At 39.1% G+C, this 1,153,433-nt stretch overlaps 10 protein-coding genes and 1 long non-coding RNA gene across 30 annotated transcripts; 4 read left to right on the forward strand and 7 right to left on the reverse strand.

The window, feature by feature from the left end:
- Positions 1-40,447: 40,447 nt before the first annotated feature.
- Positions 40,448-61,863, reverse strand: LOC141919544 (protein-lysine methyltransferase METTL21E-like). Of its 6 annotated transcripts, none has more exons than XM_074815339.1 (6): positions 61,687-61,863; positions 59,929-60,013; positions 55,733-55,824; positions 47,287-47,444; positions 44,668-44,785; positions 40,448-43,732 (listed from the first exon to the last, which is right to left on the reverse strand). In XM_074815339.1, exons 3-6 carry the CDS (start codon positions 55,749-55,751, stop codon positions 43,308-43,310), a joined length of 720 nt encoding a protein of 239 aa, XP_074671440.1. In that variant the 5' UTR covers positions 55,752-55,824; positions 59,929-60,013; positions 61,687-61,863; the 3' UTR covers positions 40,448-43,307. The 6 variants fall into 6 exon arrangements, with proteins under 6 accessions (XP_074671440.1, XP_074671438.1, XP_074671439.1 ...); XM_074815337.1 differs by lacking the exon at positions 55,733-55,824 and adding an exon at positions 60,899-61,007; XM_074815338.1 differs by lacking the exon at positions 55,733-55,824 and adding an exon at positions 60,873-61,007.
- Positions 61,864-63,631: 1,768 nt separating this feature from the next.
- Positions 63,632-77,941, reverse strand: ERCC5 (ERCC excision repair 5, endonuclease). The gene is made up of 16 exons (XM_074815342.1): positions 77,834-77,941; positions 77,274-77,389; positions 76,491-76,666; positions 75,861-75,976; positions 75,653-75,745; positions 74,764-74,824; positions 73,683-73,826; positions 72,541-72,748; positions 71,314-72,264; positions 70,680-70,912; positions 70,182-70,301; positions 69,532-69,745; positions 67,741-67,885; positions 66,736-66,938; positions 65,603-65,685; positions 63,632-64,288 (listed from the first exon to the last, which is right to left on the reverse strand). The coding sequence occupies exons 2-16, from the start codon at positions 77,359-77,361 to the stop codon at positions 63,743-63,745; spliced, it is 3,381 nt and encodes a 1,126-aa protein (XP_074671443.1). The 5' UTR covers positions 77,362-77,389; positions 77,834-77,941; the 3' UTR covers positions 63,632-63,742.
- A 989-nt stretch (positions 77,942-78,930) lies between these two features.
- On the reverse strand, positions 78,931-94,767 carry BIVM (basic, immunoglobulin-like variable motif containing). Of its 4 annotated transcripts, none has more exons than XM_074815346.1 (11): positions 94,750-94,767; positions 92,752-93,351; positions 91,167-91,293; positions 90,157-90,252; positions 89,946-90,050; positions 87,998-88,092; positions 86,608-86,740; positions 84,325-84,396; positions 83,371-83,454; positions 81,355-81,451; positions 78,931-80,436 (listed from the first exon to the last, which is right to left on the reverse strand). In XM_074815346.1, the coding sequence occupies exons 2-11, from the start codon at positions 93,239-93,241 to the stop codon at positions 80,146-80,148; spliced, it is 1,590 nt and encodes a 529-aa protein (XP_074671447.1). In that variant the 5' UTR covers positions 93,242-93,351; positions 94,750-94,767; the 3' UTR covers positions 78,931-80,145. The 4 variants fall into 4 exon arrangements, with proteins under 4 accessions (XP_074671447.1, XP_074671445.1, XP_074671446.1 ...); XM_074815344.1 differs by lacking the exon at positions 94,750-94,767 and adding an exon at positions 94,639-94,749; XM_074815345.1 differs by lacking the exon at positions 94,750-94,767 and adding an exon at positions 94,175-94,439.
- A 3,249-nt stretch (positions 94,768-98,016) lies between these two features.
- On the forward strand, positions 98,017-109,740 carry POGLUT2 (protein O-glucosyltransferase 2). 3 transcript variants are annotated; one of them, XM_074815350.1, is made up of 11 exons: positions 98,289-98,385; positions 99,177-99,351; positions 100,549-100,754; positions 101,160-101,365; positions 102,116-102,193; positions 105,988-106,160; positions 107,147-107,384; positions 107,970-108,179; positions 108,540-108,629; positions 109,168-109,272; positions 109,491-109,740. In XM_074815350.1, the coding sequence occupies exons 3-11, from the start codon at positions 100,673-100,675 to the stop codon at positions 109,506-109,508; spliced, it is 1,200 nt and encodes a 399-aa protein (XP_074671451.1). In that variant the 5' UTR covers positions 98,289-98,385; positions 99,177-99,351; positions 100,549-100,672; the 3' UTR covers positions 109,509-109,740. The 3 variants fall into 3 exon arrangements, with proteins under 3 accessions (XP_074671449.1, XP_074671450.1, XP_074671451.1); XM_074815348.1 differs by lacking the exon at positions 99,177-99,351 and having other exon boundaries at positions 98,017-98,385; XM_074815349.1 differs by lacking the exon at positions 99,177-99,351 and having other exon boundaries at positions 98,017-98,385; positions 100,583-100,754.
- A 2,002-nt stretch (positions 109,741-111,742) lies between these two features.
- TEX30 (testis expressed 30) lies at positions 111,743-118,573 on the reverse strand. Of its 2 annotated transcripts, none has more exons than XM_074815352.1 (5): positions 118,520-118,573; positions 116,463-116,693; positions 114,997-115,048; positions 113,307-113,512; positions 111,743-112,121 (listed from the first exon to the last, which is right to left on the reverse strand). In XM_074815352.1, exons 1-5 carry the CDS (start codon positions 118,535-118,537, stop codon positions 111,948-111,950), a joined length of 681 nt encoding a protein of 226 aa, XP_074671453.1. In that variant the 5' UTR covers positions 118,538-118,573; the 3' UTR covers positions 111,743-111,947. The 2 variants fall into 2 exon arrangements, with proteins under 2 accessions (XP_074671453.1, XP_074671452.1); XM_074815351.1 differs by lacking the exon at positions 118,520-118,573 and adding an exon at positions 117,816-118,502.
- Positions 118,574-150,827: 32,254 nt separating this feature from the next.
- METTL21C (methyltransferase 21C, AARS1 lysine) lies at positions 150,828-158,817 on the forward strand. Of its 3 annotated transcripts, none has more exons than XM_074815355.1 (5): positions 150,828-150,869; positions 155,118-155,281; positions 156,416-156,558; positions 158,041-158,158; positions 158,423-158,817. In XM_074815355.1, the coding sequence occupies exons 2-5, from the start codon at positions 155,128-155,130 to the stop codon at positions 158,815-158,817; spliced, it is 810 nt and encodes a 269-aa protein (XP_074671456.1). In that variant the 5' UTR covers positions 150,828-150,869; positions 155,118-155,127. The 3 variants fall into 3 exon arrangements, with proteins under 3 accessions (XP_074671456.1, XP_074671458.1, XP_074671459.1); XM_074815357.1 differs by lacking the exon at positions 150,828-150,869 and adding an exon at positions 150,975-151,105; XM_074815358.1 differs by lacking the exon at positions 150,828-150,869 and adding an exon at positions 151,127-151,508.
- Positions 157,092-219,944, reverse strand: TPP2 (tripeptidyl peptidase 2). 2 transcript variants are annotated; one of them, XM_074815353.1, is made up of 30 exons: positions 219,692-219,944; positions 213,241-213,369; positions 211,987-212,082; positions 211,460-211,564; positions 210,767-210,891; positions 209,884-210,047; positions 207,663-207,817; positions 206,592-206,668; positions 205,964-206,091; positions 204,003-204,102; positions 201,708-201,856; positions 201,462-201,577; positions 199,659-199,827; positions 198,117-198,274; positions 196,723-196,799; positions 195,711-195,817; positions 194,764-194,918; positions 193,533-193,649; positions 191,891-191,991; positions 189,203-189,299; positions 188,804-188,941; positions 186,737-186,981; positions 186,468-186,546; positions 184,517-184,555; positions 172,504-172,655; positions 172,314-172,410; positions 171,287-171,417; positions 169,781-169,988; positions 160,717-160,836; positions 157,092-160,082 (listed from the first exon to the last, which is right to left on the reverse strand). In XM_074815353.1, the coding sequence occupies exons 1-30, from the start codon at positions 219,851-219,853 to the stop codon at positions 159,993-159,995; spliced, it is 3,786 nt and encodes a 1,261-aa protein (XP_074671454.1). In that variant the 5' UTR covers positions 219,854-219,944; the 3' UTR covers positions 157,092-159,992. The 2 variants fall into 2 exon arrangements, with proteins under 2 accessions (XP_074671454.1, XP_074671455.1); XM_074815354.1 differs by lacking the exon at positions 184,517-184,555.
- Positions 219,945-297,769: 77,825 nt separating this feature from the next.
- Positions 297,770-718,773, forward strand: FGF14 (fibroblast growth factor 14). Of its 6 annotated transcripts, none has more exons than XM_074815365.1 (6): positions 298,233-298,411; positions 538,262-538,301; positions 610,996-611,106; positions 619,562-619,665; positions 709,011-709,209; positions 711,969-718,773. In XM_074815365.1, the coding sequence occupies exons 3-6, from the start codon at positions 611,055-611,057 to the stop codon at positions 712,103-712,105; spliced, it is 492 nt and encodes a 163-aa protein (XP_074671466.1). In that variant the 5' UTR covers positions 298,233-298,411; positions 538,262-538,301; positions 610,996-611,054; the 3' UTR covers positions 712,106-718,773. The 6 variants fall into 6 exon arrangements, with proteins under 6 accessions (XP_074671461.1, XP_074671463.1, XP_074671466.1 ...); XM_074815364.1 differs by lacking the exon at positions 298,233-298,411 and adding an exon at positions 469,753-470,035; XM_074815360.1 differs by lacking the exon at positions 538,262-538,301 and having other exon boundaries at positions 297,770-298,411.
- LOC141919555 (uncharacterized) lies at positions 426,398-469,195 on the reverse strand. Its single transcript, XR_012622001.1, has 3 exons — positions 469,070-469,195; positions 468,051-468,358; positions 426,398-428,442 (listed from the first exon to the last, which is right to left on the reverse strand). It is a non-coding gene; the product is annotated as an uncharacterized LOC141919555 (long non-coding RNA).
- A 353-nt stretch (positions 718,774-719,126) lies between the features above and the next one.
- Positions 719,127-873,067, reverse strand: ITGBL1 (integrin subunit beta like 1). The gene is made up of 11 exons (XM_074815359.1): positions 872,948-873,067; positions 871,494-871,705; positions 811,740-811,886; positions 806,883-807,005; positions 803,228-803,368; positions 800,395-800,535; positions 795,793-795,939; positions 740,433-740,549; positions 726,583-726,729; positions 721,513-721,626; positions 719,127-720,010 (listed from the first exon to the last, which is right to left on the reverse strand). The coding sequence occupies exons 1-11, from the start codon at positions 873,043-873,045 to the stop codon at positions 719,919-719,921; spliced, it is 1,479 nt and encodes a 492-aa protein (XP_074671460.1). The 5' UTR covers positions 873,046-873,067; the 3' UTR covers positions 719,127-719,918.
- Positions 873,068-881,854: 8,787 nt separating this feature from the next.
- NALCN (sodium leak channel, non-selective) lies at positions 881,855-1,132,236 on the forward strand. The gene is made up of 45 exons (XM_074815367.1): positions 881,855-882,014; positions 882,693-882,837; positions 891,585-891,731; positions 894,047-894,229; positions 913,322-913,405; positions 914,978-915,117; positions 915,926-916,054; positions 934,728-934,882; positions 967,077-967,219; positions 967,338-967,442; positions 970,184-970,270; positions 1,005,961-1,006,092; positions 1,011,864-1,012,031; positions 1,018,304-1,018,495; positions 1,027,411-1,027,548; positions 1,032,287-1,032,361; positions 1,066,481-1,066,617; positions 1,068,336-1,068,477; positions 1,082,839-1,082,912; positions 1,095,957-1,096,058; positions 1,096,498-1,096,567; positions 1,097,824-1,097,915; positions 1,098,081-1,098,203; positions 1,100,522-1,100,578; positions 1,100,953-1,101,073; positions 1,101,175-1,101,306; positions 1,103,078-1,103,245; positions 1,104,371-1,104,475; positions 1,105,169-1,105,275; positions 1,107,089-1,107,209; positions 1,107,294-1,107,392; positions 1,112,283-1,112,376; positions 1,112,910-1,113,016; positions 1,113,416-1,113,490; positions 1,116,382-1,116,501; positions 1,117,554-1,117,622; positions 1,119,444-1,119,592; positions 1,120,296-1,120,389; positions 1,121,184-1,121,316; positions 1,121,886-1,122,001; positions 1,124,336-1,124,493; positions 1,125,144-1,125,294; positions 1,127,442-1,127,591; positions 1,128,274-1,128,391; positions 1,129,991-1,132,236. Exons 3-45 carry the CDS (start codon positions 891,624-891,626, stop codon positions 1,130,182-1,130,184), a joined length of 5,217 nt encoding a protein of 1,738 aa, XP_074671468.1. The 5' UTR covers positions 881,855-882,014; positions 882,693-882,837; positions 891,585-891,623; the 3' UTR covers positions 1,130,185-1,132,236.
- Positions 1,132,237-1,153,433: the final 21,197 nt, after the last annotated feature.

A 1,153,433-nucleotide genomic window follows, 5' to 3' on the forward strand; every position in this document is an offset into this window, starting at 1 on the left:
GGTCACAGCACCAAGCCTGTCAGATTTCAGGAAGCATCTGGATGACACTCTTAGTCATATGGTTTAATGTTAGATAGCTCTGTTAAGAGCAGGGAGTTGGACTCGATGATCCTTATGGGTCCCGTTCAACTTGAGATATTCTATGATTCCAAGAAAAGCAAATGTAAAGTCCTGCATCTCAGGTGGGAACAATCCCATGAGACAGTGCAGATTAGGGGGCACCCATTTAGGAAGCAGCTCTGCAGAAAGGACCTTAGGGTCCTGGTAGACAACAAGTGGAACAGCCATCGGCAGCTGCAGCAAAGGCCATAGGTATCTTGACTATAAAAGTGCAGACAACAGATCCAGAGAAGGACTTTTTGGTACTTGTGAAATCACAGTTGGATACTATATCCAGTCTGGGGAGTGCCCATTACAAGAAAGAGAAGGACATACTGGAGCAAGTCCAGCAGACTTATTGATTAGAGACAGATTACTATCTCAGCCTGAACAACTAAGCTGTTAGAGAGGAAGTCACATGAATTCATCTACTGCAGGTACCTGAGTTGAGACTACTGTACTTAATTTGTCAGTGGAAAAGAATGGAGAGACAGCCTGAAGCATGATTCCAGTCAGAAATATTTTTTCAGAATCTGAAATGCTTTTTGGGGTCTCATTCTCCCACTGCCTATACAAGACAACTGAGGGATTTCAGCACATAACATAGTGAAACTCTCCCTGAGCCTTAATTATTTTTTCTTAAGTTTCAAGAAAAAGTTCACAATTAAGTTGTATCACAACTTAGCAGATTTTGGGTTATTCAGGATTCTGTGCTTCTATTGTGACACCTGGATGAGATTTAGGAAATTTCACACTCCATCTTACTTGTCTGTGACAAGACAGTTTTTGGTAGGCAGCCTTCTGCTGCAGTACTGGTGTCAGATTTCCGATGGAATTACCTGAGTGACTGAAGGTCTTATACAATTGAACTAGTGGTATTTGATATAAATAGAGAAGCCATGGCTTTGATTTACCCTCTGCTGTGAGGCTGAGCCACAGAAACCATGCAAGAGACAGCTGATGATGCTGTCAGGACAAGGAAGTTGTAACAGGAGACATTGTCATAGTGTAAATGTTTTATTTCATGTTACTACTTTATTTTGTATTAATATTTTAATGCATGGCATTCACTACAGAGTCCTTATTATGATCTTTTTTTGCGTACAATGGGATGTGGGGACATACCCAAAATCCAATAAACTCATATGTTTGGTTCTGTGTTGGATAAATCAGAAATGGGGACTTTGAGAGACATGCAGCTAGAAGCTACTCTGTCACGTCTTTCTTATCGTGACATGTAGTCAGGCTTTGTTCACCCTGCACATTCAGTGAGCCCCTATTCCCTCAGTCTCCCAGTCTCTAAAACAGACACATAATGACAGTCAAGGTATTTTCTATCTGGTTAACTCGATAGCATGACAAACGTCAGGACTCAATGCAGAACTCCCAGCGGATACTGGTTGTCTCATATAGAGACTTGCAAGGGAATTTTGTCTCTCCATTCCTCACCTGTCAGAAATACTGGTCTCATTCTCCTCTGTGTTCAGTCAAATCCCAAGTTCAGCTACAACTGCGTGCAGTTGCGACTGCTGCAGTGTTATTGGTACAAAGCCTGGGGAATGGGAGGTGGAGAGCTTACATATCAATAATGACTCCAAAATGTCCATTTAAGTGTGGAGCTGGGAACATCTTAAAGAATACCTTTCAAGAAGCTGGACCTCTATCAGGTTCAAAACAGATATTCAAAGCTACGGCTGTTTAAATAACAAGTCACTTTTTAAGTTATATACATCTAATTTAACCTTTTTCTTTATTTGAAGACCCATGATCTATAGTTTAGCCTAAACAATATATGAAAAATAATATGATAAGCTAAAGTAGGTCTGTGTCCAAAGGCCTCTCAGCAGAGAAACCAAGAGCTCTGAGCTTTCTCAAAATCACCTGCAACTTATCAATTATACGAAAGACATCTTTTGCTCTTAATCTTCCAAGAGGAAAATTTTTCACAATGAGATCAGCCATTGGAATAATCTTTCCAGGAAAGTGGTGGATTCCCCCACACAGCACAACACAGCTGGACAGGGTGCTGGGCCATCTTGTCTAGACCGTGCTTTTGCAGAGAAAGGTTGGACCAGATGATTCTTGAGGTCCCTTCCAATGTGTTATTCTATGATTCTATGAATCTCCCTAAAAAGTATTTGTTAGACAGATAAAGGGACACATTGTCATCTTAACTGCATCCTTACAACATCACTGTACTTAGCAAGCTTGCATATGTGCAATTAACAGAAGAATTTGGTCCATTGCCTTCTGCCAATTTTAATGATGATCCTTGCCCTGCAATAATCCTAATAAAACTATCTCATGAATTGTGTAAGGATATTCCTGAGAACAGAACATTGTCAGACATATTTTATTGTATGTTATAAAATGAGTGAGAAAGTATTTACTAAACTACTGCAGCTCATCATAATCTTATCTGCTTAGAGAGACAGCTGGCACTGCTTTCCCTCAGCAACAGCCACGAAAAGCAGTGAGGAGCACAGAGATAAATTCTTCACTGGCTGATTTACTTTTTAAATCTGTATTAAACTCAAAATTTTGAAACTGGATATCTGAAATCAAGGGCCCACATCAATATGTAAGCCTCCTTGAAGAAGTGACCTGGTTTTTAATTGATACTGAGCATCCACAACTTCCACTGGTTTCTCTGAGCAGAAGTTAGGCATTTACTACTCATTTTGGTGCACAGTGCACATGTTAAACACATCTGAAAGTTAGACCACTTATACTTAGAAGCATAAACTTTTGCCCCAAGATAACAAAACCATCATTCACAGGTACATAGTGTAATTTCTATCACATTGCTAATAGCCTGCAGAGCATGAATAGTGATGTTACAAGTCCCCAGTACACAAGGGTTCCTCCTACTTTCTTTCTGCTAACTTTCCTATAATCATTCCATAAAGCAAAGCCTCTTTTTTTTCCTGAACATAATTCTAAGTCACATATGAAACACATCCTCATGCTTTTGTTACGATAGCTATTGTATTTTGAGGGTTTGGTTTTGGTTTTTTTAAATGGAACTTAAATTGGTCAGTGACCACAACAGAGAAGATGTAAAAACTAACACAGCTTTTTAAAAAGTTGGAATAAATGTATGATATCCAGGTAAAGAACTTCAACAGTTCTTGTTTTCGGTAAGAATTTTCTGTTTCATTGGTTGTTAAGAAATTTAGCATCACTTACGACCACTGAAACACTATGGCTTTCTTACATCCTCACTTTCTTTTTCTCTACCAAATTCCTCCTGCAGCTGACTGTATATTTCCCACACAGAGCTGTGCTGGTGCTTCATGGATCTTATATTCCCAAGAACCAGAGGGACAGTTTGTTACCTTTGCTAAACCATTCTCTCTGATCTCGAGAAAAAGAGAGAGAATGTCATTGCTGGTTATGTTCAGCTGTTTCCACTTCCTTCTACAACACTGTCTCCTCCTTCCACTGTAGCAAGGCTACAGCATGTAACCTTAAGGTAGAGAAAATGGTATTTTTTTCTTAGGAGGCAGCAGCACATTCATTTTCAAAGCTCCCATTTTCTCTCTCTTCAAAAGAAGATGACTGGGCAGCATACTTGTCAAAGCATTTTCCTGACCCACGCTTCTTTTTATAACTTCTATAGAGCTAATTGTCTCTGTCTCAGAAGGCTTTCAAGGTGTCAGTACTAAAGTTTTTATCTTTCTGCCCATAAGCCTTAGAACTGGTGATCCTAATAAATCATCCTGAATTGCGCTACAGTACTCTCACAATGCTATATATAGTTCTTTTGAAACTTCCAGGACAATTTTTAAGTCAAGTTCATTGTACTGAATTGTTTAATAACCACTTTAGCTTTTCGTACTGCATCCTTGAAATGAGTCCAAATGATATTTTAAAATAATCTCCCAAGTTAGTTACCTAGCTATTACAAAATCACCAGGGATTTCCTACCAAGCACAATGCAATGCACAGTGTGCAAATACATAGTGTTCAATGTATTGGGAAACATTTAATTCTATAAAACTTTGCAGATATTCTGCATTAGTCTTGAACTAAGAACAAACAGAATTCCTAAATTATTTAATTCATTGCTATATTTTTTGTTATTTTATTTATTAAAAAACCACTTTCAGCTTGATTAGAATCACTTATGTATTGCAAGAGTAAAACACCTTTGTCCTTTTCTTCAGATGAAAATAGGAGTTGTGTTGGATTTTCTGACCACATACTTAACATCTTCCACAGAATCCTCTCCTAATTCTACTCATGTAGTCCAAAAAAGTTGTTAAGCTTGGAAAACGGAAAAAACTTTTCTGCTGATCATTCATCTGGAGTAGTGCTCTTAAGCTTTTACACAATGAGCTCATTTTTCATTTCCAGTTTAAGACTTTCAAAATCATTTATAGGAATTACTATTACTTGTATCTTACTTTCTTCAAATTCTTTTCCCACAGCTCTGGAATTTTACTATTAATAGGTATCTTTAAAATTCTGTGTCCACTGCAAGAAACATCATGTCTAGTCTGCATTTCTTATTTAATGAAGTAACCATTTTTTGAAGCCTAGAAGGCTTGGAGATATTTTTTAATAGTTAGTACAATATGAATTGTGAGGGCTTACGGTCTTTTTCTGCTCTAGCATTTCTTTTATGTCTCTTTTTTCCTATGAATAGTTTAAAAAAGAACACTTGAAAAAACCTACAGAAAAAAACAAGCACTGAAATAATTTCCATAAATTATTCAAGTCTAATTGCACTGTTCTTCTGTCACTAAAAACCTTTACCCCTCAACTACTGGCACTAAGATGGTACATTGTCACCATTAAAATCACTAGTAATTTTTAAAAATATGCCAATCATGTATAAATAGGCATTTACACATGTAAATGTAAGTTGCATGTTCAAACAGCAACAAATAGATGCATCAATTTGTACAATTTAGATAACAGATTTGAAATTTCTAGCTGTAAATCTAAAAAAAAGTTACCAGAATAAGACAGGCAGAGGAAGGATCTAAAAGTTTGAAAAAAGAAAAAAAAAAAGAAAAAAAAAAAAAAACTTTAAAAGGGAGAACTCCAGCACTTGCTATTCTCAGAGTGAAAGCTTTTATCTGAAAGAAAGGCCATCACTACCTCCCTGCAAGGATGGGCTCAAGGCCACGTAGTAGCTCTGGGCAGAGACAGGGCAGACTGATGGATGAAGGATCTGTGGCTCCTGGGGACTCCGCGCCCTCCTCGATCCCATTCGGAGGTGTCAGATCACACCAGACATTCATGTCAGACCTCTGCATGATTGCATTGCTCAGCAACATGTGAAAGGACAGACAGGAAAGCCCCAGGGGACTTTAGCATGAAGAGGTAGCCCCAACCTCACAGCACGATGGGCAGGGGATACCTCCAGAGCCTTCTGTCACACAAGAACCCATCAGGCATTTCTGAATGAACCTCTGAATTGTAAGTAGCATCTGTAATGGTTCTTAATTGTCAGGAAAGTAAAGAATTGGTTTTTTGTGGTGCAGTGACATTTTGAAAGAAGTAAATGCATCAATTGCCACATTCCCACATCCCAGCCAAGAGGATGAACTGCATGTGTGTGAATTAGGACACTCCTAAAATATGAGCATTTAACTTCTTTTGATTCCCAGTCTTACATAATTTTTTCCATTCTCTCTAGTGTGTTCTGGCACTCAACCACTTCTGTGTTTTCTCCCATGCTTTGAAATTTGCTGATGCCATATCAGGTGTAATTAGAAGATGTTTGCATATGACACAGTGCAACAGATTGACTTTCCCGTAAACCTTCCTCCTTCATGCTCTGAATTCTCAAACTGAATACATAGGACCTCCTTAATAAAAGTGAGGCTGACAGTCATGTAAGTAATGAATCCTAGTACTTAGAAGAAGTACTAAATCGTTTTTAACTTGATAATACCTTTGTGAAAGGATATTCACTTTCTGATAAAATATAAAAAAGTTGAAGACTAACATTTAATGTATTATTTGTATATATTGTGTGTCAAAAAAAGGAACATTAGATAGCAGTATTAATGCAGAGAAAACATGTCAGATTTAATCTTGATCTCCTACTGGTATGAAAGAGAAGACTATGTAACTACATTAAAACTGAAACCTTCACCTGCTATACCTCTATCTCACAGTAACTGTAACAGTTTACATCATCCCCCAAAATATCTCACTTGACAAAGATGACTCGTTTGATGTAACAATCTAGTTTTCTACAAAAAGAGGGCAAAATAATTACAAAAGGCTGCATTTACAAAAGTTCCATTTGTCAGGTATTGTTGCTCCTTTTAAAACTTGTACAGGGATGCACGAAGCATCAGATATTAGCAAAACAGGTATGGTACAAACACTTGCCTTGTCATTCTGGAAAATTACTAATCCACCATGAACATGGTGGAAGGTTTTCCCACAACCTGCTTTTAGGCACTCACTTAGCATTTCCAACCAAGTCTACTTTTCCTAAGCTCCCTATATGAACAATGGGGTGATAAAGTTATTACCATGTTGAAGCTCACCCAGTTTCACTCCAGAGCCCTAGTTAGTGGGAGAAATACCTTCATTTCTGACTGCCACAGGCTTTGCTTCTGTACATGCCATGTAGCTCCGTCACTGAGGAAACAAGTCTTGTCAAGATACCATGAGACAGTTGTATTCCTGTATGCAACCTCAGAGCACTCTATATTTCTGCTTTATATCACACCCTAAAGTAGCCTCTCTCTCTAAAGGAAGTTTATACTTAGACTGAGAGGGAGACTGCTTCCTAAGCTAGGCTGAGTACCTAAAGTTTTAGTACCCAAGGTTAGAAAGTGTGAACTATCCCTGAGTTTCAAGAGAGATTTTCAGAGTCCATTCAGAAATTATATAGAGAAAGCATAGAATTAATTTGAAGCTTCATTCTACAAAATTATTCTTTACGTATTATTACTTCTTCCTCTCATGGATGCATGAAAAAAGAATACATTTTGGAGCAAATTTCTGACGTTCACTTTAAGGATATATTGTCAAGCTAATCATTACATGAGTTCCAGCAATACTGCCTGTGCTGTACTATTCTGATTTCATCAACTGTTAACTCTATAAAATCAAAAAGGGATAAAGTTCAAGATAATCACTGATAAATGAGTACTGCATTGTGAAATAAAATAGTACTATAGCTACTGTTCATTGGAATTTAGAGAATTTAGAGGTCAGAACTGCCCAAGGTTTACCTTCTCAGATACATTACAAGCATTGCCTTTGATCCAAGTAAAGTGCTTAGGGACTGTATCAGTTTGTACTATTCACAGTGGTAAGTAGATAAAAAGCATGAGAATCTTAATTTAGCCTCACTGCACATCAGGTAGTTACAAATACAACACCCCAGTGCCCTAACCTCATCAAAAAGTGCTTTAAATGAGCTAATTAAAAAAGAACAGTCCTACCTCGTTTGTTGGCTTTCATACCCATGAGATCTGGAACTTGATGCATCAGCCCCTGGGATGAAAACTAACATTTTGTTGTGTGGATTCAATGAGACACAGCTGATGCCTGGGTCAGCTTGAAGCAGAACAAGGGAAGAGGAGGCAGGGTCTGGGTTCCCGGGCAACAATGGTGCCAGGTGTTCATCTGGTTGCAGGTACATTGGTATATACTAAGAGGAACTAACAAGGAGTCTGTAATTCCAAATTAGTAAGAATAGGAGAAGGTAACCATTGCATGAGGTTTAAATGAGATGATCTGGAGTTTCTAGGGAAATCATTTTTCTGCCTATTGACCATGGTCCTTAACTGAGAAGTTCCTAGGTCTAAAAGCAAGCTTCAAAGTTCCTTCAAAATAAAAACTCAGAGTTTGGATTAGATCTGAGGTTTTACAGGAAGTTATACAGAGTGTCTAAGGCATCTCTAATTTGCTGAGGAGTCAAGACCTCAGAGTTTTCATTTGGACAGGGGTAAGCAACAACCTTAGCGCATGTCAGAAATGTCTCTCTTCCTATAAGGCCTTAATATTCCTTCTTGTGACTTTCTTGACTTTTACTTTGAACCCAGATGCTTAAACAGTAGTTTGAGGTAATAAGACAGACATCTCTATGCTTGAGCTCTGACTCTACTTTCATCCCTGTAGTTTTTTATTATCACGGTAAGAATATCTAACAGTAACTGATGCCTATCAGGCACTCATTAGTAGCCAGTACAGAGGTCTGTGGCCCCTACAAATTATAAATGTACTAATCTGGGTATAGCGAATATTAACTTGCCTTTATCATGAATATAAGCACTCAAATAGTTTAACTGGCAACAATATTTAAGTGTTTTGTAACATGGTGATGGCATGGTCAGACACAATGTGGAACCATTTTACCTCAAGTATGCAAGCAAGATCACCACAGGGGCAAAGAAAGATAGAAGTTATTGAATGTAGGATGAATATGTGACAAAAAGCTCCTAGACAAAGAACAAGATAAGCACAAAGGACAGCAAGTAGGCAGGACATCCTCCCAAATACACAAGAAGGATAACTGGTAAAACCAAAAACGAGATAAACAGCATCAGGAGCAGAGAAGACTGCTTTCTGGGGGAAGAGAAGGGGCAATAGCAGAAAAACACGAGGCATAAGCAAAGTAAATTGTAGAAGACAAGCCCACCTTAACCCTGACATGTCTCATGGGTGAGATCTCAAGCCTGATTGATCACTTCAACCTTGGTGACAAAGGACCATCAGCGACCATAGCCATCCATACTAACTACATCGTATCAGCTTCCTGGTATTGCATAGTCACAGCTAATTCAGGATGGGTGTTAAAGACTAACAGGCTTGTATACAAAAAGATGATGATTTTTATTGTGTAAGATTTAGACATTATAGAGAAGTATGATGTTAATTAATTAATTTAGTAAATTTCAATGTTTAAAGCTGGCCTGATTTTTCAGTCTTCTAAACACTGCTACCACAGTGATCTTTAATTCCCTAATGGATATATGTTCATTTGCAATGCTGTCTTTGCCTTTGGCTTTATCCAACTCCATGAAGTAGGCAGGAATGTTACCATTAAACTAAATGGAAGCAGATCCAGACTGACATTGTTCTCCAGTATGTTAGGTAATGCTCACTTTTCCTTTACTTTAGCCATCTTCTCTCTCACACACATACTGATTCTCAGGCCTCTTTTTTTCTCACTTCTAAAAAGGATGTTCTTTCCTCTCACTCAAGTAAAAATTTCTCCATTTCTCTTTATTTTTTGAGTACATATATTTTTCATGAAAGACTTCAGAGAAGCCACCTATACACATGAGTACATTGATGTCTTTTATTTAGCCACAGATCCCATAGAAACAGGTGGGTGGAGTACAAACCCCAGCCAAGATGTATAAACCAGCAGAGATGAATCACACTGTGAAGGTGAAGATTTCTCCTCATTAACTGGAAAGGAAGTCCAGGCACTTAACTTTGAGGTGACTCAAGCTGGCGAAACAAGTGCTGCCCAGAGCAAAGAGCTGATGAACATTGCTTCATAATGCTGTCAGAAGTTCAAGGCTCCTGTTTAAGTGCAGGATAATGCAGGAACTGGAGTGAGCTGAGTAGGTTTATGATGGATCTCTTAATTTTCTCCCCAAGTTTCTTGCTTCCAGGAAACACTGGAGAACTGAGCTTAATTGGTAATTGTAAATGGTAACTGAGTAATTGGTGCTGGAAAATATGAGACACTGAGACCGATAGATTGCATGACACTGATGATAAACAGCATGAAGCAAAATAATTTCCTGTTGGGTAGAAATGCCCTGATATCTTATATGTGACAAAAATCAACCGGGCCATATAATCTTGCTATCATTGCCACAGAAATGCATCTGAATTGCTTTGATACTACTCTGCTTTCATCACAAACAGATTTGTCTGTTGTAAAAAACATGCATGTCTTTGTAGCAGAACTTCCTACTAGGGTTGTAAATTGCCTCTTCTAATTATATTTTTGTAGCTTGCCACAAACCCACATTTCACTTGACTTGAGAAACTAAGAAGTTTCAGTAAAATGCAATCCTTTTTTTCCTCTAAAGATGTAGAAACATATATCTAGCTCAGAAAAGCAGTAAACAGTACAGCATTTGTGTACCTGATAAAGGGTAAATAGGTGAACTAATTTCTCTTATTCTCCTTCAGCAGCATAATGATATAGCAAACGTGGTATTCAATTTCACTGAAATGCTAAACCATCTCATATTTCATGACCCTCAACTCTGCTTAAAGTATGCTCTATAAAACAAGCTTTTGCTGATACACACATCTAGAAGTGTAATGAAATGAAATTCTACACTGTATGCTCAGTTCTCTCCTCAAGGAAAATGACAAATTTTAATGCAGCAAGGGACAACTCTGGAATGGTGCAACATTTATCTGCTTAAAGTAGACTAAAAACAGAAAAGCTACTGTTATGCTTACCTCAGCAGAAAAGACAGGGCCAGAAGCAAATAACTTTTGGGTCTGATCAAAAGCACCCAAAGCAATAAGTATTGCCGTAATATACACACTCTGAAAAGCAAGAAGTCAGACATAGTGGGATTCATCCTAACCTGATTTTTCCAATGTCTACAATGTACATCTAAGCTAGTTATCCCAAGTGCCTAGTTAGCAGATATATTTTCAGACATGATTTGTCCAATCTCTGCTTGATGTCTTATTTAGGATAGGAGATGCTTGTTCCTCCCTTGTTTAGCCTGGATATGCTTGTTCCTCCCTGTTGCCTATAAAAGAAGTTGACCTGAGGAACTGTCATAGTTTAACCTCAGTCAGCACCTAAGCACCATGCAGACGCTTGCTCTCTCCTCCCCACTCCCAGTGGGATGGGGAGGAGAATCAGAAAAAAAGTAAAACTCATGGGTTGAGATAAGAAAGGTTTAATAACTAAAATAAAATAAATACAATAATAACAGTAACAATAAAAAATAAAACTATAATAATGATTGTAATGAAAAGGAATATAATAAAAAGAAGAGAGAAATAAAACCCGAGACAAGTGATTCACAACGTAATTTCTCACCACCCACTGGCCAATGCCCAAGCAGCGATCCGCCCCTCCTGGCCAACTCCTCCCAGTTTATATACTGAACATGATGTTCTATGGTATGGAATATCCCTTTGACTAGTTCAGGTCAGCTGTCCTGGCCATGCCCCCTCTCAGCTTCTTGTGCACCTGCTCGCTGGCAGAACGTGGGAAACTGAAAAATCCTTAACTTAGGATAAGCACTACTTAGCAACAACTAAAACATCAGTGTGTTATCAACATTGTTCTCCCACTGAATCCAAAACACAGCACTGTACCAGCTACTAGGAAGAAAATTAACTCTAGCCCAGATGAAACTAGGACAGGAACCCAGCCATAGATGTCTCCACAGTACACATGTATACCTGATCCCCTCATGACACTGAAGTTACTCTGTATATTTTAATTTGTCATTCTTGCCTTCTCACAGGCAGTATTCTTGAAACAATGCAAAGTCCAGAGAGAATGGCAATTTGGGAAGGCATTTCATCTTGGATCATTGGTGACAATTAACCAGTGACACAGTCTGTCAGTGCAAAGTGGTTTACAGGATCACAAATCTCTTTACATACACTGCTCTCCAAGGACAGTGGAGGACCTGGAGCTCAGTGATGCTTACCATATGTTCATTCAAAATAAAGTTCAGAGTGACCATAAAACTAGCATGCCCTCTTTGGTGTTACCAGAGCGCTAAAATTAGTGCTGAGTTTCATCTTCTTAACAAATGTATAAATATTTCTACACACCTCATCAGCATTTTTATCCCATCTGAGATTTTCTCTAAATGGCTTTTAGGTCACTTTTAAATACAATGTTGTATTTCAAGGGCTGTCTCATAATAGAAACACATTAACAAACAATCTGAGTGCTGTCTCTGTTCCACCGATACTAGGTCAGAATTGATCTATTAATACACAATACATGAAGCCAAATTTAAGTTTTAATTTGCTTTGTTCCTTAACAGGTAGAAGAGCACTCTGGAAGAGCCCACTAATCAATGCATTTTATGTTTACCAACAAAAACAAGAATGCATGAGTAGAGGCTCTTCAATTTCTAGAATTAGTGCCAACATCTCAGAGCTTCCAAGCTCTGAGAGTTGGTCTGTAGACTTGAAGCTCATGATTTACTTCCTTCTTAGGAACTAGGTACTACTAGCGACCTAGTAGTACTTCCTAGGCAGTACTAGGTACTACTTACTAGTACTACTACTAACACTAGTGCTACTTGGGTACTACTTACTGCAGGTAAGAAGTGCAGAAAACCAGGGGAGGCAACAACTGCATTATGTTGGGTCAGAGAGCTGGAGGATATGTAGCACTTTTCAAGGGCATAAATTTCTCTGAGAGGACTCTGGGCAGGGTCTGATGATCATAAGAAGTTGTTAAGTCTGAAGAACAGCAGTGGAGGAGATTTTGCCTGGGAGTGGTGACCTCTTTTTGCAGAAGGTTCTCTATCAGGTTATTGTCCATAGAGCTTGTCTTCTGGGGGGTTGGTATCAAAGTAAATCCTGTGACAAGAAAGTATGCCTTGCTGGGATGAAATTTCCAACACACAAGAGAGAAGCAAGACAGAGGAAAGAATTCCTCAGCAGTCGTTATCTCTTCCCTTTCACACACTCCAGGTGGCCTTTTTCTCTGTTCAACTTTTTATTTTTTTCTTTTTAAACAAAGAGACTATGTACTGAAGTTTCTGTCAGCTTTGTGCTACCATTACAGTGTCTAAAGTCCCAAGAGGGAATGGAGTGCCAAAAGTTAATTTATGCGAGTTCATTGGCCCAAGGTTTCTTCCCCTCTTGTATGCACAGGACTGACCTTTCCCAGAAGCTGGCTTGACTTACGCCTGGCCTGTTGTCACTACCTCCTTGATTTTCTGGTTCTCCATGCTGCAGCTGTATTTTTCACCACGTTTCTGGTTCCAGCAGCAGCCTCACCCCATGCACTAAATTCACAAGCAGTATCTTAGCATTCAGAAGGGTAAAGCATAAACATCAGGTTGTCACATAAACTCAATAAATGCTTGTGGTTCAGCAGCAAAGGCCAGACGTGTAGACAGAACCTCAGTGGACAATGACTACTGTAACACCCTTCATGTTGGGATCATGTCAGGCCAGGGCAAGGCACAGCCCCCACAACATTGCAGTCGTGAGGGTGCTGTTTGCTAGAGCATAGGAAGGGGTTTCTTTTCCCAGGACACGGTGGTAAAGGAGCATTAGTTTGCATGTGTCTCTCCATCATTGTGCAATCAGGATATAACCATGACATACATTCAAATTGGCAAATAACACCAAAGCCACAGATAGTTATGTCTTAAAGACAACAGCATGATCAAAATGCTTAAATAAAAATGTGTTTGCATCACGAGTCACCATGAAACAGCTTCCAAGCAGAGTGCACTAACTCTGTATAACTCCAGCAAAAAGATAGTTTCAGGGCCCAAGTTAGCAATCTGGCACCAGCTCAAGGTTGCCTTGAAAGTTATCTTTTCAGTGCTAATTTATCCCAAGCACATCCTTGAAGACAAGAGGGTTAAAATGTCAAAAGCCAGGGAACTCAGAAGGTGGCATTCTAGACCTCCTGCAAGTAAAGGATGTTTTATACAGATTTGCAAAGGGATTTTCTGGGATTCCACTCTGAAAATTTCCACAGTTAAATGGAGAGGAAAAAAAGATGCAGAAAAACTTCCTTGACAAAAAGAAAGTATTTTGAAAAATGAGGACGCTGTGTGGTAGGAATATTCTTCTCTTCACACTCCTTTCTTTCTTTCACACCAACTTCTTACACATGCTTGTCAATTTATGTCTAAAATTATATAGTAAATATTGTATATCATGATTTTCTCTCCTTTATTCTTAAGTATCTGTCCCTCCTGTAGTTGCTGAATACATGTGTTGATAGTTACAAATAATTTTGTAAATGTCATTGTAATATAGACATTTAAATATCTGACTATTCTTTAGCTATAATAACCATCAAATAGCTATTTCAACTTTCCACCAAACTGAGTTTTAGTGTCCATACTTTTGTATATAAACGTCTGGACATCTGTTTTACATTTCAGGTTATTTATATGTATTAATAATAAATCCATTATAAAAATAATTCAAAACACAAGGCAATTTCACAAATAGTGGTTAGGTGTTTCTTAGTGATAAAATATCAACTACATCAAAATTAATAATAAGGAAATTGTTAATATACAGTAATAAACAGATGTGTACCTCAAAGTTAGAAGCTGATAGACTAGAAATTATTGAATATCTAAAATTAAAATGCCAAAGCTGGATCAACTAAATAATGAGAAATTGATTGACTCAATTACCTCAGAGGAAATGAGTTCAGCAGTATAGAAATAAGCAACTGGGTCGATAGGTATCAAATAGAATATTTTATAGATTTTTTGAGAGAGCGAGCAGTCGTTCAGATGAGGAGTATATCATGGAGTAATGCATGGCTGATGACATGAACACCTACAGTTGTGATTCATAAGATGAGTAAGCTAGAACCTTATTCAGAGTGACATTTGTCCTGCTTAATTAATTAATTATGCATCAAAATCCTATCAGGTAGCTTAAAACAGGTCACAGATAAACTAATTCATAGAGATCGGGTTGATTTCCTCCATGGCCAATTTATGGCTGATAATTGTGTAAATTATCTAATTTAATACAGCAAGTAAATAAATTAAACATCCCCTCTACAGCAATCCCTGTTGATACACAGAACGCCTTTAAAAGGCAATTTACTCTAGTTCCCAAATGAATTGAATTCCCAAGGTCTCTTACTAATACTTTATTACTACAGTTTAATGTCACTGCATCTGTTTTTTCTAGTGTTTGCCAATTCATACAGCAAAGGTGTGGGGAGACCATTTGTCCCTCCCTCTGTAGACATTCGTCTCGCAGCTAGATAGGATCAGCACTGAGGGAAGCAGTCCTTCCCCCCTAGACTCCTTGTTTATTCCCTGTGTAGCTAATGGAGAGAATTAGGTGATTCTTAAAGCCTCAGCAGTCCTGGCTGCTTAGGCTATCTTAGGTTACCCCTGCCTTTTGTCTGTGGAGCTGGGAAGCTCTACAATGACGGCTGCTCATTATTTCACACACAGACACATTCCTGAGGATGGAGCCGTGCTATGCGCCAATCCTTGTCAAAACAAGCCAGCAAAACAATACCTCTGAAAAATGTGCTGTCGTCCTGACATTTGCTCTCCAGAGGAAAAAAAAAGGGAAAGGGAATGAAAACAAACAGCCAGACTTGCAAGCCTGCTGAAGGAGGTGGCGCATCTTGTGGCCAGCAGCCCGACAGTTACAGCCTCCACTTTAGGGGTGTGCAGATCCCACATAAGGGATCACCCTGCTTCGGGAGAGCTTCCTAATGACCAAGCCGTGGGCTGTTCTTGATGGTGTTGTAATCCCTCCTGTTGATGCCTCTCTGCTTTGTGTAATATTCTGAAATACTCAAAGCAGAATGAGAATGACTCAGTAAAAAGGAAACTTAAGCCCAAATCCCCTCTCTAAACCAGTTTTTTCTTGGATTATATTTACAAAGGTAGTAGCATCAGCAGAAAAGGCTGAGGTAGCATTGTCAGAGGACTCTTGTGTTCACCCCACATCCCTGGGAAGGACAAGATCTTTAAGCAGGGGAAGAAGGTGAACCCTTGTCTGCAGCATCCTGAGCAAGGCAGAGGTGCAGCCCCAGCGCAGGGAGGCCAGCCCTGCCTCCAGCAAGCTGACATCTGCTCCAAGGCACTGAGTGAATAAAAAAAAAAAAAACCAGCAGCAAAGAGAAGAAGTGTTAAGTGACATGAGATACGACAGCTTCAGTCTACCAGCCAACCCATCATCATCAGGGACAAATGGGCTTCTAATCAGGATTTGAAGAATAAAAAGAATAAGACTTTGAATGACTATCAACAGGCAAACCGCAGGGGTATGAGGAAGATGAGGCAGCACATTTCTCCTCTGGCAATGTGGTGTCTGTCCCCTTTTGCTCCTGTCATATGAAAACATCACCCAGCAGACAAATGTGGGAGCAACCATTTAAAAAAGATCAAAGTAAACTCCTCTGACTTTTCCTTAGAACTTCCTGTCATTTTTATGTAACCCAGTCTTTTGGCAAACTGAGACAAATATCCTGAATTATTTTCAGTCACCTTGAAACAGTAGGGGGTTTTTTGTAAATACGTTATTCAGAGAAAAACACTTTGCCTGGGTCTAATCAGAAACTAATTAGAATCAGCATATGCTTTTCTGCACAGTTACCGTGTCATCTGGAACAGTTAGATGTACAAACCCAGATCTAATCAAACTGAGATGCTTAACGTTGGGAGCATTATTATCTGAAGAGTCTTCCGCAGTCAACAGAAAAAGAAATAGCAACATGATTCAACTTACCTAGTATCCTGAACTATCCTCTAAAAATGGTTATTGGTCCCCCTTGATTATAGAGGGTGTGATTGAGAGAATGGTTATTGAGAGTGTGATTTAGTTGCCTGAGCACTGGTAGCCAGCACTATTTTGGATGCCCCAGAGTAGCCACCTGGCCTGCACCAGCCCCTTTGGAAGAGCACAGATCTCTCCTAAGTCCCGTGGCATATCTGCCAGGCCCAAGCAGGTGTCTCAGGTACCATGAAGTATCCCAAATGGCACTTATGAGTTTCACCTTAACCACTTCTGGGTGCTTCAGATAAGGCCTGAAGTCATAAAAGGTGAGCCTGGGTGGCTGGGACACTGCTGTATCTGCAAGTGAAAAGTAACAGGAGTGGCAAAAGCTGAAGCCATGGCTGGGCTGAGAGCCAAGGAGTGAGGAAGCTGCTACAGAGCAAGCCATGAGTGCAGAACTCCATTTGTTCTTGAGTGAGGGACTATGTGTTATGAGGAGATTGCTCAGACACTATCATTATAAAGCTTATGTGTGAAACTCTTTGCCTGAACCCACTCCTAATATACATGTCATGAAGCCATCACACACATATACACACAAATCCCACTTTTCTGCATCATTTTTTTATTCTACACCTATTTACATTATCACAGTTCTATAAATTACACTTAGAGAGACAAGGAACCAAAGCAAAAGCCAGAATTTGCAAAACTGAAAACTTCGGTCACCACAAAATTCTCTCTTAAATTTTCTTGCCCGTTTGATAAACTTCCCACTTGTCCTTTTGATGTTTTCTTCTGGATAGAGCTAAACATTTTCCTGTATCATAAAAAAAATTCTTCAGCTTTATCATTAATCATAGAACTAAGACATTCATATGAAACAATTCATTTTATGGCAGCACACTAGGCTTTTAAAAGGAGATATGAGAGGTTTTCCATCTTATGAGGATCAATGTTGTTGTACAACCAAGAGAAATTTCAGTCCATTTTTCAAACCATCTGAAGTCCCATGTATTGAAGAAAAATCATTCAGCAAATATAGTTTCAATTCAAGTGGTAATTTATGATTCTATATGACTGCAATGAAATTTGTAACACTGGCCACCAAAGTTTATCACCAAGACTTTTTCAAGCAAAATACAAGTCTCCCACCCTAACTGCAGGTTTTAATTTAAACAAACATGCAAGATAGGACAGATTATTTTCACAACTGAAAACCGTTCACCTGATTTACACTCAGTAGATAATGATGCATAGCTGAACATGTTCAACCACTGAATAATTTCAAAGTGTACTGTGAACAGCCCCATCCTCCTGCAATACAATCCAGTTTAAGGAGTCTAAGGCAGGTTCCTGAGCTGGAAACCAAGGCTGTCTGCACAGAGAAGCAGCATCTCTTTCAATGGACTGTCCATGCTGATTCCTAATTTGAGCACCTATAGTAGATATCTAAAGTCAGATCCTGGAATAACCCCTACTTTGTGTAATTCTGAGGCCAAGCAAGAGTTGGATAAAGTGTTAATACTGAAATACCTGTAGGAAATAGCTGGAGGGCTGGAAATAAGCAAGAATAACAATAATTTTAAAGTATATAGCATGTCACTTACGGAGGTCAGATTATAAAAACCCAAGATGCAGAGATCTGTGCCAATATACTTCAAACCCTTTATCAAGACCTACCAAGACTGACAAGGAATTAAGAAGACAGACTGTGAAGACATTAGTTCATTTGTATAATGTAAATATACTACTGTTTTGGCCTTCTATGTTCAGGAATACCAAAACACCACCCAGGTATAATGTTTAAAACAACTTCATTATTCAACAAATGCTCCAGCACGTTCTACTTGTTTGGACCACTATGTGGCTGATGAAGGTGAGTGCGTTTTGATCACAAAGTGTATGGAAGATTGTTTGTGCATGATATTGGACAAGCAGAAGGAAAATCATTTGTGCATGATACTGACCAGGTGTAATCCGTGGAGCTGGCCAAAGAACAATGGGTTTGTAGAGTTCTGGTCATTTCAACCTTCAGCGAGTGATTAAAAAAAAAAGCTGCAGTGAACAATTGGTCTTAACAGAGAGACTGCTGGTAGGACTAGGAATAAATTTCACTCTTGATAAAGATGAGGGAGAAAGACACTGTTGAGAAATCTCAGAAAGAGCAACACTGTTGGAGTTCAAAAAAGAAGATATGATGTAAATCCTTGAAGATGTCAGACTGTATAATCTGAAAAAAGAAGGGTTTTGCAGATATTCTTTGCATGTGCACCCAAAAATCATCTAAACACATTGGACAGAAGCCCAGCTCCACACCCCAGGGCCTTGTCTAACCACCAAGCACATAGGCAACTGGATCAGGTTAACTGCAGAGGCTAAGAGAAAGCGAGTGAATGTATAAGTATCTGCTTGCATGAAGTTTCAGCCAATGAGAACACCAATGCTCTTCCCCTTGCAACAGCCACACCTAAATAAGACAAACCAAAAATTAAATATTAACCTGCTGAAAACATCTATAAAAATGTATATATATACTTACAATATAACTGTATAACAGACCTTAATTTTCAGTTGGAGTATTTGTGCACCATGACATGAGATGGTCTAAGTAGATTTAGCTTTGTCTTTGTCAATGTTTATAAAATTACTCTAAAACTTGTCCCTCAAACAAACAAAAACTTAAAGGGAAGAAAGCAAGGTCAGTCGAAAGCTAACAACAGCACAGCAAAAAATCCTTTGAACAGACCTTGAAGCTGAATGATATGTTAGAGCTACTTACTAGTGAGATATGGAGTGCATGTGCTTGATGGCAATAATAATGCTGTTATCAACATGGAAATGCTAGGTTTAAACTTAATCTTTTCCCTGATAAACTCTCCCTTTATCCAGCCCAAGGATTTATAGCCTAGACTGCTAAAAGTATTTCAGACTCAGACTCAGGACCAAACTGTGTATCTGTTTGTCCCATTTCTGTAAGGATTGGAAGACAGTGCATTTTAAATGCAAATACTTGAAGTCCCAACACTAGAAGCTGAGTAGCAGAGCTGGCAGGTCTGAGGAGGTCCCTGGGGAGCCACGCAGTAAGTATAAACCACGTGCAGTCAGCTGTGCTGAGAGCTGGCCCAGGGCTCAGCAGTGCTCCACACTAACAGAACAGTAGCTCAGGCAGCAAAAGTGGAGATGGCAGTACCCACCAGACTGCAGCAAAATAGGGGAAATAAAAGTAGTAAACAGATAGTTAGTGGTCACAAAATGTCTATAGGCTTGTAAGGAAAATAAAAGTCTTGCAGTAAAATGACCAAAATGGACCTTTAACTTTTTTTTTTCAGCAGTATGTGAAAAACCTTTTTGCTCTTCCTTGAGATGCACATTTATTTTGAAAATCATGGATAATAAATATATTTATGTTTCAAACCTTTACAACATTGCAAAATTTTGGGTTAAATTAAAAATAATTATTGTAAGCAGTCATAGAAATGTCATTTTATATTTGCTAATAGAGAACACATTCAAAACAGCTGAAATCAGAAGTGTCGTTTCTGTACACATCCTTTTCAGTAGCTTTTCCATCATTTCAGAGTTTTTTCTGGACTTACTGAAGTGAAAGACTCCTGTGACCAACACTGGTGATTGCTATGGGGTGACAAAAGTCTAAGAGGTGAGCCAGAGCTATGGCAGGAGAAATGGAGGAACCAAGACAACTCTGCTTTCCACAAACTGAGAGAATCAGTCATCAAGGGATGAGTCATCCTCATGCAATGGCCGTTAATGCCTGAATATATGGTTTGCACAGAAGTACATAGGTACATGAGTTCTCTCTAATGTCCAGGAAAAGAAATGGCAGTGTCTTTCTGATCTGCTACTTTTGTCTAGCCTGTGATAAGGAGGAAAATTAATCCGTAACACTTAAAGAGCAGAATTCATTTTCTGATGGTAAGAACAGAATGTACAAATCATCACTTAGGTTTTGTTGATTTGCCAGTAGTAACATTTGGGTTGCAACATCCAGCTTTATAATACAATAAACTTTATTTCGTATAGTATCTTTTATTAAAAACTGCCTCCCAAGTTGCTTTGTTAAATAATGGACTAGTCTCAGTTGAACAATAAACACAGCTGCAGGAGAGGAGAGAGGTTCAGAGCAGTAAACAAGGAAAACAGTGTTTCAGTGTGGTTTGAGCACCAAGGATGGCTTTCCTCCTTCAGATGTTATAAGCGGGGTCTCCTTTCAGTCCACTAGCAAGCAATTAGGATGAGTTCATCGGAATAAAAAGAGTTTTCTAAAGAGAATTTTGATTTCTGTGGCATTTAATTTGCTTTGCTTCAAAACAGCAGCTGTCATGTGTCACCGTCCATGTAACTTGGTTCAGGGCAGTCCTAAGGCACTAAGGAGGAATTTGGACCCTGCAACTGAGGACAGCAAACCCTAGACTTCACATGTCAGCTGCCAAGAGTCCATCAGTAACAGGGCGAAGGGGGAAGGATTAGTGCCCTCATTTTGTATCACTGCCTGGCAATCTGAGCACTTGCCCAAGATGTGGCATATTTGTCACCAGGCTGAACCCTTTGAGTTGTATCTTCCCTGTTCTTCTAGTAAGTATATCCCACATTAATGCTTGTGAAGAGAACTTCCCCTGAAGTAGAGATAGCAGGAGTAATGTCATGTTACTCCTGGGTGTATTCCAACTGGACACAAGAGGAAAATTTTTCACAATAAGAACAATCAGTCATTGGAATAATCTCCCCAGGGAAGTGGTGGATTCCCCAACATTGGACACTTTTAAGATTTAGCTGGACAGGATGCTGGGCCAGCTTGTCTAGACTGTGCTTTTGTCAAGAAAGTTTAGACCAGGTGATCCTTGAGATCCCTTCCAACCTGGTATTCTACGGCTTTATAAATATACAGTATAAATCTATGCAAATATAAATATAAAAAATCTCATGGAGCAGTTATGGATGGGTCAACAGATGTAACAAGTCTTGTAGAAACCAAAGAAACTTTCACTGTTACTCTTAAATTTGTCATTATACAGTACCTGCATATATATATGTAAAATTTTCAAATTAAAGCAGAATCCCTGTTGCATTCAGTGCCAGTCATCTCAGTATTAATTACTGTTATGTTAAGACAGAAAGCATCACATCCCCCCTCTGTTTATGCACATGAAAAACCCACACCTACACAAGAAGACAGCCATTGCCACTAAGAGCTCACCATCAAGGTAGCAAAAGTCAAATAAAGGCAGCAAACAAGTGGGACCAAGAAGCACAACAAAAGAAAGAGGTCCTCAAAACCCCATCTTTCCAGATGCTTTTTTGCCCCTCTTCCTCCCTGGGGGAAGGGAAACCTTCTTCCCCATCTGCTCGTGCTTCCTTTTGACCACATTTTGCCACCGTCCTAGCCATGCACATGCTTACAGCGAGTTTTCAAAAGCATTTTGGCATGGAGGATTACCTTTTAAAAGGTAATCTTTACAAGCAAAATAGGCGGAATGGGAGAAAAAACTTGTTTAATGTCATGTCTTTCACAAAATACTATGTTTTCAGTTAGATTAGAAAAATACCAGCAACATCTCCATTCAAGCCCATTCTTTTGGGGGGGTTATAACCCTTCAAGGTTTTTTGTTCTTTTTTTTTTACAGGGGGCAGGGCCAAGACAAAATTTAATAGAGCATCGTTTAGTTTAGTTTCAAGTGTGTAGTCCTAACAGGAGCCCATAATAAGCACATCTCATTCCAATTCCCCTTATAAGAATACCCTTGAGCAACACATTAAAAACAAACTAGGCAAAGCACTATATGTGATCAAAAGTGCTGTTTCTACATTGTAAAGCATCAAGGGATTCTTTACAACAAGGCTTAACATTTGAAACTGTTTATAAGGGTTCCTCATTTTTCCCTTTTTATTAAAAAATAATATAATTTAATGCATGTTTTGAGACTGCTAAGGAGAGTAAAATTAAGCATTTGAGCAAACAGTCACAAAAACAGGACCTCAGACTGTGAAGTCCTTGGACACACACTCCTGATGCCCCTGCTAAGGCCAGCCTGCATTTTCTGATGCCAACCACAGCAAAACAAGAACTTACAGTAGGAATAAATGGCAATCACTGGAGGATAGATTAATAGCTCTGTGGCACTTTGAAGTCTAGATCTAGGAGTGAAGATGAAGTGCAGTTAAATGCTGAGTATCATGGAAGTCACCAGACGTAATTTTTTCCCAGTTCTCTTCAAATGTGAGTTTAAAAGTTGAAGTGGGGAATTAACTTCAGACTGGAGGTCTGTATTTAGACCAAGCAAGAAATCATTGAAAAGAAAGAATGGCAACCCTGAGACACAAATGAAATGAGCTGCCAAGCAGATTTTTCACAGTCATGATAATTATTTTTGAAATCTCACAGCTTGCTTTTCTCCAAGTAGAAAGTAATTCCCCTCACTATTCTCTTTCATGACAACTTGGGCATCAGCTCTCTCAAAACTGATTTTCACTTGCAGTGGTTTTGTTAATTATTACAATGAGATACGCAAGAATCTAAGGCTTTAAGAAAAAAAACAAATATGGTGCCTTATTGTCTATTTAATTAGAACACAATAAAGTGTAGAATTTATCCTTTTTAATGTTTTGCAGGCAATTTTCACACATGTGGTAAGTTTGTTAGAAATTTCATGCATAGTTAGGTTTAAAGCTTCCCTGATGTTTGTCAGATACAGCTGAAGCAGTGATTTTGTGTTGTAGATATAATTAGGTGGCACATTGCCATAAGTTTCCCTTTTTCCCCCTTCTTTTTGCAACTCAGATGTCAAAGCAAATTATTGATCATCTGTAAGATGTGAGAGGGCTGGTTATAGGGAAAAAAATTAAGGCTACATTTTCATTAGTTTTTCACTGAAATTTGCAAGTTTGTGAAGCATATTCTCATCTGGATGGATTGTGTCTCCCACTCTGTTCGTGTTGCTCTCTTATCCTAAAGCAGCTTGTCATTGAAATGTTCTCACCTGGGAAATAATTGCTTGTTTCAGTCAGGATCTTGGTGACTGTGTGTCCTCCTCACAAGAACTATCACCCCTGTTGGGCTTTTTTGATTCTGCTGACAACAGAAAATCAACGAATTGAAAGAAGGAGAAATGTCTGTGCAGTGTTTGAGAGCTGGCCTGCTGCCATGCTAAACCAAGAGCCAAAGCCTGCACAGGCAGGAGCTGCCAGCACTGCCTGGGTACAAGCAAAGGGCACCCCATGAGGAGAGAAGACTGTGAGATCACCACCACCCTGACAAGCTGCCTGCAGGCTCCATGCCCAAAAGTAGGCAAAGCTTTTGGGCACCAACAGGCACCTTGTGCTGGCAAATGCTCTCACAGCTGCTTGTCAGAGATCATGTAGACCTGGTTAGAGAAATTAAATCTCCCTTTCACCTCTTCTGCAAAGCTTTTCTAAATCAAGGGCAGGAGGAAGTGGTAGGGTACTTAGGAAATGTTCTGCTGCCATTTCCAACAGTGTCTGCTCTCTGGAGACTCAGATGAAAGATGAGCCGGGCTTGTCTGAACCTGCTGTGTCAGTTCCCTTCACTGCCAACAGCAAGGAACACGACTCACCTCATCCTTAGGTAGACAATTAAAGCAGGACAGGTGAACTGCATTTTCAAACATCTATTTTAAGGCTCTCAGGAAGTCTGCTATCTAGCAGAAAATGTAGAAGATGACAAAGTGTCTGAAACTGTGCAAGATAAATCCCAGTCCACACTCCAGATAGTGATCTAACCCTTTCCTGCACACACTGTGCAAATGTTTTGGGAAATATATATTCATCAGCACCTCCCATAATGGCAGACATAAAATGGAAGTGAAAAATAATATATCTTTGATTTCATTTTAAACCCCTTTGATGTACTGGTTAAAGCTTTGGTTCTTTCATGCAGAAGCTGAATTCCCTTGGTGGTATAACCATCTTAATTCTTTAAACTGCCCATCCAACAGGGGAATTTTGCATTTCTTTTAATATCTAAATATTAAAATGTAAATGCTTCTTAATAACAAAATTATATTGTATTATTTCTTTATTAAGGTAATTATATCTATAATGTTCAATAGTAACAATTCCCTTAGTAATCTATACATTTCTGATTCCCAGCTCAGAGTACAATTTCTTCAGCAATTCTGGTAACATCTCAATTGCTGAGATAGTTACAGTATTGATAATTTGAAGATTTCAGCAGTACTAAATCAAGCCCTCACAACCTTGAGACTTGTCTAAAAAACCAGAAGTGATCGTTCTTCTTCTTTTCTGCTTTTGATCATATTGACTCAGACTTGAACTCTTTCAAGTTGTATTGGGCCAAATTAAAGCTTACCTTCCTCTTTTCTTTGCAGTACCCATTCCTCTGGCGTGACTGCACCGACCAAATATCATGACCATTTTGCAAGGTGAAGGGCAGTAGGAAATAAATCCTAAGAAGAAAATCTTATCACAAAGTTATGTGATGTTTAAGCAGTTACAGTATGACAACACCATCTCCTTGAGCCACACAGCTGTTATTTCCTGCTCCAAACATGAACAGACTAATGATTTTCCTCCTTACCTATTTTTTCATACCTCTGTGTAACATTTCTAACATTACAGCCTTCTTGCTTTCAGTCTCCTGCCGAACAACATGTCAGTAGATTGCAACCCATGGCTCATTAAGGCAGTTCTGTGGTGCTAAATTCATAGCAAAATCTGGATTTACAGCTTTTTTCAGTGGACAATTTATTATTTTAATGACTTTTTCCACTGTCTGTTATACTGGGAATGATGGAGACTAGCAGTAATGTGTCTAAATCTAAATTTTACTGCAAATTGCCCAACTTTATGTTCTCTAAACTGTGGCCCACAGTCAAACATTATTATTCAACATGTACAATGTGTAGTGAAAGATGGGCTGGATATGTATGATCATGTGTTATTGTAGTATCTACCACAGGGAAGTGAAAATAGCAGTCCAGGATATGTCCCTCAGCAATTTTTTAGCAAAACAGGGAAAGATGTCTTTTGTTTGTTTGTTTTTGAGAAGGAATACAAATAAAAGATTGAATTCTTTTGTGATCTTTTAATTCCAAGAGAGGACCTTTCAGAAGCATGTCCAAAATTGTGCATGTTGCAACCAAAATCCCAACAGCTAAAAACAAATCCTGCTAATTGCCCACCCTCAGTGGCTTAAGAACACACATTGCCATGAGAAATCATAAAATGCCTGCATTGCCCATCCAAGATAAGTAAAGCAGGTAAGTGAGCTTCTATAAAAGCAATGGTACACATGACATAAGCACATGAATGATTGCATGTACGTGTCCATCTGCACCCTCTTTCTAGGTCTTTGTCACATGTACTGCTGCATGGCTGAATCTTGTCAAGCTGGGGGCAGGGAATGATGTGTCTTCACTGGTGGATAGCTCAGACCTGACAAACCGTTCATTTGGGAGTGATTTGGTTTTTTTAATTTACAGTATTAAAAATAGTAATGTGCAATTTGCCACAGAGGATGGCCACATCTCTGAGCTCCCAACAGAAACAAGTTTCAGCAGAGCAAGGTCCAAATGTAACAGAGCATGTACTGCTTGGGGAAAAGCCTGGACCCTCAGGACAGCTCCAGAAGGCAGAGAGAAGGGGGAGAACAGAGAGGTTGGCAGTCTGTCCTGGTATGTCTGTCCTGGCAGAAAGGGAGCTGGACTTGGAGATGAGAGACAGTTTCCCCTTCCCTTGTCTCGTACAGAGCTGCTCTGATAGACAGTGAGGGCAATCCTTTCACCTTTGCATGAGCATACAGCACAGAAACAGGTTCACTCTTACCACAGAGTTGTCCTGGTAAAGACCATTAGTGTTCCTGGCTTTGTTGGCAATGCTTTGAGAGTCTGCAGCAGCCAGCAGATAAGGCTCACCTGTTTTGATAAGAAGAGGACTTCATGCAGCCTGTGTGACTGTTGTGCCTGAGCCCTAAAGCTGAGTGGGGCTCTGACCATGACTTCTCCTGGACAACAGCGACACTCCCACAACCTGCCTGCACTTCAGAATCATTCTGGTGGAGACAACGTACTCTCAGAAAGCTCAGAGGAATAAAGGAAACAACAAAAGAGGTTAGACAGGACTGAGCCTACTAAAGGGGAAGAGAAAGTGAGAGACTGAATTGTTTCTCCAAAGGCAACCTGCCACAAAGGAGACAAGAAAGGACTTGGTGAAACTGTTGGCATGGATTGACAGATCCAGTTATCACTACCACCCCCCTCTCTTATGTTTCATGACCCATAATAGCATAAGCTTTGCACTGAACCAGGCTCACAAGTGTACACAAAGATGACTTGCTTAATCTGTTCATTCTCACCAGCTAGAGGTTGGGTAGAAGTTATAGATACCATTTCTTCAGTACTGGTATTGATAAAAAGAGCAGGGAGACCATGAGCAGGTTAAAACCACGAGCAGGTTAAAACCACAGACCCAGTAGGTTTTGATTATTGTTCTCAGATGTGCTACTGTGGTGGACACAGGTCCATGGGAAACGGGAGGTGCCATACAACCTTACAGAGAGTGAGATGCATTATAGGTTCTATATGGAGATCTAGCAGGGGAAAGCAGCTTATGCCACGGCTGTCAGATATCTCTGTCAAACATATAGTAACAGGTCAAGAAGCAGTCCTGGAAAAACAGAGGGAGGAACTGGTAAACAGACTGGAAATACTGGAGTGCCTGAGAGAAGGTAGACATCATAACACTCAGCAGGAAAACCATATTTGACTGGTAGGAAAACAGAGGCAGGAGCACAGAGGTTTGCCCAGAATCACTCAGGCAGTTACAGATAATTAGTGAAGTTGAGCTTCAGGTACATCACCCTGTGTTTGGTCCTGCTTCTCCCGGAGATGCTGATGTGGCGTTAAGGACAGACTGACGGATAATGTCTTTCAGATGCCAAGTCTCCTCTTTAGAGCATGGTTGGTTTTCATAGAGTTGTCAGCCACACTTTCTAATCAGGAGCTAGAGAGCTGATTTTCCAAATTACACTGGAGTTCAGGATCAAATGTCAATTTTTTTTTAAAAAGTTCCCTTTGAGAAGTTGTTCTATGGTGAAATCATTGCTCCAAATCCCTTGGAAACTACCTTCTCTTCCTCTGAAATCCTTCTCTCTCTCTGATATTCAAATTGAATGGTAGAAAAAGGATGTAAACACAAAACATTTTGAAAACAACCAAGTTGGCTGATGGGTTGTTAAGTGCATGATTTCCTTCTCTCTGAAAAGGAGTGAAGGAAGTTTCTCAATAGTGAGTAGAGGCACCAGCGCCTGTGTCCCCTTGGGACTCTCCTTTCTGCACATGCCCCCCAGACCCATGCACGCACGTGCTCCCTGCTCCAGGGGTCACCACCACAACTGGTGGCTTCCTTGTCCCTTCTTCTCCAGGTCTGTCTGGAAAACCCAGGAACAGCATCCAGACTCAGCCTGCATCCGCATCCGGCCCAGATCCCTTTTTCTGGCAGCCTTCACCAGCCACCTCGAGGCAAACCTGCTGCCACTGCTCTCTGCTTGTCTCTGGTATGACTCAAATGTAGGCTTGCACAGTGGAAGGAAAATTACAGCCCCAAATAAGGTTTCTTCCCACAATTGACTTTCAATGAAACAAGCCCAGAAGGCTAGTAAAGCAGATCAAACTTCAAAGTCAGCATTTTAAACTTCTCCAGTTTATGCCAGCTGGAAGTAGAACACACACCTTGACCCTCACATGGTGTCCTTTGTACCAGCCTCTCCCTTCTATAATCCCATCAAGACAAGCCTTGTGACAGGCAAGGATTTAGTAACCCCTTTGTGCCAGAGGGTCCATGCATCTTATGGTACCATTGCCCAACAATGACACCGGCCATAATCCCATTCCCCTGTTTTCCCATTTTCCCCAGATGTCTTCCTAGGTATTTTGACACTAGCAATCTTTTGTTCCTGGGAGACATGTAATGAACTGTCCTGGAGTAGCATTTCTCAATTCTCCTTCAAACTCCAGCTCAGGACTCAATTCTAATGACGTATTGATCACATTTATGCATATAGTGTAGTCACATATGTCAATATTAATGTCCTAACAGCTCCTTAGACAAGTAAGGGATGCTGTGTGAGTCCATGAAGACACCGAACAACTCTAACAGATAACATCATCCTTAAAAATATGTGGCCTAAATGGCAATACTCCTAAGGGAGGGGTTGATGGGACACTCTTGAAGGCCCCGTTCATAATCATTTTGAGCACCTCTAACAGGAAACAAATAGGGTCTTTTTGGACATTCTCTCACCAAGGAAAATGAGGTAACACACGATTTGAAATGGAAACATCAAAATCTTAAGCCCTTTCCAAATTTGTTGCCTCTTTATTGAGATATGCTGTGTCAAAGACATAAAACCAGCAGCTGCAGTACAGTAACAGGCATGTTACATACATACCCCACATAGCTTGCAGGGCTGTTCTTCTCTGCATGAGCCCATTACAAGAGTGACACGTTGACTGCATGCAGGCTAAGAATATATACAGACAGATGAATCTATAAGCTTGAACTCCATTATTTTATCTTAAGCTACAACGTTCTTGTCTTCCAAACCTGTTAGCCACACTTTGCATTATCAGTGTCCAGACACATGCATGAGGGTTATTTGCATAAACTATCAGATGTCAATACACATAATAAACAACCAACACTTAAGCATGCATGAATTATCTATTAAACTGGCTTGTTACCACCTCAGAGAAAGAGATGCAAGCAACCCTGGCTTCTCTCTGAAATGCACCACATTTGGGACCTTTTCTGACATTTGGTTTGCCAGCTTGCCTTTATTACAACAAGCCTCTTCCTGGTGAAACAGGCACATTGCTCCAAGCCAAGTCTCTTGTGCTGCTGATAGCACAGCTGGTCTTACCACAGGGCATGACCATCACCTAAAGTGGGTACTTCTCTTCTGGGGAGGTGTCAACCCTCACTCACTCATATGCTGCTTTCTGCACAATTCGAAGGAGGTAGAGGGGGAATCCCTTCAGAGCTAAATTATTAAAGGAAACTGAGGCTTGTACCTTGGGTAGGATGAACCTTGACACTGCTTTTAGCAGATCTGGATCAACTGGACCAGAATCTCATTTTCCCTCACTTGTACTTTTCATATGATGTTTTTTCTTTAGCTGAAGACTGTTCTGAGGCAAGATGTATGTCTTCCTATGAGAGATCTCCAAGGAGCAGCTGTTAGAGTACAAGAGACAGGAAGCTTCATAAGCACTCTAGTACAAGAACTTAACCAATTCTGTGTGTTTTAAAAAGTTTTTACATTCTCCAACCCTATTCTTATGCACCATTTGAAGTCAGGGACATAGCTATGCCTCAGCATGAGCATATGTTAAAGTGCTTTGCTGTAGGAAAGAACTTTGTGTATTACTGCCAAAATTTCATTCTCCCAAACTGGCTTTAAACTGGCTGGCTCAACAGCTGATGGCAGTATCACTGCAGCAGCAAGGAGCTCAGGGCCAGAAAGTCTAACCAACTTTTCAGATGGGTTTTGCAGCCTTCCTTGGTATCACTGCTATACATGCAGCAGGTAGCAAGTTTATGTCAAGGTAGTTCAGTGACAGAGCAGCTGCAGCCAGTTACCATGCTTGCTTATGTGTCAGTAACCAGGAGTAACAGGACCTGCTTTTTTGGGTCCCACCCCAAGAGCCTGGATGCACCGGGACTTGCTGTGGCTGAGCACGTCATGGGCCTGCTGGAAGACAGATGTTGCACTTTATTGTCTGGAGAGGACAGAGAAGGACAAAGGTGAAATTCCAAGAAATCACAAAAAACAGTAATCTGTGTTTCCTGTATCCTCATCATTTAGGTCTCCCAAAGAGGTGACCTGCTAAGGGAAGCAGAGGCTTCAGGTAACAGTCCACATAAGGCTGGAAAAACTTCTTGATAGGAAAATCCCTTCCCTATGTAAAGATAAGAGGATGGGCACTAGCCTGCTGCCTCTTCTCTCACACTGAGCACTTGAAATCTTCACAGCATGTAGAGAAGGAACATGTCAGAAGTGGACTCCTACACTATTTGCTCAAAATAAATCCTAAACATGCACAATTTTAAAAAATATATGTCAAAATATGTCACATTTTGCAATAGGATTTTATTGTTTTTATCCCACAGTTTTCACACCGTAAACACAGAAAGTCCCAGAACACTCAGTCTTTAAACCTTTCCCTAGTCTGTTGTTAATCAACGGGTCTCTTCTTTTTGTAGAGCTACAGTGACCTCGAGTGGCCAACATGAGCCTTTCATGTTTCTAAACTTATTTTAGGAAAGGTAAAACTATCTCTGATTATTATCTCTGTGTGACAGGTGAGTCTGGAAATGGAGACAGAAATTGAATCCGTGTACTTTTGGATCAAAGCTGAAGACTATGTTATCTCGAATTAAGTAACGAGAGAATTTTAAAGAATCCATTATCTAGCCATTTCTTTAGCTGGTATGCCTTTAATTAATCAAGGCTGGTTTATCTATCTATAAATCCTTCTAGTAGCATCTCTGCATTTAGAGTTTAGTGGGACAAATTTCATATCTCCTTAACAAACATGAAAAACATCACAAGTTGTTAAAAAATCAAGTACTGTAAAATAAGGAAAAGTATAATTCAAGTTAGAACAATGAACAGCTAATGTGCAACAGAAGAAGAATGCAGAAATGTGTACACTAAGCAACTAAATACTTTCTGATACTACAGTTCAACTACTTTATGTATGTCAGCTTCTGATGAGTGCAACAGCTCTGTTCAGGTGATAAACCTTACCCATGCTGGACTGATGAACATCCATGGGAGAAGGGATGTAACAGTATAGTTCCTTAAATAGCCCACAATATGGTAAATCCTATTCTGTTAACAGCCCCTGCCATGTACGTACACACACATTACCAAGCCAGCAAGCTCAACCTCTTCAGATTTGGCTTGAGATAAGAGCTACCATCTTACCCAGAGCTAATTTTTGTAGATGGCACTCTTCGTTATGGTTTTCAAGCTACTAAAGTACTATCAGGCTAATGGTTTTCAAGGACATATACTGATATAGTCAGTAGTCTGATTGTTGATAGGCATAAATGCAAAAACTGTGGTTTTAAGATGAGATCAAGTTGTGGAAAAGCAACCCTAACTGGTCTTTTTCAATGTGGTGCTATTGAGTTCACATACGTAGTCACAAGCAGTGATAGCACAAATTTTTTTCTTTTCTGCAATATCTGTGGGGGCAGACACAGGCTTCTACTCCCCTCCACAAAAGTACCTGCAACTCTTTCATGTCCCTCCATCTTAATGCCAGATTTCCAGGAAATCCTTCTAGGCCTTGGTAGGACAAGTATCAAAGTGCCTACAGAGATTATGTCTTTAAAAGGGTTAGATATTACTTCTTTCTGCTTCAAGAACTGGCCTATAGGTTTATTCACCATGTAGGTGACTCACAGCAGCGCACACCCCTGAGAGATGAGGGGGTTCTTGGTTGAATAAAAGACTGAAGGACAAATGTAACAGACACAGCATCAAACTGAGACTTTCCAGTAATATCATAATGTTCCAAGTAGCAGCCCATAAATGCCCAAAAGGGAGGCAGTAAACTGCTGAAACAGTGACAGAATCTACTTCTAATTCTCACAGGATCTGGTCCCAGCTTTGCATCAAAATGTCAAGTCCTCTAGATCTTTCAGCTGTAGACAGGTACAATCAGGGACTTCCTGAACAGTCTGGCTCTCCCATTATTAAAAGCCAACTTTACATTTAATGCTTGTAAGATATTACCACAGTCTTTCCGTTCATCATTCAGCCCAGTCACTAACGTGGTCTTGGCTTTGGGAAAATACACTGGCGACAGACATACACACTGTTCGATGCTTTGGTCCCCCATGTGGACAGATCCCCGACCACTGGGAGGGAAGGCTCCAACCATGGTTGTGCTGTGCATCTCTACTGACACAAAGTGGCCCTGAACATGCGAAAACATTGTGCAATTCCCACTACTTCACAGAGCTTCAGCACATTTATATAGGGATCGGATTTCACAGGAGAGAACAGGCTGTTAGCCAGTTGGAAATAACTTTCTGGCTGAAGGAAGAGACACCTGCCACTGTCAGCCTGGATGGCAAGGAACAGCAGAAGGGTGACATGAACTCCAAATACTGAGGCAAGGTCAAGTGAGATTTCTTGCACACCAAGTGAGGTATTGCCCTCCTGCTGCACTGAGCCCTCATAAGAAGAATCTCTGTAAAAAGAGGCTGGAGAATAGGGTTTGAGTTTCAGCAGAGACACAAATGACATTGTGCAACCTTGGGATACCACTCCAAGTGTAGCGTTTCTCTGTGATAATTCTCAGGTCTGCGAAAATCAAGATGCTTGTGCTCTGAAAAATTGTATCAGAGAAGGTTATGGGAGAGGAGAGGAGAGGAGAGGAGAGGAGAGGAGAGGAGAGGAGAGGAGAGGAGAGGAGAGGAGAGGAGAGGAGAGGAGAGGAGAGGAGAGGAGAGGAGAGGAGAGGAGAGGAGAGGAGAGGAGAGGAGAGGAGAGGAGAGGAGAGGAGAGGAGAGGAGAGGAGAGGAGAGGAGAGGAGAGGAGAGGAGAGGAGAGGAGAGGAGAGGAGAGGAGAGGAGAGGAGAGGAGAGGAGAGGAGAGGAGAGGAGAGGAGAGGAGAGGAGAGGAGAGGAGAGGAGAGGAGAGGAGAGGAGAGGAGAGGAGGAAGATTCACAATTCTTGATATATTAAAGTGCTTGTTTTAACTCAGATTACTGGTTGCTCAGGCAACACACCAATTTGAGTCTCTGTAGGAACTTCATGGCTTTCAGAAGACAAAGGAAGCATAAAAGACCTGAGATGGTCTAGGGATCAGGTTAGCTGAAGTGAAATAAGGATGTCTGGAGATGAAAATATTGAATGGATGTTTTCTGTGGTGCACAAGCCTCCTCTGTGTGAAAATTAAATGGGTTTCTTCCTGAAAAATGAGTGATTATCTTCACACTTTTTGGAAGATCAGAAGGATGCAGCCTAGAAAATTTAAGTATCACAGTAGGAACAAATTTGTAGACTGAAGGTGTTGGCTGCATCCAACAGGGCTTGCAACACTGCATGGAGTAGTAGTTAATCAGGGGTCAATGATCTATTTCATATGAATAAGGAATGTGCATCTCCTGTGGTCATCTGGTACTTGGCCTATTGATCACAGCAGACTGAACTCTAATAGCATGGGCTTATCTCTGAAGTGCTGTGTTACCTGGAGAGAAGATCCTCCTGGCAGAAAATACTAGTTATCAAATGAACCAGTGGAGTAAATTCTTCTAATGACTAAGAGAAATGTAACATAGATAGATAGATAGATAGATAGATCGATCCCAATATACATACCTATCTTGCATTAGCTCAGTGAAATATTAGGTGTTTGCCTGAAGGTGCAAGGATAAATTCAGTCCCTTCAGTACTATCAAGACTCCCTAGACAATTAGCAGAGAGGCAATGCCTCCAGAGATCTGCTGAATGTTCAAATGATCAGTACCTCCATCTCTCCATTTATATTAGATAAAATGTAAACACCTTGGCAATGAACTAGTCTGCTCAAATTAAGTATCTCCTTCTCCCACTAAAAGAAATGGTAGGTGTCTCTAGATCCAGACTGGGAAGTCATGGTGCATAATTTTATGTATTGTCTAGTGGTTACAGCACTTATTCAAAGAAATTAAGATTGAAGTTCAAAGTCTCTTCTCATCCTGGAGCTAGGTGGGAACAATCTCTGCTTTGTTTTTGAGTCTGGACTTCTCTGCATCCAGGAATGTAGGAGTTATGGGACCAGACCCCAAAGACCCCAAGGGTAAGGTTAACCCTGCATGAATGACAAAGCGTTTTCAGCTGGGAAGATGCAGCAAGGAGGCTTCAGGCCACTCTCTAAAATGCATATGCATTTTATATCAAACTTTTATGAGAAAGAAAAAAATGGATGATGCCCCATGCATGAAAAAGAAACTTAGATATATTCTTTCCTCCTCTTTCTATACTCTGACATCCCTTTTTTGCCCAACCATTACAACCTGTAAGGAAGAGATAAAAAAAATATGGGGCACCAACTACATCGATGGAGAAAGGGTAGAAACAGAATTTCTGTGTTTGGTGTTGATGTGAGACCAACAGTGAGAGACTCACAAAAAAAGATCTTTTTTCTCCCTGACTAGACCTTACTAAATTGCAGCTACACCACAGATAGTCTCTAAACATTCCATATACATAGTGGTGAGATTACCAGTGGGCATCCTTATATACTTACTAAAAGGCAAATTCCTCTTCACAGGCTGTGTCAGCAACATTTGTTATATAAACTTTTTCCTACCTTTATTATTCAGATACTTATAGCTACTATAAGGACTATCTGCTAGGAGTTTACTGAAAAAAGGACACTAGACTGAAAAAGAGTATTGAATAAAGCTGGGTTATTTTACATAGCTCAGCAATAATTTATTTATGATTTCTTATCTCTGCAACCTTCTGCACAGCTTGTTCAACAGATTTTTTTTTCCCACTGCATTTTCCTAATTAGAATTTGCTGGGACTCTTATGACAAAGTTAACTTACAGTATGAAACACTGGTTTTGCAGAACATATCAGCTTCAACAAACACACTTTGAAATTATTTATTTGCCTACAGTGCTGCTAGGACAACCAGATTTCAAGAGCTGAAGAGTCTATATCCACCATGGAGTCAGATACTAAGTCTTTCAAGCACCTGTGCTAGAGCATGGGTACCACCCATCTTGGGAGACAGGGTACAGGGCTTCTCAGACATTCAGTCACCACTCAAATCCCAGAGGACTCTCTGAAACTGTGAGGTTTTTCATCTGAATTCAGACCAAAACACACCCCAAAAGCCTCCTTTCTTTGATGAAGGACTCCAGTCTGGAAAGAGGCAGACTGTGCTTTTGGAGCGCACTTTAAAGTATTTTAACAGTCATCCATATCAGGCAGAAATGGGCAAGAAAGTATTCTTTCTGCTCATGGTCTCTGATCCTCTAAATCAGACTTACCATCTATCTCCATCTATGTCTTCCCATTGTAAATCAAAGTGACACTGTCCAAGATTCAATAAACAGGAATGGAGCCACGTGTCTTTCTTACCTTTCACAGCAGCATGACAGCAGAGCCTTCCAGGGTTTCATTGTCAGGTCAGCAGGACCATGTTTTTTGATTGTTCGGGCCTCTTGGGGAACATTGCTAACAATTTTCTTTTGAGAGATCAGTAGAAGAAATCATGAGAAATCATGTGTTCCAAACAAAGATAGTCTCCACCATCAAGAAATCTGTTCAGCTACCCAGAGTGCCCATACACTTCTACCAATTAATACAGGAATGCTAATGCTACTATAAGCTGATTGACTCCTGTCAGAAACACAGCCAATATCTAACACCAAGGCTGAGCATCTAGGAGTGCAACAGTCATTGCTGCACACATGGGTGTAATAATCATGGGCATCATGAGAGCAACAGTATTTTCTGTTTTCATGAACTGCTTTCAAGCCTGAAAGGAATATGAGTAGAATCAATAACACAGAGGACAGATGGCCTATAGCTAATTTGTAATATTAGTAATAATAATAATAATAATAATAATAATAATAATAATAATTTAATATGATATAATCTGGGTAATCCAATAATGCAATAATCTGATACTAGAGATTAATCATCTCTAACAGTCAATTAATAATGTACTGTAGAAAACTCATCTAATTATGGACCTCCTAGAACATGAACATTCAGGATTTCAGTGCATTTGGACTTTATGTCTAGATAGCTTCTAAGAGTCTGTAGCACCTCTTAAGTAATCCTGATTTACCAGTCTCTTGATTTCCAATTACCATTCTTCCTCAGAGATAGTAGTAGAGTCACACTGGTTATTTCAGAGCCTTGTCTTTCAGATAAATAGCACAACTGCAGTGCTGTGATCCACAGGTCTTTAAGAATGACTGAAAGAGAGGACAAAGATGGGGGGATTTGCACTCTATGTGAGGAAGAGGTTCAAATGCTTGGCACCTTGCTGTTGATGAGTCAGTGGACTACCCAAGAGTTTATGGGGAAGATCAGAGGGGAGACCAGCAGGGACATCTCCTACAGACAATCTGGCAGATCAGCAACCCTGAGATGGTGGTTGAAAAATCTGAGAAGAGTGAAGAAGGCAAGTAGCAGAATAAAGACATTAGATTTCAAGAGAGGTGACTTCAGTCTGCTCAAGGAACCAGTAGATGGGATGCCCTGAAGAGCAAGGGGGACAAGAGGCTGACTGATTTTCAGGAACAATATCTTCAAAGGAGATTGGTCTATCCTATCATGTAGAAAGTCCAGCAAGCTCTGAAGAAAGCATGTATGAAAAGAGATATACTCTGACTGAGCTAAAATGGAAAGAAAAAAAGGAAGTGTCCAGAAAGTGGAAGCAGGGATGGGTTACTCAGGGCAAATACAGAGCCATTGATCAAACATGCAGTCATGGAGTTAGAAAAGCCAAGGCTCAGCTGGATTAGAAGATATGGGTGTGAAAGGTTTTATAGTTATGGCAACAGCAAAAGGAAGACAATTGAAAATGTGACTCTACTGCTGAATGTGGCAGGAAATTTAACGACAAAGGACATGAAAAATGCTGAGCTAATCCCTTCCTCCTTTGCCTTGGTCTTTACTGGCAATGTCAGCTCTCACGATTTCCATCTGTCTCTGTTCAGTGACACTTCAGTGACAGATTGAGGTAATAGTAGGGAAGGACAATGAAGCTGGGGGCCACTTAAGTAAACTGAGCATACAGAAGTCCATGGGACAGGGCAGAATTCGTCTGAGGATGTCAAGGGAGCTGCCTGATGCCACTGTAAGATTGCTGTCTATCAACTCTGACAGGTGGCAATCAGAGACAGATCCCAATGACTGAGAAAAGGAAAATATTAGCCCATATTCAAAAAGAACTAGAGAGAGATTCAAGAGGACTATAGTCCAGTCTGCTTCATCCCAGTCTCCAGGAAGACCATGCAACAAACCCTCCTGGAAGACAGTTCCAAGCATATATGTTTGCAAACAACCAATACAAATTTGCTAAGGACCTGAACACACTAATTGTAATCTATGACTGTTCCTGTGGATAAACAGAGCACAATGGCTATAATTTGTTTTTTCTTTGATAACGTTTATCACAGTTTTTCCTATAGAGGCTTTGTAGCTCAATTATAGAGATGCAGACTAGATGAATGGATTATGAAGTGGTTAAAACACTAAGTGGATCATTAGACTCAAAAGGTAGTGAGCAGAAGTTCAAAGTCCAGGTAGCAGCCTGTAGGAGTGATGCAGGGTGAGGTCAGGGTAGGGACTGATGTCATTTAGTGTTTCCATCTGTGACCTGAACAATGGATTAAATACATTGAAATGAAATGCTGTTAAGACACCAAACTGGGGTAAGGGCAGAGCAGTTGCTCAGAGGGACTTTGACAGGCTGAAGGACTAGGCTGACAAAAACCACATAAAGTCCAACAGAATAACACCATGCAACAGCACAGGTCATGAGTTGACTGGCTAGAGAACACCTCTGCAGAAAAGGACTTGGAGGTCCTGATGGAATGTGAACAAAGACAGTGCTGTAACCTTGCAGTTGGTGCAAGCTAACTGCATTGGCAAGATGTAGCCAGCAGATCATTCAAAGTGATTTATCCCTCTACATGGCATCATGACGTCCCATCTGCAGTACCGTGTCTGGTTGTGGAGGCACTAATAGAAAAGATCTTAACAAACTACAGTGAATCCAGAGAATGAAGATTAAAATGGTTAAGGGGCTGGAGAAGGTAGAGGCTGAGAGTACTCAGTTCAGCCTGATGGGAAAATTAGGGGTGGATCTAATGGCTGTCTTCTACTACCTAACAAGAGGGTTATAGAGAAGATTAAGCCAGAGGTGCACTGCAAAATTCCAAAAGACAGATGGCCAGTTGCAGAAAGAGAAATTCCAGTTGGATGGCTGGGGGGGATGGGGAACTGAAACTGATGGGCTGCTCAGATATGCTGTGGAACCTCCTTTCTTGGAGATTTTCATATACCAACTGGAGAACCTGAGCAAGCTGTTCAGACTTTGAATGTAGCCCAGACTGAGCAGAAGGTAGGACTAGGTAACCTTCAGAGGTGCCTTCCAAACTGAATGATGCTGAAATTCCACAGTAGCCAATACAGTCTGTGTATTGTATGGTTGGTTGGCATAACCCTGTGAAAGGGAAATTTGAGATTTTATTCTTGCCTATTTCTGAGTGCTTATACGCTTAGGGGTTTTAAAATTTATTTACAGAGTGGCATGGATTTTTTTTTTTAATGAAATAAAATTAATTTAAATTTTTCCTTAATGTGTGCAAATTTGAACAAGATAGAGAACAGGAAATGTTATTTTTACTGTGAAAGAACCTTCATACTGGACTCTCCCCTGTGACTGAGGTTGAATCACTTGACATTTAGCTCAGCTCCCTCTTTGCTTTATACCTGTGTAACAATATTTCCCTGATGTCACAGAGCTATTATAAGAATGAACATATCAATTTCTGAAGTAAACCCATGGAGCAATGACATCTTGACATCATCTATCTTTCTTTCTCACTTATTCGACATCACCTCACAGTTACCAGTGCAGTATCAGTGGCTATGAGTGGGCAAAAATCTCGTACCTTTCCAGTCTCCAGATTTCAAAGGGTGTTTGCTGAATCTAGGTCTTCTAAACCCAGTCAGGTTTCAGGATCATCTGTGGTTTGGTAAATGTAGTATTTCTTCAGATGATTGTGCCACCTATGTTGGGATACTCAACAGATCTTTAATGCCAATCACCATTAAGGAGGACACATGGGGCACCTAGTCTTCTTTGCTCATCTAACACTGAACAGTGCTTGTGTAACAGCTAATATAAGTTGTTTAGCATTCAACTGCCATTTGTACCATGGGTAGTTATTTGAGTAATTTTTGGCAGTTGCATTTCTTAGGCTGGGCCTCCATTACTGCTTCTAAATGAAAACGAGGTTTGCACAGTAGATCTGTACTGTTATTTTAAGGCTTTTTCTTACAGCTGTTATAAAAGGCAAAAACCCAGATCAGCAGGTTTAAGTAGTGCAAATGAAACCAGATCAGTAGGAGCTGCAACATCACAATTCAACAAGACAGAGCCAAAAACTCAATATGACCATATGGAAACCGTACAACGTTGAAAGTGTTTGTTACTTTGATGTTGAGAAGGAAAAGGCAATGATTTGTAAAAGACCTTGATGGAGATGTTACATAATAAGCAGCAAAGTAAATCACTATAATGATTTTTTATATACTTTATACAAAAAGAACCCTTCCTGAAAACATTAGCATTTGAAAAGCATATTGTTTGTGGAAAATCTAAAAAATACCATCAAGTTACTTAAATATATTGTTGCTCAATAAGTTATTCTTAGGTTGGAATACAGAAAATCCAAGGAATTGACTGAACCCATACCATACATCCCAATTTATCTCTTCAATTAATATGATTACCATGTCCTGGTTTTGACCAGGATGGAGTTAATTTTCATTGGAGTATTTCATACCATGTGATGTCATGCCCAGGGATTCAGGTGGGCCGGCTCTCTCTCTCTCTCTCTCTCTCTTTTTATTCAACCTATGAATTCTTTTCTTTTTGTCCCTCCCCTATTTCACCAGAGGGGGGAGAGGGGGAGATGAACGGCCGGCCTGTGGCGTCTGGCTGCCGGCTGAGTTCAAACCTCCACAACCATAACCCTCTATAAGACATGGTAAAAACCTGCCAGTTTAGGCAGCCTCTCTGGCATTCCTCATAGGTGGAGCTCTTTCATCCACAAATTTAACTGACCTTTTTTTTGCTCTGCCTTTCACAAACTACAGATACAAATGCAGTGTGTATCAGCAACATAATGCACTTCATGAATGACAACTTGATTCTTTATTTGAAATATTGGAACAAAGTACAAGTGATTATTAAAATTATGACTGACTTTAGGAGTCAGTAATACTTGACATTCCTGTGAGACTTGTTCTCAAAGAGCAGAAATAAACTCCATAGGCAAATGCCACATAAAACTTCACCCTCCATTGGTCATGGCTAATAACCTGCCCATCATACCAGAGGACAAAAGGTGGCTGTACAATAGAGCAGCCAGTCACTAGAGTTTTCCCAGGAAGCTTCACACAGCAGTGCTAGACAGACTTGTGAGAAAGAGGACTAATATTACATTACAGTAAACATTAACAAGCTGTTGGGCCTAAAGGGCCCAACCCTGAATCTGTTCTACAAACACATCTCCTGTTGACTTCAGCAGGAACTCGGGGGGGCAGCCTGTGGCCCAAATAGGAGGGATAATCGGCAGAACAACTATTTAAAAGTGATCACACTTAACTACTTTACTGTAGTCTTCCTTTTCCTCTTTAGCCTTCATCACTTTGTGGTTCACAAGATATTTTTGCTGTTACCCATTAATTACAGTGCCAATCCATTTATCCATGAAACATTTGTAAACAGAGATGTCCCTTGGGATGCAAGGATTAGAGTTTCAAGTGCAGTGGATTTGATGGTTGTGAGTTACGAGGAAGGAAGCAGGAAGAGGAAATCTGGAAGTGGCAGAGATCCATGTTTGTTTCTTTATTTAAACTGAACTACTTCAGTTAAACAGTGTGGAAAAAAAAATCTTTAGTTGTGCTTTTCTATAGCTGGATTGATCTAAGGACAAAAACATAATGACATCCATAAGTAGAGGTAATACTCCATACCAGCTGACACAGAGTCTCATTTTCTTGCTATACTGGTTGATCCAATAAAAGATGCTACCTCTACCTACAAATCTTGTCACAGGAAACTAACAGATGAGGATTAGAAGATTTTCATTAATAACCTCCAAGCCAAAAGCTCACATGTGATCTCCCAGCAGGATTGCCAGAAAGTAGAGTCAATGTACTTGGCTTCCTTTCTTCTCATCTTGCTGTCCTGGGCTAAGACATACTGATTGCTCTGGTATTATTACAGAGTCATCCTCAGTGGCTCACCAAGGATGCCTCCCTTACAGTCAGTAGCAAGAAAGATGGTCTACCCTCGTGCTATGGTTCCTAACCCTTTTTGAAGTCAGTCTCACTGTTGCCACCTCTTCTCTTTCTCTTCCACCATCTCACCTTCTCCCTACAGCTACATTTTCTCTGCAATTCTCCCTCAAACTCCAGATCCCTCCTGTCACATCCTCCCCCCAAAATTCTCTTTACCACCTCATTTCACACATGGGAACCCCAGCTCCCACTGGAAAAGCTTGGCAGCTTAGACTCTCCTCTCTGTAACACTTCATCTGTAATGCTGGGCACCTTTGTCCCAAATGTTTGGCTGGGAGTAAGAGTACATTCCAGTTATACCAGTCATTTTTATCATAGTTCTGTCCCATACTGTGCCAGGCAGCAAAGTAAGTAACCTGCATCTGTCACAGGAAGAGATACAAACACTAGTATGTTCTGGAAGTCGTCATAAAAAATGCTCGAATCTGACAATATATAAAAAACTCCTGGAGAGACTAGAAATAGGAGCTAAAAAATAAAGACTGACAGCCTTTAGAGCTCTCATATTACTCGAGAAATTGTCTGATACAGCAGAGGTAGTAAAACTCTGCCTGGACATTAGCACATTTCTTCTCTAACCTGCAAGGGACTTGAAGGTCTCTCACACTCAATTACAAACAGAAATCAGAAAATATGGGGTGTGCAAAGCATCATCTTTTTAACCTTTCCAAAACAAAGTTTTCTGATAGGCTTTCAAGGACATTGAGCTGACCACTGAAAACAGGAACACGCAGTACTGAGCGGCTAGGAGAAAAGTATTTTGTTTGCCCTTACTACAAAAACAAAAAGAAAATTTAAGCCTGCCCATGCCTCAGCCACACTGTGTCAGGCTGGTTTAGTTTTCTACCTCCAGTCACCACCAGCTGGCAGGACAAAACTCCTCTCTTGATGGCCACTATCATTTTTCCATTGTTGTTCCCTGAGGTCCAGATAACCGTCTATTTTTGGAGGAGCAAACCTCCAAGAATGTAAGGTCTTTGCAAAGGGCAGCTGGTGATATGCTGTACTCTTCTTATCCAAGACCTCTGTTCAAGCAACAAAACATTTAGCTTCCTCTTGCCTCATGTATGCAGCTGTCTGTTGAAGAATCCCTGAATCTAAATAAAAAATGGAAGGGGAAAAAAGCATAATCATTAAATCAAAGGGTAACTAATATTTTCTGTCCCTTTATTATGACAGTATATTTCCCAGGTGTGTGTGTGGGGGTGGGTCAGCTCATTTAGTGTCCTATCAAGGCTATTCAAAGGAAGGATTTACACAATAGTGAGAATAGGGAAAGATCAGATTTAACACCACAACTTCTAAATACAAATATTTATCATAGTCTTAAGTTTTAAACGATTAGTTGATCTTTTAAGACACCACTCAAAGCTGCAGTTGAAAGCTATTGGAAATATTAATTACATGACCCATAACAATAATGGATGGTAAGAATTCTGAAAGCTATTAGTGTTGTCAGCTTAGCACATAAAAGTCAAGAAAACATCAAAGATACATTTCTTCTGTGTATAAAACTATTGACAAATTGAATTTTGGAATTTGTTAGGGATGCACTAAGAATCTGATGTTTTGTTTTAGCTATCTCTAAAAATGTCATTCATGCAGGTGGTAGCAGCTACTAACATGGAAATTATTAAAAAGAGAACAAGCTGCAAAACAGCTGAAATTGTCACCTCCTTGTATCTCTCTTTCAGACTGTCAGTTTAGAAGGTCTGGCTTTCATCCTGCCTTTCCTCATTGCTTTATACAATGTTATGTTCAAACTGGGGAAATTAGAAATCACCTCTAAGTCAAACAGTGTCTGAAATCTACCCACAAATTGGTTCTCTTCGTCCAACCTAAATCTCATAGCCCACAGAATAACAGTGTCATTCTTGCACAAGTGATCAAAAGTTAGGAGGAGTTCATCCAGGAAGGGATGGTGGTAAACTACATCAGCAGCCATAATGTAGTCAAAGTGACAGGAAGACCTAGGAAAGTTCTTTTCCAGATCAATTCCCCAAGACAATTCCTTAACATGAGGCTGGTTCTTGCATTTCAGCTTTGTATTTTGAAGAACATTGTGCTGAAGGTTTCCCAGCAGTTCTGGCAAATCAGTGGCAGTCACAAGTGCACCTGTGGCAGAGAGAAAACCAACATAATCTTTGAATATACTTCAAGACATGAGAAAATCCCATTCAAAAAATCCATTGCACAAGGAACTGATTTTACCAGGTAGCCCTCACTGAAGGGAACAGAACAATGTAAACACTTCCAATAGCTCTTAGCCATTGTGCTTAAAATAAATATTTTTGGTTCCAAATAGTTCTACTTTACAGTTTGCCATCTAAATGCAGCTGGGGATGGGTGAGGAGAAATCAGCTACCTACTCCATCTTGATATCATATTGGTTAAAGTACAGTGAGCAACTAGATATTGAAGAATACCCGTTACTGACTCCAAGAAGTCAGCTTGAGATTTAAGCATGGCTTCAGGTTCTTTCCTTTTCACATAGGAAAAAGCTTTCTCAGACTACAGAAAGCTAAAATTCTGTTACAATGCAGAAGTCACTGATCTGGATTACTCTTTAGGAAGAATAGGCTACCATGACAGAAAACACAACAGTGTCTGTAGCAGAAATATCAAGTTGTTGGTCAGTTGCTGAAAGAAACTGCTGAACACAAATGGAAAGAAAGTGACCTGGCATCCAAGAGCTGTTTGGTCAATGGAAGGTGATGCATTGGTCATACCTACATCTGGCTTCATCTGGTTGCCACTCACACCCTGTGAGGCCATTAGTTTTTTATTTTGGTCCCCTGTTTAACACTGTTAATGACAACATCATTTACTGGGACCTCCTTTATTGCATCAATACACTCACAGCTTTACAGAAAAAAAAATAACAGACCTCGTTTCCAAACAAGCCTTTTGGAATTTACTTTTTTTTGCTCTTGGAAGCTTTCAAACAATAGTCTTTTAGTAGACTTCCTTTAGAAGAGCTACTTCCTTTGTCATCCAGTATTTATCTGAGAGATGTTTCCAAGAGCATAAGAGCAATGGTATGTACTCACCCAGTAAACTGGCTACTATGGAGACCAACCCAGTTCCAGCTCCAATTTCAATCACATTTTTGTCAACCAAATTGTATTGTTTAGAATTAGTTTCCAAAAAATAACACAGAACAAGAGCCTGTAGGGGAGGGAATCCATGAACATACTGAACAAATAAATGAAATAAATCCCTTCACTAAATATGCATTGTCATTTAAAAGCATGCAAAAAAATTCTTGTCTGTTCAAAAATTCATGTTTGTTAAAATGAGCAATACTCACTCATTCAAGCACTCTCCCTAAAGGATCACAGCTCACTATAATCTTTGAGCTCCATAGGCTGACAAAATAAATGCCACAACATGGCTCAGTATAGGCTTGCAAAGCATTACAGCCAGAAGGAACAACTGCAATTATCTAATCTGTCATGCTGCATAACATGAGCTATAAAATTCCGGTCAGCAATTCCTGCTTATAACTGCATCTACTTCTGGTTGAGTTAAAACTAGTCCTTCACAAAGACATCTTGATATAAGGACTGTTTGAGAGAGAAAATTCACAACAACCCTTGTTAAGCCCTTCCAATAGTTAATTATTCCTAACAATAATTAATTACCATCAAGATTCAAAAAGTACCAATAGATTTACCCCTTTTCTTAATTTTCAGTTTCTGTGTGCTTACCTTGTTAAGCTTAGCAAACTTTTATAGCAAACAAAGCCACAAAGAGCCTTCAACAACTGTATATATGCATTTATAAACTGTGATTAAGAAGCTTCTTCATCTTTTCTGCCCTGTCTCATCCTGACCAGTGAGTTTTAGTTCACTGTTGAAATAGAAATTGCTAATTTTATTTCTCTGGCAAAGATAGTTTCCAGCTTGTCTCCCGCATTTTTTCCCAGACTTTGATAATTATATAGTCTCCATTGACAAATACAGATGATGGTTGTCACATCTTCCTGCAATACAGACGACCATTTGGAAAGGCAATTATTAGTGGCTTAGTCTGGCACAGCAAAATTATGCTCTTATTTTTGCTTTTAACCAATTAAGAAGTAGAAGGAAAGGAAGAGAAAGACTGTTGACCCAATGTTGACATACCAGAAATCCAAACAAAGTTTTTTTCTTTCTACTTCTTATTTCAGAGCAAAAAGAGCAGGGTTTTTTTATGCAAACTTACATATATCTCATAATCAACAAAGCTTTGATGTACAATTAAGTCTGTGAGCACCAGGACTAATTAAAGCCAGGTTCCTAAAGATTGTGTCTGATGTTTGACTGACACTTAAAAACACATTACAGTAAGATTTTCTTAGTTCCATATATTCCTATAATTTCTTCCCTCAGAGTTTTGACATACTCTGTTGTAGAAACTGGCTGGCAGTATCAAAATTTCTGTGGATTACATTAGGGAAACTTTGAAATCTGGTTTCCTTTCCACAAAACATGCAGAAACTTTATTTTCCTTAAAGTTTCTGCCCTCTCAACAAATGTGGCTGACATTTTTCAGAAGAGTTCAAATACTGCTGGATGGAATAGGAAGGGAGAGCATGAAGAGACACAGACAGAAGGGTTGCCTTCATTCCACCGCAAAACTGGCTAAAATCCTTCCAGAATAAAGATATACTTTTCAGTACAGTCCATGATTTTGTGAGAATAATTGGCAGCCAGCCAAACTTTCCTTGAAGACATGCACTGAGGCTACAAAGAGATACAGTATAAATAACTTGTCCAGGTCTGCTAAGACAAGGAAAATTTTTTGGAGTTCAAAAGAGTAGAGTACACTAACTCTCCTCCGCTGAACTATGGCTGTACTTCTTAAAAATAGTATGATACTAGGAGGTTGATACCGTTGGGACAGAAATGGAGTCTCCTGGGTTTTAGTCCTCTCCCTCCTGGAGATGGTTCTGTTTCAGGGATGTTCTCTGAATGCTACAAGTGTCAATGGTGCATCGTGGCACCTCCCTGACCACAGTGGTTCCCTTCACTCTTAATTATTTCAGAACAGTCGGCTGCACTGCACAGATTCAAAACCTTGAAGAAGGCTTTTTGTATGATGGGCATGTTGATGGTTCTTATACCAAGAGCCAAGGACAGTGGTTCTCTCTGACTAGATTTCTGGCTGTTTAAGAAACTGAAAGCTCCAGGTGAACCTTTTCCCATGTCTGTATATTTACAAGGTAAATTTATTTCAACCTACATGAGTAGCTTCTATGAGTGCTAATACCTTGGTGAGCTCATACCACAGCTATTTCTGCAACCTGGATCTGCCTGCTATACAGCTGTCTGTATTTATAAAATGTACAGAAATGTAATCATCATGACTGCCATATTTCCTTCAAAATATGCTTGTAATGGGTCAATAGGATCAAAAGTTACTGGTAGGTGAGGAAGGGACACAAGATCATACATCTTGTGTCACGAGGCACAAGCAAGAAGTACCATTTAAGCTTTGAGAACTGGGAATCTATATGAAATTAGACTACATCCAGGTTTGGGATTTGCAGAACAGAGACAGAAGAGCACAGAATGTTTTCCTTGGCTTTACAGGATGCAACAAAATGTATTTATCATGCAAAACAAATTAAAAGTTCTAGAAGACTCCAAAACTAAAAAAATAACAATACTGCATAAATATTGTACCGATGGCCAGACGACTGCCCCATAACAATCAGTGGCTTCTGTAATTCTTATCTCATGGCCAGCAAAGTGAAAGCCTTCCCAGGCCTTATGAGTTATAAGAGCAGGGAAAAAACGCCTTCTCATGATTTCTGCAACTATCTGTTCATCTTCTTTTTCCCCTGGAAGCAAAAGTAGAAAAGGTCAAACAGGCTGAGTGAACTCATAATGAAACTACCACTTTATATTGAAAAGCTGATTTAGAAGCAAGAATGTGAATTACATCTGTGAGTAAAAATACATTTCATCATTAATGGTTAGCATGATACACAGGAAGTCTCCTGAATTTTAACTGAAGTTTTCAGTTTATGACCAAGTAATTTCTTTCCTGTTTTGCTGAAGAAGCCAAGTTCATAAAAAGTAAAGAAGAGGAATGTTACCGTATATTGCTTTCCATTTCAGCAATCCAAAAAATTTTTTAACTTCTTTTCCTTTCAAAAACAGCTGTTCTAGTATAGATGCTCACTGTCTTATGCACCCGGATTTTTTATTATTTTCCATATCCTTTCACTGTTCATTTTCCCCACATTATGGGTTTTTTTGACAGTAAACAAAAGGAGCCACAGTATCATTTATAAGTCTGTCACAAAACTTGTGAAACAGATCCTAGCAACACAAATTGTGACAGAGAGAGCAAAAGCACTGGTGTTGTCAGGAAAGCTTATCCACCCACCCCCACAGAGCCCTGTCAGAGGGATTCTTTCCAGTTGGCTTGATATCCTGAATGCCATCCCTGTTGCTAAGCAAAGGATATTTATGATAGCTAACCTAATCCCAGATAACTCTTCTAACAGGAGAGGATTCACTCTTTTTTAGCTGAATACCAAGCCAGTTTCAGTTTTGCCATCATCACACAAAGATGCACCACAATGTTACAAAAAAAATATGTAAGTGAAGTTGTCCAGACCATTTTCTTAGCAAAGTCTAAAATCATTCCAACTTTTCATAGGAAATTTGCTTTCACAGCCAACTATGATCTCTTGGCAAATTAGCTAAAGCAAAACATGTTTACAAGGTACACCTCCTAGAAAGCAAACCAGAGATTTAGATAACTGGGTTACCATCTTGTCCAAAGCAGAGTTTCTATATCAAGCCTACAGTTACCATCAAAATCACAGATATCAATATCAGGATCTGAACAGAAACTGCAGGCCCAATGGCTATTAAAAATGAAAACATTTATGTTTTAATCAGCATAAAACACATTGGTCTACTGAAGATTCTTCACAGTTTCTTCCCCCTCAAATCACTGCAGTCACAGGACATGATGGCCTCAAGTGTTGTGATTTGCTCTGCCATGTGCCTCAGTATTTTTATTGCCATAACCTATTGACAAAATCTCTGTCCCTTCCTTGCCATAGAAGGACCAAGGAACAAAATCAGGGGTGAACAAAGAAAGAGATAATATCAAACAAAAATACATCAGAAAGATGCTCAGGTTCATTAGTCAGTGCTTTAAGCTTGTAACTCAACTTACTCTGAGCATCAGAGGAAATTAGAGAATAGCAACAAACAAGGAAGAAAAAGCTAAAACATTCATGTTCAATCTTAGTATGTTGACACTAAGACATAGTCTGAAAGTTAAACAAATAAACAAAACCCAGCAACAAAAAACAGCTAACCAACCCATGGTACTCCAAGAATTTACTGGGGAGGGAACCCTAATCATGGTATACAGCAAAATTAAAAATAATGTAGCACATACACTACTGGAAAAAATATAAACAGTATAATTCTATAAAGGTAACTTAAATAAAATAGTCAACATTGAAACTATGATATTTTAAGATGTTAGGAAATGAGTGGTATGTGGCAGTCCATTAAATCTTCTGCAAGCCTCTAATGTTAAGTGGAGATAAAACACATGCATCATTGTGCCTGCAAGCAGGGAACTGTGCACAAACATGAGTTAAGTGCCAGAGAAATGCTGCTCCAGGGCAAAATTAATCTTTTCTTATGAAAGAATTAATATGAAGCTGTCTTATTATACATATCGTAAGTGCATTTAGGATATCCTGTTTCCAGACATACCAGATATAGTCTGCTTTTAATCTTCTCTGATTGCTTAGAGCAGTCTGATCTTGTTCTGTGATCAGTGCTAGCTGTGGAAGTAAAAAGCTGTTCCTTCTATTACCTCCCAATTACAACCATTTTTCTTGATTCTTCCTTCCTTGACATTTGTTTTGGATTTAATTTTGTCAAAAAGCTGTAACTTATTAAGTTTTACCTTATAAAGCTTCTGTCAGAAGATCTGTAAAACTTTAGCAGTATTAAAGCTGCCCCTCTAGTGCTCAATAAACATTTCTCACCTATTCCCTACATTATCAGCAATCTTTCTACTTAAGGCTTGCATAGCACCTATGCTAACAGAGTTTGTAGGCCACTGTTCCCTACCTGAGCTAAATTGTCCACACACTGGAAAGAAGAATCCCAAATCTGCTGATTAATAACAGCACTTAGATCTTTGGCCATTTTATCCCTTCGGTAATCCCACAGGTGGATTATCTGGAGAAGTTTACATAATTTTTATACTTTTGTCTTCCCCTTAAGATCTTACTATTGTGGAGAATCAAAAAGAGTATATGTTTCATCAGAGGCATCACGTGGTAGACAGACTTGAAAACCCTAATGAGAAATTTTATCAGGACCAGGATGCTAATGATTTTGACGAAGAGTACTGACAAAACAAGGAGTGCAGACTTTTAGTCAGATTTTCTTACTTACACAGGTTCCCCTTCATACTGCAAAAGTCACTCTTCTATTTTCTGCTTTATCTCTTTCAGAATAACTAAACTTCTTGGGGGACAAAGGAAAGAAGTTAAATTTTCTGTAACTGCCTTCAGAGCAGTTAGAACAGAAAAATAACAAAGTAGGGGTAAATCTTTCAAGCAACAAGAAAATTGTTAGCAGAGTAAGCAAAAACCAAGCGAGAGCAAGTCTTTTAAATACTTGCAAACACTGAGAAAGTTCTGCTGGTACTTTGATCAAAGTAGTTTCTTGATAACAGCTGCAAAAAGCTGATTAGGAAGTTATTCACCTGGAACTGTTTATCTCTGTGTTAGTCCATATTCTCTTGTTCAAGAAGAAAAAATCTTGGAATTATAACTCAATTAATCACTGCTTCTTGTGAACAGGGAAGAGCTTGTGGGAGAAGTAAAGGTTGGAGGCCATCTAGGGTGCAGTGATCATGAGATGATTGAGTTTTCGATCCTTGGAGAAACAAAGAGAGGGGTTAGTAAAACTGCCACCTTAGACTTCCGGAGGGCAAACTTTGACCTGTTCAAAAGACTGATTAACAAAATCCCTTGGGAGGCTGCCCTGAAGGAAATGGGAGTCCAGGAAGGCTGGACATACTTCAAGAGAGAAGTCTTAAAGGCACAGGAGCAGGTTGTTCCCATCTGCCAAAAAACAAGCAGGCGGGGAAGGAGACTGGCCTGGCTAAACAGGGACCTTCGGCTGGATCTCAAGAACAAAAGGAGAATCTATTGCCTTTGGAAGAGGGGCCAGGTCTCTCATGAAGACTATGAAGATGTAGTGAATCTATGCAGGGTGAACATTAGGAGAGCCAAAGCGCAGCTAGAGCTCAACTTGGCTACAGCTGTTAAGGATAACAAAAAATGTTTCTATAAATTCGTTAACAGCAAAAGGAGGATTAGGGAAAATCTCCCTCCTTTATTGGATCCAGAGGGAAACATGGTAACTAAGGATGAGGAAAAGGCTGAGGTGCTCAACGCCTACTTTGCCTCAGTCTTTAGCAGTGGAACTGGCTGTTCCCTGGACACTCAGCCTCATGAGCTAGGAGATGGGGAGGGGAAGCAGAATGAGGTCAGCACAATTAAAGAGGAAGTGGTCAGAGACCTGCTACACCACTTGGATGCACACAAGTCTGTGGGACTGGATGGGATACAGCCAAGGGTGCTGAAAGAGTTGGCAGATGTGCTCACCAAGCCGCTGTCCATGATTTACCTGAAGTCATGGCTAACTGGGGAGGTCCCATTGGACTGGAGGGTAGCAAATGTGACACCCATCTACAAGAGAGGCAGGAAGGAGGATCCAGGAAATTATAGACCTGTCAGTCTGACCTCGGTGCCAGGGAAGGTCATGGAACAGGTCATCTCGAGTGCCATTAAAAGTCATATAATGGACAACCAGGGGATCAGGCCTAGTCAGCATGGGTTTATGAAAGGCAGGTCCTGCCTGACAAACCTGATCTCCTTCTATGACAGGATGACCCAACTATTGGATGAGGGAAACGCTGTGGATATTATCTACCTGGATTTTTTAAAAGCATTCAACACAGTTCCCCATGGGATTCTCATAGAAAAACTGGCTGCCCATGGCCTGGATGAGCGAACGGTCTGCTGGGTCAAGCACTGGCTGGATGGACGGTCCCAGAGAGTGGTGGTCAATGGAGCTAAATCCAGCTGGAGGCCGGTCACAAGTGGTGTTCCTCAGGGCTTGGTGTTGGGACCATTTCTGTTTAACATCTTTATTGATGATCTTGACAAGGACATAGAGTGTATTATCAGTAAATTCGCAGATGACACCAAGTTAAGCATGAGTGTCAATCTGCATGAGGATAGGGAGGGTCTACAGAGAGACTTGTATAGATTGGATCAGTGGGCCAATGTTAACGGGATGAGCTTCAACAAGGCTAAGTGCCAGGTCATGCACTTGGGCCACAACAACCCCATGCATGGCTACAGGCTTGGGGAGGTGTGGCTGGAGAGCTGTCTGGAAGAGGAGGATCTGGGGGTTCTAACTGACAAGCAGCTGAACATGAGCCCAAGTGGCCAAGAAAGCCAACGGCATCCTGGCTTGTATTAGAAATAGTGCGACCAGCAGAAGTAGGGAGGTGATAGTCCCCCTGTACTCTGCACTGGTGAGGCCACACCTGGAGTATTGTGTCCAGTTTCAGGCACCTCAATACGAGAGAGATATCGAGGTGCTGGAGCGAGTGCAGAGGAGGGCAACGAAGATGGTGAAGGTCCTGGAGAACAGATCCTATGAGGAGAGATTAAAGGAGCTGGGACTGTTCAGTTTGAGGAGGAGAAGGCTAAGGGGAGACCTCATCACTCTCTACAACTACCTCAAAGGACATGGTAGAGAGGTTAGTGCTGGTCTCTTCTCATAGGTGATTAGTGACAGAACAAGAGGGAATGGCCTTAAACTCCAACAGGGGAGGTTTAGACTGGACATTAGGAAAAAAATTTTTCACAGAAAGAGGGGTTAGACAGGGAATAGGCTACCCAGGGAGGTGGTGGAGTCACCATCCCTGGATGTGTTTAAGGGTCATTTGGATGAGATGTTGCAGGATATGGTGTAGGGGACAACTTTGTAGAATAGGGCTGATGGTTGGACTCGATGATCCCAAGGGTCTTTTCCAACCTGAATGATCCTGTGATTCTATGAATGGATTTTAATGACATTTAAAGACAACCGATCTGACTCAGCAGTAGAATTGGGTCAGACAATAGAAGAGGAGACCTGACAGACCTGGCTCTCAATTCTTGTAAGAATGGAAGTGCATAATAGGCATTTCCAGCAATACTACTTGAGTACTTGACTAAACTGTCAGAACTTAAAGGTCTACTAAGACTGCTTCGTCCCTTCTTCATTTGTCTGGATATGACCAGGTAGGTTTGCCCTCACCCCTCTTCTGTGATTTGGAGAGGCATGGAAGTGGTATATACATAGAATGACTTTCTTCAGCCTATTCATCTCTTTGCACAAGCATGTATACATAGAAACCACTGGAGTTTCAGATGCTAGAACTGTATTTACATTAAGATCAAACAGTCTGACCCTGTTCAGGTAACATATAGAAATAGACATAATTTTTGTTGGTGAAACAGATAGTGATCCTTTGGTCTTGAACTTGTATTCACAAAGAAGTTTCTGTCTACAGATGCCTCAAATTCTTCTGATACAGAATTTTAATGTCTTCAAATTTCTTAAGACTTTCTGCCTAATAGGTTAATTTGTTACTGCGTTCTTTGAAATATTGCAGGTCAAGTATTGTTTATGATAAATGTCTAACACCTTTGGAGCATGTTCTTTGAACTCCTCTGATTTTAAGTCAGTAACAGAGCTGAGGGAGAAAAGTTGTATACTGCTGACACATCTTGCACTATATCAACCACATCATTAAGAGAACAGCATAAATACCATTCTCAAAGGCAAAGCAATCATCATTATTACAACTGAAATGTGAACATAGTTTTCCAAAGAGACATACTAAATCATGTGGAAGACTGCAGTTGTGAAGTCAGTGACAGGTTAGTTAGAGAACGCACGTCAAGCTGCAAAATCTTGTGTAGGGAACCAGAGGATTTTGCTGACACATTCAAATGTCAGATGAAATGTTTTGTATTAGGACAAATCCTAAAGAAAGAAAAGGACATGAGTTCTGCTGAGACAGAATAGGTAGAAATAGTACCTGTTTAGAAATGTGCTATATGATCAGCTGTTTTCTTTACACCAATTGTCATAAAATCATGCTTGGGAGTATACAGCTCCATCAGGAAACAGTAAACTCAAAATTCAGTTGGGTATCTTTCATCAATTAATAGCATATGTTAAATCTCTTACTGCATAACTAATGATACTGCCTACATTAATGCAATCTCTACTGAATAAAAAGGGAATAGAAACAGGCACTGTTAAACAGCACTTAAAATGCAGGAAAACCAGCAAAGACAAGAGGGCTAAATTAAAATTATATTTAAAAAAAAAAAAAAAAAACACTGTCTAGATACCTGAATTAAAATGAGACTAAAAAAGAAAGTGAAATGACCTTTCCACACAAAAGCTGTGAAGAATATACTAGCAGTCAATATCTCCATTTTCAGACTCATTCACAAATAGCACACAGAGTAACATCCTTCGAGTACTTCGCTAATGGCTTAGGACAGCGTTAATTCAGAAACAGTCATTTCACCCAATGATTCATGAAAACAACCTACAGTGGAAAAAATACAGATTAGTCTCAAGTGCTGGCTTGACCCTGTTTAATCTCTTGAGGTCAAATGGTGTCACATCTTATGGTGATAAGGAAATAAGATCCAACCATCTTCTGCTTCTCTTCTGCTTTGATGGATCTTCTCCAACTGGCAAAAAGAATGAAATCCAAGCCTTCAGCATGAACTTGACCTGACAAAGTTCAGCCCTACAGCAACATATTCTCCCTTCTTCAGAAGCAGTATACTCTCACCTGCAGAGTTTAGATTTAAAATTTACCATTTAGACTTGTACTTACAAATATTTTAAGAACCATGTATCAACAGTTGTGAAGACACACATGGTTCCTCTAAGACTTCTCAGCAACTGCCTCTGAGTCTGATGAACACAATAGGACTACCTGTGCTGACATTACTGATAGAGTAATTCATGAGAGAAAGTCCCAAGAATTCACAATAGCCAGGACTCTTCAGATCTCCCCCCTCTGGACACAGAACTGGGGTCATTCAAAGCGAAGATTCAAGATGTAATTTTTATATATACAATATATATATGTCATATACATCACATATATACATATATATATATATATAAAACAGCTATCTATATATCCCAACATCAAGAAGATACCTGCAGAAAGATCAGTAAAGGAACAGATCTGCAACCAGTTCTGTAACTGTAAGAGATGACTGGAGAAGAATTACATTACTACACTGATAGGAAACAACAGAAGGTAGCCCTATGAACCCATCCAGGTTCTTCCAATGGCTCAGAATTTTACCCCAAATCCACATGAGGTCCCAATTCTAAGGGACTCTGGAGTCTCACAATTTTTACTGAGCTACTGACATCTCAGGAGCAGACCCCTGGTCTGGCAAGCATTACAGATGGCTCCATGGAAACATAAACAATCCCGAATCACAGAATAGTCCCCAAATTGCAGGTGGCATCACTTAAGTATATTTATTTCATTATATATACTTATTTTTATTTCATTCTATTCCATTACAGCCTACAGACCCTTAAAGGAAGGGGTTAGGAGTGAAATCTTATCATGCCCTTGACTTTTCAGAAGTCAAGATGTAACCTACACCTTTCTAAGTACTGTTCCAGTACTTATCTAAACTTCACAGTGAATTTTTCCTTACTTCATCCCTACCTACTAAAAGGCAAATGATCATGTAATCGAGCATAGGTATTCAAGTACATGAATTACAAGCTCAACCTGCTGAAGTGACGGCAATGACAAGGTATATTATATTGATTAATCTGAGATACTACGTCAGGGTAATATAATGCTTGAAATTTTATACTTTGAAATGCAGAAATACAAAACTGCCGCCCACAGGCAGCCTTTTCTCAGCCAAGAGACAAGGTGCACTTAGCTCAGAGCATGAGGAGACAAGAATAGGAGAGGGGTATGCTCACAGTATCCAGTCTTTGTATTTACCCAGGCTTGAGAGGCACATTTTCAATTTGAAATTCACATCACTGATATCCCAGCCCCATCCAAGTCACCAGTCATCCAAAACAATTAGAAGGCTGAAAAATAGAAGTACTGTAGTCAGATTATCTCACGAACACATAATGAATTCAAACGTGTCAGGTACTTCCCTTGTTACTTCCTCATGTTTGTCTGTCATTGAAAACATCTACAGGTCTAGGCTCAGCAGCTATTTAATCTCTAAAGATAACTAAATGATTTGACTATAAAAGCAGACTGTTTTCTTAAATTAGAAGGTCTAATGTACGTTATAAAAGGCCAACAGCTAATTTCCTGATGGATAGGAAGGCTCTGGATGAGTAATTTAGACACTGTAAGCCATCTTTTACCTTGCCGGGTCAAGAGGGCTTTGTGACATTGAAAGCTCTTACTTCCTTGTAACAACATGCCAGAACACACCAGGTGCCACAGCCAGCGGAACAGAAGGAACTCAATAAAATGCCTGCCAATTTTCCCTACCAATAATTCTGGATTTCTAAAATATTCCTTTGAGGAAAGGACGTGAAAGTAACCTAACAACCAATCCATGCAAACATACCATCTTTCTTGTGTGGTAGTTGAGAAATATTTAATTTATTGTTGAAATGCAGCTACTACAAAGGGGAAAGATGTGAAAACAGAAAAGACGGGCACATGGCTGAGAGGGGAGAATATGTTACAGAATTCTCTACAGAGTTAACGCACACTTTGATTATCTGAGTGTTGCCTCCAGTTTCTGTTCTATCCATACATAAGAAGTTTCCATTTATGTTTAGCAATGTCTTCAGCAAAAGCAGGTCTACTTGATGGGAGGAGAGAAAAGGAACAGAGAAGAATTATTTCATCAAATTAGTACACCTGATTTTTACTATAATATTGGAATGCTGCCACTTTCAAACAAAAGAGCTCAGACATTCAGAGAAGATGTATTTTTAGACTGTTCTGATTTGCTGTGAAGGTGCAGTTTAGCTCTAGTCACTTCTTAATTGTTTTATACTCATGTCTTATTCCACACTACCTCTTTTAGTCTTTCTGTGGAGACAGTTTGTTGCCTAGGAGGAGTAGAATTTGAGTTCTGATATTTCAGGTCAATCCTGCAGTGAAGAAAACATACGTAGGTAAATAATGGTGTGACTTCCATGAGTTTGGGGATTTCTTTTTAATGTTTTTGAGATGAGAATTAATGGAATAGGTTGTTTGGTTGTCCTTTTTTTTTTTTTTTTTTTTTTTTTTTAAGATAGAAGCATAATTCAAAGCTAAGAGACAAAAAAGAGGAAGATGAAAGAAGGGAAGGCAGGTGGTAGGAAGATATAGCAAAAGTGCCATTTATATATGGTATAAATAGGCTCATTTTTTAACCAGCACTGTTAATTATAAAGTCTGCTATATAAAGAATGGTTCATCAATTTAAGCACTCATAAAATGGGAGGAACTGGGTGCTGGACCTTCCTCAGAAGGCTTCAAATTTGCAACTCGCTCACCCAAGGAGTGTGTTCCAAGCCACCCCACAGAAGCAGGTGCTTCCCCTCCCCTCCATCACCACCAGAGGAGGGCTATCAGAAAACCAGGATTGCAAGAATCATGTTACAAGGACAACAACCAAGGAAAAGGCCAGCTATGAATTGGGCATTCCATTGTGAAGAAGCAGACTTGGGCTTCATGCTCTGGTCCCAGGCTGGTTTTCACATTTTATAGCAAAGTCTCTGAAGTCAATGGAAAAGTGTCAGTGGGGAAGGATGTGAGAAAGGTAAGAAGTGTCTTTAGAAGTAACCCAGGAAATAGGAATGAGACACTAAGTCACTCCCTCTTCCCAGCTGAATATCTTAACTTCTAAGTTACAGGGTCAAGCTGCTTTACACTTGCCTCCATTCCAACTACGTCCCATCTAAGGCATCTTTCTGGACTCCACCTAGAGACCTGAAATGATGGCACGAATTGCTATCAATTAGGACATCTGTCAAGCAGGGTAAGTAAGGAGGAGTGTGTCCCTTCTAAAATGCTGGCAGATATGTGAAGGCTACCAGGTCAGCATTTTCTCAGGATATTTATGGATTAAAAACTGAGCCCTGGCCAAGTGAAGTGAGATAATGGAGTGTCAAGGACAAGTACAGTTTGCAAACTTACTCTCCTCCTTTTGTCTCAGAGATAAAATTATTCTGGTGTGAGTTCAAATAATGCAACTGTGGTAAAGTAATTTAGTCTCAAGAAATCAAGACAGGAGTGGAAGAATCTGATCTTAGAAAAGTTTAGCCAAGGAGAGTTAAAGCTAGTGATCAAGAGAAATCATAAGAGGAAAGAAAAGATGCAGGTGTGATGGAGAACTGATTGGATAGAGGCACCAGAGGAAAGATGAGGATGGATGAGGACCTACCTGTGAGCTGAGAACCGGGAGTAATGGGAATCATGAACAAGAACAAAGAGTTTTAACCTGGAGAACTTGTGACAAGCCAATTAAGAAGGAAAGGGGAAGGCACGAAATATAAAGAGCTCAGACTGGAACTTGCAGAGAAACTGAACTGGAGGAAGAACCTTCAGAAACAGAGATTGAGACTGGGTAGGTGGAGTCAAATGAAATGAGAATGGAGAAGGTGGTAGAGGAAAAGGATGAGAACAAGGAAGGCACAGGCTCAGGGTGACTGAGCAGATAAGTCTCCATGCAGCATATTCAGCACTCTTCCACCTGGCATGGAATTTAATACGCCTGGTGTCAGATGAAACTGTAAAGATAATCCATTTTCCATTCATGTCTCCTCATCCTCTTAAACTAGTGTTTCTAGACATGGAAGAGAGCTACCTGCTATTGCTATCAACACAGTTACTCTGTTAGCTAAGTGGAATATATTTCTGCATTTCATCTAAAGATTCTGCCCTACCGACTAATTTTCATTACATTGACCTAATGTCCCAGAACTCAATTTATTTTCATAGTTCAAAATCTTAAAAAATTACATGCAGACTCACTCCTCCCCACCCTGAATCCTGCATGAAGAGAGCATCAATATTAGAGAGCCAAGCTTGCAGAAGCGTAGAAATGCCTGCGCAACTTTACCTCAGTCCTCAGGTACTACAGAATACATAATAAGTCATCAATATTTCAGTCTTTAGCAGCTCTATCTTTAATATTTATACTTCTAGCTCTTTCTTCCCCCAACAATCATGCTTCATAGGATCAACTTGAGCTCTTTGTTCAAGTTAGAATTACACAATAAGAAAGGGAATTGCATTAAAGAAAATCTCCAGATAAAAGCACTTGAACAGTGTTTTGTGGAACAGAATCTATGCCAATCTCTATCAGCCATCTTCTTGTGCAATGTCAGCTTTCCAGAGAAGGTCATCAATTTGGGGTACTTTAAAAAAAGCATTCAAAAGCAAAATAACAAACATTAGCTTCATTAAGCAAATAATTAGTTTTCAGTATTGAAGTCAGGTCCAAAGCTCCACCTTGCCTCACTGAACAGGTAGCAAAGAAAAACCAGACACTGAGCTCTCTTGAAAAAGCAGAAGCCCAAAAGTCTGGCTTTACATGCACCAAGACTCAGCTGAGATTTTAAACGAAAATATTATGAAAAATAAAATAATTTTTTTAAAAAACCCTCCTTTCACATTCAGCTGTAGAATGTAACTAGACCACATCCCAAAACAACACACGCACTTGCCCTAAAACCTTGTTTACTCCTGGTGACCCCTAAAAGGAGACTGCTCATGATGCTTTAGGATCTTGAAAGATGTGCAGCCATGAACTTGCTTAAGAGAAAAAGCTGCCAACAGCCCCTGAAGGTATTTGAAGATTAGATTTGAGGCTGCCTAGACAGAAACCAAGCTTGTAATGACCAATTCTCCCTAATTGACACCCCGCTAACAAACCTCTCCTGAATAGCTTGATCGTAATCACGGCTTCATTCCCTGGAACCAGTCGCAGGCAAGATGCCAGGCACTGGTAGGAAACCGCCGGGACCAGAGTATGCGGGCATAGCAGATACTTACTGCATAGGTAGAATACTACAACAGTGCTATCTGTTGTATTTTCTGTACAAGTGCCATAAACACAGAAAAAAAAAAATGAATGAGAAGATAGCTCATTGTCAGCAAGACACTTTGTTCCTTATAGATAACAATATTCCTAAGTGCAATAAGAAAATGTAGTGAAGTAAGAAACATTTTACCTTCTTTTCTTTCCAATTCTCTTATCAGTTCATTTTGTAGATTATTATGTTGTGATGATGTCAAATCCATACTGTGCCACAAAATCTGGGACAGAGAAACACAAGCATGCCTGAATAAAGGCTTTAATTCTTTTTCCCCACATAACCTTCACAAAAAAAAAAAATTTTTACATGTATTATGCTATAATTTACTTCTATTGATAATAAAGACATGTAGACACATAAATATCAGTATTCAAAGCATAAAGAAACCAGAAGCAGCAAACTAGTTCAACTGTTCTACTCTCAAAGAGGTGAAAAAGCAAGTAGATTTAAAAAAAAAAAAAAAAAAAAAGCTTTGATAAACATTTAAAACTATTTTATGAAATTTTAAAATAAGAATCAATTCAAATCAGGGTTGGTAGACTTACAAACAATTGAAAGGTAGCAACAAAAGTCTGAATGAGAAAAAATGCACTAAAAGGGTCTAATCTTGTTTGAATTAATTGGCTTGGAAGGGAAGGAAACAACCTATTAATAAAAGTTGCACATGAGAATAAGTGGGAAGCAGGAGCTAACATGCAGAACAGAATGAGTATGTGCCTATAAAAAAAGACACAGAACATGCAGACTTGGGAGAAAAAATTAATAGGAAAAGTATGACAGAGTAAAATACAATTTTCTGCTGTCTGCAGACAACCAACAGTCTCCAATTCTTGGTATTTTACATTCAGGAAAACACTGAGTTCACAGAAAAAAAAAAAAATCAGTGCTCTGATAATTTTTAAAGCTCTTATGCTGTCATATGGAAATCTCACTGATTTTTGCAGAAATGGTTGAAGGCAGAATACAGTTTATCTACAGACATCTAAAAACCCAATAGGGATGCAATTAAACAATGCAATGGGTGAAGGAGTACCTCTATCTAGTTAAAAAAAAAAAAAAAAAAAAGAGTGAAAACATACACTGAATACCAAGAAAAATTCCTCACAGTGCAAAGCCTTAGGCAGGTTTTCCTCTCAAGGCTTCAGACAAAGGAGGACAGCATAGAACAGGCCTGTCTTCCTAGAAAGGATGCACCATACTTTCTTGACTTCACACTACAAAAGGCATACAGGTTTAATGTTTAACCTTATCATCACGATGCCAGCAGCCATTAACCTATCTGAAGGTGAAAAATAACTCTGGGGGCTTCTACACACCACTGTAACTTGTAGAACAAAACTACTGCTATTATATTTATGTCTATCTATGAACTTAGCAATAGTAACATCATTACGGGGGGAACAGAAAACAGGTTCAACAGGATTCAAAGTCTTTGTATGCATCTTCAGAATAACAAGTAGTATTAGAAACTACTGGGATATTAAGTAGTAAATGTTAACACACATCTATCAGCTTGTCATCTACCTCAGAAGCCTAAAAAAGACCTTTTTTTTTTCTCATTAGAGTAAAAATAACAGGTTAATAATCAGTCCCTTTGCATTCTGAAGGACAAACAATGTTGCACTATAAAATCACCCGTAAAGGGAAAACCTTTGTACTTTGTGGTCCTCTACTTTTTTTTTTTTTTCCTTCTAAAAATATCCTTTGAGGTACACTGAACCACACAACAACCCCTCTGACTTATATAGAAATTCAGGAGTACTACAAGCAACTAAAGAGTGCAGAACAGCTGGGTTGCTGAGTTACGCTGTTTAAAGTAAATGATACAAAGTAGTTTAAAGACACAGGCAAGTGAAATACCACTGGCATCTGCTGCATTTCAGTCAACCTTACCTGAATCTCCTGTGGCTTTCCGAAGATGGTACTCAAACAGAAAAGTCCCTATCTGCCCGGTTGTTTCCCTGGCAGGCAGAAGTGCACTCCAAGGCATGTGTCACACACTGCCTACACCTCCACACACCAGCAGCAATAATAAATCCTGACAGCTGCAGCACAAGCACAAAGTGGGCACCACACACACCGCGTCCCTTGCGTCAGGGAGCTGGTTTCGTAACAGCAGCAGGCACCCAGTCAACGGAGCTCCAACCAGCAAAGCAACCAACTTCGGAGTACTTTTTTACAAAAATAAGATAGCGGTGTAGCGTTAGTAACCACTCACTGTTCCTAAAAAGTAACCAAAGAGCTAAATATCATTCTTCAGAGTCAAAGGGGTCTTCCAAGCACCAAGGGCAATTTACAAAGGGGCGGGGGTGCATTTGTGGCAGGGGTATATAAATGCGCGCTCACGTTGGAATGCGGAACTCTAACAAGGCACAGAACCCCCAAAATCCTAGCACACTTTACCCCATAAGACAGCTGTCAATGTGCATAAATATACACATACCACTCCTCTTTTGTACATACAAGTGGCACATTCACTGAATGGATCACAACCACTTACTGTCATGGGAACAAATACTTTAAGTATCTTTAAGACTTCCCTTATTTAGCCTATAATCAATTCAAGACAGGAACTGCCTCTTACTTTACACAGTTTTTAGCAAAATTAGACTTCAACCTCAATTTGGGTTTCTAGGTGCCATTGAAAAAGAATAAATTATTGTACAAGAATACTAAACAAGCCCTACAGAGAACTGAAGGTCTCTGTACTTTACCATACTTGGTAGAAGTTAGTAGGAGCTCTTTTACATTTAGAAACTATCAAACAAATCACCAAGACCTAATCTACACTTTTAAAGCAAAATTCAGTAATACTAATGATTTACAAAACACTGCTGTAAACTGGCTGTCCAGGTTGAGAATTTGCTTAAAAAGTGATGATCTTTTATAAAAGTGGTATCAAAAGGAATAGTTTTTGCCCAGTAAACACTGTACATGAACTCTCTGCAACTACAAGGGCCAAATCCTACCCAGTTCACCTCAGCCCTTCATCCTTTTAGAGGAGGCTAACGTTTCATACAAAACTTATTTGTATGGACTTGGACTTTCAAACAATGAAACAATAAGAAATGAAGTAAAATATTAAATGAGAAAACAAAAAAAGCAAGAAGGGGGACTAAAATGTAATGTAAAAACCCACCTATGACTGGCAGCATTCAGTGATTTTCCGTCTTAATCCACAGGAGCTACAAATAAATTCTACAATCATTCAGCAAGACAGGTGAGGTGGAGGGAAGTCTGAGCTTAACACATTGTTTCTCTCACAACTTAATCCAACATGAGTGCTGCAACCAGTGGGTACCTCTGAACGCCACTTTTGCAGACAAATTCTTTGGACATGGTCACATAACTCCAAGTCTAGAAACATGATATTTACATTCAGAACATCAACAATTACGGCACCTCAGATTATATAAGGACTTACTATACCGTCTGATTTTCCGTGACATTTTACGAGGGCTTACATTGTCTCATGAATGGGTCGCTAAGCAACATAACTTCAAGCACAAAACTTTTGAGACAGGCATAGTGAAGGGAATAAGGAAAACAACACTAACTAAACTGATTTTCCTTCTCTCAGCACCTAGAAATAATCCAAGTTGCTTTCAAAATTTCATTTAAATTTGAAGTTAAGGAAGCAACAGATTGCATGCGATTTTTAACATCTCACCTCAGAACGCAAATGAATGGGCATAACATTTTGGCTTAATTTAAAAATCTCAAAACAGAGAACTTATCACGTCTAATCTAGGTCTTTATGAGTAAATGTGCTAAAATTTCTTTTTCATCATTTAAGATCCCTCCTGTTTAAGTTCTGGACACAAAATGACATGAAAAATACATGAGAAATTGGGATAATTTATTATTTATCAAAAATTCATTAGAATATTTACAAAGCTTAAGTCATAAAAAACCATGCACACACAGTCTCTTTTAAGACTTTTTTTCTTTAAGACTTCTTTTTTCTTCCTCTCTTACTCTGCAATTTCTTTTTTCTGCCCTCAAACACAGGTTTGGCAGTCACCATGACTACATTTCCCAGTTCTTCCTCCTCACCACTTGAGCTGCTGCACCCCTTTTTCTCTTTATGGTCTGCTGTCTCCCTTGCAGAGACATTTTTCTTTTTGCTTTTGCCTAAATCTCTGCTTTCCAATTCCTCTACTGAGGAGTCACTAGAAGTTTCTGAAAGATGCAAATTCCCAATAAAACCACCTCCATATAAATGTTCTTTTCCGGAATCTGAATGTTTTCTTCTCTTTCTACTTTGGACTTCTGTTGCCACAGCTTGATTTCCACAGCCTGCAGCACCTTCCCCTTTCCTTTCCTCACGCTGTTTAAGTTCAATCTCCGTAACAGCAGTGGCCTCCTGAATTTCATCAGCTGCTTCTTTTTCCTTTCTCTTCAAACAAGTCACAGCTCTGCGTAGTCTCTGACTTTTAATAGCTTGTTTTTCATACTGTGCTAGTCTGAAGAATGAATCAATTCGAAGCTGAGTCTATCAAAAATAAAAAATAAAAACAACTTTGGATGCTTTTGTGATGGGAATTCAGTTATCTCAGCTATACTATAAAGCATCCCAAATTAAAGCAAGACAAAGCACTAATGAAATTAATATGCATGCAAATAGGTCTGAACAATAAGATGCATTATTATATACATACCTATACCTTATTATAAATTATGCAACAAGAACTTTCAAAGAAACTAAATAATAAGCAAACCAAACTCCAGTGAAATTTTATAAACATTGTGCTGCTGCTGCTTAGACATATGTTGCTGTTTTCAACCCTAATACACAGAATCTTTGTAGTGCTCTCAAGTATGTCCTTACGAACACATCCTTAGCTTCAAGCTGTTAAAACAACAGAATGTTTACTAAGCAAATTTTGTAAGTGCACTTTACATTTGCCTACGCTAGTGCAACAAAATGCGGTCATTTGACTCAAGTTCATTGTAACACATGCTGCTACAGTATAACCATTTAAGAGTAGAACTAGAAGTAGTCACACACAATGGGTCTGTGTTATTCAACCACAGCCAGGCTTGCTGTATAGAATAAATTAGTCCTCTATACTCCCCCTAAAATCATCTGAGACAGACGCTTCCAAAGAATGTTCCCGTCAACCTGAAAGTGTACGGATTTAACTACAGGTCTTGATACCTTTCACTCCTTCGAGTGACAGAGAGACCCCAGAACACTGGTTTAGACTACCTATCTATTTTGCTTATGGCAAAAGGAGAAAATAATCTGACCTTGGGTGATCAGTTTTACAACAGACATTCACAGTATCACAGCATGCACCACTACTGACTTTTAAGTTTTATTAAAGTTGACAGAACATTTATTTGGAAATTAAAGTAATATTATTAATAGGCACTTGCTCAATGGTTCACTCTGAGCTCCTCTTCAAAGGATATGGATGATACCAAATGGTCAGTCTCACTTCACCAAAATGTCAGGAGCATTTTCATAAATCATTTTTAGAGACAGCACGCTGTCTTTTAAAAGTACTAAAGGTGCTTGAGGTACCTGTAGTTTCAGTTACATCCAAAACAAACAGCAGCCTGGACTTGAGAGAGGTGCTTGATAGATAACAAAATTTGAAACCACAGCACACCCAAAACATACAGAAATGAAGTCTAGAGAATTTAATTACTTTTAAATATATATATATATATAAAGATTTTAAAAAAGGCCAAATCCCAGTTTCTGAGAAATGTATTTTAGATTAAAGCCCTGCTGTTCATTTTAAAATGCTTCTCTTAAAATTTTCCAGTTACCCTTAAACTATACAGTTTTATACTCTACCTGCTGCAAGTTCAGCTGTTTCATCACAGGCAAAAGGATTTCATCTATCTTTGTTCTAGTCCAGCCAAAGTGATTCTGACAGAATGTGCAGAAAATTAAGGAACTTTACAAAATAGCTATTACTAGTATTTTGTAAACACCTAAAATGAAAATTCCTCAAATAAAAAAATGCCTGGAGGAAAGTGACTCCAATGCTTTTTCTACTACAAAAACAGAGAAAATACTGTTATTATAGCTGAGTTATGTGCATGGTTCCAGTATTGTGCTGTGTATCTTAATCATGCTGTTACATCTCTATTAGTTACAGAACTTTTTCTCTAATATCAACATTTCCAAAAGCATGTCTCAGTGAAGACAACTCATTTTGGCTATACAGTACTGCCATAAGACAAAACACCTATAAATAAACCTATAAATAAACCTATAAATAAACCTTATTTTTACACTTGCACACACTGGAAATTTCATTTACTGCTTAAAACACTTATTAGCTCTGCATGCATTGCCACCTACTTTTCAACAATTCACTGCAAGAAATAGATATTACAAGAAATGCAGTGAATAACTAGGGATAAAGCACAGGCTGAATCACCATTTCTGACTAGGCTTTGAAACTTATTTGTGAAAGATTGGTAAACATACATCAGGAGTGTGCAAACAATCCCCACTCTAAGTCTAGAAATAAGCACAGCACAGTTACAGAAACATAACAACACAAACTAGTCAGTCCAGCCACGAGACTGACTCTGCACGGGAAGTGAAGCAGCCCACTCAGGAGGGCAGAGCAGCCCCGAGTGCCACAGATGCATGGCTGCATTCCTTTCCATTCCAGAGCTGGCATCATTGTAGGAGAGCACATGCAGACGGGGCAGGGGGCCCCTCACACTAATGAGATGTTAAGAATTTGACACTTCGTTATTGACTCAATTAAGCTTTATGAAATTTAATCTGAGTACTTTTAGCTAACAAGTCCTGCCATATTGTATCACAGAATCACAGAATCATCTAGGTTGGAAAGGACCTTGAAGATCATCTAGCCCAACCGTTAACCTAGCACTGACAGTTCCCAACTACACCAGATCCCTAAGCGCTATGTTGACCCTGAAAAATTTAAATAGGAGTTGTAAAAGGATATTCTCTGATCTGCTCCACATCAGGCTTCCCCCAGGTGAATGAACCCCTTGTCTCATCCACCACAGGCTTCAGGTATGCTTCTGCCACTGCTGGATTTGGGAAACCTGAAGAAAGCTGTAGCTCCCGCAGTTTCTTCTTGACTTTGGTATCATGTGGATTAGGTCTCAATTTCTTATTCTTCTGAGCCTCATTCCACCACTCACTGAAAAACAGAGGAAAGTATTCCTTTGCCTCCATAAAACATAATTTGGAATATCAAGAGCTACCATCCTAATTTCAACAGCCTTAGTCTCCCTACTTCAGTTACTACATGAGATGAGGTAGGAAATTTGCAACTAAAAAGTGGCCAAAGGGACATATAATCTGAAAGTAGAATAGACAATACACAGTAAATGCAGCCATTGCAAGCCACAGTAGCAAATATCACCTGGATGCCCCATAAGCTGCTAAACAGAAGGCCCTAAATTCAGCCTCACTTGGGGAGGATGTTAGTTTTTGGAGGTTTTTTGGTAGGCAAGGTAAAAAAAAAAAAAAAATAAAGACTTCTAATCATTCTCACCATTGCCAATACAACTGGCTTGGCCCTCTTCAAATCTTGTTCTTCCCCACTGCCTACCTGTCTGTCTCTTTACAGGTCATCCCTTCCTCACTCATCAAGCCTCTTTTCTCTACGACCATGCTACAGCACGTTCTCACAAACTCAGGGAGAATAAACCGCCACTCCATTACGGATCCAGCTCTGCAATGAACTCAAAGGCAGTCACACAGCTCTACACCTGTTCTATTGTCTTCATTAGTCTCCCCGTAATTGCTGTATCAACATGTCACCTTATTTACCTGCCATCTCAAATAGTGATATAAGAGAGTCACATATTTTACAGTTAACTTAAGTCTCCTTAATGATGGTAGTCATATGTTTTGTTGTATGCTTACGCAGCAGCAAAGTACATTCACTAATATTCATATTATGGAGAAACAGAAAAGCAAAATATAACGAGGCATACGCAAATTTTAAGAGAGGTTCCAAACCATGCCCAGGAAATTCATTTAAAATCTCCATCGCTGTCACAAAGCCAACATTTGGGATGCCCTCAGTGTAGTCACTTCCAAGCAAGTATGCCAAATTAATTAGCTTGCTTCGATCCAACCCTGTAAAATAAAGTGCATAAACCAAATAAAACCAGTGGATTCAGCATCTTTTCTCTTACAAATTAAAAAATATATTATCTGAAAGGCAAATAACAGAAGGAACACAAAGGCATTAACTCTGTAAAATTACATTTAATTCAACATCAGAATTTGCTAAATTATATTCTGGAGCAGTGTCAATACGCTACTGCTAGCTCAAGCACCAGTAGTTGTGCTAACCTGGCAAATACATCCTGCCAGAATTAAAATGTTACAACGTCAAGACCGTTGGGAAATTCTGGGTTCCTAAGAGCTGTTATTTTACCTGTATTTTTCCAGTTACTGTGCGGTTCTCATCTAATGCTGACCTGAATTTAATAACCCCCAAACCAGAAATAAAAACATTCAGTTTGAATTCTAGTCCATAATATCAATGCCTCTGCTTCTTAAAAGTGTTCCCAAACTGGAAGCCTTTTGCTCTGTGCTAGTGCAGTTACTAACTAGACCAAAAGAGCCTGTGAAACAGACATAAAAAAAGGAATAACTCAGCTGACCACTTCTACTTAGTGCACTATAAGATGTGAGGCAACCAGACTGATTTTCAGTGACTAGCTGCAGGAGTTTAGATTTTAAAAAATAGAAAAATAATAAAAAATGTAAAAATTCAGTGGAGAAAAGGAGGGATGTGTTTCTAAGCGCACAAAGCAAGACCATCGGCATGCTAGTCAGGATATCCAGCAACTGTCAAGAAAGATTTGTGCAACACATGGAAAAGAAGCACAAGACTGCAGAGGAATGTGACATGAAGCCCGATGGTGACTATTTTTCCCCAATAAATAAACAAAGGCTCTGGTTTATTACATTAATAACAGCTAAAAATCACACACATGCTTTTACAGCCATCCTTCCCAACTAAGCTACAGTAGCATACTTAAGTAGGTACAAGTAGGGGAAAAAAATATTTCATTCAATTTGCCGGGAGAAGAAACCAAAGACATATTTTTCACCACACAGAAATGTGAAGTTTTACATGCTGAAGACATTAAAATATTATTTCAAAGTCTATTGCCTCTCTCAACTTTGAAAACATCAAAACTAATTTTAAGAGTTCTGCTTAAACAAGGCATAATAAAAAGTAAAAAATGGCTCATATTTTCCTTAATACACTATGCAACACTGAAGTTTAGCACTTCAACATAATTAGCAACAATTTGATTAGACTGGTACAAGAGCAATCTGAAAGAAGAAAAAGCTGTATTAACTAAACGAAAAACCTTTTACAGATCCTCTTTTAATACTTTGTGTCAGTATGTCCAAAATTAACTCTCATTTCCACAAGACTATAAATCTGATGACATCAGAATATACTTTTCCCACCATGTCAGAAAAGTCATGCTGACGTTTACCCAGAAACTGGTACCATAGTTCATACTGCCAGCCTTGATGACCACACTAAGCCAGTGTATTAAACGCAGGTGTCTGCAAATTCAGGGTGTTCATCACACAGTAAAAATAGCAACCTAACTGAATGTCTGTAGAGAGTCTCCAAAGAACAGGCATTGTAGTAATAGACACGCAAAATTCTGTAGAAAATAAAACTTCAAAAAGAGACATGGCATACTGTCTTATTGAAGACTGTATTTAACAAATCAGTACCTGAGGCTTACCTAGCTGGTTTTGAAAATCAACATACTGGTAATATTCCACGTATTTGTTTTGACTGAAGAAATTTTTATAAACATGTCGAGCGCCAAATAACCAAACATCACTATCATCAGTGATTGTCCCAGAGGTCTGATCAGTAAGGTCCAGGATAGCACACTGTGCCTCTGCCTCCATCGGAGCTTCAACATACGGAATGCCAAACAGACGGAGAAGCTCCTGTAGGATGGAGAGAAAACAGTTAATATTTCACCTGAAAAATGAACTTCTACTATACTTCTGCTTGACTTGGAACTACTAGATTCACACTTGGGAAGTATTTAATATTTCACAGCAAATCTTAATTTCCCCTAAAAAGTACCAACCACAGTTAAGTCAAGGGGGAAATCCCACTTACTCATCTCAGGCAGATAGCATAATTTTATTATTATTTTATAATAACAGTTATTTAATCTTGAATTCCATCGATTTTATCTCAATATTTTCAATATTTTAAATCAAGCAGACCGAAGAAAACACGCTCCTAAGAGGAAAAAAGGTGACCTATAATTAAGCAAAATTACTAACAGCTTTTGAGAAAATGTTTGACTGGGGTGGAGGGGAAGGACCACATCAGGCTGTATCAATCAAATCAAAATGATTCAACAAATACTACCTGGCTCTCCAAGAACATCTGTCCTGTTACAGAAGCAGCAACACGTTCCTGCTGCTGTTTTTGAGCCTGAAGTGTATTCTGCTCAGCAGAAAGGTCATTTTCTAATTCTTCTAGTTCTTCCTAAAAATAAAACAAGCCATTAATTACTTCAGCAATTCAGGTATATTTAAGTAAAGCACTAAGTCTCCAGCTATAATTATTCTAGTAGTATATGCTTCATTAATTCACACTTGGAAGTTGTCATAGCTTCTCTAATGCAGTAAATTATAAGACCAGAGATAGGCCTATTCATCAGAGTGATAAAACCTTAAAGTTTCCCTCTGATTTCAGGGAGAATATGGTTAACCATCATCTTTAAATAAAAATCAGTTCCCATGGAATTAGATACATATCTGAGAAAGCAATTAAACAGTAAGAAGCTGACCAATAGTTTTCCTTAAAAACTGCTTGGGAACAGAGCACTTCATTACTAGCTCAAAACAAGTTACCACGAGTTACCAAATTGATGTCTTGCCACTCATCTGCTGCATCTTCACCATAATTTTCTCTTTCAACATTCTGATCGTTTGCCAGCTGCACTTCATCAGACTCCTTCAGCAAGTCCTGTATGACAATATCATGTTTGTCTGCCTCCACTTCTGGAATTGCTGTTTCAACACACAGTTTTTCAGCATACTTAGAAGGAAACTCAGTCTTATTACTGACTTCAGTATCCACTTCAATAAAGCTTCCTGTTAAAGGAAAATAAAGAATTTAACTTCCTGCTGCTTCTTTGAAAGGAAGTATTTGTATGCATTTTTAACTTGGGCAGTGATTTATTTTTTTCTATCTGCAGTAAATAGATATAAGGATTGTGAAATTACAGAAACCAAGTGGTTGACCATTAATACACCAGTTAAGTTCAGTGTACACAACAGCGTGCTTTCCTGACTCTCTGTATTGTATACTCAGGTTTCCATGACAAAACATAACACCAAGGGGAAAAACATAGCTCACATTTTCTTCCCACCTCCTACATACGTAGGAATAGATGTATTTTAAAGTATTTTTTACTAGGAGAAAAGGTTAACTGACCACAAATACAATAAGGTCCTATTTTCTTAGCTTTTTACACAATTGAAAAAACACATACCGTCAGAGTCACTGTCTTCAGAGTGTGATATTCCTTCTCTTTCCTCCTCAGGACCTTTTGCTTCTGGAAAAAATCTAATATCCTTTTGTACCTCAGATACATTCTCTTCTGTTTGCAAAAGTGCTTCCTCTATATTTTCAGCAATTTTCAAGTATTCCTCATTTTTAGAAAGGTCTGTTGTTTCAGCATGAATCAAAGCCACTATACTAGTTTGTACAGGGGAACAGCTTGGCTTCTGCGGGCACAAGTTTATATCCTTATCTCCCAAAGAATTTAAGTCCATTTTGGAACCATTTTCTTCTTGGTCTAAATCTTCTTTGCCTTTTCTAGTATTGTCAATACAAGAATAATTTTCAGCTCTAGATATACTGGTATCCTTGGGTGTAATATGATTTTTTTCTGACTCCCGACACTTTTTTTCAAATTCAAGGTCTTGCATAATCACTTGGTTTGACGAATGAATTGTAGATGTAGGTATTGTTTTTCCCTCCTTAACTTCAGGAATCTGATCTTCCTCATCTGAGCTACTAAGCAGAAAATCCTTCACTTCTGATCTTTCTGGTAGCACTCCATCAGTTCTAACAGTAACCACTTCCTCCCTTTTGTCATCATCCCTCAGAGCTTGCTGAATTGCCTGCAGTGTTCTTGGAGACACGCTGCCTCCCTCTGTTACATACTGGTCCACGTTCAATTGTCCTGTGTCTTCATCCACCACTTCTTCTTCTGAGCTGCTTTCTACCAAAGCTGCCTGGATAGCAAGCAAAGTCCGAGGAGAGGGTGGTGCTGTCACCACATTGTTATCTTTCTCTGTTTGCAATTTGTCAGATGTAACTAGCTTTGCATTAGTGGGAGATTCATTGATTTTATTTGATTTAGTAAATTCAAGCATTTTTGATGAGGGTCCTGCAGTAGCTTCCAAGTCTCTACTTGTGGCTTCTTTTGCTTGAATACCTGAAAGAAAGGTTTTTTGTTGATTTTTTTTTTTCAGTAAAAAAACTGCTTTATACTAACATTCCATTTTACATAATGAGCATCATTATATAAAGATTAATAAACCAGTTTTCTGCACATTTATAGATCACAGTTAATTACGTATAACAGTAATACACATTTCATACAAAGTACTGCCTTCACGCACCTGTACACAATATTCAGGTTTTTCTTAAAACTGACAGCTGCAGACTGCACACACCAAATAAGGTTTTGCAAAATCAAGACCTGACATACCCTTTATTAGGATATAGTGAGAAGAATCTTCAGAGACTACCCTCCTAGATTCCACTTCTTTCACAAAACCACCTTCATTTTCATATTGTGTTTGGATTTCACCTGAGTGCTGCTGATTCAATTCTTTTTGTACGTTTTCTATGCACCGATTGAGGTTGCTTTTCTTAAGCAAACCCCTAAGCTGGTACTGGGAAAAGTCATTGGACTCCTTAAAAAAAAACAAACAAACAAACAAACAAACAAAAAAAAACAACAAAACAACCAAGTGAATTTAAATAAAATGCCACTAGCTGCACCTTTAAGCAAGTTCATTTACCATGCTCTGGAGAGCCTTTTAAGAGTTTCCTTTAAGCAGATAACATTTGTCTTTGACTGACTGCTGCACTCCCAAGTGACAGCAACACTAGACCAGTAACACACAACAATTCTAAATGGTGCCATTAAGTAGTTCTGAATGCTGGCTAAACACAATGAGATCTCAATGATGTGACCAACAAAACTTAGCTGGCTAATGGAGCTGGTCCCATCTTAAAAATAGTGCAATTGTAACAGAATCCACAGGTGGATGGTTTTAAGATGACAGTTCTTAGTTTACACCTGAACACAATCTATCATTTCATCTGACATATATTGTCCTTTTAAAATCTAACTGCTCTGAAAAGCTATTGTAGAAGTGGCACTATAGGATACCCCATTTCTCCCTGAATGGCTTCAGTAACACATCTGCTTAAGTTACAAAAGCCTTTTCCCAGCTGCCAGCTCCCCTAACGACCTGAGGGTTTGGAATCCAAGCTGTGTTCATTCTGCCTGGCTTGTCCACACCAGTAGTATGTTCTTACAGTTGAAATTTTGGGCTAACACTGATGAGGCATGAGACACTGCATGATTTTTTTCCATTCTTGCCAAACTGAATTAGCTCTGCCAATTTTAGTGGAAATCAAGAGATAGTGCTCTGAATAGACACATGGGAGGGCTCTGTTCAGAGTTGTTATTTCACTTTTTTTTTCCCCCCTCAATGTAACATATCATATTAAATAAGCTTGGGGGTAAAGCTCTCCAGATGTGCTACTCATATGTAGTCTTTATCTGCATTTATGGCAATAGCTCTATTTCGATGACTTGTAAACAATTTTAAATATTACCTCTGGCATCACTTCAAATAATGTTCTTTTTCGCTTTGTAAATTCTTTCATATCAGTCAAGATCTCATGTTTTATTTCTGGAGGCAGCTTGTTGAAGTCTTCTGATTCAATATCTACAGAATGAGGATTTTCACATAATTCTTCCTATAAAAATGGAAAACAACATAAACATGTATTTTATGTTACAGCACAGCAAGAACAATAAAATATTTAGAACATCATTCCAAACAACAAAAAAACCAACACCCCACAAAAATCTTTGTTGCTATTTCTTATACCATGAAGAAAACAGTTAAGAAAAAAAAAGGTAACTACTACCTACTAAAATAACGTACATAATTACTGATGTACACTATATGGAGAAACTTGGTTTTACACTTTTTACAAAAAAATGTTTAGTATAAATCATAGAAGCAGGTCCTATAGCCTCAGCTAGTCTGATTTTATCCTTCCAAAGAGGTTCTCCTTCTGAATGCGAAGTACTTCAGAGATAAACAGTATTTCCAAGAGGTTGGTTTTTGGGTTTTGGTTTGGTTTTTTTTTTTTTTCCCACTTTGATGAAAGCAGAGATAATTTCATTATACATTATGAGTACTTATGTTATATATTTCTTTTCTCCTCTTTCCATGAGATCGGCACACCAGAAGGGAATACAGAATTTATCTGTGAAAACTCAAGAAGCAAAGTGCTTCAACATCAATTCATATTTGGAGAAGCAAGGGAATTTAGTTAAATACGTTGTCTTGTATGTACATACACATGCACAAATGCGTACATTTCACTTATCATTAGAAAAAAATATTTATTCTACACATGTCCAGAGAAAGTAGTCAAAAGAAAAAAAAAAAAAACCATAAGAAATTCCTATTCTGATGTATTCTAGTGGAGAAAATTACATTTGTATTTCCTCCTTAGTAGGAATTCATAGAATACTTAAAATTAACTTTTTGCTTGATAAATAATGCTATAGTAAGGCCTATACCACCAAACGCTTTTTAAAAAATGGTTTTGTTTGTCTTTTAAGCATAGCACATGAATGATAGGATTGTTCTCAGTAACAGGGCAATTAGGACACACTTACCTGCAACATCTTTCTTTGACTCATTCTCACTTCCCATTCTTTTTCATCTTCTTCCTCTGAGCTAAAAAACACAAACAGAAAAAAAAAAAAAGATGTAGATATTTACCTAGGAAAATAAAAGTTCCTATTTCAAGCAAAAGGACACTAGTCATCCCTTCACTGATAAGTACACAAATTCACACACAACATCAAAGTACACACACATATATATGCATACACATACAAACACATATATATAAATACACACACAAGTCGAAAAGATCTGAACAGAAAGCAAGAAGGCAGACTTATCTCAGTTAAAACTAAATTGAGGCAACTGTTGCTATTTAAATCATTACCTGATTCTTATTTGGGCAGCATTTAAAGTACATAAGAGTATATATAAGATGTGCAAAAAGTAATCGAATGGATAGCTTCACATTCCCACTTAGTGTTGTATAAGAAGATGTCACAAGTTTGACGAGTACAATCAAAGCCCTACTTCTGCTGAACACACCTACACTACTGAATGAGGGGACGCAAACTGGAATCAAGCTGCCACACATCAGCTACCCAAGCTCAAACAATCAGCTCCACTTAGTCATATGGGTATGGCCACAGAGACTGAGGTAGCACTTTCATCCTTACACATGAATCCAGTGTAGAAATTTAATTTGCGGGCTGAAAGCTTCTTCTGTTACTTTCCCCATAGATAACTGCAAGGCTTCTGTATTCAGAGCTATAAACTAAACTCCCCAAAAACAAACTGAAATAAAATATAAAGAAATAAACTTTATATATTATGGAGTCTCATGGGTCAAAAGCCTTTCAGCAGTGTCAAAAAGTGCAGTTTATACTGTTATCTGAGTTTAATATAGCCATCTAAGCTATTTTTCTTAATTCTACCTACCTGTTCTTCTCTTCGTCCTCTAAAGAGGGCAATACATATATATCATCAATCTCTTCTCGTCGAACTTGGGTAATACTGGGCAAAGCTTCATTGCTTAGGGAAACAAAAAAAAGAAAACACAACAGTAATTGATACAATTTTTGTGTAATAGCTACATAAAAACTTACCTGCCACGTATAAACAAGGAGAAAATATTTTTTATTCTTGCCTTTTGCCTGTAAGCACAGTTTTGATAACTTGTCTCTTCAAAAGTGTTTTTAAGAGTTTCTCTGTAGTTTTCCTGGAATCACTGATGGCAAATTCCTTTCTTTGTCTTCTCTTAGCCTGTGAAAATAAGATTAACACCAATAAGATTTTGCTGAATGCTGAGGATACATATCCAGTGAATTAGTGTTATAACCCTGTATGCTGAATCTATGAGCAACTCCTAACCCATCCTACATCAATGGGGACATAGCCTTCAGATCCTCTAAATCTCTATATTCATTTCCTCTGTGGGACCTGGGAACAGTTTTCAGCTTCTGGGTACAGACGCTTGCAAGAGTTACATTCAAATCCAATGCGGAGCAAAACCCAGGCTTATGCTATCACCCACCCCTCTGCAATCTGGTTTCTACACAAACCAAACCTGAATATATCAAAAGGGAGCTGCTGCACACTCCAACAGCTAACCCAGACTGGGACTACAAAGAACACCTGCACAGCAGTGCACTTCAAGCTCCCCCATCCTCGTGGCTCAGAATCATAAGCAGAGTAAGAAGGGAATTGAAAATGGATACTTACTATCAGTGGGCATACATCCTATTCTGCATTGCAATGACTCGGCAAAGGTACTTACCAAGGTTTGTCTCTTCAGAAGCGGTGCCTCTCCATCAAAAACAAAGACAGGTCGAATTCGGAAAAACAGTAACTTGCAGAGTCGATGAAACAGAGTGAGGAGGTGAGCATTTTGTATGGAGTTACCACCACGATCCCTGGCTCCCTTTATTGCTTGGTTCAACCAAATACTGATATCTTAAAGAACCGTTAAGAGGAAAAAATGTGCTCTTACACATATACCATACTAATAGTTTCTATAAAGTGCACATATTTGACTGAGTGGCTTTTGCCCACTGTTCCAGGCTTGGCTTACCAAAGCCAAGGTTATCCAAATACTTGTGAACTTCAGAAAATAAATTCTTGCCCCTATCACCCTGGTCAAAAAGCAGAGTTGAAACAACTGTGCAGCAAGCAGCAACTCCGCCGTTATTTTCACAAATAAATGAAGGGTACCTTCTTTCCACATCTTTGTAGCATTTAACCAAGTATAATTATAGGAAAGTTGATGTGAAAGTATTTCAACTTTTTAATCTTAAGAGTCCTACTGAGAGCAGCTCATTTATTTATAAAGCACAAAATCCTATAGCCTGACACTTGTGTAAGGCACCTATTAAAAAAGTCTTCTTTTTAAAAGATTAAAAAAAGTAGAGCTTAGTATTCCACATATTATAAAGCATAAAATCTACTTATCAAAATGTTGTCACGATTTAAAATTTTTTCAAAAGCTAATCATGTAGAAACAAGAGAGTTAAAATAATCTCCCTCACAAATTTGGTTCCTCAGCTTTAGTTTTAAAGGATACCAACAGCAAGAATTTTTCCTTCTAGTGTTTCTGGGTTTATAGGTCTCCCGGCGCTTTCAAGAAGTTTCCAAAGTCCTTGAACTCCCATTGTCCTTCCTTAGCTACTTTAAGAGAATCTTGAGGAGGAACAAAAGAAGGAATAACCCAAGGATTATACGATCTACGTATGCTTTATTAAAGCGAACGCGTTATTACTGCAAACAGAAATAAAGCGGCGTGCTGGACTCGGGAGGGGCGGGCGCCCCGCCGCCCCGGCAACCGCTCGGGCCGGTTCCGCACGATTCCCCCAGCCCGCGATACGTGAAAAACCTTTCAAAAACCCAGCGCAGAGTTACAGCTGCTCACCCGCCGGCCGGCCGGCCATCAGCCGGGCAGCTCCAGGGGAGCCTCGGCCCCCCCCTCTGCAGAGACCGACACGGTCCCGGACAACCGTTCCCTGCCCCGGAGACACGCTGAGGCGCGGCGGACCGGCCCGAAGGGACAGGGGCGGGGGCAGGGGAAAGGGCGGGGGCGGGGGCAGGGGCAGGCGGGTGCCCGCTGGAGGGCGCGGCGGGGCTCACCTGCGGCGGGGCCGGGGGTCGCAGCCCGGGGCGGGGGGCGGAGCCCGGCGCGGGGCCGGGGAAGGGCCGCCTCAGGCGGAGAAGCCCCTCGCAGTCCCGCGCCCCCCCCGCGCGGCGTGCGCATGCGCCGCGCGCGCCCTGCCCCGCTGCCCGCCGGGAAGGGCAGCTGGCGGGGCGGGGTTTGGCGCCATGGCAGCCGTGGGTGGAGCTGCGTCCCGCCGGGTCTGCGGCCTCTTCCGCTTGCCCCTCGCACGTCCCGGCACCGTCCCCTGCGGTTCTGGCGGCTGCCTCCGCCCTTTCCGCTGGGCCCCCGCGGCGGCAGCCACCCGCGGGGAAGGAAGCCCAGGCGCAGGGACTTCCAGCGAGGAGGCCGGCAGCAGCCCGCGGTGTCCTCGCCTGGCCGGAGGAGAGCGAAGTACCCAACAGCCCGGAGCCTGTGCTCTCTCCACCGCATCCCCGGTGCCCCTGGCTGCACCCACCTCCCACCCGGGGATCCCTACGGAAAGCTTCCAGCAGCAGGTCCCCAAGGACGCGCATCTTCCTTCTGCTGATGCTGGAAGACTCAAATACACTACGTAATTTATTGATGAAGCGTGACAGTCTCCAACCCAATAGCAAAATAAAGTAACAAAAGTCCATCACAATGCACTTACTTAAGAATAGAAACAGGCTACTGGTCAGAGAGGAGGTTCCCTGTTCCTCAGAGCAACAATCATTATGCAAAACTTGAGACATTTATAAAACTCATTGAAACCTGATGTACCCTAAAGAACACAGCTCAAGTATTCTAAAGATATTTGAATCCTCAGCCACAATTCAACTTGCAAAAATAAAAGTCCAGAAATAGTTCATCTGGAAAATAAATTTTCAAAATCTATGGGTTTTGTTCAGTCAGCAGCCTGCAGACTTCGGGAAATTAAATATTAGAAGTTAAGTCACAGTGGCTGGACAGGCTTGTGAGCAAAGAGATCCTATCTCCAGGATTACTTTGCTTAGCAGGGGTTGCAATTCTGATCCTTCGCTTACCCACTTTCCTGAAAACCTTCACTAAACATAGGGTCACCATTCCCAAGACAAATGAAAAGCAAACAGCAAAATAGAAAACAAATTTTATTGAATGAACAAAAGTCTAAAAGTCTCCCATTTTTGGTTAACAAAAGCAGCAACCTACAAAACCCCTGCATTCCATGACAAATCTTTTTATGTCAAAAAAATCCTTAAGCAGGTATGAACATTTGTACACAGAAAGTTACAACTGTTGAGACATGTTTGGGCAAACAATTGGATACATTTCAAATTAGGTGGGGGAAAAAAGATAAAGAGACTGCACATGGGACACCTGAAAAAGCTTGAATTGTTTGCCGGCTGAGAGGTATATAGTATCATCAGGGCTGCCAGCAGTTTTCGGCACTTGCATCCCCTTCATACAAAATGAAAAGAGCAGCAGAAAAATGACAGAGGTTTTAAGACTGAACAAGAAAAAGAACTGCCAACAGAACGCAGTGTTCAGCTAGCTCATTTGGCTAATGGGAAATGCAGCTTTTTAACAGTGAATTTCACAAGCTTGTGTTAAGCGAGTCCGTGCTCTCAGGTTCCAGGATAAGAATTCAGCTGTTGTACCCACAGAGCAAAAGCAATAAAGAAGGTCTGTCCTTGAACTCTCCCTGCCACAGGCAATTCCTCTCAGTCTAACGCAGGCATCCAGCTAAGGGAAAAGTAACTGAGACCTGCTTGATAAAATATGATTATCTGACTGACAGAAGTCTACTGGGAACTAAACAGAGAATGTACATTCACTTTGTAAATCTGACAAGGTCTTCTGACCTATGTGATTTTTTTTTCCCTTTCCACTGGATATGGGCAGCCTTAATAAAATGGAGTGTTTAAAAAGGAAGGCAATTTTCACTTTTATCCTTACACCATTTGCAGAATAACCCTTTTTATAAAGTCATATCATAAATTTTCATGCTTTTGAATACTAAGTATTTTCAATGAAGTCCGTTTATTACACTAATTTCAATCTGCTCTTTTGTTTTCACAGATCAGAACATAGTACAATTATTTCAAAAGAAATGATTGATTTTGCTGTCATATTTACTTTTGATTGCAAAAGTACAATAATCTGTGCTTATCTGTCAGTTTATACATCAGATCTCATCCATTACAACCATATCATCAGATTTATTTAATAATTATGAAGCTGTATCTTATACTATAATTTCTATTCATATGTATTCTAGGACTAATAGATCCCTAATATGCCTTGATTAAAACTAACTTTAATATATCAACTCTATTATCTAAAGTTAATTTTAATCATTTCCATCATAATCATTATAACTCTGATACCCACTGTTCCTCCTCTCACGAAGATTAGATTTCTTCCACGTAGATTCTTGATGAAAGCCAGCACTGAAAGATCGACCCAGTCGTCCATGTTGTTTCTTAGAGATATTGTCTTCACTCTCAGATTTGGAAATTCCTTGTCCTTGTGTTTGGGATTGTTTATCCTGTCTAACATTTCCAAATGGAAAATTCCAAGGACCAAATCTTTGCCAGTTAAGTCTCTGAAAGGCAATGATGCAATGAAGATTTCCTCCAACCTGATTGAAGTAAAAAGGTTCTTTGTTAAATGCCCACAGGCACATTTCTAGCATACATAGGTATCTGAAATTAACATCTTGGCAAGTACTGAATTCTTTAAAAAAACAAACAAAAAAAGCAACAACACACAAACAAAAAACCCCACAAAACCATATCCACAAACAAACAACTCAGTTCAATCAATTTTGATTGTTTCCTAGACTCAATTACTGCCTTCTTTCTCATCTTTTTAAGCTATCCTTTTTATCATTCATGGGCTAGTATAACATCTTCTGCTAGTCTTTTTCATTCTCCAGCTACTTTCACACAAATTATCTGTTCTGGTCCCTTCTCATCTTGCCGACATGGTCTTCCATAGGGTCTCCACATTTGAAATCATCTCTTCAGCCTATTATTTCTCATAGACTTTCCATCTGAAAATCAAAAATACATCCCCCACCCATGAGATATAGCCCTATCTATAGGAAAGCAAGCTATGTGTATTGACAGTAAGTCCACACAAGAGAGACATGTGCATTCTTTTATGTGTGATCCTACTTGACTGTACTTTCTTTCCTGCTTACATGCAGCTAGAAGTTCATGCACCAAAAGGATCTGTCTGTAATTCATCTGTAAAGTATTTCTGTGCTTGCTGCAGCTACATTTTAGCCAACAAGGTTAAATACTGCAACGAAATACCTTGTATATGCAGATAGCCTGGTTCATCCTAGCATATGCCAGGCTACTGCTGTATTGTATCTTGTCCTGCAAGTAAATATCAATGACTCTGGTGTTAAGTACCCACGTTTGACTTTGTCTTCAGCAACACTTCACATAACAAATTTCTTTTAGTGAAGTTATCTTACATTGCTGAAGTATGAATAAGTTCGCAAAAAATCTACCTTGAATTTCCTCCCATCGTAGTAAGTTTACCTTACCTTCTTTGTTTTTCGATGCTGCAATCCTCTCTCTAGGTGTCGAATATCTAGATATTCTGGATTTTGTGTGTTTAGGTCAGTGACAATATCTGCCCACCTACAGAATAAGATTATTACTACTCAGCTGCATTTACGAAACCTCAGCACCAATACTCATGTACACACACATGCAAATAGAGATCTGCAGATTTAAATAGTCTCACCAGTGACTTAAAGATAAACAAACATATAAAGATATAAAAGCCTCAGTGTTAGAGACATCAAGCTAGATATAAAAGCGTCACATTTAATCAAAGCATTCACAGTGATTATTCCTGCTCTTTGGAAACACTTTCCAAAATGACTAAAAGCACCATGAGTCATTAGTTGCATTGCTTACCCTTACCAATTCATCAGTTTGTGAAACAAAGCAGCAAAGTGCGGTTTAGTCAAAGAGAAACATTAGCTTTTACTTTATTTAATCTCCTCTTACCCTTTTATATTATTTTGTTCAAACTCGTTTGGTTTTTCGCACACTAAATCTGCTTTTACCAGACAGCTCCCAACATAACTCACTCCTCCATTTCATTTAAATCCCATCTGTAATAAGCTATCAATTTAATCATTCCCTGTTCACTCGGCTCTTCAGTTTCATAGCTCCTTCTAGCCCAACTGAATAAATATCCCCATATTCCAGACCTCTTTAAGCCTGCACACTGTCTTTTCATTTCTGTCAATGTCTAATTGTCTGCTTCTCTCTAAAACCACCCTCCATTTCTACCCCAACCTTTGCCCTCCTACCTTAAGCACAGAACTTTCCGCTAGCTCTCACTGGGACTGTAGCAGGAGGAAGAATGTCTCCACAATCAAAAATAATATTACAAAGGTTTGTATTCTGTATTCCGAAACCTCTTCCTGTGACATTTGTAGCTTCCATACCACAGAACATAATTCTGTCAGTGGGATGTATAGTATTTCTCAGCACAGCAACCACATGCATAATGTGATTTTTATTTTGCTGCACTTAATTTCATTAGTCCAAACTATCCAGCTATTGACAGTTATTGACACAGTCACATCACTGACAAAACAAAAAAAAAAGATATCTGGGTTTTAGATACTGGGTTAGATCTGACTGGCTATGAAACTGTCAGATAAGTACTTTCAAACAATTTTTCAAAATAGAGAATAAAAGGAAACAAAGCAGAAGTTGTGTGATTTTTTTTTTCCAACAGCTCTTTTCCTAAGGTATCAAGAAAAAAAAAAAATCACTCCATAATTAACCTGGGGGGTGGTAGGGAAGCTATTTGCTAAAATTTATGTTTTGGCCATGGAATCGGTTTCTTGAGAAATACGCTCTTCTGCACAGTTCCCTCATTTCAGAAGTTAATATTAAGCAATATGAACTAGTATGTCAAGTAAAGCTGAGAAAGCTGTTCTATTAATTTATCAGGACAAATATAACTAATCGACAAAATTTCTACATAGCACCCTCTCGCCCTCCTAGTCTCTATGTCTAGTTTAGACACCGACTTTGTATGAGCCAGATCTATCACAAATGTATTGTTTTAATACATAGATAAGCTAATAACACAACAGAGTACAGGCTGTACCTGCACCTGAGTTAGATCTTGGTAGCAACGTAATATCCTGTGCACGCCCCAGACACAGCCTGTCTACATCCTCAACTGCAGCATAAACTCCTCCAAGGTTTGTACAGCCTGTAAACCACAAATGGCATGATCGCAGACAGCTGAAGTGTGTTTTCTTCCTGGCTAATATGAGCTGTGTCACACTCAAACAAGAGGAACAGGTTTTGGCTTTCAGCAGCCCACATGTGTCCTGCCACATGATATAAAACTGCAGAGCCAGCCTTGAGGTCAAAACACGAAGTTTCTCACTAAAGCACCTGTTTCTGTTAACACTATAGTATGTTTGTTTAAAAGAACTAAAAATTCACTTGGTCACCCTTAGTAGAGAAATACAAATGGTTTTGAAAGAAAACATATTGTCTTACATTCTTACCAAGTAACGTACCTTTTACAGTGTATTGTTGGATGTTTTCTGCTCGGCTCTCCAATTAAGATCCAATATTCTACTTCTTGCTGTAAGACACGATCTCTGTTCAACAGAAGATACAATCCTAGTAAGATTTATTGTGCATACTAAAAAGAAAAAGAGAGATTAACATTCTATTGTTCTTTTTAGGATTTTCCAACATTTAAAATTGTTTCCTCAGCCAAACTAAAAACCAGCTGCTGTGCTACAGTGTTTGCAATTGCCTACAGGGAAACTGTTTCACAAGGCCTGGAACCAAGATAGAAGGTAGTGCTTATTATTTAGGAAAAAAGACAGGCAGAACTTCATAAAAAATAGTGTTACTTGGATGAAAGGCAGCCTAGTAAAAAATCCAAATGTAATTATATATGTAACAATGGAAACAAGAATTGTGGAAAGCCACACAAATGTGGAACAAACATCTTCCTCACTATCTGTGATGCCTAAGAGAGTCACGAAAGAGCCCCTTCTGCTATTTTTAAACTATACCCCAGCTGAGAGTTGTTACAAACAGTGGTAGGGTAACCTATATGAAAACAACTGGTAACTTCAACTGTTCCTCCTAAGCATCCGATACCACATATTAAAAACCAAAAGCCCTCACCCAATACTAGTTCGAATTTGTGAGCAACTTCCAAGAAACTCAAAGCCTGCAATAACCTCATCAGGGAAAATTTGTGACAGACATCAGAGCAGACTGATGAGATACAGATGACTGTTCTGTGACTTCCTGTGTATAATTATCCCATGAAAAACTACTTCAGTTTCAACTGTGACAAAACCTGAGATTTTTCTGCCTAGGGTATTAGATGGCATATGGCCTTACTGCTTGCAGTAATTTGTTTACTTATAAAAAATTCCCTGTAAAATAAAAATGTATGTCATCATTGTACAGATGGGAAATCAAGACACAGGACAGATTAATTGACTTACCTAAAGTCACACTGGAAGTCTGTGGTTGAACTGGGAACTGAACCCAGGTCTCCCGAGTCCAAATCCAGCAACCTAAGATCATACAGGAAGTCTGTGGGTGACCTAAAAACTGCCTCCTAAGCTCAGCCTAGCAACCTATCTACCCATTTCTTTTGGAATTTAAACGGTTCTTAGCTTGATTTTTAAAGAAAAGCTTTCCTTTGTTACTAGAATGTAGAAACGGGTAAACAAGAACTGCTGCAGAATCTATTGATAGTGCTTCTGGAACCTAAACATATTGTTTTCCAGTAAGGCGTTAGAAGATATGAAGGATGAGCTTTCTGGTTGACCTCCAGCCTAAAATAAGGCTAAAAAAGCTCCCTGAACTCATTACTTCATGTTACATTGTTAGAGATCTGTTGTTAGGAAGAAAATCTAATATTGCCTTAAAAATAACATCACTAGTGACTGAGAATTCATTTTGACTACAGATAAAGTATTGAAATTGTTGTTCTTGCTTATTACTAAACAATATAAATTCAAAGTAGATATAAGGCATGTTAAGTTTCCACTGGACCATATTATTTCTCAAACTCCATTTTTGATCTATTAAACAATTTTTTTTTACTTTGCTCTTCCACTGCAGATTCTTAGTAACTGATCAAGTAAGCAAGCCATTAACCTTTCAGTAGACTTAAGCAGACTGATGTGTTGGACTTCTATTTGGGGCGTATCTTCCACACTCTCTCACTCACATGGCATGTCAGTGAACGCAGTCTTAATAAAAAAAACTTCTGTATTCTTTTGTTCATATACCAAAAGCTTTCATTAACCCTATGGTCAGATTCACACTGGGAACAAATCAGATTCAGATGATTATGCTTTATTGCCTCCAAACAATCACCATTTTGAACTCTAAAAGTAAAGCTGGCATTCTCCATTCCTTGATGTCACTCTACATCTTCAACATAGTCAAAGGCAGACTGCTTGCTAAGCCAAGTGCATGACTGAGGCTCACCTTACACCAGTGACCTACCCTTTTCATCATTTACCATTCCCCACTCTTGATATCTGCTAATTTTGTAAGGGATTGTCTTCTTATGCTCAGTGATAGTACTAATAAATACTGACCAACAGTTGAACCTTGAGAAAGTCCAACAGAAACATCCAATTGTGTTTGTAACTACTTTGAGAGAGGAAAAACAATTTAATATTATTCTGTGAATGAGGTAAAACGAACTACTCTCAGCATATCATACAGCCTTACAAAAGCTAAGATAAATTGCCTCAAGATTATGAAATATTTCAAACTTAAAGTTTTGGTTTTAATGCGAGACTTTCCCTAAATTCAGTATGAGCAACAATGCTATTATCCTCTTTTAAAACCTATGTTTAATTGTAACCTACATCAGCTATTCCATTATTTTATCCTGAGTAATGTCACCCTGACAAATCTGAAATTATTTGGCTAATTGTAATTTTATTCTAAAACAACTGGCATATTAAGTTTCTCCTGGTCTTTATGAAGTGCTCCAGCATTCCAAGTATTGTTTAAAAAAGCCAAACATACTGTGATAGTGCAGAGATCTCTTCCAGCTTCTCTCCCCTGCCCTCCACCAATTCTTGGTAACAAATTATTCAGATATCTTTACTTTTCTAAGCCTTGCACTCCAGTAGTTGCAGTTTATCACTGTCAGTCAACACTGCAAAAAAAGTTCCTAACCACCATCCTGCAATACCTACATATACCCTATTCTCACCATACACAAACACTGGTTTCTGTAAGTGCAGATTTTATCACGTCCGCTTCATAATGGATTAATATCAGAGTAGGCTTTTTTCTTCTAGTTTATAAAGAAAAGTCCCAACACCCACACAGACACTTACTTCTTGTTTCCCCCCAAGTTCTCTGGGAACAGACTCTTCCCATAATTAGCTGGCTTTTTATTGTTTTTCTTTAAAAATACCTGGCTTTTTTCAGTCCATATTGTTTTATTTTTCAGACTAGTTACTATCACTTGTCCTTCAAGTAAATAAGTACCCTCTCTATATCTGGCTCAAATGTCTTTAAACAATTTAGTACCATTCATAGTTTTCTGATTAAGTTCTCTCAATATAGTCTGCTTAGTTCTGTTTAATTTTAAGCAGTCCTTTCAAACTACACAGTAGTGTTTTGCTAGTTCAGACATAAATGCTTTCATAACATATGCTGAAATGTTATTTAGAGAGAAAAATTGTATCAACTTGTAGTAAATTTTTCCATACGCTTCCTCCATTAAAATAAGCATGAACACAATACCTTACCTATAGGCTTTACTAGCTTTTACTGGGGTTGCTTCAAATCCAATTGGGCAAAAATAATGGTTTTGGCAATGGTAGATGTAGGCCATTGATTCATCTTTCAGTCCACGTGTTAGCTTTGCAAGGGCCCCTGCAGCTACAAAGAAAGATCAGGTTTCAGTTCAGAGTGCTTTGGATCCTGCGTAACATATTCAGCAAAAGAGATCTATTTGATAACATAAAATAGTTACACTGCCTTTTACATTAGAGGACATGACCTGACAGGCATGCACAAAATACAGTTTTGATTTCAAACTTCTTAGTATTTAATTTCCTGCCTGGTACAGAAAAATAACATCTGTCACACAGTGTGTACTAGGAAAATGCAATAAAAAGTATGCATTGTATTTAGATCAAAGTCACATTAAAAATTACTCGTTCTGCAAAAAAAAGAACCAAAAGTATCTCTTAACCTAGGAAATACACACTGCCACACAATGCAGTCCCACTGCCCCGCCCAAGTAACACACATCAATGATACTACTGAAACCCCAGAAAGCTTTCAAACGTTTTGGTATCATGAGCTTCTTGGAGCTTCCTAATCTCCTCAGAAACACATTCCACATCTGGACATACAATATTTTGTAATGTGACTGCAGTGTTCAGTTTCAGACAAAGACTAGAAAAGGCACTGAAACATGACAGAATTTTCAAATGGGATACCAAGAACAGAAAAATTATTCCCATTTTAATAATCTCCCCCAAAACTTTTCAGCATGGTTTTATTCTTTTAAAGAATCTACCAAAGGCTAACAAACTGTGTATGAAAGTATAATATTTCTTTAGGTAGCACACTTAAAAGTAGACATAAAAATGCAGCTTCATAAGCTAATTGAGAATAATCACTTAACTTTTAGAGACAGACATTAGCCAAAGCCAGGCAGAATGGATGAGTTCACTAACTTTAAAATTGCTTTTTTTTAAAGTATAAAATATGTATTAAAGACATTAATACTTTTGTGCTGTACGTTCTGAATTTTTATACAGCACAAATTTCTAAAACACTGAAATAAAAAAAATAAAAAAATGTGTTGCTCCCCCAGTGTATTGCAGCAAACATCTTCCAGGACACCAACACAGAACTGGAAGTCCTCCTGGATACCTTAAAATTCCAGTTCTATGATAGCAGAATACATAGCACAGAATATATTTTATCAAAATAAAAGTACAAATTAAAGTTTTAGCAAAATAAGAGAAAAAGTAAAACCAGAAAAATCAGGCAACTTGGAGCTATTCAATAGCTTATCTCAAACTGGACATACTACTTACAGAACTTGTCCTGTCAAATGCTACACGTTGCAGGATTTTTCAGTTTACATACTATAAGATAAATGCTTTAGGATTAGCTACGTACCAGTTTCTCCAGCTGTCTTGTTCTTCCCATGAGGTTTATACAGAACATATGAGCATCCCTTGATATGGAAGTGATCATTTATTTGCCTAAACCATCTGAAACAATAAGCTTAAAGATTGTAGTAACTCAAGAGTTATTAAAAGCAATTTTCTTTCCTTCCACTTTTCCTCTGCTTGACAGTTTAGAAAAAAGTCTCTGTGTGCTACTAAGTAACTACCACACTAGTATATAGATTGTAGATGACCATGGTACCCTAATACAAACAAATCGTAACGTATCCTAGAGAGATAAATAAATACTCAAAGCCTTTTCCTTCCTTTTGCTTTTTCAGACCCGACATAGAACCATAATAACCAAAGGGCTGGATGTGAAATGTTGGTCCTATTGTGTTCAGTCCAGTCACCTCTAACTTTGAGTTACTCAGCTTTTAGAAAGACACTCAGATTCTGAAGTGCCAAGCTTCAACCATGATTTGTAAGCTACACAAAGGGAATCTTCTAAGACACCAGAAGGCAGGACCCTTCTAGTGAGACTTTCTGCATATCATGTTGGGCTTCTGCCACATAAGCGTCACAATGCCCAAGCCTTACAGGAGTCCCGTGCTGCAACTCCTCACAGCAACAGTAAGTGAGGACAGGTCTGCAAAGAAGATTTTTGTCTCAGATATTCACTTTTCCACATTAGAAGATTCAAATTCACATCTCTGAAGATAATACCTCAATCATAAAGCTATGTTGCGTGATGGGGTTGGCTCTCAGCCCTCCTGCTTTCCAGTCTGCTGAGTACTTAAAAATGATTTGACCAAACAGAAATAAAACCTACTAAGGACAACTTTTCTGCGTGGCATAGGGCACTCACAGGGGAAAAGGAAGAATTACAGGTTTAACTTTCGTCTTATAGACTGTTGACATAAAGAGGCAGAACATTTTATCAGCTTGGTCTATGAGGGTTGTTACACCCTGACATACTCCTAAAGAGATACAGAATCCAGATCTGAGTCTCCTAAGGCAAAGAAGGAAGTTTTCATGACACTCGTCAATGATCTAGCTGCTATGCTACCATTAAAGAACAGACTGCTGCCACATTTTCAAATTCAGCACCCACATTCTGTGCCAAACTTTATATGTTGCCTTCAAAAAATACTAACTAGATCAAATGCAACTCATGAAACAGGCAAGAACACTGCAAAATTTTTGAATTTCATGGAAGGGTAACATACCAAAGTCCTGTCAAGATGTTCAATACTCAAGTACAATATGCTCCTAGCCCTGTTTAATCCTAAAATTCCTTATGAGTTTAATAAAAAAAAAAAAAAAGACAAAGATTTTAGACCCAATTTATCAAGATCAGGAAACAGCAGAGCAGAAGTGAAACAGAATTTGAAAGTTTGAGTGTTTCGTGACTCAAGACCCATCTTTTTTTTTTTCCCCTCCTCTTCCTGAACAGCTCCATTGCAATAAAGGTGAAGCACTCACTATCTCATTTTCAATTCTTAAATTATTTTTTACATTAAGTTACTAGTATATCAATTGCCTTCTCAGGCTGTTTCAGGGACATTACAAGCATTTAACATGCATTTTCAAAACAGGAAAACGAGGGTAAAGAAAAAAGTTTCTAACCAGAAGACAGGATTCATTACAGTATTATACAACCATTAAACAAACTGAACCAAAAAATCAAACTTCATGTTCAGGCCTGATCTGTGTACCAACATTGCACTATACAAAATGGCTAGTGCAAAAAACTCTTTGAAAAGTTTCTTTGGGCACTGTCAGAATACCCAAGTATGCTTCATTATTCTAAAACTTAAGAGGACTAACTTGTGTCAGACATTTTTTTTTTTTAAAATAAATGAACAACTACTGTATTTTTAAAGGTTCTCTCTCTTAGTTTTATGTTATTTCTACATACATTAACAATTCAGCTGCATCAAAGGAACCAAACATACCTCATTAAAGTTGTATTTCCAGTGAAGGGACCAAACCTAATCTCCTCAAATGGGGGCTGAAAGCCCAGTATATGCAAAGCTTCTTCTTGAGTAATAGGTGGTAAACTAAAAAAAAAACGAAAAACCAAACCACAAAGAAAAAAACAAATAAAAGTATTGTTTAATAAAGTAATAAGCAACATATTTTAGACTCTCCAGAAGCAAAGCATACCTTCCAGCTCCCAGTGTACTATACAGGAAATTCCAGCAAGACACTAAGGATGAAATTCCACAGGAAGTCTTGTATTGAGGTCGGCTAACACAATACCTAAAACAAAAAACCCCAAACACATTAGTAAGCATTCTTGATTTAGTTACAGGAGCAACCTGAACTACTTTTCTGTGTGCCATGCCATTGAAGTGCCATGTTACACTAAATGCTTTTATGTTGCCTGTATTAAAAAAAAAAAAAAACAACACAAAAATCACAAAACACAGTGCATTCTTTAAAAAAAAAAATGAGCAAGTACGTTAACCAATTTATTTTAAGTTTGTCAGATACTACTACCCTATTTCATACAAATAAGCACCATGGGAATTCTGTACAAATAATCCTGTAGGAAAAAGATGATTCTGTACTAATATAATTTCAGTTTGATCCAGTCTCTTCTACACATGAACCTGTAGTAAACTTGTATCTCTACCAATTTACTAATGAATGTCATTCCAGGTCACAGATTCCCTAGGCTAAGTTTCTGATGTCACAGAGATACAGTAAGAACCAGACAGATTCATTAAACTGTGTGAATTTAGTGAACTATATTCATATGATATAGGTTGTATAGAACTGACAGATTCTGATCAAGTATTGCCCAGTGAAAAGAAAAATCAGGAGTAAGACATACCAGTACTATGTTTAAGGTTACTTTTTGCCTGACCATGATAATGAACATGCATTTTCTTTAGCAATAAATCCCCACATAAGTTTTTTCCTTACTGAAAGAAAAAAAAATGTTTAGAAAGAAGAATGCTTTTAGAATTTCAACAAATGGGAAGGAAGCTCTCATTCTTCTTGTAGAAAGTATGAGATTATAGTGCATATAGATATGCTTAACATATCCCCATTTCTACTAAAAAAAAAGTATGAAGACATTATTAATTATTGTGAAATCAGATAATCAGCAATAGTGTTTACTGACAAACTGTATGAGGATAATCTTAAATACAATTCATAAATAGTACCATCTTCGGAGGTCCAACACTTTCCTCTCCTTCACATCTTCAAGAGAAGAACGCTGAGGACACTCCCTGTATTGTTTGCTTTTTTTGTCTACAGATTTCTTCTTTGTTACTTGTTTCTTCATGTTGCCTGCAAAACAGATTTCAGAAACAAATGCATGCCTACTTTACCTTTCATATATTTCTTCTTAAATATTTTTAGTAATAGCATATGCCTTAGACACACTGGTTGTACTAGTAAGTGCAAACTGAGACCAAACTTTAATTGAAAGAAAAAGCTCAAATACATAATCAAGACTGTCAACAGGTTTGTAAAGCTGCTATCAGCTCAGTAAACAACATCATGTTTTTCTGAATAGAATTAATGATGACCTGCCCAACTGTTTAGAAAGAGCAGTCAATCTGATTATTCTAATGTGTTAAATCAGCCTTCCCAGAAATAAGACTCTTGGACCAACAGGGACTTCCCATCTCCTAACATTAAATGCACAGGAAAATATAATGAAACACTTGTTTTTCACAGTTAAGCTCTGTAACCAGCTACGCCTTCTGATGAAAGCTTACATGCAAATCCAGTAAGAATAATATACACCCAAGATCTTTTCCTTTTTAAGCTACTGAGGCAGTGGAAAGCGAAGAGTTGGGCCACATGCTAGAGCAGGAGTCTTTCTGTCCCATTTTGAAGCCATCACAACCCAGTGAAATATACCACGTACATTTTAGTAAAAATGACAATCCTGTGGGATGTTATCATTTGTTTCTTATTTAAGGACACTACATGCACACCCGAAAAGGCAACTTGCCAAACACGTTTTTAAGCATTGCTAAACCAGTTTCATACTAAGGTAGAGAAAACAGCAATTTGACCAGCTAGCCAAGCCATTAAGAAAAAAATCTACAGCCCACTCTAGATAAACAGAGGGATTATAGGACAAAGAAAGCCAAGTGTGTATGCAAGTGCTTGATTCACAGTTGCAATCTGGGACTACGCAGAGAATGAACATAGGAGGCAGCAAAGAAGCCAGTTTTGAAGAAATGGGCTCCCAAACACTGTATACATATAGCAAATCAAAATAAATACAATTCTGTTACAGAAACCAACTGCTTTCCTAGGTAATTGTAATGATTTCATTTACTTCTTGTCACAAATAAACCACATCTTTAATTTCAAAATACATCTCTGAAGTACCTTGAAACAGTTCTGCAAGTGACAAACATGTACTTAACACGTAAAAGTAATCACTGCACAATGCACTATGTCCCACTAAAAGGAAAGAAAAAAAACATCCCCAAACCCCAGGGAAGAAAACCAAACCAAATCCAAACCAGAAGCCACCCCAAACAATACCCAAAAACCCCACACACAGTTAAGCAGAAGCCAGCCTTGTTTTAGTCACTTCCCCAGGCAGCCACACTTGACTTCCACTCCTTCTATCTCACTCTCTCCTTTCCCGGTGAGCAGGTTGAAATGATGTACAGGCTCTTCTAAAGCACTTCCTCAAGAGATACATGTGCTGACCAGCCCCCTCCACAAAGTTGTAAACATGAAGCCTTTTTCTATCACAACATCAAATCTTCACCAGCTCACCTGCTTTGTTCTTCAGATTTGTGGTCACGCCATTGAACTCCGATTTGTCGATTTCCCATGCCAGTGGAAGCTTTCCAAGATCGCCAGCCAAGGTTTCCAAGTTAGTGTCTTCGCTGTAGATTATCTCTGAAGCACCAGTTTGAATGCTGAGTAAGCCAGGTGTGTTATTTCCAACATTTAAGGCAGCACTGCCTGACAGGCAGGCACTAACTGAAGCACTTGGGCTTTTACAAATAGATGTTACTCTGTTTAAAAAAGCATAGTCTGAGCAGATGGTATAAAATTTCTCTCGTGTATGAGTCACAGGACATCCCCATGGATAATGCCCATCAGCCCTGGACACCAAGGATGCAGTGGAGGCGTCTGACATGCAGTATGGCTTCACAGGATCATGAAGAGAAGCTTCTGGGGATTCTTTCCCAAGTTTGTTTTCAGTGTTTCCATTATTTCCAGAACCATTCTCCTTTTCATCTTCTGAAATGTTAGGCATTGAATGATAGTGCAAGAGTATTGTAGAGCTAAGAATATTTTTTTATGTTTTAATTACAACAGAGTTTGCATCACTGCCTCCATTGCCTCTGCAAGGTATTAACGAGTTACCTGAAAGAAAATGAGAAGTTAATACAGGTGTCTAAATCAAAATAAAATATACACAAAGCTTATCTTTGAACTCATATCCAATAAAAGCTGAGGTACCCCTCAAGATACATCATAACATACACCGTGTCTTTTCCTAAGCATCTCTAGAATTTTACCATCAGCACTTTTTATTATTTGTGAGATGCCAACAGCATACACCATAGTGATACCATGATAAAGTACGGAGTGATTACACTTATAACATAGCACATGACTAAAAAAATAAAATTATAAAAAAAAAAATGAAAAGCTTCCAAAATTTTTGTAGCTGTGGTTGATCACTTCTATTCCTTACAGTCACAATACCTTGAGTATGTGGAGTACAAAATAATTTATACAAATTAATAAGTGACAGAAACAGCAACTTAAGGTCACTTGATTCTGAAGAATCCTGGACACTTTTGCTGCAAGTGAAGTTCAAGCTTACAGAAAATTACAGTAACTATTACTTCTGTTGACTGTAAATTGAGAACACTACCCTCAATCTGTTTCACTGCTTTCCCTGTATGGCTGTTAGGGGTTCCCTTTTATTTTTATGCACCTCCTATTCTTCAAGATGTGAGAAAGAAAAGCATCAGGTTTTATTTACAGTAGCTAAGAACTACCAAAAACAAGTTTGGAGGGCTGGGGCTTCCTTTTAACGATCTTTTTTAAAAAGCAAATTGACAGCATGTGTTATCCCTCATCTCGGCAGTTGCGCGTCTGCTGAGCGAAGACTCTCGCCGCAGATGGGAAACCTGGCAGGCAGGAGTTCCACCCGAAAGCAGGCTCCTGCGGCACCAACCTCGGGTCACCGAGCTGAGCCAACAGAGTCCCCCTCTGCCAGAAGCGGGTCTTGCGACCACACACAAGCAGGGCTCTGCCTGAAAGATGACACGGAAACGTCAGAGCACACGCACGGACCGCAGCCACAGGGCGCCCAGCCCCGGCAGGCTCCGCTCTCACCACCTCCGTGGGGGCTCATCCCCCCGGGACGCCCGCACTCCCCCCCGCGGGGTGGGGGACACCCGGCCTTAGCACCGGGGAGGGGCGGGAGGGCTGGGGCGCCGCCAATCGGGGCCTCGGCGCGGCTCTGCGGCCCCGCCCCCCCGCGCTGCCGCCGGTCGGTTCCGGAGTGAACAGCCCCGGGCGGGGGGAACGGGCCGCGGCTCGGCGGCAGCGGGGCCCGACGGGAGGGTGGGGCGGGGGGGCAGAGGGGTAGGGCGGCTGCTCGACGGCGCGGCGCGGCCCGCGCTCCCAGCCCGTTACCTGCGCGGCGCCCGCCTGCGTCGCCTCCCCCGGCCGCGGCGGAGCGGGGACGCGAGCGCGCCGGAAACAGACACGGCGCGCGGGGGGGAGGGCGCGGCGCCGCGGGCTCACCTGCGCCCCCGCCGCCCCCCGCCTCCGCAGCGCCGCCGCCGCCGCCGGCCGGCACCAACTCTCGCCGCCGGCCGGGGGGAGGCGCGGGGCTGCCCGGCGGCGGCGGCCGCGCTCCCCCTGTGGGCCCTCACGGTGTCTCAGAAACCAGCTGCGCGTCTCCCGGCTGGGCCGCGACTGTGCCTCGGCGCCGGAAAAGATACGGCCGCAGAGGTGCCCCCCACCCCCCCCCCCCCCAGTATGCGCCCTCATGGTCTCGTCCGCCGCTGCCCCACGGGCGGGCGGGGGAGGGGAGGAGCCGCTCGGGGATGGTGACGCGGGGGGGCGGCCGCCGCCTCCGCGGGGCCTCGGCATCGGGCTGGGCTGCGGGAGCTGTTGAGCGCGCCCCGGGATGGCGGCTGCGCTCTTCCCTGGCCTCCACGGGGTAGGGAAGAGCTCTGGCCCGCCCGCCCGCCGAGGAGAGGCTGCGGGCGCTGCGCGGGAGGTGGGCCGGCGGGCGGGAGAGGCGCGGGGCGGGAGCGGAGCGCGGCTGACCGGCTCCGGAGCAGCCGAGCACCGAGACGCCGACCTCGGCGGGCTGGGGGTCACCCCTGGTCCTCACCGCAGCCCCTTCGAGTGCCGGCGCCCCGGCGTACCTGGGCCCAGCGCGGGGCGCCCGGTTCCTCCTGGGGAAGGAGGGACGGACATCCAGACCTTTTCCTTGCACCGGGTTTCTCTTGGTCCCCCTGACCGTAGTAAGAATGCGTGTAACAAAAGTGCTTCCAGAAAACTGTATAAAGGAACAAAATATTATCTCGGGTAACAGTGTCTGGAACTGCTGACAGTATCTCCCGCCTCATTTTCACTGCACTCAGCATATTTTCAACATGAACAAACACAGTGACACACTGAAGATGTAAGTGGAGCGCTTCCAGTACTGCTGCAATTATTTAAAATTTATTTATTTTTAAATATTTAGATTTGTAATATTAAATGGTTGCTTTTATAACAACATATTTATAAAATTTAAAAAACCAGAGAAAGATCAAAAAGTTACATGGTGTTGTGCTGACCGAGGATTCAGTGCTAGCGATTACAGCATGGTGCCCTCAGCCCACACAGCCCCCATTCCCAGCAATAGTTTCTGTGAGAGGTGCTGCAAATAGTGGAAAGAAGAATCAAATTTCTCCTCAAATGTTGAGGGTTACTTGGTAGTTTTCAGTGGTTAGGCAGAGCAAAGTAGCAAAAGTCCTCTGACGCTTGTGGGCACAGCTAAGTTTGCCATCCCCTGGACATGAATAAGACAAGACCAGGTCAGATTCAGAATTTGATGTGGCTTCATCGCAAGGCAACCTGCCTCTCGTTATGGAGAGCGTCCCTCATGCCTTTGCCAGCTGGAAGCCTGCGGAGCCTTCGTTGGCCAACAGCCTTTGAAGTAATTAAACAATTCTGCCTCCAAAGTGTTTTTCTCTGAGCCAAATTACAGGCGTTAGGATAGCAGCAATGTTGGCTTTGCCAGCCAGGACTAAAATTAGGTTGCATGGCTTATTTTACAACTTGTTTGGGTGCTGACAAATGGTGCCAAATCTGTACAGAGATTGTCTGAGCCACACTTATGTGGGGAGGAAAAGCTGGAGGAGAGAACAGCAGGAGGGTAGAAGTGTGTCACCTTTACTTCATTGCTGCTGTGCTTTTTAATGTGCCAATGCCGCCCTGCTAGGAAGAGGACGGATGTTCTGTGAATTCTATAGCTATGAAATTTCTTTGTAAATAAAAGTTCTCTTCCAGTAAAGAGACTAGCTTGTCTCATACAACAAAACGTAAGTTGAGAAGGAGTGTGATTTCAGCCTGTGAAATACATCAGGACAGTAAAGATGAGGAAGGGAGAGGAGCTAAGGGGTCATGGATATAAAATAGGACCTGTATGAATTTTTAGACTGGAAGTTGCAAGTCTTCTAACTGCTGAATATCCTGAAATACCATGTCAAGGGGAACAGCAGGAGACAAAAACTATGCCTTTAAAAGTTGATTTTTTAAGGCATTTTGTGATGAGGTTGCTGGCTGGAAAAGACTAAGTTCATTGACCTAAGTGGTCCTTTCTCAGCTTGCAATTTTCTCAAAGCAAGTGATGTTTTGTGTGCTTTTCTGTAAACATATTTGCAGTATTTCAAAATGCAAAATACAAAATCTCTTCAAAATTCATGACTCCTTGATAATGAGGTTCAATTTTCTGTATTGTTTGCCTTAACAAGAGAAAAGCAATGAAGAGCAAAACTGAAAGTGTCCTTTAGAATTGAAGTTCTCCCATGAAGAACCCTTAATTTTGGTGAGGTTTCTGCAGCTAAATGACAAAGAAAAGCATTTGGATATGTGTGTGTACAATCTACCTGAAAGGAGGTTGTAGGGAGGCAGGTGTCAAGTCTCTTCTCCCAAGTAACAAGTGATAGGACAAGAGGAAATGGCCTCAAGTTGCGCCAGGAGAAGGTTAGATTGGATATTAAGAAAAATTTCTTCACCAAAAGCATTGTCAAGCATTGGAACAGGCTGCCCAGGGAAGTGGTTGACTCACCATCCCTGGAGGTATTTAAAAGACATGTAGATGTGGCACTTGGGGACATGGTTTAGTGGTGGACTTGGCAGTGTTAACAGTTGGACTGATGACCTTAAGGATCTTTTCCAACCTAAATGATTCTTGGTTCTGTATGTAACTAAGAACAGCATCAGTGTTCCACACAAGCTTTCTGCGACCTGCGGTCGGATCATTTCACAGCCAAAGGGCCATTGAACCACCCAAGGCGCACGCTGGGCAGGGGGCTGGTGAGGTGCTCCTTCACCTCAGCTCCAGGCAATCCAGGACGGCAAACTCAGCTACCGGACGTCACGCGCCTGCTTCTGCTGCTCTGGGGAGGATTTTGAAAACCCGATTACAACCTCTTTATTTCTCACCCTAACGTTACGGGGAACGGAGGGAACTTGAGCTCATGACACGGAGAAAACGGCAACACTGAGGCGCTCGAAGACGTGAGTCACGGACACAGGCAGAGCCGGCCTTCCCCAGCCCCCTTCCTTTGAGGCGGGTCTCAGCAAAGCCCCGGGGCTGCGCCGGGGCTGAAGCAGCCCGGGGCTAACCCGGCGCGGGCCGCCAACCGCCTCTCAGTGGCCGCCAACGGCCTCTCAACGGCCGCACCGCACTACGCCTCCCAGCAGCGGCGGGCAGCGCGGGCCCCGCCCCCGCGGACGCGGGTGGGTGTGGCGGCCGCCCGCCCCGCCCCGCTCCCCTTAGCCGCCGCGGGGACCGTGCGCGGAGCAGCCGGGCCGGCAGCAGGGACGTGGCGGTAGCGGTCCCGCGATCCCCCGCTCCATGCAGCCGCGCCGAGGGCCGGCCTCCCCGGTGCCGCGGTGAGGGAGGGAGGGAGGAAGGTCCCGGCTGCGCTGCCTCCCGCGCCTCGGCGGTGTTTCTCCGTCGGGGGAAGCGCTGTAAATGCGTGGCCTGTGGCCGCTCTGCGTCGCCCTGGGAGCCGTTGCGGCGGGGGCCGCCGCGGGCGAGGGCGGCCGGCTGAGCCCTGAGCGCAGCGCGGTATGGGGGCCCGGGCTGCGGGCGGAGGCTGCCCTCCCCGCTCGCTATTTTTATCTGCAGGCCGTGGACGCCGAAGGGCAGAGGTAAGCGCGGCGGCGGCTGCTTTTCACGGAGGCTGTGGGCAGAAAAAAAATCCGAGAGATTGGGTTAAAAAAATCGCATTCCCTGCCCGCCGACCCCCTTCCCGGTCAGAAGGGTGAAAAGGGAGTTAGGCGGGGAGCGGCAGAGCTACCCCAGGCATCGGCTGCCCCCCCCCCCCCCACGTTGGGCAGCCGGTTAAATATTTGCCTCGGGTTCAAATCGTAATTGCTGGATTTCTTGTGAGGGAGGGAAGCGTACTGCCCGCCCCCCCCCCCCCCCCGCCCATTGAATCGCAGCAGTGCCCCATCCTCGGCGAGGCTGGCTTTCCCTGCCCATGTCCCACCTGAACCACTTTCACCTTTTAGGCAAAAATTTACTTGGGATTTTCGTGAAGAAAGGAAAGGCTGAAGGCTCCCTACATGACTTTTGCTTTATATCACTTAGAGCTAATTAATCTTTTTAGGAGTATCAATCAAGTAGCACAAAGGCATGAGAGGAGAAAAGATTAAAATGTTCAATAGCAAAACACATATATTAGTCCAGCCAACAATTTATGATTTATTCTGCTTTGTCAAAACCTTAACAATAACTAATATACTTAATTTATGATATACCTGCTCAGGTGTCCTGCGTGTTTCCACTGTTAGGAACATCAGTGTTTCTCCTAAATGCATAGGCACAAAATCAGTAGAGTCATTTAGGAATTACTCTATAGGCCATTAGGTAAACTTTATAGGAATGAAATAGGTAACCTTAGTTTTCAGAGGATACTCATGGCTTTCTGTTTCTACAGGAAATAAACCCTGACTGTACAAGCCAGATAGGAGCTCAGAGTGCTCCAATCAGGTTGTCCAGATTAGATGCACAGTGGCACGTGCGAGTCTGGAAGCTGCCAGTTCATCTTATCTTGGAGAATAAATATTTCCTGCATTTAATTGAACTGTCAGCTCTCTCATATGTCTGGACAGGTAACCAGGTGCTGTGCTGTAATCCATTAGTCCAGCCACTCCCACCACACTCTTATCTCAAACTCTCCCTACATATTTGGGACTGTGTTTAAAGAGGTAGAAGAAAGTTGGCAGATGCAGCATTTTGACTGTGCCAACTTTGTTAATACCTCAGTGATATGTGATGACTTCACGATTTTTCAAATTACTTTATTTGGTTTTATGGAGAGTTTTCTATGATTGGTGTATGGTGAATTTTACTAAAACATTCTAAGTACACACTGAATTATGTGATCCCACTATAATGTTTTTTCCGTAACAAGACACTGGCATTTGTAATAACCTTTTTTTTTTCCTCCTGTATGATCTACCGTAATGATTAAGGAGTTTAACTTTGGTTTTTTACTTCCTTAAATAACACTTGGAAAATAAAGTAATCTGGAAACATTTTGCTTCTGTATGTAAAATAACAGACTACTTAAGCTGCTAAAGTGAAGCTTGTTCTAGTATTTTTTTTATAAAATCATAGAATGGTTTGGGTTGGAAGAGACTTTTAATGATCATCTACTGACCCCCCTGCCATGGGCAGGGCCACCTTCCACTAGACCAGGTTGCTCAAAGCCCTGTCCAACTTGGCTTGAGCACTTCCATCCACAACTTCTCTGGGCAACCTGTTCCCATGTCTCACCAGTCTCACAGTAAAGAATTTCTTCCTTATCTAATCTAAATCTGCCCTCTTTCAGTTTAAAACCGTTACCCCTTGTCCTGTCCCTACAGGACAGGACACCAAGATATATCTAACAAGATCCATTTATCTCCATGCTCTTTACCTTCCTGTTGTTTCACACTTGAGCTACTACTAATCGAGAGCTATGCTAAATTTTTAAAGGTGCTCTGTTCCCATATAATCAAAGACCATATTTCCAACACTGTTCAATATGTAGGGCACCAGGTGATTTTGGAGGTGTTCATGAGTATTTGAGTGGAATCTTCTTGATACTTAATGCTTCTGGCAGCATGAGATGTTTTAGGTAGCCTAACAAACTTCCGTCTGCAAAAATCATGTCTTGCTTGTGAACATTAGGATGTGCTCAATAAAGACCTAGCGTGGCTTAGTGAAGTCACTGGAAATCAGGCAACTTGAAAAGGAATGGATCAGACTAAGAAAGCTGTTGTGTGTTTCCTTTTTAATTCAGCTCACACTTACTTTCTGGGTAGGTTCACTTCATCACCGGGTGAAAATGCATTCCAGGTGAAGATCACTGCTCCTGATGAACAGTTCACTCGGGTTGGTGTGCAAGTATTAGACAGGAAAGATGGTTCCTTCCTTGTGAGATACAGGATGTATGCAAGCTACAAAAACCTGAAGATAGAAGTTAAAACTGGAGATAAACATGTTGCAAAGTCTCCATATATTTTAAAAGGTAAGAAGCAGCACTACACATAGATTTCCTATCATGGCTTTTTCTCACAAACTGTGTCCCAGAATGTCTTCTAGAATTAGCATAGGATTCTGCAAGGCCTCAGCACTTCTCTGGACTACCAAATCCCATTGGAATCATGGATTCATTATAAGTGTCCTGCATGTACTATTCAAAATAATAAAAAGAAACAAATGCAGTGAAGCTGTTGCCTAGCAAATACACGTAGAGGACTCACACAGAAGCTGATGTAGCTTAGCATGATTCCATTGGGGTCAAAAAAAGTTCAGACACATCCATGTAGAGTTGCTGAAGGTTTGGCCCCAAGTAATAAATGCTCAGTGCCTGACCCTCTTCTGTGATCTCAACAGCATGACTTATTAAAAGTAATAATTGTGTTCCTGATAGGACCTGTTTACCATGAAAACTGTGACTGCCCTCAGGAAGAGAGCAGTGTGTGGCTGGAAGAGATGAACTGCCCTCAAATCATTCCACAGATTCAAAGAGACCTAGCAAATTTTCCCATCGTTGATCCAGATAAGATTGCAAAAGAAATTCCACAGAGGTTTGGACAAAGACAGAGTTTGTGTCATTACACCATCAAAGATAATGAGGTACAGAGTGGGTTGATCTGAAGTTCATATGGGGCAAGTCACACAACTAGGCTGTTTGACTGCTCCCAGTTGACAGGCTTCTTGTAATCTGTTCTTTAAGAAACTTCCTTTGCTTGCTTCTCTGTCCTCGAATACTTTGCAGTTTGTATATGAGCTCAACAATATCTGTCCTACTTTGTAAAGTGCTTTTTATCCACATTACAACTGAAGCACAGTGAAGGAAAATTACTTTCCAAAGCCATCAATATGAGTACTGGGCACAGACCCAAGTCTCTTAAACGCTAATTCAGTTTCCTGTTCTCTGAGTAATATTGCCGTGGAGTGTCACGGTCATCTAATTTGACATACATCAGTAAATTACATTGTGCATAATTCTGAGGTAAAGAAGTACCACTTTTAGCTCCACTGAGGATCAGAGCTACAATTCTTTTTAACAAAACTGTACCAACGTCAGCAGAGTTTCATATGGAAATTAGAATAGAACACAACAGAAATAGGCAACCAGTTTCTGTTTCCATGAGACAGACCTAAAACGTCTGCAAAAGCAAGCAAATCTTGTCCTTTTTTTTGGTCACTTTTCTGTGATAGGTTAGAGAGATGAGATTTCTAAAGCTTCCCAGCTGATCCATAAATCTATACAGCCATACAATCTGTCTGACTAGTTACTAAGGGATTAAAAGAGCTCTAAATTGTGCCAGCCGTTCTCTGAAATGAAAACACCAGACTAGTAAAACCTTTGTTTATTTTCAGGTTTATATAAAGACATATGGGGAACATGTTGGCTTCAGGATTTTCATGGATGCCATACTGCTTTCTTTGACAAGAAAAGTGAGTACATGTGTACAGTCATACATCTCCTAATTTATAGAAGCCTGGGCTTAACAAATATACTTCATCATATTTGTTGCTATTTCTGTTAAGAAGCTCTTCTTGTTCTTTGATGAATAATGGAAAGGTCAGATAGATTTTCCTTGTCTGAAGTTGGCATGTTCTAGATTGCTATCTGATCAGTGTGTGGAGTATCACAAATGTTAATTGAATAGCAGGCTTTTAGAGGAGAATTTGATAGATTTGGACAAAGTGCGAGTTTTTTTCCGTAGACTAAATAAATCATCCTGTAGCATCTAATAGAAAATTCTGTCTCTGCTAGTACATTTTACAGAATGACTGAAAATAAAAGTGAATGTATATTGTTCTCCATTAAATTCCATATGTTGAAAACAAGACAGGGCTGAGAAGGAGTACCAAAAGCCTCACAGGTGGCCTGTGGGAAAGCTCCCTTGATGTACAAGCAAAAAGCACCACACAGACTCTTTCCTAGGGAAACACTGGGAAAAAACCTGACATTGTGTACATAGTGACAGAATACAGCAGGGCTGAAGTTTCAGCACATACTAATATGTGATTATTACATAAAGAGCATAGTAAGAGAAATACAAAGATATCTGAGTTAATATCTATTTTTGACTGTAAAAAGACAAAGCACTTTGTCTTTTACAAAGGAAAGAAGAGAGAAGAGCTACTGAAGTATGGAGTTGTTCAGCTAAAAAAAAAATCCTTAAAAATCTAATAAAAAATAAACACATAAAAATAAGGTAATTGGTATGAAACAACATGGATTTATGATAAAAAATAAGTCATAACTATGTAATTTCTTTTTATAACAAGGTAATAGGCTTCCTGCACAGATCTCGAGTATCTTAATTTTAGTTAGGCTTTTGAGGGTAAGTTTCACAAATTTCTTGCAAACAAGATAGGAAAACTTTGCCTAGAAGAAACTACTGTAACCTGCTTGGAAAGCCTGACTTAAATAATAGTTGCCAGTATTTCCAGAGAGGCAAAAGGTGTCACAAATGTATTCTTCAGAGATTTCACCTAGGTTCAGTCCCCATTTAATAATGTCGTTATATTTTGACTGAATGATGGACAGGAGAATATGCTCATTGAATTTCCAGATAACAAAAATGAGAGAACGGTACAGCATCATAATTAAAAATTTTCTTAACAAGTAAGAGAAATTGTTTGGAAAAATTGATAAAGTGACAAGGGCAGGATACAACACAAAGGCTGGATTAAGTCATATAGTTATGACACCTATTTAAAACAGGGAGCAAGTGGTTATTTTCTGCAGAAAAGTGTGAAGGTTACAGTGTCACAAATTCAACATGAGTCAACAGTGGCACACTTGTGAAAAGCTAAACATACACATTAATAGAACAAACACAGAAAGAAATAAAATGCAACCTTTCCACTATATTCAGGATTAGTAATGGATTAAATTATGCTGCCGTGTCTGCCTTTGGGTGTCATGCTTGAAGACAGATTGTTCAATTACTGACATTGCACTGAAAAGTGGTAAGAATGACTAAACACACAAATTAAGTAGGGATTGTTTCATCTAACAGTGTCTAAGGGAAGACATGAATGTAGCCTTTAATTATCTGAAAGTTGGTCTATGGAAGATGGAAGTAAGCTGTTCTCGGTGTCAGTAGTGTTGGACAAGAAATAATGGAATTAAATTGCATCAAAGGTATTTAGGCTAAATGTTAGAAAAGATTTGCTAACTTCAAAGACAAACTGTTTACAGATCTAGAAAACAGAGTTTGTCTCATGCCCATTAAATACTTCAGTAATTTCTGTTAAGATGGTGTCACTGAAAGACAATAGATCTGTTGGGTTGAAGAAGAAGATTTAACCTGTTGAATGATTCTGCCATGTAGGATGTAGGGAAAATAGTTTGTAGCTTGTCTATGTCCATTACAACCATTAGATGGCACTGTGCTAATAAAGTTTAGTGCTGAAGATTAGAACGTGTGGCCAAACCCCCTTTGAAATGAAGGTACACGGTAAAACCCTTTCTGTTCATCTGTATACTGAAGACAAAAAGTACTACATTGGGTCTCCGTCTTTAGAATTTATGGATGTCGCTGCCAAAGGTTTTCCCATGTCAAATTAGAGAAGAGTATCTTCAACCATTTAGGAGGGTGTTTGATACTTGGCAAATTATTAATTTCTGTCTCTGTCCATAAAGATAAATTACATTAGAAACTTAATGAAACCTATTTGGGCCACAGAAGAATCCTGAAATGTGAGCCTGTGACCATCCATTCTGATCTAAAGAATAAAGGAGTGTGAGAGGAGAAATGCTTTGATGTATATATATAATGAGGAGTCAGCAATATATTTTAATTCTATTTTTATGTGTATATATATATTTTAATTTGAGAATTATTAACATTCATAATTTTCCTTTCTTCAGAGAAGATATTTTCTCGTGTAGATATTAAGATAGTTGATGATAACACTTGAACAAAATGTCCTAATCACACGCATACGATCATGATCTCCAAATTATCTGTTGGTAGTGAGGACAGAGATCTTGGAGCTATTCCAACAGTTTTTTAAAAATGCCAGTATAATAATGAGATGTTAGTAATAGTCAGATACCAAATTAAGACTTATTAAGGAGGGAGGCAAAAACAAAAGAAGAAAAGATTATGTCCCAGTATAATACCTGTGACATGCCTATCTTGTGAAAACAGTGCAGTTCTCATTTCACTTTCTCCTGAAGAACTACACAGCAAGAAGGCTGTTTGGGCATGGAAAGACCAGCTAATCTGACTTTTCAAAATTCTTTTGCTTTGAAAGAGGCAGTTGAGGGGGATGTAGTGAAGATTTACATTTAAAAAAAAAGTTAATGTCATGAAGAGGGTGAACTAAGAACAGATACGACATCAGTTCTTCACTGACATTATACATGCCTTCAGGGTTCTGTAAAACTCAACCATATGTCGCCTTCAGCCTTATGCTCTCCGCACTGATGAGTCCCACCATCTTCAGTTTCTCTTCGCAAGGCAGCTGGTCCATCCCTATCACAGTAGCCACCTTTCTGTCTCTTACTTCATTCGCACATATCAGAACCACACACAACACTCAAGACGGGGGTGCATCAAAGTTTCATATAGCAGCACAATTACGCCCTCTCACCTGTTGTTACAACGTTTCCTGCCCATCAATGGTATTTTGCCTGGTTTTTGGCTGTGACAGTGATTTCAGATATGGTTCCACACTACCAACTATTTTAAAGTTCTGCTTAATAATAAACCCCAGTGCTGACTAAATGTGGTCTCCCTGTCATGACTGTTCACTTCTGTTACTTCTGTTGGATTTAGTCATTGTGCAGACACAGGGCAAATCAGTTCACTGATGTGACAGACCACCCAACAGCGATTTTCCGTACAGTCAACAAGGTGGTTCAACTTGCCTTGGAACTATACGATTGGTTACTAGATCCCAGTGCTAGCCTGGTCCAAAGATTGTGTGGCCAATCATGTACGGTATAACAAGAAACCATCCTCTAAACCGGGGTGTTCCTATCCCTTAAATAAAAGAGAGATCATTTATGTGACTGCAAATCTTAATAATAAAAAATTATAGACTTTACTCTGTGGTTTCTGTACTTCTAACGTGATCCTAAACTTCAACGATTTATTACAGGTACATTAAGTATATTAGCGACCTGGCTATTTTTTCTCTTAGTGAGATTGTTTTCAAAATGCAAGATGCCAGCAGAATACTGCTTTGTATTAAAATGCACTTGTGCCTGCTTTGCTTCTGTTTAGGTGAAAATGCCAGATGTAGAATTTTTTGTTAATTTGGGGGACTGGCCTCTGGAGAAGAAGAAGTCCCCACAGAACCTGCACCCCATCTTCTCATGGTGTGGGTCCAGTGAGTCAAAAGACATTGTCATGCCAACATATGACTTAACAGACTCAGTTTTGGAGACTATGGGACGGTAAGAAATTGCTTAAAATTTTCACAAAATTCACAGTGAATGATCTTCCAACAAGATACTTGTATTAGCAGTATATTAACTGTTTTTATTTATTCATTGAGACATTGACACCCTGTACGTAGGCAGTAACTGTAGTCAAATTCTTAACATTAGCCAAGTTACGTATTATAACATAAATGACATATATTAAAATACTTCACTGTTCTAAAAAATCAAAATTAATCTAAATGTGATCAAGTCACTGAAAACAGCACTTAGAGGGAATGTTTCAAGGGTAGGTATTTTGTTTGCTTTGTTTCCCCCTGCTCCATGAACATGTTGACAACTGGCCAGGTCTCTTTTTTCCTGAATTTCTTAGAATCTTTCCTCTGTACCTTTTAAAGCCCAACGTAGCCAGAATTCTTGACCTAGGACCTACCATCTCCCACTTTGATTACCGAGCATAACTGGCCTTGGCAACTGCTCTGTTACTGTCTTGAAACACCACAAAGCCACCTTCTAAGAGATCTTTGTAATCCATTTTGAACCTGTTTATCAGTTCACTGCATTTAGTTCAGGTTCCTTGTCTTTATTATCAAGACTTTTCCGAAATTCGCTCCCCACTGCTTCCCCAATGTATGTGTTTTAATTTAGCAAAGTTTTTAAGGAAGTGAAATATGTTGTATTAAGCTAGTTATGTTACCATGCATCACCTTCATCTGTCTGGCAACCATACCCACTTCTAGCGACTTTTTTCCATGACAACTGACAGGTACTATTTCCACACGCCAGGTTGTCATTGAACTGATGCTGTCTTGCCACAGGCCTGTGAGCTTGACATTCCTTATCTATTTTTATTGCTGCAATAAACAATACATATACGGGTGTGCTCATGATTTACCTTCATCCTTGGTATTTCCCTATTGGTACTGCAAACTCTTTTAAGTAATTGCACTTCAAAAAATTTCCAGTAGGCTTCACTATTAAATCACTTCTTTCTCCTTCAGAGTCAGTCTGGATATGATGTCAGTTCAAGCAAATACTGGCCCATCATGGGAAGACAAGAATACCACAGCATTCTGGAGAGGACGTGACAGCCGCAAAGAGAGGCTTGAACTTGTAAAACTCAGCAGAAAATACCCAGAGATCATAGATGCTGCTTTCACAAACTTCTTTTTTTTTAAACATGATGAAAGCCTCTATGGCCCCATTGTTAAGCACATTTCATTTTTTGATTTTTTTAAGGTAAGCCACTAACCATTTTTCATGGAACTAGGTTCTCAGTGTTTCCCATTACCAAATGACTTTGTGTATATTACTGGTAATAAAGTGATACTCAGTTTTTCAGCACACCACCAGTAACAAGCATGAATAGGCATCCCTCCAGTGGATAACTGCTATGTAGCTCTTACACTGAGGCTAATAATGTTTCATATACATCTGAAGGTTCTGTAGAACCTTGTGTAATCTATGTAACTCCAAGTTCCTTTTTATTTCTTTTTCCTGATTCAGCGATCAGGACTACTAACATAACTAACATAGTGGGAAAATCAGTGGATGAAGTGGCACACCTTCCCTCACATCCGAGGATGAGCGTCTAAGAGTTTCCGGAGAACTTAATTGATGAAGAGGGCATCTCTGTGTACCCTGCACTGTGATGAATTCCAAACTAAATTATAAAAGCTACTTAAACATTGATGCTTGCCTAGCCAATCCTACATTTCTCAATATCGGCAAGTCAGTAATACCAGTGCCCTCAGAATAATATAACCTAACCCAAGCCACTTGGATCTGCTGTTTGTTAATAACTTACGGTCATTTTCTTTCCAGTATAAATATCAAATTAATATTGATGGCACAGTGGCAGCATACAGATTGCCTTATCTGCTAGCAGGAAACAGTGTGGTGCTGAAGCAAGACTCCATCTACTATGAGCACTTTTATAATGAGTTGCAGCCATGGAAACATTATATTCCATTTAAAAGTGACCTGAGTGATCTGCTAGAAAAACTACAGTGGGCAAAAGAGCATGATGCAGAGGTAAATATATGTTTAGATGTACTTGGCCATGTTTCTAGACAAAATAGAGCAAAAAGTACATTTCTGTAAAACAAAAAAATCTGTTGCAAGGACTTAAAAATTGTCATCCCTTCTACAAATAAGAAAAACACTTTTAAAAAAATACATAATACTGCCCTTAATTTGAAATTAAATTGAACTTTGGAAAAATTAAAGAGCATTTTCATAAGAATGCCTCACTTTTAAAGTTAAGAATGCTTAAATAAAAATAAGTTATCCTGAACTGCCAACACTATATTTAACTCCAGAATCAATACTGGCATCTTGAAACAACTACTATTTTTTTGAGAATTTAAAAGAAGCTTTTATTTTCTTTGACAGGCAAAAAATATTGCAAAATCTGGACAAGAATTTGCAAGAAACAATCTCATGGGAGACCACATTTTTTGTTACTATTTCAAACTTTTCCAGGTTAGTATACTTTTAATGGCTACTACCACAAAAATAGAAATCCCACAGAAAGAATTCAGGGCAACGGAGCTGCTGGAAATTGGCCAGTCCAGTACTTGAAGCCATAAAGCAAGCAGCAGCAGTTAAAAACTTCAGTTGGTTTACAGACGCTGTATGCAGTTATTTACTATGAAACCCCTTAAGACTATGCTGGCGCTTTGAGAGAAGCAATCAGATTCCATAAATCTTGATCTAATCTGCAAGAATATGTTGCCCACAATGATCAAAGAATTCCACATCAGACACACACCCTGTGAACCACAGCTGAAAATATCTGTGCATTAGCACCGAGGTCTCAAAACTCCAGGGAGGCACCCGCAGGGGCTCCTGTCTGCAGTCAAGTATCTGCTTACCCTGCCTGTGGCACGGTATGGAGGAGCAGACTCTGTAGCCCCAGAGGTTTTACAGAACTACTCAGCTGAGTTGGTGCAGTATTTACAACCAGATGTACAGTCTGACAAGTTAATGAATTAACGATACCTTCTTTTTTTAAAACTAGGAATATGCCAGCTTGCAAGTGAGTGAGCCAAAAATCAGAGATGGGATGGAGAAAGTGCAGCAGCCTGAAGACGACCTTTTTCCATGTACTTGCCACAGAAAAAAGGTACAGTACATACAGCGTTAAATGTAAAGTGCTGAGTGTCTTCAGTTGTTCAGCCACACTGGAACAGGCGTTGCTCAGTACCCGGTGGCGCCAGTTGCCAGACCGGACCATTAATGTCTGTTGAACTTAGAAACATTTCTTGATATATTTGCAGGACTAGACAGTTAAAAATTGAATTTCCAATTAACTGAAAAATGTTTCTTCTTTTTTGACTGCAGGCCAAAGATGAACTCTGACAGAAAGAAATAAAATATTTTTTGAATATTTACCTACATTCAGACTGTCTTCTTAAGGAAAGAAGAAAAATTTGGATTAAAATGCCAGTGGATAGTGTCAATGGGTATTACAAAGTTTACTGTATCATGATCTACATATGGAAGAAAACCAAGCACCCCCTATTTCCTTTTTATCATGCCTTGTTCAAAAACATTTTTATAATTTTTTTAAATAAAACCCATATTTCTATCAGTCATGTGTTACTGTCTAGAGACACCTTGGAAATGCAGACACTTTTTACTCATGCTTGTTACACTGAGTCTATTCACAAGTATTCTGCAGAAAAGGGCAGATGAGAATTGTAAATGTACCCCACCCCATGTGTCTATCCAAAGTCATCTTTTTCAGACTATAACTTTGTTCAGAGATAATCAGTATTCTCAAAGACAATTATGTGGGGTTTATAATGTATCTTTTTAACCTGAAGGGAAAACATGGTGCTATTGGACACTTCAGGAATATTAGATAAAAGTTTTAAGTTCCATACAATTTTTCACGGATGCTTTGTCTGTGAAACTCAGTCTCTGGAAATAATGAAAAGAATTAAATAGCACTGAGGAGTGACTACTGAAACTAAACCAATCATTGTTTCAACAGTCTAGTCTATTTTTAAAGCTTTCCACTGATACTAAGTAATTCAGCTGTTACTTTTGAGCATATCAACATCATCTGGAAATGATCCAGAGGTTGATTTAAAGTCAAGTCTAAATTCATCAAATTCTGAAGTTAACGCACATTCCCAGTCCAAAGTGAGGATTTATCTTCTCTGTAACAGCCAATCAATTTAAAACCCATATAGCTATTTTCTTTGCAAACATTTAGATGTGTGTTATTGCTTATTGAGCAACATTACTGCTGGGAGATCAGCATTCTTGAGGCATCTTGTGAGAAACAATGGAAGAATATTGGATCTGATTAACATTTTTAACTTTCACCTGCCTATTATTTTTACTATGGTAAAAGCAAGCCTAAGGAACAGTTGTTGATCGCACAGTAAACAACGTAAGATCTAATTTAACTATACTAACCTATAGTCTTGAATAATTTTTTTAATACAGTACATCAGCAAAATGAAGCTCTCTGATCTAAGCACCTGACCAAACCACCACAGAAGTCCCCTGGGCTCACTGGGGCTGACAGGTACATTAAAGCAGCTCTGTGCTGTCACCTACAACAGCTCCTCCCAAGAAGAGCCTCCAGGCCAAAGCCACCTGCTCACCCTCAGTTAGCTGCAAGCCCTCAAAGTGCAGAATGCGCAGAGCAGGTTTCAGGGAACTCCTGGCCATGGAGGTGAGCATCGTCCCAGCAGAGAATGCCAAGATGCTTTTCTCAGGGCCAACCAGCCACTTCCTCTCATCATTCAGCTGATGCTTGCTGATGACCTGCCTGAAAGCGATTAATATATTGCTGTAACCTTTGGTTATACCAACAGGTTCCTCACAGCCCGTGATGGGGAAGCTGCGTGTGCAGCTGCGAGCACACACAAAGGATTTCATCCACCCTACACTGTCAGAGCTCTGCTGAAGACCAAAGTGCCTCCTGCTCATGGCCAGACCCCACCTGCCTCTTCTGAGCCCTCCTGACAGAAGCCTTGTGCAGCATCTCACACCTGCTTCCTCCTCCAGGAGTTTCAAATTATAAACATAATTTGTCTTTTATCAGTTTGTATTTAATAGTCTTCCACGCCCATCTCTCCGAATGGCCTCTGTGACCCGTCCTTTAGGCAAAGGAAGTTGCTGGAGGGTGACTTTTCAAAACTGTGACCCATGTTCTTTGCTCCTCATGCACAACAGCACCTGCATTACCTCCCCCTCTTCCTCCTCCACACACAGGCCCAGAATCCGGCTCCATGGGGTAGTGACACTGTAAATGAGAGATTCCTCTCCCCACATCATCCGTTTTGAAGCGCCAGGGTACAGCACCAAGGCAGAGTACCACCACCCCATCCCAGCCAGCCTCGGGGGATGTGTTCACAGAATTCCACAAATCAGCAGGTTTTCATTTCAAGCACGTACCGCATCAGTAATATACTCAGAAGTGAAAGGTGCCTAAAGATTTGCTGTCAGAATAGATTTTTTTCCAGTATATTACTTCAAATATTAGTCAAAAGCATTTAGTTAGTGCTCTGCATTAGTAAGGGTTGTATACAGTTATTTGCACAGAAACACAGAAAACAATGCTGCCATGATATTAAGGATTCTGTAAATTTTCTGTCCTTCCTTTAAAAAGTTCTTTATTGTTTTTTCTATTTTTTCATTCATACAAAAAAGTTTTATTTGCACTTACACTTAGACCTCTGAAAATATCTATTTAAAAAGATATGCCTCTCAGAAATAACAAACTCTAACTTGCCACATTTAGGAAAAGCTAAATGAAGACACTGCTTAAAACACTGCAAATCATTTGTGCTCCAGTTCAATATTCTCTCTAAACCAAGAAAAAACTTGAGAGTTTATTTCTTCCATGACATCGTCTGTTGTTCGTCCTTTGACTGCCAGCCCATGGTTTGCTTTATCAATCCAGTGGATTTTTTTAGGTGCTTTCATTTTGCTTGCCACACCTTCTAGCAATTGCTACAGAGAAAATAAGAATGAAAAAGTTAAAGAGAATCAGCTGCTAAAAACTGTGCAACTCCTAGATGTCTCCTACTCCACCTGTGCAACACGGAATAAGAAGCTTTTAACAAAATGGATCTGTGTGCACATTAAAAACACCTTGCTAGAAAAGATGTGATGATACTACATTCAGTAATGGAATCTGCTCAAAGGTTTGCCCTCACTCAAACACAGAATAGCAGAAAATTCGAACTTCAAAAACTGCAAAGGTCACAACCCCGTACAGGCTCCTTCCCCACACTGACAAAGGAATCCACTTTTACTGCCACAGGGTAGTACTAGCAATAAAATGACAGAACTTCTTAAGTCAGATTTGTCTACCATGGCAGAGTAGCAATATAATTCCCTAGAGACTGGCTTTGACTCCATTCAGCTTTCTCAGCAAACAGATCTAAGACCCAGCTGAGAAAATCTCAACGGTTTCCCCATTAAGAGGGCACTGATCAAGGATCTGCTGGTTGCTAGCCTGACTGACTTTGGTGACAACTCCTCACAAAAGCATTATGACTCCTTAGAAACTGTCCGCGCATGGAAAAAGCCAATTGCATACAGTCCCAAATTCAAGCTAAGCAGTTCAAGAACAAGAGATACCTAACTTGGCAAGAAAACAAGGCAAGAAAACAATACAAAACTGTATTCTCATCTCTGCACACCTGTTCTTCATTTCTACAAGAATGTCACTTTCTACCACATCTGACTTGTGGGTAGACCTGCTGTGCTAGAATTTGTCATGAAAATGTTTCGAATGTGAAATTGGTAGCCCAGCACAGTGTTTGTGTTTTGTAACCTGAAATGGTTAAAACAAAATAGCAAATAACCCTCCTTCCATAGGCACCTTTTAATTTGTACATTCCTATCAAAAAAAAACATTTAAATCAGCCGTATTTTAGTGGCCCAAAGATGAGTTTGCTGAAGTGGATGATCAAGCATGATCCAGAAGTTTTAAGCAGCAAAAGAAAACACCTCCAGGCTTCCTTATTTCCAATGAAGTTTCCTACCCAAAGCTTCCTTCAGAAGACAGATATATATATATATTTAGAAAAAACAAAGTCACAGCTGTGTGACTACCACTACAGACATCACTCAGACTCATTCCTATTCCTCCATACTGCCCTTCACAGCAGGATTTACAAGGGTACTCACTTTTTCACACATCTCATCTGCTGATCCCGACACAAACAGCACCGGACACCTGATAAACAACAAATCTTCATCCCGGAGCTTGGACTGATGTTTTGGTCGATGCAATGGGTAAGATAAACATACTAGACCTTGAATGAAGTCATCATCATCATCCTGGCTAAGCTGACGTATCACAGAGGCAGCAGCTCGTGAGCCCATGGAACGGCCTTTCTCCCATGTTAAAATAAAGAAAAAAGTGTATTTGCTGTCACCTCACCTACATTCTGTTTGAGTAAACAACTCCTAAAAACAATCCAACTGAGTGTATTTCAGCATACCAGTAGTAGAAGATGCTAGGGATGCTTTCATTCATCTACTCCATGAAAAAAAATAATCCTAATTTCAACATTTTGTGCTAAAATATTTGTCTGGTTATATTATGATTCCCCATCCCCATTTAAAAAAATAAGGAGAAAAAAAAAAAAAAAAGACAGAGAAGGATCCTTTGCAATATTGGAAGGAACAACAGCCCATCCTGGGGGCAGGGGGGGAAAGAGGGGACAGGTCCTGTGCTCCAGACCCTTAAAATTCCAGATAGCAATGCTATTATCTTGTATCATTTTTTTCATGCAACCCTAATCTGCTCAAATTAAATTAAAAACAAAGTTCTATGCTTCATACTCCCCAAACAAATCCAACAACTGTTTATGCACACCTCAAACTTCAGCCTAGGAGTAAAAGTAGAAGGGGGAGGAGGGAAGGAGTGTGAACTTATAGCGTGAGGTCAGTCAGTAACAGCTAGCAGATATCAAAATACCTCCTCAAAGAAGAGGCATATGAGCTGACAATGCTCTGTAATTGAGTGTGAGAAGTGGCTGATTCCAGTGGGATTAACTTGCATCAGCACAGATTTGGTTTCGCTCAGTGAATGAACATTCAGTGTTTCCCACATCAAGTTATTCCTAATCATACCCATCTAGTTTCCTTTTTCACATAATATAACTGATTTTCTACCTGCTGCTAAGTTTTATCTACCAAAACCTGCTTTGGGAAATGGTCTTCCATTTGCCAGTAACCAGAATTCTTCAAGAACTGCAGTTAAAAAGTACAAATGGATTACCAGAGAACTCATGCCCTGTCACTTACAAGTGACAAGGAAGTTTTCTCCCAAAGTACCTAGAAAACATGCTCTATTGCAATTTCCTTCCTCCTTCTGGAGAGAGATCTGTGGCACCACGCGGAGGGTGAATCCATCTGGACAGCCATGCTCCCAAGAGGATCCGATGAAAGCGGCAGGCTGGGTGTTCCCGTTTGCGACCTGAGAAGCTGTGCTGCCCCAGCCAGCCGCGGCAGAGCCGAGCCAAACACCCACCAGCTACAGGGCTGGTAGAGTCCAGCCACCTGAAGGCAGATCTGTAAGTGGGCTCCCACGGCAGTCACCAGGCTGCTGATCAATTAACGAAGGCTACAGAGCATTCACCTGTCAGCAGATAGCTGAATTGCTCTCCCGAGGCAATACTGACTAGTGGGAGTTTATTCAGCTTGTTCCCACGTTAGGCAGCAAGCTTTTAGTGCCCACTTAAATGGAAACCTGTCATCCACATCTGTTCATTCACTTCTCACCAAAGTGGGACAGGCTTACAAAAATGGAGCAGACTGCTATCATTAGAGGCAGTATAAGAGATAAAATTATAGGTAATAAAAACAATACCTGCAAGGAAGACACCCGAAAGTTTATAATCATCAGAAAGCTTTAAGTATTCCTAAAGAAATAAGATAAAGAGAAGCATTGCAAGTCAGAATTAGGACAGCTGGGAAACTGGGGATTAAACACTAAACAGGAAACTCAGGCACTGCAGATTAAACAACAGGTACATACAAGTTGCTCTCATTCACAGAAATGCTTTCATAATGTTTTGCAGCAACAACATAATAAACATAAGCAATTTCACATTAGTTCTCAACAAGTCGAAAATTTCAGATGCACTATGAAGTTACCAAAACATAAATAATTACTCTATATCAACTCAGTTATAACAACAGACCACATTCACACTCTTAGCCCATCAAAAGACAAAATAAGTTAGCAAAGATGCCCTTCACTGAGGCTGAGGTCATGTATTTCCAATCAAAATTTTAAGACACAATCAGTTATGTCTGACAGAAAAGATAAAATTTAGCAACAAATTTTTCAGTTTTGGAGATAACTAATCAGATCCTGTCTTATCGGAGGCCTTTAAATTACCTTTACACAGCAGTATATTAATATAAACTCACTAACAACATTATGCTCATTAAAGCTAAGAAAGTCTAACTTCAAATTAATGTACATATAATCACAATGACATCATATAAATTAATCCCTTAAGAACTGGACTTAGTTCCCTGATAAAAATGTCTGATGTTCAATACAAAGTGCTCAAGCTACCTTCCCATACCCCAGTAATAGCTACGTAATCAGGAGAAAATTTCCACTCTTTCCTACACATAGAGGAAGATACTCTAACCTGACATTATTATAACAGAAGGCTGCTGATATTAACAAAATCTACATATGTAAGAACATCTTAAATAATGTCGCAGCAGCAGAAAGAGTTAAGCACATGTATGTAACAGTTTAACCTGATTTTGAAATCGAAGACTATTTAGGTTCTAGGGCTCCCATATGCTCTAACTCCCAATCTCTTTTGCTTCAATGCCTCCTGCGACCCAAAGGCCCCTACCCTTTCCCCAAAGTCTTGCTCTCCCACCCATCAACCCTCAGGGACCCAGCACAATTCCCTGGCCAGCTGCTTTCCTCTCAAAGCTGTATCCCTTAATCCTCCCCTTCCCCTCACCAAGCCCTCCCAAAACACCTACCTCTTGTTTCCATCCTAAGTACTTCCATTTTTCCCAGATATAAGCTTTTCCACAAAACACCCTTGCTTTCTTCACATCCTTTTCTCAAGCTTTTCTTTCTCTCCCTGAACTCAAACCCACGTACTTGCCACAGCTGTTCCAGCTACTGCCCATATAGAAACTGTTCCTGCTGTTTCTGTTCACGGGTAGTGCTCCATTTAGCTAACCATCACTTCTAATTTTCCCACTGTTGCTCGACTAATCTCTGGTCATAATTTAAGAAACTCAGAAGATGACACCCATGGATCTAAGCTTTGGCAGAATTTGGTCACTTCTTACCACAACTGTTTTGAAGGCCTTAGTCCTATACGCAATGTTAAGGCCTTTACAAGTAAACCGCAGGCACAGAACTCCATGCGATGCAAGATAGGCTGCCAAAGACACTAAGTGAGGGAAATTCATATCTCCTCCAGCTCCATGGGTAAGAATCACTCCATATGTTGATTTCTTCTCTGGGACAGAGAAGATAGCATCAAGATATTTGTTTCCGAAAGGTATTTTCACTTTAACCTAGAAACAAAACAAAAACCCAATACAATTAAAAAAAACCACCATGTTCCCAGTCCACACGTTACAGTGAAGAAGAATCAGACAATTAACATAGAAACCAAAATTGCAAGTCCACTTTTATTTCTTTTGTTTAAGAGTACTAAATGAGAACTCTAACCCTGGCTCAAAGATTTTCCATGCAATAATGGGCATGGACTTTATCACTCCACACCTTATTTTCTCCATTAGAAAATGAAGCATCCCTAGCTTCAAAGCATAAACTAAAATGCTTCTTACCTTCTCTATATATCTAGATCTAGCTATTTGAGAGCTAGCTGCCATACTTGACTTGAATATTCAAGTCTTCCATAGTAAGAAAAATTAACTCTTCTGTAAGACTTAAAAATAAATAGGAAATATGAACTCTTCTATAATTACAGGTTCCTACAGTGGAAGAAATATTCTTATCTCCCATCTCTCACAGACATTATTAAATAAAAGAATTAAGGAAGCCCTTAAACATCTATTACAACCAATTTATTTTGAGTCTGTAAAGCCATATAGAGCACATAGGATTAAGAGAACTCCATGCCGGCAGCAAATATTTAATGCTGTAGCTGTAGGAGCCATGTACAAGCTTCATCACAGAGGGAAAGACCAAAAATTAGTATTATGAAAAATGGATTTGAATACACTGGTTTTAAATATTATATGCAACTACAAGAAAAAAACCCACAGGTATTAGTTTTTCCATTACATGCTCAATAATAACTGATGGAAGATGTCACAAGATAGATATTTCATGTATGTGCATAATTGATATTCTAAGGTAAGCAAGACACTTACTCTCTATAGCTGCCAAACCCACAGAAATACAAGACATGAAGACACAGCCCAGCAAACATTTCCAAATCAGACAGCCCTAACTGCTTAGTGGAATGGCAGCCTGCGTATAGTCCAAGACTGAACTTTCCCCAGGGACAGAAGAGGCACAGCACAGGTTCAGAGGTTCAGGAAAAGCTAGTGCCGGGCTGGTGGGGGGCCTCCAGCTGTGACAGACATCTGGAGGAGCTGAAAGGGCCACACAGCCAACTGACGTTGAGCTGAATGACAGGGGACAGGCCAGCATGCGTGCTCCCGTACCTGCTGCAGCTTCTGAAAGCTGAAAGGAAATCACCCCGAGGCCGGGATGAAACAGTTTCACGGCTCCGCTGTCTCCCTCGAGAGGCACCGCGCAGGGAAGGAGGCGGCCGGCAGCTGCCACCTCCCCAGCTGAAAGGGATGCAGGGTGCCAGACACGGGACGGCAGCGGGGCAGCCGGCAGCCACGCGTGTGTACAGAGACAGGCAGAAGGCCGAACAGCCACGGCTGCTGCTGCCTGACCACCGGGCCGTTGCTCAGTAAGGACACCCGGCCGGCCAGGGCTCAGCCGGCCAGCAGCCACGTTCTCTCCCATCCCAGGAGGGCAGCGGGGGCAGCACGCCCACCCCACCCCCCAGAAGGGAACGGCAGTTGCCACAGCCCGCTGGACCTCACATATCCGGGCACAAAACAGGCACACGGGCCTGGCCGGCGGTTGCTCCGCCGTCGGCCGCAGCTGCTGGGCCAGACCGAGCACTGCCACCTCCCCACAGCAGCCCGGGGACGCCCCGAGCGCCGGTGACCCCGCGGGGCTCCCCCCGGGCTCGGGGCCTCACGATCCCCTCGCCAGGCTTCGGCCGAGCAAGAGCCGCCCTTTAACCACCGGCCTCCTCCACGGGTGGCCCCAGGACAGGGACCGCTGACTTCAGCTCGCCCCAGGCGGGGCGGGGTGAACCCAGCGCCTAGGACGACGACGGCGGCCATACCTCTGCCTGCCCGCTCATACCGGCGCTCACCCCGTGACGTCACGCGAATGACACCCCTCCCCTCCACCGCCGCTTGAGAGGGCCTGCCCGCCGCGTGCTTGATTGGTCCACAGGTGTGATAGGCCCCGCCCCCGAAGGGCGGGGTTAGGCAGCAGGTCTGCGCGGAGGGGTTTGGGGCGAGGCAAAATGGCGGGGGGGGGGGGGGCAGGAAGGCGAAGCTCAGTGGGGTGAGAGGAGGGGTCGTGGCTGCAGCCGGCCTGGCCAGGGGCACCGATCCCGGCAGCGGCAGGAGCTGCGCTGGAGGGAGGTTTGAGTGGGTTGAGCCGTGCGGGGAGGCGGTGGCACCTGGCAGAGAGGCACCTTTGAAGTAGGGCTCGGGAGAAGCCGGAGCGCGTGGGGCGCGGCTGGAGAGCGCTTGGTACCTGCGGGGTGTCGGCAGCGCCCGAGGGGTCGCCTGCGCCCCCCTGACATGCTTCAGTGCCTGTCATGTGGGTGTCAGGCACTAATAACTGTATTTTAAAATGCTGTTGACTTACCAAGAAGCAAAATGTTGTAGTAATCATAGTAACTAGAGAGAATTTTAAAAATAATGGTTATTTGGTTGCTGAATTAATTACATCTGAGTTATGCTGTTTGGAGAGTTCACACCACTCCATAATTTTTATTTACTTATGCATGGAAAATACAGACTGCTAGTGATAATTCAGAAGAAATAAAGTCAGTTATTTAGGAATCGCTTGCAAAGTCAGGTTCTCACCGACTTCAAGGGCTACAAATATGATCCTTACTATGAGTTAGGTGTCTGCAGTGACATCAGGTGATTTTTCTGGTAGCTATTGGAGCACCAGATCTACATGGTGTTCACAAACATGGCAAGTGTTTTAGGTACAAACATAGAGCTATCCCCTGGGCTGTGCTTTACTGTACAATAAAAAAACCTTGTGTGTTCAATAGCATGTTCAAAACGCAGCCTTAAACTGATGGAAGACAGCACCAATATTCTGCAATAATGCTTGTGGTATTTATATATTGGGTATTTCACATGTAAAAAAATGTAAAAAATGTAAAATGTAAATGTAAAAAATGTAAAAAAATAAATTTCTAAAATCCTCCATGGCAAGGTATTTAGTTAGAGATCACGTTTTCTTCCATTATTGGTGTATAAAACTCATATGAATTAGGATACCCTAAATAAGCGTGGTCCAGCTTTGTGTTCTGAATCTCTTGCTGTCGCTCTGCCTGATAGATATTGTCAAACGCTGGGATCCAAATATTGCAGCCCTCTGATAAGTGAACCTGGCAGGCCAGCTCGGATGTACCTGCCACCTTGTTACCCAAAAAGTGTATTCATGCCCAGTGTGCAATAAACCCATCTTAACATGCTCAGGAGAGATACTGTATTTATTCAGGCCTGGGTGCTCAGTGGACTTTTCCACAAATCAAGCACCCAAACAGCAGGTTTTCATGCTCCTTTTATACACAAAAATCAGAAGTTATTACTTTTCCATAACACACCTATTGATTACTGATTGGTTAGTAATTAACATACAATTATAATACAGCTTACCTAACACTTCTAATACTACGCACGCTCAGGGGAAGGTTCTTAACCTGGGCAGGGGTATTTTTGACCTGTGGGTGTGTTTTTTAGTATTATAATGCTGGTAGTTCACTTTCAGGACACTCAAAAGTTGGTTGCATTGCCAGGTTAACTGATCGATTAATCACTTTGTCAGGTTGTCAAATAACTCATTCTCAACACAATTCTATACATTGTCTTTATGGTCCAAGCTGTTCTAGTTATTTTCTAGGGTACAGAGAAAAAAGCCTATTCTTTATAAATTTCAGTGTCTCACCTGACCGATCTTATGATTATCCCCAGGTGTGTAGTAACTGTAGCTACTAGCATAATCATTAGCCATGGCTATTAGTAAATCTGGAGTATACTGTATCAGCCTGAGTGACCACCCCTGCCCTCAGGACTGCCAGCCTCACAGGCAGATTCCTGGCCCAGGCATTATTATATTAAGGGCAGAAATGAGGTTCAGCGGTAATCAAGGTGAAAAAGACAGGGAGCTTTGTCTAAATTTCCACCTTGCCTAAAAAATGTCAAGCTGAAGCAAGATGTGGAAACATAAAGCTGAGTGAAAGGCACCAGCACAGCCCACCCACGTGAGTTGTATGTCTTTCACTGGGAGCTGAACTGCAGGCGGTGTTGACATAGCGGCTCCTTGAGCCATGGCTCACATTCAAGGAGTCTAGCAGACTAGGGGAAAGAGTAATGCGAGATTAATTTGTCTTGGGTGGAGATTGCAGTATTCCAATTTATACTTAACACCAATTAACTCTTTATAAATGAGATACTTAGCAAAAAGGGACTGAGATTTGCTATCCTGAAGCTGTTACAACCTCAACCTCAACCTGAGCCTCAATGCAGAACATGGGAATGCAAGAAAGAAGAGAGTTAAGAAAACTTCATAGTAATTTTCTAGTTTTTTCTTCTTCATTGCTTTCTTTCCTGGTATAGTTTATCTTTTTAGTGGTGTTTTGCTTCTTTCTTGAGCTGATTTTTGCATTTGCTCATAATTTTTTTTTAGTCCCCGCCCCCCCCTCCCCCCTTCAGTTCACCTGCTGTATTTCTCCTGCTTTATTCACATAATGCAGTCGTTGAGGAACATGTATCCCATTACATCTGTCCATGTGTAGCCCCTTCCCACTGGACAACTCTTGCATACAGCAAGCTGCTATCAGTTTCCTTCCTATTTTCTCTGTTCATTTTCTTAGCCCCAATCTCTTTTCAATACTTAAAACTCTTCTCTGCGTAAGGACAGTGTTTGAGGTAGGCTAGCTAGTACCTATTGGAGTCCAGAGCAATGCAAATGAATGTGTGGATGTGTGGAAGAAAGAGAGACTCTGTTGTCTTTTAATCCTCTGGTCCATGGGAATAGGGTCAGACCAGTCTATTTTTGCCGCACTTTTCCTGCAATAGCTTTCCTCCTGGAAGGTAAGGGTCCTTTATAGTGGCCCAAGTTTTGCTAATATATCAAAGGCTAGGAACTTTAGATATTTATATATTAGATTGCAACTCATGGGTGTATTTTTCGTGATGGATAAATTCTGGGTTTATTTCTGCATATGTAATGAAATCTGTTGATTTAAATGTGAAGGAATTGATTTTTAATTTTACAACATAAGGCAACTCTCATATCTAGCTACTCAAAATCAGGTTTCTATGGTTTTAGGGGGACATTTAAGTAGATTCTGGTTGATTTTTCAAGTGTGCTGAGTAATTATTCTGAAATTCAGAAGTATTCACTGCCAGGAGTTATTAAAAATCATAATGCTTTTCTTTACATGCTTAAATATGAATTAAGATTCTAAGTTTAAGCTCCCACCTTTGGAAATACTGATTATAAATATTTTATGAGCTTCTGAATTAATGTTTTTAATTAAACATCTAAGAAAACATGGTTTCTTAGATGCATGGCATCATTTTATAACTTTAACCTTACATCACTCCTGGAAATAGAAGTTTATTCTGAAAACAGTGTATGGTGCATAATAATCTAAATTTACCATCAAATATGAAAATTATGAAAGGTATGTGATTTGACATGTCTCAGTGAGAATATATGTTGTGTGTTAGAATAATATATACACTGCTATAAGCACCTCTGACAGATTTGATATGCTGAAGACAGCTGGGTTTGAAGAAACAGTGGCTCTTTATCAAGGAATGACATTATCCCCAATCTAATCTTGGGACCTCTTAGCTTTCAGTAGCGCATCAGACAATCCCGACCACCAGCAAGGTCAGTCTTAACTGTAACTTCCTGTGGGATCTTAGGCTTAGTCAGAAGGTGAATTACTCAAACCAAACTGAAACCATTTCTATCAGTGGTAATTCTGTAAATCAGTCTGATAAAATGTATTTATTAGGCAATTTGTTCATTTCACATTGAAAACAATATTATTGTTTTATTATTCTGTCTTCTCCTGTGATTTCAGCTTTCTCGCTGTGTCCATCCATCATTAATTACCCTATTCAGACAGTAATATATCAGTAACACACCTACTGTAATGTTATTTGTTAGATACTGATTTTTATGAAGCTGTGACATGTATAAAGAACTGGTGTCATCTGTAGCATATTGGTCACAAACTCTGGGAGCACATAATGACAGGTAATGAACATGCAATGCCTAAAAACTGTCCCTTTCGAACTGCACAAGACTCTTTGGGAACATTTTTGGCTTTGTAACTGTACTAAATGGAAGGTCCTTACTTCAATTAAGGAAGGTGTCATCATAACGTGTGCTTCTGGATGGCAACTTTTGGATGCTATACATTTCTCAGGGTCTTTATTAGGGATTTTGTATTCCCTTATTGTTCTTGATAAATGCAACCACTTTGTTTTCCAGTGGCAGCTGTTACAATTCATTCGTGTGCTGGGTCTGCACAGGGGACTGCTGGCGGGAGGTTGCTCTGGTGTCTTCCCTTGGCTGATGGTGAACTGACCTGGCCAAGAGCCAGTGGAACAAACCTTTCTGCTCCCACTGCTGCAAGGAAAGAATTAATAGTTTTGGCATGTTTGTACAATTTTTGAATGCTGAACTCAATTCCACAAATGTTTTCACTCTGAAGTTTCACTCTGTTTCTATCCGTTGCTTCTTCAAAAGATTAACATGGTTAGGGATGGTAAAGAACATTATTGCTGTTGCCAGGATTACCTTTATTGTGAACATTGTGTTAAGATCTGAGACTCTGACATTTAATTCCCAGTCCAAAAAACTGATACCCTCTGCAGTCATATCATCAGTAATCCAAGTGAGTTGTTATCTGGAGATTATTGCTATTTATGATTATAAACACCGTTACAGCCCCTAAATATGGGAACTCGTTACATGTTGCATTTTGTTGCAAGCTCCTAGGCCATTTTCACTTCCATTAATAAGATTATTCATTCTAAGATGCAGAAAATGACATTGCAACTCTCTTTACCTTTAGCTCACACAGATTCAACAAATTAGAAAATGAAGCCCTTTGTTAATCCATAAATTGTCAGAGCACAGGCAACTGCAGAGTAACCCTGAGGCTCTGCAGATATTGGTTGTACCTTCCTCAGTTATCATTTCTCTACATCATCTCTTATTTACGCAGATGTTTGCCTTCTAGCCCCATTCTCCAAAGCACTCCAGCAGTCCCTCTCAGCCTCACATTACCTGCATATTTAAGAAGTATCTACTCTGTAATCCAAGATATTTCTAAACCTAGTGAGTTCCAGAAGGGAATGCATGGAACTCTCTTTGATTTTTTTCTTCTGATAGAATATCACTTGCATCACTGAGAAGTGTTTTCTGGCTTTTCACATGTGCTACTGGAAGTTTTTATGATTCTCTAGTCTGATAGAAAGAAGCAATGGCAAAGTTTACTAAAGTCAACATTTACTGCTGTTCACAAAATCTGCTACACTGGGGCAGGAGGAAGAATAATTTGGTTTGACACAATTTAGCAAATCCATTCTGGATACTGTTTATCTTCAAGTAGATTTCAGCGTACACAAAGAGTGTGTATTTGCTTTCATAGTGCCCAGGAACTGAAGTTAAACTGGAAGGTCTAATTATTGGCTTCTCCTTATTTTCCTCTTTTACTGTATACATTGCCTTGATTTTACATAAGTAACAGGATCTAGTTTGCTACCAGCTATATACTTTTGAATATAAACATCCATACTCATACATACACACATGCACACTAAAAGTGTTAGCGAGCAAGGAAACAAGTCTGTAAATGTCTGAAAACTGACAGATGTGGCTATGGATGGCCCCAGGCAGAATTTTAAAAAGTACTGGTACTGCCCAGAGCTGTCTTGTAGCTCACAGTGTGCCCAAAGGACAGTCCAGACATCACCTGAATGTGCTTGATGAGTCTCAGGTGGTGGAATGCTTACATGGCTATTGCGAGCTATTTCAAATCCTCCTGGTGTCATGCAGAGCTACACTCTGTGCTCAGCAAACTAGTGAACTCACCTCAGTGCACGTGCTCGGTGCATCAGTGCTTTCAGGAGTCTTGCTGCACTTGTAATCCAAGTAGATTCCAAGTAGAATGCCAAGGGCATTCTTGAAGTCTTGCATTTACTGCCATATTTAAAACCAATCTGAGCATATCTAGAGAGATGACATTTGTCTTGGAGTCAAAGTATCTTTGGTGCAAATTTCTTTATTTACAAGACCTGCTCTTCTGATCACAGGAGAAGTCAACTGTAGAGAGATGATGTCCAGCCTTACAGCCCTCCTGCGTTCCCAGATGCATCACTAGCTGAAAAAGCCTTTCCCTTACCCTTTTCTTGAGTCCATACTCTCAATTGAGCAGAAGCTCCTCAGTTTCTGTATACTGTATTTTTTTCTTCTTGTTTGTCCTACAGTCACTCTCCTTTCTTTCCCACAATCTCCCTCCCAAAGAAAGGCCAGCCAGAGACGATGTTGTTCAGGAGCTTCCAATCCCAATCAGGTGTACTGTCACCTCAGTTCTTACAAGTGTGTTTCCCATCTTCTACAGCTACCTGCAAAGCAATGGTTAAGTATGGTGTCAGTGATATCTACCTGACCTGGTTTTGCTCTTCAGTTTTGGTTGTAAAATTTACAAGAGTTGCATAGAAACTTGAACATTCTATGGTGACCAAACTAAGAACGCTCTTTGAGTAAGGCTGAAAGACCTGTTCTGACTGTGCTGTTTTTCTCTTGTGCTGGGGTCAGTCACCTGGAACTCAGCTGAAATTAATGGATCAAAGCTGTTATAAAACTATATAGGAATGGCTCTTGCAGCCATTGCAAAGGCTTTGGTAGGCTGGAAGAAAAGATTTGGGAATGGTGCAGGTAGTAATACTCACATTGTACATGTGACTCATTTAAAATCCAGATTTTAAATAAAGCTCCTCTTTATAATAGCTCCTTTGATACACCATTAAATGTGACCTGACCTATTTCCTCTCTGACTTTCTTGCTATGTGCAGTTAACCATGTCAGGTATCCTGACCTCCACTTGAAATTATGGGTTACACGTCACAAAATCTGCCTTCCTTTTACAAGGACTTGTTTATTGCCAGGTGGAAAATCTTCCACGAGATGCTGCAAGGGAAACAAATTACTGGAGTCCACATGACAGCTTTTAGCCCCAGACATGTTTGGCACTTCTCTTCCTCAGCACTTGTAAATCAATAGATTATATGACACGAGTAAGTTTAGAAGAAAGATGAAGCAGAGGACTCCATCCATGGTGAGTACTTCAAAGATCCTGTAGCATCACACGACTTTTATTTATGTGGGACTGGTCATCCCAGTTTTAACCTTTGAACTTTTAGACATGCAGGCTTGCCTTGATCACCTGGTTACTTCAACAAGCAAAGCCCAACCATTTACTTTGGAGATTGGATATAAGATCACAGGTCTCTCACATGTCTGTTCTGCAATTAATCCCATTAGCTGAAAAACAACCACAAAAATAAAAGCTCGTTGCACTTTAGCCTTCTGGGAAAACGCTAAGGATAGTAACATTACACTCAGAAGTTGGAGGACTCGTTTCCATAGGGAATTTGTAGGTCTCTGCCAATGGCAGCAAATCAGACTGAGGATGTCAGAGCAATGACATCAGGCACACCGTCCCTGGAGTCAAGAGACAAGTTGGTGATAAAGTCAGAAGGAGGCAGGCTTGGCAAACTGCATCACCCCCATGCCAGCTTGCACCAGTGCACACAGCAAGGTTTTGGCCTTGCGCTTTATAGCATGATGGGCAGGGGCAGAGCTAATGAAAAGGATGGTGAAAAGGGGATCTAGGGAAAGATCGTCTGCAGGATGGAATTTATGGCACTATTTGTTTTGTGGTTTAATTGCTGCTTTAAGTCCTTCCAATTTTGTACACTACCAAGGGAATATTTGCTCCCTGTGGTTTTTCTTTTGATTTTGGTTTTGTGAATTGTTGGTTTGGTTTGTTGATTTTTTTTTTTTTTCCAAATGGAATAACTGCAACGTTTCTGGGCAGTAAGTTTAGAATTTTGACCCTTATGAAAATGAATCACTTCCAGATTAAGGGAGATCTATCAGCCCTCAGTTGGGATTAAGATCAGATGTAGCCCAGTGTTGTACTGTGGCCAAATCAGTCTTAGGACCCAGTGGTGGCAAACCATGTTTATAAACTTGTCATTCTCTTGGATGCTCTGTTTGCTCTGAGCTCTTGGCCTTGTCCAAATGCTGGGCTGAGATTATAGACTCTCATGTGGTCTGTACCCTATCTAAACCAGAAGTCAGGTATGAATTTGTATCAGCAAAGAAGGAGGTCAGATGAGTTGATTGGTGAGATCAGTCAGTTGATTTGTCAGAGAAGAGTTGGAAGAAACTAATGGTTGGGCATCAACTTTCCGTCAATGCATCAATCTATGAAAATTCTTAAAATCTTTCTTTCAGTATATATTAGTGGGATCCCACAGCAGGATTGTCATGGTTTGAGCTCAGAGGGAAACTGAGCACCATGCAGCTGCTCACTCCCCTCTTCCCCCCAGCGTTGAGGAGAAAATAAAGCAAAAGGCTCGGGAATCAAGATAAGGACAGAGAGGGATGATTCACCCATTATGGTTATGGGCAAAAGACAGACTTATTAGGGGAAGAAAGAAAGAACATAAATTTAATACAGACACTAACAACAACAACACTTAACAGAGTAGGACCGTGAGAAGCATTACCACATCTTGAAGACCCCTCCCTTCTTCCCAGGCTTAACTTTGCTCCTGATATCTCTACCTACTCCCCCCCCGGTGCCATAGGGGGCAGGGAAGGGGGGGTGCGGTCAGTCCTGCCACTTCTTCAACCTTGGGGGGACATGGAACTTTTGACATTCTCCCCTGTTCCAGCATGATTCCCGTCTCATGGGAGACAGTCCTTCACAAACTTTCTCCAACACGAGTTCCTCCCTTGGGCCACAGTGTTTCCTTAGATGCTCCAGCATGGGTCACCCCCACATGTTGCAGTCCTCCCAGTGCTGAACTGCAACAGTGGGGGTTCTTCTTCCCACAGGGTCCCAGCCTTCTTCGGGCGCAGTCTCCTGCTCCAGCATGGGGTCCTCCACGGGCTGGAGGTGGGCATCTGCTCCACCATAGACCTCCATGGGTGGCAGGGAGGGCAGCCCTGCTATCTCATCATGGGATACAGGGGGGTCTGCACTGGCACACCTTCCCCCCTTCTCCTCCTTTCTTCCACTGACCTCGGTGTTCACACAGTTGTTCTCCTCACAACCTCTCCTCATAATGCCAACTCCTCCTCTCAGGTTCTCTTTAAATATGTTGTCGCAGAGGTGCAGCTAATTGGCCCAGTCTTGGTGCAAAGGCGGGTCCGACTCGGAGCTGGGACACCTTTGAGAAGCTTCTCACAGGGGCCACTGCTGTAGCCCCCTCCCCTGCTACCCAAAACCCCTGCCACTCAAACCCGAGGAGATGCAGCAGAAATGTATCTCAGTAGATGCTTTGACATCACTGCAGTTAAATACCTTTTAAGTGTTAGAACATTTTCCCAGGACCATAGAAATGAGAGTTGCCAGTGCAACGTTGTATGACATTCACTGTGGTAGCTGTCAGGAACTTTTAAGACTACATTGTGGCAGCAGTCCTTGTGTTTGCAGTGACACAGCCCCAAATAAGGGAAGGAAGAGGCTGGGCCAGTACAAACACATCAGGTAATCTGTTTAGTCCCTTCAGCCCTCTCACTCCCTGTAAGCTTATACCTCTATTAAAGAATATAATTAACATCAGATATTTGTCCTATCCCCCTCTGCCTAGGGAAAATGTGCAACCAACTGACTATCTTCTTTTGAAATTGATTGCTTGTTTTCTCTTTGCACACACAGTGCAGGTTAGTGTGTCTTTATTTTAATGTTCATATGACAAAGTATTTATGTGCAAAGTCCCAGTTGCAGGGCTTGCCTGTATAATACTGAATACTGTCTCATAATGTTAAATACTGAACTACATTTACAGTTTCATACTGTGTTTACTCAACTCCCAAGAACATTTCTCCTTCCTTTTGGCAGGGCAGGCAAATTTTCTGCAGACTGGCACAGTTTGTGGGCACCCCAAATGGCCTGGACTGAGCAGATTTTGCTGACTTGTGATCAGGCAGGGCTCTCTGGTAACTACAGGTGAATCCATCAAGAAGAAGCTGGAGGATGTCACATGCCATGCTGGGGCCTTCTCTTTCCTGGACTGACTTCTCTTTGTCCTTCTCTCTGTCCTCTTTCTGATTTGGTTCGGTGGAGGATTGTAGACAAGAGTTTGTTTTCTGCAACTCTACCGTTCTTTGACTCTTGCAGACCCACCTCCACATTTTGGGGTAGCAAAGTGGTCAGAAATGCCACATTGTCATCACTCAGATATGTCTCAATGTTGTTTGTTACCAAAGTGGTGAAACTAGATAGCTGGTAGTCGATTGATTAACATCCAAGTGTCTCTTCTGCCAGCCTGCTCTACTGGATACAGGCATAACTGTGTGAAACCGAGTGGTGATTTGCAGACCTTGCTGAGAGGTCTCATCACCAGCCCGCTGGTCAAACACCCAGAGACTCTAGGGAACCTGAAGACAGAGACTTCACAGTTTCATGAAGATGTTACTCCTTTAAGTTCCTGTGCTTATGGTTCTTGTTCCATCCACCTTTCACAAGTTTCCTAGTTTATTTTTTGAGGCTGATAATATCTCCTTCCTTCCTTCCTTCCTTCCTTCCTAGCCTTAAATTCTCCAGTGGCAGTTGCTTTTTTTTTTTTTGTTATCATCAACTTGAGGAAGGTGTAGTTGTGTGTTACTTGTGCTAACAGTTTCTCATACTAAATGCAGGCAGCTTGGCCTACACTGTACCTGCACATACCATGGGATATTGGTTTAGCAGCGGGAGCACTGAAGCCACCAAAGTAGTCACTGTGCTGGTAAAGCTAATACGTGCTGCAAGTTAGGTGTTCATCCATATGGATGGCCTGTTGCTGGCTCTGCACGCCATGGTCCTCCTGGAGGCTACTGCATTCCTGTCTTATCCAGAACTGCAGGAGCATCACAAGCATAGGCTTCCTCCTTCTGCATCTTAGAGATGGTGAGAAACTGCTGAGAAAAGCAAAGGAAGAAAATGACAGAAATGTTGGTGAAAAAGGTCTTCTATTTCCCAGTTTACTTTTCCCAGTCCCAAAGCAGTTGTGAAAATAAGACCACATCTTTGGAAGATACTTATATGTTTATTACACCATTTATATGACAGCAGGTCTTTTAACTAACCTGCAGGCAATTGGTAAAAGGGTTTTCCAAGCCACAAGGACTGGTTAGAGCATCTTGAACCTCAGGGGACCACAGGGATCATCGTTAATGCTTTCATTTCTGTGCAGTGTGGGTACAGATGGAGACTTGCAATACGTACACATCAGTGGGCTATGTTCACAGTCTTGGAGCTTCCCATTCTTCATCTGCAGTGCTAGTGTCATGCTTATTGCAGACAATAAAATATATCAGAAAAAAACCCCAGCTCTTCTCTCGTTTATACCAGAAACTTCATGGAGTGCATTTTCAAATATCAGCACATGGGAATACCTGCAAAAATACACAGATATGCTTAAGCACCTGTTAAACACCACTTTTTTTTTTTTTTTTTTTTTTTTACTTATAACAGAGTTGCTTTGGCCTGCAGAATGAAATAAACTTCTCTCTGGAAGGTCTAGCACAAACTCAGCATTTAAGCCTCATTAAAGCCCTATTTTGAGAGCTTAAATGGTATTAAATGTTGCAGGAACCTCATGCCATGTCTCTGCAAAGGGAGTGGGTTGAGTTTATTCACTGTGAAGTAATGCTTGTGTTAATAGTTACAGGTAGGGTGACTGAGAATCTGTGCCTGGAAAACCTGTGATCTTGCTGATTTCGGTGCCCTCTCTGGCATCCTGTGAAAAATCTCACATGACAGCTTTGAGGGCAGCTGGATCCCTTGCCAGTCAGCTGCTCCCTTCAGAAAATTCTTCTCCAGATATTCCCCAGATGGCAGAAATCACCATCAAAACACCCATCAGAAGGGAAAGAGCAGTGGTGCTGTGAAAACAGCCTGAGGTATGTCTGTAAGTGCCCTCATTTCAGATAAGCCCGTCAAAAACACTTCTAGGTTGATAGCAGCAAACCAGTAAAACATTGTGGCATGAAGCTCAGATTACGCTGTTTTGTTCATTTGTGGGGTAGGGTAGACTGAACCCCACAGTGCTGTGGGAAGCTACCCACCAGTGCTTAGGGTAGTGAGCTTGAAGGTGCATCCACGGGGCAGAAGCACGTACTGAGTGTGTCCCTGACATCCTGGTCCTTTGGGATTAATTGGTTAGCAATATATAAATAAATAAGTCTTTGTGCGAGGGACACCATGTTTATGGAAGGCATCTGGTGTGCAGCTTAGGCAAAATGTGCATGGCTAATGCCATGGAGGTGAGGCAGCACCTTCCCATCTGTGCTGTGGGGCTTACGGGTAACCTTGCAAAATGCCTGCATCTGGGCAGGGCTGTGTGTGTTGGTGGCAGCATCCCCCCTGCTTTCAGCATTCAGACACTGAAAGATCAATGTCCCCCAGGGAACATGATATTTTAGATATTCTCCTCAGGCCATGCTTGATATACACAGCATTAGTAGGCAGCCCATGAGGCAGCTCTGTGAGCAAGAGGTAGGCAAGTCAGAGAGTTCGCTCTGCTGATGTGAGACTGTCTGAGGCTCTTTTTGAGACAGGAGTGGCCTGAGTGTAGCACAACGTTCTTCTCAGGGCCCTCTTCCCTAACCGCTTGCAATGTCTAGCTCTGGAGGAGCCTCCCACCCTACTGTCACCATGTCCCACACAGTAATTTCAGGCTGCCTGGTCTAAACAGAATAGTAGGCTTCAAAATGATGCCAGGATATGATCAATAAATTGCAGGGTGCCTGCAGGCAGGGCAAGGAAAGCAGTGCTGGGAATGGTTGTGGAGGAGATTGCCAAAAGCATGAGGTGACCTCCATCATGGCTATGCCCAGGTGACCCTGCTGGCAGCAGAGAGGTACCTGCAAAAGCCTGAGTGGGTCGTATCCCACAGTTTCTGTTGCCTGGATGGACTTTCCTTTTCTGGGCAAGTGAGCACCACTGTCTTGTCCTCACCAGCCCAGAATGCCATTACCGGTCACTCAGGAGGTGACAAACCTCTTGGCGGCAGGAGGCAGCCCCGGTGTGCCTAGAGGTCTCCAGGACGGGCTGTGGGGGAAGAGGTGATGGCTGGAGAGGAAGGATGGACTGCCTGCACCCTCCTGGGGACTGGGCAGCGAATTCACAGAGGGGCCGTGAGCAGGGCTAGACTCCTGATGCTGAAGCAAGTCTTCAAAGGTTCATCCTTTCATTTTCTTCTGACTGCCAGAAGTCACAAGCATGTGGTTCAGCACCTGCTATGAGACAAGGTGTCCACATCCCATTGGAAGGTGGACGTGTGAGGTTATACTCCCTTTAACTTTGCTCCTTCCCCCATTAATGTCTGCCCAGCCCTCCTCTCGCTCTCTCCTGTATTCTTTCAGTGAGTTGTTTTACAATGCTCCAGTAGAAAGTCTTGCTGCATTCAGGAAGCTGAATGGGCCAAAAGCTAGAGAAAATTATTCCGTTTTGCACCTATGGGGTTAGTTTCCTGGCCACCCCATTCTCTGCATCAGCTCCTTGTGAGGTGACAGGAGCAGGAGGGAGCGATGGGAGCAGCATGGCCCTGCAGGTGGCACTTTGCCATCTCCTTGCTGTAGCTGCAAAAGGACAGCACAGCCTCCAGCACCCTTGGGGAGCATGTCTCAAGACAGCTTCTCGCAGTTCCTGCTGCGATGATGGAAGGAACCGCAGCTTGCTGAGGCAGGGACACCCCAAATATATGTGAGAGAGTGAAGGGAGCAGCTGTGGCTGCAGGTGCACATGGCAGATTTTCTTTCATTGCTGCTTATTATGAAAAGTTGGGAAGTGGACTGTCCCCAGGGTATTTTTGACCATGAAGGCCTTCTTGCTCACTGGTAACCTAATCCCCACAGAGGCAGGGGGATCCTAAATACTGATGTGCAGAGGGTAACATCTGGTGCCATTCTTTGCCTCAAGGCTTTTTAACTCACATTACAGCTTGCCATGGACTTTGAAAACTGCAAGCATAAAAAACCATGCCAATGGACATGTAAAATAAACAGAGTAAAAATGGAGGAAGGTAAATTGTGTTTCTGAAACTTAAGGAGGTCTCAAATGTTGATCAAGATAGCTTTAGTCTTTGATAGTGCTAGACAGTTTAATTTCCCCACTCTCATACATTAGCAAAATATTTCTGTATATAATGTCCCTTGTACTTTGAAAGAATAGCTACACATTAAAAGAAGCCCTCATTTTCAATTTAATGGAGACTCATCTCACAGTGGTTTTATTTATTTCCTAGTTGACAAAAATATCCTCTCTCCCAGGAACAAAAATCTCCCAGATTATAGAAAAGCAGCATCAGCTTTGCCCTTGGTTGCAGAGCTCATTTTTTCCTGTAATTGGATGTTAACACCTCTGACACTATGACAGATATCAGAGGCAACGCTCTGGCACCATCCCCACGGGTCGGTAGTTGAGGCAACAGCAGGGCTGTAACGTGTGCTTCTGACTTCAGGTTTCAGTTTCCTGGGGAAGGACCATGCCAGGGTATTTCCTCTTTCCTCAGAGGTGTGGGGAGCAGAATCAGGACGGCGCTGGCCTGATGGTGCCTGGCCGTGTCAGGTGTCCAGCTTCAGTGTATTGCCCAGTGCCGCAGGGATCCAGCTGCAGAGGTGGAGATCCAGATGAGTTTGGGGGTGCTTGAAGTGAGATGTGTTCACCTGTGTTCAAAAAGCTCATTGCAGGTTTTTAAATAGGTGTATGTCAAAGGCTTTATGAGTTCTTTTTTTAAGGAAATGTGTGTATGCATGTATGTGTGCACAGTCCATGGACATACATGTATTTCAACCTAAACTTGATTTCTCTTAGGTGTATGTATAGTCAGGAGCATTGAATGGGATAGTGGGGCTATTCCAGGAGGGTTATACATCTTAAGTGCACTGAGATAAGGAAACAGATTATTTCCAACACTTTCAGGATCCATCTATACAGTAAAGTCACAGGATTTTAGGACAAGTTGCTGAGGGAGGCTGGGAAGCTCCAGGATGCAAGAATAATTACTTGTGAGGAGTTGCACCCTCTGATAGAAATAAACACTCCCAGGATCTTTTAAAATAGGAAGTAACCTTAAATATGAACACCACTGAATGCATCTGCAGCTTATTTAGCAGCTGCTTTCTACGCCCTATTTAACTGAATAAGGGATTACTTACAACTACGTCACATCCACATCAGATCCAAAGGAGCTTGCTCCTGGGGACCAAGGTCAAGCATAAGCTTTTAAGCAGATCCATAACCTGAGCATGCCATGCGTTACTTGATGCTTAGAGCTACACGTGCCCGCGTGATAGGCCACATCTGTGCCACTGTGAACTTTGTTGAAATAGAATTTGGAGTGCTGGCTTAGAGAAATAAAATCATTGAATTAGGAGGCCTAGTTTGTATAGTGAACTTTATTCTAACAGGACTGTGTTTTCATTCCAGCACAAACGTGTCCCATTGTGCTGGACGGTTTTGAATCAGAGACATTTCAGCGCATGTATATTAAAGTCTGTAATTCAAAGGATTCATCGCCTCCCTACTCTCCTTCTCTGTGTCTGAAGGAGAAGGTCAAATCCCTGTCCAGATGGGACACCTGCAACTGCATAGGATGAAAGGACATGTGGCCATGGAAAGCTCACTAGGCAAACTAGTGCATTATAGGCAAACAGACATGGTCCCCACTCTGGAAAACTCAACACTACTTGAGTCAAAAAGAGAAAGGAACTGACAGTAGAAAGGTGAAAATAAATAATGCAATTGCTTAGGTACCAATTCAGCAGGCTTGGAAGGGCCAGAGTTTCTGGTCTGCTGAGGCCATGTTACATTACAGATGCAATAAGTACTGCACATGGGAACTTCTTAGGTGCGTTTAAATTCTATTTTGACTAGTTCTTGGTCACAGATTTCCATCAGGGAACCACAGTTCCTTTTCCATAGGGAGTGAATAAGCCTGGTGCCTGGAGTCTCAAGCCACCTGACAGAGGTGCCTGAGTGAGGTGGTGTGAGTGTTCCTCTCCATGGTCCAGCAGCCCAGCAGAAAAGGCAGCCTGAGTTACTCACTGTCCTCTTGAAGTAGAAATGCCATAATAGCCATGACAACTAATTAGGCACCTGGTCAGAGGTCTAAATGCAGGTCTTTAAAGCAGGGAGAGGACAAGATTAGGAAAGCTCCTATTTCTGTGAAAGGAGTCTTTGCTCATGTAAAACTGTGCCAGTGGACTTTTCTAGCCATGAAGTGAGGAGAGTGTCATGGAAACACAGCAGGGTAGAAGGGAGGATGGGGAAAGAAGTGGGCAAGAGAAGTGACTTCTCAACATCTCTGTTGCTATCCACATACGCTGCAAATGTGCTGGATCCAGGTACTCCTGAATCTGGCTGGAGAAGTGGCTGCAGCGCTCCTGCAGAAGGCAAGCCCTCAAAACACAGGCTTCATTCCCAGTGTCCAAGTACCCCACTGAGTTGATTTAAACAAGTCAGCTGCAGGACTCTTGGCAGAGTGGGAGCCTCCGTGCCAGCACAGGACAGTGAATGGAAGCAAGAATGTGGCTCTGCTTCCTCCTCCTTCACTTCTGTTTCTCTTCCCACTGTTTCCCAGCACACAGTGCCACTGTCTCCTTGCCCTCACTCAGGTGTTTGTTGACCACCATGGCACATGCAAACCTTCTCCATAAGGAGAAGACCCCCCATCCTGTGGGGTGAGGGTTACAAAGCTCAGTGGTGTCACAGCCTGGGAGTGCCAGGGCCACCTAAAGGCTGGGAGCCGGCTGGGGCTGTAGGCACAGCAGTGGGGAGAAAAACCTCCTGCTTGCAATGGCGGGGAGCTGCTGGCCGGCTGCACCAAGGGTATTCGTTTCTTGAGGTGGAGGTGGGTGCTACGCTGCCAAGCTCCCCACGCCCTGGCTTGCTGGTGGCCCCTCTCTTGGAGAACCCCTCGACCTGCTTGGAACCAGATCAGTTGCCCATGGAGGCTGTCCCCTCCCACCCCACAGAGGGTTGAGTAGGTCAGACCTAGGATCGAGTGATCAGTGTTGTGGTGCTTGACTCAGGAGGGTCTCATGACTCATTTGAAACTAAACCTGAGCTAATTAGGCCTTGAAGACAGCAGGTCAGAAATATCCTGTTTGGCTCAAGGTGGCCATGGCAGGAGATCAGGACCAGGAAAGCTCACCTCTCCCCCTTCTGCACTTGGGCAGCTCCTCACCTGGCACTCACTGCGAGGTTTGTGTTAGTTGGCTCAAACCCCGGCCAGGCATCCCCCTGCCCAACCCTGCCTCGTCTGCCGAGGGGTGACAGAGGAAGGATTTCCTGAATGCTTTTTCCTGCTTTATTTTCGTTTTGCCAAGAAGCCTGTTGCTTTGTGTTTGGCTCTCGTCATGTCATTGTTCCTCTGGATTAATCACCCGAGCAGGTTCTCCCTGCAGGTGCTGGGCACCATTTGGGTTAACCCTACGTGCTCAGCCAAGTCAGCTCCGGCAGCAAGGGCAGAGCCTGCAGGGTCAGAGCCGTGTCCTTCGTATCACCAATGAGGACACAAAGCGAGACAGCCCCTGGCCCTTGCTTCTTTTCTGTCCCACCTTTCAGCAATGCTGCAAAGCCCAAATTATATCCTTTCTGAAGACGGGGGACACCAGTCATTTAAATCTTTCCAATAAATTGGTAAAAATTAGTAATCACAATGGAAAAACTGAATAACACATTTCTATTCAGAGATCAAAGCAATGGAACAAGCACAGAGGCTCTCTTATTAAACAGTCATCAGCCCAATGTTATAATTAGCATTATATATATTATATAAAACATTATACTTATAGAACATTATTTTTTCTCCCCTGGATGAGGCAGGCTGTTGCTATCATACTATCTTTATGATTTCTAACTTGGCTTCTGCAATGAAATAAAAAACCAGTCCTCACTTTGCAAACATGTGGTCATGCTTCTTAAATGAAATGGTGTGATGCTCAGAGTAGCGAGGCTGTAATTCAAGTTGCTGATCACAAACTGCCAAAGTCATTTTTCTTTCAGGATATTGCCTTGCACTGAGCCTGAAGATTGACTTACAATTTGTTGGACCATGCAGGATATCTGTTACTGTTAGGAAGAGCGATTAGCAAACACTGGCAAGGCGTTCTCCTAAATAATAGGTTACTATTACTCACTGGTGAATTTAAATGAAAAGGTAAATATTACACACAACAAGCTTATCTGTATGCATGTTTTTCCTCTGTTGTTTATTATATATTTCTTAGTAGCAGATAAGAATTTTGAAGTTCTGTGAGCTGTAATTTAGAACCAACAAATCAAAGATCCTTATTAAAGGAGCTTCTGAGCATAGAAGCAGGTCTTCTCCTATTCAGAGCAGCATAGCCAGATGTTAAATTAGAAGGGCAGAAGTTTAAAACACTGAGTTAAATAGTATGTTTGCAGAAATTGTCCCCTTCAACTGAGATTGTATTTGTCTCGTCAATCATTTAAAAAAATTGAAAGTGCTATTTTTTTAAAGGGATTTTATGCTGCTTTGGCTACTTCCAGTTGACTCTCGTGGCTTCGGCTGTTGCTGTCCTGGTCCTGGATAGCAGCTGACTGAAAAGAGCTGTGCTATGATGCTCAAAATAGTCATGCCAGCATTGCTCTTTGAAGATGTATTTTATCACCATGAACTAAGGCAATGACTAACTGGTCCCAAATTCTCCCATCAGTTGAGAAGCAGAGAAATGTTTGAGAATTGTTTTTCTAGTCAGACAATACACAAACTGGTGACATGGCTTTCTACAGAAGAGTGGCAGATGCCACAGAGAATGCTCTTAGACAAGTCGTCTTGCTTTTACAGGTGTACTACAGCACATGAGACCTGTTAGATGGTAGCCTTTAGAAAAGAGCCCTTAGCAGTCTGGCATTGAAGGGGAGGGCTTGAAATGATGGCATAGCTTGAATGTGCATGGGGGAAGTTGATAAGAGGTGGTGGAGACAACCTTACACTCATTAGCAACATCTCAAACCATGAAGAGAGAATGTCCTTTCTCATGTTTCCTGCACAGATGCTAGAGATAATTCTGAGTCTATAAAACTTTGCTGGATATAGCTCTGTTTGCAGGATCTCATTCCAGGTTTGAGGAGTGAGTACCTTCTTGTCCAATCTTCAGACTGATGCAGTTTGGAAAAAAAAAAACATGCCAAAGCAAAATTTCCTTCCATGTGGTCCTCTGTCAGCATAGATGTCTGCACCAGTGGGTGACATACACAATTTTCAGTTTAGAAATAGTTTTGAAATTTAGTGTGGGTGGGAGTAATGTATCTGTCTACCTATGCTATTTATTCTCTTTAAATGAGCACTTGCCCTGTAATCTCGCTAAGAAGCACAGTTTAACTCAGCGGACACTCAACACTTACTGTTCCCTGTGAAACTTGTTGGCTCATAAGGGGCTGGAGCAACTTTTTGCTGTATAAATCTCAGTCTAGCGAGGCACCAAGTGATACGGTAAAGTGGGAAGTAATCCCAGCTCATGCTCAAACACATTTGCAGTTGTCATTCAGCAAAGTGCTTACATATTTTTTTCAATTTAATCTTATTGGATTTAATGGCATTTGGAATGTTCTTAATGACTGTGCTAGAGCTGAGCAATCTTATGACTTAGAGCTTCAACCAAAGCCGCACAAAGACAAACCATGCAAACCTGCTCTCACCCTTGCACCCAGGCCCTGCATCTGCAATCCACGGCTCATCACAGACCTCAGTAAATGAGGACTGCACCTCTCTGGTGGTCTTGAAAAGCAGGTTAGACAAACGTCTGCCAGGAATGGTTTAGGTATAGTTCGTCCTGGAAGAATGGCCTTCTACAAGCAATCGCAACTCAATTTTCTGAGACTTCTCGGAAATTATGCTACATGGTGGTTAGACTATTACATGGATGACAAGTACAGCTACTAGTTAGTAGTCAAAACCAATCATATTAATTACGCAGATTTTTCTGTAGCATTTAAACCTTTCTAAGTTTACCTAGATATCTTTCCCAAGAAGAGAAGACTGGAGGAAAGAGAATGTTTTCCTATTGGGAAGAGAAGAATCCTTTTCAACTTATTCAGAGGACATACTTTCCATTCCATTTTACCCGTTATTTCTCCCAAGGGTTGACACAGACAGAACAAAAGTCTAAATCACAAATAGCAATTGTAAGCCCCGCTTGGGCAGCTAAAAGTCAAAAATGTATATCCTGTGCATACCACCCTAAGCTGCCACTTGGCTCTGGTGAAATTTACCCTGCAGTTCTGTTTCCATGGTAAAATCTCCATCTCATCAGCTGCTGGCCATAGTCATAGTCAGTCAAATCCAAATGCTTTTGTCCAAGCACCAGACCTGGTGGATTTCCCACAGAGACGCTTTCCCATCTATTTCACCTTGCAAGGAGAAGACCTAAGATTAAGCCTACCCCTTGCCTCATGTCCTACTTTGCTGCTGAATGCCTCGTTGAACTCATCTATGGCACCCTTCTCTAGGTAATAGTGGATGCTCAAGCCTCTTCACACCAGGGGTACAGTTACAACACGAGGGACTGTGAAAAACTGACTTAACCATCAGTCTGTAAGCTGGAATGACATTTTGGGAGGTAAGAGAAGGGTGGCACAGAGAGAGTTGCACCCATAAATCATCTAACTGCAGATAAAAAGGGGCTTTCAGCACCCGAAATCTTGTGATTTTGTCAGTGAGATAGCTTTAGTTTGGAGTCAAGCTTATATCACCTCTTAAAATTTATTATCTTGGCTCCTACTATAATCAGCAGAAATTTTGTTGATGCAGTCAAGAGAGCCTGGAGGATGATTCAGATGCCCTGCCAGCATGGGTGGGCTTCAGTTCACTTAATGTTGGTTCCTCCTGCCATTTGATACTCTGGGGCAGATGAGACATCTGCAGGGGCCTGGCAGACATGATGCAAGACAGAGGAAGCCCATGTTCTCTTTGGTGCAGCAATGGGATGCCAACCGAGATATTCCACAATACCTAAAATAGCATTAGACACCTGCTTTTAGGCAACTCAATCCTGCTTTTAGAGAGATTAATTATTTCTAGATTCATCAATTATGCACGCTATATCTCCATGAACTGGAGTGAACCGACCTCTCACGTTGATGCGTGGATCCAGGTGTTCTCACCTGGAATTGAATTTCCTTCCCCAGCAGGATTAAGTGGCTGCTGCAGGAGGGTGAGGGTCTCCCAGCAGTGCCGTGTCTTCTGTCAGCCCCATGTGATTACTCTGGATGTGCTGAGCTGTACTTAGGCCACTGTGCCCTGCCTGTAGTGTCTTGAAGATGGCTGGTAGGATGGTGTCAGTATGGTCAGTGCCAGGGGCACTCTGATGTCTCTGGGAAGGGGAGAGCCAGAGTCTGCACTGATGTTGTTTGCAAGACTTGTCACATCTGATGGCTGCGGTGGCTTCACCGCTGGTTCGCAGGGGCAGCACTGATTTGCTCTGTGCTGATTTTGCACTACATACTGCTTTGCAGCTTGAAAAGTGTATCGGTAGCTGACGCTGAAATTTCCATTTTTTATCTTACAGTTCTCTGACCTGGTGATCCTGTCAAAGGAATACGAGCTGCGTCTGCTGATACTAACAGCACCCGTCACAGATCCCCCAGCCCTTTCTTACTAGTTAGAGCTGGGTTGCTAGGTTTTTGTATTTTTACTACCAACCCAGTCTCTCCAAGAGAGATTTGTCAATTTTATTTCAATATTCAGTGGTTTGAAATTCTTTTTTTGGTATCAGCATAGACTTTGCAGCGTGGCACCCTGTGCACCAAGAGTCTGTATAATTCAGATAAAATTTATCATTGGAGTACACAGGCTTTGTCTGTCAGTCTTTTTGGGTGAAAGCAAACTCTACCACGCTTCTGTGCACAGTAGTAAAGGAGTAGGGACAGCAGACAGCAAGAGAAATCTTGACCTGCACTAGAGTCCTGACAGGCAGGGCTAAACTGAAGAAATTAATGGACTTCTTCCCCAGGCAAACTTAATTGTTTACTGTGTCTTCTCTCACTTTGCAAAGAGATTCACTTGACAAATATACAGAATTGTCTTTTCATGTAAGTACTCTGAAATACTCTATGTGAGCTTGTATTTCCATTAGGAGACAGCCATTCACATAGTTCCAATCTCTTAATTTATCTCAGTGAGCAGGTGTAAGGATAACAAACTCCCTTCAATAAACCCCTAATGCCATGTTGCCATTTCATGTCAGGCGAGGAGCAGCAGGGATAAAAGGAAACCTTGGTGCCAAGATGATGAAAGCTTTCCATTGTCAGCTCCAGACACAACCATGTGAACAGTACAGGAGAGCAAAGACTACACAAACTCAGATGGGTTTGGGTAAACTTGTTATTTGAGATCCCTGAACCTCATCCCAGCTGTTTCAAAAATGGAAGCTTTAAATGAACAGTTTTATATATATATATATATTAACAGGCAATAAACATCTAGAGCATTTTTGTATTTGCAGATAAATGCAAACTTATCTTCTCTCACTAAAATAATCCTTTAATTTAAGGGGATAAATTCCGCTCCCCGTTAGCCAGTTTTCAAACTCAACTCACCAGGTATAATACAAGGGATTCCCTGGCATCAAAATTCAGAAGCATAATTTAAAAGAGCAGTTATAGTGCAAACCAGGAAGCTAAAAGCACAGAAACATTCTGGATATGTGCAGGCTTTCCAGGACAGCAAATTTTCTTCCCCTGGTACTTGATTCCTTTGAACCAATTCACAAGTTAACACTGGTTGGAGAAGAAAGAAGTAGCAACTCCTTTAGAAAAAAAAAAAAAAAATCCTTCATTTGGTGTTTCAGAAGATTCTATAGCTATAGTGAGATTCTCATAAAGAACTCCCCCTTCAGTCTGTAGAAAGGAGATGGGGACAGAAGGGTTCATACACGGACAGCATAAGGGTATGGATCCTTCCAGAGCCCCAGGCACAAGTCCGGACCATCCTCATTCCCTGGCTCTCAGCTTCTCGACAACACTTAACTATCCATGTTCAGCACATACTTAACTTCCAGTGGGATGAGTCTGCTCATGGTGTTAAGATATTGAATTTCTTTGTTGGTGGCACTTAAATATAGGTTTAAGATTTAGAGCACCATGTACTGCCCTGAGGCCAGTTGGGGTGGTCCCTCAAGAGCATCCAGTTCCTCCCATCACTGTGAGTTACCAACAAATGTCTAAGAAAAGGGCCTGCCAGGGGGGACACGAGCAGCCACTCCTGTCACTGACCTGCAAACCTGGCACAGAATCAGTAAGGTGTGAACATCACCATGCTCTCGCGACACCCCCAGCGCCTGTGTGACATTGCAGGATCTGTCCAGCAAGGACTGAAAAAAAAAAAAATGTTGCAAGTGCCTTTGTGATAGACACCTCTGTGCGTGCACGGCAGGAGGACCCACAGCTGGGTGAGAATTACATCCATCAGCAATGGGCAGGCATGCCAGGCTGCTCGCCACCTCCCAAAACCTGCAGATACAGGAGGAAGCCTCAGCTTCCAGCAGCGGAAGACCTTTACTGATGGGGACATGCAGGGTCCAGCACTGACCATGTTCAAATCCAAGTGATAAATCAGTGATGCCCCAAACACCCACCTACAAACATCTCACTCAGCATGGGAACAACAGGAAACTGCGGTCAAAGAGGGTACAGCTGCCTGAACTCACACAGACATTGGATATACCCACAGTAACTAATATTACAGAAATAATGTGTTTAAAAGCCAGTGTTACCACACAGAGTTATGCAAGTTACAATTACCCATTTTGCAAAAAGTTGAGCCATAATTATTACAAGTCTTGTCCATAGTAGATGATGTCTCTTGTCTCTGCTCCTGTCTTTTCCTTTTGGCTAGATCATGTTTTAGACAGACTTTGCTGAAGATCGAGCTGCTACCAACTGAACCAAGATGACTGTCTGGAGTTGCTGAAATGTTAGATCAAGGACCTGGGCCAAATAATACATATTATAAACAAACCTAATACTACAAAGCTCAGTACTTGTTTATTTATTTTTTAAAGTCTTTATAGTTGGCAGTTGTTGTAGGGAAAAACAGCTCGGCTCACATGGTACTACCACTAACCACATTCTTTAGAAGAGCTACGTTGCAGAACAGCTGATAATTAAAACCAAAATAAGACTATTATTCTTCCAAGTGAATTTCATAACTTGTGCATGGATAACTGCATAGGAAAGCATTTATTATATAGCACCCACAATGACATTTTCCATGTGAAACAGCTGGAGAAGGCTCCTTGCAATCTTAGCAATACATTTCAGTATTTGACCAGAAAGAGAAATAACACAAAAGCGTCCATACAATGGCATAGCATTCTTCTGGAGATAGCCAAGTAATAATTTCCCCACAGAAAGCATCACTCAGAGCAGGTCACCTCCATGCACGCAGGGATGAGCATCACTCTCTACCACCCAAGCATACGAGAGCAGAAAGCCAGTGCACCTGCCAGCAACAACAAGCTTGCAGACAGGCAGGTTAGAGCTCTGGGACAGAGGAGAGCATGAGTAAGGGACACAAAACCGGGTTTGTAACACCACATGTAATTGCCCGGGATTGCTACCGCTGTAGTGCTGGATTAGCCTGTGTTGTGTGGCAGTATACAGTTACACATGCTACATATTTCACTTGATAATTTCCTACACAGCACAGCCACCCCTCCTCTGAGCTTCTGTCTGCACTGAAATGCTGTAATCGTGGTCCTTAAACAGCTTTTAAAATAATTGTCTTTTTTCCTAAGGAAGCTTGAATACCGAGACCCCAGCTCTCCACCTGGGACCACATCCTCAGAGGGGAGCAGACCAACAGAGGAGTTGCAGGGCCCATCACGGCTTAAAATGCATGATGTGATCCCTCTTCTTTTTGGTGGTGCTGGCGTGGAATAGTTTTAACCTTGCTGTGATAGTTGTCCTGAAATATCTTTTCTGAGTAGCCTTACAAAAGCTGCCAGGCAAATCTTTATAGCTTTAAGTATTACTGGTACTTTCCAGATAACGTAATTCTGCTTTCTCTGGGCCATTCCTAACAATCACACGCATGCTGCATGACTGCAGAGGCAGCAGGACAACAAAAACTTTGCCAAGATCAACTATGTCCCTGAAGCCAAGATCCTGGGACTTCTTGCCTCTCACCTCCACAAAACATACTGATACAGTAGGTGAAATTAAGGAAATGTGTCAAGATTCAAGTGTCCCTCTGACAAAAAAAATGCCAAAACTCTCCCTTCAAGCAGTCAAACTTTGCTTTACCTCCCCAAAAGGCAGCAAAGCCCAATTTGTGCTTCTGCAGACCAAGACCAGGAACACTTTTTGATGTCCTAAAGATATCATGAGGGGTACATTGCCAGCAGCTCCCTCTTTAGTGAGCTAGGAAGGACTGAACGATGACTTCTGACTGGAAGAAAGCTGTTTGTTAAATATCCAGATTGCAATCCTTTTAGACTTTTAAGGAGCAAAGTCAGTACCCTATTCCTACCTGAGAGACAGGCAGCACAGGTTTGCCTGTGAAGCAGGTGCCTATCAGATAGAGCAGGTAAATCAGCACTGAATTAACAGCTCATTTATAGCTCTGGACAGCAGTTACAAAGATGTGATGATAGATGTGGGAGCTGAATAGATTTTTTTTTTTTTTTTTTTTTTACAAATAAACATTACTAGTGACTCAGGATTAAATTCTGCAGTTTTTGCTTAGACAAACCTGCTGAGCTTTCAAATATATTGCAGCATGCAGATGTTGATTAAATCCAAGCAAAACTTGAGGCTTCAGACTATCCCTTTCACTCCCAAACTCATTCTATAAATGAAAAAAAAAAAAGCAAAAGCAGAATACCAAATTCACAAGAGCCCTCTTACAGCTAAACCTGGAGAAATGATAAAATATTATATTTCTCACAGTCAAAGGCAAAAATCCCACTGACTCAAACAACATAGAAATTTACCTTATGGTCACTATTTGACATTTAAACTATGATTTCAATAAAGTCATCAAGAGTCTGTGGACTAATTCAGGCACAGAGCTGCTTTGATTTGCATTAGATTTTTGATTTTCATGCACAATAGTTAAGGAAACAGACATTGTACTGCCCTTTGTATTTGCAAGGCCAGGTTTGTTAAAAACCATAGTGTTTAGTGGTGGACTTGGCAGTATTAGGTTAACGGTTGGACCCAGTGATCTTAAGGGTCTTTTCCAACCTAAATGATTCTATGATTCTAAGGTGGCTTACAAGTCAATAGAGACTCTTCCATTGGCTGTTTTTAATAAGGTCAATTTATTTCTAATAATAGTCTGCAAAGACTAATTTCTAAATACTTAATTCCTGTTGCAAAACGAATTGCTTAACTGTAATATTGCTTGAGCTACTCAATAGTCATTCCTTTGAAATTACTTCAAATCCATTTTTATCTTCCTTCTAGAGAGACACCTGATTTTTCACAAGTGGAAGAGAAGCAAGGAGACTCTAATCAGACCTTGCATTCAAGTTATTCAGGCATTTAATCATCCTTCACCATGACAAAACTCTCTCTGGCTTCAGCAGCTTTACCTGAACAAAAACTCACAGGATTTAATCCTGGGCAAATACTATTACAATGGGATAAAACTAAGTGTCCCACAAAACATACAAACAAAGCTGTTAAAAAAGCCCTGCCAGTTTTATCTCTGTATGGTGGTAACTAGTCAACCAAAGTCTGTAGCACTGGGAGTGGTGTGTTTATCCTTAACAAAGCCAGCCTGAGTTGGTCCCTCATTTGTGTGTATAGTAACCAGCCCCAAACAGATTGAGTAAAGGCAGCCCTGCTGTAAAACGTCTAGTTCAGTAAATTAAGACCATCACATTCTTTGCTCTATAAAAAGCCCCATGGAATTAGTTCAAGATGTCTTTCCTTGCCATAAGGAAAAAATAGCAGATGGCATTGAGTCCTTCTTTGAGCAACCGGCTGAGAAATGGCAGAGGGACAACAGGAGGTAAGACAACACCCCGTGGCAAGGCAGAGGGCTCCTCAGCAAAGAGGTAAAATTCTTCCCAAGCTTTGAGAGAGTTCAGATGAAAGTTCAGCGTTAATGACTTCTTTCCACAGGGAGCAGTGGATCTCCAAACGGGCGGGGTGAATCAGCAGATGAGAAAGAGGTGGCACCAAGGGAAAAACCCGTCCCTGGTAAAAACAGTGCTGTCCAAATACAGAGATTAACAAGGAAATTCAAACTAAAACAATCCCTTGAAGGCAAACAGCTTCAGATTTTGAAAAATTAACTACAGAAAGCTTGAAGACATCCCCAAAACTCATTGCTGAGGGGAGCAGAAGCATGTGGCTTCATCATAACACAGGAGTTAATTAGCTACAAAAAGAATCCATGAGTGTTTTATATTGTCTCTGCTGTCAGTATGTGAATACAGGGGCAAAGGATCTGTTTCACCCATGACTTGATGCAAATGCATGTTTCACATCCAGCGGTGCCAGATGTTGTGTCTCCCTGTTCCCTCCACTGCCTTCCCTCTGCAGTTGTACCTCTCTAACCAGTCTCCTCACGCAAGTGCACGGTATCTAAGTGACCCGCGTTCACTTACATAAGGGGTCTTTTCTAGGACAGCAGACACATACAGAAGCTGGACAAAAACCTCAGCAAGGAAATTACTAGAGGAAAAAAAGCCGAAACTGTTACTTTTGGTATTACAGAGTATGTGCTTAAATAACACTCAGGGCTCTTGACTTAAAGACAAGTGAATGGAGGTCCTATTCAGACCACCCAAAGCCAAATTTTGACTCACCTACCTCCTTGCTTTTCCTTCACGGCAGGAAGAGCCCTTGCTCAACAGATCACACAGGTGGACACAAAGTACAGAGCACATCTATTCTCACACAAACAAGGCTCTGTAGTGTAATCCAGAACAGCCTAAATAACAGAGAATGGTTAGAGGGTGGAAATAAACACTCAATTTATAGTCCCATTCATCACCACCTTGGTTTCTGCAGTGAGCCCAAGTGATGCAGCACTGGTTTCCCCCAACAGCTTTGCTACTGAGCTGCAGCACTTGCACTGCCAAGGAAGGACAGAGCAGGCATTAAACACATGACACATGGCTAATGGCAGTCAGGAGCCGCTGGCAAGGTGGGTGCAGCCTGGTGTCTCTCTTCACAGCATAAAATCCTGGAGCGTTTCTTCGTTCTTCCATGCTCCTGAACGCGAGGATCCCCTATGTGGTAGCACAGTTTTAAATAATTACTTATCCGGCAACACTCTGCTCCCTTGAGATGTGCGTCATCTCATTGTATGTGCAAACAAGGTTAAGTCTGATTAACTTAACATGCAACATTAAAGAAAAAAAGAATGCTTTCGTCAAGCATTGGAACAGGCTGCCCAGGGAAGTGGTTGAGTCGCCATCGCCAAGTCACCTCAGCTAGGTGAGGAAAAGAAGGCCTGTACCAAGGAGAAAGGATTTCTCATTTTGACAGTAATGAAAACAGTGGGTTTGGTTTGAGGACCACATTCTGTGTTGCTCTACACCTTTGCCTGCCACTAATCAGGAAGGTCACTAGTATTACCTTTGGGTATTAGTGACTTTAGGCTGGGGATTCATCTCACAGCCATTAGGAATAGCAAAAACAAAGGCCTAACACTGAAGATGCTAACCTGGAACAAATTTCACCTTGCAGTTTGTACTTCAAGCAAAGAGCACAGGCCCTGTCAACACCAAGCTGTAGACATTTAGCTGGCTGCTGACAGCAGTTAAGAAGTTCCTGCAATTTGGAGAATGCAAACATGCTTTTCACATCCAGAAAAGTCCAGCAGTTGCCTCCAGCAATAAGGATGAGGAGAATCTGCTCTAGAACTGGGAGTCTGCCATTCTTCGTCAGCCAGTCACCCGCCCACCCAGGACCTCCAGCAAATCCTGCAAGGAGCTCTGAGACCCTGAATGTTTTAATTGAAGACTTGAGTCACACGCTGAACGTGTGAGAAACTCTGAATTTCTGAAGTGGAAAAACAATGTTCCTTTTTCACTGTTTTGGTTTTTTTTCTTCTCCTTATAGAAATGCAACAGTCCCTTTATGGTTTTGATTACTGATATGGTATTGCAAAGGTATTATTATATAGCTGTCTCTGGTGCCGTTAAGATCCCTTCCCTAGGTGGTACTGAGTTAGAGGCTGTCCCTTTGCATTGTGTTATACTTGTCAGCACTGAATTTCATTTATCGTGTTATCACCTCTCACAATGTGTCAGGGATCCTTTTGGAACTCTCCAGCTTATTTTTGTTTTCACTATCTTGAATATTTCTACATTACTGTCACCACACTATTTTCTTCGCTTCCTGTTAGCTTTTAGGAATACACTCAGTAGCACAGTTCCCCATGGGACATTGCAAACCTGACCATTTATTGCCTCATTATTAACAAATTATTAAACCAAAATATAACTCCCTCTTCTTACCCCAGCAAAGCTTAATTTCTGTAAGGATCTTTCGCGAGTGACCTTATCAAAAGCTTGTGGAAATCCACGTCCGCTGTATTAACTGGAGGACCCTGAATTACACGTTTGTAGACACTTTCAAAGAATATGCAAAACCTCCTTCCTTTTCCACACTATGCCTTATTATTCATCAGCTAACACCAACACTACCGTTCCTCTCAGTTTAACTAGCACAGATGTCAGATTTACTGGCCTGCTGTTCCCCAGACCCCTCCAAGACCCCCTTAGGAATACGCCTCACATTTGCACAATTTCCTGTGCTCTGGTATCACGTCTACTTTTAGCAGCAGGCACCTCGCTCTGGTTTGGAGCTGGTAATTTCACCACAGAGTTCTGGGTAATTACTACCTGGTCCTGGTGATTTGTGACTATTAACTTCATTGATATCTTTTAACTTTTCTGGTTTAACTCTGCCTTCTTTTGGCACAAATCTGCCAGGCTCTTGCTCCTGATGGGTTCAGAGAAGACCGTAACATTTTCATACCTATTTCTCACAGTCTTTTAATCAAGGTTTTAACAATTTTACTCGTTTTACACTGAACTTGCTACTAGTTACAGCAGAGGAACTTTTAAATTTAAGTTTAAATCACTCTAATCTATAATCCAATAATACAAATATAGTTCTACTCTGCCTATACACTGAAAAGGATGCTACTGCTGAGTTCAGCAACAAGCAGAGTTAGAAAGAATATTCTTCCCAGCCTTCCCAGTAGTTTGATAGCACTAAAAAGGAAAAAGAACCAAACCACCAATTAGGTTTCATATAACCAGACTTAAAACCCCCAAAACCAAAGCCACACAACTCACATTAAAAATAAATACATTCTAAAAATATCTGAAGTTTGATTTACTTCATCACATTTGTCAGCCTGTTGCATTTTGTCTTCCACAAATGGTCAAGATGGCAAAATTCCCATTAAGTGTTCACAGAAACAGAAAAGCCAGCCGAGTAATTCAGAGCTTTGTGGAACTGGATGTTAATAACTGAAAAGTGCCCTTTTACACATATAACTGAGGTGCTGTACTCCTCTCAGCCTGCCTATTCACAGCAGTCTGGAGAAATTTTAATTCCATGGGGCTATACCTCCAGAAAACACTAATTTTCAATGTTAAACAAGAAATGACTGGAGATAGACTGTAGCACAAGAAACATTCATAGAAATTATACAGTAAATATATGTCAACAACAGCTACATTTCAGAGTACCAGTGTTGATTCCTGTATCACTTACAAGGATGAAATGAAGCCATACCTACATGATTTGTAAATAAGCTGTAGCACTGTCCACACAGTTGCCATCCTTTTTAGTTGCTTACACAAGAGACGCAATATAGAGTAAGCCAGTTCCTCTGATTTGATTTAAAAGAGAAACTGTTTATGTTCAGCATCAATCTCATTGCCAAAGCTTAGGTCAGAACTTTAACAGCAGCACCAATCTGAACTACATTCGCCCCCAGTGACAAACACAATAAATATGACAGCAGGAACGTGCCTGCTAAAAAGACCACGACTTAAAAAAAGGTATGGCAGTCATTCCAACAGCAGCATATCTGCCTTTTTCTTTCTAATAACAGCTACTGACCTAGCTCAGGAACACTCATCTGCACTGCTTGTAAAGTCAGGCGGGTCTGAAATGCAATGTTTACGATATCAATACAGTTATTATCTTAATACTAGGTCCCAAGTATTAAAAATTATCTTTTAACTATAAAATTTCAGAAGAAAGAAAGAAACTGGTGAGCATTTGAATGAACAGCCAAGCATTTCCTATACTTGGTGTGACTGCTAGAGACACGCAGCAGCTAACGTGTGAAATACACAGCCGCAGCAACAGAAAAGGCTCATTTTTTCCTTTGTCACTCTTCAAGAGAGCATTACCTGAACTCAAAAGCTGTTCATCCAAAGATGCAAATGCCTATAAATTGAGTTAAAAATCTACGTTTCCCCATTCCCCACCCCCCCTCCTTATTTCTATTGCCAATTTTCAGTTGTTCATTAATTAGCTGGGGGTTGTTTTCTGGTTTTATGACTTTCAAAGTTCCTTTTAAATTTTTGTACCCTCTGGTTGAATTTCTTTCTACAGAATCTTTTCCAAGAAGAACAAGGGAGGGCAGAAGAGCAACAGAGTGGTAAATGCATATAAAACTCAAATTCTTGAAATGTGTCAAGAATACATATTTGGTTTATATCCAACATCTATAATATCCCATCTGTTTTAAAACAAGCAACCGCAGGATTTTCTGATCAAAGTGTGATTTTCATGTCTGCACTCTCTCTTTCAGTAGATATAATATTTCCTACAGTTATGACCTGCACTGAAGATGACAGGAAAGCTGTTATTTCCTAAGGACTGTCAGCTCCCCATACTCTCTGTGACTCAGGGCAGGGGAGGGTACCCAGAGCTTCCCCTGCCAGACGCTCAGCGAGGCAAGGAAGACTTGACCTTTTCCTGGCAGTAGGAGCTTCATGAACTTTTCTCTGCGTTTGGGCTACTGCCAAGTGGCCACACACGTTATTTATCCACTAGCTTGCCCACAGTAAGTTGGTTGTTTGTGCCAGCACTGCAGACCATAAGGCAAATGCAGGGAACACTTAATCTGCAAAAACAGAACGAGAGGTTGGAGGAAGCTGAGATTTTATTTCTGAAGGTTGGTGCACTTGGGACTTCCAAGTCTAAGAGCGTTTTCGTTTTGTACTGCAAACATGGAAGAGTTTAGTGTAACATAGTAAGTTCTTTGAGCGTTGCCTGGTAATGTTACTCTAAATAGCCTGCAACCCGACTGGTTGGAGCAGAGAGTTATTCCTTCCAGGTGCATGCCTGTATAAAAACCTTTGGAGGGTGCATCCACCCACAGGAAACTTCCAGTGCCCTCTACCACAGCAGGTACCGCACAGCTGCCCAGCTAACCTCGCCTGACATGCCTTTGTGTTCTCTGCTAACTAACAAAGGGAATACGTTTGTCTGAATTCTTTTATTTCAGGTCAGCTGTGTTAGCCCATGAAATCCAGCTTACCTAACACCTACTATTTTGCAATGAGTCATTCCTGGTTTTCACTATTTGGATGCATTTACCTTGTGGACTCAAATATAGATTTACTACAGTGATGATCCTAGCACTGTCATTTCCTTTATTTCCTAGCATTTATATGAATTTTTTTTTTTTAATTTATTTAGTGCATGATGAGAAAATTGCATGAACTCTAAGAAAACATGGATGTTTGTGTATGGTATGAGGGTATGGCTAAGCCCTATCTCGCAAAGAACACACTGCAATTGCATTTCCCACGTGAGTAAATGGAATTGGCTTTTGCCCAAATAATTCAGACTAAAACAGACTACACTATGCAACTTTGTGCAGAGGTGTGAGAAACATTTCAGCAGAGTTGTGTTTACAGCTGAAGACCCAGAGACACAGTATGGCTCACTAACCTACTTTGTTTTTGGCCATGTAGCTAGATTTGAAAAGCTCTTTTCAAGCAATAGAACTTGGAAGTTTAAGAGGCACAAAGTTTATTCTTATAGGGGATAAACTGTTACCTTAAGGTTTATCATCATCTTACAATTTGCCTGTTGGTGTTTAATTACCTTGTTAATTTTACGTGGCATTGTCAAATAGATACAATTTTATGAATTATTCTTTCTTCCTTAGGTTCTGAAGAAATCAAATGTGATTTTGTAAGTTATCTTGTTGACAACAGTTTAAGACTATTAATGAAGTCAATACTGGTTTCAAAACTTTGGAAAGCATGGAACTTAGATGATTATTTCCCATCAGGATCACTTTGGAAAGAAATCATCTGCTAACATTCAGAAAGAGCCAACATTTTCTAAGGGAATAGATTTTTGGTTGCAATGTTATTAAACCAAAATTCTTTTAGATAGATACCATTTTCAGTAAAATATGGATCAGAAAAATGTCAAAATAGTAAGAAATGTCAGTTTTTCCAATTCTAGAAGCACAACTTAATCATATTATACATCGGTATGTAATAATGCAAACACTACTCAATACTCACTTGTGTCTGTAGTCTTCAGGTACAGTTTGTCATTTAGAAAGATAAAATAAAACTGTGCATCATTAAGGCCAAAATGCTAATATTCAATTACAAGACTAAATCTGTCCTGTAGTTTGCAACTAAAAAACCTTACTTTTAACCCCATTTTATGAAATATATCATTTAATAGTTATGGCAGTAGGATATATAAACCCCTTTCTGTTTAGGAAAAGCTACACCAATGGGAAAATATTGGTATTATAGCATCTAGAAGCCTCAGCCATTAACCAGAGCCCAGTGTGTTAGGTGACATCCAAACACAGAATGCATAACCTTTATCCCCTGAATTTACCACCTAAGAGCTGAGGCAACTGATGGTCTTAAGGACCACAGCAGTCCCACCACAGGGCCAGTGTAACCAGAAGTGTTTTTTAGACCTCCGGATCATTTTAAGAAGGGATTTAATAAAAACAGCTAAGTGTCTCTAGAAATATTTAAATAGATGCCTATTTTAGAAGGGCTCGAAGGACAAAATGGGAGAAAACATAACAATTTTTAATTTTAGAATGTAATATAACATGTCTAGTCAAGTTTAGAATTCGGTCTCTACCAAATGAGTGATAATAGGATATATATCATGATCAGAGATGCAGTTGTATTTACTGCAAGTACTTAACAGTGGATCAACAAATACATATTTACTAAGCATGTTTCCAAGTTATTTTCTGGTATTCACTGCTACCCATAGCCAACTGAAATTTTGACCTATTGCAATAAGAACTTGTATAAGCAAGGAAAAAAATACAGAAGGATCACTTTCTACCCAGAATGACAAATTAAACAGTTTAGTCATTAAACAAGCCCTTCTGTTTTTTACATAAAAGAGTACTGGGAAAGGCAAAGTTTCATCCTGCTTTGCAATTTCAGGATTGGCTTTTCACTGAAATAGCACAAATTTCATGCTACAAGAGCCTTCCCAAAAAAACCCAAACAAAAAACCTCCCCAAACCCCCCCCAAATCTGAAAATGTAGTGCTTTGCATGTTTAAACATGAAATGTTCAGAAGACTGGGTCTTCAAGCAAGTGTCTTCTGGCTGTAGCCATCACCAGTTCTGACAGATTGTTCTCTTTTCATTACACACCTTCGTCATTACACAAGTCGTAACATACTTTCCCAAAGACTTCATAAAACATTGAAACAGGACCGGATTTTATTCTAGCTCAAGGCCTGAAAAAGAGGCATTGCTGAAAACTGGAAGTATACTTCTGATTACATGAGAAACCGTTCCTGTTGTAAGGAGGCACACTTTCATGTGTGAAATGTGAACATGGATGCTATTCAGTCATATGTCAGGGAATGCAGTAACAGCAGCACTAATTTCAGTCTCTTACCTACTATCATATCTCGAATTAGACAAAGAGATGTATATAGCCAGAACTTGTTACTAGCTAGATGGAGGCCCTCTGAGGAAAAAAAATAATTAAGAAATACATCTGCAGAAATCAATTTACTTTAAAGCACTCTCTTTTCTGAAAGAGTATAAAAAAGTCACTGTGACAACTGAACAAATGCAGCATCAGAGGAGTTAGAACACAAATCCTGTCCTTGTGAATAGAGCAGCAATATGAAATATATCAGGTATCAGTAAAACTGCAATGGTGTCAATATCATGTGTGCAAACAAACCACCCACCCAAGTCAACAGCCACTCTGCTCCTTAAAAAACTACCTGCAGGCACTGCTGAGCCTCCTGGCTGCTGCCAAACCTCTCCCCCGTATGGCCAGGCTATCTAGAACAGCCTCCTGCAGCATGATGCAACCCAGATTATGCAACACTTTGTCTGCAGTGCATGTGGCTGGAGAGAGCAAATATGCATTCTCAAGAATGAGCAGAATAAGGCCAGTCATGGATAAAACGTAGCACACTCCAGCCATCGTGATATGTCAGATGGGTGAACTTGTACAGCCTCCGGCTATGAACCATTTTTTTTTCTCTTTATACATGTATAGGGGTGTGTGTGTGTATATATATATATACACACACATACCTCCACACACAAATGGATATGCATGTAACACAGGTGCTATCACTGAAAAAAACTCTAGTTAAGCAAAGTTTCACTGGCATATTTCTCCCCAGGCTAATTTAGATCCAATCCTACTCCTGCTTTTACTGCTTGTTAGCTGGTATCAAGCAGTTCCTTCTTATGTTGGGTGCCACCCTGTACACTGAAGATGCACAATCATTCATAACACAAGAGTTCTCCAAAGCAGCTTACTGATTCAAACTTCTCAATGCAATTACTTTCTGACTGCAATCTGCATACTCTGCAGTTCACTACATTTCAGGGTAATTCAATTAGGTGTTCTGCAGTAAAAGGCAGAGAAGGCAAGTGTATATACAAGGAGACAAAATCAAGAGCACTGGCTGCAGCAAATTAACCGGTTTTATTGCAGGAATGCCAAGTCCCAAGTTCTTTGGGAAACAGTAAATTGCACAGATCAAAGTCACAGACATTAAAAGACAGTTCGTCTTTCTCAGCTGTTGCTTCAACTGATAGGAGTACCATGCAAGTAGCTCATTTTTCAGACTGATGAGTGGCATCAATTCAGTGACATAATACTAAGATTATGATAAAATAAACACGATAAAATAATATGATAAACATGATAAAATAAAAACTCTGATAGTATTACTGCATTACCAGAAGGTGCTCGCTGCAATTTCCAGTGGAGTGGGGATGTCGCCTCTCATCACGGCTTCCTGTTCCTTCAACCTGTCATTAAAAAAAACCCAGAACCAAAGCCCACCCAAACCACCTGCTGTCTTCTTCCAGTCATCTCATACAAAGAGAGTGCCCGCAAGCTTTTACAACATTATTTTTCCCCTTCCATTTCAGCTCTTTTACCATGATCTCGGCACAGCAGCTACTGTTCCCCAACAAAATTCAAAGAGCAATGGACTGCCAAGCTGAGGAAGAAGAAACCTGTGAAAAGCAGTATGACTCTGAAAACTGCACTTGCAGCTGTGAGAGTGCATCATCAACAGCAGAATCCAACACAGGTTTAATCCAATTTAAATACTGCAATTGCTGTGGCATGCTAGCACTTTGTACTTTCATTCTTCTCAGTCTTCAAGTAACAGATGTCACTGTGTCACTTTTCCTTTTGATCTCTACTTTTTTCCCACCGTTTCCCCTTATGTTTGTATTTATTATCAGACCAAATCTACAAAAAAATGTTATATTCATAATTAAGATGTCTGTTTAAAAAGGTCTCTGGATTTTATTTAGACATCTAAGAATTATTTCTCAATTACAATCAGAGACAAGATTATAACATGCATTAATTGGGCTAGTACTGTTGAAGCTGTGGCATTACAAATATCAACAGGCTAAACTGCTCAAACATCTACCAAGGATTCTAGGCAGGCATCAATTAAAATCCATGCAAGCCAGAGCAAAAATGTTTCTTTACAGTTAGTTAATTTTGTGTCATCTATACATATCCTGCTAACAGGCTTCCAATAGCAGTCATTCAGGACAGTGTCCTTGTTTCCAGTGAGATCAGATGGAGCAGCTCAGCAGAGCTGTCCTGAAAAGTCTCACCTCAGGGCCTACTCACTATGATGAGACATGCTAGCACAACCACTGTACTGACTTGCTGAACAGCACTGTATCTTACAATCCTCCTTTTGTGGAAGAATGGTTAAAAAATAACTGCTAAAAAGAGCTAGGTTTTCTTCAATGTAAGAGGTAAATCCTAAATCCTTCTTTTGTAAAAAGGAGCTGGATGTTCTAGATCTGTTGGCCCCACAAATGAGAACTACGGCACAAACCCCTGCATGGCATACTCTGAACCACAGCATACCCCAAAATACAAGCTAACTTGGTCCTGAAAGTCTTCTAGCTGTCATTAGCAAAGTTATACGTTTGAATCGGCAGATTTTTCTAAATGGCCCATCTGTGAATTGCCCATGCAAACACTCAGGATGGCAGGAAATGACCATCGCTCCTTTCATTCCCTACCCAGCCAGACCATCTACTTCTGGACAGCCACTAGTCTCAAGGTTGACAGCCTGACAGCTTTTCTAGTCCATGTGCCTATGTACTATTTTTCCAAAATGTTTTTCACCCTTTAACAAGTTGCATGTAAACACCTGCACATAAAAACACAAATTCTGTCTTTTCTCTCACAGATTCACCAGTAATTCTTAAAATACTACAGAACTGGGTTCCTAGAGTTTCGCACTACTTTGATAAAGAGCACTACGCGTACGTTGGCCACCGGATCATCATTCAGGAGTCCATAGAACACTTTGGAGCCGTGGTATGGCCGGGGGTAAGTACGTGACACAGCACCCAGAAAGCTGACCCGACGGAAGAGTAAACCATGACTGCAGCACACAAATATTAAGGAAGATTTCTTAGATGATACTTCTGACAGCAGAGGCTTCCCTATGCAGAACAAAGCTGTGAAGGGCTTTGGCAGAAAGCTCTGCCTTATGCTAACCTGCCAGTTCACGCCAGGAGAACTGTGGCACCTAAGCATTTGTAAATTGGATGTAGATATTTAAAAAAAAATTTTAAAAAAGGACCTTAGGAAGAAGTGTTCAGTTTCCTCCATGTTTCACTGCTGGGAAGTAAACAAATCAGCAGTACAAAGAGGAGGCTGAAAAAGAAAACTGTGAGAGACTAAATAAAGGAGGTTAAAACAATTAAATATGCTTCTTTTAAAGAACAGGCTGGAACAGTTCCATTGTAGCATGAAAAACCATACTTGCAAGCAGTTCTTCTTCAGTCTTTGCTTCTCCTGCTCTTAAAAACTGCCTCTGAGGGAAGAGAGGTCAACTGATAAAGACATGAAAATTAGGATTTCAAAATTTCAGATCCACATTTATTGAAAAATTTCACAGAAAGTGGCAGACAACTTCAAAACAATAGAGAAAAAGAAAGCGTATGGGTGAGCGAAACAGTATCTTATTTTGAAATGTCACATCATCAGTTCTCACATTAATCAGGTGTCAGAATGCAGATAGTAAAACTTCCCAAGAAAATCAAGAGGTTGCACAAATTGGACTGGTGATTCAGTGAGCTTTCCCAGAGCAGGTAGACAGTGTTGCATTATGAAAAAGCACAAGAGTTAAAACAGTAACAGTAACACAACTCTAAAAGGGGGAAGATAGTTTCTTTGGCATCAGTTTGTGTTGCTTATAAACAGCTGATTTTTATTCTATTGATAAGATCTTCACAAAGGTCTGATAAGCAATACTTCCATCCATACAGTGTTGGTTTTGTTGTTTGGGTGGTGTTTTTTTTTTTAAGTTTACACTATTATCAATAGACAAGTGTTGAGTTGGTAAATAACAATTTTTTAATATTTCCCTTATTAAAAAAACCAAACAAAAATCACTTATCAAAAAAATCTGTGCTGAAGCCTGAATCTATTTTATGATAGTGATAATAATCAATACCATTTATAATAATCCAGAACACTACTTTTTACATATTGTTAAACCTCTTGTTTGCTGTTCTGACTGTACGGTTGACATCTAAACACTGCCTACCCTGAGCTGTCAGAGGACTCACAGTGTATAGAATTGTGGAGCAAATCGATATCCCATAAACCTAAAACTAACAATAAGCTGTTTAATTTTTTTTTGATATAAAAAACAGGACACATCATAATTCTTCCCATATTACATTTTTATGTTACAACCTTCAGTGTTTTTCATTGTATAAAAAAACCTGTATAAAAACATCTAACAAACCTTTTGTGTAACTTACCTGTTACACTCTTATGGATATGTGTTAACCGTTTTAGGCACTGGCTTTATCTCAATATCTGGAATCAAATCAAGAACAATTCAACCTCAAAGACAAAAAAGTTTTGGAAATTGGCGCTGGGACAGGCTTGGTTTCCATTGTGGCCTGTATCTTAGGTTAGTAAATTCATATTTCCTTTTGGATTTCTTGTGAAAGATTATCTAGATCTGCCACTGTCACTTTAAGGCATTGAGCAACAGTTGAAGCAGACTTTGTCACTGCTTTTTTTACAATGAAAATTATTGTAAAATACTGTTAGTAGAGTAACTACCCTAGTTATTGGTGAGGGGGAAGCTGGGGAAGTTGTGTAGATAGAGTTTTACATATATATATGCTCAGCTACATACCTACGAATTGAAACAAATTCATGTTTTCTTTAGGAGCTTATGTTACAGCTACTGATTTGCCTGAAGTCCTTGAAAATCTCTCATATAATATTTCAAGAAATACACAAAACCTGAATATGCATAAACCTGAAGTAAGAAAACTAGTATGGGGAGAAGACCTCAATGAAGACTTTCCTGTATCAACTTACCATTATGATTTCATACTGGCCACTGATGTTGTTTACCATCATGCAGCTTTGGACTCCCTGCTAGCAACAATGGTGTATTTTTGTAGGCCAGGAACAGTATTACTATGGGCAAATAAATTCAGATTCAGTACAGACTATGAATTTCTGGAAAAACTTTGCAACATATTTAACACAACCATTCTAGCAGAATTTCCAGAATCAGATGTCAAGCTGCTTAAAGCCACAGTAAGAGAGAATTAAAGAAAAACTATTACTAATTCTGATTTAGTGGCAGCACCTTACAGTTTGGAATGTTTTGCAGCATTACGGTGCACCTTCTGTGCATTTACGTTTGTAAAGTTGCAGTTGTAGCTGAGTTTTGCATTACAAGTTATGCAAAAACAGGCAAGACAAATGATACAGCAATTTGTCTCTGGCTGATACACATGACCTGTTCAAACAGACCAATTTCACTCCACTGAAGGAGCAATGTTAGTAACAATAGTTAGTAAAAAAGCTTTAACAGAAAACACTGACCTTCTGGGCTGCACTGAACTTCTATTATTTGTAAGGTGTTTCTTTCAACAAGTTCCATTTCTGTACTCTTTCAGAATCCAATACAATTTTTAGCTTCATTATTTGTTTTTATTAATTATAAAATAATCTTTCAAAGTATCAGAGTGCATATGGTGGTTTTTGATCCTCAACTTTGCACATTTATTTTTGTTTTACAATTTTAACATTATTAAACATATATGTATAGCTTTACAATACCTGATCAAGATTTAACTGTCTGGCACTTTTACACATGTATCAGCCTGTCCTGATATGCACTTTCACATGGATTTTTGAGTTTGCCTGAAACCACTCAAAAATAAAGATTTACAAGAGCACCTATGCATCAGCAATTCCAAGTTACACATTGTAACAGTTTGAGAGGTTGAATTTTTATTAAAAAAAATTAAATGTAAACTCTTGCAAACAATAATGATGTCCTGTTACTTTTGTCTAATAAATAAGATTTTAGCTACTCTTGAAGTAGCTTTAAGGCCTTCATACAATTGAAATTAAGATCAAACATGTTAAAATTCAGTTTACTGTAAAAAATACAGAGCTTTTACAGATTTGCAGTTAAAAGTAACAGTTAAGAACCTAACATGCATGCAGTAAGCCTTTCCAGCTTAATTCCAAATCCTTGGTGTTGGCAGTTCTGGCACATCCATTGCCAGCAATGGGATGCACAATAAGGGAACTCCCTGATGACAGGAGTTAGGTTAACAGGTATTAAGCTGTACCCAGGTGCCTTTACTGATAAATACACACAATTTAATAATCAGCATTCAGTAATGAAAACATGCGTTCCAATAAAAAGTCAAACTTATCTTTTCATATCCTGCCCCATATAAAATCACTTTAAGTTTACAATTGTTGGTTTTCTAGAATGCACAATAATCAGGTGGATACATGACAGGAAGCCAGTTTTCAGTGAAAGTTGCACAATGAGTCCATCCAAGCAACTTCATCAGCTGAAGAAAAAAGCAAACGTAAAAAAATTAGAAGCTGTACGGTCTTATACTTTTAAAAGTCTAAATCCTTTCAACAAGCACTGAACTGATATCAACATCCTACTAAAGACGTCTATTATCAGAAAGATAACAGACTGGAGAACGAGTGATCTTTGAATTACTTAGTCCTGAAAGGCATAAAAGAAAACCATTCCATATGATCTACAGTCTTTCAACCCAATGCACAAGAAGTTTATCCTAGGACTTACAGTAATTCCCATTAATTCTCCACTTATATTCTACTAGCAATAAGTTGTGATCAGTAATAGTAAAAATAACAGTGGTTAAACAGCAACATCATGGGATTTTAAATATGCAGAACAACTTTGGCTATGTTGTCTTATGCCCCAAAGTAATTTCCAGAAAGTAAATCTGCTAAAAAACAACAGTTACTCACAAACTAGCTATTCTAGAAAAGGAAAGAAGAAATCACTATTAAAAATGGAGGCCAGGCCACAAAAGCCTAGATAAAGTTAAAATGTCAGGTTTAGTGAGTTCTACAATGTAAAAGGTATCAAAACTTCAAAAAGACTTATGTCTTCTAAAAGCTTACTAGGCACGAATATAACCCATTACTTTACCAAATACACCTTACCTGAATGCAGTTTTTCAAGTTGTCCTTCGTTGGCTTCTCTTCTGCAAGTTTTGTGGCAAACTTGAGACCTCTCCCATACATTTTATTTACCAATGCATGCTTATAGGCAAAAGTCAAAACCTACAACGTGAAAACAAAAACAAATTAGATATTTTAATATTTTAATCTTACAAGGCTTAACAAGTAATAGCAGATTCTGTTAAGGTAGCAGAAGTGATCTAAGCAAAGTAAAACATTTACACAAGATAGCTTGCATTTTTCTTTGCAGTAAAACAGATGATTCACAGTAGTAGTTATAAACATGAACTTCTTAAGAGACTATTTCTGACTTCATGAACATATTTGACTTCAGAACATCTTATGTAACACAGATGTCACTATTCTAATTTTTTATTCATCACACTTCTAGCTTTTTCAGATTTTCATTCTCTAAAGGCAACTGTATGGTATAAAAAAAGTAAAAAAAAAATCAAGAACTAGGCAGGTATATCTTTGACCCACAGAAACAAAGACCCAATTAAGAGTTTTGATTCCTAGGAAGTCACAAACTTACTGCAGAAACAAGTATGAACGTACATAGTGAATGATATATATATATACACACACATACAGAGAAATGCACGTAATTATAAACAAGCAATGAAGACAGATAAGCATGAAGACAAGCCTTAGGTTTTGGATCAGCTCCTCACTGTTGGTAATTTATTAAGAAGAGATTACAAAAAAGCTTCCTCTTGATAATACTAATTCTAAAGAGACAGCTTACTATACTTGTCAATGCTATAACTAACATGCACAAATGAATGCATCTACTTAAAAGCTAATGTAAACTAAATCAGGTTCTTAACACCCAAACACTGACAGCATTCAGGGTGTTGCAAGATAGTTCATACTATTTCACCAGTTACAGCACTATGAATTGTTTCATATATTCCCTTTGGAGCACTCACAGTAAATAGCTTTTTCTTCTTTTTTACTGAAGAGTGACATAGCAGCAAAGTTGGTGAATACGGTGGTGCTTCTGTTGTTGGCAAAGTTTATTAGAGTATGCTATTCATTTCCCGTCCCTTGTTACAGTGTTTTTCCTTTCTCCTCTGACTCCTCCAACAAAAGTTACATTTTCCCAATGCCCACTTAAAATATCCCATTAAGAAAAGCTAACAAAAACACTTCAAGGATGTTCAGAAATGAATGTTTTGCATTATAGCAAACAAAAAAATTAAACATTTCTTAAGAATATAAGCATTTAGGAATCTGATATCTGAATCCTGCGAGGACTGAAGAACCTGCCTAATTTTAGCTGCCTGAACGCTTCCATTGAATGTTAATCACATGCACAGGTTTTTGCAGGATCAGTACTTAAAAGATTGAGCTAAAAAAAGAAATACCAAGCTTAATTATCAAGCAAGTAAAGGTATAAATTTGAAGTTCTAAACTATATGCCAAGCAGAGTTGCTTATTCTTCTTCTGTCTTTGAGCACTTATTTTGTTGTGTTGAAGTATTCACTTAAGCTGTTGTAGCTTAAAACACACACATATATGCAACGATGAGCATACAGCACCATTCACATATAGATTTTCCAAATATTGCTATTGGAAAAATACTTTGCATGCTGCATTCTCAATCCAAATATTTTGGATATTTTCCTAAAGCAAAACACATTAGCAAACGCTTCTGAATAACTGCTCAGTGGATCCATTAGCAGATTTAGTTGGTTAAACTAAAACTAAAAACAAAACAAAACATCCTTCTATAAAAGATGATAGAACCACAAAACAAAAAAACAAAACAAAAAGATCAAATGAAAATGCATTGGAGCTCTCAGCAAATATAACATATCGGAGGCTAACCAGAAATAATGTCACTGCTCTATTAAGAAAGCTCTTACCTGACCCTGTAAGTTTTGAATGGTTATTGAACATCAGTGATAAAGGCAGGAGGAAAGCCACTTGACAGCATTTCTTTCGTAACAGGGCTTCCTAGAGTTTTTGTGGCAAGAAAACAAAGCATTTTACGAAACACCCTTGCTCTGGCCAAATAAAAGTTTGGGTATTTCTAAATGAGAAAAAAGTTCTCTGCTGGACCAAGAGGTTGAAAACAATGTTCCAAGAGCTCTGGATAAAAGACAATAAATTCTGTCTCAGTGCTTGGAGAAAAACCCCACTCAACTGTATACAAGTTAAGTAAAACTAACTAAAAGTTCATTAGCACTTCAGAAGTTAAGAATAATGCATGAGATGCTTTAAAATCAGAATAGGTTTACAAAGAAAAAATGTTACATAAGAAATAATACTTTATAACTTGTACACATACTGGTCAAATTAAACCTTATCATTAAATATTGCAAGCTTTACAAGATCACAGAAGTGAAGATGATGATTCCTTGATATGTGTAAACAAAATGTAAACTGGAGTGCTACTAAGACATAACAGAGAAAACAGCTGATATCTGAATCTAACAACAGCAAATAAGCTAATTTGTAGTATCTAAAAGCAGTTGCTAGATGAAAGAATAGGAATGAATTCTAAGCGTTTGATATTATTTCATAATTTCAACAAATATAATTAAGGCTAGCTTTTACAGAACAAGTGATATGGCCCAGAAATTGGCCAAAGAGCGATAAACAAAGGGCAGTAAGGAAAGACAATGCATACTGTTAGCTGCTTTATTCCCCAAGCTAATGGCCTGTAATACTAAGGGTGCTAAGTGCCTGACCCATGAGAGTTATTGGATGTCCATCTCCTAATTAGCTGCTTAACTTGCCATTGGCTACATAAAGATGTATATTTAGGACAGTAAAATGCCCAAACCAGATCTCAAGATGTTTGCAGGGCTAAAGTACTTTAAAAGCCCGAAAACACTCTTTAAAAAAAGAACACTTTTTGAATCCAGCGACACTAAACTACCTCATAAAACTTGTCTAGTATCCTAATACTGTCATCTATGAAAAGAAAAACAGACTTGTATAATCAGTTCCTTCATTATTTAAACAGTTGATTAAAACGTATCTATACTTACAAATAATTAATACTAGGTTAAGTGCTATAGTATATAAACAGACTCCAACTCTTGTAAGAACACAGTTTATAACTACCAGCAAACAAATTTTTTCAGGTTCATATGTATCAATGGTGATAAACTAAGGTTCCTTAGCTATGTTGTTTGACTTCTCTCTGCTCTGTCAACTGGTCTATTACAAATAAAAGCAATATTCATATAAAAAAGTTGACTCAACATATTTTCAAGAGAGGGAAGGGAGTTAAGGGAATCAAGTATCCAGCAACAAGTTTTTGGCAGTGACTGAATATGATCAGCTGGAAGAGACAGCTGCATCTGACAGAGCAGACAGTTATATGAAAAACAATCCAGGCTAAAGATGTTTAAGAGACAAGATGGAAAGGTCTGGGCCTTCTATTTGTTTTTAAACATGACTTTTTGCTTTTCCCCAACAGCTAATTTAAAGGTTGAGGGGCATTAAAGTCTACAGATGAGTCATTCCCAGTAAGAAACAGGCAACATCCTACTACTCTCCTGTAGCAGTTTAGTTTAAAACTGGGGATTTTGGCCTACAAATTTTAAAGCTATGTTCTAAGTAAAAGAAAAATAGCACAATTTATATTCCATTACTAAAAACCCTAAAGCATTATCACAAATGGGTTGTCATAATCAAATACTTGTGGCATAAAGCTGTCTCAACTGGAGGTTATTTGAAATGCTTTTGTGTACATAGAGGACAAATATTTTCTTTCATATTTCATTTAAAATAAACCTTCAGAGACAAGTGATCTAACTAGAATAGCTGGAAGTGTGAACAAGTGCACTTACTATGAAAAGTCAGCACCAGCTTTCCTACATACTTGCTCAATATGGGGACAGGCACAACACTTCAATGGAAAACAGGCAATTCAAAGGAACTAACGAATGCCCTGTGGCAACACAGGTCCTAGGGCTGCAGAGGAGAAGTGAAACAAGTGATAGTACTTGGATTACTAGAGGGTGAGCAGAAATGCACAGAAAAGTAATGATGTTCCCGATTCACCTTTAAAAACAACATAGAAGAAAACACAGTCTCTGTGATTTCAAAAATTTACTTAGCCTTTTAATTACTGACATCTGGATGAACTTTGATTTATAGGAAGCTTAGAAGTAAAACACATAGAACAATGTTTCCATCTAAAGCCATATACAAACTTGAATAATCAGTGCAGTATTCAGATCCCTTATTTCCATCCTTTCTCACCCAGTTATTCCATCTTTCGAGTGCCAATGACACAAAGCCATGTCCACATACAGGAAGAGCTCCACATTTTCATTTCCAACATAGTGTTGTAGAATAAGCTGGCTGCCTCTTGAGGACTCATTTGAAAGACATTCACACAAGGTCAATCCCTGATCCTGTATCACTACTCCACTCTACCCTTCCACTTCCAAACTTCTATTCCCCAAAAAGCAAACGAGTCATACAAGGTTAGGTGATAGAGCCAAGTCACAACACTTCACTTTATCAGTCCAGTCTAAGTCAGTCCAGAGTGGCATCACAAAGTCCATTAAAGCCACAATTTCTTGTTTTCTACCAAGGTGAATTTTGCCAAGCACAACTCAGCTGGACTGAAGAACACTATCAACGCTTACCCTAGCAAAAATACTTGTTTCTTAGAATCTGTTTTGAAGCCTTAAACACTATTTTACAAAACTAAGTCCCTCGATACTGTTCCTAAACTCCCCATCCCAATGGAAGCAAGCTACATGAACAGTACAGTTACCCTTAAGTGATCAAAATTACAAATTTTCCTTTAACAGTCTGTAAAATAAAATTGTTTTTGAAATAGCAAAATATTCCAGAAGTACAACAGCATATTGCATGCAACATCAAGGTGGAGATTTATACAACTGTTTCTTCCAAACAGACAGAAGAAGCTGCAAAGGAGGAAGACCAAAGGCTACTGCAGATACTTAAAACATCCTATTGGCCAATCTCTAGGCCAGAAGACACTTATTTTTATTCAAACAGGAAGCTGAGAGAGCTTTAAGCACAATCCCACTTACAAAACTTGTCAGCCATTATAAACAAAAATGAATGAATACTGATCAGACAGCTTGAACATAAGATGAAGATTGGCAGAGGTGGGTGGAATGAAGGAACTGTAAAGTATGAAGTTAATTTTTGAAAAGTTACAGCCCATGACACACATGTACAGCTATTCTCACAGTTTACAACAAAGACAGTAGGAATATAACTATAAAGTTTGTCTTATGCTTTTTTGTGTCAGGCCATATCATAATTATGTTGCCTTAGTCATTAATAGTGACCCTTAAAAAAGCTAAATGAAGCATAATTGGATCCTCGTCACAGGTTTATGATTTTGAATGACCAAAGAACATTCCATCATTGTCTGGAAACTGTAGTGCTAACAACTGGAACAGCTGGTCTGAACAGTGCAATTGCTAACTACAGCCAGTTCCTAAGAAAACTACTAGATGGACATGACACCTGTTAGTAAAGGAAATGAAAGAATATGAACAGCAGCAAGCATGAAACTTTTAGGAAGCAATAAAGGAAAAACAAAGAAGTTCTCAATTTAAAATTACTCCCCTCACCCTAGCCCTTTTCTCCAAATCTGTTATCAAGGAAAATCATTAGAGTGCTCGACTATCTCCTTTCAAAGCAAAATTTTCAATACCATCAAGATGTAAGTCACATTATTCTCACTCCTCATCCCTTTCAAAGAGTTTCCAGAAAAAGAAAACCTCAGAATATAAAAGTGAACAATTAAAAGTCTCAATCCCAATAATCATATGAAAGCTTTAAGTAGCAGGATGTATTTCTTTCACTTCAAACTTTTTTTAAAACTTTTTCTATAGGTACTGCTGGGATTGGAATTACTGAACAGTACCATAGGATATATGAGAGGATACATCCACCATGTGACCTTTAGACTCATTAAATTGATAGCTAACAAAACTAACACTACATCATTACTGACCAACGTACATGCTCCTAGATCACAGAAAGCATGAAGAAAACCACCACAGAAACTAATGAGCTACATGAATTACTTGCCAGTCAGTCACTGAAACATAATATGGTTGAAGGAGGAAGGGAGCTCTGGAGATCATCTAGTCTAACTCCTCTACTCAAAGCAGGGCCACCTATAGCAGGTTGCCAGGGATCATGTTTGATTCAAAGTTTTGACTTTGAATTTTGGAGGGATGTGATGTGGGTTGGCAGTGGACCTCGCTGTGTGGTTAGTAGCATAACTAGGGTGTATAAGGCGGTTAACAGAGTTTCGGTTCCTGTGAGAATGATTGTGAATGTTGATCAGTTGAATAGTGTAATCATGATGTTGAGTTCAGCTATTAGGTTTGTGGTTGGTTGTGGTTTGTGGTTGTGGTTTGTGCTACCCACTGTGATATTTGTTCACCCTCATAAAAAAAACCACCCAAACATGCCCTCTCCCTCCCCCTCCCTCTGCCCAAACCCATAGAAAAAGCAAATCCCAAGTTTTTCTTAAGTAGACATTCCTGTGTTTTAGTTTGTGCCTACTACCTTTTGTTCTGTCACTGCAAACCACTGGGAAGAGCCCGGCTCCATCATCTTTACTCCCCCATCATACAGGGTGAACAGTCTCAGCCTCTCCTCATGTGACAGATGGTCCAGTCCCTTAAATCATCTTTGTGACCCTCATACTACTACCTATACTAGTAGTCAGAACAGGACTGATATAGGGCAACTTGTCCAGCAGGAAGAGAAAATAGAAGGGAAACTGTATGTGGACCAGGCAGGGTTGAGTAAATGAGGCTATGTATGGGTATGGACAGAAAGGCTGCAGAAAAGCACAGGACAAAGATGTACCCCAGGGGTCATTAGGATGTAGTATGACAGGTTCATCATCTCCATTTTCAGAAGCCACCCACTTAAAATACCCAGAGCACTCCAGAATGTTTCTGGGCTAAAAGTATCCTCAACATACTGGTTTTGGCTGGGATAGAGGTAATTCTCATCACAGTAGCTCCTATAGCCTATGTTTTGGATTTATGATAAAAACAGTGTTGATAACACAGGGATGTTTTAGTTACTGCTGAGCAGCGCTTGCACAGTGCCAAGGCCTTTTCTGCTCCTCACACCACCCCGCCAGCGAGCAGGCTGGGGGTGCACAAGAGACAGAGTGCACACGGAAGGGACAGCTAACCCCAACCAACCAAATGGACATCCCAGACCATAAGACATTGTGTTCAGCAACAAAAAATATGGGGAAGAAGGAAGTGGGGGGGATGTTTGAAGTGGTGGTGTTCATATTCCCAAGTCACTGTTACACGTGATGGACCCCTGCTTTCCTAGAGACGGCTGAACACCTGCCTGCCCACGAGAAGTACTCAGTGAATTGCTTATTTTACTTTGCTTGTGCATGGAGCTTTTGCTTTACCTAATAAATTGTCTTTATCTCAACCCACGAGCTGCCTCTTATGTTTCCGATTTTCTTCCCCATCCCGCTGTGGGGGGATAAACAAGTGACTATGTAGGGTTCACAACAGTCAGTTTAGATTTCAAATTGACTAGTAAAACCAAGAAGGAAAACCAGACAAACATACTGCATAAACAGGACAGAAGTTATTTCCATATGAAACGCTACAAAAATCTAAAGTTTTGTTGGCCTTTCAGTACCAGTTTAACCATATCGAAGCATCAATTTTCAGAGCAAAACCTGAGCAAAAACTATGCACTTAGACAAATCCATGGTTAAGGCAGTGAAAGTGATATGTTCAATCCTTAATCTGTGCAATTCAAATCAGAATTACTCATTCCAGGGCCAGAGCACACAGCTCAAGAGTACCAGGAATCAATATCCACCTTGGAAAAAAACCCAAAACCAACAAACTGTTACAGAGTGAAACTCCCCCAAAAAAGTCTATACTGGCAGTTTTCCCACTGAAATTATTCCCATCAGCTTTAAAAAAAAATCAAAAGAGAAGTAAACCAGGGGTCACTATACTGGAACACAGTACTGTATTTCCAAATAGAAGAAAATCATGTGCCAAACAATATGATTAAAGTACAAAATCTGCAACTACAGGATATTATAATCAATTAAAGATTAGAAGAGGAATGCTGAAAAGATGTAGGTGTACAAGAATATATACATTAAAAGAAGTGAGGGTAACCACCACCAAACTTCTTGTTCAGCCCTCCAGCTAAAGCACAAGTTCTTACTGGGAAGATTATTTACTGTCAAGGAAATGAAACAATTTTTTTTTATTTCAAAGTTTTTCTTTTGCACCTATCTGAAGTGCTCTGGCAATGTAACTGAATTATAAACAAATACATTGGTCACTTCATCTTCCACTAGAACACAGACATACACAAGAGTTAAGTATGGCAACTAATTAATACTCAGTAACTCAACAGTTAAAGTCATAAACCCTGCAAATTAAAAGCTACATAACTAATCACTTAAAATCACCTTTTTTTTTTCTTCATCTGAATAGCGGTCTTGACTGAAGCAGACAAAAACTTAAATTTTAGCATCAGGAACCTTGAAATGACAGTGAAATCTGTGCTAATAAATATGTAAGTGTAATTATTTCCAAGGGTTTCTTCCTTTACCTCTACAAACATTACTGACAGCAAAACACAAAACTTATGTTGTCCATAGTGTAGAAGAGGCTACAGAATGCAGGACTGAACAGAGTAGGGATGCTACACACTTCTGTGTGTGTGCAGCCAGAACAGTGCAGAGGTTAATCAAAAATATTCCCTGAAAGGTACAGAAAGAAGCAGTTCAATAAAGCAAGCAGCTTTTTCATGAAAATCTGGTACTCTTCTATATACCCTTCCCTTAACCTCTACATTCACATGCACAGAGATGGGCTTACTATGGGTTTGACAGGCTTGGCAAAACCTCTGTGGAAAAAGGTCATTAAGGAAGCACAACATATGGGGACACATGGAAAAGTAGAAGGGAAGAATGTATGAGGCTGTGCACACAAAGGCAGTGCGTAATTCCAGGAAAAAACATCAAAAACCCAACATGCAACAGAAAAAAAAATCTGCTCTACTCTCTTACCTTGCTGTCAAAAAGATCTGTCCATTTTGTTGTTTCCCAGAATGTCTCTGTCAAAGCTTCTGAGCAGCTCTCATGATCCTCATCTTTGCCTTCTGCATCACTGGAAGCAGCCCCTTCTTGGGCCTGCAGGTGAAGAAGTTGGTCGGCCAGTGCACTTCCTTTTCGACAAAGTGCATCCACTAAAGTAGTCTTCTGCTTTTCCATTTCACTAGAAAAAACCAGTATGGAAACTATTAAGGACTTTTTACAGATACCTCATTAAGAACAGAATCAGCACTGTACTGAGTTTAAGCTAAAAAGTTTACAGCAGTTAGTACACACAAAATGAAAATAAGCACAAAGATAATTTTTAAAGCATAGCTGTTTACTATAAAACAAACTAATTGTAAAAAATTCCTTAGAGATACTATGCATTTAACAAGCTCAATCATTCTTTTAAGTGTGAAATGCCTTTGATGTCTTAAGGCAAAGGCAACTCAGCATTCTAAAACTGAGTAAGCCAGCATCTAGAAACACAGCTTTATAGTTCCTGGCTTTATATACAGAGTCAAATCCACCACTAACCTAAGCAGATACAATTCTGCTGACTTCAAAGGAATTGCACCCATTTAAAACACTTCTGAATCTGGTATTCAGTTTCAGGTGTTAGATCCAACCACATGGCCTAATGGATCAACTTACCAATAAATGTTTAGAATGAGCTTTATTACGTCTTAGCTTTGCTTTTGTATCAGCAATTCTAGAATTACACACAAATACAGGATAGCTAGAGCACACAGACAAATTTTACACCTGAAATCTGGTATTTTATCTAAAATAACAGATATGCATCTCTGATTTTAAGGGCCTAATCTTCAAATCTGCTGCTCTATTTGCAACTAACAGCACCATACCACACAGTGTGAAATACACCAGTTATGCTCCAGACTAGGGTGTCACCTTCAAAATACTGTCTTCCTAAGGATATATACGGTAATTCAGAGGAACAATCTAAAACTACAGAAGAATAACAGGTCTCAAAAATACTCTGAAGCATGAGCATGGCCATCACACTTTTCACAAATAAAATCTTTTGCAAGCAGTTACTTCTCAGACTGCTGTCAATTTTGCCTTCAAATACAGATCCAAAAGGTTGCAAAGTATTACAAAAAGACAGGTAGCATTCAAAACACACACCTCTATCAATATTCTAGTGATCCCTCTGATCTGAGATTAAGCTTGCTACAAACAATACCCCATTTTTCTGACACATTTAAATCCTGAAAACACTCTTGTTTATTTTATTTAATATTTCTAAGTAATAATTTGCAGGTTTCAGTGTTCCTGCATTCTGGAGATATAATAAAAGAACCAAATAATTTAGCAGTCAAGTTTGAAGTTACCTGTGCCCTGAAAAATAACACAGGTTATTCAAGGAGGTTATAGTCATTCCATTTCTTATAAGCAGAGACAAAGTACATAAATTACAAAAATAAGATGCAAGAAAATTATTTACTGGGTAGGTACTTTTTTATAGTAGTTGCATCAGGCCTGGGGTCAGTCTTCATGGCAAAATATACTGCTAATGCTGTCTGATCAATATGAGAGATTACAGTATTTGCAGCTTCAACAATTTCATCAAGTCTTTTCATTCGTTCCTAAAGGAAGGATAAAAGAGGTGTTTAGCACTATAAAAATCACACTACTTGATTGCTGATTCTATTAACACTAGGATAATTGCAAAGGTACACACAAATAACATACATAATTCAACATGTCCTTTTCTCTACTTTCTCTAACTTTTGATTCAAAAAACCTGATAAGGAGTCTGCATTATCAAGATTTTCTGCATATGTAGTCCATTTCACTGAAAACAAATTGTAAAACATGAGGTGGGTATATACAAAATGAGAAGCTTACAGAAAGAAAATCACCTTTCAGTAAAAACTAATCATCTTAATGGTAACAGTTATTCATTTTGGAAATAAATATAATATCAAATATACAGAAAAATATTCAAGATACTGATATATACACAAAGCTTTTTAACTTCAAGATAAACAAAAAAAGCAGACCTATGTAAACTTTTGTGTTCATGGTTCTCCTTTTTGAGTACAATGACAGATAGTGGATTTAGCTGTGTCATTTCAAGAGGTTACCGTCCTCAATTGCCTGAGCAATTCTGCTAGAAGAAATTACCAATCCAGTAGAGGAGCTGAATGGAATGTGTGCTTGTCTCAGTAACCACTACTTAGAATAATACTGTTGTAGCCCAAAACAGTAAGGAAACTTACAAATGTGTTTAACTTAACAAGGAGTAAATATAAGCAAACATACTATAGGTAGGCATGCTTTCTTTCATCCTGCTGTGGGATTAAGTAAATCACAGTCAGTTAGGAAAGCAACTGTCAACCTAATTAGGAATTTCTGCTTTATAGTACTGAGTATAGCTATGGCAGTCACTTCAAAAGCAAACATGTATGAAGATAGATTCAGTTGTTTAGGCTACATGGATGTATTGAGACAAATTGAGTTTAAAAAGTGTTAAAACAACCTTTTCAGAATCCAGCTGATGAAGTCGTGCAACATATAATGGAAGATGATTAGGAAACGCTTCTTTCAACTCATTATACACATCAGTGGTATCCAGTCTAGAAGAGAGGAGGACACAGCATGAAAGCACAGATTCTGGATTCTTTTTGTACAGCTGCTTCCAACTTGTGTAGTCATGACAACAGACATACTTGGTCATCCACTGTATTTTTAGATCTCTTAAAGCTTCAGCAAATTCTTCTTTTACATCTTTTTCTTTTTCCTGTTCTCTTTCTTTCTCTTTGCTGCCATTTTTACTCTTTGATGGTGATGGTATCAGATGATAGTGAACAGTAAGGACATTCTGGAGGTGGGAAAAGAGACACATACTGAGAGGGATACAGTATACTTTTTTCTGATGCTATATAAAAGCTGAATCATAGCAAGCAACTACTGAGCTACACATACACAGAGCAAAGGTATTAGTCATCAAGAATTCAGGAACTGCTTTAACTTTTTATTTTAAGCAATGCAAGGATGTAAATATTAAGACAACACACTGGGTGTAAGACAAGAAAACCTAAAATTTAACAAGTTTGACATTTTTGTATCTGTATAATTTTACATAATATTAGTTAGGGAATCAGAAGGGTGGAGTTTGTTTGTTTATAAAAAAACCCCAAATAACTTGGTTAAAAGGCAAAGGAAAAAAACAGTTAGAGATCCTATCCTACAAATCTGTCAATAAATGAGTAAAGATGACAATTCTAAAAAATACCACCACAGTAGCATAAACATGAATCATGACATAGGATACACAAGTCTATTCCTCCTGAGACAATATTTCTTCCATGTGCCTACTGAATTAGCTGATGCATCCAGTCAACTGTTTTCAAGTTTACTGCTACAAACTTTCCTGTTTCACCTCTATCTGTGCTCAAATTAAGTAGACACAACAGCAAGATTTTAAGCACTATATGCTAGCATAGAAATATCGCTATAATTTTTCATGCTACACTAGTCAACAATTACCATGAGAAAAATCAGCTACAGTTATTTAAAAGGAAAATCCTAACTGATCTAAGACCATGCTCTGAAGTCCATTTCCTAATTTACATATAAGTTTGCAAACAAGCCAGCATTAGATTTCAGTCATTGCTTCTAAAACATTACAATTGTTAGGGGAGGCTGTTTTGTTGCTTCTGGTTATAATGTTTCAATTTTTAAAAAAGCCTCTCCCCAAACAGTAAGGGCTTGTGTCCCATTATTTTGTGTATATGATATTTCACAGAGAAGATCACTTACTTTAAATCCTCTAGATACCATCATTCTGCTGTAACATTGTGCAAAATACTGTGTTGCATGCTCAATTGCTGTGGCAATTTAACTTTTCATACTAATGATTCCAAAACACATTTGTGGGAATATGTTTCTCAAACAAGGTCAGTGGTGCAGAATGAAATGAAATCTTGTGCACGAGATGGAGTTATTTCAGGTTACTTAAATAGTGAATAAAAAGGGGACTGTTAGAAACTGCTATGCATAACCTTGAAATACTGGACTTCAACACTGCACTTCTGAAACTATTCAAGAACACTGATGCAGTACAATTTTATTTGAACTGATAGTTCAAACAGACCATCAGCTTGCTATGGGTTACTGAAAACAATAGTGGTAAGAGAAAGTGACATCGATATACCCTTTAAACAATTTTTCCAGCTACTTAATATGTAATTGCAGATGAACCACAAAATTGACATTTACATGTTTCTTTTAAAAACCTAGTTCAGATCACTAATCTACATTGAAACACAGCTTTCACAGGAACTATCCTGCACACGTGCATTTCAAGTATGGAGTGAGTGACCAGGCAGTACACCTAAATAAGACTTCAGCAAGACTTAAGGCAGAGCATGACAAAACAGGTCATGGAAGCAAGCAGATGCAGTGGAGGGTACAGAAATCAGGAACATGGTATGGGGCTGGCCAAGGTAATAAAAATGGTAGAAAGCAACAACGTTGTTCATTAAAGCAAAGCAAGCATTTTAAGATGCTGTTGTGGTTTGAATTCGGCTGGTAGCCAATCACCATGTGGCCAGTTGTTTACTTCCCCCTCCCTCCACACCCCCGTGAAATAGGGGAGGGACAAAAAAAAAATTCATAGGTTGAATAATAATAATAAAAATTACTATAGTAACAAAACAACAGTAACAACAGTAAGTCCAAACGGGTAAAATGCAGCAGTGGCTCACTGATCTGCGACCGGCACGCAGCCCACCCCCAGCAGCGATCCCGACCACACCAGAAATCCCACTGCACTGACCGGGAAACCAAACCAACTGAAATGGGCTGTGAGAGAGCACACGTCCATCTATATACTGAGCACGACGTCACATGATACGGAATACTCCAGTGAGTGATCCGGCCCAGTCCTCTAGCTGTGCTCCCTCTCAGCCCAAGGAAAGTTAACTATCCTGGCCAAAACCAGGACAATCTCCACCCCTTATTCCATACCATTTATGTTATGCTCAGGTTCCAAATACATTCTAAGGAATCACCACCCCTTTTCCCAGCTCTCACAGATATCATTCCCTCAGTCTATGGGCCATCCTTCCAAAGGGTCTACTGAGTTCATTTAGTCCATAACTTTGGGTTCCATCTGTCATGACAGTCTTTAAGGCTGGAGGAGCAAGGTGGAGTCAGCTCAGTTGGTGGAGCAGGAGGCTTTGGATGTGGCAGGAGGATGTTGCAAGGCACCAATTGCAATAACAGGGTTATTTGACAGTTTGATTCATTGGCTATTCTCACCTAAAATCAAAATCTCCTTGAGACACACATCAGACTTCTCTGTCCTTCTGCTCTACCCACCAAGTGCACCCAGGTCCTTGGGCAAAAGTAATCCCATGCATGGGTATACCTTTACCTGATGCAGGAATAACCCAGACTGTCTTCCCCAACATATTCCTAATGTGCACTATGGGGCTTTATCCCCATCCACGGTATGTAGAAGGTTTGATTGAACAGGACCAGCTTGCTTGGCAGATCCTCTGGTATTGACCAATCAGGTGGCTTTTGCTAAATGCATGTCCCAGTGTTTAAAAGTTCCACCACCCATTGCTCTCAGTGTAGTTTGTAGCAATCCATTGTATCGCTCAATTTTCCCAGAGGCTGGTGTATGGTAGGGAGTGTGATATATCCACTCAGTGCCATGTTCTTTGGCCCAGGCATCTATGAGGTTGTTTCAGAAATGTGTCCCATTATCTGACTCAATTCTTTCTGGTGTGCCATGCTGCCATAAGACTTTCTTCTTGAGGCCTAAATTGGTGTTCCGGGCCGTGCCATGGTGCACAGCATAAGTTTCCAACCATCCGGTGGCTGCTTCCACCCTTGTAAGCACATAGTGTTTGCCGTGCCGAGTTTGTGAGAGCGTGATATATTCAGTCTGCCAGGCCTCCCCATATTTATATTTTGACCATCGTCCTCCATACCAAATGGGCTTTAACCGTTTGGCTTGCTTGATCGTAGCACATGTCTCACATTCATGGATTACCTGTGCAATAGCATCCATAGTTAAGTCCACCCCTCGGTCATGAGCCCATCTGTATGTTGCATCTCTTCCCTGATGGCCTGAGGAGTCACGGGCCCAGCGAGCCATAAATTGTTCACCCTTATGTTGCCAGTCCAGATCTGCTTGAGCCACTGTGATCTTGGCAGCCTGATCCGCCTGTTGGTTGTTCTGATGTTCTTCAGTGGCCTGGCTCTTGGGTACATGAGCGTCTACATGGTGTACTTTCACCACCAGATTCTCTACTCGAGCAGCAATATCTTGCCATAATTCAGCAGCCCAGACGAGTTTGCCTCTGCGCTGCCAGTTGCTCCGTTTCCACTGCTGTAGCCACCCCCACAGCACATTTGCCACCATCCGTGAGTCAGTATAGAGGTAGAGCACCAGCCACTTTTCTCGCTCAGCGATAACCAAGGCCAGCTGGATGGCTTTCACCTCTGCCAACTGACTTGATTCACCTTCTCCTTCAGCAGCTTCAGCGACCTGTCGTGTGGGGCTCCACACAGCTGCCTTCCACCTTCAATGTTTCCCCACAATGTGACAGGACCCGTCGGTAAACAGGGCATATCGCTTCTCATTATCCAGTAGTTTATTATATGGTAGGGCCTCTTCAGCACGTGCTACCTCTTCCTCTGGCACCATTCCAAAATCTTTGCCTTCTGGCCAATTTGTAATCACTTCCAATATTCCTGGATGGCTGGGGGTACCTATTCAAGCCCATTGTGTGATTAATGCGACCCATTTACTCCACATGGCATTGGCTGCATGGTGTGTAGAGGGGACACTCCCTTTGAACATCCAGCCCAGCTCTGGCAGTCGGGGTGCCAGGAGGAGCTGTGCTTCAGTCCCAATCACCTCTGAAGCAGCTCGGACCCCTTCATATGCTGCCAGTATCTCCTTTTTGGTTGGAGTATAGCGGTCCTCGATCCTCTGTATCCCCGGCTCCAAAACCCCAGGGGCTGACTCTAAGTCTTCCCTGGTGCACTCTGCCAGAGACTCCGGGTAGGCCATTCTCCCTGGCTGCAGTGTAGAGCACATTTTTAACATTTTGTCCTGTCTGAACTGGCCCGAGGGCTACTGCATGAACTATTTCCTGTTTAATTTGTTCAAAAGCTTGTCATTGCTCCGGGCCCCATATAAAATCATTTTTTTTCCGAGTCACTTGATAGAGAGGGCTGACAATCTGACTGTAATTTGGAATGTACAGTCTCCAGAAACCCACAACACCCAAGAAAGCTTGAGTTTCCTTTCTGTTACTCGGTGGGGACATAGCTGTTATTTTATTAATCACCTCCATTGGAATCTGACAATGTCTATCTTGCCATTTTACTCCTAAAAACTGAATCTCTTGTGCAGGTCCCTTGACTTTACTACGCTTTATGGCAAAACCGGCTCTCAGAAGGATTTGGATTATTTTCTCCCCATTCTCAAAAACTTCTTCTGCTGTATTACCCCATATAATGATGTCATCAATGTACTGTAAATGTTCTGGGGCTTCACCCTGTTCCAGTGCAGTCTGGATCAGTCCATGGCAAATGGTGGGGCAGTGTTTCCACCCCTGGGGCAGTCGATTCCAGGTGTACTGGACACCTCTCCAGGTAAAAGCAAACTGTGGCCTGCATTCTGCTGCCAGAGGGATGGAGAAAAATGCATTGGCAATATCAATCGTGGCATACCACTTGGCTGCCTTTGACTCTAGTTCATATTGAAGTTCTAACATGTCTGGCACGGCAGCACTCAGCGGTGGCGTGACTTCATTCAGGCCACGATAGCCTACTGTCAATCTCCACTCTCCATTAGACTTTTGCACCGGCCATATGGGGCTGTCAAAGGGGGAGCGCGTCTTGCTGATGACTCCTTGGCTCTCTAGCTGACAAATCAGTTTATGGATAGGGATTAGAGTCTCGGTTGGCACGATATTGCCGTCGGTGCACGGTTGTAGTGGCAGTTGGCACCTGTTGTTCTTCAACTCTCAGCAATCCCACAACAAAAGGATCCTCTGATAGACCAGGTAACACAGACAGCTGTTTAATTCCTTCTGTTTCCAAGGCAGCTATACCAAAAGCCCACCGATACCCTTTTGGGTCCTTAAAATACCCTCTTCTGAGATAATCTATGCCAAGAATACATGGAGTGTCTGGGCCAGTCACAATGGGGTGTTTTTCCCACTCTTCTCTACTTAGGCTCACCTCGGCCTCCAATACAGTCAGCTTTTGAGACCCCCCCATCACTCCTGAAATACAAATGGGTTCTGCCCCTTTAAAATATGACAACATTAGGGTGCACTGAGCAGCAGTGTCCACTAAAGCTTTATACTGCTGGGGGTCAGATGTGCCAGGCCATTGAATCCACACAGTCCAGTAAACTCGGTTGTCCCTGTCCTCCGCCTGGCTGGAGGCAGGGCGCCTCTAATGTTGGTCATAATACCTGCTAACGACAAATGGGTTAGTGTGGTGTGCACGAGTTTCAGCCTCATCCTGATCACTCACTTCTTGTGAGTACAAGTCAGAAGTTCTTCTTATAGGATCATGAGCAAAGTTGACCTTTCTACTCTGTTTGGGCACTTGATTACTGGAAACCGGAGCAGCATTTCTCCTAAAAGAACCTCATTTTGTAGTTGTTCTTCTTTCCAGCTCACATATCCACTCTTCTAGGAGGTAGATAGGTTTTCCTTCCCATTTCTTCATGTCTTCTCCATAGTCACGCAGGCAATGCCACAGCTTCCCCTGTGGTGTGTACCGGTTCTCTCGAGTAGAGAAATGACTGTTCCTAATAGCCGAGATTCTGGTTCATGCAGGTGGAGAGTAGGACATGTCCTCTTTAAATTGCTGGAATTCTTGAGATAATTTCTCCACAACCACGACGAGGGAGGAAGAGAGACTTTCTTCATATTGCCGTAGTCGGTGAGCCAGTTCATCCACTGTTGGTCCCTCTTCGTCTCTCCAGTCCATTAGTGCTAATGCACTGACATATGATGAGGGTGTGCTCCGTACAAAATTCCTCCACATGGGCCAGGTGTGTTGCACTTCATCTGGATCTGTGGCTAGCCGTGCATTATCTGGGTCATAGTAAAACATCTCCCACACGGCTAGCTCCCTCAGATATTGAATACCTCCCTCCATAGTGGTCTGCTTACTTGGATGATATACAAAACCTCCTTGAAGGGATACCTCTCCCTCACACTTGACAGGAGTCGCCTCCAGAGACTGAGATTTTGTGTCTTCTTTCCAACAGGTTTGTCGATGACCCCTTCCCTAGACAGGGATCCCAGCTGCCTGGCCTCCCTACCCTCTAATTTCACACCACTGGCCCTGCTATCCCAGCATCAGAGCAGCCAGGTAACAAGTTGCTACCTGGATGGTGGCTGAAGTCTTTTTGCATGTCTCAATTCACTCAGGGATAAGGATTGGATGACTATCACTGGCTCTGCCTCCTCCTCCTGTCCTCGTGATGGGCCTGGTTCATCATCACCCTGTACACTGCGAGGGCATTTTCTTGTGCATTTCTTCTGTATGGGAGCATCTGACACTGTCATGGGTTGGTTCTCTGGTTCAGCTGCAGCTCCTGTCCTCGGGCTTGTAGTGGCTGCAGTTTCTGTTACTTTATTACCAGGTGCAGAGCCCTTCTCTTCCTCTTGTGGGTGCTGAACAGTGTTAATAGCACTCAGTAAGTGTGGGCTAGGCCACAGCATGTTGCAGTGAGCTGTGCCTCTCTGGAATTACCCAGGTGACAACATACTTTTTCCAAATATTCCACTAGTTCTTCAGGATTCTGAACCTGTGCAGGAGTGAAGTTCCAATACACCAGAGGTGTCCACTGTTCCAGGTACTTGCCCATGCTACTCCACACCCCCAGCCACTCATAATTCTCCAACCTTGGGGTAGATTTCCAGGTGATACTCTTAAATAGTTGCTTAACCCTGAACAAAACCTGAACCACATGCAGGAACACATTAACTCCTAGCAGTAAGAAGACCATGTTAATGTCAACATTCCAAGGATATTTGAAATTCCTGAATTTCTCAGACACAACTGTAAATAGCCCCAGGACTGATGACTGCATCCTGTCATAGATCAGCATTACAAAGTACAGCAAAACCAAAATCTTAACCCAACTCTCGCAGAAGGTGAGAAACAGCATGGGAAATATATATTGCAGATGTGGCGATAAAATCTTAAGGAGCCAAGCAATCAACATTATTACCTGTTCTGTCATTATCTCAAACCTCAGGCCCCACGTTGGGAGCCAAAAGACTGTCGTGGTTTGAATTCAGCTAGTAGCCAATCACCACACGGCCAGTCATTTACTTCCACCCCCACCCTGGTGAAATAGGGGAGGGACAAAAAAATTCATAGGTTGAATAATAAAAAAAAATTAGTATAGTAACAAAACAACAGTAACAACAGTAAGTCCAAACGGGTAAAATGCAGCAGTGGCTCACTGATCTGCGACCGGCACGCAGCCCACCCCCAGCAGCGATCCCAACCGCACCAGAAATCCCACTGCACTGACCGGGAAACCAAACCAACTGAAATGGGCTGTGAGGGAGCACACGTCCATCTATATACTGAGCACGACGTCACATGATATGGAATACTCCAATGAGTGATCCAGCCCAGTCCTCTAGCTGTGCTCCCTCTCAGCCCAAGGAAAGTTAACTCTATCCTGGCCGAAACCAGGACAGATGCCTAAGAAGTAACCGCAATATAAAAATGTGAATCAGTAGTTCACGGTGTCTTTTAAAAGATGTCTTCTATTGAGTCTAATACTTTCCTAAGAAAGAAACCTGCTTTCCTAGAAATATTCTTCTAATATTTCAGGATTTCCTTCTAGAAATTCCTCTTTGATCTTACTTGGCAACCTATGTTTGGAGTTATGTATATAAATGGTCTCTGCATTCTCAAGCCTTGGCTATATGAGAAGGCTCTATGACTCTGGTTTAAGTTTCAAACCAAGTGTAATTAGATTAACAAAATCCCACTTATGTGGTGAACACTTTCACTTAAGAGACCAATTATACGTAACTTAACCATCAACAGTAAAATGTCATCTCCCCTTTCTCTCAGCTAGACACTTTTGGTCTCATGAGATTCTGCAAGCTATAACCACTAAAAGGAAAACAATGAGTATCAGACCTAGGCACCCTCCTTTTTCAAAGGATCTTACAGAAAAAGAGGCACACTCTTCTCTACAGACAAACTTATTTCATGGGATAAATAAGGTTTAGGTGTTTATCACGTTTAACTAAACTATCCCAAGACCATAAAGATGGACTGAAGGCTTTTTTTTTTTTCCTCTATTCTGTCTGTAAACACTAGCATCATTTATAAAACTCGGCAGCCCACTAGATACTGGAAGATCCCAGAGTGACACATCATTGCCATTACAGAAACATCCATCATTAGAGATTAAGGAGAAGAAAGGCAACTCCTCACAATTCAGCACTTTAACAAACTGTTACTGTTTTTAATTTAAACTGTTTTCTTATTCAAATTCCACTCTAACTGTTCCACAGCAACAGACCTGCTACAGTAGTGCACTGGATTTGATTCTACATATACCTATAAAATATATAGAGCTGTAGACACAGAAAGGCAGCGAGTGAGCATATTATCCACTGAAAATATGGCTTTAAGGAAACTTCCAAATTAATGAGAAAGCTGCCCTGTTTATCCTCTAAAAAAAATGAAGCAATACTAAAAACTTTGGAAACATATTATAGGCACTTTGGTCAGTGTACTCTGCACAGTTTGACAAGCCTCTGAGTTTACTTTTAACTAGAACTACAAACTACATACATAAACAAGCACAATGCCCTCAGAACAGTCACCTCTTAAAAGAGCTTAATTAACAGTTAATGTTGTTTAAAGATTTAAATTTAGGTTTTTGACTGATGATTCAACATCTGGTGCTTTCTGTGGAAAAGACATATGAACTATTGTTATTTGTACTTTAAAGCATTCACAGCAAAACTAACCACAGGAAAAAGCACCTTGAAGGAACACATAGAATGGTTTGGGTTGGGAGGGACCTTAAAGATCATCTACTTCTATCCCTCTTGCCATGGGCAGGGACACCTTCCACTACACCAGGTTGTTCAAAGCCCTGTCCAACCTGGGCTTGAACACTGCCAGGGAGGGAGCAGCTACAACCTCTTTGGGCAACCTGTTCAGTGCCTCACCACCCTCACAGTAAAGAATTTCTTCCTTACATCTAATCAAAATCTGCCCTCTTTCACTTTAAAACCATTACTCCTCGTTCTATCACTACACTCCCTGATAAAGAGTCCCTCCCCATCTTTCCTGTAGGCCCCCTTTAAGTACTGGAAGGCCACTATAAGGTCTCCCTGGACCCTTCCCTTCTCCAGGCTGAACAACCCCAACTCTCTCAGCCTGTCCTCATAAGGAAGGTGCTCTAGCCCCCTGATCATCTTCATGGCCTCCTCTGGACTCACTCCAACAGGTTCATGTCTTTATGTTGGGTGTCTCAGAGCTGGACACAGTACTGCAGGTGGAGTCTCATGAGAGCAGAGGGAGAGAACCCCAGGTCTCATTTTCCATTTAATAAATACCATGCATATCTGCATATACACACAGTTGAATGTGCTTAAGGGATCTGTATCTGCTTTAAGATGCATACAATTTCTGCAACATTGTTTATTTTTACAGCAATACTCTTATTTAATTGAAAATTAAATTTCTTGAAGTCACCAGCTAGGTTTACACAAAATTAAATCAGACATGTACTTCATCCTATTTTTGAAGGCCTCCTGATTAAACAGGGATAGTGTCTTAATGCTCAAAGGAAGTCATCCTTTTACATTTGACTTCACAATGGTATTTATTAGTCTTCCACTAGTACTTATCAGTATCTGTATAATGCATTTCTTGCTTCAAATTGGAGGAAAGGATGGAAGAGTAGGGAGAAAGATGTAGAAGTTTTCTATCCCTTAGCTAGCTGTTACATATTGCTGTTCAAAAGCTGCATTATGTAAAACAACAAAAATATGTTTCTCACAGACCAGAAAAAGTCAACGATCTGTTTTCATTCTAGCTATGTTCAGGGCAAAACTTGGAGACAAGGGGAAAAAAATAATCAGATTGCAACTGCATTACAAAAGTTAGGTTGTGGAAGAAGAAAGGTACATAGAACCAACTTGTTTTTCACATGGTTGTTTAGCACATGCCACCCTGTTAAGAGACCAAGGGCACTTTAAGGGTACATCAGCTTCCCAAGCCACAACATTAGGGCACACTCTACCTCAGTGGGGATCAGTTTAGAGGAGAAACATCACTGAATTCTGAACTTCATACATATCACAGGTTCAGCAGTCAGAGAGAAAGGATTTTTTTTTTTTAAGTCCGGAGACACTGAAGACACAAGACATTAAGTAAAAACCCAAACCCAAGGGTTGTTTTGGGGTTTGTTCCAGGTTTGGGTTTCAAATAAAATTCCCCAGAAGAGCTCTTCAAGCAGAAAATTATGGATTAGGTATACAACTCTGCTTTCTGTGTCTACTAAAACAAAGTTACCTTCTTATTCTGTGGAAAGAACCCATTGATATTTTCGTCCAGTTATAAAAGAATTAACTAGCTTCTTTGGGAAATGTTATTTTCTGGCATAACCTCAAACTGCTTTCATGCAAAATAGAGAAGTTGTTGAAGTATGGGCTGGATGAGCAGTCAGGTGGACTGAAACCTGCTGAACGGCCAGGCCCAGAGGGTGATGATCAGTGACACACAGTTGGAGACCAGTAACTAGTGGCGTACCTAGGGGTCAATACTGGATCCAATCCTGTTCAACATCTTCATTAACGATCTGGATGATGGGGCAGAGTGCACCCTCAGCAAGTTTGCAGATGACACCAAACTGGGAGCAGTGGCTGATACAGCAGAAATCTGTGCTACCAGAGGGACCTTAACAGACTGCAGAAATGGGCTGTCAGGAACCTCATGGAGTTCAACAAGGAAAACTGCAGTCTTGCAGCTGGAAAAGAATAAACCCATGGACCAGTACATGCTGGGGGCCACCCAGATGGAAAACAGTTTGGCAGGAAAGGACCTGGGGGTCCTGGTGGACACAGCTTGAATGTAATTCTTTTTGTAAATTCTACTATCTGCTACATCACTGTATAAACTCTAGCCTATAACAAGTTATATTCAATTTGAGTAGAATCATGAATTGAGAGACTCTTCAATCAAGTCCATCCCTCCTAAGAAAAAACTGCTTGCTACAGTATGTTTTTTACAACTGTAAAAACTGTATAATTAGATATTGAATTCTACATCAGAATGTTAGGTTTGTGTTCAGTTCTCAATTTGCAGACAGAATAGAACAGGCAGAAACACTTGCCACAGAAAATCTTGACCAAACACTGAAGATTCCTGAGTATTTAATAAAAATTATAGACCACTAATCACCACATGCATTTTTACAGCACTTATTGCAGAAGTATCCAGATGCTCACATGCCTCAGTTTTGTATTACAGTAGTGTTTTGTCATTCTACCAGTAGACATACTTAAGGTGCTGAAGTAAATAACTCAGGACTAAGGAGATAGATGAGGGAGACAAATTAAAAACCAATACTGGTAGACAAATTCTTTAAGTCATATGCAAAAAGACTTAAGTATATCTTTTTCAAAAACTAACATTCAGTACCTTTTTAAATTTTCCTTGTCGCTTTGCTGCAGACTGCCCCTGGGAGTTAGAATAACATACTGTAAGAAAACATGCACACACCACACAGGATGGAGACACCTTCTCTGTACAATTATGGTTATACTTTCAACCTACAGATTCTTAAACTTTTAGAGAGTCACATCTATGATCAAACATGCTCTTAAAGCATGCTCTTTCAGGTTTTTAAAATTAATAAAACAATGCATTATTGTGTATACAGTCCATTATTCCTGTAAGACAAGCAAGTGTTGTTAACCACTTAGCTTAAATTAATAAATTACAGAAATTCAGCCTCAAAAGTGTAGATTTTAGATTTTGACTGTTTAGTAGCATTGTTCTATTTTGTAATAAATATACAGAAATTAGATACATTTTCCCTCACATTGCATCCACTTGCTGACCTAGAGACAGCTTTGCGGCCTAGTTGTCCTTCTTTGTCTCCTGGTACATACTGAGGGTTCATTAAAGGCAGCAGAAAGTATCTTGGTGCTATTTGATACCATCCTTTTTCCAGTGAAACATGACCATAACAGTAATGTCTTAGGCTATGACATGAGACACGCCTCAGCTAGAATTTCTCTCCATGTAAGCTCTTAAGTATTCTTCATCACATGAAATTTTATAAGCAATACCTATCTACCTCCTACTTCCCGTCCCAGGAATCATTGTATATAACCACTTAGTCTGGTTTTGAAATAAGATAGATGAGAATTACAACCAATAGTTCAAGGAAGTGCAGAATTCAAGTTAGGGAAACTATACTACACTACTGTAATGGATTTACCGTGGATTTCATAAAAGTATGCTTGCAACCTTGCAGGAATCACAAAGAAATATAAAACTGATTACTTTAGAGTTCTTAGTTACTGGGTTTTTCCTCACTGATACATAAATTCCCCTGACAGACATTATCTAACCTGCAGTGACATGCAATCTGCCCCAGAAGTACTACCTATAACCAGATCTGATTGAATGAACCACACCTTTCTACTCAACAAGATCTAAAGGTATGTGCCCACCTACTCAGAAACTTATTTTCTATGAAAACATACTCTAGTTTTATATATGTTGTTCAGCCATATCTAGTGACGTATGGACATAGATGAACTACCTCTAAATACTAACAATCACCAGAATTGATTAAAATTTATTCTCAGATTTGCCATCTATTTAAAAATAGCTAAGGGAATCTTCTAAATACCTTAGCACCAAATACACACAAGAGCCATCTGGTTACTATAATCCCTGTTGCACTACAGATTCATACAAGTTAGAAACCCATTTTTACAGGATGATGTATTATGAGCAAAAAAACCCTACAGCTTTTTTCTAGCATCACATACAGAGATCTTACATCATTCTGTTGGAGCATACAGTCATATTAGTGGTTGACAACATTAGTGTGCAGCAAGTAAGAATATCTGCTTATGCATTTGACTCAGCAAAATTCCTACTACTGTGTGACAGTAACATGTAGGTGTTAAGAAAGCACATATTTTTGCTGAAAATTGAATGCATGCAAGGAAGAGTAGAGCTGTTTATTAGAGAACTAACATGCATGAAACAATATATATGCACGTATTTTTCATTCAAAAGTTACACTATGCTAGGCAATTACACAAAATCACTTTTAAAGGCTTCACACCAACAAAAAAGCAGTTGCTTCTAGAAATACAACAATCCAGACCAAAAGAATTTGAATTGAGAATTTAGAAAAAGTGATTAAATTTGAAATAAGATGAAAATAAAAATAGAGCTGCTTAGAAGTTACTCTGACTTTATAATGAAACAACTGCTTCTAAAGTGTGTTGTTACTAAACATAGTGCTCTTTAAAGTACTAAAGTCATGAAATACAGCACTTCCTGGCATGCCATTTACCGGATTCAAAAGTTTCAGAAAAAGAAGCCATGATCCATTTCAAATACTCACAGCTTTCTTTCCAAGCTCTGTTTTAGACAGTGTAAGAGCTCCTGCAAGATAACATCCTGGCCCTGCTCCTTTAGGTATTCTATTCAGAGAAAGAAAGTTCAGTGTTAAAACCAGGTTCATTAATGTTCCATGGGGACTACAAACAGTGAAAGCAACACAAGAGGAATTACAAAGCCAAAACAGGTAGACACTATTAAAGCACCATTTCAGTTAGGTGCAGAGGCAGCTGGTTAGATGTAGATGAGAAAAACAGGACTTTAGTAACTTACTTGTCATCAGGCAGAGATGTAACAAAGAATGGCTGACTGTGTTTTGGTGGTAATGTCAAACTGTTGGATTTCTTCTTCCCTAAGAGAGCAAGGCTATGGTTTTCATAGATATCTAAGCTCAAGGTACTAGACAACCTGTGAGAAACAATAAATGGAAGGTCTTTGATGCGATCCAGCTCACTGTTCTGTTCGTGACGAATTTGTAACCGAATAGTGTAATCTCCTTTTTCCAGTTTCACAGAATACTGAAAGAAAGAAGTTCTCATAAATGTCAAGATTAAATACTTCATCATTCACAAAGAAACCCAGAAACAAGACTGTCATGTTCTCCTTGATTCATATAGCTCTAGTCATTTAAAATATGCTAGATTGCTTAGTTTTGGAATCTCCTGAAAAGAGTGCTTCCAAGACTTGATAGCAGCCAAAACACATTTTGTATTCACCGAAAAAAAAGCAAGTTTTCAGATCACAAAATAGGCTGACATCCTTTGTTCCTATTCTAACACTGTATTAACTGCTCAAAAAATAATCTGAATTCTTGCTAAAAACTTTCAGTTCAAAACCTCTAGCTGGTTTGCTTTGATACACTTTCAGTTTACTGTGTAACTTTGGGTGCTCTGTGGTTTAAAATCACAGGACACCTTCCACTGTCTCAAATATTGTACCAGCTTTCACACTGAAAAAGCCAGTATTCCTATGCGACTTAAGGCTGCAGTGTGAAGAGCTGACAGACTCTTTGTCCTGAGCTTTTTATATATTATTAGGAATATTCATATAACAATCTCCATTTATTAAACAAAAAAACCCCAAAAAACCACCCCCCCAAAAAAATCCAAAACATAGCCAACAAAAAAATCTGACTCTCAATTTCTTATTTTTGAAAACATTCTTTCATTTCTATCAATGTGGATGTTCTGAGCAGTAGCATGCTAAGTTTCCTTTCTGCTGGTGCTGCTGTAATACTAAAGGCAGCTATAAGTAGAAAGGGACAATAATTCAGAACTACCCTGCTCCCAGAATCTCCCTCTCCTGAGTTAGGGAGTCATGTTTCTTGTTGGTATTTTTTCCTGGATTAAATAATTTTGAATTGCTTTAGAACTGTTCTGTGATGCACAACACCAGAGATTTACAACACGGTGGTCCACCAGGTGTAAGCAACAGGCTACTTCGGTGATTTTCAGATTTTATAGCACCTTGAATATGCAAGTTAAGGAATAGAAGTCTAAATAATGCAATTTCTGAAACTTATAAGATTCAAAAGACATGCTTTAAAGTTAATCTTTTGTACACTCCCAGAATGATAAATCTATCAAAATAAACATTACATTGATGAAGTTCAACTGTGATTTTGGATTTAAAACTATTTTTTACCAAACCAAAAACTATCAAAAACCTTCTCTTATGCTCTTTTTTTTTTCTTTTTTATTCTCCGCCCCCCCCCCCCCCCCATGATCCAGGCACATGGTCTGTTCCAGCTGAAAGAGATCCCCACAGAGGGTACAGTATCTACAACTGTTGTAGAAAAACCTCCCTTTGAAAGATGGCAACAGGAAGTAAACCAAGCTATAGCATTTAAAAGGCTAACTGAAGACATCAACAGCACAGAACTCAGCCTTCATGGATACAGAAACCTCTGATCTATCAGCAGATAAGTCAGACTACATAAAAAATAATGCATCCTTTCCACTTTAAATAGAAAAGTTCAAGGTATCATCTTTGTAAAAAACCCAAACATAAAGACAAGAAGAATTTGAATTCACTTGAGAAGCACCAGTCAAAATCACAAGAAATCACAAGTTAACAGCTTTCTGTAGAAATAAAACACAGCATAACTTTTCCTTCTTCCTTGGAAAAGGGAAAAAAATCATAGCATTCTATTTTATGGAAACAAACCTGTCATTTTTTTTCATACACATATATCACCAATGAACCTGTCTTCTTGTGAAGATACAAGAACATTGTACCTATGCATCAGGAAATGTTAGGAGCTAACAGCAGGCCTGGGAGGTGAAAAAGAATGAAAGTTTTCACTGTGCAGAAAACAGAAGGTAAAATACATTACTCTACCTGGTGTGGATAGGCATCTCCTGAACCCATTTGTCTTTTGTTCTGGTCAAAAATAATCCACAGTTGACTATCAAACTCAGATTCATACAACAATTCACAAAGAAGTGGACAGCTTGGAGTTACTTCTCCACTCTTAGGCTATTAAAAGAAAAGTCAAAACATTTAATTCACTACTGAATAAACCAAGTACAATCCTTACACACATATTCAAAGGATACCTGAATGAAAGCCCATTTCAAGCAACAGTAGCTCCTCAAGAGAACTAAATCAGAATTTTGACTGTAGAAAGTTAATCTAGACCTTGTTTCTGACAGAAAACTTAAAAGTTAAAATCTGCTTTTAGAAAACATGCTGTATTTATTAATGGCTTTTAAAAAACCAACCAACTATAACCCTTACCTGATGAAAGTTATAGGTCAAAATCATCTCATACAGTTGACGATTATTTGGTAAAATGTCTCTGGAGCCCAAAGGTTTTATTTTTGCACTCACTGGTCTGCAGTTAAACAACAAAAAAACAACAGAAGGTACTCTTAAGAAACATGTATCCTCTATCAAAATTTGTCTTGCTTAAGCAGAGACATATTCTGAACTACAACTGAATTCAGCACATGCAATAACATCTCTTAAAATATTGTAACTATCCAGGCAGCATAAATTCCTCAGTTAAAATGAATGTCAGTTCAAAACCAAGGTTTCGTGACATTACAGACACTGCCAAAGAAAGAAGCCAGAGTTTAGCAATCACATCTAAATGCTCAAAACTAAAGGCCATTAAAAAAAATAAAATGGGAAAGCCAACAGACCTCAGGATTAGGAAAAAAAAAAAAAAAAAAATCAGGCTACTTTACAACTCTAGTATCCATGCCACAATCAGCACTTTTGTTCATAGATTGAAAGATTAATGGTACAGTAATTAGAGGACAGAATAAATAGTTATTAATTGTATGCTACAGAAGGTTTTATCAGAAGAAGACTCTGTAAGAAGCCTTACAGAAGTCAGAGTAGTAACACAGAAGAATGCCAACTCAGTTAGGACAAACTATTGTTCAGAGCAGCACAAACACTTTAAACCATAAGCATCAAAGAATATAGGCTATTCTCCCCCTCTATTCCACTCTTGTGAGACCCCACCTGGAGTACTGCATCCAGCTCTGGGGTCCCCAACAGAAGACAATCATGGACCTGCTCGAGTGGGTCCAGAGGAGGGACATGAAGATGATCAGGGGGCTGGAGCACCTCCCGTAGGAGGACAGGCTGAGAGAGTTGGGATTGTTCAGCCTGGAGAAGAGAAGGCTCCGGGGAGACCTTACAGCGGCCTTCCAGTACTTAAAGGGGGCCGACAGGAAAGATGGGGAGGGATTCATTATCAGGGAGTGTAGGGATGGGATGAGGGGTAATGGTTTTAAACTGAAAGACGGTAGATTTAATCAGATAAAAGGAAGAAATTCTTTACTGTGAGGGTGGTGAGGCACTGAAACAGGTTGCCCAGAGAAGCTGTGTCTGCCCCCTCCCTGGCAGTGTTCAAGGCCAGGTTGGACGGGGCTTTGAGCAACCTGGTCTAGTGGAAGGTGTCCCTGCCCATGGCAGGGGGGTTGGAACTAAATTATCCTTAATGTCCCTTCGAACCAATCCATTCTATGACTCTCTGATTCTAAATAATAACGATATAGGAAAATCAGAGCTTCATAAATAAAGAATAGCAGAATGAGGGTGGCCTGGCATCATTTAAGTTCACATTTCATTCATTCTGACAACCTATAATTACATGATCAAAATTTTTCTATGAGATTCTGTCAGCTCTTTCATTGCCAAGAGCACAGACTAATCATCCAGCAAAATATCTGTGCTGTATCAGACCACAGGTCCATTTAACCCAGGTTTCCTAGTCTGGCAGACACCAGATAGACTGCTGACAGAAGACTTAAGAACCAAGTAATATCACACATGATACATCTCCCTAATAATTACCCTGCCTCCAAGCATTTGAAACTCAAGCGACTGAATGAGAAGCCATTCAGTACTCTGTTTTTTTTTTTCTTTAAATCTGTGTTATGACTCATAACTTTGAGTCACTATTCAGGCCTTAATTTAAATACATAAATATTTCTCATTAGTTTACTTAATTGCAGCTCATTTACTGTCAGATGAGTGCCCCAAATATTACAAGGAGTTAAGAGCATCTCCAGTTTACAAACCAAGAATGAGGCAAAGATATTAGGGGATTGTTTTATTTCCCCACTTAAGGCATATCAAATCAGGTGTTCCTGAATCTACCATTAGGCAGCATGTTCATTAAACAATAAACACCTAGCAACGTCTATTCCAATTACAAGTATCCAAAAGCCCCTGATAGAGCCCAAGGTCTCCACTGAGAGGCCCAAATAATGGAAAACTTTGGATTACTGACCATGGTGAAACTGTCTGGTCCAAGTGTTAAGACTACTGCTTAAACTGTATGGCTTTGTTTTTTTTCCTCCTGAAGTGACCAACTTTAGTAATTGCTGCACTGGTTAGGAATTTTCCAGCAAAGCTTTTCCTCCAAATCATCACGTGTCAAACTGACAAGATAAACAACTTTCCACACAAAATTCTGCACCAGATCCTATAAAAACACTTTCAGTCAAGCAGGAGAGAGAAGACCATCTTGCCAGGTCAAAATTGGGCGGGATCTGAAGCAGCTGCTTAAAAACCCCCAAAACAACTAACACCAATAACTCTACAATTTGTATCTTTAGATATTAAAGTGTCTTTTAGGTAAAAGGCTTAGAGGTCTAAGTGTCTCCTTCGGAAGCAATGGAATATATTTGTGATTTTTTAAATTTTTTTTGTAATTTTTATTTATTTTATTATTAGCTGAAGGAAATAATTTGTATGGAAAAAGTCACCATAATTCTCATATTTTGTCAAAGTTAAAAGGAACCAAAAAAAGAGAATGCTATTCTCAATATTAATTGATGCTTCCAAACCTACTTAAATTTTGACAAGAATATTGTTGTTATCCTAAATTTCACTATTAACTTGTTACTCGTTTAACTACATACAAAGTTTTCTCACTTCTCAATACAGTTCCTCAGAAACTCTTACCTGAGTGTTTGAACCCAGTTTTTCAGATTTATGCATGGAGCAATATCTTCATACTTCAAGAGGGATTGAACATCAAATCGTACGATGCCTTCTGAAGCATGCTAAAGAAAAAGCATATAACAAGTATGCTTCTGTGCATGTCAGATGGTCCACATTTGTATTTATCACAAGCTGTATTTATCTATACCATAAGAAGTAACACTGAGTTTGAAAGTGTCACAAGCTTATCTCTGTTTTACAACAGCTGATATACTGGGACTTGCAAAACTTTAGCAGTTGGAGCTAAAGTTGTATTTTTTTTTCCCCTTAATTTAAGCACTTTGTACAGAACTGTACAAGTCACACTTCGGGCAGGACTGGGTTTTGTGCATTTGTGATGATTACCTTTGCATATATAATTCAACACATACAATTATTATTCATCTCAAATCTTAAATCAAGTATTTTATGGTGTTTCTGCTGAGTATTATTATTACAGAACAGTTTAACTTTGCAAAAAAGAAACAATACTACATACACAGGTTAGTGATGGGCAAAATCATTTGAAAACTTTTTTTCTAGCAGTATCCCATGACAAAGCCATTACTATATCAGCACTATTAAAAATTATTTTATGAAAGTTACAGGTGCTCAAGAAGGAAGGGCAAAACTGTTTGTATTCTCTCATTTTTAACTCTCCATTATTCAGTTGATGTAATCCTGCTGGGGGGGGCGGGGGCAGGCAGCTGCTGTGCACATTGCAACCACCAGCTTTTCCTGCTCTACTGGTTCAAGAGCTGGTACCTTAACATAATGCACCCACTCTTTTTTCCCCAAGTTTATTCAGATCTCAGAGCCTGAATACATCCAAATTCACCTGTGGGACAGCTATAATTTGCTCTGGCCCTTAGCTGATACAAAGGGAGAAGCAGGATAAATTTGCATGGTGCTGCTTCATGTAGGCGTTGCCATATCAACTCTCAAAAAGAGTTCTCTCCTGAGGGGTGCAAAGTCAAGCCAAGCCAGGTTGCACAGGACAGCAAAGAACACAGGTGGAAGACAAAGTACTGTAAATATTATGATACTAAAGTTTTTAGCAACTTTCAATCTGTTAGTATCAGAGAGTCTTAGGAATCACAACGCTGCCTTCAACTGCCCTAAACGATGGATCTCAAGCCAATCGGCACCCATCAATAAAACACTGAACAAAAAATAAATTTTAATGACATTTTATTCTGAAAAATAGTATTCAGCATATTGTCTTTTAGCAATGGTAGTCTAGATATTCAGGTTCAAGAACTGTGGTCCCAAAGTTGATTCATACAAACACTTGCTAGTGTAAGTATAGTTACAATTTCAGCCTTTTAGTATGCCCTTTCTATTGGTGTTGGGTTTGGGCTTTTTGGGCTTTGTTTTTTCCTTTCTATTTTTTTCCCCTTTCTGATTTACAATGGAAAGGCATAGAAAAAAAACATAAATAATGGCAATGGGCATTTCTGTGGAACTCAACTCATATTTACCTATTTTGAAGAGAAAACATGAACATCTCATGTATATACTTTTAGTCTTTCTAAATACAGGCAAGAATGAAGAAAAGCTTTTTTTATCCTGAGATACCATAGGACTTCAGAATAACTCAAAATAAACACTGCAGAAAACTTACCATGTTTAGTTGAGGAGTAGCACAAAGTACACCATGGAAAGAAATTGTGTAATTAATGCTAACATTGCTAAGGCTTGCCCACCACCGAGCAACACAAAATTCAATGGTTCTTCCAGCCTGGGTAACAAAAGCACAAAGTCAGACTCAGGCTCCCATCTTCCCCTTCTATCCACCCTAGCCTCCCTCATCCCAAGCTAAAAAAATTGGAGTATAGCTCAAAAAAGACCCTGTTATGTCTAGTTTACTCCAACTGTATGTTTGTACAGTACCAAATAAGACATTATACTTGGTCCAGAAAACACAAGACAGCTCCAACAAAATAGGATGATTGATGACTGCATCAAAACAAAGAGTGCTGGGGTATACCCTACAAAGAAAGGTATAGCTTTTAAATGTTACATCTTCCTTTCCTATCCTTCAAACTAGGCAGACAGGTTAGTTCACAGATAAGTTTAATGTGTGCCCTAGAAAATGTGCATCTCTGTCTAAAGATGACATGAAGCTTGGGATGTTTGGGGGGGGTTTTTATTGGTGTTTGTTTGGGTTTTGTTGTGGTGGTGGTGGTGGTTTTTTAACTAACATAATAAAATTCACAATGTATCAGTGGGACAAGCTTAGCTTAGGGTGTCCTACCTGACATTTTCAGAGAGTAAGGGACTGAATAAGCACAAAAATCATAACCACTCTTAGGCTTTAGAGCTATGCAATTAAATTAAGCAAGTCAGGGGACAAAGTAGTGAACTCTGTCATCCACACCCCTGAACTGTTAGCTCACCCCTTGGTTCTGTTTTGGACTCTTAAGCTAGCATTACTCAAGCTAAGCCTGCTGTATCTAAGCAGTATGAATGTAAGCCAGTCAGTTATCACCTGGCTTCAAAATCAAGGAGATGTCCCAGATACCACATTAAGCACTACAGGCAAAATATGATGAACTACATCTATATAACAAGTCATAGCCCCTTATTTGAAAGGGAAACAAACTGGTTTGTATAAACAAGTACCAACAAATTGAAGAAATTAACAGGTATAAGGGCATTACCAAATAACTAAGAAACACTAGCAAGCTATTAGAGATCTTTATAGAACTGAGAACCAGATGCACTCACTACTACAACAGACATAGGATTTTTTGGGTTAGGGGTTCTTTGGAAAAAAAAATCCAGAATGAGTTATGTTATACTGCACTGATACCTTACTTTCTCTTCCTCCATGCCACCCTAAGATAACTTACTAAGACAGGAAATGCTTCAGTCACTGATCCTTTTTCTGGCAAGGATGAAAATTTGTAGAACTCATGACTTCTATATGCTTTTTGTTTCACTAGCTGAACGGCATGAAGCACAAACTTGGCAGTCACATCAGCTGAACATGAACATACTGTTACTTCTAGATAAAAGAAAGAAATTAAGTTTAGTTTCAAGAGCCAAGAATTTTAGAAGAAAAGCAGAGATTGACCAGAAAAACACTAGTTTCACAAGTAATTTGTAATTTAAGAAGTTACATGGTACCCCAAGTGGCTCCATATGTGAATAATGCTTACATATCAGTTATTTACAAAGACCGTTTCAGATTAAGGAAAACTAGCTAAATTCAGAAATCAGTTAAGAGAAACATGACTCAACTAAATGGTGAAAACTAATCAGAAAGTACAGATGTATAATCTGTACAGGACAGACTGCTGCTGAATTCCAAATCACTAAACAACAATCCTTTCAAGAATCTTTCATTTAGACTGAAGTAATCTCATACAGGAAGACAAGAAAAAAAACCTTTTTTTCCTCCATGAAGAATTATGAGCTACTTGCCCATTATGAAAAATCACATTTTTTTCAGTTAAGATATCTTTCAACACTACATCCATAGACCTTAAAAACAAGGCAAACCTCAGACAGTAATACTTTTCCATAAACGTGGGGTATTCCTCCAGTTATGGGCAATCACTTCAGATTGTATTTGCTGGTTTCTAGAAGATGGAGAATTAGAACTGCTATACCAGAAACCATCAGATAATTTAAAATCACTCCTCTAAAAGCTTTAAAATCAAATAAATATTTTATATATTCATGGGTCAAATCCTTCAGTTCTTATTCATGCAGAACTCAAAATCATTTCAAAACAGTTTTGTCGAGTCTGACAGATGCAATTTTTTTATTTAATTAATGTTTTCATTTTCCTTACCAGCCCATGTAGCTCCCTGTGGAACATCAATGAAGTGCCTTCGGATTTGACCAGGTTTAAAATGAACATCTGTATACATCAGGTCATAGCTTGATGATTCATCTACTCTGTATGTCAAAAAGAAAACACAAACAGTAATCAAAACAAGCTGTGAAGCCCTTTTTAAGTATTTTTAAATGCAAAAATACTCTCCAAAAAAACTGTACAATGAGGGTATTTAGTCCTCAGCACCAATTACTTTAATCCATACTAGTACAGAATCTGACAGCACAATATATCTACAAGATTTAAAAAATCAGCTCCACCACATTATGTAGAATTCCTCCCTGCATCCCTGAAGTTACTGTGTTTAAACATAAGTATCAAGGAATCCTAGTTTTCAGTGGATCTGTTTTTCCTGGCTGAGTGACTTTCCATAACGTGGGCTAAGGTCTGTAAGAAGTAGTATTTCTAGGAATGAGTTAGAGAAAAGTTACTTTTTTTTGTCAGGGCAGATTGTTCACTAAGAGGTTTAGTAAGATACTCTCCTTCTTTATCAACATCACTGAACTTGTAAGTTTAAACCAATGATGGGCACAATACTAACTCTCCAAATCCACTGTATTAAAGTCATGATGGAAGCTTATCCCAATGTTCACCTGTCAAATAATGCCCTCTACCTTTATGTACTTTAGTAGAAATGAACAAACTCCAGTTGACCTACATCTATGAATATATCAATTGATACTCTGGTCACAATCCAGAAGTCATCTGTATTCTAATGGACCCAGAAGCTGCTGCCACTGTGGCTAAGCCCACCAGAACACACTGCCTTGTGGCTGCCAGGACCAAAATTACAAAACAGCCACTGTTGTCTAAGTCTGCTACAAGAATCTTTTCAGATATCCGCTCCCTTATCAAGGTTAGTAGTAAGTTCAAGAACTCCTGGAGAAAGAAGGTGGTGAAATAAATGGCAACAAATGGGTACCAAAAACTAAACTTAAAAATGCAGATAAAGCCTCAGTTTACTGACCTTGTTGGTATAACAACAGTTATTGGAACTCTGAATAGAGGACCTGCATTAGGCATTGCTATGTCATATCCACACACCTAACAAAATAAAATACAGCCATATAAACATCTTTGGTCAAAACGAAATTACAGAAGACAACAATAAACTTAAACTAGTTACAGAGTATTTCGAATCTTTGTAGCTATCACTGAGAAAAAAAAAAAAAATCTTAATTTGACCACTGTCACCCTAGAAATAGTAAAACAGCAACATTCACCAAGAAAAAAAATATTTTCACACTTACTACTCATTTCAGCCCTTCCCCAGAAGTTTTCAAGCTTTCAAACCTCATTTGATAGTCCCTATATCAAAAGCTCAACGTAGTTTCAACTCAGAATTTGTCATAAACAGCCACCTTATTTTATTTCATTTTAATCCTTTTTTTCCAAGATTGTTTGAGTAAATACAGTTCAATTTACCATGCCTTTCATGGCCAAGCTTTAAATACTATCTCTGAAAATTTGTTCCATCATCACTTTGCTAAAATGTTCTCAGTGGTACCATAGAAGACTTGCAACTCTAAGCATCTTAAGCAAGTCTCTTGTAAAAAAGCAAGCTGATATAATCTTCATTACAATCAACTACAACACAATGGAAACACTTCAACATTAGTATTATGTTTGGGATGAGGATGAAGAGGGCTAAAAAATTTTTTGTTGGTGGGTTTCTTTTGCAGGAGTGAAAGAGGGTAGTCGGAGAGAAAATGAGAAATTTAATAGCTTTCCTATTAAATTTATCCTAATCTGAACATGGCCACTCAAAGTCAGCAAAATGCTTCTGCTGTACACAGCCATTACCACTCATTTTTCTCCTTCACCTTCTAAAATGGAAAGGAGTAGAGGTGAGGAAGCAATAGACTGCATCATTGTACCCAAGCAAATCCTCAAGGTAAACCAAAATCTTCGGTCCATATAAGACTGCATGGCACCACCACAAAAGCCAGGCCAGTCCTTAAGCCACCACATAAAGAGAAACATTTAAGACCTCATAAAAGCGCAAATCTCTGTACTCAATAATACTACAGGACTGAGCATGACAGTCAAAAATGAAAACGTATCCAGAGGAAAAAACCCTCAGTGAATGGTTATTTATTTGGTTTATATTTTCTACATGCTTTTACGTTTTAAACACAGATACTGAAAGTCCCATTGGCATGTGCTATACAACACTGTAGAGCGTAACTACTGCTGAACCCTGGATTCAGCCTGTATACTGAAATGGAGTGTGGCACTATTTTCCTGTCTGTGTAGCACACAGCTTTTCTTTCCTTAAAAATTACTTTTACAGAAGTTGATAGAGACCCTGTGAAAAGGAAAGGGCACACAATCTTGCTTAGAACACCAATACTTCAATACCTCTGTATAATGTAGTCCTTCTCTCAGGCCACGTGGATCCACACGAATATTTATGTGTCGACACTGGTTCATAAGCTCTAAATGACTAGGACACTGGACCCACGGTGCATTTGAAGTTAAAGCTAAATGTAGCTGGAGAGATATTCTTTCAGTGTTTTCTGTAAAGAAACAAATTTTAAAACCACTTCAATAACACAAATATATGCTTAAATTCTATTATAACACAGTATTTGCCATTTAAATGTAATAGGAACCAATTCCTTTGGGCCCCTCGATGTCAGATTCTCCACAAAGGACAGTGTTCTATATTATTTGTTTTAATTTGAGAAAAATAGCAGCAGTGTGCAGTAAAATAAAGGTTGTACCCAACTTTGAAATTTTCCTCCCGAAGCAGTCAAACCTGACAAAGTTAAAGTTAGGCTAGTAAGCAACACTTCAGTTACCCACAACATAGTCTGGAGCAGGTATAAGCTTTCTGGTATAGATAGGAATATAATAAAAAGTAATTGCACTGATTCTGAATGTTTTAAAGCAACCTAAGCAAGAGGTAAAGTCTATTAAAAAGAGTCTACTGTATAATTATTTTATTTCTCTGTGTCATATGGTAAATTTAAAAAGCACCAATTGTAATGTAGTATGTCAAACAACCCATTTACTCCGAGTCAGTAACCTGTTCTGATTCACACCCTTTCTTTGCCTAAATAAACTAATCTCTTTGTCACATGCCAACGTTCTTGGGGATCACTGGTTTTAGGAAAGGAATTAATCTCAGTAACAAGCTCTCACATGGATCAATTTTTTCATACAATGTAATTCAGTCTCTCAGTGAGTTCCAATTTATATTTAATGAAGTAAAACACAGCAAAACGGTTTATCAGCAAAACGGTTTATGGAGAAAAGACATCAAGCCTTATTTTGATTTGCACAAGTTACTTTTACCCTGTAACTAAAATCTGTATCAATTCCTGTATTGCCTTTAGATATCTTTATGTTTATCCATTATTAGACACTGAATTTAAGTCTAGTTTGTGAAACTAAGATTTTTCTCAGCTTGTGGAAACTTTAGTTAAAGTCCAAATCTAGAATTTAGAGTCTTTAAACAACTGAGAAACTATAAATAACTAAGGAACTAATTTCTGGGTAAGTTTTTCCATCTTTAGAGAAGTAATCATTCTTTGCCAAGAGCTTTCTACAACAATCTATAATTTCATGAAACATTAGGAATATTTGGCTATTTTTCTGTATTATTCCCTAGCTCTACAACTTGGCTTTAAATTTCTTCAGAACAAAGAGAGAGATCCCTTTTTTCAGTGAAAGGAAGCATGAACAAACACACTCCCCCAAAACATGGAAGTGTTATAAGTCTGAGGTTAGAATGGAAAGGTTGTTTAGTTGCATGCCTTTATCTACCATGAAATTTAGAGTTGCACTTAGTCCTTTTATGGTACAGTTCCTATCACTCCTCAAAATCACAGCTTTTTTGTTTAAAGATTACACTTTATTTCCACCTGCCCCCCTCATCATACAAAAGCTCTTTCCTACCTGTATTCTCAGGAAAGACAGGTTCTATGCCAACCCCATGATCAGAAGGTGCAGCTGTCTGGGCAGGATCTCTGAGGTAGATTCCACGGTTGCTGCCGACAGTAACTGTAAAGCCTATGTTACTTGTGAATGATGAATTCTGAATGAGGTAGTCATAGGCTTTATCAACCTGTTAGAAAGAACATATTCTAAATCAACATATTTCAACTTAATAGTAATATATGCATTTTATCTTCAGTATGATGTGTTCAGTAAGCAGAGCAACAAACAGCAAAGTAACTGGCGTGCTACCTGAGCCACAGTGACTGCACCTTACATGATACTCAGTATAGAAAATGAGGCAGTATTTTCAGTCTGCAACAGCCACACAGAGCACATTAAAATCAAGAACATTAAAAAACCCAAAAGACAAATCTCCCTTGCTGTAAATCCATCAAAAGATGCATACCAAAAGTTTTCAGAGATGACTTCAAAGACAAAGAGTACTTCAAAGGCCCAGACTTACTATACTAATTTAGGCGCCTTTCTCATATGTGGAGCAACACTAGTAAAGCTTTTAAACCTTTTATACAATACAAGTTGAGCAGTTCAAAAGAGACAAGCAATCTAGGATGCCCATATAAGTTTTATATATTGATATGAAATAAGAGAATAAGGTCATGAAATTCAGCCCCAGATTTAAGTAGATGGGCTGTCACAGTAAATTCAGATGACAAGTTCATCTTTTTTGTTTTAAAAAGGCACCCTTCTATCTCACTTTCTATTCTATTGACTCCAAAAATCTTAAGAGTCTCCTCTACTTCACAGTGAGCTACCCTCACCAGCAGAGATTAGGGCACTCTCCTTTGAGACAAGTGGACATAAAATAGCCTTGGTCTCCCAGAGCAGAGTTTTAACCACATTTAACACCTGTTTAATCACAGACCACTAAATCGTAAGATATGACTGATGCATTTCATTTTTCTGTGGCAATGCTTTTTATTTGATATGGCCACCACCATTATTGCCTTCTGTATTGAACTCAGTGTTACAGATGTGCTTAGCAGACATTACCTACTAGGTTCTAGCATCTCCAGAATGTGAGTTTAGGGCTAAGCATTTAATATCTAGCTTCTTCAAGCATGAGAGCAAAATCTCAGTACCTCTATTTGGCTAGGATGGGAGTGACTTTAGGCAAAAACCAGCAGCAGCTCTTTAAGAACTTAAGCTATGCATAGGGAGACTGCCATTCACTATACTTTCATCAAAGGATCCGTCACAGATTTCCAAGCTACTTAGAAGTCCACAGGATATAATGGACACTCAGACTTTTCAGTGCAGGCCCAGGGCAAAGTCATCACACAACTGCAGTCGTACTGCTTTATGAACCACCGTGGGTATCTCTGTATTTTCATTGTCCAGAATTTACAGTTCCAGCTTTTGTCTGCACAGAACAAGTTCAGCTCTCTCTGACAACAGCATAAAAACATTTTTGGACATTAGGACAGAATTTGGACAGCATCCAAATCTACATGTGGGTGATAAAAACCCACATCCCACTTCAATGTCCACATACCTTTTTGATCAGTCTAAGAATGTGTCTACTTAACACATTTATTCTACAGTAACTGCATGCTGAAACTGAAAGAACTGTCTCATGCCTCCTCCCCTCCCACTACATTCCCTTCTCCCTCAATCAGATCTGAGAAGCAAGTAGCACGGGAGCAAACTGAGTGAGCTTATCTAGAAAGCTGCTCTTTTTTTGTGGGTTACTTTTCCATTGGCAGTTATTTATATTATGCTGGGTTTTTTGCTAGCAAGTACCTGAATAATACCATGTCCTTGTGCAAATACTTCTATGTTTTCAGCTTCCACTGCAGTATTTTCTAATGCTCTTCTGACTGAATGAACAGTGTAATGAATATTATTAGCTTTGAGTCCTGAAATGAAAAATAAGGGTATTATTGGATACAACAAAAAATGTAAAGTTACTGCATTTTTTTTTAAAAAGAAAAACGTATCTAATCTCTTCCAGACTATGCATCTATATTTAACATTGTAGCACATTACCTGACAATACTAATGCAATGCCTCCACATGCATTGGGAGAAGACATGGATGTGCCATTCATGAGTTGTGTTCCTCGCAGAGTCCAGTTTGGAACAGAAGCAATAGCACCTCCTGGGGCACTGATACTTACTCCAAGGGCTCCATCAGTGCTAACGTTAAAACAGAATAGTTGAAAAACAAACTTTTTTCTGCACACTTTATCTTGAAGTTATTTGTGCACTTAAGAAAATAATTGTAGCTTTAGGGAACTTTCACAAGTATATTACTTATTATTACTTAGCCATTAACCCATGAAACCCAAGAAAAAGCATGCCACTAAATAGCAATTTAAAATGTCATATTAATCATCAGCTATGCCTGTTTTACTCCTCGATACTCTTCACCAGGCTTCAGTTTAGTCAGCAGAATATCTTCTGGGATTTGAATCAGAAATTTCTTGCAAACAAACCTATTAAACACTTCAATACATAAATTAGTACTCTACATAGCCTATTTAACAGTTATTATTTTTAAAGAAAAACAGTAAAAGGAAGACTAGAAAAGATCCAAAAACCCAGATCTCTAATTTCTCATGTTGCCACTTCAATACTAGGTCAGATTTTAAATTACAATACAGAACCTGAGACAAGGAGAGCAAGGCAAGATGACAAAACCCAGTAATGTCAAGAGGTGGACCAGCATCAGCTGGGCCTAAGCCACCTTTCTTTCTTGCCCAAGCATATTTAAGAACGGAGCAAGTACCTATGGCACAGTTAAAGCAGCATCTAGTCTTCAACTGTATGAACCAGATATACTGTACCTTCCTTGCTCTGGATAGACAAAAATTGCACTGCTTCAATAAGGACAGCACTGTGCCTGAGCTATTAAGTTCTGTAGACAGGCAGGGTATTTTAGGGTATTTATATCCCACACTAACTGCTTCATATGTCTAAAATCTGTCTCAAAACAGAGTACTCTTAGTATGATACTGTAACGTAACATTTGGACATATTTTATGACAGCCCTATATAAACAACAGGTTCCAGCCAAGCACTGCATGGCGTATCTGCCTGAAAGCCTCTACTGCTTACTTGGACAGACTGATGCCCTACCTCAAGCCTTGTCTAGCAAAGTTTTAGGAACTCTCCAGTCACCTATGTGTTGCACCCTACACAAGTGAAATCCTCCTTTGGCCAGACTTGGACCTTCCAGCTGACATATGCTCATTCTGACTGTTTTACAATGCAAAGTGACAAAGCACACAAAATGTAGTTTTTATACATATATGCATGTGTGTATGTACATCAATAATAATTACAAATCTTTCTCCCTTTCTCAGCTGAAGGCAAAGACCACATTTCTCTTTTCCCTATATGAAACACGACAGTTCTACATAATATAGTTCCTGGAACAATATACTTGCCTGTAAATATACAAACACCATGACAGCTAACTTTAAAGACCAATGCTAATAGGGAAGCATTTGCTATGTAACCAGCAAATAAACCAAGGACCAACCTCAAGCTATTTTTTTTTTTTTTTTTAATTTTCTCCTTCACCCAATACTATTGTAGGCTAAAGTACAAAAGACAGTATGCAGTAACTTCATGACTCACAAGAACAATTCCAAAGTCTAAACACAGGCAAGAACTCAGGAAGAGACACTACACTTTGTTTCTTCTTTTGGCTACCACATTACTATCAAATGTTTCTGACACATGAAATAAAAAAATGAAGTTTTCACTGCCCCTAAATTTTATTTTATAGATCTTTGAGATAATTTTCTATAACACGAGGTAGAAAAGCATTTGTCTGCCTACTCACACCTCTACTGAACTCAAGCAAAACCCTTGAATAAGTTGTGCCATCACAGCAATGTGACTGAAGCCACAAGTAACACAACTACAGTAACAATATTTCTTTTAATCTTCAACACTAACAGAACAGTTAACTTCACCACACTAACTTAATGAAATAAATGCTATGGAAAAAATCCTCTGAAAAAAATAAATTTCAGAAAGAGAACAAATTTCTAAACAACTTCTCAACAACTTTTATCATGTCTGAATAGGTTTGCGCACATCAAATACACCTTCCTGAAACATACAAGTTGTGCTGAGGCAGTTCAGTGGTCTTCCCATTGCCCAAGGAGTTCTAGAGCCTGACATACAAAGGCTTTCCAAGAACAGCAGGCTACCTACGTTCTTCCCGTGGGAAAGAAATACTATTATTCTGGTATTAATGACCAATTTTTAGATTTTGTATTACATAATCTGAACCTCAAAGTAATGAATTTGTTCCTTTAGTATAACCTACCTAGGTCCTCTGGAAGACCAAGTATATTGATTTGCTGGCAGTTTTTCTCTTAAAGAGTATTCAGCAACCATCATGTCAGGTGATACATAGGCACCAACACCTGTAAAAAACATTCAAGCATTTTAGATGTACAACGAGTTTTTATTAAAATAAAAATTAAATATTACTGTGTTTTAAATTCATTATGAGAAGGATTTTTTCCTTGACATTTAAAAATGGAAACATTTTTCATCTCTTTAAATTCAGGTACTTTCACAGAGCAAGTGTTAAGCAGCATGCTACGCAGTAACAATGCTGATGATCATACTGTGTAATATTAAAATATTATGTAAACTTCAAAGTTTAATTTTTATTCAACTGGAGTAGAATGTATTCACCTTCTACATTTCCTTCACAACAGATCACTTTTACGCGTCTCCACTCTCTCCCACACACCTTTGGCTGTGTTCACACTGTTACAAACTACACCAACCATACCTCAAAGAAAACTATGTGAACTGGTTCATGTTCACATGGCTCACAGCTACACCACCTGGAACAGAGGGCCACATCCACACAGCTCAAACATAGTGACGAGATAGTCATTACGTCCTGTACATCAGTTCAAAGTGCCCAGAGCATGTAAATGACTACGTCGAAGTCTGCTAAAGATGTATTTTTAGAACACGATGCCAAGGAGGCAGATTGCATCCACACCACATACCTACCCTAAAGTGTACGCTCTATTTTCTTTATGGCACAGGATGGTAGAAAACTACCATACCAAGCTGACAAACAAATTTTACAACGTCCATGTCCATACTGTCTGTGTGAATTAAGTCAACCTATCAACTGTATTTTGCTTTACCCTCAAAAAACAAAAAAAAACAACCCCGTATCTGGTTCATTCCAGATGGAGGACAAGAAGCAAGCTACTTTAGATGAAGAGTGAATGATCACCCAGTCTCTAGAGTGATACAACAAGTAAACTGAATTGACAGAGGAGATACATTTTAAGAGCAAAGCCAATGCAAACCTGAAAAGAGTTTTTTAGTTCCAGCCCCCAGTCTCAGTAGTGGAGTAACTGCAAATTAACTTTTAGAAAGTAATCACCATTAATTCTACTAGGTGTCCTGAAAAAGTGTGTCTCCTACTTTCAAGTCTACATGCTAGTCTCCTTGCATGAGAAATCTGAGATTTAACAAGCATCTTGTGTAATGCAGTAATGCAGCATCAGAGGATTTACATAAAAATTAAGACCAGAAAAGTTAACCCCAAACTCTAGACATTTTGCTAAGTCTTTTTCCTCAATCTTTCACTGAAATACCAAAAATATACACCAGCCCATCAGAAAAAACAATTCTTATGTCAGTAATAGACTTGCATAGAAGTGGCACTACAGCTGAAAGAATTCTTTCCCTAGAAGGACTTGTCTAGGTCACATCATGAGATTATTTTATACCCAAATTAAAAAGCTTTGTTTCCCTATAAATAGAAATTAGACTGATGAAGACTGATGATCTAAAACTGTGGTTCTGACAATTCAGAATGCACTGCAAGACTTTCCAGAAGATTAGAATTCAACTTAGATTTTTCACAAGTTGCATTTACCAGCAGTTACTGGTCTGAGTGGTGTGCTCAGTTACAGTTAAAAATAAATAAATCTTGGAATCTTCAAATAGGTTCAGATCACAAAGATTTCTTTTGAAAATTTTATAGAAAGCCATATTAAATCAAGAACATCCGCCTCCTACCTCTGCTTTCTACATAAGATCTTGAATTTTAAGAAGATACCAATCTAAATTTTTATATCTAAACATACAGCAAGTGCCTCCCTCAGAATTCATCTTGTAGCCCAGTAGTCTTCGATTTTTTAGATTTAGTTCAGCAATCAACCGATGATGTCAAACATGTAACACAAGTACAAACTTGAAAAAACAGAAGCTGAATACTGTGAATTTTTTTTAAAACAAATTCTTTACCTATTACACTAGATGTAGTTCCACCAGGACATCCTACTGTAGAAAGGCAAGGGCCATTATTTCCTGCACTTGAAACATAGATTACATTGTGTTTCCACACTGCTTCATTAATTACTTCACAAATTCTCCTGATGCAAGAGAAAAAAAGAAAGGTCATTTAATCAACAATATTGCTTTCCTCCCACAGGACAAAACTCCCATTTCTAATACAATCTCTGTGACCAGTCAGAGAACAAGGAATATTATGCAGCCTACTTCCCACACCTAGCAGAGGCAGTTCCAGTACAGAAGCTGACCACAAAAAAATATCTTCTGGTTTTAAAAAGGAGTAAGTTATGTAGTAATACTAGGTCTCAAAAACCCCCCCATGGATTAAGTAGTGTTCCAACTACAAAAATTCTTCATTATTCTAAAATATTCTTTGTATTATAAAACAACAGCACTTTTGATAGGTTTACATAACTTTCAAAGATAAGTTAAAAATGTAAATTGCAGTAGTGTAATGTAGATGAATCATTTGGGCTTGGACAATTTACTCTTACCAACAGTTCATTTACACAAAGCTCAACAAATGCTACTCCACTTCTTTGATATTAAAATACTTTGTATTAACTACAATAGTACTCACCCAGAATTTGGCCAGTGTGTTGCCTCTCCATAGCTATAGTTGACAAGATCACATTTGTATTTTATTGCTTCTATCATCTGATAAAGTAAAAATAGAAGTCAAAATACATACTAGTCATAGAATAAGTCACTTAAGGAATGCCAAAAAACATCTGCTTAAACTGACCTGCTACAGATCTAACAAAAAGGAATAAATTTCTTCTGACACTACAAAAAAATTTAATATACTTCAATCAGTAATTTAAGTGGTATTTTCCCAGTGAACAAACAGAATAAAAAAACCCACTCCCTCAACAGTCTTGTTCTTGCCATATACCAAGCTATAAATTAAGACATTACCCTGAGAGAAAACTGATGACTTCATTAGTATTGTCTCAAATGTCTGTCCTCAACAACATAAAATTCTCCTTTCCTGTGCAGTTTGTTAAATTCCAAAGTCACAAAAACATTACTGTACATCTTCATGTTACTATAGAAAGATATTCCATGGGCCACAAATATAATTTTCTATTTTCAGTTCCTTTTCTCATGTAAAATTTTTCCCCATCAACTCACTATATGGAAAGTGTCCTGGGCCTTTCATCATTAAAAAGGAATTATAAAGCTTTCCTCACTCTTAAAAAAAAAAGTTAAATTCAGCCACATGGGTAGATACTAGTCTCTATTCTAGATTTATTTAAGTATTCTATAGTTACTTAGATAACTACAAAAAACCCCACAGAATACAGAACTTTAAATAAGCATACAAGTAGCTTAATGCATGTGTCAAGCTAGCCAGACATACTGCAGTTTTGTCAGTCGGATAAACCCGTAAGTACTCTGTGCAACAGAAATCTTGTTTTATATTAAACCAGTAGTCTTAACATATGTTTTAGTGGGGTTTTTTTGGGGGGTTATTTTTGTTTTGGATTTTGGGTGTGTGTGTGTTTGGTTGTTCTTGACTTTTTTTGTTGGAAATAATCTAGAACCATAAAAACACAGCCTATAAGCAAGTAGAGCAGAAAGTGTTCCACAATATTACACAATTAAGTCACACTGCTAAGATTAATTGTTTATTCGGTGAAATACCCACAGCTCTTATTAGACCAGTGCCAGTTTCCATTGTACTTAGTCTTGTATCGCCAATCTTGATTGCAAGAATCTGAGCTCCAGGAGCCACACCATTTCGTTCTGGTTCTTCTGGAAAGTACCCAGCTGCAATACTAGCCACATGTGTTCCATGTGCTCCTGAGCAAATGAAAAGTTGTATCACTGTATGTTTAGTGAACTTCCTTTACACCAATTTAATACACTACAGCTCAGTTAATTTTCACTTATTGAGCTATAAGTATAGAAATCCAGTTGGTGGCCAGCCACAACTGTTGTTCCCCTGGGCTCAGTACTGGGGACAGTTCTGTTTAATACCTTTATCAATGATCTGGATGAGGGGATTGAGTGCACCCTCAGTAAGTTTGCAGACAACACCAAGTTGGGCAGGAGTGTTGATCAGCTTGAGGGTAGGAAGGCTCTACAGAAGGATCTGGACAGGCTGGATCAATGGGCCAAGGCCAACTGTATGAGGTTCAACAAGGCTCAGTACTAGGTCCTGCACCTGGGTCACAACCACCCCGTGAAATGCTACATGGCTTGGGGAAGAGTGGCTGGAAAGCTGCCCAGAGGAAAAGGACCTGGGGGCATTGGTCAACAGGCAGCTGAGTGTGCCCAGGTGGCCAAGGCAAATAGCATCCTGGCTTGTGTTAGAAATAGTGTGGCTAACAGGACTAGGGAAGTGATTATCCCCCTGTACTCAGCACTGGTGAGGCTGCATCTCGAATACTGTGCTCAGTTTTGGGCCCCTCACTACAAGAAAGACATTGAGGTGCTGGAGTGGACAAGGGCTGGAGAAGGGCAACAAAGCTGGTGAAGGGTCTAGAATACCCTTAGTCTTATGAGGAGCGGCTGAGGGAACTGGGATTGATTAGTCTGGAGAAAAGGATGCCCAGGGGAGATCACCTTGCTCTCTACAACGACCTGAAAGGAGGTTGTAGCAAAGGTGGGTGTTGGTCTCTCTTCCCAAGTAACAAGTGATAGGACAAGAGGAAATGGCCTCAAGTTGCACCAGGGAAGGTTTAGATTGGATATTAGGAAAAATTTCTTCACCAAAAGGGTTGTCAAGCATTGGAACAGGCTGCCCAGGGAAGTGGTTGACTCACCATCCCTGGAGGTATTTAAGAGACATGTAGATGTGGCACTTAGGCACATGGTTTAGTGGTGGACTTAGCAGTGTTAGGCTAACAGTTGGACTCAATGATCTTAAGGATCTTTTCCAACCTAAATGATTCTGTGATTCTATAAAATGAGCCCAAGCTTCAAATCATTTCATTTAATAGATGTCATATAAAAAGCAGTAAACAGCAGCAATTGGTAAAATGAAGCAGCTTGAGGGGGAAAAGGAGGCAGCAGGCAGAGAGAAGTAAGTATTAACTTAATTCCACTAACTAAAAGGCTCAACACTTCCTACTCAAAGTTATGAAAATTGTACCTGAGGTGACTCAGATGGTGGGGATTAAGCGAAAAAATTAGAAATATAACTGTACAGAAGTATAAAAAGGAATTTCTCAAAAAAAATTAAAATCAATTTTGAAACCTGAACTGCTCCTGTAGTTCTACTGAGATGGGATAGTTTCATGACAAATTAAGAGCATTTTTCAAATCAAATACATCCATACCACCTTTAACCACTCAGAATGTGTCCAGAACAAAACATGATTATATAAAGCATACACAAATATGGGTTCAGAGCAGTTGGAGCTATGGTTACAGTGACACCTGCCATGACAAAAAAGTATGGATAAACCAAAGTAAAGATTAATACCCCTTTTGCTCATGGATGTCTTATTTAAGATTCTTATGTTATATAAGCACAAAGGACAGCAACTAAAAAAAAAAAAAAAAAAATCAATCACCACCCTACATTTAAGAAATAAAACAAAAAAGGTACTTTGAAAGAAGGTTCTCTCTATTTTAGGCTTTAAGATGCAGGAACATCTTTAAGAGTACTTAAGATCCCATTCTATATATACATGCATATGAATACAAAGTTGACAATATTTCGGACAAAAATGCAAGCAAGTTTGGTAATGAGCTGTTATTATAGGTCTAGTTCAGGAAATCTGAATATTGCCATAGCAATGAACACTGTATTAAGACAGCTGCCTTGAGCCATCCCAAGTATCAGAATCAGGACTAAATACAAATTGCTGCTTCTCATACCCACTCAGCAGCAAAATTTTCTTAAGATTACTTTCATTTACCTCCACTTGTCACAATGGAAAGAAGGTTTCCATCATCATATATATTCACAGAATAATTCAACATCTCAGATGTTCCAAAAGATCCATATTCCTGAGCCTCTTTGTAGGTTCTCAGCACTGTACAGCTAGTTAAGTCACCACTCTCACTTGTATCTATGCAGGCTCTGCCAACAAAACCAAAAAAAATATGCAAGATTCCAGCTGCTGTAAACTTTCAGTTATCTCTCTCCCCCAGCAAAGAGTACCACAAAGACTTCAAGAAGTCTGGTTCTGTGTTTATGGTATCTTACTACTTTAAGTTGGTATTTTTAAATGTGGTTGTTTATACTTAGATTCAGAAACTACAAAGATCTCTAAATAAACTGATTCTCAAATGCTACTAAATTAAAATAAATCTGTCTTTGAAAATCAAGCATATGGAAATTCAGGCAACCTCTTCAAGGAAGAAATTTTACTAAAGCTAGCTGTTCCATGCTGGTACACAAACATCTGAAGTCTTACCCACTGTTTTATATGATGTACAGTATCAGTCAAGAAAAGTGTCACATTACTTCTTGAAGTTTGTGCAAAGACTTCTGTTTTGGGTTTTTTGTGTTTTTCTATCACCAATGGATACTCAAAGCAATTCTACTCTGCCTCAGAGGAAAATCCCACAAGTTTACAATTTATATCATGCTGTCTTCAATAAGCCTTCACTCTACCCTACCTTCATTTGGGATCGGAACTTTGACATGAAACTCAAGTGATACAGCAGGATTATTTTAAAGCAAATCATATTAAAGACCTCTATAAAGAGGGTTGATTTAAAAGTTAACACAGTCTTCAATGCAAGCTGTTGTTTTATGTGCAGAACAAGACGTTTTAGACAAGTTTAGGCATTTACCTCCAGGTCTCACCGTCATTCCATACTAGACAATCATATACTGGGCCTGGATCACTATATTTTTTCTCAAAAGAATTCAACAGTTCCACTTGATTTTGAAGTTCTTCCTTTATTAGCTTATTTACCTAGTAATGCAACAAAAATACAGTTAGACTATTTCTAAAACTATTACAAAATACATAATCCTATATTCCTTTCTGATGCTATACATTTGTTTTGTCATTTCCATCAAGAATGTAAGATATCCTAGGAGTCACAAACATCTAGAAGTTCAATGGTCTTCAACAGTGCACCATTTGTTATTGGCCTATTATGTATAACTATTTCCAATTTCTGTAATTGTAACATTTAAAGCCCTTTTTTTTTCTTTTACAGATTGTGAAATGATACAGAAGTGACCCAAGGCACTTCTGGTACTTCACTGAAATAGTACCTAGTTTACAAAAAAAAGGACATGTTTAGAAGATTCCAACTCTGAACACAGCAAGGATGACAGCCTCAAAAGGGAGCACACTAAATTAAAAATAAAACTTATTAAAAATACACTACAAAGTATTTGAACTAATACCTTTCTCATATCTGAAAGTATCTTCCACATATCTCCTTCACTCATCTAATAAACTATTTTAATCCTCTCAACCAGTAACAAATTGTTGCAAATAAGTTTACAAATTTATTTAGATTTACGCAAACCTGGGAGGGAGAACTATGAGCAGCATCAAATTCTTCTTGTTTCCTGCAGGCCTCTGCTAGAGCCAGTCTGTGAACAGGATCCCAGAGTTTTTCCTTGCGTTCTTTCTGTAAGATAAAATCAGGTTGCTCAATATACTGACAAATACATATGTCAGAGGTATGAAGACTATGAAAAAATTTGAAAGTTCTGATTTGAGATACAATGGCTAAAAAAGTTCAGCACAATACTACAAATAAACATCAACTGCTACATAGAAAAAAGAAATGGACATCAGTAATTTCTAGGCTTTTTGCCTCAATGGACCACTATGAGGACCACCACCAGGCCACCTCCTGTTGTTCTGAAAGATAACAGAATATGGATCATATCAAAACTCAACAGAAAAATCAGTGAGAGAACAGCTCTCAAGTGCTGGCTAGCAGCCTACATGTGTTATCAAATCACATACTGTTGTTTCCTAGAAAGACTTAAGAATCAAACCAGTGAAATACTACTATACACCAGAAGCAAAATGTTAATTCCTTACCTGAATTCTCTCCTTAAGAGCTTTAGGGTAGATATCATAGCCATTTTTTATGCCAATGTGATACTTGCCTGAAGGATTTACCCAGTTCAATGGAATCTACAGAAAAGTATATTCAGAAATAGGTTAACTAATGGTGTAAGGAAAAAAAAAAAAATCAACACTGTGTAAGAGAGCTTAGCAGAACAGACTTGCAAATATCACCAATTAAATTCCCTGTCTCCATGACAGTAACTGCTGCACTAAGTTTCAACAATATGATATGGCCATTTCAATGCAGTTCCAAAGGAATCAGTACCAATTTATGTGACACCGCCATTGAACATGTGTAAGTATCAGTTGCCCTGATACTCTACTTTTAAAACATAACACAGTCCCAGCAGTGACTTTATTGGGTAGAGGCCTGGGGAAATAAGAGCACTATAAATGAAAAGCAACACCCTGGCATGAAAGGGTATTATGGTTCGTGGTCACACAAACATCTGAATGTCCAATTTCATCTCGCTTCAGTTTAGACTCTCAGTATATCAGATCCACTATTCCTAGTAACACCAGCAAAAGAGAGCAGCAGATTCACCCTTATAATCATATTCTGTGCAAAATTCAGAAGAAAGCTGATGGCATGCAGAGATCCAAAGATCTGATGCCCCCATATCACCTCATCAAACTAGCCAATCAAGAACACATCAGTAACATCTGTTCTATGTAGCAGAGACCTCTACTAGATCTCATCGTGCCCCTTCTAAAAACCCTACACCATTTCTGTTCTATTCATAGTGAGAATGCAGCAAGTCTACATCTAAGTCCGCACAGGCTTTTCAGTCTCTAGAACTATTTACATGAGCTTAACACAATTCCTCTTGTAGTTCACACAAATGTGGAATATACTAGCACTTTTAAAGACAGAACTGTGTCTGATATTTTTAAAGCGTGTTAGCATGTTTTCTTCAGCCAGCTTCCACAACTATATCAGATAGTGGTTTGAACAAAGAGTAATTAAATTAATATCAAGACCCCCACAAAGCTCTTTACACATCCCCATTTAGCTATAGAGAATATTCAATATAAAGACATATGAAAAGTAAAAGAAACTAAAGCAATCCATATGAAGATGAGCACGTGCAGTATTAGTTTTGGATAAGGCCTGTTTAAAAGTAGTTTCTGTAAGTTCTGCAGAAACCAAATAGGTCCTGAATTCGTTGTTAAACAAGAAAGAAAAAAACGCCCAGTGGTGTCTCTGCACCACCAAATACTCACCTTTAAAGTTCTTCCAGAAAGACCAGTAATTTCTCCATCTTTAGGTTCTACAATGGTACATGTGGTTACATCACCACTGCCTGTTGTATCAATTATATCAATTATCTTGGGTTTCCCATCAGTTGTAATCTGAAAATATGAGCACAGAAAAATTGAAAATGTAGTTGGTTACCCTTTAGCACATAAACCAGGAAATTTTTCATTTTTGTTAATAAAAATATCAACTTTCTTAAACACCCAACCTTTAACTGAAGGACATAAAACCAACTAGAAATTAGTTAAATTTCAAATTAACTGAGTGTGCTGTGTCCATCTTACTGGTTTATACAAATTCACTAACTCATTTCTAAAAAGGATTTAGAAGAGAAAAAAGTAAGAACATTGTATCAATAAAGCACAGGACCATGGATTTAAAACCAAGCCTAAATTTGCAAAACCATTTGCAAAAACCGTTTGTGTTCAAATGACTTGCTGCATTGCTTCCATCCCACTATTCTGGCCAAATGTTACAGTAACGTGTGCTCAACTAACAAAATGAAACATGCTGAAGTATATGCACTCACAAGCTTGAGTCTCTTAACTGAGCTTAAACCTAAAGGGAACACGTTACCATCACCTTATTTTTCCTGTTTCAAGGATTTTGCTTCAAGTTTTAATCAAGCTGAAGTGTTAGGAGCTATGGCTATATAAACCTAACACTGTATAAGGAGTATTTTTACCAGGACGAGGAGAAAGAGATCTGACTAGCTAAGAAGAGTTTACGAGCATAAATTTAAAGCCTCCTCAAACGAAAACTAGCCCTGATGGGCTTTACACTAGTTGCAGGCAACTAAACAACCTACCTAAAGTTCCTTTGACCTAGAGGAACCTTCTATACAATTACCAAGAGTATGATTAAGATTTTTTTTTTTAACATTCAGAAAAAATATTCAATGTTATCTTCTTGTAATAACATGGTCCATCTAGTAGGCATTGTATGAGCTTATTCAGCAAATAAACTATACTCCATATACAGCAGTATTTCCTTGAAGGGCAATATGAATTCCAAGGGCTGTAGCACCTCCCTTATGAGGACAGGCTGAGAGAGTTGGGGTTGTTCAGCCTGGAAAAAGAGAAGGCTCCAGGGAGGCCTTATAGCAGCCTTCCAGTACTTAACGGGGGCCTACAGGAAAGATGGGGAGGGACTGTATCAGAGGACAAGGGGTAATGATTTTAAATTGAAAGAGGGTAAATACAGACTAGACATAAGGGCAAAATTTTTTACGATGAGGGTGGTGAAACACTGGAACAGGTTGCCCAAAGAGGTGGTAGATGACCCCTCACTGGCAATATTCAAGGTCAGGTGTGACAGGGCTCTGAGTAACATGATCTAGTTGAAGATGTCCCTGCTCATTGCAGGGGGGGTGGACTAGATGATCTTCCAACCCAAACTATTCTATGGTTCTATGAATTGGCCATGTGCACCTATTTTTACAGTTCTACATTAAAGATTGATTTAAAAAAGAAAAAATAAATCAATAATCTTCCCAACATCTCCTATGCACTACCTACACTGAAAGTGAAAAAAGCTTCTTGTTCAGAAAAGCAACAACATTTTCACTTTTCTACGGTTTAAATATCTAGCATTGTTGCCTTTATTCTCTACTAATAATTTTTATTCTAGACCTAACATATATGGCAGGTAGTTTTGCTCAAATCATGCTCTGGAATTGTGAATTCAGCTGCTGAAGTTAACAACATGGTCAAGCTGTTCCATGAAAGTCACTCTGTTGCTACCAAAAAAACAAGGGTAATCACACCTCAACAAATAAGGATAAATACTTCCAATGTCTCAAATTCAAATGGTTTAAAAAAAATAAAATACACACAAAAATGCCCCCCCACAATCCTCCCCCCCAAAAATCAACAAAAAACAACAAGCAAACCCCTCCACTAATAAAAACAGGTTTAAACAGCTGAAAAGAAAACAATCAAACCCAGAAATCCCAAACCCATAGCAACTATAAAAAAAACATTCATTTCATTTCCCAGAAGGTAACAAATATTGCTTTTGAAGAGGCTTGCTAAGGAAGAACTTCCATTACAGAAACCAACACTGTTACTCTCTTCATAGAAATTCATGTCCAGTTAAGAAAATTGTTAAAATGTGTTAACCTGTTAAAACATCTACTGAACAACAGATACACAGTAGTGAAAATTTACTTGGGAAACACAGTGCACAGGCACTCAAATCATACAATTTTCTAGCATTTGTAATTAATGCCTTCAAATGCCAGTCTCCACTCACAGAAAAGTCAAGAGCTGCTCCAATAATAAAGTAACTGCAAGCAAAACCTGAGATTATCAGAATCAGACATTTTTCAATATGCCTCTAATCAAAATGAATTATTCAGTGATCAAAGCACAAGAAAACAAGAATGAAAATGTAATCCAAGGTGACTTGTTTGAAGCAGACAAGTTATACTGCAACAGGTGGCCAGAACACAGATTTATGCCGTAGCGAGCTTGGGTAGTTTTAAAAGTTGTTTCCTAGCCAGGAAGAAAATGTGCAACTCCTACACTATACAGCTCTTTGCCTCCTAGCTGAATAGCAGGTCCACACACGCACGTGAGTTTGTACGATTAGAATCAACAAATCGAAGTCTTTCGGTCTGACACAAGAAAACTCAGAGTTTCAGGTGCAAAGGTCCAAGGTTCAATTCCTAACGGCAGCGATCCAGACAGGTTCACGGTCATTTAGTGCAAGTAACTGATATGGCTTCTTCTGCTGACATGAACCGTTGTTTGACATACTGCCCACCAGTAGTAATGCTACAGTGAAACTCAGAGTTCAACTGGGTTTTCCTTTTCAAGTCTTGTAATTCTGAGGAAAAAAAAATAATAAAAAAATAATCAAGTGAACTTGATCAATTCCCTTGTGTGAACAGAAAAATCCTGAAGTAATAAATTTATTATAGAGAGAAGGTACATTTTAGTACCTTTCACATTAAAATTCAAAAAATGAAGAACTTTTATACAATGAAAAATATTTTATAGTGTATCTATAACAAAGTCCCCAATCCTACCTTTAATATCATGGTTTGCCTACAGCCATTTAAAAAAAAATAGTCTACTAGTTTATAACTGAAAATTATTTTGTTGTTTATAACAAAAGTTTGAAAAACCATACTTTCATTTTAGCTCTGACTTCGTAAAGCAAATAAGTTAATAAATTGAGCACATAAAAAATAACCTGTCTGCAGAGTCCTGGCAGCTGATCAGTAGAACAGTAGAGGAGCACCAGTATCTGTGACAATCCCAAATTAAAAGGCCAAGCAAGATGCATTTGAGCGTGTTTTTGCCAGACCATACAATGTTACAGGCCCCAACTGACAGCTATTGCGGCAACAGGAGATGAACAAGTTCTTCAGCACTTTGGTCACGGGACAGCTGATAATCATCACAAATAAAATAATTTTCAAGCATTTTTTTTTTAACTCAGTGCTGAAAAGCAAGTCAAACCAAACTAGCTGCTATTGCTAAAAGGTCGTCTCATAAAAGTACAAGATAATTTTAGTAAATAATACAGACACTTCACAAAATAAGCAAGATTTCAAGAAGCAGATGAACTGACTTATTTATCGTGAAACATAACAAGAAGTGACAACAGCAACAGGGAAAGGACAGGGTGGGGTTGAACAAAGACTATACATACACAACCACAACGCTCCATTAAACATACCTTATCTGCCCACCTAAAATTTCATCAGTCGCTGTGCCTTAATGAGGAATTACAAGCCATGACTCGGCAGGTAACAATTCAACATAGATTTTACCAAGAGGGCTGAGAGGGGAAAAAACTAGCATGAATGCAGCAAACAAACTGAACTTTAGAGTTGGCATCAACAGGTAGAGCATAAAGCAATGGAAGATGAGGTGAAAAGAGTTCTAGAGAGCACTGACTACAAAAGATTTATAAAGAAAAGGGAAGTAAGTACAAGTTAGATTAACATTTTACGTGGCAAAGCAAGCCAACCAAGAGAAAAAAAGAAATTGATGTAAGGTTTGTTAAGCCCAGTAACTATTCTCTCTACAGTAGCAAGCCTCTAGAGAAGAACATAAACATAATGGTACTTCCCTGTTATACTCTGTTCCCAAATCTTTTTGTCCCTCAGCAAGTGATTGTATCCAGTACATTTATGGTATCAGTGTTTACAAACTAAAGTATAACATCAACAAGAAAAGGAACCCTAGACAGGAATGAGATGCTAGGGAGCAGCAAAACATGAGCTGTTTTGTTTTGACTAAATCCCTGCTATATTCAAAACAGGGTAGCTCATTTTGGCCTGTAATCATTATTGACATTAACCAGAACTCAAAGTTGTAATATCCATTAACCTCATTACATATAATGCCTTCTCCTCCCTCTAAACAACTGACTCAATTCTCATAGTTCTAACCCCATGACAGGCCAAGAACTGGCAAAAAGACTGGCAGTACAAAAAAGCAGTGGCAGAGAAGAGAGTGACATAAAAAACCCAACACAGTTGTCCCAAGGTTAGAAACTACTTGTCGCAGTGCAGCTACACTGTCTCACTGTCTGTACCCAGGACACTGTCTTATTTCGTGAAGTCAAAATATAAACTGCCCAATACTTCAGAGTGAGGACATTCTTTTCGTGAAAAAACACTTACAAAGCTATTCTACAGACTGTGCCCTGTCTTCTTTACAATTCCCTGTATCCTGTGCAATAGCCTCCCCATTCCGTAGTTCAGCAAGTAGCCTGAGTCAGGTGTATTAAGTTGGCAGCATGGAAAGAGCACACAACTTCTTTACGTGTTTCTTTAGCATCCCTGCAAACTTGCTCTCACCCACTGGCAACATTAATTCCACAACCCTCCTCAAAGTTCTCTACAAATCTTTTACTTCACTACCTGTATTTTTTATGTGGAGGATAAAATTTCAGGGTAAAGAAAACTGGTGTGGTCAACACTGAGCTCATGAGGTTTCACAAGTATCCCTTATGAGCCTTGGGTTACTTATCTCAGAACAAAGCTCCTCTCTACTGCCCATAAACTCATGCTTTTTTTTCGTTGACCACTCCTCATTTATAACCTCGTATGTGAAACTTCAGAACTATGCACATCCCATTTATAGTCACATCTTCCTAATTGTCTTTTACTACTTTCTAGTCTGCCCAAGCAAACCTTGTTTGCTTTTCAGCTAGCTTTCTTTAAACTTCCTAATTACTATTCCACTTACGCACAACTTTTTGCCAAAAGCACCAGTTTCATTCCAGCTTAAATCAATTGAAGTTACAGCTGTCCAGTCCCTCCTTCCACCCTACCTGTCCTCTTCACTCATCATTTGACTTACCTGAACTCCATCAGGAGTCATTTCAGAACACTGAACTAAAGATCTGCCAGGGTTAGGTCCCTGTACTAGGTCACTTAGGAGTAAAATCTGTGCCAAAGAAAGGGCAGAGACCAACACTAGCATTGCTTAGTTAAAAACTAAAGGATGCAGTATCCAAGCAAGTTGCGTATAACCCTCTCTGAACCATTTCTCAGGGCTTCCTTTGCCACATCTCAGAGAAAACACGTTGACGAGAAATTGGAAGCAGTAGTGACATAAAAGGCCACATACAAACTTACACGATAAAGAAATGTTAAGAGACAAGAGTTAAAAGAAATAAGGAAGTGCTGAGAAATGCCAAAAAAATCACATACACGGAAATTTACAAAACTGAGATTGAGATCATAATGGCAATCACTGTGCCATCTGAGCTACAAAGCTAGCAGATCCAAAAAAAGCTGGCAGAACCAAATTTGATACAGATTGTTATTGCAATACAACGCACGAAGAATACACTGAGGTATGCAAATTTTGCCAGAAATACACTCTTCATGTAAAAGATCTAGGCGGCTGTTTGTAGCCTCAAGCCACCTACTGTTGAAGCAATGCTTAGGTTTAACAAAAATACAAAGCGTTCCTTTATAATGAGTTCTACCTGAAAGAAGACAGCTCAAGAGATTTAAGTACCACAAAACGCCTGTGAATGGCTTAAAAGGGGAATCCTTACACAAACACCTGAAGTGACCGGCCCCTGCCTACAGGATTCCTCCGCCCTCCCGTACCAGCGCCCACACGAATGTATGCTCAGCGGGAACTGCAAGCAAACAAACAAGGACAAGCCCCCAGGACAGCCCTTCAGGGGCCTTCCCGGCTCTCGCCGACGCCTCGGGCCGCCCGGGGGCAGTGGTCGCTCCCAGACGAACACTCCGTCCCCTCGCTCGTCCCCGTCCCGCCGGCAGTGTGGCCGCCACCCGTCACAACGGCACGGAGACAGTCCGGCACGGCCCGGGTGCTCCCCCCGCCGCCCCCCGAGGGCCGGCCGGCCCGCCCGCTCCCTGCAGCCGTGACTCAGGGCCGCCGCCGCCGCCGGAGGCGGCTCCTCCCCACCGCCCCTTACCTGCATGCCCGGCGCCCCCGGGTCCACGCCGGTGTCCAGCACAGCCAGCAGCACCCCCCGCCCGTCGAAGTCGGGGAAGCGGGCGAGGAAGGCGGCGGCGCCGGTCTCCTTCTTGGGCAGGAGGCCGTGGAAGGGGAACGGCTCCTCCACGGCGGCCGCCATGGCGGCAGGAGTGGACGGGGCCGCGCGAGACCAGAGCGCAGCCGGCGGCGGCTGCTGCGGGAGGGGGAGAAGGAGGCGGACGCCGGGCGAGGCGGGGACCACGCATGCGCCGTGCCGCCCCACCGCCCCGCGGGGAGACGCACCCTCTCGCGGCCGACGGCGCCAGCGCGCCGGGGCCAAACAGGCCAATGCGGCCACGCGGTGGGCTGGCGCTCGCGCCGGGGTGGGCGGGGCCCACGGTGAAGGCAGCCAATCAGAGGAGCGGCGCGCGCCACGCGCCGGAACCGGAGCGGGCTGCCGGGCACGAGGGGCGGCCGCAGGAGCAAGGGCGTGCTGGGCCGCGCGCGGCGCGGCGGGGTGGGGCGGGGCGCGCAGGGCCGCGGCGGCCACGTCCCGTGGCGGCGGTGGGACAGCCGCCTGGGGGGGCCGGGGTACGCCTCCCCGAGTTGCCGGCTCAGGCCGGCGGGTGCCTGTGGCACCTTCGAGCCCCGCTTCCCGGTGGGCGGGACGGCTGCGGCCTCCTCGGGGGATCGGTCCCGCCTCAGGGCTGCTGCCCGGCCGCGGCCTGCGGCGGGTGGCTCCCTCCCTCCTTCCCGCCGGCACCGCTGAGGTGACACGCCAGTGCTGCAGCGCGGAGGTGCCCGAAATCCTCCGAAACGGAAACGGAATCGATGTGCAAACGTTTACTTACGATTTTTTTTTTTTTTTAGATTTTATTTATTTTTTGCTGATTCATTGTCCGGGATGAAAACACATTACGTGGTTGCAGCGCCTGCAGGAGCGCTGTGTCCCCATTGCTGCGGGTTGACGCGGCTTTTGTAATGTGTCGCACGCCAGTTTGATGCTTGTGCAGCTCTTTAACAAAGAAAAAACCCAGAGACTATCTAAGGGTTGTGGCGAGCTCCAAATAAAATTTCTGGGGAAGCAGTTAAGGGAAATTCTCGACTTTGAAGAGGGGTTTTAAAGTTAGTTTCTAGCCCTTATGGTCACATATAAATTTGAAAAGAAAGCTGGACTGTCGAGTATCTGAAATGAAATATACAGAGAACGTCTTTTAAAAAGATTACTTGCTTGTAGTGTCTGATGTGTGGCTTTTAAACCATTTTAACCAGCAATAAGGGTACAAACTGGTTGCTTGGGTATCGCTTTGCTTTTTTCGGGCAAGTTTCGGTTACATTGGGGAAAAAAGATGAAATTTGGATACATTAACATGTTCCCTGTAAAGCAAAGGGGGTTTTGGCTTTTGAGAATTTTTCTATTTGTAATTTTTTTGTTTCGTGGGTCTGACGAGATTATTATTGAATGTTTGTCACACATTAATCTTCATTGAACTGAATTTGGCATTTGCTCTTAGCAGAAATGGGCAGGGTTTTGCTAGCAAATAGTGGTACATTATGCGTTTTCCCCATTTTCTGGGTTACCATTGGCAATGTCTTCCAGCTTGTCAATGGTTTTAGAGATCTACAGAATTTTTGTGCAAGTACTAAAATAAACCTGGAGAGCACTGCCTTAAAAATATGTATTGTAAAAAAAAAAAAAAAAAAAAAAAAAAAAAGAAAGAAAAAGAAGTCAAAGCTGTATCATATGTACTTACTGTGTAACTCAATCTGCTTCCCTCTTTGGCTTTCAATCATAAGTCAAAATTTTACATTTTGATGGCTAGATACCATGTGCTTGACTTTCTTAGAATACTGCTGGTGTCTGACAGCCATATTCAGAGTTTTTAGAATTACATAAAACCTTGACTGAGCTTATTTCAGGGGAGAGAATTATTCTGACAAGGTGGTTATTCACTTGTTTAATAACTAATTCACATTTAAGTTTAGTTTTCCTTCTGTGTATCATTGCTAATGCATCTCACTGGGAGAGGCTTGTATTTCTGGCAGCACATTCAGATCAACGGTGGTCTAATATATCCTATTCCTGGTATATTGAGATATTAAACTATATCAAGTTCTCAAAATGTTTCATATCCCATTCAATAAATGAGCTTCATGTTACAATTTGGTAACAGTTGTTACTAACCCTGAAAATTTCTGCCTTCTTCTGTCTGCTTGGTCTTAGAGTTATACCACAAACAACTCGTCTAATTAGATTCATTAATTGTACAAGTATGTGTAACTCAGTGATGTGCACCGCCAAGTAGCAGGGCAGGTTCTGCAGGAAAAATTAGGATTTGAGGAGGGTACACCCAACGTCTTTTAACCGACTTTAAAGCAATACCATGAGAGAAGAAAGAAAACCTAATTTCAGTTACGGTCATTAAAACGGGACCATATTGTATTAATTGTATGAGTACAATTGCCATGTTAGGAGACAAGGTTAAGGTTGAGGTTGTACATCTTACTGAGCCTTTGCAGATCTGAGATTTTTGAATTTTACATTTAATTCTGAGCTGCTCAGATTTCTGATGTTTAGTTTGCTTATAGAGCTTGTTACAGTAGTTCTGCAGTATATTTATTTTATAATGATACTTATGCTCAGCATTGATTTTGCTTACTGTAATAAATAGAGCTTTGTTTTGCTCTGAGTAATACTGTTGCTGTTCCACAAAAGTAAAGGCAAAAGAAGAGCTGCCTTGTTGAAAACTCAGAAGAAGAGTTTGTCACAAAACTTCTTGAGACAATATGGTTTGGTCATTACAGTGATGGTTTAGCCTCTCTTGGGATCTAAGTTTGTACAGCAGTTCATCTGGGTTTGCTGTGTTAAATACATTCACATCTCCATATTAGGAACCATTTCAGCTCTTTGTGTCCAAATCTGGGGACTGAGCCAAAGTGGAAGAGTAAGCAACTGCTGCCATGTCCCAGGACCGATTTTCAAAGGTGCACATGATTTGCAGATCCCTTTGAAAGCATTGAAAATCAGGGCTGCTCATTGTGCCGAACGATCATTCCTCTACTGTGAAATAGGTTTTAGGCCTGGCAACGTCTAAATGTCTACAGGTGGCTAGATTTCCATGGGCATGTAGTGGAACGTCCGGATTCAGCTTGGAATACTCCCAATACGGATGCGCTTCTAGGTCTGCTGCTGAGAACCAGCAAAGCTGCTTCAGTCTTGACAACCCTGAGCAATTCCCCACCTTGCTCGTGTGTTAGGCCTGTCAGGATGCACAGCTGGGCCGACGATCCCCTTTGATTTCATGTGCAGCCCTAATGCGCTTCAGCTGAGAAGGTTGAGGATACTTGCTGTGTCTGCTGCCCGATGTTACACCCAGGCATTGGATGCTGGGATTCAAATCTCTTTTCTGTCTGAGCTTTCATCTTTCAGCAAACTAAATGCTCTAGCTGCTGCAAGGTTCTCCCTGAGTCAGGCGTTGCTGTTTTGCATGGAAGCATCCCAAGTGAACAGGAGACAACATGACCTAATATCTTACTAGTGCAGGCATTGACATGGATGGAGAAGTACCACGGTTTTCGTTCTTTCTCTAATTAACACCGAGTTATTATATGTAAAGTACCAATTGGAGTTGAGCACAAGAGCTCTTTAAATTGCAGTTGCAAGCAATTAGCTTAGTCACTGTGTTACAGATTTCACCCACTCGTGTCTTCTTTCAACCCTGCCTCAGTTACAACATGTTGAGAGGAGGAATGAGCCTACCAGTTAGACCGGGAGAGGAGGTGTTTGATCAAATCACATTAGGCAAGGGAGGCACTTCAGTATTCTGAGTGAGTTCATTAATTACCAAGGTGTTCAGCAAAGACTCCTCCTCATTCCCACTTTACGAGAGAGGGTTAGCTTCAGTATTTTAACTTCTAGGTTGTAATAGGGATAGATGACCCTTGAATGAGGTGGGTGTCAAGATGTACTTAATTCCTGCCATTGCCTTTATCTCCCTTCCCTTCACACTGGCTCTCATTATTCCCATGTAAGTGTAAATCAACACAAGTCCCCCAGAAGGAACAGTTCCCCACTCCCTCCCAGCCTAATCCTTGGTCATTCACTCATTCTTCTGCTTCCCAGTCAGTTGTGCTGGTGTGGCTTCATGGTGGAGCAGATCAAGGAATCAATCTGACTGAAAGATATTCCATGAAAGTAGTTAAGAGCATTTACCTGAGTTGGGTTCCTGTGCCACCGCTGTCATGCTTGCGCTGATGCAGAGTGGAGATGGTCTCTCACAGCGCGACACTCCCTGGTTAAACGGGCCATGGGACTCGACGCTGCATGGGGAGCCCTGGCCACTGACAGGGAAGCTGGGTTTACAGGATTTAGATTTTGTTTACCGCGTCCTGTACTGAGACTTCCACAAAGTGCTTGGGTAGCTACAAACCTGTGTAAGTTTTTTGTTGGATCTATTTCATAAAGATTTTCAGAGAAGGTTCAATCCTGGTACTTTTTTCTTTGATTACTTCAGAACAGTTCAGCATGGACAAAGGTGTCATATCTACGCAGTGAGCACTTTGTCACTCTTTCTTCACAGAGAGAAAAATACATACCCATTTTTTAGTTTTGATAACAAATCTGCCTTCCTGGACAATGTATTCTCAGCTTTGTCTTCATGAAGTTATTTACCTGGTTGAGTCACTTTGCCATGTTCATCCCTTGATAAATATAAAATAAGAAGATCATTGTATACATATAAAATGATGAGATCATTAGTCAACAACAGCTGGCAGTTACTCTCCAACATAATTGTATTTCAGATATGCCTGTCAGAGTTAGCAGAAGCTAAAATTAATGAATTCTTACTGTTCTTTGTCACAGATTCTTGAGGCCCAGCTACTGGTTTTAGGCTATATTGTCATTTACAGAATGGTTAAAAATTGAAATGATATCCATATGGGGAGCTCTTCATATATTGCTTTAAACACTTTCTGAATAATGCTGCTCAAGAAGGTAGGGTTCATTTAGCAAGTCACTGGCCTCAGCAAAAAACTGCAGCTGAAGTTCAGTACCAGTTGAACCTCAAACATCTAGTGGTCTTCTGTGGCAAAATTATTAGTAGGGTTGCTTTTTATTTCCTTGAGAATAGAGGCACAAAACCAAATGCCATACTCACCTTATATCTTCAATGTAACTAACAAATGTTTTTCAAGTTCTATTTTTTTTGGTATAAAAAGAAATAAGAGAATCACATTTTCTGACAACAAACGCCTACTATGAAAGAAGGCCCAGGGGAGATATGCAAGGATGATGAGCTCAGGGGAGAATATAAGGAATGGCCACCAATTATCGTAAGGAAAGCTGAACTAATCTCAGCACAATGGGTGTTCAGGATGACCTTTGTTTTAGATATCCAGATGTACCAGTGGGGTTTTGAGTTGTGTAAACAGCCTTGCCTGAGATAATTAGGGGAGAGAAACAGCATGGGTGGAGAAATGCGTAGGCAACTCAGCCAGATCTGAAAATGTAAAAGCTGAACAACCAAGAAAATGAACTTTGAAGAGAGCAGCTGACTTGAGGTGGTTTCAACTCACATATTCCTCCCTGGAGACTGGGATGCCCAGCATCTTAATGGTGAGCATACAGGGACTGGTAACAGCAATCAGGTTTGTATTGTGATCCAACTGTGTATTGCAATTGCTATACTGGACTTGTGATTTTAGTACATTGCTGTATCACTCTGCTAAAAATCCCGTGTAACTTCAGATATCTACAAATAAGGAAATTTGGTATTAAACATGAAGCCCTCCTTATGTGGAATATCTCAACAAATCTGCTCAGAGTGTTGGGCTCTGACACATCCTCAGTCGTAAGAGCCTTGAGGGCCACCACAGGCCCTCAACAGAGCTGGCAGTTGACCCTATAGGAAGCATTTCTTCTCTGAATTCCTAATTCAGAATAACCCGAATCACTGGGGGCTGTATTCCAAAGGCAGAGTGACTTTCTGGAAACTTACCTTCCCTAAGAAAATTAAACATGCATTTTTTGCCCCATGTGGGGGAGATGAGACAGACATTTAAAGGAATGAGAGAATGTAATTCTCTCATTAACTTACAGCTGAGGTTTGCAATGATAGAACACAGAATGATGAGGATACAGCAGATGTGGCCTCTGTGATCCATTTTTTAGCTGGAGGTCATTCAAAGCCAAGGTAGTATATTCTGTGTAAAAACATGAATGAAACTGAGACAGTCATGCCTTTGTCAGTGGAGGACAGATGCAAGAAGGCCTGTGGGGCCTTCTTTAATTATGCTGGAGAAATGAGCAAAGAAATTACTGAATATAAATATATACTTGCTATTTCTAGAGCTGAGCATGCAGATTCATTTTTCAGGTTTCTCTGAAGCTTGAGACAGAGTTAAGCTTTTTTCCCAGACATGGCCTTGCATAACATGCAGAGATTTGTAATAGAAATACAAAGATTAATAGACTGAATTAGGGATGGAAATGTACTTATGTAAAAGCACCAGAAGAAACAATAGCAAGCAAAGGTTGAAGAACATCATATACTGATAACCAAGGACCTGTTTAACGTCAGTAAGGGGTGAACGCCAAGGAATGAGTTGTTTACAGCAAGACCAGAAGGCCTGAGCTCTGATGGGGCCCCAGCAGGATGATGCTTAAGCAGAAGACTTGAACTCTGCTAACAGGAGGATGGCAGCGAGGTTGTAGCTACAGAGATGTCCAAATGAGGATACACAGACCATGTGTAGCAACCTTCCCAAAAGTTTATGGAGGAGGAGTCTTTAAGCAAGATTCTGAGGCAAAAGTTCATGCCATAGTAACTAACTTGCAAAGTGAATAAAACCTATGTTTTTTTAGACATAGCTTTTCTTCCATTGTCAGCAAGAGGAATCCAAGAGATTTAGTTAGGAGTTGATAGCTGATGTGCCTTGTCCCCTCTCATGTATAAGTGAAATTGGCCAGAGCACTGGGACACACACATCTTGCTGCAGATGAACGTATGAGCACAGGAGAACAATCTTATGAGTTAATGAATGTAAATGACCAAAATTGTTTTGTTTAACATAGGTATCACCTTCCTCCTCCATGTGGTTTCACAGTGATTTTTGTTGTATTAAATTTCTGCAATTACAGGAATACTGTATTAGTAGAGTGATTGTCAAAGCAGTCAGCATTGCAACAGTGTTGATTCTGTTGCATGAAAGTCACTTTGGGGTTTTTAGCCTTTTATTTAGTCGAGTTTTGTAAGATATCAAAGCTTTGTTTCCTTTTGGTGAGTTGGGGTCAGCTGCCCGGCTGTGTCCCCTCCCAACTTTTTGTGCATCCACAGCCTACTCACTGGTGGGGTGGTGTGAGGAGCAGAAGAGGCCTTGGCGCTATGCAAGCACTGCTCAGCAATAACTAAAACATCCCTGTGTTATCAACACTGTTTTAATCACAAATTCAAAACATAAGCTATAGGAAGAAAATTAACTCTATTCCAGCCAAAACCAGCACACGCTATTACAGATTTCAATATTGCAATTCATGCTTTTTTATGATGGAATGTAAATCATACATCCTTACAAGCTGTTTCTGAGGATTTCCTCTATATCTGCTTAAACTCTAAAGCCCTACCTTAGACTGAAAAATGTATCATGTATCTGCATACATATATAAAATATATACATATTCCCTATAATAGAACTCATGAGCTTCTGTCTGAGAAATACTTTGTTGATTTAGAGGTAAATACTTGAGGCATTCGAAACTATATTTTCTTAGTCAGAAACTACACAATAGGCCAGCTGGGAATATTTCCAGATTTTCCTGTAACCGCTTTTACAACATCGTTTGTTAATGCTTTTTATTACTGATGAGCCTGAACTAAAATGGAGACATGATCTGAGCTCTAAAGTTCTAGTTCTTGTCTCTAAGGAACAAATCTGAACACCAAATACCTTTCTTTGGTTAACATGAATAGGAAATGGACAGCAGCTATTGGATTCCTGTAGTCAGGATTAAGGAACGTGCTTTAAGCACCATCTTGTTCTGAAAGAAAAGAAAAAGAAATCTACATCAAGGTAAGAGAAGTTACTGTGGGTTTCTGTTAATGTAAGGGGTGTCTTTTGTGAGAAGTCTCTCCAACCAGAAACAGCTCTTTCCTTGAAGACAGTGGTGTCTGTATCCCCCACTTAAACTTTCTTTGTTGTTGTGCACCATTCAGTGGCACACTCAGTGAAAGTCGGCCTCCATTTTAAAATGGAGTCAGCTACAAACCTAATTTCCCTTTTTTGGGGACTACTTGAACACATTAGTAGCCCTCAGCAGGGATCTTGCTGTCTCTCTTCAGGGTCATAGACACAGTTATGTGACAACCTGGACTAATGAGAAAAGGAAGCACAAGAGCAAATTACAAGGTCCGTACAAGGTAATGGCCTTTTGTTTTCTGTTTTCCAGTGGGTGACAAAGAACAGCATAACATATGCTGTCCTTGACTTTTATGGTCTCAACCTCCAGTGTTTTATATGTAGGTGCAAATATCTGGTACAACATTTTCTGTTGAGATCCCCATCAGCTAAACAGTATCACAGGCACACTCTCTGTGCTAACTGTATATGGCATATGAGCCTTTAACATAATTTCTTGAGCAGCACAAGGCTAAAAACATCTAACAGTTAAGGAAAGTATTTCTCAAAAGAAGGCTTGAATGATACCTGAAACGATTTAGATTGGTTTTGAGCTTAAATACTCAAGCTATTTCTTTTTTTTTGTTTTTCTTAAGTTGCTCTCTAATTACAATTTTTTGTTACTCTGCAATTTTCCTGGAAAGACAAAGATATGGCTAAACAGGAATGTTGAAGAAATTTGGAAATCCATTGGTAGAGTTTTGCTAAAAGAGCAAACCACCGAGAATCTCCTGGAAAGTTTTTGACTGCTTCCAGGAAATACCGTTTTTGAAGAGCTGCAGAGCTCCTTCCAGGAGATAACGAGGACACTGGGCTCCTCAGAGGAATTTCCTAGATTACTTAACCAATACTTGAAGACTATATTTCAGAACATAAGAGTGGCTGATGTGTCCATCTGATCCAGTATCCTGTCTCCCAGTGAAGCCTATTAGCAGAGGGAGGAATAAGATCTGGGCATGCATAAATGATATTTGTCAGTAATCTCCTAAACTTCTACTATTTTCAGCTCAAGGGACTTCCTAAACCTGATAAGGCTTGTCTATTTAGTAACCTTGCACAGATCTCTTCCAAATACATGTTTAATCTCCACTTGAAATTATGTTGTTGTTGGGGTTACAGTTATGTAGTATATGGGTTTTCTTTTTATCTGATTTAAAAATGTTAATAACCCTAAAGCTAGATGTTGCAGACTCTGCAAACTCTTTAAGACATAGTCAGCTAGAGATACAATGACTGGTGTGTGGTTTTGTTTCGCAAAACACAAAAACAACACCCCTCAATCATTGCTTTCATAATGTCATGAATTAGATATTTGTTAAAGTTCTCCTCTTGAGGGCAGCAAACATTCAGAACTAAAAGTTGTTCGTGTTTCTTAATGGTGTGATAAAGAGTATCTTGAATTTGAGATAGGCCAGGTCAGCTTGCCCATTGGCCCCCATGGTTCAGAGTACAGCTCTACTTACAGCTCTACAGCTTTTATACTAAAGGATGAAGCCTGAAAGCTTAAGTGAAAAATAGAGCATATGAAACCAAGGCTTCACCTTGTAAACCAACTGAGAACAGAGTAACTGAGAAATAGAAACATATCCTACACTTTATAATCTCTCCACTGTTTGTAAGGTCAGTTGAAAAAATGTGGACTAAAAATTAAGCAGTTTTCTTTTTCTGTGCATTGTTGCAACTAATGCCAGTCATGTGTGATACAGTTTAAAATGAGCTTTTAAAATATGGCTTCATAATAATAGAGCTCAACCAAAGGCTGTGTGAGAAGCTTGGGTGCCTTGGACAGCTCTGGTGCTTCATGAGCATATTCACACATGCCCAGCCAAGACAAATGACATCTCTGGTTATGTTCTGTCTACAGTGTCTTTATCATGGACATAGTGCTATGCCTTCAAACAGGGAAAAAGAAACACTGCAAACAAGATAGCAAAAACCACTAGCATATGTGCTGGGTCTGTCTGTATGTTGTTTATCTCCCATGTGGCTTCACTCTTCAGTGTGGTCTCATGCTGCAGAACAAGTAAATCCAAATGATTGCAGAGGTCAGTAGGTCTGCAACAGGTTTCAGGAAATATTTCTGCACCTCAATGTGACACCTGCTGTTGCTACTTCTTGTATCAGTGCAACGTGCTGCACCAATGGTGGGCGAACTCTCTTAACTGTTGTTATCAAATTCGGTGCAAGCCTAAAAGGAACACTCTTTCTTTCCTCATTCAATAATTAAGAAAAGAGCTATCAAGAACAGTTTGAACTAGTGCTATATTTACTACTGAAGATAACTCTGACTTCTGTGCCAATCTTTGAATGAAGCTAGATAAAAGAGTAAATTAGACAAGTCTAAGTGTAACCTTTCATGCTCACAATGCTACAAATGCACATTGGCATGTCTCATTTTACTGTTACATTGATCTTATTATTAGAAACTCTGTGATTCAGAACTTTTCTTTTTGCTTTTGACCCAGAAAGTATGCCTGACCCAGGAATGACCTGCTTCCCCTGCATTTACTTCATGTACTAGAAAAAATAATGCCTTCAAACTTGGAGAGTGATGCAGAGATTCCTGGGAGCAATGGAAGGAGTTTGATTGTCCTCTGCTTGTTCTGTGACTTATTTCCAGCTCCCAGAAAAGCTGGATATCATTCTCAGTGTGGTGTAGCTGGTTTGTACTGGACTGCACTCTACAGGAGTACTTGCAGTCTTGTAGCAAGAACATATACTCTGGATGTGCTATCCAAATCCCATACCTCAAATCCCCAGGTAGTTTACATACACTTAAGATTGTTCACTCGTGGTGATATTGATCAGTTCATCATAAGGTAGAGGAAATCTGGGGAAGGGATCTTCAAGGAATATCATGTAGACCAAAAGAATGAAACTCATAATAATGTGAAAGGCAGTGGGTGTTGCATGCCCATACAGGTACATGAAGGAGACCTGACAATCACTTTCTTGGATAGTTGACTTGTTAGCAGCTGTTTCAGCTTGTTTCTTGCCCATCTGTAAGACTGTGTTCTTGGATCATGTGGATCCCACTCCTGCCTCTGTCATTCCTTGAAGAGAGGCCAGAGGACAAGATCAGCATCGGATGAAGCATCAGTTCATCCTGCATAGGGCTGGGCTGGGAAGCAGAGTTATTCCTTGCCACATGTAGTGCCATATCCTCCCTTTTTGTTGGGGGACTCAAGGACCAGATGCTGCTGATCAGTCCTTACTGGGAATTCAGGCACTAGTGGCCCTGCATGGAGCGGTCAGGAAGGCCAGGTACCGTGGTAAGTGGCAGCACTGGAGAAGCTGGGGAAATCACTAAAGCTTCCCTAAAGTCCTTCAGAGTGGTGGCCATGGAGCCCCTGTCTGATGTCTGGGAAGGTTTCCTTTTTTTTCCCAGGCAGATCTCTCTTCCACCAGAAGAGCAACTTATCTGGGCTGTCCAAGAAAGGAAATGTTTTGTCCATATGCTCTAACGTGCCCTGAAGGATTAGTTTAATAAAACATCATACATACCTGCTTGCTGTCATATATGGCAAGCCTCAGGATGGTCTTCCTGCTTTTAAGGGTATAAAACTGTCAAATCTTTGATAATTCTGACTATATTACCAATTTACATGTTATATTTGACTGGATTAACAAATGGCATCATCTCATGCCAAAATCAAAAAGGTTTCTTTCTGAGGATACTCGTATGAGTATCTTTAAATGTCTTCTGAATTTCTTCTTCCCTCTGTTAGTGTTGCAACATTTTTTGCTCTAACACAATTAATAATCATCAAGTATATAATTGTACAATGTGTGTCTTCCTTATATGGGTATTTCAAATGTTATGAAGATACATACAATGTAAATAGAAAATAATAACATCTGATAATATATAAAATGCTTTTCCGGTTAGCCATGCAAAGTATATAGAAATAATTAACTTTATGGCCACTAGATGTGACTGTTGTTCTATGTAAATATAGTTGAAGCATCATTCATTGCTCTAAGTCATAGTCCCTTAAAAAAAAATTGTGGGATAACTCCATAGCTTTCTAGTGCTGTGTCCTTAATTCTATACATTGAATATTCAGCATTTATGAAGTTGTAGAGCAATGAAAATACATTATTTCAGTATTCTGAAGTCTTAGCAATTAGATCTTTGTATTAGAAGAAAAACATTCTTTCTAGAAAAATTGGTAGTAGAAAGATAAATTACTAGATATTTGCATGGAAGATCTGCTAGATGCTCTTTGATTCTTTGATTTGATTAGATGTTCAAAATATTTTATGGTTCAGATAGAACTGGGAAATTGGAAAACATGCCTTTTCAATTGCTAATTTATCTCCTCCAACTCTAAAATAACTCTTAGGCCTAATTAATAATAAATTTAAAAAATTTATTGATTTTTTTTTTCCATATCACACCAATGGGATGCCTTACACCTATTTGTCCTGTCCAGATAACTAGCCCAAAATGTCTCCTGGAGTCAATCTTCTCCTTATCCTTGCCCATGAATTTGTGAGGAATACAAATATGATCAATAAAGTGGAATCACAAAGGGGAATTACAAGTCACCATGAGGTGAAAACCGGTTCAGAATGGGACTCCAAGACTTCTGAATCCTCAGAAATGAAGGAGGTATTTTCTGTGAGCCTTAAGAGACTGTGAGACATGGAGATGACCTACTGGCTTTTAAGTTAGTGCAGACAGTCCACAGGGTTTAAAATGGTTTTGGTTGACAGAAAAGGTGAAACTTCAGAGAAGATTAAATTTATGCCTATTGTGTCTTATTGTCCCACTGCACACCACATTGGAGAGTCTGACTCCCATCTCCTTGATGACCTCCCCGTAGACACTGGGTTAGCTCTGAGGTGTTCCCAAAGCCATCTCTGCCCCAGGCTGGACAAGCCCCCTGCCTCAGGCTCTCCTCAGGGGCACTGCTGCAATGCTGACACGCTGCAGTTTATCAATGTCTTTGCTGTGTTGGGGGTCCCAAACTGGCCATAATATCTAGATGTGGTCTAGTGAGTGCTGAGCAGAAGGGGATAACCAGTGTGTCCAGTGTGTCCCCAATCTCCTGGCTGTGCTCCTGCTGATGCAGCCCCCCAGATGCTGTTGGCTGTCTCTGCTGCCAGGGGATGCTGGTGGCTCGTGTTCAAGTAATTGGTTGAAATAGGAAACACAGCACAGAAATAAGTTTTCAACTCTTTAAATGGGAGGAAGTCATAAGTGACTTCTGCATGGATTTGTGCTGGGACATGTGCATGTGCCTGGAGAAGGGGATGTGGCAAGGTAAGAGGTTTCAGATAATGCAAAATCATTCAGGGAAATGAGGGCAAAGGAAGAGTGTATCATATATAAGATACATACATATACATTTATGTATATGTACATGTACTCAGAAATGCCACTTTGGATTTTTCTGGATGCTTTGAAGAAACATCAAATCAGTGCCTGACAGAGGTCAAAAAACCAAATTAAATATTAAGAGTTATTAGCAGAAGGTACAGAGAATAAGACAGCTGCAGCTCCGTGGTTCATTACATGCAGTTCTGCTTGTTTCATCTCAAAAAGGGAAGAATACAAAAAAATGTCCGGATAGGAGAAATAAGAAAACAGAACTGGAAGATGTTCAGAGAAGAGCTACAAAGGTGAGCAAGTTCATGGATTTCTCAGTAAACTAGGATGCTGGAAGTAGTCTGGAAAACAGAGAAAAATTAGGGGGATAAGGTCTGTAAATGATGAGTAGCATGCTGAACGTGGATAGGTATAGGTTCCTCTCTGTATCTCCCAGTACAAAACCTGTCATGTGGCAAACAAAAATGGATGTACACCTTCGCATACAGTATAATTAAGCTGCAGGATCTGTTTCATGGGATATTGTGGCTACTAAAAATTTATGGGTTCAGAGACCCCATGGTTCTTAGTCAAGTCAAGTTACTAAATGCTTATAAACCACTAAGTGTACAGGCCACAAAAAGTTGGAGAGTATATTGGACAGGAGAAACATCCTACATGTTTGTCCTGTTCTTCCATACTCCCTTGAGCATCCTCCCATGGTTACTGTCAAGGACAGGGTACTGGGCTGAAGGGACCTCCAGTCTGAGCCAGTGTGGCCACTCATTTAATCATTTTAGTGAACATGGATAATACGAAGGAACAAAGAGAGATTTCTGTAGATAAAGTCTGCTTCAAGCAAACTCAGAAGTGTATTGCTTACCTGACTATTGAAGACCCTGTAAAATGCCTTTTTTTTTACAGTGTTTACTAATCTTTACCACTGCCTGCCCTTGCATATCAGAACAGACCATGCTGTCCTAAGGGAATCATTCCTTTTCAGAATTCTGACAGATGTTATAGTTAGATTTGTCTCATAATCTTCTTGTGTTTCAGTTTGTCCAGCTAGAATGTGAACCAAATATCAAAACCTATATTATTTTACCAACAAAGTATCGTCAACCTCATAACCAATTTTTTCTCAGGAGAAACACTCATGTTTGCCCTAGGTTTTGCTTTAAGCTATATTTTTGTTATTCATGTGCATTATAAAATTATGCTGATATGTTATTTGATATGAAATGGGGTGCAATCAATTGGAAAAACCATTGGAAAAACTCACTGAAAATATTTGAGTCATTATGGTAGTTTTGTCATAAAATAAAAAAGTATATGTATGGCTCAGTGTGTTAATAGTACTTCAAGTAATGATTCCTGGAAAAGATTGTGACATGTTACTGTATTAATGAAAACAGAGAGATGAACATAAAAAAAATGTGGATCTCACTTTTCCTCACTGCTCTGGGAGATGAGCATTCTCAGTGCCAATTTCACTACAGCTTTAAGACGAGTTTCAAACTTTATTAGTGGACCCTAGGCTTCAAACAGTGAAATAGCAGGCTCTGTTTCTGATGTGTTTGTAAGCCTGTAGTCTGACACCTTGCAGAGAAGGTTACCATACATCTCCCTTTGGGAAGAGGGAGGTGTCCAGCTGATCTTGCAATCTCCTGATGACCTTCAAGTAGGGAAGGAATCAGTAATCCGCCTTTATTGGAAACGTTTTGTTGACTGGGTCACCTAGGACTTATTTGTGACACAGGTAAGTAATAGTTTAGGACATTTTCCTAAAATATGCCACATATATATACACATATATATGCACACATATGTACACATACCATTTCTACATATATATACACCATTATATATATATGTATACGATTTAAATGTATACTCCATTTATAGATACAAGTTGATATATATAGATATATATATACACATACATATAGTGATGAGTCATACATTTCTGTTATTATTTGAAAATATCTGAATGAGAGAATTATGGTAAAAATATCTAGGGGAAGGAGCCACCAGAGTTGGCTGCTGTGGTCTTGAAAGTGAAGTGGAACAAAAATAGACCATTAAAGGCTGTCTCCCTTTTTGTGGCAAAGGTGCAGGCAGGAGCTGTATTGCAGTTCTCTCTTTCTAAAATAAAATAAATGAAAGAATTTAGAAAGTGATGCCATTTGTAGATGATGCTACTGACAAAGAAGAGAGTTCTGGCCATTGGAGGAGCACAGGCAGCAACCAGCAGTGAAGTGGTGATGACAGAAATGGTTGTTAAATGGGGCCACAGCTACTTACTGCAGTGAATCTCCTGGTGGGAATGCCTACTGTGTGGCAGAGCCACAACAGACACCAGAGATACCCAGGAAGGTAATGGCGCCCCTACACATTGTCCATTCAACAGGGATGAGAGACAGAGCTTCCCCATATTTGGGGTCCAGGTCTCAGTGAGTATAAGTACTTGGCGATTCAACAGCAATTTACAGCAACGGAAGGGCTGAAGAGGAGGGACGGTTGCTGCTTTCTGTCAGGAGACGAGAATGACAGTCCCATGCACTAGTAATGGTTTGGGTTTCCTAGGCTGGCGCTGCAGTAGGCTTGCCAGCCTTCTCTTCCCCACTTATCTATCTCCCCCAAAGAAAGTACTGTTGATGCAAACCCCTTTGTTTAAACTCATTCAAGTTATTGCCCAGGTGGTGCAATTTGACCTGACAGGATTCTGGCTGGCAGCTTGAGTTACTGTTACTTTAGTATTCTTAGATGTCTAAAAATGAAACCCTGATCTTCATAGGGTTAAATAGTTACATCACAACATATGTACCCAAAAGGGGCAGGAGTCACTCCTTTCCACATCACATAGGCTCCAATGTTCACTGCCTCTCAGAAGTGTGGGCAAAAAGAAATGCTGTTATTTACCCATTGATAAAATCAGTAGTTACTTCCTCAATTTTATGAGCTTGCTTCAAACTGATTTCTTTTTCCAAGTGTCCCACTGTGGATCTTCCAGCCTTGTGTGCTGTGAAGTCTGATTTGTCACCAGTTTGGGATTTTTCCCTTTCCTGCCAGCAAGAGCAATAGCTGTAATCCCAGCACTTCCCGTAGTATTTCTCAGTCCTGTGACTAGACCTGTTGAATCCCTACTGGAACTGAAGTGATTCACCACCCTGGGCACCTTCCCAGCTGTGAACTGTGTTAAAAGGCCTGAATGTTTTATCTAAGCACTACTGGACATTTAAAATATCCAGGGCTCATCACCTGGAGCAGTAAAATTTGGGTGGTCGGTCAGGAAGAAAAGCGAGGCACTGGCCAGCTGCATTGCAGAGGCTGAGAACCGCAGCCTTCCTGTACAAACACGTCCAGATTTCAGCCTGCAAACTCACAGCTCAAAGCTGGAACATGGGCACATGGCAACCACCCAACTTGCACCATGCAGGCATGATGCTCCTTAGTCAAGTGGAGTCTGCCAGGGATCAGTGTGGGCATTCTGCTTGGCTATTCCCTGAGAAAAGATGTAAAACCAATTAATAGATGTTAAATGCACATTTCCTAACCCTGAGACCTCAGTTACGATTCCTTTTCAGTCAGTTTGGCATATGTAATATTCAATTTCTTGGCTTTTAAAATTAAGCATGGAAATTTTGGCAGTGATTACCACCTGCAAGAGCCTAGGTAACTTCACATACCATTAAAACCAGTGGCAATTGTCCTGATGTTAACAGTGTTTAGTGTCCTGCTTATCACCCTCACCTTGTCTCATTGTTTATATAAAATATACAGTCACCTCTTATGTCTTTAATGTACGTTAAGAAGAGCTTCTTTTCTTTTTTGATCAATCTTATTATCCCTTCCTTCCTTGAATTTTCCAGAAATTGCTGAAAGCAGTGGCAGAGGATAAGAAAGGCTAGAAAATTACAAGCTGTGCACTAGAACGTATTTCTAAGTACTTTTATTTGGTACCTAAAGTTACATATTTTATGTTCACTGAACATAAAAGGCCTGATTTTAAAAACTGCTAGCCAGTCAAACCTCCCATGGATCGTGAGACCATGGCTCACACAGTAAGACACATTTGCTCAGGCTGGTGGTAGCTGCCATTCACAGTTTTCACAGTATACTCCAAGAATCTATCCCATGAGGATCTCCATGGTTCTCTTGAGTAAAGGTAAGTAAATTGGCTTACCTGTCTCTCATGGATCCTAGAAATAACAGAAATTAACTATTTTTCAAAATTTAATGTTGCAGATCACCAGATCTCTGGTCCAAACTATAGCAGACTGGAGGGATTTGAAGGGAAGCATGTCTTTTGGAAAGAGTGAACATTAATGGAGCAGTAGACTGCTATCCGAAAGCACTTTTTCACTGGCTTCAAGTTCTGCTCCCTCAAACTTACATAGCCCAGTTTAGCAGCACAACCAGGGAGAAATAATACTGAGAATATATCCATCCAGAAGCCTTCCAGATTCTTTCCTTCAGTGAACTGCAGCCCATTACTGAGTTTTATTTGTATAACATGGTGATGGGGAGTTACCAAAAAAACATCAAAAGCATCACAGAGTTCTCGTCACTTCCAGTCTTGTACTCATGGATAGGTGAGAGACAAGATCTGGCTGAAAATCTCAACTCAGCAGGAGCCCCAGAACAGCCATTCCCTTTGGGCTGGGAATGTGTGAGGTGCTCTGTGTATAACATCAAAGAGTCAACACAAAAAGGGGCGTAACCAAAAGGCCTGAGTTCTTCATCCTCTATATGAAAAGTTACTGGAACAGTGTAACAAAGAGAAAGCTGATGGTTGCTCCTCCCAACTAGGAACTGCTAACTACTAATCCTGTGCTGCAAGGATTTCTGTTTAGGAACCTGTAGTAAGGGAGAATTATACTTGTGAGCCATTCGAGTGACTGCTGGTTTAGCTTGTCTAGGATGACCAGCTCCTCCTGTTGCTACTTACCTGTCTCAGGTGAATTTGCAATACATCTCTGAAGCCCTCTTCTCCCCAGCAAGCTCCCCTCTTCTCCAAGCCAGCCTGGCACCACTGCCTGCTTGGTGCTGTTGGAGTCTAAACATCCCCGCTAATTCATCGGGATCGTAGTTAATAACACCTTGGTACTTCCACAGCACTTGAATATTCACAGCGCTTTGCAAATATTCTCTAATTAACTTTGAAGTGTTTCCTGGCAGCATCATAGAGAGTAGAGATGGAAAATGCTTAGAGATAGAAAAATGCTTTACCCATGACAATTTTCAAAATATTCAAAGACAGGGGCATCAGTTGCTTCCTTTGGAGACTACTGAAAAAAATGATCACCAACACCTATTAGCACTCTCCCTGCTTCTATTCCCTACCCCCACTCTCCAAAAATATCACAGAATTTCACAAGATGTCAACTAATTAGATACTGGTGTGTGTCTGGACCAGCCTCTGTAATTCCTCTTCTTCCTTCTGGCTGACGGAGTGTCATCTGCACTGTAATTTGACTAACTGATAGTATTCTGTCTGATTATATGGCATTAAAGAAAAGGATTAGAGGAAAGAGGACAGTGAGTGAAGCAAAGATGAGTTATCTCTTGAAATACTGCCTAAAGGAGTTGTGGGAACAGCTAAAATCCATTGAGTGAAATTATATCTTCCAGGTGATAACCAGGACTGATAAAGCTATTTTTTGAAAGGCAAAAATGAGAGTTAAAAGCATCCATATTGGAGAAATGGGATTTAGGGTGTGTTCCTCATGTGGACAGGGTGAGGCACTGGCAAAGCAATCCTAAAGCATTGATGAGTTTTGCCTTGAGCAATCTCAAATAGTATCTCTCTGCAATTAGCTTTTTTAATGAACACACTGAATTGTTGGTTAAATTGCCTTGAATTGCAGTGAGCTAAGATCCATTTTAAAGTTGCTAAGCTAGAAGCCACTCATCTCTCAACATTCATAACTTAGTTTTCACAGGATGGGGTGAATGGATTTAAAATCCACCACTGCTGACTGAGAGGTCTTTCTTCCTTTTCAGTCTGCCTTGCTGCTTTCTGCATGCATACTCCTCCTGCTGAGCTTTTGGAAACAAATTTGGTTTGCTATCCAAACACAAAGGAAACCATTTTGTTTGTTTGTTTGGGGTTTTTTGTTGGTTTTACTGTGGGAAGGAAGCAGGACAGAGCAGGGAATCCTCTCCTTTTTGGTGGTGACAAGCCATTATATCAGGGCAACTGTCTGTGAGACCTCAGCCTAACAAAGGGGATGAACCCTTGATGCCAAGTGAGAGGCAGTTGTTGCTGAGAAGATGTCCAGTGTGTTTATATGGCAGGTGCTGACCAGGAGCCCTGAGAGCTACAACTCCTGACCCCTCACCAAGAAGGAAAAGAGTTTCTGTCACATGAGTACGCTGATGGCATTTCCCGGGGTTACCTCAGAAAAGCTTGCCTCTGTGATTGAGTCCCATGCCAAAGTTCATCAAAAACCTTGTTTAAACTTGACAAAAGAATTAAAACCCTGAGGTTATACTGGATGACAAGGTTAAGTGGACACTGTGTTTCATCATGGGCCCATGTTCTTTTGTACCTGAGCATGTCTTGCACCTGCACCAGGCCAACATGACTTGAAGTCTCAGGGTTTTGAGGAGCTTTGGGGCATGCTAAAGGGCTTTGTCTTTTCTGCAGCGTGAAAGGGATGGGCTCTGTGGGCTCAGCTGGGTCTACTGCTCACCCCACTTGCCCTGGAGGAAACGTCACACATGGACACAGGGCAGGCAGGTCAGCCCAGGGCCTTCCTGGTGAGGAGCTAAGGACAACCTCCATCTCATGGCACTGGAATGAAAAGTGGGCCAAGGAGCACTGTGGACAGCTCAGGCTAAATCAAAAAGGAGACAGCAAAGCAGCCGTCAGCAGAGGAAAAGAGTGACTGCTCATCAGGCTTCATTATGTTCATAGGGGAATGGCAAAGACCAGCTGTTTGTTGCCTTGACCCTTTCCCTGGACATTTACAGACCTTTGGTTAAACATGCTTTTTTTAATAAAACTGATTTTTTTTTGGCCACATAGCTCCCGGAGAGAGACTTCTCAGTGGCTGTACCAAGAAGCTTGTCCTAGACTCCCACACCACAGGTGGCTCTGTCTTCTAAGGAAGATATATGGGAGGAGAAATGGGCTTATTAGGAGGTTGGACAGAGGAGGCAAACTGCAGTTTGCCTTGTGACAACAGCACTTGCTGAACTTCTTCCTCGCCTGCTCTCCTCTGCCACATCGCAGCAGTGATCCTTGTGCCTGGGTGCGTCTCCCTCATCTTCTGGACCAGGCACCTACAGAGGAATGTTGTCCCTGTGTTTCTGGACCTCACTAAAACGTTGCTATCTAACTCAGAGCTGACCTTGGCTCCAGGTCTGTGACAGGCGAGAAAAGCTGTGTTATACTTTAAAGGATGAAACTTTTACATAGAATAATGGGTTAACCTAGGAGAACGGCAAGGACAGATGAATAAAACTAATGTATTAGCAGCAGTTTTCAGTGCCTACTAAGAGAGGCATGTTCTTGCTAATGGAGGGTGACTGGATAGGCGAACTTACCTTTACCCAACATGGCCACTGAACTCATTTCAGATCCCTGCTCTTCAGAAGGTGTGAACCTGTAATCCTGAGCTGCAGGGAATGTCGTATATGCCAGTTTTGAACTGCAATTAAGAGAATTTGTATGGTTTATAGTGTGCTTCTGCTGAAGTCAGGAACAAAATAAATGACTGCATGAATAAAGTCTCTTTACATCAGTGGAGACCAAATTATCTAACAAATTAACAATAAATACCTTGCTAAATTAAATCTTGTTTTCTTCAAATAGCCACAAGGAGTGTGAACATTCAGCAGCAAGCTGATTGCATAAAAACAAAGACATCTTAGACAAATACCAAATATTACAAACAGGATATTGTTTAACATCGTGATACTCAGATAAGAGTTTATGAATGTTATCCAGACTTAACATAAGCATTCCCTTTTCTCTTTAAAGGAAATCAAAGGCAAGACTCAAGGCAAAACAATGGTTCAAGTCAAAAATGCTATATATTAAAACAGGATTTTATAATGAAAGCTGATTGTATCTTTCTCTATAAATACCTGCATCCTCTGAGATACAACCTACTCCTCACAATATTACACTGCCCATAGCTATTTTTTCTCCTCCCCTATATATACACATATATGTATATATGTATGCATGCATTCATGATCTAATGTACATAGAGACACTCTCACACACCACTTTCACACATCCTCAAGGGCTTTTTCAACTAATGGAGCACTCTAGCATCCTTAGGCTGAGATGAAATATTCAACACCTTACAGAGGTTATGCAATCCTTTTTTATATGTAATTAAACTACTCTGGTTTACATGGATTAAAAAATTCATAAACACTTCAGTCATTTTGGTTAAAGCTTATGCTAGTACAGTGGAGTCAGTCCCTGCAAATATTTTGTACAAACTTTCTCGTGGTGCCAGGAGGCATTTTTTTCCTTTCCTCCAGCATAACTAACATGAAGAGACTGACACAAAAATTATGATTCTTTTGTACTTTTTTTTTTCTTATTACAGAAACAACACTCTCCGAAGCAAGTTGTCTGTAAACAGTAATCCAACCAATTTACTGTATCCTTTGTCCCCTCACCTGCTTTCCCCCAATATGCCCTAGTCCTAACTCCCCAGCCCATGATGCTCGTTTGCCAGAGGCAGTGCTAATGTAGCTCTCTCTGTGCAGTCTGGCTTCCAGGCTGTTGCCAAACTGGGTGTATCGCAGCTGAATTTTGCCAGACCTTTTCTCAGTGGCAACGTTAATATAATCCCCTTTCCAGAACCACCAATTTTCACACGGTTTATCACAGACTTCTCTTATTTTTTCATGTTTTGCCAAAAAAATCCAGTGGGTTCAATGGGGATTGGTGGGCATGAGAGATATCTGGACACACAAGTGGGTAGCCAGAGCAATCACGTGAATTTCTTTTGCCTTCAGAAAGTCAGTCTAGAAAAGAGAAGGGATATAAAACATCATGTTCAAGCCAAGCTACAGCTGTTAACTGAGAGGACATGGGAATAGGGGTCCCATTGTGGACAGGCAATTCTGTACTTGCACAAATTCTTTTTTTGTTCCAGCTGCTGCTGGAAATACGATATGGGTTAACTGATTTTATGGACTGATCAAAAAGGACAGAAACATTTCCATCTCTTATACAACATAAAGATTAAAAAAAAAAGGTTCTCCAAGCAGCAGAACTGGTGCGTTCTAGTTTTCCCTGTGCTGCAAGGGGACGAGAGCTGGTTTTCCCCGCCCCAGCTCTTATTCTCCCCATCCCTTGGTGTGGCAGACTGTGCTCCCAGATTAGTTCAAGGTCTGCCAGGCTTGTTGTGCTCTGGCCAACTGCCCCTCAGGCATTTGATGTTTGACAGGGGATAGCTTCTCCTGGGGATTGATAGGAGGCTGAGAAATCACTACATTTCCTTTCATGGCAGTGTTCAGTTGGAACCCTTTTCTACCCAGCTGCTACTTTGCCTGATGCCTGATATATTTAAGACCTTGACCACTCTGTCATATTTGATTGAAACTGGCTGGTGGGTTCAAAAATTATTAGACAGTGAACAAACGAAGAGGTGAACACAGAGGTGGATAGGCAAGACAGAAATACATCTACTTTCAAATCTACACCTAATCAAAGTTTAATTAAAGTTTCTCATGAAAGTCACCTGGATGAGAATCCTGATTTATGCCCCCATGATTTAATCATATCATCATCTGACTTTCTGCCTGAGAAACCTAAGTATTACTCTAAGTGTATAGACACCCCACCAAATTTCTTGCCTAAGAATCAGAATTCCTCAGATACTGGTTTTCCAAGCTCAGAATAATATTTTAGCAAGAAATATACCATTATTTCCTTCTCTGTGTTGCTTTGCCTCCTGTTACTAAGCTATATGAATGAAAATGCTTTGGTTTTTATAGACAGTGACCACAGAAAACAATATATAATTCAGAGAGAGGTCCTGAATTCAGCTACTGGAAGTTGTTTCACTCTCCTCTTTTTTTTTTTTTTTCTTTAAGCATTTTCTTTCTAGCTGTCTTTAAAAAATCAGGTTAGTGCTTGTTTAAGAGCCTTAGTGACTTTGCACAGTGTGAAAGAAGTAAGAGGAGTGATGGAGAGATTGTCCTGGGGGAGGTTGAGAGAGAGGGCAAGCTGGTGCAGGGCTTTTCCTGGATCTCAATACAAAAGAGGTGACAACAAAAGGCTTAATAAGATAACTGCTTTAATAAGACAGAACAGAAAGAGCAATATAGATAGTAAATAAATCTTATGTCCCTTCAGATGCTGGGCACCTGTGTTCGTGCAGCATTGGACCCAGCCCGGACAGATTTTCCCCTGGTGTGCTGCACAGAGCAGATCCTGTCTGTGGAGAGAAGCCTTCCTTTTTTGGTCATTTGAGATACTGTATGGTACAAGAATTGTATTGTATATGAGAAAACAACTCTATTCCTAAAGGATGCTCACACAAGAACTTCTTGCTACCCTTTTAGATGAAGTCAAGGCCAGGCAGGTGGTGTGGTGGCCTGCATGGAGTGGGAGCTGCCTACAGGCTTCCCTGGTACAATGAGCCAGCTGAGCTCATTCTGGGGCCAAGGGGCATGTGCAGCACCACACGGCCTGAAGGCCACGCTGGACATGCAGCCCAGCACAGGACGGGCCTGTGCCTGCTCAGGTTAGATGTGATGTGACTCCCTCCCTCCTCAACGAGTGGTGCTCTCCCGGTCAGGATCAATACATACTACCCCTTGAGCCATATAGAGTTTACCTTTCCCAAAGCTATATTATGAGTTGCAGATTATATTAATAACATAGGGGCTTCTCAAGCCCCAAGTATGAGCCCTAACAGAGGAGACATGGCCTGTCAAAGATCACCAACTCCATGAATGGAATGTCTTCAGCAAGGCTCCCAGTACAGATGTGTGCCTTTTAAGATTTTCCTCTACATTTTCCATTTAAAAGTAAGCTGGTACATATGAAATGTGTATGAATCATTTAAAAATGTCACCAGAGAGTTACATTAAAGGGTACTGTAATACTCTGTAGCAACTAGAAATAAATCCCTTAGCATGGAAAACTGCTGTACTGCAGAACAGCAATTACAAACACACAAAAGGAAACAACAAGATTCTTGACTCTTCTGGCTGTATTTCTGAACCTAATTAGTATAGCCTCCAACTACGTCAAAGTAAGTGCTTCATTAATGAATGTCTGAATCATCTGTACTCCTCTGTGACTGATAACCATGACTCAGTATTACCAGCTACAGGAGTGAGGTGATTTGGTGGTAAAGGCACTAAATTGCCCGCTATCTCCAGGCTCTGCCATGACCTTGCATGGGCAGGCTGTCATCTCTGCACTCAGTTCTCCATTGAAAGGCAATGCTCCTCACACCGTGACGTTTATGTTGCTCATAGAATGGATCATGTGTTACAATGAGGCTTGAGCCCAGCAGAGTCTTCTAGGTAGTCCTGAAGTGCTTGAGAAAGCAAAGAAAGTGTTGACAGCTGGGAGTCCTCAAATTCAGAATGACCTAACTTTCCAGGTGTTTCACAGGGAAGAAATTTTGGAAATGGTAAGTTGTAGTGCTTGGGAAAGGAGGAGCATGCTTTTAAGGAAACTGTAATTAAGAGTTCATAGGACAAGAATGGATAAAGGAAAGGGGGAGAAATAGTGAGCAGAACTAAGTTTAATGAATAGAGAGAAGATGGGTAATTCAGAGAAAAAAAATTAAGTTACTATCAGATTATGTGGAGAGAGATTAATGAGAAAAGTGAATGCAGAAATCCTGGTAGGGAAATCAGAGAAGCTTATTTAGCAAACGGAGGAAAGAACTATCTCAGATAGTTAATTAAAACAGAACTGCTCTCATAAGATACTAGGCAAAACTAATATCCACAGATGTCATCATATTCAGATTGATCCTGATGACAAAGATACATTTTTGCTGCTTCTTTTCTTGCAGTGACACATCAATAATGCATATCTTAATTACATTCAACTACAGAACCTATGTATTAGAGTGGTGCCACTTTGGTAATGAATAGAGAGGTTTGCCAATTTGTCATCTTGCAAAATACAGTACTGGAAAAAGCCTACCTTGCATACGTAAAGCTATAACAGCCGCTCTGTAAGAGAAGACTGGAAAATATGTGTAAAAAAATACATTATACTGAATAGTATTACGTCCCTAACATGAATATTGTGCTGATATCTGGTGTCCTCATTATAGCTCAGATATATTGTTAGACATACCTAAAGTACAAACAGTTCAAAAAGTGACAACAAAATAGAAGAAAGATGAGGCTTGTACAACAGAAAACATTGCAAAATCAAAGATCAGTTAACCTGAAAATCAGAAAAAATAATGAAAAGATAACATTCCACTTACTGTGCTCTACTGCTAACATACTTTTCACAATACAAAGATAGTAAGATTGTCTCGCTGAGAAGCTGTCAGTCAAAATTCTGTGTACTCTAGCATGTCATAAAATCCACGTATAACAAACTTTTCTGTCAGTTTTAGGTTTTGACTATAGCTGGATCTGACATTAGTTTCCTATATAACAAATTTTGACTGTCAGTTTAAATATTACAAACCTTGCTTGTTTTGAAACAAAATTTGGGTAGAAATGTTGCTTTTAATTTCTTTTAATTGTAAAATCTAAGGATGAAACTTCTTCAACAACAAACACTCTAACTGGAGAGTGATAACTGATTGTTTGTTGACATCTGAAACAACCCTGCATGGCAGGAACTAAAGTTGCTTATTGCCTTTCTTCTCTTTCTTGCCTGACTTTAGACAAAGGCATGCATTTCCTCAGGGAGAAGAGAGCATCTTCTCCTAGGAACTGATCTATAAGTATGGAAAAAACATTCAGATAAATACATTGGCATAGCATCAAAATTCAAAATGGACTGTATGAGCTATGTCTATGACATCTTGTAGGAGATTTTCTGAGACCATCTTCAGGACATGAAGATGCGCAGCCTGTGTTGGCCTTGAGGCTGTCTTGCAGAGAGGCAGGAGTGGCTGCTTTTGTACAGTTGGGCATCCGGTCTCTGGCACTCCCTCAAGTCCTCTCAGCAACCTCACATCATGGACCTCATCACACCCACAGGGTGTCCCCATGCCCTTTTGAGGCCTGATGCTTTAGTTTGGGGCCCACACCTTCAGGCACAGCACTCCTTTCGACAGGTCCAAAGTGCAAGATGCAACTTTTCCATTTCTGGGTGCTAGTGATGCTAATCAAAAGGGTAACTGCCAGGAGGGAGTCCTTCCCTTACCTGCTACACAGAAATTTTGATGCTGGACCACCCACATCTCTATGGCAGACAGAGTCTGACTAGTGATGCCTGGAGAGCACAAGGTTAGTCCCATGTGACCCTGCCCTCCACAAAGGGGACTTCAGTATAGCTGATTAAATACTATGACAGACATTGACAAGCAAGCCAAGTCTACCTGAGCCACCACAGACCCAGGGGATGGGTTCAGTTGCTCACACAAAAACACTTACTGCCATTTGTGATGCCCTGGGATGTCTGAAACTTCTCTACAAGGGAGGCAGATGCAACGTAGCAAATGACAGGGATTCATGCCCTTCTTGGGGTGGTAACTAGAGGCCAAGTGGGGCACTCCAAGGCATCAGGAATGGTGCTAGATGCATATGTATGAGCAATTGAATTAAGTTACAGGTGACAACGACACTAATCCTGACAAACGAAGGGCACTGTCAAATGTGTCAGAAACACTTCAGAGCAGGCTGGATGATGCAGAATGGCCCCACCGGGGACAGCCAGCACATGATACTTTCAGGGCCCCTCCTCCTATCATGTACTAACCCCTTGGCAGCCCCCGTTACATACAGATTTCTGCCAGAAGCATAGACCCCTCTAATCCCACAGTCCAGTTTCCGTATGTGCCTTAAGCTCTGCAAAGTCCACATCCAGTCCCAGAAGGCAACCAGGCTGGCACTCACTTCATGTGGAGAAAGCTCCATGGGGATTATGTCCTTCATAGGGGGTCAGAAGGACCCCATAGCTGAATGGCACTATGAAGCAGGGCATTTACTTACTGACTACCAAAGGTTTTCCATTCACCTTCCAGGATGTCTTCAAAGCCCTCCTCACCTCCTCACACACAACTGAGTGAAACCTTTCCAGGAGTTGTAGTCATGTATGGCCCTGCCAGAGCTAGTAGTGGCATCTGTTCAAGGAAACTCTCCCATTAATGGGGTATTCAGATGCCTCTATAAGTGCTCAGACCCTGTGCCAAATTCCAGTTCCTCTTAGGTACATGCAAGCTGCTACATCTAGGAAACTTCTGTGTGCAAAGAGATGGTTAGAGAAGAAACTACTTCTGTCTGTTAGCTCTCAGACCGCTTTTTGGGACACAGTTTCCTGGCTCCTGCACCATACCATCTTCCCACCTTTGTTGCTGTGTTTCTGAGAGGTACCTCTAGGCCATCATCCAAAGTCAGTGTGGAAACACTGCAGAAAACTGAACTAAATTTGCTTGCTCTTCCCTTTCTACCACTGAGATGACCCAGACAGTAGGAGAAGCGGAAGGAATCACAGGAGATATTACAAATCCTAGGCTTAGTTTCTCGGCTGTAAGGCCAAGACCTTTGACACTAGCTTTAGATTTGGATGTCATAAACCCAGTCGAGCAAACACTGAAAGTCTCTGTCTAAAGCTATTCATGTAAAGGAAACTGTTTCATGTTGGTCCTGTTAGTCTCTTTGCCAGGGATCTGGCTGTCTAGTATTTAGTTTTCTTTTACCTCACTCCTCAGATAAAACTGTCTTATAGTCATATTTCTTCTCCTTTCATTCCCAGACTGCAAGGACCACTGATCAGACACAAACGAGGCTTTGTCCTCTCTATCAGAGTGCTGCAAGAACTTATTTCACACTTCCGTTCTCATCTTTCTGTTGAAAGCCCATTCATGTTGGCTTTTGTTTTGGTTGAACTTCCTCAGTCTCCCCCTTCTACAAGCCTGAGCTCAGAGCACTTCAATCATTTATCTTCATGTGAGATTGCACTGGAGTGATGTGAGGTGTTATCTCTGAATAATTTTTCACTTTAAGTAATCCATCATACGAAGTCAGACAGGGCAAGCGTTACAAGTTTTGTGTGGCAGAAATAAAGTTCTGCAGTGGCAGTGGAACAAGCTAAAAAGATCATACAGATCACAAGTCTTCTTGTCCTTTTTTTTTCATCTTTAACCTTGAATATAAAAGCACTGGATTGTCTCTTTTCTCTATATTGAGCTAGTAGTCAGTGAAGAGAGAGAGTGGTGGAGAGAGAGTGGTGAAAGACTCAGGTAACTGAAGTCTTCTATTGCTTTTTCCTGTCACTCGTATTCTAGACAGAATACAAATTCAGCAAGGCCAGAAATTTTGGTCGGTGAGACACGGTAGTAGATGTGTGGAAGTGCAATGGATTTCTGTGGGAAACTGACTGATCAGCTCACACTATTTCACGTAGAGTGGAAGTCCACTAGAACTGACACATGCTAGAATGAATGGGTGTCTTCTGTCCTGTATGACCCTCTCCTGGGAACTCAAAGTACGATTAGGACAAAAAGTGCAGTTCACAGCCAGGTAGCATAATCATTCACTGTTCAAGTGAGCAGGACAAAAAATGTGTTCTGTAAAGACTGTTTCATTCTCCGTAGCTCTTGTGGTGCAGAATCTCTCATTAATATTTGCTCTGTCATTCAACTCTAAGACATATATTTTAATCAAAATATTACTTTCAGTGCAATTTAAACATAAATCCAAGGAAGGTTAAAAAACATCTCCTGACATGAATGCTTTGATATTAAAAATAAATCTTACAGAAATAAAAGCTATGTGAAAATTACCATTTGAAGTAAGCACCCCCTGCACATAAGAACATCTTGTACAAGTGCCACAATTACTAATACCCTTCAGAATTAAAAGGATAAATTGCTCTGCTCTCCATAGCCATCCAACCTGAAGATACTGTTGCCCCTTATCCACTAGGCAATGACCCAGGGAGTCGTCGTATTGGAAGTCTGAAGACAGAGAAATAGGTTTTGGATAGGAAGGAGTTATAGGGAGACCTGTTCCTTAATGCACTACAAGAAAATCACTAAGCAGGGGGAAGAGTATAGAAGAGCCAGTGAGTGGCTGGCCCCACTGAGGCTTGCTGTCTTTGCCTCCTTCCATAGTCAGTGGAGAGAGGAAGAGGGTACTGCCAGGCCAGCTGAGAGCAGGAACCTATCATCGTGTATTCTGCATTGCCCCCTCCTCTGACACCTTAATCTAGAGCTACATGAAAGACCTCCAAAAGAGGGAGAAAAGACAAAGAAAGAAATTAAGCAGGAAAATGGATGGAGAACAACAGAGAGGGAGTACGAGGGCAGAAGGGCATTCAAATGAGGAGAACCACAGTTACACAACAACTTGGCATGGATTCTCTCAACAGGAGACAGCAGAGTTAATGCTTTATCTTGCAAGAGATAAGGACCCAAGTGAGGATCTCAGAACTCATGTCAGTTGTAATTTAGAGCAGAACTGAATGAATGTTGCAAGCTGAACAATTGCAAGAAGGAAATATTCAGCCAGAGAGACTTGAGGAAGAGAAGGATACTGTAACCTTGGAAAAACTAAAAAGAAAAAAAAAAAGAAAAACTGACATGAGGTTTTGCTGGTGGAGATGTAAAGAAAAGGATGGATTTTGAAGGATGTTAGAAAAGTAAAGCTGCCCATGAGAAGCGAAGACAGGTCAGAGAACAGCACAGCTGGAAATCTGAATTACTGAAAGTACATCTGAAATTTCAATGACAGTAACAAAAGAGGGATAGGAAGAAAGAAAATTCAATTTTAGTAGTCTTAGGCTGAGGAAGTACAGGCCTAAACAAAATCCCATCTCTGCGTCCAGAGAATCATGGAACATGACACACAGTGTGCCTAATTTAGGCTTTTAACTTGCACTTAAAATTTAGGCAGCTAGATCCTCCTCCTGAAGGCTTTCAAAAGCACACTCTTCACTCCATTAGCTATACAGGAGACATCCAGTTTACAAGGACTGATGAACTAGAAACAGAAAAGTGAGGCATAAGGCTGGTTTCTGAGTTACTTAGCCTATATCTGTGTGTCATGTGTCCCGTCCCCTGTTCCCCCATCCCCCCCCCCCCCCCATATTTGGACAGAGGAGTAGACATAGGTTTAAGAAGCTACAAGTATACAAGAGTGTTTACAGAAAATATGGAGCAAAAGAGGTCTCTCAGGAAATGGGATTCCAGAAAAGGAGGAAAAATAAAAATATATGCCAGCAATATGTTGACTGAGGAATGGAAAGACTGCAGAGCAGACAGGTTAGAACTTTGAAGAGTGGTGAGCCAGAGAGAAACTGATGGAAAGAGCCAGTGACAAGAGCAGAAGAGATTTTGTCTCAGTGCCTCAGAAAGATGATGACTCCTTCAAAAACAAGTCAAAATTGGACTAAAGTAGAGCTTAGCAGAGGATGTCAAGTTTTGCCATGCCCATATGTCAATAAATCAAGAAACAGTTGTAACTTGGTAATTCAACTGTTAAAGACAGGTATGAGTCACATAAACTCAAATCCAGTACTAAATTTCACTTTCCCACTTTGAAGGGTATTTCCATTTGGATTTGATTCAGTACCTTTATTACTTTCAATGGAACTCAGGTGTATACTGAAAACTGGAGATATTCCTAGGTTTCAGTGGTGTTTGGATTCACATTTAATGCTTCTTAGAGATGCAGTGTATAGGATGTATTTGAACTGGAACTTTTTTTGCCAATGTAAGCTATGGCATAGTGAAAATAGATCAGATTGTATATACATTTGTCAATACTGTGAAGATAAATGAAAGCTGATCATGTAGATCTGAGAGTAGTATTTGGCTGCAGTTCCATAGACAAAGCTATCCTTCTGCAAATCATTAAAGGTAAATTGTGTAAAAACTGTTGCCCAAACAAACCAAAAATTTTTGCACCATTAAATATACTGGTACAACAAAATCTTGTTAGATGTCTAATGCACCAGAGGTGATTACTGTGGAAGTGCAGTTTGGTTAAAATCTGTTTAGAAACTCAGCCACCCATGTTTTCGAGGCAGTCATTCACTATTCACTGCTCTTATGGTGATCTGCGAAGTAGCAGTGCATAATCACCTCCTGGTCTGACGTAAAAATCATTTTTTTGATTTTAAATAGCAGTTCTCACATTGCCTTCTCACCAGCAGAATATTTTAAGCAGTACTGCATACCATGGTTCTCCATAATATGATCTGTATTATATTAAAAATCAAAGTGAAATAAAGGAGATAGATTGATTTGCATATCTCAACTATAAAGTATACATTTTGTTATTGATGATCTGACTCTAAAATCTGGACATCCATAGGAATACTGGCATAGAAAATTACATGTGGTAGCTTTGAAACTTTGTTTTACTGGTGGAAGCCTTTTTAGATTCAACCTGAAGAAAATACATGAGATGAGCATATCTTTTGAGAATCCTCCAGCCTATCCTATTTGTGTTCATTTTAAAATCACTGGGAAGTAGCTACATGACACATCAATTTTTAATCAAACATATTTTAGAAAAATATATTTGTTTGGGAAGCTACAACAAAATGAATTATACAGTTCTTTCACTGTACAACTTAAAAGAGAATACTTAATAACGCCATGCAGCACAAATTGTGCTTACATAGTGATTTTCACAGAGTGTCTTAAGGAAAATTACACATAAAGAATACAAACCCACAAATTTAGTTCATTCAGTGAAAGCCAAGGAGAACAAATAAAATTTAGGTCTGGATTTATAGTCAGAAATTGAATCAACAATACAAACCTCAGCGGGCAATATGCTCCAGGTGTGAGAAATAGTACTCCAGCAAAATCTCTAGCTTCCAACAAATGTTAGCATACCACTAAAACAGCTGAAAAAACTAGCACAGTTATTACCATTGTGACATTCTGACACATACGTGAACAAAAGGCAGGGGGTTGTGCAAGGTTAAAATAGAACAAAAGATTAGAAGTAATATAGCGATTTTCATAACAGGTTTACTGGCTAAAAAATAGAAGGATGAGCAAGAAGTTACTAAACTATGCTAATCTGTGTTGATTAATTTATGTGTTGAGATACTCCTAACAGACTAAAAATTGACTAACAGTAATCCAGAAATGAGTAAAGTTTCTCGACCTGTTGGTAATTATATATCAGATGATTATGCAAAGCTGAATTTTAATCTCAGAAAGCCTCTGAGACAGTGACTTCCCAAAGAGATTCATACTATATTCCATGGGTTTCGAGCTAACTTATATATTGGCATCATATACATTTAATGTTATCACTAACTGGTAATGGAGCAGTCCACCATAAACAATACAGTCGTCACCCAGAAAATTCTTAACACTCTCAGTAGTCAGTAATATAAATAAAGGGCTTTAATTAAAACTTTTAAGCCTTTGAACACATTTGAGAAGACATGCATTATGAGCCAAGCATAGTATGCCAAACACCTTTAACAATACTCAAAATACGTTGTGACTGTGACAAAATCTCTCTTCCTTCCAACCTCACAGTAGCCCAGCTTTTCTACATTAGCACTTTCTTCATTGCTTTCTTCACTAGGCTCAGATACATGACCAGATTGCCTCAGGGCAAAATGTGAATGCATATCTGTCGAGAAGCAAGAGCTTTTGGTGCACACGTTCCTAGACCATAACAAATGTACAGGAAGTAACTTGCTGCTATCCTTCCTCACAGTGAGCTAAGTTAAATCATATTGCATCACATTTGTTGTGAGCTCAGGCACATTTGTTGGCAGTGACTGTGGCTCAGCCATCAGGCAGTCACAGTGGCTGTGTGAGTCTGATCTCAGAGACCAACACTTCTGCACTTGCTTCTGATCTGAGCTGGCATCTGTGTCAGCTTCCCAATTAATGTCACAAAGCAGTCAGGACTTCAGCGATTGTATCTTCTGCCTTCTCTTGCCTAGTCAGAGAAATCACGGATATTAAAGTTGAGGAAACTAATCAGTGAACTAGTCCATCACTCTCCAAATACCAAGAGCTGCTATTAGGAAAAAACCCCACCCAACCCACAAAAGTGTAGAAATAGCTACAGAAGGAAAGAAAAGAGCATTAGACTTCTTTTACTTCAAGGTTGAATGAGACTGGAAAGCTGAAGGGACAGGACAGTTATGTAGTGTTTTATCATTCATTTGGTGAGAAATGCTTTTGCCTCCTCGCTGATAGGTGGTGTTACATGGTTGAGTTAAGGTAGGATGGGATCACATGGAAACCGGACAATTCTTTTTACCACTCCTTATCTCTGATATATTTTTCCTTTGGAAGAGCAGCCTGCAACAAAATCATGGAATATTGATGTTTAAGGGAGAAACAATTGAAGTTCCGGTAAATCTGAAGTTATTGTTTGTCACAGCTAAACAGAATGTCAAAAATATAATGGCAGTTGGTTTACTAAAGAACATATAAGATAACATATTAAAAGTTACATCAAAATGTCGATAAATCAGAGAAGGGAAGTGAAAGACTTTGTGTCTTTATCATAAGAAAACCAAAAGTAATCAATTAATTTTGCATGCAGTAATACTTACACAAGCATATATTAAGTCAAATGCAAAATGCTGCTGTCTTGGGAAATACAGCTTGTTTGAGATAAAACTGATCTGCTTTGTTGTTTCCAATGTGTGGTAATGCACAGGTAATGTGTGGTCCCCTAGGGAATACAGAATGTAAATTAATCCATCTCCTCAGGGCTGATATGCTTCAGCAGATGATAAAATATATGTTAATTAATCAACAGTAACTTCTGTGGTTTCTAAATGGTGACCACTGGAAGGCTTATCATGGCTATGCCCCCATGTTGCATAAGCGAGAACGAATCAAACAACAAGAAGTCAATAGAATCAGCTACAGAGACTTTGTTTAAATTTTTTTCTATTTCAAATGTGAACACTGTTTTTTTTGGTGAAATTAGAAAGAAGAACTGTAAATTTCCCTATTGATTTATTATATTATTTTGGCAATTCACCAATATACGGAAACATAGAATTAAGAAATGTTGCTGACCAATAACAGCCAATTTACTTCACAATTAACCAGTCAAAGTAATTTTTTACCATAGTAATTTATGAAATGATTAGAAGATTAATCACAAAATGAAGCACAGATAAATGTTTTAAGCATAGCACTGATAATTAGCACTTTGGGGGAAACCAAAGGGTATAAGATGTTTGTTTCTTGTGCAACATCTTTCCCAATTTACTTGTGGAGTTATAAAGCACAGTAGTGATGCTTCAGAAATCTGTTTCGTTCTCTCATTGAATGGTGAGGATTTAATTTTTAGAGGAGAGTGCTGGGAGACGAAAGGCCTGGGTATTTGGGGAAATTTCTTCAGATCTCAAAGTCCTGATGCCATTCATTTCCTCAGTAATCTATGGAAAGTGCCAACTACATGAAATTAAACACTGACAAAAATATCATTCTTAAAAAAATATTCCGTATGTCTGATACTTATATGGTTGGTTCACCATTAACTGGGGATTAAAAAAACTGAATGGCTTTCTGTTGCATGAATTTTCTTCCAGCCTTCCTCTTTTTCCTCACACATTTAACAAATGTTACACTAGCAAGATTTATAAGTTCATTAACACTCGGGTTAATTGTGCATTCATTATAAATAGCAAGAGAAGCTTCTGGAAAAGTTTGGCCAACAGTACCTTAGTATAACTTTGCAGTTACAATATTAAAGCACATAAGTTACATGAGCTTAAACACTTAATTAAATTTTATCAATATTATTAATGCTAAAACTAAAAACTGAGACAGTATTATCTACATTCCTTTCCAGATCGGGCCCTTAATCCTCAGTTCCAAAAAAAAAAAAACCAGAAGGATGTCAGCCCTTAATTAACTCACAGCAGTGTTACAAGTCTCCATTATTTTGTGAAATGCTTTGAAAATCTCAGAAGTTTAATGCCAGGTTAATGATAACAGTCCTTATTGCAATAATTATTAACTGTTTACAGTTGTAATCAGGGTGCTGAATGCCCTGCTTGTTGCAAAGAGGCCGGAAAAAGTTCAATTTGTTGCATAATCAGCTATCTGCTCTTCAGTACACGAGCTAAATATAGTAGAAGATGTCAGTTACTAAATATGTAAGACTTGACGAAACAGCTCCTCTCTAACCTCAATTCTTCCAAACAAGTGCTATCAAATTCTGTAGAATTTTAGCTTTATTTAAATATCAGTATGGAAATAAACAGGCTCAAGCCTGTGTGGTTTAGATAAAAACCCTCTGAACATGAAGCAGGAATGACCAGAACAATGCTGTCTTCCTTGAGGTTATGAACACAGAGCTGCCAGTGCTTCTGCTGCTGCTTCCAGCTTTCCCAAGTGTTATGGCTGGATGAGGTACTTGGCACTTTTATCTGTCCTAGGTGTCTATTTTAGAATAAGATGAATTGGTAGCCCTGGGATTGCTGTGGACATTGGTAGTGCTGGGATCCCTGGGGACAGCTGAGCAACTGACAAAACTTGGGTCAGAGTCATCCTCCATAAGCTTGGAGAAGCTTTGAAGAAGAGTTGCAGTGACAGTCTGGAACTATTTACAGCAACAGGAGATACAAAATAGGATGAGAAGAGAAAGACAAGCTGTGGATTCTTGCTGAACAATGAATGGTTTAGTGTTTCCAAAATCAAAGGTGGGAGAAGCAGAAAGAGAACGCTCCATCTGGCTTGAAGCAGTAGGAAGAGCTGATGGGAGAGAATGACTTTCTGTTATTTATCAGACTCTTACTTCTTGAAGAATGCAAGTGAAGGGTTTCTCCAGCAGTGACAAAAGCCAACACCTTCATAAGCATCCATGTGTAACATGCTCAAAAGGGGACACCTGATATTCCCTCAGAGCCATGAGGGATTTTGTTTTGGATCAGTTTTCTGTGAAGTGATAAAAAGGAGAATTTCTTGGACTGAATTAGAGGGAAATCACAATGTTAACTTTTTAAGAGGATTCTAAAGAAGAAATTGGCCATGTTATGATTAAAGATGGCTTGCAGATAGTTCTTTAGATTGTTACAATCTTGGATGGCAACATTGCTTTTAGACTTGGTTAGTCCTCAGAGTTGGCAGATGTGACTGGTCTATTAACCTGCTGTTTATTCGATTGCATAGGTTTGAATTTACCTACTTGAAATTTGGGTTCAGGATAGTATCCTCACTACATTTGGAGAATGACATTAAAATGTCAGATGACACCTGCGAATGAAGGTGAAGATTTTGGGAATTGCTCATGTTTCTTTGTCCTTCATCTGATAGTGAGAAGGGTAATAGTGAGTAACTCCAATTGGGATGGGATTAATTTCATCTAAATTTGGACATATAAAAGTTAGATATGTGCAGAAGGGTCACTCAAATAGCGGTAAAGGGTCTCATACCACATTTCCTCCTGGATTTAGTTCAAGATATTGGTGTTATTTGCATGTCCCAAGAGGCCAGAAACAAGGACTAGGATGTTCCTAGACCTTAAGGCAATGACACTAAAAAGAGCTGCTACTTGAGGTAAAACTTAACTGTAAAGAAAGGAAACCTGTGAAGAAAGTTAGGTAAGATTAACTGCAGTAATGGTGATGTAATGGACAATTATCAGGCTCAAATAAGGAAAACTATTAAGAAGGGTGCAGTGCTCACGTTAATCATGTTTTAAGATTTTTATATAGGGATATCTCCAATTGGAGATGAGTATAAGAAATCATAGGCATAGCTGACAGTCCCTCCTACAGTTCAATTTGCCTGACACATTCCATTAGAAGGTTCTGCTTCCAGTTATTTAAAATGTTGCCAAAGATTAACCAAAGTTCTGGGATAAATTTCATAATTTTGTAGAATTTGTAATTTCTCACAAGATTTTAGGTAACAAAGAGATTGGGGACAAGCTTTTTGCCTTTCTGCTATTAAAAGCATTTTTGTGAAGAGCACCAATGCTCCCACACCATAAAGAAGAACTTTCATGTTTATTGTCAGGGTCTATGTCTTCTCTCCCATAAGGATCTGCACAAATTTAAACGATTTAGAAAATTACCAAACATGCTCAGTTTGGCAGTAGAGGGAATAGAGCTTGATCACTGCAGTGGCTGAAGATGTTATCTGTGCTAAGCACTGGTTAGATGCAACTGCACGGTTCTCTGTGCCCCCCAGAATGAGTGTGGTAACTTCACTTTAGAAATGGTTAGATGCTGGATTGAGATCCCAAAACAAGCATTGTGATTCTATTACAAAAAGTACTCCCTGGCTAGCACTCCAAACTCTTTCCAAGAGCCTCTCACATTAACTCTTATAAAACCGGCCCTGATAACCTGCATGTCATGGGCTGCAAAACAATAGCAACTTTGAAATACCAGAATCTAGTTGTCTCAGGCTGGGCACCAAAATTAGTGGGCACTTAATACCACTTTTCTCCTTGATATCTATGCCTAAACAATAAAGTCCAGGTTGTCTTCCAGCTCCTGGAGGCAGGTCCCTATCCCAGCCACATCTGGACTGCACATTAAGATAAGAGCTTTGGCTGCATTTCCTCCATTCCTTGCCCACAGGATGGTTTCCACTGGAAGAAAAGGTGGGGCAGGAACCGCAGGATGCCACAGTAGCTTCCTTGATTTAGGTTATCAGGGAGTAGGATTGTGATCTTCTCTGAATCATTATCTGCTTCACGGCCCTGCACATATGAATAGGCTCTGCAACCTGTTCCATCTTCTCACCTCCCTTGGGTTTGGCTCCCATGCTCAAGCCAGCTCTGGTATGGCCCAGCTCTGTCACCTGGGAGCAGATGGCTGGGAAGGAGCTGGGACAGAGCAAGCTGTCATACCCATCTCTTAACTTGGTATCTGCTTTTAAACCCAAGCTTAAGAGGAGCTTTAAGCTCATCCCCCTGTCCTTACCTGAACTACACAACAGGAAAGGCAGCACTCAACCTTGTACCACATTAAGCCTGGCCTTGCTGTGCTGACTTGGCTTTCCAGCTTGACCTTGGCCCTGTCTTGTTGCTGTGAACTGCCCTGGTCATCTGGACTCTCAGCTGACACAGGTGACCATCCACGGACCTGCTCAGCTCCTCTTGCTTGGGTGCTGTGGGTCTGCACCGGGTGGGTCAGGGTCCTGCCTCACTGTCACCCTCTGCTCCTGGCTCCCCTGCCTGCGTGGGCAGCACCTGCCCTGCATGTTCCTTGGCACAGATCCTGCTCTGGTGTGAATAACAGCACATACCATTAGTACATAAACTCTCCCACCCACATCGAGATGGTTGGTTGGCAGCCATAATGGTGTTTAAACATAGCCTTGCTTTTTTAAAAATAAAATTACATTCAATACAAGACAAGGTAGTAACGAACTTTCAGAAACCTAGAAGTCCACATATCCAGACAAATATCCAATTAAATTTATCACTGCTATATAGTCTTGCAGTTCTCTGCTCTTGCTCCCAGGAGTGTGCAGTTTGGGGAATCAAGAGGGATAAGGCTTTTTCCACTTGGGAGCTGAGTAATGAAAGTGCCATGATCAAACTCAGCACCCTGGGTGCTATCTTCATATGCCTGAAACTAAAGCTAGAGATCATTTATGCCCTATGCACACAGAGCACAGGTTTTAAAATGAAGCAAGCCAAAGGAAAAATAAAGCAGAGGAATGCAGAAGCAGTTTTGACAACCAGCACATACCTTTTTAAGTTAAACATGGAAGAGCAGTAAATATATCTCATTTGCACATACACATAACTGGGGCACTCTGTGGGATCATCACAAAGCAGTATCAGGCAATGATAATTATCCTGTTAATGTGGTTACCCTCACATGGCTTTGCAAACCTGGCTCAGCATACAGGAGTAAAACCAGATTCTAAAAATTTCCAGCATTCAGCTGACCAAATGTGCAACTGTACTCAGTATTCAATGGAGACACATCAGGCATTTGCCAGGAGTTACTGGTATATGGTTGTACTGTTAGTACTTGCTCAAGATCACTGTCTACTGAGGTGCAAAGGGTAAAAAAAAAGAAAAACAAAAAGAGAAACAAGAAGAAAAAGGAGGGCTTAACTAACAACAGTAATGTCTAAATAAAATGGTCAGGAGATTGATATTTTTTCCACACACATGAATTTTACAAAACAAAATAGTTAGCAAATCCACCTATTAAGCTTATCAGAGGTTTCAGCTTTTCTTTGTGAGATGCTTTTTGGAAACTCCAAATTCTGTGTGCTATGAATTTTTCATTGGAGGAACCATTCCCACACTGAAATCAGGCTGTGCCACTCTGCAGTAAATTCTTCTAGCACCTGTATATTACTGAGCCATGAACTGCACTTGAGAGTGACTGAACTTTGGCTGCCTGATAACCTCCATACAATGTAAAAAAGAGACAAGAAGAAATTTTATGGAGCTACTTATAAGCTTATCTCCCCCAGAAGGCTTCACTTTCCAAGTCAGTAAGTAACAGAAGTCAATCCCAACCTTCCAGTGACACTATTCTCGTCAAAAAGTGTGTGCTAATGCATCTGGGAGCAAAGAAAAAGTAATATAAAACTCCAGTCTGTGCTAGCAAAAAGAAATCCAAACAAGAAAAGGAGCTGCTGGCAGTTTTCTTTTTACTTTAAATTCTTCTATTTATTTTTCTAAAGCATTGACCTGTAACTAGAAAATCAGAGTAATCTCTCATTCTCTCTCTTCCGAGGCAAAGGGTAATCCTGAACATGCCTCAAAACCTGTCAGTTTGAAGAAAAGTCAACCTACATTTCACTGATGACAGTGTTTAAAAACCAAAGATCTATCACTGTTGCTCAGTGTCCTCCCCTATTGCTTTGTCCCTTCCCTCACATTAGCTGACACCTGCTCCTTCCTTTGAACTGTGGTACTCCACACATAAGGCCAGTGCGGAGCTGGATTTTACTCTTCCATGCCTGCTATTTCTTCCTCTCTCTCTCACTGGACTGCTCTAATAAGCCCTTTGCTAACATTTCCTTCTCTATGTTCGAAACAGCACTTTGTCTGTCAGAAGACAGACATTTTTTCCAGTCCCCTGACTCCCCTGCCTTACTCTACTACTTCTGGCTTTTATGCTGTGAGTTTCTGCTTCAGCTGCGTTTTACTTAGTTCACCTTCCTGCTTGCCCCTCAGTCCTAGTTCCACTCCATTGCTCACCTACCCATTGAGTTTCTTTCTGGACCTTATCTCTATTTGCCTGTATGGTACGTTTTCTCTGATCACAACCGTATTTTCTTCTCCATCATTTCCTCTACCTAAAACTCTTCCTTTGCAGCCAGCCTTTTCAAATTTGGAGTAAAAATAATAGCCCTAATACACTTTGTCCCTTCTGTTTCTTTCACCTCGTTTAAATTTTGTGTACAGCTGATTAATTTGCAGAAAAGAGAATTTGATTCTTCAGCATCCAAATACCAGATTAGGTAACTTCTCATATAGGAGATCCACTGATCATCTTTAAGGAAATATTAACTCCTGCTGTCGTATTTGAAAACGAAACAAGCCTGAGAAACTAAAAGAAGGCTTCCCTAGAAGTTTAGAATAAGCAAATGTCTGTAGCACCCTTCTGTTTTTTCACTGGACTGAAGTGCAAGGAAGAAAAAAGACATAAATTCAATATAGATTATAAATTGAGATGAACAATAAATAAGTATAAATAGATAATAAATAGATAAAAATTAGTTATATAATTAAAGATACAAAAATGAAAATATTTTAGCTGTAGCAATGTAATAGTATCCCTTAAATCTCCCAGTTCAAAAGAAGATTTTTTTCTTTTTCTCATGTCCATTTTACACTAAAGTAACTCAGCTCTCTTTATGCTCTGCAAAGTGCCTTGCACAATGGAATTCAGTTCTGCCTAGACAGTAAAATAAGCTCTAAAAATGATGATGCATCCACAATTCTACAAAGAATAAAAGAAGAGCAGTAATTTACACAACTGCATTTATAATTTCCTCCTATTTCACATCACTACTGAAAGTGAAAAATGTAACGATGAAACAGGAACTCCAGTCCTGAAAAAACAGCACTGCTATTCTTCATTCAAAATCTTTATGAGAGATGGAAAGGGAGCAGCCTCAATTGAGTAAGACAGTTTTCATCACATGCTGCTTCACCAAACAAGCTTTTGACATAGTCATATTTTGTGTTCCCCAAAATAGCACTTCGGCATGCTTCAGTTTCTGAACTTGTTTTTTTTTAACTCCTTTGAATTTAATTAGGCTATTCATCAGCTTGGTAAATGCAAAGAACCTTTTAAAAGGGGAACATTGATTGATTTTTAAAGTGCTATAATCATTCCATCTAGCTGTAAAAAAATATTTTCCAGTTAGGTGTTTCAAAGGATATTAATATTCACTTTTTAAAATAAAAAGTCTTCTGTCCTTATTTTAATACATAACAAGGAAGCTGCCATAACGTCACTGGGTGAAGTCCTTCACCCAGCAAAGCCCTTGTATAAAGCTCCCATTAACATCCACTCTTCATGTGAATCTTGCTGACACAAGAGGATATTTGGGGAGTCAAAGAAGGTTTGTTCTGCACAGAGTCTGAGTCTGGGTCTGAATGGGCTCACACACAAACCAAATCTGTTTGGCCATACTAGCATATCACTTCACTAGCGTAAACTAATATTTTCTGCACCCAAACAACAGTCTTGAGAGGAGTCTCAAGTGCATGTGTGTGTCATTGCACTGGCAATGTTGAAAAACTGCAGAAAAAGGGAAGCCCAGAACTGATTCTTTTTGCCAGCAACACAAAGGTCCAATTCAAGTCCCCCATTTTGCAGTCTTTTTGCACCAAGTTACACCAGAACAGTACTTTATAGTACTATTACTATAGTACTACTATTAAGTTACTGCAGCATTTGTAACTTAAACAGTCAGCCCCAGGGAGGGAATTCACCTCTGAAAGATGTTTCTTCTAAATGTTTTCAGTCTTAGATGGTGTCACAGACATGCCCCTGCTGCAGAAACTGAGATTATTCCCTAAATGACAGAGTTACTCTTCAGACGATCAGTTCAACAGCTTGCAACTTTTCCTTTCTTAGCAGGGACCAAGATCAACAAGATCAACATCAGAAGCATCATCTGTGTGACACGGGTGACTGACCCCCAAGTGTGTTGTCATCATCATAAATTCGGCTGCTGAGACCTCTCACAAAGACAATGAGTACTGGTTCTGCTCTGAGAAATGCCTGTAGGTCTGCCTGGGGCTGGCCAGCTCTGGAGTGAGGACTATTGCTTGCATCTTCTGTGAGGTGGCTCCGCTGCAACCTGCAAGTGCTGTCATGTAGTGAAAGGGAAGGCAGCAGGACACCTTCAGGCTCTCATTTCCATACAGCACATGCTTCACAACACTCCCTCATCCCTTCCCTGCACCAAACCAAATAGTTTACTTCACTGTCTCTCACTTCATCTGTCCGTCCTCTTCATTTATCCCTCAGCTCAGGATCAGCTCTTTTCCAGCTATCCATTGAGTATCATCCTGCATTTTATCTCTACTAAGTATTTTTCTCTTGCTTTGTCATTAATAACATTTCTTTTCCATACGTCCCTTCATGTCACTTACTCTGTTGCCGTTTCCTTGCTTTCCTTACCTTACCTCTCTGCCATTTTGGCTTGAGCAACACACAGACAGACTTAATCCTATTCCAGCGACAGCCTACAGCTCACTGAAATCCTGCATGAGCCGTGGGGAGAGTGCCGTGTTGTGGTGTGCATCTGCAAACCGCCATGCCTTTAGAAAACAAGCATATATCCTGCCCAGCCTGTGAAGATCAAAAATTACAAAACATCTGTGGGAGTATAATTGCCATTCCTGTCATCTTACTGTTGGGTTTAAAGCATGTTAAATTGACCACCGGAAAAGTATTTCAATTATCCCATTAATGGCACAGAGAAAGCCAGTCATGAGTCACACCAGTAAATTTTAGGGAAGACAAACAGACTCATACTGTGTGCACACAGTCCTCTTCTATTGATATAATACTTTGTAATCCCAAAGTGCCTGACTCAGTGCTGCAAGTAGAGAGCCCCGTGTGCAGCTCAGGAGCCTGTCAGTGCTCAGGGATGCTCTCAAAGTTCCTCCAACCATGGGCCGGCCCCCAGTGAGGAGCCTGGAAGAAGCAGAGCACAAGCTTGCTTCCTTGTCCCATGCCAGGGAGGAGGGGAAGGTGGCACCAGAGTATGTACCATGTTTTGCAAGAGCATCACTGGCTGCATGGATTCTGGCCTCCTTAGATGAAGCAGGTTTATAAAGCAGAGAACTATAGCCCAAATGTTTTTGTTTCAGGACAAAACAGTGTGCAAATGGGCACATAACTGCAGCGTTTACTGAGCTTTGCACTCATCTGTCACAGCTCTGCAAAAGGACTGCACTTTGTTTTAGAAGGGAGTTTCAACTCCCTCCAACGGAGAGCACTAAACAGCAAGTGGACCCTCTTCATTCACCTCCATCTTATCTAAATAATACATGTAATAGCTACAAAAAATCCCAGAAAGTAAAAGTGGTTTAAAATTTGCTTTCATTTGTGTACTTCAGGATTCAGTGAAACAGCTTAAGAAATATAGGTACATTCAAGCTGAAATAGCACAATTTTGGGGGTTCTTGCACAAAATACTTTTACATTCAGAATATCTGCTCTGAGTGATCCTTTTCTTCCTAGATTTTGTTGTTACAAATAGCAAATCCTCCTGCCTCCAAGCCGCATCACCTAGAGAGAATGAATGCTCCTTACAGGATTCAGAGCACTATACATGCCATCAAAATATTACAATGCATTTCAAGTCTGGAGAAAACACCATAGAAATATGCCCCAAGAATGCCAGAGGTGATGAAAGGCTGATGAACAGAACATGAGATGGAGGAGCCCTGCTTCTTCTTTTTTTTTTTTTTTTTCCCCTGGGAAAAATGATAGCTTTTTCTTTTTCCCAAAGAATAAGCTATTTTCATTTATTACAGTTCAGTCCCCCTGTTATGCGTACCCTGCCCCTAATGACTACAGGATGTTTAAGTGCTCAAAATGGATTCTAGCTGCAAAATTAATTCCTGCTTTCATTCAGATTACAGGAAGTTTTAGCTATGTTTTTATAAATAATTGACACAAATATCTTGATTATATTATGAAAATCATTAGATTCTGTTCTTACATAATAAAAATATTTTTTTAGACGTTGTATTTATTTTTTTAACTGTAAACTATTTCCATACATTAAATAAATTAATCATTAATAAGCCCAATATACTTCCAACACAAGAAAGGAAGGATTGTATGAAGTCCACCTAATATAGCAATTTGCTTGTATATACATTTTAGGTGTCTAAAAAAGCAATCGTTCTGAAGTAAGGGCCAAATTTTCCTGTACAGACAGTTAAGATGTGTCATTGACTTTGATGGTTTCCAGAGGGAGAGAGATCCTGTCTCTCAAAGCTGAATGGGCTGGATCCTGAGTGATGAAAAGCAGGAAGAGACTCCTATTATCTGAGATCCTATTATACTGAAACATTTCTGCTTGCAACTTTAACTAGGTAATCACCTCTATTTAGAAGATTTTAAAAAGGAGCAAGTTAGCAAGGTCTGGAGTTCTTTATGCATTTGCACATACTTTCAGTTTGTTGCCTTTATGCTGGAGAGTTAAGAGAAGTCACTTTCATCACGCTACACTTTGCAGAACAGTACTGCATATCAAGGACTCATCCCTGACATCCTACATTGTGCTGAATGACATCCATTTATACCAGGCTTGTTGTATTCCATCCCATGACCTGGAATAATGAGGTGTGTGGCTGGTGTGCCAGGATTTGATATGTTGCAACATGGCATTATCTGCCTTGGGAAATGTGAAATGAAGGCATTGTCTGAAAAAATGTAATTAAGGAAAACGTTTCTTAGCCCTTAATAGCAGAGCATGAACACTACAAAGACTGCTGCTCTTTTCTGAAAAGAAATACAATAACTAATGTCAAATGGAAATGTTTTTATTCTTATTTCTTTGGTTGGAAGAAGCATTCTGGAGAATACACAGCTCCAATCGTGGGTTGGTATACAAGACGCCAGACCTTTTGGCATTGGATGGGAAGCAGCTGTCCCAGAGGGGGAGAAGGATCTTGGGGCAGGAGTTAGCTGGGCTCATTGACAGAGCTTTAAACTAGATTTGAAGGGGGAAGGGGGCAAAACATCAGCCCATGTGAAGTGCATATATACCAATGCACACAGCATGGGTAACAAACAGGAGGAGCTTGAAGCCATGATGAAACAGGAAAATTATGATGTAGTGGCTCTCACAGAAACATGGTGGGATGTCTCCCATGACTGGAGTGCGCCAGTTGATGGCTACGAGCTCTTTAGGAGGGATAGACGAGGAAGGAGAGGTGGTGGGGTGGCGCTGTATGTTAGGGATTGTTATGATTGCTTTGAGCACAAGTATAGTGAAGACAGGGTAGAGTGTCTTTGTGTTAGAATCAGGGGGAAGGCCAACAGGGCAGATGTTGTAGTAGGAGTCTACTATAGGCCACCCACCCAGGACAGAGAGGTGGATGAAATATTCTATAGGCATCTAGGGGAAATCTCACTATCGCTTGCCCTTGTTCTTGTGGGAGACTTTAACTTCCCAGACATCTGCTGGGAATACAACATAGCAGAGTGGGACCAGTCCTGGAGATTCCTGGAATGTGTGGCAGATAACTTCCTGAAACAGCTGGTGAGTGAACCGACCAGAGAAGGTGCCCTGCTGGACCTCCTCTTTGTGAACAGAGAAGGACTGGTGGATGATGTGGCGGTTGGAGGCCGACTAGGGCACAGCGATCATGAAATAATAGAGTTCTCAGTTCTTAGGGAGGCCAGGAGAGGGGGAAGCAGAACTGACATCCTGGACTTCAAAAGGGCTGACTTTGTCTTGTTTAGGCACCAGCTTGACAGGATCCCTTGGGAGACGATCCTGAAGGGTATAGGGGTCCAGGAAGACTGAACACTCTTTAGGAAGGAAGTCTTAATAGCACAGGAGCAGGCGGTCCCCAGGTGCTGTAAGAGAAGCTGGTGACAGAGAAGACCCCCCTGGCTGAACAGGGAGCTTTGGCTGCAACTCAGGGAGAAAATGAGTTTACAGCCTTTGGAAGAAGGGGCTAGTGACTCACAATGATTACAAAGATGCTGTGAGGATATGCAGGGTGGAAATCAGGAGGTCTAAAGCCCAGCTGGAAATTGATCTGGCTTCAGCAATCAAGGACAACTAGAAATGTTTCTATAAGTATGTGAGCACCAAAAGAAAGACCAGGGAGAGCCTCCATCCCCTGCTAGATGCAGGAGGAAACATGGTAACAAGTGATGAGGAGAAGGCTGAGGTCCTTAATGCCTTCTTTGCCTCAGCCTTCAATAGCAAGACTAGTTGTATTGAAGGAATCCAGCCTCCTCAGCCAGAAGGCAGAGACTGGGACAACGACCCCCCCGCATTCCAGGAGGAGATAGTCAGTACCATCATACAACATGTGCGGGACAACCAGATGATCAGGCCCAGTCAGCATGGGTTTATGAAAGGCAGGTCCTCCTTGACAAATCTGATCTCCTTCTACAACAGGGCGACCTGCTTATTGGATGAGGGAGAGGCTATGGATGTTGTCTACCTTGACTTTAGTAAGGCCTTTGACACCGTTTTCCACAGCATTCTCCTGGCGAAACTGGCTGCTCGCAGCTTGGATGGGCACACGCTTTGCTGGGTAAAAAACTGGCTGGATGGCCAGGCCCAAAGAGTTGTGGTGAATGGAGTTAAATCCGGTTGGCGGCCGGTCATGAGTGGTGTCCCCCAGGGCTCGGTTTTGGGGCCACTCCTGTTTAACATCTTTATTGATGATCTGGACGAGGGGATCGAGTGCACCTTCAGTAAGTTTGCAGATGACACCAAGTTGGGTGGGAGTGTTGATCTGCTCAAGGGTAGGGAGGCTCTGCAGAGAGATCTGGACAGGGTGGAGCGATGGGCTAAGGCCAACTGCATGAGTTTCAATAAGGCCAAATGCCGGGTGCTGCACTTCGGCCACAACAACCCCCAGCAGCGCTACAGGCTTGGGGAGGAGTGGCTGGAGAGCTGCCAGTCAGAGAGGGACCTGGGGGTGTTGATTGACAGCAGGCTGAACATGAGCCAGCAGTGTGCCCAGGTGGCCAAGAAGGCCAATGGCATCCTGGCTTGTATCAGCAATAGCATGGCCAGCAGGGACAGGGAAGTGATCTTACCCCTGTACTCGGCACTGGTGAGGCCGCACCTCGATGACTGTGTTCAGTTTTGGGTCCCTCACTACAAAAAGGACATTGAATTACTTGAGCGTGTCCAAAGAAGAGCAACGAAGCTGGTGAAGGGTCTGGAGCACATGTCGTATGAGGAGCAGCTGAGGGAACTGGGGTTGTTTAGTCTGGAGAAGAGGAGGCTGAAGGGAGACCTCATCGCCCTCTACAGCTACCTGAAAGGAGGTTGCAGAGAGCTGGGGATGAGTCTCTTTAACCAAGTAATAAGCAATAGAACAAGAGGTAATGGCCTCAAGTTGCGACAGGAAGGTTTAGACTAGATATTAGGAAGCATTTCTTTACAGAACGGGTTGTTAGGCGTTGGAATGGGCTGCCCAGGGAGGTGGTGGAGTCCCCATCCCTGGAGGTGTTTAAGAGTCGGGTCGACTTAGCGCTGAGGGATATGGTGTAGTTGGGAACTGTTAATGTTGTGTTGATGGTTGGACTGGATGATCTTCAAGGTCTTTTCCAACCTAGACAATTCTGTGGTTCTGTGATTCAAGAAAAATGGAATGAACTGAAGCAACCAAAATCAAGGCTCTTGAAAACGTAACCGATGTTTGGTTTTTGCATAATGTATTATTATATTTTCACATCACCTGCACCCCATTAAAAGGAGCTATTCCTTGGAAATAAGAGAATTCATATCCTCACAAAGGAGTCATGTCATGGGAATCAAAAGCAAAAGTTTTGCTGGATGGTCAGGACTCTGAGGTTAATTTGGTCTTGTACTATCTGCTCATGAAATCAGCCTACACTGCTGCTGAAATCACAGGGCTTTTTTCACAGAAAAAACCCACAGTTCTGTAGTTCACAGTTATACAAACAAAAATGCAGCACTAATCATATGTTCTTATGACTATTGCTAATATTGTTATTATCTGTAATGCAGCAGCACATATGAATAACCCTAATATGGATTTGGGATCCATTGCACTGGGCATCCTGGAATCAGATGTCATACAAGCACAAAAGATAGCACATATGCTTGGAAAAGCTTACATCCTAGCTTGACATAACAAATCAATGAACCTCATTGGTACCAGATTGGAAGGAACATGGAGAGAAAGAATAAAATATGGAGAATAAGACCATATGCTTATAGAGGTGAGCAGGAATGCTCATGACTTTTCTCTCTCAAGGATTTCTGAGAAAGACAAAACGAGATGTGTGTAAAACCTTGAGGCTTATTGTATGTGAAGATGTAAGAGCTGAGCTTGTGTTGAGCAGCTTCAAGAACAAGGTCCTGGCAGGGATGATGTACTTCCCATGAGAGATCAATGTGTGGCAAAACCATAAGAAGAAGCTGCTGTGGAAGATGAGGAATACAAGGGGACAAATGAAGTAAAATGTCCTAAGCAAGAAAATGTTTGTAGGATTAGGGCCTTAGCTTTTCATCCTCTACAGAGCTCTTTATATTGAGTTCAGTGGTATTTAAAATCCATCCTTTCCCTTTACTCATGGGATGAAGCTGTGTAGAGATGGTGAGGCTAGTCACGCAAACGAGGTGAATGCTATTTGGCCTCATTGGCCCATCAGGGCAAGGATCTGGAAATTCCATTTTCACGGTATGACAGAGTATAAATAACAATAAGTGCGGCTGTACCTTCGTCATGCTTTATAGCCCCTGTATCGACAGCTAGGTCAGTGTGAGAGGGCCTTATTGTAAATGAGAATTAGACTGTGAGCATCTACACTCTTCTCCAGTACTTTCCTTAAAGGGATGAAGCACACACACACCTCCACCAGATGTCTTTAGGCCTCACACTTCAAGAAGACTAGCTGGCCTGCTTCTGCTTGACGTGGTCAGAAATAGCTTCTTGAAGTAGCATAAATAAGTGGAGTTACCCTGATCTAATACATCAATCAATAGTGCATTGATAAAACCTTAGCAGGTTCCTCATGCTGGTTCTGTATTTTATCACTCCTTTAGGTCTTAAATGTGCAGTTTTGGCTTTATGAAGGCATCGAAATACAACAAGCAAGCAAACCGAAATGTCCCCCTACTTGAAGTGTTGAATATTGGTGACACCACAATTGAAAGAAGAACACTGTACCCAAAAAGGGTGGCAGTTCTAATTTTGTCCTGTCTTTGTCCTGCATGTGTTGGACATCCAGTAATTGTCAAAGCAGTCTAAAGACAAATTCCAGTAAAGTGGGATTGCTTTTTCAACTCTTACAAAATAAACAATCACCAGGTTTTGGGTAAAATTGCTGAAAAATGTGACATGAATATTGCACACTCAATCACATGCTGCAGAACAGTCACTGATGTAAAAAAAATGATTACTAAAGGTGCTATACTTTGTTACCTGCCGTCACGCACAAAAGATGCCTGTTGTCCAATACAGTAAATGTTGAATAAATTGGCTTTGCTGCAGGATGTAATCACTTACATTAATAACAGTCATGAAAGACATTCCAGGCTCCTTGTGAAATATTTGCATCTGTTGAATTTGCTTTTTTTGTCATATAAGAAAATTTAACCAATAATATAGAATTCATACTGAACCGCTTCCTCTCACAGATGGGGTCTTTTACATGAAGAAGAGACACAAATTTAGGACTAAGTTTTCAAGGCTTTCATGATATACAGTTATATCACTGTATAATTATATTGTTAGCAGAAATCGAGCAATAGCATTCAAATTCACATCTGGCTAGACTACAGACTGGAGTCCATATTTAAGCTTTAAGCAAAGATTCAGTTCAGGCTTTGTTAGTGTAGAAATCCTCAGAGCTGACCTTGCAAGAAAGTCAGTGTGCCCAGATGAGAGGATGCAGGTGTACCTCTGAGCTCAGGGGTTCTGGCCTGCTCCCTGTTGGCATCCCATCATCTGCCCACAGGCCCATCCCACATACACTCTCTCTTCATGCTGCATGAATCCTGTAACTTAATGTTTTGAACTTTCTGGCATTTAGACAAATGTTCAAGAGAAATGGACATTTACTTACCTCACTGGCAATTTCACTCATTAATTGTTGATGCTGGTCTATTAGAAATGTCATGCTGGTTCTGGTAGATGCAGATATACACATCTTTTCACATCAGCCTGTAGAGGTGAACTGCAGGTCAGTAGGTATTTCCATTACAATGTACTGGGTTTATCCAGAGCGACCAGTGAGAACAAAGAGCCACATTTATCTTTCAGCTTGGCATGTGCACATATATTTCATGCTAGACCCTGCAGCTGCATAAAAAGTTTCAGAAGACAAGCAGGAAGGGATTGAAGGAGACTGACTGAAAATGTTTCCTCCACGGTTTTCACAGGAAGTCACAGAATATGTATAAGATATTTTTAAAAGTCTTTTTACCACTTCCATTCTTTTCCCGGTGGTTCACTTTTCAGCTGACAAAGTGATTTATTAACTGTCTTTAAAAAGTTCCATTTCACTGAACAAATGATAAATATGAAAACCTGAAGCCTGACCCAACATCAATATCAAACTAGCTCAAACATTTGCAGGCTTAGTTTATTTTTCAAAGAATAAACAAAAGGAGAGTGAATGAATACTCAATATAAGAATGCATTGGAAAAGAATTATTGTTAGTCACAGTGACTGAAAGACCCAACTCGTTGTGTTAATTCCACTAGAGGCAGAAAATAATCACAACTGAAAATTGTGAATCAGTTACTTTTTCCCCTCCTCCCCTGGAGAAAGGGGGTCCATGAAGCAGGAACTGTATTTTTAATAAGTAAAATAAAACAAAACGCTAAACTGTGTCCTCTAGTTCACCTTCTCCTCCCCTCGATCCACCTTCTGAAGGTCATGTGACAGTTGGTGTTGTCACTTCTGTTAAACTCTGTGGAAGATGGTCTCATTCCTAAATGCATACAAACACACACACACACACACACACACTGCAAAGGCAAAAGCTATGAAGCAATCAAAATTCATGCATTCATTAGAAAACATGATTTCCTATTGTTCGTGAATGCCATTAGTTTCACATAAGCATGGTTTAATTTAAGCCATTTATAACTTCTTCATTGTATTTTGTTTCAGCTCCAGTCTTCTTAAATGGATTTTTTTTTCCAGTTCAAATACTGTTTAAATATAGAAAGACATGTAACTATGAAAATATTCACAATTTTGATGCAACTTGTTTTACATCTTGTTGATGCTTGCTGAACTGGCTCTCAGGGAGTTAAGAATGGAAGGGATCAAATGGTGCCCAGATGCAGTGACACCTGGCAACCCTCTACACCTACCAGTTTCAGTCAACTCAAGCTCAGGGTCCTGCAAGAAAAATAGAAAATCCACACGATCAGGTGAGACCTCTTGCAACAGCACCATCACCTTATTTTATCAATATCAATTGTCACTCATTCCTTGGAAGGTGGTAAAAGGCTGAACAGGTCCAAAACCTCTCTGAATGATCCAAAATTTCTGCAGCCTGTTGCTTCTTAAACTGCATTTCAGCACGGGTAGCAGAGGAGTAAATGGCACATGAGTTTCATCTTTTGGGACTGTACATACTGTTTTCCCCAAGCAAATCCTAGACATTACCTAAAAGATGTTTTACCAGCATAAGCCAAGCCAGAATACCTTTAGGCTCTTAGACACATAGCTATTCTGCACATTTCCTGGCGTCCATATGGCACAGCAGCATGTATCAGAAACAAAATCATTTTTCAGAAAGAATCTGGAAAACTGCTCAAGGAAAAAGATTTTTCAGTAGAGGCAGAGGGTCAAGAGTGGAGATCCTGCACTAAAAGGAAAAGCAAGAAGGTGAAGGCTGTCAGGGCAGATTCCTCCACTGACAAACACGTTTCCTCAGAGGAAAGATAATCCCTCAAGAAGACCACAGGGGAGGCAGGTTTGAACCCATAGCTGAAGGAATTAAGGGCTGTCTGGATTTACATCTGAGCCCAACCTTTCTAAAGGAACTGTTACATGCAAGTATTTCTTTTAATAATTTAAAAAGTAAAAGTTAATTCTACATTGTCTTGTGATTTCTGGAAAGATGAACAAGAGGAAAATTTATGCATCTCAGGGAAGACTGAACATATTCATTTTCAGTTGCTCTTGTAAAGGTCCCTGCTGTGGCAGAACCTGCTGAGACACAGAGAAGCCCCTGCACAAAAGTGAGGAGAGGACAAAGAAGAGGACAGTGGCATTGTCCTGCAAGATAAGAATAGACCACAGACAGGAAAAAGTGGAGTTACTGACCTATCTTTCCTTGTGTAGGAAACCAGATTAGTAAACAGTAAGTGTAGCTTGTCTCCCTAGCACCAGCTGAAGGCCAAAGATAGCACATCAACCTTCTCCAGGGTCTGCTGCAACAGAGGTAACCTTCAGGGTCAGGCTTGTCAGATTTGCTGATATCACAGGAGATTGTCTCCATGGCTAAAACACAGGCTGCCGTGTTTTAGCTGCTTATCCAAGTGACCATGAAGAAAATGAATTTATTTTCTCTGAAGCAGAAATGCAAAAAATTCATGTGGGTTGAAAAATGTGGGGCTGAATGGTATTATGATTTATCATAAGAGTAAATATATTTAATTATATGGCCCAAATCTCCACTAATATTTAGCTTTCTACAAAATAATGAGAAACTCAATTTATGTGAAAGACTGTAGCATCAGAAGCCTGACAGAGCCTGTGACAGGTGCTTCTGGAGAGGGCAAGACAGAAAGAATCAAGAATAATTGTGCTACACGGACTGGAAACTTTCAAAGGGAAACCCTTTATTTTAAGGGGGATACTCAATAAGCTCACTGAAGCTGAAGTTAAAAGAACTGTGTTCCTGAGAAATCCCATGTGTCATCCAGGTCCAGTTTAGTCACAACCAACTCTGGTGTTTCAACCCTCAGCATCCATAGCTGTCTACCTTCTCCACAATATGAATTACCTGGGTTGCTCTATTCCCTAGACTTTCCCAGAGAAGTTGTGGATGCCCCCTCTCTGGAAACGTTCAGGTTGGACGGGGCTTTGAGCAACCTGGTCTAGTGGAAGTTGTCCCTGCCCAAGGCAGGGGGGGTTGGAACAAGATGATCTTTAAAGGTCCCTTCCAACCCAAATCATTCTGTGAATCTGTGATTCTATGACTTGTACCTTCTCAAATAAAGACAGAATACACTTATAACATCTCAGCTCCAAATTTAGATGGTAGAGGCAACTCTATCATTTTGGTTTGTTTTGCTTTTATTTGGTTTCAGAGATCAGATCCTTTCAAGATGCCAAGTTTCAATTGTGCAGGCTTCCTGGTACGGACCCATCCTTGAGGACTGACAACATCAGCAGAAACTGAAAATCCTGGGGAGATACACACCCCACTGATGATTTGGTAGAAAGAATATGGCTTCTTCTAAAAAAAAAAAAAAGCAATTGTGTTTTTTTAGATCAGATGATTGCAGGAAAGACTTTTTAAATGTGCAAAAATCAGGTAAGGACTTAACTTCCATAGGGAGTTGGAGGAAACCGTGTGTCTAACTAGCATTTGTATCTTATGAAACTCCTCTTCAGTGAATATTCAGTTATTCAATTTGCAAGCATAAATGAACAATTTTCATGATCTACATATTGTACTGCAATCTGAAATGGCCGTAAACTATTTATATGGCTATTTTACTGTCAGTGTAATATACTTTTTTAATCTGGAAATATTCCTTTCACTTAGCTGCTGCTGACGATTGAAGAAGAGAGACACGTTCTTTACATTTCATATAGGTGTTCATCAAGTGATGATAAATATGTTCTCAAATATCTTTCATAAATGGTTCTCTGACTTTTTTTTTTTTTTCCCCTGGAGTAACAATGTCCAATTACTTTCTGCGTTTTCCCTGAGGGTAAGATATATCCATTTTATTAGATAGCTCCAAATAAGTTTGCTTTGGTTACTACATACATTAAAAAATATCTTACTCTATTATGATATAACTGGTTATTAAAGCAATACTTTTAAAAATTCTCTTCAGAAATATCTCTAGCAACATAAATCTGTTTTTCTTAATGGCCTCCAGACCATTTTGAAGTGATATATTTTGGACGCATCAAAACTTTTTTGAACCTTGCGTTTAAAGTTACTTACTTAATCAGGGAGCTAAACAACTTTTCCTGTAAGTACGTGCACCTTACAGGTTTCAAATATGTTTTTAGAACTACTCCTGGCCAAATGTTTGCTATCAAATGTGGCATGTATTCAGCTTTTTTCTTCCTTTTGGATTTGAGTCTCACTCTGAGAAGAAGGGTAAGACAGCCAGGATATTTTTTCTCTGTTTGATTTTCTCCATGTTCTGTCCTTGAGTCTTAAAATGTTATAATTTCTTTTCACTGAAATAGTAATAGGTCCATAATGACAAGACATGTATCAGTTAAGTAGTGCATTCATGTTTCTTTTTAAAAATATAATATACAAACATTCTAGTTCTTCACTTTCATAATGACTAAAAATGGATTTTTTTCCCCACAGAGATATTTTCAAGAAATCTTCTTCCAGAATTCAGAAACTAATTTTCTTTTTTTTTGCTTACTCAATGGCCATCTTCATCACCTTACTGTCAGCTTCTAGTGTTACACTGTCCTTAGAGGTATCAACATCACCCTCGATCAAGTGATGCTTCTCCTTGATCAAGGAAAAAAGAGGGAGTATCAAAGTGAAGGGGGAGGGATGCAGTACTGCCTTTGAACGTAGGAGCAACACACCACTGTAATAGTTCTACTTCTGCAGTAGCTGTACTATGGTGCTGCAGTAATATGCTGTGCTACTGTAATATGCTGGACTACCATAGCAGCTCTGCTATCATCACTTCAAGAGGAAGAGTCATAAAATGAAATCACTAAAAATAACTCTTAAGATGAGAAGCTGGTCCTATTCAGCTTATAAAAAGGAGGCTGAAATAAGATCTTGTATAGCTACTCACACATGTAGGGGAAAAAGGATCTAAAAGTCTGTAGTTCTGGCTTTTAGGAAAGAAAGTAAAACTGAAAGTCTTTTCAGTCTTATATAACACAGGACAACCAGATCCAATGAGCAGAAGTCAGGCAAATTCACCTTGACATATGATGCAGTTTTCTAACAGCGAGGATGATAAATTAACACTGATTTGGGAGGGTGGTGCAGTCACTATAATTGGAAGGTGACGTTAGTTGCCATCCTAAAGATAGGATTTGATCCAGCTTCTGAGAGCTTGAAGGCTGCACAGACAGGTACTTAAGTAAGCCTAGGTGGTTATGTTCCATCTTGCCTTGGATCTTGTGGTTCCAAATACCACTCTGCCATCCACTTTCAGCCACACATCCCTAAGGGAAGAAGTTTTGACAGCCTTGCCAGCATAGTCCCACAGAACTGGCAGCTCTGCAATAAATGACTGTAATCTGTCCCCAAGGCTCTTCATTTGAATAAGAAGAACAACTATCCAGATTTTGTTTTCTCCATTTTCCTCCCTTATTCTAAAACATCAGACTTTGACTGGAGCTGGATGCAGGACAGCAGATGGACTGGTACTCTGGGATGCACCTGTCAGTAGACTGATGACTGACATTTACTCGAAGTCCAATTGAACATCAAATCTGGGATGATAAAGAAATGTTTATGGGATGAAAAATACCTCCATACTGGAAGGACTTATGATACTTTTTGCAATTTAAGTAAAAGAAAAACAGGTCCTTTGTGCTGTGTGTAGATCTCCTTCACTGTAGACTGATACCTCTATCTTGTCAGTTCCCTCTCTCTGGTACACAAGGGTTTAGCTGACTGAGGATTGAAATATTTAAGTCTAATTAAAGTCATTGTGTTCAGTACAGGAATGTGTGGGTGACATTTACATGCCTTTAATACATGAAGACAGTCAATTTAACAGTCATCTCTGGCCTCTAAAGATGACATACTCCATGAAAAGATGAAATCACCACTTCTCTTAATGATGTCCCTCATGAATACAGCATCAAATCCAGCCATCAAATGTTATTTGTTACCCCAAAGCTTTTTGCTTACTGAGGGTCTTCTGAGCCCTTCTTACCCCCAACTCCTTTCAGTCTCTGCTACAATGGGAAAACTGGGAGCTGGTGACTCCATCCAGAGCTGAGGGGTTTAGGCTTATAGCTACCACCAGCAGAAAGGTGTCACATCTGATTGGGCAAAAGCAGGAGGAGTCCAGTAGCCAATAGGCTCTGAGTGTCTGTCCCCATGGCTCCAAGCAAACAGAGGAATAGTCCTTCTCACACAGGGAAGAGGTGTCCACCGCCTTTAGCAGATCTGTATCAGAAAATGAAACAATCTGTAACAAGGTCTGCTTTACCACTTGTCCCCAGAGCTAGCATAGTTGTTCAACACCTCAGATTCACCACTTCCAGGACCTGTTCTACTTGGGTGATTCACACCCTCACCTTGGGGCATTGCTTCCCATCCCTTTTCCCACAAGACCAAAGTTCTGCCACTTGCTTTTGGTCACACCTTCAAAATCTGGCTCCAAGCTCTTATTAAAATCCTCTTGGAATAGACTTTTCAGGCAGGGAAAAAAAAAAGACATTTTGAGATGGAAAAATCCCTCATATACAATCACATTAGTCACAGCATCCCAGAACTTCACTCCCTGACCAAGACTCCTTTGAGCTAGACAGGGTACAAACACAGAATAAAATACTGCCATGTCACAGACACTTATAATTCTTTGAGTGTTAGATTAAAAAAGCCAAGAAGTCTGGTTGATGGTGTTTTACATTCACTTTGTGCTGCACAGACAGACCAAAGAAATTACAAGGAGTGGACAGTCAGGTTGGTTCCTTGAAGCCTTGGAAGTCAACTGATCATTTCACTGTATTTTGAAAGTACCAAACATATATACCATGTGGTGTGATACAGACTTGTTTTACACTGAGAGTTTTAAATTAAGTCCTGTGAAAGGGGAGTCTGTGCAAGCAAAACACAGTGTGTCTAACTGATGTGCAAAAATTTGCAGAAATTTTAGGTATTTGAACCTGGCAGGGGAAAAGAAATTGCTTTACATTTCCTTTAAAGTTAATAGAGCAGGGTAGGTGTGTCTGAAGATAGTGGAAGGAAGATGTAGCCTCACTAAGTGAGATGTTTATCTTTCTTCATTAATTGCACAGAGACTTAAATGCTAGATGTCTTTGTCTATTCAGTATCCACTCCGTGTAGTCCTCTTTGAAGATATGGACTTAATGACGCATGACCAGCTCTTTTTAAAAAAGAAAATTATAACCATGGTGTCCCTCTTTCCTATCATGTAGATACTAACAGAGTGATGAAAATGCTTGCTCTAGAGTGGGACAGCCTTGGTTGTGCACCCTCATAGACTCAGGGAAATTTGTCTCCATCTTTCCCAGGAAAATATCCTAACAAACAGGTTCTGGTGTACTAAATAGGGGAGAAAATTTTCTCCCTTTCTTCTAAGGTGTAAAGGTTAGATTACCAGGTGCAAAGGGACAGGCATGGGGTTTCTGTCCTTGGATACTGTCATCCAGGGATTTCTGAGTCTGAGTTCTGTCATTTCAATACACTTTCCCTCCTCTTTTCCTGGAAATAACACATGTGATTCAGATGGCTCCCTTCCTCAGTTTCAAGAAATAGATGAACAGCTGTAATTTTGCAGTCAGCGATGTCAAGAAGATGCCAATATGTATGAATTGGTTATGACACGGGGGTGGAGGAGAGTATAATATGTGTAATATAGTGAAAGCTTTAACATAACTCCTGACTTTTAGCTACTAACAGAGGTAGCTAACTTACCCTGCAGCGACTGCTGATCTCTGCTTCATAGTGATGCGCTATCTTCAAGTTTATCAGCTTGTTTTCTCCAAGTCTTTCCAACTATTAGGAACATAAGCACATATCTATCATATGGATCCGTGACTATTATAAACAACATTTTCCACAGTAACTCAGTAATGAACAAGATGAAGCACAGAACCAGAGCAAAAAGTTATTTTTGTAAAGGAGAAAAACACAACCATTATTTTAAGATTTTGGGTTAGGACATTCCTTCCTCCCTTCTCCTCCTGTCAAAAATAAAAGCCAGTTTGTCATAAAAATCCCCCCATGTGCAGGTTTGTGTGAACAGGCTCTATAGGGGCATATGGACATGTGTTATGACCCAGACCAGGAGCCCAGGGTGTTGTAACCTTTACAACATGATACCCTCGGGTTAAATTAAGGTGAAACAACACCAAATGTTAAAATGTTTTACTTGCAGTAGAAACAACTTAAACTTGGAAAAGGGATAGTAAGCGATGTGGCCTCTTATTGATAAATCTATAAGAAAAAAAAAAAAAAGGAAGTAGAAGAAAAGGAAGGGAGAGAAAGAGAGTAAAGAATCCAGATCACCACCCCAGGTTCCAGCGTTGTCTCAGGTCCTGTAATCTCTTGTTGTTTGATTTGCATACTAGATGAAGAGAGGCTGCTTTTCCATGAACTCATCAGCATGAGAGACAATGAAAGGTGGAGCATGGCTTCTGCACATGCTGTTGAGGGAGGAAGGAGTGCATTAACCCTTTTGTCCAGTTGAGTCAGTGGTTGTGATCTCCCTCTGCCACCTTTACCTTTCCCGCAGTTACTGCCGGTTTTCGCTGACTTCATGCTTCTCGGGCAATCATCCAGCCTTTGGCTCTTTCTGGGGCAGATGTTCCCATCTGATCAGTCTTTTAGCCCTTCTTCAAGGGTGTAGCCCTTAGCAAGGCTTGCACCATTTATACAAAGTTTCAAACTTACACAACAGAGCCAACCTTTAGCGGTCCTCCTTAGAAGATCAGTGCTGCAAACAGTTCAATGAATGTTTGAGGCACTAACTCCTTCACTTCCTCACAAAATGGATGGAGAAAGTTACTGAAAACAGATGGCCGAAGGCAGGCAATGGAACTGAGACGGAGCATGTGAGGGTCTCCCAAGAGCTGATGAGCTCCGTTGAGAGCTCACAAGAACTGATAAACTCACACTCAGAGCTGGCTAAATTTGAGACCGGCTGTCCGTGGGCACTGTCCTCAGCACAGGTGGGGTGTTGAGGAGGAGGAGGAGGCTGCTGCCTTGCAATGGCTACATGCAGGCGTACACCCACCCCACTGGGCCAGGACTCTCGGAGGATGGCGAGTCAGGGCCAGGGCACCCAGCTCCCAGAGCAAGTGTGCAGCCTGGGTAGTCAATGGATAATTACCTGCTACTAAGTGTAACAGCCTGCCTCTATTAAGAGTAACAGCTTGGGCAATAAAAGGTCTCCTAGAAGATAATGGCTGTGGTCTGTGTATCCCCTGATTTGGCAGCAGAAAAAAGAGATTTTTCAAATTTTCCAGCCTATTTTTCAGGAGAAATATTTTTTTTTCTTTTTTTCCCCTCTGAAAATTACAATTTTTTTTTTTCTCAGCCTTTCATTTTTTAGGCTGTCTTGGCTACTGTTTGGGGATTTTAGCTATTTATAATTATTCTTCTCTCTTTTTTGTTTACCTCACTGGCAAAACTGTAGTTGTGAAGAGAATGCATCTTGTCAAAGCATTAAATGCCCGGGGTTTTTTTTCAGGGAAAAAAAATATTATTTTAAATTCATCAAAGAGTGTATCTAAAGAAGAACCAACACTTTTCAGTTAGCTCTGTTAGGAAATAATTGAGATGATACCTCCTTGAGCATACTATGATAGGAACAAATCAAAGCAGCTGTGTTCTGGGTAGAAGAGGGTAGCAAATGGACTCTAAAAGCAACGATCTTCTTTCCTCAAGATTCACAGGCACTTTCAGGTTAGTCTATTAGGAAATGAATAAATAGTAAGATCACTTCAGGGACTTTTTGTAAAACTGAGTCTTCAGCAATCCTAAATATAAATCCACACTGCTTGGTACCAATCTTGTCCTGCTCTATCTATGGTTAGAGTTTGTCTGTATATGGGAATTTAGCTACAAGATAAAATAATCCTTTATATAAATATCTTATGAGTCAGTCCCAGCTGTAACTCCAAAGTGGTGAAGTCGTTAAGTAAATGCTGTTAAGAGATATGTAAAATGAGCTATGATTTCTTCACAAGAAAATGCTTTTATGACATTTAATATAAGAAAAAATGCTTTAAAAAGGCAGCATTGGACCCCGTGTCATGCTATACAAATGACTATTTGAAAAGTAATAGGGTTAAAATAAGATAGAGATATGAATCAACATGTCTGGTATAGCTATTGTGATGGGTTTACATCAGCCACACTGGGGCATCCTATGATGCTTCTGTAGATCAAATCTTACAATCTTTTCATAAGAAGAGAAATGGATATTTTATGAATATGAAAAATGATGTACCATGTGCATAATGTGTTTCTGTCTGTAGATAAATCTTTGTATTATTAGCTCATCAAAACTAGTCTGTTATTCTGTTATTAAAATTGGATACATTATTTATATATTTTTTAATCAGTTGAATTAATTTTTATAATGGTGGCTTGTGATAACTTTCATTTCTATTTCTTCTCACTATGAATTTTAAAAAAATTATAATTAGAAGTCACACCATATTTCTAAGTTTCCTTTTTCATCTGTGGTATTTCCTGGAAATATAATCTATGCATTATTTATTTTTTGTCACAAAACAGTTAATTTCTTTATAGCTTCATCAAAACTGGACTGCCTGGGGAGCAAGCCAATTTTATCAGCAATTAAAAAGGTCATTCTTTTAGATTTTAAAATGTACTGAGTAACTTTTTTTATGGGCCATATGTTAAAATATAGCCGTGTTCTGATAAGTGATCATCATGTACAACTGGTTTCATGGGATTCTAATTTTTATCATTCTTCAATTCCACATCTGTCACTTTACAACCAAATTGTGGTGATTGCCAGCCATGCAAATGTAAGTGGTGGAACATACGCTATGATTCTTAGGTATGCACAGCCAACTTGGAAAACAAGCACCATCAGCAACAAATTTTGTTTCAAGTTTCATTGACTTCTTTAGATGTTTCTGGGTGCTGCCATTAAATTGTTTTATAAACTGCCAGGAGCCTAAAACTGATAACAGAGCCTTGTTCCTGTGTGGTCACATCTGGCCTGCATTGCTAACAACAGCAGGAAGCTTATAAGCATTCCCTTTGTTCTGATGGCTTTACATAACTGTAAATTGGCACTGAGAACAGATCTGTGGCTGCTGAGGGTCCTGGTGTTGCTAATCTGGAAGCAGATGAAGCTCATGCTAAAGTCAGCAAGACATCGTAAAGAGGAAAAGTCTGTCCATGCAAACCACACTGACCAGAGACTCAGCACCTTCTTAAACTGCCAGCACCGCAGTGATGTGGGCCAGTGGTTGCTCAACAGGAAGGTGGCAGGGTGAAGAAAAGGGTGGCTTTGATGGAAAGCAAGGGAACTGGGAAGTTTAAACATTCATACTTCTTTTGGGGGGGAAAGCAGGAAACCTGAAGTCCTACTATATTTTCCAGAAAAACTGAGGAACAGACCAAACTTAAAACAATGTTCAGTTCTTTAAAAGTAGAAACTGAGCAGAAAGTCAGGCAGAAAAGATGAATGGCTGCAACTCAAGACTCAAGACCAGATAAGAAGGCAGCAGAAACAACAAAGAGGAGTTGCGTGCATAGGCAAGGCCCATGCAAACCAGCCTCTGTCCTAGGAGAGGAAATGAGTGTCTGAGTGTTGTATGTGTGTGTGAGGGTCAGCACCGTGAGTTACTCAGACCTACTCAGTGGCTTAATTGCACCTGAACATGCAAATGGCATCAGCTGCCTTAGGAGAGAGGTGAGAAGGAGTGGTGTAGCCTACCTGAGCCAGCTGGCCACCCTCAGGCAGAAGGGAATAGATAAGGACCAGGAAGTGGTGGGAATTAGGAAGTGTGGCTATCTGTCATGGTGTGGGCCACCACAGGGCCATTTTCAAAAGCCCTTGCACTTTATGGCAATGACATAAAATTCCTTACATGGAAGAGTTATCATTAGAAAAGTATGTCCAAAGGGTAGTCAGCTTTCTTTGATGCAGTTTAGATCTGGAGACAAGCATTGCTATCACAAGTGGCACTGGCCAGCCTTCTGCAGAGCACTGCCTACGTTCTCTGAAACATCACTTTCAGAAAAAGTGACCTGTGTTCCTAGAGCTGTTCAGTTTGAGAGAAATGATTTCCAATTTATTTCTTTGCATATGAAATGAGTGTCCCTTTGGTCAGTGTCATGCCCTAGTCTAAGGGATGAGAAATGAGAATTCAATAGTCATGTTTCTTCTAGGATGAAAACCTAGACCTTGTATATATGGTAGCTTAAATTGAAAGCATCTGAGCTGTGGCTGAAGTTGCAGAGCTCAGCTACATGATAGTAGGAAAATGTTATTTACTAAGATTAGTTAATCTGTAAATGTTTTCAGAGTGTTCAGAAAATGTGTAGGTCCACGCAGCAGCTGGTGTGTAGTACTGCTTCTCTGATCTGAATCCCTGCAGATGCTAGGGAAAGGACTATTTATCTAAGAAGCTGCTCCCTGTCTCAGAAGCATGTGGTCAGCCTTCGTGATGCCCTGAGAAAGAAGCGGGAACAGAAGGTACCACTCTGGAGAAGTCACTACTCCAACGGATGTGAGGAGGAACTTTCCTTTTCTACCTACCTGAAAGACTTAAGGGGAACACACAGAATAACCGCCAAGCTGTCATGGAAAATTAACTCTTTACTTTATTTGGTGTGCTAGGGTCTGAATGATGTAGATCTGGGAAGATACTTAGTGTTTTCTTGGGACACCTCTGATTAAAAAAAACCAACCACCACATAATGGAAACAATGGAATCTTTACGGAGGTCTGAGGGTCTTGAAGACTAAATGGCATCAGTGAGAATAAAGGCAAGAGGATCCTAAGGACACATCCAAAACCAAACTTAAGTGTTGCAAAGAAGAAGATAATTGAGGCAAATCTCTGTATGGGATCCAACTAATTATCCCATTGAGCAGAAACATGTCTGAAGTCAAGCTACTGAGTGCAGGGTTGTGAGGTGAGAGTCAAGATGGGAATGCTGTATACTCAAGTACATCTTCGGTCTCAGTCTTGACATAGACATTCCATCCCTTTTTCTTTTCTCCTCACAGGATCACATACTTAAGGCAGGGTTTTTGAGTCTCCCTTTGAAGCTGGGCAGGCTTGCTCCAACTTTTAAAAACTTACCTGCTGCTGCCTTTCTGTAGGACGGGGTAGTGGACAGAGCAACTACTCAGGAAGCAAACACTACAGTCTCCTCTCTGCCTCGGGGGTTTCAAACCCCCTTTGTAATGTCTTGAAGCATCCTCATGTCATGGATCAACTAAGCAAGGGCAGTTAAGAATTACAACATCAGACATAAGTGTTTTTCCCAATTTGCCTCATTCTGCTTGAAGCTAAAGAAGAGGAGAAGCAACGAACAGAGACAAGTGGGTGCATGTGGGTGCATAAAGCTCTCACATGGCTATGCATTAAGGGTCCCTGCGATCTCAGTCCTACTTCCAGGCATCCTCGGGGGAATCTTTGCAAGCTGCTTGCAAGAAGAAATGGTCTCACAGCAGCAGAGAATTGAAAAGTAATAAAAAAATTAAATTAGATAAAATTAGTTTAAATAATGAGAAAGAATATAGAGGACATGATCTCAGAGGCAGGTGCCCTTTTGAAAAAGTAGCTTTATGAGGTTTTGATTTAATTTATTAAAGCTAGGTTGACAGTGTCCCTTTTAAATGCTGTGTGGAACATTATCTTCTGTTGATGGACAATGACAAAAAGCAGTGCATCTAGCGTTGAGTGTGGCAAGAGGAGGAACTTCAAGTTTTGCTCTGTTTTTCACCTTCTCTCCATATTTTGGCCCTATTTGGCAGTTGATTCCTGCTAAATAGGCTTACTGCAGAAAAGCCCTGAAGCCTTCCAATTTTATGGTACCTTGTGGCAGGTAACTTGGAAATAATCTCAATAACAAAATGAGACTTAGATTTGGTGCCTAAATAGTAAAAAATCCCCTAAAATTAAGAAACTACAATTTTAGTTAAAGATTTTCAGGTGGTTCCCATTGGCTAACACATGTTTTATCTTCCTGGCTCTTTCAGATGAAATCAAAAGAGACATGAGGGTTTTTTCTACATCCAGATCAGGCATAATCTAAACATTCTTGCTATCAAACCATGTTTCTTGTGCTTGCTTAACTCAGCTTCTTTACAAAGTGTGTTATAACAAGGAAGAAACAGGATCCTCATATTCCTAAACCAAAGCACTCACATTTAGAAGTAGTGGTATGCCTATACCAGCTCTGGGCACTCCTTGCTGGCATGGTACACCGCAGCAGGGCCTCTGCCTGTTTTTTCCTCCTTGGTCTCTCATCAGTTTTAATGCCATTCTATTTCTTTGTGATAATGGGTTTATGAAGATACTTGTTAATGAAGCAAAATCTGATTTTCCCATATGTGTAGAGCTCTCTACACCGCTCTGCGATCCCATTAGAGTTTATGAATGATGTAAAGAGAGATTAGCATAAACCAGAATAGGAAATTATCAAATCAGTCTGTGCTGACAATTTACCTTTCTCTATGTAAGTCCAATACATTCCAGTGATAGCTAGACCCTAGATGTCTAGATATCTAGACAATTCTCTTACTTCGTATGGTCTCATTCTCAGCAGATGCTTCTCCAGCCTCTACCACTGCAGAAAGGAAAGCATGGAAAATGTTCCCTCCTGCCCAGATTCAGGCAGTCCTGAGATGGGATCCAGAATATATTAGGAATATATTCCAAAAATACTGGACCCTAGGTCATTTATGGAAGAGTGCAACTGTTTTCTGCATTGCTTAGTTTTCCACAGCAGTATTTTTGACCTTGCCAGCTGCAACCTCAGTGTGGCACCTAATACATTAGGTTTTCATACAATAGACAGGATTCATTAACATAATCACTAACCTATTCACTCTTAAATGACTTCTGCAAGTCTTGTCTTGCCATCATTCAATGTGAAAATGAGCCTCAGATGAATAAAAGTTCTGCAGCTCCTGCAGCATCTGAACCTATATTAACTTTGATTAGGCTGATTTCTAGACTTCTTGATTTTGCTGCTCTAGATCTGACTTCAGGTGGGTAAATGGGGTTACAACAAATAGCTTTAATTCTAGCTTTTAATGCTTTCTCTCTTAAATGAAAACTAACAAAGCACTGCCCCAGAGCAGTCCTTTTTTTATTTAAAAAATAATAGCAGAATGGCTCAAATGTCTCCATAGAGGATGATTAGACCATCATTCTAAGCCATCTTCTGCTCTCACTTGTTTCTCTAATAATGAATAGCAACTCCTGTGATTTGACAGTTACTCCAGATTATCAAGAATACATACAGGAAACAAACCTGAGCTTTGTTTTTCCAATGGTGCTCTCATTTTAACACACTTCATTTTAATGTACCTTGTTTTACACTTCCATGACAGAAGCCACAGAGTAGTCATTTAGTGTAATATAAATGCAAGATCTAAGATGTGCGGTAGATACATTGTCAGTCTCTCTTGTAATTTATTATTTACAATATGTTCTCATTCACTTGCAGTACAAAAGTACATCACTATGTGTTTTAATTTATTAAATAGTAGATTGTTACCTCTAAGGCCCATGCTCCAAGTACAAGTGAGTATTTCTCCTTTGTTAAAAAAAAAAGTTGTTTAGAAAAATATTATAGATTAACAGCTTGTTCAGCACAAACATCCACTAGATATTAATATGAAGAAAAAGAACTGAAGAAATAAGTTATATGTGTTTTATTTAGCATCTTTCATCCTAAAGCAAGATTGTGTTTATTTTGCCTTCTCTGTCTTTACTGGAGTTGCTAATTTTTTATCGGTGTAGCAAAATCTAATCCATTCTAGACTCTTTTTCCCCCCCAAAAAATATTGCCAAAAAAGGACTTGAGACATAATTCTCATTCATAGGTAGGCCTTGCTACTTTATTCTTGCAGTATACAAGATGTTAGAGTGAGTGCAACTGTAAATTCCTTCCAGATTAAAACCTTTCATACACTAGAGTGACAAGTAAGGGGGACTGAGTATAAATGAGGATAGCAAATGCCTTTGGAAAATCCTTGCTTTCCATTGCTCTGTGGCCACTTACACTGCTTGTATAGTCACTTATACCTAAGCAGAATAAATGTAACATAAGTATTAATCAGAGGTCTCAATTTATCCAGTCATTTCCAACTCTTTGTATACATGATAGCACAAGGAGAAAGGAAAGGGAGGACATGACTTCTGTGTGGTGCAAACCTCTACCTTCAATGATGACAGTACTGAGAAAAGATATGGAAATGCCAAAAGTGTCAAAGAGGGGCCATCACTGATAACAATCAGCAGAACACCATGCCAGAACCTGTAGGGGAAAACCTAGCAAAAGGCAAAGATGCTAACTGGAAGAACATGTTAACTGGAAGAACAAGGAATAATAATCGTAGGACCAGATAAAGAACCTTTCACTGGTTATGGTAAGGTACTGCTTTCTTTCCTCACTGAAGAAGCTATGGCCAACATATTCAAGCTGGGTATTTAAATCAACATTGCCGCATAGCAATCTAAATAAATGTCCCAATTTTCAGATTTGATGTACTGTTGCAGCTTTTCTTGGCTCCAGAAAGTATGAATTCTCAGCACCTCAGAAGATCAAGCTGTTTATGTGGGTGGTGATCATAGTAGAAAGTTAAACCAATGTATCTTAACTTGCACGTGCAGAAACCAGCATGTCCACACACAGGGTATTTTTCATCAGTAGATGTCTGACCTACCTATTATTTTATTCACTTTATTACCAGTATGCTAATTCTTGAAATTAACCCAACTAGCTTTCACTTTCCATTTATTGGCATATCACCCATATGTAATAAAGGATTGGGTTCAACTTGCAGATTAAGGCTCCTAAATGTAATCTCTATTATGGAAAGGTGGTCAGTAGAGTCAGTGGAATCAAGAGTGGTTTTCAGCTGACCTGATGCAAAGCTGACATGGTGTCTGTTTTGAGGTGAGCAGAAAAACCCTAGACTAGAGTCTCCTCTTCTTTAGAGCCCATTCACTGTGCTGAGAAAATCTTACCGACTACCTTGGGAACAGAGACAGCTATCTCACACATAGACATATATAGATTATGTGTAAATACACGTAGACATCTTACATTTAGGTCTTTTAAACTGGGTGCTGAAATCCACTCGCTATGACTATCATCAGGCATCCAAATTTGAATTCAGTCTTGAATAAATCCATTCCTACATGTAAAATTATAGAGTCCTATTAGAGCTGTCTTCAGCAATACTCATAAGTTAATAAGCTCTCAGAACCAGAGCATATGGAAAACTTATACTGTTTTCTGAAGTAGAAAGCATGGCTTTGTAGCTAAAGAATGGATAGTTTTCCTGACATAGTACTTACCAAGAAAATATTTCTCTTTATTTAGACAGGAAGAAAAAGCAAAAGTGGATCGCTTGGGAAGACAGATTTCCAAATCTCAATTGTGTCTCAATGGCACAGCAAAATTGCCTATCAAGGTACTCAAGCTAGATCTGAATTAGTTCTGTCTTGGGTAAGCCTTGGCTACTTTTATGGTCAGGGGAAAAACTAAAGGAGAATAAGTATCTCTGTTCTTCTTGATCACTTCTGCTGTGGAAACAGTTAGTGAAAATGAAATCTGGCATGTAGAGAGCTCTCACTGAAAAAACCCCAACAACTCTTGGCACTGTCTCTGCTTGCTAAGCTCTTTAATTTCTTTAACTGTGTTTTGGCTTATTTACCTGTGCTATTCACAAATTGTTGTTTTATAGCATCTGACATATACGTAATCTACAACAGAGAAAAAGCTTCAAGCAGTGACCTTAGCATTATGACCTTGGGTCAAGTCCTCAAAGTATTCCTTTCAGTGGGAAATACCTAAATATCTGCAATGGTAGGGCTGCAGCCCCTAACATTAGCCATGAAAAGAGTGGCGAAGAGTAATGTCCATAACTCCTTCCAGCAAGCAGTTTAGTGGATGGTTCTTTTACTTTTTGTCCTAACACTCATGAAAACACATGCATAGAAATTTTTCATTGTTCGTTATGCCAATGCCAAGAAGGACAGCATCAGAGATTGTGCTGGGAACAGGACAATAATAACTCCTTTTTTTTTCCTTACAATGACAATTTTTTACCGAGCATTCACAATTTCTCTGTCTCCCTCACCTGAATGAGGGAGCTCCACCAGTTCTCCAGTACAGTTCTGCATTTGTAGATGTGCCTTTCTGCTGAAGGTATCAGTCTTTGTCATAACCTGGGAAAGGGAAGGCTCCTTACCTCCTTCCTCAGTTATATTCAATACCATGTTTTCCTTTGCCTGTTGATATTTCATCCATCTGCCTATGCTGTACACAGCTCTCCCTTCCCTCACATCTGGAGAGACAGTGCCGTAGCAACCACATCCCTTTTAAGTTCATATTGAGAAATACAGCCACAGGGTTCTCCATCAGGCTACTTAAACATGCTTCTCATGCGTACCCAACGTGGGACAATCTACATGCCCCTGCAGTGTGCCAGAAAAAACACAAAGGAAGAACTAGAAATCTGCCTCACGTCCCTCCTGAGCTTCATGTGTTTGTGGACACGTCAGGGAAGAGAGAGCCTGACTCTACTGTAGGGCTCAAAGACCTTCAGATAGGTGACCTAATGCCTGGCCCATGTATGCTTTGTTATATTGGACTATTGTTTTAGATAATGGCAATGATAGGATCTAGTGATTAGATAATCACTCTCTTTAGGCTGAAGAGAGTCTCTCACTTCCAGGTCTACAACTTCAGCCACTGGCTAATCTTGTGGGTGGGCTGGATTCAGTTTTCTGCATAATCAGTGGAAAGACAAAGATACTCAGGTAGGGCAGACTGGATTTCCCCTCTTGTCTCCCATGGCCGAGTGTCTACAATTTCAGTGAGATCAGTTCCTATATCAGGCAACTAGATAAGTGAGTCGACTTCTATCTCCAACTATTTCTTACTTACCTATTTGAAGGGTACTGTTTATCTTATGACAGTTTTATATTGTTGGCTGAGTTCGATGTACCACATAACAAACCAAGCCTGGAAAACAATTTCTTCTGAGGGAAAACACATGTACTTGATTTTGAATGGTTTGGATTCTCTTTCTTCAAGGGACTCTGATTTCCTCCTGTGGATGATGATTATTGTTTCAGAGAACATATGTGGTGATACGAAAATACTGCAGATAAAAATACTTCACTTCAGGAAAAAGGTCCTCTGTGTCCAGCAGGTATATGTTTGCAAATTCCCCTGCTCTGCTTTGATAGCAAATAGATTTCTGCTGTTTGGTGATCTGTCCTCACGTTCACAGTGCTGCATTGTCTACACATTTCACTGTGATTTGTTTAAATAGATTAGCAGCTCCTTGCACCACCTTTTGTGCCCACCACTTTAATTGGTGCAGCTGCTGCTAAATGGCACCAAGGCAAATAGAAACAGTCTGCAAACACGTGTTCAAGCTTGTCACCACTGTACTTCTCTTTATCTTGTCAGGAACCAAGTCTCTGCTTTCTGCATCAATTACACTCTCGTTTAGATCAACATATATTTTATGCTTTCTTGTTGGATCATAGCATGAAGCTTAAGGTATCATGCTTATGCTTTCACCAGTGTTTGCTGATTTTCTGTTCTAAGGATCTTTCAGAGATTGTTACACCTATTACTCAGGTCAGAAAAAAAACACTACAGTATCTTCTTTCCCTAGTAGTTTGATTTCTTCACATCTTTCAAATAAATATAAGCTGAGACACAAAAGCTCTGCTGAAGCAGAATTATTTTGTTCCACTTAAACCACTTGAAACATTTTGCTGTCCTTCACTGACACAATTTTTAATTTAGCCACAGAGCTGTAACACAAATGTTTTGCCCTTTAAGAACTATAAAAGTTTCACTAGTCGGTCTTCATAGCAATTACACATATCTGAAATTAAATCAAGCAACGACAGATACCAAACCATTGTATCACCTAAACAACTTAGACTAAGCTATTTTAAGTCTTTCCTCTGTTCTAAAATCTGCAATATTTGCTTAGATTCACAGTTAATTGCTTCTTCAATGCCACTGCCCTTAAGTCCTTGAGACATTTCTTGCAGTGTATTTATCTTAACTGTAACTGCTTCTTCAATGTTTTTATATTTCTCAAATTACTACCCTCTGCCCTGTAGTACATGCTCCTGCACTTTATGAAACTTCTATTATCGAAGGGAAAGAAAAGAGGCACAATCTGCATTTGAAAGCAGTGCCGGGACCAGGTTTGTTTAAAAATTAATGCCGTCTGCTCTAGTACCCATAGCTGTATTCTGTTTGTATGATAACAATGATCTCAGATTTCCTTCAGATTATGATCTCTGCAATGACTGCCTTGTGTTTCCACAGAGCAAAGCACTGTAGTATTAGCCTCGCAATTTAAACAGGGATGTTGCCCAGTCCCCTGCTATAAGCAGAGTGCTTTACAGCTGCTTGTGTGTCGTGGAGTGGCCAGCGCTCTGCTCCCCAAAGTTTCAGTTAGTTGAGCCAGGCTCTGTGCTGAAGCTGTCTGGAGTTGGTACCAGGGCAGCCCCCAGCAGCACAGCCAGGAGATGGCTGCAGGCAGAAAAACTCAATCTGTAAATCCCTCACCTGTTTCTAACCCCTGCCAAGTGCCTTAAAGGTGGTCACTGCCATCTGGTTGCCACAGGCTAGGCAGAAGTAAGCATGGCCATCGCAGACTGCTCCGGCATGTCTGCCCCAAGTCTGATGGAGGGAATTTTAATAGGCTTGCTGAAGACAAATCCTACATGCAAACCTACACGGGTCCCTCCCGCATCATCTGTCACTCCGTTTGCTGACTCTGTACTCTGCCAGACCATCTGCATTTAGCTTCTCCCTTGGAAAAAGCAGGGGTGATACATACCTTGGTGGACTAACACATGTTTACAGCCACTGGACCTCACATCCTCACATTTGTCAGGGAAGATGTTCATACAGTTAAGGCATGCAGGAGCATTTCTGTGCTTTTATGAACATCTCTCATGTTTTTTACAGATTGATAAATGAATTTTGTCTCATGTAAAACAACATCTGAGCTGTCCCAATCTGGCAGTTTCTTCCAAGTTAGGTCTTTTATTCTTTCCTGCAAAGACAGATTTAGTCCAGGCACAGTCTTTGTGTTTTACTGGGCCCAGCGTGCCTAGGTCTTGATCCTTGACTAAAGCTCTTTGGTGTTACTTACATTAATAACAACAAATTGTTCAGTAAAGCAATCTTGGCACCTCCTCGTAAAGCATTTCATTGTGCTTCCAGTCCAAAACAGGGTAACAGACCAGGGTTTCTGATCTGGATTTCTGAGTGTCAAACCATTTCATGTAACACTCGATCCGCATCACACTCACACCCCACCCACCACTCAGTTTGTCTCTCATGAAATCTTACTATAATGTAGGGAGACAGTAGGATTCCTCTCACAATTGCTCCTGCTGAACATCAGGACTTTAGGCCCCTACTGAGCAGGCAGCTCAAGGCCCTTTTTCTCCCATTCAGTTAGCTCCTTCTTTCTCCCACAGGCAATGCCATCATAAGATACGAGGCTGGTAGGATAGAGACAGATAATGCAGGACACCACTCGTGCACATGAAAATATCCACTTGCCTCAGTAATCTAAAACAATCCCAGGACCTCAGTGTATGTTCACATTTACCCAGGCTACTCAACCAGGCATCACCAGTACAGGGCACCAGTGCACCACTGGTTTAGAGCACCATTCACCTGAGTTGCCCCAGGAACTCCCTGCAGCTCTTTCATCACCTTGGAACAACAGGGAAATCCTGATACTTGGTAACTTCTTCTTGTATATATGTAATTATGAATTTGGCTAACATGTGCTTCTGAGAATATGGTGTATTCCCCATTGTCTCCCTTCCTTTCTCAGATAAGAAATGTCACCCTTATAGTCCTACAGAAATGGGCACTGGGCTGGAACTGGTGGATCAGCATGTACTAATCTGTAAGATCATTTAATGTTCAAACTCATCCTCCTCATTCCCTCAGGGCGAGTGCACCTGTATGCTCAATTGAGGAAGAATGACAATCCTTCCTTCTTCCCTTTTCCACTAGGAGCAAGGTGACCTTTCCAAAAAGGCTGGATACCTTTATTCCCATTGCTCTTGGTACTTTGGCACTTCTTTCTGATGTTCTCTCTGTGGAACAGTCAGAAAATCTACCATGACTTATGATGAAGAGTTTGGCCTCATCTACTCCTCTAGACACTACCCCCAGCATAGAAGAGGAAAAGATGAAGAGGGTTTCCGAACTAGCTGTCTTCAAGGATGCCAAGAGTCCACAGTTATAAACATTTAGCTTGGGATACAACTTGTGGGTAAGATGCCTAAACTGAATTATCTGTGTATGTGTAAACCCGTGAGCTGAGTATCTAAGCTCTAGTGTAATCAATAGGGATTTAGAAGCTCTGTACAGTTGCCTACACATAGATAGCCATCATTGTCCTTTTGAGATGCTTTAGGATGTACTGTGTGGCCTCCACCAGCAGCTGCATAAGGTCCTGGGTCTTGCATAGATCCAGAATCATATCTGCCATGCCTCATCTTGGAAGATATCCTAGGAAGTCTCAGATGGCTCTAGGTGTCTAAGTTTCAGCAGTCAAATCAAGTTCCAGATCTTCATGGACTATAATGGAGCATAACCATCTAGTTTGCAGGTAGACGTCTGCATGTCTTGTTCTGCAGGCTCAGTCTCGCTAAATGGTAGCTACCATCTTTGTATTTTTTAGGCTATATGGGAATTATGCAGGCTCTGTAGTTTAGAAGACAAATGAGCTTATGGTTGTTGTGTAAACAGCTAACCTTGTCTAATTTACTCTTGCAGTCAACGTATACCGAAACTTTGAGTTGAGTGGGTTATTCATTCCACAGTCTTACTGACTGGTATACAAGGTGCTTATATGGTAGCGCTTTGACATCTTGGGAAAACTGTCCCTATTCTCAAAGGACTTCCAGAACAAGGCTTTGCTGAATTTTCCTCGCATTAAAATGAGTCCACTGATGACACCACCTCCTGAGGATGGGTTACCTGGGATTTGACTCCTCTATCACCACCACCCTGGCCTGCCACATGGAGTACCTGGGTAATGACTTTTTCTCTTTGATCCAGAAGACAGGGACTCTTGGTGGCATGCTATAAAATTTCCTTTTATGTTCTTCCTATGTCCCAAACCTGCAATAATATCTATCAATCAGAGGTCTTCTTGGTACAGCCTGAGTGACCAGAATACTCCACTGCTGCTTTCTCCCCTTTCCCCAAAACAGGAACCTGAAATCCTTGGAGGAAGAGCTGAACAAAGTATCACCTGTTGATTTTTCACTCCTCTTGACTTACAAGGGCTATGTAGATGACATTTTCTTCCACAGGTCTGCCCACCTTTTCTGCATATATACCTCTTCAAGTAAAGTCATCTTATTCCATGGTCCTAAGACAGATAAAAACCCTTGAGGGAATGTTTCCTTCTCTTTACCCAGGTCATTTTTTGATTTGTTCGCTTGCACATTGTATGCAGTAAGGTATGAAATTTATTTTTGTTCATGAATCCTCCTACTGTGATAAAATGCTTACACCTAGTTCAGTGTCAGTTAATGATAGGCCATTTATAAATTAATTAAAGTGTTGAAAAGGATAATTTATACTTAGGCTAATAGGTCTAAGTATATGTTTTAGACTTTTTAAGGTTGTTATACATATTTCGCCTGAGAAGAAAATACTTCCTCTGGTTTTTTCCACATTAGGTCAACTCTTCTTTCGACAGGCTAATCTTTCTGTGACTTTGACTCTGCATAAAGAGGATTTCTGAATAAATTCCTGCCCTTGCTCAGGTATTTCTTTGCAAGCCTGCCAGGTTTTGGGGACCTCTTCAAGGGCAGTAAGTTACCAGACAGGCAAGGTGAATGTTAGTTTTCTAGTTGAGATACAGAGTTTCTGCTTCTGTTCTAACTCTGGTAAACCTTAAATCATACATCACCATCAGAACCACCAGCCTCCTTCAGTTCTGTAGCCACAATTCCTGACATGTGAATGATGGTGAGATGCTAAAGAGAAGTTTTACTTTCATTTAGAAAGTAGGGAGTTACATGCTAGCCTGAGGGAGGTATATAAACCAATTACTTGGGTGGAAAGCTTGTAAATGACTTTTTGTTTTCTGCAGATCACAGACTGTTCCCAGCTATATAATGTTGGCTCTTGTGGTCAAGGGAAGATAGACGCAGACCTCAGATATTTTGGGAAGACTCTAGATCAATTTTATGTCTGTACGGAGCCGTGACATATGAGCTACAATGAATAGCACTAGGGCTGCTGTGAACTCCCAGCCAGCTGGCTGCAAGGTGGCCGAGCCAGCTCGCCTTCCCAGAAGCCCGTGTAATGTCTGCACGCCAGGAAGGACAGTTCGTTAGCTCAACAGGCAGCACAGCCAAGGGGATGGGACAAGGGACCAAGCCACTCCCTAGCATTAACTTCTTCTGTGACCTTTGCCTCACTCTCTAACTTTTCTTAAATTTTATCAATCAAGTTTTGCTTATTTTTATTTTTACAAACTTGGATGCTGAGAGGTAGGCACTGACATCTGCCCCCACAATGTGCTGCAGACTCCATGAGCCACTTCTTGGGATGCAGCCCTTTATTCCTGTGCATCATTCTTCAGCTCTATAAAACAAGGTAATGATGTTTGAATATCATGTAGATGAGGATCTGGCAACCAAGCAGTTAATCTATATGTATAAATCCAGAATCTCACCGAAATTAAAACTATTGGAAATTTTCAGTTCCCAGCACTTTTGTTGGTGTGCTGATCAAACATTTACCGTAAGAGTTTCCCAAACGTTGGTAACCAGACAGAGATCCTGGCAGGGCAGGAAAAGCACACACACAAACCTCTGCATTTTTCATACTTTAGTCTTACACTTCCTGGAGCAACGGCAGCTTCCATGGCTTCAGGAGAAAACGCCAACATCTGACCACGTCTGAATGAATGCAAATATGAATAGAAATGTCATAGGTGAAAACAGTGTCCTGGTACTTTTATTTTGTACTCTGTTACTGGAAAAAGTAAATGGTCAAAGAGCAAACCTTTGTCCAAAGAGGTAAAGATGATCATGAAGGTGGATATAGACGACTTTGGCAATGAGAGGAGAGCGAGCTGTTCACTGTCCCACTGCTGCCAACTCTGTTTTCTCCTTCCACCACCTTCTTCCCAGCAGCTCCTTTCTACTACTACTTCCTCATCTTTTTCCTCATTTATTCATGCTCTCTGTCCCATCGCTTCCGACACCTTCCAGTATCCACAGAGTCCAGCAGAGCATCTAAAGGGGAGGGAGAGAACATGGGCGTCAGCGTCCAGCTCTTCCAGTGCCACCACTGCCACGCATGGGTGCAACCACTGCGGGCCTGTTCGGCACAGCCCTCCCGCAGAGTCGGGGCAGGACTGATGAAAGGGCAGTGCTCCCTGGGTGGGACTATGGGGAGCAGTGAGTAGCACTGCTCAGGAGCTGGTCTGTCTGCCTGTGGACCTGTCACCTCAGTGGTGCAGCAGGTGCTTTGTAGGGTTATTTTAGCCTTGCTTCTGTAGGTATTTGATAGAATCATAAAATGGTTTGGGTTGGAAGGGACCTTAAAGATCATCTAGTTCCAACCCCCCTGCCATGGGCAGGGACACCTTCCACTAGACCAGGTTGCTCAAAGCCCCGTCCAACCTGGCCTTGAACACTGCCAGGGAGGGGGCAGCCACAGCTTCTCTGGGCAACCTGTTCCAGTGGCTCACCACCCTCACAGTAAAGAATTTCTTCCTTATATCTAATCTAAATCTACCCTCTTTCAGTTTAAAACCGTTACCCCTCATCCTATCACTACACTCCCTGATAAAGGGTCCCCCTCCCCATCTTTTCTGTCAGCCCCCTTTAAGTACTGGAAGGCCGCTGTAAGGTCTCCCTGGAGCCTTCTCTTCTCCAGGCTGAACAATCCCAACTCTCTCAGCCTGTCCTCATAAGGGAGGTGCTCCAGCTCCCTGATCATCTTTGTGGCCTCCTCTGGACCTGCTCGGGCATGTCCATGTTTTTCTTATGTTGGAGGTCCCAGAGCTGGACACAGTACTCCAGGTGGGGTCTCACGAGAGCAGAGGGGGACAATCACCTCCCTCGACCTGCTGGTCATGCTTCTCTTGATGCAGCCCATGATATGGTTGCCTTTCTGGGCTGTGAGCACACGTTGCTGGCTCATAGTCAGTTTTCCATCCACTAATACCCCCACATCCTTCTCCACAGTGCTGCTCTCAACCCACTCATCTCCCAGCCTGTATTTGTGCTTGGGATTGCCCCGACCCATGTACAGGACCTTGCCCTTGGCCTTGTTGAACTCCATGAGGTTTGCATGGTCCCACCTCTCCAGCCTGTCCAGGTCCCTCTGGATGGCACATCCCTTCCCTCCAGCATGTCAACCGCACCACACAGCTTGCTGTAATCCGCAAACTTGCTGAGGGTGCACTCAATCCCGCTGTCCATGTCTCCAACAAAGATGTTAAACAGCACCGGTCCCAACCCCAAGCGGAGCTTGGGAACCCCAGTGAGGGCCCAGGACTCCACGGAGCACGGTGTCATCCCCCACATGAAACAGCCGGCCCTTCCCTCCGCCGGGGCAATCCCCAGACCCCACCCGGACGCTTTTTAAGGCACGACGCCGGCGGGGACAGCAGCCAGGAACGCCGTTTCCAGGCCGATTTATGCGGCTCGCGGCTGCTTGGGCCATTCCCGTCCTTTGAGACCACGGCACGACCGCGCGGGGCAAAAGCCAGCCTTGGGGGGAGGGCCAGATTTCGGGGGTCAGGACGCTTCGGGGGGGGAGGGGGGGGTGGCGGCCGGGGCCCGCGGTCAGCGGCCTGCGGGGCACCTTTGGGGCGGCCCGCCGGTGTGTGTGTGCCCCCTCTCCGTACACCGGCGGCGCCGGGCCGGGCCGGGCCGCACGTGGGTACGTGACGGCGACCGGGGCCGGCGGGGTTCGGCGGCTCCTCCCCGCCCCCCCCCGCCGGCGCCCGCCGGCGACTGGGCGCCGAGGCTGCGGGTGCTGCCTCCTGCGCGGCGGTGCGGGGCGCAGCGGCAGCCGCGGCCGGGAGCGAACGGCCCGCGCGGGCGAGGGCGGGCGGCGGCGTCGCGGGGCGGCGGCGGCGGCGGGGGCTGCGGGGCATCGGCGGGGGCTGCGGGCGGGGTCCGCGCCCGCGGCCGGCAGCGGTCTCTGCGCCTCAGCCGGGCTTCGGCGGGTGCTGGTGGTGCGCTCTCCCGCCGCGGGGCTGCACAATGGCAGTCGTTCCGTAGGATGGATCCTGCCGTGGCTTTTGTTCTGCGGATCCACCCATCCTCCTAGCAGTCAAGTACCAGGCTATGGTTTTCTCTCCGGGGATCTTCCTTCCGCGTTTTGCCGGTGTCTCTGATGAGGTTTTGGCCTCGGCTGGGATTTCACTACCTTACTTTTCGTTTGGCTTCAGGCTGAAAAAAAAAAGGGATTTCTTTTCTTTCCTCTCCACGCTTTTGGTTATAATCCAATGTTGATCTAGGGGGAATAACCATTCAGCCTGGCTGAAAAAAAAGCATCCGTTGAAAAGTCTCAAAGAAATATACCACGTGAGGAAAAAAAACTGGGAGAAGATCGGAATATAATCGTTTTTTCTATGATAAAACTGGTGCCCCTCTTCAGGAGAACTGGTCTCAATTTATTATTATGCAACCACAAGGATCTCTTCTTTCTCAGGGTGTATAAGCTGCTGGATTGCTTTTCGCCCAAATCAATGTGGTTTCTTTGGAACATTTTCAGCAAAGGATCGCATATGCTGCAGTGTCTTTGTGGCAAGAGTCTTAAGAAAAACAAGAACCAAACTGGTAAGCAATCCATTGCACTGCGTTGTTTTTCCTTTATGCTACCCTGTCTGTTGCTCGCCGAGGTAGATCTGCAATCCTGCTGAGGGGAGAAGGGGGAAATGTAACGAGGCCAGCACGGACATGCATGTGCATATGTGTATGAATAAGCAAGGAGCGGTTTGGATTAGCTTCAGCCACTGTCACCACGGAAAAGAAAAAAAAAAAAAATCTCAAAGGCGACCCTAGCCCAGCCTGCATCTCCTAGTTCCTATGTGCTATTTCCAAGGAGGAAACTTTTATACCGCTACCTTTTTGGAGGGGAAGCCGGTAGACCCCCCACCTCGCCTCCACCCGCTCCCGTCCCCGATGCGAGCCCCCCGTGAACACCCCCAGTCAGTTTTGGGAAGGGGAGCCCGGGTCTCCCGTGCTGGTGTGAGCCGGCCCTGCCTGCGGTGGGTGAGTGTGCGGGGCTCAGGTCCTGCACAGCACTTTCTGATTAGCTTGCAGTATGTCACCCCCCTCCCACACACCCCCCCACCCGCCTCGCTCGGCTTTCTGAAGTCAAGCCCGGTACCCCCCGCCCCCGGCCTGGGGGCTCCCCCCTTGTCACTCACCCCCCGGGACTCTAGGCCGGGAAGGCGGAGGGGGGGGGTGAGGAAGGGGGGTGGACGCTCTCTTGGGGCTTGTGCCCAGACGGCAGCTTAGCCAGCTATGCCCAGCGCCCCCCCCCCCCCCCCCCCCCCCCACCGGGCTGACCCCTCTCTGTGCGTGCGTCTCCATGTCTGCCCGGCAGCCGGGATCATGCGCTTCGGTTCAGCCCGGCTCCGAGGTGGAAACTTGCAGTACATTACATAAGAAATGCAAAAGCCCGGTCCCGAGGGGGGTGGGTGGGTTGGGGGGGGGGTCACGCTGCCGCTGTTGCGTCCCTCTTGCTCGGGGCGGCCGGGCGGCCAAGCCCGCGGCTGGGCGAGCGCGATGGGCGAGAAGGGACGCTCGGCGGGCGGGGGAGCGGGGAGCTTTTCAGGGGAAATACCGGCGCTCCCCGCCCCCCTCACACCGGGCCCCGGCCCCCTCCCGCCGCCGTGCGGGCTCCCCCCGGCTGTCTGCAAGCCCTGGCGCGCCTGGGGAGGCGAGAGCGGCTGGAGCCCGGGCTGCCCGGGGAGGGATGCCGGGTGTGCGCGCTGGTGTGGGCGAGTGCCGGCTGCCCTGCAGTGGCAGCTCCCGAGCGAGGAGGCTCCTGACGCTGGCACTGCAGTGTAGTAGATCATAGGCTCTCCTTGCCTCTCTGACACCCCAACATCAACAAGCAGCAGCCCTGGCAGCCCGCACCCCTCTCCGCTCCGGCAGCCGAGGTGCCGGCTCCTGCTTTGCCCAGCTCAGGGCCGGTGCAGAGAGTCGAGGTGGGCACCTCGGCAGATTTTTAGCTCTTCCCCCCTCTCGCTCTCGTTTGCCAGCTCCTCTCGCCCCTTTCCTCCCCGCCGCTGCCGCAGCAGCGAAGAGCAGACACTTCTCAGCATGCGAGAGGCCGAAATGCCCCGCCGGAGGCTGCGCTCGGTCTCCCGCAAAGTGCCCTTTGCTTCCCTCGCCCCTTGGCACTGCAGCGAGCCACCTCCCCCGGCGGGGGGCAACTTCCAAACTGTGTGCCCTCCCGCTCCCCCCCGCCCCGGGGCGGGATGGGGCAGGGCAGCCGGCCACCTTTTCGCAGCCCCTGGGGACGCCCCGTCTCCTCCTGCCCGAGCCGTGCATGAAGCGGCCGTGACCGCAGGGGGAAAGCAGAGCCGCGGCGTGGCTCTGCCCGCTGCCCTGCCCGCTGCCCTGCCCGCTGCCGCCGACCGCCCCCCGGGGGAGGCAGGCTGCCCCGCCGTGATGCTTTAGGCGAGAAACGATGCTCCGGAGGAAGGGCTTGGGGGGCTGGTGGTTTCTAGACCTTTCAGTTTGCATATCGGAGGGGGGAGAGGCGTATAATCCTTCCCCCCTCCACCAAAGGCCCGTGTCCTTTCCCTGTGGAGGGGAGGCTGGTAACGAAATGGCCCCCTGAAGCCGAGACGTGTCCCTCGGAGGGGCAGGTACCGCAGCACACCTTTCCCCCTCCTCAGGGACTTTGCCGCACTTACGCCCCCCTCCACGGGACGAGCGGGTTTTGGTGGCTGGAGTGGCACTGCACCCCGCTGCCACCGCCCCCCTGCCTGGGGAGGGCTGAGCCAAACTGCCGAGGGGAGAGAAACCCTGGGGGCCGGTCTGGGGAGTCGCTGCCCCCCGCTGCGGCGGAGACCAGGGGGACACAGGGCGGCGGGAGAGCTGCGGTGGCGGCTTGCGGGTGCCCCCTCCCGCCGGGCAGGTCCGCGGTCTGTCTCTCTGCCCCGCGCAGTTTGCGCCGCTCTGCTCCGGTCCGCCGGGATCCCGGCGGAGGAGCCGGGACGCCGAGCCCAGCCGAGCCGCATGCCCCGTCCTGACAGCCCCTTCCCGGGAGCGCTCAGCTGCGGCGAGCTAAACTGTCGGGGGGCGGGGTTGGGGGGGAGGCGATCACCCGCTTGGCGGGATTAGATCGGTCGCAGGCGCGGTTGCTCTGGGGGCAGATCGTCTCCATCTCGGCTGGGGCCGCCCGCTGGAGAGCCGGTGCCGTGATGCCCTGCCTCGCCCGCCGCCCCGGGCCGTGGGGCTCCTCCCCTGCGGGCAGCTCCGCCCGCGGGAGCCGGGGAGCCCCGTCCCCGCTGCGGCACGGGGCTCCGCTACACCCCCCCCATGCCCCTGCCCGGCCCTCCCCCGGCCCCCTTTGCCCGCCAAACTTTTCAGGAGCTGCCGGGATTTTTGGTCTCAAAAGGCACCACACGAGCGAGCAGCTGCCGCTGAGCCAACCGTGCGGAAAATCGAGCAGGTTAGGCAGCTAACGCTGGCTGTAATTTCCGTTTATTTAGCTATTTTCGGCCTGCTGCACTTTTTTTTTGTCCAACAGCTGGTCTTTTTCCAGAAACGGGACTGAGTGGCTCCTTTCCAGATGTTCTCTGCTTTACGTTTCCTCTCCACCGCTGGCTGCAGCCCCCCCTCCCAGCGATTACCTCCTCCCGGGGTTCCTCTGTCATCCCGGGGGCCCCAGCTGGCCCCCCGGGTTTACAGGCACCAAGCAGAGCTCTGGAGCGAGGGGCGAGCGGGGCAGGGAGGTATGGGGTGTCTGGTGGGGTGTGTGCAAGTGTCTGGCAGGGTTGCATCAGGAGTCTTTGTTTTTTATTTGGTAATAGTTTTGTTATGATGAAATTTGTTTCAAATTTGATATTCCAGAAAGAGGAGCTGCCTTTGATTGCTACAGTTATTTACCTCTTTACATTTCTTCATAAGGAGACAAACTTTGAGAATCAATAGATGTGGCTTTGTTTGCACCGATTGATTTTTTTTTGAGTTATGCTGAGTTTAATAGTACAAAAATTAATGAAGCCCCACATATCTTCAGCATCCTGTCCAGCATGAAAACTTTTGCAATGCATTAGGTTCCCTGGGCCTTACTTGCTTTTGTAAGTTTATTATTTCCATCTAACTCTGCCCTACCGGCCTGTCATACATACAGAGAGGACTTCACAAAGTGAGACAAAAGAGACTCACAAAGAGTTAAAAGTTGCTCGGAACCATAAGGCCTGAGCCAGGGCTTGTAATGATAAGATGCCACCCTGCCACCAGGCTCTAAACTGTGTGTGTTCACTCAGGGAATGGCTAAGCCATGGGGAGTATTTGGGGCTCGAGGGGAAATGGGGAAGGAGAGTATCTCTGGATGTTTTTTGAAGCAAATAGAGCAAGTGAATAGTTTTTTTCACCAAATGACAGCTGTTAGAGATGGGAGATGAAGGGAGATGAGTTAGTTGGCTGGAGTGCTAGAGGTCCCCATGGCAGGAATTGCTATCACATTTCACTCCTGGTGGCAGCCCCGCAGACAGAGGATGGATCAGGTTTCCTCTCCATTTACCTCCAAGGAGAGGCATCTCTCCAACTCAGTCAGGGATGTTGACAGAAGAGTAGATGGAAATTGGCATTACTATAAATATGTTGCTGATGATAGAGAAATTTGGTTTCTGTTAGTATCGGTCCCATATCAATCTCAAATACAAAACCTATTTAAAATGAAGAACATCTGAAATACAGGCTGTGGCTGAACTGGGATCTCTGCATAGTCCCTTGTTAAACTCCTTCTCCATAAAATAGTCAGACTGTTCTTTCATGGTCACTTATAATTTTGGAAAAGTTTCTAAGCAGAGCCATTCCAGCTTCTGTTTGAAACGGAAGCTTGGGTCCTGCCCATAAAATGTGTAGTGTGTGTTTTTATCTGAATTCTAAGAAAATTTGTCCTCCCCACTGCCTTCCTTACTCATAGAAAACAAACCTCCCACCAAAAGACAAAAGGTGTTTTGTCTCAGTAAGAGTTGCAGGATTGGGTCCTTGAAGTTGCTTTCACTTAGGTCTGAAAAGCAGCTCTGACTGCCTAAATACTGTAACTCCTATACTGTTAATCAAGCCGCGGTGTGTTTCTCTCACTCAGATGTAAAATTGCCTATTTACATGTATTTCACCTGCTGAAGTTTTGTCCTTTATGGAATACATTTCCTTAATTTGTACAAATTTAATTATTCTTGATCAAATTAAATTGCATATTCTACTTGTTAAGGGGTGAAATTTATGCCTGCTCATGCATCTCCCTACTGTGATAAAATGCTTGCACCTAGTTCAATGTTTCCTAATGATGGGCCATTTATAAATGAATTCAAATATACAAAGGATGGTTTAGGCTTAGGGAAAATATGAAAAATGTATTTACACATATCATTGGTTTAAATATTTTATATGTGTGCAGTTTTCGTTTGAGTTTGATATTTATTCTACTTACCTGCTTTGATTATGTTAAGTATATTAATTTTGAGCTAAAATTCCTTCAAATTATTTTAAATTTAGATGAGTGATTTAGACATTCAGAATTTGTCCCTTTGCGAAGCTGTTCTGTCCAGTAACTGCCTGTAAAAATATAATCTGGAGAGAGTTGTCTGAAGCTGGAAACTGTTTTTTCAAGAGGACTTCATAAAACTAAAGAAATAGGAATTAAGGCATTACACCAACTCTGAGGTGTCATTTTGTAGTTGGTGGGGTCACTACTGACATTTTTGTATAATCACTCAACATGTAGGATGAAACGCTGTGAGCCTAGCATGTGGTTGGATAAATGAAGTGGTTGTGTGCAAATTAAACTGTGCTGAATGTTTACAGACATTTGGCAAATGCGCCTGTGAGCACCGTGTCCTGCTGAAGCAGGTTTCGTTACGTTGAGGATGTCCTCGTTACTTCGGGAGCAGTGATTTGTTTCTATACCTAATTCTGTTTCAGGTGGCTTTTGTGATTTTGGACACACTGTTATTTCTCTGTGCCTTGCTTTCCTGATTGTTAAGAATCGCAGGGAATGTCTGAACGTGGCACAAGTGTGCTGTTGGTCCTTTTGTTTGCTTTTTGCATTTCAGTGAATGATAACTTTTCAGAGACAAATTACTACTTTACTGAACAATTTACTGAGAAATAAAACATTGAATGATCTTAAAAGTTTGCAATCTCTTTTGTGAAAAAAGTTGCACAAGGCTTGATGTACCTGAAAGCTACTTGCCACCATACAGAAATTGTGTATGCAGTAGAAAAAAAGTGTACCTGGAAATAAACTTTGCAGAACTGGGGCCATGTTAGTTAAGAACAAGCCCACTTCTTGCACAAAGTGTGTTTCTACTGTCAGAACAAACGAAGCAACTGGGAATAAAATCTTTTTATAGGAGACCATGTGATAAAGTGCTTAAAGGACTATATTCATCTTCGGACTGGCTATTAAAAACACAATTTGTTGTGTTCTTGAAGTGGTTCCTTAGAGGTTCTGAGCCCCTCAGAAGTACTGAAAATTATAATTGCAAAGGGAACTGATGGTGTTTGACGCCATGATGGACTGAACTCACAGTGAGCAAGATGTATGTAAGTGACATGTTCTTTTTAATATACTTTGCAGAAAAGGTAAATAGTGTGTGAATAACTAACAAACTTGTTACTCAAATCAGGAGTACACTTACTTTAAAGAGGATCTTTCTGAGTGCAAAAACTCAAAAATCATTAAGTGAAAGGCTTTTAATGGATAAATGAAATGCAGGTTTGGTGTATCTGTAGCATATGCTGTTAGAAGCACTCACATTAAATAGTAACAACAAAAGTAAATAGTTGCTGATGAGACAGCGTTGGGAAGTCATAAAAATAATATTGTCAGTAAAAGTCAATGCACAAGTCAGAATAGTAACACCTTCTGCAGTAAAATTCAATGCACTTGTTTAGGTAACATACTCTGTTGAACACACCAATACTTTAGCAGTTTGAGAGTTAATATTGGATGGTTGCGTGGGTCAAATGACAATAAATGGCACGCAGTTGCTAGCAGAAATTCATGGTGTAATTTTAATGTCCATATTTTGTGTTTTCACTCTGACACCTGCTTATTTTACTTTTAACTGGAAACAGCATGAGGAATTGCACTGAGGAAGTTTAATGTTTGCATACAGAAGGCAGTATCTTGGAAATTACTTGGTTTAATCATTTTATGGCACTAAAATTAACCTGGTCCCATCAGATAATAGAATAGAACTAAGGTTAAACATTTTTATTCCATTGGAATTGTTTTGGCTTTCGCTCACAGACAGTGATACAAATAAACTGTAATCCTCTACGAAAAAATTGTTTTAAGGAGATTCCCGAAAGGTCTGTATTTCACTGAGCTGATAAGGGAATAGACTTTGCTGTTCCCTGAAAATTCATCATGTCATCCACGTTTTTTTCATGCAGTTTTGTCATCTGGAAAGATAAGAACATAGTGAGGATACAGAATGTCCGGGACTTAGCTCTTGACCATGTCCTGTCTCCAGCTCTGGGCATTAGGTGGTATAAGAAAAACAGAAGACATGGGTCAGATGTAGGTTTGATCCTTCCTCTAATCTGTCCTCTCAGTTTTCAGCTGTCACTGGACCGTCTTAAGTCAGAGCTTTTATTCAGACCACTGCATTTAGTAGTATCTGAAGGAGCTACACACCCTTAATTGTCAATCAACGTTTATGTTTTGGGCATCAAAAACTTTGTGTGGCAGCAAGCTCCACATAACCACATGCTGTGTGGAAAGGGTGTGGAGGGGTTTGGACTGTCAGTGGGTACTCCTTGGTTCTTTTCCTGTTGAAAAACAGAGGATAATGCTGCTATTCCTGTTCCATGTGTGTGATTACTGATCACAGGGACCTTTTCAGGGGTGATTAGCTCATCCATAAGGTGAAGAGCACTTCCTTCACAGTGTCTTCTCCTTCCTTGAACTGTCAGAAAATCCTGGGCATTTCTATCATCTCAGTTCCAGTGCAGTAAAACTTGCCTTTGCTGAGGATACAGGATGTTTCTGACTTTGGAGGACAAAAATGAGGCAGCAGCTGACATGTCCCTTTGCATGCTCTGCTTTCATCCAGCTAAAAGGAGTTCATTCCTATGGATTTTCTAGGCCTATGGGATAAGGAGGTATCTCCTGAAAAGGGCATGTTTTCACAAAGTCCTTTCTCTTGAGGAAAGAATCGGGATATTGCTCCCTTGAACAAGCTTTTAAAGAATTAAGCTCTAGTGTGACTGAAAACTAGAATTTTGTACCAGTGTTGAATGATTTGAATAGGAGAGGGAGCTTGCATACAAAAGCAAAGTCTTCTGTTGACATATAAATCTCTTGGTTCTCACCAATGCTGGCAAAGGAAATATACAGGTATTTCATTGCCCTTTAATGAGGTTTGAGTTGAAAATGTTAGTTTAAGGAAGAAAACTTTGCCAGACTTGTTACTCTTTCAGTAAATGTATTCCTAAACATGTCCTGCTACATTTTAAAAAAGTCCAGATTAAACAGTTCCCAGTTCACACTTCTCATTAGAGAAGTGCATTATGGAGCATTGCTATTGCCCAGTAGTTTCTACACATATCACTCGTTGCTAATATAGGTACATTTGCTGACACTGAATGAGGTGAACAGGAACTACCAGTGCAAAATATAGTGGAAAATATGGAAAAAGATGTGGAAAAATTACAGAGTAGGATAATGCTTAAAAAAATCAGTTAGATCGCTAGTATAGTAGTTTCTTATAAAATTGAGTATCCTATCAGGAATATCTTATTAAAGGTTAACTTAATAGTAGCGCTTATTAATTCATAGTGCTTGTTATATGAAAAAAACACTTTACAGTTCTGATTTTCTTGCAACTAGAAATTGCAAGTCAAATCCAGATTGCTAATAGGCCCTGAGAAACTGAACATAAACATGATTTAGGCAGATTATCCCATTAGGAGATCAGCCCAAGATTTTAGATGTAAATTAACTTCAGGATGTCTAAAACCCAGATGCAATTTTTTGTGGCTTGGACTCTTTCAGCTTTCACTGAAATTCCATGTTTTAAAAAAGCATTAACAGGTGGATTAAAATTTGTAAAGCCTTGTGCCCCCAAGAGATTTCTTCTACCCCCTTGTCATCATAAATTTTTTTTTTGCTGTTTGTCCCCATGTGAAGGAGACTTTCTGCCTCAAAAAATAGGGTTATACAGATTTTCAGTACTGACATTTGCTAGTCTCCTGGCTTTACTCAGACCTGTTTTATCTCCATGAATATGACCTTCACCCGTCCCAAATGCTGTTGCTTCCATTATAGCCTCTCACATCTCTTTCAGTTCTTTCACCTGCTGCTTGTGCAGGCATCTCACCTTTTTACTTTGGTTTAGGGTCTCTGAGGAAAATTAGCCCTTAATTAGATTTCTTTCAGATATTTTTAAGTTCTCTCCACCACTTTGAATAATTAGCTAGTGGCAGTGACCAGAAAAACTGTACAGGCTATTACTGATGTAATAGATATTTATGATGGATGAAGGGTAGGCTGATGGACTATCCTTTGTTTTATTGGGCATGAGCTGTATGAGTGATTGTTTCCCACTTTCTGCTAATTTACAGTAGCAGAACAGTAGCAGAAGTACATAAATGCAGAGGCAGTAAAGCAACTGTGATTGATTAGGAAAAGACAGTAAAATGAGCAAGAGGATTTAGAAGACCTAAGGACAAATGTTATCCCTTTCATTTGTTTTGAGAATTGTTCGAGGATATTAGTTCCTTGAGGATAAAATGGTTTATGTGGGATTCTGCTGTTAAAGCAGGACTCCTCAGCTTCCAGGGAAGTTTTCTGGATAATATTGCTGAGCAATTCATACTTGTCCTGGAATACCTTGAAGCCTGTGGCTGTGGTACCCTGCCGAAGAGTTCCCAGAGAATTTCAAAACCTATGTGGATGTAATACCTGTACCTTCAGCAGGGTACAGACAGAGCAAACTTGTGGTCTGAATCTTGCTCACCTTTGATTCCCCTTGTTCACCTTTGATTGAGTTCACTTTTGATAATCTAGTTTTCTGACATTATTGTATGAGAGGATTATAACATGCCACTTCAGTGCAATATGCTCTAAGATTCCTGATGACCAGGGACATTTGTGACAAAACCAGTGACTGTGTTAGTAAACCCTGGGTTCTGAAGTGTTGAGCTCTGCCTACTTGCACAAAGTTTTGAAAGATGTCAGAGATTAATTCTCTTACCATTGAAACTTGTAGCATGAACTCTTCTTCCATGGAACAGGGCGCCTAAAAGCAGTATGGGATTGTTTTACAGCAAATATGCTGCTATGTATTGTTTGTACTGAAGACCTACATTTTTTTGAAGGAGGACTTATTTTGTTTTAGAACTGGACTAATGATAATGTTTGTGGAGTTGTAAAAGTGTAAGAGGAAAAAAATAATGCTGTTGTAGTTTCCTAGGTAATATATATCTGGGTAAAATCAATGAGTTTATTCATGGTGGGAGGAATGTGCGCCAAGGTAGTGGGAATGGAGTCATTGTGATTTTGTGTTCTAGTGTCTTTCCTCATTTCAGCTCATCTTTGGAGTTTATAAGAGATGATGTACCTGGGGTATTACTTACATGAAGTGGAGGTGATTCCTCTGATTTGTGGGCCACAGAAGATAGTCTCTGCTCATTGAAGGTTTTCAGTGAAAGTGTATCTTAGAAGACATTGGCTTTCTTAGCACTTCAACATCATGCATGTTGTTTTTGACCACTGCCATACACAACTGAAAACACAATCTAAGGGGTTCCTCAAGATACCTAAGTAAATATGGTGCTCTCGATTAAAAAAAAAGAGTCTTTAAGCACAATAAGAAAAAATAATAGGACCTAAGGATATGCAGGTGAATATCACAGTAGTTTAACTGTAGGGCTACTTAGTTTCATGGTCTCTTAGATGCTGGATGAAAATTATTTTATTCTAGTTGTGCCAGCTGCCATCAGGATGAAAGCAGAGGCAGTAGTTTAGGACCTTATAACCAAAGCAGAAGTAAGCCATAAGCTGTGCAGGCTAGGTTAAAATCTTTTAATAAAATATCAGGAGAAACAGCAACATGAGGGTTCATTATGTTTGCTGAGGCCCGTTTTCCTTGGCTTTCAGTGTCTGGCTGGAGTGGTTATGGCCTAAGCTGGCTGCGGAAAAGAGTATCTGCTAATAGATTTAAGATGGAAGATGAAGAAAAGAGAAATACTAAGCTCTTGTAGTCATATATATAGGTTAAGAATTTGGGGGTGGAACCTGATGAAGTTTGAACAAAAGTAAGTCAGAATGCAATGTTAGTACATTATGGGAGATTTTTTTCAAGTGCTGTGTGGATGATACATGAATAGTGTGGGATGCTCTCTCTCCCACTTATTCTCAGAGGGAGATGAAAAACCAGAATGACAAAAGAAATTATAAAGTAAATAATAAAGGGATTAAAGGAATTTAGTCATTTAGACAGGTTAGTGATAGAGAGTCCTACAGGCAAGCAGAATTTAGAAATTGTTTAAGCTACTTATCAATTGAAGAGCAAATAGGTCTGAAATTTAAGGACATTTTCATGGAAAACATCTATTTCTAGAAGTGTTTCTTTCCCAAGGACATCTAAGGGAGTTACGTTTGAGAGTCTAGCTTCTCTCAATTTATTCCATTTATAGCTATCTTGCTAAAGGTGAGATATCCTTGTAAATGTTGCTTTGCTTTTATAAATGAAGGTGCTCCCACACTCTCATGAGTCTACCAGCTGTCACTGTACAGCTCTGAAGAAGTGGCCTCCAGGGTGACCTTAAGCAGAGTGTCCAGTGCCTCCTGCCTGCCGGCCTGCTGTCATGTGGACAGTCTGCAAGCCGTCTGTGTGAGTATGCCTGGCAGCCCTTGCTGTTTTGGACCTGTGTGGGCATGTGGAGCCCTATGTATGCTCCAGCTGCCTGGGCTAACACCTGCAGGCTCCCCTGCAGCAGAGATGGCACACGACTCTCCTCACGAGGGTGGCCCTCAAGCTAAACTGAGTCAGTCAGTGTAGTTGCCACAGTAACTGCTGGTGAGTGGAAATGCATTATTTCACCCCCCCCCACCCCCCCCCCCCCCCCAAACTGATTTACAACACAACTTTCAAAATGCAGTGTATCTACTTCTGTGGTCCTAAGCTTTGTAAATCTTTGTATCGGACACCATGCGCTGGGCGGTATAAATGATAGAGGTATCCAACACTGGAAGGATTTAAATAGCTTTTGTCTCTATCAGGAGGTTTCAAAGGCATTTTTGCACACTTGCAGGCATTAGGCACTCTGAAGGAGAGTAGTATAGGTTCAATATTAATTTGCCTTTTTCTCCCAATAGCTTATTAAGTCCAGTCAAATAGGCCAAGAATGTTAGGTGCCATTCAGACCTAGTAGATCACCATAAATCTGCTTCAGGAAACTTATACTGGAGATCTTAAAGTAGCTTCAAATGGAGAGCCAGTCTCTTCTTCTCATTAACAGATGGCAAGTAAGAATTGTGAGAAAGAACTGTCCACCTTCAGTTTGGCATTGATATCCTTCCCCCACCTTAAACTCCTCCTAGTTGTTCAGGAACCTAAGACTGAATTTATATTGCTTAATTAAAAAGGGCCAGGGATTGATCCAAGTCCAAATGGCTCTGGCTGGCTCATGTCCACATTACTTGCAGTTACCACCCTCCCTAGCAGATTTGGCTTGGAGACAGCTAGCTGAAGTGGTTCAAAACTGCCTGGGACTTAAGGAACAAGTGTGGGTGGCCAGGGGTCTAGCACTTCTTTTATTTAGCAGTATGAGCACAGCCAAAGAGGATCAGAAAACCCCCTTCACCTCCACTAAGGAAAGTTAGGTCAAGCTCTGCTTGTAGGGTGATTTACTTGTGCCCACAGTCTCAGCATGGGAACACAGCTGAACTAATAAGAGCATATGACAGCATCCCAGCCAGGCAAAAGAAATGTTAGAGCTTCAGTAGAAGGGATGAACCCCAGATTCATCCTTTGAGGAAGGAACACCTAGAAGGGGGCTTTCCATGGGCTCTTGGTTAACCTTGTGAAAAGCTGGTGGAGGAAAGAGACCAGAGTCTTTGGAGTAAGTCTGGCAGCTGAACAGCAGAGATCCAAGTCCGCAAGGAATGAATCATAATGAATTTCTGAGGAGGACAAACCAGACAGGAAGGGAGGCTCAGTCTTGCTGGGAAAGTGACAGATTTCCCCTTTCCCTTCTCTCTGACAAGAAGATGCAGCTCCAGGGTAAGGAAGAACTGAAGGACAGGAGGTTTCCTCTGTCTCTAAATAAAACCTTTTTCTTCCACTTCACTGACTTGTACTCACTTTCCTCCTCACTGACCTTACTGGGGATCACATTTGTGTGAGTGTGTGCAATGAAACTGGTCAACACTATCAGTCATCTGAGTAACTTGTTGTTTTACTGCACACCCATCTGCTATTTCCTGAGCTATACGGACACCGACCTGAGTTGCTGCTGCACATGCTTCTTGATCTTCCTTTAATGAAAGCGTGTATATTTGTCCCCACATGACCACCAATCCCTATCTTCCTTTATATAGTTGTGAGGATCATAAGTAAAGAAACATTTTTACTGATTATTGATGCTTTAAATATTATGGCAGGCTAAATCTGGTCATGGTCTGTGAATTAAGATGATCTGGCTTATACTCTGACGGTATGCTCCAGTATATTTGCATGTACGTTGCCTATATTAATGAAAATTAGAAATCATAAAGCAGTTTGGGTTTGGTTGTTTGGTTTTTTTTAATAGTTTTAGGGAAAATGAGTTTATAGCACTTGGAATCTCTTGATTCTTTTCTCTGAGGATGCAAAGAGCGTATTTACCCTTGCATTTAATGCAGATTAATGCAGACTGAATTTAAGCAGCAGATTCTGCTCTTTTCATGAATTCCATGAAAACCCCTTAAAATAACTGTTCCTTTACAGATTAAAAATCGGAAGAAACCCAAGTATCATTACTTAATCTGGGACTAAGAAGGGTGTTGTATTTAACAAGAACAGAGGTTTTTATGTTTTCATTGCCTACAATAAAGCCAATTGTGAAAAGTTCTGATGGTGGGCCATAGCTTGGTGTGGCCTTAAAATAAAGCACAGTGGGGGTCTGCAGTCAGCATGTGGGTTTGTTATGAAGAGCTTGGATTTCTGAAACCCCTCTAACCAATCTGTAAATTTGGAAGTTGAATCAAATCTTCTAAGCTGGTAAAATCTTTTTAGCAATAGAGGAGTAAATGACTTTCAGTATAAATACTTCTCAATTTATTAGGTATCTTGGAAACTTTCTTCAGTTGGTAGCACATTAATGTAACATTTCTAGGACTTTTCACACAGCATGGCAATTAAGCCAATTTGGGCCAGACTAACTGCATTGAGATTCTTTTCAACAGTGAAAATATCCTTTCTTCATTTTCCCCTTCCAGTCTCCTCATTTGCAGTGTCTTTCTTTTTGTCATGTTACCTGAAAGCACCAGCTTTAATCCTTCTTCTGGAAGTTCCTTGCTCTTTTTTATGCTGCAGTGCTCCACTGACAGATTAGGTCATCAACCCTCCAGAGAAGGGTTTTACAGGAGGATAACAGGAGCATGTACTCCATGGCCAGGGCATGGGACCATTCTTGTGGTGGAAGTGATCTTTGCCCTCAGAGGAAAAGAAGGAAGAGGTTTTTTTGGCCTTGGCACTCTGCTTTGGATTTTAAAAATCTGTCTAAATTTAAATACTCAAATTCTTTCCTGCTAATCCACCACTCCTTGGTCTCTGTAAGGAGAGACCCCTGTTTCTGTGGAAGACAATAATTTTCTTGTACAGATTAAATGGTTCTGTGCTTAATCTACTATTACTTGAATAATCCTTACAGCCTCAGCCTCAGTCTGCTCCATCTTCTCGTCTGTTTTAACTTACAATGACTAATTTGCAGAACAAGGATGTCTTCCCCAGTTTGCATTCAAGGGCATTAACGTATAATGAAACTAATCTAGGTCTACAGAAACCAAATAGAACAAGCAGCAAGTGAATGGTTGAGACAGAACAACAATTTTCTCCCCATGTGGACACAGTCCTCTTGGGTTTTCCCTCTAAAGAGAATTGAGCTTTTTCTCAGAATCTCAAAGTTTTTGGTTTTTTCATCGCTCTATTAGGTACAGGCAACAGTGGAAACCAGAACAAACCGGGGGTTACACAAATAGATTTCAGAAGTCTCAATGTGTCTTCAGTGAAGGACCTCGAAGCAAATATATGAAATGAAAGGCTGAGTTGGCAGGAATTTCTAATCCTTTTGAAAAATACTTCTAAATAAAGGAATATCAGAGAATGAGAGTTCAAACTGCAAACATTGCAGTATATAAATTAGTAAGCGGGTCACCTGGTAGTCTCCTTGCCCCTGATACATGGCACTGATGTTTTGTCCCTGAGGGGGATGTGCAAAACCAGTATCCTAAGTCCCTGACAGAGTACTATCATTTTTTAAATTTTTTTTTTTAATCCAGTATAGAAGGATCTGCCTAGTGTAGAAATATGTGTCATCAGTAGATATTAGCAGTACTTTTCCAAGAATATCACTAAAAATACTAATTCTTGTAAGGTTAGATATAATGGTGAGTTCATAAAGCTGCTGAGAGAGCACTGGTGGAATGGCCAGTATGTAACGTGCTGCCAAGTGGGCTGCAGTGCACTCAACTAATTATGAAATAAAGGTCCATCACCAAAACAAAATGTAAAAATTCTTGCTTTAAGTTCAGTGCTGTTTGACTTAAGAGGGCAGTTAAGCCGAAAATCTCCATGACACTAACCCCACTGTTCGTGGTGCCCTCTGTGAGTGCCTAAGCCTTTTGAATTGAGAATACACTGAGTCAGGTGGCAGAGGTAGTGAAGCAGTGTTTTCTGAGGGCTTATAGGAACCAATTATATACAATTTGTTTAAATTAGTGGTGAGCAGTTCTACATTAACAATTGTCTTAGTGCTAATAAGTAGGAGCGTCTGGAGTGTGGTACTTCGCATGCTCAAGTCATACCTGCACTTCAAGAGGAGCCAGCTCTTTCATCACACCCAGTGCTTTCATACTGAAAGGATGAAGCTTTTTCACTCAATTTTTACAAGCTAATTTTATATCAGTGTGTATTTGTATTCCTGTCTTCTTTTTTCTGTTTTGTTCATAACTGGGCAAACTGTTATCACACTATTTTCAAGGTCATAAATTAGCCGTTGCTCCTACATTTTCTGTAATAGCCCTATTAAAAGACACCATCTCTGTCATAATATTCCATGTGATAACTGGGTGCACTGCTCTTGCCCCTAGATGTATAACTACCTAATTAGAGATTATCCCATTACAGAGCTCTTTAACCTGTATTTTCTCTTCTTAGCTCACCGAGAACACGAGCATGGGAAAATTACTTTTTCCAGTGCCACGGCTTCTACTACAGTCCATATGCTTATTCCCTTCCTTCCTCCTTCAGCTCTCTCTCCCCATCTTCCTTTCAGATAAATTTGTTAGAGAGAGAGTGAAAATTCTGCTTTACAGCACCCAGCAGGGAGTTTTTTCCATCTGGGGATGGGATTTGGAGCAAGGCTTTCTCACCACTCTCTCCACTTCTATGGGTACAATACAAAGCTCCTGTCAGTTCACATCCTTTGCTGTGGTGTGGGGCCTCAGCAGCACTGTATGTTTCTGTGTATTTTAAATCCTGATGGATTTTAAAAGCCTGAGGACTGGGACACACCTCTGATGTGCTCCATAAGAGATATCATGGTCTTTCTCAGACAGTTCCCTTCAGTGATGAGAGGAGGTATCCAGTGCCATAGTGACAATTACTGACATCCTTGGAGCGTGGCATATGGCCTCACCGTCTGATGAGGTTCAGTGTGTCCCTCCAACCTGTTGAGGTTCAGTGTGGCCCTGCTGCCTGAGGAGGTTCAGCGTGGCGAAGCTGTTTCATAATGGAAAAAACCTTTGCTTTAGGAGTGAAGAGATGTTGAACTTTGAGTTTATGGTACTGTGGGGGCAAATCCTGCCCATCTGAGAACAAGCTCTGCTCAGAACAAATTAGGATGGATTCAAATAACAGATGGGAAGGGAAAAGACTTCTGAAATTTCTCTAGAGAGAGCGCAAGCTCTGCTCTCTGTAGCATCCAGCCTGTGTGCAGAGGGATTTGCATGAGTGGAGTAGAGGGAGGAAAGAACAAAGCCAGTAAATCCACTGGTACCCAGATGTCCCACAAATGAGCTTCGGGTTTTGTAGCTGAGATATCAAAATTTTTGGGTCTTATTACCAGAAATTCTTCTGTTCTAGAGAAGGTGAAAAAAGAAAGCTACTTTCAATTTTATTATAGAGAGCCTTCCTGCACTTCCATGTACTATACTGACAGTATTCACTGTGTACCCCTCTCCCTTCCTGCTCTTCCAGGCTCATGGACACCACTTACATACTTGCAAAATGACCTTTATTTTGATTCTTCTTCATCATGCAGCAGCCATTTCAGCTGTGTCCACTCGACTTTGCTCCATTTTTGGCAATACTGTAATGAGGATTTAAGAAGACAATGTCTAAACAGGAGCCAAATAGTCATATTCATGATGGATGTACAAGGACCTGAAAGAACACTTACAGGTCAATTTTGGTATTACTGCCCTGATATCTCATTGTTTGGCATGTACAGAGAAGCATGAAGGATTTTTCAGGGGATGCTAGTTCTATTAGATTTTGGTTCTTTAAAAGTCTAGTGATAACTTGAGAGATAAATAGGTTAATACACATTATACAAATTCCCATTCTGCTGTTAACAGATCACAAAATGTTCTTAAAGGTAGAGTGTAATGTTAGTGGGGGGATCGGGCTCATGGTTTAGTTGTCGTGTCTTGTAATATCAGTTGTGTTACAAAAAAAGCCCTTTTTGTTTGGAGCATTCAACCCCAGCCCAAAGGTCTTTTTAGTAAGGGGAAACACTGCCCTTGGCATGAATGAGTGTTGATGAGAAAATTTCCCTATGCTTATTTAATAAATGGTATCTATTTGGTTAGCAACAATGTAAAATGGAAGGTGCAACTGACCTGTTTATTTTTTAGGGGTAATATTAACATTCAGTTTCTTAACCAACCTTTCCTAACTGTATAGTTTTACCAATGCCTTTCAGTATTTTGACAGGTTTAATGAAGAGCTCAATCATTCAAAAATTGTATCAATTCAGTAATAGCAGGCTGAAGGCCCTGTCTGTGTCTCAGTCTTTACCCAAGAGAAGATGCTAACCTTTGAATATGTTACAAGGATTAGTAGCAAAAAGCAAGTACAAATTTGCTGTCTTTAGGATTAATTGTTCCTGCAAATGACCCAGTTGTTTTATTTATCCTTCAGAAACCAAGAAATTATTATTTCTGAGTACATTTCCTCCCACTTTTTTTTTTTTTTTTCTCTGCTCTTGGAAATTGGAACAAAAGTGTTGCAGATTGCCTTTCCTCCCTCTCTACAGGTTCAGACTCTTCCTAGCTGTTATTGTACCTCAAGAGGCCTAGATAAGGACTGATTTTACTGTATCAGGCGACTCACAATACATCATGTATATACCAAGCTGCATGCTGCACGATCTGTGCCACCTTCTTGAGTGTCAGTATGCAGCTTTGAAGAATTGTATATGCAGACATGACAATTCCTGCAGTTCACAAGCTCATGTCTGAACTGATATTTTTCATTCACATAGTGTATTATATATACAACAGAAAAATATAGCCTACATGCAAGTCTGAGGAGTTACAAGAATCACTGAGATTGATGGGCCAAAGTTGTCACTCGTGTAAATAGATGAAACTGTATTGACTTATTAAGGATTATCTCTGTATAAACTGGCACTAACTGCTGTACAGTTCTTTCTAGAAGACCCAGTTAGGTCAGTGGCCTAATGTAATAAATTAATTAAATAATGTAATAAATAATTAAACAATAAAATGCAGCCATATACAGCACCTTAATAGAGGCAGCAAACATATGCATGTCAAAGAGAGCAAACCAGTTAAGAAATAAAATTAAAGATTTTAGGGTATTTTTATTGGACAAACTAAAGAAAAATGTTCACATTTAATAAGCATAAAAATAGATGAAAAGTGAATTCTATTTAATTTAGTTTATTTGTTACTATTTTAGCCTAAGAGGATTTTACTTATATAAATAGGAAAATACCTAAGTAAGAAATAAGGAAAGTATTTGCGTCTTAACAAGGTCTTTCAAAAGATAGTAATTACTCACTGTTTACTCTAGCTAACCTTGATCCTAAGTAAATTTTTTTGTTAGTCTTCACTGGTCTTTGAAAGTGTTCCAGAGGTAAAAGGAAGGTAATGCTTCCTTTGTCTTATCAATGGCTTTGTCTTTCTTATTAACTAAATAGGTCACAGTAGCTATAGGATTGGAGGCACAGAAGTTATGGTCATATACATCTTCACTTTTAAAACCAAGATTGGAAACCTGATTTGCTTGAAATACCTTTTCAGGGGCAAAAATGATTAAGAATAATGTTATCATACAGTTAAAATAGTTTTGTATAGTCACTGTTCTTCATTGCAAGACCCCACAGTACTTACTGCTTTCTGTCCAAATTCAGCATCTCATTGGGCAGTGGCAAAGGGTGGGATTTTATTACTGGGTGCCTCTGCTTTATCTGCATAGTATTGCCATGCTCTTGAAAAAAAGCACTAAAAATATGTGCTGACTGTGCCAGATGCATCTCAAGAAAATCCCCATACAATAATGTGCACTCATTTAAGTGGTGGTATTCATATGGTAAGGGCAAGATTATACTTAGTTCTGCATTTGGCATACCAAGGACAAGGTTTTACCTAGCTCCTTCTCTCCCTTGTTTTCCTGCAGCGTGGCTGGCACAAACTTCTTTCTTCTATTCTGGGCATAGAAGGATGTCCAGGAGGTTGATTCTTGACATTGTGGGAAAAGCCATGTCTCTGCTCTTTCTGCAGTAGTCAGAGGGCTAGAAGCAGACCTGTGGGCTGCAGGATGTAGAGTAATACCCCATTTCTTCCAGTTACAACAAATCTGTCTCTGATATCACATGGAGTGGTGCAATTCTGATTAAAAAGGCACCTGATTCCCAGATTCCCAATGACACATGGGACACAACCACAAAGGCAGTGCTCTGCTTTAACGTAGATAGCGATTAAAATTGACAACTCTACCTCAGTTCATAATATTTTTTTGAAGTGTTGTTAGGTGCTTCCTGCTCCTCACTCATTTGTTCCTATGCTGTAATGGGTAGTTGACTGAAGTTAACTGCAGTTAGAGTCTCCTATTTTCTCATTTCCTCTGATCAGTTGACAGTGTACACTACTCTTATACGTTGCAGAAATTAAAATAACAAGTTACGGGGTGCTGTTTCAAATCTTTGACAAATAGTGACTTCTAATGGCTACTACTTGTGCGTGTAAGCAGGTAGATGAATGGTGAGGGCTTTTAGTATCTTTCGTCTCAGAATTTGAGCTGTGACTCACACAGAGTTGCTAACATACAATATTTGCACAAGTGGAAGCAATATTACCTGTTCTACTGCACTTTGAGCATCTGTTCAAAGCTGGATGTAGTTGATATCCAGATGACTTGAACACAGCACGTTCGATGCAGGCAGAAAGACTGGGATGAATTTTCGGCTGCTTATGCTTGAGTGTGGGTGACTTCAGCAATCAACAAGTTGGGGGAACAAAGAACCACATCCTACTTGTTGCAGAATTGAGATCACTCCTTTTTCTAGTATTTCTGTTTTTTTCTTTTAAGACCAGTTCCTTGACTACAGCTATGGCATGAAGCTAATGCATGGGCATATGATGTAAATAAACATCTTCACTGCAGACATGCATTCCTTGACTGGCTTTCTAGTTTCCTGGTTCAGGTTAGAAACGCTGTTCAACATTGACCCCAGGGGGCTGAGATGCCAGTGAGAGAACAAAGGAAAGAAGTCATGCCCCAGTTCTCTGACTGCCACTCTCCCTCTATGAACACATGAAAGAAAATTCCCCAGGGGTCATAAGCATTTCTCTATCTGATGTGGGGACAATGTTGACAGTTCTTCTATATGTTTAAGCTACTGGATCTGCAGCAAGATACCAACAGCCTCAGGAGAAAAATTAGTCCCTTCCCTCACCATAGAACAACGTCTCAGCTGATGAAAGCTGAAAAGGTTTCTTTCACATCAGTGATGCTGTGGAGATTTGCTTCTGTCACAACAGCACTTACCTCCTAGAAGGACTGCCACATAATATAATACCTGAAAAAAGCGCATTACCTTTTTTTCTGTATGAATAGAAGTAATCAAAAGTGCTCCAGAATATTTTGTGACTGTAGTGAGTTCAAGGAGAAAGGGGTAAAAGTTTTTATTCAGTTTCATTGATAATGCCAAGCATTTTGATTTTTTGGGGGGGAGAAAAGACTGCAAAGAATAATTAGTGCTATGGAAACTATCAGATGTGTGGTAGTTTTATTTTTTCCCTTTAAAATCAGGTCCATTTAAATCCATTTGTTCAATGCTGAAGGCTCTGAGAGAACAGAGCATAACCAGGACCTCAGTATTCCTTTACTTTCTATACAGTAGATAGAAATTCCAGTTTGCAGCATGCATTTTTTTTTCAGATGCACTATAGCAAAGATAGCCAATAAAAATTAATTGCTTTATATTAGTTTTATCCACCCATGATCATAAATTATTCTGCAGATGTTAATTAGGACATCCAAAATTTCTATGGGCTAAGGGAGTCTTACTAACCTCTATTTAGAGATAGGGAAAGGAGGAATAGAAAAGCATAATGACTTAACATTTTTGTATAATACTTCTAAGAACACAACCTTATTTTTCAGTGCCTTAACCATAAAACCATTCTTTGCTCACTAGCCTTCATACCCTGGCATCCAGATATCTGAAAAAAAGTAAATAGCTGCCAGGGATGTGAGGCAGTTAAACCTGGTGCATGTAATCACAGTTCTTGTTTTCAACTTGGTTTCGTTGCTGCTTGACAATATTTATCAATACATTATTAAAAAAACCCAAATATTAAAATTTATTAAAAGGAGCTGCAAAATCAAGCATTCAAATGTTAGGTCTAATTGACTTTAGAAATCTCTAATGCTTTAACTACAGCAGTAGGATTAAATCCCTTATTTTGTAGGCCGTTGTATCAGGAAGGAATAAGAAGCCCGGGTATAAAGCAACCTCCTGTTGGCAAAGCAGTTAGCTTTCTTCTTAACTGATCTCCATTATATGTATTAATTATATTGGACTTGGGCTTTACTTACTTGATTGCCTATTGGTTTTTATTCTTTGTCTTCACTGCCTGAGCGCTGAGCATTGCCTGAGCACTGCAGGAGCACTGGAGGGAGTACCTCCCAGACAGCTTGAGAAACGTGTTAGGAGCAACTGGAGAGAAAATCCTCCCTGCTCACCGATGAGAATCCTGGACTGAAGCATGCACAGCACAACCAGAGACTTTAGCTGATAAATTCTAGTAAGTCTATTATAAAAACACAGTCTGAGGTTTTCTGTGGTGCTTTTACAGATGTCTGCTCTACTTCATGAATGCACTAGACCTTTTCAGAGGAATGACTGAGAGATTTTTTAAATATGGGCAAGATGTTTCCAGACAGCTCAAGCTGACACTAATAAGTCTCAGGAGGACTTATTAGCTCAGGTGTGATTAGAAATCAAGCTGTCTGTGTGTACTTGTGCTGCACCATGCACAAGTGAATAATGTTTTCTGTTACGTAGTGTGCTGAAGAAATGTCCAAGTGGCTCCAACCAAAGCTGTCTAGACTCATCTAAAACTGGTGCTCATGTGGAGCTAAAAAAACCCCAGTGAATGCAGACTGATGCCAGGTACCTTATACCATCTTGTTACTGGTGTGAGCCTAACTGGGGAGAGGAGGTGTCCCCTCCACAAGCAGAAAGTAAACATAGGTACCAGTTCCTTACAAGGAGTTCAGTGTCCAAACACCTTTCAGGGTTGAGGACTGCCACCTGGTTAACTACAGACACTCTGTGGGCTTTGACAAGAGAGATGGCTGCAGTTGCTGTTTGAGTTGACAGCTACCATTTGCAAACTGACAAAAGTATGCAGGATTCAAAGTTTATTTGTCCCCAGATTTTCTTTTCTTTTATTGTTTCCTGCTTTCTCACTTATATGTCAACATGACCAGGCACTGACTAAGTACTTTTTTTGTGGCAAAACTTTATGCTCTATTTTTGTGAACTAGAGCATAAAGTTTTGCCACAAAGAAAATGAACTATAGTGACCGTGTTATTTGAAGCTATAAGAGGATAATGAAGAATGAAAGGTGGTGTTTCACCACAGAAGTGGATGGATTTTATTTGTGATACTGGGAATAGTTTATTACTTTGGGCTTTCTAACCCCCTAACAGGAAGACTTTATGGAAGGCTTATTTTTGTCAAATGTATGTGAGCACCTGTGTATCAAAGTACTGAAGTAAAATCAGTGTAGCCACCACAGCATTTTCCTTTGTGAACTTTCAGAACAGAAGCCTGGGTTTTGCATTGTTGTTCTTTTCAGAAAGTGTTATGCAAAAACACCCAGGACATTGTATAGAAGTCTTGAAATGGGGTTTAAAAATTTTTTAAATGTTGCTTTGAGAAAGTAGCTTCAGTGCTCAGATATTCACATGAGCAAAATACAGCATTCAAAATGCTGCCTGAAATATTGTAAAGAAAATGTAACCAATTTGATACAGCTTTTCTCATAGTATTATCTGGCAGTTTACATAATGCATATGTAAGGCATAAAGAATGTATACCTTTGGAACCACAAGGAAAGGGAAAGGAGAGGTTTTAGTTTTAGCTCATGCACACAGATGTACGTATTTTGTTTTGTGTTTATTACAGACTTTCAGTTTTTGTTTGTGTGGCATATGATATCAGTAATCATGCCAATTTGTATATTGATTGATATTTGCATGTAACTGTAACCTTTCTCGATATGTGCTGGAGAGTCTGCTCATTGAGCTGCTGGTGCCAGGAAGGCACTGAGGAAGGTGGGGTGAAGGTGGGTTGAAGGCAGATGGATGTGTCTTGCTGAAAGCTTCTGGTTGTTGTGAGGACCCAGTGATTGGGAAGATGGCTCAAGTGGACTTACTTCTGCTTGACTGGGAAGAAAGTTCTGAGGCAGATTTGAGATGGGGGTAGGTTTGAAGAGGATTGTCAAATGCAGTAGCTTGGTGGATAAAGAGGCAAGAAATAGGACTGGGTCCTTCCTCTTGGGATGAAAGTGTTTGTTCTTCCTTACTTTGACTTCCAAATACACTGGGGAGATGGGGTGGGTTGGGGTGGTCCCATGTAACATGATGAGCAATGCCAAGGGTGTCAGCTACCCTCCCAGGCAGCTCCACTGGATTCAAGAGGCCAAGCTGAGAGCTGAGACTGCCAGGTGAAATGGATGTTTGGCAGCCCTGGCCACAGCCCGAAATGCAGCATTTGTCATCCAAGCCTTCACAAGCAAAGGTGAAACAGCAGCATCTCAGAACCAAATTCTTCTGCAGGGTCAGAAAATGTGACTCCAACTCTCCTCCCTGAATCTTCCTGCAACACCCTGGTTTCCAGTCTCACAAAATATGTCCCAGTCAGTCTGGCAAACTGATGAAAATCTTGTCTGTTGCTGGTGCATACAACTTCTACACTCAAGCCTGGATGGCAACTATGTTTTTGGCTTTGACACTGGCTGTCTAGGTGAACCAGAGCAGGTCTCCCATCAGCACCTACATCTGTAACGTCCTGGGTCCTTTCCTGTACGGTGATCTCAGCAGTCCAAACTCACAGGCTAAGGGCACGTAGGAGATATATAAAACTGCCCCTGAGACTAACTTCCATAAGCTTTGATTAACCAGTTTGGAGCCTTCTCTTCTAGCTATTTTCTGGGGAAGTGGGTGGAAGAAGAGGAATAACTGTAGGAAAGTGTCCTATTTCATTCTCTGGCTGCTTAAATAAAGATGAAGCTGGCAAATTCCTTTTTCGTTCCTATTACCGTTCCTCTTTTTTTGTTCATAACTCCCAAGCAATGCGAAATAAAATGTTACAGTTTCAAAGGAAAATTGGATTATACTCACTTGGAGGGAGGGAAGGAAGAAGAAAACAAGCTTTATATTTTGACAGAATTCAATCCAGACTTTTAAAAAATCAAAATGAATAATTTTGCAATATTTTGTAAGACTGTGTATTCTAAAGATGCAGCTAATCAGATATGCATGCAAATTTAACACGGGTTGCCAACTCTCATGATTTTTTAAATATTTTTTTTTGCTACAATTATGCGGTGTAAAAATTGGCCTCTTGTGAGAAGTTGCTGACAGCTCAGCAGTTCTGCTTCAGTGCTGGCTGCAGAGGGTGGGATGCCTGCCAGAGTGGGAGGGTGGAAGATGGCTTTGGACTGGGGTGCAGGATGCTTCCAGCTGAGGCATCTGTTGAACAGCCTGCACCGGTTTCTGCTGTCCCAGGAGCAGCCACCTGTGGGGCAAACCAAGAAGCCTGCTGCATCTCCTTACCCACCCTCTCTCGTTACTTAGGGTGAAGTGAGAGAGAGAGAAGCAAATGAGAATGTGTAGCAGATGCCCAAAATCTGTGTGTTTTCCCATCTTACAAGGAATCAGATCCCAGGAGGGAAAAGGTGAAGTGAGGAAAGGGGTAAGGACAGTTCGGAAATAATATACGTAGGGTAGGAGGTAAGAGAGCTGGTCTTCTGGTCCTTGAATTGGTCACACTGTGTGGAGAAAAAGGAAGGCAGCAGTTTCAAAAGAGATGGCAAACTGGCCAGGAGCAGTGCCTGATACCAGAGTTCATGAAGCAAAAAGATCGGGGGCTTGTCCATGGCCATGGAGGGCTGGAGGTAGCAGCACACAAAGAAAGGAGCCGGGGAAGCATCTCTGCCTTTTCACAGAAGCAGAAATATAGAGGTCTCTATGGAAGGTTTCCCCAAAAGAAAAAGAGATGACCCTTTCCAAAGAATGGTTAAAGCCAAGATAAGACTGCTCTATTCAGTATTGTGACTATGTTTGGTTTTGTTTGTGGGTTATAATCTCATGAGGTTGGCAATGCTATGTGAAAATATATATATATGTGTACACACCCCTATATAATCTGTGGAACTTTGCAAATTGAAATAAAACAGGAGGCAATAAAGCATTTTAGAGTATTTCTCTATTTCTCCATTACTGTGATATATAAGTGCTGAAGAGGTAGCTATGCTTTTATTAATTTGATGCCTTACTTATTTGGATTTTTGACAAAATAGCTAATTACTCCTAAGTATTAGTCTATTGATATTAACAATCCTATGCACAAGTTTGTTGCATTTAGAAGACAGATATGGTATAGTTAATTTTCTTTTATATTCTTGTTTATTTCAGGACAATAGTAAATCTTAGTTAGCCAATATTATTACCTGTAGTGAGTTCTGGTGAACGGATATCCAAGCAAACCCAGGAAAATAAGTCTGTACAGAGATTCGACCAATACAGGTGCTTTGGGCTGTGCCGAACGGTGCATGGGAAACAGACCTTCACTGTCTCACTTCTCTCATTACAGGCTCCCACTTGGTTCAGTGGTCAGATTGGAAATTTCAAACCATGGTAGACAGCCAGTAGGATCCAGCTGAAATGAAGAAAAGTTGTCATTTTTAGCAGTCTGCAAATATGTGGGAGTGAGAGCTAGCTGGTAAACAACTTGGAGAAATATTAGGCTGACTTCTTTACTGCTGTGCACAGTGTGAGGCCTCCTGTATTTGTACAAAGCATGAATACCAAATCTGATCTGTCTGCTTATTGCACTCTCATTTTGCATGGTTGTGAACTGCATGAGTTAGGGGATGAGAGCTGGTGACTGAAACAGCGTATGGGCTGAAGGTGTGCCACATGGATGCGATGACTTCGTTGCCTTGTGGCACTGTCGTCATCAACCCGACACTGTTCCCCCAAGTCCGTGGGATGAAGGCTGGATGTGTAGTACGGCGTCTATGGCACCATGCTCTAGCTTCAGGCTCAGAGCCCCCTTTACGCCCAACCTGGAGCTGCTACGCCTCCTGAGTCTCTACCTAATAGGGAACATCCCATTATGTTAGCTTTTTGGGTGTTGCAGAAGAGTGTTATCACATGTTGTAACTGAAATGGTGAGATTCGTTGCTCAAGCTATAATTCCTGAAGCATGAAGGTTTTCGAGCGCTAATTTTAACTCAAAGACCAAAGACTTGAAGACTATTTTTAACTTAAAGACTTGATTCTCTGTGCTGGGAAGCTGAAGCTAGGATACAGTCAAAGGACGTTATAAATACAGTGTGCCTATTCGAACTCCTCACTTTCTATTTTGATCATGTAATGAGTATTCAACCTGAGTGATTCCTATTGTAAGGGGATGTTGACTTTTTTGCAAGTTATAATTCAAATTAAAGAGAGAGAGGTGGCAAACTGTAACTTTGTAGTAGGTGTGCAGTTATATTATGGCTTGAAAAAGAAAATGGTCCAGAAAACCATGTCTGGTACTGCAGACTTCGTACATATTTTAAAAAGGTCTTTGAGGGCAGACAGCATATCAAAGTTGATGAATAACAAATGGATCACATGTATTTGCTATGAAATTATTAACGATCAAAAACTAAGTATGTGGCATGGTGAGACAATAGCTCATATTTTTATTTTACACAAACAGAAGAGAAGCAGAATGATCTTAATTTCATGGCAAAGACACTGTATTTTTCCTCTTTAGAACTGTATAGTCAGATTTCAAGTATATAGCTTCTTGGATTTGTGCTCAAAGTAGGAACAGAGCTGGGCGAAGATGTATCACTTTGATTTCCCCGTGTAGGTAGCTTGACTCTGTTTGAAAGAACATGGTTACTTATAGGAGTAGTTAGAAAAACAGGGGTTGTTTTTAATTATTGGAGAATGTGGGATTCAGGCTCATAGATGGAACATACTGCAGATCAGATGAGTTAGGCTTGTGTAATCAGTAAAAGACACATTTGGCTTGAGACCTGTCAAATTAACTTTACTTTTGAACTGTGAGTATCCAATTTATGATACATTCTTGCAATGAGCAGCTTATTAAAAGTCTGTAGGAGAGGAGGCGCATGCATTAAAACATGCTCAAAAGAATTTTGAACAATGAATGCATTTATGGAAAACATGTTCTGTTCCTAGGCAATTCTTGTTGAGTAATAAGTGCTAAATTTGACTTAATTGCTGGCTATTATTATTTCTCACTGTTTCATGTGGTAAACCCATTGAAAATGACCCAATTTTGTGAATTGGGGATTAAGTGAAAAGAAAGTGAAATAGCAAGGATGATTTATTTCATTATGTACTGAGAAATGCTTTCTAATACAGTATATAAAAATAAGGTGAGCTCAAAATATCTTAATAAACCTCTGAGAAACAGAGAGACTCTAATGTATTGTAATGGCATAAGGTCAGATGGAGCAGTGCAGTCAGTATGTGAAACTGTGGTGAGTGTGTGAGTCTTGCTCTGAGGTTGTGCCAAAGACACCTCATTTGATCCAGTTCTAGCTGGGCAGCGGATCATTAGGACTTGAGAAACAAGGGGAGTCAGGTGCTATAGGAGCTATCTTGCTCTCCTGGGTTGCTCTCTTGGCCCCAGAAACCAGTATGCCTTAGCTAAACTAGTCAGCTTAGACGGGTATGGTAAAAAAATCAGATTGTATTTAGGTGGGGAACACATCTCTAACTGCTCTACTAGATCTTTGGGCTGTGGAGATGGGAACGTGTGGATGGGCATGTACAAGATACAAAAAAGCTATAGTGTTTCATACAATATCTTAGCTAAATTACCATGTTCTTCTCATAGGATAATGATATTTATCAGTTATTGTACCTGAGCAAAGCAAAGCATTTGTGGAGTAAGGAAAGGTGACTAACCACAACCTTGTCTTGTGCTTGACACTTATGTACAGAAATAGCATCCTCTTTTGTTGTTGCTCCTTTCAGAAATGCATTAAATGTTATTAATATTTAGTATAAAATAATAGCACACACATATATTAACAATATAATTAATATAATATAATAATATAATAATATATAATATACAGTATCATATTAGCCATTTCTTCCTTTTCCAAAGACGAGGAGTGCATATTGTGAAACTAGCTGTTCTAGCTTCTTAGAAAGATGCATGTGGTTGGTAGAGAAGATTCAAAGAATTGCAATTTGCATTTGAAGTGGAAGGTGAGCTGCATCTCTAGTGTTAATGCATTTCACTGAGAAAAACTTTACTGTAGAAAGTTCCATTCTGCCAGAAGGGTGAAATTATTTGCCGAATCCTCATTGCTTTTGAACTATTAGATATCTTGATGTTCAGCCATTGAGTGCTTCGAAAATAGGGATTAGGGCCTTGAACCTGATATTGCATGGAAAATGCATGCAATCCAAAACCAGGCCTGATAATCAGAATGGGTATGGAGATGTGCTCCATTAAGCTGTGTCACTTGGTGTTCACTCTTCTGTATAGATTAAGTTGCTGATCTGCAACTGAGTGGTGATGAAAGTATAAACACCCTAGGGAAGTGTAGGACTCACCAGCTAAGAAGTAAATGAAATACAGTTTCAGTTTAATAAGGAAACCCAAGTAAAGTCTATTGTCATCATTTCTCTAGACAAATAAATATCCACCAGTCTTTTGTGCTGCTGGTCTCTGTGTATATATACGCACATGCACACACACATATACGTATATACATGCATCATCTTTTCAAATCCTGCCTGGAAGGCAATAGAACTTATTTTATGTGATTATATGTGCCATCACATGTGCGTATGTAGAGTTATATTCCAGAAGGTAGTCTTTATGGTTATATACAGCTTGATTATGCACTGCTGCCTTTGAACACAATACCTGTACGTGGTTTGACATGTCAAGAGGTGCAATTAAAAGGTGAGTTTTCAGATTAGCTATTCGTATCTGGTAAGAATTGAAAAAGGAGGGTGAGCCTTATTGAATTTACATTTGTAAGTGTGTACACCTGCAGACTTGATAGAAATGAATGTAGTTATAATTAAAATGTTTTTTCTATAACATTTTCTGTTCATGTAATTAGAAGAAGAAGGGTAACCTTTGTATGAGGCTTTCTTCAAGAATGGTTTCCTTAGGGAGAAACTGAAATCTGTATTTTTACTCCCAGGCTTAATTACTGTTGCATGTAGCCTACATGGCAAACCTCTCCTTTTTGCCTGCCTTTGTTTTTGCAGTAGTTGTTGGGAAAGATATCTTCTTTCTATAGATAGGTGAAAAGCCATAGGACAGAGCAGCACCCATCCATATCTGAGACAATACTGCAAAACAAATGAATAGGATTACAACAAGTAGTCTTCAAAAAGGCTGGAGCTCTAATTTTGAGTTTCAGAAGACTGCATTTTTCTTCAGTGCAGAGATCTTGTTAGGCAGCGTACCAAGGATTTGAGTTTGATTTAATATTATCTGGAATAACTAATCTAAATCAGAGGGGAGTCACTGGCATTTAGTAATGTGCAGCTGACATAAGCAAAGAGACCTTTCAGACTGTGTGTTGGAGTCCTTCACAGACAAAATCATTTCTCTGTTAATGCCTTAACTTTATGTCTGTTTTGTGACTGTCGTATAAAAACTGGTAGCATACTAACATTTTAGCTGCCTTATGAAAATACAATTGTATATTTCTTTTGCTTTATTCTTTAGAAAATGCTGTTAAATAGCCAAGTTAAATTCACAGAAAGTCTTGTTTTCTTTTTTATTAACTAAAGCATTGATGGGTTATTTTGTAAATAAGGACCTGATTCTCTTCGTCATTGTCTCTTGCTGATTTAATTCTCTTAGAGACAGTGAAAATAATCAGTTCCTGAGAGTGATACCAAGGGAATCATTCCTGTGCACATGAAATCATCCATGGAAACTGCTTTAAAAAGTGGTCTCTAGAGGACAGGCTCCAAAGACATGATTAATATTGATTTTTTTAGTATATGAACATGTAACTCATGTGAGTTCAAGATTTCCTTTTCTCCTGAAGTTACAGTTAATAAGGTACTTCAGAAGGCAGTTTTGGTGCTGCAGCAGAGCTGCATTTACTACATCTGAGGGGGAGGTGGGATTCATCACTATGGTTCATCTGGCACACAAAGTGTGCGTCTCCATTACTGACTGGTGCAGCTTGGAGGGGAAAAGACAAGGCCAATCAAAGTGCACATGATATGTATGCAGGCAATGAATTTCAGGCCAGCTGCCAACTGTAGGCACCCACTGGGTGCCTAAACTCACAGGCTGCCCCAGAAGGTTGTGCAGGCTCCATCCTTGGAGGTTTTCTAGAGCAACCTGGTCTGATCTTGGGGCTGACCGTGCTGTGAGCAAGAGGTTGGACTAGAAACCTCTTGAGGTCCCTTCCAATGCAGATTAACCTATAATCCTAATAGGTGATCAGCAGCTGACTGTTGTTCAACCACCCAAGGTTGTCTTGTGGTTGGTAGCACAACCTCCTTCCTACCTGTGGGCAGCACCCTGTGTCCACACAGCAGGAGGGGTTTTTGAAGGGCACCCTGGCCACAACTTCAGCCATGGGACCACTGGGAGTGTGGAGCACACCAGCAGTGTAATGCAAATTTCAACCTAAATAGAGTCTCTCCTTTATAGTAAATGGCTGGTGTTGGCAATATGCTGCTGAGGCATGAACTGGATCTTAGCATGACTTGGAAAAATGACAGAGTTTTCAAACTGATGTCAAACTGTCATAGATCTGACAGGTCATTTTTGCCAACAGACATTGTTGGAGTATTATTTCTTCTATTTTTTTTATCCCATTCTTAGTAATTGGAAGCAGTAGGACACAACTTGTTCTGTATTTCAGCTAGAAAACTCTCACATATTGGCAGTCACTGCATTAGGTGAGCCAAAGCTAACTGGTTCCACTTAGAACTTCTTTTTTTTTTTTTTTTTAAATTATCAAACATAGGTATTATTCCCCATTCAGTTCATTTAAATTGTATTTTGTTTGAAATAAGTAGTCAAGAGTGGTTTCCCCACTTGGCTTTCAAATGAATATAAATATGGTCCTGTTCCAAAGACTTCTTTGTTTGAGGCCATGGTTTTATAATATTATACTTTACAATATAAATCATTCAACAGGTAGACATATCAACAGGTGCTTGATAGCCACCAGGCACAATGAAATTAAAATCAATTCTTTACTGAAATAAAGTACTTATAAACACAGGACTTTTTTTTTCCTTTAATTTAGGTGTTAGGATTCTCTTTTTTTATGTATTCCAGTGAAATTTCTCTTTTCCACTTTACAAAGAGTTGCTAAATTCAGTTAAATTATGTAAGAAATGTTTTGCCTTGTCTTTCTTAAAAGCATCGTAAATATATCAGAGTCTATGACATAGCTACATCTCCATTATAGCTGATTTATATATTTTCTGGATAGTATATGATGATGTAATTGATTGAAGGTTTTACTTACATGTACCTGAATGCCAAAAATTTTGTATGAAAGCCTTTCTTTTTTATCACATAATAGTATCCTTCAGTGTTTAAATTTTTGTTAAGTACTATTTTCCTTTTTATTTCTCAGCATAATTATTTACCTTGAATAAGTGCGATATCCAGCCTTATATAGGCTAGATTCAATACATAGCTGTAAGGAGAAATCTTCCAGGCCAGTATTTAGATAGTATTGATTCAGATGGCAACAGCTAAAGTGACTCTGTGTACTGATTGTGTGCTCCCTGAAGACTCAGTTATATTTCAAAATACCACATTAAAATGTTTCAAAATCTAGCCTGAATACAAAGAGGACAACTACGTGCAAAACCTCCTCAGATTTGCTCATTCTAAACATTCAGAGGGAATGGCAGTGCAGTACCTCTACCTTTATAAGGTTAGAAAACACAAAGTGTTGGGATGTATATATAAGAATTCATTTGCATCTATGTCCACCTCAGTATAGTTTAAGAATAAGGGCAGAGATCATAAAGGATGAAGGCCAATTGCAAACTTGCTGGCATCTTCCAAGTAAAATGTTCAAAGAGTGAACATCAGAAGGGGGTGATCTGAAGAATGGTCATTCTCTGCAGTGCCTCATACAAAGTCGGCTAAAGTTTGTGACAATTTCTTAAAATTTCTGTGCATTTCACTTCAAACTTGTGAACTGTAAGACACTAGATCTGAGGATTTTCATCCTGAATTACAGATCTGTAATCTACTAATAGATTTTGCTTTATAGTTAGCAAAAATATTTTCAGAATTTGCCAATGTCTGCAAGAAGACTTTGATATTTTGCTGTGGAAATATACTTAACGTGGTATGTTAGATTTTTTTTTTCATGGATTATTTGTTCACAGAAGATAGGGAATATCATCCCAGTTTTGTAAGAAACTGAACTCTAATTGACATTCATAGGAGTAAAAGTCACGCAGTACTTTATAACACTTAGTATCTTGCAATATCACAGTTTATGTTGTTGGAGTAAAATATGACAGGATAAATTGAAGGGGATTTAAACAGTGTGTGCCATTACCAGTTCTTGAGTTGGAAAGAGGAATGGTGAGCAAAGCTTAATGCAATGAAGCCAAAGCTTGGTTTCAAGAACAGCTGTTTGTAGTTCTGATGATAAATCTGTCCAAAGAATGGTAATTCTCACCAGCAAGTACTTGCCTGCTTATCAGAGACTTACTGCTAGAGTAAGTTATCCAACAATCTTCATGACCAGGCTGAAAAATTTTAGACTATTGATTTCAGGATCATTGCTGCATAAATCAAGCCTGTTTCCCTTACAGATTCAAGGACTGAAATTTAAAGTAATAGTATGACATTGTCACAGAAGTTAATCAGGAAGAGAAAGTCAGGGTTGGGAATACAAAATGCAGAAGTCTATGGGTTTGGTTATGTATAATTGTAGTGTGATGTATAGTATAGTGCAACTGGTATATGACGTACTCTATAAGTAGACAATATTTACAGTACTCTTTTGGGGTGCTTATTTATTGGCTCCTTGAATCTTGTGAGTGTTTCCCAATGTCAGTATGCTGTAATGGTGTAATAGCAGAATATTTCTTTAACATATCGACTAATAGAACTTACATTTTATTTAAAAAAGTGGGACTCTGCATATGTTATACCATAATTTTGTAAATGCCTTTACCTGAATTTTGGGAGATACTGTATCTTTCTCCCAGGTCAAACACTAGAATACTTCACATTGCAGAGTGTGGTATTTTGGTACTTAGAATTTGTGAAGTTTTACTATCATGTTGGATTGCATTACATGTTTGAAACAAAATAATATAACAATAAAAGCAAACTGCAACCTGCCCCCAGCAAACTACTTTCTGATAACTGAGATCTAACCTGCATGCACAAGCGAAAGGAAAGGTTTGTTGCACACAGCATCATCTGTTTCTCAAGGGTATAGTAAATCCAGCTGACCAGAAATTTCTTCAAAAAGCAGACAAAAGCAGTGAATTAACAGCATCAATCCACTGCTGTTAATGTGGATTGTCATATGCTTTGTACTGAATTTTCAACTTTAAATTTCAGAACTTATGCTGGATGTAATAGGAAGGATGCTAGCTGGCACTGAAGAGACCAAGTTTGTTCCTCTCCCTTCTGTAGATTTCCTGGAAGGTTGGGAAAACTAGATAATCTTTTAGATCCCCAACTACAACATGGGGAGGACACTTCTTTACCTCACAGTGGTTTTGAAAGGATAAATATATGCTAGATGATGTGCTCAGAAGGGATGCAATCTTTGTCTGCATTTATAACATGACTTTTGCAAAGCCTGTTGCTTTTGATTTGGGTAGGAGAGTGACATTCTAATACAGACAAATGCTAATAATTTATTAATGTACATGGTTTTGGATACAGTATTCTGAGGACTAGCTTCTTGCCTTCACACTACAGTGAGCATATTTTTTTTTTTTTTTGCCACAGCTGTGAAATAACTTGTGGCTGGGAGCCACATTCATTGCTTGAGAAGGAGGAACAATGCCTCAGGGATTTCTGTGCATCACTGGTGTGTTTTGTGAAATCTGTTTCTGGAAATGCTGCTATGCTATATTTCTATGACTAAAGAAAGGTACAAAGAAAACATGACAGAAGTGAGCACTGTTATTGGAAACCCACTGTAGTATAAAGGATCAGTATGGGTATCCATATAGCAGTATCATGTTATGAGTTATGGATCTCATTTTGGAGTAAAATGTGCCTACGCGGGTCATTTAGCAACCTTAATCTCATTTTATAAGAGAGTAATTTATAAATGTCATGATCTCTGAAGAAATGAAATTGCTTTGTATACACTTTGTTTGTACAAGGAAGACTCACAACCAAAGCATTACATGTATTGCAATTTATTAGTGTTATGTCCATCATTCTCTCTAATTTAAAGCACATAATAAAAGTGAGCATTGCCAACAGTCTTTACAGGGATAAGAAGGAAAGTCTGAAAAATGGTGCTTTTATATATATATATAAAAAAATATATATATAAAAGTTTTTTGTACTGTCTTCCAGTTTCAGACTTCGTTTCAGACTCTGGATATCTCTTTCTTTTCAAAGCTCATGCAATCTTACAATTTATTGACAGGTACAGCAGCTTTTGGGTGCATTGCAGGTACTTTGCCTGCATTGCCTTAAGGTCATGCAATGCTGTAAATGTCAGAATTAATTTCATTACATATATACTGCTTATGTTTTAAATATTCATGGCAGTAATCTGTTTATTATAATGGTAGTAGCCACGTGCTTATAATTCTAAGTGTGTAATACCTCTGTAGCATTTTATGGCATATTCAAAACTGGTAGAGGACATATAATACCCACTGTTTTATGAGAGTGGCATAATGCTTAGTACACTCTATTCTTTTTCAACTTTTTTTCCAGTTATTTAAGGGTTATCACCATTAAATGTATTTCCTATTATTGATGCCTAGCAAAACTATATATTCAGTAACAAACACTTTGCAATTAATATGAGGTTTTAGTTTCTTATCAACGTATATCTTTCTAAACACTCAATACTATTTTGAATTCTTTATTTTAGTTCATTCCTTTCAGTTGCATTGTTAGCATTTGAAATACTGCTAAATATTGTATTCTTACACACAGATAAACAATGTCAAAGCAACTCTTTAAATTAACAATTACATGTTGCTGAAGCACTGTCTTACACAGCAGGCTGCTAAGCAAAGCATGTGTATTATCCTGCTTCTTATTTAGTTTCAGTCACAATTTCCTTCTGGGAAAACGTATTTCTGATTTTCATCTTTCCTATTGCTGTGGCTGCTGCTACTGCTTTTTTAATATTACCATTTTTATTGTACTGTCTGGTTAAAGCCAGGATTTGTCACTAGCAATTGTTTGCACCTGTATGCTATAAATAGTATCCCTCAGTTATTCATTATTTTATTATTCATGAAAAACTGCAACCTCTTTTCTTTATATGCTTGCAAGCTGCTGTGTCTGTCATTCATTCCTATTCTTTTGAAGAAGGCTGAAGACTAGATGTGTTTCCATCTTCCCCAGTGATCAGAGAGAAAGATCAAACATGTAGCTGCTGTTGAGTCAATACTACTTGTTGTTGAGAAAATGACCAGCAATTAGCGAGGCACACCAGCACTGATTTCAGCGAGGCTGCACAGATGCAACTGAGAGCTGAAGCTAGTCAGGGGGCTCAAAGCTAGCAGAGCTCAGGCTGTGTTATATACACCCCTACCTGTGGAAACCTGGTTGTAACGCTCCAAAGCGCGACAGTAGTGCCAAGGAGTGCTTGGAAATGCGCAGGTAGCATAATACCTAGTTTATGAGACAGCCTCTAAGTCACCTTCTCCTTTCACATGTAGTTTTTCACACTCAGGTTTTTTTATATTTCTCTCAGAGAGGAGGTGAATATATCCAGTAAACCAAAAAATGTGTTTATGTGCATGTCGGTGTATATATAATCTTTATCATAGGTTTCCAAAGAAGAAAAGAATTTTCCATAGAAACCTTGATAGTAACAAGACTGTGATTTCTTCACAGAAAGTTATAGAACTGTGAAGTCATAAATTTGTGTTAAAGATTAAAAAGAGTGTTTTGGAGTCTGCAACTGCAATAGCAGTGATTGCTTTAGTTCAAAACAATTCTGTAATAAAGGGCCTTTTTGGTGACTTTGAGGAAAAGCTGCTTTTGTGGTATGTAACAGCTTCATTCCTACAGTTGTAATTTATGAAAAAGAGAGAACACTCATAACTATTTTCCTAGTTCAGGATCTGACAAGAAATGTGATGACAGATGTGACTTGAACCTGGCACAGAAGGGAAAAGAGAGCCAAAGAAATCATGAAAGTGGCTTGAGCTAAATAACTGGCTTTGGCTTGTCTATGTCCATTGGTGAGGATCAACAAAGCCAACAGGATTTTCTTCTGGCTTTCTGCCTATCTCAGCATTCATATTCATTACTTCATGCATTTCCCTCTTCACTTGTAGGTGGTCAGTTCAAGTAACTTGCAGTTATGCTTTGATCTGTAGAGCCAAAGCACTCCACAAAGAGCAAAGGCTGATCTTTCTTTGCTTGTGGGTTCATTTCCATATTACTCAGGTACATTTCAAAACCTAAAAAGTGTGTGTCAGTGACAATTACTCTCTCTTTTCCACTTCCAAAATAATAACAGAACTATGTTATTCTTTAGATTTCCTGAGGGACAGCAGCTTTTGCACTTTTCTGTGAAGGCTGAGAATCTGTTTTCTCTACTGGGAGTTAGTTTCAGCTCTGAGTGTGGTTTCAAGAAAAAAACTCTAATGCTTTTATGAATTTGCTGTTGAAAATGGCAGTCCTATTGCTGCAGTGGGGTATAGGTTTTCTGGAGAATCATGTGAAGATGATTGCATGACAATCGCTTTTAAAGAGGAGGTCTTGATATTATTGAATTTGACTCGTTGTTTAACAGGGCAGGCAGGTAGTGATGCACTTAATCACATGCTATTGATTCCTCTGTTCTGACTGAGTTAGTTCCTTTAAAGATTAAAAGTGTCGTAAAGAGAGAGGTGAATTGTGAAGACTACTCAGAGCTATAGTCATGTAAATAATAAGGAGGCTTTACATATGAGGGCATTATGGTTCATCTTTCATTTGACAAGATGAAGTCCAACCTTCTTTAAGCCCTGGAAAGTGGAAGGTGGTTTTATAGCAGCAACTACAGTTAGATAGTCAGAAACAGTCATAAATCCAGGTGAACAGCCTAGTTACTGAAGGTCTTAGCGATCTCAGGGCAGACATTCATCATGGGGAGTGCTATTATGGAAGAATTTGTGTATTTCTATCTGCTTTTCTCCTTGCTAGCATCACTTCAGTCCTCCTAACATTCAGTTCTTCAGGAGACTGGACTAGCAGTGCAAAGTGTATTGAGTGGTAAACAGTTAGTTGTAGGTTCCTGTGACAATCATTGTTTTAATACCAGTTGGATCATGCTGTGTTTTATTCACATGTGCATGTTGGAGGGAGAGTGCTTTGTACCCTCAAGAAAGCTGGTATGCTCAGCCTGGCAAATGCAAGAGTTTCTGGTAGGAATGGGAACATCACAATCATGGACAATTCTGCAGTACAGCATCCTCTTTCTAGGGCTTCATGCAAATGAGCTGAAAGAGAGGAAAATAATACTCTATTAGGAGTCTTAACATTTATTGTATTGTTCTTGACAGGAGAATGTATTTTCATTTAGTGAGTGAGCTGAGTGGTCTTTTGCCTCTCCCAGTCAATGAATGAAAGCTGTAATACAGTGCATATTGTAGATCTTTTATTCTGGCAAACTGCTGACATACCTTTTCTACACTGAAGGCTCCATGACAGAGTGGTGCAGAAGCTAGTTGCACCAACTTCATGGTTACTGTTTAACTTCCCTGTTAAAGGTTGCTTGATTCCTTCTGTGTACTGCCAAAGAAGCATGAAAGCCTTGAATGCAGAGTGAAGAATGTAAGCAATGCTGTGGATGAGTTTCATATGCACTAAGGGCATATGTGAAATGGTCGCAAGGGTGACAAGGTTGGCCGAATTAAGAACTCTGAATTAGTTTATCATCTGTCTGATTCCTCTTATGGCCTTGGAATGCTTGCTTTATCACAGCAAATAACTCTAGCTGCCACAGCTTTACTGTTCTATCTTCTATCCACTGTGGCTAGTCAGAAAAAAATCATCAGATTCTTTCCTTCTTCTCATTATGTCTATGCCATTGGCTCAGAGAGTATGTTGCAAATAAGAACTCCACTGAGTCAGAGAAATATGCTATGGTTAATTCACAACAAGGTGATGCAACATTTTACAAATGGCACAGGTGATATGGTACCTTCTTATTTTGAAATACAAGTCTTCATTTTTGCCAAGGATCCATCCTTAAGGTTTTGCTTATTGCAGTCCAGTGTCTTACTGGAATGAAAACAAACTGCAACCTAATATGGAAGGTGTCCAAGCAGCTGCCATCAACAGCAGGAAAAAAATCAAGGGCTAAACTGTAAAGCAATGAGTTAAACTCGAGGAGCCAGTCAAAAACATGCCCACATTGCTTATGCCTCAAAATACGTCCTTATTCTACACCATACTTTGTTTGTAAAAATACAGGTTTTGTATCTTGTGTTTATTTCTTAAAATAAAAATGAGGTAGACATCTGATAGGCCCTGGCTGATTGTGGATCTACTAATACATGACTCTGCCTCTCACAGCACACAGTTCTGCTTCCTACCCCTCTGCTCCCTAAACCTCTTTGGTAGTCATACTTTCGAGATGAGGATGTCTTGAACAAATGTCAGAAATCCTGACTTTTCTCTCACACAGACAAAGCTATGTGATTTTACTGCTCTAAGGGCACCCTCTGGTCATGGTTTTGCTTCTAGAAAAAATGTCTGTTGTCTACGCATTTGCTCAGGAACTGTACACATGCATTTAAAAAAACCCCCTGCTTGCCCAGTCACATCGAGCACTGATGTAATAGCAGATTCAAATGGCAGTCATAACGGGTTTAATGAAATTAACTGTTTTTCTGAGAACAGGTAAATGTGCACTCTATTCTAGGATTTTGATTTGCTGGTACTGTTAAGAGTGTGTCAGCATTTTCACTGCAGAGGAGTTTCATGTTTTGATGGAAAATAATATTCATCAGTCTGAAATTTGATATGCTAGCTCAGCCCTTATTTAGACATCTAAATAAACAGATTGGTTTTATCAAAGTATTCATCATACTAAAGTCAACATGCCATGGAAGTAGAAAGCATTGCAGCAGGACTTGCTAGTGTTCAGCACTTCTGAAAATATGGCACTTATATTTGATTTAGGAAGCTGACTCTAGACAATCATATTTTAAAAATTTGAGCCCTAGTGCATAATAATATGTAGTGCAGAGTTTCTGTATCAAGAAGACACCATCTTAAAATAATCTACCCTACAGCCAGCATGTCTATGTCTATGGATGGTTTGTTACCATGATGGCCTGGCTCTTTCTGATGAAACATTTTAAAACTGGTTGCTCCTGTATTTGAAATACATTTTTTTCTACCTCTTTCTAAGCTGTGTTAAATCTTCTACATTACAGTCTGCACTGTCAAAACATCATCAGTGTCTTGACACAGTTTTAAAGTGGGAAGTCTCAGCAGCTGAATGCAGATTGGCAATGCGAGTAATGCTATCTGGGAACAGAGAAGTTAGAGAGAGATTGAGGAATTTAGGTAATACATAATTCTGAGTTGGGTTCAAGTTAAAAAATGAGGAAGTTTCCTCATTGACTTTGTAGGTGCCAACAGATACATGCTGGTTGACTTGGGTCTAGTAGTCTTTGAATTGTTGTCAGCAGATTCCTGGAAGTCTTTGAGGCTACGGAAAGTGGTACAAAGATGCTCCATGGAAGCAAACAGCTGACAGTCTTTGCTGACACCTCCACTGACTCTAATATAGCACAGCAGAGTCTTTAGGTCTTAAACAGTACCTCAGAGCCTCAAACTCTCTCATACCAGTGGCTGAAATGGAAAAACATGGAGTAAGACTTAGAGGTAAGAAAGACACAAAGTTCCTAATATGCTAAAGAGGGAATAGCAATGACTTTTGGGTACTTTTCATAGCATGCTGTGAAAGTTACTGCCTTTTGTGTTTCACCTAGAACAGGCCAAAAAGAGATATCAAGGGAAGAAAAGTCAAATGAAATAATCACAGGTAAGAAATGGTAGAAGGGATAAACTTTTTGTCTGCACAAGTCTCACAGGATACCAAACAAGATCATGATTTAGGGAACCACCTGCTATAAGAATCAGGCTTAAGCTTAGACTGAATCTGCCTGGAAACAGGGTGATACCATAATTGCAACAAGTTATCATATCTATAATAAAGCAGCTTAATTTTAGCGATTAGGTAATAAAATATGGGCTTTGCCCTGGAGCAATGTCCTTCTGGCAATGACTCACATTCATGCTCAGTTCCCAGTTGAAGGCACAAAGGGACACCCTCTTCATCCCAGAAGTGACATTTTTAGCGAAGCTTAGGAAAGATTTAGCACAAAAAGGCTGACTTCTTGCTAAAGTTTATTTTCATCTTTCAGCTTACATAAATGTAGTTGTAAGACTCTTCAGTAAGTTAATAAATGTATGCATCTCATGCCTTTGTTTCCTACAATATTTATATTACATGACTTTGATTTATTTGCCCTGTTCCACAATTAGTATTTTAGGTAATGGTCTTCTAGAATAAGTCCCGTCAATTACTTCATTTCAGTCTGGAACTCATTTGGAGAATACTTTTACTTTCCTTCTCATTAGGGAGTCATCACTTCTCTTCTGCCTGTAACTAAATGTGTCCCTTGGCTGGTGGTAGGCACATTGCTTAGTGGCACAGTACTTAGTGGTTCAGGAGAAATGTCAAGGTCTGACAGCAATCTGTTGGTCCAGTCTGCTTGGGAACCACTAGTTAGACTAAAAAATGTTTTTCATAGCCTTCCTAAGCTCCTTCTCACCAAGTGCTAGCTATGTAAGTTTCTAGTGCTAAAGCAGGTCAAAGGTCTGTGCCAAGTATATGTAGGAAGGTGTGGGAACAGTGCTTTTGAAATATTGAGTCAGACTGAGTAGTGAGAGCTGCCAGAGTATGCCAGAGGTAAAGGCAAGGTAGCCCACAACAAACAGTATGCCTGTTTATCGTGATTGCTGACTGTTGGCCTTGCCTTGCTGTTGCTGAGAAAATTAGTCTATCCAGCATATCAGCATGTCAGTGTGTTTAAGAGAAGGACACAATATAATTACTTTGTGTCAGAAATTCTCTGTAACTTCAAAGTCTTTGATTATTTCTACTTCAAAAAAGTAAAAATTAGAAAGTCATCCAGTACAAGCATTTTGAAGAAGGAAACCAGTGGAGCATGGTGTTGTAGTATTTCTCTTGCTTACGTTTGTTCAAATTTAAAAAAGGGAGACTAGCCCATAAGTAAGGACTTGTATCCATTAGGGCTTGACCTACAATGTAAGATGCCATGGAGACTGCCAGTTGGACTCCCCGCTAATGGCTGCCGGCTTATCAGTCCTTATGTGATAAACTCATCTCCTTAAACTCAAGACAGATTTCTCATTAACCCTCAAGACCACTACATCAGGCTCAAAGCAGGGGCAAAACATGTGTATGTGTAACAGCTACTACCTATTCTCCTCTTTGGCTATGGCACAGCATGGAATGAAATTGCAGGGGCCAGTGCTTTTCACAAGAGCTGTTTGCCATTGGAATGATTCCTAGTGTATTGCTGCCCCACGCACAGCCATAGCTATGTTACATGTATTGTGCTGGAACTAGGAGTAAAGGCTCTGGCAACTGCAGTGTGGGCACTCCTGAAAGTACTTGCAAATGAGGCTAAATTCTCTATGTGCTTCCCGCTGGGGAAATAAAGAAAAGGCTGAGAGGCTAGAAACCTGCTAGGGGAAGATGTGCTGTTGCTCTTCTACCACGTGCCTGGATGATGAGGGAACTCCTCCAGTACTGAAGGCAGTCAGTTCCTCCAGTTCCTCCAATTGCTGTAGTTGCTATTAATGTAGCCTTTTGTTTTTTATATGGATGAGCAAAATGAAGTGTCAGTCAATTGGAACAATTATGTCAAATTATGTTGTCTTTCCCGCCCTTTTCATGAGGGGAAAAAAGAGAAATCCTTGGATGTTTTCCTTGCTTTATCAGTTTAGCAGCTGGGATTGCTTAATCACACAGCCGTACTTTACTGAGTCTGCATATGGCACATGAATGTAGGAAAAGCAAACTATACATCACATGCTTTCTCCTCTGTAATTTATGGGATAGAATAGACAGGGTCGAAAGAATAGAATAGAACTGATTATTTCACTTGGAAGGGACCTACAATGATCATCTAGTCCAACTGCCTGACCACTTCAGGGCTGACCAAAAGTTAAAGCATGTTGTTGAGGGCATTGTCCAAATGCCTCTTAAACACTGACAGGCTTGGGGCATCGACCGCCTCTCTAGGAAGCCTGTTCCAATGTTTGACCATTCCCTCAGTAAAGAAATGCTTCCTAATGTCCAGTCTAAACCTCCCTTGGCAAAGCTTTGAACCATTCCCACGCATCCTATCACTGGGTACCAGTGAGATGAGATCAGCACCTCCCTCTCCATTCTCCACCTCAGGAAGCTGTAGAGAGCAATGAGGTCACCCCTCAGCCTCCTTTTCTCCAAACTAGACAAGCCCAAAGTCCTCAGCTGCTCCTCACAGGACATTCCTTCCGGCCCTTTCACCAGCTTTGTTGCCCTCCTCTGGACACATTCAGGGACCTTCATATCCTTCTTAAATTGTGGGGCCCAGAACTGCACACAGTACTCAAGGTGAGGCCGCACAATGCTGAATACAGCGGGATAATCACCTCTTCTGACCGGCTGGTTGTGCTGTGTTTGATGCACCCCAGGATGTAGTTTGCCCTCTTGGCTGCCAGGACACACTGCTGGCTCATACTGAGCCTGCTGCTGACCAGCACCTCCAGATCCCTTTCTGCAGAGCTGCTCTCCAGCCACTCCTCTCCCAATTCATACTTGTGCCCAGTGTTACTCCGTCCTAGGTGCAGAATCTGACATTTGGATTTGTTAAATTTCATCCCATTAATCATTGCCCAATGTTTCAATCTATCTAGATCCCTTTGCAAGGCCTCCTGTCCCTCAAGAGACTCAACAGCACCTCCCAGTTTGGTATCATCACCAGTCTTGCTAATGGTGCATTCAACTCCTGCATCCAGATTGTTGCTAAAGATATTGAGCAGAACTGGCCCTAGAATTGAGCCCTGAGGAACACCGCTGGTGACCGGCTGCCAGCCAGATGTAGCCCCATTCACTACAATCCTTTGAACTCTGCCTTTCAACCAGTTCTTCATATGATATATGGTAGATTGCTGCTTCTGCATCCAGAAGCATATTCTCCTTCAAAGCCTTTAAAGCACAGGAGGACATGGAAGCAGGTCTGTCTGCTGAGCGTGCAGGAGGGTAGTGCAAGTCCTGCCTAAATGCGTGGTTCAGAGTGTCTGTGCTGGGGGGTGGTTAGTGATCTCTCTGTAAGTCACTGCCTTGTGCTCTGCCTCTAACACCAGAGCAGCTGTGGAGTTACAGATCCCCTGAATGATCTGTCTACCTCTGTGATATACATGTGCAAGGCAAGAGAAGTGTCTTCATATCTGTCAGCCTCAATAATGCTGTGCTCAGTGCACGAGGCAACAAAATAATCAGTGTAGTTTCAGGGCTGCAGGTACTTGCTGCCAGCTGGCTACTGAGCAAGTGAGGCTGGGTTAGGGGAAGGGGAAAATCCTCTGTTAAATCAGGCAGGGTTAACAAAACCCTGACTTTTGGCATGCAGATGTCTGCCAGGGAATGACACACGTTAGCTGAAGGAAGAGTGACCTTCTGCGGGGATGTATTTTCCTCCTGTGTGGCTGCCAGTGGTTTTGCACTGTTGCCATGCAGATTGCACATTAGCTTATGAAAATAAGACTGTGGATTTGTTAGGAGTGTTAATGAAAATACTGTTGACCTGAAGAGCTCACAGTGAACATTGGTGGTCCTTAAAGTGTCTTTCCCCAGAATGAATAAAAATTCAGTGGTAAAATCACTCGATCGTAATTCATTTAATCCCATCATGACAAACACCAACATTTTTCTTAGATATAATCATGTAAATGCTGTTATCAGGTCAGTGATGTCTCTGTACACACAGTGCCAGCACTATGCACATTAGCAACTGGGCAGGACAGACGCATTCAAACAAATCGTCGTCTCTACTCTATATCCAGTGCTGCTCTAGAGATGTCTGTGTAACAGGGCATGGCACTCTCTGTCACCTCATGATGATTTTCTGCTGAACATTGAATAGAATTGTTGGGAAAATCTGTGTGTGTGATGTGGAGGAAAGATCGGTCTAATGATTCAAAAAGGCAAAGGGACAAACTTGTAGAGTAAGAACTCTACAACTAGTGGAGGAAAGAAAGTATTGAAGGCAACCACTTTTTTGTTATAGTAATATCTCAACCTTATTCAAAAATAATTTTGTGTTTGTACACACTATACTTATTTTTATGAGGAGGAGGATGATGAGGATGTCCATGATAACTTGTAGAAAGAAAGTAGATTTGAAATGGGACCCTATGCTTGGCTTCTATTTCTTTTCTTTTTCTGAAGGTTCCATCTTTTGGTTTCTTTCTTTTCATCCCTTCTCTGCGCTCTTTTGTTCTCTCCTTATTCTAACCTTTTATTTTATTGTATGGACATGGCTACACTTATTTTTACACAGTAGCTGTTGATCTAATGGTGTTACTGGAAGGTGAGAAGCTGAAGCAATGAGCAGTGCATCACTGGTAGGCTTGACCTCATTTCTTTTTATTCTTTTCTTATAGTGTGAGTAAAAAATGCTTAAAAGAGTTTGAAGAGAGCACACGTGTGCACTTTCAGGACCTATTTGCACATGTGAAGGCAGCTGAGGAGATCTCTGGTCTTGGCTGCCCATTCTCACCTTCCCACCTCAGCTCTCCAAATTCATGATTGTACTGGTACAAGTGGTCTGTGAATCTGTTCTGCACATCAAGACTGGGAAATAATCTGGGTTAAAGACAACTTTTCAGAAAAAGTGCACAGCTGATGCATCTGAGAGCTGTGTCAGATGCACAGGGACCTGAAGCCAAAGTAGGAGTCTCTTAAACTGTCTTTGCCTCTGAGAAAAAGTATTTGTGGAGCTTCATCCTGACATAGAGAAACACACACAGAAGCATGCGGACATCTCCCTCATGTGATCAGATAGGGACTGTTCAGTTCTCTACCACCCCTTCTGCCACACTCTACAAAGCAGCTATTTGGGGGGGCCTCCTTTTGGCAGGTAAGACCAGCCCTTCTGCTCTGCACATCCGAGTCGGCTGAGCAGCACTGTCTGGCAGCAGGGAACGACAACAAGAAGGAAGGGCTATGACAGGGAACCTTTTGGGGACCAAATACTATCCACCTGGGGCTCAGTATGCCTGCTGGGGGGCTGCCTGCAAGGGACACTTCTTTTCCTATCTGTCCTGCTTTGAGGCTCCTAGCAAGCTTCAAAGACTTCTACTTTGGAAACCAGTCTTTTTAAAGAGACTGTGAGGTGATAAGAAGTAGAAGGACTTAATGCAGCTACCAGGGGAAAGAAAAGTCTGTGGCAAAGTGTTCCTAGTAATTTTTTTTTTCATAAGAGGGTAAAGCATTTGCTTTTTAAGGACTGTTTTGATCTATGATAAATATTTTTTTTCTGTGTGGACTTGCACTTCAGCATCTATCCTCGAGACCTTTTCATTCATTGCTTCCTTTAAACTAGGACTTTATGTTCTAAAACTACTAATGTCGAAATAGGTCAAAATAATATTTATCATCTTGCCAGATACTGTTGCAGTGACATATGCACAGTTTTGTAAGAATACTTTCCTGCATGAAGAAGGTAAAAGCTGAGATGACATTTTCTATTATTGCTGTTTGTTTGTTTTTCCCCTGGTGATTGTTGAATATTTTTACACTTAGCAGGGTTGTCTGGTTTCTAAAATAGCTTCTTTGGTGCTTTTTTTTTTTTTTTTTTCTAAAGGAGAATTAATAGAACATCTCACAAATTAAGACCGAATTGTTATATTTGTGGCAGAGCTAATAATGGCAGGAACCCAGTATCTCTATTCCACCATAAAACGGAGGCAGAAGAGCAACAAAAACATTCATCTTGCAGAAAATATCTTATTTCAGTAAGCTTCCATGTATTCTCAGATCAGATGCAAGCTCACAGCAGATTTTTGTGCAGGTTGATGGCAAGAGATCACTAGACTGAAGTAATATATCACCTTCGTATTTTGTTTTGGTCACCTGAAGTATGTGTTGATAGGGACAATTGTAAAATGTATTTGCCTTTGTGGTTTTTCTTTCCTTCCATTTTCTCTTCATCACTTCATTGATAGAAAATCACATATTGTTTGAAATCCTCACAGTTTCTTAAATTTATGCCTTGAAAACTGTTCACTGATTGTGTTAATATAAAAGATATTTCTATCTATCTCAGCTGGTGATAAAGTGGATTTTTAAAGTACTTCTCACTGTGATATCTAGATGCTGAACCTTGATTAGAAAAATAACCAAGACTCCTTGGCTCCTGGAAAGTGACAATGATGGTTTTGAATATTGTGAGATACCATGATTTCATGAGATTGACAGATAATCACATATGTTAGTCACTTGAGAAACAATTTGGAAAGCAGTTATTTCTAAAAATTTGATATCATACGATGTTCATGTTTATAGGAACAAATCTTACTGATTAGTGGAATTTAAATCCCCAACTTATGAAATACTGAAGATGTGATATTTTTAGGTTATAAAGGTAAACAAGGAAGTTATGAAAAAGAACCAGCCTGACAGAAGTACTACTTTTGAAATTTTAACTATTAGCTGCTTTCCCCATTCTGCACTAACTCTGTGCAGTCAAAGATTTGAAATCAGAGATGTTGGCTGCACGTTTCAGAACAGCAGGACCTTGCTGGCACGTTAAAGAGGAGGTCCCTCGGTTACCCTGCAGAAAGAGACCGAAATTCTTCCTGAGATGAAGTCAATCAACAGAGCACAATCACATATGGGATACTCTGCAGAGTCCTTACCCTGATGAAGTCACCATCAAAAAAATCCCTGATGGATGTCTGTGGCTGTTTGGATTAAAAACTCACTGAAATAACTGGCAGCAGGATTCAGTCCCAATGCTGACCACAGTGCACATCATTATTAATCTTGATTAATTATAAGTAATGCTTGACTTTTCGGAAAGATTAAAATCTTGTAAGTTTGAAGGGATAACAGTAAACTGGCTTGCATTTACCAAGAGACAAACAATATATACAAGGTTTGATATTAAGTTCTTCTGATTAGCATTGCAAATTTAAGTAATATCTTTGTAATGCTTAATTAAGTATAAATGTTCTTCAGGTTTTGAGAGACTATTCTTTCTGTTTTCTGTATCTAGCAATTTTCAGGCCAGGTAAATATTTTTAAGATCAAATTATGATGTCAGCCACAAAGCTAGATTTTTGATATGGAGGTTCATTAGCACTCTCTCCAGAACTTAAGCTTCCCAACTGTTATTTGCAAAATTCAAGCCACCTTTGAGAGTAGTTTCTATTGTGTGACAGCAGTGACTGATCCTGTATAGTGCACACGCATGCACATATATTTAAACGCATATACAAGTAGTTTCAGAGAAGAAGAGATCTCCTGTTCTTTCATGTTATCTGTGGCTCTGTCCTTACATCACTGGGAGTTAATCTTATCTGTTCAGAGATGAGTAAGTCTACTGGAAATGGTTAATTCCAGAAGAGGTTCTCAAAAGAAGTGTTTTAGTAGATTTATCACACTGTGTATTGTGCACTTTATAGGTTTCAAAAGGAAGATGCGTCATGTTAAAATGCAGTGACTGTATCTATGTGTCTTTGGAAATGGGATAACTTAGGGGATGGGAGCTAAGTGGGTGACAGAAAAGGCCACTGTAGTTAGGAAGAGATTTTCCAGAAAAAAAAAATTAATCTTTGTTCCTCCTGAATTAGTGCATTGTCCGTTAGTACAAAAATTAATGAGGTTGTTTCCAATAAAAGTGTATTTTGAATAATATGTTTGGTATAGTAGTGGTGGAGACTTTTTTCCAAAGGAAAATCAATCTGACTGTGTAAGCAACTTCATTGTGAAGACATGAATGGACACAGTGCATTGAGATGTCTTTGTTTGTTTCATATAAACATTTTAAAATTTCAGCACTTTTTGAAATAAACTTCTAAAATTGTTTTCAGTCCATTTATGCATAGTTGGGTTCCTCCCTGCCAGGTTTTCTCATGTTCTGTCAGGGGAATGAAGGTTCATACTAAGATTCAGTAGGGGGATCTCAGCTATTCAACTCTGTAATCATTGGGAACTGATATATATATTAACTATCACCTTGCTTCCCCAGTATTTTTTGCTTTTCAGAGGTGTGAGCAATAAAATAAATTAAAATTGCAGTTATGACCATTTTCTAGCATTTGTAAGAAGATATAGAAATGGATACAATATTACATTAGAATTAACAGTTTCAGAACTAAAAGGATGTAATTCATAAAGTTTACTGGAAGCAATTAAAAGTTTAGTTCTGTAAGCAATAAAAAAATTTGCTCTTAAGCTGGTTTGTAATGAAGCCTAGTTTAATCACAAGAAAATAAAATAATTTGCTATGTTTTTGATGATTTTCCAATGCACTTATCTGAAAAGGAAGGGGAGAGAATTTTTAATTTTTTTAAAATCAAATGTAAGTTATGGAAGGAAGTGCTGTTCCTTCACAATTGCCATAGAAATCCCATAGCTGAATTTCCGTTCCTTAAAAGAGAAATAAATGGAATGGGACATTAAAGTCTGGCATGGTTACTCCAGGCATTTTCTCAGGGACTGTCTGATGCCTTTAATTCTTTCTCTCCTGGGATTAACTCCCACATCTCCCTTAGGATCCATGTGGGATGAAACCTTTTCCTTCATTAGGAGAAGATTGTTGGTTGTCAGCATTATCATTACCTACAGATAGTGAGGACTGTTAAAAGCAAACAATGCCAAATCATGGCTGCTGCTCCTTGGTTAGACTGTTTTACCAGGAGTTTCTATAAGTAATAAGCAAGGAAGTTGTTTTTCTCCAAAAACCAAATATACAATGTATTTATAACTTAGTTTGGAGATCAGTACAGGGAAGTCTGTTCTTAATGGCAAAAATTGAAATTAGTTTAAAAATTAACCTAATATTAAAAATAAGTAGTTGAATAGCTGATTTTTTTTCAAGTACAAACCTGTAAACAAAAGAAACACCCAGAGACTGTTCGTTCAGTAAAGATATTAGAAATGTGCTGAAATGAAAATAAGAAAAGGATTTTTTTAGTGGTATTTTCTGAGTTTTGCTTTTGAGCAGGGAGGTGAGGAGAAAACAGCTGTTAACTGGTGAAAAGCAAAGGCCACTAGAGGAAGGGTAGGCCAAGCAATACAGCAGTCTTCTGGAAGTGACGACAGGAGTTTGAGGCATTTATGTGGTTGAGCATGGTACATTTGCAAGCTCAGGTTTTCACCCTCCATCATCTTACCAGCAGCTAGCCATTGACTGCCTGGTGATGGCTAGTTTCTAGGCCTGTAGAGAGACCTGGAGAAAATCTGCCCTTTCTCTGTCTTGGCTGCATGGAGCTGAGGCTGGTGCAGGAAAGCAAAAGAATTCCCATAGTCATCTGGCCCCCACCTGCCAAAAACTTCACTGGCTCCTGGTAGCCATCTGAAGGGCTGTGAATTGCTGATGAGGCTTATCCAGATCTTCTTCTCTCCTTTTCTTGCATTGCTTCAGGAGGTGCATGACAAACACAGAGGAGAGAGAAGGATTTTCCCTGTAGTAGGGAGGATTTCCTGGTTGAAGCTGTAAAATTAATGAGAACGATACAGGGATGCTGGCCTTTCCACAATAAGACTTAGGCTGAGCCTCCAGCACAGCACTGCACATTGGCCTTGTGGCCATTCAGCTTGTTCAGCTTCCACTGCAATTATTTGTAATTTGTCACCATACTGAGCCTTTTTTTCATTTTTTTGTGGAGGCAGGGGAGGGGGAGAATAAGTTGGGTTGTATCTGTTCTGACTTGGTATCTGGTAGTAAAATCATTCTGTAGGAAGTCCTAAGAATAATTAGAGCAAATGCCTTAGAAGTGGAAAAGTAATTCATACTGTCAAAGTGAAGGGGCATTTTGAATAGAATAGAATAGAATAGAATAGAATAGAATAGAATAGAATAGAATAGAATAGAATAGAATAGAATAGAATAGAATAGAATAGAATAGAATAGAATCATTTCAGTTGGAAGGGACATACAACAGTCATCTAGTCCAACTGCCAGGTCACTTCAGGGCTGACCAAAAGTTAAAGCATGTTGTTAAGGGCATTGTCCAAATGCCCCTTAAACACTTACCACCTCTCCAGGAAGCATGTTCTAGTGTTTGACCACCCTCTTGGTGAAGAAATGCTTCCTAATGTCCAGTCTAATTTTGCTAACTGAACTGCAGCACTGGGCTTTCATGGGAGATGGGCTGGCACACCAGCGGCACAAGTTGTTCTGAGGTGGATCCACAATTCAGAATTGTGGTGTCTTACTCTGCATGTCTGAAAACGTGGTGGAGCTCAGGCCCCAATTCGAGAGGCTCTGGGCTCCATGAGCTGACTCATCTGAGGACATACACGGCTTGAATGCCAAGTGAAGCAATGCAAATGAGTTGTCTTTCAGAAAGCTGTAGAACATTTAAAAAAATATTTTGTAGAAGCTGACCTGAAAGTAACTGAAATGAGACCTCTTTGCATATCATTGGATCTCAAAGAAAAGAATAAATAAATGCAATACGCATTTCCTTAGGAAAAATGTGCATCAGGGTGTGGGCATAAGAAAGTAGGATCGAAGTCCTGATACTTGTTTGGGGAAATTTCAAAGGTTTTGGAGCCAAGAATCTTACTCAGAGTCAGGACATCCTACAAAGGTCCTCAAGGGGTGAAAAGATGGATGTTCAGGGTGTTCGCTTTCCTAATCCCTTGTTGAGCTTGGACCAATTTTATGACAATTAGCATGTACCCAGAATAACATGCCTTAAAAAGCTGGAGGGAAACAGGACAGCTGAGTATGTTAGAGTATTTTGGGTAGACATATAGAGATGAGAAGGACATTTTGTCTCCTATCTTGCTATAGATGCCATAGAATTAAACCTCTAAATCTGATCTGGTAATCCTAATTTCATTTTATAGTTTACAGAGAGAAATGGACACTTCCAGAAAGTGTTTCATCTGACCATTTTTAGACACATCATTTGGGCTGAGCTGGATCACTCTTTGGAAATGCTTTCTTCTTTCCATTGAAAACAGAGTGCTCAGGCTGATTTGCTCAGACCTGGATGTCTAACATTATATTCCTATGTGAGACCAGGTAAATTTCACCAAGATTGTAGCAGACAAGAAATGCTGATCCTGACTTGATCAAGAAGTGTGTTTTATCATGATAATCTTGTTCTAGTCCATCTGCAGTGACTGTATGACTCGATATGAGAACCAGTCAATATTTACCTGCCTCATTCTTAAAGTCAGACTGTTTTCTCATGAAAAAAAGGCAGCTTTGGAAGACAAAGAGAGGGAGGGTCACTAATGAGGAAGCATACTGTTTTCATTCAATCCATCAGAAAACGTGTAGAGAAAAATGTAATGATCAGGTAGGCTATTTCATAAGACCTTATTAACTAAAGTGACTGTTTCTTAAGAGATACTCTTTAAAGAATCGAGGTAGAATAGTACTAACTTACTGAACTATTTTAGACCATGTGCAGCACTGTGATATGCTGCCACACAGGGCTAGGCTTTGGAAGCTGAGCAAGGCTTTAAAGTGCCACACTCTCCCACTTACCTCTTTCCTAAAGATTGTTTTATGAGCACACTTTGTGGCACCATAGGTTGTTTCCGCTGAATAGTAATTAAATTTCTGCCTAGAATCTTAGCACCTGGGAAGCAGATTTTCATGAGATACTAAGATATCTAACCCAGAGGGCCCTCCAAGGAATGTTATGCAGTGTTCAATGTTACATCTTCATGAAAACTTAAATCCTAACATTATTTTGGATGTTGCAGGACTCTCCTGCCATATATATATTGTAGTTCTCAAATTCAGCATTTACCTGAAATGTTAGGTTTTTTTTCTTCTGAGATTTAAACACATTGAATGAATTATATATATAGTGTGTGAGGTTATACTGCTCTGCCACATAAGTTTAGGGAGGTTTCCTGATTGTATATTACAAATATTGGGGCACAAATATGATCTTGATAATCTTGCTGACCAGTTTGTCTCTTTGGGCTTCCTCCTTCTCATTCACCTATATTTGTAGCACACTCTGGGAAACATGGGGAAAGAGAAGAGATAGGCTTTGCAGAGTACAAGATTTCCATGCACACATTTATCTGCTACAGAGTTATTTTTCTAAGATCTTACTTTGACCATATTCCTGGACTCTCCATCTCTCCCTGGTACCCCATATCTTCCCTCTCAAGGACCTTCATTACCTATTGCTAATGATATTATCTGTCATTCACTGTTAAGGTCCAGTTGGCCCAGGATGTTCAAGTATATCTTCCATTTGTTAATTATCAAACAAGCATTTTTGGCTTGTCACTTAAGCTAGGAAAGACTTCTGTATAAACTTCTTCAAAACTGTATAAAACTTTGTGTACAATTAAAGTGTTATTTGTAAAAAGTGCTCTTTCTTTGTGAACTGTAAATTCCTGCCTCTACAACAGAAGAACAAACTATGAATTTGTTCAACATTTCATTCAAAATTTCCTTTTGATTTTGTGACTATTCAGTCTAGTTAATCACCCCCTTATCATTATGAATATAAAGTGGGTATAAGATTTACCTTCTCACATACCCTCTCCCTTTTTTTTTTTTTTAATTTTTTTTTTTTTTTTGTCTACCTCACTGAAGTCTCTCCCCTTTAAGCCTTAATATCCTCATTCTCCATCTCTTCTGGTTTTTCTATGGCTCTAGAGGCTTGGGGTGGGAGGAGTTTTCTGCACTCTCTATTGCTCCTCTTACTTTCCCACAGTGTTCCAGTTAACGCTGTAGTGATTTGTGTACCAGCCTTATAATCATTCCAATATTATTTACTGCTCAGTACCTTATACATATACATACAGTACCTATATACAATGTTTGTTTCATTGATGAGCAGAATTCTTTGCTGAACTTTTCTGCAGGGTGTTCATGGTCTTCTCCCATGAAGCATTTTACTTGCTACATTTCTTCCTATTGACTTGCCTAAAATTAAGTTCCTATTCTCTGAAGCATAGAAGTACTCATGCCTTTCCTATTCTTTCTCTTTTCTTCCTCCTTCTGTGCTATTTAATGCTATAAGTATTGGTATTTTACCACCTAAACTATTTAAAAATCCAGAGTTTTTTTCATGCTGTGGTTAAAATGTTTAGCATGCTCAATCTCTACTTCTGTGTCTTTTCGATTAGCTTCTTAACTTTTTTTTTTTTTTTTTTTTTTAAATACCCCTCTCAGAATATTAGTATGATAAAGTTATTTTATACTATGATTACTCCATGGAGGAAGTTGAACTTAATTGTACTGTGTCACTGTTAATTAGTGGCTTGGCTGTAGTTACTTCTTAAACCAATTCCAGCATGTTTTAGAGGAGAAACCTCAGAATAGCTTCGAGTCCTGCATACTGTGAAACAAGGTGTTCTGAGAAGACATAATTTTAGGGATTAAGTGCATGTGACATATTTTGTATTTGGAGCTGAAATATCTTATAATCATTTGACATTTGGAGCTGTTTCTTTTACATCCCTTAAGTCTGTGTAACTAAATTCCTTTTCTTGGTCAACTGCCTTTTGAAATACCAGTACTATGTTACATATTTATAGCTCAAGATTTGTATTCATTCACACTCTGTTGAAGATCTCTTCACTGATTTCTTATCATGTGTTTCAGATATAATGCTGCTTCCCTCCACTAGAAAAACTCTCTTTCCTGTGTGTTTTAGGGTCAGGATTTATATTCATCTTCACTTATAGTAATTTTCTGTGTTTCTGTGATGTCTTATGTCATTGCCAGGCAGACTAAATCACCTAGTTTTGTTTCTCTGATTCTCCCATTGCTTGCTGACATTTGTCTTTCTTTATAATGGATGCTGCAACTATTTGAATAAAACCCCTGCTGTCTCACAGTGTGTTACTTTTCAGATTTTATGTCAGATGTTCTGCTGTCATACTTTCAGTACATATTATAATTTCTTTCCTGTCCCTATCCAGATACAGAGTTGTGTGTAATGTGAGGAAAGAGATACTGAATTTGGGTGGTACATTCTCAGTTTCAGATAACAATGTTTTTGAAAAAGATAGGAAGTGATGTCTGAGCTGGAGAATATTGCCTCTGGAACAAAGTAAATTGTCATAGAATCTTAGAATCATAGAATTGTTTAGGTTGGAAATGACCCTTAAGATTATCGAGTCCAACCCTTAAGATCATCAAATCCAACCCTTAACCTAACACTGCCAAGTCCACCACTAAACCATGTCCCAAGTGCCACATCTACACATTTTAAATACCTCCAGGGATGGTGACTCAACCACTTCCCTGGGCAGCCTGTTCCAGTGCTTGACAACCCTTTTGGTAAAAAAGTTTTTCCTAATACCCAATCTAAACCTCCCCAGGCACTACTTGAGGCCGTTTCCTGTCGTCCTATCACTTGTTACTTGGGAGAAGAGACTGACACCCACATCGCTACAACCTCCTTTCCAGTTAGTTGTAGAGAGCAATAAGGTCTCCCCTGAGTCTCCTTTTCTCCAGGCTAAACAACCCCAGTTCTCTCAGATACTCCTCATAAGACTTGTGCCCTAGACCCTTCACCAGCTTCGCTGCCCTTCTTTGGACACACTCCAGCACCTCAATGTCTTTGTTGTAGTGAGGGCCCCAAAACAGAATGCAGCATTTGAGGTCCAGCCTCACCAGTGCTGAGTACAGGGGGACAATCACTTCCCTAGTCCTGCTGGCCACACTATTTCTGATAGAAACCAGGATGCTATTGGCCTGCCCGGCCACCTGGGCACACTGCCGACTCATATTCAGTCAGCTATTGACTAACACTCCCAGGTCCTTTTCCTCTGGGCAGCTTTCCAGCCACTCTTCCCCAAGCCTGTAGCATTTCATGGGGTTGTTGTGACTCAAGTGCAGGACCCGGCACTGAACCTTTTTGAATCTCATACAATGGGCCTTGGCCCATCACTCCAGCCTGTCCAGATCCCTCTGTAGAGCCTTCCTACCCTCAAGTTGTTCAATACTCCTGCCCAACTTGGTGTCATCTGCAAACTTACCGAGGGTGTACTTGATCGTCTCGTCCAGATCATTGATAAAGATATTAAACAGAACTGTCCCTAGTACTGAGCCCTGGAGAATACTTGTGACTGGCCACCAGTTGGATTTAACTCCATTCACCACAACTTTTTGGGCCTGGCCAGCTAGCCAGTTTTTTATCCAGCAAAGAATATGCCTGTCCAAGCCAGAAGCAGCCAGTTTCTCCAGGAGAATGCTGTGGGAAATTATGTCAAAGGCTTTACTAAAGTCTAGGTACACAACATCCACAACCCTCATCCACTAAGAGGGTCACCTTGTCATAGAAGTAGATCAGGTTAGTCAAGCAGGACCTGCCTTTCATAAATCCATCCTACCTGGGCCTGATCACCTGGTTGTCCTGTCTGTGCACCTGGTTGTCCTGTGTGATGGCACTCAAGATGATCTGCTCCATAACCTTCTCTGGCTCTGAGTTCAGACTGACAGGCCTGTAGTTCCCCAGATCCTCCTTCTTTAGGTGGGCATCACATTTATTAACCTCCGGTCACCTGGGACCTCCCCAGTTAGCCAGCACTGCTGATAAATGATGGCAAGTGGCTTGGTAGGCACTTCTGCCAGCTCCCTCAGTACCCTTGGGTGTATCCCATCCAGCCCCATAGACTTGTGTGTGTCTAAGTGGTGTAGCAGGTCACTAACCATTTCTCCTTGGATTATGGGGGCTTTGTTCTGCTCCCCATCGCTGTCTTCCAGATCAAGGGGGTGGGTACCCAGAGAACAACTGGTCTTAGTATTAAAGACTGTGGCAAAGAAGGCATTAAGTACCTCAACATTTTCCTCATCCTTTGGTCATTGGTATGATGGATAAAGATGAATTCACCATAGTACTTGAAAGTGGTGGCTCTTTGGGGACCAGGGGCTGGGGATCATAACCTAAATATGTTCATTATAAATAAAAGCAGAAAATCTCAATAAGAACTTGTCAGGAAAAATCTATGCCTGGCAGAGTTAGCAGGAATAGGAACTTTTTTTTTCTTTTTAATTGTACTGGGTCTGGCTGAGCTGGAATTGGTTTTCCCCTGTAGCAGCCCTCATGGTGCTGTGATTTATGTTGGGAGCTGGCAGGGTGTTGATAGCACACTGGTGTTGTGGCTACTGCTGAGTAGTGCTTACACAGCACCAAGGCTCTTTCCAACATTCCCTCCCCCACAGTGGGACGGGGTGGGCAAGATCTTGGGAGGGGACACAACCAGGACAGCTGACCCGAACTGACCAAAGGGATATTCCATACCATATGATGTCTGCTCAAGTATAAAGCTGGGAAAAAGGAGGAAGGGGGTGGAGTCACCCTTGGTCCTCCAAGGCAACCACTACACGTATCAGAACCCTGCTTCCTGAGAAGGCCCGACATCGCCTGTTAATGGGAAGTAGAGAATAAATCTGTTTTCTTTTTTTTTGCTTCCGCACGCAGACCTTTGGTTCGCTTTGCTTATATTAAAACTGCTTATGTTTTACCCACAAGGGTTGTTTTTTTTCCTATCTTATTTTCTTTCCCCTCTTTGTCATGTTGAGGAAAAAAAAGGGGAAGGGGAGAGAAGTGATAGAGCGACTTGGTGGGTACCTGGCATTTAGCCAAGGTCAAACCACCACATTGATAAATTAAGAACAAAAGAAATATTGGCAAAGATGTCAGTCCAATATGGAATGGAAAATATAAAATTGGTAGTATGATTCAGGACAAACAAAACTGTTCCAGAAATATTTCTTTTCTGTATTTGGAAAGAAATAGGATGATGTATTCTTATTACATGAAAATAATTTAGTCATTCTGATCCTGGTTCATAAACAATTAGGATGTTAAACAACATCTGCTAGGGATAAGCAGTTTTAAATCACTAGAACTTGTAAGTAGCTGATTGGGAAGATATCTGCTGCTCTAGTGTTAATTTTTGATAAATATCAGAAAACTATTGCAATTTGAGAGAACTATTACAGGGCAACATTGCTCCAGCATTAGCGAAAGGTAGTTCGTCTGACATATGTAACCATAAATTGACATCAGTCCTGGGCAAAATAATGGAAAAGTTGATACTGGATGTAATTATTAACATCTTAAAGGATAGCAAGTAAATTAGTGATAGTTAACGTGGTTTTGTGGAAAATAAGTCTCATCAAACAACCTTTATTTCATTTTGGAGGGATTATAAATTAGACTGAAAGACTGGAAGAAAACTATAAGTAAAATCTGGTTTCATAAAGCGGCTTATTTAGTTCTACGTGTCATTCTAGTTTTGGGGTTTTTAGGACCTGAGAAACTGTTTGCTTTTTTCATAAACATTCAAGATTAAATTTAAAAGTCCCTGCTGATTTAAAACAAGCAAAAAGAATGATATCATGACTGAAAATCTGCACCTTCTAGGAAGAGCGATCGCAGGGTGTGACAGATTGTTTGGGAAGGTCTGCAAGAGCAGACGGGATGGAGACCATGTTTACAGAAAGGAAGTCTGTGTGCAGGAAAGTACTGACTTCCAGCAAGACTTGGGAATTATGGTGGGTGAACACCTCAACATGGGCATCCAGGTGATACTTTGACAGAAAGACTGTTCAGTCATTGAGCATGTTAGTATAAATATTGTGGGTAGACCAGCACTGTTCTCATTGCTAATACATAGTGCAGTGTCTGCAGTTCTGGTGTCACTGTTTTCTCACGAGACTTGAACAAAAGGAAAAGATGCAGGGGAAAACCACAAAAAAGGATTTTAAGGTTGAAGAAAATACCTTTTAGAAAGGGACCCAGGGAGCTCAGGCTTTTGTAATGTGCCTTGATTACAACCTACAAAATCTAGAAGAAAATGTCAGAAATGAAGTTGTTCTTTACCTAGGGAAGGCATAACAGAAACTGATGTCCAGTAGCTGAAACTGGACAAAGTCAAATTAGAAACTAGTCATCAGTTTTTTAATGGTGAAAGTGACTGGTAGATGAAGAACTATATTCTCTGTCTCCTTATGCCTTCAAATCTAGACAGGGTACCTTTCTGGAAAACATGCTTAAGTTAAAACCAAATTACTTGGTTTAGTAGCTCTTGGAATTCTCCTTGAGTCACCAGACACTGCTTAGGGCACAGGCAAGGGGTTGCTTTATCTTCGTCCGTCCTAGGCAAAGTATCTGCATGCTGTCTTTATAGTTAACGCTGTGAGTAACCTCTCCCCAGGTAATTTTTTTTTTTTCCTAGGACAGTACACTGCCATAAAAATTGATGCTTTGCCATAGTTTTAAAGTTATTTAAAGGAGTTGATGTTAGTAGCATAGGTATTTTCCTCTTGTATACTTTGCCCATAGCCTGCCTCCTTTTTTGTCATTTCCCTATTCCTTTTGGATATCACTAACCTCAGTGTTTACCCTACGCTCTGCTTTGTGAATGCAGAGTTCCCAGGCAACATTCAACACAAACCCCATAAAACAAACCTGATTTGCTTTATTTAAATCCAAGTTTTTGCCTCAAATTAGAGTTTCAAATTAAGAAGTTAGGAGGAAATTTTAAAGAACATTCTAAATGATTTGATAGTTCCTTATGGTTTTTCTTTTTTTCCCCACAAACTGATGAACTCCTGTATTTTTGGCTGATATGTCTTCCCACACTCATAACTGAAAAGCCAGCCTAGCAGTCAAAGTAGTTTTTTTGGGCTGAAGGAAGCATACTTTATTAAATTAAGCACATTTGTTGCCTTTCATGTTGTTTATCTTGCATGCTGCAGGATTTTTAAAGTAACATTTTCCTATAAGCTCTTTGACAGTCTATCACATTTCTTCCGACCTCACCCCTTAGAACATATCCTTATTTAATAAGGGATCTTTGAGATTTCATATCATGGAATGTTCATAAAGGACTTGTCAGATAACCAATTTTCTCCAGCCATTTCTAGAGAAAACAAGCCGATCTAGGCTCGTTTCACGTTTATCAGCTGGGTAAATGAACCTATTCATCACTTTAGACTACAACACTCAAATCCAGGAAGTTTTTTGTCTTAATCATTAAAATCAGTTTTGACTATGTTATCACATCTAATTAAAAACACAACATTAAACGTGTAGTAACAGAGACATGTGCACACATGCACTTTTTTTTTAAGGCCTTTAATTCATTGGAGTATCAGACAGAGGATATACCTGTTCTTTTCTTGGTGGATTCTCTGTTATATAATTCTTTTTCCTACTTTTACCCAACTGCTAGAAGGAAACAAATGCCTTAGTAGGCAACTTCTATTTTCTTCTCCCCTAAATGCCTTCATTTTGGCAGGGAGGAAGCATCTGCACAGTACTGTAATTTCTTCCCACTAATGTTCACTCTGACGAGAAACACAGAGAAAATCAGTCCTTGTTATAGACACATTTAGGGGTTGGTATTTGCTTGACTAAAAGCCTCCTCACTCCACATTTTTGAAGCTCCATAGTGATAGTGTTTGCCATAGATGTAGCCTGTGTCTGTGACCTTGTCACTTGCATGAAAAGTGATTAATGACAACTCATACTATTTGCATTTTGTTATGCATGCAGGCTCATGTTGCAACAGCTTTTGTAAATATTGTCTAGCTGTCATCAGTGAATGTTTAGACAGGCCTGGTCACATTAAAATCTAGTCACTTTATTTGACGCCTTCATTCCTTGAAATTTGAATCTTGACATTGTATTTTAGATTTTTCTTTGAATATGAAGTTCGCAATTCAGAATTAGCCTTATTTAGTCTTGCATTTAAAAAATACAGACCAGTTTCTTCTGCTTTCTCATTTATGAATGAATAAAAGACTTTTCCTTCTTTCAAGTAATCTTTCCTTTCAACCCCTAAGAGATTTTCATCTTTTCTGTCTTCATATTCAAAACGTGTCCCAGTTTAACAAAGGCTTTTGTGAGTTCAAGCCATATTAAATTGATATAACATGAAAGATGGTCAGATAGTTAAATACTTCCAATGGGAAATACAAAAGAAGCTCTTATGGCCAATAAGAAGATTCTATTCTGAAATTTAAGAAAGATTGTGGTTGTCAATCTGAAAACATGAGGTGGTTTTTCAAGAGCATATATTGTTATGGCTTGTAGTAAATTTTTGCAGCTCCCATTTAACCTTAAGCAAGGGCTAGGTTCAAAGAACAAGAAACTTGCATTTGAATATTTTATTCTCAAGGTAGCCTTGGATGATCTATAGGTCATGTATGTGCCTTTGATCTGAGGCCCTCTCTTTTGTAAGCACTATATGTAGATCATGGATACCTGCTTCCTTCTAGGAAGAAAGCTTGAGGTGGGGTTGGTCAAAAACCTACTTTGCCTTTCAATACATCCCAAATGAAGCATTTAAGATATGTATTACAGAATCATGGGATAATTTATGTTGGAAGGGACCTCTGGAGTTCATCTGGTTCAACTCCTGCTCGGTGTGGGCCCAACCAAATGAGGTTGCTCAGGGTCAAGTGTTGAATATTTCCGAGGATGACAATAACCTCTCTGGGCAACCTGGTTCAACATTTGAACTCCTTCTACACATTAGCAGACAAATGCAGACATTTAATGGAAAAGCTCTTCTTTTACATGGTTTGGCATTACAGAGCCTCTTTTTCTAAGGTACTACATCTGCAACCTCAATGAATGGCAGGAGATCAAGGGAGTTTCCCATCTTGCTTTTCTAGCTGTCAGAGCAATGTGTTCCTGTTTTCCCATGGATAAGCCATACACTAGAGTAGCAGAAGTCCAGCCAATGCCTCACTTCACCTCCTTCCTGTTAATTGAGTCATCGACACACAGGCAGACCAGACCTATTATAATTTTGTGTGTTGTTTTGTAAGGCACAATTTTGTATGTTGTCTGTGATCATCTCAAAGGATTTTCAGGCATCTTATTTTTAGTTTGGATAATGTCTGATCAAAGGAGACAGGGTTAAGGTTGATACAGGAGAAACACTCCTTAAGTTAATTCCATGATTGCTCAGGAGAGCATCACTTAAGAAAAATGTTAAAGTAAAAGGAAAAGTGAGGTGTGCTTGGCAAATGAAAGAGTTTTATAATAACTGGTGCAACAGCAGCACAGCCACACATATTTTTGATCATGTCCTGGAATAAACTAAGGTGGATTTATACAGATACAAGTCACCTTCTTGAAAAAAGGAAGGAAGGAAGGAAGACAGGAAGGAAGGAAGGAAGGAAGGAAGGAAGGAATGAACAAACGAACAAATGAAGACCTGGGCTTTGGAAAGGGCAATGTATGACACAGAAAGGTCTTTTTTTCCAGTATGCTGTGCTAAGGAAATAGCAGCGTGTTGTTTGTTTATTAATAACAACAGAAAGGTCAAATACTGTTCCTTCTGCTATCAACTCTATGTTCTGTCTGCTGCCTTCCCTAGAAAATTCCTAGGGCCTACATTAAGGGGATGAAGGTCATGTAGGTTCACATCAAAAAGATAATGCTGTCTGCTTCAAGCTCTTACTTAGGAAATTATAGGCAGAATAAGCACACCTTATAATTTGATTACTGGTGATGTTTGTCATGAATCACAAGGTCAAAGGCATTGGAGTACATTTGTTCCAACTTTAACGCATTTTGCTGGTATTTCTATTTTAACATTTATGAGTAAAATGCAAAGACTGGTTTTTTTAGAGTGAGTGCAACATAGTTGGAACTTGCTTTTCAGTCACCTGGTCCCACACAAAGGACTACAAGGGTCTCACTTTCTCCACGATAGCTTTCCCCTTTCATTTGCCACTTTTTTATGTGCAGCCCAAAAGAGGAAGTACGTGGGACCTTGTTGAGTATGAAGTCAATCAATAAAGCCTTTTGTTTTGCTTGGACCAATCTGGGGGATTCTGTGTTGTTTAATATTATTCTACTGATGTGGGGTTTTTTTTTCTCCACTGTTAAAAATATGACTGAAGATCAATGATAAGAACATTTTTTAAACAGACTGGAAAAGTAGAAGGAGGGAAGTCTTGAAATGAGAAGAAGATTTGAAAGATGGATAGTAAAGAATGCAAAGGGATGAAAAAGGTAAATTAAAAGCTCTGATTACTCAGAGATACAGGAGCAATCAAACTAAAGTACAGCTAGATGAAAAACAGATTAAATATTTGTACTGCAAGAAACGTCTGTAGATCCACATGCCAGTGGATATCAGTAAAGAAAAGACTTAGGGTTAAAAGGATGACTGAAGGTTTATATGGAGTATAAAGCATTCGGACCCACAGCAGGGATTAAAAAGAAACACCAGTAACTGGGCTGGTGCCTCAGCCATGGCCACTGCATTGCCTTCAGTGCTGTAACACCAGCCTACGTGCTGAGGATCCATCTCTGGGACTCTGGAAAATTCAGTATCTCAACACTGTGAGGCATAACCCAAACTTTAATTATTACTGGGGGATTAGGAAGATTTTTTCCTCCAATAGAGTCATTTAATAATTGCCTATTTCAGGATTTCTTTTGTCTTCCTCTGAAGCAATCTGAGGATGCTGCTGTAGGAAACATTAATGGACTAGTCAGGCCACCATCCAGGCCTAGCTTACTGTTTCTGGGCTATGCTGGAGCACAAGCTCTGTGTGTTTGAAATGGAGCTTGAGCCTGTTTAGTAGTGCAGTGTGATAATTACAGTGTCACCATGATGCTCCTGAAATAGGATTTAAAATTCTGCAAACTCTCACAGCAGCTTTCATAGGACCAGATGCTTCAGCTCAATCTGTGTTGACTCAGCTCAAGTGAAAACTGCTTGAAGTTTTTGCAGTTGAGGGAGAAGTTGCTGTCTCCAGAAAAGAAAAAAAAAAAAAAAAAAGGTTTATTTTTAACCTTCTTTTACTGATTTAAGAAGCTACAATTTTGTTTTATGAAAAATCTTTTTGAAAAGACTTACACTCTGCTGTGAAAACCTAAACCTTGAACTGGATTTATAATCACTAAAATGGACAGAAAAAAGTGTTTTTAGGTTTTTTAATAGATTGAGACATTCTTTACTGTTATGCAAATATTTATCAAACACACTTTGATCAGATTCCAACTGCAAAATCATAAAAAAACAGGTTAAAAACCTCTTCTGGTTTCCAGCTCTATCACTAATCTCTGTATACGACTCCCTCATCCATGGAGCTCCTTTCAGCTGGAGTGCAGTTTGTCAGAGTCAAGCAAAAATATTTTAAAAATCAGGTGTGACTTTAATGATTCAGGCTTTACATCATCTCATGGTGAGTGACATTATCTGAGTGGGAAACATAAGAAGATATTTGTTACTGTAAATTCATTTGTGTTAAAATAAAGTTACTGATACTTTCAAAATTTTGTACAGTGCTTTTTGGGGGGGTAGATCTGTTTAAAAGAAGGGATCATGACTTCCCTGTCAAATGTCATTAAAATGTAAATCACTGATTCCTTAGAAAGAACAAACATTTTTTTCAATGATGATTCACTCTGAACTATATATGACCAATATTCTGGAAAGACTTCTCTTTTTTCCCTCTTTGCTACTGTTTTGAGTTGGTAAAAATTGGAATAATTTTTATACAATAAATCATTGCAGCTTCCTGACAGTTTGGATAATTTTTGTGGTGTTCTGTCATCCAAATGACTTGATGCATTTGGTATGAATAGAGATGGGAACATTTTGTAAGTTATAACCACAAGATAATTTATTCATAGAGAGAAGGCATTGTATTTGATAACTGATAAATTTCGTTCTGTTTTCATGATAAAAGCAAAAAAGGGTGTGTGGATTGCAGCTGCTCGCTTAATAGTGTTACTGATGACTAAGGAGGGAATGGATCTTTCTGTGAGTTATATAATCAGTTTAAAAGCTCTCCACATTCTGCCTGTGACAGTTTATTAAAAATAATTAAAACAAGAACCCATGAAATAGAGATCTTTTTTTGAACACTTAGCTGTTCTAGATGAGTGTAACAGCCAGATAAAGATCAGGTATGAATTATTTGAACAGTAGTTCTAGGAATATTTTTAAAAGTAGGGACTGAATCTCTTCTGTATTTAAATAATACTAAATATTACATTTATTTAGGCTCAGAGATTCTCATTTAGGAAACTGTGAAGGAAAGGGTTGAGTGTTTAGTTCGCACTAATTGGGAACTTGCTTGGAATTATAATTATTAACAACAGAGGGAAGTAGCAAACAAGACCTCTTTTCTCCATACACCAGGGGTTAGTGCTTCCTAAAATGGAGCTTTGACTTAAATAGTGATAGCCTAAGTAAACACATAGTCCACAGGGCATTCGGGTTGCTTTTTCTCCTGGGACTGATTATTGGCTCAGCAAAATACTAAGTGTATGCTTACCCTCTAACTGAAGGTCTTTTATATACATAACATTTACATCTACCTAGATTCTCTTTAAATGGAGTGGTGTTTAGAAGCCATGGTGAAGGAGCCCAGAAAGAAGAAAAGGGGTGAGTCCATAAAGAGAAGCCTCCCCCCCACCCCAACAAACAAGAAAAGGAAATATTTTGAAAGATGTGGGCTTGGGTGGGTTTTTGGGTTTTTTGAGCAACACAATCTCAGAGTAGAAGAAAAACCTTTTATAGTCCAAAGGTTTCTTGTCATCTCCAGGGAGGCTGAAAGTGTGTTTGCATCACTGGTTTTCTTCTCTGGACCCTGAAGAAGGTAAATGCAGGGAACAGAGATTGGCATTAAAGTGGTAATGGGAGATTTTTGCTTTTATTCCCTTGCATGGGAACAGAGTCCATCACAAGCTGACCCAAAGCCAAAAAAGAGAAATGACAAAGGAAACAAAATAGCGGTTCATTACGATCAGGAACAATTTTAAAAGATGTAGGTGAAAGAATCCCACTACAACTGAAGTAGTCTCTGGCCTTCCTCTGACCTTAAACTTCATCCTGTGACCAGGCATGTAACACCACAGACAGCCCGTATTTCTTCCAGTGCATTTTTCTTCACTCTTTGTTTTATCTTAATCAAGTCACACGACATTTTGAGACCTTGGCCACCTCAGGTGTAGGATGGAAGAATTATTCCCAACATGTGGTAAAGCACATTAGCTCCTTCCATGAAAGGCTCTGGTTAAGTAGAAAGTGTCAGCACTGTATTGTTGAACACTTCTGTGAGGTTATTTTCTCCCAGGCATTCTATTTTTCTCTGCATTTTCCAAATTGAATTTAACCTTTCTTTCTTCACAGGATGTTTTAGCCTCTTAAGGTCCTTTTGTATTTTCCATAATACCTCAATGACTTCACATTTTTACAAAAATAACATTTCTTTTGTGTCAAAAATGTATGTCGAAGAAACCAAAAGTTAAATACAGCAGGATCTACTAGCTTTTCAAAGATCAGTCTTTGAGAGTAATCGTGGAGACTGGCTGAGCTATACAGCAATGTGTGTGAGATGGTGATGTGTATGAGGCAGGGAGAAAGGTGAGAGACAAGGGATTTATGATCATAATTTTCTGACAACTTGACAGAAGACATTAAAAAGAATAGAAAAACCCATCTATAATATGAAAGTGGTTCTGTCCATTTCCAAATCCTTTTGTGCTCATTTGTTTTCCTCATATGTGATACTGGAAGCATCCACTTATCTCTGGCAAAACTGGGCATGTATGCCAGGTCTGGAAGCAGTTCCAAGCATTTTGGAAATAAATTGATTCTGTGAAAACACCTACCTGTATAATCAGATAGTATTTCTCAAATTGTTCTTCTACGCGATTTTCATCATCTCAGAGGATATTTTCAAAGATTTAAAATCTGGTGATGAAACAAGGCTGTTAGCAGTACTGACAGCAATCAACAGAGTAATTCTGTGGCAGTGGATGGTCTCAAATACGCCTGGAGAGGTAACTTAGGAAAACATTATTCGAAACCACAATGCAAGCTGAAAGTTTAGCACTACGGCCAAGTAGCGAGCAAGTTGTTGCAGCCAAGGGCTCCAGCAGTCCTACCTCGGTGCATCTGCATGATTAGTTTCTTCTTGGTTCTGCATCCCAAGCACAGGGAAAGTCCGGCTGGGTTGGTGACCTCAGTGCTCAGCACATCTGCTCCACCTGATCGTGTGCGATGAGTCCAACAGCCAAGTTCTCACATCTGTTTTGTAGGGGAGCAGCACACACGTTTGTTCATGCACTCCAAAGCACCACGAGACAACCAGTGCAATCCTTTTCAGCTATCAACTGCTATATAAATAAATAAGTATAGTAGGTAAAAGTGTTTGCTGCAAGATTACCTAGCATAAAGTCAGATGGTTTTCATTTTGTAATTATGGGAAAAGTACATTGAACTGCATGTTCTTTATACCAAAACACTTTGATCTTTCAGGGAAAGAAGAAACTGAACAGATAACATTTTACTAAGCTTTGCTGCTTCTGTGGTCTGCAGATAACACTAAGATTACAGTCTTGAACAAAGCAGCTTTTCAGAGATACTCAAATTTGTCACATTAATGTCAACTATTGAAACTGTTAAAAAAATTTGGTGGTTTTGTCAGTAGATTGTCTAACGGCTATCACATAATTTATTATTTTCTGAGATAACTGGGATATACATATGAAGTTTGAAGAAGCTATTAGTTCATGTATTGCAATTTTGGGTTGGCTGACAGGAGATTAAAAGACAAATAACAGTCTTGATCACTCATCTGACTGCCTTGCATATTATACAGTTATGAGAGACTGTAACTAGCCCATCTGTGCAATAATAATAACATTGTTTAATAAAAAGATTGTTAAATGTCATGTTTAGCTTCTGATATGAATGTTAAGGCCATTGCCTACCATGATGAGAGCATTGTGCTATGTTGATGTTCAAGCCAGAGCAAGGCTGTAAATAAAGATCCTTTTCCTCTTGTTCTTTACAAAAGCAATGCATTAAGACATCCCCAAGTGGGTCTGGCATAGAAGGAAGCAGTAAACACTGTCATTTTGGGCAACAGTATCACTGGAAGGAGTGTAAAGGGGACAAAAGTATGACTTGCATGAATCTCTGGTATTCCTACCTTGCTCAAACAGCATTGGTAGAAGAAGATGGTCCCATTGCACACAATAGTGTTACTGTGGCTGCAAGGATAGGAGGATCCATCATGCCTGTCTCCTGGAAACACAAGATCATTCCCTGAATTTCAGTGGGGAATTACTGTATTATTACTATATTATTGAAATAATACTGACTTCTATTTTAAAACCCCCAGAAAATGAGATTTGTATTTCTTCTTTTGCCAGATTATTCTATGGCTGTATGCAGGGTGTTTTTTCTGGAAATATGCATAAATGTGCTTCTTCCTGATTTAATCCTAACATTTAAACTTCTTTTTTTTGTTTTTGGTTTTTTTTTTGTGTTTCATGTTAAAATATCTCTTTTCCCAAAAATGGCTTCAGTAGTCTTCAAATACTTGCAGGACCCTGCCTTTCTCCCAAACAGAAGCAGCTATTTTATAGTAAATGCATCTAATCCTTTTTCAATCTGAACCACTTTGTGCTCCCTCTTATCCTCTTTATCTGATTTAGTATTACTCTTTAGGTAACATGGTGCCACTAATTGGATATGAATATTCAAAGGTGATCACACTCAAGTGCTAAGGAAAGGCATGCACCAGTTGCTAAAGAAGGAGTTTTAAAACGGCAGGAAAGGATTCAATCATCAAAAAACCTGAAACACGTAATCTTTGACTTTACTAACTTGAAGTTCAGTATCAGTAAACACCTTCCTTGCATGAAAGAGTGCAAATCCACTAAACAAATACAGCCATTTGCCTACATTCTGAATATTAGCTTTCACAAATAAATATTTTGTTTTATTTCTGGAGCAGTCAGTGGTGCTGTCAAGTATACTTAAAGTGTCCAGGACTTGCGTACTTCATTTTCAGAGATGGGACATGTACTTAATCACTTAATACTGGTAGGGTTTGAATACCACAGATAAAAGTGATATCATCACTGATAGTCAATTTACTCAAGTTGTATTTTTTGATTTCCTCCAAAATCCAGGAGTGGCTGAGTTGAAAGTTCTTTTTTTCTTCAGTAAGGGTACAAGATTGCTTACATCTCCTTTCTTTTAACATCCTTACTAAAAACTCAGACATTATAGAATGTATTTTTCCTATAGGTAATCTGTAGATACTATTTATTTTAATAGAGTGTCACTCTCTGATGAGGGGCAAGAACATTGAAGATATGGCATATTCCAAAGTCTTTAATCTTTTTTATTTTCTTAAAAATCCCCTTCTCTTTTGGAATAAACAGTTTCTTGCTTCTTCCTATTAATTCATAAGCTGCCTTGCACTGCATGTGTCTTATGCAAATTCAAAATGTTTTCATTTGTTTTCTTTATCTGATATAATGCAGATGACTATAGTTAAAATTACAAAATGCATATTTTGGAGATGAATCTTTAAGGAGAGATTTTGCCTTGTACCTTCACCAGCTCTGCAGCACATACTATCACCAGAACCAGACTGCAATGGGGCTCGTAGAGAAAAAACTCCATGGTCCTTTCTTCCCCTTCCTGGATGGAAAGGATGAGATCTTCAGCAGTTAAAAGCAGCATAAGTTTTGCTGTAACTTTAAACAGCATAAGAATATGTTGAGGTCCATTTTAGCACTTCAGAGAACTCAAAATATACAGGTGCCATAAATACAAGAGCAGATGCTAGTCCTTTGCAGAATGAGCCTGTTTTCTGGGCTAGCAGTAACTGGGTGTGTGCCATTTAGTTAATCTGGGCATGGGCAGAAAGTCTGACACACAAAAAACTGCATCAGATCTACTGCATCCAGCTGCACACAGCCTGCTCAGTGCATAGGCAGGCATCCCGGGAAGGGAAGACTTTATGCATGTGCACTTTGGAGCTGATCTATATTTATGTAGTGGACAATTGACTATAGTTTTCTGAACATGTGGCAACATGAATAGGGCTCCTGCTACTGTACCAACCAACCTGGTAAACACTCAGACTCCTCTCATAAACTCCTTCAGGTCTTGCATTGGTATCATTTCTAGGTGGAAAGAGAGATGTGTGCAGAGGAGGTGTACTCTGTGTTATTTGTCTTGTGTTTTGCAGCATAGTGCTTGGCACATTGAGCCAGACAGAAAATTGTCTATTTTTCATAGGATCTGGACAGACAGCAACACCACTGAAATAATCATTCATATGGTGGGTCAGTTTACTGCAAATAAATAGGAGAATTTAAACTTAGCTACAGCTCTGTTTTTGATGATATCACAATGTTAGAATCATTTTATTCACACTGAAAAATCTCATGTTTTCAAGAACCCCTTTGCAGTAGAGTTGTTTTATCTCATTTCCCTCAGTTAGTCATTCGAGAAATTTTACACTCAGACCATAATTGGTATGCTTCGTTACAGATGTATAAAACTATGCTTGTACTGTCACGTGCTCAGGCCAAGGATAACACTGATCTGGCGAATGTGTTAATCTCTGTTCTCAGAAGTATTTTATCTAAGGCATTGCTGAGATAGATTATCAGTGCTGGTGGGGAGGTTTTTGCATGCCTACCTATAATGTATCACCTGCACTGATGGTTTTTGCTGTAGTTGTCAGTTCCGCCACCACTTTCTTCAGACAAGAATTTTTCTTATGCTTTTTTTCTAAATAGCAAATTTTCTAAAATAGCAAATAATCATTCTGGTCTAACTCCAAGAAAAATATTTTCAGCTGTGGTTCTATTAATTATTCAAAGTCTGTTGATACCTGTGTTTAACAGCAAAGAGGTATGTTGGGGCCAATTCCTAAGTTTTTCATGTCCTTTGTTCCCAATTCAGCTAGGTGCTTTAGATTCAGATGTACATTAGAACACTAAATCAGTACTTTTGAGTAAACATGTATATAACTGTTTTGCTCTTATGGGGTATAGAATATTTCTTGGTTTGCTTTGCTTGATTTCAAATCTGAAAGCTTAGCAATGATATCGGAATGTTTTTAAGAAGAGACTTGAAACAAGTCTATGTGAATTGTAAAAATCAAATATATCAGATGTTGCATAAGAAACTGTAGAGAGCTCAAAACACAAAGTCTATGTAAGCTGTGCTTTTCCTCATATTTTACCAACATCCTGAGAAAAATGAGTGCTTATTGGTTTCCTGAAGTAGCCTATCCATAGATGGACATCATGTAAAATAGGTTAAAAAGAAATGCATGCTGAGTGTTCCTGAAATTTCAAAAAATAAATTTTTTCTATTCTTTATAGCAGTAGTAGGGAGCCCCTTGAGACATTTGTTTGCTTTTGTGCATTGTAACACCATTAAATTCTGGTGTAGAAGAGGCTGAAATCTTGGTGAAACAAAGAAGAAATGTTTTACTGGATGGGTTTACTCTACAGCTTCAAGACACCATAAGGCCTATGAGTGGAATCCATTTTGTTTAATTTTTGACATCTGAAAGACTACTGAATGTGAACGATTTATCCTAGGCCCTGTTACCAGTGAGTAAAGAAGAAAAGGCAACCCAAGAAAGCAGTACTTCTCATACTAAAGTAGCCATCTGTGTTTTATCAGATGAATATCAAAGGTCTGACCAGGAAAGGTGAAAGCCTTAATTTTAAACACCTAAGCTCAGTTAGATGGAGCCCACACTAAGTCAGGAAACTGTCCTTCTGGCTCAGTATCACCCATGTGAGGAGTTCAGGTAGCATTTTACCTTCAGTGGGCAAAGTTCAAAAATGACCTATTAGGTGGTAAAGCTTGTTTAGCTTTGTGCAGTTTGTTGCTGAGACAGTAGGCCAGGCAGGGATTTACAAGATGAGGGTGCACTATCGCTTTTAAGAGAGGGTTGGTTTTCTGTGGAAAGTTGTATTTGGTCTTTGTTACTTAAGAAATAGAGAACAGTTTCAAGGAAATACAAATTCAAATACAGAATACTATAAAAAACACATAATCATTGAGAAATATTCTCTATCGAATCCATGCCTGCCAAAGTTAAACATAAACCCAAGAAAAGTTAGCATTTGGTAAAGACAGATTTCAGATCTTTACATAGAGTCTGATATACCAATTTAGTCTGATTTTCATGAAGTATTAATGCCTTGTGTGGATAAGGGGAACTCTTTTGTAGTATCCTCTTAAAATTTCTTCCCCAAGATAGTTTGGGCATTTGATTATCTCTTATTTGGTTATAAAGCTGATGTAAAGAAAATGGTAAAATAATTTTAAGTCATTCCACAGAGACTTTATAATCTTATTCATAGGAAAGAAAGAGCAGAACTTAGAGTTAGAGGCAGTTAGAGAAAATTCTGGCTTTCTAGGTTGCACAGCCCTCAGAAAGTTCATGGTGCATAGGACAGCTTTTCACCAGTGCAGGTCTGACTCGCTTTGCAGAGCCAGAGAGAAAGCAGCGTATGCTTACAAAAGGAAATTGTGGTATAATAGAAGGAAATGAGAGCTCATCTAAATTAGCCCTTTATTACTAGTGCAGTATAACTCAGTGTTTAATCTGAAGGTTTTTGTTCATCGCCAGTGTTCCTGTGTGTAGGAAGCCTAGAGCAGGCAGTGCTTTGCTTGCTCCCATACTGCCACTGGCCCTGCTGCCTCTGCGCCGTGCAGGAGGACTGGGGAGGGCAATGCAAAAGACTCTACTGACTTCGGGTGACCTGATCTTAGATCAAACTGGTCGTATGCAGAATTTAAAATAATGCCAAAGCAAGACTGGGGAGAGGAGAAAGAAAAGACTTATGCACCCTTGGGCGACAGCGAGAGGAGGAGAGAAGGCAGCAGCAGCAGCAGCAGTACCTTCCCTGTACAGCTCTGTAGGCAAGACTGTGTTTATCTGGTTGCATACCCAACAATGTTTGCTGTCCATTTTCTGTTCCTTTGGGTCAGCACAGAATTAGGCCTGCCGCAGGAGCTGTGCCTATGGCAGACCCTGAAGTGATATTCCTGCCAGACCCCATGGGACTGTGGCTTGGAGCACCTTCTGACTCAGATAAAACAGCAATAGAAGCAGCTGGGCAGTATCTCTGCAATTTAAGAGCTTCAATACGTAATCACAGTACAAATGAATGATCTGGCCAGTAAAACGAGATTATTGAATCGTTACATCGTGCTACTTGATTTTCCTTTATTAATATATTTTATTATTTGGAGGCTGCAAGAGAACACCACTTTTATGAGAGTATCTGACCACAGCTTTTACAGAAGGGAAGTGTGCCTTGTCTGTTGCTTTTAAGATATATTTTATAAAAAAAGCTTTTTAAAAAATAAATAATACAGTGAGAAGTCTGCTAGTCTGTGTATCAGGTTTCTGAAGAAAGTGAATTTTGCTCATACTAATAACGGTGATCATAGTTGGCATCTGGACATCAAATGAATGAAGGTGCTCCAAAGGAAACCAGGAGGGATCAAATATTCTTTCAGTCACTCTCTATGATAGGTTAAATTATTCCTGCCTTACAGTCAGAATAATTCATCTTTCTTCTCATTGCATTGGCATCTCTGTAGTTTTAAGTTGTCCCAAGGCTTGGTTTATTTAAGTATAGGCTGAATGACACTGGACATCTGATGTGACTCCTTAGCACTGTGGGCTTCCACCATGCAGGCAGGATTTAGAGAGGATTGTAAAGAGAGTTGTATGCAACATTTTCTTCAAGAGAAAAATACTTCAATTTTTCTGCCTTCTAATGAACAAACTGTTTTGAGGAACATGTAGCTATTTGCTGAAAATGTTTTTGTGCCACTGAAAATGTTTATCAAGTTGCCTGCCTGGTTTGTCTGCAGAAATGCTAATGATATTATTTTATGAGATGATTTTGAGCTTTGAGGTGTGTTGGAATCGACTACTATCATGGTTAAATTTGTATTGTATTTCTTCAGCTTTCACAGGAGCCTGATACTATTCCATACCATTGCAGAGGTCTCTATAAGTTACTGTAATGCCACTTCTTAAAGGTGGACATTGCTTTTTGAGTGTTTTCTTGGATTCAAGTTGATGAAACATATTGTATAGACTTTTCAGTGTTTCAGATGCTTACTATTATAATTACATGGCTTTGAACTGTTTCCTTTCCCTTCTCACATTTTCAGAAATCCAAACAAATTTTGCTTTGTCATTCAAATAAATTTTACACTGAGGTAAGGGGCTAAGGAAAAGAATTGGTTTCATCAGTCTATACTGTTAGGATATACACATATAGGCTAGATAAATTCAAGAACATAAGGTGGTAGCTGAGATAATCAAACATTTATTCATCTTCACCACTCAAATTTGTCTTATGATTATCTGATTTTCCCTGTTCTTAAGGCCTATGCAAGGTCAAGATATTGCTGATGAAGAAGGTACCCTTGAGGTGATGTCATTCATCTCTTAGCTAATATCAGGTTCTCATGACTTCTCAGAATACAACAAAATGGCATTTCTGACATTTATCCCTTTCCCCCATCTTTCTGTCATTCATGTGTTGTTTCTTCTTTTTTCATACATTTTTTCTCTCTTTTTTTCCCATTATAGAAGAAAAAAGTTCCTATTATAAAAGTTCCTATTATTAAAGTTCCTTTTTTCCTATTATATAGGAAGAAGTTCCAAAACTTAACCACAAACACAAGCAACAATCATGAGCACTGTTTATGTATAAATTAGGTGAGTGGTATGTGAGCATCCAGCAGATGTGGAGCTGCTAATCACATGACAGCATTCAGAGGCAGCAGATGAATTATACTTAAACACCGTTGACTGGTCACTAATTTGTCTCTGTCAGAGACACCAATATTCTAAACCTCTCAGCTGCTTCAGGTGTCTGACCTTTAATAAATATACACTGCTACAAATAATTTTCTTTCTTCTGGCAATTTATGGTACTTTGTCCCCTTCAGTACAAAATATGCAACCACCCACTGCATTTTCAAGTTATGTTCAAATTAGGTGAGTAAGAGGTAAAAGTTTGGTGTCCCATGTTCCTGAAAGTTTTTAACTGTGGTGATGGTTTTTATTAATCGTTCTGAAAGGTGTTAGATATATGTATAGCAAGTATTATCTAATTAGATGTCTACTATTAGAAAGATAGTACACTTAAAAAACTGTGACATTTTTATATGTAAATGAGTTTTTGTGTATAAATGTATAGGGAACAAAAAAAAAGTGGCTACGTCTCAACTTTATGCACTTGAACTTATTTTCACTGTAAGATCTTTAAAAAACAGGTCCTAAACATAGCTTGTATTTTTAGAAATGCTTACATAAAATATTAAATATATTTAGTTTGCAGAAATGAATGAAAAAAAGTTCAATAACAATAGCTATGTCCAAGCAAACGTGCTTAGTGTATTAGAATGATAAAAATACAGCTTATAAAGCTAAGGCAAGATAACAATAGTTAAAGGAACTAAAAAAATTGTGTTCCAGTTATTTCATATTTATTATTTCTATTTTCTATGTTGCTTAAATGCATGTCTAGCTAACCAGGAAGTTTAAAAGAACTAAGTGAACCCAGGAAAATGCAGGAGCAGGAGGGATAGACAAAGATAAAAGTAGTAAATGGTTATACGGAAAAGTGATGCAACTGTGATTTAGTTGTTGAATTTTCAATTTACAGGCTCTTTGAGATGGCTTATAAGATTCCTCTTAACTAGGGGATAATACGGTAATACTTATCTAGACTTTCACTTCTTGACAGGGTGATGTCACCTATCAAAAGGGTGAAGAGAAACTAATTTTTCTTTAAAATTCTTGTTTTGATTCTTTCCAGTGGCACGAGAATACTTTAAGAGTTTCATAGCTTCCCATGCTGTGTTTCCAGCAGACTGTAACGCATATTGGAGCAGTAACCCCACCCATGTAATAGCAGAGAATAGTAAAAAAGACGATGACATGCACTGAACTGCCGCTGTTACAGCAGTGACCTTTTAATTATATAAGGGATGCTCAGTTTGCAGGGAGAGGCATTGTCTTTTGTAATGTCAACCAATACAGTCAGAAAAATCAGTGAACTCACGTGTACCCTTCACCCTGGGCTGAAAGCTTACCTGTAGCTTCTGACTCTCTCAGGTGATCCGATAAAATATACTGCCTCTTCCTGAAAACCGTGCTGTCCTCACATAATTTGGAGGTGTAGCTGCCACTGCCTTTGGGCTGGGAACAGGACTAGATGCCTTCTCGAGTTCCCTTCTGGGAGCATCCTCAAGCTCTTTGAATGTGAGCTTTCAGCCTACTCATGCCCACTAGACCTCCATAGCAGCTCTTGAAGAGCTAAGCCATTTTTGAAAAAAGTTCATTTCCTGATCTTGTCAACAAGCACTGTTTCTGTTTTGTCATCAGGATGAGCTATGCATGAACTGCTGTGCATTGCCTCTTGTCTGCTGTGGATCCATTATAGCCTTTGTACCTGTAAGAGGATCACTGAGACTTAGCAGGAGCCATTAATGCACTTATACACACATCACAGTTTACTTGCTTTTTTTTTGCTAAAATCCTTTGCTTTGGAGTCAGATGTCATTACTGGAATGAGTTAAATGTTTACCAGATCAGAATTTGATCCCTGTGCAAGCGTGAGGCTCACAGATATAAACAGCATTCGGTGAATCCGCCTGCTTTGACTGAATAAAATGAGAACAGATAAGGTACTTTAAGAAACAGATCTTCTCTAATCTAATCTACTTTGTGTGTAATTTGGTTTTGTTCTGACTCAGAGAAAAGGTGATTTTTTTTTTGACATCTTCACAGAAGCCAGATCAGCAGTCTTTCTATCTTGAAGACTATGTATTTTAATTAGTTTAATAGCCTGAAGGCTGCAAATCTAAGTCCCTTGATGTGAAAGATGGGCAGACAGTCAAAAGGGATGTCACAAAGAATGTCCATGGAAGGTACATACCCTACAGGGTAGTAGTTACCAACTTCTGAGGATCCCACTGGGGATATTGCACCCTTCTAAGGTGTGCAGTTACAGCCACTCTCACTCAGGTTCATCAAGACTGTTGTAGCATATTTAGGCCGTCAATCAGCTGTCTGAGCAGGACCCCTAAATAACTTCTAGCCAGGCCTGTCCAGCTTGGTTACTAAGTCCATCAAACAAGCAAAATGAGAACCAAGCAAAGAAAAACTTTTTCAAGAAAATACCGTCTTCTCTTCAGATAAATCTGTTTGCCTATAAGTTTCTCAATCCTCCTACATAATTTGGCAGCAGAATTAAAAGAGTTTGGATTAATTTTTTTGTGGCGCAGAGCTGATTTTAATCTTCTTTCCAAGGTGCCCCCTTTGTTATAGGGCAAAACCCTACTCTCCTTTCCTGTTCTTCCTTCTGCTGTGAGGGTCTACATCCTCAAAATATTGGCTCCAAGACTTTTTAGACACTTAAGACACTAAGGCTACATCTACTGCTAAGTAAAAAAAACCCCAGGGATCTTGATGTAGTTTGCAACCATTTTCTTTAGGATTAGCTTCTCCAGAGCAGACTGGCTGTCTAGAAACAAGGTAGTATCTGACCTTGGTTCTCCTCTGGGCCCTGGGTGGGGAACATGTTGCTGCCCTTCAGAGCAGCATCTCCATGCATTGTATCCAGGCTGTTGCAATCCCTGAGGAAGGAGTGAGTGCTTAACCCTGCAAAACTTGGGACGCATTTGGAGCACAACACATGGTGGTTCTTTCTGTTGCCTTTTGGCGCAGTCTGTATTTTATGGAGTTAAGTATCCACAGAAAAGTGACTAGGATTTTTTTAGACAGGGTAGTAAATGCAGGCTTCAACTGTGTGAGGAAATAGCAAATAAGCAGTGGGAAAACTTCTGTGATTTAGTAGCATAGGTGTACTATAACAATCTGGCAAGTTGCAGTGCAGTGTTCAAAGACTCCCTTTGAACTATGTGACTGAGGTGTCAATGAGGACTCTTGATATACTTAATTTTGCTGCAAGCAAGATATTTGGGAGGAGTTAAACGTTAACATGACTGCACTGCTTCTGATATCAGAATGGTGCTGCATAGGCATGGCTGTCTGTTTGCTATTACCAGGGTAGTCTTTGCCTTATAGTTCTTGGATGTGGCTAGCCAAGGCACCAAGACCCCTTCTTGCTGCCTTGAACACCACTGTATCTTCCTACAGGTCATGACCTGTAGCATTCATAGCTGGATCATCCCTTGACTGTCTAAACCAGGTTTCCTCCTATAGGACTTTCATCTAGCCTTTTACATAGCCTACCTCTTTCTATATTCCTCCTGTATATGTTGCATCTCCATTTGGAGAGAACCAATAAATGCATAGTATATTCTTTCTACTATCTATCCCAAGTCCCTGACCTTTTTTGTTGGTGGTGCAACTCTTCAAATTTTGTTGTGGTGAAGAAAAATGATGAATCAGGAAGTCCACACAACCTGAAAGAGGTTTATTTTACCTTTCACTTCTCTCTCTAGATTTTAGGTCCAATGCAAACTTCATCTTGGTAAGGATAAGTAGAAAATATGTAATTGTTACAGCCAAGGGCTTTCCAGTCATGTACACTGGTTTCTGATGTCTAAAATTCTTACAACGAAGTTTGAGCCTTGCTGCACTACAGTCTTTGACTCCCGCTGACCTTTAAGAGAGACCTGCAAAACAGTCATTACAATTTTTCTGTTGGGACAGATTTTCTTTTGTTTTCTGCCATAATACATAGAAGGTGATATGGAAAAACAAAGTTGTATTTGTTGAAAAATTGCCATCCCTCAGCAAGTATTCCGCATCTTATAACTGAGGCAAATGTTGAAGCTGCATTATCCCGTTCCTTACCAGTACCTCAATTACTCTGCTGGGGTGTAGTGAGGGCTGTCACTTGGATCTTCATATGGCAAAATCTGCACGCAGATATATCTCTGTGTTCTTACAGTGTCCTGAGGGAATACAGAGGTTGGTGTCTACATGTATATTAAGTAGCACTGTTGGTAACTAATGGTTACAGTCCTGTCCAGAAATGGTCAGTATGAATCTCTTTAAGTATTTGATGCATAGACTACTCAGGTCAATTGATTTATGTATGGAAAAATCTGGATTTATACATTAAGACATATCCTGCTCTTAACAGACAGTCTCTCTCCTTTTCTCCCAAGGGTGGGAGATAATTTCTCAAGGTTCTTGTTGTCTTCCACTTCTTTCCCATTCTCAGCTACTAGAATTGATAGTGGATGAAATGTAGACTTTTCTTTTGCTTGTAGATTAAAAAACGCTAAGGCTGTAACCCTTTCAAATGAACCAGGATACCCAATTTTCAACAGTGAACAGTGGTGCTCTTGGGCCAAGTCACAAAGGCATCTTAAAGAAAAGTCTCCATCTGATATATGACCACTTATGCCCAGTATTTCTTTGCTTCCTAAGATGTGTCAAATGCTGTAGTACGAGCAAAAATTTTTAAAATTATAGTTCAGCAACTTCCTATTTTGTCTGAAAGGAACAGTTCAGTAGAGGAGTAAAGATTGGATATTTTGCAAACAAACTTTGTGATATAAAGCTTCAAGAATTCATTTTACCTTTCCTGTTGTCATTTTAAGATGAATAAAAAAAGAGCTGTTGCAGGGAGATCAATGTAAGGGGTGTCCACTCATTGCTCTCATCTTGAACTGTAGTTTATTATTCTGTATACGTCATTAGGATTTTGCAATCTTTACCTTTAGACAAATATGGAGAAAAAATAAACCTTGAAGATGCTTGCCCAGTTTGATTGAATAAGATTAGAGAATATATTTTCAAATTAATGTCATAATACGTCATCCTGCAGTACAACAAGAGGTTCTTTTTTTTAATCAGTCTGGAACTTCTGAGGAATGAGTTTATTTTAAAGCAAATAAACAAGCAAAACCCTTTTAACATTCTGCAAGCCCACAAATCATCATTTTTTCCCCACCAGGAGAATTCCTTATCCTCTGATAACCTCCAAACTGTCAGACAGTTTGTGGCTAAACTACCTTGATCTCTAGTCTGCTCTGAGAAGACAGGATTTCCTCAGCTGCTTTCTCTCCAAAGGCAGTTTTTCTCAGGTAATTTTGCCCACCTCTGCCTTTCTTTCTCGATCTCCTGAAAAATAGGAAGTGGATTTCACTAGCAAGCTAACAGGATTGAAATCTCTCCAGCTAGTGCTGCTGCAGCTGGATAGCCCCTCCCTGCTTTTCTCTCCAGCAGCTCAATAGTCACTGGTGAGTCCTTACAGATGCCCCTGCTCCATAATATGACTCTGCCCCCTCTTCCAGGCTACAGATATGGCCCCTAGTTGGACAGTTTTGCTCAGAGGTGTGGATCTAAAGTGTAAAATATTTTTCGGTATTGTCATCCCTTGCTTTCAAAGCGAACAGTCCAGGGGCATCAAAGGGCGCCCTTCACAGTCTCCAGGAAAGTGTCTCTGCAATCATTGAGTTAAACCACTGCTTTAAATACACACTTAAATTCTTCAGCCAATTCCTGTTGGAGAATGAGGAAACTATAGCTCCTGACAGTGAATTCACTTGGTAGCATACCCAGTTTTTTTGTGCTCCTAATGGAAGTTACAGAACAGGCTCAACATTACTATTAGATCATCTAATCTGGACTCTTTTCTTTGACATAAATTATTCCATCCACATTGGTGAACTTGACATGCCAAGGCAGAGTCAGGAAGAGGAAATGTCCAGAGAACAGTTGTCAATGCTCAATTTATATAGATTCGGTAATTAATTTACTGCAGCTCAAGCCTTTCCAATGTGTTGGTTTTCACTTTCATCATGTATAACATTGTGCTTGCCAGCTGCCTGCCCAAATGAGAACTGTGCATTCAATCAGCAACAGACTAGGGATGCACCTTTACAAAAACTAGATTAGAACAAAAAGTTAAATAGACAGAGCTGAGATACTGGAGCTGGCTGCCATATCTTTATGATCTCTACAGTTGTGTGTTTACCCTTTTCCTAATATTATGCTGACACTGTATCAAGTGTCTGCCCTAAATGCATAGGAGAATTGGGAGAAAATATTATATAAATGAAATATCAGAATTTACTACTACCTTTGAGAAAATAGTGAATTTGACTTGGTTGCAGACACAATTTATTGAGATGAATTTATTCATTGCTTAGTCTCTGCTTTTTGCTGGAATTTTTACAGATCATTTCACCATGTATCTCCTTTTTTTTGTTTTTAAGGGCTTGATTCAATAAAAATACAAATTGGTTCTCTGCTGCATGTTTCATACCCCAAACAATGCAGGATGCGCTGAGACATATGGAAAATTTATACCCTGAGATGCTGGGAATATCAGAGTTTATATGCACGATTTACAATAAGTACTTACAGCTGGAACTTCTATAGCTAAGAGAAGAGATGAGGATGACATATATACTGAATAATAAAATGTATTTCATTTCAAAAGAATGCAGATGTGACAATTCCTCGTGCATCTTATTTCCTTGTGTGTGGTTTGCAGCAATTTCTCAATGAAGAGCTAGATAAAAATTAAAAAGTGAACAGGAGATATTCTGAGGCCACTTTAGGGGCATTGTATTCCAAACTGACAGCTGTAAATAACAAAAGAAGGTAAATGTCAAATTGCATCCAATCACAGCACAGCCCTAGTTAATTTAGCTACCAGAAAGGGTGTTCTGAAGGGACGTTTTCCTGCCATATGGCGCACTGCAATTGAAACCACATTTTCCCTTGAGCTTCCTTCAGTTTGGGCACGCTCCAGTTCCGGTGTCTTTCTTGTCTTCTCCTTGATCAAAAGGGTTCATGGTCTCTTAATGCTTCAACACAACGCTGTAGTTTCAGCTGTGCGATGAGAGGTGTGAATTGAGGTCCTGTGAACAGGCTGCCGGCCTGAAGTGGCACTACGCAGGGGCTTGGGTTGTCCTGTGGCTTCCTGAGACACCAGAGACGCCCAGCACCTACTTTGCAGGAACTCCAAGCTTTCACTTAGTACAAGAAACTATAGACACAGGATCTAGTTTACTGCTCTGAATGCTTAAATCCCCTCCTTTCTCTCAACTAGAGATAAAGGAGTCTTTAAAAAATTCAACCTCCTTTTCTAGTTTGGTTCACTGGGGGATCTGGATAGCTGGACTGACATTCCTTGTCTGGTAATGAGTTACTTTTTATTTTTAATCTGCCTGCCTCCACTTTCCTGATCTGACCATCTTCTTGGATGATATTTTCATTTAAATAGATTTTCAAGATTCAAGAATCTCCACTAGTTAGTGATGCCACCACTGCTTTAGATTTCATATGGAAATGGAAATAAAAATAATAATAGATATGTCAGGCATTAAAATATAAGCTGTCATTTAACAAAGATAGACACAGGGAGTTCATAAAATCAGGCTAGGATCCACACCTTCATAATACAGTGTTCATATGGCCACACGGTAATTATATTTTATGAACTCCACCACATCAAACTGTGAACGTGTCTTAAATTTCTGCAGATTCTATTACCACCTGCAGTTTTTCAAACAGAGAAACCTAATAAATTATCAACATAGGGATTCAGGCAGTAATAGAATGAGAGCAACTGTGGAATTCATGTCTTTCATTACAACAGCACAAAAAAAATCTCGTAAAATGGTTTTACCAATAACCTACGGCAGGTCTGGGAATTTCCTGGGGTTCAGCCATTGTGCAGCAACTAGTTACTGGGGACAATGACCAGTCCAGTAACAGATCTGAAGCAGCTGAAATTAATGGGATTTCAGTCCCTGGATACAGCTGAAATCCATATAGAGGCTCCCTGCTGCCTCAGGCACCTTCGCGTGTAGCAGTCTGGCCCTGTCTTCTTAAATGCTGTATGAGGATGAGATATATGCTCCAAAATTACGTAGGCTGTCACTGGAAGTATTGCCCTTTCCTTCTAGTGACCTTTTTCAGCTGTAAGTAATCATGAATTTTAGCTCTTGTCTTTGTTGGATTTTTATTGGAGCCCTTGGGTTGCCTGCACCAGAGTAAGCCTTGGGATGGACAGGCAAAGTGGCCACGTGCTTTTGTGACTGACTGACTTTGCTTCCAACTGAAAACAGTCCCACTAATTCAAATAATGTCTTTTCTTGCCAACACCAGAAGATGTGCTGCTGAAGCTGAAACAATAGCAGATTATAGTTAGCTGTAGGGAGGCAAAATCCAGTGCTAGGTATAACGGCAAAGTGATGCTTGAATTATTTGTTTTAAGCTTCTTGTGTTCTACATATGTTTCTGCACAAGTACATACACAGATATGTGAAATGCTTCACCAAACAGGCTCAAAAAATAACCAGAAACAATTAAAATCTGAATGTACTGTCAATGGTGTCTCATAATTTTATGCTAAAACGTTAGTTTTTTTGAGCTGCAGTTTTCTGTAAATGTACTTTTTTTAGAGAACATGAGAGTATAGATTCTTGTATGAAGATAAAAGTATAAACTAGCAAAGCCACGTTAACTTAGTTAATATGTTAATTATTCCACTGTTTGCCCTCGAAGAAAAGTAGAAAAAAAAAAAACAAAACACTGAGAAATATGAAAGTTATAAATTCACTTTTCCTTCTGCAGGTTTCTTGTCTTTATGTCTTTGCCATAGATGCTATAGACACTACAGACATAATTTTAAGGTTTTTTGGTTACAAATTATTTTATAGCCTGCTGAAAAAAAGTCACAGACAGCACAGGAATGCTATACAATTATCAGTGTACAGCAAGAAACATATTTCCTCATGATGTAACCCTTGCATTCTGACTTTGAGTATCTGATTCAGGATCACAGCATGCGGATGTTATGGAAATTGTTGAAATAATCACAAATAACATGGAAGGAGAATGAAACATTGTCCATATGTGCCCTTAATAAAAATACCTTAATTTCAATATATATTTACACTATATTTTAATTGTTTGCCAAACAACTTTTATAATGCATGTTAAAAAGGCAGTAGTTGGCCAGGTTAAGGTATTAAATTTGCTTTTATAACAAGGGGCCAAACCTGGCCTCTCTCAGGGACTTTTAAAGGCACCTACTCCATTGACTATCAGCAACTTTGGGATTTACTTCAGTTGTAATGCTTAAGCAGTGCTTTAAAACATATATGCAAGTTGGAGAAACAGGATTCCTGCTACCTGCTTGCCTTTCATAACATGCATCCAGCTTTGGTTATTTTTTGTTGCAGATAGGAGATACGATCAAAGCAGGTACAGATATCCCCAAACTAGCATTCACCTAAATCTGCCACGGTGGTGCAGAGAAGCACAGATTCCAGTGTAGACTACACAATTACAACCTTATTACCAACTACAATCTTATTACTGTACTTCAGTGTTATCAACACCTGAGCAAACTAGTGCATTCGGCTATGCTTCTGCCTGTGTCATACAGATTTGTCCAGAGAAAGTGCAGTATACAAATACTTAAACTCTCTCTGATAATAGCCATTATTGGCTGAATGAATTACCACAATTTGTGCAGTTGGTTCTCATTAACCATAATGTGAACATGCAGATCTCTCTATTCAGGCTCAGCAATCCCTCTGTCTGCTGTATGGGAATTTTCTTGCTATTCTCAGCAAAGTCAGTGCATTGACTTTGCCTTCTCTTCAGAAGAAATTAGAACTTCAACATATACATGAAAGAGACAAGATGATGGAACTATAACACTATTGAGATTTTTTTATTAATTTTCTTCCCTTTCCTCCTCTCCATCCTTTTACACCTCCTCTATAAAATCCCTGCTTTAGGGAGTTCAAAAGCCATAAAATGATGATTATTACCCCATACCTCCTCTTCACAGCTACTGTCAGGAATGGAAAAGTGTTTTGTATCCATTCCACCTGACCTTTAGTCAGAGCAGATGTCCCTTGAAATACAGAAAGGAAAATTGTTTGCTTAGATTTGTATTATGCAGCTTAAGCTTAGTGATTACACAAATACTGTATAATTGTTACTGGTTGTGTAGTTGTTATAGACTGAACAATTCTATTTCACCTACTGTGAGGTAAATTGCATTAAAGGTCAGTGTTAAAACTGTCATCTGTTGTGACTTCGTGGCACAGAAGGAATCAAGATTATTCCTCCAGAGGAAAGACGTTGCTTAGTATTAGTCTGTCTTTCATTATCTGTCTGTATAGTATGCAGTTGCAGCATGAATGTAAGATCTGATGCAGATGAAGTGTTCCATATCTTACAAGACTGAGTAAAGTCAGATGGCTGTTGTGTAGAGGATATGATCTGATCATAATCTCCATCGTTCGGTCTGTTGTGGTGTCCCGAGATCTTGAGAGCTTTAACTTCATAATAGGGATTTTGAACTGAAAGTGGTAAGATAGGGATCTGGACTCTTGATGTTGACTTTGATGCTGTTGTGGTAATAAAAATACTAATACTCCACAGAGAATCAATATTCAGTATTTTCCCTTATCGACACATAGCATTATCTGTAGGGGAAAACCACCTAGCTTTTTGTCTTGTCAGATGTTGTAGTAGGAGTCTACTATTAGGCCACCCACCCAGGACAGAGAGGTGGATGAAATATTCTATAGGCATTTAGGAGAAATCTCATGATCGCTTGCCCTTGTTCTTGTGGGAGACTTTAACTTCCCAGACATCTGCTGGGAATACAACACAGCAGGGCGGGACCAGTCACGGAGATTCCTGGAATGTGTGGGAAACAACTTCCTGACACAGCTGGTGACAGAGCCAACCAGAGAAGGTGCTCTGCTGGATCTCCTCTTTATGAACAGAGAAGGACTGGTGGATGATTTGGCAGTTGGAGGCCGACTAGGGCACAGCGATCATGAAATAATAGAGTTCTCAGTTCTTAGGGAGACCAGGAGAGGGGGAAGCAGAACTGACATCCTGGACTTCAAAAGGGCTGACTTTGTCTTGTTTAGGCACCTGCTTGAAAGGATCCCTTGAGAGATGATCCTGAAGGGTATAGGGGTCCAGGAAGGCTGGACACCCTTTAAGAAGGAAGTCTTAATGACTCAGGAGCAGGCAGTCCCCAGGTGCTGTAAGAGAAGCTGGTGACAGAGAAGACCCCCCTGCTGAACAGGGAGCTTTGGCTGCAACTCAGGGAGAAAAGGAGAGTTTACAGCCTTTGGAAGAAGGGGCTAGCCACTCACAGTGATTACAAAGATGCTGTGAGGGTATGCAGGGTGGAAATCAGGAGGTCTAAAGCCCAGCTGGAAATTAATCTGGCTTCAACATTCAAGGACAACTAGAAATGTTTCTATAAGTATGTGAGCAGCAAAAGAAAGACCAGGGAGAGCCTCCATCCCCTGCTAGACACAGGAGGAAACATGGTAACAAGTGATGAGGAGAAGGCTGAGGTCCTTAATGCCTTCTTTGCCTCAGCCTTCAATAGCAAGACTAGTTGTATTGAGGGAATCCAGCCTCCTCAGCCAGAAGACAGAGACTGGGAGAACGACCCCCCGTGCAATCCAGGAGGAGACAGTCAGTGACCTACTGCATCACATAGACAGACACAAGTCTATGGGACCAGACGGGATACACCTGAGAGTGCTGAAGGAGCTGGCTGGGGTGCTCGCCAAGCCTCTTCCCATCATTTACCAGCAGTGCTGGCTGACCGGGGAGGTCCCGACAGATTGGAAATTGGCCAATGTGACGCCCATCTATAAGAAGGGTCGGAAGGATGATCCGGGAAATTACAGGCCTGTCAGCTTGACTTCGGTGCCTGGGAAGCTGATGGAGCAGCTCATCCTGAGTACCATCACACAACACATGTGGGACAACCAGATGATCAGGCCCAGTCAGCATGGGTTTATGAAAGGCAGGTCGTCCTTGACAAATCTGATCTCCTTCTACGACAGGGCGACCTGCTTATTGGATGAGGGAAAGGCTGTGGATGTTGTCTACTTTGACTTTAGTAAGGCCTTTGACACCGTTTCCCACAGCATTCTCCTGGCGAAACTGGCTGCTTGAGGCTTGGATGGACACACGCTTTGCTGGGTGAAAAACTGGCTGGATGGCTGGGCCTAAAGAGTTGTGGTGAACGGAGTTAAATCCAGTTGGCGGCTTGTCACGAGTGGTGTCCCCCAGGGCTCGGTTTTGGGGCCACTCCTGTTTAACATCTTTATTGATGATCTAGACAAGGGGATCGAGTGCACCCTCAGTAAGTTTGCAGATGACACCAAGTTGGGTGGGAGTGTTGATCTGCTTGAGGGTAGGGAGGCTCTGCAGAGAGACCTGGACAGGCTGGAGCGATGGGCTAAGGCCAACTGTAGGAGTTTCAATAAGGCCAAATGCCGGGTGCTGCACTTGGGCCACAACAACCCCCAGCAGCTACAGGCTTGGGGAGGAGTGGCTGGAGAGCTGCCAGTCAGAGAGGGACCTGGGGGTGTTGACTGACAGCTGGCTGAACATGAGCCAGCAGTGTGCCCAGGTGGCCAAGAAGGCCAATGGCATCCTGGCTTGTATCAGAAATAGTGTGGCCAGCAGGGACAGGGAAGTGATCTTACCCCTGTACTCGGCACTGGTGAGGCCACACCTCGATTACTGTGTTCAGTTTTGGGCCCCTCACTACAAAAAGGACATTGAATTACTCGAGCGTGTCCAAAGAAGGGCAACGAAGCTGGTGAAGGGTCTGGAGCACAGGTCTTATTAGGAGCGGCTGAGGGAACTGGGGTTGTTTAGTCTGGAGAAGAGGAGGCTGAGGGGAGACCTCATCGCCCTCTACAACTACCTGAAAGGAGGTTGCAGAGAGCTGGGGATGAGTCTCTTTAACCAAGTAACAAGTGATAGGACAAGAGGTAAGGGCCTCAAGTTGCGCCAGGGAAGGTTTGGACTGGATATTAGGAAGCATTTCTTTACAGAATGGGTTGTTAGACGTTGGAATGGGCTGCCCAGGGCAGTGGTGGAGTCCCCATCCCTGGAGGTGTTTAAGGGTAGGGTCGACATAGCGTTGAGGGATATGGTGTAGTTGGGATCTGTCAGTGCTAGGTTAACGGTTGGACTAGATGATCTTCAAGGACCTTTCCAACCTAGATGATTCTGTGATTCTGTGATTACAAGGATCTGCTTCCTACTGAGGACTTGGCTAGTTTATGGTTTATGTTACTCCTGGTCTTTCTTTTGGTTTCAGTCTTCAGCAGATGCTGGAAATATAAGAATATAATGCAGAACTATGGATAGTCCTCACAGCTGTCTGCAGCTTCAGAGTAGATCCACTCTCCAGTCCCTTTGAACAGAATTTGATGAGGTGGAACACAGAGGCTGTGATAACAAAAAGGTATAAAAAGAATATGACTACATATATGGGTAGAGAGGGTAATAATAACTATGTACATTGCATTTTCTCTTTCATATTTAGAGCAATTTGCCATTCAAAAAACCTTTGACTTATATATTTCTGATTTCTTCCCTTTCCTTTAAAAGACAAACAATAGATACAGAATTTCAGTGTTGTAACAAGCTTATTATTTCTGATGCACTCCCAAGGCATTGATATTTTAGTCCAAGATAATGTGATGACTTAAGCATTTGTAATAAAACAACACTAGGTGTCTGAACGATGTATAGAAGGTATGCTCTGACACTTTGTAATGTATTATGTGGAATTGTTTTTTATTCCTTTACATATCTGACTCAAAAGCGGATGATTATAGTGGAATCTGGGGGCTGTGTTGCTCTGTGCCATTTCAAGGAACAAAAATTCTGAACATAAAAGGAAATTTAACTCTTGTGTTTGATTTGTCTTGCACCTTAGAAGATTATGTCATTAACCTTGATGGAACATTTCATGATGCCAGTTCACATTCAAAAATAGTCTAGTGTGGTTTTTGACTGCCTGACAGAGCATTTTGAGGCAGGACACATTTGGGCAGACTTTGAGCTGCACAAGCAAGTGTAAGAATCCAATTAATGCTTATTGTTCTTTGAGAAGATTGATAACACTCACTGACCTGACTGCCCATTTTACAGTTTGGACGATGTTTAAATGACTGGCCTCCATGAGAAGATCTGACAGGTTCTTGGTAGCCTATCAGGGTTGCCTTGCTTTGGGAAAGGATTGAGCATGAATTATTTTTCTCTCTGAGCCTATTGCTTCTGGGAAGGGTGGCAGTGGATACTGCAACATTATTCTAGCACTTCAGAATCCTTTAAAAGAAAAAGATATACAGGAGTCTGTAAGAATTTCCTTTTAGCCTTTATTTCCAAACAGAAAACCCTTTCTTTCATGATCCTTTTGATTCTCAAATACTCCATTTCTCTTCCCCAATTGTGCTACATGTCACTATAACATAATAGGTAGCAACCTCCTATTATTGCTTCAGCCTCTGTAAACTGACTGTCTGCTGCATGTCTCTCCCATGTTATTGCAAATGAGAAAGCCAGACTTGTTCTGGCATGTGTGTTAAAGTGAGGAGTGTATAACAGTATTATATCTGGCAAGTCATATGGATGCCTTGTTTGATCACATCAATCATTGGCTTTGTGACTGAGACTTTTTAATGATAGTACTAAGCACATTCGAGGAATCTGACTGAAACAGAAAAGGCTGGACGCAAAAGGAGGATGTCAGAATCTAAATGTGTCTCAAGCAGAATTCAGAAGCCAGTACACCAGTTTGTGATGCGGAAACTGCTGTTCATCTGCTTTCTAACCCTGGAAGAGCAGCATGAGTGCTGGTTTCTTTGACTGTAAAATTTCTCAGGCACCTGGAATCTGACTTCTGTGAATATACAGGCTCTTTCATTCTTGATGTGGTTGAATGGCTTGCACTTAAGCCCCATTTGGATCCAAAGACAAACTTCCTCTCCTTAACCTTCTGGAGCACTGCTAGCATTGACTGAACACCCTGAGCAGAATGTGTTCGTGCCTGCTGCTGCTGTTCAAACCACAGCTGGAGAAGCCTGAGACAAAGAGCAGTTTCTTGATGCCTCTGGGGCCAAAAGCCCAAACTCTTCATGGTTGGAAGGTACTAGAATTAGATATGAGGAGGGTAGCATTGTGCAAAAAAATGAGTCACAGCTGTCATCTTTGCTCATAGTATTAGCTTACACTCTGAAACTGGTCATGGGAAAGAGAAGGAGGAGGAAACTGAAGCAGTACGGTATAGGACAGACAACATGAGAGTGTGTGGGGAAGGTTAGGGACCATGCCAAGAGGTCCGGGAAGAAAAAGGTAGCTGGTGGGAGTAAGGAGGGTGTAGGAGACAGGAGGAGAACACTTTGCAGTGAAGTTCACGAGGTGAAGTGCTCAGGCAGCAAGTAGCAAATGTTGGTTCAGCTTCCTAATGAGCCAGATCTTCTACCTCCCAGGAAAGTGCTCAGTACCTCTTGGTAGGCATGGCTCAGTAAGGAGGAGGGAAGCTTCTCTGCTTTCTCACTTCATACCTCCATGTAAAGCAAGCCTACTACCAGGGAAAAGGAACTACTGTCGTTCCTGACTCAGCTGAAAAATGTGGTCTAATATTATTGAAATGAGTCTTTGGAGCAGGATCTGGCATTTGCTCACTCTGAGATGTGTATTGTAGCTACAAAATACAGTGTTTCTAGTTTTTAGGTGGCACTGCGTGGTCTGAGGTAGAGTAACTGTCATAGGTGAAAAAATTGACTGAATTGTGAATGCCACGAGGCGACAGATATTTGGATGCATGCATGTATGCAGGTGAGTGTCCCAAGCTGAAATGATGAACTCTCAGGCAGAAGCCTGCTACTTGCTAGTTGCAACCTGCTACCTGCAAGTTGCTTGTAAACTTTGATAACACCAAAGGCTAAAAAGAAAGTGTCGTGTCCTCAGTTCTCCAATTAAGAGAGACATAAGCCAGTAACAGCAATTGGGAGGCTGATCACACATTGTGCGTCTGCATGTAGACAATTTAGATAGGAGAACTGTGGGCTTGGGATGCTGGAAAGAAGAGCTAATGACAATAAGAAGTGTTTCTGAAAACAAGGAACAGTCTGTGAAAAAAGAAGGGAGCCTGGAAAGATGAAGGTGAAGATTTTGGTTGGAAGAAAGATCCTGGAACTGATCATGGAGATCAAAGATCTCACCAAAGACCCAAGTGGAGATGATGTCAGGAGATGCCCAGGGACCTTGGTCTGTACCAACCAAAATGGGTCATGGTGAGCAGTAACATAGCAGGAACTGACTTGACTTTTTGCCTGACTGGCCTGAGACAGTAGTGACTTCCCTGCTGGAAAGGGATAGCAAGATCCAGCAATTACAGCACTGGGGGCAGTCAAAGAGTGGATGCCTCATAATCAAGTAGAGTAAAACTCTGTCTCACTAGTTGTTAAATAAGCCCCAGTATGCAAATGCACTGTGGGATGTTTTTCACTCTCTCTTGCCCGTGGCACTCTAAATCATGGATCCTGGGGCTGTTGGGATCCCAGTGACTTGGACCAGCCTTACAATTGCAACTTTACCTTCCCTTATGGAGCAGGAATTTCTGAAGCTGGAAGGATTTTTGTCCACATCCATTTTCCCTCTGTCATGCCTTAGCAAAGCCTACAGCTATTTCAGGCCAGGAACTCATATCAAGTTAGCATTTTCTACTAAAACTGGGTCTTTGGAAGGGCTTATAATTATCTAACTGAATGATGCGACCTGAACTTTTGTAAGACAGATGGTTTTAAATATAAAAATACCCTGCCTGTAGATACATAATATATTTTTGACTTATTCCTCTCCTCTCCTCTCCTCTCCTCTCCTCTCCTCTCCTCTCCTCTCCTCTCCTCTCCTCTCCTCTCCTCTCCTCTCCTCTCCTCTCCTCTCCTCTCCTCTCCTCTCCTCTCCTCTCCTCTCCTCTCCTCTCCTCTCCTCTCCTCTCCTCTCCTCTCCTCTCCTCTCCTCTCCTCTCCTCTCCTCTCCTCTCCTCTCCTCTCCTCTCCTCTCCTCTCCTCTCCTCTCCTCTCCTCTCCTCTCCTCTCCTCTCCTCTCTTTCCTCTGAGTGACAAGTATTTAAGGCTTGCAGATTCCTCAGTAAACTACAGCATGGCATTCTCATTTTCTTCACCTGTTTTTCCTTCCCTCTTACTTTAATATCATACCTTTCTGTGGTTTGTCATCCACCCTATTCTTTTTCCCTGTTGTACAGCATGTTCAGATCTTCACTATACTTCCCTTTGCCTAACTGCTCAAAGGGCTTTTATCAGTGCAAGTTCATTGAAGTAGAAGAGTCTGTGGAATACTTCCAATATTCATGTGCACTCTATATCAAGGATTTATAAGCAGAAAAATTCAGTGTACCATCAAAGGAGGAAAGACATTTATTTTCTTTGGTTATGGAAAAATCGCTAACAACAAATTTGGCTTGGATATAATAACTTCATTAGTGCTATGCAGGTTATTCCATTTTATTTGAGGTCTAGATTTCCTGACTGAGATGTGACTGGTAGAAGTCATAGAACCAGTAAAAGCACTGAATCAGTGATGAGGTATCAGTAATGAGCAGTGTTTTTGTATCAAAATGAGAACAGAAATAGGCCATATGGGACACAGCTAGTAATACCACTGGAGGTACTTCTGGCACAAGAAGTGTACACGTGCTAGAATTAGGTCATGCTCCTCGTCCAGTTTCTATCACAGAATTGTCTGACCCTGGCATTTGCCCCAGTGCACCTGAGGGAGAGCGATCTGGCCCAGCATCTGTCATCAGTTTTAAATCTTAAAATGGAGATTTATGGTAGTCTATGGAAAAATCGGTGCTTCAAGCAGATCTGCCATGGTTTGCATTACCTTCCCTGAGGGTGTCGGTAATTCTTGACAGACTCTTGGTTGTTAATAAGGAAAATATGAAACCAGAAGGGTTTTGTTTGAAGGAAAAAAATCTTCTTACAGGGTTAACCTAAGCAGATCATTATGAGAAGATACGGCTCTATAAAGACTCAGGGTACACAAGCTAGGTACCCCAGAACTGGCAGACACTGAGCTTGAGGATTTTTTCACTTTTTCTGCAGTATGGACCACAGATCACCAGCTGACATAATCTTGATATTTCTAGCTGACTGGCTCCTTTCCACTGCAAGAGTCTTAGACATTGTCTACATGTCAAATTCTGCTGTTCTTTACATATAACAAGTGACTGCTCAGTGTCTTTGTAGGTTGAATTGCTTGGTCATATCTTTACTAGTAAATAAAAGGAGCCAGGGGACAGCCTCTGGCCCTGAAACCGTCTTGTGCAGCTTGCCTTACATCCTTCGGGTGATGTTCTTCCTTCCTTAAACGAGGCTACGCAGATCTAACTAAAATCTTGTAAGAAACAGCTGTAACATTTTAATACTCTGAAGGAAAGTTTGCAAGTGCTCAGACATGTATATTAGTGCACAACAGGTAGATTTTAATCTAAACAAAGTCTCTGGGCCTTTTCTAGAGATGTTAATTAGCCAGCTAATGCATAAAATCTGCCTGATGAGCTGCGTATGTCATGTATTAGGGATATGGAGGATATAGGGATATGGAGGATATAGGGATGCCAATGCAATCTAAACATAAAGGCAAATGGGCAGACCCAAGTTGTAATAACCCAAAGATGCAATGTAGGGGGTGTGTGTGGCATGGGACTAGAGCTGCTTATGTCCGGCATCCTCTACCAGACTGGGACTTGTTGGGATTATTGTGGCTGATAAAAATTTACACTGGTGGGCGAGGTAAATATTGTACATTTCTCCTGTGAAGATGCTTCTTCCTGAGTTCTGTTACTAATGCTCTCTTCTAGAATTAAGGAGATTTCAATGTTTTCACTGTTGATACAGATATTATAAATATTTCAATATAATTTCAATATTATTATTTTCTTTTGTTCCTGAGGTGTAACATGACATTTATCCTATTTATTGCCCAACTGATCCTGTGTCTTGCTGTAAAACTGCATCATCGTCTATAACAGAAAGTCCTTATGGGCCTAATGTCAATGATGCAAGTGAAGAAACACTCTTTTTGCTCACAAAAGGAAGCTTCTGTGCAGTGGAAAAGCACAATTATTTTGTATTTTAGTTTTACATACCACTGTAATGTTGGATACATAACAATGAATGGATAACGCAGCAATACATTACACCCTTTTAAGATGATTAAATGAATGCCTTCTCCAACTGATGAACAGCTTAATGCTAGAAATAACTTAGGAGGCTCTTTTATGTCAGCCTGCTTGTAGAGTGTGGCAGTGTTTTAAGTAGTGCAGTATGTTCTGCGAGTTTGGTGCAGTGCAGCAAGCTTGTATAATATTAGCATCATCTTGATGTTACATTTGGATCTTAACTTTGAGAAATGGAAAGCATCCAGTGTTTTGCCTTTCTTTTCTGTCTCTTCCCCTTGTGTTATTTTTTTAAAAATAAAATTGTAGCTCAACAAATGACTTTCAGTACAATGTTGCTACCAGCAAGCCCACCATTTGCTGAGGTTTGATTTTTGTCTAGATGGTTATAGACTCTTGAGGAAACTTTCTGCTAGCCCTGGGAAGTCATGGGTCTAAGCCCTTTTTTTACCCCCATGTAGATAGGAAATAGACAATATGGTGTTTCTTTGCTCTTCTCAGGTGGATGTTGTTCTTAAAAATCAGTTTTAGGGTCAGATCCATTCATTGTCAAGTATTAACAAAAGTCCCAAACCTGGTGGTTGTTGCAGGACTAAGATTTTATACTTTCCTTTCTCTGAAATCTGGAAACATCCATGCAACACATTTTCCTTTTGCTACCAGGTTTGCTATTTTCTCACTTGCATATTTGTTTCAATGTGCTAGGACTCCACAAACAGCTCCTTGAATTCAGAACATGAAGCTCTCTTAGAAGAGCAGAAGTCATTATCTACTGTCTTTAAGACTCGTCCTGCAGTGAAGGTGTGTTTTTCTAGGCCTTTTTTCTGTAGATCTGCTTAGTATCATAGTAATCTTTTCTGCTTACTCATAAAGGAGCAATCTAATTTAGAAGTCTGCTTCTCCTGAAAGATAATATTTTTATCTGCCAATTTTAGCCTCATTTTGTTGGAATGAAGTCACCTTTTTCACAAGTGAGGACTAAAAATGATGAATGATTTCATTTATTTGTCCAGGCAGAATAATGCACTTTTTTTTTTTTTTTTTTTGTATCAGGCTTATTTCAGAATTAATGCACCTAAAACACAGTCAGCAGTCACCTTTCTCATTTTCCTCAGTTCCTTGTCATGATCATTAATTAAACTATATCTTTTAGTGTAAATATACTGCAACAAAGTAAAAGTAGTTTATGGCCATAATTCTCATGCGTGTTGGTAGACTGTTTATGCACACTATGATTATTCCGCAGCCCTTAGGAAGGGTAACAGTGATGCAGAATTCATAATTTCATAAAATATTGTTTACCAATCATAAGATTCATATGCCTTTCAATAATAAAATTGTAGTGATTTTTTGCAATGTATCTCTCCCTTATTATTTCCTAACAGCAAAAACATAGCAGGAAAAAGAGAAATGGCTCAGGCAGGTTCTTTCTGGTACTTAGAATATATTGTTATATGATATTTTATATATGCTGTTATGTATTTTCAATTATCCCATCTCTCCTTTTTCTATTTTCTCAGGGTTTTTTTGATTTCAAATCCTAATTTCCTCCTTTCAGTTTCCTGAATCTAACTACTATCTGCAGAAGAAGCAATTTCTATGTTACATAGTTTCTGCTAAAGGAAATTCATTCTTAAATGAGGCTTATAAATTAGCTTTCCATCAGAAAATGAGTCTTGGTGTTGGATGCTGGACCAAAATCTGATGATGCAAAGACATCTGGGCTAAGGCAGAAAGGAGATTTAAAGCTGACTTTTTTCTTCTGAACTCATTCTGCTCTCCCACACACATACATACACAATTTCTCTCCTCTGCCTCCTAGTACATTTGCCAGCCCCCTTCTTCCTTACTTTTTGTTTTTCTCCCTCAATAAATGTTTAAAAACTGGTATTAGAGACCAGTTATATTCATGTTGCATTCATTGTAAAGGGAAGCTCCGACTCCCCTGCTCAGGGAGCATAAATTAGCATTTCTTGAAGGACATGGTTTTCAGTGTTAAGGAAGAAAAAAATCCATTGAAATTCCACTCAAACCTCTACTTCCTATTTTTGATAGCTCCTTATTGTCAAAGTTTTCATTTAAATTTTTTTTTAAATTCTTTTTCTTTCTTTTCATTTTTTTCTACAGAGAGGCCTTATTCTCCTAGTATTTTTAACACCGAGTGTAAAGGATTATGAATTTAAGGACAGCCACTGCCCAGATGGTCTCTCAGTTCTGTTAACAAAGACACTTTTTTCTCAACTCTGCCTGAGCACGTTCACCACAGGATGAAAGCTGCGCTCTTTCTTTAGCTGAAATGATGCAAAATCCCAGTGAACATAAGGTTTTTTATACGTCTCAGATACAATAACAGATCAAAGGATAGATTAGGGTGGAGCCTGGAAGTCCTAAAATGTTTTTAAAACTACCAGAACCTGTTCTTCACCAGGACTTCATCTCAGAAGTAGTTACCACAAAAATACAGAGCGGGTTTGTTCTGAAAAAAAGACTGTAGGAAAGAAATGGGATCTGTTTGATATTCAGAAAACTTTGAAATATTAGCAGCCTGCGATACAAAGGCTTGGGAAGAGCTGGTTACCATTCTCATGGCTTGTTACCCAGAGTGCCACTTTTGAGGATATTTTGCTTGTTTATTTAAAGGGAAGGATCTAGCTGATGCAATTGCAAACCCCAAAAGTATGAGCTGAGTGCAAGTTACATCACATTGCAGTTCAGAATATGACATCAGAGATAACATTAAAAAGGTTTAAAAGTGCCATCAGATCTCTTGGTAATTAATTGTAATTTCCAGAGGTTGAATTCTCCTGTTTCTCAACCTCTGCACTTCTCAGTAGTGTATTTTTCTCTCCTCAAGCTCTCTTAAGAAATTTTCTTGTCTTCTGAAGGAACAGAATTTTTCCTGTGTTGCTTAAAAGAATGAACTTTGGCAAGGCCTCTGCACTACTAACATCTTCTTTGTTCCCTTTTACCTTTGGGGCTTTTAAACTTTAAATGTCTTTGCATTTGCTGCCCTTTTTTGAGGTTATCCCTTTTTGTGGTACACAGAAAAGACTAAATAGCCCATGATGGCTAGATCATGGCAGACAGAGCGAGATGATTGTTAAGAATAAATTCTTTGATATGATCTAAGACATCAAGAGGTGTGATAGAAAAACTAGATGACTGTATGGCCTTATTATCACTAACCCTCCTCCATGTCCTCCTCTTCATCAAACTTGCTAGTAGTATTTTGTTGCAAATAAGGCTTTAGGTCTCTGAAACACAGTTGGTCTTTGCTTTTGTCCAGTGTTAAGCAAAATATGCCTAGAGGTTTTGGGACTTTGGGAGACCATACCTCCAATATTTTATGATATCCATTCTTCAGTTTCTTTCTGAGAGAAAAAGAACTTCTCTTCTGTTATAAGGGACACAGATTTTCTCATTCATTTGCCCTGTGAGCAATTGGAAGGCTCAATCTATCAAACTCTTGTAGAACAACCTGAAGCAATGTAAGTGTTGATTAAACCTCCTCTTCAGAGTAAAATGCAGCCTGAGCAAGGGACTGAACTCTTGAAGAGGGTCACTGGTGGCTGTGTGGACAGTAAATCTGTGCCGCCTTAGCTTTGCTATTATGGTTTATTGAAAAGGTGCAGTGAGTACTTTGCTCTGAAATGTGATAGGGCTGTGAAACAAAGGGGAAAGACAGTTCTTTCTAGCAAAATCTGGATGTTTCTTCCTTCACCAGTGCTCTCTCAGCAGGCCATGTGCAGGAGTATGGGGAGATACTTTGTACTCTGGTGCTGATTTGTTCTGAGTCCCTAAGAAGGTGCTGGAAAGAAGATGCCAAAATGGTAAGCAAAATGGGCACCCCAAAGGTTAAGGACTGAATGTAAGTTTTAGAGGAGAATGGAGGTGAAAGACTGCTGCTAAAAATTCCCTCATTTCCAAAACTGGGACTACAGGTTGGAGGCTGAATGACCTAACAAAAAAAGAGATGGTAAATTCTGAAGAAACTGCAAATGTTTGTGCCCCAAATTGGAATTCTGATTTTTTTTTTTTTTTCTTCTGGCTGGCAGTTATTTCTCCTCCCGAAATCACCCTGCCATTTGAAGTTGAGCAGTGTATATTTAATTTGGAGTAAATATGAAGTTAGGTATTGCATAATTAGATCTATGCAGTAACTTATTAAAACCCTCAAGGAGCCTAAATTTCTTCTTGAAATTGATGAACAGATTACTTCATGTGAAATGATAAATAAAAAATAAAATAATCCCAGAATAACTGTAGGCAGATTACATAGCCGAATACCACCTTTAAAGGATACAGAACCCTCAGGTCTATAAAATGTGAGGGATGCAAGAAAGAACATCTAAAATGATTTAAGTTTACATTTTGATATTATAAATATATTTTTAGTCAGTCTGTTCATATTTGTATTCAGTGCTACCATGGTGGTAACATCACATTGGTGAGTCAAAGTACAAAAAGAGAGGCTTTACATTTTCAAAAATGAGTAGGAGAGAGGTTTTCATGCATCTGCAGAGATAGCAGTAATTGTCACAAGGCTTTACTGGAGTTTGTGCAGAAGAATTTTCTCAATCATTTAGAAATGACTGTCAGATATAGGGCTGCATGCAAATTGAGCAGATCACAAATGCAACCCTAGCATAGCTCAAGAACAGAATTCTTGAAACTTTTGCAGTACAAACATTGTGAAATAAGAAAATACAATAAGTGATAAAGAGGATTCTGGAGAAAGTATGTTAGTTTACTACATATTATGCATAATTATTCACACTGATCACTTAACTGTGGTGGAAAATTAAGTACTGCTGTTTGCCACACAGCAGGATAGAAACTTTATGCATAGTCAATCATGTATCAGTTCTTCTTAAAATTAATTACTTGTTTGAAAGGATATATTTTTCTGTGTGGCCACTGATGCCTCAAACCAAGGAAATACCAAAATGTTTCCAAATTAATTATTTGTTGTCACATAACCTCAGTGAAAATAATCAGTTGTTTCCTTGGTTATTTTTTAAGAGTATTAGGAATATTTTAAAATATAATAATGCATACTGTATAAACTGATTTCAGTTTTGACAGGATATCTTCATCTGCAGCTAATAATATACTGGTTGTAGACGCTATTTGTAGACACCGTCTTGCTAGAGACAAATGAAATTTAGGATGAGTACTTGTTTCCAGGTATTTACCAGTTCTTGTGCTGCAGTGTTCAGCAAAGCTGAACATCAACCATCATTTGAAAGGTGTGCAGTACATATTTTGATTTTCTTCTTGTTATCATCAACTCCAAAAGGTTCAAAATTATTCATATGCAATGAAATTTTCTCTCACCTCTGACACCCTCTCTTTTCAGCCTGCACTCAAATGTATAGAAAAATATTTTCCAAGTGGTTTAAGTTGCTTTCTGCTTCATTTGAAAATAGCAATTTTTAAGACCTCTTAAGGAAGACAAAGATGAAGAGATGATGTCAGTGACATAATACTAATTTCTATTTCTGTCACAGTATGTTTAAATTTTTTATGAAGCAGTTTGAAAGCTAGAAAAAATTATTTTATACATGACAAATTTATGACATAATATAGTCACCTGAAGGGCAAATGATAGCAAGTCATTTCTGAGAAAAAAATCCGATAAATAAAACTTTTCTGTAGAAACATATCGTTATAAGGCAGAAAGACACAGAGAGGCTTTAATTCTGCAGTGCATTGGTATTTAAATACCTGCCTTCACACTGTAATTTCAACAAGAACATCTACCTTAACTTGATTTAGTCATTTGCACTTCTCTCAATTTCTTCGTCATTCTGGAGTTATAATGTTCAGTCCTGCCTGAACACAGCAGTGGAAAGACCATGTTGTCTAAAGAGATATGGACAGATTGCAGAACCTGATGCGTATTGATTCTGTTAAGCCTGAGCTCCCAAGTTCATTTTTTCATATCCAGAGTTCTGTGAATGAAGAATGAAGAAAGATATATTCAAATGTATTGAAACTGATGTTACTTTAAATAATAAATTGAACTTTTAAAATAATTGAACAATACATGTGGAGGCAGTAGAAGTGTACGTTTCAGGAAAAGTACACATTATATGGTATTTCTTGAGAAGATCCTGTTTCATCTTATTGTCTTTTTTCCATCGAAGAAATATTCTGCCTCCAGTTTGACCCTATTATCAAAATAAGATTTAGTGGTAAATTATTATGCTGGGTAAAACCCAATAATCAATAGGTAAATCTCCCTCAGGGTTGACTAGCTGCAATAAACATCTACTGGCAATGACAGAAACTGATGTTTAAAAGCAAAATACATTAAGCATTTTCTTGCTTCAGTACAAATAAAACCAGACTCTGAACTAATGGAACCCATCAGATATACAGCATGTTGTTGATAGCAAAAGGAAATAAATAATCTCCTTTTAAATGATAAATCCTTGTTTGCTTCATAGCAATTTAAAAACAGATAATGTAAAAGTTGTTTGCACAAATATAAGCCTTCTTTGAAATAGTGTATCTTTGGGATGACATCTTGCTGAAATGTATCTCTTTTTGTAAGCTGATTCATTTGACTTCTACTATTGTATTAACAGATTAATTATTTCTTTATGCAATTTTCTTCTAAAGAGGTTTGATGCTAATTTGCTTCTTGTAGCATTACTGTTTAATTAAGCAATCACCTTTGTGTCTATATGCTGGTAGAAAAAGAAGTGACAGCATAACACAATGGGTTCATTTAAAACTGCAAAATATAAACTTGAACTAAGAAAACAAAATGGGGTTAAAATACAGCTGAGGCCTATTAATAGTGAGATTCTTGATGTTAGCACAGCCCCACTGTTGGGGTATAATACATGCTTTCCTGCATAGACTATAACCCAAGTTTTCCAAATACAGCATTATTTAACCTGGTAATCCTTCTAAGACTTGTAAACTGCTTGAAAGCTTCATATTTAAGTTTGACCAGATTTTTTTCCTTTACTTGAGTTATGTCTTTTATCCTTTAAAATCCTTACTGTAATCTCTGAGATCACTTGCAGGATAAAGTGATGCTTATTTGCCAGAGAACATGAGAATTCTCCATAGATTTTAACATCAAGAAAAACAGGTGAATCGGGCTACACATGCACATAACGTCATTTGGAAGGTGTAACACATAAAATCAGGAAGTTTCTTCAAAAGAGATGAGCTTTGGAACATGTCTGATGCATACTTCAACTATTCAGGGATTTCTGGGACAACATATGGAGTCAATTCCAAAGTTATGGGCCTCTTCTAAAAAAAAAGTCTTTGTAGCACCTTTATTTTTTCTGTATTGAGAAATCTCCAGAAATATCAATGAGAGCAATAATATTCAAAACCTCAAAATACAGTCCAGAGTAGCTCATTTTGAGTTACACAATGCAGAAAAAATCAAAGCTAGTGAACATTTTTGAACCCTGGGTCTCAAATTGGTTTATGTCTCTGCTTCTCCACCTGCAAAGTAAGTGGAGTCATAACTATACAGTGCTTAAATGCTTGAAGATTTGTAAACAATGAAGAGATACCCCAAAACTATTTTTACATACCTTGTTTAAAAATATAAAGTAAATCTCAAACAAATATTTTGTAGTGAAAATACTATGCTTACAGTACTTTTTTTTTTAACTTCTTTCCACCCCTCTTCATGTGACATTTTCAAGCTTATCATCATGAACATGAAGACTACACATTTATTACAATTTTTTTTTAATAAAACCTTGAATTGTAATGAACTATCCTGACTCTGTCATTCAAAGGAAAAAAGATCCAAATTACCAAAAAGCTTGTTATAAAGTAGTGAGTGATTGTGCTACTCTATTACTGATTTGCTATGGCACTTCTGGCTTTAGGAATTGTCACTGTTTGTGGCAGTGGAGGAGTAAAAAGCTTTCTCTGTTCTTGCATTTAATGTATTTTTTCAATGAAGGATGAAAAAAACATTCACAATGATTTAAAAATAAATTGTTCATACAATTAATCATCCCATTGAAATATTCTCTTTCCTTCTCCTTTTGTTTGATACTTCAGTAATCTTTGTCAGCTTCGTAAAGCTTAAATCTCCCTACAATATGTTTCAGTTATTGACCTAATTAACATACAGCTTTACATGATTGAGTGATCAGTGCAAATTAAATATCAAGGGGGGCCATTGACCTAATATGCAGACAATCACAAAAATCAGATCCTCAAAGTTTTGCAATGAATTCAGAATGTGGAGTCAGCACCATATGTGCTGCATGGCTGAGCCCACTTGGATTAAAAATAATTATCTTGCAGTTCAGAAATGTAGAGAGGACTCGGGCTTGCCCAGAACACTTCATGGTGTCTCACTCCTATCAAAGCATGGAGCAGAAGGAAGGTGAAAAGTGACCTCAGTCAGTGTTGTTATGTCATTACAAAAGTTAAAATAACATTTTGAAGCAAACCACTCCTTTAGGAAAGCTGTGATACTTACTTTACTGGAAAGGTGAAAGGGAAGGTAACACTGAGTTTGCATATGTCTAACAAATGAAAATGTATGTATATTTCTCATGTAAAAAAATATCTCTGAGTTTCTGTAATTCTTTTGTGAAAAATTACCTTAAAACTATTTTCAAATGCTGATGGCTAGTACTAATCAGGGGGCAGAGTGAAAGATTTATTCAAAGCCAAGTATATCTCTTGTCCCTGCTTAACTCCCCTCTGTGACTTGTGTTCAGAAATACGAGGCCTGATACCATTGGATTAAGGTCAGGAGCATGTCTGTTGCTAAAACTTAGGGATGACAGGTATGAAAATACTCTTTAAAATACATGCAGGAATGCTGGTGTGGGTTTCCTCTGAGACATCTGCCTGTGATAATCTATTTTAAGAACAAATAGGCTATGTGGTTTGCCTTGTTAGAAACTTTACAGTTTAAGCAGTTGTTTGATCTGCCTCAGCTGTCTTTGCTTGAAACTTTACAATAGTTGTGCAGAAGTTTCTTCCCCTGACTTCCTAGTTCATTCCATTACAACCCAGAGCTGTCACCCACAGGTAGACCAAGCCCACCCTTACCCAGGCCCTACAATGCTGTCTGCCCCAGGCCAGCAAGTTTTTGCTTGCGTCTGAGAGCATGAATGACACCAGCAGGGTTCTTTTTTATCTCCAATATTAGATGACAGGTGGAATCAAGCCCTGTTTACTGGAAGGTTTTCTTGGCATCTGAAACCAAAACATTCTTTGTAACACTTCAGAGTGAACAAGTGAGCTCTTCAAAGCACAGACGTAGGGTTGCTAGATGTTGTCTTTCGTTTTTGCCCCCTGTGCACAGCTTCACAAAGGGGAACAAAAGGGAATGTATTGGAAGAGGCTTCTGGTGGTTTCTATTTATTTAATTTATTAATTTATTTATTCATTCATTCATGTATTTTGCAAAACTGCTATTCATCTCATTTGTGCTTAGCAGATAAAATTAATTACTGCAGTGCAGATAATAGCACATAAAGGTCATCCTTTGAATTGTGTTTTGCTTTGGTATCTTTTTCATGCTTTGAAGATAACGGTGTGATGTTGTTTGTACACTGTGGAGTGTGCTTCTATCCCTTGGGAAGCATACTGAGAAAACAAATAATAGTAACAGGATGGTGCAGCATAGCTGTTCTGCAATGTTTGTCCCTGCTTTAAATGTCTCTGCTGCTTAAAGGAGTGCCTGATGACAGTGCAGAGGTTCCTCAGTCTGTAAACTTGAAGGCATCGATCTGAGGACACTGAAATAAATGTATCTGTGTGTGAGAAAAGGGATGTGTTGTACTGAAGGTTATTAAATTATTCCAAATGGTTTGCTGCTGTGGTGCCTTTCTGCAACATCCTTCCTGTGCGTCACCCTCCCACCCAGTGCTGGGTGAGGAACATCAGCTCAGAATGGGCCTGGCTCCTAGTAAAGGTGTTTTATTTATCAAGTGTTTTTCCCCATACACAGTGCAGGAGTGTAAATGAGGCTGATTAGGAGAAATGTGTTAGATTTCACCAATACTCACATAGCATTTTTTTGCTTTGGACAAGTGCTGTGGGTTTACTAATGGTCACAGAGCATATGGTTCAGCTTCTCCACCTTGAACTATGCAAAAAATGTGTTGCATCATCAACGAAGATGCAGAGGGCAAGCAGCATGTGCTCAAGGCCTACTTTGGAAGAAATTTCGTCTTTTTTAAATCTCTGTGAGCAGGAATGGGTATAATTATCACATGATGGAGCTCTCTAGGCCCCACCAACATGTTTGATCACACCGTGGGCCTGTGTGGGTCCTGTGCTGGAGGCAGCATGACGTGCCAAAGCTTCAAGGAAAGGGGAGATGTGTACATATGCCCATGCACACACCTGGCTGTGGTGTGGCTTTGCCACTTCTCCCTGATGCCTGTGAAGCAGCTGGGGAGGGGTGAGCTGCCAGGACTGTGGCAATGAAGGGGGAAGATGATGAATGAGGGATGACATGAGGAGTTCTGGAGATGGAGGTTGATAAGGGCTTAAGCACCATCTCCTCTTCATCGTGAAAACTAGCACCTGGACTTTGTTAGAGAAGAGGAATATTTTGCTGCTGAGAGATGATCATATAGCCTAGACAGGCATTTTTCGGTGAATGAAAAGAAGTTACTGAAAGAGAGAGGGAGGTCGTCCCATCACAACTTATCTTCTGAATGCGAGCAGTCTGTAGAGTTAAAGTAATTTATGGTCTGTGAAATAATAAAAAGCATTTAATTTGAAAGATACTGTTTTTCAAATAAAGTGGAGAATATATATTTTAAGTCTTTTGGGAGAATTGGTAGTTTAGTAGGAATGGTAATAGTGTTTGGAAATTTCTCCTTGTAGTTAATGCTTAAAATACAGCCTGTTTAATGCTGTCCAAAAATGTACATAATTTACCCAATAGCTTATTGGAACTGCATTGGTTTCCATGCAGCTTTCACTAGAAAGATACCTACTTCATTTTTCATTAATTAACAATTAATCATCTAAGTATAGTGTAGAGAATGAACCCGAGTCCTAACAGTAGTCACAACTATAATATGTTGGTGGACTACTGCAGAAGTCATCTGTCTATGGCCATACAGTTACAGATAAGATTATGATCCTTTTTTCAAGTGCACAGTTATCCCTCAGAGAAACTGGGGTCACTCTGTTGGTATATCAGCCCAGCATTCAAATAATGTGTCTTGCAAACATATATAGAAATTTAAAGACAAGCAAACACTATTTACTGCTCTAACTTCAGCTGTTGTTGGTGATGGGATAGGTTCTCTCTAGGAATATATAAGCTATACAAAAGCAAGAGATATTTGCATTACGAACAAGTCTTGCATAGATCAGAGGTGTTAAATTTGAAGCTGTTTAGAACACATCTGGTTCATCTGCGCCCAGGAAAGGACGCAGTATATCAAAAGTGCTCGTAATAAGCTACAAAATAGTTTGAATTACCTCTGATGCCTTTGATAATTACCATGTGATCTTTGGCTATTGATAGAAGTGTTTCAAAGGAGACATAGTGCTGAGTCTCGAGGATGTTGTTAGTGCTGAAGAGATCGCTCATAATCAGTAAGTGGTTCATCATGCTGTTAAAAGCCAGTTGGGAAAGCCAATAATACAGAAAAAAGCCTCAAAGGAAGGGTGTCACTGTGTCTCACATTGCTCATATCATTAGATGGATTCTAATAGTAGCCTTTCTTCTGGAAATAATTCTTCATGACAAGCAATATTTGTGTCATTAAATGTTTGTACCATGTAATAGGACCCAGGCCTGAAGACCGTAAACAAATAATCAGTGAGATATTTCAAAGTTCTGAAAGCCTTGTAATCCTACCTTTTTCAATGAAAGGACAATAAATATAAGGTAAACATGCAATTAGAAAAAAAAAAAAAATCCAGTACTGAACTACTTGTTTTTCATCCTTAATTTACTACAGTTATTTAAAGAAGATTCAGTATGTTTTGACAGTGATTGCCCTGCCAACAGTTTAAGGCTATAAGGGAAAAGCTTGTGCACTGTGAGTGCCCCTTCAATTTTGGGAATTATTTGGCTCTTGTCACGCTGGTTACTAAACCTAAAGGGAGTAAAAGCCACTGTAAAATTCTGTCTTCCCGTCAAGGACTTTTAAGAGGTCCAGTGAACTAGCTGTGGATATCCAAGACAACTGTTCTGAAACAATGAAAATAATTTAGCAGTCCAGGTTTATTTGGGTTGGGTTTGTTTTGTTTTGTTTTGTTTTTTTCTCCTGTGAACAGTTGTACAGCAGAGTTCTTTCAGAGTATGTCTGCTTTATTCTCGGTTATTCTCGCTATGTATACTCTATGACTGGAGGATGTATACTTTCTTCTTCATCAGCCGACCCCATCCATTTCTTGAAGGGAAATTGTCTAATCAAAGGCAGTGCTAAAACCAGATTCTTTGTGAATTCAGAATAACTTAAAAATAATCAGTGATTGGCTGACTCTTCTCTTTGGAACTGAGACACAGGCTGCACCCCCAAAAAAAGTTGCTTCTGAGTGGAGACCCTGCATTAGCTTCAATGGCAGCTAGGCACTCACCTGCCTTAGAGGATCTGGGCCTTGTGAAGGGGGACCAAAGGGTAGAACCCTTCAGAAGTAGTGTCTTTCAGTGTTGCCATGCAGAAGATGTGCTGGGCTCTGTTAACTCATTTAACTGTATTATTTGATCTGTTTTTTCTTATGACAGCAGACGATGGTGCACTTCCTTCTGCAGATCTGTGCAGCAGCACACATTTGGGCAAAATTTAATTGTTTTATACCCAATAATTCTCGAGTCTAAAGAGAGACAGTAGGAACACAGTAGGTTCAAACCTATTCAACAACACAGGAAGCTGAAACGCTTCCAGAGAGCTTGCTTTGTCTGCTGGCAGACTCCCCGAGACAGGATATTATGGGAAGACACCTCTCTCCCTCCTCCACTGCTCATCTCCAGCCCTTTATGTAAGAGATTCTGCGCTCTTGTTTTCGCAACAAAGACCTGGCTCTGCAGAGCTGCTGGGAGGTGGGGCAGCGGGCCCGCATTCAAGGCTTTCTTCCCCAGAAGGGTGTGCAGGAGGTGTGAGTATTAAACATGGAATGACTCTTATGATTGCCCCGGAGCAGGGGACCATGGGACTTTCACAGATGACCTGTGGCTCTTCATCTGGCAGAGAACAAAGCTCCCCTGCAAAATAACACCATGGGACTCGGCTGGCCGCACATGGGTAGTCCCCCGAGGGGGAATGGGCAGCAGTGTGCCCGTTCTTCCAGCCCCTGTGACTGAAAGTAGGTTTCCTTGTGGCAAAGCACAGTATCAAATACTGGACTGCCTTCTCCAGGGCAAGCATGGACACTCTACACTTTTTATGAGTTTCTCACTGAATCAGGCAGCAGGTCTTCTCATCACCTTTCTTGATCAACTAATTGCAAAAGAGTACTGAGGGTAATCAGCTGTGTCAAAGCTGGGAATATTTTCTTTGCATCAGCACAAGATGGGCAGCAGTGATAGTAGGGGGAAGTTTGTTGTGAAGACTACCTAATCCTCCAGTCACACATATCTGTTGATGCCTTAGAAAGGCATCTGGCTCTTGGATACCAAATTACTTTATACAGCATCCTGGGCAATATATTTTCTTACTGCTGTGAGCTCTGCTCTGCCACCAGAGCACAAGAAGTGCTGAAATCCAGGTGCTGAAGCAGTCAGCCCTTTTCTGAGGTGACCACAAATAGAAATGAGCCTCTTTATGTTATTTCTGGCCACTCATAACTTGAGTCCGAACTCCTTTCAGTCTGACCTGGAATAACAGTACCACTTTGTATCCTCAGGACTGTCTTTTCCTTGTTCCTGAATGTGTTTCACAGTCATTCCCACTCCTTATATAGAGGCAGGGAGCACATCTGCACCCCAATGTGCTATGGTAAGAGCAGAGGACTCATAAATTCCTAATTTCCTGTAGGGCTCATAAGGCTGATGATAAGCCTTTCTCTGAACCCATGAGACAATACCACCTAATCTAGCACAACAGCTTTTGTCACTGCCATAGCATCAACTAACTTTAGCCTTCATCCTTAGTTTCAACCCTGGAAGATTTACATCTCAGTGAAGCCTTGGATGTGCCAGTTTTCTTTGTGAAAGCTTCTGTCTCCACTAGATGAGGCAGTGCTGAATATTTTAGATCCTGGAAGGCTTTTGTGGCTTCATAGTTAGATTGGCCAAAAAAACTGATGAATTTGTGCTGATCATTGGGTTTAAGAATTTATTCTGCTTACTCTGGTGAAATCACTACAGCTGTGCTATTACCGATCAGTTGTTACAATTGTATGAGGCCTTGCCCAGAAGAATGCTCTAAAATGGCTACTATTTCTCTATCAGAAACATTTTTTAAGAGATTCGGGCCACTTCTGATAGTCAAGATCTGCAAAGCTAGTATTTGGAGCAGAGCTCAGTGTTCACCTTTGTGAGACACATTTGGATCCATTGCCCAGATTTGGACTTCAGTTAGGAATTTCTTTTTAACTGGCCTCTTTTTCTCAAAACCTTGGGAAGGTTGGGAAGCTCTTTGGTAAGCACCCTGAAAGAGGAACAGAAGATCTTTGAAGAAAAAAATTAGAGTTACTTAACAGTACCTGGAATTTGGTGGAAACACCCAACCAAACTAACTTCATCCCTACCTGTATTCCTATTTTCTAGCTGAAGGCTCCTGGCTTTGCAAGCAGCAAAATTATAGAAAACTGAAATTACTTTCTGGGTATTATGGGCTTTTAGAGTATGACTGGATAGATATCACAGCAAGTTTTTAGAGGTTTTTATTAGCACAACTCGTCTGTGATACTGCAGGTGTTCACTAGAAGGGATGGCTGTTGCCATCCTGTTTCATACTGCAGCCTGGAATTGCAGCGAGTTGCTGGGTGCCTGGCGATGCCACACAGCTCTTTGTGCCTGTCTACACTGTGGAACAGATACTGATTGCCACACTTCCTTCCAAATACTGCCATGCCAAATCCTTCTCTCTTTAACCTTGAAAAGTCAGGATCACGCAGAGCAGTACATTCTACTGCATAACCCACAGAGAATTTTAAGAAATGCACTAGCACTTTCTTTTGCCAGAGTACTTCACAGGAAGACTTCAGACTTCATTCCTCATAAACCTTCCTGTGAGCTCAACAGCAAAGTGATGTCAAGCTGGACATGTACTTGGGACAAGACTGTTTAAATATGGTATAAATATAAATATATGTAATGGACTTCACATTGGGGTGCTTAGTGCTTATTAGATAGCTGATAGGGAGAGAATTAAGGGTTAATGTATATTTCAATGTGTTTAATTTGACATAGGCCATGCAATTTTTGTGCAACACTGTAACTGTTGCTGATAATAAGCTGATTCAAGTGCTACATGCAGGTGTGGTAATAAGTTTTCTTATTACAGTTATGCATAATAACAATACAGTTATATGAAAACGATAGTGCTTAGGTAATCCCAGTTACCAGAAGCGTTTGCTCTATTCTGAACAGAGAAGTGGAACAGTGCTGGACATGGGGAGAGGAAGTTAATATATGCCCTTGCAGAACGCCTTTCTTCCACCAGGTTTGCATACAGCTTGTCACACTTCTGCTTCATCTCAGTTATGCTCCTGTCCAATTCAGCAGAAGAACTGTCTCTGCTTGACATCTCGGGACAGGTCTGAACTTTGAATAATTAGTTTTGGTTATTCTCATGGGAGGATGTGCATACAGATCCAATGTTTTTTTCTGATTGCCTCACTCTTTTCAAATTCAAATAGTACTTAGCACTGGTCTGACTGGTAAGAAGATTCCTACTGTACAGGGTGACAGTCATGCATGACTTTCAACATGTTTGTTTTCAGATAACTAGTATTTTCTGTAGTGGATTTATTGTCATGATGAAGGTCTGTTCTGTGGCCCTGGGTATTAGGAAGTTTGCTCTTGACACAGCTCCTTCCAGGCCTTTTGTCTATCCTCTGCGAGAGATACTAAACTAATATTTCACATGGGGTATGTGGCTTCTCAGCACCATAAGGCATACATGGCAGTAAGTATGCTCACTGAAGTTTCTTCAAGACCACTTTTTAGTCTATGATGTGATTTGTACAGGGTTCTCTTCTACTCTCTTATATTGCTGAAATAAGCTCTAACTCCAGAGTAAGGGATCCTTACTTGATAGTCAGAAATTTTGTCCAACCCTTCAAATTCTTCCCATGAAAACTGGTGAAGCCCAAAATACAGCTTTTTGACTCCTCATGTAACTGCAACCTATCTGGACTTCCATGTCTTCTTTCTAGTGAAGTCCTCCTTCAGTGATATCAGACTAGAAACACATGTTGGTATACACACGAGCACCTCTTTGAGTAACTGATGAGTGCTGGATGTAGGGTTAGGGATGTCGGGTCTTCTCCTTCCAAACAAGCTGCTTAGTCTTCCAAAAGTATTTGAAAAATGTTGCACCTGTAGTTTTTAACATTCAAAACATGTCACTTTTCACCAGATTAGTACTTTGCTCTTACACTTGCCTTCTATTGCATTTAACATAAAATACAACATAATTCTGAGTTTTATGTTTCATGATTAACTCTTGGCTAGTTTGTACTGTTTTTTGAGGCTTTATGTACCTTAGCAGATGGTGCTAAAATTTCTGTGAATAGTTTAATTTAATTTCTTCCCACTGTCTTAACATCACCCTTTGCTTTTCATTACTTTGCTTGCAAACTGGCTGATGCAAACTAGCTGAACATGATGATGACAATGGATTGCAGTTACAATATAAACTTCAGGAGGTCAATATGTGAAGCAATTAACTGATTTTAAAAGAGAAACTTTTCAAGAATGTGTCAACCTCTTTATTGCAGGTTGTTATATATACAAAAAAAATCCATTCTAGTGTAGTGTGATAGGTATTCCTGAAATATGGCTATATATCATCTTGGGCAAATTTGGTCTCTAGTCGCAACCACCCTGAAAAGGAGAAACAAAAGGATAAACTTTATCAGGCTCCAATTCTGCAAAAATGTCTTTTCGTGTGGGATCCACGCAGAGTCAGGCCTTTGTCAACAAAAACACTAGGAACAGATTGTTACTCTGAATTATGTCCTAACCTCATTTTCAGACATCTAAATATGTAGTATTTTCTTGGGTGTGCTATATGTGCTATTAGTATGGATCAGAAATGTCTGTAGGCTAATTTCTATCTTTCATTCTGAAACTTAAATACTCCAGGCAGGATTCAATTGACAAAACATAGGTGTGAAGTGCCATTTAAGATGCTGCTGGCTAATACAACACAAGACTTTAAGGAAACTCCGCCTTATGGAGTGGTAGTTAAGGTTAGACAGGGCACCTCATAGTGCTCAAAATGATGCTGTGTGTCTTAAATGAGATAACTGAGTCCAGAAATTAGTACAGACACAGTGGGAACTTCTGCAAATCCACCACATTTGAAGTCATGAACATATCAAAGCATATGAATTGTATCATATCATCTTCAGGAGTTTAATTTTAGGCAGTCAAAAAATAATAATAATTTTCCTACATACTAAAGTACTGGCAAGAACAAATAATCCAAAATAGTGAAAATTTTCATAGGTGTGTGTTCCAAAAATATTATTCTTGCTGTCCTATCTGTTATTAATGGCAATCTCCACACCTTCCAATCTTGTATTTTCTGCATCATTTATTGCAGTATTTTGAATGTCATGCTATTAGCAAACTGCATCTGTCAATGTATGGAGTAGTTTTACAAGGTCTTGTTGATGACAGTGGTATTTGGGTTTTTGAAAAAAGCCTAAGAAACATTAAGTTTCAGGTGACTTTTTTACAGACTGAAATCATAAATCGAGTTTAATTTAGCAGATTTAAAAGATATTTCCTTATATGAAGAAAACTCTATTTGGATTTTGTTTTCTCCCAGACATATTAGAAGTGTCTAAAACCTACTTAATTTTAGAAATATGCCAGTAATTCACATAATATAAATTTTCTCATCTAAGAATTTTGATTAATTTACCTGGAGCCCAAAACTTAATCCAGCTGAATTTTAATAAAAAAAAAAAAAGATCCCAACAGCTACATCCCAACTGATGACAAAAAGTTATTGCTTCTCTCATGATTGTAAAATCTCCTGATTTTTCTCTATTTTTAGAATTCCCTGTGCCTTTAAACAGCTACCCTTTACACTCTTGCAACCCACAACTTTTCAATCTCCTTTTCCACAGTCATTACACTGTCCCATTCCTTCTCAGCTCCATTTAAAACATATCTTTAACTCAACAGTGAAGCATTAATTTCTTTTACCTGGGCACCAGCATCATTTGCCATCAAATATAAAAATTGGTCCAACTACTTTGATAGAGTTGCACAGGTTTATAAAAAAGGAAAAGCTATATTTAGCTAGAGTTACATTTACTGAACTGCAGCCTGAAGCTGAAACTAGTTTTCATTTCGAAGTTGTTTTTCCCCAGCTATAGTACTGGCTTGTAATATTGGCTCTACATAAAAAAGACCAAATTCATGCTGGAAGCAGAAACGAGTGTTTTCTGAAAATTTCAAAATGAAAATAAAGTCATCTTTGTGTCATCCCCTTCTCTGGAATTCTGACTTTAACCTGCCCATCTCCACTGCTCAAAATAGCCCCTTATTGGCATGCCAAAATTAATCTCCATGCAGGCCTGTATGGTAACTATATACAGGAACATAAGCTTTATTAGAGCAAAGCTATAAGTGATTCTGCAGTTTACAGTGTGTGGTTCAGTTCTAACCTCACTAGTGGGAGTTTTTTCCCTGCTGCAGAAGCATGAGAACGTTATTCTATGTGTGTGCATGGAAATATGCAGGGAAAGATATAAATATGGACACATTAACTGAATGCTTATTTTCCCTGACATTTAAAGAGATTCAGTAATATCCAAATCTTATATGTCTGTGAATGACAGGGTCTAATGTTAATTCTTCCCTTTATTTTACAAGGAATATTGCCCATCTCTTTTGAGCATTCATTTGTCCTTACAGTTGCTATCACAGTTAAATTAAAACCATTTTGGACTTCTTTCTGTATAATTATATTATATGTGTAATATTATATAGATAAAATGCTCAAGGATTTTTGTGTTCGTATTTTGACTTTCCCCTGATATTATTTTTCCACTGGATTTTGCCTGGAGAAGAAATAGGGCTTTTCTTAAGCCATCAGGAACATACATTTTTAGTAGAGTCATTGCCTTCTCATTTAAAGAGCTTCAGATATCTTTTCTGTGAACAGAGTATAGATAAAAATAAAAATTTCTCTAAGTAGAAAGAAAAATGAAAAGAACAAATGACAAACTTTAAATACATAATAACATCCTTTGTAATATCTAGGAAATATACGTAGTGGAAGTATTCCATTGCAAAGTCTCTTGTGTTTTTGGCAGTTTTAAATTTTAATAAAATATTTGCAGGACATTACCTGTGTTTTTATACCCACACATACATTTTACTGATACTGCTGTACCTGTTTTGCCCTTTTTACTTGTTTTAATAAAAGCTTGTGAGCAGTTACAATGAATAATGTATTTGAAAAATGTCTTTCTTTTTCCTTTGTGAGCCAGTAGTGTGTTCTTCCAGTTTTCCAGCACTTACTTGCCTGTGGCTTTTCCAAGACAGCTGCACAGTATGATAGGCTTCATCCAAAGTAGCATGCATTCTTTCATCTTCTTTTTCTCAATAGGTTATTTTACAGTGTCTTCACTGATTTCTATTTATTCAATAGACTTCTTTTCTCTATCTTTCTGAAGATGGATTTGAAAAGGGATTTCAGTATCACAATCATTAGTGAAACATCACTAATCTCTCTTTTCATTTATTAATATGCTTTCTTTTTCTTGTAGCTTTTGGGTTTGAGGTTTATAAAAACTTCTTTTCCTCCTAAACTCTGTGGAATAACAAAAAAATTTTTAAAACATACACTATCAACCATGTGTTTCTTCTTTGTCTTTCCCTTTTCATCTGCTGACTTTCACCCAGGTTTACTGATCCATTAGCATGAGACTCTCGTCACCAGGTTTCTCATGAATACCAGAATACCTCTGCCTAAATTTTCCGCCCAACTATGTATCCATAACTGAATGTGTTAACATCACAGAAGTGAATAAATATTTAATTAATAGCAATATATGAGGTTGAGTCAGAATCTGTTCCAGGTAAATGTTGTTGCCAAATAGAGCTGACTGGTGAGGACTTTTACCTAATATGGGCTTTGATTTTAGTCTCATAATTGACCTAAATTAATGTAGTTTCCTAAATTATTTTCATAGAAGTACAAGTGGAAAGAGGTGTCCAAAGATAGAGCCATTCTGCCTGAATCTGTGAATTCATGTTAGATGAACATGCTATGCCTCTGCAGGCATTTCCCCTTCTTCATTTGCAGTATGAGAACTTCATTATTTTCTTAGATAACTGCTTCACTGCCTAAAATTTGAGTGCAAATTAGCTGCTGGAGTCTGGCAGATTGAGCCGACAAGGCTCAGCACAGGCATAAAATCTTGTTTAAGAGAAGTGTAATTTGCATCGCAAAATGAGCATGTAGTTGTGCTGTAGATTGCTCAAGATTTCTGCTCAGCTCCAGGTCAGCCCCTTCTGTACTGGTTATGTAGTTTAGGAATTATACATGGCTCAAGCACCTGTGTTAAAAAAGCTAAACAGACTGCCTTATCTAGGAAGTCAGTGGGGAAGGAATTAAATCTCCTAGTTAAAGAGCAGTTGGGACTGTCTTTGTTTTCATTTGAATTTCAGAGCCCTTTCTTTATAGCTTGGCTAAGCCCAACGCATATTTAAAGAACAGTAAAGGGATAACATTTTAGTATGGAAAACTGTGAAAACAATTTAAACAAGTCTTTCAGTTAAGTTTAAAATTGTTTTCTGGCTTGTATCCAGACAAGAAAGGCACACATAAATGCCTACCATTTTATATTCAATCCATTATTTTTGGAATAACAACAGCTGAACGAACACAATTCTAACTGAAGATGCACGTACATGCGCTTTCACACGTGCTCACAGTAGCAAGAACTATCTTTTAAACCTCTGCAACAGCCTGTCTCCAATGTTTTTCAAGCAATTGACATGCTGGTTAGAAGAACTTTTGCTTAAATGAAAAATGAGAATGATTGTTACAAATAGTTACCATCAGAAACTACCTCCCTGATTCCAAGCTACTGTTTCATCAATTCAATCAACAAAGATTTACTCTGTAGAGATTAAATTCAACACAGATTAAGTTTAATCAAATTTTTGTTTAACTATCTGTTTGGTAACTGGCAGGTATAAAGACTGTAGATTTAGGATACACTGGAAAAGAACTTCTCTAGATAGACTGAAAAGGACTACATTGCCCATAGGCCTAGAATGTGTCACTGATTAGGAAGTTTTCTTGAGGTTCTAGTTCTTGGAGCAATATAAATATCAGAAACCCGTTTATAGTTTTTAATATGTTCTTAGCTCTAGGACCTGCAAGAGAAAAGTCAGTAAATTATTAAAAAACGCTGTTTAAATGCTCAAAACCCAGAAAGTAAAATAAAGACACCCAGTGTTCTTCTCCCACCCACCCTAAATGCTGTCTTGTAGTGTGTGGGGACCTGGTTCAAGAATTGTGAACATCTGTCATCAGCAATAATGTGAAGGCTGTGGTGAATGACTTGGCTTCTTTTTTTCCCCTTCCCCCCCCCCCCCCCCCCCAATATATTGATAAATTTCCTGTTCAGAAATAAAGAACACTGTATCACAGGAGTGGGGGAGTTGCTGATGGTGAGTAGGCACCTGAGACTGTAGTGCTGTAGAAAGAATGAGAAAACTGTACTGCTTGCTCAAAATAATAAAATAAATGAAGGAGAAAGAGAAATAATTAGTACTGGAGTAAATATCCCTGCTCCCGAGACTTTCTGCAGAGAGGATTCATACTGGCATTGAAGAGGTATGTATTGGCCAGAAATCTTGAACACCTGCCCCAATTCCATTCATAATCAATATGGAGAATTAAAAATAATTATTAACTATGATCTTGTTGGTAGTGATTTTATGCACTGGATGTTGCATAGTCTCGGTACGGCTTTGGAGAGGCAAGTGAATGGGGGGATGAAGCACAGAAATAGTTATTTAAGTTATTTGATTGTGTTGGGACTTGCACACGTGTGCAAAAAGACTTGAGGAACTGATGGAGAAATCTGAGAGAGGTGCTAATTCACAGCAATATACATATCTATTGTATGTTTTTGTTCCTGACATTTAAGAGCAAAGAATATTAACCAAAAGTACTGGCTAAAAAGGCTGAAGAAAGATATCTTGACTTCCTTGGCAAGGTGCTGGTAGTACCAAGACAGTACTCAGAATGTTGATATTCCCTCTGGACAGATAACTTTAACAGATAGCCAGCTACTTAGAGGCAGGGTAACAGTTTTGGCACATGGACATTGGAGGGCACTTAACAGTATCAGTTTGCTAAAAGATTTGTCAGTCGGTATGCTGATACAGAGCCACTTTGTTTCATTTCCCAAGAATGCATTTGGCCAACCTACATCAACTGCAATCTGATCTACATCTCTGGTGGCTGCACGAGCCATAAATTTTATTGTTGCAAATGTCAGTCTCCTTAACAAATCTCATCTAAGCAATTTCTTGCATTCCAGTTCATTTTTTTTTTTTTTCTAGTTTCCCACTTAATAAAACATGAGGTTGTCCTGGAAACGCAGAAATCTGGCAGAAATGAATTATGTCCTCAAAACTTTTGGGCAATTTGCACCTTTTCTTTCCTCATGGCTTTTTGAACTGATCTACAGACTGGTCCTATTCCACCACATTACAAAAGAAGATCCTGACTGTGACACAGATTTATGCTATTTTGGCATTAGCTATACCAGGTGCTTCTCCTGATGGATAAACTAATTTAGATAAGATGTCTGTTGGAACTCTTTTTTTTTTTTTTTCCTTCAATATGAAGAGATCCTGAGTTACACTGGGTAAAAAATGTGTAACAGCCAGGCTTTAAGGAGCAGTATGGAATTGAGGGTCACCTTATTTGTGCTAGAGGTAGTTGCCATATCACAGGTAAAACCGTACCTAGTATCTATCCATTGAGTGTAGAAAGTTAAAAGCCTTTCTCTCTGGTTTGCCACCTAAACAAGGGGAAGAAATGGACAGAGGGTTGAAGAGGAAGAGATAGTGCATGTGTTATGCCCAAAGAGAGGACACAATGCTTAGTCCACATGAATAAGCTAGACATTCAGAAACTGTTTCAACTGTACAAACCACATGCAGTTATGAGTTTTTGGAAAACAAACATGGACGAAGTAGCATATGAGAATGTACACATCCATGCTACAACAATTTGCATATATGGAATTAGTATGGTAAATTTCATGCTCATTTCTCCTGTTTTCTGAAATGATAAAGGAGTGAAACCTGCAGAAAAGTACCAAGCGTGTTGTCCTGGATGTTTGCAAAACATGGTCCCATCATACAGCCTTGTCTAGCACATCCCAGCCTGTTCGAGGCAGTCAGGCACACAGAGCTGCACAGCCTGAGGACAGACTTCTGCTGCTGCTGTTTCCCTTTCATTTTAAGAGGTGGGTGGGAGCTGTACAACAGGTTTTAAAGAGGATTGTCAGTCTTAACACTCTTTGTGGGTAGCATTTTTCTAGTCCTGATGGCCTAAGGGCAAACCAAGGTATGTTGGTAGAATTAATACCTTTTGATAAACCTACCAGTGTTGCCAGAAGGAGTCAATGTAACCATTACTGGCATCATTTCAGTGATGAGGCCTAAGGAATGTAAAACTAATTCTTTTTGGTACCATTATGCATCTGAGAGATTATGGTTCTTGAAATGATTTTTTTTTTCCCTTTATGTAACCAGCTGCTGCTTTTTAAAGGAGCATGTCCTTCTCCCAGAAATACATTTACTATTTTGTACTTGTGCCCTGAGTGCGCCCATGGGCCCAAATGGCCCTGCCCAGCCTCACCTGGGACTCATCAGGAGACACCTGGGCCATGATACCTGTCTGAGGTCAGATTGTGCAATACAAAAGCAGTTATAATTAATTTGGACTCTAAAATAATAGCTTGATACAAAGGAGATTAAGCTGAAAGACAGCAGTTTAGAAGGTGGCATAAAAATGCATAAAGACATAACAACACAGAAGGTTGCTTCCATGGGTATCACATCAGGATCAAGACAGATATGACGGGTATAGATCTGTGAACTTCTTTCAGTAGTTTGTTAGCTTTCAATATGATTATTTTTCGAGCATGCATGACTGAGCAACTTACAGAAGAGAGTGCCATCTTGCACTTTTCTTCATGTTAGTATGGACCTTTAGCAAAAACTAGTATATTCAGTCAAACTACAAATATTCTGTCATAGAAAATACAGGCAAATAGCAGGATTTAATTCAATAAAACTGACCTGTTTAATGTACATGTCTCATTTTCAAGAGAATAAAACAAAGCTCATTCACAGAAGTCACATTAAAAGCTTGGAAGACTTTTCATTTCAGACATTTATGTCTGATCTATTAGTGTGTATCTATTATGCTCGATTTGAATAATAGTGGAACAATGTTTAACAGAGGAATTGGAAAGGAGAAAGAATGGATAGGAACAATTTTTAAAGAGATTTTTATCAAGGTCAATTTGAGATTTTTGGCTTGAGAAGACTTTAGAACATTTTATATATATACACCTTTAGAAAAGTTTTCTCTACGTTCTCCTAGCTCTACGTTGCTATCTTCTTTTTTTATAATAAAAAAGTGAAATATAAACAGCACTAAGATGGCATTGAAAATCCAATTTTCAAGCTTACAGCATGCATTTAAATCTCTGACCCATTCAGAAGACACCAATGGTGTTATCAGTAAGATTAGCATATATGAGTACTATTGAGATAATATGTACTCCCTTTCAAGAAAAATGAGCCATTAAAATGTAAAAATTTTGGAAAGTTTGTTTTAAAAGTTAGAGACAGTAACTGCCTCTAATAAACACAACCCCCCTGTCAAATAATTGGCTTTCTATCTTCCAAGCTACAGCTACCATTAAACTTAGAATGAAGATTTCTATATTTCTTTTTCTTAAGGCCAAAGAGTAAATGCACTATGGTAAAATCAGGACAAGACATGGAACTTCAGTTCCTGCAGCTGGGTTGCAGGGACAAACTGCTGCTTCTAGGGTCATTACTATTTCCCATAGTGGATCTCAAGCTAGGCATGGCAATTCCCCCATATCCACTGGAGCACAACTTGCCAGGTGACAGCCTCAGTGTGACAATTACAGGTTTTTAACAGTCATATATTTGGGCTGGACATGATTTTTTTAATTAATCATGCAAATGACTGGCAGCACTCATGCTCCTTGGTGATGAACCCTAAAACTATATAGAGACAGGTAAATTTAAAAAGTAGTTTCTCCATGGAGCCACCCTCAAGCATTCTTGCTCTATTGAAATTATCCTTCCATGCATATATCTGACACTTTATTCTCCCTCTTCGAGAAAAGAATGTTGAATCCAAACGATGATCATTTTTGCTGCCTTATACTCTTACTTGCATATCTTCTTTGAACTGCATAAAAAAGAGAAAATGTTAGATATGAAAAATTCATTAGTTGCAAGTTTTGAAATATACTTAGTCAAGAAATAGGTTGTAATCCTACAAGCTGAATGTAATACTTTTCATGTACATAAAATTAAAATAACGTATTTATTTTGTGCTGTTTAAACCTAAAACTACACAATGCTTTTGTTTTCCTCACAGCTGGGTGAGTTGATGACTTTGGGATTGGAAAAATAAGGCTTAGAAACACAGAAAAATTTGTATATTATAGCGACAAAAGTTATTCTGTTTATTATCTGTTTTTCATTTTTTCACATGATAACCACCATTTAGGAACAGGGAAAACTTCACAGAGATTGTTTTTTTACAGAGGTTTTAATATTTACAGTTTTATTCTTACCTCCATTTCTTCTTCTTTCAGCTGCACATAGTGATGCCTAAAAGGTATATTTTCAGATCAAAAGGAAAATGATTAGATACTCCTCCTTTACCCAAATTGCCTTGTTCTTCAGAACAGATTTATTCCTTTACAAATTGTAGGAGTGTATTCATTCCTTAATGAATTAAGAATTCATGAGACACTGTCTTCCTCTCCCTTTTTGTGGAGTTGTCTGTGCTGCTGCTGCTATTTTGTGTTGGTGCATGGTAATATAACCTCTAACTTGTGTGAAACACAGGTAACTTTTTTTTTTTTTTTTCCTGAAATGTAGACTGTAGGTTCACTTGGAAGGAAAAAAGATGCGGTTTCTTCATTCATGCAACTTGCTTCTGTATACTTACATGTTTTATTTTCATTATGATTGAACTATGGTATCACCATTAATATGCTGCTGCAATATTTTCATTATTACAACGCAGGGTCCTTAAATACTGTAGAATACTTTTTGAGGGGAAACACACTAAATTTTTTCTTATTTCAAAAGGGCCAGAAGACTTCAATTTTTACATTATTTTATCACTTCTCCAAATGGTTTCCTTCAAATGCAATAAGCTAACATGCAGACATGCTCTTCAGTGTGCACGGTATGGATAAATGTTAATAAAAGTATCCAGAGTCCTGGTGTGGGGTAGGGTTTACAAGCTCTTTCAAGCAGAGAAATGGTTAACGCAGGCACTGGCAAGACAGCAGATGGGATGATGAAATGCAGCTGCAAGGGATCAATGCACTCAGGAGAAGGCTGCAGAGGAGGGGAAGTGCCTAAGGAAGTAGGGAGAGCACTTAGAGGAGTAGTGCTAGAAGGGCATGCTGTGAAGTTCAAGGTGACATGCGTCTCTGGAAGAAGGGAACAGGAAAACAGCTCCTATGTGAAGGTGAAAAGATAAAGATGCACTTCTGGGAATGGGTTTGAGTATAAGTATAAAAGAGCCTTTTTTTCCTAGCAAGGCTGTACCTGACAAGGTTGAGCCCTGGCACTGCAACTTGCTTGTAGGGAATGGGTGGGGTTCAGCTCCCCAAACCTCAGATGTCTTCTATGTGGTAGCAGTTTGCATTTGAGCTTGTTGGTGTTGGCCTCTTCACTGTCAATGGAAAGAAACAGATGCTTTTAGGGTGTGATTCATCTGACCTATTTTGGACACTTGCCTTAGGGGGAGATGAATCATGCCCTAGAACTGCTTCTTTCTCTCTATTGACTAGAAAGAGAGCCTAGGGCAACCAGCTCAGATTTAAATACCTATATAATAGATATCTTGGCTTGGCCAGATATAAATGGTCCCAAAGAATACCATGTAAGTGCTGAAGTTAATGTTTGAATGTCATCATTGTGACAGCTCTAGGGCATGAGCACTACAGCAGTTTCTCTGTATTTACCTTTTACTCCGCCGCTTTGTTTCTCTAGGATACAGTTAGTGGTAGGTGGTGGCCTAAGCACAGCCAGCTGGGTGGCTGTATGTGTGCTGAGGTCTGGTGGCTGCTGCAGAAACCTGTGTCTCTCCCAGTCATTCTGCAGCCCTGCTGGTTCTTAGGAGTATTTTCCCTCTGAGCTTCAGGGGAAAATGTCACAAAGGAGAGAGAGGGGAAAAAACCCCACCCCAGATCCTTCCTAAGAGTGAAATTTGACAAATCTACCAGGTTTCTCCATGTGCTGAACTATCTTGTGCCCCATTTGTAAAGGAGCTCTGTAGCACTTCAGTGGTTAGGAGGAAGATTGTGATATTTTGCTGTGGGAGGGATAAGGTTATCTTCACGTGAAACTTCTCGGTGGGAAGGATAAGGTTATCTTCACAGCGGCTATTTGTCTGTTGGAAATATGCTCAGTTCTGTCTGAATGGTGAGCCTCCATGCGCCTTAGTTCATGTAAGCTCAGTGGGAACCTGTCAATTTTCACTCAGTATTTTTGGGCACATTTAACGTGACATCACTGTGTCACAGTTTCCCAGCTGTGAAATCAGGATTGCTGTTATGGCCCTCACCTGAAAAAGAGATGAGTTTTCCTGAGGCCTTTGGCTAGCATAAATGATAGCAGCCTTGAAAAAGCCCATGAGGAAATTAATGATTGCTCTTTCAGACTAGAATTTTAATCATTTGTAGTAAATAAGATATTGGACTACGCCTCCAACTGTAATGAAATGTTGAATAGATGTTCATCAAATGAGCCCTGTCAAGATGGTGTACTTAGTAAGACCTAAGTGTCGTGAAAAAACATTTTAAAGAAATAAGCACTCCTAGTTCTGACATCTTCTAAAGGCTGAATATGAACAAATGACTTCTACAACCATAATAATATTCTTTAACAATTTATGTGCATATCACAATATTTTAAAAATAAGGTTTTTAAGATTTACTGTAATTATAACTATGGATATAGTCTTTAGAAGTATAAGTTTGAGTCTGTTATTCTGTTTATAATATTTGTGCTAAGAAGTGAAATATCTTTTTTGATTCCTGAGCACAAGCTGAAAATCATTGTAATTTCTCTGTAAGCTCAGCACGAGCCAAGTTTGGCATATCTCCTTTTTCTACAGCAGGAGCTTGGATATGTGTCAACATAACGGAGTTGGCTGGAGGAAATGAACAAATTTAGGTCAGAATACAGATCTATATTCTATATTTATTCTTCACATTTACAGTAAGCAGATATCATCAGTGACTTTTTAAAGATGGTAATATTTGAATTTAAAAATTAATGGAGTTATAATTCTTTTATAATTTATAAATTTTTCTGCATACTTTTCATATTAATTTTCCAATTATTTCATACTCAAAGTACAAAAAATTATTTTTACAATATCACCATTTTCCATTAAACCTTCCCTTTAACAAACGAAAGCACAAAGAAGCAAGTGCCTTCACCATTAGGATATTTTTTTGCTTTCAGTCTGTTTTGCATATATTCAGATACTGTGCTTTTCTTTCACAGGCAATTCAAATGACTGAAGGAGAATTAAGTCTTTGTTTAATGACTAATACATGGGTATGTTTGCAGGGTTGGCCCAGAGAAGTGAATTCAGATCAAGAACTATTTTTGTCAACTAACTATACATTCACCTGGAATTTAAAAGAAAATTGGCCTTAATGGCAGAGTTAATTATTATCTTACCTACATCTATTTGTGTACATTTTATTCTGTCTCAGTGCTGGAAGTTAGACTAAATGATGTTTAATGATCATTCTAGTCCTATGTTTTCATGATACTCCCAGATAAGGGGAGAACTGAAGTGACACAAATAAGGTCTGCTCTCTTGCTATGCTCATATGGACACTGAAGCCCTCTTAGAGCTAAAGGAGAATGCTCCAACCTCCTATTCCAGTTACAGGATTAGGGGAAGACCTGATTAGGAGAAAATTTCAGGATGATCCCAAACTGTATTCATTGCTTACTGTATCTGCCAAGGTCTCTTTACATTTCAAAGTTCAGTGAAAGGTCATGAGACTTGGATTTAAAAGATAAGCAATGTTTAGCTGCTATTGTCTAATTATTAGAAATAAAATATGAAACCTCCCAAATTACAAGTCATGCCTCACTCCAGAAGTCAGGTAAAACAGATGAGGTTATTTGATGAAAGGGTTAGTGAAAAGGAGAAATCTCCCTTCCAGCCAAAACCAAGCAGTTTAACAAGGCTGCCTAGAGTTCCAGTTAAAACTGTCTTAGATGATTAGTTTCCTTTCTTTTCCTTTGTATGAATAAAAGGCAAAGCCAGGAGAGCTGCTATTAAAGCTAACACTGCCTTTTTAAGGTATCTACTTTTTTATTTACTCTAAGCTGTTAATCACATTTGATACTTTGGTTAAAATCTATTATTTGAGGCAGAGGTTTAAAAGAAGAATATCAAAGATATGTGGGATAAGCCTCTGTGAAGAAAAGACTATCAACTTATTTGTTGATTGATGTTTCTGACTGAGTGTAGCTGTGCATATTATATTTGTGCATTTTTACTATTATTGAATACAGCTTATCAATAAGACATAATACTGTTTCTGAACTCTGACTAAGGAAATTTCTGAGGTGGACTAATTTATTACTTTCATCACCTTAGGATGTGATTTCTATATGTGAAATAAATATGGAAAATTACTATTTCTCATGTCTGTCTTTGAACAGTATCACCCTCATTTCTGTGAACTATTCCTGCATTAAGTTAAGAAACATGTGGGTGCTAAATAAACCTTATATAGGGATCTCGGATGTTTACTCATATTTATGTACATATGTATGTATTATTTTTTCACATGGAACTTTCGGTCACTATTAAGACTTCTTTCATTTTCAATATCAAATTTCTATTTCCTTTGCTGAGATTTTTCAATACTGTATCTGAAAAGGGTCTTCATCTTTGGTATCTCGTGGGCTTAGTGCACGTGGATTGATTTTTTGCAATTGCTGATTAACTTTTTTCAGGATGAAGCTGTAGCATAAGTCTGCCCTGTATTTGATGAACAGTTCTGACACACACTCTAAAAACTCAAGAAATATATTCTGAGCATTTTGTGATAAGAACAACAGAAGCAGGATAAGGCTCACTAAGCTGAGGGAGTAGAAAAACTCCAAGGAAAGAAAAAAAAACATCATACCTAGAACTTCTGAAGATTCGGGGCTAAACCCTAATAATTTGTATTCTGGGAAGTGCATGGCCTGTCTGCCAAAGCCTTGTATAAACTCTCCTGTGACATTTTTTTAGAGTGGCAGTTGTTATCACTAAGGTCAAACAAAACAGGTTGAATCACTGTCCACCTGGGTGTTCACCTGAAGATGTCTAATCACAACTGATTTTTCAGTGGCTTTATTGTCACTTAAATATACAATATGAGGGCATTTTTGTATCTCTATATGGTAAAACACACACCCCACACACCCCAATCCAGCCAGAGAAAGGTGTACTTTTTGTTACTTAAGAGGTACTTTGAGGTGCTCAAGAACAACCACGCTTACCATTGTGGTGAGTTCAGTGAGTAGGAAGGCAATTCAGGGCTTAACTCTTGCTGGAAGCCAGGAGCACAGAAGGAAAATCTGTGAAAATAAATACTAGTGATTATGCAGATTTCAGTCACTGCTCTGACTTGGCACTAATAGATGGCCAGTCCTCTTTTTCCATTTTGATGTAAATGACCAAACTGAGAGCTCATTTTTTAAACAAATCGATAACTGCAGCAAAAAACCCCCATAAGTTTTAATTGCCTTTTTGCTGTGTGTTGGGACAGCTCCATTCTTTTTCTTTTTTCTTTTTTTCCAGTTGGTCAGAAATGTTTCCCTGTTTGGTTTTGCGAGCAATTACTATGATCACTTATTGCAATGGGTGCATAATAATAGCTTTATAGGTATAAATATCAAAATGCTGTTAGGCTGAGAAATATTGTTTTGGTAACTGGATATTGTGTGGAATAACCGGATTTTTAAGAATATAATTTGCTTAATGTTATGTGTTCACAAAATTAACAGTCGTTGAAACTTCCCATGCATTTTCTTTTTTGAATGGAAATGGTTTTGCCTGTCAGATGACATGTTATTAAAGAACATTAGTTAAATTAAAATTGCACCTAGGCTGAGAGCGTTCATGACACTTAATGGACTTTTTGCAGTTTACTTCCAAGTACTTTCCTACTAACAAGATTAAAGGCAAATTAAGATGAGTGTATTTGTGGGGGGAAATTGTGTGCTTAAAAAAAATAAAGCCACTTTCAGCTGCATGTCTTTTGAGCCATGAATTTATCACACAGAAAGGTAAGGAAGGTAAGCAAGGTAAGTATAACTTCTGGCAAGACACTGAACTGTAGCAAGGGGGAAGTAAGATGGGTGCCTGCCCCAGCACTCTGAAAGAAAAAGCTTAAATATCAGGAAGGGACGTCTGAGCCCCACAGACCAGCACTGTCCTGAAAGAGGGGCTGCATGTCGCCAGTGACAGGCTGGTGACAGGGGGTAGCTGTAAACATCTGGAGGTGGAAATGTGGAGCATCACTCTCAGCTTTCCTCCTTCCTGCCCCATCTTTATGCCACAATATTTTCTTACAGTTCTTCTGCAATAACCTACATTTACTGAGAGCTTTGTTACACATTTATGGTCTTGTGCAATTCGATAACTCCTCCAGACAGCAGAGTGGCTTTCCACAATACAAGCATATTATTTCCAAAAATTGTCAAGGTCTCGGGAGACTTCATCTGTATTTATAAAATGTCTTTAGATGTTCCTGTGAGAGATGTTTTATACTGTGATAGCTGTTGTGGAACAGGCCCTCCTCCATCCCTCTATCCCATACCCAAAAGAAACATCTCTATAGTGGTAATCAGAAATTTTTATCGCACCCAGACAATTTTTTCCTCGAAGGGCTGTGCCATACCTCTTGTGGGATTCTCCACATCAGTATTCAAGTCTTGCTGTGGTAGCATGGCAGAGTTACCCAGATCAGCACAACACCCTGAATTGGGCCGGAGCCAAAAATGCAAGAATAAACTTCCTTTTGATTGACCGTAAGTCATACAGCTTCTTTTTCCCACTCTTTAGTCTCATCCCAAATTGAACTTCTCTTACTGTTGTTTCCAGTACGCTGTACCAGAACAGAGAAGACAAGAAGGGAGCAGTTTGAATTGTCACTGCACCCGTGAGACTGTCCCAACATTCCTTACCTGCAAGTCATTCAGCTGAACATCTGGCTGGTTTTGGGTGGTTTTTCTTTTAATCAATGTGCCAGCCTTTGCCTTGCCACCCATTCGTTGCTTCATACAAGCAGCAACCAGATTCATTATCTTCTGTTTGTTCTAGTTCTGTTGTTCTGGATGGGTCACTGAATCATATTCTGGACTACATCTCATGTTGCCTTCCTTGCATGAAAACAATGTGTGGGGCTATGGAGTACAGGGAACTGGCAACTGTAGCTGGGTTTTAGGTTTTGTGTCTTTCAAAGAGAAAGATTTGAGACTGTGCTTTTCAGCTTTAACATGGAACTAAATAAGCACTTTCTAAAAGTGTCATTTTAAGTTAAAATCAATGGGAGCAACACAGAGGCATGTAACAAGAGTACAAATGACCCAAATCCAAATTAGAAACCCACTCTGAACTTTCAGAAGTCAAAAGGTTGAAAGGCAGATTTTAGTTCTGCATCTTGGATCACAAACTTGTGTATCAATAATATTGTCAAAAAATGGATACTGATTTTCCACTCATTGTCAAAGCGTTCTTTAATGGGGGATTTCTCCAGTTTGTACTTCTACAAAATATAAGTCTCATTTTTATGGTTTTCTTTCTTTCAAATATACAGATTTAAATATGCTGCTAACTGGGATAGTACTTCTTAAAGATGTCAGAACTTTTAATTAATGACATTAGAAAGGAGTCTTGCTTTTATTAAGGAACAGAGGGAAATAGAAATTGTTTCCATCTTTAATAACTGGAGGCCTAAACCTTATCTTGATACAGTCTGCAGAGATCAATCTCAGAAGCTAATTCATGCATTTTAAAAGTTACCAACCTTTATTTGTATGTTGGGCTTTTTTTTAAAACAGAACTTTGTGCATGATTATGTCTCTAACCTGTACCTGTAGGACAGTATTTTCGTAGTTTTCAGCATTCAGCAAACTGCAACCATCTACAAATTAATAGTAAAGGGAAACAGATACTGCCTAGCAGCAAGAAATCTGAGAATCCTATTGTTTGGGCCAGATTAGGCTTTACATTGGTCCAAAAAAGGAAAAGCCAAGGGAGAGATTAACTGCTGGAGACACATAATTCAAATATGCATGTGCAGCATCATTGCTGAAGTACCTTAGGCAGTACAGGTTGCCCCTGAATGACTGTACCAGTTCCGGGAAATAGCAGCAGTACCGTTATTAACAGGTACTGGAAATCAGTGCCGAAATGAAAAATCTTGAACATTTAGAAAGTAATAATATTGTACTGTTGAAAAAAAAATCATTAAGACTCAGCAATAACTTTGCTTGAGTGGAAGATCCATATGTCTTCCAATAAAATTAAAAGACTCATGCATTCATTTCAGTAAAAGATTCATAAGCATTCATTACTGTGAGAGTAAGACTGAGCCATAAATTCCAGAGAAAGTTTAGTTACTAGCCAGTAGGAATTTCTTGAATTATAAAGCTGGTCCAACATTATTTTTAAACACGGTGGTCATGTTTTTATTTTTTAATTTCAGCTTGTTATGATGTTTTACTTTTTTTTTGATGAATTACACTTTAGAATATTTCTTCTGTTTTAACAAAAGTGATTTCCTGTCTTTGATGATGTGTCATACCTGTGGCTTGCAGCATTTATTATAAGTGAAGTCCAGATCCAAGTTTTCATATTTTTATTTTTAGGAGAGGAAAGCATTCGTGGAAAAAGATCAATTTGGTAACATGAGAAATCCATACAACATGTCATCCAGCACAGTATCTTGTCTCTAATAGTCAGCTGTAGCAGTCGCTGGAGATAGGACAAGCATATTGTGAACCTTCTTTTCACTAACTATCCTGAATTTCAGTAGTCAAAATTTTGGAGCCTTTCCTTTCATGCTTCCAAGCTGACAAAACGCTTGCTAAGGGTCAGGAGGGAATATGTCCTGAAAACTTGACATGAAATAGATTTTTCCCTAGACAACAGCAGCTGTTTCTTAACATTCCTAACTTTTCAAGACCTAGGAATAAAATAGTCCTGGAGACTAGTATTGTACTAACCTTAATATGTTGTTACAATATCTAATGCCTTCAAAAGAAATAGCTTTTTGTTTCTGAAATTATTTTCCTAAAATGATAATCAGACAATTTTTCTTATGTCTGAGAAAAATTAGGATGAGTTATTATCTTCAATTTCACTGCTGTATTCTCAGGGCTGTAAGTTTGTCTGGATATGCTATTTTCATTTGATAAATTATGTTTCCTCTGTCTTGTTATGTAAAGACCTACATATGACATGTGATGACTTTTTCCCCTTATATGTAATTAATGTTCCATACAAATGTAAAGTGTTAAGGTATCTTCCAAAATCAGGTAGAGTGAACATGCATTGAATAGGAAGTTAATGCACAATGGCAGTGGACTTTTTCTTTAATTCCCAGCTAGCATTATATATGGCCCATAAAGCCCAAGGCAGGGAGATGAAAGCATCCACTGAAGTAATTAGTAGTACACAAAGGTAAACTTGTCTATTTTGAAAGGGAGTGTTTTTATATAAAGGCATCAAGAGGGCCTCCAGCTTGCTTTCAGAACAGGTTTTTACTAGATAGCAGGTAAGCACACTTGAAAGAGCTACATTTCACAAAGCTGTTACACCTTTCTTCAACAGTGCTGTCACAAGAGTAAGAAGGGGACAGAGTGGATTTGAAAGGAAGGCTAAGTGACTATCTACTTCTGCTTACCCTCCGCACACCCTGGCCTCTGGGTGCTTGAGAGGGAGAGCTGTCCTAATTTATCCCTCTTCCTTGAAGCAGTTGCACTTTTCCTATTCCTAACTTAATTTTTGGACCATATTCAGGTATGACCCCAGTAAGGATAGGGGTCATTCCCAGAAGGGAACATCCCCCTGCCCTTCTCATGCTAAAGCCATCTTGCTCCTTATTATTTTTGAAAACAAAACCAACAATTTTTGCTTATACCTGCAGGTATCTGCAACAGCTTTTTCAGACCAAGGTAATCCTAAAGTCAACCTTAATATGGTCTCACATGTCTGAAATGACACAGCACTTCATAGCCCAGCACTATATCAACTTCATAATCTCCAGACAAGATGTTGATAGGCATTGGAATATAATAACTGTACAAGCTGAGAGGTTTTTCTTCATGTTTTCATATGGCTTTCCTCTGGTTTCTGTCATCAGCACTTAGACCTATACATACAGAAAAAAAACTTAATTATGGAGGGACATCAGCTACGTAATACTAATTCAGTAAAATTTCTGCAGTTTTAAAATGTTTCACTTTTCATTGCAGTGATCAGTGTAAAGCAGATTTGATATTCAGAGTGGAAAGGTGAAAATATGTATTACCAGTGATTCAACAACCACAGTGTACCTGAATGCCTGTTACAATTTTAGTTGTAAATGCTTTGCCGTATTTTCCTTTTGAGATAAAAACCTTCTGCCTCAGACTTTTATGTGTATTAACAGGATATAATCATTTGGTAACTGTCTTATGTAAAGCATAAACATATTTTTTTCTAAGATAAATTTCACTGTTAAATTCATCCAAGACAATTATTTTTGTGTGGCACTGCATTGGTCCCGTTCCTTGTACTGGGTGGTGAACAGTCAGCAGTGGTGGGTCTCTGGGCATCTTCTCTTCACTGCCTGTGGGAAGGGGTTGGGCAGGTGGCCGGGGATGACTTAGGCTCCTACAGTTGGGTTCCTGCAAAACAGGAGTACAAATAATGTCTCATCTGCCACCAGGTATGGTCAAGGTTATATGGCTTGCAGAAGCTACGCTAGCTAGTTCAAAGCTAACTCAAGCTGTCTATATCATCTTTATTTGCAGTTTTGTTATGCACCACTGACCTGTATAGTCATATAGTTACAGCTTGTATTTTGCTAATGGGGTTACTAGACGCAGGAAAATTACAAAGGTTTTTTCATCCTGACAGGTGGTTCAAGTGCAAACTCATAGCCTTTACCTGAAGATCACCTTTCTCCTTCAAATTTATTGTGTAGAAAATTGTGGAGAGTCTAATCTGAAGTCTAAGTTTTTTGGTACATGTGCATATGATTTTGTATGTGAGTAATTTCAAGATTTGTATATGCCAAGTAAAGACATAGATACTAATTGATAACATAAATCACATCCTTTCTAAATGTAATTTAAAAATGCCTTTTAGTTTCTGTATGTCAGACATAATCATAGTCACTGTAGAAAGTTTAAGACAGAAGTGTAGTAAATAGCATTGTGTAGAGGCTGACAAGTAAATTTGCACAACATAAGATGGAACAAAATGGAGTTGCTATATACAAAATTCTAAGAAAAAGATTTCTGTGAGCTGAGTATTTGGCAGCTTGTCTTTTTCAAATGGCATGCTTACCTGAATCTTCTCTTGTAAATACTTAGAAAATAATTGGCATGAAAGCTGGTATACAGTTTTCATACAAGTGTATGTGTACTGACTATTCCAATATATTTAAATTTATTACAATGCCAAAAGCATTATAGCACAAGATTGTACTTCTGCTATACTGCTGAAGTAAAAACAAAAAAATTAACATATTTTAGTTATTAGATATGAATTACTTTTATAACCTAATTACACATTTAATAATTTTTGATGTGTTGGAGTAGAAAGGAGGGTAATGAGAATGCTGGAATTAATTTTACATTGAGTGGACCTGAGAAGAAAATTTAGAGAGTGACTGTCAGATTTGTAGTTTTGCAGTTGGAGGGAAAGTTTGGTGGGAACCCAGATGGAACAGCTATCTGCTGTCATGTTCAGAAATGTGCTGCAGTGTAGAAGAAGAAAAAAAAAACCCTAACCCAAAATCAGTAAATGAATTTTCATACAATAAGTCATATATTGGTGTAGTTTCGGGATACCTACCATTGTGTTCACAAGATGAGCTTAATTGCAAACGTAAGAGTTTTTGCAGAGTACAAAGCCATTAAATTTCTAAGTAATGGTTATTTTCAAATTGGTCCATAATGAAACTTCTCTGTTCTGAGCAGAATTATGCCTTAAATTGCTCTCGTATCTCCTAGTAGGGCGAGTTTTTTTGGTAGGTGAGTGACAGGATTATAAGGGTGATCATATGCAGGCAGACTGTAAAGAAGCATCAAGAATAAGTGCAGATCCTTACCATTTTAATAAAGACCTTTTTCAGCTGCCACACCCTTCAAAGCAATAAGCTATACAGCAACACTTATGAATATAAATTTTAGTTTCCTCATACTCCTTGGAAAGCTTCTTGGGGTTTAGTCCACCTTTAAATACTCAGAACTTTAGAGCCCAGTGCAGGCAGTATGTCTTCTACTGGCTATGTGTTACATTAGGATTAGCTGAGTTATAAATTGATGTGGGGAAAAAACAAGTGGTTTGTGTTTGTGCTGAAATGAATATGGGAAGGTCTGTCATTTAACTACTTATTACAAATAACCTGCAGCTGCAGTATTAGTGGTGGAATGAAGTTGTGTTAGGTGGAGGTGTAGGGGGCCCTGCATTTTGCAAGCATGCTTTTTTATGGTAAAATTAGGTTTCAGGCTAAAGGAAGGGAGTGACAGCTCCACCATAGAGTAGTTTGAGCTGTCATCAAATCACACCTTGAGTTAGTTAATTTGCCCTTCCAGGGAAGTCCCTCTGTTTCTGTCTGGACTTGGCTTTGCTACCTTCTGCTTCTCTTGCAAAAATACCTGTATAGATACACCTATTGGGTTTGGGCAAGTTGCACAGAGCCTGTAACGCGGAGACATTACCCTGAAGTATGTTAAAAGGGGGTAAAGTATAACCCCACGTGTAGCTTAAATGGATCTAATATGACACTGCTGCTAAAGGAGGTGTGTTGAAAAGGCCACCTAGCCCACTGGCATCCCCTGACCTGGGCATGCAACCTGAGTCCGCTTAAACAAAACCCAGCATGGCCCAGTGAGGCCGCCTCACCAGCACAGCTGAAAACCTGAGCAGAATGGGATGGACATTGGTTGCTGGTGGCCGTGTTGCCCCATGGATACATCTGCACGAGGGCCTCTTGGTAGCTGATCCTGGTTAGATGTGCCATGAGGTGACCACTGCGTCCTAATGATGTGGGCATATGAGTTGCCCTGAAGTAGCTGGGAAGCTGTAAATTCACATCAGCCTCATCAGCTCCCTTTTGTAGACAAGCCTTCAAGCTTATTACAGAACCTCTTTTGAAAGTGAAGAGAACAATGTGTGCTTCACTGGTGTGTTGAAAGTTTACATCTGAAAAGACTTTTGAATTGTGGATGAAAAGTAGATTTTAAATCCACAGGAAGGTTATTGATTATAAAACAGGATTTGGGGAAGGTGAGAATTAATGTGAGAATTGACTTATTGTAATTGGAGTTATTACAACCTACAGATTTTTAATAGAAGTAAAATCCTTGTTAATATTTATGTTATTTGTAAAGGGTACTGCCATAATTCCCCTGGGTAGCTGACTTCATTCAGTGTCCATGATCTTTAAATTGCCAAGCAGATGAGGTGAATGCAAGCTGTAGCGATAAATTGCTTGTTTGGTGGGCTCACCTTAGTGTTCTTTCTTTCAAATCTCAGGCTTTGTCAATGTTTCTTCCAGGGTGTTTAATATTTTAAAAAGTGGCAGTTGCAACAATATGTAAAGGGAGCCGACAACAATAATCTGAAAATACTGTCCTTTTCTTCCTGTGAGCCCACGGGTGTTTGCTGGATGTAGAGAAGCACAATTCAAGGCTCTTTGTTAGGATGAGGCATAAAGCTATATAGAATAATACCACCTGCGAGTATCTCTTTTCTTTAGGATTGCTGCATACTGTGCATATAATAATTGCATTAAACACAGTTGTCTTCTTTTTCTTCCCCTTTAACTGTTGTTTTCTTCTTCCCCAAGCTTTCATTTTTAATATTTTGCCTGCTAATTTGCTGTTGGCATCACAACCCTCAGTTTTTTATAGATGGACACAATACGAAGTAATAGATTTTTCCTGTTTAATTTCATCTGATATATTTGACATACTTAAATTTTGTTCATATAGATAGGATGGCAGCTTAGTGAGTTTTTGTTTGTAATTAATCTTTTTTTGCCAGATAAAAATCCGAAAAGGTAGTTTTTCCTGATTCATAAGTACAGTGAGTGCTGATATAAAACCAAAATAAATCTGAAAAATATCACATGAAAAAAAAATAGATGAAAAAATATGAAACCCTTCATGAAAAACCATTTCCTAAGAATTTTTTCCCCTTTCAGTGTTTTTTGTGGTATCAAACTCGGTAAACTTCTTGATTTAGTATTCTGTGGGGTTGTCAAAATAAGAAATTAACATGAAGTAAACTGTTGAACAGACTTTTTTTTGACAGAGAAGAAAAAACTGTTTAAAAAAGAGAAAAGACAAAGCCACTAATTTTTAACTCTATTTCCACTTTAGATAGAAATTTCAAGAAAGGGAATCACAGTCTGCTTTTTTTTTTTTTTTTGACAGGATAGGCAAGGTTGAGGAGGATTGATTGCTTTCAGCATGGTGTTGCATAATGCTTTCACAGTAGATTTTCAAAGACAAAACCAGAAGATAAATTCTTGCTATTGTGGCATGTTTGGATGATGATATGACTCCTAACTGGATATTTAAGACCAAAGGAAAAGGCCCATGTTGGAAAGGTGTGCCAGATGCGTGGCTGGGGTTGAGCTTGAGCTTGGCCACGTGGCAGGTAGGGTGAGCACACTGATGAGGCACAGGCACAAAGCTAAACTCCAAATGCTCTGTCCTTGCTAGCCAGGGGTAGCTGGTAGGTAGCCAGTCTCCCACAGCTGTCTCTCAGTGGGGAGGGTCAGACAGCAGCTACATCTGGGAGAGGCAGTGATCAAGGGATGGCTGCCACAATCATGATGGGGTGACACAGATCAACCTTAGAGGTTTGAAGATGTTGGATCCAAGGTCTAGGGGAATGAGAGTGGACTGTCCATGAAATGGTGACAAGGCTGGGAGAAATGTGTTTTTATCATGTTTGTCTAATAACAGGACTGTCACCAGTGAGCGGTTGCCTGTGCCTGGTGGAGCTTTTTCCCTGAAAAGATTGAATGGGTTTTGGTAAGTTGCTAAGGCAAGAATGATGCATCTCCAGAGGATCTCTGAGCTGTAACTAATGGGGGTTTGTTTAGTGCAGATATTGCATCTCCAAGGGAAGGTCCAGCTGCAAAGAAGCCTTGAAGGAATGCAATATCACCTTTCAGTTTCTTTAGTAAGAAAATAAATGCCCTAAAAAAGGAATTAATTTTGGTTGCCAAGTAATATTTTTATATTAGACCAAGCCGAGGAAAGTTTTTCTGTTTCATATGGAATTATTGGATAGTCATGCTTAAAATCTTATTTTTGAGTGCAACATGAAATAAAGTTGTTATAATAGAGATTCTCTAGGGGAAAAAAAGGACAGAATTTATATCCTAATATAAACTTTTTTTGACAGGCTGAGGGGACATTAATGTTTTAGTAAATTGAGTTTGAGGATCATGCTATACTTACCAAATTTCCCCCAAATATCTCAGAATAGCCTTGTAAAACATTCACTTCTTTCTTTTGCTAGAAATGCATTCATTAGATGTGTGTTGATTTAATTATTTCTGCAATGAACATGGAGTGGATGAAGAGATGTATGTTCCTTTTTCACCCATTCTCCAATGACCTGGAATTTGGATAAGAAAATTCTATGTTTTACCACATTCCAGTAATCCTGAAGATTTGTTTTATTTGTTCTGGAATGGAAAAAGCAAGCTTATTTTTGTTTTACTAAAAACACAGTAGTCCAGTTAGAATGATTGAAAAGCTGTTATTTCTCTTGAATAAGAACCACAAACTTTTATCAAGCTTTCATTCACCGGTTAATTTTAATTCTGGTGAAAGAATAATTGCCTCAGCTTCAGACAGAAAAAAACTATTACAGTGGCTAACTTCCGAAGGACAGAGTTTCAGGTAACAGGGCAGCTTAGTGATTCTATTTTGATTTACAGGGCGCTTGAATAGGTATACAATTTTATTTTTTTTAGCTGTGCTACTGAGGAGATGTTTCAGTCACAGCAATATATGAGAAGTTGAATTCACTGACGTCTTTTCAAATTTTTCAGAGGATTTTGAGGCTTAATCTCTCATTAGTGAACTTCTAGCTAGCTTTAGTGAAATTGTACATGTGAATAAATAAGTGAAGCAAAAGAGTGTATTTTGAATTGGTTTACTTTTCTACATAAATTAAATCAACAATCAGGCTGAACACTGGCTTCTGCTTTATTGCTGAGTTAATACTGTACACACCTACAAAGGTTTTAGCATTTCTGGCTCTGAGGTTTGGAGTAAATTTGTTCTTCAAGATTTCAGATTCTGAGAAGCATTCAGGTATTTTTAGCTTGTTCAAGCTACCTCACAACAATAAAACCCTATGTTTGAAATTAATTTTGTATTAAACATGTTGTTGGTTTATTTTGAAAATGTTTCATTTTGTTTTAAAAACAAGGGGATTTGGATTTTTTTTCAAGTAGGATGAGAGGACTCCACTTCTAATTATCATACTGAGGGTTGGCGGAGGCTGAGATATAAATGGCATATGCTGCTGCAATGCTTGGGGCCCTTTTATTTGAGTGTTCAGCCAGGAAAAGATGAGAAAACCTGCAATGGGAAAATCATATACAAGGATGGAAATTTATGAGGTGAAATAAGATGAATTGTTGAAATATAAGTGGTTAGAGGAAGGGTCCTAAGAAAGGGGTGATGAGAAGGTCACTGTGTGACTAAAAGTAAGCAAAGCATGGCTGGGAGCAGAAGACTCTCAGATTTGCAGCGTGGTGAAAAGCTGTGCCCCATCGAGAGGCGGGTAAAGCCTTTTTTAGGATTCTGTGTTGATATGGACTTTGATACCCAGAAAAGTCTTTTTTCCTTAGGTGTTGCCAAATTCCCAGAGCAACCAAACCACATGGGTACAATCAACTTCTGTGACGGCCAGTGAAGCAGGCTACTTTGGGTGCTGTCATTTCTCATGCCTATATTGCATCCCTGCCTCAGTGCTCAAGGATGAAGAATTGCTGAGAGGCAGAACCGCATGTTCCTCCACCAACACAGCACCACCTTCCCTTGTGCCCCAGGCCAAAGTGCTATGGTGCTTGCAATCTGTGCTGGAACAGCTGTTTTGCACTGTGTGTGAAAGAGCTGGACCCAAATTAATTACATGGAGAGTGCTACCCTTGGGGATCAGGAGCAGGGACCAGACCTGCTCTGTGACCCTTCTGTGCCTACCAAGTGCAAACAAACAGAGACATTGTTGAAAATTCAGTCCGAGTGACGTTTTTTTAGAAGTGTGCTTCGTATCACTTTCCACAAGTTACTTAGTTTTGCTTGTTTTGGCTAGGTTTTGGTTTAGGTGCTTCCTTCTTGCTGTTAATCAATAAAGCATTAAATTAATTAGCTCAAGATTTCAACCTATCTAAACCTACAATTGTTCTTATATCACTTTATGTATGGGTTGACTTCACAACGCAAAGTAGTAATAATATTAAAAGCCTAACAGCCAAGTATTGCTTAATGTAGTGGCGCCCAGGAAAGTACAAATGCAGTTACTCTGATAGTGTGTGTGTGTGTGTGTGCACGCACGTGTGTGCACACAAGGCCCTTAGATTTCTTTTCTTGCCCATCTAAATAAGAGAAGCAAGCAGTTCTTCAGGGCATTACCTGTTATTAGGGCCTCGATCAGGGCCACTCTGCTCGAGAAGGTCTCTCCAAGTGTTTCACCCACTGGTCTCCTAAGGTCTGCATGCCTCATCAAGGCTGACTCAAGACTTGCGCTTACATTAAGGTGATTGTACGCTGTCTGAGTAGGTTTATACTGACTGCTGTGTCAGTGCTATACTCAAATGGACTGGGTAAACGTTGTTTGCAAGGTGGAGCACTGTGGCTATTTCTTACCAAGCTACAAGTTGTCCTGGAATGAGTAAGTTTCACATCATAGAAAGTCAGCTACAGACATGTACATGAGTCACCTCTAAGAAGGTTTCTCTTTGTCTAGGCAAAAAAAAAAAAATGTATTTGAAGAAGAAGAAACGCAGATGTGACTGATTCATCTGACCTGACATTCAGTCAGGTGTTTACAAAGCATATGGTTGATCAGAGTATTACTCAGCTGTGAAAAAATACATACTCCATACTTGCCCCATTTATTTGTGAATTATTGACAAAAAATTGATTTATTTTTTAAGTAATGTGTGCCATGCCTTGTTTGTTTATAATTAGGTTTTTCTCTGATCACACTCTTCTGCAAACTGTTTTGCTGAAATCAATATTTGCTACCTTTATTCTCTAAGGTGCTGAATGACCCTGTGACATCCTCAAATCTTGAAAGTGCTTCTGACTTTCATGTATGTTCACAATACTGAGTATTTTGCAGCACTGAACTCTGATTGCCTTTTTATTGTCTTTGATTTTTGCATCTGAGTCTGCCTGCTTGAGGAATCTCTCATTTCTTAGTATTATTCTTTTCAGCTTGTGTACTGTTGTTTAGTGAAGGTTTGAAACATGCGTGTAAAGGATTAGTCTGTTGATTTCATTGGGTCCCTTTCCCAGCCTTTGGCAGTTGCCTACACTGTTCCTTTGCACAAGCTCCCTTTGCCTGAGCAACAACTGAGAAACAAATGATCCTGTACTCCCCTTTTGTCATGCAGTTGCTTATTGATTGTACTGAAGATTGGCATATGCAGAATAACAGGCAACATTTGTTCTAACAGAGCAGTCAGATTCAGTTTATGCTAGTTAAAAAGTTCTTTGCATTCAGTCACAGTACAGGTATATAAGAAAAGAAAGGGTTAACTTGAAACAGAATTACTTGATTTGACTTACACAGTTCCCCAGTCCTTTGCATAGTGTTTAGGGCTACACAGAGAAAAAGTAAGTATATTAAAGAATTAATTAATAACCTGACATATTGAGTCTCACAAGCCAACAATAATTCTAAAATAAAACCTCAAAGCTATTAGGCTTTAAACAAAACTTCCCAGCTGCCGATCCTTTCCCGGACTGAGCCTTGTTGTATGTGAAGGATTGTATTATGTCATTTGCACATAGGAAAAAGACTCGTTATTTAAGGCATTTGGACCTTAGTTACCAAATTGGCCTAGTGAAAGCTAAAACCACTCTTTCTTCTGCAAAATGTTTCTGGCTTGAAATAGCTATATCACCCTGCTTTTCCATGCTCTTATGGACTTAGAGAGAGAATCTGGCAGTTAGGTTGAACACTCATTCTGGGACAAACCACAAAACAAGTAAGCTTAACTTCAGTAATGAATATACCAAAGGAAAACTATTCATATGGACCATTTGGAAAGATTTACATAAATTAAAATGAAGAAGAGCTCACTTTTAGTAAGCAATGATGCTCCTATGGTTTCAAGTACAGATCTGTGTAAAATTTTCATTTTAGTATGAAAAAGATCTAACAACCCATGAAGGTGTATATAGGATGAAAACCAGAGGGGAATATTGCAAGATTGAGGTATACTCAAAAGATGCTGAACTGTGATGCTGAAATAAAAAAAAAAAAGAAAATATCAGAGAAATGTAAAAGAATTTACCTGATTTGCTTAGAAATCCTCCTGGGGAAAAAATATCATGATGCATTATTAGAAGGGCAACAAGATGGGGTGCAAGCAATGCAGGAGGCTTGGAACCAATGCCAGATATTACTGCATCACACAAATGTTGGATTGGCTGGCCAAGTGTGATGGTGTCCTGAATTTGCTATGAAAAACAAGAAAGCATTTTGTTCAACTGGATATGATATTTAATCTGTGTCAGCCTTAAATGTAGGGACCATGAAATACTGCAGTTCAAAATCAGAGCAAAGTGAAGAAGGCAGGTAGCAGAGGAGGCTTCTTTGGCTTCTTCAGGGATCTGGTAGGTGGAGAGGGAGACAGCTCTTAAGGGCAGAGGAGCTCAATAGAGCTGGAAGGTCTTTAAGGACAGCATCTGAAGGTCCTTAAGGGCAGCATCCTCCAAGGAAAAAAATGTTCCATCCTGATACTCTGGAAATCTAGTAACTATATCAGGAGACCAGCTTGGCTAAGAAGGGAACTCATGAATGAACTCTAGCACACTGCACATGGAAGCAAGGATGGGTTACAAAGGAGGAATATGGAAACACTGGCCAGACTTGTATGGATAGTGTTGGGAAGGCCAAAGCTCAATGAGAGTTGAAAGTGGTAACGGATACCCAGAGAAAGAAAACTTTCTAGTGCTATGTTAATAGTAAAAGGCTAAACAAGAGTAAAAGGCTAAACAATGTGAGCCCATTGGTGAATGAGGTGGTTTATTTAGTAACAGGAGGAACAGATAAGGCTGATAGACTCAATGCTTTCTTTGCCTCACTCTTCACCAGAAAGGTCTCTGTGCTTAGTGAAAGGCTTGGAGGAGGAGGAGAATGACCAACAGTAGATGAGGACTGAGCCAGGGATTAGTTTTAAGAGCACAACCCATACAAGTCCCTGGGATCAGATTGGCTGCATTCAAGGCTGCCTAGAGAGCTGACTGATGTACTTGCAAGGCCAGTCTATCATCTTTGAAAGTCAGTGAGATCACGGTAGGTCCCCAATGAGTGGGGAAAGACAAATGTTGCACCTATCTTCATTAAAGTAAAAAATCACGATCTGGGGAACTACAGAGGTTCAGCTGCACTCTGACCCCTGGGGGTATTGTAGAAGATGTCCTCTTGGAGCACATTTCTGGGCACGTAAAGAAGGTGATTGGGAGCAGTCAGCATTAATTTACCAATGATAAATCATGTCTGACAAAATTTACTGTCTTTTTTGATAAAATTGCTGGATTGGTGGACAAGGGGAGAGCAGTGAATGTCACTTACCTTGACTTTAGCAAAGCTTTCCACACCATCTGCCACAGTATTATTCTGTCCAAGTTAGGGCGTTCCAGACTACATCAATGGACTACCAGATGGGTGAAAAAAACAGTTGGATAGTCAGGCTAAAGTTCAGTGATTGTACTCTACCTGGAGGTCAGTTACAAGTGCAGTACTGCAGGGGTCTGTCCTGGGTCCTATCCTGTTTAATATCTTTATCAATGACTTGGAGGAGGAGATTGAAGGTTCCATCAGCAATCTGAAGCCATCAATATGCTTGAGGGTAGGGCTGCCATCCAGAAAAGCCTAGACAACCAAGAGGAGTCAGGAAATCCCTCAAAGGTGGATGTGGAGGCCTGCAGCTGGGATGGACCATCCCTCTGCAATGACACTGGCTGGGGAGCAGCTCTGCAGAGAGAAGCTGGAGGTCTTGGCAGATAGCAAGCTAGACAGAGCTAGTAGAGAGATGTGGCAGCAGAGATGGCCAACAGTATCCATGGCTGCATCAGCAGGAGCATGGCCAGGAGACTGGGACAGTGGTTGTCCCTCTCTGCTCCACACAGCACCTGGAGTCCTGCTTATGGCTCTTATCCACTCCAGTACAAGGAAGATGTTGATAAATTCAAGCTCAGCAGAGTGCCACCAAATTAGTCAGTGCTGGGGCGTGCTGAGGAAGAGGGGCTTGTTCAGCCTGAGACAGAAGATGGCTTCAGAGGACCTAAGAGCAGGCCCATAATGCCTACAGGGAAGGGTCTGAGAAGTCTGAGGCAGGCTCTGAGGTGTATAACAAGTGACCAAGAGGCAGTGGCCACAGGCTGAAAAATGGGAGGTTACAACCTTTTATAAAGCAGAGCTTTCTCACCTCAGGAGGACAACTGGGCAGTGGGACAGGTTGTCCACGGAGGTTTTGCTGACATCATCCTTGGAGGGTTTCAAGATGCAAAAGGGTAAAGCTCTGAGCAACCTGGTCTTATCTTAGAGTTGACCCTCCTGTGAGCAGGAGGTTGGACTATATGCCTTCTGAGGTCTCTTCTGACCTGGGTCATTCTGTGATTAAATAGAAATAAAACTATATTTAGTTTTCACAGAATGTCAGGTAATATATTGATTTTTGTATGTTCAGACAAGATTTTTAAATTGGGAAGTGAGGGGTTGAGGTATCTTAATCTCTAATGTGTGTTTTTTCCAGAGTTTGAACACTAGTATTAATAAGAAGTGGGTATGCAGAAGCAGAACAGATGAAGAGAGGGAGATTTATCTTCTGAATTGGTGGTGTCTTCACTTGGTTTCAGTCAAAAGAAAGTATTTTACATAAGAGCTGGAGCCCATACCCTTCAATTTCTTGGAGATAAACTGATTCCAGTATGATTATTTACTGGATGTATTCCACCGAGTAGAGTGTTTAATGTTTCTTTGACTGATTGTTCTGACAGAAATTTCTTGTGTAGTCATATAAAAATAAAAGGGGAGGGAGGGAGCTTGAATTAGCAGCCTTCTAAACAACAAAATCATAAATCCACAACTGGATTTTTCTTCCCTTAAGCCTGACATTATTTTCTTCTGATTGAATTTGTATCTTCTGAAGAGTGAAAAAAAAAAAAAAAAATTGCAACTGTGTTTTGCAAATATGAGAATCTGTGAAATAGAATATATTACCAACTATTGGCTTGATTCTGAAACTTGAATTCAAGCACATGGTTTGTTAGTCATACAAATATTCCTCAAGTAAGCCAGCATCCTATTCTCAGGTGTCAGGTTTTTAAAACTAGCTATGATGTGATGAACAATTTAAGATATTTCAAGTTGATGTGAATATTAGAGTCATAATTATACCTATTCTGACTGTGCGGTTCCTTTCTGGTTAGTGTTTCCAATCTACATTTATTTAGGTGCTTTGAAAGCACAGACTGTTCTTTGTATGTCCTACCAAAATACAGGGCATTTTTATGGAAAATGTAATGTATTATGTTGAATATTCCTCTTCTCCCTACTCTCCATTAAAATAGATAATATCTAAAAAGACCAAGGGCCTAATCTGGTGTATTTGTTACTGCCTTAGATCTGCCCACAACTCTCCCTTGAGGAGTGCAGAAAGATTTCATAAGTAAACCTTGCCAGATGGCTAATGCTTGAAGGGAACGTTTTGCTACAAACATTGCAAAGTATAGAAATGTTAAAGTGTAGCAGCATTCTACAGGCATAGGACTGCACTGTACTTTGAAGTACATGCTCACTTATCTTCTGTAATGGGGACAGAGGGCTGAATTGGCTTTTCAAATACCTTCGACACAACTGGCGTTAACATACACATTTGTGGTGTTGACTGAATAAAAAAGTGAACAAAAATTATGTATGTGCACACTGTAAGAAATTAACATAGCTCCAGTCTGCAGGTTCCTTGTCGTATTATAGATATATTAGGCTCTAGACAGGGAGGAAGAAGGCATAAAAGGGGAAGAAAAATCTGGCAAAGCTGTTAGTCTTGAGTCGACACTGTGCTGCACACACTGTGATGGAGGACACGAGCTTGCTCAACGTAAATGCCAGCTGGTGGCAGTTGGAGAGAAGTCTGCTGTACCTCCCCTGTCCCTGTCCCTGCCCTTGCTTACAGCTGGTAAGCAAAAAAGTATTGGAGTCATGAAAGCAGCTGCTCCAGCCAAGTAAGGGGCTTTTGAGTAGAAGAAATGCTCTTTGATGCCTTGGTTGTTGTGGATGTGTCATCAAAATAAACTTTTTGCTGTAACAAGGCTGCCTCCAGCGAGGAGTATGATATCCTGTGAAATAGTTGTGCTTGGACAAGCACTTAAAGTTTCTCCTACACAGATGAATGGGCAGAAAATAGATTCAGGTCAGTATTGTGTATTTGTAATTTGTTCTTTTAGAAATTGTGTTTAGGGATGAATAAACTGAAAATTATGGAGTTACGTATATAATACGTATATATTATTAGTTTCCTATATCCTGTATTATCAGTTCTCTTAGATTTTGCACGTTTGTGAAGAAATGAGCCTGGTTTTAAAATGTAAGGATCAAGTCCTTAGTTGTAACTCCAGAATATGATCTATCAATTCTAGAAGTGCATGTGACTAGTGCATACATCTACGCTTTACATCTTCAAGGCCCAGCATCACATTCAGTGTGGATTTTGACAAGGTTGATGGATTTTATGGATTCCTACAAATATCCGGGTCCATGGTTCTTGGGGGAACTCTACCCAACCTGTAGTATAACACTGTGGTCTGAGGTGATGTTGGCATCCCTCCCAAATTTGCAAACTTCTGCCTTCACTTCCTCTTTTCTCCTCATCTTTCCAACTGCCTTCTGTCATAGTTACTTAAAGTCTTAACTACAGAGCTACTATATATAACATCATACAAATCCTTAAACAGCTGAATAGTTTGACTAACCTTGAGCTGTTGGAAATGAAGTAAAACACCAAGGCAAAGCAATAATTCTGGATGCTTGTGTTATTGGAAAGCATCCCATGATCACTTCCTAAAACCTTAATCATGAAATTGTTTGCCTCCCAGACTTTATATAAGCAGCAGATCATAGGTCTGCTGGAAAAAGAAATCTCAGCAAACTGCAGAGGAGTTTTACAGTCATAACCTATGGAGCATCTCTTCCCTTGGTGTTCATCAGGATGAGCTGCTTGAGAAGTCCAAAATTTTCTTTTTTCATGCTATGAAAATGATTTGTTTAGCCTTTTATAGGACACAAGTGTTGTCCATCACCTTTGGACAGCAGATACTGTGAGAAGATACTGTGTCGCAAAGGAATTTTATTTGTTGGGTCTGAATCACACTTGAAATGTGTGAGTATTCATTGGTAATTTGACAGGCAAGCACCATTAAGTTACAGAATAATGTGCCTAAAATTACTGCCATATTAAAGTGTTTGTAATATCAAATTCAAAACATATTCTCTTAAATGCTAAAACAAATTTTCTGCGATACTTGCAAAAGCTATGAACGTCTTTGTTCATGTGAAAACCCATTTTTTTTTAAAATATGAAGTAAAATCCAAAATTAGTAGTCAGTGAGGACCACGTGTGCCATGTTTCATATTTTAGCAGTTATTCCTGTAGTCTTCCCTTAAGGAATAAAAAAGGATAAAAATATCAGCCTAAGAACATTATTCTTCAGTCTTTGACTTTTGAAGGCAAGTGAAAATATATTGTGAGATTACCTACGGTGCTACCAATTAGTGCCTGGTAAAGCACTGCATAGGGGAAATTATTTGCAGGATGAGGGGGCCAAATACTTGTACAGATCATATTGATAAATAATGTACCTCAGCAGCTTCCTGTGGTGTTTAATCTTAACTGTTTCAAAATGTTTTTCATAAGTGTATGAATAAACCACTCATTATACACAGTAAAGTGTATTTCATTATTTTCTTCCCTGCATTTGTTATGACTGATCATGTAGCACACCTCAGCTCTAGAAAAGAAGAAATGGAAAGCTAGCAATGCATGCCAATTGCTCTTCCTTCAGAGGTGGAAAGATCCATTTAAGCTGCACAAGATTAAACAACCCTATGAGTCTCTTCTGGAGTCAGGGCTAGACTGGAATGATGAGGTTTCTGTACCTCTGTACAGAAGGTGCTTTTGTATTTTGAAGGGAGCCTCAGCTGAGGCCACAGGGAGGCACACAGAGCCCCAGAGGCACCTGCTACGATCTTGAGGAATACTCACTGGTGTCACAAGTGTTTCAGGCGGGATCTTTCTACACCAGGCAGTCAGGCACTTGCAAAAGATTATTTAAATGAAAACAGCATGGCAAAGCACATTTCAATTTATTTTTTCCTTGAAGAGGTTAGGATGGCTTGTATCATGTAAATGATGCAGTTTTAAAATTTTTTTTTTTAAGAAACCAAGTAGGGATCTTTTTGTTTGTTTTGTTTTGCTTTGTTTTTGTGTTGGAAGATCCTGTTTTGAGTGGTTTACAACTTTGCCAAATTTAAACATTGGAGTGAAACTATTGGTGATGAGTGTTTGCCTCAGAATGTCTTTGGTTTGCTTAGTGATTTTTGTCTTTTTTTAAAAAAAAAAAAACCTCAAAGGAAGTATGTTGAAGGGAAACAGAAGTCATGCAATTCTGAGGAATTTCGATTTGTATGTACTCTGGCAAGTCTTTGATGATCCGTAGCTGAACGTAACTGATCTTAGATCTGAAATGGGCAAGTGCAGCTTTTTTTTCCATAATTTTACTAATAGTAAGCAGCCACTCTTACGTATGGAAATGGAAGTGCAATTAATGACTGATACATTTTGCCTGCGTAGAAAAGACTGAATTAAGATTTTATAGATAAGTTTGCTTTTTGAATACTCAGACTTTCAAACGCTTGTTATTTGGAATTTTAGCACATTCTGATATATTGATTTGCAGTGTTAATTTTATGTAGGCCATTTGGTCTGAATATTTGTTAATCCCTGTAGGTTGGTCACAAATGTGTAGTGCAGATTGAAGGTGCATAAAACCAGATCTCCCTCTAGAGACAGCTTTGTTTTGTTTCCTTCTTGAACTTCAAGCAAAACAACATGAAAGCTTGGAGAAAACGGAACCTTATTCTGTAAGAACAATTCCACACCAGTGTTGGCAAGCTTGGAGATTGGTGATTACCATGAGCTCCATCCATGTAAGGATTGGTCACTAACATTTTGTTTAACAAAACTGCTGCTTTTTTCTTTCTTCTCTATATCTTTTGAAAAGGAAAGAAGATTTGTTTTAACTTTTGCCCTTTTCTGCTGAATGTTAAAGTTGATTTAGAAGCCTGAATCTTCAATGCCACTTGAGTATGGAGCTCCAAAACAAGCAGGGTATGGCATGTTTGGAAAGGCAAGCTGGTTACAATAGCTGGCTTTGCTGGTTACAGAGTGCCCATCAGCACAGGCACCTTAATTATAATTCATTTTCAATTGTTTGCTGTATATATTAAAAGATGTGATTTTTTTAAAATGTGTGAATATTTTGTGAGAGACCTAAGGAGAATTGAACAAAAGGTATTTATCCAGCAAACTTAGAAGTAAAGTATTGATCCAGGGACAGGTGATAGTCAAAGATATCTCAAAGCTGCAGTGAGATTCCAACCCCCACCCCAATAAAATGGTGTATGTGTGAGCTTTTGCTAAGCTGAACTACCTTTTTAGCAGAGAAGTAGTAGAAGAGTGTCTTCTCTGAATTTACTGTAATAATGGAAAGGCTTATACAGTGTCATAAATGTTACTTTACTACCCTGGTACTTTCACCTGCTAGAACGGGTAATTCTGAAATCCATATAGTGTTTGTTTGGTGTTACTAATATTAGCATAACACGTTTTTATATAGAGGAAAAAACAGAATTACATTCTGTTTCTGTAAATAAACCTAGGGAATTAAAGATGCTTAATGTGGATGATGAATTCAGAGATCACTTGCAGTTTTGAGTAACTGGGACTGCATTTATATCAGCATTTTTGTGGATGTCAGGTCCCTAGCACCAGCTGCTTTGCTCTACAGATCTGTTCCTGTTGCAGTAGGCCACATGCTAATGTAGACGCCAGTGGGTACTGTGGGCTGCTTTGTTCATATTAGCAAATGTTTATCTGGGCAGGATGGATGAGAGAGAGGAGAACAGGTAAAGACAAGCAATGGGAACATTAAAGAGAAACTGAGACTTCCATTTTTGCAGCAGTTTTTCATTTTTGTTTTGCTTTTAATCTTCAGTTTTTCTAGAAATTGTGTGGATTTGTTTTGTTCTCTTTTTTTTTTTTTTTTTTTTTTTTTATAGTGGAGAAAAATCCTGCTTGACTGCCTTTTACTATATTTAGAACTAATGAGCATTCTCTTAGGTACTAGGGAAGGGATGGAAGAGAAAAAGTTAGTTGAGATGGACTGCTGCTTTAAAGGTTCTTTTCTTAAGACAAAATGTACTAGAAAAAAGTAGCAAAAATAGAAAAAGCCATTCTTGTCTCAGGTGCTGGAAAGACGTAGGCAGAACACATGGTCTCATCAGCTGCTCTGCGATGTGGCAAACCTGTAGCAGGATTGGGCTGTTGAGGATATTATTGAGTTATCTCATTTGTCACAAGTTCACAGAAATGTTGCCTTGTGAAAAAAATGGGCTTGCATGTCAAAGCGAGACTCTCAAAGAGGAGTCAGTAGAAACCAGACATCTCCCGGTATTTGCTCAAGATTTAGCTAGAAGTGATGGGCATGGTAGTAAAATCTGCATCCACCTCTCTGTCGGGTCTTTTTGGGACAACATTCAAAAAGTAGGAGGTTCCTCACTGTCCTAATGGCTCTGTGACTCTGAGGAATGATGAGAGTTGTAGCAGCGAGGGTTGTTCATCCTCTCAGTCCACTTGCTTCCCGTGTTTTCCTTCCCACCCAAAGTCTTCTCCCACCCCTCCTCTTATCCCCAAAATAGATAAATTAGTCTAAAATAAAATACAATTTCTTTCTCATTCTTTTGGATCCTTTATTTTTATTCCTTTGTTCACCTGACACAATTTTATTCCTTCTGTCAAAGGTATTAAATCTTTTTTTTCAGATTAAATCCTCTGTCCTGCTCCTCTTTTGTGCCTTAATCCAGTAACATTAGGATGTTGGGATGCATTATGAGTTTTCTCAGTTTTCAAGACTGCAATCTGAATAATACATACTCTTATAAACAATAATGTGGTGATGCTTATATTGTCTAGGTGTATCATAAAGTTCTAGTGGTTAGTCCTCTAAAATTGTGTTTTTAACTTCAAGGATGTGAATATCTCAGCTGGGATAGCCATACCACCTGATTGTAGACATCTAACATAGAAATCCAGGCTAGCCTTCTGGTCAAGAGAGATGTACCATGAATCTGGAGGATTTCTGCATTATCTTTGATTTCATAAAAAACCTGAGAAAATGATCCTCCAAAATGACATATTCATAAGGAGACATTTAAAACCCCAAAGCTAGTTGGTACAACATGTCTTTCCAAGCTCTGATCTGTGAACAGCTCTTGAGCCTGCCTCTCTCCTCAGGGTAAGTTCATCCATCAGTATTGTCATGATTTGAACACGAAGCCTTCAGTGTGTTCATGAGCCTCAATTTTTTTTCTACTTGCTCTTTCTCCCCCCTCTTTTGCTCCCCTGTCCCACTGTGTTCTTTCTGTTACTTTATTTGACATGATATTATAAAAAAGAATGGGCTCTGGAAAGAAACTTCTGGGCAATAAAGCCTCTTTTTAAAAACCATGTACATAAAGTAAAAATAACAAAAACTGTCAAAAGAAGCTGCTAGTGTGAATGTATTTATTTTCTCATCAGTGGAAAAGCTTGAATCAGCTCCAGGACTTCGGGACTACAATAGTCAGTAATTTCTATATGAGTAGAACATCTATTTCTCTTTTAAAATATGGGACAATCTGAACCACAGGTTGTCAGCTGCTTTCACAAGAGTTTCGGGGGAAAAAAAAAAAAAAAAGAAAAAGATAGACCAACTGCTTTCTGAACCATTTATCAGTCAATAATCCAAGTCACTTGCAGGAATGGGTCACTTGCAAAAAGCATACCCCAGCATGGGTGAATACAGTGAAAACTGCAACTACTTCTGGATGGTGCCAATACAGTCTGGGTTAGAAACTTTGACTTAGAGCCATATTTCTGTAGGAAAGGGGAGTCGTGGGGGCATTTCACAGGTAAGGAAAGACAGCATGGGAGTGAAAGAGACTTTTCGGCAGGCACTGTGGTAGCTCTTGTCAGTTTATGACTTCCCACTGCCAGGGATTGGGCTCCCCCCGGCATAGGGATTGAGCTCCCCTGGCATCCCTGATGCAGCACGGCCGGGCTGCCCTGCAGTACCCAGCCAGCGCCTGAGCTGTGCAAACACCACAGGTGGTCGCCCACATCTACTGGGGTGGGAGAATTGCTCGCATGACTGAAATCAGGAGCTGAGCTGTGGGCTGCTTCTTCTGTTTGGAGACTCTGGCTGGGAGGAGAGGAGATGCTACAGAGATATGATTCATTCCTGATAACGAGTGGGTGAAACTCAGGCAGGCAAAAAAGCTGTAATTCAATGAACCTCCTGAACAAAGAGAGGACAGGAAGAGAGCAACCAGCAAGGGTGCTTGGAGAATGAGTTAGTGTGTACCATTTTAAAAACTATACTAATGTGTCCACTTTAAATAACTTTTTTGGAGGCAATCAAGGTTCTTTATACCAAAACACCCAAATGTTGTAATAAAAATGTGTTCCTTAGTGTGTTAAGACATTTCTTTCTGTGATTTCCTTTATTCACTAGATAATGGAATGATTCAAACATCTCAAGAAAAACTACAAATTAAAAAAAATAAATCACCTTATTAAAAAGTATATTGAACTATTTTTCAAAATTTGATCTGAATAATATTTTCTCTGGCTCAGTCAATTCATGATTTGAGAGCCTGAAGGACTAGGGGAAGAAAAATGCAAAGAGAGAAATTATATAGCGTGCTGCCAGCTTCATAGATCCTGGGTGGGATGAATTTGCTGGAGAAACAAAACTCAGAGCTGAAAGTACTTTCAGCATCTTAAAAAAAAAAAAGTGCTAATTCAGAAGGAAAAGAAATGGGAAATTTTTCACTAGTAATAATAAAAATTTGAACACTTGCACTTGTTTACTTGCATTCCTCCCACCCTGCTACCTCTTATCTGTAGTTTTTCTTTTAAAGCACTGAGTCTTTCTCAATTTCATGAACACAGATGACAGGCTATGCAGAGTTTGACTGAAGAGCCATGCTTATGAATTTCAGTGCAGCATCAAATTGTCAGAGGGTGTGCTTTCTAGGGCAGAGATTATTAGCCCTTCATTTGTGCTTTGCCGAGACTATTCTAGATACTATCCCTGGACAGACAAGGGCTCTATTCTGCAGTGATGAGGCCCCAGCTGACAGCACACTGACGCTGCAGCACCGCTGTGTGATTACCCTCCCAGCGCTGGCAGAGTCCAAGGAGTGCTGATAAGAGTCAAGCCTGGACTTCATTTCCTGGGCTTGGGAGTATGATGTGGGTCAAAAGAGATTTGTTGGGCATTTTCACTGGCTGTGTTTCTAACCCTCACCTAATAGCTCTATATGTATTCAGTTTCAGCAATGTGAATTCATTTGTTTCTAACCAGGTTTTCATTTCAGGATGACAAATACATTTTAGGACAGTAATTTACGAGGTAGTTGTATAGAACTCATATGTGGGAATCAAGATTAATATTAGTATGTCCATGCATAATATTTCTTTATATATGGACAAATTTAGTAGGCATTTCTTAAAGAACTAAACACATACAAGTTATATTCATTTGCTCAGTTCCAGACAAAAGTGTCCTGAGCTTTCCTCCAAGCTCTCTGAAACTGGTAATGATAGAAAGTGCACATCTACTCAGTGCTTGTCAGGCCACACCTGGAATACTGTGTACAGTTTTGGTCCCTGCTGTACAAAAAGATGTGGGCAGGCTGGAGAGGGTCCAGAGAAGGGCCACAAAGATGATCAATGGACTGGGAAGCCTGCCATGTGAGGAAAGGCTGAGAGAAGTGGGTTTGTTCAGCCTTGAGAAAAGGTGACTTAGGGGAGACCCTATCACCATGTTTCAGTATTTAAAGGGTGACTACAAAGAAGAAGGAGACTCCCTTTTTACAAGGAGTCACATGGAAAAGACAAGGGGTAATGGGTACAAGTTACTCCTGGGAAAATTCCAATTGGAGACAAGAGGAATAGTTTTCATGATAACAATCAACCACTGGAATAATCTCCCCAATGACTTCCCCAACATTGGACACTTTTAAGATTCAGCTGGACAGGGTGCTGGGCCATTTTGTCTAGACCATGCTTTTGCCAAGAAAAGTTGTTCCTTGAGGTGATCCTTAAGGTCCCTTCCAACCTTGTATTCTATGATCATGAAAGAAAATTGAGAGATCAGATGAAACATTAAAACAGTATCCCACTATTCATGGGCATAGCTCTTAACTTAAGGAAGAAAATTCCCACATATACTTCAACTTGTAAATAAATTACCATATTAATAAAAGGCAAGCAGATGAAGCAGGTGGTGTATTTCATATGTCAAGTTATATGATGTGCAAATATATTTGTGCAAACTTGGAAGACTTTGTCTGCTTTCTCATACTTATGGCAACAGGTTGCTGTCAACTAGCATAACTGATCAGTGAAGCTACCGTTTTCATGAATTGCTTTAAAAGTTTCTTCCATTTTTGTAGGCTTCTGCTTCTGAAATATATACATATAACCAATATAATACATTGTATCTTAACTGAAAAGTCTGGAGAATTCATGCAAAGCACTACAGAAATCCCAGGGAGGCCTGCCATTTACATAGTGGGCAGGGGCAAAAGTTTGTAGGTGCTCTAAGTAAATTGAGACAATTCTGACTGAAGAGTCCAAGTTTTGTAATTATGAAATGAAGGTTTCTATTCATGAAATTGTTCCTATTAAAATGCCTCATTTTCATTTGTAAATAAATTTAAGCTGTAATTATAAGGACAACATCAAATTCCACTAGGTCTGTGCTGCTGAGTATTACTTTGTATGTTTTGATGTTTCTGAAGATGTTAGTCCATGCTGAGAATTCACCTTCCTTGAGCATTTTGGAAGAAAACGTTAAAAAAAAATGCTAAGAAACACACTGATATTGCAGTTAGAGCATTGGTTTAGCATCTGTGCTGTAAATGTAAACCTTGATGACCCATTTGCAGAATCCTTATAAGCTTAGCAATCTGTACTTCATGGCCTTTTTTGTCTACATTCAGTAATACTTTCTATTTTAATCAGAACAGTTATGGTGGCAGACTCCACACTTGAGCCTGGGATGTGGAGCTGTTTTGTCAAGGCATCCTGTTCTCACATTCAAAGTAGAGCCTCAGTGCAAGCATTGCTAAAAACACATTAGGAAGCTGATTTGAGTATTCTCTATTCAGGGCATGAAAGTGTTGGAAAGAAGTTTCTTCAGCGTAAAGAGAAACAAAGTCTGTGACAAAAGTTCAAAGGGGAAAAATATTAGGAGCAGCCTGGTGTAAAGCTGCTTGGTGGCTGTTTTCATGGCAAAGTCCTTGCTTAGGCAAGGGTGCAGTGAGTTACTGTGCTACCCCAGGAATAGCCTGGGAAGAGTGCTTTTCATCTGGCTAGGACCCATGGGAGTTTGTCAAAATCTCTGATTAGACACGTAGTCTAGTTGTAGTCAACCATCATTCCTGGCAGACAGTAAGTCCCCAACCTGCTGTGCTAATAAGGGCTTGGGTGTCTTCACACTAGAGTTAGTAGCTGCAGCTTGGGTTGACATCAGCATAGTCAGCCATCGGTACAGATACAGTGATTACACAGCAGTGTTCAGTGTACACATTTCTGATGAGCCACGTGCAGATTATGGGGGGCAACATGCAGGGTCACAGTAGTTCTTATCTGAAAGTAGTGTTTGAAGGAAAGCTGAAGGGTGAAATATCTACATTCCTACTGACTTCTTTTCCAGCTGCATTCCAGTCTTTGAATACTTTAAATGCAACCACAGAGCTACTGATGTTGAGAGTTTTGTATCTGAGTATTGGATGTCTATAATAACTTTTTGTTGTAGATGCCCCCAAAAATTATAAAACCATGGGCCACTTAAAACCAGTGTGTAAGAGGGCAGGCAAGGATTGTGCCTCTATATTTTTTTCTTTAAATTAATTTTTAAAATTACTTTTTACATTTCTAAGAGGTATATCTAGTTCCTTCTACTCTGTTGTTCTTCTTTCTGTTCATTTTACTGATTCTCACACAGGTCTCCTAAACCTGGACTTCATTTCATTGGCTTTAGTGAGGGCTGGTACTAGTTGCAGAGTCAGAATCCAAACTCAGCTTTCCTGGTCCTTGCAGTCCCTTTTGGGCTTCACCGTGTTACCACTGACTGTGGGAGGCTAAGCGTATTGGTTGCTTGCCCCCTCTGGAGTGGTTGTCTTAGGGAACCCAGTATCTGACACTGTGCCCAGGTGCAGGTGTGGTGGCTTGAGCAAATCTCCAGCTTCAGGAAGGAGCGTAGCTGCCCTCAGTTGTTTAACGAGCAGAACTGGTTCTGATTTTAATTTCTTCACTTTGTTACCTTATTTTAGAACTTCCCAGAAATATGCAGTTCTGCTGTGGTTTATAGAAATAAGTCTACTTATGCTTTTGTATTTTCTGCATAGAACCTGATTCCTGTTTTCAGAGAGAGTAGGGGTCTCACAGGGCAATCCAATCCTGAAGCAAAAAACAGTTATTGTTGCCAACATCTCTTCAATGCTACAGAAAGCAGTAGAGTACCGTGCTTGAGGGAAGTGCAGTGAAGGCATTTTATCATTTGGAAAGCACAGAAACTAATGAGTCACTTCTTTCAAATAGAGGCTTTCCCCAAAGGAAACTACTAGCTGGTGTTTGTCATGTTGTACACCTCATTTAAAGTAATCTTTATCTTTATTTTGAAAAGGTCAGGGGGAAGAGGAGAAAATTATGCTGGTTGAAAGCAAAGTTTTGGTTTTAACATTTTTTGGTTTGTTTCTTTTGTGTTGCCCACAGTGATGTCATTCAAATATCACAGGCAGTCTTTACCTCTCTGGAAAAGAGTAGTGCAAAGCACCTATCTTTAAATGTATCAATAATGTCAGTGGAGAGGTCCAGTAAAAGACAATTCTGAGGATGAGGGTGAATTTTTGATCTTGTTGAATCATAACCCCTTGCCAGTGGAGAATTGGAAATTAAGGTAAGTTTGAGAAACTCCAAGACTTCTAAGAAAAAAATAACAGCATTGATAACTTTGATCATCCTTTAGTAGTCAGCCTCAGACAATTAATGAGGAAAAGATGAGCCACTTCAATAAGTATCTTGTAGTATTATTTTGGAAAAAGTTTTTTGGTAACATACATGGAAAACAGTCAAGTTAGAGAAGATGGGAGTTAACAGGAAAAATTCAAACAAGTGATAGATGAGGGATACGGGGACAGGTTGAGACTGAGGGGAACGCTTCTAAGAGTTGCTGAACTGCATACATAAATATGCAAGTAAATAAAACAGCTAGATTAAAAGAAAGGAATGTATTCATTGCCATAGTTCTTGCAAATTAGAAGGAATCTACAATAGATAGGTCAGAAAGGCACTGAGATTTGTTGTTTCAGTTTTTTGACATATAATCTTTGCACTTCTCAGAAAAGTCTTGTCCTTTACCATATTAATTACTTTTGTAATTCACTTTTAAGTAAGAAAAAATGGTGTCTAAAAAGTCAAGAAATTCTGATACTTGCTTTGCTTCTGTGGACAGCATTACCTCTTCTTGTACCCAGCTGGTTGTTATATTCTTTTATATCATATAGTCTGTATGCACGGGCTTGATTTTCTTTCTCTTGTTTCCACCACAAATTAATCTTTGCTTTCCAGTCACTTGATTTGTGATTGAGAATTTCTTCAAATTTAACACTATTTGTATAATTTATCCCTTTCTAATACAAAATCAGAAATAAAGTAGCAAATGGATTAGCAGTTCTCTCCCTTAAGACGGAAAAAGTAATATTATTAAAAAGTCATTATCATATCCATTTGAGTCTTCTAGAGCTATTAAAAGGTTACATTCTACATTAGATGACAGAACATACATGCTGCAGAGTACATGTGTACTCTTGCAATAGAATGAATACTATATGTATGAATTTAATTTTCCGTATTTGGTTAGATACCTCTGAATTTAACCCTGAAATTCATTCTTTTTCTCGATGGGGATCTCTGCAGCTTGGAGGAACTTGTGTTTTGCTGGTTTTTTCTTCTCTAGTTCAGGGGTCAAGAGGGAAAGGTCTTCAATGGGATTTAAGTGTATAACTAATCAGATGAACATTGTGCCTTTTAGTGAGACAGTAATTTGCTCAAGTTTTTGTCATGTGTTTCTCTTTTATATAACTGATGTTTGCTTCCAAATAATTTTTTAAACATTTTTCCTGCCTTGACAGGGTCAAAGGATTCTTATTTTTCAAGCTGAAATAGATTGGCCAAGCCATGATTTTCCTTTGGAAAAAACATCTCAAAAATCTTAAGAGACATTTGCTAAGATTTTCAATTGCCATTTAGCTGAAGTCCGAAAGAAAGAATGAAATAATGGTCATGAAAGGCTGATATTAAATGAACAGGAAGAAACTGGCTTTCTAAGGGGTGTAAAAGAACAAAACAGATTAACTTGGCAGTTTCGGTTGAATGTGGTTTGGCTTGGTTTTACTTTGTCCCTTTTCTTTGTCAACAAATTGAGTCGCAGTTTTACCTGATAGAATTAATTCTTCCATCTGAGATATTTCTCTTAACGTTTAAGGATTACAGACCAACCTAGTGGAATCAATGAACTGAAGAACAATCTCTTCAATATCATGGCTCTTGCTGAAAATATCAAAAGGTATTTTTAGCAGATAAACGATAGGTTTGCTTAAAGTAGGCATTGCATCAGTGTGGAGTAACTCTCTGATGTGAATATTTCTGAACTTTACAGGGTTCTCAAAATATTTCTAGTACATCTTGTCTAAGACTGAATTATAGCCAGCTCCAGGCAAGGAACAGGTAATACTTATATGGCCTCTGAAGCAACCCAAAAATGAGAAATTAACTCTTGGGTCCAAAGACTTGTGCCAAGTTTCTGGCTATTATATTGTAACGGTGGAGGTATGCTCTCTCCAGTCATCCATCTATGCCAGCCCTTGAACAGTTCTTAATAAGCTAATGAAAGCCACTTCTGAAAGATAATCCTGTAGCCTCTATAATTCACTGTGAAAGGCTTCCTGCCCTAAGCTGTATATCTTCATGTTTTTAGACAGCTCTTCTGCCTGCCAAAGCCTCCTGAATATGCCCTTTTTGTGGATTTTTTCTTTTCCTTTGCCTGTTTTCTGGTAGATCAACAGTACCACTGACTGTGTTATTCAGCTGTGTTAATGTGGTGGTTTGACCTTGGCTAAATGCCAGGTACCCACCAAGTCGCTCTATCACTTCCCCCCCTTTCCCCTTTTTTTCTCAACAGGGCAAAGGGGGGAAAGAAAATAAGATAGGAAAAAAAACCAACCCTTGTGGGTAAAAAAAAAAAGCAGTTTAATATAAGCAAAGCGAAGCAAAGGTCCGCACACGGAAGCAAAAAAAAGAAAACAGATTTATTCTCTACTTCCCATGAACAGGCGATGCTGGGCCTTCTCAGGAAGCAGGGCTCTGATACGTGTAGTGGTTGCCTCGGAGGACCAAGGGTGACCCCACCCCCTTCCTCCTTTCTCCCAGCTTTATACTGAGCAGACGTCATATGGTATGGAATATCCCTTTGGTCAGCTCGGGTCAGCTGTCCTGGTTGTGTCCCCTCCCCAGATCTTGCCCACCCCGTCCCACTGTGGGGGGGAAATGTCAGAAAGAGCCTTGGTGCTGTGTAAGCACTACTCAGCAGTAGCCACAACACCAGTGTGCTATCAACACCCTGCCAGCTCCCAACATAAAACACAGCACCATGAGGGCTGCTACAGGGGAAAACCAATTCTGGCTCAGCCAGACCTGGTACAGTTAATTAATGAAAGAAATAAGCACTTAAATCTTTCTATTAGGTAGTTTTTAAATCAGATGCAGAAATCATGTGTTATTGCAGAATGTTAACTTCTGACTTCTTAATAGTTTACAGTTTTCACAGCTTCTCTAAGAAAATTCAGAAGAAAGAAAGGATACTTTGTGAGTATTTAATTTCTTGATTCTTTTAGAGCGTGATGCATGGATTGCTCATCAATTTTATAGGGTAATGTATCATGCCACTTATAAATATCTCATTATCTTCTCTATGCAAACACATGTATCAGGAATACAGCAGTTGAATGCATGCAGGATTTATATTTCCCTAGGGAAAAGTAAAACTTCAGACTCATTATAGCATCCCTAGGCCCAGTTGGTTGGCATAACAAGCATCACCTGGCTTGCTGAGAGCCTCTTCTAGGTTCAGGGCAGCAGTAAATGCATCCTAATCAGGGTGTTAGGCAAATATGGCAAGTCAAGGGCAAAACAATGTTTTTTCATTCTTTGTGAGAATTTCTCCCTTTGCTCCCTTTTACTATGTGAGATAGAAGTTGAATTAATACATGAGGAAAAAGTAATACTTAATCGTAGGGCTTGTTTACACAAGCAAGAACCTGACTTTAACATTCTTGTTATTTTAAAATTTTTGCTACTGCTAATTTTCATCCCACACATTCAGCAAATATCTTTTTTTAAAAAAAACTGAGATATAGTAAGTTAGAGGTTGGGAGATTTTGGAAAAGGAGCCTGGAAAAAACCTCTCTTTTTTGGAGAACCAGTAATTGATTATATTATTGATTATAACAGTTATTCTCATAGAACTACCATCTCAGTAATAATCAGAAAATGTCAAGTATTAGGAATTTATAGGAAAAGAACAGAAAACTAGACAAAGAACAAGCTGAACCTTCACCCACATCTTGAACACTCTACTGTTCTTCTCGCCTCTTCTCAAAAAGGACATATCATAGAAATGGAAAAGATTCAGGAAAAAGCGGTGAGGGCAGTCAAAGTCAGGGAACAGCTTCCATACAAGCTGTGACTTGGTGGGCTGGCCATGCATATTGGGTTTATGTGGCAATGTGCGGTTGCAGGGGTAGCTTCTGTGAGAAGATGCCAGAAGCTGCCCCCATGTCAAACAGAGCCAGTTCCACCCAGATCCAAGATGGACCTACTGATGGCCAAGCCTGAGACAGTCAGTGATGGTGGTGGCGCCTCTGTGATAACATAGTCAAGAAAGGGAAAAGACTATTGTACAAGAGCAGCTGGGAGAGAGGAGTAAGAATATGTGAGAGAAACAGCCCTGCAGACGCCAAGGTCAGTGAAGAAGGAGGGGGATTAGGTACTCCAGGCAGTGGAGCAGAGATTCCCCTGCAGCCTGTGGTGAAGACCCTGATGAGGCAGGCTGTGTCCCTGCAGCCCATGGGAGTCCATGGTGGAGCAGATATACACCTGCAGCCTATGGAGGATCCCACATCAGAGCAGGTGGATGTGCCCTGAAGGAAGCTGCAGCCTGTGGAGAGCTCACACAGGAGCAGGATCATGGCAGGAACTGAAGCCTGTGAAGAGGAGCCTATGCTAGAGCAGATTTGCTGGCAGGACCTGTGACCCCAGGGGGACCTTCACTGGAATAGTCCATCCCTAAAGGACTGCACCCTGTGGCAAGGACCCATGCTGGAACAGTTTGAAGAACTGCAACCAATGGGAAGGACACACGTTGAAGCAGTTGATGAAGGACTGTATCCTGTGGGAGGGACCCCATACTTGAACAAGAGAAGAGTGTGAGGTGGAGGGGATGGCAGAGACAATGCTTAACGAACTGACCACAACCCCCATTCCTCATACCCCTGTGCCACTCCGGGAGGAGGAGGTAGAGAAGTCTGGAGTGAGGTTGAGCCTGGGAAGAAGGGAGGGGTGGGGGGAAGGTGGTTTTAGGTTTGTTCTTATTTCTCATTATCTTACTCTGTTTAATTGGCAATAAATTACATTAATTTCCCTAATTCGAGTCTGTTTTGCCAATGATGGTAATTGGGGAGTGATCTCCATGTCCTTATCTTGACCCATGAGCTTTTTTTTTTAATTTTCTCTCCCTGTCCCATTAATGGAGGGGAAATGATATAGTGGCTTGGTGGGCACCTGGCAGCCAGCAAAGGTCAACCCACTACACCATGAAAAACAGATATGGAGATAGGGAGTATGGAGGATACAGGGATCTAATAACTCTAAAATCATGAATGCCATGGCAAAAGGAGATAGTGTTTGCTGCCTCTTCCAACACAAGAACTAGGGGCATCAAATTAATCTATAAAAAGTCCATTACAAAACAGACAACAGAGACATTTCTTCATGCAATGGGAATCAGAACCAAGCAGCTTGCCTATAGGCAATGCTGTGAATGATAAAAGTTTACATGGGCTCAAGGAAGGAATGGACAAGTACATGGAAGAAGTATTTGCTGGGGGTTAGTAAACACAGAAACCACATCAGGCTCTGGAAATCAGCTGAGTGGAAAACATCTGGAAGCTAGGAAAGTACCCAGGGGAAGTATCATAAGTGTTTAAGGTAAGGTTGTGGATGGGGCTTTGAGCAACCTGATCTAGTGGAAGGTGTCCCTGCCCATGGCAGGGGGGTTGTAACTAGATGATCTTTAAAGGTCCCTTCCAACCCAAACCATTCTATGATTCTATATGGTTGTCCCTGTTTTTACTCTCCTCAAGCAGATGGCTGTAGCCATTGATGGAAACAGAATACCAGATCAAATGAACCCTTGGATTTGCCCAGTACTGATATTTTTGTGAGGAAATGTAAGATTGTAACTTATAGATAGCTAGAATTAGACAAGATGGATCTCACTCAGATTTCTGAGAGGTAGGAAAAAAAGGCCAATGTGCATATTTCAGGGGGAAGAAAGGGGACAAATGTTCCTCCTGGAAAATGCATTAGCTCTGAGATCACCTTTGTCCATACAAGCAGGCATCTGGGTACAAAGGGTGAACAACATAATTACTTTGAAAGCACTGCTCTGAAAAGACTGTATAAACATTGAGAAATAGGACCTTTCAACATATTGAGAACAAGAACAAAGTACAACACAAAATAAAATTATCTCTTTGCTAGGTCATTTCTAGTAAATTGTCTTCAAAGATCAGGTCATTTAGGCAAATCTGCACCAATGAAATGAGCAAGCAGTTTAGAGGCAGGCACTTCGATACATGAAACGAATAACATTAAAATTGCCTCACAGACTGTGAGTAACCTGTTTTCAGGCAGGTATTTTTGGGTTGCTTATTACAGTATTTTTATTTTGTGTTTTTGAGTGATAACATATTTTGGCTTGGAAAGATAGTTAATCCAAAACAAAAAGCTTTTTTTTTTTTAAAAAAACCTGTTATATTCAATTTCCCATTGAATTAAAAATCCAAAATTGGTGTCTAAAGGATTGTGCTGTGAGGGAAGTGGGGGGCTGAAATTCTTATACCACAGCCGAAACTATTATTTCAAGTTTTGACAAATAGATTAGTCATCTGCTTATTGATGAAGATAAAACAATATCTATCTTACTTAAAATATAAGGGTCCTTGCATCAAACTTTATGAATTTTCCTTATCTAGAATCACAGAATCATTTAGGTTGGAAAAGACCCTTAAGATCATTGTGTCCAACCATAAACCTAAGACTGCCAAGTCCACCACCAAACTATGTCCCCAAGCACCATGACTATAAGTCTAAATACCTCCAGGAATGGTGACTCAACCGCTTCCCTGGGCAGCCTGTTCCAGTGCTTGATGACCCTTTCAGTGAAGAAATTTTTCCTAATACCCAATCTAAACCTACCTTGGTGCAATTTGAGGCTGTTTCCTCTGTCCTATCACTTGTTACCTGGGAGAAGAGACTGACACCCACCTTGCTACAACTTCCTTTCTGGTAGTTGTAGAGAGTGATAAGGTCTCAGCCTCCTTTTCTCCAGACTAAAAAACCCCAGTTCCCTCAGTTGCTCATCATAAAATTAAGGGTCCTCTAGACCCTTCACCAGCTTTGTTGCTCTTCTTCAGACATGCAAAACTACTTGTCATCTAACCAATTTTGAAAAACTCAACTTGCATTTACCATTTTCAACTATTTTGACAGCTTGTAGGGAGAGGTTACTCACCACTGCTGGTAACTACTGACTTCATCCCTGATTCCTCTTACTGAATGCCAGAGGATTTTTGCAGTTTATTACCAGTCACTTTTAAGTAACTGTAAAATATGATAGAGAAGTCAGAGATCTCCTTTACTGAGTCCCCCCAAAATACAGATTTCAGCATGGAAATCTGCCCAGTTTCTTTTACAGTGAACATTAACAAAAAGAATTTATTTTATTCTTTGCAATCTTGTCCTCTCTCAGGTTTCTCTTGTGTACTTTGATCATCAGCTGGCCTTACAGACTTTGCCAAGCTTCTTGCTACTGATGTGTTTGAAGAAAGATTTTGTATTTAATTTTCATTCCTTTTGCCAGTTGCTCTTCAAACCCTCTTTTGGACCCTCCTAGTTATGTTTTTACATTTAATCTGCCAGAGTTCATGATCATTTCCTTTTCCTCAGGTTTGAAACAGCTTCAGCCTTCTGAGGGATGCCTTGTTTCTAATATCCTCCCTTACCTGCTGTTCAGTCATCATGACTTTTACCTTTAAAAAAATCTGTGGTATGCATTCATCAGTGCTGCTCCTTCAATAATCTCCACACTGTCTGTAAGGTTTTAATTCTTTTACCTGATCATTTTAAACAAGTTTCTTCATCTTTGTGTGGCTCTACCTCTTGAAACGGAGCAAAATTGCAGCATATCTTTTTGGCTTTTGTTGCTCCCGTAGGGATACAGAGTTTATCCAGATTCACATGTGCAGTTTTGAGCCAAGCCACGTGTGATAGTCAGGACAAGGTTGACGGAGGTGTCCCACTTTGTGGACTGCCTTCACAGCTGCTTCAAGATGTACTTATCAATGGCCTCGTAAAAATGTGATCTCTGTTATGTACCAGTGAGAATCTTCATAAGGGTAATTGAAGGCTCCTACTATTCTCGTGTTTCCTGCCCTTTCTGCCTCTAATCTCTCATGGCATAGCAGTCAGTGCTGCCATCCTGTCTGGGTCATCAGCAATGTCTTATGTTCTTCCTATTTAGGCCTTGAATTTTGGTCTCTAAGGACATTCAGGCACTTGATCAGGTAGGTAGTTTGTCAGTTTTGATTCTTATCAAATTGGGCTTCTCTGATCCAGTGGCTTGAGAGGATGAGTGTAGACATGAGAACACGAGGCAGGAAGAGAGCAGCAACAGAGTTCAGGGAAAGGGATTCATGTCCCAGGGATTCACAAAAATTTTCTCCATGGTCAGAGGAGCAAGGGGGGCTCTTTTAAAGAACAATTAATCCTACCTTCCTTGGAATAAGACTAGACAGTTTATTCTTAACATTAGACTGGCTGCTTCTAAGTTATTCTTATATTTGAGGTCTCACTGATAAAGGATTTGAGTGCCTAAAGTGTGTCTTCAGGGAAATATAAGTCTGATGTACACTGATGGGTTTACCCTCCTTCCTCCTGCTGAAACTGGACCAATTAAATCTTTTAAATGTTGAGGACAGAGCTCCTTAGCTGGTTGGGAGGGGGGGAGGGCAGCAGAAACAGGATACATTGGTTCTCATGCTTGGTCCAAGGACCTATTTTTATATTAAATAGTTAATGGGTAAGTGAAATCCTTGGAATAGAGACTGTCTGCCAATAAAGTAACTTTACTCCTCAACACTCTCAGTCTTGGGCCAGTTCTGCTTAAGCATGGAAGTGTGGTTCCAGGCACCTGAAGGATTTTGAAGTCCAGATTTTGAGGGTTAAAAATTTTACTCGTTTTCAGGAAGAATGAATCACTTTTTTACATAAAGAGAGATGGATACACAAGGATGGGGAAAAAAAAGCATGAGAGTTGGTTTTTTATGCCTGATGCATATAAAAGAACATAATCCCCCTTAAGTAGCTCAGAAGAGATACTTTGTTAATTTAAGTGGTACATACCAGTTATATTGATTCAGCAATAGAAATAACTGGTTTTGTGTAACATATAAAGCTTAATAATTAAGTGATTAGTCTGAGGCTATTACTGTGAGACAGCAAGCTTTATGTGCCATTCCAGTTGTGAAGGTGTAGGCACTAAACCATCTCTGCTTTGAAGGTGAGGAAAGCCATGGCAGCCCATGACAGCTGGTGAATTGCCTATAAATACGTAGAAGATGGTTTCAGCAGCTGCCATGACTTACCAAATTTAAAATCAACTTTCTTATGCATTGAAAAATAAAAGTACAAATTCTTGGTGAGTGCCCCAAATAATTAATATCTTTACAAGTTTTGGTCAATTTCAACTTTAGTAGGCATTTGATGGCACTGCAGTATTGCTGCCTGAATTATTTTATGCCAGGCTAGAAGCAGCTCCTTGTGGGCTTCCTAAGCACAGAGTGTGCTGTTTTGTTCTGGATCTTTTTTATGACCATACCTAGAGGAAGTATTTAATGGGTAGAAAATTTTATAGTACTTTTACTTAGCAAAAATATTAACCTTCCACTGATATGTGTGTTCCTGTTTAACAACCCAGTGAAGCTGCTTAAACTGACAGCTCCCACTACAGCCAGAATTATTGCTTATCTGCAATCTCATATATCTAAGAATTTATATTCTTTTGTTCCATTTCATATCATGTAGATTTCCATACTGTGGTGTCTGAGCAGTTTTCTGAAGTGCAGAAAGTAATGTGACTAGCATCCATCATATCTATTCTTGTATCTGTTCCCTATGGGAAGAATGAGAATAGTGGAGATGCTTTGAGTTTATAAATGAAGTCAAAGCTGAAAATAACTTTTGCACCTAGATGCCCTTTGGTTATTCAGGAAATACATTCCAAACACTTAGCCCTGGAGAAAATGATGGATCTAGTACAGATGAGCTTCACCCTCACTGTAGAATTTCTGCATGTCAGAGAAACAGTGCTGTTGGCAACACTGCTAATATTGGTCTTTCAGTTAACCTTGGCTGAAACAATGACGTACTTGAAGATAGTAACTGAGACCTTGGGCAGGAAAAATTACCGTACAAAGAGCAGGTTCAGGAAGCAGAAGGCAGATTTGCTACCTAAACAGTAGACAACATTGTTTGAAGGAGGTACTACAGCATTTTGAATTTAGTGTTTTCTAAGTGCTGAAGGCTACAAAACCAAATATGCCTGTGTTACCTTGCTCAGCTCTGAACACTTCATGAGATAATATGATCACTTCCCATTGACATGAAATGGAGGACCTCATGTCAGAGAAGAAAAGCAATCCAACTGACAGTGTGACAACTGATGTCACTAGTTGTGGGTGCCTCTAGCAAAAAGATTATTTCAGGCTGACTTTTAGGTCTATCCTGATAAAATACCAGCTGTAATGCCATGCTCTGGCTAAATAGAAATACAAGCCAGCTAAGAAACAAGATCTAGCTTTTTCCAGCTAGAGGGATTGTTTTTTCTAGTATGGTGATCTTGTGGCAGCCCAGCCATTAAAGCTAACATAACAATTAGTCTGACACCTTCCCACATCCTCCAGCTGATCTAAATAAATAAATAACATCCCTCCAAATATCCAAGAAGTAATCTCTCCATGCCAAATTTTTCTCCTAAGCTGTGTACCTATTATTTTCAACTCTGTGGGACTTCCTTTTCTATAACCACAGCTGGAATTTGTTCCTTAATACTGACTATGTCTTCACTCTTTGTCATGTAGGTCAAGAGAATAAATTAAATTGTGACATTGTGCTGCTTACTGTGGCATCCCCCAGGAATTTTTGTGGTCCCTACTGATTGCCTTGAATCATTAATCAAAGGGTAACTGCACTGTACAGCCCACAATATATTCTCATCAGGCGCATGCATTGATGATGCTGCATCAAGAAAAAAGACTTAATTGCATTGACAGAACAGTTTAGAATGTTTATCAAAATTGTGCTTATAACATCTAAAAATACTGTAATTAATGCAGCTTTTGGCCTCTTCGCACACTGTTTTCTTTTTAGTTTCTTCTGTTAAAGAAGACAGCTGTTTGCTAGGAAAACAAATTCATCTCTTTTCCTTCTCTCTCTCACCTCCTGTTTTGTATTTGAGTGCATCAGTAGGAGGCTCACAGTTTGTTGTAAATGTTCATTCACAGTTTCTGCAGATTCCTACATTCATATTCACAAAGGCAGAATATTTCAAGATGTCCTTCATACCAAGTTACTGTTACTTCACATCAGACATGCAGAATACAAAGTACAGATTTCAGGGGCTTTGCTTCCCAAGGCAAAACAATGATCCTTAAGGGAACAAAAACCACTGTCCTCGAGGAGAGTGTGACAATTAGGGTCAGCCATTTCTTCATTCTTAAATTGTTTCTTTTCACTGCTGATCTAAATGTGGCTTGTGGGTATTATCATGCAGAGTATATTAGAGAATAATGAAAGAAGATGTTCTTTGATCAGATAAAGCATCTGCAAGAGAAGGTGGGGGAGATGCTGGTGAGTCAACTTGTGACACCACCAGGCAGTTGGGCCTTGGCTCCTGGGCAGGCCAGGACGGTGCTTTTCTTTTCCCTATTAAATATTCGGGCTGAAAGAACAGAAAAGGACACAAAAGTGTGCTACGTGGCTTGGACCACCACCATGGGCTGTTTCTCTTGTGCTGAGCAGCCTGTGTGTATGTGGGGACCTGCAAGTCCATGAGAAACCCAACCTGCTTAGTGGCCAGCAGGCTGGGAATCAGGGTGCAGCATATATCTCCTGCACAGAGAGCAACAGGAACAAAGGGAATTTGTAATGGAAAAAGATCTGTCCTAGGTTAAAAAAGATATTGGAAAAAAAATTATCTGTTTGAGCATCAAGAAAAATGAGATTTAACATCTGTTTTGCTCACACCTCTACAGAAAATTAGTATTATCATGACTCATTTTGGTCATCCATCCACTACCATTAACTGTTGTAAAGTGCTTTGTTACTTCAAATATCTGCATTAGATTTTAAAATGTTCCAGTTCCTACATATTGCCTTGTAAATCTCCTATTACAGTGAAGAAGGCTGTGTATGTAGCAGAGCTTTGCAAGGCTGCAATTTCACTGAAATTACTATTATTACCTTATAGACTGTAAGGGTAAAGCTCAAGTGCTGCAGTGTATGAAATCCTAAGGTTAAATAATGGATTTTGCCATAACATTACACTGGACTTTATACTTCTGTGATGTAGGACTTGCAACTCTATTAAAATAGGAGCCTATTGAAAATCTTTATCACTGTCTGGCATAAAAGCCTGCACTGTGTACACACACAGTGCGAAGGCTCAACATTGTAGAGGAGGTGGAAGTATCTTGAGTTCATCAAACGCTTTCTGCTTTGTGAATGAAGGTGTTCAGAGCCAAGCTGCCATTACATTGGTAGTTTGCGATGCACGTGAGAATGGGATCCCCAACAATTAAAATAATGCCTGTTGAGCAGTACCAGAGCTGGAATCAGGTAAGACACTCATCCTGTGGTGGAGCCTGTGCCCACTTAAGCCTATGTTCACCACAAGAAAAACTGGACGAATTAATTAGGAACATATACAAAGCACTAAAGAAGGAAATTAAATATAATTAAATAATAAAATTCACCATAGTTAACCAATAAAATTAATTAAAATTAAGTATATTTTAAATAATTAAGATTTTAATGAAGGTGCTCTTAACACAAATCTTAATAGACATTCAGTGCACTTAAACCATTCTTTCTTCTTCAGTATCTTAAAGTGGTATTTTGTATGGGATGGAACAACTTGAAAATTTCTGTATGGTAGTCTTCAAGAAAATGGATTTAACAGACAGATTATTTAGGCTATTGGTTGCTATAATCTTCCAGAATAATTTGAGTTTAATACCTTTCGAAAAAAAGATGCCACTTTCTTTTCCAGTACAAACTCTGCTCTTGGAAGTGCTGCCTTACAAATTAAAATAAACTTAATGCATGTAGATTTTGAGTCTTAAAACCACTGAAAAAGCAAGGTGCCCCTAAAATTGATGATGCAGCTTGTGCTGGCATCTCTTTTCATTTATTACCAAGAAAGCATTAAACTGCAGTGGTTATGCTCCTGCTATTAAAATTACATCAGGACTTCCATTTGAAAGGGGTAAAAAAACACAGACCAAACATTCTGTACCTGATCCTAGATCAACTGTTGAAATCAACAGTGGTCTTCGCATTGCAAGATTTTTTTTCTTTCTATATTGTGGAGAGCAATGGGCACAGCTTATGAATTTTCCTTTATCTCCATTCTGGAAAACTATAGAAGGAAAATTATTTTGTAACTGAAAACTATCTTCTGCTTTCACAAAGCGTGGCACTGTAAGGTGCTGGATGAATAGGAAAGAACCCTCGCTTTGCGTCGAGCTGTTGTTTTGATTTATGACTGTAAGCTGCTGCTGAGTCTTTTCCAGCCTTTCAAAGAGGCTGTCATTATGGATGAGAATACTGGCATTTGAAAGCCCTCTTGCCTGCTGATGCTGGGAAAACCAAGACTGGTTTCCCTCTCCCCCAGCCATGCCCAGCTTCATTCACTTCTTAGAAGAGACCCCCTTGTCCTTGAGTTTTGCAGAGAAAGAAAAATGGCAGAAAGGGAAACATTGCTCATTAAAGCTTAACCTAAATATGTATGTGGATTTTTAAATAAGTGAAATAGCAGCTTTTTAGCCAGTCCCTGTTTCACTGGCTCCCCAAGACAGGGCAGTGAGGCAAGTCCAGTGTACCATGAGTGGCTTCAGAAAGCTGCCCACAGCCCATGCGGGTCTACCGTGCTGAGGGCAAATGCTGCCTGCAAACGCTCTGACCCACAGCATGAACCCTTCTGCCTCTCCTTCTCCTTTCCCCAACTCACATGTGGGAAACATTTTCCCTGGCACAGCCAAAAGGATGCCATAATGCCATCTCACTGCAGCAATGTAATCCTGGCATTATTATCGTTCCTTCAAAGAAGCAAGTGTCAAACATGTCAGAAAAGAAACCATAAACACTGGGCCGGGATCAACCTGAAAGAGAAACTGCAGTTTGCAGCTTATTGGTTACAGTTTGTTCAACACAGGATCATCTTTACACAGGCAGGCTCAGCTTTTTACTGCTGTCCTTGCTCCTTCTGTGAGCCAGGAATTCACAGAGCCTTTGAGAAAGATTGTCAACTTTAATGAAAATACAGAAGTAAACCAGCAATTTAAGTTCAACCTTCACTCTAATATTACTATTAGCCTGTTTTGTTTAATTAGGCTTTTGTCCTGTGCTGTTTTTAAAATGCTTATTAACACCAAATGCTAAAATACAGGTACTATTACTGATTTTTAAGCTGTACAGTTACACTAGCATTACAATTCTTAAAATATTCCTGTCTAATTTTAACACTGAGATGAAGTTTGGGTTGTAACTCCATACAGATCAGTTCTGGGGAAGCAGAAACCAGGCTAGGTTGCAAACGATTCCTGTCAAGCAGCCATTCAGGTAACTGGTAGTGCCAATTGCGAGATTTACAAACTTCGCTATTTCAATAACCAACTGCTGCACAATCATCGGGGGGGGGGGGGGGGGTGGGGGGGGGGGGGGGGTATAAAAAGTGATCTAAAGCTGAGTCTGTTACCTGAAAAGATCTGGAAAATTTGTAAATGGATTTTTTCATGACATACGTACTTTGAAAAGAGTTTAAAATGGGTTTTAAACAATAAGCTTAGTTCTGTTCTGCTCTTTAACACAGAAGAGTAATTTTGAGTGATATTTCTGCTGTCAGTAGATTTCAAATGTTGAGGTTTTTATTTTTAATTTAAATCATACACTAAACTCCTTTAGCAGTCACAGGAGTTGTGGACAGTGCTGAATGCTATATCTCTTGTTCCTTACTAGCCTAACACATAATTTTGTGTGTATGAATGATATATGAACTTCCTTAGTTACCAAAATGTAAAGTTTTTCAGCAAAACCAACAGAAATTTACTACAGCATCTGATATTTTATTTTTTCTTTCCTTCATTCATGGATTATTTATTGCACATTCGTGTGATATGTGCTTGGGAGACTGAAGGGACTGTTGTGAATTCTTGAGGAATATGTTGATGTAATATTGTTTCTTGAGAAGTAATATTGTTTCCCTTGAATATAACAAACTTTCGTAGAAGAAATTCTGTCTAGGAGAAAGAAAAACCAGACCACAAAAAACTAAAAAGATTTAAATTCTAGGCCCATGACTGAAAACTGCTTTGTCCGTCTAGTACTCTGTGGCCAAGCGTTTTGTCAGTTTACTTTCTAGTCTTATGTGTGACAGTGTTTTACTGCCTAATAATACATCACTCAGTCTGTTCTGTTAACTTGTTGATCAACTGGTGATTAATAAACTGGGTCATTGAACTAGTACTTCAAAATCCACTGGGCTAATAATAGTGGATTACAATCCTTCTCAGCCTCCCTTAGACATTCATACCATTTCTGTGGTTTTGGGTCTTAATGTAAGTGTATTAATCCTTCCACACTCTAACTTGAGCAGACATGTACAAACTTCTCTTACTACTCACCCCTGTGGTGTTCAAAGTGTTTCTGGGGCTTCACTGCTGTTCACCATTGTGTAGCAAAGATTCCTACAGGGCTTTCTGTTTCTGTATTACACCCCCCCCCCCCCCATTGTTAGCTAGATCCAGAATAAAATCATTTCCTAATCAGAGACCATTGCCTAAAATGCATTTTTTCTCATGTCTTGCTGGCGTGCTGTCCCCCCCAGGCATCCAGTGTGTTTCAAGACATCAGTAGCAGCACCAGACTTTATTAACAAGATAAGAGCCATTCATTACATCTACAGCTACCCCTATGGGGTTGGTACTATAATTTTTTTCCAGCTGATCATACCTTAGTTTACTGTGATCCCAAGGGTCGAGAGAGTAGACCTGCCCAATCTTAAAGTCTGACTGCTCCTCAGCTAGTAGAGCTGAAAGTGTTGCTTTCATGTTGCTAGATATCACCTGCACTGGTTGCAATGCTTGGTTCTTAGGGGTCTTCTCTTTCATTTCTAGACCAGTTCTGCCAACCTATGCATGAAGGTGATAACCAATTTCTTATTCCATTTGGCTGTATCTTCTCCCAGGCACTCCATTTTTTCTTCCAAACTCTATTGTTGTTCTATTTCAAATGCCATCTTCATGACTCACCCAACATTCCTGGAAAAATAAAAAAAAACCTCTCTGTGACATCCTGCAGGCAAGCCCCATACCCAGAACCATGGGGGTCTGTCTTTTCCTTACATTCCAGGGGCCTGGCTTGTTTGCCCTCAGGGCCTATATTAGCAAACATTATAACTGCTTGTATTTCTCCTACTATTGTGTCTATTTGTCGACTTCTTTTTAATTAGACTCCTCAGGCTCTCCTCCTTCCCGGAGAGTCTCCCAGCCCTTCCAGCCTGCCCTTCCAAACTCCATAATCATACGCAGTGAATAAGCAAATCCTCCAGCAGTATAGTTTTGAATATTAGCTCACCGTAACTAGACCCCACCTCCCTCCAGGACCAGTTTAACTATGAACAGTAACTGCTTTTAACAATATGTGACTCTGGACCCATTTGGGATTTGTTCTTCCAAATAAAGTTCTACAGAGACCAATTCCAGCTGCCTTCATGCACCTCAACACTGGCTATAACCTCAGTTAATTCCCCATGGCTGGTGTTCCTGTGGGTTGCACATGGCCCATTTCGTGGCTGCAGAGGCTGTTTAAGCCAGGTGGTTTTGATCAACATTGGTCAGCTGGGGGTGATTTCCTTTCACAAGTAGTCCCAGGTGGGCTGGGATCATCCCAAATGCCTCTATGCCAGTCCTCAGGACCTCAATTTGCTAGCTATCTTCTGGTTTATACTGCAGCTACTTTACCCATTTTACCTGGTCATTTCTGTTTAAGCTTCTCCGTTATCTTCTTGTAAGAGTTGTGATCCTCACCTTCCTGTCTCCTCTCCTGTGTTTTCTCCAACACCACTATAACAGCTGCCTTAGTCAACTCAGTTTTCTTTTTTCCCCCCCCCATTGTTTATATCTGAAACTTCTTTCTTTGGGCTGTCCTCCCACCCTCACCATCCTCCCCTAGCAGCAGCTGTTTTTAGCCCTTCTGAAAAGCAAAGGTACATTCTCTGGCCTTGTACTCCCCAGCATGATCCCCACAGCATTTGTTTTCCTCTTCTAATGCCCTGCTCTTATCTTCTCATGCTCTCATAAGCTGCTCAACATTCCTCCAGCCTAGGCCACTCTCCCTGTTAACTCCTTCTTTCCCATAAACAATTCACTCTTCCTAAGGCCCTTAAAAACTCATACAACTTTACTTAAAAGACCTTTAAAAGCCTCAGATGTGTAGGGGTCAAGATTCCACTGTCCTGCCCTTTCTTCTACCATTGAGGCCATAGTAGTTCCTCTCCTTCAAAGACCATGACTGTATTTGCTGGTGGGTTTGAAAACTCCTGCTTTGGCATACATGGGTTATGACCTTTCAACCAACCTGGTATTCAAGTGTTCTTGTTCGCTGTATGTGACAATGATACAATTTCTATTTCTGCTCTGCTCAGGCTCTCACATTCTTTCTTTGATAGCCTTGATTGTTGAGTTCCCTGAGTTCTCCACCAACCTGGTACAAGAAAAACAATGCCTTTTGCTGCCTGCAGGACCCACCTGGTGTGGACAAAAGAGAACAGGACTGATTTTTTACTTCTTTTACTAAGCAAAATTGAGAAAGGCAGTTTATTGCTAGCATTTCTATTGTGCATTTTTTTGGGATCACTTACATGTGTATCGATATGTGCAAAGTCTCAAGGAGGACACGATTAAAGGGGAATCAGTCGTTGCCTGGAATCTCACATGGTAGGTGGATTCTTCTGTCTGTTGCTCACTGTGGTGTCTGTGTACTATTTTACCTTCATGTTGTTCTTTATATAGTGCAGTTTCACAGGAAAAGACTCTATGTAGTCTGAACAAGTTTGAGGCTTTGCAAAATCTGCAGGTAGTCATGTGTACACAACTACATTATCTATTAGTGAAATGTTAGTTTTGTGGCAGCTTTGCAACCTACTCATATTGCAAAGCATTTAGTTCCACTAATCTGCTAAGATCCTGAGAGTCCATGGCAGCTGCATTCTGCAGCAGAAATAGTCATGGTTTGCAGCAGTGACCAGGATTTTCTGTGCTGGATATTGTCCACTTGTAGCTAAAATGAAGTGGAACTGAAATGGTGTGTGGGCTCTTTCAGCTGTACCATGAGAATTACAATTGTATTCCTCACTTAAAGCTTTTGGAGATGAACAAGTCTGTCAAATCACTAAAATTATTAGCAAGTTACACTGATTCTTTCTTTGTCAGGGAAAAGCTTGAAATGGAAACTACAGCAAGTAAAAAGGCTCCAAAATAAAAAGAAAAAAGTTGGGTTTACTTTGAGTTTTGCAGTGAAGTTTTCTTTAGTGAATCTGGAGGGGGGTTGTCTACTGACTATTAGTCCTATAACCAGCCCTAGAGGGGGCCTGGTTGTGAGTGTTGGCCACACAAAATTAAATTTCATTGTGTTTTTTATCTTGTGTGTGTTCAGTTTCCTATTCAGTTTCATCAAGATTGAGCTAATCTATAGGATTAGGGAATTGTACATTATTTCCCATGTATGGAAGCAGTGTCACTTTTTTATTACTTGCCATCACAAGTGTCTTTGGCTTACTCTTAGCAAATATCCTCTTCTACGTGATCATTTTCAGATGTTCCTAATAGACCTAAAATTGTTAAGGTAGTGTTTTCTGTTCTCTTGTCAGAACTGCCAGTTTTGACAAAGAATATATGCTGGGTTTGCTGCATTTGTTTTGTAGTTTGCACATGCTTTTGTCAGCTAAACTGGTTTTACCTCTCTCCTTTTTTCCTATTGTTGACAAATGGGCACTTCTGGAAGTCTTAGGCTATTCCACACCTCTTCCATCTTGTGGCTGAAATATTGGTTATAATTTACCAGAGATTATTCCTTGCAGGTTTGGTTTGTAGGATCCCCAGGAGTCTTACTGGAGTTTGTGGGAGGAAGAAACTGCGATAAATGTCCCATTTTACCATAGCTTTCTGATTTACGGTGACCAAAGACTACCAGTTAACCCCATTTGATTTAGGATCTCCAAAGGAATAGCAAAGTTGGTACAAATCAGATTACTCAGTCATCTTCACCAGCTATAGAGTTTTTAAAATTTGTTACAAAAAAATTTCTGTTAATGAAAATGGGTATGAAACAATAACACATATTAACATTAATATGGTTTACTCCTTAATTGTTTAGTACTGGCTAATCTGTGAGGCTGGCCATTTAAAATTCTTAGCATCAGGAATGATGTAGTAGTGCTGTTGGAGAAGGCCATTCTTGGAATGGTCAGCAGACAATCTCTGACCTCCCTTGCATTTTTGGCAGGTTGACCTGGAATCTCCCTCTTTCTTTTGAGAGAAAAGAGAAAGACTAGAAGTAGAAAAGACAGACTAACATAGCTCATTCCTTGTGAATTCCCTGTGCTCCTTTCTGTCCCTGCTCAAGCAAGACAGAATGCCTCTTTCTACTGAGCCTTCCTGATAAAGGTTAAAGTTATAAGGGTATAAGGAGCCTTGTGACTGGGCACACAGATATCACAAGAAATATGAGAGATTACATTATTATCTTCATTCCTCCTCTAAGGTGGTTTTTTTTTGGGGGGGGGGGGGGGGAATCCACATGTGATTTGCATGGTTTGCATTCATGGATTCTTTCTGAAGATGGCTTTGAAAATTTTTAGGATTTATCATATGCATAATCACATATGTATCTAGCAACATAACAAATCTGTTTCACGTTCTCCCCAACCTATAAATTCTAAACATGATACACAAATTGACACTGAGAAGTCAAACTTGGATTAGTTTGCACCTTGTACTCCTGTTTGGTTTTGGATAACATTCTGAGAACAAAGGGTATCCTTTCATTATGCATCTACCTAAAAACCAAATAACTCAAAGGGGTGCTAGCAGGATTTCATCCAGAAAACTGAAACTTGCTGTTAAAATTGACCAGGTTATTCCTTTCTTTAAAACATGTAAAAAACCTCCCACCACATACGAAAAAACAGCATACACACAGTCATTATCTGAAATGCATGAATTTCAGGTAGAATTTAGATCATGGAACCATAAAAAAGCTACCAACAACAAATTTTATAGAAAATAAGGTGTATATGTTTCCTTGTTTTGGTAGACAATGACCTGTCAATTTTCTTATTTCAAGTACAGAATAATTGTAATATCTTTCATTTTGCTTTATTGGAAAGTGCCATTTTGAAAGAACAGGAAATGCATATTCAGTTATGATGTCACCTGTTTATTCCTGTACTAAATTTGTATAACAAACAACATCCTTTCACTCAGATTTGTAGAGAAACAGTACTCTATGAAAGATATAAAAACCCCTAACCCTGACTGGTCCCATTTTTAGGTATGGCCTTGCAAGATAAAGTGCTTTAGTGTAAGGCATAGGGTGCATTTACAACAGATGAGAAAAATGAGCTAAGCTCTCTGTTTTTCCTCCTCTTTGACCTAGCCATTGAATCACTTGTAACATTTCTTGAACTGGACTGGAAGACAAAAACATGTCCTTTAAAAGGGCTAAATAAAAGGCTCCAATTATCTGAGAGATGGGCAGATACAAAATGTTCATTCTTCACTCTCTGTGCTTTTATTTGGAAATGTTTGTGCCCTCCATGAAAAGAATACGCCATTTACATTTATGACAATACGTGTATGTATTGTTATGGATGTATGTTTGATAATATGTGTATGCCAAGTCAAAATTAGGTCTACAAACATTATTATTCATCCTTTTGAAAAATGAATATCACTGTACCTGATAAATTAGGAATATATTAAAATAATAGGAAATGGAGAGTTCATAGGTTTGTATTTAAGCATAATTGATGTCTTAGCTTCAAATGTCCTTCCTCATTGTAGTACAGCAAATTCAGTGCTTCATTGAGGAAGATGAAATATTAGTAAGGACTTTGCTTCTTCACAGCTGCTACTATATAGGAATAGATAGAAGTATGTGTCTTAGAAGCTTGTGGTTTAACACAATGTTGGTTTTGAGGCTGTTTAACAACCACTGATGGCTGACTTAGAACAATAAAGAAAAAAGTTCTTTGAAGTCTAGATTTTGTTCTTATACCTTGATGACATTCAAGTTAAACCATTAAATTTAAACCACAACAAATGTAGAAAGTGGTTTTCCTGAAAAGAGATTACAAGTTGATTCTGACCAAATTAAATTATTTTTTTAGTTTTGCAATGAGAATATGCTCTATGCTCTTACACAAACTATATATTCTATCACGTCATAAAATATACAGCTGTACACCTAATAAATGCACTGTGAGTCTTTGCTCATTGAGTATGCTGCCATCATTGGCTTAGTGTATTAGGAGCACTATAATTTGAAGTCCTTTAATAGTTAAGTTTGGGGTTTTTTTAAATAAACTTAAATCCCACATTTCCACTATTTTGTGTTGGTTTCGTTTGGTTTTTTAGTTAGTTAGTTTGCTGCTTCTTTTGCATTGGCAAAGATCCTCAATGGTTCCTTGCGTTAACTGCGAAGTTTTGTTATTGGTCAATCAGGGCTTTTACATTGCACCCCCAACCTCCCAGTGGCTAACCTTAAAAGGATGAGTCATGAGGCATCCCTGAGCATAGGAGAAAAGACGCTGTAAAATGGGGAAGAACAGCTTTTAATAAATGAAGAAAACTTAAGAATAATTTTTGGCAAATTTTAGTTTACTGCTATAAATAAAATTGATTTAAAGTGTAGTAGCTCTACTTTAATATTTGTTTTACCCTCAAAAAAAAAAAAAAAAGCAGGAAATTTAATGTGCAGGAAGTTTCCTACTGCAGAACTATTGGGAAAGCAACAAAAGCCAAAGAGACCTTCAAGAAACTACTTGACTGTACTTTATTGGAGATGTAAGAATAAGTCCTGATTACAGATAGAACTCTGCCAGGGTGTTCATGTTCCATCCAAGCCCTCGATATTATCTCATACCATCCACACTCCTGCCCAGCTGCAATAACTATTTCATTTTACTTCATTTTATTTAAAGGTATCTAGCTATTACCTACATTCTTTCCATACATCTCATCTACATGTTCTCTAGATAATATGTAACATGCCTCTGGGCAAACAGAAGCCCAAAACAAGAAACTGGGGGAAGGAATGTTTGACTTCCCACTGGTTAAGGCTTCACATCAAAAAAATCAAACCACCAAAAGTAACGTTCAGAATGTGTATGGCTATAACTGAGCCTTTAGATGTGAATTTTTTTTAGGCTGGTGAGGTGGATGGCACCCCCACCGGCCCCCTCAAGAGCAGCCTCTTCAGGTAGCCCACTTCATTCACCTGGATTCCAGAATTTATTGCTCTGAACCCCCATCCACAGTATTCCCTTTTCTTAAGGTCTACCTTAATTAATTTAGCTGGCTCCTCCCATCTTCCTTCTACACTCTAAGGTCTCCCATTTCATATTCACACTTTTACCCTTTTGTTAACCCCAGTAAACTTAGTTGTATGGGTGGTTATATTAAACCCCTCTTTTTTGAGTCTCACTCCTGTTCTCCATGGTCAGAAGCCTGTCCCCTTTGGATGTAAGGTCATCACAGCTCTGCATCTTTCAACATAATTTTTCCTTTGGCTTTGATTTCAAGTCAGAACTTTCCCCACAAAGATTCTTGTATGATATTTTCTCTGCTTAAACTCTGTTATTTGCCTCTACTACATTCCAGTTAAAACTTGTTTTCATCAGCATGCTTTAGGAATGAGAATTTTTACTTGTAGTGGAGTTGAAATAAACTATTATGTATTCTTCACTTGTATCTAGACATATACTTATTGTAGTAAATTAAATTTTAAAAAAAATAAAAGGAAGAGCACATGGGAAGAGGACAAATTCTTAGACTTTGCAAGGTGCCTTCTGAGTTGCTGTTAGCAATGAGGCCATCAACCTCCTGGCTGGACACGAAACTGAGCCTGTATCTGCGCTTTGGCCTTCCCAGCAAGCCTGGTCCGCTTATGGCAAACCTGCATGGCTTATTGGATTGGGTTGGTTTTTTTGTTGTTTTTAATATAATCAGCTCTCCCCCAGGGGGGCTGCAGTGGTGTCTGCCTCTGCATCTGAGCAGTCAGGCTCTTGGAGTATATGCACATAGTTGCTTTGCAAGGCAATGCTTTATCTCCCTAAATTTCTACTACATGTCACAACTTTGGTAATGAAAGTAACTTTTTCCACTTTCTTTTGGCCTTGGGAAAGACTTTACTCTTCTTTCTTAATTTGTGGTGATCACTATGAAGATATAATTTTGCAGTTATTTTCAAAGATATCTCATATTTTCTCCTGATTTTAGACAGAAAGAAGTCTGTGAAAGTTGGTAGAAAATCGGCTTCACTGCTGTGTTACTCTGCCAAAAGCCACTCTAACTCTGTCCACCAAAACTGGCGTGGACTGATTCCTGGGAAAATTGCTGGAACTGGAGTCATGTGAAACTAGGGTAGTGCAGTGATACATCAGAACTATTCCCTTTTTAGCTGTTTTCCTGCACTGCTGTTTGTATTTGTACTGCTTCTAGAGGCACGCTTGGTAACTACTACCATTATGAATGCTATCTTTGTAGGTTTTCTGGATGCCTACACATGCCTTTGAACAGCCATCTGGTAAAACGTGCTATGGCTTGTTATTTACATGGCATTTAACCATGGCTCTGTAAGCTTCAGTAATATGATGGAGACCAAGACTTTCTACAGAGCAACACAATGAAACCAAGTTGCACAGCATACTGTATCCAACTGTTAAAGAAAAGGAATCGATATTAAATTGTAGGGGAATTCCACTAGAAAATAAAAAAGGTAATTTTTACTTTTGCTTTGTGTGATTCTTGCTTTTATTTTTTTTTTAATTTTTTTTTTTTTTTGTCTTCTAAGAAGCACAGTCAATCTCAGCAGTTGCCATGGGCAGTATCTTCAACTCCGGAATTTTTACCTTAATCCTCACCCCCTTTCTGGTTTATATAATTTTGTCTTTAGGGACATTCTGTTTGGTTTTCTTTACAGCAAGTTACAGGAGTAGAAGTGCTAGGAATGAAGTCATATTGTCAAGTTCCCCAACATAACATACAAAGGATTAAGGCAAAGCTGTTAATTTTCTCTGCTTTCATTGATGCAATTTGGAATCATTATGACGCTGGCAAAGGAGACTATTTAACCACATTGTTCTGTTGCTATTTATAAATGAGATCTCATTTAAATTTAGAACACAAAACCTTCCTGGGTGGAAAACTGCCCTCTTGTGTATCTGCACGCAGTGCAGTGCAAGGGATCTGATCTGATCACTGTCAGTATCACTGCTGCAGTACGGATAGCAATTATTAGAATAGCACTGAGTTGCCCGTAGGGCTCAGTTCTGTAACCTTGTCGCATCCAAACCTATGCCCTCATCAGTATGTGGAGTCTTACAGAGACTATGTGTTTAAATGGGTGCATTTATCAGGAATCATGGGGCATCTGACATTTGGGCTGTGGTGTACATCAGAGGTGTGGGAACTCTGAGCTCCCAGGGGTGCCTCCTGGCTGCACCCCTGACAGCACTCTCCCTCTCCCTCTCCCTCTCCCTCTCCCTCTCCCTCTCCCTCTCCCTCTCCCTCTCCCTCTCCCTCTCCCTCTCCCTCTCCCTCTCCCTCTCCCTCTCCCTCTCCCTCTCCCTCTCCCTCCCCTCCCCTCCCCTCCCCTCCCCTCTTCCTGGCCCTCTCTTTCTCTCCCTGGGAAGCAGGCTGGGTGTTTGGACAAGGGGAGGTGGGAGTGTGGGGATCACTGGGCACTCCAGAAGCCAACACTGCAATTCTCCACACTGCAGGCGTAACTAACAGGAACTGACTTTTGCCACCTCGCGTTTGCATGACTGCCAGCACTGGACACATAGGCTAAACAGGCAGAACCACTGCTTTACTGCAAATGCACAGAGAGGAAATATTGTTATTAAACAGGACTATTTAGATATATTTGGGTTATTAATATAATTAATCCCTCTCTATCTGTCAAAAGTCTCGCTAAGGTATGTAAGGCTTGGAGTCCTGAATCCAGCTCTGCTCTTACTGTTCCAGATTCTTAGAATTTGTTACAAGTAGTGGTCTTCATCCACATAGAGCAGGTAAACCTATTGCATTTATAGTGATTTTTCAAGGATGTAGTAAAAAGCATCCAACAGTGTCCATCTATTTTTTTAATAGTCATAGATGGAATCTTTTATGCATCCAAGTGGTTGCTACTTTTATCTAAACTGAGATAAGGAGGAGTGCATTTATGAAGACTTATGAAAGATCTTTGTATTACCTGTAATTTTAGTGTGCTAGTAGCACTTAGCACCGTCAGGTTCAAGGCACCTTACATTTGCAAACACTGCTTGATAAAAATTGTATGAAATAGTGATTGATCCCAATTAAGAGGTGAGGGATGAGAAAAACAATTAAGTGATCCAGACATTTTGAGCCACAAATTGTTCTATGTGTGAGAGGCTGATCCTCCTGTTTTAAGTATCACATATACTTGGTATATCACATATACTTGGTATTCAACACTGGTTACATGAAAAGAGTACAGTCACATAGATCACAACAGTTTGACCACTTTGGATTAACAAATTACTGCCTGACAGCTAAGCACCACTAATTTACCAGGTAAAAGTTACAAAGATTATTTTTATGACAGTTAGTGTAAATTTTATTAAAATTATTCTTGGGACATTCAGTAAAATAACTACATTTATATGCAACTTTTCTTGATGTTATACGTACTTGAACTATTAAGCCACCACACATTGCCTATGCATAAATCTACAGTATTAGTTTGACCTTTTTCTTTAAATAGTTGTTGTGTGTGAGATTTCAAACTAGCAGAATCTGCTGTTTGTGTTATTGTAATATGAGTTTTCTACCTTTTGACTGTGGCAGTTGTAGGGATATTGCATTTGTCAAATACCATAAGAATGATAAGAACAAAAACCCCATCATTTCTGTGCATGGAAGCAGATTTCAGGACACAGGGATGTGTTCTGACTATACCAGAAGTATGCATTTTATTATTTGTTTGTTCAAGTTTGAAATGGGATATAACTGCCAGTATTTCTAGAAATTATAGACTTGCACTGCTATAATTCACATTCGTATGGATGCCTGCAGTGGCAGGCACAATGTATATAGTGATTATTCTTGCTTTTCAATTTTTTTTTGTGCATTTGAAGCATACTTGAGCCAGTGTAGAGAAACATAAGTTCAAAGTCAGGAATTCAATACCTGTATGAACAAATGGAGTAGCTGATGAAATCTTGCGTTACAGGGATCAGTTATAAAATTCCTATGAGTTCAGTGGAGCTAGGACTTTACCTCTAACTTAAACTTCAAAAATCATGTACAGAGGACAGATGTAACTTCATCTTTACTAAATATATTCCAAGTTATCTACTTCACTGGCTGATCTTTATAGAACTGTTAGTTTATTAATCAGTGAGTGACAATAAACTTCGAAGACTCTGAAAGACTTGAAAACTTCTTTTTAACTTTGGAACATCAAAAACATTTCCTTTGTTTCAGCTCTCCCTTACAGTATCGCACCACAAATTCATAGCTTTGCCAGCAGTGCAGGGTTTCAGGCTGCTGAAATATGCCTCTGGCACTGATGGCTGCAGATCTGCAGATGCTGCTTGCTTTGAACTATTTTTCTTTTTGAAGGGGGCTTGCCATGGTTTAATTGGCATGCCATAAAGGTCTAAGCTGTTTTAGCTGCAGGATCTGTCCACACCCATTCAGTTTGATGATGTGTGCCCTTTTTTCTATGTAGTTTATTACAAAGTCTCTCTTTTCAAGCACAGATGTGGAGATGAGAATATATGATGAGATGTTCAGCACAGCTTGATTCACTGTGCAGCAGTGTCTCCTCGAACTGCAATCTGCTCAGATTTCAATAATTGGAAACAGGACTTTGTCATTCAAAAATGTGACAAACTTCCTCCACTTCAGGGCACAAAAGGGTCTTCCTGGCCTTGCCCGGCCTTCCCACACCCTGCCCATGGCTCAGCCCGGGGCCATCAATCTCTCCCTCAGTGATGCCGTAGCAGTTCTACAGGACTCCTCATAAGAGTAAGAGCTTTAATTGTGGGGTTTTGATCAAGTTCTTTAGCCTGAGTAACAGTAGACTGCATACCAGCTTTAATCCACTACCAAATACCTGTGACAGTGTCAGTTTTGCATAAGTTGCTAAGAATTGGGCTCTGAGCTGCTGTACCTTCACTGCTCTCTTTTGAAGGTGGCAGCATTTCCACAGTAGATCAATACCTGTGAGTGTAAATTTGCAAAAGTACTTTTGTGGGGTCACCAACAGGATGCTGGTGTGCCCCTTGGAGACTGACCACATCTGTGCCATTGGAAGAGAAACAGCAGGTCCAGGAAAGAGGCCAGGGACTAAAAATATAACACACATGTGCTGAAAGAGTGACATGACATTTGAAAAGCAGCATGCTTAGCCTGATGGGTCAGGTTGGATGACACCTAGATTTGTTGATCATTGGAATATGCAATAGGCATGGCCTCAGCTCCTCCAAGCACACATTTATGCTGTACAATTATTGAAGGGCTCTATATGCAATGGGCCTTATTCTGCCTTTCAGAGTAAGTGCATTTGATGATGAAGTTACTTGTAGACAGAGAAAACAGATCATCTCCTCCTATCTTCAGCATGCATCCATGTCTAAGCAGCAAACCCTGACTGTTGGCTTCCATCAGTTTTTTGTTTCTACTCTTGAGACATTTGATCCTCAGAGTGTATTAGTTTTGTGGCTTGAGATTGCAGCCAGTGTTCAGTCCTTGTTTTTAAGTCTGTAATGTGAAGCACTGCTGTGGGATTTGAGACATAGAAAAAACCCACTATGTACGTGTGAAACTGTAAAACCATTGAAAAGGTAGGGCAGGGGGAAGAAGATTTTACAGAAGGTGGAAAAATGGCTGCACAGGGACAGCGATTATATGGACAGTACATCTAGGGAGGTAGGGAAAAGACAATAAGTAAGGCAGATGTAATTAGTGGGAAGAAAAGTAGCTTACCAGTTATTATCAAAGCCCATAAAAGAAGGAGGAATGGTGGGCAGCCAGATTTGTTGAAACAGAGGTTAGTCAGACCCAGAGTAGGATGGGGAACCCAGTGGTACACTGAAACTGAGGGGAGAAAGCATGTGCAAAATTGAACTGCAGTAAACAGTAATGAGCTTTGTTTCGCAGAGGTGAAATAGTAGCAGGGGTTAATAGTAATGGAGGTGAAACAAAAGTTCCAGAAAATGGAAAGGAAACTCATCAGTACGGGAAAAAATGCTGGGTTTCCTTAAGAACAAATGGGCTCCAGATGGGCACCAAGGTGGGCCAAACTTGCATGTCTACTGGTCATCTTGTCATTCAGTCAGGCTCCAGTGGACCTGACTGAATTCCAGTTTAAGTGAAATAGCATCTCAAAAGAGCAAACTCCTACTGAGGACCATCCATTCCAGGCAGTCCCAGCAGGGGGATTTATTTTACTGGTCTGAAGCTTAAACAATAGCACTGTAGATTTCTAAAGTGTGATGAGTGTCCTGTAGTACTTCTGGTCCAAAGTCAGCCAGTGAACCTTGCTTTGTGGTGCTGGGAGCAGGGCAGGCACCCGTGGAAGACAGTTCATCCTATTTATTCTATACATACTTTGGAAAGGATGAACTTTCCTTGAGAGGTGTTTATTTTTCTCCCTGGATTTAGAAAAGAAGCCTGAAATACTGACATTGATGAGGGATGCAATTCAGGCCCAACTGAGACATCCAAAAAGATGCCAACATGTCTGCAGCAGGTGCCTGGGCACCTCCTGGTGTCAGTGGAGATGCAGTCAATATGCCCAGTGGAGCAGAGAGCGCTGTTCAGGTGACCAGCACCGGTGGTTGCTTATAGTGAGATGCCTCCTTCTGTCCCCCTTGAAGATACTGACCAGATTTCAAGTGATTACAAAGGGACTACAGGCACCCAAAGTTAGGTGTCTGAATAAAGAAGTGCATCCCAGCATAGATGTCTAACTTCTAAATTACTGAACCTAAGTGAAGGGAAGTTAAACCTGAAAGAACAATAAAAGCCTGTCTTTTCCTTTAATCCTAGCTAGGATGTTGTTCCTCAAAGATTTAGGTTCTCTCATTCCTCTGCTTTTACTGTAACATTTGCCTTTAACATTTCTCTGCACTTCCATTTAATTAAAAATGGGCCTATAACTACAAAAGGAAAAAAATAGTAACAGAACGAGGTCTGTATTTTCAGATGTTGAGGGGAAAACATGAATTAGCTTAAAATAGTCAGACATTCTTTTACATATTCATTTTTAATTTTTCCGCAGACTCACAACTTGTCAGTCTTTACCCAGCATGCATCTTCCCTTGAACGGTTTGCCTAGATACTCTGCTAAAGGGGAGGAGTTTTTCCATCTTTCCTCCTCAGCATACATTCTGAAAACTGAATGAATGATACAGCCTTTTCCCCCCTACTTAAATAGTGACTTATTACTTGAATTTGGAGCTTGGTCTGAGAATTGGGCCCTCCTCCTGCAAAAGATGTATGTGTATTCTCTACATTTAATGACATAAATAGTTCCACTGAGATCTGGGAGTGTATTAGAGCATAAAAATTAAAGAGCTATAAATCTTTGCAAGATGAGGCTGTTGCAAGAAAAAATTAACTAAATGCTTATAGTGGATCAAAAGTAGACAGAAGTTAGCATGCTAGATTCGTAAGATCTGTCTGATATATCGATGCTCTTACATTAAGGAATGTAATTTGTTTGAATTAATGAACCATCATATTCTACCATTTGACTAATATAAATAATTTGGAATTTTTACCTCCTTTCTTTTAAGAAATCCACTTGTCAGTAATTCAGCCTTTAAGAAATGAAGGTGAATCAACAGCGCTGCTTTTAAAAAAGTTATAATTTATTATGCATTCAGTTACTTTGCTCAAGTTCTCACACAGATGAAGTGCACTTGTGTGTGTGCAAAATTATATTCTAGAAAGCTTGAAAAATCTTCTTGCTTACCCATTCATCAGTGCTTCTATTCCCAATTTTATTTTATTCCTGTTTGGGTCTTGGTAGGAAACTGAAATTACCAACCTTTTTACAAAATTGCTGTCAGGTTAAATTTACATTTGAAAAGTTTTCTGGGCTTCGTTGGATTTGTTTTTCTTTTTATACTCATTAGGAGTACTAGCTCTAATGGATGTCAAAAGCATTATTTGTAAAAGCTGTTAAAATGCCTAAGCCATATGCAATATTTGAAGGGTTTGGTGTGTCCCACAGTTTCGCTTCTGAAAATGTACAACAACACAGCCTGAAAGGTTTATTTTTTCATGGTGGTATACTACCTTTGGAGCTTTTCTTCAGTCTGTATAGAATTAGTTACAAGTGTTTTGATTCATCTTTTTCAAGATTAACACTTTGGGGCTTTTAAGGATTTTTTTTCCCCCTGAAAACATTCACAGACAGGTAGTGTCCTGGTTTAGCTAGGATAGGGTTAAGTTTCCCCAGCAGTGGGGGGGAAGCTCTAGCCGGGTTATTCATATACCATGCTGATGTCACCTCCTGGCACCCGAGCGCGGGAGAGTCGGTGAACGCGTGTGTTATGCGATTTCTCTGCTCTCACTGCTGTATCAGTAGTTATCTTGCTCTGTTCATTGTTATTACTGTTATTGTTGTTGTTTGTTGTGTTGCTGTTGCACTGTTGTATTAAACCTCTCCTTATCTCAGCCCCGGGGCTTTGTATTTCACTCCCTTTGTGGGGGAGGAGCAGTGGCCATGTGGTCTCAGACCCCGGCAGGGACTAAACCACCACAGGTAGCAACCAAGAAAGATCCTCTATGACATTGAAATGCTTTATCTACAGATACCTGTCAACATATTATGCCATGCAGGGAGTTGATAGATGCAGATAACAGAATGGAGGAAAGAAAACTTTTGGAAGAGCTCTACTACCTGTGCATTCCTGTCAGGGGATGCTATCTCAGGGATAAGTGCTGGCTGCTTTTGCAGGCACTGCTGCTCCCATACAACTGTTGGTACAGATATTTATCATACTTCTACACTGTCTCTAAGCAGGAAGCATGGCTTCTGGTTTCATTGTAAGTTTAAACATACAATGTTTATAAGATCAGTTTGCTAGAGAAATTTTTGGTCTTCGGTTCTTCTTTTATATTCTTCCACTCAGTTTACAGCAGGTTTTTATTTCTTAATCTGGAATGTAGAAAAATCAAATTTCAAGCTCTTCAGAGGTGGAACACTCACAGAGACCTGATTCTTCCTTTGAATTGTTATCATTAACAAAAAAACCAACAGTGGGTGGTTGTTGAATCTTTGCAGAAGATTTACTTGGAAATTCTTGTCAACAGAAATCAGCTGAGAAATATAAAGCCACAAAAGCAGTGTTTTTATTTGCATCCCTGGTTCAGTGCTTTGCTATAACATAATGTTTAATAGGAGGTGCATACTTTATGGTGTAGAGAAGCATACTCAAGTGTCTCATATCACTGAAAGCTCATCTGTCTGTTTTTGCATGATCCTAACAAAGGTAAGTTAAGTATACACCAAAGACTGCATTTATGGTAGCATACTTAGAGACATATTTTAGCTTTAATTTTAATTTAGAAAGTCTGTCATTGGTCAACAAGTTGTTGCCTTAGATAAGCAAGAGCACAAACTCTTTTCCCTGTGGAAGCAGCATGTACTAAGAAGTTGTAATTGTGTTTTCCTCCTGGGCATTTTAAAACTCTTTAGATGGCCTTTTACTCAATACAAGGACTCAGAGGCCTTACCTCAGGTTTTAATGAGGAGATCCCACACCCAGGTCTAACTACCTCCCATCCTACCTTCCAGCATCTCATTTCAGCTTTTAGTTTCACAATAAAGTTAGTCATCAATCCCTTGGATAATATATTGGAACTTGAGCTAAAACGGTAATTGTCCCTCAGTAGTTTTCTTCAATTTCAGCATCTCTTTTTTGATGCCTGGAGCCCTGGAGGAAGATGCAAGCCCATGAGGCTGGCAGTCTACTGCAGCTGTAATTACCAGTAAGAATGCCTGTGTTCCCCTTTCCAGTTAGTCATCCTTGGAGATGTGTCTTTTTTAGCAAAAAGGAGGGAATGAGCAGGTAGAAGGAGCCTATAAATATTCTTGAATAGATGCGGTACTGAAGAATTAGAGTTCTTCAGTAATTTGTCAAAACACACCGAATGAAGCGAGGGGTGAGATCATGCTTTTTTGCTGTAGCAGTGACTTACTTGCTCTGGGAATGAAGCTGAGTGGCTTTAGACAGAATAGAGTCTCCCTGCCTCCTGTATTATTACATGTATATTAAATTAAGAAAAGCTGAGTTTAACCAATTGTATCTTGGCTGTAGTGAATATGTTAGCTGTCCTTGTGAATATTGCTTCCATAAGCCATTTGGTTTACCAGTGCCTGTAATTTAAAGGGTACTTTCCTCCCCTCCCTGTTTTTTTCCTGTGTGTAATGTTTTCAGCCTTTTTCATTTCAGTCCCACTTAATACACTAACAACTTTTAGAAAGGTATGGTAGCTTCTCTGATACTCTATTGAATGAATTCTGAGATGACTACTTTTCTCCCCCAGCTATGATGGGTTATATTAAGCTTCTTTATGGAGAGGGGATGGTGCAGCATTAAGGATAGATGATTCCCCCTTCCCTGGGATCCTACGGGATAGTTTGTTCCCTCGTTCAGCCAAATCTGAGGGAGAAAAAGGCTTGTTCCTTCTCCCTGTACATACTGATTGTTTCTTAACACATACTCATCAAAACTTCCTCTATTCAACCACTTTTCTAAGCCTAACATTTATGAAAGAACTGAAGAGGTCTCACTTGCAGTTGGGCAAATTATATCACCTGTTCCCCAATCCTGGTGACTGAGTGATAATCTGGTATCCCAGGATTGCTGCTTCAGGTCCTTTAACAGTTTCTCCCAACACAATGCTATTGGTAAGACTGCTAGACAGTGAGCGCTGCTGAAGTAGTATTTGGCTACAGGACTATGATCCCTCAGTGATTTCTTAGTGGAAACATGTGGCTTGTGGGAACACCACTGTACTCACGTTGAACCTAATAACTGTCATCACACAAAATGTGTGTCCAGCAAACTATGGGCTTTTTAAAATTCTCCTTCCAGTTTTGACAGACCTTGGTAAGTAATTCTAAAAGAAAAAAAAATAATTCTGTGTAAATATATTTAAAAGCATATCTTTATAGATTAACTGTGAGTATTGTTTAACCATTGCACTAATGAGACAATATAAGCAGTGAGGGAAATAGTGTTGATATTAAATAATGTTAATGAAGCTGCAGAATTTGAAAAACACCATTCTTTTTCTTGACAGAAATTTCTCTAGATTTGGTACTTAACTTTTTTCCCTGTCGCTATTTTGCAGACTTTGTGATTAAGATTGTTAGGATAGAGAAGGAAAGCAGGGTCTGATTTGAATGGGTCTTCTGATAGGGCTTGCTGCTGCTAACTCAGTCCTTATGCAGTGTGCGGTGATTCTAAACTGCTTTTATTAACTTGATATTGACTGAAATTCAGTCTTTAAGACAATTGTTAGAAAAACAATGTTTTAATATGGAATGAAAACTAACGGGTCCTGGAAATGGAGAGTTGTGAAGTTTTCAACCTTCCCCAGTGTTGTTTCACCAGCAGGTCTGTTGAATGGTCATAACTCCTTCATGAAGTCTTAAAATAGCTGATGTAGAATTGGTTTAGATCTCTGTTTTCATTTAAAGTCTGTACTCTAGTCTGTATTAATTTTTTTTAACAGACTTATTGAGCCATGTATTATTTTCTTTCTTTGTGAGAAATGAGCATATTTGTATTATTGTCACAGATAACTTGCTATCAAAATAATCTAGCACTTTTGCAGAATTGTCAGGGGGAGTTTTGGAGGGGTGAGAGTTTGGGATTGAAACTGTTATTTGCTGACACGTACAGCTTTACACCAGAATTGCACTTTTCAGGGGTTTTTTTGTGTGCATGTATATGTAATTTCAAGTAACATGACATGTGAAATCTGTAGTGTGTATCTGCTGTCATCTACTGTAAAAATTCAGGCCAGAGGCACTGCCCTCAACTCAGCCACCCTGCCAGTGGAGTTCAACAATCTCACAGGACTAGCACCAGCAACCTGTTTCAAGGGACTCTTGTAATTTGTTACAGCTCAATAAATCTCTGCATGAAAAGTAAAATCTGTGCTGTAAATCCATCCATGTAATCAGCTAAATCTTGCAGTTAGAGCAAAGGAAGGTACTGGGCTTTGCTGTGTGTCTGTGTATGTGGGGTCTGTTGGGTCTTCCCACTCTCTTTCTCAGTGGGTAGGTTTTGGTCTCTGCCCCACAGCCTCTTGATTTCCATCATCCAGCTGGGTACCATTTGGAAGTGTGGGAAAAGCAAAACAGTGAAAAAACTGCAAAACACACATTTCCTTAACACGTGGTGCCCAGAACAAACACAGGGCAGGATGAAGATCCAGTGATTTGTGTTGCCATGGCACCAAGGAGGAATGTGAAGCGAGGTGGAGGCCGCATAGTCCCGTTCTTCCACTTTTCTCAAGGAATATTTGACATGACTATGCAGATTTATCTCCTGCTCTTCCTCTTCTCTCAAGGACTGTTCTGCAGTACTTTGTGGACCTTATCTCTCATTCTTCCTCTTTTCCCGCAAAACCAGCACACACCTTGCACCAAGGAACGTGCTGTGTCATTACTCATGAAACAATGGCTTGACCACAGTCCTACCCACTCACACATACATACTTAGATAAATACTACCCCGAGCTTGTATCTAGCTCGGAGAGATGACAACCCGACACCAAATCGGAGGGACAGATCGACGGGTTTGTGCTTCTCACCCCCTCCCAGAAGGGACGCCTTTTGGTAAGATTTGGGCCCTTGGCTACGCTGAGTGATTACCTGGGAATTAAGTGTGTGTGATTGCAATCGTTTTTTGTGTGTAGTGCTATATAGCCAACCTGCAGTTTGTGTGTTTATCGTAGGCAATCTCAAAGAATCTGTAGATGTTGCATAAGAATAAACCGTACTATTTGTGATCCTGACTGCTTCTCTTGAATGCAGCCGGACCTACAGCATATCGGCTGTTCGTGCATCTGGTGTCAGGCCTAGAGTTATGGCCATAGTTGGCATAGCTATTAAGAGATAAGTCCAGCCGCCCCTAGCCCCTCTGATCTCTGAGGACTGGCTAGAACGCAAGCGGATTCATCTCTTACCAAATTAATTCATTACCTTAAATGCAACAGTGCACATAAAGACCACAGATTCTATAAGCAAGGGATATAATTCAGTCTAATATTTTTGTATATATTAATAATAAAATTGCCAAGAATTCTAACTGGGAAAAAATTAAAATGTATAAAGTGAAACTCTTTTAGGTGAAGACCTAGCTGAAATTGATATTAGTGTTTTCCACATCAATATATTGTGAATTCTTTAGTCTGCTGCCTTCTGTAATGCTATTGAAAATACTTTAAGAAAATTAACTATTGCAAAGTATAATACTGCTTGAATTTAACTATTTTTAATGAACAAATATTTCACCCTGTGAGAACTGTGCCTGCTATGAACATGTGTAAAAGGAGTATATGCAAAAGACTGAGCTCTAAGGATTAATATTGTTCATATGACAGAATTTTCTCTTCTGGTAGTAAGGTAACTTAGGTAACTTAGAAGAATTGGTAAAATTGTGTTATCTTCAGACACAGAAAACCCTTATACTTACAATACCCAATGGAAGTGTAATCTTCTTTCTATTAAGATCTCACTGTTTTTGTGCCTGAAATGTTCTTTTCTCTAAAGAGAGTGTTGTAGGCATAAAGTTTTCATGCTGCCAGGGGATGGTATCTGTCCCAAAAAAAAAGAGCTTTGTGTTTCAAACGGATGTTGTTAATACTTTGAACACCTAATTTTGCATCTCCTGTGAAAACGGATTTGAAAGACAATGAGAGCCTACTCTAAGATTAGAGAAGGCATTTCCATTTCTGTTGTTCTACTGTTGGGCTGGACCCAGATGTGAAAGAAACTAGTTAGCTCCTGAACAGAGTGAAAAGCAAGTGAAGCATACTGTATGAAACAAATTCATATTTAGAACTTAGCTCTCCTAAGGAACGGTGAGGAAGGTCGTTGAGGAATTTAAAAAAATAATTCATATCAGAGTATCACAAAATGCAATGAAAGGTAAAATGCTTTGGAAGAAGTGTTTTCCTAAGATCTGTTGTTAGAGTGAAGACCGCTTTTTTTATCTATGAGGGAAGAACTAACCAATTTGGATCATTTGTGCTCAGAAAGACTCAATAACAAGACCATAGTGTGGACTCATTTCATGAATATTCTGATAGAAAACTGAAATTCTTCTGACTCCCATGTGGAGGAAATTGGGCCTTGGGATCCTACAGCATAGTGTCCTTGCAAATATAGACACATATTTGTAATTATCGTGGAGGATCTTCAACAAAATTTGTGACGACTCCTGTTCAGATGTGAGATGGATGCCCAAGTGAGTGCCAAAGTAATTATTTTTTCAACTGCACGACAGTATTTGAGATTTAAATGAGTAACTGCTTCACACATGTAAGTTATACACTGAGGTTATTTTCAGAAGACTGTTGCAATACAAACAGCATATGGCTTGTGCCCTTTGTCACCCTTGTTCTAGAAGTAACTGCTTGACATTGACAGTTACAGTGACCCAGGGACATCAGGTCTCTCAGAGTCTGTCACCTTGTGTTAAGTCAAGGTTTCAGACACTCTACAAATGTAAGCTCTCCTATTTGGGGAACTGTAAATGAAAATTAGCTTTATTCTGAATTGACATTTCTGGAATATTTAGGTCTTTGAGGCAATAATTAAGTGATGATTGCGGTGTGAAATATATGTGTTGGCAGTAATTATTGAGGCAGAGGACATTCAAGTACTTTTGTTTCTAGGATTATTCTTGTAGCACAGATGGTTAGTGTAAAATTTGTGAAAAGCTTTAGATTACACTGGATTTTGTCTATTTGTGCAGCATATCTTCAAAGAATGTCAGAACACTTCTCATATTAATTTAATTTTAATAGCATTTATAATCAAAATTCCTCAGTTATTTACTGTACTAAGCTCAGAGTTCTGACCTAGCTCCTTCACAAACAACCCTGTGTTTAGCAATTAATTTTCTAAGTGTATACTTAGGAAAGCAAAAGCATTGCATAGTTTTAGAGGAGAAATCAGTGCTGTAAAACCTCTGCCAGATGCATGAAATAGTCAAGACTGAGAACAGGGCAAAAGAAGAAATCCTTTTAACTGCTAAAACTATCCAAGAGACTTCTCACAGTGTGTGACTACAGGCTTCTACTTGAACATCTTAACCCCTAGCTAGTGCTGGTTGTAAAGCAGTTTGGAAGGGGACAAGGAAAGGTGGCAAAATTTTGCCCTTGTCTCATGGCCTGGAACATGTGTTGGTCTGGATGACAGGAGAAAATCCACTCTTTAGGTTCTGATTTTTCATTTTCCTAAACATTTTTCTTGCAATTATGCTTGTTCTTCTTGTACTGTAGCTCTATTGCCAGCACCAATAAAAGAGAAATATAGCTCATTTTATATGTTGATGTTTCTTGTAAACTGTAGTGATAGTCTTCGGGAACAGACCCAGAAGTCAGTCTTTGGGGTATGGCCAGCTGTTAGGCAGCTGTGTCAGGGTCTTGCTGTGCCTGCACAGCTGCCAGGCTTCAGGAGAAACAAGCTGCATGGTGCAGCTCTGTCCCAGCCTGTGATTCTGGTCCCTGGTCTGTGGAGCACACTGAGGCCAACACCAAACCTTCAGGGAAAGTACATGAATTCTGGAGTTCACCTAGGGATCGGCTACTGCCACCTTTTATAGAAAAGGAAATAAACATGCCCTCTCCTGCCTTCAGCGAATTTCTTGGAAAGATGAAATGTGGGCACTACTTGGCACACCAAAGTCAGGGCTGCAGACTTCAAGCAGGTCAGGACTTGAAGCTCCAATGAAGATGAGCTCACGTCTCTTGTTAATTATATTTCCCACTGCTTGGCTTTTGATGACTTGCCACTTGGAGCATGAATCTCTTGCCTTATCTTTAATTCTCCTTTTGCATTATGTGTCTGCTCTATGTCTAGCTCTGAATTTTCTATTCTGCTCTTTGACCAAGATTTTAAAGATTAGTCATCATTTAGGTATTGCCATTTAGACATGCCTAATTTAAGACAGCTAATTCCTTCACTGGATTATTTTTTAAGTCCTTTTATGGATTCAGGCCCAGACATTTTAAGTTTTGGACTTCTGATGTTTGGTGTTAGAATACTCTCAGTCACTCTGTAGATTTAGTAGCAGTAAGTTACCTTGAGAGGTTTATGGGAGAGCAAGAAATTGAGTCTGCCTCCAAGGCTAGGACTTTAATCAAGGAGTCTTTCCTGTGGCATAAGTTTTTCTAAGTTGCTCTGCTTGTTTGATGGGTGTCAGTGCATTCCTTTGCAATTAAGAATGATTCTTACTGTTGTGTTTCTGAACCTAGGATTGGATATCTATACAGCCAAGTTGGTTCCATAAGTAGTCAGACTATTAGGATAAACTAAAAATCAATACCATTATGTGACAGTATTTATATACAAGATCATCCAGTTTATTTTCATGCTTTTAATGATCAACCAGTGCCCTGCTGAAGTTGTTTTCAGCTCTGTTGAGGTGTAGTTTCTCATCAAAACTAACTGAGGGTCTAATCCCCACCTGACACCCCAGGGACCTGCAGCCTCAGCCCCCTTTGAACTTGTGCAGCATGCAGGTGAGTCACATTGATTTCTCTTATGGAGAATTAACTAACGAAAGCACAGGATCTGGGGTTTCACTGGATCATCAAATTTATCCCATTTCCCCTGCGATCACATGCTATGATATCTGGCGGGAGGCAGAATAGAAACATGCTTTTGACAGCAGCATGTGATTAGACTTGGGTAGGTGTAACATACTACACCTCCTGCTAGAGAAGGCAGTGATTTAACGTTTGTGTTAAGGTAATATTGAGTAATATTGTTATTTTTAAGGTAATATTGAGTAATATTAGGTAATATTGTTAGGGTAGCATTTTGAGATCCCACTCATAGACCCCACCAGGATAAGCATAGTACTAACATGTAAAAAAAGTATGATCCGTGCAACAGAGCAGTGTTATGATCCAAAGTATAGGTTAGAATGTGTGCTAAAGAAGTTTGGAAGGAAACTAGCAGGATGATTCACCAGCAGTAAATATAAATGTCTCTCATACACTGTCGATAACTGCATGAGCCCTCTCTTAAGGTTAGACTACTGAAAGAAAATAGAATAACACCTGAATACGTAGTTAAAACAAAGTTTTAGCCTGACTTAACTAAGATTTTATAAACTTTAGACGATTTCTGTAATTATTTTGGACTGCCTTTGTTTTTGTGGCATTATTTTTCCACATATTCTTGGCATTTTGTCATTTGAGTATTATTTGTGACTGATGGCGGCTGGTAGACTCTTCTGACTAACCCAGTTCCTTGCAGATTTGGCTGCTGTAATATACTGCCTTGTTTTGGAAGGAGGAAATATTAAGTCATTACAGAAAGATCCTAAATAATTCTGAACTTACAGACATCATTATTTCTTTTTACGGCAGCTATTGAAGGATGGCCACTTATTTCTAACTAAATAAGAAAAAAAAAAATGCATCGGGTTAGCCATGTAAACTTAGGACAACTTTTATAGACTAGTGGCTTCTTTATTAGCTAATAATTGCATTTAAGAAATGCAAACAGCAGTGAATATTATGAAGACTCTTATTGCTAAACTGATCTTTAACTTGTTGCAATACATCAAGTACATCAATTTAGGGAGACATATAATATGTTGAACTTTCTCAAAAATTAACAGTTATGACTGGAAAAACATATTAAAGTGGATTTTACACCACTTATTTTTCTACAGTTCTAACATTTCTAAAAGAAGTATTTAAATATTCTGAAGTAAAATTATGGATGAATACGAGTCAGTACAAAGTAATGTATGCTGAAAAGATCACAGACTCACAGAATGGATGAGGTTGGATGGGACCTCAGGAGATCATCTAGCCCAAAGCCACTGCCTAAAGCAGTGTCACCTGGTTGTCCAAGACTGTATCCAGTCAGGTTTTTAATATCTCCATAACCTATCTGGTCAACCTGTTCCTGTGTTTGACCACCCTCAGAGTAAAAAAATTTCCCCATGGTTATACATAATTCCCACATTTCAGCGTGTGTTCAGTGCCATTTGTCCTGTCACTGGGCACCACTAAGAAGAGTCTGGCTCCATCTTCTTTACTCTCCCATCAGGTATTTATACACATTGATGAGATCCCCCTGAGACTTCTCATCTCCAGACTGAACAGTCCCAGGTCTCTCAGCCTCTTCTCATGCTCCAAGCCCTTCATCATTTTCATGAGCACTTGCTGGATTGGCTCCAGTATGTCCATGTTTCTTTTGTACTGGGGAGCTCAGACCTGGACCCAGCTCCCCAGGTGTGTCTCACCAGTGCTGATCAGAGGGGAAGGATCGCCTCCTTCAACCCCCTGGTACCTGGATCTATGCAGCCCAGGAGGCTGTTGACCTTGTTTGCTGTGAGGGTGCACTGCTGGCTTGATGTTTACCAGGACCGCTGCATTCTCCTCTGTCAAGTTGCTTCCCAGCTAGTTGGCCCCCAGCCTATACTGGTACATGGACCATGTAATATGGTCTGGTGAAATAAACATATATCCAGAGATTAAATGTAGCTATATATGCTATTCATATTTATTTCTAATAATAGTTTTTGCAATAAGAAAGTGGTCAGCAAAATTTCTGCAGGAGAAAAGGATAACTTTGGAAAGACCTCTTGAACTGAAATTTGCGGTTCCTGCAGATAAGAGTATATAGGACACAACAGCACAGAGGGTTTGGAGTTTTGTTGGGTTTTTTTATAGTAAGAGTTATTGTGTTAGCTTTTTTTCTGTCAATAGGACAACAGTTCCACATAAACACATTCCAGCTACATGAATCTAAAATAAATTTTCATCTTCCCCTCTCCTCTCAGTTCTGTCCCTCATAAAATATGATTATTTTCTGTGCATAAAAAATATATATATGCACATGATTAAGCTTCAGTTTTATTTTCAAGCAAGTTTTTATTTCAGTATTTGTGCCAAAATGCATATTTCATAAACTAAAGTCATGAAGGCTGCAGTAGTTAATAGCATAGGGAATGAGTAAGATTCTTTCTAACCCTTTCATTTTTCACAGTGTGCATGTGTTGATCCCTTTCAATCATCCCCCCACACCCCTTCCTAGACAGAAAGGTCAGTAAGGTTGAAGAGACAGGTCAGGCCCAGTTTTTAGAAGGTATTCAAGGGATTTTTTTCTTTTTGCCAAGCATGGGAATCTCAGCAACTGGGCCTCCAGCCTTCTACAGCAAGCCTTTGGCAATGTCTAAATTTCAGCTTGGCCAGCTCTCACATTCTAAGACTTCTTTTAATTTCCTTTATGTTCAAAAGTCTCAAGACTCAAGTCCAAGTCCTCAGCTGTGTTTTTCTTGGAGTGCAAAGTGAATTTTAAGACCAGAGATTTGGCATTCTGCAAATCATCATGTGGACATAAGAGAAGCATCAAAACCAAGAGGAGGAACACACTTCTTGTTCGGATAGAAGTCAGGGGGACAACTGACCACTGCCTTTGTTTGCTTATTTGCCATGTAGACTACCCATAAATAGTAATCCTTTTCCTGCCTTCTCAAACCAAGGGTTGCAGCGGGGCCCAAGCACAGAGTGAAAAAACAAGTAATGCAATTTCATGTTGTGTTCTACAAACTGGAACTTGTAGGCTGCTATTTTTGTTGAAGTCTTGTTTATTACATTTTTTAATGTCTTTAACCTGTTGGAAATTCTCCAAAAAGATAAGCAAGTGAGTAGATGAGGGAAGGGATTATTAATATTAGAATATGGCCTGCTTTTTGATGGGCCCAGTAAGATGTGAGGTTGGACAGAGGCCTGTGGATCTTGATCAGAGATTAAGATCAGTCTTTTAAAAAATAAGACAAGCTAAAATACCCCTATAAACAAATAGCCACTAGGGAAGAGGTCCATCTTTGCTTCTTTATTTTGTATCCTGTTATATATATAAAATGCTGAAATATTAATGGGAGCAAAGACCTCAGTATTTTCTAGATACGTTGTTCACTAGACATCTCAGTCTTCTCCTGCTCAAATGTGATGGAAGAGCATCAGCAGTTAGAGTTGCAGAGCTCAGGAATGTGTTTGCTGCAAGGGAAGTGCTTGGTCTTTACGACTACCATTTGAGATGAGTGAAGGAATAGTTGTTCTAATTTTCACCTATAACTTGTATTTCCATCTACCTCACTGCACTTTCAGTGTAGCTAGACGCAGACAGGGTGCTAGATAATCTCATCTAGATTCCCTTTCCCACAAAAGGTGGGACTAGATGTTCTTCTGAGGTCCCTTCCAGCCTGAGCTGTTCTATGGTTCTGTTATTCTATAATTGGGGGTGGGGGGAAGTAGAAAGGCTAAAAGTCTGTGGTGTATATTTATGACTCAATGTTATGGAACAAAACATTTAAACTTACATTTCTGTTTCTTTTTTATTACGTGTTGTAAAATTTGATTGTGTTTTTCAAGTTTCCTTGTATACAGACAAATGAGATTTTGTTACGTAAAGAATATAGTATTTTTTTTAGGCAGTCTTCAGTAATGGGAAAGGAGATTAGTTGTTTAAACTTGCAATAGAAACAATATTAACTTGGTTCCTGGTCAGGATTTCTCACAGCTAGAATCTGGATACTTTTGCAACTGTCTGGTGCAGAAGTGCTTGAAGTGTCACTGGAGCAAAGGCCAGCAAAGGCATTAACCTAAGATACTGTGAAAATCTGTAACAGAATCTGTGAAGGCATCTGTTATGAGAGTCTATATATTGTTCTAACTAATTTTCCTGGGTACCAGATTACATGAATATGTTTAAATAAATATTATTTACTTTTGTGGTGTTCTGGTAGGTCAATTGATATACTTTGAATATACAAGCTTCACTGGAAGTAAAGATTTTAAAATTAAATTAGACATAGAATACACTAGTATGCTAGTGGTGTGCACTGAGGAACTTTCTTATGGAAATAAAGGGAGTAATATCATCATTCTTTGGTGATGGAGGCTATTACTCATGTTAGCCGGTTTATGTAAATTCTCCCTAAAACTATCCAAATAAAATGACATTGCCATTCTTCTAAAATACAATGCTTATCTAGGTAGGAGGTGGACACCCTGATGAAACAACAGACCTTTAATTCCCTCTGATCTCTTACAAGTCTCACCAGGTTATTATTTGCATAACTGCATGTAAGAATTTAAGGTAGGTGAGAGGGAGGGAAGAAGAGAAAGATGTTACTTCCTCCTCTCTGATACAGACTGAACTAATATGGCCATAAGGACAAAGTGCTTAAATGTGTTTCATTGCAAGTAAGATAAAGGCCACTGAATAAAATTAGCTATTTCATGTGTTTCCTGCCATTGGTTTCTATCACCTGGCAGCAGTGGACTAGAGTATCCCTGATACTCTTGTTACATGATTCAAGGCAATGCTCTGGAGCTTTCCAGAACAGTCCCCACAGATGGGACCGTGTTCTCTGATTTTTAGATAAGCACTAAGGAAACAGTATCATTAGGAAATCTGTGTCTGGGAAAGCCTGAAAGTAAAACATCTTGAATATGCAAAACATGGTGGTGAGCACTCTCCTGAAACAACAGAAGCTTTGTTCCCTATGGATGGTCCCCATTCCAGTAACTCTTCAGATTTGCAATTACCTGTGTCTGGATCTTCAGACTGATATAAAAAATTGGGGTAGTCTATTGTGGGTGAGGCTTCTCAGGTTTTGTCCCCTATTCTGCCAATTTATTTTGGTGGGAAGACTAAGGTCTAAACCAAGCATGAATTAAGTGTAATAATTCAGAAATGTGGCTCACCAGAGTATGTACTAGCCCTAAGATTCCAAAATGTCAAGAACAAATACCAAAACTTAAATAGAACTGAAAATTTGTGATAATTCAGGCTAAGAAGTCTGCTGAATTCTGAACAAAGCTGGAAGTGAATGAGAGCTGACTGCCACTGCAATCAACAGAGGTCTGAGAAAGAACTATCTGCTTTGTCTCCTGATATTTAAATTGTAATATTTGAAATTAGTGCTTGCTATGAAGTAGATAGCCCTGGAAATGTGTTGGGGTTTATACAATATGCTATTTTTAATCTCAGGACAGAGTTTACATAGGGGAGGTAAAAAAAAAATTAAAAATCTCTTCTTTAATTAAAATACTTTCTTTCAAATGCTTGGATGCAGTGCTACTCTAAAAATCAACTGGTTTAGTTCTAGAAAGTGAGGTTTTCTTGTACTCCTTCACAGCACTTTTAGCAGAAAGTCTACTTAAAAATAGTGTCATCCTGAATATTTCATAGCTAAGGCTTTACTTAATGAACCATAGCTACTGGGGCAAAATAGTTACTTGATCAAGTATCCAGCCTACCTGCTGTACATCTTTGAGTATTTAGACATCAATCAAAACTGGAGATAAGTCTCAGGGACAAAATAATCTGTAACATTTCTGGTATAGTATGGAGTGCAAAGAAAGAAAATCCCAAAGGAATCATATTGCAGAACTCACATAGCTGGACTTTGCTCTCTGAAAAATAAACACATCCTCAAATAACCACTGTTTTCTACTAGGAGTTACTTTAGCTTATCTTCAGTCTTATTTCCTAAAATGTCTGACATTATTTCCCAAACATGCACAATGAATACATCTTTATTTACAAATATAAGCAAAGGTAGAGATTTTGAAAACTGCTATCAGGTATTTAGAAGTCTACATGGCCTTGATTTGAGCTTCTTTATGCCTTCTTTTTGCATCTACAAAACTTTTCACAGAATCATCAAGGTTGGAAAAGACCTTGAAGATCATCTAGTCCAGCCATTAACCTAACACTGACCATTCTCAACTACACCGTATCCCTCAGCGCTATGTCAACCCTACTCTTAAACACCTCCAGGGATGGGGACTCCACGACCTCCCTGGGCAGCCCATTCCAACGCCTAACAACCCGTTCTGTAAAGAAATGCTTCCTGATATCTTGTCTAAACCTTCCATAGTGCAACTTGAGGCCATTACCTCTTGTCCTATTGCTTGTTACTTGGTTAAAGAGACTCATCCCCAGCTCTCTGCAACCTCCTTTCAAGTAGTTGTAGAGGGCGATGAGGTCTCCCCTCAGCCTCCTCTTCTCCAGACTAAACAACCCCAGTTCCCTCAGCCGCTCCTCGTACGACCTGTGCTCCCGACCCTTCACCAGCTTCGTTGCCCTTCTCTGGACACGCTCGAGTAATTCAATGTCCTTTTTGTAGTGAGGGGCCCAAAACTGAACAGTCATTGAGATGCGGCCTCACCAGTGCCGAGTACAGGGGCTGGCCACGCTCTTTCTGATACAAGCCAGGATACCATTGGCCTTCTTGGCCACCTGGGCACACTGCTGGCTCATGTTCAGCCGGCTGTCAATCAACACCCCCAGGTCCCTCTCTGACTGGCAGCTTTATTTCCTTGAGCTCTTTGAGAAACACATTGTGCAACTTTCCCACATTGTGTTCGAGTGTGGCTTCCTTCTTTTATTTGCTCTTCTTGGCTTTTATTCATACCCTGAACTGGTGATGTAAAATTGAGCTTCTAATTTACACCACATATGTTACGTTCAGTATTTTGTGAGGTTGCAACTGGATATTTTGTCCCTCCTTTTACTTCCAATCAAGTAATTTGAAAACCTGTAGTTTGATTAATTTAATTATTATTATGCAATAAAAAGTAAAATATATTGAAACACAAGATTCAGTTCCAGTACAACAGCTTCTGCATTGTGCAAGAAAATTATCTGTATGGCCTGTTTGCTGAAGTATATAGTGATACTTCCAAAAGCTGCAATGTACTCTTTAGACTCACTGAATATTTTAAGTGCATTCCTCTTTACAAAAATTTAACCACAGAGCGCAATGTTTCTGGATAGTACAGCGGAAACATTATGCAACAGAAAAAAAAAAAAAAAAGGCAGCTTAATTGGCTGACTGTTCAGGTGTCTGTCAGGCAGGGCATCTCAGTTGAACAACTGCATGTCTGAACAACTTATAGAATTAACATGGGTTTATTTTTTTCATTTCAGAACAATGTCTTATGTCCTTTGCAAAGTGCATAATATTTAATGTTATTGTTGAGACCATAAGCCAAAATTAAAGTGTGTGTAGAATTCATATGCATAGTCATGCCTGAGCTTTCTAAGAAGGTTTGATAAAATAGCACAATTATATGTGTAATTTATGCTAATGGTTTGACCCAGGAGTTACCTCATGCTTCTGTGAATATTAACAAGAGTCCTATCACAAATGCATCTTTGATAATAACACTTCGAAGCTGGTAAAAAAACCTATTTTTGTAGCAACTAGTGAAGCTTTCTAATCAGTAGGCTTTTTCCTTCAGGTCTTCCCTCTTCCAGCCGGTATCTTTAAAATATTGGGAAGCTTGTACATTAAATGGATTACAGTTTTCTCCTGAGAAAATGTAATTGAATCCAATAAAAGTGATCTAAGTCCAATAGAATGATCAAGGGGAAAGGTCTCGATGAATAATTAAGCATATTTCACTGTATCACAAAGTAATTAAGTTCCTTCACTGCTGCGTGAAGAAAACTGCTACTTGTTAGGATTGGCGATAAACTTTATTCAGGATGCAAACCAAAAAGTTTTGCTGTCTAAATACAGGAAGCCAAACATCTTAACCTTGTGGGTACTGAAACTGTTCTCTCTGAGGTGTGAAGACCAGATGCTCTTCTGTTAGCATACATTCTTTCTGAGAATGTCAAAAAGAAACATGTCTATTCACATCTTTCATAAAATACTTCTTTATTTGTACAGAACAGGTCTACCGCATAAATAATTTTAATATTAGAAGTGTGAGAGTTTCTGAAGACTGAAAAACATGTCATCTTTGAGACTATCAGTACAGACACATGAGGTCTTGTTTCTCAACAGAGAAATAGGCAGCTACTAAGAGGTGGGAAGGATCCCATGGTATACAGCCATGGAACGGCTGTTCTCTGCAGTCTGCTTGTGTTTTACAGCTTTTTCCAGTTTTGAAAAACCATATGGATTTCACTGAGAAGAGTGCCTACAGCTGAATAACCTCTGATAAGAACACTGTTTTCTCATCTTCAACTGAATTAGTTTTGTATGTTTTGCATAATAATACTTTAATTGGCCTTAACCTGATTCTTTTTCCATCTTAAAAATTATTTCAGCATTGTCAAGATATGGTTATGCAAGACAGTATTTAACCGGTTATGGAATACATGTTAGTAATGTCCTTAATCTTTACTGAAGCTAGTGGTTTTCAGTGCTGGTCTTTATCCTAGTCACCATTTGAGAGTAATTTCAAAACCAGTGCAGCACAAAGACCAGTGAGAGACAGCCATGGCTTGTTACTGTTGTCCCTTCTACTCTTAGGTGTTATGGTTGCAGATAACAAAATATTTTCTGTAAGTTTCTTGACCTTCCATAAGATCTCTCTGGGGATACATTATTCTGACCAAGGTTGTTTGTTCTGACTTCCTACAGGACGTGTCAAAACAACCTGTGAGTGACATGGAGGGGTTGCTTTAATGGATCAGGGTAAATGGTTCAATAAAGGTTCTGCATTATTCCAGGATATACCAAATTAGTTCCATGAATTTTAATTCTTTCCATTACTAATGACATGGAAAGGTAAAATAAACATATCACCAACCAGGTATTGTTTCCTTATACAGATAATAAAACTGGTTTTTTAAACACTGTCAACTTTCTGTTCCACTTTTGTTCAGTCCCAGAAAGGAACAGGCCCTGACTTTGTTTTCACTTCTGTTAATGCAATATTTTAATCAACATAGCCTATCTACAAGCAAGCAAATACTTCTCATACTTATCATGTGTATGCATGTGATGTTGAACATATGTATTAAAATACTTATTTTATCTATAATAGAATTATAAGACCTAGCTATTTATATGGTAGATGTACTGCCACTCTGAGAACAAAAACTAAAAATATTTTGCCACTGCAATTACTTTTCCTTCTTTGCTGCAGAGAAGGGAATATTGGTTAGCATTATCATTCTCTTCTGTTTTATAATGGATTTGCTTTTAACTTATTTTTCTGAAACCTTATATTCAATGGACAGTGACTATAGAGTAGTATATTGTGAAATCAGAGAAATTAATATTATGGTTAAAAGTTCAATCTCTTCTACAACCTCTGGACACTTTTTTCCCTGAGTCAGACTCAGCTGACAGTGAATAATGTTTTTCTAAATCATTTCTTCATTACTGGTGGAACAAATTATGCCTTGATTGCATGATTGTTGGGAAGTAGCATGATCATGGCTAAGTACCAAAATAAAGGAAAAACCAGGAGGCAGTGGAAAGGGAAGGGCTGTCTCTTAGATTCCAGTACTGCATGGTTCTTTTAAGAATACCTTTTTAGTGTTAGTAATTCAAATAATGCCCCCTGCTAACCTGTATGGTTTTGTAACATGAAATTTTATGAGACATTGCAAATACATATGATTTGGGGGAAATAATGTTTTTATATCTTGAACCAGTCTACATTGGAAGTGGTGGAAAATAACTGCAAAATAATTGTATACCTCTCCCATACCCCAAATCATTGGTCATAGCTTCCTGAATGTTTAATGTCAGCTCTACTGAAAGAAAAATGCAGTGCATGGTCCACTGCCGCCCCATGTTCCTACATCTATGCCAGCCAGAGCCTTGGATGGCATAAACCTTTAAGCAGTAAACTGTTGGAGAGTTTCTCCAGGTTAAAACCAACCTGGAGGGACTGTTTCTTTCAGTGGCAGGTCCAGATTAAACTGGGATAGTGTTCTTTACTACACCTACTTTAGTAAGCTGCTAATATGAGTTAAAATAGGCAAGAAAAAAGTATTGCAAGAATGCTTTGGATACACAGGTCCTACGATAAGTCCTGGTTTGTAGAAGCCTTTTTACAAAGATCCTGACTGGAATTTGTCTTTACTGATTTGGCACATGATCAATGTGAAAATTAAGTCTTTCCGCAGCCCCTGTGAAAATGTCAGGAACAAGTTGGTAGATACAGCAAACAGCTCATGCACTCTACTTTTCTTTCTCTCAGCAGGTTGCCAGCATTGAGGACTGTTGGGGAGGAAGTTTCTCTAGGTAGTAATAAATGTAATAATAAAGTTCCTGATGGCTGCCCTCCCTGACACAAAAATGTTGCTCTTTGCTCGGCTTTGGTGACAGAGAAGTAAAAGGGGAGAAAGTGAACAGTCCTAGTAATCCCTTTTCTGAAAATGTCAAACTGATAAATACCCATATGCATGCTTACTTTCCCCTCATACTTGTCCACAAGAGTGAAGCCTGTGATGTCTCTTTCTTCTTTTTTTTTTTTTTTTCTTTGGCCCTTTACTGAAGGAGAGCAGGACTGTGTTGTGCTGGCAGTCTTTATTAGTAGTATAAACTCTACATCAATTCCTCATATGAATTTACCTGAGTATCCATTTTTCATCTCTTGGGGACTGTAGCTGCATATTGAAGTTTTGCCTACATAGGAGGGAAGCAGGGGTTTTCCATAACTGTCTACCTGTTTTTCTCCTTGCTTGACAAACCTTGGAGAAATAGTCAAATTTTTGATTCTGAGTGAGCCACTTCTGTCCTTGATTATGGATTCATTTGTGTGTATGTAATTATGTTTAACCTTCTCCCAGATGCCAGCAATAAAGGGGACCAGGTTCAGGCTTGCTAGAGCTCTTCTAAACATAAATCCAAGTGGTAGATGATCTTTCCCAAAGCTGCCTGTGCTCACATTTGGTATTGAGAAACTAAAATGCCACCTCTTTGAATATATTCTTGACCCCACTTTCATTGACACGTAATTATGTATTCATGATTGGAACCAGGAAAAAGGAGAAACTTTATTTGGGAAGGGACAGTAAGAGAAAGTGGAATATGAGGAAACATGTCAACCAAATATATAATAAAAAAAGCAAAATTTCACTTACATCAGAAATCTAGCTTGCTTCATAGATACAACAACTAAATTCTTTGGTCTCATTGAATCATACAATAAAAGAAACCTCTTTGGCAGGTTTTTGGCAGATCCATGCAGTTAAAGGCAGTAACCCACTCTTTCCTTCCCACTCTTTGTGCTCTTGCACCGCCAACCACCACTGAAAGGTACAACAGGCATTCGTGAATTTTTGCAGCATTCCTAATCTGGCTCTCATAGATTTATTCCAGAAATGTTGTTAAAATAACTAGATATAAACAAGAATAATTTTTTATTTCTCCTCTGGGCAAAGTCTCTACTCAGTGCCCTTTGATGCAAGGGCATATCCCTCACGAGCTTGAATCGTAGGCTGATTTGACAGTCTGTCTTGTCCTGCAGAATCCCTCCCACTGGCCAGTGATTTTGTGTAGTAAATGCTCTTACATGATGCTGTTCACTTTGAACTTGATCAGTGATGGAGTAGAACCCTGTCACCCTTTTTTTTCTTTGATTATTGAAAAACACAGAATAAACTGTCTCAGATCAAGGTGACCCACTTGCCTGTTCCTAAATCCTGTTACAGCAGTGCTCCAATATTGCACATGCAGTCAGAGCTTGAATTCCTAGTAGTACTACAAAATGTCATGTGTGGAGCTCCGGGTAGCCTTAGTCACATCTAAATTCATGCCAGTGAGATGGGGTAAGCTGATTTCTTCCTCCTAGAGGGGGAGTGTCATTCCGTCCCCCTAAATTTTGCAGCACCAGACCTCACATAGACCAGAAATAATCCCTGTTCTGAAATATAAACAGTATCACAAATCCAGGCTTTTCTCTGAGGCTATTTAGGGTTTTTGAAGTTTCCTGAAAAATGTCCCTGAGATTGATGGGAAAAGGTTTTCCATTAATGTTTCTCTTCCTGCTTCAAGGAGTTGTGGTGAGTGTGCCGTGAAAGCAAATAATTTGTCCTAAGCATGTTGTGAAAGAAAATTATGCAGAAAACAGTCTGTAAACTACAGTGTGTTTTCAGTCTATAAATAACACTTTTCATGGGAGAAAGAGGAAAACATGTCTCATGTTTCCATGAGACAAAGAAGAAAACAAGCTCAGAGTCTTGTTTGCTAAATGCAAAAAAAAAAAAAAATGGGTAGAAAACCTTCCCTGAATGAACTGGGGGTCAGATTTTTGTGTGAATTTGAACAACCGCTTCCTGACCTGCTGCTGCTTCTGTAATTTCATGTAATTAACCTCAACATAAATAGCTTCTCCTCCTGGATGAAGTCTCATTTCTTGCACAGTTCCTTTTTCTTAACAGTTTAATCAAACTAATTGTGACAAGCAGTGTATTTGTATAAATATTTAAATGTGGAGCATGAGGATTGAATTATTTATTCTGCGAATCTAAGCTTAATGTAACTATCTTTGGTAACCATCTCATTCTCATATGGTTGTGCAATTTGGTCGTGCATGCTGTCTGCTGAATTCCATGTTTAATGTTGCAAATGGCTCAAATAAATTATAGTATTTGCATAAGCGCTAAACAAGATGCCAGAAGAAACAAAACACAGGAGATTATCTTAGTTTAGCACATGGAAAAACTAGTTATCTTTCTAAATTTGACTGTCAAGGGACCCCAGTTTCCTGAAAATGTGTTAACAAAGATACAGATGATGTCATTCATTGTCCAGTCTTGTCTCATGCATGAAGAGGCATATGTTCTGAGCTGGAAAGAAAAATATCATATTGATGGCAGATGCCAAGATGCACAGGGAGATGCTGAATCTGAAAATCGGAACCAGATTTTTCTCTTGTGTGATATTGTGACTTGCAGTGTTTCTGCACTGTCCCTCTTAGGGGAGGATGCAGAACTGTATGTAATAGTACGTCTCACTGTGAGGATGAGTTATTGCTCTCCAGGGAAAAAAACACCGCTAAACATGAAAGAGATGCCATGCCGAAAACTACTGCATCCCAGTAAGTGGGTGGCTGTTGGAGTCTCTTGCTTGACTGCACGTGTTAAAGGGTGGCTTAACAGTGCATAAAAGCTTCTTCCTTACGCTTTCCATACCAAGCCTCAGATCAGCTGGCCCCAGCTGCCACCATCCTGGCAGCGGAGGTTACGTTCCAGTTGCTGCTGCTCCCCTGGGCATCAGCCACCAAGCCAAGAGCTGTTCCAGCAGCTATGCTTCAGAGGTGAGGCAAGGAGGAGGAGACCAGAAAGATTTGACAGGGGCAATAGGGTTGCTGACATCGGTTTGAATCGGTATTTGGCATGTTTACTTTCATGTTCATTAGGCACTGTGTTTCTCAGCAGCAACAGAGTCTGTATCATACACCATACCTTGTACCTCCTTACCTTTACACTTCTAAATTACTGGGGTGGTGGCAGAAAACTTCAAGGATATTATTCAGTGAGCTGAAACAGGTTAACAACAGTAAACTCCAAACTCAGTGATAGCAATAGAGAAAGTGCTTCCCCCCCCCCATTTATTCCTCCTTTTAAAAATTGTGAAAGCATTTTCTGAGGATAGGATTCAGTTGTTCACCTCCCACTGATGGCCCCAGGTGCTGATATCACCTACAGCAGGTTTGGAGAACACTTTTATTTTCTGACTTCTTAGACGTGCAACAGAGCTGCAGCAAAATAATTCTCTTCTGCTTTTGAAAACGCCTTATTATGAAGATTTTCTTGTTTAAATGATTCAGTGTCAGCACTACTTCAGACAGGTTTACTGGGTGATATTAACATTGGGAGGCCTGAGTGGGATGTGAACTATAATCCCAAGGAATATTGAGACAAAAAACAGGGGGTAGACACCAACGCCTTCTAGACTTATTTTTTTTCCTTCTTTTTTTTTTTTTTCTCTATCAATAAAATTTGCACAGATTCTCATCTATCCTGCTCGGAGACCTAGAGAAGCCAGCCTGCCTGAGCACAATTTGTTGTGGGATTGCAGTTTTATCCACAAGCAGCCAAGTTTTGTTACATTCTTACTGTTTAAACCCCAGAAATTTGTCCTAGCACTTGTACTCAGATCAAGTATTCAAGATAGGAATTATTTTTAATTAGCTCTTGCTCTTCAACATTCCACTTGCCTCTGGCAAAAAAACATCCAATTTTATCAAAATGGAGCGTGTCTCCAAATGTTACTTTTGAAAGGGTTTTCTAGGACTTCATTTCTGTTTTAAAATGAGACAGATCTGTCTTGGAATAAGTGGTATTTCAGAACTTAGGTTATTTCTTTGAAATGTGAGAGACCTAAGCACGCATGTCTGTGTTGGGTCTACGCTGGTGTAGTGCCTTTCTCTCTCAAATGCTTTTGGTGGAAAGGTGGTTGTTGTTCCTCTTTCATGAAATGTCAAAACTCTTTAAAAAGTTGAAGGAGGAAAACAACTTTCAAAACATTTTTGTGAATTTTGTTTTTCCATCCAGCTCTGCCTGTTTCCTTCAGATGATTTAATCCTCTGAAAAGAAGTGGTGTGAGTATTTCTAGAGATGTTTCTGGGCTCAATGACACCAGTTTTACTAAGTTTAGTGGGACTGCAAAAGTCTGAATTAACCAACCACTTCACTGTGCTCTGGTGCTAGAGCTAAATCAGTGAATACTGTTTTCAGTGAAGCATTGCTACTTTTTTCCTCCAAAGTTTCTTTCACTGACAGAGTCTCAGCAGGGGAAGGAGATTTAGCGAACAGATCAGAGCACAGCTAAAATTTTACCGTGTCACAGTTTTTGAGGGCTTTTTTTTCTCTTTGCCATGGACACTGATCAGTATAGTGAATATAGCATTACTGAATTTACTACAAAGATGCCAGTTTTAATTGTGCTTTTATCACATGTGAAAAAATCTGACTTGGTCTTTGGCGATTGACCTCTATCAAAGGAAATACCTGTTTCAGCTGCATGTGTTGTCAGAGGACACTTTACAACACCCACAGCAGCATTTCAAGGATGCCAAGAGCGTGCACATGTACTAAGCGCCCCGCGCAGAAGACTACAGCAAGAAGGGAGTTGGTACCACCTGGGTAGGCTTTGGCCTTCTGCAGCTGTGTTGGCTTTTCTTTTCTCATTAGGGCTAAACACAAACTCCTTCTGACTCGGAGGGAGCAGAACACCTCTAGGATACCTCCCTTATTTATTCCTGCTATTTGGCAGGTAAAAAATTGCCTCTTTGTTTTCTTTTCTTGAGGAATTAAAAAACTCTGCTACTTAATTCTTATCTATCTGAAGAATATTTTCATTTGGAATGTGTAGAAAGTAGAGATTTGTCTAATATGATGGGACAAGGAAACCACTCACAAACTCCTCAACCCAAAGCTATGCTGTGAAGTGGAAAGCATTCTGCCGAATCCTGTGCTATTTCAAATAACAGCAGAATTTTGCTGCAATATTTGTCTCTGATAAGATTATTTGTGGGGTCTCACTGAGGAACTGGATTTAAATATTCATTGTGCTTTACTGTGGAGACCAAAATCAATTTGTTGAAACTTCTATTAATGCTTTTTTACAAAAGGAAATTCTCTGTGCATTAAAGTGATAATGTAAATATGTCAACTGCTGTGGTTTGGTCATAATGTTGAAGTAGTAGAACTTAGTTGGAGACCTCAGTTACTTTAAAAATTTGAAGTGCTGACTACAGTTATCGTCTGGTAAAAAAAAATGCATATGTTTCTGCTTGGATGCATAATACAGAAATCCTTCCAAAGTAAACCAGTATTATTTTTCTTTTAAAGGATAATAAACTGAACTAATAGATATGGAAGTAAAAAAATCATTTTGCTGACTTACAGAAGAAGGTTTTGCCTGCCCAATTAGCCTGTTTATGCAGTGTCTTCCTCGTCTGGGCTTCAGCTTGTCTCAAGCCACTTACAGACTGTGGCTACCCAGCACAGCAGTCTGTGGGTTTTCTCACTTCTTTTACCTCACTTCTTGAAATCGGGGAACTGCTAACTTCAGCTGGGTCTGAATATGCATGAATGATGACTGGCACACATTTTTCAATGGGAAGGAGGAGGTTAGGGAAATATGACACAAGCTTTGGAGGGCGTAGCGCTTGCAGGCTGTGTGTTGCTACCCTCATGTCTGTTTTTAGCTCAGTTCAGTGACAGCCCCTTGAGGGAAAGAAGCTTCTTACTTTTATAAAAATGAGAATATTTTAATTTTGCTTCATTTGTTTCATTTTGTTTATTCTTGCATTTTAATGTTTTCTTTTCATGTTGTGCATTTATTTAATCTCTTGACAAAATATAGGTATTCTTGCCTGCTAAGAGCCCAGCTGATTAATCTAGTTTAACTAAAAATTTTCAGTATAGATTTCCTTTAAAACAAATAGGATTTTCAAGCTTTCTGTAGAGTAAGGAAATAATACAACAACATGCTCTATAACATCAAAAAGGAATCTGTGACTTGCCAGAAATTAAACCCAATGCAAAGGTGATAAGGAAAATGTGGTTGCTTTTGTAACAGATGCAGCTTATATGCCATTATATGTCGTAAAAGTGTATGATTGGTAAAGCTAAAGGAAATTAGAATCATGGAGGAAATGTTGCAGGGAGCCTTGAAAACAGGCAGGGCTTTTGGAGGTGGATGAAGGCAACAGGAAAATAAACTAAGCCTGTGTTTGGAGATTGTTGTTAAACAACAGTTGTCTTACTCAAAGGTTAGTATTTTATTATTTCTTCATACCACGAATACACCACCTTTACTTGAAGCAGTGTTGGGACCCCTGGCTGTCTTGCGTGACAGCTTGCAAAACTGCGAGAATGAGTTCTTTATGCTCTGTTGACATACTATGTGACTGCTTCTCAAATGATAAAATTGAGAGTCAGAAATTAGTGTCTGGTTCAGACTACTTATTTGTCTTACAAGTGTTAAACCAACATATACCTGTCAAATCTTCAAGAATATTTAAGGTTTAGATTTAAAAAAAAATGTAGTGCTGAAGTGCTGAAAGGCTGTTTTATTTTCCTACAAGTAGATGGAAAATGCCAAAGTTCTGAAATCTAAAGTGCTTATTTATATGCAGTGTTTTTAGTATACATTCCATTAATTTAATGGAATATATTCTACGTACAAGTGATAGCTGAGGTGACTGACATTACCTAGACTCTTAGGGAATGTTAAATCATGAGAATAAATTAATTTAGGAGGGAAAGAGTGAGTGACTTGAAGCAGTTAGACACTGTTAGACACTCCAGTAAAGATTATGTGCATAGCAAGTAGTTCAGTTAACATCTGAGCTCTGATGTATCAGAATTTCTGCACTGGTATCAGTTTGAATTATGAAGTTATCAAGCATGATGGAGAAAAGAGAGAAATAATGAATTGTTTTTCTTTAAGGAAAGTTGGGAGTGTGTCAGAGCACTAGTGCCACATTACTTATTTAAGCAGAAGTCAGAGGGGAAGTTAAACATCAGATAAAAAACAAGAGCATTTTTCTATCTGCAGGTTTGATAACTTATACTAAAGATGTTCAGAAGAAATGACCACAAAGCTCTGAGCCGGTGACAAAGTTCAACAAATCTGATACTAATAATGCATTTAAGAGAGCTGGAAAATCAATGGATCGGGTTTCTTTGCTTTAAATGTAAGGATAGGCTGATAGAGGACACTGCAACACAGTTAGCTCATCATCAGAGCTTGGAAGCACCACAGGAGATGCAGTCAGTAAGATATCAGAGGATGAACATTTACCTGAGTCAGTCAGAAAAATTTTATGAAGAATGGGACCTGTCACAGAAACATCAGTGATACCGTGTCATGCAGAGATGACAACTCTGCCTGCTGATTGTATTTCTGAATTTCTGTAAGGCACTTGATTCAGTATCACCTGTGTTTGGTGTCTGGATTTTCAACAGTCCCATGCTGCATCAGTTTGGTGCCCTTATTAAGACTTCTAATTTAATAGTCATTCTTAAAGATACTCTGGGTATTTTCTACATTTCTTAAGCTCATTATTATAACTTAGACTAGTTTTCCTTTAATAACAGAGTTTAATATTGAGGTCCCTGGGGCAGAGAAAGTGAAGTTTCAAAACCTTTGAGTCTTTCTGCATTTAATCAACATTTTTAAAGCCTGAAGCTGCTAGATTATATTTGATATCAATTTGTAATTAAAAATTAAAGGAAAAAAATGTGAATGTTTTTACTTAAAGGCACAACATTTCAATATTATCTAATATGATATTATCTAACTGATAACAGCTATTAGAGATTTTATGGAAACCAGTTCTTAATTTCAGTTTGGAATTATTTGCATTTTGGTCAACATTTCCTATTAGATATGAAGTAAAAGAGATATTTTAAGTGAAGATTTATTCAAGATTTTCTTCTTTTGGTCAAAATAATACCTTTTATATTGACTTACCTGTCATTGCAGACTGAAAAAATTGACATTTGGATGTGCTTTGTCAAATGGACACTCTTAACATCCTGGGTGTGTTGGCACAAATGATTTATCTGTGAATGGAGAAAAAGCAATACAGAGAACATTTTTCAGTTATTTAGAAGCAAACAGAGGGGCCAGTAAATGACACTGAGTGCTTGAATCTTGATGTTCTCCCACACACTGAACCACTGCTTGGGTACCAGTAAGATGAACCATTCACAAAAACTTTACAAGTTTCTTGGTATAAGATTGAAAGTAAGGTAATAAAATGGAAACATAGCTTATATGGCTTACTAGAAGGTTGTGAAACATTTTGAGATACATTTTGTAGGATGCTGCTCTGTAATTTTTTCTGAAAATCAGTAAAACATAGATTAATGTAGGAAAACATTTTTTCTGAGCATTTCCTGCTGAATGCTAGTGTGTTGCATTCCTTTTTCCCATGCATCAAGCACCCTAGAATATTTTTATTGAACAGCCATGCTATATATGTTTAGGTATTACATAATAAACCATTAGTATAGATTCTTGTTTATAGTACACCAGCTGGCAGTATTTATAAAGGTCTGTCTGATCTGTGTGATTTGTAAGAGTGACTTTACTCTGTCATGCTGCTTAGTCTTCAAGGTGTTACTATCATATGAGAAAGGAAAAATTAGATTTCAGGATAGTGTCATGCTTCAGTAATATGTCTGTTATGTAAATGTTTGGTATTCTAAATAACCTTCATATTGAAAACTTTTAAGAGTTAATTCAGAAACTCCCTGTGGACCAATATGGATGCTTAAAAGATCATGGTCCTGAAGAGGAACACTAGGAAGATATTGGCAAAGACACCAACTCTTAATAAAACTGAGCAAGAGCAGTGCACCAACATTTGTGTTGTAAGAACCTGTTGTATTTATCCTTTGCTCATTTAAAAAACAAAAGAAGTATCAACTGCTCTATCTAATGTGCTTCAGAGATTACTTGAATCTGAAATGCCATCTCTGACAGTCAAACTTTCAGAGAGGAAAGACTTATTAAAATCGTTTGAGTGAATCACTAAGTAAAATCTCTGATTATGCTCACAGCAATGCAAGCACAGTTATTTACCTCCCCGTACATTCTTTCATTATTTATTTCTAATCTTTAGCAAACTTGTTTGAAATTATTTTGAAAAAATAGTAGATGAGTTCGAAATGTCATCTTGTCTACCTTGAAGCTTGGGCCAAACCACCTGGAGCTTCTTGAGTGAGTTTGTTGCAAGAGGCAGGAAACTCTCCTAAGCCGCCCCAGGCTGCCCCAGCTGCTCTGAGGGTGGCTTTTCCCAGCCAACTGCCTACCTCTGCCGCGCTTTTTCAAAATGCTTGAGTCAGTCAGAGGGTGAGAGAAAGAAGTGAGTCATGAACCTCACCTGAAGCGCAGCCCCTTTGAGAGGTTAGGGCATCCTGGTGTCATCCAGAGCCCCTGAGGCTGTGACAAGCATCTTTTGGCTTTTGTTCTCCAAACGTATTCTTAGAATTGCAAAGATTTCTCATGAGATGATGCTAGAAGTTCTACAGTTAGTAGACTCAGATGCTGCATGAACATGCATATATTTATCTATTTTAAAAGTATGATGTAATAACGATTTAATTCCAAAATGCAATTCCATTTTGAAATATTCAACATTAAATCCAGAAATTCTTTGGAATATATAGATTCTTTGTATGATTTGTAAAACTTCTGATTTGTAAGGATTTTTTTCTTAGGCTACAGTTAACACACAAGACAAAAGAACAATCTATGTATAAATTAAAAAAACCCCAACAACCTGTTAAAATGAGTGCCTTGAAAATAATTTTAGGAAGAGTTAGCAGTGAATGTTCTTCTGGAATTCAGTACTAATCATTAAGGTAGGAAAAATTAGATGTCTACGACCTACATCTAGATATAACCTATTTGTACCACCTGTTTGGTAGGTGAGGCTAGCACAGTACATTTCCCTCAGAGTATAACAGGTATTTACAAGCCTCGGTTTTTTTCCTTTGGAAAACAACTATGGGAAGGATGCTTTGTCTCAACAGGTCTACTGCTTATTGGTATTCAGGACCTCACCTGCTTACTTGACCAAAAATAATCTATATTTTGCCTGTGATTCCTACACTTGAAATGGAGTGAAATGAATTCTAGTTCACCATAAGCATCACCAGAATAACTGTCCAAATAATGCCCATTATTTCTGAGTAAAAACAATGGGATTGTGTACTTGGAACTTGTACTCCATGCAGTCAAAATTTCATCATTATCACAAGCCCCTCCACCTCTTTTCTTGGGTAACTGATTTACTATGTCTTTGCCATAAAAATGTATAGTGTCTTCTTTGTTCCACTTCTGGCATTTTTGGCAGAGTAAATTCACCTGCTCCAAAAGCGTGGATTCATCATTTGCACCTGCATTTAAGGAATTTAATGCCTGCAAGCTGGAAAGCCAATATTAGCTTGGTTACTGTGGTAACAGACTCATTTTCAGCAGCCTGTAATGAATGCTGCTAGAAGCAGGGCTGCTATTCTTGAATTTTGTTTATGCAAATGTGTTTTAAACACCTATCTCCCATACCGTATCTCCTGCTAATAATCTCCAGGTATGAAGGTACTGGTATCTGAGGCTTTCTCATAAAGTTCGGATTTCAGTGGGACTGTTCATTTGGGTGAAGTTAAAGTAAATTCAGATGCTTTTTCAGAACTCTGGCCTATCACCCCAATTAATACTGTACCGAAAGTCTACCCTCAGAACCGGCTGCTTCACTGAAGCTCCAGTCTGCTTCTCTGTTTTACAAAATCTTGTAAATTAAAAGACCTTATGGCCTCTTAGTTTTTACCCACATTTTTGAGAGACAGAAGGAGCCTGCTCACCAATGCCTTTGAAACTGGGTATATATCTCAGTTTAATAATTATGTTGTTGGAGAGAGGAATATTGTTGCCCGGATTTCTTGTAAAGTAATAAGAACTCTTTAAATCACATCAGAAAAACATTAAATGGATTGCTCATCATTTATAAAGCTGCCAGTACCTTTATGAGATGCTTTTGTTTTCCCCCTCAGTGCTTGGCTCTCTTTGGAATTAAGTTTTCACAAACATATGATTTGCGCACATTTATCCACTCTGAAAATGTAGTATACCAAGGCTTGCTGGCCTGCTTTTCCTTGTCCATCCTCTTGTCCTGGCTGCTTTTGTTGCATTAAGGGGATACAGACTTACTACTTCTCTCTCCCCCCTTTATGAGATAAAGAGGTTTTTTTAAAGTTTATTCATGCCAAAACCTAGAGTCAAAAGAACTTGAAACAAGAACCAAACATGTCAGTAATCATAAATAAAAGTAGTACAGAGCTTAAAACACTGGTGAAAAAAAAAATAATTATAATATTTGCTGACCACTACGTCTTTCTTACAGAGACTAACATATTTTCACTGCAGAACAGCTGAATAACGCAAATAAAATCAGCATAATTGTCAGAGTCATAGTTACTTTCCAATATAAGAACAATTCTTAAGGGGATTTATACAAACATTACAGAAAGTTAATGATGAGAGAACGATGAAGGAATGAAAAAGAGATGCCTGCATTACATTAGTTCATTGATCAGAAGTACTTTGGAGGACGTTTCCTAACCTGCGACCAGTAGCTTGCCATGAACTCAGAATGACACAAGCCTGCCCCTCTGAGGCAGGGAGGATGGGGCTAATATGACAGGTCACCAAAATTACTCAATCTTTAAATGACAAACCTACCAGCAGTGCTAATAGCACCACTGTTTTTTCCCTGTCTGCTGTGAAAAGTTCTTATTATAACTTGGAATGATCTCCCTATTGTTTAAATATTTGTCCCTAATATTAGGATGCAGTCCTCTCGACTGCCCCTGAAAACAAGTTATGAGAACATATGAAAAAAAAATGTACAAATCTGAGCATGGTGGTCTCCAGGGTCATCCCCAGTTTACCTTCTTTCACAGTGCTGTACTTCTCCCAGAGGTTTTAAGTACAGTAGGTGGAACGGACCAAAGCAGCCATGGCTGTATTGCCACATTTAAACCATGCTTGCCATCACAGTATGAAACTAACTAAATTCAGGTTTTCTATTCAGTACAGGGATGCTTTTCTCTCACTTTCGTGCTTCTCTCCTGGAAATCTCTCAATGTATCTTTTAACCTTTTTTTCTTTTTTCTACTCCATTCAAGAATTAATGTGTTCATTTTACCAGACACGTGAAGATGATTTGAAGAAAATGGAGTACCTGGTTCTTATTCTGCAATCATTGCCTATTTTTTAAAGTGCTGCTAGATATTTGTTAGAAACAAGGATCAGACATCTTATTCTGTAATAGCATCTCATTGTCTGTCCTCTGAAAATCCCATTTTAAAGTTTCTATCTGAAAGTCAAAGATACTTACCAAATAGTCTTTCATAGCTGGAGGGAGTTTTAGCTAATTCTAGAGCAGCAAATTGCCAAAAATTCCTCAGCTACTTTATGCTGAGCTGTAGCATGTGTGGATTACGGACTCTAAACTACTGTTATGTTCAGCTTTCTTCCAGAAGGTGATGTTTTCTGGGGACAAGCACAAAAGTTCAGTGATTTGTCATGGCTGGCACAGGAGCATACAGAGTTCAATGAAGGGAAAATGACCTGTGGTAGCTCCTGTGTCCCTACAGTAGCTGGTTTACTTGTAACCATGCTCTGCAAAATACCATTCACTGCTGGCTCAAGCAACTTGTAAAATACATAGCATAGCATGTGATAGTCCATTTCTTTATTTAAGGCAGAGGAATGATGGGTATCATCCTTAGAGGGCCAGCAAAGCTCTGTAGTAAATCGCTGGTGAGAGGAGAGGGCGAACAGGTGTTTCACATGCATATGGAGAACAGCAGAAGAAAAGGCATCAGTAGTACCTTCTCTTGTAGGGATCAGACAGGGTGAACAGATGTCTCTGGCTCCTGCAGGTTTTTGCTAATTTCTCTGATCGGATTGTTCAGGACTCAGTCTGCTCACAGACCTCAGCACAAAACAGCCTTCGCCAAACCAAGCCTCTGATCACTCTGCTTCTTCACTGCCTAAGGGTGACAAAGTCCTGCCTGACACGAGGGGTCAGGAGCTTCAGCTCCTGTATTTCTGCCATTCCCTTTCCATTTCTGTTTTGCTGATGATGCCATTGTCCTGCACTGCTGAAACGAACTGTGTAATGCTGTGACTGAATCATGGGAGGTTGTTTCCCATGCGGTGCCCCAAAGGCCCTGAGATGAAGAGGCTGGAGCTGGACAGGCTCCAGGGCTGTATTGCTGCTTCTTTTTTGAGGCTAGTTTTGGTTTTCATTCAAAATTTTAAATTTTACTAGGAGACAGTACGCAGTCTAATCTTGTTCTATTGCTTCCACGGCCTTGCTGGACTGCACTGTGTTGCATATAAAAAGCCAAAAAGCTGCATTTGACGTGTGAGTCCCCAGACAAGCTATCCAAAAGCAGACTGCTGCTAGTATCAGAGTTGAATAGATGGTGAAGTTCATGTTGTAAATTATGATGTTCTTCTACTCAAAACAGATTTAGATCAGAATGTGAGGGGAATAGGGAGTTCTTTTAATAATCTGAAGTATTTAAAATTTGTAACAATCTGTAAAATGTTGTGCTTCAGGGAGTATAAATGTCTTGGGAGGATAATAAAAATGTTGGTGGTAAATGTGTTTGAAAATTATGAATTTGAATACAATCCTGTGTGTAATTATTGGAGGTTACCATGCGATTAATGTGATCTTGATGAAGACCGGGTTAGGGGAAAGAAAATGAAGATGCTTTTCTTTACCAGTGTCCATTAATAGAATGTTTAGGTATTCTTCTTAGTAGGCTCTTTCTATTTCCCTCCTGCTGCCTATAGGAATGTGCTTCAGAGAACAATTAACAGCATTTGACTTCCCTTTATGTGTTGTTTTGCATAAGTTTTTTCAATAAATTAGCAGATTTTTCTAATACCTCTGGCAGTTAGCTATTTTGACTCCAAAGCTGAAGCACAGTCAAACAAAGCATCACAGCTTTTCTTTGACAGGAGAATGAGGGAGAAGTTTGTTTCCTTGTTAATAAATTAAAAACAGATTGTGCTTGTTTTCACGTTTCAAATCCCTGAGTCACTACTGGGAATAAAATAGTTTGATAGTACTGGTAATGCTATGGTTTATATTGAGTAAGGGAAAAACTGATGTTTCTGCAGCGGTTTTCTCCTTTGGATCATTGATAGCAAGAGGGCATGGGGTTTGTTTTGCTGGTGTTGTGGTGGTTTGTTGGGGTTTTTTTTGCTTGTTTTTAACTAAGTATTGATAGAATCTGCTCAGTAGTGAAATCCATTTCTCCCACGTCACTGCTGTGGGTGTCAGAATGACCCCAATCAGGATTGGCCTGAATAAATCTGTGTCTGTTACAGTCGTGTCTCCAGTTGCACTGCTGACATCCTGTAAATAGATATCCATGCAGACCTCTTTCTGCTTTAGTATTTCTCACTGACATGATTTATTCCTAAAGTTAAACACCCTTGCTTTAAGAAAATGGCCTTGGGTTGTGGAATTCACCACTGGTCACCACTCCTACCAAAGAGAAGAAGCACCAATGACAAATTTGATCTGTGAGGCACTGTAGCATGAGACACATGTCCAGGGTTTCACTGCAAGGTTACAAGATGCAGGGGCATGCTCACAGCTTCTACAGGTCTGAGAGTAGGATGAGTAGCCATAGAGGTACTAATGACATATTGCAAAAATTGTGCAGTGTGAAAGCTACAGTTGCTTCTGTGTACCAGTAAGAAATTTGTATGAGTATCTGCTCCCTTCTACGTCCAGGGCCCTCTGTCTCCAGTGACATATTGCTGTGCTTTGTCATCCTGTTTGCCAAGCTTCACCTGAAACTTCCTCTAATGGACACCAAAGTATTTCACTGTCCCAACAGAATGACTTGTGCAAGCAGAAGAGTCTTCTCATGAAACCTTCCTGTGTTACAGCAGCCTGTGGTCATAACTAATGCCAGCCCATAGCAAGTTTACAGGAACAGCTGTAACACTATTTAAATAGTGCTTGGTGTCAAATTCTTAAGGGAATTTAAAAAAAGTTGTCAGCTTTCAATATTTCCAATTTCTTGCATTTCTCTCTTTTCCCGATGAAGAATTCCATCATAGTGACACAGAACAGTCATGCTGTTTACTTAAAAAACTGAGAGCACGTGTTTGTAAGCAATGAGGATAAATGTTTAAGTGTCAGCAGTAAGGCCTCCACAGAAGACTGACTGTTGAAAAAAGAGAAATAGTATTCCTTTATGGTTAAGCCTTTTTTTCCCCTTCAATTCTAGGTTTTCTGGTGATAAAGCAGGATGTATTTATAAAGCAGTAATAAGCTCCTAATTAATGGTAGGATATACTTGAAGAAAAAGGTAATTTAATATTAATACATTTCCTAATCAGCTGTATGCCATAGGGAAATTGAGCCTAGAAATTTGAACAATTGATAAGAGACTGTTGTATTTTCTCTACCAAATGAGAAAAATGAAATATGTATGTAAAAGACCCAAAAATGGGTCTGGTTTAAAAATAGGGTGATTTTGTTAGAAGGCATTTGCATTCTCCCTCTGCTGTTTATTTTATTTTAGAATGTGTTCCACAGTTTGCACCCTCACCTTCTGGAACTTGTACATCTCTGTAAACCAAATTGTTGTAGAGCATATTTAGTGCTTTGTGTATTAATACCAAGCTATATTAATCATCTAAATTTCTACTAGCATGCAATGAGTTGTTTAAAGGAACTAACTCAAATCCAATCTGCTCGCTTAAAAATACCATATTTCAAGCACTGCATTGTGTAGTATTTTGATCATTTTTTGTCATCTTATTATGGTTTTGTTGGGGTTTTTTTGTTCATTGTCCTGTTTTCTGAGAGAAAAGAAACATCTGCAGCCAAATGTTCGGGGAGAGCTGCAAAGCTCTCCATATGCAGACCTTCCTCCAAAGCTCATTTCAGGCTATTTGAATCATTCCAGGGTTTGTGGCAGGTTTTGGTTCAGTGTGCTGGCCAATAGTATGTACTCACAGCAATGTGCATCTCATGTTTTAGTTAGTGTTACTTTTATGCTCTGTCACAAGTTTATTTGTATTTGATTATTGAGCTGACTTTTTATTGCTAAAAGCAACACTGAATTTTGCTATTTTAAAGCAAATACCTCTTGTGAACAGGTTTGCGATGGACCTTAAAAATGTATTGACATATGATCAACTGAAGGATGATCATCGCTGGCACACTGTGGGAGCATGGCTGTTCTTCCTGCGTGCTCTGCGTGCTTCCTGGGCCAGATCCGTGCTGAGGAGGACGGAGAGGCAGGCTGGGTTCCTCTTTGCCTCCCTGCTGCCATGCACGGCACCCAGGCTCGTGCCTTTTGGCACAGTCAGAGCTGTGCTCGCTTTTTTTCCTAGATGGTATGTGGGCATTTACTTCTTTGGGACTGATTATGGTTGTCTAAAGGCAAGTATGCAGGCAGTTATATGTAACTGTCAAAATTACTTGTTCAAACCAAAGGTCCACCTAGCTCTGTTTGCTATCACTCAATAATAGGTATTTGGGGATCAATAAGAACAGAGGGGGCAGGTAAGGATACTTTTTCTGGAAAGTCATTTTCCAGTGACAGGCAGTTTAGGGGCTTCTGGAGTCAGAGGCAGTATATTTTAATTTGACTCAGACTTTTTGCCTGAGAACTGGTCAAATCAGTTTTTCAGCCTGCTTATGCTTTGGTTCATCTACAGTATCCAGTGACAAAGAGCTTGAACACTGAATTTTGTTTCTTTTATACCTTCCGTCTCCCAGCTTCATTTGATTTCGTAGTTCTTGCACACTTGCTTTCTTTTTACCTTCTCTATGGCAATTCCAAGATTACAGAAAACTCTTATGTTCCCCACCCACAGTAATATTGCTGTCAAGGCTGAAGAATCCTAGTTTATGTAACATTTCAAATAAAGCTTAATTAAAATGCTGAAAATTTTCCAGTATTTTCCAATACTCTTCAACAGAACTTGGTCTGAACTTTCACCCCAAATCCAAAATGCATTATGAGAATGGAAGCAACCAATGGCTGAGTTTGGGGATTTTGTTTTCTCCTTTCCTGTATCAACTGTTTGCTGGATTTGACCGATGCTTTTCTTCATTTTCTTTAAAAGAAAAAACACAAACACCACCCCACCTTACACCCCCACTCCCACCCCCCACCCTTCCCAAAAAAGGGAAAAATAGCTATCCATTCTAAGCAAATCTTCTTAAATTTCATTTTCCCTGCATATGGCCTAGATTTTTGGCTGCATCATTAGGAAACAACAGAGTATTAACTTTCATTTTATGAGTATACATGTATGTATGAGTATGCATGTGCAATAATATTTTTTTTCAGCAGTTGCTATGGAAAACAGTCTTGTGCAATGAATCATACTTTGACTTTTGTTGAGTAATGTTATTCTGCTTATTTTACAGTAATTTTACTTATAAATATTTGTTACAAATTAAAATGTTAAAAAGTGGGATGTATGCTTAAGTGGAGTCTGAATACACTTTAAAGGTGATGCTTTTTTGTGTTTTATTGCATGGTGTGTGTCATTTTTAATGTCACTCTATAAAAGATATCATAGAATCATAGAATACCAGATCGCAAGGGACCTCAAGAATCATCTGATCCAACCTTGCCAAAAGCATGGTCTAGAAAAGATGGCCCAGCACCCTGTCCAGCTGAATCTTAAAAGTGTCCAATGTTGGGGAAGTCACCACTTCCCTGGGGAGATTATTCCAGTGGTTGATTGTTATCGTGAAAACTATTCCTCTTGTCTCCAATCAGAATCTTCCCAGGAGTAACTTGTACCCATTACCCTTGTCTTTTCCATGTGACTCCTTGTAAAAAAGGAGCCTCCATCTTCTTTGTAGCCACCCTTTAAATATTGGAACAAGGTGATAAGGTCTCCCCTAAACCTCCTATTCTCAAGGCTGAACAAACCCAGTTCTCTCAGCCTTTGCTCACATGGCAGGCTTCCCAGGCCTTTGTTCATCTTTGATATAAAATTCTTTGTAGTAAAAGTGGTATGTAGGAAGGGTTGGAAGGTGTAGTTTCCCTGTCCATAGGACATGTCTGAATTTCAATGAATTCTGTTCTGCAGCAGGACTGAATATTTGGAGATGAGCTGATGGGCATGTGCATTCAGCACAGAATAGCTAATCATCCAGTTAAGACATAACTGCAATTTTTTGCTATTTTACTATATTTAGTCATCAGACCAAAAAGAACCTGATAATCAACATTCACTGTGGTATGGACACCAAGGTTAAAAAGTACCTCCTGTTCAGTTTTTCAGTAAGTGAATCTTAAATGGGGTCTCCATATTCCAAGTGTTGCCCTTGCTGGGGATGTTATTTAAATATTACTTCTCTAGGCTTTCTTTTTCCTCCTTTTTTTCTTTCCTCTTCCCACCTCAAATAAAAAAAAAAATCCATTCTTGTGAAAAGTGACAAATGTGTTCCAGCCAAATGTTTGGATTTGGCAAATCATTTTGATGTCTTTTCACTTCTGCTCCCTCTCTGTTTTTTTAAAAAAAGAAGACAGTATCACCCTACACTGCATGGAAGAATTGCTGATGAGCTGACCATAGATCATTAAGTGAAATATGCAGGGAGTGGGAGAAAGCTCCTAATTTCAATTTAAGTTTCTGAGCAGGAGCCAAAAGGGTTTAAATAAAAATAATAATGAAGAATGGAAAGTTGTCACAGCAGACTAGTATTTTGCAAGTCAGTTTATGGTAAATAAACCTTTGAGGCTTCATCAATTATTTTTTTCATTCCACATCAACTCCCTTTAATGATCTTAACATCAAATCTGATTTATGTAAGCTTTATAAAAAGGACAAAACAAAACAAAACCAGAATCTGACATAGCCATCTTCATGCCTATTCCTTCTCATATATATAATTTTTCTTTATTAAAGTTGTTTCGTGAAAACCTTGACATTTGTAGTTGGAATAAGAGATCAGAACTATTCAAAGAAGGTCATGTTCATTTTGACCTGCTAGTTCTTTTTCACTCGTGTATGATATAGGAAATTCAGTGAGTAACTGGTAGTTTCTCAGTAGGGAAGAATTTAAGTTGTCCTAATGCTTGTGACAGAGAAGCTGGGGTAATGAAAAAGGAACATGCCCGTGAATAAAACAACAAATCCCTGGCAGTATTAAATGTGATTCAGCATCTGAACTTCAGAAAGCCTGTGACTTAATTTCATGACGAGGATAAAGTAAATCGAAGTCTTGAAAGGTGTTAGTCTTTGTTTTACCCCTCACTTAAGATAATAACTGTTCTTCATCACCAGAAAAACAAAAGAAGAGAACATCACATTAGTTTTCATTTTAATCTTACTTTCTCTTCACATTTTAGTCTTTTTGCATTTTCTTTAGTGTCCTGTTCCACTTTTAATCATATGAAACAAAGAGATAACAACAAAAAAATGTTGCCTCCATTAATTAACACCCGTCTTTGGGACCCAAACATACTTGCCTTCACCTGGATTATCTGTATAAAGCTGCAGTCTTCCTGACGCCCGCACCCCAAACCTATCAAGCCTTTCTTTTATGAGTCCTAAAAATGACACAAAATATGTAATGAATGCCAAATAAACAGAGACTGGAACTCTGAGCCTTGGGCCTTCTAATTTTTTGTGCTTCACCATGTTCTTTGTGTTAATCTTGTTTCACATGGCTCTCCTGTATCTGTTTTATTTTTTCCTTTGTTAGCAGGAGGAGAAACTTTTGTGATAATCATGATGATTGGTTTCAAGTCTTCAAATATGCTTTACCTCAGTGGTCTAATAGCAACTGGATTTCTCGTATTAGTATTTTGCGTTAGTATTCTAATTACTTGTTTCAGCACAAGCTGAAGAAAAATAAAATTAAAAGAATGAAGTATTTTAGAAATAAATAACTGTGATGCGCTGAATATATCTTGAAAACTTGTGACGTTAAGCAGATACAATTACTTGCATCCAAGTTAATACAGTGATGCATTAGCTAGATTAACAGAATTTGTATTAATTAATCTGTATATAGGAAGAAAACAGAAGATTATACAAAGTAAATTCCATTGTATGTTCAAGATCTTTCTGTTTTCTGATATATTTTTAAAGGCCTTTGTTTTATGTGGACTGTCTAGCTAATAGTTTTGTTTTATATTTCTAAATGATTCAGCAGTAAGTGTTATATATTACTTAATAACCTGAAAATAGCTGATCTTACAATTTACTGATTTTTATAAGTATATAGTGGGGTCCTTGTTTTTACCTCCAAATTACATTTCTTCAACTGTAAGTAAATAAAAAGGAGTGCTGGTGAGTTTTATTTCTTCTTAACAGCCCTGCTATGTATTGATCAGGATTGTTTCAGTTTTATGGTAGTATCAATAATATGTCTTGTGTTCCAGGTTATTGAATCTTTCTCAGAGCTGTCTTGTGTGTCATAACATTTTGTAAATATAATTGGAAAGGTGCAACCTTTCACTGCCTTAGGGTATTTTGGGGTTTTTTTTAATTCTACTAGTGCATTTAAAAAAAACAGAATGGTTTATTGAGCAACTCATTTAGTTTTATTTTTGCTTTTTATTCTAAATTATCTAGAAGAATTCCAATTTTTGTTTTTAGTGATAAAACCAAATATCACTGTTGGAGCAAGTTCAGATGAGTGGGCCAAAGTGTGGAAAATAACAAAAAGATGGTGAAGAGGTGGAGTGTGGGTGCTTTGTTTCATTGTTTTGTTGGGTAGCTTCCCCCAACACACACCTCACCTGTTTAGTGGAGATGATGCTTTGAAGAAAGGTGTAAGCGTGTTCAGTGGAACATGATCTTAATTTCATCACTCGTGTTATTTTAGGAATTATTTATGGGAAAAAATGCTGAACCATCTGATATAGCAAATAATTGTTCTTATGAGCCAACAGCTGATAAAAAGGTTTACACTTTTCAAAGGTACATCCAGAAACTAGTTAAAAATGGTTTTTTTTTTTTCCTTTGTTAAGTTTAAATTCTGAATATTTCTGTATTATGTAGATGCCATTTGACAAGTGAAACAAAGATATAGGTTGGGATTGCAAGTCTGCTGTGCTTTTGATCTAACAGAGCATCTGGAAGTTGGTTGGTTGATTTGTTTCTTTGGGAAAATGCTTGTCTTCAGGAGACAGTGTTCTTTGCTTTGTCCATTACATCTCAGAGGATTAAAACCGAAGTTTTTTGTCAGAAATCTGATTCTTGTATTGGTGCAAACATGTGGGTTCACCTATATCAATTAAAAAAAAAATATACAGTCTATCCTTCTCAAATGTTTTAAGTTTGTAATAATACTGCAGATAAATAATTACTGGTTTCTAAAGTAGCCAAGATTTATTTTCAGGATACACCCAGAGGTTTTAGATATATTCTGCTAAACCTTGACAGGCCTCTGTCTGTTGAACTTGTCCATAGACAAGGGACTTAACCAAGAAGTCTCTCCTTCATAGTCCCTTTTCTTGTTAAGGCTGGCAATTCTGTGCTGGATCCATCCAACCTTGTGAAAAGATTTTAGACGTCTGAAACAAATTATGGATGAAAATTATTTTTACTTGCTATTGTGCTTTTTCCTCTCAATTTGCCAGAAAGCAATTGGGGCACAATATAAGAAAAGCTAGGAGTTAGAGGTAAGTAGCCATATACACTGTCAAGAGCATGGGCTTCCAGAACAGCATGAGATTTTCAGCAGTAAAAAGGCCATTATAGTCTATATGCTTTAAGTACATAAAGGACAATGTGCTTTCTCTTACATGCACACTCAGACCAGCCAGTAAAATGCATACTTCTTTTTTTTTTTAAAATTACAAAATACTCATTTGTAAGTATCATCTGTAAAGTTATTTTTGACAAGACAAACGCCTATGAAACTTTTGAAAATGTAGGAATGTTTTGAGAACAGGTCCCATGGTGGTATTTATAGATATTTATATTTATAGAAATTATATTATTTTATAAAAATAATATGATCTTACCACTAATAAAAAGCAAAACAAAACTGGGGTTTTTTTGTTAATTAGGGTTTTTTCTGGGATTTTTTTGCCCTTAACAATGTTTAGCACCATTCTTGCCTACCATTTCATCCATTCCCTTTCTCTGTTTTCCTTATACCTAAAAAGATTTTTTTTCAGGTGGAACTGCACAGGATTGTTTTATATTCAGCAGTGTATTTTGATGAAAGTAATCTGGCTTTATTCCATAGATTAATGGATAAAGTGCCGTCTGTGTCTTCTCATAGTCACTGCATCACTATATGACCTATAGGAGATTGGCCTCTGATTTTTCTCTTCCTTCTGCTTATTTCAAGTATTATTGTAAATAGATGAGTAAATGCAAGCTTGAATTACTGTAAGTTTTCTTCATTCAGCACTATATACATTTAAATGAACTGTTTAACTGCATAATACTTCAATTACATGAAAGAAAATTGGATCACATGCATTTTTAACAAGCTTTTTGTAGTTTTTCTAAAAATGCTCAATCATTTCTATTTAATAACTTGCTCTGAGGTTGTTCCAAAGTTTTATTAACTGAAATTAATCCTCTTAAATATATAAAGTACCATCTCTCAATTTTTGCTCCAGTGTTAAAGTAGATGAATCAAAACTATCCCATGTAATCTTGTACTGTATATGCAGCAAGGTGGAAGTCTGGCTAAATTCCTATAGATCAGTGGATAAAAAGGTATGTAAATTTACATACATAAATTTGGCTTGTGACATGGCTTGTTTTTTTTCACCATCATCATGTGCATGTTTTCTGTTATGTGCCTGTGGTCTTCCTTTCCTTGCTTCCTGAGCAAAGACACTGGGAGAGGGGGTGTACAGAGTTGGGCAGCTGCAGCCGAAGAAGAGGGTGGAGAGTGCACAGAGCAACCTCTGCACTTGCGCAGCCCATCGTCATGTCTATTCTCTTGAATTTATCATTGCCACTTCCCTGTCCAGATAAGAGTGATTTATTCCAAACTGTGTTATCAACAGCGCTTTTATTTTGGTGTTTCCAAGTTCATCTGATATCAAGTAACCGTATCTCTACTTCTCAGAGGCAAAAACATCAGCTAATGTGAAAATGTAAGCGTCACGCTGGCAGTGCAGAAGTTATAATATTCCTTATAGTGCTCTTCTGAATGATATTACCAAACCCCACATAAATGGCATATAAATTACGTGGTTACTGTGGAAGACAAACAATGATTTACTGCTGTGTGCGATGGTGCTTTCACTCATTGTGGGGAGTAGCTGGCTGTCATGATGGTTTTCTGAAATGCTGTAATGCATTTGAAATGTTTCAGACTGTAACACTAAGACGAATAATAATATTGAGTCACAAAACTAAAGGTGGGGAAACAGAAATGTAGATAAAATTGCACATGGGAATTGCTGATATTATCTAGGAATTGAGACTTCTGTTTAAAATATGGTATGTATCACTTCCTCCATAGATATCGCAGCTAATATGTATTTCTAGACAGGTTGATGCAATAAATAATGGTTGCAATTCCAGAGGACCTATTACACTTACCAAAGCTGTTCTCTTGAAAACATTATTTACAAAGTATAATTAACCTCCTGCCTTTTCCTGTTCCTGCTGCATATGAGTAACTGGAACAAATAGCTCTTTTATAATTATCTTCCCGCACTTTCTTCCCTCTCATTTGTCTTAAAAAAATTATCACAACTTTCACTTTTTTATTTGCAGGATTTTAATTTTATGTTGACTTTACCAGAGTCATGAAAAATCGTTTTGTTTGGACATGCCTGCCAGAAGATTGAGGATACAATGACTGAGGGACTTATACAGGGTTTTACCCTCTTATTATTACAGGCAGCATAGCTATCGATTTTTTAAATTGTTCCATGTCAGAAACTGATATTTTTTTCTTCTTCTTCACTACTCTTCTGAGTAAGATGTTCCACAGTATCACTAGTCTGATATTTGAAAGGTGTTTTCTTTCTTCCAGAACTCATTTTCTTCTCCATAATTTGCATTCATATTTTCTTCAGACAATTCTGTTTTAATTTTATCCTGAAGGAAAGTTTAAAAGATCACATACTTTTGAAATATCAAATTTTTCACAAACTCAAAGGAAGAGTAACTAAACTCTTTGTTGATTTTCTTTTCAAAACAAAGCCTCAAATTATTTTTTTTTTTTACAACTATTTACAAGTGTTCAGGCTTCCCACCATTCATCATGGAGTACAATTGCTGTGCAACACACAGTTACAGCACAAAAGAAAGAGCATATGTGCTGTCTCTTTGATATCTATCTTAAATATTTTGCTTGAACGTGAATGTCCTCTGCAAAGTCTTTTTGTGGGGCAAAGGTGACAATTTAGTGCTGCTATTTTGACTGAAATTGCTGGGCATGTATAGATTTGCCTTCCCACCTCTGGTTTCTAGGAGAGATTTAGAGACTGAAAAAAACACATCTGTGGGAGGGGAGAAAGAGGAATAAGAAATAGGTTTTAGAGAATAAAAAAGAAGATGGAAAGGCTATAAAAGGATGGAAGGATGAAAGGCAAGGGGATTATGAAGACAGCAAAAAAGGACAACAGCCATACCCTTTCCCCATTGCAAAAAATCCAGCAAAAAATGAGTAAAGTCATTTGTCTTGTACTATTTGTTAACAATCAACAAATACTTGTTAACAAAGATACTAGTCCTGCATCTCTGGTAACACCATCACTGTGGAAGGGGGAAATCCTGATAGTGATGTGCATGACAGCTGTGGTCGGGACCCCAGATTTAGCTGACACTGGTGGGTCTGTTGTCCTAGTGACACTTGCTGGTTCATTGCCTGACCCTAAGTAGCATCAGGACAAAGTGCAGGGTGGGATAAACCCTCTGATAACTGCTGATTTATGAGGAGAGGTATGGGCAACGAACCACTGAAACTCTGGAGGACAAGGAGTACTCAGATGCTTTTTCCTGTGAAGGTGGTTCTAGACTGTGGTCTCCCCAGCTGCAAGGCAGCAGATTCATACCAGGTTTTGGAGGCAAAGCTTTTAAGGATTTTACATGGATGCAAAATATACCCTGACTAATAGTGTTGAATCATTTTGCATTCTGGAGAATGATCAGGAGTGGCAGATTAAGTGGCTGCTGAGCAGAAATGTGTCTGACTTGTTGTGCCCCTTGGACTCTTACCTTGTTATAATATCAGAGATGCTAACTGGAAACCAGTTCCTTTTCTCTGTCTTTTCCCTCAAATGACTTTGGATGGCGGACAATTGATATCTGTTTTGGAATTTGACCAGTATGGAGGTCTTTATGGTATATAACATAAGTGTTCTTATGAGAAGAAAAATTTCAATTTCTTCTGTTTTCTTCTGATTGTTATTTTTCATGTGAGTGGGGAAAGACATGTCTTGTTTGTATCATATGTTTTGACCAGAAGGAATAACTAAATATTTTTATTCCCTTTATCCTGAGAATAGTAAATTTTTATCATCTGGGTAATTTTCACTCCATAGTAAATTGATTCACTCTATAGTAAAATTATATATTTTTGAAGCTTCATTAAAGACCTTGTATTTTTGCTTTTCATGGTAACAAAGCAAGGAGTACTCTTTAAGCCTCAATCAACAGGAAGAATTTTACAGATAATAAAGTAATCCACTTTCTTGGGTTTTGTTTAGTTGGGTTTTTTGGGGGGTGGGATTGAGAGGTACTTTAAATGAAATTTAAGCAGGTATCACTTCCAGACTTCATTCGGTAGATTTTCTTAATGAGAATATCTTGCTACAATGAATTCAAACCCATCAAATGAGGGAGAGAGCAATTATGAAAGCTGAAGCTGTAGATACTTTTTGGCATTGGTCTGTAAACAATGCTTAGCATAGTGAGAAAAATGGCCAATAGTCAAATTCTTTAAATACAGCGAGTTCTCCTGATTGTTAATATAAAAAGAATTATTATCTGACAAGCTGCTGAGGTTCTACTGTCTTCAGAAATCCTATACAAGAGGCTTTGTAAGGCTGAAGAAGTTGTATTCACATGCTTCAGGTGACTTAACACGTGGTAGTTTCACAGTGGACTGAGTTAGTCCCATGTGGAGACACTGTGTCCAGAAGATTTAGTGTTCTTGGACACGCAGTCTCCTTGAAGTGTAGCAGCATCATCCCTCTATGTCAATAACAGCTGATTTCCTCTGGTCTCAATTTAGGAACAGCTGATTTGTCACTCTTCCTGCTGCCAGCTAAGAGGGACATTTTCTCTGGGAAGAGGGAGATCTTAGTTTTCTTTTTTCTGTTTTTTTTTTTTTTTTTTTTTTTTAAGTAAGCCCCTTTATCCTTAATAGTTATCAAAGAATTTCCTAGCACTATGAGAAAGTGTCAATAAAATCTGGAAACCTTAATTTCATATAGAACATAGTGAAAAATTACTAACTAGGTAGAATTTGGAAGCTTTCTGTTTTCTAGAGCCATAGATAGTAGTTTACAACAGAATAATTTTACTATATTTTACACTGCATTATTAAAAGTGCTTAAACCAAGAGAATGTGCTGAAGCTGAGGCATGTTGTGCAAGCCATTGATTAAGCTGAAATACTGGTTGGAAAAAAAAAACCCTCGTTCATTTATTGTCTTAAATTTGCAGTTGAGTATAATAATTAAACCACTAAAATCTGGATACAATCTTTTTCATAACTGTGGTCTGCTGCCTTTTGATTTTCTTAATAATTATGTGTTTAACTGTGATGATACATACTGAATATTTATCCATGTGATGATTTGTAATGTGAACCTACAGCAACCTATATCCTAGTATAACTTCTTGCATATGTGTAAGTACAGAAGAGATTTCTTTGAATCAGCGGGGGGTGGGGGGGAGGGTGGTGGTAAGATTTAGCATGTAAGATGTTAGCTAAAATTCTCAGCTGTTCTTCAGTGATGATATTGCTCTTCTCCTGAGTTGAAGTGTTGGATGTGGTGTGTCTTCATATTACAAAAATAAGTTCCTAGTTCTTATGGATGTGTATGTAATTGATTGACTACAATCAGATCACTCAAAGAAGAAAATTGTTCATTTCTATTTATTTGCACAATATTTATCTTTTGTAGTTTGAATCACGTATAAACTGGAAGATGTTTCACTTCTGATATTTTAGCTAAAATATTCCAGCTAATGTGACTGAGAGTTGATGTTATTAAATTAGGGATTTTCCTTTTTGGGTGGTATAGTTTTTTTTCAGGTTACTTTACATCTTTTGAGACACAAATGGTAAAACAGAACAAGTGATGTTATTTTCTAAACCAGCTAAGACTCTCAGATGTTTCTTTAAATTGAATTCCAACAACTCATGGTATCTTGAGAAGTGCTAAGAGTCCTTCAGGCTTTGCAGGGAGCTCTTCAGTTTGCAGGACCTGACTCCTTGAGCTAAGAAATGCATATCCTCTTCCAGGCAGCTCCCAGTGCTGCATGCCTTGAATTGCACGGCATTGACTCTGTTCAGGGATTATTTTTCCTTTCTGGTGATTGCATAATGCTGGATTAAATCCAATTTTGAGTCCTTGCTGTGGTGAGAATATTCCAAAATGTTCTTGGGATAATGTCAGAAACCTGAACATTTGAGCAGGGTAATGGATTTGTCCCTGGCTGATTGAGTATCAGTCACCTGCAGAAATTTGAAGGAGTCTGTGGATTGTGTGGGCTGGGATTTCCCTGGCTGTCAACTGCTAGAGGTCAGGAATGGAGATTACTGTCATCCTGAAAAAATGTGTCTTCTGCTCCTCTAAGCAAACCCCACAAAGAGAATGGGAGGAGACACTGCTGGCTTCAGAAACTCATGACAAGCAGTGACAGGTACCATTTCCTATACTGCTACATGTCATCTGGCTGGCTGTTAGTGTTCTCTGGTATGTAAACAATGTTCTTACATGAGAAGTAAGACAGAAAGTACACACCGCACATGCGTGAGCGTGCTGGACTCTGCCATTCCCAGGTGTTTACAGATGTCATCCATTGCCTAATGATGGGCAGGTTTAGGGGGAGCAGTGTTACAGGGCAGGGAGGATCGCATACATCTTGGGGTTCATTTGTGGGAATATGGACAGCTTGCCTTTGGGCAGCTTTGCTGCAGCAAGTTTATCATGTGTATGATTACTATGTTGACTGATATGAAATCAAATTTTGTTGTGCTTGTCTTACTTGTCAAGAAATTTTGAGACTCTCTGAGGTGGAAATCCATTCAAAATTTTTTCCATGAACAATTTCATACTGTGATGTGAAGCCAGATTAAATTATACTGTTTTGAAGGGCAACTGGTTAGGAAATTAAAATCTTCAATCAGTCTAGGGTAATAAAGTATTTAACCCAGATGAGTCTTTTGTTGTACATATTAGGAACTATCCTGTTTTATTCACTTGATAAATATATTTTGGTTTTTAGTAGTTCTGAGTACATTTAAGTGAGCAGATTCTTGCCTTGTATCTTAATTTGATTACATCTTATACTGTCTCTTCCTTATTATTTCACAAAAGTTAAGAGGGTGTGTAGCAGGCTGTATCTTTTTTCCACTTAAGATGTTTGCAGATCTGGACATCATGCTGGAAAATACATTTAAGGTCCAAATTAACTCCAGTACCATTAAGGTATTTTTTCACTTGGTATTAGTGGAAGAAGACTGGGTTTCCTAAACCAGATTTTTCTTCTTCTAAACACCAGTAAGATACTCCAATTTTATCTAGCTATCAAAATAAGACATCATCTTTTTTGAAGATGCTAAATATGTCAGTTGCTAAGCATTTTGGAAAATCTTTTTTAGGTACCTGAGTGGAAGCTGGGCATTTAGAAAAATAATCTACCAAGCTTTTCTTAATGGCTCTTTCTGAGGCTAGCATGTAGAGGAGATAGCTCAGTATTCGTTTATTCACTCATTGGAGAGCTATTGCAGAACCAAGTGAATGTGTGCAAATCTAGTCTGTAATCGCTAGTCTTACGTGGCAAGATACAACTTATGAAGGGTGAGTCATACTTATTGTAAAAAGAAGGGACTTTAAAAGGTACAGGAGACAGGTAGGCACTTCATTTTTCATAGAGTGTGCAGTTTATCTTTCTTTCCTTTTGAGCCCATTCTTGAGATTTTTCAGTAGAAGAACCAAGGCTTTAAAAAAAATAAATAGATTAGGAAATAAACAAGACATTTGTCATTCTGTACAATGTGCTGGACCCACAACAACTGCTGATGCAAGTCAGGTACCACTCAACAGCTGTCTTATATGCAGACTGGACAAAATGCCAGCCCTGGATTCAAGCTGTTACAGCCTAGCATAATGTGTTCTTATTGCTTTAGCACATAATATTCTTTAAAGAAAAAGTTAATAAGCAATGCACTAAGGGGATATAATCAACACTTCCACAACTGATGTTAGTCAATTTAGCTCCTATTCTAATGCTTGAAGGGGTACAAGTTTTAAAAACGGCCCAGTTGTTACATGTTAGAGAGAATTATTGTAGCATATGAAAAGACCTCAGTATTCAAATGGAGTTCTACAACCTTAAGCATTTAAATGCTGTGTCTAAATGTATAGATGTATAATTTTTATAGATTCTAAAAACTATTTTAGGTAGTCAGAATAGTGTGCTGTGGGACCTACAGAAATACCAAGATTTCTAGAAAGACATTGAAGTGTCATTTATTTACCTGTACTCTACTTACTATGTGGACATTTCTTTCATGTATTTCTTCTTTTTAAGACTAATTGAATGCTCTTAAAATCTATTTTCAGCTCTTTTAATTGTCTGCTTCCCTCTTCTGTTAATTACCTTCTATTTCCGTTTCCATCACCCTTTCTCCTCCAGGTTAGGTATCTTGTCATCACCCCTCTTGACTTCCATGTAAAACCTACATATAGCACTTTATCTTCTCATCACGTGTTCTTGATCTTCTCTTTTATAAAAGCTTTTGCAGCTGTTTTCTAGAGGATTTTCTCTTCTGTCTTTTGTGATGGACATTGTATGCTATTCACTGAAGTTTGAAGTTTTTTTAGTATTATTGTAACAGATTCACACTTAGGTTGCTGCTTTACATTAGAAAGTGTATAATTCATTGTGTAGTCTCCAACAAAAAAAGTATGTTTATATGGGCAGCAACTCAAAATATTACAAATAAGTGTCTTTATCTTGAGGCACAATTAGAGAAGCAAGTAGTCTTTTCAGAGAAATGCTGGACAAATAGCCACAGCTGAACAGCTTTGCACAGAGATTTTACAGTTACACCTGTTACTTATACTGCAGTAGTACCACAGAGGCCCAGTTATAGTCCAGAAACCTACTGTGTGCTGTAAAAACTGAGAGCAAAGTTGATTCACATGCTCTAGCTTTCATACAACTGAGGAATGACATCCTTCCTCAGGGAAGCATCTCTCTTAAATGTGTCAATGCAGCAACTACAACAGGTCAGTTGTAATCTGATATTATTCTACTATTTTTCTGATAAACCTGGTAGAGTAATATAAATAACTTTTTTTCCCTGAGTTTCTGGTGTTCCTTGCAGTTCCCACAATCATGTCCCATCAGACCTGTACTTAACTACGGTGTTTATATCCTAGGGAATTCATGCTATCTTCTTTTCTTCCCCAAGTCACCTTGAACATAATTGTCTTCTTGTGCAAATGGCTTAAAATAATAAAAATGGTATTGTCAAACTGTAATTGTTTATGAAGCAAACTTGGAATAGCAAAAGATGCTGATTTATAAATAAAATAAACTAATTTAATTATATGGCTGCATTTTTACAGCTGGTACTTGCTTGGCACATTGCCTGTCTACAGTACAGTGAGTGATTAACTGTTGTGACTAGAGAACAATTATTAATTACATTGCAATTTGTGAGCTGTTATATGCATATCTATTAACTTTGGTTGTGCTATGAAGGCTGTTGGGCCAGAGGAGGTTAGTTACCTTTCTAAACAACTATGAAATATCTACAGTGCACTGTATGCTCCAATACGTGAATTTATAGTGAGCTATCTAGTACATATGCCTAACTGACCTAGACGATAAATAGCCAGACTAGAATCTTTTCACCATTGTTTTCACTATGAGGATAACAGTTAAAGTAAAAAGACTCTAGAGAAACAAAATTGTGTGGCCTTGTGAAGGTTGCTTGCATGTCCGTCTGAAATTTATGAAAAATGTCCAGTCTCCTTCATTTAATAAATGTTACCATTATAGAGATATGTACTTTTTCACATTTTTGAGCAGTATCTGTATAGGACTAAAGGCCTGAAAACTGAACTCCATGCTCTCATTTAGTAGATAGTTCCTTCCTTCCTTCCTTCCTTCCTTCCTTCCTTCCTTCCTTCCTTCCTTCCTTCCTTCCTTCCTTCCTTCCTTCCTTCCTTCCTTCCTTCCTTCCTTCCCTCCTTCCTTCCCTCCTTCCTTCCCTCCTTCCTTCCCTCCTTCCTTCCTTCCTTCCTTCCTTCCTTCCTTCCTTCCTTCCTTCCTTCCTTCCTTCCTTCCTTCCTTCCTTCCTTCCTTCCTTCCTTCCCTCCTTCCTTCCCTCCTTCCTTCCTTCCTTCCTTCCTTCCTTCCCTCCTTCCTTCCTTCCTTCCTTCCTTCCTTCCTTCCTTCCTTCCTTCCCTCCTTCCTTCCTTCCTTCCTTCCTTCCTTCCTTCCTTCCTTCCTTCCTTCCTTCCTTCCTTCCTTCCTTCCCTCCTTCCTTCCTTCCTTCCTTCCTTCCTTCCTTCCCTCCTTCCTTCCTTCCTTCCTTCCTTCCTTCCTTCCTTCCTTCCTTCCTTCCTTCCTTCCTTCCTTCCTTCCTTCCTTCCTTCCTTCCTTCCTTCCTTCCTTCCTTCCTTCCTTCTCCAACATCTAAGACACTGTTGTGTGGTTATTGCAATACTGTTCTCTATGCTCATCTTTCAGAGATAGCTGAGCCTCACCCAAAGGAATTTTCTGTCCTATTTTTCAGATTTCATCTTAATTTTATTTTCTCATGTCCCTTCTTCTCTCAGACCACAAAATAACTTTCCATACAACAAGCAATATAGCTCCACGAACTTGAAAGTAGGAAACAGAAAGAAAATTTAATAATGGAAGATATAAACAATCCAGTTGCATTCTACCTTAGCTCACTGGCTCTCTTCACACTTGTGCTTCTGAGCCCAAGCCTTTTGCTTCCAAATGACAATGGTGTGCTCAGGCATGAGGTGTATCTCTTTTTGTACATGCCTTAAAGATAGCTGAGGGGGAAAAAAAATCATATTCAAACTTTTGTCAGTCTTATTGGCCCACATGTCACAGGTTACCTCTGTCTCTTGGAGAAGTGGGAAAATTACGTTGTATTAGCTCTGAGCACTGCACGTTGTCATAGAAATATCCAGCATCACTGACATCCTGCAGAGCAGTCGGTTAGTTGTAGCTGTCTCATTTCCTCAGTCTACTTCTCAATGACCCAGGGTTCATTGGTTGTTTGTTTTGGTTTTTTTTTTTCCTCTTTTTTAAAAACTTTTCCCCTCCTATGCCAACAGGCTTTCAAGGAAACCAGGAGTTCCAGTATTTGAATGTTATTTTCAGGTGTCTTCTGCTTGAGCTCATGCTAAAATGTAGGCTGCAGATATAGCTGAGCATAGTCTCTTCAGAATTTTGGGAGAAATTTCCATTTCTGCTTTTTTCTTGTTAAATCATTAAATGATGTCTTAGTAGCCTTTTTTTAAGTCCTTGTATGTTTCTAGCTCTAATTCATTTCCCCCCAAGTATTCTGTCAGCTTATGTGTTCTTTACAATAGATAAAGCTGTCCTTCATCTCCACTGCCCAATAGGTGGTCTTTTTGTAAGTATTCTTATTATTTAGTCATTCTCTTTTCTAACAGTCATTCACTCCGTAGTCTCTATTCTGTGTACATTCATGATTTGCTAAACAGAGCATGTCCCAGCTAGAAAAGGCTGTTGCTTTTGCAGAAATAGCTTCTTTTCTTTTTGTTTCTGTGCTGCCTGCTTCTGATCCAGCATTACGGCTGTCTTGTACCCAGACCAGTGGGACCTGTTGTTCAAATAATGACATTTATATGGACACAAAACTTTACCAAAAACCCAATTGTTTTGCAGATCGGTAAGAGAACTCCCAAGTGGGATAGTTTTCTTCTGAGAAGAAAAAAAATCTTTCTAGTGATTTTGAGATGAATTTGCAAGAGCCTTTAGGATATGATATTTACCATCAAAAAAAATGGCTAATCCAGATTTTGATTGAGTACAGTGTTTCAACAGGTATTTCCAACATGTTATATCTTTTGTATAAGGAAGCCACCAGTCCCCATAAAGCTTCTTCAACTTCAGTAGAGCTGGTTGGGTTCAAACATTTTTTCGGTAGGAGAAAAATTTCTGTATTTCAGTAACAATACGTTTAACTAAAATAAATGCTTTGGTGATTTTTGCCAAAGAACAAATATTGCACTGTAGGAATTGCTTATATAATTTTTTTGCATGCTTTTCATTCTAAAGGATCTTCCAGGCAGCACAAGTGAATGACATCTCTTACTGTGCTCTCTATGGGTTTCATGGCCATTAACGTGGTTTTGGCGAGAAAATCATATGTATTGTTTGGAATGAAGATGACTGAGTGCAGAGTTTATGGGCCTAAGAGCATTATGCTCATGTTACCAGCACTGTGCAGTGAGATTTGGGCCTTCTTTGGTATTCTGTACTATGTACAGTGTGCAGGCTTTACTTCAGTTAATTTGGGCAGGCACCATGTATCTGACAGCAAACTGCATTTAACGATGATGTAATCTGACTGCTAGGTCTATTAGGATATTCCTGCTGAATAAAAAGTGTATGAGGGAGGGGAGTTTGAACTTGTACGGGAAATCCAAACCTGCTGTCCTCTGTCTTCAGTGGCTGATGTGTGTAAGCAAGACTTGACTGGAGCTCAAGGTCTCAAAACAGGCTCCATAGCCAAAAAGCCAGAATGTGGCCCAGTGCTGCAGATCCTGGTTATACTCCTTGCTGGAATTTCTACCTCAGATCCTTTCTTCTCTGGAAAACATTTCTGTAGGTACAACAGCAGAGGTGCTGTGTCCTCTGGATCTGTAGCAAGATGCTGATTTGAGCCTGCCCGAAGACACTGGTTCAGGTAACCCAGCCATGAACGGCATATTTAGGAAGGCAGACATTACTGGGTATCATAGTAGCTGTATCACTTGCCTGTGTGGAGTAGCTATGGGATCCAGTTTGCCTTGTCCTCCCTAATCCAGTGGGTCATCTGATGATGCTGCATTTTCCTGTTCTTTTGTGACCTGTGTCTTTTCAGTTTTCTTGGCTGTCATCAGCAAATATCTTCTCCTTGCTACCTGGATATAGAAGTTCATAAAGTATTTTGCAGCTACAACAAGGCAAATAGATAATTTATTTTGCTTTCAATCTATTTTAATTGTTCTGTTCCCTGGGACTGACAGAACATTTCTATTTTCTCACAGTTTCTCTGACTCTTTTTTTTCTATATTGGGTTATTTGATCTTCAACCTGCCTTCAAAGTTTGCTTCTGTTCGGTTTACTCTTGGAAAAAAATATGGCCTATAGAAGATGAATATTTCTTTTCAGTCTTATGGATTTTCTTATTCCATCATACTGCTGTTCTCTCTTGCTCTGTCTACTCCCTGTGACTTAATTATATTGTTCTAAAAGAGAGTTCAGAAGGAGCTGGAGAATTTTAACCTTCATATGTTCAAACCTTTGCATCTGGTGTAGATAAATTTTTTATAAAGACCTTTTTAAAAAAAAAAAAATCACTCTTTAAAGTTTGCAAGCTTCCCAATACTGTTACAATTATTCCAAAATGTACAGCTTAGTTACGTTCCGGTTCCTATAGCTTAGTGAATGAACTGTAGCTTCTGTGTGAACTGATATAGAGGAATGATTGATATTTTTCTAAAGAACAGCTCTTTCATAATCCAGAACCAGCAGTTACAAGAAACATGTGTTTAAGGTGTCAGAAAACTGCAGTTCTAAAGCTTGTCCTGTTGTAACATTTGACCAGTTAATGCATGAGTATCTAACTCCACCTCTCCTCCCCTTTCTGGCTTAGTTGCCTACTTACACTTTGAGATTTAAATGTGTGTAGAAACAGTGACATAACCTCCTGCAGCAAGGTATGTATTTCAACAGATATTCTTTCAGTCCTCTTGAACTTACCTACAACCAGCTTTGACCCACCTACCTCATCCTGTTTAGAAGTAATTCCATCATATTTGCCTTATAGCTACAACATCAGTTTCTCTTTATACTTTTAAGCATTGAAGCTGTTTTACATCTGTTGAGCTCTCTTATTTTAGGATAATTTTGTTATCAAGTGATCTCTGAAGTTATTTGGTGTTAATTCCCCTTTCCAGTAAGATCATCAAAAAACACTTCTTAGTGCTCAAGAAGTTTCTGTACCTGCTGTACTCGGGATACAACTTGCCAGACAATAAGGAAAGGGTAGTCTGTATTTCAAAACCTGGATATTCCAGATTTTCTGTAGAGCCCTCTTATTTGCTTCTACACAAACACCGCTGGAGTCAGACTTCATCATTTTTCTGAACTGACTACTTCCAGATGAAGTTGTTTGTGTAGTGTGTGTTGCTTTTCTTCAGTTTTCAGCAATATATATGAATTGTTATACCTCTTAGTTTTCTTAAGAGCCATCAGATGTACTTGCATCTTTCCTAGAACACACTCACGTGAAGAAGAGATCTATTTTATTCTATGAGAATGAAAGTTTTTAGTAACAGTTGAAATAAGCATTGCTTGGTGCTGTCAAGACACTCCACTGGGTACAGAAAAACCTTAGATGTCTCCCTGTTCATGAGCCATGTGTTGGGAGCATTTTAATCTTCTAGACCAAAGGACTAGAGGCAGCAACATCTGCTATATACAGAGCTGAGATTTGATCCTTGATACAGTTCTTGCCACTATTGTTATCAACAAGATTTATTGCTTAATCTGGATGATTTTGAAGAATTCCTCAGGCTCGCAATTAAGACGACCCTATCTCCCAATTTCATTTCTTACCACTTCTGCTTGTTGTATGGAATCTTGTTTTGTAGGATGGGAGGAGACAGGACATACAGAAGTGTAAAATTACATACTAGTAATTGTGTTTGTGATAGTCTTGTTTTCTGCCATCCTATCTTCCTCCCTCTTTCCCCTTTTTACATTATACTGACTTTCTCTATAATAGTGTATTTCCTAATTCTACAAAATTTGTCCTATTTTTTTAATGACTACAAGGGGGAGAAAGGGTGGAAGTTTGCTGTATGTAATACCCCTGTGATTGACAGTCTTTTTGCCTCCTGCTTCCTAGTAGGTAGATAACGCTTGCTGTATGGGATCTTGTTTTGTAGGGTGGAAGAAGAGGGAGGACTACAACAAACACAAATAGTGGTATGTAATTTTCCCTTTCTCCTTTGTCTCTCCCTACTTACCAGTCTTAACACAGAATGTGCTCAATCATATGATGATGCCTTGTACTGCTATTTGCTGCTTTTTATAAAAACACATCTTCCCAGTTTTTGTTAGTTAATTGCCTGAAGCATTTTAAGAAAGAATACAAATGAGATATTATGTACAACACATGGGTAGTGGGTCAGATTGTGCACATTCTTGGCCACAATGTGACTGAACTTAAACTGAGCAGGTTCTATATCCCATTGCAACATCTGAAGTCTTCTAGTCATCCATTGTCTTTTAAAATATTTAACAGGGTATTCTGTGTGGGATTTTGGAGAAAACAGCTGTGATGGGGAAAGGGTAATCATCCTTCTATTTGAAATAAAATCCACTACATGAATAGAGCGTGCTATCTTTTTGAAAAGCTAATACTGTAGAGCTGATAGAGAACTGCCTGATTTTCTGGGTCAAGTTTCATCAAACTATTGTAAACTTAAATTCTAGTTGCAGAATCTTAATTAGTTTGAATAGCACAGGGAGATGGTACCCAGCCCTGCATAACATGTGCGTAACGAGGTTAGAGGGATTTTTCTCAAAAAATTAAGGGGAAGATTGCTGTTAGACAGAGGAGTTGTATTATTTCTAAGGGTAGGACAGCACTTTAAAAAGTACCGTGTTGTGTAGTGTTTGAACATTTCACTCAAAATCACTGAAGTTATGTTGAAGATGTTGTAATTTGGTTTTGGTTTGGGGATTTTTTTCTGTCATAAGGCTCACACTTTTGCCCTCTTGTTAAAATGGTACAAACTGGTAGTGTTTATCAGGCAGATATATAAAGCATCATAGCTGCAGCACAAAAATTATGGGAAAAATGCTTTATTCAATTCAGTTATCAAAAGGAGTAAGGAAAAGCAAATGAAATGTCAAAAACTTGTTTCAAGGAAGATACCATCTTCAGTAGACTAATTTTTCTTAGTGTTGTTCTAGGTTGTTGGTGCACTATTGACTGAGAAGGAACATGTCTTCCCAGTGAATCATTCCTAGTTTCTATGACACCCCTAAGATCTGCATAGTACAGCTACAGCAAAAAACAAGTAATAGTTTCAAGTTCTGAATAGCTGTGATAATTATGAAACAAAAGCTGCATTTGTATTTGCCATGATGATCGTAAAGCTTTTCCATTTCAGTTGGAAACAAGAACAAAACCTGGTAAATCCTCAACAGAGTAGTGAATTTGCAGTCCTCTTGGTAAGGGCACATTGGGGATCAGATCTTGTACATTAACTGATCTGCACAGATTGTGTGTCAAGAAAGTAAATGGAAAATGTGGAATAAACTTTATCTGTTTGATACTCAGTAAAACAGAATCTTTTTTTTTTTTTTTTCCCTCTGAAGACAATAACCTGTTATAATGGATTACTTTAATCCTCAGCATGCTGTTGTTTATGGACTGACACGATGCCTATGGTCAGGATAATGCTTTTCTTTCTACTGTGAAACTAGAAACAAATGGGTTTTGGATTATCTGTTTGTGCTTGGTCCATTTAAAAGGAAGTTCAGCCTTCCAGTGGATTCTTCCCAGTCTAGGGTAAAACCTAAATTCACTTTGTCAACATGGAGCAAAAGTACTCCATCATGCTGGAAAATGAGTCCCCAAAGTGTATTTTATTTAACTAATAACTGCATGTTGTGGAAAAATGTGAAGTAAGATGATAGAGAACTAATTAAGATGTAGAGGTTTTTGTACTGTTGGCATTTGGAAAAAAAGTTAATTGCATTTATTCCGAGGTTCATAACATTACCATTAATTTTCATGATAACTTTATTGCGTAGACATGACATATTGAATAGAGCTGTCTGTTTGACACAAAGTGCATGGGCTACTAAGATGTCAAGAAAAATGCCACTTTAAAAGCATCAAAAAGATGTGTAATTGCTGTGGATTAAGTTTTACTTGAGCTGAGAGCAGAGGGGGTTGCTTTTCTTTTTTTCTTTTTTTTTTTTTTAATGTGACTGTGATTTATCTTCATAACCATCACAAAACCTGCAAATATGAGAGCCGCCTTCTCCCCATGCAGCCTAGAAGGTTATCCATTTTAATTTCAAGAGTTGTCCTTGGCATATAGTGGAGTGGCCACCACCTCTGGGTTATACTGGTACATGTTATCTTTATCTCAGTACTATGGATAAAAGGTATTTCAGTGGGAATGGGTGTAGAATAGTGACTCTTTTACCAGCTGAACTGGAGAGGAATAGTGGAAGTGGGGACTCCCAGAGAGTCCTTGGTATCTCTGCGGCACCTAGAAATCCTGGTTAGCAACAAAGACTCCAGTATCTGTTTTGGCTGAATTGTGAATGTAAAACGTATGTTGCAGCATGTCAGTCTTGTATTTGAGTGTTTCCTGCAAGCAAAGTTTGCAACAACCCTCCTAATGTGATGAAGTATATACAGCAATTTGCTAAGAATACAACAAACCTTTTTAAGCAAAGCTGTTCTATGGACATAAGTAAATACTTACTAGCAGGTGTGTGGGCGTATTTTCTGCCATTTGCTAGATTTTTGTAATTTTTCTGTTATAAACAATGAAAGGCAACACTTACAAATACTGAAGGGTAGATTTTGAGAATGGATACTCACATGTATTTTAAAAAATAACATTTCTTGGTTCTTCAGTAATATTGATTTTTTACAATATGAATTAGAAAGATGGCATGGCTTGAATTGCTTCAGTACCTGAAAACTGCTATTCAGGTGTAACAAATCAGATTAATAGTAGTTCTGTGTTCATGCCTGTTTATTTTGCAGCTGGGGTATGCTTTTGGCTGGCTTTTCTTTGACCCATAGCTTATAATTTTCTTATTTTATGCCAAATATATTACGTTTATTTTACCATTAATAGAATGATTGTTGCCTCTAAAATTATTTCTGGTGTCCTCTGGTTTTCATCTTTTAGCCTATAATTATTATAACAAGTCTATATATATGCTTATCCAGTTTTTCTGCCTGTTTTGAGCTATTTATAGTTCTCATTAGCAGTAGTAAGAGAGGAGATTTCTCTTGTTAAACACTGAGATGGGATTCTGGAGGTACTGTGAAGAGAAAATTGTTAGTCATGGACTTGATGTCCGAACAAAATAGACTTCAGCCGAAGAAAAGCAGCAGTCCTCTTATGCATCTACTTCCCAGGGAAGAAGAATCACCAAAATATTATCTTTCCTGAGACTGAGATGAGGCAAACCTTTAGTGCACATGCAATGAAACCCAAATCATTCTACAATTCTTTCAATCTATGAAATGAATGCCAGTCTAATGCTGCTCAAAAAAAAAATCATGTCTTCATGCCATTGCTTCCTTCATATTAAGCACTTCTGACTTTTGTGAAACCATGTCTGACCTCCACAGCATTGCTGGAAATGAGTGACAAGCAGGGTGACAGTTCAGCCCATCTCCCTTTAGCCTCACTAAGATACAGACAATGACTGTGGGCTGCTTATTCAGGCTCAGTAGAGAGACTGGCCTCATTAGAAACTGATCCTTCCCAACCATCTGACTAGAGTTAGATACCTGTCTTAGCACCATGCTCATGGCTGGGGTGTGGCAAATTGTTACTTCCACATCTCAGTTCAAGAAATTTGTAGCTCTGAGAATTCTGCTGGTATTGTTCATGTGGCTTTTTGATAATTTCTTCTGCATTGTAAATATGTGTATTAAATTTTCTCTCTAAAGGACAGTGGGAGAAGCAACATTTCTCTTTTCAACAGATTACTTTTTTCCCAATGAAAAGAATTATGCACACACAACAGTTTATAACACAAAGAGGGATTAACGATCTCAATAAAAGTTAGATTTCTTTACCTTATAAAAAAGAAAAGAGAAACATTGGACTTTATTCTTTTGCCTAAGGGACTCCATGCTATCACTGTATTTTCTGGTCGGGAAATTGGTAACAGTCTTCCCCAGAGACTATCTAACCTTTACAAAGTTGTCTTACACATGCTAAACTCCTTTAAAAAAATAAAACTAGACATTTAATAGAGAATTTTCTCCTCTGTCCTTTCATAAAAGAATTTATCTCATATTTTATAAATTTGTAGCATATTTCTTCAATAACATTAAAAAAAAAAAAAAAAGAACAGTCCATTGTGAAGGAGGGTAAGCTTGCAGTAATATTAAAAAAAAAAGCTCAACAGATTTTGTGAAATTGCTGTCTGGGAGGTGTATTGAGACCTCAGGCCTGAGAGTTGTTGAATCATCAAAGATAACCAGATATTTAGTAATTTCTCTAAGGTAACTTAAGGGGAGTTCTCACTGAGAAATATGACTTATTTGTCATATGTGCAGAACAGGACTCATTATTTTTCAGATTCTTTCTCAAGTGCTCATGTTAAATATGCTTAGTTTAAAACATATCTGTTCTACAAAACAGTAAAACCCTACAGAATCATCCTAGAAATTGAAAGTCATTGCAGTCTCTCAACTCTCCCATTGTGACCAACAATACATTTCTTTCATCAATATATTTCTTGTCAAGCTACATGCTGCTCTCTCCATTGTTTCCAAATGCCAGCCTAAGCTACTACTGTCAATTCCTTTCTTTTTCCTGAAAACATTTACTCTCAGGGAAAAAAAAAATCACTCTGAGGTAGAGATTTGTCTGTATATGAACACACATAGAAAGCAAATTTTTGCATATAAAAGAGTCTTTCTTATATGCTCGCTGCACAGAGCACTCTCTGCTCTTATGCTCTGTACCTGCGAAAGGGGTGTCACAACCCGGACTGGGAGCCAGGGAGTCATAAGAGTTCTGTGATCCCCTTGTGTTAAATTAAGGGGAAACGACACCAAATGACCAGTTAAAATGTTTTACTTGCGGTAGAAAACAATTTAAACGTGAAAAGGATAATAAACAATGTGGTCTCTTATAAATCTATAAGAGGGGAAAAAAAGGAAAGAAAAGAAAAAGAAAGAAGAGAAAGAGAGTCAAAGAAATCTGGTCACCACCCCTGGATCCAGCATTGTCTCAGGTCTGGTAGGTTGGGTGGTGGGTGCACACACAGCAAAGATCTGTTGCCTTTTAAGTTCATCTTATCGGCTGATTAGCATACTAGATGAGGAGGGGCAGGTATTCCATAAACTCATTTCCATGAGAGATGAGGAAAAAAGTGGAGCATGGGTTCTGTGCATACATTGAGGGGGAATGGGGTGCACCACCCCTTGTCCAGTTGAGTTGGTAGTTGTACTCACCCTGCCCACCTTTGTTTTTTCCTCAGTTCCCACAGATTTTTGCTGGCTTCCTGCTTCTTGAGCAATCATCCGGCTTCTGGGGCAGAAATGCTCATCTCTTATCAGGCCTGGTCACCTCTTCAGGCTTACACAATGGAGCCAATGATTAGTGGTCCTTGTTCTTGATGAGAAACATTTGGTTTCACTCAGTCCATGTCTCTCCCTTTGAGGCCTATCTAAGGAGTTTGTCAATACAACTGCAAGGGAGTGATGGGTGCATCCTTTGATACACTCCTGCTTCCTTGGGTGACATTCCTTAGACTAATCACAAAGGCCACAGCTTGTCCTTGAGGTTTTCTGTGTCGATTAATGTTTGAGGCATTCCTTCCTTCAGTTCCTTACAGGGAGAAATCAACAGTGGCACATGCTTGGATGAGTGATCTGGAAAAAAGTGGTCCCATGTTTATGTCTGGTCTATACTCTTCATGTACACCAAAGACATAAATAAATATGTGTAAAATGTATCCTAAACTCTGTCATCAGTTTGGCAGTTACCTGTATTTCCCCCAAAACCATAAGGATTATTTGGTTGTTTTTATGTAATTTTGAAGAAAATATCTAATATATAAATCATTTATCAATCAACTAAATTTAATAACCAGATATGCAAAATGGCCAAAGGATTTCAATTTAATTAAATGTTTAGTAGCACCTATATTATTTCTAACTGCAAAATAATGTTTATTTTATATTTGTGATGCAATAATACTCTTTTCTACTTTAGAGCAGAATTCAGAAGAGTTACTGAAATGTCAAAATGTAGACAGGAGGGAGGCCCATGAAAGGGCTCTTGCTTCTATATCTATCCAACCTGGGTCATTGTCAGTACATATTTGGTATTTTGCTATTCTGAGTTCTTACCTTATTTATTTGACCTAATAACTGTGATTATGTTATCTCCATTTGACCCACTGAGTATGGAATGTTAAACATGTTTATTAAGTGTATTAGAGTCAAACGATTTACCATAGAAACCAAAGGTTTCCGAGTCTTCATGTGATATTCTTGGAACCTGTCGTATTAATAATGGAGTTCGTTTTGTCATCTGCTTAATGACACTGATTTTCTGTGAAGCAAAGGAGGTGAGACATAGTACATGGTTTTTAAAACATCACTCCTTGAAAAAGTTTGAAAAATAAACCTTCTCTGTCAAAGGCAAGAGGACAACTTATTAGCTTTGTAACTCAATCATTTTTTACTCTGCTGCTTATCCCCTTCATTAAGATACCAAAATCACATGACTGAATTTACAGAGATTCTGACGGGGACTCTGCAAGTCAATAGGAGCTGGGGCAGTCAACCCTCTAAAAATAAGTGGCCTGATTTTTATACTTTGGAGGAATTTTCACTCAAGCAAGAAAATTGTCACAGCCAGATGGTGATGGAAGCATTACTACAGCAAGAGGATGTTAACAAAGATGCACTCAGCAAGGCAAATTGTTACCATAGTTACAGGATGCTAAGCATTTTCAAATAAATAAATAAATAAAATTAGACTGTATTATTTAGATAGCTCAATGGCAAAAAAATAATTTTGCATGATTTTTCCTTTTTGAAATTGATGTGTTTTTTTTCTACATTCTGCTTAAAACTTTGTTGCAACACTCTCTTGCTGACTAGGTACATTTCTTTCTACCTAAATACCCTTATCAGCTGTATTTATTTTTTATTCTAGAATAAATCCTGGTACTTACTGCCTTTCCTTTCTCCATTCTTCCGACATATCTGTACAACTGAACAAAGCATAATGGTCCATAGGATTTGTAAACACCCTTTAGGCTTCGATAGCAGGATATGACAAGCAGCAAAATTAATGTTGCTGTTGTAACAGCTCCTGAGTGTCCTTAGCCAGTGACTGGCCTCCCACTGTGTTAGTTACCACACAGAGGGAGTTTCCTGGAAATGTGGCTACATTAAAAGGGTATCAGATCTGATCATAGTCACCTTAAAGTGGGACAAATGAAGTCTTAGAGATCAGAAGAGTTTGCAGTATGCAGGAATGTTAAAACAAGCGTACTTTAATACAGGAAGCAGTGGTAGTGTGTTTGGTAGCCACATGGCCAAAGATAGCTCCTTTACTGTTGGAGGGATGTGCTGTGGAAGTTGTGTTTTTTCTTAATGTCTTGTAAAAGTTGTTTGAGCCATACTAAAATCTGCAGAATATTTACAAACATATTTACATGGTGCAGGGAAAGGGAGGGAAAAGCAGAGGAAAGGGAGAATGCGGGAGAATGCTGCTCTTCTTTTGCTAGAAGTAATCATCAGATACCACTTATTTAAACAAAAATTGTGACCTACTAAATCAACACAGAAAAGGTTAAGGTCAGTCTGGCAGGATTTTAAAGGTGAAAGATTTCTCATCTTTACAAATGAGAGAAAATGGAGCTTCTCTTGGCTCCATGGAGCCATTTTTCTGTGTATTTGAAAATAGTGTCCTTACAAAGGCCTGAAAATAGAGATTTGACATGGGCTGATTCTTGAACTAGTTTGACAACTTGTTGGTTTATGTAGGAATTGTGGCAATTCTGCTGCTGTTGGGACCAATTAATTTTCTTTTTAAAGTGTTCACCACCAACCTGAATATATGGAATATTGGTGTTGCTCCCATAGCTGTGCTTTCCTCCCTGCAGGATCACACTGTGTGTTGTATTGGGACCGTCTGTCACTATTTTAAATATTTAGATTAATGATCTAATACTAATCTAATGTCTCAAACAATTAATTGCTCTAGATCTGTAGAAAGGGAGACAAAGAAAAACTGAATTCCTCCAGGAAAAGTTGCTCTCATTCAACTTTTCACTTAAAATATTTTGCAGATCAGGGCCAAATACACTAATGCAGTTCAGGCAAGCAAAGTATTCAGATGTGAATAATCCATGAATATACATAACAAATCATACTTAATTACATTTTGATGTCTGGATAGAAGCCAGTATGTTTTGTCAAGTCTCATAGGGAAACTGCACAGGCTATTTATGCATCATTTCATAAATTGTTTTACCACCATGCTTCATCCTGTTCTTCAGGCATATTTTAAAGCTCACATCTCTTGTTAAGACCAGCATCATATTAAAGAGGAAACACAAATTTCGGTATAAAAGCACCAAAGAATATTCCAGTGAAACCATTTCATTCAGTCCACCTGAAATTTTTTCACATCGTCTTGGATGTTTTTACATTTTTCTTTCAACATAATAGATTTCATCCATTAAGAAGCTGTCAATAGATTACATTTCCAGCTAGGACAAGGGCAAAATCCAGAGGAACTAAGGAAAATAAACTGGTTTAAATACATAAAAACTATGATAGATAAGCCGCATTGTTATTTTAGACACTTACTAAATGCATTTATGTGATGTAGAAATATGTGAGCGTACATTTGTCAGCCTAAAAATCAGACATTTTTTCCAGACATTAACTTTCATGAGTACTTGGTTTATTATGATATGCGTACTTAGTCTTGCTAAGATAATGCTTTGGCTTATTAAAAAATCTATTCTTTTCTTACACATATGTAGCTTACTTCACTGCAAGAGACAAATTAATTCCACTTTATTTGTCGTGCAGGCCTGCAAACCCGAACAAATTAAACAAAGTAAATCTGGCTGAACCAAACAAAATAGTAGGGGGATTTGGAAATGGATGCTAGAACATGACAATGGTATTTTTCTTTTTGATCAACAGTAGTGGATCTGTGCTAATATTAGGTAAATATTGCTGCTGACTCAAACCTGCGTGAAGCCTTGAGGTAAAGGAGGTGTCTCCTCTGGAGTATTTAGGCATCCATGTCATAAGCAGTGCCATCTCTTAGGCTAATTACTTTCTTCTGTGTGCTCATAATCTCCAAAAATGTATGCTTCCTTGGCTGAGGCAGAGAGTCATCCTTCTGCCTTGAGGTTCTCCTCCTGTTGCAGTTGATGTTGACAGAGCATTGCTGGCAAACTGCTGTTTATGCTGTTTATGCTACTTTCCCACTGTCAGTGTTTTTGTGTTCTTCATGAAATAAATTACTTGTCACAAAGGTTGATATCAAATGTCCGGGACTTATTTGTGAATCTTCTTGGAGGGAGTTTCTTTAGTTCTGCTCTGATGGCAAGTGGTCTTCTGTTTGATGTTATACACATGATTTAAGTGACCTTCTTTTGGTGTTATACACATGATTAAAATAGTTTGCAATGAAAATGAAGTTTCATCCATCACAAATAGCCGCAGTTGAATTGCGTTATCTAAAATTATTACTTAAAAAACCCACTTTAACCACTTTGGAGTAAAGAAAAGTTGAAACTGGAAAATGGATGATCAGTAATCTATGGATATATTTGAGGGCTCTAGAAAGTATATGACCTGCAGGACACTTGCATCAATAACAGCTTTGGGCTTCTTGGCTCCTTTGGTGGCAGCAAGGGGGATGGTGAAGGAAGAGGGAAGATGGGAAAGTAGGCCTATATTTCTTTTTGTTTTCTGGGAACTTAGACTCTTAAATAATACCAGTAGGTGCCACAAAAATAATTTTTATAGATATTTTTAATTTAGGCAATAGATTTTAATTTGTGTTTTACCAGACAGTGTTCTCATCATTTATTTGATAAATACCAACTGTTTAATCTTCATTTGCAAGGAAGATTCAGCAAAATTTGTTCGTATTTAAAAACCTCACTTTTGTGGAAGGAATATAGATCAGATAAATGTCTACATTCATATTGAGCTGTTTCTATTGAAAACCAAGTATAAAAGAAAATACATTTTTGTTAAATATTGAAATTTATGTCACATATTTTTTTTTATTCCCTATTTTTTTGTTATTGTAAAAACAAAACATTGCTTTGGTTTTTTTTGTAGTTCTGCTGTAACTCTAGCTGTTCAAATCTTTTACTTACCATCATCAAAATCTCGCTAAGTGTTAGAGGTTTAACCTAGAATATTTGTGTAGGAAAGTAGGGCTCACTTGCTCTCAAAACATGAAATGTGGGGTCATAGCTTGGCTGCAGAGTTGAAAGAAAACTTGCATTTGCCTCACTGTGACATTGGTTTGTATTTTTTGTGTCATCAAGCTCATTATATGTACTTATGCTTTCGAAATATTAGCAAAGTGCATTCCCATTCATTGAGGCACAATGCATAGAGACAACTATGTCATTAGAATAACACCTCCTTGGAAACCAGGTCCAAGCTGTAGTCCAAAGAAGCTCTTCTCAGCTTTCATTTAACATTGAGGGGACTTAAATTCTATAGGGGCACTTTTCTTACCCCAAATACCTCAAATTTTGGTTTAGTGCATATCAATAAGCACTTTCTTGTCAACAGATTGAGGCAACCTGATAACAAGCTCATGGCTAGGGGTGGGTGGGACATGGGATGGCAGCACCTCCTGCACCAGAGCCTCAGTGTATAGGACCCATGCAGAAGGAGCTTCTGTCCAAAATGTACCTAAGGCTTTCTCTTGAAAGGAAGGGGAGACAGGAACCAGACTGAGCTCTGTCAACTGCATAACAGAGTTTAAACCATTTTAATTCATCTGGGCAGACCCGAGCCCCAAATCCACTCGGGGTGATTCTGAGGAATTGTACTTGCAATAGGCTTGTAGGACTCCAAAGGTGAATTACCTCTGACAGTGAAAATGGGGTAGTCTAGAATAGTTGATTAAAAAAGGACCGTCACCTTTCTCAAAGATGTTCAAGCTATATGCTTTTAGGAGAGAGGAGTAGGCTTTGGACCTTTGAGGAGATTTTTGGTAATCATTGGATCCCCTGAAGAGAAGTGTCTTCTTGCAGTGTTCTGGGGGTAGGCGACTCCATCATCATCATGCTCCTGGTTGCTCACCCTCACCATGTGTTTTACAGACAACCTTACTCCATGTCTTAGGATCCTGGGGTCTGTCCTGGGGTTAGACAGGTCTCCCAGTGTTGCTGTGAATAAGGTATTGAGCAAACCACTTAGGCACCCAGTGTATTGTTTTGGCCATACTAGTAGATTACTTTGACCTACTAGATTTTGGGTTTACTAGCCTTTGTGTTTAGGCTGCATAAAGATCCATGGAAAAATCAGCCTGATATCCCAGGTTTCAGAAGTAAACCCCTCTGTTGGCCAAGCTGACTTTGCTTACATTTGTATCTGATGGGTTTAAATGTGGGGCAAGATCCAAACATTTGGGCATTTTGTAGCCCAGTGTCACAGACTCTGAAGACACCGATTAGTTGAAAATTTTAATAGCTCAGGTTTTGGACCTAATGTCTAGTGCTTTGTGAAGGATGACAGACTACTTCTGGTAACTGAGTCAAATATTTCTGTTTGTCTTCTCTGCATGAAGTTCTTCAGTACAGCAGTTTTCCACATAGTTTCATTAAAGTCAATGTAGTTGCTTGGTGTAATGCACTAATAGCTCAAGATTACAAACTGTTGAAAGTCTCGTGAGTTTTAAAATCCCAGAGACGGTAGTTATTTTCTTTTTTCTTTTTTTCTTTTTCTTTTCCTTCCTTCATATTCTTGGAAGGGTTTTTGCTTTATTTATTTTTAAGAATTTTACTCAGAGGAAGCCAAATATAAGACTGCGCTCTTGTGCATGCACTATGCCAGCATCTTCAGTTGTCTCATAACAGTTTTCAGACAATACAGTCTGCACTTTTCCCTACCAGTCATTCTAGAAAAATGCATTAGATTTCAGTTATTCCTTATCTTAGACTGTAAAAAATTATTACAAGGTCAAGGTCCAAACTCTGTTCAAAACTTTTAAAAAAACCTTATTCATTTCTTGCTGGAATCTTTGATTATGTGCTAAGACAACTAAACAGAAAAAGTGCTTCACTATCAGAGAATTAGTTTGGTGCTGAGTGTTCTTTAAAATCATCTCATTTACATCAGTGACTAAACATGGTCTTTTTTCCTGCTCAATTCAATTAAGTATTTTGAACTGAAATGATATATCTTATGGAAAAGTCAAGGTAGCTGTCTTTTGAAATACTTTTCAACTCAGTAAGATGAAAGTAAGACAAAAAACATACTCATTTCTAATTTTTAAGAAATATTTATCAATTTAGAAAACAAAAAACTACTATTTGAACTTCAAATAATTCTAAGTATGTGGTGTTCTTTACCATATCAGACACCTATTTGAAAACAAGTACAGAAATGCTCTGCAGCTGCATTTACTTAGAAAAAATGGAGCTACCTTAGAATATCAGGTCTCCTGCAGCATTATCAAGTGAGGTTTGATAATCATCAAGGAAAAAGTCTAATCTAGTATTTTCATTCTTCTTGCTGTAGTTATATCTCAGACTGTTCCTTGATTCAAGTGCACTGGGCAGCAGAATTAACTTTTCATATGTATTCCTATTTGATCATATCAATTTTATTTTTAGGCAATTTTCTTCAAATGTCTATATGCATGTGTATATAATATACATTTTCTAGGGAAAAGCTTAAATTATTCTCTAAATAATGGTATTTATATACCAAATACAAAATGCTTTTCAGCTTGGGAGTTACTGTTCTGTGATTTGAAACATCAGTGAGCACGTTTTTGTTCTGCCTTTTGAAGATATTGCACTTTAAATATATCTGCATTTAGTCTGTCCTGTTTTATTTTTGCTTATAGTGCCCTCACCTGTAACATAGGGCCAAGTGCAGAACTTTAGCAGTAAAAATGACAATTTTGTCTTTGAATCTCAGCCAGATAAATACCTCTCTAAATGTCTTGTTTTGACAGCCAGAAACAGCTAATGGGTTCCAGCTGACTTGTATTAGTTTGCAAGATTATACTTGAAACATTACTGTGGTGTTTAGTGTACCCTAAATACAGTTTACTTTTATGTCAAACCTCAGTTGTGTACTCTTACTCTATAATGGATCCTGCGGACACTAATGAAGCAAATAATTCATGCTTCAATTTCAAGTACCGTCCTTCATTTAACCATTTATCAAGTTGTGGGACACAACAGATCAAAATAGGAAGCAACTGGGGTGGGAGAAACAAAATCAGTGTAGCTGCTTCTTTGGTGTTCCCTCACTTGTCATCTGCCCAGGTAAAATCTCTCTCCAAAGTTCACAAGAATGATAAGCACACCTTTCAGTAACAGACTTTTATTCAGCAAACTTTTTAGAAACAAACAAGAAATCTGGGAAGGATTACCAATTTAGTCTGGATTTTTTTTATTTTTTAAGATCACTCAGAACAATTATCCAAATAGTCATAGTTTATATCTGAACATAAAACTAAGTGGATAGGCCTGCAGGATGTAAAACAGCTACAGTTTTCTCATTTTCGAGTCATCTTGATTTGATATACAGACAAATACAGTATAGGCTTCTTTTGTTTACACTGTGACTCCCAGTTTAGTACACAGATGCAAGGTGACAACCAGTAGAGTATGGATATTTTTCTAAGGCCTGAGCAGGAGAATGGGGTGCAATAGCTTCTCTTCAACAGGGAAATCTGAATCTGGCAGGATCTTGCAGTACTGGGTTTCTGGGAGTACCTTCCTTTGGGAACTTTTCTCTCTACAGTGGTCTTCCAGGCTATGGATCTTCAGTGCCCATGTTGCCAATCAGGGCACAGAAGCAACTAGGGGCACAGCTGTGTACTGTCAGGTGAAAATAGAAAAAGCTTGCTTTGCTCTTTTTAAATGAAAAGTTCATCACACAAAAATTCAAGATTTTTGTTGAATGAGAAATGGTGCAAGGTAGGAAGAGATGTAAAGAGAACAGACCCTGCAGATCAATCAATTAGGACTCAAAAAGTTCAGATTTCTTCACAATTTGCAGACAGCTTTCCTTAGTTATGTTTTCCTGCCAGGACCTGATTGTAATTCAGGGATGCTCTTGACTAAGTCTTTCCACAAAGCTGAATCCTATATCCTGTAAATCAAAGCTTGCTCCCTTGTATGCCTGTGCATTCTCTTTCCCTCCCCTGCTTCCCTACAAACACATGCTGCCATTAATTTCACTCATACTAACCTTAATATTTCTCTTACAAATTTCTGCCCTGTTAATGGTGGACTGTATAAGCTTTGCTCGTGCCTAGTTAGACTCAAGTAGGTTGTGTTTAAGGATAAGTATCTGATCTTCACACAGATGCATTTCAGGGAGGTAAATGAGGAATGGGGGAGAATGGATATGTGGAATTTTGTATGAATTACTGCACTGCTTCCTGTCTGCTTCATATATATATATGTGTGAGTATTTACGCATGATTACTCTTCTCATCTAATACCTCAGTGTCTTGGGCCAGGACCCCACTGTGCTGAGGCTGTTCCAAACAGCCTTCCTGGGTTTGAAAGCCAAAATTAATGGAATATATGGGATCACAGCCAATCTAAATTTAGTTTTCACCATATGTATTGCACTGCACAAAAATAATTTAATTTCCCCCCCCATTTTTTGGCTTCTCTTTTTAGTTTTGTTCACTTCCCAGTTCTCAAGCATTAGCATTACAGTACAATAGCTGGACAAAGACAAGTGAGGAGATATTTCATTAAAGACAGCTGTTTTCAATAAATATTTGTTTCGTGACATTTTTACTGACTTTAGACTTTTCAAAAGGTATGTTCACATCTTCCTTTTGAGCCAATTTATATAGGTAACTGTTTCTTTCAATATCAGTATTATGGCTATCTTCCTCAAGACTTTTTCCAATATACATGTTTTACCATTTTTTCTCTTTTCAAAACATGAGGTTATTTTAGAAATCATGTATAAACTGCTGAATACTAATATATGTATGTTTTATTTTAATAAGCATTGGGAATCTGTATTGGTACAACAGATGGAAAAGGGCTCAGTGACTTTTGCTGTCTTGTAATGTGCTTGACATTATAACCTTGGGCAGGGATTTTGGTTTGGCCTTCCAAAAATGAAGATTATCAGCCTCTGCAAGTGTTTGAGGTGGGTAGGATGAAATCCTAAAAGCATTGCCTCTGGAGTTAAGAGCCTGCCTTTGAAAGCCTTGGCCTAGGTAGAGAGGTTGAAAGTTGGGGTGATTAATACATGATCATTTGCTAGCAAAGCAAGCTTCTAATTGATGTGATTGAGGAGTGAAAGGGTTTCTTTGGAAATTTATTTTAGAAACTATTGACCAGAGCAAGCTGCGTATGATTTCTTTCCAACAGATTATTTTTAAAAGGAAATTCAATTGCAAGCATCCAGTTCAAGAACAAGACATTCTCACAGCTGAACAGGAAGAAAATAATCCTATTGCTTTGGACTTAAATGAAAATAACAGTGCTTTTTGTGTGCTCATGCATGTCTGCCATTGTAGCTCAGCTTCTATCATGCGTCAGTGACTGGAGCTGTGGTTCTGGTGGTATTTGAGCCATTCTGTTTTGCTTGTAACATTTTGTTTCTACCATTAACGAGACTTGTTACAGCTAGCTTAACGATAACTTCCTGTAGAATATTTCTTTAAGGGCATGACTCTTCCTGTAACAGGTCTCAAATAAATAATGACTTTACTTTAGAAAGTGTCAAAAAAAATATAAAAGCCTGATCCTGGAAACATGATAGAAACTTATAATTTTTCTTTTTATTTAGAAAGACGCTTTTTCACTTTAATGAATCAAAATTAATTTGGTTTTAACCAATTAACTTAATTTGCCATTAACTTAATCCTTAACTAAAACATTGCTTGATGGCTGTAGCAAATTAGTTCACACATTTAAAGAAGGTCTAACAAAGTATTCTGACGTGGAAACCACATCAGGCGTAATAACTGTTTTCATAGCTCTACTGGTGTGCCAGAATAATGCTTTTCAGCACAACACTGGGCTAGTTAAAATTCTTTAGGAAACAAGGCATTCTGGTTTTTATTCTCCTTCCTAAACAAATTAATTTTAATTCACCTACTTCTGTTTCTGATTTCTTTGGCTGTTCTTCCTTGGAAGGGCAATTTGGGCTAGTGTAATTGTTTTGTATGTTAATATCTATTGCCAGGCTCCATAAAATAGTGAAGTAGTATTATGTGATGACTGAATATACTGACCGACTGACTTTTGCTAAGGACATGCAGGTTTTTTCCTCCTACTTTTTAGGACTGGATTGTATTTGCTCTTAAGTTCCAGGAAACTTTAATTTTCCAGCATATTTATTTACAATATATTAAGTGAAGTATATCTTCTGAAAATTACAACATACTCTTACTTTTTTCCCTCCCCTAATTTCTTACAGAATACAGAATGTTGTGGTTTTACTATGTATGTTTTAATGTTAACTTTACCATAAACCATTCTCAGCTATCATTTCTTACAGAAGGAAATACTTTTTCCTCAGTATAACTTCTAACTTTTATTTCAGCTTGTGTGCTTTAGGCAATAAAGTCTCATAAATATATGTGACTTACATAAACACAGTTATTTTGTAAGCAATCCTTAATAGGAACCATTCATTAACAATATGCTCAAGCTATCAGATATTCTGAACATTCTGAAAAGATGTATTATAAAATTTCAAATCTGCATATTAAACTTCCAGTGATTAAAAAACCCCAACCTGTACGATAGGAAACAGTACTGGCTAATTGCTTATTCATTAATGCCAAACTTTTGAGGCAAATGTTCAGAAGACCAACATGTGTTTCTCACCAGCTCAATTTCTACATGTATAACTGTGACTGTATTTCTCACTGCTTCACCGTGGAAATAAGTGCTCACTTCATGGTCAACTTCACTATGATCTGACTATTTGGGTCCGTAATTTATTTTCATGTTCTTTGCATACAGGTTTAAAGAAAACCTTTCTGATATGCTTTATTTCATGATATCCACAATAAGTAATAAACCACATTTTCTTGTTCTGCATGTATATCTATATCTCATGCAATGTAAAATCTTGATGTAACTATTTAGTGGAAGTTTCTGACATTTCTTTCCGTTCATAGTATAGGATATTGAGAGTGAGCTCAAGGGTAAGATATTCTTATACAGTCACCAGTGTGTGTGAAGCCATCAGTTAAGTGCAAATTATCTTAATTTAGCAGAATGCATAGCTCAGCAGTGTTTTTCTGAATCTCTAGTGGAATAAGATAGTTCTGGGAGCTTTTTAAGTTTATTTTCAATTATTTTGAGCAAATATTCCTCAAATGGAAATTTAGTTTGATCCTCAGACTTGTTAAAATTAGATGTAAGCAGAACCTTTTTAATTCTAGTTTTAATCCAGTCCTGCCTCCTCTCATTCATTTTGTGTCAATCAGACTTGAACTGACATTAGAAAGTTCAAACACTTTCAACTATGATTCAGCCTGAGTAGGGTTTGTTTAACCAATAGTTGGACTCTAGCTATTAAAAAAACTATCGAATATCTTACAAAGAAAAAGATGCTTTTATATATAAAGGCTACAGTAAATTAAGCAGCTTCAGTATTATTTGAAAGGAATAACATAATAAACAACCTTCTTCTTGAGGATTACACTTTCAGAACAGTTATATTAACTTATATTTGCAAACCTCCTTTCTGAATTATTCTATATATTTCTTGTCCATCACTGGGAATCTATTTTCTTCATGTTTTTGAGTAGCTATTGTTTATCTCTTCTTTCTTCCTTAGGTTTACCGCTACTTTTATCCATATTACTTAAAACAAATTCAGTATTATTACTTCGTACCAGGCTAGGGTTGGGGTCAGGGGGTTTAAACACACACCCTCTTTTGAAGGAAGATGGCACAAATCTTCTAATCATTGAAGCCACTTCTTATATAGGACAGTTATTTCAGCATAGGTAATTTTTAGACATAAATTTCTAATTGCTTTCATTAAACTCACTGCATAATGTGCTCTGACCCATCACAACAGAAAAGTAGAAATTATTTATAATAAAGTATTTCATTATGCTTTTCTCATATTTTTTTGTTGCATGAATAAATTTGCAAGCTGAAATAACAAGCAGCTCTCCTCCCACTGCCCTAACAGAGATAAACATTTTTAAATGCATCTGAAATAAACTTGGAGTGCTGTAATTGGCAGCTATTTTGGGTCTGATCTATCAAAATCATTGACATTTTGCCATTGATTTCCATGAGAAGTCTCTTCATCAGTGCTATCGCTTTAATAAAAATAAGTACTTGTTATGAAGTGGGCTGGCACGAAAGAGGTTTTCAACATCATAACAAATATAAATTTGCAGTTTCTATGTTGTCTCACACAACCTAATCATTGAATCTGCATGTTTGAAGGAATTGGGAAAACAGGTCAGTGAACAACTGAAAATAATGTTTATGTGCAAGCCTTCTTTCTAGTTTATAAACAGGGTTTTCTTCTATAGGTTGTTTAGATGGATTCACTGAATCTGTCATTTGTATTTACTTGTCCAATAGAAGCATCTTTGAAGAAACAGGGGAAAGATAATTTGGTCTGATTATTGCTTCTGTTTCCAAGACTAATTAGCTCTCAAGTACATCATGGCTTCTTCTAGGTATTACTTTTATTTGGTGGTGGGCAGGGACTTACACTCTAAGCAGATCTAGAAGTCACTGGGCCCTGTAGTTCTTCATGCCTTTAATTCACTGTTCATAGTCTTTTTCCCTTTTTGGGACTAGGTGCTTGCTGCTAGCAGTCATAAAATAATCTGAAAAGAAGCATTATAGATGAAACTATAAATGGGCTGAATGCATTACTAGCTTACTAAAGTCACTCAGTTGCTACATAGGAGAGCAAAGATAGGACCACAGTCCCACAGATCTTCATAGAATTTGTCTCTTGAAATGATGATAGCTCTTGTGCCAAGTATCACTGAACTCCAGAGCAGAGGTCATACCATTACAAGCCCTGTGCTTCACAATTCATAACTGAGGCTTGAGTCAGACTAGTCTGTATCTTCTCAGAGAGAGCACCTACTGGGTGAATCAAGATCATTTGCTTTAACTTTTATTTTTCAGCTTTGCTTTCTGAAGGGCGCATAGCAGCTGATCTAGAAATACACACAATGTTGAACAACAGAAGAGCATTTGTGAATAATGTTTCAATAGTCTGAATATCCCTTAGGTCCATAGCATCTTCTTTCTCTCAGCATAAAAGTCTAAATTTTCCTATGTCCATGACATTGCCTTTGAAATAGCCTCACTATTTGCATGCAATTCTATCTCTTTACAAAGAGTCTCTGGAACATTCCATTGATTTAAAAAAATAGAACTTAATTCTTTAAAATATTTATTAAGTCCTTGTGATAGAATATTACAATCAGTAGCAATGACACCTTCTGTGCTAACAGTTTCCAGACTAATATGCAAACTTCAAAAGTTTAGGTATGCAAGGCAACCATGTCTTACAGAGCACTAGAAATTTTAATAAAATATATCTAGCTTTTATAAAGCCATTCACCTGGGAAGACTTGTGTTCTTTGTGGCCTCACATTCTTTTTCTCTGCCTTCCATCACTGTCACTAGAGGGCAAGCAGGATCAGCATGATAATCCAGCAGATCAATCTGCTAAAACTAATGCCTTTTTTTCTCTTGGATCAGTGAGCAGCTCTGACTGTCTCTAAAGCCTCTGGTCATTGGAAGAGGGAAGCAGTGCTCAACTGAGGGAGCTGGAGACTAGTGGTTAGATCAGCATAAAGTGGAACTGCATCTTGGTCAGGACCTGAATATCTATCTAAACAGACACAGAGCAAATGCAAATATTAATGTGCTCTTGGCTAAGACCTTTCATCTTCACAGAAAGTGAAATCATGTCTTCTGTGACCAGCAAATTGCATTGCTATACCTCTAAAGACTTTGAAAACAAGTGATGGATTCCTATTCCTGGCTCTTCATTACTGGGTCATACCTCTTGCCCTCTCTGGTCTTTCAGACTTTAAGCGAAGTTGTCTGCACATCTTGAATGTCTTGGCGGGAGCATTCATTGACTAATCATTGACATTTCTTTTGTGCATCGTGCTGACTTCCACATGGCAATTCATTTTGCTTCTACCACACCATTATATATAAGAAGTGGGGAATGGCTAGATGTTTCCAAATTGCTTGTCAACCTTTAAATTTGTAGCTGTTAGTTTTGTTAATGGCTAGGCAACCTGCTGTGAACTTTTCTCATTAAAATGGCTTGTAACACAGGCACCTGACAGTATTGCTTGAATTTACACCTTTCATTTCAAGGCTATATCAGAAAAAAAGACTTGCTTGTTTCCTGCTAACTAGAATAGTAGCCTTTTGTATGCTAACATATTAAACTCTGTATTCAGATAAAATTTTATTAGAACCTATGAAATATCACCTTTCAGCAACAACAGGCAAATAATGCTGAAAGTTTCTTCTCTAGCCAAGATTTTATGATATGCAGAATAATGTCTGGTATTGCTAACTTCTTATAGGCAGCAGGGAGAGCTGACATTTTCAGAAATGACCAGAAAATGTGATGCCTTGATTTTTGTATAACTACTTTAAAATGACTTTTAAAGCAGTGTCAACTACGTCTCTAAAATGTTCCAGTGTTGCTATCCACAAACATTAGGCCCTTCTTTTTTCCCTTAATGCTTCTGTTTGTTTCTTCACTAGAGTGAAAATACTCATGTTTTTCACATATGACTTCTAAATGTGAAAGATTTCATGTTTTATCACTGCAAAGGCAGTTTCCTTGTCAAGTGGAATCATGCATTTTGTTTCCTCTGTAGTTCCTTGTCCTTACTAATAAAAAGGAATTTTATTTCTTGTCAGCAATTGTGCTATAAACTAGTCTGGAATGTTTGTATTTGTATTTGTCTGACTGATATTTACAGCCGAAGTCCTCTCCTGAGGTTAGGCCCAGAACTCTAAATATTAGAGCTTAGTTAATTTCTCCTAATGCACAGCTGGCACAGCAGAAAATGATGCTCATTTTTTTGTATACAGCCTCTGTAGTTATACACTTACTTGCTTGGGACTATAGAAATAATGAGAGATCTTAGCTACACACCCTGTGCAGATAGGAGGGGTTTGGGAATTGCAGTTTACAGATCAGGCAATGAGACAGGACGCTCTGTTCCTTCTGTTCAGGCTGTGGCCCTGTGCAGGAAATGAGAGGGGGGACTAGTAGGCATGTTGGTAGCCTTGTAACAAAAATTTTCCTAAAAAAGAGGGGTTACTTGGCTTTCAGTTCCTATTGCTAGGGCAGGTCTTTACCCTGTTCAGTGACTGTTTAGTGTAAAATCCCTTACAGGATGGGTGAATAATTACAGGATTTAGAAAGTTGAAGGGAAAGGCAAGGAATGTGGGTAGAGGGGAAATAAGAGAGCAGAAAGTTGGAGGCAGAAGGTAGTGAAACAGAAATTAGATAATTTCTGTCACTTTTAAGTACTGGAAGTATGTATGAGGGCATGTGATTCACAAAGATTAATAGCTCAGGAGATTAATAAAGTGTTATGTAATCAATTGCATAATAATCCTCAAAGGTTATCATTGTTACTGCTCAGGATAGTAAACAAAAAAAAATCATTAGCATTGTCCCTTAATCCTCAAGATCTTCTTATAATGACTCTAACATCTCTAGATGTTCTACTGAAAGTGACTCTTTAAAGATTTGAATGTAATTGTTTCCACACGGAATTGTTTAGCTAAAATAGATGTAGCTAATTAATTTTAATTGTTCGCTTTTCATTTGAGCAACTTTCTAACGTATCTACGGAAAGTTATGACATTTATGACCATTTAAACACAAAGACTGTGCTAAACAAACAAATGTTCCCTCTTCTGTTTCATCCAAACACAAAAATGGCACCATGCCGTTTGGCACAACATGGGCACTCAGAGGCAAAGCGGCTTCATCTTGCCTCATGACTTCTCTGATTCTGGGCTGAACCTGCCCTTCAGCAGAGTGAAAACAGCTTCTGCTGTACCTCTCTTGCACCTAGAGGGAGAGAGACAGAGATCCAGAAAAGAAGAGAAGGAATAGTTCACAAAATATAGGATAGAAAGAATGACAGTAACCTATCTGCAGATTGTACAAAGTAAACTTGTAAAATCTTGACCTAGATTATGAAGAAGACAACAGCTGTTGAACCTAAACCAGGCATATAGGAGATAACTCCACGTATTTATCTGGGTGCAAAAAAAGTTTCTGTTGTACCAGGGCTATTGAATGCTTTCCTCGTGTCTCACCTAATTCTTAGGAGAATTAATTTCTTTATGATCAGTAGAGGCTTGTGAGCATTTTCCAAAGGCTGGGTGGCTGTTTGTCTCCTTTGGATAAGTTGGTTCCTGACAGAGGGAGCCAAAATTCCAAACTCCTAGTGATGAAATTTATATGAGCTTACTCTGGTTCTTTGCATCTTTTGTTTTTATAAATCCTTATCAACAGTGAATCTGAGTCTTTAAAGAGCTTTTATTGCTTTTGTATATTATATATACATTCCTGCACGATCTCCCACCCCAGATTCACACAGTGAGGTTAGCAACGTTTCTTTGGTTAGCTGAAGATTTCTTAAGGGGCTATAATAAACATTGGGGTCTTTTTCCAAAATTTGATTAATATTGCTTAGACCTTGAGTTGAATCAGTGGCACACAGAGAATAAGGAATTATCTTTGATCCTGTTGTGAGGAAACTGTAGTATATAATATGTTTTGGGTGAGTTTAAGCATTATTGTTGCTCTTTGTGCCACTAGCTGGTTAGAGCGTATGGAGAAAGGGAATAGGGTAACATTTCATATACCCTAATGTTCAACTTCTGAGTAAGACTGTATTACCTTGGCTTTTGTTTTCAATGTTTATCATAAAACAGAAACTAGTTTCAATTGGAAAGTAGTCATTTAAGGCAGCATTGCAAGTGAATTAGCTGTTCTGAGTCTCTATGATCTTGTCTTTGAAAGAATATATCCTGATTTCTTTTTCATACTCATAAAATTTTAATTTTTTTAATGTCTGTTTTAGGGTTTTTGTTCTTTTATTTGGCATGCATTGGGGGAAGAAGGTAAGCAAGGAAATTACCTATAATTGACAATAATAATGAGCGTGTCAGGGAGAAAACTGTACTTTGTCACTTAAAATCTACCTACTGTTCTTCAGATTTCCTTTCCTATATTAGGAATTGTAATTATCACTATACTAAGAGCACATAGACACCAGTGAGAATTTGGCCCTATTTATACTAAAGTTAGCTAGTCTATACAGTTTAATTTATATTAAAGGAAGCACAGTTTTGTGCCATACATCACAATTTTCTAAATGCTCTGATGCTGGCAACAGCACTGATTTCCTCCCGCTGTTTTGTATTATGGGAGGAAGACATGGGAGGGATGGATAGGTAATGAAATCAGAAATGTTTAACACATGGGGATCACCAGTGGGCTGGAGCATTTGTCTTGGCATAGCTGTCCCAGAGGTTCAGTCCTTGCACTAGATACCAGGCATACAGAGAAGTGGGAGACCCTTCTTCAAAGAGCTCAGTCAATAACCATGAGGTTAGAACACTGGGGTGGGACTTCAGTGGTATACAAAGGAAAGCTCCACCACAAAACAAAGCACAGGATTTTATTATAATGGATCCAAAACAAATTAATTAATAATTCAAAAATAACGCAGACTGGATCTTGATGATGTGCAAGATTTGGTTTTTTGGTAGCATGGCAAAGTTAATGAAGCCAAAGGGATGGAGCAGAGTAACAGCAGGATTAATGGTGCTGTCCACCAAATAGAGAAAAGGGACACAGAAAATATGTTTTAGGAAAAGCCAGTTTGTTGTCATTAATATACATTTGAAAGCTGAGTATCCACATGGAGATCTTGGAAAAACAGAGAGGATTTTTTGCTTGAACTTCTGTGTTCATCTGGATCAGAGCAACGCAGAGCAGGGCAGTAGCTTTAGCTTGTTTTTAAATCCAAATGAAATTAAAATTCAGTTTCCCAAGGAAATATAAAAATGTGCTGATGGTTAGAAGGAATTCTGTCTCAACAAAATAAGGTGGAGTACTGTGTCCAGCTCTGGGGCCCCCAGCATAAGAAAGACATGGGCCTGCTCAAGTGGGTCCAGAGGAGGGCCACGAAGATGATCAGGGGGCTGGAGCACCTCCCCTATGAGGACAGGCTGAGAGAGTTGGGGTTGTTCAGCCTGGAGAAGAGAAGGCTCTGGGGAGACCTTATAGCAGCCTTCCAGTACTTAAAGGGGGCCGACAGGAAAGATGGGGAGGGACTCTTTGTCAGGGAGTGTAGTGATAGGATGAGGGGTAATGGTTTTAAACTGAAAGAGGGTAGATTTAGATTAGATAGAAGGAAGAAATTCTTTATTGTGAGCATGGTGAGACGCTGACACAGGTTGCCCAGAGAAGTTGTGGCTGCCCCCTCCCTGGAAGTGTTCAAGGCCAGGTTGGACGGGGCTTTGAGCAACCTGGTCTAGTGGAAGGTGTCCCTGCCCATGGCAGGGGGTTGGAACTAGATGATCTTTAAGGTTCCTTCCAACCCAAACCATTCTGTGATTCTGTGATTCTAAAATGCTTATTTTTATGACAGAACTGCATCGAGTAGTTTTTTTTTAATTAATATTTGACTTAGTTCAGTGAACAAAATTAGCGTTAAGCACATATAAAAGACCAATGAACTATGTAGTATTTTCATACAAATATTTACCTCAACTAGGAAATAGATTTTAAAATGGAAATATTCTTTCAGATTCAGAATGTTTTTCTTCATTCTTAGAAAATGTCTTGCAATCTAAGAGTGTTTTACAACAAAGAGAATCTCAGATTTTCATCTAATGCTCTCACCCTCCTTCCCCCCTCCCACCCAAACCCCCTATCATTAACACAATTCCTTGCAACTTAACTGCAGAGAAATAGTGGAAGAGATAGCCAGCTCTTCACATAAAGATAATAGATGCCAACGCTACTATTAATTTCTGTTAGCTAGGTAATAAAGCTCTTATTTATTTCATTTTGGGGATGAAGCCACAATGGGAGCACCTGTATGTAGCAAAGTATATGCAGACTAGGTTTTGGTGATATGTCAGAATATAGACTAAATGTAGTAAGCAGAGAGAGGAAATCTGTCTTGGGATGTGTTCAGACATTGTTGAATAACCATGACAAGCGATCAGAGCTACAATACAAAATTATTAAAGTTTCAGCAGGTATAACTGAATGTGTGAAAGTCAGTAATCCTTGATAATTTATAATGTTTCAATGCCTCACACTAGAACTGTTTTACATAATCTTTTAATTAGAACTCTTGTTAGTTTTTGTGAGAATATTTAAATGTCCTAAAGATTTCTGATTAGCATGAATATTATAAATATGGAAAAAAAGAAAACCCAGGATGTTTCAGTTGATGCTGGAATAGAGAAAGCCTAGTTCAAACAATGATTTATTAAATACTGAAAATTAATAACTTTTTTAAATACCTTTGAAAATTTCCTTTTTAAAAAGCTTATCTCAAACTTTTTTGTTGGTATAAACCTCCAGGAGTTTAAATACTTTAGACTCTTTTAAGCATTAGGTGCATTTCAGAAAAGCAGAATTAGGCTTCTGAGCCTAAATCTAAAGACTACCTTTAGAGCCAGTGGAAGAAAAGAGGGGTCTTGCATGCAGCAACTCAGAATCTGTGTTGGACAAGTGCCTCTATATACAGGGTGTTGAATATCACTGTGAAGGTCCCTGTTAACTGAAACTGTGACAATTCACGTTAAGGTAAGTTTGTCATGAATGGAATTTGCCCATCAGATCCACTGATCTCTCCTAGTTTTTGTAAGAGAACAAAAGGTCCTAGTTTTTATTTGGAGCAAATCAAAAAAAGGCAGCAAGGCTTCTTCTTGAACAATCTCCATATCTTTCATTAGAAATGATGTTATTCCTTCTTTAGTCTTAAAGTTGTTAGTGATGACTGAAATTGCTAAAATATTTGCTCTATCTCTGCTATATGTGATGTTATGATATAGATTTCTATTTCAGCAAGATCAGATTTACTGATTGGTAACAGTATGATACCCTTACCTAGAATTTTTTTTTTTGCTTATAAAATTAATAAATACGATTTTCCTGGCACTTTTCCTTATATACTTTTATTTCTGTAGGCAAAAAAGGCCAATTTATTTTTCAATCTGCAGAAGAGATTTGCTCTTTCAGTTCAAAAAGGTTTTTTTGTAGCCTTATTGTTTTCTTGAATACTTGGAATGGAGAAAGCAAATCTCATTCAGTATTGACTAGGTTTGAAATTCGCTTAGATCACTAAGTTGGTCACTGATTTCTTTCAATAACATCTTAATTTATATTATTGTCTAGTCTCTCTCATGTTTGTGTGTTTTCACATGTTTGAGTATACAATATAACATACTTTTAATTTCTTTATCCTTGTAGTAAAAAAATTCTGAGGACTTCGAAAGATACATTTTATCGTATGCCCATCCATCTTGTAGCTATCTATTCATTTACATCCACACTTGATAGGCCCTATATTTTGTTTTCTAGAGTCCAGTCTTACATTTCATTTTTAGCAGTGGGAAAATTGTATGTAGATATGTGTTGTATGTATAAATCTATGCCTTTTTAAAGCATCCTATGATAATCTTTGGAGAATTTGGGGGGGTTTAAGAACTAAATTGCTTAAGCTTTGCCAGGTGGCCACTGATATTCATATTAAAATCTATGTACAACACTGATAGATTAATTTCACACAGAGTGAAAGTTTGAGTTTCTAAAATCATTTTTTGAAAGTCTACTGGAAATTGTAAAGATTATCTATACTTCAGAAAATCCTGTGTCATGTGAGGCATGTATGAAACAATCAAGGTTTAAATTGTCAACAGCTTCACGTATTTAAATGTGCTGTCTTCTAATCATAAATAATTTCAGAAATAAATCATGCTCTGAGAGCTTATGAAATAAAAAAATATTTTTAATGCTTTTGGCATACATTTTCAATTAAAATATCCTGTTGTAAAACAGAAGTGTTCTGTCTTTGGAAACAAAAATTATCAGATTTAGAAATATCTATATGCTGTTCAGATCCAGGTCTGCATGTACAGATTTTTGATTTACAAAATCTTTTGTAAAGGGACTTCCAGAGGTCCCTTTCAACATAAACTATTCTACAATAAACAAAAGACAGATTTCAGTAAATTTATTGGTCATTTGCATGATTTTAATTGAGAAAATTAATATTTTTAATAAGTAGAGGTCTCATCACTTGACATTTCTAAGCTTATATTTTTATACATTTGCAAAGCCCTGCATAAAACTGTAAAGGGCTTTGCAGATGATCATAACGGATAATGGATATCATAAAACATCATTGTTTCAGATCACTGTGCTCTTTCTTTATTTTCCTCTAAGCCTTCAGCAGTGTTAATCAGGAAGTTTTCCTTAGGTGTGGGCCAAATCTTGAAATAATGAGGAAGCTGGTCTGCAAGATGCTGATATTTTTCAAAGGAAACAATATGCACGTTTGATTGTACTTTGTCCTGGTTTAGCTAGGATAGGGTTAAGTTTCTGCAGCAGTGGGGGGAAGTTCTAGCCGGGTTATTCATATACCATGCTGACATCACCTCCTGGCGCCAGAGCGCGGGAAGATTCAGTGAGCGCGTGGGTTTGTGCAGTCGGTCCTCTCACTGCTGCATCGGTACATATCTTCCTCTGTTCATTGTTATTACTGTTATTGTTATTGTTATTGTTGTTGTTTGTTTTGTTGCTGTTGCACTGTTGTATTAAACCTTTCCTTATCTCAGCCCCGGGGCTTTGTATTTCACTCCCTTTGTGGAGGAGGGGCAGTAGCCGCGTGGTCTCAGACCCCGGCAGGGACTAAACCACCACATACTTGCACAACATACTGAGAGACAGCTGTTTGGTTTTTTTTAAATTAGGAGATTTAAAATAATAAAAATTGATTTCTATGGGAAGTTGACCTACCTGTAGCCAAGGTTTTAGCAGTCAATTTAAAAAATGTGAGAGGCATCAAAGCACTATTATTTTGTATAGCACAATTGTAAACAAAATCTTTAAAAACATATGAGTGATACTTGTAGCATGGTATAATACCTCATTCCACATGTGTAAAACTTCAATAGTAAGCATTTTTTTTTTTCACAATAAATGATGATGTGTAGATTGCTTATATTTGAGTCTTTAGGGCCCAGAAAGGATTTCTTTGTCTCTCAAGAGAGAATATTAGTCAAGGAGCTATGGTTCACAGCATTTTGGCTGCCAGTATGTTCCATTTCTAATTACTTCTGTTCTTCCTTATCAGTCTAGCATAGCCAGAACCGTTCACTTATTTACAGAGCACAGTTTGGATTGCATCAAAGAGAGCTTCCACTCATCAAGCTGTTTCCTGGTATTAATTTAGCTCTTCCTCCCTACATCTGTAGCCGAAGCAAGTTTCCATAGTGCTTAAGCTAAGGCTGGAAAAAAGTCAAAAAGCTTTGAGGCTTGATGAAAATTATTTTATTTTTTATTTTATTTTACTTTTATTTTATTTAACACAAGACTTACCTGAACATTGAAGGGCAATGCAACAGATGTTTGGAAACTTCTGGTAACAAATGAGTCTCAAAGGCTTAAGTTTGAAGAGCAACCTTGTATACCAGTAGCACAGTTCAGTTTCAAGGTGGATGGACTGGGAAAAGTGGGCTTTGGAAAGGGACGATCTTCTGTCTAGCTGTGTTCAAGGCTGAGGAGGTTTAAAAGCTGATGACTGGAAGAGAGTTTCAACAGTCTCTCAGTCTAGTCCAACTGTTGTTTTGACTGGATTCATGCACTGACTGATGGCTTCTAAGTCACTTTTATCCAGATAATAAGAGGCTGTGAACAAAGAGTCATTGACCCAGTGGATGCTCAGGGTTCTCAAATAGTGACACACAGCCAGCAAGAAACTAGATCTCACACCAACCTTTCTGAACTTTCCAGCTTTCTGGGAGGCAATTTCACAACAGTCTTAGGCAATCTGAGACTATCCCACCACAGGTAAAGTCATGCCCCTTTCCTTGCTTCATGTGCAACTTTGCCAGCTCTGCATGGCCAGGCTGCATGGTAAGTCATATCAATTTACTAACTGAGGTGAAGAGTAAAAGGAAAAAATAGGATGGATCTGCAACTGATTTCTCCTATGACAAAAGGCATAGTTCTTGTAGGCTTTCCGGGTGTCCTGCGTGCACATACTGGTGACAGACGCTTAGGCCCTATTTAAGTTTTTAGCTGCATTAGCCAGACAATGAGCATTATGCTATTAAGATACTACATGAAAAAAATGCATTTATGTAAAAGTGTTAGACTGATGGGAATTTTAGGGGAAGCTTAACAAGATTAGAAGGTGATTGCTGTAACTCTTGTAATCATGCCTAAGAAGATAATGTTTATTATCTGTGATAAAACCTGTGCATTGCTTTTCTTAAATGTGTAGTTTTTCTGTCTCTAAGATGAATGCAAACTCTCTTCCAACTAGCTAGGCTGATTCCTAGATAATCCTTCTGCAACTCTCTGTGTTGCTCTTATAGCTACCTATTTTTTCTTCCTAGCCAAAAATCTACACTTCAGCTTAACTTTAAAGTGCCTGTAAAAGTATCAGTGGGTAAAACATATCCTTTGCAGATTTTGAACAATTATATTATTCAATAAATTGTACAGGCTACTGAAGTAAATATACTGTTTAGAATTTTTAATGTGCTGATTTCAATACTTGTACCAATTTTACAGAAGCAATGCAAAAAATGTACATTTTCATTGTCAAAACTGTCATTCTGTGAAAAAGATGAATGAAGAAATTTTAATTTTTTGTATCAGAACACCTTCTATGACTTGAAATTATTATTATTAACAAAAGTCCTATGTGAATAAGTCAGAGTTTATTTTTCTTAAAGGTACTTTAAAATAACAGTTTTTTAAAGAAAGGGACAGTCTTTCTGCTGTCACACAGATGTTGAAAAATATTCCTCCCGTACAACTTTTACTCAGCTTTTGTCTGGTACAAATAACTCCAAGTTCTTACAGCAGTGCAAGGTGTGTGCGTTGCAAGTTATTCCCCAGTCAATATATCTGTGGATAACTAGAGTAACAGTGTCCACTGCTGGCAAATCAGATAATTGCACTGCACGTTAGAGCGATGCACTGTTGAAAGATTTCGATGAGTTGTTTTGACTGTGAGATGTTTCATAATTTAGGTTTGTAGGACTATGTTGTAAAATTAAGTCACTATGTTAGGAGTATTCATGCTATTGCTGCCAATAATAAATGCTATGGTATTTGAACTAATAACCAGGAATATCAGCACAGTAATATGAGCAGGTATTGCAATATTTTTTTTCAGGACTTAAAAATAATCATAGTATTCATTATATTCTAGCTGTCATGTTTTTAAAATAAAGAAAAAGATAGTAAAAGTCTATTAACTTTTTTTGATGTTCTAATTTGTGTGATTAACAAGACAAGCAAGCAGAAGTTCTTAAATTCCGTTTTTTTAGGACTAAGCATTCATTTCTGCTTTTGCTAGATTTTTTAAAAACATATAAATGAAGTAGAGAAGAAATTAATGTTTCTATCTGGGAAGAAGTAAAATGGAAACATGCAGCTTGATATAGCAATTACCACTGGTAATTATGAAGCTAGAGCTGAAGTAGACTGATTATTAAAGAGGAGGAGAAAAGGCTGGTATCTAAAATGTCATTTTAATCAATATTCTTCTCATATTTTCTTGTAGTAGATAATATTTCTTTGCATCTGTTGCTTAACGATAGTATGTGAATGCAAAGAAAATCTTTCCGTCAAAGAAAATAATACAGAGTGAAAGAAACATTAAGGACAAAAAAGGAAAAGTCACTTCCTATGGAAATATAAACGCATTATCATCAAACACTTCTGAATATCTAGATTAACTAAAAAGAAGCTAAGGCATACTTGTTTTTAGAGATTTATATCTGTCATTAATTTACTCAATTCAATAGAAATAGTAGACAATGCACTGAATTTTCTGATGGTTTGGAGAGAGAGAAACACAGCATGTGGCTTTTTTTCAGAGAACATTAGTTGTGTCTGAACCGTAAAGGAAGGGATGTTCTTGTATGAAAATATCACGGGGAAGATCAAGGCTTACCCTATGGATGAATGTGGTATTAGCCAACATTGTTTTATATCTACTTTTTCTCCCTTCAGAGACTTACCTTCTCCTGGTTAGCAGTACCTAGAGAAATACTGTATTACCGTCCCTCTAGAACAAGAAAATAACAGGATTTTAAGTTTGGGGGCTTTTTTTTCCTCACAGATGTCTTCAAATTGGTGTCAAATGGATTATAAAACAAAAGTTATTTGAAAATAAATGGTAGAAGAATTGTAAACAAACACAGATGACTATCCAAAAGTTCTCTTGCAAAATTAATTACAATGCCAATTTTAGGTTAGATAGCAGAAAAGAAGATTATTTTTTCTAAATTGTTTGTCAGTGAGTGTCTTTCATGCTTTCTTCCACCACAAAGTGGTATTGTGGATGTGTGTGTGCATGTGTATGCATGCGAGTGCACAGGCAGCCATGTTCCAGCCCTTCCTTGTCACTGGTGAAAATCACTTTCTATACTTATAGGATTATTGGATGTATTTTGAGGGAAATCATCCTTCTACTCAAGCTAGTAATTTATGCGTCTCTGATCATCCTGTCTTTTCTGTTCAGCATTTTATTGTAATGGATATCATGTGCTTTTTCTCCTGGGTCTCTGTGAGATGACCAAAATCCAACACCTCCCTTGTTCTTAAAGTCCAGAAATATAACCCTTTTTTTTTCTCATTGTCATATGTTTTCATATCTGTTCTGAAAAAAGCAAAAACCCCTTATGTAAAGATTTAAAATTAATATTTTGCAGGACTTTAGAAAAACACTGTCATTAAGCTTCAGCTATATATTTTTATATTTTTATATTTTGAGTTTCCTAATATTTTAAGACAGAAGATATAGGTTCTATGTCCAAGTTGGGATTTAAATGTCATATCATGTACAGACAAGTTGTTCACTTTTAAATGGTATTCAGACAAAGCATCTGAATACAAATATCTCCTTACCAATCACCCCAAATTCTCATAAATACAAAAATGCTCTCATGTACTTATGTGTAAAAATTTTTTGTTAAATTTTACATATTCATGCATTTTATGCTTGTATATGTTGCGTGTTGTGTGTATGCACTGATATTATTTATTTCATTAACAAAAAGACTAAAAGATTTGATTCCTCTATGAAGATACCATGTGGAAAGTGAACATCTGATGAACCAATAAATATTGTGATGTAATGTTAAAGGCTATGAAAGGAACAATCCCCTTTGTGTATGCTGATAAAGATTCCCCAAATCGCTGTTATCCACAGAGCTGATTGTTTTTCCCTACAGTTAGAAATTTTCATATTGATGGCTATTTTTCTATAGGCCATGTTTTTTCCTAGAACTTGTGCAGCAAAAATCAATGTGTGTTTAGTATATTTGTGATGATTTCAATTAAGAGATTGTGAGTAAGTTCATTGCAATCTCCTTGATTATTTTTTCTCTGTTCTAGGAGTAGGAAACCCTCACAGGAGAGTATTGTCAAGCAGTTATAATAGCTTACATATTGTCATGCTCTGCCAGCTGTGCTAACTCCAGAGGAAGTTCACTGTAGACCAGATTTCTGAGGAACAGTGTTCATTTTGTTTCTATAGAACAAAATTAAGTGGACTTATATTACAGGGACTTTCAGTAACTTGGAAGAATAACAGCAAAGTCTGTTGCATGTTTCAGAAGTCAGGCAAAACAGAAAAGTCCTGCTGTAGCTAGATAAGAAAATGCAACAGATGTTGTTTTAAGCTGTGCATATGAAAAATTAATGAAGAAGCTCTCCATGCTGTTTTTAGGTCTCTAAATCTTAAACTGTTCTGTGCATCTGTGTGGAGTAGAGATGGGGGTGTGTGTTTTTCTTTAATGAAAGTTGTTCTGGCTTGTGTCACCAGAGCCTTGTCTGAAGCACTCTTGTGACAGATCTGCTATTAGCTTCAGTGGGAGCAAAATAGATGGCAATGTGTTTCTGTTGTTCATAATTAAGAATCTCTCTTTAAGGGGACTATTTAATTTTTAAAGTTAAAATCATATATATATGTCACTGCAGAAGCCACAATATATTTAATTTTGAATTACTTTAATGGGTTTGTCCTTGAGAGTGATCTTGATTCTTTTGTCGTCATTGTTGTTTAAAAGAGACTTGTTGGAATTAAGTTTTGCGCCTGGGTGATCTATCCTGGAGGCCCTCAGATGATCTGTGTGCTATTCAGATTCTCCTGTCAATCCAGCTGATTTCTTATGTTCACCTGGTCTCAAAAGAAGTGGCATCAGAAGTAGAGGACAGATAGAGTGAAAACTAGAAAGAGTCACAAAAGATGTCACAGGAAGTGTGCTAAAAGTTAGGAGCTGTAATCATGCGTCTTACCTTGCCGAAAGATTGAGTGTTAAAAACAGCGTTAAGAATCTCCATTCACTTTTCCCTGTTGAAGAACAAAGTGTTAGCCAATGGAATAGAAAATGAAACTGTAAGCAATTAAAGCAGGTGTTTTCCTTGACACAGCACTATTTGTGAGCCTCATTACTACAGTATAATCAATGCAATTTAGCGTTGGGAAGGGAAGGAGGAAAGCAAAGTCAAAAAAGCAAAAGCAAAACCAAGCAATTTGAGAATTATGTCATTTCTAAAGAATAAACCAATATCTATTCAGTGCTGTCCTATTGGTCATCTATAAGATTATTTTATTCAGTTCCCTAAGTGAACTCGAATCCTTACTAGTGTAGAGATATGCAGTCCTTCGAGTTGCAGACATACCCCAGGTAATATGTGAAAGAAATGTCACTGGTCAATGCAGAACAAATATTGCACTAGCTAAGCCATGGGCTCTGAGCTGATATAGGCATTCATACTTCCTTAGATGTTATGTATATTAATGGTTACAGTTTGATAGTTCTCTGCATAACCAGTCTTGTAGGACTTCCTTGCATGGCGGATTAGTTTATTCTTGCATGAACACTAAATGTGTTTTAACGGTTCTTCTTATGGCTTGGATAGATAAAATCAAGTAAGTCCAAAGCCTGTGAAGAAGCTGGCTAAAATATGTGCAGTCCTTTAAACTACATGCTGGAAGCTTACTTTTGTCTTATTTAAAGGGATTCACCTGACCTATTTAAACAATTGACTACATAGGACCTCCTATGTTTTCAGTAAATTTTAATAGGTGTGACTTTGGCTCCTTGAGTGCATTGTAAAGGTTGAGACTGAAAGCTGAGTGCTTTTGATATAGAACAGTGTAAAAGCATAGGTATCCAAATTCTGTGAAGTATATCAGCATGTTTAAAAAACTTTGTTCTTAATGCTCTTCAAAGTCTAATCAACCAGCAGCATCACGTGTTCAACCTGTTAAGGATTTTAGATTGTAGTGCTTCACAGTGCATTGTCTTCTGACAAGTTAACAATAACTTATAAGGAGAATTATATCAGACTAACATACAAGAACGTGTAAAACTGACCTAATTTAAACTGTTTAAAGCTCATTGCACAACATACTAGTGTAATTATAAGCATGGAATGCAAATAAACTATCTGAAAAGGGATTTCTTATCTGTAATTTAATATGTTCATGCTGGCATGGTCATGACAAATATGACCTTTTATGTTGACAAATGTTTTTCTAGCTTGTTAATTTTTTAAAAAATTAAACACTTACCAACCTACAGAGTAAACCACAGATCATATTTTTTTACGGAGTAAGCCATAGATCATATTTCTTTCATCTTGTTCAAGCCATTAAGTTATATCTTTTGTTCTAGCTTTGTCCCCCAAGAAAATTAAATCAAGAATTGGAAGTTACTGTTGCTTACCAACACCCCACCCCTCCTATGTACACATTGCGTGCCTTGGGCACACAATATCAGTCTGTAGTTATATGAATAATCCTATTTGTAAAACTATCGCATTTTCTTATGATATCATTTTGTGGGAGTGGAGGGGTCTTAGTATGTAAATTGAATTACAGTCCACCAAAATTACCAGCAACCTTCAGTAAATTTTTGATCAGTACCAACAGATGTTCAGAATCACAACCTTAGCTAGAGACAGCACTCTGGTAATCAGTCTGCTGTCTTATCAAAAGCTCCGGAATGTTGATTAAATTAATCCATCAGAATTTATAAACAGGTATATTTTCACTGCTGAGATATCTCTTCTTGGAATGACATTAAATTGTCCCAGTGGCCCAGTGGCTCTTATGCATGTCTTGTAATTTTTATGCCTAAATTGGTACTTTTACTCCTAGAATAGCCTTTCCAATTTGAATGGAAGTTTACGGAGTAAGGTGTTACTCTTGTTTGCAACTATAGCACACCATTGTAAAAAAAAAAAAAAAAAAAAAGCTTTTCCAGGGACACCAAATGATTAAATGATCTTCAACTCTTTAGAGTCTGTAAGAACATCTAGATTCACAATACTTTAGTAATGATTTCTAGAATATAAGATAGGTTGACTTCACAGCACCATATTCCAGAGCATTTAACTGGACAAGTGAGCTGTGTGTGCCTACAGCTGGCAAGCAAGTGCAATAAAAGCTTTACTAGAGCTCATGAAAGTAAAACATGTTTAGTAGCAATGTAATAGTCTGGCATTTTACACTTCTAGAAAATATATGCTCCTAAGGTCTTTGGTGTATTCTTCTTAGGGTTTGATTTGATTTGTTTCATTTTGGTTTTGATATCAAGAATGGTTTCAGGATATATGGGAGAAAAATGTGAGTGGAATGTATGTTTGTGGGAATACACCTTTAAAAAGACATTTTTGTTTCTATTGAAATGGTTTATAAAAGGAAGAACTCTCTAGAGTTTTCATGTCTGCATTGACCAAAAATTACTCTGTAGCTTGTAACTCTATCCAATGTAATGCAAAACATACAATTAGGAAAAAAAAAAAAAAAACAACACAGCCCTTAAACCATGAGAGTGACATTTTTGATTCTGTAAATTTTCTAGCCTATGGATCTAGGTTAGGATAGAATATAAAGCATAGAATCTCATTTTTCCTAATGGAAGCCCTTATAGAAGCATAGAAGCATTGTATGTATCACTAGTAGATGTGTATGCACAAATATTAACGGTGTGTATTTTAATATTGAACTTTGAGGCCTGAAAATAGCACGTTGTAATTTACATTTTAAATTAGATGAAATAAAATATGGCTTGTCCCCAGTAATATGGCAAAAAAAGTATTTAAGGAATAATAATGTTTCATACCCTAGTATATAATAAAGCAAGTATTTTATGCACACTTTATATGTGTTGAATGTTTTCCTTTAACATTTATTCAAGCAAGTAATTTTAAAGATTCTAAAACGTTTTTGTTTTAGAAAACTCCTGAAATCCATGATAAATAAGCAGTTAGAAATGAACAGATGGGAAAATAGAAAGTATTGAAAATCCCTTCTCCCCCTCTTTGGCTTTTAATCATTTGTTTTCATATGCAGAGTTTTGTTAATCAGAAGTAAAATTCTATTTTGATGTAGCAAATGTTGTAACTAAGATATCTCCATTTGTCCTAAATGGATATTCTCATGCAGTTACTAGTCTTTAAGGTAGCCGATAGGTTCATACTTCTACAATCCATCTGTTAGCAAAACCTTCACTTTGGCTAGAATTGCACACGTTTTATCACAGGTTAAGACAGCAGATGGCTCTCTTGAGTTTTCTTTGCAAAATCTCAAGCTGTAAACAACCGCTCTGCATTTCTGAGACGCAAGTAGAAAGCTATTGTTTTTGATCTCTGGTGTAAGAAACACATTTTCTCTTGTCTATAAGGCATACTGCCCGTTTTCACCTTAATTCTTTCCTTTCTTTGCCGTCACCCCGAGCATCATATTGTTGAGAAATGTCAGTGTGTTTTGGCAAAGGCCCAGTATTTGAAGGAAACTAAGGAAAAGGAACAATAGTAGTAGATCGTGTATAGTGAATGGCATCACTGGATAATATAAAGAGGTCCTTCCAGCAAAAGGAAACGTGGAACCTACACCTTTTTCGAGAGAGTTTCTCATGCAAAAGTTAGGGCAGTGTGTATCCCACTTCATGTGAAAATGCAAGATAGTGGAGGGCTGACCTTTATTTCACTCCACTCCCTCTCATTCATTCCTTTGTTTGGAGCCAGGACCCAGGTCCAGCAGGAGACTGCGGGCTGTGTCCCGTCACCTCCCCGCCGGTGGCAGGAGATGTCCGTGTCCCGGGGCCGCGCGGCCGGTCTCTGCTCGGCTGTCCGTGGGGCTGGAGGCACACACCGACCGGGGCCGGGACCGGGGCCGGGAGGGAGGGAGGCAGGGAGGGACCCACCGGGGCGGCATCTGGGCGAGCGCTTCTGTTTTGAGATTTGAGGAAAGCAACACCGTGTATTGTCCGCTGCTGGGAAGTAAGGAAAAGGGAAGCAGTATGCAAAACTACTACAGGGAAATTTAAATTTAAAAAAACCAAACCAAAACAAAACAAAAAAACCAACCACAACCCTCTGTCTAATTGCATTAGTTAAGATAATTGCAACCATTGTAAGGAAATTGCTGTGCTGTAAAAATTGCCAGATCCAAAATCCAGTGCGTTTTAGCTGAATCTTTTTAGAGACACTTTTAAATAGAATTAAAATGTATTATCCAGATCCGATTGTGCATGTTCTGCTCCTAGATGGTCTAGTATTAATGCAAAATCCCTGTATAAGGGAGTGTCCACCATACAGTTTTGCCCTCTGTATAAAAATAGCCCTTTGCAGATTAAAGGATTTAGGGAAATAATGGTCAATATCAGAGCTGCTGAAGCCTCTGCTGAAACAAGAACCTACTCTAACCTATGAGGTTCTGTATTGTGAAGCAGTGAATTATTCTGGATGGATCTTTACACTTCAACGCCCGTTTTTTAACGATCCATCTAATACGAAATTAGAGTATTCTGAAAGCAGTATGAAAATTAGATATTTATTACATGATATTTCCCTGTTCGAGCATCTGCCCTTCCTTGTACAATAACTGTGCATTTTTTTTCTGTGTAGCTGCTGGCTTCCTTTTCCTACTTCCCTCTCGTTAGTTACAACTTCAGGAAATTTCGCCATTAGGCTGGCAGAAAGTAAATCTGGAAAACATCGAGCCCTTACTTGGGAAGGGAGAAGACCCAACAGAAAAAGATGAAAGGAAAAAAATGAGATGTTGTAGTTTACATGGTATTTATTATCCGCAGTGCATGTGAACTCCTCGGGGCAGAGACTCCTCAGGCATTCGGTGTCTAGCGAGCTTGGCTGGTGCTTTCTCAAGTGCTCCAAGACGTAGAGCATGAGAACAATTAAGAAAGAATTTTACATGGCACTGGTGGTCAATAAATCTACCTGCTGCGGCTGTTTGTTGGTACCCTATGGGATCCCCTCGGTAACCTCAAAAATCAGTTCGCGTTCCGAGTTAAAAGTCTGCTGGTGCTATCACCTTTTCTCCCAAAGAGCGCGTGTTGGTTTGGGCAGAAGGTGCCCTCAGCCTCGTGGGTGTGTTTCTCCCTCACGGCTCTAAGCCCTTCGCACGCAGCAGGGACCCCTCTCCCCTCGGGCTACACCCCCGGCCCCGGCCGTTCCCGAGCTGCGGGGCGGGGAGGGGGCAGAGGGGCTGCCGTCGTTCCCCCTCCCCGGCCTCCCTCTGCCCCCACAGCTTTTCCCCGGCCTGGGGACGGGGACAGGTCCCGGTGTCACCGCTGGGCGCGGCGGGGGGGGCCGCCCGCGGGCAGGGCGGCGGGCAGCCGCTGCGAGGGAGCTGGCGAGAGGGCGCGGGTGAGGGTGCCTCGCCCTGCCGGGGAGGCGGCGGAGGACGGGGGGGCGGGGGAGGCATACGCCCCTCCGGCAGCGCCCCGTGCCCCCTTTCCCCGCGGGGTGGGGCGGGGGGAGCCCCGCACGAAGCCATCCCGAAAGCTCAGGGGGAGCAGAGGCAGCCCGCGGCGGATTCGCCGGGAAGCCGCCGGTTCCCACCAGCAAACCGCATCAGCAACACCCCTTCCTTCCGCCCCTCGCCCCCTTGGCGTTATTCTCCTGCCTTTCCCCCGTCCCTCCTCCACCCCCTTGCACCCTCGCCGCCCCTCGCCTTGGGGAGGACAAAAAAAAAGCTCCAGCGGTGCGTGCGTGCGTGTGTGTGTGTGTGTGTGTGTGTGTAGGGGAGGCTGGAGCGGGGTGGGACTGAAGAGCCGTGATTGCAGCTCTCCCCGGAGAAGATTGCTCTCTCCAGATGCTGATTTCTGAAGCACTTGGCAATCATCAGGCGGGAGCCTGCAAGAGGCGGCGGTAGCCGCCCCGGCCGCGGCGATGGCAGCGGCGGGCGAGCGGGCGGCGGCGCGGGGCTGAGGGGCAGCCCCGGGAGGCGACGCTGCCGGCCGGACCTGACCCGGCCCGGCCCGGCCCGACCCGACCCGACCGGGCGCGGCTCTGCCCCGGGTCCCGCTCGCTCCGCTCCCCTCCGCGCAGACACCCGCCGCCCGAGCAGGTGCCCCCGCGCCGGGGCACGGCGCGGGGGGGCGCGGCGGGGCACCCATGCGGTGACCCCGCGGCGGCGGCGGCAGCTCCCGCGGGCGGGGGGGGTGCCCCGCTGCAGCCGCGCCTCGGGCCGGAGGAGGCTCCCGCTCGGCCGCGCCCCCCGGGGATGGGTCCCCGCCGGGGCTGAGCGCCCCGCCGCCGCCGCCGCCGCCGCCGCCGCCGCTCTCCCCGCTGCCCGTCGCGGCGCCGGCCGGCGTGGGCGAGCCGGCGAGCAGCCATGGCAGCGGCCATCGCCAGCGGCTTGATCCGCCAGAAGCGGCAGGCGCGGGAGCAGCACTGGGACCGGCCCTCGGCCAGCAGGAGGCGGAACAGCCCCAGCAAGAACCGCGGGCTCTGCAACGGCAACCTGGTGGACATTTTCTCCAAGGTCCGCATCTTCGGGCTCAAGAAGCGGCGGTTGCGGCGCCAAGGTGCGTCCCTGTCGGACGGGCCCGCCCGGGAGGGGGCTCCCGGGGGAGGGGGTGGGCGGGCGGGAGGGAGGGAGGAAAGGGGGCAACCTGTGGCGAGAAACTTCCCCGGGCTGGTCGCCGCCGCGGCGGGAGGTGCCAGCCACCCCCCGGCTCCTGTCAGCGGGCGGCTCCCGGCTCCCTCGCAGCGGGAGCTGCCTGCCCGCCTGCCCGCCCGCCCGCCTGCCCGCCCCGGGGCTCAGGTGGTGATCACGGCAGGTGGGCTCCCCCTCGGGGGAGGCAGCCGGCGTGGCGTGAGCCCTGCCCGTCACCCCGCGTGTCCCCGTCTCGCCCGTGTTTTCCTTTAGAGGTCAAAGAGCACGCAGCGAGGAAAGCTTTTTAAGTGTCCGGTGTGTCGCTCGCCAGTCCCCTCCCTGAGCTGCCGGCTCGGCTTTGGTCGGCGTAGCCCGGCCGTAGCGCGGGGGTCCCGGTCCCGCTGCCCGGTGACTTCCCCGTCACCGAAGGGAGAGATAGGGGCAGCCGGCAGCGGTGGGAGAGCTGCCCTGCATCCCCGTGGCTGCCCGCCTGCCCGTCCCGGGCCAGGGCCTCTTCCTACAGACCAGCAAGTTTGCAGGCAGTTCTTCTTCTTCGGGGTAGATGGCCGGCAGTCAACCGACACGACTAAAACTAGTACCACGGTGACTGCGTTTTGTCCAGTACTTTGTATTAGAACCCTAGAAATAAAAGGACTTAAATGATACTGCAATGACTTCTCTGTTGTTTTTGTTTGTTGTTTGGTTGTTGTTTTTTTTTTAAATTTTGTGCTATTCAGCTCATGGTGATGACTTATTTTGTACTCATCCTCAGGAAACAAGTAGTTTTAGAACAAAAGGATTGTATCATGAAGAGTGAAAATGTTAAGTATCACTCAGAACGTGGCTAATACCTACCGGTCAATGGTAAAGTACAAGCCACCCTCTGTTACATTAGAGAATGCCACCATGTGTTGTAGTTTGGTATGTATACTATAGCTCCTCTTTAGGTTGGGTCGGAAGATAATTTTAAGAAGCATAATCAGTGATCTGTCCCGATTGGTCCTTCCTGCTTTTTTTTTTTTTTTTTTTTCCATGCTTCATACTTAAAATAGCATAAACTGACAAAATCCATACAATGTTATTTTTACATGGCTTTATTACTATGAGGATTATTCCTTGTAGCTCCTAATGCAAGCTAAATCTTGCCATTTTTAGATAATACAGTGATATAGGGAAGATGAGCGAGAACATGTCAGTGGCAAAATCTATGGTGGCTTATTTTTAGGCAGTCTGCATGTGTGCTTAAAAAGCAGACTAGAGTGCTTGGTTTATGACGATGGATTTATATATGTGATACTTGTTCATGAAAATAAGTTTAGGGGGATTTGCTAACTGAGCAAATGTTCTCAACCACCTGTGCAGTCTTATTTGGGGGAAAACTCTGTATTTGACTATAGTATGGTTTGAGGAGATGACTGTCTCACAGCACCGAGATGTCAAACATTTTCTTAGGTAGAAAGGGGCTTTAAAGACACTTGTGAACTCATCCTTTCTCATTCATTCATTTTTCATAAGGCACTTCGTGACATTCTTGAATAAGAGAACTGGGTTAGAATATAACTCAGCTGTTAACCCATACCACTGGTACAGACGATGTCAGTAAAAATAGTCAGAACAAGGGCTATTTACTAGTAAAGTCTGCAGCGTCAGACCCCCGTTTATTTTCTCTAAGAATCCTTCAAGTGGAGACATGACGGTATTTATCCACTGTTTTACATTAAGGTCTCAGAATTACTGCTCGTCCATAAGAATTCCTCCTGAAAATAATTAATATTGTACCTTTTTCTGTGTATGTTCATGATGCGTAAAGTGATACATGGAGTACCTGTGGATTCAAAGTTGAATGCTGTTTAGGAGGGAAACTGAAGAAACAATCAAGAAGTCATTACTTAAACATCTTATGCATAATAATTTAGAATGAATAATCATTTGGAAAAAAACACATTTTATAAGGCTAATTGCTTTAAAAGTACCTTCTATGAGTTACAAAATGAACGTTTATGAGGCACTCTTTTTTTTAGTTTTCCTAAACTGACTTAAACAACCACTGAATTCTCCACTGAAATCACACTGTCAAACCCATTAAAATAAGTCTTTGCCAAACAAAATAGCATAAACGTGCTATGGGATTTTGACAAATAAACCATGTGTAAATGATATACAGAGTATCATAAGAGCATTGTGAAAAATGAGCTAATCGAAATGTGATAAACCACCCATAACATTCTTTTACAATTCAACGGAAGAGTAGAAGTATATATAAACTATTTGTTATGTAGAGCAGTAAAAGCTAGACTGTATTTCTCATGGAATAAGAAGTGATTTGCTTTGTACTTACATATGAAAAATAAGTGTCTTCCCATCTTTGAAATAATCAGGCAGCAAAAACTAGGATGCTGCTTTTGAAATTAAAAATATACATTTACTCTTGTACACACATGTGCATGTGAATTAGATAAATAGATATACACAATGTGTGCATATTTACCAGCATGTTAGCAAACCCTTGAAAATATTCTTTACTTTCAAACTCTTCTTTAAAAATGCCTGTTAGTACTGTTCTTGTTCAGTGGGATTTATTTGTGATCAAATGAAGTTATTATGAATACATAACATGCTAAAATCATATGTATTCCCAAGTGACTGTAACATCTTTCTGTCATTGTGACAGATTTTCTGTTCATGGTCCTTCCTTTAGGGGCACGCTAAAATATCAACACAAGAGTGTTTTGGGAGAATAAAATTTAGGAAGGGTAGCATTAAAGATGCATACAGGAGCTCACTCAGGGTAAAGGGTAATGTTTGTATTTGCTTATATATTGGCTCTAGTAATAGGCACAAGGGTAGTTTTAAATAGCGTCTCTAAAACTTTGATTAATAAATTAAACTGGCAGAGTGATTTCTGTGGGAGACTTGTTGGATAATCTAGTGAGTGGATGAAATAATTTTCATTTACTGGACAGCTTTGATTCATATTGTTTAGTATTATAATATTTCAAATTTATTTCATCTTTATTTTATCCTACCTGTCATCTGATGAAGAAATCACTGTCAATTTCCAGGTAGCCATGAAGCCAAGATCTTATCTGACACTGATGCCAGACATCAACCTGTCCTGGACATGAATCATCCTGTCTTGGATTTGAGGTTGTTCAGTTATAATGGTTTAATTTATGTTAATATAATCACAAATGGGAGAATTGACAAACAAGATTTTGAGTTTTCATGTGAAATAACCTTACATAATCTGGGGCTACCCAATAAAAAGAAGAAAATAAATGTCAGTTCTTCACCTCATGCAACTACAGTGCTCAGAGACTGTCACTAGGGCAAATTCAGACTTCTTAGCCTGTGTTTTCATCTACATATCTAGGTTCTTTGCTAATCTGAAAAATCATCATTTGGATAATTAGGTCCCTTGAGAGTATTCTACTGGAAAATACTCAACATTTAAATGTATTAAAAACCAAGTGTTATGTTTACTGTTTCTGTGTGCTAATACCACATTAAAACTTCTAAATTTATACATAGAGTGTATGCATATTGGAATGACTTGGCCTCTGATTTTGTACATTAATATTTATGAGAAAGAGAGACCTAGGGAACATGTTCAGAAAACGCCCTGATTAGATTTTATTGCATCTACAAAGGTAATTTAATTCTCCAAAGAAAGCATTTTTGGAAAATTCCTCAGTATATCAGCTAATGTTTTGTGGCAGACGTGGGAGTGGCCCATAATCTCAGATGTAAGATAATTCCCCATATACATAGTGCCTTAAGTAGTTTTTAGTTCTCCTACTTGTGGGATGATGTAAGCAGAAATGAAATGGAGATCTGTGCATGCGGGTGCACGTGCCTCATTTCCCGATGCTTAAGAAACCACATCGAATCCCAGTCAGTTAGCTCCAGGCTCGGATGATCCGGTTTCCTCAAAGTTTCAGCAGACCAAAACCTGTAGCTGTGCTTTCCCGTGTGACTGTCCTCAGAAGTTCACTAAAGCCCACAGCTACTGTATTGTCTAGGTGCAAGACCATCTGTTTTTCTGGGTGTTGCTTATTCTTCACTACTTTTCTTTAAATGAAATTGGTTAACCACAATCCTTTTGGAGCTATATACCCAATCTTAACAGTATATATAAAAAATTTTTAATTTTTCAAAATTTTTCCTTCATTGCTGATAATCTGTGCAAAGGACTGCATGAGCATCACAAATTGAAAATGTGTAAATGTGCTGTATCACATGTAAAATATTCTAAGCATATTTAAAAATTATTTTTGAACATGTGGTTTGCTAGACTCAGTGTCAAGTTTTCTTTCCCATGCGTTCAGTATTTCACATAGACCCTCTGCTTGCTAAGAGAAGCTTTAAAAAGCAATGTAGTAATGGCTGGAATGTAATTCTCTTATTCTAAACTGGTCCTGGTGGCTCTAAAAGTGAACGAGATGTTTTTGAGAGGGAATGGGGAAAAATAACTTTAAAATGATAACATAATTTTAGGGACTATTGATTTTTAGAAATATCTCAAATGTGGGGGGATGGAGTAGTGGGTACATGTAGTGCTGTACCAATGTTATTTCAGACCATCTCCTATTTTAATGTAAAATGAGTAGAAAAACTTAACTACACCCATTGTATATCTTAAAATGCTGAAAGTAGAAATCACAACTTCAGAGAGCAGTCAGTATTTTAACTTGTGTTTTCTAAGTATTCTAAGTTTGGTACTAGCTGCAAGTTGAGATTTCTTTGATTTTTCTCAAAGGCTTCAAGCTGGTTTGGCTTGAATTCCTTGCTTGCTTTGTCTATAATGTACTGTGTTGTTTGGGGTTTTTTTGGTCAATTCTTTCTTCCTGATAAGCATTGATTTACATTTATTTACTTCAGGAAGTTTGCATATCTGGAGGATATGTGAAATTGGAGGAACCCAAATTTCACTGTCCCTATACACAAACATTGCATTTCACTATCTTCATTTGGTAACTGGTGATTTAACTCTTCATTAGCAAATGAACTCTTCGATCTTGAGTGATCTTGCTGGATCTCCAAAGTTCAGGCAGTTTCCGTCCACATATAGTGATCTTTTTTTGTAAGGTATGTCAGTTATTGTGTCTATTAAATGTCTTGTAGAACTAAATTATCTAGGTAATAGAGATATTAAGGGAGATTACAGTATAGGTGGTTTCTGATTCATGGTGATGGAGCAATAAAATGTTATAGGCGAGGTCATGTTTCTAGATTGTATTTAAACACAGAATTCTGTCTTCTAACTATATGTAAACTATTAGTAGATGTATTTTTTTTCAGGGTATTTCAGTTTGTTAATTTGAATTAAACTAAAATGAGTGCTTAAAACTCATTTTGAATAATGAATTTTCAAGACAGTAGCTTATAAACAGCAGTAATTTATTTTAATATAGAGCAAACACTCAAAAAGTTTATTACAGAAAACTTTGCTGTTAGTCTTTTGATTTAGACTCTAAGCATAATTTAGAAATTTGAAGATACACAAATGTGGATAGCCATTTTTTGTAATGTGTAAACAGAGGCTTATCTTGCTTGGTCATATGTAAGCTCCTTTCTACCTTGGGCAAGTATTAGAGTTAGTGATAGTCAAGCAGATATACCCCAATGGCACGTACTCTTATTGTGCCATCAGCTTTTTCTGAAACCCTTTGAAACTGGTACATTTTTGTTCTCAGGAGTTATTAGTGCTAATTCAGATCTTACACTCTGCCATACACTGAGTGATGTGAAAACAGAAAGAATATACGCTACTACATTCCGTGGTAGAAAAGGATGAGAAAATTAGTAAAGTTCTGAATGTCTTCATTATGGTCTAAAATCAGCCACCTGCTTTCACTGGAATGTAGACTGTAAGTTTTTCATTTCAATCATACAAATCAGATAACTTGATAAGATCAAGTTTAGATCTTCCCATATATTTTCCTAAGGGACTGAAAATGAGGGGACATACCCTTTCCTGGTGCCAAGATAGAAACTAGCTGCGTTTGGTGCCAGGATTTAGGAATATACAATTGTATCAAGTTAGAGATGGGCAGGAGTTGGATTCTCAAGTTCTGATTCTATGTTACAAACTATAGATGATTTCATCATGTCCTGAAATAGGTGACATTACTTAAATTTACATTTCTGTAAATAAATGGATATATAGCTATAGGAAAGCTAATATAAGACTGAAAGAAGTAAATAGTAAAAGTTTGATATAAAATTTAAATAGATGGACTATGGTGGGAAAAAATACACGAACGTTGTTCCCTCAAGGTTTTCAAGATCCCAGGTTGTTTTGGTTGCCATTTCATAAAATGTTGAGTACAAGCTAATAAATGTGATATTGGTTGTTTCAGTAAGATTTTCATAAATGAAGCTAGATATAGTTGACTGAAATTGGAATGCAAAGTATATCCTTTCTCTAGGATATAAAGTTTAATCTCTAGGATGTAACTAAATTAATTTAATTAAGTCTGTGGTCTTGATTCTAATCCCTTGCCCAGGTGTAGAACTTTTGAAAGGCATTAGAGTTGCTGTGCTATAAAACTGCTGTAAATTGAACCAAGATTGGACTGCTGGTTGGCAGTAATCAGCATAAATAAATGATGGAACTCAGCATTTGTTTAAAATATTAAATCGAGCATTTTATTTCATGTAAGAATAATTCCATTTTGTGAAACACAAGCACGCATTCTTTTTCTTTCCGTAGAAGTAAATTTAAAAAAAAAAGATAAAAAGGAAAAATCCTTCTTAATTAACTGTCATTTCCATTGCAAAGCCTGTCCTTTCTGCTTTATTTTGCAAACGCCAAGATGTATCCAGCACACTAAGTGTAACTGGCTGCTGCTCCTGCTTTGGTACTGTAAAGCTCCAGAAACATCTAGTTTTGGTTGCTAGACTATTTCCAATGTTTTTTCAAAAAATGCAAATGAGAGAAAGGAAGTAATGATTTTTTAAATTAGTCTCCATTTTATAATGGTTTATGGTACAGGTAAACCTGAATGGAATTTCATGTCCCAGTGAAAAGGGACTTTTCAAGCCTCAAGGCATTTTTGTGACTGAATTTCAAAGTCACTCAGCAAACAACAGATATGTCAGGTTTAAGAAAAGGTTGGCAGGTTTCTTTACAGTGGAGCTTCTTGTGGAACTATGAACCTAGACGTAGGAGCTGGTACCAGGGTCTCCCTTAATGCAGTAACCCGTCATAGGTATTTATAGTTTGGTTTTGAACAGAATTTGCACTCCCTGAGTGTTATATAGAGAGCTTAGGGATATGGTGTAGTTGAGAACTGTCAATGTTAGGTTAATGGTTGGACTAGGTGATCTTCAAAGTCTTTTCCAACTTAGATGATTCTGTGATTCTGTGAGACTCATTTCCTTACTTCCCATATAAAATTAGAACAATGATGCTTCTTTACTAAAATTACTATTATTTTATTGTAGTATTTTCTGTAGTGTGAATGAAAGATGTCTTTGAAAGGCAACTATTTACTTTTGATTTCTGTGATCATAAGTACTAAATTTATGGTTTATATATATATATCTTCTTATATGAAAACATTACATATCTATAATGACTAGATTATGTTAGTGCTCTTCTTTAAAAAGTATATTCCATAATGAAACCTCACCAACAAGAAGTCTGTTTCGGTATGATACGTATATTTTCCTTCCAAATGTGTAACAGAGTTCTTCACATAACAGCAAGCTTAATTTTTGTGATTAGAAGATGTGTGTGAAGTTTACTGGTAATTCATAAAGAACAGTCTGTTTGCTAGTTTATAAATAAAATAAGTATTTATTGGTTTATTTATTTTGGTTTTAATCCATGATAGTTTCTTCTTTGTTGTGTTTTTGAGAACAGTCATAACAAATTGGTATATTCATAAATGTGATGAAGTAAGGTTTTTCTCCGATAATTCTCCCTTGTAACCTAAAATCTGTAGTTCACGGATCATAGTTCATAACTGTTCCAAAATCTTGCAACATTTACTGAGCATTTAGTTGTTCACACACTTACTGTTTTATGCATTGTGAATATATCTGAGCTTAAACAGATGCTCCTCTCTTTCATCTATGTAGTTTATGTATAACCGAGGCTTGAATTCCTCTACCTTAACTAGTGGTTTGTATCTCTTCATATGAAATTCTGATCAGTTGAAAAATTTACCACTGTAATCTGTATACCAGTGACTATAAAATAAATGAACTCTTAAAACTTCATTGCTCTATTTTCTTCTTTCACTTTTCTTGCTGTATAATCAGAACAGTTCCTTGTTTGTAATCAGAACAAATACACATGAAATGTGTAATACTTTGTTCCCAACAGCATTCTAAACTGTGTTATTCAAGCCAACAAAAATGAGATTCCATCAACTATGGAATCTCTTTCTATGGCACTAGAAAGAGACTTGCCTGTCAGGATGGCTTTGCTACAGCCTTTTGGATTTTAGCAAGGTTCCCCTTGTGTCCACTGCAAGTCTTGTCAGAACTCTGGTCAGGTTTGTACTTGGAGGTACTTACAATATCAGTCCTGAAGGTTACCTGTGCTTGTCTCAAGCATGTAGAGGTATGATTACAGGATGAAGTCCAAAGTATGGTTGTCTTCCCCTTTTCTTGTGTCGGGACACACAAAGAATTAATAACGGATTCCTCCTGCTATTAGTTCCTTTTCATTATCTTATCAGTTATCTTGGATCATGACGATGCCAAGAAGTAGGACTAATTATAAAATAACACAGGGTACTTTAGAATTTTTTAAAGAAAACTATTCCTGGGGTTGAAAAGTTGAGAGAGGTTGATCCTTGCAGATGCACGTAGTCTGAAGAAATGCAAACCTTTGTTGTTTCTAGTAAATATTATTGATTTTAGCTTGCGTATGTTTTAAAGATTTAAAAATATATATGTTCCTCCTAAGGAACTCATTAGAAAATTATCAATAGTGAACAATGTACATCATCATCACCAGTTCCCACTACCAAGCAAGTCATTTTTTCATCTGAATAGCTTTACTTCAGTAATCAAATGTTGTGTTTATTACAAACTCCAAACAGAGTCTGGTGCACAGATGATTTATAGTTTTTTTAATAAATATTAAAAAATGAAGACCATAGTCTTAACTTCCTTACAAGCATAGTTTTGACTTGCTTAAAAATAACGGTCTGGATTCCAAGAACTGTTTTTTACCTACTTTTTTTTTTTTTTTTTTTTTTTTACCTCTGAAGATGTTTTTTTGCAGAGATTAGTTTATGGCTGAACTCTTCCAGGCATTAGATTGGTAAATCCCACTTCATTATTGCTTCCATTTTAGTTTTCTGACAAAGTAGAAATAACTGTCATTGTAGTTCCTGTGTCCATAGACTTTTGCTAAAGAAATGAGACCTGCTTCCACAGAACCTCAGTAATGATTTTTTTGTGGCAATATTTAAGGAAAAAGATATAAAACTTCTTGAATTCCAGCTCTAAAGGTCAGATGTCCCCAAATTTGCAATTTGTGTAGAACTAAGAAATTTAATATTTTAGACCTTTTGTGAATGTAAATTTATTCATTAAATTGTTTTGTCCAAGTAGCCTATATGTGCTAAACAACTGCAAGGTTGTGAAGTTACTACCCTAAAACCAGATCTTTCAATGTAATGCACATGATTCTGGAAGTCTTTGTAAAATTGATATGTAATGCTCTGTATAAAAAGTATCCTGTTGTAAGTTCTACGCAAAATGATCAAAAAAAGTTATGCATGTAAATAAATCAAAATGAGTGGATGGCTCAGATTTATATAAATTATGGCATTTAGAAAACCCCCGAATGTTACTAGTAAGCTGTCATCTTTCTTTGAAAACAGTGAATATCACTGCAGAGATAGTTGACTCCAAACTACAGAAAGAAAGAAAAACTAAGCCATTCCCATTAGCCATACTCGTTAATTCTCTACTTACAGATAGGTATATCAGCACTTTCAGATGTTTTTTGCCTCAAAAATGTGTTTCAGTTAATGACAGATAAACAAAGACTCATCAGTTTTTCCATACAGTTAAAAGCTACTAAAATCAGTGTAGGTTAAGCTTGAATAATCTGGTTGTAGTAAAACTAAGGTATGAATAGTCATTTGTACCTTTTTGTTGCAACGACAAAGTGGCTAGATCAAGCCAATAGCTATCTCGAGGCTGCTTATTATAGTCGGTACAATTCAATCGATCAATCATCACCCTGTTTACCAGGTTTTTATGTTACAAATGTAATGGTTGAAATGAACTGGAGGCATAAGCAAACATTTCTGTTGAATTACTCGGGTAGCTTTCTAGGTCATTGGATGTCAGTGGGCAGGTCCAATTCAAAATTTGTCATGGATAAACAGTCAAAAATTCAGGATTTGGCTTACTAAAACTCTCCATTTGCAGAGCTCCAATAATAGCTGCCAAAAACCCCATGGTTTGAGCAGCCTGAGTGGCACAAGTATGAGGAACATAGTGAGTCTTATCTTAAAAAATGTTTATGCTTAGACGTTGTTAACTGTAATTTTGTCAGTTCGTTACCGACTTCACACAATATTGATATTTTGGTTTTCACAGTTGGCATTTGTTTTAAATATGGAGAGGGATGTAAGGAAGATAAGCTTGTTTTCTACTCTGCTAACGAGCGTTTAGGTATAAGTAGTATAAGGGTGGAGTATAAGCAGTTAAGTGGGGAATGCATTGCTGGTAAATTGCCAATGCCGTTATTCAAAAAGCATTCACTACAAATTTTAGCTAAACTTTAAGAAAATTAAATCATGTTAAGGTGTGGAAAGGGTAAGTTGAATGCACCCAAGCAACCTAACTAGAGAAGTATTTCTAGATTAAACAGACTTGTAAAGACAATATCTTTTAAAATTATTTCATTATTTGTTTCCTGACATTAGTATCCATCTAGGACATAACTGGGGTTGTTTGAAGCAGTATGTTTGAGTTTAGGCTTCTTACTTATGTATGTAGTGTGATTAACTTCAATTCCTAATTAGAGTAGGGAAAGCAGCCACATTTGGAACCTGAAGCAGCAAAAAGGTTTTGCTTCTTTTTAGGTATTTTTGTTGCCATTAATCATATCAAGGATGACACAGACTACTACAGACAAGACATGACATAGAAAAAGTCTTTAACTATTTACTATTTATTTTTATTCTCTATTTATATGAGCAGCTAGTTTTTGATTGTGTAATAGTTTATATGTATAATGATGTTAGTTCCAGTTGATTTCCAGGTAGATGTGTTCTATTACATAGGAACAATTTGGGTGTATGGTGTTTATTTTCCAGAGCAGTTCAGATGTGACACCAGAGGATAATGGCACAACTCTTATCCTGAGTCCGATAGATTGTGGCATCCTGAGTTCTTTTTTAGGGATATGTCATAGCTGTGTAGGAGGTGAAAAAATGTTTCTTCACTTCTGCCATAGTATCAGCAATGTCTCGCACAGTGGCTCTAATATGTTGACAGCTTGGTAAGTCCTGAATGCCTCCATTTGGTTATCAGATTGAATTTTTATCCCTGTGAAGGCTTTTATTTATTTATTTTTAAGTAACATGAAAATTACACAGTTCTGGACTCTACTGTCTACTGCTATGGGAACAGAAAAGTGTCTTTAGGAGACAGCTATTGAAATATCAGTATTATTTTTTGGGGTCTTGTATCCCTTGGTGAGCTTTGAGATTGGACCTTGGTCTTTCTGCATACTGGATGCAATTCATCTTTCTGCGTTTTGAGTGCGTGGCTAGTTATGTTTATTCTCTCTTTGTAGGGAGGCATAGGATCAGTGTTTTTTAAACAATTATGAAGTAGTTGCTCAGTGAGCTAATTCTGAATATTGTTTGTTTGTCTACTTATTTACTGCTATCTAAGCTCCTATTTCAGCGGAAGATGAGAAGATTGAATAGATTTTCTTTGGGATCATTCAGACTCTATATTTGGAGCAAGATAGAAATTTCCCTATTTGCATTCCCACAGGGGAAGGACAAATAGGAATTTCTATAGCTCTGACAGCCCTTTGCCACCACCTTTGCCTGTAAACTTCAGCAGAGGTGCTTTTGAAAGTAAATAAGATTGTTCTCCAACCACCCCAACACGCAGTTGCTCAGTCCTGCCATTTGGAGTCACAGGGATTTATGCTGCCATCCTTCTGCATTGCGAATGGAAGGCTGAAGGAAGGTTAGCCGTGAGGCTGTTGCTCAGTCGTTACAGTAAGATCAACCAGTGCTGGATCTCACCTTTTGCTCCAGTGGGAGCAGTGAAACAGATACCATAGTGATTATATGCTGCTTGGGTAGCTATGTGTCTGCAAATTAAATTAGAAAAACCAGTAGAAGGGAAGGAAGAAGTTGACTATACTAGGAACAGGATGCAGCTATAAGTACATAACGCATGTATATCAGATATGATACTAGATGTTAAGGTTGCTCTGTATATTTATGTAACTTCTGTGGCAATTATGTACGGTGGTGATGTTGCTTCCACAAGCACCTGGACTCTTGAGGAGAGGGATATGACTCTCTGACGTAGACAAGGCCATAGCTATCCTTAGCTGTTCTGTGACAAAGCTTAGACTGCTGGAAGGCATGTTGCCTTAGGCCCACACCTTGAGACCACTCAAACTCCAAAAATAGAGCAGAAGAGGTTTGTGGTCTGCTTCATAAGCAGCTCCTAGCAGAAGGACATAGCAACGCATTGGAAACTGCTCTGGCTGCTTAAAAGCTTTGGCTTGGAAATCAGAGTAGTAGTAATACCAACAACTTATTAAACAAAGCTGTTCAGAAGATGACTGTACTGTCATGTGGGAAAACAAACCGACATTTAGGTTTGTGGAGTTTTTCACTGTATTTTCTATTTTGTCAGAACAGAATTTCCAGTCAAAGCCTGTTTTGACAGACACATCCTGACTGGGCAGTACTGTATAGCCATATTGGTAAGACACCTTATTACCCAAGGGGAAGAAAAAAAACCCCAAACAAATGAACTATACATATTTTATATTTTGTTCCATTTAAAAAACTGTGGTAAGTATATAAGACTTACTCAGAAAGTACTATAACATGAATTATTCAGGCTTTAACTTTTATTTTATTAGTTCTGTAATGCCTCTTAGCTGCCACGATTCTACAGTTCCATGTATTAAAACACAACCAAGGGGAATAACAGTTGGTTTGTGACAACCAGCTATCTGACAGCAATTATGTAATTTCAGTCAGTGGAGTGGAGCTGGCAGCAATGTCAGGCTTTGCTATGGGTGGAGAGACATTTAAAGATAAACAGTATAGAAATACAGCAAAACAACTCTGAACTTCAGGTCTATCCCTGTATTCCCAGTGTCTTTCACTGAGTTTATTTTTCTTACAGCTTTCTGCTACTAAAACAGGTAGATAGTTGGAATTAGTTTCAGTTCTGTAAAGGGAAAATAAAATACAGCCAGTTAATTCTGGGACTGCAAGTTTGGAACCTGCTGATGACCATAACCAACTTTTATACTGGTTTTGGTAAACAAAATCAGAGACTTCGATTCCATTTTGCTGATTTCTGTATGTACAGAAGTTCCATGTGTCTTTCAAGACTGAGATTTTAATTTTAGCACGTGAAACTGCAGAACTTGCTCCTCATTCTGAGTTCATCACTGAAACTAGCAAGCAAGGCTGCAAGGACAGCCATTACAGCACATTAGAGGTAGCCCTGGCAGTAGCAGGTACATGAACAGACTTTTGATAAGGAGAAAGTGCACTTAGCGCTGTGCAAAAGCACATTCTGTGCATTAACCATTGATGATTCTGATGTCCCTCTGGCCTTTTTTACATTTGTAGGTTTTAATGGTATAGCTTTAACTATGGAAACTTCAGAACTGCTAACACTCAGGACTTTTATGACCCTGTCCTTTATACCTGCACCTTTCTACACTACTGCTGAAATGGACCAGTAAGAAATGAACTGGTAAAAATTGCAGCATGGTCCATGCTGTTAATTTTGGTTTAGTTTGTCTAAGCCATATAAAGTGAGTTTAGTGGAATCTTAGATGAGGCAAGACATATGACACTGCCTAAAATCCCCTAATCACGTGTAATGGGTTGCCTTTGTTTTTTTCATCACACCTTTCCATTTCCAGATATTTTTTGTCCCTGATTTCTTCTTTCCAAAAACACCTGACTGATTACAAAAGAATACTGCATTTCATTCCTGATGGTTCTTCAGAGACGCACAAAGATCAGATATTGGACGGGAGGGGAAGCTGAAGGAGAATGGACAAAACCATGCAAGCTATGTAAGAGGTAGTGAGGGATGGTGAAACCTGTACCATTATGTATTTCCTGTAATTCATATATTTTAAAGGGAAGGTTATGTTCTTTGTATTTGGGGGATTTGAAGGGGAAAAATAATATTAATGGGAATTTTTGTATTCTTCTATTTCAAAAACTAGGGTGACCTTAGTACTAATTTTATGAACTTTTAGAGAAAAAAAGGTAATAACAAATGTATCTTTCCAAGTAATCTTGTGGATACAAGGTTACTTAGTTCACAGTTTTGAAAGAAGAACAGAAATATTTTCTGCTGCAATTAAAGACAGACATAATTTTTTCTTTCCAAAGGATAAAACCACCTTTTCAAATATTTGTATTTCTATACATTACAGTTGAGTCAAAAATATATCTGCCTTTATGTTCACGCTCACTTTGAATACAAGGAGAGATATCTATGGATTCATTAAACTGCTACGGCCTATTAGAAATAAATGCTGGAAGGTTTCATCTGAATGGAAAATTTAAAAATAATCACAACAGTGATCAAGCTATTATTTGTCTCGTAAAGAATCAGACTTGATTTAAAATATAATAGTTCTGTTGGTGGAAGTTTTACTGGATGCTTACCAAAATGAGTCATGTTTGGCATCCAGACAGATTTCAGTACATTGCACTGGTGTTCTAGCTTACATTCGTAGAGGAGTTGCACTATCAAACATAAGCAAACATGCCAAACTTCAGACACAGAGGCACAGCAACATATTAGGTTTACCATTGAGAACTGTGTAGCTTAGAAAGTTCCAGTCATCATTATAAGAAAACAGAGATAAGTATGGTACATGGTTAGCAAAATGAGTTGAGTATGTTTTAACAACTTGAAGAGCTTCATTTCTCTAGGATTTATTTTTAGCATCTCTACAGAACATAAATTTTGTAAGGGTTTGTGCCACTTTGTGTTTTTACATAATGACAAAGGAGTGATGACAGCGGTAAATAGGCTTCAGTTCTGCTGGAGAGGGTGGAACAGTGCACATGTGTGCATGCACTAAATTTGAGATTGTCTGTTGCTGTTGTAGCAGTGGTGAAACTCTGCCCTAATGAGTAAGAGGTTCTTCAGAAGATCTGGGTAATTTATTTTATGACTTGTTCAAGTGACCTTCTATTGTGCTATGTTCAGTTGCCTTTTGCTTTGTTCTTTTTGCTTGTAACTATAATTGCTTTTTTTTTTTTTTTAAAAAAAAAGTGAAGTAGTTCTTTAGGACTGTATATCATCATCAGGGGAAGGAGAAAAGAATTAACCAAATACCTTATGGTGAGCAAGTGAAGTGAAATTGTCATGTGTCTGCAGTAATCCTTCTTCCTAAGCAGATGAGCTACACTTTTTCTGACCTTCTGCTAGAGGTTGTTGGACTGATATTTTGATTTTACCTGAAGTAGTTTTATTGTTCTGTCAGGTCTGGCCAAATGCCAAGCTTTCATCAGAACAGGACAGTTTTGTTAAAATTTCTGTTGGGAAAGTGTCTTGAGACTTGAGATTTTTTTTTGTTAAACAACAAAGATTTTTTTGTTAAACAAACAAGCAGGTCTGTGGCTCAAGCACTCTCCTGCTGTGTCAACATTTCAAGTCTGAGTTCATGCTCACTTTGGTTCAGACAAAAAGTGCTTAACCTAAATCTCCAGTGGGTGCTGATTGCCAGGCTGCTAGTTATTCCTATGTGAGTAACCCTGGTATTGTTTTTCCCTTCATTTTAATTTTTCTTGAAGGAAGCTTTGTTCTGGGCTTTATGCTGAAAAAGTATTTCATGACCGGAACATTATTTTCTGCTTAATTCTAGCTGGAAAGCTTTTTCAAAATACATTGCCATAGTCAGATAAGAGGTGACTGATGTTTGTTACCAATGCCAGGACATTATCAGAGAATGTTTGGTGGTGTGGAATGATGGCAGTTGTAGGACAGTTGCAGAGCTGGAAGCTCATTCTTGGTTGATGAGGTTAAAAGAGGATTACTGCAGAGCACAGGAGAATCTGTATTTCATCAGCTATTTTTGAATATTTGCTAGGCAATCACTTAAGTGTCTTAGAAGCATTTTCTACTAAACAAAGGCATGAACTTCATCCCCTTGAGGTTTACTTTATGCATTTTCCCACAGCCACACGCTGATTTTGGACATCAGTTGGACTAGTTGAATACCCGCGGCACCTGTACACTGGTGTTACCCGTACACTGTGATAGGGAGCTAGATCTTTATGCAATCTGCTCATTGCAGTTGAAGACATCATAAACTTGTTTCTTCAGTGGACTGCATAAGCTATCAAGTAGGACAGGGAAGTAATTTCTCTTCTGGAATGCTGCAGGTGAGTATCACAAAAGCAGAGGGTCTGTTCCCTTTCAGGTGTGTCTTTCAGGGAAGGTTTAATTATTACAATGTGTTTCCTTAGACTTCTGGCTTTAAGGTAGTCATCTTAAGTTCTTTGGAGAGAAACAGTTACTGAGCACATTTTCCTGTTATCCCTGGTAAGAAATAATTTTCTGCTAAGGCCAACTTTGAAAAAGTTCTGCCTTCAGGATGGCATTTCAGAGGGTTTTGATTTTGACTGAATTCAGTTGACTCACAGCATTTCTCAGAGAAGTTTCATTGCAGTCATCTGTTATATCATTTACTGTTTGTTGTGGTGATTTACCATTGAATCAGAATATTTTTCTGGGATATTTTGATTCTACTGAAGTTCCAGGAAAAACAAAGTTTTCCAACCAGTGAATTGGTGGCCATGGAGCTTCTTTAGGCTTGGGATGAGATTCACCCGATTGAATGCAAAATCTTGCCACGTAGACACCAAAGCATGAGCAACTTATAGGTTCATATTTTGTCTGTCATGCAGTTAATGAAAAATATTTCTATGGTGTAATTCATGTCATTCTGGAATAGATGGCTCTACTAGCAGTGAAGGGAGCCTAGGAGGACTACATCAGAAATATGCTCCAGAAGTCTTAAAGACTAGACATAGAATCTACTCTAGAAGTAGGTTGCTTCTGTTTCCTGAGATGCTGCATGGCAGGCCTGAGGAGAACTGAGACCCACAATAGTAGTATGGGTCCCAGAACACAGCTCTCTGCCTCTTGAAAGCCTCCCAGTCTCCAGTGCCTGGACAGGCAGCAGGCTGCCTGGCAGGGCTGTGAGCCTGAACCGTTGGGAACCTTCCCTTGCACTGCAGTGGCAGCTCAGCTTCCCAGCTCTCAGCAGAGCTGAGGAGAAAACCTGATTTTTCTCTCACAGAGAAGTTGGATTTCTAAAGAAGGAGGAGTGATTTATGGTGGAATAAGTAGATTTTGAAGTCTAAAATTCCCCAACATTTACCTGCCGTTGTCTCCCTTCCACTTGTGTTGATCCAAAAAAATCTGATTATCTTAATTTTACCTCTCATCACTAACATTTATCTTCTTTTAACATGACTGAAGTACAAACATTTCTGTGAAAGAAACCTGAAGTATTTACTAGTGTTTAGTTAGTTAGGAGATTTTGAGAACCTCAATATTTTAGATTTTTGCTGGTGTCCCAACACTATGTAAGGTAATCTTCACACTAATTTCCAGTTTACTCAAGCTTTTAATGTCTCAGGAGTTTAAGAAAAGTCTTAGAGCTATTTACAGTGTACAAACACTGCTGTTAAAATTCTTTGTGGCTTTTCAAAGGAGGTAATTCTACTGAGAAATTATTTATTCTGAGCAACACATATCCAGTAGTTAGCATGAATTGTCCAAAATATGAAATTAAAGCAGATTATTTGATTTGGAATTGTTTGGAAACTGTTGACAAGTGTTTCTTTTTTTTTTTTTTTTTCCTTCCAGTTGCATTCATCACTAGATACTAAAGCGCTGGGGAAAGATTTTATAAGCTGTCATTCTGCTGCATAGATAGAAGGCTTCTAATAAGTGATGTCTATTTGTGCTGACATCTATTTATTTTATTAACAGTGGCATGCCTTTTCCCCTTGCCTTCACTTCCCCCACTTTAAATTCCTCTATTAAAATCCTTCCATTTTCCTCAACAGTGGGATTAATACTGTCTTGCACAAATAAACACACTCAATTTAATGTAAAACTCAGAGTAGTAATTGGCCTCTGACATACTTGTAAATAGTGGTTTCTGTCTATCCAGTTGTTAATTGTCTTCCAGTCATATTAAGGCCTTTTGTATAGCCTAGTAGGGACATCTACATTCTGGACTAGGATGCATTTTTATTGCTGCTTTGGACAAAATGTCTGTCCTCTTTGTGCTTCTGTTTTGCTGTCTGGAAAATGAGGGTGTTGCTGATCTTCTGTGTTTAGGCTCTGCCTGGAAATCTGCTGGCAGTGGGGCCTTTTTACTGTGACTTTGTAATATGAGGCCAGCGCTCATCCTCCTCCAGGAACGTGCCCCAGTGCTCTGGACCAGCCCAGTTCCCCTCAAAAGTGGAGCCTGACCCACACTCCTCTCCTGACTGAGACCTCTGGGCTTTGCCCACAGGGCCATCCTCACCTTCTTTATGCTGCTAGAGTCCCAGCATAACATTACGTTCATTAGAGTCTACAGAATGTTGTAATCAACAGGACACGTACAAAATCTTGTAGATACCACAGGTTTTTTAGCCTAGATATAATGGAAGCAGCCTGTTTTTACTTTGAACTTGAATAATAATTTCAATGAATAACTGTATGGCCTTTAAAATATTTATGTTAAAATATTCAAAACTAACCATGTTCTAAAAATAAAAAATGCAAAGTAGAAATACAGACGCAACATATGATGCAGTTCTGGGCAGAAATTAAAATTTAACTTTGGTTTTCTTTGCATTAGAGCTGGACGTCTGGAGATTTCAGGAAGCAGTCAAGGAAATTCAATCGAGGACACTTGTCCTCTCTGAGTGCATTGACACTTTCCTAATGGCAAGGGTGTAGTTTCTGCCCTTATGAGAATTTGAATATGGTACTAATACTCTGCTTCCTTGGTGTCTCTGTGTTTCCAAATAGGGCATGTATCTATGACGAAGTCTTTAGGGTTTAGGTCCTTTCACATACATCAGAACTATGCTGAACTAAGCTGAACTATGCTGGTGCAACCAGAAGCCACAGAATTGATCCCGTTAGCTGAGGTGGAAAGGATTTGTGTGCCTCTGCTTTAAATGGGATATTTGGTAGGACAGGGCTAATTTTAAAGGTATTTTTCTCTGCAAGCTTGTTGATTCTAAAACAAGGGTCTTCACAGACTTGTTAGTTTAACCATGTTGCTCTTTGTATGAACCTGGAAGCAGTCTGGAGTAAGCCCTTTATTTTCAGATAGGCATTTTACAATTTTTATTACTATTATTTTTCTGGTTTTGAAGCAAGTCTTCATTTCAAATTGTCAGTCAATTTGATTTTAAAATTTTAAAATTGCACTCATCTTTGAAATGAAATATTTACTCTTTGGATTAAATATTTAGTTTGACGGGAAATTAAGGATTTAAACTCTGAGTTATTATGATTTTGTTTGTTTTGCTGTGACCCAATGTTTTTTCAACTGCCAGTGGTCCACCATTGCCCACTTTGGCCTATTAGAGAAGAATGGAAAAGCTTTTAATCCATCCGTTTTTGCTTTTTATTTCAAGGTTTCTTTTTCTTTTATTTTGGCAAACTAAAAACAAATTTTGTTGATCTGGGTTCTAAAAACAAAGGCTAGCCATCCTACTTCCAGGCAGAATGAGGGAAATCATACATAGAGCTGCATGTTTCTCCCCACTCCTTCTTGAAGGAGTTCAAGATCAGGAGTAGATGTCCATACCTGTTCAGAGGAATGTCACTTGTTATGTCATTGAAAGACACCAATGATGGATCTCGAATTTGCCTCATTTAGTATTTTCACACATGTAATTTGACATCTGTAATAAATTAAGAGATGATGCTAGTCTTGAGAAGGAATGATGCTGGTGTTACTGGTTTTGGCCAAGCAGACAGTGAAGGGAGGAGCTATCATCATGAAAGTGTTGTGGCTCAGCAGACTTGAGGAATATGTTTTGGTTTGGGTTTTTTTGCTAGTTTTGTATTACATATCTTGGGAGAAAATACACATTGGGAACTGCCATGGATCTTCAGTCAGACTCGCTACTCTGCAAAATGCATGTGATGGCTGATGAAGTTGCTGGTGGCTTTGGCTCAATGTGCTAATAGATGTTTGTGTATACAACTAGAAATTAAAGACTATATATTATTTCTTGGTAGCTATGAGGTGGAGTCTTTATCTTCTGTCAAGTGCACAGTTAGCCTAAATCTATAGAATCTGAGTGTTTCTATAAATTTGTGAAGGAGGATATATGTGACTGATGGCATATTTGTTTTATTTGTTTAAGTTTACAAATGTGTTTTGTTATTAAAGTTAAGATGTGATTGGGCAGCAGGGAGTTGGGCTGTCTTATATACTCTTGACTGCTCAGCATAGTTGGAGAACATAGTTGGAGCAGGGCTGGGAAACGATGCTGGACTGAAGAGTTCAGACCGGGTAGGGAGTGAAAGACAGGATGTGAGAAACAGGGCAAGGAGACCCTATCACCTGAACAGGTTAAAAAAGTACAGGTGGCAGATAGATGTATAGCCAGTTCTTCAGGGTGAGCAAGCTGGACTGGAGGCAAAGCAGGATGAAAAAGCAGATCATAAAGTCACTACAAAAATGCACTAGATAAGTGTTTTATACAAAATCTCCAATCCTATTTTTATTTCACTTTCAGGTTATATATTTAAAACCTATTTGTTCTGGTTTGTGTTCTAATAAAATTTAGCGAATGAAAGCTCTTTCAGTATTTTTGAGGTATTGGTCAGGTCTCCATCAAAGCACGAACCAGCTTTGAGCTCCTCCAAAACCTAGCAGACATTTTCAATCTTGTGAGACTATAGAATACTTTTGTTTTTTTAAGGGTGAACAGTAGGTTTAGTTCATGGCACCAGTGGCTAGGGTAGTCTCTGCTGACTGTGTCTCCACTATATCATCAAAGACTCAGAACTGGAAGATTTACTCCTTATTAGTGAATAATCAAGTTCACCTGACCTGTTTCTGCTCATTTTCTCATAGATAATACGAGTATAGTTCTGCGTAGTTTCTGGTTAGTAGCTAAATATTTGGATTATATAGCCTCTCCAAGAGAGACAGAGTAATCTAGGTGGGATAAATGGTTTGTTTTGTTTGGGATTTTTTTGGGGGATTTTTTTTCCTCTAGGAGCATTAGGTGGCATAGAAGGAGTCTGCTACTTACATCCATTTTTTTTCTTGCTAGAGTCAGTCTCGAAGCAAGACCAGTTCCAGACAAGCAAGGCTGTTGATGCTGAGGTTCCTCAAATAGGATTTGTTGAGTGACTGCCTGTCACAGTTTTATATGATCTGTCCTGTATCATCAGCGTCAAAACCTACTGATTTCCTTAAAGCCCAGCTCCTGGGGTCATGTAACTTCCTAAGAGTTTGTTTTCTTTCTGTGTATTCCAACTTTTCTTGAATAGCAGAGATGGGGAGAAGACAAAAAAACCTTGAAGTTGTGGCCCAAGTTAACCTTGAACTCAAAAAATAAGCAGGAGCACCTCCAGTAAAGAGGCATGGTTTTTGTCATATCAATGATAGAAGAAATGAGTCTGTAATTCTGAATTAGAAATGGTACAGACTGTGTTCTTCAAGTACAGGGTATTATTTTCTTGTCGCACTGGCTGAAGATCAGTTTTCCAAGTTGCTTCTCTTAAGATTTCTTAGTTGTGTTTAATACCACAGATTATGAGGCCTTGCACTCTGTAGGCTGAACAGGACTCTCACCTTTCTCACAGGGAGCATTTGGGGAAAAGGTGATCTTAGAAAACCAAAGCAGCCATGCATTGCTTCTCTTTCTGTCTCTCCAACTCACTGCATTCTGGCAAATAAAATATACAAGTGCTTGTGAGTATGGTAGAATAAATTACAGGAAAATGTCTGCTATTTCTTCAGCGGGTCCCTGGTTAAATAGCATTCCAGAGTAACACTTAGTTACGCTGCAAAAATGAAGGAACAACTGAAATATTTAGTATGACTCTCTATTTTCAAGTAGTTCTTAATAATACGCTTCCTATAACTCATGACATTTCTTTGGTATATAATGTATTTAAAAAAAAACAAAAGCAAGCAGTAGATCCTCGATTATACTTTTTTGGTGATCTTGCCTTGCTTTCATTTCTGTTACTGTTAGAGATTTTGGAGATTAAACTGAAAATAGCAACTCTCTGTTAAAGAGCAATGGAATGTTATAAAAATATTAAATAATTATTAATAGTACTGTATGTATAATGATTTTAAAAATTCTTCTGTAGAGCTTCCATATAAAGTAATGCCAGTGTATTCATGCTTTCCTATGCAAATAAATATTTTTCTAAATAAATAAGGTATTTTATTTATATTAACAGTGCAAACTTCAGCTTGTCTGATGGGACCTCTGTAATCTTGCTTTTATACAGAAACAATAAAGATTGTTCCTAACTAATAACAAATATGGAAATATATTTATTTCCCTTTCACAATGGCATTATCCGTTTCTCAATCAATTTTCCTTTCATCCTGGCCACATATTCTTGGAGTCCTGTATCTTCAGTAATATTACTTGTTCATGAAGAGAACTGAAATGTAATTTGTGGTTAACAGTTCTCATTTTGCTGGGAGATTATATCTTTGTAAACAAACCTGTTCAGCCAGTGTTGGTGAATGACATGGTTTGGCAGTGAGGATTTATGTTAAAGCATAAGGATTAAATAATAATATATAAGAATACATAATGTTCAACTAAGGAAAATTTTGACTTTTCCACTTTTTACCGATCCTTATTTTTTATAGTAAATGTTTTCTGTCAGATATAAAGAAAACAAGCAATCCCTGTGTTTTGTATGTGATTGAACACTAAATTAAAACATAATTAATTTATCAACTTCCTTGATGGTACTTTATTTTCTTTAATTTCTTTTGAGTGGGTTTTTTTTTTTTTTTTTAAGTATCAAAGAGGTTTATTTGTCTTTGGCCACAACTTAATGCTTTTATTAATCAGGAGTTTACATTTGTGCACTAAATTGTTAGCACTGATGAACAAGTCATGTTTCTGTTCACTTTCTGATTTGTATGTTTAAACCTGGACAAATCTCAGCTCAGTCCACTCAACCCAGCTAATGTGGAAATGACAATTTGTGATTTTTTGTAATTTTGTAAAATGTAGTAACATATCTGTTTATGGTGGTAGCAGTGAACATTGAGACTGGTTCATTAGGAGATATTTGGAATCTGCTGCACCTGGAGCCAGGAAGTCCTATATGTTGTTCAGCTATCAAAGAAAACTGAATGTCTTTGCTCTGCAATGAATCTGTGACATATCGTACGAGAACAAGTCTTACAAGGAGCGGCTGAGGGAACTGGGGTTGTTTAGCCTGGAGAAAAGGAGTCTGAGGGGAGACCTTCTCGCTCTCTACAACTACCTGAAAGGAGGTTGTAGTGAGGTGGGTGTCAGTTTCTTCTCCAAAATAACAAGTGATAGAACAAGAGGAAATGGTCTCAAGTTGTGCCAGGGGAGGCTTAGATTGGATATTAGGAAAAATTTCTTCACTGAAAGAGTTGTCAAGCATTGGAACAGGCTGCCCAGGGAAGTGGTTGAGTCACCATCCCTGGAGGTATTTAAAAGATGTGTAGATGTGGCACTTAGGGACATGGTTTAGTGGTGGACTTAGCAGTGTTAGTTTTACGGGTGGACTCAGTGTTCTTACAGGTCTTTTCCAACCTAAATGATTCTATGATTCTATATATTGCAATTCCTAGTTATCACTTCATGTAAAATCTTCTTTCTCCCACTTCACTGGCAGTGCAATTCATTTGTTTACCTCCACTTTTGAAGCTAGTTGGTAGATGAAAATGTAAAATTTCTTGAAAGTAATGCGAATGGCTTCTTTCAATATTTTGTGCCATTGGCAAGGAAGTAAAAGTAAATATAATACACTATGTTCTTGAGGTGTACATTTCAGAAGTGATACTGTTGCATATCTAAGCAGAGGGAATATACTGCTTCATTTTGTGGGCTTTTCTGTACTCTGACAAGAATTAAGTTAAGTTAATAACAAGTTAAGGACCCCTGCCACTCGGTGTTGTGGAAGCTTTCTGTATGTAACAATAGAAAATGGAGAGTGGTTTAGGATTTAATACTTAGCATTGCAAATGATCCTGCTATTGTCTCTCTATTGAGTATTACCATGATAATTTCTAATACTTTTAAAATAGATTGTTTAGGTGCTTTCCAAATTTCATTCTACGTGTTTGGGAAAGAAATAGAAGCTGACATCAAATATTTAATTGCTTTGTGATGCAGCATGCAAGGAGACAAATAGCCAAGATTGTAAAAATAAACTTTATGTTTAAACATTTAGTTCTAAAAATATGAATTATCTAGGAAAGGGAGAATCAAATTCATTCTTTGATAAATTAGGTGTTATGTGAAATACATTGTTACATTTGGAAAGGTCATCTATGCCCATCCTATTGTGCTTTCCATGTTCAGTGACATCTTCAGAGAAATTTCATTCTTAAAACACATTTATTTACTCATTCAAAGGGCAATGCATTAGTCAAATTTTATACATAAGTTAAATGGTAATAGAATCTGTCACATTGTGGTGCCTTTGCATTTTCTGAATGTGACTAAAATAAAGTTTGGTCTTTCACAGGGCATTTTTATGGGAGGCTAACAAAGTGAAGATTATTGCAAAACAACAGAAATTGCTTAACTCTGGCATCTATTGCTTAATGATTTTGTTTTAAAGAGAAATGTTAAGCAATATTTTGTATAATGTTAATGTTTCACTGTCAGAATTCAAAAGCAAAAAAATACCAGGTAAAAGTAAGATGTTCAGGTATAGGGAGGAGTCCTAAACAAAATACTAGAAAATGATTTTATCTGAGTCAAGAAGATTCAGTAAGACAGGATATTTTTTAGGCCTATGTGAAATGAAAAGAACAAATAAAAATTGTAATAGCAAGGCTGCTGTAACATAGAACTTTAGACAACAGAATTTTTAGCATTTTGAAGTAAACTTTGAGAAAGTGAATATAGTTGCAAAGATGATAATTTTGTGTCAAGTGGAAGATGATGCTTGTCAGGTAACAGTTAAATGCATTAAACTGTGACTAGTGCTATTTAAGTAAGCCTGGAAGTAGAGGCCAGCTTCTTCTCAACATTCCTGTGTGTAACGTCAGCTATTTTAGATATTGAGAAATTGGAGATCATTGAATTTTAGCATATTAGAAGGAACATGGGTCAACAGTGGAAAGCAGTACTTAGGGAATACTTTCCACAAGAGTGGAAAGCAATAGGGAGAAATCTCCCGACAAATCCATGTGTTGGAAGATCAGAAACATTGGAGATGTACCATATAGTCCAGTAGGAAGAGAAATGCAAATTATTAAATTAAGTTACTAAAATTAAACTACCATACCCATGTAAAATTGTGATTTTGGAACAATGTGTTTTCTTAACAACCTAAACCTCTTTCTTTTCCAACAAATACCCTCCAAAAATAATATGGCTGGTAAAGGAGACTGTTAACAATTATGGCGTAGACAAGCCTATTAAATCCAATCATCTTGTGAATCTGAACGGATATAAATTACCCCAGCTAGAAACCAAGTTGGTGTAATTCTATTGACAATCAAATTTGTTCAAGTAAAACCACGTACCAAGAAGCAAATCTTATGTAGTTTGAAATGTATTGTAAGACCTAGAGACAAAACCTCAGTGCACACAAATGGAAGGGAGCACATTTTGCGGTTAACATAAAAACATTTGCAATACAAAGGCAAGGACACCAGCACAAAGGATATGATGCTGTGCTTTCAAGAAAAGCAACCATTTTGCAGAACTCTGACCTGCTTTCATAGTTTACCAAGAAATTTCATAAACGCTGTGGAAGTGCCGATGACAATGACAGTGCAGGAACGTAGGAGGACTCTGTGTCTCTCTTAAATGTGTTCTCAAAGCGAGGTTCTGCGGGAGATGAGCTTGTGATGTGAGGCATGAACGGACAAAAAGTAGAGTTAAAAATAAACACCGAAGTTGAGTGCCCTGTAATCATCATGAGGACAGAAAAATGAGTGAGCACAGAGAAATAGGCTCACAAAGCCACCATGTTTCAGAATAAGTACTATTATTACTTATGGGAACAGGGAATAATGGAAGCTATTGCTTTTCTGAGTTCACATTATATCCTTTCCCCCTCTGTCCTGAATAGAGCAAAACTTTCTTTTAAAAATATTTTTCTTTAAAGCTCTTAATTAAATCTTGGTTTTCTGGTGTGTATTATGAGATATTGAAAACATTATTATTAAAATCAGAGAGCACTAGCATGTAAATGTTCATATTTTATCACTTCCTATTAAGAATGAGAGAAAGTAAAAACAACATGACCAGAAACTTTGAAACACTGACACACCAGGTGACAGGACAGTGAAAATAATAAAGTTAGGAGTGTATAAAGCTTTTGAATTCAAGAGCTGTATCATAAGAACATCTGAAGAGTTTAATAATGAAGGAACATCATGGTTTCAGATGACTATGTAGTATTTTATCACCTTTAAATGAACTACAAAATTTTGAATTCCCCATCGGCTATGTACTTGCTTTTGGAAGCTTGCTTTTGGGATTGTGTAACATGCATATGAGAGGATCCCGCACTTTTATGTGCTGGAATGATGATGCAAAACTTGCCAGAAACAAGGCAAAAGGACTGTAATGTGATCATCTGTACTGACAGCACCTGTTAGAGTACTGTTGAGATTAAACATAAACAGTATGCTTGAGAAGACAACTATTGGAAACTGGGAAAAGCGTTACAGCAGGAACTGAGAATCCAAAAAGGAAATGTCATTTTACATGGAATTTGGTCCCTCCTTCTGGAGATGAATTGCCTAGTGGTAAATATTTCTAAAATACTAGATGGTACTGACACATGTTTAAAGTTTAAATAGTATCCAGACATTAATCTGAAGCATCGATAGGTTTCTGTGCAGAAGTCAGTGAAGGACTGGAGGCTGCCTTGAAATGTGGTCTAGTGGATGGGCTCTAATCCTGCCTGTGGCGGGTAGTTAATTATTATACAAAGTAGAGTGGCTTCAGCAAGAGAGACTGCAAGAACCCCAGTCCAAAACTCCACACAACACTATTGTCAAGGCACTCCTGTCTGAGTAGGCAGGAAAAATGACCTTTTACACATTCCAGGCCTTATGAACTAACTGGGAGGCAGGTCTGGAGTGGCTGAGACACTGTGCTTTGGGGTGGGTATTTTGCTTCCCAGCTTCACAAGAAATCTGGGGGTTGCAGCTTTTTGGGGGGTTGACTTTTTTTAAATCCTAATATAGTTAATAAATGGTTTTGATATTTAAAATAAATAAAAAGGGAGAAGTTTCCTAACACATGCTGATCATAACATCAGTGAGCAAGAAATGGCAGTCAAGTCATGGTGACTATTGGAACACCAGAAATCTTAAAGATGCTCGATTTATTCTGGACCAGCATGAGTGGTATTTTTAATACTGAAATATCCAAAAGTAAAAACTGCAGGAGGGAAAGGTAAAGAATAAAGGGCAAGTAAAATGTGAAGTACCTGGAGCTACCAATTGTTAACATGAGTTTGATGCTATGCTATCTGAGCAGAATGTACCTCTAAATACTGGCTTTCATTTGACTTGCTGAGCAGCTCATTTTGTGACAGATTGGTAATTGACTAGGTCATTCAGTTTATTCTCCATAAGAATGTGAGTTGATATGAGACTAACCCACCATTAAGCATTTGCTTGTCAGCTCAAACAGGCTTTTATTTAGTACCTTTACTCAAAAGAGGGAGTAAGTAAATAATGACAGGCAAAAAAAGCCCTCCAATGGTAAAAACAAAAAATTAAAACTCCAGTGGATGCTAAGGGATTAATTTTTCATGGTATTAAGATTCAATGGGCATATTCACTATTGTTCTTTTAGCATTGTAAATTCATCTGTGTCTGAACACAAAAGTAAAATCCTTAACACCTGTATTTAATAAGTTTGTCCCCTTGTTTATTTTAAACCTATAAAATTTCTAAAGAGATCTGTCCTGGCAGCCTGTGGGGGTGGGAAAGGAGATGCTAAAACCATTCTGTTTATGAACAGAAAATATTCTTAATTGAAAACATAAAGTGTCATGTTCTAAAGCAAGAGCTGCACTCAGTCTGTCATTAATGCCAAAGCTGGTTTTGTAGCCATTATTCAAGGAAGAAGACATCTTAATTAAACTCTACCTTGGTTGAGGACATTAGAAAAGCTACTGACAGAGTGTGCATGCTAACTGCAGTCATGCATCCTGCGTTGCCACTGACAAGGGAAAAAAGCAATAAAAGCAGGCTGCAAGTGGCTGCTGTCATGTAGGTTGCCGTGGAAGAAAGACTTGAGAAGCTGTTGCTTTGCCCATTCAGTACAACGTCTGAATTTTTAGCGACAACCTCTAATAACAAGTCAGAGTAATTCTTTCCATGGTGGGGCATTACAGACTTGTCATGCTCAGCTGTTCAACATCAGAAGTCAAGGTGCAAAATAAGATCATTAGAAGATGTTGAACTGTCCTTTAATTTTGATCCATGGTGAAGTTTGATGGTTTGTTTTCTTTTCCCCTGAAGTCAAGGTGTTTAAAATTAAATAGAAATGGTATTTTTCACATAATCATGTCATTTTGGTGGCTAGGACTTTAAGAGAACTAGTAGCAAAATACCTATAATAAAATCATGAGAGCTGGGAACTCTTTGGTGAGGTCGTCTACTCTCATCCTGTTCATTTGTGTTTTATTATTTTGTTGTATTCTCTTGCCATTCCCTCTCTCTTTCATGTGGGAAGAAAAAGGCATATGTGGGGTGTAAAGGGTAAGAATAATTGCTGGTCTGTCTACCTGTATCACTGTGGTGGGAATTATAAAACATAACTTATCCAGTGCACCTGTGCACACGCAGCATCAGTCTTCTACTGGTGTTTCTGGGCATTGCTGGTCACTCTTGCCTTCTAGCAGACAGTTAAAAAAAAAAAGTGTCATCAAGAAGGGTTTGAGAAACTTGTCTGTAAAGCATCTGAAGCTGAGACTGTTCCTGTAATATTATTAAGTGACAATGGGTAGACAAAATGCTATAGAAATGCAGGGACTAGCAGATTTCTTTTCTCTGCTTGCTGCCCAGGTGTCTCAAAAAGGACACGAAAGAGTCATTTATCTTTCTGCAAGGAAAAGAGATGAATTCTTTGCCTGACAGGATGGTGTGCTTCATCCTGGAGATATTTACCTTGAGGCTGTATGGAGTAGTCTTTTTGACTGTTTCTTATTATGACTTGCATTGAGATTAGTGAGTCATTTCGTAGAACTCCATCACTAAATCTGGGTTGCTTTTTGGCTAAGATCAAAGAAATACCATGTCTCATTGTCCAGTTGCCCCAGTTTTTTGAGCACTGTTCAGCTAAAACATTTAGTTGTTATTTACTTTGATTTGTAGATCCAAAGTGCTGTGATATATATTAACTAAATATTATGACCAAGAACTATAAAAAAATGCATGATTAAATTACTTGTCAGGAATAAAAGTTTTAATCTTGCTAAGGACAGGTAGGAACTTAAGGTAGAAAAGATGTTCTTAGGAAAGTGGGTTAAAAAGTTTCTAATAATCCACAGGAAAAAAGTAAAAAGAAAGTTTCAGTTACTACATTTTATGGGGATAAAAAACCTTTTTTTTTTTCATTTATCAGTCTACAGAGATCTACTTTGCACAATGAAAATCACATTATTAGTAGTAAATTCCAGTTGTCGATGAAACATTCAAGTGAAAGAGCCACGTTTTGGGACAGCATTGTTCAGTTTTCTGATAAATGAAGCTGTTAAAACTGTATACAAGTGAGATATATATATACACAGTGTGGATCCTCTGGTCTCATGCTATAATAGTTATTATTTTGCTGTGTTTGGGCTTGAGTGAACAAATAAATGGGGGATTCATACCCTGTCTCATCACACATAGTCTGAACTGCTACTTGAATTGCATAGCTATCCACAAAATTATTTTAATTCAGATATAATTTTGGATAGCTGGTAAAGCAGGGTTAACTTTAAATAATGCTTTTGGTGAAAACATAGACAAATGAGTGTGCAATTTCTTGTTAGAAAGTATATTTTATCTGTGAAATTAGAAAAATGAATAGAATGAGTATAAAGAACAACTTTGAAAGTAATTTTGAAGTTTCACATTTTTTCCCTTGAAGCAGTAGATGTAAACAGCTGGTGATAGTGAGCTGACTGTACTTTGCCTTCCTATGATACTTTGAGCTAGAAGTACTGTTTTTCAAAATACTGATATTTTTCCTGTAAATACTTTTTAAAGCTCTATTTTTAACAGTATTTAAAAAATATTTTTCTTTAGTCCTTTAAGATGCCATTTTAGTATGTGTAAAGCAAGTATGTTTAAAGTCGTCAATTTGGAAGTGCACATCAAAAGCATGCATTGATAGGAATAGTGCCTGTGTAAGAGGAACTCACTTTTCATTTTTAAATTATGGAAATACTTTTCTGTTGCCTGATGAAGTTGATTGAGACAATACATTCAAATAAAATACAGTTTATTCTGTTTATAAATTTTAAAAATATTTGTTTCTAAGTATTTTTATATAAAGACAGAGAAACGTTTGCTAATGTAAAAATTCACGGAAAGCAAAATTTGCAGTTAAAAAAAAAAAAAGTTGTAGTGTGCTTATATGTTGATCACCAAATGTTTATATTATTTATTTCCATGCCTCAAAAGTCTTACAGTGTTAATATTTATAGAAACCGTTTTTATGATATTTACAGTTTAATCTTATATTTTTAATTTAGATGGGTTTATTGTTTAATATGACTTTGTAATTTGGATACTCAAGAAAAACTTGACATTTTCATCATCATTTCATGGAACTGAGCCTCTATAGAAAACTTCATAGCATTCCAGTCAGAGGCAGTTTTGTTTATTAGTGTTTACTTTCACCTCCCCGTAGGATACTGTAAGCAACCCAGCATGATTGATTGTGAGAGCAATTAAACACAGATTCAAGGAGGATTTTATATTCTGGCCACAGGTTTGCACGGAAATCACTTCTGTCTTCCTTAGAAGTTCACCTGTTCATTTTATTACCTATATGCCTCAAAGCCTTTGATTTTAGTTCATTATTGCAGAGCTAAGCATGATACAGCATAGATGCTTTTCATGCCAATGTCCCCACAATTTTATGTGCTGGCTGCCTGGAGTTGGGCCTAATAGTTTACGTTTAACCAATATCACACAGAGGTAGTGCTGTTGATTTTTTTAAGATGTGATGTCCTCTTTCTCAGCACTGAACCAGTTCTGCAGCAGCTTAATTTGTGATTTGGTAAGGCACCATCCTTGAGATGAATCATAAAGTTGTGGCTTGGCAGCCACTGCCCAGTTCTTGGCATTTTTCATAAATGCAGAGTATTAAACAGGGTAGCTTAACTGTTTAGCTACCTGAATTTCCCATATACTTTTAGCTTACTAAGGATTTTCTCAGGTTTTTTTCCTCTGTTGAAGGAGAGTTATGTCTTGCTTTGACTGTGGGTGTTATTCTCTGGGAGGTGGGAGAGGGCAGGTGAGTTGTATCCACTTCTAGATTGGTAAAATATTTTGGGAACTCTTCAGATGGGACCATTACAAAATATTATACCAGATAAGTTTGTCACTTTTGGTAGAGAGGGAAATGAGACAGACCTTTTCCTCCAAGTGTCCTTAAAACTTATGCGAAGTATCGTAAGTTACTAAGATGTATGAAACGAGTAGGGTTTTTTAAATGTTTTCTTAGTTTCTCTAAGGCTCTATACTTGTTGCTGAAGTCTAAACTTTTTTGCAGGGCTTAATCTGTTTTAAGTCTTCTGACTATGGGTGTTTGGAGTGTTCTTTTTCTTTCTGTTTTACCTGTGTTAATTATAATGAAGATGTTGGAGGCAGAGAACAGGGCACTCAGCTGGCCTAATAATAATCTGTGGTGAGATTTTTCTCCATCTCCATCAGGACCCATCCTGTTTTAGTACTTACTTTTAAGACGGCAATGCTGCTTCACCAAACTTCCTCCTACAGTGAGAGAAGTAGGGATAACTCTTGGAAAAAGTTTTGAGGCTAGTGACAAAATATGTTTGTCTTTCAGATCCCCAGCTCAAGGGTATAGTGACCAGGTTATATTGCAGGCAAGGCTACTACTTGCAAATGCACCCCGATGGAAGTCTCGATGGAACCAAGGATGACAGCAGTAATTCTAGTAAGTGACTGCCCCAGGGGAATGTCTTAATCTCACACGCAGATTGCATCGCTCGAGTGTGTATGCGCAGACATAGTGTTAATGCCTTTGGAGGGTTTCTGAATGTGTTTTGTCGAAAGGAGGAGGGTTCTGTCCATTCGAAGCCTGCAGGGTCATGCAGGACATTGGCCTAAATGTATTCCCTCTGAAGGGGAAAGCGTAAGTGCCAGTGGACCTCAGGGGTGAGATATTTAGGCCAATGGTTGTCTTCTGATAATTTTATAAAAATAGTAAAGTTACATTAAAAATATTTTTTATAAAAGCTATATATTTAACAAAAATTTCTTATCTTCAAATAAATAAAAAATACTAAAAAAAGAGAGATTGAAACAAAAATTCCTTGAAAATTCTGGTCATGTAGGCCCTGATTCAGCAAAGCAAATAAATGTATGTCTAACTGTCAAAGTTCTGCTCAAAACACATGCTGAAGTACCTTGCTGAATTGAGGCTAAAGATCCTACAGTCCCTATACCAGCAAGAGTTTCAATGATTTTAAGAGAATTTCTGCCAGTGTAGGGACTGTGACAGTGGCATTTTTCAAAAATATTCCAAATAAACGTGGTCTTGAAAGGCTGTGTGGCTCACTGCTTTGGTGCTCTTTTCCTATGATACTGCCACATATTTTCATTCAATGAGCATATATACATTTGATAACTTCCGTTGCAAATGTTAATTAAGCAAACCTATTCTGACTCTAGAAACAGCTGATTTTTAATTTTCTGTTTAGCAGAGAACAATTGTATTTTGTTTATTTTAATGATAATGGCATATTTAAGTAACATATTTCTGTGTGATCTTGAGGTCTATTTTAAGCATTTTTAATACAAAAGATTTATCTTATTATGCATATATAAATAAGCCTCTACTTTCATCTAAAATGTTGAAATTAGGCTATAGAAATTAAGGGATTTGAGGTTTCTGCTGTACTTTGGTTAGGTCCCTATTTTATCTGTTAACACATGGTTGTCATTTTTAACACATTTCATCAACAGATAGCATGGTCATCTTTTATTGTTCTATTTTTTTTTAGAATTCAGATAAATAATTGATTAATCTATTTTGATATGTATTTCTCTGCTTGTTTTACAAGTGGGGTTTTTTCCTCCCTTGTTCCTTGTTTCTTTTCTTCCCTCAGTGTGTCCATCCCTCATGTCCACTTCTGTACTGGACTAGATATTAAGACATTGTACAGACAAGATCATTATTGCTTTTTATAGAAGCTTTGCCTATATGAGGTCCAAGAAATGTGTCTTAGAGTGCGAGCGTGTCTCTCTCTCTCTCCCTCTTCTTCTCCCTCTGCCCATCTCTCTCTTATTTTCAGCTTCAGTGAGGAGCTGTGTATGACTGCAACAATTTTGGAATGTTTTAATGATATTTCTGGGGGTTTTTTAAATCTTAAAACTCCATGGATTTTGAATCTTTGCAAAACTAGACCATAGTGCCTTACCTTCCTCTTTTCACTGTTGTCAGCTTTACAAATATTTTCTTTTTCTTTTTTTCTTACTATGTCATTTTTCCTTTCTCTCCCCTCTTCTCTGCCTTTCTGGATTTCTAGAACAGTATGATCTAGATCTCTCTTATTCTTGTTCCAAAATGCAGAATGAATATTCTATATTATAAATGTTCTGAAATATAGAACTTGTCCGAACTCAACCAAATACCAGATAGCAGTATTATGTATTTTGGATAAATACTATTAGACAATATTGTGCTTTACTTCAACATGATAGCAGCATTATGTATTTTGGATAAATACTATTAGATAATATTGTGTTTTGCTTCAGCATGATTTTTAGGCTGAAAGGAATTTTTTCCATAAAGGGATTTTCTTCTGTCTTCAACTGGTGTAATTCTCTATTCTCTAGTCAGATTTTACAGTATTGCTTAGTAAAGACAGGTTAGACCATAAGGATGTAAAATTAATATGTTTGCCAGGAAAGCATACAATCTCCACCTTAAATTTGGCTTCCTATTGCTTTTCTTTATTTCAGCATATTTTGTTTTTCCATTTCCGTCTTGCTTTAAAACAATAATTTTCTCATGGATAGAATTCCTAGTATTTTGATCTTTTATTTTTGACCTTCTTACCATGATAATTTCTGGCTGAGGCTTATGGGCAAAAAAGTTTTGGCAGCTGCCAGTGGGGGAAAACACTGCTTCTGACCAAGGAGCTTGCAGGTTGCCTCTTTAATGCACCAGTGGGCAAAGGGATAGACATGTATTATCTGTCAATAGGACAGATTGTATTCTTACCTTGATAGTGAGGATGACTCCCATTCAAGGTGTGTTTCATAAAAATGGAGGAAATACAGACTACCGAAGGGTGTGCATCTCTGCCAGCCTTCAACCCGTCTTCTGAACTGTTCACTGTCCCTGAAGGCTCTGAAAGGCTCCACCTCATGCACTGACCATCTGAGTAGCTGGGTGTCAGAGCAGCCAGAGCAAGTGAGTAGTGAGGGACAGAGAAGTGATTTCTTTTTTTGTCTTCAGCAAGGAAACTCTTTGAAGCTTAGTCATGCAGCTACTTTTTGGGCTGTTGCAATTTATTCTGTGTCAAGCAGTTAAAGGAGTGCTTGAAGTTAAAATTCCATCAAGTGCATATATCATAATTTTGTGCTCATTTTATATGTACGTCAGTAAACATAAATTACACACTATTGGAGTCACAGTGTTATAGAGAGGTAGATTAAGATGTAGTCCATTCAAATTGAGTGGTTCTGTTCACACCCATTTTTGTTTGTCTTTAAAGCTTCTTGGTAGTCTCTTTAATGTAACTTTTTGCTTCTATCTGAAGTCGAAATGAGTTTTACTACTGGTTTTAGTCAGCTGCTATAGTGCCAGCCATTGTCCCGACTTGCCTTAAGTTTGAGCAAAGGCTAGAGTCTGCAGAGATAGATGGCAAGATTTTTAATGTACTGCTGCACACAAACCCTTGCATGAAAAAGGAAGAAAGATGTGACTGCTTGTAATTGCATCCCTGAATGTACTTTCGTCTGCTCATGTTGGTGGTCATGCTATTAGAACCCAAACTAAACAGACTGATGGGTTTCAGTTCATTATTGTAATTTCTTTTTACACCCTTTCCAAGTTAGTGATGTATTGTGACAGAGTATAAATTAGTGCACCTAGTGGTTAATGGTGCTGAGTTTCCTTAATTCACATCATCAGACCAAGGCTGTTAGCTTAAACCCTCTTGTGTGTGTAGTCTATATTTTTTTGCCAAACTCTCAGTGATATGTGGAAAGAGACTTTATTACACTGCTTTTCTTCTTTTAGGTGCTGTTCTCTTTTTCCTTCCTCTAATGCCTTACAGTTTCTGGTTTGTTTTGTGGCTTGCTTCTAGTGAAAGCAGGAATGGCTGTGGCTAAAGCTGTAGGCTTGGTTACCAAGGTCCTACTCAGCGTAGCTGTCCCTCTCTAGCTCTAATTTTCCTGGATTTTACAGCAGTTCTCAGCATTACTTGGTGCCAATGGAACTTGCTTTAGTGTTGTCCATGGACTTCATCATTACTAATTAGGAAAAACAAGCTACTACACAGAAACTATAAAGAAATAGAAGAGCTTTCCATGTTGTGCTTGTGGTAAGAAGTGTTACATTCCCCTCCTGATGTCCTCCCCACCCAAACCAGCTCATTTTCAGGCTTTGGTCTATCTTCAAATTTTGTTGAAGGGTAGTTTTAGTAAGAAGACTAATTAATTTGGGAAACGGCCAATTCTGATTCTTTAATTTCTGAGAGTGAAACCCTGGATCTCTTAGCACTATGGTTTATTTTGATTCACCTGAAGAGTGTATCTCAGCCAACAACCACTGAAAAAATTAATCATAAATTATGATACTTTCCTCGATGGGTGATAAAACTGACTTTAACACTTAAATGTTGCTATATGTGCCCCTTATGAAATTACAGTCATATTTAAAACAGATTAAAAGACCATTACTCATTTGTGTCCTTATTGCATAAACTGATAAATGCCAAAGTTAACATTACCCAAGCAACTTTGATTTGGCTGTGCTGTGCACATCTCTTGCTTAATTATGAAGCAACATGCTTTGCTTCCTTCATGGCACTTGGTACCTGGTAGAGTTGCTGTTCAAGAAATCCTGAAACCATTTAACATTCCTTTATTTTCATGTTTTAATGCATGTTCCTAATGTTCTATTTATATCTTCCAAATTGAATATGGAAGTATTAACTTTTTAATGTCTTTCTAACCATACTTTGGTTTGAAGATATTAATAAAATAATCTTCACAGCACCCTTGTAAGGTAAAGGAGATAATTAGACAGAAATAAAGCTCATGAAGATTAAAAAACAACACCTGCAATGCTGTTAAATTTGGATTATTGAATGTTAAATTTGGATTACTGAACTGAAATATTTGCAATCTGATTTTTGCAATGTTTTTTACTGCAGTTTTTCTTCAAAGAATTACACAGGCATTTAGTCATCTATTTCCATCACCTTTGGGAGTTAGGTAAGCCTGTTTCTCCCATCAGTATAAACTTAGTCAGTGTGACAGGATCAATGGAGGCCATAAAAGTACATTTTAATTACGTCTTTCATTCATCAGGCAGGTAGAATGGGTTTGCTCCGTAAGAAATGAATGGACGGATCTCTGAATACCAACCTCCCTGCACTCATTGCTCATCTGAAAGATGTTCTGATGGAGTTCTCATTTTTGCCTGTAGGCCTGCAGATGGATATAAATTAAGGAAATAGTTGCCTTGATCTGATTGCAGATTTGGTGCTGTGGGAAATTTTGTTAACTGACACCAGAGCAGTGCACATGCAGAACAGACAGCAAGTTTATAAGCTTTAAGCAACTGGTCTCTAGCAAGCTTCTTGAGAAAACCAGTGATCTGTAATGGCAATTTTCTTGTAGCTACAAGTCAGTTGTACCTAAATAGGCTTTCACAAGGATACAGAAATACCTGATTTCAGGCATTTCAGATTTCAAGTTAATACATTGTGGTGGTATTACATAAAAAAAGGAAAAAGAAATGCGGTGGGTTTGTGTTTTGCTCAAGGAAAGAGTTACTGCTTATCAAAAAGTGGACTTTGTCTAAAACTTTTGGAGGATTAGAATCCAACTCAAATTTGCTTCTGAAAATCCCCTCCACAACACCTAAACCAATAAGTTTTTTCATGACAGTTGTTCCTGTTAACTGCCCAATCCCCATTTTCTTATCTTGTGTGTGGTAGGAGTAGGCTTACAGATTTAGGAAAAGAAAGAGCAACAATTTGCTTTACAGTCATGGTTTAGACAGAATACAAAGCAGAGCTAAGGATTTCCCTGATGTTCCCACATCTTATTTACAGTTGCATTTGCCAGGCTTTATACTTAAGTGGGCAGCATGGGAGCACTGAGCACCAGGCAGAATTATATTTCCTGGGCTGTTCCAGGGTGCTCCCTCTCTCAACTCATCTGTACACTCACTGGGCTGGGTTTGGTACGTATAGATGCTCAGGGACCTCACTTAGTTTTGGCTCACTGTCTTAAAGACAGAGGGAAGCTGGCAACAGGGTCCTTTTTCACATGCCTCTCAGGCAAGAGCATAGCTTTGGCTGTGCAGACCTGAAACGCAAACAAACTGGAAGGATTTCTGCTTTTCTCAAGGCAGGTTCTTACTGGAGTGGGGATAGCACAGGTGAATCCTAGGAAGGTTTAAAACGTGTAACTGGGCACCTAAGTCCTGCTCAGTAAAGAGTACTACACAGCCATATTCTGGAGGAAATCAAATTTCCTTTGGCCAGCTTCAGAGCATGTAAAAACCACATGCTGTGCCTTACTGGTGCATGTTTTGCTGACCTCAGTGTGAAGCACATCATTGCTGAGTGTTTATCAATCAATAATTGAATGTAGACTGTCCTGCCTCATTTCACCCAAGTCTGAAAGATTTTTGTGGAAGTTACTGAATATTCTGTATGTGCAGAATTACAGCATTTCAGACCACACTCTAAAATTTTATGGTCTTAGACTAATTACAGGAACTCTTACAATCTCCAATTAAAACTTGGTGGCAGTAAAAGATACATTATGTGCCCTCCTCAGTGCTTTCTAAATTCACCAGCAACTATAGACCACTCTAGTAATTTTACAGGTTGCATTAACCACCGCCACGTTACAGGCCTTCAATTCGCCTTCAATGGTGGGTTTTTTTTCTAGCTTTGCTGCTTTATTTTTATTGGTAATACATCAAATTATATATATATGTTCCAGAAGTTTTGACTGAACCACTATGATTTGGAGTTATTTTTCATTAGCAGTTTTCCATGGCTGACTTGTCTTTTGTGTTCACCTCTTTTCTTTATACAAGGATTTGTTTTTCCTTCCTGGTGTCCCCTCAGTTGTTGCTGCCCTGCCTCTAACATGTGTTTATATCCAGTTTCCTCCTGGAATTTCTTTTCTTCTCAAAAAACCAAACTTAACTGCCATCTGAAACCTAGTTTTGCTGTGACAGACTCCCCCTCCATCACCCACAATAGTGGTTTTTCTGGTTTTGACATTGTTTCATTTGAGAGTAATGGCTGATTGGTTTTTTTAACCTCCAAATTATATCGAACATTTGAAAGCCCTCAAGTCATGCAGTGTTTAGCCTATATACTGTTAGGATGTCTTGTCTGTGAGTGCCATATTTCACTGGTTTATGTTTATCTTGTATAGATTAGGGAGGGAACCTTGCCTGTACCCAGTATTTTTCCAGTGAAAAAGCCAGTAAGATCCTAGCATGATGGAGACTTTTGGAAAATAGAAATGAAAATGCTATATATTTGTGCTAATTCTTGCCTGATGTCATCTCTTCTATTCTTCTTTGTAAACCTGTAAAGTTGTTTTCTGTTCTTCCAGAGCTCTTTTGAATGTATTTTTCTTTCTACAGCTGTAGGAAATGCTCTGCTCCAACAATTCCTAGCTTTATACTGGCATTGTGCGTTCCTAAAAAGAACTTACACTACATATTCTTTCTCTTTGTAACAGTGTTGAAGGAAAGGGTTGAGTTTTTTTTTCCATCCACTTATACCTTTAAATTCTAGTAGTCAACCTATGTTTTTTGTCAGTTGTAAAGATTTGATCTTCTTCATCATAAAAGATCTGTGGCTTTGTGTCCTTTGACCAACCAGGAGTTTTCACACCTTGAGAAAATGTACTTATCCTCTGCAATTACATGACCCTTTTTCTCTTGATTTGGGCTTTACTCCTGGCATTCTGATTACAGATAGCCTCATAGGGTACACTTTCTGATCACACCTATGGATGTCCTTCCTAAATTTGGAGGAACTCACTGCAGGTGTTACTGTGTTCCTGAGACCTGGCTTGGTAGAACCATGGTCCTCGCTGCATATGTTGAACACACAAGTTGTGCTTTTGGTGCTGATCCAAGGACTTGTGAATCCTTGATTCATCCACAGTGGAAAAACGCTTAGCATGAACTCTAGTTTATCCAGATCTTTTCTTCCAAGACTGTCTGATGTGTGCTTTGCATCTGATTTCCTAGTATCAGTCAGTAAACTTTGTTAGGTGTGTGCTGGCATAAGTTTTAGAAGAAGAATTGGTCTGTGTCTCCTACTTACATCACTTTTTCTTTTGTTGTTTTGTGGTGAGGCTGATAAACTCCCACTCTTCACACTGCTCTTTTTTATACACTAATCAAAGCTGTGGCTGGTTTTGTTATTACAGAGTTATATACCATTGCTAGGGTATCTGCTATTAGTTGTTTCTTTAATTTTATTTTTTTCCCCAAAAATTTCAGTCTTTGAGCATGTTCTATATTCAGCTCAATAGCATTTATGTACATTTAGAGTCAAACACATATTTCAGTGCTTTTCTGACCTAGGATAAGACTCTGCTATTACCTGAGACCTGTGTACTACTGCTTGTATCAAATATATCATTAACAAAAGCAAACTAATTTTGTTTTGAAATAACAGACCCCCTTAAAGGAATCTTTAATGAGAGCATATCTTAGTCCAAAACCATAAAAATGTCTAAGAAAATAAAAAGCTTCTTCCCAGAATCAGAGAGATATATTTTCTGCAGTATATCTCACAAGTATTACTCTTATGCTCAGTCTACATTGATGAAGGAACTGTTGGGCTCTCTGATTCTTTTCAGACTGCCTGAGATACTCATGACTGCAGTGCTGCATAAATGATTGCAGTCCAGTGTGCTGTGCTTTGTATTTGGTAGTTAGCACTTGTGCCAAACACTGAACTATTGCAAGACTTATTGCTAGATAAATACCTAGGCTTTCATTTTAAGGATTAGCTTTACTAAAAGCAAGATTTTCTGAATTAGTTTAATTTTAAAATCAGAAAAAGTTATACAAGGAGTAGTTTTCTTTCTTTTTACTAATGATGTTATTAGAATATTTTAATAATCATAGTATATTCATATCTGGTCATGTTTTTTCTTCACAGCGTTATTCAACCTTATACCAGTGGGACTTCGAGTTGTTGCTATCCAGGGTGTAAAGACTGGGTTGTATATCGCCCTAAATGGAGAAGGTTTCCTCTACACATCAGTAAGTACCTTTCTGAACTCTAAGAGGCACAGATGAAGTTGAAATCTGCACAGGATGAGGCACATATTCACTTTTAAGAAGTTCTATAACATCTATATATGTGTGTGTATATATAGTACACTCACCTGTGTACCCCTATATCCATGCAGCATATCTATAAATGAGATACAGCAGAAATTACTATGTTTGAAAGTCTGCATGATAGCGGTCCTTAAAAAACATTCTGTAGAGCTCTTTTTCTGGTAGGCTATACTGGTAGTGTGCAATACACCACAGAGATTATTATTTTCAATTAATTTCTCCAGAATTTTTAAATAAAGACCTGCAATTATTTTACTAATGACTTTTTGATCAGAGTCCAAAAGCTGTTCTAACAGTTACTTTTATTGACAAGACTTACAAGTGTAACTTCCGTCTAAAACATCATTAACAGCCTTACAGTTTATCACCATAATCTTGTAACTGTGTGTTTAGCATTATTCATGTTTTTGTTTCAGATATCAGGAAAATAAGAGTTCTGTGGGGGTCTATATATTTGTAAAATGATCAAAATTTGAGAAAAAAATCTTTTGAGTCACAAAGAAGACTGCTGGAAAAAGTGATGGGAAAGACTTCAGATTGTTTAAGATATTCCAAATTATTTGATGTTAATCAGCGTGTTGCTGTGAATATAATAATCCTCAGTTTTGTGTAAATTTAGTGTCTTAACCTCCTTTGAAAGGCAAACAGACTTTAATATGAACAGACAGTTCTGTCAGGTATTAACAAGGTGGCTTAAAGGATTTTTCATTACTATGTTTTTATTGCTATGTTGAATTTATTTACATAGTGCTTTTTCCATTTTTTATGTCACATAGTTCTTGATTCCCCACTGAGCTACAATATACTGCTTTATTTTCAATGTCCATTGAAAGGAAATTGGATAGATTAAGTTTCTGATGCCCCGAGGGAAAGTATTCTGTTTGTTTCAAATATACAATTGTCTTGGAAAAGCTAATTAGGAAGAAAAAAATTGAACTAATCTTGAATGTCAATGTCAGGACAAAGAGAAAACTCCTCTTCATAAAATGTTTGCTGGAAACTCCATCAGTATGATCTAAAATACTTATTTTCTTCCGTTTAAAATAAAAAAAATCTATCACAGGAAAACATGCAATATTTGCTGTCAGAAGGAAAAAAACTAGAGGAAAACACCTAGAGCTATTAGACAAAATGCACTGCTGGCTTCCCAGTTCCATCACTTTATGTGGGGAGTTCATTTCAGTATGATGGCATGAACAGTACTGTTTTAATGTGTTGGTACAGTTAAGAGTACATTCTTGCCCAGCACTGTTTCTGAAGTGAGTTCTCAGTCCTTCAGAAAGAAATATAAATTTCAGAAAATGTACCAGTTTCCTGATGGGTAATTCTGCACAGGGAGGGACCCTACATGAACAAATTCTGGCAGATGCTGTGTTTATGTATTATTCTGGTAATGGTTCAAGTTAAATGAATGGTGTTGTCTGGGTAATGGAAAGGAGTGGAAAGCACAAGGCAAGATAAAAAGAGATGCCTAGATCCAAACTTTGAATAGAAGTGAATCCAACCCTTAAAACATCCTCAGGTCTAACAAGATATTTCTGTGATGCCAGTGGGAATCTGAATTGCTTTCTTTCTGTATCTTTTTGAGCAACACAGATTACTTAGGTTGTGATCAGTCTCATGGATATAAATAAAAGATTATGTATAAGGAAAACGTAATGCATGGGTTTAACTTTTGTAGGATTGCATATTCTTCATTGCCACAATTGGCAAGATTTTTGGACTTGATTACTTCATATATGTCTCTAGTTATTGGCAACTTGTTAAGTACTTCTGAATTTTGTTCTGTGAATATTGTTATGTTTTGAGTGTACTTCACTTAAAAATGTCTTGGGAGAGTGTCTCAATCTGTCACGTTACCTTGCGCAATGTAAGGAAACAAGTGTTTTTGGAAGGTACTGCTTACTCTTCATGTGGAGAATGAAGTGGCCCCATTAAGTGACAAAGATGTGACACGTTAGAAAGCTCAGTGGAAGCCTTTAGTTTTGGTATGTCTACAAAATTATTTTCAACTTACACTTTTGTCAAGTTGAAAAGTAGTAACATTTGGTAATCTAATGCAAATTTAAAGGTAGTGATTTCAAAACATCAGTGCTGTAATACAGGTTTGATTGTTTCATATTAATGTGTTGAAAACATTGACAATACATTTTTGTTTTAGTAATTGCCTGCTTTCAGCTTAGCGACTAATGCATTTGGAAATAAGAAGACAAAGCATCAGAGAGAAGTTTGTCTTCTCCCTGAGGATCAAGATGAAGAAATACTGCGTGCAGAATATTTTAAATACTGTCATTTATAGAAAAATAATTTTAACCAATCACTTTCTATTACTGTCTTGTTGGTGGATTTTTTTGACTCTTTGTCACAGTTGTGTATCTGTTGCACCTAAATGCAAAAGTTGTGTATTACATATCATATATGGTTTTCCCTTGGCTATTCAGGGGAGGATGGGAGAAAAAAGTTTTCTGTTTCATATGCCAACTGTCATCACTGAAAAAAGTGCCACATAATGGGAATTCTAGTTAAAATTTACATATATTTAGATATATTACCAATTTCTGATAAACATTTTTAAAAAATGGAAGCTTGCACTATAGACTAAGTAGCATTTATAGTCTAAGTGAAGACCAAATTCATGTATAGTCCTTCTCTGCAGAATGCTTTAGTGTCCCTTTTTCCATTCACAGTATATGAAACCCATAGCTTGTGAGAATATCCTATGTGTTGATGTCTTTCTTAGAGACTGAAGGCCCCAACTCAATTATTTTTATGATAAGCTTCACCTGATGTTGACTAATTAAGAAACAGCACTGACAGGAAGGGTATTATCATGTGTGATCCTGCTTTCTCTGATATGAAGTGTTTGATAAGAGGAAAATGAAGGTGCAGTGACAGACCAGTTTTACGTATAGATTATCGAATGCATATTTGACAAGAGCCTTTTCACGTTCAGTTTTTTTCCTCACACTTCTAAGGGTTAGCCCACTTAGAGACTATCCACTGAGCTCACCTTTTTTTAAGTTTTGGCTTATTGCATCCAAATTTATTTCTGTGTGTGTATGTATACATATATATGTGTATATATATCTCCAGTCATAATTAGGATATATTTATTTAGTGACAGCTTCCCAGTTCTAGGTGTATGTTAGTGAGCAGTGAGAATTATAAAACTGAGTTGAAATTTATTTTAGATGGATTAATGAACTGTGAATAATTCAGTATTTATGACTGACTCCATCACTGTGTGTTGGAGAAGCTGGATTTTTCCACAAAGAGCCATCTCAGTTAATAGCAAGATTGTTGATACAATAGTTATGGACTTAATATGTTAAAGTCCAAAAATATGCCTTACTCCTATCTCATCTTTGGAAAGGGCGGGCAAGAGGAGGTTTTATTTCCAGGGTTGATCCTGTCAAAACCAAAAGGAGTAGAACTGGCTCCATGCACTGAAAAAAAGAACACAGCCACAGGGATTCTCCATGGGGAACAGGTATTGCCTGCAGCAGGAGGATGGCAGTGCAGTAGATAGAAGAAGCTTTTGTTGGCTTTGATGCTAATTATTTTGGTCAACTCACTTTGCAAAAGGTTCATTAGTTCAACTTTCAGGGGGGCTGCAGCTTCATGTTCTGTTTCTAGGATTTTCTGCTATCATAACAGGATGAACTCAGAGTTAAAACTTATATTATTAGTCCATTTTATGATTCCTATTTTTCTAAGGTGAGAATATGAGAGTCTTCTTGGATTTTATCAATTAATTTCTCTCACAAATTACTTGATGTATCTGGGAGGGTTTGGAAGGTCTATTGGTTTGGGGTGTTTTTCATCTTAGGAGCAGTTTAGCTGGGTGTTACCAACATTTGGTGGCTACCAGAGTAAGAGAAGAGGGGAAAAACTAAAATGTAGAAATGAAAAAAATTCTAAATCTAAAACACCTTCACCTGCTTATGCTTTCTTCTTCATGTTTCCTTTTTAACCATTTTTTCTGCCAGTTTTCACTGTGACCTGAGATTTGGACAAAACCAGAAGGGGAAGGGTACGCCTGTGATATTGTCAGCAGCAGATATTAAAGTCATAGCAATCCACTGCATGGTTTCTTAGGAAGGCTAATGAACTACAGAGTTGCTTTAAAAGATGACTGAACCTTCAGGGCCAGGTCTGAACTGCCTGGTCACCTCTTTCAGCATGGTGCCTGGCTGGAGTTGTGCGCTGTGGCTCCAGACCTCCTCTTCTGGGTATGGGGCAGTGACGACCTCACTGAGAGGGTGTAGAGAGTAATGGAGAAACATAGCTGCGTTTCTGGGAGGTCTTACCAATTTTTTATAAATTATTTCAGAATTAGGGATGGTTTACAGAATAATCTTCTTGTAAGATGGGGATTTGTGTTTGATCTGCCATGGTATGTATATTGAGGATGTTGGAAAGGTGTTGGTTGGGTAGTGTTTCTGTGACAGTAAGATGTCATTCTGTGTCACAGCCTTCATGAATGAGAGAAAACATCAATATCTGTTACTAGGAAGTGTATTTTATTGCTCTGGCAACTGGCACCTAAAAGAAAAGCCTTTGAGGGTTTCTCCTGACATTTCAGCAGCTTCCCAGTGCTGGTATTTCCACCACTTCTTTAAGCCCACGTAATTGACCTGTCTGAGGGGAACAAAATTCAGCCCCAAGGAATAAGATGGGAGCACAGACAGTACAGCCTGCAAAGGAGTGAGAACTGAAGTAATCTGTATTTCTAGTATCTAAATAAAAATCAAACAAAAAATAAGTTTCTGGTAGCTTTTCATAGAGCCTCTCTTTGAGCTTTGGAATAACAACGCTTAAGTGTGTGCAGTACTTTGAAGGTTCAAAGGTGCATAAAACCTTATAATAAACAGAACAGAAGGAAGTTTAAATTAGGCAAAAGCAAAGAGCAAATGCAATGTTTTAAAATTCTTTTTTTTTTACAAGAATAATCAAAAAGAGGTTAATGTGACATTGAGGCAACATTTTTCTGTTGATTTTGTGTTGTCACAGTGCAACAGTGGTTGCCCTAGGTTTTGGCAGAGATTGTTTCCCATTTTGCAAGATACTGTAGAAATAGAAATATATCTGTTTAAAGAGATGTGGACAAATATGAGCTTGCTCTATAATTTTAAAGAGGTAGGCTTTTGTTCTAGTAGTTAGAAGTATACTGAATAATAGAATAGGGTAAATCTTGTTGCTCTTGAAGTGTCTGTGGTTTTGTGAATGTAAGCACATCAGAGTGGAGTGGCTCCTTTAGTAATATTGTGATCAATAGGAAACATGATTTTCTTATGTCATGATTTTCTTTCTTATGCTTTAGGATCTCAACCTGCTCCCATGCTCTTATCTCCCAGCATACACTTTACTAAGGGATAGGAACTTAGTTCACTTGTCATTATCTGTGTCTTGGAACTGCTCTGGCATACTTTGGAGAGAGGAAAATGGGTGAATTTAATTATTTGAAAATCACAGCTTCTGATAAAGACTTTTGAAAACTAGTTATGTTAACAGTGGTATTTTTAAGAGTGTAAATGCATGGACCTTACGCAAGCTCCATCGGCTAATTTTAAGGGCTTATTACTAAAGTGCTTTCTTATGTATGAATACCTTCTTTGCATAGCCCATTATCTTTTATTCAATTTGGTATCAGTTGGAAGGTGACCTATATTTGCTTTATATAACAAAAGTTTGTTTGAGAGGGGAGTAAATAGCACATTTCAGGGCTGTGTTTCTCTGTAAGTTCAACTGCGTTGCTCAAAAGGTAAACAAGTTCAGCATGTTCCAGAAGTAGTTGAAATACACTGACAGGGAGGAAAACATCTGCATGGTTTATGCTTATTTATATCTGTGTTTGGAGGTAGATAATTTGTCTTTCAAATTGCCTGCCAAAAATAAATACAGCAAATTGCTAATGTATTTATTTATTCTATGGTGGCACTTAAGGAACAACTGGTAACATAGCCCTGCTGTATTGTGCAAAACAGTGCCAGATGTCCCTGCTACAGAGTATAGTAGAAAAACAGTATAAAATACATCCTATCTCCATGACTTTTTTTCAGTGGGTTAAGTTTTCAGTACATTTTTTGATTGAATGTTTTTTCACACACAAGATAAGGGAAAAAGGAGGCATGCACAGATACATGAGAGCTTTATGGGGTGGGAGAGAAGTGAGAAGGAAAGAGGTGAGTGGAATGAGGCTGACATGAGGAGGCTGTGATAAGCAGGGATTTAAGAAAGTGGAGAAGTAGAACAGTTGAGCAGAACAGAACTGTAGAAAAACCTGTGATGATATCATCATTGTAGACATGTTTATGATGATATCACCATTGGTTGAGTCTGATGCTTGAATTTGTTACTACCTCTCTGAGTCTTTCACATGCAGAAATGGCTACTATTTGAACTACAGTTCATAAACAATACTAGTTAAAGAAATATACTACTTTGAATATACAAAAAGATAATTAGTACTATAAAGATACAGTATTTTAGTGTGGCTTCTTAATCTGTGGCAGCTCTTTCACCCTCCTGCCATTTAAATGCTATACTGGGGGTAATAACAGAATTTGACTCAAAACTTGCAGTGATGTTTCTTGCCACTTAAACCAAATCTGTGTGTCCTGTTTTGTTCATTAATGTTCACAGCATCCTAGGCAGGACTTAGCTGAAATTTTTTAACTATAAGAAACACTTTCATATTTACGTAAAATATTTATTTCCTTTCCCATGTTTATCTCGCATATGCACATGCAAAAAAACTCTTGATATATATGTTCTCTTTCTCTAAGATTACAGAAATGTACATAAATGCATCAAGGTTAAAAAGCTGCTCTTCCAAACTTCTTGTCAAAGCATGGAAGATCACAGAGTTCAGCAGCTGCAGTTGGGTATTTTTCAACTAATGATTGTATGACAAGGAATAATAACTGTAGGTAGGTATGCTAAAACGAGGTGAGGTAATCTAATCTCATGCTTCAGGAAGTAAAATGATTGCCACAGGGATCAAGAGGAATGCTTTCCTCAATATATGACATTGCTTACTGTAGCTGCACTGAAGGAGGTTTGCCTCTGAACTATTGTACAATGGTCACAGACAAAGTCTGAGCACAGGCTTGATGGACCAGCAGCTTAATCTACTCTGTCAAATTTCTGCTTATGGCAATTTTGTCTCTCCTGGTTACCTCCTTCTATTTTTGGCCAATGTTTGTTTTGTTGCATAAATACAACTACATTTTTCTGGATGTTTCTTTATTCTCAGCTTTGCTGTTCTCAGATATTTGGGGTTGACTGTAATCCTAAATGTTGAATGCTGTCTCATTGTGTATTGTAGAGTCTTCCAACGCCCCTCTTGTCTTCTGTTCTTTTACTTCCCTGATAATTTTTACTGCACAAGCAAAAAGATCATGTTTGAAATTTCTAATTTTCTGTTCATTACTGTTTAATCTTATTCATTGCATTGAAGTGTGAAAAGTAGCTACCAAAGATTTAAGACCTCTCAAATTTTAGACAATTATCAGAAACTTCTCCAAAGCAAAACCCTACTACTTCTTTCCATTATTGGCTAATGAATATTCAAAATGTAGAAGACAGTTGTAGATGGATTTTATGGTAAGTTTAAATCCCTGTCATAATAAGTTTGGTTCTTATGAAGTAAAGAACACTTCTCACTGCATCTTCAAGATTTCTAGGTAAGAAACAAAAATTAACTCTGTGTGAAGTAGAACAACAACTATTAGACACGTGTGGTGCTGTCTATCACTGCTGTAGCTGCATAGTTAATGGACCTTCTGTTATTCACAGGGCTATTTCCAAAAGATATATGGCTAGATACCAAGATAGATGAACAGAAATTAACTGTGAGCTTTTAACTATAAAGTCTAAAAAAAAATAGTTCTGGTGGGCTGAAGAATGGCTTTAATCAGGCAAAAATGTGCTTTCGTTATGCAAGAAAAGTTCAGTATTATCTTGCAGAAATGAAATCGTTAAATGCATATTTTGTTAATTTTTAACTAACTGGAATATTCAATTTAAATTCCATAATATTAACATAGAAGAGGAAAATGTATTTACCTATGTAATTAAAGAAAATTGTGCAAGCATCCTATAACTTCAGGGAGCTTGGTAAAGCCCCCTACATATCCTATAATAAGATGATGCGGGCACAAGTAGTGAGAATTTATCATTGTACTTTTGCAACACAATTCTGTATGATGTGTGGTCCTTAAGATTGAGCTGCAAAAGAAGGACGTTACATTTAACATGTTATTGTAGCGTGCAACCCTACAAAATAGGGCTTTGTATAAAAGATATGTTTCTATAAATTCCAAATGTTGAAAAAAGCCACAGAAGTCTTCACCACTGCTGTAGAATGAAAGTGTTATTTGCAACACAATAGCCATAGATGTCTTCTGTATTAGTGTTATATATGTTAATGACTAATTTATACACAATATCCATTACATTTTTGGAACAAAAGTTTTCATATTATTCTTGATTTTTTTTTTTTTTGGTCTGCTTTACCTTGCTGTTATACACATTTATTTTCTTATTGCAGCATATTCATTTTTTTCACTTGAATAGGCAAGTGTGTAGCTAAGATTAGTGAATGATGGTTAGTGATAAATTTGTATCCCCTGTAATCTTCCCATATGCCAAGTGCCCCTGTGGAAAAATTTGGGATGTTTTAGTTTCTTCCTCCTTGGTGAAGCAGCTTTAGCTGTGGGCTGGATCCTGCATGGAAACTTGACCATCTGGGCAGGCCTATAGAAATGCTGATTCTGCATGTCCTGACTAATGACCCCTTACCCTGGCCTCTTGCCTGTTGGCAGAGTCTATTAATCTTGGAGCAGCCCTAGGGTGTTCATGGTCCCCTGTCTTATGTGTGTGTGTTGGGGCGGGGGGGTGGGGGTGGGGGGGCGCTGCTTCCACCAGCTTTCCCCTGTTGGATTTTCTGTGGCCAGGGATTAGATACGTGTGACAGTCTATGGGTGAGTGTGTCCACATAAGCAACTGCATTCATCTCTGAAGCCTTCTCATTCCCATGGGACTAAACCTTTCTGAAAGGATAACTCAAGACTACTTTCTTTTTTCCTTTTAGCTAAATTTGCGGTTAACTATTTGCCAATTATAGTTCATTTACAATGTAAATGAGTGTGTTAGGACTGATACTTAGGTTTCTATACAAAACTGGCTAGGAAAGCAAGCATCCAGTAACTTCTTGCACGTAGTTGTAGCAAACATCAAGTCTTCATCTCGCTCTTGGTTTCTCATGTGAAATTCCTCAATCCTTCACTTTCTCTGCTGGCAATTTTCCCTAAGAGTGGCCTGGCATATTTCCATGGATAGTCCATGATCATATGTGCTCATTAAGACAAGTGTCATAGACATTGCAACCTACTCTTGGCATTTTTCTTCGTAGAGTGTGACTCTTTCCTGCCTTCCCAACTTTCCCTCATTTGGGACACTATTCAGTAATCAGAGAGGCAGTTTTAGGTGGAGACAGGTGGATACAGACCTCCAGGAGGAATGTATGAGGTTCATGTGTCTTGTTATGTGACCAAGCACTAGCTGTGGTGTGGCATCAGAACAACACCTAGCAATGGTGGGGACTTTTCTGCCCATAGCTTAGTGTAATTGCATGCATCTTTAATGAAATAAAAGTTCCAGTTTCAAATTTGTGAAATACTGTCTGGATATTGGAGGGGTCCAAAATTCTCAGAAGTACCAAGTATTGGCCTAATTCTGATGCTAATTACAATCGCTGATCTCATAGGTAGCAGGGTTGGCATAACTGAGCACTTTCAAAAATCCTTCGTGCAAGGGTTAAACTGGCAAGGTTTATTGTGCAATGTTTATTCAACATATTCTATTCACTGTCAGATGAGAAGCTCTCTTGACCGATTCCTGTTGACTTGACAAGGATGCTTGTTTTTTCGCAGACTACAAATACAGCCTTGGGGACATACTGTCTCTCCCCGAGGGTGTCGCGAAAGGAATCATAAATCTGTAGAAAATCAGCAGTCGAACCTGAATCCTGCACTATAAACGTTGGAGTAGGAGTGAGTAGACAACTCACCCCATCATATTTGAATTTAGTTGTGACTGTTCTCTACATTCTGTTCTCCTGACATATTTGTCACTAAACATTTTGTAATAAAAAGTGACATGATGCCACTACCTGAGAAAACATGAACGCCTGGACTTAATATGCAGGATCCGCAGGAAAACCCTGTACTTTCAGTAAGTGAAACAAAAAGCTGAAGACTTAATTCCTTCTGTGCACCTGTGGATTTCTTTTTCCAATAGTACATCATCTTGTGAATAGCTTTGGCTTATTAACAGGATGATAAAATTTTTTAGCATTGCCAGACGTTTACATTATATTACTTAATCTTTAGTATGATTGTGGCTGCAAAGCTGAAAACAAAGTGTTTCAACATGAAAATGAAATACCAGTACTCTGTGGCTCCGCAGATGTACGCAGCTGAAGACCCGGAGTTTTTTCACAAAAGAGATGTGATTGCCTAATTCACCATGGAATTGTTTACTTATTGATGAATTGCCTAACGGCTGGTGAATTTTAGAAAGATAGGGAAAGGGTTTTATACCACAGGCACAAAACAAAATATAGCCAACATTTCAAAAGCATAATATGTTTTCTTTTTATGTCCCTCTTGGCCAGCATCTGACTTCCATGTTGTGACTGATGTCCCCTAAGCAGTTACACCCTGTCACATTGCCATTCGGGCTACAGGCCAAAACAGCACAGTCCAAATCATCAGGAAAGAGAATAATATTATGAAGAGATCTACTCCTAAAAGTAGCTTAAACAATCTTAAGAATAGGTAATATATAAGATTTTTTTAATCTGTTTTCCAAGTATTGTTACTATTTCTCCCACCAGTGTTTGACACTGTTGTCTGAGTATGACTTTATTTTAAAAAAATAAGGGTTTAACTTTATAAAATTTTAATCAAAAAGTAGACCTGCCTGTGATTAACCACATTCTGCAATCCTTGTTGGTATTTTTTTCTTTATCCTAGAATGGACGTTCCCTGCCAAGGGAAGAGCAAGGGGTATGTTACTGCGATAATGTGAGAATAGACTGGTCAGACAAAAAAGTAAAGTATAATTAATCAAGAATAATCTGGAAACACTATCTCTGTAAATTATGGGTGTTCTCAGGGAGATACGAACTGAAAAATATATTCTCTCAGAACTCAGTCACAGTTGTAATTTCATACTTTCACAAGAATTACTTTTCTTTTTATAATGGCATAAAATAATTTTTATAGTTGGTAGGAGTTTTTCCATTCATTCCAGTGGGACCTGGAGCTATTGGGCTATGCTTCAGTAAGTACCAGAAGGTTTTGGATAAGCATAAGCATCGTTCTCATTCAACTTCTTCTTGAACAAAGTATAGCAGGGAGAATCCCTCTGTTTAATTCAACATGTGAATAATATTAGTAAAAAGTATGTTTGATTTCAAGTTGCATACCTTGTGCTTTTTTTCCCCCCTCTGTTTTCTGGAGAACCTCTGTTAAGGCTTAGGGTAAGATAACAAGATAACATTCTTTTTCAACACTTACATTGTTCATGAGGAGGACTGAGCTCACTGTTTTCTTCTCGACATTTGAAGATCAGGAGTGTGCCCTCGTCTCTTCATTTTCAAGTATCTATTGGCACTAGCAGCAAAGGAGATGAAGGAATCGACCTTTCAGGCATTGGAAGTGACAACTTCAGAAGCATCAGCTGAGGCAATTCTATCACCCATTTAGCATTCATTTGAGCACTGAAGATGGCTGAAGAATAGCTGTTGAAAATAGAATAAGAGAAAAAAAAATGATATTTCCCCTTAATACTTACAGAAATTTCACTGCATCTTTGACAGCTGACAGCATCCTGCCCTGTGCTACACTACTCAGAACTGTGAAAGCCACTTTTCTTCAATTGGCATGATTAGAGTAGAAGATAGATCAGCTGATTTTTGATTTTAAAAGATTATTGTATGGAGGTGAACGCTCTATAGATGGCATGTGAGGAATACAGAGATAGTGTCTTAACTACGGTGTCCAACTCACAGCTTTGGATATATGACACTGAGAAAGAAGGATGCAGAAGAAAGGATTAGGATTTGGATTCATGATTGACAGGTAGATCATAGTAGGTTCACTTCAAACTTTGCCAATCATATGAAAACAGTCTCATTAGTAAATTTTGCCTGAAACAAGGTAAAAATAGCCTCAATTGAAATTGTTGGAATTACCTGATAGGAAATGTGGGGACACTGGTCATGTCAGATGCAGACAAAATGCAAAGTTCACACAACATGTGCTTTTATTCTGGCAGATCACAGATTTTGTTAGATGTGAAGAGGCATGTTCAGTTTCATTCGTCTGTAGGTACACCAAACTCAGAAAGATAGCATGGAGTTCTGCAGCCCTGGTCTTAAAAATAAATATACTATAACCTTGTAATCCTTATGACTTCAGTAGACATATTTTTGTGTGAGCCTACAGTGGTAGAAAATTCTTGGACAGATTTCTGGAATGAAACATTAGTCATGAAAATGTGAACAAAACGTTGATAGATTGTTTAACTCAAAAGGCACAAAAGAAGTCCATGGGTGTAACTGTTAACTTATGGTATTACTGAATAAAGGAATGATTAATAACAGTTGCGGTACTGTAGCTGTTCACAACACCGATTCCTGAGTGTTAATGGGAGCAGAGGAAAGTCGGCTGTGCTCAAATGTCACCTGAGTCAGCAAAATAAGTGTTTTTTCAAAACATTTCATTGTACTTAATAAAAGGTAAAGTGAAAGACACTACTTATCCTAATAAATATTGTCTGCTGTCTACATTCTACATTTATTCAGACTATTGCAAAATTAGTATTAAATACTAAAAAATTTTGTTGCTTGGTTAATGGTTGTGCAGGGCAAAAATTAAAATTAAAACTTGTGAAAATTAAAATAAGATATTAATGAAAAATTAAAAATATTTTGAAAGACATATTTTAAAATTATCCAGGTAAAAAGTTTACTTCATTTCCAGAAATAATTCCCCAACAAAATTTTCAAGACCTTGAATTTTGTTTTTATTTAGGGTTGGGTAGAATTCTGAGATCTTCCTAGAATTTTTAGTCAAAATTCTAGAAAATCACAAGAAAATAACAACATAAATACAAACTCATTTAATAACGCTCCTATTGCTTATATGTGTTATGGGGTGTGTTAGTATATACCCCCTACACACGAATAAAAGTAATGTAACTTATACATAAAGATGTAATTTAATCACAAGCATTAAAGTAAAAAAAAAAAAAGAAACAACAAACCCACAAAACTATTTTGAGAGTGAACCTATTTATTGTCAGTTAACACAGCTTGAATAATCCAAATTATTATCCAGTTTTACAGGAACAGAACTGGTGTATTTTGCAGATTTAGAGTATTTCTTTTGTGCTTCTATCAATAAAAGGAAAGTGTTGATAATCAAATCAGGAAGTAATGCATTTAAAAGTATGTAACAGTAACTTTATAAAAAACCAGAGAAAATTAGACAATTGTTTTGCCCTCTTAGTTATTACCATCTGTTGGTAATTTCTAATCAGACTGGGTGGTATTTTTGTAAAAGAAAAAGGCTTCAGAAGTTCAGTAAATATGTTTGTGAATATGTGATGGTTTTTTCTTCAAAAAGATTAAACATCCTTTCTTCTTCACATTGTTCCATTCAGCAAAGCAACAAATGTTGAAAAATGTCTGCATCTATTTTCTCTCTTTTTTGTCAAGTCCTATTTGTTAAAGTAGTGTTGTACTCTTTTCCTTTATCTCTGGGTGGAAGAAGGAATTTTATTTGCCATTTCATGGCCTGCTGCTTTTTCTAAAGGTTTCCAACTCAATTCCCCTCACTGGTAAGCAGCAGGGGTTCTCCAGCTCATGCTTAAGATTGTTAGTAGTATCTTTCTGTTAATGTCAAATTGATATCGCTCTGTGATTGGAATGACCTGGAAAGCAAGCTCTGCTGGATAAGCCCTTATTAAGGTGACATATTGTTCCTTTATTCTGAAGTAAGTATCTACTTCCAACTGTAAAAACCTCATCAAATATATAAATAGACTCATTTGTTTATTCTACAGTATGAATAGGTAAAACAAGTAAACATAAAAATAAGCAAATATTTTTATTAACATATTTTTCTTTGCCATATGCATTCTAAACATCAGCGTTGAACCACTGACAGGAAGGCAGGTCTTTCTAGGACAGGTTATTAAAAGGATAATCTTATATTATGCTAATAAAAGAATATGCCAAGGATTTCTCACACACATCAGCAGTTTCATACTTTTGGGTAGCCTCAATGAGGGGGGAACTCTGCTGCTTGCATGAAAAAAGCTTTGTGAAATCAGAGCCTAAGCAGTGCTAACAAATACCCATAATACCATGACAGAAACATCTTACTTTGTTAATGGCTTCCACCTGAGGACCTGACATGCAGGAATGAATATAGCTTTGTGTAAGAATGCCAGTAAGCTTTCTTGTCTTCCTTAAAAAAAAATCTAAATAAAAAATAATTAGGAAGCTGTTTAATTGAGAAGAGTTTAATTGACTGTGGTAACAGACGTATATATCAAGTGTTAAGTATATAGCAAAGATTTGAGATATGTGAAAATGTAATAGTAGAAGCTAGTCTTTACAGAGCCCCTAGTTCATTCTCTGTGCTGTTTTTAAGCTGGGCTCTGACAGCATTAGAAAGCAGGTACCTTAGAAAGCAGGTACCTGAATTTCTCATTGTTTTCTTGAATTTAAAAGTCATAATAAATTAATCATATCACCATAGTATGTGGTTTGAATGTAGTCACAAAGCCTTCTGTCACCTGGAAAACCTCTACTAAAATGATTGACATAGATTCAAATGATTTGAGATAACTTTATGGTTGAATGAATTTAACAAAACTGAAATTCCTTTTGCAGCAAGCCTGTGTGTAGATTGCAGTGTGAAATATCCTAATTCCTGCCACTAAACCGTGGCAAAATTGCATTGTTCATCCACATGCTGTCTCCAGAAATGTCTCTTAAGTAGATTCAGTAGAAGTCCCATCTTTTTATCATTTTAACAAAATGATGAACACAGTGGCAGAATAGTGAGAAAACAAGTATGGTTTTTTCATACGGTTTGTTTGCCATGGGCTAAAACCTCATGTTCAAAGTAGCTGTCTAAAATGAGCTTTTTTGCTTCTTTTTTTTTTTTTTTTTCTTTTCTATTTCTGTTTCTGACCTCAAGACTGTTTTGTTAGCTAACTGGATTACCTGAATAATGGTATTAAGATGTAATTTCTCCCAGAATTTTATATAGAGCCACATTATCACTACACAGATAAAACTTTCACAACCTGATCTGGCTCATTTGGTTCCGACCATGGGAATCTCCTAGCTGTGCTGCAGAGTAAGACAAAGCAGCAGTACCAGGAACCAAGCTACAGCTTTTGGTATGTTTTACTGCTTCTTGGAAAAGTTTTGCTAAATATGACTCTATTATCTTCTATATTTCACTTCTGCAGTGGAGAATAGTAAAAGAAAAGTAATATTGAACAGATCAAACATAAGTGATCATTTCAGATGTCAGATTAAGCATACAAATTGAACAATCTGTAATTATTTCATAATCCCATAGTTTAAAAATATAAAATCCATGTTTTATGGGTAGCAATTAAGTGAAATGTGATGAAATGATAAGCACTCCAGGCCACAATCCTGTTAATGCTGCTATTAGATTGGGCCCCTACTTTTTAAGAGCATCATAGGTGATTTAAATATAAATATCACTTAGAAAAATAGCTATGCTTTTATACAGCCCTCTCTACTTAATTAAATGATGTCGCTTGCAAAGTTTTTATGCTTGAAAGGCATTATGTCAATAAAATTGGACAAGGTTCTTTCTTTTTGATGAGATGTACTTAGTAGTTTCTCTTTTGTCTTAAAAGTATCATAAAAATGAAAGATCTTAGGTTGAAACTGAAGGTACTCCTTTGTTTCCATTTTTTAATATTAAAATGGCTTTATACCCATTTTGTACAAAAAAGCTAATATGACACCAAAACATTACCTTAGCATTAAACTACTATTTTTTTAAGATGCTGACAAATAAAATAAAGTAACATCTAAAGATAGTTGTTAGTGTGGCATCTCAAGAGACCTGTCTTCTCACTTGTCAGAACTTCTGGTCCTGGGGAGTTTAATACAGCTCCTTGAATGCTTTTCCTAAGTGTAGCTCACCATGTGGAGAGTGTATTATATGATTGCATTTACTTTGGGCTTCAAGAATGCTTCTCAACATTATTTACTTGAATCCCTGCATAATCTCTTTGGGTCATTTTCCCCACTTTCTATATTTTCAAATGGTGCATGCCAGGCAATACAATACATGAAAATATATTTTGCATCTGTCACCCCTTTCACTTTGAAAACCAGCTTCAGATGTTTTGTGGATTGTATGTTAAAAATTAGTGATCTAGAAGGCAGGATGAACATTTGTCCTAAAAATGGCCTGCTAGTCATGCTAGTATTAAGAAATTCAAAGCAGATATATGCCTTTTGCCAAAAAACCATAGGAGTATAGAGGAGCAAAGGGGAGTATAGGACCTGGCTTATATGTGTTTCCTTTTTTTTGTCCCTACTTTGCTTAACAAATTGCTAAAAAGGTAATGAAAACAGAAACATCACCTACAGTTGTCAGAAAAAATGTCAACATTAGAGCCTAACTAACAGCCCTTTATTTTGAAGAAAACGTGGGGATACATCCATCCTGCAGTATTACTGCAGTTAAAAATACAGGTGCTTAGTGCAATGGAGTATTAGGCTGCAAACAGTATGCCTGAGGGGGTCAAAAATCAGTGAGTATTATGCAAGTAGCTTATGCAAAACCCAGCAACAAAAGATTTTCCAAGAAAAGTGCATGTGTAACAGATTCTAGCATCCAATTTTCTATTTTTGTTCATTAATACTACTGCTTCCTTTTTTGAAGGATATGGAGGGGACATGAAGGGTGACTATACATTTCATTCTGTGTAATCCTAAGAATGGCAGAGCCAAAGGTAACACATCCTTCTGTAATAGAATTAGCTAAATGTATATATGGAGCTAGCAAACGCTTAAGCAAAGGCATTTTGATAAGTTTTTCCCCTTTTCCATTATGTATAATCATTTGCATTGCTGTTCAAAGGAAGACTTTTGTACCAGTTTTCAGGGAAAAGAAAAAGACTTTTCAAAGGAATGCATCAGGACATACTGTACCACCTAGCCAGTAGTGCATAGTATGATGCTGACTACTTTAATAAAAAAAGTTTTTGTAATAAAAATTTCCAGTTAACTTGGAAATGTAAGATGGTAATGTGAATGCAGTTTTCTAATGCCCTTCTCTGAGTGTCTCAACAGGACAATTACCAGGAGTAGGTAGAAGGCAGACAAGCACACCTGAAACCCCACATATACAAAATAGAAATTGCTGCACAGATTGTTTTGAAATGAGAAAGACCCACATGAGTAAAAGGGTACTGAATCAAATCTGTTACTGGAGGTAAATTATGTGAAAACCTGTGAATAATTATATATCATACTCTCTACTGTTGAGATCTGAAAATTAATTTGTGACTTCAAACTAGAGCAGAGGTTTATTATGTAAACTTGAATGCTATCCGTAGCATAAATCGAAGCCTTATTAATATGTAATGCAGCTTTTCCTTTGTTTCTCCCTCCCTCTTTACATACTGTTACTATGACTTACTACATTCAAGAGGCTGTGTTACTTCTCCCTTAGCAAGAAGGGATTTTTGGAGGACATTTTGTTGATGGGAGGTTTTGAAATGGATGTTTTTGTGATTTTGTTCTACTGTTTGGAGGGTTTTTTGTTTCCTGTCTGCTGTCAGTTCTTCTAACGTGGTTAGAACATGCTTTTTATCTTGAAAATGTATGTATAACTTACCTTATATGCTCCAACAATAATTCTCTTGCATTAATTAAAAGATGATGGGTAATTCTTTAATATAACTATAAATACATTAGTTTTGAAGACTTGAAACCTCTTTTCCATTGTATTTCTTTCTTAAGTGTGCTTCCAGCTTAAACTTTTTTTATAAATTTAAAAATTAAATCAGTCAAATAAAATATTTTTTAAGGTAAATCCTTAGAAAAAAGTTTCCTCATATATTCGTGGTGTTTGAAGGTCTGCTTCAGAGCATTGAAAAAACCTAGTAGACTATTTTTAGAATTTCTGATAGCATTTCTGAAAGTTTGGGTTCATTTATTTTAGTACTTCCATTTTAATGTGACACATGCTAATAAGTTAAGTAAGGAACTTTAGTATTTTTTAATTGTGGCATAGGGTGAGAAAGGAAAATTCCAAAGAACAGGATTTTTTCTTTTCTTTTCATCACAAACACTTCTTAACAAAGATGTAGCTACATACTATGTTTCTCATTTAAAAGTGCAGTTATTTACAAGATAGAAATTGTATGTTAAATAGAAAGAAACAAGTGTTTTCAAACAACATAGAAGATTTTTTTAGGAGGGAGTAACATTTACTGTACAAGTTAATCTTCCACATATTTTGTTAATTCATGATCATTTATTGATCATGATGCATGTGATAGAGCATGTTATTCTCCCCTGGAGTGAAAGCTGCAAGTGCTGATAGTAATACTGTGTGCCTGTCATTGGTACTGTAGTCCTTTGGCTTTCCTTCCTTCCTTCTCTCCTCCTTTGTCCAAACCAATTGTCTGTCAAATTTTTAAACAGACTTGTAAATGGACGTCCCACTGCATCTCAAGCAGAGCCACATTAATTTCAGTGGAGCTCAGTCTGGAACCACGCATCATCTGCATCAATCTGCAAAGGGGTAAAAATGTGCGCAAACAAATCAATATCCCAGATAGGTACCCTAATATCTTTCAAGCCCATTCTTTCAGTGCATGAATTGGAGTTGTAAGTTGATGGAGTTAGGGAAAATCTGCGTTTGGAGGCTGCTATCAGGGAAAGGTGGTCACAAAAGATGGAGTGAAAACAAATGAGCTGTTGGATTCAGGAAAGCTGACAGTATTAAAAGATATAAGATTAAGGAAAAAACAGCCAAAACCAGGACAGACCCAAAATCCCAAAGCACGACAAGCATTGTGTCTAGCTTTGAGGGATGGGATGGAGTGGGAGGAGGAATTAGAACCTAGGAAACAGTATCTTTCTAGATATCATAGATAAATTCTTAAAAAATATTGATTTTATAAATATAAAAATATTAATATAGTAAGAAACAGCCTATATAAATTTTTCAGGAGGTTGCGCTGTGAAATCAGTCTCATTGCTCTCTTTGATAGTGTAGCTCACCTAGTGGTAAGAAGAAAGCTTTGTGTATGCTATATCTTGAATTTAATAGGGTTTTTAATGTTGAGAGAACGGGTTTACATTAATCTGTACTGTAGAGGGTCAAGGAAAGCAATCAATTATTTTATATTCATCTAGGATAGGACAAGAGGTAATTAGTTTAATTGTTAGTGAAGACAATGTCAGCAAAAATTCTTTTAACTACCTGAGGTACTGGGAAAAGCTAAAAACCTATGAATCATCACACTGGAGGTTTCTATGAGTTAGACAAACTCTTGTCAGCGTGATCTAGACAGACTTGCTTCTGATTCAGAGCAGGCAACTTCAGCAGGGTCTATAACCTTTCTAACCAAAACCCCTTTTTTAGTTCAACGCTTGCATGATTACTCTGATTTACATTAGTCTATGACTCTTGGCCATTGAGAGATAATGCAATGAAATAACTACTAACTTCAGTCTGCTTTGCCTTGGATGTACTGTCATTTGGACTGCAACACTTAATCGAGCTGAAAAAGAAGTAGTTAGGGGACTGCCCATTTCAGCAAGTCTGATAATAAGATTTGAAGTTGAGCTTTTTCCTTCTAGTAAACTTCTTAATTCTAAATGTAAGAAGTATATTGTCATTTAGGAAAAGTAGGAGCCTGAATTTGAAAAAGTAGTGTCTGCCTTTATTTCTACTCAGAGCTGCACAGTCCTGAATTTTAGGTCTAATTTCACAAGCTTGATGAATTTCAGTTAGTGTTTGGTTTATTTTCCACAGAAGATTTCTTCAGGTGGCATGCATGCGCAGGCTAGTTCAATGTAGTTGATACAAGTTCTGAATCATTTTGGAGTCCCTTGGATGCTTCCCACTTAGAAATATAAAGAAATAGCAATCTAAAATTATGCTTTGATTGCTTACTTTACAGTAAATTCAGCCCAATTAACTGAAGACTGTTGGAATTCTTGTGGAATTCAGACTGAGAAGACAAATCGAGAACTGCCTGGGGTTTTTTTGTGAAGAATACTTTTCCAGGGTCAGTAACATCTTGCAGTGCCATGGGAATTTGTTTTTGTTTGAGAATTTCCCACAGATGTCACATTTGTTCTAGGGGGCTTAAAGGATACCGGTGAACTTAGTAACTGGGGATTCTTCAGAAGCTGATGTGATTTCTGAGGCTGCTCAGTTCCATGTGTGTGACTCACTAGAGTTTTCAGAGAAAAATTGCGTCTGCTTGTGAAGAAGTAATGCTGTCATTACATAGCACTGGCTTGTACAGGGTAATAGCAGATTGTTGTTAATTTTGTGTATAATACAATTTTCTCTCTTACTTTTACATGTGGGCTAGTGATGGACTGATCTATTAGAAAGGAAAGTTAACTCATGCTCCAAAAAGTAATGCAACCCCCTGTTGTACTCTTCTTGGCCTCCTGGTCTGCAAGGCTCATCTTCCTCCCTCCCTCCCTCCCTCCCTCCCTCCCTCCCTCCCTCCCTCCCTCCCTCCTTCCCTCCCTCCCTCCCTCTCCCTCAGTTTTAGCATCCTAAAATATTGTTGTCACAATCCAAGATATTGTTCTGGTTTTGTTTCACCTTGTGTCCCTAAGTTTTCATAACCGTATCCTACATATAATTGGCGTGTTTTGTTCCATTTGGAAATTTCTATACTGAGGGAATCACAGCTAATTGTTAGAGAAAGGACTGCACTGCATCTAGTCTCCCTTGAGAGGATATCTGTAATGTCCCTACATGAATTAGCAAAAACAGAAGGTACATGACAATGTTGTTATTGTTTATTGTGGAGGTAAGGCAGTCTTCCTGTAAGTCATCAGGTATACTCTCTTCTGCATGTGTTTTTCATGTTTAACATGCATAACAAAGTTTTATACTAATCAGTGGAATATGAGAAGGAACAGTGTTTTTCCTGAATTTTGAAAGCTGTGGATCAAAATCTGCTCTACTTCATTTGGGGTTTAGACCAACTTTACGGGATACTGTGCATATATGAATATATAGGAGGCTAAATTTACTCTAAGATAGTAAGGTGAAGTTGTCTGATTTGTGTGATATTATTTCAGAAAAAATCAATCATTGTAATTGGTAGCTGTCATCATATCATACAGTATGGATTTAATATATATAATTCAAAGGCAATATTTATACAGTCCTTTTTAAAAGGAGTCGTTTGTTACATGACAGGGAAGCTGTTGAATTCAGTGAGAGTCAGTAAACAAAACCTAGTGCTCTGGAGATCTGCAATGAGATACTTAACAGCACTCATATCAATCCCCAAATTTCTTATCCTGATCCTTCCTTACAAAATACAGCTAGATCTTTATTTTGAATGGTAACACAGAAAAAGAATATAGGAAGTGAACTAGGAAGGATTCAGAATAGAAATTAAATCCAGTTAGCAGCAGAGAGCATAGAAAATAAATCCTTCCATAAATATTTTGTCCACTTCCTTTCTTTTTTTATTTTCTTTTTTCAGTGGTTCCTACTGGTTGTTTTGCTAGTTTCTGACCAGGTTAGTGTTGTAGCAGAGGTTCATTTTTATTTGAGCATGCAAAGCTAAAAATAAGCCCAGAAAAATCTTTACTTGCAAATGTTTTGAGATCGAACACACTGTTCTTCAGTGCTGTCCTTTTTTACATTGAAGTCTATACCTTCGTTTTTATCTTTGAGGGAACAGAATGAAACAAAAATATCTAGTCTAAATTATTTGTCAGAAACCAATGCATGCAGTGGTCTCCGTTTGATCTCCAACAGAGCTCAAAGAAGAAGTAATGTGTGGCCTCAGTCCCTAGCTGAAATCTAATGGAACAGCAGCATAGCTTTGTAGATACAATGTAGGTAGCACCTAACCTCCTTCAGCAGCTCCAACGGCCCAAGCATAAAGATGTTCATTTTGGCATAAAACTCGCACTAAAGTCAGCTGGAGCAAAACCCAGATAAGAGTGAATAATTTTGAAAACTCAACTCCCTTTTTCAATAAGCAGAATGTTGAAACAACTGCCTGTTTTCTGGTGTGATGATGTCATCACAGAAAATGAGATACCATGTGAAGGGGCTCACAAGCAGTTGAACTGCTAACACTTTGAAAAAAATGCATTTATTACTGTGATTTACATTGCCCTTTTCCTGGCATTAGTTTCTTTGTGAGGTCTGAGCAGCTTTGATATATTCTTGAGAGGTGATATTTTTATGAAGTGAGAGAAAATAGTAACAATGCTTAATTGGTTTAGCAAATTGCTTAAGAATAAAGTTATATTTTAATTTACCCTTCTGTGTTTAGTGATAGTTCATATTCAAGATTTTCAGTAGCTTTGCTCTGTGTTGTGCTGTGTGCATTTTCATTTGAGTTGCTTTCCACTGTAAGGAGCAAATAATGTTCAGGAAGGGAATGGCATGATGACCAGATGACAGTTCAGAAATGGCATAATAATCCTATTACTAATACAATATTTCATGCTATTGAGAGGGGAGAAAAGTTAGGAAACCACAGGAAAACAGTTTTGATAAGCTATGTTAAGCATAGAGAAATATTTCACTTGAGTCATGGATGAAATTTAAATGATGCATACCCTTTCATTTGTCCCCTTCTTCAAAAAACAGAAGTAACCATTAATTATCAATAAATGCAATTTTATCACAAGTAAGAAGTAAGCTGAGTTCCAGGAGGTTCTGTTAGTATACTCTGTAACAGTAATAACTGAAATTTATATTCTTCGAGGAACTTATTCTGTAAACATGACTTTTTATTACATTCTAAAACGTACCTTCATAAGAAGCTTCAATTTAAGCTTGTAGTGTGCACCACTTCTTCATCCCCCTCTTACTTACTTTCCAACAAAAACTAGAAATATATTCTTCTTGAAGGCAGTTTAATATGAAATAGATGTGTAGTAGGGCACAACCTTTGAGCTTGCTGTGAAGGTAGAGTATACTTTAGAAATATTACAGAGATTAGGAAGCAATCTGACAGATGGTTATGGCTTCAAGACTTAAAAAGCCTCCACAATACAAAAAATAAAAACTTGAGTGTTCGACTTTTTTTTAAGTTGGCCAAAATGTTTCAGATCAAAATAGTATCATGTCAAGGAGCTACCTGAATTTTGGATGTATGCAGTAAAAGATAAATAGCAAAAGTTCATGTTCAGTCAAAAGTTTTGGAGCAACATAAACCTACTGCACCAATCTGTTAACTTTCTTCAGCTACCACAAGTGGTGAGGAAATATTTGAGGTAATCCATTATACTGCTATAATTTCTCTCGATTTTTTAGATTGCTTCAGTAGTAGGTAAAAGACTTAAGAAGTAAAATTATGTAGGCATTGAGCATGGAGTATAACTACTGCCATTGTGAAGAGGAGTCTCCAACCTCCTTTGGGTCAATAAGCCAATAGATACTGATGATTAAGGCACCCATCTGACCTTACTTCCTTCAAAATACACAAATATTACTCAGTAGTTTTCACGGACCAGGTCCAACAAGTAATGACTGAAGGAGTACATAAATGAGTGCAGTGGCTTCCCCGCAACTTAATTATAGAGCACAAGGTTACCTTGATTTGGTTTGCTTAAGGAAAAATTCTGAACGCCTGCATTTTTGGGGTGCAAAATGACTACTGACCTGATTGTTCTCTGATACAGATATAGATTAGGAGATATGTTACTGAAAATAAATAAGCTGAGTTAGTGCTGAATTAATCAGAGGCTATTATCCAGATAATCAAACTGTCTTTGAAATATGCTAAGTTTGAATGAAGTCTCCTAGGACAGGTAGCTCTTCCTACACTATAATTGAGTCTTTCATTGAGAGATGCACCTGGTGTCATTTTTGTTTTTATTTAGAATACAAATTCTCCTTATATGATAGAGTTTGTTTCTTGGTGCCCAAAATTACTGAGTGTCATGGTGGCGTTGCTTTCATGATTGGCTTGTAAAGTCAGTTCATGAGAACTTCATGCTCAGTGTATTAAGTGATAAACATAAGGTTTTAATTAAGCCATATAGTACAGCAATAGCTAAATGTTTTGAAGACATTTTTTTAGCAGAACACTATAGTGTAATTGGAGTCATCACGAAAGAAACAAATTATATAGAGATTATAGCTGTCTGTGTGTAGTTCAGCATGCTAAATTCCCAAACCTCCTTCTCCATTGGTGTATAGCAAAATGATTTAAATGTTTAATTGAAAACGTGAAAATTCCACAATTAAAAGTCCAAAGCCAAATTATAATAGCACTGTGTCCTTTATCCAGAACTAATCTTCTAGTTTATGCAAGTCACAAATAAACATGGTGCCCAGTATCTTCTAAGACATCTGTAAAGAAGTGTGTTCATGTTTGAACATTGGTCATCTTCACTGAACGAGGTCTGCCTCCATCCTACTCCATCTCCCTTGTACTACATACAGATGTTCTTGCTATACCTCTTATAAGTTGGGAGGCAATGCAGTATGCATAAGCAGCTTTCATTTTATATAGGCCACCAGCATGCTAAGAACATACCTGAATATGACTTAGAGGTTCTTTTTTAAAGAAAGTAGTGGCTCTGATTCTCCATGTACCATACACTTTCTATGTTGTTGTTGGGTTTTTTTTCTCTTTCTATATAAATCTATTTTTGGCCACTGCCTTGTGTTACAGGGCTAAATTACTTTGTTCCGGTGTGGCTCTTCTCTCTGGAGCCTTATATTCAATGGGATTGCAGTCAGGTTTATAGTGCTGCAATTCTGCTGTGTGTTGCACTGTTACTAACTACACAGCGTGAAGCAGGTAGAGTAAAGGCAGTATTTAAAGATTTTTGGAGGCCACATGTAAACCTGCTGTACCTCTCTGTGTTCCCTTTGACTTGTGTCAAAGAGCATATTTTTTTCCTATTTTTATGTTCCCCCAAATCATATAATTGTTATTCTCAGCAACAGCAGTATTCCCCCAGATCTGTGGTGGTAAATCTTTGGTAGCAACCAGCAGCTGGCATCATGCTACATATTACTCCTTGACGGTGCAAAGATATTTATCATATTTTATAGGTACAGAATTCAATATGAAGGCTTAAATTGTAGCTTCAAGAGGCGGGTTTTTAAAAATTCAGTTTCTCAACTGAGTAACAGCCACCTGTGTTTTTTGCTCTCGGAAGGAAATATCACTGCTGTTATTTATTTATTTTACAGTAATTAGGTGAGAGCTGTATTAGTGTATTAGTCTCAAGGTGATGCCGTCTTGGCTGTTTCCTGAGCTTTCTGAACCTGGCGTCATTCCTGGTCAGAGTGGTCCCAGGAGATAGGGCTGGATGCCTGGGAGATTTCTGCCTCTTATTAGGATCTGTGAATACTCATTATTCTTGCAAAACAGAGTCGGCATGTGGGGGCTTAGCTGTGTGCACAAGGGGTAATATAATCAGCCTGCAAAGAAGCTGTGCTCGCTTCTGCGGAGCATTTATTTTGCTGAGACCGTGAGACAGGAAGGTAATGCAAGAAAGGAGACACAGGGTGATGTGTGGAAAGCTTACTGCTGCCTCCCCACTGTCCTGGGGAGTACCTGGCGGGCACCTGTGGAGTGCTGTGGTTCATTCCTAAGCAAGGATTGCCCAGCTGCACCTTGAGGTCACAGGTGTGCGGGTCCCTGTTGCAAAACCTGTTTCTGGGAGGACGGGTATGCAAGTCACCACTTTCTACAACCAACCACAGATGGCTGCAAACAGCTCATTTTGCTTTTTACTCCTCCTTTGGAGGAGTCAATATACCACTGCCAGACCTGATAGTGCTACATTAAGACAGATGAAGCATGTCGGATACTTAGTTATAATTCTCTGCACTAGGTCTAGGAAATCTATTAGTAATATCAAATTTTGTGTGTATGTTTTAATTAGCACTATTTTAAGAGTTAAATATCTGGTTTTGTACACACAGTTATGCAACAGAAACACAGTAATTTAGTTCTAAGAGTGTTGTGATTTTAGGTCAAAATGTGACTGAAGAGTGCTACTGATGTAGCACTGACAGTGGCTGTGATTTTATTTTTATTTCTTTCGAACTAGAGCTACTTGTTAAAACTCAGACCATAACGGAGACTAGACACATGTGAAATACGTATTGTTAAGCTTTGTTCAGTTCTTAATCACTGATTCGTATAATTCTTCTGACACAGATTTTTGGTTAAAAATGTAAAACAGGGATAAAAGAATTGAGGTGGAACTTTGGTTATAATTTCTTTTTTTTTTTTCCACATACAGAAATAGAAACAATTGCTGTGCAGTGAAATATATAATCCTAAAATATATTCTCTTTCATTAGTATGAAATATTCTATCTTAAACTGGCAAACACAATTGGAATAACAGTAGGTGTATATAACATATAACAACATGTGAGGATGTGACTTAAACAATAAAAAAAGGAAGTCATTAGCTCACAGAAGAAGCAACAGCACAGTTAGTATTATGGAACTAATGAAAATCAATGCTTGCCTTTTGTACATATGATAAATCAATTTTTGCTTTTTGTATGTACAGAAATCAATGTACTGTAGTGAGTCCTTTGGATAAGGAAAAGTCCCTCTGACTCTCAGTTTGTGATCTTCAGATGCAGCTAACTTTGATGGGAATCGGGAATACTTTATTTCTGATAAAAGGACAGATTTATTTTATAGAATCTGGAACAGTTTTCTGATTTGCTTGTGGTTTTATGAGGGTGCTGTGTTGGTGAAGGAAACCATTATTACTGGTAGTGATCACATTCATTTAAAATGGCTGAAGCAATGCAATTCAGTGAGCAAAATTTGCAAATCAATGCTATAAAAATTATATGTTGTGCTTGAGTTGAACATCTGATGTGTCTGTTGCCTATAAAACTGAGATATAGCACATAGTGCAATGATGTGTAAGTGGATACATAGTAAGTACAGATAGTAGTTATTATTCTTTTCTTGCCTGTATTTCTTTTCAGCACCTATCAAGAATGCATCTGTGTTTTCTGTAAGACAATGCTTTCAAGGATATGTTTTTATTAATGATTTAATATTTCAGACAGATTTAACTCAAGCTAAACAACAGATTAACGTGACATTTCAATAACAGTCATTATTAGACATAGTGACATAACTAATTTTATATGTTTTAGAAGTGAACATAGGTGTAAAATTGATGCCCTGAATTATTCTGTGTACTTGAGGACACTGAACTCAATTGTTTTGCATTATGTTCATACCTTGCCTTGGCTTTTGATTTAAATTTCCTGTTTTCATGTATGGTAAAGTTAGGTACCCTTTTCAATTTCCTTTTTTCTCTTGAGTTTTCACTGCAATGAATAACCAATGGCCTTTTCAGAAGGAAGACTGACTATTTTGATAAAATTTTAGCTTTTGTTGTTGCAGACTCTGTGGTGGTTCATACTTGGCTTTTTTAAGTTGCCAGATCTTTTCACTTCTGTCTATATAGGAGAAAGTTTCAGTATTCGCTTTTGTTCTTGAAAAGCATCTGTCCATCTCATGACTGACATTTAAATCAAATTCCATTTGTAATGGCTTGTTTATTTATTTTACAAACTGTGAAATTTGAAGAAGCAAGAAGAAACACTTCTTTTAAAATGAAAAAAAAAAAAACTATTCAAAGCAGTTCTTTTATTTCCATTTGGCTTATTATTCAGACCTCTATAACTCTTTGGATTTGTGAGTTTCCAAAGAATCTGATTTTGTCATCAACTATGGCTTTTACTGACCTGGATATCCTTCAGAATTCAAAACTAAACTAATACTTTCCTTCTCCACTGTGCTTTGTGAACATGAACTGGTCAGTTCTAGCAGTGGTATTACCGCCTTCATCATTTAGCAAGTACTGTAAATATTATCCTTGCAGTTTGAGACTCCAGACCTGGTGAGACTTCAGATTACAGAGCTTTCACACTGGAGCCTCAGCAGAAGGAGGAGGTCTTCACACAGCCCCTGGTGCTGTGCTATAGAGTGCACTCTGGCCTTCTGTATTGCACAGCTGTACAAGCTTCCAAAAATTGAGTTTTGCCAAAATACTACATTACTCCTTGTGAACAGACTGCAAAAGAAATTAATCTGGGAGATGGTTTTAGTCTGGAGGAGAAAGGATGTTAGTTCTCATTCATGTGGTCAAAGTGGATCCAAATTTAAGTAATTTGTAATACTGCTGACATCATGGCATTTGACCTCCACATGTCTCACCCTGTGTGGTGTTAACAGTTTTCACTTCTGACTTCCTATTTGATCTTAATCCACTCCTTGGCAAACTAGAACAGATATGATTTCTCTTAGTTTTTACTACTCCTGTATTCCAAAATATAATTGTAGCCCAGCCTTACGTCCCAGGTATACGACTAAAAATGGTTGCATTTTTTAATTAAGAATTATAAATAGATGAAACAAAGAATGGTTGCACCAGTATGTTTCTTAATAGTTCATGTAGTTTTGGTCATATCTACAGTGAAGTTTCCTATGTATCCTTCTTTGTAGGGCTCTTCAATAAGAAGAGTAATATGTTTGTAATAGTTCTGATTCCACATGCAACACCTTCAATGAGTAAACAAAGCAAAACTTTATTGAATTAATGGTGTTCAAATCTCTGTAGTGTACTTAAGTTTATCATTTATAAGCAATTTTTAGGAATTCTGTGCACAAATGTGTTTCAACATTTGTTTCAAAAAAAACCCACCACATTTAGCATCTTTCATGTAAAGTTTCACATTCTAATTTACAAACCTCTTCTAAAAAGGTCTAAATATCTGTTAATCTTTTTATCAAGAAAAGCATTATAGAGAACTTATGTGTTTGGTAGGGGATCTGATATGCTGACACTTCATAGCAAAGTTGTATTCTGGAGATGTCTGTAGAAGCATACAATGAATTTCACAATTGCTCTTTCATGCATGGTAAGTATTTCAAACCTAGTTTAAACAGTCTTCTTCAGAGCTCCTAGGGAGACATGCTGCCTCAGGTAGCTGGATTCAGCACCAGGATATTTTTAGTCACCAAATCCGTAGCCTACTGGTCATCCTTAGAACTTCAACTGAGTCACGTGTTCAGGGCTGTACCTAAACCTGGATAATGGATAAGCTTGAGTTAGTCCCTTTGCTCATGGAATTAAGCCCATTGCATAGTTTGTGAAAGGATTGAATGTGAATAGAAAACATGTTTTTTCCAGTGATCACTTAAACTACAATTTTGTGACTTGAATTTATGTTTAGTTAGTAATATGCACTTAACAGCATTTCAGCTACAATGAGTGGATTTAACTTCTAAAGGCTAAACCAGTTGGCCTCCTCTAGTCGTTGCTCAGCAAATGGTACCAAACGTCAATTTATATCAGGGCCATGCCTGACTGGGAAAACTCGTTCCCCAGGTCACACTTATCATACCCTCACTGTGTCCTTTGCTCCTGTTTCATGTTCAGTTCACTTTACATTTTCTGTTTTCAAACCCATCCTTAAGTCATGTTGTATGACTTTCCTGTAAATCGAAAAGTTTAAAACTGTAACATTTTCAAACAATGGGAATGAGGAGAGACCAAATAATTTTGTGTCAAGAACTTGATGCAATTATATATTTTTGCCATGTGTTTAGTTAAAATCTCCCATGCCATACAGTATTGTGCATGTCAAAACACACCTTGCTTCAGTAGATGTAGTTGACTGCTAAAAATCGATAAATCTTTTTACGGTTTGCCACTAGGGAACATTATACGATGTTTATTAGTTGGCGTTTTTACCCTTCAGAGGTAAAAAATAACAGATCTGTTGAGTTTTAGTGTATCAGACTACTTCCCTGATGGTTGACTGTGCAACACTGCTGTGAAATGTCAGCATGGCTAACATGAGCAGCAGCAGTCTAGCTGCAGTGGTGAGGTGGCTGCAGTAGTCTAGGTGTGGCGTGGGACCTCTTTTCACAAAACGTTTTTTCGTAGACCTTTTTTTTGATTTTCATGCTTCCTCAGCTGAAACCTCAGTGATTTGGTGCTAGGTCATATAAAACCAGCCATTGCAGACGAAGAGGAATGCTGGCATTTAGGGCTTGAGTGGGATCAGCAGGCAAGTTTACTGCACGCGGCTGCAAGGGCTGCATGAATCTTCCTCTCTCAGCTACAAGAGAGGGGACTGTGGCTGGGACTGTGAGGAGCCCCCAGACCTGTTTTAATCTTAGCATTTCTCAGCTGTCCCCTCCTTACCAAGGTGCTGCCCCCTACATCCAGATCTGGTGATCAATGCACACAGTTCAAGCCCATATGTCTGATTATATCCTTTTTATACCACCACATAGGTTAATGAAAAACATCACCATAAGAGATTCTGAAATACAGAAGGCTTGAAGTGCTTTTTTCATACATTTTTCTTCCTTTTTTAATACTTCCCTAAGGTTTCATCTTTGGTTTTGGTATTTTTTTTAAAACTCCAGTTTTACAAACCATTGGTAAGTGACATGGATTAAAGAAATCATATTTGGATATTTTATGAACAGTGAAAACTGACAATTTCTTAGTTTAAAATAGCAGTCACTAAAAAGTGTTTTGCTTAGCAATTCATGCAAATGATGTAAATGTGAAGGAGATATAACATTTTATTCATGCTGGCAAAAAGGGAGGTAATTTTATAGTTTTCCTGTTCTTTAGTCCCTGAGCCTGGGGGAGTCCAACACAGATTTTGTCCTAACAACATGTATCACAAAGGAAAACTGGCTACATGTCTGTTTTCTTAAATGACAGTTTAAAAGTTCTTTTACATTTGTAATAATTTCAAGTGCTGCTCTTTTTATAGGTTTGGGAAGTGGTGGGCTGGAAGCTGTTATCAAAACCCAGTAATGAAGACTGGAGGCAAAAATCTGAGTCAAAGTAGGCAAGTGAGCAAAATTAAAACAGAAGTTAAAAATGGTCCTTGTTTCAGCTATTCCCTGCATACTGAAGAAGCTTCAAATAGATTTTTCTGTTGAGATCTAGGCCAAAATAGACAATCTGAAGTTGAGATTGTCACCACTAACCTACACTTTTCCTGCTTATTGCAGGTGATGTTTACAGTCTTAAAGTTGTTTAAACACGTCCATCTTCTGTACAGCTTTTTAAATGTGCAGGAGAAATTGGTATAGAAGACAAAGCTACGATAGTATCTCATTATCCACAGAAGTAACTGTGCTTTCACATAAACCCCTCTTTAAAGAAACGTGATTTTGCCTTTGTTTTGTGATTGTATTAAAGCCTAATATCTTTCATTCCTATATGTTGTGTCAAGCTTCGGAAACATTAGGTTGCCTGACATGTTGTTGCTGCTTTCTTTTTGACGTATTATCCCATGAGGCAAATGAGCAATCTGCACTGGCATATTCTCTGGTGGCTTCCTATCAACATAATTAATTCATAACTTAATTCCCTTTGCATGCTGTTCTGTATAGAAGTAGTTAGATGGAGCAGGTGTGCCAAAGGGCTGAGGGAAGTCTTGAAGGCAAGATGATGAGTGAAAAGGTTAAGGTACAAGAAGTAGCTTTTTTTCTAACTGTAGTCAACTGCAAGCACTGCTATCAGAAACAGGACGTGCCCTGAAGTAATGGGCAGTCAAGCAGACCTGGCAAGTCCCTGAACCCTGCGGTAACCAACCTGTACACCAAACTGGAAAAATCCTGCGAGCAGGATCCTTAATCCTTAGCAGTCACCTGCACAGGTGACAGGATCCCAGGGGTGAGAAGGAAGATTCCCCAGGGTGTGCTGTGTCATCCTAGTCCAGATTAGAGACCCCTTTTAACATCTCCTATGCACTGAAGCCCACTCTGTTTTCTCCACTATTTTATAGATGCAATACAGGACAAAATCTGGTCTGTTCATGTGTCTGTCAATACAAAAGGGGGAAAAAAAAAAAAAAAGGTTAATGGTTCAACATATTTATTACCTGAAACATTCCACACCACCTTCTGCTTTTTATCTTTATTCCTCAACCTGCCTGCACATGTTTTTTGCTATCATGCACCCACTGCGTTATTTCAGCACTGCCTATCGGTGGTGTTGGGAGGCCAGGCAGTGAATCTCCTCGCCTCCTGGTTCTGCTCACCCTGAGCAGAGCTGAATCTGTTTGGTGGCAGTTTACACACAGACACTGGCTATGGCAATGCTTTCTGCAAACGCCCGTCGGAATTCTTAGCTATGGAGTTTCATCCAAATGATTCTTTGGCGGTTCCCTGATGCCCATCTTTTCATAATTAAGCCATCACACTCTGTAATGTATTGTCTCCAACACAGCAGTACAGAAATACTTCTTTTAGGAAGACAGTTTGGACTGATAAAATAGTTAAAATTTTAAGGTCAGTTTGGGGAAGAATTATTTTAACACACATAAATATATCCAGATTTGGGTGTGGTTGTCTAGTCTTGATAAATTTTTGTTACATAAATTTCCTCATACACAGATCTCCAGCATGAAAGTCCTCTGAAATGAGCTCTCTAAGAAGATGGCATAGGTACTAAAGCTATATAGAGAATGACGATTACTAGAGTCTCCTCCTCTCTTTCCTCCCTCCATCTATGTGAAACAACACTGTAGCAGACTAGAGAGATACACATTACTTATTTTCTGTCATTATGATCTGGGTGGATTTATTCAGAATCCCTGAGAGGCTGCAGAACAACCACATTTTGATTTTGCTTTTTGATTCTGTGAGAGAAGCACTTTCTGCTCATATCCCAAAATATGGATTTAGGTTTGCGTGTGCCCTAGGGCAAGCAGCAATCACTTTAGGGTCAATAGCAGCTTTTCTGTGTGTTAAAATGTCATCACTTCTAAGTGTTGTATCTTACTACCTTCGAGGAGTGGGATCTGAGGGTTTCCAGATTCTCACTGGATCACAAGCACTGAATTTAGCCCTTAAAGGCATTCAATGTCATGATGTTTTTAAAAGCAAGAGTGTTGGGGTTCCTGCTTAGAGACCTTTTACTGCTGATAATTTAGATGTCTTTGAGAAGGATGAGAAGCACACTTCTAATACTTTCATTTTACAATCCCTAGTACATTCTTTACATATTTTTCCTCACAACAAGATTTATGCATGCCAGCTCACACAATTGCAAGGTATAAATATTTTGATTAATACTTGTGTAAAGGGACATATATAACCGACATTGGCCCATCAGTCCTGAATTTGATATGGGTATGTGACTAAATTGTAGTGATCATTGAATTTCATTTTTTTATCTCACAGTTTTCTACCCCTTCATCTTTCAAGGAGTAGAGTTGGCTTATGCCCAAAGGCAATGAGAAGGTTAATGAAACACAAAAGGAGCATATTTTCCATCATTAAACTATCTGTGAACCAGGAAGCGATGAGCCAAATATTGTACTACAGCTTAATATAGTGTTATTTATTCTGTACATGCTTATAACAGGAATCTTGTAACCCTAGTGAGTTCCCTGTACATGAAGTAGCTGGGTAAAAGCTGTGATCCAGAATTATTTCTCAATGACCCTAAATTTGGGGATTGGACAGTCCCTTGAGTGACAATTACAACGTGTTTAGAAACTGCCATTGCAAATCTAGGATTTACCTTCATATCTTACTGGCACTGTGTTATCTCAGGACACTCAGTAGAATATATCATAGTATTCCCTAGTAATTATGCTATATTAAAGTCTTGATTCATATTCCTGATCAGTCAGTAAGTAAATAGACTTTGAAATCAGTAGGAGCTAAACATGCTAATGTACCTTTTAAAAGTATTTTATTTTGTTATAAGCATTTTTTATGCAACTTCAGGTTATATAATGCATCATGTTACATAATAACTGGATACCTCACATTTATTCTTCTAGGATTTCAAAAGATACAGCCTGCATTATTTATTTTTAATCCCTTGTGTGGATACAAAGTCCAAGCCCTGCCACCTGCAAGTACTCATCAGTGCACTAAAATGTACTAGTAAAATTTCTGATAGTGCACAACTCCTAACTTTGTTATGATGCTGGATTTCTTTCATATTTTAATCTTTTTCTAAGGCAACCCTTCCTCACAAAGGTGTAGCAGTATGCAGGCACCTTACTGTCCTAATATTACCTTCAGGCATACAGCATTGTGGCATGCTGTAACAGAGCTGCTTTCAGGGTATGGTAGGTAATGAGGATCAAACTCCCTAAAATTTTTCTATCTTCTCCTTTATGTGTTTTGTTTAAGCATCCAGCCACTATCTCCAACTTGTTGCTTAACTACTGTTTCTCAAACTGACTTTCAGTCTTTTGACCACTTCCTCAGCAGAAGCTTTTATTTTGGAAAAATGAGCTGAGATAGTTTGTTTTAGAGTATGTGTGACCAATCCTTTTATATTCCTTTATTCAAAGCAACTACCAGAGCAGCCAAGGATGCTACATTGGAAATTAGATCATTCAAGGGATGCATGATGAAGACAGTAAATGAAAGTCACCAGGTGATACAGACATTTATGCACCACTTGCTTACAGTGGAGTAGTAGTTGTGAGCCCATTGAATATCCAGTGGCAGATGTGGGAAATGTGCAGCTACTTGTTGACTGTTGCAGAACTTTTATATGGGGGAATATCATTCCTGCAGTAGTCCATCATGCTCCTCCTATCCCTGCAATGCAGTCAGCTGTGAGATCAGCAAGGGTTGGTTTGATGATGGAAATATAGCTTGCTGTCCTGCCTAGGATTAGACAACAGTAATTAGTTTGGCATCAGAAAATCCAGAGTAAACATAATTATCGTCCACTGACAAGTTGCAAGGCTGAGCAGGAGGGTTCAGTGCCATTACTATCCCAATGGCAACTCTTGTGGGCCCAGACTGATCTTTGCCTCATGAAACTGAAAAAGAGATGATAAAGAATTATTTACTATTTGAAGAGGCACAAGTTGGTTTTGAGACACTGAATAAAATTATATAGGCAACAGAAATATCACAAAACTAAGCCAGATCATAACTCATCAAATATTGCTGCTATTGTTGCAAGCTACCTCAGAATTACCAATGTTCACATGTGCCACTTGCTTCTTCACAGAAGTGACCTGCTGGAGCACAGCAGCCAAGAAAGGCCAATACATACTGACCGTGGCACATGTCTTTCCTCATTAGAGCGTGAGCACTTTGCATGGCACAAAAGTTTGGGCCAGCACCTACTCTACTGCCATCTGAACAAGAGAAGAGTCTTTGCTTCGCTTCCTCCCCATGTTAAGACAAAACTTATTTTCTTTTTTAAAAAAAAGTGAGAGAACAAAACAGTCATTACTCCAGGAAAATTTAAATAAAAGTGTACTGATATACAAAGCTAAACTGATCTCAGTACCTACAGAGAGGAACTGCTGCTGCTGTTTTGTTCTTAACATTCAGTAATTTCTACCAGATTATTGAACTGAGGTGCAGCATGCAAGCAGTTTCCTTTGTACTTGAATTTTTGATCTTGAATACAAAAAAAATGTATTTAGTGAGTAGAACTACTACTTCTGATGAATCCTTATTAGTATGTTTGCAGCGTGGCATAGTCCAAGTATCCAGTTGCTGAGTTCTTTCCAGATATACTTTGATATCTTCACCACACTTAAAGTAACTTGAATCAGTACTGTCTGTATACATTTTTGTTTCCTCTGTTTGTAAACATTTTTACTTTTGTCTATATTAGAAGCCTCTGATGAAGTGTTTTCTTTGGGAATCCAGAGTTTTTAGCTGACTATTGCTTTTTTTAAAAAAACAACCTACAACAAACACCACCACACACTAGTTTTCAGGGACAGATTTGCTGGGGACACAATGTTTTTGGCATGCTCCTCTTCGCAGGTTGTGATTGATTAACAATTTGTCACCCTGTGTACCTTCTTTTACCACGTACATGCCCTAGAAACAAACTGGCTACCTTGAATTAGAGTGTCTTTTTTCCCTAGCATTTACAGGGGGGAGAGAAGTGTTTGGACATTGTGATGGGATGTTGGGAATGAAATGCTGAGGCTGATGTTTTTTCTTCTTTTATTTTTTAATGCTTGTGGTATGGAGAGTTGTAAATCACTGGTTTCCTTTTCCACCTTTCTCTGTGGTTTTGTTGAGTCTGAAAGATCTCCTGGGTCTCTCTGGGCTCTGCATCTTGTTTCTTTTCCCTATGAACTCTTCCTTGTCTTGCCTTGCCTTGCAGGGAACCTTCCTCTGGGCATTGCAAGAACCTTCTGCATTCCTGGGATGGTACTGAGTCCCTGTGCAAAATGGCATTAAGCTCTACATGGTATCCACATGTGGCAGCACTGCCTTTTGTTTATGTCCTCTGTCCTTCTGCTTCAGAACTCTGCTTTCCCCATGTGGTGAAGAGCATCTTCCATTAGATTCTGTGTCTTTTTTTAAATGTCCAAAGGGACATTTAAAAATATCTGTATTACCTCTGATTTCTGGTAGTTGGACTTCTGTGCTGTTTTATTTTACCCTTAAGGCTGAAAAAAATCCAGGATCCCTTTCCTTATCTAGGGCACTAACATCCACTTGTGCTAAGAACTTAGGCAAAGAAGGAAATTTTCCAAGACTTGGTGACATCTTAAAGCTTATGAATGCATAGTCATGTAATTCTTGAGCAGCAGAGGTAGAAAATCTGGCCAGCAGAGACAGTGTTGCAGAGACAATGTCACTGTCATATTGACATTAGAGCTGTTTGTGCTGACAGACACCTACACAGACTGCCACAGTGGAGAAGTGTCAATCAAAGGCTCACATAACTCCAAGGATTGATATTTCTTTACTTGCAGAAGGTCAGGGTTTGACTGTTGGGACTGAAACTAGACAAGAATACATGTATGCCCTGGACCGCACTGGTAGAAGATGCTTTATAGTGTAAACCATGTCTGATATATTTTCTGGAAGAAATATCTCTCAAGATAATTCCTCAAATAGTTCTCAGCCTAGATTTCTCTCTTCAGATGTCCTTGGTTACTTCACAATCTTTCTTTTGGGGGACTGTTTGATACCAGCCCCCAGGCTGCTTGTGTTCCTATCCCGCTGATGACAGCTCTTGTTCAAAGGACATTTGTAGCAGCTATTTAATTCTGTGCGGGGAGCAGAAGCCTTTGAAATGGATGCAGTTGTGGTGAACTGTCAGAAAGGAGCATTAAAGAAACAGTTTTCCTGTATTTAGAATATTGTTAGCATTTTACATAATTTAAACAGTTGGGAAGTCATATTTTACTTATTTGAATGCTTCTTACTGTGACAGGTCTTGCAGCAGAGCTGTGAAGGGAGTGGAAATATTTCAAAGTAACCCAGATTACTTGGGCAATACTGAATTCTGCAAAAAAGAGGTGATCTGAAGGGATTAGGCTGTGCTCATACATCCCTAAAAGTATTAGAGAACAGCAGCAAGCAAAAATATTAATTTAAGAAAGATCTGGTTTTTTCCCCTCCTTCTTTCTTTGCTATTTCTGGTAGACAGGTCTGTCCTCACACCACTGTGGGGGAAGCAAAGGTTGTCATGGCTCGGAGGGTATTCAGTGGTTTTGAAAACTGCAGGTGAAATTAGGAAGAAGGAAGGAGTCCCAGGAATTTCAGTGGTGGATGATTTTGCTAGAATTAGGAGTAAACATAAATGATCATAAAAGGACTGGACAGTTTCATAAATGTAGCTACATATTCTGTGGAGCCTGTTCAGCAGTATTCAGAGTCTGACATCCTAGGGTCTTCAGTTGCTTTTCATGACTGTATGCTGAAAGTATTTATATATGGATGGATAGGGAAACTCTTGCCATTTCACTGTTTAAAATAATTTTCTAATATTTACCAAAAAAAAAAAAAATGCCAAAAAAGCCACCCTATCATCTTGTTGAGTCATTACCAATCCTGCAGATAAAATTAGGGAATCTTTTCCTTGGTTTATGATTGTCTGGTTTTGTGCTTCTTGGAGAACTTGGGCTCCTTGAGGAAAACTGACTGCTTTTGTTGTTCTTTTGGAGAAAGCCTTTGAACGAGCTTCCTGATCATAGATTTTTGAAAATACAGTTCAGTTTATTTGAACCTGGAGTAATGGATGGACAATGGGCTTAAAGAGAAAACCTGAAACATGTCTACAAGCTTGTGAATTGAGGAAGGCCCAGCAGTTGTATTTACCAACACAGTATAAAAGTAGTAGAGGGCCAATGCCAATCGTCTATGTCTCTTCATCTGTTTATCTGCTAAGATGTTAAAGCTGGGAACTTACTGTGCAAGAGCAAAACAGGAAAAGCTTATGTGTGGGAACTGGAGAAAAGGACAGGGAGGGATTAGTTACGTGATAATACCCTGTAGAGCATCACCTGAACTCAAATCTGTCATCCCAAATGGCTTGGTTACCATCATGTCTGATTTCAGATAAAAGCCAATAGTGAGCAAAGTGTGTTGGTTTTTTCCTGTGATTATGCAAAGCATGGTTGTCATGTCTTGACACTGAGAAACAGCTGGGTTAATTCCAAGGTTTGCCCTAGCCTTCAGGTATCTAATTGGCATGCTTAACTCATGAGTTCAGTCCTCCTATCACCCTCTGTAGGCAGGGGGATAGAGGACAGGGGAGTCACCAGAAAGTCACTTAATTAGGCTGAATTTGTTTCTGGAGGCCCTCGTCTCTATTGACAAGCCTTCAAACTACAGCTCCATCACTGGACATCATTGGTACAATGAATTCTGGAATAATCAAGCTTTTCACTAGGTCAGGACGTCAGGACGTCAGTGCTGAGATGTTGAGGTACACACACTCAACCAGCTTGCCTTTTTCACTATCCATTTGGATAATAATGCTCTTGAAATTGTTATTGATTCTTTTGTCAATTTTAAACTAAAACTGTGATTTATTTAACCAAAAAATGTGAATTTTGACAGAAAAAATCCATTTCTTCTACCAAAGATTTAGTATTGATTAGTTTCCAAAAATAATTTAAAAAATCATGTTAAGTTCATTTATTCAAATATATCCGAGTATTCAAATATGTATTTTTGCTTTTCTTCAGTCATCAGCTTCAGTAAGTTACACACACAAAACAGATATACTCTTGGCTTCTAGTGCTTCATCTTGGAAATTCATGTTCCTCTTTGTGTACTGGAAAAAATTGCAGTCAGTCCGTTGCTGTGCCATTTGGTTTGACAGGGTCAAAAGCTTCTGAATAGCTGAAGCCATGGGTTGCCATCCCTCCACTACCTCCCTTTGTGGTGGCATCCACCAGGTGACTGTGCAGCCCCTCAGGAGTGCTGCTCAATTACTCATACATTGATACTCATTCTTTCTCCACTTGTTCAGACAGTTTCAATATGGGGATTTACAAATAAAAATATAGTCGTCAAGAAGTGAGTTGTCTTAGCAAAATTCTACATCCCTTACTGCAGAGAGCTGAGTTACCTGGCAAGGATGTGTGCTTATTCACTCCACTTTGTGCTGGTTTTAGCGTGGGCCAGATTACGTCATGGCATACAGTTTAGCACAGGAGAGGAATCAAGTCAAGACCCTGCTGTCCTTAGCAGTGAGCTAGGTCTAGCTGTGTTTGTCTGCACCTGACCAGTGGTGGGTATAAATGACTCTAGTTTCTTCCCCACTTTCCTCAGGTGATATTCCCCAAGTGATCGTAGCAACAAATGCTACACATTTATAGCTGAGTTTTCTGGAGTGGACCCACTGACATTAGAGGTGCTTTATATTGTTCTCCTGTGGTCAAGAGTTGTTCTATGTTGAAGTGAAGCATCAGACTATTATACTGATTTTTTTTTTAATTTATTTTGAATACAGCTTAGTATCATCACTGGAGTTTCAACAGAAGCGTGAGATTGAAGTTATGACAAGGTATCAAGGCAATGCAAAACTATCTTTCTACACATCATCAGGCAGAATGCATGAAGTCATTTTAAAAAATAAAAGCAAAATGAATTAATAGCATTACAATTCATACTTCTGAGAAACTAATAAAAACTTTACAAGAAAATTTATGTTAAAATAACAAGACCTATGTTGTCTTCTAGCTGGTTGTCATAGTCCCATTTCAAAATATCACCTTATAATAACAACTCAATCTTGCATCATTGCAACAACACTTCCTTGATATAAACATTTAAGCATATAGTGAAATATGGGGCACATTTTAAACTTCATCCTTTAAAGCCCTTTAAAGGATAAATCCTTTAAAAAAGGATTTAACATAATCTCAGTTTGATAGATATTTATGATATAAAAGGTCTATCCCACCTGCTCTTCTCCTTTGTTGAAGTAGGATTATTCTTTGTTATTTGGTAATACTTTATTAAATTGATTGTGTTCATTTAGATATTTAAACTCAGTTTTCTTCCCCAGAGTTCTTTCCTTTTGTTAGTGTTTGGCAGCAGTGAATGGATTAAATATATTTAGTATACAAAATTTAAATAAAATAGGAATGGCAGCTGTCCAATACAGCAATGTAGCTTAGCATAATCAGCACTATTAAAGCAGATAACAAGTCTATTAGCTAATATTAATTCTTAGACAATGGGTGCAATTAAATGTAGCACAATACAGAGGAATTCAATGCTTGGAAAGACATCAGTCTGGCTAGTTTATCAATATCTGGTTTTATTTTTAGAAATGTGAATACTGTTATTTTTAATTATGCCTGATTCTATCTCCTTGAGTACCCCCTTTTCTACATGCACATTTGGATGTGGAATTTTGGATTTTGTCCTCTCCTCATCAACCTTTCTAATTTTTTTTTTTAAGTAAATGAATGAATGAATGAATGAACCTTTTCAACCACTCTGTGCATTTCCTCCCATTATGTACATTGCTCCCATCCAGCAACAGGGAGAAGCTTCAAACTGCATATGTTATTCCAAGTGTAATATCAGTATCAAGTCATATGGATTAAGATATCAGTTCTGTGAATACAGCTGCATATAACAAAAATCTCAGATTCCTAATAAAAAGTTGTACTACGCATACTTCTCTAAACATAGCTTTCAATATGCCAAGTCTCTTTGGTAGGTACATTGGGAAAAGTGTCGTTAAAATCTCCTACTCAGTGTGTGTGTTCCAAGTTGCTTTCTCCAAATATTTTTGTTTCACATTTAGTGTATGTAAGGCAGACTCTCTTTCTGTGTCTCTGTATTATCATTATTAGTGCTTTTTACATCAGAGTCAGCACACTTTAATAAAATATAGTGGGTGATGTTGAGAACTTAAAATTTTAACTTTCGATTAGCTGTTAATAGAGCATACCAATATAGGATGATCCTCAGGTCTGGGGAGGAGTTCCTCTTAATAAGATACCATTCCTTTGCGTTACATCCCTAATCCCACTAGTCCTTACAACAACTTTCAATTTAGTATCTGTGAATTTAATTAATGTTGTTATCCCATCAGATTACTTATGAAATTGTTAATTAAAATTGAAATTAGCGCTGTTGTCTATACTCCCCTACTGAAAAACTAATGCTAGCTAGGAACGTGTGAAATCACTGAACACTAAACACAAATATATTATATTTTTACTATCTTGAATGACCTATATGAATGACCTAGACTACCACTTTTTAATTTAAAACTTTTTGAGCAAAGATGTGCAAACTATTTTTTACATTTTTTCATTGAATAATTTCTTCTGGCTTTCTCTGTGGTGATACAGTAGAAACCTCGGAGGACGTTTTCAGTGGAAAACTAGAATTATGATGATACAAATTCTGAAATACTATAAAATTCATGAACAAAGTTATAGAAAAATGTAAAGGAGATAAATCCAAATGATAAGGACATTGTAAGATTTGGTGAGGTTGATGGTTGCTTTAGGATGCAAACAGATTTGGGAGCCTGAGTGTTTCACTTTATGAAGTTTGGGTTGTTTTTTCCCCTGAATTCAGTATGTTTTAGAAATGATCTGTGATAGTGTTCCTTCTTTTCACCCTTCAGACTTCTGTACCCTCTGGAGCATAAAATTTGTCTTGAAAAGCTTCTCTCTGTTAGACAGAACTCTGTATCCCAGTTGTGGTTTGCTCTTTCCTCTCATAAGATAACCAGAAATAAGAACCCATTTCTGGTGGGTTTACACCCTTTCAGGATTTAGTAAAATTAAAGCATTTTGTTGAATTTTTGCAGAGGTATATTTTTATAGCATACTCTGTCATATCATGTTATTTCTTGTGAAGCTATGATGTGCACTGTTTTCCTGCTTGAGTTGATACTGCATGCCTGCTTGAACAGAGTTTTATTCAGAGGGTATACCTCAGTGGGCATGCAGTCAATTGTAGAAACATTCCCTGATTTCATGGTATAATGTATGATGATAAGTCATGTTACTATAAGTTGGAAAGAATATTTTTCCACATCCAAATGCTTTACAGTCTTACACTGGAAGCCAAGGGTTAGCATTCATGCCCTCATAACTATATATTAGAGATTTAGCAATGATGGAATAGAACATATATTTTATTATTATGATGATGATATTGTATAAAATAATAATAAATAAGGAAGAATTTATTTTAAAGTTAAAGTTGTTCAGTGGTTTTGCTAGGAATACTTCTTTACCTATCCACATACAGCAAGTTGCTTTTTATATAGATTTCTTTGAAAAATATATATTTTTTCTAAGATATGCTCACCAAAAGATGCAATAAATGAATTCTAAGCTCTTCTGTACAATGAGTATTAGTTTTATCTTGGTATGGACTTCCAAATAATGAACATCTGTTCCTAGTGTTACCACCAGTATGTTGTGCATTTGCCTATATGGTGGATGGTGAGTGGTCAAACTTGACCTGTATCTCAACAAACTAGATTATGAGCTATATCTAATTCAAAATTCATATATCTGCATTAGTACTGTGACATGTGCAGCCAATATACTCTGTTTCTCAGCAAACCTTTGAGCCTGAGCTCAGAACTGTGTTATCACAGAGCTTATGGACTGGAGCTGTCTTGTGCCCCTGAGCACAAGGCAAAACTTGCTCAAAATTATTCAGTCTGTCGTGTAGGCACCCCCTTAACGTTAACCTGTTATCTCATTTAATTTTGTATTAGTTCATCCTTTTTATAATAGGGTGATAACAGTCCTGTAATCACCATGGATATTGAGGGAGGGTGAAGGGAAAATCAGTAACATTTCCTCTAAGGGTAGGGCACAGCCTGTGACACATAATACAAAACCATTCAGGCAGCCAAGCTCGATGCAAAGGATCTGGCTCTAGCACAGCTAGCAGTGTTGTAGCTGCATCATTTTAGCACTATGCCCATTCTAATTAATTTCTCATGAGAGTAATTAGTATGGGTACAAAAGTATGTTCATGATGCTAGAAGTTACCTTGGTTATGACTCTTTACATGTCATTGCATTGTAGGATGTTCCCAAGTGGCCCAAAAAAAAGGAGGTTTTGAATAACTATCTTGAATAGATATTGTGGTGGTATATTATTCATGCAAACTAAATTTTGATGCACCTGAATTTTCATTTCAGTCCCCCTTGTAAACCTTCCTGTAAATTTAAATGATGGACAGCATACAGTGGGAGATACTTCAGAAGGAGCTTTTTTGCAGAGGCAGTCCAGTAGACACTAGGATACAAAAGAAGCCAGTTTAGGATGACTAGTTTATTTGCCAACTTTCAAGGTTTCTACATTTTAAGACTAGACATCCCACCATTTTGAACAGTCAACCTTGCATGAGTCCTTAAAAATATGTAATATACATCTTCCAAAAAGAACTGTGATGTGAAATAACTGATAAATGCAACTCCAGCCAACTTCATGGCTGTTTATTCACATGCCTCCAAATTTAAAAGAATGGGCATCAGAAATGTAAACACTATTCCATCACTGACCCGACTGTGCTGTATAGAGAGGTAAAGCTGCCTTCTCTGAGTATTAGCTGGTCTTTGGTTTATCAAGTCCAGGCTACTATAAGCCCTTTTTGCCAAAGCACTGGTCACTGAGAATTCATGCTAAGTTGTTTGTCTCTTCTGCCCTTTTCAAAGTTAATATTTTCCATAATTCTTCCTCTTTGTTTTAGAAGTATTACTTGCATCTTGACCCTAAATGCCTGAATCTCCATGTGGCTATATTAACATGTATTTTGTCTGGATTTGCCCCTCTTACCAAGCAGTCCACCTAGTACCTGTCTTTCTCATCAGCTAAAACTTCATGGAATCATCGATAAATATGGCGGAGCACCAATCTAGGATGATTTCTTAAAGGACTGTGGTTGAGACATGTCTTAATTTTTTTCAGTCAAAATGCTGTAAAGTATCAAGTAAGATGCTTTACCCAATTGAAATATAGTGTATATAAATGCAGTTTCCTTTGTTAGCTACCAAATTTAAAGTCATCTCAGGGAATGAAACAATATTTCTCTGCCAAAATACATTTTCCATAGTATCACGTTGAATTGCCTAATTAAATTCCTAACTTTTAGTTCTCTACTAATTAAATACAATATAATCTTTTAATATTTTCTCTTTTTTTTTCTGTTTGCTTGTTTTGTTACTTGGGATTGATGCTTTATTAACTGATATGCAGTCTGAACATTTGCCCTCTTCAAATACTGGCACAGCATTAGAACCAGAATTTCCCCACTAATTCCCATTTGTATTGAAAATGAATATGGTTGTTAGAGATTCTACTTAGGCAGCTCTTCCACTTTTGAGAAAAAGAATACATGTTCAGTTCTCTTCTGCAATACCAAAATATTGTCAGCTGTTTGTAGAGATTTTTGTGATGATTACTGTTACCTACAGAACTTTGATACTGTAAAATAGTACAAAACAAATAAGATGTAGTTCTTGCCTCAAAGATTTTACAATGTACATTACCTGTCAGTCATGCATATTCACCCATACCATGTATGTCATATCTACAAAGACAACTTTTCTCATCTATGGGCAGAAATTGTGAAGTAACATTATCTCTCTCACAAGAGATAAAAAGGGGACTGATAATAGATGTCTCCTGCTCCTAAAGTAAATGGCATGGTGAGCAGTATTTCAGCAAACGTGGAGTGATCCCTGTGTTTTAGTGGCCTGAGAAAATGGTCTGGGTTTTTAGTAGTTTTTACTCTACTGTGTAACTTACTTTCCAGAGTTCTTAGCTGGTTTCTGTGCCACTGGAGTCGGGACTTAGATGGGCCCACACCTTCTCCCTAGCTGCAAGTCAACAGAGACTTAGCAACTCAGCAGCCCATTGGGAGCATGTATATTTTTTGCCTAGATGAAAGCAGGCTTCTTATGCATTTATTATGTGCTTAATTTGGTGTGACAAGTTGCATTCATTTTGCAGTTGTGAGTTTTGAGAAAAGGAGTTCTTTCAGCAATTGCCAGTAAGCTTTACGTTTACACTGTACCCTGTGGAGCTTGGTACAGTTAGTCCATTCGAGGATTGGTCTCGCATACAATGCAGAAACCAGCAGAAAAATTGAATCCAAAGTGAATGCAATATCAGCTTTAAAATGTACCAATATATTGTGTCTAATGTAAGAGCAGAATTAAATATCCAACAAGCAGTAGACATGGTTATTAGCTATCCAGGTGGCGAACTATTACCAGATCCAATATTGCATACAATCTTCAAAGTAGTCCTAATTTAATTGATCAGATGAAAATTTCTTAAAATAAATTAATACAAACCCATTAACCAAATACAGCATCCATAATAATTGCTGTTGCAATTAATCAGCACAATATCATATGGTCAATTTTAAGGGATGCTTTAGTGATGAAACTGATTCTTAGAAACTGTGTTTGAGGTCATCTTTACTTGCATTTCTTCTAGGAACTCCAAAAACAGTAAGATCAGATCTAGCACCTTACCATCTCTCTGAGCTTTTGTGTGTTTAGTTACTTTGAAACTTCTGCAAGCTTTGCGTAAACTCTGAAAGAGGAAGAAGATAGAGGAAAGGCAGGGGCATGTGTACAAAACAGTGTCACACGGAGTCACCAATATGAATTTTGTGGTCTTTAGTCCTTGGATCCATGGTATCTGTGTAAAGTGGAAGCTGGGGGACAATTATTTGGTAAGAGTAACCATGAATGCATCTAAAAGACCGTGCAGATTCCAAACGAAAAGCAGAAAAACCTTTATGAAATTAAATATTATTTGCAAATTGTAGTTGAGGATTTTATGACCATATAAAAGTAGAGGTTTCTTATGGTCACAAAAAATTTTCTGGAAAGTGACTGGAAGGTATCCACATTTCTGTCAAACTTAATCAATTATATTTTGGCACATATATTGTAACTTTATGTCAGTTTCTCCTCATCTGTCTGAATAATAAGCAAATAATTTCTTGTTGAAGTTCAGAGAAATTATCTGGTATGTTATTCCACAAACTACATCTCTAATCTTTAAAAAAAGAACAGTGTGGGCAGATGATTTCACCTAAATAGAGGTTTTTTTGGAAAGTCAGGGGACTCCATGTGGGTGTAATGATATACATTTATGCACCTGTAGACCTCAAGACTCAGGCAATTTAAGGCATTAAAAGCTTTATTTGCTTGAGTACTTCCATTAATTTTGGTAACGGTATTCATGGTAATAAGCACCAAGCTCAGAAGCATTTGCAAGATCAAGCCCTGTGGTACTTAAATGACTGTGCATTTCTGGCACCTTCGCTACTGAACTTTCCTCTTTTTTTCTCACGTAAACAAATGATGCAGCTGCAAGTGTGTCTGAAAACGGTGGTCATCTCTGCAGTAGCAACATCTGTGGAACTTACTAGGCCTTAGATTCTGTACATGATTCTGTCATTCTTCAGTTTTCTCCTCTGCTTTGGGAAAAGCCCAACAACAGTGACAGCGATACCTGTTGGTAAACAGATGATCTCTGAATGCTGACAGCTGTACTGTAAAATCCCTATTACGGATAACCTTGCCATGCTATTTGACTTTGCCAGGAACGTCTGTCCTTTTCTAAATTGAATGATTGGATGGAAATTGTCATTCTTAATATGTTTACCTCCCATTTAATGAGCAATCCCATTATGAAGGCTGAAGACAATGCAGCCTCGCACTCAGGTTTCGTTACAGTTCATCAAAGAAAGTACCCTTGCAATGTCAGAGCTCCTCTGTGGCACGCGGCACCAGGAGCTGCTTAACAACCCGCCGTGAAAGAGGGAATCGTTTAAAGTCAGTACAAAAAGATTAAAGGGAAAAAATTTCAAACTAAGGCTTATCTAAGGCCAGGAAATGCCTCAAGGTACCATCAGCAGAATTTCAGTATTTTGTACCGTCTGGTAATATACTGTACGAGGTCTTCCAGTAATCAGGGCTTGTCCTCCCCCAGCGCCCTTGCCCCCCTGCTGCTATCACTAAGGCTTCATTGTTGTAACAGTCTAAAGACAATAGAAAGACATTTTCAGAGATTTTTTTTTTCATGAACATTCTTTGACCCATTTCTGCCTTTCTATTGAAGTTAAAAGTGCTGGCAGTGGCAGGATTTGTATTGCTGACTGCAGTTTTGAGTGACACACATTTTATTTGGCTAGTCAATAAGTGCAAAGAGAAGTCAAACAAATGTAAACTATAGACAAAAATCTAATATAAAACAGCCAGCGTATGTGTGATGTGCCACATCATTGCCTGACTTTTACTATCTATTACTTCAGTGGATGATTTGAATTGATACAAATGCTTCCACCAACTTCAATTTCATTAGTAAACAAACAGCAGACAGTAACATGGCCATAAAAATGGGCTGGCAGAGTTTGTGGCCGTGGTGTGTTAGGCTCCATGTACGTCTTGTGAAATGCTGGTTCTATATGTCCTGTCAGTTTCAAGGGCAAGCCAGGTTTGATGAGCCATTCAGCAAAGGTCAACTCTGTGATTATTTTTCATCTCCTCTCATCTGGCACTAGCAAGATGGTTAAAAAGCCATGTTTGGTTGAAATGTTTTCACACTGGCTATTTATTTCCTGTGTCTCTGACTTTCAAAGAATTTCCATGACTGTTCAATCTCGTTTAATTCCTGACCCATACCTTTTTTTTTTCCTGTCATGTAAAAATATGAAATCAGTGCTGCATTTTATAGTGAAAAAGATGTATGGACTCTGCTTTTTTAGTTCTCTGGAAATCCCTCAATTTGTATCATTAAAATGGCACTTCCCACTGCATATTAATAAATGAGCAGATCATTTTTAAAGGCATTCTATATGCTTTTTCTGTCTTTGAGTCCCAGGCATTCTCATCTTCCTGATTATACAGATTATGTTTCTAAGCTTTTCTACAGCTTTAAGTTTAATTGGAAGCATAATAAATTATAGTACATGAGCAGCAACACCATAAAATCATATAACATCTAACTATAGTAGCTGATTCACATATTGACTGGAAATACCAGCACATTGCTAAATTTGAAGCTGTATCTCAGTAGAGTCATAGTTTCGCCATAGTTAATATTGGTAATACAGAGATTCTATTTTAATAAGGGTAAACAAATTAAGTAATATTGTATATATTTAGCTGCAAAGAAAAACTGAAAAAAGTGTAGATTACTTTTAAAAATTCTTTTCTGCTGAGTTGTCACATACACTAGGTGAAATTAGGCACTATAATTAAGGATACTTCAGGACAGAATTTTGTTATTTATGTTTGCATATTTTAGACACCTTTCAAACTCTCATGAACAACTGATTTTATTTTCATTCCTAACACTTTTAATTTGAAAGAAGTAAGAGTCTCAGAAATAATCAAAGTTTGAAATGGAAGTTGAAATGATCGTAAAGAAGTAGAATGAATCTATTGAGAGTAAGTCATAACCATTTACAAATGACTACTTTTGTTTTTAAAGTATAGATTTATCATTTACTAGGAGCATACTTTTTGGTTAAGCACAATTAATTATATGTTAAGTTGAAATATATCTTTTTCAGACTAAGGAAATATGTTGCTTTCTTGGAGGTGATATTGGAAATAGCAAGTTATTTCTATATTTGTAAGGACTACTGGAAAGGGTAGAGACAGACAGGTGAGGATATTAAAATAAGGATAAAACAATTGCTTGGTGAATCATGATACACACACAAAAAAAGAAATAGGTTTTTGCCTTATCCAATAAATCGAAGCAGTTTCATGTTCAAGGTTGGCACAGAGAAAATCACTTAGGGTCAAGAAGGGGTTTTTTGCATTCTAGGGAGAAGATCAACATCTTTTTGTTTTGTTTTGTTTTGTTTTGTTTTTCCAGTTTACTCGTGGGAAAACTAATAGAACTGAAACCCTTCACTTTTAGGATACCCAACTGAAGACTGACGGGAATTATTTGAGCATGTGCATGTGTGTCTTTGTGGTGCTACCTAAATAAGTCATGTCAGTCAGTCTTCTTCCAACAGGAAAAGTAGCTGCAGAACAATGTCTATATGTAATGGTCATCAGTTGGAAACAGTCTGCAGCCCCAGAGCTCAGAAATGTAAAGGGCTTGAGAAGGACCTGTTCTCTCATTCTCCCATTCTGAAGGAAAAGCCAACTTTTCCTACAGTTTCTTTCAAAGCCAAAATTTGACCTAGTAACATAGGCCACTATTGACCACCCTTTGCACTTCGGACTCCCTAAGACTTTGTTTTCCAAGCATGGTTTTCCCTTGCACTCCTCCTGAATTTTAAATTCACTGTACTTTTGAAAGTTCCCTTTTTTCCTGAAGGAGCTAGCAGTAGACAGCTACTCTATGGTGGTGGTGGTCTCATGGCTGTATTTGTTTACTTCGTGTGGAGTAACAGTGACATCCAGTGGTTGGATATTTCAGCCAGATGTATAAATCACTGTACCAAGAATTATTTCAGTGAATGTACTCCTGCCAGTGCTTCGGTTAAAGCCCTTTCCATGGTTCCCATGGGTGGGCGGTGAGGGGAAACACAAATAAACCTTACTGCAAAAGAGATTTGCTCTGGGACTTTGAGCAAGTGTTGTGCTGAAGTGGAAGAAAATTCTTTATGATTTTAAATCCAAAAAACATTTTTCTTTGTGTTCATTTCTGTGGTTTAAAATCTGTTTGTGCAGCAGTGGAAGGTTGTTACGTGTTGCATCATGACTTTTTGAGTTTTACTTTGTATCTGAAGTTCACCAAGTAACTGTGCAGCTGTGCACATAAAAAAAGACATTTTCCTTTGCCATCTGCAATTAATATTCTTGTAGTTGAATAGGGGAGAGAAAGAAAATAATGGGAAGAATTTTTCATTTCTTTTCTTTGTGGTATGACATATGTTTATTCTAGTGACTTGTTAAACTAAAGGGTCTGTTATTATATATAAAAACCCCCATCCCAGTAAATGCATTCATTCTATACTGTGCAACTTGTTGGGTAATTTTTTGGTTGTCAAAGCTTGAATGAAGATCTTAAACATGAAAAGAAACTTTTATTATTGTTCATCTGAACTAGTCACATTGGAAAGCATCTCAGACACAAATTCTTCCCAGGGTGTTACTGTGCAATTTTTCTCGTAGGCTTATTGGCTTCCATTCTCAACAGATGATCTGTCAGCTAGCAATGTAAACCTAAATAGCTCTTATTATATTAAAAATGTCACTTATTTTCTTATCTCAAGTTCTGTAATAGTCTTTCCATAAGATTTCAATAGTAATGATTTCCCTGGTCAGTAAGGAGAAAGAACAGTGGAGGTACCCTTCTGCACCTTCATTGCTGAATGGTAAAGATTTTGTGGTCCATCCAGTAAAGAATCTTTGTTCTGAAATGCAAAAGCATTTGAGATAGAGTCTGAGCTTTGAAAAGGTCGACGTGCTGGTGCATTACTTCTGAGTTATGGTAGTGGTCATTCCTGAAATAGTGCTCAAACTGATTAAGATAAGATAGATCGCAATGCCTACAGAGTAGTAAAGAAGAAGTGTTGCTTTATGGTCCCCCTTGGTGATGTAACGGAAGAAGTCAACACATTGCAAATCAAAACAGGCAATGTCCCCGTAATTTCAAGCCAAATACTGGGAAGCCTATGAATTTTATTACCAATTAAGGAAGTAAGAAACTGCTTTTATTTTGAGAAAGCAGCAGTATGTTTCTGTTCTCTCATTTTTGTATATTTTCCTGCTTCTCCATGTACCCTGATGCTAGTAGTTCTTGAGGAAATTTCTTGTTATAGGTTAGGGAGAAAAGCTTTGAACACAGAAAACTCTTGTTGACCTTTCAAAATTTGGTGATTTGTCACCAATCTGTTCCAGGGTTAATATGAATGATACCTTTCAGTTAAAGGCTGAGAAGTAAGATTTACTTTGAAGTCCCCCTAGGCTGGAAATAGTGGTTTCAGCTGTGTGTGCAGTGAAGCATTTACTATGGAAGTGTCTGAGAAGACATTTCAGCAGTTATTTTTGGGCAAACTCGTGCTGTCCAAGCCTTTGTACATGTACAAATGGATTTTTTTTTTTTTAAATAAAAGTTTATTTTAGCCCTCAGATTTGTGCAGTTTGATGCTCAGTTTAATTTATAGCTACCTTTCAATTCAAAATTTAGGAAAAAAATGGTATTTATTGTCCTTTGCTTCAGTTGTCATCAGGATGTAAAACATTCAGTGAAGTCAGGTAAGTGAGCTTCTGGGAGACACACTTTAGGGCTGATTTCTGACGTGTGAAAAAGAAGAGAGGTGATTGGCTTGCTCCAGTACTTTGGCTGTAGGTGGAGACATCTGTCTAATGAAATTCTTTTGACATGAAGTATATAAGTTTCTACAAAAACTAATTCAGAGCATATAATGCATAGGGGGTGTATTCTGGAAAAGCACTTTTCTCAATTCCAGTTAAAGTAATACTTTGAATAAAAGGGGTTTTCCACTTGCATTTCATGTATTGCTAGTTAAGATTATCTTCTGTTCATAATATTATCATTACTTTTCTTCTGATTTGAAAATCAGTTGCAGCAGTCCAATGCAAGTATTTCCTTCAAAGCATTTTAATTTAGGTAATGTAGAAAGAAAACTCCTCTTGATAATTGAAAAACAAATTATGCCATGTGTACAAGACAAAAAATGACTGAAGATAATCTAGTTTCTGACAGCTTTACTGTAGCAGCTACAGTCATACATTTTCTTCAGATCTGTAAAATAAATCCTCTGTATTTTGAAGCACAGGAGCCAGGTAAAGTTCTTGTGTGAACAACTTGTTAACAAAAGGCTAGAATGATTCTAGCCTTGCCAAGGCTAGAAAGATGATGTACAAATGGGGAACAGTACCACAAATTACTGTACAGGCAAATCATCCATCGTTCTTGCACGATGAAGAGATCATTTTAGGGGTGCTGTATGAAATGGTTTATTGTATTGCTTGCTCTTGAAACAGTAACAAAACACGCTAAGCAGCCCAACGTCTATTGTAACAATTCTGAAATGTATAACCTTAGCACCTCTAAAAGCTTTTCTCCTCTGGTCCACATAATCCTGTCCGTAATCCCTCCTTCAGGGTCTGGGGAGGCATTGGCTTTCCCTGGTGGAGTGAGGACAGCACCCTGATTGTCAGGGATGTTCTGGGCTACCGTGGGCAGAGTGGAGACTGCAGGGTTTAAGGTGGCCTAACCTTGGAATTGTGTCTTTTTTTTTTTTTTACACAGCTGGACATTTCAACCAATTCTTTCCTCTATTTACTCTGCAAAAAGTGAAGGCAGTGAAATGTAAAAGGCTGTTGATGCACCAAGAAACTATCCTGTCCTTAGTTAACAATGATTGTGAAAACAGTCACTGGATTTCAGTATATTTATATAATTCTGATTTGGCAAGCAAGAGCTCTTGCAGACTTGTTTCATACAAAAATTGTCTTGTCCAAACCTACAGCAGATTCAATAAGCATTCCTAGCACAAGTCATAATTTAATAAACATGTTTGGTGATAGGGGCCTTTTTCAGGGCTTTTTAGGTTACCTCAGTCTATTTAACTGGGTTTTCCTGACTTCTTTGCATCTCTGTAGAGTACAGCCTGTTATTGATTCAATCTGTTTCAAAGTTGGCATTAATGTTTTGGGGGGTTTTTTGTCATGTGAAAAACTTCAGATATCTGTTTCTTTCTTATTTTTAACCTTGAGGTTTGATCTTTAGTGACAGTTTAGATTTAAAATCACTTCCTACTGCATCACATCAATAGAGTGATTGAAGGGAACTGGAATCCAAGCTGTTTACTCACTTTGCTGTCAGAAAGTTTCCCTTCAAGGGAAGCAGTTCAATTAATGTTATACAAACCACAACAGCAGTGGAGACCAGCCTGAAGCCATATGTATGGGTGTCAGTTAAATTCAAATGTCAAACATGGCTTTTAATTACAGACCTACAACTGCAAGTCAGTGGTGTTTGAAGCATGCTGGAGATTTTGGCTTCACTTCAGTAACCCATGATATCTGAAAGTGAAGCAAGAACCTACAGGTGAAGGTACACACATTGCCTCTGTGTGCTTTGAACTGTGGCTACGAATAGTCAAATAAACACATGGGATATGTGTGTTCATTTGCTCATCAACCAGGAAGTCTAACAAGTAAACAGACTTTGGTTCCCTTCACCATGTCTTCAAATGATGGAAATGGCATTCTGGAGAGGGTAAATGTGGGACAAAGGTGCCTAAGAGGTCTTCCAGCTCCTCCAGCTGTAATCTCTGTATATCCTGCCTGAGACCAAAAGTTCGCCTTTTGGGCAGTCGTTTGGAGAGCATGTTAATGTTTGTGTGTACCTCTTTTTATTATTTTTGTAACTCACCTCCTGACTATTCACATATTTCAGTTTCATCTGTAGATACCCTCAATTCATCAAGACAAATGTTTCTCAGATATCTTATAATATTTTTGAGGCACTCTTGAGTCAGTGTTGAAAGAAAGGAGGACCATCATAATTTCCAGACAATGGTGAAAAAATTGTCAAGTTGGCATTAATATGGTGTTGTGGAATCCTCTAAAATTAATTATTTGAATAGTTTGAATAAAATAAAAGAACGGAAGTTCACCATTCAATTCAGTTGGAGATAACATTATTCCAAGTATAAAAAAGTGTCTTTCCTTTCTCACTTATTGAGTGTTGTGCTCACTCTTCCAGATAGCAAGCATCATAGTAGCACACCACTTGGTTAGCTTAGTGATATATACTTTCTTTAACAGTGTTCTCAGTACTTGAGAGTTTTCCTTTTACTTTGGAAAGCAGAAGAAAAGTTATTGTTCAACAGCATAAATTTACAGATAGAACTCTGTAATTTCCAATTACAGGCAATTTTCAATTTTTGTATTCACAGCCAGGAGGCACTTACATGTCTTACATTTTCCAGATTTGTCCCCTTCACTTGTCCAAGACAAAAATAATTTCTCCGTTGAATTCTTCCTGCAGTTCTAGGATCACAACAGCAATGCACCTTAAATATTTAAAACCCACCATTGCTGAAGCAAAGCTATGGCTGAAAGCACAGAGCAAAATCAGCCTGACATGCTACCCTGAAAATGCACCTTTGGAAACAAAGGTACCTGGGAGACGTTATTGCAAAGCACAAAGTGAGTTAGCAAAGACTTTAAAGCGAAGGGTGTTTAGCTACATAACACCTAGGATGCACAAAGAAAACAGTACTGGGAAGTAGCTGCAATAGATTTCATTTATGGTGATAAAGAGATTTCTAAGGACAAAATTTATAGTTTTGTTAAAATTTTGGTAGTCTTGTTCCCCTGCAGTGCATGCTTCATTCATTTCTACGGCTTAACACATGAGGAATTTGGATAGCAGTGGTCAGACTTTATCCCAAAGGCCCCATTTCTGGACAGCATACATCTGATAACTCTAATATAGAGCTAATTTTTTGTTTTTTTCTGGGTGCATTCTTTGGAGCACCTATAAATTAAGGGAAGAGCATTACACTTTTACATTTAAAAACATAGTTCTTTAATGCAGAGTAGCCCATGAGAACCATTTTTCTATTTGTGTAGCAATGGACATATATATGTTTACACAAATGTTTCTCATCAGTGGACTTACCTGCATTTATCTGGGGAGAAATAATCTTTTAAAACTATCAATTATTTCCCATAGAAAAATACTCTGTACTATTTAACTTCCTCATTATGCACAGCTGAACATGTTTTCTTATTTCCTTTTCAGAACTCATTTGAAGAAGGTGCTGATAAGGGTTAGATACAGTGTTAATTGGGTTACATTGTATTTATGAGATAGCTGAAGAAGGAAGACAAAGTCCTTGCTCTGATAAAAAGAGTGGAAGTGACTGCATGTCCCAGACTTTCTCATTGCTATGATAATGTCATTTATTCCAAGTAGTTACAGGACATTTCACTTATAGGAGATTACTGGCTCCTACTCAAGCTCTTTTGCCCTGCTCTAATGACAGTGTCTGCAAATGAATTTTATCCATATTGAACTGGGTGTTTCTCAACTTAAGAGCAATCCTTACTGGCATCATGCTGGGATTCAGCTGCCTGACACTCATTTTTGACACTGGGCCATAGTGGCTTTGGGAGAAGCTACCGTATGTACAGAGAAAGCTGCTGGACAACATTTAGGTTAGTTTAAGCTAAACTGTTCTTTAGAAAGTCTCCAAATTCAGGCACTTCAAGTCCTCATTTGGGTCTTCATTTGGTTGAGTGAGGGGTTTATAGCAGCACAGGAGCTGTCAGGTCCTGTCTTCTAAATTGCCACTGAGCTGTGGGAATTTATTTATTTTATTGTTTTTTAAGTAGAGATGTTAAATTATTGAACTATTTTAAATAAGTAGCTTACTTTGACAGTCCTGTACTGAAAAGAAAACTACTGCAAGGAAAACATTACTGCTTTTTTGTACATAGGTATACCTACTAGGGAAGCATTTCTGAAAAGCTTATGGGGTATATCATACTTAAGAGATATGCAAAGTGGAAAGGCTCATAATTCGTAAACAAAAATTACTTTCTTCCTCACGTTTCCATTTAGTTAGACTGGTTTCCATTTGCTCATTATACTGTAAAGCCCCTTACTGCTTTCCACAGGCAGCTCTCAGATGATCTAAGTGAAAAAGCCAGTTTTAACTCTGACTGCTATTAATGCAGAGGCCTGCAGCTGGAAATCTGAACTAAGGAGGGGGAAGAGAGCTCTGTTCATGTGTCTTTTAAAATGGGTGCCCGTGTTTATGCACCACAGTCTGTCATGGTGTACTTGGCTCTGGCAGGTGAAACAGTGCTCCACAGAAAAGCAGAAATAACCCACTCCTGCCACTATAATCTCTGCTGGCAGAAACGACATGCTCTTATCAGCACGTGCTTACAGAAAGTGTAATTGCTCCTCACTGATTGCATGTTTAGATTAACATACACAATCCCATTGCTGTAGGCTGGAGGTGGATACCAAACCTGTTGTGCTATCTAAAACAGTCTGCACAGTGATTATAGACAGGGGCCAGGGCTCAGATCCCTGTATGAACTGCCCACCATAGGTGCCAAGACACATTAGAGCCTACATTGTGTCTAAATTTAAGGAGAATAATGAAGAGTGTTTACTACTGCAGACCACCACACCCTGTCTTCTGCTGTAGCCAAAGGTGAGCGTGATGGGCAGCGTTCAGACTGCCAGTTACAGGTGGTTCATTGAAGCATCACACCTGAGTCTGGATGTTTGAATTTCTAGTCACTGGTGGGAATCTCAGCCCTATATTTTTATCCTCACCCTCGTTTGCAGTATTGTCAGTAAACTGTATACTTTTACACTAAGAATTTCCTAAAATAATATTGCTCCCAATTTTTTTCTGTTTTCTTTGTTTTTGAAAATATGGACTATTTTTACACAATTAGCTATCAGATGAATTATAATGTGTAATGCAGAAACAACATTATTGGAAAATAATAATGAAATATTTTAAATCCTGTGTGTCTTGGCTACTCGTAAAATACTTCACTATAATGGCACTAAATAAATCATTTTGTTACTCACCAGCATTTGTAATAAACCTTATTATAACTCATGCCTTCAAGAAGTACCTGCCCAATCTGCTTTAAACGGTGTTCTTCAGCTCCATCACAGGAAAGTCCTTTGTTGACCAGCTGTATCACCAGAAAGAGGCTTCCTTCTTTGATAAAGGAGATTTTTGGCACTGTAATTTGGAAATCTGATGGTTTACTTCTCCATCAAGGGAAGGCCAAGTTGGTTTTGTTTGGTATGGATAAATCTTTCTTAGGCAGTTAAATTGGGTGTTGTCTGAGAGTCAGTTAAATGAATTATGAAGCCTATCATCTGGAAATGGATAGCATTAACACAGCCTGTCTTCTGTGACCATTACTGTTCACTCTGTTTTGCAGGTTGAGAGATTCCCTCAACAAAAAAGGTATTGGTTCACATTTGGACTTGCTAGAAATTGCATGATCAAACTAGAATAAACATTTACAAACAAGGCATTAGATCAAGGGATTCTTAAGATCTTTATGTAGAAAAATGAAGCAACAGCCTCACAGACATGGCTGATCTAACTCATGGTCTTCCTAGCCCAAGTGACATCCAAAAAAAGAAAAAAGCATGGACACACACACACACATGCAAAATTTTATATGTAGTTAGGGACAACTTGCACATTGTGTGAAGTTTTACTCTGTACATTTAGTTAGGCTGCAACTGGCTAAAAATTAAGTAGATTATTTACTCCCCAGTTCCAAAAAATGTTTGGACTTGAAGTGTAAGCAAGCAGAGGGTCAGTGTGTTTTTATGTGTGTAACTGTTTGTGCAAATGTTGCCAGTCTTCCATGTGTAACCCACAGATGAAAGGAGTTGCTTTAGTTCCTCTCCCCGTTGTCTGCGGTTCCCTAGATTTTGCTTTAAGATACACGAATAAGCTGAAAGAGAATGGGGTCTCAAGTTCCCCTTTGTCTCCATTCTTCAGCCAGCTGGAGGTCACTTGGTTTATGTGGCCTGGGTGTGTTTCCCCAGCATGCCCGCTCTGAAGTAGCAAAGCTCTTGGCTGTAGAAAATACAATATGCCAAATCTGTAAATTATTTAAATCGAGATAAATGGCTTTGTAATTTGATGTTGTACCACTGTTTGAAGATGCTATTCTCCCCCAGTTGTCAGTATGCATGGACAGTATATGGGGGAGCACCCAAACCAGATGTGATTTATCTAATATCAATGTAAAGTGCACCCTGTGTGTTGATCCTGGGTCACTGGGGCGTTCTCAGCTCCTGTGCAAATCTCTTACAATGGATTAATCAAGGATGCACTCCTCAAATTTTCAGAGGGGGGGATGCAGTTTCCAGCTAAACCCACACTGAGATTAGTGTGGAATTTGTCAGGTGAAGCTGTGACAGTTTTGCACCTTAACCAGGAGTGGTTTTACATCTGGGCTGCCCTGACCTGCAATCTGAGAAGCTGGCTCAGGAGTCAGATGCTTTTCTATAGGCTCAGGTTCAAAAACTTTATCCAACCTCATCCCTCCTTAATGAAAAGCTGAGCTGAACAGGAATATTTTTTAATGTAAGTAATCAATTGAAGTAGGCTTCTTGATTGCTGCTTCAGTGTAGTCCCACCAGTTTGCTTCTTATGCTTGCCATTACTGTATACTTTCCAATATTTCCACATTTATAAATAACATTTAAGAAAATGTTAGTGATGGTGGTAAAGTAGTAAGTATGTGGTGAAAACTGCCTGCTGGAAGAGATTAAAAGGATAAATGAATACCAACTGAGGAACTAGCACTAGCAAAACACTGTGGTAAATTTAGGACCATATTACCAGGGTCTGTGAAGAAGAAATGATAATAATCACAAGTTCCTCAAGTGGTTGGCTCTGAAAACTGCAAGGGAGGAAGGGAGAAGGAGTTTCTAGCAATGAAGTAAGGTTACTAATGATGATGAGATGTCAGGTGAAATAGTGCTTGCAGGAAGACTGCAGTCAGATCCAGGATGATGAGAAGCAGTTTGAGGAAAAAGCAGTAGTTTTCTGTTGATGCCAGCTCAGAGGTAACCAGCACTGGTCAGTGTCACAGATTTTAGAAGCTGCCCTTCTTCCAGAACATGCATGAGTTGGTTTTATGTACATTGCCATTTCCCTCTGCCTTTTACTGCAGGAAATGCACGCTTAAGAGGTGCAGTGCTCTGCCTAAAGTTTCACCAGTAGCACTGTTTTCCAAGTTAGGTGGCTGTGAGCCAGGAACAAGTTGGAGATGAAGAGCGTGCATTTTTTGATAAAATGCATAAGCACCTAGGTGCAGCATGGAGAGCACCAGTAGTGAAGGGGGACCGATGAGGAGGAGAAAGTTTCCACTGCACTTGGATGTTCATGAGATATTTAGATTGGTCACTAAATCTCAGTCTCTAGAAAACCACGTGTACTTTATAATGTACTTACTAAAATTAGTTTATGACCATTGTGTTATTTACCTTTCTATCTAGAAAAAAACTCTGTCCAGAAAGAAACTGTCTTCCAATGAAATCACTTGCTCATGTGTGTTGGTTTCCAAAATACTGTGCAATGTGAGGGGATGATTAATAGGATGTTTTGTCCCATTTATATGAATTTTTTGCAGGGACAGTCGTAGTTGTTATTAAAGCCAATGACACATTAGAGTGGTCTTCAGCTCCCAGAGCAGAAATACTGTTGTTAATTCCCCTTTGGTTGCTGCAGGTAAGCAAAAGCATTAGTGATGCCATACGACTGTGGAGCAAGCTTTTTGTTGATTAATGGTTTCTTTAGATAGCCTGTGGTTGGGAGGGTGAGGAGAGACCTGTCAGCTCGGGTCGTTCTAGCCCATGTGCTGCTGCGTGTCCTGCTGGAAGCAGACACTGTCTGGTTTCCCCATCACCCACAAGCAGCGACCAGGCTGCTGCTCAGCCCTTCTTATTTGCCTTAGACCAGCTCAGAGGTTTCCAGTCCCCATGCACTGAGCACATTCTTCTCCGCCTTCCTAAAATTTACCATGGCATGCATTTAACATGTTACTGAAGAACAATCTTAACCATGAGTAAGTTATCCTGGGAAATAACTCATGTTAACAATCGTATTTGGGCTCTTGGGGTACTTGGTGCGCTCCATCTAACTCCTTTACAAAAGAATAGGGATACTGTTTTACATCTCCTGAAAATTAATTGCTCTTAGAGTCTTGAAAACACCTCCCAGGCTGCAGTTGCTATAGTGATAGATGTAGTATAGAGATGTAGATAGATTGCCTCAGCAATCCTAGCCAATTGTCTTTTAAACCTCACTTTTTACAAACCAAACAACTGTCATTTGTTGGGTTGTTTCGTTTTTTGTGTTTGGGGTTTTTTTTTTTTTCTCTTCTCTTCGACAAACTGTAGTAGCCCTGATCCTATAACTGAAGCCAGGTGGGCTGTATCCGTGAGGTTTGAGTGCAAACCCTATGGTCATGGACCCTACAGTCCCTCTGTATGAACACAGTTTGGAGAACAAGCCAATGATTGTTAGTTAAATATACTTTTTTTATAATTAATTAATTCCAATGTATAAGAATTGTTCTCGAATGTACATGCCATTTTGGTAAGTCATACTAGCTTACAAAAAATGTCCTTGACAATTATGATAAAAGAATCAGATTTTAGTATTATTTATGTACACATCACTGAAGAATCCTGAACAGAAAGTAATTAAAACACATTTTTCCTGAGATACTTTCCTCCACCTGTTCAGGCAAGTGGGAACATGTGTAGGATTTTCAATTTGCTGTTTTTTAGTTGCTTTGTTTTGTAAATAAAGAGCACTCACCCTTCCTGTTCCCCCAGTCCACGTAATTAAGCTTCTGAGAGGTCAGGGCAGAACTATTTTCTATTCACCTGCGCAGGCTATTTTCTGTAAGATGAGAAACAAAGGAACCCAGGCATGAAACACTGTTCTGGTTTTTCTTCTGTTGCAGTGTGCACTCTGAAGCTCCGTGGTAAACACCAGCACCACTTCAAACCCTGAGATTCCCTGATGCTAGTTGTGTTCAGAGGTGTTCACCTAGCATTTGTTTTAGAGAGGTATCTGTGCTAGGTACTGATGGGGTGCTGGCAGTGTAAATCCCTGTGATACTAAACAGAAAATAAGAGAAGTTAAACATTCATTTGTATAAGTTATTAAAGGACATGCTGCTTACAATCATAACAGCCATACTATTCAGTATTTTTTCTGCACCCAATGGCTTTGTTTGGTTTTTTTTTCCAGACTTCAGCAATTAGCATGGGAACAGTCTCCTAGATGTTTTTTAGGACCAGTATAAGAAAATAAATGCCCTAAGAGGGCAATTAATCCTACTTATTTTCAACGTCATCGGTTGCAAGGGGTCACTCTGTGAAGGTACATCTTTCTCTCAACTGGCTACATAAGAAGACTTGATAACTAAAGTTATGCAAAAGAGATCCTATATATCCGTTGCTACTGGATATATATACTGTAGTGTAAAGTATATGTCCTGTGTTCCAGGAGTGTGTACTCACAGTAGTTACACCCTGAACACACATGTACATATATTAGTGTACATACCGTTCTTTGGGATTTTTTGTCTCTCTGGCATGAGTGGAGCATTTTTCAGTGACAACTAGTATAAAGTAATTATTTCCTTTCTGAATAATTCCCGAGGATTTATTTTTTTTAAAAAAGCTTGGGTTATTTCCTGGAAGACGGGAGGGGTGCGAGAGACTTCACATGAGAAACAGCAGTCAGAGCTGGAGCTCAGCAGGGGGAGGCTGACACAACACTGAACGGTGCTCCCCACGGCTGCGGCAGCCAGCCTGCCCTAATGTAGGTCACTGCCTGGGATGAAACTCTTCCTCAGGGCATCTGGGGAAAAAATGACAAGCAGGAAAATTTGGCTGATGCGAATGTCGTCTGAGGAAATGTGACATTTACAACCACTGTCATTGAATAGCACCATCCAAGGCTACCCGGCAGCTGTCTAATATTGTGGTATAAGCAGTATATTAAGTGCATAAATATCCTGCGATGATTGTAGTTAGTGGTACATGAATAAATATCCTGCAAAGAATGCAGTTAGCAGTACATAGAGGCAAAAAAATAATTTAGAGCAAGGACCTAGAGTGAAAGCTGTGCAGTCATAATGTGTTTTTGATGTCTTTGCTGCCAAAAGCTTCAGACAGCTGGATAATGACTCATCAGAAAGCGATTCCACAGTCCTGCGAACCCCCAGATTTGGGCTTTTTTCTTTCACATAAAAAATTCCATCAGCTATTCAGTTTCACACTGGTTGGCCAAGCAGTATGGATTAGCACGGGGAAAAGTCAAAAGATGAGATGTTTTTACTTTGTCAACCACTCTTGAGAATATAGGGCAGCTCACAAAATGTGTCAGTGTGTGATGCTTTGCTCCAGGAGTCCCACAAAAGTATCGCTCGGTGCGCAGCCACACAGGCACTCAGAGCTCCATCTCGTCTGAGGGCCAGACTCATCTGCACCGTGATGGAGGTTTCAGGGAGAGGATGCTGATCCTCTCCGAAGCCCATGTTTCGAATTTGTGAAATTGTTTGACTAAAACCAGCAGGAAGCCTGCTGGGTAGTACAGCAGTTCATTTGCAACTCTTAGGGTCTGAACAGTAATTTTCACTTCAGTTATTTACCCTAGTCTGCCAAGAGTGAGATCTGAATGATCTTTAGCGCTGTGAACCAGACACAGGAATGTTATTCTTGCAGAACGCACTTTGAAACTGTCCAAAAGCCCCAGAAAGAAACCAATTTTTTGTCTTCATGGAGTTAGCAGCATATTACCCACCTACATTCATTATAGGTTAGGGTGGGAGAGCTCAGAAATTTACAGGACAAAAACCTCACTGTGCTGCTTATGTACTTTGACTAAGAGTGGCTCCATTTTTACAATAGCCTGCTGTTCTTTTATTTCCTTAACTGTAAATTGTATACATCTGCACTCTGGTTTGCTTCTGACCTGAAAATTTTCTCCTTATGTGCTCCACAAAAAGATGCTCATTTGCTCCCTCCCACACTTCCAGAAAAACAACTTTACCACTTTGTCCCGGTTTTTGGGGGTTTTTTTGGTAGCTAAATCTGCTCTCAAGCATTGTGGGGTGATTGTCTCCAAAACAGTCATTTTTTCTGCACTGAAAAATTATAATAAAGATTGGCAACACTCCTAGTCTCTGACTGTAAGTCATTACAAAGCTTATTTCTCTATCTACTGGAAATGCTGCACATATGCTGCAAAATCCTTGACAGGCTTCATATCCCGGGCTCAAAAATTATCACAGTAAACATTTAGGTTTTTGGCAGCGGAAGAGATGTCATGAGGGATCTCGCACCTTTCTGTCCTGTTGTTTCCATTTATTTGTTGCTGTCTGGACAAATTGATGGATATGGAAGAAGTCTGTGTTTTCCCATCCATTTTATTGTTGAGTATTGCTATGGGTAAAAAACTGTTACTTAATAATAAGGAAATTTTTCTGAGAACCATGGAAATCACAGTCTGCAATATAGCTAGGGCTGTGTTTATACTGCTGGCTAAAAGTGGGCAAAGACTAATCCTCCCTCCCGAAGGCAGAGAGGGTTTGCAGATGGCCGGTGATGTAACCAGGGCCCATGAGGCGCAGGTGCTTTCGAAGTCTGAGTGTCTCTCCTGAGCCCCAGGCCCTGCTGATGCCCTCATCCAGACCTGGAGAAGTGCAGAACACTGGAAGTGACATTAAGAAATTTGATGAGCGCAGGTGGGCAGATTGATGCAGGCACTTAAAAGAAGCAAGAGTGGTGTAGAGAAAAGAGTAAATAAGTAAAAGTAAGTACAGAGTGTTCGGAAGATGTAGAGGGCTTTTTCTGAGTGGGTATTTTGGAAGATGCAAATATGCCTTTGCTTTTACTTGTCATGGGGTTGTTAATCTTGGGATCTGCCTTTGATTGTATTCCAGCAGCGTTTGCTCAGTTCTGAGAAGCAGCTAATAACATAAAACCACAAAAACCTACCTTGGTGGTACACATTTCTGATTGAAATGCATTAGAATGCTACTGATATATTTAAGTGTAATCTTGATAGAATTTAAAGGAAAGATTAATTTAAGCTGCTATTAAATTTTGCTAAACAAACAGAATTCTCAAAAATGTGTTCAACCTCAGCCATATGTTGTTTTAAAAGTGGTAAGTGATTAGAAGTGGAACAGTAGGTTAATTCTGTCTCTATTTCTTATGGTACTATAAAGGGTATTAGCAATATGGTGAGTAGGAGTCTTAAGGCTGATATACTGCAAAAGTTTATCGCAAATCAAAACTAAGTGCAGTGTACAGAAAATTATTTACTATTCTTTCCACTAATTAAATATTTTTAAAATGATAATTTCTTTCTGAAGCTATAAAATTAATCTGGAAAACAATATGAACAAAAAGAGGTGGCATGTCTTTTTTTGGCTGAGAATCTGGCTTCTGATTTTCTTCAGCAGTAGACTGAAGAGATGTCTACAGACATGCAGAATGTATACATTGCACTAAAATAAATAATTTTCAATTTCTTCATTAGTATTGCTTGGCATTTGTTTCACTGAGCATTGTTATCATTTTTTCTAATGTCAGATCTCTGTGATTGGTAGATCCTGCTTGATGGTCTTTCTAGCTTTTCCTTTTTTGTTTGGTAAGTCAATTAAGATGGGATACTTAAGTAGGAAGAAATTTCCCATGTTTTAAAGTGTAAGCTTGGAATTTAAAGAGTTTGGGTTTGCGATACAGTAATTATAATTTGATAAAAGCTGATTAAATATGGCCTGAGTTGGAAATGCCTTAGAAAGTTGTTCATGCATAACCTCTTGTCACATCCCGCTCAGATTCGCAAATCCCCAATGGAGCGGACAACCAGTCTCCAAGTCCAAACATTTATTAACTACCCACAATGTACTAATTGAACACATGATAATTGGCTAGGTATATAGCAAGTTGTGGCAAGCAATACAATATGCCTTGCATTTCTTAATGTAAAAGGGAAAAGAGGGAGATAGAGGGAATAGGGAAATACAGATCACCGGTCTGGGTTTCTACGTTGATCTGAGGTCTCCCCTCAGCCTCCTCTTCTCCAGACTAAACAACCCCAGTTCCCTCAGCTGTTCCTTGTACAACATGTGCTCCAGACCCTTCACCAGCTTCGTTGCCCTTCTTTGGACACGCTCGAGTAATTCAATGTCCTTTTTGTAGTGAGGGGCCCAAAACTGAACACAGTCATCGAGGTGCGGCCTCACCAGTGCCGAGTACAGGGGTAAGATCACTTCCCTGTCCCTGCTGGCCACGCTATTTCTGATACAAGCCAGGATACCATTGGCCTTCCTGGGCACACTGCTGGCTCATGTTCAGCCGGCTGTCAATCAATACCCCCAGGTCACTCTCTGACTGGCAGCTCTCCAGCCACTCCTCCCCAAGCCTGTAGCGCTGCTGGGGGTTGTTGTGGCCCAAGTGCAGCACCCGGCATTTGGCCTTATTGAAAATGTTGGCCTTAGCCCATCGCTCCAGCCTGTCCAGGTCTCTCTGCAGAGCCTCCCTACCCTCGAGCCGATCAACACTCCCACCCAACTTGGTGTCATCTGCAAACTTACTGAGGGTGCACTCGATCCCCTCATCTAGATCATCAATAAAGATGTTAAACAGGAGTGGCCCCAAAACCTGAGCGCTGGGGGACACCACTCGTGACCGGCCGCCAACTGGATTTAACTCCATTCACCACAACTCTCTGGGCCCGGCCATCCAGCCAGTTGTTTACCCAGCAAAGTGTGTGCCCATCCAAGCCTCGAGCAGCCAGTTTCGCCAGGAGAATGCTGTGGGAAACAGTGTCAAAGGCCTTACTAAAGTCAAGGCAGACAACATCCACAGCCTTTCCCTCATCCAATAAGCAGGTCGCCCTGTCGTAGAAGGAGATCAGGTTTGTCAAGCAGGACCTGCCTTTCATAAACCCATGCTGACTGGGCCTGATCATCTGGTTGTCCCGCATGTGTTGTGTGATGGTACTCAGGATGAGCTGCTCCATCAGCTTCCCGGGCACCGAAGTCAAGCTGACAGGCCTGTAATTTCCCGGATTATCCTTCCAACCTTTCTTATATATGGGCATCACACTGGCCAATTTCCAATCTGTCGGGATCTCCCGGTCGACCCACATACCTACATATCCCATGTACGGGGAGGGGTAAGGTGTTTCATGGGATGATATAGTTAGCATGATCATGTTAGCCTTCGTTAGCATATTGAGGGGTGTTAACTTTAATATGTATTTTGTGGATAATGAAGCAAATGTCATTCACCTGACAGATGGCCCTTGATATTTGTCCAGGTGCACCAGAGCAGAGCCGTCCTGTCTCCACAGGGCTCCCTCCTCCAGCTGCATCTTGTGTTATTTGGGCAGCCTTATCAGCTTCGACCTCCACACTATTCACCCTGTGACTCATAGTTTTGTCTTGTGGATGTTTGAGGCATTTCTTCGATCAGGCTCAACTTTTGCTTTCTCAGGCTGTTTTTCTTAGTTTCTCGAAGGCCTGGTTTCTCATCTCTCACACCTCTTTGTTTTTGGTACAGTACTGCACTGTTCTCCCAAGTCATTGGAAATCATTGATTTAAAAATTATGAGATCTGAAAACAGATAGCAAATATCAAATTTAATTCAATTTTCTCTTGCCTTCCAAGCACTATGTGTCTGCCTGTTCAGAGTCTTTTTAACAGCTGTGGAAACTAAAACTTTTAATTGCAGGAAGTTGAAATTCTCCATCAATTGCTTGCTGCCAATGTAGAAAGTAAACTAATACCAGAAAAAAAGCCCTGAGCAGCCTCCTCTCGTATCTGACTCTGCTTTGAGCAGGAAGTTGGACCTTCTGAGGTCTCTTCCAACCTGAGTTATTCTGGGATTCTGTGATAGTTGCTGCTACAGCTAAACAAGCTCTAGCAAGGCTCCAGGCAGGCCAGGACAAGCCCAAGCAGAGCCTGACAAGTCCCAAGTCCTGTGCACTGTCCCAAGGCACAGCCATTGGCCTGATGCAAGCAACGAGGCCACCTTTACCTGCCTCCACTTCTGGAAATCACAGCTAGGTGTCCTTCCCCTTCAGAGAAGAATGGGGAAATATTATTTCACTCTTACTTTTGTGGTTGTAGTAAGCATGAAGGGTTGATTGGGAGAGGACATACCTTCATCCTTCTTCTTCCTGCTCCACACAGCCCATTCTGTTGTTGGGCTCTTCTGAACAGGTAGCTCTTTGCAATACTTTGCAATAAAATAATTCAGCTCATCTCTCCAAAGGCTTTTCTCATCACCTCTCTGTGTATTCAAGTCTCTACTTATCAGTAAAATCCCAGGGTTTGTTACTGTTTTTCTTTGCAACTATACAGGAATTTACCTCCATGGGTGTTAAATGTCTTGATCTTACACCAATTTCTGCTATAGTATTAGGACTCATGGTCCTGAGTTGTGTTCATTCTTGGTGCTAATTGCATTCATCTTCTGTTAAGAAAGATCTGCGATGACAGAAACATAGTTCTTGTTGGGTCCCCAATATTTATTTGCACTGTGTAGCTGTGGGTATTTCAGACTGGTTCATGAAACTGCTCTGCAGCAAGATTTATGCTGGTTCTTCTCATGTGGGGAATTATGTGGGATTGTTCAGCTGTCTGCTCAGCCTGGCTCAGGAATGATACTATAGATGAGGGGTTTGGGTAGATAAAAGGTCAATGAGCCTGTGAAGATCATTACTATGCTAGTCTTCTTCAAACCCAATTGTCTTTAACCTTGTGATTATAAAAAAAAAGATTTATTTTGTAATTTTCTCCCTTTGCTTGCAGAGAGATGCTCAAAACCTGTCATAAATTAATAAGGAGATCAAAAAACAAAGGAAAAATATAAAGAATCTCAAATATTTTTTAATGATGATTTTAATGTTATTCCGTGCTCATCTAGAGGCAGACATCATCATGGGTTTGAATGTTCACATTTGGAAGAAGGGGCACCAAATGACCAAATAACAGTGTGGTGCTTACAGTTTGTTCAGGGAAAGCCTGGACTTACCTTCTAGAGTTGAGTGCCATGTTCTGAGCTAGAAGTAGTAGCATCTCTACCTCCCATTAATATGTTATATATGACCGCCTTTTTATATCACCAGTGTGTTCAAGCACTGAGGCATTCAAAATCCAAAGAGACCATCACTTGGGGGAGCCGAAACGCTTAATGCTACAACAGCAAAGAGTTTTGTGGGTTGTGTGGGTTAGTTACAGCCTGTTCCACTTCAGGAGTTTCATCTCTCTTTCAGCAAGCGCTTGTAAATCAGTTTCATGAACTGGAACTTAAAATCAATGATTTCTTAAGGTTACTCCCTGGTATCCTGTAGTTTTGGTCTCATATATTTAGATTCATATAATAAAAAACTGTGTCCCAACCCAAAATATCTCTCAGTAGGTTTGTAAGGAAGATACACAAGAAACAAAGCACATCTGAGTAAGAACCTTGTCTAATTCAGACTTCAGATGAGCTTAGAAAGACAGGGCAGTGATGCTGAACCTGGTATTAGCATTATTTAGAGGAGAGGCAGTAGAAGGAAATGTTTTAAAAACGGATTGTATTTAAGGAGATACGTAACCTTCAGTATGGAAAAAAGACTCATTACTTTGCCAGAACAGATGTTTAAATGTATTGATTTACTAAATCAGATGATAACATTTGCTCTGTAATGAATCAAATGTGAGATTTTTTGCTATTGAGGAAATGGGGATCTCGCTTTTCACAAGAAAAAAGTTGGATCAATTTGTAGTATGAGGAAAACAGAAACACAGAATAAAATACAAATTTAATGGAACAATAGGAAGGGACTTTTTTTGTAAAACAATCCAAGACCTTTTTTAAACTTTATTATTTGTGTTCTGGTTTTAGAATAGCTGCTGTAATGTCTTTTTTTTTTTTTTAACATCACAGCTGACCTAGTTCTCTTCACTGTCACTCATATCATGTGCAGCTAACTTACTCATGCAGAGTAGTATTTTGTGAAAGCAGTTATCACTTTGGAATAAATAGCTCTGAAAGCATAGGAGAGAAATGTATCCCAATCCAGACATTTTGCCTTAGATTAGGTTTGAGATCTCTGGATTATAAATTTCTGTGTTTTGACAGTTTTCAACTGTGACTTTATCAATGGCAGGTCATCTCCATATCTGCTTACAGGAACATGCATTGATAAATAGCTGTTATACTTCACAGAGTACCTATCTTCAAATAGTGATCTTATTAATTACAGTTATTTATATATTTTAGTTTAAATAGATGAGTGTCCTCCTAATGTCAGGTATACTAATTAAGATTATTAATATTTGTAAGTGTTTGCAGGTTGGGGCTTTGTTATCGAAGGCAGTGGAGAGTTTTTAAGACTGCTGTTTTATTCCATGTAAAATAAACATAACAAGCACTCTCCTGGGTGCTGTAGGGACTCTCTATTCTTCATGAAGAACAGTTGTTCTGTAAGTAACGCATCTGCAGCTTCTGAGCCTTAGAAAGAATTAGAGAGTGCCCAGCAATAGAGATTCAATACAGATGAGATTATCCGTACCACTAATTGAATGTTCCTGATTTTCATTTTAATAAAATAAATTATAGCTCATAACATTTTATATTTCATTAAGTAATTTCATAAATGAGAGTCATAAATATTATATTTAGACACATAAAATATTGATGATTATAAATTATTCAAGGGTACTTTTACTTAGCTTTGAAATATGCTCTATTTGCCATTCTCCTCATTGGCCCTGAGGATTGACTCCTGGTAGAGGTTTCAGCAAGTCGGAAGAATGTTCATGCCATTAAAATAGAGATGATTGTACTAATATTGTAACTTTTGCACAATGTTTGTCATTTCATTTAAAAGCACATAAACCAGAATGTTATTAAAGTATAATTTTCCCCTTTTTGTTCATTTACTATTCTGTTTTCCTTTCGAAGCAGTGAATTAACAGGAAAGAAAAATATGTTTTGTGAAATACAAGTGGTAATTTATTTACTTTTAACTGGTGATACCTACAGAAGGCCTTTACCCTGAGATGTAAACAAGGAGTGACATATGTGCAAAAATATTCCCCGTAAGTTAAAAAGATGTAAAAATTCAGTTGCTTGAGGGCATGATTTTAGAAGCAAAATCTAATAAAAGCATGATAAAGAAATAGCTGAGATAATGAAAACCGGGTATCTGCTGAGTTTCCGTGAAGGGAGAGACAGCCTATTTTAATATTCATAAATTGAGCCGTGACCCGGCCAGGAGCAGCTTCCCACCCACCTCAGCTGGTAGGCTTGCCTGCATGAATACGAAAGCAAACGATGTTGAACATCCACCAGAGCTCGATAGTTTGGCTGGGAGGCTCAGGTCACAACTTACCGCTGCCATAGGCTGTGACGACTTCCAAGCAGACCCCAAAACCTGGCTGTGCACCCCTGGGCGGGTACCAGGGAAAGAGGTAGCTCCCTGCCCCAGCCCCAGCCTCCTGCTTCCCCCACGCTGAGCACCCGCATGCCCAGCAGGAGTCAGGCTGGTCCTGGAGAAATTACCTTTAATGACATCCCTGTAGTGTCCTCACAGTGTGATCTGTTTTTGATAAACTCAGGGCTTTAATTGACTTAAGGGCCTTCGAAGCCCATGCTCTGAGGCCCCTTAAAAAGTCCAGGGAAATGAGTGTAAGTGAATAAGGCAAGGTTTATTTTTTCACTACCTATGTCATTCTGTTAGTCTTCACTCTATCTTCTTCCTTTCTCTGATGTGATGAAACCCCCCTGCATCTGGACACAGTGCTTGTTTTTTCCTTTGTGGTTTTGGTGGGTTTTTTTCTTTTTTTCTCAGCAATGCTCACTCTACATGCTGGTAATTGCTTTTAGGTGATGGTGGGCATGGAGTTGCACTGATGTGAACATCCACAGAGCCATGTCATTTATTTACTGGTTGCTACTTGGTGAAATCTCTGGCCAGGGGTAACTGTGTAGTTCTCCTCTTAATCACAATGTAAAATTTAGAGTTTAACCAAAGAGAATGACTCACATTCAGTTTTAAAAACAAATATGCTTTAATCAGACAACAGAGCTGAGTAATTAAAACATTAACTCTTATCCCCCAATGAGGACCCCAAGTATTTTTATTTTTGTATCAGTTTTCCAAGCAGTGTAGTATCTCAAAATTTTACCTCTACTAAGTAAATTAGGATTGAGTCAGTCTAATATTTAATAGATACACAAGCTGAGGCACCAGATAACTCTTTGGTAAAAGGTATGCAGACTGTGGGTTTTGTACAAGGCGTGAACCTGAGAAGTGTCAGGCAAGAGACAGACACTGTGTGTGTAGAGAAGGGCTAATTTTTTTCTCAAGTATTTCACCTTTTTGATATTATTGACAAGAGCAAATAACAAAATACCTGCAATAGCATTCTGGGAGCACTGATAGTTTAGAAAAGTAAAGCAGAGAGGGTTTTTTTCCTCTTTTCTTTGTAAACATGACTGCATTTACTTAATTTCAGTTTCTAAAATAGCTTTGCTAACACAAATTGATGGGCTGAGGTGAGGGGCTGATGGTACTCCACTGGATATCATCATGAGCAAATATGCTGCTCACTTCAGAGCTCTGAAAAAGTGGTTTACATGGAATTCTGCCTACTTTTACAGTCACAGGCTGCAAAATGTCTGTGGCAATTTAGTTGCCCTATGAACATACCCTTTCACTTCCCAGATCTAGAGAAGTGTCCTGCATGGGTCTGAAGGTCCACAGCTTGGGGAGAGGGCTGGCAAGCAGATAATATAAATCTCCCTGCTTTGCCTTTCCATCCTGGGGTCAATGACTCTGCTGGCATCACGTGGAGCACTCAGGGAGAGTGATTTTTAAAAAGGGAGGAGTGTCAGGAAGATTCAGCAGCTAAAACGGTCCCCTTCTGCTGAAGAAATGAGACAGAGCCACAGCGTGTCCAGACTTGAGAAAGCGTATGCCTTCAGGCCCACCCATCTGATATGTTTTGTTGATCCTGGGTACTTTTTAATAAGAAAAACGCCATTCTGCAGTGATAAAATTGACAAGAAACTCTGCAAACAAACCCTAGCACTTCACTGAATATATGGGGGGAGAGGTTTCTATTAACAGTATTTTTGGACCTATGCATTTACCCACAGTGTCTCAGTCTATATGAACTTTTCTTCTAATTCATATGATGAGTCTCTTTAACCAAGTAATAAGTGATAGGACAAGAGAGAATGGCCTCAAGTTGCGCCAGGGAAGGTTTAGACTGGATATTAGGAAGCATTTCTTTACAGAACGGGTTGTTAGGAGTTGGAATGAGCTGCCCTGGGAGGTGGTGGAGTCCCCATCCCTGGAGGTGTTTAAGAGTCGGGTCGACATAGCACTGAGGGATATGGTGTAGTTGGGAACTGTTGTTGGGTTGATGGTTGGACTGGATGATCTTCAAGGTCTTTTCCAACCTAGACAATTCTGTGATTCTGTGACTGAGTCCCTTGAATATCTGTACTGCTTTTTCTCTGAATTTCTGTAGTCTCATCACACAACTTTGTCCCATGTCCACTCCTCCTATTTGTCCAGGTCTTCCTAAATGAAGTTCGGATCATTTTTTTTTCCTCTTTTCTATTTCTCTGTATGTTCTCCTACTTGCAAAGTTTGTCCTCCAAACTTTGGATTCTCTTTTTCTTAAACACACTGCTGAAACACCAGCAGAAAAGCTTTTCACCTCCATGCTAAATAGATTTGAAGGTTGATTTGCAACCACAGCACTTCATTCCATTTGATCTGCATATGTGTTTAGATGTGGGCTGGCTTTAAGTTAGATGGCAAAATATCTAATTCTGCATTGAGTGTTGTGCAGCAGGTATAGACAGGACAAGACAGGGATAACAGGGACAACCTGTGATGAAACAGCCCCTGCCTACTCCTGGGGCTTGCTGAGGAGGCATAACATTGGCAAGCAGTGCATTTTAGCTGGCTTGAAAAATGGGTCTGATTTCGTGAGTTTAGGGGGAATTGTTTATGAGTAGATTTCTGTAGTTGTATATTTCCATAGTTGTATATTTTGGGCATCAAAACTCCTGGCCTGATTTTCAGAAGCGCTGAGGCTGCTGAGAGCAGAGCAGGGGCTGCCCAGCACTGCACAGCTGAATGTCTGGCCTCCAGGTATCGCTGCTAAAACAATAATCTCAAAATCAGACACCGCCTTTGAAAATGTTGCATTTAATCTCAATTTCCCAGGTTTTCCAAGCTATAAAATGTACTCCAAAGACTTTTTTCCAATCTATTTGCTGGCAATGGTGGGTGGAATTAGTAGTACAGACCTTTGAAGATACAAAGCTTAACAGAAATGAAAAGGGAAAAAAAAAAAAAAAACGAAAAAAGCTTTTCTGTTTCTGCTTTTTTATGAAATACCAGTCTTGTTATTGATGTAAATCATGCACAATGTAAACAACATGTTCTTCCGATTGCTGGGGACTGAGCACCTCAGCAGAAACTGTGAACGTGATTCATAGTGGCTCCCCGTTTTCTAATTATTGATCTCATACAAGTTCATTTTCTCAAAGTAGTGACTGGAGGAGGCAGATATATCCAACGCATCTGATTTACATTTACTGGCAGCGTTGTTTTAATTGCTGCTTTTTTTTCTTGGGAGGCTTCAATTCACAGGCTGATGGTTTCCCAGAACCAGCAGAAGTGACACCCCTGCATGCACACATGCAGGGGCAGCTGCCAGCAACAGCACTCGTCTTTCAGTCACCAACAGAGCACCGTATCAGTGCACAACCTGAAGAAGAAGGTTTCTTCTTTCTCTGATCAGTCTCATTTGGAACTTCACAGCCTGTTACTGGCAGCCAAATTACCTGCTCTGCACCCTGAGATTTCCCAAATACCTTGGTGCTTCCTGCTGGCACCTCTGAATGCTTGGTGAAATACTGACTGCAAGGTAATGCATCAGTAAAGATGACTGGGTCTTAAATGCTAAAGAGATGTTACATTGTCAGGAATCCAAACAAATTGTACCACAAACCAATCTACATTTAAATGTGGATTTAAAAATAAATGTTTATTTTTTTACTTCAGACATAAGTGTATGTGTGATTGTTTGCAAAAAACCCAACACAATTGCTGCTATTTTAAGCACTAATAGATCTGATAGATGATCATTAATTAGCTAACAAGGACATATAATTAGCTAACAAGGACATATAAGAATTGTCTTTTTTTCCAGCTGTTTGAGACCTTCAGTGTATAAAGAATTAACCTTGGATTAGGCAAGTGATATATCTGTACTAAAATATTGAAATTATGTAGTAGAAAGTTACTCACATTTCAAAAATATCTAGATGGTTTGGCTTTTTTTTTTTTTGCTTGTTTCTTTGCTTTTAGTTAGGCCAAAAGTACAAACAATTAAAAAGACCTGACAGGCAAACTGAAGAGGCAGGTCACCTGAAGAAGGTGTGTCACCTGCTGTAAGTTTTATACTCTCAATTGCATATTCTGTTGGTTGATTTCTCCTATAATGCCTCTGCAATCTCAGTTTTGATGCATGAAATACAGCATCTCCAACCCTCTATGAGCAGACTTGATCTCCTTACTATTATTTTCCCATATCTCTATATACTCAACCCATTAGAGAAATCAGATAGTTGAACAGAATAATAGGTAATAGTCCCTAAACTCAGTGCTTTTTTTCAGTAGCTTTACAAAGCTTTACAAAGTCTTTACAAAGGAATGGACATGGCAGGAACAAAGTCCTGAGGAAATACCACTGATGATAGGTTAAAACTCACAGCTAAATTTCTCTTAAAAAAAAAAAAAAACAAAAACAAAACCAACACAAGGCAGCATAGCACAGAAAATAGTTTGGAAAATCTTCCATTTATTGCAGTCACATCTCCCTTTCTTTGTCCACTCTTTCGTTTGTTCTTCCACAAATAATTTTTTTAATGCATTTTAAAATGTGTCTGTGTTCTGTCCTCACCTTGGCCCTTGGAGATCATGGACACAGAAAGCATGTTTCTCATTTACACTTTATTCCACTCCAGAAACAGCCACTTCTGCAGGCTTGCCCCTTGTTGTAAGGGGTGTGCCTGTGCGGCAGAGGGCATGATTAGAGATATGGTATTCTGTCAGTCCCTCTAGGCCATCACGAGTTAGCACTGGTGAGATTAGCCTGACATGCACTGAGTGAAACCAGCTGCTTCAGTCTCAGTCAAAAGGTTGCATTTGCTTGCCTCTTCAGTGGAGCTCATGTATCTAAACCTCCAAGTTGAAGGCTACTGCAATATTTAATATATTCTGGTTTCATATGGAAGAAATTTATTTTTTTATTATGCAGATATACACAATGGATTCCTTCAGTCCCATTATCCTGTAGGATATTTTATTTAGGTTTTGAATGTATGTATTGAATGACATCTTGTGTTGTTGTATTTTCTGCTAATGAGAGGTGTAATTAAAAAATACTGCAGAACAGGAAAAATAAGTCCCCTTTTCTCTGGTCCATCTTTCTTTCCATATGGTGAAACATATTTGTGAATCATATGCATGGTGTTTATCTTTCACCCCCTGCCCCCTCTAAACAGGTGCAAATGCTTTTGTGGAAAAAAAAATAAAAAGGAGAAAAAAATCCAACAAATCTCATGTCTCCTTTTGTGGCTGCCTCTTTCAAGTCTGCTTGTTTTAACTTTCCTTTTGATGAAGATATAGCTGCAAATCATGTTTTGTAAGGAATTATGAGCAGCAAGGAAAAAAATTACCTGTTGACTATACAAAGGCAGCAGCACAGGGAATTTTCAGGGACAAAAAAGCCCACATCTGTCTCTATTTCTGTATTTATACAAGCATGAGGACCAAATTCAGTTGTGGTGAGTAAAGTATTGAAAAATAGACTCTTATGCACAGGCTTACATGGGACTGCTAGTATCCAACTGACCAATGTGAAAGATGGAAGCTAAAAGAAATGTAAACAAATGGAACAGAAATTTCAGTCTAAACATAGGTGCTTTATCTGCATCTTTGCTTAATTTAAGAACTTACTGAACTAATTCAATAGGAATAAGAACAAAAGATATGCAGTTTTGATACATTTTATGCATGCATGCAATGCAATGCCTTTGAGACACAATGGGAGAAATTAGGAATCCAGATAAAGTTGAGGATAAGAGAGTTGTGTGTTCATAGCTCAAGGATGAAAGTATAGGAGGAAGTTAAATCTTTGTCCTATTTGATGTCAATTTAAGGTCAAGGTAAACAGATCTATTCCTCAGCATATATGGGCATGGAAACAGGCATGCAGTCATTGTGACATTCTCAGGAAAAAGGAGTTCATATGGCCTGTAGCAACATTTTGAATATGCTGATGGTTTGATTATTGTGGGAGAATGAAAGAGAAAATATAGTTCAAAAGGTTCTTGAAAGACTTGAAGGAAATGGACAAGAAAAATGGAACATAGATCAACAAATACTAAAAGACAAAAAATTCCACAATCTTGTAAACAAGGAGGCACAATCTTACAAAAGCATGGCCAGTGTTTGACAGTATGACAGCCGTCAATGAATTACTTTGCATATCTAGGAAAAATAATTACAAGGAACTCTGCTCTGGAGGAATTAAGGCATGGTTTAGTGGTGGGACATCTTTTTCTCTTCCTTGCTGATAATTTTTTTTTTTTCCTGCTCCAAGCTTTTCTCAAAATAACAAACTTGCTAGATTTTTTTTTTTATTCTGTTTTGTTTTGTTTTGGTGGGTTTTCTTAATGTCTGTGAGACATGGGCACATACAGAAAAGAAGACAGCCATGTACATACATATTAACAAAAAAGAATATAAAAAAGCCAGTGGGGAGGAATGACAGAATATTACCTGAAAAACAAGTAAGAAATCCTTCTGAGGGCAGGTAATCTAGGGAAATATCTCCACTGTCTATGACCACAATGCTGAAGTTTAGAATTAAGTTTGTAGGGTGAGAGGATGTACAAGTGCATGTGTGCATCATCTTGTCTGAATTTCCCTGCTTGGGGAAAAGCCCTTGGCTGGAGCTGGAGCTGGAGCCAGCAGGTGGGCATGAAGGGTGAGGAGGACATTCTGGCCACAAGAAATAATGCATCAGCATAGGCACAGACTTGAGCATAGGATTACCATCATGGCTAAGGAGAAAACAGGAGTTTTAATACAGGAAACAACCCCAAAGCTCTTCAAATAAATTATAAGCAATGAAAAAATGTGTAAGAGGAAAGTTATGTGAGTCATCAAGGACCACAGGGGTCTACAGACCCAGGGTCTGAGTGGTAAATTAGTGCTCATAACCCACAGGTAAAGTAATGGCTCTCTGAAAAGGCAACTGAGATCAAGGTAACTTCAGAGGCATCACCAAGCATCAGCTGGGGGTAACCAAGTCACTGGCTGAAGTTCAGCCCGTTTCCAGCCCTTCTGAATTGTCTCTTGCAGTTCATCATTTGTGTGCACTATGGCTTGATGCATACCTTTCTTGTGAAAGAAAGATATGAAAAGCTGTCCTCAGCTTTGGTGAACCAGTGAAGAATTGTGTTTCCAACAGACTTGGAAATCAAAATACCTGATATTTTCACCTCCATGCTTTTTACTTTAATAATCAATAGGCTGTTTGTAAGACCTTAAAACAGTCGTTTCTTTGCATTCAGCCATTTGCTCCTGCTTCTTACAGATGATGTAGTAGGGAACACCTTAATATGTGTCTTGATTGTGTTTCCTTTGCCAGTTGAAGGTGGGTTACAGATTGACTTGCTCTTTTGAGTAGGCTATAGTTTTGACCCTGATCCTATGCCTCAAATTGTTTTTATACACAGTTCAATAGTATTATATGTTTTCTAGCTCAGTTTATCTTTGCAATTAGCCACTCAAGTCAATAGATAATGCATTTTTAATGCCATGTTGGCAAAGAGGAAGGAAGAACCTCCATTTCTCACTAACATAGGTGATGTAAATTCACTTCCAAGTAGCAGTAAAAGCAACTGTAATCTTGAGCAAAACCTCATTGCTTTCTTGGAAACGTAGTCACCACAGCTGAGCCTCTTTGTAAAAACTGTTGTTTGTGTGGTATGGTATAATGCGTTCTGCTGAAAAGCAATAGGATATAGAGGAGTTAGTCCTCCCATTAGAGTACTGTAGATGCCAAAAGAAAAGTGATTATTCTTTTTTTTCCTTTTGCTGTCTGCATTCCTCACGTACAGATTAGAAGGGTTAAAAGCTGGATATTTGTACATTTCATTATTCATCAGGATTGTTCATGAATAGATTGAAATTGCTCTAGGATCAATATGTTGTTATCCAAGCAATATTAAGCTTTGACTTTCCACAGGACAGATTTCGGAATATGCTATAATAGACGAGTTAGGTAGAGGCTTGAGAACAAGGGGCTAACTGATTTTATGGGAAATTGTCAGATTTCTAACACCTTGAGCAAGTAGTGGCATTGATTATCACTCAGTTGCCAGCAGCTATGGATAAAAATCTTACTTTGTTTATTGTTGTATTAATGTTATTTGGTAAAACTATTTCCAAACATTTTTTTTAGTTCTGCAATGCATATTGTAACACTGAGGCAAATAAAAAGCCCTAATCCTTTGCTACCACTCTGGTTTTATATCTTTGTGGGTTTTGCCAGACATGTATATATTCACATTGTTCATAATCAACCTTTATAAGCTTGTTGCTAAAAGAGGAATTTTATCTGAGCATCAGGATGTATCTATAATCATCCTGCTGTTACCCATCCATAACAAAAACAAGCATTGCTGCTGAGTGTGTGTTAGGAGCTGCGTGTAATCATCTCCTATTTAATGAGATACATTAAGTTTCTGCTTTTTTAACATATAATGATACACGCAAAAGTGTCTGACTTGTTTCCTTTTGCCACTTCTGACTGGTTAACGACATGATGCCATTCCAAAAATACCTTTCAGAGGCTGACATTTTATTTCTCACTAATTGTTTAGTTAAAATAGGAGACAAAATGGATTTTCTGTCTTTGGTATTGATTCACTATACAGCTCTTGAATGTTTGGTTGTGAATCTCTGTATTTTAAGGTTCTTCCGATAATGGATAATTGAAGTAACAGTTATGTAGATGCTATGAAAATTAAATAATAACAGGAAAATATTTTTAGATCTCTGGATGAACTGAAATATAAGAGACTTTTTTTTTTAGGGAAAATTACTATTTGCAAGTGATATAGATATAAAAAAATATTTTCTGCACTTGCATTTCAAAATGCTAGCAAGAAATTTAGGATTTTTGTTCATATTCATTAATTTCAAGACACAACTTCGCTCCTGTGATGTCTTTTCTGGACAGACGTTATGTGGTGGGCAGCACTCCATTGGGTGTCCCATCATATGTGCATTCACTTTTTATATTTAAGTGAAACAGTGTTTTAGACATCCATCTCTATTAAAGAATGAAAATGCATAACAGGAAACAGTACAGAATATCTAAGATTCTGTCAGCCTGTCAGGTTTTGGCCATCTTTAAGATTTGACGTTCATCATTTTCTACCTTCTCATTGGAAAAGGAGAGGAGGAAGGAGAACAGAGAATGGATTTAGGGCCCCTTTTTTTCATATGTGAAAGCTGCTTTGGAAGGAAATGAGGAAAACCTGTTGAATACTTCCAGCAGTGCTTTTACTGCTGAAGGACAAAGCTGGGCAAGAAGATGCACAGTGAAAGAAGCAAAGAATTGCTGGTTTTCTCCTAAAATATGTATTTGCTGTATAACAAAAGTTAAGTAACAAACGTCTGAAAGTGGTCTCTGTTCGCTTTTCTTCCCAGCCTTCAGTGGTCAACTGCAGCTCATTTGAGTCATGAAACTAAGAGAAGACTTAGGTAATGCATTTTCTCAGAGAATTGATTGCATTCGTTACAGAATGGTTTTGCCTTGCATTAGTCTCCTCAGACTAAAGGTTCCTCTGGGGTTGTCTCTCATGTTCTTCTTATGAATGTCCAGCACAAAACAGAAAAAGGATGACAAAGAGACATTAGCAAGAAGTTCATATAATTGACCTACCCTAACTGACTTTTATTCATTCCAGCCCCTGTCTTTTATAATAGTTGATTCTTTAGGCGGTATAATTCATGCACTGACAGGTCATTAAAAAAGGCTGCAAGCAGAAAAACAAGCTTACAACTGTAAAGAAAAAAGAAACAGAGTACACTAAAGTAGGCCAGTTTCTATAACTTGACTGTTCTTGCAACTTTTTCTAGCTTCTCAGCTTGTAAATGACACCCATTTAAAACTTTCATAAATTCACACATCTTTTGGAAGGAACATGTAGAACTGAAAGAGCCTAAAGTATACCTTACAAAATACCTCTGAATTTGCATCTATTTATGTTTACTTTTCCCTTTGTAGATAGTTATGGACATTATACTATCATACTCAGGGAGGTCTGCAAATACTATGTAACAACACCATATATATGACAATATACTGTCCATCTGACATTGCACAATAGTAGCTAATTAAGGCTACTATACCACTCATGCAGTGGCAAAAACTAAAATTGGTTTTCTTTATCCAACATTTCAGTGTATTGCAGAGAAGCAGAGATTTCATTAGTGGTAAAAGGTAAGAAAAAGTCATCCTCCTTGGTTCTTTTTGGCTACCTGGCCATTTCAATACTTCTCTTCTTGATAGTTTATATTATTTGAGGCATTTGGATTACAGAAGGTGTCTACAGTAATGACTGTAAGTGTCTGGATAAAATTGTGTCAAAAAATTTCACTGTCATTTGGAAAGGTTCGGTCTATATCTGAGAGTACTTTGTATGCCTCCTGCATTATTCATTCAGGGACAGAACGGTGGATTGATGGGAGACTGGATGAGAATTTCTTCCCCAGCCCATCGTGGTTTGTTTCAACAGCTATGTTGTTAAATCCTTCCTTTCAGTCTCTTAATTTAGTGCTGTCCCATTTTTCCCTTGGCACTGACCTTTTCTAGCTGGGAACCTGATGCTGTCTACAAGCTGATGAATTATGGCTGTTCTGAGTGGAAGCAACCAGGAAAGACAGGCTGGTTTACTCACGTTCTTCTTCGAAATGTCCCATAACGGTAGTGAAAGAAAATATTCCCTACAACACATGCAATTTCTCTTAGTCATGCCTTGGGACGTGTGCCTTTCTTATTGATACTAGATTTCTTTAATCACAGATGCTGTACAGGAGATAAAAGATGTCTTTCTGTGTTGGTAAAGCAAGGAGTTATAGTTGGTGTTTAAACTGAAGCCTTAAAGCAGATTTTTACTGCAAATTTAAATCTTAAGGGAAGCTAGGTGCTGGGGATTAAGTGGAGCGGAGATTGTGCTCTTGGAGAAAGAATATCTCATTTCACTGGTACAAGAATTCTGGCTGCATTTCCTTTAAAGCCAAGGATGTACTCAAGCCAAAAAATACACTTTTCTGTGAAAGTTCAGAGCAGGACTGAAGCAGAAAGATAATTTCACACTCCTTTATATGTCTGTGGGGATGAAGGAGGATATTATACTTGATCATATGCTATAACATGTGATGGCTATCAGTGGGCTGCAGCCCATTCTAAACCCAGAGTTACAAATTTGGCTTATCACTAATATTTCTAAAATTTATTTTGCTTCTTTTATTCAGGTGAGGCAACACTTTTTTAGCAGTTCTTCTCTTCAATTTTTGTTGAAGGATTCTAGTTCTGGCGCACAAATGCCATAAAGTTCATTTTAAAAATTATTAACTATTTCCAGGCTGCTCCACCAAACCTTCTTTCAAATTTAAACAACCTTGATTCACTAACTCCTAATGATAGGGTCATGATTCAGATCTGCATGATGGACTTCACTTCAAACACATTAGATCACTTTTGGAGTTGAACTGTACAACCTTAAATAACATACATCAGAAAAGCTTATATCAAGGAAATTTTGTTCTATTTTAGCCATGTCCCACTGAGTTGATGACTCTGAATTGTAGGTGTCCATCAAAAGAACATAATAGCTGAGCACTGCTTGTAATATAATACTAACTTCTGTGTGGGTGGGGAGAGAGATATATGTAAGACTTCTGGCATGTATATAAGTAGTATTTTGGGATCATTCTTGAAGTTATTAACTAAAATATGCTTTTATCTGACATCATTGTTTAGTCTTGCAAATGGTAAGTTTATGGAAGTGATGAATATGTGCTCTGCCTTTGATACAAAATATTATTGCCTTTAATAAATTATAGTTTAATATGGCCATAGCTGCTAGTTGTAAGCAAAGCAACTTTTCTGTTATGAAACAAGGAAGTTTTTGTAATCCAAGCTGTTTTAAGTTCTGTTTCAATCTGGACAGAAAATGAAGCCAAATTCAGGCTGCAATCAATACCATCTTAAACACACAGAAATCTGTCGAAGCTATTTTTTGTTAGTTTGTCTTTATGTATGTTATGTGGCTTTTATTCATCACCTTGTTTTAGGTGCTCATGAATGCACATGAATAAAAAATTTCTACATTGTTAATATTGCCAGTCATATCCCTTCTAATTAGAATCCCAATTTAGTAACTGCTAATACTTGCAATAGCATTGATTTACATTTGCTTTTACCTTAATTTAGTCAAAAGTTGCATTTTGTTTCTTTACAAGCAGTGATATTCACATCTTCCAGTCTCTTAAAAAGTAAAAAATGAGACAATTATTGCAGCCAAAAGTTTTGCTTTTGCACACTGACATCCTTACTGCACTCTCACTGATTCTTTAACCAGCAAGAATGATCCCTGTTTTTTACCTGCATGACACCAAGTGCATTTTTTTTAAATTTTTTTTAAAGTCCATGTGTTTAGGAATCTTCCAGAGAACAGAAATAACACTAACTGAAGAGCCAATAATGGTATTCTCTGACTGTTTAGTCTATTAAGGAAGTTTTCTGTCAGAAGACTGTGGAAAGTATGTGAACGGACTTCTGAGCATGTGCTGCTTTCATGGGGCATCTGTAGGTTTGGCAGGTTCAGATATTACTGCTTTTTATTTTGAAGCTTTGTTACTAAAGTCACTGCATGGTTTGTAGTGGCAGCTAAAGCTTCATGTTCCTTGGTATCTTACTTGGCCAGTTTGCACATAGAAAATTCTGCCAACTTTGCTTGTTCTTGTTTTCATGTTTTAAAATTATATTTGTATTATGGGCTTTTAGGCCCAGATCAGCTAGATATCTTCTGAACATACAGGGAACATAGTATCAATTTCTCCTTAATCCATAAAGTACCTAACCATGTATTGCTGGGTTTTCGGCCATTTGAAAAGGAACTCTTGTACAAGATCATTTTGAACTGTAGCCTTTTGGCCAGATTAAGAGTTGGAAAAATTTGTTGCTATGGATGGGAAATCTTAAGTAACTATTTTTTATTCTCGCACACCAGCATTTGTCAAATAGGTATACTGTAAGAAGGTAGTCTAACTCACCTAATTCAATGTGCAGCAAGTCAGAGAAATATCAGTTTAGGTATTTTCCAGTTCTCATGTGCAGATGAAGCCTTCAGATCTTACAGGTCTTGCTGCATAAATATGTCTATGATGTGGCCTTTTGCCCTTCTACAGCACTGCAGCTGTTTTCTGGTATCTTATCATTTCACATCTTGATTACTCCAGCATCCTCCCCTCCCGCACTGAGAAATACAGTGCTACCCCCCTGTTCTCCATTCAGAAGTCTGCTATGAAGTTCATTTCCCAGCTTCATTATTTTAACTGTATTTCTCTTCTCTTTTGAGTGCCTTCTCCTCACTAAACACTGATTCTTCTCAGTTTTAAGGCCCTTCTTCATGAGTCATTTCCAACCTTTCTATCCACTATTAAAATGCCACTTCCTTCTTTTGATTCCTGTATTGCTAGCCTCTAACCCCAAAAGTACCTGTGTGCTGACTCTATGCTGCTTTTCTCACTCTGCAGAAGTTTCCCACAAGCCTCCACAAAGCTAGTGTTGTCCTTTCTTCAGTCTCTCCTTAAAAATCCTTTGTCATCATTCCTACAAAAAATGTTCAACAACCACCTACTAGCATGCTCAAATGTTTCGGTTTTGGGTTTTTTTTTTTTCTCCCCCCCTGTATCAATTGCTATTTGGAATGAAAGGTGTTCACATTGGGCAGAGTCCACTTGGTCTGTACTTCCAAAGTGCTGAGGTCCTGTTACATGACCTGGACTTCTAAGTGCAAATAATAAATAGTATCAGGTTATTTTTACAGTGGTTGATTAGACTGGCTTGTTCCTTGCCTGGCAACCTCTTTGAGTTTGTCTTGCGGTTATGTATTCTGCCTGGCACCAAGGAGAAGCTGTAGCTAGTTCAGCCTGCAGCTGCGCTTTTGCTGCCCGGTGTGTTGAACGAGTGCCGTTGTGCCCATCTCCAGGGGAATCCACTGCCTCCTTATTTGCTGCTGGCTACAATTCAAGAGGATGACTGCTAGCTATGTCACTTTTGTGAGCTGTAACTAGAATGATACCCTCCTTTCCTGTATTTCAGAATAAAACACAAATTTAAAGAGGCTTGAAGGTTGAGGAGCAGAAGGAGGAAACTTTTGTGGAAGCCCTTGTCCTTGAACTGCCTGTTTTGATGACCACAGTAAAGCCATGGTCTTACATCGTCCCTCATGGTGTGCAGCAGAAGGGTACTTTTTGTTCAGCCCCAACAGTTCATTATTGATTTACTTACTGAACAGAGATATAGTTTAAGATTGCAGATGTTCATATAATTTTTAAACAGTATCTAGAAGCTATATGGCTAGCTGTGTTGTCATGCTAGTTTTTACTTTGCAACTCTGTGGTTTGCAGCATAGGTGTCTTGTCCATAGCTGCATAATTATTTCTTCTGAGAGCCGTAGCAGAAAAACTTCATGCTTTGTGGGGATTATTTCAAGTGAAAAGACCGTGGCTACAAATGAATATGTGCAACTTCATTAAAGCTAGCTAAATTGAACAGACTACATTGTGAAAACCCAGCAATTAGAAGTTACGTTGATAACTCATTCAAAAATTTTCATTTACTTAATGACTTGTGGGATAGATAGTAAAGTTTGCTGTACTTTGATTTTGAACTATAGTCATTTGCTATGCCATATTATTGATTAGCATGGAGGTGCCTAGCTTCCTCATGTCAGACTTCAACCTCTGATTGACAAAAATAAATTACTTGGTAGGGAATTCATCTCAGTTGTCATCTGAATTGCTTTCCAACAATCCTTATATCTCCATGTTCACAACACAGGTAACCTGAGCTCCTTCATTCAGGCACTCCTAAGTTTGAGAGGTGGATAATGGCTCTTTTTTCTTTATTTCATTTGTGTTTTGTTCTTAAATGAAAGTAGATTCTGACACCACCACATGTCTCCATGAGCTAAGGCTCCACTATTATGATGTACTACTACAAAGTTGAGTATTGGCAACAGTGGTGGGGACCCCAAAACTGAGAACTCCCCCTTGACAGAACTTTTTGATTCCAAGAGTTTGAACCCACAACCTGTGTGTTGTGATACTTACTAATGCTACAGCAACCAGGAGAATTAAAACATCTCCAAATATGACTCACATCAAGCAAAAGCTTGATGGGAAGCTGGCAAAAATATCCAAGTGAAAATTCTTCTCAGCAAGGTGCAATTTAATACATCCTTCACTTCTCTAGGACCCAGGAAGCTGTATCAGATTGTAGTTTACAGCCAAAACCCACTCCTGGGGTTTTGGAAATTGGAAGTTGGTATATACTTCATTTTTCAAATGCTGCTTTGACAGGAGGAAACCACCTTTTATATAAGACTACAGGTTAAATCTGGGCACTGACCTTGGAAGAGAAATCCTGAGCACAAGTTCTTGTTTGCAAGTCATGTCTGGTTTTGCAATTTATTCATTCACTTCCTAATGCAAAGTGTAAAGACTGTCCTGGATCAAAACCCAAAAAGTCATTCTTGTAGGGAAGATCTAAATGATTCATGTCAGCCAGATGTAGATTCAGATTCCTTCAGGTTGGATACAGATAGGCAGGCAGCCTAGGGGAGTGCCCTCACCATTGAGTTTCTCTTATAAAATGCCCTTGTACTGTCTTTCCCTCCAGCAATGGACTTGAATAAAGTCATCTGTGGATGATTTTTTTTTAAAGTCAGTGCTGTTAGCACATTGGTAATTTTCTGAGAGTTTCTACTGGGTTGAGCCTTAGGTATACAGCTCTAGATTTGGCCTAGGCACATGCAGAAACAGTATTTTAGGAGTCGTGGCTGCTTTACTGGAGGAAATACAGGTGTTTAGAGCTTTTCAGCCAGCTGAGATGATGTCTGAGGTAAGGCTTTAGACGTTGCTTTTAACTTGGAAATATTTCAGTTTCCACCTGAGCCACAGGGAAGGTTCCCATTTCAGAAGTCTTTCTGAGTAATTCTTCAGAGGAACTGGTGGTTGCAGCCCAGCATAGTCATCGTCAGATGCCTAATTTTCATTCATGAATACTCTCCGCATGGGTGGAACTATTAGCCTGCTCTAATGTAACATATATTTAAGTGACTTTTTGACTGAGAGTTTATCCCAGGCAGAATTGCATCCTAATATACTGGGTATCCAAAAGCTGTTACGCTACCCAGACATCTAGAGGATAGCTGTGATACTTTTGAGCAGAATACAGTATTCAGGTTTGGCTCCTACTCATATGCCCCAAAAAATAATTAACAATCTATTACCATGCTTTTCATAACTAAGAAATAGTAATGATGCCAGTTTGTCCAGTCTATCAGTCTGCATCCAGGAGTAGCCAAGTAATTTTGTTGACATCATCCATTTTTTTGACTTGGTAAATACCTCCCACTTCATATGCTGTGCGCTGTCAGAAACACTACTGTACATGCCAAAGAGATGAGAGAGAAAAGAGCCAGGTTTGATTCACAGGTGGGATATGATTTGAAGGAATCTTGTTTCAGTGTCCTAATGGATATTTGTGAAATCACACAAATAGCTTTTACAGGCAGCCAACCATCTCTAGTACGGAGGAGCATGGAATGACAAACAGCTTTTGTTTATAGCAAAAAGTGAGTATTGGCTAAGAAGTAGTGTTTATGGTAATTGAGCTTTACAAGGAAGTAAAACTTAGTGGGGAACACAGGGGGTAGCATTTGCAGTGAAGCAGGTAATAAGGAGAGCTGTGTAGGCATTTCCTGATTAGCATCTGCTGTTTCAACAGCGGAGAAACATGACTCACATGTAAATGCTTGTGCTAGGCTTTAACAGGCATTCCCTCTAGCATGCCACCCTGCCTTCTGGTTTTATTTTGAGTCTCCTTGAGCCCTACTGTGATTTGAAATCAGTGGAGGAGAAAGGAGACTAACACAAACAACAGATGTCTTAAAGTCTTGGAAAAGAGAGAGAAAAAGCCTTGTGGCAAAGGAGAAGGTACTGTTTGTCATTAGCTTTTGCTGCCTCTAGTACAGACTGTATTTGCATTTCTGCATGTGTATATATACGCAGTTGTGCACATAGGTGATAAAGAAGTGGTAGTGCAGAAAGATGGCCATTGCACACATCAGATAATACTTTTTGTATCCTGTAAATGAGTGTGACCTATAGACACTAAGAGTACTTGCTCACTCAGACAAAGCAACCTATTCTAGAGCAGGTTCACAAATTATTTCCCAGCTGCTGCAGTAACTGCTGCAGTAACTGTTTTTAGTTTGTTGCTGGATAAAATACACTAATTCTTTTTATTTGAGGTTAAAAGTTGCTCCATAATAGAAAAAGCAAATAGTATGCCTGGTGTCCATCAAGACAGCTTTGCTTACAGGGGGTAACTTAAGCCGTGGCAATACAAATACTGTGTACCCCATAACATTAGGAGAATTTGTTTGTGCACTAAGTGACATTTAGTGCAGATTCAGAAAAGCACTTCATCTGTGCTTTCTGGTATGGGGACGGTGTCTTTAAGGACTTTGATTTCCAGAAAGGAAATCTGTGACAGAAACAGCTGTGAAATTCTTACAGTATATAAGCAGCTGGGGATGGCATAGAGACCCTGAAAACACATTACCTGCAGAGTGTTGAATCAGTACTGCATGGGGCCAGGAGCAAAAGGAAATGGAAAGGAAAAAGAAAAATATACTGTGAATGGAGAAGTGAAAATATATGACTTTTTGAGATTTTTACTTCTTGGGAAAGATAAAGAAATATGAATTAAAAGGATTCAGGGCTGAGAACTTTGTGCTCAGAAAGCTTAGCAAGCCACCTCCCACCTTCCCACAACTACCTCCTCCTTTTATGAAGGGCCTATCTTCCACAGGTTTCAGCAGATGGGTCCAAAGACTGAAAATCACATTCACACAGAATCCTATTTTCTCATGGTATTTTATTTGCTTGCTAACTTGCTGGTGTTTTTTTCAAAGGATTTTGGTAAACTGTCTCAATATACACTCGCACTGTTTATTTTGTTACTCTTAATTGTGTTATTAAAAAAAAAATAAAATTAATTTGGCTACGGGGTTCCAGAAGTTTGTGCTTAGGTTAACCTTAGTAAAGAGTTTAGAACAACTGCTCTGTTACTGAGTATGACTTTTGGAAGCATTACCAGTATTGGGATGAACACCAAGGATGTCATTAGGAATTACATTTCTTTGTACAGAAATTTGTACATCAAAATAGTGTTTTCCTGGGGTGTTTAAGGCTGTGTCTATTCTAGGAAATTATATAAATTTTAATATGTTGGCAGCAGCAATTTTTAAGCATCAAATATTAGTTGTTATAAACCATAGAGGGAGTTTGTTACATTTAGTATGGTAAAACTGAACAACTGTTTTCTCATTAATGCTATTTTAGCATGGACTTTCTTATTCTTTACAAGAATATCCTATCAGAAAAATAAGTACAATAATAATTATTCCTGTATTTTAAATGGTGTTTTTATGCCTGTGTCACTTCCTCTGTACTTTGAAAATACACTGTCCCTGTTGCATGGATGGGAAAACAGAGGCATCTATGGGAGGTGTTATAACTTCACCTGGAAGTCATCTAGAGGAAGACAGATCTCCTGGTCTCAAAGCAGAACCTTATTATAAGTCATATATTAAACTTATCAAGAGGTTATTTGTAAGTTAACAAAACAGAAGCTGCACTTTAGAGATATCGTTTAACATTTACTTTTCCTCCCACAGGAACTTTTTACACCAGAGTGCAAATTCAAGGAGTCTGTTTTTGAAAATTATTATGTAATCTACTCATCCATGCTCTACAGACAACAGGAATCCGGGAGGGCCTGGTTCTTGGGGCTGAACAAAGAAGGGCAGGTCATGAAAGGAAACAGAGTGAAGAAAACAAAACCAGCAGCTCATTTTCTACCCAAGCCATTGGAAGGTGAGACTCAGTCCATCACTGGCAGATCCTCCTATAAATCTCACAAGAAGAAGAGGGAATGGTTTCTAAAACAGCTTTTGTGAATGTGCATGCCCCGCACAGGGGCCATTCCAAATGACAGTCCCCAGGATTCATGGAGCAGTTTTGTGCTTCAGCATAGTGATGCTAGAAAAGGCATATGTAAAAACATTTTTTCCAGGGATTAAGAGGTCATTTTACAAGAAAATAAATCTTTTGTGGAAGTGCCTTGTGCTGTTTTTAAAATATTCTCTCGGTAGAGACAAAAGCTGTTGTGAGTCTTGCAGTGAGAAAACAGTCCTTTCATTAAGCAGAATGAAATAATGGACATTGCAGGATAATTGGGAGTTATAAAGGGAATGGATGAAATGTCAGCATTTCAAAGTAAAAGCTTTCTAATACAAAACACAAAAATCTCTTTATAAAATAAATCATACTCTATTACTTAGCCAGTTGATGCAATGCACGTAACTTGTGTAACTTGGCCTTTAAACCAAGATAGAAGCAAATAAAAGTCATGCTAACCTTACACACTAAAATGATGTCACGCCTTCTCTGAAAAATACATTCATTTATATCCTGGAACTTTTGGGTTATCCTATGTATTCTGCAGGACTTTATAAGCCTATGCTGCTTTTTCTTCTTGTCTTCACGGCACTCCAAATTTCATTGATATTATTACTACACATAGCCTCAGTCATTCTGGAAATTATCTCACTATTCAACATCTGAAAACACATACCCGAGTAATGCTTTAGTTACCGGACTCATTTCTTTTAACATTTTAACTTAAAATTTTGATTAAAGGATCAGTTTGTTAAATATTTTAGAGTTCCATCATAAGGAAAGAATCTGAATAATCCTATGTTTTAACTTCACTTCATCCACTTTGTGGCTTCCCCCTCCCTGGAAATGTTCAAGGCCAGGTTGGACGGGGCTTTGAGCAACCTGGTCTAGTGGAACTTGTCCCTGCCCATGGCAGGGGGGTTGGAACTAGATGATCTTTAAAGGTCCCTTCCAACCCAAACCATTCTGTGATTCATATTTGAACTCAAGTTGATGCCTTCGTGCTTTCCTTGTCTTGCAAAAGCTTACAGTATTTTCATGAGCTCTCAACCATATTGATGCTTTATATATCAATCCCTTTAAATTAAATTATAAGAATTGTAGGGAGGCAAAGCCAGTGCATTTTTAAAAGCAATGTCAGTTCATATGGATTAGGAAAGAAGTTACTTTTTTCATTAATGTTTGGATGCTCAGACTCTATCAAAATAGCTTAGGCAAGGCTTAGAAATAACTTGCTTTACATTGCCCGTGAGAGTCATCAAATATGACAGCTCTGCTATATAATTCCTTATTTTATAGTTCCATCTCATGTTATTCGACTTAATATTTTTGTAGGCCACGGTGTTATTTCATCAAGCTCTTTAATTAATCAGCAAAGTGTCCTAAACACAGTTATGGGGGCACTCTGAAGACATAGATCATAACCAGCCTTGCATACACTAGAGAAGATGTTTAATTTCAGACTTTCAAAAGCCATAAAAGGATTTAGATTATGTCATTGGAAATGTTAGAACAAGTATTTGATTAGTTAATGATGCTATGGGGCTCTTCATATTTATTATGAAACTTCACACCATTGAAGATCAAGGTCAGTACTTTGATGCTTCTGCCTCCTACTCTAATTAGCCAAGTGATGAAGGGATTGTGCTCTCTATGGCAGCAACACAGCCAGTCCTGAAATCACAGTGTGATGATTAATTCTTTTGACTGGTTTGACATCTCTTTCAACGTCGCTCTGATATAAATAAATGCTACTGAAGTTAGGTATAAGTGGAAATATTACCTGATTCAGTGACATGGAAAATGAAATTGAATTATCCAAGAGCATTAATCATTAAGGCAGCTTAATGCTGGAACTGTGTAATTGAATACATGTATTTTCCTCAAAGGATTTAGTGGTTAGATAGGGACTAAAGCCCAGGGGCAAATTTTTAATTCCTGTAAGAATTCAGCCAATAGTTTAATCTGGGGTTTTCTGCACTTCTACATTCAGTGGAGATCAGTGGCTACTGCATATGTTTTTGGAAAGGAGGGAGAAAAAACCCCAAATCTCTTGTGTACTCTCTGCAGCACTGTCCTGGACATTTCTTAAGTACACACCTGACGAGATCATGGTCGAGCTCCTCAGATGTGGCAGACAGATGTACAAATAACTTTGTAGAGCTGGACTCAAGCCTGGTCTTGCAATGTGGACTAAAAAAGAACACTTAAGTCTAGACAACTGTATTGTATGATCCCATTTGTTAAACACCATCTGTCTTATCATATTTTACTTCTAAAAACTTGCAGAATATTTATTTAAGGGGTGTATATATATATATACACACATGTGTGTATATATATGTGTATTTTTGTGTGTCTGCCTCATGCAAAGACAGAACAGTAATTTTTCATTTCCAAGGCTTCTATAGTTGCCATTACATAAGCAAGCATACAGTTTCCTACTGTGTTTTTAAGTCAGACAGAGAAGTGATAAAATTGGAAGGTGAAGCAAAGCTATCAGTCATGCAAAACAAGTGTCTGTCAAAGTAAATAGTTTCCCTCACTTGCAAGAGGAACATGGATTATATTACAGTATCAGTTACTGTAGAAAATTAATCCTATTTGAGATGAGCTCTTAAATGAGATAGATACAGTCTTAAAAATGTCTCTCTTTTTCTCTTTTCTCCCCTCAGTTGCCATGTATCGAGAACCATCTTTGCATGATATTGGAGAAACAGTGCCAAAGGCTGGGGTAACTCCAAGTAAAAGCACAAGTGCATCTGCAATAATGAATGGCGGCAAACCAGTTACCAAGAGTAAGACAACATAGCCAGATCCTCACAGGTGTTGTGACTTACTGAGTCCCGAGTACAGTTGAGCAATTTATCCTTGCCAGACTTCCCCTCTGCAGTGTCTGTGGATCAGCTTGCGGCAAGTCACATGCTTGCCCGTTGCTGTTGCTGAACTGAGTTGTTGCAAGAGGATAAATCTCAACATGTAGCTCCACCCACAACAAGAAGACACCTGGATGAACCAGCTAAACTCAGACCATGGAATGCCCTACCAGATATTGGAATGCCTTTTTAATATCTTTTCTGTGACTGTGACACTTCATGTGAATGACATACTTCACAAGTACACTTGATACCTTGCCTGCTGACAATTGCCCATAATCCCTTTTTGAGTCCAGTTTCAGCAAAATCCATGTGTTTAAGTTCTATTTTGTAGCACACAAATAATCAAGTAATTTCTAGTTAGATGCTGTAAACCTGTGCTATTATGGATTTCTCTTCTTCCCTTTTTTATAAGGCTGCTCGCTCCACTGTCTGTGACCTTTTGCAGGGATTGTGTTTCTCTATAACTTAAGTGTTGCCGGTGGCTTAGTTTTGAAAGCAATCAGGGAATCAGGAAGCCTTCAAAAATCTATTAATACAAATTATATCTATAAAGAATAGGATTGTTGTCTCTGGCTTACAATATTGATTAAATGTGAATACTCTCTAGTAACAGATACTGTGCTTCTGAGGTTGGCATTATAGTGGAGGAAAGAGTGTCAAACACAGCCAACAGGAAGTTTTCTGAAATAAGTGTTTGGCATCCCCCTATAGTTTCTTTTTGTGTGTGTGTTTTATACATATCACAGGCTTACTGGTAATGGTAACATTTGCCTTGCCCAGCGAGCAAGACCCACTAATTTTTGGGAAAGTGGGTCCAAAGAATTTTGTAGGCCTTGTAGGCCTGAATTAAGGCTCATTTTTCATCTACTAAATCGTCATTGTTTGAAAAACAAGCACCACCAATTAAAAAAAACATAAATAAGACTAACCAGAATTGCGCTACCTAAATCCATTTCAAATATAATCCTTTCCTGTTTTTAAGGAACTGAACTTAATGCCATTGTTATTTTTGGCTGAATCCCACACCTACTTAGCAAAGCATGGGCAAGGATGTTGTCGTGTTCATTTTTGCAGCACCAATGCAAAGGGTAGTTACAAATTAAATATTTCTGGTGTTTAAAAAAAAAAAAAAAAGTTTTAAAACTGGACATATTACAAATCTTTTATTTTTAGTTTTCGCTAAGCATGCAAAGTCCAGTCCTATGTATCACTGATATCCCAGTACGTACCTCCACCCAGCTTCCTAGGAAAATATGCCCAACAAATTGCTAGATTGAAGGTGCCTTGCCTTGCTCTCTGTATACTGTACTTTCTCCTACATGAACTTAGAACAAATCAAAAACATTATAAAATTGAAGCCTTGGACCTTATTACCAGAAACAACATCAATCCTTTGAGTTTGTCATTTGTGAACGATTAAACCAATGTTGGGGGCGAGGAGGAAGATTTAGAGAATGCCACAGAGATGCCACTGAAGTGTTGCACACTTAATCACAGGCCTTCAGAAGACTAAAAATATGGGTATTCTCTGTATGCTTAAGGAGGTATTTGTTTCTCAAAAAGGGGCAACAAGGACCAAACTGTACCTCAGTCTGGAAAACTGTGTGGCAATGCTCTCTTGGCCTCTTGTACCTTGATATTTAAAGACAAAAAAAGGAAATCATCCGTTCCTTTTTTAGCATTGTATTTCTGGCAATTTCTTTTATCACATCTTTGTGCTGAAGTCCCTAACAGAGACTGCTGGTTATTTCAAACTCCCTGTCTGCTCAGCTGAACAACTGATTCAGTCTGAATGAACTCTTCATGCTAGTTTTCAAATGTATTCTGTTTTTATAAGCAAATTTTGTGCAGTCTTCAAGGAGACTACTCCAAAGCTGCTAAATTCTAGATAAACTTTTTTTTCATAGGCCAGACTTTCTGGTTTATATCTGTAATATGAGAACAGCAAGCTAACACTTGATGATGGGTCTTTCTAGGGAGGGAATGAGTTAAGCATGAAGCCCACTATCCATGTAGAGAAAAAAAAATACAAACCTACGCTAATACTGTGATAAAAATGCAAAGAAACTTTGACTTAGACTGTGCCCTTGCCTGCTAGCACTAAATATGTGTGTGTGGGGAAAACAACACTTTATTAAAAACTTCGGTGCACCCTTCTCATCCCATCTGGTCCAGTGGGATTTGTGCACCATCCCCGAGAAAACAAAACCAAACCAAAGCAGCTCACGTGGTGAGCTGGGGGTTTACAATTCATCTGGGGGACCCATGGGAGGCAGCAGCCTTGACGTTGTACTATCTGCCAGGTCCAGAGGAGGCCCCAGGCTTTCCTACAATTATAAGAGGAGCACTTCACAATATTTTGAGTGAGATAATACAGCTGAAGGCTAGATACTCTTTCCCTCTCACCTGAATTTCATCACAGTTCATGAGGAGGGAATACATGTGTTCATGTCCCATCCAGCCATCTTTTTACTCTCCCAGTATAAGAGCCTGGGGAGAGACAGGGCTGGAGACCTGACTGAGCCATGCAAGGAGGTTCTGGTTCATGGCCTGATGCTACATAAGTATTGTTTTCAACATTAAACTCTTGATCCTGAGCAATTATGATCTGCAAACCGGTTTGGGGGTCTATAATTAAGGCCAGATTTAAATTTTTGTAAGCAGTTAGTGCATACTGGAAATACAGCATTTTTTCTTATTTTTTTCTGGTTTTGTTTCTGTGGGCTAAATACGTATGTGTGTTTAATCCAATGAATAGATGTCCTAAAAAATATTTTTTCTACAATCTGTTTAAACATAGCAAAGGGGTCTTTGTGCTTTGTTTCATCCCTTTAGTTTTGTTGCTTGTCTCATCTGTTGCATGGGAAGAGGATAGAAAGGATGAACTGCATGTAGTAGGTGGTGTTTATCCAAGAACTGTTGGTCTGTATTACTAAATTTACATGCATATATGCAAAGAGTTTGTCTGCATTGTACAGTTTGTGTTTATTATTATTTGTTGTATACACAGATTCAACATGATGAATAAAACATTTATAAGAAGGCATACCAGAAAACAACAAAAAAGTTTATGTAAGAAGTAGACTGTGCAAAACATCATTGCACTCGCCACAGGATGGTGAAACTTCATGTAAATAGGTTGGCAAACTCAGTTCTCCCCTTTTACCATGCCAAAGAAAATTTTAGCTCCTTAATATAATACCTCTCTTGCTGTTCTCCAGGATGAGACCACCATTTTCTTCCCTCTAAAATTAATTTTGCTGTTAAGTGAAAGCTGTTTTCAACTGTCTGTTACTACTAAAGTACTGTATAGTAAACCTGATGGAATCCATTTGTATTTACAGATTGGGTTTTTTGTACTTACATGTCCAGCTGTCTGTGAATCTGCAGCGTTCCAGATCTTCTGCATGCTTGCTTTCTATTTTGTTCTTCTGGGTTTTATCTAATCACTGATAAAACAGCACAGCAATCCAACCTCATCTTACCATTTCATATGTTAACACTGCACATAGTCATTATCTCTTTCCTGTTTTTTTAATCTGTATTTCAGCTACAGTTCTATTTGGCAAAATCAGTCACACCTTAACACTTTTAGAAATCCAGTTTTAAGTAGATATGAACTACTTCAACAAAGCACCGTTTTGTTGTACTTAAAATTTTTATAAATACACAAGAATCCTTATGAGATTGCTCAAATGATAGAGCCTATAGAAAGGTGTCTATAGCTTTCAAGTGCTTTGTAGTTCACATAGCACAGCTTTTGCTTAATTTGCTGGAGTTTTTAGCCACTCTTAAATAATTTTTTAATATAGTCGTTTTCATTAACTTGTGTAGAGTCAGGTTGGTTCTTAACAAACTCCTCACCCCCAGATATAGAGTAAAGCAATTCACTTTGACTGTGGTCATATGGACATACCTGAAACAAAGAACTCTGACTTTTTATATATATATATAGGGAAACTTTTTCTCTTGGTTTAAAACCACTGTAAAGCAATGAGATATGAAAGCAGGCAGTTTGGTCCATGCATTGAAAGTGTGTCTTGCTGATCCATCTGTTTATTGGTATAAAGAAGAAATTATTCAGCTCCATTCAAATGGGAATGCAAGTGAAATTAGACTAAGGAGGTTATCTTTCTTTTAAATGACCCTTTAGATAAACTCATTCTGTGCAATGCATTTTAAAATGTCTATTAACCGGGGGGGGGGGGGGGGGGGGGGGGGATATGACTAATGCAATTGCTATGACTTATTTTTAAAAACGTAATAAAATTTTTCTTCTAATACCCAGTCACAGAAATATTAAACTTAGCTTTCTCCATCCCAGTATCATTTGGCTGTATCATTTAGCTACAAAGTGAGGTCATTCTGTAAAGAAGCAAGGGCAGTGCATCAGATCAGAAATGTTAGAGCGGGGACATGATTAAATGTTAATCTACGTTTCTAAAAGAGGGCATGGCCAGGGGAAAAAGAATCACAATTAGGTTAATAATTTACACATGCAAATCGATCCACAGCTGTTTTATAGGAAATATTACAGATATGTTATATACAATAGGCATAATCCTGCAAGTCTATTGTAGAAGCATTCGGCACACTTCTGGACTGTGTTCTTTCTCTCATAAGAAGAAAGCAAGGTTATAGTATCTTTTGTTTATAAGGTTTATAATTCTAACCAGTACAAAATCCCCATTTATCCAATTTGCTTTTGCAACCTGGAACTGCCTTTTGCCACAGGCCTGGAAGCAAGGTTTTACAGTCACTAGGTATGAAGAATCAAGCAGTATGTTTCACTCTCTTACACCTCTTCCTGCTTTTACAGTTTATATATCTGAAATTCCTGTCACAGGGAATGAGGTGTAAAATCACAATTTATTAATACAGCTATTATTTTTGCATATGTGGAATAACAGTCTTATTCCTTCTGATCTCATTTTTCTAGTGAGGAAATGAGCCACAAAACAGATCTGCTGGGAGTTACATCACCAGTTACCTCAGCATGACGAGCAGGGGGAATGTTCAAGCAACATTATAAGTAACAGAATAAAAATTGGAAATTAATTTACATATACGTTCTATTTTGAGTAGTCTTAGTTAATACTTTAAGGTTTATCACGATAGCACCATTTTGTTTGATAATTTACATTTTAAAGACCACTGACAGTAGTTGTCTTAGAATATTCTAATGTTTTTCCATAGATACCTTAACAAACAACTTGGATAGCACTTTTTGAAATGCTATGGCTATGTAATCCATACATAAACACCTAAAATGTTGGAGCTGATTTTTTAAAATTCTAACTAGAATTTCAAAATCATCTTACACTTTTTTAAGTTTATAAATTTAAAATGAAAGCAAATTACAAAGTAAAATGCATCAAATATGACATTGCAACCCTCTAAAGAATTGTTCTTTTGTTTATGAATGAGTACCTGAAATACCACAGCTGATCTTCAGTATATATAAATCTGCTTATCATGCCATGAAACAAGTCAAAAGCATCTACTGAACCTAGATAAGAGTTTTGATTATCTAGTATTTTCTTATTACAGTACTAAATACAAATGGAAGGAAGTCAAGGAAAACTTTGTATCTTTCATTGTTTACACTCTGATTCAGCAGATGAATGTATATGCGAAAAAACACTGATTATAAGATGATTCAGGTCAGCAGTATTCATAAATATAAATAAAACTGGCTATCTGTGCACTCCAGACACCAGGGTTGACAAAATGCATATGTGTTAAAATTTAAGAAGATATTCCTGTTAAGCTCTACAGAGTTTAAGGCTTATAAGTATAAATTATAACTATGATTTCAAGATTAATTTTACTTTGAAGATTCTTTATCCTGTATCAATACATTTTAGAACTCTGCCTGATATTTTTGTTATCTAAATAGAGAACAGCAGCTAGCAGCTTTGGGATGTACGTCTTGTTATTTATCTGCATAACTTCTATACTATAGAAGTTATGCACGGATGTTTGGTGATTATACTCCCTGAGAACATGGGTTTCACAAGCTTCATTTTTAGAAAGAAAGAATCCAGGTTAAGGAAAATATTGGGTAAGAGAAAAAGCAAGCTACATGGGAAGGGGGAATAATAAAAGTGATTAAATAAATTCATTCAAATTTTTTGCATTCTATTACATGTACTGTACCATTGTATTTTCCTATTTCAAAATCGTCCTTTCTAAATGAAAACTAGTTTCTAGACCAATAATGGAAATACTTTTTTTGGCTGATATATAGTTCCCTTATTTCTGAGTCATGTACCTCTTCAAAAATCAGGACCTTGGCACCTAAACCACAGTATTACAGTTTGGTATTAAAAAGAAATATTTTCCAGCCATTTAAGCAATTTCTCACTCAATCATGGTTTCACAAAATGTAAACACTTTTGAAACTAAAATGTATGTATCTTTTTTTTGCTCTAAAGAATTCAAGGGCTGCCAAATCTACATGTACAAAAAACCAAGAGACTCATATGTAAATAAGTTAGGGAAGTCCCAATAGTTGTGCATCATTCATAACTCAATGTGAATTTCACACTGAGCAGCATTTCACCATTGGAAAATAAAAATAAAATTTTTGTTCATACCACTGCTTTGTTTGTATTTACTGTATTAAAACTTTAATTACTTTGTTGCCATTTTCTGAACATCTTTAGCTGAGACCAGGCTACTGCATAGCACAGCTGATTTTTCAAGTCAGTTGACCTTCAGGCTCCCCATTTCTATAAAAGCAGTTAAATTCAATGAATACCGTGTGTGACAGTGCAATCTGTTCCAAACAGTGATTTCTAATAGCATACAGAATTGTCATCCTAAAAGTTATTAGTGTAACAAATTTTCATTTGCTTTACATTTAAGAGGACTAGCAACTGTACATATATAGAGAAGTATGAGAAAAGTACATATGAGTTGCAGGATACATATTCAGAACAGGTAATCATACATTTGTATCTTTATTAGTTTCATTCCTTATACTCCTATAGGTTATGCATTTGAAAGTATCAAAACACGTAGACTAGATAACCAACTTACTGACACATTAACCACAGAAACTAAGTTCTCTTGTGGACAAGGGTCTATTCAAACATTTTGGTTTTCAGGTAATTGGACCTCAGTTATACAAATACTATGCTTTAACCAAATGAGAAATCATTAGTATTTTTATAAGCTTTACAGCTTCTCTCAATTTATGAGCTGGTGCATAATCAGGATCATTACAAAGAAAAAAGGGCCAAACAATGTATTTGTCAAACACCAAAAAATGAATCAAATTAATTATTTGCCAAATATTCAAGTAGTGCTACTCTTCTACAGGAGTAATGTTGCATACTGATATGGAGAGCTGACAACCAAGTAAATAATGCTAAAAAAAAAAAGGCTTTCTTACACATTTTTTAAAGGTTGCTTAGGAAATAGGCATTATGGGTGTAATCTCAGTCCCACTGAATTTACCAAAAAACTCTGGAGAAGTTCCAGAGGGCCAGTATTTTATGACTTCATCTTTTAGAGCTGGGACTGTCCTGCTCCCAAGACATTTTAATTTTTTTTCTTTTGGTTTTGTCATGCTTTTCTTTAAGGAGCAGTCCCTCAAATGCATGTTCTAAAGTATTTACACCCATATATGTGTGTGTGCATGCACACCCACACCCATACACTGAGTACTTCTGAAATTAAATGTTCTAGCAGCCTAAAGAAAAACAACCAAAAAACCTCCTCAGTCTTTTATGTCCTTTGTTAAGGGTATTCTCTCCCCAACCAGATTTCACAAGCATTTCCATTCCATCCTTCCCAGCACTCACAGTTTCCACAGCTACAAACACCATTGCCTAGAAGAGAATGAATAAAGGGCAATTATCATAATTGAAATGTGCTACATTAAAATGTGTTTTATGGGAAGTAAAAAGCCATGCTAAAGTAGTTGCATTGTTCCTTTATTGTTCCCCTCACCCCTTTTTTTTTCTTTGGAAGGGAGCAATTACTGTTCCATTGCATTAAGAAGCCACCCCAAACCTACACTTCCAAAGCAGTAATAGCATTCTCTCAATAATTCCATCATCAGAACTGCAAATATTGTAATTATGCCACCATCATTTGTACCCAGGTGTTGAGGCTCAGTGTTCACACTGTACCTCCAGGTACAAGGAAAAACAAGATTACTTTTAACTATTATGCAGAAAGAAAAAGACATAAAAGAGTTACAAACAGAATAGCAATAAAAACATCGCTTTGAATATGAAAAACTTTAAACAAGTTCTCGGAAGTGCTATACAAATAAATAATATCTCAAACTCTCTATTAAATAGATAAAATATGTGTTGTCCCTATTTTGCAGTGAGGAAACATTAAGTGCTGAGACCCCTATTTTCATTTTACTTCAATATTTTTGACTTCTGGATGCTCAGCTTGAGACCTCTACAGCCTGGATGTCCAATGTAAGCTTCTCTTTCTACTGACTTTATGAAGATATGTGAATAACTGCTGCAGCTGAAGATAAGGCTCCTGTTGCCTCTATACTGGCTACTTGCCCCCAGAAAAGGACCCTTGCTAATAGGGCTAGCCAGTAGATACAATTTACTAGTGTCAGCCCTCCCACTCTTGCTCTAATCAGTTTGCAGATTTCCTCCACATCTAATAATTGCTCAGCAAAGACTTTCTAAAATTAAGATTTATAACAGGAAGCAGCCAGTGAGTTAATGTAGCAATTCCCATGTTGCTTCTTGTCACTAGATTTGTTATGAGGGTTTGTTGGCAGCCTGCCCATTTCTTTCCGCATCTGCCACCTGAACTCTCAGACAATGTTAAGGTGAAGCTGCTTTAATCACTAGACATCACATCATAAGAAAACCTGTCAGGTATTTCAGCCTCCCACTGAGAATCGTCTGATTGCCAGGTAGCTCTGTTAACCCACACAACTGTGCCTCTCACCTACCAAAGATTATCAGACAAGTGAACTTCATCTATGACTTAAATGTATTATACACATAGAAAGTCCAGTAAGAGAACAAAAGTTAAAGAAATCTCATGATCACAATGCTGACACTTATGTCCTTTTCCAAAAAGCAGTAACTTGTAGACTATTACAGTGAAAATTGTTGATGGATTTCATAGCTGGCTTACTTTTTTAAATTCATACTCCGGCTTTCAACTGTTGTTGTGAAACCTCAAGTTGATTATCACACTGCACAAAGAAACAATTATAGCAGGTTTAAATAACCAGTAAATGCACTTCCTCCATCACTGGAGAAAGAAGAAGCTGGGCTTTGTCTAACATAATTCCCATCAACACCGTTTGTTTCTTGGAGCAATTAAGTGATAGCCTGTACTGCACCTGTGCAAATGAGACCATCATGTTTGTCACAGTCTCTGTCATCGCATTCACAGAAATCGCCTGAAATGTACCATTCCTGTGGTGAACAGATGCACTTTCCACAGTGGCAGGAACCTGAAATCACAAAAATTATTACCCACAGTCAAAGAGCACTGGCATTTTCAGACTAGAAAATAACATCCCCAGACACACACGTGCACACATACACACGTGCACGTACTCACAAAATTGCTGCCTAAGTAGCTATTGCATAAAAGAAAATGATCAAGCTAAAAGCTTTTTGAATAAAAGGATTCTTTTGGGGTGAGCTATAATATGGTGGGACGTTACTACTAATGCTTTGATTCTGCTATTTCACTTAATCAAGACTCACATTTTGAAACTTTCCTTTGGTTTCAGAGACCTACAATCAGGGCTACTCTTCCCAGTAGCTGTTCTTTTTTTTTGACTCTAAAAGCTCAGATTGTCCCTGATAGACTGTTACTGAAATCGTAGGCAGGAAGAAAATGACCCTCCTCATCTAAAGCCTTTAGGGATGAGTCCACAAAAGAACAGAGGTACCTAAGATTAACATTTAGACCCCCAAAATCCTCATCACCACAAATGAAGCTGCTCCACCTCCCATGAATTACTAAATATTTGCTCTAGGTCAGAAATAGTTTGTGCACATAACAGCAGCTCAGCAGTTTGCTCATTCCTGCAGAGTACTGCAGTGCCCTTTGTTGGGATTAGCCACTCTCCTCCTCCTCAGGGATGGCATGTCGCACCCCCACAGGCAAAGGAGCAACTTTATGGTGACATTCAGGTGATGCCATAACCCACCGAGCACCAAAAACCTCCCTTTAAGGGAATATTCAGAGACATCCCTACCTTCAGGAGAAGGTTCATGGCTCTGAATCCTGGAAGGGAGAGTTGACCCCAGGCTATCATGTGTCAGGAAGCCTGAGACTGGTGTGAGAGAGGCTCTTCTGCAACTAGAAATACCACTGGCAGATGGTAATTCCTCCTGGCTGATCCCAACACCCAGCTGAAGAGAGTTGGCTTTCACAGAGCCGATCCTCAGCTGCCTGACCCTATACAGAGTTCAGACCCTTAACACCAAGGTGGGGCGCTTAGTAACTGCTGAGCAAAAATCGTTTTTTAGCCCTCAGAACTGGTTACAGCACAACTCAATACAAAAATCTCAGAACCCAAATAAATGGTAACAAAGAATTCACACATAGTTTTCAATTAAGGGAGCAGCAGTTTAAAAAAAGAAAAAAAAAAAAGTCACCAAAGAAGCTGTTGACCTTTGACAGAACTTGTTTATAAATGAGTTAGATGCTGTTGAAAATCCCACCTTCTTGCACTATTTCCACAATGATTACAGTACAAAGTCACCAATGTGTTTAATGCAGTATTAAAGAAAAATATATAGAAGAAAGCTTGGTTATGTCAGAACATAACCTACAGAGAATTCATGGGTTACTTAACAGGGCCTGAGCCAAAGTGTATAAAATGATGCTTTTCCATCTCTCCATTCCTTTCAGTGACTTCTGAATAAAATCCATAGTAAACATCTAAATATACATTTTTTTAAAAAATGTGGATCTGTCAATACCACCCAATTTTCCCTAGGTTCTTCCCATAAATACTGAAGTGTCCCTGATCACTGAAACTTAATTCTTTGAAACTTCAGAACAGCCTCAGCAGAGTACCTATTTTTTTAAATTAAAAATAAAAGTTACTTAGTGTGCATGGCAAGCTGACAAAAATTAACTCATTGCCTAATTTTAAAGAAATGCTGTTTTAACTTGTAACATATGGAACACGTAAATATATACAGGAAGAGCTAGTGATTGAAACATTTGGGGAGGGGAGTATTTGGTTAAGCATCTACCTTTTCCATGAGTTCTGAGTATTGTTTACGGAGTCATGGGCACAGAAAATACATTCCCTACAAGGATAAAAAATGCCACTGTATAAAGAGGCAGTGGAGGATAGCATACATATTGTATGGTTGCTGTATAAGAGATACACTAAGACATACTTGATAGCAATTTAAACTGAATGTCTCTGTTTATACAAACTACAAGGTACTGACAGCTGAAAATAATGATGAATAGTAAGCGAATTTTAGTGAAATTAAAGCAGTTAATAAGAGCGTGACACTGTAGGAAACCTGAAGTGATTCTGCATAAGCAAGCACTGATGCTGCTACTGATGGATGCCCACGATGTTTAAAGCTATTTTTCAGAGGATACAGCAAATTTAACACCAAGTCAACAAAGGTAGATCAGGCTCCATCATGTAAATTGTTAAGGAGAATGAATGTATCAAGTCTTTTCCCTGAACAGAACATGCTGCTCTGGGAGGCTCCTCAGTTTAATTAAAATGAGTCTAATGAGTTGCGGGGTGTTCCCTGGGATCCCGGCCAGTTCCTCTTGGATGGGATTTGGCTCATTACCTAGCCCGGGTCCTGCACCGTTACAGTAGCCATCTGCAGCCCTACATTTACTGCCAGGGAGGCAGCAGTGCGGTGGGTGTTGCTGTTTTCCTTGGGAAGAGCTTTTACTACAGGTGGCATAGTCAGTGAGCCAAGATTTTGAAAACAGCCTAGGAATGTGGATGTCCTGTCCAACTTCACTTATATTAACAGAGTCTAATTTTCTGAAAGTGTTCAGCAGTTATGTGCTGAAAACCAGGACTCCTTAGAGTCTATTAAATCCGACATACAGAAACTCAAGCTCCCTCAATCCATTACAGGGCTTGCATATCTTGACTAGGTTTGCACCAAAGATGGAATAAACACCATTACTGCACGGGTTCGAAATTCCCTTATGTTTGACTAGTAATGGTTACTTATTGCTCAATGTAATGGAACAAAAAGAACAGTTTGTCATTTTGGCCTCTGGATAGTGCCGGTCACAGTAGCTATGAACATTTTAAAGTATGGGTACTCAGAAAGACATGATTTCCAGATACATATTTAACATCAAGAGCAGCTTTGCCTATAAAAACCCAAACAAATAAACAGACAAACAAAAAAAGCTAAGCACAGAAACAAAAGTTACAAGTAAATTGACTGTATTTGCCTGTGATCCCCATCCTGCTCGGAGAAGAGATGGGAGACAGTGGTGTCCTTGGATGTTCACTGGCCACACACTTCTGGAAGTTATCTTACATAAGTATTTCTCTGCTTGGACAAGCACGTACATATGACCAGCTGTTCCCACAATAAAGCTGCTATAGCATCTAATTTGACACAGCTTTATTATGTTGACTGTCCTCAGGGCAACCTTCCATCACATTGGAAGCTTACATGTGCTTGATGGCTGAAGAAACTTTAAAAAGCCATCCCACCAGTGTTGCTGAATATGGACTTAAGGTCAGGTTTGTATTCCCATAGAAAGTAAATGGTGTTCAACAGTGCACTACTACATTAGAAAATCTGGGCCTTTGGAGCTGCCATTCATGCAGCCAGGTTTAAAAGCACTACCTGCCTGCAGCAAGTTACAACCTAGAGCAACTTTCAGGATGCTCCAGCCTACACCAGTGACCAGATCCCAAACCACCCCCTGGGCAGCATAGCCAGCAGATGGAAAAAAATCCTCAGTGTCTCTGCAAATTCCTGCCAGATTGCTCCCAAAGCCTCAGAGTAAATTGTAGCCTTGCTATACATGCTCAAAGCTAATTGTTCTCAGAGTAAGACCCACAGGCTGGAATAAATAGCTCTCAGCCATCCTAACAAAAAGGTAGCAGATAATACAAATATTTTAAAATTCAATGTCATTTTTCATGTTTATATTTATTTAGAATCTTATATAGTGCATTTTATTGATTTTAAGCATATTCACTCACCTTCATGGTTTATATAAAAAATTACAAGGAGACCAAGACTAAAAGAAGAAAAGTTAACTTCTGCAGTAAAACAGAGTTACTTAATTTCTCCAGTAACTCAGCATCCTCTTACACATACACTAATTTAAAGATAGCCACATCTTCTGGAAACAATAGCAGTTCGTCTTCCTCATTTTCTATGACATTGCAACAACTGGGGAAAAAAAATAAAATAAAATGGTGCAGTGGAGGAGAATTCTGGTAAGTGATAATACAGATGGAAGAAGGCCAGGCTGGAAACCCCTTTTAAAATTTCCTTTGCACTGAAATGAAAGTTACCAAAGGGACAACTGAAAATCTGTCTGATATAGAAGGGTCCTAACTGTTTTTTCCAGCTAGCAGCTTTCTTCCCTGTCTCTGCAAGGGATACAGGAACAGAGGAAATGGCACATTCAGTCTGGAGTGAGTGCATTCTAGACTCCAGCCAGTTCTACCACCCGTTTTTTGCCTATTCTCTTTCAGATATGTTATATACAAAACTAGACAGTTTGCACTACGGGGGAGCTAAAAAGCCCTCTTTCCGGTAATGCAATTTCCTAGCCTGAAAGACTGCAAGGTAAGAACCTCAGAGAACAATTTCAGATAATTATCAAGATTTTATAAATTTTATTCCTCCCTGTGGCCTTTTTTTATGGCTGGACTGAAGCTGATGCAATCACCTGAATAAAATTTAGTAAATGAGAGAGTTTGTGCGATTCTGTTGTGGGGGCTGCAGATGTCTTACCTTTCCTCTGCTGCTGTGTTGGGGAGAGGGATGATTAAGTATACCAAATGTTTCTGTTAAACACTCATCTCCACTTACTGTTGCCTCAGATACTACATTTGCCATCTTGCCCATTTCAGTGTTACTGCAGGTAGTGCCCCTCTCCCTCAAACTGGATGGAGCACTAACGGCTGGTGTATAATGCACGGCTGTTCAATGCAGACCATCAGATAAACGCATACAGGAAATTATATGCTATTAACAAATTGCATAGGAGAGTAATGCTCCTAAACATGTGTGGTGGGTGTTTGACAAAATGGATGTAAGTGCATTACGGAGCCAAATATAACATCCTTTTAATAATAGGTGCCTTTGAAAGAAAGGGTTACTAAACAACAACCCTCTGCCATGCACATTAGTCTTCCTGAACATGATCATTTTCCTCTGGTGGGGCACTGACATGGGGTAGCTCAGATGCCAGTTCTTACCCTTCCCCGAGCATAATATGCCATCCGCTGACTCGCAGAGACTTCTGCTCTCCTCCTCCGTCATGTTGCACTTCCTTGAATGCTGGCACAACTTTCCAAACCACCCGTCCTGGCAAATGCATCGGCCACATGAGCAAATACCATGGCCTGTAACAACACCAAGGTTGGTTATGAGCAAATCAAGCAGAAAGCAGTGACTACGGTCACAACTGAGATCATCTTCAGACCTCTGCAGTGTGAAGTGTATCCTATGGGATAGACAGACGGAGAGATGGACAGCAACAGCTTCCTGGCAGGGTGGCATTCTTCAGTTCTCTCATTCTTGTGTTAAACAGCGTGCCCTAGTGATGGGCAGAAAAGCATAGGCATGACTCCCCTCATCAGCTCAACTTTATAGGATGTTCCCTAGTCCACAGTGTACTGAGGACAGACACAACCCCTTTCCTCCCATGTCTTTAATCCTGCAGCCCAGTGCTGAAGTCTCACCTGCATATGCCATACTGTCACCTGAAGAAGCAGACCCCAGCACAGGGCTGAGAGCAGCACAGCACACAGCAGAACAGGCAAGAGAGAGAACAGTAGTGGGCAAGAACAGCCCACTACTGCTGCTTATCTGCTGCAGTGTATGGAGCTGCTGACGTGCAAAGCCTGGACTCAACATACTCTGCAATTACTGCAGATTAACTCATATAGTACAGGATGAAGATAAATCCCCCAGGTCTCATGCACTTGCTAAAATAGGTTGTATGGAAACCCAGCTGGCAGCCTGCAAAGAGTTCCTCTCATCACCCCAACAACATTCTGTTTCTCTTCTGCATCTCTTCTCCAGACATAGCTATCCCAGCTCAGCAGTTTAAAAGGTTTGGGACTTTCACTCCTCATATTTCCTGTAGTGAAATGCTGAGGGAGGAGCAGGAAGGAGGAACAGACCAAAGCATTCTCCAGAGCACATGCTTGTATGACCCCAAGGCAGGACTTTGAAGAAGAATGGGCAGGCTACCGTGGTGGGTTCTTTTCCATAGAGACACATAGATTTTAATTCCCAGATCAAGACAAGAAGCCTGAATGAGCAGGAAGATGGACGGGCAGAAGAATGATGCAGTTGTAAGGACATAGCAATCAAAAGACGATTAATAATAAGGAGGAAAAATAGAGGAAAATGAAAGGACAGAGAGAAAAGAGGAATAAGAAATAACAAAACAGAGGGCAAATGAAGAAGAATACACTGAAATGTTAGGGAAAGAAGGACAGGGAACGACAAGCGAGAGAAAGGTCAAAGAAATTGTAGAATGTGGGTCAATGATAGAGCCTAGAAGATATAATTGATGTTTTAAAAAAGGAATAAAAAAAAGATGAAATTAATTTTTGAGAATTATTTGTACAAAAATAATGAAAAAGGAAAATATGTTGAATAGTAAACTGAGTAGAAAATCTGGCCAGGAAGAAGGGAAAAGTGACAGCAAATGCAGAGAAGAATACAGAAATGGAAAATAGAAAAAAGAAGAAATATCTCCCAGCCAGAATTTCACTTTTCAACCTTGAATAATATTTCTGCAGCAGAGAAGAACGTTCCTCAGCTAATCAGTTTACTGGGGTTAAAAGAAGCAAATTATACATACCAGTGACTTTTGTCCTATCCTACCTGCTATGTAGGGCAAGACAGTGGAAACAAGGGGACTGAGATAATCTGGGAGCATGGGCTGGGAAGAAGGGCACAAGTAGTAGGAGTGTCTGGCAAAGCACTGAGTTGTAGGATGCAGAGAAGGAAACCAGCAACTTTGTTCTTCTGATTTTTGGACTCCTCATGGGGCAACAGTGCAACTTAACATTGTAAACCGGTGGTAGCACTGGTAGAAGCCCAAAGGAGAGATGAATCTTGTAGTTTGCTATAAGTGGAATTTCTTAATGTTTTACTGATGGCCAAATACTTTACTAATTTAAATTAGAAAATATTGGAAGCTCCAAAGTCTTGGAGATGTCAATTACAGTGATCTAAATGTTCAGAATAATTTTCATACTCCAGATTGTGTATTGATCTTTGGGTTTTTTGTCTTATTACCTATACAACTTTAAATGTTCAGTAACAATGACACAGTCTTATTATGACAGTATTCCTACCCACTTCTGCAAGTGACATTCAGCAATTACAAATTCACGTATATGTATTTAACATATGTCAAATATTACAAAATGATAACTAGCAACAATAGAAGCTTGATGCTACTTTAGCTTCTGTGTTACACTGGGAAACAAGAACAGCTATACCACAAACCAGAATAGAAGAGGTAGAAAACAAGGATATATAATTTCCCATATGCTCCTTCCAGGTGGACAGCATGCAGTTGTCTACATTAAGTTACTCCAGCTAAGCTTCTGTCAGAGTGTTTTTATCTGCCTTAACTTATTTTTAATTAGCAACATATAGATTAGATTTTAGAATAGCTCAACCACTCAAGAGCAGAATATACAACTGGATGTCAGTGTTGGAAAATTATTTGTGGAGATACAAATACTTGTACTCGTTTTAGCAGCAAATAATAAGAAATCCATGCTGATTTCACTGAGAAAATAGTTTTGTATCATTTTTCTTGTATAGTCATTTTGATTTACAGAATGCAGAGATGATCATGTCTGTAAAGCCTTTACACAAGTCAAATGAAAAGTTAATGAATAATCTATACATTTACAGCAGAGTTTTCAGTCTACTACATAAAATTTTGACATGCGTTTTTCTGAGCTGGCCATTCCTCTCCTCCTTTTTGCCATATAAATCCTCAAGATACAAGGATTATTTTGTCTCAAGTAATCCATTTTGCCAAAATAATATTTACTCCTAGCTGACATCACTTTGGGCAGCTGCAGCTCTTTGGATGCCTCATCCATCAGCGTGGTGAGTATGCAAGTGCTTAGCCCAGTGCTTGTTAACTCTGAGCTATCTTCTGTGTGTGCTAACCTGTGAAAAACTGCTTTACACGGTTTATTTGTGTGTGTCCTCCTTGTAGAGGCTCTTTGCCTTTGTCTGAAGATGTCCAAACCAGCTGACCAAAAGGAAGGCCCAAAACGTTATAAGCCACAGCTTTCGGTTGAATGTAATATTCAAATTACATTCAAAGTGTCCGAGTTTCATTCCAATGAATCCCAGACTCTCAAAATTACGAGCAAAAGCAAAAAGAAAAAGGTGCTGCTCTTGCTCATAAGTCCTTTTAGATCAGAACAAAATTCCCTCCATAGAGGAGAATAAAATTCAAGAATTCAGCAACCATAGAGCAAAGGGGAAAAGAAAAGTCTCTAATTGAAGGAGTCCAGCCCAACTGAATTAGCTAACATGATGAAATACTGATTTAACTGTTCAGATTAAGCAGATCTACTGGAAAGTGTTGGTCTGTCATCAATTCAGATTTAACATAAAATACTTAAAATCACAAACAAATTGCATATTGCAATGGTTGCGAGACTACAGATCTTAATTCATAAAAATCTATGCTAATGAGCATTTAAATATATAACAGTATGTCTTAAACATTAATCTCCAGTCAGAAAGAAAGACTGTGATGGGTGAGAGGCAAAGGAGAGAAAAAGATGATGTTAAAGATACTGTCACTTTGGTTAGAATTAACAATAAATCAAATAACTACAGGATTTAAATGTGAAATATGAATGCAGCAACAAAGAAAGCTGTGACGCATTACTAGCAGAGGTCCATTATAACCCAAATCAAGCCAAATCAGACTGGACACCAGGATGAATTATTTCATACCATGCCTGGAAATAAAACTCTGTGGTTGTGGAAAACTTCAGTTTAGGACTAACCATGTAACTGTTACCAGAGTTCCCAAAAAACTTGCATGATAATTTTCTGATACAAAAGGCACAACTACATGGGAATGTCAGCATGATGAAAAATGTGAAGTAATCATTGCAGAGAAAGCTGGTTCTTATTTATAGATTAACTTTATAACCAGATGATGTTCATGAAGGGCAAACTGAGGTCAGCCCTAAACAAAATTTGGCACCTCAGGAGAACAAGTTTTTCAAACTTATCATATCATATCGTATATCATATTTATTATATTTATTGTATTATGTCTATTATATATTTATTAGGTTTATATTTAATAACATCAATATTAACCAGAAAAGGAGGAAACAAATTTTCAGCTATAAAAATATTAATTCAACTGTCCTGTATGAAGAATTTTTCTTATAGCCCAACAACAATTTTCCACAGTAAGACAGAAGTCCACCCAGGTCTAATGGTGGAGAGACGATATGAGTTAGGAATGAAAAAGCTGTACAGCCAAAGAAAGATAGATGAAGTAGATAGCAACCAATATAAATGAGAAATTTAGCTGTGAATAAAATGGACATAATCAGGAAAAAAAAATCTATAACTGGATGAGAAATAAGGAGTTTTAAAAGTGTACTAGGAATATGAAAAATCTTAACATAATGCAGGATCCCTGATTTAGAACAAGACAGTAAACGAAACAAATATTTCTCTCTGTATTTAAATAGAAACAGGATTTTCTATTTTTTTATTACAGGACTATGATAAAGAACTCTCTATTATATTATTAACATAAGAGAATATTAAACAACATCTATTTGGGAGAAATATTTCTAAGTGAGCAGGCTTCATAAACCTGCCCAAATATGCTAAAAGAGTGGGTAAAAACATTATTGAATCACTGATTCTTATTTTTATTGAATACCAGGAGAATGCCATGAGACTGGAACAGTTGCAACAACTGCAGTTAGAGAAACTTAATATAAATGTGAAGCAAAATACTGATCGTCTATTATATTTTCGTAATAGGTTTCTTAGTATTGTCCAAGTCTAATAAAGGTGGACTGTGGCTCAGTTTCAGCAACACAACAGGCAGGCAGTTCAGTAAAACTTTCAGGTGAAACACTGCAATGAAAAGGGATAATACCGTCCTCATATGCATATACCAGGAGAAGGTGAGTAAGAACAGAAGTGAGTAGAAACATTTAGAGCATTGATGAGATGGACATTAAAGTCCTGCAACTCACTGTGATATCCACAGTTGAAGAGATTTTGAAAAACTTGGAAGAGTCCCAAAAAGTTCCAAAGAAAGAATTCAAAGGGCAGAGAAAATGGTTTGTTGAAAGACCTTCAAAGATCTATATCTGATTAGCCTATTGAAAAAAAAAAAAAAAAAAAAAAAAAAAAAAAAAAGGAGAAAAAAAAAAAGCTAAGAAGTTTTTTAGCAGGATCTGAACTACCTCCTTTGAAGGTACTAGAATGGGGATTCTCAAACTACCAGAGAAAGACAAAGCAAGAACCAGAGAGAAAAGCTGATACTGACAAATTCATTTGAGAAATTTCAAGTGATGTCGGCAGGGACTGCACATGTCTTAGATTCTTCAGAGCACGGCCTTCTCAGAGACAGGCTTTAGTTGCACACAGTACGCAGACATCAACATAGGGGAAGCATGGGTATAGTGTAGTGGCTCTTTGTAGCCTAATATATGAGGTTAAACATATAAGCCCCTTTTGGATTTGCAAATTAATATCTATTAATTAACTTAAATGTTGATGCATTAGCAATCCCTTTACTGCTCATTTCAACAGAAAGATTCAATTAAAATGTTTTTTACAAACCTAAATCATATGTTATGCTAACTGAAAAGCCAAACAAACTACATTCTCTGTGCTTCTATGTAAAGTGTCAACTTTCCATTCACCTGCACAAATGTCTGGGTGACCAAGACAGAAATCTGTAGTGCATTTAAAAGGAAAAGTTAGAAAAGTGAAAGTAGCTAAGTAAAACCAATTAATTTAATACAGAATATACCATGCACATGAAAAGCTATACTGGCTACATTAGTCATCCTTGTATCTAATTCAATACCTACTGATCCTTTTGAATTTATCTGTTGCTGCCCCTGGATGTGCCTCAGAGCTAGGATGAAGTAGTTAAGTGCAAGGACACAGGCATTGAATCATTAACTCTCCACCTAGTGTTGTCAAAATAAAACCCTAAATCATACTAGCTTTATGCCAGGTAGACTCTTGACTTCTTCACTACCTAATACAGTAATTTTCACTTTTTTTAGCACCAATTTTAACCAGTAAGCATGTGTTTGAACTTCTTTTTCCCAGAAGAATCAATTGCATTTTTCAATAACAAATACCATAATAAAAATTCTCTATTAAATAGTATAAAAATGTCTAGTGAATTCTGTAACAATTATTACGTATGTTCCTCAGCCAAAAGAACATGGTCCCTGCTCTGAAGACTTTTCAGTAGAAAAGATGAAAAACCTGTTGGGTCGGAAATAAACTATTATTTTAACATAACAGGAACCATAGAGAAATTACAGGTTCAATTCAGATGTCAATGTCCATTTGACATGCCCTAAGATATCAAGGACATCCTCATGATGGCGGCAACTATGCAGGCATCCCTGTGTCCTTGTGGACCAAGCTGGGGTCAGGCAAGAGTAGCCTTGGGCATCAGAAATCATATAAGGTGCCTAACCGGAGGCAACTGAAGACTTTGAAATTATGTCCCATGTAGTCTGAGAAGCCACAGTAAGAGTCAGTATTTGCATTCCTATTGCTGAATTTTCTGACCAGTCAGTGCCAAAAGCTGTCTTCGGCTGGGAGGTAGGCTGGTATTATTTCTCTCTCCTAATTTGCATTTTAGGTATATCAGAGAGTTCCATAAATGTCCTATATACTTCTATTTCTGTAAAGCAACATTAGTGCAAGGAATGAGGAGATTGTCTGACAGCAACTGAACCATAATATTAATACTTAACTTTGCTTAATGAAGCATATCATTAATCATAACTCTCTCATTTTTATTGTTATGGTCTTATTGGTCCTCATAAGAACATCCTATCTGAAAATATCATGTTTCTGCTTCACTGAACAGATGACAAAAATAAATGTCATTCATGATTTCTGCAGTATGGACCTAGAACTTTCATAAAAAAGAATTCACAGTTTCTGTTCTATATATTTATCATATGATAACACATAGTTATATTCAAAAAAAGAAAGAAAGGCAGTATTCCTCTGAATCAAATTACTTAGTCTGGCTGGATAGTAATGAAAATTTTACAATCAAAGGAGCATGGCAATTAGGGGCAAGTTATACCAGCCTTCTGAGAGGCAGCATTTCCATTGTACATCCTGGTGATGACTATGTGATCCTAGAATCCTTCACAAGTTGTAAGAATGTGATGTGGAAGCTTCTGTGTCTGTTGTAAAAGCTTAAAACGTCGGAAAGTTGAGAATTGTGGCTTTAAGTATATATATGCCTTATAAACCACAGCTTTTCCCTTGTTCACTGCCAATACATAGAGGCTTATATTGAAAATCTTAAGACTGGTGTGAATGACGTATGAGTGGAAATGTGTAGGTAAGCACCGGAAGAAACACCAGAATGACGTTAAAAACATGACCTATATTGATAACCAACAACACATTCACAGCAGTAAAACTGAGGAAGGTATTATTTTGTCAAAATCGGGTCTGCACTCTCATAAAACAATGGTATGGTGACTTTCATGACGACCTGTCAGCAGAAGACTCTGTGCTTAAGAACAAAGGATGTCAACGCAGACACAGCACATAACTTGTGTCGTTCCTTTCCCTGTGAACCCAACAAGAACACCATTGTCCTATTAATGTAAAAAATGAGGAAGCACAGACAACAGGCACCAGACTTGCCTGAAACTTACAGAGATGTAAGTAAGAAAATCATGAGGCAAAAGGATCATCCTAACTGTGGGGTCCTAAATGATATAAAAAGTGTGTCTAAAAACCAGTTTGTTGTCAGTCAAGATGAAATAAAAAGACCTACTGAGAACTTGGTGGAAGGTGTCTCTTGTCCATCTTCAGTGTCACTCAGAAGCGGTCCTGACCGAACTACGAAATTACAGACACTTTGATCCTTGTATGTGGGTGTGAGAATGTAAGTGAATAAAATCAGTGATAGAATGTGTCTGAGTCGTGAAAATTAATTTACTTGGGGATTTTACAAAAAAAATATTAACTTCCCCACCCATAAAGTCTCATGTAGAGTTTTTGCTGTACTGGTTTCCTACAGTTAGAGGGAGATTGGTATGAAGGCAGACCAGAGTAAGGAGGGAAATATTAATTACCTCAGCATTTCCTCCAAGAATAAATCAGCTCCTCCAGCTTTTACAAGCACTTATACTACAACCAGAATCTCGAAGTAATAAGAACTAATGCCTTTTACCAAAAGGCATTGGTATAAACAAACAAAAAAGATAGTTGCATTTACTCTTTGATGTGACATGACATTACACAAATGAATTCCCTACAGTGTTAGGATTATATATTGATGTGCTGTGGTGAAAACAAATAGTTAAAAAGTCACCAAGGCAAATTTACTCGCTTGAAAATAAACAAATCAGACTTCTCAAAGTATTCTATTGTCACCAGTCAAAGTACTGGCTTACTGGGATGACCAGGGCTTAGTTCTTTCTTAGTGTTGAGGACAGTGCAAACATCCATGACTAAATATTAAAAGGTCTCATCAAAGCTGATTATCTAATCGGTGGTCCACTATATGAAGCACAGACTGAAAGACTGACATAAAACATAATGGGAGCATCCCTAGAAATATGTAATGGCCTTGCTATGAGTTACCTGTTATGAGTTTCATCCTTTGCTAGTGGTCCTAATGACGAACTTGTGTGGAGCTTCAACCAATTTTTTACTATTTTTATGTTGGGGTTTTTTTATTGTAGTTTTTAAGCAGCATAATCCTGCACCAACCAGTAGCATGCAGAGGACCCAAATGGACTTCCCTTTTATTCCTTCAATGGTTGCTACTTTGCTGTGACAAGAACTCACAGCTAGGGCCAATAATGGTCCAGAGAACAAATCAAAATGAATGGAGTTAAGAGAGTTATCAAATCAATTTCAAATTGATTTTTACTGTTGTTCTGAATTTTTGTTGCCTGCCTGTCCTCAATCCTGCAAGAGAACAGAACATAATGGACAACAGTCAATCCAGTGAGGTGGAGCAGCCAGTGATGACATCACTGAAAAACACGACTGGACACAGTAAGGGAACAAATAACACTTGAAAGCTCAGGACATATCTGCAACTAGCAGCACAGCTATAACCTCAGAGGACAGAGAAAAGTATCTCTCACCAGGATACAGAATAAGTAAATATCAGGCCTGGTGTACATCATTGGCATAGCCATGCCAAGAAAGAACTTGTGCTGGCAAACCTGTGATTCTCCAGTCATGCATGTGCACCAGGAACACTTAACTTGAACATGAAAGACTCAAAGAACCAAGTAAAGACAAAGAAAACATGATGTTAAATATTGCTGTGGATCAACACTGCAATACACCTGGGCAAATCTTACATCATTGAAAAAAACTGAACTGTAGGGAATAGGCCTTTAGATAGAATATATCTATCTCAAAAAGGGCGCATGAGACGCCTCCTCCAGCCGTAGCATATTAAGTCTCTGTGCAGAGGAACAGACAAAGGAAAAGGAATACAAAGGAAGGACCTGTCAAGCAGGTCAAAGGAGGTGAGTCTCCTCATCTTCTCCACTCTCATGAGACCCCACCTGGAGTACTGCCTCCAGTTCTGGGGTCCTCAGTACAAGACAGACATGGACCTGCTAGAGTGGGTCCATAGAAGGGCCACAAAAATGGTCAGAGGGCTGGAACACCTTTCCTGTAAAGAAAGGCTGAGAGAGTTGGGATTGTTCAGCCTGGAGAAGAGAAAGCTCTGGGGAGACGTTATTGCAGCCTTTCAATATAATAAAGGGGGCTTATAAGAAAGGCAGAGAGAGACTTTTCACCAAGGCCTGTAGTGATAGAAAAAGGAGCAATGGTTTTAAACTGAAAGAGGGTAGGTTTAGCCTGGACATAAGGAGGACATTTTTTATGATGAGGGTGGTGAGACACTGGAACAGGTTGCCCAGAGAGGTTGTGGATGCCCCCTCCCTGGAAGTGTTCAAGGCCAGGTTGGACGAGGCTTTGAGCAACTTGGTCTAGTGGAAGGTGTCCCTGACCATGGCAGGGGGGTTGGAACTAGATGATCTTTAAAGGTCCCTTCCAACCCAAACCATTCTATGATTTTATGATTCTATGAATCCATTTCTAATAGCAGAGTGCTGTAGAATGTATGCCAAGTTCTCCTGCAACCTCTGTCTTTGTGGAGACGTAATGTCTCTATCCCTGGTACTGCAATGATGGACAGCTGAATTTTTAAGTGAATGACTCACTACAGTCATGCAGAAACATGGTAATAGGGTCTCACTCAGTTGTACCCTAATTTATCATATCTTTTGCCTCATGTCTTTCTACTGTCACATGGACAGCTGGTCTGGAAAGCAGGCTATTAATCAGTCTCCGCTGGTCAGAGGAGGCCAGTAACAATTCTTATTCAAATCCTTTAGGTTGTCATTCACATTTCTTATTTCAGCATGTATTTAATCTGAAAACACTGGTCTTCCTTCCTTGTGCTTACAGGCACTCAGTGCTCACTGTCAGACCCTGCACATTCACGGAGTCCATTTTACAATTATGTGAAGCCAACATTACTAGCAAGGGCTTGTGTCCTGACAGTGATTGCCTAGGTAGCAGCAGTGGTAGAAAAATAATAACGAAAAGAGAGGAAGGAAAGAGGAAGGAATAAGCAGTTCAGCAAGAGGTGTCAAGAGGTTCAGGTTGAGATAGAAGCGTGGACAAGCCCAAGAGGAAGAGAGAGACATGTATGTGTATTAGTGCAAAATTAATAAGTGAAGTTCTGTGAGCAGGCAAGTTGCAAAAAAGAGAGAAAATAAGGTTACAATTGGTAGAATCTCCTAAAAAGGGAGATATGTGAAATATTGTGTATCAAAGGAAACATTCAAAATCTTATCAGGATAGAAAGTGATAGCCAAGCAAAACATCTGATAGTTACTAAAGAGTAGGGATGAAACTATCAGTAATATCAGAGGCTATTGAGGATCTGGAACGGATAACAATGACAAAAATTCCTACAATTGGTCAGAAACTGGGAGAAGAGACATTTCAATGAAAACGTTGTTGGAAGCCACAGTGAAAGATGAAGTCACAGAAAATTTGTAAGTAAATGGCTCATATTATGAGTTTGAAGGTGAGGGGAATTCACTCGCTAAATGGTGAGTGAACAGAAAGATGCAATTGATGGGGACTCTCTGAAGATAAACGTTCCTGTACTTAGTAGTTATACCTAAATAGGTGCTGCCTTAAGTTATTGGGGGGGGAGCCTCTTGAGGTGGGTGGATCAGAAGTACAGATGGACACTGGATGGTCAAAGAAAATAAGGTTTCATGATCTGCCAGTGGTAAAAAAAGAAGGAAAAAAAAAGGGGAAAGAGAGGGAGAGAGAGGGGAAATGAGGGAAGGAGCCACTTCAGAGCTCCAGCAGCCAAGAGAAGGAAAAGTGGTGTATGGAAGAGAACTGCATGATTAGTAAGACATCTATGTTAATTTGAATCTCAGCACACTTCACATGGAAGAGCCAGACAAGTGCCAACAAAGAAACAGTTCTGTGGCATGAGAACAGAAACAGAGGAAAGGGAAAACAGTTCTTGGCTGTAAAAGAACAAAAACGGATGGAATCATGCAATAGTAATAACATAGGAAACCACTTCAAGGAGTAAACTAGAACCAAATCTAGAATAATCTAAAAATATCTCAAATTATATTTAGAATAGACAGAACAAGAAATAAAATAACAAGAATATGAAAAAATAATCTGCCAATTACTTACCACTGGAATCCCAACAGATCTACTATAGAAATCCAATAGTTTTTAGAGGACAGTATTAGTAGTAGCATGACTTCTAACTGGGAAGACTAAAACTCTACAGACTAGCTTCACCTCACCAAGCTCTAACAGCTGTGAATGAGCAAAGATGCTCTAGTCTCCCTTGCACTTCAATGGTCAGCTCAGATTTTAGTGGATTTAATCATCACCTTATGCCATGCTTCCTCCTCTTTTACTTACAAGAAAGCCCAGGACAACAGGATTTCTGATTTGGCACTTATTCTGTGATTTTGGGGAAAGAATTAAGAATGAGCTCAACTCCCAGGGTGGGCCTTATGAAGTCCTGTCAACAGATGCTGTGCAGTGCAATTTCAAATAGGGCAGAGTCACTTGAATTTTCCCATATAATTCCTTTCACCTGCAGGGAATCATTAGTAACTAAACTAGCAGTTTGAATAAAAGTGGAAAAGTTGAGCTTGAGACTACATAAGTTCATGAGCTGAGTTTCCTTTCTATTTATTGTTTCAAAATTAGGAAAATAAGCTTAAAGCATATGGTTTTAAAATCAACTAATTAATTCCTGCCATTCTCTGGACAAAGCTATTTAGACTAAAGGAGAGAGTTTATTTGGGTAATAGTGTGACCTAGAGTGCCTCCTGCACAGTAAAAACTTGGACACAGGCTCAGGTGTTGAGGTGATTATTCATTTAAATGTGAGGTGCTCTAGCCAGCAACAAAAATTAAAATTATCACTGTATCCTTCCTAATAAGGTAGAATGGAATTTTGTCTATAATTTCCAAAATGTGAAATATAATTAGCAATATTAACATTAAAGCATTGTCATCAAATTATGTAAAACATGAATGACATAAACAGAAGACATATTTTTAACCATGGAAGATGAATTTTGGTTCCCAACTACTTAATTTATAACAAATATGACCCAGTTTTTTAGTGCTTTTATCTGCTTTTATGTGCTTTATACAAAATTAAATTTCAAATTATTCTTTAGCTACACATTCATATTATTGAAGTACACTAAATATTATAAACTATTATTATGGCTGGTTAGGCATTCAAACTAGAATTTTCCATATATGCCTACATTCTGCATGGCAGACACCTTGAAGAAATATTCCCTGTAATTAGAATTTTTATGGACACAAGGATTATGAAGAAATATGCTTTTTTCTTACATAGATATAAGGAATATAATAAAATGTGTCATTGTTCATACAAACTACTTTGTTAATATTAATAATCAAAGAGTCATTTTAAATATAAAGCTAATAAGATCTAGAAAGAGGGTATTCAGGACAGATACTACTCACCTGTTTTTAAAATACCATATGGTATGCATGCATTACATATCTAAAACTAACTTGAAATACTGCTTAACACCAACATACATTACTGAAAAAACCAAAAAAGTGAGGTTTTCACTGTCAATATTAAAATGAATCATCTGCATGTAAAATTACTATGACAATGTATCTCAAGCATTTTAGATTCTTTTATAATTTTACTACTTCTTTAGAAAACAGACATATCAGTGTCAGCAAATATGAAATATTCAAAAGTACTGCAAGCTATTATTACCTTTAGGTAAAATACAACATTCTCAGTAAAACATCAACTGTACTAAACACAAAGCAAAATTACCTAATTTTTCAGGTTTTCTTTTAAGTGTTCATATTCTTTAACGAACACTGATGGAATTTGGGGTATACTACAGCACTTACATTTATGCTATTAGGTGTATTTAATCTACTTCACTGTTAGTGTTTCTGAAGTTTTAAAATAAATATCCACTAACATATCCAATATTTATAGAGCTTGTTTCTTACAAGAATCTATAATATATTATAATTAATCAATTATGTCATCAGTCTGTAGCGACATTATGTTATAAAATCAGGGGGAACAGAAAGTTATAAGCTGTCAAGATATTATATTATATTATATTATATTATATTATATTATATTATATTATATTATATTATATTATATTATATTATATTATATTATATTATATTATATTATATTATATTATATTATATTATATTATATATTAACATATACCCCCACAGACATTGCCGTCCATATTTTCACACTGTCGATCATCGCATTCACAGTTTTTGCCATGAACTCTGTTGTCTCCTGGAGGGAAACAAGTGCATTGGCCACATTCACATCTCCCTGTAAGAATAAACAATAATTAGAGACATGATTTCAGTAAAGTAAAATAGATGAAATAAAAAATAAAACTTATTCTACAGCCTACCCCCCAAAGACAAACTACCAGCCACTGTATTAATTAAAGTATGCACAAAAACACTATTAAAAAGAACCAACACAGAACTGTCCCTCCTCCATGGCAACCAGAGCGAAGTGTATCACTGTTATATCTTGGTGGAAACAGCAACAATAAGCAATCATTGGCATTGTATGTTTTTCATATCTCAACTTTGCATAACAGAGCTATGGCACATGCTTAACTGCATGATTAACCTCTATAATTAATCTAAAATATTTAACACATACCTCAGAAACTCCAAAATGAATGTGATTAGAATTAAATAGTCTGTGCACAGGGCTATCTAAGATACTTTCTATTCATGTACAGACGTCTTCAAATACTCTGTCAGGCATTTGGAAAGCAAAAATCCCTATAATTTCTCTAGCCTAGACCCGAGGAAATAGAAATCAAAAGCACAACCTCTGTCAGTCATCCTTTCCATCAGCCTGTTCACAGGAGAACACCCCAGAGCTAAGATCAAGGACAGCCTTACATTGCACACATATGAGATAAACTCAGTTCAGGGTAACACTGGTTTTGTTATTTCCTAACTTGTAAGAGTTTGCCTCCACATTTTTTAAATTGTTTTAATGACACTACTGTGAGAATGCTCTAAATATGACACAAACCATTGATCAAGGTAATACATTTGATGGGCTTGGGAAAGGATATTGTGTGTAAAAAAAAGGGCCACCAGATACATGGATTAGGACACAGAAAAGCCTGTTCCTCTTGATCTAATTTAATCACAGCATCAGTGAGGCTCAACCTGGTCCTGGATACTGCTCTACTGACTGCAGAACCCCAATTTACAGTAGGAGAAAGCAAAAAAATTCGCCAAGTTCATTATGTAACCAAACAGTTCAGCATGTGCAACATTTTTTCACCATTTGATGAAATATTTTGCTGAATGGGAAAGGACTGTTAAGGAGAACCTTAGTGGGGCTTTTCTAACTAGGTTTGTGACAATAAAACCTTTTAGGTCAACATACTGCCAGATCATTCTTAATCTTTTTTTTTTTTTTTTTTAATTTCTAACCTAAATCTGTTACATTTGTTTTTCAAAAAAAAACCCAGTCTAATTAAGTTGGAGTAGGGGAAATCTTATTACTGATGGAAAAAATTTATAGCTGCCATACTCTTCATCTTCCCAAGCATCAATGTACATTGCACATGACATTCTGTACGTCAGGAATCAATCTAGAAGGACATTTTATGATCAACTTAAAGTGCAAGTATCTTAAAGAAGACATGCTGATAGAGAGAATTAACAGCAAATACTTCATGATACCTTTATAATACACAGTGTTAAAACTATGTCGCATTGGCAATTACATGAGGCTATTGGTTCCAGAAAGAAACTTAGAGGAAGCGCATCTACCACCTCACGAAATATAGTTGTATTTGGTAATCAGGTCAACATTTAAGATATCATTGTCTACAGAATGATTGATGTCATCTGCCTGCATTCTCTAAACTATAATTATTTGCCAAGGACAGCTATATTAGAAACTGGAAAAAAAATCATTCCTTAGTACTTAAATATACAGAGATTTTTAATTAGTCCAACTTGTAACTATTTAGGGCTTTCACAGTCTCTTTTTATGCATCCACCTTAAACAACCTGGCTACTTTTACAAAATTGTCACATCACAGTGTCCCAAAGCACAGTCACCCGTAGACAGATAGGTACCCGATGAACAGGACCCATCTGTTGTGAAGACTCTCTAAAATAAACAAAAGAACCATCTTTAACAGTGGTATTCTGGCCAGCTAATGCTATAATAAGGAAGATGCCTGAAGGACAATGAAATCAGTTTAAGCAAGTTGCTTTGAAGAGAGGAGTCAGCAGAGATGGAAAATCCTCCAGAGAGACGAGCAAAGGAAGGTTCTGTAATGAGGCTCCTGCATGTTCTGTAATTAAGCACTGCCTTCTGTAATGCTTAATTTAATAAGTCAGAATGACCTGAGAGCCTAGTGGCTGGGCACTTGCACTGGAATGGGAACAGGTTCCTCTCAGTTCCTGCTGCAATTAGTATTTATTCATTTTAGTTAATGTGCAACAGTTTCACCAGGGGAAAAAAAAAAAAGAAAAAGAAAAAAAAAAAAGGGAGGAATATCCCATCCCTAGGCAGATAGGGTATATTTTTGTCATGTAAGAGATACAAGCTCAGGTTGTCTACTCAAAATCAAGCACAAAGGCGATTTAGGCGCTTCTCAATCTTCTCAGCTAATGAATAAAACACCAACACATACATTCAAAAAGCCCAAATTCCTTGTTGATATCTGTGCCTCATATTTTATTTTGGTGTTAAGTTCAGGGTACGATTTAGATCATCTGACTGTGGACCTCAGCAGAACTGAAAGTGTCTTGAAAATGGATAGAAACCTCAGTCAGTAAGTGCTCTGGAAAAGGATTTCTCTGAGCTGTTTCTTTACTTTTAAATATGCAAAGATACAGTTGTAGTAGTTTAGTACACTGCTGCTGAAATTGATACTCATATTATTAGTTCATCATTCCTTTTCTTTTACAAATGTGACAAAATCAGCACCATGAATATGAGAAGTGAATTTAGTGGTGGCACTAAATAATTGCAACTTCGTACTGACTTTAAAAGTATATTTTACCCCCAAAAGTACTGAGATTTGGGTTAGATTATGTAAAGTGGGCTCAATCTGTGGAGATAATTTAACAGTGAATTAAAGTCCTATTGCTTCTGAACAGCTAATTACATAGGATGTAGTAAATGTAAACGTCAAAGGCTCAGTTTATCACCATATAGATAAACACAAAAAATAATAGCATTCTGCAGCAGTAAATGTCAGATTGCTTTTCTGGGAAAAACAGGATAAGATATTTGCAGGGTAAACTTGCTTCAGCCATACTACCACTTTGCCAGATGTATCTGCTACTGAAATAACAGAAGCCACACCTTATTCTGTGACCTTCTTCTCTTAGTTATTGTGCTAAAATACTTACCATACAAATTCAGTCATTCAAAAGTAAGTTGAAGCTCACATTATACTGAAAAGGGATCAGCACTTTACTAAACATACTCTTTCTTTGTCTAGAATAATAGGTTTACCATAGCAACCTGATTATAGAGAGAAAGCTACTGCCAAACACATCCTAAATTCTCTTTAAATTCCAGGGCATAGAGAAACAATTAAACACAGGAGGACTATAATATTCTGCACTTTTCTCAACTGTCTGTGCAAGAGCTACACTTTATAAGTAAAAAGAAACAAGTTCACCTCAGACATTTTATAGCAAGTGGCTTCCTCTCCTCCTTGCTAAACAGGGAGAGTAAATTTCATTGTCTAATGACTTCAGAAGAAGGAAGCTTTATGATGGAGGTTGCATTAGCTATTAGCATTGAAAAGCTTAACCTACTTATCGCAATGCAAGATTCCAGAAACAGAATAATTATACAAGACATTTATTTGTCTACAGTCTTAATATTTCCTTGCACTCTTTCCTCCCATTGAAGTCAATAGGAGTATTAACTTATTACTGATAATTGTTATTACTTGAAGACTGAAAAAAGATCAGCTTAGGCTGGGTTTTCTTGTTTTTAAAGGGAATTAAAGTATCTCATTAAAACACATAAGTTTGTTAGATAACTGACTAGAATTCTAAAAATCTGTGCCTTAAGCATTTAGCTTTTGAGTTTATTCAGCACTTACTATACCATTTTTTTATTCCTCTTGTCCAACATTTATGAAAGCATAACTAAAGTAAACAGTTCCCTGCACTTATATTAAACCTGCTCCCATGCAAATCGCTGTGACCATTAGCTGCATGGATTCAAGCTGACTGAAAGTCTCTTTCATACAGGTAATTTTCATTTTAAAACACTCTGGTAGAAGTATATAATTTGTGTAATAAAACATTTTTTCCCTGCTATTACCAGCAAAAATATCAGGAAGAAACAGTAATAGCTTTCAATGTAAAAATAAACACTGAATATAATAAGAGGTACTTCATTGTCTTTTCCTGTCTGTAACTCTACAACATATTCTTCTGTGCATGGTGCTGAATTTTTATCTTCTAAATGAAAACAAATAAAGTAAGTAATTTCTTAACTGTTTATTTTTGTTTGTTTTTTTAATCTGTAAGGAATACAGCACCAAATTGCACTGACTTTGTGGTAAAAGCAAACCAGGTTCATTGGTACTTCTGACAGACAGTGTTCCAGGCTAGTGATAAATAGAAGGGAATATGCCTTTAGGAAGGACTTTTCTGCCCCATGGCTGTCCCAGGCTTAACATTTGAAAGCATTACCTATCAGAAATTGCAATTTCTTTGTTATCAAGCAAATCAGGCAACCTGAGCACATACAGTAAAGCTGCTGTGTCTTTCTGACAGCAGAACCCATTTCATGCTGGATGGGAACAGATGATCTAAAATGATGTTCAGAAATGGTAAATCAGGGAAGTGGGATGGGAAGATTTGTACTGAAGATCACAAAGTTTCAGGGGACATAGTGGGTGGGGGGAAGCAGATGTGACTTAAGGAAGTAATAGATAGGATGTAGCAGCTTCAGGTAAGGAAAATGAAAATTCACTGAGTGGTGGAGGGAAGAAAGACCAGTAAAGGAAATAAATAGTACCACAAAATGGGCAAACAAAATGCAGCACTTGCCAAAAATAGGGTGGACAATCACATCATGCCTTGCTCAGTCTGAGGCGTTAAGAGCAGTGCAATCCAGCTGAGCTTGATCAATGTGGAGAAATTTATAGACTCAAACAGAAAACAACTAAAGACTTCTCAGTGGGCACACATAGGGTTTTTTTGTGCCTGTCCTATTCCCAAAATGTCCTGGAATGACTTCCCACACCTAGAATGGCTTCTCATTTAAAAAAGAAAAAAAAAAAAAAAAAAGTCAAAATATTGTACTGACTAGACAAGAAGTAATTCTGCCTTATACATGAAGTGATTCCCAGCTTTTAAAATGCTGGTTATTCTTAGACCTGGTTGGTTGGATGGTTTAAGAGGTGCCAGAAAAACTTGGAAGCATTTTTAATATGTGCAAAAGTATCCTTGGAACCTCTTTAAACACTTGAATATGTAGCTGATCTCACACAAACTGAAAATCTCGGGATTAGTTTCTTACAAGGATTTTGGGCAAGCAAGAGCAATGTTCTACTTGTAATATATGAACAATGTCATCTGCAACCTCTAGTTAAGTTGGGAGAAAAAAATAAGTTTTCCCCTTCTAAAAAAGCTTTATGAACTTAGTACAGTTCTGTTTGTCTCCAATGCTCCAACATGTCTGAAGTTTTGTGACAAAACAGCTAGATAGGCCAGCATAACTGGTGCTACCTCTTTAGCAAAAGGAGTTCAACATCTACATGAACAAATCCATTCTGCTGGAGCTTTCTGCACTGTAGTGCTATTTTACCATCTCAGAAAAATGAAGACTATGCAAGCACTTAAAAGCAGTTTGTCCTCTGTACAGAGTGCTCAGCTGTCACTGCAGAGTGAGGAAGGTGCACTGTGCTGCTCATCACAACCTGACGACCTTTATCACAGGTAGCAATGTCAGTTCATTCCTGGTGAGCGGCACAGTGACACGAACAGAGGTGTACATGAGATGTATCCATAGTGTGGCATCCTGGCTCTGCTGTGCTCTGCACCTCATGAGCCTTTGCAGGAAAGACAGAAAGCCAACAGACCAGGAGAGGACATCTTGTACAGCAATTTCCTCACATTTGAACCATTAGATGGGCATATTGATGGTTTTGTATTTTAACTGAAGCTACAAGAACCACAAAGGATTTCTTTTCTTAGTGTGCACAGGATTGCTCTATTAGACTGTTGGGGGTTTGGGATAGAGGGCTTGGTTTTGTGGAGATCTTCTGGTGAAAATTGGGTGTTCCACACCAGGTTCAAGCAACAAGCACTTTTTTTTCTGCAGTATATTGTGAAAAATAAAATTGTGCATTTATTTCTTCATACAGAAGAAAAATGGGCTGCAACTATTACAAGAACAACTAATTGTTTGGATTTGGGTTGGGAACTAACTTTCTATTTCTAAATCAATACACAGAAAACAAACATGCCTTAAGTCTACTCATAAAAAGAGATTATTTGCAGCATGACTGACCCAAGACCTCAGCTAAACATATAAAACACATAAAAGCCCCAGAGAAGAGCTTAGCTGAATCATACAGACATAAAATGAAATGAAAATTGCTTTAATAAATCTAATTTCCAAACTTCAGATTTTTGAACTACTTTTTTTCAATAATTTTGTACACTGAAGCAAACTTTTATCATCAAGCTCTGAGATTTTTATTTAAATAGCACCAACAGTAGCTAAAGCATGTAATTGGGTTAAATATCTCTGTTTTCCTTAGTCTTACTAGGCACCTCTCAACTGCAATAACTGCATCAGCTACTACATTAGTACTATCAGCGAGGCTGAAGTAACTGCAAACAACTAACCATTATCATATAAATATATCACACAGAAGACTTGCATCCATAACTGCTAACTTTTTGTTCCAGGTTGCATCATCTCACCTTAGGCCCATATGTGGCTTCAAAGGCCAGGATACTTTCAATAATTGCTTATGTTGATACACCTGGTTTTATTTTAATTTCCATATCGTGCTTGGAAAACATACTCCAAATCTGTGTTAAGTGCTCAGTGACACTGGGCCATCCAGTGCTACATGGAACATCATGGTCCCAAGTGAAAGGGCTGGGAATGGGTTGAAAGGCTCACATGGTGTGTGCAATGCAGGGAGTGTCACAGTGGCTCTAGGGACTTTGCTGTGTACAGCTTCTCTTACCCTTTTCCTTTAGGAGAAAGTACCTAAAGTCCCATGTCTGCTCATAACTTACACTGTCTTGCAGTGGCTGTTGGTATAAAAATTTGGCCTAAGGAAAACAGCAGAAATTCACAAATTAAGAAATTCTTTTGTTAAAGCTGCCCGAGACTTTCCACTATCATGTGTATGTTTTTTGAAGTTGTTCATTAGTAGAGAGTAACAAGCTGTCCTTCATATAATAATGTGTGTGTGTTTTTCCTCAGACAGAAAATGTATGCTTCTTTTAATTGTTTAAAAGTTGAATTGCTTTATAATGTAAAAGACTATTAAAAAAGTTTTTTCTTATTAACTTAGTTTTTCCTTAAGGGAGGAAAAAAAAAAAAACCAAACCACAACACAGAAAACAAATATCCCTAAAACAAAAACCCTGGAGAAATAAAAGATATGTTACCCAAACAACAGAACTCTCACAACACTGGAAGCAACTGAATACCCAGGATTGTAAAAGCAAGCGTTATGCAAGAGCAATTGCAAATGGCTGAGACTTGCCCTCCGCTTTAGTACACACAGCATGTATGACTGGAAGCCTAATTGCACAGTTGGCATATGGCATCTGAAGTAAATGCTCTTCCTTTGTGACAGCCTAATAGTGAAATACTTCTTTAGATAAATCCACTCAACAGCACCACTTTACAGATTTAGCATCAGATAGTCTTTTACAGCTCTTGCTGATCAGCACTAGTGATTTGTACCTTCTTTTCCATGTTGCTTTTCTTTTCCTCTTTTTTTTTTTTCTCCTCCCTCTCTTTAAACATTTAGGTAAGAAGCATTACTGTGTTGCTAGTTTCCTTTTCAGATTGTTAACTTGTTGACATCTGCTATCATCATCAAGCCGGCATGTCTCCTCCATCTGCCTCCTCTCAGAAGCAGTGCTTTGAGGATACACTCCTTGAAGGCTGCTATTGTGTCTCTGCACAGCCAACACAGAATTTCTAGAGGAGTTCTAGAAGAGGAGATGTCGAGAACACCCCTGCCCCCTTTGCAAGAGCAAGATTGTAGCTGTATGCCTCACTTTTCCTGGTGACATCTTCATCAGGTCTCCCATTGGGGGCATGCCCTTGACAATTCACTCACTATATTAAGGGGACAAGTAGGACTACGAAGGCAATTACTTCTCTGTTCAAAAGAAATGTGATAGTCAATGTCACCCCACAAAGGAGATATGTGTGAAGAAGACAAGAAAGAAGGTGGCAAAATGCTTTCTAAAGAATGTGTAGTTAAGGCAGAGAACAGTGGAAATGGAAGAGGAGGAGGAGGAATCCGCTGGGAGAAGAGAGAAAAACGAGACAGCATGGCAAATATCACTCCAAAGATGTAAAATCCCTAGAATTCAGCAAGTCATCATCTGATTTATTTCTACCCTTCCTCCCCTCCTTTCTCACCCCAATAAAAATAGTTCCTCTTTCTTCCATCAGCCTCTTTCTTTTCTGCTTTTCTCTCTACTCTTTTTTCTCTTTCCACTTTGTCCAGTGGCCCCTCCCCTCCTTTAAAATGCTGGGTACTGAACATTTTGTACTTCTACAGATCACCTCATCTTTCAGATCACCCCATGTTACCTTCTCTAGCTTGCACTGAGCTCTGTCTTTTCATCTCTTTTTCATTATTTCCCTCCAAAATGCTTTCAATAACTCAAACTATCAAGAAGAACTCCTGTAAAGAGATGCCAATAAATCAAGTAAAGGATACGTGGCATTCTACTAAAACTAACATCTTCTCCATAGAACATGAAAAATGAAGTATTGTGTTTGATTTAAAGGACCTGACTAGAGAATGCTTTTCCTTCACCTTGACAGGTATCAGGAAAAATAAGTCTCATTTCCCTTTCAGACTGTCCAACTGTCTGAAGCTTACCATAAGCTGCTGTAAAATATTTTCTAGCAAAATCCAAACATAATAAAGAGGCAAAATCCAACAGCACAAGATATATGAAACACAAAGACATTGTTCAAGAAGCTGTGATGGCTTTTGAGCCATTTACAGCTTTATACATTTGACTGCCTTATCACCCAGAGGATTGACTGCTTACCCCTTTTTTACATGATCTGCCATGTAATGAGTCATAGCACTAATTCCACAGAGATATTTAATTTGCAGATTAATTTACTAGAAAATGTCAACTGCTTTGTGGAAGTTTAATCACCAAAATGTTAACCTCGTTCACTTCCTGCTGATGCCTGTTGTTTATTAGGTAGTAAATTTCAAGATATTTTAGGGTTGTAATACAAGCCTATCTATTAAAACGTTTAAACTCCTAGAGACTCTGCTCTTTGAAGCTTTAGCCAAGATTAAAGAGCTTTATAATGACAAAACAACAATATGAAAAGATTCAACTGCATAGCAACCATCAATATTATTTGCAGATAACAGACTGCTAAATTCAGAAACCATGGCAACAAATGACATCACACTGTATCTACCTTATTGATTAGCTTTCACCCCAAGATTTTTTCCAGAAATGAAAGACATTACCTAGCAACTGCATCATCTACTGAGTTGTTCCAAGTTAAAATGCTCTTACCTTCACTTGTAAGCAAATTTTTCCTTTTTGTTGCCAACTGGCCAGATTGTGCACTAGCCTCTCGTTACAAGGCTCTCTATTTAATCTGTTGTAAAGACACTGCCTTATGGCTCCTAAAATCTTTGCCCCAAATGTAATTGCATCTGTGAAATAATGCTCCTTCCCAGCACCCAGAAAGGTTGGCTCTGAGGAAAAGTATGTAATGTCTAAAGAGGGAATTAAAGGCATGATCGTAACAGCTTTTAAAATGCAAACTTTATTTTTAGAAAACGATACAATCCTTCATTTTCTCACTCTCTGATTTCAAGTATTAGTAGTAAGTTCTTTGTTGCAGGTAACCCTGAGTATACTGATTTCAGGAAGAGTGCATAGCAATAATAAAACAGTGAGCCAGGAGTTATCAAAGGAGACCAGCCAGACACATTATGTATCACCCTACAGTGTACTTGTTTAAACTTCTTGAAAGTAATACCGTCTTTGCTCATCTTGATAGGGCACCATGAGCAGGCAAGGATACTGTCTGTTAAGACTGATTTAGAGAGAACAGGTATAACTATGAGCTTCGCATATTTATACTCAGCCTCCTTTTTGGAGGACGTGAACAAAACCCAGCAATTAAAGACAGTTAGCAGTTTTCAAGCCAGTCAAAACAAATGCAACAAGTAATTAAAGCCTACCAGTGAGGTCACACTATTCCTGTAATATCTGCCACAGAAAAGATGGATTTGTGATCAGTCTCCAAACCTTCCTGACAAACACAACAATATTTTGAAACACTAAAATTAAGGTATTCTATTTTAATTAGTTAACTCAAGCCACTGTTATGAAGAGCCTAATACTGAAACAACTGTTTATACATTAATATTGTTGCTAGTTCTGAGAGCAAGAAATCAGGTTTATAGTGTGCACTAGGCACAAAATTTCTAGAAGGATCACCACTAAATAAAACATATGCTCCTGACAAGATTTCTGCTTTAACTGGAACTGACCTTCATTTTGACAATCAGTCACAAGCAACAGATTTACCTGTGTGCTTAAGTCAGAACTACAAAACACAGCAGTCTCACCGTGCAGCTGCCTGCCCCTTCTCTACCACCTGCTTTCAGCCCTGACCTGCATTGCCACCAGCTACTCTGTGTCTGCTCTCAGTGGGACAGCCCACTGAAAATGCTGACAGCCAGGAAATGTGTCTGGAAGAGCCTCAACCCTTGGTCAGTGTCACCCACTGGCCAGGAGAAGAGGAAACGTCACTGATGAGCAAAAGAGGTGCCTGAAACTGAATGGAAACTAGGGACCAGGAAAGTATTTTTCACATCACTTCAGGGACTTCTATACTACCACACAACATGAACTTCTGGGAGTGCCAGGGAAGGTTTATATAACTCACAATTCTTCCTATAATTCTTCTCTCAAAAGAGGGAGAGAAAGAGAAGAAAGAATCCAACATTCCCCAGAAAGCATTAAAAGCTCTCCAGCAGATGGAGAATTCAAACCATATGACCAGTCATTAGTCCCTTCAAAATTTCAGTCAATATGATTTTGAGGAAAAATGGTCACATAAAGTGTCAGTAATATGCTTGATATTAAATACTGTGTATCTTTTGTTTTAAGGATATGGCTATTCTTCTTTGTCTTTAAAAGTCACTGTTTAAAAAGTGAGAATTTTATCAACATTAATATATGGAAAAATTTAAGATTAAAATAAAAATAACAAAATGTCAATTTTTTATAGCATCGGAAACATTCTGAAGTCAAATGAAGCAAAAATAGAAAAGCTAAGGTCTATTATATAAATCAGAGAGTAAGAGGATCTTTTACAACTGATTAAAAATGTTAAGACTGTAAAGCCTGATAAGTAGTGTAGGGAATTCTATGCTAAATTGAAAACATCTATCCTCTTCTGTTTTGGAAATAAGTATAGATATTACACAAAGTATTGCTTTGTCAATCTCCTCAGTCATCATGTAAGAACACAAGGACAACGCAGATAGTGCTTTCTACAGACCAATTGCTTTATTAAATATTTAAAAATTCATCAGAAATAAGATTGCTGGCTAAAAAAGCAATCCCTTCAAGGAAAAAGCAATATTCACTGCAACAGTTTCTAAAAAAATATCTGCTAAGTAAAAGAACAAGAGAAACCTAGACCTAGCCAGTGAACTGAGTGGTTCTGAGTAGAGAAAGAATGCATCAAATCCATCTGCTGTAGCAATTTGTGTGCCTTTTCTCCCCCAAAATACTTCGTCTAAGCAGGTCCACTAAATTGTAAACTAAAACTGCCTATTCCCCACCAATGAATATATGAAGAACATGGTGTTTCCAGAGATAGCAGTCATTATTACAGAAATCCAAAGATTTAGGAGAAGTTTTTTGCAACTTCAGAGCAAGGTTACTCCAGTGGAAAGGAAAGAAAGAACTCAACCCTTCAGATAAACCAGGCTTGTGGAATAAACCCTACAAAAGTCAATTTCAGTACTTTTTTAGCCTTAAGAAAAGGTCACTGATAAAATAGCCAGTGACAAAGTCAGCAAAGCAGAAACACAGTGGAGATCTCATGTGAATTTAAAGGTGGGAGAGGTTGCTGGGAGCTTTTTCTTTCTTTTTTTGTGCTTTTGCATTTAAAGGTAGGAGTAGGAAAAGTTATCTAAATGATTGCTAAGGCAGCAAAAGATGGGACATGGAGAGAAGACCATTACAATGACTAGTTACATTTTGGTAAGCACACTCTGGAATATGTACATGTAAGAAATGTAATCTAACAGGTTTCACCAACGAAAAGATCCCAAGACTAAAGCCACAGCTGAGGATGAAGGCAAAATTTGGATGGGGAATGAAAAGGCAAGAGAGAAGAGGGAAGGCCGGATGTACTGAAAACTTGCAAATCTGGCAAACAAGAAGATTTTGACAGCAGATTCCTAGATGAGGAGAATGGGAAGCATCTGGCCATGAAGTCAGGATACGAAAGCAAAACCAGTAACAGAGAAGAATCAAAATCACAGGATAAGTTCAGAGTGCTCCAAGCACCCTGAAAAATGAAGAAAAGAAGATGTGAATGGAAGGAAAGAAGAGCAAAGACACCTGCAAATCACAGAATCATTTAGGTTGGAAAAGACCCTTAAGATCATCAAGTCCAACCATTAACCTGCCAAGTCCACAACTAAACCATGTCCCTAAGTGCCAAGTCTACATGTCTTTTAAATACCTCCAGGGATGGTGACTCAACCACTTCCCTGGGCAGCCTGTTCCAATGCTTGACAATCTTTTAGGTGAAGATTTTTTTCCTAATACCCAATCTAAACCTCCCCTGGCACAACTTGAGGCCATTTCCTCTTGTCCTATCACTTGTTACTTGGGAGAAGAGACTGACACCCACCTCACTGCAACCTCCTTTCAGGTAGTTGTAGAGAGCAATAAGGTCTTCCTTTATCACTGAGGAACATACAAGGGAGGCAGGTAACTATCAGAGCTCACAGAAGAGTAAGTAGGTGATGGTGTGAAAACAGGAAGTGAGGTCATCTGCCAAATGAAAGAACAAAGGAAGAAGGAAAACCTGTGACTGACACTCAGCAAAATAAGGCAGATTAATCTCAAAAATACAAGGGTATGCAAAAGGGGTGAGGATGAGTATCTCTGAGGAAGATTCTCCAGCAAGTGGAAACCCAGGGGTCCTCAGGAAATTGTGTCCAATTTGCAGAAAAGAAGTGGCATTAAAAGAGACAACCACTAGCTCAATCAGTGGTGTGAAGAGAGAAAAAAGCTGTATTATCTTCTAAAAGCAAAATAACATCTGTCCAAGTCAAAATTACTTTATCTATGGGAAGAGCCAACACATTTTTCCATAATAATAAATAATCAGACCCCATTTCCAAAGGAAGACAGCTCTGATTAATCAAGATATTCACCTTGCTGAACTATGAAGCAATGTATCATTTTACAGACTGCTGAGTCTACAGAAACACTATTTCCTGCACCACCATGGTTCAGAACTTTGCCAGCTGATTTTTATTGTCTAAGAACAATTTTTCTGTCACTGTTATGGCCACATTTTCTCTTACATAGCGGCACCAAACCACCTCTGAACTGCCATAGGTTGTAAGGATTGAATGGTGGCCATAACATGTGGGAAGCATGGTGGCACAGTTAGAGATCTTGTGCCGACCTGGAGAAAAACAGTGTTCCCCCTTGGCTGTTCAGTCAAGCTAGATCTTTCTTTCAGTAAAAACAACCATCCCTCTATGCTTACTTGTTATAATTAGAGAGGGCATCAGGGATCATGGTGCATGGTTGCACCTTCTGAGTTTCACCATGGATCTGAATTTAGGCAAATCATTAGCAATACACCTTCTCGTATACAAGAATGAAGTGGGATTACAGCAGCCAAGAGCAGAGCACTAGCAACCAGTGTATTAAAAGCAGTCAGCGTGCAAAGTAGTGTTATGAAAAAAAAAAACAACACCACAGAATCACAGAATCACAGAATCATTCAGGTTGGAAAAGACCCTTGGGATCATCGAGTCCAACCATCAGCCCTACTCTACAAAGTTCTCCCCTACACCATATCCCCCAACATCTCATCTAAACGACCCTTAAACACATACAGAGATGGTGACTCCACCACCTCCCTGGGCAGCCTATTCCACTATCTGATCACAACCTATGCCTTGCAAGAAGGGGAAATCTTCAAAGAGCTTCTCCAGATGGAGAAAGACAACATGGGGGGAACTGCCCCTTACAGCTGCAAAATACCCTTTACCAGCTGACAGAAGCTCTTGTGCTGCTGTGAAAGTCAGGCACTCCTGGCCCTTGGCTCCTGCTGCACTCAAAGGAGCCACAAGAGCTGGCAGGTCTTGGTTTGCATGAGAGGTGATGGCTTGCAGATGCTTGGTGCTTGTAAGTCCACCAGCTCTGATGTTCACAAAGGTATTGCCATGCTTGGGGCAGAAGGCACTCCTGAGTCCTGCTGAGCCCTGAGCTCCAGGGCATCTTTTGACAGCAGCAGGATCCAGTCCTGGTGGAAGGCGGCTGTTCCCAGAGTCGAACTCTGCTGTTGAGCTTAGACCTGTATATCCACAACAAGCACTGGAAATGAACCAGGCAGCTTTGCAGCAAGTGTAAAGTAGCATTTGTTGTTCATGGCTTTCAAGAAAGAGATTAAACTGGTATGAGGAAGCAGACAGCAGGCAAATCCCAGTGGTGAGAAACATTATTCCAGATCTAGGATGCCATCTCTGATTTTAGCATGGCATGAACTAATGCTAAAGTCTTGTTTGCTCATACAGATTTTTGCAGACTATCAAAAATTCTTCCCAACCCTTTTCCAGGAAATGTCAGAGTTCTGTTTAGCAAAACAATAAAAAAAAATAAAACCAATTACTGCTAACCAGATTGAACACAATGAGTTTGGCAAGATCTGTCATACCTGATTTCAGCTGTAAATCAGGCCTAGATGGAACATTTCACCCATATTATAAACATCTTATTAAAGAAACAAATTAGGTCTGGTATTACCAGTTTAAATTTGTCAAAATTGCTTTAAACACAGCATGTATGTGGGATTTACTTTTATTGCTGTTTTAGAGAAAAGTTCCTCAAATTACTCAGACAAATAAAAGCAATAGTTTAATGCGATGCTTAAAAAGCAATTAATTCTGTAGATCTATTTTTTAAGCTAATAAAGGTTTTGTTTTGTCTTGCTTTGTTTTTAACAGCAAGCAATAATGAATTAAACAGCATTTCATTGAAAAAAAAGTGGATTGGCTCCTCTTTGCTAATATTGTCGTAAGAATTATATTTAAGCCTCCTCTCAGTAGTTCCACGAAACTGAAAAACTGGTGCGTTATTAAATTCCTGTGCCGCAAAATGTAAGGTCCCAGCAACTGCTTGGATTTTAACCCTTCTCCCCAGGAGCCTGAGTTATGGCAGAGCACTGGCAGCAGCAAATGAAAGGCTGCCACAGAAGAATTAGTAATTTTGCTGCTATTTTCATTTCCCCCTCCTGGAGTGGGGAGGCTAGTGAGGCTTGGTGCTGAGGAAGTGGGAAGAGATAAGGAAAATAATCAGTAGAACTCATTATTTTTCTGTGAGAAAAAGTGGGAGGCATAAGTTATAGGGGGCGGTAATTGTAGATCAGACAAGGGCAGAAACTGATACTCAGTTGTGAGAGGAAAAAGAGCAGTGGAGACATCAGCTGAAAATAAGCAGCAACCACATGTACTATAACATCAGTAGCATGCAAAACATGTCAAAACTCTTGCAGAGCACACACGCACACACTCACAGAAATAAAGCATTTATTTTAAAAAGTCAGTCCCTCTTTGCTTCCTTCCCAAGAGCAGCAGTCCTGCTCCACCTTGCACAGCAATAGTTTGGCTTTCAGAAGTTACGACAGGAAAAGGGGTCAGCAGGCAGAGCAGCAGTGGGCGGCTGCCAAAGCAGGCTGTGTTACAGCAGCAGTGGGCAGCCTGGGATTGTCGCTCTCAGGATCAGGAGCCTGAGCACAGGCAGATCACAATGACGGAATTTAATATTTTCCTTGAAGCCTTCATTACCAGCACTGCTACTTAAATGAATGACTCATTCATCTATCCTGTCTCAAAGATCACAACAGGAAACATTATACCCAGCTCGATCTGTTTCTCCACTACTTTATTTATAGCTCCAATTAATGAAAAAGAAATATATTTTCCCAAGAAGTTTCACTACACAAGTGAAAACTATCTACAAACCAAATAGTTCATGCAGTGTAAAAAATACATATAAAACAATACACACAACCCCCTTCTCACTTCTAGTATCTATCTGAAAGACAAGCTAGGCTTACCCTAAAAAAGCCACCACTGCTATGCAGAGGTTCAGTGTTCAGAAGACCAATAAAATCAGCATCAAAACCAAACTAACTCGACTCCAAATGTCAAGAGACATGCCAAGTGCAACATTTTGATAGGACAAGGGGTAATGGTCTTCAACGAAAGGAAGGTAGATTCAGACTAGATACAAGGAAAACATTTTTTACAATGAGGATGGTGAAACACTGGAACAGGTTGCCCAAAGAGGTGGTAGATGCCCCCTCCCTGGAAACATTCAAGGTCAGGTGTGACAGGGCTCTGAGTAACATGATCTAGTTGAAGATGTCCCTGCTCGTTGCAGGGGATTTGGACTAGATGACTTTTAACTGTCCCTTCCAACCCAAACCATTCTATGATTCCATGTCTCTGATTCTATATTGCAAATGCAATTGTTTTCATGGGCATTTTTCCCCCAAAAGACCTTTATCTGAAAAACTGTAGTACAGACTGACAGAGGTATCTTCTATACACAAAACCCATGCAAGACCACACACATGCAAATGTTTCTTAAAGGCAAAAAGTAACAAATGCTGAGCTTTCACAGCAAGTTGTACCAAACCCACGTGATCACACGGATTATCATGACACTGAAGATCAATATAATTCTAAGGAAAATAACCTCACCACCACACCAAAATGTCAGATTAAAATAACTTCCAAATGGAGGAAAGTTTGGAATGGCAGGTACATGCACGCAGATCTGCAACAGCATGAAAGGCACAAGTCTGTGAGACACTACTGAGCAGGACGTGACAAAGTCAAACAGTGCAATTCTGTGTTTCATGTCATTTTCAACAAGTACATCCAAAAAACAAATACAGAACAAGCCCCTGGTTGCTTCTACACTAAAGGGTAAGAAATTACATATCAGCTTTTGCCCCATCCTTCTGCTTCCGCTAGGAAGGAGATAAAACCTTTAACGATTGATCTGTACAGTCTTTCCAAACAAAGCTGGATCCAAAACTGTTATCAGCATGAATACAGATGCTTAGCAGAATTTAACAACTCAAGCATGCAGCTATGCTAATGTGGTTTCACCTCTGGAGCTAGATCTTGTATGGCTAACATACTATGAAACACAACCTCAGGACTTTCTGTAGAAGACCCTCTGGACAAACTCTTAGCAATGCTGAAGAGTTTTGAGCTGATCCATGGCCTGTGTTCCTAATGAAATTATATATTTGCCTGAAGAATCTTACTAACTCTAAGACTGCTGCATCTACCCTACTAAGCCCTTGATTAGATGTGATCCATGGTAACTACAGAGATGTGGCTGAAGCTCAGGCTGTGTGGAAGCTCGTATATTTGTCTTCTGCAGATAGATAGTTTTAATGAAAATAAACTCAATTTTAAGAATGCATGTGGCTCCAAATATCTCTGTAAAGAGACCCACTAGTTAGCACATAGTCTGGAGTAAACTGTAAACTAGCCAACTAGGGATGTATTCTTGCAGAACCTGAAACCCAGAAGGAGCAGCTCTCTGAACTACGCCCTTTAGTTCTCCTCTTGCCATCAATGCTCTCTTCCCAGGGAAGCCCAGGCAGTCACAGGGATTGCCTGCTGCAAGGGAATGGGTTATTGAGTAGTTAAGTGTTGAGTGACCCTCCAATTCTCATGTACTTGTTACACAAGGAAAAAAGGGAATACAGCACAACATAAATTAACACCAATACCTGCACAGATATATAAACCAGAGAAATAGACACACTGAGGAGCGTGTTAGCTTTTCCTTTTCATTAGAAAATTCTATTATGTGAACGACGTTACTCTCTGGTGATAGCCTAGTACCATGAAATCACACCATCTCAAATTAGCAAATGTCTAGTACTGCTGTGTCCTACTCCTAAGGGAGTGTAATACATTATCTTTAATTGAAATTAATTCATTTGTATTGATGGGAAAATGAAACTGTTGCCATGAAGCAATGCCACAAGATTCAACAGACTTACACGTCCTTGTCAGAAAGTCTTTTCAGCTAATGTGAGTAACAATGTAATCAATGGAGATCACAGAATAGTTCAGGTGGGAAGGCACCCCTGGAGACCATCTAGTCCAACCCCTCTGTTCAGCACAGGGTGACCTACAGCAGGCTGCCCAGGACTGTGTCCAGCTGGGTTTTGAATGACTCCATGGATGAAGACAACACAAAATCTCTAGGCAACATCTTACAGTGTGTGGCCACCCTCACAGTAAAAAATGTTTTTAAATCTTAATCATTTTCCTCCTCTGACCTACTATGGCACCAGGATATTCATGGATTTCCATTACCCAGAAAAATCACAGAATTTTAAGATAAATTATTACAATACCTCCCCTGTAGGAGGAGAAGGGGGGAAAAAAGGTGGTTGATCAGTTAGAGATCATTGAGATTTTTGGGGAAAAACAAATCTAAGTTTCCCAAAAGCTTGTGATGGAAATGCACAGTATACATTTGCACTCAACACTTCCTGATTCATCAAAAATATATGACACAATCTGGGAAATGGAATATTTTATAGCACCCAACATGTCCACCCTGCACTCCTTTGAAAATGAAGTTATGTATTTGTTTGCAAAGGCCATATACTATTTTTGACTAATAGATATGCTTTTTCCAAATACCTAAATTGGGACCAAAATCAATATGGCAACACATTTTACTGACTTCTAAGTAACACAAAAATTAAATCTTGAAAGTGTGCTTTTGCCAGCTACCTTTAAAACAGTGATAGATTTCAAATTTCTAGAAAGGACATACTTCAAGTAACTCACTTTTCTTACCCAGCTGGACACAGGGTCCTCAGAAAGAACCTCAAGAGTTAGAAGTAAAGTGACATTCATTAAAGCAGAAGGAAATACTATGCTTTTCAGTCTTAGACTATCAAAACTGGGCTCCACACTTATTGTAAATGTATTTCCTAGGGAAGACGAATGTTCATATGACATCCCATCAGCAACAAGTCAATTTTTAAAATAAAACTATGACAGGGTTAATCCTCCCGAATGTTCTATAAAGAAATGTCAACTTATTTTTCTGTTTTCTTTGATTAAAGAATCAAATAGCATGTAAAAAAAAATTATTCAGTGTTCTTATCTTTGAGTCAGTCAGTAGCACTGACTATAATACCTGATGGTTTCTCTTAAGCTTTAGCACAAGACCTACAGTAAGATCTCAAATCCAGATTAGGCACAAAGGTATTTTGTATCCAAAATAAAACCAAAAGAAAAATGTGACCTACACTGCAGTGAGAGATTCTCAGAAGCAGGCCTGCAATTGGAAAACAAAACTTACAGAGCATGAAGACTGCCACAAACACTACATTCTCTGCTGGGAGGACAAGCTGTAGTTCTTTTTCAATGTCTCCTAACATAAATCATCTTTTCACCTCCTCAAAGCAAATCACTGTTCCTTTGGGAAAGGGTGGGGAAGATAGCAAGTCTCAAGTGGTAGCACTCTTCCTTGATAAGCAACTGAAAGGCACTTGGATATGGTGGGGATGTTGTGTAAGAGCATACATAGGTTAGAATGAGTTCCAAACACCACAAAAGGTTACTCAAAGACATTCAAGAGGACAAACAGCCTTTTGGTGCTTAACAAAGCAAGGCAGCAAGCCTGAAAAGCAGATCATCAACTTGAATGCAAAGCTAAGCCAAGATTTTAATAAGGGAATTCTAATAGAAGATGGTCATAAACAGGGCAGCCTGCAAGGAAAATACGTTTAACTAAAACAAATCACATGGACTGAAGACAGTTGTGAAACAACCTCAAGCTGTTGAGATTTCCAGAGTTTTAGAAATAGACTGCTCTATATCTTTTAAACAATGCATTTTTCTGTGCTTTGTTGAGAGTAACTCTGATGTATAACAAAGTTCTCAGAATAGCATCATTTCAAGACTACAACTATGAAGAAACATAAAAAGTCAGTATAAGTCTATGAGGGATATCTGTTTTGTACCAAGACAGGTTCAAAGCACATCAATGCATACCTTCTCAAAAAATAAACTAAACTAAATTAAATTAAACTAAACTAAACAAAATACATTTTTAAAAAATTAAAATAATGACATATATTCTAGGAGGCACTAACACAATTTCTGGCAAAACAAGTGTGACAGTAGGATAAAGCCTCAAAAGTACAAAAGCTTGGCAATTCCAAATTACACAACCCAGGTCCCCTTACCTGGGCCCCTTTCATATAGGAGGATATATTATGGCTAAACACAGAACAAATTATGCAACACTGCCAAGTGACATTGTTACTGTGTTCATTAACTTACATACATGTATGCAGATAACTGTAACTGCTTTGTTCTTACCATATGCAATATACAGAAAATGCTAAAATTACTAGAAATGGAATATTTATGATCTTAAACCACAGCAGCCCTACTCTCGGAGTTTATCATGAGACTCTGCAGGTTAAAAACAATAGCCATCTCTCAATCTGCACTAAATTCATTTCATATCCAGTCCACGTTATCTGAAAAAAAAGGGCTGTGGGAAGCTTCGTATCCAAATGTCACTTGAATGAAAAGAATTGCTCAGTATGCCTCCATTTTTTAATCCACAAAAGATTATTCAAGAGCATGGGTTAACTCCTGCCAAGAGTTGTTTCTGTGTTACAGTGTGTAGATGAAAGGGCAATAGAAGCTTTTCTCTCCCTCTCTCTTTCAAACAAATCCTTACAGTGAATTTTTCCTGTATAATACCAGGATGAATTATAAGTGCTAGCATCAAACAAGCAATAATAGTCTAAGAATGAGTGTAGGGGCTTCCAAAATACAGCCAGTTGAATTACTTGGAGTTAATAGTATGAGTCACCAACAGCCATGGACAAATAAAGGGGCTACCTCAGCACTGTTTGATGTACTGTGATGAGCACACTGATTCATTAAGTGAAACAAGAAGGCAATAAAGAGGGGAGAAGGATGTACTAGAAGCCCACCATTCGTGCTGCATGGTCTGGGCAAGGCAACTCACTGGCTCCATCTTCTTTCCAGGAAGCAGGTAATATATCAAAGTGTAGAAAATTATAGGGTCATGGCCTTGCAGCATGCTAAGAAACACAACTGATTCACTGAGAGATGGATCTCATTACACCACCTGTAATAGGCATCAATTAGGCATTGCCCAAACCTATTAACAAACCCAAGGAACAGCTGTATCTCCTGCTGCTCACTTCTGTTCTTCCTTAGGGACTTTTCATAATATAGATATTCTAGCCTGAAATTTAGATAAGGGATAGAGGAGGAAGGACAGGAAATTATCTGTTGTTATTCAAACCTCAGGATTTTTGCCCTTGAGCTTTATCTTTTCTTCAAATCGAAGTATTTCTGTGCACTGTCTTTCATGAAGTTATGGTCTTCCTGATATCTGACTCAATAATTAATGTGTAAAGTTATTGCTTGCATGCATAATCTTCCTCTCTCATGAATATGTGAAGGAGGAAAGATTATAAGTTGTCAAATGCTTCCAGAGCCTCTCTCCATGACAGAATGATAGATCCCAATGCTGTATTTAAAACACAGCTGAATAGATAAAAATAGTGTTTAACTTTTATAGTCATTATGAACCACAGTAATTTATTGAACCCTTCAATCAGCTGAGGAAACAAAAGACTGGGAATGGGTGAATGACTCATTTCTTTTCATGCCGTGTGCACTGATGCTCCAGTAACTTGATGATCTGAAGGCTAAATAAGACTGCACAAATGTATCATAGAAATGAAGCAAACAAAACACATCATAAACAAAAACAAATCAGTGGAAAGCACTGAGGGAAACTCCAACCAGTGGTTGGCTCTTAATTAGCTGTATCTGCAGGATGTGTCTGAAATAGTTGGGAAGACAAATGTAGATTTCACAGTGATTCAGAAACACAAAAAGTAGTTTCAATAGGAACAAGAAGTAAATAGGCTCAGATATTTCTGCTCCCAACAACTTGACTATAGAATACATGCACATGTTTTACCCCCTCTTCTTCTCTTTTCCCAGAAGTTAGGACCTATCCATGGAAGAAATTGGGATGCTACGTTAACATTAGGCAGTTTGACTGTAATCTCATAATGTATATTAATGGAAGGCATCATCTATTTATATTTACAGATGACACTGAAAATAGTTTTCTGCTACACTGTTTATAAGCTGGAAGCTAAGGTACCACATGTCATGGAATATCCATTAAGGTGATAGTTTGAATAAATCTGCCAAAACACCCAAACAGATCCTGATGTAACACAGACAAAACAGAACAATGTAGGAATTGCTTAACTGAGGCAAAGCAATAGTATATGTGCTTCTCTATCCCTTCACTGACCATGAAAAGCTTTGGAAGATTCAGATTTCATATACCAAACTTCACGTTACAAAGCTCAGCTCCTTTCCTTGAATACCTCACAGGAAGGCAGAGATCCCTTCAACATTGCCTATGGATGCACAACCAGACATCATAACCTATAAAGAGTCCGATGAGAAAAGGATTATAGCATTCATGAATTACGGCCATTCTTGCTTGACTCAGAGTACAGAGAAGCCCATTTCTTTTCAGGTATTAAAGGGGTAAATTCTTAGGACGGCAAAATGAAAGAAAAAAAAAAAAGAAACAAAAAAACCCCACTCCTTGCCTTGTTCCGTTCTCAAAATATTTTTCCCCACCACAGGAAATCAAACAACAATCAGATCATTTCAGTAGCTTAAAATGAAGGTCAAAAATTTGAAAGAGGTGTACGCAGTTCTCACTGACTCCTAAGAATGAAAATACAACCATAAATATGGATAGTGTTATGAATGCAGACATGAATATGCAATCTTCTATATGATTCTGAATACACTGATGCTATGGTTGAAATTAATATAATCTTTTCAGCTGCTATCAAATAGCACTTAAAAAAATTAATAATTCTGCAAGAGTTTGCATTTTGGTTTGAAATTTTTCCTGTTCCTCACAATACCCCAAAGTCCTCTTTGAAGGAGCTGACAGAATCTTTCAAGGTGTGAATAAAAAAATCAGATAGATAGATAGATAGATAGATAGATAACCATGTTGAAATGTCTCATCTGGGTACCAAGTCTGGCCTAATTACTAGAACTGGCTATAAACTTGGATGGCTATAAACTCTTCAGAAGGGATAGGCAAGGAAGGAGAGACAGTGGTGTAGCCCTGTATGTTAGGGAGTGTTTTGACTGTCTAGAGCTTAATGATGGTGACGATAGGGTTGAGAGTTTATGGGTAAGAATCAGGGGGAAGGCCAACAAGGCAGATATCATGGTGGGTGTCTGTTACAGACCACCCAACCAGGATGAAGAGACAGACAAAATATTCTATAACCACTGGGAGAAGTCTCACAATCGCTGACCCTTGTTCTCATGGGGGACTTCAACCTACCAGATGTCTGCTGGAAGTACAATACAGCAGACAGGAAACAGTCTAGGAGGCCTGCAGTGTGTGGAAGATAACTTCCAGACACAGCTGGTGAGGGAGCCAACTAGGGAAGGCGCCTCACTGGGCCTTTTGTTTGCAAACAGAGGTCTTGTGGGTGATGTGATGGTTGGAGGTGATCTCGGGCATAATGATCATGAAAGAGTTTTCAGTTCTCAGAGGAGTAAGGAGGGGGGTCAGAGGAACTGCTACCGTGAACTTCTGGAGGGCAGACTTTGACCTGTTTAGGAGCCTGGTTGACAGAGTCCCTTGGGAAGCAGTCCTGAAGGGCAAAGTTGTCCAGAAAGGCTGGACAGTCTTCAAGAAGGAAATCTTAAAGGCACAGGAGCAGGCTGTCCCTGTGTGCTGAAAGACGAACCAGTGAGGAAGACTGACCTGGTTGAACGAGAGCTTTGGTTGGAACTCAGGAAAAAAAGGAGAGTTTATGACCTTTGGAAGAAGGGGCAGGCAATTCAGGAGGACTACAAGGATGTCGTGAGGTTATACAAGGAGAAAATTAGAAGGGCCAAAACCCAACTAGAACTTAGTTTGGCTACTGCCGTAAAAGACAATAAAAAATGTTTCTATAAATACATTAGCAACAAAAGGAGGGCTAAGGAGAATCTCCATCCTTTAGGGGATGCGGGAGGGAAACATAGTGACAAAGGATGAGGAAAAGGTTGAGGTGCTTAATGCCTTCTTTGCCTCAGTCTTTAATAGCAAGATCAGTTGTTCTCTGGGTACCCAGCCCCCTGAGCTGGAAGACAGCGATGGAGAGCAGAATGAAGTAATCCAAGGGGGGATGGTTAGCAACATGCTACACCACTTAGACACACACAAGTCTATGGGGCCGGATGGGATCCGCCCAAGGAACTAGCAGAAGTGTTCACCAAGCCACCTGCCATCATTTATCAGCAGTGCCGGCTAACTGGGGAGGTCCCAGCAGGCTGGAGGTTAACAAATGTGATGCCCATCTACCAGAAGGGCTGGAAGGAGGATCTGGGGAACTACACAACTGTCAGTCTGACCTTGGTGACAGGGAAGGTTATAGAGCAGATAATCTTGAATGCCATCACACGGCACGTACAGGACAACCAGGTGATCAGGCCCAGTCAGCATGAGTTTATGAAAGGTAGGTCCTGCTTGACTAGCCTGATCTTCTTCTCTGACAAGGTGACCCACTTAGTGGATGAGGGAAGGCTGTGAATGTTGTCTACCTGGACATTAGTAAAGCCTTTGACAGCATTTCCCACAGCATTCTCCTAGAGAAACTGCTTATGGATTGGACAGGCATACCCTTTGCTGGGTTAAAACTGGCTGGATGGCCCAAAGAATTGTGGTGAATGGAATTAAATCCAGTTGACAGCCAGTCACAACTGTTGTTCCCTAGGGCTCAGTACTGGGGCCAGTTCTGTTTAATATCTTTATCAATGATCCGGATGAGGGGATCGAGTGCACCCTCAGTAAGTTTGCAGATGACACCAAGTTGGGCAGAAGTGTTGATCTGCTTGGAGGTAGGAAGGCTCTACAGAGGGATCTGGACAGGCTGGATTGACGGGCTGAGGCCAATTGTATGAGATTTAATAAGACTCTGTGCCAGGTCCTGCACTTGGGTCACAACAACCCCATGAAACGCTACAAGCCTGGGGAACAGTGGCTGGAAAGCTGCCCAGAGGAAAAGGACCTGGGGGTGTTGGTTAACAGCTGACTGAATAAGAGCCGGCAGTGTGCCCAGGTGGCCAAGAAGGCCAATGGCATCTTGGCTTGTATCAGAAATGGCATGGCCAGCAGGACTAGGGAAGTGATCATCCCCCTGTACTCAACACTGGTGAGGCCACACCTCAAACACTGTGTTCAGTTTTGGGCCCCTCACAACAAGAAAGACAGTGAGGTGCTGGAGCGTGTCCAAAGAGCAACAAAGCTGGTGAAGGGTCTGGAGCCCATGTCGTACAAGGAGCGGCTGAGGGAACTGGGGTTGTTTAGTCTGGAGAAGAGGAGGCTCAGGGGAGACCGTAGTGCTCTCTACAACCACCTGAAAGGAAGTCATAGCAAGGTGGGTGTCGGTCTCTTCTCCAAGTAACAAGCAATAGGATGAAGGAAATGGCCTCAAGTTGCACCAGGGGAGGTTTAGATTGGATATTAGGAAAAATTTCTTCACTGAAAGGGTTGTCAAGCATTGGAACAGGCTGCCCAGGGGAGTGGTTAAGTCACCATCCCTGGAGGTATTTAAAAGACATGTAGATAGTGGCGTTTAGGGACATGGTTTAGTTGTGGACTTCGCAGTGTTAGTTTATGGTTGGACTTATGGTTGATCTTAAAGGTCTTTTCCAACCTATGGTTCTATGAACTGCCCAATGTTTCTCTTTGTCAAAAATATACATACCAACAAATCACTTGCTGAGGCAATCAGCCCCAGTGCAGGCATGTTCCACAGTGGAGTGGGGTGAACAGGGGAGGTTTCCTGAGCCAGGGAAACCCCAAGAGAGCATGGAGACCCAGCAGGAGTCAGCAGCTCTCACGAGAGTGAGAAGCTGATGAGGCATAGGCAGAGTCAGGAGTAACAGTGTCCATGCCCCACTCCCCCAAAAGGCAGCCCTAGTGAGCGCTACAAACAGGACAGGCAAATGGGGCATGGTGCACCAGTTTGTGCTGCAGTTGACGTGGAGTGGCATGCAGTGATGGCGCCTCTTCAAAGGAGGGACACTCTCCACCGGCTGAGTGGAATCACTTGAAGTCTACATGTAGACTGAGAAAAACCATACGTTCAGGTTAATGCCTAGTCTATAGCAACGCTATTCAAGTTAGAAATAGATATACTGCATTTAAATCTTCTAAGGAGGACCACTAAACACTGGCTCTATTGTGTAAGCCTGATACTTTGCATAAATGATGCAGTCCTTGCTAACGACTATGCCCTTGAAGAGGAGCTAAAAAACTGATAAGACGGGAACATCCTGCCTCAGAAGGTGCCAGAGGCTGGATGATTGCCCAAGAAGCATGATGTCAGCGAAAATCTGTGATAATTAGGGGAAAGATAAAGGCAGCAGGGGGAGATCATGACCACTGACTCAATTCAAGACCAAAAAGACTTGCCCCACCATGCCTGTAAGGAGCATGCATGCTAATTTGCATAGCAAATGAGGCTAATTTAAATATAACTAACCAATAGCTGATAGAATGGCAATTACGGACCAATGAGCACAAATTTAGGTAAGTTTTTATTAATCATGTAACAAGATAAATAGGCTGTAGTTCCTCTGTGTGGTGAGCTAGCTTTGTGGAATTACCACCTAGAACCCACCTCTGCGTTGACATGAAATAAAGAAATACCTTGACCCCGTGTATATTGGCTTGCATACCAGGTGAAAGAACCCTTCTTTTAGGGTAACCCAGCAACCAGGCACCGTTCTGTGACCATCTGCACAAGTCAAGAGCACTCATACTACCTGAATCTCATAGCAAGATGGTGGGCACTTGTCTGAAAGCAAAGGCTGCAGCTCTGGCTGGGGGGTCTGCACCATCTACCCCAGCGGTAGCCAGTGCCTCCACCCAGATGAAGCTGCCGAAGAGAGAGGCTGCAGTGCAGACCTCAGACTGCAGGAAGTGCCTGGACCTTTCTCCTGGGGCAGGGACAGGCGGCAGACCTGCCCACAAAAGGTGTGCCCAGGTGGAGGAGCTCCTGCAGCAGGTGGCTGAGCTGCAGGAGGCGGTGAGAAGGCTGTGTAGCATCAGAGAGGCTGAGAAGGAATTAGATAGTTGGTTTCGAGCTCAGTCTGCAGTGGACACATAGCCCATGGCTAAACAGCCAAAAACTCCCCCACCAGCACACAGGGAAAGCAGGGGCACCAATAATGTGGAAGAATGGAAGCTTCCAACAGCAAGGACGTGCAGGAGGGACCTCCCCCAAAGCCTGAGGTGCCCTTGCAGAGCCACTTCACCTCTCTGCAGACTGAAGAGGAAGGACCTGTCACATCAGAAGAGATGTTGGAGCTGAGTAAGGCAGCATGGTCTGCTCCCTGTGTAACCAGCACAACTAAGAAAAGGCAATGGGTGATGGCAGTAGTAGACTCTTCTGAGAGGTATGGAAGCACCCATCTGCCAACCTGATGCACTCTCTAGAGAGGTTTGCTGCTTACCGGGGGCTCATATCAGGGATGTCACGGAGAGACTACCAAGCCTCATACAGTCAACTGACTATTATCCGCTGCTGTTGTTTCATGTGGGCACTAGTGAGAGAGCCAGGAGCAGTCTGAGGAGCGTCAAGAGGGATTACAGTGCCCTGGGAGTGGCGGTAAGGGACTCTGGAGCACAGGTTGTTTTTTCATCAATCCTCCCAGTCCAAGGGAAGTGGTTTGAAAGGGCCAGGTGAATCTGGTGAATCAACAAATGGTTATGGGACTGATGCCACCTCAGGGGTTCAGCTACATAGAGTGTGGGACTCACTTTGACAAACCTGGTCTACTGGGAGGCTCATGGGGTCCATCTGTCAGAGAAGGGGAAGAGCATCTTCAGTCGTAGGGTTGCCAAGGTGGTGAAGAGGGCTTTAAACTAAAGTTGCAAGAGGGGAACCTCAATCCATCCCCCTCCTACCAGTTAGATGCCCAGAGCCCAGAGAGGGATCAGGGGTCAGCAGGAGAGCACCTGAAGAACAATACAAAGGAATTCCAGCCACTCCAGCCAGGAAGTCAGCTTCATCGGGGGCCCAACTTAAATGCCTCTATGCAGACGAACATAGCAGGGTGAGTAAACAAGAGGAGCTAGAGATGTGCGCATGCCTGCAGGGCTACAATCTTAGTGGCATCATGGAGGTGTTGGAATGGACTGGAGTGCTGGAATGGAAGGATACAGGCTCTTTAGGAAGGACAGGCGGGGGAGACAAGAGGGGGTGTCACCCTCTATATCAATGATCAGCTGGAGTGCAGGGAGCCCTGACTGGGGATGGATGAGGAGCTGACCGAGAGTTTATAGGTCAGGATTAAAGGGAAGGGAGGGACAGGAGATTTTATAGTGGGGGTCTGCTCCAGGCAACCCCACCAGGAAGAGTGAGCAGATGGGGACTGCTATAGACAGATGGTAACAACCTCATGTTCAAAGCCCTGGTCCTCATGGGGGACTTCAACCACCCCAGTATATGTTGGAGGGACAACACAGCAGGGCACAAGCAACCCAGGAGGTTCCTGGAATGTGTTGGTAATAATTTCCTTCTCCAAATGATAGAGGAGCCAATGAGGAGAGGTGTTATGTTGGACCTTCTTCTCACCAACAAGGAGGGGCTGGTGGGGAATCTTAAACTCAAGGGAAGCTTTGGCTGCAGTGACTATGAAGTGGTGGAGTTCAAGGTCCTTAGGGCAGCAAGGAAGGCAAACAGCAAGCTCCCTACCCTGGACTTCAGGAGAGCAGACTCTGGCCTCTTCAGGGATCTGCTTGGCAAAGTAGCATGGGATAAAGTCCCAGAGGAAAGAGGTGCCCGAGGAAGCTGGTCGGCACCAGATTACAACTGATTATCATGGATTACCTCCTCCAAACTCAGGAGAGATGCATGCCAACAAAGAGAAAGTCAGGCAAAAACACCAGGAGGCCTGCAGGGATAAACAAGGAGCTCCTGGACAAGTTCAAACACAAAAAGGAAGCCTGTAGAGGGTGGAAGCAAGGACAGATAACCTGGGAGGAATACAGAGAAACTGTCTGAGCAACCAGGGATCAGATTAGGTAGGCCAAAGCCCTGAGAGAATTAAATCTGACCAGGGGTGTCAAGGGCAACAAGAAAAGCTTCTATAGGTATGTCAGTGATGAAAGAAACACTAGAAAAAATGTAGTCCCTCTCCGGAAGGAAACGGGAGACCTGGTTACCCTGCATATGGGGAAGGCTCAGGTACTCAATGACTTTTTTTGCCTCAGTCTTCACTGGCAAGTGCTCCAGCCACGCTGCCCAAGTCAGAGAAGGCAAAGGCAGGGACTGGAAGAATGAAGAATCATCTACTGTGGAAGATCAGGTTTGAGACCATCTAAAGAACCTGAAGGTGCACAACTCCATGGGGCCTGATGAGATGCATCCACGGGTCCTGAGGGAACTGGTGGATGAAGTGGCTAAGCCACTATCCATCATATCTGAGAAGTTGTGGCACTCTGGTGAAGTTCCCGCTGACTGGAAAAGGGAAGATATAACCCCATTTTTAAACTGGGAAAAAGGGAAGACCCAGGGAACTACAGGTCAGTCAGTCTCACCTCTGTGCCCGGCAAGATCCTGGAGTAAATCCTCCTGGAAACTATGCGTGGGCACATGGAAAATAAGGAGGTGACTGGTGACAGCCAACATGGCTTCACTAAGGGCAAATTGCACCTGACAATTTTGGTGGCCTTCTACAGCAGCGTTACAGCATTGGTGGATAAAGGAAGAGCAACTGGCATCATCCACCTGGACTTGTGCAAAGTATCTGACACTGTCCTGCATGACATCCTTGTCTCTAAATTGGAGAGATGTGGATATGATGGATGGACCACTCAGTGGATAAGGAATTGTCTGGATGGGTACACTCAGAGTTGCAGTCAATGGCTCGATGTCCAAGTGGAGATCAGTGATGAGTGGTGCTCCTCAGGGGTCGGTGTTGAGACCAGTGCTGTTTAACATCTTTGTTGGAGACATGGACAATGGGATTGAGTGCACCCTCAGCAACTTTGACAATGACACCAAGTTGTGTGGTGCGGTTGACACGCTGGAGGGAAGGGATGTGCCATCCAGAGGGACCTGGACAGGCTTGAGAGGTGGGACCATGCAAACCTCATGGAGTTCAACAACGCCAAGGGCAAGGTCCTGCACGTGGGTCAGGGCAATCCCAAACACAAATACAGGCTGGGTGATGAGTGGATTGAGATTAGCCCTGCGGAGAAGGACTTGAGGGTAGAAGTGGATGGAAAACTGAATATGAGCCAGCAATGTGCGCTCACAGCCCAGAAAGGCAACCATATCCTTTCACTAGCAGGTCAAGGTAGTTGATTCTCTCCCTGTACTACAGAGTATTGTGTCCAGCTCTGGAGCCCCCAACATAAGAAGGACATGGACCTGCTCTAGTGGGTGCAGAGGAGGGCCACGAATATGATCAGGGGGCTGGAGCACCTCCCTTATGAGGACAGGATGAGAGAGTTGGGGTTGTTCAGCCTGGAGAAAGCTTTGGGGAGGCCTTATAGCGGCCTTTCAGTACTTAAAGGGGTCCTACAGGAAAGATGGGGAGGGACTCTTTATCGGGGAGTGTAGTGATAGGATGAGGCGTAATGGTTTTAAACTAAAAGAGGTTAGGTTTAGATTAGATATAAGGAAGAAATTCTTTACTGTGAGGGTGGTGAGTCACTGGAACAGGTTGCCCAGAGAAGTTGTGGCTGCCCCCTCCCTGGAAGTGTTCAAGGCCAGGTTGGACGGGGCTTTGAGCAACCTGGTGTAGTGGAAGGTGTCCCTGCCCATGGCAGGGGGGTTGGAACTAGATGATCTTAGGTTCCTTCCAACACAAACCATTCTACGATTCTATGTAATAGAAATCCAAATCATACTAAATAGAAAGCAGTGCTAAAATTCTTGACAGAGTAAATACGAAGGTAGCAATAAATATATGATGCAATCTAATTCATCTGTGTTGTTTTGAAATATTATATAACCCCTGTAATTACTCCTCATTGTTTCGCTAAGGTGGTAGGCAATTAGGAAGGTTGTTGAGCTCTACTATGGGCAGTGAAATCAGCTGTTAGTATTTTAGACTAAAAGTTCAAAATATTTTTCATGCTGTTTTTAAGTATCCGATTATGTATTTCTTACTGGGGAATATCAGGCTTCACAACAAAACATATCGTTTGTGTGATCCCAGAGCAGAGAAGGCAACATTATCACTGACTAACACAAAAGACAAGAGAACAATTAAAATCTCAGCTAACACTAATCCTGAGAAGGGAATGTTCCCTTTTGTGTCCCATATACCATTATTCATTGTCAACAGAACAGAACGGTCCCTCCTTAAACAAGAAGCCTCTTCAGACAAGAGCCATCACTTGTTGCCACATAGGCATACAGTGCTTACAGACATACTGCTGCCAACTCCCAAGTGGAGACCAGAGGCACAAAGAGAATACAAATGATCACAGAGTAGTTTAAACTAAGCCTGAGATAGCTGGTGACTTAATGCAGAGCCTAAATATAAACCTCAGTTTGGTTTATTAAACATACACACAAGTAGAATCATTAGTTTGCTATTATGCATCTACTCTCACACAAATAGTGCTGTTTAAAAAACTCACCATGCAGTATTTTATGCTTCCTTAACACTAATGTGGTGTCTTTGAAGGCAAACACTAACAGGGATCTGAGCTATCCCAGTCTGAAGCAAGAGATTACCTTGAAGCTACCTGCAAAACTACAAAACTATCCTGTGATGTATTTCTCTGTGAAATTCACAGCACTTTACACAGGTGTAAGTAGTGTAAAATTTGTGTAATACACTGTACTACAGGCCTAATTAGAAACACTATTATTTAGAGCTTTTTAGAATGGAGAACAGGTCTCACTCATCACATCATTAATATCCCAACATTTTCATATTTTATTAATGAAGTAGATAGTGCTGGGGGTGGGGAAGGATAGACTTATAAGTCTCTGTTGTTCAACTTTTTCTCCATTACTAAGTCATTGCTTGATGTTAAGAGATCTGTTGTTACTGCAAAACCAGTAAAAACTATCCATTGATGCTTTTTTCTAGGATACACAGTTTTACTAAATTCTGTTGTCATAGGTTAAAATAGAAATGTTGAACAAAGGGAGTATATATCTCCAAGTACTGTTTTTAAAAATAATATGAAGTAGATAAGAGGGGAGAGAATTGAAAAGAATCTTCCTTGCTACTAATTTTTTTCATGATTGTGTAAGTTTATAGAAATTTATATATTTATGCTTAGTATAGCATCAGCTTTTACAATTCTTAGAGATGTTGGCCTTAATTTTTTCTTATCTACCATTCCTTCCTAGTCTTGTAGCCATATAGTGCCAATGGTAAAGAAATTCTAAACTCAGTACTACTGACCTTGTTTAAAACATACTAATACTCAAAACCAAGTACAGTGCAATGGCTACATCTCCTGAATGGTGACTTTTGGATTGCATATTTGTACTACCCAGATATTTCTTCTAATGTGACACCAAGTGAAGAGCTAATAATACCATGCAGAACTTAGTTGTAAAAGAAATTTTTGTAAAGTATTGGCAGTTTGTGCTTCTACCTGCCTGGATCATTCAGACCAGATATTAGTAGTCACTATCCACTCTTAGTACATGACTGCAAACACCACCAGTACCCAAAATTCCAAGTAATGATATTTGGGCTTGATTTCCTCTTGACTAAGGATAACTACCATTTGACAAATGAATTATTAAAGGAGCATATATACACATAATAGTATGAACGAAGCTTGGTTTTCCTGAAATTGAGATTTGATGACCATGAACTTTTGATTTTGTGGGAACAGGGAACCATTTTTCCTCTTTCCAAGTGGGCCATCCCCAGAATCCATGCTTTATTTTTCAAATTCTTGTAGGAATTAGAGGAGACAGTATCAATGACTTGTTGGGTATTTATATTGCAAATGGTTATAGTAATGAAAGTGTTTACTCATCAAAATACTGTCGGAGAAAAGTGTTGTGTTCACCTTCCAAATCAGGGTCATAGGCCCTTCTTGAAGATATGTCTTTGTTCTTAAATCAAACAGAAACTAATGACCTCAGTAGATGTCTGTATGAAATCTAAACATCTGAATTGTGAACTGTCTTTCCAAAGTTAAATTCAGTGGGCAAAACTGACCTGACTTGGAGAAAATTAATTTTAAATATAATAATACTAATATTTAATTATTAATAAATATTTAATATCTGAAATTATTAAATAGATATTACTAATTTGGGTACTGGAAAACAAAAAGATAAACAATAAAACTACACCTCTCCTACCCTCTTCCCATGTTCAGCTTCACTCCTCCACTCCTGACTCCTCTCCTCCCCTTTCCTGAGTGGCACAGGTGGATTGAGAACTAGAAGTTCTGGTCAGTCTGTAACAGCTCCTCTCTGCCACTCCTTCCTCCTCACACTTTTCCCTTGCTCCAGTGCAGGTCCTCCATGGGCTGCAGTGGACCTCTGCTCTGCCATGGAGTGCCTCTTCCTCCTTTCTCTGACCTCAGTGTTCATACTGCCCGTTTGTCACTTTTTTTCCCTCCTCCCTATCCATCATTTTCTTCCCTTTCTTAAATACACTTTCCCAGAGGTGCCACCATCTTGTCTGAGGGGCTCAGCCATGCCCTGCAGTGGGTTGGTTGGAGCTGGCTGGAACCAGCTGTGTCCGGCATGGGGCAGCCCCAGCCTTTCCTCACAGGGGCTGCCCTGCAGCCCATCCCACCACCACCACCTTGCTACCTGCACCCAGTACAGGAGGAAAACAGAATGGAAATTTTCCCAGTATTTTTTCATTTCAATTTCTTGAACTGGTTTCACGGTCCATTTTACATTATTTGGAGTTTATCTTATTTCAATTTTTTTTTACTGCTTCACTACTGAGCTGTACGTAGATATTCAGATGCAGCAGGAGTATAAAGGTTTCTACATTCAGCCTCCACTGTCCCCAAAGGAGTTTTAAACACCTGAGTGAAGATTTACATGATACATTGATTATGTGATTTTTTGTTATTGATGACAGTGTCTCACACTGAAACATTTCTGCCATTATTAGGCAAATCATATTATAGAAATATATCATTACTATGGCAATTCAGCAAAAACTTCTTGAAGAAATGTAGATTTAATTATCTCCCCACAAGTATTTATTTCAGCAAATGAAGATCCTCCTGAAGGACTCCTATGTGTAAAATCATACAGAAAATACTCAGCACAACTCAAGGGCATAAATCACACTGAAATATAAGTCTTGAAAAGTTTTCTGCACGAGACACAAGGTATCTGGGATTTTGACAAAGGGGTTTAGAAACTGTAACATGGTCTCTGTAGAATATACAGAGTGCACTGCCTTCAGCAACACACAATCGTTACTGACATTAATTTCACGTAAAGACTGTAATCCCTGACTGGCTTATTTACTTGCCTGTGGAAGGAGACTGAAAAATTCTGACAGTCTGTTGAGCCAAGCTTTGCCCAAAGTTTAAAAAAAGAGAAGTGTAGCAATTAGAGCACAAATTTTTAAGCTTCTGAACTCAAGATTCACTTTCTGTGAGTGTCTGTGCAAGTAAATCTCTCTCAGCTGTTCACAGATAAGAATTCTTAAAGAGGCATGAGAAATATAAAAGAAAATCAAGTTTTAAATTTGGATATTAAAAAAATTATGGTCCCTACAGTCATCCACTTTAACTGTGGCTAAATGGTCCACCACTGGAAATCAAGGCATGTTAATCTCCAAAGAAAACCTGCTATTATGAAAGGTGGAATAGCCTTTTTCTAGCTCATACGGGATAGCTGTCAAAAAATCACCCCTCTGTGATGAGAGAAATTTCTTTTTTATAAGATTTTAAGCAGAACAAATCATTATCACACTCCATTATCTAAAGGATCTATTGCTCCACAATCCTTTTTAAATGAATCTAGACACGATTATGTCACCTTGCTGACTCAGTTCAGTCAACGTATAACACTCTGAAGAGTATAACACTAAGCCACATGGATAACATGGAATAAAACCCTAAAATGTCACAATATCAGATCTGTGATGATATGAGTCATTCCCATTGAGAAAGAACCACATTTACCACCTCAGAAAGAGCTCTTCAGAATCACAGCTATTCTTGTCATATGACAAAATGACAGTCAATATACAATTCCATATCAACAAACACTACTTATAAGGTCATTTAGTGTGAGTTATCATTTACACCTAAACCAGCCTCAGATTTAATTTAGATATTACTTACCACTGGCCATGTTTGCATGGCCTATTTGCCTTGCAGCTAAGTCTAGCTGACCCAAACCCATCACATCAAGTTTCGTAACTATTTTCGATAAAGAAAATAAACTGTAATCTTAAGAATTTACAGGTTAAACACTGAAGCAAGAAAAACTGCCAAACAGGAGGATGAACTAGTAGATCAGTACAATGAACAGTAGATCACTTGTTTCTTTCTATAGAGTATCTGCTTATTAGATCATCCTTGAAAGTTTCTCATCTGAGAAATGATCTACCTGGTCTCAATAGAAGCTGATACAACCTGCAAATTTACAGAAGAGCAAGCTTCCTACCCAAAAGACTGATGTTCTCTTCAAGATGCTTATAAGCCTCACTATACTCAACATTAGGAATGAGAAATTTTCTCTGAAGTTCCTGTGACCTACTATTAATATATTCACTGAGATGACCCAAGAATGGAACTGTAATTAATGTCTGAAGTTTGGCATGCTAAATAATTCTACAAGTGACATATTTTTGCACATCTTTCTTTGATTTAGATACAACTGCTCATCATTATGCACTTCATTTCAGACCTCAGGAAAACCTGTATTAATGTTAATGAATGCATTTATATTTATATTCGTAATGCTCTTCCTTCTGTCTCTTCAGAGCATTTTTTTCCTGTCTTTTGCTTGGTTGCCATTGCCACCGAAGAACTATTAAGGTTTAGGAAATTATAAAGCCATATTTACACTTCTCATGATTTACCTCTATTCATCATTACCCTTTCTTTTTTGCTGTGTTAATTACTTGACATGCTTATAAAGTGATCATTGGATGTTTATTATTCAATTACTATTCATATGTGTCCTTACAAAAACTGGACATTCTTGACCATAACATTACTGTGATATCTCCAACCAAAAATCAGTCACCTATGACTAATGAGTGTAAGATGCCAATAACGAAATTCAATATATGAGTCCAAGAAGCCTCTGAGTTATTGTTTCTTGCAAATATCTATATTAGATGATAATCAATGGTGTATCACAGTCAAATTGCTAATGGATCAGTAGCAAAGCTCACAGAGAAGTAGCTAGAAATATCTTTGAATCTGTGATATGAAATAAAAAGATAGCTAATACAAAATAAATTTCAGGCTGTTCAGACTAACTACCCCATTCTTTCTACATCCAGAAGAGTGAAAAAAGATCAGCATATTTCTTGGTTATGGTAACAGCTTTTAAGTATTAAAACATGCTGAAACTAATAAAACAGAACTATTACTCATTTGGGTACAAGCCCAAAAAATGTAACTAGAGGTGAAAATTTGAATTAAATGATCCAGAATTTATAACATTTGCATGCCAGCTCAAGTTAATTATCATTTCTATAATGATAAAACAGATTAGCAGCCTGTGCTTTTTGATAAAGGCACGGGTTAAGGATACTAAATCAAATTTATTAATCACAACAACGATTAAAGTGCACCTCTAGTTTAATCTAACATACAAGCAGCAAACAGAATTCCAGTATGCTATAACATACATAAAAACATAAGTCTGCATATGTTTGTGATATTTATGGTTTCTATTAATTCCTTCTACTTTCAGAGTTCACTTAAAGCTTATATGAAACTTTAAAGGGTGGGAGACACTTTGAGCTGCTCTTCAAATATGCTGCAGTGACATTCTGCATAAAAAAAATGAACCTCTGTGCAGCAAGGGATAAATATCTCACTCCTCAAGCTACAAAAAATTAATGCAATTCCTTGTGTGGTAAGGTAGTATTTGGGAAAAATTCATGTGGCAGCATCTTCCCTAAGTAAGCAGTGTTTGTGAAGGACATTTCCAATGAAGACTGGGTAAATGGAATAACCTCTGGATAGCAGAGCATTACTGACAACCTGAATATTCCTTCCATGGGCATTTTGTCCGTAATCACAAACACAATTAAAGCACCCTTGCTCTTCCCTAGCTCTCAGCTTGTTCCTGTAACTACAGGGTCATGACAAGAATCACCACTGCAACCAGGTCACGGCATAAAGGACTTCTGATGGTCCTGGGAATAATAGTTTTTTTTTTCCAGTAAGCAAAAATGTGCAGTAAGGTAAAATTCTATTTTGTTTCCTCAATGCTACAGGGTGTAAGCCTATGCAGGTCAGTTGACCTACACGGACAGAGGGTCTTCCAACTTAGTTATTCAGTTTGACACTGCTGTACACTATTAAGGGTTGAAAATCACTGACATTCAAATAATAAAGAAATAAAGCCATTGTTGATATGAATTCATTAATTAGTACACACATAATCATCACCACCAATAGTTGTATCTGGCAAGTGTTCCACATTTGGCAGTACCTCCTCCAACCAGAGAAGGTTCATTTGCCCAGAATCTGAGAGGCTGCTGCTCACACTCACCTCAAGCTCACATCTAGGTAAACAGTGGCTGTACGGGCATAAAGTGATGGACTCAGTTCGCACACGATAGCAAATTGCATCAGGTGTATGGTATTCCAGTACCCCAGCTGGGGATATTAGACTTCTAGTGCACACACTCTCAGGGGTGTCCAGCTCCTACCTACTGCTTGGTGCCTCTGAAATAAACATTCAGCATATACAGAAGCCACAAGGATCACTATCTGGATTATGCAGTGGAATATGCAATACATTCTGAAATGCAGTGGATCATGAAATATCTTCTACACTTCAGTTGCTCATTTATCATTGCAAAGGTCATGGATTTCAATATGACTAATACACTAAAAATCTTCTGGTTAGCTTCTATCAAAGTATCTTGCTTTGTGAGCAACCCTCTCATTTCAGTATCCATTGAAACAGGTCAAAAAATTTCTGTTGCCAATATACATCTCCTTGTTAACTTTAGTGGGTTTTGGATTAAGCATTCAAAAGGAGAAAAAAAAAAATAGAAACCCATAGTGAGCTATAAACACCTGGACTCAGGTTGCTGGGTTGTTCCCCCAGCACTGCCACAGGTCATTACAGATCTACTACAGAAACAATGGTTGTGTTGACAGTCTGTAGGTGTTGCAGACAGTAAGCAACAGGGCAGGAGAAATATCTCTTAAGGAAGTTTTCTTGAATGAAAGCAGCAATTTTAAACTCTAAGCTCACCATTAAATATTCTGGTTTACCTTCCAAAAGAGGAAAAGAAAACCCTTTCCTGTTCCTCACCCCAAATAAAAGTAAAAATTACTAAATCAGTTGAATTGCATCATTACATGAATTTGAAATTACTTTGACTTAAAAAAAAAAAAAAAAAGATTTCTTTGTTGAATTGAAATAAGGAATTTTGACAAAACATTTCAGAATAGCAGGTATGTACAATTTCCATGAATATTCTGAAAAGCAAGTGTCTATCAAGACCCCCCCAACCCCCACCCCCACCCCACCCCGCAAAAAAACTGACAAAAAGTTTCAAACTCTTAGTTATTTAGTTAATATAAAGAATGCCATCTACTGGCAATAACAATAAGTAGCACTGTTTGTAAGTTAGGTGTTGTAAGGTTGCCACCTTCACACACTACAAATGAGTCCAAAGGTTATTTAAGAAGAGAAATCTCTAAATTTGAAACAAGGTGTTATGTTCCAGGTTTTTCTTCAATGTCTATTCTTAATCATTGCCTTATGTTTGGAAACAAGTTCCTAGTAGGAAATAACAAGCTGGGATCATGACCCACTTAGAAAGAAGGAATTTTTTTGTGTGTGTTCCACAGCATTATAAACACAGACAGTACTGGCATAGTTAGTTACAAAATGGACATCTTCCATAATGAGAAGAAAGGCATGTATAGCAACCAAACAATAGTACTCCAAGCACACAGTTCCAAAGTTCGCCTGTATAAAGGAGGCAGAAGATGCAATTAAAAGATTCATGAGTAAACTGGTAGAGAAAGGAACCCCACTAGGCACATAGAGGTTCATGTTCAGTTCTCTGTCATACAACTTTCCAAAAATATTCATTGTTAAAGTGGTGCATTTTGAATCAGATATTTAGGCAATGTCTGATTTATGACAAGTAAAGTAGATAGTAATTATTTATTACAGTACAAATACAAGAAAGAAAGGTTGTACATAATGCACTTTATAAAAAATTAGGAACAGCATGTCTTCAGATACTTGGGCTTTAAAACCATGACTATGAGCCATGAAAAACAAAACAAAACAAAACAAAACCAAAACCAACCAAACCACAAAAAACCCCAAGCCTAAAATAAAACCATTAATGTTTAGTATCTCATTTGTTGGCCCTTCTCTGCCTCCATGTCTCAGAGGAAGCAGATTCAGCAAGTATTAATATTTTTATGACAGCAATTTCTTGGATCTGGTATTTATTTGTCTTTCTGAAAACCTCTATAATCGTAAGAAACTTGTTTTGTTTGGTTTTACCCAACACCAAGCTTTCAGTTTTAGAACTGGAGAGCTGAAATTCCAGTACATCTCACAGAAATTATGATTTAATCAGAAGTACTTAGTTTTCTGGGTCATGTCTTGCTTTATTGGCTTTCTGAAGTGTGATTTGGGTGACAAACTAAAGAGAACACGAACAAAGGCAAATATCAGACTTCAAGTGTGCCATAAAATAATTTTCCTAACAGAACTGACAAAGCTGTCTGCTGAAAGTATTTTGAGCACTGGACAAATGAAGATGGCAAGGAAAGGGCAGAACATTTGAACCCATGGGCCTTTTACTTAGAAAAATTGCAGCAGTTCCTGTAAAAGAACTGCATTAATGGTATTCAGGAAACAAAGATGACATAATGTATTACAGCAATTTCTAGTTCCTCTTTGTGAAACACTATCTCAGAAAGAGATCTGCAACTTCTGGGAGAAAGATTTTTGACTTGAAAGAAGACTTTGTTAGGAATTCCTCAATATGAAGACTGGCTTTCAACCTGACTTCTCTTGACTTTGAACTGTCATTGAACTTTGTACCAGTTTTCTCCAAACATAAATTGCAGAAAACAACTTTATCTTAGAGTTATTTCCCAAGGTTTCATATTGATATTTAGACTTGTATCTAACAAAGATTTCAGAGAGTATTAGTTGCTAACTATACTTCCCACTTTACACTGATAACTGCAAAAATGGTCAATGAGAGATCAGAAGCCTAAATACTTCCCCCCAGTCTCACTTCTCCCCAGGTTCCTTGCTTCCATTTAAAATATTTAGTCCAGTCTGTACTCAGTTCTCGTAGCACACAAATCTCTCTAGAAGCACTTAAAAGTAGGGAAACAATTCCACATTTCTCTCTCTCATGGAACTTGTGCTATCATTTCAGTTTCCTGCACAAAGCAAGGATGCAACTGTTTATACAATCACAGGGAAAATAATTTAAAAGCACTATCCACATAAAAGATGTTGCCGAGTTTTATCAATAGGTATTTGATAGACCTTTAAAACACTAATGAACTAATTTTCTAAAGAACATCTTTTAAATAACATTTCCTTTTTAGTTTCCTCAGAAAAAACATCAAATGTTACATGTTTTTGCAAGATACTCTTTTTTTCCTTATAAATCTTATTATTGATCACTATGCACCTTCACACCAAATAAGCAACCTCAAGAAGTAAAAATTCAGTTTAAATATCAAGATCATGGTGATTTAAATTCAGCACTTGCTAAATGTATTAACTTCTTAAAGTTGCTTTGCAAATAAAAGATGGTCTTTTGTTCCTGATAGAAAAGCCTACATACTTTGAAAATGAGATTGACTGACTTAATAAATCACCTTTATAGTGTTCTGTCTCTTACAAATACCTGCCTCTCTAATGTATCAGTCAGTGCTTCATGCAAATTTGGCAAACAGCACTTCAGAATTTAACTAAAGCAGATATGGATATAAACATGCAAGGTTATTTTTGCCTATCAGGAAAAAAAAGTCTGCTTAGCTTTTTAATAATTTTCTCCCTTACAGAATTTAAAGTTTTTAATATTTGTACCTCTATGCTTCAAATACACTGTACTGATACACAGTTACAATGGGAGTGGAATAACTCATTCTGCACCATAAGCATGACATTGCAAAATACTTGAAGAGAAATAATGAAGTCTTCAAACAAGAACTATAACACAGATAAGTAAGTAAGCATTGATTAAGCTAGAACCTGGTCAGGTCTAAATCCAACTAAGAAAAAGGGTGGGGTGTCATTTTTGTACCATGAAAAGTTTAAAATTATGCCATGAAGTCCAGGTTTCCTTTCCAAAAAGCAAATTCTGGAAAACTAAGTGTCATGGTATTCACCAACAATCTGAACACTGTCAGTTCTTAACAGTTTTCAGCTTAAAAAAATGCCATTTGAATTTTCAGGGCCTTTAAGGTATCTTTAAGTAAAATTTTTCATAAAAGAAAAGCAAAAGGAAGAAAAAAAAAATCAAACTACTCAGTCAACCTGGAAATCTATTAATCTTCTGTCACACCATACAAAATCAATTTTGGGACAGCACTGATCCATTTATTTTACACAAGCTGCTGTCTTGAAGAAGGCACAGAGTAGGTAACAACTTCAGAGTAGGCAATGGGTCCTTAGTAAGGTGTGCTAGAAACTCTTTGCTTTCTTTCATCTTTTCCTGTGGGCGACATAGATACCACACCAACCACAGTGAGGAAAGAAGGTTAATCTTCATTACTGTAACAACAGCACAGTATTTGATATATGTCTCTTTACTAGTCAATTAAATGGGATCGGGACTGTTCCCTGGCTCTGAGGCCAATTGGCACGGACGAACTGGCATTTGTACTATCAAGCTGTCTTTCATGAAGGTGGCCTCATCCAGACTGCCTAAGGGGACCAGTCACTAGCCCACACTAATTCCTGAACTATAAGCAGGAATTGTTTGGAAAGAATACTAGCTGGCACAGGGCAAAAGTGGGCCAGTGACTGTTCTAACTATCTGACATTACAGGCAAGCAAGCTGCAGTGCCTGGGGATGATCCATAACACTATTTAATTTACTAGGCTAGATGTCACTGCTAAGGCAGCTCAAAATACTCCATAAACTACAACAAGATATTCAGAAAAAGGACTCATATCTGCACATCAGCAGATGTTCTTTACTCCAGCCTACACAGACTTCTATTCATTTTATTTGTACTATAGTAAAACATTGCAGTTGGGGTAAATAATTTAATGAACTGATGGGATTTGTAGAACCCAAATGCAAGCGTCTAAAGGTTAGCCTGATAGTCATTCTCTTTAAGGACAGTAGGGAAAAGTGTGACCGATGACAATTCATCTTACAGTAACACAGAAATATAGAAGAAATGGGCAAATTCACCTCAATTTAGAGGTACTATCATTCTCCTGAAAACAAAGGCTGAAGTATCTCATATTTTGATGTCTAGATAAATTCAAGAGATGAACCTAACACAGAATATTCTACTGTGTTTACTATAGCTAGCATATATTTAACATGACTTCATTTTCCCCCTCTGTAGACAGTTGTACAGGTAAATAAAAACGCTCTGCTGTGCATATACCAGTCAGTTCTGCATTTCCAAATGTGAGCTGATGCAAGCCATGATGTTTCAATATATATACATTTATTATGGGGACGAATAAAAAGTTTGGCCTTCATCTCACTTTTTGATGCAAAGTACGACTTCATGATTTTATATCAGGTATTTGTTCTAGTCAACGAACTCTGAAATCTAATCAGCTGTCACACATAAACATGTACACACACCTCAATTGCTTCTTTTTTCCCAGCAGAGATTCTTTTAGAACGCCTACTGTTACTGTGATCAAACTACAAATACTTGATATACCAAAGTTAGGAGAGAAAAGGTACTTAAAGGTACTTTCATTTAAATAGCTGCTATGCTTCTGCAAATGTAAAATGAAGCTGCATCTATCTCTCGTGTTGTCTGCATTGCATAAACATTCCTTCATACAATTACCCTTGCACATTCAATGAATAATTTTTTCAGCAGTGTGAATCCTTCCCATATATCTGCAAGTACTCAAGACATTGATAAATCGTGACTTCAGGTCAGACATCATTTTTGAAATGAACCAAAACAGGATGACAACTCAGAGTAGCAAAAATCTAATCTACTTTTAAAATTATTATTAATTTTAATTGGTTATATCGTCTCTGACTGGAATGAATAGCTTATGTTCTACCTCCTTAAAAACTATTTTGGTATATCAAAACAGTAAGTAAATTTAATGTTTGTTAGGCATCCTTCAGCAGAAACTAAAGAAATTTTACTGCAAACCTCCAACTATCAGGATTTACTGCTATGTCTATGCAGTTTCTCCATCTAGTATTGACAACAATGTATTCCCTTTCTAGACTCTACAAGAACATACTATCCATCAAAGGTGTTCATGTGTTGCAGGTTTACTTGCAGCTGACTATCCAGTCAAATGAAACAGACAGACTAGACAAAAGATTCAAAGGAAGTCCAGCACAAATGAGTGCCAGTCCATTCTTTGATTAGGTAATGGCAATTACGATAATTACAGCAATCCACAACAGTGAAATGTTCTAAAATTGCCAGCCTGCTGCAAAGTATATCACTTGCAAGTACGCACTTATGCAAAGCTTTGCCTGAACTTTTTGAATACTAGCCAGGTTCTTTCAGTTGTAAACAGCATAAGTTAGCCTGATAACTTAAGACTGTGATCTATTACATCTTATTAATATATGGTGATTTTCTTCTAAGATATCTGCATCACCTACAGATACACATCTCACTGGAATGTAGAGAACAGACAGTATTGAAAGTTCAACTCAAATTCACATAAAACACTATGGAAAAACTGTTATTTCTCACATACTCTTTTTCTGGATAACAATTTCAATGTTGAGATTTTTATATTATATAGACATAAGGTGAATATATTACCATAGAATCATAGAATGGTTTGAGTTGGAAGGGACCTTAAAGATCATCTAGTTCCAACCCCCCTGCCATGGGCAGGGACACCTTCCACTAGACCAGGTTGCTCAAAGCCCCGTCCAACCTGGCCTTGAACACTTCCAGGGAGGGGGCAGCCACAACTTCTCTGGGCAACCTGTTCCAGTGACTCACCACCCTCACAGTAAAGAATTTCTTCCTTATATCTAATCTAAATCTACCCTCTTTCAGTTTAAAACCGTTACCCCTCGTCCTATCACTACATTCCCTCATAAAGAGTCCCTCCCCATCTTTCCTGTAGGACCCCTTTAAGTACTGGAAGGCCGCTATAAGGTCTTGTCGGAGCCTTCTCTTCTCCAGGCTGAACAATCCCAACTCTCTCATCCTGTCCTCATAAGGGAGGTGCTCCTGCCCCCTGATCATCTTTGTGGCCCTCCTCTGCACCTGCTCCAACAGGTCCATGTCCTTCTTATGTTGGGGGCTCCAGAGCTGAACATAGCACTCCAGGTGGTGTCTCACAAGAGCAGAGTACAGGGGGAGAATCGCCTCCCTCAACCTGCTGGCCACATTCCTCCTGATGCAGCCCATGTTGCCTTTCTGGGCTGTGAGCGCACATTGCTGGCTCATATTCAGTTTTCCATCCACTTCTACCCTCAAGTCCTTCTCCGCAGGGCTAATCTCAATCCACTCATCATCCAGCCTGTATTTGTGTTTGGGATTGCCCTGACCCACGTGCAGGACCTTGCCCTTGGCGTTGTTGAACTCCATGAGGTTTGCATGGTCCCACCTCTCAAGCCTGTCCAGGTCCCTCTGGATGGCACATCCCTTCCCTCCACAGAGCTTAGTGTCGTTTGCAAACTTGCTGAGGGTGCACTCAATCCCATTGTCCATGTCTCCAACAATGTCTCCAACAAAGATGTTAAACAGCACTGGTCTCAACACCGACCCCTGAGGAGCACCACTCATCACTGATCTCCACTTGGACATCGAGCCATTGACTGCAACTCTGAGTGTACCCATCCAGACAATTCCTTATCCACTGAGTGGTCCATCCATCATATCCACATCTCTCCAATTTAGAGACAAGGATGTCATGCAGGACAGTGTCAGATACTTTGCACAAGTCCAGGTGGATGATGCCAGTTGCTCTTCCTTTATCCACCAATGCTGTAACGCTGCTGTAGAAGGCCACCAAAATTGTCAGGTGCAATTTGCCCTTAGTGAAGCCATGTTGGCTGTCACCAGTCACCTCCTTATTTTCCATGTGCCCACGCATAGTTTCCAGGAGGATTTACTCCAGGATCTTGCCGGGCACAGAGGTGAGACTGACTGGCCTGTAGTTCCCTGGGTCTTCCTTTTTTCCCAGTTTAAAAATGGGGTTATATCTTCCCTTTTCCAGTCAGCGGGAACTTCACCGGAGTGCCACAACTTCTCAGATATGATGGATAGTGGCTTAGCCACTTCATCCACCAGTTCCCTCAGGACCCGTGGATGCATCTCATCAGGCCCCATGGAGTTGTGCACCTTCAGGTTCTTTAGATGGTCTCAAACCTGATCTTCCACAGTAGATGGTTCTTCATTCTCCCAGTCCCTGCCTTTGCCTTCTCTGACTTGGGCAGCGTGGCTGGAGCACTTGCCAGTGAAGACTGAGGCAAAAAAAGTCATTGAGTACCTGAGCCTTCCCCATATGCAGGGTAACCAGGTCTCCCGTTTCCTTCCGGAGAGGGACTACATTTTTCCTAGTGTTTCTTTCATCACTGACATACCTATAGAAGCTTTTCTTGTTGCCCTTGACACCCCTGGTCAGATTTAATTCTCTCAGGGCTTTGGCCTACCTAATCTGATCCCTGGTTGCTCAGACAGTTTCTCTGTATTCCTCCCAGGTTATCTGTCCTTGCTTCCACCCTCTACAGGCTTCCTTTTTGTGTTTGAACTTGTCCAGGAGCTCCTTGTTTATCCACAGAGGCCTCCTGGCGGTCTTACCTGACTTCTCCTTTGTCAGGATGGCTCCTGAGCTTGAAGGAGGTAATCCATGAATGTTAACCAGCTTTCTCAGGACCCTATTCCCTCCAGGGCTTTTTCCCATGCTACTCCGAATAACAATTTTTTCTTTTCAGTCTGGCTTCTACATTATGTTCCCTGCTCTGTTAAACAGGAAGCCAAGCTCAAACAATCTGAAGAAACAAAATTTCCTGAATAAAAGACCAGCTATGCCAAAAGACACTCTAACAATCACTGAATATTGACAGAAAACAGCAAGGGAGACTCCCACCAACTGAAAATGCAGGGAAGATGCAGGCTAAGAACAATTAAGCAAGACTGGAATACAGAAGAGACTATGTACAATACTTCAACAAATCCATATCTCTCCAATTTAGAGAAAAGAGAGTCAGAGGGGACCATATCAAAGCCTTTACAGAAGTCCAGGTACATGATACCTGTAGCTCTTCCCTTGTCCATTGATGCAGTCACTCCATTAGATTACTCAGGCATGATTTGCCCTTGGTGAAGCCATGTTGGCTGTCTCTCTAACCTCCTAGTCTTCCATATGCTTTGACATATCTTCCAAGAGGATCTGTTCTATGATCTTACCAGGCATGGAGGTGAGGCTGACTGGTCAGTAGTTCCCAGGGTCCTCCTTTTCACCCTTTTTAAAAATGGGTGTGATGTTTCCCTCTTCCAGTCACTGGGGACTTCATCCAAGGCTTTTCAAATATGATTGAGAGTGGCTTGGCAACAACATATGCCAGTCCCTTCAGGACCCTGGGATGCATGTCAATAGGGCCCATGGATTTATGTATGTTCAGGTTCCTCAGGTGATCTTGAACCTGATCTTCTCTTACAATAGGAGGGATTTCATTCCCTCAGTCCCTGCCTTGAGATTCAGGGGCTTGAGATATGTGGGACAAATCTGCTAGATTACTTGTACTGAGGTATCCTGATCTTCCAGCAGATATCAAGGTGACTGAAATTGCTTGTGATAAGGAAGGCTTCCAATCTTGAGGCTTCCTTCAGCTGTCTAAAGAAGGCTTCATTTACATCCTTTCTTGATCATATGGTCTGTAGCAGACACCTACCACACTCATAATAAATAATTATATATGAATATATCATATATGAATAATTACATAAATATAACATATAGAAATAATTTCATAAATATATCATATATAAATAATTGTGCCTGCCTCTTGCATATCCATTTAAACATCAGAATTTGTTTTGTCCTACACTGCTTTTCTTAATGGTGAGAATAAAGTAAAAGATATTTGAATCAAAAAACGCTGTACTGAAAAAGAGCATGCATATCAAGTTATTCTCATTGGGAAGGGACATCCATGGTTGTTACTCTGCCAGACACAAATGCCAAGGTTTCAAGATTCCTTTGTTATATGGGGCTTATATCCCACAGCCCTAATTCCTAAGTATCATCCTAAAACAGATATGTTACTTTTCCTCCATTTTTCACCTCTTTCAAACTTCTCACTGTGAAAACAAGTGGGAAACTTCAGAGCATTACAAATTCTATTACAGAAATTTTTGTGAACTACTTCACTCCTACAGTATCACCTACATATCAGAAACAACTTCCAACACACCCTGCTTCTACCAGAACAGATTAAAAAAGCACTTATGCACAAACAAAGTACTTCTGGAACCATATATTTATTACTGAGTTATAAGCACCACAGGTATGGGTTCTCTGCCGATATGAAATGTTCTCTTGATTTGCAGTCCTTCCTTGGTTCCTCTGTCCCTACTTGCTGTCTCCCACAAAAGACAACAGTAAAAGGCAAAAACAATAGCCAGGAGTGCTGTAGGTGGGTCACTGACAAAGAAGTAGATTTCTCTACAGAGAAATACTGAAGTATTTAGCTCCTGAACACTTTCTGATAAAAAGAGATAAATATATTTTAAAAAAACGTAAATGGGAAAAGGTGAAATATTCTCAGCAGTTCCAAACTGGCTTTCCTAAGAAAAGGCAGCTTCCTGAGGCTCCTGCTTCAATTAACAGAGAGAGAGGCTCATACAGAGCCTGAATCAGAGGAGCAGTTTAAAATCAGTGATCTAAACTATTGACAGACAAATCTGGGAGGAGTGTGATGCAACTACTTATCTGTATTTTTCTCTCTTAGACTTCAACAGATTACAAGGGGAGTTCAGAGTGCCACTCCAGCATATAAGGGTATACCAAATTGTACAGCAAATACTGTTATGCCAGCTCATTCAGCATTAAAGTACTAATACAGCAGAAGTGCCTCTCTGCTTGAAGCACACAGATGTATAACGGAGCTCAGTCTCAAAGCTGCTGAGGTGGAAGCTAGAGACATGATGCATGACTTGCATTTATGCTCTGTTGTTGTTACACCAGCTAACAGCATTACTTGCTGCCAGGCTGTCTACTACAGTGCTTTAATTAAGACCTCCTTGAGAATGCAGGGGTCATGCAGAATGAATGAAAACAGCAGGCCAAATTCAGAGATGATGTACATTAGAGTAATTTACACTTCAATTAAACGGTGCAATTTGCATAATAAGAGGCTGCAATAAAGAGCTGGTAGCAGGGATAGTAACCTAGATTTTACCTTAGGATTGTTTACATTTTTTTGCTCTAACCCCATCCTGTCACATATAAAGTATAGTGAATTACTCAAATGGCAACTTCTACCATCATATTCCTTTATTAAGTCAACAAGCTTTAGAAACAATGTTTTTCTACAGATACCTAATAGAAATAGGAGATTTTTTGGGTTGATTGGTTTGGGCAATATACTAGAAGAGCACCCCAAAGTCCCTTAATTAATAACTGCACTTAGAACAAAAGAACCAGAACTGTGAGGCCATAAAACTATAGTAAATAAGGCTCCAATGGTAATAGCAATGAACTAGTTTTCATGATCTGGCACATGCCACCAGCAGCCCTTCTGCTCTTTTAAGGCATCATACCTATCTGTAGAGACTTACCTGTTGGAGAGATGAGCATTACTATATTACTATATTATCAGATTGGCATTACTATATTACAGTTTGTATAGATTTAAAAATCTTGAAGATATACTGAATGATGTCATCCAAACACCGATACGAAACTTATTTGCAAACTGAATATTTTGTCATATTTATGATCAGTCATGTGAGACTTCACAAAGGTCAGAAGAGAAATGCATAGTTACACCTGCTTTTATGCACATATTTAGCACATATCTTTTATCTAGTTTCCATCCACTCTTGTCAGTACACAGATATGATTTATTCCATGTGTGTTTTTCTTTCCTTCTGCATATCATGGTGTATTGTATCAACTGGAATTTACAGCATTCCCTGTATCATCCAAGGCTTTGATGAGCTTTGTTTCAGGGCAGCATAAAGTGTATATTATACAATAGTACAGCCAAGATATCCTAAAAAGGATTAAGACAGCAGCCACTGTGCAATGGCACTGCTCTTTGGGGTCATCATTGACCCTTATCCCTGATCTTTGTTTCCAGACTCCAGGAGATGGTATCCTGCAGACTAGCAATATGCATTACAGAACCCAGCACTGAACACAAGGGATTGATTCACTGTCTCCGTTCACCACAAGGAATCTGTAACAATGCATTGAGCACTGTTGCTCTTTCACTAAGTCAGTCAACATCTGATAATTTTAAATAGAGAAGATACAGCAAAGTTACTGTAAAGTAACTATGTCAGTAAACATTCAAAATGCCATACAACTTTTGAACTCACAAATTTAATATTTTGAAAATGGGACTTATGAGAGTTTGCAAAAACAACAAAAATCTTTTTCAGTCCAGAATAAAAAAAAAAACTCTTCATATTTCAGATAGACAATGCTAGAGCACAAGTCTAAGGGGGAATTTCACACATAAAGAAACAGTTTCATTCTCTCCATGTGACAAATAAATAAAAGCAATAATAGAAAAGAGATTAAAATGGTAAAAGACACTACCAATAAGATGTGTCATTTATCTGTCTTTGGACCACTGCCATGGGATGGTTGCCTTCACTAAGGGTAAGTGATGAGAACAAGATTATTTTAAAAAAAGCTCTCATCTATTATTCCCAAAACCTACTCTTTATTTCCAGTTCTCTTCCTGAAGGCTTTTTTATTAAAATTATTTTGAAATCTGCTTTTGCCCTAAGGGGAAACTCAAGTGAGTGACATGCATTTAAAAGAGAAAAGTGGTTTGTCTTGTCCCTTAATCTTGACAATAATATGTTATCTCTTTATTTTTTACCATAAGGATTTTTTGGTGTGTCTTTTCCTTTATCTCTGACACTGGTCCTGTACAGTGTGTTCTTAAAAGTGACAGACTTTCACTGTGAAAGTATTACATTTATAGTGAAAAGTCATGCAGCAAGTAAAAAAAACACTCTCAGGAATAAAAGTGTAGAAGGAATTAATCACTTACGTGAATGAAGCTGGCTAGAATCTCTCCTCGTCCTCAACATGCTTTTGCAGGGAAAGTAATTTTTTGAAAGTACTTAGCAATAGTGTATTTTAATTCTCAAAATTTTCATTTGATCCTTCTCTCCCATTATATATAACAGGAACTACTGAAGGTAAAGACAGCCTGATTGATGTAACTGAGAGGATTTATATTTCCTCTGCCTTTATAACATCATTTGAGAATGTGGACATTCTCACTTACTTCTCAACATGTCAATATAAAGCCTTCTCCCTCCTTCACCTACTGAAGCACCTAAGAAATGTAAGACCATAGTGAAATGTATTTTTGGAAGCATCTCTGCTCTCCCCACATGCTGACCAGCAATCTTGTAAGAGTTTGTTATTCCTTTGAGTGATTGGGGAAAATCAGGAAGGGAATTACAGTCTGGAATAAAAGTTCAGTTTCATCTGCTCTCAAGAGAGCAAAATGCAGATTGAGAAATTGTAATCTACAGCATTTTATAAATAGTGATTATCTAATTAGGTCCTGTTCTTCAGGACATCCTTTTAATTCTCTTAAAATTTTTAATACAACTTTTATGTACCCCCCATATATTAAACACTTAAAAAAATGCTTACTATCACTTTTTTTTTTTCTCTATCTTTTTTTCTCTTGCTGAGGTTACATGACTTATAGCTAAGGGAACCTGGGATTCTCAAAATCTGGGTGGCACATGACAATTCTCTTAGTTTGCATTGCTGATGCTTTCTCAATTTCTGCCTATGTAGGAACACAATTTGCCTTAAAGGTAACTAATAAAAATTTGGGTACATTTATATAAGAACCCCATCCTTTACATGAAAATTTAATATCACAAACATTGAATCATGTCATTGAATCATAAAAAAAAGAGTAAGATTAGGCTAACATTCTCTTTTCATTTCCATACATCATTATCTGTAAAAACAAAGTATAAGGTATAAAATAAGCACCTTACCAAAATTAAGTTCAAAGATGGAAGCCTTTGATCCCTCAGACTGATTGAAAATTTTTGAAGAGTATCATTTTGCCATGATTTTTGTGCTAATATTATACAATTGTATGAAGTGAAACAAAGGATAGATATATTTTTTAATGTAAGCCCCCACCATCCCAAATCTCTCACACAAAACTATACAAATTCCAAAGGTTTTTTATGAGGAATTTAGAGGATTTGGTGGCTTAGTTTGGTTTTTGTTTGTTTGTTTTTCCTGCTTAACCTTCTGTAATTATTATTGAAGATTTTAAAGACTGAAGTTGAATTTTTGGGAGTTTTACAGTCTTTCATACCAGAAAGTTTTTCAAAATGCACAAAAACCTAAAATCAGCCAGCCAAATCTTTGAAGGACTCTTTTCTTCAATGCTTCCTCAGGCAGCATGGATTTTTTTCCTACTGTTTAAGTCAAGAATTATCACATTTTGAAAATCATACTTAACATTTCAACAAGAAAATACCATCTAAGAAATATAATTTTTGTTAATCTTGGGAACAGAATATCACAACTGAAGTTTCAAACTCCTCCATCTGAAAATTTGAGTGTATGTCAGCATTTAGAGAGAGCCTACAGAAAGAGACCAAATTGTAACAGTTCTACCTTTTTCTCACTACATGTTTCAGCTATCTATAGGGCATTAAAAATTCTAAAAATGCTTTGGCCTCCAATGTCTTTATCCAAGACCACAGAAGTGATTTCAAAAGAGTACATTATCTATCACAACTGTTGTTGACTAACCTAGAAACAAAAGGTACAGATGAATAGAAAACATTCTTCAAGGAAACATAATACATGGCAAAGTCATAAAGTCATGCACCTGCATCTCTGGGCTGTTCTGCATCCTATTCCATACATGAATTGCCTTACTAAAAGATCCCATTAAATAAGGATGTTAAGTACTAAACTTCTCCAGCAGTGCAGTGGATTACTGATCTGTACAAGGACTTACAGTCTTTGTACCACAGCCAGTAGAAAAATACTACAAGGAGGTTACCAAAACAATAATGTTCAAATGGAAAAGGTAACACTTCCACTTCCTTTGGAACTTTCCCTTGTTCACACAAGGACTTCAGAAGAATTGGGGTTGGTGTTACAAGGTGTTACATGGCCTTTCCCATCCCAGAAGACTTGAAAGAGGTTACATTTGATTGGAAATCTTTGTTTCATTTGCTTTTGTAACGCTTCTGCCCATGACAAGCTATAATGACAAGTAGTAGGATTTTCAAATGGGACCAAAGAATTTAACTGTGCAAGTCCAATGACAGTTTTTCATAGGAACTAAACACCTACATCACTTCAGCAGTACAGGAACTTTGTCATATTTTTTATTATATCCAAAATATGATGGAAGAAGGGAAATCCAGGGAGTCCAGGGTAAAAAAATACACTACCCAGTAAATTACAGATGATTAGACTAAAATCTCTTTTCTCTTTTTCTCTCCCAATTACCTAAAATTGCTGATAGAACTAAAACAAGATACCACATTCCATTTTAAAATCACAGTTTTCATGGGAAATTTTTTTCAAGTGTGGGATGCAGAATCTCTCGTGCCTTCATTACAGCAGCTGTCCTATCATATTATGTCCTAGATCTACGTCTGCTATTTGCACTCCTCATACACCTTGTTGATCTCTTCTTGTTTGGAAGTCAAAGGAAATTGAGTGAAAGCCACTACCAATTAAGCCTTTTGTTCCAATAGGTACTGCTTGTACTTTATTTGAAAATTTTGACCAAGAGATCATTCAGTCAAATGAATTCACCTGAAAGGGACTTATGTCATTGCCAGTATGTCAACAGGAGAACACTGCCAGCAATAATACTCAGGTGGGGTTTTTTCAGAAAACCAAGAGGATAGAATTATTGCCATTAATATTGAAATCTTTAAACTCATTCTTCTCACTATACTTAATAAATCTTTTCAAAATTTAAAATACAAATAGAACAATATGTTCCATAACTTAAGACTGTATTTTTATTGAAATTAAACTTAGTTTTATGACTGTCATTCTTTTCTCTGTCATTTGACTCTCGTAGTGCACAATGCAATTAAATCATAGAATTGACTCCGAATGCTCAACAATCACAAGTGAAGCAGATGAGAGAAGAGACATCCAGCATCCAGTGAGAACAGGAAAAGAGCCAGCCAGTGTTAAAAAAAAACCCAACACAACAACAAAATAAATCAAATGTCAACACTCCTTTCTTTTAGTTATAATTCTTGCAATCATGAACAATAAAATGCAGTTAATTCTCTACAGAACGTAGAATTATGTTTCACCTAACTTGTAGCCAAAAAATCCTTTGAGAATTTTTAGCAAGAAGAGAGATGTAATTCACTGGAGAACTGTAGCTTAATTAAGAAAAAAGCAACCAACAATCTCTTAATACATAGTTCTTTTAAGATACACCTAATGCTGCATTTACTGTTACTAGTTGCTACACGTTTACAGGGAAAGATAAATACAATTATCACAGTGCTAACTTGGGTGGACAGCTTACAATTTTTGTCTATGTTCGTATTAGTGAAAGAAGAAATTGCAAATGAAATTACATTTAGGGTCAAATGCAATAATTCAAGAGTAGCTTTAGACCTTTCCCAGCAAATACTTAAGTGGGCAGAATTCATAACAACTTCAATTACCAGTCTGTCTCATATTTACTTCTCTCTCTTTTCTCTGCAGTGACAGATGAAAATTAGCAGGTCCTTTTCCTTCCCAGAGGTTTTCTTTTGCTTTCAATGTGTATTTCAATTGTACGTATGACTATTTTTTTAGTCAAAGCTTTTGAAAAGGCAACATTGTCACAAAGAAATGCTTTCAAATGAAAAGCCAGTGGCTAGCTAGCAAACTGCACTGAAGAACAACTGCATTTTAGAAGTCAGTCCTGCACTCAGTAGGGCAGGTTCTTAGGCAGTGTAAATCCAAACTCTTACCACAATGATGCCACAACTTTTTACACAGGCTGAAAATCTCATGCTGATTTTGTCAAAGAATGCATAGAATAGGTTCATATTTTTAATGTATCTTTAGTAAAAACTTAACTACAGCAATCTTCAAAGCATCCTTGAAAACCTCCAAAACAAATGTTGAGATATGTAAAATACATACATCTACAAAGCAGTAGATGACAGGAAAAATAGTGACCTTCGTATTCTCCTACCTTCTCATAACTCACCTTATGTAGGTGTGATTCATGCACAGTAAGCCAAGAAAGTTCACATTTTTCAGTACTAGTAATGCTGGGCATCTGTAAAAGTTCTTTTAATGGAAGTACATTTTAAGGGCACGAAAATTCTTCCACAAATGTGCTTACCTCTTCCAGAGCAGGGTAAATTAGAATTTCCTTGGCATTTCTTAGCACTTTCCTCAGCTGATAATGGACAAGAACGTGGATGTTCACACTTCTTCCCAGTCCATCCTTCTTTACAGTCACACCTTCCACAATTACACTGTCCATGACCTTTACAATCAATACAATTAAAGATTAGCCTCCATACTGATGATAGATATTAAAACCTCATGATTAGATGAACTTTATCAAAGTTGTGGTTTCATTAAATAATCAGACTGGCAAAAAAATACGATCAACTCACTATATCTATTTTTTTCTGAAAATAGCACTGGTCTATCATTCCACTTGAACCATATTTCCTTTTAATTCTTTTTCTTAAGGGATGTTTTGGCACATGCTCCTCATGCAAAAGGGTAGAATAGAGGTTACAAATACACATTTCACCACTGTCTGGAAAAGTGGGGTCGTCATAAGGGAATATTTCATTTACCTTTACGTTCATATTTTTCTGTGAACCATTACGTTCACAATTTTCACAGTTGTGATATATTCTCTAAGTAATATGTCAATACCATCTTTTATCTACTTGCAACCAACATGACCCACTAGAGACAAGCAACATCACACCAATTCCAAGTCTCAAATCAGTGCCTTCTTCTAAATAGTGAAGTGCAAATAATAAAATACTGGGCATAATCAATTCTCATTTCAATAGGGCAGTTGGATGTGGTTTTGGTATCTCATTAGCTAACTTGAGTCTTCCTGACCATGTCTGAATGTAGCAACATAAATGCAACTTTCACCGTGCAAACTGAGGTGAGGAAAAGCAACTGAACTCCATAGAAGCTTTTCTGGAAAGTTTCTTTAAAAAAATATGACAGCCAAGAAGTTAGGGGTGAATCCCTCCTGAGAACTTAACCTGGAAAGCCATTCAAACAATTTCCTCTATACGAACGATAACATATCCAGACCAAGAAAAAACAAGCTAATCACCCAGCTCCCTCCATCATGAGACTCTCTGCATAAAGCAGTGGGATTCTGGCAATACAAAATGTTCTCTGCACTGGATGAGTAAAGCTTGAGCATCAGCAAAAACATTCCTTGCCACAAAATCAAATATTTATTTTCATAAACAGCAGGTTAGATCTTCTCTCACAATTTTCACATGGTCATCATTCACTGGACACAGCACCCCAAAGAATTGCTCTGATAGTCCACTTGTCTACCCAGGTTCTTCTTGAAAACCATAGCAACACAGATTTTATATCTCTTTCTAAGTGTACTTGCCATTTAAGTCTGGCTTATATTAAATTTCTAAAACATATGCATTTATGAGTTCACAAGGAGAAACTGGGAGGAAACAAGCATTCTACGAGTTATCAGATTAGTTCTCAGAATACAAGCCTTATTAATTTCACAATAACTTTTCTCTATATTAGTTATTTGTTTTCTTTGGAAAGCATTAAAGGCTTCCTCTTGTTTAGAGGGTAGATTTAGATTAAATATTAGGAAGAAATTCTTCACTGTGAGGGTGCTGAGACACTGAAAGAGGTTGCCCAGAGAACTTGTGGATGCCCCCTCCCTAGAAGTGTTCGAGGCCAGGTTGGACATGGCTTTAAGCAACCTGGTCTAGTGGAAAGTGTCCCTGCCCATGGCAGGGAGGTTGGAACTAGATGATCTTTGAAGGTACCTTCCAACCCAAACCATTAGATGATTCTATGATTCCGTCCCTTGCTTTCATGTGTACCTGCTGACAGGTTGTGAATTGGACATACGTTCCCTGATCCAGATAGATATTTATGAGATGATGATGTTCTTTCACATATTTTCTTTGCTAGAGCCACAGCAAAGGAGCTAATGAGATGTGTGAATGTAGGAATTTTCTTACACAAGCCTTTTTTCTTTCTATGTCAAGTCATGAAAGCTATTCTCTCTTTAAAGGAAGAGAATCACTTTCATGTTGCAAACACCTGTGAAAGAAAATCATTCAGTAACACACTGAACAGCACTTCAGATGTTAAAAGAAGGCATCCAGTTGCCAATATGAGGTACTGCAAACTGACAGTCACCCCAAGGCATATGAAGCTTCTGGAGGGAGCTGCTGTTGTGTGATGTTAAATCTTCACAGCAGGGTTGTCAATTCCTGTCATTTGTAGTTTATGAAATAAACATAGCATTTCATTCAGTCACAGTAAAACTCTTTACATGTAAACATGATTTCCTATCATTTCAATCTGCTACTCAGGACAATGTGATTTCCCGTCTCTACATATTAGGTAGGCAGAACAAGACAGGAAAAGTTTTGTATCAGCTCTGTTTGATGTAGGTTTTAAAAGAGCTGTATTATTCTCCCTAATCTGACTAATCCCTCTTGGATTCATCCTAAATGCATTTACAATTGTGAGAAAAAATAGGCTATTTTAAAGACACACTTAATGCATGCACACTTTGTGCACTAAGTAAATTTATTTCACATAGACAAATAAAAAAGATGCCCAATTACAATTATGCTAGTAAATCTTTGATTTAATTGCAGATTCTGTCTACCACAGTAAACCAAAATTAATATATATGCATCTTGTCCACTTCTCAAACAGAACTAAAGAGCAGGACTATAAGACACTGTTCACATTGCTTAATGTGAAAATGGATTTTTTGCACAATCTATTTGAGGAATGCATACTTGGGTGGCCAGCTAATGCTAAATTAGGCTTTTCTAAAACATAATGGAAAAGGAAGGGATAAGAATAAGAAGTAGTACTAAAATTTTTGCTGATTAGATAGAAAAACTAAGCTATACCTCAATGTGAGTTTTAGTTACATTAAGCAACCCATATGAGTACCTCCTTTTGTATCTCTTTGTTCATTTACAGTTATGTCTGTGTAATAAAGAACACTGTACCAGCCCTTACTCCAATGTCAAATGGCAATATCTTCCCCCCAACTCCTTTGTAACTGTCCATACTTTCTTACACTCTGCTTTCTTACAACCATTGCCATTCTGGGCAGCAGCAGCAGCAATGGTAATAATGTTTGGGAAAGAGGGAGTTCAAGCCCTGTTTCAGTGATGCAGCACTAGCTGTAGATGCCCCAGGTTTGCTTTAATCTAAGTAGGTTTGAAACTCTTGTGTTCACCCTTATCTACAGAACACATTTACCATGTTGGTTTTTTAGCTTTGTATTCCTTAGCTGATGCTGACATTTTGAAAAGTCCCTGAGTGCTAAAAACATACTCAGCAACACAATACATTCAAAAATTGACAGCATCCCAAAGTCAATCCTCTTGCCGCTCTCATGACTGCAGTTCCACGTTCTTCCAGCTTATTAATTAAATAAACCTACATAACATTTGTAGGTGGCTGAAACAGTAACAAGCAAATGAATTCACTGAAGATTTTTAGAAATGCTTCTTTCCCCCCCCCTTGTTTTATTAGCTAGTGATTCATCAATATTTATTTAAAAAAAAAAACCAAACAAAACCAAACACAACAGTTGAGAAACCTTTCCCCTTTATAACAGGTGAAGAAGAAGCTAAAAATTTTATGTATCATGTTTGTTTCAGCCTTCTCTCCCTATTACAGACAACTCCTATGATCTTTCTATGAGGGATCTCTCATTCTAGTAATAAGAGGAGAATATACCACATCATTGTTTTCCTCAATGTGACTGCATTCTTCCTATTATTAATTAGGCTAGATTAGATTTCTACAGGACGCATTAGAGCTGACAACCTGTAATCTGTCAAATCCCTTTGAAACTACCCTCATTTGTTTTGCAAAGTTCCTGTTTGTACAAATTGCATGCTGTGTATTGATCAAAGTCATTCTCTCCTGCCCAATATTAGCATCTTTATTGGTAACTGTACAAAATTGTATGCAAGGTCTTGCTCGGTATCTCAGCTTTTGTTAGTTGATACGTGGAGCAACAATGTAAATAATACACTACAAACCTTGTATGGCTGGATGGATGTTAACTAATTTGCATATAATGCTCTGAAGTACAAGTAGAAGAAAAAAGGAAGGTGAAAGTGTGTAAAATGTACAGTCAGTGATGTGTAGCTGGACCACACATTTGTATTTTCACATATTGATGCTCTACTTGTTCTCAAGTCAATTGGTATTCTCAGGGTACTGTTTTTCATTAACTCATTATTTCATTTTTCCTCTAATTTCTTCCTTTCATTGTCCTCTCCCTGCCATATAACATGAAATAACAAATAAAATTTGATCTAACAAATTTTCAAATTTAAATTTCCCCAAGGAAGGATATATGTATATATTTTAAAGTTTCAACCATTCTCCAATTTATGTTAGGTTACACTGAAGACAAGAGTATTAGAAGGCAGATGGGCACCTAACAGTATTTCATATTTACAGAATTTTGCTAAAAGTCATAGAAAAAAAGGACATGTTTTAAGAAAGCCTTAGAACTGGAAACATTTTTTTATAACAGAATTATGTCTTTTAATTTAAAAAGTCCACTCCCAAAAAAAAGACCGCTAAAGCTTGGTATATTTTAAGCTAGGAAAATGAGAATTAGAGCATTAAGGAAGAGCCAGATCAGACCAATTGGATGCTTTTGTTTTAAAACCACACATAGGTTCCTATTATATATATTCCTTACCTGAACAGAAGTCATCAGAGTATCTATCATATACTGCTTTGCAGTTTCTTTCATCACACTCACAAGTATCTCCATGAATATCTCCCCAGTCACCAGTTGGGTCCACATCATGGCATGTGCATTCCCCACATACACATGTGCCTAGGAAAGAGTTAAAAAAAAAGAGACAGAGGTAGAATATTAACTGAGCAATTCAGAGTAATAGTAGTTTGATTACAGGAACTTACACTTGAGAATTTTCTGCTCTCACAGGACTGTAGTTTCAAAGCTGCAAGTGTTAATCATGAGTGTATGCTTATCTTCTATATTTAAAACCTTCTATGATTATTTAGTAGTAATACTTTATACAAACAAGTTGGCTTTCTGTTCAAGTTTCTTTTTACTGTTGAGCCTTGTTAGGAATCAACAGAAAAATGTAGTGCATAGAACAGCCATAAATCTTTGACATCAACAGCAATTTGCCCTGACGCTAATGACAATAAAAATCAGTGCTGTTTAAATGACCTGGGCTTGGGCACAGTTAATTAATGATTGTTAAGCATAAATATTTAAACTAGAAGGGAATCCAAATTCTAATCCAGCTGAAAATATCTAGGAGGTCATTCTTTACCTAAGAAGAACACCAGCACAGACCTACATGAAAATGATATTTTTCCACTTTTCCCAAGTCAATATTCAGGGCCACACCCTGTTGTTTACAATAAGAAGGGAAATGTGAAATATGACAGAGATACTAATTTGGCACAACCTTACTGCTATACAGAGAACACGCATCCTACTTACTTAGGAAAAGTCAGAACAAAACCAGATCATTTCCTTATTCAGAAATCCAAATACGCTTCAGGCCCATACACTCACTACTTCTTCTGAGGTGCCAACGGCCACAAAGAACCAGCCTAACCTTACAGATGCATGCAGTTCATTTCCTGAAGAGTAGCTTCACCTTCTGCTACTCGACCAAAGCCTTTTTCTTCTTATTCAGATTACTCTGAACAATATAATGCATCTGAGGAAAACAGGACAGGGTGACTAAAAAGTACATATAGGCACATTCTCTAAAAAGAGAAGGTCTACACAACTGTGCATGCATGACAGTTACATGAAGTAGGAAAAGCTGCTGCCCTGTTTAGTGCTAAAGCACCCAAGACAGCCCTCAAGAAATTTGCACTAGATTTTTGATATTTTCACAATTCAGAGACATTACTGAAGGAGAAGGAAAAAACCTGACAACAAAAAAGAAACAAACAACAACAACAAAACCACAAACTAGAAAATGAGGAAGTGTCTCTGGAGAGTGATTAATCCTCCCAGAAACAACTTCAAAGTGAATTTGGTTCAGCTGCTCTGGATATCGGAATGCAAAACGGCATCTCACCAAAGTTTAAAAAAATCTAAAGGTTCACATCTGGTCTCAGCTGGTTGACTAGACAGTTGGTGGAAAGATACAGACAATTTATCCACCTTAGCACTGAAGAAGGCTGGACAGCAAGGTTAGCCTTGATATTTAATTTTTAGAAGGCTCAAGACTGACAAGATGAACTGCACCTATATCACAAGATGTATAAATACAGAAAACTGGATAAATAGGACTAAAGGGAGTAGAAATACTGTGTTGGAAAGCAACTTAATTTAGTCAAAAGTGTACAACATTTTTATGCGGATAAAATTGCAAATACATGATAGGCTAAAAATATAGAAGAATCCCATAAATGTACCTTTGTACAGGAGTTTGTAGCTATTCAGAATATCAGCTATACTATCTATCCTCATTTCCCCCAATTAAAATGTAAATTTAAAGAAATACTTGCACATTAAAATTTCAAATTTGAACAAAAAATTGCTTTGAGAAGAGATAATTTGACAAGAAATTACTTTCTCTGTGCAAATAAAATATCTGATCTGAAGCCACTTTGATATTTACTATTTCCAGAATTACAGAAAAAATTTTACTGTAATGTCCCAAGATGAAATGAGCCTACATGATCTCTGTATTTGAGCCAATCTTTCAATTTCCTCATAATTACAAGAAGTTTTCTAAATGCTCTCGGGATAATTAGATGTTCACAGTATAGCAGGTTTTGTCAGTAGAGTTTTCAAGAGAGGTATCTATGCAACTTGTGCTTATGTTCTACCGTAATTATTCTGGGCTATTGCCAAAAAAATAACCTGTTTATTTAACTCTTTGTTCAACAAAGCCAAACACAGAGCTAGTGAAAATCAACCTTATTTTGTGCTATTTTTTTTCCAAAAGAGCAAAATTAGACAAAGTATAAGGTAAAATTCAAATTTTGGAACTTTGTGTAAATAAAACCCCATGTAGTTAGAAATATTGTGTGAAGTCTACCTTTCCAGCTCTGTATGCATTCCACAGCATTGTTACCGAACACTTCTTAGTTGTTTCTCCAGGTGTTTTCATTTTTCTTATTCAATTGTGGGTCCTTGGTCTTCTTTAACAGTGAATTGACATACAGTCCTGTTGGCCTTACAGAACCAATCCATTCAAAGTCAAAAATCTGCTAATATTTTATTTTGCATGATAGGTATCTCACCAAAGCAGATGTTCTAATAAATTAATCTGCTCAGTCTTACTACAAAAATGAAGGATGAGAACTTGGGTCAGTTTAATCCAAAAATGGGTGTGGATTTGTGTAAGTTTATACCTAAATACAGGTATCTACCCACTCACTTGGAAACATATATCCAGATTTGAATTAAGTGACAAAAACTATAAACCATCAGCAAACACAATCTACGTTCAACTGCAGAAAATGTGTATTGTAAAATAAAAGCAAGCTATATAAATATGCGTAGAAGGAACGTGTGAATGACACACCTCTGTTGCTGCAGATTTTGCCATCTGGAGATGTGCATCTCTTCTTGATCTCCCAGGGGGTGATGTCACACTGGAATTCACATTTATCTCCATGCCAACCAGCCTCACAGTAACAGTTTCCACAGTAACACTTTCCATGGCCTTAAGCCAAAACAAATTTTATACAGTGAGAAAGAGGCAAGTTTTTAAAAGGCATTAACAATTTAACTATTTTGATCTTTTCTTTTAAAAACTTTTGGTGCTAGAATCATAATAGAAACAATTTATACACCATATATGCCTACATAAAATAAGACAAAGGATATCTGAATTATACTTTTCCCCATCTATTTAGAATACGTTTTCATTTAATCACATATTAAATCTAATCAATAAACACTAAGAAAATAACGCCAATGTTAAGCTTAATTTTTGAACTTTATAGGTAAATGTAATAGTTAAAATTTAAGCACAGCCTTAGATGTTAAGATAGGACATGCCCACCATACTTGGCATGTCTAAGAAAGCATTGTGTGTTCTTGACTCCTCAGATAATCTCAGCAGAGGGACCTTGATTTACAACAGTCTACATTGTATATGGCTTCCCTTCTTACCTCTTAAGAAGATGTCTCAACATGGATAAACCAGTTCATGAAAGATAAGAATTAGTAAAATGAACCTTTTAGATGTTAACAAATCATACATCTCCCAAAAGGATAGCTGGGTCACCCGAGGCTTGATGAAACCAGTTCCTGAACATTTTGATCCACTAATGGACTTCTGCCATGTGCTTCAATGACATAAAGCATTTAAATTAAGTAGCTGCAACTCTTACTAATCTTAAAGTCCTAAGATAATTCTTTACTAGAAGGATCAAGTCAGGATCTAGTCCTTTTTTACCTCTAGGTATGTTAAGCTTAGTAGACCTGGTTGTCTCTATCACATTCCAGTCAATTTATATCCTTAACTATCAAGAGTGCAAATTTAGACCTGTCAAATACATTTTTTTCCCTGTTTCTACAATTACACATGGAATTTTCATAACAATTGTTTGGTTACATGTCACAAAATAACAGAAGATAAAAATACCATCTTATTTAGATAACAACAAAGACAGTCTAAAATAATGCTTATTACCAAAAGGTTATTCTTGAACCGTGGACAAGAAATAAAGGGGAAATGGTGAAGGAGTAAATTAATTTGATCTACTGGCAATTTTTGCAGATTAAAACATCACTACTTCATTCTTCACTCACACTTGTATAGTCCTCAAATAAATACTAATTAAATGATACAATTTACCACTACCTCTTGCTCTTGACTGAAGGCAAAATCACGCCATTAGAGAAAAAAAGCCTTAGATAAAAAAGTTCAGGATCAGATTTCAATTTGCTAGAAACCATGATACTTTATTAAAAATAAGCTGCAACTTAAACTTCCAAAGTTTATGTAACCTCAAATAAAAAGTGATACAGTCAAATGACTGATAAAAATCCAACTGAGGCTGGAAAAGCTTGATGCATCTTTGTAACTCTGCCCTACCTAAGAACTGATTTACTTAAAAATACAGTCCCCTTGTGCAAAGATTAAAATGCCTGTTATCCATATCTCAGCATGGCATTGTATGCTTTTCCAGGATAAAATCCCAGTTTACAGCTGCAGGCTTTAGAGACATGTGTGTAAATAGAAGCTTTTGTTTTTTCATTGGTTTGATCCTCCTGAACTGGCTTGCTTTGAAGACAAAATCTTCAAGACCTGTCTATACCTTCAAGGGCAGTAAAGGGTATGTAGCAACTAAGTAGGTACTATACAAACTGTAGAAGTACAACAGGCACTGGAGTATGTCCAGGGACCATTGCTAGCTAAGCAGAACTGGGTTGGAACACTGTTTCTGTATTTCTTCATAAATAAACCTAAATGATTCCTGTGGTGGAAATCCTGTGAAACAAAAGACAGCATAGAGGGTATTAAAGGAGACATTGGGATGAGAGAGAGAAGCAGTAACCATATAGGCATGTGAAGTCTGCTTTATCTGTGATGAAATTATGTACCTTTGACCTTGAGTTCATTTGCTGTCCATTTTTCTGCTTAAGGCCTGGTTCAACATATGGTTATGTTCCATAGAGGCATGTTAGAAAAGAAAAGCAAAATCTAACACTCATAACCTAGATGCACAAACTTTTCAGCTTACAACCATCTAACTAAGTCAAGCACACTATTAGTTTACACCTTATATTTACTTTAGAAGGCTCCAAAACTTACATAGGGTATCAGGGCTTTTATACTGATGAATCACAGACCTTAGCGACTTGAATCTACCAACATTTTTTTGTCCTTTTATATCAGCATACTTTGATTTCTGCATACACATAAAACCAGATTTTTACAGAGATGCATCTAGTCTGGTTTGGAATATGGCACCATTGGATGAAACAAGGGGAAATAAAATCTAAGAAGAACCTAACAATATAAACCAGCAGTGACACAGGTGGGGAAAAAAACCTGACAAAAACAGCAGACAGAGAACTTACTGGAACTAAATAAATGGTAGATTTTTATCATATTTGGTACCATATGTAAAGGTTACAAGCAAATAAATGTAAATAGAATCAGTGACACATAAAAATTATTGCACTCCATTCATTTTATTTTAGGCAGTTACTGGAAATATTGTACCCCTGGATTTGGACTTCGGAGGACCATTCTGTCTACCCTCATTTAAAATCCCTACCTAATCCTATGCAAAAAAAAAGTTCTTTTTGCCTTCAAAGGCACTTAAGAAAATCAAATTTATTTTATTCTCTGTGTAAGGATAAAGAGATAAAGCTATTTTACACAACTACTCTCTTTCTTTATACACAGACACAGAGCAAGCACTATTATCAGATTATGACTAGCCTAAGAGCAGTTCTGAACCCTCCTGTACGCATACAGACACAGTATGCATGTGTACAGCTTGAAAAATAATTGTAGCACTTTCCAGCTCAAGGACAAGCCTCCCTAGTAATATAGGTGACAGCATTTATAATGCCATAAATGGTGTGTATTGTACAATATTTAATTGCCAGGTTCCTATCTTATAATGAAATGAAAGCAGTTATAATTTTGGTTGCTTTTCTATCTATCAGCAGAGTTCACTCCATCTTACTCTCTTGCCTTTCCTATGACAGATGAAATTTTTCTTCATTCATTCCTTTCCCTTTTTATCTCCTGAATTGCTTCTGAGTTCTCATCCTACATTTATTCTTGTTCTTTTTAATTTTTGCTTCCTTGACAAAATTTTTAGTAAGCTATTTTTCTTTTTTCTTTTGTTTTTTGGTATGTCATCCATCTTGCTCTCATCTGTGTCACAAAGCATTCACATTTCTTATATTCTGCTGAAGACAGACACACTAAGCTATGAATTACCTTAGTGAATTACCTTGTATAATCCTCTTTGCCATTCTTGCAAAAAGGGGAGGGTGTCACAAGATTTCTTCATTCTTTAAACTCCTGCTTAGCTCATGTTTGCATCTGAAATTCCCACTTACAGTTTGCAAGTTAAATTCTTGCAAATATAGTTTTATTTTAAGTCATACATTCAGTAAAGACATTTTCTAGGTTGACACAATTAAATGATTTTATAATAGCCTATATTAATCTTCACCATTCTTCTTGTACTCACTAAAATACATACCTGTACAAACCTCTTCTGTCTCATCATCTATGCATTCTCTGTCATCACATTCACAAAATTTACCATAGACGAGTCCATTTCCTTCTGAGTTTACACATTTACACCTGCCACACTGACATGTGCCTGTAAACATTTAAGACAGTACTCAGTGATTGCAGTTTATGGGAAGAGTTTCATTAGTCCATCAGAGATGGTACACATTTTATTTCTGAGAAGGCTGAAACCTAAAGATCATCCAGCCAAATAAAGACAGACACAAAAACAATCCATATCAACAAAAAGCCTAATCTTAGCTGTAAATAGATACCACATTCATGTGGTTCATTTTTAATAAGGAGTACCATATTTTCCTAAGTAAAATTTACACCTGGAATTGCCTGTCTGACTTCATACAACTGATGTATTGTGTTGGGTTTGTGTGTGGTGGGGTTTTGGTAGCAGGGGAGGGAGATACAGAGGTGGATCCTGTGAGAAGCTTCTAGAAGCTCACCTGGCTCCAAGTCAGAACTGCCTCTGACCAAGGCCAAGCCAATTACCGACAGTGGCCGTGCCTCTGTGAGGCATGTATTTAGGAAGGGGAACCTGGGATGAGGAGTGGGAGTTGTGAGGGATATACCTCTGCAAACACCAAGGTCAGAGCAGAGACTCCCCTGCAGCCCGTGGTGAGAGGTCAGGCTGTGCCCCTGCAGCCCATAGAGGTCCATGGTGGAGCAGATGCCCACCTGCAGCCCGTGGAGGACCCCACGCCGGAGCAGGTGACTGTGCCTGAAGAAGGCTGGGACTCTGAGGGAAGCCCCCACTGGAGCAGTCTGTTGCTGGGAGGACTGCAGCCCACGGGAGGGACGCACGCTGGAGCAGTTCATGAAGAGCTGCAGCCCGTGGGAAGGACTTATGTCAGAGAAGTTCGTGGAAGACTGTCTCTTGTGAGATGCTGGAGCAAAGGAAGAGTGTGAGGAGTCCTCCCCCTGAGGAGGAAGGAGCGGCAGAAGTAAAGGGTGATGAACAGACCGCAACCCCCACCCCTTGTCCCACTGTGCCGCTGAGGGAAAAGAGGTAGAGAAAAGTTGGAGCAAAGCTGAGCCCAGGAAGAAAGGAGGGGTGGGACAAAGGTCTTTTTAATATGTGGTTGTATTTCTCACTGTCCTACTCTGATTGGTAAATTAGTGGTGGAGGTGGTGGTGTTCAAATTAAATTGATGTTCTTTTTTTCCTTCCAGATTCCAATCTGTCTTTCAACCATGACCATAATGGGTGAGTCATCTATCTCTGTCCTAATCTCGACCACCGAGCCTTTTGTTTTATTTTATCCTCCCCATCCCTGAGAGGGAAGGAGTGAGCGAGTGACTGCATGGTGCTCAGTTTCCCTCTGAGCTTAAACCATGACATGTATGAAGTCAGGTTTGGAAATTATATCTTCTACCCTCTGAAAGGAGAAAATTTAATTTAGTCATCTTTTCAGGAATGAAGTCTGTTTTTTTTTCCAGTTCCACAGCCATGTTATATGAGAGTAACAGGGCATGGTTACTGAGGACCTGAAAAGATGTCTGCCTAAATTCACAAAGTTCCTTTGCACCCTAGTCTCTAGTCCCTTTTCTACAGCTACCATCTGAGGATTAAAATTTTGTAAGTATAGCCTTGGAGAAAAAGCCAGGAATCAAAGGAAGGAAACGTTAGTGAGGAACATCTGCATGAAGACCTTATGATCAGATGTCAGGAAAAAAGGACTCAAGCTAGAAAGCAATTACCACAGCAATACATTAATTCTACAACACACAAGCTAATTGCAGAGAAATAAATTCACAGCATTATTAAACAAACCATAAGTATTATAACAGCATATCAACAATTTTACTGCAAAGTGCATCTTTTTCCAGTGGTGTTGATGTTCACATTGCAAGTTATTTCATTCATTTGAAGAATTGTAGGAACCTCTACAATAATATCTTGTTATTTCAGGACTTTGAGCCAATCTAACTTTAAGCTTTTAGGGCTCATTTTTCTTCAGCTTGTGGGTGATGTCTCATAAAAGAGTAGATCTTGCAAGAACATTAAGAACTGTAATAAAGACACTTGCTGATTTGTCAAAAGAAAGATGGGTTTTACCCATGTCAGACCAGTGAGTGATTTGAGAACACAGGTCTGCCTGAGATTCTCCCCCAATGTATGTGCCCTGAGGAGTACCAAATGCCCCTTTGGAAGTGTAGAGCTGTTTTTGCCTCACAACATAAACCACAACAGAAAACTTTCTGACATAAGGAAAAGCCAGAGCACTCAGGTGATGCAAAGGATGGAAATGGGTTTGTAAACAAATCTCTATTCTGTTACCTCTGGTCTGGTCGCACATTTGCTTCTTGGTCTTTTGAGTAGAGTTGCTCCCTCACCTCAGTGGCTGCCTTTCACCATGACCCACCCTCCCAAACAGAAAAAGTTTTGTTGCTCTCAGGGAAGGAAGAAGTCTCCCTTTTCCCTCACAGAATCTATCTGACCTGGAGTGCAGTTGCCAGGGCAAAGCAAACAACTGCTGCCTTCTTCTCCTCCTGAATAACATATAAGAGCCATAAATAAACATATTAAGGAGTTATACAGTCAAAAAATTAAAAATACCATAAAATCACATTAGAAATGAAACTATTGCCATGTTGGTCATATAAAAGATACCCCTTTTCCCTACCTCTATCACCTTCATTAAAATTTTAAGGGCAGGAACTTTGTGCAATACCATGTTAACTGGGGCCTTGTGGTCAGTGGGCTTGCATAACTGTTTCAGCAGTTACTGGACAGCAAGTATAGATTTTTTAAAAAAGGAACTTAATTCACAAGACTCATACTTCTCATGTTACGTCCACACTTATTTTAGAAAACATAGTTATTGACACAAAAGAAGTCCTCCAAAATAGAAGCTTTATGCTGATATTACACAACTAGTTTGCAGAAACCATTTTATATTTAAACATTGCAAATTTTACTAAATATCATATTAATCCAAACAAAGAACAGAAGAATGGGGCTCTGTGACATACTTGACCAGTCTAAAAAAGTAAACTTTAAAAATATTTGCAATAGCTGATATAATGAAATAATACAACATAAGTAATCTACAGAACTGTAATTATTTACTACAATTACTTGGAAAATAAATACAATTAAAAATTATGAGAAAACTGTCTTATTTACAGATAATTCCCCAACAGGAAAAAAAATAAAATGGTAAATTGATTCATAAATTGGGCATCTAAAGAGATCAGACAGACTGTGTCCTAAAAGTGTCCATTCCCTCCCATTGACTAGAAGTGGAAATTGCTCATATAGAGAATCTCATTTTAGGTAGGATGCCCTAGTTGCTCTGACAAATGATTAGGAACAGTTGAGTCAGAAAAGTTAAATTTTAGGTGGATCTTGATTGGTTCATTAAAAGAATTACAATAAATGGTTATCTGTGTGACAGCAGAGGACTGTTTTGCAACAACTCATGTCATCCCTTCCCATCTTTTATTGGCAATTGAAAAACAGCACTCAGACCCCAAAGGCAATGTTGGCAGTAGATCAAAAGGCAAACCCATTAAGACAAAATATGTATGGCTACAGCCCATCAAAGCTACCCCAAGCTCCCTAGCCTGTCCAGTTTCATACCAGCAAAACCAAAAACATTTATTCTTCTCCTGATCTCACAAACACTTCCCTCTTGGCCACTTTTAGTGGTTGTTCAACTACATTGGTTTTCCTGTGAAGACTCAGTGATAGACAGACTGGGGCTACCTCTAGCCAAGGAAAGAAAGAAAAAAAAAAAAGGTCTTAGCATTCTTGTTTAAGTACTTCGACTGATCACAATGAACCATGCTTATTTTTGAGAGTCAGTTTCTCATTTAGGTGTCTCTCACTTGTTAGCCAAACAATCATGAGTTTCATATAATCTATATTATTGTCATAAATGAAATGTATCATTTACTCAGTATGCTGTATGCTTAAGATTTTATTTTAAATTGGTTTCACATCTTGTCATGAGAGCCTAGCTTCTCTGTATCAAGACCACAAATCCTTTGGGTCTTTGGTCATGTCAGCAACTACCTTGCGTGAAATTTAGTTGTATGAAAATGCATGGACCCAGACAGAAATTAAAGGCCAGTGATAGTGAGCAGAAATGGGGTTCTTGAAACATTCTCTCACTCAGAGATCAATGCAATGGAAAAACTGGAAGGCAGTTTCTGGTCTCAAACCATGACTGGTAGCAAATGTCCTTCAGAATTTTACCATTCAGCAGTGAAGGCTTCTAAAAGGCTGTTTCTTTGTCCTCTGATTTATTTAAGGAAAGGACTTCCAATTTAAGTTAGGATGAGTTATAAAATTATAGAATTAGAAAAAAGAGAGTTACCAAATCAGAAAAGTGATGATGGAAGTACCCCATTTAAATGATCCAGCAGATCCTCCACAACTGTTTTTAATAATCATTGCTACAGCTCAAAAGTGTCCCAAAAAACTGTACAGTTTATAAATGTCCTGGAAAAATATTTGCAAATGCCATTTCTGCATACTATAAACACAAAAAAATGACATCACTTTCTGTGTTAATGCCATTATCACAACCTTTTGATGGGCAAAATACATGACACAGCTGCAGTTTCACCAACCTAAATTAGCTATGGATAAACTAGAGTACTGAAGTAGGCATTTTGAATCAGTGCCCATCATATGCACAGGAATAGGCCAATAGGAAAATTCAGCATTTTAGTATACATACGGTTATTTCTCAGTCTCTTGAAACATACTCTACAAAATTCCTAATTAGAAAAGAAATTACAGTGATTCTCAAGATAACACAGGGAGCACATCAAGCCATCAAAAGCAACAAAAGACATCTTACCTGCACCAGAACAGATGATATCTTGAGAATTCTTGCACATTTCATTGCTTTTCTTCCGTGTAAGATTGCAAGTAGTTGGATACTGACAAGCTTCACCATACCAGCCTTCATCACATTTGCACTTCCCACAGTCACACTTCCCATGGCCTAGCAATGGAAGAAAAGAGTGTGTCAAGTCCCTTTTTTCATTCAGAAAGTGATATTTTCTAATCCAACTTTTAAAATAGATTCCATCAATTGTCGCTTTAAATTAACATGATGAACAGATTCACTCAACATAGTTCAAATGCAGTTAAAACCAGAAATGAATAAATATGATCTTAAACATGAGGAGACACTTGAAATCACCATGACTTTGAAATCTGATGTATGTGATTTTGATAGGTCTACATATGAATTCTTATTTTAAGAAGGAATACAGAACTAGAACATCCTGTATGAAAAATAGACTTTCTTACTACTTTCATCTCTTTCTCATTCCCGTATATTTGTTTACTGTTAACTACTATTAACACAAAACTCCAAGTGCAGAGATTCCATTCACCTCCTTGCCCAGCTGTAGGCAAAGAAGAGGTAGAAACTGCAGCCTGAGGACACAGGAATAAGTCTTATGGTACAAACCCTGAAAACGAGCATGGAGGGGGACAGCTACAGCAGAAAGCAGTAACTCCCTCATGCAGCAGCAGCTGCAGCTCCTACCTCTACTGACAGGTGCAAATTCTTCTTCCTGAAGCCTCCTCTGGCTACTGGTTCCTCCAGCCCTCTCCCACCCACTTAGACTTTACTTGGCTGCTGCTGCAAAACTGAATTTTGTCTTTAAATATTGACATAATATTGGCAATGTAGTATATTTTGATACTCAGAGGACTATATTTATTTATGATTATTTGCTAAGTGTGAAGTATCTTAAAGAACCAATGCAGCTTCTCAGTCTATTAGGACATGGCATGCTAGCCTTCTGTCAGTTGAATAATACATTGCTTAAAATTTGTAATGTATCTAATAGCATGAAGAATTACAAAAGGAAAGTTTGTTTTTAAAAATTCTCTAGTTTTCTTGAAAATTACCCAAATATTCAGATGAATTAACAATTTACACTATTTATGTTGCACATTAAGCATCACGTTCCACACTAAATTACAGGTGCAAATTTTAAACACTTAATTCTTCAGCATTCCTTTACAATTTTAGGTAGTAAATGAGAAAACAATTGCAAATCTTTTAAACTAGAATATTCAATTTTAAAATAAATACCATTTGAATGTGTATCTGATTGACAGAAGAAGATTCCCTTCCAACCACTACATCTCAAAAATAGAATCTTATTGCAGTCTATTTAAATGCATCTGTTGCCTGCAGTTAGAGTCAACTGCCTGGAAATACAAGCCCAGTCTGCTGCCAATAAGGAATTTACATCACTATTGTAAATAGAATATTTTAATGAGAAAAAAAGAGTATCTTCTGTTGCTCAATAAAATTTTGTTTTCCTTCTAAGATGGTTCTAAGACAAGATACAGTTCAATACCTGAAAAAAACAGTTCAACTCATATGAGAGTCATGTTAGTTCTTGTTTTAAAACAGGTGTTGTCACCTTAAAAATTGCTGAATAACTGTTGGTAAAGGACAAGGAAAAAAAAAGTAGGATATAAAATATGTAATAAAGACCTACTCTTGTGATTACTCTGCTTCACTGACAGGAGACAGCATAAGCCATTTTGCAAAATAGTGAGAAGTCCTAGAGTAGCTTAAAAAACCTAAAGACAAAACATAACCATCTCCCCATATTTTCCTTCCTTTCAAGGATTACTTATCACAATGACTTTGCATTCTCCATGTCAGGCACTCTTGTGATTTAACAGCTTGATGTCCACTGGTGAAGAAAGATGCTCTACTAAAAGGAGGACTGATTTTCCCATTCCCATGTCTAAATGACAGAGTAAGGAAGAAGCCACCGATGGCTAGTACTGATGGGCCAGCAGCACTAACCTCTCTCAGTTAGAGATGCACTAATCTAACATATGGTGCATGAAGAAAAAAAATAATTTCACTTGAAATTCATACAGCCTGCTTAAAGAAAACGAATAAAAGAATTTCATGAGAGTAGTCCTACAAAGCAGTTTCTTGGCTTTATTTAACAAGAAAATACAAAAACCTGAAATTAATGAAATTAAACTGAGATAAATAATGGAAGATCTCTTGCATGCAACTGAAAAGAACTATAAGGTATGTAACTAATATGAATTTGCAAAACTGCATTAATGATTTTCACCTTGACCACCCCCTTAAAATATCTTCATTTTGCCAATTGAATATTTTTTTTAATTGTAAAGCAATGGCAATATTCTTCCCCAAAATTTGGGTGAGAGGACTATATTGAAGTGTAGAAGGGCATAAAACTGCCTGCAGTAGCTTGTATAACTCACTGTCTCTTCCCTGTCACATAGATGATGCAGTAGATCTGCAAGTCAGTTTGACATCTTCTTGCTTATTTTCTACATCCACATGTACCAATCTTATGGTCTTCCTCATGGCAAAGATAGTGATGTAATGAACTATAAACCAAGTACGTGATAAGCTGTAAGAAAATTAGAGAGGGTAAAAATTGTTTTGCATTGGTTTCAGATTCCTTTCAGAAAGGTTTGTGTAAGATCCCTGTTGTGTATATAAATTTCTGTATTATTTAGAAAGCAAATAATATTACGAAATAGTAAATAAGGAGCAAATAGCACTATGAAAACTGTGAGGTGATATTGTAACTTCCCAGAAAACAAATTCTACCAATAAGGGGTAGACCTGGGTATTTGAGGATGTGACACATTGCACAAGAAAACTGAACTACAAGACCTTGCTAAAGAGTTGATCAGGAAAGCTGTATCTCAGAGTAAGTAATGACACATTCATTCCATTTTTCAAAAAATGGCTGTAACATGAATAAATGCTAAACATAAATAGAATTTCACTTAAAAAAAAATCAGAAAATAAGGGAAATAATGAAGACTCAAGGAAGTTGCCTTTCCTTTAAGAAAAGGACTGGCTGTGGACTGTGAAAAACTTGCAGCTTCAAACATGTGGAAATACCTTCTATAACAAAGGGCTCCATTTATTTCTAGATGAGCAGTCACCTCAGAGACTATATCTCGAGTATGCAGAAAGCTTGTAGGGTGGAAAATGAAACTAATATGCAAGGAAAACTGTCAGATGTCAGAAAATATATGGAGAAAGTGAGAACAGAAAATGTTAGGCACGGTCAGATCTTGCAAAATTGCAAGTACTAAAATGTACTTTCATCATCCAAATAAAAAGAAAACAAAAAAAAAAAAGTGGCTTCACCAAGCAGCAAAAAGCAGTTAAGATTAAAGATAATTTACAGACAGTCCAAAACAAAATTAATATGGGGATGTTGACTACAGTAGCAAATGCAGTGTGGCTAATGATACAGACTGTGGAAATGAAAATTACTCATCTAAGATGAGAGCAAAACAAAGACATAAAACTGTTTTTAAGGAAGTGTCTAGACCAGGAGGGCGAGACCCCATAATTTGCACTTGAGAGCACTTACAGTACTTGCACATGAAAGGCCAGTTTAATAACAAAGACTTTTAATGAATCTATCAGGCTGGCAATCAAATGTCTGAAAAATAAAAAGCCTAGGGTTTTGTTGTTTGGGTTTTTAAGAAAAAGGGATGTACATGATCCAGGCAACATTAAAAAAAAAAAAGTGGCTCTGACTTCATGAGCTGTGCAAGGATTTGAAACAAATTATGAAGCATTGTATAGCTAGAGACACTGAGGTAATGAAAAATGCAATATAATGAATAACAGCTTTATCCCCAAATAGACTATCAATACACCAAATTAACCTGGCATGTCTCTTTGTAAGATAACTGATATTTTAAGAAAAGGAACACAGGAAATCTAGCTGATATGATCATATATATATTGGATACAGTGTCACTTGGGAAAAAAATTATTCAGGATAAGGTACTCCAGAAATGTAAAAGAATCACAACTTGGTTTAAGGGAAGGAAACAACATTAGGACCAAAGGGATATTACTGGGATAGAAGATAACTGGTGATGTTTCACAGGATGTTTTTGGAACCAAATATGTGTTACTGATATTGATACAAACATTTAGAGTATGCTAACAACACTTGCCAATGATACAAACCCATAAACTCTCAGTAGAAAGGTGAAGACGGAAAATCATACCATATGAACTGGACTGACAGTCTGAAGGACTGAAGTAATAAAAGTGGATTGAAACTAGAAATACAAAGCACAGGATCACATACCAGGGACAAGGAAAGGATGCCATAGGCTAAGGCCTCCCCAGTTGGAAACAACAAGAGCCTGAGTGTATACTCATGTCAGCCCTGGAAAGATGGTGTGACTAAATCTTTAGCTGAAAAGAATCTGAGATGTACCCGCTGAAGATGTATCAGTAGGGACAGAAAATGGTACCAAATCTGCAGTTGAAATGCTACACACAACGTATGTAAAATGGACACAGGCCCAGTTTATGCTGGAAAACTACCATTACCTCTCTAAACCTCAGAAGAACCAGTCAAGTTTTCCAGGAAAAACACTTGTAGAATTTTAGCCACTTGCAAAGTTGCAATAGCCTAGGAATTAAAACATCTCAGCTGAAAGACGGCAATTTAAACCACAATCATTTGGCTCTGATCACATGCTTTCATCCTTAGACTCTTCATTCTAAGTGCATTCTAAAAATGTTTTTCTACTACATTTGCATACCTATAGGTCCGAGAGCAAAGACACAAAGGTAAAGTCTTTCAGAACAAAAAGTTCTGAATCCACATCTGAACTGTACATATTCAAGGCACTGTGTGGGCTGAAGAGTCCTCAGAGGCTGGCTGTCTTTGTCCACTAAACTACTGGGAAGCATACAATGATTGAATAGGATACACAAACTTAACTGGTGGGACTTTGGAGTTTGGTGCATCACTAGACATGTATGCATGTAAATAAAGATTCCTTCATTTACTTTCTTTTGCTTCACTTACCTATACAATAATCTATGTCAGGTTTTAAATATTCTGACACACTGAATAAAAAATGAGAAGGATATCAGCTTAGTTATAGGTTGAACTCCATCCATTTATGAAAACAATTATATTGCATAATTGTTGGGTAAACCAGAAACTGAATTTGAACATTGCTTCCCTTTCTGTGCGCCTGCAGAAACTGTAGCATTCAGCAGTGCTATCGCTATTTCTGTGCCTCCCACTGGAAAAGATTCTCTCCACCTTTGTACCAGTTTTGGTTGATTTTTTTATTTCATTCTAATGTTCACTATGGCTGAAAGTTTTGCTACATCCTTGTGGTTGAACTTTCCATAGGCAATGAAAACAGTCAAAACAAATTACTTTTGTTACCTACCATCTTGCCATCTAAGAGCATGTGTGAACATATGCATGTCTATTTATCATTATTATCTTTTCTGCTGAGGTATGGTGGGGCACAAAAATGCAGACTCCTTAGAAACACTTAGCAGAAAAGAAAAATAAGGAAAAACTGATCTTGAGGTTAAGACTTAGAATTGAAAGAAAGGTGACTGGGTTCAACTCCTGGATCTTTCCTTTTCTGGGACAGGACAACATCACCAGGGCTCCAAGAGATGAGCTTAAATTCTCTTCTTTGTAAAGTTGATTATGATAATTAACTTTGTCATAGAAATTTCGGTAAGGACAAATTTCTTGGTGTTTCATAGCTTTCAGATGTTATGTATGATTAGAGACCCCAATGAGGCAATGTAGTATCTTTGAAATTACATTCACCTTTTTTCTCAGTAAGATGAAAAGAGTACTCCCTGTCTAGGGGCAACTGTTAAACTATAATCAGGTGCTTGTTAAACTGCAAGGACAAAGCTCTTAAATAAATCCTTGGTTCATTAAGCCAGCACTATTGGAGATACTGCCTTTGGTAGAACACCTATTGTTGTGGTTCTGCAGCATTAGTTACAGCACAGTAACTCTCACTAGAACAGAAGTCTCTTATTGGAGTACAAATATCCAGGCTGCTTGACCAGACATTAAAATACACTCAGATGTCCTCACTGTCACTTACTTTTAATAACTAAAGCCCAATTATTTGTGTAAGAACACAATTGGGGGCAGTTCTCATTTTAAAACTGTAATGGAATCAATTTCCTACAGGTAGGTGAGATATAGCAAAAGGATTCCTCTCTATAGCATAGTCAGCCATCAGAAGGAAAGCAGCAACTGGGATGATAACTGAATTGGGCTCATTATTATTTATTTTTAGCAACCACTGAGTGATTCATGACATGCTTTTCAAATCTAAAAAACACTTCATGAAATAGGTGAAGAAATATTAAGAACTTGATGTTATGGATTCCCGCTTTAAATTGAGGTGTTAGATAGGAAGGATGATTGAGTTGTAAGAGTTGAAAATTTTGGGAAAGTAAAAAAATTAAAACATTGTTCTGCAGTTTCAACCTAGACCAGCACAGTGAAGATGTTTTTAATAGTTCTTTCCAATTGGATGACTTCCTTTCCTGTATTTGTGAAGTAGATTCTACTACTTCACACAAATGTAAAGCTAGTGAAAATATTTCAGATTACATTAGGATGAGAATAGCAAAATGGCCTATTCTGTTTAGTTGCACTTTTGATTCTCAGTAACTATGCCTTGCAATCAGCTGAAGTATATCTCTTGAGTCTCTTTTTTTGGAATGGTTGGAGTCACAGTTTCTGAAAAACTTGTGGTTTCTGAAAAAAAATAAAATTGGTATCATTACTTTTTTTTTTCCCTATGTCAACATGCTTGAAATGAATGTCTCTTTAAGGTTGAGGTCTTGGTTGTTTATGTTGCGCTACTTTCAAAAATCCCTCTAGTTGATATAGCAAAAAAAATGTTCCAGGGATTGCTTAGCACAATATTTTAGTAAACAAACATTCAGTAGTGTTCTAAAAGAAGAAAATCAATCACAATCCATATTACAGTATAAAAAAATATACCTGAGGTGGGTGTGAGGGCATGACTACTGATGTTATTTAATTTTCAGGTTATAAATCAACTAGCTATAACAGATATTTCTATTATATACACTCTGCAATATTATTTCTAGCAATACCCTCTTTCTTCCATGTTGACATAAGGAACATAATACTTCAGTGTGCTCTCCGTCACTTGAGTCAACGTGAATATCTCAGTTTTGAAATCTTCTACCCATATCCCTGTACAAATTGTGCAAACAAGTTGATTTTAAAGTACTATTGCTAAATTAGGAGATCAAAAGTATTAGTATTTGCAGAAGAATATTTTAAGAAAGTACTTAAGGTTCACATCAGCAGCATACATGATCTGTAAGTAATGTGCTCTCATCAGATAAAAGCTGTTATTTATTACATTAATAGAAATGAGAAACTATGGATCAGATCAAACAATACTTTAAAATCAGCATCTTTAGAAATGGAAATAGACTAGAAAATTAAACGATTTAAAAAAAAAAAAAGTTGCTCCTGGAGGGTATTTTAGACATTAAAATGAATTAAACAATAACATAGGAAACTATTTCTAGAAGATAAAAGCATCAGACCATTTAAAGAATTCAAACTTTTACTTAATTTCTTTAAGACAGAAAAATGACCCAAAAAAAACCCTAAGAGATAATACTCTTCCCTACCGAGACTACAGTTATCTTTCTCTGTCCAAAGAGGTCATCATGCATGATTTTACTTAATGTTGAAGTTTAAAACTACATTTACTGTCAATTGCAATTCCACTGCCAAGACTAGAATTTAAATTACAGTAATGCTTATAAAAGACTTTAATTGCACATGCTGGTCATAGATTGTTTTTAATATATGTTACACTAATCATATATTTCAGAACTTCAAAGCAACAATTTCTGAAAGAGGCCATGAAAGATTTTTACTCTTTTACATGGTCTATTACTACATTTAATTTTTTGAATTTTATCTTTCTCACTGTTCTATTAAGTACTGAAGACCAGTCAGAGACAGAACTACGTGAGACTGTCTCTTGTGCTCTTAAAATTTCTCTGCACACAGCTATGTCACGTAATGTGGCTATATAGCCCTTTCTATATCTCCATCTACCCGCTTCTGCTTAAACCCCAAATAAGGCATTGGAAGCCAAGTTTTCAGCAAATATGTATTAAAACAGTGTAATACAGAGGATCTAATCCTATAGAGCTTAATGGGGATGTTTAGTTAATCACAGACTTTTAAACTAGAATAGTCCACTGTGGGTGTCCAGACCTGCCTCTTTTATCCCTTTTCTCCAACCTGGTCAAAGGAGTTATTTTCATTTTAAATTACCTAAATTTCCACTTAGTCAGTACTAAATTATCCATCTGCTAAAGCCTAACCTTGCTTTAGTTAATAGTCTCAAGTTGCAAAAGATCATATAACGTTTGGCAAGTTCAGTTATTGGGAAGGCAAGTGATTTTCATTTTACAAACATTTTACTGAATAATCTAGCTAATTGCAGCCTTTGCACTCTACATTTTACATCTCAGTCTTTGAAATATTCATTGACATATGGTATGAATGATATGTCCATTGGTATATGTCATGACAAGAGAAAGTCACAAAATAACAGAATCACACACTGGCAGAGGTTGGAAGGAACCTCTGAACATCATCTAGTCCAGCTTCCCTGCTCAAGAATGGGCACCTAGAGCTGGTTTCCCAGGACCACGTCCAGGCAAACTTTTGAATATCTCTGAGGATGGAGACTCCACAATCTCCCCGAGTAACCTGTGCCAGTGCTCAGTCACCCTCACTGTGAAAAAGTCTTTCCTGATGTTCTGAGGGAGGAACCTCCTGTGTTTCAGTTTGTGCCCATTGCCTCTGGTCCTGTCACTGGGCACCACTGAGCAGAGCCTGGCTGTGTCCTCTTTGCACCCTCCCTGCAGGTATTTATATACATTCATGACATCACTCCAAGCCTTCTCTTTAGGCTGAACAGGCCCAGCTCTCTCAGCCTTTCCTCACTGAAGAGATGTTCCAGTCCATCATCTTTGTGGCCCTTTACTTGACTCTCTCTGGTAGCTCCATACGTCTCATGTACTGTGGAGCCCAAAACTGAGCACAGTAAGTTAAAACACTTTGAACAGGTTATTTATTAAAACTAAAATATTTTTAATAGTATATAATATTATAGTTACAATATATTTTAATATATATAAAATTTTATTAAAAGAAAACCACAAGGTTTTGAAAATGTTATTCTAGTTAGGAAAAGAGGGGATGACATGAATAAGAAACAAAACTGAAGAATATAAAACATTTTCATTTCAGCTGTTTGGTTTAAATGTACTGTGTTGCTTAGTTTTGTTAGATCGCTTGCAAAATTACAAAATAAAATACATTTCTTTTTTAATATCAAAAAGTTTCAATCAATTTAAAAGGATTTTTTTGGAAGTTCATTTCATGGCAAATTCTCAAATCTTTTTTGGTTATTGTTTAAAGAAAAATAATGTGCAAGACATGAAAATAGCCAAAACTTTGCTACTCCAACTTCATTGTTTTCAGTTGCAACACATAGCAAGGGTAATATATGGTTTTAGCACTTTTATGTAATCGACAGTGCTCTGAGTCCAAATTATCTTTCATAGCTTGAGTCTTTTACTTGAAGAGTATATAAATCCTACATTTATATATGTAAAAAATGATGCATTTTATTACTGTGTATGTGTATTTGGTATAAATAAGTTTGTGTCTATATACACATACACATACCTCAAGAATCAAAGACAATATTCATTTTTCCTCTACCTGTACTAAAAGGGTACAAAATATAAGAAAATAAGTACATGATACTGCCAATTTCCTTTCCCCCCACTATTGGCTATGAATTGAAATTCCCTGTAAAGTGAACAGACTCAATTGTAATAAAAATCAATTAGATATCATGAATTATTAAAATGAAGGAAAGCAACACTCAGTTGAATCAGCTCCAGTTTGTTACCCTGGAGGTGGCACAAGTTGATATAATTTTAAATGTGATTCATGCTGTTTAGACAGATGATATAAATATCTCAGGGAGACAGAGATAAATTAGTTTTATCCATCAAAACAGTCTAGAGTCAAGGTTTCCGTTAATAATTCAATGGTTCTGTGAAAAATTCCTTACTTATTTTTAACCAAATGGTTCCTCATTTTTTTTGAAGACCAAAAATAATCAACTTTTAAGTAGGAAGATCTTTTAATAGGCAGCGTTAGTATTCTCTGGCTTCTCTAGAAGACCATTTTTCCATACGTTACTTTCCCAGTGTAGAGTTTTGTACAGATACTGCACATATCAAACAAAATTATATCCGAGGCATGAACAATTCTTTTCCATGAAATAACTTGCAGAGAAGAAAAAAAGACAAAGAAGCTTCACATATTTAGCTATGTAGACACTAAAACTTGTAGACACTCTAAAAACTACGTTCTTGTGGGAAAGAAAGATTTACAAATCCAGCAGGTTCATGTTTGCATTACTGTGCTCAAGAGCTGAAATACTTCAATTAAATAAATCACATTTCCTGAGTCTGAGCTGGTTTGGTGTGTGTCTGGGTTCACTAACAAATGCTGGCCCAGATGCCCTCCTCTGGCTCCTCCCATGGTCTGTGGCTGCACATGACCTGTGGTTTCCATGAGCACAAACATGCTGATTCAAAACAGACTGAAGGAGAGCTCCTGATTCTCTGTGAGATTAAACAGTTGATATTTGACTTCACCACCACCCCCGAAAAAAAAAAAACACAAATGCGGCAGGGTTTTTATTTTCAAAAAAGCAGCACATAAATTTATTAACAACTGTGCCTCCAAAGGCCTGCCCATCAGCTACTTGATTTAAAACAAATCATCAGAGGACATCTAGACTCCCATGCGCATGAGAAAGGAACCTGTGAAAACCTGATGGCCTCCTCTTCAGCTGACTGTCACTAAATGTGGAAACCTTGGAAGCCATGTTTGTATCAGAGCTCTCGAGGTTTCTAGCTGTGGATTGTAGTCCAAAAGACAGATCAAAGACTCCTACTGCTTACAGTCCCAGATAGCTATGGTACTGACCTGAAAATCTAACACTCAGTGGATATTGTTTGAGAAAAGCTCTTTCAAAGAGCTTTTTGAAAAGAAATTTGCAGAAAGCTTTTTTCATTCTGAATTCAACAAATGTGAACTTTCCAGTGAAACCCTGTTCTATTCAAACATTCCCTGCTTTCTCTACTACTGGCAATGCTCTGGTCTACAGCTAGGCAGTGGTATGGCAGCTACTGCCTCTGTCCACCTAGTCAAATGCCATGCTTTCCACCCCAATACCCCCCGAGCTTTGAGTCCCTGCTCTGATCAAGCATTACTGACCATGCATACAGTAAAAAACTCTGTGATCCCCTCTCCTGAAATGTTTTTATTTCCTTCAGCAGTTTCGTGAGCCTGTGAGGGTCCTGAGGGCACCACCAACCCTCCCTGTCCATGCACAGGCTCCCAGGGCTGCCCCCACTCTGCCCATGACCCAGGTCCCCAAGTCAGTCACCCGGGCCGTCAGCCCTGGCCCCACTGACGTCACAGCAGGGCCTGGTCTCCAGCTCCCCACATCCCTGTCCAGCCCAGACACGGGTCTTGCTGAGCCAGGCCCACCCACAGGCCCACATCCCAGCCCACCTTCGTCCCATCCTCATCCCCAGGGAGGTGCCCAGTGCCAGGGCTGCTCTGGTGCCCCCCAGCTGCTCTGCTCCTGGCTGTTCTTAAAGATAGAGCTGCAGAGAGTGCAAACCACCTGCTGAAGAAATCAGCCATGTAACATCAGCAAGCACTCAGTGAAGTCAGGGTTTCTAAACTGGACGACATTTTGGGAAGAGCTGCTTTTAGTTCATCATAGGGTACATGAAGGAAGAGCAGCATTAATGGGAAGTTTATAGCTAAACCTTAAAAGCTAAGTTACTAAACCGAAGAGTTAGATAAAGATGATACAGCTAAAATATATCCAGTTAAGTACAAACTAACTTCAAAAGTTACCAGTGTATCAGAACACGGGGGGGGGGGGGGGGGGGGGGGGGGGGGGGGGGAAGTATCAGCAAGTTATTTAGGGGTAAAGTTACATTATACACATTGCACATTCTAGAGCTGGCACTGCAGACTAAGTAGAGCACAGGTTGACACCACAAACTTTGCTTTAAGGACTGGGTGAGCTCAGATTAGAAGTAATAACATCTGATTTGCTACATATGAAATATGTGGCCAGGCTCACATGCAATGCCTGGCAAGGATGCCACCTGTGTGTCTTTGCCTTTGTCTTAAAGTTCTCACATGAACATCCTTTTGCTTGACAGCCAAAATGACCCATGATGTCTACTTCTAAGAAAATCTGGTAAGAAAAAGGTCTACAGGCAATAATACTGGTGAGCCTCACCACAAACAGGATCCAGGCAGCCTGCCATGCCCTGATTAGAGGTCCATCTGATGCTGTACAACTTAAGGTTGCCGTCATGTGAAGAGACGTAAGGTTATCTGTGTTATCACCATCTTCCTTGTGTTATCTCCAATAAAAGGTACTTTAAATAATATCTTATTAAGTCTGAGTGCCTTTCTTCCTGGGATCCGTAACAAACTCGAGCACAACTGTGTTGCAATTCTCTGTAGCATTCTATAAAAAAATAACCCCGACCTTCTACAGTTTGCTGGTTAGCAGCTGGACAAATAAGCTCACAGTAAACATGCCAGTTACATAAATATTACATGGAACAAGTCAGCTGGGTAAGACAGCTCCACAGAGTACAAAAATGAGTCTTAGATATTATTCACAGAATAATGCCCAAAAGGTCAAAATTATAAGCCTGGCACAATGTGTACATGAGCTGCAGACAGGAGAACCTACGCTTAATTCGAGACAACTCACTCCACAGACTATGTAGTCACCATAGAGTCAGACGCTAATAAATTTATGATACATCTCCTTTGCATAGTGAGCTGGAGGGAAGAAAAGGGGACACATGCTCATAAAATAACTACAAGCCTCTCACAATGACTACACTTAAGTGAAATTTAGTAGCATCATGAAAAGCTATCATTACTTAGTAATAGTGCTTGAGGAATGACTAACTGGTGATCCAAGGACCTTTTTCAAACCAAGGATCTCCTAGAAGATATACTTTCTTATCTGAAATAATTACATTTAGTGTTATCTATTAATGATAGATTAATTTTTAATATTTATCAAAGATGTGTATATGCTTTACAACACATAATTTTTCCATAACTTCATGATATGTTAGTTAATTGGAATGGATAACAATTTTATTTAATGGTGTTTTTACATATGTAGCGAATAAAGGGATGTACTTGCACATTCTTCCTACAGCTTTTGTTAAAAAGCTTAGTTTAAAATAAATGCTTTGTGGGCGTGCTTTGCACAGCAGCATCTCAACAAGAAAGCATAAACAAAGTTAATGAGTTTCCTCAGATTTAAATCAAAAACATATTTTTCAGTCTTTTGGTTAAACAGGAAAGTTCTCTAGTAATTTCTGAATCCCTAAGTCAAGATCATAAATATCATTAACTGTCTCCTTTAAACTTGTGTCTGGTAGGAAATCTGGTTCCTTTCTCTCCAAAATAATGCATATGCACACTTGACACAGAAAATATAAATGTGAAACAACAGTTCCATAGCTTGTCACAGCATAGATTTAAACTGTTAAATACCAGCTAGTAATCTCTGAAATCGAGTCACTAACTTCTCCAAAACTTTTGCTAGCATGTGGGTAAAACTCATTACAAAAAGAAGAGGCGTATATAAAACCAGAGTATTCAAGCATGTGCTAGCTTGCAATAGTGTTTAAAAACAACCTGAGCATTGCATATGATTTCAATAGTCCATTATTGGGGGGAAAAATACAGGTGCATTAAAATCTCATTTTATAAAGTTTTCAAAATATCTGACCACCAAGGACACACAAGAGGGGCATACCCCATCATTCCAACGAAGAGCACGGGTCAAAAGTGAAATATAATTCTAAGCACATTAAGTTGTGCCCACATTTATCCACTCTTTTCAGCAGTGCCAAATGTTAAACAAATGCTTCTTGAGATTTATTTTGGCTATACTCTTCCCTCACTGTACTGCTAGGGATTAGCTTTTTCTTCCCTTGATTTTTGAACTTTATTCATCTCTTAATACTGTCTAATATTTTCCCTATGCTTTTAGAAAAGATAAACATTTGCAAACTTTTAACCTGTTCAGAGATTGTGGAGTTCTTTAAAAGCTTTAAGAAGAATCTAAAGTTCAGCAAAATAAAGACAGATCCTGTTTCCTAGAACATGCCTCGGGTTGACAGTTTCTTCTACAGTCCAGCCAAACCTCCTGCAGCACCTCCTCTTGTTATCACAGTCTCTAAAGTACAGACTTGTCAATTTACCAAGTTGTGCAGTGGCTCCTCAGTGAAACTAAAATAGACTTCACTTTCCAAAACATGCTGTATGCTATTTGGGAAGTTTTATCCCTAACCTAACAGAGACAGAAAACTGAAATACATTGCAACTGGAGTCAGTCTTCCAAAAAGGTCAGGTCTGGACTGTATCATCCTGACTTCTGGAAATGTTCTAAATACAGTGACTTGACTCAGAAGGAAGGCTCAGCATGTGGAATAATAGGAGGATCAGTGAAGAAATAAGGTATTCAAAACAGGATTCCTTAACAAATTATCGCACCTTCTTTGCAAACAGGAAGACTGGCAGAGAAAAGGAGGAGGAAGGTATGAAAAAAAAAAGTTTACTTTTTACCAGATAATGATTTAGAAAGGATTATGAAAGCACTTTAGATTAGCCCAGTATCTGAGCATTATTAATTCTTACAAGGCCCTTCAATTCTTCCCATGGAAAGGAATGTACTTGAGTTCCTTGGTTAAGTTAAAGCTGGATCATCCCAAGCTTGTCTGTACTCAAAGAGAGATAGGTGGCTCTAGCAAGTGGCTTGGTTTGATTCAGGTCTTAAGTAGGCCTGCTTATTTCCTGTAGAAAAAAAAGTCTAGACTAGGATGTACATTGTTTTTGCTTTACAGACCCCTGGACATTTTCCAGCTAACACTTTATCCTTTTCAGAATACTCATCTATTTTGTCAAATATATATTAGAACCTGATTTCTTCAATTGCCTTTTGTGAAAACTTTATATGTAGTTCATGGACCCTCACAGATCTGCACAGCACAGCCTGAAAAAACAATGTAAGCATTTTAGCAAGATAGACAGGCTCCTAACTTAGATGTCTCAGGTACATCACCAAAATAGGGTGGGTGAATATGCTTAGACCTTTCTGTAAAAGGCACGGTCAGACAATGTAGGGAGAGGCAAAGTAATGTACGGGTTTTGCAGAGCAGGCACTATTATATTATTTATTCTTTACATCAGAAAACTTAAAGAGGAAAATGAAAAACAACTTGCCCAGAGACACAGTGAGAAAATAGCTGGCAGGTGGGAACAGGGCTCCAACTGTGATAGCATGCACAGATTACCATCCATTTAAACAAAGAGTAATCAGCACAGTATTATACATTTTTAAAATACCGGAGACTGCAATTCATGGCAAACTGAAAATAACTCTATTTTTATTCCTTGGTTTGAAATAAATCAGAGAAATCTCTTAAACTAGAAGAACATAATGGATAAAAGGTGAACAGATTGTTTTATTTGCTTTTAAAACATTGTTTCAGATTCCTAGTGTAAAAAAGATTATTTCTAGGTGTGGGTGGTATAATTGAAATAATCAGTTCCTTTATGCTGGTGTTCTTCTTGATGCACATTTAAATGTAGTGCTAATAAGTAATGATTTTAGCCAAAAAACCCAATCAATCCAAACAATTGAAGGACATTTTCCATTCCTGACAAAATATAAAGCACAGTGAAAAATATATCTCAAAGTTCTGAAGTAATTTTGGGTGGAGTCATGACTTCTTTTAATTTCAGATATTTATATAGTTCCATTGCTGTATCATCTTAGCATATCACAGTCTGCTATTAGGTATTTGGCCATATACATTCACGATGCCCAAAAACTGTGGGGAAAAAATTACCCATGCTTTACAGATATCGAATGAAATGTACTGGCAAACATGTAAGACAAGTGAGTTTAGCTAATGTTCCCAAGGTATTCACATGGCAGAGTGAGACAAGCTCTGTCTTTACACTCAGGTCATGAAAATCCATGGTCTTGTCCTTACACTTTGCACTGTGCACTTCCTTTTTACATTAGGTAGCCGGGAAGGAATGGAAGAGAACATACAGAATGAATCCTGTAAGCAGAGAAGGAAACAGAAGAGACTGGCCTGCTGAAGACAATGGCAAAACTCACATTGATTTTCACATGTCTGGTTTCAATCTCAAGTCTAATCATTCTGCTCATGACATGGAAGTCCTCTCATCTAATGAAATGATCAGGGAATCTTCAAAAGCTCAATCACGGCAGCAGAAAGGAAGGCTGTTCTAACAAAGGATGTTGGGTAGCTTTTGTTAACTAATCTTTCACATACACAGACAAAAAGACAGATTCTCTGTCAGCTTGCAAAAGAGAAAATTCCTAAGAACTTTGGTGGTAATAAATAAAAAAAAGCAGAAAAACCCCTCTCTTAAATTAGGGATTCAGTAAACAAGACTGTTATTGTTCTTCTAAATCTGAGTTTGATATTAAGATGATGAACCTTTTAAAGGAGACAATAGAAAAAAAGGAGTCAAGCAGCTAAAGAAGTTTCACTAAACCAGCTTGATAATAGAAGAGTACTTTTCTTCTTCGCCCCCCCCCCCCCAGCCTTCTCTTACTTGTGCACTTTAGAAACATTTTGAGGGGGAAGGTGGGGGTGGAAGGTCTAGAAAAACTAAAAGGAGCCTATTAAGGGAAGTTCAGAAATCAAGAATAAAAACAAGGCATTTCTGCTTCTGACTGAGACACACTAATAGGAGTTCTAATACAACGTGTATTGCACTCATAATTCTTCTGTTTGTGCTGGTTATTCACGCCTTTTCAAGCGTGACATAATCTTAAACCCATCTAGTTACAGCAAGACCTTGGCTAGTCATAGAATTAAATGGTTATTAATAGAATTTTGAAGAAAAGACAAAAAGAAAAGAAACTAACTTGGAAAAAGAACCTACTAGAGTCACAGAAAATAAGAATAATGCAATTAATCATTGTTAAAATAGTCCCTTGAAAGACAAAATTCCAAGTTCCCCTGTTCCCCATTTTGGTAACAGCTTTGTTTCACAAAGTTTTTCCAATGTGTAATCCTGGCTAGCTTTCACACTCTGTGGAAAATCAATTATCACAGAAATTACTAATGTCTGCTTATTATGGATATGTTAGTTGTTCTAAGTAGATCAATTTGAAAGATAGATTAGACAAGGTCAACAAATTCATGCCAACACTCTGAAACTTATGAATATGGATAAGTGTAAGACTGTGATGGCTTAGACCAACAAATGTAAGTGAATGACAGATCAACACAACTACTTTGCAAATGGTACTTAAAATATTAAAATCTAAGACGAACACATTTCTTCTTAAGTAAATATCCTCAGTCAATGCTCCCCATAGCAAAAAAAAAAAAAAAAAAAGTAAAGTATAGGCTGAAAGGGGAACATATGTTATTGGAGAGGGGAGGGAGTTGCTTAAGTGCATAAGGACTATTGCTATAGGGGTAGGCAAAGGACAGTATTAAATAGAGCATGTGTAAGGAACCTAGAAGCAAATGAAGGATAAATTACAGTGTGAGGGAGTGAATGAAGAAACTAAGGAAGGAGAAGGAGGCTGGCACAGATAAGTAGAAAGGACTGGGATACAATGTGGAGCACAACGAACAAAACCACAGGACTGCAAAGAGGATTCAGAATAAAGAAAATTAAATGGGAAGGTGAGAAAATACAGACAATTGTTAAAACATATACTCAAACTGGAGAAGGAAGTGAAAGAAAGAGGAAGAAAGAAGTGATATGGGGAAGAAAATGCAAAGAAAAAAAAAGCATAAAAAAATAGCTTGCCAGAAAGACTCAACCTTGTCAGTCAAAACGATGAAATGCAATCACATCAAGAATCAATTCTGGCCTTGCAGAAGATATTCCCAAACACAATGCAATTTCCCTAAAGGAAATGCCGTTATAATAAGAAGAATTAACAAATCAATAGAAGAACTGCTTAATTTTCTTGCCATTAGTTCAAATTCATGTTCCCTGCAAAGAATGTCTGAATGACAATCATTGAGCAAAGCAGAATCTCATTTATATTACACTTGCCAATCAAAGCTACAAAGCTACAAACTGTATACAACTGGGATCTGTGGTAGATATGTACAATATAGCAGTCCACAAGAGAAAACCGAGTTAGATCATAGTGGAATAAAGGAAGTTTTGTTCTTTGATTGAATACAAATTAGTCAAACATTTTAAAGTAAAGGTATATGTAATTAAGTGTGAACATTCTTGAAAATAATGAATTCAGCAAGAATTTCCAGTGAGTGGATATTTCACAAATCTTGGAAAGGCTTTAAGATCAGACAGACAGAACATATAAATCATCAGACGTGTTTCTAATTGCTTCTATTTAGCCCACCCAAATGCACATACAATATTCAAGCACAATTTTCTCTCATCTAGAATGACTGATTACTTGCTGGCTTGTTTGTGTTGTTTCAGGAATACCCTGAAGCATGTCTTCCTGTGATCTCTCCAATTTTCAAAATTCATAATCCTTTCCCTTTCACTTCAGTGTCCACAGCATGCAACAGAACAGAAGCAAACACTGAACCTACTCAAAATGCTACCTAAATTCCTTTGCCACATCCACACCCCTCCCAGTGTCATACCCCTTGAATACGGGTGCTGATATTCAAAAGCCAAATTGAGTGCATTACAGAGCAATTTTGAGTTTCATTAATTCTGACTAAAATCAATGGTCTTCAGAGGTTCTCAGTACATCCCAGTAAAAAGCTCCCAAAAGATATTTTTTTCCCACACGGAGCCGACAGCCTAAGGAAGGAGCAAGGTTTACATTTTGTGGCCATGAATTATTGGTTAGGAAAAGAAGTTTACATTCATTTCAGAAATACATCACAGGCAAACTGCGTTGGAAGCAATTTAGCATTCCTGCTAGTTAAACTGCCAGATCTTTGCAGATTACTTTGAAGTGCTATGTTGGTAGGCACACTTTGCCTAGCAACAAGTGCCAGATTTCATTCCATTTCCTGCACACACAATAGAGGTCCATAAATTGCATTCAGGAATTATAGCTGCTGTTCAGAACGTACCTAGTAATATTTCTTGCACATAAACACTTTATATAATCTCTTTACATAGATGAACATGTCTAAAGATAAACACTTGAGGGGCTGTTGGTTTGTTTAAGGTCGTTGGGTTTTTTTTCTCTAAACACTTGTGGTCTTCTGGAGGAAAAGTTACATTACATATTAGCAAAAATATTTTTATAAACACATATTTAGAATCAGAAGACAATATACTAACATACCTAGATGTTCAGGAGAGTGTAACAAACAGAAAATTATTTTAAAAGTCAGACTGTAAAGTAAAAAATCAGTAATACAGAGATATTATAGGGAGCTAAGCAAGTACAAATGTTTACTGGAGGACTGAGAGTTAGAACATAAATCTAAGTGAAAAATACTGTCTGCAAGCACATATCAAAAACCTTGACTATTGAAAGCACCAGCAGAAAGAGTATTCATTAATAAAGACAGGGTCTATTGATTGTGAAAAGAGAACATGAAAATATTTTAGGATATATATTCTGCATGAAAGTAGGTATTTTGAAAGAACGGCGATCTGGAAAAGACCTGTAATCAAAGTGAAACTAAAACATTTAGAAAATATCACCTAGGTGGACCAGGTGGTCTGGATAATATTAACCTACGTATTACATTGGTAGGTCTTTAGTTGTTCAGTGATAGCAGTGCAAGATCACAGTGGAAAGGATACCATGATATTTGTGTGAAGTGAAAAGGAAGCTAGAACAGATGGTGGAGAATAACATAGGGATAGGACTGGGGAAAGAAATGCTGCAGTTCAAAACAGAAGAGTGCTGCAGCACAGTGCTCCTGCCTGTTACTAGTTTAGCAGAACTTATTATAATTTTGCCTTCCATACACAACTTTTTATCAGGAATATCATGTGAAATCAAAGGTAGTAAAACATGTGTCCTAAAAGAATTTAAATTCATTTTACTATCCCAGATAATGCTGTGACATTTCCCTTGCCTTTAAGAGCTGGTAAATCCAATGGGACCTAGAATGGACCACGACCACTGTTTTGAACAGAGTGTTTCCTGGTCAGCTATTAGGTTGGAATTTCCTTTCACCAGACAAATAACTTTATTATTCTGAAGTTAAAAGAATTCCAAACCAAGAAATAAACTACACTCCCCATCCCCCACCCCCCACCAATATTTAGAATTAAGTGTTTATTATTCTTCGGGTAAAATCTGTTTCATGATCGGTTTTTATAACATAAATAAGAATAATAGTTTGCCATATTTCTAAAGCTGGCCATATTTCTAAAGTTGGCCACGTAATAAAAATAAACACTAGCCAGGACAGTGCACAATTTCCCGCTTAGCACTTTTATATAAGTGTCTGCTGCTCAATTTCTCCATGGATGTCTAAAAGAAAAAACACTATATAGCTACTTTAAAGAAAGAGCTAAATATTATACATTGCTTTTCTGGCATTAAACAACTGAAAAAGGTTACCCAGCAGTTTTTCCAATGCTTTTTCAGACAACTCCTTTCCACATACAGATGCATACACCCCCCCTACACACACATATATATAAAAAATATAGCTGCATATATACCTATAAAAGTAAAAATACCTTAATTAGCACAAAAATGTATACACCATTTGGGGACGGTATTGCAAGAAGGATAGAACAAGATCATAACTAAAATGGAAGCTGAAGAAAAGGTATTTACTGTTGTACGTGCTGCCATAAAGTGTCAAAATATATTTTTAAAAAGTTCAGTAAAAATATATTAGGAGAATAAACATCATCCACACATCAATAATGGGAAAAGCAAAGAAATGTAGCAGTTCTATTTTAAACAGTTTTGCAATAGGAAGTGGGCATTTTTTCAGTACAAATAATCAAGTGCTAGGAACTAGATTTCACGGAAGGCAAATAGATCAAACTCATTTTTGTTCTCTTTCTTTGCACACTCTCTTTTTCAATCTTTCACTTTTGTAATGGTTTTTCTTAAACTAGCTTTTCTTCTGAAGGAAATTGAGAGATCAAATACTAATGGCAACAGGCTCTTATTATGCATACTTTTTTACTTATTAATTGAATATAAGAAGCAAAGTATCTTCTTTTCCTTTTTCACACAGAATGGCAGCCTTGGAAGAGCACTGCAACTTTGTTCACTTGGATTTTATACTGATTTTTCAGCCTCTACACCCTCCAAAACAGAGCTCCATCGAAAACTCAGGAATTTATTGTCCTGTGGTTAGGCCTCACAGTTAGCAGGACTCTGCACATCAAGGAGAATTGCTTGAATTGTAAATGCCCCTGTGTTTCAGGGACACACATGTAGCACAGACCTGAAACAGGGAAGAACTTCCGGCTAGACATTTGCTCCTGTTCTGGCTGAGGACCGTACAATAAAGCTATTCGGTACAAGAGGTGAAAAGAAAGTGCAAGGAGAAGGCCAACTGGAAAGTGATTTGGGTTCCCAGGAATACAATACCACAGAATGGAACAGATTTTATGTTAATTTTTTTCCAAAAAGTTCTCTACAGTGTTCTGTAAATCATATACATTTCTTCCTAGTTCTTCCAGTTTCCATCTGTCCTTCTGGAACACAGCCTGCTCTCCCCATCATTTGTCAAATTTGCTACTTTGGAATGGAGTACACAGGTGACTCAAGGGACAATTCGACACTACTATTCCAAGTAATGGAATTACATAAAATGCTTAAAAATTCATCCTAACCTATTGCTTTATGAACCACACTGGGACAACTGACCCCAAAAATATATGTCAATGAAGATGACATCTCCCTAATGCTCAATTGATAAGCATAATGCAAATTCTACTATGAATTTCATCCTCACATCGCTAGTGGTTTTATACGGAAATTGTAAAATATATGAATAGGACAATTATTTCATTTCAATCTCTACCAGTTTCTTTCTTTTACTTCAGCAGGATTTGGACCAAGCCCTAAACAGTTGCTAAACTCTTATGTTCGTTGCCTCTTTGGAAGTGCTTTTCCTCTATGGCAGTATGAACAGTCTTGCAAAATACCTCCAGACCTTCCAGCAATAACATACAGCAGGTCAGGATGTTTTAGGTTGGATTACACATGGGAATGTCTGTAGGGGTAAGAAATACAGAACTCCTTTTTTTTTGTTTGTTTGGGTTTTTTTAATAACAGTAATACCATTATGATTTTTTCAGACTGTTAATTCCAGACTGCTGAAAGTACAGATCTGGATATTCAGTTTGTTTAAAATTGGGTTCAAGGTGAGACTGTGATGCAGCAACCAAACACTTCCTGCAAAAGCCATGCACTATATTTATGGCAGGTAATTGAGTCTCAGTTCTTAGTCAAGTTATAATATCTTTTTCTGCATGCTTTGTTTCAGTATGCATTTTCCCCTCCTCTACTTCACAGCCTGAATCTCTCCCTTTCACTATTTCTGTCAAAAAAAGATCAGTGAGAAAATTCCTCCAAACATATTAACCCACTTTGTAGGAAGGGAGCACCAGGACTTGAGTAGAGCTGAAATGCTAGATGTCTGCATGATCTTGAGCTGACCGGAACACAGAAGACTTCCCACATGCTATTAAGCTACAAAGCCAAGGGGCAGACAGACTTCTAATACTGTGGCTTTAATTTGCAGCGAAAACTATCAAAATGAAAAATAGTTTTGGTGAAATCGGATTTCATCCTCAAGATCTTGTGTCACCCACAGTCCCAGCACATTCTGTCCTGGTACTCTAACTCAGCATCTCTGTAGCAGACAGAAAGGAAAAAGCACCAGGGAATAAAATTCATGCTATTTTCAGAAGCAGTTTCCACCCTAATTTCAGCAGTGCAGGATAGAAACATCTCATACAATACTAGCTTCCCACCTCCATTTCAAGAATTGACTTATCTGATGGTCTGAAACTGCCCTGGGTGTTAATTAATGCACAGTAACTTTACAGGCTCCTATAAGAAAGAGAGGACAGGACATTCTGCAGAGTCTCTTCCTCTACAGAAGCCAGAAAAATTTTGTCTTGAAAGAAAACATGAGGGGTCACTGTTATCTTACATCAGTAAGAAAAGCTACATGGGCTGTACACACTGACTTGACCCATCATCTGTATTTGGGACGTTCTATGAATATTTTGGTTTTAATGTAGGTATCTATTGTACAGATCAGTCATGGATTCTTGTACTTCTACAAAAAGCTGCAGCTGTAAGACATTTCTTGCCCTTGCAAAGTCTTGTAAGTGCACACGTGGATTTAAGGCTTGCTATGACCCTTCATTGGTTTTTAGTAACAATTCACAATTTTAGAGACTATTACATTTTCTAAGTGTTGAACAAGTGAAATAATTCCATTGCAACATGCCATGGAAAACAGATAAATACAACATTATGCATGTGTTTTAGACAGGGAAATTGCTTCAGTAAAGTGAGTTTCAATTTCTGTGTAGTCGGGTTTTATTCGACTTTGTTAACTTTCAAGTTGTTTTTGGTTGTTGGTACTGCTTTTATCATTTTGTCTTTGTTTTTTCCTACTAAAATTTTAACATAAATACTTATTTACAGAATGATTACTTTTAGACAGATTACTTAGACTATTTCATTATTTATTTCATTTTACAGAACCTTCTGAATGCACCTGTTAGGAACCTGATATCCTTTATAACTGGCTTTATGGAAAAACCCATGCAACTTCAATGATGTATTCACTGCTAGCCCCTACTCACACTCCCATTAACTCCAGCTGGCCTGTAAGTTAACAGTATTTCCTATATGAGAGGTAGAAGACAAAAGACTTCACAGTTCTTATAATTCATTTTAAGTGAAAGTACTTGGATTGAACAGATAGACTTATCAGATATAGATCATGATGTAAACAATATTCACTTCTTATCAGATATAGATCATGATGTAAACAATATTCACTGATGGAGCCCAATGAACACCGCCAGTGACCTCTGAGAGGCTACCTGCTGGAAATAGCAAAATGGATGTGTGTGCGGTAACAAGCTTGTTTAGATGGACATTTGCCAGCAGTTTGCTACACTGGTGGATCTTTCTGAATGTATAATCAGTCAACCTGAGTAGATATAACTGAATATCATTACTGTATTTGGTTTATTACCGGTAACCTTGCTGCTAGAACAGGAGTTTGAGAAGAATGACTAAACTCTATTGCCCATCTAGGAGAGAGTTGAGGGCTAATACAGCCCATACCACTCAGCCAATTCATCAACCCATCCATTTGTTATAAGGCTAGGTGTTATACAGATGATAGCAAAATGGAAATTAGAAGTTGCCTAGGGCAAAATATATGTCCTAACCAATAGCATCTGCATTCAGTGGATCTAGCAATTTTTTCTGATGTTAAGAAAACATGACTCTGCCAATTTCCATGACTAGTACCATGACAAAATGGAAAAACAAAGTCTCTCACACACTTCCATGTCTAAATAGCTAACACTGGGATTTCCTAAAATGCTGTATGCCAGCATTCAAAGGGATGGGAGAGGAGGAGGGCACCAGAGACTACAAACATTCCCGTAACTTTTCTAACTCTCTTCTGGTTGTCTTTGCCCAGAGGGATACAGATATGCAATTAGTTATTATTTAAAATAAACAGTAATTATGAGAGAGCTTAGAAGACACAAAGCTCCAAGTGCCCCAAGAAGGAAGGCAGTAACACCTTGTTTTTCTGGAAGCAGAACCCCTGACTGAACATCACAGAGCAAGTCACTGGTAAAGCCAGGACCCGAAAGCAGGTCTCAAGCCCTGCTCCAGCTGTCTATCCCCTAAGCATGATATTCTGACTTGGTCTCTTTCTTTCTCTAAAAACAGCTTTCATAGGTGAGTTTGTTATGTCCCATACAATTTCAGAATCTCCTCTGCTGACTGGAATGAACAACAATGAGAGTAAACTGGAAATCTAGTCCTTTGCATGTCCCATCAATGGGCATTTCTGCTTGCATATAATTTCCAGCCTTAGAGTGCCAGAGCTCCCCAGGTGTTACTGGTTTAATATGATCCCGGTGAGATTACAACAGGAAAAGGCTAATAAGTGAAAATTTTCTAATGCGACATGCAAAAAGGTGCTAATCCAAATGTTCTACTTAAAACCAATATGACTTTGTTCAAAAAAATCCCCCTTTCTTGTTTTACTTTTAAACTTTTTTCTCTAGTAAGGCTTTCTATATGCCTCTGCTTTGTTATTTTTCCTCCAGAGGTTAAAATAAATTTCCCAGCTTGTTGTGGAACTGTACTGTACCAATTCTTGCTGACGCTGAATTGAAACATACAGTATTCTTCCCTACAATCTTCATGGTATAATAATCTACCATGGCATGCTCCCATCTCAGCAGTCTAATATCAGCGGATATTTCTCTAATAGTCTAAAAATTAGCATTTAAAATGTTAATTGCTTCCTGACTAATGATGAAAATGATGAGTTAAATGTGCAAGAATTATTTATAAAGTGCAATGGCACACTAATTTTCTCTTCATATTTTAAAAATACAGCAGCCAGTGAGGAATTTTAGAGCAATTAGTAAAATAGACCATACAAGTCTGTGCATGTCAAGCTTTTGTAGTTTGTACTCCATGCATTTTGGTTCCTAAGGGTAAAGAGTGTCACATTTCTTCACCTAAGATCTATTCTTGCACTTGCCTCGCTTCAACTGAAGTGTAAAAGTTTCCTGCGCAGAACACACTATACCTATCGGTAAAATTCTGCTCTCATTGTAGTCAATGTGTGAGCTCTGTATGAAATGTAGCAGTGGAATCATGAGAGTTTAAAATACAGTTATTCATGACAGGACAAAAATCTTCAAGCACACAGTTTCTCTTTAACACAGACATTAATTGTGGCCACCTGACCAGAAAAACTACTAGATAAATTAACTTTTGGTGTTTTTTAAACTTCCAAACTGGATAATTCATTTCTGTAAGGACTCAGTGGGGAAAAAGGCGATAGATATGGTGGCATCAAGTTTAACATACACACATTGCCACAAATAGCTGCACAATTTAGCAAGACAGACTTTTTTTTTCATTGGTTCTTCTAACACTTGGAATTTTCTTAGGTGCACACACTATAAGAGGATGGATGAAGCCTCTAGATTTCAGTATGACACAGATTATGTAAGACAGTTTCCTACAAGTTAAAATATACACATACATATATAATTTTACTGCATGGTACAGAGAAAAAAAAAAGTATGAATATATTTTCTGCATAACAAAGAGAGAAACTGGATTTATAAGAAGGAGTCACTTAAACTGGCCTCTCTGTTTTCCCAAAATATTTCTACTGCAAGCTCCACAGCTGTGGTTCTGGTTTCCTATTCATTGCATTGAAAGCCATGAAAACTTGATCCTTTTCTTCAGCTTTCAGTCTGAGACTCCATCCAAGCAGTTCCTGCAGAACTGACCTCTCAGGAACGAATCCTGAGCGCTCACACTTCAATATCTTTCAAAATCCAGAGACAAATTCTTTCCGATTCATCTATTTGTAAAGTCACAGAGGAAAAGCCATTGTCTGATTGTCAGGTTTCCCTGGCTTCATTTGGTGGCCTGTTGAAGAAAAGAGATGTGTCCAAAAACCTAACAATTCCTTCCCAACAATAACAAACACAACCTAAACATGATAGACTTCTTTTACACGTCTATGCTAGACTGTTTTGGGGGGAGGAGGGGTGGGGAAAAAAAAATCCACCCACTGTTGTGGACACCCCTCCAGCTAGAGCACAAGAGGTCCCCACTGCAATTCTAGTAGGACACAAGAGTAAATCTCAGCTGATCCAAAAAGGTGGGGTGGGAAAAACACGATTTATTTCAAAAGAAGAAAATTAAATCAAAGTCAATACTTGTAAAGAGCAATATTAAGGTTAGAGAATAAGATAATTACTGAAAACATGTAAACAAGCTAGCGATACACAATTGGGAGATAAAAGTAGAACACTACAGTGACATTTTATAGTCAGTTTTTAAACACCAGTTTCCTTTTTAGTGTCATACTCTTGCGAAAAAACAAGATGAGTGAAGTAATTCACTCTTAGGTACCTCTGCTGGCCTCAAATTATCACTTTGGCAAGAAACTGGAGCTTTGTACCATAACCTACTTTTAGCCTAAGCAGATCTACTGTAGACTGAATTAATTCATCATCACTATTCATTTATACTGAAGTGCCTATGCCTAGAAGTGGAACAGGCATTTTAAAAAAAGAAAATTAGCCTGAAAAAAAAAGAAAGATAACATAAATGTATTTGTCTACTGTTTTTAAAGGAGAGGAAAGTCAATTAAAGCTGCATCTGCTTGTTTGGCTATCACTTTTTGCAGCAGTTATGCTAAGGTCACAGTTATTTTGATAGCACCACAGGGAACATATTTTCACATGGGTGACATGTTCTTGAATAATTGCTCCCATGTATTAGGAGCAAAAGCATTCAAAAGTGCCTACACAGGGTTACTTTCATCTTTCCCAAATTTGAGTATGTTAGACCCCGCTCCAGCATTGCTTTTCTTTCCATTGATAGTTCACTGATATGGCAGCATAGTACACATTTACGTACATAAAGAGAATACAGAGATAGCAGTGCTGCCACATATGATACCATTCAGACAATTTATCTTTAAATTATAATTCTGGATTCATTTTAAAGGCTGATCAGCTTCAAAACATTAAACTGAGTTTCATTTTTAAAGTCTGTAGGTCCTCACAAAATCTTTTCCAACTTTTCCGCTTTCATCAGTTATTGCAGTTTAGAAACTGTCTCTTATTCAACAGTTTTATTCACGGGCAAGCCATGATTTGGGGATCTCAGATGAAGCAGGCAGGCAGCCTGTGCACCACTCACCCCTGAAACACGTAGGAACTCTGCATGCACCGTATAGCAAAATTAGAAAGAAGTATCAGATAGAGTCATGAAGACTGACATTCAGCCGATGTAACTGGATGAATGGTCTGGCTGTAATAACACAGGCTGAAGAATTACATGCTGAAGAAACTGCCTAAAACCCTTACAATCCTATTAATACCTAGCCTTGCCACCTGGTCTTAGCATATGAAGCAGAATTTGCATCAAAAGAGATTAACATTGCCTCTGGGGCTAGTCAAATTTATTCCAGCAAACTAATGTGAAGCAAATAACCCTCCCTAATAGCATTTATAAGAATGAGACAAAAGAGATCAAAATTTAAATATCCAACAGGATTATGTTACTCATCTATTGTCTGGGGAAATAAAAAGTCACTATAGAAATCATAATAATAAAAAAGTATGAAAGTAAGCACAACCTAAAATGCCATAATCATCTCTTACTATAAACAGGGAAAAAGCAAATGTGGGTAGAAGGCATCCAACTCCCAGTGTTTTTCCAGAGTGTCCATGTAACAGAACGGTGTAGGTGCACAGAACAAAATTATTTAGAGCATTCTGCCAACAGGCAAATGATCTATTGATAGGGCAGTTGGTTGGAAAATATAAGCAAATTATAATGTTCTGCGATGTTGAAATTGCACAAACACGCGTTGCTTGTCAGTGTGCACAGAGCAGATGATGTTACTGACAGAGCTTGGTACATTTTACAGGCATTGCATATTATTGTGATGTTCGTTCTTGCTCAGCCTTATTCAAACTATTACTATCAGGACTTCCCCACATCCAGTCATTTTTTTTTTCCTGAAAGGTTATTTTACTTTCTCGGCATACAGGATGCCTTAAGAAATGCTGCCAGATACTTGGGGCTTTCTCATGGGCCTTGCTAACTGCAATTGCAAAAATTTACATACAGTACACCGAGATATATTTTGTGCAAATACTCTCAGAGCATAATGGTCTCCAGGGCTGTAAGTATCATGGTTATCAGTGTTTGGACAGCACACATTGCCATCCTGACTGGGATTTTCAGCTATTTTATGTGCTACATGAAAACACAAAGAGGTTATTCTTATTTTTAACTTAAGCAAACAATTTATACTACCTCCAAACTACTCTTTCCTGTCACCTGTGCTCTTTCAGTGACATTCCAAGCAGAATTTCCAGCATGTAAACATTCACTAATAAAGCCTTTTAATTATTGCCTTTATCATAAAAAGAAAATCAGAAAAAAATGGCCCTAAGGAATGCAAGTCAATCTGCCAAGAAAAGCCAAATCATGAGGCAAATGAGGAGACAGCTCTGAAGTTGGCAACACATTTGTCTGCAGAATCTGCCAAATAACCAGATGTTTCTGCTACACAAACTCACCCAGAGCTCAGCACAGGAATCCCACCACAGATAACTACAGTACAAAATTAATGACTAAAGTTTAATTTAGGGAAAAATGTTCATTTCAGACCATGCTGTTGTCAAGGAAATTTAGAATAATCACAGGAGAAAGAAATTTACCAAATAACTAATTGATAAATGTATCTCTAATTCATTGTAACTACTGCCATCCTGTACCAAGTAATTGAAACAGAAATCCATTTCTGCAATATTTTAATAAAGATTGCTGAGATGAGTCATAAAAATAACAAAACCAAATACTGTAGAGTAACAGGACATTTGAATGAACTCTAATCACAATGTTTGCATATTAAAAGTAGTTAAGAGGCTGATGACAGAGTATGACTTTATAGCCTTTACAAAACCACAGCATTTAGTTATATCAATGGGAATTATTTATTTGAAAAATTGCAAGACACCCTCTTACAGCCACCCCAATGGAGCAAAATTATAAGTTCTGCCCTTAATTTTCATTCTTTTCTCTGCACTGAAATAGCAGAGACATTAAAAAATTAAAACTTCTAGTGCTCATTGATGTGATCTTTCCACCACTTTCTGTAGCAGCACATGCTGATTATCATTTGTTGACAAAATATAACTAATAATGCTAAGACAGCCTAGAGCCTAGCTTGAGTTCCTATGTCTCTAATTACCAAACATCAATTATGAGGTTTTTCTTTCTTTAACGTTTGAACTTGTTTTCCAGAGTCAAAACTTAAACGGTGGTAAATACAACAGAAGTGAGTTAAAGTAAATATAAACATTCATTTGGATCCCCAATGACCACAAAAAAATTTAAAACCTAACCTTTGGCATAAACTCTGAAGGTCTAGGTGAATAAAATCTCTCCTAGCATTGAAAGGAAAAGAAGTATGGGTTTTCAAAGTTCATTGACCAGGACTTTGCTTTTTTAAGGAGTGCAGTACTTTTGCATATGAGATGTACATATTATGTTTAAAAGATGTTTAAAACTTATGGAAGTTTATTCCATTTATAAGGATTCTACCAGTTACAGAAATACTCCCCAATATTGAAGGTTGTGATTCAAATCAAAACAAAGAAAAGGATTACTGAAAGGTATTTCCACATACTCTGGAGACCTAAACCACCATATTACTAAGGCTAATACTATTTCAAAACGTAAACTCTTTTGATGGAGGTATTTTGTTTTTAAAAGCACTTCTAGGCAGTTTACTTCATTTCTAAGAAGGTTCATGAAAACTAGAAGAATAACTGGATCTGTCTGTAAAACTAATTGAGATCTTTGTTTAAAAGTAAAAGCCTTTCCTCTTCCACCAGTAAGAACAAAAAAAACCACCTGGGCCCCTAAGATCTTGACCCTCACCCCCAGAGCCATGTAGTCACGCTTGATATGCTCCAGGTCTCCCCTGTCTATATCACATGAAAGAGCAGTAGGGTTAACAGTCTGAGGGCTGGACCAGGCTCAGCAGTCTCTCCATGTCTCAAGGTCCATGCTACTGACCAGCAACAAACCACCCTAGACAGCAGATTAGGACACCAGACTGTGGCCTCCATTCCCCACCACAGTGATCCCTTTGCTTCTTCCTCCTGGTGTGGCTGTGTGGCTCAGGATGAGCCAGCTTTGATTCTTCATTGAAAATAGCTCCCAGCCTCTGATCTGCTACCAGGGCACTGATCCTTTTCTGTGGGTACCAGAAGTCACAAGCTTCCAGCCTTTGTCATCATTTCCCACCCTGGAAGACACAGACCCTGCCTGCCTCTCCTTCAGTACAGCTTGGCACTCAGCCTCCTGTAGCCACGTGGTCTTGGAGAAGATCTGGCCAATTTCCTTTTGATCCTCTCTGATGCTGTGCAGTCTGCTGACCTCCTCCCACAGCTCCTTTACTTCATAATGGACCCTCCACCTGCAGCCAAGGACACCATCTCTCCAGCCCCTACCTCAGTGAGCGTCTCCAGGCACGCTCTGCATCCCCAGACCTGGAGAGCTGCATATTCTCTTGGGAGCATTGTCTGATTTGAGGCTTCTGAGGTTCCAGAAACAGTTGCTCCAGTTGGTGCTTAGGACGACTGTGTCCAGTGCTCAGCACATAGACACTGTTCTCAGCAAAAGTTCTGCCCATCTTTCTTTCTGCTTGGTTTTCACTGTAGTTTGCTGATGGCTCATTATCATGAAAAGGTGTGCTTACCATTCTCTGCAAGCTTGCTGCAAATGCAGCCCTATTACCATCATTCACCTGTACCCTGATAATTGAATCAATAAATTCATGATTTGCATTGAAAACACCAAGTATATCCTGTATATTCATTAGTAGAATGCCGGTGAGCACCTTCAAGAAAAGTCATAATTCTTTGCTTGTTCTTTTAAATGGTGTCCCTAGTTCATTTCACAGTCTCCCTTCATTTCACAGCATATACTACTGCAGTTTGTCTTCCCAACTTATGTGAAAAGTTTATTTGCATACCTATTTTCACATAAGCCCGAACTTAAGGCTGGTGGTGCAAAGTATATACCTGGTAAACATAAAAATATACAGAGCATCCAAAAACATGTTTGTTTGTGAAAACCTGGTTTCCTTTTTAACTTGTGATTTCCCCAAGTTTGCAGCTACTGATATCATCAACTTGTTCGACTAAGAGAGATTCTAAATTGTGCATTTAGAGACAGCATGAAGACACACATTCTTTCCTTCAGTAACTTAAAAGCTTTTTCATGTTCTACCACCCATATAAAGATGCTTTCAGGTAACAGTACTCCAACAATGCCTGTTGTGAGAAATTTTGGAGAAATCCAAAAAGTCTGCAGAACTGTGAATGGTGCAATCACCTCCAGAGGACCCAGGGGTCCTTCCTCCCTGACATTCTCCAGGACACACCCTTTCTTCTACCTACATCAGGCAGAGGACTATTGCCAAACTCAAGCTTAAAAAAAAAAAGATTAACATCTCAAACTCTTGACAAGCCTTTAAGTAAATTTCACTCCTCATCCAACTGTACTGAAAATACTATTTCTCACAACAAGAAAAAAGCCCAGTTAAATAGGAGCTGTATTTCTCCAGTTATCGACATGTGCTTGAGTATAATCATCACTCCTTCAATCCCATGGATCAGATTTTGTTCAGGTCTGAAGTCCAACAGTCAGTAACCATCTGGCTAAATCATTATCTGGGCAACGATTCACATGTATTGTTTAAACAGTTACTCTTTTGCATCACCAGCTTTTAGCTTTCCTTCTGTGTCTTCTCTCCGCATCAGCATGAAAGGTGTTCTGTTTGAACTCCCTCAAAAGGCAGCCTCAAGCTATTTCCCAGCTGGAACAATATAGGGACAATCCCACAAAAAACCTCCCACAGCCACAACCTCATTGCCTCTTGCCTTTTCATGCCTCGCAGAAGTTCAGAAGGGTAAGTTTCCTCTCAGTGCTTGGAAGCAAAAGCGTTTGCCCTGTACTGCTCAGCACTATACCTCACAATCCTCACTTGAAAAATGCTGACAAAAGGCCTGAGCATTGCCATGGAAACACTTTACCCAATATTGTGTTTTCTTGTTAATCTACTTGCCAAGGGAGACATGGGTCTGCTGAGCACTAACAAACTCTCATCTCCTAAATAACCAGAACATATTTTCTGCAAGCAAAATGTTTTGGCCACTGTTTTAAAGCGAATGCCACAAGCTTTTTCCCTAGGAACCACAAGTGCTGCTTGGACCCAGCAAGTAGTTCCAATTTGCAAAAGTAGGATTTACTTTTCTTCGCACCTCCTCAATCAGAAACCCCAAATTCACACGGAGGCAAGGCTGTAACACCAGCTATTGGTCAAATTTGTGACCTTTACAATACGCCTGCTTTTCTTATTGCAGAGGACAAACCTCTAGGATTATTTAAAGCTCAAGCTGAAACATGAGAAAAAGAGAGATGATGATGACACAATGAACCTTCCTGGCAGTCTGTAAACTCTCTCCCTGTGGCTGGCCCCTCAGCTGTCCTTCCCTTGGTCAGGAAGGGAAGCAATGGCTTTCTACCACAACAGCAAATACCTCCCCAGGCAGTGTTTTCTACTGCCCCTCTTTCCACTGCTCCCATGAACTGCACTTATGACTTAATGATTTCTGTCTATAGTACATCACTTGTACTCACCCTCCTGGCCTGTGCTTTGAAACAAGCTTCCTACAAACAGATACCACTGTATTTTACTCTGTAATCTTACATATTCTTTCACATTTAAGTGCATTGAATAGCATTTGCCCTCTATTAACCCATCTATTTAATTTCTCTAAATCCTTCTATAATCCTTCTATAATAAGTCAGATCGCTTGGTTTTTCACTGTTTGCTACTGAATCTAATTTAACAGTATCTCAAAAATTTAGAAGTTTATTCATTAGTCTTGTCAAACTAATCAAAGTGCAAAATGAAACCATGAAGGAATAAATAATAATTTTGTTGATAAATATTGAATTCTATTACCTCAGTATTATTTTTCTCATTTCATACATTCAAGTCTAATTTTTGCTCATTTTTATTGTCTTACATTCACTTCTAATTTTCATATTCAATAGTTCATTGTATTTGTAATTGATTTCCAATGTGAAACCTTTCTAGATACACACATACTGTGTACTGTGAATGGGCAGTGCCAATTTCAATCAGTATTTTCCGCTCTGCTCACACAGCCAGTAACTTTCTCAAACAATCCATAGACAGCACATCAGTAAGATGCAATCATCTCTTCTTGTTACAACAATAATTATTGTTAAATACTATTTTTTCATGGATTCTTTATGAGTTAATCAAAGTAACATCTATGCATTGGCCACTTTCCATGAGAGCCTTGAGAGATACGGTCTTTATTCTATGTATGTCTCTGAAAAGAGAAGTCTGTGTGGTAAAAGCTGGACATTCCCTCCTCCCTACCTGAAGTCAATATTACACATTTAGTGATTAAAAGAAAACTCTGGTACTTTTTCCACTTTTTTTAATATTCGTGAGCTTTTCTGGCCCCTTGGACCTATTCCACCTAATCATCAAACACCAGATCCATTAGCAGAAGATAGATCATGTAAGCATCACCGGTGTCAGTTAGACATATCACCGTTCTACTGTTACATGCCCTGATTATCATCCTAATATAGACTCACAAAACTCAGGCATCCCATGACAGCAAATAAAACATGAAGAACCCTGGCTGTGTCCAGGCTGATGCTGTAAAGCTGCTTTCGCCTTGTAAAAGGACTCATAGATTTGTAGTGGAGACCATTAAGCTTGCAGAGCCCAGATGTAGTTGCCCATGCACTGAGCCCAAGGACTTATCCTTAACTGAAGAAGTTCACCTGAGCCAGGATAATTTATTATGCTAGCATGTGTGAGGCACACCCATGATGATGGCTTGAACTCATGGTTCTGGATTGGCAAAATTCTGCCACTATGCCCCAAATATACCTTTGCTAAAGACACTGAAAAATAAAAAAAAACCACATGATTTCTGCAGGTGGCTTATTTCACTTGCTACACCTTGTGATATGGTTCTTTGAGCCTGACTGCAGATAGAAGGATGCCTCATTTAACATAGAGGTAAGGAAGCAGGAACTCTTACATCAGGTATTTCAGCCACAGGCTGAAAAGGCAAGGAAAGCAACCGCAAATAATAAATCTAGCTAAACATAGACAGGGAAGCGCAGGCAAGACCTGGAATTGTGAACTCTTGTCCCTGGTAGCTCTGTACTCATTTCCAGAGGCTGTCTTAAATGCCAGCTCAGTCCTGGGATCTATGACTGGAGCCAATTAAAACCAGAAAAAAGTGGTGCCCCTCTGATGAAGAAAACCTTCTCAGTTCCTCAAAGGGCAGGCAATTTTTGAGCTGTGTGACTCTGTCTCCATGCACTTATTTTCCAGTATTCAGCTGTCATCATCTCTTCTGTATATGGGAAAGGTTTTTTTAGAAAATTGTGAATATACCTTAACATAAACAAGTCATATCTTGATCATTTAAACAAATGTGAGTTCCTCCAGGGAATCAGTCTCTATCCTCCACTATGTGCCTCATTCTTGGTCCTTCTACTCAGTCTCTCCTTTACTGTATATTCTGTTTGAATTATGAATCACTCTAGTTCTATTTATTGCTTCCCTGCTTATGCATTAACACTAATGTTAACAAATATCTTTATTGACCATCTGCCAGTCTCTGTCTTGTAAACTGGAATCTATGTCCAATGCCTTTTTAAATCCACAGGTCACTATGAGAAAGTAAGTTGAATAGAGAATGTTATTAGATGTTCACTCAGTGATAGCAACCCGTAAGAATTTTTTTAAAAATCCATCCAAAAAATTAAATACATCAATGAAATGTAAATGCATCAAAAAATTAAGTGCCTGGTTCTGAGTCTGCTTAATGTAGATGTTAATGATGGTACGATTTTCTTTTAGATTGGAAGACTTTCAATAACAAAATGATACCACACAAAAATACAGTGTCCCAGCTAAGTAACCACTTTTAACAACCAAATTTATAATCTCTTCAAAGAATGAATTCAAGTTAATTTGAAGAAAAGTAATTTTAAAGGAGTCATTTCCATAAAACCGGGTTGACTGTTACAAATGATATTCTCTAATCCTTTATCAACTCAATCCCATATCAGTCCTTCTATTATTTCACCCCAAACTTAGAATACCTTATAAGTCACCTGGATCATTCGATTTGGAGTTAATAGTACAGCACCCTTTATTTCTTCTAAAATAACGTATAAGGTGAGCATTACCTCATAATTCTGGTGTGCAAGTTTTTCATGTTTAAATTTTAAATGTTTTCATTTTAAATGTTTTTTCCTAGTAAAGAATGTTTAATTTTGTCCTTGATAATGAAGGGTTGAGATAGTATTTTGTAATCCTCACATGATGTCAGTATGTCATTCTTTCCAAATACAGAAAATTAATACCCATTGAACAAATTTGCCTTTTCTGGCAAAGTACTCAGCAGTGCTAAGATCCACCACCGTGTTCTTAATAAGAGAATTTTTTAACTACCACAGTCCAAGAACTGGGCGCAATACTTGGAAGATGTGTAATTTTCAAACAGTTTCCCAAGGCGGTGGTCACAGTGGTAGTGTTCTGTTTACATATGAGACTGTATTAGTGGGGCAGATACACTATACATAATGGATATAAAACGGTATAGGAATAGGTGTTATTTGTGTTCCCTTTGGACACTCCTTGGTAACAAAGAGATGATCTTTTTCTAAATAAAAAAACCCTTACAAATTAAACTGCCTAAATTTGTAGTCTTGTATATACCTGCTTTATTTTTTACTTCAGGTATTCTGATTTAGTGTTAATAGATGATTTAGCACATCAAAGCTGTTTAAGCTTGCTGGTAATAAGTCTTTCAGTATTTATGTTTCATCTTTGCCTCTCCTGACCAAATTCTGTAAAAAGTAATATATTCTAATTAAGGGGAAAGAAGTGGATGAGGGAAAAAGGAAATAGAAAGCAGTGAAGAGTCTTAAAATTTCTTTCATTCCCAAGGTACTATTTGTCCCTTGAACTCATTTTTCTCATACTTGCCAGCCATTTTGTATTTGATTTTTTAATATTAATAACATTGTACACTACATCTGTTTTAATTAGACTGTTGACCAATTTTCCTTTTCCCATTCATTTCTATTGGTATCTGACTGAAAAGTAATTAGTAGAGAATATTAGTTTAGAACAACTTTTCTAAACAGGACTACATTTCACTTCAGATTACAGAAACATCCAAAGAGATAAATGGAAGGAAGCTTTAACTAATATAAGCAACCTGGACTTAATCAGCATTAAAAGCCATTAATCTTGAATGAATAAGCTAAAAATAATTAGAAATGTAACTTTACAAAAAACACGGCTTACAAAGTTGAGTCTAAGTTGGATACATTTTTAGTGGTCTTTATTCGAGTAAAAAAAAAAGAGGCATAATATACAATTCCTTGCATTATCCTAGTCATCACAATGCAAAGTACGTTCACAGTAAAAAGGGCAGTTTTCAAACAAGTAAGGCAACAGGTCCCAAGTAAGATGAGAAATATCTTCTAAGAAAACAGGGTGAGTGACAACTGGCAAGAGTCAGAATTTTAATTTAAACATGCTTCATGAGAACAGACTGACAGCAGTGAGGACAATAAAGTGCTCCTCAGGTGTCAATGCTTATTAAAATAAAGCAGCATCCAAGGAAAATATCTAACTTAAAGGAAAGTAAAACCCAACTTTCTCCTAACAGTTTTAAATGCTGTTGTAGTCCTTTAAAAATTTGTTAACGTTTATTCATACTTTTCAGTCTGACACATTTTCCAAAAGTGCTATAAACAACTCACACCTGCATATAATTTCATTACGCTTCATTCAAGAGCCTGTGGTGATAATTTTGTAAAGCATATTGTTGGCTTTCTCAAAGTACTGTTTCTTCTCAAGTTAGTATCAGTAAGAATTTTTTGTTTCTTTGTTTTTGTTATTAAAAGTAACGTGGATTTTTGAGTATTAGAGCACTACAGAATTTATACTTTCCTCATCAAAGTTGGGGGAAATGTACTACTGCATTACTCAACCAATTCATATGTACAGTCAGCATTGTTTTAAAAAATCTTTTTCTGAAAGAACATTAGGGTAAGGATAAGAGATGGTCCTAAAAGTAATAATTTGGCTTGGCAAGGGTTTTGCTATACTTTTTTCCTTTAACTTTTCAGTACTATATTTTTAAATCAAAACCCTGTACACTGGGAGCAGCCTAGCAGTTCCAGTAGTAAATTACAGCATATATCCAATAATGCTAAAGCATGTTTAGCACTATATCCCAGAAATATTAGAGAAAGAATAAAAAGGTAAAGGCAAGTAGAAAAAAAGGAAAGCCATTAAGCCATTAACTTCCCAGTGGAAATATATGGCTCAGAACTGAAAAATGAACCAAAAACCATACATTGAGATCTTGTTCCTCTTTGAACCTGATCATTCCTGCACATACAGGAAGTATAGCAGAAGTCCTTGCTTCTTAGCAGGACAAAATGCATGGGGTATCTCAAGACTTGCCGGCTTTTAAAATGTTTACCAGGATAGTGTATTAGGCCAAAAATCTGGATGTGGTGTGCTCTTGTCTGCTTGTGCACAGCCCAGACACTGTCTCTCCTACTCTTGGTACAGATATGGAAACACATCTGTATTTCTTCTGGCAGCAAAGATTCCTTGGTTCATCTGGCTTAGGCCCAGAAACGAGCACTGTCCTCCTAAATCCTCCAGTAGGTGCTACACACTTTCTGACATCTAGCAAACCTGTGAGTCTCCTCATTTATCACCTGTGGTTTGGGGATGGGGAGTAAAACTGTGTGGTCACACAAACAAGTCAGATGTACACCCAGGAAACCACAGGCATACATGAGCAATATGCTACTCTAGAGAGCAGGTACAGCTGCTCCATGACCCAAGGTGGGCTGCATTCATGTGCTCACCACCTTTGCTTCAGAGTGTGTGATGCAGCCAAATAATCAGCAGTCCTTTTGGGTCACCTCCATTAACTTCCTTGCATGGTCTTAACATCTGGCCCACTTGGGACAGCCAGCTAGGTTGCCCTTCCTCACATTTAAAGCACAAGGACAAGCTGTAAAATGATCCAAACTTTAGAAACACAGAATTTTAAAAGTTTTAATTAAGTTAAAAATCAAACTGGAACTCATAGTAAAGAGATAATGTCAGAAGAGGTGAGAGTATCTCACTGAAGGGGGACTGCCTTGACTTAGTTTCTTAGTACTGGAGAGAGGCAAGTTTGTGCCTCCTGCTGTTGCTGCCTCCACCTCTTGGCATTCAGTTTATGCAGGAAATCAGTTTTTAGCTGCTGCCAAACTGGAACCTCACAGAGCAATAAGTTCACAGTGCTTTCCAGAACTTAGTAATAAAGCAAATCTTGAGCACCTCTTCATATTTACTGAGCAATGAAATATCACGCCAGAATTAAAGGGTGTTTCTGAAAATAGTTTGAATGTGAATCAGAGGGTATTTCAGCAGATAAAATGGAGTAATTACAGGGTAGGAAGAACAAATAGACTGTAATAGATAAGTGAGACAGGCAATCATAGACAAACTGTTTACTTCCCTGCTGATGGATGAATAGAGCAAAGGGTCACCTAGGTGGGGTTTTTTTATTTAACTTTTTGCTGGTAGATTTATTCTTGATGTCAGGCTTAACAGACAAGACCAGACTGACTATTTGGTAGCAATGTACTAGATATTTTTAATACCACACAGCTCTGAGGAAGTCTTTAACCACCATCTAAAATAGTTTTTTTATAGGAGGATGGTAAACATTATGTCCAGCTAGTCAAACTGACCCAGGGCAATGAGACCTTCCAATTCTTAATCCAGTGTTTAAGCAGCATCAAAGCAGCTGTCTTTGCAAGGCTGTAATCAAGTGCTAGAAAAAAACTTTTGCTGGAGCTCCCAGAAATTGTGAGTCTTGGAGTCATTAAGCCTTCAGTGACCAGTGACAACACAGCTTGATGTAGCATGATGAACCATGTCACTGCTTTTGATTATTAATGGACTCTCACTAGGCACAAAGTCTGAGACACAGATATTAGTTTTATGACTGCATCCTACGTTAACAGAGAGATGCTTAGACCCAAGCAATAAAAACAAAATTTTTTTTTTTATTTATTTAAATGGTGACATTTTCATGTTCATTCCTTCAGGGTATCTTCGACTGATGAACTTTCAAGGTCTTGAAACTTCAAAAATGCTTAACTGCAGAACTAAGCAAGTCTATCCCTCTGCTTTCTGACATGTATCATGTACCACCTTCCACTTGTCTTCCAAAGGAAATGCCCAACAGTTCATCACATACTTCGTGGAGAAACCCAGGAATAATCAACACAACCAGTTAGAGTATACTCAATAGAAAAAGCCAAGTCTATTACCGGCTTGAGAGGTCAGAGAAACGTGAGAAACAAAGTAACCTGGGGCAGATGGACTGATTGAGTGCTCATGAGGTAGGCAGAACTAGCCTAATTAACAGCCCTTCCTTAAATGACAATCCAGAACAATTTTTCTTTTCTGCCTTTGTGTTTATCTCAAGGCTTGCTTTTTTTCTGATTTAAATTACGGAGCTTTAAAAAACAACTCTCATGATAAAAGTATTATACTTTTAATAAAGAAGATGGCAAAATAAATTGGTTTAGTTTCCTAACCCATCTCTCCTCATGTCAAAAATTATTTTTAACTGTTTCTAATTTTTGTCAAATGAGTCAGATGAATTAAGCGCTATTTCAACAGAAGTTTATCTGTACTTCTTTTTATTTTTTTTATCGCATCACATAGACAGGTTTTGACTTCATGACGACCCTGAGCAACATCGAAGCCAGCCCTCCTTCAGCACAAAGCTGGACCAGCCGACCTCCACAGGTCCCTTCCAATCCAAATCATTCTCTGATGATATTCTAATAGGCTGGCTATGAACCAGCCCGTTCTTTCTGTTTTCACGATTTGACTAATGCTGCTGAAAAAGTAAGAGCTCTGAGACTGGACAAGCCTTACTTTGTGATGGCAAAATATATTATCGTAAGTTTGTAATAAGAGGTATATAGAAAAGGGGATATGCTTCAGAGGGGTTTTTAACTCATGTGTTCAGTTTTTCCCTGTCAAAATTTCTGCTTGACCATGAGAACTAGCACTTTTCACAAAAACAAAAAAAAATAACTGATTCCTTCTGACATGTGATGGATTCCTGGTGGGGAGTACAGCTGGATGTGTCAGCTGAATTTCAGAAAGGAGCACTGAAATTCCTCTTTTGATCATGAAGGTAAGTCTGCCTGTAGTGTTGAGTGTGCAACATAATCAAAATTGTGACACAAAGATGGCTGCTGTCAATACCACTGGTAAGAGGAGACTGAAAATGCTGTCTGAGCACAGCTGATATTAATATTCCTGAAGTTTAATTTTTCTAACCCTGTCATTTCTGCTGCTTGAAAAACAAATGCCTATGTACCCTCTGCTACTTTCACTTAAATTCCTTTTGCATATTTTAATTTCACTGCTACCACTACAAACACTGCAGACAAAGCAACTGAAGTTTTGCAGGCAGAGAAAGTAATGAAGCAAAATGACTGTTGCATCTAATAGTTAACAGCTGTATCTATGCCTATCTGTTGCTTCCTCATTTCATTGTCTAGGATGAAATCCTTTCTTTCATCCTCTGATGAAATCCTCCTGCTCATCCTCTGGGATGAACAGTTGCCTCTAGGCATCCTCTATAGTATCTGTTCGGACACCAGTGTTTGTCAATTCCCTGTTCATATACCAACTGCGCAATTCTTTATGGGAGTCTGAGGACCACATCTCATTACTCAGGAACCAAAAAATATCTCTTGAAAGTTCACGACAATACTAGCTTAAAACATTTACAGAGAGAAGCCCACAAATCTGTTCAGCAGACTGTACAGCTCCACATCACTTTTCATTCCCCAGGATTTCTAAATCAGAGCGTTCTTAGGCTCTCTGCAAAACAGAAAAAGTGATCAAATTTCCCAGCCATATTAAAACACGGGTGGAAATATATTTAAGAGAAAACACAGAAATTGAGAGTTGGACTAATGTAAATGTATGTAATTACTATCCTCAGAGAGCCTTCTGTAGAACATCCTATCATTAGATGTTTGGAAAGTAGCAGAAAAGATTAACTGAAATCTAAATATATCACTAGGACATCTTGCAAAGAAAAAAAAAAAAAAAAGGTGTTTCAAGATGCATTGATATATCAAGTAACTCCTGACAGACCTAATCTTGTTATATTACCTCTGGAACTGTTTGAATGCCAGGTATACCAAAGTGCACCCCTGGCCAATGTACATGCTATACCAACAGAAGAATTGCATACAAGAACAGCAGAACAGATGGTACTTAAAAGCATTATGGATGCTTATATTCCATTTACAATACAAGGATTCTTTGTGTTTAAGGTTTACACCTCAAAACAACAAAAAATTCAATATGACTTTGCATTGATTTGTCTCTTAGTGTTTAGATGGTGATACTCTGCTCACCATGTCACTGCACTGCATTTGGAGAGCATCTGTTTTAGTTTTCAAACTTATAAGTTTTGAAAGCTGTCATGCTTAATTTACATTTTCCAGCATATTGGGTGGGGAAGGAAATAATATTTTTATTTAAATTGTATTTCTAGGTACATTTCTTATGACAAAGAATGTAAAAGTGCTTTTATCATTAAAATGCTACCTTGGAAGAAGACAGTAGTGGGGGGAAAGAAATTAAGACATTGAACTATGTTTATTTCCCTGCTCATTTCATTTTAATGCCAAAACATATCTTGTAATGTCAATACAATATGTTTCAGCATAGCATTCAAACAAATCATCTTTTTTGGTGCTCTCCCACATTTTTTCCAGAAATATATCTTGTCTATCCAAGTGTCTAAAACAGGATTTTCCTGCCTAGCTGTTTGCCTGGGAAGGTGTTGGTATTTCCCTATGAGTTTTTGGCATCTGCCAGCTTAGTCTTCCCTTTCTATACCACATGCACTATGTCTTCAGGCATTCGTCTCCTTCAGTTGCAGACTGAATGAAACCACTGGGTTAGGAATTTTATGAATGTTACCATCACAAAATTAATTCAGTGTTTAAAAACTATGGCTGCTATAACAGACCTACATTTTCCTGTTCCGAGGAACACTTTGTACTGCTTCTAGTCTCATACATTCCAGCTGCCGTATGTATACAAAGTCTTTACATTTGTTTCCAACCTTTCATCCTTTTCTTCTTCTCACTTTCACCACATTAAATTTCCTATGTGCATTTTGATTCTTTTTCAGCCAAGCAGTAAGCCACAGCAGAGTGGAACTCTTGGCTTCTGATGCTTGCCAGAAGGTGTTATGAGGTATGTGGCCAACGTAATGCTCAGTCTGATCCATTTTTGAAAAAGGATTTAAAAATTCAAACTGACAGTTCAGAATACAAACAAAAGCTTAACGTTTTGACATTGCTATGACCAAAAAAAAAAAAAAAAAAAAGCGTGCTTAAGGAACGCAAGTATTTATTATAAAAGTGTTGAGCAGATGACCAAATGAAATGTTAGCTTTTAGGTAGCAAAGAGTCTCTGTATATAGTGACATTAAAGTAGGGACAGAATTAGCAAAACTGTCCATCAGCAATACTATATGACTCACTGAAAGACATTTAAAACCACTTATGTGACTCACTTTGGGAGGAAAGACAGAGCAAAAGGGGAGGAATAGTATATGGTGGGAATGTCCATTATGCCAAGACATTATGGGACACTTCAACACCAGCTTCCATCACTAGACTTGCAAGGTAACAATTCTGTCGCACAGTACAGAGGGAGTAACGTCACCCTCTAAAAGAATTGCCTTTCCTTCTGAGGCTAACCTAGCAAAAAATTTTAAGCACCACAGTTACCTGGTTTTATAGAATACACAGTCCAGAAATGCAGATATTTTCCTTACAGCAGCTTCCGAAATCATTGCTTCCCAGCAACAATGAATGACACAGTATCAGCAAGACCAAAACAGCTCCATGAAGGGCTCTCCTAAAAGGATGTGGGAGACACTGGGCTAAAGGAAAAGATAGGCAGCAATGTGTTCATATTTCTTGGATGCAGGAGAAAAGGAGAAGACTGGGGAAGTCCTCTGTGGGGGTGGAACTCCCCATATCCTTCCTACAAATGTGCACAAGAAGTGGGATGAAGACCATGTGCCTAGGCTATGTGGGAAGACCAACAAAGAGGGAAGAAGAAACATTCATACAGACTTGTGCTGTATGCTACATTCATAGCATTACCCTGTATATAGCTGGTTGTTTTTAAGGTGAAGAAGGGAATAGTGGGGGCAATTCCCCGATTCCCAATGATACAAAAGAAATCAGTTTGATAGAAGTGTTGCACCCCCACAATGGCAACATCTTTTGACTTGCTATCAATCTAGGCAATGTTTTCAGCTATCAACGCAGGGTTCAGTTCATTGCCATCCAAAAATAATTAACTTTCTGGAGGGTATAATATTGCATTGAGACAATATAGGGAATGTATATTCCCATGGCAGCACTTAAAAAACTGGCCTATTTCTATAAGTTTATTAGCATGTAATACTACTTGCTACCATTTTTTCATTATCTGTCAAAACATTTTTACATATTTACTTCCAGTGAAAAATGCAGAACAGATGTGGTTCCTGCTTACATAGGAATTATCTTATTTGCTGTTTAATGGAGCCAACAAGGATAAGGAGCTTCTAGAATATAGGCATGGTCTATATAGTCATTTGCCATGGTCTATATTACCCTTCAACAAACTGCAGGGCAACAATTCCCTTTCCCTTGCTGTTTTGTACCTTTTGCCAGTTATGCACAAGGTCAGTGGTTGACTAAGAATCACTTCTTTAAAGAAAGCAAATAAAAAAAATTGAAAAGTTTCTATTTAATAAACCCACTGCTAACTTTCCATCAAATCGCAAGGGTTGGGTAAAAAATGTTTTCCATGACTCTGAGCTTGTTACAGAAGTCACAGAATCATGAAGGTTGAAAAAGACCTTGAAGATCATCCAGTCCAACCATCAACACAACATTAACAGTTCCCAACTACACCATATCCCTCAGCACTAAGTCAACCCTACTCTTGAACACCTCCAGGGATGGGGACTCCACCACCACCCTGGGCAGCCCATTCCAATGCCTAACAACCCATTCTGTAAAGAAATGCTTCCTAATATCTAGTCTAGTAAACCTTCCCTGGCGCAACTTGAGGCCATTCCCTCTTGTTCTATCGCTTATTACTTGGTTAAAGAGACTCATCCCCAGCTCTCTGCAACCTCCTTTCAGGTAGCTGTAGAGGGCGATGAGGTCTCCCCTCAGCCTCCTCTTCTTCAGACTAAACAACCCCAGTTCCCTCAGCCGCTCCTCGTACGACCTGTGCTCCAGACCCTTCACCAGCTTCGTTGCCCTTCTCTGGACACGCTCGAGTAATTCAATGTCCTTTTTGTAGTGAGGGGCCCAAAACTGAACACAGTCATCGAGGTGTGGCCTCACCAGTGCCGAGTACAGGGGTAAGATCACTTCCCTGTCCCTGCTGACCACACTATTTCTGATACAAGCCAGGATGCCATTGGCCTTCTTGGCCACCTGGGCACACTGCTGGCTCATGTTCAGCCGGCTGTCAATCAACACCCCCAGGTCCCTCTCTGACTGGCAGCTCTCCAGCCACTCCTCCCCAAGCCTGTAGCGCTGCTGGGGGTTGTTGTGGCCCAAGTGCAGCACCCGGCATTTGGCCTTATTGAAGCTCATGCAGTTGGCCTTAGCCCATCGCTCCAGCCTGTCCAGGTCTCTCTGCAGAGCCTCCCTACCCTCGAGCCGATCAACACTCCCACCCAACTTGGTGTCATCTGCAAACTTACTGAGGGTGCACTCGATCCCCTCGTCTAGATCATCAATAAAGATGTTAAACAGGAGTGGTCCCAAAACCGAGCCCCGGGGGACACCAGTCATGACCGGCCACCAACCGGATTTAACTCCATTCACCACAACTCTTTGGGCCCAGCCATCCAGCCAGTTTTTTACCCAGCAAAGCATGCGATCATCCAAGCCTCAAGCAGCCAGTTTCGCCAGGAGAATGCTGTGGGAAACGGTGTCAAAGGCCTTACTAAAGTCAAAGTAGACAACATCCACAGCCTTTCCTTCATCCAAGAAGCAGGTTGCCCTGTCGTAGAAGGAGATCAGGTTTGTCAAGCAGGACCTGCCTTTCATAAACCCATGCTGACTGGGCCTGGTTTTCCCGCATGTGTTGTGTGATGGTACTCAGGATGAGCTGCTCCATCAGCTTCCCAGGCACCAAAGTCAAGCTGACAGGCCTGTAATTTCCCGGATCATCCTTCCAACCCTTCTTATAGATGGGCGTCACATTGGCCGATTTCAAATCTGTCGGGACCTCGCTGGTCAGCCAGGACTGCTGGTAAATGATGGAAAGAGGCTTGGCGAGCCCCAGCCAGCTCCTTCAGCACCCTCAGGTGTATCCCATTCAGTTCCATAGACTTGTGTATGTCTATGTGATGCAGTAGATCACTGACTATCTCCTCCTGGATTGCGGGGGGGTCGTTCTCCCAGTCTCTGTCTTCTGGCTGAGGAGGCTGGATTCCCTCAGTACAACTAGTCTTGTTATTAAAGACTGAGGCAAAGAAGGCATTAAGCACCTCAGCCTTTTCCTCATCACTTGTTACCATGTTTCTTCCTGTGTCTAGCAGGGGATGGAGGCTCTCCCTGGCCTTTCTTTTGTTGTTGAGATACTTATAGAAACATTTCTTGTTATCCTTGGTTGCTGAAGCCAGATTAATTTCTAGCTGGACTTTAGACCTCCTGATTTCCACCCTGCATAGCCTTACAGCATCTTTGTAATCACTGTGAGTCACTAGCCCCTTCTTCCAAAGGCTGTAAACTCTCCTTTTCTCCCTGAGTTGCAGCCAAAGCTCCCTGTTTAGCCAGGGGGGTCTTCTCTGGCACCAGCTTCTCTTACAGCACCTGGGGACAGCCTGCTCCTGTGCCACTAAGACTTTCTTCTTAAAGAGTGTCCAGCCTTCCTGGACCCCTATACCCTTCAGGACCATCTCCTAAGGGATTCTGTCAAGCAGTACGAAAGTCAATCCACCACTTATCTCTAGAAAGAATTAATTTATGCCTCTCTGTTGAAAAGATGCTTAAACTTTAAACAAGCAAGCTTGTTCCCAGGGTCATTCCTGCTTAGAGACTTGGTAGTGGTCATTTAGAAATGTGGTCATTTAGAAAGTTGAAACAGACATTCATATTTTATAAAGTATTATAAATACTGCAAAAGATGAAAGTTCTTAGTCTTAACAGATTAAAATCAATGGTTATGCATCCCTTTCAATAAATTATTATATTTAGAAACTTAATAGCATGACAAAAACTATATTACCACAGATCCTCCTCACTAAGGCAGAACACCAGGCCAAGAATTGGTTTCACATCACCATCAAAGAAAATCAGCCTCAAAGAGACCTCTGGAAGAGATCATCCGGTACACTTCTGTGCCTGGAGGCACAAACAAGTGCCTGACAGATATTTGTCCAACCTGTTCTTGAACCCCCCAGTGACAGAGATTGTATAGTATATCTAAGACAAGCTTTTTTATTATGTTCAAAAACACTCCCTCTCTTGGGAGTAAGAAAAGCAACGAACAGATAATTCAAAGTACTAAAACAAACTGTAAAATTTCAGTGTGCTGTGCCACCTACTCTGGGAAGGAAAAAGGGCTGAAGCCGGAAGAAATGACAATACAGCAGTGGACACCTGATTTATTCCTATTTTAAAGATTCCATGGTTTAGATTCGTACCCTACCAGGAGCCTCTACAACTGAACAACGCCTGCATGAATAAAGTATGAGCTGAGAAACAGTATTTAATTTCATACAACTGTGGGTAACTTCTACAAGGTCAGTGAATACCTAAGGCAGTTCAGCTGCTCTTGAGGCAAGCCTCCTCTAAGAAAATATATTCCCGGGACACAAGCGTGAGAGCAGAGGTCACTGGTTTGAGAAAGAGCCACCAGGAAGTGTAAAGAGAGCCAAGGTGGGTCTAACTTCCACTCAGGTCCTCATGGAAACTATTCTTTGATGAGCCAGAGGAATGGATTAGGAAACCTGTGAAGAGCAGTGCCAAGGACTTGGGCCAGATAAAGACTACTCAGAAAGCAGAAAAGACTCTGAGAACAGCAACTGGAATTAGGAAAAACAATTTGGCAATTGGAGATAATGAAAACGTTCAGAATGGCGCTGGCAGCCACTGTTCATACAGAAAAAGATGGAGGGGAAGCCAAGACAACACCAGAAACCCTGAAAGACAGAGCACTAAAAGCCCATACGAAGGGGCACAGGAACTATGTGCTTGTTTTGAAAGAGCTTAATAAATTATGTCCCAGGCAGAGTAAGACTATTTTAAAATCCACTCTGAGTTCCTCTGATAGGCACCCATGAAATAAAATCAAGTCCACAGTCACTGTATTGTTTAGATATAGCCTCCAAGATATTATCCTGCAAGAACTTCATTCAAAAAAATCTCATGTGATATGCCTCTTTGAAACCACTTACAGAGAAATCATGCTGTATTTTCTGGATAATATCTGTAAAAATCACAGAATCACAGAATCACAGAATTGTCTAGGTTGGAAAAGACCTTGAAGATCATCTAGTCCAACCATCAACACAACATTAACAGTTCCCAACTACACCATATCCCTCAGCGCTATGACAACCCGACTCTTAAACACCTCCAGGGATGGGGACTCCACCACCTCCCTGGGCAGCCCATTCCAACGCCTAACAACCCGTTCTGTAAAGAAATGCTTCCTAATATCTAGTCTAGTAAACCTTCCCTGGTGCAACTTGAGGCCATTCCCTCTTGTCCTATGACTTATTACTTGGTTAAAGAGACTCATCCCCAGCTCTCTGCAACCTCCTTTCAGGTAGCTGTAGAGGGCGATGAGGTCTCCCCTCAGCCTCCTCTTCTTCAGACTAAACAACCCCAGTTCCCTCAGCCGCTCCTCGTACGACCTGTGCTCCAGACCCTTCACCAGCTTCGTTGCCCTTCTCTGGACACGCTCGAGTAATTCAATGTCCTTTTTGTAGTGAGGGGCCCAAAACTGAACACAGTCATCGAGGTGTGGCCTCACCAGTGCCGAGTACAGGGGTAAGATCACTTCCCTGTCCCTGCTGACCACACTATTTCTGATACAAGCCAGGATGCCATTGGCCTTCTTGGCCACCTGGGCACACTGCTGGCTCATGTTCAGCCGGCTGTCAATCAACACCCCCAGGTCCCTCTCTGACTGGCAGCTCTCCAGCCACTCCTCCCCAAGCCTGTAGCGCTGCTGGGGGTTGTTGTGGCCCAAGTGCAGCACCCGGCATTTGGCCTTATTGAAGCTCATACACTTGGCCTTAGCCCATTGCTCCAGCCTGTCCAGGTCTCTCTGCAGAGCCTCCCTACCCTCGAGCCGATCAACACTCCCACCCAACTTGGTGTCGTCTGCAAACTTACTGAGGGTGCACTCGATCCCCTCATCTAGATCATCAATAAAGATGTTAAACAGGAGTGGCCCCAAAACCGAGCCCTGGGGGACACCACTCGTGACCGGTCGCCAACTGGATTTAATTCCGTCCAATCTCTTATAACCTCCATGTGAGTGTAGCAGACATACATTTAAGTAATTAACAGTTGCATTTAAAATGGAATTTTCTTTTTTTTTACAAAATAAAATCCCACAAAAATCATATACAAAAGCATTAAGATGGTGAGGGGAGAGGGGATTGACACTCACCCTGCTCATCCAATTACAACATCTTAATCTTATTTTGACTTTCCAAATCAGCAGACCATTTAATAAAACTTGGGATAGTTCTGTCAGTGTAACCGATTCCTTAATTAATACAGCAGAGTCTAACTCCTTGAAAGATTGGTTTTCATTTATCAGAATGTTTTCACACAAAAGTCTCATTTCTGCTAAGTTCAACTCTGCCAGTCTGGTGAAAAATTATTTTGTTGTATGCCCTGTCAAGCTACTGCTGAGTAACATGTAACTCTTCAAAGCAGTACAATACACAGAAGAAAAACAAAACAGAAAATCATGTAAAATAATGTCAAGCTTAAAAGCATTCTAAACTTTGGAGATTTCATTATTGTTATTATTTTTTTACCATTAGCATTTGCAGGTAAATGACAGGGTTTGTATGATGTTGCATTTTTGTCTGCTGTTAACTTGAGATTCTGGTCAAACAAGGGAAGGAAATTTTGTGAGACCAATTCCCTGTCGACATAACTGTATTGATTTCATTAGACTTATGTCAGCAGAAAACACAGGCTTCTGTTTAGATTTAAAAAAAAGCCACAACATTTGCTTTTATTAAAACTTTTTTTTAACCTGAAAAGTAGAGATGAGTGACAGGATCTACTCCTAAATCTAACAAAGTACATGACTGGAGTTTGGTAATTTTGCCAATCCCATCTCCAATCAATTTTTTATTGTATTTGTGCATAACATACACAAAGCTAGTAGGAAGTTAAGCATTAGAAATCTTGAAAAGACATTGCACAATTGTTTTTTATTGTGATACACAAATTTATGCCACAGTTAAGCCTCTCTGTTTAGAAGAGGCCACATACAAAGGAAAGCAGTTTAAAACCAGTGCCAATGATATGCTTTAACATTTCTCCTCTACGCTTCAATTAATTAAGCAGTCTTGGGGAAAAAAGGCAGTAGAAATGTAGTAGTCCCTCTCACTGTAAGATGATGCCCTAAAACCCTGGGAATGAGAAAGGACTATGTTTGGGAAAGTTCTCAGATGGATTTTCAGTAACGGAAGCAGGAAAGACATTGCTCCAAGAACTCTCCAGGGCATGCTAGTCTTAGGTTAAGCTGCAGTGGCTGAATCAGCCAGGTTTAAGAAGCTAAATGAGAGCTGGACCAGCTAAAACTGATTTTTTCTTTTTCTTTTCATAAAGCATAATTGTAAAATTAAAACTTGGGCATTTTACCTTAAATAAAGGATTTCCACAAATGCAGACTGTAGACAAACCCACATAAATGGAGAGTAGCTGTATTCAATTGCAATTGCTCCTACATTCTCAATTCCCATCTAGAGAAACTGCCCTTTCTGGAGGTGATAGGCAATTTTCTTCCAGTGATAGCTGGCACCTGGCTCTCTTCCTAAGCACAGACTGGGAGTTCTGCTTCATTACACTTGCTGTGTTTGTGATGAGGATTATCTGTGGTTTGAAACAGAAGCGAGAATGAAATGAAATTCTTTGAAAAGATGGTCATTAGAAGTACCAGTCCTACAACAGTACTCCAACAAAGTGCTTCAAGACCATTTTCTGATATTAAATACATTTCTTACTGGTTATCTGCCTCCCACAGAATTTACCTGACTACAAAGGCACCAGACAAAAAGCTAAGTAAATTTGTAATACTGGCTTCTATGATTTTGTAACAGAAGGTCTCAGCCTTATCACTGCAAGTCAGGCTGCAGTTGTACAATTAATTCATTGCCGCTATTCTTTCCAGTTTAAAAACTGCTTGAGAAAGAACCAAGTCAGTGCAGATCATTAGGGTAAAAGTGCAGTATGTTCCAAGAGCCTACATAAGTGATTTTTTACATGTAAAGCATATAGTGATTAAAAGGCACAATTCTGCAAAAGCATTTAGGAGAACCACACCGCAACATGTTCTTATATGGCTTTTTGTCATGGCATCGCCACTGTTCAGCACGATTTGGATCTTCTGCAAGTATGCTCATAAGATGTAATTGTTAGTCCTTCTCCATTTCAATTCTTCCCTTTTCCTGAAGTGAGAGGTCAGAACTTCTCCAGTAATCCTTCAACGCATGACTTTACAAACCACCATTTTGAGGACTGTTCTCTGGAACACAGTCTACCAGGCATGTCACTGCACCTGCAGTTGTCAAAATTTCTTTATAGTCTTCTCACAGTAAGCTTAAAAGAATATGAACTTAAAACCTTCTTTCTGTTTAAAAGCCTAGTATTGAGGAATAGCTTTGAAAATGATTACTCTTAGCTTCATTAATCAAAATTATTTCAGAATATTCAGAACAAACTGTTTGTCTGACCAATTCTTTGTGGTATTTACCTGCTACAAATTCACCTCTTTATTTATAGGTGGAACACTTTCAAGCTGGAAACACACTGGGTGCTTCCATAAATCAAAGTTGCTTTCACTTGGATAATGATACATAGGACAGACAAGAAATGAGTCTGGGTGTTTCAAAAAGTGAAGAGGAAGAGTGTTTTCTTAAGAAGAGGGGTTTCTGGCTTCTAAGACTCAATCAGCTTGCATCATTGAGTTTAGCAAATATCCAGTTACTTTCTGAAAAACTTAGTTTAAAACACTTGGAGTGAGGAAATGGGGCATGAAGAAATCCACGTTACGTGACAACAAACTGTTTTGCCATACGTGTTTCCCATATTTCAGACAAATGAATGGACTAAGGTAATGATTAACATCTATATCTTGCTTTAAATATGTTATCAAGTTTGTAAACCATTTCAAATCTCAGGAAGCAACAATTTCCCTCCTGTCATTGAAGCATAAATCCACTGGTGAAAACCATAATGAATACAAAATTAAAAGATGTATCATGGTTTAAATGCACAGGACTCTTCATTAGAGGTAGAGAGTCAGATTTAGCATTTCTTAACTGCCAACTACACAACTTCAAGATTTAAATAACTTTAATACATCCTTTTAATTAAATAGGAAATTCCATGCAAAACAGGAAAAATACTTTAAAAAGAGCAATTTTTGCACTGAGTAGCCTCTAACGGTGGATCATGAAAGCTAACATTCCCAATGTTTAAAATGACTGACACCATCTGGTTTAGAAGACTGAACTGGAGCTGCTGGGAGCAGAGGACTGGAAGAAGCACGACTGAGGAAGGTGGACTGCGACAGTCTGTCTGGCGCACGGGAGGATTCTCCGGCAGTCTGCTCATGCCTCTTCCCACCCCCAGCATTACCCCCAGGAACACACCACTGTGACCAGGTGATCCAGATACATCTGGTGTTACATGCTGCTCCCAAGGCAATAGTGTTCGGCAGTAACATCTTATAGATCACAAAGTTATTACTCAGCTCACTCCTGCCAGAGTTGGCACTCCCAGTCACCTTCCCCATAACATGCCCCAGATATGCCTCTCAATACTCTGACTGCCACTCCTTAAGTCACTGGCAAGAAAATGCCCCACTGCAATCACTGCAGCTACTCAGGTAGACAAGCAGAAGGGCAAAGGAGGTCTTATGAGCTTTAGGAATGTAACTGCTCTTTCAAGAAAGGGGACAAGTGCAACCACAATTAAACTCTCCTGAATCTTTATTCTTCTTCATATGAGAATCTGATCATGTAACTGCTTGAGTTGGTGTTCCAGCCCACTCCCTATGTACCAACTCACAAACCCCTATCTGCAAATAAAGACTCACTCCATCATTAGGAAAGGAAGCTTTTAAATAGCCTTTTAAAATACAGTTTAAAAGAAGAACATTTTTTAATTATGTACTCAGATGTGGAACAGAGGAGTAGAGGAACACATACCTCACTGGGTCTGGATATGTGTCTTTTCAATCTAGAATTATTGTTAGGAGAAGAACTTGCAAGGGGTTTGGGTCAAGACAATCCTCCCTTTCTAGGGAAAAGTAAAAAACCTCAAAGAAATCAAAGAAAAACCTCAAATAAAACCCCTCAAATTCCAGCTCCTTCACCTTTGCCTTGTTCTTCACAGCCCTTACAGCTCCAAAGGAAATTTGACTCCAGCAATAGAACTGTGGTGCACTACAAAGTAATGTGGCCTCCCTCCACCACCATACTCCAGTAAAACACTGATAAGCGTACCACATATATACTTTGGGGTCTTTCTTCGCATGGCAGCCACGCACCAGTCCTTTTTAGGGACAAATTGCCCTTTTTTTCCTGGGACAGCACTAGCATTGTGTTCTGTCCTCCTAAAAAAGCTCATGGAAACTTTTTAAATCAGTGACATGTTCCCTGTCAGGACAAACTACCTGGGAACACCTACACTGAAGGGTCTACAGTCCAGTGGCAGAAATGATGGATGGTTTGAAGCCCTTTACAGGACCAGCTATCAACAATAAAACTTTAATAAGCATAGAAAATCTTGTCAAGCCAGTTGGTTTGTCTGACAAAGGCTGTCATAAGAGCACTTACTGAAACTCAGCCACTGAAGCAGGTAAGATCATTAATACACTCTTCTGTAACATTAAGTACACCATCTATTTTCTATCACCCATCTTTTCCATATTAATGATAATGAAACAAACATTAATAAAAGGACTCAGTCCGTGAAAGCCATTTTGTCACAAAGGGTATGCTTTCAAATACATAAAAAAAGACTTCAGTTCATTATCAGTCTGTGAATAGCATAAAAATTCAGACACACTTCAGAACACTTATTTACATTGTCAAAACTTGGAGAAACGTTTGGTTTTTCTCTGCAACAGATAAGCTTGTCACCTCAGTCTAAAGAAGGGCAAAAGGTGAAGGAGATGCTGCTCCCCCCACTGCTTTGCTGTTGGTGATGGCCTGAGGGGCTGCATTCCAGCTCTGCTAGGTGCTGTAAAAAGCCTCTCCTTCCACGTGCCCAGTCCTCACTTTTAGTTTTTAAACTAGCACATATTTTACACGAGCAGTATCTGCAGATAAAGGTGCTCAAAATGAGGGCTGGTCATTTAGCTACAAATCATTTAAATAGACACTTTTAAAATGCTTCCCTTCCAGTAATCCCACTTGCAGTGCCTCTCTAGGAGCTTCCTCCCCTTGCCTTGCTTGCCACTTTGAACATACACACTGCATTTGGAACTACAGCAATTGTAGATGTATCAAAGGCTGCTTGAGTTTACCTAGATCAGGTACCAACAGCACAAAGCTGAGAATAATACAGGCTTTTAGCTTGTACTTTGTAAGTCTGCCAGGACCTCATGCACTCAGCAAGTCAATGAGCCTGCAATGAGGTTTATGCTATCACAATTTCACTTACACTAGAATCTGGGAGACCTGTTTTGAGATGAATATGTATGCTATTATCACACCTACAAATCCCTGTTCCAGGAGGAAATGTCACTTAAGACAAGTTCTGAAATCCAGACTAAAGCAAACCAGGCCAGAGAACTGCAACCTTCATTTTCATCATTAGCCTCTGGCTGTATTTTTAACTTGGTCTTTTTAGGAGGCTGTGTCTCCAGTGACCACGTGTGCCACAGCTGAATCTTTGCAAACATGGCCTCTGACAGAGAAGAGGCTTACACCTGTTCTCAAGTTCCAGGGTTTTGAATTTCACTTCAGATCAAATGGCAATCAATGCAGGTCACAGACTGGCTTTTCTTCACGCTTTTAGCAAGAAGTGCTGCTCAATAAAAAATCAGCGTGTCAGACCTCCCTTCAGTACAAATACAAAGGTACAGTTGTTAGAGCATTTCCAACTCAACTAAGATAGCTCTGCCTAAAAACACTATTCAGGTTTTGAGCAAAGAGTAATCCTCTGCTCAGAATGTTCTCCAAATTCCATTCTCAATTTCCTAACTCTCTCCAACCTATATATATGGCCATAATATCCAATAAACTCACATGGATGCATAGCTACATATTACAGCAATACTTTAATTTGGACTTATCTTGTATTTCTGCATCCACTCCTTGTCAATTTAATTTTCCACTTGTGTTCTCTGCATAGTTTAAAGCCTTACAGAGTGGAAAATAATGGCACTGATATCTTCCTGTCCTTCACATAACTATGATAACACTTCTGGCTGTGAAAACCTACGACTAACACTGCCATTACATTGCTGAACTAGTCTTAAAATAGGTACAGCACTTAGAGCAACTACAGCTTTAGAGAAAGAAACAGAAAAATCTTTCACTGGCCTGAACAGCAGCAACAAAAGTTCCCCAGCAACTGCTTATGGCAGTGGTAAATCACACAGTGACACTATCATTCAGTAGGTGTAAAAGGTATTTCAGTTTGAAAGAAAAATTGTTTATAATAAATCTTAATAACTATGGAAAAACAAAGACAATGAATATAGGTCTAAGCAAAGAGAAACCTTCTTTATACATTGCTCTCTATGCAGTCACCAAATCGTATCTGCCCCTTGATCTCACCAGCTATGAGCAGGGCAGTCATACTGTCTTATGTCCCAGCTGGCAATTTCCGTGGTCTCTTCTCTAGGAATATCTAGCGTGTTCCCACTCCAGTTGGCCATGGAAGTCTTATGTTTAGTTTACTTTTTTTATCTTCATTAATCACAGGCACAGTAAAAAAGATTAACTAAAAAAAAAAAAAATCACTAAAATTGATTTTTTTCTATACTGCGAAATCACAGAAAAATAGGTATCAAGCAGTGATGTGATAGAAATTAGTGCTGGATTCCACTTTCCTTTGCACACAACACAGGCTCCACTTATGCTAAGAAAGCCTGAGGCAATATGTGAAACCGTCTGAGGTCAGAACTACTATTTGCAAATAAACAGCAACAAATATATTGTCTGCTCTGAATGAAGCATAAATCCGTTGGGGTTTTGATTCAGTGTTTGATTCAGTCTTCCTCCTCTTAGCTCATCTCCTTGAAGACCATCAGCAAATGACAAAATAAAGATGTCACCTACACTGCAAAGAGAATGACAGTATTGGGACTCTACTCTTTCCTCTACACCCTATCACATGGCTGACAGACAAAAAGGCCGTTGAGGAGCACAGGAGACTCAGTGACTCAGACTACAGCGCTTCATTTCTCTCTCTTCTTTGTTTCTGACTCCATGAGAGATCATCTGTTGCTTTATCAATCTCAGTGGGATGAAAGGCAAAAAAAATGATCAGAATTCCCTCTAAAGAACTGGGAAACATCACAGAAGGGAAATACAGCAGAGAAGTCTCAAGGGAGAGTAAAAGGACAAAGACATCTGCATCTGCTCTTCTTCATTGCTCATAGCATAATCTTTTTCCCACTGCTTATACAAGGTGGTAAGAAAAAGCAAATCATAAAGAGATGAATATCTTCTCTTCAGAATATGGGTGTCCAACGATGGGTCCAGAAGGTGGATCTGACCCAGAAAGTGCCTTGAAGATAATGAGCTGGCATATTGAGCAACTAAGTATTTTGTTTAGCTTGGGACAGGAGAGGGAAGTGGAGGTATGTCTGAACTGACTGGCAGGGAAACACAGCTACCTTTGGCACCCTTGACTTAAACAAATCTGCCTGTTCAACTCTGAATATGAACATCACCAGTGATTAGACATCAGTCACTTGAAAAAGGCATCACTCTGGCAGCTTGAAAAGTAGCTTGTTTGATACAGCATTAATCTCAAATACCATGGTTCTCTAAAGGAATATTCATTTAGTGTCTGGAAATTCTGCATGTGGTACCAGTCAGCAGTTACTGTTGTTGTACTCATCAGGAAAGACCCACAATGAAATAGGACAGCCAATATCAAAACAAAAATAGGAAAAAAAAACCACCAAAGCGGGAAACAGGAATAGAACCGCAGTAAGGTATTTTGGCTATTCACCTAGAGGAAACAATTTCATCACTGAGTCAAAAAATGTGCTGAAAGGAAAGTATGTCATACATGGAAAATCGCTTGGTGACATAATGTTAAGAAACATCAGAAGATGCGGTTCACTGAATGGTTGGAGGGGGATGTTATTCATACAACATAAGGACCGTTTCCTGACAGTTATACCTAATCTGACCATCTTTTCTATTCTCCCTTCCTGCCATATACACACAGCTTCAAGTGACTGAAAACGTTGGGGGAAAATTAAGAGGGCAGGGAGCACAGGAGAAGTTTTATCATCTGGATCCAGACCCCATGTGCCACCCCCAAAGGAGTTACCCAGAGCCACTCCTGCAGTGCTGGATAGCCCTGGACGCCAACAAAGTCAGCTGGACTTTCAGCACTGTTGTCAAAAAAACAAACCAAAGAAGCAAAACCCCTAGGCCCTTCACAGCTGTTTCCCTCCCCATGACTTTGTACTGAATTTTTTACTACTTTTTTTTCTAGAAGAGTGAATTTAAATTATTTTACATCTCAGTGGTAGCACAGCATCAACACTCCAGCTACAAAAGGTGACAACTACAAAAAATTGGTTTTTAAAAAACATTTAATCACTTAACATTCACATCTTTGAACTGCTGCATGAAGTGCTACACAAAGGCTAAATATTGTTAGAAGTCTCTTGGGTTTGTTTATCCTGTCAGCACCCCTCTCCACCAAAGCACTGGCAAAACTTGCAGCCACTGCTCATGAGATTAACAGCAACATAATAGTGGAGTTTGTAGCAGAATATTAAACTTGAAGGAGCTTTCAGTTTCACTTTATACAATTATCCCAGTAATAATAGCAAGCATATTGAAATCACACCACCAATCAGAAAATTCACGTTTGGGAGAGCAAAGCACTGAAACGACTGGCAGACTCCCGTTATTTCTTATGTAACCGGACTTAACACTGCTAACTACATAGTCTATAAATCAGTTCTCCATAAAACTCTAAAGTCATAGGTGCCAAATACAAATATTTTTCTCATAATCCCACCCTTGATCTTTTCATGTTATTACTAGACTCCTTATTCTTAGCTACATTTTTGCTAAAATAAATTGCTTTTTTTTTCCTACAAAATTTGCCAAACCCACTGCTGGAATGCATTTGTATTGTCCTCTTACTAGGAGAACTGCTGTAACATTCCCATTGACCTAATTGCAGTTTTTGGCCTGAAAATATGACACGTTTGTGTGACTGGTAAAGCTGTTGAAGAAGAGATTCTAGAAATGAAGCACTCTTCTGGCCCCTTTCGTCAAGCTCCAGGCTGAATCCCCTTAGGAATGTGATGGCATTTCTTCTCCCTGCTTTTTTTCTAAAATGCTATACTAAGCCGCTTAAAAAAAAAAAAAAAAGTCCAAAATCTGACCGAAATAGCCCAGAAACTTAAGTAAAGACAGCTGGAAAGATGAAAGAGTGATAATGTTTAGATGCAAACCAAGCAACATGTTCCAACAACTGCTGGAGACTAAATTCTGTCCCAGAAATGTATGTTATTTCATTTGTCATTAAAGAATACCACGTCAGTGGGGAAATCTCTGAAACCACAATACAATTACATTGTTTTGAGTCTCTATTTAGAAAGCATTATCATTACTTAGAGAAACACAGAGGTTTCATATTTATAGTCCCTCAGTGTGTGGTACCTGTTACAGCAAACCTTACTCATAGCAGAAGAAAAAAACATAACTACAAGACAAAATTGATTGTTCAGAGATAGTTTAAAGCCTTGGAAGATACTTTATGCCATTATTAGGCAAACAATTCAAATGCAGCAATACAATGTGAAAAACACAAGCAATATTGTGTCCTGTACTAGATTCAAAACAAAGTTTGCAGAGCCTGCAACCCAAAGCAACTCCTGCTTTTGCCCCTGCTGCACATGAAGCTTCTCTGGGCAAAGTCCCATTTTACGGCATAGATGGTGCCTTTGACTTGTATCCTTTAATCTGGTGAAATCCTTGGATGTGCCCACAACCCCATTTAGAGTCATGGTTCAGGTACACATACATAACTGTGTCTCTACTGTATCATTGTGCTGTGTTCCCACCACATTTCTGTTTATAATAGATACTTTTAATTATCTAAGCTTCTGTCACCATAGAGGTTTCCTTACCTGCGCAGATCTTCCCGTCATAGATCTCACACACCCAGTCATGGCACTCGCAGAGCGGACCGTAGTATTTGCCAGACTCGGTCACTTGGCAGATGCAGACTCCACACTCGCATCTGCCTTGGTCACTGCACAGCTTCCCCCCAGGGACACGGCACCTGAGCTCTGACTCAGTCTGGGACAGCCAGCACGAAGAAGGACCACCCAAAACGCTCCTGTGGAGGACAGCAAACAGAACAAGCTGTAGTCAAAGCCAGGAGCTGCAGCTCAGAGCTGATGAGAGCCCAGCTTATGGGAAACCACCCTCCTTGCCATGGCTTCAGATGATCACCATAATACTGTTTTTAATGCCACCACTTTAGTTATGGTTGTAAACTACTACTTGCCTGAAATCACCCAATTTTCTTCTATCAGAATCTCACTGCTACCTGCTGAAATGCTTATATTGTATTTTACTTACCTCGTTAACTGCATTAGGCTCATCTTTTACATTATGCATATCCATGTATAGTTTCATTATCTATCATGAAACATTTTGATCTGAATGGTTTAGAAAAGACATATACATCCAAACACAGCATGACAGGAATATATGGTACCAAAAGCAAACCTATGGTTGATTCTAATAAAATACATTTGCCAAAGTAATCTTTCTGGTTGTCAGATATATAGGATCCATGCTTTCATCAGAAAAGGAAACCGAAGTAATCACTGCTTTCCATGCGATAGTGTAGTTTGTGGCTGTGGTTTTAGTAAAGTCATCAGAATCTGGATGGTAGATGTGAAGATTTGCAGCTCTGCCATGCAATTGTACCATGCACTGGAGCACACAGAGGTCGGGACTTTCAGGACATACACAGGGAAAATCACACGTTGCCTCAGCAGCAGCTGGATTGTAGGAAAAAAGAACAAAGGACTGGCCAAGCCAAAAATCAGTGTTCACAACGCTAGGGAATCCTGCGGATTCAAGTGGCTAGGTACCTGCACTTCTCAGACAGTAGATTTCGCAGACTCTGGAGTGAAGGAGCTGCTGGCTCTAAGGGCAGGCAGGCGCTGGCCCTGGGGGAGTGGAAGAGCAAAGGGTAGCGTGCCTCACTGTGCTGCTGCACCAGAGAGCAGGAGCACACAGGGGTTTGTGCTTGGGCGCCTGCTCCACTCGGGCAGCAGAATTTAGATGTTTGGGTGTAAAGAGCTGTCACTATCCAGCTCTCTCCCCTTCCGTGCTTTAAAAGTCTCTATTTTGGGCGTGAAATACATCATTGCAAATAACCCCCGCAGTCTGCACACCTATTGAGGCTTCCAGCGACCCAGCGCACTTCCCTCAGTGTCATTTTTAAGCAGGCAGAGGAAGAGCTCGCAAACCGCTTCACCGCTCCCTCCGCAACCCCGGCCTCCACACTCCTGACATCTCGTCAGTCAGTCACAACCCCCCCGGGAGGCTTCAGAGCCGCACTTACCGCAGGGCCGGGGGGCCGGCCGGCGGCGCGGGGTGCCCGGCCGGCAGCGAGGTGACCAGCAGCAGCACCACCAGCCCCAGCAGCCCCTGGGCGCACATGGTGCGTGCGCCGCACCTGGGACGCTCCCGCAGACAGACGGCCGGACAGAGCCGCCAGGCGTGCCGAGAGCTGCGAGCTGGACAAGCCCAGCTCCGAGGCTGCTCCCCCCGTGCTGCAGTGGCTCTGATTAGCTGCCTGGGAGCAGGATTTGGGCAGCGCTCTGGGAGGGAGGCCGGTGCCAAACCCCGAAGTTTACAGTCTAGGCAGGGAAGTAATTAGAAACAGTTGCGCAGCCAGATGGTTTATTTTGATGTTTTAAAAGTGGCCCGTTCACAGATGTGAACGAACTGTCTCATTCTCCAAGTGCAGGCACCGTAAATATTCGAGGTATGTGTATCCCCCTGTCCTTTGATGGATGGCTGCTTGGGATAATCTGCATAGCATGGTGGGGGAAACATGCACCGCTGAGAAGACAGGACCAGTGCTCCCCAGCTGCAGCATCCCTGTCTGGCTGCTGGAGCACCTCCCTCCCACCTGCCTCCCCACAGCCCTCCTTCCTCTCCTCTCCTTTCCCCAGGGTTACCTGCTCATGGCTTCACACTGTGCGACACCGTGGGCTGCCAACCTGCACCAGCCAGAGTGACTGCAAATTAAAAAACACTATTCGTTAGCCATTTCCTAATGCCTCATTAAGACGCACAGTATAGTACTTCATCAGAGCAGTGGGAAATTTTGGAAGTGCTTTAAAACTAAGATAAAATGAGGGATAGTCTCTGTAAATCAATAAAATTTGGCAGGAATGGACACATGTGTTTCTTTATGCTACGGAAAAGTTGCAACACTTTTTGATCCCTCTGGTTGTCCTGGGAAATTGCTGATTGCCTTGTACCTCATTGGGATGGAAAGCTCTTAAAGAAACAAAGTTCCACCACAGAAGATGGTAGAATATAGGTGTCCTAGTCTACACACATACACATGCATTTTTAAAGCATGCAGCTGACAGAAGAATCTTTCACTGGTTCCAGAGCCTATAGTGGAGATTAAAGTTCTCAGTAGCTTCCTCAAAAGGAGTAACTCCTGTTTTATCTTCATATTAAATATCTGGTATACCACATATTATACTGCTCTAGAAAACATTTTAAGATTTAGTTAAAAATCCTGTGACTCAGATACTGCCTTTCCTAAAAGTGTAATTAGGTGTCTTACATTTTACATAGTGAACTCAAGAGTACAATTCCCTGGATTCCTGCTAACATAACTAGTTCTGCTAGTGATCTTCCTGGGGGGGGGAAAAAAAAAAAAGCATCAAGCATTTGACTTTGCTCTGCTGTTCTTATAGACACCAAAAGAACCTTTAAAGTCCAGTTTGGGGCCTGTAAAATCCAGTTTTTATGCAAGTATTCAGTTGAAGTATAAACTTTCACTGAAACACGAAAGAAGAGACTGGACAAAATGTGTTCTAGCATATTTGTAAATATACATTCTTATTCCCTGAAGACATACAGGTTAAAATCAGACATGATTCCAACAGACTATAAAACCACAAAACTTTTGTCTTATTTTAATAGGTTATCCTGAAGTTGTGAAGTGTAAAACCGCTCTCTACTTGTAGTGTACTATCCTCTATATGATGCGTAATTTTGTCCTAAAATATGAGCGAGTAGAATCGGGCTGTAAAAAACCCTGAAAGCCCTGTATATAGCTGTTGCATACTGTATACTAATTTTTAACAGTTTTGCTGCCCTTTATAGTATATTTCATATTGCAAATTTGTTACACAATTTTCTCATGCAATGCAGCTGGAAAAAATCCTGTATTGAGTGATCTGTTGGCTTCAATGTTTGAATGTTTACAGTTGTGCTAACCTCATGCATTTGACACTGATGGATGTAGTGAAAAGGTAAGTAATATTGGCAGGCCTTTATTTCTGACAGTCCTTGAACTTTGAAGTCCATGCTTAATGCAGCACTATGAGTTCTATTTGTGTGATAGTTTTTCACATTTATTTGCTGTGCTACAATAAAAAAAATAATTAAAACCCCTTAGATTCAAAAAGGGAGCACTTTTAAGAACAATGTTATTTTCAGAAATGGTACTGCCAGAAGTCTGGAGTTAGAGAAGAATAAATAGAAAGCTTTGCATTTTAAACAATAGTAATTCCCTTTTGGCACTAAACTTATCTTTAATCCACAAACTAAAGTGTTGCCATCTGTTCATCTTCCTCCTTTTTCCCTGTGCAGACTGGTGCTGATAGGTATTAGCAAGACATTCAAGCAGCCTGCAAACTATACTCAAACTTCAAATGTATGAAGAGAAAACATCCATCATGGTATGTTGACCTTATCACTCTCTTATTTTTTATTTATTTACAGCTGTCAAGTTTTTAAGTAATACACACCTTTTGGCTGTGTACCTTCTGAATTTGGAGAAGGTGCAGTTACACAGTGCAAGGGTGCAGTATTTAAAATGTGCACCCAGGGCTTAAGTTTAATAATTACTTTCATGTGTACGTGCCTCTAATACAATATCTCAGTGTCCCCTTACTGGATTTTAACCTTTTCTCAGAATTATTATTTAAACATTTAAGCCTAGAATGTTTATATGCATGCATGTATATATAGGTATATATACACACACACGATGTGTACATATTTGGGAGCTAAGTGGCTCTCAAACAGACTGTAAATTCAATGTATAAGGAGCCAGTCTCTTTCTAAATGAGAACCTGACATGCTGTCTTGAACACTGCTCACTTCCTTTCAGCCACTCCTGTACATAAACTTAAGGAGCTTTGTTCTCTACTGGGTAACATACACCTACGTAAAGTAGGTAAAATGCTACTTTTCCTACATATCGAGTTTCAGACTAAGGCTTCAGACCTGTAGGTGCTTGGTAGGTGTACACTTTACACGTGGTAATGTCGCTACCTGCAGACTGAAGGTAGAGAAGAGAAAGTCAACACAACGCTGATGAGGAGGATGAGAAGCTGGAATATACTGCTAATACTGAACAGCCTTTTGAAAAGTAGGCAATAGGTTTAAATAATACTTGTCAGACAAGAAATGTCTTCAATTAAAGATGTGGAATCAAGAGAATAAGTGCTGTTAAACACACCTACACTTGAACCTCAGTTTAAGTGTATCGCTATTAGTGCTCTTATTAAAAGTCTGCAGGATTTGGTATGGTCAGAGATTGGGATAAACCTTTCTCCTGCAATTTTATTTACCAGCAGAAGAATCAGTAGCATAATTTTCTATTCAAACTGGTGATGGCTATTTTGTGGTTTCATAGCCTTCTGAACTGTGAAGAAATGTGATGTAACATTATGTGTGAAAATCAAGTTGCAAGCCCTAGGGTAGATTAGGTAATTCATAGGCAGTGATTTTTTAAAATTTTTTTTTTAAAGGCAAGCAATATCTTTAACTTTGCCAGAATTGTTTTTGTAGTAAGGACAATTACAATAATATTAAAACATAAGAAAAAGCTTTTTTACTCTAAGAGTGGTCTAACAGTGGAACAGACTGCCCAGAGAGCTTATGGAATCTTCACCCTTGGAGATATTCAGAAGCCATCTGGACAGGGTTCTGGGCAACCAGCTCTAGGCAACCCTGCTCTGAGCAGGCGGGTTGGATGAGATGGTCTCCAGAGATCCCTTCCAACCTCAAATATTCCACAATTCTATGACTCTGATGACATACTGTGTACTGAACAAGATTTGTTACGGTGTGGGAAGGCAGATGGACTCTGCCTACTCCTTTATTACATCCTCTTAGTGGCCAGCTTAATTTTGCTGTCACTTTAACAGAGGCATTAAATTTGCAAACCGCATTCCATGCTATTTTTAAGGACTTTTTTTGTAACAAAACAAAGCAAAATGCACATCCAGTGAACAGTCTAAGCTTAAAAAAAACCTGGAGACCACCAAAATTTGTGGTCCTCCTGGGTTTCCATGGAAGCCATTTTAGTCACACCAGGGGTTTGTATCAGTGGAGACATTGCAGAGGCATTCGCTTACACAGCAATTTTCTAAAATTAACCAGAAGTTGAAAATCCCACATATCAAACAAGTTATTATTTATCCATGGAATGAGGAGAGTTGGAAGCTTCCAGTGATTCTTCATCACTGGACACAAAATCACTAATGAGATGGCTGTTAAGATCTACGACAAACCACTTGAACACCCATGGACCAAAGTACTTGATGGAGTTAACTAAAATCTGTCTGAATTAAACAGTTCAGAAAGCATGCAGCTGTTGAGAGTCATTGCTGTGCTAGCTGATGGCATCCTTGGAAGGAAGCAAGAGACAAGAGTATACCAGAGCTGTGCAGAACAGAAAACCTCGTGTTAATTTTGCTGACATGACATGGAATCTGGGACAGCTGATGGTATCACACAGGGAATAGAAATATCTTTTGGAGTTATAGGATCAAGGTTAGAACAAGATTAAAGCTGAGCTGGCCTGAATGTAGCTGGCCTGAATACTAGTGAATATAAGCTACCCAAACAGTTCACACAGGCCAACATTAATCAAGATGTTATTGTGTTATACTCTAGTGTAAAACCTTAGCTTACTCTTTCAGATCCCAGTTGAAACTTTAAATAGCAGGTAGGTCTTTCGTTTGTTTAATGTTTAGTAGTTAATTCCCCTAAACAGCAGTAATACCCTGCTTTTACAGAGACCTTAAGGAAGCATGATTTTTAATCATGAGCTTGCAAGACAGCTCAGAATGCCAGCATTAATAGTATGTTTTTAAAAAGCATACTACTACGTTCTTAATTGTTTAGCACTTACTTCAGAAAGCTAGTCAAGGTCTGGTGTAATCCAAGTTAGCAGTATTGTTGAAGAGGCCAAGAAAGGAGATAAATGGGCATGTCATTTTCCAACATAAATTCTCACTCTGGGGTCAAATTGTGCCTTACTTCTCAAAGGGACAATGTTCCTTGCTGCTGAAAAATCTAAAATAGTGGCAAATACAATAAAAATAATGAATGTTTGTGATTTTTGTATTTAACTAGTCACCTGAACGAGTTAAATGAAAGATCATTCTTATCCTTTTGACCAAAGAGTTGTTTCTAAGGTTAGTAAATTAAAAAAATAGATACTGCTGACTTCTTAGAAGCAAAACTGCAATAACTCAGGTTGAGTGCCTGAGCTGAACATATGCACACCAGATTCTCCAGACAACAGCAACCGTCTCGTATGGTTTCAATGTTCCGTGTTGCACTGGGTCCTGCTGCTTGTTATTAAACAAAAAATGAAGGAGAGACAGAAATTAAGAAAAAGAAAGGGTGGGGTAACACCGTTATTGCCTCTCTTCTGAGTACTCAGTACTTTTTGAAAGGAAACCAAATATATATATAGTTGTAGATTTAGGACCCTCCACAAGGTTTGAAATTTTGAAAACCATACACCATGTCCTTTATTCTGGTTCATCAATGTTGATGCTGGTCACAGACACTCAAGAATGACAATTTTGTAATCCATCCCAATCAAAATTACTCATGAATGCTAACCGATCTCTTGCAGTCATTAGTCTGATGTTGCTCTGCGACCATTTCTGTTATGGTTGTACACTTCAGAGCAAGACCACCTCTCAGTCTGAGCCAGACAGATCATTCAGATGGAAGAAAGCTGGGCTGCTGGGCTGGTTTGAATCACGCGGAGCCCTGGCAAAACCAGGGTGCTGCTCAGTGTGTGCAGAGCAGGACTTGAGACTAAGGGAGAACTTTGTGGTAACCACCATTAAGATGACTAAGGACTCTGGATGCCCTGGGGCTAGACAGCAACAAAGCAGGAATAGAGCAGTTTTTGACTTGTATCCTATGCCTAAATGATTAAATCTTCCTTTGGGTCTGACGTTTAATTTGAAATTTCTAAATGACATTTTGTGACCTTTTTGAAAAGCTCAAGCATCATTTCAAAATGAATATTTCATGAATTCTTTTACTCATTATAGATTATCTGAAATCTGATCAAGCAGTGCATTCTGTCCTAAGTGGTAAATCAAACTCCAACAATGGCATTTCCAATAAACTCAGCTCCTTGGGATGTTTTTAAAATTTATTTACATTACTCTTCATCTCCTTAACAGATATTTATGGAAAGTAAGGACAAGAGAGATACAAGTAAAGCTCAAATGAGCTTTATCTGTTCTAGATTTATAGAGATGAGAGGTAAGTCCTTACTAAGGCATATCTTTCCTTTTGATCTATTTCACATTACCATAAAGTAACATCTTAAGATTAACTCCCAAATTCAGTCCTTATCTGTGTGTTTATGACTTGCTCTTTAGGTCAATGGGAATTTTCTAAATTAGAATAAAACCAAACTTCAGCCCTAAATATTAAACATCAGCATGGACTTCAAATGACTGATAGACTCTTTGCAAAATTATATCAGCAATTTTATAAATATCTAAGCTTTCCACTTTATCCTCACATACATGATATATGCCACTCAAGTTCTAAAATGTTCATAATTGCTTTTCAAGTGACAGATGTGAAAGTAAATTTGTGGTGAAATAGCAAAGCAAGAAAAGGCTTTTTCTTGCAAACAGCAGACCTTCACTGTCTGCACAATTCTTTAAATGAAAGACACGACTATTTTTCCTTTGCGCATAGGCAGGTACATCAGGGGCTAAACCCTTCTTCCAGCCTTAGCATCATCTGCTGCAAGTTGTGCTCATGGACTGGCTGTCCAAGAGAATCCTACCTTCTGCTGAAAGTGTGGGTCCCCGTTAGTAGCCTGCAGTTCACAGAGGCTCAGAATGTGCAGATAGGGCAAAATTTAACACTGTGCTACCAAATATACCAGGTACAAGCAGAAGTTTGAAATACATAAGGAAGTATGTATTCTATAATACAAACCACATGTAAGGTAATTAATCCCCTTTTATTTGGTACCCATTAACCAGTATCTAAAATACTGTATCCAGTTTTGAGCCCCCCTCCAGTACATGAAAGATGTTGCTAGGCGAGTTCAGTGACAGGGCACTGAGGTGGTTGGGGCTGGAGCACTTGCCCTATGAGGAGCAGCTGAAGGAGCTGGGCTTGTTCAGCCTGGAGAAGGGATGGCTTTGGGACCACCTAAAACCAGTCTGCCAGGGTCTACAGGGAAGCTGTCAAGAGGATGAAGCTGGGCTCTTCCCAAGGGTGCATGGCAGGAGGAGGAGAGACAGCAGACAAGAGAGGGTCCAACCGCATGTCAGGAAAAAGTCCTCCACCGTGAGGACAGTCAAGCACTGGAACAGATTGCCCAGACTGTGCAGTCTGTGTCTTGGGAGGTTTTCAAGACCCAACTGGATAAAGCCCTAAGCGAGCTGGTGTGATCTCATAGCTGAGCCTGGTTGAGGCAGATTGGTAAGACCAGATGGCTTCCCGAGGCTCTGTCCAACCTCAATTGGTCTATCGAGAATTATTTTTCCTAGGCCAGTATATCCACAGGAAAACTGTTGCACAAAGTCACATCTGCTGGCAAATGTTGATTTCTTTCACTTAGATATAGCTGCAACATTTCACTGTTTGCAACTGTCATTTTTCATTTACGAGATGCTATCACCAAAAGCATAATGCTGCCTAGCAAGTTATCCCAAGAAATAAAATAGAACTGAGGAGGAAAAAGACAAAATGTGAAGAGTATTATTTGTAAACACATTTATTCTTAAACTGATTCCTTTTTTTTCCATGAGATATCAGCTGGCTGATTGCTATTAAAGACACTAGCCCTGCAAACACTAAAATTAGGTGCTTAAATTTACTGGAATTGCTAATACTGGCAATGCACATACATAAGCGCTGGCGGGACTGCATCCATAATCCTGAGGCCAGCTCCCTAACTGGCTTATTAGTTTTTGTTATAAGCATCAGATAGATACAATCTAAAGGAACCGAATACAATTTATGCCATACATTTTCTTTCTGCTTTCCAATGTATTTTGCTAAGGGTTTTTTCAAATCCTATTCCATGTCTTTAATGCCGTTGTAGCAACAACTGCATTTGCAGGATTACCTCTTTAATTTTGCTAATTTTACAAGTGCCAGAAGGCTATGGGCTCACATTATTCATATCAACTAGTATCATTTAAAGACAAATCACAATTTAGAGAAATTTACTTTTTTTGCCCAAGAAGGTAAAAATACAGATTGGAACACGGCGACTTCATTTACAGAAACGTTTTCCCAAGTATTTACTTATTCACTCATTTATTTGTGGTATCTCTTTACATAAGGTGATGCTATTTCATGGATTTATTTCACCGTGGAGCTCAAGACTGAGCCTTTATTTGGCTCTTCAGTAATTTGAAAACTAACCAGACCACCCAGCTGATGCTACCAGTGAAGTAAAGGCTCTGCAGCGGCAAAGAAGTGCGCGCCTACTAAAAAAGCTTTGAGGTGCACAAACAGGGTTTCCTACCAAAATAAGAAAACTATCCTTGAAGATCGTCACGAGGAAAAAACCACCCCAAAACACCCCAAACCAAAACCGTACTGATCAGCGGCTGCGCCTGCTCTAGCCCGAGGGGTAACCCCCGGCGGGCTGCCCCTCACCTCGCTCCCCACTCGCGGGTTTCGGGGCGCCGCGAACACATTTCCAAGTGGCTGTGGGAGTGTTTTGCGCCACGGGACCACCGTCCCGGCCTCACCCCCCGGTTCCCGAGCGGTTAAGCCGTATTTCCTCTCAACCGGGAGCCTTTAGCAACTCGAGGGTGGTGGTTGCTTGTTTTTTTCCGAACTGGCATGTGTGTGCTCGGTCCTGTCTCCTCCTCACCTGCTCCCTCCCCGCCGTCGGTCCGCAGGCCGCCCCGCCCGGCCCCCCCACACCCCCGCCCCGTCCCCGCGGCCGCCCGCCGCCGCCGTTGCCGAGAGACCGAGGGCGGCTGCCGCCGCCGCCACCGGGCGGGCCCCGCCGCCCCGATCCACCGCGGGGAGGACGGCGTACGAGGCAGGCACACCATCGTAACACCTCACACACCCGCGGGGGCCGGGACCGGCCCCTCCCGACCGCGCCATGAAGGGAGATGCTGGCGGTAGGTCGGAGGCGTCGGGCGCGGCTTGCTGCGCGGCGCTTGGCTCGGTACACGGTGGGCCCCGGCTCCTCCCCGCCTCCTTCCCCGGCCCCTCCATCGCCGGCGACCGCCGGGGCTCTCCCGGGGACGCTGGCGGCTCCCAGGGAGGGGATGGGCGCGGCGGGAGGCCTGGCCGGCTCCGCGGGGGCTGCAGGGGCGGCGGCGCCCTCCTCATCGCCCGCCCCAACCGTCCTTCCCCCGCCGTGGGAGGGAGGGAGGGAGCGCGGCGGGCCGGCCTCGGGGCCTGCTGCCGCAGGGAGCGGGAGACTGGAGGCCTGCCCCCGCCGCCCCGGGCCCCCTCCGCATCCCTCAGTGGTGCGCGAGAAGCGCCTCGCTTCGTTACTGAGGCAGAGCCGGGCCGTGGGGCCAACAGGCCTCTTCCTCCGTCACGGGCCGGGGGTGCACTAATGGAACGGGGTGGTTGTGGATGGGGCCGAGGCGGGAGGGGGTGCGCTGTGGGGAGCTGCCTCCCTGAGGGGAGGTTTCGCCTGGTTCGCCGGGGCTGGTGGCTTCGGGGTTGGGGCGGTTGGAGAGAGCGACGTACCAAGGCCTGAAGTCAGTCTCTGTAACGTGCAGTTTCGGGGGCCTCGACACTGCGCGTTGAGAGAGGTGCTTAACGTTGACATCGTTTTATTTTAGCACTCCCGGTAACGTCAGTGACACGTTTCTAGGAAGGATGGAGGTTTCTGATGGCCTTTATGTGCAGATACAGCTTTTAAGTCAGCTATGATTTGGTTGGTTACCCACTGTTGCATTCTGAGACACTCGGAAATAAATATTCACGGTGAGAAAATACTAACTAAATGCTATTTTGAGTCTTTTGTTTTTGTCTTAAGCATCCTTAATTTCCTGTTTCATTCATTGTCCCTCTCTCTTTCATCTTCTTCCACAGCAGCCACATCCCACCTGCCCTCTATAAGTAACCAACAGAGAAATAATACATATTAACAGTGAACTAAGTTTTGCGGCATAAAACACAAAATTAAGAAACTTTAATGCAGGGAGAAAAAAATTATATTTCTTCGAGTTCTCTCTGGCTGCCAGAATACTCCAGCTCTGCAAGTTCATGTATATACCTTTGGGGACTTTCAGGAAAAGTTGGGGGAATTTTTGTTTAACCATTTGAGCTTGGTACTGTGTTTTAAAATGAAATTTTAAAGTCATAACAATCAGCATGTTATTTGTGCTTTAGAAATGTCGACACATAGTCTTTTTATTTGGGGCATCTGTTTTATTTTGATCTGAAATTTGGTCCATCACAGTTCATTCCCATTTAAGCTCTACTTCCTGGAAATACAGCTTACTCTGATTTGACTTATTTCCAGCTTCTGGACATTGCTGGTACCATGAACACTATGTAGACCTATGTGGCATTCATCCATACCCAGGTTTTGAGTCACAGAGGTTTCAGGTCTTAAACCTTCACCACAGGAGATGAGTAGTGTCAAGCTGTGTTGCAGGAAGTAATGGGCCACTGGACCAAGCTCTGGAAGAGGTGGGGAGTCTCGGATTTTCACAGAGAAGAATGACTTCTTAAGGCATGGGTATCTCCTGATGAGATTGAACTGTTACTGGCTTCTGGGGATTTTAGTTTCCTCCCCACCCCCCAAGGTATTTAGGAATTCAGGGAGTTGTAAACAAGATTTTTGATGTGTTTATGAGTAAAATAGAGGTGTTGCATTCACAAATGACTTTTACTGTGTTACTAATAGAATACTTCCATGGTTGGAAAATGACTTGGATGTCCTGTAGATTTTGAGCATGAAATCTTTTTGGAGGTAAAGAGCAAAGTCAGCCTAATATGGGCATTATGAGTTGAATCATATTTTATTTTCCTTTCAGTCTTTTTCAGTTCTCCCTTTCTTTACTTCTATAGCCTCTTTTATTTCATTTGAAGTTTCCTGTATTGGTTAAGTACTGATAAATGTCTTTCTTTGGGAGATACCACTCCTAGACTATGGCTGCAAATTGTCTTGGTTCTTACTAGGTAATTTCTTTTTCCTTTCTTTATTTTCTGTGATGTTTTCCTCTTTCATCTCTTTTTTTTTTTTTTTTCCCCACTGTGAGGACAATCAAGCAGTGGAACAAGATGCTCAAAGAAGTTGTATAGTCTCCATCATTGGAGGTTTTCGAGACCAGACTGGAGTAATCTGAGTAAACGTCAGTAGCCTGGTCTGACACCAGAGTTGACCCTGCTTGAGCAGGAGACTGGACTAGAGACCTCTTGAGGTCCTTCCAACCTGAATTAGTTGATGATTCTATGATCTCAGTTTTCCACAATAAAGCCTTTGGGTTTGGCCTTTTCTTCCTGGGAGTTACATTCAATCATTGTGTTTGTGAAGATGGTAGTATTGTACCAGAGGTTACGTCTGCAGCTTCTAGGAACTGCTCTGCAGCAATAAAAATGCATATCACATGTCAGTTTGTTTGTTTTAAAGGAAAGATAAAGGATAAAAAGAAAGTCCTAATTTTGTTTTCAGCATTTCATGTTTAAAATACTTAAGTGTTAACTATTTCACTGGTGATTCCTTAAATGATGGAGAGGGGAGAACTTGGGAAGCAAAGATGATCTAGAATATTCAAATTTCCTAAATAATTATTTTAGCAAAAATTGTAACAATGCTAAAAGAATATAACCACTGTTTATCTTAATTTTTAATGTATTTAAATCATGAAAAGATGTGTATACAAGGTTCTAGGCACACTAACATGTAATTAGTGGTACAACAAAATCCCAGCAACATTAAAATAATCACTTAAGCAGCAGGCATGCTGCCAGCCATCTGCCTACAGAGAAGCTCCTTTCCACCCCTGCATCATTCTGGGAAGAATGCCCTCATCCCTTTCTTTAAAACCCTGAAACGTGGGTCTGCAGTGTTCATAGCAGGTTACTGAATGTGGGGTATTTCAGGGAGAGGATGGGTTGCCTGATGGAAATATACTCCCTTTATGGATATATAGCACAGTTTAACAGCTAGATTACTTCAAAAGTTCACTTTGATTATGGGCCACATAACCACCACTTGCTGCCCTAGGATGAGTCTACTGTAGTGTAGTCTGTATGACAATCCTTAAGAGCCCATACCTGACAAAGACCTGCAGCAATGTGCTTAGTAAGGATCATGCTGGAAAAAATACAAGAGCAGTGTTCTGGGATTTGCTTTTGTGGTCTACTCATCTCCAGGTGGAAATTGTGGTGTAGCCCTCCGTGAAAGCAAAGGAGCGGGCAGCAGCAGGTCATTCTTTGAGAGGATTCAGAGAACCCATCCTCTCCCTGAAATACCCCACATTCAGTAACCTGCTATGAACACTGCAGATTACTGTGCATTCGGTTGCCATCATTAAATTTTAGTACTTTATCAACCATTCTGACAGAGTAATATCTAAGCATATATTTAAGTTGCAGGGCTTGGAAAGCTGTCTTGTTGTCCAATCATGCCAACGTCCAGCATGTTGGAGGGAGATTGAGGGTACTCACCACGCTTGTGCTTTGGTTTCCACTGAAAAGGCTGGTTACTTGTACTGAGAAGTAGCCGCTTCATGCTTGCATGTGTCCCTCCTTTCAGTATACCTGGGAAGCTGAGACTGTGAAATGTGAGAGTGCACCTGCTCTTTACTACAGAAGTAGCTGAGTACCTTGATCTCTACTTTGTGTGTAAAAGAAGCGGTGTGGTGGGATGTGCCATGTTGTGGTCTAACAGTGCCATTTGGAAAATCATCTTCAGTTGTTTTTTTTCTTTTACTCGACCCAATTTCTTAATTGAAAAATGTTAAAAAGTGCACCAATTCTATTTAAAATTAAGAATTTGATTATCTGACTGCATCACAGCACCCTGTATATGCATGTGTAGTTTCTTCAAAATTGTATTTTCTGGATGTTAGAAAACATATAGTAAAAAGGACTTGTGATATGACATTATGTGATAGTAGTGGTAGGCTGTATATCTGGCTTACATGAGATCAGCTTTTGTATGCAATGTGATATTTGATTCCCTCTGCTGAGTAGGTCTGAATTATTTTGTCTAGTTCTGAGAGGAAGAACTCATATTTAAGAAATAAATACTGTGTGAGCATTGTCCTTAGCTGATGGTAAGACAAGACACAGGAGATGTGTTGGGAGCAAAAACCTAAAGTCTGGACACCTGTCTGTTTTCAGACTAGGTGTTCTTACAGCAGCAGCCTTAAGCAATTGTTAAGCCTTCTTTACTCTGTGAACCCCAGTCTGGTATTTTTGATCTGGGGTCCTGTTAATAAGTACAAGATGTCACCAGCTGTTCTTTCCTACCTGTATCCAAACGATTTGAAAATATGAATGTAACTGATTTTTAGGATATTTCCTTTAGTATACCTTCTTTGTGAAGAATCCTGTTTGGTTTTAATAAATACTGAAGTTTCGTCAGCTCTTAGCAGTATACTGTGTTCAAAATAATGAAGAGATCTTTTAGGACATTTTATCAGATGCAGTAACAATATCACACAGAACAAATACTGAAGTAAGTTTTTCCTTGAAGCTACTTAGGAGTTAGTAACATTCATAGTGGCATGTGCCATGTGACTGTATCCATTGGAATTGTGTCTTTACCCTTCTAAAATTAATATATCTGTACTGTCATGTATATGACTTGCTCTCTTCAGACATTTTGCTACATGAAAACAAATACTGAAATGCCATTCACCTGTACCTGTACCCAAAAGCAGGGATGGAAGAACATGGGGATGGAGGGAACAGGCAATAGAGAAACAGTGACAATTTGCTAAGAGGGAAAGAAGGCTGTTGGGATGAAAGAATGAGAACTTAACAATTTTCCTATAATGATATAATGCATACTATGGTTAAGAGCCATTTCTTCTCTAGGGTAGCCCATGGTTTGGGTTTTTTTAAAATGTATAATATGGAAATGGGATTTTGTCATCATGCTGTGTGTATGGGTGTTCACGTCCTCTTCCTGTCACCCATTTTAGCTTTCGCAGATAGTAAAAGGTTCAAAGATAATTATTCTCTTGGAAGTGGGAAAAGTTGGAAGGGAACTTGACATTTTCAAAGAAGAGCGAATTGGTGTTGAAGAGAGTGCTTGTAGGTGGCCAGCCCTGGGAGGACCTTCAGGCAGTGCTCACATGATGTCAGGTGACAAAGTCAGTAGGCAGTGAGAAGTATGTTGGAAGCCAGACACTGCTGATTCCAAGGATTTGTCTGGTTTTTAAACTCACTCCATAAGTGGTAGGTAGGACTATCTGCTTTATTTTCCTGTTCATTTTTCTGTGAAGTCATTTTTCAACTGCCTGCTTTTCAACTACCAGAGCATTTATAAGCACATTTTTCTGACTTTGTGATAGAGATTTCTTGAGCAGATTATGCTGTACACAGTGAGCTTGCATTATAAAATGAGACGCGGATTTCTCAGCATTTGATGTGGTGTAGGATCAACTGCTTTTAAAAATTTATCTTTTGATTTTTATAGGAAGTGCAAACTTTCATCTGCAGGAGCGTCTTGTGGTTAGTGTGGATATCACAAACTGAGATTAGATTTTCTTCAGACATTTTTTTTCCCAAGTGCACCGTGGGTCTTAAGTTCACCAACTATTGTGCTAGCATACTTTCATTTTAGCAGAAGCTGCAAATTTAGTGGGTGGTGGTGGTTGCTGAACATGCCTGAAAGTTCAGGGAGAGAGAGAAGAAAAGGCTGCCCAAATGGATCTGAGGGGTTCAGTGTGTGAGTAATTTTCCATTTGGTTTTCTTCCTTTATTTTGTCTTTGCTTCTAAAAGTAGAGGAGAGATTTAAAAGCAAGGATACTACATTCCTCCCTGAGAAGATTGACACCTGTGCTGTGGATTTTCATTCTACTGTAAAAAAAATACTCCAGAGAAATGGGAAGTGGATGTAGCCCCAAAACTCCATGGTATTTTACTGTCTCAAAATCTGTTTCTGCCCTGCACCCAATATTTCTTAAAAACTCTGGAGCTAGAAATATATCCTAGAGAATGTATTAAGCTTTTCATGTTAATAACATAAAGTTGTGATCAAAGAAAGTCCTAATGCTGTTTGTTGGAATCAATGCGGGAACTGCAGGGGTGGATTTCTGGTTGGAGTTAGGGAGGACTACAGCCTACCCATTAGCACAGCTTGGTGTGGTGCTCACTGCGTGTCACATGCTGGAAGGAGTTCCTGCACAGCTCCCTTCCTCCTCTTCATCTTTCAGCTGGTTCCCCCTTGCAGAAACAGGTGAAAAAGGATTGTAGTCCAAGAGTTAAAATTCTTTACACACACGGCAGAGTCCTGAGGCTGCACTGGGCTTTGTGTTGCTCTACAGTAACACACATATGTAAAAGCCTGTGTGTTCCCTGGAAAAATAATAGTGAGAACAACAAAAAATTGCATAAAAGCTTGAGTGCTATACTTTGAATAATCTTGCTAAAGACCATTTCCAGAAGGTTCTTGGCTTGTCATCTTTGTTCTGCATCTTTTTGTGGGCATTTCTGCTCATTTCAAGTAGTGAAGTTCTTATATTCCATAAACATTTCCTCTGTTCCACTGGATTTATATGCATGGTGATTTGTTTATTCAAGGCCACCTCTTAAAAATAAGAATTCTGATCTCTTTAGTCAAACATTAAGTAGTGAAATGAATCCATTAAATTATTGTGTCTAAAGGTCACAATATTTTCTGTACCCAGATCAATTAAAAAAAAAAAGGCACTGGGTAAAAGGGTGAATGGGAGTTTCATTAGAAGGATATGGCTGATCTTCCTATACAGCAGATGTGCAAATAAGGAATACTGAGAAAAGCATAATGGTAGTTATCTACTTTCTTCCCCAAATGGACATAGCTTGTTATTTGGAGTGTCATTGGCTTTTCAGTGTTTCATATCCTGGGCCTCTGCTCATCATCATTGATTGTACTTACCTTATTGATTCTCTGTTTACTGGTACGTATTTTCTTAGAGTTTACTAGGAGCACGGTCATAGCCATTACCAGAAATGGTAAACATAAAATTATTATTTTGTTAATTCACTGATTAGCTTTTGAGTAATAGTTTCCAAAGGAACATATTTGCAAGAAACATTTTAGAAAGTGTGGTTTTGTTTTTTTCCTAAGATCTTGAGAAATGCAGCTCCCAAGACATTGCAGTAAACTTTTTATCACTGTGCCAAATGTAGCCATTTTAAGGCTTCATGACCTCAAAAAGTACACCAACATCTCTGAGGCTTCAAGCATTTCTAGTTATGCCTTGGTCCAAGTAGAGAAAATAGGTCAATACATTAGGCTTAGAAATACATAGGAGAAAGCAGGAAAAATAGCTAAAGAGGAGGAAGTAGTGAATTCAGTTACAAGAAAGAAGTTGGAGCATGAAGCTTGACCATGAGAATTAAGAGAACATACAACCTGTATGGGTATTATTTCAGTCTTCATTTATTAGAGAGACTATTAATTTATAATGTTCAATTTACAATATTTGTATATTTTTAGTGACAACTTGCCAGTTTCACTTGTACTAAGATTGCTGTGACTGACCATCCAATACTAATAAAGGTGTCAGAAGTTGTCCCTTATTTTGTCCCTTTATATAATTTCTGTTTATTTTAAAAAATCAATTACTGCATAATGTCACCTCCTCCAGCTGGGACCATCAGTCCAAGACCTTGACCTTGTTGCTTTATGGTCTATATAAAGATAGACCAATGGTTCAGACTTTTTTTTTAAATATTAGACAGCAGATAAGAGATAGGTGCATATAGGCAGGAAAACACAAGGTTGTACTGGCGGAACAGTCATCATGATTGGCAGTTTTAGTTTACTGGCAGATATGAAAGAAGGTACTGAAAAACCTTTGTAGAAGCCTGCGGGGAACTCACATACAGAGCTCATCATGTATGGAGAGACACCATAGGAGAAACCAGAAAAGCACTTTCCTGAAAATGTAGCAAAGGAATTACAGAGGCAGGAGTTGACCTCTTAAATCTGGAAGAGAGAAAATAGACAGAGTAGGAGTAGACTTCAAGGGACTTGGAAGAAGATGAATAGGTTGTTTGCCATAACAGCTGAAAGAGACAGCCAAGGATGCATAGGTGCATAGTGTCTGGACATGAAACAGCAGTCTGTGGTTGAAAAGGCCAGATGAGACCAAGCACATGGGAACTTCAGCAATCCTGAGCCCACTGTTTTCTCCAGCTAATTGAGGACAACGTTTCTTGCATTCATGTTACAGTCATCATTGTGATACTTGGGCCTGTAATTACCAGGGCCTGTAATTACCAGGGCCTGTAGCGACAGGACAAGGGGGCAACAGTGTTAAACTGAAAGAGGGAAGATTTAGGTTGCGCGTAAGGGAAGAAATTCTTTACGATGAAGATGGTGAGAAACTGGAACAGGTTGCTCAGAGAAGTTGCGGATGCCCCATCATTGGAAGTGTTCAAAGTCAGGTTGGATGGGACTTTGAGCAACCTGATCTAGTGAAAGATGTTCCTACTCCTGGCAGGTGGGTTGAATTAGGTGATCTTTAAAGGTTCCTTCCAAACCAAACCATTCTATAATTCTATTTTATACTGGTTTTGACAAACTTTTCAAAAGTGTAGTGTCACCTACAAACCATGCGTAGTCCAGAGTGAAGGTCCAGAATAAGGTCTCAAGATCTTGCTTTCTTCTTCCTCCTCACTTTCCTGAAAAAAAATCCCTAGGGGATTGTATTTCATGAGTGACAGAATTGTATTTCATGGGCAGACTGTTACTCCTTGAGAGAGTGTATCTTCTTCATCTCTTTGGATTTATTTAGACTCTGGGATCCATGAACTGTGTCTGTGGCAAAGTCAATAATAAGATTTAACCCACCTTCCTGCTGTCATGGTGCATCCACTAGTTGTGGCTCACATTGCTGAGCATACAGAAGGCTCTGTCAGTGCCACCCATGCAGGAATGTCCAGACTTGGCCTGACCTTGTGGAAACAACACATTTTCCCCAGTGCTTCCATGTGCCCACACAAGCCCCAGAGACAGCTGACTGTCTGGCTATTGGATAATTGCTAAGATTTAAAAAAAGTATTAGAAGAATACATGTTAGTAGTAATATACAGCAAAAAGCTCTTCTTATTTCAGTAAAGAACATTAATGTCTGTTGGCTGCTTAACATCGCCTATTTGCCTTTTTCGTGTTGGGCTTTATCTTAGCCTAGCGTAATAAATGGAAATGTCACCATTAAATTAAATGGCTCCAGGTCAAATCCATCCAATGATTACTCTGGGTTTAAGTTCACAGCAATAGCATTCTTTGCATAGCAATACAAATTTTCTGCCCATGTTGCTAAGTTTCTGGTAATCGTTTGCGTTGCATACCATTGTAAATTTTTGTAAACTAACGAGAGTCATGTCAGTGATTTATATAGGCAAAGCTTTTTAATAAAATGAGGATCCTGTTAATCAGTAAGGACAAAAGCAGTCTGTGTGAAAACAAAGTGCTTTAGGTTATTTGTAAAACTGTTCAAAATGCATTATAAAGTGGTTTTAGTGAATTAATGTCTTCTCTTTTTTTCTCCTCAAGGAGGTTTCATGATTATAGATAACAACAGTTAACTTCAGGATGCTGAAAAGGAAACAAAGCTCAAGGGTGGAAGCCCAGCCAGTTACAGATTTCGGTCCAGATGAATCTTTGTCAGACAATGCAGATATTCTGTGGATTAACAAACCAGTAGGTATCTCCTTCCATTGTTAATAATTTTAAGTTACATGTAACCTGTGTTACTGAAATATGACTTCCACAAAAGATTCTGAAATAGATGTCAGAAACAAGTATTGAGCTATGGTTGCTAATCCACCAGTTCATTTTTTGCAAGAAGTCCAAAACTACGTGAAAAGGTTTCTTTTGGTTGTTGCAAATGGATGGGGATCATCAAGCAGTGTTTGCCAACCAGTTCATCTACTGATTGTTTTTTTAAACAGCCATCCTTTCAATGTCTCTGGTTCCTAACATATTTATTGAAATTAGAAGTTAAGTTTGTAGAATGAGCTTTTGAAAAGGATGTTAAAAGGAGCATTTCATTGCTAAGGTGGTAGCCAGCAGTGGGCACTTTTGATTTTCAGATTTCTCCTTTTACATCACTTATGAATATAAAAGTTTATTTTGGCTGGTTATTTTGAAATACGGCTCATGTTTTTCTGGTATCTTTTAACTTACAATTTGCCCTAAGAAATATAGATAGGTGTAAAAGTTTCTGACAACTTAAAACTGGGGAAAGCTTCATTGGAAGTGGAGTTATTAATAGAACATGCAGTATTAAGAAAATGCCTTTACCATGTAAATATGGTTATTATGATTAACTTATTTATTTAGCAGTCGGTGTGCATCCAGGATTCCTGTATTTTGAATGATTCGTGTTTTTGCAGAGAAGGCATTTTTGCATTTCTCTTAAAGTAGCATAGAAATTTTTAGTTTGTAAAAGCAGAAGGTCAAATATTCTGAAATAATACACATTGGCATTACATTCATTTAATGGAACTCTCATCTCGTTTGCAATAGAGATGCTGGATCCCCTCCACTTTGCTGCTGAGTTTTAACACCTAAATCATTTACAAGACAACACCCATATATTAATTCATGCTAAAGAATCTTAAGTATAATTGTATTGACTGCTGTAATAAGCTCAAAATGTCACTGCAGAAATATATGCTGGGTTATTTACCTGTATTTCTCCATACACAGTACACGTTTTTTCGATGGAATAATTTTTTTCTTGTCATGCTGATAGACTAGTTGTATACTGCTTAGTGTGTATAATACCAACATTTTACTGTGGCAAATAGTTTTTATATCAACCACACTTTAATATTTATGTTAATTTTTTCAGTTGAAACAAGGTTTGAAACAGTAGGTGTTAAACGGACATAGGAGATCATTCATCAGCTTCCTTCCACCTCCAAATTATTAATTTGGTCTCAGAGTATGCAAATGATAGAGCTGTTCAATTAAGGTCAAATATCATTACACTTAGGTGCACATACAGTCAGTACTAAATTAGGTGAGTGTTCTTAATTCTTTTTGATGTCAAAAGGTCTGAGGTGGTGTAAATGAGTGTAGAATTTTTCCCCAGATGAAAAATTGCTATAAATACACTTTAGTTAGGTGGGTTTTGTTTGGAGAATTTTTTTCTTGCTGAAGTGTCTTTTTTTTTTCTTCTTGTTTTGATAGATATGACTTTACTATCTTTGATTTATTACACTTGTCTGGCTTCAAGATGTTTCAATGGTGTTTTGATTTAAAAGAAAAAAAATCCAACCTTAAACCCCCGTATTGATACATTCTGCTAATTCATTAGACCTCCCACTGTGACTGGCACTGAATATCAGCGTTATTAATAATGATTGTGGTGAGACCGAGACCTACGTTGTCATAGAAATGAACTGTTCTCTTATAGCAGCAGAACTTGGTTGGAACAAAAGTGAATCCTGATGTTTAGAAGCATCTTTCTGTGACACAGTCTCTTTTATATTTATTATTTTCATAAATGGAAGGATGCTTTTAATCCCTGTGCCTCTCACTTAATTTTTGGAATTGTAAACTGATTTAAAAATCAGTTCATCTAAATATGGAACTAAAATTTTCCACAGATATTTTCTTTTAATATATTCACCCAATTTATAACATCAACTAATTCCACTTATTGTCTGCACATAGATGTGACAAGTTGTCATTTGAAAGGAAATTGGATTACAAAAGCCACAAAGTAGAAATGATAGAGTCCTAATTCTCAGTTTTCTGGCTCTTAATTCTTGGTTTCTGAATTATACAACCTCCCAAATTAACTAATATCTCTCTCTATATATATAAAACTAAAAGTCGGGAGTGCTTATTTTTGGATGAAGATCTTTAATATGTGGATCATGATGTAAAAGAAAAACGCAAATGTGCGTTTACAAAAAGTGCCGGTACAAGTTATGGAGGCTAAATAATTGAGCTTTTTTTGAACATCAAAGCAATCTTTCAATGTCTTGGTTTTTTTTTTCCAGTGGGTACACTCTTTACTACGAATCTGTGCCATCATCAGTGTTATTTCCGTTTGTATGAACACTCCAAAGACCTTCGAGCATTATCCTCCTCTCCAGTATGTGACATTTGCTCTTGATACTCTGTTGATGTTTCTTTACACTGCAGAGATGATAGCAAAAATGCATATCCGTGGGATTGTTAAGGTAAGCGTTTAAACAGTATTCTACATGTGCTTAGGAAAGTGATCTGAATATATGCTGGTGACATTTGATCGTTGTTTTTTAACTTCTCAGCTCTTTTTGATATGATTGTTTTTAACTGCAGGCAACACCATGGTGTATAAACTGAAAAGAGACTGACAAAGATGCAGCTTTACTGCATATTTAATCCCACCCAAAATATAATACCAACATTCATAATAATGGTTTCCTACTGAGAAACAGATAGTTTCATTGGATTAATATAAAGAATGGAAGGAAAAATAAGCTACATATACATCAGCAAGAATATTTTGGAAGTGTCTAGAGATCCATATATGGACTTAGAACTTTGATTTTCATTTCAGAAGGTTGGATGTGGTGTTGTGTGGTTCCTTTATTTAAGTAAGAACATATGTCTTACTGTGAGCTAAATGAGAAGGTTATCTTGCTTTACTGAATTTTTTCCTTAATATAATGCATGTTGGTAAACAAATGCTTCTGTTATCATATGTTTACTGTTGTTGCTGGACTAATTTGTATAAGTAGATATGATATTGGAGAATGTAAAACTGCAGAATTTTTCAGTAATCATCATTTTGTAGCATTATTTTACTGATTGTTTCCAATCTTCTACAAAAAGATACAAATTCAGCTTACATATAGAAAATCTATCTGCAGACCTTATTGACAATACAATTATGTCACTATTGCACAGAGTAGCTAATCAGCATGTTATACTTTGCTTTCACTCCTGAAAGGTCTGGTAACTCCAGAGACATCTGAGGTTTTACTTAGCTCTTCGATTTGTTCTGAGTTGGCACATAACATTTTTTGTTCACTGCCAAACGAAGCTATTATGTCATCATACTTACTGAATATTAATAGTAAAAGTTAAAAGTATCATTAATATTAACATTTAGAACATTACTGAAATAAGATGATTCTGAGAAAATCTTCATCTGTTGCATAAGGCCAGAGTAATCCGTTGTGAAGTGCTATTTCTGGCCGCTACTTGTACTCTCTTATTCAGAGATGTCCATTAAGCAGGTGAAGATGAGGACACAGGATCATGAATGAGGAATTAGTGAGCAGCGTGCACATTTGAACAGTGTAGGAGTAACAAATTACTGTTTTAACCAGAACAGACAGTAAAGAAATAGACACATAGGTATCAATGCATAGAGAGGGAGGGGTGGCCAGCAGTATGACTTCTGTACAAAGCTTGATTTCTCAACCTTTGTGTATGGAAATACCAACTTCACTCACAGTCGACACCTAGGGGCTATGAATAATATTCTGCTTCATATTCGAATGTCTTTCACTGGGTTGTTTAAATTTGTAGAAATAGAATAGAATAGAATAGAATAGAATAGAATAGAATAGAATAGAATAGAATAGAATAGAATAGAATAGAATGGTTGGAAGCGACCTACAATGATAATGTAGTCCAACTGCCTGACCAGTTTGTTAAAACATGTTATTTAGGGCATTGTCCAAATGCCTCTTAAACACTGACAGGCTTGGGGGATTGACCACCTCTCTAGGAAGCCTGTTGCAGTGCCTGACCACACTTTCAGTAAAGAAATGCTTCCTATCGTCCAGTCCAAACCTCCCCTGGCACAGCTTTGAACCATTCCCATGTGTCCTATCACTGGGTACCAGGGAGAAGAGATCAGCACCTCCCTCTCCATCCCCCCCTCAGGAAGCTGTAGAGAGCAATGAGGTCACCCCTCAGCCTGCTTCCTTCCAAACTAGACAAACCCAGAGTCCTCAGCTGCTCCTCATAGCATGAACTTACCTTACATCATCATATGATGAACTTGTCTTTGAAGTATGTCTGATGAGTCTGTCCACACAGAATCAACAGATGTCTGGAGTTGGTTCCATTGCCTTGATTCATGTTATACATGTGCAGATGGCAATGCAGATTATTTCATTTGCACACTGACATTTTACTCTTCGTTTATTAGATAAAAATACCGTAGGCATAACTACTGTTATGCAAAGAGAGATTGTTTAGTAGAAGTTGGCTGCATTTACCATGTGAACAACTGAGGATTTGCTCACAGCTTAATGTCATGTAGCATTCATCAGTGAATACAGTTACACTGGAATGAAGTGCCTTCATTGACACTGTCATGGTGTCATAGAATGACTTAGACTGGCAGGGACATCCAGAAGTCATCTAGTCTGACCTGCTGCCCCAAGCAGGTCCAGTTAGATGAAGTTGCCCATGACTTGTGTTGTCCAGGTGAATCTCACTCCTCCAAGGATGAAGATTCCACAAGCTCTCTAGACAGCCTGCTCCAGTGCTTGACCAACCCCATGCAAAATTTTTTTTCCTAATACTTAATCAGAATTTTCCATGTTCCAACTTGTGTTCCTTGTAGCTTTTCTTACCACTGTGTAATTCCAAGAAGAGTTTGACTCCATCTTCTCTGTATCCTCTGATTAGGTAGTTGTAGACAGCAACAAGGTCCCCCCTTTGCCTTGTCTGCTGAAGGCTGAACAGACCCATGTCTCTCACCCTTTCCTGCTAAGTCATGTGCTCCAGCTCTCTGACCTTTTTGGTGGCCCTCTGCTCGCTCCATTATGTCTGTGTCCTTGTACTGGGGAGCCCAGAACTGCACTCAGTGCAGAATTAGGCTTGTGGATGCGGTCTCACAGTTATTGAATAAAGGGAAAGGATGGCTTCACTGGGCCTGGTGGCTACACAGTATTCATGTGAATAAGAGAACTGTAGGACAAGGATATGGACTTGTGTCATGTATAGCAACTTTCGTAAAACTGTTAGAACTGGATTGGCCTTTTTTTCAGCTGTTAAATCAGAGCTTTTTGAATATGTTATCAAATTGGTTTTCTGAATGCTAATTAATAAATAATCCTTTTTTGGTGAACTATTTGACTTACTCTTTGGATTATTACTCTAGGGAAAATATTGGTTAAATATTACAATGCTGCCAAGAACATAATGATCCATGGACTTACAAAGACAGTGGCAATCAAAGGAAAATAAGGCACTGTTTAGAAACCTGTTAGCATTTATTAAAGATGTTTGTATATGAAACATCTTCATATAAGGAAATTTGTTTATGAACTGCTGTCCTAATTTAGGTACATTCAAGACTTTTAGTGAATGTAGGGTCAATGAATGTATTGCCATATGGTTCTACTGAACTTTACCATAAATCAGTATTTCTGTAAAGGCCTTAGGAATTGAAATGCTAATTAACTTTTGAACCATGATTAATGCAAAATTTTAGTCCAGAGAGAAACCTAATTTATGGAGGAGGCAGGCACCATCCACTGAAGTTCCAATTAATAACAATGTAAGTATAGCTGAGCTAAGAAGATTTTGAAAATGTTAAGTAATGTCTAATTAACACCTTCTGAGGATGAGAAATTTACTTCTTTTGGTTCCCAGGGATTTTTAGAAAAGGAAAGTAGTTTCTGAAAATCCTAGCCTTTTGTCTGTAAAAAGTTTCCCTTTTCCCTGTGTAAACTAAGTGACAAAATAAAGCGATACATCCAAGTGTTTTGTCACCCCAGAAAGAAAGTTAACCTGAACTGTTGCTGTGACATTGTGCTTTTTATTACTCATGTTTCCTTCTGAATAATTGTTGCTGTGCTAGTAAAATCTATTCAGAATTTGGGCTGCCTATGCCTTGTGAGTGTTGGTGGTTGCTTGTTCCATTTGCAGACAATACAGAGGACTCTTTCAATTACAAGCACACTGCTCACGTAGATATCCACCACCTACAAAGAAAGTAGACACTGATGTGTTTAGACAAGGAGCACAAAATACAAATAGTAAAGAAACCAGAAGGTGACAGAAAAGGATATATCTACTACAGGGTCTGAGATCCTTTTGTTTTCAAAACAATACATTGATATTCATTATTATTGCTATCATACACTGTTTGCTTCTGATAGGTGTTATAATAGATTGACTCTTCTGGAAGAATTGAAATGGGTATAAATGTGCAGTGTAACGGATTATATTCAATACAATGTTGGCTGGCCGCATTATATAAAATGTACGTTTAAACAGTAAGACAACTTGATAGAGCTCACTGTGAAATGACAGAGAGCTCAGGAAAATACTGTGTACATAGTATTAAATCTTTATCAAATAGATTAAGTCAGTAAATATATAATACCACTGACTAGAGAATGACTTTCATGAATACTCTGGCTTCCAACTGAAGAGTTTGATGACATTAAAAGTTAGGTGTTAATTACTTCATCAAGCAGGTTATTCAAGTAGTTATAAGAGGAACTGTCATGGGTTACTGTTTTGAATTATGTTAAACCAATTCTGTTTTTATAAGCAATTAATTTTGAATATTAATTTCAGTCATGAAAATATGCTGTAATAAGCACAGCAATATTTTAATACTATTTTTTAAAAGTATTGCATTTGTAGATGTGCAAGTTTTCATAGATATTTTTTCTGCAACATTTCTATGTAGATCACACATTTTAATGATTTCAAAGCATTGCAAATTCTGTTCTCTGAGTAGCACATGAATTAATGGATGATGTGACATAGACACATCAATATTTTTGTAAGAATAGCTTATGAAGCATGTTAGCAGATGTCTACTAAATTGTGTTACAGACACATCTTAAAAAGACCTAATGTTTTAGAAATTAAAAATTCTGATCTCTTTAAAAGTAATTGAAAAAAAATTTAAAAGATTAATGGTAAATATCACAGATTTTTTACACATTAAAAAAGCTGTGGAGTGTGTAAAATAAAAAAAGGCCATTTTAATAAAATGGTAAATGAGGTTCTTTTAATGTTACTACATGCATATTATTTCTTTGTCTTGGACCTAGAAATATTAAATACAAAGTACAGCTCTACTTCAGGGGTGATTGAACTTGACTTTGACTTGTTAGAACATCAAAACATGGTATGTTGGGAAAGGCTGCATGCTGACACAAATTTTACATGACATTTAATGACACCAGAATAGTGGGGATTTTAGGAATATTTTGAGTGAAATCAAACTTAATTTTTAATTGTTTTTGTCAATAGAGTATGAACGATAGCCATCACTGTTGTGAGCTTAAGTCTCCCAGTCCTAACATGATGTCCAATCTGATCATTCATTCAGTTCAGTGAATAATTCAGGGGTGTTTCAAGAGATTACTTAATTTAATTTTATTTTTTCTCTCATGTAAGTTGGAAATGCATTAACTTAGACCATCTTCATGGTGTAATGTTTTCCCCAGCTGTACTTAGGTATGTCTGCTCAGCAGATACAGGCTCAATCATAGCATCCTGAAACACAAAGCTCCAGTGGTACCAGGGTGGCTGAGTAGCACAACATAGTATCAGTGATTTAGTAGAAGTCAGGCATCTCTTTTACGTTGGTACAGTGAACAGCGATGGGTTTGTTGTCAACTAGACTCTCACAGTTCCTTGGCAACCACTTTTTTATGCTCTAAGTAATATTTTATTAGGTCAGAAATACTCTGTGTTACTTGGGAGTTTATCAGGAAACATGTAATAAGGTGATTGTCAGAATACCTGGAGTATGAAGATTTGCAGACATAGGCAAAAGTCTAGGTAAGTGACTAACCTCTGATTCACTGGGATCGTAAAACTGGAACTTCTGCATTTTGCTGGAAATTACCTTTATTTTACTGCCTGCTACTGGTGATTTATAATTGAGTAAAGAATCTAAAAGTTTTAACATTGTGTGCAAGTATAATATACTTCTTTGGTTTTGTGAGTGAAATTATGGCCTTCTAAGAAATAAATGCAATTTTGGCCACCACAGTACACCACCTTGTACCAATGTATAAAATGTAATAAATTTAGTGCAATGGTAAAAGTTACTGAATTCAATTTGACATTGATATTTTCATGATCTCTTCATTTCAGAAATCCACTTTCTTCAACTGATCCTAGATTTGTTTGCATGCTCCTTATTTCTCAGGATGTAAATAGAGTTCAGTGACTCTTTGGTTCTGATTTCTTTCATGTCTCAGGCTCCTCGGTCAGAAAGAGCTCTGCTGTAATCAGCCGCCTCAAGGAAGTATTAAGTCTGTTTAAATGAAAGCGGATCAATCTCCATTGTATCTTGAATAAGATTTAAACTGGTCTCCCAATTACTTGCAGTTTATGTCTGCTGCATAACTTACTGATTGATTGGCAGACTTCTGAGAACACCGTGAATAAACTGATGTTTGTGTCTGTTGAAATACTTTATGAGTCAACTTGTAACCTCACTGCCAAGACTTGCAGTCCCTCAGAATCAAAGCTCACATTTACTTTCCCACTCATATGTCACTTATGAACATGACTGTATGTGCTTGACATAGGTCTGTTCATTGAATCAAGGAGTTTCCAAAATTATTTCCTCACTGAGAAAAGAAGGTGGTGTGGAATTAGAGAAATGAAAGATAACTCTCAAGCCTAAAACAGATGTAATATTAGATAAGCATCAGACTTCTGAAAGAAAGCAGGGACTCTAACTTGTGATGGAAGTACCTCGTATTTCTTTTAATCAGTGTGATGCAAAAATTACATTCAACTTTATAATAAGGTGTCTGCCGAAGGTCATCTCACTTGGGTATGAGCAAGGTAAGGATACCTTACTTTAAAGGTATCTTATCTTTATTAGAAGTTTTTACTTTCAGCATTGGTACTAGGAGGTGGAGTAAGGAGGTAGAGAAATATTCCAGGTAAATTGCTTGTATTAGACACAATTGCACTGGTGGCATTATATATAATAAAATAAACAAAGAGGAAAATGTGCCAAAATCTGAGAAACCTCCAGGAAACTCTGTCCATTATATGAAAGAATTCACATCCACTACAACAAAAAGGAACCAAGTAACAGATGTCTCAGGTGAAAATTCAGCCTTTAGGGCATGAGAGATGAATGGATATTGTTGCACTCCATGGACACTTGTCAGGGTATATGAAATTATCTTCATTACACTGCATTCTCATCGCGGCTTCTAATCACAGTCATGATGGTATTAGAAAACCTACATTGAAATGATGTTGTGAAAAGGAGGTTGGTTTATGCTGTTCCTCTGTTAAAAGAGTAGTACTGTAAAATAAAAAGTGTGAAAGTTCTGTTTCCTGTCTGTTAAAAAAGCCTAGCTGACACTTATTTTAGTATCATCATGCTGAAAATTAGAAATTTTTTTATATAGCACAAGTAGTGCACTGAATTTAATAGAAATGTCTTTCTTTTCACTGTGCAGTTGTGACACATGTCAGCTAACAAAGGAGATTATACAAAGTCAGAAGTAATGGTCCTTGATATTGCCCCCATTGTTAAATCAGCTACATTCACAGCAAAACTTTTGTACTAACTGAAGTAGTTGCGAGTGGATTTGTCAGAGTATTTCAGTAGCACTGAGCGCTATTCACTGACTTCAGTACTTCTGGAAGGGGCTGACGTGAATGGTTGCACCATGAACTTTCAGCACTCTTGGTGAATTCATGCAGGAACCAAACCAAAGCTTAATCTTCTACCAGTGCAGTCACAGATGGATGGGAGCCGGTGCCTTTGTTTCTGTCTAGTACTAAAGGCCAGATGACTTAGTTAACTGAAATCAGTGGCTTTCAGCATGTTGGGTGTTCCCAGACAGCATTAGCCCTGTGCGGAGAGCACATTTTCCTCCTCGTTTTTCTGTTAGGTGCTTTGGTTGCTGTGGTTGCTGTCTGTCTGCTCAAGAGGAGAGACTCGAAGATGGAGCAGGCTGGAGCCTTACATGAGCCATGTGGGCTTAACTCTGTACATTCAGTTCTCTGCCAATATAAGGAACTTTCCACCTGGAGTGCAAGCAGTGTGAGGTGGAGACGGGGTTTTTATGCTGTAATGAAATACTCTGGTTGCCATGATCTAAACTGGGGTCTGCAGCTGTTTCCAGTGGCAGCTGATGTCCGTTTGTATATTCTGACACTTTTTTATCTTTAGTTACACAAAAAAAGATTTTTGGGCCTAAAATCGAAACACTTTTAGTAGGATTCATCAACACTGATTTGAGGGTCTGCAGTTGTCTCTAAATAGTCATTTCTGTCTAAAGTAGGCTCTTCCAAAAGGTAATTTATCTGGCCTGTTTTTCCTCATTGACTGAGAGGGAAGCTTAAGGTATCTAGTCTGGCACCTAGCCTTTAGGTATCTCACAGACAGCAATTACTCTAACTTGTTATTACAGATTTGTTGTCAGTGGACAGGTGGGCCCTACGGAAAGTATACAGACAACTGGATGCCAGCTTCTTCTTTAACACTTATGGCATTAACTCATTTATGCTTAAATGAGTTTCTTCCATAATCATCCCAATTCAGAAGTTTGTCTTGAGTTGTGGATTACAGAACTGTTGTTTATTGTACCTTATTAGATGTACCTGTTTTGCCTTCTTTTCTGTACCTTTAATATTAAACATTCCACCTTCATCTAACAAGAGTGGAGAAATTACAAAATGAGTTTAATCCTTCTGATAAATGATGGAAATATTTTTTGAATTGCAATGAAACACTGTGAGCTGACTCACCGGCTTTTAGTAGTTTTGTCAAGGGAGTTTCTACTGCGTTACAGACTGAAAACGGAAGATGGAGATTCTGAAATTACTGTGCTCCGTGACTTTAGATATGCTGTATATCCCATGGCATATAAATGAGTTAAGGATCAGGAAGTTGTGTTGTTTTCAAAGGTCAGGTAGTAAAACAGAATATGTGGCTCCTATCATCCTGTGTCTCATGCTCTGATGTGCTCATGATCCCTGCTGGTGAAAGCTCAGTCTTGGGGTGTGCAAGTCACAAACAGGAGCGAGAAGCTTGACCTTGAGGGCAGGAGCATAACCAGCAGAATCAGTGGCAAGGATGATAAAATGACAAGATGCTTTGACTAAACAGGGTGTAATTATGTGGAGGGAAACAAATAAAAAGAGAAAGCTACTTACCTGTGGTAGTAAAAAGCTCACAGAGCAAACAGGAAAAAAGACCCAGTTGACTTAAGATTTGAGGTTCCCCTTTGACTCTACTTCTTGGGATTATAAGGTGAAACTCATTTGTCTTTATGACAGATTATTTTGCATATCTATATTTAAAAATTAGAATGCTATGTATAATGCTATTGGAAACCTAGGTATGTAGTGCAGGTCCCATGCTATTCTGTGTTGGCAAAAAGTATATTATCTCAAATTGTCTTAAAATTTAACTTGAAAAATACTGGGGTATTTTGGTGTTGGCGGCTGTGATTGATAGTTTTAAATGTTATTTCATAACAAACAGTAATGATATCTGTTGTATGAATAAGACAGTCTATGAAAGTTGATTCTTCTGTCTCACCTTTTTCCTTTGTTTTTCTGTTGCTGTTTTGCTAAGTGTGTATGTCCATCGCAAGGACATCTGTTCCCAGCCTATTGGGATCATGTTGCTAGTGAAATGCTCTGATGTTGTTTCCAGTCACAGGAAATTAAAAAAATTAAAACTGATTATCATGAGGAAAACAAATATGAAGTTGCCTACAGCATGCTGCTAGTTGGGTGTTACTGCCTGTGGGCCAGAGAAGGTTAGAGACCGTGGCACTAGAATATACGCACTTGTTTCTATGGTTACTTGTGCCTGGTTTTGTTGGAGTGTTTATTACAGGAAAGTAATGACTCATATTACACAGTGGGGCTTTTTGCACCATTTTTGCATTAGAGTATTAGAAAATCAAAGGCATTTAAATTACTTAGTGAACTTACCTAGGCAGTATTTCTAAAATGAAAATGGTAATTTTTCTAACCAGTCAATGGGTCATAGAAGTTTCTAGTGAGAAGTTATTTTGGGGCATGGATTGAAGTATGCGTCCATATAATACTTAGTGATTTACCATGATGACCAAAATTCAACCTTAAAGTTGCTGAGAAAAAATATACAACATACTGACTTTCATAATCTATTTAGAAATTACTCTTTAATTATACAGACCAATTACATGAATAAAACTTTACTTTTCGGTAATGTTAATTTTTTCCCCTTTCTAATAGCACTTTCAAGGGTTACTTTACTGTTTTTCTTCATGGAAGCGGCTATTACTGAGGGATATTTTTAATGTATCACTTCATGTCAGGCCAAAATGATGCATATACTGGGATAGCAGTGAATTGGATAACATGTTATGTATTCAGGTAGGAAGAGAGAACTTCATCCCTAATGTGCCGTTCTGTATTGAAACTTGCATTTTCAGGGAAGTCTGCTATAATTGAACAATATATTTTATTTTATTTTTTTATTTTATTTTATTTTATTTTATTTTATTTTATTTTATTTTATTTTATTTTATTTTATTTTATTTTATTTTATTTTATTTTATTTTATTTTATTTTATGCCCATGTTGTCTCCTCTTTTAATTTGAGAGAATAAAACAAGACATCAATATGAAAAAATCTTAATGACATCCAAGTCCCTGTGGAAGGAAATAAGAACATTTTTGTGCAGCTGTATTTTCATGAAAATGATGAAATTTGTGTGGGATTTTTAAGGCAGTAAGCTGAATGTAAAATTTCATTTCAGAGTATTGTGTCCTCCACCACTAATAGTGTTGCTTTCTTACGGCTATACTGGGATTGTTGTTTCAATAAAATTTTCCTGGTGTCTGTAGTATAAAATGGATTCTCCAGCTTTTAATAATGCTAATTACCGAATAATAAAATCCTCTTTCTGAAAAGTGTCTCCTTCTAATATCTATTCCAGCTTTCATTGTTGTGGCTTTTTTATGTTGAAGGAGAACTGTGAATGATGATCATAAATCTGAGTTTTGTCATGTTAGATGAGACTGTTTGCATATCAAATCTACCTATACAATCTCCAGGCAATATTTGATGATTCAGAGTGAAGGCTTTCACCTTGAATCATTTGGATCCAAATCTGCCCATTGCATCCGCCACAAACACTGGAGGTGGGGGGGGGCGGAATACTGCTGGATAAAGCGCAGCAGCATTTAACACACATCACCTTCTCAAGGCTGCAGAGTGCTTCCAGATGTGAGGAGACATCCATGCCTGTGGATCTAGATGTAGAACTGGAGTCAACCCCAAGGGACTGGCATCTTGAGGAGATTGTCTTAGAGGCATACAACCAGAGAAAAGTCTGGGTTGGAAGGCACCTATGGAGATGGTCTGGACCAACCTCTTACTCAAAGCAGGGTCTTAATTTGCTTATCCAGGGTCCTATCAAGCTGAGTCTTGAATAATTCCAGCAAAGGAGATGCTAGCACTTCTCTGGGCAATGTGTTCCAATATTTACTTGTTCTCATGGTGAAGATTCTTTTCCTGTGCACTTCCTGGAAACAGTGGGTGCTGTTCCAGGTAGGGGGATCCTATTAATCTGCCTCCCGATCAGCCATTTTTAGATTTGCTGAACCTGTGAGACATCCAAGGGAGCCGAGTCAGATAGTAAATCAGTACTTGTGGCACTGAATACAGTTGGCTAATAAGCAGATGGAGAGGGAAATGAAATTCAGCTTTTCAGTGTAGTAACCCATAAAATCTCTCTGCAGGGCATCCAGCTGCAGTGGTAAAGCAGTGTATCAAGAAAGCAGCAATGTAGTACACCAGTGACGCTCTCTTCCCTACATGTTCTGTAGCCACACCTACTGCTGGGTGTTGATAAGAAGGCATCTGTCCTCTATTGACTATGTATGAAGGCTGTGCCTGCAGCTCTGAATAGTGGACAATCTGAATTAATTTCACTCAGCTGAAATGAGATGGTCTACAGTGATTTGGCTGATATGGGGGGTGTGTTGAGGCATTTCCATCATTTTGTGGAAGTGGTTATTCCCATTGATACTTTTTGTACTTGAGGAAGGGAGTGTTGTGTATGTTTTCATGTTTGTTTCTGTTTTGTTTTTAAATTTTCTTCAACAGTTTAGGTTTAAAATACCATTTTTTATAACTCTCCCAATTCCGCCCCCCTCCCCTTATTTTGCAACAAACACTGTTACAGAAATTTTAGCAAGTAAATGGTCCTTGTTTTTCTGTTTGAAAGTCTTGATTCATACTTCATGGCCAGGATTGTTTCTTCCTTTACAGGCTTTTTGGTGGTCTTTTATTTCTTTCTGTTAGACACAGCAGATGAGATGGTGAATACTATAGTTTTAAAATCTCCTATTACAATATGAAACATGAAATTGGTGAAGTTAATTTCCTAAATTAACAAAAATCTAGTGTGCCTAAAAAATACATTTGTGGCTGTTCTTTAATGAATGAAATAGCCTCACGTCTTCATTGGTAATTTGTAAAATAATCTGAAGATCTCAACAAGTTCACTTAAAAATCTGGGGGTTTTTTTAGTTACTGCAAATGAGGAAATAGCAGTTCTATAGTGTTTATAGCTTTTTTGTAATGATAGATAGGAACTGTGTGTGTTGTGTGTCTGTAACATGCATGGAATCACCCTGTAATCCAAAGGACCAGCAAGAGCTGTGTTTCATTTTTTTAATTCTAAATAGAGTAACTTTGTTTTGTGTGCTGTAACATCAAGTGATTTTTCCAACATTTTTCTAGCATAGACTACAAGATTACTTTAAATACTACATTACATATTATGACAAAGATGAATTATGCACTATGTTATGTGTTACTTGGAAGCATCTGATGATGGAGCAGTTCAGTACAATACATGAATAGTTACAAATTGAACTTGTTTAACTCAGTGATGATAAAGTGATATTACACCCACTATAACCGTTTAGAGTTAAGCTTCACACAGCAATTCTAATTCCATTGGCTGTTACAAATCAATTGCTGTTATATGAATATATTTTAAATAAGTTCCTTCACTGTGAATGAAGACACTTTATAAGAAGAAGACATACAGAAATGAAGAAGCTCTGTGTGTGTCCCCCATTGTTTCTTTTTTCCCAAATACAGAATTTAAAAAAAAAATAAAATGTTGGTTCATTTTGAAGTGATACTATCACTGTTGTAAAGGGTTAACTTGGAGATGACCACCCATTTTAAAATATGCTGGTTTTTCTTTGGTTATTAACATGGTCTTAGCTAAGCAAGCCACAATTGGATCATCATTTTACAGTTACAGAAGTACTTTGCATTAAAAGATGTCTAGTATGTAATTTGCTGGTTGTTGGGTAATAAAATGCTTCAGGTTGAATTTTTTTATGTCACACAGTAGAAGATGGAGTTTAAGTAAGTAGCGTGGCTGAGAGTCATCTGTCTGTCTGAGGTCCCACTTCAGTCAGTCCCCAGGGCAGCTGAGGAGTTGCAAAGCTCTGAAGAAGGAAGAAGGGGGCTCATGTTTGACACATGAGCACATATGAGAAATAGTTTTATTTTGGGGAAACAGAAGGGGAGAATTGAGAACAGAAGTCAGAGGCAGCTTGTCTTCTTGATTAGGCTGTATCTTTTCATTCTCTTTGCTGTATGAGGAAAATGTTGAAAGTATTTGACAGGCTGGGAGCCTGACTGGATTGTCCACATCATTCTGCTACTAAACAGACCTGTAAGCTGAGGTTTTTAAGGAAATAGGGAAAGTTTGAAGTTGAGCCAGAAACATAAGGGATGTATGTGTATGTGTGACCAGGTAGGAGACACACACCCTCTGTGTGTGTATGTATATCTGCATTTGCAGGGGGAGAGAGAGATTAGGCAAGGTGCTCCCTTGAGGTCTGATTTCATTTTCTGTCCGACTCCCACCTCCATGCCCTGCAGTGTTTGTGTGGAGTAAAGGAGGGAGGGAGGGAGGGTGAGTCTTGCTTCCCTAACTCAGCTGTCCCCTCTTCTAGCTTGCTTTTTTTGTGTTAGAATGAGCATAGCGGAGGGGGAAAAAAATGATACTCCCAGATTCTGATTCCCTTTATTCCTTATGTTTCCTCCTGTGCATTTATGCTGCTCCTAAAATGCCTGTAAATGTCAGCTTCCACCCTTAGCTTACTTGTAGTGCTACACAAAGTAGACCACAGGGTGATTTGAAGAATTTGCTAGAGTTGTTTATGTACTTTATTTACCACTACCACATGCAGGATCCAGTGACCATGATAGAAAAGCAAAGTAGCTGGTTGTTACTGAGCTTGCTGGTCTCTTCACATTTGTACCATCTTTCAGCTATCCCATTTGTCAGAGACTGTGAGGAAAAGTGTGAGACAGACAGACCCAAGACTACAGGACTCCTTTCCAGAGCAGATGATGATACATCTCATTACTCAGAGCAAATGTCTTATCACTTCTTTTATTTAGCTTTCCTACAGAGACAGTTGAAAAGAGATGGGAGGGAAGGATTCAGAGAACAGGTTGTAGTCAGGGATGAGAGAGAAAAATAAATTCCTGGAGGCAAGCAGGGAGGCAGAGGAGGCTTTTCACTTGCAGGGATCCCAAGATGTTCCTGAGATGTTAAGAGATAAGCAGGACAGAAATGACCTAGGAGATGACTACTATCATCTAGCTAAGCTGTCTACCTTACCAATGAGATACTGAAGTTGCTTAACAAAATTAGCAGACATAATCAATCTTCTAGCACATTGCTTTATGCAATTCAGATGTTGATTTTGTATTTTGTTTTCAGCAAGGATGATAATGGAATAAACTTCTATTAAAAAAATCACAGTCCTGATAGTCTTCTACTCTGGTGTAAGTTAAACTGTAATGGCTCTCATGGAGTGACTACCTCAGGTGTTATTACTTCTGTCTATGGTTCTGTCTGTATTTTGTTTTAGCTCACATTTGCAATGAGTTAGGTCTTATAAAATCGGGTTTTTTCTGTGAGCTTGTGTAATGACTGTTCAGGGCACCTAATACTGGTAATTGGTGTTTTATCTTTAATGTGCTGGTTACAATTGAGAAAGTGTGTCTCCCGGCATCTCAGTGTGGTTATTGGGGTATTAGTATTACACATGAAAATAAAAAATGAAGAAATGAGTGAATACATTGTACTCAGTTAATATAATGATGTTAAAATTATACAAGAACTGGTGAAATAAAAAGAATGTAGGGAGAAGGGAAGAGATTTATTTGTTGGTCCTATTTTCGAAGAGGTAAAGAGACACTAAGATTTTATGCTGAACTTGAGGTATTCTTCCTTAGTTATGGCAACATTACCGTAGAAAATTAAGAGAATATTTTAATTACAGACCATTATGTCAAGCTTGTCTGTTCTTTTGGGATGTTAAATTTCAGATTAATTCAGATTAGCGTCTCTAAAAGAGGGGCAGACTTTGAACCCATTCCACATGTGTGGTTTACCAAGAAAGCCATTTCCATGATTGTGTACTAGCCTAACAGTGATGCTGACCTGTTGTAAATAAATATTGAGGCAAAAGACGGAAGCATATTAGGAGAAACTGTATGGGGAGGCTAGGAACAGTATTACAAAATAATGAATAGGCTTCTAATTAACAAAGTAAAGATTGATCCATCTAACAGCTAAACAATATTGCTGCTTGGACTTCAGATTTTTTAGGTATCTTAAAATGCTTTGTGTTCAATAGCTGTTAGTTAGTTAGCTAGTCCACTGAGTTCGAGCAGTGTCCCTTAGTTTGCTTGGGAGAGGCATTAAGTGAGGGCATGACTTACTGCATAAAAGCCTTCCAAAGGCTGTTCCAAGCCTGCAGTCATGGACTGTGTAAGTGGACTGGCATCCACTGCTCTGTCAGAAGCAAATGAGTTTGTTGTCTAAACAGACTAAGTCATGTTGCTGGGGAAGCTTTCAGAACTTGGTGTGCATGTGAAAGAATCTGCTGTCCACTGTAGGCAGTAGGGAGTCAGCAACTTTAATGACTTTGAGAGGTTTGAATTAGTCTCAGAATGAGGCTTCTAGTCTACAGTACTAACCGTTCATCTTTTACAAATATTTAGATCATGTTTCAAAGACTTATAAACCATATTGTAAATGGTCTGGGATAGTGCATTCACAAAAAAATGCGAAACAAACCTCATCAATGATTCTCAAATTTCAGCAGACATGATGAAGAAAGGGTGAGGGATTAACACATTGCAATACTTCATCAATTTTAGCTAAGATTTCACCAGATGTATTTAATTTTCATGTATCTGTATTCCTTTCCAAATCTAAGAACAGGCTGCCATTGACCGTGAGCATGGAGTTTCAGCCCAAGGCTTTTTTCAAATGTGAATGAAACTCCCTGTTCATTGCTATTAATATGTGAGTGCTAGCCTGGTTCAGTCAGAATTAGATTTTTCATGAAAGTAGCACTAGAAGTCAGTGTTCATACTATAAAGTATATTCTAATTTTTGCATGAAGCAGGATGTGGTCCTGCCTTAAAAATGCTTCCAACAGCAAATAATGTCCCATATGCCAATACACAGTATAAATGCATTAAAGATTCTCTACCACATCCACTGTCAGCCAAATGACAAGCATGGAAAGGATTTAGCCAAAGCTTCCCTACATGCAAAGCGGAAAGGGCCAGAACGTCTCCCAAAATGAGTTTTCTACAGATGTCATTCAGGTGCCCTAAGTTTCTATGGGTGATCCACTGAAAGCCTCCCTGACAAGGAGGATGTAGCAGTGGAAGCTGGCCTGATGTGACAGTGAGAGAAGTGACATGCTGGAGCAGCCTGAGTGGTGAGAAGACTGGAAAGGGTCATGACTCCTTCCTGTGTAAGGAGGAAAGAGCAGAGCTGCTTCAATCATGCCACACGTATTGTGGAGAGAAAAAGCAGTTTCTAAAAAAAATTTGGCTTTTTGTGAGTACTTGATGGGTTATTCAGACAAGAGTGAATACAGGAACTCCTACACATGTTCATGCTCAAATCTGTACAGCAAAACTCGGGGAAAACTTTTTGATTCAGACAAAAGGTGCTTAGGAGAAGAAAAGTAAGTTTCGAAGAATTCTTCAGCAGGAGAAAGACTTATCAGCATCTTTGTTCAGAGCCACAATTGAAGGACTCAAGTTGCATGTTGATACAAATCTCACTGGGGATTTATTCCCTAAGAGGGAACTGGTGGAGAGGAGAGAGGGGTAAGAGATTTAGGGTGTTGGTAGCTGATCTCTGCAGAGCAATAGCATATATCTGCTTTACGGTTGCTGAACATAACCACTGAAGCCCTGGGTGAAGAGTTACTGATTAGCTCAGACTTAGGGAAGTAAGTCTACTTTCTTCAGGAAGGACAGGTTAAAAACATGATGCAAAAGTCCCTATTCTGTTGCTTCCCTGATTTGCAGTCTTCCTCCTCTTAATTCTTGGGTTGAGAACTTTAACATCCTTATGTGTTAGAAAATTCTCCATCTGAAAATAGCATTGAAGTTCTTTGTCCTTTATTTCTGATGTGAAAATCACTTACTGTATTTTCCTTATATCCTTACTCTGTTCACTTCTGCCCTGAAGAATTCTTGCAGCTGAAATAAAGCTTTTTATAAAACCACTATTTTGTCTCTATTTGCACAATATATCTTGCTGTCACCTACTGCAGAGAATGATAAATCATTTTTAGGGTAGTATATGTCATTGAAAATATTAGACTAAAACAAAACATCTGTGCTTTTAGAATCAATGAAAATGCTGAGACATTTAAAAACAAATACAGGTTGACTGAAATAACTGACACTGAGATAAGAAACAATGTGTATCAAGCCAGGAATCACATAACAGGCCTAAGTCCAGTAATGTCTTCAAGATTCTTGAGACATGGCAGTAATTTTTTCCCCAATTATACGTGTGAAAATGGATGTCAAACTCTGTAGTTTGTATCTGGAAGAACACCAAACAAAGAAAAGGAACCAGAGAATATATAAGTCAGGGGAGGGTATGTTCAATCTGCTGGGAGAAACCTCATTTGGAAAGGGGTGTTTATGTGCCCTGAGATACACTGCCAATGTCTCTGCATATGTTTTTACACGAAACTGGGATATCTACTTTTCCTTAGGTCTAGTCTTGCCTAGTCTCCCTTTCAACAAACTGCATTTCGTCCCCAGCTTTCTCTACGCTCCATGTGGTACACAAAACTATATAATCTCAGCCGTAACCTACCTGATAAATGTAGTTTTTTTCCAGTTCAGTGGTTGAAGTAAAGTATGAGGCATTAGCAGCCCGCCAAAGAAGTGTTTTTATAGCTTGCAGTGGAGGGCCTGTGTTTCATGTCATTGGGAATGGTGTGAGACGCGAGGATATCTACACATGCAAATTGGACCAGTGTTTGAGAATAGTGTAGTAGAGAGGAAACTGAGCTTGCGTGTGGTCTTTTCTATGCTGCCTTTTAGGAGTGATCTCTGGATTGGACTATCACCAAAACCATGCTCAGGTGTTATTTTAGAGAGCTAATTGAAGAAGTCTAAAGCAGAGCCAGAGAACAGGTAGGAAGCAAGGCATATGGGTCATCAAGGATCCAGTGCTCAGTTTTGTTTCCTGATCAGTAGTGCAAAGGTATGCTCTGAACTGTTGTGCTAGACAATTAATGGAGTGCCAATAATACCAGTGTTGAAAAGTTCACCATACATATTATTAATGAAGTCTAAAAAAACGGTCATTTTGTGATGGTAAAGTGTTGTTCAGGAAATGTCAAAGAAACTTGAAAGCCTACACTGTGATGAGATGGTGGTTACTGTCTAGTGTTTCCAAAATGTCAAGACTGTTTCTAGAGCATGAAAAATGACTGAAAATTAATGAAAAAATTAATATAAAATAATATAAAAGTGAAATGATATAAATGTAATGACATAAATGTAATGTTGAACAATATTGAAGCAGCTGAACGGCACAATACTAGATTGCTAGCATTTTACACTTACCTTCATGTGCAAGTATTTTGTAATGGGCAATACAGTGGAAAAATGAGTCCAATGTTAATTTTTTGTGTGTTTTTTGATTTACATCAAAGTGTATATAACAGGTTTCTTTGTAAGTTCTTTTTGATGCAAGCTGAGAAGTATTGCACAAGAATGAAGCTACCATTTATTTACTCAGAAGGTGTGTTTATGTTTCCAGCATATTCTAGTCCAGATAGTGGGCTTTTGGAGCCTTTCAAAAGTGGCATTTTAAATGTGGTACAGAGAAGACTTTTCCTTCATCCAAGAACTTTCATTTATTTATTTTACATATTTGTAAATCCTGACAGTAAAACTGCAGCAATTAACCACTTAGCTTTTCTCTCTCTTGTAGGGTGATAGTTCATATGTAAAGGATCGTTGGTGTGTGTTTGATGGATTCATGGTCTTTTGTCTTTGGGTGTCACTGGTTTTACAGGTAATTATTTCACTTACCTTTTTCAATGAATAGTTCCTTAATTGTGAAAAATATATGGCACAACCAAATAATTATGAGTTGTGGAAGTATAGCTGTACATGGGTCAAATTGTTTTTAAAAAGCTGCTGAATTCAATACCTCCATAATTGCACATTGCAGCATATCTACATTAGTAGTAGATTTTATCTGGTTTAATTTTTCTTACGGAGAAGTTATACATTAATCTGAAGCTTGTTACTAGAAACCCTCTGCATAGTCAAAAGGAGAGAGAAGCATCTTCAGAGAGCCAGTTATCTCTTATTCCATATGACAGTTGTGCTTGTCTCCTTCCACTGAGTCTAGTAGGATGTCATGGTGACTAGTTTAGGCAACTAAAGGGAGAGTGATTCCAGTGGTAGATGTTTGCTATGCTGTAGGTATTGATGCGGTGAGTGGAGGGGTTTCATGTAATAAGGCCCACACCTAAGAAAACCTTTTCCAAAATTCAAGTTAAAGCACAATGGAAAAAATAATAATAAATACATTTGGAAACAATTTGATGCATTTTCATAAAGGAGGGAACTTGGACATGGTGCAGAAAAGTATAGACTGTTAAGATACAGGTCAGATTGTGTCCTGCAAACAATAGCCAGTTTTTTGGCTAAGAACAGATTGAAGACTGTGAGACTGGGTCTGCAATAGTAAAAGGATTGTAAAAGTTCTATAGTGATTGCTGTTAGTCATAACTTACCCACTTCTGACAGATTTAAGACACATTGTAATTTTCTGCTTTATACACAGGGGAGTCTTTGGTACATCATGTAGAGTGAAGGTTGATCATTACAGATAAGGACCGTAGATTACCCAGTTTATGCGTTGCCAGGTTCCTCCTCCGTTTTCTTAGTACTTTGAGCAAATACTAAACGGTTACTCTCAGAGAGTGAGACAAAGATTAAAACAAGATATTTTCACCCAATCATTAAGCTAAATAGCCTTTATGGAGTGCCTAACCTGTCAATGTATTAAGGAAATGGTTCCCTGTTCTGTGGCTTGGCTGAAACTTGTGTTGTAAGTGGAGTCTAGGAGAAAAACGTACAGTTTTCTCATGCAGTTGGAATTAAATGGGAATTTATATGCACATTGGAACTCATAAGGCAACCTGTGTATGTGTACTTTTATATCATACTAAAACCTTAGTGCTGTGCAACATTAACAGATACCGATTTTCATATTTGGAGATGTAAATTATTCACTTTGAACGAAGTTGTGTGAAACTTTTGGGGTAGGACTAGCACAGAAGCGGGCAGCTGACACAAGCTTGCACAGCCATCTTGAGTTGTTTAAGACAGAAGCATTATGAACATAGGCAGAGTATATTTTTGCAATTTCATTAGGATAACAGAAATGGATTAAAGGATTTACTAAGATTTTCTTTTGAAAAACATGGTTAAAATGAACCATAAAATAAATCAAGATAAGATTGAAAATTAAAATAGAAATCAAGTATAGTATTCATAGTTTTAAAAGTTCTGCAAATGAATACAGGAACAGGACAGGATCATCAAGAAAAACTCCTGATTCTTTTGTTTGTAGGTGTTTGAAATTGCTGAAATAGTTGACCAGATGTCACCTTGGGGCATGTTACGGATTCCACGACCACTCATTATGATTCGAGCATTCCGAATATATTTTCGTTTTGAGCTGCCAAGAACTAGGATAACAAATATCTTGAAGTAAGTAAGGCTGTTGTCTGAAGAACAACAGAGAAAATTTCTGTTTTGACTTAGAAGACTGTCTGTGCAGCTCAGAACATGACCCTTCAAGCTTAATGGGCATTTTCTTCCTGAGTTTTAGTTCTGGCTAAAAAATGCTTTCTATTTTCCATATTTAAGGAAAGTTTCCTAGAAAATTATTAAAACTGACAAATATTTAAATAAATCTTAAAGCATTTTGCTAATAACTGTAGCCACTGATTTTCAACCAATGGCAGTAAATTCTGTTCGGTTAATATGGGCACTTAATAATTAAGGTGGACGGTCTTAGTAGGGTAATATTCGTAAATAAAAGTACATGAGCACATGCCCTAACCGTTACAGTTATGAGTGTACATGTATCGGTATATGTACAGAGATGCTTACATGCAAGCAGACACACATGTTTGGTACAGCATGTCATGGCAAAAGCCATGTAATGGTAATGTGAAAGAGTTTTTTGGTCTTTATTTGGTCAACTTCATCATCATATCTTCTCTGTATAAGTCATTAGATACCATTTTACAAATGCTAGACTTTATACTTTTTTTTTTTTGTTGTTCCATCCTTTGTAGTTTACAGCTGGTTTAATTACCCTAATTTATGGATTTAGAAAAAAACATGCCTCCCTTTTCTGTCTCTGCATAGAGTGAGAGATCAGTTTTAAGGACAAACTTTCTCCAGGTTGAAATGCTACTTTCTCTGTGCGAGCATATTTTCTATTCTGGAGCTTTTCAGAGGAGGCTTCACATTGCCTGTGCATTCAGTGTCATATTTATCTTTTTGCCAGGCGCTCTGGAGAGCAGATCTGGAGCGTTTCAATCTTCCTTCTGTTCTTTCTCCTCCTGTACGGGATCCTGGGAGTGCAGATGTTTGGAACTTTTACATACCATTGTGTGACTGATGACACGCAGCCAGGGTGAGTTAGCCTATGCAGGCATGACATGGGGCTGTTCTTTCATTGCATATGTATAATTGTAGTTAGCGTCAGTGGGTGTAAAATGGACTCAATAGATTAAAAGTAGTCCACCAAAATACACTAAGATAAACTGGGGAAACAAAAATGTTAGGAATTATGAAAAATACAGATTTTAACTGCAACAGAGAGATTACAAATTGTGGCATTTGCCTGCAGTCTGAGTTAGGGGGTGGGTGACTGTGGGGAGCGGGGGCTGAGAGAGCAGGAGAGCAGAGGAGACTTGAAGAGGCACATTGCCACTTGCAGCTGATTCAGGTCACTGATGATTCATCAGCTTTCACTGAATTCTCCTATCTTTTCCCAGAACATCAGGGTATGGGGCCAGACCTAAAATACAGGGAGGAACTACCCGTAGAATCTCATGCCCTTTCTGGATTAAGAGGTCGCTGGGACGTGATGCTCAGATTTAAAGACCCTTTTCACCCATCCTTTGGAAAACACTTATGATTAATATTTTACAGTGGTGATTGAGTATGCATCACAGTTTTGATTCAGCACATACTTAAACACTAGATTAACTCGAAGTACAGTATAGCCTCTTGTCACTGGGATGGTTTATAAAATTACAGATAAATACGCACTTACATGTCGTGTTGAATTGTGGACTTGACTGTATGCTTGACCATGCTTACATTGTGACAGTCTCTTACATCTATTTCTTCGTTTTGTCCCTGTTTCTTTGAATAGGGAAGTGTTAGCTCTGGAATTGTAGCCTTTGATTTAGACAAAATTGCATCCTTTTATTCCTGTATTGAAATAGTCAGAACATAAAATAAATAGAGTAGACATCATAAGAAAGCAAAACACCACTTAATCTGCTACTATGCTGAATAAAAAGTCTGATTATCACAAAACTCCTGTGTTAAAGATTTTTCTAAACTAGGGCCTATAAGCTACCAAATATAAAAGGAGGTTATCAAAAGTGGCAAATACAAAAAAGGTTACAAAATTATTTGAGAATATGCTGGATATTATATGGTATTTTGTTAAATGAAAAAAAATACTTTTGGATCTTTTCTTATTTATTTAATCAATACTATAGTAAAATACAGGGCTGATCTTCACCGAGACTGGAAATGAGGTTTCATTCTGACTTTTCCTCTTTTTTAAGAGAAAATTTTTATAGCACAGAGTTTTTTACAGTTTCCCATAGACATGGGGGAAAAAAATATTTGTGAAAAATTTGGTTGTGGCAATGAGAAGATTTGTGATTTACCTATGATTTTTGGAAAAACAAGAAGTGGAATAGACCACACAGGAAAGATTGGGCATCATATAATTGCTTGTGTCACTGAATACAGCTTTTCCCTGAAATCAGAGGAAGAAGATGAAGTGGAACAGAATAATGTTTGCAATATGGAAAGTTTAAGTTTATAATAGAAATAAAAACAACTCTAAAGTGGGTTAAAGTTGGAAGAGTCAAGTATGCAGAATTAAGGAAATTTTAGACTTGAGGTTGAACATCTAGCCTTAACTACTTTTTCTTTCAGTATCATCAAGTATATATATTTTTAGCTGTTTAAAAATTAGAAATCTAATTAAGTTACTTTTTAGGTGCCTGGCATAGGCACCTTCAGAAAGTCATCAATCACTTTCGCCATCTCCAAACCAGACTTGTAACTTTAAATGGCTCCCATGGTTGGGGATGAGGTTGTGCAAGTTACACGGAAAAACACTTTTTCCTTAGAAATGCTGCATCTTTTATTCTGACAAATGGTGCTCACTCATAGAACAACATATTTTTTCTTTGTTGCTTGGCATGGGGATTTATACCTTACTTTTGGTGTACTGCTCATTCCTACTCTGAAAACACTTATTTCCTCTTCTTGTCTGTAATATTCATCATCATATTTTGTGAACACTTACACATACCTGATCCTTTTTTAATTTTTGAGGAATGCAGTGCAGAAGCTCTCAATGGAGTTAGGCTGTGCCTTCTTCACATAGGTCAGGGCTGACCTTCCCAGAGCTGGCTGCAGAATTTATAAGAAAAACCACCATGGGCTGGGAAAATAAATACAGAGAAAGAAATAACAGTTCTGGTGCCAAAAGAGGACAATTTAGAGGCAGACATTGGTCCAAAATTTAGTTAGAATGGAGGCAACATGCCACTTCTGAATCCAGGAGAGTTTATTAGCTGAGATGTATTAGACCACAAAAGCACAAAAATTGCCTAGACAAATTTTACTTTTGTCTTTGAGGTTCATTTTCTCAACTTTATAATGAGGATTAAACATTCCTCTCAGAAGTTGAGTCAGTCTGTCTGTCTCAGGTAGTTCTGTTCCAGGCAATGGAGAGTGGCCAAAGTTGGCTGTACTTGGCCTTAAATAACTTGGGAGACTTTAATGAGCCACAGCTGTAAATACTCAGTATTTCTGCAAACCAGATCCCAGGCTCCCAAGTCAAGATTAAAAAATGAAAAACATCAAATTAGTGGCCACCTGTGAGAACTTTCATTTTAGATGATTTGCCTCGTATTACGCAGAATTCTATGGCAAGCGGCAAGGGTAAAATCTTATTATTGAGATCAAGACTTCATCTATTTCAGAAATTTTAGAAATCACTCTTTTTAAGTCTACTGCCTTATGAATTATAATTATAAGGGAGTCAAGTGTCTTTTGAAAACAGCATCTTAAAATCTTGCTATTCTTTTTTATTTGGAAGGACGCGGCTGCCTCATCAGATGCTCACTGCCTCTTTGACTGCTGCAAGTTCTTTTATCTTTCCATCCTTCTTGACGCCCACACTGCCTGACCTCCTATCTTTCCACCTCCTCAGTCATTTTCTAATGTTAACTCTGGCAAACAGAAATACTAAAAGTGAGCTAACTGTGGTGTGAGTTTTTCATTCTATCCATGAAATCAGCAAAATCTGACTTCCTTCCAAAGACTGAAAAGGTTTTTTTGCTGTTTGATCAGAAGTCTTTTTCTCCCTCATTCTTATAATCTTTATTTTGCCAGACTTTTTTCCCCTACGGGGAACACTGTCTTCTTCCTAAACAATTTTCTCACTCAGTATTCCCTTGTGATTATTACTTATCTTTTTTACAACTGTGCTGTCACAGCTTTTCCCAGATGATTTCTCCAACCAGTATATCTTTTTTCTGCCAATAAGTGGTATATTACACAAATTTCCTTAGTATGGATCTTTAGTGGCTTGAAAGACACAACAATATGGTTGGAATGTAATGTATATATAATCCACTTATCTAGGTAAGTCCATACATTATAAGCAGTTTGACAGTTTGTTTTGTTACATCTGAGATTAATTTTGAAGAATTGAACAAATAAGGTGAAAATAGGTTGTGTTCCCAAATCTACTGTAATTTACTCTTGGGCACCTCCAGTATGCAAAAGGTACTTTCACAGGACAGGAGAGAGAAATTATTTCCAAACCATTGCTCTGGCTCTTAGAATATTTTATCCTCACACACTAGCTACTGTGTATTCCTTATTTTTATTGCCAAGATATGTTTGACTACACAAAAATACTTTCATACTTCATGGTTAGATTATAATCATTCCACAACAGTAAATTTTCCTTTTGTAATTCTCAGTTTGCACTGGAACTAGGGGAAAGGAAGTCTCATCAAAAGAAAGAAGGCTAATATGAATAACTGCCATAAAATGTAGTACTTATCTATTTCTTCTCCCAAAGTCATTATTTAAGGGCCTTTTTTAACACTTTCAGTAGGGTATAGACTGAGTATTTCTGTAGACCTGTCTGCCTTGTCACCATGGCAGTCAATTTAAAATCCTTCTTTGCAAGGTTTCTTGTTTAAAGTAGGAACTGCCCAGGAAAATAGATAAGAAAAATAATTACTGAGTAATAGAAAGATCTAAGAGGTTCTTGGTCATCTTTCCATCTGTCTATGGATAGGCCCCGAAAATGTCAGAAAACAGCTTCAAAGACTCTGGAGCTGAAAGTTCACCAGAATATCTAATAGAGGCAATAAATATGATTAAAAAGAACAAAAAAGATTTGAGATACTGTCTTATATCAGCAGTGGGAAAATAAGAGTAAGTAATTGGATTTCTGAGAAAGGGAAGAAATCAAAGACCAAGCTTGAAAAATCAACATAACAGGACTTCTTTAACAGGGCACATTAATTTACTGATTCTAGTTGAACAACCAGCACTGTTTTAATATTGCCTTTGGGATTTATTCACAGTCTCTCTTGATGGTGATATGTCTCTAGGTATAAACTCCTCAGGGAGAAGAGGAATGGAAGAAATCTTACTTTTCCAGGCCTGATGTTGTTTAAACCCCAACCAGAATCAAGAAAAATAGAGCATCAGTCTAAAAGAGAAGTAATTCAGTCCAAATGGGTTCCTGTCACAAGGGTGGAAGAGTGCTGAAGTAATGGCCAGTATTGATGACCAAGGGAAGTGATCTTCAGGAGTGGGACTCTCCTCTCTCTCAGAGGGCATGTGATTTCTGAGCAGAAATCCTAATTTTGTCTAGAATTGTTATACAGACAGTTATCCAAAGCAATTAGACTGTTAATTCATTTCACACAGGCTTCCTAGTGGTTTTGTTTGTCCAGCTGCAGTTTGAGCAGGAAGGTGACCTTTTAATGAAGGTCTAGAATAGAGTGATGGGAACCCAATAGCCTTGGCTCTTGGTGGCTCAGTAATGACACATACTTATCTATATTAAGATTTGGAGCCATTGGGGTTTACACAATTGTTTGTCCCAGCACAGACATACAAGTTTATTGAACTTCTGCTCAGCCTGTCAACCTTTATGGAATTTCTTTCCTCAGGCTAATAAAGCCTTTTGAGTAAGATGGAGTGAATTTTATAGATTATTGTGAAATTGGCTGAGAATAAATATAAGAATTTGAATTACACACAGCTACCACATCTCCTCTTTGCTGTCAGGAAAGTTTTGTATGTATCCACAAGATATTTACCTTGTAATTGATGTACAGATTTGAGGCCTGTTGAGTTTGAGGCCTGAACTTCCCACAGGAAACCTGCAGGAGGCCAGGATGCCAGAAGTCAGGACATCTTCCTTATATCATAAAACTGAGGGAAAGGTCAGACATCGCTAGAAAAATAGAATTCTAAGAGTGATCTCCATTGAATCTGCCAGATGGGTGATCGGGTGTTGTTTGCTTTTTTTGAATAGAAAGGAAGCTGGGAAAGTTCTGTTCTTTATAGTGCAAGAGGAAGCCAGACAACTAATGGAGAAGGCTGTGAATGTCCTGACATTCACAGGTTAGACAGCAGTTACTACTGAGCTGTACATCTCCCTTAGCCTGGAAACGCAGAGTCATTTCTGGATATGCAGGCAGTTACAGGAAAGAAGTTCTGAAAGAGACTTCAGCTCTGTTTCTGTGAGTGATCTATCTCATATGTTGTTTTGAAAACCAGGTGACTGTTTTCAGTTTTGTGCTGCTTTCTGGAAGATGAATGTGATGTCTAAATTTGATTCCTGTCCCAATCTTTTGGATTACTGCAATTCAAAAAGATCTTGGAAATGCTGGAATATTCATCCTGAGATACTTGTGAGCAGACTGAAGCTATCATCTCAGTTATTTCATTGTTTCCAAGAACTTGTGGAGGGTGGGTGAGGAGCAGGGAGGCAGGAAAAACAGTGGAAGTTTAAAAAGGAGGAAGGGATAAGAGACAGGGCAAGAAAAGCCAAGGATTTATGGCTGGAATACCCGTGAGGTTAACTTCTATTCCTGAAAGAATTCTGTAGTGAATAAACAAACAAAAAATTATAAGCAGCTGGAAGGTAACAAGGAAATGAGTAGCAGCTAATATGGATTTGTCAAGAATAAACCATGTCAAACCAATATAATTATCTATGGCAGGGTAACAGCCATGTGAATTGGAGAGAAGGCTGGATGTAATATATCTTTATTTTAGGAAGGCTTTGTAACAGTCTCACAGGAGATTTTTGTAAGCTGGTAAGGGAAACATGGCTAAGGTGTAAATAATCATAGAATAGGTGCAAAACTGCTTGGAAAACATGCTCAGTGACTGATAATTAATGGCTTGTCAGAACAGAAAGAGCAAGGATCCACATAAGTCTGTCTTGTGCTATTTGGAGGTTTCATTAACATCCTGGATGGTGGCAGATAGAATATACTTACTGCTCTGAGGATGACATGAGGTTGGGAGGGACTGCAGGCATTTTGGAAGGTAAGATTAGAATGAAAATGATCTTGACAAATTGAAGACATGCTCTGGAAAAACTGGATGAAAGTCAGCAGGGAGAATATACTGTACTTAGGAAAAACGAGCTGTACAAATACAACATTTTGAATGACTGTTTAGGAGGTAGTTCTTTGTAAAGTGATTTGGGAGCATAATGGAGGAACAGAGATTAACAGAATTGTGCTCTTGTAAAAATGTATAAATTGTAGTATCAGGCAACATATAGGCGTTATTTGGAGAGAGTGTAAAGGAGGTGAAAAGGGTATGGGCTTAGATCTATAGAGCAGAGATGACAAGAAGCATTTGGCAGTTTTTAGCTCAACTGAAAAGAAGTACTGGACACATAGCAGTTTTTGAGTGGATAAAAACTCTTGCACGGAGAAAAGGATTCTGGTCTCTGTTTCTGTACTACTAGGATAAGAAGTATTTGTATTAAATTTCAGTAAGAAAATTTCAGGTTAGATAGGATATCAGGAAAAAACTTTGTCAGGGATAAGGGATAAGGCTGCATTGGAGTCCATTTCTTAGGTTCTGAATTTGCCTACTGGGGATCTTTAAAACAGGCTATGAGAACTTATCTTAGGAAATGTAGAAATAGTCTGGGACAGGGAACTCTATTTGTAATGTCCCAGTGAGGGTTCATATCCAACCTTATTTTTCTATGATTCTATGTGATCCTTCTTGACACAACAAAAGTCAGGTATCATTATCCTCACCATCTGAAGAGCTGTTTGCCTTTGTACATCTCTTTTAAAGGGGGACACATTGAAAGTGGGGAGGATTGGATGTAGGAGTGGAACTATTGTGTGTTAGGGCAGAGGTGAGAGTGGCTTGCAGCATCTTGTTTTCCCTCTCTTTGTGTATAAACTTTGGAGTTGGGGTGAGAGCATGTTCTTGAATGTTCCAACTTCATTTTTCACCCTCACATGGCATATCCAATTCTCTCACCAAAACATGCTTCTTACTATCAGAGGTGTTATTATTCTTAATTGTTTTACAGTAACGGAAAATATGTTTCTACTCAATCTTTACACACATCCCCCTCCCCCACCACTGCTTTTCCAGCTTCTTACCTACTCAGTCCCTCTGTCCCTTGCCCTCTCTCTCTTATATAAGATAGAGGAGTTTAAAATAAATTTCCAGAAAACCCCCCAAATCCATCATCACTCCCTATCTCCTTAGCATAGAACAGGCTCATCAGCTGCCTTTGTACTCAGTGAACCATATTGTTTGTACTTGACACACATATAGCACATTCCCTCTTTCCTAGTGCCTAAAATACTGGCCACCTTTCTGTCCCTGCTGTAGCAGGCTCTGCTGGGCTCACTGATGCCTGACTGAACCAGTTCCCTTCACAGATGCATAGTTTACTGCCCACCCTCTCCCTTCCAGCTCTTTGTCTTCATCCCTGTCCTCCTGGCTCACCACAAATAAAGGCTTAGCTTCCTCACACTCTCTCCTTATGTGGGACACCTGCCCAGGCAGCAAGAACAAGAGTTATTAACCTGTTCAGCTTGATCTTGCATGCTGCCTGCTTCTCTTGATTATCATGGCCGTTGCCTAGGGGCAGTATTAAAAATAGAGTCCAGACCAACTTACTGTACACCTTCTACCTGGCATGTTAATGAGAAGGGCTCTTCAGATGGTAGTTGAAGAAAAAGCTTTGGTTACAGACAGTAAGTGGCTCATTTAGTTTTCTCTCTTGAGCTGAATGTAGCCTGTAGGCTTGAAGGCTAGATGAATTTTGGCTTTTACATTTGTGTTTCTTGGAGCCCCAGGAATGTTTCAGATCCCTTATTGACAAAATTATCTGACCTTACTGGAGCTCTGCAGCTACATATTTTAATTATATTGTTCTCTGTAATGCCCTGTCAGTGAAGCCCTTTCTTCAGATAAAACACTGATCCAGTTTTGGCAGTAAGTCTTCCTGTTCACCTTGTGTACCAGTCAGGCTATAAAATGGAGAGATCAAGCAGCTTTCTCCTAGGTAAAGTGAGAGCTTTGGTGGAATGGCCAGTTCCATTTGATGGAAAAACAGCCAGTCTTCAAATGCTAGATAGTTTCCATTTGGAGATAGCTGGGTGACGTTGAAAATTCTTGGGTGCTCAGTGATAGCAGCCCCTTTCTTTTGCTATGCTGAGTCACATCTCCTGCCAGTTTAGATGTTACATTAGTGACTGGCCTGTGTAAATGCATTTGATGAAGGCATCCTCTGAACGGTCTTGACGCTTTGCAGTACAAGCTTTGGGAAGGAGTTTGTTTTGCATGTAGTGAGGGTTACCCTGTCTTGTGCTTAAGCAGAAAGTTTGTTGAGATAAAACTGCATGGTGCAGTGGTCCAAAGAGAGAGCCAGGAAAGCCTGCCCTGCTGTCTAGTTGTAGCTAACTCTGCTGTTGTGAGTGATGGGTCCAAAAGTGCTTGTGAGCTTTGATAGAAGTGATTCCCAGATGAACTTCAGGCTGATGATTTTCAAATCCTACAGTGCAATTTGGTGACCTTGTGTTTTCCCTATAGTTGGTAGACAGCTACTCAGAAGGTATCTTTCTATATTTAATCCAGGTAAGTCTGATATGCAAACTTAGTTTTTTGAAGTGATCCTGAACATACTTCAAAATCAAAATGGATACAGTCTTCAGTTTAGATTGTTTCATATATTTCGGTTCATGTCCTTGCAATTTAAAAGAGAACAGAGGCGTTTTTCACTCTTTTTAAAAAATTTGCTAACAAAATACTTTATTGGATTGTAATAGGTACTATAGGCATGATATCACTTCAGCTTGTAAATAAGTCTAATTTGATATACCTTGGTGAAATGTAGATTTGTGCAAGCTAACTGGATTTGGTTTTAACTGTTCCTGTTTATTTCCTATGTATTAGCACCTATAGCAACAGCCTCCTTTGTTGTGCTAATGCCATCAATTCACGTTGGTTTGATTCCCGTGAAACAAGTCCTGCATTAGCAGACATATCATGCAATTGCTATTTGAATTCAGGTCCCTCATGACTGATTGTAGCAGTCACAAAAATGGGCTGTCATAGAGTTGTTATGCCACATGGCATTTGATAAAATCTCAAAATAATACTGTTCATGCGTACAGCTTTAAGAACAAATCCATACTAGAACTTCTGAAAATTCTCTTCATTGAGCTTCGCTTTCTAGTGCCTGAGTGTACGTTCCAGCACTCGCCATAAGAAAGATTTCTTCTTTTACTCATTTTTCTGTGGTCAGCTTCAGTGGCTTTATTACTCTGAGGGATAATGACAGAGGGATAAAGACAGCTTTGAATTTAATTCCCTTTAATGCCTGCAACTAATGATCAAACCAGTAGATTGTCAAAACTGTTAAGTAGCCACAGCCATCCTGTTCTCATTTGGACAATGAGAGCATTGGCTTTGTGTAACATAAGCGATCTGCCATGAGTACAGTCATCTGGTTTTGATGTTAGCACCTGTGTTAGGAATCTAAATGCCTTGAATTCCCTCTCTGGCTAGCACAGAGAGAAAGGTGCTTCTGGAGTGTGGCTGAACCCACTGGCCTCCAAATCTATGGAGATGTATTTCTCCTCTCTCTGTCTTTGGTGCCTCAAATGAGGTGGGCTAAGTCAGGACAGCAGAGCTGCAGCCTTTTATTGTGCAGTTCCTTCTAGTGATTCAGCCAAGAGATGCTGGCTCTTTGAATTTTCGCGTCCTGAAGTGTGAGATAAGGTTGGTGATTTAATTTGAATCTTTTCAAAATTCCTGTGCAGTGAGTAGGAATAGATGGAACGTCAAAAGCACATTTTGTAGACCCTAATTTGGGTCACGTATGAAATAAAAAAAAGGTACAATCAAAATCAAATCAAACTTTACCTAGTATTACTGCCTTGTGTAATAGACAGTCTAATTTAATCATGTCTTATTACTGAATATGGGTGGGAGGAGAAAGGGAGTAAGAGCACTACTTTTCTTAATTTGTTGAATAAACATGTAAACAATTTTCTTCTTGAAAAACTGACCAAAAAAGTAAGAATCTCAAAGTTCTGTCCACAATGGTTTGAGTTTAGACACTGGAGGACTGTGAAAACTGTCAAAAAAACCTGATACTGGAACCTGAAACTGAACATATAAATAATGAATAAAAGATCTGAACTGATTGGTAAGATATAAAAATCTATGTACCTTCGGTCAAATATATGGAAAGACAATATACTAGCAGTAGTAAAATATTACAGTATCTATATACTGAATTTAGAGTCAAAAGAAACAATTGTATCATCTAGTCAGATTTCATTTTGTTTCCGCTCTATGAAACCTTATAGCTTGTGTCTGACTCCAGTGTGTCTCCTAGATACGTATCTATTCTCAATTAGTTGGCAGAAGAACAATTCATAAGCAAGGGAACTTTTTGTTTATACCAGAAACCTTTTCACTACTAAAAAATATGTTCCTAATTCATCATCTTAATTTTTCTGGCTTCAACTTTTAGCTTTCTATTCTTGTTACACTTTTTTATGCTAGATTACACAGAACCTTAATTCCCAGTATTTTCTCTGTGTCAATCCACTTACACACAACAACTGAGGCACCTTTCAATATGTTTTTTAATAAACTAACATTATTTAGCTCTTTAAGTCTCTTGCTGCAAAGTACGTTCTCCTGTGTTGTCATTTTCATGGTTTTGTATGATTTCCTCAATTTCTCAAATATTTAAAAAAATATGAACAAAGCCCCTGTATGTAATATCATAATTTGTATGAGTGCCATACAGAGAGAGGCATTAATTCATTATTGTTCTGCTTTTACAGTCTGGGAAAGCACTGTCTCTTTCTTGCGATGATGTTACTGGGACAAATATGACAGGATGCTCTATTATATCCCCTCATCTCAAACTCTCACGTAGCATCTATGTTCTATAATGTAGTATTTCCATCCTCTTTTATCCCTTTTATTGCATAGGCTGTAGGCCATAAGGTTTGCTTTCAGTGATCCCACCTCTATAAATTTGCATTTGGCTGTATTGAAGCACATTTTTTTTATTGGATCCAGGTAACCAAATGATGCTGATAACTTGTCAGATTGCCCTGTCCTCACTGTTATTTATGTTTCTATCCTTTCTCCCTCACTGATTACGGTAGATCATGATAATCATTTCACTGGCAAGTATTTTTCTGACCTGTCAATTAATCAGTTTTCAGCCCATTTAGCATGTGCTTTATTGATATTATATAGTGCCAACTTTTTAATCAGTCATGTTTTATTGAATGAATTGCTTTACGAAGTCTAAGCTACGCAATTTTATTGGATGAATCTGTAATCTTATCAAAATCATGTTAGTATGATTAGAATTATTTTCTCTAAATCCATACTGCCTGCAATTAATTGCATTCATATTCTTTACTCTTTATCAATTAGACTTTGTATCAGCTCACTCTTTCTTTTGTCTTGCTGTATGTCAGGCTAACCAGTTGCGCTGCTTATTCTTTAAAAATTAATGGCACATTAGCATTCTTCTGGAATTTCCCTGCTATTTTAAGATTTATTAAAAATTAATAGAAGAGATGAGAGATGCCCTCAGTTATTTGGGCCTGTTGATTTGAATATAATTATCCCTGGCAGATGCTGTCTGATACTTTCCTCAGTTACTAATTATTGAGTAGTGAAATCTGTGTTTGCCAAGTTAAAATGTAAAACATGAAATGCTGCCAAAGCTTAAGCTTTGTGTTTGTAGTGTTCCTAAAGTCATGAGCCCTTTAAGCATGCCCTATCTTATCTTTTAATGTGATAAAGATAATAAATAGATATCAGAGACAATCTGTTACCAGGAAGGTTTGAAAGCTTTATAGTTATAATTACATATATAATTATGAGAAACATTAAATATGGATGAAGTTTTCACACTTACAGTTTAAAAGATAAAACAGATTTTGTTCTCAGATTAAAAATGGGAAACTTGTTCTGTAAATATGGTACATGATGACTTTAGACCTAAGTTTGTCTAAAACTAAAACATAACATTTAAAAATGACCCTTGGCAATGCTAAGATTATAAAATACCAGAGGAAGAATTATGCCTAGACATATCTGTAATCCTTAAACCAGAGAGGTACTCTCTGAAATTTCTTTAACTATCACCAGTGATTTTGGATGATGCTGTTATTGGATCATCTAGAACCTCTTATGACTCTAACAGCAGCATTGTCCTAAATTGCAATCTCTTTCTGCACAAACTAGAAGACCTATCAATAGAGCTCAATTACAGTATGACTCCCTTTCACTGAAGTTAAGTTATAGATGTGTCCGACTTCAGTGACAGGAGAGTTAGATGACAGTGAGTACACTTTGAAAAAAATATGCCCAGTAATAATGACAAACTACTACTTCAAATTTTAGAAATATCAGTATCACTGATTTATACATCAATATCTTCCTTGTTAACCTGAGGTCATAATGTGATAATAATTATGAAAATAATCAGTAGAAAACTTCATGATAGTAACAAAGTTCTTATAATTATTATAAGACAATATTATTATTCTAACAATTGTGCAGGAGCAGCTGTTGTTATTGTTAGGTCTTTCTATAAAAAGAGCAGTAGTGTAAGGAAGTAGTCTAGGAACCATCTGTTAATAGTAGTTGTATGTTCAGAGCTTCCCACTGGAGAAAATGGGCTTGTTTGGGTTACCACAGTAAGAATTAAGATATAGATTTGGGAATAAAAGACACATTTAAAAGGACAAATTAAGGGAAGTTTGCTTAGGTGCTTTCATGGTCACCAAGCAATAAATAAACTTTTACCCTTCTCCTTTTTATTTTTTACAAGGAATCAGATAAAAAGCAAGCACTTTTCCATCTAGGCTTCCTCTCTTTTAAATTCCCAGAATCTCTGAAAACAAGTGTAACTTGGAATATGAAAGAAGTATTTTTAACTACCTAGTGATATCAGCAGCTGTATAGTAGTTGGCATGAGCTGAGTTTTAAGAGGACATAATCTAAATAGAAAAGTATTTAAAACTTCCCTTCTGCACAGTGTTACTGGTAGAATGCTGTCACAGGAACCTTAATCTAGGATTTCCTGATATTTTTATTGGTACAAAATTACAGCCATTAATTATGGATATGCCAGGAATATTATTTTTTTCTCTTTCATTTCGCAAATTATCTTCTTTAAGGAAAGTCTCTTGATTGGAAAACAAGGTTCTGTGCTCTAAAACTGGACAGTAGTATAGGGGGGAAGCAAACTAAGACTGTTGACTTGGCTTACTGACCATTTTTTAATTTGAGGGACCTAATGCAATTATCCATGTCTAGGCGTTTAGTGCTACTTGAAATAACTAATGTATCCAAGACACTCAGGTATGACACAGAGCTCTCAGATGTGGCACAGGACTTACAGAAGCCTGTGACCTCCTAGATCAGCACTTAAAGGTTAAGAGGATTACCATCAGGCATCCCAAATGGCACTAGCAATCTGTGTGAGGAAAATCAAATTGAGTTACAAGTTTTGGGTATTTGCATGGACTCAATTGCAGGAGGGAGCTTTAAATCTAGAATGCAGAGTGTTTGTGACTATATAGAGCTTATTCTGCATTTGATGTGAAAATTTGCTCTTTTGTATGATTAAATGTATTAGTAGGAAATTAGCAAGAAAGAAGTTAGTATTTGCTACCCTAGAAATTAGTATTTGCTATATCAGATCTGTGACCTGAGAGGTTCCATTAGCATTAATCTGCCATTCTATACATATCTTGCTTACATTTTTCAAAGAAAGCTCCAAAAACATTGTTAAAATCAGGATGCACATGACACAGCTGACCTTATTTTCCCACTATGATTCCAGCTTGTAGATTGCATCTCACTTCATAAAATATTGATATAATACAGAATTTAAAGCTTAAAAAAATGTTCATGGGCTCTAATAATTGTCTAGAATGGTGCAGTGAAGGTGTTTCACAGAAGTAGATCATCCCGGTTTTCAGAATAAAGACTAATTAGATATCATTCACTTATATAATGTAAGAGAGCAGTATTAATAATACTCATGAGATAACTTGTCTAAAGTCAATGTAGAGCTACAGTATTACTTAATCAGAAAATGTTTATTGAGTAATTCTGGCCCAGAATCAATTTAATTTGAGCATCAGGAACTTCTTCTCTGCAGCATGGAGCTCAGTGCTGTCTTCCAGGTTTATTTTAGGTTTATTGCTATAATCTCAGTAGCTTGGTGCTTTTGCCTTGTGTTCTGGCAATATGGCAAAACAGAAGTGTCTTTTAGAAAAATGTATAGGAATGGAGATCTTTTTTCAAAATTGCATGCTCAGAGTTAGACATCTAAATTCATATAGCAGAAGAGGTAACTGAATTCTTGATATCTTACAGAGAAATCTATCTCTTATCAATCATCTGATCCAAGCCTTTTCAATATTAGTACTTTCTATACAGCAGTGTCCATTTACCAATTAGGTTCTATCACTTTCTGAATTCATTACTTGACATTAAATCACAGTTACTGAGAATAACCTTTAAGCTCTTCAGAACTACATAATCTTTCTTTATTCTCAAAGGTTTTTGTCATCCTTCAGCATATGCTTTGTGTGATTTTGATGAAGCGAGGTTCACACAGTCCCCCAGGTCACTAATGAAAATGAATAGCACAGAACCCAGCGCCAGTTCCTCTGAGATCCCAGTTAATGTATTGCTCCCTATTTGGAAGCTGTACAGTTGCTGCTTACTTGCTTCATGATCCGCCAGCCATTTTTTATGTCTGCTATGGTTTTTTTACCAACACATTAGTTCTTCAGTCAGCAGCTGTGGAGTGCCTGGTTTTGGGGCAGAGACAAATGTAGGGTTCCTTTCAAAATCCTTCAGCTTCAGCTAATTCATTTTTAGTTATTGACTTCTTTACCTAATTGACCATTTGGAATGTTTTTTTAATACCTTATCAATAAATAGCCTACTTAATTTTTTCTGTAATTTTCTGGGCCTGGAAACTACATTGGTAATTTTGGATGGCTTTCTGGTGATATCTTACAAAATTAATAGAACACCAGAATATAAAAATGTCATTTTTTTCTCCATTTCTATTTTCAGCAGAGAAAGTCAGGCTAACAGAAAATAGGAAGTTAGGAGCTACATCAGGTAATTTATCTCCTAAGTTGTCAAAACCTTTCTTTGAAGAATGGCCCTAATAAAGAGATGGTGCTCAAAGAGAGATTCTGCTCACGTGAGCACACAGTAGTTGAAAGATCAGATTTGCCACAGATGCCATGGAAAACAGGCATGTGTACTGCCAAGACACATCAATTCGGGTTCTTCTTGTGGTGTACATGTGTATGTATGTAGTCAGAACGTTCTTCAGGCAGTTAAAAATATGTCAGAGTAGCACTCCTATGTCTTTTGCAATAATCTTCCTATTGAAGGATTCTTATCAGGTGATGTGGAGTCAATTATCTCCTTCTGCATCCTTTGCATTCCTGTGCAGAACTAATTTCTCAGCTCACCTCTTGTATTGATGCTGTGCTCCATACACACAGAGTACTCTGCATAGAAAAATTCAGTTGGTTTATTGGGATGAATTATTTCTTTGGTCATGTTGCAAGAATTAGTAATTTTATCAAAGCACCCTATTAAGCAATATATTTAAGCACATTGCCTAATTAAACTTTTGAGACACTTGAAACTAGTTACATGCTGAATCATCATCTCAGTACTTATTGTTGAGTATGGCCTGTGAAGGAATAAAACAATTTAAATCATCGTATATTGAAAACATCTGGTGATATTCTAGCCACTTCTAGACTAGATGTCTAATATTGTCTGGCCCATGTAGACTAGTCTATGCTTATTTACTCTCCTGAGGCAGAACACAAATTACCTAATAACATCGGTCCAAAAACGGCCTATATCTGTACAGGTACAGGTACTATAAGCAGAGATTCTTCCTTTTTAGCCTAAATCACTCAGCTTTTCTTCTTCAGAAGGAGGTTTGATGTGATATAAAAGTGACCTAGGTTTAAATAAAACACTTAATGTGAGTGCTTTGCATTGTAGTGATTGAGCCAGCAATAGTTTTGATAATATGCCCTCACACTGCTAGCCTCTTGGGTCTGAGGGATTTTCTAATGCAAACCATAATGTAAAATTCATTAGCTACCAGTAGCCAGGGTTCTGAATCTGCTTGAGCCAATGAATTAATTTTCATTTCTGAAAATATTCATGAAATGTTGTCTTATGATAATCCTATATATTATAATGGCTTTTAGATGGCAGTATCATAAATCTAATGTACTTAAAGCATGCAACTGTGAATTAGCATACTCTAGTATAAAGGAATTATGGTGCCCAGATGAATTTTTAAATCCTTGAGTGACATGTGCTGTGTATGTTTACAAAAAGTGTAACACATGTGCTTGTGTATCTGTCTTTCTAGCTATGCATATAGCTAAATTTCAGGGTGTGCTTTAAAACTTCAGCTGGAACTATACGTGTCTGTGTGTGCATCCATGCAGATATGTATGGCTCTCTGGCATGATGAAGAAGTTACTACAGGATAGGTGCAACTACAGTTATTTCTCTGCATTTATAACTGCCTAGGAAAAATTCTGTAGGAAGCTTTAGTTTCACACTGACAGATTTAGACTAAACTATTGCTATTGCATGCAGTGCATAAAAGCAAGAAAAATAGAGTAATTAAAGCTTCTGTTCACCCAATTTAGTTGTCAAAATGCATCTGTGAGTTAGATTAAAAAAAGAGGGCTTTCAGAAGAACAATAAGATATTAATTATACCAAAGGGCAGACTGAAGAGTTTCACCTTTTCTGTGGACAAGCAAGATTAATTAAAATGATGAATTTTAAGGCACTGGTCTGAAGCCTCAGGATAACAGGGTGCATACTACAAGATTTTCTTTGTAACTTTCAGCATTTCATTTTGGGAGTTTCTATATGAAAAGTCTGTGCTGTGACCAGAAAGTCAGAATCAACCTGAACATGAATGGAAAAATCCTATCAGCTGTTTTTTTCTCAGACCAGAACTCACCATGATTAGCTTTTAAAGTCTGATCTGAAATTGCCCTAGGAGTGAACCAAAAATTGGGATTTTCGTTTGCTGGATCAGAGAATACAAGGAAAGAGAAAATCGGATGTTGCTTAGCTGTGTCCCTGTTCAGCACAGTTGAAGTTATCTCATATTGCAAACTTTCTTGTCTTTGGTTTACCCAGCTGACTCATAGCACAAGTAACATGAATCCTCACTTCTGCGCTGTAACACTGTTTTGTGTTGCCTTGTAGACCCTAACAGGGACCTGCTCAGGATGGAAGGGGGCAGTTTGCTAAGGCTACGTACCTCTTAACTAAATCACTTCTTGGGAAATGGGGTGACCAGTGTTTGATTTTGGCAAAGGACTATGTATTGCAATTACTAACTGGGTGCTGTAAATGCTGAGGGGGAATCAGCTGGCTGAGCTTCTTCTTACCAAAGTCTGGGAGTACTTGGGTACCTATCTTCATGTGCACATGCCACAGGCACAGATTTAACAGGACAGGGAGCTACAACATGTCCTCCCTGTCCTTCTGGCTTCTACGTCCCTTAGCGCTGGACCTACCTGAATTCCCAATTTGGTGCAGCATGACAGGGCCTCCTCAGCAGCTCAGCCCCAGGTGCCAGAGGAGCTGGGAAGACAAGTGATGCTCAGCCTCTGGCAACAATAAAAAATGGTCAACACACTGTGTTGCGGTGCTGCCCCTTGTCTCGTGATCTTTCTATTTTTCAGTGTTACATTTGGCTACATAAATCAGCTTGAACCAGTTCAAACCAGTTCAGATTTTTTCACGTATCCTACCAAATCATTACTGGACTGACCAGATCTGTTTCAGTCACAGCAAGGCCTAGATACTAATTGCACTAAACATGTGATGATTTGACTTCTTGCCTGTGACTGTGACTATTCATCTGTGGTGGAAAACTGGCTTGACCAACGTACAAGAAGCTGAATGCATACTGAGGTGGCTGACAAGTCATCCACAGTGATCCTTTTGAAGAGTGTCAAAGCTAGCTCAGGTAATATCTGTGGAAGTCAAAGTCACAATATTGACTGCAGTTGAACACAGTCTCGGGATTTGTAAAGGAGCCTGAAGCAGTAAGTGTCCAAATTGCATTAAAGAGCAATTGGAGCAGCTGAATGTTAACTCCTCTGTGTCTTGGAGAGTCTCTATTTTTGATGGAGTCTCTAGGCATTGGTATGAAACTTCTGCTGTTAGCATTTGTACTATCATTACATAAGGCTGAAATCTTAGGAGCCTGTTAGCTTGCCCTTTACAATAAGTGCTTAATTAATGAAAATAACATGTACCGAAGAACATCAGATAGCAAAAATAATAGCTGGTTTCACTTTAGTCCTCTCGCTTTCAAGTATTTAGTGTTGCTATGGGCTGAGTTTATGTAACACCTTAATTTTGTATTTTTCACAGAAATGTAACCTGGAATAATTTAGCTATCCCAGACACCCACTGTTCCAGAGAGCTAGAAGAAGGTTACCAGTGCCCACCTGGATTTAAATGCATGGACCTTGAAGATCTGGGACTAAGCAGGCAAGAGCTGGGCTACAGTGGCTTTAATGAGATAGGTCTGTCCTACTGGTAAAATCCATTTCAGTATCCGTTTAAAAATGTTTATGAAATGAATAGAATGGATAGCTCATGTCTGTGCTGAAAAGATATCAAGAGCAATCGGTATTCTGCTCAAGTAGAGCACATGCCAGAAAGAGAAGCTGTGCTATTTGCTTTGGAATTATGAAGTTATCATCTATTTTTACATTGCCTGGGATCCCAGGATTTAAATAACTTTAAAACAATGTCTTTATTTAAGAAGAGTCAACCATTGATTATCACCAGTATGCAAATGTGATGACTAATTTCTGATTTTATTTATGATTTGTTTTAGAGTATATAATTCATCCTAATTGTCTAATTTTAGTAGTTCCCATGAAAAAAAAACCCATTACTTTGATAATCATCTTGGTACTAAAGACAAGGGGGGAGAGAAAATGAGATCATGTATATCTGTGGCAATCTCAATCCAAACTGTGTAAATCAGAACATCATCCAGAAAAACGATTGGGAGTCAGGCAGATTCTGCAATACAGGTGCAATTTGTGTTCTGTGAAGAACACTGCAGAGTCACCAAGAGAAGACATTTGCTGCTAGCTGCAATGTGTTGTGCTATCCCCTTGGGGAAGCGAGTGTAGAACAATAATTCAGGAAAGGTGACAAGAGCATGGGCAGCTGTGGCAAGATCCATATCCAAATAGAAAATACGCAGTTACCCTGACAGAACATTATGGTTATCTCACATTTATTTAGCAGACAAAGGTCCAACAGGAGCCTGCAACTGTAAATTTTCATTTCAGCACAGGTAGGGAAGTCCCTTCAAAAGATAAAGCATGCCTGCAGGCTGTATTCTTTCTCATGCATTTATCTGACTCTGATAAGCTTTTTTTTTCATTTTTCCTGGACTGAGCTCCAGACTGTTATCCTGGCCCCAGATGAACTTGAAGGTAATAAAAAGGTTTAATGACTGAATGACTGCAATCCAAAAAGGTTTTTTTGCATATTGAAAGCCTTTGCAGCTGAAATCACTGCAGTTGGTTCCCAGGCTGCTGAATATACACAATGAGTGAGAGAGTTACAGGAAATGGTCTGAATCCTGTTACAACAGGTACTCTGTGATACCAAATGCTTTCTGAACAAAAACTGTCATTTGTGTCCTTTCTTTTTATTGTGAGAAAGGGAGAAAAAACTGATTTCAACCAAGCTCCATTCTGTTTCCTCTGGGAGTCAGAAGCTTACCAGTTGTACCAGTACTGCTAGCTGAATAGCAGTATTGATAGTACCTATCTTTTACATAATTTTTTTCTTCAGTAGATCTCAAAGGGTAACTCTGTCTGATCTCTCAGACAACCTTCAGATTCCTAAGTTAATGGCATACTGCCATGCCTGGGTGAACATGAGCTGAGTTCACACTAGAAGCTAAAAACATCCACATGCAAGTTCTCTAGTTCGAGATGGTTTGGGAGAGGAGCGTGGGATAGGTGTATCACCAGAAGAATTATGCCTTAGATAGAAATCACCCTTCTTATCTTGACATGCAAAATTATTTGTGGCATTGAAGGCTGTTATTCTAGCTGCTTAACTGGTCACTGGGAAAAGTAGCTGCAATGCCTTAGACAAGCTTAAGTGGGTGGATGATCTGAACGAGGCTCAGAGTGCATAATAAAAGAGGCCAGTATGTTTTTAATGATGGGGGCAAGTTGACAAAGACAGGTGAAATAGTTTGTCAAAGGGTGCCTGCAAAGCTAGTTATAAAAACAAGGCTCAAACTCCAGTCTCCTGACTTGCAGTCCTATACTTTATCAATATGTCATTCTGAGTGCTGCATTTTAAAGATCAAAGATTGCTAATAGACTTAGGAGACTTGTCATTGATATATTGTTTTTGTCTAGAAATAGGTAACCAGGATATATCGCCTCTTGGTACAGCAGCTAGAAGTTAAGTTGAATATCATTTGAAAGCTGATTACTAAACTTTAAAATACTGGGTAAGACACAGCAGCTTTGCCACAAAATTTTAAATAAGCATCCTCAAATTAGGAATGTTATAAACAGGGTTATAACTATCATAAATCTCCATTTTGTGATGCACCTTTGTATGTAGTTAACAGGTAAGTAATGCAGTAGATCTTTTCTGTGTATTTATACTATTTTATTGTATACATTCATTGATATTTTACTTGCAGATATTATTATGCAGCCTGTCCTGTTGGTTCCTGAAATCTGTCATTACACAAATCACAAGAGCATAGCAGTATGGCAGCTACTGTATAATTAGCACCACTTAATTTGCGGTCTATAAGTACAGGCTATGCATATTTGAATTTGGTAATTTCAGTTATTTTTCTTCTCTTTAAAGTAAAAGGGAGGGGTTTTAAAAATTTTATTACTGGGTGAAAACCAAACTGTCCTAATCAGATAGGAGTTAATAGACTTTTTTATACTCTGAGGGCTATGCCGAGTAGGTAGTTTCATATTTGGAAAGTCCCTTAATTTTGGCCATACCTGCTCTCACTTTTAAAAATGGCTTCGGTTTTAAAAGGATGAAAATCAGAAAGGTGATAGTGTAAGTTTGGGTACTTGACAATATATTTATTTCCCAAGTTTTCTATTTTTAGTTTCGAGGTGTTCTGTTCATCTGTTTTATGCATGCTTCTGTGCAAGTATGTATGTGTTGTTTAAGGAGGAACATAGTTACAGACTACTGATAAATACGATTGAAGTCATCTTGTCAAGATAATCCAGGCCATCCCCCTTCTGATGTGAAGCAGACTTCACAATCCCTGCAGGCAATCTATTGCACTGCTTCATTGTCTGTACTTTTAGGAAGATTTTCCTAAATTATAACCTGAATCGTTTTTGGTTTTTTTTTTTTTTCAATTTAAGATCATAATTTCTCACCTTATTCACAACTGACATAAAGAAAACTTTAAAAAAGCTTTTCTGCATCTTTCAAGATTATCATTATGCCTCTTCTACTCTCTATGGCCCTGCTGGTCTATATAGCTCCAAATGTTTCAGACTTTTGCTATAGGACTTTCATTTTATACCTTAAATTATTCTTATTGTCCTTCTCTAGACTTTATCCTGCTGATTCACCTCTTTGTTGAAGTGCAGTACTGGCAGAATACCACAGTAGAGACATCACTTTATGTGGTTTTAAGCTCTATTACAGTTTCTATATCCCAGTGAGATGTTTTCCATTTTCAGAACAGCATGTTGTGGGTGATTCATGCATTCTTCTGATTTGTTATAGCCCTTGTGTCCCTTCAAAAGAGCTGCCATCACTGTTTCCCATCCTTTATTTGTTTACTTGATTATTTCTTTTTAAATGTAGACCCTTACATTCATCTCTGTTGAATAGCTTTCTTCTTTTTTCTGACTATTTTGTCAATTTCCAAAGATCTGGAATTTTTATGCTTTCCTGCTGAATACTTTCAGTGCCTCTTATCTTACTTTTATCTGAAATTTGATGAGTATAGTTTATCTTCTATCAACCTGGTCAAGAGCAGAAAAATAAATAGGAACAGACCAAGAACAGATTCTGTTGGAACCTCATTTGACAGTCTTCCTTTCTGACAATGTTGTATTGATAGCTGCTCATAAGGACACTTAACAAATGGTTTTGCACCCATCACAGAGTAGTTTCACCTAGCCATGTTACTGTATGTTGTCATGGTGAGACAAGTGTTAAAAGTCTTTTAAAATCAAGAGGTATACCATCAAGTTCTTCTCCTCTCCTTATGAAAATGCTTCCATTCTGCATTTGTACAGCAATAATACAAGATTTGTGCCATAGGTTCTCCAGTGCCTGCACCCTTTAAATATGTATTAATAGTATAATACTTACACCTGATGTTTGTGAAGGTATTATTTCAAACATGGGCCACATCAGCATATATCTACAGCTAATGCCTCTGTTCTTCAGTGTACGTATTTCTAGATTGGATGTAGAATGAAATTAACACCAATTGATTTTGCCAACTTTACCAGTGTCATCTCTAATAAGAGTGAAGTTACTAAAAGCTGGGGCAGTTCTGTCTGGTTATACCTCTAGGACAGTTACAAGTAACAGTCACAGAGGTTTGTCTTAGAACTGTTTGTGAAACTGGAGAATTAATGAAACATTGAGTGGAGAGCCAATTAGCTAAGGTCTCAGTATCTCAAATCCATTTCTCTGTGAAGTTCTGAAATGGAAGGATGGAATAGTACAGAAAGAATAATCTGGCCCCCTAGATGAGGTGACTTCAGATGTTTCAGATTTCAGCTGATGGGAGGCTAGAAATTGTTACTGCTTTCTTCTGGTAAGTTGATCATAAATTCAGTAGAAACCCGAGTACTCTTTCCAACAGTGTGACACAGAACTTCTTAAGTAGGTGTTCTTATACAGTGGGTGCCTCCATATTAATTGAAGTCTTTTATCCATCAGGATGCCTGAAAGATTTTTCGAATACTACCTGTGGGGCTGAGTGGGAGTAAGAGAAAGAATATGAATGAAAGGCTTGTCTGGCTGTGTGGATGTGGGTGGCAAAGCTCCTTACTATTGACTATACCTGTATGGTACTGTCAAGCTCTTATCTTTCTCAGACTTCTTAGCTGATTTTGATTCAGGTTCCTATAAAAACGTTGATGTTTCCTTCATATTAGAACGGCCTTCAGCCTTGTCTCCCACTGAGAGCATCAGGTACATTCACAGCTGGCCTGTTTCTTCTTTTTGATTTTATTCTCTTCTTCTCTGTGTTTTTCCTAGCTGTGTTTAATTCTGTAGGATGTAGCTGACAGCATGACAGTATCATGAAGTGTGCAAAAAAAGTTGAAGTAAATATTGAAAAAATGACCTTTGTTTTGTGAATAAACCCAGTAATTGTACAACTCATTAGGCATATGGTTGTATTTGCATAAGTATTTGCATCTGATTTATCTAAAAAGCATAAATATAATTGCTGAATTAAATAAGAGCGTGCAAGACTTGGCAAATGGAGAACTATGACAAGTACTTCTATCTTCCATGTCACTGTTTATCTGGGTGTGCGTCTACCTTTAGTCAATATTTAACGTGGCAGTAATTGCTGTCAGGGCCACACTAAGGTTGTTGGTAGAGCTGTGTGGGTGCTGCTGGAAAGGGTGTCACATAGACACAAATGTGCCAGAACCCCCACTGTTGCTGGATCCTGGGCAGTTTTCCTCCTTACCTGTACTTTTCACACAGTACAGATCCTTTTGCAATTCAGATTTTTGTAACATCTGGCTAGTAATCATTCCACATGCCTCGTGGGTGCCATTGTCTGTAATCATCTACAGATGTACACTTGCAGCTACATTACTGATTTTACTCTTCACGTAATCCTCGAGAACCTTTTTTTTTGTGATTTACAGTTCTACACATTGCTTCAGATAGTCTCAAAAGAAAAAGGAAGTCCCAAATGAAAGACACATAAAAGTTTAAAAATACTCTACAAAGCGAGAGTTTTATGCCATGAAAGATCATTCTGAAAGGAGAAGGAGATCTTATTCTATGCTGTATCATCAACCCATCTGTCAATTGCTAGGGCCAATAGCCTATTAAATTATACTAATTACATCGTGTACCTGCAGAGAGTGTTTGACAGACTGACATATTAATGTCCATTTTACATATAATAGATAAACACACACATGTTGTATCTTGGAGACAAATAATGAAATTTCAGTGGTAAGGAGTGCTTCAAAGCACATATATAAAAATTACATCTGTATTAAACCATACTTGCCTTACAGTAGAAGTGAACACTGTTCAATGGCATGGTGAGCAGCAAAATGATCTCATTTCATGAGCTGTAAAACAGTAACAGAGATTTAGGTCTCAGATGTTTCCCACTTTTATTATAAGGCCTTTTCCCTTATAATATGTGACCCAGAATTTAAATATTCTTGGCATGCCTAGAGTTGAGAGCCTTTTTTTAAATTGGTAATCAGAAGAAAAATTTTATATGTCACTGTGAAAAACGTCTGCCATGATTAGATTAAAAGTGAACCTAATTTAATGTTTGTGAAAGGAAACGTCACAGTGGGGCCAAAGTCAACTTCCTCAATTCGCTCATAGGTATTGTTTTAATAAAAGACTTGCACAGGGATCAAAACAGCCCCTTTGTTTACCTGTAAATTGAAACTTTATCTACCAAATATGGGAGTTACATTGTCTCTTAGGAATTCTTTTGTGATGGGGAAAATACTTTTGAGTGCGCAACCGGTTTGAATTGCAAAGGTGCTGCTGTTAGGCTGCAAGAATATTGGGGTGGCATTAGGTCCATTGTTCAGAAGGAAGGCATTAAGGTTAAGATCGTATGCTGTGAACCTGAATTTTGCGCCTCACTGTCACAATCCCTTAAGTACATTTTCCATGAGAGATGTAATGTTGCCTAGAGGTTGGGTACCTGTCTCTAGGATTAGAATTCATAGTGGCAGAGTAGTGTATTGAGTGGTGAGGTGTGATGGGCACATGAAAGCCAAACAACTGGAAAGGGAGAAAGGATGCTCATAGCAGTCTGGAATAAAAGCTGAAAAGTCAGCCTGAATCAGATCCCCAATTAGGTACTCCTAGAAACAGCAAGCATTCAGAGCTACAAATCCATTGGTTTATGTGGACACCTATATCATGAATTTGACTGCAGGAGACTGATACACGTTCTTAAAGAGAAAATAGAAGTGACCCATGTTTTTATATAGTAGTGCAGAAGTCAAAGTGAGAGACCTGCATTCTGGAAGGATGCCCTACTCACCCCCATGCAGGGGCTGGGGCAAAGTATGCTCCCTTCCACCTTCCTCCCTCTGAGTCTGCAGCAGCAGGAATTCCTGGCCCCAGAGGAAAGCGAGCAACACCAAACTGGTGACTAGAGGTGACAAAGACCCACTCTTTGTCATTCTTCCATGAAGTTATTTTCAATTTTTCTCCATGGACTGCCTAACACAAAAACGTATAAAGCCACCTTTAACATTTAGGAGGCTGAACGGTAACAAGACATACCAACATAAAAGAAAACACTTGAAAATCCAACTTGGTGTTCCTGCTGCCACTGGATGAAGAAAAGAGCCTGTCACTGGTGGCAGAGGCTGACCTTTTAATTTCTCTGTCACTCCACGCCCACTTGACACAGCCTGCTTGTCTCTTGGTGGCAGTATTAGCAGCCACTTGGTCTTTCCAGGTCTCTGGCATGGGCAAGAAAGGCAGGTGGATTAAGACTGATTAGTTGTCCTAGGCAACTGCCTTCTTTGCCAGCTCTGAGACTTCAAGATCCATGAGGAACAGTGAATTATGAGTTGATGAACAGAATAAAAATTATATTTGCAGGTTTTTTTTTCAAAGTAGGAGATATGACTGATAGTGAAAAGGATTGCAAGGGTGTTTTCAGCCTCCTAATACACCTCCTTCCTCCCCCCACTGCCCTTTCACACAGTTATCTCCACCTGAATGAAGCCAGTGTAGTTTTGCACAGACATAGATGGCCACAAATGCAGATCAGCATCACCACCACCGCCTGAATCCCTTGGGTCTGAGTCATTTGGTATCTGGGGTAATAGAAAGCAATGACAGAATGTAATTGTTAAGTCAGAGCCTCCATTTAATTGTACCAGTTAAAGGCTGAGAGATTGAGCTCTTATGGAAGAAGCATTGGTTCAGTAAAGATTTCATCAAAATTTGCAGTCAGACTCTTTTATTCTACAGATAATATGTACGCTTGATATACATACTGAGTCTTAATGTTTTGTTCATCCTAGCAAGTGCATCATAGTATTAAATACTTTGATAAACAGGTCTAATCTTATTCCACCTATACAGCTTTTGGATTCAGGCACTTGCATGCAAAGTGCTTAATAAGGCGGCCTTCATCCATGACTGCGGCCTGTGGAGTTATCATGGTAACATGACAAGTGATAATGATATTAATGTGTGAAGGTGTCAGAATGTAATTAGGGAAGCCATTCAGACCGTCTAGTGATAAAACTCATATTTTCTAAATGTGAGACAAAATGACTTAAAGTATGCCCCATTAGTCCACTGATTGAGAAACCAGTGAAAATCATTATTTCAAAAATGGTGATAGATTTTTGTTTTTCTCACTGAATTTCCTTCCTTGGCCTTGCAGACGGAGAGCATTAGGGCCCTGATCCCAACTGAGGCACTGTTGCGGGCAAAAGCGTCTCCACTCAGGGGATGTCACTTACTTGTTTTACTGCTAATTAACATAAACCTATAATCACTCATTCAGGTATTAAGATACAAGGAAGACAGTTAAAGAGACAGGGAACACACCCTTCCTGCTTCACCTGTCTCAACTTCAGTCCACACACCTCTTCTCCCCATGTCCCAGCTGCCACTCCTGTTTTTGCAGCATGTGAGGCAGGGAGTGGCACAGAAAGCTGGGTCGGTGCATAGTGGATTCTTTTTTTCGCCGCTTCTCATTTCTTACACTTCTGCTGCTGCTCCTTCCTTCTTAATCATCTCCTCTGCTCTAGAATGGGCTTAGCCATGGACTGCAGACACTGTTATCCCCAGTGCAGCCACCTAAATAAACCTAGGCATGACAGCTGAGACTGGCTTTATATATAGGTACCTTCAGAAGGTTATACAGGTTTTTGGTGAGCACAGAGGAGTGAAGAAAAAGGTTCACATGCCCTGTGCAGGTGAGAACAGTTTTCAGTCCTCACTGTGTTGTTCCTTTTGGGAAATAATTCGAGTTATGAAGGATGTGAACACTGTGATGAGTGAAGCATGGCTATGTGAATAAGATAAATAAGTTCAGTTTGTTCCTTAGATATAATGAACAAGTTGAAAGGGAGTCAACTGTTTGGGCTTAAGGCACAATAGTGTTTTCACTGGTTGCAGCTTCTTAAGGACTTGCTTACAAGGCCATGTTTAGTTTCTCATCAGAAAGACTTTAATAACAAAAGGCTTTGGAAGTTTTGTTTTTTCTTTGGGATATCTTTTTATTTGGCAGGAAGAAGGGAGGGGTGGGGGGCGGTGTTTTAAGGTATGATAATACTTCTGGCTGTCCCATTCTGTCTGTCTGTGTTGGTTTTGTTAGTGTTTGAATCAAAGTGATATTCTTGTTTTCTTCCATTAAAGAGCCTGTCTTTTGCCTGTGATCATTAAATGAGTGAGTGACCTCTCCCTGTCCTTACCTCGATTCCTGAGCCTTTTGATTCTTTTTCTCCTTCCCAGTGCTGGGGGGTAAGGAGTGAGTGAAGCGCTGCATGGTGCTCAGTTGCCCTCTGGGCTCAAACCTTGACACGTGGTCAATGTGTTAATATTTTCTTTCATTGTAAATATCTGTGTTGTATTTTAGCATTTGTGTTCTTAAGTGTCATTTGACTTCGCTCCTGGTTTTACATTTTCCTGTTCTCCAAACATTTCTTAATGATTCTAAACCTGTTCTTCCTCCCTGTACTGAAAAAAATGCAGATCTACAATATATTCAGTTTTCACAGAATACGAAAAAGCATTTTTTGACACAATATTCCTCTCTCTTGATGCTCACCTTTAATTCCACTCACTGTTTAGCTGCTCTTTCCTTTGAGGTTCCAAATTATAGTTCACATAGAGACTTAGCTTCAGAAAGCACAATAATGACCATCTTTCTATAAGGGTTTTACCCACAAACACCCTTTTCCATTTCAGCAGAATATGTAATTTTTGCCATCAGGTGAGTCTGAAAGTATTGGAAGCTCTGTACAATCTTACATTACACTTGCTTGTGTTCTTTGTTAGTAGTATATCTTGTACAGGATACAGGGATATCTTTTAGATCAAATTTTCCTCTCACTGAAATTTTCTTGAGACATCAAGTAGAAACAACATTTTAGGGACTCTTGTCATGATCCAAAGCAATAAAGGTAGCTTTTCCTTGCCTGTTTTTTTTCTCAGAAACTCTAGATTTTTATTCTGTTCGCCAAGTCACGACTTTTTTGATGCCTCGTTCATGTGCTGCCTCTTATACTTTTATGTCACCTAGGTGGCTGAGTTATCACTTCTTCCTTTCCTCAGGAAAGCTTCTCTTTTGACTGCCTTATCCACCATGTGCAATTAATATAATTATTAACTTACTAATTGAGCAATTAAAACAGTTTCAGGCATTCTGGTCCATCCTTCCCCTTCTTGAACTGACAGAACTGAGAGATTTGGCGATGCAGTGTGTAGAAAATTAATTTCGCTATTAGAGAATTACTCAGGCTTGTCTAAGAAGCAAGGTGATACAATTTAATTCTCAAATTGGTGCACGAAGAAAGGACTGTTGCTTATGAGCAGAGACAGAAATGAAGAAGACTAGGCAAACTTAATTTATCAAAATGTACTTATATGGCACAAATATTTCTAGCGTTGGCAGTGTCCATGGGACATACATATCTTGCATTGCACAGTAAAGCCAAGTCCAGTAAACCAACACCTTGCAGACAAGAGAAAACAGTAAGTTTTTCCCCTTGATCTAGCTCCACATTCTGCAAAGCAGACATTATATTTTGATCCTATTTCTGCACCTTTTGAATAAGAAATACTAGCAAGAACTTTAAAATTAGCCACATACTTTTCCGCGTAGGTCACCACTTCTGTAGTTCCCATGACTGTGGTGTTGTGTGGTGGTGTGGTGTTGGTCCTCTGTTTCTACAGCTTGGCAAGGATATCCCACCTTATGCTTGTCAGTTGTTCCCCTTAAATGAATGCTTACAGTTTATTGCTACGTGTACTTTAGCTCTGCTCCAAAAGGAGGTGTCTCTCTTTTGTTCAGATGCAACACTGTTGGAACTTTTGTGCCGCTGCATTAGGTGGGCTCAAAGACACTCGTACTGGGTTGATGCCTCTGCAAAGTTATTTCTTGATTTGGAGACAGTTCTGTCCTCATTATACCCATTTTCTCCATTTAGATATAAGTTTATTTGAGGGTTCATAAACCTTGTAATCACCATACCAATTTTTAAGCCATTTCCCAGGATGACTGGCTAGCAGCAGACTGCTTTTAGAAATGCTGATATCCTCAGTATGGAGTTTTCTCCTGAGTAGACACTGAGTGATCAGCCATTGTTTACTGACTTTCTTTGATCATAAATATACTGTTTATCCTTTGTAAATCACTTGCTCCCTCAGCCTGACAAGACAGGGTTTATAACCCTGTATTAACTATATAAGTGAGTGAATATCACTGTATGTTATACTTAGAAAATACGGTTTTACTTACTTAAAAGTTATGCAGTAAGGTTTATAAAAAGCAGACAAATGCACACGATTCACTGTTTCTTCCCGACAGAGGTGAGATATGGCAGTTACCAAACAATTTGGAGGTTATAGTGGTTTTAAGGTGAGTGGCAATTAGCTGTTTAGCAAAAATTCTGTGGCACATGGGAGAATTATTATTACTATAAAAGGACTGAACGTGACTTTCAAACATGAAGTCTTGATGAGCCTTCCACTGAAGAGGTGTAGTTTGCCAGACATCTTCAGATTATTTCAGTTTTGTTCTTTAGTATGACAATTTAGTATGACAATCTAAACAAGCAGAATAATTTTAAAATGGGGGTTCTCTAACCTAAGGCAGTGTTTAGTCAGTGGGTTTGCATGGTTTGTGGATGTGCGTGGAAAGGAGAAAACAGGTCATTTCTTGGTTTGCAGAGAACACAAAGTGAAAATGATCAAACTCTGGCAGGGAGCATGTTTCTTCAAAATTTTAAGTCTCTTCAAGCTCTCTGAATTCAGCAACAGTAAATTGCTGAAGGGAGTCACATCTGTTGTATCGTTGTGTGGATGATGTAAATTAAGTTATACCGGATAACGTATTAGCAAAGAACCTCCCATGAGAAGTTTTTGGCAGATTAGAAACAACTGTGTCTTAAATATATTATGTAAGGCCTTGAATTTTCAGTGGAAAGCTGATGGGCTTTATCTAAAGACTACACCTGAATTGGTGGACCTACATGTCTGAGGTCCTGATTTTGTATACCCTGGCTGTGTCATGATCTTATATTAGAGAGATACTTCTTTGCTACTTCTTTGTTCCTGCTGGGTTTTTGTGGGAGAAGGAACCCTGATATGTGGACCAGAAGACAGCTCCAGTCTCCTTTCCCCAGGCCTGAGGCACCAGTGTCCTGGCACCTCACAGAATACACCAGCTGTTTAAACTGGTTGTACCATGTGGGTCCAAGGGCGTGACTGGGATGTAAATATTGGCTGTTACTGATGGTCACAGTGAGTGTGCTCTTTGTATTTCTGTGCTGGAAGACTAATGCAGAGATACCTAAACCCACAGATTTTCAAAAAAGGATACTAAGACAATGCTTCTGATTTTAGACAACTGAATAAGTGGCCTGTATTAAAAAAAAAAAAAAATAGTGGGATGCTGCAGTTAACTCCCTTAGCTATTTGATGTTCCTGTGGTCTCAGTGAGGCCATTTGAGTTGTCTAGTTAATTAAGACTTTTTCTTTCTTTTTTAAGCAATGATTTAGACACAAAAATATGCACAAATAATGTCCATTGAATTAGCTCTGATACACTAACAAATGGTATATGGGAAGTTGTAGAGTTTTGGAAACTTAGAGCAATTTGAGCAGCCCTCCAGAATTTTAATTTATTGCTATGTTAATCTCAAAGTAATTGAGTCTTGCATTAAACCGGGCAATCAGGTGAAACTAATGTGAATAGATTAGTACAATTGTCTTGTACTGACAGTCAAAGAAAACTTTACCACTGAGAGAATTCAGTGGAACACACTTTCCTCTGCCATTTCAGGGTGTTCTGTGTTAGTTTCAGCAGCTAAATAGTTGGATCTATAATGGAAGAAGACACCTTTCCAGAAAGCTTTACCTTTTTTTGTTCTCAGTTTTGTTTGTAATTGTGGATTTTTCCTGGTGGCCATCTTTCCCTGCTGTGTATAGTTTGATATATCACTTGTGTCATTATAGTATGCTGCAGAGAATTTAATGACCTATCTGACATCTGTGCTGTGCGCTTCCTCCTATCTCTCTTTCATTCCCATCTGTGTCTGGGAACACAGAAAGAATGGTTTGCACACTGAACCAGTATGTTTTGGTTAGATTTTATTTTGAAAGTAAGTATTTTTAAGTTTTCCTTCTAATATAGCTCCTGATAAGTACTTGCGTGGTAAGGATGTCAATGTTAAAAGTAAAATTCATGCTTGCTGATGTAAGTAAAAGGCCCATAAACTGTCACTGATCATAAACTGAAGAGATCAAAGAGCAAAGTGTGGCAGACAGGCAGTCTTGTTAGAAGGGTATAAGAAAATGAAAGTTGAGGCAGGTCAAATGTGACCTTTAATTGCATCTCATTATGCTTTTTTGTACTGTAAGCTGTATCACCTCAGACATGTCAATCCCTTATTGACGTAAAACTTCGTGTACTGTTCCTTAGTTTATCTCAAGTAGCATGGTCTTAAATGCTATGTAAGTTTTCCCCCATGATTAGTATGAGATCACAAGCATAGTAACAAAAAAAATTGAAAATTCGTTAGAGCTCACTGGTACCAGCACAGCTGTTGGCTTCTTACTGAACCACTAAAATATCCCACCCCTTGCTCCCTCCTGCTTCATGTCTTAAGAGGAGGGCTTATTTGTTCCAGTTTAGGGGTTTAAGGAGTCCAGGAATGGAGCTTGCTGGGGAATGTGATGCTGGAGACATTGCAGTTTGCTCTGCAGGACCCAGGCTTCCACAGGGCACCCCTAGGAAATCTTTGCACTGCACCCCCCTGAGAGTCTGCAGTGTGTCAGTGCCCACTGCTGCAGATTTACCTGAGTTAAATGTAGTGTAAGTACTATTTCCGCAGATGACCTTCTCGTGCTTACTTCGTGCTGCCCCTGCTCCAGCATAGCAAGGCCTCCCAGCATGATTTTGAGATGATACAGGCTCTGTGAAAGCAAAGGAGGAAATTTGCTTTTGTACTGCTGCTACTGTTTACTTATAATTCCTATGGGAAGCATGAGTTAAAACACTGGGGTCTATTATCTACAGCGACATTTCTTTTTCCTCTAATGCAGAATGCTAACCAAAGGGTCAGATAACTTTGAGAGGCTAAGTAAAGCAGTCAGGGGACATATGCATGCTAGGAATGCCATGGTCAAAGGGAAATAAATGCACATTAGACCATCTCCTTAATGAGGATTTACTAAGAAAACTAATAGAGCTGCTTCAAGCAAAACCAACCTCACAGCCCACCAGTTTGCACTCTGCATGACAATTGAAGAAAGGCTTATGTCAAAGACAGTGACTATTTGTGTGGATATCTACTCAACAACTCACAGTCTGACAAGGAACAGAGAACAATGTGGAAAAAGTAGAAAGAGGAGTTAAAGGTGTGACAGTAGTGTGAACAGCCCTGAAACAAAAGGTGTGACTAATTTCAGCCACTCTAAGGAGCAGGAAACTCTTAGCCAATAGGCAAAGCATGAAGTTAGGCAATTAGAAACCTGTCATTCCATACCAAGAAAATTAGATCCTATTGGTTTAATTATCAGTTAGTGCCATTAAGGCAATATAGCTCTGCATAATGAAAGCTGCAGTCACTGGGTAATAGAGGTAATTGTTTTCGCAGTGGAAGATTTTCACTTTCAGACAGGAGCTTCAGTATGTGACCAGTTTACAGGCTTTGACCTTCAACACTAGCATAATGCGTGGGACACATTGCTTTTATCTTGCTTCCTGAGATTTGGTTATTTTATCCTAAACAGCGTTTTCATAAAGTTGGTGGAAATGAGCAAAACCACCCACTACAAAATACAATCTACAATAGTCATGCAACATGCCCTCTGTTACTGTAATTAGAGCAGCTTAGCAAATCATCTTTGATTTAAGACCTTTGATTTGATAACACAGGGCCAGCTTGCAGCTTGGCTTTACCACTTCTGCTGGGGAAAAAGAGGGGATAATGCTATTCCAGAAAATCTAGATCACAGATGGTCACTCTAGGGGGGGTTAGCACACACAGAGCAGAAGCTTAGGTGTGACTCTCCAGCACATCAGCTCATCTGTGGTAACTGACTTAATACATGCTGCTACCCTTGCAGTACCCTGTGGCAAATGTGTAATGGCATACTCCTTCTTCATTAAATAGTGCACAGTCTCACTTTATTACATTGTTACTCAAATATTTAAATACTGAATGACTCTTTTCCTAAGTGTCTTTTCCCTACTGTTCTTAGGGAGTTTCGGTAGTTACTGTATTCTTCTCCAGGGTCAATGTCGTGACATTGACACGTGAAGAAATTCTCACACAGTATCTAGTATGCACTGAGTGGTATTAGAAAAGAGCTAGGTTACAAGCTAAAAGAATAGTACAGGATCTTGGATCCCCTGTGAACTACTGAAATACTTCTTAAAAAACCTGTCTTACAGTTACTGGCTTTCTCATAGCAACTGAGAGTAGAAATTACTTGAAAAACGAAAAGTTTTATCTAAGAACATTAAATACCTTATTTTACTCTGTAAATTTTGGTTGTGATCACTGGGAGCTAAAGTATCTAGTATCTAGTATTAAAGTATCTAGTGGGTGATCTGAATAAATCTTTAACACATCTAATGAATAGTTACACTTCTGTATTTTTCTGTACTTAGGACAGTGTGGGGAAATATATCTTGATTTCTTTGCCACAGGGGCATTTTTGTTCTATGAATTATTTCAATATGCAGATAATTGCTATCTTTCCTAAAATCTCGACAGATACTTTCACCGGACAGACTCTTTAATGGTACAAGCTGCTTTGGAGGTTCTCATAAATACTCAGCAGAATTTAAGACTTCCTGAAGACATACTATTCCATTTCCAGGGAAGGTATGACTGGTCATTTTGGGAAGTGTCAAGATACATCTTGCATCCTGCAGTCAGCATTTTCCACTCTCATCCAAAAAGTCCTGTAGAAGGTTATCCTCTACTCTTCCAACAGATCTGTACTACTGTCACCTTGCAGTAGAGAGTACCATGATGATTGGCACTTTGCCTCATTTCAGTAAGAGATTTGGACTGCAGTTTATGCCTCCTAAGATTAGGTAATTAGCATGAATCCTCAAGTTAAAAGTCGCAGTTCACATCTGAAAAGGAGCAAACCACACAACAGTATCACCTTTTTTTTTCCACTGTGCAGAAGATTGCAGTAACTAAGCTCTCAATTTTGACACTTAATTCAAACAGCCACGATGAGGTTGGATGACTTTGGGCCTGTGTTTCCAGCTAAGCTGTACACTATTTAAATTAATGATACAGAAAGAATTAGTTATTTATTGCATAAAATTCAAAAGAAGTTTAAACAGTTAGCAAATATTCTGTCAGAAGACCCCGTCAGTCACCAGTGGGACAGGGGCATCTAACCGTTCATAGAGCATAGATGTGCTGTTGTAATGTGTACAAGACAAAAACTTCATAAATCTGTTCTATTTCTCGAGGAGCTGACTCTATGCATGGCTGATTCATCTTGACAGAAGTTACCCAGGGGCTGACAAATTCAAATAAAATAGATTAGTCACAACAGGACTTCTGCATGTCTCTTCTGATAAACTGTGGTATTATTTTCTCCTAATTACCTGCCTGTGGCAGGTTTTGCCTGGTTTTTATACTAGTATGTGTACTACTTAAATAGCCTTCTGTATTAGCCAACTTTTCTATATTCTACATATGAATATTTTTCTGACATTTGTTTTTTATCTGCTGTTTTTAGGCATTTTACTTAGAATTCTGAGGTTAAGTGACAATTAATTAAGTATGTCTATCATCATCTCTCAAACAAAAAAGCTCCTATTGTAATACTGTTTGTCCTGGTTTCAGCTGGGATAGAATTAATTTTTTTCGTAGTAGCTGGTGTAGTGCTGTGTTTTGGATTTGGTGGGAGAACAATGTTGATAACACACTGATGTTTTAGTTGTTGCTAAGTAGTGCTTATCCTAAGTTAAGGATTTTTCAGTTCCCATACCTTGCAAACGAGCAGGTGCACAAGAAGCTGAGAGGGAGCATGGCCAGGACAGCTGACCCAAACTAGCCAAAGGGGTATTCCATACCATAGGACATCATGTTCAGTATATAAACTGGGGGGAGTTCACTGGGAGGGGCAGATTGCTGCTCTGGCATCAGCCAGCGGGTGGTGAGCAACTGCATTGTGCATCACTTGTCTTTTCTAGGGTTTTATTTCTCACTCTTTTTGTTATATTCATTTTCATTATAATAATTATTATAATATTCTACTATTATTATTGTTATTATATTTTATTTCATTTTAGTTATTAAACTGTTCTTATCTCAACCCATGAGTTTTACTTTTCTGATTCTTCTCCCCATCCCACTGGAAGGGGGGAGGAGTGAGCAAGTGTCTGTGTGGTGCTTAGCTGCTGGCTGGGGTTAAACCACAACACTAATCCTCTTCTCTAGAACAAACTCTATCTGTGTTTTCTTTTTCCTGTTTTCATTTTTTGCATTTCATGTAGAATCAGAATTCTGTCATTGCCTGGATGTTTTCTTTTTTTCCTCAGTATCTGATACAGAACTATGGAGCAATAATGGTGATTCATGGAGGGGCAGTGGCAGTGAATGGAAACTGCATACTGTGAAAGCCGTTTGAAAAGTCAGCATTATACCATTATTATACCATAGCCACAGATATTTATTTCAGTAACATTCACATACCAAGATGGTAAATGCCCTGGAAATAGCTAAGGATATTGACTGCAGTCATTGGGGCACTAAGAGAAATTCTAAAGTTTGGCGTATCGGGAGAATACTGATTTTGAATAGTTGCTCTGGGAAGCTTGTAGAATTAATTTAATAGATGTCTGTATGGTTATTTCACAATCAGATTAGTCTTTGCAGTCTTTCACCTGGTCATTTTATCCAGTGAAGAATGCTGCTTCTACTGAGCATTTACTCAAGCTGTGGTTAGCCTGTTCTCTACAGTAATTTCCCAAGGGTCTTAACCTGATCAGAATAGACTGTGATGTTAGTTGCTTCACACCTGTTTCTTGTCTGTTCTCTTCTCAAATATTTTGTCAAAGTTGTCAGATATGATGCTTTATGGTATACCAGACTAACTAGTCTCCATCAGCTTGTCTTTCTCCAGATGCTTTCTGATTTCATTCATTCCTTAGAAGTGATATGAAATCCATAACACACATGCTTTCATGGGTCTGCAGTATCTCCAAGAACTATGACTTCCTTTTTTTCTAAACACATGCTTACTTCTTCTGATCCTTAAGCAGTCCTTCATTTCAGTTTAATATTAGGGTCATCAATAGATTTGACCCACTATGCTGAGAGCAGTTTTTAGAGTGTTTGAATGGTTAGTGCTGCTGCAGTGAACATTTTTGACCAAAGTATGGAGATATTGTTGGTTTTGTATGCAATTCACTTAACCACAGACAGATGCAGGATTACAGCTGTGTCCACAGTGTCCTCAGGCACAGTGGGAAAGGTGCAGTTTAGGAAGAGTTTTCACTGGAGAATTTCAATGAAGTTCAGAGTAAGCAAATATTTTGTAACAAAACCAGACTGTACCAAAGAATGACCTTCCCCAGCTGTTGTGCAGTACTTTATTAAATTAGCCACCTTGCTGAGAACTTCCAAACAGAGAACAGTGTTAATCCTTTCTGCATAACTTCATTAGAAGCATTCTTAGAAATTTCCCCTGTCAGGAAGCCAATGAAAATGGAGTAATTAACATTTTTATATTATTTGCTAATTGAGGATTAAGCCTGTGTTATTTAAAACAACTGGAGTCTATCTGACTTAGTGAGGTTTTGTTTGGGGCCTATATCATCACATTTACTGATGAAACCTTATTTTTCAGCTGTAAGGAAACTTGATGATGCTCTTGTCCACCCCTTCTTGTGATCATAGGGAACTGTGCCATATCCATTGTTCTTAGAAAACTTAGGAATGGAGGAGGCAAAACAAGATGAAAAACTCTTTCAGGACTTCATTTCTCTGATGATTAGACAACACCTAAAAGCAGCCTACCTTATGGTCATAGGCACTTGTTTCAATGCCAGTATTACCTTATGTCTTTTTTTATGGTCAGAGACAAGTGGTTAGTGATATTTATCCTCTAAATTTTCCATTTTTTGGCAACCTGAACTTGGGAACTTTCACCAGAGGTTGTATTTGCAATTAGATATTTGGCCATGTATCTTTCTGATGTGTAGCGCCACTGAGCCATACACTGTGAAAACGTGTGAACTATGGAATTGAGTCAGAGGCAGGATTTGCACTAATGAAATCATCTGCTTGGCACTGATCTTTGATCTACAAACAAAGTGATATAGATTGACTTGTATTCACACTGCTCAAGCCTGGTCCCTTCTAGAGCAGGGTGGTTGAGTACGGTGCTTCGTTTTGATCTCCATGGGACCCCATGAGTCACCCCTGTTGCCTCAAAAAATAACTCAAAAATGTTCGGGGATTTTTTAGTCCAAAGTTTCTGTGAGCGTTGTGTCACATACCTGGTGTCCCAGCCCACCAGGGATGTGACTTTATAACCTAGTATTGAAGGTATGTATTGCATGAGGGAATGTCAGCCTGTGGAAGATGTTGAGGGTGTGAGCCTATTTGGAATAGTATTGAAGGTGTGTATGGGTTGGAGGGAGCTACACTTGGTACAGGCACATCCATGGGAACAGGAGCTTCAGTATTTGACTACATAAGTGCTTGCAGAAGTGCTGCTTTGCAATAGGCTCAGGCTGTGGTTTGACATGTGTTAAGACCCACAGTAGGGATTGCTCAGGATGAGGCAGGGTAAATGAATGTGTTCCTGTTGGAGTCACTGGAGGAGGCACACAATACTGAATTCATACCAGCCTTATGCCTTTGTGCCAACTTTATGCTGGAGGTTGGAGACCAGACAATACCTGCTGTGGCACAAGTTGGGGTGCAGACAGACAATACATGATGCAGTGTGCAACCTTTCAGTGAAACCCTCAAAAAAAGTGCATTTTTAAGTTGACAGAGTCAGCTTACAGCAAATCAGTACTTTGTGTCACGTGGCTGTGATGCTTTTAACATAGTATTCAGTCTTACAGTCAGAGTTAAGTAATCATCAAATCATGTCCTGAGTGACATTTTATTTATTCACAGTGTACTTTACAGAAGTTAGAGCTACAACCGATGACTCACTTATGCTTCCTTTATAGAAGAAAAAGAAAAAAGGGCATTTTGCTGAAGAATATGGTTTAGCTGGTTCAGAAGCAGTCGAAGTTGGTTCTGCGCCTCCTGCAACAGTTTTCCAGGCAAAACCCTAATGCAGGGTGCTTTTTGCACTTTGAACTCAGTGTTTCTTTGTAATGTTGACATGCCGTGTTTGGAAAAGGTAGTGTCTGTGTGCAGCCTAAACACACACAGATTACTTTATGCATGGTAATAACATTCTTTTTATAACCAGTAAGGATGAGACACTGTACTGGCTTTACATGACTATAAAACAGTTAAGAGGATTTCTTCTCACCTCCTCTCCCAGCTTTAATTTCCATAGTTTGTTTTTGGTTGTGATAGATCAGTAGAAGGTGGCCTTGCAAAGCTTGCTTTGCTCTTTGGACAACAAATAAAGGGACGTTAGACAAGAAAGCCATGTGGTTACCAGGCCAAATAATTTGTACTATCAGTGCTATAGGAAGAAACTGGGTAGTTGTTTGATGCTCTTAGCTGTAATATATAGGGGAAAAAATATTGTAGGATGTTTTTAGTCAGTGAAATTCTTTATTACTAGATTTCCCTACAAATGCAGGTTTTATCACATAACTTGCCCACCTCATATTGTTATTTAATTTTCTCCTTGTATGATTTCATACTCATGCTCTTTTACATTGCTGTGTTTTGTCTGTCTTTTTTTTTTAAACTTTATCAGTGATTTATTGTTAGGATTCCTTTCTCTGGAACGTGATTGTTTACCTTTCTGTTCATTATACAGATGGTAACTCAGACTATTACCTAGTGACTGGCGATAAATACATTCTTCTTTCTGTTTTTGAATGTTGCTGTTAGGATTGAGTATATTTGTCTAGGAGTAAATCAGATCATTTAGACAATAAAATCCAGGAAAATAAGACTTGCAGATATAGTGTCTCAATCCAAAAGGTTCTTTCTGACACAGAATTCTTTAATGCTGTAAAATTGGAGAAAACCAGTATAAGCCTCAAAAGGATATCTATTGGAAGGTCCAGCTCACTGCCTGGTCACTCCATGATTAAGTCACCTCTACCTATGTCATTCATGATAGATGTTTGTCTGATGTATTCTTAAAGCCCTCAGAGGAGACAAATTCTACAGTCTTCTCAGATATTCTAGTGCTTGCTATTGCCTGCTAGCAGTTGTTTCCCCTCTATTTCAATTATTTCTGACCTGAGCACATGAATCCTGCTAAAAGCATTTAGTTGGTATTTTACAAGTTCCTTAGGAGAGTCACTGAAAAGAGTTTTAATGCCAGGGCACCACAGATCTGCCTCACAGTCAGTTTTGAAAGCAGACATTTTTTGAAATTCTCTGTTGCATTTGTCTTCATTTAGGAAGCCCATCTCCCAGATTCTATAAAATGGATGGGTCAGTTGTGTTTCCTTCTCTTGACTACATCTTATCATATCAATCTCTAGCTTTATTTTTGATGTGGCAGGCAGTTTAATAAGTGTTTTGAAAACAACGTATTGATCAAATGTACTGTTTTCCCAATGTTTTTTATGTTTTGTGGGGGCTTCTGTGGTAGAATCTCAGAACCATAGATCTAACTGTTTCTACTACAGAAATGATAAAGTTCCCTTTGGCTTCAAGCACTAGCTTTCAGGCCAGGATTGAAAATTTTGTACTTGTCTTCTTCAGCATCTCAAAGAATCAGACTACGTCCAGCTATCTGAACATCAGCTCCATGCCTGACATTGGGCAGTGCGATTTAAAAATTGTGAACATAGTTTTCTCTTCAAAAATATTACTTAAATGTGCTGGCAGAGCTCCCAAGTTAGGATCAGAATTTGCTTCCTGTTCTGAAAATATGGGGACATAATGTACCTAAGCCATGGTAGGACCTACGGACATGTTACTGAGAATAACGATATAAAGTCCAGCAGTAACTGTCCTTATGTATGCTTTTATCCCTGAGTAAGTGATATTAATTAGAGGTGCCTTTGACTTCAGTGAAGGGAGTGGATAGACTTCCAAAGGTCTTTTTTAAGATGAAGAGTAGGCAGAGGTAGTCAGTCACTGCAAAGTAAACGGTATGCAGAAAGTCATCCCTGAATATACACATGTCACTTGTTTGCACCTTGAGATCTAAAAGCTCTGATTTCAACTGAAAATTATTTTCATATGGAAAATTAGGTCTGTTTAGCTCATCCTTTGATAAAAAAATAATGGAGGTAGGTCTGATCTGTATTTCTTAGGAAACTGCTTCACTGAGCAATGCCAAAACTCCTTTTTTTTTTGAAACCACATGTTCATGTGGCTCAGTACAAAATGCCACATTTTCCACTTTAGCAAAAAGCTTTGAAGAAAAGTCTGTTAAATATCATAGATCTATAAGAAATTAAAGCAGCTTTGAGTCAAAGTGAAGAGCTGACACGCACCTACACGAAGAATAAACATCTTTGCAGGTAAACTTCATCCTGAGGAAAAAAAAGAAAAGGAATATCTGAGGAAAAAAAAAATCATTGATTTGACAGTGAGAGATCCAGGAAATTTCTGTTACGAGTATGTGAAACTATTTTCAGTAGTACATAAAGATCAGAAAGGATTTCTGCAGAATGAGATAATATTGAAAACAAGGTTTAAACAGAGTGTATTAAAACTTTGAACATTCTCTCTCCCCAGAAATATCTGGCAGTTTATACAGCTTTTCTTGCCAAAGGTTTTGATTTTCATCTCCAAATAAACCTGCCAGCTGCTTAGTCTATTATTGCTAGTCTTCCAAGAATTCTTTTGATAACCAGTACATCTCTAGTCATGCAAACACTTTCTTTAAGACAGTCAAGAATAAAAGAAGTCAGATGTTACAAGAATTGGTTTTCTTTTCAACTCAACCTTTCATTTTCCGAAGGGGAGAAAAAAAAGTTGTTGTCCATTCTTTCTGACATCCGTGTATGTTTTCAATTTTAAAAAACCCAGATTCTTTCTCTTCTGACACCCAGCTCTTAAAATCAGAAATCTTTAAGAAAGTCTCACCTTAGACGTTGATTGTGTTGCTGTTCGAGGAAAGTCTCAGAGTCTCTAACTTAACACAGCCATCTCTGAAACACAATTAACAATATACTTATCTCACAAAGGTGCTGTGGGATTTAGTGAGCTGTCAGCACACTAAACCACTTCTCCCTGTCTCCGCCTTCTCCCTAACTGTGCATGTTAGGCTAGTGGGCAAACCTCTCCCTCACAGCAGCAAAGAAGGTAAATTATTTCACTTCTGGTGGCATGTAACAGGTATCGGGGAGTACTTAACTCATTAATAGCTAAACAGGTCACTGAGTGAGTGTTATGTGGGTTTTCTTCTAACAATCATAGAGCTCCTTTCTCCCATTTAGGAAAGGAAGATTTTATCTCTTCAGTTAGATAGTCTCTCAAGATGCATTTGGCACTGTATATTTGCTCCTGTTTTTCAGATGCGTGGAGGATAATGAGATTTCTAACATGTATTTGTTTTATAATGTCTCCTTGGCCAGTTTTACTGTCTGTTTTTTTTCTTAGATTGAGCTAAAATGGTTCGGCTGTCTTATTTCTGGTCACTGAATACTCAACAGGTCTTGCTAGTTGGGATTTTCTACTGTTGTCCTTAGATGAAACTTTTATACAAAAAAGAATGAAGTCTTTTTCAGACGTACACTATAGGTGGAGGAAATTAAATTAGGATGCTTTGGGGAGGGATTTCTAAAAACATCTTATTTAAGGTCACATCAGTTTTACTAGTGATTGCAGGAGGGATAAAATTCCATGCAACTGCTTTTAAAAATGTTATCCATGAAAGAGGAAGGAGCTGATATCTTCATTTTGTGAAAGAGCATGCATCCTCAGAGAGGTGCCTACAATTCACAGGTGATGCCCCGAGGAACTGAATGAAGCTGAGATGGAGCGTTAGGGCAGAGTAGCAGCTTTGATTGTCTAGGTTCCCTTAAACTGTTTTTTCTCCTACCCTACAGTAAAAAACAATATAAATATAGCCTTCATAAGCTATTGAAATGATGTACTGTAGAATTTCCTCCTTGAATATCTTCCTGTCTACCAGCATACCTAGTCTGCTGTTATTCATTGTCAGATTGGGCAACCACTTCCCACACACAGTCACCACCACGGGTTCTTATAGAACTTCGGTCTTCTTCTTCCGTCTCTTAAAACTCTGCTGGGACGAGGAGGTTCATCCCTTTGTTAAATATTTGTGCTGTTGGTTGAAAATTTAGGATGAAAGAGTTACACTGCAACTGGAAATACGGAAACGCATTGTTGTGTAGGACAAATAGAATATTCTGCTGTAGGTTTGAAAATCCCTTACAAGATATTTTTTAGCACTTTCAACATGATCTTTTTTTCTTCATGGACTGTGTTAGCCTGTGTTTTCCTATAAGGTTTTTGTCTTGATCTTCTCTGTTCTATTCTTGATAATATAAATATCACACTGGAAATGCTCCATTTAGGTCAGACAATCTCTTATAATCCATATTTCCCAAATATGCACACAATTCTAAGGTCTCTGTACATTTCCAGGGCCCTCAGCTTTTCTTCTGTTTAGCTGAATCATTAATACATGTTTTCATTAGCTCCTACATCTTTTCTTTTAGTGCATTTTTTCTGCCTCCACACATTTTCATGCTTTTGAGACAGCTGCTACTAGCTGACGAGACTCAAGATTTGATGAAATAATCTCTCATGGTAAAGTTTACAGTCATGCTACTTATTTAACTCTTGGGTAAAGTATCATGATGGTCACTCTAGATATGGAAATGTTACTATGTGAATACGTTCTGTGGTTTCATTCTTCCATACTTCTTTCATCTTACAAAGCAGATACGTTTTTTATTAATTAAGCAAATTAGTTGACGCCTTGATGCATGCTAGCTTTGCTGTTTCACGACTGCACTTAAAATGAATTAGAGTGCTCTGTCTATGACTATTGGGAAAGTTGATGCAACAAGTGAATAGTTTTGACTGACAGTGTATGAAAGTCAATGCTGAATTTACATGCCTTGTGTCAAGATTTGCATACTTCCTTTTCTCTCTAACAAAGGGATCCATTACTACCTTGATTTTAATAGTCATTCCCAATGTAATATATGGCTGAATGAAAATCCAAATACATAATATCTGTACTGAAAACCTGCCTTAAATTTGTCTTTTTAATATGATAATCCTTAAAGTGTTCATTAAATTTTAAATGTAAGAATTTGTGTGAATTTCTGAATATTTGGTTTCTGGACTGTCGCTTTTACTGTATGGTTTTAAAGGCATCTACATACATAATGTATTTTAAAACAGGAAGTAACAGTCCTATAAAAAGATGGCTCATTTTCAAAGGAATAAGTTAATATAAATTATAGAGTTTCTTCGGTTTAACGTTTTTTATGTTACACAGTTTTGTCATAACATTTACTGTAGCAGTCATTTACTATGACTGTACCTTAAATCAGAGACGTTTCATTGGAAAGACTGAGATGGTGGCAGGCCCATTTTCACAGCATTTGTCGATCTTAAAACCAAGGCCAATTTTTTAGTCTTGGTTTCTAGATCTGAAAAGTGAGTATTATTACAGTTTGATTCTCTGATAGGGAAAAGCACAACTATGGCGGTGTCCTACTTCAAGGCTCCAGCCTGAAGCTCTGCCCGTTCTGCTGAGGATGGGAGCCCAGGGATCTGAGAAAAGTTGCATCCTTGAAAATACACTCTACAGAGAAGGAGAGGTGGGAGTTGTTGACTGTGCTGCAGAGCTTCCAGGTAGTGGTTTGCAAGGTGTGAACAATTCACAGCTCAGGATTTCCTTGATTCTCATCAACTGCAGTAAATTTTGTAAAGTTGCCACACACAAAAAAACCCAGTGATTCTAATACAGAGTGTATATTAACACTACAGCTGTGTAATTGTAAAAAGGAAAAATCAGACAGTATTTATGCACATAAAGCCAGCTTATGAGCTCCGCTGACATTTTGGATCCCTATTTGCTAAGTTACTTGGGAACATATAACTGAGGAGTATTTTAATTGAAAAAGTATTAAGGAAAAGCAAATATAAATGCTAGTCTGCCTAAATATCCATAAACATGCACACCTAAAGTAATTTTGAAGAATCGTTTGTCTCTGTTTACACCATGGACTTGTTCACAAATGTAAAACAGATTTATCTTTTTAAAGCATAAAATATTACATCAGGGACCACAAGCACTATTACATGTAAGACACTAATGTTATGGCTAAGGATGAACTGCCATGCTCCCATTTAGCCTGTGCAGTCAGTACATATGCCAGCATTCCTACATTCATATTGGTAAGCTAACACTTCTGACTAGTGAACAGATTTCTAAAATAGTTGCAAACAGTTCATCTAAGTCCATCAACAATTTTTCTGAAAGTTGGCTGGCTTTCCATCTTTCCATTCGAAGTCTGTAGAACAAATTGCACTGATCTTAGCACTTATATGTGCAATGTTTCTTTATCTCCTTATTGGTGGTTTTATGCGTATGGTCTCTGTACATAGTCTTTTCTCATATGTAAAAGTTTTATCTTCTCATAAGGAAACAGATTTTCAAAATTGAGAATTAGTAACATCACTACTGTATGTTTGAAGTCACTACGTAGAATCATAGAATCATAGAATCATTCAGGTTGGAAAAGACCCTTTGGTTCATCAAGTCCAACCATCAGCCCTACTCTACAACACTTAACAAGGGTTGAAATCTTGTGTTCAGACTGGCAGTGTGTTTTTTCTGCTGTTGTAAATCAGTGCTCTGCACAGTTTCTGCTTTGCCATCTTTTCCACAGCTCAGTCACAGGAAAATGGTACTGGGGTTTGAGGTTTCAGCAGAGGAGCAGAGCATTGACATGTTTCATTTTTCTTCTTTTCCTCCCTATTTCTGCTGGCTGGCAAACTGGCTGATGTGAATTGGTTTGGGAGAGTAAAATAGACCAGATCGCTCACTCAGAGACAAGCAAAAAACCCCATGAAGCCATTCAGGATTTGATCTTTTTGTTGATTTCAGTCCTGTCTGCCAGCTGCTTCCCAAAAGTGCTAACAACTTTGTCCTTGCATTTCTGGGTGATTTTTATTCCCTTCTAGTTTCACCAAAGCAACAGTGTAAGACAGCTGGAAAATCCTGACTGCATGCAGTGTTTTACAAATGCTTTGATACTGAAAGAGAAGACATAAATGAAAATCTGACTGGTCAGTGGGAATATGCAAGCATTGCAGGAACATTTGGCTTCATGATTTTATCAGTGAAGGCGAGCAGGGACAGAAACAGGTTTGATAAAATTTCTATAGCCTAAGTGAGAGGTCATTTCTTCATGGACATAACATTCACAAAACCATCTTAAGGAAGGCTACCTTTCAGTGTTCAGCGCAACAAATACAGTTAAATTAGACAGCAGCACCTGCTAGAAGGCTGCTTAGTTTTGCCGGGAAATAGAAAAGTCAATCCTTTTGCCTGCTCACCGGGAGGTTATCAGCCTGCTCCCTCCGCTGCCTGGTGTTCCAGATGTGCCCGAGGCGCACGATCGACATCTAGTGGCCACTGTAAAGTGAGGAAAAGGAGCCTGTTGCTGGCTGGCACCTGAGGCATTTTTTGGGTGACAATATGTAGTATTTTAAGCTTTTAATAACAACGCATGCCCTTTTACTTGCCTGAATAATTCCTGAATAAAAAGAAAAAATTATAAAATCAAAATTTTGTCATTTTTTTTTACATAAAGTGGCCCTCCTGTAGATTTTCTTCCTCAGCCACTTCACAGGAGACACAAGAAAACTGAGAGAACCCTGACGTGGTAAGTCAGGGTAGTCAATAAACATAGATTCCACAGTCAATGGCATACCTAACCTTAGTTTTAATTTTTTGTTTCTCACTTTGAATAGCTACAAATCACATCACACAAAGATATGAATAAAAGACAATACCCCAACACCATGCATTCTCTTTCTCTAATAATATGGATTTTGAATTGAGAAGCAAGAGCATAACACAGAGGTAGAAGGAAAGGGTTCTGTTTCCAGGTTTATTGAATTTTCCATGTGACTTTTTAGCTCTCCTCCTTTAATTCTGTGGTTATAAAGTTACAGCATTATTCAGTGTACTCCCTTTTTTGTTATGTCCATTCACAGAATGAGCTGATTATAGCAAGAGCTGATGTCACAGAGAGACAGAAACAAGCAGAAAATCCTGTGTGTTTACAAAATACGCATAAATATAAAATACAGTGTGTAAAATAGCATTCCTGCATAGCGATACTGTTGTTCTTCTGTCAACTATGGGTCCTTTTTTTAAATAAAAACCTTGTATATTTCTCAGGTATTTAAAAGTTTTGGCAGAATAGATTTTTGGCAGGATAGGTGTCTTCACTCTCCTGTGGAAAATCATTACCTACGTGCTCTGGCTCTTTTAATTCTTTTTTTCCTGGTACTCTATTGTACTTCCTGGTATATCTGTGTAGTGTGGAAGAGCCGGGTGACCTTGCTCCCTGATTAAGCATGGAAACCAGTAGAATTTTCTTTTATTATAATTATTTAGGTGTTGAAACAACTGTTTCCTCCATGTCCCTTCAGACTGATGCTCCTAGATGGTAGATCTGAAAGAAACATATTGAAGAAGACATAAGACCCCTGCATTTCCATGGTGAATGCCCATTTACCTTAACATGCATTATTAGTAGGGATACAGTTTGTCTCTGATTGCTGTCTTTTCTTCTATACAGTATGAAGTAAGTGAAAATGTTGCATAAGTTTAACAAGATTCAGTCTCTTTTCCCATACTTCACAAAATCTTTCATTTTCTGGACTTCTTTTTCTTTTCTTTTTGGTAATGACCATGTGCAGTTGTAAAACATTTCCAAAGCTAGAAGTGTTTATTGGTTGCATAAAAGCAGTCTTTTGAGACTGATACGGATTATGATACTGATTTATTTAGTTTTAATTTGTGTACTGAGAAATGTTTTTCCTTCTTGTTTTGATTAACCATCAGAGTGGTTAAAGGACTTGTTTTACTGTTACATCAAAATGTGGAATTTATTACACAGGTTCAAATAAAAGCACTGAAAAAAAAATTTCAAAGTGTATTCCTTTACCTCCATTGTCATCAGAAAGTTCCTTCTAAATGACTTTAATCTTTCTTGCCACCAAGTTTTAGCCATCTACTGAAACAAATAGGAAAATTATAAATATTTTCTAGATGTTTTTATTTGCTAAGATTTAACAGTATTCTGGGTACAGGTGTTGAAATCTTATTCCCAAATTCAGCAAGTTACCCATGCCAATGTGCCTAAACTGATGAGTAATGTCATTATAATCATATGTTTAACCCTCGTCATGGTTCAAAACTTTTTCATGACTGAAATGTCTCGCTGATGCCTGTAGTTAGATTGCATGAATCTTGACCTAAATGTTCAAGACATTGACTGTATTTTGAAATATATGGGGCCTGTTGTTTATCTAAATAGTCAGGTTCTGCAGGTTTTCAAGCCCTCGTTCCCCTGCCACCCATATTCCTGCTTTTCTTACACAAACTACAGGAGGTCCTGTGTTCTCATGTTCCCTAACCATGGGACTCCTAGCACTATGTGGTCAGGACTTAAGCCCTCTGAACTAGTACAGGAAGACACTATGTCACTGATAGACAGAATACTGAAACCTGTGGAAAAGGAGAATTTTGCCATTTGATCTAAGGGGCATAAGTTAGGTTTCATACACGGAAGCATCACCATGTCTGATGATGTATCCCACCATCACTTAAAATTTTGATACTTCCTCTCCCTCTGTATGGCTTTGAACATAGTGAGAAGAATAGAGCATGGTGCTGTGAAAGGAAGAGTCTTTTTAATAACTTACACATGGCTTTAGGAAGATGTAGTCAGATATTAAAGAAATTCTCAGAACAAAAAAAATTGGTTGCTGATTGTCTTTAAATGTAATTTAGAAGAGCAAAAATATGCAGTAAGGCAGATGTTAACACTAAGAACTACTCTCCTTTTTGAAAGCAAAACGTTTCATGGTGTTGGATCCCTTACTGTCATGCTTTTATTTTGTATCCAGTATTTACAGAGATAGTTAACAGCATGGCTCCTGGCATCAGTATTGAAAGCTTTATTACATTGTAGTCACATATGTTAAGTAAGAATGTATATTCCTAGTGGTGATTGCTTTCTAATAGCCTTAAGAACACCTGCACCAGTCATATGCAAGACATATTTTTACTTTAGTGTCACAGACAAACACATATTATTTTAATTGGTTTAACTGTGCATTTTTGTCCATTCACAGTATTGCTTTACTGTGGCAGATGGCCCAGTGTATGTGTTATAAATACTTTGCATGACATCCCCTCTATTTTACTAATCTTCACTGTGACTTTCCCATTGGTAATGACTAATGACAGCTTCCTAGCCAGCAACTTTTAATAGATTCCTCTTTTCCCTTAATCTCTGCCTGTCCTCAACAGCACTGTTTTGTTCAATAATTTAATCAGTTCAGCAACAGTATAATATTAGATAATTGAACCATTGCTTTATGAATTCTTGAAATACAGAATACCCATGAAATAATCACTGATGGATATTTCAGTACTGATAGAGACCACTCTCTTTTCTGACGAAATAGAAAGGGCTTTGCTCTCATGCTTGAATGTTTTTTCTTTCCTCTTAATTTCTGTCCCCCTGAGAACCATATGGAGTAAATAGGAAGGAATCCAATAACCAGAAAAATTAACAAAGGATTAACATTTTTGCCTACGCACCATGACCTTGTTAACCATTCAACACCTACATATCAAAGGGGTGAGTTTATATGGAAAAAAATCCATTCATCCCTGTCTCCTCTTATCAGTGAAGATTTATCTGCAAAAGGGACTCCCTAAGGCAAAAACAGTTCATCCCATCTGTGTTAGCAGGCAAAAGGATGTAGATGCTGCAAATTCAGTGGGAGAATAATAGTGCAGAGCTCCTTATAGGCTAGTGTGAGTTTTTGGAAAACTCCTGGACCCAGGAATTTCTGACTAGAGCTGCTCCTTTCTTTGTGAACAGGATCAGATAGTCGCTTGCTATCTGTGTTGCTAGCAGCTTCTGTGTTTTGCTAAAGGCAGTACTCCTCACGCTCCCTTTCTTTTATCCAAGGTGTTTTGTGAAACGAAGCAGTACTGGAGTGGAGCTAGCAGGTGGCTGTAGGACAATTCTGTGATTTCACAGCAGTTTGTGAGATTTCACAGTTTAATTTCACAGTTTAATTGTGTTCCTCTCAGAACAAAAAAAATGCTTCAGACAAGAATGCCGTACGAACCCTAACCACAGTCTGTATTTCAGAGCTTTCATTGCAGAGATAAGGGGGAAGGAGGAGCTGTCTGAAGCATATTATCACTCAGACATTAGGATGAGTTTGGATCTTAAGTTTAAAAGTAGTAACTTTGTAGCTTTTATTCAAAAGTGGTTTCTGCACACATAAACCCCTCATAACTTTTCTTTCATCTTCTCCCCACCTCCCCAGAGTGATAGAGAAAGTTCAGCTTAAAAATGCTTTAACATTTTTTAAAGCAACACATGTATGTTAATGCAGCTACCCTGGCTACCTGCCTGAAAACTGTTCAGTAGCTTATTGTAGGTGCCTAACTGCACATGCTAGTGTCAGGCACCTTCTCGGTGTATTGCTGCGTACTCAGTGTTGCTGGTACTAATAGTAATGCCTTTTGCCTACCAAATGTTGATCCTGATAGTTTTAATTAAATCTGCTTTTTCTTACGAATGCTGCTGAAGTCACATGATGGGACAAAATCTGCCTTTGGAGACATTTGCATACTGGCAGTGAACCCATCTAAGGGATTATGCATGTGTGCCCAGGGAGAGAAGGGAGTCAGTCTGATCTGATACAAAACCAATTGATATTCAGTTGCAAAAGGAAGAAACATGGAATTGCATCTGAAAAACTTCTCTTTGAAGGAGGAGAGGAGAGCTGATACACTTTAGAGAAAAGGAAAATGGAATAGATAAAAGATTATTGTTTGCTGATAGTGAGAACTTTCAGAAAGACTTAATGCCAAACATTTTCATTTTTCCTCTTACAGGCACAAGCATATTTACTGTTTACGAAGCTGCTTCTCAGGAAGGCTGGGTGTTCCTTATGTACCGAGCAATCGACAGTTTTCCCCGATGGCGTTCATATTTCTATTTCATCACCTTAATTTTCTTTCTGGCCTGGCTCGTTAAGGTACTGAAAAATGTGTTCTTTTAAACCTGTCTGAAATGTAGATCATATTAGAATGAATTTCTTCTCTTTTCTGCTTGCTGAGCTTTGTGTCAGCCATTCTTTCTTGTTCTTTTTTCAGAATGTTTTCATTGCAGTCATCATTGAGACATTTGCAGAAATTAGAGTACAGTTCCAGCAGATGTGGGGGTCCAGGAGCAGTACTACTTCAACTGCCACCACCCAGGTGAAACAGCTGAGATGCTGAGATTCTCTGGGGGCTTGACTGGGTTTAGTTCATGAATGAATAATAAGCCAAAAATTCCTATTAATTATTATTTTATCTGATTTATTTGACTTTGCATGTTACTACATATATTTTAAGTTGGTATATGAATTTTCATGTAAAATTAAATTCTATGTTATATTATCCAACTAGGCTTTCTTAAAAAAAGAGTATTAGAGAAGACTGTAATATGGTTCTCTGTATTGCTGGGTATGTTATCACTGTTTTAATTCTCTTTTAATGAAGTAGGATAATGTTTTTTTATCATGTCATTGGTGGGTTTGGAATTAGGGTTGCTATTGAATATCACTTTCTGTGCTAAGGAAGAAAAGCTGAAACTGCAAGCTGTAGCTGTAAGAAGAGAGGTCAGAGGTTAGCTGAAGTGTTTGGGGAAGCTGGTCCTGGAGCTGAGAAGGGCATGTTGAGACCAAGGCGGAGTGAGGTGCTGAGGCAATGAAAGAGCCATGCTAATAATTGGGTAGCCACAGAAAGTGAAACCCTGAATGTGAAATAATGGGTAGGAAGAAGCCATGATAGGAAGGGCGCTATGTGTGGGCTGGGTAGTGTGAAAGACCCCGTATGAAAAACAAGGGCTAACGGGTTGAGATTTAAATTTTCCCACACATTATTGTAACTGTCATATTATGTATCCTGAATGTACAAAAGGTCAGGCTTTTTCAGGCTAGTGCAGTTTGCCATCTGTAAGAGGGACCGGTACCGGCTTCCTGCAAAAAGCCCTTAGGAAGACAGATACGAGAAACACACCCATGAGGGAAATTTTTCTAACCTCTGTAGCTAGAGTTTATTTCTTTTCTTAAGCCAGAGGATTTACGTGTTTCAGAATTATTTATGAAATATTTTCTGATATTCCTCTGGATATTCCCGTAACTGTATGGAACTCTAGTCCTTTTGTGCCTGCTGCTACATTTTTCACCTCAAATAGACTTTGTGGCAATAATTTCTACTTTATATATGTCTTTGTCAAAGCAGACTTGTTGATATCAATTTAAAATCTAACAAAAAAAGGGACTTTTCCACATGACACATACTTAGCCTGAGGAACATAATGTTTGTTTCATCTCTGATGGGACCAATTCCTGAGCCATATAGGCTTAACCGACATACTCTAAACTAAAAGCTGGAACAGAGAGATCAATGTAGGGAAACTCAAGAAGCAGCCGACATTAAGGAATTTCAAGGATAAAAGAAATTCCCAAAATAATGTCATCATGCCAGAGAATATGAACATGTTGAATATAAATTGCATCACGCAAAATAAAATATCATGTTGGCTGCAGACAAATGCATGGTTACTTTGCTCCTTGAGTCACTGGCATGATGGGACATAAAGGGAGTCCATTTTATTGAACTATAAAAGCGATGTATCTTTTTCTGTATTAAGAAGAGCAGAAAATTTCTTGCAGTTTCTTGTTCAAAGCACCAGACAAAGTTAAAAACCTTGCTTGTTTTGGGCATGAAATAACCTTGAGAAAAAGCAACAATATCTTTCTTCATTTGCCCACTTCATAAATCATTAAACTGGTCCCGAAACTTAGTCCTATAGAAAAGAGAATGAGTGTCAGAGAGTCAAAGTCAAGGAAGCGGTCTCTGGAGAAGGGTAAAAGGAGGTTCTTGTAAAGCACTTTATCACTGCATATTAAAGCATGGTACAAAGAAGAATAACTCAGTGCTGCGCTGAGTTGGCAACTCTTCCTGGTGCAGAGATGCTACATAAGGACTCAGCAGCATTACAACCATATTTGTGTGACACTGTCCCCAGTCTAATGAGCACTTCTCTCAGGATGGCCTTTAAGCTTCAACCATGCTGCTGTGGCTGTGTTCTCAAGGTGCTGGGTGCTGGGTATCAAGGAAAAGGTAGGAGTGAGGTGGGAACTTTGCCACACTTCGTTACATAGTATATGCAGATGCCCAGGTGGCAATTCAAAATGCTAGAGCCATTCATTTTCTTTCAAGGATATTTTCAAGGACAGTGTTAATCACGTCCAGGCATGGTTTCTCACTGTCCATTAGCAGTCTGCATCTTTTTATGTCCTAATTTCCAAGGGGGAAAAAAAAAAGCCCGAATGCCTACACCTGTGCTTCCAGAGATTGTTGGTAAAATGTGAATACCACTGTGGTCAAGAGAGCCTTTTCCATTGACATCATTAGAGCCAGAATATCATTCAGCTGTTTGCAGGAATTATAAACTCTGGATAACAGTACAGAAGGACTGTACAGCTACTCCTGATATGCATCAGTGCAACAAAAATAAAGTCTGATCCTTGGAGTAAAATAATTTTGCCGGTAAAAAAGATGAGGTTGTCTATTATTTCCCAATGCACCATGAAGCTTATTTTGTGGTCACAATGTATTTGTGTTTCCTCAGGATAAGCTTACCTTAGTAAAGAATTTATTCTGAACAGGTACCACCATCTAATGATACTGATCAGAGATTCATTGAATCGGTTTCTACATTAGGACTAATAGAGACACATTGTGTTTGTTGTTATCTGAGTAAAATTCAGAATCTATTAATGTTGGAAAAAGAGCACATTGCTTTTTTTCTGTAGCAGTAAGAACCATTTCCCTCTTATTTTAAACTAGCGATCATCAAAATGTATGCAGATCCTTAAGGGGAATGTATTAGATTTCACTTGTATTTATTGGCACGTAAAACATTTCTGACAATTTTCCCTTTCAAGATGTTTCATGAAGATGCTGCTGGAGGTTGGCAGCTTGTGGCTGTTGATGTGAATAAACCCCAGGGCAGAGCTCCTGCATGTCTACAGGTATGACATTACTTTTTAATAAATCAGTGTGTGTAACCAGCAACACTCAAATGTTGATATAAGGAGACTCTGTTGAGCAATAGCTGCAAGAGTTTTAGTCATAAATTTCTTTAAATCCATTGCTTTCTGCAGTGTAGACTTGTTCTTGAAAATTGCAGATCAACAAAAAAAGATATACCACATCCAAAGGGAGAAGATTAGAAAAATGCATTCCTTATAAAGGCCCTGTTTCGTGTGCTCATGAAAGAAAGATTTTAGATTTTGTAAATATAAAGTAACATAAGTAATCATCCTTTATCTCTCAGACTTTATGTACAGACTGATTCCACTCCTAGGTTATTCACAACAGAAATGCTTGGTTATTAACTGCAAATTACAATAACATTATGCCAAGAAGCATGACTAATGATAAACACAGAAGTACCTCATTTCTCTCGTTCCATCTTGAAACTAGTTTCACAGAAGAAGGGGGAAGAGGCATGTAGGTAGTAAGCCATACAGTGTTTGAAACTTCCAGGTTTAATATTCTCACTTGGATATAGGTGAGTTTGTAAAACTCTGTCCTCATTGTTTAAATAAATCCAGACTAAGATAAGTAATATTTTTGTAAATCCTTTTCATTGCAGCACATTGTACAGCAGCTCAAATTTTTATTTGCAACTTAAATAATGTCACTTCTGGGTGAAACAAACCTGCTTCAGAGTAGAAAGCCAAATCTACTGTAGCAATCTGATACCGTGATGTTTGCTGGCAGTTTTGGTTATATTTGGTTTAATGTGTAAACTAAAATACATGTACTTGTGGGCAGCATGTACATTGCTGAACACTAAGCTGGCAAGCACCTTTCATCCCCTCCACAAGCTGTTCATTCTAAAATACCTCTGCTTTGTCAAACCACTGCCATATATTGAATTATGGGATATGTCTTAACTGATAATTCCTCTTCCCAAATTTAATTCTTGATTTTGACAGCAACAGGAACATCATTTATGGTGTTCTCAAGCAACAGTCTCAGGTATGTGGATAAAATGTCGTTGAACTTACAGTGAAAACTCCTCCAGATGACAGTTAAGATAGCATCTGACTTACCTGGTCTGCCTTTGTCTGTATTATTGCATTCTTGCCCCGCTTAGGAATCCTGTGAACACATAGTAAATTGTGTTCCAGGGAACATAAACTTCATGCATCAGTGGCTGCTGGAACTTTTTATAATTGCAACTCAGCTAGCAGTTTTCTTTGCATTCTTCATCCCTTTGTGCAACATCTGCAGGGCTTCCAGTAATCTGTGACCTTGCTGGATGTAAATCCAAGGAAAGCAATCCAAACGAAAGCAATGCGTTAAAATATTATTTTATTAGGATAGTGTCCAAAATAGGCTTTATTCTTATTAAACATAGGCTAAAATACAGCCCAAAGAAAGCAAAATCTCAAAGCCTGGATAAACACATGCACCTTTTTTCATTTTACCATGCATTATTGTTTCAGTTCAATCAATCCAAGGTAAAAAGCAAATAGACTTCATAAGAAATTCATGTGTTTAAAGCCTTTGCAATATATTAAAGGCATTCTTTATGCATTAAGTCCCTAGTGAGAGATGTGATAGTTATTTTCTAACAGTTTGGGTGGGTTTTGTTCCTTAAGAGGAACATGGTACATAAATCTGAATCTAGGTAAGAGTTAATCAGATTGTAGAATATATACCCTGCCTTTAGGACACATTCAATTAATATGCATTCTTCTGACCTTTATTAGCTAAGTACATTGCCATTCAATATCCTGTGAAGGATAGAGTTTTTAGAAAAAGGTAGTGAGGACTCTCTATTGCTCTGTATCATTTTAATTAAAGTTTGCAGTTTGGTTTTATTAATTCCTGTCTGGGCTCTGTAAATAATTATTGCTCCAAATATGAACAGGAACATTATTAAAAGTTCTGTTTCAGCAGTTACATAGGTCTGGTCTGTGCTTTGGTGAAACTGCACTTATTCAGTGTACTGAGTTATTTAGAATTTACTTCCTCAACAAACTATACTGTGCGTCAGGAGAGGAAATATCATAGTGGCTAAGGGAATGGAAAGGGACTCTGGAGATCTGGGTTCAATTTATTGGCCAAGCACAAATTTCCCGTAGGCCTTGAGAAAACGACTTAATAGATATCTTTGCTTTAGTTCACATTCCTTATGGTAGAAAAGTTTATCCCTCCCAGATTTGGCTACTGTAGTGTTTAAATCTACTAACTACTTGAGAGGCACTCCAGGAAGACGGGTTTATGCTATCTAAATTGGCAAATAGATACATCCAGCTCTCTCAAGCAGGGAGTGATGGAGGAAAGAATAATGTGATTTATGTGTGGTGTGTAACATAAAAACGTCTCTAATACAGGTTTTGGAAGACACTTCACATGGACTAGCTGGATCTGTTGTGTTTTACTAGTTCGGCTTCTGTACAGCTATGCTTATTCCCACAGACCAGGTCAGGGGAGGCCTGACAGGTGATGCTAGCCTAGGTAGAACATTGCACTGGCATGTGAAGCAATGCAGATCTGGTATTATTCCTAAGCAAACAATAATTCAGGCGGAGATACCGTACAGGCTCTGTGCAGAGCCTTTGTAACTGTCTCACACAAACATGTCGTCGTTGCACTGAACTGCTCAATTAGGTAAAATGAATGAGCAGGCTAACCATGTCTTTTCACTTTCATCACAGCTCATCCACAAATGGGATTACAAAGGTGTTTCAGAGTCCCATCTAGTGAGTAGTGTGCCTTGGTGTGTCTAAACTGCTGGGCAAGTGAGCACCACTGTGCTTGCCAGGGTATCCCCTCTTGTCTCTTCTGAGAGCCCACCTGCCTTTCCACTGGCTGCATGGCATATGGGCAGAACAGAACCAGCAGGTATATACAGGTCTGGGATCTGCAAGGGGCTCTTGTATACATAGTTAAAAGTAAATAAGACTAAACTATGAGAGATGGGCAAGAAAGATTGGCATTAATCTGGTGTTTTTGAAGAACTTTAACTCAGACATCTAACTAAGTTTTCATTAGTTTCTTAGAAGTGGCTGGAAGATTAGTATCAGTATGGTTTCTGATTTTGACTTGCAAATCTATCCGAATGTGGGGCAGAGAGGCTTTTATTTTGGTATAATGGTTTTATATTTATTGCATTTTTCTTTGAGTGTTCCCAAAGGTGCTTTGTGGTCTTTTGTTACTTATTCTCACTGTTCCCCATGACTGGCATTGATTTTAAATATTGATTTTCTTTTGTCACTGAAAAATAATCTTTGTGTTTTCCATTTCAACATGAACCATTTGGCATGAATGCATGCTGAGGTTCCCGCATTGCCACATTATTTTGCTGTTGTTGATATTACTTTAACACATTGTAGTGTGTTAGAACTTCCTCCCTACCGTGATTTACTCCTACTAGCACAGTAGGAAGCTCTCAGTTCACAAATAAAGAAAAAATGAGCACCAAGTTCCAGAAAAAATCCTTCAAAAAACTTTGAGCATGTATTTACCCCTTTAATCCCATGTTAAAGACATATTGTGTTTCTTATTATTCCTTTCCTATTAATTTTAGAGGTTGTTGATGTTTTTATTGCTCATTCCTTCTCTTTGTCTTCCTGTCCGCAAAGACTTGTAAAATACACATGCTCATTTAAACTTGAACTGGAAAGATTCAACTCACATGTCTTCCGTGAAACTGTGGTTGGTATTACTAACACCAAGTAATGACATCTTCAGTCTTCTCAATACATAGCTTTGTAATAAGCAGAGAAAGTCTGGAGCTGTGATTCCTGTGGGAAACAATGAGCCAGACAGCAATTCCCTGTTCATGCAAATATTTTGGGGTTGTGTGTCCAGCAGATATGAAATGCACAACTGGAGATGGAATGATGTTTAGGGAAAGCTTGGGAACACTGTGTGTGATGTGTCAGCATGGATGGAAGTGGTCACTAACTCACAAACTATATGTGCACTCGTAGTCTGATCGTAAAATCTTCAACAGATTAGAAATGCTATATTCGCTTTTAATCATATGTGCTCCATGGGGAAGAAATAGAAGGTCAGAAAGCTATGATCTGAGCAAGCAAGTGACATTATGATGGTTACAGTGCTCCTGAACATATGATTAATCTTTTTGCCTCAAAAAGAAAGTTAGTCCTTCGTGCTATGTATTATATTTTACAAATTCTGTACAATTACAGAATTTTAGAGAACCTTGAAGAGACAAAATGATCAAAGTAATATCAAAAGACAGAAAACATATGGAAGGTGGAGGAGAGATGGCCAGAGAAGCAGAAATCTAGTGTTTTAGCAGTTTCATAAGGATATATTGAATGAGAGAGAGAGAGAGAGAAATGAGACAAAACAGTACTTAGGGATTTTCACTGCAGGAGTAACAGACAAGGGCGTAAGTGGGTTTTCTCCTTTTCTCTTTCATTGGAAGTAATTATTGGTGAACCAAAAAAGTGTGGTAGTCTATTTTTGTACTAATTTGCCCTTTAGTGTAACTTCAGAATCAAGCAGAAGGTATGCCTACTCAGTCCTATTCTCTTCTTACCTACAGTGTCTTTCATTAAATTAAATACATATATAATACATTTCTTCCAATTAACTTAAATCCTCTGTTACAGTGAAAGAAAAATATTCTTTCAGTTGGCTAAAAGTAAGTTTTGATTTGAATGAGTTTATTGTTTGAGTGTATTATATGAGTTTATTCAGAAGCAGATTAAATTGTTCCAAATCCTGAACTTCTGAGGCTGCCATTAAAAAAAAAAATCTACTTTTTTTTTATATGCCCTTTTCTTGTTTAGAAAGCCTAGAAATTACATCAGTTAACAGAAGCTTGGGTAGTTCAGTGATGTACTTGGCACTGAAACAGTAGTGTAAAACAACCATATTAGTTTTATTGAGGAGACTCTGGAGCAGAGTATGCAAAGTGTAATGTAAAAGCAAGCAGTTAGCTTTGGTGAGATAGAAACGGTGAAAAAAATGAGGTGGAATGGAAGACTGCAGAGAAACTAAACATATTGGCAACAGAATAGCATGCACAATAAAGTCCAACCCCATCCAACCTTCCTATCCTCAGATGCATATGGGAATATAGCAAATGTTGGATATTATGAAAAGGAAAAAAAAAAAAAAAAAGACTTCCAATATTTTCCACTTGTACATAGGGTCTGGGAAGAAATGGTGAAGGTGTGGTGAATGGAAAAAAGAGGTAGAAACTCCAATATCTGGCTAACTCTGAGTGTCTGGTTGGGGATTCACAAAATGATCCGTCATTAAATATGTGCTCAGTTTCAGCTTTATGCTATTTCAGATGAAGAAGGTAAAGCTGTTACCATCCTCTGCTGTCTGCTCGCCCCCTTTTTTCAGGGTCTTTAACCACAGTAACAATGCCAATTGAGGAGGCAGTGAGTTTACTCCAGGGACACGTCAGCTTACTGTCTCATCTGGTAATGTAAACTGGTGTTCACTTCAGTTTATGTTATTAATAGAAGTCATGAGTTCAGACAGCTGAAATTATTATAGTCCGTTTAACTGGAGGAAGGAGGGGACAGGGCAACTATAATGTAAATGAGCTTCTGATGTGGTGTTGAGAACCACTGTCTTTTTCTGGTATGAATTAAAAAAATAATCTATAAAACTGGAGAACCAAACATATTTTGTCCATATACATTTTTTGCATATTTAAATTCACCATTTTTTATTAAAGGGACCTGAAAATTAATAAGCCCCATGATGTAGATATCAGAGAATGCATAAAACTAGCAGACAAACAAGGCATTTGCCGTGTCTCCAAGATCAGCCAGTACCAGAAATAGGCATATATAGATCATCCTTCTCTGAGCTTCTGGATATCCATTTATGCCCTCGTTCTCTGTCTTGGACTCCAGCAATCATTCATTTAGGGACTTTCTGAAGTGGATGTTAAATTTAGGCCATTATATTTAGTATCCATTGATGGATTTATCACCCATCAATTTGTCTAGCCTATTTTTTGAACCCATTTATTGTTTCGGCCTCCAGAACATCTTGTAGGAACAAGTTACATAAAGTAACTATGTAGCATTTTAACTGATTACAATTGAGGAATTAATTTGCTGATTTTCCTGAGATTACTCAGAAATTGCAAAAAACATAATGCAAAGATTATTGGTTGTAATTTTGAGACGGATGCTCCTTTTCAATAAAAAACAATTTGAAACAACAAAACTTGACAATGACAGGATCACAAGCTCTTGTAACATGCAGTCAGTAACAAGAAGAGGGCAGACATGAGTGTCTGAGAACGATAAACACCAAGTATGGTGGTTGATTGATGTTTGTGCTTGTGTATACCAATAGAGTTATCAGTGATGAGGAAACTTCAGAAAGGGAAATAAATGTTGAATATCAGGAAGGACTGTTAAAAAAGATTAGTGTATTTAGTGACGAGGCTGTAATTTGTAAGACAGCTTTCAAATCTCCCATAGGTAACATTCTGACATTAACAAACATTAATTAACATAGTAATTATTAGATGCCTATTGTAATTTTGTCTATGCTTCTACTTCTCTGCTATTGTATACAGGCATCTAAAAGAAAAGTTATTTCAAGGGGATGCAGAACTGCATGCATATTTCCAGTCTGCAAGGCATACAACCAACCTCCCTCCCTCCTTTTCTGTCCTTCCTTCCTTCCTGCCTGCCTGCCTTCCCACTCCCTTCCCTTCCTCCCTTTCTCCCACTTCTTTTCTCCCCTCTTTCTTGCCTGCCTGTCTTCGTTTCTTTTATAACCATTATGCCAAAGCACATATGTTAACAGTGAGTTAGACATAGTTCTTTTATGTTCATAGTTTCTTCTCTGTAGTTCTCCATTTACTTGCTGAGCTGTCAGTTCTTGTTCCTTACAATCAGATTTCTAGCCACAGTTTGTAGCAATTCAGCCACAGAAACTAAACAAAAAAACCCCATGTTGTTGATTTCACTGTTTTGCATTTGAACAAACAGATTTCAGCTTGAACATATAATTTTCCTGCAGACTTAAAGTATCAGAATCCCATCGCAAAGACAAAACGGATAGGTGTTAAACTATGATTAAGCTTATAAAAGGGTAGTGGTTTTCCTTGGCAGTATTCTTTATTAGAGGACAGCCTGCTGCAGCAGAAAACATTGTCACATCAGGCCCTTGGCATCTCTTGGGAGATTTAGGAACAAGTATTTGGAATTTGTCTGAGGCAGTAGGTTTTCAAAAATCTTTGTATGTCAGTTATGGAAGCCTTGGCAGACACTAATAATCAATCAAGATTTGTGAACTTCCCCTTACTTTTGGACAAGCTGAAAGTAACTCCTAACTTTCAGACAAGGTCCCAGAAAAACTTTCTTCACCACAAGTAATAAGTTTTGCGTAAGAAATTTTTATAAATCTTGACCCTCTTTCACACAGGCCTGTACAGTTCACCGATAAATGTCATTAAGTAGTGACATTCAGTTCTTCCAACACCGTGGTCAAATTAATAAACTAAAAATCTTCCATGATAAAAATATGCATCTCGTTTTAAAAGACCACTTCAGCTATGTGTATTTTTTGTTACTCTCAGTCTTTTTGCCGTGATCTGAACAGGCAGAGCAGACCATTTTTCTAGCATTCTTTTCAGCAGTGGACTTCAATACAGCTTGTACTTATAATTTGCACTTGGAAATTTTGGGGCACACTAGTGTCAGTGGATTATAGAAGCTATTCAGTAATGCCACTAAAATTGAAGTTCATCTGAGTTTCCTTTAGAAATTTTTATTTCTGGGGTTAAATATGTCCAGTGTTTCAAATCCCATAAAACTGAAAACAGGTATTTAAATTGTCGTTTAGCTTTTTTGTGTTTAGCACAATTACAGCAATCAAAGCGTTGGAAGCAGCAGCAGCAGCATGACTTCCTTTAGAGCTGTAACTTGGATGACAAATCTGAGCAAAGTGGAAGACTGCAGAGTCTTAGAATAAAACTAGCAGGGATTTTTTTTTTTTCTTCGTGTGAGTTGTTTTCCCTCCAATATTTTCTATATTTCTAGTGTTTTTCAAAGGAAGGTTTCTTTTCACTTGGACTGCAAAGAACATAATGCACTACAACTCTGTATGTTATTAGATTGTTCTTTATATATGTTCTTTCTAGATTTTTGAAACTTTAAAAATAATCACTTTGCAATATCTTTTTGTTACTGTTCGGATTTCTAATCCTTTGGATTCCACAGTAGTCAGTGGAGAGAGTGATTCCCATCATGAATCTGAAGATAATTCAGGGGATGCTGAATTGCCTCTCGTGTTGTCTGTATTTCTTCATTGTCATGGGGAGGCTACATAAACTATGTGACCTTCTCAGCACCTCAGTGAAGTTCCTAAGAGTAAGTGGGATGAGTCTGTGCTAATAAGTATTTAAACAAACAGCGTGTACTAAATTCTGAAATTTTTAAGTGGCTGTTTCATATTCAGATTAAAATTGTTACTTTCAATTATTCATAAATATATCTCACCAAAAAAATCTCTGAAAAAAAGCCTTTGCCTTTTTTTATTGTATTCTTGGTATTCTGAAAACTGTCTCATAATTCTTCTGAGAATCAGTGTGGTCCTGATTCATCTCACGTGTCTTTAAGCCCTTAGCAGGTTTCAGTGGTAGGATCATAGTACACAGAGCCAACAGAAGGAGATGAGCATTGCCAGAGGGCAGCTGAGGATCTGAAACTGGTGTTGCCCATCACTCTACAAACTGCATCAGAGTGCAGGGTGTTTACTTTCCTATTTTATGTGTGCCAGTTCTTTTGGGGTGAATCTCTAAAGCCAGTCTTTACCTCCTCTTTCTCCAGTAGGCTATAATAATCTATATTATATATTTTTGATGTGCAGATTTAAAGCAAAATTAAGTCACACTTCAGCAAGCATGCATACTGAATTTTAAGTATTTTGCATTTATTAAATCCTACTGAATTCAGTAGAAGGTACCTAGAGCTTTGAGAATCAGGTTTTTATATGAGTGATTTCATTGACATAAATGCACTTGTTATACAAGGAGTATTTGCACAGTCAGGTCAAAGTCTACATCCTTTATGTTTTGTGAATTCTTAAAGTGTCAGCTAGAGAGAAGCATCTTCAGCTGACCTACGCATTTTAACAAGTTGAAGGCTGCAGTGCAGTACAGTAAACTCAGATTTTCAAGCTGCTTCTCTCACAATTTTGCTTCCCCTTCCGAGGATTCCCTTTCTTTCCTATACTTGCCTCAGACCTTTGAAAAGAGGGTCTTTGAGGCCCGACAGGAGTGAAGAGAAAATCCTGCAATGTGGCATGTGGAGGAAGGACACTAAGTTTCTTTGTGTTTAATGTATGTGAACCGATAGCACATGTTTGCAACCCTTCTTTGACATAGATGCACTTTAGTTTCTAGCCTGAGATTTAGTTTGGTATTCAGGGTGAGTATTTTGCAATTTGAGTTTGTTTTTTTTTTCTATCTTTTATTTTAGTTCTTCTATACAAAAAAAAAAAAAAATGATGTTCTTGTCTCAGAGCTTTCAGACAATGTACAACACTCAGCTGTCACAGTAAGAGTGTGCATTCCCTTTTATAGACTCGTTATCTTTATTTTTCTAGCTAAAGAAGACCAGGATGGATATCTAGCCCAGAGGCCATCTGACATGGACTGTGGCCTTTCATACATCCTTCTCCAGAACAGATCAATCATGCCCAGTTTACACAGTTCTTGGCCATTTGTCTCTTCTGTGCCCCTGTGGCATCCTTGTGTCCTTCAGGCACGAATATTTCTCTGTGTTTTTTTCAGTTCCGAGTATCCAAAATAATGTGAGGGTTGTGTTACATGGTCTGATGCTGAGATCCTGCATTACATGCTCTCAGGTTTGATAGCAGGGTGAATGAGGTTGTTCAAGGGTGCAAAGACTGTTGTGATGTTAAATGAGGTTTAAGCCCAGAGGGCAACTGAGCACCATGCAGCTGCTCACTCACTTCTTTCCCCCTCAGGGATGGGGAGGAGAAAATAAAACAAAAGGCTCGGAGATCAAGACAAGGACAGGAAGGGATGACTCACCAATCACAGCTGGTGAGTGAACCACCAGAGAAGGTGCCCTGCTGGATCTCCTCTTTGTGAACAGAGAAGGACTGGTGGATGATGTGGTGGTTGGAGGCCGACTAGGGCACAGCGATCATGAAATAATAGAGTTCTCTATTCTTAGGGAGGCCAGGAGAGGGCTAAGCAGAACTGACATCCTGGACTTCAAAAGGGCTGACTTTGTCTTGTTTGGGCACCTGCTTGACAGGATCCCTTGAGAGACGGTCCTGAAGGGTATAGGGGTCCAGGAAGGCTGGACACTCTTTAAGAAGAAAGTCTTAGTGGCACAGGAGCAGGCTGTCCCCAGGTGCTGTAAGAGAAGCCGGCGACAGAGAAGACCCCCCTGGCTGAACAGGGAGCTTTGGCTGCAACTCAGGGAGAAAAGGAAAGTTTACAGCCTTTGGAAGAAAGGGCTAGCCACTCACAATGATTACAAAGATGCTGTGAGGGTATGCAGGGTGGAAATCAGGAGGTCTAAAGCCCAGCTGGAAATTAATCTGGCTTCAGCAGTCAAGGATAACAAGAAATGTTTCTGTAAGTATGTAAGCAGCAAAAGAAAGACCAGGGAGAGCCTCCATCCCCTGCTAGACGCAGGAGGAAACAAGGTAACAAGTGATGAGGAAAAGGCTGAGGTGCTTAATGCCTTCTTTGCCTCAGTCTTTAATAACAAGACTAGTTGTACTGAGGGAATCCAGCCTCCTCAGCCAGAAGACAGAGACTGGGAGAACGACCCCCCCCACAATCCAGGAGGAGACAGTCAGTGACCTACTGCATCACCTAGACATACACAAGTCTATGGAACTGAATGGGATACACCTGAGGGTGCTGAAGGAGCTGGCTGGGGTGCTCACCAAGCCGCTTTCCATCATTTACCAGCAGTCCTGGCTGACCGGGGAGTCCTGACAGGTCGGAAATCGGCCAATGTGATGCCCATCTATAAGAAGGGTCGGAAGGATGATCCAGGAAATTGCAGGCCTGTCAGCTTGACTTCGGTGTCCAGGAAGCTGATGGAGCAGCTCATCCTGAGTACCATCACACAACACATGTGGGACAACCAGATGATCAGGCCCATCAGCATGGGTTTATGAAAGGCAGGTCCTGCTTGACAAACCTGATCTCCTTCTACGACAGGGTGACCTGCTTATTGGATGAGGGAAAGGCTGTGGATGTAGTTTACCTTGACTTTAGTAAGGCCTTTGACACCATTTCCCACAGCATTCTCCTGGAGAAACTGACTGCTCGTGGCTTGGATGGGCACACGCTTTGCTGGGTAGAAAACTGGCTGGATGGCCGGGCCCAAAGAGTTGTGGTGAACAGAATTAAATCCAGTTGGCGGCCGGTCACGAGTGGTGTCCCCCAGGGCTCGGTTTTGGGGCCATTCCTGTTTAACATCTTTATTGATGATCTAGATGAGGGGATCGAGTGCACCCTCAGTAAGTTTGCAGATGACACCAAGTTGGGTGGGAGTGTTGATCGGCTCGAGGGTAGGGAGGCTCTGCAGAGAGATCTGGACAGGCTGGAGCGATGGGCTAAGGCCAACTGTAGGAGTTTCAATAAGGCCAAATGCCAGGTGCTACACTTGGGCCACAACAACCCCCAGCAGCGCTACAGGCTTGGGGAGGAGTGGCTGGAGAGCTGCCAGTCAGAGAGGGACCTGGGGGTGTTGATTGACAGCCGGCTGAACATGAGCCAGCAGTGTGCCCAGGTGGCCAAGAAGGCCAATGGCATCCTGGCTTGTATCAGCAATAGCGTGGCCAGCAGGGACAGGGAAGTGATCTTACCCCTGTACTCGGCACTGGTGAGGCCGCACCTCGATGACTGTGTTCAGTTTTGGGCCCCTCACTACAAAAAGGACATTGAATTACTCGAGCGTGTCCAGAGAAGGGCAACGAAGCTGGTGAAGGGTCTGGAGCTCAAGTTTTATGAGGAGCGGCTGAGGGAACTGGGGTTGTTTAGTCTGGAGAAGAGGAGGCTGAAGGGAGACCTCATCGCCCTCTACAGCTACCTGAAAGGAGGTTGCAGAGAGCTGGGGATGAGTCTCTTTAACCAAGTAACAAATGATAGGCCAAGAGGTAATGGCCTCAAGTTGCACCAGGGAAGGTTTAGACTAGATATTAGGAAGCATTTCTTTACAGAACGGGTTGTTAGGCGTTGGAATGGGCTGCCCAGGGCAGTGGTGGAGTCCCCATCCCTGGAGGTGTTTAAGAGTCGGGTCGACTTAGTGCTGAGGGATATGGTGTAGTTGGGAACTGTTAATGTTGTGTTGATGGTTGGACTGGATGATCTTCAAGGTCTTTTCCAACCTAGACAATTCTGTGATTCTGTGATTTTGTAATTATGGCCATGGGCAAAAGACAGACTCCTTCAGGACTGAAAAAGAACATCAAAAACTAGACAAGTAAAAAACAACACTACCACCACTAATTTACCAATCAAACAGATCAGGACAGTGAGAAATACAACCACATCTTACAAACACCTTCCCCCCACCCCTCCCTTTTTCCCGGGCTCAGCTTTGCTCGTGATTGCCCAGCAGCACAGCAGGGCAGGGGATGGGAGTTGTGGTCAATTCATCACCCGTTGTTTCTGCTGCTCCTTCCTCCTTAGGGGGAGGACTCCTCACACTCTTCCTCTGCTCCAACATGGGGTCCCTCCCATGGGAGACAGTCCTCCACAAAATTCTGCAATGTGAGTCCTTTTCACAGGGCTGCAGTTCTTCGTGAACTGCTCCAGTGTGGGTCCCTCCCATGGGCTGCAGTCCTCCCAGCAACAGACTGCTCCAGCACGAGCTTCCCTCAGAGTCCCGGCCTTCTTCGGGCACAGCCACCTGCTCCAGCGTGGGGTCCTCCACAGGCTGCAGGTGGGCATCTGCTCCACCAGTGACCTCCATGGGCTGCAGGGGCACAGCCTGACCTCTCACCACGGATGCAGGGGAGTCTCTGCTCTGGCGCACCTCCCCGCCCCCGCTCCTCCTTCTTCACTGACCTTGGAGTCTGCATAGGTGTTTCCCTCACTCCTACCTCTGTCTCCACTGCAGGTTCCCCTTCTTAAATATGTTACCACAGAGGCACTACCACCGTCGCTGATGGGCTCAGCCTTGGCCGGCGGTGGGTCCAACTTGAAGCCAGGGGAGCTTGTAGCAGCTTCTCATCAGAGTGAATTCTGTAGCCCCGTCCCCCTCTACCAAAACCCCGACACACAAACCCAGTACATCAGAGGATTGTACGGAACAGAGGGAGCCATGCTTGGGTGTTGTTTTAAGAAGAACTAACTGAAGAGGTCCAAACCAGACCTGTGCAGCCAGCTAGCAATTAAGTAGACTGGCTATGGTGATCAGTTTTTTTAGTTGTTTGTTGGCTTTCGTTCTTTTAACAGAGTAAAAGTACCAGATGGTACCAGAGAATGAATTTTCCTTGGGTGAAAAAGTTTTGAACAAATTCTTTAATAACACAGGGTCAAAAAGCATATAGTACAATATTTAGACACAGAAAACAAACATGCCTGGTTGTTAATGCTAAATATTTTAAAGGAGTGAGTAGAGAGACAGAAAACTAGGGTAGGGTAGAGCAGGGTGTACATTATATAGTACAAGCAAGTATGACTAAGACTAATGGGATAAAATTAAGAAAAGGAGGATTTCTGGCCAACAGTGAACATTGTAGATTCTGTGGAAGTGTTTGCGTGGTAGCAGGGAAATGCCGTCCAATGGCTGCAGCCATTGCCAGGCCAGGCGGGACAAAAGGCTAGAAAATAATTCTGCATTGGTACGGATAAGGATGTGGTGCAATAGATACTTCTTTTACTTTCTCGTAAGATGAGAAAGACAAAAATTAATTATGACTGAAAAACTGGCACTCAACTACGTTGGGTTCTTTCCCCAGCTTTGCCTTTTGTCTACACAAGGAACTTTGATCTTTCCACCTCAGCTCAGTGCAGAACTGTTATATGGGCTTCCTTTTCTCAGGACAGTTGGCAAAACACTAGCATATTCTTTCCTAGTACATAGTAACCAGTTGTTCCTATGGGTGGGAATGGACATTTAACTTACTTTAAATACTTAAAATTTAGTAACTGAGGCACAGAAGTTTATACTTAGTGGAGAGAAGCAGGTACCTTCAGCAGATACTTTATTTGCTAGTTGTGACGTAGATTTTTTTACATTTTTATAGGCCTAGACCCACAGCATGCTATTTCATATTTAAATTGCAGTGTTTCAGGATTTTTCATAATTGCTTTCTACAATCAGCCATTTTCACTTAATCTTCACCTCATCCTTTGAATAGTAGCTTGAGACATCATACTTTAAGTGCCGTACATGATTTTGCTATTAATGCCCCCTGGTGTATATAATCTATGTGGTGACATTTTATTAATTGCACAGTACCCAAAGTGTATATAAATCATTTCCTCTTCTCTATCATAAACTGTTCAGAAAAGTTCGGCTGAGGAAAGCAGATACATACACTAGTGGGCTTGATTTCAGAAGGTATTTTACTACAGACATTGCTAATATAGCAGAGTTGGCAGTACATGTGCTGTGATCCTCTCTTCATTTCTGGCCTCCGCTTCCCTTTGTAGGATTCTAGATAACTCAGAGGAGGAACTGGAACGCTAATTAGTGAAAGCTGACTGTACACCCAATTCCCTCCCTCGTGCTGTCTTTATCTGCATACAGTTTTGCCATCCAGTCTGTTACTCTGTTGGCTCAGTTTTCTTTGGTATCTTCTAAGCCATTTCTCTTTTACTGACAAACTGCCTCTCACTGACTATGCATGGTGGTTTGCAAGAGAATTCTTACTATTTTTACCCTCAGTCACTCCATTTCATTCCCTGCCCAAAGTAAAATTTCCCAGTTCTGCACAGGTTAGAAACTACCACCAGTAGATCCATTCACAGATCCTTAATTTCTTCTTTCTTCTCTAGCCAAGGTTCAGCAACCTTTGGTCTTTGCTGTCTGTCCATAGCCAAGGCTGATAAACCTTCACAGTTCAGACCTACTCTCCCTTATCCATTTAGTTCCTGCCACTCAATCAGAACCATAAACATGCTTCTTCACTCATATGCATACACATATATATATACCTTTATGCATATCAGTTACTGAAACAGGGCAGAAACAAAGCAAACAACTGTAAGAGCCCTCTGAGAAAGTTTGTTATGGCTGAGCAATCCCATGCTGTGTCTCTGGAAGGTAATCATCTGAACTGTTTATTCTGGCGAGGGTCTTGATTTTCTGCTGAGTCCACGCCTGTTGTATGCTTTGTGGAGCCAGAACAGCTCCAGTACTGCTCTTTTTTGCGTACATCAAATCTTTTCCTGTTAAAGCAAACAGTGGTTTGTGCACTGCCAGGTACCAGGTAGACTTTAGCCATATCCACCCACACTATAAGTGTTTTGCCGAGATCAGGGTATGGCTGTTTGGTTGGTATTTGTTCCATCACACCCTCATAGTAATCATTCTACTAAGCACAGTCAAAGATAAGGTTGTTTGAAAGGCAAAATTCTGGTAACTGTAAATTCTGCAAACCAACCCATTTTTCTCGTATTTGTACATTAACTCTTAAATTCCCATTTTTCTGTACATTACACACTTCCTTTAAAGTGATTTTGTCGAATACAAGCTTGAAATACCAGTAGCATTGAATTTAAAGTGAAAAAAAAAAAAAAAAGAGAAAAATGTGCTATGGCAACAGTAGGGCATAACTGTAAAGCACAACCACCTAGAACTCAGTACTCAGCTACACCTTTGAATAGCATGGCAGGAAATGACAGGCAACACAATGGAAATTCACACATTTTCACCCTAAAGTCAGATACCTTTAAAATGAGGAACACTCTAGTAATGACTGGCTAGGAAGAGTTTCAGACAGCTTGGTTAGCATCAGTTTTCAACAGAGGTAGATGTCAAATACAGTTCTCCAAGGAAGTATTCAGCTGCATTAACTGTGAAGCCATCCTTCTCCCTATGTCATTTTCTGCCTTACTTACACTACACAGGATATTTCATCTACTCATGTGCATCCTGCAGCCCCTTGAAGTTCAATGAAAAGTTCAGCACTTTGGTGACCATGTCATTAAAGGCTGTATTATAGCATGCACACACCAGACACAGATTACCTTAATTCCAGCATTTTGTAATTCATAGCTCTGCAGATTTCTGAGTTCTGTTGTTACCAGATTTACTTTTAACAAGAAGTAATTTTCAACTAAGAAGCTATTAAGCATATAGGTCCTTATTTTGTTTCCTGAATACCAGTAGTTTATTCAGAAAAAAATCCAGTTCAGCAAGCATAGGCATATATATGAATCTCATTGAAGTCATTGAAATATGTAAGGATTTTGTGCCCCAGTCCTCTTATTGATGCCATTGGTGATGTATGTGGAAAGGTAAGGGTGCAGGTATGGATGGGAGTCTGATTTACACTATGTCTTGTTGTGGGTGGTATTTGTTTTATTTGTGTGCTCCCAGTTAGAAGGATTCCTGTGAGAGAAGGGAGCACTCTTCCTTTTTCAAGGATGCTACTGAGCATGCCTCATGTGGAGATGGTTGCAAAGGATGTGGATGAAGTCAGGCAAGGTGTAGCTATGTTGCAGCATTAGGATCTTACAGCTTATGCCAGGAGACTTCGAAGTGGCAGTGAGTAGGCATCCTTCAAGAGGTGATAGGAGTAACTTCCTGCGGAATAGAGCAGACTGAGCAGAGTTTATTGCAGCTGAGAATGCCATTAACTAAAACCAAACCTGGAGCAATGATCTGCCTGCAAGGATACTTGGGCAAAGAGTTGTGTATGATACAGAAATACAAACTTCGGCTTGCCAGTCTTTCAGGTGACTGTCCTGAGGCAGGTTGTTATTCACCGATGGAGCTGCAAAAGAGGATGATCCACTGCTCTCAGACTGGATTTCTGAAAGAAAATTGGTGGGGGGTTCTCAGTGTTCTTCAGAGCTAAGTAGAGCCAAGCACTGCTGCTTGGAGACCTTCTACCTATCCCTCAGAGAAGAGGTGAGGAGGAAAGGGCATGTGACAAGTGCAGGTTTTTTCACCCTCTGTTCCTCCAGATTTTCTGTCTGTTTGGGGTAACTACAGAAGGGAAACAGTAGAACCCTGACACTGTCAAACTCAGCAAGCATTTCGCCGCTGGCTGTACTGGAGAAGGATTTCATCTCTATTGTTGTGAATATACAACATTGGTTTTGAAGTCATTAAAAATGGCACATTGAAACAAATCTAAATGCCAAACAGTCTTGAAACAAATCAAAAAACCCATGAGGCAAAATGGACATGCTCGTACTAAGCATTCCTCCTTAAAAGCATGAAGATTTAGGGATATGTGGGAGAAACTAGCTGTTTATTTTTCCCAGTTTTAAATACAATGAAAAAAGGGAGTTCCTTAAATTTACTCTAGCTGTAAGAAATTTACTTTAATGCTTAAATTTAACATTGAACACAGTTCTAGAATACTGCCTAGTTCTCAGAATTAATGATGTACTGTGCTTCAGCAATTCCAAGAATTGTTTTGTACCTATTTCAGTCCTTGAATAGAACTTATGTGTCTAAATCCACTTGATTGCTTTGAAAATCTTGATCTCTAAGAAGACTGTGCCACATGAGAGTGTCCTGTGTTTTCATAAACCAGTAAGGAGCAGTATTGGGACAGATAAGTGTATGTACAAGACATAGTGAATGCTATAAATTTACTAATTTTTGTGGATTGTGATTATGCAAATGTGTTCAACTAAAAACATTGGTAACTGACATTATCTTTTAAATGAAAGGACAGTAATACCAGTGGGTATATACGAACCAGTGTGGTTACTTTTGCAGATCATTTGGAAAATTGTCTGTAGTAATGCTGGCACTTATGTTCCTTTTCAAATTAAAAAAACATATTGTAAATCAATGTAGAATTTATGCTGTACACACCATTTCAGTTCAGCATTAATCATGAATATATAACCAGTAAGGTTAATCCTACTGGTTGTTTAAGAGAAGAATAAGATACAGTATGCAAAGGGTGAATAATTGAATATGGTTTAGAAGGAGATGTATGGCAGTGATGGATGCAGTTTTAATTTAAAATGTTTTTACTCTTTGCACTGGTGGGATAGCAACATTAACTAGAAATTAATTTAAAAATTACTTAAAAGCCTTAGGGGTGGGAATGAGGGCAAGAATAGATATTTATGCATAAGTGTGGTTGTACAGACGTAGACATAGAAGGAAGGGAATTTATTTGGCTGTCTTAGGAGTCTGGCAGTTAAATGTGCTGATAGGCGTTGATCACCTTAGGCACTTCATAATCAGAAGAAAGAGACATCAACAGGAGGTGGTTCGTATAATTTTAAGACAGTCATTGATGTTAGCTCAAAGCCTAGGTCATTTAAACATTCAAGACTTCAGCTGAATTCACAATGCAAATACTGAATCACATATTGCGATAGTGCATATTCAGTAGGCCCTACTTCAAGTGGGGATAAAACCCCATCACGGTAATAATGAGCAGCATTTGGGGGACACTATTTTACAGACACACCAAATTTCATCTGATAAAAATTAAACTAATTAGCCAAAATAGGACATACAGGTCTAAAGAGTTTCTACTTCATTTGTATTTAGAATAGCATATTAATTCAGTATACTGCAGTATGTCAATGACAACGGTTCCCTTGAAAGAATTTGTACAGGATAAAAATGCACTGGGAGTGTATGTCTCATGATGTCTTACAAATAGGTCTTCAGTTTTGGATGTATTTCAGTGGCCATAATTAAATAGATGTTTCTCAGTAAAGACAAATAAATTTCTTAATATTTGATATAATCAAAATCATATAAATAGCTGGAATTTCTGTGTTTTCCTGTTTTTCAGGGATGACTGTATAAATGGGAATATTACTTCATGATGTATATTAATGTGACCATTTTTAAAAGTGCTGTAGATCTTCCTTGGAAAAATAAAATCAGCTGAATTATTTTAAAATGAGAAAACATCTAAATTTGCAGAACTTGCATCAATATTGTCAGACATGTTATTAGTTTGCTTTATCATTTAATTACAGCATCCTTCTTCTTTCCTCAAGTCTTATGAGATACCTTATAATTCCATTGAGAATTATCAAATAAAAATTATATATTACATATATAGGACAACAGCATTTTCCTATCAAAGGATATTCCTTTGTTGTTCAAAAAAAAATGTTTGATGCTCATATTTTTAAAGAAATCCTTTGAAGTTAACTTCAATAGAAACTCTTACCATACAGACTAGAAGAGATTTAGTTTACTAATTAGCTGCTTTATTTTGATTTAGTATATATCAAAATCAATTCACAATTATAGATCTTTTATTAATTAAACTTTTAAAAACAGCTCTGTATGTGCTGATGGCAAACTTTTAACCTGCCTTTTTCTTTTATTTAATTTTCTTTCTTCTCAATTCCCAACTTGATTTAATGTTCTACGTTTTTAGACAAACACTGCACTCACCAGTTGAAGAACAGGAACTAGAAGTGAGGCTCACATAAATCCTTATCCTAGAATGAGTTTCACAGTCCATGAATGGCAATTCCTTTGTCATTGCCACCCACGTCTCTGCCAACTACTCTTACACCATGGTGCTAAACCCTTTGTTCTCCTTTGTGCCTGTTCTGCTTTTCTGTCCTTCCCCTGCCATGGAGATAAGATTTCTTAATTCCCACCCTCTGTGCTTTCACATCAGGTAAGTATTTCTGAAGTGAAAATTCATAAAGGACATATGGGAATAATTTTTGAAAGGATGGGTTATAGGGAGAGGAGCATCATGAGAGTTCAAGAATTTGTGGGAGGGGGAAGTTGCATATTTTCTTTCCTCTCCCTTACTTAATCAACTTCTTTCTATCCATGCCGCTTCTCAGTATTGAGGGCGTGCCCCCAAATTTATCATTTTCATCCAGAATCACACATTACCTCGTGTATCTTTACTGCTTTCTATTTTGCTGTAATCCCATCCGTCTCTGGCAGCATTCAGCAAAGCAGCTCTTAATTAGGTGGTGTTAAAGCTGTCAGTGTTGCAAATCAGCTCTACTGGCAGCTAAACCGCTCTTCTAGTTTGCTGGATATAGATGAGCAGAAGCTGACACAGCTCTAGCAAGTTGTGATGGTGAAAGGAGTGAAAAAAATGCAGTTGTACCCCCTTACACACAATCTCACAGCCTTTGAAAGAAGACTCACTAGTATCTGCACTTGGTGCATCTGTTGATTTGCCTTTTGAAGGACCTGCTAGGTTTTATGCCCTAAGTATGCCATAGCTATGAACACTATGCACTATGTTTATCTCTCGTTATATGACATTTACATTTTTAACTCTTCTTAATCCTGTTTGAAAAAACAGTCAAAAGAATAGAAATGGTGTGCAGGTTTCTAAAAGATTCTTTGTGGTTTGGTTGGCCTTTTTTTGAGGAGGGGTGGAATGATTTTCAAAGAGGACTGAAATTTGGATTAATGATGCATTTGTTAGGTTTGAGACAGCCTCTCTGTTTTAGGTCTCTTGCTTTAAATAAATTTCTTAAAATAACATCTTAGAAAAGAAAGCTGGTAATGTTGAACTATGAACTTGCTGAAAATGACCGTTACAAGTCACCTTTGTGTGTGGTTATGAAACTGAGGAGCTATTGTGTTGCTCATGCAATTACCCAATTAAGTTTGAATTCAACTAAATTTGGAAAGGTGAGCTTCCAAATAACTAGAAGGCTGCAGTCTCCTGTATCCTATGACTCCAGCCTCTCCAAGAGATTTACACAACAGGATTCCTGTGTGGTCCAGTCCAAATCCAACCTTAATTTTATGACCCTTTTAGAAAGTGAGGAAATAATTTTTTCTGCTACTTCCTGTGAGAGGGAAGCAATTAAAAATGTACAAACCTTTGACCTTAGAATCAACTTATTTTCATTCTGAAATGCTACTGTATTTCATCCAAGCCACATTAGTTTGAGTTTTTCCATATCCCTTTGTTTAGACATGTATACGCTGCTGGTTCTACCTTAGTGAAGGGAAGAGGGATATCACAGCTTGACTGCAGTAAAATAGTCTAGCTGGTGAAGTTGGAGAACAGATGCTTTTTTTAAAAAAAAGGAAGTACATAGGCAATTACTGCCCCTTGCCCTCCAAAATAAAAGCAATCAAAATCACTGATTAGCTTCGCTATCCCCCTGCTTAAGGCAATAGAACCTATAAGTTGTCAGCAGTTACCAGAGCTGTTTCAGTTAGGAGGAAATACTCCAATGATTCTATTCTATGTGTTTTGTTTGAATGAAAACTGCTTTACTAGAAAGTAGATTTTGAGTCTAAGTGCAAAAAGTCTTTTTTTTCCTTCTAATTGTTCATCTGATCACTTCTTTAGTGGTCATTTGATTTATTTCAAAGTAATTTCTGCTTTTATATGTAAATCACAAGTTTTAGTGTGGTAATTAAATTATGCAAGGAAAATGCAAGGAAAAACTGTTCTAATCAAAAGGTGGAAATTCCATTAAAATATTTGATATTTATTTATTTGGCCAAGTATCTCATGTTAGAAAAACATTTTTTTCTAAAAATTAGATTTTCTCTGGTGTACCACTATGGACATATTCCTAAAGTTTCCCATCACATACCTGACTAGCTGTTTCTGAATGGTCTAAGCCTTTTAGTATGAAGTGAAATCTTTATTGCCTCATTCAGGTACATAAAACTGTAAGAGTCATAAAGACCAGAAGTGAAAGTATTCTAAGGGAGGTAGCTATTGCCAGTCTGAACTATATTGTACACTGTGTTCCCAGGACAAGTACAGTACATATGGTAACCATGAAGATTAATGTACTCTGTTAGGCAAGGCATTGCAATCAGAAACCAATAATCAATACAGATGACCAGTCTGACCCAGGAAAAGATTTTTATTCATTCTGGGTAGAGTTGTCTTAATTGCCTAAAGCACACATTTGAAAGGTTTTAGTTTGGAAGGGGAGTTATCAAAGAATGAAAGTATTCTACTACTTCCAATGCTGATCAAATACTTCTGTAAGTTTTAAACAGCTCAACAAAACAAGAGCTGTGAAAAAACACTGAAATTCAGCTCAGCCTTCTAAAGAATTTCAAAGCACACATGCTATGTTAATTGTAGTAAAATAAAAAGCTGCAATAAGAGCTAAGAGAAGGTAAGGAGCCCTAGTTGATATAAAACTTTTCCATGAAAGGAGGTTTTTATTCCTACTGTCTTTGGCTGGGAAATACAATAATAGTAAAAAGAAAACCCACTAAATAAAATATTTATTTCCTTAAGTAATTAATGTCTTAGAGCCTCATTTTCCAAGTTTTCATGGCATTTGGAAATACTGACAGCAGGTGACCAAAGAGAGAGTTGAATGCTTTCATGTGCATATTTTGCTGTTAGAAATTAAATTATTTAGAGGGACATATTTTTTTGCTGTTTCCATGTCAGACAACCCTTGAAGCATTTGGATTTCATTTTTGGTTTTTTCACCATCATTTCTTCAAAATAAAGAAAACTGTCCCCCCTCTGTTTTTTTGTTTTTTCTTTTGTTCTTTTCTGTTAAAATGTGTTGTTATTAGTGCTTTCTCAGTATGTAAGAAGCAAGAAGTAGTTGGGAATTCAAAATGATTCTTCATCCTTGTACAAGAGGTTGCTGGCAAATAGAGATTGAATTTCTGCTTATCCTGAATTGCTCTGCATGTTCTTTTCTCATGAGCTTAAAGGAACTAGAAGATATGCCCTAAGTCTTCCTAGCAGCAGAATTTATGTTTCCAGTCCTCCAACTCAGATTTCTGAGTATTGTGAGCTCTCTTCTGCCCTTTGCCACTTTAAACTCTCAGCAAAACACCCACATAAATCGCTCATGGTACCTGAACGCTGTTGTGAGGAGGGGTGAGTTAAAGCACATACGTACAGCACTGAGCTTGGGTTCCCCCTGAAGAGCCATTTCTTCTATAGAGTCTATGCAGAATTAGGAGACGCCAACTTTAATATGAGCAGCTTGCTCATTGGAGTTGACACAGCAACGCAATCATGCTGAAACTGAATCCAGGCTAAATATTTAAGAAGGTGATTTAAACTGCGAGAGGGCAAAAAAGGAAGGGCTGGCAGTGTATTTAACTCCTCTCTAGCTCAGCTGTGCCTGTCTTGGTACATGGGTAATGCCATATCCTAAAAATAATACCAAGAATTCTGAAGGATTTCATGATGATCCTGAGTAAGTACCAATTGAAGGGTGTGCTGCAATACCTATGTTATGGTCTGTGTCCTTCCAGCTCATCAGCTACTCATTATAATAAGAGCAATGTTTGTCTTCATATTTATAAAGCAGCTAGTAAATCTACACTACTGCAATAACATAAAACCAAAAAGAACACTTTTCTAATGAATCAAGAAATAAAAGGCCAAATAAAACAGAGACAGTGAAAATGCCTGATTCACATCTGGTTCATAAATGACATTTCGAAGACATAGTTCTTGAATTGAAATGTAGGTGAAAGAGTAAGTAGCCTATTGAAGCAATTTCAAGGAGGCATGCCAGGTGAGGTCTTCAGAGGAACCAGTGTTAATAGAAAATTGTTGGAAGTGAGGCTCCTAGAGTTGTAAAATGTAAAAGGTATGGAAATATTGAAGGCATGGGGAAAAAATGAAGTGCAGGTAGGTTCCAAATTCATTCTCTCCTCATTCACCTTCCCTGAAATTTGGGAGAAAGTTGAAGCACATATAATAATCCATTACTTGTCAAAATTATATTTAATGTGTTTCTGAAGGAGTGAGCAATATATTGTTTGCTACAGCTCATACATGGTACAGCTTTGGAATAATGGCAACCAGATTTAGTAGTAGAGGTGGAGCTGTCGTGCTTCACAGTAAGCACAACATTATGTTTTTTTCCTTTTGTGGTTAGCATAGTTTCAAAATAAAAATATACAAACATAGGAAATGTCAACATTGTTGACATAACTAAATAGAAGATTACATCTAGAGGATTCAGAAACAATATGTAAATACAGACAATGTTGTAGTGCAGATAGTGAAGAAACTTGAGTTTTCAGAGAAAAACTTAGAAAATATAGATTGATAATGTCAAATGCATCCATTATAATGTGACTGACAGAGCACAGCATCACAAATCAGTTACAAATTTTGCCTACCCCATAACTGTGTACCTATATTCAACAAGGCTAAGTGACGGGTCCTGCACTGGGGTCACAACAGCTCCATGCAACGCTACAGGCTTGGGGCTGGAAAGCTGCCTGACGGGAAGGACCTGAGGGTATTGGTTGACAGCCGGCTGAAGATGAGCCAGCAGTGTGCCCAGGTGGCCAAGAAGGCCAATGGAATCCTGGCTTCTATGAGAAATAGTGTGGCCAGCAGGACTAGGGAAGCGATCATCCCCCTGTACTCAGCACTGGTGAGGCCACACCTCGAATACTGTGTTCATTTTTGGGCCCCTCACTATGAGAAAGACATTGAGGTGCTGGAGCATGTCCAAGAAAGACCAGCAAAGCTGGTAAAGGGTCTAGAGCACAAGTCTTATGCGTAGCAGCTGAGGGAACTGGGGTTGTTTAGCCTGGAGAAAAGGAGACTCAGGGGAGACCTTATCACTCTCTACCACTGCCTGAAACGAGGTTGTAGCGGTGTGGGTGCATCTCTTCTTCAAGTAACAAGTGATAGGATGAGAGAAAATGGCCTCAAGTTGTGCCTGGGGAGGTTTAGATTGGATATTAGGAAAAAACTAATCACTGAAGGGGTTATCAAGCATTGGAACAGGCTGCCCACAGGAGTGGTTGAGTCACCATCCCTGGAGGTATTTAAAAGATGTGTAGATGGTAGCAGTTAGGGATGTGGTTTAGTGGTAGACTTGGCAGTGTTATGTTTATGGTTGGACATCATGGTCTTAAAGGTCCTTTCCAACCTAAATGGTTCTGTGATTCTATATATATACATACACATATGTGCGTACATGTATGTACGTATATGTATGTACAAAGTCAGGCTGGATGGGGCTTTGAGAAACATGATCTATTGAAAGATGTCTCTGCCTATGGCAGGGGAGTTGGACTAGATGATATTTAAAGGTGCCTTCCAATCTAAACCATTCTATGATTCTGTGGTTTTTTATATGTTTATGTATATATGTGGTGTATAATATGACCAGCTGGAAGTGTTAAATTGGGTCTATACCACTTCGTGTACCTGAGGTTAAATGCATTTATCACTGTGCTTTGAAACTAGTCCAGACACCTAGTTTGCTGCTAAGAGATCAGTGATAATTTGCAGATTTAGAATATTTTTTATTGTGAAAGGAAAAGAACTTGCAGACTTTCATTTTGAAAGTACTGTAGTGCGAGGGAGTATACTAATCCACATAGGACTGGTAGGTGATTAATTACACCTTAGTAAAGTACAGGGTCCACTTCAACCCTACAGTTTAGATGAAGTCACTAGATATAAACCAAAAATTAATTTGGCCTATTTAATTTCAGGGTTTATACAATAATTATTTTGTCTCATTGTATTTTATGAATTGAACTGTGTTGCAATGTTTATGAAAAAGAGTTAAATCTGTATTCATATTATTTGGGTTCTATTTTGCATTTCATAGTATGTAGCTTTAAGAAAATTACTGCTGAGGTGATGATATACTTACTAACAGTTCTAAAATCTGAGGGGAAGGTAACAATCTCTATGCATTATTGTTTTCATGAACAATTTAAGTAGTATTTTTAGGTTTCTTTTATGTTGCAGCTGCTGCTCTCCATTTCTCCAAGTCAGATTGCAGTCACTGAAAGGCTGCTTACTTCCTCTCTATCTTTTTGCAAAGAAAATGACATATCTGTGCTAGCTGATTTATAAACTCGTGAGGAGGAGGTTCATTTAGTTTCAAAGAAGCCATTATTGCATGGATTTTTAGGGCAGAAGAGTCACCATTTCTCTTTTTGATTGTTCTCTTAGAAGTTTGTGGGAGGAGAGAAGTGACTACTGTTAGTAAGAGGCATACAGGAGTGTACCTGTACTACTGCTTTATTCTGTTATTGCAGGGTATGAATTAAGAGGATGCAGCTAGTCTGAAGGAGGCATATGCAACACTTACTCTTTAGCACTAAAGTAGAAATAAGACTTTGGCTATCAAATGTAGGATGTAAGGGGAAAAATGTATCTAGTTTCTGACAGAAACTTTTACCTTTAAAGTTTGGTTACTTGCAAAGTCAAATCTTACAGTTTTTCATTCCCCTTCAATAAGCTTTTTATCATTATTTCCATTCATTTGCTTCCTAACTGTGTATTTTCTCATTCTTCCTGTGTTAATAACTTTACTTTGTTCCTTTGACCAAAATTCAGTTTGCCTTTTTTAAGTAGTTTTTTTATTTTTAAATCAAAATTTGCTAGCAAAAAGGCAAGAGTATCTGGTACAACATGACAGGTTCATTAGTTGCTTGTATTTTCAAATACTACAGAGACATTTAGACTACTGGAAGATAGTCCTTGGCAGTTGCTGATTTCTTTATGATTTTAGCCATAAATAATCTGAAAATTACATTTGTTTTAAAAATCGTATTGTGATAACATGAAAAGCAGGACCCTGATTACATATCAGAGCACATGTTTGCATGTCCTGAAATGTTGCCATTCTTCAGTAATAGTCCCATTTCCAGTTTATTTTGAGGCTGTGTAGTAGGAGGCCCTGTAAAAACTCATAGTTCAATACAGTGCTTACCTTGAGTTTTGCGTACAAATCACATGAGGTAGAAGGTGGAAACAGAAGCACAGTAAAGTGAAATTCATAGAATATTTTTCAAGCCAGGATAGTTTACTGTCTATGCTGCTCTTTCTGCCAGGTCAGTGTCACCTGTGCTGCAGCCAGGTAACATTTACAGAAAGGTTTCCAACTGCATATTCTAAAACTTGCAAGAATTATTATGTCACTTGTTTTTGGGGAGCATTGTGTTTCCTTAAATATCACCATACCCTCTGTATTATCGCCTGCAACTGGTAACAAAGGTTCTCGATGCTAAGGTGATCTTAAAGTAACTAGAGTTTCCAAGGAGATTTTTCATTGGACTATGAATCTTAAAAGAGTCTTTACATTCATTTCTACTACATTACTAACCTGAGAAGTTCCTCTGCCATTATAAAGAATGTTAAAACAAGTCTATAGCTTAAACTGGTGAAGAATCACCCTATTCTCAGTGCACTGGGACAGGCAGCCTGTACTGGAAAGCTAAGACTGCCTCCCTGCCATCACCAAAGTTAATAACATCTGAGCTGAAATTACTGCCTCTATTTCTTTGCAGTGTCTAAAAGCCACCCCTTTCAGCATCTAATTAAAAACTCCCCCTGCACCTTGTTTCCTCAATGAAGTTGCATTACTTGAATTCGTCTAGCATCTGGAAGTTCCTCTCAAATATAGTAGATGATATCTTAGATTTACAACGTTTTTTAGTGTCCCACACTGATATATAACTGCATCAATGTAAGATATTAAAAAGCCTGTTCCCTTAAAATTTGTGGTTAATGCTTAATAATTTTGAGAAATGTTCAGATTGCAGAGCATGAGAATAATTTGCTAAATTCTCCTTACAAGCATATCTTTGTCAGACAGTCATAAAGTAAGTTGAAAGCAAAATGGTTTATAGAAAATTAGTTACACAGCTTGTAAAATGCTCTACAATGTTCTGCAAACAAAAGGGAAAATTTCCTGCAATTTCACAATTTTGTACTTGCTCAGATGGCCATTAACCAACAACATGAAAATCAAATTTATCCTATTCATGCTATGAATTATCTATGATTAGCAGTGTATAGAATGTGATTTTCTAAAGCTGCTTTCATAGTCAAGGTATCTTCAAGCACTTTGTAGGAAAAAAAAAAAAAAAAAAGACAAAATAGCACCACAAGTATACTAAACCTGTACAGGATCAAAAAACTGGCCCCTTTTTTTAGGCCAAGACTGAATCTTTACTCAGTGGCTTTTAGAAATCATGTTGCATAGAATGCTAAAAGTCAAGTTTTCTTTGCTATTTCTAGTCTTGTTCCAGGACCAGTACCTTATAATAATTTTTCAGACATGTGATGTCTTCTGCTTTCAATATCAAATCCAGCTAGCACCTTGAGTGACTGTTTCCCATGTTACTTTCTTAGTGGTATGGATTCTGTGCATACAACTTTAACTGGCCCTGTTGTATAAAACCTATGATCCCTCTTTAGAAGTTGTGGTCTAAGCTCTGCAGAAATTGCCAAAAAAGAAAAAAGATACTCACAATGCATTTTCATTTTTTATTTGACTTACTGTTTTCTGTGTGCTGTAATGAACTCAGGTCATGTTTTGTTAGCTCTTCTGAACAAGGGTTCTGTATTCTGTGATACTCACATGATCCCAGCTAATGGGGCTTTAAGAAATCATCAGGTACCATAAGACTTGCACTGTAGTTACAGAACATACCACAACCATAGGTCATGGTGGTGCTGTGCACTGAAATGAGCTGGGAGTCATATTCACCTTCATGTCACTGCAGTGGTATGATCTAGGCTGCAACAGGCTCATAAGTAAAAAAGACTGGAGTAACACAAATGTAACCTTTTTAGTTGTGATAACTTTTTTAAATATCACTCAACTCTTTTGTACGCATCTAAACAACTTTAACAAATCAAAATTTATTATAGCTACCAGAGAGGATGGTCTTCCAGTAGACACATGTAGAGATGAGTACAAATAACCTACAACATCATTATAGCAATAGGTACAAAATTAACCACAATAATCATGTAGCCAGTAAATGATGTTTACACTGTTCATTAATTGATTTGGTACTTTTGAGAGCTACCCTGCCAGTTTGACAATTATGGACTCTAAGCTTCTCACACACTAAACGGCCAAAATAAGCAGAGCTTTTTTGCGATTCAGATCCTCACCATGGCTTACTCAGTACTAATAAACTTGAAGGTTTTGTCAGTAATTTTTTATTCTTCAAGCCAATTTGTCCTCTTTTTTTTTTTTTTTTTTATATTAGACCATCACCAAGAGTGTTAAGTATTTCCAAATGCAGTCTGAATTTCTGTAGGTCCGAACTAAAACCATAGAGCCCTTTGAAGACACCTCTTTCAAGGTTTCACATGATAATGTTGAACATTACGAGCTTGGTCAATTTTGAACTAGTAATATGAGGGTATTATGGCCCATATGTTCTTTTATTATTAAGTCCGTCAGACCCTAGAAGTTTGCAACACCTACCATCTTGCTTAGTAAGCAAGATCTATTATGGACTTGAAACAAAAATCCCATATAAAGGATGTTGGTACGAGGAGTGACCTGATGTACATATGAAGCTCCAGAAAGGAGTTTAGCTTTAGGAAAATGTAGTTTCATCTTCGGTTATTCTAGTTTGCTTAGTGACTGCGTTTTGCGTGGACCACTGCTTTCCTGAGCCAGGGTCTGTGTGCCTCTGGCTGTGTAAGGTGACAGCTGCTGTGGAATTTCTCCAGGGCAGTGAGCTGGCAAAAGCCAATTTATGTCACTCATCTTCTCTCTGCCCTGCAGGAAGGTGGAAGGAGTATTAAAGCCATGTACACCATTCTGATAGTCCTGGAGTGACAAATGACTGCTTTAGGCCATGCATGGTAATGCTTCATAAGACTAAGTGATGCAGGTAGTCTCCACCTGTCAGCAATTACAGTGTCATTGCTTACTTGAGCTTTTGGGTGAATCCGGGATATTGCATACAATTTTTCGTTTAGAGTTCCTCAGCTGTACCAAGCACATCCCTAATGCTAAATAAATGAGTAGTATTTTAGAAGTCTTTACTGCTTTCATGAAATTCCCATCTGGGCACAAAGCAAACCCTCAACTCCCTTGTGCATTTCCAAACACTGAAATAATTTGGATCGTTAATGGGTTATCATGTATTGGTTTTTATGGCCATTGCATCTTTAATGCACTGTGCCATTCACGTTCTTCACAGTGTCCTGGATGCTGAGAATCGTCATCCTGCATGGAGCCAGATGCCAACATTAGAAGTGATTCATAGTAAATGTAAGAAATTCTTCACTGTTGCTGTTGATTGATGGCAGCAACAGGGCATTTCACTTGAGACTGCTTCAATACAGCTAATCTTAAGTCCAATTTAATATTAGACACACTTTTCCCATCATGCAACTGGCTGACAGCAACATCAGAACATTTCTTTCATCTTATTCCTACACAGTTTAAGAAACACACATCCAAGGGCTGAAAAAGGTCAGCAAATTAAACAAGAACAAAAGCTGGCATTATGTCTCTTCTTTCAAGTTTGCACGGAGAATTTTCCATGGCTGTATGCTCTGAAAAGGGCTGCAATCCAAATGACACACTGCTGATCCGATGATCCAAAATGATTTTTAAGGCTTAGGCAAGTGCTGTGGGCTAAATTCAGCTTTCACTTAGACCTTGTTCCAAATACAGAAACATGTAAAGAAACGGTGAACTCTCATGGTCAAACATTACAGCAGAGGTGCAGCTGAACCATTTCAAGGGTACAAATCCAAGTTAAAATCCTGTGATGCAGAAAGAACAAACTAAGACATATTAAAGTAGGGGAAGGTAGGGGAAAGTTGGGCACAGTAGGTGTGTGGACTAGAGCACTGTGATTGATCTCCTAAGGATATAGCAGTCTGTCTGAGAGGCCAACAGGAAAGCATGCACAGCATTCATGACAAGTAAGCAGCTAGATTCTGACATGCTGTAGAAAAAAATTAAGAAACACAAATGCCAATCTGGCCTCCATGAGCAGACGAGTCCTGGGATTTAGAAGTAATGAATTTCTTTTTTGGGTCTCCTCAGCATAGTGTTTTTGTGTGCATGTGTATTTGCTCAGATACCTCCACCTTGCTGGCCCCGTGAGCTCTCTGTCTTTCTGCCAGCAACTAGGTGCTTTTCACATTGCCTGCCACAGCCATCTCCTAATTTGCTGCCTCAGCCAGCTGTTCATGCCTTTACATAGCCTGTGCCTAGCTTGTATCCTGTCTGAACCTCCTTCCCTATTATCTTGGTGTTGAATTGTGTTATGCCAACATAATACTCTCTATTAGCTAAATCGTCCCCTTTCAGTTCAGTTGGGAAGGCGACCTTTAGTAATTGACAAGAAGCTTTATTGAATTTTACTGAATAATACTACAATTAGGATATTATTTGTGTTACTGTAATTTATTTTCCAATATCAAATATACCACTGGAAAATATTTTTATGAGTGTCCAAAGGTACAGACTGTATGAGAAAGTATGCATGTATGTACCTATATACCAAGGTGGTTTATGCATTTTTATTCTTCCTGTATTACCATTTTGCTTCCCTGTTGCTATTTTTTGTGAAGGGAGAGAAAAGTGCATTTTACAGCCTCACTTACTAGTTTCTTTTAGCAGGTCCTTTCACAATTGAGGCAGAATACTTTGTTACTATGAAGGAAATTTTGACAGTATTAAAAATACAGTGTAAAATATGCAGAGAGATTAACTATCTGTTTTGAACTTTTGTGAAATAGAAATGTAACACATACAATGCTACCTGTTTTGAATCACACCACTGATAAAAATGCATGATCGATGCCAATAGCTCTGTCTTTAATTATTGTATTCTTATAGCTTGCCTTGTGGATTAAAAATAAAATCAAGACCTCATTTAGTCACTCTATTTTCTTGACTTCACTGTGCTTTAGGCATTGTTATTAACCCAGTCTTGTTCTGTAAATTTCTGACTCTCAGGCTTTATCTCATAAGCCTCCCTTTGCAGACTGGATTACACAACCATTTTATGCCACTAGGGTCAAAAGGAAGCTAGCTTGCATGAGGAGGGTAGAGCTGTCTTCTGTCTGCAATTTTGTCAATGATTTGCACAAGAAGTCCAGATGTTAAGAGGCAAGAGGCAGTCCTATTAGCTGAATGCTTGTAAATATGTCCTTAGTCTCCACTCAGCTTCAGTTAAGCAAACTACCTTAAAACACCAGTGGAATTCAACAGATGAATTCTTCTGTAGTCAGATACAAGTGCTAGTCCTTGTAGTCTCCCATACATACCGTATTATGCTCTAATTTGATCCCCAAAAACCCCAGTAATACGGAGAGTAGCTTGGTCAAGACCCTGAGCTCCAGGCATGGTTAAACATAAAATGTAAACGTGGACAGTTCTTTATCAACATAACAACTTCAGCTCACCAAGGACTGAGACGGTATTTTACAACTGCATATATGAATTTCTAACACATTAATGTATCTTTATGAATGTAAAAAGTGTGTGTTGCTCCATTTTTTCATTCTTCTATAACATTTTCGCATTCACAGGCCCCAGTTCTCCTGGGGCAGTTGAACAACTGATATCTCCTAGAAGAGCAACACAGCAGGAAACAATCCAGATTTCTGGATTGCTGTGATGTAACTTCCTAACACACATGAGCTGATGAGGGCAGGTGTTCTGGCCGGACCTCATACTTACAAGCAAGGAGGAACTGGTCAGGTGAGATTCAGGAGCAGTCTTGGTTGCAATGACCATGAGGTTGTGGAGTTCAGGGTCCTGCAAGGAGGGAACAAAGCCAAAAGACAGGACCACAACCCTGGTATTCAGGAGAGCAGATTTTCCATGTTCAGGTGTCTTCTTGGGAGAACCCCATGAGATGCAGTCCTAGAGGTAAGAGAGTCAATAAGAACTGGTTGATTTTCAAGGATCTCCTCCTTCAATCTCAAAAATGGTCCCCTTCCAAGTGCAAGGAAATCAAGCAGATGAGGCCTGCATGGATGAACAAGTAGCGCTGGACAAAACTCAAAAAGGAAGCGTACAAGAGGTGGAATCAGGGCCAGGTGCCCCAGGAGCAATACAAAGATTCTGTCTGAGAGTGGAGAGATAGGGTTAGGAGAGCCAAAGCCCACGTGGAGCTTAATCTGCCAAGGGACATGGACAGCAACAAGGAGGGCTTCTACAGATATAAGAGCAGCAAAAGGAAGACTAGGAAGAATGTAGGCCTGCTGCTGAATGGGTTAGGGGACCTGGTGACATGGAAATTGTTGAAGTACTCAATGCCTTTTCACCCTTGTCTTGATGAGTAAGACTGACCTTCAGGAATCCCAAGCCCCTGAGACTTGTGAGAAAGTTTGGAGCCACTTACTCTTGGTGGAAGAGGATTGCATTAAGAAACATTTAAACAAACTGGACATACAGATGTCTATGGAATCTGATGGGAGGAACCTAGGATTGCTAAGGGTGCTGGCCAATGTTATTGCAAGGCCACTCTTAATTCATCAACACCCTCTTTAATTATCTGGATGATGGCACAGAGCACACCTTCAATAAGTTTGCAAATGATAGAAAACTGGGAGGAATGGCTGATACACCGGATGGTTATGCTGCTGCTCAGAGGGACCTTGGTAGGCTGTGGAGCTGACCGTACAGGAACCTCATGATGTTCAACAAAGGGAAAAGCAAAGTCTTACACTGAAGAAGGAATAACTGCATGCACCAGTACAGGCTTGACACCAACCAGCTACAGTTTAGCAGAAAAAGCCTTGGGGGTCCTGGTGGACAACAAGTTGAACATGAGCCATCCATGTGCTCTTGGGGTACAGAAGACCTACGACACTCTGGGCAGAATTAAGAAGAGCACTGCCAGCAGACTGGGGGAGGGGATCCCCCTCTACTCAGGTCTGGTGAGGCCATCAGGAGTGTTGTGTCCAGTTTTGGGCTTCTCAGTACAAGAAAGATGTGGACGTACTGGACTTAGTCTAGCAGAGGGTCACAAAGATGATAAAGGGGCTGGAGCATCTTTAATATGAGGAAAGACTGAGAGACATGCAGCTGTTTAGCCTGGAGAAAATAAAGCTCAGGAGGAGATCTATCAGTATGGAAAAATACCTGATGTGTGGAAGTAAAGAACATGGAGCCAGGCTCTTCTCAATAGTGTCCAGTGGTAGGATAAGAGGCAACAGGCACAAACTGAAACACCAAGAAATTCCATTTAAACATGAGAAAAAACTTTTTCACTGTAAAAACACAGGGTGAGGTTGCCCAGGCAGGTTGTAGAGTTTCCATCCTTGGAGATACTCAAAACCTGACTGGACGTTGTCCTGAGCAACCTTCTCTAGGTGATGCTGCTTTGAGCAGAGGGGTTGGACTAGATCATCTCAAGATGCCTCTTCTAATCTCAGAGATTCTGTGATCATATTTTTCCTCTGTCTCCCACTGGGACATTGTCTAATTTTGAACATCTGAACACAAGAAAACGCTCTTTCACTGTGAAGGTGATCAAACAGTGGAACAGGTTGCACAATCAGGTTGTGGAGTCTTTATCTGACAAGATATTCAAACACTGACTGGACACAGTGCTGGAATACCTTCTCCAGCTGACTGCTTGAGCAGGCAGGGGCAGACTAGATAATCTCAAGAGGTCCCTTCCAACCTAAATAATTATGTGATCCTGTGAATTTAAAACAGTACAGGCACACAAAGTGTTTAGGAAGAAGTTGAGAAGAGGAGTTCTTCTATATTTTGAGTTTTATTTTTCCTGACATTTTGTCAGGCGCTTTTACATATAAACTCAGGAGCAAATAAAAATGGTCATTTCCAATGTGAGCACAACTTCAATTTACACACAAACACAAAGAAACGTAATGGTGCATAACTTATTTATGTTGTGTTTGCAAATAAGCATTAAAGACATAAATTGTATTACTTGTGAAAGACTGTAAAAATTATCGATATTAGTAACCATTCATTCAAAGATGGTTTAATGTAAAATAACTACATTCTGCCTGGTTGACTCTAGCTTCTACTGGAACAGCTGTGGCTGACCCAGTGAAGGTAGTGGTTAAGTTTTCAGGGTAAATCATAAATCCATGCTCTTTGTGGTGGGGACCTAGAAGTTAGTTCTTTGAACTTCTGGCACACCTCTTATCACTACTGATTCGGAAACTCATGGATGTAAACTCCTGGACAGTGCTGCATACCTCCATTTCTCTTTTCTCCTGTGGGATTGCAACAGCGGTGACACAAAGCATTAAGTGCACAGATACATGAATTATCTGTGAAGTACTTCACAGTTCATTGACCCAGATGTGCATATCTACTATATGTAGATAAGTTTTATAGTTTTAGGCAATAGTTAGACATCAGATTAATCCCATATTACTTACCTTTCTTGAGCAAAAGCAATGCACAAGATAGAATTGATGTTACTTGTTCCTGAACAATAAGTCATTAACATCTGCATGAGTAAATCATAATGAAGGAGTAGATAGGCAACTCAGGGCCTATCTACTCGGTTCTATCTACTCAAGGGCAACTGAGTAGATAGAAGTACAGTTTATGCATTAAAAACATTCTAAAGCAATGGATATCATATTAAATGATAAACATTCAGTAAGAAGTTAATTGGCAAATAAAAAACTGAAAGTAAAAAACCAACCAGCTTGCATATATAAACCAGTTGAAGCAATATATTAGAATATATTTTAAAGACTAAAAATTAAAATAATGTAAAGAAGCTTTATAAAAACATATTATTACAGCTGATTATATTTTGACTGCAATAAAACTTTATAATGTATGTGGTTTGACTCATTTTGATGATAAAATTTTCTTTTGCAGAAAATGATGAGGTCATCTGTGTTTCATATGTTCATACTAAGCATGGTGGCTGTAGATGTGATTGTTGCTGCTAGTAACTACTACAAAGGAGAAAATTTCAAGAGACAATATGATGAATTTTACCTTGCTGAGGTGAGTATGCTAAAATGACTGTCTGGATATTTTTTAAGATAAGCTAAAGTAGAAAATGTGAATGTCAAGCACATTTTAGTATGTAATTTTTTTATTCCCTTAAGCATTCTGAGATTTCTTTGATAACTTGTTCAAGTTCCTCTGTCTGAAAATGGCTGACAGTCCTATCTTACAACCTTTTGAAAGGTAATTTCCTCAAACAAAATGTCAGTGGTAATGAGCTGAGGCTTAAGTATAACATCTGCAGGCAGTGCATGGTTGCTGAGTTGCTATCTTTCTCTAGTAGGAGTGTAACATCCCAAATTTAACTTTAAAAAATGAAAAAATCCTGTGTTTAAAGAATATAGTACTTCTTCCTAAATCATCTTTATTCGACATATACTTTGGTGCAAGAAGGTCCTTGAGCATAACCAGAATACTGTTGCAAATAGTCTGGCTTCAGCAACCTCAAGAGCATACTGCAGAAAAAACATTTATCCAGTCATGAATTTGGTGAAGGAGGAGGCTGTGCTCCTGAACCAGTGAAGTGGAGGCAAAATGTTTTCTTACAAGTGACATTCAGGAAGGGAGTCTGCTTGAGTCATTAGCTGGTCAAGGATTTTACTGTAGAGCATGCACTAGAGATCCTAGAACGTTTCCTGCATGTCTTTTTAGTACTATTTAATTCAGTTTAAAAAAAAAAAAAAGAATAAAAAAAGAATTGAAGTCTGATACTAATGTACAGTCATAGCTTCAAATAAGATACTTGTTTTTCCTGAATCAAGAGTGAAATCAGTATTGTGGCATTCTTTATTAAAAATAGTTACTTCCATGGGCACTGTGAATTGTCCCTTTATCTGATTATAAAGCCACCAGTGCTGAAATTTACCGAGGTCAGTTCTCTGAAAGTGTAGATTACGATTGCCTGGACTAGGCACATGTCTAGCTTTATGATTACTGCAGTTTCCCTGGCTTTGATAATTACACAGTCCTTCTTTGGAAGAGGAGGCTCCGTCACATGTAACAGTGACTTGGGAAGACAAGCGGCATCACTCCAAACATCCCTCCTTCCTTCTTCTTCTCCCAACTTTATATGCTGAGCATGACATTATATGGTATGGGATGTCCTTTAGGTCAGTTGGGGTCAGCTGTCCCTGCTGTGTCCTCTCCTAACTTCTTGTGCACCAAGTACACAAGAGGGAGTGGAGTGAGAGGCAGAAAAGACCTTAAGTCTGTGTAAGAACTGCTCAGCAACAGCTAAAACATTCCAGTGTTAATCAACCCTGTTTTCATTACAAATCCAAAACGGCACCATACAAACAACGATGAAGAAAATTAACTCTATCCCAGCCAAAACCAGTACAATGTCCTAGGCTGGAAACAAATAATTAAGTCCACATTAAAGCCTGAGACCATGAACTTTTCACTGTAGGCATTTTGCGTTATGCCCAGGATACAGCAAGTGGAGCCTGGATTCTTAACAAAATAACATTATTTATATTCAAAATAGGAAACGCTGCATATGCTATTTCTATTTTGGCACTGAATATATAGTATAATTATGCTTTTATTAATCAGTGCTAGAAACACTCTTTTCAACATCTATTTCAAGTGTAGGGTTTGGGTTTTTTTTTTTCCAACAGAAATACTTGCCAGGGTTTAATAATTCAAGATGTCATGTAGACTAGTGTATTATAATTCTGTCCTATGAGCAGTGTCCGGTTTTCTTTAAAGATATATTTTTCTGTTTCTGCATAGGTTAGATTATTGGGTTTGGTTTACATTTGTTTGCATTCTACATGCTTACATTTCTAAGTATATCAGGTAAATTAGTCTGGACTAGAGAAAGGTATTTTGTTTATTTGTAAGGCCTACTCTTTTGATGTCCATTTGTTTTTCTTGGGGTTTTTTCACCTGTGAAGCTTTTACTAGACACACTATAAAAATTAAACAGGAACAAACCCCTAGTATCTTATAGAAGGAGGTATAAAATACAGTATCAGAAGAGCAGAAGAGTAAAAAAAATTCTGGGAGAGAGAAGAAATTGATAACTTGATGTCATTTCCTACTCAGTTATTGTGAAACTTGTTCTTTGCAGCACAGGGCATACAAAGAAATTGTTTTTAAGAGCTTTGAAGAGACTGAATATTCAAACAACGTGGATTATTCCACAGTGGCTGGTTTGTTTCCTTGGTGAGAGAGACTGGTTGGAGCAGGCTGCACTGCTGCTGCTCTGCATTTTCCTTTAGACTAAACTGCAGAAAGCTTTCCCTTCAGAGGGAGCTGACTTGAGCAGGCAACAGCAATGGGGATTCTCTATGCTAAAGGAAATGGCCAGACAGGTTAAGCAAACATATCTGGCTTTCTGATACATTTTCCAGAAGTCATCTTGGAAGCTGCTGGCTCTAGGCGCAGACGTGTCTAATAAAATAGCTCACTTGATCCATTCTATGGACCAAACATTGTAGTGGCCTCGAACTGTAGAAATACATCCACTTAAATTCAGTAGATAAATCTAAGTTATTGAGATAACCAGTACCAAAAAACCCCACCTGTTTTCTTTGTTGGAAAGAGAAGGACAAACTCAAGAGAAAAGGAGGCAAAGGTTAGACAAGAAGATAAAAGATAGAAATGAATTCTAAACCCAGATCCCAACGGTTGCATAATTTTGTATACCCAGTAGTAAATAAGAGGTTCTTACAAGCATTTCAACTTGTATACAAGAGCCCTGCAGATTAAGCAAAAGCAGAATTTTAACAGGATGACTCAAAACACCAATGCAGTATCTGAGAACCTGGAAAGAGCAGAACAGCAAACTCATTTTGGTAATTTTTATTGAGGATGTTGACTTTACCTGCTCAATACCTAGACAGAATAGTGATAGATGTTTGTTTTTATATGCAACTGACACATTGTCATCCATTAAAAGAGGTTACAGACTAGAATTCTTTCTGGAGATGTGTGGAGATTCCTACAAGTGCTGCTTCAAAGGGTCTGAAAACCAGAGTTCAAAACCAGGTGCTCCCGTACACTTCCTCCGAGGTTCCTTTTGCATTGTGTCCCCTTGCACTGCTGCCTTTGTGTAGCCTTTGCCCTGTCCTGGCTGAAGGAAAGATTGAGTGCTGTGTCAAATCTGGTAACAAGGGAAGTGCTGGAGGTCTGTGCCCTTAATCCCACTGATCCTGCTCAGAAGGATTCGTGTCTTTCCCAACAGCTTGATAACCTTTCAAGTAAGCCATGGTTACAAAGAAAACTAGCTGGGTCTGTCACTATTGGATGTTAGATGATACTGAGCTCTACCTCTGCAAAAAAAATGTTAAGGGGCTACTGGCAAAAGTTAATGTTTCTAAAGGCAGCATTAATACCAAAAAACTTACAGGTGACTGAATGGGAGGTAGCCCTCAGAGAAACAGCCTATTCCTGATAGCTCCTCTTTGGCCTCCCCAAAGGAAAATTGGCAACCTGGTGGAGGGTGGCTGCTCATGTGTTACACCTGTTTTTTCTCTGTGGGTCTGCCCTGGCTTCTTATGTGAATTTGCCTTTCCTCTGTCTCTACAGCAACAAAAGGAGTGATTTCAGTTTTTAAAAAGTCTATAAAATTGTATTACATTTCACACCTAAGAAAAAGTTCTAGTCAGATATTCTGAATCTTCTCCTGTAATTAATTACAAGGAAGGAAAAAAATACAAGCTCTGTCAGCAGGAAGACAGGTGTATAAATGTAATCAGATGTTATGCAAACCATTTGATACATTTTTAAGTGCTAGTGGTTTGAATTCGTTTGACAAGCATGTAAAATGCAAATGATCCCACCCACACATTTTTAGAATAAATTAAAATACACTTAACATCGTATTTGTTAGTCTTGTCCTAATAGGAAGCCTATGTACTCTCTGCGTGTGTGTATTTAAATGGCATTGTTATTCCACCTGCTCTGAAGCTGAATTGCAGCTGCTTTCTACCCACTGTTACATTTTTCCTAATTTGCCCCCCTTATTCTTTCAGGACTCAATTAGATGTTTTTTCTTTAAAAGTGAGCTTTCATTTTAAAATTTTTGATAAAACATTTTCCTTGTGTTTCAGATAGAGATTTTCATGTAAAGGGGTGGTTTCTTCAAACTTGGCTCATTGTTCTCCTTGAGCTCCTTGAGCCACCAGAAGAAGGGCTGAAAAACTGGCCAGAAATGTTCAAGACTATGAGCATGAAAGCATCCCTACACTGTGTGTGACTGAAATCACACAAATATTTCTTAGTAGTATTTATTTCCTAGTGTGAAGAAAATTTTGGAGTGCTGTGAAGCATTTTGCCTTGATTTAATCATTCAGAAGACATCTGAAGCCTGATAACTATTTTGCATGCCTCAAGGAAGCCATATAATATAGCTGGTAGCACTGCTCTTAAACAGCTGTGCGGTCTAGGGTAGTAAATACAGGACATAAACTTCGGTGTTTAAGTTCCATCTCCACTCCTGCTTGTCACAGTCCTGGACGCATAAAATATGTAAAATTTTATTTAGCTATCTCACAAAACTCCTCTTTCATGTTGATAAATATATTTTTGATGGATGGGAGAGTTTAAATTTTAAATAATGTAAGTGCTTAAGGCAGCATCCCAGATATTGTCGCTGTCAGGCTCAAGATTAAAATCTTAGTCTCTAACTTTGTTATCCCCTGCCAAATCCAGTAAACATTATGGCCCACAGTCAATTAATCTCTCCATCCTAAAGGACTAATAACGCTTTTGCTCAGGAGGTTTGAGCTGTATTTTATTAATTTTGCACAACACTTTGAAAGTATTAGTTATATGCAGATGCCATCTAATGTTATTTCAGTGTCTCTTTTAAGTGTAAAGGGTCAGAGAAGAAAATCACTGAGTCAAGGGAAAACATCTTTTCCGTTAGGTTTCCTGACTGTTCAGAAGTGAGGGAGAGAGTATCTCAGTGTATATACAGTGGTCAAATAAGAAGGCAGGTGAGGAAGAAGTGTGTCTAGTCAGAAGGATTTTTAGTAGTGAGAGAAATAAGAGAAAATAAATCCTGAAGATGTAAACCTATGCAAAATGGTCTCCCTTTTTTCAAGCTGTATGTCATGCATTTTAGTGTGTAAGTATTTCAAGAAAGGCCTCTGGAAGAATCCCACAGTCATCCAGTGCCTACAAGTAGATTTCTTCCCCTGTAACTTACTCTCTTTGCTCAAGTTCTTTAACACCATCTCTTTTTAAAATTGTGAAAATTTACCAATTCTGGACTGAATTTGAATTTCCTTTTCTTTTAATTTGTTCTAATGCTTAAGTCCCATCACCCCTTTTCTACCTGTTTTGGTTGTCATATTACTATGGATGTTTTAGAAAACTGAAGTAGCAATTTTCAAACAAGAGACCTTTAAACTTTGGTTTGTTGCTTAGATCTCTTAAAATTCTTCAGACAGCTCATATGTGTTGCTTCACATTTTGAAAAAAAATCTCATCATTTTTTTCCTTTTTATCTGTGTACACAAAGTGAAAGGTCAGCTGGATGGTTTTATTATTTCATGCTTTCCAAATTGTGGAGTCTCCATGTCTGTGTTGAGACTTCAAAAAATTTCATAAAGTGTGCATTTAAAGGAAAAATATGAGCCAATATGAGGAAATCTATTATTGATTGTTTATTCTGTTTAGAGTATGAGTGTTTTTGTTAAATATTTTGGAGATCTTTATTTTTGCTATACTAAACCTTGATGGACATCATGACATAGAAACTTGTAATTTAACTCAGTGTTTTGAATGCATCTTTCTTGTTTTATATATTCGTCTAGGTTGCTTTTACAGTTCTGTTTGATTTAGAAGCTCTCCTGAAGATCTGGTGCTTGGGTTTCACAGGATACATCAGCTCATCTCTTCACAAGTTTGAGTTGCTGCTTGTAATTGGAACCACTCTTCATATTTACCCAGACCTCTATCACTCTCAGTTTACATATTTTCAGGTATGATCAGCTACTTTTACATTTTACCCTATATACCAGTTAAAAACATTACCCATCAACATTTCGCTCTGATTTACTTCCATTCTCAGACTACTGATGTTCTCACAATATTGACTCATTTTGAGAATATCTTTTAAAATAACAAATATGTCTGTTCTTAACTATGTTTATTGGGTGGATTTACAGAAATAGTATTCTTCCTAACTTTGCTTACAAGTCCTTTCTGTTTTCAGTAACTCCTATTTCGGTCTGAGCTACACTGTTCAATAGGTTCTGGATTAGTTTATTCACTGTCCTTCATTGAGCCTTAACCTTGCATACAGATGTTTACAGCATCACCTTACTGTAGTGTCCACCGCTGGTTTCCTGGCCTCTGTCCCTAAGGCCTTGGTACACTTGCTTTTTCTTCTCCAAATCTTCATCTTTGTGGCAGTCACATGCCTAAGAAAGAGTCTCCATGCCAGTTATTGTGGGTCTTCTGAGGTCATTTCTCCAGAATCATCTTAGAGTTGTTTTTTATAGCTCTCCAATCATTCCTTATCTAGAGGGAAATTGTGTTTATTGATGCTCTTCCTACATTTTCCCTTTGGGAAAGAGCACGAAGGAGAGACAAAGAAAGATTGATTAATTCAGACTTCTGATTCTTCCTCTGTCAGCCAGCCCAACCAATTCCCCATTCATCCTCCTTGAAGTGCTTAGAGTTGCTCCAGTTGTGGGAGAAAGCGTTGAGATTCATTATAATGTGTTATAATTGGATGAGGGAAAGGCTGTGGATGTAGTTTACCTTGACTTTAGTAAGGCCTTTGACACCATTTCCCACAGCATTCTCCTGGAGAAACTGTCTGCTCGAGGCTTGGATGGGCACACGCTTTGCTGGGTAAAAAACTGGCTGGATGGCCGGGCCCAAAGAGTTGTGGTGAACAGAATTAAATCCAGTTGGCGGCCGGTCACGAGTGGTGTCCTCCAGGGCTCGGTTTTGGGGCCACTCCTGTTTAACATCTTTATTGATGATCTAGACGAGGGGATCGAGTGCACCCTCAGTAAGTTTGCAGATGATACCAAGTTGGGTGGGAGTGTTGATCTGCTCGAGGGTAGGGAGGTTCTACAGAGAGATCTGGACAGGCTGGAGCGATGGGCTAAGGCCAGCTGTAGGAGTTTCAATAAGGCCAAATGCCGGGTGCTGCACTTGGGCCACAACAACCCCCAGCAGCGCTACAGGCTTGGGGAGGAGTGGCTGGAGAGCTGCCAGTCAGAGAGGGACCTGGGGGTGTTGATTGACAGCCGGCTGAACATGAGCCAGCAGTGTGCCCAGGTGGCCAAGAAGGCCAATGGCATCCTGGCTTGTATCAGAAATAGCATGGCCAGCAGGGACAGGGAAGTGATCTTACCCCTGTACTCGGCACTGGTGAGGCCGCACCTCGATGACTGTGTTCAGTTTTGGGCCCCTCACTACAAAAAGGACATTGAATTACTTGAGCGTGTCCAGAGAAGGGCAACGAAGCTGGTGAAGGGTCTGGAGCACAGGTCGTACGAGGAGCAGCTGAGGGAACTGGGGTTGTTTAGTCTGGAGAAGAGGAGGCTGAGGGGAGACCTCATCGCCCTCTACAGCTACCTGAAAGGAGGTTGCAGAGAGCTGGGGATGAGTCTCTTCAACCAAGTAACAAGTGATAGGCCAAGAGGTAATGGCCTCAAGTTGCACCAGGGAAGGTTTAGACTAGATATTAGGAAGCATTTCTTTACAGAACGGGTTGTTAGGCGTTGGAATGGGAGATGGTGGAGTCCCCATCCCTGGAGGTGTTTAAGAGTCGGGTCGACATAGCGCTGAGGGATATGGTGTAGTTGGGAACTGTTAATGTTGGGTTGATGGTTGGACTAGATGATCTTCAAGGTCCTTTCCAACCTAGATGATTCTGTGATTCTGTGATATTCTACAGTGCTAAAGAAAGGGATTTTAAAAAAAGATATATCAAAGTATTCATATTTGTCCATTCAACAATGGATTAGCATGGAGAATACTTAATAATCAATATAGTCAAATAATAAATCATCAGAGTCCTGTCAATAAATGTGATTACCTACAGTGACACATATTGTAATCAAGTGATTACAATATGGGGGGAGTAGAGTCCCCAAGTGTGGACTGAAATATGATGGCCTATTCAGATTTCTGCAAATGCCATCCTGTATTTCTTCTAAATGGTTCTACGAACCTGCTCAAGAAAGCTTTCAGGATGACAAATTCTACTTTGCTTTCACCTGGATCATTTGAAGGCTTTTACACAGTTATAGCTTTGATTTTGTTGTCCAAATATGTAAAATGTTGTTATGCAATGTGGCATGATATTTCTAACCTGCAAGAAAGGATGATCTATCAGGAGTATGCCATTGCACACTCTTGTGGCAAAAGCACACAGGAAACCCAGCTGGGAGTTCTCAGTTAAAACAGTTAGCAACTTAGTTAATAGCGTCCATATTTATTAGGGCAGAGTCCACTTACATCTGATGATTTCTTTCTAGGAATTTTAAGTATAAATTATGAACGTGTTGAACTAAATGGGTAACATCATCACTAACTCATGGGGTTGAAAGTATAATTAAAATGTAGCCAGATGTTGATAATAAAATGATAAGGCTCTTTTTAATGGATTCAATTAGTTTTATGGAGCGGGGGTGGTAGTGGTTTGTTTTTTTTTTTTAAAGTGCTAGCTTTTATGACAGAAAATGTCAGGATGTGATTTTTTTTTTTCCAAAATATATGAGACATACATTTTACAAGCAGAAACACCTGCTATGCTGAAAGATTTGGGTTGTATTTTGCAACCCAAATCCCCTAAGAGGCAAGCGACATTAAGGTTGGAAAATAGTTTACCTTTGATGTCAGTGTGTAAGGGAGGTACACACTGTATTCCCTCGCAATTAAGCTTCTGGGCAAGGTAGATAACACATTTTCAAATCAACCAAGGTCAAAAAGTCTTCTTCACATGGATACGTCGTGACGTTAGGCAGATTTCCAGGCCTTTAGGTATTAATGATGACAGATTAAATATGTTCCTTGTCAGCCGACAAAACAGATTACTGAAAACAGAAGTGTTATTTGACACATTCCAGGATAGCAAGCAGAAATATCATTTGGCTTATCTAGTCTTCCTTAGCATATATTTCAGTCTGCATTATTCATTGGTCTTTATCATTACCAACACATCATTCAGTCTTCACCATGTTGGCTACTGTCCATGCTCCCACCTATTTTTCTTGCATTTGCTGTACATTCATGCAAAAGTTTCCAAAGCCCTCTGTGAAAGAATACAGCAGAGCACCATTCTATGGCTATAATCTATAGCACAAAAAAACAGTGGAGAAATGACAGAATTTGCATATTATTACAGAGATCTGTAATGGACCAGCAAAAAAGGGAGAGATTTAAACTGAATTTGACCTATACTGGACTGAAGAGATGGTATTGTATTTGTGCTTGAGGAAAGTATTGCTGACTCATTTTCTGAATAAATATCATCCTTTTTAGGAGATGTAGCCATTCTTTGTAACAAAACTCTTTAGTTCCTCTTTAGTATTTTTCTTTTTTATTTGGTTTTTAACATATTTTTATATTTAATCCAAATAGCGCACCTTCTACAGCTCTTAAATTTAATACAATTTGCAATCCAATTACACAGAATGCATAAATGTTCATTAGAGTGTACTTTTGGTAGATTCAATTTGTCACCTAATGAAAATAAATGAAAAAAACAAACGGTATCAATAAGATTAGTGTGTTGCTTAAAGGTCAGTTAAAGTTCCCCAAAGGAAGGGGGTAGAAAGTAAGGCATATAATAGTTTGTCTAAAATACAACTCAGAATACTGACTAGCATGAAATCTTCAGCCCACTGGGGTCAGTGTTGAAACTAGTTTCAACACTAGTATTGATGGGAACAGATCTAACATTTACACTGTGAGTAGATCTTGTAAGTAAGAAAGCATCATGTTCATAGTACTTGGAAATCTCTCTCATCTCACTGTCTGTCACTGCCTTGGTAACCAGTTTCATGTACTTAGATTATATGTAATGTGATCATGGTACCAATGTGAAAGAAAGGACTTTACCTCACCTTGTTCAAATGTGAAAGTTAAGCTGTCTAGTGTAACCTCTGTATCTAGGACCCTTTTTAACTATTGAAGACAGTGAAGGCTTGTCCCATCTCACACAAGGGATCTGGTATGTTTGGAATAAGTTGCTGTCTTGAGTTGACTTTCTCTCTCTCTCCTCTTTGGCAGTAAAGCCTAGATGACTAGCATATTCTGCATACCTGGCAGATAAGTAGGGAGATGACTTTCATGCAGAAAGCAAAGGTGTACATTATTGGCAAGCTACAAGATACAGTGAAATCTTTCTGTGAACAACTTCTGTCAAACTTATTTTCTCTCCAAAGGCAGCACAGTAGTTGTATTTGACTCGTAAATAAGGTCAACCTATAATTGCACTGTAATTCCTACCTTTCAGTTTTGATATGATTCTGGTGGAAATATAGGCAATACCTTGGGCTAGAGAGTCTTTTTCTTTGTAAGAACTGCAGAATCTCATTTGCCCCATATGCTGCTGCCTGTTGTCTCCAGCAAATACTGTTGCTGCCACTGCCTCTTGTTGATACTGATGTTCATGTCACTGTGCCACCATCACTGGCAGAAATAGGAGAATCAGAGCTGTCAGCAGGTTTTCCAAGTGTCCTGGTTTAACCAGGATAGGGTTAAGTTTCCCCAGCAGTGGGGGGGGAGCTCTAGCCGGGTTATTCAGATACCATGCGGACATCACATTTTCCTGTCGCGGGAGCGCGGTGCACGCGTGGTTTTGTACATCTGCTCCTCTCACTGCTGTATTTGGTAGCTATTTTGCTCTGTTCATTGCTATCACTATTACTGTTATTGTTATTGTTGTTGTTTGTTGTGTTGCTATTGCATTGTTGTATTAAACCTTTCCTTATTTCAGTCTTGGGGCTTTGTATTTCACTCCCTTTGTGGGGGAGGGGCAGCGGCCGCGTGGTCTCAGACCCCGGCAGGGGCTAAACCACCACACCAAGGTAGTGGATGGGGTAGGAGTTCCACACATGATCACAGTTCTGCTGCCACTAATACTGAGAGGTATCAGATATGTCAGTGGTACACAATGCTGCTTCCTCTGATATTGAGAAATGCCACCCAAAATTTCCTTCGTTGTATATAGTATGAAATAGCAAAATATGTTTATTACCAAACTTGTTAGGTTATATGGTACACAATGCCAAGCAATTTTGCTTTGGGTCACGGAAATGGAATGGAAACTGAAATGGACCTGTGGAAGAAGAGCTGGCAGTTCTTTATGTGAATATTTAACCTGGTGTAACAAATAACATAGAATCATAGAAAAATCTGGATTGGAAGTGACCTTTCAAAGTCATCTAGCCTGCTGCTCAAAGCAGAGCTTGCTTCAAAAACTGTTCAGGACCCTGCCCATTTAGAATAAGTATGAATTTTTAACAGTGATGATAATCAAACTGGAGCAGTTTACCTAGCACTGCAGTAGATTCTCAGTTGCTAAATCTAGACTGATATATTTTGACCTCTGCCTGAAGCTGTTCTTACATTTGGTAACACACTATAAACCTTCATTGGTTTGTAATTTCACATTACATTCAGATTTACTATCTGTGGTGTGTTTTGCCTCTGTCTTTGTTCCCTTTGTTACCCCAAAACCAGCTTTACCCAGTTGCATTTCTGTGGTGACTCTTCATGATCAGTGAATTGATTATAGACTTGGGGTCCTTGAGTATCCTCCCATGCCTGTACTCCAAGATCTCTGCTATCATCCCATGCCTGTATGCCTCAATGCTGCATTTTATGAAGGTGTCATAGATAGCTCATTCTATGCAAGATTACAGCTTGTTATTACTGTATGTTAGAAAAGAGAGATATGTAACAATAAGCGTTACACCACACAGTTGTAAAAAGCTAAGCAAAAGACAAAATAGGTTAACATTACCTGGTCATTGGGTGACTGCTGTTGCTAGCTAAAACAAATCTCCAGGCAGGCCAAGATAAGTACAGAGAAAACCTGACAGGTTCCAAGGCTTGTGTACTTAACCTAACACACAACTTGTGGTCTGTTACAAGTGATAGCAACCTGATATTTACAGGACTTACAAGTCCCTTTTTGGTCTTGAAGTCTCTGATCCTGTGAAAAGTTGTTGATTAATGTGATAATCAAATAATTAATATAGTTGTATTTTCTCTTTCTTTGCAGGTTCTTAGAGTAGTTCGGCTTATAAAGATTTCTCCTGCCCTGGAGGATTTTGTGTATAAGATATTTGGACCAGGAAAAAAACTTGGGAGTTTGGTGGTATTTACTGCCAGCCTTTTAATTGTAATGTCTGCAATCAGTTTACAGATGTTTTGCTTTGTGGAAGAACTGGATAGATTTACAACCTTTCCCCGGGCAAGTATAAAAAACATCGATTGCTCGTTGCTTATTATTGTTTTCTTGGCATTGATAAGATATTTTCTTACCATTGGTGGTGGACTTGGCAGTGTTAGGTTAACAGTTGGACACGATGATCTTAAAGGTCTTTTCCATCCTAAATGATTCTATGATTCTATCGTATTTGTTATTATATTAGCTGTCTTTCTTTCCTTCTGAGAACGAGGGAGCAGTTTATCTCCATATGTGTAGATAAAAGAATCATATTTTCTGGGTGTAAGAATCTTCTTGTAGTTCTTCAGTAGTGAAGTTTGGTTTTCTTTGGGTTAGGTATTCTATTTCTGCTGTTGAGGGAATGTATAGAAATCTACGTATGCACCCTGATGATGACACAGCAAAGCATGTGGCTTAACGGTACTCTAGCATGTTACAGAAAGAGGATTTATGTGCACAAGTGTGAATATTAGCCACGAAATTTATATAAAACATATCTACACATGATCTATATATTATGAAGGTGGTTGTTCTTGGTTCATACAGGAATGCTTGTTTTACACAACGTTGTTAAACCTGTCTGCATTGACAAAATAACTGTTTGCCTTTTGGGTATAAATAATGGATATTTATGGGCATTGCATTAATTCAGAACAGAACATTGAAAATCAGTGGAAATTGGAGCTAATGTATTTATTGAAGCACACTGTTCTGAATGAAAGTACTGCCATTTCTTTAATAATGGATTAGACTGAGTGTACATGGATTGGTTCCAGTGACGATTTATTTGTTTCTGTCATTCCAGCTTGGTTATCCAATGTATCTATTTTAGTGAAAGTGCATTGGTTGGAACAATTAAATAACAATGAATAAGGCATCCTCAAGGGTCAGGCATTTAGCAAACAAATGGCTAGGCAACAATTCCTAATTATCAACCTGGACTGGATGTATGGGAAGCCAGCCATCAAATGTAAGACAAAAAATACCTACCCACAGGGAATAATGTAACACCATGCTTTCTGTTTTGGAAAATGTGCTTAGAAGAGCAGCCAGTAGGATCTGTCTTTACCAGCACTGTTGGGCTCCAGGCCTTGGGAACAAAAATCCAGGTCGATGCAAACATAGACCCACTGTCAGTGAAGGCAGAGTTGGTATGTGAACTATTACAGGAACTTGACCCCCTACAAATGGATGGGCCCTGCCATTATCCACCTGAGGGTGTTAAGAGAGCTGCCTGACATCATTGCAAGGCTGCTCTCCATAATCTTTGAGAAGTCATGGAGATCGGGGGACGTCCCAAAAGACTGAAAGAAGGCTAATGTCACCCTCATCTACAAGAAGGGTTTAAAGGAGGATCCAGGATATTACAGGCTCATCAGTCATACTTCAATCCCTGAGAAAGTTATGGAGTGAATCCTTCTGGGGGCTATCACAAGTCAAATGAAGCACATGATTGGGAAAAGCCAGCATGGATTCACCAAGGGAAAATCGTGCTTGACAAACCTGATTGCCTTCTGTGACAAAGTGACCTGCTTGGTTGTGGTGGGGCAGGCAGTCGACATTGTCTACCTGGATTTCTCCAAGGCTTTCAATACAGTTTCCTGTAGCCTCGTCCTAGAGAAAGTGATGCATTATGGTCTAGACCAGTGGTGTGTGTGGTGGGTGGGGAACTGACTGACAGGCCGCACCCAGAGGGTGGTAGGAAATAGCTCTTTTTTCAAACTGCCAACCCATCACAAGTGGGGTCCCCAATGCTGTTTAATATCTTCATAAGCAATCTGGATGATGGGATCAGGTCTACCCTGATGACGTTTGATCGTTTGATAACGATACCAAACTGAGTGGGGAAGTGGACACTTCACAAGAGAGAGCCACCCTGCAGGATGACCTGGATAGGCTGGAAGAGTGAGCTAACAGGAACCTTATGAAGTTCAACAAGGACAAGTGTAAGGTCTTGCACCTGGGAAAACATAATCCAGGAGTGCAGCACAGGCTGGGATCTACCTGGCTGGGGAGCAGCTCTGTGGAAAGGGACCTGGGGTCCTGGTGGACAAGCAGCTCAATATGAGCGAACAGTGTGCTGCAGCAGCAAAGAAAGCCAACAGGATGCTGGGTTGCATCAACAAGGGCATCACCAACAGAGATAAAGAAATCATTATCCCAATCTACTCAGCGCTTGTCAGGTCACACCTGAAATACTGTGTTCAGTTTTGGTCCCCACTATACAAAAAAAGATGTGGACAGGCTGAAGAGGGTCCAGAGAAGGGCCGCAAGGTGATCAAGGGACTGGGAAGCCTTCTATATGAGGAAAGGCTGAGAGAACTGGGTTCCTAAGGTAGACATTATCACTATGTTCCATTATTTTAAGGGTGGCTACAAAGAAGACGGAAACTCCCTTTTTACAAGGAGTCACATGGAAAAGACAGGGGTAATGGGTACAAGTTACTCCAGAGGAGTTTCTGACTGGACAAAAGAGGAAAATTTTTCACAGTGAGAACAATCAGCCACTGGAATAATCTCTCCAAAGAAGTGGTGGATTCCCCAATGTTGGATACCTTGAGGATTCAGCTGGACAGGGTGCTGGGCCAGCTTGTCTAGACTGTGCTTTTGCCAGGAAAGGTTGGACCAGGTGATCCCTGAGGTCCCTTCCAACCTGGTATTCTACAATTCTGTGATCATTAAGAATTCAGTATAATTCATTTTTTAAATGGTGAAGAAAGCAAAAAAACCCCAAACCAACCACCTTAAGCTTTTCTAATGAGTCAGACCTCTGGCTCTAAATTGGGTGATATTACCACCATATTGTATGCCCATCTCCCATGTATAACTTCTGAAAAAAAACTTCTGACAGCAAGTTTGAAATCACCATGAAATTGAGCTTTAGAATTATATTTATTATTTATGCAAAATAACAATGAAAGTCCTGAAAGAATTATTGTAGTATAATTAAAATAAGAGCGATTCACAACCACCTGCACATTTTAACTAGATAAATTGATACAAGTATCTCAGAAAAATCCATTTGTAGTAAAAAATTGCCAAGATATATCAAGATGTTAGTAAAGTTTTAAATTATTTTGAGCATTTCAATCTGAGGCTATTTAAGCTTCAATAAGAGCTTCTATCATACTGAATTTTAACAGATATAGGTATATACTAAATGCATGCTCGAAGAGTGAGAAAATATTTTCTCCAGCAAATTACACAGTTTTTTACAAACAAAAAATATCCAAACTTGTTTTCTATTTTCTGATTTGAGTTTTGGAAAATCAGAAGACCTGTTACCAATAATAAAGGAGTGAACTGAAATGTTTTTAATACTTTTTATATGATAGCTAGAAGCAAGGGTCTCTCCTTATATTTTAGTTAGTGTTTATTTGTATACATATTCACCTTGTTATGAATGTTTCAGAAGTATCATTTACAGTATGTGATTTCTTTTTGCAGGTTGTAGTGAAACATCTCTTAATAAGTTAATAGAGTCAGTGAAAATTTTGTACTCAAAAATTGTGATTGATGGTGTAAGTGATGGTGTCCCTCCAAAGGAGTGTGTCTTCCTAGCAAAAGCTCTGGGATTCCCACTCATGCTGTCTGCTTTAAATAAAGACCACTGAATCAGTTTAAAGTAAGACAGTTATATGTGATTTTGGGTTTGCCTGGAATGTATTACTTTCAAAACGTGACTGAAGACATGCTTGGATTACTGCATGATGTAGGAGATGATGTGAGGTCTGCAATAGCAGAATTCACTAAGATAAATTTTTAGGAGCTTACCCCCCAAAAAGAGCAAACTTAAAATGGCCAGGACTGTTGCCTGGGCTTTTTCAGTTACAAATACAGAGAGGACAAGCACACTAACAAACATGGTGACACTAGAGGCTAAATTTTGAGTTCGTACATTAAAGTGCTTCCTACACTGAAACAGACAAAGCCTAAAATAATTTTGAAACTGTAAGTGCTTTATAAGAAGGCACAGTATGGGTTTTGGAACAAGTAGACCTCCTCCTTTCGCTAATGCCTCTAAATTGCATGTTTTCACATGGTTTCCTGACAACAGTCAATAGGCACCAGCTCAGTGTTGCCATGGCTACAAATTTCACCCCTCTTTTGGCCATTGCAACTTCCCAAATGCACTGGTTTTCTCTCTAATACTAAGTATAAAAATATAGAACTTTGCTATACTGTTTTTAACTGATCCGCCATCTCATTTTGCATGTGTTCTTGGGCTGTGCATATTGAGCCATGAGAAGGTTGGGGAGCAGATGGACCCCCTGAAGAAGGAATGGGAGGGGGTGGTCTGTTCAAAGGCATCGGTATAAAATGACTGCTAAGAAATTTTAAAATTCACCGTATGGAGAACAAAACGTGTTGTTAGTGTCTCTGACTTCCATGCTCTGGTTTCCCTTGGGGTTTGGGGCCATGTGCTGACTACTCAGTGGCCATGTGCTGACTGCTCAGTGTCTCAAGTTACGAAGTTGGAGATGCTGCTCTTCTTTTAAATGGGTCAACACAAGATGAAAGCCAGGCTCAACTGATCTCAGCAGCAAAAAATCCCCCAGTCTTCAGCAAAACCAGGACTTCACTCCTAGCCTTGAGCTTGGAGAGAGCTCAAGTTATGAAATGTTAGTTCAACCTAAGCATCATCCATTAAAAAAGTTGAACGTTGCAGTCTAAATTCTCTGATGCAGTTACAATCTCAGTGCCACTGCCACATTTTTGTAGGACAGCTACTCTTCTCTCAGGGTGTTATTGAGCACTCTTGACTATATTAGGAGAAAAAGATAAGTTTACACAGGTAGAATAGATTGCAAGCATTTCACAGCACTGGTCTAAATCCTGTTAGCTTAGTTTGCAGAAGTAATCTTACTGATTGTAGGACTGCTTCCATGAATAAGGCCATTGGGATTTGGCCCATAATATGTTATGGACAAGCAGCAGTTACAAGTCAAGTACATTATAACTGTAAATAGAAATTTATGGGCACCACCCCTGTAATAGTTGGACAGGATATCAGAACTGGCACTTCGGCTCGTATATGCCACCGAACCTTTGCCAATCTTCCACTATGAATAAAAAGATAGTTTGACTTCCATCATCAAAACATCTAATTAAGTAATAGGGCATAAACACTCAAAGAAATTGACAGTCTTTTCTATAACATGAATTAATTCAGAAAACCACCATTTGCATAAATCTCTAAGTCTCATCTTCACAGATGTTGATTCTGTCAGCTAGTTGCATTTCAAATTAATTTTAAAATAAACAGTGGAAAGTATACCTTTCAGCTAAAAATAACTTGCTTCAAAGGAGATTGCTGGATGCGAAGCACATACTCATTTTGCACTGTGTTATTTTCTTAAAACTAATGTTTTGTCATACACTGGACTTTAATGTTATAATAAAATCTAAATTATAGTGAAAGGCCATTTTTTATAGCTACATGCTTGACGAATGACTGTTTTAAACAGAAGATTAGAATTTTATCATGTTAAAAGAATGTCTTTTCTAAATTAATCTAGTGATTGTATTAATGAGGGTTCCACAACATAGTATTGTAGGTATCTTTATACCTTGAATAATTAATGAAAATATATATTTTTAAAAAGCAATAAACTATGGTAATTTAGTCTAATTCAGAAGAAAGGATACCGCACTGGTTCAATTATCCAGTCCCTAAGGTATTTTTAAAGCCAGTAGTGGGGTGTATTCATGTAGTGCCTACGTTGTATTTCAGCAAGGAGTGTCACACCAGTCAGGTATGACCACCACTGGCTCCAGAGATGCTCTGAGCTCAGGGAAACAGCAGCTGCCTGATTTAGCTTCACCTCCCCCTGACAAAGGGAAGCTGAGAATCCGTGTTGAGCACTGATGGGGCATTGTCTTCACCCTCAAGCACCACTGGCAGCTATAAAGGAGGCTGAATTTCCTGCGTGTTCCATGCATGCTCCTCTGGCTACAGAAGGCCCCTCCTAGCTAAAGATCCCAAATGTTTCCTTCTCTGCATATTTTGCATGGGGAGGTATTTTGCAGAGCTAGATAACACTTGTTCGGGTTGGGTTGTTTTGCAGGGCCCTCATCATGATTTTTTGTGAGGAAAGGAATTGCTAAGACTTTGTAATTTTGCTCAGTGCAAGGAGTCTGCGTGTATGAGGGGGGACACTAATTCAAAGGGAGGATCTGGCTGCAGGTTGGCAGCATGCTAGTTAAGGCCAACGTTAGTGACAGGAACTTAAAATAGAGGGCACTGTGCAAATTCTAGCCCTAGTATTTGGGCTCTTGTAACACATAGCAAAGATTTTAGCTGACATAAAGAAATCACAGAAAAGTAGTTCCAAGCAGTTTTCTCTGCTGCTTTTAGTTTATGCTACCCTTTGTTCTCTGTGGGATCTGTGTTCAAAGGAAAGGTTGAGACATTACATTTGGTCAAAATGTTGCTGATGTAAAAATTAAAGTCTTAAGTTTAACTTCATCTTCCAGCGTGTGCGATTGCTAACTTGGATGCCTTGATCTGTTCCACGTACACCTTAACCTCACTTCTTGTGAGTGATTTGGACCTGTAGGCTTAATCATCTCTGTCATTTACTTGTGAAAAGCAACTGTAAAAATAGTTCTTGAACTCCTTGGTCTTAGCCTAACAGTGTGTTTATGCTTCTTTCTGCTTCAGAGTGCCACAGAACATAGCAGCAGTAAGAAACTGACCTGGTTTCTGGTGTGGGGTTTTTTGTAAGTGTAAGTGGGCAAATTTTTTACAAAGCCCTTAGCAGCTAAATGTTTGGGGCCTGCCTAACAAAGTAAAAATGCACTGTTCTTCCTCTGAACATGATCTAGATGCAACATGATCCAATTTTTGTACTTTAAAATATGTACTAGTTGTAATGGACAGAGGAGAAGAAGCTTTAGTCCTAGGATCCTTATCAATGGTCTGTGAAAGAGGGTCAGACACTGAGCTGAAGCACTGGCCTCCTGATACTGCTTAGTTGTTAACCTCCTTCCTGCTTCCAGTGAACACTCTCTGAGACAATCCCTAGGCATGAGCAGGGGACTCCAAAAATGTAGTGCCTTTTATGCAGTGCCTTGCATAACAAGATGGAGCAGATCAGATTGTTCCTGCCTTACCCAGCCCTCCTACACCACCCCAGCAAGCTTTGCACTTTCAGGCCCTCCTTTTAGATTTTAAGCATATAATATACACCCCTGATTTCATAATACAGAAACAACATGTGGCAAACTATGCCACATCCTTCTTATTATTTCAGATAGTTGGAACCAGCTCCTTATCACCAAATATTGATGATATCACATAGGGCCACATAGGGACATCACATAGGGCCAGGAGGAGATGCAGGACCAGATGCTGTATGCATGCACATGAATAATCTGCTCTAGAGTAAAACAGCCTACCTGCAGCATAGAAATCACAGCCTGGAGTGGACTCCCTTAAGAGTGTGGGTGTAACCTTCAGGGTCCTGTTTGCATTGGGAGAAACTGCTTAGAGAAGACATTGTTCTGTTTGAAAAACTCTGCAAATTTGATAAAGAGCCCAAGCAAAGTACTTATCTGTAGTTAGTAATATAAACTTTGAAGTCTCCCCCCCCAGTTAGTTTTGCTAGAAGCTTTAAAAAATAATTAGAACACATTTTATGGATTATCAAGCACTTAAGTTTATACATCTACACGTTTTCAGCTTTTCCAGCATGCATTTGGGTTTAGGGTAAATTGATGTGAAGGGCTCTCCAGGTCCTGTTTTCTTATGGGTGTGACAAGATGAGTTCTGTTCTCTTTGTGCCAAGTGCATTATTGTGTTAATCTGCTGTTGCTGGGGGTGTCAAGCACACTGAGCATAAACTTAATATATCTTTATTACTGTGTCAACATTTTGAATTCGAGTAATCCTATTATCTGGAAGCTACATTGTTAATATCTTCAGTTTCTAACACTTTTTTGTTACATATTAAAAGTCAGTAAGATATCAGCTTTCGTCTTTGCTGTCTGGGCAGTACTTCTGATGTCAGGCAAAGGCAAAATAAACTTGTGCAAAGGTTTGGCCTCACTGAGAGATTTAAGACTATCAAGATCCATGCTTCAATACCATAGGCAGACTTCTGTGGCTGAGGCAGAGCACAGTCCTCAGTGTCTGTGTATGATGTACGTGTCATGCTCACACATTGTTTATGTTGAGTTAGATTCTGGACTGTGCTGTAGGCTCAAGTTGGGGTTTCGAAGGTGTAAGACATCTTGGTTCTAGGCTTATCTGGATTAATCCCCATCACCAAAGACAGTTGGTTGAAACATTTCCATTATTCCCTCTGTTTTTGACATGTACCCCTGGTATGAAGGGGTTTGAAAATGTTACAGGAACAATTCCACAAGCAATGCTATTTACAAAATGTATAAGGGGAAGAATCTGGCTGACTGAAATGGAGTGGAAGTACTAGGACCTTGTGTTGTATTAGTTAGTCACATCTATGGGGTGCCTAGAATGCTTCTGCTATTAAGAGAACATAAATATATGGTCACAATTATAACACTTTATCATAGGCATATTTCTAGAGAGGTAACACAGAAGAATAAGCATAAACAAAAAATCACAATACAGTATAACATTTAAAACAATGTTCTGTGATGATCGGGATATTTCTTCTATTTTGTCAGTCCTGGAGGAAACCAAAAAGCTCTTCATATGGGCCAATGAAGCTAGGACTCTGTTTACAAATTGCAGATTAGAGTTCAGTCAAAGGTTAAGCTAGCTGTTTCTCCTCTAGCTCTAGAACACCATTTCATCTGACTTTAAAAACTGAAATATGTTTGTTTATTAAGATTTAAAAAACAAACCAAAACAGGTGTTCTGCTCTGTTAAATCAACTTGAGGAATGTGTCAATAAAACCATATTAATATAATTTGTGAATTGTTAATATATTTGTAATTCTTTTTCTTGCAGGCGTTCATGTCAATGTTTCAGATTCTCACACAGGAAGGATGGGTGGATGTCATGGATCAGACACTGAATGCTGTAGGACATATGTGGGCACCAGTAGTTGCTATTTATTTTATACTATATCATCTTTTTGCTACTCTGGTAAGTCTTTGCTTGCCAATGTGCTGTGCTTTTCTTTATTTTGAATTATTTTCATAGCTCTTGTATTACTTATTTCTCTCAGCTAGTTAAAACTAATTGTGATGCTTATTTGCAGCATAGAGGGCTGTAGGATTAGTTCTTTGATGTGGTAGAATTTACCCTTCAGCCATGTGGCATAAGGTGGTGGTGGCCTTTGTTCTGGTGTGAGGTGTTGTTCTTCATAAGATCCAAGTCAAACTGCTAGACTGACAATATAATTGTTAACTGTCTTGTACCTTCACAGTTCTAATGACTGCAGAGTTAAGCAAGTGCTTTTATTTGTCATGTAGAAATGGTGTCCTCAGCTTCCATTGCATTCTCTTTGCAGCAGTATTTAAAGTGAGAAGTGTAAAGCCTCAGGATATAAACTCTTAACTAGAAATCACTACTTTCCTGTTGCCTGATGCAAAATCAATGCATGGAAAATATATGATATGGTATATCAAGCAATAAAAGGATGAGAACTAATACAGCAGTTCCTCCATGTGTATGGAAATTGGGATTATATCTAAAAAAACATTTTGTCTGTATGCATTTCAAATAGGATGATTTAATTTTTTTATGGGGAAAATGGTAAGTAAAACAGCTTTTTGGATATCCTGTACCAGTAAGGGCTTACTACTGTATTTTGAATACCAACACAGAGAAAATACCACAATCAGGGGAATGACCATTTTACACATCCTTAATTTACTCCTACTTTTGCTCATTTTGTAGTCTATGTTCACTGCAGTTTCTGATGCATTTATTCTTGTTTTCACTTTCTTCATACCATTTTCTTTCTTTTCTCAGTTGTCTACTTATATAAGGTACTAACTGTATTTGTACAATCTCCATCAGCTTCCATCTACTTTTACTTTACATTATGTCCTGTGTCACTTCTAAAGAATGAATAATCCAACTGTAATTGTGGATGCAACAGGTTCCTTCATATGGATTGAAATCTTGACCACTTCATAAATGGCAGTAAAGTGCATTTGATGCTCTTAGATCTGCTTAACCAAAATAAAATATAAGCCAAACAAATGTATGTTTCAGCAGATATATAAAATGTGTAATTTGCTCTCAAGGGTCAGAGGAGTCCTTGGGGTCTGGAAAAGCAACTTTTCATGATGAAGTGATTTTTTAAAACTCCTTGGGAAGTGAGGATAGAAAGCAAAAGGGTAGTGAGTTTTGGTCATGGATCTGAAAGTAGTTGCTGGTTAGAGTCTTATTGATGGTTTTCTGATTCTTTAACAAGAACGTTGTCTGAACTGGAATCCATTTTTATCTCTTAGATGAGCATTAAGTCCATAAAGTAGAATCATAGAATACCAGGTTGGAAGGGACCTCAAGGATCATCTGGTCCAAGCTTTCTTTTGTGCCTCTTGTGTACAAAACTCAAGGCCAATGAGCAGCTGCATCTGGCTCAAACAGTACTGTTAAACTTCAGTACCAAGACCTATGTGAGTTTTACGTTTCACCCATGATTTTTTTTTCTCCCTTGAAGATGCTGCTGTACTTTGTCTTTGCTGAGGTGCACACTTCATTGTAACCTGCATCATAGCATCTGATGACATTCATAGACCCTTTTGCCCCAGCAGCGTTGAGGAGATGTGTGTTTTCTATCTCTGATATATATTTGTTATTAACGGTCCAGTGCATGTCAGCATTATTGTTCAAAGAATGTTTGTGCTTCAAGCCCTCTAGTACAAGTTCTGTTGTCAGCATTGAAATCAAACTTTCTGCCCTTCCCCAGCAAGTCTTCAAGCTTCCTAAGGCCTGTCTTGGGAGGTGATCAGCTCTCAGACAAAAGACCATGCACATGTGTGTGTGCCAGTGTCCTGAGGCTCAAATGTTCTTTGTCCTCAGGAAAGGTCATGAAATGTCTTTTGCTAGTGAAGCCAGGGCCTTCGTTTAGGTTGGCTGTGAGATGGCAAAGACTTTTATTGTTACCTGCATACGATATATTCAGGTTGGACTTTGAGGCTTGTGAATCTTCCTGCACCCCTCTGCATGGCAGCCTGATGTTCGGGTTTCTTTCTTCTCCCATCTTAAAGAGAGGTCAAAAGCAAACTAGTTTGATGCTTTCTTTCCTGCCTGCCCTGGTTTGTGTACCATGTTCTGTGCTTTTGACACCTTCCTGTGCAGCTTGTATTAATACTTTGATTTGAATTCTACTTTGAAGTAAATTAGTGTCAGGTGGCCTGTGTGCTGAAAAGTTACCTTAATTGAGAAGTAACTCAACTGTAATAGCAATTCTAGTATTCTGCTTTATGTTTCATGTTTTGAGTCATCTGGGACTTCTCCATTTGTTTACTCAAAACACTTATTTTGCTAGGAGCAAAGTCACTTTTCAGTACACCATCCTCAGTCCTTTTATGGGAAATTTACGTTTAAGTACACGGTCCTTGCTTGCTTCATAAGTGTATACATTTCTTCTAGTTCACCTAAATAAATTTCACATGGATGAAGAAACTCTTCTAAGAACTTTGCAGAATTACCTGGTCTTATGAAGAGGTTAGTTTCAGTTCTAAGTTCTTTCTCAGACCCTGAAGAGAAAAGCTATGTAGGACAAAATTGTCTAGAGGGAAAAGGAGCTTAAAGAAAGAAAGTAACGTGGAACTGGTAAAGGAGCATGAAAATAGTTGGGCTGCTACTAACTCCAAAAAGAAGAATTCTAAGAATAAACAGCCGTGAGTGAATAACAAGAGTGAAGTCAAATGAAAAAATTACTTTCACCAGCCAGAAGAGGGGGGGAGGATTAGAATTGAGGTGATAATTGCAGGCATTTGGCAAAGCAGACTGTAGAGCCTTGGAAAGAAATGAATAGGTTTCACATTAGAAGGCAAAGAAAAGTTGAAGCTCAAGAAACAAAACCTCTTTTGGAAGTGAGGACTGTTATTACTTGAGATGGCAGCAGAGGAAGTTAAACAAATAACAAGTTTGCATTTAACTTTTGCGGTACATCGTCTTTGGTTCTTGTTGAAAAAAAGTGAAAAGGGAGTTCATGAAAGTCTTGATGCCTTGATACATATCTGTGCATTGAAGCAGCAAGACTGTAAGGGGTGATATATTTAATGAGTACTATACTTCTTTTTAGAGTGGAACTGTATTTCCTTAACTAGTATGCTCTAAGCTGCAGATAATGGAGTATCACAGACTGTATAAAGTATCTGAAGAAGAAAAACACCATACTGTAAAATCCTGACAAAATGATAGCAAAACTGTTCATCAACAGTTACGGATCAAAATAGTTTGTGCCAGGGATTATGTATTTTATCAGAATTCTGTCTTGTTTTGCCATTCTGAGGTCCATCTTAACTTCCGATGTTTGTAGTAGTTGGAGCATTGAAAACTGTATGATGTACTGTTTGAGTATGTGGCATATATAATATGTCTTTTCGAACAGCTGCAGGAAATTCTACATATTGCTAAAGCCGGTGTCCTATTAAAAGAACATTTATTTTTCTGAACACTGACATTTTGTAAATTTATGGGTGGGAGTCCTTCCTGTGTCTTCTGTACCTTTAGAGTTCATGAAGGGAAAGGAAATACTGCTCTGCAACAAATCCAAACACCCAGCTCAGATAGAGTTTGAGTTTCAAATTCTTTGTCTGGTGTACTAAGCTACTTGAATTTCATCTTCCATATAGGTAGGAAATAATCTTCCAGTGTGATTGAATGACAGATAAACTTACACTTCATTCACAACAGTGGTGGATGGATATGTCTGCTCTGGTTGTCACTCAGTGGTCCAAGACCACAAAAATATTTTAGGCCTGTAACTGTTTTCAGAGAGCTTAGATTCCTTCTGATATCTCTAGAAAATAAGTACATGCCTGTTGGAGCTCAGTATGTTTGAGGATATTTGCCTTGAACCTCAGAGACTAAAACCTTGGCAGCTGCTGACAGCTCTAAAGCTATGTATATACAAATTTACTGCCTTAAAATGTAAGTTGTCTGAGAATATATGCTGAACGTACATCCTTGCTCTCCTAGTTCCATATCATTCTCAGCTATATCAGTCACATTTTCAGCCTCTTTGGCCTCTGGTCAGTATCTCTACACAAGGAAAATACAATAATCTGATATACACTTTTTTCCCCTGGGATTCTTGCTCCTAGAGGCATATCTATACAATATTTAATGTATAGTAAATGAAAGTGCATGAGTTTCCTATACTTTCGCTTTTGATGCATGCAAATAATGAGGCAGCTTACTCTTCTTTCAAAGTGGAGTTAGCTACTTTGCACAGAGGCACTCTGAGCATTAAGCAAGTCCATAAAGTAAATTATTGTTAGATGGCCTCTGTGCTAAAAATTCACACCTTAATTGAAAAGCACCTTAGCTTTACGAGCTATTTTAGGATTCTGCTTTGTGTTTCTTTTTTTTTAATTATTTCTGATTAATTTAGTTTTCTTTTCATGTGAAATACATTTTAATGATTATGTTGTTAAACATACATAATGCGTTGATCATAAAGCGTAGAATTCAAAATCTTTAAATTCATATAATAATTGTATGATAGGCTAAAAAACAATTTACTACTTGCAAAATGTCTGGCAGACATATAGTAGCAGGTGATTTTAGTTAAACAGCTGTCAAAGGCAAGACTCCCATTTACGTCAGTAGGGACCTCATTTTTCCATGTCATTTCATACTACTTCTTAAGAAAAATGAGACAAGCTTTAACAAATAGTTTGCAATTGTTTTGTAGATTCTACTCAGCTTGTTTGTTGCTGTTATTCTGGACAACTTGGAACTTGATGAAGATCTGAAGAAACTTAAACAAGTAAGAACATGTTTTTATTGTGCTTGGAAGTAGTTTCAATAAAGCGTTACTTTACTGGTGGTTTTATGGTAAAAAAACAGAAACATCTTCACCAAAATGAACAAAATAGTAGATGCTGAAGAGAATAGCAGTATTTTGTTAGATAGTTGACCATCACACCATGTGAGGTAGAAATAAAGAGATTGTGAAAGAGATTTAGAAATTCGTTTAAATATTCAATGAAAGTCAATTTAGACAGTTATGTAATTAAAATAATTTTAAAATCACATCTAGGCCATCTTTTTGTTTATAATCTAGTGAAAGATATCCCTGCCCATGGCAGGGGGTTTGGACTAGGTGATCTTTAAAGTACCCTTCGTACCCAAACCTACCCAAACCATTCTGTATGATACTTTATGAGCACACCATAGCACCACTGCAGGTGAAAGTGCTGGCAAGCGTCCATAGACAGGAAGTGGTAGAGGGAACTAGGTTGTTAGGTGAGTGCTAAAGACACTTGGCAAAGTTAACTTGATCGATTGATTCTCCAGATTTGGGGACCAATATTACCAAGAAGCCATTCTCTCATGCTTGAAAACTCACATGACAGTCACATAAAACAAATGTAACTAGAAAGTTCATGTTGGCCATTTTGACCTTGTGCACAAACCACCAAAGAGGAAGGTATCTGTAGCTTTTACATAAATATATAGTTGTGCTTTAATCTGCACAAAGTGGAACAAAATCATCCACATTTGCTTATTTCATGCACAAAATAGCAAATTGAGAGCTTAATATGTGGGAACCTCTTCTGTAATATTTGGGTTATAGACTTCTTTCACCCATCATTTGCTGGTTTTGTTAATCTTTCAGGTGTATCAGCAATTGTAGAATTATGTTCTTTCAATTCTTGAAAAATAATCACCCAGTTTAGTTACTTTACATTGAACTGTTACATTGAAACTAACATGCCAAATAACTGATATTATCCTGATAGGCATTATCCTGATTATCCTGATAGGAATCCAGTCTCCATAACAGCAGTAGAGCACACTCAAGTAAAAGACATAAATAGAATTTTTACAAAAGTCCCTCAACTTCATAGCTTTGAGACTGGCAGCAGCATAGCTATATGAGTGTGGTGGTGGACGAGAGTAAAACCACTGCCTAAGTCACCAGACCTTCTAGCTACTGTGCAGTGTGGCACCATGGTGACACTCATAGTCTGTTTTCATGACCCAAGTGGGTATTTAACCAGAGGACAGCACTTTGCCATAGGACATGCCAGTTTGGTTGACTGGCATTAATGGTATATGCATTATACACCATTATGACATGTAAAGATGTCCAAGGTGGCTGACACTGGTTCACTTGTGTTTATGCTTTTGAAATGTTGCTTTAAACAGTAGCCTCTCTTCAAAGACTGTTACTTGGTACTATTGAATGTATTCCCTTCTGGTATTTTATCCAAACAAATTAATGTTATAGGAAGTGTTGCATGTTTTAAAAATGCCTAAGGTGAAAGGAGGTAAGACGTCGGTTCTTGGAGCTGAATCATACAGAATTACTGGAATGATTGGACAACTGTCTAGGACAGAAAAGGTTGCCTGTGAGGTAAATGTGATGGTATCACAGGCTCAGTGCTGATAGGGACTGTGTGCTATTATACTGAAATACTGGTTGTCTTATCTCAGAAGATGAAGCAGAAAATGTTTTTAATTCAATGTACCCCTGTACCCGGCACTGTTTGAGGCTGCACCTCGATGACTGTGTTGAGTTTTGGGCCCCTCACTACAAAAAGGACATTGAATTACTCGAACGTGTCCAAAGGACAACAAAGCTGGTGAAGGGTCTGGAGCAAAGGTCTTATGAGGAACAGCTGAGGGAACTGGGGTGGTTTAGTCTGGAGAAGAGGAGGCTGAAGGGAGAACTCATCGCCTTCTACAACTACCTGAAAGGAGGTTGCAGAGAGCTGGGGATGAGTCTCTTTAACCAAGTAATAAGTGATAGGACAAGAGGGAATGGCCTCAAGTTGCGCCAGGGAAAGTTTAGACTAGATATTAGGAAGCATTTCTTTACAGAACGGGTTGTTAGGTGTTGGAATGGGCTGCCCAGGGAGGTGGTGGAGTCCCCATCCCTGGAGGTGTTTAAGAGTCGGGTCGACATAGCGCTGAGGGATATGGTGTAGTTGGGAACTGTCAGTGTTAGGTTAATGGTTGGACTAGATGATCTTCAAGGTCTTTTCCAACGTTGATGATTCTGTGATTCCCAAAAGTATTTCCATCCTCATGTTTGCATTATTTTCCTGCCTTTAATGGCTGTAAAGCTTGAGGCCCAGGGCATTTTCAGATGATGAAATATTAAATGCTTTTCAAGGAAGGAAGAAGAATATATTTAGGCCAGAAATTACACCTAGCTAATAATCCCTTTTGGGATGTGTCCTTCATAATTAGGACTTAATTCCTTTTCTTGAACTTGATAAGAAAAATATTACTTATCTTTCAGATTATTGGGAAAGGACTAATTAGGTAATATTTTCAATGTACTCTAAAATGTAAAATTTTATGTAAACACTTGGTATTCATGTTGGTTCAGTAAATGTGTCTGAATAAATCAAAGCAAAAATACATTAAATTACTAGGAGATTATAAGAAAGATTGTAAAATAATGTATTTAAAAGCTAGTAAACTTTTAGAATTAAATTTGCCAGTGTAAATTAAGTTAAGGATATACATCATGATTCAGTTTTTAATTACATCATCACATAATACTCTTTCCAAAAGTCTGGCCTCATTTAATGCAGTAAGTAGATAGAGCTCACTTTAATAAGCCAGTAGTCGATATTTTTTTCTCTTTATTGTAGTGTGATCCCTGTGCATTATTTATTACACAGTATTCAAGCTTGGCTACAGAGACAAAACTATTAATCTTTTCCTGACTTTTTTATGGTAGCCCTTATAAGTGTCTACAACAAACATAAAACTTGTAAAATGTTAATTTAAGTGATTTACTTAGCACCACGGTCACACATAGGAATAGAATCTGACTTAAAAACAGAATCATTCTTACAGCTCCATTTGTTCACAGTACGTCTCCCATGTTCTGCCATTTCTCTCATCCTGTTGGCTATGTCTGCCGTATTATCTCAAGTCAAATGAAAAGGGGTTGTACTATAGCTCATAGACACCATCTGTCTGTGCAATAAACTTGATCCTCTGCAGCAATCTGGACTGACCCTAACACGCTAGTTAACCTCCAGGTAGGAGGTTGATGCTGCTTATCTTCCCGTGAGGCCTCTTTCTGTCATGTTCGGTGCATCAGTCATGTGGATGATATTGATCTTAGGCACAAGAAATCTATCGGCTACAATCTTAACTTCCTTCCCTTTTATTCCTGTCTTCTGTGTCCTCTCCATAAACTGTTGCCCAAAGTTAAAAAGAAACTGAAAAGATTTGATTTATTTCACCTTCTGTGATAAAGTTTGGACTTTCTATTTAGAAATTCAGCTACATCACATGAGTTGAGTTATTCAGGTGTTGTTTGACTACTTCAGAGAACTTTTAACAGATTATGAAGCCTGACTTCCCTTTACAGCAGCTGTGTTAACTTTTCCCATTATATTTTCCACATATTTACTAATTCTAGTTATTACATTTCTATCAATTTGCCTATATGTGAAGTCAGACTGATTAGTTTCTAATTTCCCATGCTCTGTCCTGAAACCCTTTTTTAAAGTTAGTCACATTTTCCACTTTCCTTTCTCTAGCTACGGAGTTTATTTAGGTGACAAGTTATTCACCACCACTCGTCTGTCAGCATTGTTACATCTGAGATCCTTTGAACGTCTTGAGTGAGTGTTTTCAGGTCTTGGAGAGTAACAAATTGACCTTGTGTCAGTTATCTTCCAAAAGCTTTTCTCCTGACATTTTTGTTGGAGATTAGTCTTCAGCACAGTTTAGGATCTTCTTTGACCTCCTCTGTGGTCAACACAATTCATTTTGCTTTCTTGCTCTAGTTTTATTTTTCTGAACACTCTTGACTAATAGTCAGCTGCTCTTCTAAACTCTCTACAGATCTTGCTGCTTTCTGTATGTTCTTAAAAGCTTCCTTATTAGATTTTATTTCTTTAGAAAGTAGTTCCTCAAAATCTTTCATGATCTGCCATATTATTGTTTTATTAAAAAATTGCCAGAATATATGCTTTTTTCTGTATTCTTTGCTTAGCGTATGACTTTCTTTTCTGAAACATATCCATTTACTTTTAAAAGCCTTCTTTGCACTCCAGTTGACATTGCTGGCCTTTTTGACCTTCTTGAAGTTTTTCTGTAGGTGGTAGATGTATTCTGTGCTTCTAAATCAGGGTATTTAAAGTTAATCCATATACCCCCCCTCACAGTTTCTGTCGTTTGGCCATTCCTTTAAATTTATTTTCGAAAGCTTTATGATTTTATGCAATTCATTTTTTAATTTAAATTCAATGTAGTAGATGGTTTTGACCTTCTACTTCTAAAAATTTCTGAATGTAAGAGCATTTTTATCACTGTTACAGAATAACTTTTTGATATTTATGTCACGAACTAGATCTTGCTCAGTACTAAACCATGAGGTGCTTCTTCACTTAGGTGTTCTCTGACTATATAATTCAGCTAGAAGGCATTTATGAGTGAAAAGTTAACCTCTTTCTTCTACCCTTTCCTAAACATAAAAAGGCTTCCCATTATTATTACTGCTTGTCTTTAGGCCTGTAATACTACTTTGCATATTGGAGTTACTTTCAAGTCCTCATTTACATGTATGCAGAATATTTCTTCCAGTTAGGCATGCAGTTACAATACAGAGGGATCCTATGCTATTTGCATGGGCATTTACCTTATTCACTTCATTGACTGTAGGTTTTCTCTAATAGTATCAGTCTTTCACTGGTGCAATGTACTGTCAGTCTGGGTTATACGTTGCCTGGTTCTGCATATTCTGATTCTGTAGGATCCTACTGCTTGCTACTCTACCAAGTTTCTGAGATGCCTTTTGTGTCAACATTGTGGGTTTTTTAATAACAGGAATTCTAGTTCAATCATGTTATTTTTTAGGGTTCTACTATTAGTATAAAGGCCCGTATATGTGCTGTTCTTGTCTAGTTTTATGTCCCCACCTTAACATGGCTTTATTTCTGATGTTTTTCTGTTTCCTATTCTAAACTTTTAGGATTCCCATAGCCTCATTCTGCACAGAGAAACTCACTTTTACCTTGTTGATTACTCCATTTTGGGCTTACTCTACTGTTGTAGTATGTGCTCCCTGAAATAGCTTTTGCAGCCAGTGAAGTTCATTAAAAATGTTATGGAGTTTTAAACACCTGGGTAGCATTCATAATCCCACTTCACTAATGCATTGCAAAGTTGTATATGCATTTTGAAATATTCATGCAGGTTTCCTTTTTAGTCACTGGAGAGTAGTAGATACTTTTGGAGGCCAATTTTTAGAGGCATACATTTTGTTTGTGGGGTGGCTACAAGAAAATTTTAAGCCAACCATGAGATTATCCTCAAGCCAACCTAGCTGTATGAATCATCTTTCCTTCGTCTGCAGCAGAGTTTGTAGTTTACAGCAATGACGCCTCTATGACACTACTTCTCAAGTGTATATTCCAGCTTTCCTTGTACCATACAAAGTGGATCCCTTCTAAGCTTACACAATTTAAGAAGAAAGATTTGTGGAATAATGACAAAAAGATAGAAAACAAAAGGTAGGGATAAATGATTGGTTTTCATAATAGAGGAAAGGTACCAGTAGAGGTCCATGGTGATCTTGGCTGGGACCTGTGCTACTCAGTATTTGTAAGTTATCTAGAAAATGGGGTGAACAGTGAGGTGACATAGTTTGCTGATGGTGCAAAGTATAGGTATGCAAAATTAAAGGTGACTGTAAAGTATTCATATTTTGTGGCTAAGAAATAAAATGTCAGATGAAATGTAATGTCAGTAAATATACCTAGAGAAGAAGCCTGCTAGATACATAAATGTAGGCTTAATTAAGCTATCACCAGTCCAGAAAGATTTTTGAATCATTGTAGATATTCACTATCATGTCAGTCAGTACCAAAAGAGAAGGCAAACACATTTTTTAAAATTATTAGAGAAAATTTTTAAGCAGAAGTGAAAACATTACTGTTCTGCCATATACATCCAAGATGTTTCATCTTGAGTACTGCATGCAGATAAGATCACACCATCTTTTTAAAAATAAGATATAATAAACCTAGAAAAGGTACAGACAAGGATAATGAGGATGATCTTCAGCTTGTAAGTGAGGTGACTGAGGAGGAGGCTAAGACAGAGTTATATGAAATCACAAAAGGTGTGAGAATTTGAATTGAGAAGGACTATTTTACTTCTTCCACTGTAAGAAAATGAGAGGGCACTCCATCAAATCAAATTAGTTTGTTTTTAAGACAAATTAATGGAATAAAAATCCTATAAGGGCTGATAGTTTAGATGTAACTTTCAGCCCCAGAGGTTGTCAAAGCTAGGAAGGCATGCAGGAAGTAAAATTACTCTGTATTTGATCTGTTCTTATATCTCAGACACCTTCTGCTGGTCCTTGTCAGAGACAGGGTACAGATGAGATGTACCTTTGATCTAACCTAGTGCACTCATTCTTACACCCCTAACGTTCCATATTATGAATGGGATTTCAGAAGCAATTTGCAAATAGCATAAGGATGAACCCACTGGCAGCTAAAACCATCTGTGTCGCCACTTTACTGAGTTGTATTTCCACATGGGAAAGAGCAATCATCTCAAACATCTTTGAGTATAAGCAGTGGCCTAACTTCCTTGGCCATGTAATCTTACTTCTGTAATCCTACTTCCTGGAATGCCCCTATTAAAATACTGTTAGCAGTATTAAAATATAAAATGTTCTTGATTTGCCTTTATGCTTATGATAACAACCCCAGCTGTAAGATAAATCCTCACTGACTTTGGAGGGTTTATCTTATGGCTTATATCAGACAAGATTATTGTGTCCCTATTTTGCTACTGGAGAATCAAAGCTGAAGAAGTAACATCTCTGGGTTCATATATAAATTCCCAGTATGGCAAGGAATTGAACAAAGTCTGTGCTAATGCTTAGGCCTCTGAGGTCAGTCAGGAGTACCCATCCACTTTAAATTGTTAAAATCTCACATAAGTGTAGTTCTCCTGCTTCAAAGGAATTGAATCAGGTTTCTGTCATATCACACATGTGTTGTCTGTGCTCACTAGTGCATACGCACAACATGAGTACAGATGGCATTCATTACTAAAAATATTTTCCCAATACATGCCTTACTACCTAGCAACAAAAATGCTTGGAGGAGTAAACAAGAGTATGCAGCAGTGACATGGTTCTTCTAATTTAATGAAGTTCTCACTCTCACCAGTGAAGATACTTGTCAGATGTACATACTTCTTTCCCTCCAGTTCTGCTCCACACCATGAAATATATAAAAGACTTTTTTCGCCATGAATCCATATCAAAGCAGCAAATGCATAAGCAGATATATATATCTGCTTATAGTATATATATTTAAAAAGTCCTGCCTTTAGAATTATATTATTTTACCTCTACACTTTAAAAAATAACAAATGTTTACCATATTGATTTTTTCTTTTCTAAATCTCACTTTTAACTATTTTATGTTGAAAACAGAAACTTTCATAATCAAAGCCTAGAGATAATGATAGCTTCTTTGCTGGTTTTGTCTGTTGAGATAGGTTCTTGCTTTTGACAGTGGTTAATGTCTGAACAGCTCAACTTGATGTCAGTGGTTCAGGGTCAGGTTTTGAAATGCATAGAAGCTTTGCAAAAAAGCAGCAGTTCAAGAAACATTAGTGGTCTTGACAGGACTTTCATAGCAGAAACATAAAAGGAAACCATTAGGCAATCTGTCTGATAAGAAGGAACAGTTGCAGTAGAAGAAGGTTAATCGGGAGTTGGGTGCCGTCGAAAGTGGCAGAATTGTCATGGAATCTAGTTCCATAATACCCTTTTTTTTTGGTGGTGGTAATGGTGATGGGGGCATGGGGAGGTCTATAGTGGGATCCACTGTCACCTAGTCATCCAGAACTACAGCAACAGGGTACAGAGGTCTTTGGAAAGAGTTTAAAAAAAAAAAAAAGTATTCATTTTTAGGTGTTAATCCCTCTGGTCTTAAAATCTACCCTGTTTTTTTCTGGTTTTGCTGTCAAGGAAACAGCAATTACCACCAACTTTTTTTTTCTCACTAAGCAGTTACTTCTGCTTCTTCACTACTCTACTTAGTACTTAGGTTAGAAAATCCCTGATATATAATGAGACTTTCGGCCTCCTACTATCTAAAGGGAGAGTATCTGATGTCTTCTGAACATTGTACAAGATAATTCTGGCACACATATTCTAAATACTAATTTGATACTGCTCCTCTTTCACTCAAGAATGCATAAGTGAAATTTTGGTTAATGTCAGTCAAGACAAAGCAAGTTGGTCTCTAAAGAGATTATGCTGAGTTCTTCTACATTTTTCTCTAAAGTAGAATGAATCTGAATAAAGTTTGAATAAAAGATTCAAATCAGACATTTATATTAAGTAGAATAAAATCTTTTTTTCAGTGTTGCAGGAATCTGATCACCATAGCATCCTGTTGATTTTAGGAGGGTCACAGATACCCAGTTGCTTGTAGAGTTTGATTTTTTATTAAAGTGATATTCACATGCCAGACAATTCAAACTTACATCCATAGAACAAACATAAAATTTCCTTTCTGTGATTACTATAGTATTCATTTTTGTTTGTCTGTAATCTGGAGAGAAGCACAATTTGTACTTTTGATCTCAAATTCATGTGAAATCAGTTGTTGATTATGCAGTTATTATTTTGATACAGTTAAAAAATATGTCAGTGGTTTTCATATCTAACTTGGAGCAATTAGATTCACATTTTTAATCCATGTAAAAGAAATCTCCCAAGAATAAAAAAACTTTATGCTCTTAAAAAATGCAGTTATTTTTAAGAAAGAAGTAAGAGTGTATCTTCTGCCATACACTGAAAAAATTCATGAGAATTCTGTGTGCAGGAAGCAGCATAACAAAAAGTTTTAATGCTTTTATAGTTAATTCAGCACTCAGAAGTTTAGAAACAACTATCCTCAAGTTTTGGAACAATTATAAACAAAGAAAAAGATTCTCATTCTTTTAGATAAAGGTTGGAATTCTCTAAAATGTCAAAGGGTAGGATTCATGTCACCTTGTTAGCCATGCAAATAGTTAGACATGTAGTCTAAGCTAGTCATCTGCGCTTGCCTGTAGTCATAGTTACCCTCCAGGGAATGATTCATGCCATGCTAGTTGGGTGCTCTCTTTTTCTATTACAGAGGGAGTCTAGACAACTAATTAGGCAAAATGCCCGACTTTCAATGAATAAAGTTAAGTGACATAAATCTCCAACTTTAATGAATTAGCAACCCGTATTTCATTGACATTTAATCATATGGGTGCTTTTACATTACTGAGGCCCAAAACCACGGTGTGTAACACTAGGCATCTTACTGAACTTCCTAGATTTGGGATCCTAATTTAGGTTGGGCACTTTGATGATAATGGCAAGAAAGAAGGATAGAAGTCAACATTCAAAGCTGGTCATCTCTCCTCACAGCAGGGACTGAGTTCTTCATTTGTGAACTTAGGTTCATAAAACAGCAGGTCTCTGGAGTTGGCGCTTCAGTTAGTTTCTAAAGGTGTGTGGCACAAATCCAACAGGATCTTTGTAGAGGTTCCTGACTTCCACCTGGGTTGTCTCAGAAGGAAATACAGGCCCTGGCTCACTGTGGAGCAAAAGGCATACGTGGAGAAAAAGGCAGTATGGTAGGTGTGAAACCAGACATTCACCATTTGCTATGTGAATATGTTCAGTAATGTGGCTTTCACACGTTTTAATGTATCCTACTAAGATTTTGTAGTTATGTTTGGTCTTAACAGACAAAGTTACAAATAATTTCTTCCCCAGAGAATAAGGCTGTCACTGTACTGCCAGTGATGTTGAGGTTATCCATCTTGTATTCCCTGCAATGATACGTTAAACCAGTGTTGCTACATCAATATCAAGATACTGGGAATTTTTTTTTTTTTTAATTTACTATGGCATTCCAGTATTATTCATGTCAATATGCTCACACCTTTCTCCCCTCAGGCATCATCATTATGGTTCCCATTTTCTCAACTACTGGTTCTTTTTCTTTCATATCCAGACACAGTACAGTCTTTTGTTTACATTAGATCATACATTTGTTACTGCATGTAGTCACTTCTCCACAATCATTGTCAGAGGAATTTACCCATCCTCACATTGTTGGAAATATGCAAAACAACCATCTGTTTTTTAAGAGAGCCTCCATAAATTCATGGATGCAGTACTGGTTTCCTTGAAAATTTTCAAGGTGTCTCTCCTTTTTAAAGTTGGCTCTTGCTCTGGGAATGATCACTACTCTCTCTTGGACTAAAATGTCCTTCTGATAATTGATTATCAGTGTTTCTGTGTCCAAGGCATATACTTACTGCTGAAATTCGTGATGTGAGAGAAAGCTTTCACACAAACTAGGTTTCCAACATGGAAGTCACGCTGGCAAAGAGATAAAAATGATAAGTACACTGATCTTTTCCAGATCTAAATGCAGAGGTCAGGTCTGCAACCTATCTCCCATTAGTTTTTTTGTCTAACACATAGCATGTTTCTACTTTCAGTGCTAGGGATGGTTGGAAATTTTAACTCATTTCAGGTTTGGATATTTTTTGTTCTTGTCATTCTGTTGAAATCAGGTAAACAGGAAGAAAAGGCCAAGGTTTTTCTACCAACCTCTTGAGTACACATTCATGATGTTTGCTGGAAAAGCCTATCTGTATATTAATATTTTTCTACCTTTTGTTTGCTTTTTTAACTGTTTCTAGATACTAAGGTATGAAATTTGGTTTCCATACACTCTTGCCCTACAGATATTCATCATCTCTTCATATAAAGCAATTCTAACTGAAACAGCTCACTGGTTTTCTAGCTAGTGAAAACACATGCTATTTTTATAGCTTCTGCTAGACACTCCTGATGCTGTATTTTTGTATTATTGTCTGCAGAACAAATAAGTGAACCCGAACTAAATGCCCTGCTTATTTTTCTTTAACTTTTCACTATAAGCTTCTAAAAATAAATATTTTTGCATTGAACCTTAGCTTTATTTTGGTCAAGAAATCTTCATAATTAAACCCCTGTGAGAGCTTTGCAGAGGTCAGGGCTAAGCAAGTGATTTATCCAGCAGAACTGGTCACAGAGAGAAGATAAGTCAAAATCTAACTATCAGCCAAACTGAAGCCCATGTGCTCTAGTACCATGAGTAAGGCCAAGAAGTTCTACCCTAAGCCTGGTTCCAGTAAGAGAAGGAAGTCTAGATTGTCTGGTATGAAGGATAATCGAAATGGGTTGCCCAAAACAGTACAAAAGTAAAAGCTTTTCCTTAATGTGGATTTGGGAATTGAGAAAATTACACACTGTAAAAGAGCTCTAAAAAGCAATTATCTTCATCTCTGTTAAAATGAAAGCACATAAACTAACTAAGGCTCTACATGGCTTTTTTTCCCCCATGCAGAACCCTGGTTTCTCACAGAACATGTTCACATGGCAGCTAGCCAGTAGTCTGTGAACTGCTCGCCACACTATCATGCATGACTTACTAAAAGCAAAGTACTTCCCTTTTGGGAGGGAAATAACTCCTTAGAAAGCAAGCCATTTTAAAGAGGACTGTGCTAGGGAAAAGAAAATAATGTATTGGAAGAATCCTTGATCATCCATTTCTCCTTATCATGAAAACCAAACCATAAACAATTCAGATTTCAGAGTAAAGCACAGTTACACAGATATCTGCAGCCCAAACCATCTGTGATTTGATATTTAAAGTGCACAAGACTGCATTATTCTGAAACCAGAACATCTGCAATAGTGAAGCTTTAGCAGTTGACGCTTTTACCAAAATTAACAACAACAAAAAAAAAGGTTGTATTGAACAAGACAACTGTATTCAATAGCCTTTGTTTCAGAATGCTCCTTATGTTAAGTATATGCCTTATGCCTTTGGGTCTGGATAGCCATATGGATAACAGAAAAGGAAAATGTAATGCTTTCATTGGCTCACTCTATTTCTTAAGTTCCTGATGTGTATCAGTTAACTCTGGATTCATGAAAAGATTTAGATAAGCTTAAAGAAAACAAGCTGCTTGCAATAGCTTCAATTTTAAGACTTGCCAGAGCTACTCTAGGAACTAAAACTGTTAATGCTGGCTGTCACTTTTAATCTTTGAATTGTGATATCAACAGATCTGCATAAAGCTTCTCTAAAAAGACTTTCTGATGTCAGGTCTTATCCATTTACCACATACTGTAAAGATATCATAGACTTAGATTAAAGCCATTCAGGAAGCAAGGGACACCAAATTTTCATGGTATATAGGATGAAGTGCCCCGCAGTATAAAACTGTACTTCAGCTCTATGGTTCTGGACTGTTCTTCATCCTCTTCTTACTATTATTCTTCTCATTTGAAACTTTGTGAATGTCTCTCAAAATTCTTAGAATACATTTCTATTTTAAATGATGAGAAGAAAATGATTTTCTGGTTCAGTTCTAGGAGATCAAACTTTCCCAGTCCATTTACTGAAGATGTAGTTTATATAGGAGTTCAGGAGTTGTAACAAATTATTACTAGATTTTCTCCGTGAGTGCCATCATGTAATCTTCATATATATTTGGCACCACTTACATTTTCTTATCTTTCAAAATGTGTCTGTCTTGAAAAACTAACTTGAAAGTCTGTAATGCATATCAGTATTACTGAAAAAAAGTAGAATACTACTTGTGGAAACTTGTTGAAAGTTGTAATTTGTAAGAGATAGTAAGAGTTTCAACAGATAATTTTTTTAACTTAAGGTGTTACTGAGAATGCATGTTCTTACACATATTTGTGGGGATTTCGCACAGTAATGTGGCAATTAGGACTAAGCCTGAGCAGGGGCAGGAGAAAGTTAGGTGATTCACAATGAGATGGCCGTTGTCTTCTGTTTTCCAATGTATAACAACTAAATTTTCTTTGTCTTGTTAGTGTTACCTTGAAAATTAATAACATGTATTCTTGCTTTGTGTAATACTGTTCTCCGAAACCTCCTTTGTGTTATATGTGCATACGAGCACACACATACACGCGCATCTGCTATAAAGTTTTATGTTAAAAACCCTACTAGCTAAAAAATATATGCCACTGCAAAATACTAAGGCTGACTTATTGGTGCCAGTGAAGTTGGCAGGAGCTTCAGCATTAACTTAAATAGAATGAAGTTACATAAAGCTAAGGTGAACTGCAGTACAAATTACATAATGATCATCATCTCTGCTCAATATCACTTTGTGTAGAAATCAAATCTGTTAGTTCAAGGTCCCCTGTGGGCAACTGAAATGAATATACTTCAAAGCTGAGCTTCCTATCCACCAGAGGAAGTGTAAAATCTAGAAGAATGTTACATAGCCATGGCAATACTTGGTGTGTGCTGGCCATCACAGTGAAGCAATGATGCATTCCTACTGGCATAGTGTTTCAATAAAACTTTGACACAATGATCAAGTAGTAGCTAAAATTTCTCAATTGTGTTGCCAGCTATCTGGTCACCAATTTTTTGTGTCAAGTACAACCTTAGGACAACATTGCATCGTCATTACCACTGCAGTCTTCAAGGTCTGTCCTCACTATGTCATGCCCAACCAAGCAAAAGTGACCGCTTGTTCAAATAACAAGGGTGACCCATAGCCTGATTTAATCTTTTCAGACATTTATTTCTTCCATGCCTCTCCCACTACCTCTTTTCATTTTTGAGCTCCAAAAAGGCTTGCAGTATCCTTGCAAAATCTGAGGGAAAAAGGGCAAGACCTGGCTTTGTTTTTAAATTTGGGGAGGTCTCTAAAGACCAGTCCTTATTTCTGTGGAGGCCTGTGGTGGGTTGATCCTGGGTCGATGCCAGGTGCCCACCAAAGCCACTGTTATCACTCCCACTCCCCAGCTGGACAGGAGAGAGAAAATATAGTGAAAGGCTCATGGGTCAAGATCAGGATGGGGAGAGATCACTCAGCAATTAGTGTCACGGGCAAAACAGACTCAACTTGGGGAAATTAGTTGAATTTATTGTCATTCAAATCAGAGTAGGACAATGAGAAAATAAACCCAAATCTTAAAAACACTTCCCCCCGACCCATCCCTTCTTCCTGAACTTAACTCTACTCCTGAGTTCTTTACCTCCTCCCAAGTCAGCAGCACAGGGGGATGGGAAAGGGGGTTGTTTCTGCCACTCCTTCCTCCTCAGGGGGAGGACTCCTCACACTTCCCCTGATCCAGCATGTGGTCCCTCCCACAGGAGACACTCCTCCATGAAATTCTCCAACATGAGTCCTTCCCACAGGCTGCAGTTCTTCATGAGTGCTCCAGTATGGGCCCTTTCCATGGGGTGCAGTCCTTCAGGAACAGGCTTCTCCAGCATGGGTCCCCCACGGGTCAAAAGTCCTGCCAGCAAACCTGCTCCAGCGTGGGCTCCTCTCTCCATGGGTCCACAGGTCCTGCCAGGAGCCTGCTCCAGTGTAGGCTTCCCACGGGGTCACAGCCTCCTTCAGGTGCAGCCACCTGCTCTGGTGTGGGGTCCTCCATGGGCTGCAGGTGTATATCTGCTCCACCGTTAACCTCCATGGGCTGCAGGGACACAGCCTGCCTCACCAGGGTCTACACCACAGGCTGCAGGGGAATCTCTGGTCCAGCACCTGAAGCACCTCCTCCCCATCCTTCTTCACTGACCTTGGTGTCTTGCAGGGCTGTTTCTCTTACATATTCTCACTCCTCTCTTTGGCTGCAGTTTGTTGTGCAGTTTTTTTTCCCCTTCTTAAATACATTATCACAGAGGTACAACCACCATCACTGATAGGCTCAGCGTTGGCCAGGGGTGGGTCCGTCTTGGAACCAGCTGGCACTGGCTCTGTCAGACATGGAGGAAGCTTCTAGCAGCTTCTCACAGAAGCCACCCCTGCAGCCTACCTGCTACCAAAACCTTGCCACACAAACCCAATACAAAGCCTCTTACAATCACTTTAAAGTGTAAAGCAAGTTCAGTATGACTGATACGCTAGCCTTTCACTTCCATAGATACCTAACAGGGACAGGAGCAATTCTTCCAGTCCAATCTTCCTGTGTCTTGGTGAATTCACATTCTAACCTCATGATGACAGAGGAGGCCAGTTTATAGTGTGTTGATACAGCTTTTGGCACAATATGGTGTCCCAGGGTCTGCTGAAATCTCTAAGCATTACAGTAATATCCATAAGACTTTTCAAAGGGTGGTGAGTGCTTTTTCTAGGAGATAAGGGAGAAGAGGAGTCCTCATGCTTTCTCCTTTTCCTTTACATAAGATCCTAGACTGTGATGATTGGTCCTAAAGAAAAAGATGCATGATATGAACAAATTGAACTTCACACTCATATAAGCAGCCTCTGTATAATTTCCATTTATGTGAATAGATACTTCAAAAGCAGTGGACAAAACATAGATCTTAGTTAATGCATTTATGCTGCCACTAGTTGGGCAGTGCCACTAACTCAGCATGGTAAAATAGTATTGGTTGCATGACTTCGCAAGGTATTCTAGAAGCTTTTCACAGTTGTTTTCTTGTCTTCATAGAAACATAAACAGACTCATTTCTGATTTAAACTACTAATGGTAGGGTGATCCTTACAAAAATACGGTGGCATATCTACTAGTAAAGATAAGGCCAGTCCTGTAAATGCTTAAATTAATAGCAAAGCCATTATAAAATGTCATACAGAATTTTAGATTATAATGGCTAACAGCTATTCATTTAAATGTTAAAGCCCTGATCTGGCTAAAACTGCCAGAAAGCTTATAGGAGTTAACTTTAAGGCTTAGGTTCATCCCCCTAACTTCTGGCCTCAGCAATATAGTTGCATCAGTTCTCTGAGCAATGGGAAGGAATAGGCTTCTTCAGAGACAGAGTGATACCTTAGGTATGCTAAATTGTCTTCTGAAGACCTCTCTCTCTCCATCTCACTCTTTCCTGTGGCTGGAGTCCTGTGGCGCCTTGCTTAATTGCTTATGGTTGAGAGAAAATAGTGTCAGGGTGCAACTTTTACTGGAGAAGTTATTCAAATTTCAAAGTCACATTAGGTTCTTATACCTGTATGTGTGAAGCAGTCTGTAGAAGTGCAGCTATTAAACATAGTAATTACTTTTTTACTTATAGGTCAGAGGATTCCAGACATCAGGTTAAAAACTAGGGTGGGAGAGCACAGACTCATGCAAGGAGCTTGTAGAAAAGGTATAATTCAGCTCCTAGCAAATAATGAAGAGCCTAGTTTTCGTTTGCATTGACCACATCCTTCTGAAAAGAAACATGTGTGCTTCGGTCATGTTTAAAATATTTCACACAGGTTTTAAAAAAAAAGGGGGGGGGGGGGGGGGGGGAAAGCCTGAAAAGGTAAAGAATTGTAATATTTATCTTTTTAAACATACAAAAAAGGCTCTGAATCTGATATTTTTTGGTTATACAGCCAGTGCCTTGAGGTAGTTAAAAAGCTTGCAATGTGTTACATTCCATTCTGCACTAAAAATAACATGTGAGTTCTGAGAGGATGAGGTACCCTCTAGGCAGCAGTACAAGCAATTAGGTTTGGGGCAAAAAAGCACCGATCAAAATGTCAGGACAAGCTCTTCTTTTTGCAGTTAGGTTATTTGAAAAGAATAAAGGATATGAAAACCTCCTGAGTGTACTTGCAGATGCATATTTTTCTGTTCTATGTATCTGATTATCATTTCCTAAATGTATATTTTGGGTCTGCTTTCCAGCCCAACCATAAAAACATAATATGTATCTTTGCTCTCTAATACCAGTAGCCTATGTGATTTTGAATCTACAGACACACACATATGTGCAAACCATTTCAGAATCATAGAAGTTTTCCTTCATTTCGGATCCTGCAAATACCTTTGTTACATATGCATATGTGAATGCAGGTGTACACCCACACCCACACACAAACTTGTCAAATACACAGAGTTTTTCAGAGTGCCCTGATTTTTACAGGTTGCAGAATGACAACAGATCCCTTTTAAAATCAGGCCAATTTTATGTAAGTGCTGAATACGTTCTGAAAGCTTGAAAATGTGTGTGCATGCCTTATAAGAATATTGTTCTTTAAAAAAAAAAAAAAAAATTCCTTAAATCCTTAACAGCTCCAGCAGTGCCTCTAATGAGCTTTCTGGTGTTTGGTACTTTTCTTTTTTTCACTGGGCATGTCTTAATTCCGCAAGATTATTTTATCCACTGTAAGTAGTGAAATAATGTAGAGTACCTGCATATCTTCTTTGTCATAGCAGTGGACTGTCTTAAGAGAGCAAGTCCTACTAGCAACTTTTACTTTGGTGACCCGAGTGTACTGCATTCAAATGTAAGGCCTTTTGGATCTCTACCCTAAATGTACTGCAGTTTTAAATATGATGGGTTTTGGTATCGGAGATGATGATCACTGACATCAGAGGAAAGCCTTCTTCAGCCCTTACCCCCAGAAACCCTAGTTTCTGGGGTAAGGGTAGATTCTGGTAACCAATGTCTCCCTTCTAGCTCTAATTATATCAGCATCAATGTCACCTGAAAGTAGAACCAAGGCACTGACAGTCACTTGACAGTTTCTTGTGACTAATGGTTGATACAATTTCACTATCTATGTTTCCGGTAAAAAAAATGATGTCAATATTGTGCTTAGATATATATTTTGAAGCTTACTGAGGAAGAACCTGTAGGCTTGGAATATAACAGTTGTACTGGGTCAAAGCAAAGGTCCTCCTGGTTCAACATCTAGTCCCTGACAGTGGCCAGTAAAAGATGTTTAGGGACTAACATAAGAACAGGGAAGGCATGTAGTGATGTTTCATTCTCCAGTGATATTTCATACTTGAGTGAGAGTCATTCTCAAGGGATTTGGGAACTTCCAGTGTCCAGCATGGTGTATCTTTGTCTAGTAGTTCTTGATGAATTTTTTCTTGCATGTCTTTGTTAAATCTATTTTAAAATCTGTGTATATTCTAGCATTTACTGCTTGCAGCAGCAAAGATAAATTTAACGATGCACTATGTGAAAAAATACTTATTTTTCTACTTATGAATCTGCCACTTGAAATTTCACTTGATGCCCTCTAGTTCATTATTTACAGTCATTCCAGTCAAATGCTTTCTCAGTGGTCTCTCCCTCCTACCGTACCTGTTACTACTTCCACTGTATTCTGTCTTTGTGCACCTGTACACACAGCTTTAGAATCTGAGTGAAGTTTCTTTTCACTGGATAAGTCTGTTTGAATCTATTTGAATCTATTTGATCTGCATTTGCAAGCAAATTTGGCAGTTTAACTAATGCATCTTGGAAAAAGTCATGTTTAATATTCACTACAAACCCTCTCAGTTTTTTTCTAAGTAAATAAATCAGCATGTAGAATTAGTAGGATAGAATTTCTGTAACATCATTTCCTGGAAATTATTTTCTTTTTAACAAGAGTTCAAAATAGGTAGTCCATAATAGAAAAAATATTAGGAAGGCAGTCTAAAATAATCAGTCCTGTCTCCCTGCATGCAGCTAGCTTGCTGATGCTTTACTGGTACTGTTTTTCAGAGATTTCATCTTTTTGTTTTCCCTTTGATTCTATTTGCTCTCCTCAGATCTCTTTTCTGGTGAGGCAGCTTAGTATTTGAAAGCAAGCTGTTTCTAGGGGAAGTCCAGGCCATTCAGATACAGTCATTATTCATTCAGAAGATAGTTTTGACCTTACTCCTGTTAATACTAAGGAGTCTCACTGTCCTGGCAATGCAAACGTCACTTTGGCAGACCTATTAACAGCTCCTTTATTCAGTGAGGAGCAAAACTGTACTCACACTTTATGACCCAGTTGTACTTTTTAGTGTGAAGGAGTTTTTCTTTTTTTTTTTTTTTTCACCCACAGATTCTTGGTAAGTGGAACCAAAGCACATAGGTCACTACTGCCTTTAATGGAGACCAGGAACAATGGTGGGTCAAACACTAGTAACTGATTTTTTGGCACCTGGCTCCAGAAACTATGTTGAGTGATATCTCAGAAGAGACATTTTGTGTGATAGGATTTGGAGGCTTTCTATCTCTCAGACCTAAGTGTTTTCATATGTATAGAAGCACCTTGTAAACCAGGAGCAGAGCTGTGAAAAATCAAAGGCTTCAACAGAGGTGTTAAGAACCATCTAGATAGTTCTTTCCTTTTAAAATATTCTTTTCTTTTTTTCTTTTTTTCATCTTGATGATAGCCATTAGGATTGCACAGTGAAGAGCTACAAAGCAGAAACCTCAGCTGGTCCTGACTGTCTTGCTGCACCCCGCTCTGGGATGCTGAACACGTTTGGTCAGAACACGTTGCTGGAGCCCTGTGCTTTTCACCCAGCACCTCCAGGCATTCAGCAGATCTAGGAAGATGCCAATGACAATTTCAGCAGTAGCATCACTTCCAAATTTTGTGTGCTGAGGTTTCAGCATTAAAGTGGGAGTTTCAGCATGGGGATTTTTCATGAACATATTGTGCGAACAAGGTGTTATAATTGGTATATCTAATTTAAACACACTCAGCATAAAATTTTATATATATATGTGAGTGCATGTGTGAAAATCAAGGAGCTTTTTAAAGCCTAGTTAGATTTACTTTCCTCCAGAGTATTTTTATTCTGAGGACAGTGCTTGAGGTAATTCCAAATGGGAAATAACTACAAAATAGAAGAAAAATGAAAAATTACCTTTTCATTATATCTGATCCCATGTAAATGGATTTTTAACAAGTGGCAGGAAAGATAAGTGTTGAACACATTTTATTAACAAATGAAAAGTACAATAATGGTTCCAAACTGAATTTTAAGTATCACATAAAATGCATTAAATCCTTATTTTCATTATAGAGGGAAGACAGTAGGAAGTTCACAAAATTCAAGTTGGTCCTCCATTCCCAGGCCACATGGAGAGCATTTAAAACAGTGCTGTTTCAAAAGTAGTAAACTTTACAGAGAATATGTCCATTTCTAGAAAACAAGCTGTCCTTTCAAGACTGGAAAACCTTGTCATCTGGAAAACTGCATGTTCCAGACTCTTTCCTTTTTTAATAACTAAGAAAGTTTTGAAAGTCTACTGAAGGCTGTAGCTTGTACCTTTGTTTTTTGCCTACCTCTTACCTTATTAATTCAGAAGTTGCCAATCCCTAGTATTTGCAATACGATATTATTTGTCAAGAAAACACATTAAATTCAAGAGGGGTTCTCTTGGAGGAATGTTTTATTGTATAAAATAGGGACCTTTGAAATTCTAGTCAAAGATCATATTCAAAGCACACACTTTTCAAGGAGGAGAGATGGGAGTCAGATTTGCTATGAATGTGTGAACAGCAGTAACAAAAGTATAAATGGAAGCTTCAGCTGCTTCATTTATATCACCAGGGAACAAAATGCTTACCTAGCTTTTATATCACCAGGAGCTCATCTAATCTTTATTTTTTGTTTTATTTGGTTGATATCTAAGAAAAATGCAAATGCTTCGCAGGGCACATAGGTGATTCTAGATGCTCCACCCTCTGAATTAAGGGACAGTCCTGTATGGAAGGAAGGAGAGGGTTTGTGTAGCATTACGTGTTATTTTGATGCCAATTGGATCATTGAACATCCATGTTGTGTTTGGCTTTGGGTCCTTCTGTGTCACACAGGTCTGCATTGCCTTTTCTGAACTGTGTCTTAGGCCCATAAGAGCTTGTGGATCTGTGCACTTGTGTGCACTTTCTAGGTAACCTTCGTATGCTTATAAAAAGTAGAGGCCTGGCCTTTGTATGAGAATTGATTCCTTGTTCAGTCATTAAAAAAAGCTAGCTGCTTAGAAGGATGAATTCATCATATTTTTACTGAGATTTTTAGGTACCTGAATATAAGTCAGTCACTTATTTTCCACTTAGAATTCAGAGGATTTCTCTTTATAGTTCCTCGAGAATGGATCAGGCACTCTTTTTAAAACATGACAGAAAATGAGGAAGCCAGCACGGTTTTCCGGCATAATATCCAATGAGTGGGAGCACTATTTCAGAATTAAAGGAGAATTCTTACCCATATCTCCCCCTTTAAAGAAGCATTCCATCACCAGAAGAATACAAAGAGAACTATCCCCATCTCTTCTGAAAGAAGAATAACAGAATAACAGAATGCAGGAATCTAACTCTGGCTAAAATTTTATTAGCAAACCTGTGTGGGAGCATTGGCAGCCAGTAACACCAAACTATCTTTGTTTTCATCTAATCCAGCCAAGAAGGTTTCTGAAGTAATTTGGATCAGCCTCTGTGTTCTCCCAGTTAACACTCATATAGGTTTGTCTCTGCATGTTCTTTGGCTAAATTAACTTCCTATGTGAATTTCTATACTGCAGAAATACTGTAAAGCTACAATGAATCTAAAACTGAGGCCCCCTCTGTCAAATTCAATGTACTGCCTCTGTTTCAAAACAAAAAAAACCACAAAAAGGCAAGGGACAGCTAATTTGTGCAAAGACAGTCTCTTCTGTTTAAAGAAATATACTGGATTCTGGTCTCAGCTACAGCTATGAAATTTTTCTTGACTTCAGTTACATTTTCTCAGTGTTAAGGATATTCGATTGTAGAAATTGTTCCACTACGTGGGTTGCAAATACTTACTCAAATCTAAGTTATATTAATTAACTTCTCACAAAATCAAACAGAGCCCAGTAATGGTTTGAATGAAAGTACAAGTTATCAAGAGATGGCGGATGCATATACACAACAGTGAAACTGAAGAGTGTAATTATCTGTTGTCTTGCAGGTTATAGCTATCACCAAATCATAGACTCATAGAAAAGTCTAGGTTGGAGGGAACTTCTGGAGACCATCTGGCCCAACCTGCTGTTGAAAGCAGGCCATTAAATGAGGTTACCCATCGTGTCAGGTCAAGTCTTGAATATCTCCAGTGATAGAAGTTCCACAGCTTCTCTGGGCAACTTATTCCAATGATTGTCTTCATAGTGAAGAACTGCATTGTTCTATCTAGACAGATTTTTCATGAAGCAAATGGTGTCTCTTTGTCTCCTGTCTTGTGACCAAGTCTCCTTGTGAAGAGTGTGCCTCTATATTCCCTAGAACTACATTATAGAGAAGATCTCTATGACCCCTCCACAGACCCTCTCCAATTTTCCAGTCCCAAACAAATAGATTCTATGGAGATCAGATCAAGTGTACAGACTCATACATATTTCACTGAATACATTGAACGGAACAAATCCACATGATAATGGTGTTTCTAATAAAAGCACTGGAAACAAAAATAAAAGTACTGTGCGCTGCCGTTGAGGTTTGCTTAGCTTGTCCTGTAGGACCAAAAATAATACATTTCATTACCACATTTGGTACTTATCTTAGGGCATTTTTAGGAAGATTTATCTGGTGTCTCTGAATTGTATTCCATGTTGCCAATGAAGCATTCTTGTCTTAGCTACAGTGATCATGAGTAGATTATCCTTTTTGTCTTTGTAGAGCTCCTTTGTGTGTTAAAAGATGTTATTATATTCATCTGTGCCAGCAAACTATCCTTTTACAAGAATGTCCACGGACATTGCAGCATACCTAAAAAAAAGCAAACAGGTTTGCATTGCCACAACCCACAGAAACAACGTGCAACCTGCTGCACAAGCACCTGTATCACAATCTGTGACAAATATCATTCAATATCTACACCTAACCGCTTCCACCTCAAGCAGCACTCACAAATTCATAGGGAATACATAGGTTGGCTTTGGAATCTGAAATTAGGCTCACATAGAATAGGTATGTTTCCTACCATGCAGACAAAACTAAGTAGTAGGTCAAGTTGGATATGCCTTGTGTCCACACCAGTTTAGTGGTGATCTATCCCATGTAATACCCCAGACAATGCGTAGAGCAACCTATACAAATCACATGGAATAAAGGTTTTGCATGCATGGATCAAATTTCAGTCTTCCTATACTTCAGTATTAAGAGGGCCTAGGTCAAAGTTATAATCCTTTGTTAAACTATGAGCAGGGATACACAGATTCTCTGCAGATTGAGTCTTTTATCCTTGTGACCTCACTGCTCCTCAGCATTTTATATACCTCTCACTGTCTGTATCCTGATAGGAAGTCAGAATGATTACTTTCTCGGTCAATCACAGCCTGGATCTCTGTCTTCTTTTTAAGTAAATGAGAGCTGCCTATGGTGACAACCTTTGAAAGTCTGTCCACAATTATAATTTCCCAGATTGCCTCTATTTTGCTGTGAACCCAGCAGGGCAGATGAAGTTGTGTGTCTTGCTACATGTAGGTAAGCACCATTTACAAAGCCACCAACAGGAATCTGCCCATGTGCAGGGGTCTGGAATCTCTAAGCAAACATTAAGGGTCTCTGAATTGTTCTGCAATGGTACTTCCTTTGCTTCCTGCACAGAAGCACTCTTTCAAGTTGTAATGAATTTTACCCAGAGTTTTGAAGATAAACACATTGTACCTAGTCAGTATTGAATGATTATTTGTACAAGAGCAGAATTCATACATCTTGTGCTTTCATTCACTTGAAAATATTTTAGTTGTTTATTGTTCATCAAATATACAATTCATAACAAATAATGATGCCTAGTTTAAGTGAAGTCTCAAGCAGTTTCCTCTGATGAAATGGAGCACGTAATGCATTTTTTATTATAATGGTATTCTTTTGTGACTCACTAACCATTGTATGGAAACAAAAACATTTCTGCTACTTATCCCAAGAGAAAAATAATGAATATGAAAATGGTAAAGCTGCATTTATATGTATAAAGGCTATTAAAAGAATAGTTATGCATGTTAGCATTAGATTTATATTTCATGTCCATTATCTATTTTAAACTACCCATCCAAAAATGTACCTACCCCTGAACTGTTTTAAAAAGGGTGGGATTTATCATAGATAAGATAAGCCCTTTTATCTTACCTAAACTAGAGCATCTTCTCTAAGGTAATAATTTAGCCAATCTATATCAAGAAACAGATCTGTCCAGGACCTGCTCTCTGTCCCTAAAGCTGGCTGACAGCCACAGCCTGACTTATACAGAAGCTAAGTTATTTTCCCTTTTCAAAAGTACCTACCACTTAAATAGGTGTCCATACTGCCTACTGGGAATGTCAGAATGATCAGGGAGAGTGCTAGCTGGCCAAGGCCAAAGCTGTGCAAGCAGCCTTGCTAACAGTGTAACACAATGGACAGTCTTATTCCAGTTCCTAGGCCCATACCCCAGTACATTACTAGTATAGATGTAACCTTATACTGTCTCTACATGCAGTAAAGGAGTTACCCTAAGGTGATATTCCATCTTGCTTGTCTTATTTATGTGTTAGTATGGGATGAGTCAATATCTGGAGATACCTTTTTCAGTTAAATATAGGAAGCGTCTAGATGATTATACGATGTACTTCACACTTGGACAACTATAATTAACTGAGATGTATACCATCATAGATGCTATGGCCTAGATTACTCCTGCCTAACACTGGGACTCACACATCTGATTTAAAGAGCACACTGGATTCAAATTCCCGCCTTAGCCAATGGAAAAAGATAAATATGTCTGAAAGATATAGCCAGCCCCAGATCTGAACTGACGTCTACAAGTGCTTCTTCATCACTTTTGGCTATAAAGAGAGACTAAGACAACCACAGCTTACTTAACTCAGGTAGATACCTCAGTCTAAAGGTTGAACCTGGTCTGGTAAGCACATTCCTGGGGCCCTCATTACTGCACAGAATCTTGGATCTTACAGTTTTTAAAACGGTATAATTCTTGCCACTGCAAAGGGGAAAAAAATTTGGAAATATGGCTAAAGTGTGGTCAGTGTAACAATGTTTGCCTGAGTCTGTAGAAAGTATGAAGTAATAGCTTTGAACAATTCATCTCATTTATCTCAGTTAATCAAAGGGAAACTCCATGACACACTGGATTCCTGTCCTCTGTTAAATAAATGGACTAAATCTTAGCCAAATTTTGCTATAGGAGTTTTGTTCCATTTGAATTGCAATCACATCTTGTCAGCAGCATTTGTTCCTGAAGAAGTGACAGGAGCTGCAATTACTGGAAGGAAGTTATTAAAAAAGCCACACTTGTGAAACCTTACTCAATATCTTATTAATTTGGAAGACTTCATAGAAAATTGAAGAAAAAGTTATTTAAATGAACAATTGGGAAATAATAGTCACAGCACCAAATCATACTACACACAGCACATAAACCCTGTGACACAGAGAGTTGTTTATAAAAAAACAAATCTTGTGCGTATGAGAAATACATGTGTAATCTTGTTCCTCCATCTACCGGGAACTTTTTCAGTTTATTTTACCCTTATATTATCAACAGTTCAGTCTCTACTGTGAATGCCAGTACCACTGTAATCATATTTTTTGGTACATTTCACTGAAAATTCCCCAAGGCAGCGCAGAATGTGGTTAAAATCAATTCAGGTTCTGTTCTATTTTACAGTCCCTACATGGGAGAATTTTTTATTGTTTGCAATGTCCCCATTTGTTTAGGTGAGCCCAAAGGGCAAAACTGGCAACTGGAACCTAGGTAGTTAACTAAAAGAGAACAAGAGAGCAAGCCCAAGCATTAACCGCTTAACTCTTTGCTCACTGCTGGCTCTCTTCTGTAGCTCCAGCTACTTTCTCCCAGACAACACTTTGGTGTAGTTCAGGGAATGTTTTAACTGAGGGACTGCTTTCAAAGAAAGCCCAGACAAGACCTCACCACGTTGGACTCTAAGCCACACAGTCCTGTAATGCTATCCCACCTTCAGCCAAACTCACAAGCACTTCTCCCTCTCAAAGTAGGCAATACACAACCCAGTTGTCATCCTACAGAAGTAGGGAATTGCACTTAAAAGCTCTCATGCTGTTTCAGATGCCTTGAAGAATTGGAATACCTGTAGAAAAATAACTGTTGTAATTACGTCTCAGGGCCACCACACAAGGCCTAGAGGAACCCGGAGGCAAATACTATGAACTATGGTTGAAGTCAGTGGGTACCATTTGACCTTAGGCAAGGGGTTTGACCCTTGGCAGTCTTTTATATAGCACTATAGACATACTAATAAGATCTACATGCCATAAATACTGCTTTCTAACACTGCAAGTGTTACTTTTACCCAAGTTTAATTTGTCATTTTTTTTACCTTCATTTCCAGATTATTTTTTGCCTTCTTTTTTTCATGGTGCAGTTTGCCCAAATAAAATGGAGCTTTTTCTTCATTGTTAATGGAATTGGAGGTGTAAATAATAGTAACTGAACAGCTGATTTATGTTGAACTTTAAATCAAATGCAGGTACAAAAATGTTGATACAAATTGGTGCCAAAGCTGAGTGTGGGCTGTGAAAGCTTACCCATATGCCTATCTCCTTTTAGTATAGCTCATTGATGTCCAAAAATTTACCAGGTCTGTACAATTTCAGAATAATAACAGAAAAGAAAAAAGTGGCTCATTTAATCTGCCTTTCTGATTTTTGATTGTTTAATTTACATGTCATTAAATGCTAATTACTTGGATTTCATTCAAAGCTCCTTTTGACAAGCCAAAGGTGATGGTAAATCTGAGCATTTGGATAAGCAAAAAAATTCTTGAAACCTGTTGGATGGGTGTTGGTATTACTTTGTAATGTCTTTCATCCCTGTGTACTTTCATGCTCAAAGTGTCATGCTCAGAGTGGTTGGTGTTGGAGCACATAGCATATCCTGCTGAGTGTAACACAGATATTGTATAGTTGCATAGGTATATATGCAGCCCCTAAAGGAGATTTGCAGTGAAAAACGTTGATATATATAGCAGGGCACTATAATGTAGCAAACAATATTAATTTAAAACTGTCCTGTAGTGAGACCCCCTGAACTTTCTCAAAAGGTTTGAACTTTTCAGTCACCATGAAATTATTCTGGGCAGCTGGCCAGTTCCTAAATAAACTGTGTGTACACCAGTAGCAAAGCTTTTAATTTTGAACATGATTGATCTCAGCCTGTTATGAAAACTGTCAACTAAAATGAAGGAGGTAGAGCATTGCAGTAAATTTTTCATAATCATTTAATTTCATTGAAATATTTACAGAACATTTAAGTGAATTTTGCATACACTTGCTTCACAGGCCATATGAAAATTGCATCTTTCACTCTTTATGTTTTGCATATTACTGGCTCTTCTGCCATGATCAGAATTAAATGAATAGAGAACAAAACAAAAAGTTAGGAAAGGTAGGTCTTATCCATTTGGCTATGTTTAACTCTGTTTCTTTTGGCATGTTCTCACCAAAGTGTCAATGTCTTAGAAACTCAATGACTGTGTTAAATACGAGCTTTCAGTTCGCTTTGCCAAGTACATTACTTTTGCAGATATTTCTGTCTCTAAATGCAAATTGGTGATATTAAGAGATACTCACCTTAGTTTGCCCTTTGAACTGTTCAAGTGATCTTGTTCATATTACCAGACCACAGAGCACTTCCATGTTCCAGGCTGTCAGCTGAGTCCATAACAAGACCTCTGCATGTGCAGACACGTCTCACATCCTGCTTACACAGAAGAGGATGTAGGCTGGAGGGCAGGCGTGACACTGCCCTGTGTTCACCTGAAGATCTGAAGTGCACTGTGGCATGTCTCTTCTGATGAACGTGGGGAGAGATGGTGGGAATGCAAGCTCTCCTAATCAGGTCCTGCTGCTTGTCTCACTCCAGTGCTTTAATGCTTTTTCAGCAACTCCGGTCACTGCTATCAAAGAAGTTGCAGTATGTACTTTAAAAGAACTCACTACTTTCACCCTGACCACATTACAGTCACACAATATCTGGGTGACTATAATACTACAATGTTTTAAGATTAAAAAATTAAGAACCACCATTTATTGCCTTACTCTCCTCTTCAGGTTCTACATAACACTGTGTATACTGTGTAGGTCAAGTACTGTAATGCAGTGTATTTTTTTTTAATTTTTAAATGTCAACACTTCCATCTCTGAAACATGGATGAGAAAGCTTTAGTGGCAGAGGTGGGATGGTTTGTGAATAGTCTTGTGGTGTGGCTCTGTTAGCCTGGTGGAACCAGTGTGGTTATGTGGGAGATGCCAGCTTCCTGCTGGGAAGACTGCTATCTCCAGCGGGGCAGTGATTGCTTTTCTGACCATCCCAACACAATTGTCTGACCACATCCAGGGTGCATCTCCATTAGAAAGATAACCCTTCCCCTTTTTTCTCCTTTATTGCCCCTGGCTCTATCCCAGTCTTCCACTTTCACCACCATTCATGTTTCTGTCTGTATTTAGGAGAACCACTTACAGGTTCTCTTCAGTTTTAAGGGCCTAGATCTTAATTATGCTAAAGCTGGTTTTAGCAATGACCTTTTTGTAAGGAAGCCTTGAAGTCACAAACAAATTTACAGCTGAAGCTGCATTAAGTAGTATGGGTGAGACCATACTGCATAACACCTGGGCTGTGCCATGGGGGAGAAGCAGTACAATGAAGCAGTTGCTGCTGCCGCCACATTTACAATGTGTGCAGTTCAGAGGGTTTTCCTTCAGAAGAGATTCGGTCTCACACTGGACTACATACCCCATCACATATGGGGTTTGAAGCCACCCTAAGGAGCAGTCATTAGTTGTGAACCTGAAGTCAATCTTGGTGTCTGGAGTGTATTTTTGTGTAACCAAGCTGGAGCTTCTGGTTTTGTTTCCTCCAAAAAGAATCTGTTTTGCTTACCAACACAGCTCATGAACTAAACCTGCAAACAGCAAGTGCCGATGATTGGGGGATTCACTTCAAACTGCTCTGAACTAAACTGAGACATGGCCATAATGCCTTTCTGGGAGAAAAAAACCCCACAAATATACTCTCTTCACCAATAAGGCTGCCTTTCTCACAGCTGTCTTTTGTATTGATCTAAGATGTGGGATATCAAGGGCAACAAGAAAAGCTTCTATAGGTACATCAGTGATAAAAGGAAGACTAGGGAAAATGTGGGCCTTCTACGGAAGGGAACAGGAGACCTGGTTACCTGGGATATGGGGAAAGCTGAGGTACTCAGTGACTATTTTCCCTCAGTCTTCACCAACAATGGGTCCAGCCACACTGCCCAAGATGCAGAAGGCAAAGGCAGGGACTGGGAGAATGAAGAACCACCCACTGTATGAGAAGATCAGGTTCGAGACCGTGTAAGGCACCTGAAGGTGCACAAGTCCATAGGACCTGATGAGATGGATCCGCGGGTCCTGAGGGAACTGGCAGATGAAGTGGCTAAGCCACTGTCCACCATATTTGAGAAGTTGTGGCAGTCCAGTGAAGTTCCTGCTGACTGGAACGGGAGCAACATAACCCCCATTTTTAAAAGGGGAAGAAAGGAAGACCCAGGTAGCTACAGACCAGTTGGTCTTACCTCTGTGCCCGGCAAGATCCTGGAGCAGATCCTTATGGAAACTATGCTAGGGCACATGGAAAATAAGGAGGGATTGGTGGCAGCCAGCATGGCTTCACTAAGGGGAAAACGTGCCTGACAAATCTGGAGGCCTTCTATGACGGGGTTACAGCGTTGGTGGATAAGGGAAGAGCAACTGACGTCATCTACCTGGACTTGTGCAAAGCATTTGACACTGTCCTGCATGACATCCTTGTATCTAAATTGGAGAGACATGGATTTGATGGATGGGCCACTCAGTGGATAAGGAATTGGCTGGATGGTCGCGCTGAAGGAGTTGCAGTCAACGGCTCAATGTCCCAAGTGGAGACCAGCAACAAGTGGTGTTCCTCAGGGGTCAATGTTGGGACCGGTGCTGTTGGAGACATGGACAGTGGGATTGAGTGCACCCTCAGCAAGTTTGCCGATGACACCAAGCTGTGTGGTGCGGTCGACACGCTGGAGCGAAGGGATGTGCCATCCAGAGGGACCTGGAGAGGCTGGAGAAGTGCGCCCATGCAAACCTCATGAAATTCAATAAAGCCAAGTGCAAGGTCCTGCACATTGGTCAAGGCAATCCTATGCAGAAGTACAGACTGGGTGATGAGTGGATTGAGATCAGCCCTGCAGAGAAGAACTTGAGGGTATCGGTGGATGGAAGACAGAACATGACCCAGCGATGTGTGCTTGCAACCCAGAAAGCCAACCATATCCTGGGCTGCATCAAGAGAAGTGTGGCCAGCAGGTCGAGGGAGGTGATTCTCCCCCTCTACTCCGCTCTTGTTGAGATCCCACCTGGAGCTCTGGGGCCCCCAACATAAGAAAGACATGGACCTGTTGGAGTGGGTCCAGAGGATGGCCACAAAGATGATCGGAGGGCTGGAGCACCTTCCTTATGAGGACAGGCTGAGAGAGTTGGGGTTGTTCAGCCTGGAGAAGAGAAGGCTCTGGGGAGACCTTCTAGTGGCCTTCCAGTACTTAAAGGGGCCTACAGGAAAGATGGGGAGGGACTTGTTATCAGAGAAGTGTAGTGATAGGACGAGGGTTAACAGTTTTAAACTGAAAGAGGGTAGATTTAGATTAGATATAAGGAAGAAATTAGTGTGAGGGTGATGTGGCACTAGAACAGGTTGCCCAGAAATGTTGTGACTGGCCTCTCCCTGGAAGTGTTCAAGGCCAGATTGGACAAGGCTTTGAGCAATCTGGTCTAGTGGAAGGTGTCCCTGCCCACAGCAGGGGTGTTGGAAGTATATAATCTTTAAGCTCCCTTCCAACCCAAACCATTCTATAGTTCTATGAATGAACAGATGAGGGAGAAGTTTGATTTCAGGGATGTGTATCTGGATGTATTATTCAAGCTGCATTGAAATCCCAAATTAAGATTTTCTCTCTGCCACTCCTCACCATTTACGTACTATTTCGATAAGTTCTTCTGATCTAGGTTTAGAGCAAGCAGTTGTACCATATGTATTGTGCCATTAAATCTGCCCCTGTAAATTCAAGCACCACGGAAATAGTGGAAATAGACATAAATTCCTTCTATGGCTTTACAGCCATAAATGTTTCTTACTGTTCTAGCAACCACAAGATATTTAGCCAGGCCAGGCTGACAAAATGCTGGTGAACTGTTCCCAGTGGGCTCTTTGGGGCTGGAGATCGAGGCCATGCAGAGCAAATCAGGCCAGTGTGCATTTCCTTGCCAATAGTAATAATAATAAATAAAAAACAAAAGTCGTAGAAAAAATGTCCTGATATTTTATTTTGGGTTTAGCTGTTACTTGAAAGACTCTGTACCATCATTGCCACATTTCAGCATAATCCTGTAGCTTTAAAATTATATGTGTTTATTATGCATTAAGGCAAGTTGAAATGTAAAGGTTTTAAGCAGCAATACAAAATAGGATGTATGTCATGTGGAGCAACAATTACACCCCAAGTGCATAGAGAAGAACTCAGTGAAGCTAAATGCCTCAAGCTCCCCAATACATAATATTATCACAGCAGGAGTAATTTGAGATATTCTGTAGAACTGCTTTGACTTTTGGTTATTTTAAAGCCTATCCTGAATCATTCTCCTGCTTAGACAGGGGATATTGCTGTCCCCTTGCTTACCTTTTGAACTATACAGTTTCCTGCTTCCAAGCTCCCCCTGATCTGTTCTGCACTGAGACTTCAGACAACATTGCAATCTATCATATGCTCTCCCTTCTGTACACATTGACTTCTTCAAACAGGAGTTCATAGCTGTAAGAGACATTGTCTGTGCCAAAATCTGCATATTTATGCAAATATTTCTTATTAAAAAGCAATGGCAGAAACTGGAATCCTTTTCTTCCTCTAAACATTACCCCTCCCCAAAGCTTTTCAACAGTACAATGTTGCAGAAAAGCCCTGTTAGATTATCCAATTCATTTCCTTGTCAGTGAGCAATTTCTTTCTGCAGTACTCTGGCGTTTCAAGGTTTCTGTCTAGTCTGAATTTAAAATGATGAGGCACTTCCCTCTGGAGACCTCTCTGAACACTCAGAGATTTCCCTGTAAGGAGAGCAATCTTTATTCTCATCCTAGAAATTCCCTTTCTTAATATCATCCTCTCATTTCTATATTTGGGGTACTCCATTATATTCTTGAAAAAATTTGTTTTCAAATATTTCTTACGTAAATTTACATAATCTCCCCTTAATTTATAATCAGTTATGGTAGATGTAATGTAAATTTTGGGCCCCTTTAGTTTTGCTTTCCTTTTTTCTCCCTTGTCCCAGTTGATTTATGCAGCTACCCCCTAGTTTTCATGGCTCTCTTCTGCACTGTTTTGGCTTGTCAGTGTGAGACTGGTAAAATGGTATTTAGAAATGAATGGATACCCAGGTATGGTTTCTTCAAAGCAGCACAGAGGAGCTGTGGACTTCTGTACCATTTTCTGTACCTATATAATGTCTAACCAACAGAGATTGGTTGTGAGCATAGCCTTTGGCTAGTAATGTAATTGGTGCCCAAATTGGCCTTTTGATGCTCAACTGAAGTACAAATTCTTGTTTAGTTTCTGCTTTTATTCTTGCTCTAGATTTTTTTTCAGTCTGTTATTTCCAGCCCCTGTTTCTAAATCTGTCCTTTTTCTTGTCCAACATGGTATTTGCAGCTCTTCACATTTTAATATCAAGTGAATTTCATGAATGTCATCATTTCTTCCTTTTAAGGATCATTAATAAAGCAATTAAATAGGACTGGACATAATACAGATTTATGCAATATTCCTCTTCTATTCTGACTCAGTGCTTTTGTCTTTGTCTTTGTCATCATTAGTCTTTGTTTGTAGCTCTTCAAACAGTTTTCCATCCACATGACAGCTTATATCCAACCAAATATGAATTGATTTTCAGTTTAAGCTGTCCTGTGGCTGGAAGTGGTGATGTTGCTGATAGCATGACAGCGCAGCAGAGCAGTTCTTCTATAGCATGCTGTGGGAGCATGCATTTCAGTAGGCAGTGCAAATGAGAGTTAAAACTCCATTCAACTTCCTGGGCAATTGCCCCTGGTGAAAATCTAAAGCTGATGTCTAGCAGCAGTATTCCCTGCAGGTGCTGATGGAGAAAAATCTGTTTTAAAATGTAAGCTTCTAAGCCTGTGCTCACAAGCAGGTGGGAGAAGGAGAATTGAAATAATCTCAGTTAGGTGTATGCTTATTGAAATAGTATGCAATACACATACCATTTAAAATAAATGTAAAAGTGAATTTCACTGATTCTTTCTGACTTGGTATTTTGTTGCAATGGCACAACTGAATTGCTACATAAGGTAATCAGAATTCAGGAATCATATCTCCATATCGTATCTTTTTTATCTTGTATCATTACCTTTAGCCATCATCTGTCCACGTAGATAGATGCATCTGCCTTTTCTGTACTTAAATGTGTGATATTCCATGGAATAACTGTTTTTGGATACTTGTAAATGCAACATTCATTATGTGATTTGCTGCAGCCCAGTAACAGAATTGCTGATGTAGATGGATTCTTTTGAGTCCTTTGTTATTACTTATAATACTCATCTAAACGTAATTTTCCTGTTATTTTCATGTTCTGAGAGCTGGATTCCTTCAGAATTTCTCCCTTTTAAAATGCTATGTTCTATTTGAATATCGAAGAGCTGTCAGCATAGATGAAAAGATGTGCCTAATAAGAAAAGATCATGGGTGTTTATTTGCTTAATAAGGTGTTAGGGATCTGTGAAGAAAACATAAAAATAAACATATTGAATAGGACACTAATATGCTTTGTATTTTAAAATTAAAATTATTAGCAGTCCTCCCATTTTATGACTTTCAGTTAAAGGCATGGTATCGTTAGGTATTTTCAGCTTCTAGCACTAGCAGACCGAACTCCTGAGTATCAAATTTACCCTCTGTAGTTCTTTGCTGCCATCTTCTGTTTCTTTAAATGATTGCTGTTGTTATTTGGATTCTGAAAAACAAGGTTGGGATATTACAGGGCAAAATTTTCATTTTTGTAATGTTTTTCATTTTCTTTTTCTCAGTTAAAGCAAAGTGAAGCAAATGCAGATACAAAGGAGAAGCTTCCATTGCGTCTACGTATCTTTGAAAAATTTCCAAACAGGCCACAAATGGTTAAAATCTCCAAGCTTCCTTCAGATTTCACAGTTCCAAAAATAAGGTATTGAAATATTTCCCAGCTATAAACTTGTTTGGTGAGACATAGCATCCAAAATATTTAATTGTTTTGCTTGTGGATTAGACAGTTCAGAAAATCAGAAATTAAACAGAATTAACATCGGTGTCGAAAGGATATGATATTTTGGTTTTACCTCATGTTTACTTTAAAAAAAAAAAAAAAAATCCTACTGCTTCTTATAACATATTCATGAAAGCAACTAGATTGACCAGAACCAACATGAGTACAATATGATTGAAAAGTATGTTGTTGTTTCCGCTCCTGTTTGGATTTTAGATTCTTGGCTGACATAGACAACTAGCAGTCTAATCAATTCTCGTGTAGCTTTTTAAAGACAAGGTCAACTGGCAGCAAATCATTAGAGGGGATAACACAGGCTATCCAATACCAGTTACTCTGTGACGACCTTGTCCCCTCTTTGCTTCTGCATAGTTGCCACTCTCCTGTAAAATTCACCTTAACAAAGGATCAGCCCCTCAACTGGCTACTAAGTCATCAGGTACAGTACAAACATTCTTGGCATGGTCCCAAAAAAAGCTTACAGAAATACAAGGGCTGCTCTAGCGTGTACTTCTGAAACAGCACGGGCTGGCCAAACAGGTCCTCTGGCCATGCCCATTCCAGTATCCCCACCAAGAACATGCAAGGAGAGAGGATGGTGTGAAAGATGGGTGTCATTGTTCTTGGTCTCCTGAGGTTACATTTCTTTTGATTAAACTCACAAGGAAGCTAAGGCAACTGGTTTAACCTGTTCATATCGTTTAGCTGAATGAAAGGATGGTCAGAAGATGAATGCTGGTCAGAAGGGTCAGGAAAAACAACCCTCCAAACCTCAAGGAAGCAGTCATAGGTGTTTTGCTTTTAGTAACAAAATATTGTTTGGTTATATATTGAGGGCATTCTTCTCCTAGTCTTAGTCTTTTTTGATATTTCTTTCTAGCTCTGTTAATCCCAGCATACTCTGGACTAATACATGATCATGCTAACTACTGAAACAGACATAAAACTATCTCTAGCAAAGCATATCTTTACATCTGAAGCTATTGTGCTATGTACAACTATCTCTTCAGATAAAAATTAGTTTTGACATAGTAAATTTGCACTGAAAATAGGGCAACTCTACTAAACTTAAAACACAGCAAGATAAATGTACATTTGTTGCAAACAGAAATGCTTCTGCATTTTAAACATGGCATATGTGAGACACAGAATTGCTGAAGCGCCTTAATAGTGGCATTCAAAGCAGTTATATGAACAGATGTTGTTTGAAATCTTCAAGAAAGAATTTCTTGCAGAAAGTATGTTTCCTTTGGATTATATCAGCGTTTGATTTACATTGAAGTAACAACTTGCTGTTTAATGAGCTCAAAAGAGCTGAAAACTGCAAAAGGCATTTCAAATATTTAGCACTTTAACTGGTAAATAAATAAATAATTATTAAAAGGAATAAAATTATTTTCTTTGAAACTACATGCAAGCCACCCACATCTCAGTTCAATTATGGATTCCTTTAATAAATTAATTTAAGTTTTATCAGTCGGTTTGTCACTCTGTCCATTTATATACATCTGTAGCCCAGTACAACTTTTTCTTTGAGTTATCCATCTTAGCACTAATCGATTGTGGCATGTCATAAAGAAAACCAAATATTAACTCTTTCTGGGGTTTTAATCCATCAATATCTTCTATTTATTCACAAGGGAAAGTTTCATGAAGCAGTTTATTGATCGCCAGCAACAAGATACCAGCTGTCTGCTGCGAAGACTTCCTTCAGCATCTTCTTCCTCATGTGACCACTCTAAAAGATCAGCAATTGAAGAAAACAAATATATTGATCAAAAGGTAAATCAAGAGAATAGGGCAGTGTGTGTCTTTCCTTGAGGAAAGACCTCAGGTTATTCAGTTTGTCAAACTACATAAAAGTGAACACAAGCTAGGATGACTGAACACAGGCTAAAAGGCTGTATTTAATTTAGCCTAAAACAGACATCACAGCAGGTTCTCATTTGATTTAAATTTTCCTGTCTCCTTTGACTTCAGAATTCAGGATTTGATACATAATTGTGTTCAGTGCTTCCATCTTATGAATCTATTTTTTTAAGTAGTCTTGCTGTTAATCACTGAGAAGCTAGTGGAAAATTAAAGTTTGTGAATATCACTTTGGATTTTTGAGTGCCTTAATACTGTTACAGTGTTGAAAACACACTTCACTGAAGCAAGGTCTCTGCGTAATCATTGGAGATGAGTAAAAATTATTCTAATTTTAGAATTATTCTAATTATTTAGAGGACATTAACCTCTCTTTAGGCCTGGGAATTCTTAGAAAACAGATGCTGAACACACATACTTGATACCCATTGTGCTAAATGCTGATAGTCTCCCAGCTGGACTGGTACAGATGGTTGGATTTGAAAAATACTGGTACTGCTTGGAATGATGATGATGATGCAACATAAGTAAATGTGTGTGACCTCTGGCACCTTGCAAAACTACGGGGACAGAAAAAATCTTCATGTGCATCATGGAAAATACTGTTTTCCCATATTTCTAGTGGCATCTACACTGATACCACTTCTTGATCACTTCGAGTATTGTGTAACTTATTAGTGGCATTTTAACAGACAAAATAGAAGTCAGTATTCATAACAGAGTGCCCGAATTCTGTTGGAATATTAACTCAGGGGGTTGTAAATACATTTGAAGTTACAGAATCACAGACAAGGAAGAGAAAGAGAGTACGTATTGCAGTTACACAAAACTCTGGCTCTCCTAGTGTTGTTTGCAACTATAACTCATGACAGCATTCGTATAGGTAGGAAGCAGAGTTAGGAAAAACAATACTCTTCCGATAATGAATGAAAAGAGACAATTTGCAAACTACAGTTAATTTCCATCCCTGTTTCAGTGCAAGAACCCATTCCTGTGGCCAGTGTATTCTATGGCATCAGTAAGCCAAAGCTGAAAAGCATGGCCTGAAAGGGAGGGCCGTGGTAAAATACTGTTCATCAGACAAGGAAAACTGTAGGAAGGAATCAAGCCTAAATGGACATCATCTACTCTAACAAGCACTGCAGAAAAATTGGATGTTATTAAATGACAAGCCTAGTGGTCAGCAGAACTATGCCAAATACTGCTAATGATGGATCTCAAACACTGTGCCAGGGAAATTGGAGTACATTTCTACCATGTAATGAAGAGATGAACAGAGACCTTAAACTTGTCCCAGCCACACAGATAAGTCCACAGTATGCAGTGCAGAGCTGTGCAATGATTCAGTAGATCTGTTTACATGAATATAGTTTAGGTATATTAAATTGTAATTTTATTCCTTCTGCCTGCTGTTCACAAAAGTGAATCGTTATTGTGTTTGAAGATAGATGAATACATAGCACAGTTTATTCAATGAGGTCTTGCAATATGAAAACAGAATGCTGCATTCTTGTCAAATTTTCTCTTCTCTCCAAGAGCAAATGTGCATGATCTGACTTTCCTTTTTGAATTGAAATAAGTGTTTGCAAATTGGTTTTGCACTATTCAACCCGCATTAAGCACATACTTTTGGATTTCCATGCCTCAAGAGTAGAATCAATGATGAGTAATATTTCTGATAAATGTAGCTTAAAACAAGGTATTTACACATTCCTATTAAGAGGGAGAAAGCACTAGGAAGGATTTTGTGAAAGTAATTACTCTGGCTTTCTATAGTTACAGTTGCCAAGGAAACCTCACTTTTGTATGAACAAATCTTCTTAAAAATATCTTATCCTTAAAACAAGCTTGGAATGACTGGTTGCACTTAGATGTAAACCTTACATGCATACTTTCCTTTTCTTTGTAAAAAAAGAAATCTGACCAAACATTTAACTAATCCCAGTGCCTAGTAGGATACATTCCTACTGCTCCTGATAGCAGTGCAATGGCTTCAGAAACTTTTCACATCTTTTTTGTATTGTAGTTGATGAAAAAAATTATGATGGAATCAAAAGCTGGGATTCTGCTGGCAGATTTGACTCTGTCCTTCCTTTGTGGTGCCTTAACTGTGACTAGTTCCTCCAGTTTCTCCTGGACTTATATCAGTATTTCTGAGTTCCACACTTGCTGAAGTGATAGGAAGTGTTTAATACATACATTGCCTTATTTCCACTTCAGCAACATTCTGTTTTTATTTCTCTAAAAATCTGCCACTATATATATATATGGTGTTGGTTTTGTGTTCAATATCAATCTGACCCATGATTTGTGATGATCAATAAAGCAAATCAGTTTTTTTTCTTTTATATTAGGAGTTTAGAAAGTCTTTTCAGTATTATAATTACCCACTTTCTTGAAAAATTGTCTTGCATTGTAAAAGAGGAGTAGATTTTCATTGCATTCTTTCTTTTTTTAAGATATTTTACCTTCTCAAAATAATTGAAAAAAGTATATATTGCCATAACCATGACACAATCAGTTTGAAATCATTTTCATCTATGTCAAATCAAAATAACAGCTTTGGAAAACAGATTTCTCTGCTATACTCCTTTTTTCTAGTCAAGTCTGTGAGTTCCAGAAGTTTTTCTAAGTCTTCCAAATTTCTAAACTATTATCAAAGTAATAAACCAGCCAAACGCTAATATAAAAAATTACTTTTGGATACCTAAATGCCCTTTACCTTTTACACATCCCCTAAGAGTTTTCTCTTAATGTGTGGGGTCTGAGTGAGTGTATGGAGATAGACTGTGCCATGTTCATTCTTCTACATCCAGTGCCAGCAACACACAGGCTATCTCAGTTATGGATGCTTGATAGGCAGCTTAGCATGATGCTTTGGTTGAGTTGTTTATGATTATCTGTATCTGTGTGTGGGAATCCCAGTGAGAAACTGGGATTCTCTGGGGTTCTCTGAACTTAACACTGCTGGAAATGCAGGATGGTCAGTTTTTGCTCTCTGCATGAGGTCCTGAGCAATGATGATCAGACCAAGCTGATGTGGTCTGCAGGCCATGAGTTGAAGAGCTCTGGGTCTAATTAGAGAAACCAGGACTGTCCAGGTTGGTGAGGATACCCCTGTTGTAGTAGAAAGTACCATGAAGATACTTTCTGGTGAAAGAAGGAATACTGCTCAGGAGAAGTGCAGGTATACAGAGACAGTGCTCTTGTAAAATTAATAGAAAAAGTATCTGAGGAAAGGGTTAACAAATGAAAAGAGGGAGTTAGGGTGTTACATGAACATTGTAGATGTGGGAGAAGGGGAGTTTTAGAGACACAGAGGGAAGTGTTCTTTTATACTTCCACATTTGTATGAAAATTATTCACAGTATGCTGGGAATTTCCTTAGCTAACCAATATTTCAGTAAATTCTTGGACAGGAGAACTGGATGAAATATGGAAACATATAATTTCTGTGTGAGTGGGTGGATGAGAAGAAAGTAAGTTGGCAGAAAATAAAGACGTCGCACTGTGGTGGCTCTCACAAGAGCCTGAGGGATAGTCACAGCAAGTTTCAGGAGACGAAGAACTAAACAAGCTGTAAGTTTTACAACAAATCAGGTGTCCAGTAAAATACAGCTGATTTGGCCATAGAGCATTGTCCTCGGCTTCTTAACTTCAAGACTAGAATCTGAGGAGCACAGAAACACCTCTGAGTTCTTTCCTAAGAGACACACAACTTTTAGAAAGTCCTGCAGAAAATTGTTGTAAGGACACTCCGGAACTGGTTACTTATCTTTGGCCACACAACACAGCACACTGCAGTTAAATTAAAGCTCAAAACTGACAGACTCATTAGATGAACTTTGAAAATGCCTATGACTCAATATGTACTCCATATGCATGTTTGCAGCAGTGGCACAACAGGAGTGAATTACAAAACAAAGCAAAAGAGCATTTAATATATCCATGTATTTTATAGTTCAGAATTCGAACATCTTCCATATAATCAAAGGAATATAAACAAGCCAGCTCCTTTATTTCTGCATTTGTAAGATTAATTGGATAGTGGCAAACATATTTTCCTTTTCTGTCCTCTTTATCATCCTGTTTCCTTTCTGTTTCCTTTCACCTGTATGAGTTTTGGTTTTAGCTCTGCAAGGAGTGAAGTTAGTAGCCATCCTTTCTCCTGTGGGAGCCAGATCCATCATTAAGGTCTAGTTCCTGTGAAACCTCAACTTCCCATGCCATATGCTTCTCCCACTGATTTCCTGCTTACAGCAGAATGTAGCTGTATGACAGGAGGTCATCGTCAGAAAGTGAGGGCTGATCTCGGAGGTAGCTAGAGCCATTACCATGGAGGACTATGAATATTAAGCAGCAGACCTTGCACTGGATTCTCCATTCTCTGGGGAGTCGAAGCACCGGAGTGATATGTTCATGATGACCTTTGTTGCCTTGCAGGTGGGCTGCTGAGCTTTGCACCTGCTTTTTTTAGGCTATTTGCGTTCATTCCCAGATATGAACCTGCTGATATCCATTAAAGTTAGATGGGATGGAACACAAACCTCAACTCAATTATTTAAGTCTCATCCTGGAAGGGCCTCAGCACTTCCTTGGAGATCAACACCCTTTGGTTTATGTAAAAAGCATGATCTCTCAACACCTCAGGGAAAGTTTATGATTTTATCTGTTTACAGTTTCACACAACAAATTCAACACACAAGATTGCCCACAACTTTTAACGCGTTTGGTTAACATCATAGATACTCCATTTATGAGCTGCTGACACATGCCACCTATTCTTGATGGTGTTTAATCTGGCAGTTTATTCCAGCATGTCTTTTTTTGAACTGTGCTCAGCTTCTTTCATTAACTATTCTGTTTCTTGTGAAAAGAACCACATATATTCTGAGAGTATTCTGAAAGGACTTTTCCTTACAGAAAATACTTGTAATTGTAAAAGCTGAAATAGCCTTTCAGCTTTTCTAAAGCATAGCTTTTAGCAATGAAGACAGTGTCCCAAGATATCTTTTAGAAAATCATCAGGCATGAAGACATACTCATAAAATTTATTTGTAATTTTTCCTTCTTGGAAAAAAACAAGGGTAGAATATTTATTCATAAATTGTAATTTCCAGAATTTCTACTTGTTATTGTAATAAATTTATGTCCCAAGTTAATCAACCTCTTCTGAACTTTATTTTGGGCATTCTGTTGTGCAAAGCAGAATTTTGGCACAAAACCTGATAGCATTCTGTTGTGTTCCTGATTATTCTTTTCTCTAAGTAATTTGAAAGAATAATTTTATCACATTAATGTTGAATATAGCAGAAACTAATAAAGTGTAATTGCACATGAATTCCAAGTAGAAAAGATTATTTATTTTTAAACACTAATAAATACTACATTTTTTCTAAAGTAATTCTTGCAGAACTTTGTGCATAAATATCAACAAAAATCATTCAAACTTTATCTTAATCTCCCTTTACTGAGTATCTGAGTAGAACTCTGTCCTACAATTTCAGTTTCCATATACTGCTTGTTAATTAAACACAGCCAAGTGCTTCAGTCTTAGCTATTTACGTCATTGTGGTGGTTTGACCTTGGCTAAATGCCAGGTACCCACCAAGTCGCTCTATCACTTCCCCCTCCTTCCCTCTTTTTTCTCAACAGGGCAAAGAGGGGAAAGAAAATAAGATAGGAAAAAAAAAAACCAAAACCATCCCTTGTGGGTAAAACAAAAGCAGTTTTAATATAAGCAAAGCGAAGCAAAGGTCCTCGCGTGGAAGCAAAAAAGAAAACAGATTTATTCTCTACTTCCCATTAACAGGCGATGTCGGGTCTTCTCAGGAAGCGGGGCTCCAATACACGTCGTTGTTGCCTTGGAGGACCAAGGGTGACCCCACCCCCTTCCTCCTTTCTCCCAGCTTTATACTTGAGCAGACATCATATGGTATGGAATATCCCTTTGGTCAGCTCGGGTCAGCTGTCCTGGTTGTGTCCCCTCCCAAGATCTTGCCCACCCCGTCCCACTGGGGGCGGGAAATGTCGGAAAGAGCCTTGGTGCTGTGTAAGCACTACTCAGCAGTAGCCACAACACCAGTGTGCTATCAACACCCTGCCAGCTCCCAACATAAAACACAGCACCATGAGGGCTGCTACAGGGGAAAACCAATACTGGCTCAGCCAGACCCAGTACAGTCATTCACAGGATATTGCCAAAATCTATCTAGCTATAACATTCAGAAAAGTCATTAAAACAATCTATCTGCTGGAATGGCTTATGAATTCAGCATTTTCTTGCTCATTAGTCCTGATTTTCAAAGATTATTTTTGTTCCATGTCTATTCTCATCAGACCTTTCTAATGAAGTTAATATATGTAAATGCAGTGATGTATTTCAGGTTTTCTGAAAATTAATCAGGAGACCTCTTTTTCTATTTTGCATTTTTTTAAGATTTTATTTTCAGAAAAAAATGGATGTGTAACAATGTCCCTATGTCCCTGTGTCTAAATAATCAATTCATAGAAAAAGACACTTTCTCATTAAGTATTTTTCCACATACACATAACTTCCCTGATCATGTTTCCCTTCAGAGCAGAGAAGACAGAACTGCAATAGTAACAAGACTCTGTTCTTGTTACGGTCTGTCTCTCGCTTCTGATGATTTAAAATTGACACTCTTGACTCTACATAGTATGTTCGAAATTCTGACTGGAAAAGACCAATTTTCAATTACATTCTGAGAGGAAGGAGGCTGGGGACTGGATACTTTTCCATTTTCAAAAAGTGCCACAATTCAGCACTTGTTTCTGGCATTAGCTTTCTCCTTCATCAGTTTTGAGCTAAAACATTTCAAGGGTTTGATACAAAGGCTGTGAAGATGCATTACAACACAAGGGGCTGATCCTGTTTCTTCAATCAAACAAAATACAGGCATGGCAAAATTTTTAGGGCTGTTGTATTTTAACAGAAAAGAGCATGCATTAGTTTGGAGTGAAGGGAGAGTCAATGGGGGCTGGGTTACAGGAAAGCCCTTCTATTTGAGCCTTGTACTCTCCCTTTCCCTGCTCCTACTGAGGAATCCAGATCTCCTTCTCCAAGCCCTTTGGTCTCTCTCACACAGTCACAGGACTCATTCACAAGAATTGATTAAATACAGTCGTGATCACTTTGTTCTAGTGAAGGGAATTATATGCATGTGCTTGTGTAACCAAGAGTAATGTTCTTACTTGTTCCCCCAACCCAATTTACCTCCCACTTGAAACTCTCAGCCTTTATCAGTCCTCTTCCATTTCCAATCCGGTCCAGCCTGGCAGTCCCTTCTTCCCTTAGACCCTCAAGATCCCTGACTCAAGGTGTGGAGTGGAGCCTTATCATTGCTATGCACCCAGCAGAATGTATTACAACTCCACATCACCTTGGCCAGGAGCCGTCACTTCCACCCTGCTGTTGGCTGTCATGAGTAATCTACCCAGCCCTCTTTACTAGCTTTTCCCAAGGTCTCCCTGGCTCCTGCATCAAGATCGGGGGGGAAAAAAAAAAAAAAAAAGAAAACCTATTCCAAGTTTGCACTTGGCAGAATGATCAGAGGGCTGGATCACCTTTCCTATGAGGACAGACGAAGAGAGTTAGGATTGTTCAGCCTGGAGAAGAGAAGGTGCCAGGGAGACCTTATAGCAGCCTTTCAATACTTAAAGTGGGCCTACAGGAAAGATGGGGAGGGACTTTTTAGTGGGGCCTGTAGTGATAGGACAAGGGATAATGGTTTTAAACTAAAGGAGGGTAGATTTGGACTAGATATAGGGAAGAAATTTTTTACAATGAGGGTGGTAAAACACTGGAACAGGTTGCCCAGAGAGGTGGTAGATGTCCCCTCCCTGGCAACATTCAAGGCCAGATTGGACGAGGCTCTGAGTAACATGATCTAGTTGAAGATGTCCCTGCTCATTGCAGGGGGGTTGGACTAGATGAACTTTAAAGGTCCCTTCCAACCCAAACCATTCTATGATTCTATGAAAAACCTACCCATTAAATTGCTGAAAGTAAAAAACTCAGATATGCCAAAGGGAAAAACCCAACCATAGTATGACAATACATAAAAGACAGGGATTCTTCTCCTTCCCTGGAGCTGCTCCCCCACCTGTCTGAGATGGACTATTATCATCCTCTTTCAGTCTTTGGGGGTTTTATGAATATGCTAATATTAGCCTTGTCCACATTCTCAGACTTAATTGAAAAAGGTTCTTGGTTATGAAAGGACATGTAAAGTTTCCAGATCAGTAGTCAGATAATTAGAAGAACATGGCTTTCCTTAAGAGACAGGCAACAATCAAGGGCTACAAAAGGAATTAAGGCTATTTCAGGTCAATGACTCCCAAGAGTTAAGGAGATTATGCGCACTTCTCATTCTAGACTTCTGATCAAAAGGGACAGCCTTTGACTCCTCCTGGCACTTATCTAATGCTGAATCACTTTCTTGACTGTTTAGCCATCCTGTTTCTTATACAGGACTACCTTACCAAGGGCTAGGTTTTCAAAGTTGAAATGAAAATAGTTTTACTTTGAGAGAGGGAAATGGATTAGGTGATCTCTAGAGGTCCCTTGTGTTTGCATCCTTCATGATTCTGTAGGCATTAAGCAAAGTTTTCAGCAGAGCTTAAGAAATTCCCCATTGATTTCTACGGGATTTAGTCACTTAACCTGCTTAAATTCTTTTGAACATTTTGTTAGGTACCTACCATCAACTTGCGGTCTGGCCTTCCATCACTCTTCATATTTTTGTCATATTCCTTTTGACAGAATCTGATCTCTTCAAGCCAAAGATGCATAGGCAGAATGTTGTTGAACAAATAATAATGTTTGCATTTGAGAGGCTGCACAGCAAACTCCTGTGGGCCAAAAATATCCTATATTAATGGAATGCTCAAGTTTTGAACAGATTCTGCTCAAATACTTCCTTACCATTTCTTAAAAATCACGCTGATATATTTCTTGTTGTACTGACTCTTCATATTTTCCCTAGAAGCTGTACATGTTTAAATAACAATATAATACCTAACAATCTGTTCATTCTGCAAGTCTACATAAACCATCAATTGGCATCCAACAAATTCCAAACTGAAACGGAAGCTTTGGATGATTTTTTTTTTCCTTGCTTGGAATTTCTGGCATGGTACAGAAGATTATTCCCATATGGCCCTGTAGTTCCCTATAAAAAATTGCTATCAACAGCACTAAGCCAAAATTCCTAATTTTCATATAACATTCAAGAAATTACATTAGGAAAATATATTGCGTGCACTTTTTTTTTTCCATTGTCAACCAAACATTTCAGACATTTATATCTCATTATTTACTTACGACCTTGTCTCACCTTGCGTTGCAGAACACCCACCACTGCTTGTCTGTTCTGCCAACTCTGCAGTGGTCTGATACAAAAATAATATACTACATCACCACAGTTTTTACCTGTTGATAACATACATTTCTCTGTCAAATTCAAGTTGAAAACAGTTGCTTTGTGCAGCGTTTTCTGAGGTTTGTGCACTGCAAACATGTAACTAGCAAACTATATCAAAACCTTGACAGTGAATAGTATTTCTCAAAACTTAAAATTACTGAGCCTTATCTTAGCTGTTACAAATTGGCATAGATCTGCCTAAAGTCAGCAGCGCTGTGCCAGTGCACCTAGGCTATAGGACTGATCCACAGCCATTAACTGCCATCTACCAAAGGTACCATCCTGTGTTGCTTTGCTCTTAATCTTATGCCAAAGATGTTCTTTTTCCAGGGTACAAAGCCTGGAATTTTTAAATACACTATTGTCATTGATTTCTGCAGTACCTTTTCAAAGCAGCGGGTGGCACTTGCAGAGCAACAATGTTCTGTGATTTAGCTTCTTTTACAAGAGTTGCACTGGTTTATTGGTTTGTCCTTGTCGGTGTGGACAAACGGGATTTCATAGGATGTAGCATTCAGATCAAGTTCACACTGACAGGACTGAGTCATTTTATCTGCCTGAAGTCTGCCCTGCCAACAGCAGCAGTGAAGGGTGCCAGCACTTGTGGATGAAGCGCTACCTGCAGCTTTACTAATTCTGTGTCTACAGGCACATCTGTGTAAACAAACTCAAAGGAATGTGGGAACCAAGACTCGAGTTTATTCATGCTTTCGTGGGAGCACATGCTTTCCATCTAAAACCTTTTCATCCAGGAAATATTATCGGTAATTTGCTGACCTGTCACAGCTGTTCCTTACAGATTAAAGTAACCTGCAGGAGTTCTTTAAAATGTGTTGTTGAAAACATATTTAACAGTAATCAGATGCTGTTAGGTGATTTCAGGACAGTGTTTTATGCTAAAAAAAAATAATACTCTGTAGCAGAACACTATATGGCACTGTTATCTCTGCACTGAGTGTACTTATAGGCTGCATAAAGAAGTAAATAAATAAATAATGGCTAATAAAGATACACTGAGGGTGTCCTCACAGTACATGACAACCTGTAATAAAAAACTCAGCAGGCTAAACAGATATACCCTAAAATAACCTCAGTAGAGTATACTGTACTTATTTAATTCCACATCATCTGATCAAGTAATATCTTTTGTACATTAACACTGCTAATAATTTCCTCTGCAACATTCAAGAACTCGGCAGGTATTATAAGTTTTAATTGCCAACCTCCTTCTACACCAGCATGCAGCATCTAGACATTATTAAACAAAATACTGATCATCACCCCCATTTTCTGTTTGTACAGTTCCATTGCATTTGCCTGGTGTGCTGTGCAAATTTGGAAAATTAAATAGGAAGCAATTTGGTTTATTTATCTAATATAGAAATAAGGACACATATTTTAAAAATACATACTAATGTTTGATGTTCTTCAACACGTATATTGACATATGCATGAGAAACGGATCAGTCGTGCATATCTAAAAATACTATCTTGTATTGCTTCTTCTGGATATTTCAAATTTAAGATAAATTCACCAGGGTTCTGCTGAAGCAAGTACTCCTTAGTCCTAAAGAGCAATGAGGACCATCATCTTCAAAAGCCATAATCATTGGAAGTGCCTGGCTTGTATTATCAGTTCCATTTTGGACGACTGAGGTCCCTAGGCAGCAAAGTGTAGGATCTTGTGCATGCTCATGTATTCCTGGATTAAAGAACTGGATACCTGGCTCCATTCTCAGTTCTGTCACAGTGCAGAGGCAGACAAGATGATAACAAACCTTCAAAACTTCACCTAAGGCTCAGTCCATTGGGTATGCTTAGACCATGGTCAGTGCCTACGGACATACTGCTTCAGGTGCAAGTTTCACAGCTAGTCCATCTGAAAAGAAGTGCAAGAAAAGTAAATGCACTCTTTTCACAGATAACCTAGTGCAACACCCTGTGGTCTGGTCCCTTCCCTCATTCCCATGACTTCTTAGGCATTTATTTGTTTAAGCATCACTGAATAAAATTAATGAACAGCTTTGGGAGCAGGAACTAGAACCCAGTCTTTTCTCCCCTGTCTCAGTGCCTCTGGACATGGGCTCCTTCCTACTGCTTCTCTTCACCTCTCTGGCTCCATCGATGTTGCACCTCTGGCTGTGCAGTGGCCAAATAACAGAGTGCAGCACTGTCCTTGCAAATCTCCAGCAGATGACTAGTGTGTTCACTAAAGTCTTCAAAAACAGCGGGTCAAACCGTTTCCAGCTGAGGCGCATAAGGGATTGAGCAGTATGCTTTTATGCAGAACATACACCACTGCCTCCTTCTTTGTTAGTCTTGTTACCTAGAGGGAGGATTCAGCAGCCCCTGGTAGACGAATGTGCCAGATCTAAGTAGCCCTTGACCTAGAACTGCAAGCAGCTTTTCTTGAGATGTTCTTCTTCCTTGCTGGCACTAGATGGTGTAACACTTGTCTTGGGAAGCACTAAATGTATCAGCACAAGTGCTCAGCCTCCCTGTAAAGTCTTTGAAAAGAAGTAGACTCCCTGTTCCTGCACGTTTCCTTGTTGACGACCAGGGTGAATTTCCCTGCTCGGGCCACACACTTAATGCCAAGGTGTTCTGACACCTCTTTTAAACACCAAAAAGAAGTGGTCTGTGCCAGATAGGAAGCTGTAGACAATTTCAGGAAAATTTATTCGCCTCAGCTTTTTTCACAAATCAGAGGAGCAAAAACTGGAAATTTGGAATGAAATTAATGCTACCTGTGTTTGAAATCTTTTCAGTTTCTAAGATGTTAACAAGCAAAGAATTGTTATTAGAAATAAATGGACATAACACATTAGTAGGTAGCACACTTTTTTTTCCCTGATGTTTGATGTAATTGCAATTATTCTAAAGCAATTATTTATAACAGGAAAAAACATCTGAAACAAAACAGCTGTTTTTCCATCTTCATTATTCCCATAAGTTTGATGTTCCTAGTTGAGCCCTAAAAAAATTATTAGCTAACACCTTGCAAAAGAATAGATACCACTGTGGCTTGGAGGTTTCTTTCTGCAATCCTGATAAGGGGAAAAATCAGTTATCTGGAATTGCATTGACATTAATTTCACTAACATTAGAAGAAAAAAAGATGTGAAAGAGTTGCCATTGCTTTCACCATTGTCAGTTATTTCTAAGTCCATAATAAGGTACCATGCTGATAAATCCACTAAACCTGTGCTGAGGTGCTGCAAATGAGTTAAAACCTACACATACATGTTTCAGTATATGAAATACTTACCCCTACACAATATTTAATATAATAGTATATCTCATATGGGGATTTTTAGTTTGTTTAGATGCTAACCATATCCAGGCAATGGAACAAGTTTTTGGTTAATATTCAATTATTCAACAATTCTGTTACTATATTTTTAGTCTTAACTGAAATTCCAATACCTTATTTTCCAAACTACATTCTGAAGTGTTCAATACTTTGTTTCAGCTTTCAAGTTGCAGTTTTTTAAGGAACCAACAGAATCTCAAAATAGTGGTGTTTTCAAATCAACTGTGTTCTTACTTCCACAAGCTGTACACAGATGGGTTAGGACTTGAGAAAGGTTAAAGGGGCCACACTTGAAAAGGTAAAGGTTAGGTAAGAGATTGTATGTTGCTGTTACAGGTGTGGCTTAAAAAGCAGTACCCATTTTATTAACAATAACCAGTCTAATTAACAAGTTTTAAGGTATTTTCTAGGCTTCTGTTCTTCTCCAAAATAAGACATCTTACTGTGAATCAGAGTAAATCTGAGTCTTGAGAGAAGTTCTAGGAAAATTATTTGTCAATGACTTTGGATTTCAGGTAGTGCTTTAGAAATCTATTACTTACATCCTTAGGTCAGACAGAGATCAATTAAACAAATCCAATATTTATAATAAATAGTTTTAAAGAAATATGCTTAAAGATTCCATTTCAGATTGATCAAAAACAGGGCACACATTGCTAGGAGTTCCCAAATCTCAACCATTTGTTTCAAGATAACGGTCTCCAAACAGTTGACAGAGTTAAGTCTTACAAGGTGCCAGAGGCTTTCTGTCCATCACAGGTGCAATTCCTCAGCTAAATTCTTCAGCTGTGATTCATTCCTTGATTTGCCATGTTTGTTAACCACTTGCGTAGGAATTAAGTGCTTGTTTTTTCATGTATCTCAGTCCGTTCATTTAATGTTCAGGAAGTCCTGTTCACAAGAATATGCCTAAAACATTATGACCAGGGGCAAGCACAAGCACATTTTGCTCACCACATTTTGCTCTACATTAGGGGGAAAAAATGGGACCTACTTTCATTTCACCTAGCTCTAGGCACTGAAATGATACATCTAAGCTTTGTTAGCTGGCTCTTCTGTATAGTCAAGGCATCTCCAGAGTATGATCCATCCTAGTCAAAATACAAAGTGAAGGAGGAGTAGCAAGGATTAAGACAAAGGTGCCACTTGGCCAACCAGAGAAGAAAAATCTAATAAAGGCAATAATATTACTGCTAATCAGTAAAACTTATCTGGTTCTTTCTACCTAGAACTAGCTAGGGATTGGGATAGGGAGGCCAAAAGCTGCAAGATAAGGCTAGGATCTTAGACATTCCTCAAGGAATTTGCTCTATGTGACCATTTTGATCTTTTCCACCATCCTTTTCCTGGAAAAGGACACCCATGCCACAGACTGTGAACAACAGCTTTATGATAGAAAACATTATGTGTTTGATTTTGCATACACGGAATCATAGTGTTTCATTGGTCTATCACATACATATACTATATTTTATGGCAATTAAAAGGTACACTGTCTTTTTCTTAATTTTATAGCTCCGTAAATCTGTTTTCAGCATCAGAGCAAGAAACCTGCTGGAAAAAGAGACAGCAATCAATAAAATTCTAAGGTAAGAGTCAGCAGTGATTTGATTTTGTTTTGACTATGATCTGTTTTCTCATAACCTTGTTTTTCATGAATGTTACTGTATGTATAATATTTATGATAGTGTATCCCTTTGTAGTACACCTATTGCCTTCATTATCAAAGATAAATTGCTCTTTTCTCTGGCTATATTATATGCTCGAACAGCAACAAGAAAGAGATTGTTCTTCTTTAGTATGTATTTGAATTCTGTGTCATGCAGAAAGATCATGTTTCAGCTTTTTTCACTTACTAACCAAAAAAAGTCTCTTCATTAGCAGTGTTATTTTGCCTAAAGAATTCCAGTCTAGTTCTTGCATATATATGCACATAAACATTCACAGGGGTTGTACACTAGAAAACAGACCACAACTAATTATATTCCAATTAGGAAATGTACAATGAAGAAGATTTCCAAACTGTGTCTTCCAGATTTCTTGAATGTTTTAATAATGATCACACATTTCGGTATTCCATATCAAGTAAGTACTCAGCACCATAAGTAAATAATGCAAGCCTCCAAGACCTATGCCTAAAATTACTGTATGGGTGACACCATGCTGCAGTTTTCCATGCCACTATTGGTTTTAGATTAGAAAGACTTATCATTGATGTAAGGCGCATTAACAATGCCAACAATTTTTAGATCATTCTTTTTTTCATATTTACATTCTCACCAGAGCAGGTGTATCTCAAGAATATTGTGAATGAGTGGTCCCAGATAAATGCCCAATATAAACAAGAACAACTGATCTGAGAAGTACAGCTGTGGGATTAGATTAAGTATGGCAGTGTTTTATGAGGAGCACTGCACTAGGAATTCAATGTGACTTCTGAATTACGAAGTTGCTTGAAAAGTGCCTAGCAATTACATGCCATTTGAGAAATACTACAGCTCTAGTTCTTTTTAATACTCTATAAGAATACAGCACTGGGAGAACTGTAGAAATTAATGTGAAACTTTATCTGTCTTTAAACCCATGGTAATGAAAACATGAACAATTACTAATTCAAATTAATGCTCTTTGTCAAAATATTGTCGAGAACTGTAACTACAAGACCATAAGTATTCCATTTTAACAAAACTTAGGACTCTATTTGTAAGCATTTCTTTCAGTTATGTGAATGTACCTTGATGTTACAGGCATTACTGTTACAGATAGGTAAGTGCAAGTCTCTTTGTCCTAATCAAAAAACATTTAAAAATATGGTTTAGATACAGGCTTCATGGCAGTGTTTCAGTAAAACATTTGTAATGAAATTCTGTGTTATATTACAACTGTGAAATGTTAGTGAGACCTCTTGGGTTACACAAATGTCAGTTTGTTTGACACGTTTCTTACACCATACCATAGAGAAAATACGTAGACAAAGAGAATACCCTACTTATTTAAAAAAAACCAAACACCTGTGACATCTGCTCCATTCTTTCTTACATAGAAGAAAATATTAAGTCCTGCAAATTGAAATTCAGAATTCTGATGAATTTTTCCATCAGAACAGAACTTTCTCCTTTTCAGGAGAAGTCTAAAGCAGAGTGGGAGGAGAATCCAAGCAAACGGTTTGGACTTCACTAAGAGATACCAGGAGAGAAACAGAAATCAGTCCTTTCAATTTCAATCCTGCTGAATTCCTCTTGGTCCTTTGCTGCTGCCAAAGTTTTGTATCTAGGAGGATTTCTCATCAGTTCACCTGAATTCCTCTGAAGAAATGTTTCAGAGGCAGAAGAAGGAAGTTTTCATTTACTAATCTATTAATTTATTTTAATTAATCTATTTAATCTATTTGTTTAATCTACATTTACTGTGCTTTCCCATCTAATTGCTGGGTCATCAGCAATGAACTTTTGAGGAACAGAGAGAAAAGGAGGGAACTTCTGTCAAGTAAGAAAAATGGGGAATCATACATCCTCTAATGCTCTCTCAGGATGTTTGTAAGTAATTTACAAAGAGGCAGTCTTATTCTCCTCCTGAGAAAAAGGAACAAATATTATTTATTGTTCCTTGTTACTGCCTCAAAATTGTTAAAGAGGCTGTGAACTGTGGCATCTCCAGTACATCTGTTCCAGCATAAGAAAATTGTGTTTGTGGTATATCTATCTGGTGGGCATGCTGAAAGAGAGCACTGCCAGTCTTGGGCCTGCTGGTCCTGAGCCCTGTCAGTGTTTCTGTGTTGATTCCAGTGTTGCCAGTGTTGATGCAGGGGAGTTTTAAAGAGAAAGGCAGTTCATACATTCAATCCTAGGTGCCTCACCTGCTCATCTAATGTTGCATTATGCAGCAAAATGGAGGTCTCAGGTCTCTTCATTTTCCTGCAACTTTCTTACTGTGCTCCAAAGGAACTATGTATTTTCTGAAAATCCTTGCTTGGAAGCTAACCTTCACCTTGCCCCCTTGAGATCTCGGTGCAGTTGGTCTTGGGAACAGAGTCAAGGATGTAGCAACTACTGTCTTGCATACTTTGACTCAGTTACTCAAGCATGTTCAAAGAAGGGCAACAAAGCTAGTGAAGGGTCTGGAGGACGTGTCTTATGAGGAGCAGCTGAGGGAACTGGGGTTGTTCAGTCTGGAGAAGAGGAGGCTGAGGGGAGACCTCATCACCCTCTACAGCTACCTGAAAGGAGCTTGCAGAGAGCTGGGGATGAGTCTCTTTAACCAAGTAACAAGCAATAGGACAAGAGGTAATGGCCTCAAGTTGCACCAGGGAAGGTTTAGACTGGATATTAGGAAGCATTTCTTTACAGAACGGGTTGTTAGGCGTTGGAATGGGCTGCCCAGGGCAGTGGTGGAGTCCCCATCCCTGGAGGTGTTTAAGAGCCGGGTTGACATAGCGCTTAGGGATATGGTGTAGTTGGGAACGGTCAGTGTTAGTTTAATGGTTGGACTAGATGATCTTCAAGGTCTTTTCCAACCTTGGTGATTCTGTGACTCTGACCGGTGATTTGAATCAGAGCTCTGTGCATTTGCACAGAGGGGCTTAACTATTCACATAAATCCATTCTGAGGTGGGGACTTCACCCTTCCAAGGAAAATGAAAGAAGATAAAAGTGAGTTACAGACAGTTAGAACTTTTTCAAAACACAATCACATTTACTAGTGCCTCTAAATTACAAACAGCTCCACTTCTTTCTGAAAATCATGGTGCATTTCCCTCAACAGCAATAACCACTTCTACAAATCCAGTTCTTCCTGTGTATTTTCAGTGTTTCCCACTTTTGTATCACTCTATCTTGGTGTGAGCACTGCTTTTCATCTTAAAAGCAAGTTTTGTGCCTGTGGTTCTTCTGACCCTCATTCCTGATGAATCATTATCTAAGAATGGGTGTCTAGTCCATTATTAGTCCCACTGGCTTTTTGAAGTAGAAAGCGTGGAGAAGGTTCAGGCGAAATGTTGTGTACAAACCAGTCCATTCTTTTCCATGCTGAGGATAAGCTGTAAACAGCACAGAGTGGGGGGGAAACTGAGCAAATTAAAATTAGTCTCACATAGTCCAAAATATAGTCAAAGTATCAGTAGTGCAGAACCTGATTCTGTGTCTGTCATGCTTCACAGAATGGTTGAGGTTGGAAGGGACCTCTGGAGGTCATCTGGCCCAACCTCCCTGCTCAAGCAGGGGCACACAGAGCCAGTTGCCCAGGACCATGTCCAGGCAGCTTTTGAAAAACTTCGAGGATGGAGACTCCATGACCTCTCTGGGCAACCTGCAGCAGTGTTTGGTCACCCTTGCATAAGGATTTATGCCCTTATTTTATAAAACACAAGGAATAACTTAAAAGTTCTCTGGTCTGTTGGTAAGAAAATGAAACTCACCAAAATCACAAAAATTCATTTTATTATAAAATATATATTGTGACAGTTTAGGAAACTTAGTATTTTTTAAATGGGCAGCTTTTTATTTGCTTTTCATTACAATTGATGCTATATTCAAAGTGTAAGCTGATGCTGGGGGTATGCAATAAGATTTTCACTGTTCTAGTCAAGATTTGTCTGATGTATTTACTGGGCCTGAGTGAATAAGATGGCTCATGCTTAAGTGGAACTTTCAGTTTCATAAACAGCTAATTGAGTGAAGTGCATTTTTCATATGTTTGAAACTGAGACTTCCATGAGTGCATCTTGGGGGAAAAAAAAAATAATTACTTGAATTAAGTATCCAGTTTTACTAATTTGGTAATATGCTAGAAGATAATTCAGACTGTGTTCATACAAATATTTCTGCAAAATACAGTGATATTTTTCTGAATACTAGAATGAGCAAGAAATAAGATTCTTTGTGCTTCTAGGAAAGTTATAAAGTTAATCTCTGAATAAATTCTCTCTGGACACTAATACATTAGTATAATACACCACCTCTCATAAAAGAATGAGCAAACATTTTCATTAGTTTGTGTTGAGGAGGCTCTCAAATAAGCGAAAAACAACCAAAGAATAGAAAAAAATTATTTCCCACACAACCAACTAACACTCCGCAAACACACAATGGCAGATTCGAATGTCCGTAAGAGGAGAACAAAACGATCCCACAAACTTGGTAGAGTTTAACGACAACCCAAAATGCTCTGTCACTCACCTGAAAAAAAAAAAAAAGAGGGTTCTCAACCTCAAGAAACTTCATAGGGCAGCATCCTGACCCATAGGAACCTCAAGGAGTTTTCTTGGGTGGCATCCTGACCCAAGGGGAGAGTCCTCAACCGCAGTGCAGTGCTCAAAATGGCTCCCCCAAGGTACTCCATCTATACCCAAGCCAAATCTGATCTGTAGTCAGTATTGGCTCCCATTGGCCAAGGGCCCCAAGTACCATAAAGTCCTGAGAACAAGGGCATAGAAAAAGAAGATCAATAGCTGCTACACTTCAGCAGCCAAGAAGCCCTATTTTCATCAGGTGGGTGCACCTGCCACAGTTTGTTCATCACAGGAACATAAGGCATATTTGTCAGAAGGGAACTTTGGAGGCCATGTTGTCCAACTGTCCACTTCAAATAAGGTCTATTACTATCCCTGGATCAGATCAGCTTTGCATCTTCCACCTGCTCTGGTTCCAGCACTGCATTAACCTACCCTTGAGAGAGAGTTTTCCTGATGCCCAGTCTGAAGCCTCCAAGACACTGTTTCTGGCCATTGCTCACTGCTCGGTCATCTCACAGTAACAAGTGTTTAACTCTATGGTTTAACCTCCTCTTCACCAAAGGAAAAAAGCCCAGCTCTCTAAAGTCTCCCTGGAGGTCATGTGTTGTAGGCCACTGACAGCTGGTACCTGCTCCTGTGTTTCAGCATCCCTTTTGAAGTACCCAAAAGTGCATCACAGGTGCAGTCTCTCCAGCTCTGAGTAGAGGAGGGGTAATAACTTCCCTCAGTCTGCTGGCTACACTCCTCCTTAATATAGTAGGAAGTTTGCCTTATTGATGGCAGGAACACATTCATCCAGTTATCATCCAAGTAACTCCATCCCATTCAGACCCAGTGCAAAATGTAACTCCCAGATTCTTTTCTCAGCCAGCCACTCCACAGTCTGCGTGGACGCATGGAGCTATTCTGCACCAGGTGTGAAACTTTGCACATTTCCTTGTCCAACTTCCTGAAGCCTTTGCTGACCCAGTCCTCAAGTTTATCAGGGTCCGTCTGGTTTAATGCTCTACCATTCAATGTGTCAAACACTGCTTTTCAGTTGTCCACATAGCCAGTTATTTCATCTTGAATATGGTGGCGATAGGGTTGAGTGTTTATGAGTAAGAATCAGGGGGAAGGCCAACAAGGCAGATATCATGGTGGGAGTCTGTTACAGACCACCCAACCAGGATGAAGAGACAGACAAAATAGTCTATAACCAGCTGGGAGAAGTCTCACAATCGCTGGCCCTTGTTCTCATGGGGGACTTCAACCTACCAGATGTCTGCTGGAAATACAATACAGCAGAGAAGAAACAGTCTAGGAGGTTCCTGGAGTGTGTGGAAGATAACTTCCTGACACATTTGGTGAGGGAACCAACTAGGGAAGGCACCCCACTGGACCTGTTGTTTGCAAACAGAGAAGGACTTGTGGGTGATGTGATGGTTGAAGGCGATTTTGGGCATAGCGATCATGAAATGCTAAGAGTTTTTGATTCTTGAAGAAGTAAGGAGGGGGCCAGCAGAACTGCTACCGTGAACTTCTGGAGGGCAGGCTTTGACGTGTTTAGGAGCCTGGTTGACAGAGTCCCTTGGGAGGCAGTCCTGAAGGGCAAAGGAGTCCAGAAAGGCTGGACATTCTTCAGGAAGGAAATCTTAAAGGTACAGGAGCAGGCTGTCCCTGTGTGCCAAAAGATATCCGTTGGGGAAGAAGACCAGCCTGGCTGAACAGAGAGCTTTGGCTGGAACTGAGGAAAAAAATGAATTTATGACCTTTGGAAGAAAGGGCAGGCAATTCAGGAGGACTGCAAGGATGTCGTGAGGTTATACAAGGAGAAAATTAGAAGGGCCAAAACCCAACTAGAACTTAATTTGGCTACTGCTGTAAAAGACAATAAAAAATGTTTCTATAAATACATTAGCAACAAAAGGAGGGCTAAGGAGAATCTCCATCCTTTATTGGATGCAGGAGGAAAACATAGTGACAAAGGATGAGGAACAGTTTGAGGTACTTAATGCCTTCTTTGCCTCAGTCATTAATAGTAAGACCAGTTGTTCTCTGGGTACCCAGCCCCCTGAGCTGGAAGACAGCAATGGAGAGCAGAACAAAGCCCCCATAATCCAAGAGGAAATGGTTAGCGACGTGTTACAGCACTTGGACACATACAAGTCTATGGGGCCGGATGGGATCCACCCAAGGGTACTGAGGGAGCTGGCAGAAGTGTTCACCAAGCCACTTGCCATCATCTATCAGCAGTGCTGGCTAACTGGGGAGGTCCCAGGTGACTGGAGGTTAACAAATGTGACACCCATCTACCAGAAGGGCCAGAAGGAGGATCTGGAGATCTACAGGCCTGTCAGTCTAAGCTCGGTGGCAGAGAAGGTTATAGAGCAGATCATCTTGAGTGCCATCACATGGCACGTACAGGACAACCAGGTGATCAGGCCCAGTCAGCATGAGTTTATGAAAGGCAGGTCCTGCTTGACTAGCCTGATCTTCTTCTATGACAAGGTGACCCACTTAGTGGATGAGGGAAGGCTGTGGATGTTGTCTATCTAGACTTTAGTAAAGCCTTTGACACCGTTTCCCACAGTGTTCTCCTGGAGAAACTGGCTGCTCCTGGCTTGAACAGGTGTACTCTTCACTGGATTAAAAACTGGCTGGATGGCCAGGCACCAAGAGTTGTGGTGAATGGAGTTAAATTTAGCTGGTGGCTGGTCACAAGTGGTGTTCCCCAGGGCTCAGTACTGGGGCCACTTCTGTGTAATATCTTTATCAGTGATCTGGACGAGGGGATCGAGTGTATCTTCAGTAAGTTTGCAGACGACACCAAGTTGGGCAGGAGTGTTGATATGCTTGAGGGTAGGAAGGCTCTACAGAGGGATCTGGACAGGCTGAATCGATGGGCCGAGGCCAACTGTATGAGGTTCAACAAGGCTCAGTGCCAGGTCCTGCACTCCAGTCACACAACCCTGTGCAATGCTACAGGCTTGGAGAAGAGTGGCTGGAAAGCTGCCCAGAGGAAAAGGATCTGGGGTTGTTAGTCAATAGCTGCCTGAATATGAGTCAGCAGTGTGCCCAGGTGGCATCCTGGCTTCTATCAGAAATAGTGTGGCCAGCAGGACTAGGAAAGTGATTGTCCCCCTGTACTCAGCACTGGTGAGGCCACACCTCGATGGCAGTGTTCAGTTTTGGGCCCCTCACTACAATAAAGACACTGAGGTGCTGGAGCATGTCCAAAGAAGGGCAGCAAAGCTGGTGAAGGGTCAAGTCTTATGAGGAGCAGCTGAGGGAACTGTGGTTGTTTAGCCTGGAGTCACCATCCCTAGAAGTATTTAAAAGACATGTAGATGTGGCACTTAGGCACATGGTTTAGTGGTGGACTTGGCAGTGTTAGGTTTACGGTTTGCCTTGATGATCCTAAGGGTCTTTTCCAACCTAAATGAGTCTATGATTCTGTGATCATAGAAGGCACACCTTTGGTATCCTTTATTAGAAATTTGCCTGCATTGAATAACTGACTTGCATTAGTCAGTTCTAAATCACTTACAAGTTTCTCTGTATATATTTTAAGTTTTCTCTCTTAGGAGTATGACTTCTTTCTTAATAACTGTGAGGCTTTGATACCATGCATTTCTCGGAACAAATATAGTTAAGCTCAGTTGATGATTGTTGTCATCAAGCACAAAATCCAGACTTAGTCACCACCTTCTTAAATCTCCACAAGTGTATGACATCGTTGGATATCACCTGCCTCCTGCAAAGACGAACAGAAATAAATACTGGAATGCACATATCCCTTGGTAAGAAGTTACTCTATTTTATGGGGTTTGTGCCAAGTGACCACCATGTTATAGATTGCTGTAAAGCATTGTTGTGAAGGAGAGTTAGTGGGCTGTGGAGTCTCCAACACTGCAGGTATGAAAAAGGAAATTAACCAAACATCAGCCCAGGATAGTTGTAGATATCATTGATCCTGCTTTGAGAGAAATGATAGACTATATGGCCTTTTAAGGTTCCTTCTTCTCCATTGTTTCTATTAATTCTTCTGTAATCCAAGGAAAGTAATTATTATATGAACATCTGGTAGACAAAAAACTGAAACAGAAAAGCCAAAACGACAATGAGAATATGAAATGGCTAAAGGAAAGAAAGTATGCTGCCATAGTTCAACAGACTGAGCAGACAATAAGGAAAATAAGTGACACTCTGTTTTTTCCTTTAGAGATATATGGAAGGGAACAAAAAAAAAACATGGAAAAGGAAAACCATGAATTGTCTAAGTTGCATTAATAATTCATTTCATTTCACCAGCCAAATTCAGATTTCTTTTAAAAATAGTGTATTTTTCCCAAAGAACAGTAGTGTAGCTGTGTTGAAAATGTGCATTTTGCTTGCTATTCAAACAGTGCCTTATTGAATTAAATTTATAAAATGAAAGAGAAAAACACTAGAACACCTATCAGGTGGATTCACCATGAATATTAGGATGTCACATTTAACAATATATTCCAAGTTAGATGGAAGTATAATGAGAGCATAAAAAGATTTAGTAAAGATAGAGAGTCACAGTGAAAACAGTGCTGAATGAGGCTGATAATTGAGTGTTTTACTGAAGTGTACCACACTGCTAAGACTTCAGTGTGAGTACATTTTCAGGGAGGACAAGATCAAAAGTACACAGTAATACGTGCAGTTGCTGCAGTTACTACATAAGTATTCACTCATTAAAATAATACAGAAAAGCAACAAATTGGTGAAATACTGGAATGCAAGAAGATGAGTAAACACTTGTTGCGGAAAGGATGCCAGTCCAAGCATGAGCCATATGCATACCCTCTGCAAGACACCTCGGAATATTCATTGAAGGTATAGTATTTTGAAGTATTGATCAAAGCATTTAACATTTTACATTAGCTCGAAGAATGTTACTTGGACACTCTGTTCATTACTTATTTTTCAGGGGTTCCAAAGCATGAAATAGTTGGAAGACTTCAGAAGTTTGGACCTCATAATTGTTCACAGGTAATACAAACTATGTGGTATCCCAATATTGTATTGTTCTATGTGGTCTTCACCTGTAGCCTGGCTTTCTGATAACCTACTGCATCGCATTTTCTTTTTCAGGGCTTTTTTTTCCATTTTTACTTTTCAAGGCAAATTTGGAGCATGTAGTTTGCAGCTGCTGGACTGTGTTCAGAGTTCTGCAAGGTGAGTACAAAATCCAGAAGCTTGACATATTTCTTGTCTCTTCTCCTTTGTTTCATAACTTCCTCATTCCTCCACAAGTGAACATGAACCTCTCTGATATTTCATAGAGGTGGTATAGGAAGATGGAAAGGACAATTTTAACTAAAAAAAGGTAATTTTGCCTGCGTTGTTTGAAGAAAGGTCAAAAGATTCTGACCAGCTACAGTTGCATGAAGATGTATCAAGTCAAGAAAACTTCTTTTTTTATCTCCAGTTTGCAAACCACATAGGAATGAATTTTTAACACTGTGGCACAGTGATTGTCCCAGGTGTGGGATTCACCTCCAGATTACCAGATCTTCCTGTGAGCTAAGGGATGACCTCTGTAATCTACTTGACAAAAGTCTAGTCAATACAGGCAGTGTAGCCCAGTGAGATCTGTAGCTGACTGCTTTGTCTTTAGATGGCCACTTTATGATTACTTGAATAGCTTCCAAACACCATTAATTAAATTAATTGACCAAGCATTCAATGAAGTTGTCCGTATATGGACATCTAGTAATGTATGAGATGCCACAGGATGTCCTCTTGAGGATGGCAGGTAATAGAGAAATTTGTAGGGGATGCACAGGGGACCTGAAGCAGCACCTGGAAACAAGGCAAAATACTCCCAAGTCATGGCAGGTGGCACTGGCCACCTCTCTACAACCAATTTAATTGAGTCCTACATCTCCACTGAGTATGAGGGAAGCCTGGACACATGGCTCACATCTAGGCACTGGGAGTAAGCACATAAGTGTAAGTGTCTATAATAAGAAAACAAATCCTATTGTAGACTTTGAAATTGACAACTGTTCAATTCTGAAAACTTCATGGTGCCTGCCTGTTTTTTCAGAAGTCCCCAAAGATCTGCAACTCTAGGTGTCTAAACAGCTGAAAAATATACAGATCCTGAGTCAAAAGGGTAACAAAGCATACCCTTTACTAAGAGTTAATACAAGGAAGATTAAGGCACTAATTCCCATCAAGTGGAGAATGCCAGGAGAGAGGCTGTCAAAAGTAGCTACAGCCTTTTCAGCACAGCATTTTTTCACTGAAAATACAAGTTTCTTTGCAGTTACTTGATAAAAATTTCTGATCTCTGTGTTATACAACTGGCATTTCATTATTTCTCTGTTGACTTCAATAGGAGCTGCAGAGCTTCCAGAGTTATTGAAAATGAGGCAATGGATATAAATTCTAAATATGGATTTAGGGAAACCTAACTTAGACAGAGATCATAGACAATCCTAACAGTCTTTCTACAGGTGTTACCCTTTATGCATACCCATTCTGTATAATGTATGGCTAAATGTATTTTGTTATACCATTAATAATCAAATAAGCCATCTTGTTCATTAGTCAGGTAAAGAATTTATTGTTTGAGCGTTTGATGTTCTCTTTTATTATGGACACTAAGAGTTTATGTAACTTGGTATTCAAGTAATGTATGTACAAGGACATGAAAAGTTTATGTGCAAGTCACTTTTTGATGTCAGGAAAATAATTTTTGGCTGTTAAAAGCAAAGCACAATGATTTATATTTACAGGAAAAAAAGGTAAGTTACCCACTTTGTCACAGCAAGAAGCCTCTATACAGAAGTCAGGCCCCACAACTTTCCATTGTCTCTGCTGGGAAAAAACGGATTGTCATTTTAATTGAGTTAGGTAGGTATTTTTAGGAAATAATTTTTATCTGGGTTTTTTTTTTGTTTTTTACAAGAAAATTGCAGAGGTATTCAAATGATATCTCTGTTGTCTTCTGATAGTGTTCTGTAGTCTCATCCTTCATAATATAATGCTTAAAATCCATTGGTATTAAAATGTTAACGACTTGGCTGAGATGAGCTGTGTCTTATAAGACATACAGTAATTTTCTTAAATGGCATGATGCTTCAGTTCAGTGTAGTGTAGCCTAATGCCTTTTATAACAAGTGTAGCACATTCACAATCATATGATTGTCAGTGATGACACTGACAGACATTCTAAACTTCTCATTTTTGTTCCAGATCTCACTTTGGATCCCTACTCATATCATTTATGTGTTTAAATCCAAAAGAAGAAGAAATAGTGGAGAAGAGTGAAAAATAAAGTCACAGTCAGGAAAGAACATGCCTGGGACACATTTTGCCATCAAGCATGATCATCCCATGCTGTCAAGGACAGCCTTTATCTAAGCCTTACAGTAGACTGGTGAATAGAGTGGTTACTCCAGTAGCATGTAGTTTTTTTCATGTTTTCAAAAAAAATGGAGATTCAGTTCATTAAAAAGATAAAATATTACCAGCTGGGTGTTGTGTTTCTCTGAATGATTGTGTAACACAAAAAGAGCAATAAGGCATGCACTGTGTAAATCTAAAATTGCAGCATTCATGGAAAGTTAAAATATTTTTCTAATGTTGAAATTCCATTTCTCAGCCATTGGAAGATTTATGTGAGTTCTTTTAGTGGAAAACTCTCTTTTTCTTAAGCAAGTCCATTTCATTGTATCCATCAAAATAAAGATATACATGCTCTGTTTAGCTGTATCACACTTACTAACCAACAAATACTCATTTCTGCTAAAATGTGTAAAGTGTAAGAAGTGTTAACCAAAATTTAGCAAAAGCAAAATGAAACAAATGAGCAAACAAGTGAAAAAATCCACACAGCAAAATTCTGCAAGTTCAGTGCATTCCCAGAGAGCAGACATTGCACATGACAGGATATCAGCAATGTGAAGCTTTTAATTTCAAACTATATATGTTCCTAGTTATGTAGAAGAACGCTCAAAGGTATGTTGTAAGTCTTGAGTGTGTACATAAATATTTTGCCACGTACAGCCCTGAAAGGGAGCTGCCCTAAAATGACAGCTGTACTTGTATTGTTCCCTTCTTTATTGCTGAGAAGTTGGTTTTACTGATTAGTGCATTGCTTAACCGTTTTCACACTTCGTGAAGTCTTGACGGACCATAAATTCTACAGCAAAATGAAAAAAAATCAAAGATGGCCCTTGCTAAGGCATGGAGAAGGTTCATCAGGTGAGCAGTTATGTTGCAGAGTAGGGACCATTACCTTGGAAATATGTTTTGTTACTGTCTGTTAAGCTGTGCACTTGCTTCCCAGAAGGCCAAGCTGACTTGTCGAAACATGCTACCTCCGACATTATCATTTAAACTGAAAACTCTGTGTCATCATGATTATATTTCTTCACAGGGCCTGCACTAGACAACGAATGCTGAGTGGATCCTTTGAGGGGCAGCCTGCAAAGGAAAGGTCAATACTTAGTGTCCAGCATCATATACGACAAGAACGCAGGTAAACATGGAGAGAAAGGATGGTTTAAAAATATTCTTAAAATAAAGGTGATGAAAAGACTTACATTTGAGCAATACCTAACGTGTGAAAAACTGAAATTACTTACTTGTACAAAGAACTGAATTCTACATTCTTCTTTGTAACCATAATGAAATTCATAGTACTGTATAAATGGAAAAAAATGCCTTTTTATATCAAATGTCATTTCCTTTGCCGACTACAAAGCTATCAATTTAAAGATCAGAAGGAAAGAAATTGGCTTATGTTAGACCAGATTGAAAACAATTGAAGAACATATAAGCTTCTGATGTTTGTGAGAGAAAAATGATAAGAATTTGAAATACTGGGTGGCTGGAGAGCAGTGCTTTATAATGGCCATCCTATAAAGGTCAAAATTTCATCTTGAGATTTATCATTAAATTGATTATGATTGTTTCAGGTCACTGAGACATGGTTCCAACAGCCAGCGAATCAGCAGAGGAAAATCTCTTGAAACGTTAACTCAAGATGTAAGTCCTCATAGAAATGATGGCTTCAGTTTGAGAATATAAGAAACATGTACTATCTAATAAATTATTATGTAGGACTAACGTATATTTATGATCTTGTTTACAACTTCTCTTGTGAAATCTTGAAAGGAAATCATAAAACAAAGACTGTAACTGCATCAGAATTATCCTCAAAATAATTGACATTGTTATTTCACTGATAGACTTACTTGTTTTGAAACACTTGCTGAGATAGATTCACTGGAGCTGTAGACACTACATTAGGAACACAACAATTGCTACCCAGGACACCTTAAAAAGCCTTACTCTGGAATTACACAAATTACTCAGGCTGGTAAAACAGCACTTCAAAATTTCTGATGGAAGATTAACAGTGTTTTTCAAACACCAGAACCATCAGACAAAAGGACAAAGACTGAAAGGGAGAATAGTAATCACAGATTTCACTGTGGTATAGTGTGATGCAGTTAAGTGCATTTTCACTTCTGCAAATTCATAATGATATTTGGTGGATCTCTATGACTATGAAAATTCAAGGGGCAATGTTAATCCCTCCATTTCCAAACTCTGGCAGTCATTTTCTAGATGTGCTTCATACTTAAAAACAACTGCATAAGAAGTAGTTAATGAATTATCCTGCATGGTGGTAGAAAGAAACTGTAGGTAACTAATCTTTTAAAGCAGATGTGGCTTTGCTTGTGTCCAATAGTAAACATTACCCCTCCAGGAGTGCTCCAAAGACTTACTTAACTCTGAATAGTAATGCTGATTGTACCCTCCACTGGATGAGCTCAGACAACATTCTCTTCTCCCTCCCTGCGCTCAGTAGTCACTACCTGTATGTTCTGCACAACTCACTGCCTGGCAGCACATGCAGCAGGCTTGAGAAGTTGAAAGGATGTCTAAAGCCTTTTCTTTCCTAGTCTTTGCCCTTAGTAACTTTGATGGTATTCCTTCCAGTTCAGAGAGATTGGCTGAGTTTACAGGACCTTTGCTTTTAAAGTTCAAAGTTGCATTGGATGGGACTTCACGCATTAAATTAAAACTGAAAATAACCTTCATGAAAATAAGCAGCTTTGTGCTGTACATAGAAAATACTGTACAATTGGCTTGACTAAGTTGATGTGCAGTGCATTTGGAAATAAAGATTTTGCATTTGAATCTTTCCATGTAAAATACCATATCTTGCTTTCATCTGAAATATTAAAAAACAACAACCCACAGACCTCATTTAAAAGGAATCATTTTGCTTCTAGCACTCCAACACAGTGAGATACAGAAATGCACAGAGAGAAGACAGTGAGATAAAGATGATCCAAGAAAAAAAAGAACAAGCTGAAATGAAAAGGTATTTAGAAATCAAAAGTCTGAGTGCACATTTTTCTGTACTGAGTATTCTGTGTATGAAGTAAAAAGTATTGAGAGTCATGATGAAGAAAGAACAAAGTGTAAGGGATATTTTTGCCAGGTACAATACATATTACTTAATAATTTATGTTCTGTCTTTCAAAAGGAAAGTCCAGGAAGAGGAGCTGCGAGAGAATCATCCCTATTTTGATAAACCACTTTTCATAGTTGGTCGTGAGCACAGATTCAGGAATTTCTGCCGAGTGGTGGTACGAGCTCGCTTTAATGCGTAAGTTTATTCCATATCAACAATTGGCTCAACAAGCATTTACTTTCATGTCCTCAGAAGTCTGGGTCTAACTTTTATTTTGAAAGGAAAACTGCATATAATGTGGTCACCATGCGAGCTGGCAGTCAGTTGCCTATGGTGTAGTCTTGCTGTTGGAAGAAAGGAAGCAATAAAATGCTGTGTAAGGGCAGACACATTTGAGCAGGCTGCGATGACGAGATGGGACAAGACTGTGGGGAAACTGCAGGTGTGAACTGAGGGGAAAGGGTAATGTTTTATACCCCATTTTTAGACCTTGGGGAAACAGTTTGCTATTCCCTTCCTATTCCTCATCATAAGGCAGGAAGTCTTTATACACCAACAGTTACCCAAAGAATAGAAAAAGGTAAAGAGAAGTGAATCCCACCAGTGCTCACCTGAAGACTCCTTAGCCCATAATTAGAAACCAGAATGGGATGAGGAGGTGTTCAGCTGTGAGAGATAAAAGGAGAAAAGCTGACACCAGGTGAAAACCAGGAAGACTCAGTAAGTAACCTGTAGGTGTATGCGAGTGTGGCAGATACTGTGTACAAGCAGCTTGATATAATCTTACAGCTCTTCTTTTAAACCTCTGTCTATAGCTGGCACCCTAATTTTGGAGGTTTAATGCTTGTCACCTTGCAGACAGGCAGTGTAAGACAGAAGATATCTCAAGGCTATTAGCTAGGCACTTGGAAGACCTGGTTTCAGCACCTGCTTTACTGTTGGTTTTCTCTGTGCCCTTCAACAGATTACTTCTAGGTAGAATGAGAGGAAGCTTAGATACTCAGTTTTACAATACCCATATTTAAGTGTTCTGCCACCTATGTAGAAGCACATCCTTGAGTTAGGTGCCTGCTTTTCTATGCAACTGCTAACTTGATTGCAGTTCACTGGTCCATGAAGCAGCTGCAAATTAAAACAGCAAAACAAAACACACAAACATGCATTCCAATCCACTTGTCAAATACATGTCAGCACCTCTTAGCATTGTGGAGTGCCTGAGGGTAACAGGATATTTATATTATCAACAGTTTAATTAAAATGTTTGCAATTATAAGAGTAAACTGATTTTGTTAAATAGTCATTTTTTTTTCATATATTTAAATCCTACCTACTTTATTCATTGTCCCACCCTGATTGCCAAGTAAGATATCCTAGATATCTTTTTCAAACTGGTAGGATACATATTTTCTTCTAGTAAGAAAGACTGAAGAATTGCACTATACACAATGTGGGGAAGAAATATGAGCTTAAGACAGAGAAGTCACTAGATTCAGTGGGATGGCACCAAAAGGAGTATATTCTGTATACTGACTGGTGTAAGTGGGTGAACCTGCCTCGTGGAAGATGCTTCTTGTTCTTGTATGCATCCTGCGTTCTTGTAATTCATAACCATGAAATCTCTTCTGGTGGTAATGCCTCGTCAGGTCAGTCCATTTTTCACTTTAAGCTCAGCAAGGAAGTGATGACAATTTCACATCCCAATGGCTAGATCCCTCACATGGAATATAGGATACCTCAGTGCAGATCCTGTCTTGGCATGGCTTGCTACAAGGATTTGAAAGATAAGTAAAAAGTGCCCCTAACCACTGGGGCAGGGGAGGCTTCTTGGATAGGGTTCTTGTAGCTTCTCCCGCTGAAGCCATTCTGCTTTGAATAAAAAGGCTAAATAATTGCTGGAGTACAAATTTAACTCATGTCGCCTAGATATGTGCTTATTACTTATAGAGTGGTTCTCACTCTCTCTGGCTGCCTAATGGGTGTTTGGATGTGGTAGGTGAAGTACAGCAATTTCATAGGAAAATTCAGATATGGAGAATCTAAAAATATTCATCTGAAAATGATTGGGGAAGTAATAAAAGAAATAGGGCTTGTGGAAGGATTTTTTTGTGCCAGCTGAGGGTATGGTCCAAGAGATTTTGAAGCAAAAGGAAGGAACTCCCAAGGAAGCACTTGCGAACATAAAATTTAGTAGCAGGTTGTCCCCACCCCATCCCCAAGCAAAATACAAAATTAAGTCCTTGCTTACAAAAGCAAGACCCAAAAAACTAGCAGTTTAAAGAATCATTAGAGGAATTACAGGTAGGCCATGAATTAAAGTGATACTGGCTGTGTTGATAATGTGACTAAAATAGCACAGAATTAAGTGAAACTTTTACAGACATTTTAAAATAATCCAAGATAAAATGTAGCCTTGATTTTGGATATAAATTACTTTGAGGTGATGGATGCATGGTATAATTATAATACTGGCTAAAATAAGATGCAAATGACTGTATCTTTTCTTCTTTTTATAGTTCTAAAACAGATCCTGTTACTGGAGCTGTGAAAAATACCAAATACCATCAGCTTTAGTAAGCACTGTAAAAGTAACTTTGCTTGGTCACATAAGCCTGCAGTATAAGTGTGTGAGTGCACACATGCATGTATGTGTGTATGTGTGCATGCACGTGTGTATTTCTTTTTTTCCCAGAAAAGGTTTTTCTTTCCATCAAATTGTTTGGGGAGGAGGATGAATAGGAAGAGGATGTTTTTATCAAACTTTTCTTCTTCACTTGCATGTAACTTCTCTAGTTTTACTACGCATTTCTGAAATACTGAAATATTTGACACTCCTCAGCTTACTTTATTCTTCATAGGAAAGAACTTAACTGTAGTGTAGACACAGTACAAGTGACACAGCACTCTTGGCATTTCTGTAATGGCTATCCTTATGTGTTGTTCACAGTGACTTGCTGGGTTTGGTTACTTACCTGGACTGGGTCATGATCATTGTTACTATATGCTCCTGCATTTCCATGATGTTCGAATCCCCCTTCAGAAGAGTCATGCATGCTCCAACCCTCCAGGTACTGTCACTGAATCATTTTACATTTAATGAAGCACAGTCACCTTGGTTTTCTCCACCACCTATTCTTAAATTATGACTGTTCTCTGTTTTGATTTTCAGATTGCTGAATATGTTTTTGTAATATTCATGAGCATTGAGCTTAATCTGAAGATTATGGCAGATGGCTTGTTTTTTACACCAACAGCTGTGATTAGGGACTTTGGAGGAGTTATGGACATATTTATATATCTTGTAAGTTTTTATATTTATGGGAGGTTTCTGTAGAGCTCTTATTTTTGATATCTTTGGATATATAAATATTTGGGAATGTTAAAAGTTTGGCTGTGCACCCTGGTGCAAATGCAGTAGTGTAATATGTGTGCAGACACCACTGTTTTCATGTGCAGTCCTGTCAGTTAGGTGTACAAATACTTGTTTAGACATCTAAAAATGTACTGACATGTGATAAGCACCAGGCAATTTAGTATGGGGCTGTTGTATGGCCCCTTTTAATTGTTTATTACAGGTTTTAAGTATCAGATCTCATTTCATTTCAAAGTAAGCTCGAGATCTCTGACCTCGCTTCAGCATTTTTATGTAGGAGAATCTTTCTGTCTCTTAGCCGTCCCTTGCTTCCTCCCCTCTTGACAGTTCTCCTGCTTTCTAGAGAGCATTTCAAAAGCCTCTGCCATTTGACAGAAGGGCATGTCCTTGGTGGTGGTGTTGCTATAGCAGAAAGAGAGCAAAACAGTATCTCTATATTCCATACCTATCAGTAGTGATTCTCAGGAAAAAAATGTTCTACTGTTTTCTTTGTCCCCTGGAAATTTCTTGCATTGCATTCAAATACAAGAGAAGGGTGTCTATTTACTCTTCACATATGACAACAAACACCACAGAATGTGTCAGAAACAGTGCTCAGTATAATACAGTATGAAATATTTTCTAACTGAAGAAATTACTAAGCAAAATGGCTTTGATGGATTTAGATTAAATCTTTCAGAGATTAGTCCACCAGACAGATGTGCTGCATAAAATTTGTCACGATCAATTTGTATCAAAGATTCCTTTGTTAGCATAAATAAGAACATGCATACTTATACAAAACTCCTACTGTAGTATGCATAATCAGTATGTGCATTAGTTTCTTGAAATCCCTTTGAACCCCTCTGCTTGTCTGAAGGAATATTTAGATGGTGTGGCTTGAATATTCCAAATGTGCCTGTGGTGGTCTTAAAAGAATATGAAAGTCAGAAGCACTGTCAAATCTTTTTGTTTTAGTGGGGTGGCTGTCTTTACCACTGTATCTTTTAACAAATCATACTATGTTGTAAAACATTGGTGATATCAGCTTGATCCTCCATTTTTTGTGCACTTAACACTTAGTAACACTCCACCTCTGTCCCCCTCTAATAACATTGGGTTTATAACTACTTTTTAAAAAATAGGAAGTCATTAACAGACCTTATAATCAATAATGATCTGTCAGAGATTGTTCAAGCTACAAGACACAACTATGCTGTTTGAAAACACTTCAAATGCATAATATTTGTGTGATAAAACCACATGGTGACAAAACTACTTGCACCTGTAACAAAGTGGAAGGAAGAACTGGCAAGGAAACTATTAAAGGACTTTCCAGGTGAGGATAACTCAGTTTCAGGATAGAATCTCTGTTTGAAAGGAGAAGGGGGGAGAGAGATGATGCTGCCTGCTCCAAGAATGTAGTTCATGTCCCTGCTCTGAATCAGCCAATTTGATTTCTTCTTTTGGAACTGTTCCATCTGCTGAAAAGAATAAAATAGATTTTGAGTCAAAGGGGAAGATGATGCCCATTAGTTAGGACAATCAGCCAGGGCACAGGAGATCCAAGTCCTTTTTCTAACTTAGGCTTTTTTTGCCTTAATCTTCCCTTTAATTTTAAGGAAGAGAGGTGTTTATTGATCTTCTGTGCTGTGTCTATGTCAAGTAAGACATTGTAAGCCTAATCCTTCTTTGCCTTTTCCTGCCCTGTCTCCTCAAGGTGAGTTTGATATTCCTGTGCTGGATGCCTCAGAACGTCCCTGCCAAATCCGGAGCTCAGCTCTTAATGGTACTCCGCTGCCTCCGACCTCTTCGAATTTTCAAACTGGTCCCTCAGATGAGGAAAGTGGTGCGAGAGCTGTTTAGTGGCTTCAAGGAAATCTTTTTGGTATGTGCCAGTTATTTTGTTCTTGTTGTTAAAAACGTATGGAGGAGTAATAAGATGCCATTTTGCTATAATATATATGTTTTCTAATCTCTTCTCCATTGTTGTCTGTTTACTTTTAATTGTAGCTACCACTGCAGATGACCACAGAACAGGTTAAAAATTAGGAACATAAGTAACTCGTTTACATTTATACTGAATAAAGCTGCTGTAATAATTCTTTTATAACTTGTATTATTCATTCAGCATATACTCGGCCATAATTACATAGGAGCACTACTGAAATAAAATCTACCCCTTATTCACACTTCTAGTTGGGGAAGGAAGATGCAAAGTAGGGTATGGCAGCTATGCAAGAGCAAAAGTAAACCTGGCTTCCAAGCTGAAGGTCTTTACCTCCAAATTCTTTGAGAGGTAACCAGAGACAATACAGTTGTTCATCACAGATCTGGATCTCATTGTTATGTCATTATTATTATGATCATGATTATGCACTTATAGTAATCATAACAATAATGGAGTCTGTTATTGCTTGATCAGAACCTAATCTGTTGTCTTGGGACCCTGTGTGATATTTGTCACCCTAAACAACAGTTAAGCTAAAACTATCAAATATTTCCAAACAGTAATAGAGCAAGGACAAAAAGTATAAAGCTAGTTAGCATTTCATAGATACTGTATTCTATTAAAGATATTTACATCATAATCTGCTCATGTATGTCTTTATTGTAGCTATCCTGGAATTAAATATCTAACATGGCTTAATCAGATGATTAATTAGTAAAGCCTGATTCAGCAAAACAGAAGCAGCACATACTTAAGTACTTGAAGAGTTCTTTTTAAAGTGAAGGGCAGTTCTTATGTGTACAGAATTTAGCAAGGTGGTAACTGAGTGCAAGGAAGCTTTGATCCTTATCTACAATTCTTAGATGCCACATTAGTAATAATACCAATAATAACACAGCACCTGGTTAGTGGACCAGAATCTGAAGTAACATGTGTGTCATGAAAGCCATATCTCCAGCTTTATGCAACAAAACAATCCTCCCTGCAGTTCATGGAAGGATATGACCCCCTTTTTCAAGTCCGCAGGAGGAGAACTTGACAAGTCTAACTTCATCTTTACAGGTTTCTATTCTTTTGCTGACATTAATGCTTGTTTTCGCAAGCTTTGGAGTGCAGCTGTTTGCTGGAAAACTGGCTAAATGCAATGATCCACACATCATCTCTAGGGTAGGAACTGCTTTTCTGCTTCAAAATAATAGTATGTTGTGCCATTTCTTCCTGCTGGGGAAAGAAAGTGGGGCAATCAGAGCTATCATATGAGAGATGGAGATCTTGGGCACTTTGCGTGTTCAGAAGCAGGATGATGGAGGGAAGGGTAATAATGGAATGAGTGAATGAGGGTAAGGCTGGGTTTTCATGTAAAAAAGTTAAGCAGGTCCAAATATTGTGGACTGTCTAAAAAAGTTGTCAAATTCCTGCCAGATTATCTGCAAAGGAGTGGATGTCAAATGGAATTAACTATGGAAAATGTCACCTTTGCATTCCAACATCAGCAGCTAAAAACCAGGTTAGGCTGCTAAACAAAAGCACTGGAATACTATGTAGATTACATAGAGAAAGATAGCTGTGTTTCTTATTCCATTTGGAGTGATCGTCATCATCTAAAGAGGTGAAAGGCTAGATAGTCTTGCAAAATTAAAAGCACTCTCAGTCCTGGAAGGAGAAGGGTTTCTTGAACCTTCCTAAAATGCATTTTTCATTTGGGTAAAGGTCCATGACGATTAATCCCAGACTTGTAAATAACCCTTCATTTCTGTTTACATTGCTTCCCTATCATGACAAGTGTGCTGTCTATACTGGCATTTTGGCATCTCTCATAGGCCACTGTATAATCTCAGGCTGTGGTTTATTTCACTATAGGAAGATTGTCATGGCATCTTCAGAATAAATGTAAGTGTTTCCAAAAATCTCAATTTAAAGTTAAGACCTGGAGAGAAAAAGCCTGGATTTTGGGTTCCGCGAGTCTGGTGAGTTGCTACATGTTGGCCTGTCTTTCTTCAAAAACTCAGCTGTTGATGTAGAAAATGGCTGAAATCTCATGGCATTAAACTACTGATGGAGGGTTTTAATTGTAAATCAAATGATATTAAAGGTAAAAATTCTGGTATATTTAATAAAAAGTCAGATATATGAAACTTTTCCAGACTTAACCTGCTGTTCTATTCATAAAGCAGAAAGGAAAAAAATGCCTGTAGGTACTGAACCTAGATAGGAATTACGTGTGATTATTATTACAGTGGGAGTTATTGTCTTGAACCAAGATTATCACTTAATTGTTCTTTAGCACTATTATGAAGACATCCTGAGAGCCATACATCAACAACAGAGCCTAAGAATAAATAGGAAAAGACAGGAAGAAAACCAAATGGAAATCAACCTGCCTACAACTACCCATAAAAAAAATTCAGCAAGTCATGCCTAAAACCAGCCTTTCTCTTCTATGGCCATCAACCATGCTAGCTAGCAGCTTCTTTCTGTTTCCAGTGCAATCCTTGTGGTCTATTGGTGCAGTAGTGCAGTAAAAATTATTTAAGAGCTAACGTTATGTTTATGACTAGTATTCTGATAAAGCCCGTTTAATGTTTCCCAACACCTGAACAGGAAAAAAATGCTCTTTTTAATTGTTTACATTTTTATGTAGGTTGGCATTTTGCAAAATCAGCTTAACAGCCACAATTATTTTAATTGACTATGTGTGTGGATAAAGAATGTACCAGCAGTGGTAGATTTGGAGCCATCCTACACTAATGAAATAATATGCTGTGATTTGAACAGTCAGTGAAACTCTGACATCTGCAGAAGTCTTTGTTTCTGTATGCTTCAGAAATTCTTCCTTAAATAAGCAAATTCAATCCTCTTCAGCTTGATCCAGAAATAAGCAAAAACTGTCTTAATCAGCATAACTGTAAACTTCGGGGAATGTTTTGTTATTGCAGAAAAATGTTTTATGGCAAGGACATTTATACCACCTGTTGGTTGTGTCAGGCCAGATTTTCAAAAGCCAGATGGCGGTATAAGGACTGCATTTAAAAGAAATACCTGAGAGCTCTCTTTTTCACTGCGTGGGTGGATTTTCAGAAGTACCAAACAATAATTCTTCTGGAATACAACTATTTACCTTATAAACTGTTGAAAATTAATTGGGATCCTTGGGTTACCTGTCTCAGATTGTAGAGCCAGAACAATGTGCTAACCTAGCCCAAAGAGAGTGCTTTTAACGTTCAACTGGAAGCATCCTCTCAAATCTCAACTGATACAAAAGGTCAGAGCATATGGTACAGGAAAGCCAAGAAGATGTGATGCCCTCTCAGTAAGTTTTGATTTTGATCATCAGTTCCTGATGATAATGAAATAAAAGAACAGCATTTTCTAAACAATCTTGCTGACTTTGGAGTCAGAATCATTTATGTGGGTTTAAGGCTGGTCTCCAGGTAAATTTATTTTAGAATCTAGCCAATGCCATCAGATCAATTTTTTCATGAATGCTGTATTTTGCTAATTTCATTGACAAAACCACTAAAATGCAGCAACGTGTTACAAGCTTTATTACAGTGAATCAGATTCTGAGTAAGAAAATATACATAGGAATCAAAAAAAATAGGCTGTACGTATTTATTGCTGTTGATATTGTTTTCTCATTCTTGAGACAGAACTTTGAATATTTTAAACGCATTCACACCAACTTTGCGAGGTATTTAAATGTTAGACTATGAACAATCAAGGTAACAAATAGAACAGCTTTATTGCTGAAGTTATACCTATTCATGTACTGCATTTCAGGGCAAATCCTCGGAATTTTAATTTTGACAATGTGGGAAATGCGATGCTGGCACTATTTGAAGTTCTTTCATTAAAAGGCTGGGTGGAAGTCAGAGATGTTATTATTCATCGCGTTGGGCCGGTAAGGAAACACATCAGAGTCTTTGAATTCTACAGCACATACTTTGATTTGTTTTAACTATTAATCTTACTTTTGTCTATTCAGATCCACGGAATCTACATTCATGTTTTTGTATTCCTTGGCTGCATGATTGGACTGACCCTTTTTGTTGGAGTTGTCATCGCTAATTTCAATGAAAACAAGGTACCAAGTGAGATGGCTTATTGTATGTAGAACTGGCTCCGTAAGAAACCTGAAACTAGTATTACACTGTCTACATTACCTGGCAGGTCTGCCTTTAAGACTGACTTGACAATCTTACATTCTACAAGCCTGCAAGTATGGCTTCAGACACACCTGATCCATATTTGCTACAAAACTCAAACCTGGGATGATAGCAATCCATCACACACTTTCAAAGCTGTATGAGTTTATTTACAATGCAGCCATGTTGCCAAATGGAGATTGAACCTAAAGCACAGTGTATTTACAGATGCTCCACGTTCTGCTGTTTTAGTTTGATGCAGGCCTACATGCAGCGGCAGGTAAAAATTTGTTAGGCTTGTATGTGTTACAACTAATGGATCTCATTAGAGGTCTGCCATTGCCATATTTCAGATCCAAAGTAAAGCTGTGTGGCTTTTTCCTGGCAAACAGCAGAGTACATTATAAAATTGTCCATCACTCAAGCAAAAAAGTAGCTAGTGTTCTAGGAAAAAAACTGCAGTTCACATGGGCTTTTTGGATTAGCCTGAAAAGTAGAAAAACCTGTCCCCAGATGAATTGTTGCAGAGCAGCTGATGTCTACACTTGTTAAAGATAGCATCCTCTGGATGGGACTGCTGCACACACACTGCACCACCCTTAATCTGACTTTTTTTGCTGAGCCTTTTGTGGTGCCCCTGTGGCACCAAGACATAATTACTAATTTTTTTCATCTTTCAGTTCAAAGTCCCAAAAATAATGAGATGTCTGTGTTGCAGCTAGCTAGAGTGATATTTTTGTCATTCATGGCACTGGAGAGAAAGGGTGACTGTGTGCTCTGGGGCTTGGAGATGCAAGACAACCCAGAGTGCTAGTGCTGGAGACAAACTGGGTGCCGGCCATGGCCCTACCATGGCCCTCACCCAAACTCTGTAGCAAACACAACTGTTGAGTTTGCCCTTCAAGGAAACCACTTGACTCCTCCTGGAAGGGATCTGAGCAGCACACTACTGTGTGTCCAATGTGGGCAAGCAAGGCATCATGAAATCAAGTCAAGCAGATTGCAAAACAAATAAATAACCTAAAACCTCTGCTGTTCAGAAGGTAGTTTTATATTTGCGTGACTTAAGTGTAATTTTGTCGAGATGAAGTGCAGTCATTCTTGTTAAAACACATCTGTTCTAGAGAACAAGGAGCAATATACTATTCATTTGTTTTCTTACTCACTAAATTTTAAATAGTGAATTAACAAAGCTGAAAATTCCCCATTATGAGAATTCCACTGGATTTTTATAGCTGCTTTTGCCCCTGTTCAGCTTTGTAATGTTACTTTTCCTTCAAATGTGTCAACCTTATACTGATGAATACAAAATATTTTTCAGCAAGTCTTGAAAAAAAATTAAGTCATTTAAATTATGGGTAATTAAAATATTATTTGAAATGTTAAAATTATTTTTGGTTTTCTTCTATAGCTGTGATGTATTTAACTATGTGAGTTTCTGTCGTGTACGTCATAGTTCATGAAACTCTATTGAGATGTTAGCTGAGCATTTCTATCATATAAGTTGTTTCTTCATTCCCCTTTACACTTTCTACACAGGTAAATTTCCTCAAAAACCTGTTCATAGGCAGGAGTACAGGCAAGAAGAAGAAATACCAGATTACAGAGTTCGCTCTTAAATAGCTTTTGATCATGGCTGATCAAACATCTTTCCTTTACCCCGTTGAAGTGTGGTGCATGTGGTGTTGAGGAGTGAGGAAGTGGTACATTTCCCCTTTGGTTTTGCGTGTGGTCTTGAATGTATCTGTCATGAATTCTGAGCCAGCTTTGTGGGCAATGGAGAATCATCAGGAGCCACTTGCTGCTCTGCGTTGCTTTGCTACACCGACACGCATCTACTTCTGCCATTGTCATAGAAAAAAAGGTACTGGAGGAGGTGGATCTTTGCTCTGACTAGTATGACTTTTATTATGCTTTTGTGACAATAGGCCCAATCTTACTAAGTGCTGTCAATCTCCTAGACAGTGTTTTTGCTCTTGGTTCCCACTCTTTCAATAGGAGTCACTCACAAGATTAAATTCACTGTTTCAGCCTGTCACCTGTAAAGGTTGTCTGTGAGATTTCTTTCACAAATTAGTGAGGTGTCATTAACTCATAACTCAGTATTCATCTGTGTAGTCAACTGTCAGCTATGGAATAAGGTGATCTGGGCCAACCCACAGGTTACTTTTGAAGTGATTTATCCAATATGAACATGAACAGGGGAAAAATACCCTTAATTATATGTGACTGTGTAGCAGATTCATATTTCATTCCGTCCTCCTAGATATGCCACTTTAAAGACACAGGACAGCTCAAACGCATGTGAAAAGTAAAAGTTTTTTTATGTTCACTGTGATTCAAAAGGAGAGGGAACAGGAAGGTGGGAACATGAGGCTTACAAGGATCATGAGCGCAGGAGATAACTAAACAATTCATTTTAGCCCGGATTACCCCTGCATGAGCTGCCAGTGTAAATGTGGAAGTCTGAGGTGTAGGGCCTGAATTAGGGTTCCCATTATTTTCAGAAAATTATCTGATTTTTACATTTATCATTTGGGGTGGTTTTCTCTGCTTGTACTTTCCTCAAACTACAGCCACCTTTTCAGCTATGATTGCTCTCCTCCCTCAATTCCATATCTGAGTACAGGGAAAGCGTTAGTCTGAACATCAAAAAAGCTACTCAATAGTAAAAGTTCCCTGTGAATTACACTGAACAGGCACATCATAAAATATTTCTGTTGAATTTACATGATACTAAAAATGCAGTCAGTATAAATCATTTATGTCATCTGGTTCAGCTTCTTCAGTTGTTTCTTAGTAACCTCAGGTAGCTGCTGTGGCATGTGATGTTTGTTTTTCTCTTTTTACTTGAATACTTGTTACTTTTTATGTATTTACTGTAGGGAAAAGAAAATGTCTTTAGATTTGAGTTGAAAAGATGAATATGTTAATTATGCAGTGGGGGGAAAAATCTCAGCCCAATCAATATTCGAGTAGAGTGAAGAAATACCCAGGAACTGAAAAAAATGTGAAATAAGATAGAGAGAAGGCTGACAACTAGTCCAGAAAGAAGAGAGCAAAACAGTCCACTGTGTGAAGTTAAGTTTCATCTTCTTAAAACTAGTTACTTGGCCAAGCTATTGGTGTTTTAAGTAGATGTTGGCTTTAGAACATTCATGGCTGATACATTGTTAGAGCAGTGCCAGGAGTTGTTGAGGAGGGTCAGAGTTGGACAATTACTGAATAAACTATTTTACGTAGGAATGAACAATTTTCTAAAAAAAAAAAAATAATAATAATATTTTCAGATATTATGTAGTATTTCATGTGAACTGTTGGCGCAGCAGGTGTGGAGACATTGGACTGGGAGGTACCACAGGGGGCTCTGGGCTGGTTCCTCAGCTGTCCCAGCAACAGGGCAGTAGCCCAAAGCATTCCACCACCACCCCATTTCACAACCCCCACCCATCACTTGTCACAGCTCCCAAGTGCCCCGTGTTCAGTTGGCAGTGAAGATGTGATCGACTCAAATATTATCTGGCAGTTTTGAGTTGAAGTCCAAATGCAAACACAGCTCCTTCAGCAGTAGTCCCACTCACGGGGCTCTGCTCAGTGGTCCCCTCATACTGATCCCACTGGTAGAGGTGGTAGTTTCTCAGCAGCAGAGCAACTTGGCATCACTATTCCTAAATTCTACAAAGGTCCACTTTTTTTGCCACGTTTTGTCTTGTTTGCAGTGGAAACTCTCCGAGAATATAAACCAGACACGCTCACTGCGGTGAATGAGTTGCCTTTTAATTTAAGCATTTTTAAATGGTATGGTTTGGGCCTGACTCAGGTAATAGGCATCCCTACATCTGTCGCTTTGTCCACATTGTGTTGGAAAGCACCTGCTCCCAAGGTGCCATCTGGGGACCAGCTCCATAAAGAGATTATGGCCACTGAGAGGGAGGAATCCTGACCTTATCAGTCACACAGCCAGTCACTGTTCCAGCATCTACACAAGCCAATGCCAAGGTGAGCCCCAAAGATCACACCAGCCCTCGCCCAGTTTGGTGCAGCTCCCTGCTGACTGGGGGAGCAGCCAAGTGTCTGGGAGACAGGCTTGTGACATTTACCTTGGAAAGGTCTCCCTTGTTTTTGTAACTCCAGACTTCTTCCATGAGATTTTACACTTCTCTGAAGTGATGAGGACCTCATTTTGTTTTGAAGGTCATTTTAAATAACATTGAATTCTGTCTGGGGTTTGCTTGTTTCTTCCTAAGTTATGAAAACACTTAGATTATCATCTACCACCGCCCACCCTAAAGATGTATTTCCACTTCTCCTTGTGCTTCCTTTGTGGAGGGCTCTTGTAGATTCATAGCATACTAGTATTTTATTTCAATTACACCCCAAGCAGAAGAGCTGTGGAGAGTGGGAGCGGTCTCCTGGAGGGCTCGTTCCCCCAGAAACTGTAGTGGTACTGACAAGCCGCAGGATATTCTGCGGCAAAGTCCGGACAAAATTGACCACTCTTTAAAACAGTGCTTCCTGGCAAATGATGTTCAGTCAAATGGAAGATCTCCTGCAGCGTTTCACTGCCCACACTGGGCTGCTGCTACAAAGAGCAACAACTGTGCCTGCTGAGTTGAGTCGCAGAAACTCACAGCTAATGCATCCAGAAATCCTCTTGAGTAACAGCTGATACTTTAGACTCCTTTACCCTAACAGTGTGTTATTTAAAGAGAGTTGCGTATGTAACTTTATTTCAGGCACCAAAGAGAATGTTGTTTTCATGTTTACAGCATTAAATGTTCTAGCTTTTATATGACAAAAGCTTTATACACTTCTCTTTGTTTATTAAGGGGACAGCTTTACTGACTGTAGATCAGAGACGATGGGAAGATCTGAAAAGCAGACTGAAGATAGCACAACCTCTTCATCTCCCACCTCGTCCGGGTATCAAAGATATTTTGATTTTATTCATGTTGAGCCCTAGTGTTCATAATTCCCCAGGAGTCTGCAATTCAAATTAAAATTGTAATCGTGAGGCCACTAGGAGGTTGTGCATAAGTTAATATGGAAACAGGCTCCAACTACAGATCTCTGCATAAGGCTATTAAAATCAACCCAAAAAAAGGTTGTGCTTCGATGGTTTTAGGATAAGCCTTAATGAAGAAATGAATTTCTAGATGAAAAATATTTGCAGTTGGCTGTTAATGATATGAATGGAATGTATTAACCTGACAGCAGTTGAATGATGCACTTGCCCTACAAGTACCAAAGCCTTCATGCAACACTGGTATTCAGTATTTGAAATTATATGTTCTGAAGCTCTATTTGATATGGAAAATTGTAGCAGAAAATTAGAAATGTATTTTGAAACTGGTAAAGGATTATTTTGCCACTAATGAACATGGATAATATGTCAAGAAATAGGGGGAAAATACCACTGTGTATTTTAATTCTCCTCCTCAAACTTTCTTTTTCAGATAACGACGGCTTTAGAGCTAAGATGTACGATATAACTCAGCATCCATTTTTTAAGAGAACTATTGCCGTACTTGTTCTGGCCCAGTCTGTGTTGTTATCAGTTAAGGTAATTGTGTTTCTTTTAAGCGTTTCATTGTAGTACAGCATGTCTTGCACGTTTCCTAACACCAGTTAACGATCAGTTGAGCCATTACTGTGATGAATGTACAGAAACATGATTTCTAGATACAGCAATCTCAGTTGGCACAGATCACTGTAGATTAATTGTAATTTTTGGAGCTGAGTCAATTTCTGCCTTTTTGTAGACTGGTCCACTGTTTTTGATTTCCGGTTAAGCTGTAAATCCATGAGAGAAGAATATACAAAGATGCCGTTCTTGTCTGAGTATATTTTAAAGTGAAATCTATTCATTAACAAAACCTGCAAGAAATGTTAAGGCAGTGAAGAGGCATTTAGTTCTGTTTAAGAGCTACTCTTCTATGAATGGATTTTGTTTGCATTTCAGTGGGATGCTGCCGATCCGGTGACTGTGCCTTTAGCAACAATGTCTGTTGTTTTCACGTTCATTTTTGTCCTTGAGGTAAAGTAATATATTTTATGACTTCTTGAGATTAAGACTAGTAGGTATAGATTTAATTTTGTCTTTAGGGACGTTGTCTCATTCTTCACAACGGTTTTTATTTCTGAACATGTACATTTGGGACTCTCCATGACACTTGTCTTTAAACATGTGTTGTAGGAATTAACTTTTAATTTGTTATAGTCATACTTCACCAGCTTGAGCTTTGTGTCCTTTTATATATATTCAACTCTGAGCATTTCAACGTGTGTTTTGGTGAACCCAGTGAACTCTTTTCTTGCAGAACATCTCAGATTAAATTCACTCGCTACAACACAAAGTGTGTGTTGTATCACGGAAGTTCTGCTTGATCCATTCATTTATATTTTGCCTGGTGTGTTAATCCCCACTATTCTGTACCTGTGTCATCATCAAACCTCTCTCAGTTTTGTGTTGTTTTTTTAAAGTATCATATTTCATTTTAATACCTTTTAATAAGCTGTGTCAAATTCCAGTACTGTCTATATTTTGTTGCACAGATCTGGACCCTGTGCAGTAACAGTTCTCTATCTGTGAGAAAATTGTGATCGCAAGCAACCGTGCGAGGTGTAATAAGCCTGTTTTCATAAGATTGGAATCTAAGGACTTAAACACATTTTAAAAAGCATTTTTTTTTAATGTATAAGGATATCCGTAGTGTCACAAAGCACACATTTATGAGGTTAAAGAAGATGCTTCCTCCGTGGTTAGGTTAGTACATAATTCTTTTATAAGTTTGTGGTTGAGTATTTTTCTTTTCAGTCCCCTCTGAATAGCTGATACTGACCACTGTCAGAAACAGCAGTCTAGACTACATTTCCCACTGCTCTAATGCATTATGGCAGTTCCTGTGTTCCAGTGATAGGTTTTGCCAGCGGTGATGAATAAACAATGAAGTGAATACCTTGTAGAAGCTGTAGCTAGAGTATGTCCATGTTGTTGCTTTTTTTTTCCCTACCCAGGAGAAATGAGTATCTCTTGGGAGACTGAGCAAACACAGAAAAGTTTGATTTGTATCATACACAGACAGGTTTTAATTTACCTAGTAACTATGTCTTTAGAAATATTTTTTTCTCTTATCCTGCCAGGGGAAACAAACACACTTCTAGAATTTCAAAGGAACTTTGTCAGAGCCAAGAAAAATTTGTTGACTGTCTCACCAGGCAAGCTATCACACTGTGAGTGCACACAATTTATGGAGAGAGGAAGCAGCTTCCTGCCCAGGATCTTCCCTAATGCAGGGTTACAGAGTCTGCAATGTACGTGGTTGACTACCACTAGCAGGCATGGTCCATGAGGAAGGCCAAGGCTTTCTGCATAGCTAATGGCCCTGTGTCCAGTCTAAGGATTCAGTTTTAACCTCTACTGCTCACATCAGTATGTGTGGTATAGAAGAATAGGAAGAACTCGGAGACCTCACTTTTACCACGCTGATGATCACAGAATAAAGTGAGATGTGATTATTTATTTGCACGGTGTGGTATTCAGTTCAAGACTATAAACACCTGAACTTAGGTGTTTAAATTCTACACGTGAGGTAGGTGTTTAAGCTGTCACTGTGATCAAGGGAGAGGTAGGGTGAGATTCAGTTGCCTAAATAACTGAAGGCATCAAAAGCTTTTTTGGGTACCCTGGCTGATCTCCCCTTACCTCCACTAACCGCTACAGAAGGTCAAGGATGTTTACCCGCTCCCTGTCAGCCCCATGCATCTAGCTCCAATATTCTAGGGCATCTCAGCTGTCTGGATAGAAGGAGGCAAGATACTTTCAGTTACCTCGAATGATAATTAGAGATTCAGAGACCATATTCTTCATTTTGTAGTCAGACTTCAGAAAACATTATATGAAAAAAACCAACTGGAAAATCAGCCTTTTACCTCAGACTAGCATCCTTTGTATACGGTTTAGATTTCAGAATGTAAAGAATACTGCTAAGTGGCAGTGTTGCAAGGTAGGATGGAAAAAATCATGCAATGAATGCCTGACATTTATAGCCTTTATATAGTAACACTTGCTTTGAGGTTTAATACAAACTGTGTATGAGAAACTCTCCAGTGTTCCCTCTACATTCATCACCCTACATAAATATCTGTTAGCTGTTGTGACTATTTCTTATCAGTATCTATTCTTAAGCTTCCTGTCTGCACTTCTATTACCTGCATCGGAAATGTCAAGCACTTTGGCTGCTGTCTTTTACCAGGTACATTGTAAAATGTACAGCATTTGCTGTTCTTAGCTTTCATCTCTTATATGGTGCTGAGTACAGATGGTGCTGAGACTATTCCTTAAAGCAAGAAATATTTGCAGTATGAGAAATCTTTTTAATTAATTTGAACTGTAGGTGCTACAGAACACAATTAGATTCTTGAGTTCAAATGTGTGTATGTGATTTTAGCCTGCTTACAGACAGCTAGCTAGATACGATATTACTACCTCTTTTAGCTACATGTTATTGACATAATCATTTTCTAACTTCATGACTTGCTTAACTATAGGAAATCTTAAGCCCACATTCACCTCAGCAATCTATACATTAAGCATTCAGTCTGAGGTGGTCAGCTGCACTCCTTCCTTTGGTACTTGATGGAGAAAGAGAGACACTTCCAGAATACTGTTGATCCGCTGGTCTTGGTCGTGTGTGGTCTTCCAAAGAACCAGTTCTCCTCCACCTAAGGGAAGCTTATATGATCTGGTTAGTCTAGCAGCCTAACTTCTCCACATGGGAACAGGTAGCTGACAGGAAACCTGCCCTCAGTTGTTTTAAACTATTTGATAAGACGAACTCAATCAAACATTTCAGAGAATGGAAGAGGTTCTTATAGAAAGAAATAACCATTTCTTCAGTACAACTGAGAAATTGTTTTTATCTATAGGTCACAATGAAGATTATTGCCATGTCACCTTCTGGCTTCTGGCAAAGCAGAAGAAATCGGTATGATCTCTTGGTGACATCTCTTGGAGTTATATGGGTGATACTTCACTTTGCCTTACTGGTAAGATTTACAAAACACAGTTCCAGTGATTAAGCTTGATTTTATCTGTGAAGCACCAGCAGTAGGGTCACTGCGATACATCGAGATAAACCCTTGGGAGCTTAATAAGGCTGAAATATGGCTGAAACAAATTAAGCTTGATGCTAAGAAGAAGGAATTGTTGTCTTGAGGAATGATGAAGTACAAAAGTTGTCTTACTGATATGAGGTACAGTCTGTAAATGTGGTAGAAAACTAAAGTCTTTAGGAGGGATGTGAGTGAGGAGAGAAAGGAATCTGAAGAGACTGAGAGCTCTTGCCAACAGCAGTCTCTGGTGTATCAAGGAAGAAAGAGGCAATGCACAGAATCCAGTCAGGAGCAGAGAACTGGAAGAAGGCATAGATGCAAAAGTGCTGAACAATACAACCTGTCCCAAACCCAGCAGTGATTCTGGACCACTGGTTTTGCTTTAGGGGCTATGCTTAATGGAGAAGAGGGGAAGAAATCAGGTCTCCCTCCATCCCACCCCAGGTTTTAAATTTGACTTCACCCCTGGTTCCGTTATTTACAGGGGAAGGAAAAGGGATAGTTAATACTTGTCATCAGTCACAAGTTGTCAAAGTCACAACCCTACAATGACTGCGGGCTCCTCTCTTGCCTCCACCAAGCTCTGTTTGGAGGAAAGCCTGTCCTGTGTGACTAGTCATTTTGCCCTGACGTTCACAGTTTGCTCCCTGCTGCTGAGTAGCTTGGAAGACCTGAGGACTTTCTGTAAGCCAACAGCTGCCTAGACAAGTAGACTGGGGCTGCTGGACATAACTACTGCCCAGATAATAGAGGATTAAAGGTTTTTTGGTTTGATGTGTGGAGAGGTTGGGTTGGTGTTTTTGAAGTGGTAGACCGTCTTTGTTAGTTTCTTACTGCTCCACTGTTATTGAATTATTGGTGCTACTAGTTTATGAGTTCTTACTTCATATGGTGACTGCTTTACATTATTAAAAGACCAATTATCATGATCTTTCCATGAGATCTCTGGGGGACAATGTATTAAGTCTTCTGCGTTTCTGTTCCAGAATGCATACACATACATGATGGGGGCATGCGTAATTGTCTTCAGGTTTTTCTCGATTTGTGGGAAGCATGTAAGTATAAATTAGGAACTACAATCACTGCAGTGCTCATGTGTAGACTAAAGGACTAGTTGCTACACAACTCTAGTGCACATTCTGTAAGGCTCCATTTCATATGCAGAAAAAAAGGAGACTTCAAGCAGCAGTTTCCAATTTGACATGCTGTCGTTAAAATGTCAGGATTTTAGGTATATTGTGTATAATAGCACTACGTTATGGTTACTGGAAAAGCTGCATTTTTTTCAAAAAAAAAAGTGCAACTGTAATACCACACAGTTTTTTAAAAATGCTCTCTAAAACTCTGAACATACATTGTGCTATTTTCAGTCCTTGCCATTTCAGTGTGGTGTGATGTGCATGCTATTTACTTATTTTCTCTGCAAGACTAGTGGACTGGTGGATGATGCACTCATCTTGTTGTGATAGTGTTCTCTTATAGAAGTTTCTTCCTCCAGAGTGCAGGTCTGCATGTTGTGTCTCTACAATATATGTCTTATCACAGTAAGGGATTTATATTTGATTTAAAGGGGGCCAAGATATTCTTCTGGAAACATTGGCATGGCGACAAAGCAAGTCACTTCTAAAGTTTACATTTCTTTTGTGTTTGGATTTGCTCTGGTGTAATTGAGAGTTGGCTGGCAGAATAAGCATAAGCAGAGAACAAACACATTTGTTTAAGAAGTGGTGACACTGCATTCTTTTGCAGTAGAACTTCTTAGACTATCCAAACATTTTCTGTGAAGTCTGACATATTAAAGTAAATGTGATGAAAAAACTGCTGTACTAGGTTGTCAGGGTTAAGAACAGTAAGTCAGAGGGTTTGTTCAGTAAAGATAGAAAGTTTTCTTTCAATCAAACTACACAGAGCCTGTAGAGCCTTGGAAGTCAAATGAAAAATCCTTGCTTCTCCTATGCAGCCAGACCAAGTGATTGCCTTCAAAGCTTTCTGACTGATTCTAAAGTTTTTTCAAGGTTTTAACCTAGTCTGTTGTGCTTTCATGTTAGGACCTGTATCAGTTTCACTAATTTATCTGTTGTGATGCAATATGATCTCTAAAAATCAGCGTGAGTTATCAGTTTGGCATGATTCTAAAGAAAATTGCTACCCTCAGTCCCATTAAAGAGAATTTTCCATAGCATCCAAAGTGGTTAAGGGTGTTAGGAGGACAATCTAGAGCAATAACTTCCTCAAGAGTAAAATGTACAATATCCATGCATGGGAAAGTAATATCTATTACCTAGGCCTACAGCCTATGTAATTTCCAAAATCATGCTCTCTTCTTAAGTTTTTTGGCCAACTTGCATGAGAAGTTACTAGTTTAACCAAGCTGTGCTGATTTTAAGGAAATCCCCTTCTCTATACATCAACCCATTCCTTTAGGTAGGCTGCAATATCTGTGGTTTCCACCTAACAGTTAGCATCACTTTCAGATAAGCCCAGTTTACTGCACCGCTGTTCATGCAATGCTAATTTTGATACTTCTGGAGTATAGTCATCCTAGAATATTATAGTTAAGCTTATGTTGTATTATTGCTGTATTATCCTACACTGTATTACCTTATTTGTACACCTTGAGGAGCAACATCCTGACCTTGTAAATTAAGCTAATATGCTGATCTCCTTAACAAGTAAAAAGCACACTAAATTTCAGAGGAAGACACAAAATGTTCAGTTCCAATCAGATTCATAATGTACCATTTCACTGGGCTCACCCATGAACATGTATGTGTAAAGAATTCATTGTCAAAATGGCAGTTGCAGTAACTTTCTTTTCCCTTTTATCTCTGCTTTCCTGAATGGTGTCATGGATTGCTTTTTCTCTGTCCTGCCAGGTGACACTAAAAATGCTACTTCTGACTGTGGTTGTCAGCATGTACAAGAGTTTCTTCATCATAGTGGGAATGTTCTTACTGCTTCTTTGTTATGCTTTTGCTGGAGTGGTTTTATTTGGTACAGTGAAGTATGGAGAGAACATTAACAGGTACAGTATGTACTTACTGCCTCATGTTCTTTAAACAGCCTGAAAAAATCACATTCTTGCTAGGGAGAAGTTTATCAGTGGTAAAAACCAGACAAGTTCCCAGGTCTAGCTGAAGAGCTCTAAACAAAATTTCTGATAGGAGACACTGAGCCATCTTTCTAGTCCTTGTGCATTGGACCAAATGACCCTCGATCCAGCCCAGAGCAGACTGAGAGCTGTTCTTCATTATGCCAGCTGGAATGTGCTTCAAAGCAGCACTGTGCTAGCCACAAGCTGCTGAAACACAGTGTACCTACTACACCTTATTGGCATCCCCCAGGAACAGGATCCATATACCAGGCTGATATAGAGGGGGGGACACTTCTGTGAACTGGCAGTTAACTGGAGATTTCCCAATCAATAGCATCATCAGGCTTCAGGAAGAGAATGGAGACAGGAGATAGGATCTGGCTTTGAGTCTGCTTTAGCTCTTTGATAAAATGAGCCAAAACACTCAGACATGTGTCTGAGCTAAAGTTCAGTTATTATATCTTAAGTCATGGAATAAATAATTCAGTGAGCTCATTCAAATAATACTGTAACTATTTTTAGTTTAAAATAGTAGAACAGTAGAAAATGGAAATGGTTTGCATTTTTTCTTGCCAACGTTTTAGTTCTGGGACATGAAATGATCTCTCTCTCTCTCTCTTATTCTTTAAAACAGACACGCAAATTTTTCATCAGCTGGCAAGGCTATTACTGTACTCTTCAGAATAGTTACCGGAGAAGACTGGAACAAAATTATGCATGACTGCATGGTAAATACAATACTGTCGGAGATAAAGTAGGCAAGAAGCAGGAGACACCTTTGCATCGTAAAGTGTTTCCAGTATCTTGGCTTTGTACAGGGAATGTTGTGATTGCCTTTATCTCTTCAAGAGATATAATGTTCGCTAAACGTTAGAACATGAAACACAAACTGCAGTTCCAGTCATACACTCACAGTGTGATATTTCATAGGGCTAGGCTATTACATGATTTAAAAACAAAAATAAAAATATGTTTTCAAAATCAGAACTGCAGTAACTTGCTTTTCCACAGTTACCTCTGCTTTGACTGGGGCAAAGTGACTTAACAGATTAACTTTGTCGTTAATGTCTGCACTTTGGCTCATTCCATGTGAATGGTAGTCTTAATGACCTCAAAATTTGTCCTTGAACCTCTTTATTTTGCCCAAGTAAATTTCCATCTGTGGTTTCCACTGTGATGAAAATCATATTCCCTTCCTTTTTAAAAATAATGGGCAGGGAAGCTTTTTGAAAACCACCACATCTCAGAGCATCAACTTTCTTCTTCACAGTGGCATAATGCACAGTGTGCCTTGTGTGTGGTAGTGAGATCCACACCTAGGTGGTTTTTGTCATACCTTTCTGTGTCTTCTGATTTCTAACTACTAAAGGAACAACTAAAACCTGCCCACAATAATGCCCACAGTATTATTCCCTAATTGGGAAGCTTTAAACAAATGATAGTTGTAAGTATTGTACTGATTGCAGAGAAATTAAGAATCTCTTTTTATGACTGATCGACTTTGGGTTTTTTTGTTTTCAAGGTTCAGCCTCCATTTTGTACACCAGATAACAGCACCTACTGGAAAACAGACTGTGGCAATTATGCCGGTGCTCTGATGTATTTCTGTTCATTTTATGTCATCATTGCATACATCATGCTAAACTTGCTTGTTGGTAAGTGAAAATACACATTAACAACAAATAGATCCATCTTGGCATGTAGTATATTAGATGTGAGTCTGTTGTCCTCTATTCAGGTATGCGGCTACCTTGTACCTTCACTGTTACTTTATATGCATATCATGGTTTTGATGCTTCTCTGGCATGGTGTATGCTAAAGCTCAGGAAGTTTGGGAATTAAACGTTTTTGAACAGAGATGTGTTTGTAGAGTATCATTACCCTAAGAAATATTATTTTCTGAGCTTTTCCTTTCTCCAGTTAACATTTTTCCAACATCATTGGAACTCACCTAATTGATCTTAGAAGATGTTGGATTAGGCACCTCACCAGCATTGAAGATACGGCTTTTAAAGAGTGAACACAATGAATATTGATGTAGCATGACAGTGTATTACCCATTGAAAATCCTCATCTGAACATAAAGCTGAAGGCATTTATTAATGTGAAGTTTGCACAGCAGAATTCATACTCTGTTGAAATTCATTGTTGCTTATAGATGTTAACCAGTTAGAATGTAACTACAGGCTTTCTTTATAGTGTATTTTCCTTTTGTGGTTTTCAGCTATCATTGTGGAGAATTTCTCATTGTTTTACTCAACTGAAGAAGATCAACTTTTAAGTTATAATGACCTTAGGCATTTTCAAATTATATGGAACATGGTTGATGACAAAAGAGAGGTAAGAAACTTGATAATGAGCACAGAAATCCAGTAAATTTATATTTTGCCTTGAAAAAACATATGGGGAAAGCAAAGTGTTATGACGAAACTCAGAGAGGTTATTGTTCAAGTTCTGAAAGTTCAGTGAACATGATCTAACATTGTTCATGGCCCTTCAAATACTAACCTCTATTCTTTACTACTGTGAAGTACTTATAATAGTAGATATAAAAACAAATGTAGATATTTGTAGGATCAATACAATTCATTCTTTCCTCCCAGCTCCCTGAGAGTTGTTCCCTTGGAAGTCTACAGACACACATCCATTTATGTGTCTGATCTTCAGAAGGGCTTTGCTGAGATTTCGGCACTGTCTCCCATAAGATCTTCATAGAGAAGCTGGTGAAGTATGGGCTGGATGAGAAGACAATGAAGTGGACTGAAAACTGACTGAATGGCCAGGCCCAGAGGGTAGTGATCAGCAGCATAAATTCTAGTTGGATGCCAGTAACTAGTTGTGTACAGCCAGGGGTCAATACTGCAGTGCAATCCTGTTCAACATCTTCATTAATGATCTGGAAGATGGGGCAGAGTGCACCCTCAGCAAGTTTGCAGGTAACACGAGACTGGGAGGAGTGGCTCATGTGTCAGAGGGTTATGCTGCCATCCAGAGGGACCTAAACAAGCTGGAGAAATGGGATGACAGGAACCTGATGTGGTTCGACAAGCGGAAGTACAAAGTCCTTCACCTAAGGAAGAACAACCCCAGGCACAGTACATTCTGGGAACTGACCAGCTGGAAAGCAGCTTGGCAGAAAAGGACCTGGGGGTCCTGGTGGACACCAAGTTGAACATGAGCCGGCAATGTGACCTTGCGGCAAAGAGGGCTAACGGTATCCTGGGCTGCATTAGGCAAAGTATTGCCAGCAGGCCAAGGAAAGGAATCCTTCACCTCTGCTTAGCACTGGTGAGGCCACACTTGGAGTCCAGGGTCCAGTTCTGGGCTCTTCTGTACAGCAGAGACATGGACATACTGCAGAGGGTCCAGCGAAGGGACATGAAGGTGATCAAGGGACTGGAGCATCTCTCCTATGAGGAGAGGCTGAGAGAGCTGGGACTGTTCAGCCTGGAAAAGAGAAGGCTCAGAGGGATCTCATGGGTGTATATAAATACCTGAAGGGAGGGTGCAAAGAGGACACAGCCAGGCTCTGCTCAGTGGTGCCCAGTGACAGGACCAGAGGCAATGGGCACAAACTGAAACACGGGAGGTTCCCTCTGAACATCGGGAAAGACTTTTTCACAGTGAGGGTGACTGAGGACTGCCACAGGTTACCCAGAAAGATTGTGGAGTCTCCATCCGAGATATTCAGAAGCTGTCTGGACACAGTCCTGGGCAACTGGGTTTAGGAGGCCCTGCTTAAAGAAGAGGGGATTGGACAAGGTGAGCTCCAGAGGTCCCTTCCGACCTCAACCATTCTGTGATTCTGGGATGAGAAGAGCATCTGGGAGACTGAGCTGTTCAGATGCCCACACAAGTTAAATCATCATCTGAACGATTCATGACATCACTAAGATTTGAATATCAACAACATTATGGTGAAAGAACTTGATTGCTTGTAGTTGGCACGTGGTTGTGCTGGAGATGGAAGCCACAGTCTGTACTGATGGAGGTGAAGAGTTCTGCATCCATCATGCCCAGCACTGACAGTATCTCTCTCTGATGTGGAACAATACATTACAGAAAAAATAGTTCCAGTCTGGCTCATTTAGCAGAACAAAATATTTCAGGAGTATGGATACCACAGTTTCAGAGTGAAATACTTTCAGTCATAATTTTTTAACAGCAGATCAAAATTATTGTCACAAAAACTGCAACATGTGCTAGGTTGACTCTTATAGCAGAAGGCCTTTGAAAAGCCAGTGAACTCCCAACATTCTCTTGTCCAAAGATGCACAGAGAAGGGGACAGGTTTACAGCCAGGTATAGGCCTGGCTGTGAATGTTTAAACTGTAGTTTAATTTCAGTTTTTCAAAGGCAGCTCACTGGGCATATAATCCTCATTACAGATGGAGAAACTAAGTCCCCAAACAATTTTGAAAATTCCTGACAAAATTAACAGCACAGATTGTCATTGTTTATCAGTCAAATAACAATGAAGACTTCCATGAATGTGCTGAAGAGTTGGCTGCATGTATATATTCTTCAGTAATGTATTCACAGTGTTTTAAATAGGCCAGGATTTGACACAGAGTCTTTGGAGAAGTAGCATTTCTCTCACTGATGAAGTTGTATGTCTGAGTTGGTTGTTAGGTCACAGTAATAATTTACCGTTTATTATGCAATTTTACCCAGGGAGTAATTCCTACCTTCCGAGTGAAATTTCTGCTGAGGCTTCTGCGGGGCAGGCTGGAGGTGGATCTCGACAAGGATAAGCTGCTGTTCAAGCACATGTGCTACGAAATGGAACGGCTCCATAATGGTGGTGATGTCACTTTCCATGACGTGCTGAGGTACTCTGAGATTTTGTCTAAATTTGTACAACGGGTATAATGGCCTGTATTTCTCTCCAGCCTAACAGGTGTTCATTAGACTTGGGAAAAGGCAAGACTGGTAGCCACAGAGGGACTGCCGTTTTAAATGTAATATAAAAATTAGATTTCCCTTTTTTTTCCCTGCAAAAATTTTAGTGATAGAAAACACAGGTCCTAAGGAATCAGCTCTAAGTAGTTTTAATGTTTTTACTGGAGACAGTTTGTCATAACCAGCAGTCATGTGTTTGCCTTGTATCCCGAGCAATGAAATGTTGTCCCCACACATGTAGCAACACGGCAGTGAATCTGACTAGAAATAAATTAGAAATGGGAATGTAATCCAAGCATGAACACTTAGGGGAAAAAAAAACCAAACACCACAAATGCCCTAGTTGCTTACAGTTCAGCAACTTACCTGTGTTGGATAGCTAGATGTAGGTGGTAGGGTCTTCATTTGTTTTGAGCATCACAAATCGCTTCTGGAGGCATCTCAGCGTTTTTTAGCTTCAAATGCAATTTTATTGCACATACCTGTATTACATATTTTTGCACTAAGATTTTAATTATGAGTTTTGGGTTTCTAAAGTAAAAAAGTCACCAGAAGTTGAAAAAAAAAATGTTTCTTCCAGCATGCTTTCATATAGATCTGTTGATATCAGAAAAAGTCTTCAACTGGAAGAGCTGCTTGCTAGGGAACAACTGGAATATACCATAGAAGAGGAGGTGGCCAAACAGACCATACGCATGTGGCTGAAGAAGTGCTTAAAGCGAATCAGAGCAGTAAGTCAAGCTAAACCAGGATCTAAATGGTTGCAGAAATTGTACTGTTCAACAACGCTGGAATTTGCTGTCATTATGCTTCATTTACTCTCAAGTCACGATAATATTTATGTGAAGAAGTATGTAGCAGTTGCTAACTCAGCAAAAAAAGTATGTTACAGCTCAATTGAAAGCACTACAAAAATAAGCATCTTTTGAAGGCAAAAACTGTCTTCCTGCCAAAAATTTATCTGTCTTTTCAATGCAGCAGGAAGATGCATGCGCGGAGACAAAAGTCAAAGGAGTAAAGAAAAAACAATGTAATTTGATGAAACCCCATAGGCCTAATCCTTCCTCACAGAATGTAATTATATCATTTCCTTGCCTCTGCTGGCAGAAGATACGATGATCAGTCACCAGCAGATGACTCTTCAAATGGAACCTGTATCAAGATACATCATTTGAATAAGCCATTACAGTAACTGTGTGTGCAAATGAGCAGTCTGTACATGCAAATCAGGTATATGAACCTGGCACACAGTAGCTGTGTCTATGCCAGTAAATTAAGCAGGGCCAAGGCATTGGCTCAGGACTGGGCTGGGGTCACCCATACTCATTAGCATGTTCCTTGGCACAGTTTTGGCCCATGCATACTCATACGCTCCCACACCACTGCCTTATGGTCTCCCACACCACTGCCGTATGAGCATCACTGCCCTCCCACGTGGGTCAGGGTGGAGACTGCTCCCAGTAGGCAGTGGTTGAAGCTGTCTTGTGTGGTAGAGGGAAGATTAGTCAGATCATGCAAGTCCTGGCCTGTCACTTGGCTTCAGCACTGCAGAAAATCCCGGTCTGTTTAATTTACTAGTAGAGACCCAGCCAGTACTTCTGTACTCTGTTTACGCAGTGTTTCTGATTGTCAGAAACATTTTTGCCTTTGCTCAGGATAGCTACAGTATGTGCTGGTTGAAGTTTTTCTTGGATTAAATTTCTATTAAAAAAATTCAGGAAATTTGAATTAGGTTTTGCAGTTATTCTTTTCTTCCAAAAACTTCTGTTTCTTTATATGAAAAGTCACAAGCTGGTTGCTTTAATGACTGATTTTTCAGTTACTGTAAGGCTGAGTCCAGGTTTTGATGCATATATTTTTTATTTTTATAAAAGCTTACTTCTTGTGAGTGGAGGTTTTCCATAGAAATCTATGATCATGGGATCTGACTTTTTCAGTTTGTAAATTTATAAAAAAACATAACCGGACAATTTGAATGTAATGTACATTCCAGCTGAAATGTCAATGTTCAAGGCATATTCAAATAGATAGTTTCATTTTGATCTCATCTCTGTAATAATAATGGCAGTAAATTTAATCTCAGCTGTCAATCCTGGGTTTGTTCAACTCTGTTGTTCATTTCATTATGATATTGAATTACGCTATGTTAAAGTAAATATGCTATTCATTTCAATCTAATAATATGGTTCAGATCATTTCACATTATATGAACCTTTTATAAACTGAATGTAATTATGGAAGTTAATATATATTTTCAAATTCTCTTGTTAGTCTCTAAGTCTCTCTAGAGGGAGCATGTGAAAACTACCCAGGAAAGTGAAACCCTTCCTAAGGGCTGTTTATTTTAATTTAAAAGCAAATTAGATTGTAAGATCATAATGGTAGTGGTTTTGTTTTTCTATTTGTACTGTAAATCTATACTCGGTCCCAAGATTTCCACTACTGTTTCATTCAGTCTTATTGACAGCCTGTTGCAAAGTCCCTGAAAGAAATTGAATTTTTTCATTGTCTTCATGTAATTCTTAGTGCATCTCTACCAATTTCTTTGTTTCTCTTTCTTTGCAAGAACTTTTAACTCATAAATTCAAAACTTTATATGTTTTTAAACTCTAGGTTTAAACCAACAATTGAGCAACTTGCCCTCCCCTTAATACAGTTTATAAGTTTCATCCTCTATTCCATACATAAAGGTCAGACATATGCTGGAAGTCACTTTATTTAAATAGCAACCATCTGATACATGTATCTTTATCATTGCACCTGGTGTCCACATCTTGCGCTGCCTGGTTGGTTAAATATTTAGAAGGCTTTAAAAAGAATCAAACACCGTGACACACCAATGAAAACATCTTTGTTGTCACATATTGTACCTTGATAGAAACAACAACAGTCATGCAGCATTATCCATAGTCTGCGAGAGAGTCAACAACAGGAGTTGAGCCGATTTCTGAATCCTCCCAGCATTGAGACAACACAGCCAAGTGAAGATATGAATGCTATTAATCAGGATAGCAGTGCACAGCCAGAGGTATGTTAACCAGAAGACTATCAGCTACTCAGAACAAATTCAGAAAACATCCATGTTTCTTATTTGTTTTTTTTTTTTAAAAATCTTTTTAACTGGAGAAGTTGAAAGCAATATCTTGTTTTGCTTCAGTCTTTGCCTTCACATGTAAAGGCAAGATGGTCTAAGGCAGTAATTCCCCAGCTTAGTTAGCTGTCTTGCTAGCACCATAAAGGGCCAACTCAGCTGTACAACTCTGGCAGCACCAACTTTCAGCTCTAGCATGAGATGTGTACAGGCTCAGGGATGTGAAGCTTTCCTGTTCAAGCATTCTGAAGTAGTGTTTACATGAGAGTGATAACACTGGGTATGCTGGGTCCTCTGAGTAGGAGTTCTGGGCTATTCCAGGGTAGGAAATGAAGAAGGTACAACGTAAGGACTCCACTGTAGAAAGCTGAGAACAATTTTGTACCCCTCAGTGGGACTGTATAATGGAATTGAGCCCAAATGGTCTTTTTATTTTTTTCCTACTATTAGTAGTTTTCCAGGGCAGTAAAGAATAGAAACCATGCTGCCTTAACAAATGGCAATATGTGTTGTTTGTATTCATGTATAAAGCTTGGAAACAGAATAGAAAGATAACCCTTCTTAGGATTGTCCCCGTGCAATGGGGAACTATGGCTGAGATTCTTTTTTCTCTGTTCAGACAAGTAGCCAGCAGCAGCTCCTTAGCCCAACACTTTCTGACAGAGGTGGCTATCGACAAGACTCTGCAGATGCTGGGAAACCTCAGCGGAAATTTGGACAATGGCGTTTGCCATCAGGTAAGTAAAAAGCGTTTATCAGTAGAGTCCCCCCATGCCAAATCACTGCTGTACAGCAACACAGCCTTGAGAGACTTCATGATTCACGGTTCCACATTCCACCTGCTGCTTGCACCCACATCCGCATTTTTCTACCCTCATGTATGATGAAATACAGCAATCTCTCCCCTTCCTCAGAATTCTGAAAGTTTGGAAGATCAAGCACTGTAATGTGCAGGTGGTTGGGTTCTTTTACTTTTTCATAGATTTACTCAGGATCTTTGGATTTGGGGGCTGTACTGTCCCATATGTTTGGATAGCATCTTGTGCATTTAGAGTTCTCTTTTATCATATAAAGCACGGTGAAAATGGATGAAGTTTTTCCTAACAACAGTAATAACTGCTGAGTGCCTTGTCTTGTCTGAGAGTACCAGGTATATGATTTATACCTTACACCATAAAAATACATTTTTATATATTCACTTCAGCCAGGAATTGTCCAGGTGTACAACATTTCCTGTTTATTTTCTCAGAAACAGAAAACATCCTCAAGTTATTCTATTAACTAGAGTCTGCTAGAAAAGAAAGGCTAGACTATGCCTTATAGGAGGGTGCTTATAGGAGGGTGGGAGAGGTGCATAGGTACAGTCTGAGGCCTTGTCAAGTCTTTATCTCAAGAGCACTCTCCACCACCTGAAATATTCTCTCTTAAAGTGCATATTGACCTTTGCTGCCTGCCGCACTCGTGACCAGCAGGTTAGGTGCGTGCACATCAACCTGCTTTCAGCTGCATCAGTCAGTCCTATTCTGAGTCAGAGCACTGCCTTCAAAGGCTGCCACTGTTCAGACTCTAATCATACCTAGGTGGAAGTAGAAGAGCTAGTCATGCTATGAGTACCATTAGCCCTACTTTTGTGACCAGAATACTTGTCGAAGAAACAGAAGAGCTTAATAGCTTTCAGTCCATGTTTTCCACTTAAATGTCACTGAGCAGCAGAGATCAGAATTTTGTTGGAACAGAGGGAAGGAGTAAAAGAGGGAGCGTGCTAAGGAGGAGTAGTACTACTGTACTGGCTAGGTTTTTCAAGTGAGAATTAGGAGTTTGGGGTTTCCTTTCTTAGCACTGATCTTGGCCATGTCAATCCTGAATGTTTCTCAGTGGATGGTCCCAGAAAAGGAGTGTCACTTCCATGCACAGTACAGCCCAGCAGATGATAAGTAGTCTGCCTCCATCTATTTAAGACCATGAATAGCATCATTAAGATCAACTGTGTTTTTTATATATTTACACATGTGTTTTAGTGCTTTCCTAAAGCCATACCATCACCTTGTACTGGCTTCTACCTCTAGGCCATAGTTACATACCACTTTCTAGGTGTAGCTGCCACCCATAAATGCACTTTTCTCTCCCTTTTTCTGGCACTTACCACTTTCACCATTTTGCCAGCAGGTCAGCTCATGCATGTACTGCCTGAATCATTTAGGTTGCAAGTAACTCTTTCTGCACTAAATCAGTTTAAAGCTACCCCAGTCCAGCTAGTTCTGTATACCTGAATTCTAAGCAAAAATGTTCAAGAAGCAGATCTACTCTAATACAGAACTTTCTGTTTAATTTCATAGCCTCCAAACCAATAAGCCATTCAGTGTCTTCAGTCAACCTTCGCTTTGGTGGACGTTCAACTATGAAATCTGTTGTATGCAAAATGAATCCCATGTCTGATGCTGCTTCTTGTGGATCAGAAGTCAAGAAATGGTGGACGAGACAATTAACTGTGGAGAGTGATGAAAGTGGAGAGGACCTTCTTGATATCTGAGAAAAAACTAAGTCATACTGCACTTCAAGTACAATCTAATTTTCTATGTTTAGAATTGAAGATGCTGTGTGATGTATGATTTCTTTAAAATCAATGTCATAAATTTTTTCAAATGCTTATCCTACTGCCATATGAAGCATAGCACACACTTATATGTTAGAATTCACCTCTATAGGTACTAACTGTACTTTAAGAAACCTGTATACAATAGCAGTACTAACAAAGCTAGAGAGACTATGCTGCCTTTAGCAGACAGCGTTGAAAGATTTCATATGTTCTGTAGCTGCATAATGAAAAGATATTTTGATACACACACCTCTGTGGTTTTCTTCAACCTATACCATACTTTAAAGTGGCAACACTTTACAATACAGGGGTAATGTATTTCTTCGTTTTGTGTTTTCCCTCAGTTCTTATTTAGTAACGTTTCTTTAGAAAGATTTTATTCACAAATGACCTGAAGAGGTCAGCACTGACTTCATGTTCAAGGGAAGTATTTTTACAAAGTACAGATTCTGAATTACAATTCTGAGCTTTTTCTGGACCTTTTTTTAAAATATGCAAGATACAGGATAACTCATTTTAAAATTAGAAGGTGAAGGATTGGCTTTTAAAATGTAAATATCTTTGGGTTTCAGTTAATTATGCAAAGAGCTTGATTTTCATAGAGAAAACAGGAAAAAAAAAGAAAAAAAAGACATGAAAACTGTGCATTAAAGTATCCAGCAAAAGACCTCCATGTGAAAAACATAGTTTATGCTTCATTTTCAGAATATACTGGTTACATATATATATGGTGTCATTATTCTCATGTTAATTGAGTCCCATTTCCTTGTATAGTCGTAAGATAACACTCTTCTTGTCTATGTGATAAAAATTAGCATGTTGGGGGTTCTAATTACAGAGTAGTATTGTATGGCTTTTAAAATACAGTTCAGTTTTGCCTGTACAGGTAGAAGTGAATTTTACTTACACGTTAGTACTCATGCTACAGCCCTGCAAAGCTAAGGCATGATACTGTACTGTGGTTAAGTACCTTTGTCCCTTTTATCCAGATGCATCATATTTTGACATGTTAGCCTTCTTTTATTTTAGGAAGCACCAATAGTGCTACATTATCACTGGTGAAAAGCAGCTATCCCTTTCATAAGTTTTTCCAGTGAAAGGCCAATGCTATACAGATACGGAGGTGGAGAAGAAAAGTCACAAAATGCAGCAGAGTTTGTTAGTTTCAGAATTTAAGGCTATCTGAAAATGTGGGATAAAAATGTACTCTTCCCTCAGGGAAGAACTAAGAGGTTGCAGATTTTGTAGCTCGGCCCCCGACTGGGTTTTTAGCATAGCTGGGACCTTTCTGTTACTGTTGTTTCCTATGGAAATGGTAGGTTGCTCTAACATGGCCTGATGTGAGATCTTGTAAGAGGCTCACAGTCAATGTACATCACCACTTTAAAAATATATCCTGTAAAAACCAGACAAAAGCCAGTGCTTTGCAATGTTTTCTGGCCAAAATATTAATGTAGAGTGGTCAGAATACAACATTGATTTCACAGATGCCTTCACCATAAATGCAAAATTGGTTTTGGCCATAAAATACAGTTTTCTTGGCATCTATCAGTGTTTTGTTCCCTGTGTATGGTTGAACATGGTTTAGATTTTTTTTTTTAAATAATCATATTGAACACATCTGTATTTTGTGGTTTCTTTGTGTGTTTTGGGGTATATTTAAGTTTAAATCTAGTCAACTGTAACTCTATAGCAACAGAACATGTGCATTCTCTTGTTTACTGGATTATGAACCATCAACAAAACTTCATATGCAGATCCATTATTTTGTGTTCTGCTTTGTGCTTAAGTTGAGCTTTTGTATATATGAGAAAAGATAAATATTGGATTTATAAAGGATAGTATCTTTGAAAGTTCAATAATATATTGAACTGCTGATCTTTCTGAATCATTCTTGCTGCAAATCTTGTTTTTAAAAAATCTGGCAAACATATTTTCCTTGCCTTACAGTACTCTGTCAATAAAAGTGAGTTGCTTTAAGCAGTATTCCTCACTCTGGTTTTCATTCTAACTGCATTAGCTATATCTGGCTCATCTGTGACAATGCTGCATAGTGGCTAGGTGTGTGGTTTGTTCAGCATTATTTAGAGATGCTTTCAAACTCTTCTAATTAGAAGGCCTTTGGTTTTTTGGTGAGAAGTCCAGCAACCAACCTCATCAGTACTGCCACGAGGGGTCTCACTAAAAAAATGGGACTAAATAGGACTGTTCGTTATTTATTTTCATTTAACCCAGTTTCTTTGTTTTAGAGCGTGTATGTGAATATGCATGCGTGGGGGTGTGTGTGTCAGGGGGAAATCTGTAGTGGAAACACTGTAATGGTTTCAGAGACTGGCTTCCGATGTCTTCCAAAACACTAGAGATCCCTGGACCATCTAATTTAACTGGCAAGCTGGCTCTGAAAAAGCAATGCTCACCTGTTTATTCCCCCATTTTACTTTTGCAGATACGGGAAGTAAAATGGAGTTACAAAGGCATGAAAATAATATATACTAGAGCATCCAGGCAACTAGGTTAAACTGAAAACCTCCATAGTATGGCACTGCAGACATAACTAAAGAAGGTGATAACTTACTACTCTGCAGCAGAGCAACTAATGCATATTTGCACATGAAGGTGACAAAGCAGAGAAGAGAATTGAAGAATGACTGAAGTTCAAACAGCCTGCGCAAACAATGGAGAGACACAAGAAGAAATAGTGCATCAGGAAATCAGTCAGTCCAGACAGCCTGAGAGAAAAGTTCAAACGAGAACAGACCCTAGACAAAGGCAAACAAAAAATTGCCAGGGGAATATTGCTACCTACAGTGCTCTTGGCTCCTGGAATTAAATCCAGAGTTATCCTACACAAATGAAAAGAAGTGTTTAGACTCCTTTTCATCCACTAAGAGAGCTGTGTTCCATAGGAAGCAAGTTGTAAAAGTCTTCATGGCTTGGGTGGGCAAAAAGTGTAGTGCATGTTGTCAGCACTCAAATAAAAACCAGCTTGTGCGAAGTCTGAGAACATGCAGCAAAGTTTTATCTCAATATCATTCCAAAGTCAGGTCAGATTTCAGACAATCACTTCTGTAATGAAGAAATTAATAACCTGAAACCATTTGCTACTGGAAGATATCCAACTAAATTCAGAGCTAAAAACATAAAGTACACTTTTATCTGGCAAGCAGAAAGTACCGTCATTGTTTTAACTAATGAGGACCAATCAGGCTTAAACATCTTCAAAATAACATTACATTCTGCATTGTCTGCATTCAAAGACCAGTATCACAGCTTCTGAGAAGCCAAAGATTTAGATGCCAAAAGCAAGTGAATGACTTTGTGAGAATAAACTTTTTTGTTCTCTTCTTTTAATCACAATATGCCCACAGCTCTTGGTATTGTGCAGATAAGGATGTCCATGAATAACTGAAGCAGGAGAAGAGTTCGCATTGTTGTAACAGTACATTTGGAGCCCCAGCAAGCAAGATATCTGCTAAACCGCCTGTCCAAGAATGCAAACTCCTCCTGCAACACTTCAACAAGTAAAAACGAACACTGGCATCAGTTGTCAATCAAAATTACCAATAGGATTATCTCAGTCTCCCCGAATTTAGCTTTAGGAGGCTAAATTCATTCCTTCTATTGAAGGCAGTTTAGTCACACCGCAGATGAACTTGCCACAATGCATAGGCTGATGCTGGGAAGTTGGCTGCCCTGGTTTGTTCAATTGCTCTGCAACACAAAGGGAGCCTCACTAGAATTCAATTAACCTTCCTCTTCTTCCCAAGGGCGCTAGTGTCGGGCCCCATTAGCAGCTGTTGCCCATTGTTCTCAGTGAAGAACCTCTAGGCACCAAGTTATTAACCCATCAGTGAGCTAAGTGTACAGGCAGTGGCATTTTATCCCCCTTCCACAGGTTCCCCTCTCAGATACTTATGCCAGTACCCTTACTGGTTTCATACTTTTACCTAACTTGCATATCTGCACTGGGGGATTGGGCTAAATTACTTGGGTGCCTACAAAAGTGTGTTTGATAAAAGGGCAGCTTTCTGGAAAGGCAAGAAATGTCTTAAGTACAGGTAGAAAAGTTAAAAAAAAATCCATCAGCCTGAAAAGCTGTTGACATTAGCCTCTTCCTTCTGAATTCAAGAAGCAGCCACCAGTGACACAAGCCTCCAGTGTCTCAGCGGACATTGCTTTGTTTCAGGAAAGCTTTTGCCGAGATTGGAAACAGGCTGGTTTATACCAGATAGACATCTGAGTCCTAGACACTTGGGCAGTCATGTTCTAATTGGATCCTCCACATGATGGAAGTCACTGTGGTGGGATTACTACTTATGAGTACATTTACCTCCTAAGGTAAGAAAAGAGGGTTGGTCCTTGAATTCATTGGCAGAGAAGCTGGATGTCACATCCTTTCTCACGCCCTGTATTCTGGTTTTCTTTTAGGTTTTGCTCTCCAGTTGCATGTAAGGGAGACAGTGGCATATTCTGCATTCTCAACACATACTTCTAAGAAATGGGGGATTCCACATAGTTATGATTTCATTATAATGTATCTGATGCCAATTTATAAGGGTTAATGAGTCTAGCTTTTTTGTCTCAGCACCCATTCCACAGAACTACATGTTCTGCAGATCAGGTACTTTCACCTCTCAGATTTGCTGAATTCATACTGCCTGGGGAGTCTGTTTACTGCACATTTAAAAACAAGAAAGAAAAAAAAAAGATAAAAAGGAAAAATAAGAAAGAAGAAAGAAAAAGGAGTTACTTGGGTGTTGGGTTTTGTTTGGTTGATTTTTTTTCATTTTAGCAGCTATTTTAAAAAAGCAGTGTTTCTACATAAAGACAAGCTTCTCAGTTGTTCTGACCAACCTAAGAAAACAAAAAAAATGTTGTACCTTTTTCTTAATATGTCCATTTCTCAAATGCACCTCAGTTTTGAAATGAAGAGTTTTCATGTTTTGACTCTTCTTTTTAGTTTAAAAATGTCATAAAACCTATTTGCTGTATTTGACTTGAAATTCTCAATATTTTGGTCACCCAAAAACTGATTTTCCTCATGAATTTGTATCATGCACAAAAATTCACCCAGATTTTTTTTAAGTCCACCAGGAAAAAGTTCATCCTTGTGGATTAAAAAACTGGACATGAGCCAGCAATGCGTGCTTGCAACCCAGAAAGCCAGCCGTCTGCTGGGCTACATCAAAAGAAGAGTGACCAGCAGGTCAGGGGAGGTGATTCTCCCCCTCTGCTCCACTCTCTGGAGTACTGCGTTCAGCTCTGGGGCCCCCAGTACAAGACATGGATCTGTTAGAGCAGGTCCAGAGGAGGGTCTGGTCAGAGGTCTGAAACACCTCTCCTATGAAGGAAGGCTGAGAGAGTTGGGATTGTTCAGCCTGGAGAAGAGAAGGCTCCAAGCAGACCTTATTGCAGCCTTTCAACATATAAAGGGGGCTTATAAGAAAGGTAGAGAGAGACTTTTTACCAAGGCCTGTAGTGGCAAGATAAACTGAAAGAGGGTAGATTTAGACTGGACATAAGGAATAAATTCTTTATCATGAGGGTGGTGAGACACTGGACCATGTTGTCCAGCGAAGTTGTGAATGCCCCATACCTGGCAATTCAAGGACAGGTTGGACAGGACTTTGAGCAACCTGATCCAGTAGAAGGTGTCCCTGCCCCTGGCAGGGGGGCTTGAACTAGATTACCTTTGAAGATCCCTTCCCACCGAAACCATTCTATGATTCTGTGAGTTCTATAGATTTTTGCATCTGGCATAACAATGGTGTCATATGGAAAAATGGCATGCAGGAAAAAGAGGAACACTGCCTTTGTTATCAGTATGTGAAAAACTATGAACATTTTGTTCTGTTTGCTGAATTGATTCAGCCAAAATGGTTTGCTGACATCATTGTGAGTCTTCTTCCCAAGCACTTCAAATATTTCAAAAACTAAACATCACCAAAGAAAGAAATCACTTTTCCCAGTTCCTCCTCAGCTGCCTGCCAAGTCCTCCAGTACGACCACACATGTGGTGGTGAGTTTTGCAGTGCCCCTGTAGGCATTGCTGGCCCCGGTCACCCCACTGTTGGAGACACTCCTCATCAAAGCTGGTAGATGAAAATTGGTTCCTGTGCCTCTGTTCTTCATGGCAAAACCTGGCTTTTCTGCCACACCCACTGGGGAGGGGAGTTAAGGCTCTACCGAGGTCAGCAGAAGCCTGAGCAGATGTATGGCCCCTCAGGCTGCTCCGCCGGGAGAGGGACACCTTTGGCACCGTGGTCCTTGGGCAGCTGAGAGCAGCTGACAGGCGCAGCAAGGCTTGCCTAAGTTTTTCTGCCAAAACTTTCAGATGGGTGATATTAGGCATCCAATTATCCACTCCTGTGCTGCAGACACTCCTGAGGATATGATCCAGTGAACTGGTTTAGCTGCTGTGAGTAAGAAGGTCTCAAATGCAACTTCTCATAGCCAGCTCTAGCTTTTCCAATGGAAAGTATGATGCCCTGAACTTGGCCAGTTTAACTCTTCACCCCGTTGCTTCTTCTTCTGAGCTGTGTAAAATACTCCAGATTTAAAAATCCAGGTATTAAAACCTTCATCTTAATTGGATCAGCAACAGCAAGAATGTTTCTCTGACCTTGGCATATAGATGTATTTCAACTTTATATGCATTCATCAATTCAGCAGGTATCTGTAAGGGCTTATCTACATGAGGAAGTTGTATCAGCTTAAATTTAACCTGTTGTTACAAATTGATTTCTCTAAATCAGTTTGAATACCTGTGGAAATGCTTAATTCAGTTTAAAGATTTTTTTCTATTGATCTGTGTTAAACCCCAAATAACCTTGGTTTTATTCTAACGGCAAGAGTGCTCCCACAGGTCTACACATCGGCCGTCTTAATTGGTTTTAAAACTGCACTTTTAATTATATGGATGTAACTCCTTTGCATAGAGGAGGCCTTTCTTATGATCTCTGGGAGCAGCTGAGGGCTCAGTAAAAGCCGTCTCAGGAGTGGCTTGCCCCCTGCTCTCTGAGCCGCCCCGTGCTAGCACAGCCCCAGCTCTGTCCTTTGCCACTCCCATCACTTTGCCCCAGGTGGGGCAGTTCAGGGTAATTTACATCATGAACCACTCCCCAGGAGATCTTTCGGATGAGACTGTGCTGGGTATGGCTCCCTCCATCTTGTGCAGCCCTCAGATAGGATGGGAGCAGCTTTGTAGCCCTGAGGATCCCTACAAGCCCCCCTGCCATGCCACAGAGCATGCAGGACATCCTCTCAGTTTCACGCTGTGGCTGGTGCAATACATTCTTGCCTTATTCCAGATGATTGAGCTGAACAAAACACACAAATAATATGATGATTATTTATGAGGCCCACATAAACACCAAATGGGGCCCAGCGTATGTGCTGTGGAGTGATTTGGCCTCTGCAGAAGGTCTCCCCCCATGCAGTATGGCCGTACAGCTCCTGCCACATGCCCTCGGAGCCAGGGGCACCCGTCTCTCTCTTACTTCACTTTTAAACACAAATAGGCAGCTTGGGGCTCAGATTGCTTTCACAAAGCCTTTCTTCTTTCAAGTAAATCAGTGCTTTTCAGTAGGAAAAGGTCTTGGTATAATCTGTAAGACTGGTTTTCTGAGCCAATCTAGCTACAATGTTTTATTTTAATATGTGTTCGGTTGTCCACAGTTGTACTCAAAAATTATATTCCCCCTGAGCCAAACAGTCAGAAATGCCAAAGACAGGTCATTTCAACAATTTTCAATAGCTGAGCCTTCTACTAGAGGGCTAGCGTTATTTTACATTGCCTGTCTCCACACACACACAAGATTAGTAGGTTGATCATCTTCATGGTAGAAGTTTGTTTTTTGGTTTTTTTTCCCATGTAGAGTAAGTATTTAAGATACCACGGTGACAAGAAATTTCTAGCATCATTATATGACAAGGAACCTCTCATTAATCTTGTAGTATTTACCAAAAAACTGCTTTATTTTGTTTGTGGAAACATGACTTTTTGGGAAACTAATGACATTTGCATTCCCACTTGTATATGATGTGCACAGAAGTTGTAATAGAAGATTGAGTTAGCAACAACGTTTCATTTTCTCTGTCTCCAATGATTGTGGTATTTGCATGTCAGCTGGAATGCAGCTTATATTTGCATTTCAATTCCCAGGGAAATTCAGGAGTGACACTATTTTCAAAATCTAGCTCCTAAAGTTGAAGAAACAAATAGCTAAGGATGTCAGAAATCTTATGCCACAAAATAAATGCATATTTCATTTTTTGGACACAGAAATTATGCCTAATAATTTGAACTGCAACACCTGCTTTTTATGGTCCCTGCTTTCCATTTGTGGATTTTCTTTGCCTGACTGTAAGCATCTACATATGTTCACTTACAAGCTATGGTTAGATGAGAAATACCATTACAGATTATATTTGTTGATGGATAGTTAATCATTTTGAGAAATATTTGACAGTGCAGCTTGCTTTCTGTGTTTTACCATGAAAAGCAGGGAGTGCTTGGGGTTATTTTTTCATAACAATTTTTACAGTAAGAGGGAGAGGGAAAAAAAAGCACAGGATGGTGCACGATGGCCATTGAAAGCAGCATGAAGTTTCCCTTTGGCTGCAGTGAGCCCATGGTGTCCCTCCTTAACAGGCACTTTAAGCTAATATGGTTTATTTCCATTTCACATGCCCACATGTGTGCCATACCCAGCTGTGTGCAGTGACCTGTCCAGTCATGGTTTGCCCACATGCAGTTACATGCCCACATCTTTTCTTAACATTACTGACTATGCTAGTTATTTTGGGCTTCCCCCTCAAGCGTTCATCTAACACAAACCACAAGACTTTATGCCATATCGAAATGTTTGCTGGGTAAGCTGTCTCACCAAGGGATTAGTTGACTTGAATTGCATATGAATTTCATCTAAAAACCTCAGTGCACATCTGCATCTGAAATTTGCTGCAAATACACTGCTAAGTAGTGTCTAGGAACTGACACACAACCTGCAAGCATGCAAGCCTTGCAGCGAGGGTGCATTTGCTGTTGTGAGTGCCTGTTGCACTCAGCATTATGGTTAAACACCACGTGCATTGCTCAGCTTCTGTGTGCTAAAGGAAGGGGCAAGAGAGAGAGAGATATTTTTCTTTCTTATGTGCAGTGGGAGACCTACCAGCCGAAAATGTAATCTGGAGACCAAATCAGAGTGAAAACCTTACACTGTTCTTTTCCATTCCCCCCCAACACGGGGAGCACCTAAGGGTCAACAGATGTGGAGGAAATTCCTGGCAACTTCTGTGATCATCCTGTTGATAAATACAAGCAGGCCGCTGCAAAGTTAGAGCCATGCAGTGGGTAGAGGATTGGGGCAGCAAGGTCACAGAGGAAGGAGGAAGGAGAAAAGGCTGCGGTTGAGAAGGATCTGGATGTGTTTTCCTGGGCATCGCTCCTTGGGAGAGCCGTGCTACAGCTGCAAATTCTGCTAAAGCTGTGCAACGGCCAGCAGCAAAGGCAGAATGTGAGATGCATAAAATCATTTTTCAGGAAATCTTTACAGAGTTTCTCTGCAGACATTAGTTTTCTTTTCATCTAAAGAAGTGGAGTCTGCAAGGCCTTGCAGGAGTCTGCTATCCCACCATCACCACTGACCGCTAGCGAGCTGGCAAGGGGCTAGTCTGCAAGGTGCCAGGGGTGTCATGGTAGTGGTGGGTGCAGCAGTGAAGAGGGTGCCCAACGCAAGGGGTGTTAATGGTAGCCAGGGGTGCTTTAGGGGTTATTTGCAAAGGACATGGGACCATACTGGGGCCACTGTTACACACAGCAGAAAGGGTGAGTTCACCACGTTAGCAATGCAAGGCTGGGTAATCAGGGACAATGGTTGTCTCAGATGTGCCTCCAGTAGCTTCTGTTTAAAATGATATGGAGCAGCTCAGGAAGACAGGTCGTGCCACTGTTTAGCACAGTGCTGTCCCCAAAGCTGAGGTGTGGAAATAAGAGGGAAACACATGTTCTCCAGGCAGGAGAAAAGCAACTTGCAAAGCTATATGTTCTCTGTGCCAAGTCAGAGCTTTAATTGGCACAAAAATTATCTTTACTAACACCTGCAAGTGAGTGTATAGTACACTGTAAAATTAATATTCAGAGGGAGAATAAATTCCTTAGAGCACAAAAGAAAAACATTTCCTCTTGTAGATGATAGTGTATCAGGTATCTCAGGCTGCTTCAAAGCCAAGGGCATTAGTGAAACCAAGAGCCAGAACCATGACACCCTGTTTTATTTCAGGTGTGCACCTCTTCAGTAAAAGTGCTCTCCCTCAAACAAAGACACCTGGCTGAAGCTATACGAGCTTGTCAGCATGGGGGTTGGTCAGGTGAGAAGGAGCGATATACAAGCACCACTGGAAGGAAAGCTGGGATATGTTGAGATAGCGGAAAAGAGAATGAGGCTGGTCTCCAATGAGGCCTTTCTGTTACAGAGCAATGGGTGGAAGGAGATGTTAAAAGCATAAACAGCAGTTTTCTAACATGACAGCCTCCTAATCAAAGGTGCTTACTGCTTTCTCATGGAGGTGTCATACATGCTTCCTCCCATGTTTATCCCAGTTCAGCCCTCACAACAGGGCCAAAAAGAATCTTCCAAATCCTTAACTTCCGCGAGCTGCCTTTTTGCAAGTGTTCATGGATGACACTGAGCACATGCCTGCAGATAAATCATGTTTCTGAATGCTCTGCTCTTCAGGTGCTGGATAACTCAGAGGGCTGCTTCACTTCTGTGTCAAACAAGCATCCAGCAGAGTAACTCACCTGGGGTGGCTGAGACATCTCTTACATCACCCAGCCCTTCGCCAAAGCGATCCTTGTTGCAGTTTCAAAGCTACGAGCTTCTCCTTTATCCTGACCCGGGCAGTTGTTCAAGGCCTGGGATGTGAGGGACCAGTAGGGTCTCAACAGCTGTGTCTGCCTTGAAGCAAACAGGTTATTTGGTTCTGGAACTTGAATAGATTAGACGTTCCCAAAAATGCAATGTGTAAGGACTGGGCCCATCAGCAGATATATGGATGTATTTTTCACTGTAATGCAGCACCCGAAGGCCTTGTAATAGCTAAGCTTTGGTTTGCTAATTGACTGCAGCACTGACCATTGTTTCAGTTGTATCCCCAATTCTGATATGGTCAAGTTCACAAATCCTCCATCACACAAAGTAGAATTACAGAGCTGCATTGTCCCAAATTGAGGAGAAATTCAACATAAAAAAGCACATCTCAGCAATAGGCAGCCTTGGGGTAGCCCTGATGCAGAACCTGGGAGGAAGTCGAACCCAGCAGTGTTTTCTCAGGATTTGACCAACTTGTCTGTGGCTCCAGAATAAAAAGATCTGTAAATCATTTGGGGTTTGGGTTTTTTTCTCTGCCTTTTTGGGCCCTTTTTCCTCCTGGGGACCTGGGCAGGTGCATAGTCCAAGGACACTCAGCCAGAAGTCTGATCCTGTTTGTATCAGAGCTGCCCCGTGTGGTGCTTAAGTGGTTCCACAGACCTGTAACATGGATTTACTGAAATTGGATTTATCTAATGTATTCTAGAAAGTAATGTCTTAGACTTAAGGGAAGAAGCAGTCATTCAGTCACTTAAGACATTCATAAAGTTCTTGGAAAACTATATCACTAAACCATAGGAAAGTGTGTATAGGCTTTATCTCTTTTTCCTGAAACATGCAAAATTACAGCTTTCCAGCAGTAAAAATTACCCCGAAGGCTCCTGGAAAAGCTTGTGTTTCATATTCCTTTCTTTTTTTTTTTTTCTTCAATTGTCACTTCACCCCAAGGAACAGCATCGCAGACCAGACCGCCTGTGCCGGGGTGGGTTTGAGGGTGGCCATGCCCATGGCCAGGGACTCGGCACGCACAGCAGCCCGCCGCCCGGGGAGCGGATGAGTGGCAGGTCTGCCTTTCGCAGGAGGGTGCCAGGCAGGAGGTCTGACCCCAGGACTGCGCCTCGGAGCCCTTTTCGGGAGCCGTCTGGACTCTGCCCAGCTCCAGCTGGCGCAGAATTACTCAGGACCTAATTACAACAACCTGGTGACAGCCCAGCGAGAGGAGTCCCTCATTAAACATGATGGTCTGGATGCCATGGCTGGCACGGGAAACTCTTAAATGGTTATTGCTGGAAACGGCGAGTGCATACCAGGGGAAAATCACTCTATAAATGCACTATTTCTTACATTCTTTCTCCAAGCATCTGTTATTGCTCTCTGCCAAAGACAGGATATTGGATCCTTAGCTTGGCTCAGTGCAACCAATCTTCTGGTTTTATGGTTAGGTCTATAACAGCAGCTACAAGAAAAACTTTAAAATACTTGAGTGGAAAAAAATCCTTTAATAGCATTCATGCCTTTTTGTTTGGCTCCTGGAGTATTAAGCAATACAAGGGAGATGCATCAGTATTGATCAGCACTGTTCCGCTAGCAGTATTGCCTTTCTATTTCCATTATATTATGTTTCATGTAAGTAAAATGTATATATATCAAAATATTACATAAAGTAGAGGACAAGCCTTTTCTGATACAGTTAGTTGTACTGTGGTGAACAATAGCTCTCACATTGTGTGGCACATACTAGGAAAGGTTTTTGCCTTTTTACTTTGATGAGATGGAATAAAGAATGGGTCAAGCCAGTAGAAATCTGTCTGATCTAAAAATAAAACAAAAGGTCTAAAAATACTGCACTGCACCGGGGGACCTTTGACAAGGTCTATTCAGGGACTGAATGTGTGGCCTCCTGATTTCAGAAACATGCTTTTCCATCCCTTTCTTCACCTTGCTTTGCAAGTTTTAGAAGCCAGTTGCCATGAAGCCGGTTTGGTGATTTGGGGCACTAATGGATCATTGTTGGCCAAACAGAGGAGCAGTAGCAAGTTTCTCCTTGCATTTGATTGGGCTATGAAGGTCTTACATATTTCCTGTCCATTAGATACAACATCTCCCTTGAAGCTACTGCCAGCACAAATGGACTCTCATTCATCCTTCCCAAACATCTTCATACTTGGTGTGTCCTAGGGCTTATCCATGCACATGCAGTTGGTTCTCTCTGGGTTTAATTCTTCCTCTAGCTTTAGTGTCCCAATCCTCCTCTCCTTTGACACATGTGCTTGTCTGAGGCACCCCTCCATTTATTACGTCCCCTTGGGTGTGATGTTTACCAGAAGCAGCAAAGAATGTGATCTCAGTGATAATATGGTTGGAACTTCTCTGGCAGGAGTTCCTGCAGTAGTAGTAAGCCTTCACCACATTGACTTGTAATTAGCATTTCATTCCTAGTGTCACAAGTAATTAAAAATGACCTGAAGTCACTCCAGCAGTTTTTTAATTGCTACTCTTCTCCTGTGAATCTCTGTTAGTAACAATAGACAAAACAACAATACAGCATAAAACCAGATTTTAATTTCTTTTTTATTATTTTACAGTGCTGTTTCCTACTGATGTGGGGCACTTCAGGACATGTAAGCATAAATGCAATATGAGCCGCCAAACATGAAAGCCCTCACCACCTGTTCTTTTGCTAAGATAAATGATTAAAAAATTCAGTTAAAACAAACTTTAAAATTTACTTTAAAATTACTCTGACTTTGCAAAGTCAAGCCTTTCAGGCTCCAAATAATAATTATTTTAGCATCTGTTTGTTTTCAGAGAAAGCTCTCCTCGCCAAGAATGGTCCTTTTTTTCTGTATTTACCGGGGAGCCACACAAAAGCAATGATTTCTGTTTGACAGCTCCTGCTAAACTCAGGTCTCCTCGATGCTTTGAAAATATTCAGAAAGAGACAATCTTTGCCCAAAGGAGTTTAAGGCCCAGAATCTTTAAGGTCCTGTGGAGAAAAGCCTGGGGCCACACCACTGTGGACATGGAGAGCCTTGACTCCAGCAGGAACTGAGTATTTTTGAAAATGCTGTTGTAGGGACATGCCTGGCCCATGGCACGTAGCCATCATGCACCCAGGCATCAGTAAAAGTACTTGCCAAGGCCGCCTGCATAAGGCAGTGCTGCAGATCTCATCTGCCCATAACCGAGATCCCCAGCAACACCCATGCTCTGCTTATGGGTGCCAGGCACGAAGATTTCTTCAGCTGCCTCTCAGCACCCCACAGTCTGGTGCATTTCCAGGAACTAGGTTTTAGGATATTGCAGGAAAACTTGCCTGTTTTTCCCAAATCCCTGAGCAGAAGTGCTGCTGCCCTGTCAAAATGTAAGGTGACACTCCCAGCCCGGCAGGCACCTTGCTCCTGTCCGCTCCAACAGAAGACCCACTGTTCCTACTTTCAACTGAAATGGTGTTTTACCAAAATTGGCTATGTCTGATGCACTAGAAGCACTGGCTCCTGAGTTATGGAAAGCAGCAAGACCAGGAAAACTTTTAATTTATAGTAGGCTGGAGGTACCTGGCTATGGCTGTATAGTGGCTGAGGATTGTCCCTTTGTAGACTGCAGTTTATGGGGCTAGACATGACGCAGCTCAGGATGGGGGGGGTGTCTTTTCCTACCAGTCGATGCCACTGTCAAGTGGGAGACTTACCCAGGTGCTTTCTACTCCACACACCTCTGCCACTAGGCCTTTGCCTCATCCTGTGTCATCCCCCACACAGAAATATCTGGAGTCTTTGGCACAGCCCCATGTTCAAAAGAAGCTCAGCTTGGAGTCAGACTCTGTCAACAGCAGCCAAATACCATGTTGTCTTCCCCATCAAGCAATAGCCCAAGGGTGGACCCTCATCATAGGATCCCATATGGAATCATGACACCACTGTACGAGTCCAGCCATAGGCTCCACCTGACATGCAAAATTCATGTAAACAACATGAGTTTTCTTGTAAGACATCCATCAGTGATATGCAGCAACCTGAAACATGACAGCTTAATCAGCTCCTGAACGCCAGAAAGAAAATTGCCTTGCATCTATGCATAAAATCTGTCCTGTACTTAAAACTAGACTTCCAGCTCAAGTAGTCTGTTCCTCAAAGACATGGCACTACGTGTCCTGCCATATGAATCCAAAATGGTAGGAGACATCCTTCATCAAGAACATCTCCTAATTTTGCTGTGTGCACTTAAGTAAAACTATTTATCAGCCAGCTCACTTACCTTGCCCAAGCTGATAAATGACCCCACACATAACTCTATTTCCAGAGTTCTGCTCATTCTTTTTGATGTGGTTTCACATTTGTAGACAACTATTTTCATCTACATTTTAAAAGCAGAACTTAAAGTATAAAGGTTATTAATTTCCAGAACCTCCTGTCCCTGGGCAGTCTTACAAGGTCTCTGACTACCAAGAGCAACTTGCTGTTCGTTCTCATTATTCTGACATGTAAGTTCATTCAAAGACCCCTGAAGAACTGGAGGCTTGTTGTACTCATAAATTTCCCAGGATGTCTGCCAGAGGCATAACGTGTTCCCAACTATCTGAAAGTCATCAGAGAACTCTGAGAAGGCATTTAAAACCAAAGCTATCAATGAGTGTTTGCACTTTATACAAATATAGTAAAAAAAAAAAAAAAAAAGAAAATCCTCAAAATAGTTTCTTGATGTGGTTTGGAAAGCTGATGATATGAAAACTATGGAAACAATTTTCTCCTCAGAGAGAGCAAGATGGCTCACTAGCCTTAGGTAGGAAGACTGTTGAAGAGTGCCTGCTTGTTAGGCAAACACAGGCAAAACTGGGTGCTATAAGCAGAAATCCAGGACACTTAAAAACTGGAAGTGAATCCAATATGGAGACGGTATGTCTGTGGAGGCACCTCTAGGCTTATGTCAGTTTGGAAGGAGCAGCAACAGCTCCAGAATTTCTCTATGAGTGGCAATAAGAAATTGTGATTTAACTTCGACATCTTACACTAAATTTTGGACATACCTGGACAAGGCAGTATCCTTAGTTGGGGGCAATCAAATCAGAGCTTATATGGCTGCTGTTAGCTTCAACATTGTGCCAGGGAAGCCTTTGATGTTTGGATTTAGCCACACATCATGAAGTGGAAGAAAATATCCCAACAGAAGCTGAAAATTGTATTCTCAGAAGCTGAAAATTGTATTCTGGCCATGCATGGAAAAGAGATCTTTTCATCAGCTGTGAACCGATGAGCATACTGAGAAAAGAGAGCTGGTGACCTGCCTGCATGCGAGTTTTGTTGATCATCTTGAGATTCTTGAAGCTGAAAGCTTCTCAAGTGCCCCTGGTCAGGAGGAGGTGATACATCAATGGGGGGTAGAGGCTAGTTGGTAACAGAGCTGCCAACCTCTCACTGCTTCCCAAGAGCACCATAAAGGAGCACAACCAGTTTGCAGACACAAAGCCACAAATCACTTCTTCACTTCTTGCAGTTCCAGGAGCTGTCATAGAGGCTCTTCTGGGACAACACACTGACACTGGCAAAGTGTTACATGCTGAGATAAGCATTTTTGCATGCAAGCTAAAGCAATAGTCTTCTTTTCCTTTTGTTTAATAAAATCTAAGTTAGTGTAGCTAAATCTCCGAATGAAGATTCAGCTTTCTTCTGGAGAGTTTCTTTCTTCCCTTGGAAGCCATCTTGCATCAGGTGCAGGAGATAGGATAATGGCCAAGGAAAATTTGGCTTCCACTCTCAAGTGAAGCTAACTGTGTCCCACTGCATGCAAAATTCTGTATAATAATGCATTTATTGGTTTTCATCCAGAAATCTTCCCTACTGTTGCTAGCATTCCCCCCCAGCTGAGAGTCTGGCTTCCACACAGCTCTCTCACCAAGCTGTTCCCCCAGCCTTGAAGAATTCCTTGAAAAATAGATTTAGGATGCCCACAAGTCTGCCTGGCTGTTGGGGCTTCCTACCAGGCCTCCAGTGCTGCAACCTGTGAAATAGCTGTTATTCAGGCTAATGAACATTGCTCATGCAAGCACGGGTGGGTAGAAAGTGGCCATGAATATATTTAGGATGGAAATTAGACAAATATTTCTAAGCCTCAGAAGAGGATGATTCTGGAAAAGCCTTCTGTTGTAGCAGTGGTAGCTAAATCCTGAGATACTTCAATTAAAACTAAAAAGTTCAAGCAGTTTGTGTTCTGCCTGCAAACCAAGAGACCAAACCAGCTTTTTCAACCACTGTGTTGCCAAGCCCAAGTATCAACACAGACACACCAGCATCTCTGCACTGCTCAGCGGTGACTACAGGCACACTGTAAATAACGTGTGTTTTATGCCTCACTGCTGCGGGGCGTGGGGACACAAGCATGACAAGCACAACCTGATGTTTTAAGTAAGGAACAGGGGTTAAGTTAGGCTAAACCTGCCAAACAGGAGACATCAGAGATGGCTTTCTGGAAATGCCAGGACCCCCAGGGGCTCCCTCTGTGTCTCAGCAGGTTGGGGGAAGCTGCAGGGCTACTCATGGGGCTGAGGCATCCACACACTGCACTGGAGGAGTGCACACCTCGGGGATCCCCACTGCCAAGAGGAGCGCGTGATGATATAGGATTAAAATATCCTGGGTTTCATTATGTCTTCATTAGCTCTTCAGAAATTTGTAGACGTTCATTAAGATTTTTTCAATGTCTAGCGCTGTGGTTTACCTGTTACATTCATCTTGAATATATGCTTCTGTGGATGCTCGTTACTTACATGTCAATAATAAGTAAATAAACCTCTTTGATGTAGATCGGGTTTAAACAGCATTAACAGTGTGGTATTTCCCTGTGACACAGCAGTTGAAAAGATGGTCCCTACCTAAAAGAGTTTACAAGGGGTGGGTAAATCTGATGGAGATGCACAAGACCAGCAAAGTGAAGTGATGCTGCCAGCCGCAGCGTTAGGCAGAGGTCTCTGCTCAGCTGCAGCCTGACCACTGTCAAGTTTTGCTGCTGGCATTGCAACAGAGGAGGATTCTAAGAAGACATTAACCGCCAGAGTGTCTTCTTTCATCTTTCTTTTGTGCTTTTGTGTTTTCTCTGCTGGCTCAAAAGCAGCAGGTAAATAGCCTGCATTATTGTCAGAGTTTTTCTTGCTGTTATTGATGATCTGCAGCGGCACAATGAGAGCGAGCAGAGCCTTGGAAAGTAAAGCTCCAAAGAAACAAAACTAAGAAAATCAGTGTTTGCTAACGGAGAAAAGGAAATCATCTGCACTGAAAGGAACTGACTGATGGAATGGGGTCTATGAGTCCCTGCCTCGGCTCCCGAAGGCAATCACCTCTGTTTAAAGAGAGAGAGAAGGAAAGTGAAAGAGAGGAGAATGGTAAAATGGTGCTCCATGAATTAGGGCAAATACTCCTCCCATTCTGGAGGAATGCTCTCAGTTTTGCCTGCAGTTTGCTCAAGTCAAAGCAGTTCATGGGATGTATTTTCATTTTATATCCAAATAGCTGTACATTACCTTCTGTGTCCCTCTCAGTTGTGCAGTGGCCATGAGCTAACCTGTATTTAAAACAGCACCAAGGGGAAGAAGTAAAATATTGTTCCTAATTTGTGGCAATGGAGAAAAAAGATCCCTCATTGCTTTTTTATATTAGCAAATGCATGGAGCTCATGTTAATGGTCTACTCAGAATGGGGTGGTTAGTTCTTATTCAGAAGTGTGCACTATATGGGATTATTGATTTCTTCTTTGCTTGGAGATAAAAAACCAGAATAAGCAGGAAACGGTTTTCACAGTTGACCTCATGCATGTTCAGCCCTGAATTGCTTCCTAGCAGGTTCTCATGAATCTGTTTTTAACCTTTAGATACTGCTCTCTTTATGCGCTCAGAAAGGACACTTTGCACACAGTTATCTCCCTCTAGTCATCAGCTAATTGGTCTTTCCAAAATACACCTAATTCAGCCCCAAATTATTAAATCAATGGTGGTTTTTGAACAAATCATTAATCATTTTATCTCTGCTTGTCTGCTTGATTTTGTCTGGTTTTCAACACCCCCACCCATGTCATACTAAGCAACAGTTTTAAATTACAGCTATTTTTCCATCTTTTGTTATTAAAATAGGAGAAATGATGGTGCTGACACAGATCTGGAAAAAGAGGAAAATGATTAATTAGAGCATACATCGATAATCACTTGTCTTTCTCTTACTACAGTGTAGCAGTAAAGGATTTAGCAACTCTAGAAATAAAAGCCTATTAAATAAATATCAGTCCCTTTTTATTGAGAAGACCACTTAAATTACAAATTTCTTTTAAAACAGTGTACTTACCTGCTCTGCAATTTCAAAATCAGTTATTTTATGAAAAAGCAATTTTCCTTGCTTGCATAGTTGATATACAACTCTGTGTTATATAGTGTAGAAAAGAATGCAGAATCATTCATGTAACTGGAGAGGTTGTTTCAAATACCTCTTCCTGTTTGTTCTGGAGGGTTTTGTAGGGTCCCATTTTTAGTTGTTCGCAGTATCAAATGAACACAAGTGCCTTACAGAAATGCTCAGGACATCAAACCACATATTTCTTGAATGATATATAAACATGGGTTCAGCCTTGTACGTGCACACGCACCTGTTTTGCTCACCCTCATGTTTAGAAGCTGTTGGTCAACAAACCCTGGTTGAGGTGCAGCAGTATCCAGCCTTACTCTGCCAGCAAGAGATACCTAGTTCAAGGTCAATTTATTCAGAAGCAGTTCTGAAGTGTTTTGCCACCTTTCTTTCCAGTTACAACAAACATTTTAAATGCTGAGATGGGAATGCAACTCTTAAATTGTGACAAAAGAGCAAAATATGTCATTGATATACTTAAAAAACATAAGGACACAAGCTGTTGGGATTAGCGTATGTCATTTAATGTCAAACCTCAGTTTCTGTTCTAAGATACAACAAAAATGTAAGGAACAATAACAATTTGGATGGCTTCCTTTTGGCCTTGCACTGCTTATAATGAACTTCTTTTCCCAGGCTGATACTTCAACTCCCCAATTATTTTAATCCATCTGGCCCCCATCACTTTTCCTTTCACAAAGAAAACATGGATATGCTGCAGATAAAAAACTCGTGTTTAAGGCAAGTAAATAATTCCAGCTAGTTCCTATTGGGTTTCTGGTGGTGTCATATTTCCATGAACAACAGGATATTTTTAAAATATAAAACAACAATTGAATTGTCACAGTATGGGTGGCATTTCGGTTCTGCACCACTTCCTCACTGGACCAGAAGATAAAAGGTTGAAATATTAAGGGACGTGGAGCCAGACATGCTTCATCTGTTAGCATCCCAGCATGGCACTAGAAATGCACTTCTGAAGAAGACACATTAAAATGAAGTCCCCAGGGATGTTAACCCTTGTGACACTGTTCTTTACCTTTAGCCCACACATTCCCCTCCTCAGAAAATGGGGGTAATGCCACTGTGGAGGCAAATGCCAGGGTGTGTTTTAAATTATTTTGGTGAAATTGCATAGAAAAGTGTGAGCTGGCTGCTGAGGATGTCCACCTCTCACCAAGGGCTGATTCAGTGAGACTCCTCTTGGAGTCTCAACGTTGCAACCAGCTCCTTGCATCTCCAAAGCTTTTAGACTTTGTCTCTTTTTTTCTTTTTTTTTTTTAAATTTTTCCCCTGTGACTTCTTCAGCTGTGTCACCTGAAACCCTGGTTCCTCTCTGCAGCCGTTCTCCAGCTCTCTCCCCATGGGCTTTCATCTAGCTGTTACAGGACATCCCTTCACTTATATCTCTGACTTCATCTTACCATAGCAAAAGCAGAAACTGTTTCCAGCTTTACGCTCGTTTCTTCCCACACCCTTTTTTCTTTTCTGAGCAGCTTTCTTGGCTGAGGTGCCTGAACTGTGACTTTATCCCAAGAGGTATTTGAAATTTGCTTAGGACACATAACTGAGAGGAATGCGTATATTTGCCAGTTTTCTTAGGAGAATGTGAAGCCTGGAGCCAACCTGTGCAGTTGAAACTGGTACCTTCTGTGCGGTCTGGCATGGTCCAAAGGCATGCCAGGCACTGTTGTAACAGCTCCCCAGAATCACAGGTACATCCCAGCACCTAAGCTCATGCTCTGACACTTTTAATTTTCCCAGTGGAAAGGCAGCCCAGACCTATTATTTAGTCTCTGATCACCTGTATCTCCATCTGTGTAAGGATATAATGTTGTTTCTGAGGAAGTCCTGTTTGCATTCCATTAAGAAGTAGTCTCCCCTTTAAAGCTAGAGAAAAGGTTTCAAGACAGAAGAGGAGTGAGGAAATTAAATGGGACAGAAATGTAGTGTGAATAGAAGGCTTTCAACTGCTTGTGAATCTTAAGTAAAATGTAAAATGCTTTTTGAAAAGGTCATGTAGTAGAAACCATCCATTTTAATAAGACCTTCCTCTCTGCTGTTGAGGCAAAAGTGTCAATATGCAACAACCTCCTACAAAAAGTGCATGAAGCAAGAACCTCTGGTGTATTTAAATACTATTGGAAATTATGAGAAAATACACTCTTATGGAGTATGGAATTTATTGCTTAAGTAAAATAATTTATATGGAAGGTCACACTCAGTCTCATTCAGGCTGAATGACGAGAACGAAAAGGAAGCTGACTAGTGTGGACTGAATTTTCAGAGCGGTGCCTGGGCAACTCTTTTGTAGACTCCATGTCTTGCAGGGAGAAAATATGCCTTGGCAGCACATTGCAGCACATGCAATCTGAATTTCTAGGCTTCTATTTACAATAGTGATCAGGTACCTGCACAAAACTCATCATCAATTCAGCGGTCCCTGGAGAGTTGCATTAATTAGAAGAGCCTGGTCTCAATCAGTACCAGCAGAGGTCACAGCTCCCATGCAGACTGCCCCAGACTCTGAGGTTTAACTGATGAGTTTACACAGACTCAACTGAATTTTGTCCATACCATTTAACTTGTTTTTCATTCTTCCAGTCTATTTATTAACAGGTCTCTGTGTAGTAAATACAGTTACTCATTTTCACTGAAGCTTGGCTTTCCTTACTACACGCATTTGCAAAAAAGACTAAGTACTGCAGGTATGGATGAAAGATATAACTGGCTTTTTGTGACTAGCTCTTGCTGATTTGTGCAAAGATACCTTATATGAATAAAATGATGCCCCAGCAACTTAATCAATAACTGATTTACTCAATGTGTTTATATTATTTATTGACAAATCTGAAAGTGTCATTTAAATATGAAAAAGGAAGTAAATATATGGATTGATCAAGTCATTTGTCCCTCCTTGAAAACATGGTTATTTAGCTCCATCGTACCCCAAAGTATACATAAACCCTCAGTACACAACTGCTAATACTGCCAATAATAGAGCTAATAATATCTGTCACTGAAGTGCCAGCTGTTTGAGCCCAGAGAACAACTGAGCACCATGCAGCCATTCACTCACCCCTTCACCCCCAGAGTTGGGAAGGAGAAAAATTGATCAAAAAGTTCAGAAATCGAGATAAGGCTAGAGAGGGGTGATTCACCCATTATGGTCAGGGGCAAAAGGCAGACTCGTTAAGAGAAGAAAAAAAAGAACATCACTTTAATTTGAACACTAACAACAACATCACCACTTAACAGAGTGGGACAGTGAAAAGTGTTACCACATCTTAAAAACACCTCCCCCCACCCCTCCTTTCTTCCCTGGCCTTGGTTTTTTTCCCTATATCTCTACCTCCTCCTCCCCAGTGGTGCAGGGGTAGGGGATGGGGGGTGCAGTCAGTCTACCACTTCTTCCTCCTCGGGGCAGGGGGGGAACTCTGCGCATTCTTCCTCTGCTCCAGCATAGTGTCTCTTTCACAGGAGACAGTCCTCCAGTGTGAGTTCTCCCCACAGGATGCATTCTTCCCGAGATCCTCTGGCATGGGTCATCCTCACATGTTACAGTCCTCCCAGCACTGAACTACAACAGCAGAGGCTTCTTCCCACAGAGTCCCAGCCTTCTTCAGGACCAGCCTCCTGCTCCAGTGTGAGGTCCTCCACAAGCTGCAGGTGAATCTCTGCTCCACTGTGGACCTCCGTGGTGTCAGGGGGACATGGGATACAGGGGAGTTTCTGCTCAGGTGCACCTCCACCCTTCTCCTTCATTTCACTGACCTCAGTGTTCGCATAGGTGTCCTCCTCACAACTCCCATTACCACCCCCCCCCCCCCAGGTTCCCCTTCTTAAATAAATTATCACAGAGGCACAGCTACCATCACTAATTGACTCGGTCTTGGCCAGAGGTGAGTCTGCCTTGGGAGCCGGG

The sequence above is a fragment of the Strix aluco genome, chromosome 2 (assembly GCF_031877795.1).
Source record: "Strix aluco isolate bStrAlu1 chromosome 2, bStrAlu1.hap1, whole genome shotgun sequence".
Classification (NCBI taxonomy): Eukaryota; Metazoa; Chordata; class Aves; order Strigiformes; family Strigidae; genus Strix; species Strix aluco.

Excerpts from the sequence above, each read along its gene's own strand:
- TEX30 (XM_074815352.1), bottom strand. Across the intron at positions 115,049-116,462 it reads AGGCCTTCAAAACAGTTGTG|GAATACTTAAAGCTTTCTGA; the intron begins GTAAGAAGTGAC and ends TTATTTCTTTAG. Across the intron at positions 112,122-113,306 it reads CAGATGAGATGTGTGAAAAA|CAATTGCTAGAAGGTGTGGC; the intron begins GTGAGTACCCTT and ends TTTTCTCTGTAG.
- BIVM (XM_074815346.1), bottom strand. The coding sequence starts at position 93,241 with ATGCCTAACATTTCAGAAGATGAAAAGGAGAATGGTTCTGGAAATAAT. Across the intron at positions 90,253-91,166 it reads GTGTTGGACCTCCGAAGATG|GTATTGTGTTAGCCGACCTC; the intron begins GTACTATTTATG and ends TTTTTGTTTTAG. Across the intron at positions 83,455-84,324 it reads GACTTCCAGTGTGACTTTAG|AGATCGTGTCTTACAGCAAG; the intron begins GTAAGTCAATTA and ends TCTGTTGAACAG.
- TPP2 (XM_074815353.1), bottom strand. The coding sequence starts at position 219,853 with ATGGCGGCCGCCGTGGAGGAGCCGTTCCCCTTCCACGGCCTCCTGCCC. Across the intron at positions 201,578-201,707 it reads CATTGCATTAGTATTGTCAG|GACTCAAAGCTAATAATATT; the intron begins GTAATGTGCTAC and ends TTTTCATTTCAG. Across the intron at positions 191,992-193,532 it reads CTACTCCTCAACTAAACATG|CATGCTTCAGAAGGCATCGT; the intron begins GTAAGTTTTCTG and ends CTTTTTCTTTAG.
- POGLUT2 (XM_074815348.1), top strand. The coding sequence starts at position 98,207 with ATGCGTGGCCTGTGGCCGCTCTGCGTCGCCCTGGGAGCCGTTGCGGCG. Across the intron at positions 108,180-108,539 it reads CAAAAGAGCATGATGCAGAG|GCAAAAAATATTGCAAAATC; the intron begins GTAAATATATGT and ends TTTCTTTGACAG. Across the intron at positions 108,630-109,167 it reads ACTATTTCAAACTTTTCCAG|GAATATGCCAGCTTGCAAGT; the intron begins GTTAGTATACTT and ends TTTTAAAACTAG.
- NALCN (XM_074815367.1), top strand. The coding sequence starts at position 891,624 with ATGCTGAAAAGGAAACAAAGCTCAAGGGTGGAAGCCCAGCCAGTTACA. Across the intron at positions 1,082,913-1,095,956 it reads GCAATCAATAAAATTCTAAG|GGCCTGCACTAGACAACGAA; the intron begins GTAAGAGTCAGC and ends ATTTCTTCACAG. Across the intron at positions 1,101,074-1,101,174 it reads TGCATGCTCCAACCCTCCAG|ATTGCTGAATATGTTTTTGT; the intron begins GTACTGTCACTG and ends TTTGATTTTCAG.
- METTL21C (XM_074815355.1), top strand. The coding sequence starts at position 155,128 with ATGATCTCGGCACAGCAGCTACTGTTCCCCAACAAAATTCAAAGAGCA. Across the intron at positions 156,559-158,040 it reads GAGCCGTGGTATGGCCGGGG|GCACTGGCTTTATCTCAATA; the intron begins GTAAGTACGTGA and ends TAACCGTTTTAG. Across the intron at positions 158,159-158,422 it reads CATTGTGGCCTGTATCTTAG|GAGCTTATGTTACAGCTACT; the intron begins GTTAGTAAATTC and ends TGTTTTCTTTAG.
- ITGBL1 (XM_074815359.1), bottom strand. The coding sequence starts at position 873,045 with ATGTGCGCCCAGGGGCTGCTGGGGCTGGTGGTGCTGCTGCTGGTCACC. Across the intron at positions 795,940-800,394 it reads CTCTGATGACTTCTGTTCAG|GTCATGGACAGTGTAATTGT; the intron begins GTAAGGAATATA and ends TTGATTGTAAAG. Across the intron at positions 740,550-795,792 it reads TTTACCCTGCTCTGGAAGAG|GGAGATGTGAATGTGGCCAA; the intron begins GTAAGCACATTT and ends TTATTCTTACAG.
- FGF14 (XM_074815360.1), top strand. The coding sequence starts at position 298,204 with ATGATAAAACTGGTGCCCCTCTTCAGGAGAACTGGTCTCAATTTATTA. Across the intron at positions 619,666-709,010 it reads AAGGTTTCCTCTACACATCA|GAACTTTTTACACCAGAGTG; the intron begins GTAAGTACCTTT and ends TTCCTCCCACAG. Across the intron at positions 709,210-711,968 it reads TCTACCCAAGCCATTGGAAG|TTGCCATGTATCGAGAACCA; the intron begins GTGAGACTCAGT and ends TTCTCCCCTCAG.
- ERCC5 (XM_074815342.1), bottom strand. The coding sequence starts at position 77,361 with ATGGGAGTTCAAGGACTTTGGAAACTTCTTGAAAGCGCCGGGAGACCT. Across the intron at positions 74,825-75,652 it reads GAGGACGAAGAGAAGAACAG|CTCAGAGGAAGAAGATGAAA; the intron begins GTAGGTAGAATT and ends TGTGTTTTTTAG. Across the intron at positions 72,749-73,682 it reads TATTTGAAGTGATGCCAGAG|GAGTCCAATGACTTTTCCCA; the intron begins GTAATATTTAAA and ends TTTTTTTTTAAG.
- LOC141919544 (XM_074815337.1), bottom strand. The coding sequence starts at position 59,998 with ATGGATTTGACATCATCACAACATAATAATCTACAAAATGAACTGATA. Across the intron at positions 44,786-47,286 it reads GGGCAGTCGTCTGGCCATCG|GCTCTTGTTCTGTGTTATTT; the intron begins GTACAATATTTA and ends CCTCCCCTACAG. Across the intron at positions 43,733-44,667 it reads CATAGTAGCCAGTTTACTGG|GTGCACTTGTGACTGCCACT; the intron begins GTGAGTACATAC and ends TCTCTGCCACAG.